The sequence below is a fragment of the Dromiciops gliroides genome, chromosome 3 (genome assembly GCF_019393635.1).
Source record: "Dromiciops gliroides isolate mDroGli1 chromosome 3, mDroGli1.pri, whole genome shotgun sequence".
NCBI lineage: Eukaryota > Metazoa > Chordata > Mammalia > Microbiotheria > Microbiotheriidae > Dromiciops > Dromiciops gliroides.
The window spans coordinates 629,754,595-630,694,290 of record NC_057863.1 but is presented as its reverse complement, the minus strand read 5'-3'; the positions used below and the strand labels follow the sequence as shown (position 1 = coordinate 630,694,290).

Here is a 939,696-nt window from a genome sequence, read left to right as displayed (position 1 = left end):
GATAATGGCTGACCATTGCCTTGGAGCCACATGGCCCAAAGATGGAGAAAAAAAATGCCTCCTTCCATCTCCTCTCTCCCAGAAATCTCCACAAGATGCAGTCCCAGAAGGCCAAATTCAAAAATATCACCAACTGGTAAACTCTGGGATAACATCTCATCTCCATAGCAACACAGGCATTACACAATCAATCAACAAGCATTTTTGTCCACCTCAATTCCTATCTCTCACACCCCATATCCAGTCTGTTACTAAAGCCTGTCAATTTCACCTCAGCAATGTCTCTTGAATATGCCAAGTTCTCCTCAAGTTATGCTGTTGCCTCCACCCTGGTATAAGTTCTTGCCACCACATGCCTGGACTATTGCACCAGCCTAACAGGGGTCTGCCTGCCTCTGTTCCCACTCTAATCCATTCTCTATTCAGTCTCTGAAGTGATTTTCCTAAAGCAGAGGGTCAGCCATGTCACCTCCAATTCAATGAACTCCAAACACTCCCCATCTATAAATATAAATAGTATATTATAAATATATTATATCCAAACATAACATAAATATAACATAATAATCTATGATATAAAATATAAAATCCTGTTTGACTTTTAAAGTCCTTCATAGCCTAGCCCTCTCCTACCTGTCCAGTCTTCTCAAACTTTACTTCTTTCCATGTATACCATAGTCCAGTGACTCAAACAACACACTCCATCTCCCAATTCCAGATATTTTCACTGGCTGTGCGCCCTTATCTAAAATGTTCTTCCTCATCACCACTGGCTTCCAGCTTCCTTGGCTTCAGGTATCCATTAAAATTCAACCTTCCTCAGGAAGCTTTTTTCCTGGTGCCCCTCAATGCTAATGCCCCCCTCTGAGATCACCCCCAATTTACCCTGTATGTATGTATCATTTGCACATGGTTGTTTGTATGCTATCTCCCCCATTAGATTGCAAGCTCCTTGAAGCCAGGGACTGGTTTTTGCCTTTCTTTGAATCCTCAGCACTTAATACTGTGCACAAGTTTCATCATTTTTTTTCAACTTTTCCTACAATGTGTCAGGAACTCTGCTGAGTGCCATGTATACAAAGACAAAATTAAAAGGCTTCCTGACCTCAAAGGGTTTATATTCTAACATTGGAGGTGGCTTGTTTGATGCACAGAATGGCTTCCTGACCATCAGAGCTGTTCCAAAATGGAATGAATTGCTAGTGGACTGCCAATCAAAGGAAGTCTTCAAGCAGGGACATGATGGCCACTTGTTGGGGATATTATGGAGGGGATTCTTGGTGCAGGATGGGGTGGAAGTAGGGCTTTGAGACATTTTCCAATTATGAGGTTCTAGGGGGCGGCTAGGTGGCACAGTGAATAGAGCACTGGCCCTGGATTCAGGAGGACCTGAGTTCAAATCCAGCCTCAGACACTTGACACTTACTAGCTGTGTGACCCTGGGCAAGTCACTTAACCCTCATTGCCCTGCAAACCAAACCAAAAAAAAAAAAAGGTTCTAGGATTCTGTAATCTTTCAAGGTTCCTAGCACCACTCTGCCCAAATGTACTTCCTCTAGGTACCTCATGCAGGAAGAATAAGGGATGAGGCAGCTGGTGGCATAGTGGTTAAAGGGTTAGGCCTATAATCAAGAAGATCTGAGTTCAAATACCATCTCAGATACTTTCTAGCTGTCTGACCTTGGGCAAGTCACTTAACTTCTACCTCAGTTTCCTCAACTGCAAAATGGAGATAATAATAGCACCTACCTCCCACATGGTTGTTATGAGAATCAAATGAAATAATATTTGTAAAGCACTTAGCACAGTAGGTGGTACAAAGTAGGCTCTTAACAAATATTTATTTTCTTCCCTTCCCTTTATTTCTCTGCCTGACATTCCCAAAACAACTCGGGGAGGGCCCTTGCAGACCAGCACAGCCAAACATTGATATATGAGGATGAACTTACCCAATCTTTGTCTGTTGATGTAGGAAGCAATAACGAGAAGCAATAATAAGTGTCCTGCCCCTCTGGGCAAAATTAGTCCATGTGGTTACCCATGTGTCCTCTTCTGCTTCTGGGGAAGTGGAAGAGAGCCAGGTGTGGGATAGTGTGGGGGGTCCTAAAGGACTTCCCTACCTTATTGAGAGGAGATTCTGCAATTCCAGAGGTTGAGAGATTGAGCATTTGAGCTGTCTCCTTGGGGAACACCTGTAACACCTGACTGGCATCATAGAATCAAGATATTGTCTTTCTAAACAGATGAGAAGCTCCCTAAAAACAGACACTTTGTCTTATTCATTAAAAAATCTTGAAGAATGTTTCCTGTATTTGCATCTAAAGAGCAGCAATCTACAAACTTTTAAAGTCATGCACCACTGCCTTTTTTTTTTTTTTACTGTAATGGATGAGCTGGGGAGGAGGGGGTAGTGAGACAGGAAGTTCCTCCATGACACCTCCTACAGAGGTACCTGGATAAGAATTAGGTTAAAAGGGGGAACAATGGGAGATTGTACAGCAGAGAGAGAGGGTGGAGGGGTTGAGCAGTAATGGATGTAGGCTCTGGTAGTTGGTTAGAGGCAAGCTACACGATTGGCAATCAGAAGGAAGGAAGGATATGACCAGTGGAGCCACTCTCTGATTAATCACACACCTCTTGGGTCACATCTGCTGGCCCTACTTGGAGACCACTGCTCTAGGGCAATGAAGATTAAGCAACAGTCAGTCCCTGCCTGCAGATGAATAATTATAATTACTGACATTTACAAAAAGTTTGCAAAGTGAATTTCATACTAAAGTGACCTCATTTGAACCTCACAGCCATCTGCAGTTGTGACTTACTAGAGCATTTATTGTCCCTCTTTTAGAGATGGTAAAATTGAGGATCAGTGGGGTGATGGGACCTAAACATGATCACATATTACTTAAGTGTCAGAAGTAGGATTTAAATACAGGTCTTCCTGGCTGCAATCTATCCATTATATCACACTGTACTGCTTCTGGCAGTGAAATCTGTGATTGAGCACACACACACACACACACACACACACACACATATACACAGGCAGAGTTGCATAAAGGAAATACCAAAACCAAATTTATTTTCTTCCTCTCCTCCCCCTATCCCTTTCCTCAAATCAAACCTCTGACACTTACTAGCTGTAAGAGCCTAATAAATTATAGAAAGGTTGTGATATAAGGGAAGGGACTTCACAGATTCTTGAAGAGTTTGAAAAGTCAAGAAGAATAAGAAAATCTTATGTTAGTACATAGGACAGAGATTACATCTAGTAAGGTGGGAAGTAGAAGTTGGGGTGGTGGTGTTTGTTGATCCTTCATTTCAAAGAAAACCAATGACATCACAACAAGTTAGGTCTTAAATTGTGCATGATTTAGAAACAATTTCACAGAGGGGATGGCATCTTAGGATAGGTAGATATTAAGCAAAGATTCACTTTAATTTGATAAGCATTTATTAGGCACCTAATTCGTGCCCCTGAAACATACAGGCTGTGTGATCCTGGGCAAAACAGTTAATCTTTCAGTACTCAAAGCAATTCTGAGGGCAAAATTGGCCAAGAAGGCACCAGTCTGCATCAACGGAGGCAGTTTTCTCATCCTGGAGTTCCCTACACTAAGGAAATCCCAATTCTAGTCCCTTACTCTGCCCATAAGCACTGTGCTAAGGGACACAAAGACATGAACAAAAACAGTCCCTGATCTCAAGGAACTCACAGTCTACTGAAGATGGAAGGAAGAAGAGAAGGTCATGTATTCCAAGAGGAAGGAATAGTAGAAGCAAAGTTATGGAGGCGTGGAATCTATCAATAAACAATTATTAAGTATCTACTATGCACTAGACACCATGCTAAGCACTGGGAATACAGGCAAAATACAATCCCTGACCTCATGGAGCTCACAATCTAATGGGGTCAATAACAAGCAAACAGATATATACAAACAAGCTACATACAGGAAAAATGGAAAATAATTCAATGACAGAAGGCACCAGAATTAAAAGGCTTCCTATAGAAAGGCAGGATTTTAGTTGGGACTTGAAGGAAGCCAGGAAGGTCATTAGTCCAAGATGAGAGAATGAGAGTTCTAGTCATCCTCAAAGCACAATATGAATGCAGTCTTTCATTCCTACATACAGAAGAAATGCTAAATGTATGTTACAGGGCTCTAGCGTATACACAAAGTATATCTGCTTGTTCAGATTTTGGTTACAGATGAAACAATGTCAGTATACATGAAGAGAATGACTTAAAGCAAGATTCAGTAGCAATTTTTAATCACTGTTATAATCTGCTGGGAAGTTATTATTTAAATCTCAGAATACAAAGTAGTTTGCAGGACTGCTAGTTAGGCATTTCATATTTCACCTCGACTACGCACTGTCCAATCAGCTCTTGGTATGTTTACTGAAAAATTACCAGCCTTGCAATCATTTTTTCAGTGGCCATCCTCTCCAAAGAAGAAGCTTCCCCTGTGGCCAGTGGGCTCCACTCATTGCACCCAGGTCCTCCACACCTCTTGAACTCAACAAGGTTGCCTCCAAGCCTGGATATATCCATCTTGGGATAGATACCAGTTCAGGTAAGATTAGGAAAACACACACACACACACACACACAAACAGAAAAGGAACAGGGATAATCTCACTTTGTTGAGTCCCCGTATGTTAATTGTCACATAGGCAAGGTCCCCATGATGCCTAAATGGAGTACTAGCCCATCTCCTACCCTTCAGTGAATGTCTCAGGTTTACCTGATGCCACCCAGAGGGTCAAAGGAGCCAGACTGAAAGTAACTCTTAACTGACATAGCACCCCACCCTTCTGCCACCCATATGGGATAGGAACAAGAAAGAGAATAGTGGGAACTAAGGGACCACTCAGAGTTTCTACAGCATATCAAAGCTACAAGTCCTTTAAGCAGCAGGCCAGAGGTAGTAACTATTTATCATCCCCAAACATAAAAGCACTGAATCTCCCTGATGCTGGGGTCCCCAGAAGTTTCCAGTATGGACCCTCTAGGATGGGCCCCATAGGTCTACCTCTGCTTCATAATCAAGATGACTTTGTTTATTCCAGACCCCTATCTTTGGCAAAGATAATAAAAAGCAACTCACACTTAGAAATGTTTTAAGATTTACAAAGTTCTTTCCTGAGAACACCCCCTAGGAGGTAGTAAGGATTAGTATTTTTATTCCCCATTTTCTAGATAAGAAAATGGAGGCTTATAGCAGAGAAACTGAGTTGACCATGATCACATTAGCCACATTTCACTAATAAGCATAATTAGAGAGAGTTAGGATAAAGGGCAGTCTTGCCATCCATTGGCCTGTACTTGGACAATTCCCATTTTATGAGAGGGAGCACCATGTAGTTAGTGGATTCTGGACTTGGAGTCTGAAGGCCCTAAAATCAAATTTGATCTTTGACTTCTCACCTCAAATCACCTTTTACTTTTATTAACTATCTTACTATATCCCTTCATCTCTATGAGCCTTGATTTCTTCACCTTTTTACAGGCGAAGGGAAATAATGCCTGTAATACCTACCTTGCAGAGTTGTAATGAAGCTCCAAAGAGATAATTTATGTAAACCACTTTGCAAAATTTAATGCACTCTACAAACATCAGGTATTACTGTGGAAGTAAAAGGATGGAGTTTTCTCCCCCGACCCTCTCCTTTAAAAAATAAACAAATAAAATAACAATAATAATAAGTATCCTCTTGTCTCATTGCTCATCATTCCCATCTTTTAGGGTGATGGGCACCTATATCTAGAGCTGGAAAGCACCTTTAAAGTCATCTAGGCCAACCCCTACATTTTACAGATGAGGAAACTGAGACCTGGGGATGTAAAGTAACTTGCCAGAGATCACACAAGTAGTATGTGGCAGGAATTGGGTTGGGACTGGGTCTGGGAGGTGGACCAAGGTTCTTCGACTACAAATGAAGTCTTCCCCTGAAACACCATCTCTGTGCCTTAGCCAAAAAAAAAAAAAAAAAAAAAAGGCAAAACAAAACCCAGCTCTTTGGCTCCCACAGAGCCAGGGACACACACTAATGCCAAAGTCTGCCTTCTGTCTCTACTGACAGTCCCCAGTGTGTTCCTTTTGGTCCCAAGCTGGTGTGAATAGGAATGAGATAAGAAGCACCTCTAGGTCTCTATCAGGCTGGGAGAGGTTTGGGTGTATGCTTTAGCTAAATCCAAAATCCTGATTAAGACCATTCATCTTATCAGTTTGCCTACAGCCAGGATGCTCAAAAGCAAAGGAAATGAGCCTCTGCTGGGGTCTCTTGATTCTTCTGGGATTAGAGTATAATTTTGCTGTTTTATGAACCCAGAGGCCTTTAAGCAAGGGTTGGCAGGAGGAGGAGGAAGAAGGAAAAGAATATTGAATAAGAAACTTACAAGAGCCAGAGAACTAACCAGAGACATGAGGTTGAAATGGGAGCTCTGTTCCCCAGCCCTTTCAGCCTGGCATGCTATATTCTTTTTTTTTTGTTTGGTTGGGGTTTTTGTTTTGGTTTGGTTTGGTTTTTTGGTCAGGCAATGAGGGTTAAGTGACTTGCCCAGGGTCACACAGCTAGTAAGAATCAAGTGTCTGAGGCCACATTTGAACCCAGGTCCTCCAGAATCCAGGGCCAGAGCTTTATCCACTGGGCCACCTAGCTGCCCCAGCATTATATATTCTTTTTTTTTTTTTTTGCAGGGCAATGTGGGTTAAGTGACTTGCCCAAGGTCACACAGCTAGTAAGTATCATGTGTCTGAAGTCAGATTTGAACTCAGATCCTCCTGAATCCAGGGCTGGTTCTCTATCCAGTGCACCACCCAGCTGCCCCCCCATGATATATTCTTAAAATCATTGGTAGCATTTCTAATCGCCCTCCCTTCTCAGCGTGGCACATGCCCAAACCAGGAGCAGATGCAATACTGTTCTTGTTTTAAAAAATTGAGATAGAAAAAGAAAGACTGTGTTTTAATTATTCAACTGGGTTGAAAAATAATTGGAGACATCCTGGAACCACCAAGCTGAATGACTGACAGAGCAGACAGGTAACTTGCCCATCAGTCCACTTGGTGATCACATTTAAAAATGCATACACACACAGAAACCCAACTCAGATCTTGCCAGTGACTTTAAAGCACATTATCAGGTTGTGTGTGTGTGTGTGTGTGTGTGTGTGTGTGTGTGTGTGTGTGTGTGTGAGTGTTCTTTTTATAACATTGAACACTGACAGCCAAGGTTATACTAAGAGCTTAGCTACTGGAAACCTAAGATGATTACTGACTATGACACTAACCCTCTACAATGTTGTTGTTGTTGTTGCTTGTCCTTCATTCTCAACGCAGACCATGACATTGATGTCCTGATTTGCACTGAATTGGATTTAAGTGAGGGAGGGCTATGCAAATTTACCAGTCTCACTCTTTCCTCCAGAGCCATCTGGATCCAGCGGCAAGATATAGATCAGGATGACTGGAGAATGCTCTGGATGTTTAAGGCAATTGGGGTTAAGTGATTGGTCCAGGGTCATACAGTTAGTAAATATCTGAAATGAGATTTGAACTCATGTTCTCCCAACTTCAGGGCCAATGTTCTATCCACTGCACCACCTAGCTACCCCCAACACTCTACAATACTGGCCTGATAAAGGAAGACTTCTGGTGCCACCCAGAGGCTCAAAGAAGGGATATAGTAAGATAGTTAGCAGATAGGCAACTAGCAGTGCCTACCGACCGCAAATTGAACTGCCAAACTCAGACTTGACTTCTGCCCAACTAGAATCCTAAAGCTAAATAATTTATTAAAAGGTGGCCATTTCTTTGGATGGTAAATTTGTTATTTTGTTTTAGACATGTCTGCCTCTTCATGACCACCTTTTGGGAAACCTGTAGGTTAGCATCTCCAAACTTAATTGCTACTCTGGTCCCCTACTCAACATATTTCCAGTTCTAGGGGATCTGCCAGTGTTTGGATTCTGCCATCCTACCTTTCAAGGACCCAGAGTCACTTCTTTATCTCAATAAATCCACAAAAGATTTTTTTTTTAGTGAGGCAATTGGGGTTAAGTGACTTGCCCAGGGTCACACAGCTAGTAAGTGTTAAGTGTCTGAGGCCAGATTTGAACTCAGGTCCTCCTGACTCCAGGGCTGGTGCTCTATCCACTGCGCCACCTAGCTGCCCCAGAAGATTTTTTTTTAGAGGGGATATATCATTAAAAAAAAAACTAAACTAGTATTTTGGAAAAGAAACACAATTGATGAATTGATGCAAACAAGAACCAAATAAATTTTGTCAAAATATAATTTTTTCAGACTATGAGCTCTTGAGGGAAATTTTATGTTTGTATCCCAAACTGCTTAAATCACTTAATGGATGATGATTGGTTGTTTGGTTGGTCGTTTGGTTGGTTGGTTGGTTGGTTGGTTGGTTGATACAGCTGTGCAAACATTCAGTAGTCACTTAACCAACTCTGAAGCTCAGTTTCTTCCTCTAAAAGGAGGAGGTAGAATTAGATGGTCTCAAAAATGCCTTCCTGGCACAGTTAGATGACACAATAGATAGAGTGCCCCATAGGAAATAAGCAGTACATTGTGGGTTCCTTGAAGACAATAACTGTCTTTTTTGTCCCTAGTAGGGCAACTAGGTTGCACAGTGAATAGAGTGCCTGGCCTAGAGTCAGGAAGACTCCTCTTCAGGAGTTCAAATCCAGCCTCAGAAACTTACAAACTGTGTGACCCTGGGCAAGTCACTTAATCTCATCTGCCTCAGTTTCCTCATCTGTCAAAAGAGCTGGAGAAGGAAATGGCAAACCACTCCACCATCTTTGCCAAGAAAACCTTAAATGGAGTTATAAAAAGTTGGACAGGCTTAAAACAATTGAATAGCAGCAGCAAAGGTGTCTTCCAGTTCTGACATTTCAAGGAGTCCAGAATTCTGTTTCACAAAATTCCTTCCATAACTAGGTCAAAATATTTTCAAAACTGAACCGATCTTTCATTTCGTTGGAGGGCCTACAACATACACTCTCAAAAAAATAAAAACACAAGAGAGTCTAGGAAGTTTTGGGGGATCTGGGTCATTCCATTCTCTGCCTCTCGTTTTAGAGGGAGGGGAATGATGATGAGATGGCAGTATTTGCTGTCAAGCCAGGGTGATCCTGTGAATGCTTGATGCAGTGCTCTGCTAGGAGCTCTACCCATATTTACCAACATGATTTACAAGTAAATGATAGATCACAGAAGGTGGGTAGCGCTTCCCCAGGCCTTTTTAAGAGAACTGGCAGAGCATGGCTTGTCACTGCCTGCCCTCTGCATCGCTGGGGCTTATCCTTAAGAAACTGAAAGTGTGTAGATGGGAGATGATGGGAGCAGCTGGGATTATTCACTAGAAACATTTTGCTTGACTGACTTGGACAGTTAAAATCATTGATTGTTTCCTTGTAATGCTCTAGTCCAGTCTCTCATCTCTGCTCATCTCCACAATAGCCTGTCAAGTTCTCTCCCTGCCTCCAGCCCATCCCTCTCCAATCCATGTAGTCTTAAATTGTAAACTCCCTGAGGGCAGGGACTTTCCCCTTCTCTTTGGATGTCCAGCACCTAGCTCAGTGCCTGATATGGAGTAGAGACTTAAACAATACAGGTTAGTTAAATGATGTCCAAATTATCCTTCCCAATTCATGTCATTCACCCAACTGAAAGTCATTTCATTTCAACTAATCCATTAAGCACAGCACTGTTCTAGGGACTAAGAATACAAAGAGTAAAAGGACAATAGTACCTTCCCTTAAGGAGCATACATTCTCCTGGGGAGAATCAACACGTGTTTTTTTAGATTGTTACTGTGATTTCATTGTATTAAAGGACTCCCAGATGAGAAAAATCCAATACCACCAACACAATCACCACCAACTCAGGTCAGAATGTCCTTTTGAACTTAAAATCTTAGAGATTTACCTTTTCTTGGATAAGAACCGTGATTTCATTGTTTTAAGGAAATTCCTTCTACCAATACTGGTCAGAAAACCTCCTTTTCAACTTTTAGAGAATTGCCTAGAGCAATAGTGTCAAACTTAAATAGAAACAGAGGCACAGGGATTACACATAAGATCCCTGGGTGCCCGGAAGATGCCAATTGACTTAGAAAACCACAGATTGATATGATCGAGGTCCTGCTATATATTTTTATTTTGTTAAATATTTCCCAATTATATTTAATCTGCTTCAGGCGACGCTCGGGAATGTTGCAGTCCTCTTGTGGTGCTCTCTGATGTAGCCACATAAGCCTATTCCCTTTCCCCCATTCTTGTTCAAGAACCTTGTGTCTATACTATGCCCCTGTTCCTGCTTTCTATCTGCACTAGAAGTGGTTTCCCTCTCTTCTTCTGCTGATGACCAAAGAAGCCACCTTTCCCATCAAGACTTTCCTCCCCAGCTATCTCTCAAGTGGGTGATCTCTCCCTTCTCAAATATGTCATTTCATTCACCTCTCTCCTATCATAGTTACTCATGTACTTGAGACAGCTAGGTGGCACAGAGCATAGAGTAGTGATGGAATTAGGAAGTAGTGGTGATAGTGGTGGTGGTAATCATTCCAGTCAAGTCCAGTTCTTCATGACCCCATTTGGGGGTTTTCTTGGCACAGATACTGGAGTGGTTTGCCTTGTCCAGTTCAATTTACAGATGAGAAAACTGAGGCAAATAGAGTAAAGTGACTTGTCCAGCATTACTTGGGTTCAAATCCTACTGCAGATACCTACTAGCTTCTGTGACCCTTGGTGAATCACTTAACCTCTATCAGTCTCAGCTTTCCCATTTATGAAATCAGTATACCCTACCTCTCCAAATTGTTTTGAAGATTAAATGAGATAACATATGAAAAGCACATTGTGAACCTTATAGTTCTACATAACCCCCTGGCAATTATTGTGTAATTTTGTCATTAGTAGAAGCTTCTTGAGGATAGGGCTTATGTTGTAAAAAAATAATGGGGTTTGGGGACTCTCTCTCTCTCTCTCTCACACACACACACACACACACACACACACACACACACACACACACGAACTCCTAACCAACCAAAGGAAGTTAACTAACTTAAGACCACCTTCAATTCATGTCAATCAATGGACTTGAATGCTACCAGCCAATTAGCTTGGAGCAGTGTGGTAGGGACTGCCTCTCTTCCAACCAGCAGGGAGCTTCCACTCTCATGGTCACAGGAACTTCTTCTTTCTGGCCTGAGACTCATAGGTGAAGGGGGCTCTTTTTCTCTTCTCTCTCCCATAGATCCTAGCTAGACTTTCCTATCTTTCTGACCCAGTTGTTCTCTTTTTACTAATACCTGGTGTTAAGGGCTAAAATTCTAGCTTAACTGTCTAAAATATCTAATGAGTGGTCACCAATAAATTATAAGCTTCAGCAAGAGTTAGGCTTTTAAGCATTTATTAAGGAGAATAAGAATTTGGTAAAGAGAGAGAAAGGCCTACATTCATCTATCTATTAAAGGGAAAGCACATTTCTAGCTCCCTTCTCCACCAGAGTCCCCAGGAAAGAGGGAGACAGAGCGCTAGTCTCTTCCCTCTTCCTCCCACTAGCCAATGTCACTTCCTGATGCCAAAGAAAAGACTCCTGGTCTTGTCCTCAAAGACCTTCACTTCATGGGCAGAACTCTTCTACAGTAAGTCTCCAGCAGGTGGCGTCATTCCAATCGTTACACTGGTATGATTTAATAAATGCTTAATGCCCAAAATTGGTGCTAAAGCTTCTAATTTATAAGTAAACCCTAGCTAATTTTCCCTATACTTGGGACAGGAGTAAGGTGACCACACATTAGATTTTTTTTTAAGTGGGGCAATTGGGGTTAAGTGACTTGCCCAGGGTCACACAGCTAATAAGTGTTAAGTGTCCGAGGCCATATTTGAACTCAGGTACTCCTGACTCCAGGGCTATTGCTCTATCCACTGCACCACCTAGTTGCCCCACACATTAGATTTTAAATGTCACAATGTCATACCTATTTTTGCAATCTCAGGTCACATGGTAGACATTTAATATTGGTTCCATTGAATTTATAGCATGTGCATACAGAATGGGGATGGGGGTGGGGGGGACTGTGAATCTGCATCATCTCATTTGTTCCTGGTGAGAAGGTGGGAACAAACCGAACCTGAACTATCAATAAGGATTAATGACAGTGTGAATGCAGCATTACAGAACAAAACCCTCAGGAAATCTGTGCCGATTTCTTATGCCCCTGCTGCTCTGTGAGCTTGTGAGGAACACAGAATCACTGATTTAGAGTGGAGCTGGAAGGGACCTTATTGATGATCCGGTCCAACCCTTTTATTTTACAAATGAGGAAACTGAGACCCAGCAAGGAGAATTGACTTGCCAAGTGTCATAAGTAGTAAGTGGCAGAGCTAGGATTCAAAACCATGTCCTTTAAGAGTCCAGTGTTCTTTGAGGGCAGAGATTGTATAATCTAAACTTTCTGTCTCCCAGAGGCTGGAGTGCCGTCTTACATATAATAGGCACCTAACAAATGCTTCCTGAATTGAAAGGAATTAGTGGCAGCAGCACTAGCAATCCTAATAGTAATTGCTAGCATTTATATAGTGCCTTAAGGTTTGCAAAACACTTTACATCTGTTAATTCATTAGATTCTCACAACCCTGTGACATTTGTTGAATTTAATTGTATTAGGCTGAGACTATAACTCCAGAGTAAACCTTGCATCTCAACTAGAAGTGTAACTAGGGTGAGGCACCTGGAATTTGTCTCAAGGCTCTGAAATTTACAGGGAATTGACAGTCTTTCAGCTAGCTTTTCAAGAATATAGTCTCAAAAAAAAAAAAAAAAAACGAACAAACAAACAAAAAAAGGATATAGTCTCTAGTCCTGCCCAACCTCCCCTGCTCTTCCCATAAGACTTTCATGGTCCCCATTCCCTTCTCTTTGAGCCCCACCACCACCACCACCACACTGTGAGATTTAAAATTGGATACAAGCACATTCAACTCCCCTTTAACCTTTCCCTTATTTATCTCCCAGACCAGTAAGTAGAAGAAGCCTCTGATCTTTAGTTAGAGCTTTTATTGTTTGGGAATTACAAGGTGATGTTGATTAGAGAGATAGGAAAGTAGAAATACAAACAAATAGTCTTAAGTCTAAGCTTAGTCTATATTTGTATAGAACTCACCAAAAACCCAAGGCCACCTCTGAGGTTGAGAACTGTGTCAAGCACGTGCTCTTACGGAGAACCAGGCCAAGTGGAACCTGAGTCAGCGTCTGTGTGTGCAGAGCAGCCAGCGGGCGAGGAGAGTGGAAAACGACCTCACTTCCATTCTCTCCTTGCCTTTTAAGCTCGCACCCCAGAAGTGGAGTGCTTAGCAGATGGACTGGCGGTTCATCACGGTCTCCTCCCCGAAAGGGTGGTCCTTCGAAAAACTGGCGTCTTTCAGTTATTGCTAACTGACTGTTAAAAACTTTCACTTTTTTACCACAACACACAAATAAATTTGTCTTAAAAGTCTGATTTGATGTATTTTGCAAAGTTACAAAGAACATGGCTCCAAAAAAGAAATATGAGAAGATACCACCCCCTACTCCTTTGCAAAGATGGGAGGCCCATCACTGTGAAACATAGTTGTTAGGTTTTTTACAATGTATTGATCAGTTTTGCTGATTTTTTCTCTCTTGCACTTTTCTGTTTTTTATTTTAAAATAATGCTTTGCTATATGAGATGGCTCTGGGAGGGAAAATTTAGTCAATGTAAAAATTAGATAGCAAAAAAAAATATTTTATAAAAAAGTTAAGGACAATTTTTATATTATCTGCCCTAGTTGCAAAAACTTAGTTATAACTTTGAGACAGTGTTGTAGTGGCAGCCTAATAGGCCTGGGCCCAGTTAGGGATATTCTGACCCTGAGGGGGACACTCTGACCATGGAGAAATATGGTTGATCAACTTGCTGGGGTCGGTTAGAGATTACTCTTTCCTTGGTGAAGCAAAGTAGTTAATTAACCAGATAGTGGTCAGTCAAACAAATAACAAAGCAGACATGTCACAGACACCCAGAAAGCTGGGCACCTTGAAATTTATAGCATGAGTTTAGTTGGGAGCCAGTCATGTTTGCTATGCGATTAGGACCAGGTAATGACAATAATCTCAAGTTAGAAGTGTGGAATTTTTATTATTCATGTATCCCACTCCCCAAATAGCTAGCATTATCATTTTCCAAACTGCTGTAACTTTTCAGTCCTATATCTCTCCCCCCACCACCCTTTTCTCTCCTCTATAAAACTATCACACTCTCCTGTGTTTGTGGAACTGAAATTTAGACTTCTTCTCCCAGCCATATCTCTATGTACTGATTGATGGAGGAACATGCCATAAATCTGTTCCTCTCTAGAAGTTGAAGTTTACACTTCTTCTCCAGTCATATCTCTGTGTGCCAAATAATAAAAAACTTTTACTTAAATTTTTAATTGGACCATGTGTGCAAGGAATTCTTTGAAAGAGGAGTATTTTAAGACCCAGTTTAGTGGTGACATAGTTCTATTAGGGTAGAGAGACAGCCTCTAAGCCAAGAAGACCTGAGTTCAAATCCCACCTCTGATTCAGTTTATGTGACCCATAACCCCTCACTGCTCTAGGTGAGACTCTAAGACCAAAACTGGCAGAGGAGGTGCTGATCTTCATTAGTAGAGGGAGTTTCTTTATTTGGGAGTTACCTGTACCAAGGAAATTATAGGTCCAGGTCCTATCCCCTACCCTAAAACTGCGACCTCTTGAACTTCTACCAAAAGCTGAATTCCCCCAAAAAAGGCCAGTCCTGAGAGCTCTGCTAGCAACTGCTGTGTGCTGGGCATTGTGCTAAGTGCTCTATAGATATTCTTTTATTTTGATATTATTTAATTAATGTAGCCCATTCATATTAAATATAGAGAAATTCCTGTCATTAAGGAAGTGAAACTTCCATCAGCCCTCGCCTTGGCAACAGTCAAGCCTCTCCACCTAAGGTTCATGGAGAGAAGGCAGGGAGGGAAACAGAGAAAAAAGGGGTGAAAGAGGAAGGAAAAAGTGGAGGAGTAAAGAAAAGAGGGGGAGTAAAGGGAGATATGGAAAAGAAGAAGGGAGAAGGAAAAGGGGAATGGGAAAGGGAGAATGTTATAGGGGAAATGGTTGGGGGGTTGGAGGTATGGGGCAGGGGTCCTTATAAATTCCTCTTTAAAGAATTACATCCTCTCAGACACAAATCCAATTCAAATAAAATAATATTTGGGGGGAGCTAGGTGGCACAGTGGATAAAGCACCAGCCCTAGATTCAGAAGGACATGAGTTCAAATCCAGCCTCAGACACTTGACACTTAATAGCTGTGTGACCTTGGACAAGTCACTTAACCCTCATTGCCCTTCAAAAAAAGAATAAAATAATATTTTATTTGGGCACTAGGGAAAGGAAACCAAGAGAGAAATTCTTGGACGTCTCATGGGGAGAAGGAATGGCACAGAGATGTGACTCTCTGAGATACCTATCTCCTCGAGCAGGAGACAGGCAAATACTTTTATAGAGGACTGATGGTGGTCTCATTGGAGGATCATCTGACTGTGGAAAGTTCCCTTACTGAGGATGAACACCTGAGGGAGAACTGTCCCTCACTCGTGGTGACTAGGGGAAGTTGGGCAAGAGGGGGCTCTGATCACTCAAGCCATCCCCATCCACCTCATGTGACTCAGGCAGCAGCCTAATGGGCTGCTCTTGCTTCAAGGTGTGTCTCAAGGAGAAAGACCTGTGTCAGCTGGCCAGGTTAAACTTTAATAGTACTAACCCTGTAACAGGGAAGAGGAAAGGGAGAGAGACAGAGACAGAAAAAGACAAAGAGAGAGAAAGAGACAGAGACAGAGATAGAGACAGAGACAGAAAGACAGGGGGAAAGAGAGACAGAGACAGAAAGACAGGGGGAAAGAGAGACAGAGACAGAGACAGAGAGAAGAGACAGAGATGGAGAGAGGAGAGAAACACAGAGACAGAAACAGAGAGAGGAGGCAAAGGGAGAGAAATACTGGACCAATGATTTCATTGGTGAAGGGAACTGCCAGGTGAGGAAATCCCCTCGACCTTGTGATGTGAGGGATACAGTTAGACATCATCAGAGGAACTCAGAGGAGGGAGATAGTACCGGTTTGGAATAGTCAGATAAGGCTTCAGAGAGAAGGTAATACAAGCTTGGCCTTAAAGGAAGAGTTAGATCGGATCAGTAAAGAAGATTGGGGGCATTCCACATAGAAAGAACTGCCTAAGCACAGGCCCCCAGGCAGGAAGTTAAATTAGAAGATGCAGCGTGGCATGGTGAGAAACACACTAGGTCTGGAGTCAGAGGGACTAGGTTCAAGTTCTGGCTCTTTTTACTTACTGCCTTTGTGAACTGGGACGTATCACTTCACTTTTCTTAGCATCTGTTTCCTAATCTGTACAGTAAGGGGGTTGGACTGGAGGTCCCTTGCAGCTCTCTCAATATAATCTTATGATCATATCTGGTGTCACTAGAGACCTCCATTCAAGCGGGCACTCATCATCCAACCTGCTATACAGACCAATCAATAAGCAATCAGGCTTCCCAAGTATAAGATGAAGAATGCATGCATGGTTAGCAGTTGTTCAGAAAAAAAAAAAAAAAACAAACCTCCGAGGGTTTTGCAGGACTGTGTGAGCTCAACAGGAGCGAGCATTGCAATGTAGCAGCCACAAAAGTGAATGCAGCCTAGGGCTTCTAGGAAGAGGGATACGATAGCTCCCCTGCACTCTACCCTCATGCAGCCTAGTCTGAGGTACAGGTTCAGTTCTGGGAACCTCCATTTATGAAGGACTTTGATAAGCTGCAGAATGTCCAAGGGAGAGCAATCACAATGGCAAAGGGCCTTGAGTCTGTGTCACTTTGGGATGTTTGATCTGGAGAAGAGAAGACTCAGGAAGCAGTAGTAGTACCTATTTTCAAGTATATGAAGGAGCATCTTGTGGGGGAGGGATCAGGAATGTTCTATTTGGCTCCTGAGGCACAAGCCAGGAGCAGTGGGTGGGAGGAAGGGGGGAGTTGAGGAGGGGTCAGTTTGGGCTTTAGCTGATGCCAGACTTCCACAACTTTAGAGCTGTCCAAAAGTCACCGGTTGCCTCCAGGGTCGGGGTGGGCTCCTCTTCCTTAGACGTCTTCAAAAAGGGACTGAATAAATATCAGAAGCTGTTGGTGTTGGGGAAATTACAGAAAGGATTCCTGTTCAATGAAAAGTTGGGCCAGATAACCACCAATGTCCCTTAAAATGCTCAAATTCTGTGATTCAGTCGACACGAATTAAGTGTAGGTGGGGCAGCTAGGTGACATAGTGGATAGAGTGCTGGCCCTGGATTCAGGAGGACCTGAGTTCAAATCTCACCTCTGACACTTAATAGCTGTGTGACCTTGGGCAAGTCACTTAACCCCAGTTGCCTTAAAACATCTGGGGCCATCTCCAGTTGTCCTGATCTATATTGCCACTGTGCCCAGATAGCTCTGGAGGAGAGAGTGAGGTTGGTGACCTTGCACAGCCCTCCCTCAACTTAAATCCACTTCACTTCGAGTCAGGACATCACCCCAATGCCACGATCCTCTTCGAGAACAAAGGACAAACAACAAGTGTAGGCACTGTGTCATGCACTGTGCTGAGTGTTGGGAATAAAACATTTCCATTCCATCAAAAGAGACTAAACGAACACATAAATATCCCCCCAACTATGTTGGAGAAACAACCTCTTTTTCCTCTACTTTGAATACAAGAATATCCCAAGACACTTATAAGATGCTCTGCTGAAATCTTTATAACTACAGCATTTCTTTCTCTATTTGACTCAGTTTCCTCAAATGTATAACAATCCTTCTGGAATTGCTTCCATCTTAGGATCTATGACCCTAAAGACTTTCCCACCGTGACTCAGCTGCCTTCTCTTCCTGAAACATTTCTCAGCACCCAGTACCTTCTCACCCTCCCGACATCCCTCCACTATGCCCCTTCTCCCATCACTGAATTCCTCTGAGAACTTCAATTTGGGGATGGGAGAGCAGACCCAGATCTGCCATTCTTCATTCCTCCCCTGGCTGTGTTTCTGACTCTCTGGACTTTGCCACCAGACTTCCATGGGTGCCCTTTTTCCAACCTTTTTTCCAGCTCCTTTTTATGCGTATTTTCTGTTCCTATTAGAATGTAAGCTACTTGAAGACACTGTCTTTCTGCTTATATTTGTATTCTTGGTGCTTAGTACAGTGCTACATAGTAATGCTTAATAAACTCTCATTGATTGATTAACTGAATGTCAACTACATTAATGAATTCCTAACACTTCTGGGACTTAGGAGAAGATTATAGATTTAGCACTAAAAGGAGCCTAGAAGTTCAGCCCCCTAGTTTTTCAAAAGAGAAAACAGTTCTGGAGAGGTTAAGAAATATGGCCAAAGACCACATAAAAATCCTGCTCATTGAATTCAGGGCCCCAAGCCTTAAGATGCACCAAGGGATGAATGCCGACATTTTTAAAGAAAGGTACACCCACCACTACCACATGCTATTTCCTAATATAAATATTCAGCTTCAGAACCTGGAGCCAGAGAACTAATTAGTCAAGCTAAACGAAGACAGCGTAGCCGCAGCTTGGCAAAGTGCTAAATCTCCTAATCCAGAATTTCAGTTTTAAAATTCAAGATGAATTTTCAAAGGTCACACAGAAGGAGCTCATCCTGGCCCACAGCTCCTAGACCAACTAATTGGGTGAAAGCAGTCACCCTGCCCACCAGATACATATCTTACCTGAGGTTGATCACAGAAGCTGAGGCTCAGCCACACAGACAAACTCCAGGAAGGCTCATCTGCCTCCTCTTGCCCACTCCCCACCCCCATCCTTCAGCACCAACATTACAGTTTCTGGGAGCTCAATTACACGGGTGCCATCCCTTTGTTAATTGGTATTCCAAAGGGACTCTATGGACTGATTATATTTTTACCTCCATAAAAGAAAGATCATATTACCTTAGAGCAGAAACAGTCTAATGATGGGAAACATTTCATAATACCATGTCTAATGGGGAGATACACACTGAAAATAATTCTGTGATTACCGGAAAGATTTGGAGGCTGTTTTAAAATAAAAAATTTTAAAAAAAAAACTTTGAGCAGAGAGACTCTATTCTGAAAGGAATGCTAAAAAAAAAAACACAGACCACATTAGACCACAGGTAGTAAGGTTATAACTCTCTGCTCTGCTGGGCATTCTGGGTGTCTCCAGTGCTAGAGAAGTATTAAGAAATAGCTAGTAAGCCCAAATGGAAACATCCCCCAAGTCCGCAGAACCTTGTCCCTGAATTTTCCACTGAGCAGATTCGAAAGCTCTCCTCAAATGCTATTGAAATTGCCGGGGACATTAGTTCATCGAAGGTTCTTAACAATCAGATTTTGCTGAGGAAAGGACTTCTCTGGGAAAAGAAGGGAGCAAAGCTGAATCGATCCACACTGGGCTAGCGCACATCACCCCCGCTAAAGCTGTTTGCCAACGGTATGTTTACCATGCTTCAGATGTGCAGTCTATTTTAACTTCCTAATCACCAAAGCCAGACACACAGAGCAATGGCGGGGGGGGGGGGGGGGGGGGGGGGCATATCAGAAGCTGTCAAAAACTGGAGCCCATCAAGAGAAGGGCAGGCAGGATGGTTAAGGCACCGTGCTATATATACTAAGATTGGCTCGAGGAACTGGGACTGCTTAGCTTGGAGATTGGGGGGGGGGACCTGATATCTATCTGGAAAAAGGATTGGATTTGGGGCAGCTAGGTAGCGCAGTGTATAGAGCACTGGCCCTGGATTCAGGAGGACCTGAGTTCAAATCTGACCTCAGACACTTAACACTTACTAGCTGTGTGACCCTGCCAAAAAAAAAAAAAAAAAGAATTGGATTTACTCTGCTTGGCCTCAGAGGACAGATCAAAGACCCAATGAGTGAATATTATAGAGGCAGATTTCAATTCAACCCAACATGAGGGAAAAAAAAAAGACTTCCTGGTCCTTAGAGCTATCCAAAATTGGGTTTCTCTTGAAAGTCAAATCAACAAGCACTTATTAAGTGCTTACTATATGCCAGGCACTGTGCTAAATACTAAGAAAACAAGTCTGAGCAAAAAGAAAGACAATACATAAAAGAGAGCTGAAAAGTGGGGGGAGGGTCTTTGGTTCTTCCTCAAAATGAAGGTTCTAGGAAAGGTCATGAGTTCTCCCAACACTGGAGGTCTTCAAGACTTGTTGGGGAAAAGTATACATTCTTGATTCAGAAATGGGTTGCGGGGCAACTAGGTGGCACAGTGGATAGAGCATCGGCCCTGGATTCAGGAGGACCTGAGTTCAAATCAGACCTCAGACACTTGACACTTACTAGCTGTGAGACCCTGGGCAAGTCACTTAACCCTCATTGCCCCACCAAAAAAAAAAAAAAAGAAAAACAAAAGAAACGGGTTGCACTAGATGGCCACTGAGGTCCTTTTCAACTCTGAGAACCAATGAGCTCTTCACTCTCTCTGCAAGACTTTGGCACATCAAGGAATGTCTTCTGTCTGTACAGCTAATGGGAATAGACCAAATGTATCCAAGCAATACGTCTACCTTCAGGTATCAGTATCCATGCATTTTCCCTCAAACTAATCATGTCCTATGCTCCACTCCCCTGGAGAATAAAAAAGGACTGAATACTCACTGGGGCACCTGGGAAAAATAATAGAATGTTCTGTTTGTGCAAAAGCATTTTGGGATTCTAAGGCTCAGAGAGCCCAAGTTGTTTGCCCAAGGTCAAACAGCAAGTTAGTGGCAAAGCAAAGACTAGAACCCAGATCCCCTGCCTCCTAGCCTAAGGGCTCACTTGACTGCATGTTGATGACTTATCTTCCCATTGGGAATCCCACTCTGTTGAATGTCAGCACAGAAAAGCACCTTGGAATGTAAAAGATAGAATGCCAGAGCTAGAAGTAGCCCCACAATTAGAATATCTGAGATGGAATGGGCCTTAGAATAGTGAATGTGAGGAGGCAGCTAGGTGGCGCAGTGGATAAAGCACCAGCCCTGGATTCAGGAGGACCTGAGTTCAAATGCCACCTCAGACACTTGACACTTACTAGCTGTGTGACCCTGGGCAAGTCACTTAACCATCATTGCCCTGCAAAAACAAACAAAAAAGAATAGTGAATGTGAATGGTGAACCAGAAGGGCTTTTAGAACACTGCATTTCATATCTGGGAGGAAACCTAGACCTGAGGATGTCAGAGCTGGAAGGAACCTTTGAGATTTCACATCTAGTCTCCTCCATTCATTCTAACAGATCAGCTATATTATCTCTGTATGTATTATCCCTGCATGAATTATCCCTTGCACATACTGGACATTTAATAGATGTCTGTTAAATTCAGTTTAAAGATAGAGAGTGTCACTCTGCCTTGATGAACAGGAAGGAGTTAGAATTTGCTTTCTACTATACAAGTAAGTTTACTGTGGGAAAGAGGAGATGAGTTTGACTAGGAAATGGCTAAACAAATTGTATTATATGAATGTAAGAGAATATTATTGTCTTATCAGGAAAAACAAGTACAGAGAATCCAGAGAAGCATGGAAAGAGTTGTGTGAACTGATGATATAGGCTGAAGAAAGCAGAACCAAGATAATAATGACCATGATAAAATAAATTAAGAAAATAGAATTAAAATGGAATATCTGGCTAGTACTCCTTCCCAATGGCAGGTGTTAGAACACCCTTACTTTATGTTTAGAAAAAATGGTAAATTGGGGGCAGCTAGGTGGCACCATGGATAAAGCTCTGGTCCTGGATTCAGGAGGACCTGAGTTCAAATCCCACCTCAGACATTTGACACTTACTAGCTGTGTGACCCTGGGAAAGTCACTTAATCTTCATTGCCCTGCAAATTTAAAAAAAAAGATTAAAAAATTTAAAAATTTTTAAAGTTTTTAAAAAAGATATCATATCATTGGAAGATCTTTGTTGTTGTTGCTGTTATTTAGTTACAACTCTGTGGACCATAGCACACTAATGCTGTCCATGGGGTTTTTGTTTTGTTTTGTTTTATTTTATTTTTTTGCAAAGATACTAGAGAGGTTTGCCACTTCCTTCTCCAGCTCACTTTACAGATAGGAAATGGAGGTAGACAAAGTTAAGTGACTTGCCCAGGGTCACACAGCTAGTAAGTATCTGAGACCAGATTTGAAGATCTTCCTGACTCCAAGTCCAGTGAGCGCTCTATCCACTGAACCATCTAGCTGTCTCCATTGAGGGTCTATGTAAGCTTTAAAACTCAATACTTAGTAAAGGTCATGACAATAACTATGTGGTAATGAAATTCTAGAAAATCCAATGCAACATAAGAAGGTCAGTACTGTCTCTGAAGCTACCTGGGAACTATAGATGAAAGGGAACTATATTTAAACCATTTTAAGGAAAGTATTTCAGTAATGTCCTTTCAATGAGTCTTTGGTCTCTAGCCAAGTTTCAGAATTCTAAGAAATCCCAAACACTCTTCAGGTTATGACACATAAAATGCCAATAACAGGGAAACTGAGGCACATTTTTTCAGGGCAAGATAACTGGAAGATAACAATTTCTTAACAGTGAAGTGTATAGCTGTGTAAAAAAAGTGAGGGGCAGCTAGGTGGCACAGTGGATAAAGCACCAGCCCTGGATTCAGGAGGACCTGAGTTCAAATCCGGCCTTAGACACTTGACACTTACTAGCTGTGTGACTCTGGGGAAGTCACTTAACCCTCATTGCCCTGCAAAAAAAAAAAAAAGTGGGTCAAACTGACCTCATATTAGAGGTGTTAGTCCTTTTTCAGCACTCCATACACTCCCTGGTACATAGTTGGCACTATATAAATGCTATTACTATTACTATTATTATTATTATTATCACTGCCCATCTCATGGGCTCATTATAATGAAAGCAATTTGCAAATCTTGAATACCTAGACAAAGGTGAGCTATTGTTATTTTTCCTATGAAAAAGGATATTTTATAACTGTATCTGAAAAATCCCTTTCTGCCCAAGGGAGTAACTTTTTGTGGTATGAAGAGGCTTCAAAGATGTTGCTGCACCAGCTTGGCTAGCCACCAAACACTTTCTGGAATCAGGGTGAAATTTTAAGATGCTTGAAAGAAAAAATTGTTAAAAGAAGCTTTAGAGATATGAATATATATGTATGTATATATTTATTAAACCTGCACATTTTTATGCCATTATCAATTGTTCAAAAAGAAAATAGCACTTTAGTCAATTAGTTTGAAAAGCCCACTTTCATCCTCACTGATCAAGCCATTCTCCCCCAAAAGGGTAACAAAAGGCAGGAAGTGACTCTTTCCAGCTTGTTACTTTCCCATCAGATCTTCAATGCTGAGTCCAAGAGAGAGAACCTGGGTGGAAAAATACATCTCTGAAACTACCATGCAGCCCTGGATCACCTGGTCTTTGAATTCTTGACCATTATGTTCCAATCCTGCAAGCAGAGTTGACTTTGAAAGCCCTTCACAATTGGGCCCCTTCCAGCTTCCCAGTCTGAGACTTTCCCTCCATATATTGTTTGTCCAATAACATTGGCCTTTTTTTTTTTTTTTTTTTTTTTTTGCTATTTCTTGCACGTGATGTTCCATCTTCTAATTCCATGTCTCTGTATTGGTTGTCTCCCTTGCTTGGAATGCTCTGTCTCCTGGCTTCCCTGGGTGCCTTCAAGATTCAGCTCACACCCCACTTTCTGCAAGAAGCCTTTCCTGGATGAGACTTCCTGATTCTAGTATTTAAACATGTTTATTGCTTAATTGACTGTAATTGTTCTCTTCTTGGAGTCTAGGAAGGGAGAGAATTGTAGAGAATGGAGTGGGAAAGAGAAAAAATACTTGGAATCAGAGGAGGTTCTTAGATTACAGTTGGATGGGACCTTCAAGGTCATCCCTTCTGTTTTACAGGAAATCAAGGACAAAATTGATTTAGGATCAAAGATTAAGAAATGGAATAGACCTTTATGTTGTTCAGTAATATTTGATTTTTCATGACCCCTTTGGGTTTTTTGGGAGTTTTTCTTGGCAAAGATACTGGAGGGGTTTCCCATTTCCTTCTCTAGCTCATTTTACAGATGAGGAAACTGAGGCAAACAGGGTGAAGTGACTTGCGATGGAGCATACAACTAATAAGTGTCTAAGTCTGGATTTGAACTCAGAAAGATGAGTTTTCCTGATTCCAATCCCAGCACTCTATGCACGGTTGGACCACCTAGCTACCCAGAAGAGACTTTACAGGTCATCTAATCCAAGCCCAGGAGAGTCACATGTTTTACCCAAAGTCACAGAGGTAAGATCACAGGATGGCAGATTCAGGGCCAGGAGGGAACTCCAAAGCCATCTCGTCCAACCTCTTCACTAGAAAAATGAGGAAACTGAGGCCCAGAAGATTTGCTCAGGGTCACACGACCTGGATTCAATTGCTTGTTCTGCAACTTCTGTGACCTTGGACACATCTCTTTCCTTCTCTAGGCCCTCAGTCCCCTCATGTGCATTATAAAAATGATCATTAAAGTCTCTTTATAGCTCTCAATCCAAATGGGAAGTACCTTGGCAAAGAGAGAGAGACAGTGACAGAGACAGAGACACACACAGAGTTGTTCTGCAAGTCCCGAAGACTTGGGCTCAAAAGCCACCTCTGGCACAGGTGACAAGTCACCCTCTCAGTAGTCCAAAGCAATTCTCTATGACTATAATAGAGAGCTGCTGCTCTGCATCGGTAGTGGAATTGTCAGCCCCAGGACTTCCCTACAGGGAGGAAGTCACAGGTCCAGTCCCAAATGGTACAAATACACAGTGCCAAGCTTTTCCTCTTCTGCTGGGCTTCTTATATACGTGGTTTATCCCTGTTCCCTGCGCACTCCCCCAAGGCACTTGTTGAACCACTTAGGGGGACTTGTAAGGGTCCTCTGCCACAAAGAAGCAGCACTGTGGCAGACCCCCTTGGGAGGAGAAGTTAATCGACCGCTTCAGGCTGCCAGGGAGCAGCTAGGTCAATGCAACAGTAATTGACTTAGGAGATGTCTCTGGGCTTGAGTGATGGTACATCCCAGGGAGTAGGGGGAAGGGGGTGGGACAGGGTGAGGAGAGGCTCAAGAGCAGGGAGCATTTGGATCCCTATTTAATTAAGAATTCCATTTCAGCCACAATCTATCCTACCCATTTAGCCTCTGCCAGTCCTTTAGCTCCAGGCCTGTTCCAGCCAAGGACCTCTCCTTGTCGCTCACCAATAGGAGGTTAAAAGGGAGAAAAGCCCAAAGTCCCTGGGTGTCTCATGCCCATTCACGATCTGACCTCTATATTGTATAACTGCACCTTAGATAAAAATGTGGCCCTTTGAGAGGAAGGTGCTGCTTGGAGGCACCGTCTGCTGCTACATTTTCTAGAGGCCTGGATGGACCCCTTGAGCAGGCCACAAGCCCAGAGGGCAGTAAAACAGCCTTAGGGAAAGAAGTAGAAAGAACACTGGACTAGTCTGCAGAGAACCTTTCATCCAGTGGCTTACAAGGACTTCTAAATGGAGCTGGGACTTTTCAAATTTACCCTAAAGCCTATGATTCATTCATTCACTCATTCACAGAGGTGGCTGGGCATTATTCACACCTAGTTCACACCTCTGATTAATTGAATGTTCTCACCAGACAAAAGTATGAGGGCACAGCATCTTATCCTTATCACTTATGTTAAGTAGGGTGGAGTGCTTAATGGAGAGAAAACTGGACTTGGAGATCTGAGGACCTGAGTTCAAAATCTTGCCTTAGACACTTACTGTATCCCTGAGCCAGTCTGTCTTTCTTGGTTTCCATATCTTTCAAAGGAGGATAATAACAGCACCTACCTCCTGAGTGGCTGTGAGGATCAAAAGAGATATCATTGAAAAGTACTTTGCAAACCCCAAAGCACTATATATATGCTAGCTATTACCACTATCAACTGATCCAGTTGATTCAATCAATGCCCACCTTTATAGCCTCTACCAGCCTTTACAACTCAGTCTTTTGATTCTCATCCCAAATGCCGATCAATATATGTAACACATTGGAATCCGATGCATAATATTGTGTTGCTGTTGTTCAGTCACATCTGACTCTTTGTGACCCCATTTGGAGTTTTCTTGGCAAAGATACTGGAGCAGTTTGCCATTTCCTTCTCCAGCTCATTTGACAGAGGAGGAAACTGAGGCCAACAGGATTAAGTGACCTGCCCAGGGTCACACAGCTAGTAAGTGTCTTAAGGCTAAATTTGAACCAGGGAAGCTGAGTCTTCTTGACTCCAGGCTCAGCACTCTATGCACTATAGCTCCACCCAGCTGCCCTATCATATAACTATTGCCAACTCATTTTATCTTGTAAAGCCTTAGTTTCCTCATCATAGTCGAGCCTCGTTTTCCTGACTTACTTCATCTTATACCTCTCCATGAACTCTCACTGGCCTATTTGCTGTTATCCAGACTTAATACTCTATCTCCCACTTCCATGATTTTGCACAGGCTACCCCCATATCAGCAGGACAGCTAGGCGGTACAGGGGTTTAGTTAGGTGCAAAGTGCTAGCCCTGGCAGGCACTGAGCAAAGTTCCAGGGATACAAAAGGAGGCAAAAGACAGTCCCTGCCCTCAAGGAACTTACAATCTAATGGGAAAGACAACATGCAAATATATTCATGTCAAATACATAATAAATAGGAAATTATTAAAAGAAGAAAAACACTAGAGAGGGCATCAGTGTCCAGTACCTTTTCTTGCCAGATAAACTTTAGTAGCTTCCTGAGATAATTCCAGTGGAAGCAACTCAGTTTCCTGACATGGCCCTGTTGGCCTGTCCAGGTTTCATAGGCATACAACTATGACATCAGTACAACAGCTCTGTAGACCTTCAGTTTAGTATACAGCCTGTACCTCTTCTATCCTATACTTTTTTTTTTTGGTGGGATTATAGTTGGGACTTAAAGGAAGACAGGGAGGTCAGTAGGTGGAAGAAAAAAGCATTCCAGCCATGGGGGACAGCCAGAGAAAATGCCTGGAGCCAAGAGATGGAGTGGTTTATTTCTGGAACAGCCAGGAGGCCATTGTCACTGGATCAAAGAGTATCATGTTAGGGAATAATGTGTAAGAAGACTGGAAAGGTAGGAGAGGGCTAAAGTTAGGAAGAGCTCTGAAAGCCAGAAAGAGCATTTTATATTTGTTCCTGGAGGCAATAGGAAGCCACTAGAGGTAATTGGTGGATCAAGTGAATGCTGTAGCTAGAGTTGACCCAGATCTAGCAAAACATTAGGTAAAATATCCCCTACTGTTCTTTTAGTAAGGTGATAGTGCAATAACAAGGATTCAGGAAGAGCTGATTGGCCAGATGCAAAGAATAATCAGTTATTACACGTCAACTTTGCAGGATATTTCCAGGGGATGACCCTGGGGGGAAAGATGAGGGGAGAAGGGTTGTGCCTGGCCCTGTGCCACTGAACATTTTTATCAAAAATTTAGGGGCAGCTAGGTGGCTCAGTGGATAGAGCACCGGCCCTGGATTCAGGAGGACCTGAGTTCAAATCTGGCCTCAGACACTTGATACTTACTAGCTGTGTGACCCTGGGCAAGTCACTTAACCCCAATTGCCTCACCAAAAAAAGAAAAAAATAGATGAAGGCACCCAGTAGAAAACATACTTATCAAACTGAGCTTTCATCGACCATTCCTACACTTTTCTTTTCACTGTTTGCTCCCCATGCTTAGATGGCTTTCCCTCTCAACATACAAGTCTTAGAATATTTGGCCTCCTCTAAGACTTAGCTCAAATATCACCTCTTCCAGGAGGCCTTTCCAGGTCCTCCAGCTGCTGGAGCCTTCCTCCTCTGAAGTGATCTTCCATATACCACATATTTACCTTGCAGGCTCCAATTTATGAATGTTGTCTCCCTCATCCGGATGGAGCAAGAGGGCTTTTTGCTTTTTGTGTCTTTGGAAGTTAGCACAGTGTCTGGCACATAAGGAAAGCTTAAAAGATGCCTCTTGATTGATTGATGGCGCAAAGCTAAGGAAGGAGAGTTAACACAGTATTTGACAGAGCCAGAACCCTCCCCCCGCAAAAAAAAAGATTTTCAACAAGCTAGAAAATTGGTTTGAATCTAATAAGACAAAACTGGAAAAGTTTGAATGTAAAGTCTTATTCTTAGATTTGATAAACCATCATTATCATCATTACCACCACCACCACCACCATCACTAGCACTTATATAGTACCTACTACAACCACCCTGGGAGGTAAGCACTATTATTATCCACATCTTACAATCAAAGAAATTGAGGAAAACGGAGGTTAAATTACTTGTTTACGGCCACACGGCTAAGTATCTGAGTCTAGATTCGAACTCAGATCTTCCTGACTCCAAGCCTGCTGCTCTATCCACTGAACAAGTATATACAAACAGTATAAATAGGGCTGGCAACTTGGATCCTTTCCATAGTCAGGACACAGAGGGGACATGAATATCATTTACCCAGACTTTGTCTCCTCTGATACATTATAGTCATTTCCAGGGTGCAGCTAGGTGACACAGTGGATAGAACACTGGCCCTGAAGTTGGGAGGACCTGAGTTCAGACACTTAATAGCTGTATGACTCTGGGCAAGTCACTTAACCCCAATTGCCTTAAACATCTGGGGCCATCTTCAGTAGTCCTGGTATGTATGTATGTGTATGAGTTGTGTACATATGTGTGTACATGTGTGTATGGGTTGTAAATATATATACATACAGGTATACATCTATCAATTGATCTATCATCTATCTAACATCTATCTATCATCTATCTATCATCTATCTATCTATCTATCTATCTATCTATCTATCTATCTATCTATCTATCTATCTATCTATCTTGCCATTGGACTCAGATGGCTCTGGAGGAGAGAGTGAGGTTGGTGACCCTGCACAGCCCTCCCTCACTTAAATCCAGTTCAGTGCAAGTCATGACACCACCCAATGTCAATGGTCCTCTTCAGGAACGAAAGACAAACAACAACATTTCCAGGATTCTTATCCAGGAGCACAATATTCAATCTCTCACTCAGCCCCCCAATACTCGGTCACACCCTTTCCCACACCTTCCTCTTGTTTTGATTCATGTACCCACCACCATCACTCAGGCTCCTGATTTAAACAGTTTAATTAGATTGACAAACGCATCGTAAAAGCAAAAGCACCAAACAGCAAACATCAAAGTGCAATATGCATGTTAGCTGGACAAATGCTGTGGATCACACCTCTCCACACATCCTTCCATATATAGATGCAGAATCATCGCCTGGGGGCCCTACCTTCTTCCTCTGCCAGAGGCTAGAGGAGGATTCTAGGACAGTCATGCAAGGAGGGTTCCCAGCCCTGTTTTCCCTTAAAAGGTAGAAGCTACCCTTTTTTTTTAGTGGTTTGCCCCCTGCGGAGAAACACATTACTCTACTATGCAGTTATTTCAAGGTTGAGTTCTTTTGATGAAATTTGTCTTTAGAAGCTCAAGTCACATCAAATCAGGGATGACCGGCTGTCTGAGATGACTGACAATTCAAAGACCAACTTTGTTCCTCCTCCGTGCTTTCTGCCTGACTCGGGTCCGAACAGTCAACACCACCACATACTAGACCAGGCATAGAAAACCAGCAGGCTTTGAAAGTTAAACAATAGTGAAAGATCCACAATCATTTCCTTTGTGTTATCTGTAATTTTCTGGTTATGCCTTGGATTTTATTTTTTATTTATTTTATTTTATATAATTGTGCCTCTCCCCACCCCCTCACCACAGCCCTGCAAAGAGCCTAGACTTATTTTGCCATTTAAATGAACATATAAAATGACAGTGTTTTCTGAGCCCCCCAGAGTCGATTGATCCTAGGGAATCCTCCCTGGATTTCTTCCTAAACCACTGTCCTGAATCTCTATTTCTAAATTATAGTTCATTTCAGTGCAGTCTCTCCTACCGATCAAAGCTTATTTGAGGGGTAAGAGGCAGGGTGTGAAGATACTTCAAATGTTGTTTAACACTGGGAATGTATAACTTGGAGAACACTCGAGGGAACAAGATAGCTGTCTTCAAATATTTTGAGGGCTGATGTGACTTTCACTCTATGTTCCAAGCAAATCAGCCTACGTGAGGCAGTTGCCCTTGAATGAATGAATAAAGTATTTTTAAGCGCTCCCCATGTGCCAAGCACTGAGGGTTCAAACAGAAAAAGTAGCCCTGTTCTCAAGAGGCTCACATTCTAATAGGAGAAGCAACACATATGGAAGGTTTCAGCTGTAAGTCAGATGGGAAGGTCTCACGGATCCTTAGGGGGCAGTGGCAAAGCAGATGGTCATGCCTTTTCCTGGATGTCATCTCCACTGATAGAATGATACCAATTGCTAATGCTAAACAATTTAACAGAGCCAAGGACTTCTTCGTAGAAACCCTGAGGCTGTAGCCCCTGCAGGAGCAATTATGCCTTAATTTACTCCTTACTTAGGGATAGGGACTAAACCTATGCTTTCATTGGCCAAGGGGACCCTGGGTAAGAAAACTCCTTCTGGCAATGTTGCTAGGTACTTTGCACCATATAGGCTAAGAGAGCTGCCTCTATGTGTAAGATGCAGGATCCAAACCCCCATTGAGGCTGCCTCCCTATTCACTACTCTGTGCTAACTCTTTCTCTTAAGTATCATTCCACATTCTATCTCTCATCTCTGTGCCTCTCTGCATGAACTGTCCCCATGCCTGGTATGCCTTCCTCCTCTTAGAATCCCTAACTTCCATTGTGACAAATGAAAAGCCCAGAGACATAATTTCTGGGTAATTAATGATGTTGTTAATTATGGCCGGCAAATAATTAATAAAAAGGACAGTCATTTGACTTTCTCCCATGAACTAAAGACAAATCATGGAGGCCACTCAATGCTCATATATCCTTGGAAGAGTGGGCGTTCCAAATAGGTGGCAATCAGCTCTGATCAGTTAATGATTAATGAGAGAATGAATATTAAAAGGGGCAGACCTATCCTAATGAGAGGTCTGTTCTGATTTCCCCCTCACCCCCAATTGCTATCACCCTCCCACCTAAAAATGATTGTTTATTTTTTTATTTTATTTGTGATATATAATTATATTTTATACATTATGTCAAACATAGATATAATATATACATACACACTTATTTTGTATAAATGCAGTGGTTATTTATTTGGACCCACATTGTTTCTACTCCATCTACCCCACATTCAATAGAATATAAGATCCTTGAGGACAGGGATGGAATCATTTTTGTCTCTGTACTTGCCCTCCCCCCAACTACCATAATACCCAGCATATAGTAGGTGCTTGGTGAATGCTTGTTTGGTCCAAGATGGGAGATCTAGGGAAGAAGAAATAGTTTCAAAGAGGCAGATTTAGGCTCAAGGGAAGGAAAAATTTACTTACAGTTAGAGCCACCTTCTGGAAGAAGCTGCCTAAGGTGGAAATGGGTTCTACTTCAATGAAAGAACAGATGAAACCTTATTGGGGTGTTGTAGAAACATGTTGTAGGGACCTGCACAGGTCCTTTCTTGCTCTGAAATTCTGGGATTTCCCTGGGGACATAGTCCGCCCACCACTGTGCTCTAGGCAACAATTGATTTCATACAGAGATTCTAGTAACCAGCCTGAGATCTCGGAGGGTCCAGCTGGGCCGCTGGTGGTGCATTTCAAGATCTGTGCCCCACTCAAACAGTCTTACCAGCTGGAGAAGATCCAGGAGCATCTTCCCAGGAGAAGTTTCTATTGTTTACCTGAAAATCCTTCTCCCCAGGACCCAACATCCCCAACAGCTGATGAATGTGTTTGAACCTCATCTGTTTGGGTCAGGCCCAAATAAAAACTTACACTTTTTTTTCAAAGTAAAATTTTATTATTTTGTATTTCAACATCCCTTCCAGTGTATACTTTCCCCCTGAGAATCCTCCTGTATAACTAAAAAGGAAAAGTGGGGGGAAAGACAGCTCAGCAAAACTGACCAACACTATAGAAAAGTCTGCCATTATATGTTCCACACTCTGTCCTTCACCTCTGAACAGAACTGGGAAGAGGTGGGAGGCTTACACTTTAGTCATGGAATCTCTCAATTGGAAAGGACCAGACAGGTCACTTAATTCAACCAATGCCCACAAAAAACAAAATCCCTCTACAACCAACACAGAAGTAGTCATCCAGCCTCTCTTTGAAGATATTCTGTGAGAGGGAATTTACTCCCTCCTCCCAACTGCACCTCCTCCCAACTGCACCTCCTCCCAAGGCATCCAGTTTCACTTTACAGTAATTCTGGTCGCTAGGGATTTTTCCTGATATTAAGTCTAAATCTGCCTTTCTGTAATTTCCACCCATTGCTCCTGGTTGTTCTGTGGCCTAGAAAAACAAGTCTAATCATTTCTTACTTCACCCACACACACTTTTAGTTCTTCCAACAGTTGAAATGTCTTTTAGTGGCAAATTGGAAACTAAAGAGGGGAGGGGGATGTCCCCATCTATTGGGGAATGGCTAAACAAGTTATGCTTGAATGGATGTAAAAATTAATATAAACATCATTTTGTAAGAAATGATCAAAGGCAACTCTTCAGAGAAACCTGGGAAGACTTGTGTGAACTGATGCAGAGTGAAGTGAGCAGAACCAGGAGAACTAACAGCTTTTATAACAACATTAAAAACACAAACTTTGAAGGCTTAAGCGTTCTAATCAACAAATGCAATGATCATCCATGATTCCATCGGGCTAATGATAAAGCATGCAACTCATTTCCTGACAGGAAGTCAATGGACTCAGGGTGCAGAATATGGTGTATTTTTGGACATGGCCAGTAAAGGAATTTATTTTGCTTGGCTATGTGTATTTGTTACAAGGTTTGTTTCCCCCACCTCAAAAAGGGGGGGAGGAGGAGAGAAAAATGGCATAGTTTTAAAAACTCAAATACTTGGAAATTGTTTTTATGCTCTCCCCAGTCCCTAAATCACATCCAAGTTAAAAAATCACCAGTTCTGGGGCAGCTAGGTGGTGCAGTGGATAAAGCACTGGCCCTGGATTCAGGAGTACCTGAGTTCAAATCCGGCCTCAGACACTTGATACTTACTAGCTGTGTGACCCAGGGCAAGTCACTTAACCCTCATTGCCCAGCAAAAAACCAAAACAAAACAAAATCACCAGTTCTTCCTGTTGTTTCCTGTATGGCAGTATCTGAAGTCCCTTCTTCATACTGATTGCCCTCCACTGGATAGTGTCTGGCTTATCCATGAACATCCAAAAATGTGGAGCCCAGAACTGAACAAACTATCATGCTTGATTCCTGACTGGTACAAAGTACTCTATAATGTCCCTACAAATGTTTCAATTCATCTCTCAAAGGGAAAAAAAAAAAAAAGCAAAATGATTGCATTTCTAATGTCAGAGGCCAGAGCACAGCCTTCAAGAGCATCACCCCTATTTAACAGGCCAGTAGAGTACGCTGGGAAATGAGAGGGTTGTTAGGGAAACATAATGGTTGTTTTATAGAACCTCTTGGAATCTGAGGCAGTGATTTTAAAAGGTACCTGAATTTATTTCTAAATAGAGATAAATATAACATTAAATCATTATCAGACATGAGAAATACAAAATGGGCCAGAGGGCTTTAGCTTGGTTAAAAGTGGCTTTTAAAGGGAAATGGGGAAGGAAGGGTAGAGAGAAACAGGAAGAAAGAAATAAAATAATAGTAATAATAATAATAAAAATACCCTTGATGTAAATGATAATGTTCACTTGGAGAGATGGCCTCTCTTTGTCTGTGGTGAGAATGCAAAGACTGGGAGCCTCTTATCTGGGAAAGATTCAGGTCCTGGATTTGCATTCAGTCTGACAGAAGGTAGCAAAAGCTTTCAAATGCAAATCTCCCAGCTCAGTTTGCAGGCAGAGCATGGAATGAGTAGCCTAGCAAAAGGGAACACTGAAATTAAAATTAAAAAGCTAATGAAAGGTAGGGGCCTTTATTCCCCGCCCGCCCCCCCCCCCCAGAACATTTATGGGTCCGCAAAGGTGATGGAAAAGACCTTGAAAAAAAAAAAGACAATGAAAGAAAGGAAAATTGGTGCCCTTGAGCTTAAAATCCCCGACTGGCCAGACAGCCAATAGAAGTTAGCTACTGTCCTCACCTACACAACAACCTTGCAAAGATGTCACAGCTCATGGACTTTTGGAATTGGGAGGGGTTAGCTGCCATCTAATCATTAGCCAAAAAAGAATGTCCACCACACCATCCCAGGGGTTATATACAGCTTTTGCTTTAACGGGAGGAGAAAACCTACTGCTTTCCAAGGTTCGCCCATTTCTTTCTTGGAAACCTTTTATTATTTGGAAGACTTTTCAGAAAAAAAGGTCATATGCCTCTTTGCAGCCCCTAACATCTCTCCGTATGGGGCCAAACAGAATCCATCTTAAACCTTTTTTTTTTTTTTTTTTCACATGGCAGCCTTGAATACAGTTATCATGCCCTGCTTGGGTCCTGTCTTCTCCAGGCTTTGTTGTTTGAATGGAGGCTGCTCCTTTGAAGACTAGCTTTGGATACCCACTTGTTGAGTAGGTTATAAAGGTTCTTGTTCAGGTTGAGTTAGATACCTTCCAGAATCTGAGATCTTGTGATTTATTCAATGTTTGTTGAATGAATAATTCATTAGTGCCACATTTCAAGAACTTTGGTAAGTCCTAGAGAGTGTGAGGTCTTGACATCATGTCATATGAAGATTCAGTGGAGGAACTAGGGATAACTTAGCCGGGAGAAGGTTCAGGGACTTTAAGCACTTGAAGAGTTGAAATCCAACAAAAAGCACATGAAAGATGGATTCATCTTGATCTTCTTGTTCCCAAAGGGCAGAACTGGGAGGGATTAGTGGAAGCTAAGGGGAGGCAGATTTAGGGTTCGTGTAAGGAAAGCTTCCTAATGAGAGCTATCCCAAAGTGAAATGAGCTCCTCTTTCCTGGAAGTCCTGGAGCAGAGGCTGGGATTACTCATCAGCAGTGTTGTAGAGGACATCTTTGTTCAATATGGCTTGTATGGAATGGCCTTGGATCTCAGAATTCCCTTCCAACTCTGAGATTATGTGATTCTGGGGAATCAATATTTCCATGCCAGTTATTCACATACCATCTGTGGACCTGCATGTGACACCAACCCCTAATAAATGATGTGAATTGCACATCCGCCCACCATGTAATTTAGTTAATAAGCACTATGGAGTGCCCAGAGTGTGCTGAATACTGTATTTAGGTACTAATGGGCTGGGGTTGGGAGAGAAGAAGACAGTGGCACCAAAGAAAACATGAGGAATTGGAAGTATGCTCTCTTTCACCCTTCTTCATAATTCTGTGCTGGAAAACTTTTAACTGTGGTACACTGTGTCCTATTTCACGGGGGTAAACCCTACGCATTAGTTTCCCCTCCCCAGCTTTGCGTCATCTGCAAATTGAATAACGATGCCAACTATGTCTTCATCCGGGTCATCAATAAAAGTGTTCGATAGGGCCAAGCACCCACCCGCCTGAGCCCAATATCCCAAGAGTTCAGGCAAACCAAATCATGGACACGAACTCCATGAGGCAGCAAGCTATCCAGTCCATTTTGAAGGAAGCCTTAGTCACTGAGACTGACTTTACCAAGGTGCTGACAACCAGGTCTACACCCTCCACAGGCAGATGATTTTAAAAGATCAGAAGTCTTGCTGAATTGCTCTTTCCCATTCCTCCTCTCTCAAGGCTCCGGCTCAGAATATACTTGTAATCCTCCTCGCTGCCACATGGAATCCCTAACTTCCCATAAGACTCAACTCAGGCACTACCTCCTACCAGAAGCCTTTCCTGGTCTTCTCTCCCCACATTAGCTGTCAGAGCGGTCTCCTTGTTAGAGTCATTTATCTGCATACAAGTCCCTCCCAAGACCAGAAGCATGAGGGTTTTGATTTTTTCTTTGTATCTCTAGCGCCTAGCACAGTAGCTGTCACATAGTAGGTACAATGTAATATGCCCATGTTAAAGTGAGCTCAGTGTGCCTCCTTATCTAGTCTCCCAGGTTCTAAAGGAACCAGAAGCACAGAATTTCACCTAACACAGACAATAGGGAAGGCTCTTTACACTCAGTTCAAAGAGGGATTTCTGAACTATGGCCTAGGGGGCCCAGGAATCCTGAGAGATAAAGGATTTGTTTTACAAGATAACACTAGAGGGGGAAAAAAAACACCCAAACAAACTCACCCCGATCCACTTTGAAAAGCACCAAACCTGCATTGTGATAACAAACACAAGCCCAAGGTAAAGTCAGTCTCAGTGACTTTACTTGCCCTTCAGTCAAACCTCCCAAACAGAAAATCTGCCTGGATGTAATTCCCTTAAATAACTGCCCTCTGGTTCTGTGCTTCCCCCAACACCATTTAGTCAGCAGACCTCAGGAGGCAGAGCAATTGCCAGACTGGGTTTCAGGAACCCTGGGGACCTCTCACCTTTTTGAACTGTATGACCTCAGGGGGCAATAATCCTTTAGAGTCTCAGTTTGCTCATTTGTCAAATGGGAACAGTCAACACCTGTAGTACCTCCTCACCTCACTGCACTGCTTATTTTGACATAGTGTGGTGCATTGGAAAGAATAGCGGATCCAGGGCCCGAAGACCCAGGTTCAAATCTTTGCTCTGCCAGTTACTACTTGTGTGATCTTGGACAACTAACTCAGAACCACTCAGAGCCTCAACCATGACATGAGAGACTGGTCTATGTGGCCTCTAAGGTCCCTTCCAGCACTCAGTCTATCATGTTCCCTCTGTAGACCAGGAACCTCTTAAACTGCTATCTCTCATCTTAAGGGGAAGAATAAACAGCCGCATCTTAGCATCACCAAACAACAGCAAGGATGGGACCATTCTGGATCAAGCATGGAGATTCTCTTGGCTATAAAGACCCAAAAGGGGGCAGCTAGGTGGCACAGTGGATAAAGCACCGGCCCTGGATTCTTGAGGACCTGAGTTCAAATGCGACCTCAGACACTTGACACTTACTAGTTGTGTGACCATGGGCAAGTCACTTAACCCTCATTGCCCTGTCAAAAAAAAAAAAAGACCCAAAAGTAGGGGGTTGCAGATATACAAAATGAGAATACCAGGCAGTGGTTGGCTGTGAGAGGTTTTGGGGGTACAGAAGGAGAAAAGAAGGGAGAAACCACAGTATTTCATAGTTGGAAGGGACCACAGGCTTGAAAAAGTGATCCGGGGGGACAGCTAAGTGGCACAGTGGATAGAGCACTGGCCTTGGATTCAGGAGGACCTGAGTTCAAATCCAGCTTCAGACACTTAATAATTACTAGCTGTGTGACCCTAGGCAAGTCACTTAACCCCAATTGCCTCACACACAAAAAAAGTGATCTGGGCTTTACTTAAATTGATCTCTCTCTCTCTCTCTCTCTCTCTCTCTCTCTCTCTCTCTCTCTCTCTCTCTCTCTCTCTCTCTCTCTCTCTCCTCCCCCACCCCCTTTCTTGATTTCATAGGCATAAAGACCACCAGGGAGTTAGTACCTTCTCTACAATTTATTCTTTACAATTCTCTTAGAGAGAGTTGCTTGGAACACTAAGAAGTCCCAAAGAAATAAAGAGTCAAGTGACTTCTCTGGGGTCACATGCCTATGTCCTCTTGACCCCAAGGCCATCTCTAGAACCACCATACCATGCTGCTTCTCCATGAAAATCTCTAATGAGGGTTAATCCTCTACCTTCCAAAGCAGCCTATTCCACACATCGACAATTCTCATCCTTAGCCAGTTTTTCCTTCATTAAGCCTAAATTTATCAACCCCTCCTCCCATCATCCTTGGTTCTGTCTTCTAGGGATAAGCAGAAGTCTAATTCCTCTTCCATGAGTCTGTCTGCCTTTCTATACATCTATCTGTCTGTCTTTCTTTTTTGCCATCGGGGTGAAGTGACATGTCCAGGGTCACTTAGCTAGCAAGTGTCTGAGGCCAGATTTGAACTCAGGTGCTCCTGAGTCCTGGGCCAGTGCTCTATCCACCGTGCCACCTAGCTGCCCCAGTGACAATCTTTAAAACACTTGAAGACAGTTATCGTGTCTTCCCCAAGTCCTCTCCTCCAGGCTCACCATCTCCAGGCCCTTTGACCCATTCTCATAGGGTGTGGAGTTGAGGTGTTCTACCCCAACTTCCTCTGATGTGGGAGGCTAATCATATCATCTAACAATAAGAGCTAATAAAAGCCCAAGTTCTCAGACCACACCAGAAGCCGAGCAGAGATGGACCACTGACTGGACATAGGGGTATGAACAGGGAAAACGGGTCCTCTTTTAGATTTGGGTTTCAAATTTTCAGCAGGTGGTCTGAGGGCAAGCAAACCTGAAGACTGGACACTAGGTAAGAAACTGACCTGCTTCTTCTGTCAAGGCTCAGGTCCACTCTCCAACCTATTCTTTCCCATAACCCCTCTTTCCCCCCTTCTTGCACCCAAGTCTTTCTGAATCCTAATCTAGCACTCTGTTTCCTATGCCATTGTGGTCTTGATTCCATTTGGGCCTTAGTTAACTTTGTATCTCTCCTGTAGCCTGGCATTCTGCTCTGTAGTCAGTACCCAACCACTCCTAGTCTCAAGTGAAACCATCTCAGTCCATTCTAATAAAGAGTATCCCACATGCCGTGTCTTTCTATAAACCTACGAGAGGTCCTCCTTCCCTCAGTGAGGCCTCTAAAGCCCAGCAGCTGCTTGGCATCCCACTCTTGTTCCCTTTTGTAATCTCAGTCACGTCCCAAGGGAGGTCGCCAGCTTCAGTTTCACAGTCCTGTCTTTCATCTGACCTTTTCTGCTTGGCTCTGCTCCCCACACCCACCCCCTTTCTCAATCGATGGCAGACTAGCTATTTACAGGATTGGTGCCAGAGAGGGCTAAAACTGAATGAGACCTGCAAGACCATCTAGTCACGCAGCCTTATTGTCCAGAGTTGGAAATCAAGGCCCCAGAGATTTGAGAGGCTGACTCAAATTCCCCGGGCTCCAAGTAGTATTGGGAGATGTTTCCTGAACCTGGAAAATGGACAGGAAATGGACAGTTCTTTCAGCTTTTCAGGAGGAAAGCACCAGCCCCTGAATTTGCCTGAATTAAGCTTCTGTAGCCATTGGCATCAGGATATAGCCTGTGAGGGGCCAAGGAACTTCCAGCCTGGGTAAGATAGGAATACCCAGACTCTCCTTTTAAAATGATCCTTTTTTAAAAAAAGAAAAACATTCTACTTCAGATACCCTACTTTATCCCAAGTCCCCATGACCCATTAGAGACAGGGTTAGATTAAGCAGCCAACAAAATTTGGGGAGACACTTGATAATGAGGAGGAAGGCAGACAGAATAGGACTACCTTCTTTCCCACCTTTTGGTTCATCTGATTCACTTTCTCAGCCAGCTGTGCACCACATAATTAGCCCCTCCACACCTATACTTGCAAAGGCACTGGTGTTGCATAAGTTATTTTCCCAAAGGCTGCCAATCGAGAGGAGATATTTCTGGTAGGGTTTTGACATCTCCTCAGGTGTTAGCTGTGCAAAGTACAGGTTTTTGGAGCTCCAAAAGTCTCCAAACTTGATAAAACTACCCTACTGAAAAGCAGAGGAACAAGAGCACCTTGGGCTAAGACCACAAGGAATGTCAGTCAGGATACATCATCACGAAACCCTTGCTTGTCTAGAAGGCTGCGACATTCGTTCATTCATTCAGTAAACATGAATTCATATTTTACTGACTACAGAGCAGAATGCCAGGCTACAGGAGAGATATAAAGTTAACTAAGGCCAAAATGGAATCAAGACCACAATGGCATAGGAAACAGAGTGCTAGATTAGGATTCAGAAAGACTTCGGTGCAAATTCTGCCTCTGACACTTTTGTTTTGTTTTGTCTTTTTAGTGAGGCAATTGGAGTTAAGTGACTTGGCCAGGGTCACACAGCTAGTAAGTGTTAAGTGTCTGAGGCCGGATTTGAACTCAGGTACTCCTGACTCCAGGGCCCGTGCTCTATCCACTGCGCCACCTAGCTGCCCCCCTCTGACACTTAAGTCACTGTGTCCCCTAGAGTCTGGGGCCTAGAGTCAGGAAGGCCTGAGTTCAATCTGGCCTGAAAGACATAGTAGCTGTGTGACTGTGGGCAAGTCACTTAATGCTATTTACCTCAATTTCCTCACCTGTAAAATGATCTGGAGAAGGAAATAGCAAACCACTCCAGTACCTTTGCCAAGAAAACCCCAAAAAGGAGGCATGGAGAGTCAGAGATGACTGAAAAACAACTAAACAACAATACCCCAGAGGCAGCTGGGTGGTGCAGTGCATAGGGATGCTGCTCTGGAGTCAGGAGGGCCTGAGTTGAAATCCAGCTTCAGACACTTACTAGTTGTATGACCCTGGCCAAGTCACTTAACCCCAATAGCCTCAAGAAAAGTCATTTAACCCCTGACACTCAGTTTCCTCATCTGTAAAATGAGTTGACTAGATAGCCTTTGAGGTTCCTTCCAAGTTCTAACTCTATTTTGCTTTGGTTTTTTGTTTTGTTTTGTCTTGTTTTTGTGGGGCAATGAGGGCTAAGTGACTTGCCCAGGGTCACACACCTAGTAAGTGTCAAGTGTCTGAGGCCACCTGTTTTTTAAGGCGATCACACAATAGAGTTCTAACTCTATAATCCCAGGACCCATAGCAGTCCCCAGCTGATGTACCATTTTCACCAACACCACGGCATGGGGTGGCATCTCCAGGTCGAGTACCTTCCTCATGCCTTTCACCAGTTTCGTTTTCAGGATGACCAAGGAGAAGAAGAACAACAGAGGCCCCAGAAGTTAGTAGTTAAAGCCTCTCGCCATTCATCCTCTGTGAAGAAAATGCATCTGAGCTATGGTCTGTCTTGCAGCGCAGTTGTCCCTGCCTGAGATCTCCTGCAAGATGAGGAGAAAATCGTCCTAATGACCATCCCCAGCAATCGAGCAGGAAACAAATGGAACATAATGTATTCATAATCATATTCATAAACAGTCCCTTAAAGCCATCTATTAGAATAAAACATGGAGCATTACAGGCAGCACAATTCTCATAACCTGCCATGGACGGTTGCAATTCTCAAGATCCTTAATTAAAGTAAGGCAGTCTTGCAGAAACAGACTCTGAGACTAATGAGATCAGCGTTGGCTCAAGACAAATCTTGGGCTCCCACTTCTTTCCCGTTTGGATTAAGCCAAGATTTGAGGCAGGGGGAGGGAGGAACGGGTGGACAGGTGACAGTGTGAAGAGATAACTGGATCCCTAGGAATGGCAATGGACTGTGAAAAGGTTGGGGATTGTCTGGGCAGGGATTGCCTGGTGGGGACCAGCTGGAGCTGGCAGCAGCTGCTGCTTTTTACAAGGTTCTAATAGAAGCTTCAATCAAGGGGGGACCCCAGATGCAGTTTTTCTTTTAGTGGCAGCAGGAAGAGGTCATTAGAAATCACGTGTGGGGCTGGCATGAGAGAAACAGTGAATCTGACCTCATGCTGTTATGATTTTTTTTTTCAATCTGTTCTAGAAATTTACCAGTATTGCACACATGTACTGAGAAAACACAGCATGGAAAAAGCTAAATAGGGGGCGCTTTTTAACATTAAAAATAATATTTCACTACACATAGATTTGTGGCAAGCCACTGTGGTGATTCTGAAGAGGGTGACTTTTGTGGGGGGGGGCGGGGCAATGAGTGTTAAGTGACTTCCCCAGGGTCACACAGCTAGTAAGTATCAAGTGTCTGAGGCCAGATTTGAACTCAGATCCTCTTGAATCCAGGACCTGTGCTTTATTCACTGTGCCACTTAGCTGCCCCCTCACCCCAGAGATGACTTCTAATGTCTTTTCCAAATATAAATGTCTGATCTTATGAGACCACGCAAGGCCCCGTGGAAAAATGGAGAGAGAGCCTGCCTAGGGGTCAGAAAAGTCTGGGTTCAAGTCCTGTCTCTGACACAATGTTGGCTAGGTCACTTACTCTCTGTGTCCCAAGGAGTTCTAAAGCAGTAGATTTAGAACAAGTTGTTGACCCACATCAGGGTCAGGTGAAATCACAGGTCCCTGTCCCCTCTCCTCAGAAGAGAAATAAAGCCAGCCCTCCAGGATCAGAAGAGGAGTGGGCATTTAAGGCAGGGCTCCTTTTAGGAAAAGGCCAATTTGCCCCCAGACCGCTGGGCGACACCTGTCCTGTGAGAGTCGAGGCAGCACACAGGTGCCTGCTAAGGGAGGGGATGCCAGGATGCAGCTGCAGCAGGCGCAGAAAGCCCCCAGGGGCTTTAGACAAGATTAATATTCTTCTGCACACTCCCAGCTCAGTCAGCCAGAAGTCCTTTCTCACCTCTCCTCCCGGCAATTCCTTCTTCAAAGGGCTCTGGGAGCTAGGGCTCAGCATCAAATGCTGGCTATTTCCATCCCAGTTGATGTTCCTGAAGATTTAGATTACATTCCCCAGGAGCTGCCGTTTTCACAGTGTCCTCCCTCTCCTGCTATGTCCTCTGCTGCTGAGCCAGTCTCAAAGGGGGCCTTCCAAAGGAAGTTGTTTGTAGACACGTTCCTTCCCATGTCTCATTACTCTGAGGGCAGGGAAGACCTTCTTTGAGAGCAATGCTGGAGAGATGACCCCCCCCCCAGTTTCCCTTTTTGCTGTGAGCTTTGTTTCTTTTGGGTGCATTTGAGCAGATGGCTATGGGTCAGCTGCAGCCTTTTGATGCCCCCCAATGTATAGTCTAGCATTGTTTTGTTTTGTTGTTTTTTTTGGTTTTTGGGTTTTTTTGCAAGGCAATGAGGGTTAAATGACTTGCCCAGGGTCACACAGCTAGTAAGTGTCAAGTGTCTGAGGTCGGATTTGAACTCAGGTCCTCCTGAATCCAGGGCCAATGCTTTATCCACTGTGCCACCTAGTTGCCCCCATAGTCTGGCATTGTTAATGGGGAACAGGGTGGGAGTGCGGGCTGTAAGTGGAAAATTTTGGTCTCTTTCCTTGGGGACTGACATCTACTCTGTGGGGACAACTAGAGATATTTGCTATGAGGTCATCTCAAGTGGTCTTATGTCTCATAAATGGATAGCTGAGGGGGCAGCTAGGTGGCACAGTGGATAGAGCACTGGCCCTGAAATCAGGAGGCCCTGAGACACTTACTAGCTGTGTGACTCTGGACAAGTCACTTAACCCTGAAGGCCTCCAACGAAACAAAACAAAACAATAAATAGATGGCAGAGGAGAGGCAGCATGGGAGAATATAAGCACCAAACTGGGAACAAGAAAACCTGGGTTCAAATTCCATTTCAAGCAGTTATGTCTTTGTGACCAGTCCAATTTGCTCATCTTCGGCCTCTGACACTGATCCTGGATACTCCCGCATCTCCCACCCATCTAACTAACTGCTGCTCCTTGGCAGCTTTTGCTGGTTCATTATCCGTATCATGCCCATTCACTGAAGGTTCACCCCAGTGAACCATCTTCTCTCTTACTTAGTGACTTTATCCACTCCCATGAGACTATGAGCCCCTTGAGAGCAGGGACAGTTTGTTAGTAGCCCTACAGCTTAGCACAGTGCCTGGCACATAACAGGTATTTAACCAATGCTTACTGACTGACTCCTAGATCCATATATCCAGCCCTAGTCTCTCTCCTGAGCTCCAGTTTGTCTATTGGACTAAGTGTCCCAGAAACATCTCAACACGTCCACTCCACCCCACCCCAAACTGCCCATCTTCCAAATGTCCATATTTCTATCAAGGGCATCATCCTTCTGGTCATGCAGGTTTGAAGCCTCAGTGGTATGGATAGAGTGCTAAACTTGGAATCAGAAAGACGTGTGTTCAAATCCTGCCTCTGATACTAGTTCTGTGACCTTGGGCAAGTCACATATGTTCTTTCGGTGTTGATCATCTGAAAAATGACCAGGCCGTCCCTCCCAGCTCTAAATCTATGATCTTCAAATTCCTCACTCAATTACCCTACACGTCCAATCAGTTGTCAGATCTTGTCAACTCCACTTCCACAATTCTTTCTGTCTCTCATTCTCTCTGTCTCTGTCTCTCTTCACATAATGATCACTCTAGTTCACACCCTCACGCCTCACACCCAAGCTACTACAATGACTACCTGCCTAATTGGTCTAGATGACTTGTCTACCCCAATCCAAACCATTCTCTACACAACTACTAGAGAGGTTTTCTCACCATGTCACTCAATAAAACATAGTGGTTCCTAGCTAAGCTCTAGGATCAAATACAACCTGATCTCCTTGGCGTTTCTTTGGTGCTTTGTTTTGTTGTTGTTGTTGTTTTTTTGGTGAGGCAATTGGGGTTAAGTGACTTACCCAGGGTCACACAGCTAGTAAGTGTTAAGTGTCTGAGGCCAGATTTGAACTCAGGTCCTCCTGAATCCAGGGCTGGTGCTTTATCCACCGCACCACCTAGTTGCCCCTATCTCCTTGGCTTTTACTACACTTCACAACTTGAGCCAAACCAACCCTTTAAAGCCTTTTGGTACATTGACATTAAGCCAGCCCGACTGGCCTTCTCTCTGTCCTCCACACAGAGAACCCATTCCCCTGCCCCAAACCTTTGTACTGGTCTGCCCCCTCCATGCCTAGAATACCCTCACTCCTCATCCCCACCTTTTGGAACCCCTGGTTTCCTTAAATACTCAGCTCAAGAATTCTACAGGAAGTCTCCCTGGTGTCCCTCCCCACCCCGCCCCACAACATACAATTACCTTGTGTTTCTACTTTGCATACAGATATTTTGTAAGTATTTATAGATGCTTAGCCTCTCTCCCTCAATAGAACATAAACACTTTGAGGACAGGGAGTTTCAGTTTTGTTTCCATATCTCCAGCACTGGTACAAAGTAGGTGCTTAACAATTGCTCATTGGTTGGTTAGTTGTAGGATTACCGTGGATTTCGATATCCAGAAGGAATCTTGTGAATTCTCATGTTAAGCCACTGCTGATGATAGGTGGAAGGTGCAAAGAGACCAATTTCAGCTTCATGTAAGAGAAAAAAGAAACCTTAACCCTTAGAGCTGTGTAAAGGTGGGCTGGGCTGCCTCAGAACAAGGGTGGATTCCCCCTGACAAGAGATCTGAGCTGCTGGTCGAGAGGACTCTTTGTTGGTACATGTTGTAGTTCCAGAGCTGGGTCAGCCTAGATGTGCCTAAGGAAAAGAAAGCTGGGGGAGGGGGAAGGGACAGTGAGAGCTGTCTTCAAGTAGCCTAAGGGCTCTCATTTGGAAGAAGGATTTGTTTAGTCGTTATTTTTGGTCAGGCCAACTCTTCTTTCTTGGCAAAGATAATGGAGGAACTTCCCATTTCCTTTTCCAGCTCATTTTACAGATGATGAAACTGAGGCAAACAGGGTTAAGTGACTTGCCCAGGGTCACACAGCTAGTGAGTGTCTGAGGCCAGATTTGAACTCAGGAAGATGAGTCTTCCTGACTGCAGGCCTGGCGCTCTATGCACTATGGTGCCACCTAACTGCCCCAGGAAGGGGCACTAGATTTGTTCTGGTTGACCCCAGAGGGCAGGACAATGGACAATGGGAGTAGTGTAGCCTTCTGTAATGGAGAACTCAGAGTCAGAAAGATCCGGGGTCAAATCCCATCTCAGACACTTAACAAGCTGCAGGACTTTAAGCCACATCATCTTTTTAGCCTCAGATTCCTCAACCATTAAAAAACAGGGTTTGGATTTGACGGATGCCTCTAAGGTCCCTTCCAACTCCATATCGGTGATCCTACAAATAACAGAAACCCTGGGAAAGTCACTTAACCCCAGCTGCCTTAAACATTGGGGGCCATCTCCAGTCATCCTGATTTATATCTCACCACTGGACCCAGATGGTCTTGGAAGAGAGAGTGAGGTTGGTGACTTTGCTCATCCCTCCCTCACTTAAATCCAATTCATTGCAAGTCATGACATCACCCCAATGTCATGGTCCTCTGAGAGAACAAAGGACAAACAAACAACGAAGAAGCAGAGACAGACTTGACATCAGGAGAATTCCCTAGCAGGTCCCTAGAGGTTTTCCTTTGTTTGTTTTGTTTTTGTGTCAGCATCCCTAACGCATAAGGGCAGGGGCTTGCCCGTAATAGCGGCACGGAATTTACAAGCACACCCCTACAGCTCTCAGTAGGGAAACTGGGCCTCGCTCATTTCTGTGGGGCTAGAGAGAAAAGCCGGCGGCTGTTCTGAGAGTCTGTGTGGCGTACTTTAACACCACCTCATCAAAATGCGGGATCCAGATAAAAAAGAAACACTAAATGCTTCAGAGACTCCAGAAGAGGTTAAAGGGAAAGCCACATCTATGACCCAAGTGAGAGCAACCCAACCCAACAGGAAATGAGTGCTTTGAGTGACTCCCAATGATATCAACTGGATTAAGATAAGAACTCAGCCTGGATAGAGCTGCGGAAACAAATAGGAATTACTGATTTTCTCCACACAGAGCTAACGTTAATTACTGCAAATACAAATGGGAAAGGCTGATCTTTGTGAGAAGATTACTGTCTAACTACAAACGCATAATCTCCATTCAACAGGATGTCAGCAAAGAGAGGAGGGAAAAAACCAAACTCAACAACCAACAAAGTCATAGAGCTAAAAATAATCACCTCGACTCTCAGTTAAGAGCTGGGACTTTGTAGAAGATATCTCCAGCCTGGGAACTGGAGAAAAGGCATTTGTTTGGACAGGCCCTTCAGAGAATCCTTGGGTTACGAGTTGAGTTGGCCGATTGATTCATTTGTTCAAATGTTTACTGAAAGGAAATGGCAAACCACTCCGATATCTCTGTCAAGAAAAGCCCAAATGGGGCCACAGGGAGTGGGGCACGATTGAAACAACAACAATGACAGGTAGAACTTAAACCCAGGTCTCTACCTACAGGGCAAGTCAAGTAACACCTGACCATCTCCCAGGTTAACTCCAAGACCCTAAATTACAAAGCAACTGATGATCTGTATTGGTGGAGAGGGTTTTCCTCACTGGGGGTTCCTTGCCCCAATGAAACTGCAGGTCTAAACCAAAAAATAATATTAATAATAAAATAATAACTGACATTTATATAATTCTTTAAGGTTATTGTGGTTTTTGTAAGTCTACAGGGCACTTTGCATGTGTTATCTCATCTGACCTTCATGACAGTCCAGTCAGTAGTAGATACTATAAACATGACTGTTCCCATTTTCCCAAATGAGGAAAATATGGCTCAGAAATGATAAATAGTTCAACAATGGCCACATGAGTAGCAAGTTTCAGAAGCAGGATTTGAACCCGGGTGTCTCCTGGCTCTGAGCCTAACACACTTTGGACCGGTATGAAGCAGTCTTTGGTGCATGCATTAATTCCCCATGAATGAGTTAACTAGGTGCCAACAAGATGCATTACAGTCTCTTGAGTGGCTCACCAGTACCTTTCCCTACAAGAATAACTGCGATGGAGGAAGAAGGAGCCTCATACCAACAACAACAGCCAAGGTCGGCTTGCTAACATTTGGAAAACTGCTGAAAGGAGAAAATGAAAAGAAGCTAATTTCTTTTAAAAATAGCAATTTAAATGATAGAAACAGAACAACAGAGGAAAACATCAGTGTATATAAAATATGTAGTGTATTTGTACAAAATCCAATAAGGAAAACAAATGTTTCATAAAAATACTTTTTTAGAAAATCAGCAAAAGTTAAAAACAAAACAATTTGGTAGAAAGTTACAATTCCCAGCAGAGCCACAGGAACGGCAATGTCCCCAATGTGACATCACAGGCATGTGGCTTACTGCTTAAGGACTCTGCTCCGGAATAAATCACTGTGATTTTGGCTGCTGCTTGATTAGACTCAGGCTCACCATAAATAAGGAGGGAACATATGCTTTCAGTCCTCTGGCCAAGTGCAGGGATATCTCAGTGGGTTATCTGTATCCTAAGACAAATGGCAGGGGAAAATACCAAAGGAAGAAAATCTATCCAGCAGCAAAATCCAAAACCAATGATACCATGCAAGTGGCCGAGAGATAAAGGGATTAGGACCCCGTCATAGGAGATTCCATGAGACTAAAGTGTCGACAGATATGGCGAGAACACAGGAGCCTGACCAAGGTCCTCCCCTTTATTGGTAGATGACCTTCACACAAAATGTCTCCTCGTTTTTGTCTTCATGGTCATTGATGTAAATCAGAATTTCCTCCATCCCTGTGTTGTTACTTGGAGCAAACCGCAGGCCGATGGTGTATGTCTCCCCAGCATCAACCTGAAAACGAGTGTGACAGACAGATTTTTCAATCTTTTTCCTCCATAGACTCAATGAAAAAGTGAATGGGGTGCACTTGCCTTTAAAGAAACCCCAGCTCATATTCCATACATTGTCCCTCCCCCCAACAAAAAATGGCCTCATCTGACAAAAAGAAAATTCACAAGTTGTCAGAGAGTCTAGCAATCCACCCTGAGAGCCTAAAGACTGCAGAGCTCAAAGGAAAAAGAAGTAATGACACTCTAATAAGTCAGAAGTCATCCTTCCTGACATGAATTTGGGGGAACCTTGGGTACAGTCAAAACCAACTTGCACTTGGTTCCATGTCCCCCCCAACTAACTATGATCATACCACCCCTTCCCAAAGCATCCTTGAATGGTTTCATGCTTTGTGCTGAATCAAGCCTAAATTTGTCAGCCTGGCTCTCTGAGCGTTCCACAATCCAGCACCAGCCCAACTTATGAGGACTGGTGGTGCAATGGATAGACCACTCAACCTAGAGTCGGAAAGACTTGAGTTTGAATCTAGCCCCAGGTACGTACAAGTCCTGTGACTCCGGGCAAGTCACTTAATCTCTGTGTGCCTCAGTTTCTTCATATGTAAAATAGGGGTCTTAATAGCACCTCCTTCCCAGGGTTGTTGTGAGGATCAAATGAAACAATATTTGTAAAGTGCATAGCATAGATCCTGGGACACAGTAGGTGCTTATTTAAATGTGTGTTTCCTTCCTTCTTCATACAAACCTCTGTGCCTTCCATCGTGCTGTTCAATGTGCCTGAAATGTTCCCTCTGTTCCCCCACCCCCCACTTCCATCTATCACATTCTTCCCCATCCCTTAAAGTATAGTCAATAGAGGCAACACACGGATAGTGAAGATGGAACCTCATTTGGATTCAGGAAAAGCTGGGTTGAAATCAGGCCTCGGGCAATTATAAGCTGCGTGACCCTGGGAAAGTCCTTTCCCACATCTGGCCCTCACTCTTCTCAGCTGCAAAATGAGCTGGGGTGGGCCAGGGGGGAGGAAGAAGACTGAACTTAGTGGCCTCTAAGGTGCTTCTGGTTCTAAATCTACAATCCTCTGATCAATGTCCCCTCTTTCATGAGGCTTCCCTGGTCCCGTAAATGACGAGGCCCTTCCTGCCCGGCACCTTCCATCTGCACTTACACAGTATTATTCTGCAGGATAGTTATCTGGGGATCACCCCCTTCCCTAGACCTGAAGTCCTCTGAGGGTGAGTAGTCTATGTTCTATAAACTGTCTACTTTGCCCAGCTCCTAGTAGCATACTCTACACATGGACCAGGCTTGTAAATGTCTCTGGTCAAGTTCGGGTAATCTCAGTGTGTTATCTGTGCCAAAGACAAATGTTCAGGGAAAACACCATGGGAGGTTCACACAGAGAAGACTTAATAAGTGTCTGTCAAATTAACTTCAAACCTACCCCCTGGGAGCCCCGCCTCTGGGGGATTCACTTCTGTCATGACAGAAAAGCTGAGGGTGATTGGAAGCCACGTTTTCTTAGGGCAAGGCCACACTACAAGGGGCCTGTGGTCAAAACATCAATGCAGAACCTTCCTTCTCACAAAGTCTTTCAAAGTTTCAAGGCAACAACAACCACAACCCCCCCAAAAAACCATCTAGGCATTTTCCTTTACAACAGCACTCAATGAGATAGGAGAGGGAATCCCTGAGGAGGTGAAGCCTAAAGAATATCTCTCTTCTATTAAAAGAGTAGTACAGTTTTCCACTCCACTCCCAACCTCAGGTCCAGGAGGTCTTCACCTGTATGTCATCTGCCCTCCCCTCATATGGTGGTCTGAGGAAGCTTACAGACCCCTTCTCTGAAATGTGTTTCATGTCCATATAACTCTTTGAAGGAAATATCGCAATTCAATTAGATGTTAGTGAAAATAAAGAGAGAAATAGACATACACATATGTGTGCATGCATGTGTGATTACATGCATGTTAATAGAAAATCACATGTACATATATATGATATGTGTATATATTCATACTGTATGCTAAGTGTATGGATACATACCATCAACTTGGGTATGTGTGCGTGTGATACACACACATATATAATCAGAAACATTTAGTCATATATATCCACACCTATATACATACACATATATACAATATCCATATCTATCTATAACTACACATATATGTATATATATATATACATTGCATGTGGATATACACACACACATATATAGATAGATACACACATATAAACATACATACCTATATAACCATCCGTCCATCCATCCACACACACACACACACACACACACACACACACACATCTATATACACATTCACACACACCCCTGGCCTAGAAAAGATGGGAGAATACCAAGTATCACAGACAAAAGTTTGAGTTTTTAAGACAAGTCACCAAATGTAGTTTCACTAAACGTAATATTTGACAAAGCTAATCAAGAAAACATCAAGGATAAAGAACGCAGGAGCTCCTGCCAAGTTCAATTTCAGGGGTGGGGTGAGGGGAAGGGAGAGCTACAGAAGAGCTTTCTAGAAATAAGATCAGATGTGCACACATCTGGTCTCTCTGTATAGCAAGAGGCACTTAACCTCAATGGAAGGAACGCAGCTCCTTCTTCTCAGATCTAGCCATTATTAGAGGGAATTTGTCTTTCAATGCAATGCTTACTGATGTTTTTAAGGTTTCTCAATAAGAGGTATAAGGCAGAAAAATAGGAGGGAAGGCAGAGAAGCCTCTTTAGTGAGAGTTTCTGAGAAGCCCGCTACCTACCTCAAAGGAGTCTTCCTTGAACTGCAGCAGGTCCGGGTGGTTGGTGTGTAGGCGGTATGCTCTTTTGGAAGGGTAGGGATTGGTGTATGTGATCCTCTTGTTAGCACCTTTGCCACAACCAGATGGCAACGTGATCTCAAAAGCCTACAAGGGGCAAGTGGGAGGATAAAAAGAAAGAGGCAGCATTACAGGACCAGTCAATCAAGAAGTAGGTATTAGTTGGGACACTGTGCTAGGTGGCACAGTGGATAAAGCACCGACCCTGGATTCAGGAGGACCTGAGTTCAAATCTGGCCTCAGACACTTGACACTTACTAGCTGTGTGACCCTGGGCAAGTCACTTAACCCTTATTGTCGTTTAAAAAAAAAGCAAGTATGGAGGTCAAGGTGAATTTCATAGCAACATGCAATGAACATGATATTGTTGTGTTTCTTCTAGAGTCAAATAACACCTCGATATGAACAAAATGCAGCTGGTCTGCATCCTACAGGGGAAGACAATGAGGCAGGAGAAACACATGTAAGAGGAAGAATGAACTATTCTTCCAAAGCATGGAAAGACCCTATAAAGGAAAAAAAAACAATGTGAAAGGGCAAGAATACACAGCCTACATTACACAGAGGAGCAAAGAAGGAAGAGGAAAGATCATTGACCTTTGGCACTAATTAAAAGGGGTAAAACTTTCTTTAGAAAAGGGAGGAGAACCACCCCAGGAAGAAGCCGCATCACGTGCTCCAAGGAATGAAGATGATAGCAGGTGAGAAGTCACCCAGTCACGATCAGAGGAAGAAGGGATGGGCAACAGTAATTGGTAAATAACCCCACCAGACTGTACACTCCACCAAGGATCTGTTGGCCTTAAATAGACAATAGGGAGGTTTGCCAGAAGTTTTCTAGGGCACATATCCAGGAGATGGAAGAAAGTCTAGTGAGGTAGGTCATGCCTAGCAACCACTACCAACTCCTGGTGAGTCACACGGGGCCAAATAATACTGCCAGGAATAAACTAGACAGAATGTCTGGGCAAAACCCTGGGCAAAATGAAAAAACTAAAACTAAAACTAAAACAAAAACTCAACTCAGCCGAAAGCCTCCGAGGTACAAATGAAGTTTTCATTATCACTGCTGGTTGAAAGTAGGGGATTTAGAAGAGAAAGGGAAATTTAAGAGGTGAAGAGCTCTAAAATTATGACATCTGAGAAAAGGATTTAGATTTTAGACCACAGCTTAAATATGTGAATAATGGGTTCTTGACCAGTGATAGAATACACTTGGACAAGAGCCAATAAAATAGATATTTGTTGTCCTGGCCCCTGGAAAAATCAGATCAAGAGGGTTTTTAAACAAAAATATAAGAAAGAAAGCTACCTATGTTTATCTGTCACACTTGGTGTCCTAGGTTTGTAGGTCCAACATAAGAAGAACAGCAGAGGGAGGCAAATAACTCAAAGATATCAGGACAGAAGACTGGAACAAACAAGCGTGGCCTCAGTTGTCTTCTACGTACAAATGCACAAAGTATGGAGAACAAATGGGGTAACTAGAAATCCCAATGCGCAGAGGCAAATCTGATCCCAGAAAGTGAGGGAGAGAGAAATTGGAGGCTGGGAGAACCATGAAGTGGCTCCTGCAATAGTCTAGGCAAGAGGTGAGGAAGGCCCCAATTGGGCAGTGGAGACGTGGGTGGAAAGAAGGGGATGTATGGGCAATGCTGGCAACTTGTATATGTGGGCTAAGAAAGAGTGAGGATAAGAAAGGTACCAGGAGTGTCAGTATGCGGGACTGAAAGGATGGTCACCATCCGTAACAGAAACAAGGAAACCCAGAAAAGGAGAGGGGCAGGGGCAAAGAGAGTGAGTTCTACTCTGGGCACACTGAGTTTGAGATGTTTATGAGATTTCCAATGTCCAGTAGGCAGATGGACAAATAGGATTAAGGTGACTATAGAGCTCTAGGAGTCATTTGCATAGAGATGATAAATAAATACCTGAGAACTGATGAGGAGACCAAGAGAGAGTACAGGGAGAGGAGAAAGCCCAAGGCAGAATCTTGCAGTCCACATACACAGTCATGCAGTGGGATGTGGTTGAAGATCCGGCCAAGAAGAAAGATGGAGCAGTCAGATGGGTAGGAGAGGCAACAAGGTGATCCAGTGGATAGACCAATAGACTAGATTTGGGAGTTAAGAAGACCTGAGTTCAAACCCTTCCTCAGACATTAGGTGTGTGGTCCTGGACAAGTCACTTACCCTGCCTGTCTCAGTTTCTTCACCTATAAAATGGGAATAATCACAACACCTACTTCATTGAGTTCATGTCAGGATTAAATGAGATCATTTATGCCAAGAGTTTTGTAAACTTTGAGACATTACATAAGTGTTAATTTTAATTATTATTAGGAGATTTGAAATTATTATTATTATTAGGAGATTAGAACTGTGAAAGAATAGTGTCATGAAAATCCCCAAAGGAGGACTGAGGTCAGCAGTGTAAATCATTGCAAAGATGTAAAGAAGGATGAGAATGGAGAAAAGGCAATCAGATTTGATTGATGGGATGGCTTCGGACACCCAATTTCGAGAGATCAGTTCAAATTCAGTGATGAGGTCTTAAACAAGAATGCCAGGGAAGTGAAAAGTGAGACACAGGAGAAGTTGAGGCTGGCCAAGAAAGGGAGAGAATTGAGAGAGATCAAAAGCTGACAAGATGGTAGGGAAAAGTTAATGTGTGTCTGAAGAAGGCATCCTACCAAGAATTCTCAACAGGTTAGGATGATGGGTCCAATCTAATAAGATGAAACTTAATTAACAGAGATCCACATAAAATTCTACCTTTGGGTTCAAAAATCAGTGTCATGGGTGAGGGATGAGGGAAGTGAGACAGGAAAAGAGTCACCATGGAAATGATGTTGGCTCTTTGATAGAATTCGAACTTAAGATGCCTTGATTGTATAAGATGGCAGCCCTTGTCCTCTCCCCAGGGCAGATGACATCTGGAATACTGTTGTCAGACCTTTTTTTTGTTTGTTTTTTTGGGGGGGCAGGGTAATGAGGGTTAAGTGACTTGCCCAGGGCCACACAGCTAGTAAGTGTCAAGTGTCTGAGGCTGGATTTGAACTCAGGTCCTCCTGAATCCAGGGCCAGTGCTTTATGCACTGTGCCCCCTGGAATACTGTTGTCACGTGTGGCTCCCCCAGTGAGGGGGAAGAGTGTTGAGCAGAGGATGAGAAAGACCTGTATGAGAGCCAACTGAAGGTTTTTAACCCTGAGAAGTGAAGACTCCTCTTGTGATGGGATGAGATGTTTTCTGCTTGGCTCCAGGATGCAGAAGTAAGGGCAACTAGTACAGTCACTGAGAGGTAATCTGGACTGCTCTCACAGTCCAGACTAGGGAAGGCTGGTCCAGTGAAAATCCCTTTCCTTGAGAGGCTTCTTCAGGCAGAGGTTGGAGAGGAGATTCTTAATCAGTTACTCTGAGGTCCCTTCTAATTCTGAGATTTCGGGAGTTTGAGATTACTATCTACAGCATAAATAGTCCCAGGTTAAAGACCAGGTGCATGATTATGAGATTTAAGAGGGTGTCATACATACAGCCACCTGGACATTGTACAAGGTATTTGAAAATGATCACTGCGTCATTTCTGCAACGACACAGAAACTTTTAACTTTGAGGGATTCGGTTTTCAGAACTTGTCCTGAATTACTCAAAGAACAATGCCAACAATGCACTGCAGGAGAAACCAATGAACTGGAAGACAGGCAATCTATTCTCTACAACAGCATATGCCACTAACAAGCTGTGTGATTTTCAGTACATCACCTCATCGCTCTGTAATTCAATTCCTTCATCCATAAAAATAAATGCATACTTTATAATTGATTATTGTTGTTATTATTGTTATTTTTGAGAGACAGTGTGGTACAGTGAGGAAGGAGCTAGCCTTAGAGTCAGGAAAATCTGGGCTCAAAAACAGCCTTTCAAAAATAGTAGGTATGAGACTGTGAGCAACTCACTAAACACTTCAGTGTTCTCAGCGAACTGCAGAGAAGATGCCACCTTCATCTTCATTTTCACTTTCTTCATCCCCACAAAATACCAGCTCCAGTATTTATCACTATTATTATTACAATGAAGGGGCTGAGCTAGATTAGCATCACAGAATTTCAGAGATGATCTAGCCCACCAGAAGAACACTCTGCTTTACAATAACTCCAGCACATGGTCACTCAAACTTCCATGAGAAGCATCCCACTCCCTTGTGTGAAATTTAAAATTGGATATTAGATCATAAATCTCCCCTACTTAACTTTTCCCTTAATTTATCTCCCAGACTAGTAAATGGAAGAAGCTTCTGGTTTTCTAGATAGAGCCTTTATTGTATATAAGGTGTTGTTGATTAGAAGGATAGGAAAGTAGAAATACAGTAGAAATCGTCTTAAATCTAGGCTTAGTCTATATTTCTTATAAAAACTCACCAAACCAAAAAAGGCCACCTTTGGAGTGAGGGAGACCGTCTGTGCTGCGCCGCCAGGAGTCCCGCCAAGCAGGCAAAAAAGGCCTACTCTGCTTCTCTCCACCCCGGAAGTCAAAAAACCCGGCAGGCAGTCTGACATGCGCAGCAGGCGGACTGTACCCGGCAGGCAGTCTGACATGCGCAGCAGGCGGACTGTACCCGGCAGGCAGTCTGACATGCGCAGCAGGCAGACTGTTCATCTCCTCCCCAAAAGGGTGGTCCTTGAAAAACTGGCGTCTTTCAGTTATCCTAACTGACTGTTAAAAACTTTCATATTTTACCACACTTGCAAGGTAGCCGTGTCTCTTATGCTTGGGTCTAATTGCTAGGTAGTTTTTTTTTTTTCTCTCCCATCAAGCATACATTTGGTTCTTGGTCAATTCCACTCATTACTACTAGCTTTGGCCTCAAGATTCAAGCAGAATGGGGGCAGCTAGGTGGCTCAGTGGATAAAGCACCAGCCCTGGATTCAGGAGAACCTGAGTTCAAATCCAGCCTCAGACACTTGACACTTACTAGCTGTGTGACCCTGGGCAAGTCACTTAACCCCCATTGCCCCGTGCAAAAAAAAAAAAAAGATTCAAGCAGAATAAGCCAAAAGCCTCTTCTACAAAAGAGCCCTTTAATTGCTTGAAGATGGTTGTCCCATCCCTTTGGGATCTTCCATCCTCCAGGCTAAATATCCCCAATTTGTTCACTGGTCCCCATGTGGCCCAAACTCAAAGCTCTTCCTACTCCTCATTGCCTACCTCCAGCTTGTCAGTGACCTTCCTAAAATGCAGGCCTCAGCATTGAACCCGATAAGCCAGATGTGGCCAGACTTGAGCAGACTACAATGGGATTCCTGCATCCTTATTCCTGGAATCTCTGCCTCTCTTAACAAAGCCCAAGATTACAATGGCTATCATGGTAAATATGTCACATTATGGACTTGGACTGACTCTGTGGTTCCTGGAAACCACTCCGTCTTCTGACAAACTACTACCTAGTCAGATCTGCCCCGTCTTATGCCTGTGGAGATGATCTTTTTGAACCCAAGTGAAACTTCACATTTATTGTTATTGAATTGCATCTTAATTACTCTGAGGTCCTTTACAACTCTGAGATTCTGGGACTAGCATATGTTGTACAATGAGCCCAGCCTGGTCTATGGCTTTCTCCAAGTCACTGATCATGTTCAACAGCATAAGGCCCAGCAAGGATTCCTACATGTTCTTCTCAAGACCTTCTCCCAAGTTAATGCCAAAGTGTTCATGACTAATCTCTGAGGCTGTTCCAATTTCACCTCATTGTACAATCATCTATCCTACAATATCCTGCTCAGAAACTCTGTGTTTCTATGACCCTTAAGAGAGAAGCTCCAATACTCCCATATGTAATCCTCCTTTATTCACACGTCTGATCCAGAGAGGGGAAAAAACTGAAATCAAAGAGCTTAGCAACCTTGCTTTCTAGGTAGCTATTTGTATTTCCTTTAGGACAGCCCTAGCTCTAAAAGAGATTACACACACACACACACACACATACACACACACACACACATCTATCTATCTATCCACACACACTGTGTGTGTGTGTGTATATATACACACACACATATACATATATACAACATATGTGTATATATACTGCACACATTTTGTGTATTTCATTATACAAAAATATAATTTATAAAACAAATGTTATAAAATATAATTTATATTCTCAAATATATTTTACATACTTATAATATATAATTTTATTAAAATAGAAAAACATGGTTATGTTCTATGTGTAGGACATAACCATGTTTTATGCTCATATATATGTATAGAAGGTGGTAGAGAGGAAGAAAGAGAAACTCTCCTCAATTCATCTTACTCCCATAAAGAATGAGGCAGAGAATTATCAAAAGCAGACCAACATGGGCTATGAACATTCAACTAATGAATCCAATCAAAGACAGCTGAAAAACTTGCCTAGAGGTGATGTTTGTTGAATGTAATCGTAACGATGATAACAAGACCTCACAATAATAATCAGGGGGTTGCAAATTGCTTTTTCACAGCACCCCTTTGAGGTGAGTGATATAAGCATTATCTTCATTTTGTAAAAGAGGAAACGGAGGCACAGGAAGATTAAATGGAGGGTTGAGAAGCCAGCAAGTCTAGTTCTGCTTGCTCGAAGACTTAAGTTTTTTCAACTACATCTTGTTGCTTCTCTGACTCACAATCACTCAAGATTTTGGCTGTCAGATACCTCTTCCCATTAAATCATACAAGTGGCTGTGACCCTTCACATACCTTGGAAATGACAGGCTGTCGGCTGGATAGGCACACAAGCCAGGAGGCCACCAACTGGTGGTAGTCAACATCCACCAGATTGAGATAAAGGAACCGGTTGCCAGATCGCTGAGGCCTCACACCAACATGCAGGTCATGAATGCCATTCCGTGAGAGCATAAAAACTCCCTCAGGGTCCAGCTGTGCGATGCCACAGGAAGCAGAAGCAGAAACAGGGTGAGCTATTAAGTGTTGCTTGGGGTAAACAGAAGCAAATTCTTAAACAAGGTCAACAAGTGCTTTTGCTCCACCGGTGCAAAGCCTGGCTCCACTGACCACCCAGATCTGCCATGCCATTCCTTGGCAGGTCGCAGGCTCTATCTGCTATTCAAGAGTAGCCATTTGTCTTCACTGGGAGGGAAACTTGACAGTGAAAAGCTTCCCCCACTACAACTTCCAAGAGCAGAAGATCTTTTGGAGAGAGGAAGATTAGAGCCGCCTCAGAGTGGTTCCCTCCCACCAGGCTGCGTGACTGACTGCCTATCAAAAAATGTTGTCAAGGGGACTCCTATTCATATAGGGGCTGGACCAGGCGACCTCTGAGGCTCTTCCAACTCTATCTAAAATGCTGGGATTGCCCTTTTGGATATCCCAAGGCAGAAAGAATCTGGAAAATTCTAGTCTTGTCAGCCAGCTTGGAATGTCACCTGAGTACATGCCAACCAATTTCTGCCTTGATGTTAAGAAAAAATGAAGTGAAATGCCACCATCTAAGAAGCTAAGAGTCACCTTCATTTGAGGCAAAGCCAGAAATACGTCATGGTAGGTTTTGGCTCAGCCCCTCCTCCAAAGATTTAACTGCTCTTTAAGGGTCTGCTTCCCGAAAGATAGAATTGAAACATTTCTTTTTATTTCAAAAATTAACACACCGGTAACGGTATTGGTGTTTCTCTTATTATTCAGAAGTATAACTGCGACTAAATTAATTCTAAATCAACGATTAGTCTCTAGATCACACTAATTCTAATAATTTGCCCTCTGGGTTTTTATACCAATGAGCCTACATTTGACAAGTTTAATAAAAGGTAATTTTAATGAAGATTTTATGATAATGAAATATTCTTAATTCAAAATGGGACATACTTAATACGTGGGTATGTTATTTACATTGAGCTCATTAGTATAGTGTTCCTTTAAAAACTAACCTGTCAACAGAATATGTCAGGTGAATTCTAATTACAGGGTCTTTCATTAATCTATCCCTTCCATCAAACTTAGTCAGTGAGCAGGCAGAGACAACAGATGAGGTTAAGGGGAAGGCAGAAGAAGAGCCTTAAGTAATCTATACCAGTAGAAAAGTCTTACCTTTAGTTCATAGGGGTGTGAAGTGAATGCTTTCACCTTTCTAACGGTTTGTGTGCCACGAAGAACAAGGGAAAGGCGGGTCAACTGACCAGTGACACAACTGACATCCACCCGTTGGAGAGAATGGAGGTAGATCTGCCATATTTGAATAGGGGTAGCCAGCCAGTAATCCCTATGACAAGACACAAACATAGCTTCGCTTTTCCTTTGCCAAAGAAAAAAGAGCACTGATCCTATGTTAGGGAACTCATATTAACATTCCAAAGAACATATGGACCAAGCTCACTTTCACTTAAGTCACACTGTCATTTTACTCAGTCTCTCTTTCAATGGAGACTCGAAACTCCTATCTCTGGTGTTCAATACATCCAGGAGCCATGAAATAAATTAATTTGCTGGATGAATGAATGAACTCTTCCTCTCTAGAGGTCTTTAAAGAGAAGACATACACTCCTTTATTTGAAATAATTTACATACAGTCCCGCTTGAAGGGAGGGGACAAGGTAGATTTCTCTGAACTTTGGGGTAAAATCTTGAAAAAAAAAAGTAAAATACACCACAACGAATGTCTCATATCCTAAGTGTCAAAAATAAATGATGTCATCCAGCTTCCTCTACCCCCAATGGGTCATGGTATCCCACCTTTAAGTGGTACCCCTGAATCATGCATGCTATTCCATCAAATCCTCAAGGGCCCATTTCCTTGACAGATAAACAGACTGGAGGCCCTTTCCCTTGACTTAGAATGGCCGGGGCTTCTTTGTTTTACTTTGTTTTGTTTTTCAACATCTCATAGCTTCTGTTCAAGATTGTAGGAGCTGTAGCTAGGTTTAGCATCCAAATTCAAATGAGTCTTCCTGAGAGCGAGTCTCTGACACCTGTTCAAAACTAATTGCTACCTTCAAACCCGAACCAAATTCAGAAAAAAGCAAGAGGATGATGGGATACCTGGCAAACAATACCTGTGGGAGGTCAGGTAAACACAAATGATTTCACCTGGAGAAGGGAAGGGGAAGGGAAGATTTACTGACAGGCTTCTGCCATACGAGGGTGATCAAACAAAGGATCATGCTGAGAACGGAATATAAACTTAAGTTGCCACATGAAAGGTTTAGTTTAGAGACCACAAAAGGAAACAATGGTATGGCTGAGGGCAGCTGTGGGATCTTTAAATAACTGGTTCATATCCATGGTCTTCCTACCAACTAAAAGATAAGTTCTTGGAGGTCAGACAATGCTTCCCTCATCTTTTATCTCCTTGTCAGGAACATTTAGCATAATTCTATGCCCATAGTAGGCATTCATTTATGGAATGAACAAGTGAATAAAGAAATGCCCCTTGCTGCAGATCTTTAAAGATTTATATGTGTTTGCTGAGAAGGAAGGGGAACAGGCTAAATGACTTCTTAAATATCCGTGTTAGACTGACAAGTCTGACTGTTAGGAACAGCATCTTAGTTAATAAGGTCAAATTTGGGACTACAGTCAAGAGAAGTCCTCACAACCAGAGTTTCACAAAAGAAATAGATGAGCCTGTTTTCTCTGCCCCACACAGGCTCCTAGAGAGCTACGCTCCCAGTCTCTACACCTTCTGAATTTGCTTACTTACATATAAAGAGCAACAAAGAATTTTTTGATCTGTGGGCTTGGACCTCCAGCCACTTTCAGAAACATGTCCTGTGGTTCCCCTGGGCCCTGAGAATAAACATCAGGCAGCATCATTAAGAGAGTTAACCTAGAGATCAAACCAGCTAATGAGGCCCCCAGGGTTTTGTTGGCTCTTCATGATGCCACCCTCCTCCTGCCCCCAAACAAATATAGGACTGGAAGACCCCTCCCTTCATCTTCCCCACAAAACCCCCAAACTATCAGTTTCTGGCACTAGTTGGAGCTGTTATGATTTCATTACAACAGAGGAAAACTACTGATTTTATAATTCCATGTTGGTTTCAGTAATTAGATTTTGCAAGAGTTCTTATCAAGTTTTCTAACCAGTCATAATACAATTATTGCACTGGCCTGTTTACACAATGGCAATTAACAAGTGCCTTAATTATCATTTACTTTGCTGTATGTAATTTTTCTGTTTGTTTTTGTTTAGATTCAGAAAGCTGATCTGGGAGCCCATCGGCTATCAAGAGTAATAAAACTCAGGCATGGCACCTCTCATAAGGGCTACAAAATAACCCTCCAGAACCATGGAAAGCAACCAGAGTCACCTCAAATGAAGAGATGGCCAGCTGATCAGGCAGCCAGTAGGATGGGGTAATCTATTACTGAAGCAATAGCCTGAGAGCTGTAGAATGAAACTCATGGGGAGCTGGGAGAAACACAATGGGGGCATGCTCTCTGGACTCCAGATAGGCCTTCTTGCAAACACACCTACCATTTTTTTGGTTTCACAAATGACGTTTGGGTCACTGCATCGAACGTGGATTTGGGGCTCCTTACCAGGCGTTCCTCCTACAGGGGCACCTAGAGAAGTGGAAAAGATTCAGAGATCGGTAGCTGTCCTTTTCAGGGACAAAAACAGCTCCACTCCCCTGCCCACATGGGAAATCACATTTAATGTCTTGGGGAGTCCTGGACAAAGACTAAAGGCAGAAAGGGACCTTTGGAAATCTCATGCCTCCTCCTTTACATGTCATCACTTAGGTCAGAAATGGGCAAAATCTTGGAAGAAGCAAAAATGTATCACTAGTTTCTCCATCCAACTGGAGAGCTTCAGATACACAGGAATGAGGTTACTATTTTACTGCACATGTAGGACAAGATTAGATGTCACAGTGAATAGAGTTCTAAACTTGGAGTCAAGACCTGAGTTCAAATCCTACCTTAGACACTTCCTAGCTCTGTGACCCTGGGCAAGTCACCCAACTTCTCGGCCTCAGTTTTCTCATTCATAAAATGAGGACAATAAAAGCACCTACTTCACAAGGTAGTGGGAGTATGCATAAAGCACTTTGTAAACCTCAAAGTAACACAGAAATGTCTGCTATTATTATTAATAAACTAGTATATCATAGATATAGTGACATTTTAATTCTAAGTTGCTTGGTTTTTTAATGGTCTTCCTTTCTTAAGGATTCATCAAAGGGGTATTTTAAGGTGAAAAACCAACCCTGAGAAGCAACATGTAAATATGAGAATAAACAAAATGCCAGAGTAGCACATTGGGATTCTGTGTTTTGAAAATAATTCTAGATAAATCAGCATTTATTAAGCACCTACTATGTGCCATATACAATGTTGGGTGTTGGGAATACAAATACAGGCTCAAAGCTGGAAATGTCCTTTCCTCAAGGAGCTTATTCTCATCCTCCCTCCCCCTCTCTCTCTGCGTATATATATATATATATATATATGTATATATGCATATATATCATCTATATCATATCAATATCAGTATCTATATTCATATCTACATCTATATTTATATTGGTTCTAAGTAACCTATAAAGTATACAAGTCACAAGTCTGAAGAACCACTTGAGGGTACTTGTCTGGCTGCTAGGGAAAAGCCACCCTAAAAAGCCTGCCTTGGATGCAGTCGCTACATTCATTAAGTGTAGATGGCTTTGTTTTTGCCGTGAAATTCTCTTCTCATGTCACCTTATGGACCATGCCGGTTTGGAGAGATTTTGCTAGAATGAAAGGACTTCAAAGGGCAGGCTCTAGGCCTGTCATCAGAGGAAGGACTCCATTCAATTTGGAGGGGCACCTCGCTAAGTTGGCTGCAGGTGATGGATGTTTCAACCACAGCAACTCTCAATGACCTTCTCCCAAGTCACAGAGTAGTAGCTATTTGTGTCAGCAGAGGGGTTACCCACAATGACAAATCCAAAGTTCTTAGAATATAAGAGCAAGTATTCTACCTCATTTTTGAGTTGGCAAAAAAAAAAAAGTCACAAGCAAATTGGAAAAAAAACAAAAACCAAGTGGAAGAAACGACAATGAAGCCATGTCATTTTGAGTTATAAAGTTGGATATGAAAATGTTTGTGGAGAAAAAAGTGACTTATGACCCATAATAGGATGTCATTTGGATGGGCTTCACTCGTACCCACAGGGAAGTCTAGGGCAGAATGGTTTCTCCAGCACACTTGCATGAGGCCTTACCGGGCAGGGTATGCCAAAGAGGGAGGCGGATGGACTTCTTCAGGAAGGAGAGCTCCGGGTGATAAAACCGAAATGTCTGATCCACCACATGGGGTTGATATTCCACATTCACGCACAGGATGGCAATGGGTTTGCCACTGCTCGAACTAAATGATACCTGGTATGTAAGCAGAACCACACTGGTATCACAGAAGAGCAGGAATCACAGCTTTCTGCTTAGGTTTCCCATCATCACCACCATCACCATCGTCATAGCCCACATTTCTGTAGCATTCCAAGGACCAAAAGGCCATCTATAAACATGATCTCATTTGATATGTGCAGCTGCTGCAGGTGTTGCAAACTACAGAGGAGAGAACCAAGACTCAGAGAGCTGTTAGACTTTTTCAGTAGTCAAATGGCTGGAAACTGGATTCAAATCCAGGCGTCCCTGACTCTCAGGCCTGTCCTCAGAGCCTCTGTTATCCCTATCACCATCATTTTATAAATAAGGAAATCAGGCATAGAGAGGTTAAGAGGCCAACCCAGGGTCACACAATCAATCAACATTGATTAAATGCTTACTATGTACCAGGTACTATGCCAACTTATTGAGATACAAAAATATAAAGACACACAGGCCTCTACCAGTAAATGACAGGCAGCATTTGAATTTGGGTCCCCTGGTCCCAATTCCAATGTCCTTTCTACTTCACCAACTGCACGCTGTCTCCCAAGATCTGTCCTTTCCCTTAAGAAAGGGTATTTTTTAGTCATCTGATACAGCCTGGTCCAGAAATCATGAGAAGCCTTGGTAAAATGAAAAAGAAAAAAGAAGAGCTAACCATCTAGTTTGTCTAGTCAAGGGGTCTCAGGAAGCAGGGTGTCATCCCATTAAAAGCAGCCAAAGCCTAAGTTCCAATCTAAATGCATCTTGTAGTCAGAGAATTAAGAGGCCCTCAGAGATCACCTGGTCCAATCTGTATCTGATCCAGAATCCCTTCGAATAACAGCTTCCACATTGGATATCTAGCCATTGCTTTTTTTTTTTTTTTAAAACAGGCCAATGAGGGTTAAGTGACTTGCCCAGGGTCATACAGCTAGTAAGTGTCAAGTGTCTGAGGCTGGATTTGAACTCAGGTTCTCCTGAATCCAGGGCCAGTGCTTTATGCACTGTGCCACCTAGCTGCCCCCTAGAATACTGTTGTCACGTGTGGCTGCCACAGTAAGGGGAGAGAGTGTTGAGCAGAGGATGAGCAAGACAGTGAAGGGTCCTCAAGATCACCCTGCATGAGAACCAACTGAAGGAAGTGAGGGTTTTTAACCTGTCCTGAATCCAGGGCCAGTGCTTTATCCACTATGCCACTTAGCTGCCCCCATAGCTATTGCTTGGTCTAAGGGGGCGAATTTTTTTAAGCACATGCTATGTGTCAGGCCTCATGCTAGGTGCTGGTGACATGAATCCCCAGAATGAAATAACCTCTATTCACCACAGGTGTAATTGCCTTCCAATGGCAGAGTCAATTCATGGTGTTCCAAATGTCTTTGTGTGTGTAAGCCATTAAAATGTTTTAATAGCCTAAGATGCATGAAGGCATTTGGAATGTTATGCATAAAAATATAAATATACAATGAATAAATATAAAGCATAAGTAGCATAAACACAATAAAGAAACAAATAAATACATGCAGTGAATGAATAAATAAATGAGTGAATGAAAAGGAAGGAAGGAAGGAAGGAAGGAAGGAAGGAAGGAAGGAAGGAAGGAAGGAAGGAAGGAAGGAAGGAAGGAAGGAAGGAAGAAAGGAGGGAAGGAAGGAGGGAAGGAAGAGCATACAGGGTAGGAAGGAAGGAAGAGCATACAGGGTAGTTAACCACAAAGTGGTTTGGGAGGGAGGGCCCTTGAAGTTGAGGGGGGAGGGGAGGCGGGAAAGACAGGATTTTGAACACAAATTTCTAACCATCTACCCACTGTGCCACACCCCCCCTGAGGCAGCCTATTCCACAATGCACACTTTGAACTATTAGAAAGTTTTTCCTTCAGTTCAGCTCTTGGGTCATGTTCTCTGGAAACTCATTAACTCAAAGGTTTTCAGAGAACTCAGCACAGTAGAGATTTCTAGGATAATAAGTGGCTGAGATCATTCATTTTGCCTTGAGAGAAGCTGGAAATGAGCTCCATCAACCTAATACCGAGATGGTCATGGTAAGTATCAGAAGGGTTAGTGAACATTTTTATAGGTCAGCAAATGGTTTTTGAAAAATCTATGAGCTACTCAGAGTAATCTGTATAATTCCATATTCCCTTCATACTTCAATAGTACTTCAATTCTCCTTCAATACAAAGAGAAAAAGACGGGTGGATGCTGTGGCGGGAGCAAAGGATGATAGACAGGCTCCAAGGGCTCCCTCACGCCCTTTCTGGTGAGCTGGTTGGGGTCATGGACAAGAGTCACACAGGGTGGGCAGGCACGGATGGGTCAAACTCTGCCTTGTGCCAGGGCGCTCCCCAGTCAATGATGTCATGCATCCATCTGAGTTTCCATACTCTGGGGCTCCATGGGCATGCCCCCACCTGCACTGATGCTACACATCTGTCCCCAACTAGGCCGGTCCTCTGACAGCTGGGAGACTGCTGCCAGGGCCTTCAGCAGGACCTGCCAGATCTTGAGATGCACCAGCATCCCCTTCAAGGACCCAGGCTCACTGCTAGGCCAGCCTGAAGCAGCAGTGGAGGCTTATGACCCAAAGCAGAGGATAAAAAGCATTCCTGCATCAAGGGAGCTTTTAGGAATTAAACTCTCACTAGAGACAAGCTGTATCGGGGTGGGGGGTCCAGTTACTCTCACCTGGGGCATGGGCAGCCCTCACTTTGCACCCAGATGAGATTAGGGCCAGAGGAAGAAGCTGAGTTTGGCGGTAGGTCAATGCCTGCATCTCATTTCTGCCTTATACTTTGCATTCAGGGTGCTGAGGGTGAGGATGTCTTTACAAATGAAGAACTTTGTGTTTTTCCAGGACTGCTGCAAAAGGTACTAGCCGGTAAAAAATATTCACTTCAGACATCCCCATTAAAACATCAGAGCACCTTATGGTATCATGACAGCAGGACTGTGAAGCAAGACCTCCTCACAAACACCACTTTCCCTCTGAGATAGCAATTAAGGATTTAAGTCTTACTGTCCAGAAGAGATAAAGCTCAGAGAAAACATATTAATCCTACAAGATTCAGGAGCGCTATGGAAGGAGTTTTTGCATAACAAGTTTAAATATGTTTTAAACAGCCTTCATGCTATGACAAAATTGTTCCTCAAGGACAGTGACAACAGACTCCAGCGATACCTGACTCTAATATCCCAGAACTCTGGCCTATTTCATCTCTAGAGAACCATCTGTTCCAAGGACCTGCAAAGCAGCAAGCTGCACAATGAAGTGTCTGGGAGCTCCGCAGGCTGCATCCCCTCCAGGAACCTTTGGATGCCTCAGCAGACCTGTCCTCTCAGAGACGTGGGTCCCTCCTCCACTGGTTTGGACAAGTTCTCGTGCCTTTCCATCCTGCCTGCCTCAACCCCACGATTTTCTTGAACTTCCCCAAAGAAATCTACCCAACCTGCTGAAGGCCTTTTTCTAGTTCTTTTAATATTTCACAGATACCAGTGCATTCCACAGACTCTCTCTGCTATTCTTTCCCCTCACAACATGACAGCTCTCATACTCATCTGGCCAAAAAAAAAAAAAAAAGATGCCTTTTATGCCATTTTGATGGAGCCTGATGTTTTTTCCATGGTCCTCCGGGTCATGAGCAATTTCAATCCTTCTGAGTGAGCAGAATCCCATCATTTACAAACAGAAGACATCAGAAGAATTGTCATGTTAAAAAGATGACTTTTTAGGACATCAAAAAACTTGCAATTAATAAAAGTTCAGTGCAATTTACAAAATTTCCTGTGTAATTTCCCCTTTTCAATTATAGGTTCAGCTTACTGTTTACTGCAATGACTGTGGCTGCTGTTATGTGAGCTGTTGATTTCATCCACTTTGTTTTCCACTGTGAATGGCTAAATCAGTCTCTTTCAAATGAATATGGATCATAGGAAGAGGCGGCTTTGTATTATTCTGGAGCTTGATGACATCAGTACAATGTGATCCACGCCAAGAAGTCCTTAGAGACCCTCACTAGGGATAAATACTCTTTAATTGAACTACACATAGGACATCTTCCATAACACTGAACACCTTAGGCAAACAGATATGTCTGTGTGTATGTATGTATGTATGTATGTATGTATGATATTCAAAACATATTTATATACTTTACATCTAAAATATATACTTATGCATTACATTATTTTATAATTTATATGCATATATATATATACACCTATGTATACATACACAAACATATATTTGTGTAGATTACTGTCACTGACAGTCTGTCTACCTGTTCTCTTCTTATACTTTCACCAAGGAGGCCCTTAATGAGTGTGCCAATTATTCTTTTCAAAAAAACTTTTATTTATAACTTTTGTGTTTACACGATACCTTCACTTCTGAATATATTTACCTCCCCTTCCCTCTACCCAGAGAGCCATCCCTTGTAACAAAGAACTTTTTATTTAATTAATTAATTTATTTTTTGATGAGGCAATTGGGGTTAAGTGACTTTGTCCAGGGTCACACAGCTAGTAAGTGTCAAGTGTCTGAGGCTGGACTTGAACTCAGGTCCTCCTGAATCCAGGGCCAGTGCATTATCCACCTGCCCTTCTCTGGGACTTCTCTGACTTTCCTACCACGCCCCCATGTCAGGTACCTTCCCCAGTGCTCCCCCCCAAATCCCACTCTGGGGCCTCCTTTTGCATTTTCTATGTTGTTTTCTGCCATTAAACTGTAAGCTCCCTGAGGGCAGGGACTGTTTTTCTTTTCTCTTATTTTTATTATTCATTATTTTTTCTTTTTGTATCCCCAAGGCATAGCACATTGTCTGGAACACAACACTTAAAGGTTAATTGATTGATTGACTAAATGCGTTCAGGATTATTTGACTTAACTGGTACCTCCCCAAACTCTTTCTCCCTCTACTGTTTCTTGATGATTTTACTGCTCGTCATTTTTCACCATCCTCTGCCATAAGATTTTACAAGCAAGTTTTTATTCTAAAACAATGTTGCTCTTAGTTGCTGTTTCTCCCTGGTAAGGGGATGAAGTGTTTGCCGGCTGAGATGGTACTAGGATCATTTGGTCTCTTCATCATGGGAATTGATTTACATCAGTTAAACTCCCCAATGAAAGGGTGATCATCTGTGTCAATATCTACTCTGTTGTGGAGTTTTCCATTTCTTCTGTTTCAACAGCTCATTTAAACAGGTCAAGCCAGAGTTGCCTCAATTGCACATCCTATATTCTTCTCACATCATATATTCTTGCTTCTAATTCCCTTTTATTTTTGATCTAACAAGTCATTGATGTGACTTACGCTGACAGCTGATTCAAAAATGAGTTCCACAGCGTCTTCCTGTCTATTAGCATGTAATCAATTTCAATTTAGGGATGTCATTTGGTGCTTAGAGTGTCTGGGGCCTCTCAATTCTCTTCCTGAAGAAAGTATTCAGAATGTATGGGTGTGAAGCATCTATAGTCTAAAACCTTTTGACTTCTTTTGTTTCTTACTCCTGAGCCATGTTTTCCAACATATTTTCACCATCTTCCTCTATGGCTATCTTTGCATGAAAGTCCCTGAGCATTCAAACATATGTGGATTTAATTTCAAGGGTATTACAGAATTTTTCTGTCTTATTCTCTGCAATAAATTGTCATCAGGGTTTTTTGTTGTTGTTGTTTTTTTGCCAATAATAACAAACAGCATGATACAATATGATCAAATTCTGTGTGAAATAACGTTTTTTATTTCCTTTGGACAAATGATAGAGCCCAATCTGCAGATGCTGTCATTTGTTTATCTAATCTATGAGCCATCCTGCTCTTGGGGATGCCGCTTCTTTCCATTTTGTCCAGTCTATATGCAGAATGTCAAGATGGGTTTAATACGGCACTCCAGCACCATGCCCATTTGGTGGCAGATCCAGACCCCTCTTCTTTAGAGTGCCAATAGTTAAATTAGTGTTAACAGAGGGGCTAAAAATTGCCTGATTCTTAGCACTTTCCTTCCATTCTTCCGTCATGTCCCTGCAGAAGAGGAAGTGGGTCACCCATGATTGAAGGTTATTTTGTGTTTTTTATAGTTTGCCATGATCAAACAATTTATCACCTAGTGGCCAGCCTACTGGTGATGAGCTCAGCTCCCCAAGACCCTATAAAACAACACAAATGAATGTCATGCATTTGATGCGCTGACACACACAAAGACAGTGAGAAGACTAATGGCAGAAATGGACCACTGTGTACTCTCTGAAGATAAAAGCTCTACTTTTGATCAGGCGTGTGTATTCCAATTGTCCAATCCAATTACATAACCCTTCCCTTCCCTGAGCTGCATTAGCCAGGGGCAAAAAGACTATTCAGAAGCAGCCTTCCCCACTCCCACCATTTACCTTAATGCTTTTTGTGGGTATTTCACTGGACTTCCAAGGCAACGAGGCTTCCGGGACCTTGTCAGGTCTACACTCAGCAGGACATTGCTAGAAATCAGAGGATGAGAGTTATAATGGAAATATTAGAAATGATTGATAAACCTAAATTAACAGCATAGTTGATAGATTCCAGGAATTTCAGGGAGCCATATGGAATGTTGATTTGATTTCAGCAGCAAAGAGCTTAGGGATTGATAAGAATGATTAAAGATTTTAAAATTACATATAATATACACACATACACATCTATATGCACATACATATGTGTACATGTATGTATATATATACATGGCAGGAACACAATGATCATCCCACTTAAGACAGAGCAGCACATTTCAGTAAGCACTGAATGCTTAGAATTCTCATTCCACTTGGCTTTTCTAAGCAATAGGAGACCATGAAAATTGAAAGCAGACATGCTGGTCTCCTCTGTCACCTGTCACAGGTAACGGTGGATCATTTAGAACTGCTGAGCAGCTCCTTAGTAACTACTTGCTGGATTAGAGAGAAAATCAAACAAAGATTTGGTAGAAGAGAAAAGGTCCAGTTTATTTTCCCAAGAGACTAAAGAAATTCTGGTGTGGCTAATAACCTTAAAGGATGGTCCACGGGAGGGACTATTGCTACCAAATCCAAAATAGGGGTGTGCCAGAGGATCTGGACCTTGGACAGGACCTTCGAGGCCATGTGGTCCAACTCCTTCCCTTGACAGAAGAAAGAACTGGCACGGGGACCACGGCAGGCCCCAGACACAAGTCTTTGGGTGCCAAACACACATTATCTCCATGATACCAGTCTTTCTAATGGGAAAACAAATTTCCCAGAAACAATTTGACTGGTTTTAACACAAATGAAAGCAGAAAATGGCAAATTACCTAAAAAGGAACAAAGTAAACCATGAATTCAAATCTCTAGATCTTCTCTAGTCTGACTCTAGAAACACATAAAATGATATAAAGAATGAAAAGCTCTATTCCACAAAATCCCTTAGTCAAATGGATCTTTCTCTATTCTACATGAATACCAATTGTACCTGAGCATCAAATAGGGTAGACTCCCTACCTGCATCATGACCGTGTGATCTATGAAGAAAGTCTGATATTTAAAAGGGACATGAACCGTCTCCTTGGGCCGCAGATAGAGCTGTGGGATGTGGTTTTCGTGGAGGTGGAACATGTCTTCCTCCAGTGGCGTATGCACTTTGGTGGCATCTTTGAAATGTCTCCACTCCCTGCTATCCAGGATGACACTAGAAGAAAGGCCAATAGCATTGTTATTGTGGATAGACATACTATCACTTTGGATTGTGAGGTGGGGGTGGGGAACATTCTACCCACTTCCTAAGAAGTCACTGGCTTTGGGGGGTATCCTTTCCCTTGGCTACTAACCTGTCCTCTGACCCCCATGAAGCAGACCAGTGACACCCCCTTCTGGAGACTTAATCAGTTCAGTAAAGCAATGCTGTTCTCACCAAGAAGATGTAGCTGAGTGACCTTTTTTTTAAACTAGCCATAGCAAGCCTTACCTGAGCTCTGGGTTATCGATCTCAATGGACACTGTATGCTGTAGGCTGTGTGGATTCTTGAGAGCAAACTCAAAGAATTCGGCGGTGCCCAAAGTGGCATAGATAGTATGATGGGTGGTGATGACCAGGCTCAGCATATTGGTGATGCTTTCTACTTTGGTCCGTTCTCGATATGCATTAATAATCTGGAGGTCCCGGGAGTGCTGAGTTTGGACATTATGCTGAGTCTTTAGAAAGGAAAATACTGAATTAATTAATAATTAATAAGGAAATGGATTCCTAGAACCTTTCCCCCCTGGCCATCCTGATCCCCACCCCAGCACTGGGTCATCAGCATCCCAGATTTCCTCTTTCCCTACATGGTTAATATCCCAGAGGGCCACATCAATTCCTGATTTCCTCAAGAGGTTTAAATTTTGAAAACACAAGGACACGTTGGCAAGATTCTCTGGGATCAGCAATGTGCCCAAACACTATCTCCCCAAAGGGGCTGCTCCCATTCTCTCTAAAGCATAACTATTATCCCAGAGAACAACCTGAATAGCAAGCAGGGAAAAAAGGTAACTACTCCTCCACATTGCATCTGTTTCTGAAGGTCTTTCCTTCATGAGAAACACAAAAAACATTTCCAACTAAGAGAACAGAATAGGGCAGGATGGATGGAGAGCTGGCCCCCCAGCTGTGCAGTACTGGGCAGCTCTCTTACCCTTTCAACGTCCTACATAACCCTCTAAGACTAAGGTGCCGGCCTGCTTTACAGAGGGTAATTTCTTCACCCAGGAGGTCCAGGCTTTGAACTTGGAATCAGAAAGACCCAGATCTAAGTCCTGCCTTAGATACTACCTGGCTTTGTGGACCCCGGGCAAGTCACTTAACTGCTGTCTGCCTCAGATTCTTCATCAAGTGAAATGAGGGGGGTAGACTAGAGAGACTCTGAGATCTCCTTGAGCTCTGAATCTAGGATCTGAGGCTGGGGGCAAATGCAGAGACTGTAAGAGTGTACTCAGGGGGCAGCTAGGTGGTACAGTGGGTAAAGCACCAGCTCTGGATTCAGGAGGACCTGAGTTCAAATCTGGCCTCAGACACTTGACACTAGCTGTGTGACCCTGGGCAAGTCACTTAACCCTCATTGCCCTATCCCCCAAAATCCCAAAAAACATGGAAAGACTTGCATGAAATCAAGCAGAGTGAAATGAGCAGAACCAAGAGAATGTTGTACACAGTAACAGCACTATTGTTCAAAGAGTAACTCTGAATGACTGAGCTATTCTGAGTAATACAATCATTCCAATTAACTAAAGAAGACATATGAAGGAAAATGCCATCCACCCCCAGAGAAAGAACTGATGTGTGTGTGTGTGTGTGTGTTTGTGTGTGTGTGTGTTGTCTGGTTCCATACATATGTGTCCAATGTTGGCCTTCTCTAATGTGGGGTTAGGAGGGAGGAATAGAGGGAAACAACTTGGAACTCAAAATGCAACTAAGTCGATAAATGTAGATGAATGAAGAAAAGAAAACAGGCTATGAGTAAAGCAGGAGAATTTTTTGTTGAATGTACAGAAGAAGCACCAGGGTAACCAAAAACAGACAAGTATGAGAAAGGCCACGGCATCTTGGTCCCTCATGATCCCTAAGAAGAGACAAGATGCCCATCATTCTGACACTCATCCCCCTGAATCAGAGAGCCGGACAGATGAGAAGATTTCTTGTGGTCCCTCCCAGGTCCACTCTTCTATAAGGAAAGAACCCACCTCAACCATTCCCACAAGAACATTCATTTCCATAGCTGGACATGATGAGATATGGAACCCAGGTTATGCTGCCTTTACTCTGCCATAGGCCGGGTGAGGTCAAGAGATATCATGAAAGAATGACAGGGCACTAAGACCGCCTTGGCACCACAGACAGAGCCACCCAACGGCTGAGAAGCTAAAAGCAGGTCTCTCACCAGGAGATTTTTCTTCCCGATACCACTGTTGCTTTCAGACTCCAGTTGTCGCACTGCCGCCATCCTCTCGAGTTTCCGCTTCCGTGTGGCATCTACCTCTTGGTTGGTGACCTGATGGACCTTGCTCCCCTCTTGCTTGTTAGTGAAGAGCATTGCAGCGAGCTCACTGTCCACATCGGCTAGTTTCCGTGCTTGAGCCACATTTTTAAAAGCTGAAAAATTGTCAAATGAGAGAGTCAGAGACTAGTTTGGGAGTGGATGTTCTGTTAAAATAATCTGTTAAAATAATCTTATCTTTCTGGGCAAGGAAGCCGTGAAGCAATCGCTTCAAAGGCTATGACTACGTTTCCCCTTTCCTCCTACAAGTCAAAGTTGTTAAGCTATAGAATGTTGTCACATAATGACCACGTCACCTCTATGGGGTCCCTTTGGATAGCACCCTCCCCCACCAGCATCACCCCAATAAAGAACTCTGGGGGGCGGCTAGGTGGCGCAGTGGATAAAGCACCGGCCCTGGATTCAGGAGTACCTGAGTTCAAATCCAGCCTCAGACACTTGACACTTACCAGCTGTGTGACCCTAGGCAAGTCACTTAACCCCCATTGCCCCGCAAAAAAAAAAAAAAGAACTCTGATGAGTATATATTATTAAGTATTAATTTAGTGCTAATGTGCCCTGCTAAGCAGAGATTTTCTGGTGCCTAGCAGGTAAGGGAAGTCATACAATATTTGGAAGGAAGATCACTGCACATCTCAAAATTGTATACGAGGAGGTTTTACAAAGAGGATGTTGAATAACTGTTCTCCTTGTTCAGAGATGAATGAACAAGAGAAAACAGGCTACCAATAAAGCACAATTTTTTGTTGAATGTAAGAACCATCAGAAAATCGACAAGTACAAAAAAAGGAAAGCTATGGGGGTCTGTCATTTTAAGGAAATGCAACAAAGGGAAAGTCATTTAGACACAACAACATGTGGAAACAGCTGAATCCGCAGCCCTCGTGGATGCAAACTCACCACATCAACAGTGCTGCAGTGATAAAGCTTAGATGCTTCTCAGTGAATCTGTGATTTTACCAATGTGGGTATTTCTTCCTGGGGGCAAATGGCAACCCATCAATGCCTTCTCCCATTATAAGACACGTACTTACAACTTTTCGTAAATCTCACAGCTTCCACAGGAGATCCACGCACTATTTCTTCCTTCAGCTCTCATCATACTACATACATCCCAGAGATGCCCATGGGATGTCTGACAAGAAGTCCTCACATTCACTTCATGATTGGTACATGTTTGCTTATTTCTCCCATTCATACATCTCTTTGATGATGTCCTTTATGCCATTTTTCTTTCATACTTTTTTTTTCTTGATAGTGCACCACAGTCCTTGTCTGTCTATCATGCTTTCCACTGGCCTTTGGGTGAACCACAATTTTATTTTTTTTTAAAAGACGGTATTCCATGACTAACAGCTACAGAGCAACATTAAAAGACAACAGGTCTTTGAAATCGGTTGTCTCCCACTCCCCTTTCCTCCAAGGCTTTTCCCTTTGCTTGGAACCATTTGTTGCTTCTGCTGCCGTTGCCCTACCCTCGGCCCATCCACCATGGAGAAAAGCAAGATCATCTGTAAGACAAAGCCTGCTGAGCTCTAGGATGATGTAGAAAGGCAGTAACTGAGGGGCCGAGCTCTCCAATGAGAAGCCCAATAGACTCTTCGTGGCCTATAGGATCATGATCAGGGGACATGGGTGAGCCTCATAGGTCATTGCCAACATCAAGTCCAAAACCCAATTCCACCAACAAGAAGATGCATCTAGCTAAAGGCTATGAGGATAAAGCGGGGTATAAACAAGATCCACCTGTGCAGCCAATGGGTAAATGTTTAACAACTGATGCAACAAATCTAGAGAGCAAGATTTTATCTCCTAAGGTGGAGAGAGACACCTTTAGTGGCCTTGCTGAAGGAACCTCTAGTAACAACTGGAAAGAAACAATAGACAAAGCCCAAGGGACTTATCACGGAGCATTAGACAGCAATAAAAATGAGGCATAACCTATATGTAAGGAGGGGGAGGTGTCATCTTCATCTTTCCCTATCTCCATTCTTTATAGATCCTCTTGGATTTCCTTTAGCAGAGAGAACCCATCTGTGTGCATGGAAATCAACCTCGGACAGTCTTGTTTTGGGAAAATTCCATTCCTGGGTTTGTGTTTAGCCCAATCTTCCCACCCATGGTCACTGCTGTAGAAATGCACTAATGGCTTCATTTCTTATGAACATAAGTTACTTCCAGACACTTATGTAAGAGGACTAACTAAAGCCTATCTGGAATTTTTAAAATATGAGCTACTTCTACAAGGGACTGTTTTGTATTCCAGGGAAAATGAAAAGTGGAGTTAATTGCAACTCAAGTGTTCTGCATGGCTCTTTCCCCCTACACCTTATTCCCACCTTCTTTTTCAGAGTTTTGCTTTCAGCTAATAACTTTCACATGCTCTTCTTACATATTCCTTTTTAGAAGGAATCTTTAATCATTATGTGAAATGGAAACAAGCCTGCAATTTCAGGGCTAGGGAGAACAAACTGAAAAATGCCTTCTACAGATTGAGTCCTGGAGACCACTGCCTGTCCATGACCAGATGGAGTCCTCTTGCTCCCCAGTTGCTGTTGGTCTGGTTGGCAACTCCCCTCATTCAGTAAGAGTCCTCTCATATTCCTGCCCCTGTAGCTCTGGTCTTCTCTCTCCTACTACAAAGAAAGAGTATTCAATTGCCAGAATAAAAATCCTGCTTTAATTTGGAACTATGACCGAAGGGCTATAAAACCATACAAACTCTTTGACCTATGTAAAGAATTAATTGTTATTTGAGGTTTTTATGACCCCATCTTTTGGCTAGAATTTTTAAAAAAAAAACTCGGCATGCACATTGGCCTCTGGGGCTCCACAAATGGCACGGTGCTCCACCCAATGGTTGTAGCCATGCTGGCACCTCACGTCATCACCACTCGCTGATGCCTACATGGGCCTGGCAAAATTATAATATTGGAAGCCTAGTGAGGGCGGTCATGTGACTGTCAGAGCGGCCAGCCAATTGTCTGGGGGCTGTCTGGGGTCTGCTGGGAAGAAGGGAGGAGATTTGCCATTCTAGCTTGAAGCTGGAAGGCGACGGGACACTGCTGTGTGTTCTCAGCTGATTCCTGGGCAGTGGTGTTGTTCAGGTTGTATAATTTTCCTTTTCCCCATTTTATTTCCTTTCCCTTGATCCTACTAATCCTGTTTGTGTTGTTTTTTTTTTTTAAGTTCGTTCTTGTTAAATAAATCCTGCTCTGTTTTGAGGGAGGCTGCTGGTCTCCTTCCTTGCCCCAATATTGCAGCAAGCCGCTTAGCTAACACTCCCCAATTAAAAATTGGTCCCCACACTTAGTAATACCACTAATATGTCTGTATCCAAAAAGAGATAAAAAACAAAAAGTTAACAGACAAAAATATTTATGGAAGCCCTTTTCTGGTGTAAAGAATTTGAAACTGAGGAGGTGCCCATCAATTATGGAATAGCCAAATAAATTGTGGGATGAGATTACGCTGGAACACTATTGTGCAATAAGAAATGATAAGCAGAATGCGCTCAGAAAAACTTGGAAAGACTTTCATGAGCTGATGCAAAGTGAAATGTACTGTATACAAAGTGACATGCAAAGAAACAAAAACAAAAACAAAGTAACAACAATATTGTAAGATGACCAGCTGTGAATGACTTGGCCATTCTCAGCAATACATTGATCCAGGACAACTCTGAAGGACTTATGAAAAATGTGATCCATGTCCAAAGGAAGAACTGATGGTGTTTGAATACAGATTGAAGCAATTTTTTTGTTTCTTTTCTTTCACAACCTAATGTGCAAATGTTTTGCATGACTACACTTGTATAGCTTATATTGAATTGCTTGCATTCTTAAAGCTGGGAGGGGGGAAGGAAGGAAGAGAATTTGGAACACAAAGTTTTTTAAATGGACATTAAAATTGTTTTTACATGTAATTGGGGAAAAAACATAAAATCCTAAATAAATAAATAAGGAGGGGAGAAAAAAAGTCCTTCTTTTTAGTAAGTGAAAGAATGCATTACACCTTCATATGCTAGAATGAAGAGAAAAATTAAAATACACAAGTCTGAGTCTAACCCTTGCAATGCAGATTTGTGCATGTCTGAGAGGTGTGGAGTTTGACCGGTTATTGTTACATTTAAAATCTGAACCAATATTCAGTTGATGACAGTTTCAAAAAGTCTTATAAAATATTATGCCCTATGTAATGGCATATTAAAGTAAAATAAAATTATGTTTTATATACAAAAAAGGTGTTTTTGAGTGTTTGTAAAGAAGTACCATGTAATTTCCCTAATACAATATAATCTACTCTCCTATTTAATTATTGGGCTTAGTGACATATAGGATTTGTCAACAAGTATATTTTTTCATTGTGTACCTGTATGTGTATATATATGTACACACACACACACACATATATATATATGTATGTATGTATAAGTGTGTGCGCACACACACACACACACACACACACACACACACACACACACACACACTGATGTACATGTGTATATATTTTTCTACTTGAACTTGGTTGGAAAGCTTCCATGACAGCACCTAATGACTTTGGCAAAATAAATATATGACATAAACAATATAATGAATAAAACTTGTTGTTGCTGCTCTTCCTCTGCTTTTGAAGAGGGTCAATGACATCACAGGTGATATCTTGACTTGTGCATGAATTGGATTTAAGTAAGGAAGAATCACACAGAGTCATCAGCCTCAATCTCTCTTCGAGAGTCATGCAAGTCCAGTGGCAAGACAAAAGTCAAGATGACTGACAATGGCCCAGGATGGCCTTGGCTTCTCCAATGTCTGGCCAAGCTCTAAAGTCAGCCTCCTTCAGGGCCATTGGAACAAACAGTTCTCATATGCCCAGATATTACCCTATGGGTTTCAATTATCTCCAGGTGGGTTTTTTTCAAATACTTATCATCTACACTACAACATGAGATGACCAACTCTCTCATGAAATGAGGTTTCTTTGTTGACTTTTGACACAGGATAAAAAGCAGCTCTTTTTAGTGCTTCTCCAAGGAGAAACTTAAAGTCATCCTTCCACTTAGCTACAACCTCATTTTGTCATCTTGTTTTATTTAGAGCAACGATGTGAATATTGATATGATCCAGTTCCCACAGTAAGATGCCACTACATGTATTGTTAAAATGGATCTTGGAGCCTTTCCAATGTGGCAGAACCCGACAGACCCTGATCTCTGATAACAGAGCTTTAAAACTCTGGGTCACCTCCACAAGAGGGGAGGAAGGCTCTATGAAGGTACAATGGGTTATAATCAATATCAACAGGGGCAGCTAGATGGCGCAGTGGATAGAGCACCGGCCCTGGAGTCAGGAGTACCTGAGTTCAAATCCGGCCTCAGACACTTAATACTTAACTAGCTGTGTGACCCTGGGCAAGTCACTTAACCCCAATTGTCTCACTAAAAAAAAAAAATAATAATGTAATAATCAATATCAACAGGACAGTGTGCTGCACTTACTCATCCCTTTACAAAGCTGGAGGCTCAAGGGATCAGTGAAACCAATGCTCTGCTAAAAAGGTTAGTGCAACCAAAAAAAAAAAAAAAGGTCAGTCCGAGAAACTTACCACCTTATACAAAGAGTGTATTTCTAGAAAATAATTTAAATGGAGAAGAAAATAAATCATTTGTGGCCTACCCCCAAATTACCCTGCAGGGCACTCGGTGAATGTTCCACACTATGAGTCAGCAGAAGCTCGCTGTGGAATGCCAGCCTCTCATTCGCCCTCAGCCTATTTCCCACTTTCTCTCACCCAAACGTAAGGTCTCTTCTCACTAGGAAGCAGAATTAAACCTCTTCTCCCCACTCCCACCCACCCTTTCCCCTGGAACAAGTAAACAAGTGCTATTTTCAGGCGACCCACCACTCTATTTTAAAACTATTTAATTGCTTTCCAGATGCAGCAAATTGGCTCAGATGTCTTAAACTACTGCTAAAAATGATCATTTTAAATGTCGATGGGGTCTGAATAGACAAGTGGGATAAAAGTTTTTGAGAAGGGGGTTCTAGAGGAAGGAAGGTCATTCTAAGGAATGGATTTTTCCGAACATATGTTATTGCATGAAATCAACAAAGGAGGTTCTCCTCTCACCCAATTAATACCTGAGATACCCAAGACAATCGGGACTTTGATACGTTTAAGTTTTCGTTTTGAAATTGCTCCGTGTCCTTTCCAGTTTCCATTAAGGCATGAAGGAAACTTCTAGAACTTCTCTGAGGGACTGACTTGCTGGGAATTCTCTAAGACAGGAAGCATCAGAATTCTTTTCAGAACAGACTAGCCAACTTGACATCTTCAGCAAAGAGAAGGAATGGCAGGATTTCGAAATGTCATAGACTTCCTTCTCTGTTTCTGAACAAGTCTAGGAACTGTGTTTCTATTCAGAGACAGCCTGGCTATCTTCACTCCCAAAAAGGGTACCAGGAATACACTAACATCACTTCACCCAGTTCAGTTGTCCACAACCAAAGGGATGGCACCATCAGCGATGAGTCATGTGGTAACCCCTGCTCTGTGGACCACTGAGGCTGATTTGGCAGGCACATGAAAATGATCTCAGCCTGTGTTCTGGGAGCACTTAAGTCTTCTGTCTGCACACCACAGGGAAGAGAACTCTATTACATTGTTTAACACCAGTTTGGAGAACAGGTCTGGTGACACATAACCTATTTCTTTCATCTGAGGGTCAACTTAGCTAAATCCAAAGAGATCCATGGCCAAGTGGGCCAGGGGTGATGAGCTCAGTCAAGACAATGGTGAGAGCTCTTGGGAGAGAACGGATCTGTGTCAATAGAAGGAAAGAGAAAGATGACTGAAGGACTCAAGCCTGGAACACAACTCCACTTAAAATAAAACTCAGGAAACTTTTCTTAATTATTATGAGTACGGAAAAGGCACAGGAAAAGGCACTGGACTGTAACATGGAGATCTGGGTTCTAGTTCCAGATCTGCCACAATATGACCTAGAACAGATCAGTTACCAAGCCAAGAAATCAACATTAAAGTGAAAATACTGGACTTTAGAGAGTCCTTTCCACCTCATAAATCTCATTCCTTCTATACAGTCGATGCTTAGCAAGTAGTTGGTGAATTAAACTGCAATTAGTTTACAAGTTTGATAATAATATTAATAACTGACCATATAATGCTGTAGACTAGGCAAAGCAATTTACATAAATTACTTCAAGTGGGCCTGTCATCAACCCAATGAAAATGGTACTATGGGCATTTTTATAATCCTCATTTAATAGATGAGGAAACTGAGGCTCAGAGAGTTAAGTGACATGCCCAAGGTCGCACAGTAAGTGCTGATGAAAGCATTTGAATCCAGTGTCCAATACTCCATCCACTACACGATAGCAATAAAAGACCAACAAATTAAAATTACAGATCAACCATAAAAATTATCACATCCATTTGTTACTTTATATTAGAGGCACAAGCAATACATAGGATTTGAGATAATAGGGAGGGAGAGAGAAATTCTGGCTGACTAGATGGGCCTGCCTGAGCAAAACAGAAGTTTATTGTATACAACACATACTCTTCAGAGACAGGAAAAGAACTTTTGATCTTATGATGGGAGGGAGGAAGGGAGGAATGAAGGAAGGGAGGGAGGGAGGGAGAGAGGGAGGGAGGAAGGAAGGAAGGAAGGGAGAGAGGAAGGAAGGATTTGTTAAACACCTACTATGTGCCAGTCACCATGCTAAGTTCTTTACAAATATCTTCTATGATCCTCATAACAACCCTGAAAGATAGCTGCTATTATTATCCCCATTTTACAAATGAAGCAACTGAGGTAGACAGAGGTTAAGTGACTTGCTGAGGATCACAGAGCTAAGTAAGTATCTAAGGCTAGATTTGAACTCAGGTCTTCCTGAGTCCAAGTCTTATTCTGAGCAGTGGATATTATTTTTGGTACATTTAGAGGATAAGGATAGGGAGCAGACTTGTGGCTTCATGGGTATAAGGAACTCTCAGTTGAGAAAATCTCCCATACCAGTGGAGTTCAGCACATTCTCAGCATCTCAGAGCCTTACAGGGTTGCCTGAGGCACAAAGGATCACAGAGCCAGTTTGGGTCAGAAGCAGGTCTGGAGCACAGGTCTTGCTGGCTCAAAGGCCAGCTCTCTACCCAAAATGCCACGTTGCCTGATGAGAGTCACCTCCTTTCCCATGTAAGTATTCACCTCTTCATGCTTTGGGTCTTATAAATGTGCCTGTTTATAAGGGGAGTTGGTAGATATATCAGGGGAGGAAGCTATCAGCTGCTGTTATCTCTGTGAGGGCAAGCAAGCAGAAAAGGGAACATTCCCTCAAAGTGTGACCAGGCTGCTTGCGTCAAGGAAGTGCTGCTCAAACAAAGATCATGCTATATCCACGGCATTATTTTCAAGTAGAGCAGAAGGATAAAGTGGAAAGAGTCTGGAATTGTGAATCGGGAGACAGGAGTTCTAATTCCAGCTCTGTAACTTACACACGGTATGACCTTAGATGCAACAAGACCCTCCCTGGGCCTCTATTTCCCCATCAGAGGCAGTGAGTTACCGCGTAAAGGGAAGTTCAAATCCCAGCTCCGTCCTGTACTGCCTGTGTAACCTTGGGCTAGTCCCTTCATCTCTGGGCCTCAATTTCCTCATCTGTAAAATGAGGACATCTCTGAAGTGCCTTCCAGTTCTAGAGCTAGGGTCTGCAATGATAGAGAATTAACTTACAAGGCCTTTTCTGTATTTAATACACACGATAACGACTTCACATTGAGACAAATTTATTATTTATTATGGTTACTTACATAGGGTGGACCCTCAAAAAGTTTCCCACTAAAAGGGAGCTATTTCCCAAACTGTTTATAGGATTTAGAGCTGACAGCAACCTTGGAGATCAGCTCACACAGCTCCTTCACCTCACAGAGGGTTCAGAGGGATGAGATGACTTCCCAAGGTCTCGGAAGCTCAAATACAAGGGTGGAATGCCCACATGTATCTAAAATATGGCGTTTCCTCATTTCTCACTCCCAGGTCACTCATTCTGGACTCCTACAACTTCTTTGGCAGCACTTGTTTGGGACTTCTTTGATTTCCCCACCATGTCCTTGCTTCAGGTATCTCCCCAGCCCCCGTTTCAACTTTCTTTTGTGCATTATTTTCCCTTATTCGATTATAAGCTCCTTGAGGGCAGGGGTTGTTTGTCTTTTTCATACTGGTATCCCACATGGTATGTGCTTAAATATGTTTATTGACTATCATTGACTATTCAACCCCATTAAAAATAATCCAGTGCTCTCCCTGTTTCCTTTCTCCTCTTCCCCCCTCCAGTACAGGTGAGGGGCTAGCTATCTACAACAACTGCTGCTCACAGGATTCCAATTACTCTGTCAAAAGAATAGAACTTGATTTCCACAGAACCAAGTACACAGACCATGGCATTTGATTAATGAGGAGAACAAACGTGACCAGAAAAATCAATAAGATCACTTAGGGCACATGCTCCCGGGCTAAGGCTGGATGACATTCTGTTAGCACTATTTTCCAAGGAAGGCCAGTTTCAGTTCCTATGCCCTCAATTCCCCGATTACCACCCCACGGTAGGAGGTTAGAATCAGCATCTAGGCATGAAGCAAGACGTCCCCTTCCACTTACCTCTATGGCCTCCATGGCTAAGAAGACTGCCTCCATGGAAGCCACTGGTCCCATCATTGGAGGAAATGATCCGTGATCGTGAAGGGGGCAACGAGTTGGAATCATTTGATTTCTGTTCAGACACATGACCTAAATTGAAATCACCCCCATATGGGTCAGATAGCAAATAGCATAGTTAATAGCAAACAGGGTTAGGTTTTTTAAAAAATTTAATAAAAGCTTAATGAGAGGCAAACACATAGCAGAAGTCTAACTTCTAAATTATATGCCATATTAAAGCCCTTACTCCCAAGCTCTGGTTTAAATTTCTTCTATTATGCAGAAACACTGACACGTCAAGGAACTCCATTTGCTTTTAACTCATTCACCCTTTGCTTTCTAACATCCTTGACTTCTGAGAGGCATGAGGCCTGTACCTTTTACCTCAATGAGACAAACAACCTGAGGCCAAGTAGGCTGACACAGGTGCTCCTCCTTATCTGATCTCTGGATGAATCTCCAGGGGCTTTCACCTGGGTGCAATTTCACAGTCTCTTTAAACTTATAATAAAACTGTCACAAAAATCATCCTTTTAAATTCTGTAACTTGGCTGTGGGCCACATTAAAATAGGAGCCTTCAAAGCCTTTTACATATGAATTTCTTTAACAGCAAGCACATTTTAAGGCAAAAGACCCTGCACTCCACGGATGTTCGAATTGCTTGAGTTCCTTCATGACACAATAGTTTTGAGAGAGCAAGCTTATTCTTTAAGAAGGATGAATCAGCTCCCACAAAACCCCGAGTGTAACAGCTAATTTTGCAAGGTTAACCACAGCACTCTACTAAATTCTCACAAACTGCTAAGAGCTTCCTAAGAACCTGATAAAATGATTTCAAGAGTCCCATAAAACAAGCAAGCTTCTTCAAATAATTCTGTCCTTCTGTTAAATATTATGCTTCTCTGTTTTTTGTGGTAGTAAAGACCTGGAAACAAAGTGGATGCCTACTGACTTGGGAATGGCTGAACAAAGGATGGCATAAAAATGTAATGGAATAAATATCATTGTGCTATAAGAAATGGCAAATAGGACAAAGACAGGGAAACTTGGGATGACTTGTATAAAGAGCAACAGGGGCCAGAAAGTGACAACATATAAGAGGAGAAGGAGAGGGAAAGGAGGAGAGGAGGAAGAGGAGGGGAAAAGGGAGAGGGAGAGGGAGAGGGGGAGGAGGAGAACTCTGAGTAATAAAGGCCCATTTGAGTCTTAGAGATCAGGTTAGTGCAACACGTCACCTTTTTTTTTTTTTTTGTCGTGGGGCAATGAGGGTTAAGTGACTTGCTCAGGGTCGCACAGATAGTAAGTATCAAGTGTCTGAGGCTGGACTTGAACTCAGGTCCTCCTGAATCCAGGGCCAGCGCATTATCCACTGCGCTATGTAGCTGCCCCCATAATAAATATTATCTTAATTGATCCTCACAACAACCTTGCCAGGTAGGTGCTATTATTATCCCCATTTTTCAGCTGAAGAACGGAGGCAAACAGAGGTTAAGTGACTTGCCCAGGTTCCCACAGCTAGGAAGAGTCTGAAAATGGATTTTAACTCAGGTCTTCCTGACTCCAGGATCAGTGCTCTATCCATCAAGCTTTAAACTGAACCAGTAAATCTGTAATCTGATCAAATGTAAAAGCCAAAAACAAACAAACATGTTTTGCCAGGGCAGAATAATTTCACAAACCGGTAAAAGTTGACTAGTTACTGATGAGATGTGTCTAGGCATTCCTCCTCAAGGTGCCACTTCCCCATGACCCTCACTGCAGTGAGTCCCCATTCATTAGCTTTCTCTAATACCACAACAGAGTATCCTTTAAGGCCAAGGTTGGGAGGTTGGAGAAAATATCTCTACCTTTTCTCCCAGCTCCCAGATTATCCCTGTTTGACTTTGACTGATAGACCCGTGGCATTCTCAGAGTAGGTATACAGCAGCCCTTGGTATGGACTGCACACAGCCCAGCTTCCTCCCCTCTGCGATTCTTGTCCAAATCTTCCCCAGAGAATCCTCCCAATGCCCCAGAGAGCATTCTCTGGTTCATTTACTATTTTTTGAACACCATTGGGACACCAGGCCCTTTCTGATAGTGAGACACCCCCAAAAGCAATGTGACCCATTCTCTTTCTGCTCTTCCCTTTATAAGCCCAGCCCTTTGCACATCTGCAGCACCAGTGAGAGATGCTTTAACAGAAGCCGACCTGGATGAGGACAAGCCTGCTCATGGTATAAGGTAGCAAGCTCTAGCTACTTCCCCATGAGGCGGACTAAGACTTCACAATCATCAAGATGATGTACCATGGATGCAAGGAACATGGGCATGGCAAGGAGGTGGAGAAGGAATCAGTAGAAGTAAAGGCGTGGGTGGAGTTGGCAAGAGGTCTCCATCATCCAAGAGGCTGCACCGGTGGGCCACCAGCTGAGCTTGGAGGAGATGAGTCCACAGAGCCCTGGAGAGTGACTGGGATCACACCTCCCCATGGAGGCTACACTGGGCCATAACCAGAGGTGAAACAAGAGCTTTGAGGAGAGCCAGGACTGCCTAAGTCTGGCGAGAGAAACTCGAGCTGCTCCTCGAGTGTGTAGGCAGGAAGAGCCTTGAAGAGGGGAGGAGGAGGGCATTCATTGGAGAGGTGGGTGTTGGGACTGTTGTCATTCTTTCCTGCTTCCGATTCAATGCTCTCACTGATTCTGGGCTACTGTTTCCTAGGTTTCTGTTAGCATGGCAACAAAACAGAAATGTAGACCTGAGTTTGACGTTAGAGATGGGCCCCTGAGAAAAGTCAGGTACATTTACTAGTGAACACTCCCCACGGCATAAATCCAAGTCCGTGAGGAACGGCTGCCAGCACAGGGATGACACATAGGCCAAGGGACCGCCTGCCTACCCTACTGCCTATAAAGGCTGCGTGAAATGTATTTTTTCATCCACTTTACTTTTCCAGGGCAGATGGAGAGGCTAATCACGATTTCTTCATACTCTACAAGATATGTTGACCCATGAACAGCAATTAACTTCATGTGGTCAGCTGGTATATTATTTTCATGAACCCTGCAAGGGAAGAGGGCCAAAAGACCCACAAAATGAAGTTTCCTGGTGCTTTGGAGTACAAGTGATGCCTTTTTTTTTTTTTTCCTTTTTGGAAGCAATCAGGGTTAATGACTTGCCCAGGGTCACACAGTAAGCGTCTGAGGCTGGATTTGAACTCAGGTCCTCCTGACTACAGGGCGAGTGGTCTATCCACGGCGTCACCTAGCTGCCCCCTGGGAATTCCTTAATTTTAGTTCTCTGGGAAAGCCCTACAATTTATCCTTCCATTTAACTGCAGCTGCTCTCTGACTTCTGGTCTCATTTATGGGGAGAATGTCAACATGAATACACTTCCTACAGAAGCAGAAACTGCAGTTCCAACTCTTACAGAAATATGGCAACTCTTGGCCATTAGAGAAAAATCACATCTCATCAGAGAGGTTTGACAGTTCTGCTGATGTCCATACATGGTGTAAGGATGATAGGATTCTGAGCACCTTCTAACCAATTCACAAATATAACCAGGCACACTGCACATGATTATGGGCTGGTGGTAGGTCTCTAATCTCTTTCGTGAGTCATGTCCAAAAACTTCAGCCTCTTACAAGCAATTTTCTGAAGACCCTCAGGTAGTTTGGCTATATGTTAACCAAATTGGTCTTCCCTGAGTCTGCCGTCAGAATCCTCCTTAAATAAGAATGCCAGCGGGGGCAGCTAGGTGGCGCAGTGGTAAAAGCACCGGCACGGACTCAGGCGTACCTGAGTTCAAATCCGGCCTCAGACACTTGACACTTACTAGTTGTGTGACCCTGGGCAAGTCACTTAACCCCCATTGCCCCGCAAAAAAAAAAAAATGCCAGCAACATGAATATCATGATGGAGGCCTCCAAAGTTTACAGAGCATGAGTCTATGATTCCAGCAAGGCATTCTATAGTATCAGGATATACCATCATCCATGGCATTTAACCCAACATACTAGTCTAGTCTCTGGGGTGTTTCCCCATTAATCTATTTTTGAGGGGGGATAGGGCAATGAGGGTTAAGTGACTTTCCCAGGGTCACACAGCTAGTGTCAAGTGTTTGAGGCCAGATTTGAACTCAGATCCTCCTGAATCCAGGGCCAGTGCTTTTATCTACTGTGCCACCCATTAATCTATTTTTGTTTTGGGGGGTTTTTTTGGTGAGGCAATTGGGGTTAAGTGACTTGCCCAGGGTCACACAGCTAGTAAGTGTCAAGTGTCTGACGCTGGATTTGAACTCAGGTCCTCTGACTCCAGGGCCAGTGCTCTATCCACTGTGCCACCTAGCTGTTCCCCATTAATCTATTTTTAAAAGAAATTAAATCTGGCCTCAAACTCTAAGTGTCTGGCCCCCAAAGAGCTTCACTTTCTGTAAAGTCTACCTCCACACAAGGCTTTTGAAAATGACTGACTGAAAATGAAGAAAACATCTAAGATACCACCATGGCTTCTGTGAAGTTTCAACTAAAACCCCTTCTTTTGCTGGAAGCCTCCCCCAGCCCCTCTTCATGCCAGTGCCTTCCCTCTGTTCATTACTTCCTATTTATCCTGTATATAGCTTGCTTTGCATGCATTTGTTTGTCTCCCCCATTAGACTCTATGCTCCTTGAGGGCAGGTACTTTCTTTTGCCCCCTTTGATATCCCCAACACTTAACCTAGTGCCTAGCATATAGTATAGTCAGTGCTTAATAAAATGTTTATTGACTGACTTCTTATTTCTAGTGCCTTTTCTCTTAATCACTTCCTATTTATCCTGTATACAGTTTGCTTTGCATATTTGTTTCTATGTTGTTCCTCCCCCACCCCATTGTAAGTTTCTTGAGGGGAGGGACTTTCTTTTTTCTTTTGCCTTTTTTTTTTGTAATCCCACTTAATAAACAGCATTTAATAAATGTTTATCGGCTGATTAATCATACTGGGTATGGGATATAACATGTCCACAGTTAAACAAATAGACTTCTCTCTTCTGCTGATCTCACCAGCTGGTGATCACATTATCATCACCCATCATCTGTGAGGCTGCCATCACTGTGCCATTCAAGCTTCCGAGGGAAGGACGGCTGAGGCTCGTCCACTGTTCTCCTTCCTCCAATTCAGCCAACGACTAGTTATGTGCCTGCTCTGTGCCTGGCAACGTGCCGGGCACAAGAGCTACAAAGACAAAATGGAATCCAGCCCCTGCCCTCCAAGAGCTGACATTCTCCTGGTAAGAGCCAGTAAGCACTTAAAGTGCCAGTGCACCAGGAACTAGGCTAGGTCTAGGGAGGCTACGGATAGAAAAGTGAGAAAGGAATCAACAAGTCATCACCTTTGATGAGCAAATAAAAGATCATTTGAGGTGAAGGAGGCACTGGAACCAGGAAAGGTTTCCCATAGGACACAGTACCTTGAACTGAGAAGCAAAGGCAAAGAAGGAACACATTCAAGGTTGATGGGAAAGCCTATGCAAAGACCCCTCAGGAAGTGCCAAATGAAGGGCCAGCTCCTCCCCTCAAGCTTCCTTGGGCAAACTCCCAGGACCCTCCCTCCCTACCTTGTATGTAAATACTCTGTATACATCTGCATCTAATTATTTCTATTAATATTGTATACTTTTCTGTGTCCTCCCACTAGACTTACATTCCTTATGATGGGGGACTGTTTTATTCTCTCTCCCTGTATGCCCCTCTCCTAGCACAGAGTGCATGGTACTCATGTAGGCCCCTAATCAATGCTTGTTGATTGAATGATTCAGGGAAGAGCAAGTAAGCCAATTGGGGTGGAATAGAGATTGTCTCAAGAGGAAAAAAAAAATTAAAGTCTGAAAAGTAGAAAGTTCTCTGGTTAAAGATCCAGTTCTTGGCATCAAAGTTGAGCCCATGGAGCGTGAATGCAAGACAGCCACCGACCAGCCCCAATGTCATCTCCCCATAGGAATGCTGCCATTTGGCTTTTATTCCATTTCTGTAGTCCTAAATAATTACACAGCCATCATCCAGTTTTCAGGAGTGGTCCTGCTGCTCCATGCATAATAACCAATTTTATAAAGAAATAAAAGCCACAAAGTTTAGAAAAATAATAAAGCCAAATTTACAGAGAAATCAAACAGCGGCCGCATTGATACAAAGTGTGTTGTCCTTTGTTCATCTGTTCCCTTTTCTAAGTTTGCATTTAGGTCCTCTCACGCTTGTGTGTCTCAGACTCTCTTTCCCAAGGGCTTATCATTCTCTTGCAGGCAAAGTATGAAAATGACAATTTAAGATAACGTATAATAGAGCTAATCTTTCTTCTGAAGATAAGATTTTAAAACCTGGAGTCACTGCACATTTGTGGGCTTGTGAATTAAATATAAAAATAACCAACACATTCTAGGAAGCAAGAATGCTTCTCGCCATCCTGGAGCTGGGGCTGCTGGGAGCTTTGGAACAATGCCTGTTTCTCACATGTCGTTCGGTTATTTCTCCAGAACCTAATTGAGTTCTGCAGTTTCCATATTGTCTGTTTTCAAAGCTGCCTCCGATTTTACATCTGTAAACAAGCAGGCAGAAAACTCAAACCAGACTTAATGAACTGTGCATTAACTCGTCTTCCTGCTGCCAGGGGCGGCTGCTGATGTGCTGAGAAAGGGTGTGCTGCTCTCCCGGATGGCTCGCGGGCTTAAATTCAGGTGATGTTTAAGAAATGGAAAATTCCTCATAAAAGTCCGGAGATAAGACTGTGTGCCCTGACCTGTCTAGGGTCAGAAGTCCTAGGGATTGTTGTGCTTTCCATTTTGCTATGAAAAAACCCCACGACTTCAAACCCTTCCCCTCCCCACCTCTCTCCCTGCCCTAGGAAAGTAATAAAACATGGCAGTCTTCTCTTTTTTTAATTTTTCATTAACTGAATGCAGCAAAGCGCACTGGTGCTCAGCCCTGAGGCTCCGCAAAGGTACCTGGTTGGCAAAGGGAAGAGAGGTTGTTCTACACCTTGCCTGTCCCCATCTTTGAACTCTGTGGCCTAGGCCAGCCAGCAATGCTGGCTCTGTCGGGTGCAGCCCTACAGGGCACATCCAAACAACAGGAAGTCTTAAATAAAAATGAACTGCATCTCTCCAAATGACTCAGACGCAACACCTCCCCAAAGCCAACCTCTGCCCTAAGGCGGGACTGTGGAACAAGGAGAAAACAAAGGAAAACATGGGGACGCTGGGCCTCGATGCTCACCAACATCTTTTTTATGACTCTAAGTCAGAAAGGACTGTATTTCCCTTCTCTCCTCCTTCCCCCACTGCTTGAAAGTTTGGGACAGTTTCTCTCTCTCTCTTTTTTTAATCCTGCTCCTCAGTGAAGACAGAGGGCCCTCCCCTCAAGTCACGGTGCTTGGTATTTCATCCACATAGAACAGGCCAAACAGATAAAAAGCTCTCTCATAAGCCAAACTCTGTTTGAGGACAGTCCAAAGGACATGAAGGGAATAGGAATGAGACAAAAAAAAAAAACAACAACCGTGGGACAATGTGATACCTAATAGATTCACTCGCATATGGAAAAGTCACAAGGCTCAAATAGAACAGAACACTCCCTGTGAGGGGCAGTCTCATTAACCCTCCTAATTATTCATTCAGCATGCATTTCCTGGGCACCTGCTAGGTACATCTCCTGCACTAGTCTAGAAACAGCGTAGATACAAAAGCAACAGAAGTCCTCTCCTTAGCCTCCCGGAGCTAAGGACACAAAGCCACTCAAGGGAGCTTGGGCTCCTTACCCACGTTGGCCAAAGTGAGGTGCAGACGGCCTCTGACCAGAGTGTGGACCCCGATGGGTTTGACGGTGCCGGGCCTGGTAATATCTCCACTCACCACCATCGTGTCCTGTTCATATTCTGTTGTGACAACGTCGAGCTCGTGGGAGACTTGAACAGCTGCCTGACCCTGGCGGAGGATATGCTGCAAAAGGAGGGAAATGTACACAAGAGGTAAAAGGGGGTCAACACCAGTTTTTAGGGGCCCCTGCCAGGCGTGAGGCAAACATCCAGCCTAGCATCGGGCCTGTTTGCTCAGGAAACATGTTGATGGATCCAACCTTAGGTTTGAAGGGCATTCCATCACTTGTGTTCGAAAGGGCCCAACAATGTGAATCCCACCTGATCCTTGGGTCACCTTTGGAAAAACCAAGGCGCCAGCTCACTTACTTTTTAAAAGAAACAAACAAACATAGTGTGTGATGGGAGCCTGTCTTTGTCCAACCTTTTCTTTGTAAAATGCCACTAGAGGGGCTCATGAATTATGCTTTGAATAAAGTTCACCCAAAGTAGGAAAAACAAAGATAACTTTTCAGGGGATTCACGTGGGAGGGAAAGCCCCAAGCTACACTAAAAAGATGTCATTTCATCACGACCAATCTCTACTGTAAAAGAAGGTCAGCCCCTATTATAAGAATAAAATAATAAATGATATCAGAGGGATAAAACACAGAAACAACACTTCTGAGTTTGGTGAGAACCAAATGAAAATGTAAATTGGGAAATATTAAACAAAATAAATAAAAATATAATAGAAAAAAAAACCTAAGATGCCACTAGAACACTGGGAGTACAGGAAGAGAGTCAGCTTCACAGACTGTGATCCATCCATCTGACGTTTCCAACAGTGTTACTAAAACCCCCACTGAGCAAGGTGCCCCTTTCCTCCAATCAAATCTTAATTGTCATGCCGTTTTACAAACTTTTAAAGGGTTGGCCAAAAACTCAGAGGCCTTTATTAATAACTATAATCAATAATTATAGCTTATGCTCTATAAGATGTTTTAAGGATTACAAGCATTTTATGGATATTACCTCAATTTGAGTTTCACAATCCCCACCATCCTGGGAAAAGGGACCTAAGTTATTCTCATTTTATAGAGAAGATAAGTTGAGGTGAGAGAAGCTAAATAGCATGTGACCTTGGAGAAGACATTTAAACTCCTTGGGACCCAGTTTCCTCATCTGTGATTTAAGGGGGAGGGTGGAACTAGATGACTTTTGATGGCCCTTTAAATTCTCCTTCTGTGATACTATGACAGATGTCATGTCCGTGATCACAGAGCTTATTAGCTCAGAGGTGGTGTTTGAACCCAGATCATCCTGACTTAAGGACCAGCCCTGCATCCACTATAACACACTGGCCTTTTGTTTTTCTGTTAAAGAAATTGTTATGGGGGCGGCTAGGTGGCGCAGTGGATAGAGCACCGGCCCTGGAGTCAGGAGTACCTGAGTTCAAATCTGGCCTCCGACACTTAACACTTACTAGCTGTGTGACCCTGGGCAAGTCACTTAACCCCAATTGCCTCACAAAAAAAAAAAAAGTTATGGAAGCAACCATGGAAATAAGAAATGATCAAGGACAGATCTTTTTATAAAACCTCATCTTCACCATGATGGACACAATGAAAGTTAAAATTCCTTAGAACTCAGGAGGGGGAAAATAACCAATGAGTTTGTTCTTAGAGTTAAATGGGAGAACAACAGGAGACATAGAACTTGGACCTTATGAGAAATATTTTCCTTTGCAAGGAAAGTGATCATGTTTTCTATCAGAGAAATAAATAGGCAGAATTATAGCATCTGAATTGGGTAAAGGGACCACACTAACAACTCTTCTAGACTCTTGTAATGGGATTTTTAATGAGCAACATGTTATCACACTTTTACTGCTGAGAGAAATGTCACCTCCATCTGCACTGCAGCAGAGCCAATGAGAAGCAGCGAATCTCCATCCCAGACATCGATCTGTAGGGTCTGCACAGCAAGATAATGGATGAACCACCGCTGTTCTCCAGGCTTAAGGAACGCAGGATCCACCAGGTACTGGAGCTGGAGCCCAGGAGAGTCTGCCCCCAAAAGAGACCCATGAGAAGAGGCTAAAAGAAAATGTGGCTCATTTATCATCCATATTTTCTGAAGAGAAATGTGAGCCCTGGACACCAGAACCCAATTTCACTTTCAGCTATAATTACAATATAATAAACACATTAATCAAGTGAAATCATAAAGCACTTGAGTTAACAACAACAACAACAAAGTGTCAAAGGCTCCCACTGGGCAGGACAGAGCCATCCCCAAAGTTCCAACTGTTACCTTTTTGGTCCAAGTCTTCACGAAGCTCTCTACCAAGCTAGGACATGATGAATTGATATGGCTTTCAAGGAACAAGAACTTTAAGACATACAATCTCTGCTTTTGCTAACAAAACTGAACTAGGTTAGATATATCTTTTCTAAAACCAGACTCTTACTTTTTCAAATGATTCATCTACTACAAGTAGAATCAACTTCTTAAATCCCTTGAGGAGTAACAAATCTAAACATAACTTCACAATTCTTTTTGTCAGAAGCAGGAAACACTTTCTATTATAGAAACTCTGGGTTCATATATTCAGATATAATAATCAGGACATATGATAAGATGCACATGTGTAAGTAAATAATATCTCTGAAGGATGAAAGCTGCCCATACTGATTGACTTTCCCTCATCCCATGGTGCTAGCTTTTGTGGATTTCACACCTTATGATCCTTCTCAATATTTGGGACCCACTCTTAATTAGGTATTATGTGAACAAACAGAAGACATCTAAATGCATATTTCATGGATGGGCAGCCTTAACTCCGATTGACAAAAGATTCATTTAAATGACAAAAGCTTCATTTAAATAGTTAGGGTCTCTAAGGTACTTAGTTTGCAAACAGCTTAGCAGGATACACTTAGTCTAAAAATTCCACATGTTATAAATGTGTGGCCACTATTTCACCTTCCTTCTCTCACTGCCCAACAATCTGAAAAGCTTCATTCTTGTATTCACAAGTTGACCCTTATGACAAAACTCACAAATAGGGACATTTCAAACACATGCTTACCCTTGTTAAATGAGCCATCTTTGTTCATTGAAACAAGGATGTGGGACAGAGAACTAGAGTTCGTCATCCCAGGTTGGTCCAGCTTCACCAGTTGTAATCGGGGAGTCGTAACCGGTGGGAAACGATAGAATTGGAAGGTGAAATACACTGTTTTGGGCCATGGCGTTCCCCTGGGGTCCTCTGATGCTCTAAACAAAATTGCACCTTTGAATTAATCCATCACTGATAGCCCTTCACAGAACCCTTGGCCTACTGAGAAATCTTTAACATCATATAGATCTGTTACGCCTACTGTTATGAGAGACTGCCTCAGGAACTGAAGTGAATTATTAGGGTTGGCTCTGCTTAAGCTGGTTGGACAATGAATGAGGCTCTAGCTATTGGCAATATTTTGCCTTTGTGGGAGAGAATAACTTTAGTCAGAGAAAAAGTACCAATGAAAAATCCAACAAGTTTTCCAACCGTGATGATAATAACAGAGAATTCCTTTGAATGCTTTACTGAACTCCCCAAAATCCTGTTTTAAAGAAGCCCCTCTGAATGACAGGTGGAATAACGTGACTTAACAAGGGCGAGAATCGTAGTGAGGATTCTACTTGTCACAAGGGCTGTCAAAAAGCAGGGTAGAAGGCAACTTGGGGATCAAATCATGCTAGGTTTACCTGCTGAAGGCATGAAACTGCAGAATGATTTCATTGCTCTGGAGCACATCTGCCTCTTCCTTTTGAGGGTTAAAGTTCACAGGGGTGGCAGGATCCACCATTTCAGCGGGCTGCTTGCTGTGGTCCAGAATTTCTGGAAAGCCTAATGTGCGCAGGCGGGCTAGCGAGGCCCGGGAGAGCTTAGATCCGGAACTGAAATACAAGAGAATCCCAGCACGAAAGTATTCCTCTAAGCAGGATGGCCAAAGTCAAAACAGCCCAGCTTCTTTTATCAGACATACTCTGAGTCTAGCCAGCTGCTAACATCATCATCACCAAAGTGATGCTAGGCAAACACATAAGCACCCACCATGACCCATATCATTTTGAGAGATTGAGGACCCACCTTCGAGTCTCAGTGCCCATGATAATTGGAGCGTGCAAGGGTGTAAAAGGCAACTCCTGCAGCTGCTCAGCACTGAGGGATTCTGTGATGAGGGATCTCTGGCTCAGGTCAGCCTCCAGATGTGCTATCCTGCTGCTGCTGGGGGAGAGTTCCTAGTGGGGAAGAAGGTGGCACTCAACAAAACTGGGGGCACCCACCAGTGCAGCTTCATAACTAAGGCACAAAGATGCCGTTGCTTTCGTGGATTTCAGAATTTTAAAAAATTCTGCCAATGTTACCAATCAATGAGACATTTTTTTCCACTAAAGACTTAAAGTGTTTGTCATCAGAAAGGCAAGGTGACATCACATCTGTGTGCCAGTGGACACAGAGTGTGACAATGGGAGATATATATATATATATATATATATATATATATATATATATATATATATATATATTTTACCTCATTTTCCCCTTTCTAGGGCTGAACTCATCAAATCAGCCACACGCTCCACTCTCCCACTCCATCCATTCATTTGTTCACTCATGAATTCAACAGGTACTTCTTAAGTACCACCAGTGTGCTAGGTAACGGGAGAAATCCAGAGTTCTGCTAAGGTGAGGGCCCTGCCTGCCTGCCTGCCTTCACGGAGTTCCAAGTCCAATAATTTCCTTAAAAGGAATTCAGAACAATAGGGAAGACCAGCAAACTACCATCTAAAGGACTGGCTTGCTTGGGAGCCAGATGCCACGTCCAGAATGCTCTTTGAAGGCTTGATGCTGAGGCCTTCTGCTTGAAGAAAAAGGAATACATAATGACTAGATGTATAAAACCATACCATAATCTCTGAAGTAACATTTTTAAATGGCTAACAAATTTATAACTAATAAAGTCCATCAAAAATTTATCTTTCAGGGGCAGCTAGGTGGCACAGTGGATAGAGCACCAGCCCTGGAGTCAGGAGGACCTGAGTTCAAATTCAGCCTCAGACACTTAACACTTACTAGCTGTGTGACCCTGGGCAAAGTCACTTAACCCCAATTGCCTCACCAAAACAAAACAAAACAAAACAAATTTATCTTTCAGAAAACTTAGGCTTAAGTTTCTATTCATTTTCCAAATGGACACATGAAACTCTTTCTCTGTCATATTGCCAAAGGTTAACCAGAAAGTATCTGAGCTAGAACTCTCTGAGACATAGTCCTGAAAGGCAAGAAAATGCAGAAGAAAATGCTCTTCTATGCTAAAAGTCTTGTAGATCCAAGTGTGCTATGTGTCTCTAGTATTTATTCGTATGAAATGCCACCAAAGAGAAAATCAATGGTATCATGGTAACTTGATTTGATCATTTTTCAGGTAAGAGCTGACATTCCTCTGGTGCTATATAGACATTTAAAAGAAAGCACTTCCCATATAATCACGTGGGATCCTAAAACTCCCCTGTGAGATAACTAGTACATCATCTCCGTTTCACAGATGAAGAAACAAGGTCAGAAGGGTTATGCCCCAAGATCACACAGCTAGTTAGCGTTGGTACCAGAACACTGCCTTCTGACTCCAGACTCAGTGTCCTTGTTCATCATGTCAAATTGTCCTTCCTAAAGAAGAGTCTGGGTCACTGAATAGCTATTTCCCTTTCCATGGAGGGACCAGAGCCCCTAAGAACCATTCGAATTTGACTTAGCATCAAATACAAGCACAGAAAATCCAGTATTTTGATATGACCACCATATAAAGCTGAAGCTTCCCTTTGGTTCTCTCCCCAAGCAGGAAGTAACGGTGATGGGTTTAAGCCCAACCAATGTTAAAGACAATGCCGTCGTCCCCATGGCTCAGAATGTCAGAATCATCATGTGCTTCACAAATGGGGAAAGAACATAACTGAAGACATCAGACTCCACTTGATTTCTGCTTTAAGAGCAAGTGTGTGCTCATGTCTTTGGAAGTTTGCATGTGAGGGAAACACTTACTTCCTGGGCTCCTTGGGAGGTCTTAAGGGATGGGGAGAGCTGCGAGCTGAGCTGGGTGGGTAGGCGAGGTCTTGCAGAGAGGCTTCGAATGGTAGAGGGGGGAGAGGCTGACAGCTGCGATAATGACAACTGCAAGGCAAAACAAAACGATATCAACTCCAATAATTAGGCATCGTTGAGGAGAAATGTCAAGGTGTGTGGGAACATGTAAGGAAGCAAAGTAAAACTGTAAAAGACTGAAGGTGAAGGAGAGGCCCAGCCCCCGCCAATGTCCCTACATGACCATCTGAACTTTACCACCACAGTCAAACTTAATGGGAAAAAAAACCAACTATTTTCTCCTCAGGGATGAAAATTCTTTGATATTCCTTGGACTGCTCCATGAAGCAAAAAAATGCCTCACCACGTCAAGGGCCTGTGATTTTTGAAGTGTGGGAAGTGCCCCCATCATTGCAGCTCACGACCCAGGCAGAAGGTACAGTCTCAGGATCCTTAGACAGGTTAAGTAGCTTACTCATGGTCGATCACCCAGCAAGTGCCAAAAGGGGGATTGGACTCCAAGTCCGGCATTCCATCTGCCATGCTGACTCCCCAGAATGCCTCATGGTAGAGTGGACAATCTCTTCATTAGTACATCTTGTCATTGGGAAGCATTTTCCTGGTACAGTGGAAAGCTCATTGGATTTGGCATTGGAAACCCTCAGTTATGATCTTGGGCAAATTCCTTAATCCCTTGGGAGGGGTGGGTGTGCGTGTGTGTGCATGCATGTGCAGATATGTGCACATGTCTATGTGTGCACATGTGCATGGGTGTGTGGCATGGGGGAGAGAGGAGGATTCAATTCCCTCATCTATAAAATAAGGGAAATGGACGAGATGACCTCAGAGGCTCCTCCCGGCTCTCACTCTTTATGCCCGTATGATCTCAGATCCTGGACACTAACCCAAAGGTATGTGCACATCACAAATGCCTCTGCTGACTTCCAAAACAAAAGGCTCGTCGGCGCTGCACTGCTGGCGATCAGTGTTCTGACAAGCTTCTTCGGAGACTGTGTTGCCATGTTCAGATTGTAACAAGGTGGTCCCACTCTTTGGCTTGAGAAGCTTACAGTGTTGGCTCTAGCATCACGGAGCATATTCCTTGCACTGCCATGGAAACTACTATAGGGAGAAGGGCTGGATTATCCCAGCGGGGAGGCCTGGAAAGTGATCCCCAAACCCCTCTTTACATGTAAATGCACTATTCATCTATGCTGTAGTTATCCAATAACTTGACAGAGGAGAACAGCATCCTGGGGCAGGCTCTGATACTAAATTATTCACCTTTCCTAGTAAGCCACTCTCCAGCATGGTGAGCCAGGACCACCCCTTGGGACAAGCCAGGTTGGAGGTGGCTGGGAGGCCTGAAGTCAGGCTCCTGTCTTTAGGGGAGCTGCTGGGGATACCACTGCCCAACACCACTGCCCTTCACCACTGCCCAAGGGTCTCTCTTTCCTTCTAGGTCCCTAAGACATTTTCAAATGGATATTAAGTCAACAGGAGTGAGTGCAGAACCATTTTATTTAATCAATAAGCATTTATTAGGCACCCATTATGGGTCAGGAAAAATGGCTTAATAGAGAGGCATCCTCGGAGTGAGGAAGGCCCAGGTTTAAATCCCACTGTGCAAACACCCTGCTGCATGTGTGAACCTGGCCAAGTCACTTTTCTCTAACACTATATAACTGCAGAGAATGTGCTGACCTGCACTAATAAGGGGACTTTCCTCATGTAGCAGTTCCCTATACTCAGAAAAATCACCGAGCAGTCTAAGACTCTATGACCTCGGGGCAGCTAGGTGGCACAGTGGGTAAAGCACCAGCCTTGGATTCAGGAGGACCTGAGTTCAAATCCGGCCTCAGACACTTGACACTTACTAACTGTGTGACCCTGGGCAAGTCACTTAACCCCCACTGTCCCACAAAAAAAAAAAAGACTCTATGACCTCAAGCTTGGGTAGACAGCTGACATTGCCAGCTTCTTGGTAAGTTTTGCCATGGTGACAAAACTTCTCCCGGTACTAGGGATGGCTACCTTAGGCTCAGCCTAAAAATAAAAAGAAAGAATAGGGGAGAAGTAAAAGGGAAAACTGCTTCTACATTTCCTAAAAAGGAAGCATCCTCCTGTCATGAAAGATTCTGAACCCTTACACCTAATTACCAGGAGGAACAGATCATTGTGTAAGTGTTGACTAGTTGACATTAATGACTAGTAGGAAGCTGTCACCTTGACCATCTACAACACAAGCAAGCGCCCTGGGAATACAGCAAGTGATCAGAGATAGTGGGGATCTGGACATCGAGCATCGGAGCCCCAATCAGCGCAATGGCGCCAATGACCCCCATCACCACTCTGGCTAAAAGTCAATCACCTGCCTGGAGAAGAGCTTTATTTGTTAATGCAAATAAAAACCTCTTTCTGCCAGGAGGAAAAATACCGTAACTCTGAAGAGATTGATCTTTCCCTCTCCCCCTGGTAGCCACCCCCAATCCAATGAGCACGCCCTCACAATCCCCTGCAGGTACTTACTCCAGGTCCCATTGGAGACAGCTGGGCAGAAGAAAGCATCTGAGGCCGGAGAGGTGCTACAAGGAAAGAGCAGGAAGAGACGTTTCAGTCATTAATGGGCACTTAATGGGCCTGGGAACCAATGTATTTTGTCCCCTAGATGACAAAGACCATGGTTCACGTTCATTGAATGCCTTAAAGTTTTGTAAAATGCTTCCCTGTACATTTTCTCATCAATAGAGGCGCTTTCCTAATCTCATCTGCTGCTGACATCTGGGATTTCAACTTTTCTTATGGATGCCTGAGCTGGGAGAGGAAGGGCCGTTAGGTCAAAATGCTTAATTGTTCTTCCAAAGGATCTTGGCCAGCATTAAAGAAAATAGACAAATGGCAGCAGTCTTTGCGAATCGCTGCTTTTGGGGAGAGGAAATTAAACTGAATCTTCCATGGAGGACATCTTCATTAGGAAGCGTGGCTTCCCCCCTCCCTATTCATTCCTTCCTTGTTCTTTAATCTGTGTGGTCTTGTTAAGTGCACTGTTTAATGAGATATGAAATTTTTAGGACACTCAAGGTTTTCTAATGTACTTATAGCGTTGCTTTCCATTATTTTCATCTCTTCACACACTCATGCCCTGAAACTGCCAAGCTTTGTTTTTTTGGCCAGTCTAGCAATTCCCAGGCCCAGGCAAACTTGCTGCTCTGTTAAGCAGGAAACCTTTGTTGAAGAGGAAACCCACAACAGATGTTCCTAGCCCAGCTCTGACTTCATTTGGATTTCTCCATTTCACGTGGTTCTGCCAAGGTCCTGATTTCCCAATTTCTTTCTAGGTGTGACCATTTTCTTCCAACTCAAAAGGTCCCCATTCCAAATAGGAAAACTATGGACTTCTCCACAGGAATAAAGTAGCATGGATCATTTTGTCTGGAAGATCCCTTTCCCTCTTCATCCCCACATCCCAGAATACCTCCAGCTGCTAGTGCCCCTGCCCAAACCACCTTGAATATAATTTGGATATACCTTTATATGCACATGCTGCCTCCCCTGATTAAAAGTATACTTCTTAACAGCAAGAACCACTTCTGCCTCTGTCTTTGCATTCCCGAGAAGGTAGAGAGCTGGCTTCCAAGCCAGGAAGACCTCACCTTAAATAATCATCCTCTATCTCTTCTGCCCTCCTTGGCTAAACTCCTAGAGAAAGTCATCTACAGTTGGGGCGTCCACTTCCTCTCTTCTCCCCTTCTTCTAAAGCCTTTGTAATCTAGCTTTCGACCTCACCAACCAAATGAAACTGCCCCCTCCAAAGGAGCCAATGATCTCTCAATTGCCAAATCTAGGGGCCTTTTCTCAATCCTTCTTGACCTCTCTGCGGCATGTGACACCTCAGACCACCTCCTGATGACACTGCTCTCTCCTGGATCTCCTCTCTCTCTGTTCCTTCTCAGTCACCTTTTCTGGTCCTTAATCTATGGGACACCCTCCAACTGTGGATGCCCCTCAAGGCTCTATCCTAAGGTCCCTTCTCATTTCCCTCTATACTTTCTCACTCGATGACTCTCTAGCTCCCATGGGTTCAATGTTGATCTCTATTATTACAAGATGTATACTCCCTGCTAAGTTATAGTTATTCATCTCCACCTGCCTCTTAGACATCCCAAAGTAGATATTCCACTGTCTTCTCAAACTCAACACGTCCTAGACAGAACTCATTAACTTTCCCCTTCTAAACATCCATTTTTTAATGATCAAAGGCCTGCTATCTTTCCTGTCCACCGTTGTGTCCCAGGCACTTAGCGCAGTTCCAGGCATAGTAAATGCTTGTTTACCTACTAGATGGAGGGGAACTGGCTTCAGGACTTGGGCCCAGTGACATAACCTCTTAGTGTTCTGGATAAGGCAAGCTCTGAAACCACAAACGGCAGAGCAGACACTGAGCTGCCTTGAAGGAGAGCCTGTTGATGAACAGATTGGTTTTGTTCCCTTTGAACCAGGGGCTAAAAATGACCTCCGTGATGATCCAAAAGCTAAGTCCAATCCACCTTGTTAGGACATTTCTGAGCCTCCGGAGAAGACTAGAAGCCAAGCTTATAATAGAAACATGTTTACTGGTACATTCTAAAGATGCAAACCCCTAAAAGAACTCCTATGATGATTGAAATATTGCTCTACTAGAGGAATTTCTCTACTAGGAGGGCACTAAGGCAAACAGAAGTTAAGTGGTTTGCCCAAGGTCACATAGCTAGTAAGTGTCTGAGGCCAGATATGAACTCAGGTCTTGCTGACTCCAGTCCCGGTCCTTATCCAGTGTGCCTCTGAGCTGCCTCACTATCTGTGCCTGTCTAATTAAATACCAGCCATCCTTCAAGGCCCAGCTCCAGGCCCACCTGCTCAGTGAGTCTGCCCATTGAGTCTGCTCTGAGCCCCACCCCCACCTCAATAGCACTCAACTCCTACTTCATTGAAAGCACTTAACTACATGGTGGACTTAATCATACCCTGTCAGAAACCGAGCTCCACTTTTTTAATGTGTATTAGTCTTGTTGCCCCAAAGGGATGACAAGTTCCTTGAGGGCAGGGCCCTTGTCTTCGACTTCTCTCCTGATGAGCACACAGTAGGTATTCAACATGTGACAACAGCATTAACCACCAAACAGCCCTGAATATCCACATGCATAATATGTGAAGAAAGCGATGCTAGACCATCCAGGCACTAGGCGGGTAGGATCTGGGGTTGGGGAGCTACAAACTGTGAATCAGAGCAGCTTTCTGTCCTCAAGGCAGAGGGAAGAGAGAGGAGGACACCAAAGGCAGAAGCGGGGGCACTGACAGTCACCCCTCACCTTAGGCTCCCATTCCAAATGGTACCCAGCCCTCATCCTGCTCTCTATTCACTGACCTACCACACATGCAAAATCACCATCAGCCTGGCATCCAGTGAATAGGCAAGGCCTGCCACCCAGAGGCACCCGAACTGAACAACCGGAAATCCAAGCAGCCTGAGGTTTAATTCCAGCCATTTGTAAAAGAACCCCCTAAAGGAAGCTCTGCCAAATCAAATCATACATCCCACTAGCTCCAGAATCCTCAGGCTGTGGGAGGAGAGGGGCCGAGGCCTCTTTTAGAAAGACGATGAGTCCCGAAGAACGCATGGGAGCCTCGAGAATGTTTGGGAAGGAGAAGCGGTCTCTCCATCCACTTGTCAGAGAAGGCTCTCCCAAGGCCTCAGGCTGCGTGTCCCAAAGCCGAGCCCACGGAACTGGGGCAGGCCAATAACTGCAGGGTAGACTGCTACGATTTACCTACTCCCCCCCCCCCACACACACACACAGGCTTTCCCCTCCTATCAAACCAACTAAAAATAAAGTGTGTTTGATGCTACAGAGAAAGAATGAACAGTTGTCTAAAAAACAACAGCATTTTATAATCATCTAGTCAAGGATGCCTGCAGTTGTTTAAATTAATTCACCTGTTTAGTAAGGAGTCAGGAAATCATCAAACACCCGCGTATGCTTCTCCCTGGAAAGATGGATGTGCACGTGGAGTTCTGCTCGGCGGGGGCCTAGCCCTTCTCGGGAATCCACACACTAGTCACAGATCCCTGAGCAATCTCAGAGCCCTGTGAGGCCTGGGCAGCCCCCTCCCTCCGCAGGTAACCCTTCTTCTTAAAACTGGCTAAAAGACAAAATGAGAGGAAATGAAGATGGGGGGAAAGTTCTACTTAGTTCCACCCAAAGTGGATTCTCCCTGGGCTCTATAGGCCGAGTTTAGGTAACGAGAAAAAAAAAATTATAGGAAATAGCTCCATTATGTTCTACTAAGAGAAAGCCAGCACTTAGGAACCAGGCTACTCTACTCATTCTGTGGGTTTTGTACAAATTTTCACATCATCCAAAGTGGAGCTATTGAAACACATGAAAACTTCTTACATTCTCTGATGTGGTGGCATGGTGGGCTTTTCTCCCCTTTTCAAAAAAAAGATGATCCTGTAGTTTAACTCTTTACATCCTGACACATTCCTAGAAATGCAACTGTTTAGCAAATGGGAACAGCGAGGTGGTACAGTGGCTTGGCGTCAGGAGGACTTGAATTCAAAAGTTGCCTCAGACCTTCATTAACTGTGTGACCCTGGCAAGTCATTCAACCTCCCTCAGCCTGTTTCTTCACCTGTAAAATGGGGATAATAACTGTCCCTCCTTCCCAGGGTTGAAATAATACTTGTAAAATGCCTTGTAAACCTAATATAGGCAGCTAGGTGCCACCATAGTGCATAGCATACGGGGCCTGGAGTCAGGACACTTTGAGTTCAAATACAGCCTCAGCCACTTACTAGCTGTGTGACCCTGCACAGGTTACTTAACCTCTTACTTTGCCTCAATTTCCTGAACTTTAAAATGGGGATAATAAAATCCCCCACTTCAAAGGGTTGCTGTGATGATCAAATGAAAGAATATGTGTAAAAGAGTGAGGCACTGTCAGTGCCTGGCAAATAGTAGGTCCCATATGTTAGCATCCTCCTCCTCCTCCTCCTCTTCCTCCACCCCCTCCTCCTCCACTCAGAAGGTAAATGCTTGCTGGTGGGCACTGTGAACATCCATCCTAAACCTATGGACATGAGGAAGACATGAGGCAGTCTAAGGGAACTTCATCCATCACCCTCTGAAATGCTCACTGCAGGGACCGTGTTTGGATCATAGAATCTGCATCAGAAGGAACTTGAGAGGCCAGCTCTGGCAACCTTTACCAGACCAAGAATCATCTCTACAACCTCGCCAACAGATGGTCGGCCAGCCTCTTCTCAAAGACCTTCAATAGCGCCCCCCCAAGGCTACATACTCCACTTTTTGATGCCTCTAATTTCTAAGAAAATTTTCATTAAATCAAGCATAAAATCAGTCCTTTGCCGTTTGCGCTGACTACTCCCAACTCTGCTCTCTGGGACCAAGCATAATTTTATTTTTCCCTAACAAATAAGAGCAGCAAAATATGACCTGAGTATTTCATCCTTCTCTTCCCTACCATCAGTTATCATTACCCCATCCATACCAAGCAATGGTCTGACTAGATCTTTGAAATCTTTTGATGGTTTCCCTTAGTAACTATTCAATTAATCAGCATTTGTTAAGTACCTACTATGTGCCAGGCACTGTGCTAAGCACTTAGTCACTAAGCACTTAGTATTCCCTATTGGTCTCTGCTCATTCTGAGCCTTAGAGCTCCTGACTTATAGAAGAACACTCCACACTTGTGTATTGTGCCACCTTTGGCTGCCAATGTGAGATGGCCACACTGTCTTGGAAATGCCTTCAGAAACTACCATATGTTCTTTTAATATCCTTAATGGTTACAAATCTTCATCCTTGAGAGGAAGGCCAAAGTAGGCAGGGGGGGAGGATTCAATTTTGGGAAACGGCCAAATGTCACTTAGAAGCAAGATTCAATGCAATTCAATTCAAAATAGCAAATTTTAGGCACCCCCTAAGTATAAGGCACAAAACTGGTAAATATGGCAGGTGATCAAGCAGAATAATAAGGGTCTGGGTCAAAAAACAAAGCATCACCATAAAGTCATATTTACTCTCTTATGTGGACTGTGGCTCATTGACTACTTAGCCGAATGTAGTCAAGGGAATTCATGCTTCAGATAAGGGTTACAGGTGACATCTAAGAATCTATACAGTTGCCTCTAAAGGCAATTCAAAAGAGAAATTCTAAAAATGTTCTGAATAATGGCAATAGCATTATAATAAGTGTGCAGTTTTTCAAGGTGACTACTTTGAAGGACAACACTCATTTGGATATATAAGTTCTGGTGTAATTTGTTGGGTTTTTTGCGGGGGGGGGGGGGGATTGGTTTTGTTGTTAAGAGAAAAAAAGTGCGTCACTCCATATCCATACCTCGTACATCTTCCAAATGGATTTTTTTAAAAACCTTTCAGTAATGCCTCATCACTAAGGAAAACACTTAAAGAGAATGCAAGCTTCCTTTGGGAGATAAGAGTATATTGCTGGGATTTATAGATTTCATATTTATTCAAAATTGTGAGGATAAATTCACAGATGACAACTAGAATGGGTTATTTTAAAAAAAAGAAGTTAAGGGGACTTGGGAATCTTTCCCCAAGCTTTGAAGAAAAGATCCTGGGGAGCAACTACCCTGTTCTGCTGTCAAAGTTTCCCTCATCACACTCTTACAAAAAGAAAGTTATTTTGGCTGGCTAAACAGTTGGTCTTATTCATTACTGGAATGATCATGTAACCCTGTTTTCTATCATAATCAAGGATGTCAATGTGACAATGAGGATGCTTCTGTTCCTGGGGCTTGTGCTCAAACTGGAAATGCATTACTGTCTGTAATGCGATTGGTAAAGTAAACCAACAACAACAATAAAATAGGCAGCTCATGATGCAATGGCTAGAGCTCTGGACCTGGAGTCAGGAAGATTTGAGTTCAAATCCGGCCTCAGGCACTTACTAGCTGTATGACCCTGGGTAAGTGACTTAACTTTTGTTTGTCAGTTTGTCAGTTTCCTCATCTGTAAAATGAGGATAGTAACAGCACTCACCTCCCAGGGTTGTCATGAGAATAAAATGAGATAATACTTGTAAAAAGTACTTGGCACAATGTCTGGAATAAATGCTTCCTTCTATCTCCTCCCTTCCTCTTCCACTTTTTCCCTTCTTTTCTCTTCCCTTCCTTTCCCTCTTCCTCCCTCCCTCTCTTTTCCCTCCCTCCCCTCCTTCCCTCCTTCCTTCCTTCCTTCCTTCCTTCCTTCCTTCCTTCCTTCCTTCCTTCCTTCCTTCCTTCCTTCCTTCCTTCCTTCCTTCCTTTTCTTCCTTCCATTCTTACCATGAGGAAACTCCCTCTGTTAATGCAAGTCATCCCCTGCTGCTTTGCAACTTATGAATGAATAAAAAAGCATTTATTTAGTGCTTCCTATGTGTTGACTATGCCAACAGAAAAGCAAGGTGGTCCCGACTCTCTCTCTAGGAGGTGATCATCTAACAGAGGGAGCAGACAACACAACTGGTGGGTCACATCAGTGACTTCCCTGGGGCAACGAGAGAGTCAAGGACTTGCCTAGGGTCACACAGTCAGTTTGGATCAGAGGCAGGTCATGCGCCCATGTGGGGCTTCCTTACTGAGGTCAGCTCTCTGTTCTCGACTTCAGGTGGCCTCGTGGGTTTCTGTGTTTAAGAAGAAGAAAGCAGAGATGCGGAAAGAGCACCATCCGTGACCCCTCCCTGGGCTGACTGTATGAGACAGCAGCTGCTGTTCTCTAGAGTCTGGGGGGCCATGGGTAAACACGATAAAACACAGAAACAGAATTCTACAGCATCTCCTGTATATTAAGGATAACGATGGTAAGGAGCCAGAGTCAACTACAAGTTTCCCAACAACACAGAAGCTAACCTCAATCTGGGAAAAGTCTACACAGATTGCTTGAGACAAAGGAAGAATTAGATTTTCAACAACAGCAAGTTCCTTCCTTCCCCTATCTTGAGATTAATTTTCCCTGACACTCTATTATGCCCCAGAAAGCCTCCACTCACTGAAAGCGCCTGTCAATAAAATGATGAGAATCTTCCATTCAGCTTTTCCTTCAATCTGGCTCATTGAAACTCCTTTGATCTTAGGCTTCATGGAGATTCTGGCTTCAGAAAGCAACTGGGGAGTAAGACCAGCACAAGGAGCAGCTCTGCCAATGTCCCCTCAGCCTCAGACTAATTTGCAAAGGGCCCCTTGGAGCTGTCTGAGAAGCTCAGTGCTTGGAGCTCTCCCAGAGCCTGCTTAGAAGTGAAGGAAAGAAAGCAAGTGGGCCAATCCCAATGGTGGAGGCAGAGGAAGGGCCTTTCACAGGAGCTCGGCGTTTCGTTTTTTGTTTGTTTTTTTTTAGTGAGGCAATTGGGGTTAAGTGACTTGCCCAGGGTCACACAGCCAGTAAGTGTGTGTTAAGTGTCTGAGGCCGGATTTGAACCCAGGTACTCCTGACTCCAGGGCCGGTGCTCTATCCATTGCACCACCTAGCTGCCCCTCAGAGCTCGGCATTTTTAAGAGGCATGTTTGGCTTCCTGGGCAAGCACTGTGTTCAGTTCAACATTACAGCCAACATTTATTAAGTACCTACTATGTACCAGGCACTGTGGGAGGCAGGAGATAAGAAGGCAACCCTAAGTAGGCATTACCCCCAAGCAATTCAGTCTCCTGAGGAGATCGTCAACGTCCACAGAAAAGTAGGATGCAAGGCAATTTGTATTAATAACTAGGGAGAATCTGGGAAGCCCTTGCAGAGGACCTGGGGTCTAGGAGGAGATGATGGGGGAGGAAAATCCAGGGATGGGGCAGACATCTAATGCAAATGCATGGAGGTGGGAGGTCTCACGCTGAGTTCAAGGAACAGTTAGGAGTCCAGTTTGGTGGGACTGTAGAGTGTGTGAAGGAGAATACTGGGAAGCAAGGCCAAGAATATAGTTTGGGGAAAACTAGGCTTACACGTGCTAAAGAGCTTCAAGAATAACCTCCAATGTAGCCAGCCAATTTAAGGGATCCACAGCTCAATATCCCACTCAGGAAGCAGAAAGGAAATCACCGCTCACCCATTGGTGCCCGGTACATACCTGCAGAGTAAGAGCTTCATGAATACGTGTGGTCTGAAGCATATCAGTTCACCTACGTGCCTCACCTCCCCGAGTCATGGGGATCAACAGAGAGATCAAGAGCCATAGAACCACAGGGTCCAAGCTTCTAGTCGCAAACTCCCTTCCATGTAAAGTGTCCATGCCCTCACAAGCATCCCTGACATATGGATGTCCAAATAGAGGCTGACTGGAGATACGGTCAATGCTTAAACATTCCAAACAACCAAGAATTCACCATCTAATAAAGCAGGGGTGGCCTTCTATTTCTGAACACCCATTAAGTAAAACTGTAGATGCCACCAGAACATTTGAAAGAACCAAAAGTGGGGAAGTGGATTTCTGCTAAGAGACCCAAGGATGGAGTTTGAAGGCAGTGGCTCCTGAGGCTTAATGTGAGAGACTTTAAATATATAAGTACATAAGTTTCAAAACAGAAATCTAGATGGAGTTACTTGAAAATATGTAATAATGGCATTATGGTTTGTTAGACAATTCTTCCTAGGGGCGGCTAGGTGGTGCAGTGGATAAAGCACCAGCCCTGGATTCAGGAGTACCTGAGTTCAAATCCGGCTTCAGACACTTGACACTTACTAGCTGTGTGACCCTGGGCAAGTCACTTAACCCCCATTGCCCCGCAAAAACAAAGAAAGAAAATTCTTCCTGAAATCAGGGTGAAATCTGCCTCCCTCTAAATCCTAGGCAATCTTGGCGCAACAGAGTAATTCAATTCAAGCAATCGTCTCCTCAGTACCCCACGATCCCTAACAGTTGTTCAAGTGAATAGAACAAAGATTTGTGAAGGATGTGTAAGCAGAGAACTACAAGAGACACTGGGAGAGATTCAAAGGGTAGCTAAGTAAGGTCCTTGCCCTCATGGAGTTTACAATAGAGTAAGAAGGTAAAACACAAACACAGCTCACTACAGTATCCAATTGCTGCCTAAAAACGCAGGATTTGTCTAACTCATTTACTTGCCACACCTACCAGTGATGACTTATACAATAAGAGATGTTATTGCATAGTGTCTGGTATGTGTAGTGCTCACTACCCACAATTACCCTGTGTGTATGGTCAAGGTGGGACTCTAAGCTGGACTTTCTGCTTCCCGGTGTATCGCTAGTCCCACAACCCCCTGCCATCTCTGATGACGACAAGGCATCAGATGAGCGATGCTAGCAAATTTCCAGAATTCAAATACATATTTAATTCAATCTCATCTTTGCATTTCACGATGACTAACATTTCATTCAGAGATGCCTTAGTGGTTTCTTATCACTGCTTTAGGACTGATGTGGCTGACTCAGTTATCTATCAGGTGCCAGAGTTCATTTAAACAGGTGATGACACTGTGAAGCAAGGTTAACTTCAGGTCATCTTTCAGCCTGAGCTGAGACTGCCAGCACCAGTGACTGGGAGGGGAACCAGTCACAGCAACTCCCCTGTGCTTCTGGATGTCTCAGCACCAGTAAGTGGATTCACCCAACCCAGAACCAGCACATACTTGGCCCTGATGGGAGCACTATCCCTCACCAAGAAAAACGCCATGGCCCCTTTTTGATCACCTTTGCCAGAAGGCAATAGGGAGAGCCCTGGACTGTGACACAGGACACCTGCTTCAGAGCCCCACTCTCCTGTCTGACCTTGGCTAAGTTCTCTCTTCTCTCCCTCCTCTATCAAGTGTGGAGGCTGGACTAAGTGGCCTTTAAGGGCCCTTCCAGCTCTCAAAATACTATGACCCACAAACTGAGTAGGACCCTCATGTTCCGGGTCTGTCCCTTCCTCTTTTTACTCCAAACAGCTTTTTACAAATGGTTCTCAACATCCTTCCCAAAATTCAAAGCATTTGGGGCTCTGGCCCTCCCAATACTGCCTCTTCAAGTCTAAGTAAATCTTTTGTATTTGTTCTTCGTTCTGAGTCCCGTATCCATGTGTCATCTGCACTTTGATGGATGCGTGATCTCCCCAAAGGCTGGCATCTAGATCTGTTTTAAGGTTTACGAAGGGCTTGACATATATTATTTCATATGTTCCTACTGAGCCCCTGTGAAAAAGGTCACATTATACACAGATCGGGAAACGACAGCTCAGAGAAATGAGTGTCAGTGGTCTGCTCTAGGTCACAGGGCTCGTAAGGATGATGGATGGGAAAGGAAGCCAAGTCCCTTCTGACTCACGTTCCAGGGATCTTTCCGCAGGCCCACACTACTTCTTGTAGCTACTCATTCTAACCAAACAGTCATCACTTCATCTGTGCCAGGCATTGGGCAAGGAGGAAACAAAAGGCAAAAACCACCCCTGCCGTCAGAGAGCTTACAGCCCACCTCTGCCACCTCGTCCTATGCCCTTGGGTTTAAATCCTGCCTTGTTCACAGATGACTTGTGTGACCTGGGCCAGATCACTTCATCTCTGCGGTCCTCAGTTTCCTCATGTGCATGCGGAGGGGTCTGGACAAGATGACTCGTCACACATGTCTGAGCCCAACAGAAAACCGTGCAGCCAGATTCCTCTCTTTGGATGCCCCTGCCCCACCTGACTTCACCCAAATGATACAAAGTGATTCTGCCAGACTTACAGCCTTGAGAGCTCTCCCATTCTCTTCCAACAAACAACCCATCCCTCAGAAGCTGTCTTCCACCTGAGAGCCTCAGGTCGGGAGATAATGGGCATCATGTATCTACGTCCTTGGAAATATGCTTCCCTGACATGCTGGGCACACCTCTGCCTCTCCAGAATCCCCGTCATGGGGATGACATGGTCACTTTCCCTCACAGTTCCTGGCCCTTTCGCTTCACTAACAAATTTTGCCCTGTTGGTCGGCTAACTGGGGAGTAGTAGTTCCCCACGTTGGCAGCGAGGTGGCACAGTGGATAGAGCACCAGGCCTGAAGTCAGAAAGACTGCTCCTTCTGAGTTCAAATCCGTCCTCAGACATTTCCTAGCTGTGGGAGCATGAAGAAGTCACTTCACCCTGCTTGCCTCAGTTTCCTCATCTGTAAAATGAGCCAGAGAAGGAAATGGCAAACACTCCAGTACCTTTGCCAAGAAAACCCTAAAAGAGGTCATCAAGAATCAGACACAAATAAATGACTGAACAAAGTTGTCCCTGTCATTTCTTCTGTTTTCTTAGAGACCAAACGGTCAGCAAACAAAATCAGTAATTTCTCTACTACTAGTGGAATTTAGACTTCCACCAAATATCTGGATCCTCTGGGATCCAGATCTGACTGCATGAGTCCTCTGAAGGAGGGCAGATTCCCCCAACAACATGGCCTCTGTTTCTCCTTAGATCCTTGTCCCCTTTCCCTCTCTCCTGCTTCTGCCTCAGGGGCTCATGGATTTCCATGTCCCTCGGTTGAGATGATGACAAACATCTTCCCTGACATTTGTATAATTAGAGAGAAAGCAGAGACAGTCTTGTCTATACTCATACCCCCAGACTCTGGACATCACTTGATAGATGGGTTTTGCATTCAATCATTTATTCTTTTATAGAGCTCTTTAAGATTTGCAGAGCACTTTACATAAACATCATCTCATTGGATCCTCACCACAAATGTGTGAGGTAGCTTCCAGCATCCTCATTTTATAGGAAAGGAAATCATGGCATGAAGAAGTTAAGTAATATTTGCCCAGGGTCTGGGGTAAGATTTAAATTGAGATCTTCCTGACTCCAAGTCTAGTACTCTATCCATTAGGCTATCCTCCCTCTCAAGATGATCAGAAGGAAGGATTCGAGTTTGGACATGTATGCGTGACCGCAGGGAGGCACCACTGATCGGTGGAACAATACCAGGAGCTGAAAGACTCGGGCCTTAGTCCAGGTTCTGCTAAGTGACCCCAGCTGGGCAGGTCACTTCACATTCCTAGGCTTAAGGATCTTCATCTGAAAAATAAGAGAATTTGACTAGTTTCTTCTAGCTCTAAAAATCTGATTCCACTATGCTGTTTAATAGCAATGCATGTCATCTTCAAAAGATTAGAGAGGTTCTCTTCTTTCTTGCATGCTTTGAATTTTAAGGTATAAACTATGAGAACACAAGTAAGGGAGAACCCCACCAATTAACAGAGAGTGAAGAAAACCGGGATGAAAAACAAAAGGATAGAAATTTTTTTTAAAAAATCAGAGTTAGGAGAAGAAAAAGTCTCATGTAAGAAAAAGAGGGGATGAGGAAAAAGTTTTGGCAGGTAACACAATGTTGGTTTCTGACTTTAAAAGAAATAAAGATACTTGAAAACAAAACACACAAACCCTGGCACAATCACAACATCGTTCTGCACGATACTTGGACTCCACAAAAGCTTCTGCCAGGATGGCCTTCGAATCCATTTTCCCAAGTTAGGCAGCAAGAGACATGTTGGGAGGATTATGGTCTTTCCCGGTCCTGGCCATGGGAATGCTAATGGAGGTTTGCAAATGGCGTTGGAAGACGGTTGCATAAATTCCTTCCTTCCTGCCTGTCACCCCAATGGGGCCTGTGTGGGAGGCAGCATGACGGTGTGTGAGCACAAAACACAAGCTTGTTTTCCCAAGAATATTTTTACTAAATGCCAGTAATTTTATTTAACTGCGTTTTGGTGGGGGTGCTTTAGGAAAGGATAATCAGCAGGCACGCAGAGAGCCTGATGAGAGTTATTAATAGAGGAAAGTGCGCAGTTTGCTGAACCGACTGCCCAGTGAAACAAACCTGTCAGTACTTAACTAAAAGATCAGTTATTAAACTGAAAAAGTACTGAATGAAGAGATAGAGAGGCCGCCAATGAGGAGGTAGTTGCTTAGCAACCTTCAGCAGCAAAGACAGAAAGACAGGGAAAGATCAGTCTTTGGTCTTAGAAAGAGGATGGAGTTTGCCAGCGTTACAAAAGAGGTAAAAATAGTTGTCCCTGAGAACGAGGGGAAAGAACGGGCTAAGTGTTTGCTGAAGGATGCATTGTTGTGATTGAAAGCCAGCACATATAAAGGCCACGTTGCCTTTATCAGACCTGTAAAGTAATGGTTCGGTCCAATCATTAAAGATTAGCCACAGGCCTAGGACCCACAAAGGTCAAGGATTCAGAAAACTCTGACTCAACACCTCTGCTTAATGGGAGGAGTATTGATGCATTGATTCTCTCGCCAGTCCCATGTTCAGAAGTCTCAGGCACAGAGGACTTAGTGCCCAGACAGGAGCTCATGGGAAGGGTTTGTGCCACCGAGAGTGCCCGGTGTCTGGTGGCAACCCAGCTCTCAAAGCAAGCCGATGCTTTCCAGAGCCCTCCTCCCCTCCAGCTCTTAACATCACTGGCTTCTTCATGACTCAGCCACAAGGGCCTTCCTGTCAGGCTGCCCCCCACCTTGTCTCTGTGTTGGTCTTGTGTGTTCTGCTCCATGGATATGCTGTCTTCCCATTACAACAGAAACCTTTGCTAAGTACCCTCAGTCCTTACCACGGAGCCTGGCATAAAGTAGGTGCTTAATAAACGCTTCGTGATTGATGGATTACTTGCCAGAACAGAAAGTGTGACATAATTTGTGTTATTTTACTATTGTTGTGGTTGTTATTGTTGTCATCATCATCACCATTAGTTTGAAGGCCATTTCAGGCGCTAAGACCTTAGAGAAGCACAGTTCTCCAGTCCCAAATGACTGATTTTGCCCTGGCTGCCCCTCTTGCCCATGCCTGCTATGCCCTCCCTCCTCCACTCCTCCTTTTGGGATCTCTGGTCTCTTCATCACTAGGTTCAGTCACCACCTTCCCTGTGAGGCCTCTCCCCATCTGCTCAGTTGCCAGGGCAGTGACCTTACAGTCATTTGTACTTCATAGGGACGCACTTACATATGTACATTATGTCTCCCCCACTGGAACGTAAGCTCTGCCTTAGTGCCCCCAGCCCCTAGCGCAGTGCCTGCGCACAGTAGGCACTTCATAAATGCCAGTCCCTTATTTTCTTCCCTCCTCTCCTTCTTTTGTAGGTTTCCTCAGACCCTTTTGATCAGTTCATTCCTAACCCTGTCCCTCCCTCCTTCCTTCTCTCCCTTCCTTCCCTCCCTTTCTTCCTTCCTTTCCTTTCCTTCCTTCTCTCCCTTCTTTCTCTCTCTTCCTTCATTCCTTTCTTCCTTCCTTCCCTTTCTTCCTTCCTTCCCTTTCTTCCTTTCTTCCTTTCCTTTCCTTCCTTCTCTCCCTTCTTTCTCTTCCTTCCTTCTTCCCTCTCTTCCTTCCTTCCCTTCTTCTCTCAGCTCAGAGAACATGCTTTTCCTTCTTCCTGGAGCTCTCCCTTGTCTCTGTCACAGTCTACCTGGTATCACATTTCTATGGGTATCAATGAACCTGGAAGCAGCTATAGGGCAGGAAGGGGGTTATCTTCAGCACCACATGGTGGGGCTGAATTAAATGGTCACGTACATGAAACCCAAACTGGGCTCTTGTTTTCTGTATGTATACTTGCTCTATGTATGGCTAGAACTCTACTTTAAAAAAACAAATCAATTATTATTTACCTATCTTCCCATTCTTCCAACTCCCATACTTAGGGCAGAAATTCAAATTATACTCCAACTCACTCCTGATATATCTTTCTTCGAAAGATTATGAGGGGCAGCTAGGTGGCACAATGGATAGAGCACCGGCCCTGGATTCAGGAGGACCTGAGTTCAAATCCGGCCTCAGACACTTAACACTTACTAGCTGTGTGACTCTGGGCAAGTCACTTAACCCCAATTGCCACACACACACACACACACACACACACACACACACACACACACACACACACACACAAAGAAAGATTATGAGACCAAGACTTAGAAAATTAACTTATCTTCAGCTCCAGAGGAAATAAGCAGTAGATTGTGAGCTCCTTGAGGACAACAACTGTCTTTTTTGTCCATCTCTATATCCCTGATGGAACAGCTAATGACATCTGAGTACACAGAGCACCAGGCCTGGATTCAGGAAGACTCATCTTCCTAAGTTCAAATCTGGCCTCAAGACACTTACTAGCTATATCACCATGGGCAAGTCACTTCACCCAGTGTATCTCAGTTTCTTCATCTGTAAAATGAGCTGGAGAAGGAAATGGCAAGCCACTCCAGTATCTTTGCCAAGAAGACCCCAAATGGGGTCATGAAGAGTCAGACACAAGTGAGAGGACTCAATACCACCAGCATCATCCCCAATATCTTGCATAGATTAGGTGTTTAATAAATGTCTGTTAAGTAGACTTGCTGAAGTGAACCAATTAGGATTTCAAGCTCTTTAAAGTCTTTGCTCAGGACTATCCCAATCTCCCTGGCATCCAACAGACAGGAACAAGCCAATCTCGAGTCCTTTTACAAGCTGTGAGCTGGCAGTGTCGTCTGTACACGTGCACGAAGAAGCCACAACAAGCCACTCAAATAACTTGACTGTTCCTTTCATGCTCTGAAATTCACTGAACCCTACTGGTTCAGGCCTGTGGAACTTCACTTAGGGAGGTACTTTCCAGGCAACATCAGTAACCCAATGCTGTAATTATGTCAACGAGCTAACTCAATACATCTTGGAAAGCGCCATTATTAAATATTTTCAATTAACTCCATCTAGATTTCTGTTTCAAAACCGATTAAGCAAAATCCGGATACCACCAGAACATTCCAAAGAACCAAAAGTGGCTAAGTGGATTTCTGCTAAGAAACCTAAGGATAGAGTGCCCTCTGGTGGCTTGAAGCCTGATCTGTCTTGAGCTGTGACAGAGCCCCCTGGTCCCTTGTAATCTTAGAGGAAGAATATGGAACATTACTCATAACTGGAAGCTAAAGTGTTTCACTTAAGGTGACAACCACAATATCATTAAGATTTCCAAAGGAACCATATAAGTTGGCAAAATACAGAAGGAAGAAAAGTTTCCATCATAAGTTAAACACCGGTATATATTTAAAGTTGCTCATATTAAGTCTTGGGAGACAGTGCCTTCGAAAGTGTGGCACCTAAACTGGAGATGATCACATTAGCATGACAGGAGCACTGCGATAAATCCAAATTAAATAAACCTAATGAAATCAGATCCTAGCCATGCAGAGCACGGGGTCCCCAAACAGCATCTGAAAAGCAGATTACACCGCAGCAGCGTATTTGCACAACCGCCCAACGTCTGCTCCTGAAGCACCCGAAGGATAAGCGACCCCCAGCAGAGCAACGAGAACCCTTCTTGGGCTCGAGAGCAAAGAGTGTGTGTTTATTAAAGAGCCGCCCCTAATCAAAGAAAGAGAGCGGCTTCCAGGGAGCCAAGGAGGTGGCAGGACAAGGCTCTGGGACTCAGCCAACTGGGAACTGGCCTCTGTGCTTGGGTGAAATGCAGCACTTTTAGGGGCCACCCTGAGAGCTAAGGAAACTGAGGGAGGGACAGATGAAGTGACATTTCCAAGGTCACCGAGGTAGTAAGACTCACAGCCAGGATTGGGACTTCAAAGTCTCCCAGCTTCCTTCCACTGATCCTGCCATCCCCGATAGAGGCCCCAACATCATGAAGGAAAACAGCTGTGACCGGCTCCAGTGGGCAAGGCCCTGGCCTCGACTGAGCAAAGGAAAGAATTCTCAATGTCAAGATCTGCTCACCTTTCGGTGTGTGATGCAATCACATGAAAAGAAGCCAGGAGCCAGACTTCCAAACTGGCCAATGCAATTCCCCTGTGGAGGTGGGGTAGGAGGTCTTATTTCTTTTGCAAAAGCAATTTGCAAGCTTCCATCTCAGCAGGCGACTGGCTTTCTACATGTGGAATAGCTACACAGGCTGACCCTGTGTAACCTTTTACACATATTATCTCTGTTTCAGATCACAACGGGCTTAAGGAATGGATACTACAGGTGGTATTATACCCGTTTCACAGATGAGGAAAATGAGATCCACAGAGGCTGTGAATGGTTAAAAGCTCATCAGTAGGGCACCTAGGTGGCACAGTGGATAAATGACTGGCCCTGGATTCAGGAGGACCTGAGTTCAAATCCTACCTCAGACACTTGACACTTACTGTGTGACCTTGGGCAAGTCACTTAACCCTCCTCACCCTGCTCAAAAAAAAAAAAAAAAAGCTCATCAGTAACAGAGAGGCAGCATTTGAACCTCTGTCTCTTTGCACTCCAAGCCCAGGGGCCTTCCATGACACTTTAGTTGGGTGGGCTGGGGCCACTTCTCTTCCATGCCTTGGAAGCTCTGTTCTAAGGGGCAGAGCCCTTACTGACACATGTGGTCCCAAAGCCTGCCCTGTCCTACTCGGGGCTTTTTCACGAGTCTGTGTTCTTTCTGCCCAATAAGATGGTCAATTTCTTGACCCCAGGACTCATGTCTATTCAGGGAGCACTCAGGATTTGTTGGTGGATGGCCCGAAACATGAAAATCAAATTAATGCCAAAATCTAGTCTAAGTCAAGGTCTTGGGCCACCCCCCCTGGCATTTTAATGGCTTATGGGGTACAATCAAGGCATGCTGCCAGTCAGGCAGACAACAGCTGGCAAAACTAAGAGCAATGCTCCAATTATCTCCTATTGTGAAGCCATAGAATCTATAGAATCTATACCTTTGTGTCGGACTGGACACTCATCATGCATTTCTGACTCTGAATGGATGTGGTTTCCATCTTAGCAGAGGAAGGGTGGGTGGGTAAGTGGGTGGGAGCAGGATAGAGAACTGAGCTTGGGGCACAGGACCCAAATCCTTGTCCAAGAATCATCTTCTGTCTCAGCCACTTAATACCTGAGTGACCCTGGAAGGATCACGTCCCCTCTCTGGGCCGGTTTCCTCATCTGTAAAATCAAGCTGCTGAACTAGACTAGTAGTGTCAGATTCAAACAAAAGGGACCCTGTGAGCCACATACTGACTTAGGAAACCACAATGAATACTATCCGGGTTGTATTTAGTTGTTTTATTCATTTTGCTAAACATTTCCCAATTGCTGCCAGAGTTTGTCACGCAGGTCCTAACTCAGCCAGCAGAGCTGAGAGTCCAGGACAGTGGAAAGGATGCAGGCTTCAAGCACAGACACTGGGGCTTCTGTCCCAGCTCAGCCATCTTTGACTATGTCAGTGTGAGTGGCTGCTCATCTAGAAAATGGGATTGGTGGGCTGCACAGAAGAGTCCAAAGAGATTTTCTAGCTCTATATCAATGATCAAACAGGAACCAAGGTGGAATAACAGATAGAACCCTGAGTTCAAATCTGGCCCCAGACACTTACTAGCTGTGTGTCCCTGGGCAAGTCCTTAACCACTTTCTGACTTGGTTTCTTCAACTGAGGGATAGCTGGGGATAATAATAATAATAATAACAACAACAACAACAACCTCCCAGGATTGTTGTGAGAATCAAATGAAATAATATTTGTAAAGCACTTAGCACAGTGCCTAGCACATAGCAGGCCTTTAATAAGTCCTTCCGTCCTTCCTTCCTTCCTTCCCTCCTTTCCTTCCTTTGTAAGTTTCCTCAGACCCTTATGATCAGTACACTCCTAAGCCTGTGCCTCCCTCCCTCCCTCCCTTCTTCCTTCCTTCCTTCCTTCCTTCCTTCCTTCCTTCCTTCCTTCCTTCCTTCCTTCTCCCCTCTCTTCCTTCCTTCTTTCCTTCCCTCCTTTTCCTTCTTTGTAGGTTTTCTCAGACCTTTATGATCAGTACATTCCTAACCCTGTCCCTCCCTTCTTTCCTTCCTTCCTCCCTTCCCTCCTTTCTTTTCTCCCCTCATCCACCCATCCTTCCAGTGTATCCCTTAAAGAAGCTGAGTACCCACTAGCCACTTCTACAAGATGTATCCTAGCAGAATCCACTTGAGTAGATGAATATTCTGGCTCTATCTCAAGTACAAAAAGTACTGTGCACTTCAGAACTGTCACCACATTAATAAGGTACTATAATAAACTAACATATTGAATAATGATGTTGAATTATGTGGAGAACAATTATGATGAGAACATTCATAAAAAGAAGAAAATGTATTTAAACCAGCAGAATGGGCCAGCCTTCAGAGAAGGAGGATGCTACTTCATAATGTGCTTTGTGGTAATACAATTAATTATTCTTTTTTCCCTAATGAATAAGTTTAGTTCTTTTAGAAAAACTTGAGTGAGCACCAAGATGAGTAACCAGCATCCCAGGTTTCTAGCCAAAGAAATAAGCCATTTTACTGGCTGTCGACCAAGGTAACTGAGATATCCATCCTCCAAAAAAAAAAACGTTTCACAATATAAAATGAACAATGGCCTTTACAAAAGACCTACAGCCTAGAAATAATTGCTAGAGATCCTTCCTGGAGTCCCATCTATGAAAGTATGGAAAAAGCAGATTAAATTATTTCAATCGCACTGCTGTTAGTTGAAAAATGAAAAAGTAAATCTTGTGTGTATCATGTCACCCAGAGTCACAGTACCAATCTCAGAGAAGCGGTTTTCTACTTTTTTTCCTTAGGATGACTATAGTATATGACTACAAGTGAGTCCTTCCTACTCACCTTTCCCAGGCCCTCACCTCAGACACCCCGGTAGAGAGACTTAAGGATAAATCCATCTGGAGCCCTCCTATTTTTGTCTCTCCCACTTCTGAACATTCACCATCTTTCTGTCTGGGATCCAGAGACGGGTGGGTCCCCTGTGATCTAGGGTTCTCTGACAACACCTTCCCCCAGTTAGACGCTTGGGTGCCAAAGGTCAAAGGTTTGACACACATGCAAACCCAGCCCTCAGAAATAAGAATCCTTTCTGTAGGACAACATGTTAAGTTCATGAGGAACTTGTGTTAGCTTCAGACATAGCACAAAGGTGCAGCATCCTTTTGGGGAGATCTTGGCACAACTTAAGAAGCAGTCTCTGGGATGCTATTGTTGCTCCCACCAAGTTGCAGATCAAAGCACTCCTCAAATATGAATGAATGAATGAATGAATGAATGAATGTAGAATATAAAGCACTATCCATACTGATGAGCAAAGCAAACACTAAATGAACAAACACTAAGAGCCAGTTTCTCCATCACTGTATGCCACAGCAAACATGCCTGGCCTGCCTTCAGGGAAGGTCTTTTAACTCAGTTGGTAGCCCTGGCTTGTAGCAATTTAGGACTCCACTTTAAAAAGCCTCACATCAGCATCCCAGGCCTCTGGCTCTCAGACAATGCTTCTTCTAAGTAGGGAGTACAAGACTTTAAAAAAGGAAACCAACTTTGGGGCACGTGTCTCCTATACTCAGCACTGCCGGCAATCAGAGGCTTTTGGTGAAGCCACAACATTTGAAAGCCTTCGTTTCCAGACGCCCCACGAGAAGGAACTTCTGGGGAGAAGGGGGGATTGTTTCTGCTAGAGACCCCTGCCGAGAGCTCCAGCTGCACCTTTCTTAAAATGATGGAATGAATTGATCAACGGGCAGATCCAGACTAAGAGCCTCTGAGCTCCACTTTATCACCATTCAAGTTTACAACTTAAAAAGCAGCATAGCCAGGGAAAATCCAACTAACGGGTCCAAATGAAAGCAATTGACAGCAGTCACCTTATAAAGCTGGTGATTACTGAACAATATTAAGTACTTTTTCTCTCCCAGGAACAGAAGGGAGTCACGCTATGTACTTGAAAGCTAGCACCCCGAAAACACTTACTTGAAGGGGATGTGGGAGGCTTCTTGGAGTGCGGTGGCTCCTCTCTCATGTGGCTGGAGGGCTCAAGAGAGGTTCCCGAGTGTTCTTCTGAGCTGAGTGAGAACTGAAATTGGACAGTACCCAACTCAACTTGCTTAACCTGAAATTAATGATACTGAAAATAAATTCTCATCAAAAAAAAAAAAAGCATACATACCCTCATGCCCTCTTTAACATTCTTTACTTCAGCTTAATACAGAACACTAAGACAACTATTGCCCCATCCTCCCTGTATTCCCCCAGAAAGAATGTTTAAATTAAGGACTCCTAGAGAAAGGCATGTTTAAATTATAATCATGTGATTTGTGCTGTGTTACAATATTGCACCCTGAATGATATGGTCATAAAATCAACTGCAGGACAAAAGTCTCCATAAGAAGGAGGTTCAGAGTTTTTCTAGCTGGAGTTTTCTGAGGCTGCTAGATACATGGCCACCCAGCAGATCTGCTTCATCTGATGTTTTCTTTTAAGGGAAAAAAAACACTTTTATATAACATATTTCTCTTTTCCAGGAAGGAGAAGGGTGTATATTATTCTAAAATCCTTAGAAAACAATTACAATCAGGTACAAAGAGAAGATATCTTTAGCCCAGGGTGGCCTCAAACCTTCTTCATTATAATGTCTTGAAATTAGTCTCACAAATGAATATAACAGAAAATGTTGAAAAATATGTACACAGACCCCCTGCATTGGTCAAAGTCACAAATTCCTTTGAGTATCCTGCTGCACAGACCCAGATCCTATAAGCTATTGGGGTTCAAATATAAAATCTAACTTTAATCAAAAGTTCTTCAATATAAAATGGTCTTGTAACATATCTTTTAACAATAAGTCTTAGGGGCAGCTAAGTGGCGCAGTGGATAAAGCACCAGCCCTGGATTCAGGAGAACCTGAGTTCAAATCTGGCCTCAGACACTTGACACTTGCTAGCTGTATAACCCTGGGCAAGTCACTTAACTTTCATTGCCCTTCAAAAAACAAACAAACAAAAACAACAATAAGTCTTTGTTGTTGTTCAGTCACTGCAGTCATGTCCAACTCTTCATGACTCCATTTGGGGTCTTCTTGGCAAAGATACTGGAATGGTTTGCCATTTCCTTCTCTAGCTCATTTTATAGATGAGGAAACTGAGGCAAACAGTGTTAAGTGACTTGTCCAGGGTCACACAGCTAGTAAGTGTCAGAGGCCAGATTTGAACTCAGGAAGCTGAGTCTCCCAGACTTCAGGCCTGGCACTATCCACTGTGCTACCCAGCTGCCCCAAAATTAGTCTTAGTCTATTTAAATTAATGAACAAGAAAACGGATAGAAGTTAATGACTTAATTCAGTTGCTTCCTATTGCCTTCAAAAGAAAATATGAGGTGGCAGCTAGGTGGCGCAGTGGATAGAGCACCGGCCCTGGAGTCAGGAGTACCTGAGTTCAAATTCGGCCTCAGACACTTGATTGACACTTACTAGCTGTGTGACCCTGAGCAAGTCACTTAACCCCAATTGCCTCAATTAAAAAAAGAAAAGAAAAGAGAGAAAATATGAAATGCTCTGACATTCGATGCCCTTTATAACCTAGGCCCCTCATATGAGTCTTCTTACACCTCACTTCCCAACATGCATTATTCAATCCAATGACACTGTTATCCTGGTTGCCTTACCAATAAGACCCTCTATATCTTGCCTCCAGGCATGTTTTCTGGCTGTCCCTCATGCCTGGAACTTTCTTTCCCTCCTCAAACTCTGACAACTGACCTCCCCAACTTCTTCTAAGTCCCAACAAAAACCCCACCTTCTATGGGAAGCTTTCTTCAACCCCTCATAATTCCAGTGCCTCCTCTCTTTTAACTATTTCCTATATATTCTGTATATAGCTTACTTTGTATATGTTTGTTTGCATATTGTCTCCCCCATTAGACTGTGAGCTCCTTGAGGGCATACTGTGTGTTGCCTCTTTTTGCATCCCCAGTGCTTAGCACGGTGCTTGGCACATAGTAGGTGCTTCGTAAATGTCGCCTGATTAATTGATTCATAAAATGCTGCCCCCTTCAAAGTCACCAGCTTCTAGAAAATTAGGCACCATTATGAGGTTTTTCACCTCCCCTTGTGTTCAATGTTTAGTGAGCAAAGTTAGTCATTTTAGCTAACAGCATTTGTACAGCATCGGGGCTCACAGTGTAAATCTCGGAAATTCTGCCTGCAATGTGCAGCGTAGCACAGATGGCTCTTCAAAGATATCAGAACCTATGATGTTCTTCCTCCCCAGCACAGACGACACATCTCAAAGGTGATAGGTGAAAAACAGCCTCCTGGGAGGCCTACAAGTTAGCAGAACAAACGATGGCATCTTCAATGAGATCTTCTATAACTTTGGTTTCAAGGTTGGGTATTTCTGATAGCAGTGTCCTACAGAAAGAGCCCAAATGAGGCCTAGTGCGGATGCCACCAAATTTAAGTGCATAAGGAAGGTAAGTTCTCGGGATGAGACTGACAGATGTCACTGACTAGTCTCCCAGTGCTGTAACCACAGTTTATCAAGAATGGTCTTTGTCTCCAAAAATGACACTGTCTCCAGAGACCAGATCTAGGAGACCCACTGCTATAACAGTCAGTCAACAAACAAAACCCTTTTCCTGTCTTAGAAAAACGGTCAATAGTAATAGTAAAGGGTTCATGTCACAAAAGAGGCGGGACACATTTTAGAGATATAAGTATCTCAATGGAAACACTTAACAATTAAAAAAAATTTAAAAAAAACAACAAAAAAATCTAATCACATTATCCTGATGCGGACATTTCATAGATATGACAGCTGAGGCCTAGAAAGATGAAACGATTGGCCCTGGGTCACAGCTAATTAGTGGCAGAGCTTTAACTAAAACAAAGATCGGGCCATTCCTAAGAGGCAACACCATGTATAGTCTAAGGGTGTAGAGCCCAGATCTGCTGGGAGCTTCCTCTGTGGTCTGGGGCAAGCATCCCCTCTTTCCTCATTTGTAAAATGGGAAGGTCAGACCAGATAACTTCTGGGGACACCTCCATCTCTACGTGCCTAAACACAGATGATCAGATGACTGCTGGAATTGCTTCCAGCTAAGATACTTTTTTTTGTTTTGTTTTGTTTTGTTTTGTTTCTTGCAGGCAGTGGGGGTTAAGTGACTTGCCCAGGGTCACACAGCTAGTAAGTGTCAAGTGTCTGAGGCTGAATTTGAACTCAGGTACTCCTGAATCCAGGGCCGGTGCTTTAACCACTGCGCCATCTAGCTGCCCCCTCAGCTCAGATATTTTTTGCTCTATACAACCAGCTTGTGCCCTAACACCAGACTGCCCCCAAAAAGATGCCAAACATCCACTCAACTTTTTTTCATGAATTAAATGCCTTGAGAAAAATTTTCTTTTTAATTGGCACATGTTGATTCTTTTACAGGATGCATTCATTCAAGAGTTGAGGGCACTGAGAGTTCCCCAAGAGACTAATATAAATGGGAATGACATAAAGCATTATGTCATTAAATTAATTAACTTCAGAGAGTATAGGGCTGGATTTAATTCAACTACTCAGCAAACATTTATTACAAAGTGAATATCACTTTGTAATTTTAAAAATATATAAATCCTTGTCATGGAAAAATTCTGCATATGAAGCATGACTGAAAATAGACCCAGCATGACTAGAAGGGTTATTTTAAGTCACTAGGTAGGTGCTAGCAGGGCAACAGATGTAACAACATAGGACCGGCCAAATTCACTGGAAAGAGAAGACGAGTAAGCCGTCCTACCTCCTCGGAGCTCATGGTGGTTGAAGGAATCTTGTATACCAAACAGTGGGCAGGATTGAGCTGAGCTCCTCCTTGAAGGGGTAAAGTCACCACCTGCTTAGAAAAGCCTTCTGTCAGGGGGCTCCAAACCGCCCATCGAACTACGTGCATGTAGGCCATATTAGACAAAGATGTAGCAGAAGACCCCTGGCAAGGAAACAAAAGAAAATGCCACTGTTAGCTCTCCATCTCATTCCCTGGCTGGCCCAGGTCCTTGTCCAGGACCACATTTTCTAGAGGTTGTGTCAAAAGCCACTTCTGGCACAAGACACTGTTGGTGAGATGTTACAGCCTGGTCATACCCAGCATCCATCCATCCACCCATCCATCCATCCCTCCCTCCATCCCTCCCTCCATCCATCCATCCATCCATCCATCCATCCATCCATCCATCCATCCATCCATCCCTGCTAACCACAGAATGTCAAAAGACTTGGAAGGACACATGGAGTAGATACTGTGTGGAAGCCTAAACTGGAGGCCACAGATGAGCATCGCATGGTACAAGAAGGCATGGGCAGGTCTATACCAGGAGAGGTAGTAGACACACTGACAAAACTTCCATTGAGGAGAGCACCACCCTTCCAGGTAGCCAGAGTAGTAACCCTGTGATCATCTTTAACTCTTTCCTCTTCCACATCACTTCTTTCTGCTCCCCCAAGCCATACTCAACCAGGTACCAAACCTCATCAGTTCTGCCACCATAACATCCACTCAGGCAGTGACCACCCTAGTCCAGTTGCTCATCAACTCTTGCCTGGACAGCAGCTTCCTAATTGGTCTCCCTGCTCCTACTATCTCCTCTCTAACCAACCCTCCACATGCAGACTAATATAATCTTTTTTTGTTTGTTTTGTTTTGTTTTGTGGGGAAATGAGGGTTAAGTGACTTGCCCAGGGTCACACAGCTAGTAAGTGTCAAGTGTCTGAGGCCGGATTTGAACTCAGGTCTTCCTGAATCCAGGGCCAGTGCTTTATCCAGTGCCGCCTAGCTGCCCCCCAAAATAACCTTCTTAAGGAACAGGTGTGACTCTCCTACTCAGACATCCTCAGGGGTGCCCCTCCCCTCCATACAAACTCCTTATCCTAGTACTTAAGATATTTCTCAGTCTAGTCCCCACATGCTTTTCTTCATCTCACACTATTTCCCTTTCATTTACTTTGTTTCCACCTCATTGGATTGTCGTCTATTCTCCAATACCAATATATTCCATCTTTCACCTCCCAGCATTCCCATCACCCATACCTGTAATGCCTTCCATCCTCCCCTGCGCTTCTCAGGATCCCGATGACCCTTCGTGGCTCACTTCCTATGAACGTTTCCCAGATCCCCCCAGCTGTTTGCTTCAATACAATCTTCCTTCTCGACTCTCTTTACACCATGCAGTGTACAGTGTATCCTTCCAGTAGGACATGAAGGCAGAAACTCATGCTCCTAATAAAGCTTTGTTAAACTGAATTGAAGGAGATTACAGATACACTGAGGGATTTGGTATATTCAAGTTCCCCACCATGCAGCATTCATTAAGAAAATGAAACAAGGGGGCAGCTAGATGGCGCAGTGGTAAAGCACCGGCCCTGGATTCAGGAGTGCCTGAATTCGGATCCGGCCTCAGACACTTAACATTTGCTAGCTGTGTGGCCCTGGGCAAGTCACTTAACCCCCACTGCCCCACAAAAAAAAAAAAAAAGAAAAAGAAAAAGAAAAAGAAAAAGAAAGAAAAAAAAATGAAACAAAGTCACAAAGAATTTGGTGACAGCAACGAAGAGGACTCAAGTCGCTTGCCTCCTAATCTAATTCCCATTCATTCAAACTTCATATTGCTTGTCTGACATTGGTGTCTTTTACGTATCTGGAAAGCACTTACTAAGACTCATGCCCATCAATCAACAAGCACCTACTATGTTCCAAACACAGTGCTAGGTAATGGGGATAAAAATAGAATGAATGAAGTGGAAAAACTAATCTCAAAGAGTTTACATTCTAATGGGGGAAGACAAGTTCCTATATTAAAATATATAAAATGAATACCAATATATGGGGCATCCAGGTGGCACAGGAAGAGTGTCGGGCCTGGAGTCAGAAGGAATTTGGTTTAAATCTGGCCTCAGCCACTTACTAGCTGTGTGACCCTGGGCAAGTCACTTCACCCTGTTTGCCTCAGTTTCCTCATCTGTAAAATAAGCTGGAGAAGGAAATGGCTAAACCACTCCGGTATCTGCCACAAAAACCCAAAAATGGAGTCATGGAGAATCAGACACGACTGAAACGACTGAACAGCAACCAGTATCTACAAATATGTTAAATACGAAGTAGTTTAAAGGGGTGGGCACTAGCATTTGGGGTGATCAGGAAAGGAGGAAAGGCTGCATGGAGAAGATGCTACTTGATTCTATGAGATGTAGATGTGCAGGGAGGATCATTCAAATGTCGTGGGTATAGTCAGTGCATAGGAGGGTCAAGGAATGTCCAGGGAAAGAGAGGCTGGGGTCAGGCTGTGAAGGGTTTTCAAAGCTGAGAAGAGTCCATTTGTTACCTAGAGACTAGAGACTAAATTCACTGGGAGAGGGAATAAGTACATAGGACTTACTGGAATGCCAAGGAGTCCACTTTTCAAGGTTGACTAATTATGTTGGTGGTTTTCTTCTACCTAGAAGGAACAATCTTGAAATTTCTCCAACAACTCTTCATTTAGTAAGGAAGAGGCATCAATAACCAAGGGCATTCAAGGGGTAGGAAGGTTCCAAGGTTTCCTGGAAGAATGAGGAGTGTGGAAGATGGCAAGTCCAGGCCAAGGACAGCTTTGTAATCACATGGACCCAGGGTCACAACTAGTATGGTATAATGCCTCTGGGTTCATATCCTGATTATGCTGCTTAATCCCTGTGAGACCTTGGGAAAGTCACTCAACCACCACAGGTCATTCAGTTATAAAGGAAGAGAGTTGGATTTTTGTTCGTCCTTCATTCTCAAAGACCAAGGACATAGGAAGGTGCTACCTTGACTTGCAAGTGAATTGGATTTAAGTGAGTCAGAACTGTGCAAAGTCATCAGCCTCGCCCTCTCCTCCAGTGTCAACAGAGTTCAGTGGCAGAACATCGGTCAGGATGAATGGCAATGGCCCCGGGTTGGACCAGATGACCTTTGAGGTCTCTTTTAGCGCTAGACCTTCAATTTTCTCCTCCTAGAATTTTTTGTGCCCAAAGCAGAAAGTCTAAAAGGCACCCAGAGCAAGCATGAACTTTGCCCTCAAATTCAGTGTGGGATGCAGTGTGGCGGGAGGGGGTGGGGTATGGACAGAGATCCCAGGCTGGATGCTATGATGTCAGGAGAAGGTAGTGGGGAGCAGGATAGACTCATCTAAGAGAAGCTCATCTGGTTACAGGCGTTGAGGGTGGCAGGGGAATGGAGGTTGGGGAAGTGGCATATTATCGAGTACGCTCCTTCCAACTAATTCCTATTGAACAATTCTTGCTAACTAGGTTTTTAATTCTATACTGCCCAACTACAAGTGCCGCCAGCATGTTCTAAATTTTGGTGTCCTTGGACAAAACCCCCATCATCCTGCCCTAGTTACAGCTCTGCATGAATACAAACCAGGCTTTAATATACTATCTTGAACACATCAAGAATGAATCCCCTTTATCCTTTCCTGTTTGCATTCCCTATCACAGGCCAGCTGACCAAAGGATAGCACACAACAGAAAAACCAAGCACAGAAGATAAAGCAAATACTACAGTAAGAAGAGAAATAAATCTTGAGAAATATGGCTGCAGGGCTTAAATCCGAAAGTGCTTTCAAGCTACCACTTTAATTCATTTATTACAGAGACATCAGTTTAAAACCAAGCCACGGGTTTTCCTCATTCCTTGAAATCCCTCACTCAGCTCAGCAATCAGCTTTGTGATTTGCCATAGTATATGAAGGGCCTATGGAGATTAACTGGGTTCAAAACAAAGCCATGATTGACAGATGTTAGAAATTCCTTCTGGTGGGTTCAAGGTATGCGGGCATGGCCCATGACAGATAATTTTCTTCTAGAGGACCAACCACAACTTGAGTAACCATGATGCCAGATTGGTAGATCCAGGGCTGGGGCATTCCCTCCAAGAGAGTATTTCTGAATAACCAAACTAAATTGCTATGAAACCCTGCAGCTAACACCTCAATGTTAAATCCTAGACCGCCCACTCCACTGGGCGCCAAGTGGTTACAAGGGATGGTGTGTATGAACAGGAACAGGGTGCTTAGGCAGGCAGGACAGGTGGTAAGGGCACCTGAAAGGAAACAAATCCAAAGAGGTTTCAGTTCCCACATCTGTCTTTAATGCTGTCTTCTAGATCTAGAGCCTTATGAATCTGAAGAAAAACTAAACAATGCAGGTCAATAACCTATTCATTTATTGTTTGTTTCTAGAGATTTGAATCAATTCTATGCATGTGATTAAGTTCTTACTCCATGCTAGGGACTCTGATTGGTATCAGAATTACAGAGACCAAAACAGAAGCTTATAGTTCTTGCTCTTCAGAAGCTTACGCTTTATTGGGGGGAAGGGAAAGGGAGGAGATACAACTAGTGCACAAGGAATTCAATACAAAGTGATGGGAAGAGTACTAATACTTTTTTTTTTTTTTTAGTGAGGCAATTGGGGTTAAGTGACTTGCCCAGGGTCACACAGCTAGTAAGTGTTAAGTGTCTGAGGCCAGATTTGAACTCAGTTACTCCTGATTCCAGGGCTGGTGTTCTATCCACTGCGCCACCTAGCTGCCCCGAGAGTACTAATATTTGAGGGCATCAGTTCTCCCTCAGGAAGTGGCCCTGAAGCTATCTCTGAAGGAAAAGAAGGCTATGAAGAGGCCACAGTTAGAGGCCAGCTCCTGACAGATGGAAGAAGTCTCTTGTGCAAAGGCAAAATCAAAAGCAATAGGTTCCATGGAGCCAAACTCTCCCAACATTCCCCTCCAAACAACTTTAAAATAATGCCTCAAATTGGGGGCAGCTAGGTGGTGCAGTGGATAAAGCACCAGCCCTGGATTCAGGAGAAACTGAGTTCAAATCCGGCCTCAGACACTTGACACTTACTATTTGTGTGACCCTGGGCAAGTCACTTAACCCTCATTGCCCCACCAAAAAAAAAAAATAAATAATAATCCTTCAGATCAAATTTGGAGGGGCAAAGCCAACAAAAGGTCAGGGTGAGACATTTTTCTGTCCTAAGAAACCTTAAGGGTTCAACAAGAGAAGTCTGTGGCACCAGGGTGGAGGCCTGTCCAGAGCCCACACATGGCCATGAGAATAGAAGCTACAGTAGCACTGACATCTTTGGGAGCTCTCAATCCAGCAAGAAGGCTGGACAAGCAGTCAGAAAGAGAGTTCATGGGACCTTCTGCTGGCACTGGGTGTAACTGGTGCTAACTGGCAAATCTATTGTCCATACGTAGTTCTGGGTTGCAGTTTTAGGGCAGAGGAGAGTACAAGCGGTCAGTTACAAGGTGGCAGGGGTCCTGGTTACAGTTCCAAAGCAAAGATAAGCCCCAACATTTGTGACTGTGGGAGACCAAGGGCCCTGTCTGAGTAAGGACCAGAGCCCAAACCAGGAGAGAGGTGACCACACCTCTCTCCAGATCACATCACCTTGGAAGCACCAAAAACATGCAGGCCCCACTACCCCCAAATGAGCTCTGAAAATAGCGGTATGAAAATCCTGAAGATTGGGATAATACCTCCCCACCCCCAGGTGAGCAGAGGCCAACTTTAACATAAAGTTCAAAGTCAAAAAATAGGCTAGGAAAATGAGCAAGCAACAAAAATAGAATGTGACCATAAAAAGTTACCATGGTAGTAGGGAAGACAAGACATAAACTCAGAAAAAGGCAATATGAAAACAGCCACAGAAAAGACTCCAAAAAATGCTAATTGGAAAAAAAACCAACAAAAATTCTTGGAAAAGTTAGAGCTAAGAGGAGTAGAGGAACAGTTGGGAAAAGAAATTAAAGTGATGGAAGAAAATTATGAAAAGAGAATTAAGTTTGGCAAGAGAGGAACAAAAAAATACTGAACAATACATCTTAAAAAACAGAACTGATCAAATGGTAAAAGATATGCAAAAAACCACTGAAGAGATCTTAAAAAGCAGAGTTAGTTAAATGAAAAAAAAAAGGCACAGAATCTCACTGAAGAAAATAATTCCTTAAAAATTAGAATTGTTGGCAAAGAATTGGAAATTGAGGGAATACCTATCAATAGGGGAATGGCTAAACAAGTTGTGGTATATGTAATGGAATACTATTGGGCTGTAAGAAATGATGAGCAGAAGTTCAGAGAAAGCTGGAAGGACTTACATGAATTGATGCTCACTGAGAGGAGCAGAACCAGAAGAACATCGTACACAGTAACAGCAACATTGTGTGATGAACAATCAGGATAGACTTGGCTTTTCTCAGCAGTGCAACAATCCAAAACAGTTTCAAAGAACTCATGATAGAAAATGTTCTCAACATCCAGAAAAAAGAGCTGTGAATTATAAATGCAGATTGAATCATACTGTTTCTAATTTTGGATTATTCTTTTTTCCTTCTTGTTTGAGGTCTTTCCTTTGTGCTCTGATTCTTCTTTCACAAGATCACTAATGTAGAAATATGTTTGATGTGATTGTACATATAAAAAAATTAGAATTGTGCAAGTGGAAGCTAAAGACTCCATGAGACTTCAAGAAACAAAGCCAAAAGACTGAAAAAAAATAGAATAAAATGTTAAATAGCTCATCAGAAAAAAAAAACTCACCTAGAAAATAGAATGAGGAGAAATAATTTAAGAATTATTTGACTACCTTAAAGTCATGATCAAAGAAAAAATACCTCTATAAACACAATTTTATAGCAGCATTTTGTGGTAGCAAAGAATTGGAAATTGAGAGGATGATCATCAGTTGAGGAATGCCTGAACAAGTTGTGGCATATAATTGTGATGGAGTATTATTGTGCTATATAAAATGTTGAGGGTTGTGGTATCAGAAAAACATAGCAAGATCTATGTGAAATGATGCAAAGTGAAATAAGCAGAATCAAATCATTATGTACAGTGACAGAAATATCATAAAGATGATCAATTGTGAAAATCTTGGCTACTCTGATCAATACAATGCTATCCACCACCAGACAGAGAACTGATAAACTCTGCAAATGGAAGAATAATTTTCTTTATTTTTCTTGCTTTTTAAAAAAATATGTCTAATATGGAAATGTGTTTTGCATGATTTCACATGTATAATTGATATCATATTGCTTGCCTTCTTACTGGGTGGAAGGGAGGAAGAAAATTTGGAACTCAAAATTTTAAAATAAAAGTATGTTAAAATAAATAATGAAATTTGAAAAAATAAACTGTGCATACCATTTGAAACAAAAGGCAGTGGGCTCCACTGGCTTGGGTATTTGGCCAGTGGGACCACAGGCACATGTCTGTCCCTCAAAGACCCAAACCGCTCCATTCTAGTCCAAAGCTGCAGATAGCAGCCTTAACCCCTGCTAGTCACTGATCCTCTGGATGCTCCTGGTCTAAAGGGTGACATGCCAGGATTGGAAGGATAGAGCACCACCACTACTTCAGAAGAGAGTCAAAGAACCTATTCCACTAATGCTGTTTTCTATAGAAAAAGAAAGCACTTTTAATAGTTGTATAGCTATTTAAGAGTAAAATGAAGTTCTGGAAGCAGTCATGGCTACTTATCCTACTGGTAAAAAATAACAACATTAAAAGCAAATGGGATGCAAGCACAAGGCACTGGACAGGACTCATCTCTGTGGGGGACCCAGAAAAATCACAAAACTCTTGGCCAAAGATCCACATTACACAAAAGAATACTCTGTCAGTAATCCTCAGGTAACTAACTCAATGGACAGAATTGTTCACTGAGTTCTTGTCTATGAATGGTTCTAAGAACTAGAAATAGGAATAATAATAATAGTGAGAATAATAATGAAGCTAATGATGAAAATGGCAGACACAGATGGCTCATTAAGGTTCATAAGGGAGTTTAATATCCATTCTCTCACTCAAACCTTGCGACAATCCTGTAAGGCAGGTATTACAGGTATTATTATCCTAATTTTACAGATAAAGAAACTGAGGCTCCACTTGGCTAAGTGACTTATTAATGGCCATATAGCTAATAAATGTTAAATGGATGAGGAGAACCCAGGTCCTATTGATTAAAATCTAGTACCTTACTTATTGAGCCATACTTCCTCCCCAACTAGTTTCTTCCAGGTCAGTCACTAGTTCTACCTAGATTCATTGCAAATATATAATAACAAATATCTGGTATTCCTATAGTACTTTCTGTTTTAAAAACTGTTATATAGGGGCAGAGCCAAGATGGTGGAAGAAAGGCTGTAACTTTTGGAGCTCCCCACACCATCCATCCACATACCTCCAAATAATGGCATAAGACAATTCCTGGAGACGCAGAACCCACAAAAGAAAAGAGTGAGATCATTTTCCAGTCAAAGACAGCTTAAAAGGCCAGCAAGGAAGGTCTGTTGTACTGGGTGAAAGGGTAGTGCAGCCACAGCACACAGAGCCAGCCCCAGGCAGGCCACGCTTCCAGAGCCTTAGAAGCATCAGCATGAGTGGCTACTTCTAGAACTTAGTCCATGGACTGGTGAGGGGATCCAGTGGTTGGCTGGAGGGAGATAGCATGGATCTCTGCTGGAGCTGAGGCAGAGTGCTGCTGTATTGCCCGTGTTCAGAACCAGGAAGCAAACTTGAGTGGCAGCAGTCCAGTGGAGGAAGGGCACAGACATGCAAAGCTTACAACCACAGTGAATCAGATTTCCGCTTCAGGATTAAAGAGTAAGCAGGCCCATGGTTACTTACAGAACAGAGCACAGGCCAGGTGAGCTGAAAACGTGCCTCTCCTTAAATCGTATCACCTGGGACCCCCTGAAGCTTGGGACAGTATGCCCTGGAAGCACTGCCCCACTTTAAGGAGGAGTTAAAATCCAAGAAATAGGCTAGGATAATGAGCAGGTAGAAAAAGCAGCAAACCATTGAAAGTTTCTTTGGTGACAAGATAGATCAAAATACACCCTCAGAAGAAGATAACAAAGTCAAAACTCCTACAATCCAAAGTTTTCCAAGAAAAAAATATGAATTGGTTTCAGGCCATAGAAGCATGCAAAAAGGACTTTGAAGATAAATTAAGAGAGGTAGAGGAAAAAATTGAAAGAGAAATGAGAGTGATGAAAGAGGGTCATGAAAATAATAGTCAACAACTTGAAAAGCCAAATTGGCCAAATGGAAAAGGGTTACAAAGGCTTGTTGAAAATTAAATATAGTTTAATCTGCCTGTCTCCTACAAATGGAATTAATAAACAGATCAAAGAAATTAATCTTATAATATCTCCTACAATTTGTTTCCATACCTTCCTCCTACAATAAAACAGATCACAGAACATGGCTAAAAACCAGATCAGAGAACATAATGTCTCCTACAAGATAAACCAGATCAGAGACAGACAGGAAAAACATAATACCAATTTAATTTTGTCCCAAGAAGAAATATAACATGATCATGTTGGAGACCCCCTCCTCAGAAGGGAGCTTGGAGATCCCCTGTTTCTAAGGGTTTTTAAGGATTCTTTGCTCACAGGTCAGAGAATAATTTCATTAACATGATACATATCAACCCAAAGCAAATACTACAAATGTACATCAGTTAAACAATACAAATCAGTTTAACAACTCAACTTAAAGCAGATGCTGTGGTTAGATTATGTGGAGACAGGAAAGGTATTATTAAAGACAAGGAGATCTAAATACTTGATCAGGAGAACAATAAAATCTATTCACTTTCTTGGGAAAGAAGATAGTGAATAAGAATTTCAAAGCTGAATTTAAATTTGTTTATTCTCTTGGGAAAAGTAAATAGGGACTGTCTGGTTTCAGTTTGAAGTTTTTGAGCAAAAGGCATTTTGCTCCTATTAATCCAGTGTCTCATAAAATCCATTTGGATAATAAGACAGCTCTAGGGGGCAGCTAGATGGCGCAGTGGTTAAAGCACTGGCCCTGGATTCAGGAGTACCTGAGTTCAAATCTGGCCTCAGACACTTAACACTTACTAGCTGTGTGACCCTGGGCAAGTCACTTAACTCACATTGCCCAGCAAAAAAAAAAAAAAAAAAGAGAGCTCTATCAAATCTAGGTGATCTATACATTCATAGTAACAGGCTCTCTGAAGAAAATAATTGAGCAAATAGAAGCTAATGACTTTATGAGAAATCAAGACACAATAAAGCAAATCCAAATGAATAAGAAAATAGAGGGCAATGTGAAATATCTTCTTGGAAAAACAGCTGACCTGGAAAATAGATCCAGGAGAGATCATTTGAAAATTATTGTACTACCTGAAAACCATCATAAAAAAGAGCTTAGATATCATCTTCCAAGAAATTGTCAGGGAAAATTGCCCTGATATTCTAGAAGTAGAAGGTAAAATAGAAATTGAAAGAATCAACCAATCACCTCCTGAAAGAGATCCTAAAATGAAAACTTCCAGGAATATTATAGCCAAATTCCAGAGATCCCAGGTCAAGGAGAAAATATTGCAAGCAGCTAGAAAGAAACAATTCAAGTACTGCAGAGTCACAGTCAGGATAACCCAAGATCTAGCAGCTTCTACATTAAAGCTTCAGAGGGCATGGAATATGATATTCTGGAGGGCAAAGGAATTGGGATTATAACTAAGAATCACCTACCAAGTAAAAATGGGGCTTCAATTAAAAAGAGGACTTTCAGGCATTCATGATGAAAAGACCTGAACTTAATAGAAAATTTGACTTTCAAATACAAGACCCGAGAGAAACATAAAAAAGTAAACAGGAAAAAGAAATCGTGAGGGATGTTAAAAGGTTAAACTGTGTACACTCCTACATGGGAATATGATATTTCTAATTCATAAGAACTTTCTCCATATTAGGGCAGCTGAAAGGAATATACTTAGACAAAGGGCACAGGTGTGAACTGAATATGAAGGGGTGGTATCTATAAAGCTTTTATTTTTTGTTTATTTTTTTGTGGGGCAGTCTGGATGGGGTGGCTTATGTCTGGGGCCGGATTTGGGCTTGGCACCTCCTGGGTACAGGGCTAGTCACTTTTCTACTGTGTCACCTAGCTGCCCCATGATGACATCTTTAAAATAAAATTAAGGGGTGAGAGGAATTCACTGGAAGAAAGGGAAAATGAGAGGTGGAATGGGGTAAAGTAGGTCACATAAAAGAAACAAGAAAAAGCTCATGGAGTGGAAGGGAAAATAGGGAAGGAGAGGGGGAGAGAGTGAGCATTACTCTCATAAGAACTGGTTCAAAGAGGGAATAACACACATACTCAAGTGGGTATAGTAATATATCTTGCCCTGCAGGAAAGTGGGAGGGGAAAGGGAGGGGTGGTAAGAAGCAAAACACTTTTGAGGAGGGATGGGGTGAAAGATAGAAAACAGAATAAATATCAAGGGGAGGGAATAGGTTGGAGGGTAATACAGTTAGCAATAGTAACTGTGAAAGAAATGATGAGCAGGATGCTATCAGAAGGACTTATGAAAATGCAATCCATCTATAGCGAAAGAACTGATAGTATCTGTATACAGATTGAAATATAATTTTTTTGTTAGTTCATCTTACTAAAGTTATTTTGTCTGTTTTCTTTCACAACCTGACTAATGTAGAGATGTTTTGCATGAGTGCATATGTATAAATTATATTGAATTTCTTGAGTTCTTAGGGAGGGTTGGGGAGGGAGGGAGGAAAAGAATTTAGAACACAAAGTTTTAAACAATGTGTGAAAAAATTTGGTTTTTACATGTAACATGGAGAAAATTCTAATTAAATAAATTTATTATCAAGGAAAAAAAACTGTCATATATACAACATTTCAACAGGCCATTACAAAAAGTCTATGAGATAGGGAAATCAAAAACCATGTCCCCATTTTACAGATGAGAAAACTGAAGCTAAGAGATGTCATTCGACTTGCCTGAGGTAATACATCTAAATAAGTAACACAATTGAATTCTAACCAAGGTCTTTTGACTCTAAATCTAATGTACCTTCCAACTTCCCAAACTGCTTCTACTTGACCTAGACAGACAAAAATAGAGAAAAACTACAATTTACACAAACTATAACTCCCAACCATAAGAAAGAGGCATGGTGGGGGAGTGGGAAAAGAGCCAACCAACCCAGTGGACAAAAGTTCCTGAGAAAACTGGAAAGCAGTATGGCAGAAATTCAGTGAGACCAACATCTCATGTCATATTCTACAACGAGCTCCAAAAGGAAACATGATCTGGCTATAAAAGTTTACATCATAAACCAACTAGGAGCAGGGAAGGAGATACTTTTCATCTCTGTGGATAGAGGAAGAGTGCTTGACTAAATAAAAGAATGAGGATCACTAGAGATAAAATGACCAATTTTCATTACATAAAACTGAAAAGATTTTACACAAACAAAATCAATAAGAATAAGAATGGAAATTATAAGGGAAACAGTTGACTATGAAAAGTATCTGCAGCAAGTTTCTCTGATACCCAAGATATCTAGGGAATTGTTTCAAACATATAAGAACAAGAGTCATTTGGCAATAAATGGTCCAAGGATATGAACCAGCAGTACTCAAAAGGCAATCAATCAACAGCCACACAGAAAAATGCTTCAAATCACTAATAATATGAAAAATGCAGATTAAAACAACTCCAAGGTTCCACCTCACACCTATCAAATCAGCAAGGTTGACAAAAAAGGAAGATGACAATTACTGGAAGGGCTTTGGAAGGACGGGCATCTTAACGCACTGCTGGTAAAGCTGTGAATTGATCTAGTCATTCTAGAAATCAATATGTAAAAAGTCATTTAATTGTACAAACCCTTAGACATAGAGATACCAGGCATGTCCCTCAACGAAGCCAAAGAAAGAGGAAAACTACTTAGGCACAAAAATATTTCACACCAGCACTTTTTGTCGTAGAAAAAAAACTAGAAACAAAGTTATTGCCCATCATTTGGGTAATAGCCAAACAACTTAATGGTAAATGAGTTTAAAAGGATATTACTGTACCATTAAAAAATGACAAAAGGGGTAGATCCAGAGAAACCTGGGGGGACTTATATGAAGTGATGTAGAATGTAGCAAACAGAACCAAGAGAGCAGTTGATGATGACTCCAATACTTTAAAGGGAAATGACTTAAGAACTAGGAACAATGCAATGACTAGTTGTTACTTGCAATGATGAATCCTGCTCTCCACCTCTTAGCAAGTGAGGCAATGGCCTAGAGGTGCAAAATTTAAGATACACGACACAGTCAATGTGTAGTTTTGTTTGGCTTGGGCTCTAATTGTCACAAGGGATGACTTTTATTTTGTAGAGGAGATGGAAGAAGAGAGAGTTAAGGGAAACAGTAGTGAGTAAAGGATGTGATACAAAAAAGGGAGTGAGAGAAAAAAAGCAACGATGAGACATTACAAAAATACACAGAATGAATACAGATGGAAACTCAGAAGGGGATACAGATAAACCGGATAAAACGATCATGATAAATTTTATATATACTTTTTTTAAAAAAGCTGAATACAACAAAGATTCATGATATCAACTTCAATCCTTTTTTTCCATTTAACTTTATATAAGCCAGGAAATGTTCAATACTGTCAGAGTCTCTATTCTGATTATTCTGGTGAGATGTAATTCTAGTGGCTATCAATCCAATACAACAACTCAATCACCCAGAAAATCCCTTCTGGACAGTCTGGTACTCTCAGAACTAAATAAAATTAGGAAACCTAAGATGTGGAGGCAGCTAGGGGGTGCTGCAGTGGATAAAGCACCGGCCCTGGAGTCAGGAAGACCTAAGTTCAAATCTGGCCTCAGACACTTGACACTTAATAGCGGTGTGACCCTGGGCAAGTCACTTAACCCTCATTGCCCCACCCCCAAAAAAACAAACAAAAAAACCCTAAGATGCTTCCCCTTGTGCCAAAACTTCAGCATCTATAAAATGCCAAATAAGAAGTGTCTCTTCCCAATTTCTTAGGAATGTTAAAAAGCTGTTTCGGATAATTAGTGACCTTAACTAGAAGCATACATCATGCTACTCTCCACATTGTACCACTGCATCCAGGGACATCACCAGTCACCTTGACCTATGTCTTGACACTGGACTCCAATGACCCTAGAGGAAAGGGTGAAGTTGATGACTCTGCACAGCTCTGTCTCACTTAAATCTAATTCATTTACAAATCAAGACATCATGCTGCTGATGCCACTGGTCTTCTTTGAGAATGAAGAACAGGGGGCAGCTAGGTGGTGCAGTGGATAAAGCACTGGCCCTGGATTCAGGAGTACCTGAGTTCGAATCCGGCCTCAGACACTTGACATTTACTAGCTGTGTGACCCTGGGCAAGTCACTTAATCCCCATTGCCCCGTAAAAAAAAAAAAGAGAGAGAGAGAGAAGGAAGGACAAACAACAACTAAGTATGACTGTTGGTCATAAGTTGGTGTCTCTGTCCGGTCTAAGTAAGTAGGATCTATATAAGTAAGAGAACTACTGGATTCTTTTAAGCCCTCAGTGAATTATTTTATAAAATGACTAGTCACCTTGTAATCTATCAGTTCGATAAATCTGGATATCTGTAATATCAGAAAGTACTGCTTTGACTACATCCTTCTCCTGTTTATCAAGCTTTGGAGGCTCCCCATAATGTCCAGAATAACATGCAAACTTCTCCCTTTAACATCCAAGGCCCTTCACAATCTAGATCCAGCCTACCTCTGCAGACCCAGCACGCTATTCTCTCTCCTTTCTTCCAAACCCATTGGCCTGTTTGCTGCTGCCCAAGAATAACAATCTCTCTCCTGCCTCCATGCCTTTAGGCAGACAGCCCCCCAAGTCACCAGCTCTTGCCTCTAGGAACCCCAAACTCTCTTTAAGACTCAGCTCAGGTGCTAATGAGAGCCTTACTTTCTCCAAATTTGCAATTTTAATTTCTCTACCTCCAACTCCTTCATCCTCCCCCATGCCAAAAAATGACTGATTATACATGGGCTTCTGATTCCCCCCATAAAAGGTAAGCTCTTTGATGGCAAGGACAGTTTCCTTTGGGCTTTTGCATCCCTAGTGCCTAGGACAGTGCCTAGCACATGGAAGCACTTAATAAATGCTTATTGAATTGGAATTTCTCAAAATAAGGCATATATATACATATACATATATATAAGATTCTCTTATTGCTAGAATAAATATTAAATTAAGACTTTTAACTAAATAATAGAAGCTGATCATGACTTAAAAAATAGGTACTCAAATTTATATGCCTTGTGTATATTCTTATATTTTAACTTTTGAATGAGCTGAATCCAATATCTAATCTCTTCATTTTATATGGTTTTTTTTTCAGCTTTCCTACTCTCAATCAATATAAATCTCTTCTGTCTGTTATATATGTCAGTTACATAAATATCCATTTTTCCTCACTTTTGCCTTTAACTGCTCTAAGAAGAGATGTTTAGGGTATTATCAATGATTCCCCTCTCAGACACTTTAGTGGGACAATTAGAGACTGGTGGCAAATCAATCGCCATTGATTAGCCAGCCAACTCTCACTCTCAGCTAATAGCTTAAGTAGTAAAAGATGCCTATGAGCAAAAGGCATCTGAATGCTGTGGATGGGACTCTACCATCTCCCTGGGGGAATCTAAAGAGATAAAGTGCAGAGGTGGGGGAAACAGCTCTTAGAGGACATGAGTTGTTTCATTTCTTCTTTATATCCCTTTAAAGTTCCCTCAGAGTACTGGCATACAACAGGTACTTAATAAATGCTTGTTGAATAAAAATGAAAGACAAGGGAGAGATGGCTAGACAATAGCTTTTTCTGAGGAAGATGGGAGAATGACTACAATGATGGAAATGGGAAATAAACAAAATAAAGAAACTGGATTACATTTAAGTATAAAGACCAAACTTGTCTCCTGTGAAGTTTGAGAAAATGAATCACCCTCCCTATCACTGCAAGAGGTTGCAAGACTATGGGTTCAGGGCAACTTAGTGAGCTGATTAGCTTGGGGAAACCACTTTCTTTTTTCTTTTGTAACCTTTGTTTAAAAGGGTGACTCTGGATAAGGAATGGGAAGGCAAAGGAATGTGTAAAAATGAAAAGTATCATCTGTCTCCCTGCTTTACAGAAGTGGATGACCACAGGTATGGAACATTGCATATACTGTCAGATTTAGCCGATGGTTGATTGCGTTAATATAAAAATATGGATCACCTGGATTTGATGGAAGTACCTTATTATCCAAAAGTGTTTTTCATGAAACCCTGAATTAAGAGGATTAATAGGAGCAAAATATCCTTCAACTGAACTCCAAACCTGAACCCAGATAGCTAGCAGATAAAAGACCCTACCTAGTGACTTCTTTTCCCTCGGGATAGTAAGTCCCTATCTTACGGTAACATCTGGGCATCCTCATCCTTGTCAAACCTTTTTTTGGAATCCTGTAGTCTTATCACAATGCTTCTATATTCCTTCCATACTTGTCATAATTGATATTGTTAAACTGCTTTTTGCTTCTGGGTTGATTTCTGTATCATACTATTGAAACTGACAATGCCCTGTAATCAGTGGACTAAAACCATATATACCCTCAGAAATGGGGAGTCCCCCGAGCTTCTCTCTTAGGAGGGGAGTCTCCACATGATCATGTTGTGTTATTTCTTCTTGGGACAAAACATTAAATTGATATGATCTTTTTCTGTCTATCTCTGATCTGTTTCATAGGAGGACAGGTATCATGTTCTCAGATCTAGTTCATTTATAGGAGATATTATAAGATATAATTTCTCTGATCTGTTTTATTAATCGTGTAGGAGAGACTAAACATTATTTCTCTGATCTGTTTGTAGCATACACACAGATACAAAAACTATATTTTAATATTCCACAATTGTGTTTGCTGATCTGTTTTCCCCCTTTATTTTCTAGTCTTTAATTTTTCAACGAGCTGCTAAGGGGGGATGGCTAGATAGAGGAGGAAGAAGGGCTACAGTTAGAAATTAAAACAAATGTAAAAACATGTAAACACATTAAAGCCAAAAAAGGCATCAATAGAATTAAGAAAAAAAAATTTAATGGAGAAGATATGGAGATTTTAGTGAATATGAGTCAGCTGTATAATGTATCAGTCAAGAAAGGTGATGCCGGGCAGCTAGGTGGCGCAGTGGATAAAGCACCAGCCCTGGATTCAGGAGGACCTGAGTTCAAATCTGGCCTCAGACACTTGACACTTACTAGTTGTGTGACTCTGGGCAAATCACTTAACCCTCATTGCCCCACCCAAAAAAATTTTTTTAAAAAGATAATGTTGGGGCAGCTAGGTGGCGCAGTAGATAGAGCACCGGCCCTGGAGTCAGGAGTACCTGAGTTCAAATCCGGCCTTAGACACTTAACACTTACCAGCTGTGTGACCCTGGGCAAGTCACTTAACCCCAATTGCCTCACTAAAAAAAAAAAAAAAAGATAATGCCATCTCAGAGGGCAATGAGATGATGGCATCCAGGACTAGGGAGGCCACAGTCCCACTGCCCTCTGCTCAGTCAGACATCAGGATCACTGTATTCAGTTCTGGAGGCCATATTTTGGACTTGAAGTTGATAATAAGCTGAAGAGTATCCAGAGGAGGGTCTTGAATTCATGTCAATTACTCAGTTGAAGAAATTAGAAATGTCTTGTCTGGAGAATAAAAGACTTTGAGGAGATGATAACTGTCTTTAAGTATCCGTAGGGCCTCTCATCTCAAGGAGGGATTAGATTTGTTCTTTGTTGGGGGCAACTAGATGGCACAGTAGATAAAGCACCTGCCCTGGATTCAGGAGGACCTGAGTTCAAATCTGACCTCAGACACTTGACACTTACTAGCTGTGTGACCCTGGGCAATTCATTTAACCCTCATTGCCCCACCAATAAAACATTTTTAAAAAGAGAGAAAGATTTGTTCTTTGTTGTTTAGTCATTTTTCAGTAGTGTGCAACTCTTTGTGACCCCTTTTGGGGTCTTCTTGGCAAAGATAGATACTGGAGTGGTTTGCCATTTCTTTCTCCAGTTCATTTTGTAGATGAGGAAAATGATGCAGAGTTAAGTCTGCTAGTACATGTCAGAGGCCAGATTTGCACTCAAGAAGAGGAGTCTTCCTGACTCCAAGCCTGGCATCCCCTAGTTGCCCAAGATTTGTTCTACTTGTCCCCAAAGGGCAAAACCTGGACAACTGCTGGCAGCTACCAAAACAATGTAGCTCTGAAACAAGGAGAAAGTGTCCTAACCGTTTAAGCTACTACAAAGTGGAGTGGTCAGTTTCAGGAAGTGGTGAGTTCTCCCTCACTGGAAATCTTCAAAGAGAAATTGAAGAATCACTAGTTAAATCATGTATGTTGTAGGGAGAGGAGGTACATTCTGCTGAACTAAACACCTTCTGAAATTGCTTCAGACTTGGAGAATCTGTGATCTTGCCATCTCCATTAAAGGTCATCGGATTAGACTCAGACACTGTTCTAGTCTGTAGACATCTTGATTTGGCCCTGACTCTATGACTCAGTTCAATCACAGTATTCTAGTTGGAGTAGAGAGAAGAACTCTGAGGTCCCTGCCCTCCTTGATTTACATCAGAGATTCTCTGATCCCTAACTGGAGGAGCAGTTAATTGCACTTCTCAATTTCATGGATAAAAGAATGGAGGTCTAGAGAAGGGAAGCAATTTGATCCAGGTCACTAAGGTATTAGAAAGCAGAAGTGGGGGGGGGGGCAGCTAGGTAGCACTGCAGTGGATAAAGCACTGACCTTGGATTCAGGAGGACCTGAGTTCAAATCTGGCCTCAAACACTTGACACTTACTAGCTGTGTGACCCTGAGCAAGTTATTTAACCCTCATTGCTCCATCAAAAAAGCATAAGTGGGATTCAAACCCAAATCCTCAGGTTTCCAACCTAGTGCTCATTCTACTCAAAGACACTGCACCTGAAAATGCAAGTAAGGAGCATTGCCCTGCCTTTGGCCCATAACAGGTCAGACAACAGGAGTTACCTTAAAATCCCTCATCCCACCAAACTACAGCTAAGACATTTGGAATGCAACTTATGCAAATCAAGCAAATCATGCTGGTGGATTGATTTTTAATCGAACTGTCAACACCTGAATCTATATTTAGGAACCAACAATACCACACAGGCTAAAAGAAATTAAATCAGGCTTACAGGTCGAGCTTAGTCATGGGAACTATACATACAAGCTCCGGTCTTTGTCCTCAATGTGACAGGTGATGAAACTAACCCTGACTTTATCTAAATCTACTGGGCAAAAAATTCAATTGATTCCTATCTATTTTACATTGGGAAATACTCTGACAAACAGACTCCTACCACTGCAGCTGTCATTAGAGCCAACCGAAATTCTAGTTAGACACCAATTAAAATTCATTTTCCAGCTCCTGCCTCCATGTCTTTGCATAGGCTATGCCTCCTGCCTTGAATGCTCTCCCCCTCACCTCTGCTTCCTGGAACCCCTAGCTCCCTTCAACACTAAGTTGAAGTGCCAGTGCCTATAACAAGGCCTTCCTGACTGCCCCCAGCAACAACTATCCCATCCAACATGACTTTCTATGTTCTTATCTGTGCACAATTTCCACCCAGGCCAGCAAGGTGGTACAGTGGATAGAGCATTAGCCCTGGAGTCAAGAGGACCTGAGTTCAAATCTCACCTCAGCCACTTACTGTGTGACCCTGGACAAGTCACTTAACTCCAATTGCCTTAAACATCCAGGACCATCTCTAGTCGTCCTGATATATATCTTGCCACTGCACCCAGATGGCTCTGGAGGAAAGAGTGAGGCTGGTGACCTTGCACAGCCTTCCCTAACTTAAATCCAATTCAGTGAAAATTATGACATCACCCTGATGTCATGGTCCTCTTCAAGAACAAAGGGCAAACAACAATGGCCACCCAGTAGAATGTAAATTCCTCAAAGGCAGGAACTGTTGTCATTTCTGTCTTTGTGCCCGGCACATAGTAGGTGTTAAATAAATGCCCACTTTGAATCCCAGCTCTCTTCAAAGCTCAGCTTATGTGCTCCTTCCCATAAGGGGCCCATCCTGGCTCTAGCCCCTTCCAAGCCCAGCCACCAACTCAAGACGACTTAGGATTTGCTCCGTCCACACTGCATAGTTATTGGTGCACACGTCCCACCTCCAGAAGAACAGAGCCAACTTGAGGGCAGGATCAGTTTCATTTTTGTCTTTGTATCTATCCCTAGTGCCCAGGACAGTGACAGGCATGTGTCAGACAGTGAGTGCTTGTTGAAATTGGACTGGATCACGGTGAAAAGCAAACTCAACATTTTCAAGTACAGTCTAAGGAACCCAAAATTAGTCTGAAGGAGTAACATTTTCCATAATGTAGATCAATTTCTCGTTAAGACCGTCTCCAAATTAAACTGATAGAGCACTTGGTTGCTGCTGCAGGCTAAATTCCTCCATAAACATACATGGTGGATAAAGTTAACAACATATAATTAAAGTGATTTAATAAGCCCATTTGTGCCATGTTCTAAGTGGTGTCATTTAAAAGCACTTTAATAATTTGATGGGCAATATTTGCCCTTCATCCTATTGAGTAAAGTAATTATTTTTAAACACATAAATGAGAAGTGCAAAGAGCCAGGGTATGATTTTGAAGGAAATTATATAACCAGGTATAATTCTTCATCCTGGCTAAAGGTTTTATGGCACTTCAAGCAAAGGAGAGCTCTTTGTAAGACAGAAATTAGTTTAATAATAAAATATTCAGCATCTGAAGTGAAGTTACTAAGTTGAGAAATGTGCCCCATGGTCCATGAAGAGAAACATTTCCTGATGGTCTCTTTGTGGACTAAAGCTTTGGCAGCCCCATCAATAGGTTGGAGAATCTTGTTGAATCTTCAGAGTCCACTCGCTGGGGTCAATTCAAAGCCTTCTGTAATGCTGACCTAGTGTCCCTCCAGGTGAGGCCGTGTCATCCCCACCTGAAGGCTTGGCTCAGGCTCAGGCCCTAGGCCTAATCTAGTCCTTTAGCAAATGAAATAGAATCCTATAGAGCCCTTCTGGGGGGCTCAGAATCAAGTAACCCCCCTTCCTTTTGGTTCCCGAGGACCCCTCTTGGCCATTCCCTTGTGACCAAATAGTTTCTATTCAATCTCCCATGCCCTGTGCTATACATATTCCTAGGCATTGACCTTCTTCCCCTGTATCCAAATCCTTTCCTGACACCCTAATCCATACTCCAATTGGTCTGGGAGTACAGTTCAGACTTTCTCTCCCTAGTCCTACCAAGAACAGAAGCCCTATCCATCATGCCAATCCTTCTGTTTAGGTCCTACTACCTACTCTCAGACCTCCCTACTGCTAAACCACCCATCTGCTAAGATATTTCCTCACTGCCACTGTGACTCCCAAAGATTAATTGCCTATCTTCCTAGATTTCCATATAATTCATGCTACCATCCTTCTCTAATGTAGGCCAAACTATCAACTACACTTCTCTGAGCATTCCCTGTTGGGCTCCTCCTGGGTTTCCTGTCATGCCTTCATGGATCAGTCTGGGCTCAAGGACCCTGAAGTCCCTAGGCTGGTCTGCACAGTGCTCACTATCTTTCCCTTTCCCTAACATATCTCCTCCCTTGGCTGTCTGAATCACAACTGCATGAGAGTTCTCTGGTCTGGACTGCCAACATGAACTGGATTCCTATGTATGAAACAAACCTCATAATCTAGTTGTTTTGTTATTGTTCAAAACTATAACCCCTGCTGGAAGGAACTTATCAGTCACGTCTCCATCTCTGCCAGTTCATTTTCCAAGCCAGGGTTTTGAGAGGGTCTCTGAAACAAAAAGTCCTACCTGGCAAGAACTGTGAATGACTTGACTATTCTCAACAATGCAATGATCCAAGACAGTCCCAAAGGACTAGCGATGAAACATACTATCCACTTCCGAAGAAAGAACTGATATTGAAGGAACAGACTGAAGCATGATTTTTCCCTTTCTTTCATTTTCTTTTCTTTTAATCAAGTTATCTCGTACAAAATGACAAATACGGTCATGTTTTACATTTAAAAAAAAGAAGCAGGAAGCCAACAGCAGCAGATTGACTCATTCAGCAAAAACAAGACTAAGAGCAGGCTCTCCAATTCAACAAACATTTATTAAGCACCTACATCACAGTGGTGGTAAGAAAACCAAAGACAAAAACAAACCAAGCTTGGTTTTCAATGAGCTTCCCCTTGACCATGAGAGTAACTCCTACTGTCTGGGAAGATTCCTCTGAACTGATTCAGATCCCAAAAGGCAGAACTAAGAGAACAGAACAACAGACACAAGGACTACAACAAATAAATGTGAAAAGAGGATCAAAGGAACTCAAACCTTGAGAAAATAAGGGACTGCAGAAGAGGCAAAGACCCACTTTCTCTCCCCCTCCCCCTGTGTACAATGTCAGAGGTGGTCTCTCTGTTGGATGGTTTTTGCAATCATTTTCTTTGTTATCCAAGAGGGTTTATTGGGGGGAAAGGGGAAAGGCTGAAATGACTGACATAAAGACAAAAGGCATCAATAAAAGTGTTGAAGGTTTTTTCTTTTTGACAGATTGGTAGTGAGGAAGTAGAAGTAACAAGTTTGGACAGCCCTTCATAGGAGTTTGACAATAAATGAGGGAAAGAGGGCAAGAAATTGAAAAGATACTAGGGTCAAAAGTATGATGTTGGACTAAGGGAGACATGATTGTACTTACTAGCTAAGGGGATGGAGCTGGCAGAGAAGGGGGAGAGTGAAGATGATTATGAGTGATAACAACAGTGATTCACCTTTATTTAGCGAATAGGTGCAAAACTTGGACGGTGGTGATGATGACAACAATGATATAATATTAGCAGCTCATATTTCTAGAACACTTCACAATTTACAAAGTATCACCCTCACAAAAACAGCACCCTCAATGGGAATCACAAGTGTTTTTGCCCCAGAATTGAGGGGACTTGCCCATGGTCACTCAGCTCATCAGTGTCAGAGCTAAGATCCAAAGACAGGTTTTGTTGCCCAAGGCCAGTGTTTTGACTACTATCCCATGGTGCTTCTAATCCATCCATGGGCTACAGCATAAATTTACAATGGATCAAGTCCATGATTGAATGCATTTTGTGATTTCTTTGGGCACCATTCAGCAGTTCAAGAGTAGGAAGAGAGAAGACATATGGTAGGAGGTACTCAGAGTTGGTGGTTAGCAGGCTGCAAAGAGCAGAAGGTCAAGGGTGATGGAGAGCACATTACTCAACTACCCAACTGGAGGGTTGAGGCTACACCAGGAAGAAAGTAAAGCCAGAATAATAAATGAGTGGAAATGAAATAGAGAAGTCGAATGCCATTGAATGTAAAAGCATCCTTGGTTATTCTCACAAAGTAAGTAGCAAGTTAATTAATAATGGGATAAAATGATTCTCTGGAACCTTTTCCAACGACAATGGGAAATAGTGGAACCAATCAAGTCCAAGAAACCTTCAGAACAATCCCAAATTGAATAATGAGGCAAAAAGGGGAGAAAACCCTACACAAAGGGAGAACTGCATTTTAGGTCTCATTTTGCCTGACTAGCTGTGTGACACTGGAAGAGGCCCTTAGCCTCTCCTGGCTCAACATCCTCATCTGTAATAGGAAGGAGAAAAGCTACATGGCCTGGATGGTTCCTTCTAAGTCTGACAACGTGGTTCTGTGACTCCAGCAGTAAGAAGGATCACTTCTTAGAGAGCAGTTGGACAGTTATTATCTTCAAAACAGGTTGGAAAAAACAAGAGGGAAAGTCACACATTTAACTGAGGACTTGTACAGTTAATGGAGCAGAAGCAACACCAGACTTCCTGCACTAAAGCTGCTGCCTTCTGAGGTGCTGTTGAGAAAGGGAGAAGCCGTTTTCTTTTGGCTGGGAGTATTAAGAAAGGGCTACTTAGGACAGGATCATTATTGTCTTTTACTGTAAAAAGTAAGATGGGGTAAGTAGTTTCCCTGTGAAAAATAACAAGCTATTCTTTCAATAGGAAGTTAAGTATGGCACAATGTAACTATTGTTACCCAAAGTTTAATAATATATATTAATATGTAATGTTACGATGTGGTATATAATATATACCATATATAATATACATAATAATATACAATATATGTTATATTCCAATAATAACACCCTACATAATCATGACTTCCAATTTAGAGGACTTTGCTTGTGACTTTGGGTTTGTCTGTTTTGTTCATTCAAAATTTACCAATTGGAAAAATACACAAATGCCCAAAAGACATAAAAATTCAGCGTGGAGAATTCCCTGGGCCTCTGTATAGTCAAATCCATGCCAGTAGGCATCTCATCTATGACTTCCTCAATAAATCCTAGGGAGTGGGGAGTTGATTTGCCCATGTTCTGACAGGTAAGGTCAGAAAGGGGATTTGAAGGTGGGTCTTCCTGACTCAGAGTCCAGTAATCCATCCACCATGGCAGGCTTCCTCCACAAAATACCTAGTCAAAACTCAACTTTTGTGGGGGATAATGTTCCTAGAAAATGGTGCCAAAGTCCCAAAATGTGAATGTTGATACATTGAACCTATGGGAAAAGGGGGGTCAGGTTCCTGAGTGTGATAAAAATTATTTATGGTATAGATTAATGTCGCAGGTTTTTAGCTGAATCACGCACATGCTACTGAGCAGCTTTTGAAGGACCTCCCCTTTTGGGGGAGGAAAAACTGAACACCACCGGAAGGGAGGCAGCTTCCGGTAGACAGGGCGTGTTCAAAAGTTCACTCTCTTTCGGCCTGGCAAGCAGTCTGGTGGCGTCCTGGACCTGGCAGTGGCGCAAGTTTTGCTCTGTTTCAGGCGACTGCTCTTATGACAAGTAACTGTAGACTGACTGGGGTTGGTGAGTTTAATTACGGAAAACCCTAAATTCCTTTGAACTAACTTAATTGGGAATGCTCTGGGATTGCATAGGCTAAGCTTAGAGTGAAGACTATCTGTATTTCCAATGGAATACTATTGTGCTGTAAGAAATGATGAGCAGGAGGAGTTCAGAGAAACCTGGAGGGTCTTGCGTGAGCTGATGATGAGTGAGATGAGCAGAACCAGAAGAACATTGTACACAGTATCATCAACATTGAGTGTTGATCTACTGTGATGGACTATATTCTTCTCACCAATGCAATGGCACAGAAGAGTTCCGGGGAACTTGTGATGGAAGAGGATCTCTAAATCCAAGAAAAAAAAAAAAAAGAACTGTGGAGTATAGATGCTAAATGAACCATACTATTTCTTTTGTTTTTGATGCTGTTGTTTTTTTTCTATTTTGAGGTTTTTCATCATTGCTCTGATTTTTTCTCTTATAACATGACTAACGCAGAAATATGTTTAATGTTATTATGTGTGTGTATATATATATATAACCTATATCAGATTGCCTGCTGTCTAGGGGAGGGGGGGAGGGAGGGGAGGGAGGGAGAAAAATCTGAAATTGTAAAGCTTGTATAAACAAAAGTTGAGAACTATCTTTACATGTAACGGAAAAAAAAATAAAATACTTTATTAATTAAAAAAAAAGACTATCTGTATTTCTACTTCCTTATTTTCTTAACTGGTTTCACCTTTGTGGTTTAATTAATTCCCAAGTAATAAAATCTTATCCTTTATGAACTAAAGCTCAGAGGCTCCTTTTCTTATTGGCCTGGGAGGAATATATAAAAAGGAAAGTTCAAAGGGGAGATTAAACCTAAAAGAGTCCCTCATATTTCCAGGACCCCAATATTAAGGCAAGTCACCCAAATAACGCTCCGTATGTAAAATTTTGGCCCTTTAATATTTTACTAGAGATTTCTGAAAATCCACTTTTCTATATACAGTTCTTTATAACAAAATATTAATTCTGATAATCTGTACTTTCCCCAACACGGTAATCACAAAATAACCCACAAAATGCAGTACACAGAATAAAATTGGTAACATGCAAAACATTTTTTCTTGCTAGTAAATTCCCTAAAGTTCTGTGACCTTTTGTGCTAACATCTCAATTAAAAAACAACAATAACATTGATATCAAATAATGTTCACTTTTCATAATAAATAAAATCTACAGGACCCTAAATGCTACACAGAAAAGGAAATTCTTAAAACTAAAACTTTTTGAACCTGAATCCTACCTTCTACTGTGTCAGATGGTAGGGTGAGGGCACTGTATTCATTAACACCCAAATCGTGACTCACAATGGATACAGATATTCTGGCATGAAGGATAGTTATCTAACACCTTTCTCACAAAGCCACATCACTGATTTTGCATGCTTGGGCTTAGAGCCCAAATGCCTTGCACTATGCTTTCAGGCATAACTGCAACACAAAACTTGAAATTTAAAAGCAAATAATGAAAATATGCCCAGGGAGCTCTTGACTCTACAACAGTAGGGGGAACAAGACCAGTGAAGTGCCTAGTAGGACACCAGCTGCTCCACACCATACACTTGTATGCATCACGCCTCACATAGCTTTGAACATGCATGGTTACCAACATGAAAGTGAAAATGAGGTTACTAATAAAATCATGCAAATGCTCGAAATAGTGAAAGATAAACACACAAAGGTTCAGAATTAACTCTATGTCTATACATACATACAAACACTTACACATATATTGGTTGAAACACTGTTCCACCCTTTTATATATGTAAATACCCTGAGGTTCTACAAGGTATCTTTAAGTATTCCTTTAAAATTCAATTTAGTTGTGTATCCCCATCCCTGGTCAGCAAGGTGGCAAGTGGATAGAGTGCTAGGCCTGTAGTCAGGAAGACTCATCTTTCTGAGTTCAAATCTAACCTCAGACATTTCCTAGTTGTATGATCCTGGGCAAATCACTTAACCCTGTTTACCTCAGTTTCCTCATCTGTAAATGGAGGAAATGGCAAACCACTCCATTATCTTTGCCAAAAAACCCCAAATGGAGTCGCAAAGGGTCAGACACATATAAAAACAACAACAAATCTTCATTTCTGGTGTCTAACAAAGTCCTTGGTACATAGTAAGTGTTCTTAGCTATTGAATTAAATTGAATTAGATCAATAAAAAATAAATTTTTTTTAAAAAATTAAATTTAGTGGTGACCAGGTCTAACTTCTGTCTGCTCCTTCACCTCCATGTCCTCCCCTCTGGGTTGGGTTTCAGAGTCTAGACCGAGTATGGGCACCAGGAAGAGACAAGACAATGCACCTCCCTCTCTCCTTTACAGAGATGGAGGACCACAGGTATGAAACACTGCATACACTGCCCAGTGCCATGGACTTCCTGGTTCATTTTACTGAATTGCTTTGTTTTTATCCTTTTTCTTCATTGTTACAAGGGTTAGCTAACTCAGTGAAGGGAAGACAGACATTTTGAAACAAAGGCAGGGTAAAAACAAATTATATGAGTAATTAAAAAAAATTAATACTGGGAGCAGTTAGGTGGTACCATAGATAAAGCCCTGGCCCTGGATTCAGGAAGACCCGAGTTCAAATCCAACCTTAGAAACTTCACACTTACTAGCTGTGTGACCCTGGGCAAGTCACTTAACCTTCACTGCCCTATTAAAAAAAAAAAAAAGGAAAAGAAAATGGATATTAATGGAAAAGTCCCAAAACCTTAGGAAACTCTAAAGTTACTACTCTCAAACAGTATTTACCAACTGCTGTGTGTGTTTTTTAATCTGTGACACAGAGTGTATCCCTATGTTGGGTAATAACATGCTGCTGGGGGAGGAGCAGCTAGCTGGTACAGTGGAAAAAGCACCGGCCCTGGATTCAGGAGGACCTGAGTTCAAATCCAGCCTCAGATGCATGACATTTACTAGCTGTGTGACCTTGGGCAAGTCACTTAACCCTCACTACCCTACAAAACAAAACAAAACAAAACATGAGGCTGGGGGAGGGAGGGCAAGGGTGGATAGATTTCATATAGAAGAGGCCCGATGGTTTACAGTAAGGAGATGATCTCTGTTCAGGGTACCTCAAGGCCTGATCTTGTCCCTTTTTTTATATAAGCAGATGCAGTGACTCATTTTGGGGGGGCGGGGTGAGGTGAGGCAATTGGGGTTAAATGACTTGCCCAGGGTCACACAGCTAGTAAGTGTCAAATGTCTGAGGCCAGATTTGAACTCAGGTCCTCCTGACTCCAGAGCCAGTGCTCTATTCTCTGCACCACCTAGCTGCCCCTAGTGACTCATTTTTTAAAGTCTTTGGTAGCAAAACTCTAAGAAGTCCCAGAAGGCTCCTCAGACCCCATGGCCTCCTCTGAGATTCGGCTCACTCAGCACCTCATGTGTTCCCAGGCCCCTTTGCTGCTGCCTCCATCCCTCCAGGGCTGGCTGCCATTTACTCAGTATCTCATAGGTACCTATTTATTTACACGTTGTCTCAGTCCATAGAGGGGAGGGGCTGTTTTTATTTTTTTCTTTGTCTACCCCAAGCTCAACACGGTGCATGTCACACAGTAAGAATCTAATCAATTCTTCTTGATGACTGACTGATCATATCTCCCTCAGGGTCCCTCCCTGGAACAGATTACTGAGCTGAATGGACAGTGACTCCAAGCCGGTCAGGCAAATGTTATTTTCTGCCGCCATTATCATGCATCTGAACCTGCTCCTCCTGGCTCTGCTTTCAGACTTCACACTAGCTCCAATACCACAACACTTAACATATTCTCATTGTTCCACAGAGCAAGTAATTTGTGTGGACAATAACTTCATACACTGGCATGGTTTCTTTCTGGATCATGCTGGAGAAAGTCCATTTTACGACAGTTAAGCTGAGTCCAATAGTCTATGTTAAGATAAAAACCACTACGTCAAAGCAAATTTATGAACTATTGTGCAGGCCAATTCCCAAACACCACGAGGGCAGCAATGCGTGTCCAAACCGCTTGCCGTTGAGTTAAGCATTTCAACAGGGATTAAAAAGAAATAAAGGACCAAGCAAAATGGATCACTTTCTGTATAGAAACTTGACAATGGGGAGTAAATCATAATAAATATTCTTAAGGAGACATTATCTAAATGTAAATGAGAACACAGCCAGTATAGAACTAGGAAAGGAGAAATGCTGTAGTCCCCAACTAAAGCTCCAGGCCCCAAACCGTGCCATCGGCCTGGCCCTTTGTCTCATCTGATGCCAGCTGCGGCAACAACTGAGCTTCGATGTCTGTGCCCAATAATCCGGGCCTCTGTGGCTCATTCAAGGCCACTGAAGGCTGCCTCGTCCCTTGTTGCCATTCCTTCAACTTGGGGCTCTGTTTTTCTCCAGGAATCCACAGACTCTACCCCAAGGAGTCACTTGCTCTGCAACTGAATAAAATGTCACACATTTGCTTCTGAGCCAGATTTCTGGTGATAATTAGCGAGGTGCAGAATCTAGGTAGCATGGGTCCTTTAAAATCAATGTAACTCCTAAGTGAGAAGAGTGAAGACAGGACCTATCTCTCAGGCTTTGTGTGCGTGAGAGAACATGCTTTCTCTGTCATCTAATCAGGGAATATGAATCCTGGAGGCCCAAGGCCGTCAGGTCACACCTCACTTAAGGTGTCACAAGCCTGGGGAGGGGTGCAAAGGTAGAGTGTCTGATCTCTTTTTCCAAAGCCCAAAGTGAGCCCCCATTTACCACTCCCAACCTCTTCTAGCAAATGAAGTGCCCGAGAGAGCTTCGAATAAGTAACATGGTGTCAGAAGACACTTTTCTGGCCTGATAATTTACCTCGAGGACAAAGAATTTACAAAAGTCGAACTACCTTCTGTGTTTATGTCTCTACAACTTGTCTCCCAGAAACCTTAGACCTTGGCTCCCACAGAAACACACCAAAGGTTACTGGAAGAAGGAAATAAAGCATCCTGAAGTCGGAGAACACAGGGGGCAGCTAGGAGGCACAATGGATAGAGTACCCAGCCTGAAGTCAGGAAGACCCGAGTTCAAACATGGCTTCAGACACTTCCTAGCTGTGAAACACTGGGAAAGTCACTTCACCCTGCTTGCCTCAGTTTCCTCATCTATAAAATGAGCTGGAGAGGGAAACGACAAACCACTCTAGTGTCTTTGCCAAGAAAACCCCAAATGGGGTCACGAAGAGTCAGACGTCACTGAAACAACTGAACCACAACGGAAGCCTGAACAACATGCCTCACACATTCTGTAATTCACTTCATGTTTCTAGTCCAGTCTGGATGGGGAGCCACGCTGCCTCGGCACAGGACAGCAGCTGAAATTCTGGTGCTAATCAGCTGAGACAACGACTCATAGAATGAAGCAGGAGAGCCACTGGAAGTGAACACAGTGGACGTGGTCGGTCTGTGCCGCTAACAGCACTCAAGGACTAGAGTCTGCCTCCATCTAGGCATCCATTCTCATGTGAGGGGACTACGCTTTCAAAGGCTATGTAGCAAAAGACAAGATTCAAGGCATTCCCAGCAAGACACACACACACACACACACACACACACACACACACACACCTGCACTCACACACACTACTACCAACAACTTAGCTTGTCACCAGAGGGTGAGGCACCAGGCTGTGAACCTTTTCGGCTGACTGAAGCAAGTGTTGGAAGGCTTGTGACCTGCCTGGGGGTGGGAGGCTCTCTATAAGGGAAGCCTGGATCCTAGACTTATTCAAGTATTACAGTCTCCTAGGCTCCCAGACGTGGAAGGGACACAAAGAGGATGTCTAACACAAGCCCCCTCCTTTTACAGAGAATGACACAGAAGCCCCGGAGGTCTGAAATCCCAGGCATCCCAGTTATCTGTTACTCAAAATTATGTTCTTTTTCTGCTCCAAAACGCTGCTTCCCACAAACCAGCCCTGAGGACTCCCACATCCTCAGCAACAAAGGGGAACAAGGGTTCTTCATCAGGGCCTGTGAACTTGAGTTTTAAAAAACACGCTGATCCACTATAACTGGCTTTCTTTGTAATCCCGTGTGTTTTATGTTGAGCATTTACAATCACGATTCTGAGAAGGAATCTGTAGGGAGCTGTGCTCACTCCTACCTTCCCTTCAGCTCCTGAAGAGGCATTAAACACGTACTCCAGCTGGAAGATCACTGCGAACGCTGGATTATTGACCATCTCTGTCAGCTGAATTCGGCTTCTTAGTACCAGGGCCTGATTTCTGGAACTGGATTAGAAAAGCAGCAGGTGACTGCGGTGGCTCCCTAAAGCCCCCCAAACCCTGCCTTCTACCAGATACATGGAAAACGCCATACATGCAACTGTCGGGGGGCATGGCAGATGAATCTTGGGACAGCAGTGGAAGCTGGGTGGAGCTGAGGACTGTTAGGGAAGCAGATGCCAAGACATTTGTACTGTTGGCACCAAAGGCAAGTTTGAAACCAGTGACTTCTGAAGTGGCATAAGCCAGACTTCATCTCCTACAGGGAGAGCATCACCTGAGAGGGCCACAGCAATGAGCCCTGAGTCTGGGAGGAAAGGTCTGGGCCCCCCAGGAGGGTCTGCCTAGAGGGCAACCAGCCCCGGGGCTCAGTGGTACACGGGACACCTGATCACTTTCTCTTACAAAGCTGAAGAAGGCTCATTAAGTTCTTCACAATTTCATTAATGGGCAGGGTGATACAAGAGGGTAGGCAGGGTGGTACAGGAGAGGAGAGGCAGAGAGGGTGGCACAGGGGAAACACAGGGGAGGGGAGGCAAGCAGTCTGTTCCTTCCTCTTTACAAAAACAAAAGCACAACTTCTCCATAAACCCTTAGTTTCTTTGTTATTTCACTAGCCCAGGAAACCATGTGGTCAAGAACGCCCCTCCTTGGCCCTGGCCCACTAGGCCCACATGCTACCTAATCTTGGTGGAGAAGGACGGCTTCCTGTTGAGAGTCCCAGAGCGCCCTGAGGCCACCTCGCTCTCAGGCATCAGCACCACCACCTGAGGCTTCTGAACGAAGAGCAGACCGTTGTGCACCCCCACGTGCAGCCGCCGTTCCTGAATGGTGACCGCCTTCCCCTCTAAGGTGCTGCCATCCTGCAAAGGAAAGTTAGCCCATTTGGCAGAAGAAAAGAAACAGGGGAGCTCCTGGGGAGGCCTCCAGGGGAGAGAGGGACACAGTAAACTGAGACTGGAGTCAAAGACACATGGCCCAGGGAGAAAGGACTTTTGTATGATGCTTCACTGTTAAGATGGTTCCTAGGAAAACAGAGGCCGAATGACCCAGCCACAGCTGCCCTGCTTCAGTCAATTCTCAGGAGACTTGTGAGTTCTCTAATACAAGGGATATTGTAGCCTCTGTTGATGTTGTTCTGTTGTGTCTGACTCTCTGTAACTCCATCTGGGGTTTTCTTGGCAGAGATACCAGAGTGGTTTGCCATTTCTTTTTTCAGTTCATTTTACAAATGGGGAAACTGAGGCAAGTAGAATGAAGTGACTTGCCTGGGGACACACAGCTAGCAAGTGTCTGAGGCTGAATTTGAACTCTGATCTTCCTGATTCCAGGCCCACTGTACCAATTAGGTGCTCTCACCATTTTGCTGGCCTTTTAAATGCCTGGCTGGACAAACTCTCATTTCAGACAACTCTCAAGTAGAAAAAAAAAAAGCTTACACTGAGTCTTCCACACAAAGGAGGCAATGAATCAACAAGCATTTATTGGGGAGAAGCACTGCCTACTCCCTCACTTACTCCCTTACTGCTATGTCCTTGCATCCCCGGTGCCCTACACAGAGACAGGGCTCCACAGGTTTGTTAAACAACTAACTGTACCACACCTGTGCCACTCAATCATACATTTAACATATGCTGGCTGTCAATATAACGAGGCATTAACTGTGATTAGAAGATGAATAAGACTTGAAATAAATAAGGTTCTTGCACTGTGTGACCTCGGACCTTGGACAGGTCACTAAATTTTCCTGGGCTTCTGTTTCCTCAGACCAGCTAGATAGCACAACAGATAGAATGTCAGGCAGACTCGTCTTCCTGAGTTCAAATCTGGCCTCAAACACTTACTAGCTGTGTGACCTTGAGCAAGTCATTGCACCCTGCATGCCTCAGTTTCCTCATCTGTCAAATAAGCTGGAAAAGGAAATGGCAAACCATTCTAGTATCCTTGCCAAGAAATGGTCCCAAATGGTACCAAAAAGAGTCAGACAGAACTGAAATGACTATATGACACCACCACAGTTACTCATCTGTAACAACACCTACTTCCCTGGTTTGTCATGAGGATCATAGGAGATAATAATTGTAAAGCTCTTAGCATAGAGCCTGGAACATAGTAAATGGTATGTAAATGTTAGTTATTATGATGATGGTGATCAGTATTATTAGCGGAAATGGAGAAGGCACTTCAAAAACTGATACACTCTGTGCTCTGTGGTTCCTGCTGTACTCAGAGACAGGATATTTGGGATGTGAGGGGAGGGAAAGAATATTTAGGCAATAAGTCATAAACTAATAAAAATGGAATCTGCCCCAAAGTGATCACTGGATATTAAAGCATTTCATCTTAACAAAAAAATATACAGGCAATTTGACAAATGAACAGGGATATTCCTCCAGGTTATCATTGTTTATTAAATTATACAATCATTGCAAAATGATCCTTGAAATTTCAAGTTTTCTCCTTTGTCCATTAATCAAGTTGAACTAACCTAAAACCAGCCTATTAGTCTTGGGATAATGAAAATAAAACCACAGAGGATAACTGGGTGCCTGCCTGCTGAGGAGTAACAAAAATATAGACAATAAAAATCAAAAATAAAAAGGTTTTCTGGAAATGCCCCAAACTCAGTTGTTCCTACAGCATCTTTACCCTTGTGAAATCAATGTTGCGCAGAAAAGAAACAACACCAAGTCCACAAAAGGAACCTATATTTCCGTACAGATCTTTGCATTGCGACTGCATCTCAGTGATGGGACTATACTGGCAAAAACCACATTTTCCAGAAAAGGTGTGACCCAAACAATTCAACCTCTGACTTGCAGTTGTTAAAACGGCACGCCTAATTTGCTAATAACACACAATGGAAGACGATGACATCTCTGGCTAGATAACGTAGCCATGATGGAAAGACACAATCAGAATTTGAAAACTGTTCTACATTGGCTTAATAAATGCTTGCTCACTGCTTAACTGAGCACCTGATAGAGAAACCAAAGCGCCTTCCCTACTGGTCTCTATCTCTCCAATCCATGCTCCATATTAACCTTCCTAAAGCCCCTCTTTTTGTCCCATCCATCCCCTCCAAAAACCTTCAGGGTCTTCCCACTACCCATAGAATACATCCAAGCTCCTAAACCAGAGACTGAAGGCCATTCATTCATAACCTAGTTCCAAGCCACATTTGAGCCTCAATCCCTGCCACCTCCCTTTACGAACCCTACATTCGTGGTCCAACATGTCTCGTCTTGGTACTCCAAACATACACCAGTGTTTCCTATGCCATTGTCCCTGCCAAAGTGAACTCTGCTGCTCCTCTCAAAATCCCATCATAGCCCAGATTAAGAGCCACTCCCCATTCAAGAAACCTTCTTGGATCACCCTGAGAATTCTCCTTCCTCTGAGCTCCTGGCCCACTCACTACAAACAGAAGCTCCCTGAGGGCAAGGTCTGTTCCAGTTTTGTCCTTGCATCCCTGGTGCCCAGTACAGAGAGGGGGCTCCACACAGGCTTGTTAAATGACTAACTGTACCACACCTGTGCCACTCAATCATTATTTAACATATGCTGGCTGCCAATATAACAAGGCATTAACTGTAATTAAAAGATAAATTAGACTCAAGATAAATAAGGTTCTAGCTCTTAAGGTGCTTACAAACTGGTGGGTGAGACACGAAATGTATATAGTGACGTACATTCATTCAGCCACCATTTATTAAGCATCTAAAAAGGCACCAGCACCAACAAAGTGATGACTTTGCACGGGCCTGCCTCACTTCAATCCAATTCACTGCAAGTCATGACATCACCTCAATGTGATGGTCCTCTTCAAGAACATACACCCTGGAGAAATAGAAAAATAAGTAAGCTATAGGCCCTGCTCTTAAGGAGTTTATAATTTAGCAGCACAATTACACAAATTAGTAAATGACAGGTTAATAGAATGGTCCAAGGTTCAAAGGGAGAAGGAATGATTTCTGGACAGGAGACTAAAGAAAGGTCTCCAGGAGCTGGCCCTTGGAGGGGGTTTAGAGAACCCAACAACAGCAGATTTCCGGGATGCCGATAGAAAAAAGGTGGCATTCAAGATATAGGAAACAATATAGCCCATACCACAAAGCTGAACAAGCATAATCTACACCTGCCCGATAGTGAGTGTGTGGATGGGGCACATAGGGGGAGCTACGGTGGGGGATTAGGCCCAAAAGGTGAATTAGAAGGAGACTATCCTGGTAAAGTGTGAGAAATTAATATATCTCTCTTATATTTAGTAACTAATTATTATATTAGGGCCATTTTCTACTTCCTCATCCAGAAACTAACCAGTATGGGAAATTTCTCTTAGAAATTTACCCATGCTCAGTGTTTTGACTGGACATGGCCAAAAACCTATGGCTAGTGGCCAGGGGCAGTTTCGACATGTCTGAAGATGGGCCTGTCCTTGGAGCAGCTTCCATAGCTCGTCCCTGGTACCACGTTTCTCCGTGGTGACTCACAAGCCCAGAACAAGGATATCTCCTAACCCACATGGACTGTCATGCCCCCTCTATACAACGTTCAGAGTTCTGTTTCATGGAAAGGGTGTCGTCCCAAGAAACTAAGATAGCACAGCGTGCCATGGAGAGAGTGACCAGAAGGCAATGCATATTTCTCAGCTGTTATATTCCTAAGGCCTAAGCCCAGGACGGTGAAACTGCCTACTAGTCTATGAATTCCTTTCTCTCTTGGTTCAGATGGCAAGTTACCCCATTAAAACTGTTCTGCCTGGTCCCTTCCTAACTCAACACAATGCTAAGTGACTTGTAGGTACTCAATAAATACTCATTGATTGGGGGGCCACTAGGTGGCGCAGTGGATAAAGTACTGGCCCTGGATTCAGGAGTATCTGAGTTGAAATCTGACCTCAGACACTTGACACTTACTAGCTGTGTGACCTCGGGCAAGTCACTTAACCCCCATTGCCCTGCAAAAAACAAACAAACAAATACTCATTGATTGATCTTTTCTCCATGATTAATAAGATATGAAATTGTCTAGATGCTTATACATGGTATCTCCCAGATTTATTTGCATTCTGGAAAAGTGGGGGGGGGGGGGGTTAAATGTTTATTGTAAAGAGATTCTATTTAACAAGTAGGAAGAAAGCCCTGCAATGCACAATTTTCCCTGAGACATTAACAATCATTTGACATTTATCTTAAGTCAGATTTTTCTGAATACAAAATATCCCCTGTAGTTAAGGCTTTACCATCATTTCCTCAACAAAAAAGAGATTTAGAGCTCAGTAGCACCTCTATAATAAAATACGACACCTGGAAGGCCTGGATTTGTTTTCTGATGGGAGATCTTAAGAAATTAGAAAAGATTTACAGAAACTGACAAAGTCTGGTCAGCTCCCCAGAGGGAGCCTATTCAAAAGGCTTAAGTTGAACTCCACCTTTCAAGAGGGCCCCCAAGTCCCAAAGGCCAATATAGTGAGCTCAGGAGGAACAGGTTTGCCCTTGGTACACAAGGCAACCTGGTAAAATCTAAGTTTTCCTCCTTCTAACACAGAAAGATGAGCTTACAAAATAAATAAATACAACCACCCGCAGAAAAGAGGCCACTTCAGTGGAAGGAATGTCACGAGGCTTGTTTATACCAATAACTGGTGCCTAAGATGAACTGAAATGGTCCAGGGACAGGGACCAACTTGGAACTGGAACTCTTGCAGGAAAACAAAATCCCCACCTGAGTTGGTGGAGCTATAGGGTTGCCCTCATCATGAATTTCGGCAGGAACACAGGAGCCAGATTGGCTCTGGTTGCCTTCAGTGATACACCTGAAGGTCTTGTCCTTTAGTTGCCCGACCCTAGCTATCGACAGTAGACCAACGCTCACAGAACTCACTCCTCAGCAAATATAAGAAGAGTTCTCAAACTCTCCAACTCCTAAGTGGGGAACCCCAATTCACTAGTCAGTCAAATTGTAATAAGTATCCCAATGGCACTGTGCTAGTCTGGGAGCTGAGACATCCCTATGCAAATACTCATCTGCAAAGCTAATGCTCTGGCCTGTGCTAGTCTCTGCCCAGCCCAACGCAGAGTACAGCAGTGTTTCCTAGAGATAACTGAGCAGTCAAGTACAAAGTACAAAGCAAACATAAGGGAGTCTTCCTATTATTTCAAACCGCTATACTATCTGCACAATGAACCCTGAGTGAGGTCAGGTGGGTCTCAGATATATCCCTGAGGAGGTATTTAGGTCACACACACAAAGCCAGCCTCCTGTAAGGAGAAAAGGTAACTCAAAGAAGGCTTCATACGACATACCCTACTGTGCGTACACATCTGGGTGTTTACACAAAATCCCATGAGCAGAAAAGGTAACTCAAAGAAGGCTTCATACGGCATACCCTACTGTGCGTACACACCTGGGTGTTTACACAAAATCCCATGAGCAGAAAAGGTAACTCAAAGAAGGCTTCATACGACATACCATACTGTGTGTACACATCTGGGTGTTTACACAAAATCCCATGAGCAGAAAAGAAACTGAGGAAAATTTCATCAAAAAGGGGAGAAGACCCTCAATCATGCCTTAAGCAAATTTCCTACAAGAGAAGCTGTGAATGAGGGCGAAGATAATTCCAGGAGAAATGAGAAGCCGAAAGCTCCTTTCTAACCCCTCAAGGGCATCACCGTATTTAAAAAAAAAAAAACAGTTCTTGGGATGCTATGCGGCAAGTGGAAGAACAAGAGGCAAACTCTCTCGGCTGCTGGTTTTCAATGGCATTCTGTCTCTTTTTTGAGCTTCCTTCCTAAAGACAAGTACATTCACGTAGGACAGAAAAGGCCTAAGAGATAACATGAGTCCCTTTGAAAGAATCAGCTGCATGAGGAAGTAGGAATTAGATTCCGGGTCATCCCCTTGAACTAGGCCACATAGTCTTAAAAATGGGGTGTCTTGGGGCAGCTAGGTGGCCACAGTGGATAAAGCACCGGCCCTGGATTCAGGAGGACATGAGTTCAAATCCAGCCTCAGACACTTAACACTTACTAGCTGTGTGACCATGGGCAAGTCACTTAACCCTAAATGCCTCACCAAAAAAAAAAAAAAAATGTGGTATCTCTCCAAGGCTTCCCCTCCATTCATCCAGCAATTTAATTTCCTTTGAAATGAAAATTGTTCAAGACATATCAAAATAACTGTTAAAATTAGGGCCAGTCAAAGAAGAATGAAGGATCTAGTCCTGGGAGAACAGCATCCATCCTACATTCCTATCATAAACAGAGAACCAGTGGACTGGAAGCTCTCAGGGGCCTCTGCTTTGGGCCTGTGATGTTGCTGTATTTCAAAGTGAAGAGCTGAGCTGTGAACCCTTTAATAACTAGCTCCTCTAAATACTGAATCAGGGCCTGGAACCGGAGCGCTTCACTCCTGCTACATGAAAGATCCAAACCACTTCATCAATGGCCTTTCAGGCATCTTCAGCTACATTAGCTTGGGCCCACTTCTCCCAGCAGGGTTCAGGGAGCTGCGCCAGGCCTCAGGACTCTCTGTAAAAGGAGGGGACGAAGGTGAAAGCATACCTCCCTCAAGCGGTCATGATTGAGGAGTTCCAGAAGTTCCTCCTCAAATTTCTCAAGCGATGGATACAGGCTGAAGAGCAGACTGTCCAAATACCACGTGACGGACTTCTGGAGGCGAGGTTTCCGCAGTGCATCATCTGAACAGGAAGAGAGCGTGTTATGTGGATCCAAGGCCAAGGAAAATTGAAAAATCTGTCTCCTCCTGCAGGCTTGGGATGCCCCGGATTGCTGGGAAAATAGTTCTGTACACTTAGAAAAAAAGCAACAGACCAACCACCCACATAAGACCCCAAGTCATGGCTCACCCTCCTTCCAGACTGAACTCCTAACTGAGGAAACCAGCACAGGCTTCAGTCACAATCCAAGCCTCCTCCAGAAACAAATTTTACCATTCAGTATTTCAAAGAACATGGATTACAAAACACAAAACAACATCTGTTACCCTTCAGCTTACTTCTCCTTTATCTCTTACAATCTTCTCCAGCAAGAAGAACCAGCCAACGGCACCATCGCTCATTTTTCCTTCTTTTTTTTCTTTTTGGTGAGGCAATGGGGGTTAAGTGACTTGCCCAGGGTCACACACCTAGTAAGTGTCAAGTGTCTGAGGCCAGATTTGAACTCAGGTCCTCCTGACTCCAACAGGCTGGCGCTCTATCCACTGCAGCGCCACCTAGCTGCCCCCATCGCTCTTTTTTTTTTTTTTTTGGTGAAACAATTGGGGTTAAGTGACTTACCCAGGGTCACACAGCTAGTAAGTGTCAAGGGTCCAAGGCCGGATTTGAACTCAAGTCCCCATCACTCATTTTACTGACTCTACCTTGGACCATTTGGAAACCCGCGTAGCGCCCACTCACTCACTCATGCACACATTAAGCTAACAAACCAGAAACATAGTTGTGGTGATGAGTGTTACATGAAAACACTTCTGAAGGAAATCTAGAGTCTCTGAGGTAAAACACTTGTTATAAAGAAGTAAGAAGCACTTGAAAAATGAGAAGGCAGCAAAGCTAATATGTTTTTGCATTAAAAACAGATTGTATTAACATATTTCTATAGTATTCTTATATTCTACATGGATAATTATAATGCACATTAATGATACTATAAATTAATACTATATCATATGATAAATATGTTGTTGCTATTCTTATTATTTACCAGACTGCAGTAACTTTCCCAGGGACACACAATATGTTTCAGAGGTCGAGAGTGGGGGATGTGGGACTTGAACCCCAGATCCTTCTGACTCACAGCCTGACTTTCTGTCCATTATCCCCAGTTGTTTCCCTAAATAACAACAGCTGACATTTGCATGGCACTTGAACATTTGCAGGTACTTTACAGATATTCTATCAATGGCAAGTGGAAGGCAAGTACTATATAGATTGTCATCCCTCAAGAAGGTCAAGTGACTGCTCCATAAATGCACAGCTAATGACTGCCAGGCAGGATTTGGATCCAGGTCATTCTGACTCCATGTGTAATGTCCTATGCACTGATCCATTATGCATGCTTCCTCTCTGACTACACGTTGCTGCAGCTAAACCCATTAGAAGAAACTAGAAAATTGCATACTAGGGTAGAAAAGGACTGACAATCCTAAATCATTGTGGAACCAGTTCCACTTCTCCCCTTACCTAGTCCTTCCTAAGGTGGTTATAACAATTGAAATGTTATGCATTAGGCAGGCCTGTGATGGTGTGATGATGAAAGTCTATTTCAAAGTATAAAGCTGACAGGTTGAAGTGTCAGAGCTAAGGGGAAGGAAGGAAGGAATATGTAAACCCTTCCCCAAATAAAGGCTCAAGATAGGAACTCTGGGGGAGTGGTAGGTCACATCATGCAAATAGTTAAAGGAAAACTCACACAGCTTCACACCCAAGCTATGTAGTGGTTCCAGGCCACAGGCAAGCCAGAGCAACTTTGCTGGAGGCTACAAAGCTAATAAACATAGTACTCCAACAAATTCAGGCCCAGTGGGCATGGAGGTAGCAGAGCTTAACAAGATATGTGGAGAGGAATGCCATCTCTCCTGGCAACTCCGAAAGAATCAGCCAGATCTCTTGCAGAAGCTAAGCAATCGTGCCACCTGACTGTTCCTACAGCCTCCCATAGTTTGTTAACAAAGGATTTCAGTGAGGATGAGGATGGCAAGGAGAACTCCAGCTCTTCATCCTGACGTTCTAAATGGACAATGGGTGAGGGCAGCTGTATCCGCATTCCAAATGCACTGAGCCAACTCCAAATTGGAGGTGATCCCAAAGCAAACATAAAGGAAGGCCTGGAGGCCCCAAATTGGATGGGCTGCAGTCACACAAGCAGGGTCAGAGATTGGCAGCACTCTTACCATCCCGGCTGCAGGCCAAGGTGACCTTACAGATTCAGATGGTGGGCCAAGGTCTTGCCAAAGAACGAGAAGCAATTTTGTTTGTTTGTTTGTTTGTTTGGGGTTTTTTTTTGTTCTTTTTTGGTGAGGCAATTGGGGTTAAGTGACTTGCCCAGGATCATACAGCTAGTAAGAGTTAAGAGTTAAAGGCTGGATTTGAACTCAGGTCCTCCTCAATGCAGGACTGGTGCTCTATCCACTGTGCCACCTAGCTGCCCCATGGCAGGCAATTATTTATTTATTTATTTTTTGCTGGGCAATGGGGGTTAAGTGACTTGCCCAGGGTCACACAGCTAGTAAGTCAAGTGTCTGAGGCCGGATTTGAACTCAGGTACTCCTGAATCCAAGGCCGGTGCTTTATCCACTGCGCCACCTAGCTGCCCCATGGCAGGCAATTATTAAGAAAGATTTCATGAGAAAGTTAATCCATGAGCAGGCACTATGAAGGGCCTCCATTTTCATTAGGATCTTAAAGATACAAGAACATTTACTTAAATTCCATGACAAAGTCAAAAGCTAAGAAGGACTGGGAGAAACTGTGACTTTGTGTCACCTGTGCAGGAAGTTCACCATAATCCTCTGCTGATGCAGAATGATTGTGCTGTGGAATAATCTCTCCCTGCCCCCCACCCCAAGATGTCCTTGAGAGGATGCCCGCCTTTCTTCATGCTTCAACAATGTAGTATTAGGGAGATCAAGAAGTGGGCATAGTTGACAAGCACAGATCTCAGGCTCACTGTGTTAGTGACCCAGAAGCAATGAACAATGTTCTGAATGAAGCTAACAAGACAAAGGACATTGAGACCCAGTGGGTGGTGGGGAGGGGGGGAAGGATCATTTTCTTGAAGGTGAAGAAATAATTTGGGAGAAGACTACTTTGGTCTTTCATTCAATAATTAGTTTTGCAGAAGGTCAGCCATGACACAGAGCCTGGGAGACCATGAAATTCCACATCTTTCATATCAACTTTATGAAAAAGATGCAAATTACCAAAAAGCAAGCAAACAGGGGCAGCTAGGTGGCGCAGTGGATAGAGTACCAGTCCTGGATTCAGGAGGACCTGAGTTCAAATCTGCCCTCAGACACTTAACACTTACTAGCTGTGTGACCCTGGGCAAGTCACTTAACCCCAATTGCCTCACCAAAAAAAAAAAAGCAAGCAAGCAAATATCAAGGACTTTAAGAAGGAAAAAAAACCCCAAGTTTCAGGGTCTCTCCCTAAGGTCAATATCAAGTTTGCTAGGAGGAAATTTAGTAAAAGAAAAACAGCTAGCATTGGATCAGATTTCTCAAAGAAGTCTGAGCTGTCCAAATTATCTCCTCAAAGTCCTTCTAAATTTTACAGTGGTTTCCTTGTAAAGTTTGCAGAAGACACAAAGCAAGACGGGATTGCTAGCTTGCTACATACAGTGTCATGATCCCAGAAGACCTCGACAGATAGAACACAGCACTGAATCTCAGGAGAGGAAAGGATAAACAGAAAGTCTTGCCCTTGGGTTCACAAAATAGGCTTGAGAAGAACAATCTGGAAGCAGCTCAAGGAGACCACAATTTATCTAAAAGAGATTTGGGGCTTTTAGTGGAGTGCATGGGCAAAATGAATCAGTGACCGACAAAGGTCATGCAATGTTGGCCTGCATTGAGAGGCCAAGCCTCCAGAAACATAGAGGTGACTCTGCCCCAGCTGGACCACATAAGGAATATTGTGTCCAGGGCACTAAGCTGAAAAGTAGTATCTAGAGAAGGGCAGACTGAAGAGTGATGTACCACAAGTTCATGCCATAGGCACCTTGGCTGAAGGAAATGGGTAGCCACAGAGAATCCTCAATGAGGAATGTGACCACCATCTTCCAGTTCCCAAAAGGCTGCCACATAGAAGTGGGATTGGACCCGTTCTGCTTGGATTCAGGAGGTGGAACCAGGAATAATGGGTGGCAATTGAAAAAAGACAAATTTAGGCTCAATACTGAGGAAAAAAGAAGCCTCCTGAGACTATGAGGTCCCCGAGAGCAGAAGCAGCTGCTTTGGGAGGCAGTGGATTCCCCCTCGGGTGAGGTCCTGGAGCAGAGGCCAGATGGGCCGTCACACTCGCAGCAATGCTCCAATAAGCCTTCTCTGAGGATGGGTCGACCTCCGTGTCTTGGGTCCCTTCCAGTTCTGAAATCCCGATTCTCAAGACCAAGGCACCCTAGGGTCCAGGTTCTGCCTCTGACACATACCAGGGGGCTCCCTACAGGCAAGGCGGTTAACCCCTCAAGAAAACTCTTCTTCAAAGCTATGAATTACTGTTGACCTGCCTCAAAGGAGGGGGTTGTTAAACTAGGAACTCCTGACTCCAGTGACATCACAGGCACAGAAGGACAGCAACAACAATGTTGACTGAATGCTCAATGTTTGTGATAATGAGCAAATTAGCTTTGGACCTAATTTACGCTATAGCAGCTACAGTCTGAGAAAGAAGAGAACAGGGAGAAGAGTATCTATCAGGTGTCTACTGTGTGACAGGTACTCTGCTAAGCATTTGTTACAAATGGATCCTCACAACAACCCTGGGACATGGATGCTATTATATTCTCCCCACAGTATCTGAGGTTGGATTTGAACTCAGGCCTTCCTGACTCCAGGCCTAGCATTATCTACTGCACCATTAGATGTCTAAAACAACGCTAGTTGTAGTAGGAGAAGATTTTGTTGGGGTGGTGGGGTGAATTGGCTCACCTTGTAGGATTTTAACAGGCTAAGGGAACAGTGGGAGGCATTCTGGGTGGAGGGAAGAACATCAGCTAAGGTGTGGAGTTGGGAAGAAGCAGGGTGAGTTTCACAGGGAGGACAGTGGTCTGACTGCTGTGCAGGGTTTGTGTTGGGGAGCAAAGGTAGACTAATCCTATTTGCTTTTTGTTATCGTTGTTCACTTGTGTATGACTCCTCATGACTGTTTGGGGTTTTCCTGGCAAAGATACTGGAGAGATTTGCCATTTCCTTCTCCAGTTCATTTTCCAGATAAGGAAACGGAGGCAAACAGGGCTAAGTGACTTGCCATGTCACAGTTAGGAAGTGAGTGATGCTGGATTTGAATTCAGGTCTTCCTGACTCCATGCCCGACACTCTATGAGGTGCACCAATCCTATCTGCCAGAGAGACATGAATGTCAGGCAGAAGGGTCCAAGAAGGGTCCACACTTTCTCTCATAGACACAGGGAGCCATTGGCTGGTCAGCAAGCTGCCCAGATTTCCACAGGCCAGTCAACTTGAAGTCTGTTTTACATCTAGACTTTGAATCAGCCAGGCCTCTCTCTTCGAATTATGTTTCAGGAGAAAAACTCTTGGCTTTTTAAATTCATAACATTAATGGACTGTGATTAAAAGTAACACATTGAAGCAAGATCTTTCCCTTTTTGGTGGAATTTTTTTGTTTGTTTTGGTGAGGCAATTGGGGTTAAGTGACTTGCCCAGGGTCACACAGCTAGTAAGTGTTAAGTGTCTGAGGCTGGATTTGAACTCAGGTCCTCCTGACTCCAGGGCCGGTGCTTTATCCACTGAGCCACCTAGCTGCCCCTGATCTTTCCCTTTTTGGAGACAAAGCAACCCAAAGAAAAAGCATCAGAAGGAAGCCAAAGGTTTATTTTCCCTAAGTCTCTAAACACTGGAATATAGATCTGCGACTCTTCTAAAAAGACCATTTTCATTTCCATCCTCCAGGAACAAGTTTCTCTGAATCACTCTGAGACATCCACAGCTATCAAACCCATTTCTGTAACTTTACCCTTTTCAGCACTGATATAAAAGAAAGACTGAGCTGCTCCTTGGAGTCTTCTGAGAAGCACCTCCCTCCCCTGGCTCCCCCATCAGCCTAATCATTGTCTGGCTGACTCACAGTCTTGCGATCTTCCCCCCTACCCACTTTCTTACACATCCTGTACTTCAGGGGCCCTGCCTGTCGCCCGTTGGTAAGAGGCTCTTACGTGCGGATCACTAATATGTGGATATTAGTGTCCATGCCATCTCCTTCACGTACTGCCTAGGACCACATCTCTCCAATTTACATCTTAACTCTGCACGGCACCAGCGGGCAAAGGAGAGTTCTGGGGACATAGAGTATACTAGAACTGACTGTCCAAAGTGTTCCTCATAAAATACAGGCTATTTCTCTGGTCTCACTTTGTTCAGTGTTTCATCTATCCCCAGATTACCACATAAAAGAAAATAACCTGCATGTTATGTGAAATCCACATAGGTGTCTGTTGGACAACAATAAACGTTGTCTCGTAAAACGTGACCGAGAAGTTCCCCTGTAAGGAAAGAATATGTTAAATCGGTGGTCCATAAATGATGGATCAAGGGGTTTAATAAGGAGTTTAACTGAGCCATAATCTTTCCAGGCTAGTAGAATAGTTCCAGGAACTCCAGCAAAGTTATTTTTGATGCTACTGGGTAAGTGTTGGGTTGGTTGTTGGTTTTTTAATGAAGTAAGAATCATTTAATAGGAGAACAACCGTCTGACACAAACTTCTGGCTACACTCTGAAGAGATGACTAAATCAGGAGTATTTGCTTATGAAGGGGAAAACAGCAACAACTGTAACAAATGGACTGGTTTTTAAGAGTCCATTTGATGGGACACTCTCACTTCTGCTGAAGAAGGTCCAGTGGCTGAAATGGAACACTTTGTCAATTTCCTGTCATGGTCAGGCTAAGAGCTGATGAAAAATTCAGCACACTTGTCATCCGGCACCTTATAGATGAATGACTGGTTAATAATCCCCAATGTGGCAGGCAGTATAGACAAAGAGACTCCTCTCCAAATTAGACAAATGAATGATACTAAGAATGCAAAGTGCCGGCTCTCACCTAACTAAGGCTTTTCAGTGCTATAAAATGGGAGAGCGATGAGGCTCTCTTTCATTTCAGGAGGAATCCACAGGAGCCCAAAAGTTCATAGACAAAATTTATAATAGAGATAATAACGATTGTCAGATGCAGACGCAATACCCATAAGCCTGCAGGTCATATTTTATATGTGGCTACAAGTTCCACTCCACATAAGTGAAAGGCTGAGCAGAAAGCGTTTCTTTTCACAAATGGTCATCAGGGGAGCATGTGCAAAAATGGGTTTCCATCCTTTATTTCTCAGAGGAGACTTTGTCACTTTTTCCTTTGTAGAGTCAGCACAGTCTTCTAACGGCTAGAGGCCATGCGGGCTCATCCTGAGTCTCCCCTGATCATTTGTTTTTAAACAACAACAACATAAATTGTATTTCCTTTATTTACATTTTGCAGGCTTCAGTTAAGTGCCTCAGAGACTGATGGGCCACGTCACCAGGGGAGGGCAAATGTGCATGGAATGAGGCTTCTGAAAATCTTAACTTACAACACAATGAGCTAAGGGCAGAGATCCAAAACATATGCATCTTTGTATAAATCAAGCCCGCAAGACACCCGCCCCAACAGATGCTTAACTTTCCAACATACTAGAAGAAACAGAAAGAAGTATGGGGATTCATTGCTGCACTTAAGCTTTTTTCTTCACCACCAAAGGTAACGGCAATTGAAATGCGAACATTTTTAGTTATTTGTTATCCCTTTTCCCTCCAACACTATTGACATTCACTACCATGTCACAGAGGGAAGGGAACGTAGCAAGCACCTAGAACCACTCTGCCCGAACAGGGAAAAAATGGAATGTGTAGAAGGGCTTAAAAGCAACTGTGTTGATAGTTTCTTGATGTTCCTGTTCAAAAAAGCAATGACTCAGAGTTACATTTCTCAAGCATGTTTCCCATCAAATTAACCTCACTTTGCCGATGCAGAACTGGGACAAGAAGAAGGTCATGGCCAAGGTCACAGAACCATTTAATATTTAGTGCCTGGATTGGAACCCAAGTTCTATCAACTGTCAGGTTAATGACTCAAAGACATACTCTCTTTATAATGAATTCCTCCTCTACTTTCTGCTAAATTTAGAAAGAAAAGAACTCAGGGAACATACAAACTAATCCAAACTGCCTGTAACATGTGAAGGATCATAATTTGTGACAGAAGCTCCTGTCTGGATGAGTGAGTTAAATGAAAGATAAAATTGGTCTTATTTACTGAAGAATCAGCTGCCACCTGATTCATCCCTCATCTCATCTCAGCAAACTTTAGCAAGGCATCTCAGTCAGTCAGTCAGTCAGTCATGGGCCCACCTGAGAAAGCCCAGCATTTCAAACAAAAACCCAACCCAACCAACATCTCCACTCCATTAATGCCTTCAGCCATGAACACTTTTGTAGTCCATGAGTTACAGACAAGAGCCAGCACCTCCTCAGCCACAAACTGCCCACTGTCCCAGCTATCTTTAAACTCTTGCTTCCACCGTGAGCTGATTTATGCAATGATTAGCCATCCTCGGCTGATCACACGCACACTGGCAAAGTCAATCACTAAAGCGACCTCCATAATCTGGCTATGGCCTACCTTTCCAAGTTGATCACTCATGACTCTCCTTAACTGTTCTAAGTTCCAGCCAAATCAGCCTGCTTCCTTGTTCTTCCCCAAATGTGACACCCTACTTCCCACCTCCATGCCTCGGCATAGCCCATCCACCATGCATAGAAGGCATGACACCCTACTTCCACCTCCACCTCTAGAAAACCCAGCCCCCTTCAAGCATCAGGCCAAGGGCCACCTCTCACAAGAAGTCTATCCTTATGTCCTTAATGGTCAGTGCTTTCTCTCTCCTCAATTTACCATGTAGATAACTGTACTCTATAAACTGTATCAGATTGCTTGCTGTCTTGGGGAGTGGGGAGGAAAGGGAAAGGGGAAGAAAAATTTGGAACTCAGAATCTTGCAAAAATGAATATTGAAAATTATCTTTACATGTAATTGGAAAAAATAAAATAAAATACTAGTAAGAAAAAAATGTGGGGGCAGCTAGATGGCGCAGTGGATAGAGCACCGGCCCTGGAGTCAGGAGGACCTGAGTTCAAATCCGGCCTCAGACACTTAACACTTACTAGCTGTGTGACCCTGGGCAAGTCACTTAACCCCAATTGCCTCACTAAATTAAAAAAAGTGCACCATGTAGAGACTTGTCTTTCCCTATGTCGTAGCCCAAGCTGTTAGCGGTGTTGTTGTTCAGTCCTTTTCAGTCATGTCCCACTCTTTTTGACCCCATTTGGGCTTTTTTTTGGGGGGGGGACAGAAATACTGGAGTGGTTTGCCATCTTCTTCAGCTCATTTTACAGATGAGAAAACTGAGGCAAACAGGGTGAAGTGACTTGCCCACAGTCACACAACTACTAGGTGTCTGTGTCAAGATTTGACCTCCGCTCTTCCTGACTTCAGGCCTGGTCCTCTACCCACCGAGGCACCCAGTCAAAACTTACTTGTTTATCTATGTAGTCAACCTTTTGTACATGCTTTTATATGTGTACTCTGCAGCTGCAACAAGTCACCTGACCACACTGGACCTCAGTACATTTGTCTATAAAAAAAGGGGACTGGAGGAATTGGCATCTGAGGTCTGTTTCAGCTCTGGACCTAGGACTCTTTGATGCTATCACAGAATGTAATCTCCTCGAGGGCAGGGGCTTTCTTCCCATCTGTCTTTATATCTGCAGCGCCAAGAACAGCGCCTTGGCCCAAAGTAGATGCTTAATAAATAATGGCTGAATCAGTCATTTAGTGAGAGGAATAAAGTTCTTATAGATTCCCATGACTGCTCACAATGGAGATGGATTCTTCAGAACAGAGTCAGCTGGACAGCCTAATGCAGTGTCAGAAAGCAGATCATCCCAACAAGACGACAAATCCGAGGTCCCCAGAGAGCACTTGGTAGAAAAGAGGAATGAAGTAAGGAAAGAAGGGTGTGGTTGTTCTCTCTTGCCTGGGAAGCGAACCACGCCCACAGCTCTGATTCCCCAGATGTCATTTTTCCTAAAGTGACAGGACCTGCAGATGATTCAGAGCCAATCAGAGCTAGATTATATTTAAAATGCCTTAAAATCAGCTTCTACTTTCTCCAAAGCCAATTCCCAGGCTCACAGGGACATAAATCTAGAAGAGAAAGGAACCCCAGAGGCCATCTGGTTCAGACTCTTCAGGCCAAAAAAGGCAACGCGATTTGCCCATAGTCACTCAAGTAGTCAGGACAGAATTTGAACTCGAGTCTCACATAGCCAAGTTCAACTTTCTTTCCATTGCCCCACATATATGTACCGGTTCTCTACCTTCTCTCTTTTTTAAGCCTGATTCTTCCTATTTCACATGGCTTAGAGGAACAGGGTCACACCCCATGGTCCTGCCTGGCCTAGGACCTCGGATCTGCTCTGTTTCCAGCCTGGGTCAGTTCACCTCTCCTTAGGCACCCTGGTACTCCCCTCTTGCCCAGGCTCATCGTATTAATGCTAACCTTGGTCTGGACACCCAATCAGGTTGGCCCACTGCTGTTTAGAACCCCCTAAGTTCAAGTGAACTAGCAGCCTCAGCTTCCCTTTATGGGCATGTACCACTGTACCCAGAGGGAAACAAGGGTCAGGTATGAAAACAGTCATCATCTTTCTACTGACAAATAAAGTATGCCTCCAAAAGATCTATGCCAGCTCGTCCGTGTGGTACCAGGGTCTTGCAGGTCATGCCAGGGGAGCAGGAGCTCCAGCGGGTTCTCCCAAGCTGCACAGAGGCCCAGCAATGGACTGACCCCAATGTCCAAGGACCAGGCCGGCCTCGTCTCCAGGTGTACAGCCACCAGAGGCTTGACTGGGGAGTGGGGGGACGGGGTGCAATTCATGAAATATAAACAAAGTCAGAGCTATGAGCTTAAGCACAGCGTTTTCCAAGGACAGCGGCAGAAGCATCATTTGGGGCATCAGAACAAAAACAATCACCCGCATCATAAAACCACATCCGATCTGAGCAACGGGAGCCTACGTCTGATCTAGGCCCTGCTACTGCCACACTGCCTGAGACAGTCCAATGTGGGCTTGGTCATGTAAGGACATGAACATCCAAGGTCAAGATAATGCGATAAGTCCTTACTCATCTCTCCATGCGCTGGTAGTAAACCGGGAATTTTCTGCAAACCAGACACCAGGAAGTTCTCAGGAAGAAGGTGGAATGCGGCCTCGAGAAAAGGATGGCACTTCAGGGTATATAGAATGTGGCAGTTCTCAATGAGGGTCATATATTTACTTTCTGGAAGAGAGAGAAACAGCGTTACCCCACAATCTCAGCATTGGCAGAGAACTCAGAAGTCACCCACCCCGACCTAACACACAGCACCCAAAGACGGCGGACATCTGGTCATCCAATGTCCACGTCAAGACTGGCATTGATGCTGGCATGGCTCATTCCACTTTGGAAAGGTTCTAGACTTTTCTGAAGGTTATGTCCTCACATCAACCCAAAATCTGGTCTCCGAAGCATCCTACAGATTGCTTCTAGTTCTGCCCTCTGGAACCAAGCAGAATGAATCTAATCCCACAGTTGGAGGCCAGCCCTTCAAAGACTTCAAGATAGTGGTCAGCATCCTAGAAATCAAGAAGACTTCAGTAATAATCAGCAAGAGAAACTCGATCCATATATGGATCCACGGGAGACATCCCTTCTGAAACACAAGTAGAAATTATAGTTTTTCTAGCTTAAGAGAAAAATATTCTGCTACCTTTTTTCTCATGGCAAAGAACTGGAAACAACGTTGGTTCCCACCAATTGGAGAAAGGCTAAACAAACTGTGGTGCAAAAATGGAATATTACTCTGGGGTAAGAAACAACAAATATGATGAATACAGAGAATCGTGGGAGGATTAACACATGATCTAACGCAGAGGGAAACAAGCAGAACCAAGAAAACAATATACACAATGACTAGGACCAGGCATGTGGAAAGAACCAAGACAAAACAATCAAAAGTGACAAAGAGGGGCAGCTAGGTGCTGCAGTGGATAAAGTACTGGCCCTGGATTCAGGAGGACCTGAGTTCAAAATTTGGCCTCAGACACTTGACACTAGCTGTGTGACCCTGGGCAAGTCACTTAATCCCATTTGCCTCATGGAAAAAAAAAAGTGACAAAGAATGAGCATGGCCACAAAGAAGAGATATGAGAAGAGCTCCTTCCTCCTCCTCCCCAGCTTTGAAGAAGGAAGTGGGCAACAGGTGTGGAACCTTGCAGATATTTTCAGAATTTTATGAAGTATTGATTGGCTCTGCTCATTTTTTTCTTTTTCTCTAAAAACTATTTGTTAAAATGACTCATATGGAAATGTATAGCCTAGATCTGATTGCTTGCCACCTCAGGGAGGGAAGGAGGGATAGAATTTGGAACTGAAAACTTTAAATAAAATGTTTATTATATGGGGGAAGTATTTATTCTATAGAATAGCTGTCAGGGAAGGAAGAGGGTAGAGTGTTACTGAGAGAAATTCTAGTGATAAAAAAAAGAAGGCATCAATTTTTTTTGGAAGTACTTTGCTACCATGTCATAAAAATAAAATGATCCTAATAACTTGATCCAGTAAAAGTGCAACTAAAGACATGTTAAAATCTTTAAAATTCCTATTTCTATCTTTTGTTTTTTCCAAATATATCCTTCCTCCCTCCTATCCAGTAACCTAGCTTTTGTAAGAATATTTTTAGAGAAAATAAGAAGGCAATTTAGCAAAACTGACAGCATATACAATGTTGCACATCCATAGTCCTCCACCTCTGCCAAATAAGGGAAGAAGAAAAAAATGTTCATCTTAAATTTGGGGCCAAATTTAGTCATTTGAATTACTCAGCGGTCCATTCTGGAGGCTTTTTTGTATTTCTTTCTATTTTCATTACTGCTTTCATCACTGTGTATGCTGTTTTCCTGGTTCTACTGCCCATTCTTTATCCAAGTAGATTTGTTTTTAATCTTTTGTCACTAAAACCTTCGTCTCTCCGGGCAATAAAATCCAAAGATAGGAGTAGGGAAATCACATTTTCCCTACTTGTCTTCCTGTGTTTGCTCATATGAGAGGTGGAAAATCCATTCTTCCTTTTAATAAGAGTGATGCTTTCAGTGGAGGCTGGTTTTCCTTTAGACAGATGACCTCTCAGCTCCCTTTCAGCTCTCAACATCTATAATTTTTCTAAGGGAAACGGAGGCCTGCTTACAAATTTATCTCATTCACTGACTGTTACAATGTATAAGAAAAATGCTTAACATTTTTAGTTTTTAGAGGAAAAAAATAGCTCTGGAATAAGGTAATTTTAACTTTCTTTTAAGGATATAAGAGACCCAGAAAAATGACTGAAGAAATGAACCATGATATTTTTAGTGGCTAACTTCCCCCTAATATAACATGTACTTTTCTGAAATGTAAAGAGCCCCCTAACGAGATGAGAAATTTGCTCTAATTGCACTTTCTTCTTGTTGGATTTTGTGTGGGTGATAGAAATTTGTCTGTCTGTTTGTTCCTGTCCCCAATCCGCTATTGCTACATCATCAATATCTGCTCTGCAGAAATCCTGTCAAGTCACAAGGCACATGGATCATGAAAGACCCCTGCACCAGTGCAGCCCTACTCATCACACCCTTCAGAGTGTCAGGGAGCCCCACATGAAGTCTCTATCCTATTTCACCTCAAAAGCCACATTTGTCACAAAGGCACATCTGAGCCTGTGCAGACACACAGCGATGGTGATTGGGCCCAGCTTTGAACTTCTGGTGAGAAGCAGCGTGAAGATCACACATTCTTGATCTTGGTCATTTCCATGAAATCCTAAGTGCTCATAGTAACAAACTACTTGGGATAATTTGCTTTCCTTAACTTACATGTCTACCCTAACTTGGAATCATAGGAACTTTAGAACACATGTCAGAGCTGAGAGAGGCCTTAACAACATAAAATGTCAAAGCTCAGAGGGCCCTGAAAACACAAACTGATAGAGATGGAAGGGACTTAGAACAATAAGGTCAGAACTGACAGGGCCCTCAGAACAGAGAATGTCAGAGCTGGGAGGGCCCTCAGAACACAGGATGTCAGAGCTGGGAGGGCCCTCAGAACAGAGAATGTCAGAGCTGGGAGGGGCCTCAGAACAGAGAATGTCAGAGCTGGGAGGGCCCTCAGAACAGAGGATGTCAGAGCTGGGAGGGCCCTCAGAACAGAGGATGTCAGAGCTGGGAGGGCCCTCAGAACAGAGGATGTCAGAGCTGGGAGGGCCCTCAGAACAGAGGATGTCAGAGCTGGGAGGGCCCTCAGAACAGAGGATGTCAGAGCTGGGAGGGCCCTCAGAACAGAGGATGTCAGAGCTGGGAGGGCCCTCAGAACAGAGGATGTCAGAGCTGGGAGGGGCCTCAGAACAGAGGATGTCAGAGCTGGGAGGGGCCTTAGAACAGAGAATGTCAGACCTAGGGAGGAGGGACCTTAATACAAAGAATGTTGGAGCTGGGAGAGGCCTTGGTACTCAGAATGTAAGAGCTGGGAGACATCTTAGAACAGAGAATGTTTGAACCAGGAGGGACCTAAGAAATAATCTAATCTAATCCTTTTATTTTACAGGGGCAAACACACCTTCCTTTAAAAAGTAGGCACGACTCAGTAGACTATAAACTCCCTAAGGAAAGGAATTGCCTTATTTTTTGCATCTGTATCCCTAATTCCTGGCACACAGTAGGTGCTTACACTCATCAATCAACTGACTGACTTCAATGACAAATAGAACTTTGGCCTTGTTCTGCCTGGACCCTTCATAAGAATGACTGAAGGAATGAATGAATGAAAGAAAAACCCTATGTGAAAAGGCTGTCCGTATCCCTCAGTGAGCTCACATTCTAACAGGAGGCAGCAAGCACAGGCGGGTCCAGCCACTAAGTTCCTTCATACTTCTTATCTACCAAATCCAACCGGGCAAATCTAGGGCAAGTGCTTCTCTTATCCCTTGGCCCTTCTTCAGCCTGTCCCCCCAAAGCACCCACATCTTTGACACATCTTTAGGATGCATAATTAATAAGATGATTTTTCCTTCCTATTTTACATATTTGTTTCCTGACATGCATCTGAATAATGCCCGAGGATCGTAAATGCTGAATAAATGCACCAGCAGCAGCACTGAGCTGTCAAAATGCCTGATTTTAAGGGTCTTTCAGGAGAGAAGTTGGCAATTTGCTAATTTAATTCAATGTGGAAATCATCTAAAAGCTGATATTTAGTCCAAGCAAATCTCTCCCTCGTTTTACCTGACTGTCGGGCCATATTTAATGTATGCAGACAACACTCTCGCTTTCCAAATTTCTCTCATCACCATGGCCCTGCCAGAGTCACACGCTGAGCTCCCACAGATGGGGCTCACAAACAAAACAGAAGATCTGCTGAGAAACAAAGTTTGGGCGTGAAGGTGCCCGGGGGCTGCTGCTCTGAGCCCGCTCCAAGATTACCTCCCTTCCTGACACCCCTCAAGCGGAGACACTTGTCCTCACACCAAACCACTCGCTTTCCCATTGGGATCTGTCCCACTAGCAGCAGATGCAAGGAGGAGGCTCACTGCCCCAGCAATGAGCTCGGGGTTCTGCTGCCCAAGGCCTCCCTCAGACACAAGGGGCCGGTGACAGCCAATGGCCATTTACTCTGAAGGCAGACACTGAAGAATTTAGAGCAAGAGGCTAGGACAGAACCAACTTCCTGCAGAAAATCCCGAGTGAGTCATTCCCACCAAGGGCCTGTGAAGCAATCCACTGTTTCCTAGGGGACGGGGTTAAAGAGACTCCAAATGGCCCAAAACCCAAGGCCAGGGAGCTTTCAGCTCAAGGCCCTTCAAATGTGAAAATAACTGTCGACGGCAGCTTGTGTGGAGACTGACTCTGAGAAGGCCTGGGCACGAACAGTGCTCTAGGGAAGCTCTGGCTGAGTCCCTAGCGCCGAGCGAAGACCTACGGGCTCGACCCTGCCAACAATCTTTCATAAAATCATTCCTGCATTTTGGTCCTTACGTTCAACAGGATCCTCAAGAAGCGGGTGCAGCAGGGCTCGGGGGCTGCCATGATAGAGTCTCAGCCTAGAAAACAAGACCAAGAAACAAGAGACGTGTTCCTCCCTCAGTCCACTTAATTCAAGCCAATTTCTTCTCAAAGAAGTACAGGGCACGTAATGTCTCTTTCCCAATTATGGTTCTTTCTTTCTTTCTTTCTTTCTTTCTTTCTTTCTTTCTTTCTTTCTTTCTTTCTTTCTTTCTTTCTTTCTTTCTTTCTTTCTTTCTTTCTTTTTTAATTGTGAGGCAATTGGGGTTAAGTGACTTGCCCAGGGTCACACAGCTAGTTAAGTGTTAAGTGTCTGAGGTGGCATTTGAACTCAGGCCCTCCTGAATCCAGGGCTTTATCCACGGCACCACCTAGCTGCTCCTACAGTACTTTCTTAATGGGTGATAGACAGAGGTACAGGAAACCCCGGGTACAAATCCTGCTTGTGATGCTGGGCTGCCTGTCTGTGTGCACTGAGTGGGGCTACACAGGCCTACACAGGGCAGCGTTACCATCTCCATTGCACCCCCAGCCCCCTCCCCCCTTCCATCAGTGCTCATGGGCCCAGAAAGCCTCTACTCTCTCTCCAGAATAAGCAGCAGTCAGGCCCTACAATGGACAGGCACCAGAGGAATGCATGTATAGCTATACAACAGCTACCGTCTGTCCTGGGTGGGAGACTCGGAAGCCTCCGGCTTGGCGCTGAAGAGCCGCAGAAGCCCAAACCCACAGGACACCATCTGCAGGCTCCCGTCCCGTTTCTTGCCTTCAGCAACAACTTCCACCACCGCAAGGACGTTCGGGTGATTTAAAGACGTGTGGAAATATACAGGCTGAAAGACAGGAGAGAAATGTCAGCATCCAGATCACCCAGCTAAGGCTCACAAACTGTAATTAGCAGCCAGTGTTTATACTGCACTTGTAGGTCCAAACAGTACTTCACAATTATTATCTCATTTGATCCTCACAATAACCCTGGGAGATAATGCTATTATTATACTCATTTTGCAGATGAGAAAACTGAGGGCCAGAGAAGTCAGGTGACTTACTCAATTTCACATGGCCAGCAAGCTAATACCAGAGTTGGCCTATCAGAGCCCAGAGAATTTCAGGGTAGAGTCCAAGGTTCTGGTGGGGAAGGGGTAGAGATGATGACCCTAAGAGAAGATGCCTTCCTTTGGAAGAGGTGGTAGCTAAAAGCAAACTGAAGGAATGAATTACCCCTTCAGGCTATCAGGGAGTGAGTATCAAGCTATTTTCCTGACACTGTTAAATAGTGGAATAGTCAAGATTAGAATCTATCTCCCTGGATATTAGTAAGAGAATATACATCAGGAGTGGAGTATAAAATGTAAGGAGAAAGGTAGGCAGATGGAGTGTCAGTACTGAAAAAGAGACTGAGGCATGCTTGGTCCCAAGTCAAATCCCATGGAGAAATTTTAGCATTTGTGGCCCAAGATGGCTAAGCCCTGATAGGTGTGAGATAAATGATTGGCATAGTTCTGTCCCTCCCCAGGATTCTCTACATGGGACAAAAGAGAGCCTCACATAAGGGGTTTTAACCATTTCTATATCATAGATAGACCCCTTTGGCAGTCTAGTAAAAGCCTTATGGACCCCTTCTCAAATAAAACAATAAAAAAATTAAATTTCACACAGCCAGGAAGAACCAGGATTTAAACTCAGGGCTTCCTGACTCCTTGCACGACACCATCAGCTGCCAGGAGGGACCAGAAATATTTCAATGTTGTCCCAAAGAATGGTTTCCTCTAAATGTTGCCAAAAGTCATGAATTCTCACTACATCCCTTTCTCTGATCCCTTCCCAGTTGGGGAAACAGAAGAATAAAGAAAACTCATTTAAAGATAGCAAGTTTCTTTTTATAGAATCTTTTGTCAGAACCCAGGAGTGCACAAAGGGCTTCCCATCAGGATAATATTTCTCCTTCTGCCAAGGCATAAGATTTTCACCTGAGAAAAAAATCCCACTGGCATACCCTAAGGTCTTAACAAACACATTTCAAGGGGGTATTTACAAGTGGAATTCTGTGTTATATACCATTATCACATTAACAGAATATAATGGGGGCAGCTAGGTGGCACAGTAGATAGAGCACCGGCCCTGGAGTCAGGAGTACCTGAGTTCAAATCCAGCCTCAGACACTTAACACTTAATAGCTGTGTGACCCTGGGCAAGTCACTTAACCCCAATTGCCTCACTGAAGGAAAAAAAAAAAAACAGAATATAATGGAAAGAGCCTAGAGAGGTCCCTTACTCCAGTAACTTATTGCCTGCAAGGATTATATTGAAAACAATCCCCAGTTTCCCTCCCCACCATAAAAAATACACCCATAATGATAACTTATTCAATTACAAAGAAACTTATTGAAATAATTTAATGTGCCCAACATCATGTGGCTCAGATTATAAAAATTCAATCTTGAAATTCCGATATCATCATTAATTTTATAGGATACTACAAAATTGTTTGTACACGAATACGAAAATGTTAAATAATATTAATATGAGACACAGCATGCTACAATGAGGAGAATATAGGACTAAGATTCAGGAGAACTAACTTCTTTTTTTTCTTTAGTGAGGCAATTGGGGTTAAGTGACTTGCCCAGGGTCACACAGCTGGTAAGTGTTAAGTGTCTGAGGCCGGATTTGAACTCAGGTACTCCTGACTCCAGGGCTGGTGCTCTATCCACTGCACCACCTAGCTGCCCGAGAACTAACTTCTAATCCAAGCTCTGCCACTGACCAGCTTTGTGCCTCCTACGAAGTTATTGTGGGGCTCAGTTTCCCCATCTCCAAAATGAGAAGTGTTTGGCCTCGAACATCTCTCTCTAAGATCCCTTCAAGCTCTATGATTCTATCATTCTGAACTAAGCCTGTTTTAACTAAGAAGGTTTCTTCATGTACAGAATGTTTTTCAGGGTCTAAAACATCTTAAAATTTATGTTAATGAGATTTTTCTAGAGAATGCAAGTTGTTTTATCATCCTCATGGGTGGCATTTTTAGATCACTGTGAATATTTGTTTCAAGCCATAAGACAAGGAGGTGCATCCGCCATTATGTCTTCCCTCCCCTCATCTGCCTGACAACAGTGGGGACTGAATTTGAACAGACAGCACGAGGCTGATAGAGATGTAACCACCTTTTTGTTTTCCCATCTCTTGATGTGCACATTCCCATTTGGGAATGAAAGTACCTTCATCCTGTTACGGCTTTTCTATTTCACCAAATTTAATTTACTTCTTTTTATTTAAAACTAATAAATGTCACAGACACAGAAGATGGAAACTTGGTTCAGCTGATTGGGTTTGCTAACCAGCAGGGAAATAAGAGTCCACATGAGCGTGGGATGGAAAGTGGTGCCGTGGCAACAGAAGCCAAACGTTTCATTGAGCACAAAGTCAGTGCTGGAGGAGGACAGGGTAGTCAGTGCAGCTCTCCCAGCCCCGGTCCACAATTGCCCCCAAGAGAAGGTGCTCACAAAGACAAAGATCCAGCAGGGACAGAGGCTAGCCTTCCTAATATTTGATTTAAACTTGGAATAATCCTTCTATTAACGAGTCATTACCATGGTGTCACTAAGAAAACGTTTACTGTAATCACAGACTGTCAGCAAGGGATAACAGAGAGACGCATTAAAACATCAGCCATGAGATATAAATCGTTATTCTATTATCTTTTATTGCAAAATGATGAAATAATGACCACTTACTGCTGACAGGTGGTTGGACTAAGAGAGAATTATGTTTTGGTTTCCAAAGGCTCAGGAACCGTTAAGAAGGCCCACTCGAAAGGTAAGTTAGTCATCATTGCACCTTTTATATTTATACCTCTGCATATCAGTTTTACAAACACCACACACTTTCCCTCCTGCAGTAAAACAAATGCTCTAAACTCCAGATATGGAACAATAATAATCCCCTAACCTAGAGGTCACCTTGAAATTGCTGCATCTGAATGCTCAGGCCCAGCAGTTTTCAGCCACTCCAGATTTATGGTTATATGTCTTTCCCTTTTGTCGATGATAGAAAACAATTATTTTGCAACAAAAAACAAATCTCCTCAGTCATTTATCTCAAATGACCCACCATTAGATTTAGCATTTTAAAATATATTCTGTAAAGTCTGATGGTAAAGACTAGGAAGAGGCTACGTGCACTGAGGATTAATCTGGACCTATCTGTTGGCCTATCCTGTGAGTCACATGGACTGTTCTGGCTCTAAAGGAAGATGGGACCCAAGGACTGATGGAGCTGCTAGAAAATTTCTAGAAAGGTGAAGAGAGATTTATTGACAAGGGGCTTGGGCTCTGAATCTTCTGTCCGTTTGCATAAAACCTTTTTTTTTTTTTTCCAAAAAAAAAAATGTTCAGATATCAGAATGCTCCTTTATTACTGAAAAAAAAGACCATATCCTTTCAATAAACATTTGTCAAGCATGAAAGCATATAGTATTTTGCTAAAGGATTTACAGGGAACTTGGAAGATATCATCCTACAAGTTCACAATTTCAAAACTAGATAATAAACAAAACTGTTTGGGGGAGTGTGTGTGTGTGTGTGTGTGTGTGTGTGTGTGTGTGTGTGTGTGTGTGTGTTTAGGAATGAACAACCTTTAATCACTATACTAGCAAAGTTCATGCCAACATTGAAGATTCAAAGACAATTCCTCTAACTTTTATTTACTAATTGTCTTTTCATTCCATTTACCTGGGAACATTAAAGACCCAAACCAGAGACATGTAATCTTTCTTCTTTTTTTTTCTTTTTCTTTTTTTTTCGGGGCAATGAGGGTTAAGTGACTTACCCAGGGTCACACAACTAGTAAGTGTCAAGTGCCTGAGGCTGCATTTGTGTAGGGTTTTTTGGTTACTTTTTGTTTTTTGGTGAGGCAATTGGGGTTAAGTGACTTGCGCAGGGTCACACAGCCAGTAAGTGTTAAGTGTCTGAGGCCGGATTTGAACTCAGGTCCTCCTGACTCCAGGGCCAGTGCTCTCTCCACTGCGCCACCTAGCTGCCCCCTGAGGCTGCACTTGAACTCAGGTCCTCCTGAATCAAAGGCCAGAGCTTTATCCACTGCACCACCTAGCTGCCCCCTGACATGTAATCTTTCATGAAAGTTTAATTCACCCACTGTTTGCACTCACATGTTAACTGTATCCAACTTAGATATGATTCCAGAAGGCGAACAAAAAAATGTAATTATTTATCAGGACAGCTTAGGAAAAGCTGTAAACAAGTGCTTGAGTCCAAGGGAGCTGTGCTGGGAAAATAATTAAATAAAACCAGAGACCAAATTTCTATTCATCAATTGAAATTACCCGATTAGAAATTTCAAATCAAGTTCAGCAAATCATCTGCAAGAGATGCCCACTTGTAACAGGCGAGACAGAGCTTCCATTCACCCGGCTTCGTCACTTATCTACATTTGACAGTTTTTCTCCATGACAGGATAAACAGATTAATAAATCATCTAAACATTCTCTGTCTTAATGCTTTCATCTTCAAAACACACTGACACCATTTAGCCCTCACGTTGAGTTTTCATTATTCACCAAGACTGACAGAATCAAAATTGGGCTTCAGAATGCGTGCTTTTACTGAATGGCTCGACACATCTGTTTCTCTAACTTCACTGGAGATAGGCCCGACCTCCTTAACGGCATGTGTTCCTTTATCCTCAGACAGGGAGGAGGTACTACCAGGGCTACAAGGACAGGTAAAGGCTAAGCAGAAACAGAGGAGACTTCTTGCATAGAAACTGACTAAAGCATTCCTGTCAATGAGATAAAGCTCAACATTGAATATACAGTCTAGATCCCGCTATCTGAGCCTCCAGTGCAGATTTCCTTCAATAGAAAAGGAGAAATGTCCTGACAAAGAGCATGGGATAGAGAGCCAGAGGATCTGGCCTCTAGCCTTGGCTGGGCTGCTTGTTAGCTCTGATCGGAAGGGGCCCTAGCCATTTTACAAATACAAAACTGAGGCTCCCAATGAGGTTGAGTGACTTCCCCAAGGTCACACAGTTAGTAAGGTGGCAAAGCCAGGTCCTTTGACTCCAAGTCCAATACACTACGACATTTAGCAAGTTTGTCTAGCCATTCTAGGCCTCAGTTTCCTCATCTGAAAAATGGGGATGCCGCCTATCCTGCCAACTCCTACAAACACAAAAGTGGAAGCCAAGCAGATCCACTGGGGAACAGCTAGACAGACTGTGGTAGGTGAATGGGATGGAATATTACTCTGCAATAAGAAATGGGGACTGTGATGAATACAAAGCAGCATGGGAAGATCTACGGGAACAGATGCAGAGTGAAGTCAGCAGAGCCAAGAAGACAATACACACACAGACTGCAGAAATGCAAATGGGAAAAACTGCAGCCAAATGCACAAAAAACCAAACGTTGCAAAACGATAAACCTAATCCTAACCCATTAGACTGCAAACCCCCACATTAGATTGTAAGCTCCTTGAGGGCAGGGCCTGTCTTCTGCCTTTCTTTATATCCCCAGCACTTAGCACAGGGCCTGACACACAGTAGGCACTTCATACATGTTTATACTGCCCGAGAGAAAGGAAAGATAGGAGAAGATGCTCCCCCTGCACTTCTTGACAGAGAGGGGAAGTCCACAGCGGCTATAAGCTGGACATATCTTGAGACTTTTTTCAAGGTAGTGATCAGTTACACTGGTTTTTTCTTCCTTTTTTGTCTTTAAAAAATATTATTTGTAATGTGGGATGGCTCTCTGGAAGGGAATTGGTGAGGGATACTGGGAGAAACTATGGTGATGATAAAAAAATAAAATAGATCAATAAAAACTTGTTTTAAAAAAGATCAAATAAAGCTAACGAGCACATAGGAAACCACTAAATACCACTAAAGCAGCATCTAACCCAATGGGGTCATTGCTATTAACCTATGGATAGTGACGGCTGCCTAAGCAGAATTCTGTTCTGGTGAATCCTCGGGCAGAATCCCAAAGTCGGAAGCCATTCTTCTTTCTGAGTTTAGGTCCCACCAGCCATGTAATCCTATGGGTGCAGGGCCAGGAAGCACCTCGGGGATCTTCTACTCTAACTCACCCCCCCCCCATATTACAGAACCTATCTGCCAGGGTCCATTGCTGGAGCTACAGCCTCCTTACATAAAGATGAGCCGTTCACTAGGCCCATTTATTGGTGTGTTTAAGGGAAGGCCATGCGGCCTAGCTGGAGACACACAAGGGAACAGGAGTCAAAGACAACCAAGGGCAGCGCATTCATCTCCACTCCTTCCCTCGGCATGTACTGCAGCCAGAGTAGGAAGCCCTCACACCAGGGCTGGGACCAACATTTCCCAGGGAGGCCTGGGAAGGGAAAGGAATACAAGCTGCAGGGAAGCCTCAGGCCATAGTGGAACGAGGGATTCCTCAACTGTCTAGCAGGAGACTCCTCCCAGAACATGACACAGGGTCACATCAAGCCTTCGCAGAGACTTTTTGTTCAGTTCATCGGGGTCCTGAGCATCAGAGCAGCTCGAATGTTTTATTTTGGTTTTGCGGGGCAATGGGGGTTAAGTGACTTGCCCAGGGTCACACAGCTAGTAAGTGTCAAGTGTCTGAGGCCGGGTTTGAACTCAGGTCCTCCTGAATCCAGGACCGGTGCTTTATCCACTGCAGCGCCACCTAGCTGCCCCTCAAATGTTTTCTTTTCTTTTCTTTTCTTTTTTTTTTTGTGAGGCAATTGGGGTTAAGTGACTTGCCTAGGGTGACACAGCTAGTAAGTGCAAAGTGTCTGAGGCTGGATTTGAACTCAGGTCCTCCTGAATCCAGGGCCGGTGCTCTATCCACTGCACCACCTAGCTGCCCTCAAATGTATTAAAGGAAGGGTGAATGTAATTGGTTCCAAATCCCTGAAGTCACAGAAAGAAAGACTCCAGTCATCTAGGAAACTGTAAGTTTCTAGCCTGGAATAAAAGATTCTAGATGTGGGAGTTGCAGAAAAGGGATCAGTTAAGGGGGTTCCAGGCAGGAGGAAGGGACACAGGGAAGAGACAGGCTACCAGGCAAAGAAAGGTCATGAAAATGAGAGCTTTTATCCCCCACTACAACACTACTATAGTGATAAAGCCCCCCAGATAAAAATATTCTCTGGGAACTGAAGAGAGGCTTAGGGGGACTCAGAAAATGCTCCCGAATATACCATTAATTAGCCATGAATCTGCGGCATTCTTACTAGTACTGACTGTCCTATTTCATCAGATGTGAGAGAGCCGCTTCCATCAGACCCCAATTCCTGAACACATCTCAGAGAAAAAACACCTTTCTTCCTCATCCAGAAACACCAAGTTCAGAGTTGGCAAACTGGGGAGGGGGGTAGTTGTAAAGCTGCTACCACACCAGCATAAGAACAAAAGGATGAGACCTTCATAGAAGGGTAGAGCTCAGGACAGGGAAATGACTCCTCACCCTTCCCTAAAGGTGAGGGTCCAACCTCCCAGATAGGAAGGAAACAGAAGAACTCAATGGAACCATCCCTCCGTGAAAAGAAACCAGATTTCTATTCACTGCGATTGTATTTATCAGGCCCTGTAAGCATTGTACTGTGGCTCTCCTGGCAGATAGGGTTAACAGCTCAGTCTAGGACCACACTCAGAATAATCAAGTCAATGGCAGGGACATTCACAGACTCCATTCAGATGACACTGATACCCCTTGACAGCACCCACTTCTCATCAGGCAAATTGCACTGTTCTCATTACTCTAACAAGTAAGGAGCATTCGAGAATTGGCTTCTCATCTCCTTGGTTACAGGAAGCAAAAACAGCCGCATTGACTTGCATGACACAGAAGACCCCAGAGGAGACAGACTGTGGGACTCTAGCAACATCTGGTGGCTGAAGGTGGACTCTGGCTAAGAGTGGAGCCCCGTGCTCAGAACTGTGAGTGACAGATGAGAACTCCTGACCAGTTGTTTTCACAAAATAAATAATGGGGGGGGAAATGAGCTCTGTCACAAGGAGTCAGAGGCACGCTTAGTTAAGGGAATGAACTTAACCAAGAATTATTTCACTCTCAAAAATAATGCAATGGTTGGGGCAGCTAGATGGCGCAGTGGATAGAGCACCGGCCCTGGAGTCAGGAGTACCTGAGTTCAAATCCGGCCTCAGACACTTAACACTTACTAGCTGTGTGACCCTAGGCAAGTCACTTAACCCCAATTGCCTCACTAAAAATAATAATAATAATAATAATGCAATGGCAGCAGATCTGGGCCTCCAGGTTTTTTTCTTTAAGATCCTTTTTTTTTTTTTTTTTGGACATATAATAGAATGAATGATTAAGTGATTCGAAGGAATGGAATGGTAATATTTCTCCCCAGAGGGAGACCTTCTGAATCCCAGAAGCTCTGAGCCAGAAGAGCCCTTGAGAGACTATCTGGGCCCCACAAACAGCTATAGGGTTGAGCACAACCATTTGGGCACACACAGGGAAACATGGGCCCAGTAGAGAATGGGATGATTTACTTTACAAGAGAGCACAGCTCATGCTCAGGATAAGACAGCTCTGAAAAAGACAGAAAATCAGTATACACATTAATAAAGTAATATTTGGTCCTCAGAACTTTATGCTGTCATGCTGGTGGAACTCAGTAAAAAATGAAGCATGTTAGAGTTAAACTGATCAATTCATACAGTCCTGGGTGAGGCATGTCTTCCAATGCCAAATATGGTCTAATTCTGCTCACGCTAATAATAATCTGCATCCCCTTTGTGCTAGGCTGCCAAGTCTTCAGAGTGCTTCCTGGGCAATACCTCCTCGAATTTTACAAAAAGCAGCATAGCACAGTGGGAAGCGCATGCTGGCTCTGACTCTCATGTTCTCTGTGACCCTGGACAAGTTATTTCATCTTGCTGGGCTTCAATTTCGTCATCTATAAAATGAAGGAGTTCAACTAAATCTGAGCCAACAGAATATGCATTTATTAAGCACCTGCCACGTGTGAGGTATTGAAAGACAAAACAAAAAGATCCAATCCCCAAGGCCATCATATTTTCTTGGAAATTCCAACACACAAACTGGTTTAGAAGGTCTTTGCTTTTAGTGATTATACCTAAGATTTATTTTTAAATTCTTTCTTTCTATATCTACCTACCTCTATCTACCTATCTATCCATTTTATCTATCCATCTATCATATATCTATCTATTTATCTATATATCTGACTGGGTAAAATAAGGCATTTTTTTGGTCTCATTTCTTATCTAAGCCTTAATCACCGAATAGGTATTGCCTCAGACAAACTGAGAGCTGGGAAAGACCTTAGCTTACAAAGGCCAAGGTCTACCACTGCATCTGGGGCCATCTCTAGTAAAAGTATAAATATGTATGTATGTATGTATGTATGTATGTATGTATGTATGTATGTATTATATACGTGTGTGCAATGATATCATATATGTACATACATATATACACTTGTCTATACCTATCTGTGTACATATGCATACACACATACATAAAAATAATGAGATCATAGATTTAGAGTCCGAAGGGACCTTAGTTCAATATGTATATATACACACATGCATATAATATGCATGCTATGATGCATGCATGCAATACATAATGTATTAAAGAGAAAACTGGTCTAGGAATCAGGATCATGCGGGTTCAAGTGCCATCCCTGACATATACAGGCTGTATGATCCTGGAGAAATCACTTAACCTACAAGTTTAGAAAGTACTTACTGATTTGCATTGGAAAAAGAAACTCCCTTTTGATAGATTGATAGATAGATAGACAGATAGATAGAAGCAAATACATCACACATACATCAATATGTATGAAATTCTCTTCCTATAGATGTATATATATGTATGTGTGTATAAAATTGATGTCCTCTAGATTCACACACATACACATATACAAAAACACATGCACACACATACATATTTATTCCTGCCCTTTCCCTTTTCTAGAAGCTTCCCTCTCCCAATATCTAGAATCTTCTATTCCAGGGCAGATACTTCCAGGTTTCAAGCTGACTAGTAGTGTCTCCCTGACCCATGAACTCAGAGGCTGGAAACATGCATTCTATAAACTTCGTTCTAGTTCTCAATCTATCTTTCAATGACTATTAACCCCATGAGAAAGACTGGGCTGGTCTTATTATCCCCAGGTTACAGATAAGGAAACTAAGGCTCAAAAGATTTGCTAAAGGTCACACTGCTAGTTAAGTGGCAGAGCAGAGACCAAGACTCAGACTTGCCTATATATTTTATACCACATATCTAACTGTACCCTCACCCCATTGCTCATTGGGGAGGATGGGGGAAGCCAAATTTGTAATTAGCAGAATCAACAAAAGTAAAGATCTCAACCAGATTCCAGTGCCCATAAAAAGAAGGGAGGCTTGCATTGCTATTTCCATATTTATGGAAGCATGGCAATTAGTCAGCACAATGTAATTGCATTGCTATGCCAGTCGTGCCTTTAAACATCTGCCCAAAAGAAGACTCTGTGTTTTAAGCTTGTGTGTGTCTGTGTGTCTGTGATGGACGGATGAGGGGAGAATAAATCTCTTCAGAAGACTAAACTCATATCCAACCTATTTTTATGAATTACAAATGTCAAGGTAATGAGAAGAAACTGCTGGCTTGAAAGATGTGGTTAATTTCTTCTTCAGGTTGAAATAGATTTTCTGTACTCTGCTGCCCCCTGCCGCCTGCTTGCTGTACAACCGCTCCAGAAGGAGACACACCCAGCCAGATTCTTCCTCTGCCCCTATTCCATGATGAGGTTGATGGCCCTGTGGGGTCCAGCGTGCTGCACTTCCCCCATAGGCTGAACCTTCAAGCTTTGTACAGTTTGTCCCACTCCTCAGCGCAGGCTAACCAAGATGGCATCTCCCATGTGTCCACACCACTCGGGTTCAGGACAAGTGAAGCCGGCCTTAGATTCCCAAACAAAAATCACTAGGTTTTGAACCAAGGAGGCCACACGTACAAAACAAAGAGATCTACGAAAATGGAAGCACCTCCTGAAACTCCCTGAAAGCTGTATGCCAGCTTGTGACACAAATCTCCTTAACCCTATTGATACTGAATGCTGTAAGAGGAAAGACGTTAATTCCACAATTTAAGTACTTTCTGTAACTGGACTGAATTATTATTCGGTAGGAACTTGACATGGGGGGGGGGGGGCGTACAGAGAGGCTGGGGAGGAAGACAGTGCTAGAGAATATATTCAAAAACATACACCACTGAGTATAATTAGAGTCCAGATGTGACAATAGTTTGGGGTCACCTCAAGTTTTCAGCATGTAGTGATAGGTTGTAATGGTCCACTAAGGACTAAATGATGTTGTTCAGTCATGGTTTTTTTTTTTTCAGCCATGTCCAAATCTTCATGACCCCATTTGAGGTTTTCTTGATAAAGACACTAGAGTGGTTTGTCATGTGCTTCTCTAGATCATTTTATAGATGAACTGAAGCAAACAAAGTAAAGTGACTTGCCCAGGGTCACCCAGCTGGTATCTGAGCCTGGATTTGAAATCGGGTTTTCCTGACTCTAGGCCCACTGTGCCACCTAGAAGGTAACACAGGTAGAAAAGGCAGAAAATCTGGGTTCGAATGCTACCTCTGCCATTTGGGATATAGTTTTGTTATCTGTGAATTGAAGGAAGTAGACTAGGGAATCCCTAAATTTTCTTTCAGCCCTAAATCAATGAGCTTAAAATCCTGTAAACTCACAAAAAAATCTTGTCCTATTTTGTTTGGGGAGCACAGCCTTTACATACTGTGGGAAATTTCCAAACTGAACAACATGGAGCATTCCTGTGTAGTGGCTAAGAGACCAACAGAAATGCATGAGGCCTTCTCTTTCTGCAGAGCTATATCAGTGGGGCCAGGGGGACTTGTCACACATTCAGGGCACCTGTTCAGTCATCAGTAGATGCACACACTGATTATAGGATGGAATCTTCTTTCATCAGAATAGCCCTTGGGGACAAGCTAGGGGCTTGGCTTCCGGAACACCAGAAATGGTTTCCATGACCTATCTTAATTTCTCTTCCTGATCTTTTTACAGTACAGAATTATGGACATTATAGCTCCTCTGGCCAAGCCACCCTACTACAGGAAGACTATTTGTCACATTAGCCACAATGTTAAGGCTCAATAGAAGCAGAATTGATCTATGTCAAAATACATATCGGGGCAACTAGGTGGCACAGAGGATAAAGCACCAGCCCTGGAGTGAGGAGGACCTGAGTTCAAATCCAGCCTCAGACACTTGATACTTACTAGCTGTGTGACCCTGGGCAAGTCACTTAGCCCCAATTGCCTCACCAGAAAGAAAAGAAGAAAAAGAAAACAAACAAACAAAATACATATCCTCATTAAGCCTGTGAGAAAATAATGGGATTTGGCAGATACTCAAAGGCCCCACCTGGAGATAAATCTAAACTGATTGAATTAAGTGAAAGTGACTGACTTTGCTGATTAGCCTACTTCAAGCTAATTAGATTGTAACCACACCTGGCTGGCCCTTAAGAAGCTATTGTTCTCAGAAGCTAAGGACTTTGGACTCAACCGGAGACCAACTTCAAGTCCAGTGAAGCAATGGATTTGGATGATGCTAACCAATCAGCTTGAAGTAGTGTGTAAGGACTGCCTTTGCTCTAGACCTATAAAAAGTTTCCATATTCAGTTTGCTGAGCAGTTCGTGGTTGAAGCAGGCTGGGGCAGAGGACTTGAGAAAGAACCAGACCAGGTTGGAACTCTAGGCCAGATAGACCTTTTCTTAATTCCACATGTTCTCTTTTTTTCTAATACCTAGTATGCTTTAATAAATACTTAATGCCCAAAAGACTGGTGCTAAAGCTTCTAATTTAAGGTGACCACACATTTAGATTTTAAACATCACAAGCCCAAGAGGGATGGGAAACAATTTTTTAAAATTGCTTTTCATTTACTTTACTCTGTTAGAGTAAAATTATAGAAGAAACAATTCTGAAGAGGAAAAGGGGGCAGGGGCAGGGCCTCTCAAATACATAGCCACAAAAGAGCCTTCTGACCCAAGAGATAGCAGTGGAATGACAAAGGGCCAAGGCATTCTCAGAAAGGGGACACTGTCCCACTAGGAGAGAAGGACTATGAGTGGTGCTGAGTTTCTGCAGCCCAGAGGTGAAGGACCCTCACAGGAATGAGCCCTAACATAGAGAAGCAAACCCAGAATTTGCTACTTTCCTGTTACCAAAAGGATAGCCCCAGAGGGGACAACGGTGGAGGTCCCAGAAAGGGTTCCCAGAACCAGCCTCTTGAAGGGCAAAGGAACAATCCTGTGGCCCTGGGCATACCTGGGAACCTGAACCTCAACTTCCTCTCCCTGGACCAATATTTGAAAGCAATGCATGCTCTCCTTAATCTCTGGCTCAGTCAATTAAATTGGGGGGAACATGATCAATTTTTGATTAAATGCAGATCCAGTCTGAATTGAGGTGTTGTCACATCCAATGGCTGATTTTGTAAAGAGAGTGGTTAGTGAACAGTCTCTGAAATGAGGCATTTATTCAACCCCTACCCTTTTGGGGGGTTGGGGGGATTTTTAGAAAACAGTAGTTGGATTTTATACCAGCTGATGATATGGAAACTAAAAATCTTCTAAGCCATCACAATGGGCAACTAGGTGGTTCAGTGGATAGAGCGCCAAGCCTAGAGTCAGAAAGACTCATCTTCCTGAGTTCAGATCTGGCCTCAGATACTTCCTAGCTGTGTGACCTTGGACAAGTCACTTAATCCCATTAGCCTCCATTTTCTCATCTGCCAAATGAGCTGGAAAAGGGAATGGCAAACCACTCTAGTGTCTTTGCCAAGAATGCCCGGAATGGGGTCACAAGAGTCGGGCACAACTGAAATGACTAAACAAGTCATTATAACATCATCTAAGGTCATTAAGACATTTCTAGAAAAAAACCTCTTCCACTGTTGGCCATCTAAGGGAAACAGGCTCTGCTGCATAAGACTGTGTGCACAAAGAAACGGCAGCCACCAGACCTGGCCTTCAAGGCTCAGCTCAGCATCACCTCCTCCATGAAGCCTCCCCTGGGCCCCTCCTCCAGTTAGGAGGGAATTTTTACATGCCATAAGATGCAAAGTCACTGAGGGCAAAGAATGTGGCCTTTGTGTTTTTATACCCTCACCTTCTTTTGGCTGGAATGAATAAACACTCCTGATTTTTAGAAAAGAATAGTTGGCTTCTGACACCGGCTGATGATGTATGAGCCTGGGCAGCGAGGTGTTACAGTGGATAGATAGAGTGCTGGGCCTGCCACATGGGTAGCATTGGACAAGTGGGTTGAATTAAATCCACAAGTATCTATTAAGCATCTCCCGTGTGATAGTCACTGTGCACACATGTCCCTGCCCCCAGAGAGCTTGCATCCTACCAGGGAGATGGCGCATAATGCAAGAAATATTTACGAGATCCACACAAGGTAAGAGCAGCAGCCTGGAGAGAGAGCAGCCACTGGGAGGGGCAGGAAAGGCCTCATGGAGGAAGTGGTGCTGCAGCTGAGCTCTCATGGAAATGAAGGAGTGTAAGAGGCATGAGTGAATCACCAGAACGTTCTTGGCAGGAGGGAGAGGCTATGCAAAGGCGTGGAGATGGGAAACAGCATCAGGTACAAAGAATAGCAAGGAGGAAAGCCTGGAGAAACCCAGGGTGGGGGTCAAGGCTACATGCAGAGGAGCTGAGGCGATGAGAAGTGTCACCTTTTCATCAGAGAACAGAGCAAAAGAGGGGGGAATAGGGAAGAATAATATCAAGAGATTCTGACATATAAAAGAGAGGAAAGGGGGCAGCTAGGTGGCACAGTGGGTAAAGCACCAGCCCTGGATTCAGGAGGACCTGAGTTCAAATCCAGCCTCAGATACTTGACACTTACTAGCTGTGTGACCCTGGGCAAGTCACTTAACCCTCATTGCTCCTCAAAAAGAAATAAGTCAGTTGGCTCAACTGGACTAACCCTCATTGCGCCCCCCCCCCCAAAAAAAAAAAAAGAAAGGTGGGGGGAAGAGGCTCATGGCAAATAATAGTAGTTAATATATAGCACCTGCTCTGGGCCAAACACTGTGTCCAGCAATTTATAAATATAATCTCATTTAATTCTCCCAACAACCCTTGGAGGTAGGTTCTGATATAATCTCCATTTTACATATGAGGAAACTGAGGCAACTTGTTGATGTTCAGTCATTTCAGTCATGTCCGACTCTTCATGACCCCATTTGGGATGTTCTTGGCAAAGACACTAGAGTGATTGGCCGTTTCCTTCTCCAGTTCTTTTTATAGATGAAGAAACTGAGGCAAACAGGGTAAAGTGACCTGTCCAGGGACACACAACTAATAAGTGTATGAGCCTGAATTGGAACTCAGGAGGAGTCTTCCTGACTCCAGGCCCAGTGCTCCATCCACTGTGCCACCCAGCTGCTCCAATTCTACAGATGAGGAAACTGAGGCAAAAAAGCAATTTAAAGGACTTGGCTAAGGTCACAAAGCTAGGAAGTGTCTGAGGCTGGGTCTGAACTGAGGCCTTCCTGATTCTAGTTCCAATGCACTACCCACTGTACCACCTGTTTCTACAGTAAAGGGAAGGGCCCAGGGAGGGGGTGGCATGGAAGGCTGGAGCAATCAGAAGCAGGTTTAGAACAGGCCCTGCTAGTGAACTGATGGGGATAGATGGGATTCTCCCTAGCCACGCTCATACACACACAGATGGAGACAACAAAGGACTCGGCAGCCTAGGGGACTTTGCCTAAATCTGCCCGTGCCACTCCCTGCCCTCAGTGAGGTCCCGATGGCTCAGCCCTTCCTGCACCTCCGGGGTCCCCACTCCACTGCCTGCCTCTCACACGTGCATCTCGAGCCTCCTTGGATCTCTTTCTTCCAGACTCAGCTCCAACCCTTTCTTGGCCCAGAGGCCCATGGCTGGGTTGCACTCTGCACCGGAGAAGGTGCTCCCACAGACATAAATCAGGAAACACTGATGTGCCAAAGGAAGAATCCTCGGCCAAACCCTCCCTCCTCTTAACACCTGCTTTGATCAAGAGCCATCTCACCCAATGAATAAAGCGGCTCTGGTGAAACAAAGCCATCCCAATAGGAAGACCACGAGCCTGGGAATCAGGAGGACGACCAAGCTCTAGTGCAGGATCTGTGGCTAATGAATCGTGGGACTGGACAAGTCATGTCATCCCTCACATGGAAAGCAAAGGGATCAGACCAGATGAAGATGTCCTCTGAGGTCCTGCCTAATTCTAATCTGAATATAAATTTAACTAAAGTCAAGAGGCCTTTAAGTGCCCACTGTGTAGAGGGTGTCATGCTAGGTGCCATCTCTGGGAGAGAGACAAAATTTAGAGAAGACGAAAAAGTCCCTAGAATTAAGTAAGAATCACAGAACTCAGAGGCCACTAGGTGGCGCTGAAGTGGATAAAGCACTGGCCCTGGATTCTGGAGGACCTGAGTTCAAATCCGGCCTCAGACACTTGACACTTACTAGCTGTGTGACCCTGGGCAAGTCACTTAACCCTCACAGCCTTGCAAAAAAAAAAAAAAAATCACAGAACTCAAGAGAAGGAGGAGACTCCAGTAGCCAGTACATGAAAGGGACCTCCACTATAACATACCCTTACAAGCGGTCACCCAGCCTCTGCTGGAAGAGTTCCAACAGAAGGAATGGGGGAAACGCCACCTTCTTGGGGCAGCCCAGGACGCCCCTGCACAGGTCCACTTCTTAGGAAGTCATTTCCGATGTCGAGCCTAATGGGCCTCTAAATACTCCATCACTGCTCCAGGTTCTGGCCTCTGGGACCAAGGAAAACAAGTCTTGTCCCTTTCCCACAGGACAGCCCTTGAAATACCCAAAGACAGCTATTACATCGCCTCAAGCCCTCTCTTTTCCAGGCTAAAGACCCCTTGTTCATTCAAGTGATCCTCATATGCCCAAGACTCAAACAAAGGTCCTGTCTAGGCAGCACATTGTGGGCCTGGAGTCTGGAAAAAACCCAAGTTCAAAACCTGCCTCAGATATTCTCCACAGCTTGCCAATGCCATCTTTGAAGTATATTGCCCAGAAGTAAACACAACAGGGCAGATGAGGTGGGATGAGGCAGAGTCAGTGGGATGAGCACCCCCTTATTCCAAGGCTGCCTTTCTCAATACAGTTCAAGGGTGCAATGGCTCCTGTGGCTGTCACATCACACTGATAATTCATATTGAGCTTGTGGGCCACTAAAACCTTCAGATCTTTCTCAGACCAACTATTTTCTGACAACTGTTGCTCCCCATCTTATCTTTGTGAAGCTGGTTTTGGGTACTCAGTTGACTAAATTTCCTCTGATTAGACTCAGTCAGATCCTTCAGGCTGTCTCTCAAGCTTGCTGGATCATGACCCTGTCATCCTGCAAGAGCTAAAACACAGAGATACTCAGGGACACCCAGCAGCACATGCCAAGCACATTAGAAGAGTATAGGACAAAGCATCCCCAGACAGCCCTGGGAGCGGAGACAGCGCCCACCCCCTCAGAGAGTGGCTGTTGGGGGCTCCATTCAGTGGAGGTGATTCTGCCAACCACATGCCCCGCCCGCTCCACCCCACCCAAAGGCCCCCCACTGATCGAGCATTCCTCTGCCCACCCTGGGCTCTACCTCATTGAAGATGATCTTGGGCTGCTGCCCCACCACGGGCTTCGCTGGCTTCGCAGCACTTTTCCACGTCCTCCCAAAGAAGTGTCGATAGGTCACATCAAAGAAAGAGATCCGGAGATGGTACTCCACACCAGACAGCACCTCCAGCACCCTCTGCAAGACAAAAGGCACAAGATGCCCCACCTGAAGGCGCCCGAGTCCCAGCCAGGTCCAGCCGAGCCAGGAATCCCGCCCAAACATCTCTGGGGGGGATGCAGGGCACAGTAGCAGGGCTTCTCTAGGAAGGGGGAAAACAAGGCTAAGCCCTCAATCGGGGGCCAGCAGCAAGAGAGAAGACCCCGGTGCCCTGGCGCCTTCCTTCAGTCTGGATATTTATAGTAAGTTGGTTCATATACAGCCATCCTCTTCAGACTTGCTACTAGGTGCTGAAACACCTAACAACAGAGGAGAGAAAAGTCCCGCTCCTGTTCTCCAACCCTGGACCAAAAGACTCCTGGGAGTTTTCATTCTCCACAGGGAACCTGTTTAAACAACCTGCTTCTTCAGAAGAATCTTTCAACTTTAAATTTGGGTCTAGAGGAAAGAGCCCTGAATGAAGAGTCAGAGAAGTGAGGTTCAGATCCCAGCGAGGCCTAGGGCAAGTCACTTCAGCTCCTTAAGCCTTAGCTCCCAACTCTATGAAACAAGGGCTAGAAGACCTTCCACTGTCTCTGCCAGGCCTAGATCGGTGATCCAATCCATCTAAAACCCCAAGAAAAAGGGTCCCTAAATGGCTCTCCCAAATCAAAGCAGTACTTTCAGTTATTTTAATTAAATAGAATTCTTTAAATAAATTTTTTAAATGTTCAAAAGGACCACAGTCAAATGAAGCTAAATGAATATGATAAACAGAGCAGAGGATAGAGCCCCAGGCCTAAAGTCAGGAAGACCTAAATTCAAATCCAGCCTCAGACCCTCACTAGACATGTGACCCTGGATAAGTCATTTAACCTTTGTCTGCCTGAGATTTCTCAGTTGTAAAATGGGGGTGATAACAGCCCCTACCTGACAGGGTTGCTCTGCAGGTCAAATGAGAGAATATCTGTAAAAGCACTTAGCCCAGCCCCTGGCATAGAGTAGGTGCTTTATAAATTCTTATCCCCCTTCCTCCAGATCTTTGATTTATTTATCTATTTATTTACTTTCTCATTTGTTGTTTGTTTGTTTATTCATTCATTCATTCATTTCTCGGGGCAATGAGGGTTAAGTGACTTGCCCAGGGTCACACAGCTAGTAAGTGTCACGTGTCTGAGGCTGGATTTGAACTCGGGTCCTTCTGAATCCAGGGCCTGTGCTTCCCTTCATATCTTTGAGAAAAAACTGCCCGAAAATCATTAATGAGGTTCTCAAGGGGGTCAAAGATCAGCAAATAATGGCTTCCACATTTGGTCTGAAGTCTGAAGCACCAGGACATGCAGTGAACGAGCGACTCTCAGAAGCTGCCCCTGTTTAACTTGATGTCACTCTTTAATAGTTACTAGGTTCATGTAGGAACAACTGTCTAAATGAGAGTCCCATTTCTTTACCATGTTGCTCTAGCCTTCCAAGGGCTCTCCTGTTCATCCCTCCCTCCAATCCCACCCCCTGCAAAATGATGATGTTACTCCAGCCTGATAAGCAGGGCACATTTTAGATTCTCTGGGTCCCCATTAAGCAGAATGTTCTGAAAAGCTCTGTCTTTAGCAAAAGAGAACAATACAGATACCAAGTTACATAGAGATCTAAAAAAAAATAAAAGCCAACAAGAGCAAATCCCCCCAAGACCAGTGTGACAAACACCACATAAATCCCAGGAGAGGTGAGGGACGGGCAATACCGTACGTAGCCTGTCTGCACTAGCAGGAGGTTCTGCCTCGTTAGCTATTCCAAGCCGTGTGAGATCTGTATGAATGTCAGAAGATGAAAAAAAATCTCTCGTGGAGGCTCTTTGTCGGCTAAAGGACATCTGTCAGAATCACAGCACCAGAAGCAGCTCTGCCTGGGAAAACTCCGACGGAATGAAAGCAAAAGGGCTTTTGATGTGAACACTAATAAGGCAGCCAGGAGGCCTAACAGCCTTGGACTGCTCCAGCCTTCATTAAGAAACACGCAAAGGCCAGTTGGATGGAACTGGTATGAGTGAGGGTAGCTCTTAAAAACAATCCAGCTCAATAAAACAGGGGGGTAACTATGACCTCAGGACCATGTGCATAAGTGTGCGTGGGCACGTGTGTGTGCACTGCCCCTGGCTTCCACAGCTTCACAAAGTGCTGACCAAAGAGCCGGACTATCTAGCTGACAGGCAGTCCCTCTGTCTCAGAATATAGCCAGGACCCCAGAGCATGGGCAAAGCGTTACCAACTCAAGAGTAAGTTGAGGGGGCAGTGAGGTGGCACAGTGGATAAAGTGCAGGCTCTGGATTCAGGAGGACCTGAGTTCAAATCTGGCCTCAGACACTTGGCACTTACTAGCTGTGTGACCCTGGGAAAGTCACTTAACCTTCATTGACCCCCCCCCTGCAAAAAAAAAAAAAGTAAGTTGAAATCACTGCGTTACCTTGAAAAGGAATCCCAGCTGACCCTAATAACAACACAGACCATTTCTTTACCTGCTTAATCTGTAGCCCATTGAGCCCCTTCAGGACACACTGAAATGCCGTTGACCCCTTGGAAAGCTGGCGCCCTCTCTGCGGGTGTGGGGGGACAAAGAGGTTTTGTACGAATATGCGGTGCCACTCGGCCATCCTTCTGGCTGCAGGGTCCCTCCTGTCTCTGGATTACCTGTGCCATTCAGGTCAAAGGAAGAGGGAGCAAAATTACAACAGCAATAGTGCTCATCTTAATGCCACCCCCAGTCCAAGAGAAGGGCTCTTCCTCACTGCCAAGGTGGGCTTTGTGCATGCGGGCAGACAGTTCAACATGGATTTGATTTCCTTGCAACCAGAAAGTGATTCGAATCCCTCTGTTAGGCAGACACAATGACACAATGCTTCAGTATCTCTCCTCCATGCAATGTGGGGCAGCACCTTGCTTGGCACTGTCCATTGATGCCATGAGCCTTCTATGTGCACCTTCTATGGGAAAAACAACTTTCCAGGTAGTGGCAAGATACAAAAATATCTAAGATAGGGGGCAGCTAGGTGGCACAGTAGATAAAGCACTGGCCCTGAATTCAGGTTCAGGACCTGGACCTGAGTTCAAATCTGACCTCAGACATTTAACACTTACTAGCTATGTGACCCTGGGCAAGTCACTTAACCCTCACTGCCCTGCAATAAAAATAAAAATAACTAATGAGATGCTAACCTGGCTCTCAAGGAGTCATGTCATCAATGTGCGGCTCACACCCCTGTTTAACTTTCAACTGGCCCCTCTCATAGAACCACCACAGGTCAGGCCAGCATCCCAGGGGCCTTCCCCTAGCCAGTCAATAGTCCACAGGCATTTATTAAGCACTGACAACGTGCCAGGCACTGTGCTAAGAGCTGGATCACCTGGCACGGCCCAGATGTCATCACTCAGTTCCTGCTCTTGCTACTCAACCAGCCACCATTTTTTAAGGCCACACATTTCTCTGCTGACAGCCTCTCTTCTTCCGTAATGTGCAACAGCTTGAGTTTGCTCACTGTCTCCCTCCCCCAACATAAACCTTGTCATCGCTGCGTGCTTCGTTCTCAAATTATTTAGATTCTTGGGAGACTGCAGCATTCCATGACTAACTACAGCCACAAAACATCGCCAAGAGAATATCAGTGTAAAAATGATGGCATTTTGTTTCATGTGCACAAATAAATATAAACATCGATGAGAAAATATTTAAATGCATCAAAGAAATAGATCATGCTAGGAGAGCAAACTAGTAGACAGCCAGTCACTCAACAAGCATTGATCAAGTCCCTACTATGTTCCAGGCACTGGGCTAATGGCTAGGGACACAAGGAAAGGCTCACAATCTAAAGGGGGAAATAATATATAAATGAAGGAATGTATAGTGTGTGTGTGTGTGTGTGTGTGTGTGTGTGTGTGTGCGCGCGCGCGCGCGCGTGCATGCATACATGTAAAATAAAATGGAGATAATCCCATAGGGAAGGCACTGCTGGAAAGGGGAGGGGAGGGGGGACAAGGAAAGACCTGCAGAAGCTGGGCCTGGAATGGAGTCTTGAAAAAAGCCAGAGAAAAAGCTGGGTAGGGGGGAAAGGGCAGAGCATTCCAGGGATGGGAGACAGCCAACGTAGGAGCCCGGCGGGGGAGATGGCAGATGGCAGATGGAGTGCTGTGTTGAGGCCAACAGTGCAGGATCACAGAGTTCAGGGAAGGGAACGAGGTATACAAAAGCTTAGAAAGGTAGGAAGTGACCAGGCCAGGAAGAGCATGAGATGCCAAACAAGATTTTACTTTTGATCCTGGAAGCAACAGGGAGTCACTATACCTTGCTAAGCTGGGGGTGATATGGTCCACTTTATGGCAGCTGAGCGGTGCAGTAGGTGGAGTGTCAGGCATGCAGTCAAGAAGATCTGAGTTCAAATCCAGCCTCAGACACTTACCAGCTGTGTGACCCTGGGCAAGTCACATCACCTCTGTCTGCCTCCGTTTCTTCAACTGCAAAATGGAAATAATAAGAGCTTTGCAGAGTTGTTGTGAGGATATCTGCAGAAGTGTTTAGGGCAGTGTCTGGAACGTAGTAGGTGCTATATAAATGCTAGCTATCATTACTGTTGCTGTTATTGTTCTTCTTATTATTATGCTTTGGAAAAATCACCTGGTGGCTGGGTAGAGAATAAAATGGCATTGAGACAGTCTGGAGGCACACAAAAGACAGATTTCTGGGTGTATGTACAGCCCCATCTTCAAATACCAAAAGATGGCCAAAAGATAAGGATCATTTTGCAGAATAAACTCCACTAAAATGAGTCATAAATTATGTTATTTAAAAGAATCCCACTGGGGGCAGCTAGGTGGCACAGTGGATAGAGCACCAGTCTTGGATTCAGGAGGACCTGAGTTCAAATCCTGCCTAAGACACTTGACACTTACTAGCTGTGTGACCCTGGGCAAGTCACTTAACCCTCACTGCCCCGCAAAAAAAAAAAAAAAAAGAAAAAGAATCCCATTTTTGAAATGCCACCTATATGGGACTCAGTTGACCCCATACTGGTTAGCTTTACTACAACATTCCTTTTCCCTTTTTTTAAAAAAATTCCTGTTATAAGGGATGGTTCTCCGGGTGAGGCAGGGTTATATTAAGAAATGAAGGTGATATAAAAGAATGATATCCATATATTTTTAAAAGAATCCCATTTCCTTACTCACTTCCATTATAAACTTGGAAGAACATGTCCAACAAAATAAACCCTCCAATAGTTGAATTTTTTGCAAAGTTAGGATAGAAGCAGTCTTGCTGCTAAGAACTTTATTCCTCTTTCTTCCCAATATTTCCTAACTCCAAGGCAGGATTTCTCTTCCCTTGTCACAAGGCCAGCAGTTTTTCTCCCATTGCTGAAATCTTGATTCCTGGAACCTTATTCACATCCCCCCATCCATCAAACCCAGCCCCAGTCCTCCAGATGAGTGCAGAACCTAAGAGCTAGGTTTGCAATGTCACTCTTTGCCAACAGGTCTCACCATCAGGATATATTCTGGCCTGAAAAATCCCTTTAATAGGATTTGGAACCAGAAGGGACCAACCCTCTCATTTGGGGGATGAGGATACTAAGGATCAAGCATGGGAAAAGATGTGCTCAAACTCATCCATTGCTTAGTTAAAATGAATTCCTTCATAGAGTCATATGTCCTCAAAGGTGACAGGGACCTCAGAGGTCATCTGTTCTAATCCGCATCTTAACAATCTCCCCCTCTTCAGTGTCCCCAACAAGCCATCCAGCCAGCCTCCATCTGAAGACCTCCAGTGATAGAGAACTTATTACCTCCCAAGGGAACCCACTCCTTTTTTGGATAGCTCTGTTGGCAAATGTGTCCCTGTGTTGAGCAAAACCCAACCACTTTGCTACTTCCACACATCCCCACTAGCTTTGCCCTCTAAGGCCAAGCAAAACAATTCTGATCCTTCTTGCATCTGGCAGTCCTTCAAGTATTTACCATCTCTTCTTCACGCTAAAAATCTCCAGGTTCTTTAACTCATGGTCCCTCACCTTCCTGGTCACTTACCTGGGGCTGCTCTCCAGCTGGTCAGCCGTTCTCGCTGGAACGGGGCACCCAGAACTGAACGCAATCCTCCCATGTGGTCTGACCAGAGAAGAGTACGATGGTAATACTGCCTCTTATTCTGAACTTGGTAGCTTAATTACTGCAGCCTTGGATTAGGTCCCCTCCTCCACCTTTGTCTGTGCAGCCTTCGGCATTCAGAAGTTCTCCTCTTCGATGTTCTCCCCCATCTAAGGTTTCACGGCACTGCTCTCTCCTGGTTCTCCCCTTGTATGCCAGACTGCTCCTTCCCAGTCTCCTTTGGGAGATCTGTGTCCTGCCCACTAACTGTGGGTGTGCCCCAAGGCTCTCCCTTGCTCTTCTTCTGTTCTCCCTCTATAACATCACCTGGTGATGTGATCTCACCAGCTCCCCTGGATTCAATAATCATCTCTAGGCCAAATCTCTCTCCTGACCTGCATCCCCAACTGCCTATAGGACATCTCGAAATGGATACCCAGTAGGCATCTTAAACTCAACATGCCCCAAACTAAACTCATTCCATTTCTCCCTAAACCCTCCCCTCTTCCAAACATCCTTCTTACCGTTGAAGGCACCACCATCCTCCCAGTCACCCAGGCTCACGACGCAGGTGACATCCTCAAAGCCTCACTCTCCCTTGTCCCTTGTATCTAACGTATCACCAAGTGCTGGTGACTCTACTTTCACCACTTCTCTTATATCCTCCCTCTTCTCCCCTGTGATGCTGCGGCCACCTCAGTGCAGGCCCTTATCACCTCACATCTGGTCCATCGCAGCAGCCTTCAGTAGGTCTCCCTGTCTGAAGTCTCTTCCACTCTAGTCTATCTTCCACTTGGCTGGCAAAGTGATCTTTCTGAAGTGCATGACCGTGTCTGTCTCTGTCTGTCTGTGTCTCTCTCTCTCTGTCTGTGTCTCTCTCTCTGTCTCTCTGTCTCTCTGTTTCTCTTTCTGTGTCTCTCTCTCTGTGTCTCTCTCTCTGACTGTCTCTGTCTCTCTCTCTCCTTCCTCCAACTTGAAAAACTCTAGTGGTTCCACATTATATCCACATTAATTCGAATATAAAATCTTCTGTTTGGTTTTTAAAGTCCTTCACAGGGGCAGCTAGGTGGTGCAATGGATAAAGCACCGGCCCTGGATTCAGGAGGACCTGAGTTCAAATCCGGTCTCAGACACTTGACACTTACTAGCTGTGTGACCCTGGGCAAGTCACTTAACCCTCATTGCCCCGCAAAAAAATAAACAAATAAAAATAAAGTCCTTCACAACCTGGTCTGTTCCTACCTTTCCAGTCTTCTTACACACGAGTTCCCTCCTGCAAAAACAGCCTTCTTGCTGTGGCTTATATGTGACTGCATCTCCAGACTCAGCACCTCTCCATTGGCTGTCCCTTCATTGTCCTGGACTGCTCCCTCTCCTTAGCTCCACCCCACTGGCTTCCTTCCACAGCCTGCTCAAGTGGTACCTTCTGCAAGAGGCCTTTCTCGGTCCCCCTTAAGGCTAGCGCCATCCTTCTGTGATCATCTCCAATTTATCTTGTAATGTCTTGTCTGTATGGAGTTGTGTGTATCTTGTTGCTCCCATTAAACTGTAACCCCTTGAGAGCAAAGGTTGCTTTTGCCTTTCTTTGCGTCCCCAGAACTTGGCCCGGTATCTGGCACATAGTAGGTACTCATTAAAAGAATTATGTCTTTTTATGGCTATGTGTCACAATCTTGATCTACCCTGAGTTTGTAGCAACAGCCCCCTAGGTTGGTTTTTTTTTTTTTCAGACACATCAATGGGCACCCACGGCTCTCCCCAGCCATGCCACTGATTTTTTCATTCAAACCTGGGACTTTACATATATTCGGATAAAATTTCAGCCCATCATTCTAGCATGGCAAAGCCTTTTGGGATCTGTATTCCACTGCCAATGTGCTAGCTATTTCTCCCAACTTCATAGCACTTGCAGATTTGATATGTATTCTATCCATGTCTTCGTGTAAATCATTAATAAACATATCAAACAAGACAAGGCCAAGGGGGCAAGTCCCCAGCCCATTCTACTAAAGGACTCCTTCGAGGATGATTTTAATTTATTAATTACTACTTTTGTGTCTAGTCAATCAACCAATTCTTAATCTACTTATCCCCATTCTGTCAATAATCTGAAATCCTATATTGAATGTAAATGAATTGAAGGTAGACAATGAATGTGTGGCTCCAACCTACCTTGAAATACAACATGATATAATGCAAAGAGGTGTGAACTTGGAGTCACAAAACCTGGTTCTAACTAATCCTTCACCTCTCTAAGCCTTACATCCCTGGTCTGTAAAATGGGGGAAATAATGCTTTGCCAATAGGGGGGCAGCCAAGTAGTGCAGTGGATAAAGCACTGGCCCTGGATTAAGGAGGACCTGCGTACAAATCTAGCCTCAGACACTTGACACTTGCTAGCTGTGTGATCCTGGGCAAGTCACTTAACCCTCATTGCCCCGCCCAAAAACAAAACAAAACAAAACAAAACAAAACAAAACCCTTTGCCAACCGTAAAAGGCCACAGAAATAAGAACCGTTACCCGCTTCAGACACGACATGGCAGGCTCCCCTCAGGTAGACAGACTAGCTGCTCTTCCCTGAGCACACCAGCTCTTTCCTAGTGCCTGTACCATCGCTCACACTGTGTGCCTTTCACATGAAATACCTCCATGGTCATCCATTTCTACCAATACATCTCAAGGCCCAACTCAAATGCCAACTCCTCCACGGAGGCACCTCCGATTCCCTCACACAAACGCACCCACACAAGCTGGAAGCAATTGACAACCAACAGCTCTTCTCAACTCCAAGAGCATTCTGCCCCCCTCCCTTATCACACTAACCATTTCCACCGGGCATTGTAATGAGCACAGAGTGTCTACTGTTTCACGAATAGATTAACAGCTCCAGGCCAGAGCCTGAATCGTCCCTTCTTTGTGCCTTCAACTTACCTTTTGATAGTGCCTTACACAGAGCTGGCACTTAATACCTCTGGCTCCTCTCCCACCAGCTAGGATTGCTCCTCCCTGGGGAGCCTAGAACCAACATCATTGCTTTTATTTCTAATCAAGCGATGGCAAAACCTCTACACGGAGAGTCAAAAGAACCTGAGGTTTCAATCACAACCCAGGAGGTTTCTGTTTCCTCGTCTGCAAAATGAGAGGGTTGAACTAGACCAGGGGGTCTTGACCCTTTTCAGGTCTCAAACCCCTGAAGCCTAGCTCCCCTGGGATCCACGGACCATAGGCTAAGAGCCCTAAACTGGACAGTGTGCAAGGTCCCTTCCAGTTCTAAAGCTATGATCCTATCAACCAGCTACTGATAAAAAACCCTGGATTATTTTGATATTCTTGTAAATTGAGCCATTTACAATACCTACCCTTCCTTCATTCCGCTGCTCCTGCAATAAAAAAAAAAAGAACATTTGAAATGGTAGCAGTTTATTTGTTTAATACTGGCAATCTTCAACTGACATCATATAATCTTCCCCTAGGTACCAAAAGCCCTTTATCATCCTGGAACCTGCGCATCCCCAAATTGCCCACAAGAAATGCCCCTTCCTTTCTTCCTAGGCAAAGGGGAGCATGTCCAGAAGTGGGTGGCTAGAATGGGGAAAGGAGTGGAGACTCTACCATAGGAAAAGCAACGGAATTCAGGGAAGGGAGGAGGGAAGGAAGGAAGGGAGGGAGGGAGGGAAGAAGGAAGGAAGGAAGGAAGGAAGGAAGGAAGGAAGGAAGGAAGGAAGGAAGGAAGGAAGGAAGGAAGGAAGGAAGGAAGGAAGGAAGGAAGGAAGGAAGGAAGGAAGGAAGGAAGGGAGGAAGGGAGGGAGGGAGGGAGGGAGGGAGGGAGGGAGGGAGGGAGGGAGGGAGGGAAGAAGGAAGGAAGGAAGGGAGGAAGGGAGGAGAGGAGAGGAGGGAAGGAGAGGAAAGAAGGAAGGGAGGGAAGAAGAAAGAGGAAGGAAGGGAGGGAGGGGGAAAGGAAGGAGAGGAAGGGAAGGAAGGAAGGAGAGGAAGGAAGGGAATGAAAGAAGGAGAGGAGGAAAGGGGAGGAAGGAAGGAGAAGAAAGAAGAAAGGAGAGGAGAAGGAAGGAAGGACATTAAATGGGAGGAAGGAAGGATGGAGAAAACAAGCATTTATTAAGTGCTTACTATGTACGAAGGCTTTGTACTATATACTACTATGTTCCAAGATCTTTACCAAGAGCTGAGCATATAAAAACAAGCAAAGACACTGTCCCTGCTCTCAGGAAGCGCACAAAAGAGCTACCAAGCCTGGAGTGGAGAGAAGGGAGGAGGTGGCCAGCACCAGGTTATGAAGAACCAGTCAGGACCAGTATGAAAGAAGGCTGGTCTGGATCTTGCCATAAAATGAAGGCTCCAGGAGAAAGTCACCAATGGGAGAAGACTTGGAGCAGGCAGGGTATGTAGCAGGGACCTGATAATTTTCCTCAAGGATGAGAGAAGGGCTATCAAGATGGATTCGACCATCTTCTGCTTAGTCTCCAAGAGCCAAGCTGGGAGAAATGGGTGGAAGGCACAGAGATGCACTTGTCAGCTTGGTGTAAAGCACTAGCTAAAAGGGGAACATGTTGCCAAAGGAAAGCTCTTCTTCGGCAGGCACAGGTTGGCCTGGATCACTTGTTCTGTTTCTAGGATATGCTGTGTCCTTCTGACACATGCTCTGAGACACCTGTACACTTGATTCTTCTGGGATTCTAGCATTCCATGATCCACAGTAGCATCACTGGGTGAATACTGGTATTGAAAAGGGATTTTGCCACAAGGAACAGTCTGGTGTTGCTCAAAGTGCTATACAATTTCTCAGATCCAATCCGGCCCATTCATCTTCTTCTTCCCACTGAATTATGGGCTCACCCTGTTGCCATCCTCAGTAGTTGCTGAAGACATATGGACCAACTGAATCAGTCTAAATGTACTTATTTCCCATTCTACCCGTTCGTGTACTCTTTTAAGTCGTCATTCAGTCATGTCTAGCTCTTCCTGGACCCATCTGGGCTTTTCTTGGCAAAGATGCTGGAGTGATTTACCATTTCCTTTTCCAGCTTATTTTACAGATAAAGAAACTGAGGCAAGCAGGATGAAGTGTCTGAGGCCAGATCTGAACTCGGCTCTTCCTGACTGCAGGCCCATCCCTCTATCCACCATGCCACAACCCAACAAATGGTCCCATTAGATATTCCTTAGACTCCACATACCATCGCCCAATGGCTTGCCTTTGCACAGGCTGCCCCCCAATTCCTCCATCGACCACCCCCCATCTCAGAATCCTTAGCTTCATTCGATACTGGAGTCCCTTCTATCAGAAGCTTTCTTAATCCCCCTCACTTATAGGACTCTTTCTCCTCAAATTCCACTCTATGGTGCATGCTCTCTATCTCCAATAAAGCAAGCATTTTTTTTTTTTTTGGTGAGGCAATTGGGGTTAAGTGACTTGCCCAGGGTCACACAGCTAGTAAGTGTTAAGTGTCTGAGGTCGGATTTGAACTCAGGTCCTCCTGAATCCAGGGCCGGTGCTTTATGCACTGTGCCACCTAGCTGCCCCTAAAGCAAGCATTTTAAAGGCAGAGCCTACTGATGAACGTCTTTGCATCCCCGGTTCTGAGCAGGTGCCTTGCACACAGGAGGCACCCAATGCTGATCAACTTACTGCCATCCCCACCCCACAGTGGTCCCCAAAGGGGAATGTTAGGTCGATCTTCTTTGGACTAGCAGTGAATCTCACTGGGAGCTTTTGAGGAGCCTCAAAGCAATCCGCATGATGTTATTTATAAATAAGAGTACGTGGATAATCTCACCTCTGGAAAATCGCTCTTTCATTTGGATTTTTCATGGAACATCCTCCAGGACATTAGCAAAGACCTTGGGCATGCATGTGCCCACCTGCTTTAAGCCTACCCTAACAGTAATACTACAGGGACCATGCTGTCCCTTCAAGCCATCATCTTGTAATTCTCCTCCCTTTCACAACCAAGCTCCTAGAAAAGGATGCCTATGTTCACTGCCCCCAATTTCTCACCACCTGTTCACTTCATCCCTTTTGTAACGATTGGAATGACACCACCTGCTGGAGAGCTACTGTAGGAAAGCTCCACCATGAGAAGGCGCCTGAGGGCAAGCCACGTGGCTTTTCTTTGGCATCAGGAAGTGACGCCAAAGTGCTTGTGGGAGGAAGAAGGGATGAGGCTGGCTCTCTTGCTCTTTTTCATCAGGACTCTGGTGGAGAGTAGAGCTAAAAATGTGCTCTCCCTTTAATAGATAGATGAATCTAGGCCTTTCTCTCTTCACCAAATTCTTATTCTCCTTAATAAATGCTTAAAAGTCTAAACTCTTGCTAAAGCTTATAATTGATGGGCAACCACTCATTAGATATTTTAGACAAACTAGCTAGAATTTTAGCTCCTTATACTTTGGAGCTGGGATCCAAACCCTACCATCCAACTAAAATTGTTCTCTTCACGGTCCCCAGTGGTTTGTTTGTTTTTTTTTTTTTATGACTAAAAGGCTTTGTCTCAGTCCTTGTCCTTTTTACCGTTTCTGAGCTTTTGACTCCACTGAAAAGCCCCTTTCTCTGCCTCCTGTCTTCCCTAGGTTCTTATGATACTGCCCTCCTGGGTCTCCTTCTGCTGTCACCTCTGCAAGACTAGCCCCCATAACCATCTCAATGTATGGATGGGCACCAGGGCTCTGTTCTCTACTTGCCTCCTGGCTTTCATTACTTCCCATGAGTTAAACCATGACCTTTATGCAGATGTCTGCCAAATCAACATATCCAACCCTCATTCCCGTGCCCATCTCCCCGTCTCCACCTGCACATTGGACATTTCTGATGGGATGTCCTGTAGGCATCTCGAACTCATCATTTCCAAAGCTTCCCCCAAACCAGCCCTCTTTGCACTTCCCAGTTTCCATCAAGAGCACCATCAGTCTTCCAACTTCCTGATCTCATTCATTCTCCACTCTTTATTCTCACTCGCCCCCCACAGCCTTCCAGCTGACCGGCTTCATCAATTCTACCTCCACCATAGCTCTCAGGTACGTCATCCTCCTTGCACTCACACAGCTACCTCCCTAAATCACGCCTTCAACACCTCTCACAACATGATTACGACATTAGCCTCCCAGATGGCCCAGCATCTTAAAGGCTCTCCCCTCCATCCTCCACACAGCCATAGATGTGAGGGCTCTATAGCCCAAGTCTGACGAGGTCACTCCCCCCTCCAAAGATCCAGTGGGCCGACTGCCTCTGGAAGAGACTACCAGCTCTTCCATTTGGCATTTAAAGGTCTTCAAAGCCCAGTTCCAGTCTAGCTGTTTGGGGACATCACTTTCCATTTACTTTCCATTCCAGCCAAACTGGCGCACTTTTTCACACACGACATTCCATCTGTCTCTCTACTTTTTGCAAAATCTGTCATCCCCCACGGCTGGAACACTCTTCCTTGTCCCCTCCATACTAAAAAGCTCAGCTCACGTCCCACCTCCAACACCCAGCCCCTTTTCTGATCCCACTTCCCACCACCACCTCCACTCTACATTGCCCCCAAATACACAAAGATCGCTGTATACTTATTCCATATTTATTTTTAATTTATATGTATATTATTTCCCAACAGTAAAATATAAGCATTTTGGGGGCAGCTAGGTGGCACAGTAGATAAAGCACCGGCTCTGGATTCAGGAGGACCTGAGTTTAAATCCGGCTTCAGACACTTGACTCTTACTAGCTGTGAGACCCTGGGAAAGTCACTTAACCCTCATTGCCCCGCCAAAAAAAAATATACATATATATATATATATATATGTATATATATATATATACACACATATAAACACATACACACATATATAAAAGTACTTTGAGGGCAGAATATTTCATTTTTGTCATTGAATCTCCAGTGCCTGGAAAAAACGGTCACAGTAGCAGCAAGGCAAGTGAAGCAGTGGCCCTGGAATTAGGAGGACTTGCATTCAAACCCAGCCTTAGACACTTACTAGCTCTGTCCTTCTCACTGTCTTAACCCTGTAGTCTGGCTTCCAACCTCACTATTCCACGGAAACTGCCCTCTCCAAAGTTACCAATGGCCGGCCTTTTCCCAATTCTCACGCCTTGACCTCTCCATCATGCTCTCGCCATTGACACTCTGTTCTAAGTTTTCATGGCATTGTTATGTCTCCTGGTTCTCCTCCTGCTCAGTCTCCAGCTGGATCTTCATCTGGGTCACAACCACTAATGATGCGTGTCCTGCAAGTCTCTGCCCGGGTCCTCTCTTCCCTCTCTTCTACATCCCCATGGGGATCTCCCAGCTTCCACAGACTCGATTATCATCGCTAAGCTGATGATTCTCAGATCTATTTATCCAGCCCTAACTTCTGTCCCAATCTCCAGTCTGGCATCTCCAGCTGTCTATTGGACATTGTGAACAGGATATCTTGGGGACATCTTAAATTCAACATGTCTAAAATTGAACTTATCTACCCCACCCCCATACATTCTCTCCCTCTTTATAACTTCCCTATGACATTTAAAGGCACCACCCTCCTCCCAGTCACCCAGGCTCCCAGCCAGGTGTCATCCTCACCTCCTCCCTCTCACTCCCCATATCTAATTGCTTGTCAGATCCTGTTAATTTCACCTTCTCTACATCTCACATAAAGCCCCATCTCTCCCCTGACACTGGCACCACTCTGGTAAGGGCTCTCATCACCTCATGCTTGAAATGCCATGAAAACTTAGAACAGAGTGTCAGTGCTTCAAGTCTTGACTCCAGTTCACCTTCTACTCAGTTGATCTTCTGAAAGCACGGGCCTGACCATGTCAACCCATTCCATAAAAACCCAAGGCCAACCCTATCACCTCTAAGATCAAATATGAACTCCTTTAGCATTCAAAGCCTTTTTATGAAGGACGGGCCCTTCCTACCTTCTTACACCTGAATCCCCTCCATATACCCTGTGACCCAGTGACATTGGCCTCCTTTGCTGTCCCTCACACAAGAGACTCTATCCCCCAACTCCAGGCATTTTCTCAGGCTGTCCCCCATGTCTGGAATGTCCTCCCTCCTCATCTTCTCCTGCCTTCCCCAACTTCCCTTTGGGCCTAGTTAAAATCCCACCTTCTATAGGAAGTTTTTCCCAATCTCCCTTAATACACAGCCTTCCCTCTACTGATTATCTCATTTATTACATATACAGCTTGCTTGTACATAGTTGTTTGCATGTTGTCTCCCACATTAGACTGTAAGCTCCTTGAGAGCAGGAACGGTTTTTTGCCTTTTTTTTGTATCCCCAGACTTAGCACAATGCCTGGCACAAAGAAGATGCTGAATAAATGCTTGCTGACTGACTGAGCCTGAGCAAAAATGCTTAATAATCTCCCTCTGATTCAGTTCCCTCATCTATAAAATGAGAATAATAAAAGCATCTATCTCCCAGAGCTGCTCTAAGGATAAAATGAAATGACATTTGTAAAGCGCTTAGCAAACCTTAAAGCACTATAGATATTAGAGGTACTTCAAAAATGCTTGTTAAGTTTAATTAAATTGAAATGATTGTGGAACCAAGTTCTCCTTCTGGTTGAATCTATCAAGGAATCCCAAGACCCTTGGCTGCATTTTACCCCAGTCTTTTTTTTCTTTTTTATTCAACACATATGGTGGACTCTACATCTCTCAACTGGGAAACCAGGAAAATAGTCTTGTAGAAAATCACCTCTAAAAGTCTGCCGGTTCCTTTTTCATGTTTTCCTCAAGGATACTTTCAATATCGCCAGACATCATTTTCCTTAAGGATTTTACAGAAATGAAAAAGTGAGCATATAGGCGGGTATGGCTATCTTCTGGGTCACCTTTGATACTAAAATGATCTATGATATTTTCCACTCTTTTCAAATCCTCTACACTTTGAAACAGCTTGCAAATAAAACCTCGAATGCCTTTAAAATTGTGTGACCCCCCACCCTTACTGATTTCTTCTTTATGTGTTTGGTCAAGTCCTGGGTTTCTTCCTAACATTATCTTCTTAAATGTCATTTTTACTCCTCTTTAAAGTCGACCAGATACTAAGGAAGGGGAATGAAATGTCATGGTTGTCACACTATTATCAGGGATAAGTACAGCTAGCCATAAATAATCTGGCCAATCTGTTTCCTTTCACACTTATTTGTTTGTCTCCTTCCAGTTTCATCTACAGATGCTCTCAGAATGATCTGGCTTAATTGGGTCTCACTTCTTTATGTAACAATTGCTGGTACATAAGCAGCAATTATCTTCACGGTCGTCCATTTTACTTATGCTTACCATAAGCACCAAAAACAATGCCACATGGATATTTTAATTAGTTCAAATATGTATTTTATCTTGATATTGTAACTTGAGGATCAATTTAACATTTGTTTTTCTTTCGAGGACCAAGTCATTATCTTAATAGGTAACAAGGACTAGTATATCTAACTTGAACTTGTTTTATATCTTTATGTTCCCAGGGCCAAGGACAATGAGGCAGCTAGGTGGTCCAGAGGATGGAGCAACAGGCCAGGAGTCAGGAAGGTTTGGATTCAATCCCTGCCTCCCAGGCAACTCACTTAACCTCTGCCTCATTTTCTTCAAATGTAAAATGTGCATCACAGCACCCACTTTACTACTAATACTTGTAAAGCACTTAGTGCCTAGAGAATAGTAAGTCTTTGATAAATGCTGGTTCCCTTTCCTCCGCGGCACATAGTAGGCACTTAACAAATGTTTATTAAATTGAATTAATATTAGTTGGATTCGGTTCCATCATTGAATGAGAGAATGAATTAAAATAAATATGGCCAATTATGGTCAAAATTCAAAAAGTGGAAGAGTTGAAACACATTCTGATTAAACTGGTGAGGAAAAAGTAGGAGAGGGGGTGGGGGCAGAGAGGGACTGGTGAAAAAAAGGTATAAACACACATATACCCTTAGCCTATATATATGGACTATGAGAAGAAAATGATATAAGGAAATCCTGGGAGAAAGAGCCAATAGTATTCTATAGCAATAAAGTGGACATGAGAACATGACCAAAACATCGCCAAAGGTTTTAGCTTAATTGAAAAAAAAAAAGTAGAGTTCTTAATAAAGGAGGTGGGCTTTCCAAAGGATTGCCAGAAATCAAAACATAATCTAAGGAAGGCCTTCCCCCCACCCCCAAAGGCCCACATTCTTATGATGAAAGTGAAACTGTTTTAGAAAAGTTTAGAGTAAGGCAGCCATAAATGGAAGGTTGAGGGTTTTTAACCTGCCCTAGTCTGGGTTAGTGGAGCAGGATCATCTGATCAAGTCAAAAAAGGAAAGAATTTGGAAGTAGGTAAAAAAAAAAATGGGAGAGGAGGAAGAGAATTTGTGATGGGGAAAATTTGAAAGGGAAGGAAGATTATTTACAAGTCAAGGGGACTTGGGTGGAGAGAAAAGGATTAAGGAGGAGGAAAGAGTGAAGGGAGGTAGGGGAAAGAAAAAGTGCAGCATTAGGGAAGAAAAGATTGAGGGGAGTAAAAGGGAAGGTTAAGGACCAGGAGGGAGTAAACGGAAAGACTAAGAGGAAGAATGGAGGAAAAACTAGGGGAGAAGGGGAGAGGGCGGAGGAGAGAGGAGGAAAAGTGAGGAGGCTTAGGGATCTGGGGGAAGGAGACTGGGGGAGGAATACTGAGAGGGAGGGAGGAGGATCCAAAAGAAAAGGGGGGGATGGAGAAAAGGAGGACATAGGGGAGGAGGTAGGAGACTTAAAAGGGTGGGGATAGAGAACTAGGAGGGAGGAGCTAATAGAACCAGGGGAAGAGGGACAGGGATAGAAGAGGACTTTGGGAAGAGGATGAGGGACTAGGAGGGAGAGGGGGGGAGAACTAGGGGGAAGAAGACGGAAGCCTGGGGTGGGGGAAGGGGGCAAGAACAAGTGGGGAGGACAAGGGGAGAACCAAGATGAAAGGGGCGCATCCCACCAGGAGAGGAGGAAGAGCACTGGAGAAAGAAGACGAGAGGAAGAGGGAGTGGGCGGGAAGGGGGAGAAAAGCCCCCCCAGCGTCCCTGGATGGAAAGACCCAGGCCAGCCTTTACTTGGATCTCCCCAAAAAGGGCAGTAAAGGGAACCGGGAAAGTGAGGAGAGGGATCTGGATCAGGCAACTGAGGTCAAAGGGCACGGGTCAGGAGTCGGGGTCGCCACCTTGGGCCCCTCCTGGCCTAAGCGCCTTGGGCCAAACCAAGTGTCCTGGGGGGGAGGGAGTACGACACTATTGCCCACCCCAACCCTCTCTCCCTCCGCCTCGCCCTCCCTCCACAGCGAAACTGTTATATGTAATAAAATGGCCTTGGCAGACCCCTCCCACATGAAACCCCGAGCTCTGCAACCCCCCAGAAGCTTCTGTCATTGTCTCTTCCCGCCCCATCCCCCCCTCAGGGCTCAATGGTTCCGCCCACCGCCCGGCTTGGTTACCGAGGTGACGGGCCGCCGCTACCTCCTCGGAGGGAGGAAACGCCTTCTAACAGGGAGATTTCTCCCTACAAGGGGCCCCAGCGGACCTAGGAATAGCGCCCACCTGAGCTCCATGTCTTCCGGACCAATCTGGAGACCTAAAGGGAAGGCTGCCGTTTCCACCCGCCACCGGGCGAGCGGGTCCAAGGTGGGCGGACTAGGAAGGCCAGAGTTGGCCCAGGCCAAGGACACGCCTCCACCAGTTCCGTCATCAGGGGCCGCGGCCCTTGTGGGCCAATCAGAGTACAGGCCGCCGAAGCCCGACCAGGAGGGTGTCACCCAATCGTTGCGGCAATTGGCTGGTACTGATTTGCATGACTGGCGGATTCGTGACCAATGGGAGGTTGATGGGCGACTGAAAGGGCCAACGGGAAACGGTAGAAGGCGTGGCCTCAGGAGTCCCACGAGGTGGAGATGCTGCGGGCGGAACCTGCCTGGGTGAGCGGGATTCGGAGGCTCTGAACTCACCCCCGGGAGAGGGCGGGAAGGAAAAGCCGGAGTCGGGAGCAAGAGCCGGAGCCGGAGCCGCAGCCCCCCAGGTGAGTGAGCGCAGGTGAACAGGGCGGGGGCGGGGGGCAGGGCCCGCGCGGTGTACGCTCCGCTCGGTCCGCCACGGGAGCAGGGCTGTCTGGGCGGGGACTGCCGGTCCGGCCTGGGATGCTGCTTCACGGGGTCCACCCTCCCCCCCTTCGATCTTCATCTTTCCTCCTCCCCGCCCCCGGTGTGGTGGCGTGGGCTGGAGGAAGAGTCCGGCGCCCGAAGCCCCCAGGACTGGGTTCAAGTCCCACCTTTGCGGCGGGTCAGCCGTGTGACCTTGGACGAGTCACCACTTTCTGTGAGCCTCAGTTAATTCATCAGTAACAAGAGGAGGCTGAGCGGCCTATGATACTCCATCTCCTTTGCCTCTATTTCCCCTCATCTCCTATTCCCATCCTTTCTCTTTCCCCTCCCCATCTCCGTCCCTCCTTGCCCTCCCCATCTTTGTCCCTTCCCCATCTCCGTCCCTGGTCCTTTCCCTCCCCGTCTCCATCCTTTCTCCTTTTCCTCCACATCTCCATTCCTTCCTCTCCTCCCCATCTCCATCCCTTTCCCTTCCCCTGACCATCTCCATCCCTCTGTCCCTGTCTCTGTCCTCTCTCCTCTCCATCCCCATCCCTTCTCCTTCACCTCCCCTTTCCTTCTCCCTGAAATCCAGTTTCCCCACCTCCTGCTCATCTGCAGCCCCCACATCTTTCTGCTGCTTTGCCCCCTTTCTCCTTCCTCTTTGCTGCCCAACCACTGCTCTTTCATCCCCTTTTCCTCCCTCTCTTCTTGGCTCCTTTTCATCTTCTCAACCCTCTCTGGCCTCTCTCCCTCTACCCTTATGAAGCTGGGTTGTTGTTTTTTTTTTCCATTTTCCCCTCCCTCAGCCTGTGATCTCTCCCACACTCCATAACCATCATCACCAGCCCTTCACCTCCTCCTCCTTCTCCTCCTCCTCCCCCTCCATCTGCCCTCACTCCCCATCCAGAGCCCAGTGTGTCCTGCTAGGGCACCTGAGTGCCCTCCCCTCCCTCCTGCAGCTCCTTCACGAGGCTGGTGGCCAGACTGCTTTACCACTTCCTCCCCCTGCAGCTGCTGCAAGAGCATTCCTCTCAAGCGATGCCAGGCCAGGCCAGATAGGACTCCCCCCTCCCCAGGGACTCAAGGGCTCTCCTTTCTCCTCTTCCTGCTCCTCCCAGGAGGCCCAAGGGAGAATTATACTTTGGCCAGGGCCCCTGGACAAGATCTGGGTGGAGGTCTCTTGGGATCTGTAATTCTTCTCTTTCTTCCCTGGTCCCCACCCCCCACCCCCACTTCCTCGTCTGTGCCTCAGCTTTGTGATTCAGCATTTTGTGGGTTTGGTAACTGCTCCCCTGCACTGTGGGGATCTGGCCGGTGGGGGGGGGAAGCAGGGATGTGTAACCCTCAAATCAGAGGGAGCTCTTGGGGAGCAAATAGTAACCCAGAGTCCTGTAGGTAAACTCTGGTCCACAGCTGGGTTTCTGCATCTCCCTGCCTTTCTTTGAAATCTATCCAAGGGGAGGTGACATAAGTAATAGCCGATAGGGAAATGGCCTATTAGCATTTATGGAAATTAATACATCAGGGGAACCAGAGAAGCTAGTTCAGACCACAACCGGCCTCCCAGTTGTTTGGAGTTCTAGCCCCTCTGCAGAACTTCGCCTCACCCCATGATAACGCTGGTTCTGGAGGATTCCAAATGAAACATATTGCAAGAGTTTGCTCTAGTCGCCTCATTTCAATAAAGTGCAGATGTAATTGCCTTCCACTCCTCGGGCCTACAGCATTGCAGATTTAGTGGCCTGCCACAGAAGGAGTTCCACATAAAGATCAAACTTCTTGTACTCATGGGCTCTTGCTCCTTTTGCTCTACCTGAATGAATGAATGAATGAATGAATGAATGAATGAATGAATGAATGAATGAATGAATGAATCACTAGGGGAAAACACTTGGACAGATTTCTGTGATTTTTTTCATGCAATCTGGTACACTTTTAATATTTGTGAAGCTAGACCAGGGATAGTAGGCTTTTTGTTTCCATCTCTTTTGCCTTTGAGGTCCCTCTGGATCTCTGATCCTATGTAAGCACCCCCTTGTATCCTAGTTCGAGGCTGGGGTTTTCATGGAGAAGAGTTTCAGACTCTAGCTGGAGCCCCATCTTATGGAATCCCCTCTCAAATTTACAAATGAGGACAGCAAGGCCCAGAAAGAGGAAATAAAGGTCTTGCCCAAAGTCAAACAGGTTGGCTGAGGCTAGATTTGAACCCAGATCCTCAAACCCCAAACCTGGCACTCTTTTTATGGCCTCACTGTGGCCAGAAGAAGCCAGATGATGCAGAAGGAAAAGACAGAGAAAGACTTTCCCTCCTAAGGACCATAGTTTTCTTCTTCTTCCTTTTTCTGGTATAATGGACAGGGTCCTGGGCTTGGAGTTTGGAAGACGCAGGGTCAAGTCTTTCCTTTGAAACTTCCCGTGTGACTGGGAGCAAGTCACATAGCCTCTGTTTCTTCATCTGTAAAATAACAGCCTTGTACTAGATGGCTTCTAAAGGCCCTCCCATCTCTGGAGCGCCGGCGTTGAATGAAGAACATTTTTAAAGGGTAAAATCTTTCTTCTCTTGATGTCAGTCTTCACAAGATATTTCTGGCGGGTTTTATCTTTCTGGGGGCGGGGAGGCAAATCCAGTTAAGGGACTTGCCCAGGGTCACACAGCTAGTAAGTGTCAAGTGTCTGAGGCCGGATTTGAACTCGGGTCCTCCTGACTCCAAGGCTGGTGCTCTATCCACTGCACCACCTAGCTATCCCCAAGGCCCATCTTTTACAGAATTAGCACCTGGAACCTATCTCCCCTTTTCAGTTAACCACTAAAGAATACCTACTATGAACAAAGCAGTGGGAAGAAATGAGAGTGTAATGGAAAGAGCAGATTTATAGTTGGGGAGCAGGCACAAGTCTTGCTCTCCCATTTGCTGTCTAGGTGACCTTTAACCTCTCTGGGCCTCAGTTCACCCATCTGCAGACTGAGGTTGTTGGCCCACATAGGTTCCTCGCAGTTCTAAGTCTATGATCTTTCGGGCTTACACCTCATGATTTATTGCCCGAGAGAGGCTACAGTTGCTAGATGTCGTGCTGGGGGAAGGGGGGGGCAGAGTCTGACTGTTTGGAGCGGCTGGATTTAGAGAGCTCTTCTCAGACACAGGGATTTCAAAAGGAAGCGCTGCCCCCAGGTTTTGGTTTGACACCTTCCAGCCGGCCCCTGGGGAAGGGAGCAGGCAGGCCTCCCCTACCGCCCTGTTTGTTGCTTCACGTGCCATGGCAACTGCCCAGGCTAGGGCCTGTGTCTTCAGCGTGGTTGGGCGGGTAGGTGGTATAGCTTGGGTGGTTACAGGAGATTCTGCCGCCCGCTGCAGCCCCAGGCTTTGCCTTGCCACTCTCTAGGCAACCTGGACAGAAGCCTCCACAACCTTCAGGTGCCCTTTCCTTTATTCATTCAATAAGCACTTATTTAGTCCCTGCTCTGTGCCAGGCCCAGGGGCTGCAAAACCAAACGTGGACTGGACCCTGCCCTCAGGAAGCTTGCCTTCTGTTGGAGGAAAACAACACAGACACAGCTTAAATATTGTTGTTTGTCCTTCGTTCTCCAAGAGGACCGTGACATTGGAGTGATGTCATGACTTGCAGTGAATTGGAGTTAAATGAGGCAGGGCTGTGCAAGGTCATCAATCTCACTCTGTCCTCCAAAGCCATCAGGATGACTGGAGATGGCCCTGGATGTTTGAGGCAATTGGGGTTAAGTGACTTGTCCAGGGTCTCACAGCTGGTAAGTGTCTGAGATGAGATTTGAACTCGGGTCCTCCCAACTCCAGAGCCAGTGCTCTATGTGCAAATAAATACAAAGTCATTTCTAAGGAGGAACGCTAGCATCTGGGAAGATCGATCCACCAATCACCAAGCATTTTCCCACTATGTGCCAGGTATTAGATATATAGCGACAAGAGCAAGATAGCCTCTCCCCTCAAAGAACTTATATTCTACTGGGGCATGAAAGACTTCATGTACCTACTGTTTACAGGTCCTATGCTAGGTGCAAGGAGGAGTACAGAGCTTAAATGACATATGGCCCCTGAACTCCTGGAGCTCACAGTCTGGCAGGAGGGGAGTTAGTGAAAGCACTGGGCTTGGAGTCAGCACAGATCTGAGTTCAAATCCCTCCTTGGATACTTACAAGCTGTGTGAGCCCAGACAAATCGCTTCATCTCTCTCAGCCAATGTTTCCTCATCTGCCAAATGGGCATAATAGTCACCCCTCCCTCACGGGGTTGTTGTGAGGATCCAGTGAGATAACATATGTGAAGTGATTTACAGACCTTAAAGGTCTATAGGAATGCTAGCTGTTATTAACTATTAACACTGTAAAGCACTGGTCAGATACCATCTCATTGGAGCCTCACAAGAGCCCTGTGAGGTAGACATGGCAAGAATGTTTATACCCATCTCAGAGAACACTGCACACATCAAGTGCATCCGAGAAGTGAACATCCAAGTTCTGGGTGAGCTCTGAGAGGGAAGGTCTTTCCAGACTCAGGTAGTCCTTGAGTACTAGAGGAGACCTCTGGGGAATCAGGGAACACAGCCTGTTTTTCAGATAAATTGGCCTCTCACTTAGCCCACAGGGACCTTTGAGATCATCTGCTCCAACTGCCAGAGGTGAAATGACTTGGCCAAGGTCACATAGCATTAATTATGTACCTGCTATGCACCAGGCACTTTGCCAAGCACTGGAGATATAAATAAAGGGAAAAGACAGTCCCTGCCCATAAGAAGTTCATAATCTTATGGGGGTGACAGTATGCAAAGAACTACATAGAAATAAACTTTATACAGGAGAAATAGGAAATAAGTAACAGAGGGGAGGTATTAGAATTGTTGTTGTTTTTGTTTGTCCTTCATTCTCAAAGAGGACCATGACATCGGGAGGTCACGTCACTTGCAGTGAATCGGATTTAAGTGAAGAAGGGCTGTGAAAAGTCTCACTCTTCCCTCCAGAGCCATCTGGGTCCAATGGCAAGATATACATCAGGACAGCTGGAGATGGTGCCAGCTGTTTGAGGCAATCAGGGTTAAGTGACTTGCCCAGGGTCATACACCATTAAGTGTCAAGTTTCTGAGGCCGGATTTGAACTCACATCCTCCTGAATTCAGGGCCAGTGCTGTATCCACTACACCACCTAGCTGCCCCTAATTAGAAATAAGAGATGGGGAAAGGGGATGGGTTTAGCTGGAACTTGAAGTCAGGGAGATCAAGAAGTCAGAGATAAGGAGGGAGAGCGTTCTAGGCATGAGGGGCAACCAGAGAAAATGCCAAGGGTTGGGAGATGGAGCATCCTATGTGGGGAATAGCCAGGAAGAGACATTGTTACTGGATTGAAGAGTGTCAGGGAGTAAGGAGTAAGCAGATGGGAAAAGGTGGGAGGGGAAGAACGTAGAAGGGCTTTGAGCACTAAACGGGATTTTATATTTGATGCTGGAGGACTTTCTTCATTTCCTCAAACCTTCTGGGGTGCTACTGCCTCCAACAGGCACAAGGTCCCGTATTTTGTCGCCTCTGCAGAGCAGGCAAGAAGCTCTTCCTTCTAGAAACCTAGAAACCCACAATGCCAGAGCTTAGGGATGGTCTAGTCATCACTTTCCTGATAAACAAACCCAGGCCCAGAGAGACTCCAGCCAGGACCTCGCTTCTTTCTTCTATACTTCAATTGTCTCTGACTCAAATATCTCCAGCTTTAATTTAGTTTCATTGGTTGTTTCTGGATCGCTTAGTTAAAAAAAAAAGCAGATGCCAAGTAGGACTGATCTTCAGCTCAGAATCACCGAACTTTAGAGTTGGAAGGGACTTGGGCCACCATCTTATCCAGCCCACATGCCCCCCAAAGACCACCACTACAAGACAAGAAGTGGTCGCCTGGCCTCTACTGGAAACCTTCTGATCACAGGGAAACGAGCATCACTTCCAGAGGCAATATCATTCTACTGCTGGCTAACTGGACTAGTTTATTTATTAAATGCCTATTTTATCCTTATGCCAAGCACAAAAGAGAAACAGCTCACCTCAAAAAGCTTAAATTCTATTTATTGGTGGAAAGAAAATGTAAACAGATATGTAAATTAAAAATTTATTGAAAAAATATTATAAATTAAATTAATTTTACTTTAAGTAATTAATTGCATATTTTATATATATATTCTCTTTTGGGTAGGGCAATGAGGGTTAAGTGACTTGCCCAGGGTCACACAGCTAGTTAAGAGTCAAGTATCTGAGGCTGGATTTGAACTCAGGTCCTCCTGATTCCAGGACTGGTGCTTTATCCACTGTTCCACCTAGCTGCCCACATATAATATATATTATAATGTTATAAGCAAATGCAAAGTTATATGGGGAGAAGGGGGTGAAATCAAGGAAGGTCTCATGGAGGAGGTGGTATTTAAGCCAAGTCTTAAAGGGATCTAGGAGTTTCTAAGAGGCATAGTTAAGGACAAAGCACATTCCAAACAAAGAGAACAGCCTAGTGATTACTACTATCCCCCACCCTAATTCAGGTTGATTACACATTCTGGTAGCTCTTATTATCAGGGAAGTTTACTTTCTGGATACCAAACCTAAGTAAGCTTCTGTGGCTCCCATCCATTGCTTCTGGCTCTTCCCTTCAGCCCAAATGGAACAAGTCTATTCTCTCCTCCCCTTGAGTGTTCTTCAGATGCTTGAACATAGCTCTCCTGTCCCCCAGTCTTGTCTTCTCCAGACTAAACATGAGCCCACTTTCTTCACATGGCATGAAATCCAGACTCTTCTCCCTCCCAATTGCCCTCCTTCACAGCATCCTTCGAGGAATGCTCTTTGCTGTGGCTCCAACACAGGAGTTTGAACAGGAGGGTCTGACAGCACCATCCTGGGTCCCCAGGGCTTCCGGGAGCTTAGGAGGAAGCAGTGCAGGCTACGTAGGAAGCAGTCACATTGATTCTGCACTTCCTGGACTTGTCCAATATTAGAATGCTTTAGTTTATCATGCCCAAAAAAGGCACGTTTTCAAGTTCTAGAAAGGAAGGAGGACCCAAGTCAATGACACATCTGTACATGAGGTGGAAAACACTGAATGCCAGGAAACTTTCATCTCCGTTTTATGGTTCCTCTTAGCAGATTTAAGAAGCTGGGGTAAAAGGTCAGACTTTGGAGTGGATCCTCTTTTGGTTTCAGAAGCCCCTGGATGGGATAGAAAGTCTTTCTTTTTTTTACAAAGCACATAGACCCGAAATAGGGAAAACCGTAATCTCCTACCTCCAAGTCTTGCCCAGGCAGTCCCGCTTCCCACATTCCTTGAAGGTTCAACTTCTTTACATTAGCCTCCTGGGATCTTGAGCTCTCTCTCATCAAGGCTCAGCTCAGATGCCCCTTCCTATATGAAATGAAACCATTCTTGAACCATTCTGCTCTCCTCCTAGAAAGTTAAATATATGTGGTCTGTGTGTGTGTATATGTATATGTGTGTGTATACACATACACATACACATACATATACATATACAGGCATTATATAGACAGAGATAGAGCTATTGGTGCAGGAAAAGAGGTAGAGATACACATACATATAGCTCATTACTATCAGCTGTGTGTGTGCTATTTCGCCCAGTAGAACAGAATTTGCTCAAAGGCAGGGACTCCTTTGTAACATTGTAACATTTAACATAGTCTTCTGCACACAATAAGCATTTGATAACTGTTCCCTTAATTGAATTGAATTTTACCCTGCCCGCTTTGTATTTGAGATCATGTTATGAGTGGATCTATCTCTTGAGGGAGAGTGGATTCCTGGAAAGCTGGGAGATCGGCTATATTGTTCTCTATTGTAGGAATCTTGGGATGCCCCACCCCAACCCCCCAAGATGTAGATTCATTCGCTGGAAATGTCCCTGGTTCCACTAATATCCAGAGTGCAGGAATAGAAGTTAGAGGACCAGGGGCAGCTAGGTGGTGCAGTGGATAAAGCACCGGTCCTGGATTCAGGAGGACCTGAGTTCAAATGCGGCCTCAGACACTTGACACACTAGCTGTGTGACCCTGGGCAAGTCACTTAACCCTAATTGCCCTGCAAAAAAACACAAAAAAACAAAACAAAACAAAAAAAGAAGTTAGAGGACCCATGTGGGTTCAGATACTAGCACTGACACACCAGGTAAACTCCTTGAGGCCAGGGACTAGGTTTTGCCTCCTTATGTATCCCAGGGTTTAGCAGAGTGCCTGGTACTTAACAAATGTTTATTGATTAATGATTGATTGGGCAAGTCATTTATTTCTCTAAGCCTAAGCTCAGGTCAGACTTGGTAACTTCTAAGGCCCCCTCGAGCTCCAATTGTGAACCAGGGTGTCTCTCTCCTCCATTCTGTTTGTGGAAAGAACGATCCCCTTAGCCATCAGACTGCACTGCCCTGTGGGGTCTCCCAAGATGCTGGGTCATCAGAGCATTCTGTAACCTGCAATGTGATAGCCCTGTGTGCTCTCTTGTGCATATTCAGCAGGTCTAGGGTTCAGATTCAAACCCCAGATCCTTTCTGTGCTGACTGCTGGTGCCACATCAACCATGGGCAGACAAGGGGAGAGAGACTTTCTATTAACCAGTATTTCCACTGGATCTCATTCTTCATGCATAATCAAACCCCAGCTCCTGTGCCCTCCTCCTTCATAGGGCTTCAAAAGCACCCCTCTTTCAACCAACATCCCATTGTGTCTTTTTCCAACAACTTGCTCAAGTGCCAAATTGCTAGGCAATAAGTAATTTCTACCTCCTCATCCCCTTCCTCACAGGTGTGTTCTCTCTCTCTGTCTCTGTCTCTCTGTTTCTCTCTCTCTCTGTGTCTCTCTCTCTCTGTCTCTGTCTCCCCTCCCCTTCCCTCCTTCTCTCCCCCTCTCTCCTCTGTTTCTCTCTAAAATTATTGCTTCTCACACACTTTGTTTTAGTGTCTCATAGTTATCATTTTCTTCGATGAAATTATCTGTGATTTCTATGATTTCTTTCTTTGACCCATGGTTCTTTGGGATTAAATTAGTCTCCTAAATTTAAATCATTTCTTCAAAGTGGCAGTAAACAGCTAGCTAGCTCTGGGCTTGGAATCAGAAAGACCAGAGTTCAAATCCAGCATCAGGTGCTAGCTGGGTGACCTTTGGCAAGTCACTTATTTCTATTTGCCCAGTTTTCTCATCTCTAAAAATGGTGACGACCAGATAATCATCGTAAAGTGCTTAGCACAGTGTTTGCCACATAGTGGGCACACTACATAAATACTTATTCCCCTCCTCCCTTTCCCTGAGACACTCTGATTTGCATGTTTTATATTTACTTATCTTACCCAACATATGCATGTTGACACATCCCTAGTAAAGAGAAATTCCTTGAGGGCAGGGGTTGGTTCCTTTTTGTCTTTGGATGGCCTCTGCTTTGTCTAGTGCCTGGCACAGAGTAGGCACTTAATAAGTGTTGGGTGAAATGAATTAAAACCAGATCATACCCAAAATTCAGAGTGAGGGTGGGGGAGCCAGGCCATCTCACCTCCAACTTGTACTATAAACTTGTATAGAAAAGGTACCTTTAGCTGCCATCCCCTCCCTACTGGACAATTTTCACCTAACAAGTGGGAGGAGTGGAGGAATCAGATAATTAGATCACTAATTACCATTAAGCATGGGGGGGGGGTTGAGCACATTCCTAGTCTTCAAAGGCAAGCCTGCCAATTTATCAAGCCAAATTCTCCCAGGGATCAATAATGCTAACACTACTACCACCACCACTGTTATTACTATTACTACTACTACTGTTACTACTGCTACTACTAGTACTACTACTATTAGTGCTACTGTTACTACTGACCCCAGGTCACTGCCCACTAGACCACACTCCCTCAAAGCTACAACTTGAGCTAGACATTTGAAAGACCCTTCTCTTTCTAATATAGGCAAATTGCAGGACCACGTGTAAGTTTTAGGCCACTCACGGCCTCTCTGTTTTGTGGACTTAGAAGTCTGTGGCCAACCATCTAGGTCAGAGCAGTGGCCCATGAAGCCACAATTAGGCGTTTTGTCAGCGTGGATGTGGGTTTTCTTCCCTCCCCGATGACCACAATAGGGCAGACACCGCATCCTCTGACTTTGGCTAGTTGTCTTACCAGGGGAACAAAGGTGGGTGGGCGGATGTCAGCCCAGAACCACTGCAAAAAGCACAGATGATGCAGATGACTTAGCTGGCCCTGGTGAACTTGAAGTCACGTGACCCAGGTGAATTACATCTGTAGGTCCAGCTCTCTGTGATATTTGAAATCCTGGGGAAAACAGGAGAGCTACCAAAGGAATAAAGGAGGCCCAGTGTTATCCAGATTTTCAGAAAAGGGCAGAGAATAGGACCTGTAGATATAAGCCAATGAACTTGACTTTGATTGCTTGGAGAGTTCTAGAATGTCTTATTGAAAGGTGGTTAGTCGACGTGGCAACAAGGAAGCTGTGGTCACAAAGAGCCGAACTGGCAGCAAGATCAGTTTATCTCAAGCCGACTTCCTTCTTAGGCAGAATTACCAAACTGGTAGATCCAGAGGGCCTAGATTTGGGCCCAGTATTTGATGCACTGTCTCACCCTGTCCCTAAAGAAAACATGGAGAGAAGGATGCTGGATAATAATACAGTTAGCTTTTTATTTTTTGGTTTATTTCTTGTAGAGGCTATTGGGGTTAAGTGACTTGCCCATGGTCACACAGCTAGTAAGTGTCTGAGGTCAGATTTGAACTCAGGTCTTTCTGACTCCAGGGCTGGTGCTCTATCCACTGTAACACCTAGCTGCTTCAGCACCAGGTGAATGGCCAAGCTCACAGAATCATCTTTAATGGTTGGAAATCATCTCAGAAGGAGGAGTCTGGGGGATGGGGGGGGCAGAGTTGGTCCCCTTCTGTTTGACACATTCATCAATTCCTTGGATAAAAGTAGAACCTGCACAACCCAAAGCTAGAAAGAACAGCTAACAGGGTGAGTGACAGAGTCAGTACCCACAAAGAGCTTGGCAGGCCAGAACATCAGACTGACATTTTAATAGGGGTCAATGCAGGGATGTGCTGGGTAAATGTTTAACAATCAGCACCCACTACATACTTTTCAATTTAGTTGGCATTATTGACATGTTATTCATCACTTCCTTACATCTTTACAATTAACAAAATGATAAATAAATCAAGCTCTGATTTGTAGCATTTGCTAAACTCCAAGGGCTCACAACAAAAATTGAACGTTTCACTCCCACAAGTCAGTCCAAGCTGGGTCCAGCATACTTCTTGATAAATGTGAATTCTTACATTTGGGTTATTATGGTTAATATTTGGGTTACTATTAATGGTTACCTAATTCATAAGTGCAAGATGGGAGAAGCATAGTTTGTCTGAAAAAGATTGTATTCAAGTGGATCGCAAGCTCAGTGTGAGCTAACAGTCAACAAGCATTTATTAAACACCTACTATGTGTTGGGCGCAGTGCTAAGGTCTGGAGATACAAAAAAAAAGGGGCAAAACCAGTCCCTGTCCTCAAGGATCTCACATTCTAATGGGAAGAAAACATGCAAATAACTGTGTACATGGCAGATACATACATGATAAATGGGAATGCATATCAGAGGGAAGAAACCAGCATAGAAGGGCGCTGAGGAGGGCTTCTTTTTTTTTTCTTTAAAAGAAATCTTCATTTCATTCTATTATTTTTAGTTATGCCTCCTTCATATTCTTTTTTGTGTGGGGGGGGACAATGAGGGTTAAGTGACTTGCCCAGGGTCACACAGCTAGTAAGTGTCAAGTGTCTGAGGCCGGACTTGAACTCAGGTCATCCTAAATCCAGGGCTGGTGTTCTATCCACTGCACCACCTAACTGCCCCCCTCTTTCATATTCTTAATGTTAAAAGTGGGTACCTTGATTTGCTTGAGACCCACCCACCCACCCCCACCCCCGCCCCAATTATCCAGGTAACTAGAATGACTGTATGAGGACTGGCTTCATTGACTAACATATCAACAATCCTTTGTGTGACTGAGATTAAACCTGGCTGGACCTGCAGGGAATCAGTAATTCTGAAGCCAAAGACTTATCTGCCTCTGGGATATACTTTCTTTTCTTTTTTTTCTTTTTTTTTTTTTTTGTTTTTGCTTTTTTGCAGGGCAATGAGGGTTAAGTGACTTGCCCAGGGTCACACAGCTAGTAAGTGTCAAGTGTCTGAGGTCATATTTGAACTCAGGTCCTCCTGAATCCAGGGTTGGAGCTTTATCTACTGTGCCACCTAGTTGCCCCTGCCTCTGGGATATACAACTGGGGGTAAGGACGTTATCTTCAGAGATTCCCTAACTTTGGAATCATCCTGAGAAAGGCTTCTTGAAGAAGGTGGGATTTGAGCTGGCTCTGGAAAGAAGCTAGGGTTTAGAGATGAGGAGGGAGAGCCTCTCAGACATGAGGGACAACCAGCAAAAAGGCCGAGTTGGGGGAGGGAATGTCACATGCAAATCACAGAAAGGAAAACGGGGTCACTGGACCCTGTAGTTCTTGGGAGCAGGGGGTAGGAAGGGGGCAATTTGTGGAGGGCTTTAAAAGCCAGACTTTATATTTGATCCTGGATGTGATAGGGAGCCACTGAAATTTACTGAGTAGCAGCTGACTTAAGGAAGATCACTTGGACAGCTGAGTGAAAGTTGGATCAGAGCTTGGCGAGGTTTGAGGCAGGCAGGCAGACTCACCAGAAGCTACTGCAGGGATTCAGGCACGAGGGGATGGTGGCTTTCCCCGGGATGGCGCAGGGTCAGAGGAGAAAAGTAGATGTTCGCAAGAGATGTTGAAAAGATAAGGAATGACAGGACTGGGCGATTAATTGGATATGGCGGTGACAGAGAAAGGAAGTCCAGAATGGTGATGGTGGTGGTGGTGAGAACAGACATTCAGGTGCTTCTCTACCACAGGAACCTGCCGTTAACCATTCTCCTCTGGATTTTGTTAACAAACCCCGATCCATAAACTCACCGAGATTGTCAGCCTGAGGGACAGGAAAGATCGTGGCATCCTCAACAGTAATTGGGAAATTAGGAAGAGGGAAAGGTTTGGGGGGATGGCAGCCAAACAGCTAATGCATTGAGGTCCATAGGATCATAGAATCAGATTTAGAGCTGATGGGAAGATTAGAGTCCATTAAGGCCAACACACTCACACACACACACACACACACACACACACACACACACACACACACACACACACACACACACACACACCTGGCCGGTGAGCTTAGGTGACTTGCCCAGGATTACAGAACTAGTATATTATCTCAGACTGCATTCAAACCCAGATCACACCCAAGAAGCAGCTAGACAATGCCACAAATACAGTAGTCAGGATGACCTCGATTTAAATCCATCCTCCAGACATTTCCTAGCTGTGTGACCCTGGGCAAGTCATTCAGCCTCTGTCTGCTTTGGTTTCCCGGAGTTTCTGTGAGGGTCAAAGGAAATAGTACTTATGAAGTGTATATACCACAGTGCCTGGCACATAGTAGACACTGAATAAATGTTCGTTTCCTTCCTTCCTACCCATTATATAGACTGTCCCAAAAGTCTTAGTACAGTTTAAGCTTATAATAAGCTTATGACATCCCTCTCCTCAACTCCCCACCTGATGTCATTGCTCCTCTTCAAGAATGAAGGATAGGGGGGTAGCTAGGTGGTGCAGTGGATAGAGCACTGGCCCTGGAGTCAGGAGGACCTGAGTTCAAATCTGACCTCAGACACTTGACACTTACAAGCTGTGTGACCCTGGGCAAGTCACTTAACCCTCATTGCCTCACACACACAAAAAGAATGAAGGATAAACAACCATCATCACCACCACCACCTAAGAGAGATATCACTTCTTAGAGTGAGGAAGCGCTAACCTGCCATACCGTGCCCTGGGCAGACCAGGCAGATGTCACCTTGGCCTAAGAACACACTCCCCAACAATAAGAGCCACCCCCAAACAGGAATGGTGTCAGGGTGTGACAGATTCACTCTCATTTGAGATCTGCCAGTGAAAGCTGAATGACCACTAGATGACCATTAAGGTTCTTTCCTGGTCTGGAGTCCAATGGTTCTTATTTATGTTGAGGTGAGGACAACTAGGTGGCACAGTGGACAGAGCACTGGCCCTGGAGTCAAGAGGACCTGAGTTCAAATCTCACCTCAGACACTTACTGTGTGACCCTGGGCAAGTCACTTAACCCTAATTGTCTTAAACATCCAGGGCCATCTGCAGTCCTCCTGATCTATATCTTGCCAATGGACCCAGATGGCTCCGGAGGAGAGAGTGAGGTTGGTGACCCTGCACAGCCCTCCCTCACTTAAATCCAGTTCAGTGCAAGTCATGACGTCACCCTGCTGTCATGGTCCTCTTCAAGAATGGAGGACAAACATATTTATGTTGAGATTATAGATCACATTTATATTGAGCCCACAGTGGGCTGGAGCTTGAGGTCCTATGATCAAGTGGAAAGAAGAATGGTCTCAGATTCAGGATCTATCAGGAACCCAGTCCCAGCTGGGACATTTACTTGTGTGACCTTCGGCAAGTCCCTTAGCCCCTCTAATCCTCAGTATTCCCATCTGTAAAATGGTGATAACAGCACCTCCTCTCCTTGCCTCACAAAGGTATTGTGAGAAAAGTATTTGAGAAGTATTCAAGTTCTATAGACCTATAAGCATCATCATGTTATGCAAAGGATAGCACATTTTTAATGACCAAATGGTTTGTAGTGTGGTGTGGGGGGCTCTAGGGATCATCAGAGGACCTGGGCTGGGTGAGGACGTCCCCCCCTCGGGCCTGGGCAGCTCAGGGTCTTCCACTCATTAACTAGATGACCTTAGACAAGTGACTTCCTTCTTTGGGTTTATTTGCTAGTGAGGAGGATTGGAATAAATAATCTCAAAATGCCTTTCACCCTGACTTTCCATGACTCATATTATATTGGCAAATATGTAACTGCATCTCAAAGAGTCCAACTGTCTCTGAGGGAAAAACACTGGGAGAACCTAGCTTCTGGGATTTAGGACGACTAATGTTATCCAATCCAGCAAATGCATGTTAGGCACCTGCTGTGGGAAGGCATTGGACAGCTGGGCATCAGGGATCCAAAAACAAAACCAAACATGCTCCCTGCCCTCAAGAAGTTTACCTTCTAATGCAGGGATATGGTAAGTAGGCAGCCATGCGTACATGACCGTCTCAGTCAGTCACCACACATTTATTAAGCACTTAGTCTGCATCAGACAACGTGCCAAGCACCGGGGTTACAAAGAAAGACAAAAACGAGAAATCGTCACCAAGGAAGGCCTTGGCTCAGTGGAAAGTGTAGTCAGAGGGTTTGACCCAGAATCAACTCCCAAGTACTACTTATTGCTGTTTCACCTTAAGCAAGTCACCTCACTTCCTGGGGCCTCGGTTTCCTCAATTGTAATAAGATGGTTGGGGTCCCTTCAAGTTTTAGGCCTGTGATCCAAGGAATTATTTTTATAGGTTCTCTGGGCCTCAGTTCCCTCATCTGTAAAACTTGTAGTCTTGAGTCCCTCCCAGCTCTAAGTAGGTCTAGAATCCTATGAAGTAAGGGCTGAGGAAAGCCTTCCCATAAGAGGCAGCCCATGAGCTCTGGAAGACTCAATTCTGAATGTCTGTAAAGCAAAAAGGAGCATTGTCTTGCATGGAGAAGGACACAATTGTCTTTTCCTTCCTTACCTCCAGCCCTGGGTGCCAGGTGGCACTGCCAGAGAGGTTATTCATCCTGGAGTTGACATTGCTGCAAAAACATGAGCCGGCCTGCTCCATCCCTCCTTCACGATGAATGCATTATCTATTTTGATCCCCTTACGCAGGGAACTTGGCAGGCTTTTCTGTCATTTGAGTTTATTCAAACCTTGATCACCGTGTGCTGCTGAAGAGAGAATAATACAGGGAAGGGTAAGACACACAGGGTGAGATTTCAGAATGAGGTGAATCAGGACCTTGCTTTCCTAGATACCCAGCACTGGAAGAGACTTTCTGAGAGCATCGGCCTTACTTTCTAAATATAGACGGGCCTCAGGGAAGGCTCTGGAAATAGAGGGAGGGGCTGGTGAACCCATTCACAGTCATTGAACTGCTGCTATTTGCTAGGAAGGGAGGGGGAAAGGGAGGGAGGGAGGGAGGAAAGAAGGAAGGAAGGAAGGAAGGAAGGAAGGAAGGAAGGAAGGAAGGAAGGAAGGAAGGAAGGAAGGAAGGAAGGAAGGAAGGAAGGAAGGAAGGAAGGAAAGAAGGAAGGAAGGAAGGAAGGAAGGAAGGAAGGAAGGAAGGAAGGAAGGAAGGAAGGGAGGGAGGAAGGGAAGAAAGGAAAGAAGGGAGGGAAAAGGAAGACAGGAAGGAAGGCAGGGAAGGAAAGAAAGAAGGATGAAAGGAGGGAGGGAAGAAAGAAAGGAAAGAAGGAAGGGGAAAAGGAGAGAAGGGAGGGAAGGAAGGAGGAAAGAAGGGAGGGGAAATGGAGGGAGGAAAGGAGGAAGTAAGGAAAGGGAGAGAAGGAAGAAAATAAACATGTATTAAGCACCTACTATGTGCCAGGCACTGTGCTTTACTCATTTGATTTTCACCACAACCCTAGGAGGTAGGTGCTATTATCCTTATTTTTGTTGTTCAGTTGTTTTTCAGACACGTCTGACTCTTTGTGACTCCATTTGGGGTTTTGGCAAAGATACTGTAGTGGTTTGCCATTTCCTTGTCCAGCTCATTTTACAGATGAGAAACTAAGGGCAGAGTTAAGTGACTTGCCCAGGGTCACACAGCTAATAAGTTTCTGAGGCCAGGTTTGAACTCCGGAAAATGAGTCTTCCTGATTTCAGGCCTGGTGCTCTATCCACTGTTCCACCTAGCTGCTCCATATTTGTTCCTAGAGGTAACTATTTACTCACCTCTTTTTGAACTTACATCTGTACGTGGTTCCCTCCATAGGGAGAATGTAAGCAAGGATCATCATTTTGGTCCCTGTATCCCTGGTGCTTAGCACGGGGGATGACACATAGTAGGTGTGCATATAATTGCTTTTTGATTGACTGGTTGATTGGGAAACCAATCAGTTGGAAAAGAGAGAGAAAACATAGTTCCAAGGGTTATTAGCAATGACAAGATAAAGAATTTTTTTTTACTCAGCTGAGTTTAACAAGAAGCCTCGTTTTATGTCCTGTCTCGTTAAATCCTCCTAAAATGTATTCTTTTTCTCTCTCGGCGAGTCCATAACTTGTTATGTGTGTGAACATATTTGAATCTTTTGCTGCTGATTTATTACCTCCAGGTACTTGTATGTCAACCTCAGCTTTGTATAAAGGTATAAAGAATGTGGCCAGCCCCAAGGACATGTACTGGATTTTTTTAAATGCATCTCTAATATTAATTTTTTTTATGCTGTGCTTTCACTTACCCTCAAAATGGGACACGAGGGAAAAATCCTATTAATTGAGGGTAGCAGTTAGGTTTAATCATGGTTTTACTGTAATTCTTTGAAATACATAAAACCATATTATGCCAGAGTTAGGGACGATTTTGAATCCAGAAATCTAATTACACTTCACTGCATCTGTAATTTCATTGGGAGTGGGGAGGTATTTCCTCTGTCTATGCAGATCATAACCCATCTATCCCTTCTCACCCTGCTCCTTTCTTGTCCATATTCTTGTACTGATTCTCCCAAGATTCTATCCTAGGGGCATATCAGGCACTCAGGCTGTCCATCACTCTCTCCCCACCCCCAATCTCCTTTTTCAATGACATCTCTGATTCCATTTCCTGAATATAGGTTACCTTTGGAACTGTGCTGCCACTTGTGTCTATACATTGTCCTTCAGATGACCTGTAACCAGAATGCCCTGGAGCCTGGGTTTCAAGATTCACAACCTAAAACATCCCAGGGAGAATGTTGATATTGAGCAGATAGGCCTTTGGCCTCTGCTTGGGATGGTTCAGAGCACCTCACAGTTTCCAAATTCAGTCCACCCCAGTCTCTTCCTCCTAGTAAATCAGAGATCCAATGTCTTTTTCATCCACAATGCCTATTCCAAATAGCTGTGGTAATGAACCAACTCAAAGGATCTAACTGGATGAGTTTGGACAATTGACATTTTTCATCCACTCAGGTTTTCCTATGTGGATTGTCAGCCTTTTGAATAATCATGGACCAATCATATTAAGAATGAAATTACATGGGGCAGCTAGATGGCGCAGTGGTAAAGCACCGGCCCTGGATTCAGGAGTACCTGAGTTCAAATCCGGCCTCAGACACTTGACACTTACTAGCTGTGTGACCCTGGGCAAGTCACTTAACCCTCATTGCCCCGCAAAAAAAAAAAAAAAAAAAAGAATGAAATTCCACAAAGAAAACATAATATCTTTGTGAAACTCTCTCCTTTGGGATACTAATTGTCTAGAGTGAGAAAGAATTCTGAAATAAGAAGGAGTTGGCAGAGTTCACACAGGCAACTGCTAACTCTTATGCAGTGTGTGAAACTTTCCAGAGTAATGAAAATATAATCAAACTAGAGCTGGAAAGAACCTCGAGTCATCTGGTGGAACCTCCTCATTTTACTGATGAATAAACTGAGGCCCAGAGGAATGAAGTGATGTGCCCAACACCACACAGGTCATACAGTGTCAGAGGCAAGATTTGAACCAAGCTCCTCAGAGCCAGTGTTCTATGGTCTACCCTATCTGCTTATATTCCTTATTATCTATTCTTGGGAGTTCTGTCCCCAGTTCACCAATATCTCACAGCATTTATTCCTTTTCCTCTTTCCAGTCTCCCTGCCCCACCCCCTCATAGTGGTTTTCATCCCTCCAGGGTGTATTGTCTTTTTCTCCTCAGTGAGGAGGAAAGTATTTTTAGTCCCCAAGCAGAGGAAGTATCAAAATATCAGGGACAGGAGGTTTGTGGGCATTAGTGCTGCGACCCTTTTAACTGTACTGCATTTGGCCCAGTCTCTTTGATCAGTCATCAGAGATGGAAATCTTTAAATAAAACTTTGAAATGTAGTCTCTCCCCAGTGACCCTGAAGCTCACTCAGTTTTCATGGAAACTGGACAATTCTGATGTTTCACTTTCTTGCCCATTGAAATGCTATAGGATACAGCGGACCAGCGAGGAAGCAGGCTCTCTACCTTCTAACAGGGGTGAAGGTCACAAGGTGCAGAAAGAGACATGAGCCCCATAGATTTGTTTTCCCTGACCATACTTATTTCTTAGAAGTATTATTTTTTCCTTTGGGGAAGAGAGAAAAGCTACCATTAGTATTTCTCCCCTCAAAAAAAGGGAAGAAAAGGGGGTCACTAAAGCATTTTTAAATTCACGGAAGAAGCCAGAAGGACAGACAAGACAGAGAGTTTTGAAATTAACATGTTGGGTGCAGTGGATAAAGCACTGGTCCTGGATTCAGGAGGACCTGAGTTCAAATTCTACCTCAGACACTTGACACTTACTAGCTGTGTGACCCAGGGCAAGTCACTTAACCCTCATTGCCCCACAAAAATAATAATAATAATAATAATAACATGTCGATTTTGGCATGTGCTTTAAAAAAAAAAATCCAGTGGCATAGAATAGAGATTCACGAACTTATATATAACCCTGTTTTGTTATTCCACTTTGAATGTAGAAATGTTTATTTTTTCAGAATAAAAATAAATTTAAATGGAAAAGGGAAAAAAGTCTTTAAAAATTAGAGGATGCTCAGAAGAAATCAGATGTCATAACAGGAGACCTTAATGGCACCTTGAACAACTTGGCTGTTTTTCTCCCTTGGATCTTGGGGTGATGGTGATTTGGGTAAAGGCCTGGGTCAGTCCTAATGGCTCAATGTAAGATCTTATCACTCAACATCTTTGAAAATCAAAGAGGCCTAAAGCTTTGGCCTCTAGCCAGATGGAACAGTGGTGCCTTCTGAAAAGGAAACCAGTTGACTTGTAAAGATAGAGAGCATTTAAAGCAGTTTCCTGGCTTCAATTTTAACATAAGTTCATTAAGCAAGAGAACAGGTTACCTGGGGAAAGAATAAAATGGAATTCCTTAGAGAGTGGCTCACAATCTCCTTTAACATCCCCCTTTAATTCAATTTAATTTGATTCAATTCAAAAGGCATCTATTAAGTGCTTACTATATGCCAGGGAATGCTAGGGATAGAAAATGAGACAACAACCAAGCCTGATGCTGCCTTCAAGAAGCCCCGACTTTACTGGGAAGGGGCTCCTTATTGGCGATGAGTTCCAGAAAGCTTCAGCTGGGACTCCCTTCCCCCTCTCCTCTCTGGCCACCTCCTCCTTCCTTACCCACTTTTCCAGGTCCAGAATCATGCTACCCAAGAACAAAAGGCCTGGACCCATGGTCCCAATGACAGAGGTGGTGGTGGGTAATGGTGTGAAGGGAGAGGAGATAGAAGCAAGAACAGCTGTGGAATCAGTGATGCGGCAACCTCGCTCCTTGTCCTCTGAGACTTCAACAAGCTGCCTTGATGAACCTTCTAATACCTTGTCCTCACAGACTCTTGAGTTCTGCAACTTCTCACTTCTCTACTTCAGCCACAAGCCCAGCTGGTCACATCTCAGACTTGGCTCCCTTTTGTAACCTTCAATGTCCTAAACTCTAATCTTTCCCTCTCTTCTTCCATTTTACAGAGGAGGAAACTGAGACTCAGGGAGGTAAAATGATTCATCCAAAGTCACCCCAGCTAGTAAATGTCAGAAACAGGATAAGACCCCATTTTTATGAGTCTAGGTCTGGGCCACTATTCACTACTTCACACTGCTTTTCTAGGGAGAGAAATGGCAGATGGGATGGCTGAGCCATTATTAACTAAAACTTTAAAAATCATGGAGAATGGTAGAGATACTGCAGGAATGAGCACAGATTGTTTTGTTTTTTTAATTTTCAAAACTGTCTTACTTGACTATGTTGCCTTCTGTTTGGGGGGAGGAGCGTTTTTAAAAAGTATTTGCAGTGGCTTCTTGGGGGAGGGGGGGAGTCCAAAGTAGGACAGGAAGAAAGCTAAAATAATAATTGTTTGCATTCAAAGGTGTTATGTCTAGAAGGAAGGAGGTGACAGCCACACTGGGCAAATGCATCTCTGCTATTGTATTCATTTCTTCTCCTCCTCCTCCTCCTCCTCCTCCTTCTCCTTCCCCTCCTCCTCCTCCTTCTCCTTCCCCTCATCCCTCCTCCTTCTCCTCCTCCTCCTCCTCCTTCTCTTCCTTCCCTCCTCCTTCTCCTCCTCTCCTCCTCCCCTCCTCCTCCTCCCCCCTCCTCCTCCTTCTCCTCCTGCCCTCCTCCTTCTCCTCCTCCCCTCTCCTTCTCTCCTCCTTCTCCTCCTCCCCTTCTCTCCTCCTCCTTCTCCTTCTCCTCCTCCCCTTCTCCTCCTTCTTCTTCCTTCCTTCCTTCCTTCCTTCCTTCCTTCCTTCCTTCCTTCCTTCCTTCCTTCCTTCCTTCCTTCCTTCCTTCCTTCCTTCTCCTAGAGGACCATGACATCAGGAAGTGATAGTCATGACTTGCAGTGAAGTGGATTTAAGTGAGGGAAAGCTGTGCAAGGTCACCAATCTTCCTCTCTCCTCCAGAGCCATCGGGGTCCAATGGCAAGATAGATATCAGGATGACTGGAGATGGCCCCAGATATTTAAGGCAATTGGGGTGAAGTGACTTGCCCAGGATCACACAGCTAGTAAGTGTCTGTGGTGAGATTTGAACTCAGGTTCTCCCCACCCCCTGGCAAGCACTCTACCCACTGTGCTTCCTATATTTTTAGTTACACATGGCAGGAAGGACTTTGACAAAAGGGTGTATGTGCCTAGAAAATGACAACATGGCAAGAGAGCCAGAGGCCACATAAGGATCAGTGGGAGTGTTTAGCCAAGAAGAGACGCCTTGGACCATATCTGGTGGCTGTCTTCAAATATTGGACGGGCGGTCAGTCACATACATGTCTGCTCGACCTCGTAGGGCAGTGCTCTCAAGGTCCATTAGGTAGGAGTGACAGGAGGAAGATTAAGGCGCAACCCAAGGAAAACTTCCCAACAATTAGACCAGTCCCAAAGCAGAGAGAGATACCCCAAGAAGAACTAGTTTCCCCATCCCTGGAGGCCTTAAAGCAGAAGCTGGTTGATGATTTGGTCCATAGGGGATTCCTGGTCATGTAGAGGTTGGACTCCATGGCCTGTGAAATAAGTGACATTCTGTGATGATGAACCTTGGGTCATTTCTGCCTTCTCATTCCTGAGATGCTGAACCCACAGACAGAAAAATTCACAAAAGACTGAAAGCTAACTGCAAATGGGACCTCCCCACTGCCTGGTAACCATTTTGTCTCTTACCGGCTCTCCTTCGTATCCCTCAGGGCTTCTTCCAAACATCATCACCCCCAGGCCTCCCTCTCCCTCTCAACAAATGAGCCCAATTTATACTTAGAGAAGCTAAAGGCTGTCTCTCGTGAACACTTATTTCTCCTCCTTGGCCCTTCCCAGGCCTTCACCCATTCTCGCCTCCTTTACCCTAGTCTCAGAGCAACCTCACAATACCTAAGCCACCTTCCTCTAGCCTACTCTCCTATCCCTTCCTCTCTCCACTGTAACCTGCTAAGTCCATCAGTCATCTTCTCTCTCTCGGGCATCTGCAATTTCTCCCTTCTAATATTCAGGTATCCCTCATCCTTTCAAAACAATCTTCCTTTGAGTCCGCTTCTCCTCAAGCTAAGGTACCTCCCTGAGTAGGATCATGAATTCAGTGCTGGAACGGACCTCAAAGGACATCTAATCCAACCCTGCCCACCGTGTTTTGTAGAAAACAGAGGTCTGGAGAAGTTGAATCAGACTCATACAGAGTAGTAAATAACAGGGTGCAGTGGAGAGGTCAGGGGTCCTGAGTTCAGATTCAGTCTCTGCCTCTTACTTCCTGTGTGACTTTGGGCAAATCCACTTCACTTCAGCTCTAACATGATGAATTGAGACTAGATGACCTTCAGAGGGCCCAGCTAGAAATCCATTGTTCTTTGTCTTCCGCCACCCTTCTACCCCCTTAACGGCCAACCTCTTAGAGTGGTCTACCCCACCCCCCCAACTTCTTCAGCACTGCCTTGTATGTTGTAGCCTGGCTTCCATCCCCACCACTCCCCGGCGTTAGCGTTCTACAAAATCACTAATAACCTCCTCACCCCTGAAACTGTTGTTTTTTGTCTATTTTTTTCTGTCCTTTTCTTTGATCTCTCTGGAGCATTTGATCCTGTGGACCAACCCTTCATTCTTCATAATCTCTCCCCTGGCTTCTGGGAAACTGCCTTCCCATGGTGCTCCTCCTACCTCTCTGAATCCCACCCCCACATCCAGTGCGTCCCCCCTTCCTCCGAGACTACCCCCCCCATTTCCACTTCTGGATACAGTTATTTGCATGCTATTTTCCCTGTTAGAATATGAACTCCTTGAGAGTAGGGATTGTATCCCCAGCCCTTAGCAAGTACCTGTCACGCAGTAAGTGCTTTAATAAGTTGTCGCCTGACTAGCGGTTCTGCTACCATCCCCTTATGTAGTTCGTGATCCTTCCTCCATTCCTTAAAAAAGGAATATTCCCCAAGGTTCTGGCCTTCTTCTCTTTCCTCTCTAGACTCTTTTCATGGTGATCTCATCCTCATCGATGACCGAAATTATCACCTCTGTGCAAACACCTCACAAATCTGTATCTCCACCCACGCCTCCACAGCTCCAAGCTCTCCCTAGAATTCCCACAGCTGAGGGGCCCACTAGCACCTCTCACACAGTGCGTCTAAAACTGAATTCATCACCTTCTTTCTTGAACCCGGGCCCTGCTCTAACTTCTGCATTTCTGTTCATGTCACTGCCATGCTCCCAGAGTCCTTCTCTTTTGGAGTCCATATAACACAAGGACTTAGGAGGCAGCGGGAAAGAGCACAGGCTTTGGAGCCAGTGGTCTAAGGATATATGCTGCTCAAGAGCAGAGCATTTGTGTCCCCAGAATCAGTGTCTACCATCTGTCCAAGAATGAGTTGGTCATTATAAAGGGAAGCAAATGAATTTGGTCGTGGAAACTTCCTTCCATAAAGTGCTATGAGAAGCAGAGCACCCTGGGGGAGAGACAGGAGGCAGCTGCTACCCCCTCATGTCAGTGGAAATAGGCCAGGACCCCAAATCCAAGAGCCCAAGAAATAACAGTGACCCCCTCCATTCCCCCAGACCTGCTTCCAACCCAGGCCTTGGATCCGTCATCCAGGAAAGCAACCTCTTTGGAGATGCAACCTGGCATCTGCTTCTGGACTGCCCCAGGGGAAAAAAAAAGTTTTTGACACTAAAGTCCTTGGCCCCAGATGGATTTGATTTTGATCTGTGGAAGCAAAATTAAAGACAGTTCATTACCATCTGCTTTACCACTGTACCCTAAAGGCCTCAGTGCCTTTCCAATGGACCTGCCCCAGAAGCCTCTTTATATGCTCCAGCTCCTGTTGGAAGGAGAGCAAAAAGTGTCTCCACTCTTCTGTTTTGTATCCCCATTTAACAAATGCCTTTTCATTCATTCATTCATTCATTCATTCATTCATTCATTCATTCATTTAGGTATCCTCTTAGATAATTCCCATTTGGCTTGCAGAAGAGGCTTGAGGGGGATGTGTGTGTGTGTGTGTGTGTGTGTGTGTGTGTGTGTGTGTGTGTGTGTGTGTGTGTGCGCCTTGTTCTACCTCTTCCCTAACCCAATGCCAGAGCAGTCTGGGGGAAAAACGTTCAGGCCATTGGACAGTCTCTCAAGCTATTCCTAAGAACTAGACGGAGAGATGTGGGCTACACCAGAGTAAAATTGGGCAGATTTTGAACTGTTTGAATATAACTAAGCCATCGTCAATAGTGTCATGTTGGTGTGGAAGGAGATCTCACTACCTGGGTGACGACTTCAGTTTCCTTACCTGTAAAGAGGAAAGAGGAAGGAGACCAGAGGGTCCCTAAGGTCCTTCCCAGCTCTAGATCTATGACTCTGTGATTCTGTGTGTGTCCCAGCCATCTGTCTTTGACCCATGGGCTGGTTTCTTTGCAGTTTTTTTTAATCAGTGACTTGAATCAAGGCATAGATGACACACTTATCAGATATCCAGATACCATAGAGCTATAAGGGACAGCTAAGACACTAAATGACAAAACTACAATCCAGAAAGGTCTTGATGTGCTACAGTGTAATAATAACTCACATTTCATTGTTTAGTTGTTTTTTTAGTCATTTCCAACTTTTCATGACCCCATTTAGGGTTTTCTTGACAAAGACACCGGAGTGGGTTTCCCTTTCCTTCTCCAGCTCACTTTATAGATAAGGAAATGGAGGCAAACAGGGTGAAGTGACTTGCTCAGGGTCATACAGCTAGTAAGTGTCCGAGGCCAGATTTGAACTCAAAAAGAGAAGTATTGCTGACTCCAGGCCCAGCACTCTATGCACTGTGCCACCTAGCTGCCTCACATTTCTCAGCATCTTAAAATTTACAAAGGACTTTCCTTACAGTGACCCTGACAAAGGTGTTTTAAATGGAATTACCCCCATTTTTCATATGAGGAGCCTGAGGTGAAGACACATTAAGGGATTTGCTCAGGGCCACAAAGTTAATAAAAGTCTGAGATGAGATTGAACTTCATGTTTCCTGGCTCTGGTTCTGGCACTCTATCCACACTGCCTTGTGAAATTAATGAATGCAAAGGGGTTTGAACCCTTGGGTTAAAAAAATCAATTTCCCAAATTTAGAATGGGAAGTTGGGACCAGACAGAAGTTTCTCCACAAAAGATTTCAGGAGTTTGGGGACTGCAGGTTCAATGCAAGTCAGAAGCCAACACCCTCAAGTTATGGGGGGAAAAAAGAATTCTAATGTCCATGGACTTGATAGTGTTTCTTGACTTTCCATGGGCTGAATTCCATCTGGAGGACTTCATTCAGTTCTGAATGCTACATTTTAGACATTGATAAGCTGGAGAGTGGAGGTTGTCCAGGCAGATAAAGGCTCTCAGTGTCATGCTATCCAAGGATAAGCTGAAGAAACTGAGGGTGTCGAGCCCCAAGAAGAGAAAACAAGAGGAACAGAAATGTTTTTCCAAGTGTATGGTGAAAAAGGTATTGGGTTTGTTCCAATTAGCCTTAGAGAGCTAGAACTAGGATCAGAGGATGGAAGTTCCATTTTGTCAGACTTGAACTTGATAGAGGGATGAACCTCTTAGCTTCCTTATACAGAAGTGGAATGGACTGTCTTGGGAAAGACCCTCTCCACCCTCATTGAATGTCCTCAAGGATGACTAAATGGCCTTTTATTGATTATGTTGTAAAGGGGATTCTTGGTCGTCCAGCTTTACCTCAATGGCCTCTGGGGTTCCTCCCAACTGGAACATTCCAAGAATGGCAAAGAACTGGTTTCTTCCTGATGCTTGGATTTGTAACCACAGAGAAATTACCCTTCTCTTAGGAAGCCTGTGTTGGTGCCAAGGAACTGGACTGAGCACCTGTGCCAACATAATCTGGTGCCTCCAATGTCCATGTAGTACAAAGAGGGATGAGAGAAAACAATGTAGGTGCCGTTAAAAAAAAAAATCAGTTTCTCACCAAATAAAAGCAATGCTAAATTAAGAGCTCTCAGAAGCCACTCAGAGCAGGTCCCGTCTCCACAGATCTCATGTCCCAGTGAGAATACAGCCATGAAAAGTGGGGCTGGACAGCCCCAAAGTCAAGGCCCTGAAAGGTCCTGTGGCCATATTAGACTGTAAGTTCCATGAACTTACATGTTTTATCTAAATGATCTCTTCCCATACCTGGCACACAGTAGGCGTCTAATAAATGTTTGTTAAATTGAACTAAAAGATTCCTGCTATGGGCAAAGAAGAACTTAGATCAATTCTGTCCCATGCAGCATGGCCCAATGGAGGTGAAAGAATGGGGAAGTGGACAGGGCGTCAAACTTGGGCTCAGGATGACCTGGGTTCAAATCCTACTTCTGACATTTAGGAACCGTATGACAATCAGTGCAGTCACTTAACCTCTCCTCCATAGCTCTTCAGGTATAAAACAAAAGGGTTGAATTTGATGCCTCTAAGGTCCCTTCCTGCTGAGTCTGTGGATCCTTTGAGGACACTTAAGCTCCCAGACAGACCCTGGGGCTCTCAGGCTTATCTGACAGAAGGTGGTCACAGTGATGACAACAATGTAAATGGAAAAAGACAAAACAACATATTAATCATAAGTTTGCAGCTGGAAGAGACCTTAGAGGCCACTGGGTCCGACCCCCTATTTTAAAAATGAGGAAATTGAGGCATAGAATAGTTAAGGGATATTCCCAGGGTTATATAGAAAGTATCTGAGACAGGATTGGAACTCCAGTCTTTCTGACTCCAAGTCTAGTGCTCTAGACCCTGCCCCACACTACCTCTCAACCAAAACTGAATGTGGTTAAATTATAGTGACCCAGCTTGGCCCCAAAGAAGATATGAGAATACAGCTCCTTCCCTTCTTTGCAGAGATAAAATGCTACATATCAGATGTAGTCGTTGTGTTGGTTAGTTTGGCCGAGATGGGTTTTTTCCACTTTTTTATTCTTTTTTTTTTTTTAATGTATGAGGTATTTTATTTTTTCCATTACATGTAAAGATAGTTCTCAACTTTTGTTTATACATGCTTTACAATTTCAGATTTTTCTCCCTCCCACCCCTCCCTCCCCCCTCCCCTAGACAGCAGGTAATCTGATATAGGTTATATCTATATATCTCCATACATATACATAGATATATATATATACACACATATATATACACATAATAACATTAATCCTATTTCTGCATTAATCCTGTTACAAGAGAAAGAATCAGAGCAGTGATGCAAAACCTCAAAATAGAAAGGAAAAAAAAACAACAGCACCCAAAACAAAAGAAATAATATGGTTCAATCAGCATCTATACTCCACAGTTCTTTCTTTCTTTTTTTTTCTTGGATTTGGAGATCCTCTTCTATCATGAGTTCCCTGGAACTCTTCTGTACCATTGCATTGGTGAGAAGAATATAATAGTTTATTATTTTTATTTTTCCAATTAACAAGCAATTTTTACTCATTTCTATCTTGTGACCCCTACCCCTCACTGAGTAAATTTTTAAAAATAAAATAAATCTCTCAATACATAGCTGAATAGCCCAACAAAAGAAATGAGCACATTAGCCATGTCTGAAATGTATGTCTCTGCACTTTGAGTTCCTCCCCTCTGACAGTAGGTGAGTGGGATGTTTCCTCTTTGGTGCTCTAGACTCATGATTTATCATTATCATCATCAGAGTTCTCAAGCTTTTCCAAGTTGTTTTTCTCTCCAGTGTTGCCATCATATCAATTTTTCTCCCATTTTTGCTCACTTTACTCTGCATTGGTTCACAGAGGTCTTCTCAGCTTCCTCTGAAATTGTCTCATCATTTCTCATGGCACAATGATATTCCATTACATTCACCTACCACAATTTGTTTAGCTATGCTCCAGTTGGAGAACAGCACCCCCACCTCTTTAGTTTCCAATTTGAGGCTGAATTGAAAAGAGCCGTTATGACTATTTTTGTACATACATATCCTTTTTCTCTTTCTTTGATCTCTTTAGGGGATAGCCCTGGTAGTGGTATAGCTGGGTCAGAGGGGATGCACAGTTTTGTTCCAAATTGCTTTCCAGAAGGCCTAGACCAATTCACAGCTCCACTAACAATTTGCTAGTACAGGCATACACCTTGCTTTATTGCACTTCACAGAAACTGAGTTTTTTTTAAAAATTGAAGGCTTGGGTCAACCCTGCATCAAGCAAATCTATCCACACTATTTTTCCAACAGTATGTGCTCACATCATGTCTGTGTCACATTTTGGTAATTCTCACAATAGTTCAAACTTTTCCATTATTACTATTATTCTGTCTGTTATGGTGATCTATGATCAGCAATCTTTGATGTTACTATTGGAATTGTTTTGGGGCACAGCACATCATGCCCATATAAGACGGGGAACTTAATGTTTTGTGTGTTGTGTCTTCTCCACCAACCCTCTCCTTGGGCTTCCCTATTCCTTGAGACACAACAATAAGGAAATTAGACCAATTAATAACCTTACAAGGGCCTCTCAGTGTTCAAGTGAAAGGAAGAGTCATTGCTTTATTTTAAGAAATTTCCCAGGCCACCCCAACCTTCAGCAACCACCACCCGGATCAGTCAGCAGCCACCAAGAAGACCCCCCACTAGCAAAAAGATTATGAGTTGCTTAATGTTCAGATGATGGTTTAGCATTTTTAACAATAGAGTATTTTAGTATATATATACATAAATATATATTTAGACATAAAACTATTGTACACTTAATAGACTACAGCATATTGTAAATATAACTTTTATATGAACTGGTAAACCAAAAAATTTATGTGACTCACCTTATTGAAGTGGTCTGGAACCAAACCCACACTATCTCTGAGATGTGCCTGTTTTCCCACAGGCCCTCCAACATTTGTCATTTTTGTATTTTGTCATCTTTGACAGTCTAATGGATGTGAAGCAAAAAATTAAGATTAATTTGCATTTCTCTAATAAATTTAAAGCATTTTCAGTATGGCTATTGATAGCCCAGATTTCTTCCATGGAAAACTGCTTGTCCATGTGATTTGACCATTTATCTATTGAGGAATGACTCTTAGTCTTATAAATTGAATCAGCTCCTTCTATGTCTTGGCTATGAGACCTTTATCTTTATGAGACCTTTGAGGTCATCACCACTTTGACAGTAGGTAAGAGGAATGTTTCATCCTCGGTCCTCTGGACTCACGGGTTTAGCGGGATCATCATCAGAGTCCTCAAGTCTTTCCAAGTTGTTTTTCTCTCTGTTATATACATTTTTCTCCTCTTTCTGCTCACTTAATTCTGAAACTTGTTGTAAAGATTTCGTTTCCAAGTTACTTTTTTAAACTCTCTGTTTTCTTCTTTGTTATAAGGAATGACTCTGAGGAGGAAGAGGAGGGATACATTAAGAAAATGTAGATAGTGTAAAAACAAGGTATCAGTCAACATGTTAAGCACCCACAAAAAAAGAAATAGGGAAATTCAGAAGAGAAGTGGTTTCAAAGCGGGTGATCATGAGTCCTCCTTTGGAGATGGCAAGTTATAGATGCTCCTGAGATGTCCAGGCACTTTGAGATGTGGGACTGGAGCTCTGGAGACCTGAGAATTGTCTCCATTGAGGTGATCAACAGAATTCATGGCACTGCATTTCTTACTTCCTTCAAGAATCTCAGGGTTTTAGGGGCAGCTAGGTGGCGCAGTGGATAGAGCACCAGCCCTGGAGTCAGGAGGACCTGAGTTCAAATCCAGCCTCAGACACTTAACACTTACTAGCTGTGTGACCCTGGGCAAGTCACTTAACCCCAATTGCCTCCCTTAAAAAAAAAAAAAAGAATCTCAGGGTTTCTTTGAAGCCTACAGCTCAGGGGAGATCTGCAGTAGGCTTGCTGGGAATTCCAATGATTAACAACCTCCTTCTTGAAGCTACTTTGTGTAATAGTTTGTATTTTCTTCCCTGTGCTCAGTTTGTATCCGCTCAGTAGCATCTGAGCTTCTTAAGGACAGCGGGACGCTATAGCCCCTTGCACAGTTCCTGGCACAGAGTGGGCACTTAAATGTTCCTTCAGTCGAATTGAAGCCAGGTGTGGTGCCTCACACCTGGAGGCCCTGCTTCTGATGAGGCGAAGGGTGTGGGAGTTCTGAACTGCAGGAGGGCTGAAGCTGATCACGTGACTGCTATTAAGTCCAGTACTACTATGGTGACCCCTGAGGAATTGGGGGTGAGGGAGGAGAATAGGGAGTAGCCGCCAGGCTGCCCAAGGAGGAGTGAACCAGCCCAGATAGGAAAGGGAGCAGGTAAAAACTTCCAGAGGACAGCTAGGTGGTGCAGTGGATAAAGCACTGGCCCTGGATTCAGGAGGACCTGAATTCAAATTTGACCTCAGACACTTGATACTTGCTCGCTGTGTGACCCTGGGCAAGTCACTTAACCCTCTTTGCCCCACCTACCCAAAAAAACAAAACAAAACAAACCCTTCCATGCAGATCAAGCCAGGGAGGCTGGGCCTCGGTATTTCTAGCTGGGAGAGATTGTCTCCCAAAATAGAAAATTTTAAAAATAAAAACACAAAAAGGAATTGAAACAGGAGGATCCATATAAGATCATATGCACATATTATCCACCCGCCCCCCCAAAAAAGATTCTTGTGTCTTCAAACCTGATTCTGACTTAATTGGAGAGAAAATGTCATGACTTTATATGGATGGAGATTATCCTATTTCTTACCTTCTCAGTGAGTGGGGGAAGGGGTAGAGGGGGCAGAATTTGGAACTGAAAATAAAATTCTTTTAAAAAGAAAAGATGCCACCAGGCCACCCAGCTTAGTGACTAACACTCGACTTCAAGTTAGGAATGCCGGGCACAGAGTAAGCACTTACTGTATGCGTGCTGACTGTGGGTAAATCACGCCAACTCACACTTTTAATAATAATAAGAAGAAGAAGAATAGATGCAGTACCTTTTTCCACATTACCTTCCTCTCCAAATATTTCTCCACTCTCCTCTCTAGCATCCTATGAGGCATCTAGGTGGTGTTAGAGCACTAGGCCTGGAGTCAGGAAGACCTGAGTTCAAATCCAGTCTTAGACACTTACTAGCTGTGTGACCCTGGGCAAGTCACCTAACTTCAGTCTATCTATTTCATCAAATGAGATATTTGTAATGGGCTTAGCACAGTGCCTTGGTACATAGTAGGTATTTAGTAAATGCTTGTTTCCTTCCTTCCCTCCCCAACCCACCCCCACTCTGCCTTCATCCCACCCCCCTCTTTAACAAATAATGAAAAGTACTGGTGAAAAGAAATTCAACAAAACTAACCTATCATCTACTGAGTTGGATCATGGGCACAGTGTTCTCAACTCATTCAATGCATCTCCTTGAGTGTGGGCTTTATCATCTCTAAAGTGGAGATGATATAACCTTGTAGATGAAGGGCTGGCCATGGAAGGACCTGGGGCTGACTGCTGCCCCTGTCCTATACAAGCTGTATGATAAGGGGCAATTAAACCACACCACCTCTCACTGCTACCTGGGGAATTCTTTAAAGCTAGATGGTGCAGTGGATAAAGCACCGGCCCTGGATTCAGGAGGACCTGAGCTCAAATCCGGCCTCAGACACTTGACACTTAACTAGCTGTGTGACCCTAGGCAAGTCACTTAACCCCAACTGCCTCACTAAAAGATATATATATATATATATATATATATATATTAGGGGCAGCTAGGTGGCGCAGTGGATAAAGCACCAGCCCTGGATTCAGGAGGACCTGAGATCAAATCCGGCCTCAGACACTTGACACTTACTAGCTATGTGACCCTGGGCAAGTCACTTAACCCCCATTGCCCAAACAAACAAAAAAATTTTTAAAGTATAAATTATAGACAAGTTGTGCACCTCCACAGGTGGAGGGCATTTCCACAGAGGGAGTTCCCCTACATTAATGCAATTGTAGATCCGAGCTGCACAAAAAAAATTAAACCTAAAAAGTCCCTCTAGTGCCAACTCAGCGAGTCATTGGGAGAAATAACATGCAAAGCATTCTTCAAACCCTAAAACTGACAGTTGTTATCATCATAGTAAGCACCCCTTCTCTTCCCAGTTATCAATTGTGCTTCCAAGGCATCCCAGAGAATCAGAAAGGCCTTGTCTTGCCTTCATTTTCTTGACTTAGGGCAGATTTCTCGAAGACTAAAAACACCCCCGAAGCATCTGTAGTCAATGGACTCCATGAGAGAGAGTTGATGGACTGCCTGCCTGTTGACACTCTCATCTTTGCTTCAGTATCCAGAAACTGTGGGACTAGCAGGACAAAAGGGAAATGCCCCAAATCTGATGAGTCCACATGTTCTTTGCAAAACTTGATTCAGGGAATGAAGTATTAACAGCAGCCCTGGCAGTATATTATCTGACAGTGAGTGTTCCCTCCCTCTTCTTTTCTTCCCACTCCCCCATCATCATCATCTTTTTTGAAAGTGCTGTTATGGGAAACCACATCCTAAGGTACTCCGCTGACTTGGGATCTTTTGATATTCAATATTCATACTTGGGATAAAATCAGGGTTCTTTAGGGACACGAGAAGGGAATTTGACCCCACTGCCAAATCTGGCTTCTCCAGGAGGCATTTATTCCTGACCTACTATGTTCCAGGCATTGTTTTCCATTCCAATAAGCATTTAATCGGTGCCTATGCTAAGACACTATCCTAGGCGATAGGGATACAAAGGCAAAATTATTTCCATTGTCAGACGATAAGCATTTCTTAAGTACCTACTGTGTGCCTGACTGTGCAAAGTGCCGGGGATTCCAAGAAAGGCAAAAGATGGTCCCTACCCTCTGGGAGCTTACAATCTGATAGAGGCAATCCATTGAGGCACAAATAGGCAAAAAAAAAAATGTTGAGGTACCACAGACTTAAAGGCAAGAGAAACTCAGCTTCAAGAATCAACTCAAATTCCACCTCCTGCCTTTCCTTAGTTGTTAGTTCTCTCCTCTTATCCCCACCCCCAGCAACCTTATATTTACTTAAAGACACCAGCATAGGAAATCGAGAGCTAGCTTTGGAATCTCAAAGACCTGGGCCCCTTGGATTGCCATTGCTCAGCACACAACCTTGCAAGTAATAGGCACTCAAGAAATCCCTACTGACTGATTGACTTCTGTATCTCTAGTCCAGTTATAAGTGTTACCCTATAGCACTTATATTGAAGCTGATAGCACACTGGACAGAATGCTGGAACTGGAATCAAAACCTGAGTTCCAATCCAGCCTCAGATACTTCCTAGCTGTGGGACCCTGAACAAGCCACTTAATCGCTGCCTGCCTCGGTTTACTCAACTGTAAAATAGGGGTCATGGTAGTACCTTCCTTTCAGATAGGTAGTTGTAAAGATCAAATGAGATAATACAGTATGCATCCAGTAGACGCATAATAAATCCTTGTCCCATGTCTCACAGTTGATATAAAGTTCTTGGGAGCAGCTAGGTGGCGCAGTGGATAAAGCACCAGCTCTGGATTCAGGATGACCTGAGTTCAAATCCAAACTCAGATGCTTGACACACACTAGCTGTGTGACCTTGGGCAAGTCACTTAACCCCCACTGCCCTGCCCCCCCCAAAAAAAAATCCTTGTCCCTTCCCTTATGTTTTTTTTTTCCCTTCCCCTCTCAGTGCTCTAGCTGTGGACCTACGTGTGTCAGTAGAGCCCGTTTCCTTTTCTCAGAGTTCTGTATATCAGTGAAATCACAAACGCAGGCCCTCTTCCCCTGTATTTTATATTTGCTCATCCGTCCTATATTGGTCACACCGAAAAGAAAACTCATTCGGACTTTTCACCCCAATGTATGAGGCAAAACTCATCACAAAGAGAATTCAAAAGATTTTATCAGAAGCACGTTAATGTAGCAACACATGGACAGGCTGATCCCTGAAGATCAGCAAAGACTTCAAGGTAGAGATGGGTTTTAGAGGTAACTTTAAAACAATTCAGATAGATCTGCCTCAGCAGAAGAGGTTAGACCCTTGCACCTGAGTTCCTCTCCAAGGTAGGAAGAACATGACAATTTGTAGGGAGAAGAACAGGACAAAGAGCAGGTAATAGGAAAACCTGCAGGCCTGGTGTCTCCTCCACCAGAACCTCCCCCAACACTGACTGATAAGCAGAGCTGGTAATAAGGGGATGCTGAGTCTACATAACTTTCAACTTATCTCCAGTGGAATGTAAGCTCCCGGAGGTAGGGCCTGTTTTGTTTGTTTTTATTTTGTATCCTGGCATACTTATTGGTCACTTATTGTGATTTCCTCTGTGTGGGGAACTCCAGCTGTGAAAACTCCCTCCATCTGTGCAGACAAGCATTTCATGTTTAACATGCCTTAAGTTATCCAGGCCACTCAGGATGTACATGACTTGTCCGTGGTCACCCAAAGGCAGGCCATGAATTTACTGACTCCTCCTCAGCTGGCTCTCTGTGCTCCACACAGTACTTCCTCTCTCCTGACACTAAGTGCCCCCTCCAAGGCTCAGTCCCGGGCCTCATCTTCTGCCTCTGTACTACTTTACTTGGTCTCATCGACTCCCAAGGTTTCAGCAATTGTCTCTACACAGATTGGCTCTCAGATCGACTCGTCCCACCCTTACCTTTCTCTCAGCCTCTAGTCTCCCATCTCCAACTGCGTGTTGAGCATCTTGGGAATGTCCTGTAAGCATCTTAAATTCCACATGAACCAAAACTAAACTCATTCTCTTTCCCCCTCAAACCTTCTCTAATACTGCTACATCATCCCCTCAGCTACCCAGGCTCATTGTCCAGGTGTTATCCTCTCTCACCTCCATATCCAGATGGTCAAGTCCTGTCATTTCTACCTTCATAACGCCTCTCTTACATGTCCCCTTCTCTCACCTGACACCAACACCAGCCTGGTGCCGGCCCTTATGCCTGGGCGATTGCAAGAGCCTGGCCTCAAATGTCTCCCTACTCCAAATGCCATTCATCTACCAAATTGATCTTCCCAAAGAGCAGGTCTGAGTGTATCACCCCTACGTTGTCCAATGGTCAGAGTGCAGGACGGAGAGTCAGGAAGAGCTGAATCCAAATATCCGTGTGACTCTCGGCAAGTTGCTTAACCTCTGCCTGCCTCAGTTTCCTCAAGTGTAAAAATGGGAATAACAATAATAATAGCACCCAGGGTTGTATGAGGACAAAAAAAGATAATATTTGCAAATCACTTTTCAAACATTCATATTCTATATAAATTTATTATTGTTATTATTATTTAGTCAATTCCATTCGTTCTCTATTACCTCCAGGACCAATAATCAATAGACATTTATTAAGCACCTGCCGTGTGCCAGGCACAGGCAAAGCACTGGGCATACGACAGAAAAAGAAGACAGTCCCTGCCCTCAGGGAGCTTACACTTGAATGGGGATAGATGATACACAAAGAGTATGGAAGGAGAAGGTGGCTATGCCAGAGTGTACCTACCGAGGGGGCGTGATGTTCACAGAATTGAAACCGAGCAGAGATGCTGCTGAGAAACGAAGAGTGGGAAATTCTGGTGGTGCTGAAATCAAAAATAAAATCCACTGTTTGGCTTTGAATATTTGGCCCCTTCCTACGTTTCCAGTCTGCTTAGACCTCGCTCACCTCCATGCACTCCCTGATCCAGTGACTCTGTGGTCCTCCTTTGCTATTACTCAAACATGACACCCATCTGCCGACTCTGAGCATTTTCTTTTTTTTTTAATTTAAAAAACATTTTGGCGGGGTGAGGCAATTGGGGTTAAGTGACTTGCCCAAGGTCACACAGCTAGTAAGTGTCAAGTGTCTGAAGCTGGATTTGAGCTCAGGTCCTCCTGACTCCAGGGCTGGTGCTCTAGGCTCTGGGCATTTTCAAAGGCTGAGCCCCATTTCTGGAAGGCAAGGAATTGCTGGGTCCTCTGACGAAGAGCTGGGCTTTTGTCGAGGCAGCTGCCAGTCATCCCAATCCCACAACTAGTCAAGCTTCATCTACTAGAAAGACGAGCTGTATCCGCACAATGAAGCCATAAAACCAACCACCGTGTCGTTGTTATTGTTGTTTTTAAGTTGGTGCAGTTAATGAGCAGAAGGTCTTTCCATTTATCCCTCTCTGCCACAGCAATAGTTTTGTCATTTGCAGACTGAACATTCCAAGGAGAGAGGCGATAAAAGTCTACTAGTGACTCATCAACTCCCTGGGAAACTCAGAGGTCCCGGCACATGCTGAGGCATGGGAGAATTTGGAGTGCTTGAGAATGTTTGGGGGGGGGAGGGGAGGGTTTCCTCCAAAGGATTGGGAGTTGTTATTGTTCGTCAGTCTGTTCTTTGGAATAAACAGCTAGACTTTCTCTCTTCGTCTGGCTCTTAGACCAGTGATCCCCAAGGTATTATGCTAACACGAGAGAGTTTAAAGGAATTGGCTGCATTACAGAAAGAGCATGCTTTCCCAGGCTGGTAGCTGTGGTCCTTCTCTCTTCCCTCCTGCGTGTCCCAGAACACGCTCCGTGTCCTGCATATGGAGATAGTCCATCCTTCTTGTACGTACCACACTCCTGACCAGAAGGAGGTCACTGCTAAATGCAGGAATCCCTCCAAGACCCGGCCAAAGGATGTGATGGAGACAAAGGGGACAGCCAGACTTAGCTACACAAAAGAAGAGAAGTTTCAGCAGAAAGGCAGCATAATAGAGTGAATGGAGTAAGATAGCATAGGTTCAAATGTGGCCTCAGACACTTGCCAGGTATGCCTTGCCTTGGACCAGTTATTTCATCTTTCTTGGCCTCAGAGTCCCCTTCTATGCAATGGGGCTAATAATTCCCATAACCCTTACCTCACCAAGTTGTTGAAAGGATCCGGTGGATGGTGTATGAAAAGCATTTTGCAAACCTTAAGGTGCTAAATAAAGAAGTAGGGGTTTTGCTGTGCAAAGAGAGTGGCATCAGAAACTTAGGTTCAGATTCCAACCTGCCACTCACCACTGCATGTGTGACTTTGGAACCATATATAAAACAAAGTGATTGGACAAGATGACCGGGAAGCACAGGAGGACAAGGGATAGAGCACTGGCTCTAGACTCAGAGGGGACCAGATTTCCCATCCTGCCCCTCAAGCTTTCTCCTTGTGCAACCTTGGGCAAGTCTCCTCGACTGTCAAATAAAGGGGGTCAAATTATGATCCTTCAACCTTAAAGGCTTGTCCCTTTTTTTTAAGTGTGTGATCCTGTGATCCTCCCCCTTCCCAGTATGTCAGTCTTGGAATCTACCTTGATAGGGTTTGGCCTGGCCTGTGACCCATCCAGCTCCAAATGGGAGGCCTAGGCTGAAGGACAGCAACTTCTCCGCCGGAACTCCCTGTGGCCCCCATGGTGAGCCAGCACTGGGTGGTTTTGACTCCAAGGCAGCAGGCCTCCCAGCCCTTGTTTCTGACATCTTCCTGGGAAAATGTCCAGTCAGTCCATCTGTCAAATGACTGAGAGATTGAGATTTGGTTGGGTTTGGTTTTTAAGAGCTTCCTATGTCCCGGGCACTGTACCAAGTGCTGGAGATACAAAGAAAAGCAAACAGTCTCTGCCCTCAAGGAGCTCACATTCTAATGAAAGAGATGATGTGTGAATAACTAGACACATGTAAGATAGATACAGAATAGCTATGGGAAGGGAAAACACGCCTGCTGAGGAAAATTGAGGGTGACCTCCAGAGAAAGGATGAGGCAGAGGGCAGAGCAGGCACGGGGAACAGCCAGGGCAAAATCATGTACATGAGAGATGGAATGTCGTGTTCAAGGTACTGCAAATGGGAGCCTACATGTAGCTGGATCATAGAGCGCACAGAGGGGAGCAGAGTGAGGAGGCTGGAAAGGCAGGAGGAGATTTAATGACCAACCAGAAGACTTTGTGTTTGACCCTGGAGGTCATAGGGAGCCACTGAAGTCTGTTGAGTTGGGCTGGGATGAGGGTGATCTGTGCTTCAGGAAAACTGGAGCAGAGGATCCATTAGAGCAGGGAGAGAGTTAAGGCAGAGAGACCGGTTAAGGAGGCTTTTCCAGGAGTCGAGGTGAAAGGGGATCGGGACCAGAATTGAGGTGGAGGCTGTGTGAGTGAAAAGAAGGAAGCACATACAAGAGATGGTGTGAAAATGGAAATGACAAATCTTGGCAACAAATTGTACACGTGGAGTGAGTGAGGAGACAAGAATTATGATGTAGTTCTGAGCTTGGGTGGTCTTGGGCAAGATGGTGGAAACTTAGAGACAAAAAGAAAGGTGGGAAGAAGAGGGAGCTAGGAGAAGAAAGATAATCAGTGTTGTTTTGACATGTTAATTTCAAGGTGCCTACAAGACATCCAGGCACTTGGTGATATAATACTGGAGCTCGGGACAGAGTTTAGGGCAAAAGGTAGACAGACAGACGGACAGACAGACAGACAGACAGACAGACAGACAGACAGATAGATAGATAGATAGATAGATAGATAGATAGATAGATAGATAGATAGATCTGCATTAAGGTGACCAACCAAAATAGTCTAGAGGAAAAATAAAAGAGGACCCAGGACAGAGCTTTGGGAGACATCTGTGGTTAGTGGACATGGCCTGGATGAAGATCCAGCAAAGAAGAAGGGCGGGGTCAGACAAATAGGAGAGAGCAGTGTCATGCAAGCTTGGAGAGGTATACAATCTCGGAGGAGAAGTAGACCAGTTGTGTGAAAGGCAGAAGAGATTTCCAGAAGGATGAAGATTGGGAAAAGACCATTTGATTTGACAGTTAAGAAACCATTGGTAGGGGCAGCTAGATGGCTCAGTGGATAGAGCACTGGCCCTGGAGTCAGGAGGACCTGAGTTCAAATCCGGCCTCAGACACTTAACACTTACTAGCTGTGTGACCCTGGGCAAGTCACTTAACCCCAATTGCCTCACTAAAAAAACAAAAACAAAGAAACCATTGGTAATTTTGGAAAGGACAATTTTAGTTGAATGATGAGATCAGAAACCAAATTTCAAAGGGTTTAAACGAGAGTGAAAGGGGGGCAGCTAGATGGCACAGTGGATAGAGCACCAGCCCTAGAGTCAGGAGGACCTGAGTTCAAATCCGGCCTCAGACACTTAACACTTACTAGCTGTGTGACCCTGGGCAAGTCACTTAACCCCAATTGCCCCGCAAAAAAAAAAAAGAGTGAAAGGAGAAGATGCAGAGACATTAAGCATAGATGATTTCTCAAGGAGTTTGGCCTAGAAGAGGAGCAGAGATATACAGGATGGTAGCTAGCAGGAATAGTTGGATCAAGGGGATGTGGGGTTGTAAAGATAAAAGAGCCATAATCAAGTTTGTAGTCAAGCAGGAGGAAAACACTAGCTGGGAAGAGGTTGAAAATAAAAGAGAGAGTGGGGATGATATGGGGCAAGGTAGCAGAGGTTCTGCCAAAAAAGATGTCAGGAGATGGAGTCAAGGGTTCTTAAAAAGTAGGCTTTAGCAAGGAAAAAAGGACCACTTCTTTGTCCAAGATTGGAGTGAAGGAGGCGATTGTGGGGGAAGATAATATGAGATGAGTAATAATATCAGATGAATAATATGAGATGAGTTAGAGAAAAGGAGGAACTTTTAGCAAATGTCCTTGATTTTTTTTTTTGGTGAAGTTTGAGGCAAGGTCCTAGGCCAAGAGGATGAGGAAGGAGATACAGAGGTTTAAAAGAGAGAGAGGAGAAGGTTTGGAATAGCACATTGATTAGGGGTGAATAGAATCTCTTCCTGCAGTGAGGCCCCAGTTGAGATTATGTAACGTAAATTTGTAGTGGGCTCAGTCAACATGGCTTTCATTATATCTTCCCAATCCATTCAGCAACATGTAAAGAGCAAGGAAGGGGATGGATGGAAGAAGTAATCCCGAACTGGACTTTGACAAGGAATGATCAGCCATGGGACAAAGAAGCAAGAGTTTGGAGAGTGAAGCATAATGTAAAGTTGAGTTGATTCACTTTAGGTAAATGAAAGGTACCGAACTGTTGTTTTTCTCGTGATCTCGGGCTTAAGCCTCAGTTCCGACTCCATGACTTCCTTTTTCATATGGAGATAATGGGGTTTGTCATGATCACAAGCAAGTTTGTGAGAAATGAATATATATAAAATGTATGGATCCTCCAAGGGGAGGAAGAGTCCAGGTGGATGGGGAAGGGACACACTGCTGAGCTGTGAAATTCAGCCAGTTTTCTGTGTGTCCATCTCTCCAGCCAGGTCTAAGTCTAGGACCAATTTACTTCCACTGTAATTCAAAGCAGAAGATCTGCTTTCTCTCTGGCCACACCTGCTGTGTGTTTGCAAAGACAAAACAGCCATTGTCATTCCGGCAGCTAGACCTTAGCAGCTGAGCAGGCTGCTTCCAGGCTAGCACATTCCTCTGGGTTATTTTATTGATCACCTTGATTGTGTTGGGCAAGACAGCTCAGCAGACCAGCAGGAGCCCTCCTGTTCGAGGGGTTAAGGACAATTAAAAGATTTTCCAGGTACACGGATGGCTCCCCTTTGTAAGCCCAAGTGGCTTCTCTTGGGAGGCAAAGGTGCTACAGACCTGGGGCCTAATTAAACTGCTTTAGGATTCCAGATCACCATTGTGAGGGCCTGCCCCAGAAACAGGTGAACACCTTGGGCCAACTGGGCAGCAGCTGCTTCTTCTGGGAGCAGAGCTGTCCTCAAAGATAAGGTGCTTATCTTGTATTTCCAGATTTGTCACTGATATGCTTGATGGCATACGGTTGTAGGCCTACTGCTAGAAGGGACCTCAGGGCTTCAGATTTTTCCCTCTACAAAATGGAATTTGGATATGCCCTTTCCCCTTCCTAACCCTCCCCTGCCCCCATGGTTAATGAATAGAGCTCTAGGCCTAGAGTCAGGAAGACCTGAGTTCAAATCCTTCCTCAGACACTTTACCAGTCGTGTGACCCTGAGCACTCAGCCTCAGTTTCTTAATGTGTAAAATAAAGATAAAGATAAAAAAATAAAGATAAAAATCATGCTTCCCTTAAAAGGTTGTGAGGATCAAATGAGATAGCATATGTAAGGTGCTTCATAAACCTTAAAGTGCTATGTAATTGCTAGCTTATCATTATCTCTGGGGATGATACAACATAACTCTATGAAAGCTACCAAAAATAAAAATGTGCTATTAGGATGAGTGGGTTAGAAAATGCTTTGAGATCCCTAGGAAAAGGTGCTGAGTAAATGGAGTATCTTTGTCATCATAATTATTGGGGTCTTATTTTTGGTTGATAACTATAATGGTTAAAATCATAATTATGATTTATATTCATAGACTGCCTTGAGGTCTCCAGATCATTTTATATACATTCTGATTGGATCCTTGCCACAGCCCACGAGGTGAATGCTACAGGTTTATAATACTGAAGAGGAAGCTGAGGCCAGGAGAGGTTAAGGAGATCTGACCACGATCAGGCAGGAGGATTCAAATCAAGTCCCAAGTTCAAGGCTCTCTCCACAAAAGGGAGAAAAGTAAGTTTATGGGAACTCAATGAAATAGGCATTGATTATGCGTCTGCTTTGGACCAGGAAGCTTGTGGCACAGTGGATGGAGCACTAAGCCTAGAGTTAGGAAGACCTGGATTCAAATCTGGCCTCAAGCTCCCACTAGCTGTGTGATCTTAGATGTCACTTCAACTCTGCTTCAGTTTCCTCAACTGTACAATGAGGGTAATAATAGCCCCTATCCTCCATAGTTGTTGTGAGGATCAAATGAGTTAATGCTTGTAAAAAGTGCTTAGCATGGGGCCTAGCACATAGTAGGTGCTATATAAGTGCTTATTCCCTTCCCCTGATGTGCTGGAGTTAACAAAGACAAAAACAAAATGGCCCCCGAGCCCAAAGAAATTATCTTCTTCTGGGGGATATGACATGTACACAGACAAGTAAATACAAGGCAATTTGAGATAGGAGAGAGGGATGATAATGGGGGGAGGATCAAGGAAAAGTTCGTATAAAAAGGGGGCACTTGAGCTCAGAACTTTGAAGGAAACTAAGGATTCTGATTGGCAGAGGGGACAAGGGAGTCCTTTTCAGGCAAGAGGATCAGCCTGTGCAAAGACCTGGAGATGGTGGGCTGTGCTGGGTTGGAGGGCCACCTTAGAGCCCAGCTTGGCAGATATTGTTGTCAATTGTCCTTCCTTCTCGATGTAGGGGCCAAATTTATCCTGGGGAGAGTTAATTGGGTGGCTCACCATAATATTGGGGTTCAGAAAATAATGAGGGATCTCTAGGTCCAAAGTTTCCTCCCTTCCAAACTGCCTTTTTTAGTTATTTCTCCCAGGCTAATAAGAAAGATTAACAGCCTCTTTTCCACAAACAAACCAGGTTTTATTAATGGGAACAAAATTTGCAACAAAGGTGAAGTTAATAAAGCCAGAGACAAGGGAATAAGGGAAGAGAAAACAAATAAGCTCCCTGGCTTTATCAAAGACCGACTCAAACCCCAAACTTGCTTACTGCTTAGCTCAAAGAGCTGGCCTCAATTCCACTCACCACTTGGGGTCTATAGTTTCAATGGGAGTCAGCTGTGCAGTCCCTCTCTGGTACACTCCTCTGCTCACCAGAAGGAAAAAGAGCTTCTCCAAGTGAGCGTTCCCTTTTTCTATTTTTTCTCTCCCTCCCCCAAAAGGGAGGTCCTTCAAGTTGCTTGACTGAGAGTGGTCCCCTAATGACATCAGTAGTACACTAACATGTCACTTGGGGCAGGCCAGATGTGGCCTATATCTAATCATCCCCAAGTAGGTACTTAGTTGGTTTCTCATTCTCACCCAATTCAAACAATATCAATTCAATCAGGTGGGGCCCCTGGGCATCTGCCAAATTCCATTATTTTATCCCATCAAAGAGGACCAATGACATCAGGAGAGTGATGTCTTGACTTGCAAGTGAATCAGATTTAATCTAGGCTGAGCTGTGCAAGGTCACCAGCCTCACTCTCTCCTCCAGAGTCTAGTGGCAAGACATAAGGTAAGATGACTGACAAGGGCCCCTTTGTCGGTCATAAGAGTGTGTGGAAGCCAGAAATCTAAACAATGCCTGGAAAGGTCAGTCAGAGTAAGACTGTGAATACCTTTAAATATGATGCAGAGAAACATGTACTTTATCCTAGAGATACTAGGGAGCCACTCAAGGTATGTGAAGAAGGAAGGGAAGTGGTCAGACCTGTGGCTTTTGAGCCCCAGGCAGTGAAAGAACTCACACATATGGTATTCTGGTAGCAAATTCTAACTTCTGATACAAGACCACAAGGGCTCCTGGTTAGATTTGTTCTCTAATTCAACTTAAAACACCCCATGTTTAGATAATAGAGAATGCCAAATAAACTTGGGCCTGGGCTCCTTTTCAGAAACCCAGAGTGTCCAGGGTTATGTAGTTGTCAGCAAGTTTGTTAATTGGGGAATTCACTTTCATCATCAGAGGGTTTAGAGCTAGAAAGGACCTTAGATGTTCATCAACAATCCATTTTGCAAATGAGGAAACAGGTCCAAACCAGAGAAGTGATTTCCCCGGTCCCCTAGAGCTCAGGAAAAAATGGACCAGTGTGAGGATGATTGGCACAAACAGTTCACTCACTGAATTCCCCACCACCCCCACCACTTCTTTTTTTTTTTTTTTTTTTTTTTTTTTTTTTAGTGAGGCAATTGGGGTTAAGTGACTTGCCCAGGGTCACACAGCTAGTAAGTGTTAAGTGTCTGAGGCCCGATTTGAACTCAGGTACTCCTGACTCCAGGGCCTGTGCTCTATCCACTGCGCCATCTAGCTGCCCCCACCACCACCACTTCTTAAAGAAGAATGGGGTGCCAGTGGGGGAGATAAGATGAGGGCTGGGAGGAGAGGGCCAAAGACCAACTCAGGGATGCATGGCCAATGTACCCTTTGCCCTGGAGAAATACCAGTCAGGGACCAGTTCCATAAGTCATCATTGACTTCTCCAGAGGGGCATGTGCAGGAGAAGCAAGCATTTCTTGGATGCCTTATTTGTGCTAGAGATGCAAAGACAAGAATGAAATAGTTCTTGCCCTCAAGGAGCATTCATTCCAATAGGGAGGAGTAGCATGTACACATGCGAATATAGATCCAATTGGCTTTTGGAGGAGAAGGTGAATGAGCCCTATGACTTCAGCGGTAGAGGGAAGGCCCTCTAATGATGTAGATTGGTACTTTCTCTACAACTTAGACCTAGGGTTCCTAACCTGAGAAGACTGTATACCTGATTTTTGTTTGGAGAGTGCCTTTTTTTACCTTTTGATATAATTGTTTTCCTTTGCAATCCTATGTAGTGTGTGCATTTATAAAAACATTAGTCTGTGAAAGGGGTTTGTAGGTTTCACCATGCTGCCAAAGGGGTCCACGGCACACAAAGGGTTAAGATGTTTTGTCTTGGCTGCCTGGGATAATGACAGGTTAAATGATTAGCCCAGGGTCATCCCGCCAATATGTGCCTTGGCACCCCTCCTATAAAACACATGCAAAATAAATAAAAGAAACATCCATGTTAGGTCTCATTGGTCACGTGTGGTCCGTGGGTCTCACCACACCATGGTCTGTGTTCATTATTGGGTCTGGTTTGTGGGGAAATAGGGGGTGAGGTAGAGGACCCCCTCAAGGAACTGTGGCTGCAGGGTCCCTCCCTTGGTGCAGGCTCAGTGGCAGACAGCTCTTGGGGTAAGGTGGCTTAACCCCTTCTGGGGGAACAGCGGATGCTAAAATGAAAAGCCTGCGGCCGGCAGCTGGGCGCCCGGTGTAGCTGGGTGAGGGTGGCCACTGGAACGGGCCCCTGCTCCCTCTGCAGGACTCAGACAGTTAAAACCTACTCCGCTCTGCAGCAGCAGGAGCGCTGGCGTGCTGGGGGCTAATCACAACCTCCTGAAGTAGTCCTGCTTCTGTGTTCAAATGTAGACCCCACAGTGCTTGGCAGCCCACTTACTGTACGTTGGCTGGCCACCTCGGACTTGCTGAGTCAGGACTGGACAGCGGCAGCGGCGGCGGCGGCAGCGCGGCCGGATTTGCTGCAGTCCTATTTACAAGGGCTTCCTTAGGTTGCCCCCCTTCCTCAGCTCAGTTCAGTGATTCCCAGCCTGGTGGTGAGAGGAGGCTGATCAGCTTTTTCTCAACCCCCTCCCTTCTGTTTCGACACAGCCCAAGAAGGGAATGGGGTAGGAAACAAGCCAACCTGAGCCTGAGACTGTACTGTGTGGCTGATCGCTGCTCCCCGTCACCGCCGAAGGGAGAGGGGACTGCCCCTCTCTGTTTTCCCTCCGGACCTCCATTCCGGCAGCTGGAGGATCTATCCCTTGGCCCACTGCACAATCCTCGGTCAAAGTTAGACGAGGGGAGAGCCAGATCTCTGCTTCCGCAGAGGATCCCGGGGCAAGGTAGGTAGGTGCTGGGCTATCTGGGGGAACTGTCCACCTCTGTGCTTGGTCCAGGGCTCTCGATGCAGGCTGCCTGGCTCCTGCTGAGCAGATGCAGTGCGGTGGGGTGGGGGTTGGGGAGGGGGGACCTGCGTGAGAGGCGTCTACATGCATGTGTGCGTTTTCCTTGGAAGGAAGCTGAGCTTGTCTAGCTGTAGGGTAAGGTCCCAGGGAGTATCCGGTGCGAGGAGGGACAACATGATTTGGGCGGTAAGGTGGCTGGTTCTCTCTGACACCCAGGAGGCGGGGGAATCTTCATTGAACATAGAACCCGTTGACAAGGGATCCCATCCTGGTGGTTAACCATTAATGAAAGGTCTGGAGGGAGTTTGGTTTGGTTTTGGGTGTTGTTTTTTTTTTCCTTTCCGGGCAGCGGAGAGGGTGTCTTTTTGCTTTTATCTCCTACATGTTACAGAAACAAATTGGCAGTTTGTGTGCATGGCCAGGGTTTCATTTTCACAAAGGAAACGCCTAAGCACCAAAAAAAAAAAAGTGTAAAAAGTCTCATTCCACAGTGCAGTGTTTGTGTGCAGCTGGTAAATCCCCAGGCGTTTCCATGACACTGGGCTGGCTTCACCCAAGTGGAGGCACCAGTGTCAAGAGAGAGATTCTTTTATTTTTTCTTGTTCTCCCTCCCTCCCCTCTTTATTTCTCTCTATATTTGCCCCCTCTTTTCCTCCCCTCACTCTGTTCTTTCTCGTTTCCTATCTCTCTTCCTTTCTCTTTTTATCCCTTTTTTCTCTCCCTCCAGCCTTCCCTCTCCTTTCTACCTCTCTCACCCATCTTCTTTTCCTTTCCCTCTCTTTCTCCTCCATCCCTCTCCCTCTTTCTTTCTCCCCATCTATTTTCCTCTTTCTTCTCACCTCATCTTTCTTTTCTTCTTTCATTCTTCCTGCCTTCCCCTTCCCTTTCTTTCTTCCTTCCTTCCTTTCTTCCCATCTCTGTCTTTATCTATTTCTCTCTAACCCATCTTTCCTTTTTCTCTGTCTCCCCTTCCCTCTCCCTCTTTCTTTCCATTTCTTTTCCTCCTTCATTCTCTTTCTTTCCCTTCCCTTTTCCTCTTTCTTTCTCTCTTTCTATCTCTCTATCTCTTACCCCATCTTCCCTTTCTCTGTCTCCGCCTTCCCTCCAAATCTCTCTCCCTTTTTATCCCTCCTTTTCTCTATCCCTCATTCTCTTTCTTTCCCACTTTCTTCCTCTCTTCCAAATGAAGCTGGCAAAACTTCAGGGAAGTAGCCAAATGCTGCAGCAGAGGCTAACTTAAGAATTCAAAGAAACAGGTTGACTAGGGGGAAAGAAGAGGAGAGGGTAGTCATTTGAAGAACCTATACAATCTTTTCAGAGAAAGGGTGTTACATATGAGTGTATGCTTGTTTCAGGTTCCTAGTAAGAACTCAGTAATCCACTGACCACAAACAGACACTTTGCTGTTACTTTTTTTAAATTGCAAACTCTGCTTTCCCTCTCTCCCAAAAATCCTATCATCATGTTGGGGGGGGGGGTCTTTAGGCTGGGTATCTTAAGAAACTGCCCTTCATATGTGGATGCCCACTTTCCTGAAGGCAGCAGAGCTTTCCTTGAGAGGACAGTCCCTGCAAACATGCTTTCTACATGCAGGGTATATGGAGTCTGTACTTGGGCAGGTCAAAGGTAGTATTGGCCTGCTCATCATCTAGGATTGTCCCCTGTTAGTTCAGAGTATCCATAAACACGAAATTTTTCACAAGAGAAAAAGTCATTGGGAAGTCATCTCTTCATACCTAGGGTGTTGTTCAAACATTGAAAAATCAACTTTCTTCCCTCCTTTTGTTTTTGTAACACATATTTTGGTTGGTCATCTCATGGCTTTTTTGTTGCCAGAGATCTCTTCCATTCCTCCCCATCCCCCCGCCCCGGTCACGGATATTATATAATGCCTTTTCATGGACTTTTCCTCAAATTAGTTCTGGGAATCAGATGGACTAGCCACCCTTGTGTTATCCAAGAGCCCTTCTAATCAAGGACAGAATTGGAGATTTCACCATGAATTTAATCTGTTTCTCCACTTCCCAGATTCTCACCTATGGCCATCATAGGTTTGATTTTTCTGGTCAACAAGGGTGTTAAGGTCATTCACCTCTAGAAACCTTGGATATTTGGCGGAATTGAAATGTCCCATGGGGAAGGAAGCACACTAAGCTGACATGCCTAATCTAGGCTCCTGATTGCTCAGGAGGTATAGCCACCAGTCTTGAGGGTAGGTCTCTCTGTTCAAAGGGGTAGGGAGTTCTCAGAAGGTAAATTGGGTTGTTGTAGTTTTTTTGGTTTATTTCTTTGTGATACCTCAGAGCATACTTTTATGTCCCTGGGTATTCCTTTAGATCACAGTTCCTTAACCTTTTGGTGTCATGGTCCCCTTGGACAGTCTGGTGAAGCCTATGGACTCTTTCTCAGAATCATGTTTTTAAATGCATAAAATAAAATACAAAAGGATTACAAAGGAAATTGAGATACAGTTATCCAAATACATATCTTGAAAACCAAGTTCAGAGACCCACCCTGCATTTCCCTCTCCCCCTCCCCCCCACTAAGAATACTTGCTCTAGGTAATAACTGGCTTGCCAGGCAAACTTTAAACAAGGTTCTACATGAGATCTAAGGATCTCGCTCCCTCTCCTCTCCCCCCAGCTCTTGTCTTGGTCCCTTTGTCATGACTCTGGGATCTGTGGCATGCCTTCAAAAAGCAGAATGCAAAATGACCCCTCCCTTTTTTTCATTTTTTTTAAGGTAAGGGAACATTGCACAATAACCAGGAGTGCAGATTTTGCCTTGGTTGGCTATTATGCTGCCTATGGGTGATGTAATGGACAGACCTTCTAGAATTTCCAGAGAGGTTCAGAAAATCCTGCAGATACTACCCCTCAGGGCAGGCTCAGGTCCTGTCCATGTCTTCTCATTTTCTTCCTCGTGTCCCCATTGTGACAAGTCTCCAGCTGGAAAAATGATCTTGGTATCTATTGCCTTCTCTTCTGGTTTCCCCCTGCAGTGTGTGTTCCACTGAGGCTGCAAAGACTGCATTAGGGATTTTCCAGGAATTGGCTCCAGGAACGCCTCTTCTCCCAGTTTCTTACCTGTTATTTCCCCTTTAGCTAGAATTCCCCAGGCCGGCACTACCCTGCCTATTTGGGAAGGTCTGCCCTTGTTTTCCAGCTCTCCTCCTATACAAGCCCTCCTTCCTTCTCCAGTTATTAGTGCCCCCTGAATTACTTTGGACATAATTTTTCCAAATATTCCAATAATTTTTCCAAATTACTTTGGACATATGATATATTTGACTTATTCATGTACATGATAAGATGTAATCTCCCGGAGGGCAGGAACTGTTTTGGTTTGGATTTATATCCTTAGTGACTAAAACGTAGGCATCCCTTAAATATTTTATGAATGAATGAATGAACAGGAAAGCCACAGAAAGACCCAGCTACCACCAGAAAGATAGCTTACCGGGTTTGCAGAGATTCAAACTCCCAAAAAAAGTATAAAGAACAGGGCTTCCTGTGCACTGTCCATTCTGCTCCTTCCCTAGCAGTGTGCCACTGAGGGATGGCAAAGATCCAGCCACCCACCCCACCGCTGCTAACAGAGAGGCCCTTCTACCTGCCCTGCACCTTAGCCCTCCCTTATATATCGCCCTCCCCAGTTATGAAGGATGAAATGGTTGTGCATCCATTCATCGAGTAGTTGGGGTGAAGTTTTATAAAGCACCCCAAGGAAGCTCTTGGCGGAAGGCAAGAGAGCTTCGCTCCACTTACATCGTAGCTAGAGTGACCACGCACAAGGTCAGCCCAAGCCTGTGTTTGTTTCTCTGGCATGATGCTGTCAAGGCAGGCTAGGTTTACACAGAGCAGGGAAGACAGGGAGCCAGAAATAACCTGAGTGGTGGATGGAACCCGTAGGGATCGCCACTAAGCCCCACAGGAATTTTCTACCAGCCTTTGTGCACGTTCCACAAGATGGACCAAAGCCTGCCAGGCCCAGGAGTCAGGAAATGCTTTGGTTCCGAAGCAGCCTCTGACCCTGGCTAGCTTTGTGACTATGGGCAAATCTCTTCACCTTTCCCAGATTCCATTTCCATAAAATGGAGATGATCATAGCGGTAATACTTACTTCATTCATTCACCTAATAAACCTTCATTAATCTCCTGCTGTGCACCACAGCCTCTGCTAGGCACTGAGGACACAAGACAGAAATGAAACCATTCCTGCCCTCAAAGAGTTTTTACATTCTTCTGGGTGGGAAAAACCTCATTAGACTGTTGTAAGACTCCCAGCAAGATAATGCATGGGAAACTTTTTGCATACTACAAATAGAAGCCATCATTTCCACAAACATATTCCACCCAGAAGGTACATTTATGAGGGTGGCTCCCATTCCCATTGCTTAACACTCCTGAGAATAAAAAGGCACAAGCCCCCAATGTTCAGGAGCCATTTGGGTCAGCCTGCCCTTGTGGAAGAGCTGCCTGCTGCCTGGCTGGTCCTCACCTGTGTCACTACCAGTCCTCAGATCAGGACGGTCAGGAGCCTGGGTGGTGTGATGGGCTGGCACACACTCACACCATTATCGTTACTGTTATTAGCCACACACCATCTTTGGTTTTGGTATCTATCATTTGTAACCAGGGAGGTTCCCTGTGTTTATAATTCTCTCTCCCTTAAATCCAAGCAGAGCATTTTATGGCATAGTGTTTGATCCATACAATATCCCGATGGACGCCACAGTTCCAAGGACTTTCCTTAGTCTCTCTCGCTGCGATGGACAGGGCATGCTTAATAGCTGACTGAAGTGAATTCTCGTCAAGTTGACAGGCATTTATTAAGCCCCTACTGTATGTCAGGCACCATGCCAAGCACTGGGACTCCAAAAGAAGGCAAAAGCAGTCCCCCATCTCAAGGAGCTCCCATTCCAGTGGGGGAGACCCCATGCAGAAAGCACAGGCCTGTACTTGGTGAGCAAAGCTGTTCTTTCCTTTGGTCATTCATCAACAAGCAATTTATTATGTGAATCAATGAGCACTTATTAAATGACTGCTTTGTTTCAGCTGCTGTGCTGAGCCCTGGGAGGTGCAGCCGCAAAAATGAAACAGTAACTACCCTCAAGAAGCTTACATTCCCACAGGGGAGATGGCTCATACATTTAGAAATACAGAGCTCATTGGTGCAAAATGAATATGACAGGACTGAGGTTTTTTCCCTAGGCCTGTGATTTCACTGGTGGAGGAAACTCCCAGATGAAGAAATGCCCTCTGCCAGTACAGGTCTCCATCCTCTGTGCCACTTGTAATCCCAAAGAGCTGTCCAGAGCACAAAGGACTGGCCAGAGGTCATATAACCTATGCGTGTCAGAGGCAGGGCTCAGATCCAAATCCTCCTGACTCTGAAACCACTGAGCCATATAGCTCTCATATCTATTATTGCCATTGAAGAAAGTGACATTTTCCAAATCGCAGGGTTCAAGCTATTGTCCTCTGGCTGTCCTCAAGGGCTGAGAAGAGATTCCACCACAGGGTGATATTGAAAAGCTGAGCAACCCCTTCCATGGCAGCCCTGAGCTGACCCCTCTGCATCCTTGGCAGGCGGCTGCTATGATATGAGTGGCAGGGAGACATTTGGAGGGCCAACCTGATGGCCCCTCCTGAGGCTGGGCCACCCAGCTGTTGGTCACTCCAGTCATCCCTAGCTAAAGAGGAAGCCATCACCCTTAGAGGATTTGGTGACACTCTAGGTCATTGCTTGTGCTCCCAACACAGAGGGATGCTCCTTGTCTTGTCCGTGGGCTCACAGCTTTCAGTAGGTCTTTCCTCAGGAAGAGTTGTGCCTGTCTTGCTGGGACCTCTCCTCACACCTCAGGGGCCATCACCTAATTCAACAAGCATCTATTGTGGGTCCATAAGGCACTAGAGAAACAGAGGCAAGAATGAAGTAGTCCCTTTGGTGGGGAAACAGCATTGATAAATAAAAGGACAGAGTAAATTAAAAACAGTGGGGGGGGCAAGTAACAGCACAGGGGGAGTCAGGAGGCATCTTCTGTAGAAGGTAGCACCCGAACTGTGCTTGGAAGGAACCTGGAGAGGCTAAGAGGTAGAGGTGAGGGAGAAGAGCACTCTTGGCATTAGGGACAGCCTGTGCAAAAGTTCGGAGGCAAAAACTGCACAGGGAACAAATAGGCCAGTTTAGCTGGAATGTAGCGTGTATGAAGGAGAGTGGGGTGTGACTAATCCAGAAAGATTGGGTGGAACTGCATTTATGAAAAGGCTAGAATGTCAGAAGTGTTGTCTGTCATTATAAAAGCAGTAGGGACTCAGCGATACTTCTGGAGCAGGGGAGTGATGGGGTCAGACCTGTACTTTAGCAGTAAGTTTGAAATCTATGTGATGGGTTGGAAAGGGGAAAGACATGCACAGATTTAAACCAGAAAGTTTGCCAGTGAGAGAGAGAGAGGCAGGGATCTTTTCCTCATCAGGCAGCAATGAAATCCTGGAAATAAATGCTCATTTTTCATCCCCCACCCCCAAGCTAGTAATTGCGTTCTCCCTTGTCTCTAATCCATGACTGATTGGCAGCCTTATTCTGTCAGAACAAATGAGAACTCATGGACTTCTGGGCTCTTCTTCTCAAGATAGAGAATGAGCAAAACTGACCTTAGCCTTCAGGGTCCTTGGCAATCTGACTCCCACCTTCTCATGGGGTCTTCTATTATACTACTAAACTGTCCGACTCTGACTCTGGGGTCCTTCTGTTCTCTGTCAATGAGCCTTGACTTAGACCATCCCCCAAGCTCTATTCCTGCCTTCAGAACCCAATCATACACCACATCGTCCAGACAGTTTTCCCCCAGGGGAGGGACCTCCCGCTCCTCACCTGTATCACAGCACTCTGCCTGCCTCTCTGCTCCCTCCGTGTCATATTTACTTGTGTCCAATCTGTTCCCCACCCCCCACCCCCGTTAAACCATAAGTACTGGAAGGGCAGAGACTGTCGTTTTTTAAAATCTTGATATCAGGAGCAGCTAGGTGGCACAATGGATAAAGCATGGGCCCTGGATTCAGGAGGACCTGAGTTCAAATCTGACCTCAGACACTTGACACTTACTAGTTCTGTGACCCTGGGCAAGTCACTTAACCCCCATTGCCCCACCCCCCAAAAAATCTTGTTATCAGAAGACTGTAACACAGTCCTTGGCACATAGGAGGCACCAAATATGTGGATAGTGAATAGAATTGAACTGGATCAAACCATCCCTGAGAGGAGGTACTGTGGCGACCTGCCCATGAGTGGAACAGGGGACTGAGCATTGGAAGGAGCCAGGTAGAGTTCTTATTGTGATTCTGGATTCGTTCTTAAACCCCTTAAAGGCTCACTCTCTCCATTTGGCTCATGATACTCCCCCCTGCTAAACCTCCCAAGCTTGTTTTGAGGACGGTGTTTTGTAAGCTGTAAAACATGATAGCAACGGATGAGTTATTATTCTTCATAAAGCTGAAAACAGGACTCTCTGGATCGTTGGAACATCCTGCCAAGGGAACATCCTTCTCACAAGGGTGAATGATAGCATGCCAGACCTGGAGTCAGGAAGCCCTGGGTTCAAATCCCACCTGGGACATGTCTTAGCTCTATGACCCTGGGTAAGTGACTTCACTTGTCTGGGAGTGGGACTAGAAGGACCCCCTCATCCCTTGCAGTTCTAAATCTGATCCCAAGATTCATTTCAACTCAGCAGATACCAAGAGAAGAACACAGTGTCCTGCCTTCAGTGAGCTTATGTTTTCTTGGGAAATGTTCCTCATACATGGCTGAGTCTAATGCAAGATAATGCAGGGAGGGAGGGGGTGACCACTACCAGCCTTCCTCCAGTAAATCAGAGAACGCTCTAAGAAAGTAGCAGCTAAGCTAAACCAGGAAAGAAAACCAGAATTTTGAAGGGTGGAGCTGAGACGTTGCAGACATAAAGGAGGGACTGAGCAGATGCACAGATCCTGAAGATGGAATATCACATATGTGGAGCACCTCGTAGTCCACTTGGGCTAGGCCTGGGGATATAAGAAGAGGCCTGATAGGAAGCAAAGCTAGAGGGGCGGGTAGCGTAAAGGAGAGCCTTGGATTCGAAACTGAGCTGTTCTTGAGGTACCAAGGAGGCAGGAGGAGATGCTGCAGCCAGCAAGTGGCCCTGCCAGGCCTACTGTGCATTAGGGAGATTGCTTTGGCTTCCTCTCTGTTGTAGCACTCCCGCCATTCTGACAAGCAGGCTCTTGTACCTTCGGGTCAGCAATGGGCCCATCTCCCTTGTCTTCCACAGGCCAAAAAAAATCCCCTTCAAAGCAGTTCTAGCAAGACTGCAATTAGCTAAATGCTGACTCCTTTTCCTGATTTCCCCTAAGATAAAACAGCAGCTTTGGATAAGTCTTTGTGTTTGATCTCTTCCAACTCCACTGTTATTGGCAGGTTGCAAACACACCTGCCTTGTGATACCTCAACGTCCTGCCTGCAGTGATTCCTCCCGCGGGCCTGGCTTCCCATTCGTTTGTTTCTTGAATTTCTCTCAAAACCGCAAAATCTCAGAGCCCTGCCTAGATTCAAGCCCCTCTTAACACCGAAACAGGTTCCTAAACAGACACAAAATACAGTTGTTGTTAAGTCAATTTTCATTTGTGACCTCGTTTGAGGTTTTCTTCCTAAAGATACTGGAATGGTTTGCCATTTCCTTTTCCGGCTTATTTTACAGATAAGGAAACTGAGGCAAACAGGGTGAAGTGACTTGCCATGGGTCACACAGCTAGGAAGTGTCTGAGGCTGGATTTGAACTCAGGAAGATGAGTCTTCCTGACTACAGGTCTGTCACTCTATACACTGCATCACCTAGCTGCCCCCAGAATGAAGTAAGGAGTCACAACTGACCCTTCTTTAACGTTTGCAAAGTTCTTGATTCACCCGACCCTCTGAGGTTGGAGAGTATGAAAAAGTACATACTGGCAAGTTCTGTAGAATGGAATCTCCTGGAGACTGGGAACCCCTTCCCTTCTGCCTCTGTAGACCCCATACTTAGTGCAGGGTCTGGCAGGTGCTTGCTAAGTGCTTGTTCATTGATCCATCCGATCCCCTTGGGCTGGGGAAACTGAAGCTCTTTCCAGCTTCAAATCTCTAGAGAAAGGGTGGCCATTAACTAGTAAGCATCTGAGCCTCTGATGCTAGCCCTGTGCGAGCACTCTTGCTTGCTCTCTCTCTCCCTCCCTCCCTCCCTCCCTCTCTCCTTCCCTCTCTCCCTCCCTCCTTCTCTCTCCCTCCCTCTCTCCTCCTTCTTTCTACCTCCCCCTCTCTCCCTCCCTCCCCTTCTCCCTCCCTCCCCTCTCTCTCCCTCTCCCCTCTTTCTACCTCCCCCCTCTATCCCTTCCTCCCTCCTCCCTCCCTTCCCCCCTCTCTCTCCCTCCCTCCCCTTCTCCCTCCTTCCTTTTCTCTCTCCCTCCCACCCCTTTCTCTTTCCCTCCAACCTCTCCCTGTCTCTCCCTCCTTCCCTCCCTTTTTCTCTCCCTCCCTCCCCCCCTCCCCCGCCCTTTTACAACCTTTTCAGACTGGCTCCACCCACCCAGTCTTTCCCAAATGGTAGCACATGACTCCCCCTTGCACTCTTGACACTGGGGCCAAACAAATGGAGACAATGATAGCACCTACCTCCAGAGGTTGTTGTGAGGATCGCGTGAGATAATAATTGTGCCCAGCACATAGTAAGGACTACAGATGTTAGCTCATCACCGCCATCATTAATTATTTGTACAATAAGAGGTTCGGTCCAGCTTTAGACCTGCGATCAAGCGATCCCAAGACTCCATGGCCAGGCCCTCTCCACTGAGCTGTACTACCTCCCCAGAGGCATATTCAACCACAGACACAAAGGATACGCGAACAAAGAGTGGATAATAGCTGGTTCTCTGCGGGTAGCACACTGGGCACGACCATGCTGGCGACAATGCAGAACCTCCGAGGCCTCTCATTTTCTTTTCACTCTCTGGGGTAAATAACCGGGAGAGGTTACAAACCCCCGGCTGCAGAGTATCACTTTTGCATAATTTCAGAGCAAAAAAGGGAGAAAGTACACTCTGTATGAGCAACTTCTATCAAAAATAAATGAGGCAAAGAGAGTCACCCAGAATAGCAAGACATTAGCAGCAGCAGTAGCAGCGGCGGGGATGGAGCTGCCAGATGTCCCCAGCCTTCACACTTCTCCATCAGCCTGCTGCATTTCAGACTTAGCCACAGAGAGGATGGCATTAAATTGTTTACCCAGGGACATATTAAGAAGGCTCTCTATTCAGATAATAAATCAAAACTATTAGCAAATGAAAAGCAGGATAATGAGGGACTTCCAGGCCCATGTGAGTGGTGCCACACCCTAATTCATCCTTGCCACCTGGCGCTGGTGCATGTTCTTACCTGTCAGTTGGACATTTCAGCAGCCAGTGGACTTGGATTTCCATGATTTAGCCCCAGAGAGGTTGGCCTGGTGACCTTGAGAGTTCAGTCTTTCTGAACAAAGACTCCTTCCTCCCCTTACTCTCCTTCAGCCTTCTCCTCTCCCTGCCCCACCCCCACCCCCACCAAACCACTTGAGAAAAGGGACTCATTACATTCTTAGTGGCCAAGAAGCAGCTGGATTTTCTTTACCCCCAAGTAAAAGATGCGACTTTTTTTAAGGGAACAAATATCACTAGATGGGGCGCTCCTTGAGGGCAGAGCCTGTGTATACTCTCCCACCCCCATGCTTGGCACAGTGCCCACTATGTAGAAGGGCACTTAGTTAGTCCTTGTTGAATTTGTGGAAGAAGAGATCAGATGGTTAGGGGAGGTGATTTCCATTATCAGATATACAAGGAATCAGAATGGTGTAGCTCAACCTATTCAATTCAGCAAACACCTGCATTTATTAAAGCACTGGGTCCCCAAAGACAACAACAAACTGCCCTTTGCCATCAAGGAGCTATATTCTGCTGGGATAGAGAGTGCTGAAATTGGGGTCAGAAGCCCTGGGTTCAGATCCACAACTCTTCCATTTAATAATAATAATAATAATAATAATAATAATAATAATAATAATAATAATAGGTAATATTTATATAATGCTTAGGGTTTGCAAAGTACTTTGTGTGAACATATAAAGTCATTTCAGTCATGTCCAACTCTTCATGACCCCATTTGGGGTTTTCTTTGCAAAGACACTGGAGCAGTTTGCCATTTCTCTCTCCAGCTCATTTGACAGATGAGGACACTGAGGCAAACAAGGTGACATGACTTGTCCAGGATCACACAGCTAGGAAGTGTCTGAGGTCAGATTTGAACTCAGGAAAAGGAGTCTTCCCAATCCCAAGTCTTGTGCTGTATTCATCATGGCGTCCCCCAGCTGCCCTGTGCTCTAGATACTTATCTCACTTTACCCTCACAGCAACTGTGGGAAGTAGGTGATGTTATTTTCCTCATTTCCAGATGAGGAAACTAAAACAGAGGTTAAGGGACTTGCCCAGAGTCACCTAGCCAGTAAGTGCCTCAAGCAGGATTTAAACTTGAGTCTTCCTGACTCCAGGCTGAGAAGATAACCTACCATGACACCTACCTTGTATTTGGGCTGAAGCTGTCTGGACCCCAGCTTCCCCATCCATAAGACGAGGGGATGGACTGGGGCAGCTGGGTAGAGCATAAGACCTGGAATCAGAAGGACCTGAATGAGAATCCTGCCTCAGACACTTACGGCCTGTGTGGCCTTGGACGAGTCACTTAACATCCCTCCACCTCAGTTTCACCACATGTAAAATAAAGGGGTCAGACAGCATAGCCTCTAAAGGTCTCTCCTATCTCAGTAGAATGCTAGGAAGGAGGGGACTTCTAGGGTGCTGTCTAGGCTGATCACTGCTGATTAGATACTTAGGCAGCAAAATTCCTGCATTCTCTCCCCAAAGTTGCAGGCGTTCTAAAGACCTCATGACATTGCTCAGTGCCTGCTGAACGGGATCCAGGCTCTGGTGCGGAGGGGTCAGCTTCAGAAATTCTGCCATAATTCTGCTCTCTTCATAGCAAGCCTTTGGGCCAAGTGACATTTGAATTGTATGATTACACTTGCAACCAGCCGTGAAGGGGGGAAAAAAAAAAAAAAAAAAATATATATATATATATATATATATATATATATATATATATATATATATATATATATATATATATATATTCCAATTGCTCACGCCCACCCTCTGAACTAACTACTCAGCTGTCGCTGAGAGAGTGGGTGTTCTTCAGGGCTCCCAGAGAGGTTCAGCTTGTCCTCTTCTGAGGCCCAGGGACCCAAGTAGCCTTCCATCAGCCTCCTTCCTCCCCGAGGGCTTTGAGGGGCTCTGATGGGCCCCTCAAATGCTCGCTGGGACTCACACAGGGCTCTCTGTTCCTGGGTACCTTTCCCAGGAAAGTGCCACAGCCCTCCCCCTGGGCCATCCTCAAGCTTCTGTGAGTTGTTTTCTCACCAATTCACATCTTAGCCCATTGATGTTTCTTAATCCACCTACTTTTCCAGCTGGATCAAAGGAACATGTGTAGATGATCAGTGAGGAGGAAGAAAGACTTGTCTTGGGATCATTCAATCCAACTTTGAAAGGGTCTTTTAACATCCATTCAGCATGCATCCATTAAGTGCCTACTTCATATGTGGCATAGAGCCAGGGACCAGGGTTAAAAGGTGAAATGGAAGGAATCCCTACTGTGAAGGGGCTTGTATTCTCCTGGGGTGTCTAGGAATTTCTTGAGGTACTGTCTTAAACACTTTCCATGAATTCTCGATAAATAACACAAATAAAAAGGAATAACATGCCAGAATCTACATGACAGCGAGGTAGCTTATTGGCTAGGAAGACCTGAGTTCAAATTCAGCCTCAGAAACCTAATAGCTGTGTGACCCTGGGCAAGTCACTCAACCTTTGTCTGCCTCAATTTCCTCACCTGTAAAACGGGGTTGATAATAGCACCTACCTCCTAGGGTTGTGAGCATCTAAAGCACAATGCCTGGCATGTAGTAGGTAGTATATAGAGGCTTATTCCCTCCTTCCTTTTCTTCCAGAATAGATACGGACAAAATCTCTCACCTTCTTTCATATTTATATGGCATTCACAGTAAAAGTTTCTGCTGTTCCCAATGCCTGTGGATGGACTTGGAATTGATCACAATGTTCTTTGATTGTGCCAGGCCTAACTAACAACAGCAGCTGACATTTACATAAGCACTTTCCACTGTGCTGAGAAATTATGCCAGAAGCATAGATCTGAATGTGTCACTTTCCTTGTTCAGGAAGCTTCACTGGTGACTAGATGGCTCAGTGGTTTAGAGCTCTGGACATGGATTCAGGAAAACCTGAGTTCCAGTCGCACCTCCTCCCACTTACTGACTGTGTGACCCTGAGTAAGTCACTTAACCTCCATCTCCCTCTGGTTCACCATCTCTAAATTGGGGCTAACAGTAGCACCTCCCTCCCAGGGCTGTTGTGAGGACCAAGTGAGATGATATTGGTGAAGCTCTTTGCAGACCTCACAGGGCTATGGCTGTCATTCATTTCAGTGGCTCCTACCATCAGCCAGATAAACTATCAACTCCTTCTCGGTATTCAAAGCCTTCCACAACCAGCTCCCACCGACCTTCCCAGACTGCATTCACATGGCTCCCCATCATGTGTTCTGTTTTTCAGACAAACTGGCCCCACTCTAGTCCCTCCATTCAAAGCAAGGTCCTGTCTCCTCCCTCCGTGTCTTTGCATAGGTCAGGCCCCCCATGTCCTCACCTCCAGCTTCTTGGAATCTCCAGCCCCCATCAATGCTCCGACCACGTACCACCAATAAGAAGCCCTTTTGAAATGCTCCCTCCCCCAAATATTCTATATTTACTTATCTGTGTGGATGCCTTCCCCTCATCCCCACCAAATCTAAGCTCTGGTAGGGCAGGGACTGTTTGACTTTTATCTTTATATATGCAGAGCCTTGCACATTGTGCAGCAAAGAAGTAGGAAATGATCACATAGTGTCCAAGACAAGATTAGAACTCACATCTTCCTGGCTCCAACACTCTACCCACTATGCCATACTGCCTCTCATGGTCATATCCCAATAGATCTGTGTTCTCGTAGATGTGGATATTTCCTCCAACGATACAGGTTGCAACCAGTCTGAGCCTGACCATCCCATCCTATACAATAGAAACCGATCCCTGTAGGCCAGATATCGACTTGGAAAATGACAATTTAACATCATCTATGTTGAATTGTATTTTTATTTATTTTGCTAAACATTTCCGAAGTACATTTTAATCTCGTTCAGGCCACCTCTGTCTCAACCACAGTCCTCCCATAAATTCATCATAAGTCCTAAGGGCCTTTCTCAAGTTCTATTGACAATTCTTGGCTACCAGCAGAGTACCAAAATTCATCCATCAGTTATCCCTCTTCTCATATAACAGGCCCATCTTTTTTCCTATTATACATCTCTCTACATCTTTCTATCACTTCTCTTCCTAATCCACTGAGAATAGCAACCCGCCTTGCCTGTCCATGGCTACCGTATGTCTTTCCATTGACTTTAGGTTGATCCTTAATTTTAGCACTCCATGACTTGTAGCCACACAGTCACCAGAGGAATCTTGGGCTTGAAAAGATAAGATACTGTTTCAGGGAGGAGATTGAGACCATTTTAAAAAATAGTGCATAATGACACACAGACAATCCAGTCTCCTTTTCTTCTCCAGTTCTGGGCCCAGCTCACTGCCTGTCTACAATGTCTGTTCAGAATACACAAACCAATGGATGAGCTCTGCCCATTGTCCAACCAACTGCATATCACCATCTGGACAGTCAGAATTCTTCCTCTACTTGGTTTTTCCTTTGTGGGTAGTTAGGCCAAACTCTTGAGATTATGAGTCTCATGCAGAATGTTCTGCAGGATGCCAGGACTTGATGCCACCAACATCTGGAGGACCTTTCCCCATGTAGGGAATCCCTTCTTGACTTGGAATCTACACTAGATGTCCCCTGAGACCTTGGTGAACAACCTTTGGCAAGCAAACAGCTCCTTGTTTTATGCATCACTTGATATTATTAGTCTGAGGAATCATCAGACAAAGTTATCTCCGAGAATCTTGTATCAGTCAGTCAACAAGCATTTTGGAAGTGCCTATTATGTGCCAGGCCATAGAGGGTTTGGAAGTCAGCTTGTCTGTACTCTCTTCTACTACAACCGTCTGTAGATTTGGTGCTGAAAGAGAGAATGTCTGGTCCAACCCTCTCATTCTGCATATGTACAAAGGACCAGGGATAGATAGGAAATAGCAGTGGCTAGATTAGAATCCAGATTGGGGGCTCCAAGTCTACCATTTTTTCCACTGTTCTTTGTAGTTGGAAGTCATGCCCCAATCTAAATTCTTACCACAAATACTGATACAGAAGACAGCTTCAGGCAAAGAGATTTATTCTAATCATATCTGAGTAGATTTGGGTGAATCTGGGGGTGATCCTCTACCTATTAAGACAAAGTAAATGGTTACTTCCACTGTAATTTGAGGGGTACTCCAAGATCCTAATCCCCCCCAAATCTCTTACCCTCGAGGAACCATAATAGTAATGATAAATTATTTTTGTAATAATAATAATAATACCTAAAATTTGTATAGCACCTACTATGTACCAGGCACTGACTGTACTGTGTTTTCACAAATATGATTTCATTTGATCCTCACAAGTTAGGGAGGTTGGTGATATTATTATCATCCTCATTTTTTGGTTGAGGAAACTGAGTCAAACTTTACCCAAGGCTATACAGCTAGTGTCAGAGATAGAATTTGAGCTCAAGTCTTCCTGGTCCAGCACTCTAGTCACTGAACTACCTAGTGTCATCCCTTTAAAGTTTGCCCATGTTATCTCCTTTGAGCTTCATAGTCATTGTGCTTTCCTCCTTTCTAACCTGAGATTTCCACCACCTGAATCACTCTTTTGAGATGGGAGCATCTCAGACAACCTTAACTTACTCATAGTATTGGAAAGAGGGAGGGGCTAGCCCAGTTCCATTAGCGCATCATTCCATTTGCTAGTGATTCCTATTGCGGGAAGCAGAGAATAAACCCCAAGGGGGATGTAGAGAGATAGGGTAGCAACGGATGGTTTTGCGGTTGGGAGAAGGTAAGCTAGGTAATATAGGAGACAGAAGGCTGACCATGGAGTGGGAAAGACTTGAATTTGGATCCTGCCTCATCCACTCATTAGCTTTGTGACCTCGGGCAGGTCGCTTAACTCTCTACCTCAGTTTCCTTATCTATAAAATGGGGATATTAATAGCACCAACTTTATAAGATCATTTGAGCATCAAAAGAGATAAAACATGTAAAGCACATCTCTATATAAATGTTGCCTATTACTATTACTAATAAAAGCTTAAGAAAGGGGCTGCCACCCTTTGAAGGGAAGGGTTCCAAGGTCTTAGTGTTTGTGGAGGTGGAGGTTTGGTGGGGGTATGGGAGAGAGTGTTCCCAACTTCCCACCAACTCTCATCTGGGAGAAGGAGTGAGTGCAGGCTGGCTGCCCAATATCTCAGGGAGCATGTGCCAATCCTGCCCAGGATGGGCAGGCAGCCTCTTTTCTCACAGGTATAGAAGAGAGAAATGGAAGCAATTGGTCCCTGTGTCAATGAAGATGATCCCGTGTGCCCTCTCTAAGGGCAATATGTGGGGAGTATAGAGATGGCCCTAAGGAACAGTGTGAAGGCCCTTGGCACTCAGAGGCCAGAGACTGTAACCAAAGTTAGTCTTCACCCTACTTCTTTGTCCCAGTGCAGACTATAGAGAGTTTGCATTCTATACCCACCAAGCCAACAGGTCTTACACAGGATCATAGGTTTCAAAGCTGGCAGGATCCCTAGATCCCATCTAGTCTAACCCCAGGCCTGTACTTCTTCTTACCCTTAGATATGCCAGCATAGCCCTGAAACACAGTATTCCTGAAGCTCATAGCATCATCTTCACCTTTCCATCAATCCATTTCCTTTCAAAGGTATTCCCATTGTTCCTCACTCCTAGGCTAAAAAGCTGTGTCGTAACCATTGGCTCTTCTGTTTCGTTGGCCCCTTTGTCATCAAATCACAGAACCCCAGACTTAGAGGGGCCCTTTTAAGCCTCTATACCACCTCACACCTAGACAAGAATCCCCTCCATGACAAGTCCCCACTTAAAGATATGAAGCATAGGAGGGTTACAAGGAACTCACTACCTCTCAAGCTAATCCATTCCATTCCTGAACAGCTCTAGTTGTTAGGAAGTCTTCCCTGACATTATCCCAACACTGTGGCTCCTAGTTTGTCCCCCAGCAGCTAGGTAACACAGTAAATAGAGCTCCGGACTTGAGTCTTGAGTTCAAATCCAGCCTCAGACACCAAGTTGCTAAAACAGCCTCAGTGACCTCTGTAAAATGGGAAGAAAAGTAGCACCTACTGGGGTAGCTAGGAGGCACTTCAGTGGATAAAGCACCAGTCCTAGATTCAGGAGGACCTGAGTTCAAATCCAGCCTCAGACACTTGATAGTTACTAGCTGTGTGACCTTGGGCAAGTCACTTAACCGTCATTGCCCCGGAAAGAAAAACAAAACAAAACAAAATGAAAGTAGCACCTACCTCCTGATCATGTTCATAGGGATAAAATAAGATTCTATGTGTAAAGCTCTTTGCAACCTTTAAAGTGGACAGACTGTCAATACTAGCTATTCTGATTATGCTAATGAGGAGGAGAAAGTTCCATCCTTGTCCCCACCTTAGACATGAATGCCTAGTGAATGATAGACCCATTTCACCTGATCTTTCCTAAAACATCTTGTCTCTTCTCCCTAGGATCCTTCCATTGGCATTTCTCTTGGATCTGCCCTTGACTCTCCCTATTCTCTAAGCACCTGAGCTGAGTGGGGGGCACCGCCCACCATCTGCCATATGCATTTCTTCTCCTATCCCAGCCTTCCTTTCCCTCTGACTCCCCTTGTCTCCTGTTCTTCTACATTCCACCTCTCCATTCATTAGTCATAAAGTAGTTATTGAGTTCCTAAAACTGTTCTCCTTCTTTCTTTTTTTTCCTCCTCTCCCCCCTGCCCCAGGATTTCACCTTGTTAATGGATCCCATTGGCTTTTTTTTTCCAGTTTATATTTTGGCCTCATGATGAAACTATTTTTTTTAATGCTAACCTCTCCTAGGTCCTGGGATGGGGGTGTGGAGGAGGGAGAAATAAAGACAAAGGTACAAAAGTTTAGCCACCAGGTCTGGAGGAGCAGGGGGAGGGGAGCCTGCTTAACTCTGATGAAAATGAGGAGACAGCTAAAAGTAATGGGTCTGGAGGGGGTGGGCTGGTTTAGAATCCTAGCTCTGACTTTTCCGACCTCTATGACTTGGAACAAATCACTTGATTTCCCTCATCTATGAAATTCATGACTTCACTTCACTTCTTACTCCAACACCAGGCACTAGGATAGACCAAAGCTAGGTATAGCTAGAATGCTGCACCTGGGAACAGAAAGCCATGAGTTCCAATCAGGCTTTAGACATTGATTAACTGTGTGACCCTGGGCAAGTCACTTAACTTCTGTCTGCCTTAATTGCCTCCTCTCTAAAATGGGTTTGATAATAGCATCTCCCTCCCAAGGTTGTTTTGTGAAGATCAAACATTTGTAAAGCTCTTAATGTAGTGCCTGGCACACAGTGGGTACCATATAAATGCTTTGTTCCATCATCAGCATCATATTTGTAAAGCACTTTGAAAACCTTAAAGTATGATATAGGATAGAACACCGGCCCTGGATTCAGAAGGACCTGAGTTCAAATCCTGCCTCAGATGCTTAACACTTACTAGCTGTGTGACCCTGGGCAAGTACTTAACCCCAATTGCGTCACAAAAAAAAGTATGATATAAATGCTAACTATTATTACTATTAAGACAAACAAACCAATTCATGCCCTCAAGGAGGGCTATGTTGGGGCAAACATCGTGTACACAAATAAATACATACAGAACAAAAGACTGTGGTTGTTGTTCAGTCACGTTCAACTCTTTGTGACCCAATTTGGAACTCCAGCTCATTTTACAGATGAGGAAACTGAGGAAAACTGAGGTTAAGTGACCTGCACAGGGTCACACAGTTTATAAGCCTCTAAATCAGGATTCAAACTCAGGTCTTCCTGACTCTAGTACTTTGCACCACCTAGCTACCAATAAATAAATAATGAATGTGATGCTGGAAGAGCTGGGTTCAAATCCCAGCCTTCCCACTTACTAATGGCATAATCTTGGACAAATCACATAGCTTCTCTGGGCCTCAGTTTCCTCACCATGTAAAGAAGAGGGTCTCTCCCAGCTCTAAGTCTTTGATCCTACTGGTTGCTTAAAAAATATTGGCAGGATAGAATGGAAGCTTCCTGGCCCTAATTCCATTCTGTTTTGTGGTTATTCAGTTATTTCAGTCATGTGTGATTCTTTGAGACCCCATTTGGGGTTTTCTTGGCAAAGATACTGGAATGGTTTGCCATTTCCTCCTCCAGTGGAGGCAAATAGGAATTAAGTGACTTGCTCCAGTCACACAGGTAGTGAGTATCTTGAGCTGGATTTGAACTCGGGCCCAGCACCCTATCCACTGAACCACCTAGCTGCCTCTGTTCTGTTTTGGTTCAGGCAGTTTCTGTTTCAGTCCCATTTCACAGAATTGATTTTCAGTTTTATAGATGCAAGATGGGTAGGAGAGAAAGCCTACTGGGTTTGGGAGGAAATAGTTCTACCATAAGATGTACCATGGTACAGGATAGGTGATGTGGTCCAGTAGAAAGAGCATGGACTTTGGAATCAAAGGACTTGAGTTCAGATCTTGCCCTTGTCATTTACCACCCATTTGTATGGCAAACTCATTCACCTGGCTGGGCCCTAGTTTCTTAGTCTGTAACTGTAAGTGAAAGGTATGAACCAGATGACTTCTAAGGTTCCTTCCAACCCATCCTAGTGGAAGAATCTCACAGGAGCCCATTTTCTAGAGCAGGTCCCCCCTGAGTATTTCTAGGAGGGAGGCAGCACATTCCTCCAAGCGGGATGAGAGGATCTCAAATATCAGGCAAACTTTGGCCCATAAAGCTAGCTCCAGCCTAACCCGGAGCTGCAAGCAAAGGTTGGTGTCAGCCTGAACCTGCTGCTGCCTTGCTAGACTCTGTGTGTCAAGGTAGAGGAAAAACCCACTGCCGCTTTCTGTCAATGGCTGCCAGCCTGCCCTGATGAGTCACATCCAACCCTTCTCAGAGGTGCCAGAAGAAGGCTGCAGCCTCCCCCATGCCCATGCCGTGACCCAGTTGCTTGAGGTTTTGGCAAGGGACAGCAGAACATGGTGTTTAACAGAGCCCTTTGATGGAGGCGTATTCCTGTGGGTTATAGCGCATCCTTCTTTTTGTTGCCTTGGGGAGAGCAGTGAGGGAAAGCCACAGAATCAGTGGCAGCTTTGCAGGGCCCTCCTGACACCTCCTTCTATGGAACAGGCTCACCTGCCAGTGGTGTCAGCGGGAAACCAGGGAAAAATTTGGCTTCTCCCATTCTGAGGTCACTTGACAGACCTTAGGAGCTCCGGAGAGAGGAGAACCCTGCCCATCTGGCTGCTCTGGGATCAGCCCCAACCTGGCACTTTCCATTTCTCATCCCTCTTCTGTTTCTGGGTCAGTGTCAGCTTTATAAGTGGGATGAGAGAGGATGATGGCTACAACCTGTGTGACATTGGTCCTGTCATTTCTCTTGTAACCAGAAGACCTGTCGGGTGGCTTCCAGCTCTGAGTCCTGCAATTAGTTGGATTGTCATCAGTCAACAAGCATTTATCAGACACTTAATGTGTGCCAAGCACAAGGGATACAAAAAAAGGCAAAAACAAAACAAAAACGCACAGCCCTTGTCCTCAAGGAGCTCACAATTTAATGGGGAGAACCACAAAGTGATAGAATCCTAGATGTGTAGACGGAAGAAGCCCTAGAAGCTCCCTTATTAAAATATAGATGAGGAAACTGAGACCTTCTGAGATTAAGTGACCAACCCCAAATCAGACAAAACAGACAAGACAACTCTCCCTCCCCAGTCTCTGTCCTAAAGGAAGGAGAATGGATTTGATGATCTTTCAGGATCATTTCTAGCTTTTTCTAGAACCAGTGGTAAGCCTTAGCTGCCTTTATTGGGTATATTAGAGGGGACTTGTATATAGACAGGTTGAATGAGCTGGCCTCCAGGACCCCTTGTAACTCTGAGATTCAGGGATTCCATGAAACATTTTCCATGGGGAGATAGCAAGGCTAAGAATGTTGGGTAGGGTGTAACTGTAACAGCTCCTACTCTTCTTTTGATGAAAACGTCTGTTTCCCCATTCTGAACATGATCAAATAGCTCCCAAATGCATCTTCTCTCTGTCTCTCTGTGTTTCTGTGTCTCTGCCTCTGTCTCTCTCTATGTGTGTGTGTGTGTGTGTGTGTCTCTCTCTCTCTCTCTCTCTTTCTCTCTCTCCCTCCCTCCCTCCCTCCTTCCCTCCCTTCCTCCCTCTCTTCCTCCTTCTGGATCTCAGAAAGCAGCATATGGATGAACTCCAGTTGGGAAGTCAAGAATTGCTCCAGCTACATTCATTCATTCATTCTTTTCACCTTACCCTCATGAAATCTCAGTCAACTCACCTAACCTTGTGGGAACAGAATCTCTTGTTTGGGGACCAGGCTTGTGATTTCCTTTGGAATAGAGAAGACCCCACACACACACTGCCATCCAAAGCAGGTCTGTACCTGCTCTGCAATTTAACATCCTAGAAAGTTGCCCAGGACACTGAGAGGGTCACACAACCAGTTTATGGTAAAGGCCAGATTTGAACCCAGGTCTTTCTGACTTGATGGCCAACTCTCTAAACCACATTGCCTCTGGGGCAGCTAAGTGGTACAGTGGATAGAGCACCGGCCCTGGATTCAGGAGGACCTGAGTTCAAATCCAGCCTCACTTAACACTTACTAGCTGTGTGACCCTGGGCAAGTCACTTAACCCCAATTGCCTCACTTTAAAAAAAAAAAGAGAGAGAGAGAGAAAGGTCAAACCACATTGCCTCTTACTCCTTCTGTAGCATCCCTAACAAGTCCTTCTCCAGTCTTTATTGAATGCTTCCAGTGAGGACGAATCCGCCGTCCCATTCCACTTTTAGACAACTGTACTAGTTGGGAAGTTTTCCTTACATCGACTGCTCAACCCGCGTCTCTGCAGCTTCTAGCCAGTGTCCCTCATTCTGTCCCCTGTGGCCAAACAGAACAAGACTACTCCCCCTCTTGCATAGGATCACCATTCAAATACTAGATAGTTCTCCTGCCCCCATCCCCAGCCCGAGTCTTCTTTCCCAACAGCTGAACACCCCGATTCCATCAAGGAATCTTCACATCACCTGGCTTGCAGTCATCTCCCCATTCTGGTTATCTCGGTCTGGACGTGCCCTTCCCAGAACCGAATACAATACTGCATATGTCCTGCTATGGGGCACAGCTTAGCAGGACAGCGCTCTTCCTATTAACACAGACTTTTTTTTTTTTTTGCCTCCATGCTCCGGGGCTGGCTCACAGTCTTGACCTTACGATCCAATAAAAGCCTCAGATGTTTTATGTATAAACTCTCATCTAGCCATGCCTCGATTTCTTTAACCCAATTTAGGATTTTACATTCATCCCAATTAAGTTTCATCTTATTAGATCCAGGATATTGTTCTAGCCTGCCAAGATTCTCTTGTGTCCTGACTCAGGAATCGCCTGCATTATCTATCCCTTTGATAAAGCATGCCTCAAAACTGACTCCCTCTTAGGCATAAGCACCTCGAAGGACTGGGGTGGGAGGGAGGAAGGGCAGACAGGAACGTGATGGTAAACTTCCTTGGGCATCTGGCTGGTTGTGATCATCCTGGGTGTCAGATTTTAGGAAGGACATTAATGAGCTGGAGGGCCCTGAGATGGGGCCATATCAGAATACACTAAAAGATCTAGGAATGTTTAACCCAGAGAAGGGAGATTTGGAAGGGGCATGATAGCTGTCAGGAAGAATTCGAGGGGCTGTCATATAGTAGAGAGCATGACTTATCCTGCTCAGATATCTTATCTTCTGTCCTCAGAGGACAGAAGCAGGAGCAGTGGGGTAGGAATGGACAAGAGGCAGATTGGGACTGAGGAGGAAAGGGAAACCTTCCTCGGAATTACAATGGTCCCAAAGTAGAAGGGAGTGAGTCCCCTACCCTGGAAGTCTTTAAGCAGAAGCTGAATGACCCCTTGTCTGCTATGTTATAGAGGGTGATTTCTTATTCAATTTTTTAGTTAAGTGAGATGTCAGTCAATATACTTTTTTTTTTTTGCTGTAAGGCAATGAAGATTAAGTGACTTGCCCAGGGTCACACAGCTAGTAAGTGTCAAGATCTTAAAAATCCCTTCCATCTTTGAGCCAATGATCCCTTTAACTGAGGCCAGATTTGAACTCAAATCCTCCTGACTCCAGGGCCAGTGCTCTATCCACTGCGCCACCTAGCTGCCCCAGTCAATATACTTTTATTAAGTGCCTACTATGTGTCAGGTACCGTGCTAAGTACCAGGGATACAAAAAGAAGCAAAAGACAGCCCCTGCCCTCAAGGAGCTCCCAATCTATATCAGATTGGCCACTGAGCTCTGTTCCAAGACTGAGTGAGAATCACAGTTTTCTATTTTATTTTTTGTTCCAGATCTGTGAGTTTATGGTTTGAGGAACTTCCAGTGTCAAAATGCCTCCGCTAAATCAGGTTGGCGACTTTTTTTTTTCCATAAACTTCTAGTCTTAGAGAGAAAAACTTCTTAAACTTTTTCTTGGCCAGTCTGGTGAAGTGCATGGACCCCTTCTCAGAATCATGTTTTTAATTGCATAAAATAAAACACATAGAATTACTGAGGAAACCAATTCTGTTCAAACACTGTTGTAAAAAAGAGTTCTCAAACCTGGATGAAGAACCCATACCTTAGAGAGTTGCCTGGGGCCCTGAGAAATGGTGCCTTGCTTATGTATTCATTGCCTGAGTGATCCGGGGCTGGGCCTCAGTTTCCAGTCTTGCTTAATCCTTCTTCCACATGACAGCCCTACAGATACCTGAAGAAAGCTCTCATTTCCTTCTGAGCCTTCTCTCCTCCAAGTTAAAAAGTCCCCTCCAGGGGCGGGTGGCTAGGTGGCGCAGTGGATAAAGCACGGGCCCTGGAGTCAGGAGTACCTGAGTTCAAATCTGGCCTCAGACACTTGACACTTACCAGCTATGTAACCCTGGGCAAGTCACTTAACCCCATTGCCCCACAAAAAAAAAAAAATTTTTTTTAAAAAGTCCCCTCCAACCTTTGACATATGATCTGATGGCCATCCAGCTAACACACATTAGGACTTGAACCCAGGCCTTCCTGCCTATCTGCTACGTGACATGGCTATAAGTATGCAGGTAATTGATATACCTCAGTAGGAGTGTACTGGCCAATGTTTAACAACCATACAGCATGACACCCTTTAAATGAACAAAACACAAACCAAGCCCTGATTTGTAGTGTTTGTGGATTTCTGGGTGCATATGCTTACACTGGAATTTTAACAATCAGGGCCCAAGAGACAGTCGGAGCTGGCTCCAGCACACCCTCTACCTAGGATGCTTCCTGTAACTAAAGGCCTGAATCAGGCCAGGGAACCTTCTGTCCTTGAGGAGGCCAGGTGGAACTTCCCTCTTTTTCCCGCCAAACTGACCTAGATCAGTTCTTTCCCGGGATCGCAGCTAGCCCTGCCAGACCATGCAGTGAGGGAGTTCACTCAGAGCCTAGTGCAGCAGAAGTGCCAGCAGGACCAATGGCTGTCATCCTAGCAGCGGCCCCAGCAGCCTTCCCCCACACTAAGTACAAAGCCCCCCAGCCAGTGCATCAGGAAGAAGGCCAGGGCCTCGCCCCAACCCTGGGAAAAGCCACTTCGACCTGCTCTGGACAAAACTGAGGAGAAAGGTGACAGAAGCAGTTGGCCTGGGGCAGTGGACAGCTTACTGGACATGAAAGTAAGGAAGAGCTAGATTCAAATCCTACCCCTGACACCCACTAGGTGTGGGATCATGGGCAAGTTTCAGGGCATCTTAAGGGCCCATCTACCTGGTCTGATACAGTGAGGCCAAATAGGTTCTCCTCTCATTACCCATGCCCCTCCGGTCTATCCTTCATACTGTTGCCAAACGAATCTTCAATGTCATCATATTATTGCATCTTCCATGGCTCCCTATTACCTCAGGGAGTAAAATGCCATCACCTTTGCCTTCAAGACCTTACAGAACCTTACAGAACCTAGCACCATCACACCCTGTCTGCCTGCACTTATAGTAATCATCTCTGTGAGGTTAGGAACTAGACCCCTGATTTCATCGTCATGGGAACCTCCCCTTACTAATGCAGGTCACCATCTTCTCAGCATTTGAAAGTCACATAGAGTTTCCTGAGCACACAGAAGTTAGGTGACTCAGCCAGGGTCACACAACCAGTGTGTAGGAGCAGCAGAACTTGAACCTGAGTCTTCCTGGGTCTGTGGCTATCTCTTCCCCATGTCGTGTTGTCTGTCCTTCCCCTCTCTGCTCCAGCTGTGTAACAGCTCTCTGTCCCCTTTCTAAACTCCCCAGCTAGACTCAAGAACTTGCATATAGGGCAGCTAGGTGGCGAAGTGGATAAAGCACCAGCTCTGGAGTCAAGAGGAATTGAATTTAAGTCTGATCTCAGACACTTAACATTTGCTAGCTGTGTGACCTTGGGCAAGTCACTTAACCCCAATTGCCTCGTGCCAGAGACAGAGAGAGACAGAGAGAGAAACAATTTGGCTATTCTCAAAAAAAATGTACCCACAGTAAGAATATTTTTTTTTATGGCAAGGCAATGAGGGTTAAGTGACTTGCCCAGAGTCACACAGCTAGTAAGTGTTAAGTGTCTGAGGCCAGATTTGAATTCAGGTCCTCCTGAATCCAGGGCCGGTGCTCTATCCACTGCACCACCTAGCTGCCCCTCAGTCAGAATCTTTATATCAATCAATCAGTAAATGTTACTGAGTCTGTGCAATATGCCAGGCATTGTGCTAAGTGATGAAGATACAAAGAGAGGGTCAGGGATGAGTTTTCTTCCCCTTAAACGTCAGCTGTGGGGTCAGATTTTGCAGGCTTCCCCTCTGAGCCTGGGCATTCCTACTACGTCTTCCAATACAGATTCTTGTCCCTCTTGGGTAGAGTTTGCTCTGCATGACTCAGGAGCCTTTCAGAGGGTATGGAGGGGTGGGGGCTGGCCTGGTCTTTGTGCTAAATTTTATGTAAAGAAGACCTGGATTCAAATCCTTGTATTATCACGTACTGTTTGTGTGACTACTTAGATTCTGGGCCTCAGTTTCCTCAACAGTAAAATTAAGTGGTTAGACCAGAGAATCTTAAAGATCCCTTCCATCTTTGAGCCAATGATCCCTTTAACTGAGGGCCTATCCCTCAGGAATATCATTTTGGCAGCAGAAGATGTATTAGGAAGAAGAGACTGGAGGCGGGAAGATCAATTGGAAGGGTATGGCAGTAGCGAAAGGAGGAGGTGATGAGTGCCTGAGCAAGAGTGTTTCTGGTATGCTTGGAGAAGATGCCAGAAATGTTGTAGGAGTCAAGTTGGCCATCTGGTTGGATCTGGGAGGCAGGGCAGTCTGGGAGAGGGAGGGAGTGTAAGTCTGGAGGTGTAAGTATGGGTAACTGGAATGGTGGTGTATTGGATAGAACTGGAGATGTTAGGAGGAAGAATGGTTTTGGGGGAAAGACAATGAGTTCTCTTTTAGACATTTTGAGTTGGAGATGTCTATGGGACATCTGGCTGGAGATGTCCAGCAGGCATTAGAGACAAGAGATCACCAAGCAGCCAAAAGAGAACCAGGACATAGCCTGCACTGACTTCCAGGAGAGAGCTTATGTCCTAGAAGCATTCACTGCCAGCAGATTTCTTGCTAAAGTGCATTCAGAACCAGCAGCATCTCTCGTTCAAGCTCTCCTCCATCTCGATAAGAGTCGTCTGATCAAAGTTATCTCAGGTCTGATGTGTGGGAGAAGGCTGTGCTAATGGGCTCTTGTCTTTGGCTTCCAACGAGGTGCCATCTGGCAGAAGAAGGGAGGGTGTGTGATGCAAGGGTGTTTGGGGTGGTACCACCTCTTCCTGTCCCTGGGTGACATCCTAACTGCCATCCCCAGACTGGTCTCAGCTGAAACTGAAAGGGTGGGACCCTCAGCTCTGCCACTTACTACACTGTGTGACTTTGAGCCAGTCAGTTCCCCATCTGAGATGCTGTTTTCTCATCTGTTAATTAAATGAAAGGGTTGAACTAGATGGCCACAAAAACCCCTTCCAAGCTTCCAAGCTCTGCTGCACAATGCAACCCAGAGTGTGCATATGTATATGCAGATACTGCAGGGTGTGGGATTTCCCAAGAGTGTCACCATGACCTTTATGACTTGACCTTGACCCTTACGAAGTAAATGATAAAGAAGCAAACTGGGGAGAATCTGGATAACCGAGGCCATACTGTAGCTGGGCATGGGCCAGTTTCCTTCTGAGGTCAATAACCAGATTGTTTCTAAGGATCCTTCCAGATTTGACCTTCTCTAATCCTAGGCTTTATCATCAAAGTTAGGTGCAGCATATCCCAGGGGACTTTGTGCTGGGCTTAGAGTCAGGAAAACCTAGGTTCAGTTTCTACCTTGGAAACCTACTCACTTACATGACCAGAAGCAAATCCCTTCATTTCTCTGGCACCTCAGTGGGAGCTGGGGTGAGTGGGACTCAGAGGCAGGAGGGACCTTGATTTGACTCCCACCTTGGACATTTATTCACTGGGCAACCACAGGCAAGCCCCTTTATCTCTCTGAGCCTCACCTTCCTTATCTGTAAAATGTGACAATACCTCTGGTTCCCCCCTCCCCAAGATTGTCATAGGACTCAAAGGAGATGCTGTCGGCCAACTTTAAAGTGCTGTGGAAAATCCCAGTTGTTTCTATTGTTTATCTGGCATGCCAAGAGGTAGAGAGTTGGCCTCTGAGTCAGAAAAGACCTGGATTCAGACGCCCCTCTGACACTTCCTGGCTATGTGACCCTGAGCAAGGGAATCTGCCTTTTGCTTCCCCAGGGTTCTCTCTAAGTGGCAGTAGAATTGCCCATCTGCCTCAGTTTACAAGGATCATTCCTCGGGAGCCCCCTTCACCCATGAAATCAAAGATCTTGTCAAAACAACAAAAAAATTGGCCTCCTGTTATAATTGGCAGCTAGGTGGCTCCAGAGTGCATAGAGCGCCAGGCCTGGAGTCAGGAAGCCCTGAGTTCAAATCTGTCCTCAGACACCGTCTAGCTGTGTGACCCTGGGCAAGTCACTTAACCTGGTTTGCCTCAGTTTCCTTATCTGTAAAATGAACAGGAAAAGGAAATTACAAACTTACTCCAGGATCTTTGCCCCAAATGGGGTCATGAAAAGTCAGACATGACTGAAAAATAGTTAACAACAGCTATCATGATTGGAAAGCTTGGTTAAAGCAGGACATTAGCATTCCTCCCTTATTTTGGGGACCCTGAGATAGGATTCAAAAAAAAATTTAAGTTTTATTCAGATAATGATGACAATAAATAACTAGTTTTTATATAGCACCTACTATGTGCCAGGCACTGTGCTAAGGGCTTTACAGTTATCTCATTTGATCTTCACAATGACCCTGGGAGGAAGTTACTATTGTTATCCCCATTTTCCAGTTAAGGAAACTGAGGCAGACAGAGTTTAAGTGACTCACTCAAGTTCTCACAGCTAGTAAGTATCTGAAGCTGAATGTCAACTTCTTGACTCAGCCCAATGCTGCACCACCTAGCTACCTTGATATAATTTATGTTTTATTCCTCCCCCAATTCCCCACCTCCACCCCCCCATTAGAGTACTAGCTAGCTCTTTGAGGACATAGGCTGTTTTTATTTCTTCTTTGTATCTTCTAATCCTTTGGCAAACAGTAAGCGTTTAATAAATGCATGTTGGCTAATTGATTGCCATTAAAACCCCAACTTGCTTTATTCTAACGTTCCATTAGTTAAGGATCTAAGCACATTATATGAAGCTCTCTATTAACCAAGACACTGTAACCACCAGCCATGCCAAGTATTAAAAGGTCACAGTGATAAATCATCACCCACCACCTGCTACTGTCTCCCATAGTGAAGAGCTTGGTCCAACCCCTTCATTTTACAGGGGACAAAAAAAAAAGTGGCTAAGAGCCCAGCCTTACCAGAGAACAGTGAAGTCAGGATAGATTAATTTAGAATCCCTGGTCCTTACAGGTAGGTCCTCATCATGTCTGCAGAGATCCCAAGGGTTTGGGTTTGGGGTCCCTCCCCCATCTACTCTTTTTTACAATCTATTACACCTATTTCTGGTATTCTTCCTCCTGAAATGTACCCGTCCCCATTGGAGATCATGTTGGCAATTCCTTTTCCTGGAAGCAAAGTAACCCCACAGCCTGCTTCCAATCTGAAGGCACCTTCAGAGCATTCCAGGCTCTCTCCCAAGAAAGTAGTTGCGCAGTGATTTCTTCTGCTTCTTTAAAATATATTAAGATGCAAGACTTGGGCATTGTCGTTTTGAACATGTGCCCTTCAGTAACTTTGGGTTTTCGCTTGTTCTTTCCCTTTCCATGTCATTTCCTACCCTCCCACATAATCTGATACCTACAAAAGAGAAAACCCTAGAAATCTTTCTCTATGGGGGGCAGGGGGAGAAACTGAGGCTCCACAGGCAAAGGTCCCCCTCCCATTGCCTTTAAAGCTTCTGGTCCCTTTAAGGGCTGTGATTATTCCTACCGAGGCATTGTGGTACAGAGGAAAGATTGATGGGTGTAGATGTAGGGGCTCTGAACCCTTTCTGTGCCATGGACCCCTTAGACGGGCTGGGGAAGCCCTATGGACCCTTTCTCAGCATCACATTTTTAAATGCAGAAATAAAACACATTGGATTATAAAGGAAATCAATTATTTTGCAATACAGTTATCTAAATATTGAGAAATTAATTCCCAGACCTCCAGTTAAGAACCCCTGGCTATAGTCCAAGGGTCTGGTTTTCAGTGCTGGCCCTTGCTTAACTCTCTGTCCACGGGCAAGTCAACCTTCCCTCTCTTGGGCTCATCTTCCTCCTTGGTCAAATGAGGGGATTAGACTAGGGGAAGGCTAAAGCTGAACTTGGGCAGCTAGATGGCACAGTAGCTAGGGTGCTCGGCCTGGAATCTGGAAGACTTACCTTCCTGAGTTCAAATCTGGCTTCAGACACTTACTACTTGTGTGGCCCTGGGAAAGTCACCTGACCTTGTTTACCTCAGTTTCCTCATCTGTAAAATGAGCCGGAGAAAGAAATGGCAAACCACTGTAGTATCTTTGCCAAGAAAATCCCAAATGGAGTCACAAAGAGTCAGCCAGAACTGAAAAAAAAAAATGACTGAATGGCAAAAATCTGAGCTTACTCCTCTGATGATAATGGGACATTTTCCTTAGAGTGGCACCTTTTGAGAGCTCAGGGTATCTTCACAACTGTTCTTTCACTAAAACCCCTGCTAAGATGATACAAAATGGGCTCATTACCAAACCTCACCTCCAGGTTTAAGTTTTTCTAAAAACACAGTTTAGCAGGCAGCTAGGTGGCACAGTGTATGGAGTCAGGAGGACCTGAGTTCAAATCCAGCCTCAGACATTTGACACTTACTAGCTGTGTGACCCTGGGCAAGTCACTTAACCCCCATTGCCCCGCAAAAATAAATTAATTAATTTAAATAAATAAATTTTTAAAATAAATAATTTTTAAAAACACAGTTTAGAGGTTTTTTTGTTCAGGATCAAAGGGCAAGATACAGAGATATAGGATCAAAGATCTAGAGATGGAAAAGACCTATGGCCGTTCTAGTCTAACCTTCCCCCCATTTTACAGGTGAGGAAACTGAGTCCCAGAGACATGAAGTCACAAAGCTAGTAAATAAGAGAGAGCTAGGATCAGATCTGGCACTGGAGGGGACCTATGTCGTTCCACTTCCACGTTTTACAGATGAGGGAATGGAGGTTCTCTCTTGCCCAAGGTGGCACAGATGGAATTTGAACCAGGTCCTCTGACTCTGTCCCCCAGGGCTCTTTCCACTACCCCCTCAATGCCTCTTTAGACAAGTGGTGGCACGGTTATTGGGACCCGTGCGTCTTTACTTCTGCCCTAGCACACTAACCACTGAGCTTCCTCTCTGCTGTTCTAACTTTGCTTAGTTTTTTTTATCATATGTTTAAATGGGAAACAGCTCAGGAGAAATATTCTCCTTCCATCCCCAAAGTCAGCCTGAGGTTCAGGGGGAGACATAATTCCTTGTGGTTTCCTGCTTTTCCCTGGGGCTGGGAGTGCTACATTTGGTGCTGCAGGTCCGCTGCTCTGTGTGTTGTTTGCAGAATCTCACTTTAAGACATCAGGTCTCCAGAGGGATTGGTTGCCTGGTTGATGCAGTTACTTCCCATTGGGTAAGAGCAGCTGCAGAGCAGAGGAGAGATTCAATATTCCAGGCAGGTCAGCAGGGGTGTGTGTGTGTGTGTGTGTGTGTGTGTGTGTGTGTGTGTGTGTGTGTGTGTGTGTGTGTGAGAGAGAGAGTGTGTGTGTGTGTCCATCCCTGACTGTCCTGAATGCAGAGCTTTGGAGGGAGGCAGTCAGTCTCTCCCAGATCTCCCATCCTTTCTCCACATGGGAGGTCATGAAAAAGAGCTGGGTTGGTCTCCTTCAGAAGACAGATGAGCAGCCTCAAGAGGAACAAGTAGCCAAGCTTGGTTCAAAGGCTGACTTCCCTTTTTGGAAGGGAGAGCAGCAGACATGGAGACAGGGCTGAGCCTCAGCTCTCCAGCTGACAGCTGGGGAGTACAGCTGCTGGGGCACAGGAGGGGCCCGACCCATTGACACAGGGCCAAGGGCTGCCAGGCAGCCTCCATCCAGGTGTGTCTTTAAATGGAGCAGGGCATTCTGTCCTCTCCTCACCAGTAGCGGCCCCGAGTCCTCAGCATCCTGTCTGTCTGACCAAGGAATGATGGGATGGAGGCAGCTGTCCCACTGGAGAAGTCTGACCTTGTGTGGAAAAGCAGGCAACTCGGTCTACTTGTCATGATGGGGAAAGTGACCTAAAACACGTTGAAAGGCTTATGTGCAATGATCTGGATTAGAGCCCACTTAAGCTGAGATCATTTGGACAGCCAGACCTCCTATCCTAAGGAGGGAAGGAAGGAAAGAGAGAGGAAGGGAGGAAAGAAGGAAGCAAGGAAGGAAGGAAGGGAGGGAGGGAGGAAAAGAAGGAGGGAAGGAAAGAAAGAGGGAAAGAAGGAGGGAAGGAAGGAAGGAAAGAAGGAAAGAAGGAAGGAAGGAAGGAAGGAAGGAAGGAAGGAAGGAAGGAAGGAAGGAAGGAAGGAAGGAAGGAAGGAAGGAAGGAAGGAAGGAAGGAAGGAAGGAAGGAAGGAAGGAAGGAAGGAAAGAAAAAAAGGAGGGAGGGAGGGAGGGAGATTGAGGAGTGATGGAGGAAATCAGTATTTGCTAAGCATCTACTATGTGCCAGGCACTGTGCTAGGTTTTACAAACATCATCTCATTTGATCCTCACAGCAACCCTGGGAGCTAGGTGCTATTATTCCCATTTTTCAGCTGAAGAACCTGAGTTAGAAAAGGGTTAAGTGACTTACCCAGGGTCACACAGTTTACAAGGGTCTAAGGCTAGATGTGAACACTCAGGTCTTCCTGACTCCAGCCTGCTGAGCCCCCTAGTTCTCCTGACTTGGGACCCCCATATTTTATTCTTAGTCATCTAGGGCAGAGGTGTCAGACACAAGGCCCCAGAGACTCCTGAGTGGAGCCAGAACCAGATGGATATGTAACAAAATCAATAAAAATACAACAAAAATGTTACATTTTAAATCCAAATCAGTTCACAGCCTGCAGGGACCCTTATGGTGACCTCTTTTCTCTTTGAGTTGACTGCACTGCTCTGGAGCATGCCACCACCTCCTTTCTTGTCTTTTCTCCATCTTTTCCCGAGAGTTGGCTTTTTTATTCTCATTCTTTTCTTTTTTTCTTTATTTTAGTGAGAAAATCCGGGTTAAGTGACTTGCCCAGGGTCACACAGCTAAGTAAGTGTCAACTGTCTGAGTCCAGATTTGAACAAAGGTCCTCCTGACTCCCGGGCTGGTATTCTATCCACTGTGCCACCTAGCTACCCCCTGATGATTTTCTTGAAGGACCAGGCTGGCTCCAAACTGAAAGAAACTGTCCTGCCCTGTCAACAAACAAGCATTTATTAAACCATTACTGTATATGAGCTGGGCACTGTGCCAAGCAAGTCAGTCCTCAGCAATATTTATTAAGAGCTTATAACGAGGGGCAGCTAGGTGGCACAGTGGATAAAGCACCAACCCTGGATTCAGGAGGACCTGAGTTCAAATCCAGCCTCAGACACTTGATACTTACTAGCTGTATGACCCGGGGCAAGTCACTTAACCCCCATTGCCAACAAAAAAAAAAGAGCTTATAATGAGCAACCCCAAGGATATAAAGAAAGGCAGAAAGCAATGCACCATCATAGAGATCACATTCTCTAGTAGGGAGACAACAAGCTCACAACCGGATACGCACAAAATTCTGCGCAGCCTAAATGGAAGTTGGTCTCAGAATGAAGGCACTCACATCTGGGAGAAGCGGAGGAGGCCTCCTGACAGGGTGGGATTCGAGCTGAGACCTGAACGGAGCAGGGAGAGCTGTCCAAGCCTGAAGGGCAGCCAGAGCAAATTGGATTGTGGTGTGTGAGAAACGGCCGGTGGGCCAGCATGAGCAGCTCCGAGAGCAGGAGCGGGCCGTGAAGGGCTTTCAATGGCAAACAGAGATCAGAGAGCTATGAGCAAGCTCCCGGAGCACAGTGACTAGGAAGGGGATGTGGTCAGGCCTGGGCTTGAGGAAAAATCGCCGGGTCAGCTGAGCAGGAGATGGGCTGGAATGGAGAAAGATTAGAGAGACAAAGGCCAGATGGAAAGCTATTGCAGAAATCCAGGCCTCCTACTTCCCCAAATCTGATGGGTCTTTTTTTTTCTCAGTCCTCAATCTCCCCCATTAAATTGTGCTCAAGGATTGTCATTTGCCTCATTTTATATCCCCAGCACTTAACAGAAGGTTCCTGGCACATAGTAGGTGCTTAATGGGTCAGTTGACTGATTGAATGATTGATTCTTGGCCCCTGCTGTTAAACACCCCCTCCTAAACACCCTCCCTTCTCTGGGTTTTCATGTCATTGCTCTCTCTTGGTTCTGACCCTTCCTTATGTGTCTTCTTTGCTTTGTCATCACTTGTATCTTGCTCCCCGATGTGGGAGCTCTGCCTTGGGCCCTCTTCTCTCTCTACTCTTTCTCTCTCAATGATCTCAGCAGATTCCATGGGCTTGATTATAATCTCTATGATGATGACTCCCATATTTATTGTTGTCTTTTGTCCTTCAGAAGAGGACCAATGACATCAACAGGGTGAATGGGATTTAAGTGAGGCAGAGCTGGGCAGTCATCAGCCTCGATCCTTCCTCCAGAGTCATCGGGATCAGGATGACTGGCAATAGCCTCAGATGCAGTGGGAGACCCTGGTCTTTTTAAGCAAGGTCTTTCCCAGGTCTCAGTTTGTCTGAGACAACACCCATTTGGTGGTTAAAAGCTAGGCAAGAATGGAGGCAAAGGATGACCTGGTTTGCCTTCCCAAAAGAATCCGTCTGGGAGGGGAAGACCCTCAGAGTTTCTGGCCAGAACAGTCTATCCCAGGTCTCTTTCCTAAGCTCTGGTCCCACAAAGGCCCAGAAAAGTGGTGAATCAAGAAATATGCATTGCTTGAGATTAGAAATGGCTTGAAATCCAGCCTCAGACACTTGACACTTACTAGCTGTGTGACCCTGGGCAAGTCACTTAACCCTCATTGCCCCACAAAAAAAAAAAAAGAGAGAGAAAATGATGACTTGCCCCCTACATATTTATCTCAAATCCAAAGTGAGTTTTTTCCTTTCCTTAAATGCGTTGGATCCTAAATTCTGAACCAAACAAGGACTTTTGCTTTGGGTTCCTATCTCTTCCCAAAAGTTTGGGTCCTCAGGGAGCTTACATTCTACTAGAGGTAAAACAAGGGACAAAGGGAGAAGTGTATAGCTATGATCGTTTGGGGAGGGTCAGGAAGGCTCTCCTAAGATCGTGGCCTGTGAGCTGAGTCTTGAAGGCATTCTGAGAAGCCAAGGGGAGGAAAGGACACTCCAGGCATGAGAGGTAGTTGGTGCAAGGGTATGGGGACAAGAGATGGAGCACCAGATTCACAAAACAGTGACAAGGATGCCTGTTGTTTCTGCCTCCCAGAACTAGGGTTGAGGTTCAAGTTAGGGAGCATGTGTAAAGTATCTCATAACCTTCTCATGAATAGGTCACATTCAGTCTCTCAGATTGTTCATTGATTGGTGTTAATATTTATAATGATGATGATAACTTGTCATGTAATAATGTAACAAATATAAATAAATGAATAGATATATCAATAATATGGAATGAGTAAAATAAATATATAGACTAATATTAGTAGTAGCAATAATATTAATACTAATAAATGTAATATTAATATTAATAAATGCTCACCTAAAATAGCTACTATCTATACGGCACTTTGAAGGTTTACAGAGTACTTTACAAATGTGACCTCATTTGATCCTGCAAATGACTCTGAGAGCTAGGTGATCCTATGATCCCCATTTTCCAGATGGGGAAACCAAGGCAAATAAAGCAACTTGTTCTGGCTTATGCAACTAGTAAGGGTCTGAGGTTAGATTTGAACTCATGTCTTCCTAACTCCAGCCCCAGTACTTTATCCCCTGTACCACCTAGCTGCCTTACTTAAATCTATGATTTAAACTCTTACTTTAATATGACAGGTACTGTGCTAAGCACTGAAGATAAAACAACAACAATAATAACAATAACAACAATAAAAGCAAAATCACTTTCCCTGCCCCCAAGAAGCTCCCAGTGTCATGCAGGAAGACAGTCTGCAGACAGTTAGATGCATACAAAATATATACAGTGCAAATGGATGGTAATCTTAGAGTAGAAGGCAATAGTAGCACGGGGTTAAGAGGAGCCAGGAAAGGCTTTCTGCAGAAAGGAGGGTTTGAACTGGGTCTCAGAAGTAACTTCATAAAAGGTCAGTTATTATTGATTCTGGGCGGCTAGGGGGCTCCATAGTGCATAGAGCACCAGGCCTGGAGTCAGGAAGACTCATCATCTTCCTGAGTTCAAATCTGGCCTCACACACTTGCTGGCTATGTGACCCTGGGCAAGTCACTTAACCCGGTTTGCCTCAGTCTCCTCATCTGTCAAATGAGCTGGAGAAGGAAATGACAAACCATTCCATTGTCTTTGCCAAGATAATTCCAAATGAGGTCACAGAGTTGGATATGACTGAAAAACTAAACAAACTGTTGATTCTTATTATTGTTGTAATAGGTAACAGCTGGTCGTCTCACTGAGCTGGTCAGAATGTTGGGCTCAACTGAGACCAAGATCATATCTCTAATTCCATACAGACCCATTATCTCCCCACAGAGCCCCTCTCCAGAGATACATCTCCAACTCTCTCCAAGATGGGAAAACTCGAATATGTCTTTGACCACTAATTGGCACAATGGATAGAGCAATTGAGCCTACAGCCAAGGCTCAGGTTCAAATCTGGCCTCTGGATACTTCCTAATTGTGTGACCCTGGGCAAGTCATTTACCCTTTGTTCACTTCAATATCCTTATCTGTAAAATTGCACTGATAATAGCACCTACCTATATAAATGTTATCATCATAATCATTATCATGGGGTCATAAATCTAGAACTGGAAGAAGGGGCCTCAAAAGCCATCTAGTCCAACCCCCCACTTTACAGAGGAGGACACTGAGGCCCAGAGAGGGCAATTGGTGGCCCAAGATCACAAAATCAGTAAGTGGCAGGAAAAATCCCTCAGAAGCTGACATAGCCCTGCCTGCAGGTGGGGAGACCAGTCCTCTATTGACAGGATGCCCATGCTTGAGGTTAATGAAGTTGTCTTTTTTTTTTTTTTTTTTTTTTGGTGAGGCAGTTGGGATTAAGTGACTTGCCCAGGGTCACACAGCTAGTAAGTGTTAGGTGTCTGAGGCCGGATTTGAACTCAGGTCCTCCCGACTCCAGGGCCGGTGCTCTATCCACTGCAGCGCCACCTAGCGGCCCCAATGGAGTTGTCTTAATGATTTCACTGGAGACCATCTGGAGGGCTGGCATCAGTGTCTCCAAGAGTAACAAGACTTGCAAGAAGTTCACTGGTTACAAGGGAAGGCTCTCCTCAGGGTCTCAACACAGCGAGATAAACCTGACCCTCATCTAAGGCTGTAGAAGATGAGTCAGTTTCTGGATGCTTTCCCTCCCCCACCCCACCCCCACCAGCCCTGGGAACCAGTCAGCTTAGGTAGGGGCTCACAATAGTGAGAGCTGATGTCAACATAGTAATTTAAGGTTTGCTAAGTGTTTTACTCACGTTGTCTCATTTGACCTTCACAGTAGCCCATGAAGGGAGTGCTATCATTGTCCCCATTCTACTGATGAGCCCCACCTACCCCCTTTTTGTTTTGAGTTGGATTAAGTTGAATAGGAAGAGCAGGTATGGATGGGTTGAGATCTATAGCCAAGATCTTATTTCATCATCTTTTACCTTCCACCCCTCCCCCTCTTTAAAATGTCCACATTTAAAAAAAAAAAGGGCAGCTAGGTGGCGCAGTGGATAGAGCACCGGCCCCGAAGTACCTGAGTTCAAATCCGGCCTCAGACACTTAACACTTACTAGCTGTGTGACCCTGGGCAAGTCACTTAACCCCAATTGCCTCAATGAATGAATGAATGAATGAATGAGTGAATGAATGAATAAATAAATACATAAATAAATGAATGAATGAATAAATAAATAAATAAACAAATGAATGAATAAATAAATAAATAAAATGTCCACATTACTGTTGAGGGCATCACTATCCTTCCATTCACCAGGCTCCCAGCTACTCTTCCCCTCCTCACAGATCCAATCTGTGGCCAAACCTTGTCATTTCTACTTCCACATCCCTCACTTAGGTCCTCTTCTCTCCACTCTCATAACTACCTCCCTCATTCATGCCCTTGTCACCTCTAACCCTGTCCATTGCAATAACTTCCTCATTGGTCTCCCTGCCCAGAGCCTCTCCCCTCCCCAAGCCATTTTCTATACAGCTACCAAAGTGATTCTCCTAAAGCTCAAGTCTCACTTCCATTCTCAACAGGCTCCATTGGCTCCCTACTATTTCTAGAACCAAATATTCTTTCATCTTTATCTCATCCTTTTTTCTTTGCTTTTTTTTTGCACAAGTTGTGTAATGTACCTAATTATTAGTATAGTTGTACTTAATATAATTTATAAATTATTAAATATACCTAGATTGAGGGTGTGCAAAAACTTTTGACTGAAGGTGTGTGCTATCAAAAAAAAAAAAATGTGGAGACCACAGAGCTAGAAACTGATGGACTTAGGGGCACCTGAGCCCTGGATGGTGTTTGTTTTGAATACATGGGTGAATCTCTGACTTCATCCATGTGAGCACTCCCCCTAGAGGTTCACAGTACAATTGTCTTTGCCTGTCCATTCTTGCTCTACTCTTTGTCCGTGTCTTCCCATAGGCACGTGCCTTCACAACATGCTTGGGGTCTTCCCCTAGGCCAGGAGTTCTTGAGCTAGAGGTCCCAGATAAGCTTTTTTCTCTTAATATTCTGATAACTTTGTCAAAATAATTGGTTTCCTTGTATATTTCTATGTATATTTTATTTTATGCACTTAAAAACGCAATTCTGAGAAGGAGCCAGTAGGCTTCACCAGACTTCCACAGGGACTGTGACATTAACACAAAGGTTAAAAACTCCTGAAGTAGGAAATGTGTTTGTATTACAGTATGTGGGCACAAGTGCAGCATCCGGACTCTCCACCCATTAGTCATCTTCTTGTTCTGTGGCTAGGCCGACTGTTGTACACTTCTGTGATCTTAGCTTTTATCCCCATCCTGTTGTGCCCTTCTTGGTTGGAACACACCGAGGCTTCTAGCCTGCATCTGCCATGCACCTCTCACGCATGTGGTTTAATTCTCTCGAGGCTATGATGCTCCTTCCTCAAAGGGATATAATAATAGCAACAATAACAACAACAATAAACCTTGAAAGACCATTACTTGCTTCTAGGAGAAGCTTATTCAAAACACAGTCCTGTTTCCCAGAGGCAAGCCAGACTTTATGTCCATTTCTAGTTCTCCCCAGACTTAGATTCACTCTGAAATTCTTTGGATACATTCAGCCTCCCTTGCCTTTGTACTGTCTGTCCCCCATGCACTCTCCCCTTACCTCTGCCTCTTGGAATCCTTCATTTCCTTCCAGGCTTAATTGGTGTCATCTACTATCTGAAAGTTTTCCTAACACCACCTCACTGTATGGACTGTCCCTTCAAAATTCTTCCATTCATTTTCAGTGGGTGTATGTATGTGTGTGTATACATACATACACACACATACACACACACATACCACATCATCTCTCTCTAGCTGAATTGTAATTTCCTCGAAAGCAGAGATGGTTTCATTTTTGTCTTTGCTTAGCATATAGTAAGTGCTTAATAAATGCTTGTTGATTGGCAACTCATAGCATAACAGGTAGACTGTTGAAGTTAGAGTCAGGAAGACCTGAGTTTCAATTCTGTCCCAGACGCTTTAATAGCTGTATGACCCAGGGTGAGTCTCTCTTCATCTCTCTTAGTCCCGATTTTCCCTCCTCTAAAATATTGATAATGCCATTCTTCATCCTTTGTACTCAAAGAGGACCGATAACATCACGATGTTGGGGTCAAGGTACAGTGTGTTCAGCTGTGACTGATCAGTCCATTACAGGCTGGGAGTGCTTTGCCACGAATGGGGCACAAATAGTCTGGCTGAACATTTGGATGGAGATGTCTCTAGATTTGTGCATCTCACATCTTTGTGCCTCTGTCATTCTGCTTTGCTCATAGAGCACAGCACTTTCTTTGATGTGGGCACACCATGCTGGGTGGTCTTGTGCCAGCATCTCCCATGTCTCACAGTTGATATAAAGTTCTTAGGGGCAGGTAGGCTGTACAGTGGATAAAGCACTAGCCCTGGATTCAGGAGGACCTGAGTTCAAATCCAGCCTCAGACACTTGACACTTGCTAGTTATGTGACCTCGGGCAAGTCACTTAACCCTCATTGCCCTGGTGGGAAAAGATATAAAGTTCTTCAGAGAAACCTTGAGAGTGTTGTTAAGGGCTAAAATTCTAGCTAGTCTGTCTAAAATATTTAATGAGTGGTTGCCAATAAATTATAAGCTTTAGCAAGAGTTAGACTTTTAAGCATTTATTAAGGAGAATAAGAATTTGGTAAAGAGAGAGAGAAAGGTCTAGATTCCTATCTATTAAAGGGAGAGCGCATTTCTAGCTCCCTTCTCCGCCAGAGTCCAGAGGAAAGAGGGCCCGAGACTGAGCGCCAGTCTCTTCCTTCCTCCTCCCACTAGTCCGCGTCACTTCCTGACTCCTGAAGAAAAAACTCCTGGTCTTGCCCTCAAAGACCTTCCCTTCATGGGCAGAACTCTTCTACAGTAAGTATCCAGCAGGTGGCGTTATTCCAATCGTTACAGTCCCCCCTGTTGTTCCTCAAGAAACAAAATGTTTCCTTGACGGAACAGTAAAAAGAATATAATAACTATTGCTAACTAATAATATGTGAACAACAATATAGAAAAGGAAGAGAGGAAAGTTTTGTTCAGAGGGGCGATTTTTTTTTTTTTGTCCTCATGAACCGACGCTTTGACATTAGTCTTGCAAAGGGAGGGCCTCTGCAGAGAATACATGTTACAGATGGTGTATATTATAACAGAAAGAGAAAAACAACAACAAAAACAACAAATCAAAACTGTTCATGTAAAGTCTCTGAAAGTCTTTTCTCAGATGTCCTCTAGGTGTAGTCGTGGAATGGAAGTCTTTTCAGGGGTTGAGGTATGGATGCTGGTAATCAGCCAGGAAAATTTCCTACAAAATTGAGCTTAACACAACTTTAAAATAGCTTTATCAATAATCAAATCAAACAATGAAAGTTCTCAAAAACATGTCTAAGGGAATTCAGAATCTTAGTTGTTACACATGAAACATATAATAAAACAAAATTGAAACATTCTTTAAAATTATAATATTACTGAGAAGACAATTGCTGTGATATTAATTTTTAAAAATAATTTTTTATCTTTGTTTCATCACTTTTTGCATCATCTGCCTAATTATCCTCATGCCATTATGAGAAATTAAAAAATCTAATATAATTGGTAACAGGTGTCAAGGCCAAATTCAACACTGTATTTATCATGACACCTGAGATAATTATGGGGGTTACCATAAAAGAACAGAGAAATGATGGGATATGAACATTCCCACACTTGAGCAATATGTACTGCCCATACAGTATGCCAGGCTTAAAATAGGTGGATGGAATATATGTCCATGCCACCGAACATATTGGAAGAAACTGAGTCAGACTTAATCAGATGCATGGGATTGAGATGTCCATGGCATCAGGCATATAGGAGGGAGCATAGAAGCCAGGTGTAGAAGTGAGATGGGTGGGATGAATACTTCCAGCCATCTGTACAATATTGTGGGGAAAAGAGAATAAAATATTAAACCAAGAGAATCCAACCTCAACATTTGTCAAAAGCCGTTCCCTCGGCCATACCTTGACTTCATGCATGTCTCCCCTCATGTGACAGTTCAGTGTCTGCTCTTGCATGTATTCCTCTTGTGATTGGATGGCACCTTGGCCAACTGGCATCTGATAACTCAGAATAAAGGTAATTAGTGTCTTAAATGATAAGTTCCCATAATCCAAGTCTCATATGGATTTAAAATTGAGGATAAAAAATGATTGCAAAAAATGTGAATACATCTTGACTCAAAATATAATATATAATTATGCAACAATTTCAAATAATACCCTTTTTTTTACTTAGTATACAATTACTTTTGTGAAAAATCAGAACATACTTAAATACAAGTTAAAGCACAACAGAATCTCAAAGAACTTTTTTTTTTTTTGAAAAAAGAAAACTTTTACAAATGTTCCCCTCTTTTTTTTTTTTTGGGAATATGCTTATCAAAAATAATACTTCTAGAATCAATTTACACTTGCCATGGCAACCAATTTGCCAGGGAAATGCTTTAAAGAGTTTGATCAAATAATCAGTTGAGGAAAAAAAAAATAACAAAACAAACAACTCAGAATATGGGAGCACAATACTCCTAGAATTAACATTGTATTATGAAATCAAAACCATGTTTCAAAATTAGATAGATGAATGAATAGAAGAAAATACACGTGGAATAATAAAAGACAATGAAATTCAAACTAGGGAAATCTAAATGAATATGAATTTAATATTAATAAGAGTACTATAAAATATAAACTTGATCACATGACTATAAAAAGCTTTTACAAATATTCTCCTTGTTTTAAAAACTAAGTATAAGACACAATCTCAAAAGCATGAAAATCTCTATGAAAATAAACCCATTACCATTAATTTCAAAATGTAGATGTAATAGCATAGAAATCCTATGTAACCTCTGAACTGATACTAATACTCTGAGTGAATTCAGAACACTTTTGATTCTGATATCTAAAATCCCCAATACTCATATCAATACCTTGCTGCTTACTTCTACATTTCTGTAAAATATGTACCCTTCCATGGCAAAAGAAGCGGAGTCTTGAACTATGGTGATGATTGTCATTCTTATTCAGCTTAAGTTTTTCTTCTTTAACCCCTCTATATTGTCTGTCAGTCTTTTCACCATACAAATGCTTTATAAGATTACTAATTAAAGACAAAAGCAGGTTAGCAAAATTATGAACAAAACAAGCATATCTGGAATTTAAAGAGTTTTCTAAGATTGTCTCAAAAGCACAGCCAGGCCGGGGAAGGGCTGAGCCTGAAGCTGCAAATGCAGGTAGAAAAAGTTGAGCATGTGCATCAGATCTCTGGACTTCCCAGGCAGGGGAAGCTATGGGCTTGGCCATAGGAGGAGTAGAGGGTGGGGTCTGGAGAGGAGGGGAGGGACCAGAGCAATTTGAATCAGACTTGATTTTGAACTCAGGCCTGGATTCCTCTTCCCCCACTTTGCCTCCAGGTGCTAAGGGATTAAAAGCTTCTAGAGGGTGGGTCACTGCCTCCAGGCATGCAAAATTAGAGCAACAATTACTGTTAGAACTGGGAAAAGCTGCGGGAATCTCTTCAGGTTTCTCTGAAAAAGCATGGTTGGGAGAGGGAGAGATATTTCCTTGTGTGAGTAAGTTGCTGGCTCTTTTAACAAAAATAAAAAGAAAAATAGAAAATCCACAAAAACAAAGCATTAACATGATCTTATCTCCCATTTGTCTGGTTAAACAGACCAAAATCAAAAATAGGATAATTAGGGAGTTTAAAAGGTCCATTCGAAAAAATTCAAAGGAAAAACACAGCCAGTACACCAGTACTTAGCAGTTAAAGGGAGAGGGAGGGGAAATTTCTTACCCAACCAGCAGATCAGAAGAAGACTGAGGGTTAGCTTTCCTCTTCGTGGTCAGCCATCTGTTAAGGGCTAAAATTCTAGCTAGTCTGTCTAAAATATTTAATGAGTGGTTGCCAATAAATTATAAGCTTTAGCAAGAGTTAGACTTTTAAGCATTTATTAAGGAGAATAAGAATTTGGTAAAGAGAGAGAGAAAGGTCTAGATTCCTATCTATTAAAGGGAGAGCGCATTTCTAGCTCCCTTCTCCGCCAGAGTCCAGAGGAAAGAGGGCCCGAGACTGAGCGCCAGTCTCTTCCTTCCTCCTCCCACTAGTCCGCGTCACTTCCTGACTCCTGAAGAAAAAACTCCTGGTCTTGCCCTCAAAGACCTTCCCTTCATGGGCAGAACTCTTCTACAGTAAGTATCCAGCAGGTGGCGTTATTCCAATCGTTACAGTGTCCTCATATCACTTCTTCTGACCTCTGTGTGAGTGCTCACCTTGTGTGAGTTCTCTGTGAGATAGTCTTTTAGGCAAAAATATATTTGGCATTTGAGCAATGTGACCAGCCCAGCAGAATTGCCCTCTCTGCAGTAGAGTTTGAATGCTTGGCAATTCTGCTTGAGAAAAGACCTCAGTGTCCCAATACTTTATCTCACCAGGTGATCTTCAGAATCTTCCTAAAACAATTCAAATGGAAGTGGTTCAAGTTTCCTGGCATGGCTCTGGTAGACTGTCCAGGTTTCATGGGCATACAACAGTGATGTCAGCAGATGTTTAGGGAGGACTAGCACCTCTGGTGTGAGGGCTTGCTAGGTCCTTTTCAGGGCTGCTCATCCACCTTTGGAGTCCATCTGTCACCTACCTCTTACAGTAACATTAGTACAGGCCTCACAGGGTTGCAGATGAAAAGCATTTTATAAACCTGAAAATACTACATCAGTGGTAGCTTGACTGACTGACTGATTGATTGATTGATTGATTGATTGATTGATTGATTGATTGATTGATTGATTGATTGGAGTTGAAAAGAGACCTTGAGATAGCAGACTTGAAGTGACTTGCTGAGGACACCCAAGCTGTAAGTAGCTGAGCCAGGAATAAAACCCAGGTGTTCTCGTCCATATCCAGTTTTCTCCTCCTACATACCACTGCATCATGTCTCTCTCTTTAAGGATTTACTTTCCCCTTCTTTCTTGTACTTTCTGAGGAAGTTCACTCAGACACCGAAATGCCCAAAATGGAAACTCTTAAATGCATCAAAAGAAAACAGATAAACTCGTCTTGGTTTTTTGTTCAACAATATAAAGATGTATCGGGTAGCACCCACCATGTCAACAAGTCATCGAGTACTACCCGAGCAAGTCATTTAACCCTGTTTGCCTCAGTTTCCTCCTCTGTAAAATGAGCTGGAGAAGGTGTGTGTCAGGCACCACACCAAGCACTGGGGATAAGCGAGAAAGGCAAAAGACCCTCACAGACTTTACAATCTAATGGGGAGACAACATGCAAACAACTTCCTACAAACAAGATGTATACAGGATAAATCGGAAGTTTTCTCAGAGGGTAGGCTCTGGCATAGCAAGGGAACTAGGAAAAGGTCTCTCACAGAAGGTAAGACTTTAGCTTAGACTTGAAGGATGCCAGAATGTAGATCAAAGAGAGAGAATTCCAGCCACAGGAAACAACTAGGGAAAATATGTCACTGGATCAGGGGAATAAGATGTAAGGAAACTAGAAAGGTGGGCAAGAGCCAGGCTGTTAGGGGCTTTAAAAGCCAAACAGATTATCTGTTTGATCCTGGAGGTAATGGGAACCCCCGGAGTTTACTGAATAGGGAGTAGAGGGGTGAGGGGGATGGTCAGACTTTAGGAAGATCACTTTGATGGCAGAGTGGAGGATGGATTGGGGTGGGGAAAGACTGGATGCAGGGAGACCAGCCTGGGAGATCAACCTTGGAATGGGCCAGGTGTGAGGTAATGAGAGCTTGTACCAGGGTGCTCACAGTGGCAGGGGAGACAAGAGATCTTGCTGGAGGCAGCTGGGTGGCACATTGGATAAAGCACCAGCCCTGGATCCAGGAGGACCTGAGTTCAAATCCTGCCTCAGACACTTGATATTTACTAGCTGTGTGACCCTGGGCAAGTCACTTAACCTTCATTGCCCTGCCAAAACAAAAACAAAAACAAAACAAGAGATCTTGCAAAGGTTGGCTCATGAGAGGTGAGAGTCTCAAAGGAGGTCAAGATTGACACCTAGGCTGTGAACCTGAGTGGCTAGGAGGATGGCAGTACCCTCCATGGAAGTAGGGAACGTAGGAAGATGGGAGGGTCTAGGGGGAAAGATGATGATTAAATGATAATGGCAACAGCAATGATGACACAATAAATATGATATATGATTAACGGTAAATATAATAGAAATCATAATATATAATTATATATAATATACTTGCTAATGTAACGATTGGAATGACGCCACCTGCTGGAGACTTACTGTAGAAGAGTTCCGCCCATGAAGCAAAGGTCTTTGAGGGCAAGACCAGGAGTCTTTTCTTTGGCGTCAGGAAGTGACGCGGGCTAGTGGGAGGAGGAAGGAAGAGACTGGCGCTCGGTCTCATTCTCTTTCCTTTGGACTCTGGTGGAGAGCGGAGCTAGAAATGTGCTCTCCCTTTAATAGATAGGAATCTAGGCCTTTTTCTCTCTCTTTACCAAATTCTTATTCTCCTTAATAAATGCTTCAAAGTCTAACTCTTGCTAAAGCTTATAATTTATTGGCGACCACTCATTGGATATTTTAGACAGACTAGCTAGAATTTTAGCCCTTAACACTAACATGTCTATAGTACTGTGCTAAGCATTGTCCAATTATTATCTCATTTTATCCTTACGATAACCCTTCAAGGAATGTGTTATTATTCTTCACATTTTACAGTTGAGAAACTGAGGTAAGATGGATGGCACAGTGGATAGAGTGACAGACCATCCATCCTCCGACACTTACTGTTTAACCTGAGCAAGTCCCTTCACCCTGTTTCCCTCAGTTTCCTCCTCTGTCAAATGAGCTGGAGAAGGCAATGGCAAACCACTCTAGTATCTCTGCCAAGAAAACCTCAAATGGGGTCACAAAGGGTGAGAAACGACTGAAACAACTGAACAACAATAACAACAAACTAAGGTAAACATAGGTTAAGTGACTTGCTCAGGGTCACACAGCTAGTAAGTGACTGAGACTGAATTTGAACTCCATTTTTCCTGACTCCTGGTACACCAGTCTATCCACTGTGCCTGAGTTCAGTTTTGGAAATGCTGAGTTTAATATGTCTATAAGAAATACAGTTCAAGGGGCAGCTAGGTGGCGCAGTGGATAGAGCACCAGCCCTGGAGTCAGGAGGACCTGAGTTCAAATCCGGCCTCAGACACTTAACACTTAACTAGCTGTGTGACCCTGGTCAAGTCACTTAACCTCAATTGCCTTACAAAAAAAAAAAAAAAAGAAATACAGTTCAATATGTCCAAAGATCAATTGGAGATGCAAGACTGAAGGTCAAGAGAGAGGTTACAGGCTAGATAAACAGATCTGAGAATCATCTGCTTAGAGATTATCATTGAATCTATGGGAGTTGATGAGATCACAAGTGAGAGAAAAAGGCCCAGGACAGAGCCTTGGGGGACACCCATAGTTAACAGGCATGGCCAGAATGGGGGTCCAGGGCAGGAGATGGCATGTGGCATGCACTGTGCTGTGCTGGCTGCTGGGGTATAAAGCCCTGTTCTCAAGGAACATTCCATTCGTTGGTGTTTGGTTATTTTATAAATTTATAAACCAAAAGGCCACCTGTCCAACTCTGATCTCTCCCTCTCTCTCTCTCTCTCTCTCTCTCTCTCTCTCTCTCTCTCTCTCTCTCTCTCTCTCTCTCTCTCTCTCTCTCTCTCTCTCTCTTTCTCTCTCTCTCTCTCCAGAATTTTTCCAGAGTTGAAAAACAACAGTAATCCTGACAACTGAGACTGGCTCCATGTATCCAGAATCCACCACGGGCTCGCCAGCGCGGCTCTCCCTACGCCAGACCGGCTCCCCAGGAATGATTTACAGGTGATTTCTCTCCCCCTTATTCCGGTGATGCTTGGAGAGCTTCCTCCCTCCCCTCATGCGATTTAAAGGGGTCACACCTTCCCTAAGATACAGACTCCTTCCCTTAGTCCTCCATCTTCCAATTCAGACAAGGCTGTGATGTTGATTAAGAATCTGCAGACGTTCTCTTTTCTTTTCAAAGGGAAGTTTGGGGTGGGGAGAAAACTAACAGAAATGACTTTAGGTGAGCTCAGATGCTGACTTCCCCATTTTTCCCCTTTCAAATGATCTACTTGTGACCAGAGACTTTTCATGTGGTCAGAGAAATGCTCCATTCTGGTTTTCTTTTTCCCCCCATTAACCCATAACGGCCCCACGGGCTTTCGTCTTTCCTGCTGCCCTTAGCAAATGTGGAAAGATAATCCTTGTGAAACACAGAGCTTTAGAAGCTTCTCCTAATTTCCTTGACCCCCTTACTATGAGGCCACTCTCTGTGATTTTCTCTTTTTTTAAAGTAGACGTTGAATCTAAAATGGAAAATGTTTTCAATGTTTTTTTCTCAAGTACCTCTGCCCCTGTCCTATCATGAGGCCTCGCTGTGGCATGGAGGTGGCCCTGGGTTCCCATAGGCCAGCAGAGTATAAACTCAGTCTGGTTCTACCATGCTGGAAGGCTTCAAGAACCAGCCCCATGACTGTGTAGACTGTGCCTGCTGTCTGAGCACCGGCCCAGCCAAGGGTTCGGGGGCTCAGCCACCAACAAGGTGGTTACCAAATGATGAATTCATCCTTTGGCCATGGCAATCCAGGAAACCAGGGAAAATAATACAAAATGGCCCTTGGTGCCTTTCAGCACAACGGTTACATAAGGGCAGAAGAAGAGGTTGCTAAGAACCACTGTTTTTAGACGACCTAAAATGTGAGGTCTTCACCTACTGGCCAACAAGCCATACACTACTGGAGGAACTAAGCCAATGTGGCCCCAAGTGTTGTTCTGATACCTGTGGAACATTACAAGACCTAGAAAGAAATCTTGGAAAGTCGATCCCCCACAGAAGAATTACAGGTTGTCATGGGAAGGAATTACCAGGGATTAGAAAGCATGGGTGGGTGGCAGGCTCTAACAGGAGAGGGGAAAAGCCCACATGAATAAGAGCAAGAATCCATCAAAACATCGAAAGACCCAAAAATCGGTGTCTGGATCCAATCCTTGAGTTGTCCAAACCTGATAGAGTGTTTCATGCCAAACGAAGTCTCCTCCCCATTTAAACCGGAAAACCCTATCTTTTTTTCCTCAGCACACCAAAGAGAAATGCAAATTTGTGTTTTGTTTTGTCTCGTTTTTTGGTGGGTTTTTTTGTTGTGTTCCAGTGTGCAGACTTAAGCTTTGGTTGGGGACTTTTCCCCTCCCTTAGTATTTGTTCTGTCCTAAAATTGTATTTTGTATTAAAAACACAAGCGTGGCCCAGGGATGGAGCCCTTATTCCCTGCCTCCCCGCCCCGCATCACCACCACCACCACCACCACCCCCCACCCCACCCGCGTGTGTGCCTTTTAGTAGTACCGGGCGGGCAAACACTACGGAGAGATACAGAACCCCATAGCGAGCCTCTAATTCCGTCTGACGCTGGGTGGAGCTCTTGTCGAGCTTATCACAGCCCGCTGAATTTGTCTTCCCAAAGAGACACACGGTGAGCTTGGGAAGAGACGCTCCCATCAGTAGCAGAGAGAGGAAAGCCCTGCATGACGTCATGATGGGGATGATGGGGATGATGGGGATGGTTTCAGTGCTTGACACTCCTTGGTTGTTAATATCCATTGTGGACTCTGTCTGTCTCTCTTTCCTTTCTTTTTGCTGTCGGAAGTACTCGGTACGGGAGTCCCAAAAGACAGCTTCAGTTCTACAGGTAACAGAGACCTTTATTTTCTCCTAAACCGGTAGCTAGGGGCAGGTTGGGGCGGGGGCGGGGGCTGGGAGGGGGGGGGGGCGACGACGCTGTGGGTGGACGGCGTGAGACGCCCTTGGTCAGTCGAGTCCATCACAAGACAGGATGCTCCTGCAGGTTTCGCGGAGGGTTTCCTTTGGAATGTGAATTCCTTGATCTCATGGCTAGTTGAGTTCTGAGAGACATCAGCCCGTGCGAATAGTTCCCGTTAATGAGACAGTGTCCTCGTTGGATTTGCAGAGCAATGAGCCCTCAGAGTTTGAGGGCTGATGTGAATCAAAGGATCCCGGGATTCAATTCGGAGATCTAGAGATGGAAGGAGTCCAACCACCTCAATTTTGCTGAAAATTTTTAAATTTACATTTGGCAGGAAACTGAGGCAGACTTAAGTTTTGACTGGCCCGGGGTCACACAGCTAGATCAAATGAAATATCTTATGTGGAGAACTTCACAAACCTTAAAGCTCTATAAAAACACTAGCTACTGATAGAGGCAGCAGGAGTAATGTGTCTGGAACAGGATTTAAACCCAGGCCCTCCTGCCTCTAAGTCATGGGAGGGGGCTGTGATTTCTTCATTGTTGAAATTCTCTCCCCATACAGGGGTCTCCAGAAGTTTAACACTTGTCAGTTTCCTGGCATGCTTTCATTTTTCATAGAGAAAAAGCTCAGAACCAGTGTGAAAAATGTAAGTATGCCAGGAATCAGACCAGGGGGAAAATGAACTGTAGGTGTTATGTAAGATTGTCTTGGGGGCAGCTAGGTGGCACAGTGAATAAAGCACCAGCCCTGGATTCAGGAGGACCTGAGTTCAAATCTGGCCTCAGACCAGTGACACTTACTAGCTGTGTGACCCTGGGCAAGTCACTTAACCCTCATTGCCCCACAAAAAAAGAAAAAATATATATTATCATGAGCAGAGCCAGGGAAATGCCACAAGACACTTAGGGGATGGAGGACCAGCCTTGAAAGCAGGATGGCTGACCTGGGCATGAGGGACATCCTGGCTGTGCAACCTTGGACACCTTGCCTAAATGCTGAGTGCCCTCCTGATAATTCTTAGAGACTATACTTTACCAGTGAGCAGCTGGAGGAACTTATCCCATCTGCCTCAACGCCCCACACTGACAACTGTGGGACAGATTGAACCTGGTCTTGGGAGGGGGAAAACTCATGGCTTTGGCATCTGGGGAAAACCATGCCAGGACACACAGTGAAACCACAGAGTCATGGGCTTTGAGGAAAGCAGAAACTGCTGAATCACCTCGGGGGAGGCCTTTAGTCCTGACCCAAGGGTCTGAAGGCCCAGGACTCAGTTCTGACTCTGCCACTGCTAACTGAACTTGACCTTCAACGGATATGATATTATGGAAAAAACATTGGATCCGGAGTCCACCTGTGTGACATTGGCCAAATCACTTAACTCTTTTGGGGGGGGGGGGCAATGGGGGTTAAGTGACTTGCCCAGGGTCACACAACTAGTATGTGTCAAGTGTCTGAGGTCAGATTTGAACTCAGGTCCTCCTGAATCCAGGGCCGGTGCTTTATCCACTGTGCCACCTAGCTGCCCCAAATCCCTTAACTCTTAACTTTCCAAAGTCTGGTTCCTCATCTGTAAAATTCGGGGGAGTGGACAAAAAAGAGAATTCATTATTTATTAAACACTTATTATATGCAAAGCACTGATGATACAAATACAAACAAGTATGACCCTGGGCAAGTCATTTCACCCTGTTTACTTCAGTTTCCTCATCTGTAAAATGACCTGGAGAAAGAAATAGCAAGTATGACAGGTCTTGCTCTCAAAAAGCTTATATTCCAATGGGGGAAGACAACATATAAAGGGGGTGGGGAGGGGAGTACACCTGGTGTGGAAATAAACTGGATGTACAATGAGGCCTGAATTGTGTTCAGATTAGGCTGAAGCTGGCCTATCAGAACCCAGGGTGTTCTGAGGACCAGAGTCTAAGGTTCAGGTGGGGAGAAAGCAGGGTCGGGGGGAGGGGAAGGTTGTGGAGATAGCCAGGAAGAAGGCTCCTGGGGCTCCTTCCAGCTCTCCACCTGTACATCATGAATCACTTTCCTTGTCCAGGCTTCATTTCCTCTGTAGAGTCAGGAAGTTAGATCGGATGCCCACATACAAGGTTTTCTGACTGTGCAGCTAGCCATGTGGCCTTCAGTAAATTTTTTTAAGCACTTTGAGCCTCAGTTTTCTCATTTGTCAAGTTGAGGATTGACTAGCCAGCCCACCTTGCACCCTGGCCTACCTTGGGGCAAAAGATCTAGAGAGGTGATGCTGAGGATTGTGCTCTAAAAACCCAAAACCATGTGTTGAGATGATCAGAATCAGTAGTGACACTAATAGTGGCCACTAGGTGGCGCCATAGTGCATAGAGTGTCAGGCTTGAAGTCAGAAAGACTCATCTTTCTGAATTCACATCCAGCCTCTGACACTTACTAGCTGTGACCCTGCGCAAGTTACTTCACCCTGTTTGCCTCAGCTTTCTCATCTGTAAAATGAATTGGAGAAGGGGCGGCTAGGTGGCTCAGTGGATAAAGCACCGGCCCTGGATTCAGGAGGACCTGAGTTCAAATTCAACCTCAGACACTTGACACTAGCTGTGTGGCCCTGGGCAAGTCACTTAACCCCCATTGCCCTGCAAAAAAAAAAAAAAAAATGAGTTGGAGAAGGAAACGGCAAACCACTTCAAGATCTTTGCCAAGAAAACCACAAATGGAGTCACAAAGAGTTAGACACAATTGAAAAAACACCAAACAATAAAATGATACAAATAGCTTTTGGCCCATTCACCAAAGGGTGGAGCCACTGAGGTGTCTTACCCCTTATTAACATCTGAAACCTGAAGCAATAGTACCAGTGTTTCCAGCTGGATTTCCCATTCTCCTTCCCTGAAGCCCTATGGCTTTAGATTTGGGCCTGTGGACTACTATCTCTGTTTCCAGAATTCTAGTGAAGTCTTTGGTCTGTGACCACAACAAAGGTTGGGGATCGTTGGGCTGGACAGTCAGAAGTCCTGGCCCACTTTCCAGGTATCCTAATAAAGGAGTTAGTGCCTTACATAGATCCCTTGGCAACATATATTGTCATTATCATCAGATGTCATTAGAGCAGGAACCAAAACTTATTTTTTTTTAGCATTTTAAAAAGATTTTTTAAACATTTTCAAATTTCAGAATAGTTTCCTTTGTAATCGTGTGCGTGTGTGTGTATGTGTGTGTGTGTATGTATATATATGTATATATATATATATATATATATATATATATATATATATATGTGGGGGACAGTCTCTTGCAATTAAAAATGTGATCCTGAAAAGGGGTCCTTCGACTTCACAAGATAACAAAAGAACCTACCACACACACACACACAAGATTGAAAACCCTCTGGGGACAGCTAGGCAGTGCAGTGGATAAAGCACCAGCCCTGGATTCAGGAGGACCTGAGTTCAAATCCAGCCTCAGACTCTTGACACTAGCTGTGTGACCCTGGGCAAGTCACTTAACCCTCATTACCCCACCAAAAACAAACAACAAAAAAAACCCCTCTGCATTAGAGGCAGTCAGGTATAGCAGGTGAAGGGCTTGCTTGGAGTCAGGAACACTTAGGCTTGAATCCTACCCTAGGCACCTACTAGCTGTGTGGCCCTAGACAAGTCACTTAATCTTTCCATGCCTCAGTTTCCTCATCTGTAAAGTGGCAATAATAATACCAGTGGTGCCTCCCTCAGGCTTGTTGTGAGTCAAATGAGCCATATCTATGAGTACATAAGGGACCTCACAGAGCCTAAAACATTATAATACATGCAAGCTGGCCCCCAAAGCCTTAGTGTGGCAGCTTAAATGAGTTCTTATTTAATATCTTAAAACAAGCTTTAAAAGTGTAAAGCTGCCCTAAGACTTTGGAAAATAGCCTGCACTTATGGATGGATTTCTGAGGGGGGGAGGGGAAGGAGAGAGGTAATATGTCTGACCCTGCTGATCTGCGCAAAGAACTTTTAGTGTGGAATTCCCTCTACCAATGCAGATAGGCAACCCGCCCGTAATTTATAATCTCATAGATTTACCTCAAGGTACTGAGAGGTTAAGGGACTTGCCTGTGGTCACAGTTAGCATGTACCTGAAGCCTGGTCCTCCTGACTCCCAAGGATGCCTTTCTATCCACTGTGCTATTTTGCTGGTCTCTCAAAAGTGCCAGAGATTACCCATTATTAATATAATAACCATTTGGTGGGGGGGGGGCAGTGCTGCTGACCTACTTGCTTACCAAGGACCCTCTCTAGCTTTATTCAGCACCTGTTCTCCAGGGCTGGTCTCTGTGGTCAGGTGCAACTAACCCCAGACCTGTACAGGATGTGGTCTTATTGTGTGGGTTGCCACCATGGCAAGGTGGACAGCAAGAACTGTATGGTTTGTGCTCATCACTGCTGACCCCACACCCAAGTGCATCCTCTGGGTGCTAAGAAGAACCTGTCCCCTGTGCCCCCAAAGGAGCAGAGACATGCTCTCCACTAGGTCTTTTCTTTGCCTTATTCTGGGTAAGCTATGCCAGGGTGCACCATGAAACTGCACATTCACAGGCTTTTAGGAAAGCAGAAGCTGTTGAATAATTTAGCCTCTGTTTACCGAGCTGAAAATGCCCTAATAGGACTAATGGATTTGCTGCTACAAAATTCTTCACTCTTGGGGGACCCGTCTCTTTCAGCAATTGCTTCTGACGTTCGGCTGTGACACTCCCGTGATGAGAGGGGCGGGAGGGAAACGAACCATGCGCAAGATCTTTTCTAGCCTCTGGTGAACCCCTAATAAACTAGACCTTGTCTTGTTTAATGAGCAAGAGCCCAAGAAAGCAGGTGGGTCCTCTCCTTTAGCTGATAGGAATGGAAGTTTGGGATTTGGCTGCTCTCTCAGGCGAGCGGAAGGCTTGCTCCTAATTATTCCAGACGAGCTCAGGTAACCTGGGAGAAAACTTGAGTTTTGGAGACCCCTCTCGCGCCTCGAAAAGTAAGAAGCCCAGCTGACCCTCTGTGTCCTCAAAGGGAAGAAGATCCCGAAAGGTTAGCAATGCCTCCTGACCTAGGAGAAGCGGACTTCAGTGCGGGAGTGGGGAGCACAGGGCAGGAGGGCTGGGGGGAGGAATACAAGGAGGACTTCACTTTTCTTTCCTGGGGGTGCTTTTCCATTAGCCGGCCTGCCCCGAGGATGTCTGGCTAGCCGCTCCCCTCTCCCTCCTATCTCTTAGAGATGTCAGGGTTTCCCATCTGCCTTGCTCTGGTCTTAACTAATATGCTTCTGATATGGGGAGAAAGCACGTGGGTCTTTAGGATTTGGGGCTGGGGAGTCTGTCGGTGAGGATTTGTAGCTGCCCGGGGAAATCAGTCTAGGAAAGCCACCCTCCGGGTTGGGACGAAACCACTGCCTGCGCCTGAGACAAGGAAAGAGCCGCTGACCCGGTCCCATTGTTGGATTTGTTTTTCTTTAGCAAAAGTCATTTTGCTTTTCGGCTGAATGAACACGCTGCATTTCTGAGCTGCTTCCCCTCCCTGAAAGAGAACCGTGGTTCCTTTTGCTGCTTCCCTTGCTTTTCAGAACTTCTCCAGGCTTTTCAAGGGACCATCACTCGTAAGGTAATAATTAGGGTAGCCCCTCACTGTATACCTCTAATGGTAACTCTCTGCAAAGGGGTCAAGAATGTAGAATCCCAGGGGTGAGATTTGTCCCAGCAGCTACCTTCCTTAACGTGCCGGTGTGGAGGGCCCGTTTAGTTCTGACTGTGTGAGCCATACCTGCTGCAAGGGGAATTCCAAGCTCCCCTTGCCTCCCATTCTATACAAACAGCCCCCAGAAGCAGACGCTGGAAAAGGAAGAAAATTATAAGGGCAAAAGAGCAACAAAGAGCCTTCGAGACTATGCACAGATTTCTCTGGGCCAGGGAAGGGGGTGATTGGTTTTACCATTTCGTTTTGACTTTAGGCTTCCCTGCGTCAGAAGTGTAAGGACATCAGGCAGAGGTTTTGTTGTGCTGTTTTCTTGCTTTGGAAAGTGGAGGTAACCTGAGGTTGAGTCACTACGGTAATGCCCATAGAAGTATTAGGACTCCATGGAGGAAAGGTGGCCTGTGGGTAGAGGCAATGACCATGATCTTATGCTAAGAGTACATATGGCTGGTTTTTATGTTATACTTCTGCCATTCAAATGCTTGCATCTATCCATGAGCCTGTGAACAGTGATCACAGAGTCTCCATGAGCACCGGTCCCATCTTTCCAGCAAAGAACAATGTCAAGCTGGCAACAGGTTTCTAGCACTTTTATTTTGTCCTTTAGACCAGCGGCCCCTTCTATGCTTCTTCTTTCACGCTGGACTAAGGCTACCCATTCATTTATTTGTTCAATATTTGCTGAGCACCTGTTCTGGGCCTTCATTTCCTTAAGCACTCAGATATCCTTTCCAAGCCCACAAGAGAGCCTCAGACTTTCCAAGTCTACACTCTCACCTTCCCTTTCAAAATGCAGCTCCATCTTTTTTTTCTTTTTCTTTTTCTATGAGGCAATTGGGGTTCAGTGACTTGCCCAGGGTCACACAGCTAGTAAGTGTCAAGGGTCTGAGGCCCAATTTGAACTCAGGTCCTCCTGACTCCAGGGCCGGTGCTCTATCCACTGCGCCACCTAGCTGCCCCGAAGGTCCATCTTTGACTCTCAGTATAAGTCTTTCAGCCCCCGCTCCTCCATGCCCAGGTCACTCTTTTTCTCTTCCTCACATCTACTCTGCCCTTCCCATCAAAACTACAGAAATCTCATCTATCCTGGGTTTAAAAACAAACATCATTCTGGTCTTTGCCATCCTTATGGTGAGCAAATGAAGAATAGATACCTAAAGAGTCCAATACAATTCAACTGGCATTTATTAAGTACCTAACATGTGTATGAAACCAAAAAAAAAAAAAGGAATACACACAGCACAAAATAATTGGAAGAGGAAGAAAAGCAAATCAAGAAAGGCTTTTTGGAGGAGGTGGCATCTGAACCTTAAGCCTCAGGAAGTGAAGGGTTCTAAGAGGAAGAAGTACATTCCAAGCTTGGGTTAAGCCTATACAAAGGCATTGAGGGGTGGGAGTAGGGGAGATGGAAGAAGGACTTCAGGAACTAGTCAGCAAGTTTAGCAGGAATGTGGTGGATGAAGGGCAGTAAAGTGAGGTCCGGCTGGAAAGGGAGGCTGGAGCCAGATTGCTCTGTCCTGCAAGTACCAAGCAGCTGAGTTTCTAGTCTGCAGAACTGAATTTTACACTAAAATGGGCTTTAAGTAATAGTCCTTTGCCCTCTCTTGAAATCTAAAATCCCCTGAGTTCTCACCCTTCACCTCTTCTCATCATCCCTCCCTTCTCTTGCCCCCAATCCTTGCCCACAAGTCATTCTCACCAGAAGGTGTGTGTACTTCCTGAGAGGTGGGGAAGGTTTTTTTAAGTGTTTCTGGAGCCTAGTATTTATTTCAAGAAGTAGGGCTGGTTTTTATAAGCAATGTCTTGAAGGCTAATGGTTATTGATTTTTGTGTGGTTATGTCTGGGTGGAAAAGTGGCGCATCTTAGACATGCCCTGGTTTTCAGGAAAAATTACCACCCTATGCAGCCTTTCCGGTATTCACATGGAACAGGAGCCCATGGGTAAACTGAGGGCTCTTGGGTCCTGTTTTTCCACATTTGGGGCTGAGACATGCACTGCCCTGCTGCCTGTTGCATTTTCATAGGTTTTCTTAGAAGAAGGAGATTGGAGAGGCAAATGGGAACTCCAGTGCCCAAAACAGCAGAAAGGCCACCTTCTGGGCTACTTGCTTCTCCCCCACGTGACATTCCTGCATGTCTTTGCCCCTGTCTCTGATCCATGTCATATTCTCCCCTTCTCACATCTGACTGTTGGAATCCCTAGCTCCCATGGAGGCAACTCCAATGTCACCCTTCAGAAGAGGCCTTGTCTGACCTTGGATGTCTCAGGTTGTTAATGCTTCCCCTTCTCCAAAATAGTGACCCCAGCTTGTGGTTTCACTATCATGTGGAGGTCTTGATTAAGGAGACTTCAACAAAGCAGATTGGCACCTTTCTCTGAAATTTATTGTCTTAGAGATATTGACTAGCCCACTGAGAGGGAAAGTGACTTGCCCAGGGTCATACAGCCATTTCTGTGAAAGGCTTGAACTCAGATCTTCCTGGCTCTATGGCCAACTTTCTTCCCATTATAACAACCAGCCTTTTTCTTTCCCAGCAAAATTACTTCTTATTTATTTTTCCTAAGTTTGGTATTTGTTTATCTGTGTACAGATAGTGGCCATTATAATTATAAACTCCTTGAGGGCAGGGACTGCTTCATGTTGGTCTTTCAATCCCCAACACCCACCATACAGATGGTACTTAATAGATGACTGTTGAATCCAGTTGGTGCTGCCCTCTGAAAACAGCAGTCTTGAGTTTGAATTTATCTTTTGAGCCCCAGTCTATCTTTCTGTTGTCTGTAGAGCCATTTCTAGACAAGACTGTCTTTTTTCCCCATATAAATATTTTATTAATTTCCAGTTACATGTAGTGATAGTTTACAATATTTGTTTTTCTTTTTTTTTTCTTTCAACAAACATTTTTATTTTCCATTTACATGTAAGGGTAGTTTTCAACATTCATTTTCATAAGATTGAGTTCTAAATTTTTCTCCCTCCCTTTCCTCCCCCCTCCACAAGATCGCAATCAGGTTATATATGTTCTATCCACAAGTGTTCTTTTTATCAGTTCTTTCTATAGGGGTACATAGTAAGCTTCCTCATTAGTTAGTTACTTGGGATTGTCTTGGATCATTGCACTGCTGAGAGTAGTTAAGTTATTCACAATTACTCATTGACAACATTTGTTTTTCTAAGATTTCTTGTTTAAAATCTTCCTCCCTCTCCCTCCCCAAGACAGCAATTAATTTGATATAGGTTACATATGTACAATCACATTAAACATATTTCTGCCTTATAGACAAGACTTTCTCATGGAGATGCTTTAGTCTTCCTTAGGGACTTTAACCCAAGCCCAGTTCTCACCCAAAAGCTGGCAGGTACCAAATAGCAGGTGCCTGGACAGGTACTCCCTGAACTCCCTACCCACCCATGAACAACATACTGTTCAACCTCCCCAAGTGTTCCACTGCACAGAAGAACCATAGTAAAATATTCCAGTTAGGGCAAACTACCAGCTGGCCAAGGAGGCACCTCCATGCCCTGATTCTGCGGCATTCTGCAGTCCAGATTCTGACCCATCCCCCTTGCTTGGCAGGCTGAGGTCTTCAGCACAGTCAGCTTGAGAGCTGTGGAAGGCAACAGAGAAATGGAAAATTCATTGACTGGCTCTGGGTGCCAGGTAACACTGCAGATGAGAGCTCTGGCTTGGGGATGTGGTTGCGGCAGCCTTCTCTGGCTGAATGGCCAAACTGGGAAATTTGAAGGCAGAGGAAGGAGGGAAGAGAGTTGGTGGCAGTGGGAAGAGGGATTGTCAGCATGATTCAGATATCCAGGGGAGACAGTGACACACCATCTCTTGCCTCTATGACTGTGTACAGGCTGTGGCACCCTATGCCTTCGATGCCACCTCCCTACCCTCCTCCTGCCCAAAGGCTCCCTAAACTTCCATTCAAGCCCACCTCCGGTGTATTCTGCTACACTAGGCTTTTCCTGATCCTCTCTCTTCCTCCCTTCCCCCACAGATCATAAACTACTTTAGGGACGGGACTATTTCTTCCTAGCACTTTGGGGGTGGGGAGGTGAATTGAATGGAATGATTGTTGAATCTAATTGAAATCTAAAGCCCACTAGGATTTTAATTTCCTTCAGGGCAGACACTTCCATCATTGTATCTCCAGCGCTTGGGAAAGAACTTGGCTTATTTTAAGTGCTTAAATGTTCATTGAACCAAATTGATTGAAGCATGATTGCCGTCCCCCTTCTCTTGGTTGGGAGAAGAGGATTGTGTCACCCCACTTATTCCCACCCACCCCACCCTCCCAGGCAAGGGCGCCTTTCTGCATCTGAACGCCTGTATCTTCTGGACCAGTTCGTCCATCAAACTTATGGATCTTTCACTATTAACACACGCCACTTGGCTTAGCAACGTATATACCCTCATTCCTGGGAGTGAAATTTTCTGTCCATTAAAAAGCATGTGCATTCATAAAAAGTCATTCCAAAATGTGACTCCTTACAACCTCTTGCCTATTGTGACCTGGGCATGTTCCTGCTTTACCTACCTTTAGTTCCAGTTCTGCCTATAAGGATCTCAGACAGAGCCTTCCTATGCTCCCTGATCCCTTTTCAATCTGACTAGTAGAAGATCTTTATGGTGCCATCAGAAGTGAAACAACTTTATGGGTTCGTAGATTCAGAGCTGGAAGAAGTCTTAGAAGCAAATTGAATGTAACCGCTTCCTTTTATAGATAAGGAGAAAGTCTAGGGGAGGCTCGGTCACCAGTATCTGAGACAGGATTTGGAGTCAGTCTTCCTGACTCCAGGTCCAGAGTTCTAGCAGCTACATTAAGATGCCTCTTAACCACAAGTCGCTGTCCAAGCTTAGGGGTCCTGATTTCCAGTCAATTATTCATACACTTGTACCAGAGACTGGGCCAATCAGAGAAGTTTCCAGGGTATAGCCCAGCACTGCAGAGGAAAGAAGGAACGATCAGGTTTCCTAAGTATTTCTCCAATTAATTCAGCTTCCAAGTAAGCTTTCTGAATCAGCTTCCCAGGAAGGAGCCCAGGTGTCTCCTCCTGCTGCCTATGGCTCAGTTGGCCCAAGTTCTTTGCCAGATTCTCTGGGTCCCACCCTTTGGATGACCCAGATGGAAGTAATGACTCTATGCCCCAAAAGAAGGCATGACCTCAAAGGTCATGAAAAAAGCAGTAAACATCAATCAGCCTGGTCAGGAAAAAAAGGAGGACATTGTGTGAGAGACTGACAACCTCCCACTTTCTACAACTCGGCTGGTTAGTGATCAGATGGAACTGATGTTTCTCTTCTAGGGCTCCTGGTTCTTTAGCCTACTTTGCCACCCTTGAGTAATGTCCTTATTGGACAAAGCCCCCAGAATCAGATTTCAGCTTTATTTCACTCTCTTCATAAGATCATTGATTTAGAAGTGAAGGGGACCTTAGAGCCCACAGAATCCACCCCCCTCATTTTAAGTAATGAAGAAACTGAGACACATCAGGAAAATTATTTCCCCAAGGTTGCAAGGCTAGTAATTGATCAATAAACAAACATTTATTAAGCACCTAATATATGCCAGGCACTATACTAGTGTCTGAGGCAGAATTTGAACCCAACTATTCTTGAGCATTTCATCCACTATTCCATGCTACCCCTATTTCCCTCACTGTACTGTGGGTTTCAGCCAAATTGGAGAGGTCCTCAGAGACCATCCTGTCCAACCTATATATCTGCACAAGAAGCCTACTTCATTCTGGACAACTGGTCAACCAGCCATTGCTTACAAACCAATAGAGGGAGAGTCCACCCCACTTCTGGACAGCTCATTATTAAAATACTTCTCCTTACATCAATCCTAAATTTATTTCTTTGGAATTTCCACCTATTCTTTCTTCCATTCGGTGTTCTTTGCCCTCCTCTTGATTTCACCAGTCGTTCACACCCATCACTTCCCATTGTAATCACTCAAATTTACATGGCACTCTATGATTTGCAGTGAGCTTTTCCCCCACCTCAGCCCCTGTGAGAAAGTGTTGCTGGTATCAGTTATCCCCATTTTACATCTGAAAATGAGGCTTAAAGAGAAGGAGTGACCTGCCCAAGGTGATCCAAGTAGTCAGGACTGGGATTCAAACTCAGGCCTTTCCTAACTCCAGGTCCAGCACTTCTTCTCTCTCCCCCCCCCCCCCCCCCCCCCCCCCCGCCAAGGCTTTCCTCCACATTTCTTATAATACTTTATTCAGATGTTCCCTTTATTCTTATCCCATTCTACTTCATACCATACTTAGTTGTATGCATGTCCTATCTGCATGCCATGTGATACTATAAATTCCTAAAGGGTAGTGATCATGTTTATTTCATTTTCATATCCCTAGTACCCAGTCTTGTGCCCTGCACACAGCAGGTACTCCACCCCACTCTGCTTCATTTGGACCTGTGATTTTCCTTTAAAATATGTCAGGGGAAAACAGATAATAACCTTGTGTTAGTTTTTTGTTAAAAAATGTCAAACATTTATTAAATACCTGCCCCTCAGAAGGTGCTGGGCTGGGCTCTAAAGATACATCAACACAACAAGGAGTATAATTTTGCCCAGTATAGAAACTCCCTCCCCAAATGCAGATCATCAATAGGTCTTACAGGGTTTGCCTGGGGGCACTGGGAGGTCCATGGACTTAGCCAGTGACATAGCTAGTGTGAGTCAGAGATAAGACTTAGAGCTAGGTCTTTCTGACTTCAAAGCCAATTTCCTATCCACCATGCCCCACTGCCTCAGTAGGGGTTTAATGTATAGGTTTGGGTGGTGGTTTATTTTTCAACGAGTGGATTAATGAAAGAATGATGATAGCCACTACACTAGTACTAAATAAGAATTGTTTTCTTGCTGGGCATACCCCTGGAAGACTATAGCAGGAGAAATGATTTGAACACCCACATGGGAGTTCTGCACCATGAAAGAAGTAGTATTGGTTTGCCCTTGGAGTAACTACATTGCTGCCTCTGACAGCTAGGTGTGAACTGAAGTTGTGTTCCCTCTGGGGCCCAAACTCATTCACTCGGTTATGAGTTTATGAGTCCCTGCTTCCTAAACCAGTAGCCAGAAATGTACTCATTTTGCATCCTCAGCTGGCTTCCCCCTCCCGCTTCCTGACCAGCTGATCTCAGGCTGCTTTGTACCCTTCTTCAAGCTGGGCAAAGTTCACGTGCATCCACACTTGTGTGGTCATGGTACAGCCTTGTCAGTGGCAGGCTTCTGAAAACCAGCCCGGAGATTCAAGGTATCTGAATGTAGAATCTCAGGGTAGCAAGAGCACTCCCAGACCATACTGTCCAATCCATACCCGAACAATAATCCTTTCTGCAACAAATCCAACAAGTGGTTGTCCAGTTTTTATTTAGAGACCTCCAGCCAAGAGAAACCTAGGGGTTTCTCTTCTGCGATTAGACAAGTCTAATTGTTAGAAACTCTGGGGGGGGGGTCTGAAATTAACTCTGAATTTAAGGACAGCTAGGTGGCACTGCAGTGGATAAAGCACTGGCCCTGGATTCAGGAGGATCTGAGTTCAAATTTGGCCTCAGACATTTGACACTTACTAGCTGTGTGACCCCCGGGCAAGTCACTTAACCCTCATTGCCCTGCCTCCCCCAAAACACACAACAAAACAACAAAAAACAACTAAATTTAACTCCTTGCAACTTCTACCCATCATTCTTCATTTTGCACTTTGGGGCCAAACAGAAGATCTAATCCTCCTTCCATGTGGCAGCCCCCTGCATACTTGAATGTAGCTTTCATGGTCTTCTTGAGTCTTCTCTTCCTCAGGCTAAACAGTACCAGTCGGAGCAACCAGTCCTCATCTGGCCTACACTGCAGGCTCTTCTTCACCCTAGACTCCCTTCTCCAGACACAAACTTCCCCACATCCTCCTTAAAAATGTGGTGCCCAAAATCAAACTCAGTATCCAGATGTGGTTGGACCAGGCCAGAGACCCACAGGACTATTCCCCTCCTTATTCCTGCACACTCCTCCCCTTAATATAGTACAAACCTGTATTAGCTTTGTTGGTGGCCATAGCATGCTGCTGACTGATACCAAGCTTGCAGTAAACTAAGACCTCCAGACTGCTTTCAGACAAACTGCTTTCCAGCCTCATTTTCCCCATCCTGGACTTGTAAAGTTGATTTTTCTTAACCTGAGTATATTAAAATAGTTTTGTCCTCCTCATTTCTACCTGATGTGAACTGTTGGATACCTCACAGATATGCTTTTGGACAACTCTCCTTTCACAACGGCTACTAACACTTAGGTTATACTTAGGTCTCCTGCTGAAGCGTGTGTGTGCTGGGTGTGTCTAGAAACATAGTTGCTCTCCGTGGGACAGCAGTGGCTTTGTGTTTATACTTCAGTCCATTTCAGTCATTCAAGTATTCCCTCCATCCCAATAGAATGTAAGCTCTTTGTGGGCAAGATATGTTTCCTTCCTCCCTCCCTCCTTCTTTCCCTCCTTCCTTCCTTCTTTTCTTCCTTCTTGCCTTCCTCCCTCCTTGCCTTCTTCACTCCTTCCTCCCTCCCTTCCTCTTTCCCTCCTTCCTTCCTTACTCCCTCCCTCTTTCCTTTCTTCCTTCTTCCCTCCCTCTTTCCCTCCTTCCTTCCCTCCTCCCTCCCTCCCCCTTTCCCTTCTTCCTTCCTTCTTTCCTTCCTCCTTCCCTCCTTCACCCCTCCCTCCTCCCTCTTTCCTTTCTTTCTTTCTTTTCTTTCTTTCTTTTTGCTTTTAAGTCCCCAGCATTTAGAATACCATGCCCCCAGTGCCTAGCACACAGTAGGCCCTTACTGGTTAATTGAATAGATATTATTTAATTGAACAGGAGCCATTTGGAATGAATCATGCTGCACAGTGGCCAAATTTTCTTCAGTGGCCATCCCTCCATTTGTTTTTATACTTTCAGACACCTTCAGGAGTAGAAGGCAAAGTTTGCCTCTGAGCAATAGCAGCGTCCGCTCTAGGTCTCCTTGGGACATGAGTGCCTTGCATGCTCCCATTTTTATTTGGAGCACTTTTGAGTTTAGCTTTATTACGCAGTTTCCCACCTGGAATGCAGCTTTTGCCTGGGCTTGATTTGCTTATGCAGAAACAGAGCAGGGGCTGATGGCAGGCTAGTTAATGACTCCCTTTCTGGAAAGCAAGGCACGCCACACATCTGGAATCTGATCGTCAGTAAATATGGCCCTTTAGAAGCTGGGCCCATTTTACCCCGTTGATTAGTAGCAGTGGGGAGCTCACCTCCACCTTCAATGGCAGGAGTCTGGTTGAGGATACTACCTTCACCTCCAGCTCTCCGGACCCCCGCCCCACCCCACCCCAGATGCATGGTGCTTTGGGGAATTGGGTTGGGGGGGAATCTGCTTTTTCTCATTATCATACATCTAGAACATCATCAGGTCCCCCAATCAGGTGGTACCATGTTGTCCATGACGTACAGCGAGAGCCTGAGGAGCGTTAGCAGTAGGTGTCACTCGGACTGGGCCCTGCACCCCGTCCGCCAGACAGATGCGGTGGAACTTCAGCGGCTGCGAGAGGTACGGGTGGCGGCCCAGGCCAGGAATATGGAGGACTTCCTCCGCATGCACGGGCTTTCCTTCGACAGCTGTACAGCCCGGAGGACAGGCATGAAGTATCGGTAAGGGGCTTGCTTTCTTATTCCCAGTGGGGCTCAGATAAGGGGAGGTACCAGCAGGAACATGCCTGATCCAGAATGGGACAGAAGCAAAAGAATCAGAGTTCTCGAAAGCCAGTGGTTGGAGCCCAGGCCTAAGGGAATGTCTTCCATTTACCAAGGAATACTGTCACTTGATTCATGTATCCTCAACCTGATCTTTTCTTGAAAGGTGGCCAACTCATTGATAAAAAGTCATCATTCGGGCCTGTGTATGTGCATGCTAGATTAAAACAGATGCGTGCCAATTCCCCCAAGCTTAATCTTCTATTTGTAGAGATACCAAGCAGGAGAGAAGAGGTCCCTTTGGTATTTGCTGGAATACAGATGTTCCCTTCTCTCTGTAGGCAGCTCCTTGTTCTCTTTGCCTTTTCCCTTGCAAAGGGCTTTCTGGAAAATTGCTTCTGCCCACATGTGTAGGCTTTGTTATCTGCTCCTTTAATTCTCATCTCTCTGCGCTCTGCGAAGAAAGCAGATGTGGTTCTGGGAAGTTTCTCACAAGGGATGGAACTGGTGTTTTCTTTGTCTCTTACAACTTAGAAATGAATCATTGGTTGGAACAGCTTAATTATTAGTATGTGTGGACTAAATATAAATTAATGGAAATGTCTTGGTGAATAATCTCTCAGAACAAGTTCATGCTGACATCAGAAATACAGCATTCGATCCAGGGCCTTCAGATTTGTTTACCCTTCCTTTAAGCCCTTCACAGCTAGTTTGCTGTTATCTAAAGTGGCATCTGGCAATTAGCCACTAAATTGATTATGTTGGATTGTAAATCAGAGAACAAGGTCACTGTGTATTAAAAGCTTCTGGTAAAGCATTCTGTGTCACTTCTGCGTTATCGGGTTGTAGGTTTAGATTTTCTTTCTGATAAAACCAAGCAGTATTTCCTGGGAGCTTGGTGTAAGTTAGAGAGATCTTGGTGGCTGGTGTGGTTTATGGAATCAGCACCTGGGACAGTTCTAGGGCATCACACCTCTGGTTCAAAGAGTAGGGTGGTTTGCTTGGAAATGGTTACATCTGTCAGTTGTATCTAGCCAGTGAGCCCCTGCTCTAAGGATGCCCAGTGTGTCTCTGCACTGGGTTTCCTTCATTCCCCGCTGTGTTATGTATAGCAGGTGTGCATCAGCCTGAGGACAGACCCAAACTCTCACCTTCTGCCTACTCAGGCTAATGGGAATTCTCCTGCTTTTTCTCTCCTGGAGGAGAAGCCAGATCTTGCCTCTGTTTCCAAGCTTTCTCCAGTGAGAACAACCAGTTCAACGTTTCTCCCCACTATTTGAACCTGTACTGTGAGCTTTTAAAATGTCAGTTTGCTTTGACTCCATTAGATGGCAGAATTCTTAAACCTTTGAGTTTGCTGGCAAGAAAGGGAGAAGCGATGGCTGACTTGCTCACGGCTGAACTGCTAGTTCTAAGAGAGGTGGATTTCTTTCAAAGACAAAATCCATACCACTTTCCTTGAACGGTCATCCTTGGTTGTATCTTTGGTGTCCTCCTTTCTACCCTGCAGAGATGGTCCACAAAAGTCTGCATTCACCACCCCCACTCCTCCGCACCACCACCACCAATGCTGGCCCAATTAGGAGATGTTCTGTAACAGCACAAGTTTTATTCTTTTTTTAATTCTTCAGGGGAATGTTCCTGGACCAAGCTCCTAAAACACTAAATAATTTGTTCCTAGGACAGTCGCAAATTGTCGTTTCCTAAGAGGAGGGAGGGTAACAGTGGGGGGGGGGGGGAAGTTACGGCTCTGACAGCTGATATGCCAAAGGTTGTTAACACCCTTTGAGACCTCTTTGTATCTGGCCAGTTTCATCTTGCTGCACATAGGAGGTTTTGTCTTATCTGGAAATAGGCTGGCAGTGGGGGGTGGAGGGGGAGGAGCGGGGGACCTCCATGATTCGCTCCTGTGGTTATTAAAGATCCAAGATAAAAGCAGTCCCGTCATTACCAGCCCTCCCCGAGCTGCCTGACAGGGATTCTGGCAAAACTTGAGCCTTAAATATTAATAAAATCAAATAAGATAATGCATCTCGATAAGGGCTGCCTCCTAGAGCAGACAGACAGACAGGAGTCTCCTCTCTGGCTCTGTGACACTTTGCCAGCTGGACTAAGCTTCTGTTGGACAAAGAGAGGTTTTTCTCCAACCTTTTCCCCCCTACTTTCACTTGATTTAAAAACCAGGTGGTGGATTGTTACTGTTTTTATTGTTTTAATCCAAACAGTCACTTTTGAGCATCCAGAGCAGAAAATAGAAAGCAGAAATCCAGTAATCCCATCCCATCTTTGCATCAGTACTTGGCCGAGATCACAGAAGTGAATGGGCCGCATGAACACAGACAATTGCCGCAGCTGTGCTAATGGGCAGGCATGAGGCTTTGCCGGGGATCAGCTATCAGATTGGATGGATCGGAGGAGCTTCAAGCACCAGCTGGATGCCCTTGTGTGTACTTAAGTCCAAACATACTATTAGGCTTAACCTCCTCACCAAAGAACCATAGATTTAGAGCTTGAAGGGACCTTGAAGGCCATTGAGTCTTCATTTTACCGGAGGGGAAACAGAGGACCCCAGAGATGAAGCGGCTTGCCTAAGATCACACAGCTAGTAGGAGCCCGAGGCAGGATTTGAACCTGGGTCCACCCTGACTCCAAGTCCAGTTCATTCTTTATTGTTCCACGCTGTCTCTGATGTTTCCTTCCTAAAGCCAGGAGACAGAATACTAATGTGTTGTCTAAACAGATCTGTGAGCCTACAAAGCAAGGAAGGAACATCTGGTTCTGTTTCCAAGAACAGAGCTGCTCCGCTGATCTGACTCCATGTCCTCAATCTGCTTCGGAATCCAGGGACCTGGGTTCAAATTCCATCCCCACCACTTTCCACTTGTGTGACCCTGGGCAGCTCACTTCTTCCAGGGTCTGTTTCCACCTCTGAAAAATCTTGGGGAGAGATCAGATATCCTCTATGGTTCCTTCCAGCCCTAAGTATGTGGTGATGGTATCCCTAAGCAGGTAAAACACCCCAGACAAAATCATCTAGGTTTTAAGTTTCCTGACTGTGCCTGGGTTCAGAACCAGAGTGAGCAGAGAGGACTGTCCAGGAATCATCCAGCCCCCTGTACACTGAGGGTTACCCATTCAGTTGCTCCCATTTACACACACTCATTACCTGTGTCCTTCTGAGGTGTGACTGAGGTAGAAGCACATGTTACCACTCTTTCTCTCAAAAAGAGGTCTAGAACCAGACTTTTCTTCTGGAGTCCACTGTCTCCAGAACTGAAAGGACTGTAGCCATTAGATAGCCTTATTTGAATTACCCTCCCAAGCCTCATACAAAGGACACAAGAATTCTCTGGTCAGGCATGTGCCTAATATAACCCAGCACGGCTGATACATGCCTGCATTAAACAAGCAGTTATTATAACCATATAGGATATTGCTCCAAATGACAATAAGGAAATTTAAATCAAAACAATACTGAAACTTCTTCTCACATCCAGCCAAAGCAAAAATAACAAAAGATAGGCATAATCTATGTTGGAGGAGCTGTGAAAAGATGGGCACACTAATACGCAGTTGGTGGAGCGTGAAGTAGTCCAGTTCTTCTGGACATCAATTTGTAATTGGAAGAAACTGACCAAAGTGTCCATCCCCTTTGATTAGGAGATTTCAGTATAAGGTGGTTGTTGCTGTTTGTCCTTTGTTCTCAAAGAGGAACATGACATCAGGGTGATGTCATGTCTTGCAGTGAACTAAATTTAAGTGAGGAAGGGCTGTGCAAGGTCACCAACCTGACTCTCTCCTCCAGAGCCATCTGGGTCCTGTGGCAAGATACGGATCAGGACTACTGAAGATGGCCCCGGACATTTAAGACAATTGGGGTTAAGTGATTTGCCTAGGGTCACATAGCTAATTGACTGAGGTAACATTTGAACTTAGATCCTCCCAACTTCAGCATCAGTGCTCCACTCACTGCGTGGCCACTAGGCCACTGCCCCTTCAATGTGAGGCATAGACTAAGGAGCATATAAGAGGCCTCATATGCCAAAATATTTACATCAACAATTTTTAGTTACAACAAAGAATTGGAAACAAAGTAGAATGTACAAGGAAGGTCTAAATAAGTCATGGGACACAAATGTAACATAATGTTGCTATGCTATAAGAAACAATGAGGGGGCAGCTAGGCGGCGCAGTGGATAAAGCACTGGCCTTGGATTCAGAAGTACCTGAGTTCAAATTCAGCCTCAGACATTTGACACTTACTAGCTGTGTGACCCTGGAAAAGTCACTTAACCCTCATTGCCCCGCAAAAAAAAAAAATTTAATTAAAAAAAGAGAGAGACAATGAGTACATAGAAGCATGGGGAGACTTAGTTGAACTAATGAGAAGTGAAGTAAGCAGAACCAAGAGAACAATATATCCACTGACTGCAACAATGTAAACACAAAGAACGACAACAGCATTTAAAGCTGCACAGTTAAAAGACTCAAACTTGGTCCCAAAGAAAAAATAGAGGAAAGATCTTTGATTGTTTGTGTTCAAACAGGGGAAAGGAGGTCGCCCAAGGAAGGAAGGTAGACTTTAGGTAGAATATCATGTCAGAACTTAATGTGTTGATTAGTTTGGATAAACTGTTTTTATCCTTTTTTTCATTCAATGGGTCATGAATGTAGAGGGAGAAGGGACCTTTGGGCCAACCAATCCAACCCCTCATTTTACAGATGTGGAAACTCATACTCAGGGAAGCTAGGCAGCTCAGTCAAGTTCACATAGACAGGAAGCTCAGAGGTAGGATTTGAACCCATTTCCTCTGACTTTTTCCACTGAATCATGTTGCCTCTTTCTCTGTCAGAAGAGATTCTGGAAGGGGGAGGAATAATAAGAATAGCAAATGTTTCTTTAGCTCTTTAAAGTTTTCAACACACTTCACATAAATTAGATAATTTGATCCCCATTTGATCCCCACAAAAACAAAACAACAAAAAAAAAACCCCAAAAGAGAAATATTTATTCTTTTCATCCCCATTTCATACATAGGAAAGCTAAGTGACTTGCCTAGGGTCTCACAGCTAGTGAGTGACAGGGACAGGCTTCAAATTCATGTCTTTCTGATTCCCAATACCAAACTCTGACCTTAGTGCCACTTGGCTGTCCATTGTGGATTATATGAAAGCAGAAGATATCTATAGAAATGTATTTTTCAAAAGAAACAGAAAGCAATTATTTATTATGTGTCTCATGTGTGAAGATCTTGCTGGGCACTTGGGGAATCACATTGGTTAAAACCCGGTCCTGTTAATTATGTGTATTTACTCTGCTTCTCCCTTTTTACCTGTCCCAGGGCCACACACTACCTTTTCTTGTCATAAAGTCAACCAAGGGAATCCCAAAGGCAGACTCAAAGCTCTGGAGTCTTGTCTTACCAAGAAGGAATCTATTTGAGTCCAAGTGGTGAACAATGTGTGTAGCACATTTTAGAAAAAGCCTAGATGACTCTGGGGAGGCTCATCACCAAGGAGAGTCTCGAGTTGTTTTGGCCACAGGAAGTCACAAAGACTACCTCCTGGGTCTCAGAGGGTTTATAGTAGTCATTAGTGGAAAGGCCACACGCCTCAAGGAAATCACAGAGCCTTGCAACAGTTGGTTTCACATTTTTATTTTGTTCAAAATAGATACCATTTTTAGGTAAGTTATAGTCTTGGAGGGTTGGAGAGCTTCAAGGGATTGAGTGGCTTACCCCAAGTCACAGCAGAATGCTGCAGAGGGAAGACTTGAACCCATATCTTCCTGGTAACAAGACCAGCATTCTATGCATTATAGGACACTACTGGTGCCATCCCTTCCAAAGCTGCCTTCCATTTGTTCTATATTTATCATGTATGCTCTGGTTTATATATGTTTGACTTCCCCTCTAGAATGTAAATTATTTCAGGGCAGAGACCGTTGGTGGCTTTCTTCTTGTATCAGCCAGTACTCAGCATAGCCTAGGGTATGGTAAGTATTTAAAAAATACTTGTTCACTGTTTTTTTTTTTAAATACCACTTTTCAATTATTTTTAAAAAGAACTTAGTTAATTGAATTGTTTTGGACACAGAAAGTCACAAAGACCATCTTCTAAGTCACAGAGGATACATAATGGTCATTAGTGGAAAGTCCATGCACCTCAGGGAAATGACAGGGCCTTACCGAATTAGATTTTACATGTTTATTTTGCTCAAAATAAATACCATTTTCCAATTGTTTTTTTAAAGGAACATAATTAACTCCAGAGAAGGACTCCTCAAAATTGTAGCAGAATGATGTTTAGTGAGCAAGACCTTCATGGTAGAGGGTGGTGACTATGAGGGAGGCAGGTCCACAGTGCTCATCAGCCCAGAACAAGAGGAAAAGAAAAGCAGCCAGACATGAGCGGCAGGCACAGAACATGGGCCAAGTGCTTCAGCATACCCATGCAAGCCTGTTTGAAACATCATAGAGTGTCCTTGTCAGCCCTGGGGGACAGGAAGGAGTCTTTAAAATGGAGAATCTATCTAGTAGGCTGGCAGGCAACAATCAAAGGGGTACCTTGGCCCAACAAGCTGGGAACCCCTAAGACAGATGGGAATGCCTTCCCACTTCTTTCCCCCCAAGCTCCTCTACTTTCCTTTTGTCTTCCTCCTCCCAACAGCTTCACATTTTTGTTATGATCTATTTATATGGACCTAGTTTTCTCAACTGACTGTCACTGTGTAAGTGAGATGGAGTTATATAATATGATTTTTTAGTGGATGGGAAGGATGGAGCTTTCCTTATCCCAAAAAGGCTCTCACTGGAAAGGCGCAATGGTAACATTGGAAAGTCCACCAGGCCGAGGATTAGGGGACCTGGATTCAAATCCTTGCTGTGCCATTTATTCCCTGTGACCTCACTAGCCAATAGCTAGCATTTGTGTAGTGCTTGCCACTTGCCAAGCACTATGCTAAGTGCTTTATAGTTATTATCTCATTTGAGCTTCACGACAACCCTGGATCATTTAATCTTTTTTTTTTTTTTGGTAAGGCAATTGGGGTTAAGTGACTTACCCAGGGTCACAAAGCTAGTGTCAAGTGTCTGAGGTCGGATCCGAACTCAGGTCCTCCCGAATCCAGGGCCAACGCTCCATCCACTGAGCCACCTAGCTGTCCCTGGATCATTTAATCTTAACCGTCCTGAGTGTTGCTTTCTTCATCTGAGAAAGGGAAGGGAACACACATTTCTTAAACACCTACTATGCACCGGTCACAATGCTAAGTACTTTACAATTATTATCTCATTTGATCCTCCCAACAACCCTGGGAGGTAGGTCCTGTTGTTATCCCCATGTTGAGGAAATTGAAGCCGACCAAGGTTATGTGACTTGCCCAAGGTCACACAGATAGTAAGTGTTGGAGTCCAGATTGATCTCCAGGCCCACTGCTCTTTCCACTGGGCCACCCAGCTGCTCTACTAGAGAAGGAGCAGGTAGGGCTAAATGACTCCTGAGGTCCTTTCCAGATCTAAATCTGTGATCTTGGGACATCTGTGGAAAGCCCAAGAAACATCTCGAGAGCAGCCAAATTTAACTGACCCCTGAAGAGTCTAGTTGTCTAATAACTGGGGACCCCTAATATGCTCTGGACTAAAATCACTGTTACTCTTGCTGACTGGCAGCAAGATCCATTTCAATGGATCATAGATTCCAAGTTGGAAATGACCTTCCAAGTCATTTCATCCAAATCCCCACATTTCCCAGTTGAGGAAATTTATTTCAGGGAAGTTAAGTGACTTGCCCAAGGCCTCACAGGTAGTAAATGGCTGAGACAGATTTTGAATCCTCATACTCTGCTTCCAAATGCACTTTGCTTCAGTCAGCTCAACCAACCCTGCTACAGACAAACAGAAAACGCCAATCCCTTCTCCTCAAGGTTGTCAAAACAATCATCCTAAAACCCTGTGTTACTCCCGGGCTCAAAAACCTTCAATGGTTCCCTGTTGCTTCTAAGCCTGGCAATCAGGACTTGCCACAATCTCATTCCGCTTTACTTTTCTACCCTTAAATCACATCATTCCCTTTCATGCTATCTGTTTTTTTAAGTGAGGCAATTGGGGTTAAGTGACTTGCCCAGGGTCACACAGCTAGTAAGTGTTAAGTGTCTGAGGCCGGATTTGAACTCAGGTCCTCCTGACTCCAGGGCCAGTGCTCTATCCACTGTGCCACCTAGCTGCCCCTTGCTATCTGTGTTGTAGTCATACTGGCTAGATTTCAGTATCTCCTTCAACACATTTGCAAAGGTGTCCCTTGAGTCTGGAATGCATTCTCAGCTCACGTCCATGACTCAGAATCCCTATCTGCCTTTGAAGCTCAGCTGAGGCACTATCTCCTCCCCAAAGCACCCCCTGTAACCCCCAATTGCTATTGCTCTGTCTCTCCTCAAATTACCTGAGAAAAGAAGACTTGAGGGAGGGGTGAAAAGATCCAATTCCCCAGGTATTTTCAGGGAAAAGGGAAGAGACTTGTCCTGCTTGGCCCCAGAACTAAGAACAAGGTGGGAAGTTACACAGGGGGCAATTCTAGGCTGAACATCAGGAAAAGCTTCCTAACAATTAGTACCCTCCAGAAATGGAAGGAGCTGCCTCTGGAGAGAGTGGACTTCCCCTTCAGGGGATGGCGAAAGTCCCATGACCACGGGTCAGTCTGTTGTAGAGGGTGGTCTCATTCCACTATGGCTTAAGTACATGGCCAGCATAGTCCTCTCCAGTTCTGTGCTGTACCCCACGCCCAGGAGAGCAGAAGCTCCCTGAAAGCAGGTCAGTTTGGTTTTTGTCTGTCCGTGCCCAGCACTCAGCAGTGCCTCACATATGGTAGCCATTTCAACAACGTTTATTAAACTGAACTGGGGGAAAAAAGAACCTTTTCCAGAGAGGATTTCCTTAGATTTCCTTCTCCAGCAATAAAAGAAGGTGCTGCTCTGTGCAAATAATTCTGTATTCAGCCCTGACCTAGATGCTTTACTTATTGATGAGGGAAAGGGAAGGAGATGCAAAATGCCTTCTTCAGGAACAGGCTGAGCTGTCCTTTAGAGGGCATTCTGAAGAGTGTGGCCCGGACGTGTTCTGGGCCGCTTCCTAATGAGAGAGATTTCCAATCTGATCCTTCATTGGACAGCCGGCCTTATTTTGTCAAGAAATTGGATTTCTTATAGCTTGGCTAATTTGCCTTTTTTTCATTCCAGTTTTAAAAGGAAGGAAGGAAGGGGAAAGGAAAGGAAGGAAGGGAAAAGGGAGGGAAGGAAGAAGAGAGGAAGAAAGGAAAGAGGAAGGAAGAGAGTAAGGGAGGAAGAAAGGAAATAAGGAAGGAAGGGGAGGGAGAAAGGAAGAAAGAGAGTAAGGGAGGGAGGAAAGAAGAGAGTAAGGGAGGGAGGAAGGAAGGAAGGAGGGAGGGAGGAAGGAAGAGAGGAAAGAAGGAGGGAGGGAGAAAGGAGAGAGGAAGGGAGAGAGGAAGGAAAGAAGGAAGGAAGAGAGGAAGGGAGGGATGAAGGAAGGAAGGAGGGAGAAAGGAAGAGAGGGAGGAAGGAAGAGAGGAAGGGAGGGATGAAGGAAGGAAGGAGGGAGGGAGGGAGAAAGGAAAGAAGAGTAAGAGAGGGAGGGAGGAAGCAAGAAGAAAAAAGAAAGAAGGAAAACGAAAGATGATAAGATGGAAAGAAGAAAAAGAAAAGGAGGGAAGGACGGAAAGAGAAGAGAGGGAAAGAGGAAAGTAAGGTATAAGGGGGTGACGGGGAAGTGGGGCTGGTGCCACAAGCAATGAGGCTCTCATCTTGGGGTAGTGCCAAAATTGTGAGTCTCCCCCACTTGCAGACCTGAGATTAGAAACACAGATCCTTAACATCTGGCCCCCAGCACATTCCATTTCAGTGGTATTCTGATTAGTGACATTTCCATGGCCACAGAGCTGAAATTTTAATTGGGGACAGCCTCTCCACTGATTAATCTCAGCAGGAACAAGCAATTTCATTTTAACAACAGCAAATAACAACGGAGGCAAGATAATAGCCTGGAAATAAGTTGTTGATCAAAATCAACCATCTACTTTTTATGCCTTTAACTGAAACTCATTTAAAAATTGACCATTGTGTGTTGGGGAAAAGGTTTCCTTCTCTTTGATCCACAGGCCCAGACTCATCCTGAAATGAGAAGCCCCCTTTCAGGAAGTACTTGAATGCATTAATAGCAGATCAGTGCCAAATCACATTATCAGTATCAAAATATTTTCTATCGAGCCTTCAATCTCTTAGTTGCTCAATTCTTGGGACTCACCAAGAACCCATATGTCATTTAACACCTCTAAGTCATTCATTCGTTCATTCAGTTGATCAGAAATCAACCATGTATTGAATGCCCATTACATGCAAAGATTTGCACAATGGGGAATATGTGGGTGAATGTGAGACACTCCTTGCCCTCAGGGAGGTTATAATCTAGCAGGGGGAATAAGACATTTGACAAATGATTCCGTTTAGCAAAGAATTCTCAAATGCCCACTAGGTTCACTTACCTAAAAATGCCAGCACAACAGAGTAAGGAGAGGGGCAGGAACCAGCATAGCAAAATGACTGGAGTGCTAGATTTGAAGTCCAGAAGATCTGAGTTCTGTTCCAGGCCCTGATACTTGATAGCTGTCTGACCACAGATGGACAAGTCACCAACCTTCTCTGAGACTGTTTCCTCATGTCTAACATTGGGATAATGGGCCCATGGAGCCACTGAGGCTCAGATGTGAGGATCAGATGAGCATACATCTGTGTGATTATGGATGGATGGATGGAGAGCAATTCACAAACCTTAAGACACTATGGTTGGTTGTTATTATTGCTATTGAATATGATAATACTGGAGGAGACAGCCCCTGATCTGAGCCTCGAAGGAGATGGGGATAAGGAAGGATTGTGCCTAGATCATCCCACATAGTAATTTGCCCCTTCTGGGAAGGTGTCCAAGTAGTGCATGTACCCTCAGCGATAAGCATATTCTATTATATACTAATTAACTAAAATTGGTAGCACAAATAGGACATATGTAGAACCACCTACCAACAAGTATTTCATGTTAAAATACTCTATTCCATGCCTGAATATATTGAGCTCCCAATGTATAGAAAGAGTGACATTGTTGGGGGATAAGGGGAGAAACAATCAGCAAATATTTATTAAGCACCTACTGTGTACTAGAGGCAGAATGGTATAGTACAGGGAGAGCTGACATCACATCCAGGAAGACTTGGCATCAAGTCCCACCACTGACTTCTGAGAGCTCTAGGCAACTTTAAAGGACATGAAATTGCAGAGAAGGTTGCAGTCTTCATCAGTAGTTTCCTTTATCAGTGGATTCATAAGCCTCATCCCTATCCCTGATACAGAGACAAGGGGAACAGTCACTATTCTCAAGTTTACCTTTTAACTGATGAGACATCATGAGAGGGATCAGAGTATAATAGAGAAAGCGCTGGGTTTAGAGTGAGGAAGACCTGAGTTCAGATCTTGCCTCAGATACTTGCTAGCTGTGTGACCCTGGGCAAGTCACTTACCATCTCTGTGACTCAAGTTCCTCACCTATAAGATGAGCAGGTTAGATTCAATGACCTCTAAGGTTCCTTTCAATCTATTATTTTATATGTATATACATATATATGTATTTATATACTACATATACATATACATATACATATACATATACATATATATATATATATATATATATATATATATATATATATATATATATATATATATATACACACATACAGATAAAGGAAGAGGAAAGAGAGAGAAAGAGAAAGAAATGAGACCTGTGATTTCATTGACCCAGAGAAATCCCCTTCTATCAATGCAGGTTGTCACCTTCTCTGAAACATTGTAGTCTTAGTTTCCTAGAGTGCTGAGTGGTTAAATGACTTGACCAGGGCCACACATCTAGGATGTTTCAGAGACAGTGCTTGAACTCAGGAACACAAGGAAACATGGGGGAAACCCAGCAAAGGGCATAAGCAAAGATCTGAGAGAGGCCAGAGGAGGGAGGGGAGCACCTCAGACTGGGGCTCTTCTGGGAAGGGGCTGGTATTCAAGCAGGTTCTTGACCTATGGAGAGGAATTCTAACAAGCAGAGAGAACAGCATGAGCAAAGACGTGGAGGTGGGAAAATTAAGGTCATGGGGTCATAGATTTTTGTTTTTGTTTTTGTTTTTGGGGAGGCATTTGGGGTTAAGTGACTTGCCCAGGGTCACACAGCTAATAAGTGTCAAGTGTCTGAGGCTGGCTTTGAACTCAGGTCCTCCTGACTCCAGGGCCAGTGCTCTATCCACTGCGCCACCTAGCTGCCCCGGGGTCATAGATTTTTTTGAGCTGGAAGGAAACTCAGACACCATCTAGTCCAATCCCCTCATTTTATAGATGAGGAAATTGAGATGCAAAGCAGTTCACTGACTTGCACACGGTCACCAAGGTAGTGGCAGGGGCAAATTAAGAACCCTTGGATTCTGGCTTGACTTCTTTTCCCCTGAATCATGCTGGTATGGTGACTGGGCCAGTTTGACTGGAGTAGAAAGTTCATTAGAGGGACCAGCATGCTAAAAGGCTAGAAGGATTCACTGCCACCAGAGCATGGAGGCCATAGAATATGAGGATGAGGAATTTGGGCAAAGGGGAGCCGGCAAAAGCTTTTGAGGAGGAGAGTGCTATGATAAGAATTGTGCTTCAGGACATTTCATCTGGCATTTAAATTGAACTGAAAAGAGAGCAATAAGAACAGGATTGCACTCATCCGTACTAGAGCTGGTGAAGGCCTAAAACAGTGGTTCTGACAGATGAACGCGTGTAGACCTTCTTGCTACTAGGAGCCTCCTAGCTTTTTGCTGTTTCCCCATAACCTACACTAGTAGACTCAATGAATTACTCTCTCCCAAAGAAGTGAAGTATTTCCCACTTGTAACTGTTTAGACTCCAGTGATTAAATAGAATGTAATTTATTCCCCTGGCAGCTTTTTAGTGCAGTGGATGGAGAGCTGACTAGGAATTAAGAAGTCCTGAGTTCAAACACTACCTCAGACATTTACTAGCTGTGTGACCCTGAGCCATCTGCCTCAATTTCCTCCTCTGAAAAACGGACATAATATTAGCACCTACCCCCCAGGGTTGTTGTGAGGATAAAGTGAGATCATATTTATAAAGCATTTTATAAACCTTAAAGTGCTATATAAATGCTAGCCATTATTTTTCCCATTAGAGGCAGTTGGTGGTGCAGTGGATAGAGCTCTGGGCCTGGAGTCAGGAAGACCTCAGATACTTAAGTCACTTAACTTTTACCTGTCTCAGTTTCCTCAGCTGGGATAATAACAGCCCTTACCTCCTTAGGTTGTTGTGAATATCAAATGAGATAATATTTTAAAGTATTTACCATGCAGCAAATTAAGATTTATGGGCAGAGGAAAGATTTAGGATAAAAGAAGATATAGAGAGCAAAATAAAATGTAAATTAGATAATTTTGATTATATAAAATTAAAAATTTTTTCACAAACAAAACCAATGTAACCAAGATTATAACGGAAGCAGAAAACTGGGAAAGAATTTTTGAAACAAATATCTCCGATAAAAGTCTCATTTCTCAAATATATAGAGAACCAAGTAAAATTTATAAAAAATGCAAGTCGTTCCCCAGATAATAAGTGGCCAAAGGATATGAACAGGCAGTTTTCAAATAAAGAAATAAAATCTATCTATAATCATATGAAAAAATGTTCTAGATCACTATTGATCAGAGAAATGGAAATTAAAACAACTCTGAGGTATCACCCCATACCTATCAGAGTGGCAAATTAACAAAAATGGAAAATATTGAATGTCTCAAGGGGATGTGGGAAAGTTGGGACGCTAATCCACTGTTGGTAGAGTTGTGAAAAGATCCAACAATTCTGGAGAACAATTTGGAACTATGCCCAAAGGGCTATAGAACTGTGCATCCCCCTTGATCCAGCAATACCACTGCTAGGTTCATACCCCAAAGATACCCCCCAAAAGAAAAAAAAAGACCTATCTGTACAAAAATATTAATAACACCCCTTTTTTTTTTTTAGTGAGGCAATTGGGGTTAAGTGACTTGCCCAGGGTCACACAGCTAGTAAGTGTTAAGTGTCTGAGGCCAGATTTGAACTCAGGTACTCCTGACTCCAGGGCCAGTGCTCTATCCACTGTGCCACCTAGCTGCCCCGATAACAGCTCTTTTCTATGGTGGCTAGGAATTAGAAATCAAAGGAATGCCTATCACTTGGGCTGTGGTATGTGATGGTGATGGAATTTTATTGTGCTATAAGAAATGACAAGCAGGATGATTTCAGAAAGGCCTGGAAAGACTTGTATGAACTGATGTATAGTGAAGTGAGCAGTACCAAGAGAACATTGTGTACAGACAGAAATATTGTTTGGTAAAGAACTGTGAATGACTTCATTTTCAACAATACAATAATCCAAGAGAATCCCAAAGGACTATCGATGAAACATACTATCCACCTCCAGAAAATGAACTGATATTGATTGAACATAGACTGAAGCATGCTATTTTTTCACTTTCTTTCATTTTTCCTTTTATTCAAGATTTTTTGTAAAAAATGACAAATATGGTAATATTTTACATAATCGCATGCTTAATTCATTCATTCATTCATCCATCCATCCATCCATCCATCCATCCATCCATCCATCCATCCATCCATCCATCCATCCATTCATCCATCCATCCATCCATCCATCCATCCATCCATCCATCCATCCATCCATCCATCCATTCATCCATCCATCCATCCATCCATCCATCCATCCATCCATTCATTCATTCATCCATTCATCCATTCATCCATCCATCCATCCATCCATCCATCCATCCATCCATCCATCCACCCATCCATCCACCCACCCACCCACCCATCCACCCATCCACCCATCCATCCATCCATCCATCCACCCACCCACCCACCCACCCATCCATCCATCCATCCATCCATCCATCCATCCATCCATTCATCCATCCATCCATCCATCCATCCATCCATCCACCCACCCACCCATCCATCCATCCATCCATCCATTCATCCATTCATCCATTCATTCATTCATCCATCCATCCATCCATCCATCCATCCATCCATCCATCCATCCACCTACCCACCCACCCACCCACCCACCCATCCATCCATCCATCCATCCATCCATCCATCCACCCATCCATCCATCCTCCCAAGAGCATACAGTTACTTCCTTGGTAACAGAGTCAGAATTCTAACCCAGGTCTTCTGTCTCTCTTCCTGGGCATTAACCTAGGGCCTATCTTCTTAAACTGTGGATCTCTATATAGGATCGTGTAACTGAATGTGGGGTTCCCAAAAAATTTGGCTACCATAAAAGGTTATGTATACCTATTTTATGTGCCGACCAACCCGGGGTCTCATAAAAATTTCTCAGGTGAAAAGGGGTTTCCTGTGGAAAAAGTTGAAGAAGCCCTGCCCTCAGGGGCATTCTTCAGGCCACACCCACTATAGTGAAGGTAGCATTCTTCGTGGGGATAATTCCAGCTTTAAACCTCAGATTAAGGAAGCAGGTCAGAGAGACAAGCACAGTGATGGCAGACCCCAGCTCTGGGATGCATAGGAGCCACAAAAACTGGGGTGAGCTGCCCACCCCCTCCCCCCACCCCCAACACACATACATCCATGCACCCACAAACCCCCAGCCTGTGGTTTCTGTCACTTTTTTTTTTTTGGTGGGGCAACAGGGGTCAAGCGACTTGCCCAGGGTCACACAGCCAGTAAATGTCAAGTGTCTGAGGCCGGATTTGAACTCAGGTCCTCCTGAATCCAGGGCCGGTGCTCCAGCCGCTGCGCCACCTAGCTGCCCCGGTTTCTGTCACTTTGAAGGTTTTAGAGCAGAGCTTCTTAATCTAAGGTTCTGTGACCTTGAGGGTTTTCCATTTGTTTCTATTTGGATCATTGTATTTCCATAGAATTCATTTCCCTAGTAATCCTTTGCATTTTATTTTATGCATTTAAAAGCATGATTCTGAGATGGGGTCCATAGGCTCCCCAGACCACTAGAGGGGTGCATGACCCTCAAACGAGGCCAAGGTTTCAGAGGAGCCCTCCATAAGGAGAGCTCACCCCCCACCCATTTCTCTCAGAATTGCTGCTCTGCTGGAGGGCTCCAGCTAGCCTAAGTCTGCCACTTTGGCCGGGAGAAATAAAAGATGCAGGTTATTTTTGCCTCCATAGGAGGATCCCAGCAGAGGGAGCTGGGCAGCAGGAGGTGGTGGATCGTGCTGGGCCTTGGGAGATGTTTTCATCTGCCCCGGATGTTGGGAGCAGTCAATTTCCCAGGGAAGAGAAGGGACCCTGCCTCTGGCCCACGAGGTTAGGGACGAGCCTGCTGGTTTGTGGGGACACGGGAGAAGAATCCTGATCCCTCTGGCAGCCTCCTTATTCTGTGTGTGTGCTCAGGAGCCTCTGGGACATAGCCGAGGGAGGGCGGCTGAGACAATGCAAATAATTAACCGCTGGAAACTGTCGAAGCATTAAGTCCTGCTGAGGCTAGAAAGTCTAGCGGGGAAACTGCCATCAGCAAACAGCGTTGTCTGGTTATGAAAGCTGCTCTCCTCCGCCCACCCTCTCCCAGCTTTCCTTGCTCTCTCCCTCATTCTCTTCCCCTCAGCCCTTCAAATACAGAAGCATCTTATGTGCCTCGCAACCCAGCCTCCACATTGCTGACTTAAGCACAGTGCCTGGCACATAGTGGGTGCTTCATAATTGTTGATCGATTCATTGAGATCTATCTGTATCAGTCTTCTGCTCAAGAAACATCAATGGCTCCCTCTGGCCTCTGGGACAGAATACTGTTTAGCATTCGGAGGCCTTTACAATCTGCTTCTAACTTATCTTTCTTCCCATATCATCCGCTACCCCCCTTTATGCACTAGACAATCCAGCCCAACTGATCCCTATTGATGTTTTTCACACACAAACCCCATTCCTGGAACGTTTTCTCTCCTCACATTTCCCTCTTTGTCCTTCAAACCTCAGCTCAAGAGGCAACCTGGGGCAGCTGAGGTGGGTGTGGTACCTGGACCTAGTGTCAGAAAGACCTGAGGTAGTGGATAAAGCACTTGCCTTGGATTCAGGAAGACCTGAGTTCAAATCCAGCCTCACACACTTGACACCTACTAGCTATGTGACCCTGGGCAAGTGACTTAACCCTTATTGCCCTGCAAAAAAAAAAAAAAAAGAAGAAGAAGAAGACCTACCTGAGGTTAAATCTGGCTTCAGATTCTGTGATCGTGGGCAAGTCATTTGACTTCTGACTGCCTTAATTACCTCCATTATAAAATGGGCATAATTATGGCATCTAACTGCCAGAGTTGTTGTTGGATCAAATGAGATAATAAATATAAAGCCCTTAGCACAGTGTCTGGCATATAGTAAGCACTAGATAAATATTAGCTGGTTTTTTTTTTATTAAGTGAGATAATATTTGTAAAGCCCCTTAGCCTAGTACCTGGCATATAGGAGGAGTTTATGTATTTATTTTTTTCCCTGAGGGGCAGTGAGGGTTAAGTGACTTGCCCAAGGTCACACAGCTAGTGTCACATGTCTGAGCTCAGATTTGAACTCAGGTCCTCCTGAATAATCCAGGGCTGGTGCTTTATCTACTGCGCCATCTAACTGCCCCTGGAGGAGTTTAATAAATGCTTATTTCCCCCCCAATACCACCTCCAGCATGAGACCTTTCCTGATTTTCCCCATTTTAGTGCTTTTCCCCTCAAAAAAAATTGATGAATTGATTTTGTATATTTTTTGTATTTGCTTCCCTGGATACGTGTCCTGTGTACTCCTTCACTAGAATGTAAGATCCTTGAGGAGAGGCATTTGTGTTTACATATGGTGCTCAGCCCGCAGTTTTTGTTCTTTAGTCATTTTCAGTCATGTCTGACTCTCCATGACCCCATTTGGGGTTTTCTTGGCAAAGATAATGGAGTGGTTTACCATTTCCTTCTGTTCATTTGACAGATGAGGGAACTGAGGCAAACAGGGTGAAGTGACCCGCCAAGGGTCACACAGCTGATTAAATGTCTGAGGCTGGATTTGAACTTGTGAAGATGGGTTTTCCTGACTCCAAGCTCAGTGCTCCGGCCACTAGTAGGCATCTTGGTTTAGTAGCTAGAGCATGAGTTTTGAAGTCCAGGAGCCCTACATTTGAATCCCATCTCAAGCACTTAATAGTCCATGACCTAGAGCAAGTCTTATAACCTTTCTGTGCCTCAATTTCCTTATCTGGAAAAAGAAAAGCTAACACTAGGTTCCTTCCAGCTCTAAGTACTCCAGGCTCCTAAATACCTATTAAATTGAACGGTTCCTTTGAACTTGCACAATGTAGGGAACCAATGAATACTTATTTCACCGAAAACTTGTGCCCTTGAGGCCCTCCCAGCCCTTGGCTCCTGCCCAGCCATATTTTCTGCCTCTGCCCAGATCTATCCCAGGACTCAGTTCTCTTCTTGTATCACTTCATTATACCTGTCTTCCTTCAAGATGTTCAGCAGAGAGCTGAAGAAAGATAGGGATGCATTAAAATGAGGGGTTTGCCTCGGTGGAACATTTGTGTGAGAACTTCACCTGGGTTCTGATACTCATTATATTTCAGGGGTGGGGGAAGGCATGAGCAGGTTTCTACACTCAGTTCTCATCTAGGGAGTCCCTCAGAAGCCTTATTTTGTGGGTAGACTATGCCAACCTATGGGATTATTATTTAAATGGGATATTAACCTTGCCTACTGTGGCTCATAAATTAGTTCCTGGGATAACAATGGGACAGAGACATGTGGGAGTCAGTGAGTCAGTCAATAAGCATTTATTAAGCACCTACTAGACACCAGGGACCCATATTGCCCAGAGTCTTTTGATGCCACACTCTTCTGAACACCCTCAGCAGCATTAGCAGCAAAGAGCTCTGTCGAATACCTACTGTGTGCGGTGCAATAGTTCATCAGAAATCATGTGGCAAGCATTTATCAAGTTCCAGTTATGTGCCAAGAGCAGTGCTAGGTGCTGGGGACCCAGAAACAAAGGTGAAAAGGTCCCTGACCACAAGAAGCTCATACCAGGGGAAGTAACATGTATCTATAAAAGTAAATATAACATATCTAAAGCAAATACAGGAATTGACATAGGAGCAAATGGGGAGTGGGGTGAGCCAGGGGGAAATAATGTGAAGTCAAGAAAGGCCCCAAGTTGGAAGTGGCATCTGGCCTGAGATCTGAAGGAGGCTAGGGGTCCTAAGACGTGAAAAGTGAGGAGGAAGAGCATGCCCAGCATGGGCACAAAGCTAGGCATCGCCACAGTGCACAGAACTCTAGGCCTAGAGTCAGGAAGACCTGAATTCAAGTCCAGCCTCAGATACTTACTACTGGTGTGGCCTTGGGCAAATCATTTCCTCCATCTGCCTCACTTTCCTCATCTGTAAAATGGGGGGAATAATAGTGCCTGCTTCCCAGAAGTATTGTGAGGATCAAATGAGATCATATTTGTGCTACCTTAGTGCTGGCTCTTAGCGTCGTCATCATTGTTGCTTTGACTAGTTCAGAGAGTAAGGGACTGCTTTAGCAAATGCTTCTCGGGTTGATTCCATTCAAGTCGCCAACAAAGATTTATTGTGTCTGCTTCACACTAGACAATGAGCAAGATTCTATGAAGGCAAAAACAAAAAACCAATCAGCCCCTGCCCTCAAGAAGCCCAAGTTTGAAGGAAGTATATTATAAGGCTTAATGTGATACATTTTATATATATATATATATATGAGAATGTTATTGTTGGTCCCATGGCAACTTAGAACAGTATCCTAAAAGAGGTTCAATGTGTCTCTGATTACAGGAGAAAAGATGGTCAATGCTGGGGCAGCTAGGTGGCACAGTGGATAAAGCACCAGCCATGGATTTAGGAGGACCTAAGTTCAAATGTGGCCTCAGGCACTTGACGCTTACTAGCTGTGTGACCCTGGGCAAGTCACTTAACCCTCAATGCCCCATGCAAAAGAAATTTTTTTAAAAGATGGTCAATGCCTTCCAATGGTCAGTGACCCCCATTAGTGCTGCCCTATAGTTGGTGCCCCCCAATGGTTGGTGCTCCCAATGGTCAGTGCTCTCAAATGGTCAGTGTTCTCCCATCTACTTGAAACTACTTTGTAAGTATTTTGTATTTGCTTTTCCATGTATGTGTTTCCCCACCCAGTAGAATGTAAGTTATTTGAGGTCAGGGATTGTTTCATGTTTTCATGTTTCTTTATATCCCCACTATCTGGTACAATGTCTCACATATAGTAGATGTTTCATAAACACTCATGGAGTCGCACCAAATGGAATCGGAACCTACCCAAGTGTAAAATGTTTTCCATTTCAGGGGGGCAGCTAGGTGGCACAGTGGATAAAGCACCAGCCCTTGGATTCAGGAGGGACCTGAGTTCAAATCTGGCCTCGGGCACTTGACACTTATTAGCTGTGTGACCCTGGGCAAGTCACTTAACCCTCATTGCCCCCACAAAAGAAAAGAAAAGATTTTCCATTTCAAGGCGAAAAGACAGTGGGTGGGAAAGAGACAGAGAAAGAGAGAAGAGAAATGAGAGACAGAGAACCAGATGCTTCCTTTGGTTAAAATTGTCTTGAAATTTCCTGAATGACTATGATAGAATTAGAAGCTGGTTTGTGGGAAGTTTAGCAGGATTACATAGTTTGTTCTGATGGATTAAGGGGATTTAATACTGAAGGCACTATCCATGGATTTAGCATTGATTATTCCTCCAGACTTGTGGTAGTGGTTTCTGTTTTCAAGATTTAGACAAACACACACATGTAGGCACGTGCCTTCCCCTCCCTCTCCTCTCCTCCCTTCTCTCCCCCCCTTTCTTTGTCTCTGTCTCTCCCCCCACGCACACTCCATCTTCTCTCTCTCTCTCTCTCTCTCTCTCTCTCTCTCTCTCTCTCTCTCTCTCACACACACACACACACACACTCAAAAGTCCTTCTCCCTGAACCATTTGGACCATCTATTTAAAACGCCAGTGCTGAGCACCACTTAATCCATCCTGAAGATGCTGTGCTACTAGATGGGGAGTTTTTAACATCTGAATTAAAGATAAGAATAATTCTGTCAGAATCCCCAAAGGACCCATATGTCAATGCCTATGTGCTTTCCCCTCTCCCTTCCAAGCTTTCCTTCTGGATATCAACACATGCCACACATTCTCAATTGAGGCCTAGGCTGCTGGTCCATAGGCCCCAGGAATCTCACATGGTTGGGAGAAAAGGGGTTTTTTAAATAGATCATTTGATGGGTCTGTGATCTCCTCCATGTGGGCGCTCCCTCCAGCAACGGCTGCAGATGGCCACCTTCCCATGCCTTCTCATCCTGTGACTTGTCTTGTGTCTATTGTCTCATGCGTGGAGGATTTTCTGTGGGTTCCCACCCAATGAGCTGAAGGTTTTCCTCTTGTTCTCCCCCCATGAACAGCATCCTTTTTCTTCCAGTCATTCATTTTCTGTTCTCCATAGAACTCTTGTTTTAGTGGTACAATGTAGCTTATTCATGCCCACCATGTACCTTGGGCTAGATTTCTTTTTACAGGGTCTATAACTTCACTGGTAAAATAAATCATCAAGCAGAAAACTCCTTCTCCCAATGCAGGTTAGCACTTGCTCTACAATTTACAGTCCAGGTTAAATAACTCACCCAATGTGATACTCATAGCCAATGTGTGTCGGGGTGGGATTTGAACCCAGCTCTTCCTGACTCTGGACTCAGTTGCCTTTGGAAAGTTACACAGGGCCTTTAATGACCTTGAAACAAAGGGCCACCTTTTTAAAAACAATATCCCTTAAAAAACAAACAAAAAAAAAAAACAACATCCCTCCAATGTATCCTGTCACCTTCCTCAGTGAACAACCTTCCTGCTCCACTGATAATCCTTACAATGTCTGGAGAAGGCAAGGAAGGCCCCAAGGCTTGGCCTTCTGGGATGAACTTCTTAGAGGATATGATGAGAGGTATGCATCATTGTTGGAGATATTCCTTGTCAGTGAGATCAGGGATCTGACAGAGCAGTTTTATGTTCTGCTGATGTCTGGTACCTGGTCATGAGCCATGAGACACCACAATATCCAAAGAATTCAGGTCAAATATTCTGGTTAATGGAGCATCCTCATTTATGCCATGAGGGGCTTGCCTATTTTCAGGAGTACAGATGCTACAAAATACATTGGATGCTAAAATGACACAGAACAGAATTTAATGGGAGGTATATGGGGATCTTGCCAAACCTTGATGTCAGCCAGAGCAGCTCTTCATACAGTAGCATTAGATTATGTCCCCGACCAAAGATAGATTTCCAGAGAATAATGAAATTGGTCTGGGGAGGAGAAGGGAGGAGGAAGAGGAATATTCCTCATACTTCAACTGTGATTTTTTAATTGAAATTGATTGTTTGGGGGGGCAGCTAGGTGATACAGTGGATAAAGCACTGGCCCTGGATTCAGGAGGACCTGAATTCAAATCCAGCCTCAGACACTTGATACAGTTGAGAGCCATTCTGGGAGCAACTGTGTAATTTAAGATTGAAGTTATGCAATGAAAAGTCTAATGGTCCTGCCTGGACCATTAGACTTTTCATTGCATAACTTCAATCTTAAATTACACAATACTTACTAGCTGTGTGACCCTGGGCAAGTCACTTAACCCCCATTGCCCCACTTCCCCCCCCCAAAAAAAAGAAATTGATTGTTTTTTCTTTCCATGGAGATGAGGGGCTACATCTTTAAAGATACTGTGTGACCTCCTTTTTGGCCTGCACAGTCTCCCCACAGTTGTGGCTAAAAGTCTCTGACACTGCTGCTAATAACAATAATAACAGCAACAACAAGAGCAACAACTCATGCCCTCAATCCCTGCCCTCAATGCTTTAATGTTTACAAAGCCCTTTTCTTCCCCCAAAAAAATGCTGTTCTTTAGATGACAGGGAATCCTGCCACCTGGAAACCACACACCTCACAAATGGGCAGGGCTGCCCCTTTCCAATCACAGCTTATCAGGCTGGCATGACTCAAAGGGGAATGGCTAGAACCAAATACCAAAGAAATTGTAATCTTAATATGGAGAGGCATTCCAAAAAGTCACCAGGACCCTCATTATACTCCAAAAGTCAATGTAATCCCTATATGCTGGTGAGGTCCCATGTAGCCTAGTCTTATTTCCAAAGATGAGTGGCCCTTAATGAATAATTGTGTCCCATGATGCCTCTGTCATCATATTCTGTGTGACTAGTCTTCTGAATGACTAACCTTCCCAGTTCCTAGTCACATCTCATTTTTTAAGGTCACCTCTTCTTACCTCCTTTCCAAGGTGCCTTGTTAGCAGAAGGTCCCCCAAGGTGAGTCATCATCAAAGGAGCCTTCATCTTTTCTCAGCTTAAGGGTGAATTGGTGACTAGCAGTGGGTTTAGTCATTGCCTTTTCCAAAAGCCAGGCTTTGAATTTCCCACATTCAACAAAGGCTTAACTAACCACAATAATGATACTACCCTACATATGGCTAGGTTTTTGGTTGGTTGTTTGTTTTTTTTCATTTTCAAGTTCAATAAAAGCTGGATTTTTTTTTAAGATTGCTTTACAATATCCCATTTGCTCCTCATGACAACCCTGAGGGGTACCTGAAACAAACAGGGTGCAGTGACTTGCCCAAGGTCACACAGCTAGCAAGTGTCGGTGGCCATATTTAGGCTCAGGACCTCCTGACTCCAGGGCCAACACCGTACATCCTATGCCCTCTAGCTTAATCCTCATCATTGGTATCATCATGTGTGTATGGACAGCATTTACAAAGCTCTTTAAAGTTTGCAAAGCACTTTACATACATATGTCATCTCATCTGATCCTCACAACAACCCTGGGAGGGAGGTACTATGATGATGCCCATTTTACAGATGAGGAAACTGAGGCACAGAGTACTTGAATGACTTGTTCAGGGTCACCCAGCTGATAAATACCTGAGGCAGGATTCAGACTCAGGATCAAATTTCCTGACTCCGTGTCCAACACTCTATGCCCCCTACGATTGTCCACCAGGGCAGGCTGCACCTGCATTGTCATGTTCAGTTCTGGACTTAGCCTTTTAGGAAGGAAGGCCGGATGTGGAAAGCCTTCAGAGAAGGGCATGCTATTTGAGAATGGAGGGGAAGGCTAAGGAGGACGGAGTGGCTATCGGCAAATACATGGAGAAGGGATTGGCTTCACTCTGCTTGGCCCCAGAGTACAGGACTAGGAGCAAACGGGTGGGAGTTCCATAGAGTCAAATGGTGGGGAACCGCCCCAAAACAATTCCATAATGGAATGGGCTGCCTCTGGGGGTAGTGGGCTCCCCCCACCTCACTAGAGGTCAGCAAACAAAGACTGGGCGGGGGGGACACTTGTCAGGAAGGTTGTAGGAGCGCTGCTTTTTCAGCTACAGTTTGGATGAAGTGGGACTTCCAACTCCCAAGTCCTAGATTCTGTCCTTTCAGCTTGGAGATTCCGAGTGTATAGGTCAGGTCTCCTGTATATAGTCATACTTACGGTTATAGGAAGCGCCCCTCACCAGAGAGACTCTGGACCCAGGACAGGGACTGCCCCTCCGTGGGTTGTACTAGATGGATAAAGCAGTCTCCCCTGATTGCATCAAGAGCTGGGGAATGTCTTGGTTCAAAAAAGCATTTAAGGGTTTAGTTCCACATGCCAAGTGCTGGAAATAGGAAGACAAAAATAAAACAGCTCCTGGCCCCAACGAGCTTACATTCTTTTCGGAGATTACAGCCAGGTGTATGTCCAGAATAAATACAAGGCAGTCTCTTGAGGGAGGGACAAGCAGCTGTGGGGGAAGGGCGACAAGGGAGGGGTACTGGGGTGGGGCAGAGATGCAGAAGAGGCTCCTTCTGTGAAGGGGAGATGCTTGAGCTTCCTCCTTTGAAGGAAGCCCGGGGATTCTAAGAGTTGTGAGAAAGGAAGGTGTTCCAGGCCTGGGGAACAATCCACTTTGGCCAGACCAGTGCACATGAAAGAAAGTTAAATGAATGATTAGACTAGAAAAGGTCGTGAAGGGCTTTAAATGCCAAATAGAAGAGTTTGTATTTGACCCTGGAGTCAACAGGAAACTAGGAGAGTTTTTGGTGCTAGGGAGTGAGATGGTTAGCATTAGGAGGCACCTTGGCCAACAGAAAGAGTGTTGGGTTGTAGACCTGCACTCAGATCCCACCTCTGGTGCTTCCTAGCTCCCTGAGTCATTCATCTTCTACAAGCCTCAGGTTCCTCATCTCTCAATTGAAGGGGTTGGATTCAGTGACTTCTGAGGTCCCTTTTTGCTCTGGGTCTCATAATCTATCTACGTACTCTGGTAGCCTTGTGGAGGATGGATTGGAGAGAGGAGAAACGAGGTCAAGAGACCTTTCAGGAGGAGAGTCTCCTGCTATATGACTTTGGCCAGGGCAAATCCTGATTGTTGAACTGCTACCCAGGGCCTTGTGGCAGAGATCAGAGGCAAAGAACTAAATGGGCCTCAAGGACCATCAGTCCACCCCCTACCTGAAAAAGGGCCCCCCTCTACAAAGCCCCCAACCAATGGCCTTGAAGACCTACACAAGCTGAAAAGACTTCTTCCCTTCTAAGCCAGCCTGTTCCACTTTGGAATGGCCTTAATTGTTAGAAAGAGTTCCCTGACATCGATCCTAAATCTGCTCCTTTGTATATTCCTCCTGTCACTCCTGGTTCCTCCTTCCAGGACCAATAATGGCAACAATGACAATGGTATTGATGGTGGGGATGGTGGGGATGATAATGATTATGACCATAGCTAATGCCTGAATAGCACTTTAAGGTTTGCACAATACATTACACATATTATCTCCTTTGATCCTCATCGCAACCCTGGGAGGGACACGATCTTACTATCTCCATTTTAGGGATGAGAAAACTGAGGCAGAGGTAAAGTGACTTGCCCAGGGTCACACAGCTAAGAAGTGTCCAAGGCAGGTTTTGAACTCAGGTCTCCCTGACTCCAAGTCCATCCCTCTTTTGTCTATGTCACCTAGCTGCCAATCAATCAATAAGCATTTATTAAGCACCTGCTGTGTGCCAAGCACAATTGGGAGGTGCAAATGGCTCTTCCTGACTCCAAGTCATCTGCCCTATGTAGCGGTTCATCCATTTCCTCTTCCACTTGGATAGCCTTTCAGGAGTCTGAAGATGGCTCCGATATCCTCACTTGATCTTTCTCTTTAACAGACTAATTATCTTCCATTTCTTCAACCAATTCTCAAATGGCATAATCCCAGTGCTCTTCGACATCCCCTGTACGCTGTCCAGCCTATTAATATCCTTCCTAAACTGTGGCCCCAAGGACTGAACCTAGCACCCCATGTGGTCTGACCCGGGCAGAGGGCAGCGGGAGGACCAGTGCCTCCTCATTCCTGGAAGGCAGGTCTCTCACAGTGGAATTCCAGACTGCAAGGAGGCAGCCCCTCCCCGCTCTGAGCACTTGCTGTCTGGGTAGAAAGCCAGACTGATGTTTTTCCCCCTAAGGAGAGGGGTAGAGGAAGAATTCCAAAGCTTATCTTAATGAGAGGAGACAGGAGGGTAGTTCTATAGTATTCAATCCTTTCTTTGCCTCACCTCCTAACACTGTTTGCTATTAACTAGGAGAAACCAAGCTGAGGGAGAAAAGGGTGGTGACTCTCTCTCTCTCTCTCTCTCTCTCTCTCTCTCTCTCTCTCTCTCTCTCTCTCTCTCTCTCTTTCCCTCTCCCTCTCCCTCCCTCCCTCCCTCCTCTCTCTCCTCTCTCTCCCCTCTCTCTTCCTATTTGCTTCAAAAGCTTCTTCACCATTTCTTATTCAGTTCTTCAGCAGTAATGCTTATAATTTCTTTTTTTGTTTTATTTATCTATTTATTTATCTGTCTGTCTATCTATTTGTTTGTTTCTATTTTATTTGTTTGTTTTGGGGTGAGGCGATTGGGTTTAAGCGACTCCTGACTCCAGGGCTGGTGCTTTATCCACTGTGCCACCTAGCTTGTAGCCACCCAGAAATGCTTGTAATTTCTAACACTGCGCTAGGCACAAAGTTTCGATAAGATGTGGTCCCTGCCTGCCCTCAGGGAGTCAACTTCCTAGTTAGAATAGGGGTTCTTAACCACCTTTTTGTATCATGGACCCCTTGGAAAGTCTAGGGAAGCCTATGGACTCCTCAGAATAATGCTTCTAAATGCATAAAATGCAATACATGAGATTACAAAGGAAATTAATTATATTGAAATACAATTATTTTTCAAATTGTAAACCAAGATTCACGGACCCCACATCAAGAACCTCTAAGGGGGACAGCTAGGTGGCACAGTGGATAAAGCACCAGCCCTGGATTCAGGAGGACTCAAATCCGGCCTCAGACACTTGACACATACTAGCTGTGTGACCCTGGGCAAGTCACTTAACCCTCATTGCCCCGCCAAAAAAAAAAAGAACCTGTAAGTCAGAAGGATCAGACACAGACAGAAATAACCTTAATACACAATATTGCATAATGGGTACCTTAGAGAGGTTGAGAACAAAGCACTTTGAGAGCTAAGGAGATGAGATCATCATTGGCTTCCTGGAGAAGGTGGCATTTGATTTAGGACAGAAAATAGGGAACCCTTCCAGACTTGTGGCCCAGAATCTTGTGTAGCATGAACATCCAGACAGGTCACTCACTGCTTTTTCCTGACTCAGCTTCTTTCCGTGTTCATATTAAGTGGATAAAAAGTCTTGGACCTCCAGATGAAAATGAGATGTTTGAAGTTGGCTGGGGAGCCAGCCTTCGAGGGCAGGGATTCGTTCCCTTTTGTCTTTGTATCATCACCAGCACTTAGCACAGGGCCTGACATGTAATACATGTTCTATGACCGACTGACCACTGTCTGGAATCTGTAGCACAATGCTTCAAACTTGGCCACAGAGAAATCTTTTCTCCCTGTTCTCCTTTGTCCTGTCCCCCCAAAGCATAGCTTTGGTTCTTGGTGTCAGGGTTGTATGTGTCAGTATATCAGAGATCTTGGATTTCCAGTGTGGAGTCTTCTTCTATCAGGAGAGATTGCAACCCACCAATAACTTAGAGTCATCGTGAGTTGCCTGAGGGGATTGGAGAGAGACAGAGACAGAGAGAGAGAGAGAGAGAGAGAGAGAGAGAAAGGTGACTCGTCTGTAATCGTTTAGCAAGTAAATGTCGGGGGTAGAATTTGAACTCAGGTCTTCCTGAATGCAAAACTAACACCTTGTGCCACACTGCCTCTGGCCCAGCTTGAATATGGCCAATAGCATCTCCTTCTAAGAGATCAGCCGAGCCCAAGAACTCCATCAAGTGTTCTGTTTTGGTTTCTCCCCACCCCCCCAAAAAAAACCTATTTGAATAAGCTCTTAGGAGAGACAGTTTGTGCCTGTCTTGTTTGCTCCCCCAAATGCTCCACCTCTTGACTTTGCCATCTGTGGTACCAGGCTGCCCCCTCCATGCGGAGCCTTGCCCCTGGACCTCGCCTCAGAACTGGGTCTCTCCCCGGGAGCAGCAAACAGCTCGCAGAGCAGCTGTGTGCTCACAGAGGCTCTGGAGCAAGTGGCCGCCTTCCGAGTTCGGAGGGGAGAGAGCCCAGTGTATCCCCGATTCATTAATAATGGATTGCCAAACTCTTCCTGCTCAGCTCACTGGTCACCTAATTGACTTAGCAGAGGGCTCAGCAGTATTCATTGCGCTGCCACAGTAGTCATTCAGTCAGTCCCCCTCCAGAAAGCCACTGAGAAGACCGGGGAAAGAGCTGCAGCCTGGCCACACTCAGCCCCCTCATGTCTCCAGGGATATCTGCCCCTCCCCTGGGCTCCTGGGTACAAGTTACATCATGCATGGCAGCTACTGTGACACGGCCCCTGTGAGGGGATTTTCTCTCTTCCCTGAAAGGAAGTGAGAGATTGAGAGATCTGTTTTTCCCCTTTTGCTTCATGCCTATGAGAAGCTGCTCTCAGATGCCCATCCTTGGGTGAGTTACAGAACAAGATGAAACTTTGAAAAACTGTCTGGGAGCTCACCGCAAGATCAGCAGGGGAAGGGAAGGCAAGGCACTCCCCAGACACGGTCAGGATGTGAGAGAGAGGAAGAGATGGCATCCAGTCGCCGGCCTGCCAAGTCTTCTTTGATCAGGTATTTCATGACACGTTCCTGGATGTTTCCTATTTTTCCTTTTGGAAAGATCAGCCAATAAAAGATGCTACTGGCTTTGGGTTTTTTTTTCCTACTTTGCCTTTGACAATCTTTGAGTGGCCTTTTTGATTCTCCACCTCCCCATGAATAAACTGCATCCCAGCTTCTGGAGGACAAGCTGCTTCCAATAGATTGACAAAGCAAGAAGAAAAAGAGAGAGAGAGAGAGGAAAAAAAAAACAAGGAAAAAGTTGGCCACCATGCAGGTATCCTTTGTGTGTTCAGAACACAGCCTGAAGAGCCGAGGTACGGAAGACCGGCTCAGTAGGCAAAATGCCGGCAGCCCCAGCCTGGGCACCAAGAGCAAGTTCCGGGCAGTGGCCATGGTGGCCCGTAGCCTGGGACAGCTATCCGTGCACAACGTTCCTCCATCCAGCGACCCCAACATGAAGCAGCCTGGGATGAAATATAGGTATGAGGAAAAGCCAGTTGCCCTTTGGGGAGTGGTGAGCTTCCATCTGTATTCCTTGTCAAATTGTTTAAATCTGCAAATCCCTGCTCTTTCCGACTTGGGCAGCTCATTCTGTTGTGTAGCGAGGATGGGCTATTTTTAGGGCTTGGTGAATTTGTTGAGGAATAAAAATGAGCCCCAGTGTCGGCCACGAGTTCTGTGCCCTCCCCGCAGCGGCAGAAGGGAGATCCCTAGAGAGTCGGTTCTTCCTTTCTTTAACCTTTATCCTGAGGTCCTTGGGTAGTCACAGGAAACCGATATGGAGACACCTGTTAATTTCTCCTTTCTTTGAACTTCTGTGACCGGGTGCTGGAGACCAGGACGCCGGAGTTCTCTGGTTTCTCCCTGGCATGGGGCAGAAAGGCATATGTGATGTCTTTTCAGCTAACGGAGGGTAACATCAGTTCCATTTTTGTGCATTGCGCAATGAAATATGAAAAGAAATGAATCTTAGTTCCCTAAACGTGTGAGTTAGACCATTCTGTTCCCCCGGTTGGAGTGTTCCCACGTTTAATGCTACTTAAATTTGAGCACAGACAGATATCAGCCAAACAAGGTTTTGATTTTTCACAAGTGAGTTTTCCTGTGCTTCTGCCTTATTTTTCACAGTCTATCCAAGGCAGTGATTTGGAAATCTTTCTATGTCCCCTCACCCACCTGCCCCCCCCCCAGCCCTCCCTAAATGAAATGTGAATTGGGGACAATGGCCCATGTCCCATATGGCTTTGTATCCCCATAGCTGCCAAAGGGAAGATGCGGTCAATCATTTCTCTTCTTTTTCCTTGTTGTTCGACTCTTGTTAGGAAACCGTTTTCAGACACAGTGGATGCCTGATATGTGATTTCTGCTTGATGGTTAATGGGATATTGTAGGGTTTGCATAAGTAGCCCAATGGGGATGGAATCAGGGTAATGTGGCCTGGAGCTTCAGTGCTTCTAGGTGCCTGCGTAACTTCTCAGTCAAAGGCAATCATTTCTTAGAGGCAGTATGGGATTGTAGGAGCATCAGATGTGGCGGCTACAGATCGGGGTTCGAATCTCAGCTGTGTGACCATGAACAATACACTCAATTTCTCTGTGCATCAGTGTTCTCGTCTACAATATGGAGACAGTAATACTTACACAGAGAAGCAGCATGGCCTGGTGGATAGAGCTGAGTTGACGTCCCATCTCTGGTGCCCACCAGATATATGACCATAAGTATAGCACATGCCTGCATGCCCTACCTATGTATGACATGTCTCAGTGAACCCCTCTAAGACCCCTGAGTTCCACCAGTTTGCCTCAATGTAGGGGATTTCTACACCAGAAGATTCCTAACATTTGATCTGGACTGAGACCAAGTCCAGGCTTTATACTGCTAACCTCACATGGAAGAAAATACTTTATTAAGCTACAAAAAAGTAATGTGAGATGCTATTATTGCTTCAAAAGCAATCCTCCCCGTGGGAAATAGGAGTCTTTCCCTGCAGGTGTTCTCCTGATCCGCATCAGTTTTTAGGCCAGAAATTTGAGTTGCCCAGTTCCTGCCCCTCTCACTTGTGAAACTTTATTTCCAAGTAGGAAATAGGCAAAGCTCTACTTTTTTTCTAGTTCCTCAGACATTGGCAGTATCAGAAGAAACCATGAGTCCTTGCAGTTATTCTTGAAGATGGCCCATCTTCTATAATATAAAATTTCAGTCAAGCAGAGAATTTATGGAGGGATTGATGCAATTGGCTTTAAATTGTGAATTAAATAAAGTTCCCCAAAACCAAATCCATTCCTCCTCTTAAAAGAATCACTTCCAAATTCATATGTGTAACTCAGGATGAATCTCAAAATAGAGCTAGTCATTTTTCTAGCCAAAAGGCCCCTTTCTCATTTGTCCTTGAGGCTTGAGAGTCTCTACAGATCCTAGGAAGCCATGGTCTCAGAACTGAAGGAAAGGACAGGTTTACTTTTTTAACATTCATAGCTAACCAGGGTGTTACGATATTTAACAGACCTTCACCAGCCTAATTAAAGCTTTTATTCTTGGCATATAGTAAATACATATTCATCCATTCAGTCCTTTTCATCCAAAGACTGGCAAGAGTGACAGAAGTAGAATTCTGGGAGAGGATTTGTGTGGTCAACAGACAGGGCCTGTTATTGATACATCAGCTTGGAGATTGGCTGTCTATAACCAGTAGACCAGCCCTAAGATTATCAGATAAGATGATCAATGAGGGAGAACTTTGAAAAGTATAAAAATTCTTTACCCTTAGTCTTATGGTGTCATAGAGCCCTGCTCAGATTATCATCCTTAAATGCATAAAATAAAACACATAGAATTGCAAAAGAAACCAATTATATTGAAATACAGTCATCAAAACATTTTTTAAAACCAGGCTTGGAGACCCCAGGTTAAGAATCTCTGTGCTAGACAAAGATGAGATACTATTATTCATGCTACTGCCTCTCTAAGGGATGGTTCCATCTGAGGAGCAAAACCCCAGGGAACAGGAATCATCAAGCTTGCTTGTTCATTATGGGGTGGGTGGGTTTTAAGGTGATCATGATTTCTTCAAGGACCCAAAGAAGATCTGGTAGTATGAGGTAGAAGCCGGCTTTGCTAATTATTGTGGCCACCCACTGCTAGAACCGAGAGAAAGATGCCCACTGTCTTCATAACTACCCCTTCTGGTCTGTTCTGCCAATGTCCGGTATGGTTGTTTAAGATTTACCAAGTCTACACAATGAGCCAGTTAGACCTAAATATCTCTAGTCTGCAGTCTTCCAATTTAGCCTTAGATCACCTTTATTTAGAAAGGAGATCTTCATAACAGCCTCTGGGGTAACTCTCCAGGCACTCAGATTCCCAAAGGTGAGAGCCCTTCCTTTCCATTCAGTATTGTTCTGCCCAGTGTTGACGCCAGCAGGTCCTAGGAATGTCGGTACACTGCTTTCCAGCTTCCTCACCCCCCAGCCCATTTTATAAGTTCTTTAGGGCTATTAAAACGACACTTCCTTGTCACTTCACAGCGAGCTCTCTATGATGTGCCCAGCACTGCCAAAGTTTAAGAAACTGCCTCCTTATCAAAAGACTCTCTGACATATCAAAGAACCAAAACCCGTTGTACAAGTCGGAGGTGAAATATTTAACAGTAGTGAAATATTCAGTGGTTACACGATGCACACCAATGATTTCTCCGGCCAAAGGTTATTCTAATGAGTCCTCATTAGCTATTTTTTCCCTGCTGCTGGAAAGATCTGAGGCAGAATTAATGAAGACCCAGGCCGTTTGCTTTTCGAGATTTTCGATCAGCTGTTTTATCATTATGTCAGGCTTTAATTAGGGAGAAGATGGTAGGAAACTTGGCTTTCCCATTCTGCAAGTTTGGAGGCAGGCGTGTGTCAGCTGGCCCTGTCCAGATCACCCCCAGAATTTGTCGATCTACATTTTTTCCCCTCCAGCAAGAAGTCTTCCTTTAAAGTCTCAGCCTGGGGATGAGCTGTCCCTTCTGGTTCCTTCTCCTGCCTGGCAGCTGATGGCAGGACTAATACCATCATTATAACAGAGAGACAACTTGAGTGGAACAATTGTGGGATCAGACCGCGTCCCAGTTTGGGTTCAGTTATTCTTCTGGATGGCTGGCAGGGTAGCAGCTAGACATCTCCAGTCCCTACAGGAACCCCATGTCATGAAGGTGGGCTGCATCTCACTCTAGTAAAATCAGGACGGGAAGGAAATTTGAGGACATGATTCACTTTAAAGTCATGCTTCCTGAGATTGCTAAGGATGGCCAGAATATCAAAAGAATAAGAGAAGGGACAGAAGCCTGGAACCTCAATTCAAAGCTGAACCCTGCCCTGTCATTCCTCTGCTCTATGACTCCAGCAAGGATGCCAACTTCTTCATAGCTTCATTTTCTTCAAAATGGGGAGAATGCTTGTTTCTTTAAAAAAAAAATCTGGGAGAAAAGGGATTTAGAGAAGTTAGGGAAACCAAAACAGAAGAAAGAAAAGTGGGTCACAGAAGCATATTTTTGTTTGTTTTCGGTGGGGCAATGAGGGTTGAGTGACTTGCCCAAGGTCACACAGCTAGTAAGTGTCAAGTGTCTGAGGCTGGATTTGAACTCAGGTCCTCCTGAATCCAGGGCCGGTGCTTTATCCACTGCCCCCAGAAGCATATATATTTTTTAAACACAGAGATGCTGTACCAAACCCCCACACACACACACACACAGATGCTGAAGGGAGTCCAGACAGCTAGGATAGTATTAGAAGAATGAAGGGTTCTATAGTTCCCTGAGATGAAAGAGGGACTCACCAGAATGTGACAGGTTGCCTCTTTCTAACAGCCCCCATTCCCTTCTAAGGATGTCTAGACACTTAGTCACATCAGCTGGAAACCTATATGTGGTCCTTAGGGTGGTGGGATTCACTGAAAAGGGGAGAATTCTACTGATTGTCCAGGGGCCACTGTGAGTTGGTCCTTTGTGCTCTTTCGAATTTTTCATGTGGTGAAATAAAGGGTTTTCTCCAGGGTAGGAGGGGGGGAGTACAGAACAGAACAGAAGGGTGTTCAAAGAGAGACCTAAGAAAGAGGGCAGCTTTGAAACTAGCATGATGAATTTATTAAATACTTTCAAAAGAACTGGTGGTAAATATTAGAAATTTGCCATTTCAATTACATTCCCCCTTTTCTGTTCTTGTATATGGAAATGCCCATGTTTGTTGGCATTTGGCAAGTTTTTAGAATAACAAAACAAAAAAATACCATTTTTTTAAATGGAGATAATGATGCCTACTGGTTAGAAGGCTCAGTTAGACACCATGTGACATAAAGGATTAAAGTAAATGGAAGTGAAATTTTATATATATGTGTGTGTGTATATGATTATATATATATATATATCATGCTCTCTATGTATAGAAAGAGAGCAAGAGAGCTATATATATATATAAAATCTTTTGTGGGTCACTGATGAAGACATTTAGCAAAGTTTGCTGCAGATGCTAGTTAGTCCAGAATTTTGATTTTCCATAAGTTATAGAGCTGGAAAGGATCTTAAAGAACCCTTTCTTTTGAACTGGAGCTCAAGCTGGTTTAAAAAAAAAAACTTGCCCAGCCTCACATGGACAATAAGGAACAAGGCCAAGATTTGAACCCAGATCTTCTGATGATGGGTGCAGAGCCCTTTCTACCATATAGTGATCCACCTTTTTTTTTAAACTACCACAGATATTTTACATTAATCCTTAAATCTGTAGCACATGTGTTTGCCTCTGAGTCCATTGCCTGGAAATTGTCGACCTTGTCCAAGTAAGCCCTAAAACATCAGTCCCTGACTTTTTTAAGTATGAGGGCCCCTTTTTGAAATCAAAAACTTTGCAGAACCCCCAAATGATAGTTATTCTATTAGTATCTATCGATTGAGAAATGTATATTAAGGGGAAGTTGCAATGAACTCAGTATTGCTTTTATGTAAACTTGTATTTGGTTAAACTCAACAGCACATGTATGTGTGGAAAATATTAATACTTCTGTGTGGAAGATGAGAGGCAGTGTTGCAGAGTGAATAGAAAGCCAGCTGTGCAATCAGAAAGGCCTGGGTTCAGGTCTTGTCTCTGATCTATACTGGCTTGTGTGACCATTGGAAATTCATTGAACATCTCGAGGGCTCAGGCAGCTCTCTTAAGATTTATAATTATAGATGGGTTATGTTATAGAGGGGTTATAGTTATAGATGGGTTATAGTTATAGATGATTTGTAGTTATGGATGGGTTATGTTATAAATGGGTTATAGTTATAGGTGGGTTATGTTATAGATAGGTTATAGTTATAGATAATTTGTAGTTATAGGTGGGTTATGTTATAGATGGGTTATAGTTATAGATGATTTGTAGTTATAGATGGGTTATAGTTATAAATGGTTTATAGTTGTGGATGGGTTATGTTATAGATGGGTTATAGTTATAGATGGATTGTTATAGATGAGTTATGTTATAGGTGGGTTATAGTTATAGATGGGTTATAGTTATAGATGGGTTATGTTATAGATAGGTTATAGTTATAGATGATTTGTAGTTATAGGTGGGTTAAGTTATAGATGGGTTATAGTTATAGATGGGTTGTTATAGATGGGTTATAGTTATAAATGGTTTATAGTTGTGAATGGGTTATGTTATAGATGGGTTATAGTTACAGATGGGTTATGTTATAGATAGGTTATAGTTATAAATAATTTGTAGTTATGGGTGGGTTATGTTATAGATGATTTGTAGTTATAGATGGGTTATAGTTATAGATGACTTGTAGTTATGGGTGGGTTATGTTATAGATGGGTTATAGTTATAGATGGATTATAGTTATAAATGGTTTGTAGTTATGGATGGGTTATGTTATAGATGGATTATGCTCTAGATGGGTTCCCAGTACACACCAATGGAGGGAGTTTCCTCCCCAGGACTTCCCCTATATTAATGAAATCACAAGTCAACACAGAGGCAGAGAGAGACAGAGAAAGGGAGACAGAGACAGAAAAGGGGAGGGGAGGGAGAAGGAAGAAGACAGAGACACAAAGAAAGAAGCTAGAGGTCACTGCAGCCAGAAAGCCTGGAATCCTGGAAGGATTATAGTTTATCTGGATCTCCTTAAGTCTGTTGTGGTGATAAGAGTCCTGGATTTGAGGTCAGAATACAAGTGTTCCAATTTTAGCTCTGCCACTTATGATGTATGTGACCTTGGGCAAGAAAGTCGCCGTAACTCTCTAGGTCCTATTTTCCTCATTTGTAAAATGGACTAGATGGAATGTAAGCTCATTTCTAGCCTCACGTCTATGATGCTGTAAGTTACTTAGCCTTTCTCAGCCTTGGTTTCCTCTTCTGTAAAATAAGGGAGTAGACCTAGATGGCCCCTGAGATCTCAACATCCATCTCTAAACTGTCATCTTACATGGGCTCACATCCCAACTTAAGCAAGTTCTCTGTCCTTTAGCAAGTTCTCTGGACACCATTTTCTCCATGTGGAAAACGAGAGCATTAGACTCAATCCCCAACATCCCTGCCAGTTCAGTGTGTTGATGAATCAGTCAACAAGGATGTCACAAGCACCTACTGTGTGCCGAGCACCGTGCTAGGCTCTGGAGATACAAACACAGAAATGAAGCAGCCCCTTCCTCCAACAACTTTACATTCTGTCAGGTCTCATGTCAGAGACAACATGTGCACATAGAGATATATACAAAATAAATGGAAAGTAGTTTAGGGGAGAAGACTTGTTGGTGGTGGTCCTTCATTCTCAAAGAGGACCATGACATCTGGAGGTGATGTCATGACTTGCACTGAATTGGATGTAAGTGAGGGAGGGCTGTGCGAGGTCACCAGCCTCACTCTCTCCCCCAGAGCCATCTGGGTCCAGTGGCAAGATATAGATCAGGAAGACTGGAGATGGCCCCGGATATTTAAGGCAATTGGGGTTAAGTGACTTGCCCAGGGTCACACAGCTAGTAAGTGTCTGAGACCAGATTTGAACTCGGGTCTTCTTAACTCCAGGCCAGTGCTCTATCCATTATGCCACTGAGCTGCTCTCACCCCAAAGAGGCAAGTAAGACTTGAGACAGAGAGACCAAACAGGAGGCTACTGCAATAATCCAGGCAAGAAATGATGGGGTTCTAAAGTAGGATTGAGAGTGTGGGAGTAGAGAGAAGTGACCTCAGATCTTTTACTTGTGATTTACTTGCCCAAGGATGCATATATATCATAAGTGGCGAACGGGAAAGATTGTAGCAGTAGAAACAATGGATGAGGAAAGGTGAAGGATTGAGGAGGAGGCTGATGTTGTAAGCCTGGATGCCCAGAGAGAAGGCTGTGCCAGTTCTAGGCCTCTATAAAATAAGGAGATGGCACCAGATGACCCAAGAGATCCCCTCTGGCCCCAATATCATATCACCCACCTGTGAACTTGGCGGCTCTCCCAGGATCAATGACGGAGTTGAGGACATGGGACAGCTTGTCATGCAGCCAGTGCCGCAGATGCTTTCTTGAGGCCTCTGTTTGTTCCCTCAGTGATCAGAGCCCTTTCTCGGTTCCCTACGGCAATGAATAACACAGCCAAGCAAAAAGAGACACTGGGGGGCAGCTAGGTGGCGCAGTGGATAGAGCACCGGCCCTGGAGTCAGGAGGACCTGAGTTCAAATCCGGCCTCAGACACTTAACACTTACTAGCTGTGTGACCCTGGGCAAGTCACTTAACCCCAATTGCCTCACAAAAAAAAAAAAAAAAGACACTGAATGTGTAGTGCCCAGACCCAGCATTTCAGCCCAGGTGTGGGAGAATGTCGGGATATGTTTGTTTTTTCCTAGTCACAGTTAACAAGGAAAATCACAATTAATGCACCTATCGAGACTGGCTGGCGCCAGACATATTGATGTGCATTATATTGCTGTTAAAAAAGCGGGGAGCAGGGGCAGCTAGGTGGTGCAGTGGATAAAAGCACTGGCCCTGGATTCAGGAGGACCTGAGTTCAAATCCGGCCTCAGACACTTGACACTTACTAGCGGTGTGACCCTGGGCAAGTCATTTAACATTCATTGCCCTGCAAAAAAAAGGGGGGAGGGAGCGTCCTAGACCCGGAGCTCCCTCCTTATCCTCCTCCATCTACAGATGTGATGTGTCCAAAACCTCCTTGATTTTTTTTCAGATGCTCTTTTCCTTATGGGAGAAAACCCTTCTCGGGGTCTGTATTTCTCTGCTCCCTGGCCCTTCAAAGAGCACAGAATACCCTCTACCAGAAGAGGAGCCAAGTGAGGCCCTAGCCTTGTTTCAGGAAGAATCCTGCCTAGCTAAGTCATTAAGAAACTATTAGGCAGATTGCCTTCCACTGGGAATGGAGAAGGGGAGGCAGCCAGACCGCTCTTCCAATGCCTTAAAGTTCTATTACATGTTGGACACTTTCCAAAGAGCTTTCATGGCGTTTGTCCTCTTTTATCCTCATGACAACCCCGGGAGGGAGGCAGGAATCTTCTAGATGTGGAAACTGAGGCACAGTCTTTTCTGATGGTCCTGTTCCCATCCCCTCACCCTCAGCCCTTGCCACCTTCCCTAGAGCTAGGGTTGGATCCAGAAGGAGGAAGCAAGTCCATGGCAACCAGTAAGGTTTAAGTGTGTGGTGAATTTAGGAGACATTCTGCACACCTAGTGCTTTACAGATGAGAAAACCAAGGCCCAGAGACTTATCATGATTGAATCAGTAAAGCTAGACTGGTAGGGGTATTGGTGTTCAGTAAGCACAAAAAAAGAACCCGGTGGGTGGTGATCTGGGCCTGGTCCAGCTTCCTCCTGTTGCCTGGTAACCTTGGAGGGGAGGGAGTGGGGAGATAAGAGAAGATGGTTCCTGGGAAAAGAGATTTGGGGCAGCTGAGTGACTCAAGAAGGTAGAGTTTAGGGCCTGGAGTCGGAAAGACTTGAGTTCCAATCCAGCCATAGACACTTACTAGCTATGCTCCCTTGGGCAATGCCTTACCCTCTGTCTGCTCATCTGTGAACTGGGGATAGGAAGAGCACCTCCCTCCCAGGCTTGTTGTGAGGATCGAGTGAGATAATATTTGTAAAGTGCCTAGCACAGTGCCTGGCATGCAGTAAGCGCTACATAAATGTTAGTTGTTATTATTAGGATACCTCCTGAAAGCTATGAATAACTCCCCACAGCCACAAGTGCAGCAGAACACATGGCCTGTGCCTGTTTAATCTGGGATGAGCCCAGGCCACTGAGCATCCTTTAGAAAACACGGGAAGCCACGAGAGAGCCCTGACACAGCCCAGGGCAGCCTCCAGCTGCCGTTTCTCACTCCTGTTCTGCCTCATTAAGACGAGTTTTTCCTGCTTCCGAGCTGAAGGTGAAGTGGATGCCTGAGGCCCTCCGGCCCACCCCACCGTCAAGGGCCTGGCTGCAAACTGCATCTCAGGCCTGTGACTTCAGCCTGCTGCACAGATGGAGGCACCCACAGCACAAATTACTTCCGCCACCCTCAGACTCGGCCTCCTCCATCTGGGAACAGGAATGACCAGCTAATGGGGGGTGGGGAAGCAGACGTGGCCCTCACAAAACAAGAATGAGACCCAGAGTGAGGGAGAACAGAGCTCAGCTTCTGCCTCGTTCTCTAAGTTGCTTCCTTTCTCTGAACCTCCATTTCCCCATCTACAAAATGGGTCTAATCACCACTGCTCCCCACCTCAAGCGAAGAGTTAGGAAACAGAACGAAATCACCGACAAAGGTCTAGAGAGGTTGTCTCTCTCAGTGGCCCAAGTGAAGTTGATCTCAAGCACACATCACTGTAACAACAATAGGCAGACTGATTAGCCAAGGTCATCTGGGTATAAAGGACCATTGGGTTTAGAGTCTAGGGGTCCAAAGTCAAAATGCCTGCTCCTACACATCATCAATTACCATCACCACCATCCTCCTCCTCCTCAGGGCAGGACAGTATACTTGGAGGAGTGCTGAATTTGGAGTCATAGGTTCTGAGTTCAAATATCACCTCTGCCTCTCACCTGCTATGTGACCTTAGACAAGTCACTTGTCTTTCTAGGCCTCAATTTTCTAATCAAAATGAAGGTATTGAACTTAATACCCCTTCCAGTGCTGGATCTTTGGTTCAGCAATTTTTTTTTAAATGTCATCCCAGGGCAGCCAGGTGGCGCAGTGGATAGAGCACTGGCCTTGGAGTCAGGAGGACCTGAGTTCAAATCCAGCCTCAGACACTTAACATGTACTAGCTGTGTGACCCTGGGCAAGTCACTTAACCCCAATTGCCTCACCCCCCCAAAAAAAATCATCCCCTGGGCCTCAGTTTCCTTATCTGTAAAATGAGGGGGTTGGCCTACCTGGCCTCTCTAGCTCTGGGTCTCATCCTAGGAATGTACTCAGATAAGTAACAGTAATAATAATAGCCCATATTACTGCAATACTTGAAGGCTCTCAGAGTTTAGCCACCCAGCTTTTATTTTTTAGGGTACTGAGTCTTCCCCCTTGACTATCCATTCCTCTCTCAGACCTGTCAGTCATTATTGTGGTTGTCCTGTATCCATAGCAATGGCAAGTGTAACAATGGATGCCCCAAGTTCCTCCGCTGACAAGCACTAACGCAAGACATTTATTTTGCAGGAATCTAGGCAAGTCTGGATTACGTGTCTCCTGCCTGGGTCTCGGTAAGTTGCCTCTCCCTGGGTTCAGGCTTAGTGCTGTGTCCAGCGAGGTCTGGCCACGGGAGGGGACCTCTTCTGCCCAGGGAGGCAGCGTGACTCTCTGGCCACCTGGGAAGTCAAGGCAGATGAACCCAGCGCTGCTCGGTTGCCATGACAGCAGAGCCCTTCAGAGCTGAGCAGGGAGATATCTTCTGCTGGTTGTTTGCATCTGGGACTCAGAGGAGGGAATCTGGCCATCATCCAATGGGCCCCCCTTTCCTCCAGGAAGCCAAAAGACCCTCTTACCAGTGCTTCCAAACAGCAATATTCTCCTTCCTCCAAATAACAAGATGTGACCAAATGAACAATAGTCTTCTCTTTCTTGCATCCAGGCCCCTTTCTGTGATCTTCACACTGCCTAGACCTTCCCCATAACACCCTCCCATCTTTGTACACACACACACACACACACACACACACACACACACACACACAGAGTATTGAAACTTATCAGGAGACTTCCTCAGGAGCTGATGATGGAGTTTCTGCTCCCTGGAAGTCTTCAAACCAAGGCTGGGTGACCCACTTGTTAAAGGATTTTGGGGGGAAGGGGTCCACCTTCAGATAGAAGTTGAACTAGAAGGTCTCTGGGGGCTCTTTAAATCCTGTTCCCTTTTCTGCCATGTTCACACTCACCCACCCACCCCCTCCTATGGAATGAGTGAGCCCATGGGCTCTTCTTGGTCCCTTTTCATTATAGTATATTACAGCCTGTCTCTCCGACCAGACAAGCCCCACTAAGAACTGAGTTCTTTTTTTGTATCCTATGGCTCACTGATTCTCAGTCTCAGCAGTCTGGGAGTCTATAAGAGCCAGCACTAAAACTTGGTGCGTGCATGAGCAAGGACGAGCCCTGAACAATGAGCTGTCCATGCTCAGAGCAAAGAGAGCCAGCCACCTTCCTATAAAGAGCACTCTCTGGTGACAATCACCTTTGAGGACTCCGGGGTCAAGGAGGACCCCTAGACACTGTCCCAACAACTCACCAGTTCAGAAATTCTCATGTATGTTTGTCTCCTTTGCAGGAACATGGGTGACTTTTGGAGGCCAGATCACCGATGAGGTAAGGAGCTTGTTCTGTTTCTGGAGTCCCCTTTGTGCCTACCTTCCTGCCTTCACATAGCCCCACCCTGCATGCCCAGAGGGCTGTCCCTTCTGTGTTTGTCCCATGCTCCTTTCAGAGCTCAGCTCAAGGGCCTTTCCTATTCTGTTCCCCGCCCCCCCCCCCAGCTTCATTCCTGCTGAAATTGATTTTGCCTTTCATTTGCTCATATTTGTATATAGGCTCATGGATTTGAAGCTGGATGCAACCATCTAGCCCACCTCCCCCATTTTACAGATGAGAAAACTGACACCCAGGGAGATGAAGCCACTTGTCCGGAACACACAATTAGTTTTGGTTTTTGGTTTGGTTTTTTGGTTTTTTGTGGGACAACGAGGGTTAAGTGACTTGCCCAGGATCACACAGCTAGTGTCAAGTGTCTGAGGCTGGATTTGAACTCAGGTCCTCCTGAATCCAAGGCCAGTGCTTTATCCACTGCGCCACCTAGCTGCCCCTCGGGACACACAATTAGTAATAAATTTCAGAGCCAGGATTTGAATCCAAATTCTCTGATTCCAAATCTGACACTCTTCCCACTATCTCCCACACCCCCAGCTGGTAGAAGTAAGTTTCCTGAGGACAAGAACTGTCTTTTGATTTTGTTGGTGGGTGGGGTTTGTATTTGTTAGGGTCCTAACACATGGTACTATGTTTTGCATATTAAGTGTTTATAACCTCAAAGAGTACAGGACAAGAGAGAACTGAATATGATTCTCATTATTCCTCTTACCTGTGTCTATCTCCCAACCTAATAAAAAGAAAATAAGCATTGATTAAGTACCTACTATGTGCCAGGCACTGTGCTAAGCATTTTACAACTATTATCTCACTTGGTCCTTACAACAACCTTGGGAGGTCGATGCTTTACAGATAAACTGAGGCAGACTTGCCTGGGGACACACAGCTAGTAAATGTCTGAGGCCAGATTTGAACTCAGATCTTCCTGACTGCAAGCCCAGTGCTCTTCCCACTGGCCACCTCGCGGCCTCTAGAAACCTTCCAACATTCATAAGGTCATCTCAAATATTCAGCCATTGTCATGGATCCAACTAGGACTGCATAAATAGAATTCCTATTTATAAATTCCTCATTATACTGCTTGTGCATTTGTCTCAAATCCAGATGCTTGTCGGGTTTCATTTCTTCCTCCAGTAGCTGGGTTTCAGGGTTAACGATGAACACAGGAAAAAACAAGAATTTTCTGTTTCTAAAAAAAATTTTTATCTATACCCATGATTTCATCAACATGTAAATTCCCTCCAAGAATGCAGACCAACACTCATGTGATTTATAGTTTTAAGAGAATTGCCTAGAGTACTGAGAGGTGTCTTTCTCTTGATCACATCAATAGTTGGTGTCAGAAGCAGGGCAAGAACCCTGGTCTTCACCCCAAGGCTGCCCCACCCTGCCTTTCACTTACATTTTTTAAATGTATGCAGCATGGGGCAGCTAGGTGGCGCAGTGGATAGAGCACTGGCCCTGGAGTCAGGAATACCTGAGTTCAAATACGGCCTCAGACACTTAAGACTTATTAGCTGTGTGACTCTGGGCAAGTCACTTAACCCCAATTGCCTCACTAAAAAAAAAAAAAAATGTATGCAGCATTATATCTGAAATTTTCATTCCCTTTCCCTGGGGCTAGGGGGAGTATACATCCTGAAAATATGAATGCTAAACTTTAGTTTAAAAAATAATAGGGGGCAGCTAGGTGGCACAATGGATAAAGCACTGGCCCTGGATTCAGGAGGACCTGAGTTCAAATCTGGCCTCAGACCTTGACACTTACTAGCTGTGTGACCCTGGGCAAGTCATTTAACCCCCATTGCCCTGCAAAAAAATTAATAATAATAATAAATGGATTTATCTGAAAATTTCTTATTTGCAAAAGGTGCTCAGTTCATGACTTCTTTGGGGAAGTCTAAATCAAAGCAGAATCAGTGACTTGTTTAAAATTTAATTCCTTAATTTAATCTGATTTGTTCATTTATTTATATAGCTAGTAACTTCTGCCATATGTGAACAATTCATTGGATATTGTTTCTGCATGGCCATTAGCTGAGAGAGCTGTAACCAGTGAGAAGCTCCATTTAAAAAACAAAAGAAAACAAGGAGAATTGTCCAAAAATGGAATGGACTGCCTTGGTCATCAATGAGTTCCTCACCACTGAAGGCCTTTCATCCAAGGCCAGATGATCACTTATCAAGCATCTTGGTAGCTGTGATTATTTGGATGGGTTTTAGACCAGACAACCTCAAAGATCCCTTCCAACTCTATGATTCCATGGTTTTAAGATTGAATATCTTAAGGAGCAACAGTATTTTAAAGAACTACAATGTCATTAGGCTGGCAACCCCAGGAATTATTTTATACTGATCAATGAAACTATCTGGTTTGTGAAAGCTTGGAGAAGAAAGCAGCAATTATTAGGAGTTAGCATGGGTTCACTAAGAATAATTCATATCAAATGTAAGTAATTTCATTTTTTAATTGCCAAACTGGTTGCCACAGACATAATTTATTTGGATTTCCATGAGCCAGTTGACAACCTCTTGCTATATACCTACAGACAAATGGAGTTCTGTGTCAGTAGTGGTGGGTGATGCATGGCCCCATATTCCACTTAGCACAGGGGGTAGCTAGGTGATGCAGTGGATAAAGCACAGGCCCTGGATTCAGGAAGACCTGAGTTCAAATCCGACCTCAGGCATTTGACACTTACTAGCTGTGTGACCCTGGGCAAGTCACTTAACCCCTCATTGCCCAGGAAAAAAATAAAATAAAATAAAATATATTTTTTTAAAAAGCACTTAGCACAGTGCCTGGTACACAGTAGGTGCTTAGTAAATGCTTATTGATTAAATTGAGTTCACTGCTTGCCTCAGCCTCATCTACAAAATAAGAGTCAAGTTAGACCAGATGATCTTTTAGGTCCTTCCAGCTCTGACATTCCATGATTCTTGCCCAGATAACTGATATGGTAATCTTCCTGACATATCACTGGGACTATGTCAGTTTCCTGCCAAATTAAATATAAACTCCCGATTCCACCATTCAAGGCCTGCCACAATATGGTCTTAAGCAATCAATCAATGAGCATACATGTATTAAATACTTTAAACTACATACCAGGCACCCTGCACCCCAACCTAGCCTAGTCTTAACTCATAGTCATTCACATATTTCGTGGCACAGCCATAATCTTGGTCCCCCATTCTTGTCCTGCCATCCTGTGTCTGGACCTTTGTTTATGCCATTCCCTCTACCTGGAATGAACTCTCCCTTCATCCCCATCTCTTGAAGTGCCAAGGTCTCCCCCCCTCGCTCCAGGGCCCAATAAGGTACCACCCCCTCCTGAAACCTTCCCTGACCCCATCCTCTGCCCACACACAATCTTGCCATCCTTGGATTTCTCGTGGCATTTTGTCCAGACTGTCCCTTGGAACTCATCTCCCTCCCCTGTGTATCACACTTTAGGGGGAGACTTGTCCTTTCCCTCACTAAAGCCTAAGTTTGATGAGAGCAAGCCGGTATGGTCACTATTTTGGTATCCCCAGAGTGAGCAGAGCAGAGCTGCACATTGAATTGAATTGAATTGAACAGAATTGAATTAAATCGGCTCTCCTTCATTAATTTGGATAAACCGAGGTAATTTCTGACATTATCTCCCTATAGTTTTACCATTAGCTGCCTGCTTGTATCATCACCCTTAATGGAGAAGAAAGATTTTGCAAGAGCCAGAGAGAGGGGATCCTTTTGCATCCCCAGAGACCTTCCAAGTCAGGGCTCTGATTCCAGCAAAGCCACAGCAGAGAGAATGATTCTGCCTGCCTTGATTTAATTTTGTGGAGATGTATCCTGACTTGTGATCAGAGATAGATGATTTATTTGCTTAAATGAAAATTAAATGCATCATGCTGACCCGGGCCCGGTATGAACCTTGCAAAAGGGCTGTCTGGCCAAAACGTCCTTCCCATGAGCCAACCTCATTTCTCTTCTTTTTTTCCCAACTCCCCATTGCTGAGAATCTCTCTGCTAGGACTATGTCCTGCTTCTCTTTCAAAGCCCTTCACAGACGTAACCCCTTCCTGTCTTTACAGACTTAACCTGACACCTGTCCTTGCACTCTATGATCCAATGACCCCGGTTTCTTGCCCTTCCCAGTGCACTTAGCTGACACATAATAGGCTCTTTTTTTAGGTAATTGAGGTTAAGTGACTTGCCCAGGGTCACACAGCTAATAAGTGTTAAGTGTCTGAGGTTGGATTTGAACTCAGGTCCTCCTGAATCCAGGGCCGGTGCTCTATCCACTGCACCACCTAGCTGCCCCTATAGTAGGCTCTTAATAAATGTTTGCTGATTGATTGCCTGCACAGGACAGTCCATCTCCGAACTCCATGCATTTGTACTGGCGTCCCCATGCCCAAAATGCCCTGCCCCTTATCACTTCCTCCAGTCCCCTTGGCTTCCTTCAAGACTCAGCCCAAATCTTTCCTTGGGCAGGAGGCTTCTCCCAGCCATCCCTCCTACCTCCCCTGCTAGAATCTTCCTCTCTAAGGCAACCTTCCAGCTACTCTGAATATAGCTCATTAGTACCAGTCATTTACACGTTGACTCCCTCATTAGCCTGTGAGCACCTGAAGGGCGGAGAAAGTGCTTTTGCCTTTCTCTGTATCCCCAGCCCTTAGCAGAGTGCCTGGTACACTATAAGTGCTCATTAAATGCGTGTTCACTAACTGATTGACCTCTCGCAGATCTCTGTGATCTGCAGCCATTACAAATAAAGAATATATTTATGAATTATAAATAATGAAACTTTAAGTATTATGACAAATTTGAAAAGGAAAGTGGACCAGTCAAGTAACAAAATCCAGAGTGGACAGATAGACACTGTGCCAGGACCCAGGGAATGTTTAAAAATGGTTTGTTGTTTGTTTGTTTTTTTAAAAACCTAGTGGGGCACCTAGGTGGCACAGTGGAGAGAGCACCGGTCCTGGAGTCAGGAGGACCTCAGTTCAAATCTGACCTCAGACACTTAACACTTACTAGCTGTGTGACCCTGGGCAAGTCACTTAACCTCAATTGCCTCACCAAAATAAATAAATAAATAAATAAAAAGACCTAGGCGGGGCAGCTAGGTGGTGCAGTAGATAAAGCACCAGCCTGGGATTCTGGAGGACCTGAGTTCAAATCCAACCTCAGACACTTGACACTTACTAGCTGTATGACCCTGGACAAGTCACTTAACACACATTGCCTCAAAAACAAAAAACCCAAACCTAGAAGAAGGTCTTCAGTAGATTGGGCCTCCAGCCCTCTTTGGAGGATCCATGGGAGAATATGGCCAAGAATCACAGGAGATGAGAAAGTGTGGCTAGGTTATGGTGTGAACTGATAGAGAGACACAAAGAGGATACAAATCATAATATCATCTTCTTAATAGTAGTGATAATAACTGACCTTTCTATATAGCCCTTTAAAATTCAAAGAGCCCATTGAAGCATTTTTAATAAGTACTACCCACCTTGGGTGAGTTTGTTTATAATAAAGTGCTTATGGTAGACCTGACATCCTGTATCTTTCTTGCTTTGAAATGTTGGCAGATGCATTTGCCAAACTGAGGATCCAACTCAAGTCAGTTGAGCATTCCAGCTGAGCATTGAGGCAGTGGGGATCAATGGATAGATCACTGAACTCTGAGCCATAGGCAGGACCTGATTTCCAATCCACCCATTTATTGGCTTTGTGACCTTGGACAAGTCACTTCCATTTGGGCCTTACTTTCCTTCTCTGTGAAAAGAGGGGGTTGTACCAGATTATCTCTGCGATCCCTTCTAGCTCTAAATCAATGAACTATGACGAATGGTTTATGTTTGAGAGTGTCCTGGAACTTCAGAGCCACCAGGCCCAGCTTCGTCCCTCATGACCACCACTCTTCTCCTTTCAGATGGCAGAGCAGCTGATGACCTTGGCTTATGATAATGGAATCAACCTCTTTGATACGGCTGAAGTCTATGCTGCTGGAAAGTAAGTGTCCTTTTTAGATTTCTTCCCTTGTCACTAGATATTTTCTCTGCACAGCCCTTCCTTAGGAATCCATCAAGACCAGGGAACTCATGCTCTCTGTTGCTAATGTTCCTGTGATTAATCAACAGGGGACTGTTCGAGGGTATGCCGATAAATATTTAACAACCAGCTTTCAGGGGGGTGGGGTGAGGGGCTACATTGCACAATGTACACACAATGCATTTTTAAGTTTAACCTGCAATATTAACACTTTCGCCATCACTTTCTTAAATCCAGACAGTCAACCAAACAATAATTTAGCCCTCATATTATTTGTCAGTCTCCGAGATATAAATGCCCAGGCTGAGCATTGACTGAGGTATGAGCTGACTCCAGCTCACCCCTGGGATTGTGTAATGGGACGTGGTACCCACCATGGATCCAGGAATCATCATAAATAGGGTTCCCATCCATTTTCTTTTACTTTAAATTCCTCTGGGAGGCAGCTAGGTGGCACAGTGGATAGAGCACCAGCCCTGGATTCAGGAGTACCTGAGTTCAAAACCGGCCTCAGACACTTGATGCGTACTAGCTGTGTGACCCGGGGAAAGTCACTTAACCCTCATTGCCCCACAAAAAAAAAAATACCTACTTTAAATTCCTTTGTAGTGGAGGCCAAGGGGAGAAGCATGACTGGAAGAATAGGGGTAAAATCTTTGGAGGGAGGAATGGAAGCGATGCTTGTCCTTGGAGCTGACAGCACAGCACCTAGACAGAATGTGGGGATGGATAAGACATTTGGGAAACAGATCACAAGCCTGCCACAGAAGTGTGACACACTGTTGGTGGGACACTTCAACTGCCCTCTGCTAGAGCTTCTAACTTCCTGCCTTGCCTTAGTGACATTTTTGTTTTGTTTTGTTTTGTTCGTTTTGGGTTTTTTTTTGTTTTGTTTTGTTTTTTCTGATAAAAGTATTTTTTTCCAGTTACATGTAAAACTTAGTGATATTTTTCATCCTCCAAAAAAGGAGAGGACCCAACAAGGAGAAATTCTGTCATGGATCTTATTCTCATAAAGAGGGAAGTCCTGGGGGGATGTGACAACCGATACGAAGGCACATGGGAGGGAAGGAAATCTGGATGTTGTCTGATATGCGCCCTAGCTAGCTTTGGAAAAGGAGATTTCAGGGGCTTCAGAGGGTCTCGTGAACCAAAATGTTACAGGGAAAGTCAAATCAGGAAGGAGGGGGGATGCTCAAGAATGAAATTCTGAAGACAGAAGGGGAAAGAATTCTAATGAAGAGGAAAAAATTGTATGAAGAAACAGATTTAGATGCCCAGAGAACTCACTAACCAACTTAGGTTTCAAAAAGAAATGTACAGGGGGCGGCTAGGTGGTGCAGTGGAGAAATCACCGGCCCTGGATTCAGGAGGACCTGAGTTCAAATCCGGCCTCAGACACTTAACACTTACTAGCTGTGTGACCCTGGGCAAGTCACTTAACCCCCATTGCTCCGCAAAAAAAAAAAAAGAAAGAAATGTACAGAAGACAGGAACAATGCCAGGTGAGAGAGAGTGAATACAAACGTGGTATATTCATGCCACAGTGTTGGGATGCTAGATCTCAGAATGGACCAAGGCTGGCCAGGAAAGGTAAGGACAACAAAAAGTGGGTTTCTAGCTAAACTCGGGGAGAAAGTAGGATCAGAGAAAGGATGGGGTATCTTTTTGGAGTGGATGACCAAGTCAGGATCCAAAAGGATCTTGACTCACAAGACCCCCAGGCTAGATTTAATAAGGGGAAACCCAGAGGGAATAAATGTACACCCTTGCACTGAGGTACAAAAGAAAAAAAATCAGCTTCACAGGAACAAGATGTTAGAGGCCTGGTTGGAAGCAGTTGTTCATTAGATTGTGAGCTCCTGAGGCAGGAGGTATCATTTCCCTCCTTTAGTATCCCCAGTGCTTAGCACACTGCCTAGCACACAGTAGGTGCTTAATAAATGGTCACACTGCCCGGCACATAGTAGGTGCTTAGTAAATACTTATTGTTCAAGTTGTTCTGAAATGAATCCAGGACACCAAACTTGATTTGTTTGCTGTCACAGCAGTGGGTTGTGATAGCCAAAGAGGCAGATACCCTCTTGGGCTGCATTAGGAGATCCACAGCTTCCAGAAACAGGGAGACGAGAGGCCTGTTGGACTGTGCCCTTGTCAGACGTCATCTGGAGCATCTGGTTTGGTTCTGAGCACCTCTGTTCTTAGAAGATATTGGGTGTCCAGAGGAGGGCAGCCAGGAGGATGAAGGATCTCGGATCCATGTCAGATGGGGCTCAGCCAAAAGAACTGGGGGTATTTAACCTGGAGAAGAGAATGTTCAGGGACAGTCCCCCACCATGGTAGCTTCCTTCAAGTATTTGATTATTGGGGCTTTTCTGTTTGGCCCCAGAGGGTAGAATCAAGAGCAGTGGAAGAAGTTACAAAGAGACCAAGAAGTTGGATATCTGGAGAAACTTGCTGCAGTTAATGCTAGCCCAGAGTGCAATGAGCTGCCTTGAGGGTGGTAAGATCCCCCATAAGGCATGACCCAGTGGGAATTCCTTTATGTATTGGCTGTACTAGACAGTGTCTGAGCTTCCTTCCAACTCTCTGGGATTGCCAAGAGAATGCCGAGCTCAGAGAGAGAAAGAGCTGGGTTCAGATCCCACCTCTGATGCTTCCTAGCTGACCCTGGGTAGTAACAAGAATGATAAATATTGCTAACATTCATAGAGGTTTGTAAGGTGCTTTGTACACATTATGACCCCTGGAGCAGCCCCACAAAGGAAGGCCTACCACCATCCCCATCTTACAGAAGAAGAAACAAAGGCCCAAAGATGTCACCTGGCTTGCCAGCTAACAAATACTTGAGGCAGGGTCCTGAGTTTTCCTACCTCCAAACCCAACATTCTTCATCTTGCTTTGTTCCTTGAACGACTCTCTTAACTTGGGATCCGTGGAATTGTATTTTCTTAAACATATATATTTTTTAAATACTTTGTATTTCAATATAACTGTTTTCCTTTGCAATCCCATATATTTTATTTTATGCATTTAGAAACATGGTTCTTGGAAAGGGTCCATAGGCCTCAGTTGCTTTGTCTGTAAATTGGGGACAAGAACTCCTGTTTCACAGGGTTGTTGAGAGGCTCAAATTAAATAATACATGGAAAGTACTCTGAAATCTCTAGAAATCAACTGATTAATTTATTGATTTAATTAATCTATTAAGCACCTCTTATGTGTAAGGGCAGCTAGATGGCACAATGGATAGAGGGGGGTCCTGGAGTCAGGAAGACTCCGCCTCCTGAATTCAAATCCAGCCTCAGACACTTACTAGCTGTGTGACCTTGGGCAAGTCACTTCATGCTATTTGCCTCGGTTTCCTCATCTGTAAAATGAGCTGGAAAAGGAAATGGCAAACCAGTATCTTTGCCAAGAAGACCCCAAATGGGGTCACCGAGAGTGGGACATGGCCAAAAATGACTGAACAACAACAACAATTTGCTCTCTTTGGCTCTGGAAAGTTATTGCTCCCACTGAGGGGGGCCCGTCTCATGGGGGGAGAGGGGTGGGAAACAGGGTTCTTTCTCATAGGCTTAATGAACTGCTAATCAAGTCAGAACATCTGAGAGCCTCTGGTGCCCTCGGTGATCCACCAGGCAAGGCATTCGGTGGAGCCGTCTTGCTCAGCTCTCTGACATGCAGACGGCCTGTGCCCAGTCCAATTCTCATTTCTTAGTGCTGCAATTAGGGCTGCGGAGAATTTCTCAGAGATGTGGAAGAGAGGACCTTTTACCCCAGAGTACCGTTTTAAGCACTTAGTATCACTGCAACGATCTTTCTTCCTCAATTATGGAGAAGCCCAGCCCCCTCCAGCCAGGGCTATTGGCTTCAAATCCAGAGAGTGGATGTAGTCCAATCATTCCACTCTCCTGCACCCAGTCTCCAAAAGCTCTCTTTTGTCTGCTAAATCATTCATGTGAACCCTTTGCCAGTTCTCCACCCTGACCAGGATTACGTGAGATGGGATGGTATAAGGAATACAGGATCTCGTCTCAGAAAGAAAAGTGGGGTTCAAAATGTGGCTCGGCCACTTGCTACCTGTGTGACCCCCACATACATTACTTAACTTTCCTACACCTCCCTTTCCTCATTTTTGAAACAAAGGGGATTTCTGTGTGTTTTCTACCCATCGCTGTCATTATCTACAAGCATTGATTAAGAACCTACTATGAGGGGCAGCTAGATGGCTCAGTGGATAGAGCACCGGCCCTGGAGTCAGGAGTACCTGAGTTCAAATCCGGCCTCAGACACTTAATACTTAACTAGCTGTGTGACCCTGGGCAAGTCACTTAACCCCAATTGCCTCACTAAAAAAAAAAAAAAAAAAAAGAACCTACTATGGGGGGAGCGGCAGCTAGGTGGCGCAGTGGATAAAGCACCGGCCCTGGATTCAGGAAGACCTGAGTTCAAATCCGGGCCTCAGACACTTGCCACTTATTAGCTGTCACTTCACCCCCATTGCCCCACAAAAAAAAGAACCTACTATGTACCAGGCACCTAGGTAGTGCGATGGGTAGAGCACTGGGCCTAGAGTCAGGAAGATCTGAATTCAAATACATCCTCAGACAATTACTGACTCTGTGACACTGGGCAAGTCACTTAATCCATATTTGCCTCAGTTCCTTGTCTGCAAAGTGGGGACACACTGGAGAAGGAATGGCTGACCCACCCCAGTATCTTTGCCAAGAAACCTCCCCAGAGAGTTTGTGGGGTCATGAAGAGTCGGACATGACCAAAACAACAACAAATGTGCCAAGCACAGTGCTAAATACTGGAGAAAGAAAGAAAAGCAAAACAAGGTCCCTGCTCTGAAGGCGCTCATGAAGGTGAAAGCATGCACTTAACTGTACATAAGAGACATAGGCAGTGTAACTGGGAAGCTATCTCAAAGGGAAGGTAGTAGCCTGCAGAAGGCAGGTTGCGAGCTAAGGCTTAGAGAAATCCAGTGAAACTGGGAGGCAGAGATGAGAAAGAGCATTGGGGGACAGCCAGTGAAGGGAAAGGCATGGGATTGAGAGGTGGAGGGCCTTATTATCAAGAGCCACAAGAAGACCAGCACACATGGAGAGGAGTGCAGGAGGGAAAGAAAGGAGGGCACCAATATTGGTTAGCGTGGAAAGTCCTTCCCTCTTTATACAGGTCCCACTTAGAGTCTTAGAGGATTTCCTGGGGTACCAAGAGCTTGAGTGATTTGACAACAGCCAAAGACCTGGACTTGAACCCAGATCATATTGACCCCAAATGGAACCCTTTATCCACTGCACCACCTTGCCTTTCCATATAGTCCCTTCCAGAGCCAAATCTTGTAAACTATCTACATAGCTGTTGTCATTCTAACCCACAGTGGGTGGGAAACCACAGTATTTTATATTAGAGTCCTACAGGGCGATTTACACCTCTTTTTATTTTCTTTTTAATTTTCACACAGCACTATAATGCTGCCTATGTAGTAGGACCTTATTACTAGAAGTCAGGAAACCCAGCAATGTCGTTGGTCTTCCAGCAACTTTAGGCAAGATGGCGGTCTTTGTGCAGAGCTGCTTCCATCAGTGGGCAAGAAAAGAAAGCCGCACATTGCCTGAAGTCCCAGATTTCCCTCTAACCAAGCTTATCAGCCAAGCTTATCACATAGAAGTGATCAGCCTTCCCTCCACCCCCAGCCCCAAGTAATGAGCTCATCTGGGGTTGTGTTGTTCTGGGGATATGTGTTGATTAGTTGTGTCTGACTCTTCATGACCCCATTTGGGGTTTTCCTTGACAAAGATACCAGAATGGTTTACCATTTCTTTCTCCAGCTCCTTTTACAGATGAAGAAATGTATACAAACAGGATTCAGTGATTTGTCTAGGGTCATAGAGCTAGTAAGTGTCTAAGGCTGGATTTGAACTCAGGTTTTCTTTACTCTAGGGCTGGTGCTCTATCCACTGTGCCCCCCAGCTGCCCCAAAATCTAGGGCTAAAGAACCTTAAAACAAAAGCATAATGCAAAAATAGAGTCTTTCTTTGCGTGTCGCCTTCAGATGACCACTCAAACCCACAGCCAATTCTTCCTAACTCAGCTACCCCTTTACTTCTCTCCATATTGGGTACAATTTTGTCAGTAAGTCAGTATCTTTCCATTTTCTCGACTAATCAGAGTATAACACTCTCCATTCCATGGGCCTATGACAATTACCATGTCTTTCATTTTTTTCTTTTGTGGTAAAAAGTTTTAACAGTCGGTTAGATAATGGAGAGATGCCAGGTTTTTTTTAGGACCACCCTTTTGGGGAGGAGACCAACAGCATGAGCTATGCACACCAGTCCGCCTGCGACGCATGCCAGATTGCCTGCTGAGCACTCGACTTCCGGGGTGCGAGCTTAAAAGGCAAGGAGAGAACGGAAGTGGGGCCTTTTTTCCTGCTCCGCTGGTCTCCTGGCTGTGCTGCACAGACAGACGCGGACTGGAGTTTGACTCGGCCCGGCTCTCGGTTAACAGCACGTGCTTGACTCGGTCTCTCTCCCCAAAGGTGGCCTTGGGTTTTGGTGAGTTTTATACGGAATATAGACTAAGCCTAGACTTAAGACGATTTGTATTGTGTTTCTACTTTCCTATCCTTCTAATCAACATCACCTTGTGACTACCATACAATAAAAGCTCTAACTAGAAAACCAGAAGCTTCTTCCATTTACTAGTCTGGGAGATAAATTAAGGGAAAGGTTGAGTAGGGGAGATTTATGATCTAATATCCAATTTTAATCTCTCACTTTATTTCCCTCAGTTGGTCCCTTGTAACTGGTTCCTTCAGGGTCAACCCTCCATCCACCATACTGCCTCTCAACATAGAACAGTCTATCACCAATCTAAATCTTATTTTCCATCCCTCCCCTCTACAATCCAACTACCATCACCTGTTTGCCATCCCTTTGACATCACTCCATTTTTCCAAGTGTTTAATATCATATAGAGAGAGCTAGAAGAGACCTTAGAGAGCTTCTAGTCCACCCTTCTCATCTTATAGATGGAGAAACCAAGCCTCATAGAGTCTAAGTGAATTACCCAGACATCAAACAGCTAGGAGGGAATCCACTGGGAACAGTCATACCACCCCATGCTCAGAGCCATGTTTGCTCCTTGGCTTGATTTGTTAGTTAACCAGCCCTGATCCTAGTATTGTACTAAGTTCCAGGAATTCAAAGACAGGCAAAAACATTGCCTACCCTAAAGGAGTTCACATTCTAAATGGGGAAGACAAACATGAAAAGCACACACAAGATACATAGAGAATAGGCAGAAAATAATCTGAGAAGGGAAGAAGGTCCTAGCAGCTGAAGATCCCAGAAAAGGCCTCCTGAAAAAGATCCTCTTTGATCTTTGTCTTGAAGGAGGACAGGAAAGCCAGTGTGCAGACGTGAGGAGGGGAGAGTGTTCTAGACAAGTGGGCAGCCATCAAAAAGGCACAGAGTTGGAAGATGAAAGATTATGTCAAAGGGATGGCAAGTAGACTATGTTAAATGGTTCATGGGTATGTAGGAAGTGAAGAGTCATGTCTAAGAACCACAGAGAGGTAGGAAAGAACCAAGTGGTAAAAAATTATAAATGCCAAACAAAGGATTTTAGATTTTATCCTTGGGAAAATAGCGAGCCACTGGAGTTTATGGAGCAGGAGTCAGGCCTGTGGTTTAGGAAAATCACTTTCACAACTGGTTAGAGGGTAGAGTGGAGAGGAAAGAGATTTAAGGAAGAGAGACTAATTAGGAAGCTATTGAAATAGTCCAGAGAAGAGGAGAGAGGGGCCTCAAATGAAATGGGAGCTGCATAAGTAGAGAGAGGGGTGTATAGGAGAGATGCTGGGAAAATAAAAGTGACAATATTGGGCATCAGATTGGATTTGTGGGGTGTGCGTATATGAGGAGTTGTGAGCCTGAGTAACTGGAAAGATGGGGGTATCCATAGGAATAATGAAGTTGGGAAGAAAGGAAGGTTGGGGGAGATAAGATAATGAGTTGTTTAAACAACATACCAAGTTTGAGAGTCATCAGTTCAAGAAATGCTCAAAAAAGCAGTGGGTGATGTGGGCCGGGAGCTTAGAGGAGAGATGATGGCTGAATTTGGGAATCATGATCACGGAACCCATGAGAATTGATGAGATTGGAGATAGTAACCTGGGGTCTGTGGATCTGGCTTTTTAAGAATATTTTTCTTTGGCCATTGTCAAATCACTTAAGCTATTAGTAGCCCAGGAAATCCTCTAAGACTGTATTTCAGTGGACTTGATTTCCCTTGTAATTCTTTAGAGTTTATCTTATGGATTTTAAAAAGACGTGATTCTGAGAAGTGGTCAATACACTTAATCAGATTGCCAAGTAGATCCATGACACATACACACAGAGTGAAGATGGTTTGTGTAGAGGGGAAAGAAGAAGGCCCCGGGGGAGGAGATACCCACAGTTAGTGGGCATATGAAGACCCAGCAAAGAAAAGGTAAGAAGAGGAAACGTCAGAGAGGCAAGAGAAAAAGCAGCAGGAAAATCTAGAAAGGAGAGAGTACCAAGCACATAAAGGTGATCCAGTGTCAAGGGCTGCAGAAGGGTCAGGAAGGATGAAGACCCAGAATATAGGCTACTAGATCTGGCAATTAAGAGATCATTAGTAACTTCCAAGAGAGCAGTTTCAGTTGAATAATGAGGTCAGAATCCAGATTGCAGAGAATTTTAGAAGACAGTGAGAGGAGAGAAAGGGAAGGCACTGAGTATAGCTAGCTTTCTCAAGGAAATATCAAATGATAGAAAATGAGATGGTCAGATCAAATGAGGATTTTTTTTTTTTAGTGAGGCAATTTAGTGAGGGTTAAGTGACTTGCCCAGGGTCACACAGCTAGTAAGTGTGTGTTAAGTGTCTGAGGCCGGATTTGAACTCAGGTACTCCTGACTCCAGGGCCGGTGCTCTATCCACTGTGCCACCTAGCTGCCCCTAAATTTTTTTTTGTTTTTTTGGATTTTTTTTAAAGAGAGAGGAGACTTAGAAAAAAAGAGAGAGAGGGGACTCCATCCTGTTTGTGGGCAGCAGGGAAAGGAGACAGCAGATAGATTAGAGAGAAAGGGGGAGGGGCAGCTAGGTGGCGCAGTGGATAAAGCACCGGCCCTGGATTCAGGAGGACCTGAGTTTAAATCCAGCCTCAGACACTTGACACTTACTAGCTGTGTGACCCTGGGCAAGTCACTTAACCCTCATTGCCCTGAAAAAAAAGAGAAAGGGGGGATTACGGTGGTGGTGATATGTTGGAGAAGAAGGGGGGTCTGGGGTCGAGGTCCTTAGCAAGGAGAAGGACCACCTCTTCCTCTGAGACAAGAGTAAAGGAGGAGATTATAGGGGATGATGTCTGAATGAAGTTAGGTGAGCAAGAGGGGAGAAGGGGGAGCTCTTGTTGAATGGCCTCACTGTTTTTAGGGAAGTATGAGTCAGGATGGAGAGGAGGGAACAAGGGTACCTTTGGAGTCTGGAGGAGAAACGAGAAGGTTTGGAACAGCCGCTGTGCAGAGTGGGATTGATTAGGATGGGGTGGGAGTGCCTTGCTGAAGTGAGGACCCTTTTGAGGTTAGATGACAAAAGTTTCTAGTGGACCCAGTTTGATTTGTGATTTGTGGGGTTTTGTGGTTTCCTAGAGCTCTGTTCAGCAGAACGTGAGTAGGAATGAAGCAGGCAGAGATGTTAGAAATAATCCAGGGTTGGGGTCTGGCGAGGAACGATTGGTGATAAGACAAGGAGACAGAAGGGGATAATGTAGAGTTGGGTGAGTTTCTACAAGGGGACAGGATAGGAAAGGGAGGAGGGTATGGCTTGGGCAGACATGATGACCTGGCAAAGACCTGAGAGGTAGAGGAACCGGACGAAGAACGGGGTAAAAAGGCTTAAGATAAAGGGAAATGTGGGATGTTAAGGAACCATGAACCCAAGAACCTTGAAAATGTCAGTGCTCCCCCCAAAGCACCAGAGCTGCTTGCAGGCCAGTCCCTGCAGCCAGTGTTGAGGGGAGAAATCATTGTGGAGATGGGGCCCCCCTTACTTATCACCACCAGCAACAAATGCTGAGCCAGCTGTGTTCAACCCTTCATGATCCCATCTAGGGTTTTCTTGGCAAAGAAACTGGACCGGTTTGCCATTTCCTTCAGCTCATTTTACAGATAAGGAAACTGAGGCAGACAGGGTGAAGTGGCTTGCCCAGGGTCACACAGATAGTATGTATCTGCAGCTGGATTTGAACTCAGGTCTTCTTCACTCCAGGCCCAGCATTCTATCATGCCACTTAGCCCAACCGTCACCAACAATCAGATAGTCACAAGAGCTCTGGGAGGGGCAGCACCCTTCAGACCGGCTTCTATACCAGCCCTCACATCCATCATCTAGAGAAGCAGCTCTTATGGAGAAGGAGCCCTGATCTCCACCAACTGCCAACCAGCTGCCACCCACAGGTGTACCCTGAGGGAGTGCCAGATAAGCCAGACCACCACCACCTGGACCCCCATCTCTCTCAGACCCTGATGGACACAGCCCAGGAGAGCCTTTGAAAAGCAATGCTTCGGGGGCAGCTAGATGGCGCAGTGGTTAAAGCGCTGGCCCTGGATTCAGGAGTACCTGAATTCAAATCCAGCCTCAGATACTTGACACTTACTAGCTGTGTGACCCTGGGCAAGTCACTTAACCCCCATTGCCCCGCCAAAAAAAAAGAAAAGAAAAGCAATGCTTCCATCTCACTGCCTCAGTTCACCATCATCCCGGTGAACAACCCCTTTGGTGAACAACCCCCTGGCAGGGCCACGGCCACATCTACTGAAGACCCAGAAAGAAGGTTCTTGTCTCCAAAGTCCTTGGCACTGAGAGATGGTTCAAAATCAGAAACTGATAGGATTGTATTAGTGGGAAAAGCATTAAAGAAGCAGCATGACTATGATTTGCCACTGCCCGCCCCCCTCAGCTTTCTCATCTGTAAAATGAAGGGGTTGGATTTTGACTTCTAAGGCAACCTCCAGCCCTAGAGCTGTGGTCTTACGTCCCCCAACTCAAAGCTAACCTGTCCCCTCAGTCATGAGGGGACCATTGGAGAAGGTGGGGCCCCCAGGCTCCTTGCCTCCCCTCAGAAACAAACATGGAATGGCTTTGGTCGTGAATAATGAAGAGAACCAACTGCAGAGGAGCTGATGGCCCATGGAACCCCAGTCCCATGCCCAAGCCCAGGGCAGTGGGGACTTTCTCTGGCTGAGACAGCCTGTCTGCAGCCTTTCCACAGATGCTCATTTGGGAAGCTTTCCAAAGAGCTTCGACGTTTCCACACCTGTCCCAACTCATTGAACAATTTACGGGCATGAACAAGATGGCTGGCCGATGCTTCCTGAAAGAATATGCCCTTAGGTCCTGTATCGTCTCTTGGTCCTCCATGTATTTAATCTTTCTCTGTAAGCCCACCTGACACAGCAGGGAGGGACCAGATCAGAGTTCTTTTTTTTCCCAGATTCAACAGTTCTGTGTGGTTTTTTTTCTGGATTTGGAGAGCATTTTCCATCATAAATCCTTTGGAACTCTCTTGGACCATTGTATTGCTGAGAAGAATCAAGTCGATCACAGTTGATCAACACACAATGTTGTTGATATTGTGTACAATGTTTTCCTGGTAATAGATCAGAGTTCTTAATCTATGGTCTGTAAACCTGGCTTTTTTTCATCTTAAAAGTATATCAGGGGGCAGCTAGGTGGCGCAGTGGATAGAGCACCGGCCCTGGAGTCAGGAGTACCTGAGTTCAAATCCAGCCTCAGACAATACTTACTAGCTGTGTGACCCTGGGCAAGTCACTTAACCCCAATTGCCTCACTAAAAAAAAAAAAAAAAAAAAAAAAAGTATATCGGAGGGCAGCTAGGTGGCGCAGTGAGTGGATAGAGCACCAGCCCTGGATTCAGGAGGACCTGAGTTCAAATTCGGCCTCAGACACTTGACACTTACTAGCTGTGTGACCCTGGGCAAGTCACTTAACCCCAATTGCCTCACCAAAAAAAAGAAAAAGTATATCGGGGCAGCCAGGTGGTGCAGTGGATAGAGCACTGGCCCTGGATTCAGGAGGACCTGAGTTCAGAACTAGCTGTGTGACCCTGGGCAAGTTACTTAACTCCAAATGCCTCACCAAAAACAAGAAGAACAAAAAAGTATATTATTATTTTCCAGTTACATGTAAAGATAGTTTTCAACATTTGTTTTTTTTTCTTTTTTCTTTCAATAAACATTTATTTTATTTTCCATTTACACGTAAGGGTAGTTTTCAACATTCATTTTCATAAGATTTAGAGTTCTAAATTTTTCTCCCTCCCTCCCTTTCCTCCCCCCTCCACAAGATCACAATCAGGTTATATATGTACAATCCACAAGTATCCTTTTTATCAGTTCTTTCTATAGGGGTGCATAGTAAGCTCATTAGTTCCTTGGGATTGTCTTGGATCATTGCACTGCTGAGAGTAGTTATGTCATTCACAATTACTCATTGACCAATACTGCTGTCAGTACGCACAATGTCCTCTCAGCTCTGCTCACTTCACTATACATCGATGTTTATTAGTCTTTCAAGGTTTTTCGGGGATCATCCTGTTTGTCATTTCCTGTAGCACAAGTCCATTCCACTACAATCATATAACAAAGCTTTTTCCATCGTTCCTCAATTGATGGACTTTCCCTTGATTCTCAATTCTTAGCCTCCACCAAGAGTTGCTATAAATAGTTTTTGTACAATTTTCCCCCTTTTCTCTTTTTCATGATTACTATTGTTAACTGTTACCCTTCCATCCTATTCCCTTCCCCATGATATTTATTCTATTATCCATCTTCTTTCATCCTATCACTCTTCAAAATGGATTTGCTTCTGTCTGTCCCCTCCCCCACTCTGCCCTTCCTTCTTTTGCCCCTCTCTCTTTATCCCCTTCCCCTCCTATTTTCCTGCAGGGTTAGAGAGATGATTCCACCCAATTGAGTGTGTACATTATTCCCTCCTTGAGCCAATGCTGATGAGATTGAGGTCTTTGAGCCAATTCTGATGAGTGTTAGGCTCATTTACTGCCCAGATTAAATAGATTACTCCACCCAGTTGGGTGTGTCTATTAGTCCCTCCTTGAGGCAGCTCTGATGAGTTTAAGATCTTTGAGCCTTTTCTGATGAGTGTAACATTCATTTACTGCCCTGCTCCTCTCCCATCTCTTCCCCCACTCCATAAGCCTTTTCCTGTTACTTTCATGTAGGATTTTGCTTTTGCCCTTCCCCCTTCCCCAATGAATTCCCTTCACCCCTCAATTTAACCCTAAAGATGTTATCATCTAGCTAAGTGACACAGTGAACAAAGCATCACCCCTGGACCTGGGGGATCCCAGTCCAAACCCGGCCTCAGACACAAGACAGTCGCCCACTGTACAACCCCAGGTATGTCCCCCAGCTCCAAATTTTTTATGGTTCTCTAGGGTCTTATATTTGAAATTCAAATTTGCCATTCAGTTCAGGTCTTTTCATCACAAATATCTGAAAGTCTTCTTTTCCATTAAAGTCCCATTTTTTCCTCTGAAAGATAACGATGAGTTTTGCTGGGTAGGTGATTCTTGGTTGTAATCCCATTTCCTTTGCCCTCTGGAATATCATATTCCATGCCCTCCAGTCCTTTAATGTAGAAGCTGCTAGATCTTGTGCTATCCTGACTGGGGCTCCACAGTACTTGAATTCTTTCTTTTTGGCAGCTTGCAATATTTTCTCCTTGACCTGAGAACTCTGGAATTTGGCTATAATATTCCTAGGAGTTTTCCTTTTGGGATCTCTTTCTGGAGGTGATCGGTGGATTCTTTCAATTTCTATTTTAGCTTCTTCTTCTAGCATTTCAGGGCAATTTTCCCTGAGAATATCTCAGAAGATGGTGTCTAAGCTCTTTCCTTGATCATGGTTTTCAGGTAGACCAATAATTTTCAAATGATCTCTCCTGGACCTATTTTCCAGGTCAGCAGTTTTTCCCAGAAGATATTTCACATTGTCCTCTATTTTTTTATTCATTTGGATTTGCTTTATTGTGTCTTGGTTTCTCATAAAGTCACTGGCTTCCATTTGTTCAATCCTAATTCTTAGGCAATTATTTTCATCAAAGAGCTTTTGTACCTCCTTTTCCATTTGACTTTTCAAGCTGTTGACTTTTTTCTCATGTCTTTCCTGCATCACCCTCATTTCTCTTTCCATTTTTTCCTCTACCTCTCTAATTTTATCTTCAAAGTCCTTTTTGAGCACCTCTATGGCCTGAGACCAATTCATATTTTTCTTGGAAGCTTTAGATATAGGGGTCCTGATGTTGACATCTTCCTCTGAGGGTACCCCTTGGTCTTCCTTGTTACTGAAGAAACTTTCTGTGGTCCTCACCTTTCTCTGTTGGCTCATCTTGTCTTTCTTTTACTAGACTTTTAGCTCCTTAAAGTGGGGCACTGTTTCCAGGCTGCAGTATCCCAAGCTTAAGAAATCCCAGGTGGTATGATTTAAGGAGAATCAGGTTCTTCACTCGCCTGGTCTGTTTCCTGGTCCTAGATGACCCCAGACCAACTTGCAAATCAACCAGCTTTGTGTGTTGTGATTATTAGCTCTGATGAGCCTGTGCCCCTCCCCTAACTGGGCCATTTCTACTCGAGCCTACCACCTGGTTCTCAGTAGGGGTGTAAAATCCAAGTTCTGCCTTAGCACCAGCATAGACCCCTGTAGTCTCTCCCCTGCCCAGGGCTCAGCCCACTCACCAGACTGTGAGCTTAGTTCCAGACAATACTGGTTCTTCAGCTGATTCAGAGGCTCTGGGAGTCTCCTTCTGTGGTGAGGACTTCCTGAGACTGGATCTGTGTCAGGGTAACTGTGGGGTTGGGCCCGACTCCTGTATCAGCACAGCAGCTCCCTCCTTCTGACCTTCCAAGCCCTTCTTGGTTAGAAGATGATTTCAGCACATTCTTTTGTAAGTTTTGCTGCTCCGGGCATTTTCCTATGACCTTATTTGGATATTTTTTGGAGCGATCATGTCATGAGTTCGGGAGCTCACTGCCTTTCCTCTGCCATCTTGGCTCCACCCAGGAAGTCGAGGTTTGTTCTTGAAAGGTGTGGGGGGGGCTCAACATTTGTTTTTATAAAATTTTTAGTTCCAAATTTTTTTCCTTCCCTCCCGCCTCTCCAACACAGCAAGCAATCTGATATAGGTTATATATGTACGATCACATTAAACATATTTCTGCATTAGTCATGTTGTGAAAGAAGAATCAGAACAAAAGGGAAAAACCTCAAAAAAAAAAAACAAAAAAAAAAGTAGAAACAGTATGGTTCAATCTGCATTCAGAATCCACAGTTTCTTTTTCTGGATGTGGAAAGCATTTTCCATCATGAGTCCTTTGGAGTTGTCTTGGATCATTGTATTGCTGAAAAGAGCCAAGTCTATCACAGGTGATCATCACACAGTGTTGCTGTTACTTAAACCTGACTTTTTAATGTTCATATGACTGTATTTCTATATAATTGCTTTCCTTTGGAATACTGTGCATTTTATTTTATGCATTTAAAATGCAGTTCTGAGAAAGGGTGCATGGGCTTCACCAGAAGTCCAGGACACCAAGAAGAAAAAGGAGAAGGAGGAGGGGAGGGGGAGTGGGAGAAGGAGGAGAAGGAAGAAGAAGAGGAGGAGGAGGAGAAGAAAGGAAGAAAGAAAGAAAGAAGGCTAAACCCCCCTGGATTAAAAGAAGAGAACTAAAGGTCAGAAGCTGAGCTGGTTTCTATGGTTCTCACCAGCAGTTCACAAGATTGCAGGGTCCTGGCTGGAACTTAGAGGTAGAAGGGACCCTGGAGGCCAAGTCCCTCATTTTATAGATGAAAAATTGACTTGCCCGGTACTCCTCCAGATGCTGGGTATACAAGGGCAAAACTGAAACCAGTTCCTGCCTTCAGGGAGCTTCTGCTCAGAGCCCGGATGGGAGGATGATGGTAGGGAAGGAGGCTAAGGACTCATGGATGGGGCTCTGTGAGGAACCAATGAAATGTGACTTGGTGGGGGGTTGACTCCAGCAGGTTTGGGTATAGAACAAGAGGGGCTGAATGCAGACCCAGAGCTCTCTCTTGGTTTTCACCCCAGATCGTTTTGTTGACAGCAGAAACAACACCCCCCAAAAAAAAAATAAAGTCCCCAGAAGCTCCCGTGGGGCCTCTGTGGCACAGCGAGCTGGCAGCAAGCCTGCCAGCTGACCTGGTTCTGTCCAAGTTTGGTTGGGGACTCGCAGTGATACAGAGCAGAACAAATCACCCAGAACCCAGCATCTGCCTCCTTAGGATTTAAAAAAAGCAACACTCCTTTCTGCAGCCATCACACTCACAAGCCACACCCTGTATCACTAGTGACACCCATAGCTCTCAGCCCTCTGGGTTCAGCCCCTGCTTCTGACGGAGGTCATCATTGTCTCTAGAAATTAAGAGGATGGGGGGGGGGGCACTTCGCCACAGACAGACAAGGCCACTCCATGAATAATTTACCTTTTTTAAAAATGTAATTGCCTGCAAACAGTCGGCCAGTGGAAGCAGCCTAGTTGTTGTCGGTGTGTGTTTCTGGGCACTGTGAACCAAACAGCGTCCAGATACTGCCCTGGCCTCCACCTCCAAGCCGTGCCCTGGCCAGGGTTTTCTGAGCCTGGGGATAAATCTTGGCCAAAGTTTATTCCTCTCTTCCAATCCAAGTAGCTGCCTCGGGGCATCTAGTCCCTTGGGCATTTAATGTTCTGATGCCACATTTCTCCCTCTTCTCCCTCCTGGAGCAAGTGGAGGCCAGGGCCCCTCCCCATCATCCCTACCAGCCCTCAGATGGCATCAGCACTCCCAGAATGCAAAGTACTGGTGCATCTGGTTGTCATTACCGAGTTGGCTTCAATTTTCTATGATTTCCCCTAATGGTTTACTGAAATCCTCATTTCTCCATCTTGTTTTGCAGAGCTGAAGTCGTATTGGGAAATATCATTAAGAAGAAGGGATGGAGGTAATGAGCGTGCGTCTTCTGGGATCACTGTCCCCCTGCCCACATCCAGCAGAGAAGGCCCATTTGCAGACCCCTTTGTTCTAATGACCCAGGGGAGGAGGGGAGCTTTTTGGAGGACAAGACTTAGAGACAGGCTGGAAACCCAGCCTTGGGGTCCCTGGGACAAGCAGACCTCTGTTTTGCTTTGTGGCAGGAAGAATGAGAGTTAGATTTCTTTTCTCCCATTTCTAATTGCTAAGATGAGTGCCCCAGGGATACCCTGGCCAGCTCATTGTGCAGGCAAATTATCTTCAACTCCTAGAAACCCTGAGGGTGGTTGTTGTTTTTTTCCTAATGGGAGATGCTGATAGAGGCGACTTCTTCCTTCCTGGGGAGGGGGTGAGCCCCTCTACCCATAGTAAAATCCTCTTACAATGAACCAAGCAAATAATGACTCATCACCATGGTGACTGGTTTTTTCTTCCACTGGGGAGGGTGGTAGTCCCCAACCTGACTTCTTTTTTTTTTAAGTGAGGCAATTGGGGTTAAGTGACTTGCCCAGGGTCACACAGCTAGTAAGTGTGTGTTAAGTGTCTGAGGCCAGATTTGAACTCAGGTACTCCTGACTCCAGGGCCGGTGCTCTATCCACTGCGCCACCTAGCTGCCCCCCAACCTGACTTCTTAAGGACCACTGTCCAAGAGGAGGAGATAATTTATTATTAATAGTAATTCCTGGCATGTAAGGGGCTTTAAGATTTATAAAGTGCTTTTACAGATGTGATCCTATGTCATCCTCACCACAGCCCTGTGAGGTAAGTCACAGGGGTATTGTTATCCCCATTTTAAAGATGGGGAAACTGAGGCTTACCCCTGGTCACATAACAGGTAAGTGCAGAAACAGGGTTGGAATGGAGGTCTCTGCTGATTCCCAGTTCAACATTCCTTCACCCACAATACTCTGCCTCTTATTTAGCATTAGCATTTATATAAGGAAACTAAGAACTCCTAACAGGTCTCCTGAGCTAACTAGTCTGGAAATCTCACTAGGAATTTTACCACATCTTACCATCACAGAAGATCAATTCGATGGAATCCAACAAGCATTTATTGAGTGCCTACTGGTATACAGGCATTTATTGAGTGCCTGCTGGTTGTGCAAGCATTTATTGAGTACCTATTGGTTGTGCAAGTATTTATTGAGTACCTACTGTTTTGCAAGCATTTATAGAGTGCCTACTGGTTGTACAAGCATTTATTGAGTACCTGCTGGTTGTATAAGCATTTATTGAGTGCCTACTGATGTGCAAGTCACTGGGCTGGACACTGAGGCTACCAAGACAAAACAAATAAGTCCCTTGGATCAGGGAGCTCATTCTACTGGAGGGTGGCTCCAAAAGGCTAAATCCTGGATAGGAAACTTCCTGAGACAAAAAGACACTGCAAAACATTAGTGTACTTTCCTATTTACATTCATATCCTCCCTAAGGGGTATCTGTTCAGTATGAAAACTCCCCTTTTGGGCAGTTAATACATAGAAGCTAGATTCAAAGACTTTTTCCTTTGCTTTCATCTTTGGGCCAGTATTCGGTATCTAAAGCACTCCCAAACCTAATTCTGGCCTATCTTTCTGGACAGGTTTCCTGGTGCCCCCCTGCATGCACTCTGTGTCCCACCCACACAGATCTGCTTGAGGAAGTCCACACTCAACAATCCATCTCCCACTTCTGTTCCTCTGCACAAGTTTCATCCCATTAACTCCCTCCTTACCTCCCTTTCTTAGAATCTCTAATTCTATGCAATAATAATAATAATAATAAAAGTAGCCAGCATTTATACAGTTCATCATAAATATCTCCTCATCTTATCCTCACAACAATACTGCCAGGTAGATGCTGGTGTAATCACCATTTCACATATTAGGAAACTGAGGCATACAGGTCACACAGCTAGTAATTGTCTGAGTCTGGATTTGAACTTGCATCTTCCTGATGCCAGGTCCACTGCTCTGCCTACTGTGACATCACCTAGCTAGCCACTGTTCAAGAGTCTCCTCCCATCTGAAGCCCTTCCTGATTAGCCCCCTCCCCAAGTTGTTAATGTTCTTCACCTCCACCCCTTGAAATTACTTTAAACACATCTTGAATCTGTATGCCTTTAGTTTCCCCCAGTAGAATATAAACTCCTAGAGAATAAGGGACTGTTTCATTTTGGGCTTTGTGTTCCCAATACCAAGCACAGTGTCTAGTATGTAGTAGGTGCCTAAAAATGCTTGTGGAATTGAATTGAATCATTTTATAAGATCGTAGACTTGTAGCTGAAATTGAATGAGATTCATAAAATCACAGGTTTAGAGTTGGAATTGAATTCAATTCATAAGAGATCACAAATTTCGAGCTGGGATTGAATTCATGAGATCACAGGTTTAGAGCTGGGATTACACTGTGTTACACTGCATTGCACTGAATTGGAATGGTGCAGCCTCCAATTCCCCTAACCAAAATCCATCCCTGTAGCCATTCTCCATCTCAGCTGATTCATGCGCAGTCCAAGCCAAGCCAGGGCTCCCCTGCATCTCTCCTTTGCCCACAGCTGTGCATCTCTCTCCAGGTGAATGTACCTGGACTTTCTCGAGGCCCACTGCCCTCCTTCCTTTCATGCTGTGACCTAGCTGGGTGTTTGCTAGTATCTGGGGTCCTCCAAACCACTAGATGTGATTTCATCTGAAGTGGCAAATGAGCACAGTGGTTAATGCGTCTTTATTTTCAGAAATGTCACAAGCAATTAGAATGCAGTGCCTCATCTCCTTCCCTTCCCTCTCAAGTGCCATTTAAAATCTCAGCCGTTGTTCCTCAAGAAGCCGCCTCGGCTCTAATTATTTACACCCCTCCTTGGGTCCCATCAAGGTTGTTTCTTTGCTATAATTGATCCTAAAATAAATTCCTCTCCACTCCATAATTAAAGGAAATTGCACTTATTAGCAAATCTCATGATTATGTCTTAGGTGAATACATATGGAAATAAAGATGAGGTCATCCCGTAGAGCTGTAGGTAGTGCTCTCTGGAAGCAGCAGAGTGAGAGGGCACTGACCGTGCCAGTGCTTTAGAGTAGCAGAGACTCCTGAGTATTGGCTTGGGGAAACCAGGGCTCCCGGCTTCATGTGGGGATGGGGCCCCCAAGGAGAAGGCAATAGCTGTCATCCAAAGGACTTTGCCCTTTTTTGTGCTGACTTAATCCTCTGGGGAGCTTTGACAATTCTCATTTATCTAGATCAAGACCCCTCCCTTGGCTTTGTAGAGGACCTATGAGAACTGCTGTGGCTGAAATGCAGAGCCCTTTCAGGTTAACCCAGAGAGGAACCCCATCAGCCTTAACTAGGCTGGGCCTGGGCATTCCCAGGGTGCTTTGCTTATGTCCTCCTGAGATGCCCCACAGAGTGGAGGGAACAACATTGGCTTCCAAAGGCTAGCTCAGTGAAACACAGTCTCCAGCGGGTCCTTCTGAAACAGAAAGGTTCCAGCTACCAACTCGGGCCCTGTTTATATGTAGCCCTTAAAATCCAAGGCCCACCCCTGGCTCTGAATCCGTGGGGCTCCTCACTGGGGAGGAGAGCATTTGTGTTTCTTCATGTTTATTTTTAAAAGCACATTGTGTACAGGTGTTTGCAAGTAAGGCCATTCATTAATGGGCCAGCTCATACAGTGATAATGATGGGGGAGGTCTGCACTATGACCAGTCCATATGTATGCATGTAATCACATTCATTCATGATAAGAATCTGATCTCTTTTCTTCTGTTTTACAGACGGTCTAGCCTGGTCATTACAACCAAGATCTTCTGGGGAGGAAAGTAGGTCAATTAATTATTTACTTATTTGTTTGTCTTGACTAGTACCAGTCCCATTGTCACCCTTCAGTCTTACTCAGTGATCCATAGGTCACTCTCCCCACAATCAGCATCATCCATTGAGGGGAGGCCCCAGTCAGACCTCGAGGAATGAGAACTTTCTGGCTCAGGGGGTCAGGCAGTTTCAGGGGAAGAATGGAGGTGTGACATTTAAAAAGGTTCAAGAGATATTGTTTCCCAGTAATTTAATCATTTTATTAATGAGGCCAGCAGGTTATTAATAAAAGGATGGTCATTTGGCCAGCTGTCTTAGACCAAAGACAATCATAGCAACAGGGCTCACAGTTTACATACACTTAGGCGTTCAATGAAGGGCTGAGAGTGACCCTTGGATGGAGAAGTTATCTCTACTAAGACTTACTACAAACATTGGTCTATCTAGACAAAAGGATCTGTTTCCACCCAATCTTGAGTAAGACACAACAGCTTCCCCACCCTAGATGAAATTCCTTGCAAGGTTGGGTGGGGTCTGACCAAGATGGAGGATAGTCAATGCCACACCTGTGGCATTCTCAGTAATGTCCTTCAGGAAAACTGAACTTAACGTCAGGACTCTGGAAGAAGGGTGGGGGGGACTCTGAATCTCCCCAGGATACTGGGTATTAATCATCATTTCTTTCAGAGGGGAGGCTCCTTAGAAAATCCAGGCATGGTCAGAAGCCCCTCCTAGTCCCTAATTGTGTCCAATGGCAGTGTAAAATCTGGGCAAGGGGTCAGAAGGAACTGGATTTGTGTTTCATCCGTGCTGTTGACCTGTTTTACAGAGCAGAGACTGAGAGAGGCCTGTCCAGAAAGCATATCATAGAAGGTAAGGCCCAGGGCCACCTCCATTAATCCACAGGCCGGGGTTACCAAAGAATCCCTGCCCAAGGGGCGTAATTCACGTTTTCCCAGAGGGCTTGCTGCTCACAAAGTGCTTCCACAGGTGTTGTCCCATCTTTACTAACTGCCCTGTCTGAAAGTAGTACAGGAATTATTGTCCCCACTTTTCAGATGAGGACACTGAGGCTTGGCAGGAAGGGTTGGCTAATGGACAGCTACCCGGCCAGTTAAGGGGCCGAGCCAAAACTAACCCAAGTCTTCGGACTCCTAAATCCAGGGTTCTTGCCATAGCCTTGTTAGTAAAGACCTCAGATTCATCTAACACAGTCCTCTTCCTCCAGGGAGACCACAGGAAACCTCAGGTAGAAGGGACCTCTCAGACGACCTGGTCTGACATGTGCCTCTGCTTTACCTGGCTCTGCTCCAAGATCCCCAATGAGCAAGGAGCCCAGCCCTGCCTAAGGGACAGCTCTAGTTCTTAGGAAGTTTCTCCTTACCCAGAGCCTCATTGGCCTCATTGCAACTCATTAACCATGCTGAGCCTTCCTTCACATGACAGGCTTCCAGATGCTTAATCCATGTCCTTGTCCCCACCCACCCCCACCCCCACAATACACACACACACACACACACACACACCCCCTTGTCTCACCCCCAGTTCCTCAGCCATTCATCATATAGCACAGTCTCCATCCCTGTGACCATCCCTGTCATCCTCTTTGGTGCATGATGGAAATTGCCAATGGGGTCCTCAGAACCAAATACATCCTCCACATGTGGCCTGTCTATGGCTGAGGACAAGCGGGACCATGTCAGCTCCCTCATTCTGCGTGCTCTACCTCTATGATGAAGGAATGAAGGAATGAATGAATGAATGGGAAAGGCATCTATTAAGCTGTTACTATCCACCAGGCACTCTGCAAAGTGCTGAGGCCTCAAGGAACTTACACCTCTGATGGGGGACACATAACGGGGGAGCTTTTAGATTTTCTTTCACTTGCCACATTGCTTTATTCACTTTTACTGAGACTGGAGTCCCTTCAAACCACCCCTCTTACATCTAAGTCATTTAAAACTTAGACTTAACACTCAATCTGTTAGTTTAAAATATATTGGGGGGGGCAGCTAGGTGGTACAGTGGATAGAGCACCAGCCCTGGAATCAGGAGTACCTGAGTTCAAATCCGACCTCAGACACTTAACACTTACTAGCTGTGTGACCCTGGGCAAGTCACCTAACCCCAATTGCCTCACCAAAAAAAAAGAAAAAATTTTTAAAAATAAAATAAAATATAGTAGGACCTCACACTCTTTGGGGGAATAGGACTAATACTCATTGAGTGATTTTACTGGGGAGATGATTTGATTCATTGCACAGATGATTCTGGATGTTAAGAGATCAGGAGAATGGGGGCAGCTAGGTGGCGCAGTGGATAAAGCACCGGCCCTGGATTTAGGAGTACCTGAGTTCAAATCCAGCCTCAGACACTTAACACATACTAGCTGTGTGACCCTAGGCAAGTCACTTAACCCCCATTGCCCCACAAAAAAGAAAAAAAAATCAGGAGAAAAGATCCTACTGTAGTGAATTATTTGTCTTGTTTTCACCCATGTCTATAGAGAGGGGTCCTGTGGCACCCCCTTTGTCAGTCCTCTCTCTTTCCATGTGTTCTTGTCCCTCTGCCCAAAGTCTTTTCTTCTCTAGATTAAATAGTCCCTACATCTCAAAGTTGGAAGGGACCTCAGAGACCATCTGGCCCAAGAACCTATGCCTACAGACTCAAATCAGTGGTCCTCCCACTTTGGCTTAAAGACCTCCAGTGGGGGGCAGCTAGGTAGTGCAGTGGATAAAGCACTGGCCCTGGATTCAGGAGGACCTGAGTTCAAATCCAGCCTCAGACACTTGACACTTACTAGCTGTGTGACCCTGGGCAAGTCACTTAACCCTCATTGCCTTGCAAAAACAAAACCAAAAAGACCTCCAGTGATGGGGTACTCACTACTTCTCAAAGCTGCCCATCCCTTTTTGGGTTTTTTTGGTTGGTTGGTTGGTTGTATTTTTCCAGTTAACCTTTATTAGCATGTTTTCCTTTCATTGCATCAAAGGCTGAAATGACCTCTTTGCCCCTCCCCCTGCCCCTCCCCACATTGCTCCTAGTTCTGTCCTCTGGATTCAATTAAAGCAAATCTAACTCCCCTTCCAAGGGATAGCTCCTCAGATGCTCAAAGACAGCTATCAGCTCCCCAGCAAGTGTCCCTGTCTCTAGGCTGAACACGCCCAATTCCTTGGGCCAAATGTCACATGCATTTATTTCCCCTCTCTTTCTAATCCTTCTCCCTGAAACTTCCATGGCAGCCAAGGAAAGATGGCAGCCACCTGTCCCCACAAAAGTCAATGTCCGGGGGCAGCTAGGTGGCGTAGTGGATAATGCACTAACCCTGGATTCAAGAGGACCTGAGTTCAAGTCTGAACTCAGACACTTGACACTTACTAGCTGTGTGACCCTGGGCAAGTCACTTAACCCTCATTGCCCTGCAAAATAAAAAAAATTAATAATAATAATTTAAAAAAAATGTCAACGTCCTTCAGTCAGGAAGGTTTCCCAATGCATGCAAGGTTTGTCTTTGAGATCAAAGTCCCGGAAGGCGGCAGTCCTGAATTCCCTCTTGGGCTCCCTTCATTCCTGAGTTCTTATCACTTGAGGACAAAGCGCAAGCCAATAGTTCTTCTCAGGGGAGCAGGGCTCCTTCCTTAAGTCCCAAGGATATTGAGCTCGACCCACTGACCTTAGATTTTGTAGGCAAAGGCTTCTTGGGAAGTGAGCAGTAGGCCTGAGGCATTCCTGACTTTGGGATTGAAACATCTGGACTAAAACACCAGACTGCCCTACAAATCCTCATCCTTACTCTCTCCACGGTGCTGTGTGACCTTGTGTAACTTATCTCTTTTTTTTTTTTTTTTTTAGTGAGGCAATTGGGGGTTAAGTGACTTGCCCAGGGTCACACAGCTAGTAAGTGTTAAGTGTCTGAGGCTGGATTTGAACTCAGGTCCTCCTGACTCCAGGGCCGGTGCTCTATCCACTGCGCCACCTAGCTGCCCCCTTATCTCTTTTTTTAAATGAATTTTGATTGTTTTTGTCTTAGTGTACCGAGCACCTAGCACAGTACCTGGAACTTGACAAGCTCTTTTTTTTTTTTTTAATAAAGTATTTTATTAGGGGCAGCTAGATGGCGCAGTGGATAGAGCACCGGCCCTGGAGTCAGGAGTACCTGAGTTCAAATCCGACCTCAGACACTTAACACTTACTAGCTGTGTGACCCTGGGCAAGTCACTTAACCCCAATTGCCTCACTAAAAAAAATAATAAAGTATTTTACTTTTTTCCTGTTACATGTAAAGATAGTTCTCAACTTTTGTTTATACAAGCTTTCCAATTTCAGATTTTTCTCCCTCCCTCCCCCCTCCCCTAGACAGCAGGTAATCTGATATAGGTTATATATATACATAATAACATTAAACATATTTCTGCATTGGTCATGTTATAAGAGAAAAATCAGAGCAATGGCGAAAAACCTCAAAATAGAAAAACATCAGCACCAGATACAAAAGAAATAGTATGGTTCATTCAGCATCTATACTCCACAGTTCTTTGACACGCTCTTAATAAATGCTTATTGATCACTTCGTGAACCCCACTATGCATTTGTGCAGAATTAACCCAACAATCTCCTCTGCTTTTCACACCTTCCAAAATGAGCCTGGGCACTTCCTTGGGTGCCCCAGGCCCTTGATGGATGCTTTATTGATGGTTCTGGTGTCTTCCTCACTAGGTCTGAAGGCTTCTTTGGAGCGGCTGCAGTTAGAGTACGTGGATGTGGTGTTTGCCAACAGACCTGACCCTAACACTCCCATGGAAGGTAGGTCCTCTTGATAAAACACCAGCCGCCATCTCCCCACCCAAGTCCAGGTTCGACTGTCCAAAAGATGGAGGCCTGTCGAAGGGAAATAGCTGATCCCACAGCCCCAGTGCCAGAAAGTCAGGAGACCTCAAGGGGCTCAGTGTGGGGAGACAACCAGCAAGCCACGGAGACCCTTTTTTACCTTTCCCGTGCATGGTTTGGCTAGGGAAGGTGGGATTTCCCAGGCTTAGAAGTGACGGGGGTGACCAGGCAGGCTACAGGGCAAGACCCTCCCTGCTGGAAGAGAGAGCCAGGCTTCTCTCCACCCGGTGCCCCCTTCCTCAAGCCCCTGTGCCAACATCTCCTTTCTGGAAGGACAAACGGAGCTTCTCTCTGGTTTCACATCCAACCTCATGCTCACCTTCTGTGTTTCTTGATTGCATGGAATGTTGACCCCCCCCCCACGTTAACATCTCCTTAGTGAAGCAGGGTCACAACTAATGCTACAATCTGTTCTGTTTGTGTTTTGTTGGGTGTCTTAATGTCCTTGGCTTAGGGGTGGAGTGAGTCAGGCATCTTCTCTCATGTCGGGCAAGTAGTGCTCGGCACTAGAAGGGCAGTTTGGGTTGGTTATTTTGGTCTTTGGGCCTCCAAGCCCACCCATTGGCTCCCTTCCACTCCTCCACTACAGGCCCATCTTCCTTGGTTGTTTCACTGCTTTAGGAACATAGAAAATCAGGCCTCTGAGACATAACTCCAACCATCCCCCATCTATTTATTTATCCTTATATATTATCCTTAAAACAAGTGGTCTTTGAAAGGTGATTTATGCCTCCCTCCCTTCCCCTGCTGCCCCACTTTGTCATAGCGTGCCTTATAGTATTCCAGCAGTTATAAACTCTGGTCTCTTTAAATCTTTCTTTTATCACCAGGGGACCCATTTAGTTCTTCCAAGTCAAGAACATTCATCATAGAAGGTACATAGTACCCAGTCTGACTATTGACTTCTGTGTCCAAGTGGCATTTTATGAGACAGATTCTGTATTGTTATTTACACGACTTCCTTATCCCCCTGATGACAAACTTCTCCATAAAATGCATAAAGAAAAAAAACTGCCCTCTGAAAACATCTTGCAAGTAAAAGGAAAAAACCAGCTAGCTCTTAGTTCCTAGTATCCTCCTCCTCCTCCTCTCCCTCCCCACTCCCCCACCCCCATCCATGTGGTCACTTCATTCCTTTTTTCCTCTCTTCCCTTCCTTTTTCTGCATGCCTGTCCCCATCACCCCACCCTGCGTGCTTGTATTGCTAGAGAGCTCATCAGGTGGTGGTTCTGCCTGGGGGCCTCCTCCCTGTTTTGGGGGGGGCGGGGATGGTAGCAGAGCCCCATCACTTCTGCTGCACCCAAGGAGCCCTGGCTGGAGGAATGGGTGGGTTTGGATGAGGCATGAACCGGTCAAGGACCCCCAGGACGCGTAGTCTGGGCCCTCGTCCCCATTTTCCCAAGACCCCGATATTTGCAAGACCAGTGTCTCTGTTCAGAGGCGTGGCGTGGAAGCTGGTAAGTCTGCATTTATTGCCAGATGGCCGGCTGGCCAGTGCCAGCTCTCCCTACGGCAAACTCCCCGTGGGCTTGCTGGTTCTTTGGTTGGCCCTCCCGAGCAAGTGATCTCCAGCTGCTGGGCTGCCTGCTGATTGGTCTACCCCTTGCCATGTTACCTGACCTCTCCATGAGAGAGGTGACTGACTGGATCTTTCTTCTCCCAGAGAATGAGCACTAGAGTTGGGCAAAACTTGGAAGAAACCAGACTTCCGCCCCACATGAAATCCCTGTGCCCTCCCCAAGTGAAAAGGCAGCACAACATCTTTCCCCCGTGCAGTTGTCTCTCTGTTGCCAACCAGCCAATTGGTTCTGACACCTGCCCACTTCTATTCTTTATTCATAGACCTCGAAGGGCTCTGTCTGTTCTCTCCTGTTAAATAATATCAGATGTCAAATAGACAGAAAACCAATCATTGGGCTCTTCTGGCCAATCTTCTTTCTGAGGCTGCTGGCATCAGGACCCTGACATACAGGGCTGGGTCCGTCCCTGCTCCTCGGGGTGACCTGGCTCCTTCAAAGCCAGGCTCAGACTAAAGTCTGTTCTGACAGAATCGGAGCCTGGGGACAGACATGGAAGGGCCTACAGAGGCCTTCCTCTACACCAAAAGGCCAGGGAGCCTTTTGCCCAGCTCTAGTCAGGTTATGTGCTCTCTCTTCCTCTCCTTCTCCCTTTTTTCTCCTTTTCTCTCCTCTTTATCTCTCTCTTCTCTCTCTTCTTCTCTCCTCTCCCTTCATCTCTCTCTTTCTCTCTCCCTCTCTTTTTCCCTCTCTTTCTCCTTCCCTCTCTCCCTCTATCTCTCTTGCCCTCTCTCTTTCTCTATTCTTCTTCTCTCTCCCTCTTTCTCCTTCTTCTTCTTCATCTTTGTCTCCTCCTCCTCCTCCTCCTTCTTCTTCTCTCTCTCCCTCTCCCTCTCTCTCTCTGCTTGTGATAGAGTGACATTGTTTTCTTTTTCGGAAGTTAGCAATCTTGTGCAAGATATTACCAACCCGTCAGCTTTATTTCTACAGGAATCATGCCTTCCCTCAAGCCTGCACCCTGATATAACTCCTCACCCTGTCATTGCATGGAAGGGACATTTCAGTGCATTGTGCCAGAGGCCCCTTTGTGGGATGGATTTGCTATTATTATTATTATTTTTTTAATTTGGGATGGGTGAGAAACATGGGCATCCATGTACATGAGAAGGTGATAGGGAGGTGTGCGGGTGTGCGCGTGGGTGTGCGTGCTTGTGTCTGGGTGCATGGGAGTGTGTGTGGGCATGCGTCCAGCTTTTTGTTTTTCTGTATTTTCTTGAAGGCATGTGTAGTTAGCGCCTTGGCTGAAAAGAAACACCGGAAGTGGTTCTGCATGGTTACCCAACGGCTGCTTGCCTGAGCAGGCGCTCCTGAGAGTGTTTCTAAAAAGTGAACAAAGCAAGGCAAATATAGAAGAGAACCTGGGGCCGTGGGTTTGGACAGTGACTCCCCCCTGTGATGCAGGGGTGCCCCCCACCTCAGCCTCTCGGTGCTAAAAACACAGTCATCATTAGAAAACCCACACAACTACAACTGATGGGAAAATGAAGAGTGTCTCATTGGTACATGATAATAGCAACAATAATAATCGCTGGCATACAGCATGTTAAGGGTGTCCGGTCTGGGCTTGCTAACAACCCTGTGGCTTAAGTGCGACAGCTATCATCCCCCTCCTCATTATTACTACCCATTTTCAGATGAGGAAACAGAAGATTGGAGAAGGGAAGTTGGTCAATCAATAGGCCTTAATTAAGCATTGACTGTGAACCAGTGACTTACTTGCCCATAGTCCCCCAGCTGGTAAGTGTCAGAGAGAGGATCTTAAACTCACATGCCTTCTGACTCTTATTCCAGCGCATTTAAATTTGCTGTATTAGGAACCACGACACCTCAGTAAAAGTCCATGATAGAAAGAAGATTAGAACTCGCTCCCCAGCAGGGGCAGAGGTTTACATGTAATCTCTCCAGAGTATTTTGCATGAGCTACATTCATCCCAAGGCCAGTACCTCGCTAAGAGAGAACACTGGCCCAGAAGCGCCAGCCCCGGGACTTCAGTCCTCTTGACCTATCACTCCATATAGACGAATGTCACCCAAATTAGGAATTAGGCAATTGGCCAATGGGAGCATGCATCCCAGAGCTTGCAGCGACTGCAAACACCTTTGTGGCAAAGCCTTCCTCGAGGCGTGACGATGGTGGCATCCCTACCAGCTTAGGGACACCTTGCAGAGAGAGGTTGCCAGGCCAAGTCTGAGGTCACAGGCTTATAGATTATAGAGCCATAAGAGAGCTTGGGTATGATTTAGTCCAATACCAGCATCCTAACGATGAGGAAACAGATAGTTATGTTCTAGGAGAACCCTGAGCTGTCATGATGTGGGGGAGTATCTTCCCAATGCAAGGCTTAATTCAGGTTTGGGAGTGAACCGAACCTCCCTTGCTTTTCAATGACCTCACCTTCTCCACCCCCAGGATAGTAAAAAAGGAGTGAACCCATGGCATTGGATAGGATTCTGAGGTGGTGAAATGCTAACGACTTGTTTTTAGAAACACTTGTCCTCAAACTTTCATTTCCACATTACATTTTGCAATCTGCCTTGCAAGCACTGTATCCTTAAGGGCCATCTTCCCTGCCTGGCATCCCAGAAGTCCCCTGGGGACCTTGGGACAATCCAGGGGGATGACCCAACACAGCAGGAAGCACATGCAAACATTAGGTGCCATTATAACAATTGGAGGCTGGGTTGTCCCATTTTAAATGCCACAGTATTTCCCATGGGGCCAAATCAACCAAATGAGATTTTCCAATCGGAAGTTGTTTGCTCCCCTAAAATTCAGACAATGGGAAGATTCGATTTTGTTTTCTTTTCTTTTCTTTTTTCTGCTCCCCCACTTTGGCTTCTTCCTTCAAAGGGCAATTAAAGACTGCCAAGTATTTTTTCTTTGTGTCACCTGAATCCCTAGTGGCTAAGGACTCGGGGCAAGCCGAGAAAGGAGGGGTAGATACTGCTGAATCCTCAGTCCCTAGATCAGAGCTCTACTCCTCCCCAAGGACCCAAGTTCAAGAGTTCCCACTTCTTCCCAAGAACCTGCCATTCTGTGATGGGAGTTTTAAATTTCAAAGACAGAAGGAAAGAAAGCAACGGGAAGAGAAAGATGTACAATCTTCCAGCTCTTGCCCACAAGATGCCATTCGTATCTGAATGAATGGGACAGACCTTGGCCATCCAAGGCCACTCCTGCAGTCTTCCTTTCCCAGAAGCCCAGACTCCTGCTAAAATTAGCTTGAGTTTAAGTGGGAAAACACAATCTCTTGGCTCCCTTATCTCTGTGCATACCAGATAACCCCTAGTCCTTTGGCCCTGTGTGAATACCATAACTTGGTTCATTCCGTTCAGATTTCCCATATTGATTTGGTAGTACCTGAAGCAAGGGGATGATAATGGATAAAATCAGGCACTGTTTCCATTTGGCTCTCTCCAGGACTTCCTTCACCTTTTTAAGCGTAACCTCATTAGACTGACCTAATGCAACCTGAACGATTATTTTCCCCTAGAAAATAAACCCAGTACATTTGAAGTCTTAATTCCCATTTCTCTGGTTTCATCATCCCCCGTTTCAGCCTAATCTACCACATTCAAAGGTCACTTTCCTACAGGATCCTTTTTTTAAGAGAGAGAAATTTGTAATTAAATGTTTGGGGGAATTGTTTCAAGATCAACTTTTTGGGTTTATTTGTTGCTTCATTGTGTTCGTTTGTTTTTAATTCCTTTCCTCTGAAAATCCCTCCTGTAATCAAGTTTGAAGTCTGGAAATACACTGCTTGCAAGATGTCTTTGCAGTAAACTCTCTCCCTTCTTCCCTTTGGTGTCCCACCCTTTAATTTGCCAGATGCTCCCCAGGCAGCGGACCATCATAACGTCTCTCCACTCGCTTTCCCTTTTCCTTTATGACAGAGACTGTCCGAGCCATGACGCACGTCATCAACCAAGGAATGGCCATGTACTGGGGTACATCCCGCTGGAGCTCCATGGAGATAATGGTACTGTGGGGTCCTCACCCTTGACCATGAGCTTTGAGAAGGCAATGGGCTGGCCCACCAGTCAAGGCTGACCAGAGGGGCCAAGCTTTCTGTGAAACTGTGGGTTGGGAATAGGGGCTGGACCATTGAGATAGGGAACTACCAAGCAAGGGGATTCTCTCCACCAATTCAGACTCATATCTCTGAAACTATGATAATAGATTTATCATATGTAAATATTCATGGGGAAGCTAGGTGGTGCAGTAGATAAAGCACTGGCCCTGGATTCAGGAGGACCTGAGTTCAAATCCAACCTCAGACACTTGACACTTACTAGCTGTGTGACCTTGGGCAAGTCACTTAACCCTCATTGCCCTGCAAAAAAAAAAAAAAAAAAAACAATATATGTCAATATTCATTTATAGATGAGAATATCCCTTGGGAGGTGGGACAGGAGATCTCAGGGACAACCAATAAGGAAACACTCTCTAACAATGTAGAAAGGGCTTAGATCTGTAATTAATCATCATAGCTAGCATTGAAGAGTTAAGTGACTCATCGAGGGTCACGCAGTCAATCTGTATCAGAGTCAGTGCCCAAACCCAGGTTGGCTCTCTATCTATGGCCTCTCAATAATATCTGATAGATACATAAAAATAATAACAGCCCTTTTTAGGTTACAATATTACTAGTCCTCTGGTAAATCTGGGACCTCCTCAGTGTGAGTCATCCCTCCACTAGTGCAGATCAGAAGCCATTGGCTACAACTCTTCTCCACGCTCTTTTATACGTCCATCATGTGGGGAGGTCTAACCAAGTGGGTGGGGAATGGGGACGGGGGCCTTTGTCACATTCCTTTGATGTTCTGTAGATACCAGAATTAGAATTAGAGCCAGAAGGCTACTTAGAGGTCATCAAGTCCAAAGTCCTCCTTTTTACAGGTGAGGAAACTGAGGCACAGAGACGTTGAATGACTTAATCATGGTGACGCAGCCAGGAAGTGGCAGAGGTGGCATTTAAACCCAGATCTTCCTTCTTTCCACTGAACCTCAGTTTTTAAAAGTTTATCATGGTGATAATAAGAAAACTTCACATGGGCGTAGCACTTTGTAGAGCGCTGAGCACTTCCCCAGGCTTATCTCATCCCATCTTCATAGTCTGCTCTTGGACCTCATGAAGAGAGGTTGAGCTTCCAGGAATCAGGAGGCCTGTCATCATGCCGTCCTCTTCCCTGGAGCATCCTGCTCAGCAATGAGTGCCATTTTAAGAACAATATGGGGGTAGCTAGATGGCACTAGCACTGGCCCTGGAGTCAGGAGTACCTGAGTTCAAATCCGGCCTCAGACACTTAACACTTACTAGCTGTGTGACCCTGGGCAAGTCACTTAACCCCAATTGCCTCACTAAAAAAAAAAAAAAGAACAATATGCATGACCTGGATATTATCCAGAGAAGAGCAGCCAGAACAATGGAGGGCCTTGGGTTTATGCTACAGAAAGGGGCTCAGTTTGGAGACCAGAAGGTGGAAGGGGGGGGCAGGAGAGTTTCCTGGAGGTATCTGAAGGGCTGGCCTGAGGAAGGATTGACCTGACCTGCTCGGCCCCCCTGGGCAGACCCTGGAGCATAGGGTGGAAGTAGCCAGGAGGTGAATTAAGGCTCAACCAAGGAAGCCATCCCAGAGTGGAAGCATCTTCCTCAGGAAGCCAGAGGTGCCCCCTCTCCGGAGATCTTCAAGCAGAGGCTGGAGGGATGATGGAGCGGGTACTGTTTGGGCTTATGGCTTTGACTAGGTGTCTGCTAAAGCCCCTTCCAGCTCTCCAGTTCTGTGATTGTGTATTATGCCCCCTGGGAGTTGGGGCAGGTATTATTACCCCTCTTTTACAGAAGAGGAAACTGAGAAAAGCTTCCGAGAAAATACACAACTGACCCCAAAGCCGTATAACTAGTAAGCGTTAGGGCCTGCTCAGGCACCTTGTCCCTTCCTTCTACCCTGTATTTTGGGGCAAGCGTTTACGCTGATGGAGAGTTACAGAGGCAAGAGCTCTCAGGAGCCAGTTCCAGTGCGTGCCTCATAATTCCCCTAAAGTCTGGTGGGACAAGACAGCGGGGCGCATTCGATTCTCTTGACTCGACACGACAGCAGGGGAGAAGGCTGTAAGAAGAAAATCATCTGCTTCTCATTGTAACCAGCCCCATCCCACAACTCTCCTCTGCCCTCTTCACAAAGACTCTCCTCGACATTTGGGGATGCCAGCCGCCTCTCGCAGCCCCCTACTCTCTAGAGTCTCCACGCATCATCTGGTCTCAATTCCCTTAAAAAAATCAAATGGGATTCCCATTTGAGGTGAAGCCCGACCCATCCAAAAGCCCCCAGCCAATATAAGAGAGTTCAGTGGGTTTATTCTCTACAGGACTCTGGTTGGAGGTGACCCAGGAGCTTATAGAATACAGAGCGTCCCTGAATATATATCGCCGTGTCTGGTTCCCAGAGATAACCTGAAGAGGTCCGTGGCATTGGCCCCCAGAGCACAGCCACCTTGTTCATTTCTAAGCATCTGCAGTGGTCATGAACCCCTAAGTGCAAATTATGCTAATGAGGACCTCGGCACAGATGGAAGTCCGCAGCCCCCCCCCCACTACCACCCCCAGGCCAGCCAGACAGGCTGCTGGCAGAGCTAAGGGGAGAGCCCATGTCTTCAGCCTATTCCTGGCCAGGGCTTCCTCTACTCCACCACACTGGCTTCTCTTTCCTCTTCTTGGGGTCTGGTTTTTCCCTTCTCTTTTTGTAGAGAGGTAGCATCGTGGAATAGGAGCAGCTGGGTGACACAGTAGGTAGAGCTCCAGGCCTGGAGACCGGAAGAATCCTCTTCCTGAGTTCAAATCCAGCATCAGACACTTACTAGCTGTGTGACCCCAGGCAGGTCCCTTCACCCAGCTTGCCTCAGTTTCCTCATCTGTAAAAGGAACTGGAGAAGGAGATGGCAAACCACTCCAGTATCTCTGCCAGGCAAACCCCAAATGGGGTCACAGAGAGTTGGACATGACTGAAAAACAACTAAACAACAAGGTATAGAATAGTGGAGAGAGAGCCAGAAAGCCCTGCGGTCCAGTCCTGCTTCTGACGCTCCTGTGGGACCCTGGGCAGGTGCCTCTAACCTTTAATCGACCCCAAATAGGCTTCCATTTATGGTTCTTCTGGTTGCCCTCTGAAGCCGAGCAAAGCTAGTCTATCTTCCATGTGATCGTCTTTTCAGATACCTGAAGACAGTGACAGTGTCCTCTGGAGTCTTCTCTTCTCCAGGTCCTTACCAGATATGCCAATGGCGTGGTCTCACCATCTGGGTTGGCTTCCTCTGGCTGGCCCCAGTTTGTCATTGTCCTTCCTCAGATGTGGTACCCAGGACAAGACAGAGCCCTCTGCATGGGGTTCTGCCTGGGGAAGTGTCCCTTCCTTTATTATTTATGTGGTTTCTTCTCTCACTGCCTTACCCCACGGAAGCTCCCTTCATCCCCTGGACATCCCAGCCAAGCAGCCATCCATGTTGGGTCTAGATCCCTTGGATCTCAGTCATTTGAAGTAGTGTTCCAGTGGAAAGAGGGCTTGATCTGGACGTAGCAGATCTGGGTTCAAATCCTCCCTCAACCACTTATTTGCTTTATGACCTGTGGCAAGTCAGTGTCCTTGTGTGTAAAATGGGATTCGACTAAATGACCTCTGATGTACATGTCACTTTCTGCTTTGAGTGGACTTTGGACATGTGATTTACTGACATGACTCATTATAGCTGTATCTTATTGGCCTGCTGATTTGTAAAAGGGCGTGTGTGTGTGTGTGTGTGTGTGTGTGTGTGTGTGTGTGTGTGTCTTTGTCCTTGGCAGGAAGCATATTCAGTGGCTCGGCAATTTAACCTAATCCCACCGATTTGTGAACAAGCTGAATATCACATGTTCCAGAGGGAGAAGGTAGAGGTGCAGCTCCCGGAGTTGTTCCACAAGATAGGTAGGTCCTGGCCTTCCCAGGTCTTCTGACTCCAATCCCATCCCTCTGCACATGTGCACACGCACACACACACACTCACTCCAAGGCCCTGGGTAACCCTAGAGGGAGCAGCATTAGCCAGAGAACCCAGGCTTGGCAATGTAAGGAACCTCAGAGGTCATCCTTATACAGAGAAAGGAACTGAGGCCCACTGGGGACATGACATTCCTGGGCTGATACAGTAAGTACCCAGGGCAGGATTTTCAAATCAAGATCCTTGCCAGGAACTCCTTGAGTCCTGCATTCTGTCCACCACATCACACATGGGAAGATGTCCATGGAAGAGAGATATCTGAAAGGAGGTGCCCTGTCCCAGCGACCCTCACCCACACCGCTGCATGAACATGAGCCCAAAAGACTTGATCCTGAATAGATGATGGACAAATGGATAGATAGAAGGGTGCATAGATGATAGATTAATTGATAAATGGATGGATAGAGTGGATACAGATGGATGGAGAGAAAGATGAATGGAGAGACAAAATGATGAATAGATAGATGGATAAAAGGATGGATAGATTGATAGATGGATGAGGCATAGTTGGTAGATTGATAAATAGACTAGACATAGAGGAATGGATGCATAGGTAGAAATAGGGAAGGGTAGATGCATAAATAGAAGGATAGATAGACAGATAAAAGGATGGATAGATAGAAGGATAGAAGGAGGCATAGGCGATTGATAAATAGATAAATAGAGTGTCTATAGATGAATGGCTGCATAGATAGGAGTATGGATGGGTAGATGCATAAATAGAAGGATGTAGACACATGATTGATTGAATGATGAATGATAGATGATAGGTAGATAGGTAGGTAGAGATAGATACATGAATGATGAATGATAGATAGGTAGATAGATGATAAAGATAGACAGATACATAGATAGATACATAAATGATAGATGAATGCTAGGTAGGTAGATAGATGAATGATAATAGATAGATAGACAGACAGACAGACAGATATAACCTGTGCTTTTTTTCCCCACTACCACAGGTGTGGGCGCAATGACCTGGTCTCCTCTAGCATGTGGAATTGTTTCTGGAAAATATGACAGCGGGATCCCACCCTACTCAAGGGCCTCACTAAAGGTAAAGCAAATCCATCCTGAGTTGGGGAGCAAGCAGAAGGTGCTGGGTGCCAGGAGCATTGACCAGGCCCCTCAATGAACTGATGATATGTCCCCTGCCTGTCTTTGTGTCACTAAGCCCTCCAGGTACAGGGGTTGGCCCCATTCTGGGCTAGAACCCACCCCCCCTACCCAGTGATGCTGTTCTCAAGGTAGTCTCAACAAATACCCCCCCCCACCGCAAGGCTACACAACCACTCCTACAAGTGCCTAGGCACATAGTATTCAGTCAATCAACAAGCAGCTATTGAGTGTCTACTGTATGTTTGGTGCTAGGTGCTGGGATTATAAAAGGGTCTCTTAAGTGCCTGCTGTGTGCCAGGCATTATAGCAGGCTCTGAGGGAGATACAAAGTTTTGACAATAAGTCCCTGCCCTCAAAGAGCTACCAGGACGCTAAGACATAAACTTAGACAACAGAAGTTATTTATCACATCATGGTATATGATATGATTTATTATTATATGATCTATAACAGAAGTTATAGATCACATTCTGTGATAAGAGCACCCTAGAGGTGCAGACTAGGTGAGACCTAAGAGGAAAAGGCATTATTGCCCAGAAGGATCAGGGCAGACTCCCTGGAGGAGGTGACATCTGAGCTGGGATTGAAAGGCTGGCTAGGAATTCCACAGTCAAAGAAAGAAGGGCATTCCGGGCAGACAGAGCAGCAGGAGCAAAGGTGCCAGGGTCAGGGAGGGCAGGGTGTGTTTGGGGGAGGGGGCAGAGAATTGTTTTGTTTGGCTGAGCAGTCCCTTGACCACCTTCCAACCTTGTGGCTGCAGTACCTCCTCCTGTATTTCGGGTAAGAGGATTATAGATTTAGGGCTGAAAGATACCACAGAGACCACTGATGATCTAACCCTCTGATTGTGAGAGTGACAGACAACGTTTAATTTGTGCGTTGTTGAATGTAAGCCACTCTAGGGCAGGCTTCGTTGACTCTCTAGTGCCTAACGTGGCGCCTTGCTCATAGCAGTTGTGGGTGACTTGAATGACAGAGTGGGGTGGGTTGGAGTGAAGCATTATCAGGGCCTCGTCCTTGGTTCCCCCTCACCAGATGCATGGCCGTTGCCTTGAGTTTCCAATTCCACAAAGCTCCAAGAAGCTGGTACAAGAAGCTACCCGCATCTGCCCTAGGAAGGTGACCACCCTCGAGTGCTGCCAGTGGGTAATGGACTCTGGCCTCTGATCCCTGGTCTGTCCCTTGGTGGCCCTCCTGACTGAAGGAGGCCGAGCCAGTGTGAGCAGGATAGGGTATCCTGTGCTAGGACCGAGACAGGGGCTTGACCTGGAAGGGGGCTTGAGGCAGCCTCAGGACTTGGAGAGAGAAATGGAGGAAGAAGCTGGGAACGACATGTTGGAGGCAGACGCCCAGCAGCCACCTCTCTTGTCGGCCTTGTGAGGCCCCTCCTGACCTGCTGCGTTCCCCCCTTCTCTCTTTCCTGCCTCCATCCAGGGATACCAGTGGCTAAAGGACAAGATCCTGAGTGAGGAGGGCAGACGTCAGCAGGCCAAGCTAAAGGAACTCCAAGCCATCGCCGAGCGCCTGGGCTGTACGCTCCCCCAGCTGGCCATCGGTAAGTGGAGATGTGTGTCCAGGCAGAGTAAGGACAGCCTGCCCCTCAAGGAACTCCCCCATCCCAGCTTCCCTTCCCCGGACGTCCATCCTCGCAGAGCCCAAAGACATGCTTGTGGTGTGATTACAGCCGCCCCTCCTTGTTATCACTGCCACTGTTAACATCACCGCCACCACTGCCCCCATACCCTCCATCTCCCAGTCTGTGCACTTTTGTTGGCTGTGCCCCGTGCCTGGAAGGATGTCCCTCCTCATCTCTGCCTCCCAGCTCCCTTGGCTTCCTTCGAGTCTCAGCTAAAACCTCACCTCCTGCAAGATGCCATTGCCAAATCCTCCCTAGTCTCAATGCCTTCCATCTGAGATTCCCTCCAGCTTCTCTCTGTATCTGATGTGTACCCAGTAATGTACATGTTGTCTCCCCCAATAGAGTGTAAGCTCCTTTAGGGCAGGGGTCATTTTTTGCTTTCCTTTGAATCCCCAGAGCTTAGATCTGTGCCTAGCACCTAGTAGGAATTTAATAAATGTTGATTTGATTTAACTCACCTACTATGTGCTAGGTACCAAGGCAACAAAGACAAAAATGAAATGGCCTGCCCTGGGTGGGGAGAGGGGGGGGTTACATTCTAATCTAGGAGACAGCATACACATAAAAGTATCTGCAGAAGCTATACAAAATGAATAGAGGGTAGTTTGGAGGCAGAGAGAACTCCAGTGGCACAGGGGGAACAGAAAAGGCTTCAGGTCAAAGGGGACACTCAAGCAGAGTCTTGATGAAAACCTGACATTCTAGCTGGATGCTGCAATGGGTGGAACAGTGGCCATGGAGCCATAAAGACCCAAGTTCAAATCCTGCCTCAAACATTTACTAGCCGTGTCACTGAGCAAGTAAGATACTTACCCTCCCTGATCCTCAGTTTCCATAAGAGGCAGAGAAGAGAAGTCTATTTCCAGCAAGGGGAACATCTCAGGCATCTGTCCACCCACTACATCTCCTGCCCAAACTATTGGAACAGCCTCCCAATAGTTCTGCATCGCTTAATCATTCAATCAACAGACACTTATCAGTCACTTATTGTGTGTCTCCTACTGCACTCTAGGGCAAAAACAGCCCCTGCCTGTTCTAATAAGGGATCCTGCTTGGAAATCAGAGGCACATTCAGAATAGATGGGAGGGGGGCAGCTAGGTGGCAGAGAGGATAAAGCACCGGCCCTGGATTCAGAAGGATCTGGGTTCAAATCCAGCCTCAGACACTTGACACTTACCAGCTGTGTGACCTTGGGCAAGTCACTTAACCCTCATTGCCCTGCAAAAAAACAAAAAAAGAATAGATGGGAAGTAAGCTCAGAGAGGGAGGCGTGAGCAGCCTGGGGCCTTCTGGGCATAGCCTGCGTCCAGCCTCCCCACTGTCCAGTCCATGCTCCCTGGTACGTGCTGACCAAATCGATGTCCCTGAAGCAGAGGGCATGACCCCACTGCTGCCTTGCCTGAAAAACTCCAGTGCCTCCCTAACACCTCTAGGGCAAACAGCAGCTCTTGTCCCAGCACAGGCTCACCCCTCATGGGCTCTGCACCATCCAACCGGGACCCACACCTGGCACTCCAATGTCCCACCTCCACACCTTTGCATAGGCTGCCCCCCTTCCCTGGAAAGTACTCTCTCCTCACCTAGACTTCTCGGAATCTGTCACCCTTCAAGGCTTAGGTCCAGCTGGTACCTCCTTCTGGAGGCCTTTCCCGGTCCCCTCATGGGTAGTTGCCCCCCTGTCCTACTCCCCAAAGTGATTATGCTTTTGTTGTGGATCCGTTGGGTATTAACTAAGGAAGGAGGAAAGGGAAGGGAACAAGCACTGGTTAAGAACCTACTATGTGCTGGTCATTGTGTAAAGTGCTTTACAAAAATTATCTCATTTGAGCCTCACAACAACCCTAGGAAATAGGTGCTATAATTATCCCCATTTTACAGATGAAGAAACTGAGACAGAGACTAAGTGACTTGTTCAGGGTCACACAGCTTGTAAAAGGCTGAGGTGGATTTGAACTCAGGTCTTCATGACTCTGGGCGCAGAATTCTTTGTACTGTGCCACCCAGTACCACTAGGAAGGAGGGAAGGAAGGAAGGAAGGAAGGAAGGAAGGAAGGAAGGAAGGAAGGAAGGAAGGAAGGAAGGAAGGAAGGAAGGAAGGAAGGAAGGAAGGAAGGAAGGAAGGAAGGAAGGAAGGAAAGACAGGGAGGGGGGAGGGAAAGAAGGAGAGAAAAAATAACAAGAAAAAAGAGAGAAAAGGAAAAGAAAGAAGAAAAGAATTTTTTTTTAAAGTTAGTATGCATTTACCATGTGCTAAGTACTCTGCTATGGGTTGGGGGGTATAAAAGAAAATGTAGTCTCTGCCCTCGAGGGGTTGACATTTCTGATAACAGGAGACAAAAATAATGATGCGGTCAGGGAAAGGTACCTAGCCCCCGGTTTGGCTCCTAGGAAGCAGTGCCCACTTCCTGCGGCCCCCTTCTCACTCCTCACCACATCTGAAAGTTCTGTTCTCAGTAAATAGGGACCATGGGAGTAGGTTAACACTCTCCCTTCCCGGAGGCATGGCAGAGCCAATTCGATCCCTGGGAAGGGGGAGGGGGCTAGAACACACAAGCAGCAAGGTGGCTGCCAAGAAGATGGCCAAGGAGAGGGAAATGTGGCTGGGACATGCCCGAGAGTGGGCCATTGACCAGTCAGGCCAGCAGTTCCCCCAAAGGGCAGTTGTGAAGCTGGACGCTCTCATTCCCAAGTGTGTCTGGGCAGCCAGAGAGATGATGTTCCCAAACACTGTCAGGGAACAATAGGGCTGCATGCATGTTGTTTCTTCCCAAAAGGGGCAGGGACAACTTTGCTTTTGTCTTTCCATCTCCATAAGCCCGCACGGTAGGTGCCTGCTGGATGCTTGTTGAATTGAACTGTCTCATCCTCCTTTCTGGTGTCCCCCAGCCTGGTGTCTGAGGAACGAGGGTGTCAGCTCCGTATTGCTAGGTGCCTCCAACGCTGACCAGCTGATGGAGAACATTGGTGCGATACAGGTGAGTCACCTGCTCCTTGTTAGGTGGGGGGGGGGGGGTGAGGCTGGGGACACACCCCAGGGCCATGGGGCAGCTCAGTCCTTGTCTGCTTCCTCTCTGGTCAGGCAAAGCCCCATGACAACCCGGCCACAGGGCAGGCTTTCTCAGAGACTCAGGCTCTCTGGGGCAGTTCTCAGTTAAGGCTACAAGGCCACCACAAAGGCTTAAAAGCCTGACTTAGAAGCCTGATCCCTTTCCAGCCACAGGGAAACTTTTCCCTGGGTCTCAGTGGAAAAACACTGGCTAGTCTTCCAGCCCCATCATGCCGAGGTAACGCAGCTGCCAGTGCCTGGCATGCTGCAGACTTCGAGCACCATAACAACCCAACAGCCAATGACGGGGAAGATTAGCTTGGAGAGGCCTCTTACTGGACGCTTCTCTGGGAGTTCTCTCTGTAGACTCTGGGTAAAAATTCTAGGCCATTTCATTCCCAACCCTTCGCTGTCTCTCAGCTAGCAGGATGAGGTGCCTCTCATAGGTCCTGGGTGTTGGCATTGGGGGTGGCAGCAGGAAGGGGACCATCTTTCTGGGAGCTGCAAACACTGGCCAAAACCTGGAGCTCTTAATCCCACCCTCCTGCCTCCTAAGAGTCATATCCCTTCTCTCTGCCCCCCAAACTTTCTTAAATGCCAAGACCAACAGAGTTTCCATCTGCTACTTATTGGTCACACAGATTTTCTTACCCTGATTCCATGGAACAATAGGAAGAATATTGTAAGATGCCAGCAATCGCCCGTTTGCCCATGACCAGACTGTTTGTCTTTGCAGGTCCTTCCCAAATTGTCGTCTTCCATCATCCACGAGATTGATAGTATTTTGGGCAATAAACCCTACAGCAAAAAGGACTACCGATCCTAATCCTCCCTTCCTCCCTCCCTTTCCAACCTGGATCTGCTTGGACAGTTACTGTTTCCCTCCTAGTCTCCTGTTCGCTTGCTTAAGCTGTTATTGAAGCAAGGTGAAGCCTGTGCTTTTGCATCCAAGAATACATGTCGAGATGTCCTAGGGAAGATCTTTCAGACGTTGCTGTGAGACAACATACGCTGCTTTACTATAATAAAATTTATTTCGTGCTCAAGAAACAGTCCGGGTGAGGAAGACTCCCCCAACGTGTTCCGCACCCTCCACAGGCCATCTCTGCTCAGCTCATCCTCTTCGAAAAAGACAACCAAGGTTTACCTTCCCTCCTCTTCTGCCTCATCAAAAGGAGGCTCCCTGAACCAAATCCTAACCTAGAACTGGTTTGTGTTGTCTGATCAGAGACATGGTGAGTTCTACCTGGAAAGGCCCCCATCCACGTATGTCTTCGAACACTTTGTTGTTTTTCTGTTTAAAAACACACACACACACACACACACACACACACACAATGTATTTACGAACTGTAGCTTCTCATGATAGTCTGAATGTCTGTGTTGACCAGATGGGCAGTAAGAGGACTTCCAGAATAGCCCCTCCCTTTACTCCCCAGCTAGTACAGATTGCTATCAGGCCTCTCTCAGTGATAGCTGTTGATTCTTGTGTATGTTTCTCAACAGAACACTGACCCAGGTTTGGAGGGCTTGCTCAAACAACACTTTCTTCCCACCCCTACCCCACCATTGTCCTACACTCTTACTTATGTGGAAAGGCCTACCAAGCAGGCTTCAGGCTTAATGTGAGATGCTAAGAGGAAACAGAGATGTCCTCTCACCTACTCTCCCTGACTTCCTTTGACGTGGACCCAGTTAAAGTCAGCAGAGTGGATCCAGAGTCACCTGAGAAAATAAGATTTGTGTTTAAGGAACCCTTTTAGAAATGACCCTTGTTTAGGAAGGAGAACCTGATTTGTTTAACCATACATCGTGTGGGTTTTAAAAAGAAGTCCAGGGGCAGCTAGGTGGCGCATTGGATAGAGCACCAGTCCTGGATTCAGGAGTACCTGAGTTCAAATCCGGCCTCAGACACTTAACACTTACTAGCTGTGTGACCCTGGGCAAGTCACTTAACCCCAATTGCCTCACCAAAAAAAAATTATTAAAAAGAAGTCCAGCAGCCACATCTTTAAAATCATAGGAGAGGGGCAGCTAGGTGGCACAGTGGATAAAGCACCGGCCGTGAATTCAGGAGGACCTGAGTTCAAATCCAGCCTCAGACCCTTGATACTTACTAGCTGTGTGACTCTGGCAAGTCACTTAACCCTCATTGCCCCACAAAAAAAAATCATAGGAGAGAGTGGCCACCTCTGAAGCATTCTTCACCAAAATTGATATGATTCCCTCCATCTCTCTTTCACCTTATCCTACTTTGTAAGACTGAATGGCAACTTGGAGTTATTGAATAATATCCCAAGATAGAAAGACCAAAGCTTAGACTCTTAGATTTAGATAAAGAACAGACCTTAGAGATCCTCAAGCCCCAAGCCCCTTTTATAGATAAAAAACACTGAGGTCCAATGAGGTAAAGTGACACAAGGGGACAGATTAACCCCAGTCCTCTGACTCCCAGTTCAGGATTCTTTCCACTAACCCCCGCCCTCTTTATCCATACAGAGATGATTCACTTGATTCCCTATCAGCAGATGCATTCCTGGAAAAGGCTTGCCAGCCCCTTCTTTCCCATATCCTTCCAAGGTAGCTATTGCCACGTTAGCTCTCACCTGCTCAGCGTGGTGCCAGAGAGGCTGGGGGCACCTGGTACTTTATGTCCCCTCCATGGCCTGGCCTGGAGCAGGGTGGCTGGAAATCCAGGCAGGCAGCAATGCAGCTCGCTCTCAGAACCTTGGGGTTCAGGGATGTGACTCCATGCTACCTTGGAGACTTTAGCCAGAGTGCGGTTCCCCCAAGACAGTCCCACACAAAAACCAACACATACACACACACACACACACAACATAACACACATACACACAATGCAGTGAAAATCCAAATCTCTCAGGAAATAAGGAAGGCCTAGGCCACCCAGGAAACTCCCACAGGGGCTGATTTTGTCCATCCCCCTGTCCTCAAACAGAGGCTGGTAGCCACAGTAGGTCATAAGATTGTGACAAAAGAAAGAATGTAGGACAATGGGAAATCACATTCCCCCTTCAGCCATATTCTTCTTCCCTTGCCCTGCCCCCAGTGTCAATGGCCATTTGGATAGTCTCCGTGTCTGGGATGCATCTGTTCTTACTCTGTGTTTCTGAGAAGCTGGTATTCCCAGAAATTCCCCTCTCTGACCTACTAAAAGGTCAGAAGGAGCTGGACAGAGGTTGCCCGTGGTAACTGGCATCAAACAAGCCACACGAGTTCATTAAAACCCAGACATTCCACTAGCAAATGGTTTGGATTTGCCCAGGAACAAGATAGAGGCTGGCCCTCAATCCTTCCCTTAACAGACTATTCCAGCATCTCCCGAGGAGTTTATCCCGACCCACCAGTAGGCACTAGTTAACAAGCAATGAACCCTCCCTTCCTAGAAAATGGGAAGGGGGAGAACAGAAAAAAAAAGAATGTCTGAATAACCACCATCAAAATCTTTGGGAACTCCTCAGCCACTGTTGGCTACTGTAAACTGAGCAGAGCTTTATTAAATGCTGGCTGTGTGGCAGGCACTGTAGTAACACTGGACAGAAAAAAACAGCCCAGGCTGGAGACCATCCCTGAAGCTAATTGACACGCTTAGTTACTGAGATGTGTTCACCTTCCTTGTTCACGTCCACCCACCCACCTCAGTCTGTCTTGTTGTAAGAGAAGTTCCTGCCTAGCCCTCCCCATCAGTCACCTGGTGATTACAGTGAGTCCTCGGGAAAGCAGCAAAGAGGTGGTGCTGAGCAGTGAGCGATGCCTGTGGTAAAAACAGCCTGGGTACTCTCTGTCCCAGCTCAGAGAGGAAAAACTCCCAGTATGTGAGCTGATAGCAGCTTCTGAAACATTGCTTCTAGTTCTGCCCTGAGGGGCCAAGCAGACTGAGGGCTCTGATCCAGGCACCACGGTGAGCCCAGATGAACTCTGTGCTCATCAGTTAATCAGTCAATCAACAAGCATTTATTGAGTGCTTCTCCTGTGCCAGGCACATGTTGTTAAATTCTAGAGATACTGGAATAAAGAAGGAGACATGCCTTGGGGCACAGACATTTTGGGTCTGTTCTCTGGAATTGCTGCAGAGACTAAGAGCCTTACACCATCCTGAGTGCCCAGGCGAAGGGGATCAGAGTTGCAAAGGATGGAGTCAGTGTGAATTAAACCGCTGAAAAGGCCTGGATCCATAATGCCTTTATGGGGTGCCACAGGCCTCCCACACTACTACTCCCCATACTTCAGGGTAGGTAGGAACTAATGACTTTGGTCAAGGGCCCCTTGATCCTTTGGGCCCTATGTCATCCTCTGTAAAACTGAGTGTGTGTGCATCCCTTCCAACACTCACTCAATGATTCAGTGACTTGATGGCTTTTGTGCAGCCAGCACCAGCTGATGTGGCCCCAGGATGAAAGGCTAGCCTCCTCCTTGAGCAGAGGTAGGATGGAGGAAGAGTCAGGGCTTTCATTGTTCCCAAGAGGAAGCCATCTCTGCTTCCTTGTACTGACCAGCCCGAATCCATAGACTCTCGGAGTTAGAAGGGACCTTGACAGCCGTCTGGTCCGACCCAGACCTAAACACTCATCCTCTCTATAACACACCCAACAAGTGGTCATACAAGTTTTTCCTTTCATGGAACCTAAATCTATCTCCTGGTTCTGCTTTCTGGGCCAAGCAGAACAAAGCCAATTTCTCCTCCAGGAGATGACCCCTTTCAGTAGTATTTGTTGCCAGGAAGGAGAGCTTCCTGCCCACCCAGCCAAATAGGTATGTCTTGATCCAGCTTGGCCAAAGCTTGACGCCATCATAGCAGCTATGGCAGGAACTTGAGCCAAGAATGACCCTCGATTTGACCCCTGGTTGGCCATAGACTCAGTGGAAAGATGAGAGAATATGGAAGTCCCAAGGAAACTTTGGTGATGGCTCAGATGCATAAGTACTGATGATCAGAATCATGGGATTTGAGAGTTGGTAGGGATGTGAATGGCCTGCTCATATCTAAAAAGAGACATAGATTTAGAGCTGGGAAGGACCTTAGAGACAACTGGGGCATGGGTCCTTAAACTTTTTTATGTCATAGACCCTTTGGGAGCTCTAGTAAAGCTTATAGATGCCTTCCCAAAAAACTATTTTCCAGTGCATAAGTTAAAAAATATAGGATTACAAAGGAAACAATTCTGAAATACAGTGATCAATTTTTTCTAAGTCCATGAGGACCCCGGTTGAAGAACCCCTGATCAAAGCTACCCCCCTTGATTTCACTAGGTTCAACGAAACTCCTTTTATAGATGACCTGAGACCTGGAGGGTTGAAGTGATTTAGGCAATGTCACACAGCTAGTAAGGGTCAAAGCCAGGATTAGAACCCAGATCCTCTAGGTAGCTTCCTGGCCATTTTACCTGAATGGTGTGTATTCTGCATCAGCAAGAACGTAATGGGTGTCAGGGTGGGAAAGAAGGTGCCTCCTGCTGGTGCCAAGGTAACGCCTCCCTATCCCCCTGCTCCTGAGCCTATCTGTCAACTGGAGCCATTGGGTTTGTGATTTGGAAAGCCGTGATCACCAAGTCAGGTACTCAGCCACGGGCATAGGCTTGGGAAGAGCACCTTCCCAGGCCAGCTTAGGCACAGGGAGGAAACAAGAGTCAAGAAAGCACAAGGGCAGCAGGGAGTGAGGCTCCTGAATAGGAGGGGAGGATGCCAAGACAGGATAGGGGATACGGCCAGAAAAAAAAATATATATATATATATATATATTTCAAAGCTCTGTGGTCCATTTATGTCTGGATTGGGGATCTGACTTCTGTAAGATACAGTATTGAATGTGGAGTGTTGGGTAGGTCTGCATTCCTAAAATATCCCCATTTATAAAGCCAACAGAACTGGTCAGTCATAGAGAACATGTTTCCTGGGTTGTTTTTTACTTTGTGGGCACAGATTAGGGGAGAGGGGATGGTTCCTTCGCGGTTCTGGTTTTAAAGGTAGAATATATACAATACACATAGGAGCCCACATTGGCTTTGTCCCTTTCCCCCTCCATTTCCCCTTAAAAATGGCCAAAGAGGGGGCAGCTAGGCGGCGCAGTGGATAAAGCCCCAGCCCTGGATTCAGAAGGACCTGAGTTCAAATCCAGCCTCAGACACTTGACACTTGCTAGCTGTGTGACCCTGGGGAAGTCACTTAACCCTCATTGCCCTGCCCAAAATAAAATGGCCAAAGAGTCAATAGCTAAAAGCATTCAAGCTTTGGGGGAAGGCAAGCCTTGGGAAGGGGGAACTAGAATGCAGTCCAGGCCTTTAGTTGCTAATTCTGTGGCCATTCCCTCAATCCAGATAGCATAAAGGACATGTCCCCTCTGTATACCCCATCAAGTGGTGAGAGTCAAAGCAGGGAAGAACTGTGCCCCCGCAGAAAGTTTGGAGGGAGGTGGGGTTGGGAGGAAGAATCCTCTGCCAGCCTCCCCTATTCTGTAGTCTTGCTGCTACCAACATCTGGGTCTCCTTCCTCTGAGCCTGGGGGTGCATTATTAATGGAGCTCAGAGTTCAAGCAGAAAACACTATTCAGAGTGTCTGGCCCTGAACAAATGATCTTTCCAGAAATCCATGCAATCAGGGATTTTTAACCTGTCTTGTGTGTCTGGCAGTTTGCTGGAGCCTTTGAACCCCTCCTCAGAATCAGATTTTTTCAATGCAAATATATATATGTATATGTATGTATGTATAAGATTATAAGGGAAATCAGTTGCACTGAAATAAAGATGCAATTTTCCCATCAAAATTCATGGAGCCCTTGAAGTCTTAGGGGTCCATAGGTCTCCAATAAAGAACCTCAGAACTAGAATTCAAAGTAAAAGCCAGAGAGACAGATGAGTCTAGAATTGGACTAAGCCACAAGTGGAATGGGTGGCAGGGCTAGGGGGACAGGGCTGGGTTGAGGCTTGACCCCCTGCCTTCCAGTGTTCTCTAATCACAAAGTTAACAGTATCCACAGACTCTCACTCAGCATCACTTAACAGTGGTGACGCCTCTCAAAACCTTGGTCTCCCAAGAGGGGCTCATTCCCATCTTCTGTTCAATTCATGTCATGTAAATAATGTGCTTTTATTTTTCTTTGGTTTTTATATCTCATATATGTTATATATGTATGTATGTGCACACACATATATACATATATATAATGGTTTCTAAGCTAATTGCATAACCTATCTAGGCACAAATTTCCATATAACATCGCACTTATAAGTGAAGATTCAGACTGAGATACAGCCATTGTATTTATGGAATGACAAAATAAAATATAAGCCTTATTTGCTGTTCTTTCTGGCGCCTTGCTCCTCGTCTCCCCCAAGAGCATGGACTCTAAGCCTCACAGGAGGGGAGGGCAGAGAGTTCCTTATCACCAGTAGAAACCCCTGGGATAAGGGTCAGAATGAGGCCGCCCATATCCTATCCTGGAAAGTAAGGAGGGTCTGAATGCCCGACCTTTCTCCAGTCCCCACTCTGCAACAGTGGCTGCACTTGGCTGGGTCCAAGACCCCGGTACACCTTTTGCAGACATTTGTCACCCTGCCCCCTCCCACTCCCTGCAGTCGATTCAGCCCACAGACCTCAACAAGGTCTGCACTCACCGAATAGTCACAGAATGGCTTTTACCTTCCTGGGAAGAAGACAAATCTCCTACTACATACACTAGACCAAAAAAGAGCTGTATGGAGGATGTCTGTCTTGGGAGGAAAAGGGATTGTCCTTATGTTTTCAGGACCTAGGTATATCCACTCTGTGGACACACCTGCCCCTCCATAACATTGGACCCACTGTAACAATATGAGTTGCTACATCCATCTCCTTATTCCCTTTGCCACATTGGGCTGGGACAAAGCCAGTGCTTTAAATAAAGTGAGGTGATTGGAGCTTGACTGTGGGGCATCAAATCTAGAGAAGTGCTAAGAGAACTTTCAGTCTTTTAGCAACAGAGAAATAACTGAACTGATCTGTTTAACAATCTATCTATTTAGCAAGATTAATTAGTTAATATAGTAAGCTACCAGATGGCAGCTTCTTTTATCAAGCCAGCCCAGTAGCAGACTCCCCAGCAGCAGTTTGATGGCATCATTGAGTCTCTGCCACCCTTCCCCAATTAAACTAAGGTCTATTTTGTACCCTTTTGCCCTGTACAAAAATTTCTGGTTATAGCACTGGATAAATCTAGTCCACAACATTTGGAAGGGGAGAAGAGGGGAACAATGAAGTTGGGACAGAACCATTTGCCACAATCCATCCTCTCTTCCCCACTGAGCCTGAGGAGTGTCTCCCCAAGTCATCAAGATATTTAACCAAACTCGATTTATTCCTTTTTCAAAGGCTTTATTTAAAACACAGAAAACAAAAACAAATACACACAGAGTACAAAGTAGATGTGATTGTGTTGGCTACAGTATCTGTCAACCCTCCTACAAAAGGCCTGCTCGCTGTGCGCCTAGGATAGCAAACAGAACCGATGTGGGATCATGGCGGCAAGGTGGCCATTAGGAGCTCTGAGCTGCTCTGTCGTGGGTAGAGAACCCGCCTGATCCCACCCCACCAGCATCCACACAGGCCCGGATATGGGATGCCCAAACCTCATTGGGAATGAAGCATTTGGTGGTTAAAAGGAAAGAAGAAAGAAAGAAAAATCCATCTGACCAATGAACAGTCTTCTGAACACTGGCTGCCACTGGAGGAGGGAAACAGGGCCCCTTGGGAAGCACAGGCCTCAACAGATTCCTAAGCCAAAGGCGTTGGGTCAGCTTTCTGATCCAGGGGCTTGGCAAACCAGTCTCCTGTGAGCAGCCCTGAGGCCAGGGAGAGGAGGAAGGTCCAGGTCTCAAATCACTACTTACTCAGACGAGCTTATATCGCACACAAGCACAAACACGTACACCCGCAAATCCAATGTGAGTTATCGTACCTAAAAAAATACTTTTTTTCCCTTTAAAAAAAAATCTAGAAATTAAGACAAATTTCTCAACACAAAAACTTAATGACTTTGGGCTGTAAACATCAGGTTACATAAAACATGAGGGTCGCCAATTTCCTTGACAAAATATGCTTTAAACGGGAGAGCTCAAGGTGCAGACATTTTGCCCCAAGACCCTGGCAACATCCTGGCTTGGCACCAAGTTTGGGCTCTTTGCTAAACTAAGGCAGAGAAGTCCAGACATTGGCCACTTTTCGTGGCATCTTTACACTGCTTTGGCTCCCCAGGGACTCTGCCCATCCATCCTTTGGCTTCCTAGGGGCTCTGTCCATCCTAGCTCTTCCTCTGAGTTCAGCTGGAAACACCAAACATTTTCCCAAGCTGGACAGACCCATTGCCCCTTGTTCTTCAGGCCCTGTTCCTACACAAAGCATGCTTCAGTCTCCCCTGATCCCCACACCAGCTTCCTCCTATTAGAATGTAAGCTACTTGAGGACAAGAATTATCTTCCTTCTCATATTTCTGGCACACAATCGGTGCTTAGGATAGGGATAGAGACCAGACCTTTGATTTTATTAGGGCAAGGAGCTCTCATTGCAGGTGCCTTAGAGAGTTGCCCACTAGGAGTTTAAGTGATTTGCTCAGTGTTCACACATGTTATCAGAGTTGAGACTTGAACCCAATTCTTCCTGGCTTCCAGGCCGGCTTTCTATCCACTATGCCAAGCACTTAGTAAAGGTCTTTTCATTTGTTCCTTCATTCCTAATTAGATCCTCTTCATTCAAGCTGAGCTATGCCTTTTACATCATTGAGAAACACAGATTTGGGGAACACAGAGAAAGAGGAATATCCCTCCCTGCCTAACCAGGGCATGGGACGGTGGTGCAAAAGGGATTAGGGTGGCCCTTGAGTTTCCCAGGCCTTTTCATAAGCCTGGCACTTAGTCACTCAATCTCAGAGGGACAGAACCAGCCAAGTCACTAATAAAAGCCAATTTGGAAGAAGAAAGAGGTTCTGGGGAGAGTCTTCCCAAAGATAAAGATCAAGCGAGAGGTTTTTTTAAATTGTATCCATTTATGGTCCACGGAGACAGATTGGCAAGGGAGGAAAGGAAGGGCCAATAGAAACATGGCATACATTGGGAGAACAGGATGTGTCTGGTCTGACCTTCCCTACACCCCCAAATAACTATCACAGCCTGACAAAGCGCATGCACACACGTGTGCACTCACACGCACACACGCACACACACACACACACACTGTCAGCAGAGCCTTCCAAGACTCTCAGCCCCAAGGCCCCATAGAAGTGCAAGACTTCATTGATTTAAGAGACATCCCTGGAGAATACATAGATTTAGAGCTGGAAGGAACCCTAGTCACTGAGGCCAACCCTCTCATTTTAAAGATGGGGAAACTGAGGTTGACAAAAGGGAAGGAATTTTGCCTAGGGTCAAACCCCAGATGGGTTGATAAGCACACCCTGCAGGAATGGAGGCTCTCAAACTCTGCCCTGCTTACATAGGGGCATGAAAATGACACAAGTAGAGAGATATTTAAAACAGCTGACTTCTCCCTCCACCTTGGACAGAGGATGACTTTTCTTCTTCATTTAAAATGAGAAGACCCTTCAGGCCTGGTCTATCAGGAACCCCCCCAACTAGGGATTCAGCTTGCCAAATACGAGTCTGGGAAAAGAAGGTGGTCATTGATGACCACAGCCCACAGAGTCTCTTCTAGAGCCAAGGTGAGCACGGGGCTCCAAGGAAGGGCAGGGAACAGTACCTCATTGGTGCTGTAGGTCCTCATAGAGCAGAGTGATGACTAAGACTAGGCAAAGCAACAACAAATAGGGGAGAGAGATTAATAAAAGGGGGTAGATGAGGAACGAGAGAAGAGGGAGAAAGGAAAAGAAGAGCACACTAGTAATAAGCAGCAATACTGATTGAGTGAGCCACTCATTCATTGAGTGAATAAAGTGACAGGGTAGCCCCAGTCAAGGGCAGCTTACTCCTCCTGGATGGGAAGTAGTGGACAACCCATTAGACCAACATCACATACACACACACACACACACACACACACACGCACACGCACACGCACACATACACCCCTGTCAGCCTGAGTCAAGGATGCGATCAAGAGAGGAGGTACTACTAAACTGAAGAACACAACATTTATGGAAATGGCATCCAGTAAACCACTGTGGACTTCAACTGGCCTCTTCCTCCCATGGACTGCCATGTTAGGTAGTCAAGATTGGTTAATATGCTAGCCACAATGCAACTTTGTGTGCCTCTGTCTAAACCTGAAATGCTTCTCCCTAATCCAATGCTCTTGCGACTTCTACTTACTTTGAATCTAAACTAGGGGAGAGACATAGGGAAGTCTCCCCCAAACACATGGGCGTGCTATCCTGACACAGGCTTTGATGCTGAATGTGAGGATTCAGGAAGGGGGCCTGGAGATCATCGAGTCAAACCCTCTCATGTTACAGAAGAGGAGACTGAAGAAAAGTGACTTGGCAGAGGTCACCCAGATGGTCGATAAGTGGCAGAACCGGGCCCAGAACCAAAGCCAATCACTCTTTTCAGGTCACATCAGCAACAGAGGGGACCTTTTCCACTGTACCCAGCTGACTCCCTACAAGAACTTGCTACACCCTTTCTAATAGAATGTAAGCTCTTTGAGAGCAGGATTATTCTATTTATGAGTTTGTATTGCAGCTAACACAGTGCCTGGCACACAGTAAGCACTTAACCTGCTACTGCTGTTGTTGCCTCCTCCCACCCTCAGAAAGAAGTGGGAATCAGCCCCCTTTGGTCTCTCCCAAGGAGAGATCTCTTTAGAAGCAGGGTCAAGGATCCATCCACTCTGATGCCCGCTACTTCCCTTCTAAGTAAACCCTGGTACCTAGCCCCACAGGACCCACCCCCTTCCTCTCTCACCTAGGGAGATTCAATTAGGTCTCGAGGAAGAACAGTAGCAGCTGAGAAACAAGAAGATGGAAGTGAGGACCTCTTTCGTATGGAAAGACTTTGGCTGCTAAAGGGGACAGGAAAGGACCTTTTGCTGCTAGAGAAAAGTGTTCCATCCCTCAGGATGGAAAGGATCTGGAGGAGTCATCTTCCCCCCTGCCTCACAACCAAGCAGCATCTAAACTTTTGCAGGCCAATGAGAATCTTTGCTGTTGTTACCTCGCCTGAGGGTTCCTTGACCTACCAAGCCCTTTCTTCCTAGAATCACCAAATTTTACAATCCCTCACACTTTCGGGGACCCCTATCGGGCATACAGTCCAACTCATATTCGAAGATGAATCTCCTCTACAGAATTCCCCAAATGGTCCTCTAGCATTCAAGGCATCCACAATCTCCCAAGGCAACCCATTCCACTGTGGGACAGAGCTAACCGTTAGGAAGGTCTTTCTGCCATCAAGGCCACGTCGGCCATTTTGCAACTTCTTTCTCCTCATTGTCCCTAGTTCTGCCCACTGGGGCCCAGTAGAACAAGTCCAATCCCTCCTCCATTTGATAGCCCTTTCGATACTTAAAGATGACTCAAATTTACTTCAACCTGCTGGTGTCAATCAACATTAACCTTCCAGCAACACCAGGAACAAATAGTGTCTCTCCATGCCCTTTCCCTTGGGCATAGACAACCCCCTCCTCCCTCACTGGGAACCCCCTCTTTTCCTAAGGCCCTGCAGCCTCAGCTCTTGTCCTGAATCTCTACGACCCATGATAGCAAGTCCAAGTATCACTGTGATGAACTACGGTGGCACGTGAGACAGGCTCAGTGGGGCCTGGGTCAGAAGAAGCTTTGGCCTGAGGAGTCAACACCTTCTTACAGCTGAACCCCTGGATCCTCAGGACTGGCCACGGATCTGGAGATCTGAACCCTGACTCCATCGGAATTCCTGCAGGAGGGCATTTCCAAGGCAGAGCTTAAGACATAACAGGTTGCCTCTGGGCCACCGGCAGGAGGGAAGGTTGGCAAAAATCATCCTGCTAAAACTATGCCAAGAGCAGGTCCTTGTGGTGGTCAGGACAAGACATGAGACCAGGCCAGAACCCTGCTAGAGAGGCCAAAGGAAGCTGGGCCAGCCCCTGCCTGTAGCCTGTGGTCCAACAAGATGGGTCCCTCTGACCTGAGGTGGTGCTGGGAGGACAGACAGGAGCAAAGAGGGCAGAAGGTGCATGCAGCTGCTCAGACACAATTATGGTAAGGAAAGTCAGGAGCCAAACAGGAGGCCACACAAGAAAATTAAGCCTTGTCCTAACTGGCAGGTGAGGGTCCACAAGTCTAGAAATGGGGGCTCCAGCGAGGTTTCCCTCTGGATTTTATGCATGTTGATAAAAACAGAGACATAAATACTGTTAACATTATAATCCTTCATAATTCATTCAACTTTTATCAAGACAAACTCTTCGAGTCTTCAATAAGAAAGTGCAAAAGATGTACAAATAAATGGAATTCCTTCTAAGAAGTTCTGGAAATGGGTTTGTTTGTTTTTAAGTTGCTATTGGTTTTTCTCTTTTTCTTTTTTCTTTCTTTTTTCCTTTTTTTCCCTTTTTTCCATGGATTTTTTTTATTTGAAGAACACTTGAGATATGACATGGCGGCACTTCTGGGCATCTGACCCATGAGGGCTGGGACTTAGTCTTCAATGCAGATGACATCGCTGAGTTTCCCCTTTCGTCCCAAAGCAGCACCATCTTTCAGGGAGTCAGCTCCTTTTCTGTCAGAGTGGCTGGCAGGTGGCCCAGTGGGCGTGGCTGTAAGGACACAGAGAGGGAGATGTTAACTATCCCCAATCCCCCCCACTGCTCTCTGCCAGATCCTAGAGCTTTACTAGCTGCTGAGAAGGAGATGATTTGGGAGAGGGCTCCCCAAATCAGAGCTGATGACACTCAGGGGCTGGCATCAGAAGAACATTCCCAGATGATCCCACTTCAGACACTTATGAGCTGTGTGACTCAGGTCAAATCCCTTCTCCTCTCAGGGCATCATTTTCCCCATGAAGTGAGGGGTTGGACTAATTAGCCTCTAAGGTTTCTTCTAGCTCTAAATCTTTGACCCATAGATGGATGGATGGATGAAAAGATAGTATAGATAGATGGATAGATAGAAAGAAATAGATGATAGATAGATGGGTAAATTGGATGGTTATAGAGATAGAGAGAGATGATGGATGGACAGAGGGATGAATGGATGGATAGATGGATATCAGTAGATAGCTAGATGATAGACCAGGAGATAGATAGATGATAGATATCAATAGATGAACAGACAAAAAGATAGATGATAGACAGATAAATGGATGGATGGAGATAGATGATAGACAGATGGACAAATAGGTAAATGGATGGATGGATGGATGGATGGATGGATGGATGGATGGATGGATGGATGGATGGATGGATGGATGGATGGATGGATGGATGGAATCCTGACTTTAAGACTCAGAGAGCATTATTCAGGCTGAAGAAACCGAGGGAGCAAAGACTGTTCATTGCTCCAAAAGTCAGGATATCCCTCTCACCGTACCTCTGCCAAGATTCCAACAGAGAACACTCTAGCTGGCCCTTACCCAGGACAGTTGGGTACCCTCAGGTTCCCAGTGTCTCTCCTCTAGCCAGAGAAGAGCTAAAGCTTACAAAGGCAGGATCATGTCCTAGGAAAAGAGCACCACACCTAGATGCAGGAAGTCTGAATTCAAATCCTACCCCCACCGTTTTTTAGTTAGGCAGTGATGGGTAGACCACTTCCACATCTCTGAATACATTTGCTTATGGAGGAAAAAAAAGGGTAGGGAGTGTGGGTCCACAGTACTGGGTGAAGATCAAATGAGGTCATGAGTGTGAACTCTCTGGCAAATGTTAAATCACTATGTAATAGAAAGGTGACTGACCCAAAAGTGCACCAGATCTGCCTGGGGCTCTTCTTTTCCTCCCAGAGTTTTATCACTCTGGATGAGGAAGGAGGAAGAAAGAGGATTACCATTGACACCTCCCCTTAGCTATTTCTGAGCAGAAAGTGAGTCAATGGAGGTGCCTCTGACCTGAGCTCAACTCCTTGATAATAATTGACACTGAAACTGCTTTATCTACATCATCTCATTGGAGCCTTCTATTAGCATCATTTCCTAGATGAGTTCAGAGACATTAGGGATCATTACTGGGGTCACAGAGCTCACAAGTCTCACAGGTGGGATTTGACAGGCACCATTATCCCCATTTTCTAGATGAGAGAATTGAAGCTCAGAAAGATTAGGGGTCTTTCCTAAAGTCACACAGGTCTCAAAGTGTCAGAGGCAAGATTTGAACTCAATCGTCTTGACTCCAGCCATGATACCATGCTCCAATGGAGAGAACCAGACTTGACAATGATAGAAGCCCAGAGAGGAAAGAGGTCAATGTGGGTTTTGCTCCCTCCAAACTAGGGGATGGCTCCTAGCTACCCCACCACCACCACCCCCCACATGGTCTGCAGGCATCCATCCTTCTCCATAGAATTTAACTCTCCCATGGTGGGCCTGGGTGGAGTCAGAGACGAAATGAAGGCACACAGTAAGAACCCCCATCCACGTGGATGAATGGAGGTAAAACATGAGTCTAAACGAGCAGTGATGAATTGTTGACAGGTTGCATTTCAACACAGAGACAGACAGAAACAGGCACACAGAGTCACAAACAAACCCACCAGCTGGTTGGTTATTTAACTACTTCATTCAGTGCTCCCCAAGAAATGTGTTTCAACACAACATCACCTGATGAGGGCTTGACGTGGTGTGTCATGAAGGACCCGACTTTCCCTCCAGCTCCTAACCTGTGACATGTGGCACTGCTGTCCTGCCTACCCTGAGTGCCCATCTGGTTCCCCAGCTCACAAACCAGCACTGAGCTCAAGTAATCCTTGCCTGCTATATCCTGGCTGAGCACCAGGGGGCCCTCTCATGAATCACTTTCCAAGGTACCCTCACCCAGTGGGCTGCAAAACTGAACAGAGCAAGAGGTCAGGGACCCCCACCTAACTGAGCACCATCTTGGCTCAAATCTTAGCAGGCCAGGACCTAGTTCAGCAAGGCCTAAGGCCAAAACAAGACCTCAGCCATCATCACAGCTATGATAAACGTCTAGAGCAGAAAACAAAGAAAGTAGGCCGCTAGGCTCATAGATAAAAAGTTGAGTGAGACCCTGGAGGCATCAAATGAGAAAAAAAAATTGCCACAATGCTGCTATTACTGTTTTTTGTTATTGTTTTCATCAGCTAGTCCATTCTATAGATGAGGAGATTAAGGCCAGCAGAGGAACAAGGTTACACAAGAAGTAAGTAGAGGGGCATGGGGGAAAAATCTGGGGAAGGTTCAAGATGAGGAAATGTAAAAGAGGAAGAAATGGGGATTTGGGATGTGAATGATGAATGATAAATTTTAGAGTAAAGGAAGGATATGTAGTCAGGATGACCAGTGAGGGCAAAGACTTTAATTTATGTCTGCCCAGCCCAGTGGCCAGCACATAGTAGGTACTTAATGCTTGCTAATGAATTTATATAAATGGGATCATCAACCAGTATTTAAGTGACTTCCCTGAGCCAGCCACTATGCTCAGTGTGTTGGGCATATAGGTATTATAAAAGCTTGCTGAATGGGAACAGGTACTGAACCTGTGAAGTCCCTGACATAGGGAACTCTTAGATAAAGAAACTCCTCCTACTAATGCAGACTGGCACCTTCTCCACAGTTTATGGTCTTTAGAGAACTGCTTGAGGGCACTGAGGAGATAATTTACTACCCAGGGGCAAGTTCTCCAAAGCTAGATCTCTATCCAGTTGAATATAATTGTTTTATGTTTTTAAAAAAGCTAGTAGAGGGGCAGCTAGGTGGTGCAGTGGATAGAGCACCTGCCCTGGATTCAGGAGGCCCTGAGTTCAAATCCGACCTCAGACACTTAACACTTACTAGCTGTGTGACCCTGGGCAAGTCACTTAACCCCAACTGCCTCACTAAAAAAAAAAAAAGTTAGTAGAGCCTGAACAGGATTCTAACTGCATAATAAGTGTTTAATAAATGCTTCTCACCAGGCTGAAAGGGGCTGGGCAGGGGGTTCCTAAGCTAACTCCTATATCATGGGGCCTTAGAGACCCACAGGATTCCACACCCAAGAACTGGATCTCAAGATAGAGCCAGTACCTTGGAGACTCAGAACCCCCTTGGAGACCTGAGGCCTAGGGGAGGCCTTGCCATCTTTCCTATAACAGATGTTATAGGAAAGGCAGGTTTCTTCTCTCAGGGGAGGTACAAAGATCTCAGCAAACCTGTGCAATGGTGAGAATGTGACTTTCACTGCTCAGAAATTTTCATCTCTACCTAGAGACTGGAGGTACTCAGTAGGTAATGAGGAGGGTTTGAGGAAAGAGGGGAAGGCTGGAGGCAGTCACAGTGAAATACAGATGAGGAATACTTGGGGGAAGGGGCAACTCAGAAACAGATATAAGGCTTAAGAACATTGAAGCAGTATGAGACAATCAAAAGGGTCCTGCTTTTGAGATCAGAGGACCCTAGTTCAAATTGTGATTCTAGACAAGTCACTTAACCACCACAGTCCTCAGTTTCCTCTGCTGTAAAATAAGGTAATTGGACAGGATCACCTCTGAGGTCCCTTTCAACTCTAAATCTAAGATCCTGTCACCTGAATTTGAATCTCAGCTCTGCCATTCACTCCCTGTGACCCTGGACAAGTCATAGATCATTTCTCTGGGACTCAGTTTCCTCATCTGAAAAAATGAGGACGTTAGATGAGATGACCCCTGTTTCCTTCCAGCCTTAATGATGATGGAAGACAATCTAGATTTCCTTGCCTCTTGAACTCTACCTGGAGCAGAACTGGCTGTCCCTTGAGATGGAAGACCTCAAAAACCCTAACCCCTGAAGGATGGAAGCATAGAATGTGGTTAGCAGAGAGAAATAAGGGTCACCTTACCTCAGTTGGAAATGAGAACTGCAACAGAGGAAAATCTTGAAAACGGCTAAATATCTATTAAGAAAGAAAACATCTGGCTTGCCTACTGTCCTTTTGGTTTCATTTGTGGTCCCCTGAAATTTGCCGCTTAACAATTCTCCATTAGGATGGGCCAGATACGTCCAACCTACCAGTCACATAGGGGCCGAGGGGCATCTGGCTGTAGTTGACAATCCCGCCTGGTCCAGGAGCCCGGAAGTTTGGCCCAAAGTTGTTGTTGTACATCTGGGAGGAGCCGAAAGAACCCTGGAGGGTGAGGACTGAGGTTTCAATGCTGTCTCTCTCCCTTCTCCACCCAGAACCTCACCCTGCAGCCAGCTTAGCCAGCCACATCCCCACAATGGAGGGGGTGGGAACGACCAGAGAGAGGGAAAGGAGAGGCCCCGGCAGAGTCCCCCAGATGGAGCATCTGTTAAGAATACTCCTGGGCCAGAGCTGGGGGCACAGAGCCCTGGGGGAAGGTTCCAGGCCCAGGTGGGCCAGCCTGACCTGCTGGACGGTGGGATCTCCGGCACGGTTTGTCAGGCGGCTCAGGATGCTACGCTCAGACATCTGCAGACGAGCAGCCACGGGCGGGATCCGGGACAACATGGAGGGCAGGCGGGTTACATCAGCCTTCATGTCACTCAAAAGTTCCTCCAGCTGGTTCAGTACTGCAAGATAGAAGGGCCCTCAACCCACTACCACAATCCTGGCCTCCCTTCTGCCTCCACAGGTGCCAATCCCTCCCCTGGGCCAAGTGACACTGTAGGGCAAGGGGGACGGGAAGCCCGTGGGGAGCACAACTTCCATCTCCCGCTGTGTAGGTTCAACCTCTGTGTCCTGCTGTGCCTTCGGAGGGAAGAAGAGGAGTGAAACAGGGTCTCCCATCTGACTGTGAGCCTTCCATCCTGTGGTGCACCATTCCCTGCCTGATCATCATCCAAGAAGAGGAGTTGTGCCTTCCACTCAATCAACATACTCACATCTGGTCATACCCTACACACCTCAATGATTCTCATCCCCTCTAGGTCATCTTGCAAACCTTATTCCCCAACCCTCACCATCCAATTCTTTATTCACATCTCTTTCCCACTGCGTGGTCCCATTCAAACCCTACTCGGCCCTTCGCTGTGCCCTCTGAAATGCCTGTTTCATAGGCAATAAACTTGCCTTTGTCCTAAATCATTTCCTCTCCCACTCCTTCCATCATTTAGCAGTCACTGAGATCTAGTTCCCCTTTAATGACACGACCTCCCTGGCCACCCTTTCTGGTACTGAATGTATTTATTTTTCACTCTTTCCTCTAGGTTCACTGGTTGAGGAGGGTGAGTAATGTTTCCTATTTCCACTTCTGGGTTCTCCCCCTACCTCCATCACTACTCAGTAAACTCTCCTCCTCTGGGGTTCATGCAATTCATAACTACCACCCAATCAAAATCCTGGTAGCTGTTATCTATAGACCTTGGCATCACTCCCCTTCCTTCCTCAATGAGTTTGGCACATGGTTCACAATTTTTCCCTCTTCCCCAGCTCCTACCCTTATATTAAGGGAATTCAGCATACATACTGATTCTCCCTCAAACATCTTAACCATTCAGTTCCTCATGAGATACTCCACCTCATTTCAACTACACCGAAGATAATCATGCCCTTGATCTTGCCATCACCGACAAATGTTCCACCTCCATGTTCCAAGAATTCTGAAATCCCCCTATCTTATCATAATCTATTGGCTTTTTACCTCTATCTTCCTTTACCAAACCCAACTCTTCATCTGCACCAAACCCTTGATCCTTCATTTCTCTCCCACACCATCTCCGGGGCACTAGTCACTCTCTCCTCTTCTCCTCATCTTGACCCCTTGGTGAACTCATTCAGTTCTGCACTGACTTCTTCTCTTGAGTCCTTAACCCTTTTATATCACCAGTTGCACCTTGCCAAGCCTCAGCCTTGGGTCACCCCCCACTATATACATGCTACTCGAACAAAAGTGGAGAAAATCAAGCAATCATTCTGATTAGGTCTACTACAAAATTTATTACAAATCTCAAGTGGGACCTCACTGCTGCCAGGCAATCCTACTATAACTTCCTTATCAACTCACATTTCCACCCTCCATAGCGGCTCTTCCAAATCTTTTTAATCCCTCTTCAAAACTCCTATGGCTCCCTTTCCCCTAAGTCTCTCACCTGAGAATCTTTCCTCATATTTTACACAAAAAAGTGAGGTCATTTGCTGTGGGTCTCCTCTTATCTCCTCTTCCTCACCTTGCATCACTCAGATGCCTTCTATCTCTATCACCTCCTTCACCCCTGTATCATACAAAGAGGTGGCCAGACTCCTTACCAAGGCAAACCCCTCTACCAGCACAAGTGATTCCATTCCATCCCATTCCCTCCAATGGACTACCCTTTCTGTCATCCCTACTCTCTCATCTTAAATCTCTCCCTGTCTACTGGTTCATTCCCTACTGCCTATAAATATGCCCACGTCTCACCCATTCTCAAAAAAACCCTCACTTGACCCTTCCACCCCTGCTAACTATCATCCTATATCTCTTCTGCCCTTTGTGGTTAAACCTGTTGAGAAAGCCATCTACAATAGATGCCTCCACTTTCTCTCCTCCCATTCTCTTCTGAACCCCTTAGAATCAGGCTTCCGATCTCATTCCATGGAAAGTGCTCTCTCCAGAGTTATCAATGATCTCTGAGTTGCCAAATCCAATGACCTTTTCTCAATCCTCATTCTTCTTGAACTCTCTGCAGCCTTTGACACTGTTGATCACCTTCTTCTCCTTGAAACTCTCTTCTCTCTAGGTTTTCGGGACACCCCCTCTCTCCTGGTTCTCCTCCTGCCTATCAGACCGATGCTTCTCAGTCTCCTCTGTTGGATCCTCATCCAGGTGGTGCTCTCTAACTGTAGTTGTCCCTCAGGGTTCTGTCCTCTGCCCACTTTTCTTTTCCCTCTATCCCACTTTCATTTGGTGAACTCATCAGCTCCCATGGATTTAATTACCATCTCTACGCTGATAATCCTCAAATTTAACTATCCTGCCCTCACTTCTCTGCTGATTTCCAGTCTCACATCTCCAAATGCCTTTCTGACATCCTGAACTGAGTGTCCAGTAGATATCTTAAACTCAACATGTCCAAAATTGAATTCATTATCTTTCCCCTAAACCCTCCCCACCTCCAAACTTCCCTCTTATTGTCAAGGACAATACCATCCTCCCAGTCCCCCAGGCTTCCAAACTAGGAGTCACCCTAGATTTCTCACTATCTCTCACCCCCACATCCAAACTGTTTCCAAGGTCTGTCAATTTCACTTCATCAATATCTCTTGTCAGTTTCACCTTGGCTGTAATATGTCCTCTTCTCTCCTGACACTGCCATCACTCTGGTGCAGACCCTCATCACCTCACACCTACACTATTACAATAGCTGCTCATGGGTCTGCCTGCCTCAAGTCTCTCCCACTCCAGTCCATCCTCTATTCAGTCACCAAAGTGATTTTCCTAAAGCAAAGTTCCAGACATGTTACCTCTCCCCCCAACTCAAGAATCTCCAATAACTCCCTATTGCCTCCAGGAGCAAATGCAAAATGCTCCATTTGACATCTTCATAGTCTGGCCTCCTCCTACCTTTCCAGTCTTCTTACCTCTTACTTCCCAATATATACTCCTGACTAAGCCACAAAAAGACTGTAATCGTGTACTGAGGGCATTTTCTCTGGCTGTCTCCCATGCCAAGGACTCTCTCCCTTCTCATCTCCACCTCCTGTCTTCCTTCAACTCTCAACTATAATCCCATCTTCTTTGGGAGTCTTTTCCCAATCCCTCTTAATTCTAGTTTCCCAAACCCTCTCTTATTTATTTCCTATTTATCCTGTATAGAGCTTGTCTATACATATTTGTTTACATGTTATCTCCCCCATTAGATTGTGAGCTCCTTGAAGGCAGGGACTGGCTTTTGCCCCTTTTTGTATCCCCAGTGTTTAACATAGTGCCTGGCACACAGTAGACACTTAATAAATGCTTACTGACTGACAGCCCACCTATCCTATCAGATCTGGCACTCTGGGGAGAAGGGTGGGCTAGCATAATGATCCTAGGCCAGTCAAACTTATTTTCAAGGTTCTGTTCCTTTATAACTTGGGTGACTTTCTAGGTGGTACAATGGATAGAGTCAGTCAGTCAACAAACATTTATTAAGTGTCTACTATGTGCCAGCCCCTGTACTAAGCACTGAGGTAAAGAATGGCACTTGGCAGCCTGGGAGAAATGGATTCAAATTCTGCCCCTGACATTTGCCATCTGTGTGACTTTGGGCAAGTCATTTTAACTTCTCTGGGGCTCAATATTCTCAACTTTCCAATCAGGGGGACAGACTCCATGGACTCTAAGATCCTTTGCAGCTCTAAATTAATGGTTCTATGTATGGCCTGCATTGGTGGAGGGAATTTCCTCTTGCAATGGGAACTCCCTCTAGCAATGAAATCAAAGGTTGGGTCTCAAAAATAAAAATTATATATCAGGTTGCTTGGCATCTATGGAGAGGATTTTTCAAAGAAGGGGGGAGATGATGGAATGAGCATTAATGCAGCACCTACTATGTGCCAGGGACCATGCTAAGTGCTTTACAATTGTCATGTCATCTGAGCCTTACAACAACCCTTCGAGGTAGGTGCTGTAATTGTCCCCATTTTACAGTTGAGGAAAATGACTGGACCAAGGTCACACAGCTAGTAAGTGCCCAAGGCCAGATTTGAATCTGGATCTTCCTGAGCACTGTCAAATTATAGAGTAATTATAGGCTCTTAGATTTAGAGCTACAAAAGGACCATAGTAACCAGCTAATCTGACCATCATATTTTGCAGAAGATGGAATTGAAGCTCAAGGTCCCACAGTTGGTAGGTAATAAAATAGCATTGAGCACCCAACATTTAGAACATGGCCTGGCAGAGAGGGGGTACTTGATAAATGCTTCCAGACTGGATGGAGTATAGAGAACTTTTACTCAATCATCCCTCCTACACCAGGGTAAGGAAAGAAAAGGCCACTATTTTCTTTTGAATTGGGGTGGGAGATGGTTCACACCCAAAAGTCAGGCCCCCCCCCAAAGCCCAGGCCAGTCACTCACCCTTCTCCCTCTCCCACGAAATCCCAACCAACCCACCCTCCAACTCAACTAGGACTAGGGCTCATCATAGCCCATAATTGGAAAGAACTCAGTGACCACTTAACCCAGATTCCTTAAATTTTGTGGGGTCATGGACACCCTTAGGCAATCTGGTGAAGTCTAGGGTCCCCTCCCTCAGAGGAGTGCTCTTTATAAAATGCATAAAATATAATATATCGGATCACAAAGGAAACCAATCATAATGAAATACAGTCATCCAATTTTTTCAAAAAACAAATTCCAGGGAGGCAGCTAGGCGGTGAAGTGATTAGAGCACTGGCCCTGGAGTTAGGAGGACCTGAGTTCAAATCCGAACTCAGACACTTAACACTTATAGCTGTATGACCCTGGACAAGTCACTTGACCCCAATTACCTCACCAAAAAAAAAATCCAAATTCCAGGAGCCCAGGTTAGGAAACCCCTTCTCTAGTCCAACCCACACCCAAACTAGCATTCCCTACTCAGCACTTAAGTCATCTTGTTTCTGTATCAGAGCAGGTATCATAGGGTCATAGTTAGGATTCAAAGCATCTACAGATGCTACTAGGGACCTCAGAAGCCAGCTAATCCAGCTCCCTCCTTTTATATCCAGGCTCTGCTGGAAGACATTAAGTGATGGACAGCCCACCACTTCTCAAGGTATAACCCCCCCACCCACCCAAGACAACTCTCACTGTCAGCAAGACTGCTTGACATCAACCCTAAATTTACCTCCTTGTAAGTCATGCTTTTGATTCTACCCAAGAGGCAGCATATAGTATATTCAGGAAACCCTGGGTTCAAATCCTATTTCTGACACTTGCTAGCTGCATGACTCTCGGTAAATTACTTCAATGTTCTGGGCCTCAGTTTCCTCATCTGTAAAATGAGGCCTCTAAGGTCCCTTCCGGTTCTAGAGCAAAGCAAAGGTAAACTCTCTTCCGCACAAGAACCCTTCGGATGCTTGAACACAGACACCACGTCCCCTCCAAGACATCTCTAGGCCAACAATTCTTTTCATCCCCTTTACAATTGTAAAAATTATTGAAGCGCCCAAAGAACTTTTGTTTATGTGGATTAGATCTATCGATATTTAGTGTATTTGAAATTAAAACTTCTTAGTTTATGATGAAGATAGTTTTGACCTTTCAGATCCCACAGAAAGGACCCCAGGGACCCTGAGGGGTCCCTAGACCACATTTTAAGAACCCCTCCCTGGACAGAACTTTCCTAATTCCCCACCCTATTCATACAGGATGTCTCTGTTTCTTCCCCATTCTGGCTACCTTCCTCAGCATACTTGCTGGCTCATGAATGACCTGAGCAGAACAGAAGTCAAGACAGTCGGGCTGTCATCATCTCCTTATGGCTAGAAGCCTTGCCTTTCTGGGACAGCCACTGTGACACAGTAGATAGAGCACTGGGCCTGGAATCAGGAAGAATTGAGTTCAAATCTGACCTAAGACACTTACTAGCTGTGTGACCCTGGTCAAGTCACTTAACCTCAGTTTTCCTAGGTTTTCTCATCTGTAAAAATGGGGATAATAATAGCACCTACCTTCCTGGGATATTGAGAAGATCAATTGACATAATATATGTAAAGCACTTAGCATATTTCCTGGCATGATTTAAATGCTAACTAATTATTATTATTATTATTATTATTATTATTATTATTATTATTATTATTATTATTATTATTACTGGGTTTCCCTCCCTCCCCCATCCCCACTACTTTTTCTTCTTTATTTAAAGGAATGAGTCTCTAGGAAGGTAAAGGGGAGGGGGTACATGAGGAAGATATAGGTGGATTTAAAAACAGAAGAAATCAATAAAAACACCTGGCATTTATAAAATTGCTAGCAATTATAGCGTGCTTTAAGGTTTGCAAAGCACTTTACAAATATTATATCATTTGATCCTCACAACAACCGTGGGAGGAAAGTGCTATTATTATCCCCACTTTACAGATGAGAAAACAGAGGCAGACAAAGGTGAACTTGCCTGGGGTCACCTAGCTAGGAAGTGTCTGAGGTTGGATTTGAATTCAGCTCTTTCTGACTCCAGGTCTGACAGTCTATCCAGTGTTAACTAGCTGTTAAAAACCAAAACTTAACCTCTCCAAGTTCCAGGCAATTTCCTAAGATACTGACCTACGTCAATAGAGGGCATTTCTTCATCAGGTGCTCCCTACACCCGATGATCTGGCTGGAGGCAAAGAGCAGGGTCGGCCACTCACCCTTATGGAGGACAGCATTGGCTGGCTTGTTCCCAGCCAGGGACTCCTTGGAAAGGTGCTGGTGACTCTCAGCAAGGCATTCCACTTCTGCCAGACGGGCATTCAAGGCCATGGCTGGATGGTTGGGGTCTTGGGTCATGTTGAGGTATGCAGCCCTTCTGAGCTGCTCCTCGATCACCAGCGCCTGCTCCAGAAGCTGCAATGGAATTGGAGGGGGATGGGGGAAGGGAATGGACACAAGAGCCCTTCTTGATCTTCCCCCTTCACCTTCTCGCCAGTAACCTGCTAGCCTCCCGCATCTACCCAGCAAACGTGACCAAGCTGGAATAGCAGAGAAAGGAATAGAAAAACATGTCTTCTAAGTCCAGTCTCTTCTCCTCCCCGACCCAAAGCAAGACATCACAACCTCATCGTTCAGCCTGCAAGGCTCAGCTCAATCCTCACCTTCTCCAGGAAGTCTTCCCTGATTGCTCCAGCCAACAGTGACTTTTCCCTTCCTTGATTTCCTATGGAATCTGCTGCTTGGGCCTTTCAAGGTTCACTTGGCACAGCCTAGTGGGGCTATCAGTAAACTCTCTGTCTGTGGGCATCTGTTCGGGGGGGCATGTGCATGTCTACATGTGTTTGGGTGTGTCTTGGATATATGTGTTCATGTGCGTTTGTATAGGGACAGCCAGGTGGCACAGTGGATAAAGCACTCTGCCTGGAGTCAGGAAGACTCATCTTTGTGAGTTCAAATCTGGCATCAGACACTTACTAGCTATGTGACCCTGGACAAGTCACTTAACCCTGTTTGCCTCAGTTTCCTCATCTGTAAAATGAGTTGGAGAAGAAAATGGCAAACCACTCCAGTATCTAAAACCCCAAATGGGGTCATGAAGAATAAGAAATGACTGAAAAATGACTGACCTATGTATATTTGTGCGTGTGAGTGCCTGTGTGTCTCTGTGTGTGTGTATCTGTACCTGTGTGTATGTGTGTCTGTGTATTCTATTCCCCAACTAGACCGTATAGTTCCTAAGGACATAGAGTCTCTTATGCATCATTCAATCAGACAAACATTCAATGGGTTCCTATGCTGGGGATACAAAGAAAGAAAAAACAAGACAGTCCTTGCCCTACAAGATAGGAAGCCTTGGATTCCCACTTCTGACACATCCCGGATGAATCACTAATCATTCAGGCCCCCCAGGCAATTGTCTAAAACTACAGACTGCACAGCAGTATTGAGCTATATTGGGAGAGGGAGTTTTCTCACTGGGCATTTCCTGAACTAGAAAGCACAAGTCTGATGTTTTAAAATTGTGTGTGTGTGTGTGTGTGTGTGTGTGTGTGTGTGTGTGTGTGTGTGTACGCACGTGCAGTAAATACAAAATTCGAATGGGAGAGAAGACTGCTGATGGAGGGAGGGAGTAGTGAGGAGGGGGAGAAGCTCTGGGAAGGGAATAAGGGAAGGCTTCTTGTAGGATGCAGTGCCTAAGCTAAGCCTTGAAAGAAGTTAAATACTTGAAGAGACAAAGAAGAATTCTAAGCCTGGAGGACAGCGCTGGCCAAGGTACTGAAACCAGAACATGGCAAGCAAGACTGCGCAAGTGGGCAGTTAATCTAAATCTGGAAAGGGGAGTTAGAACCAGGTTGTAAAGGACTTTAAATAGCAAGCAGAAGGGGCTATTTTATTAAGACAATAAAGAGCCGGGGGCAGCTAGGTGTTGCAGTGTGTAAAGCACCAGCCCTGGATTCAGGAGTACCTGAGTTCAAATCCAGCCTCAGACACTTGACACTTACTAGCTGTGTGACCCTGGGCAAGTCACTTAAACCCCATTGCCCCACAAAAAACCCAAACAAACAAACAAACAAAAAACAAAAACATACAAAAAAAAGACAATAAAGAGCCACTGAAAATTCTTGAGCAGTGGAGTGACATGCTCAGATTGGGCTTCTTAGCAGCTATACAGAGGATAGATTAGGGAAGGGAGAGTCTGGAAGCAGGGAGACCACTTAGGAGGCTTCTGCAGTTGTCTGAGGGAGAAGGGATGATGGCCTGAACTCTGAGGGTGGCTATGTGAGTGGAGAGAAGGGGATGGACCCAAGTGGTTGCAGAGAGAGAGGCGCTCAATAAATAAATTTATTAAGCATTTTCTATATGCAAAGCCTATGCTAAATGCCAGAGATATAAATATGAAGAGTGACATAATCCCTACTCCCAAGAAGTTTACATTCTAGCAGCCTAATTTATTCATGTTCCCATTGCTACAGATTGACTCTCCCCTTTTTCCCTTCATCTCTTCACTATTCTCCCCAGTTCAGCTTTCTCTGCAACAAGGGGAAAAGCTAATCTGAAGGGACAAGCCTGTAATGGGAGATGGGGGGGTGTTGGGGGTGCTGAGGGTTGACTAAATAACCCCCAAAGCAGGTTTCTCTGCAGACCTTTTGCTCCCCAAAGCTCTCACTTCCATTCTAGCCCTCCAAATATTTGGAGAGAGTGATCCATCCCATGATCCCCATCCTCCCTTGTCACCATGGTGCCTTCCTGCTCCTATTTGGGCCTGACCTGACTGCTGAGTGCCTCCCATAGTCCACCATAGCCAGGCAGCCTCAAGCATTCTTCACTTTCCTCCTTGACCTCCTTCTTGCCAGACCCCCTGCTTTAGAGTATGGGTAGGGGCCAAAAATATTGGCCTAGAACTCAGGACACCTAGATCTTCCTCCTACTACTCTGCCATATTTTTGCTGTGTGATCTTTGGGGAGTAAACAAGCGTCTCCTCTGGGCCCTGGCTTCCTAGACCCCCTTCCTTCAAGGGGACCAACCTTGAACCTTCGGGCCAGGAATTTGTTTTTCATCTCCAGGTAATTGCCCTTGTGGATCTCAGATTTGAAGGGCTCATTCAGGATCACATAGCGTGGGTCATTCTGGATGTCCTGCCAGCGAGCGTAGCCATGCCTGAGCATGGGAAACATGTTAAGGGGCAAACTGAACTGGCGAGGCAACTGACCTCAAAGGAAAGAGGCTGAGCACCGTGGTGAGAGATCGGCAGGTCCCCAGGGATCATCAAGTCTAACCTGTCCCTGATGACTCCTTTCTATCACCTCCCTGCCAATCATCCATCAAGCCAATTACCTTCCAAGGTTACACAGAGTTCTGAATTTGGAGTCAGAGGGCCTGGATTCAAATCCTTCACTCCTTACTACCTGTATGACCTTGGACAAGTCACTTAAAATCTCCAACACTCAGTTTCCTCCTCTGCAAAATGAGGGGGTGGAACTGGATGCCCTCTGAAGTCTGTTCTAGATATAAATCCATGATCCCCTTTTGAACAGCTCTGATTATTAGGAAGTTTGGCCTTGCACAGAGCCAACGTCTCCGTCTCTGCACCTCCCCTTATTGCTACTGGTCCTGAATCTGAGGGCAAGCAGAGGAATGCTTATCCTTTTTCTGTATGGCAGCTCTTAGCTTCCCTGTGTCTTCACATGCTAAACACCCCTAATTCCTTCAGCTGATCTCTATTAAGACAGGGCCTCAAGTCCCTTTACCATCCCAGTCCCTCTCCTCCGAATGCCTTCCAGTCTGTCAAGGTGGTTCCTAAGAGGTTGCACCTCCTTCCTTCTCCCCCACTCCCACCCCATGACCAGCCTCCCCAGGGCCATCGCCCCTGGGAGCCTCCTGCGAGATGGGCAGGAGCCCCCGCCTCCCAGTCACCAAGGATACGTCACAATACCCGCCAGAAGCCAATAATCATGGCGCCGATGCCAGATGTCATAGATCTTCCCCGAGGAGACGGCCGCTCGTTCCTCATTCTGCCACAGTGTGTGCAACTCTGAAGGACCAAGACACAGGAGAGAAAAGGAGGAGAGAGGAGGGGGAGAAGTGAGATGGCCATGGTGAGGGGGAAGCACATAAGGGCCGCCTGAAACGGAGACAGAGGAGGTCGCTGCCTCTAGCGTGTGATCTGAAGGACATGGGGACTGCCCTGCCCACCTCACCCCAAAGCATTTGCCCTTGGGATAACCTGTCACCATGCCTGATAGTCCCACCATCAAAGTTATTGCTGAGGGGTTAAAGCATTGTATCTAGGAGCCCCCTGTGACAATGTCCATGGGCTACCTGAAGGGATGGGGATGGGGTGGGGTAGCACACTTAGCCATTATTAGCCATTAATACCTCGCCATGGGTTAGTCACTTGACCGCTCTGTGCCTCAGTTTCCTCATCTGTAAAATGGGGACAATAATACTTGCAGTGTGGTGTAGTGGATAGAGGGCTGGTCTTGAAGTCAGGAGAACACAGGGTTCAAAAGTCCTGCCCCTGACACATACTGGCTGTGTGTCCTGAACAAGTCACTCAACCTCTCAGTGTCCCCAAGGCAGCTCTCTAAGACTAGGAGTTACAAAAGAGTTGCCAATATTCTTTAGTGGATGGAAACTCCACACTGGTAGTTCCCTAAACAAGGAGAAAAATAATAATAAGAGTAGCCAGTAATTGCAAAATGCTTTACAAAGCATCGTCTGACCCTCACAACAGCACTGTGAGATACATGCTGTTATTATGTGCACTTTACAGGTGAGGAAGACTGAGGCAAACAGAGGTTAAGTGACTTGCCCAGGGTCACCCAGCTAGTAAGACTCAGAGGCAGGATTTGAACTCAGGTCTTCCTGACTTCAGGTCCAGTGCCCTATCTCCTGCACCACCTAGCTAGCTGCCCTACTCATTCTAAAATGCTTGTACTACGACTAGAAAACCTACTGTGAGGGGGACTCAATGTGGAAATGAATTCTTATGATGATTACTCAGCAGCTAGCACAGTGCTCTACGCATAGTAGGCACTTTAAAAATGTTTGCTCATTTTTTGTTCATCTATCAGCCCGAGTGGAGATCTGGAGCCTACGAGTTGGGAGTGAGGCACAGCACCAGGCCAGGAAAAGGAATTAAATTACAGCCCTAGTTTCTATGATTTTTTTTTCTCCCTAAAACATCCTACTTTCTGTGCTCAGAGGAGATAGGTCATTCCTGGAATAGGGCTCTGCATCCCAAGCCTGTGCTAAGGACCTGGGGCCCCTCTACTCTGCCCTAACAGGGAGCCCGTTCCCCTTAAGGACAGGGATAAATGCCCCCCCTACTCCAGCCCTCTGCCCCCACCGTCCCTCTGTCCACACAGCCCCCACTGTGTTACCTGTGAAACCCCCATCGGCAATGTTAAACATGAATTTAAATTTCCCATTCTTGTCATCCTTCTTCCCCTCCTCATCTTCCTCTTTTTCACCATTTTGCTGGGTTTCCGGTGTCTCCTTCTCCTCTACCTTGGAGTCCTCTGACAGAGTGGAAAACCATATTGCAAATAAGAATCTGAAAAAACTGACTGACCCCTTCATTTCCATCTCTGGCCGGGGTAGAAAAGGTTAACAACGGGCCGTGTCAAGGACACCTTATCTCCTGTCACCTAGACGATGCCTCCCATTTGGTCCCCCTGCTCCCAATTACTCCCCAAATATTCTTAATGTGTTAAATCTCTTTGTCTACCCCAGCCCTTCAACTTCAAGCTCCTCCAGAGCTAATTGGCAAATGCCGGCTACAAAGAACTTGATTTCTTGTTTTGTTGATTTCCTGGACTTAGAAAGTGATAAAGAAAATGTTAATGATATGGAATTAAACTTCAGAATGTATCATGGGAGGGGGCAGCTAGGTGGCACAGTGGATAGAGCACTGGCCTTGGAGTCAGGAGGACCTGAGTTCAAATCCGACCTCAGACACTTAACACTTACTAGCTGTGTGACCCTGGGCAAGTCACTTAACCCCAATTGCCTCACCAAAAAAAAAAAATCTTCAAAATGTATCATGGATACATTTTTCTCTGGTTATTAAACACTTACCAACATACAACTGGCTTCCTTGGTCTCCCTCAAAAACTAGCTAAAATCCCACCTTCTACAGGAAAGCCTTTCCCCATCCCAATTAATTCTAGTTCCTCCCTATTGATTATCTATTGATTATCTCCAATTTATCCTGTCTATAGCTTGTTTGTACATAATTGTTGGCACATGTTCTCCTCCAGTAGAGGAATTTTGTTGTCTTTCTTTGTATCTCAATCCCTTAGCGCAAAGCCTGACACACAAGAGGCACTTAATAAATGCATGTTGAATTGAAAGCAGAGGGATGGCAGGGGCAGCTAGGTGGTGAAGTGGATAGAGCACCGGCCCTGGAGTCAGGAGGACCTGAGTTCAAATCTGGACTCAGACACTTAACACTTACTAGCTGTGTGACCCTGAGCAAGTCACTTAACCCCAATTGCCTCACACACACAAAAGAAAAGAAAGAAAAAAGAAAGCAGAGGGATGGGTCAAGGAAGCCAGGACACGAGCTGGCAGTACCCAGGATCTGAGGAATCTGTGAAGACCAACTACCAGACCAAATGAGGTAACAGATACAAAAGCTCTTTGGGAAGCGTGACCCGTTCAGCCAGCTAAAAATGGACTTTGGCTGTGTTACCCTGGGCAAGTCACTTAACCCTCATTGACCCGAAAACAAAATTGGATTTAGGGCTTCACAAAGCTCTCAGCCAGGTTGCCCTGACCTCAGCCCAGGCCTGGAGTTTGAAGTCCCAAAAATCACATAAGGGGCAGCTAGGCGGCTCAGTGGATAAAACACTGGCCCTGAATTCAGTAGTCCCTCAGTTCAAAATCCAGTCTCAGACACTTGACACTTACTAGCTGTATGACCCTAGGCAAGTCACTCAAACTTCATTGCCCCGCCCCCCAAAAAATCACATTTTAAAAAAACAACATGTATTAAGAGCCCACTATGGACAGAACACTGTGCTTAGTGTTGGGAGATATAGGCCAATCTCAGATAAGACTCAGTCCCTGCTCAAAAGGGATGGAGATAAGAAGCTGCATCTGTGATCTCACTGATAGAGGAAACTCCCAGGTCAACACCTTCTCTCCAGGTCTCCCTGGCGCCAAAGCTGCTCTCTATTCATTGGACCACACTGCCTTTCACACAATACACATGTAAACTATAAAAGACAACACTGTATGATAAGTGCATTAGAGAGGTGTGGTGTGATGGATGAGATCTGGGAGGTGGGGTCAAGGAGGGGAGGTTGTTACTGTCTGGGGGGAAATTGGGAGAAGAAGCATTTGACTTAGGCTTTAAAGGAGTAGAAAGTCAACAGATATGGAAATGGTACAAGCAAAAGCATGGAGGTGAGAAAACACATCTAGAGGGGTATAATAGACCAGTTTGGCTGGACCGTAGTCCAGTGCATGAAAGGCAGGAATAGAAGAGAAGGCTGGAAAGATGGGTTGGTAATGGATTCAGATGGCCTTGATTGCCAAGTAAGTAAAAGAGTTTAAACTTATTTCAGATGCAAAAGGAAATCCCAGAACGTTTAAGGGCAGAGAAGTGTCCTGAATCTTACTTGCAAGTAGATAGACCACAGGATTTAGAATCAGGAAGACAAGTTCAAATCCTACCTCAGCCATGTATTAGCTGGGTGACCCTGGGCAAATCACTGAACTTGCCTCAGTTTCTTCATCTGTAAAATGGGAGTCATTATAACATCTACCTCACGGGGTTATTTTGAGCATCATATGAGATGATTTGTGTTGATATGTTTTGTAGATACCATAGAAATGTTAGCTATTGCTTTAATTTTATTTGCAAATGTTCCTTGTCCCCTAAGATCAGAATGAGGTACACCCCATCAGCCCAAGGGGAAAGAAGAGGACAGGGACGGAACTTCAGGATGCCCTTGGCACCCCATTATTGCTCTTCCTAAGATACATGGTTCTCCCCAACCTGTAGTTGTTCCTGCCCAGAGCCCGCTTGGACACCCTTAGGGAACTGAGAAAAACCACACATTAGAGTGACTGAGTCTACATGAATTCTGCCTCCTCCCCTCTCCCCATCCCGGGCCATACCTGGCCGGAAATCTTTGTCATCCCCTCTGCCGTGGTTCAGATTGAGCTCCACCTTCTCCAGGGGTTTGTCTTTTTCAGGGAGAGCGTCCTCTGGAAGGCACAAGAGAGGGAAATGGGGAGTAACAAAAGTCCCAGAAGGGCTGGTCTGTCCTGGGCAGCAGAGCTGACCCTGAAGGGGTGCTGGGAGAAGAAGCCTAGAGGTCCAAACCTGGCTGCACAGGCCCACTTGGAAGACTGGAGAAGCAGCCCTCCCTTACCCCAAGGAGGGGCCAAGAGCAGAAGAGGTGTGGACACGTCTGCACTGGGCAGAGGAGAGGACTGGATGGCCTTGGACGTGCCTTTAGAGCCTGAGGCTATGGGGCAGCTAGGTGGTGCAGTGGATAGAGCACCGGCTCTGAAGTCAGGAGTACCTGAGTTCAAATCCGGCCTCAGACACTTAACACTTACTAGCTGTGTGACCCTGGGCAAGTCACTTAACCCCAACTGCCTCACTAAAAAAATAAAATAAAAAATAATTAAATAACAATTTTAAAAATAGAGCCTGAGGCTAGATGCCAGCCCACGGAGGGGGGTGGGGGGCGGGGTGGACAAGGCCCCGGGGTCCCAGGTAGACAGGCACCTTTGAGCAGCTGATCTGGGGAGGGATCGGTCTTTTCATTCTCTTCCCTCCTCTCCTCTCGGGCTCTCTCTTTGCTGTCCACGTTCTCCTGCTTCTCCTCGCCCTCCCCTTTTTCAGAGGGCATCCCTGGAACCTGGACGTTGGGAAAGACTTCGTTCAGGTCAGCCGATCCAGAGGTCACAGTGGGGAGTCAGACATAGCTCCCACCCTCCCCTGTCCTCTGGGCATCATCAGCACCAGGTGTCTGCTAGGATCTCAGACTGACATGGAAGCAGCGTGTTATAGTCGATAGGGCACTGGGTTTGGCATAAGGAAGATGCAGGTTCAAATCTTGCCTCTGAAACTTCTTAGCTGTGTGATCGTGAACAAGTCGCTTAAAAAAAAATCTCTGAATCTCAGTTTCCCCATTTGTAAAGTGGAGATGAAAACAATACACACCGTACCTACCCCACTCTTATTATAGTATCAAAGATTTAAAGCTGGAAGTGACCTTAGAAGCCATCAGGTTCAACCCTCTCCTTTTCCAGAGGAGGAAATTGAGGCAAAGTGAAATGACTTAACTAAGGTCACACAACCTGTAAGCATCTAAGGCAAGATTTGAACCTGGGTCTTCCTGACACTCTATCCAGAGTACCAGGCTGTCTCTTCCTAGGTATCCTTGCAGTGCAGAGAGAAGATAAGCTGTGGAATCATTTAAATGCCACATCACCCATGACCAATCTACTTCCTCCAGGCCAGGAGGAAGATGCAAGATTCCTGCCCTGGAGTGATCTATGACTCTCCCCAGGTCCCTGCCTGAAGGCAACTAGTCCAAAGCCTTCCATATACAGGTGAAGAGAGGATAAATGAGTAACCCTAAATCATAGGAGGACATGGAGAGATGTAGAAAAGGAGGACAAGGGGAAACAAGGTTGGCCAGAATCCTTCCTTCCCAAGAGACCCCTTCGAGTTTCAATAATGTGTGAAAACAGCCATTTTTCCTACTGGGAGGCCAGTTGGATTCATTTCCCAGAAGGCCATTTCTCATCACTCTAGACTTAGGCCTGCCTCCACCACCACCCCACCCTAGTATCCTAGGGACCAGGACTCAGAAGCCCCCTCTCCTACCTGGAGTTCAAGAGGTTTGGGGAGTTTCTGCTCCATTTGCTCTTTTTCATCCAGGAAGCCCAGGTGGGCTTCCATTTTGTCTGAAACAAGAATACCTGAAAAGTGACACCAGAGCAGTGGGCCCTATTCCCGGACTCCACACCCCCAACAACCTGGTCCCAGTCCCATCTGTCTTCTAGGCCTCCCCAACCTCACCCCCTGCCTGACAGACAGCGATAGGGCCCATGTTAGGACAATCCCACGAGACCTTGGGATGACTCCAAAGGACAGAGACAGAAGGAAGAAAGCAGGACCCAGGAGAACAGTTTACACAATAACCACAGTAATATAAATTTTAAAAGATCCTTCTTAAAAAGCAGCTGAATGGGGGGCAGCTAGGTGGCACAGTGGATAGAGCACTGGCCCTGGATTCAAGAGGACCTGAGTTCAAATCCAGCCTCAGACACTTGACACTTGCTAGCTGTGTGGCCCTGGGCAAGTCACTTAACCATCATTGGCCCGCAAAAAAAAAAAAGGCAGCTGAACTCAGGGTAAATGCAGTGTGACCAGCATGTACTTAGAAATGTGCTTCTTGTTCCCGAGTTGGAATCTAAGATTGTTTCCTTTTCCGGGTTTGTATGCCCAGCACTCAGCACAATCCCTGGTACAGAGGAGGCACTTATTAAATGCTTGCTGAGTGCCTGATCATTCCCAAAGGGCAAATGATGAAACACACCCCACTCGTCCTGGTCAAGATGTGGGGGACTACAGTGATAGAATGGTGTATATGTGCTGTCAAACCTAATCCAGTTTGCTTCACTATTTCTCCTTTACTAATGGGGAGTCCTAATGACTGTAACCAAAAAACCCAAAAGGTAATCAATTAAACTCTTTAAAAATTTACATGAATCACAGAATCGATTGAGTAGTATAAAGCACCTACTATGTGCCAGCCACTGGAGATAGTCACACAAAGAAGAAAATAACCCCTACTAATCACTAGATTTTAATGGACCACGGACTTTGAGAGCTGGAAGCAACTTCAGAAGAGATCTAGCCCAGAGCAGGTAAGGAAAGGAATCCCCATTATAACCTACCAGAGAATGCTTGACCTGCGCCTTACCTGGGGCCCTCCCTTGAGGCAGAAGCCACTAGACCTCCTGAAGCAATCCATTCCACTGTGGGACAGCTGGGATTGCCAAGAAGTCGTCCTTGTTTTCCAACCTAAACTGACCTCTTTGCAGCTCCCAAATACTGCTCTGGGCCGGGCCTGCTGATGCCACTTCAGATAAATCTCATCCCTCCTCTCCATCACATTCGGTCCCTTCACATACGTGAAAAGCTGTTATCTTGTCCCTCAAGTCGTTTCTTCTACAGGCTAAATATCCCCGCTTCCTTCTACTTAACTTGTCTTGCCATGTACACATTTCATCTTCCCTAATCATTTATTCATTCATTTCTTCAAAAAACATTTTGCTTATACTGTGAAGAGGACACTAGACTACTAGGGTGGGAGATTCAAAGCAAAAGTTTACAAGCAGTTTAAGGATATACATGTATATATACACACACAAACACAAAATCTGCCTTGCGTATGTATATGTGTGTTGTGTTTATGTGAATATGTGTACGTATTTCTACAGGTGTATGCATATAATGTGCATTGGTGTTTTTTATGCATGTGTGTAAGCATGCATGCATGCAACTGTGTGCCTATGTGCACATGCATATGTGTGCATATATACATATGCACGTGCACATGCATCCCCAAGCCTGCTATTGTTTGGAGTAAAAAGAAGGGTAAAAGAAGAGGAGGCTCCCTATAAATTTGCTATAAAAAGAATCCACCAGCCATTTAGGGCTAGTGTGAGTAGAGACATTTCCCATCCCCAGGTGGCCAGCATGAACTCTTCTGATTCTTGTTACATGAGCCAAAGCCAAGACCACCATCGCCTCCCAATTCAACGAGTTCCCAAACAGAAATCATTATCTTTCCCCAAAAACCTTCCCCTCTAACAAACTTCCCTAATACCATCAAGGGTCCCACCAGTTACCCAGGCTCACAACCCTCTCCCATGCCACCATATCCAATGGGTTGCCAGGAACTGCTGATTCACCTTTGCAGCACCCTTCCTCTTGTCATCCTGCCTCCCTGGTGCAGACCCTCCCCACCTCACAACTGGACTATTTCAATAATTGCTGCTGGGTCGTCCTGCCTCAATCTCTCACCACTCTGCTCCATCCCCCATTCAGCTGTCAAGGTGAACTTTCTAAAGCATAATAAAATAACAATAACAACCCGGTGGAAATAGTGGCTACGGTGGGTGGCAAACAGGGGTGGTTATCTGGCATTCCTAGCTCAGCAGGAAAGATGACAGCTGGGAGGGAAGTGAGGGGCTCTGCAGCTTCCCGCTAGGAGCAAGTGCACTGGCCGCTAGGCAGTTCTTTCCTGTCTGGGCTCGGTTCTGCTCTCAGAAACCCCAGTTGGACTGGAGCTGAACAGAGGTGGAGCCTGCTGTACTTGAAGGGGAGAGGGTGGGGGGAAACCCTCCCCATTTCTTTCCCTCTCACCAGATTATCCCACTCAACACAAGGACCCTGCTAGGATGGAGCAGGCCTTGCCGAGCCAACACCGGAGGCCATTCTGCAAAACCACCAGCTGTGCGCGAAGCCCCACGCCATTCAAAAATTCTCCAACTTGTCAGAAAGTCTTTGCATATGTAAATGTATGCCCTGCAGCCCCATGCAAGGGAACTGAAAGCCTATTAGAGTCCTTTGTTCAGAGAGTGGACTAGAGAGAGACAGGGAATTGGCAGAGGACTTTATACAGAGAGACAGGATGAACAAAGAGAATAACTCCTCTGTATTTCCTCCCCTCTCTCCCTCCCCCTTTCTCTCTCTCTCCCTCCCATCCTCTCACCTCTTGCTCTCTTTCCTTTCTCTTTCCTCTCTCTCTCTCTCTCTCTCTCTCTCTCTCTCTCTCTCTCTCTCTCTCTCTCTCTCTCTCTCTCTCTCTCCCCCCTTCCCTTCCTCTCTTTTCTCTCCCCTCCTTTTTCCTCTCTCCCATCCTCACTCTCCCCCTCTCCTCCTTTTCCCTCTCCTTCCACCCCATAGGTAAATATAGGTACAGATAGACATAGACATAGAGAGATATATAGACATAAATATAGACAGAGACACAGACATAGGTGTTGATATAGATTTAAAAATAGACCTAGGTCGGGGGCGGCTAGGTGGCGCAGTGGATAAAGTACCAGCCCTGGATTCAGGAGTTCCTGAGTTCAAATCCGGCCTCAGACACTTGACACTTACTGGCTGTGTGACCCTGGGCAAGTCACTTAACCCCCATTGCCCCACAAAAAAAAAAAATAGACCTAGGTATAGAAACAGGTATAGGAATAGGTATAGGTAAAGGTATAGACATAGACACAGACGTAGACACAGACGCAGACACAGACACAGATCCGTAGTGCCCAGACCCCAACACAAACTGCCTCTGTAGTCTGGGCAGAGCAGTAGTCGTGTTGAAGCTGCCTCCCTCATCTCGGATATTACTCCTCTGTTGTCCTTGGAATATACAGTACAGGTTCAAGGACAATCTCATTGTCAAAACGCTCTCATTGTTCTTTCTAGACAAGAACTGATGACATCCCCCTTCCCCTCCGGGCCCCCTAACTGGCCACTTCAAGGTTTAACATACCTGGTAATCCCAAAGGGCCGGGAGGAATATGGGCCGGGCTGGCTGGGACTGGGGTGTTGGGGTCGGAGGAGCCAATCTCACTGGATTTCTTGCTCTCGGGAATCAGGTCAGGTGTGCTGTACTTCCCGTTGACGTGTTCAAACTCCTGGACCTGAGGCCAAGGAGGTCAATTCACAACCGGTTTCCAAAGCCCCTCTGAGACAGGACAGGTCAGGACAGGACATCCAAACACAGGTAACAGAGGATCAGGGGGTCCTGTGTTTTCTTCCCCCCTCCCAAAGAGCAGGTCCAGGCCCTGACAACCGGGGGCCAAGCTTAGACAAGCTTCTTCCTTCTGATTCTGGGTCTCCCAGGTCCAGACAGGAATAGAAATCACCAGAATCAGTGGGGACAGATCTTTGTGGGGAATCAGAGGGATGGGACAGAAGGAGTTCCTGTTTCCCTTTGTCTAGCCCACAATGACACCCATGGGGTTTCTGGAATCCAGAGAGTTGGGGCAAGATTCAACCTTCACAATAACAACACCTAGGTGGCCCAGTGGCAACAGGGCCGAGACCTGAGTTCAAATTTGACATCAGCCAGCTGTGTCGAGTCACTTCACTTCTGTCTGCCTCAGTTTCCTCATATGTAAAAATGGGAATGATAATAATAGCGCCTCCCTCCCAGGGTTGTGGTGAGGATAAAATGAGATCACATTTGCATCAAGTGCTTTGCAAACCTTGAAGCACTATATAAATATTAACATAATGCTCTAATAATTATTATTGTTATTATTAATGAAAACTCACATTTCTATAGCACTTTAGGGCACAGGGGTGATTGTCTCCTCTGAATTTCCAGCATCCCATCCTTCATTTTAGATTCATCTTGATCATCTTCTCTCTCCTGCCCACCACCACTAAGGAGCTGGGTCTCCCACCCCCCAAGCCCATGCCCTTTCCTCAGCAGAGTCAGGAACCAGGACAGACGTCCCTGAAGGGCCCCGTGTAAAAGTCTACTCACCCACCTTCTTCCTAACTAGTGACATGACTCCAATCCGGGTGAGCACATGCTGTCGAGAGAGCCCTTCCCGAGGGACACCATCCGCAAAGGTCTCTGCCCCATCGGCCCCTGGCTCACACAAGTGTCTCATGAAGAGGGACACGTAGGCCCTGGGGACAACAGGGAGCCCATAGCAACTGAAGAGTCAGCCAAGGGAGGGCAGACCCCTTTCACCTCTGATGCTACCCCATCTGGGATGTGCCACAGGTGGTAGAGATGGGCAGGGGTTTCCCCGGGGGTGAATTTTTATCGGGGAGAATCACAGGACATTAAAAAAAATCTAATCTAGCCACCTGATCAGGAAAATACTGTGACTTAACCCACTCTACCTTGAGCCATCAGCTCAGGAAAGAAAATGCCCTGCCTTAGGGAGACAGATCCAAGGCTAGGAACCAACCACCTGTCTGGCTTCTAGTATTCTCACTGTCTTCAAAGTCAGTTACTTTTGGCAAACATGGGGGAAGACTTGGTCTTCAGGGTACCATTCCTTTGTATACTGCAACCAACAAGCATGAATTAAGGGGCTCCTTATGCCAGGCAAGTGTTAGAGATAAAAAAACAAAACTGAAGCAGTGCCTCCCCTCCATGAGCTTACAGTCCATCAGGGAAGGAGAAAGACGGAGACCATGTCATTACAGAGACAAGATCTCGACACATTTCCTAGAGGAGCTTATAACATTTAAGGCTGGAAAGGGGCCTTTGACATCATGTGGTCCAACCCCCTTATTTTTGTACAGGAGGAAACTGAGGTCCATATTGGGAAAGTGATGTAAGGAGTGGCGGTGGGCTTTGAAGCCAGCCTCTCTGACCCCAGGTCTGGCATTCTTTCCATCTTGTGATGCCGTCCCGTCCAGGTCCGTAGACCCTGGCTCACCTGGCCAGGATACCCCCAAGGGCAGGTAGTCCCTGGACCACCAAGATGGCACCATCCACAGCAGATGTGCTAAGGATCCTTTTACCTAAACTCCTTCTCGCTTTTCCCTCGGAGGTCCCGGACTAGCCAGTGAGAGTTGAAGGCGTCCTGGGGGGGCATGCCCCAGCGCATGATGGCGTTCAAGAAGGCTTTCCGCTGCCGGGCATTGAACCCTAGGACCTGGGTAGGGAGGGACAGGTGACCAAAGGAAGGGGCCAGACGAGAAAAGGGGGGGGGCAGGAGAGGGTATATGCAAGAGGGAGGGAGAGGGGAAGGGAATGGGAGCTTTCTAAACTCCCCACCTGAGATGGTCAGTAACCTCACCTCAATGTTGCCTCCAACTCTTGCCAGCAGAGGGGGTAAGGGTTTGTCTCGGTCACTTTTTAGCTGTCTCCGAGATTGTCTCCTCCCACCTAAAAGGACAGTCATCCACCAGGGATATGGATCAGGCAGGCTCAAACAGGGAGACACACACTCACTCACACACATACACACACACACACACTATCTCTCTGTCTCTGTCTCTGTCTGTCTCTCTGTCTCTGTCCCTTCTCTGTCTCTAGGGGTCTCTAGAGGTCTCTCTGACTCTCTGTCTCTCTCTGTCTCTGTATCTTTCTCTGTCTCTCTGTCTCTCTCTGTGTTTCTGTCTCTGTCTTTCTCTCTGTCTCTGTCTCTCTCTCTCTCTCTGTCTCTCTCTATGTCTCTCTCTGTCTCTGTCTTTCTCTCTGTCTCTCTGTCTCTCTCTGTCTCTGTCTCTCTCTGTGTCTCTCTCTCTGTGTCTCTCTCTGTCTCTGTCTCCGTCTGTCTGTCTGTCTGTCTGTCTGTCTGTCTCTCCCTGCTGGGGGTTTCCACCTCTAAGACAGGGCAGAAATGCCAGGGCTCAGGAGTCCCAGGCTCCCAGGACTCTCTGCCTCCAGGTGACAGCACTAACAGCTCCGTGAACGCTGTACCAAGCCTGGGGGGGGGGGAGCTGTCCAAGCCCGATCCATGCTTTCAGCCAGCCCCCATCTCCCTGGAGCCTCCTGGCTGCTGAGGTCCTGATGCAGGGCTGCCAGCCTCTGCCTCGATGGAGAGGTTTAAGGGAGGGGAGGAACGCAGATCCGGGTCACCCTCATTCCCGGGGAGTCACCAACACCCCAACTCACTCTGACCTTCTGGCCTCTCTTCAAAATCCTCGTCCTCATCCTCGGAGCCGATCGAGTACTCCGACTGGTTGTCCGAAAGCTCATCCTGCCATTCTGTCGTACCCGGGGAGAAGGGAAACAAAGGGACAGGCAGTGACCCCGACCAGCCATGCCTGCCGCCCCCTCTCCAGGGACTGAGGCTTCCGGCTGGGCCGGGGCCAGACCAACAGGGATAAGACGGCTGGTCTGAAGACCAGCGAGCGACAGGCTGTAGAAAGCACCCCAGGCCCCCACTGAGCAAATGACACCTTGTTCCCCCAAATAGACTGGAAGCTCGATGAGGGCAGGGCCAACTTCATTCTTAGCTTTGTACGCTCATCTTGACTTCACACAGTGCCTGACACATAGTAGGTACTCAATCAATGCTCGTTGACTGAATGATAGGATGTTAGAGCTGGAAAAGACCTAAGTCCAACCCCTCCATTTGACACATGGGTGGGTGACTTAGAATGATCAGTCTAGAGCTGGAAGGAACCCTGCATGCATCTAGTCCAGTAGTAGCCCCTCATTTAACAAATGAAGAAAAATGGAGGCCTCAAGAAGTGACTTGCCCAAAGTCACACATTAACAGGGGCAGGATTTGAACCCACAACCTCTGATTCTAAATCCAGTGCTTTCCCCTATGACTAGTTAAATGACTCAAACTGGCAACAAAAAATAGGACTAGAATCCTCTATCCAAGGCTTTCTTCCCAATACCAATAATGACAACAGTACTTTTATGTGCTGGACACTGTGTTAAGCACTTTACAATCATCTCATTTGACCCATATAACAATCCTGTGAGATAGAGGCTACTATTATCCCCATTTTACAGAAGAGGAAACTGAGGCAAACAACTATGAAGTGATTTGCCCAAGGTCACAAGTTTTGTTTTGTTTTTTTAGTGAGGCAATTGGGGTTAAGTGACTTGCCCAGGGTCACACAGCAAGTAAGTGTTAAGTGTCTGAGGCCGGATTTGAACTCCTGAATCCAGGGCTGGTGCTTTATCCACTGCGCCACCTAGCCACCCCAGGTCACAAGATTTTAATTCTGGTCTTCCCAACACCAGGACTAGGGCCATATCCACTGCCTCAAGCCACCACGGTACCAAGAAGTCGAGCCCCTGAACCTATTCAAGTTAATGATCCCTTTCTTCTCTCCAAAGAGCACAGTCCAATTAACCTCACTCGGGCAGGGTCACTGCAGCCAAGCCCCACAGGGCACGAACACCAGCAACTCTACTGAAGCTTAAGTACTAATGATTGAATGCTCTCTGTACTGGCCATCAAACATTTCTTCCTAATCTATTCTACTCTATCCTAAAATGAGAGGAGAGACAGCCGGTGCCTCAGTGGACAGAGCACTGGGGCTAGAGTCAGAAAGACTCATCTTCCTGAAACTTTCTCGCTAGGTGACCCTGGGAAAGTCACTTGACCCTACCTGCCTGTTTCCTCATCTGTAACATGAGCTGAAGAAGGAAACAGCAAACCACTCCAGTGTCTCTTCCAAGAAAGCCCCAAAAGGAATCGTGAAGGATCAGACACGACTGAAACAACCGAACAACAAAAATGAGTGGGAAGGAACCTTTGAGTCTAGGACAATAAGCCCTTGGCTCCGCTTTCAGCTCTGACACTCACCTATGACGTTGGGGGAACCACTGAACCTCTCTGGCCTTAATTCCTTCCTCTGACAAATGAGGGGCTTAGACTAGAAGGTTCCTTCCCGATCTCCCTTTCCAATTGTTTATTACCAAAGTGTCCTTTCTTTTCAAAAACAAAACAAAACAAAACTCAATTCCACCTTCTGGGAGAAGCAGTCCCTGTCCAGTCAGCCCCAGGGGCACTAAAGGCTAGTCTGCCTCTGCTTCCCCAGGCTCCTGGGGTGCTCGGAGCCCCTCCCCCACCCTGAACCCTGACCCCAGGGCAGTTGTCATACCTTGGTCCTCCTGAGATGCATCATTATAATTGACCTGTTTCCGAATCCGCTTGCCCTTGCCCAGGTTCCGGGCCAAGTCCTCTTGCTGCTGCTCGTAGTGGTGACGAAGGAGCTTCTCCCAGTAGTCGGGGTCCACGTTCTCCTCCTGCTTAATAATCTCTCTCTCTACCTCCTCCTGGGAACATAGCAGGGAACCAAGTGGGGGGCGGGGAGCGAGCAGAGCTGGGCTGAAGCCCCCTTGCTGGGCACCTGACATCCCCGGGGCTGGAGGTAGTAGTCATTTGGGGAGGAGGCCACAAAGAGCCCCACCATCCTTGGCCCTGCACTGAGCCCTCTTCTTCCCCCGTCCTGGCCCTGCTCCTGATGTTCTGCACTTCAAGGGCACGTCTCCTCTACCTCTGGCACATCCTAGAACCTCGCTCAACACCAGGGCCCTCCTCACCCTGAAATAACCCTTCACAAGATCGGGCGCCATTGGTGAGCTCCAACGGGAGCCTCCGTGTTGTGGAGAGGCCTGGCCAGCCACGTTCATGCTGCCCCTGACTTTTGTGGACTCCAAAACCGTGGCCTCCTGCCCAGTGCCTTCCCCCCACTTTCAGCTCCCTTCTGTGTGTTGTCTTCCCAATTAGAATGCAAGCTCCCTGTGGACAGGAACTGGCGTCCTTTTGGCTTGTATTTGTATCCCCACTGCTAACACATGGTAAGGGCTTAATAAATCTTCCTTCCTTCCCTCCTTCCTTCCTTCCTTCATTTCCTCCTTCCTTCCTTCCTTCCTTCCCTCCTATCTTCCTTCCCACCTTCCTTCCTTCCTTTATCCCTCCCTCTCATCTTCCCTTTTTCTCTCCTTCCTCTCTTTCCTCCCTTCCCTCCCTTTTCCTTTCCTTCCTTCCTCCATCCCTTCTTTTCCTTCCTCCCTCCTTCCCTTCTTCCCTCCTTCATTCCTTCCTTCCTCCCTTTCTCCCTTCCCTCCCTTCTCCCCTTCTTTCCCTCCTTTCCTTTCTCCCTCCCTTCTTTTATTTCTTTCCTTTCCCTTCCCCCATTCCTTTCTCCTTTCTCCCTCCTCCCTTCCCTCAGTTCTTCCCTTTTTTCCTTCCTTCCCCTTCAACCCAGTTAAGATCCCCCCTCCTCCATGATCCTTTCCTGATATTTTGTTCCTCCCCTATCTCCCTCATCCCTAAACTCACAGGCTCACATGATCATAGGTTAAAAACTGGAAGTAATAGGGGGCAGCTAGGTGGTACAGTGGCTAAAGCACAGGCCCTGGATTCAGGAGGACCTGAGTTCAAATTTGACCTCAGACACTTGACATTTACTAGCTGTGTGACCCTGGGCAAGTCACTTAACCCCCATTGCCCCGCAAAAAAAACAACAACAACAACAACAAAACAAATCTGGAAGGAATCTCAGAGGCCACCTGCTCCAACTAATGCCTGAACATGGGCTAACTTGGTACCGTGAAAAGACTGCTGCTCTTTCATTCCAAAGGCCTGGGTTCAAATCCTGATTCTGCCACTTCCTTTAGGATCATAGGCTTCAAGCTATTCTAGCTATTCTAGATCTCAGAGGCCATTTAGTCCAATTTCCTAATTTTGCAGATAAGAAAACTGAGGCCCAGAGAGGTGGGGTGAGTCGCCCAGCGAGTAAAGAGGAAAAATCAGATCCTATGATTCTAGGGCATTTCCCAGGCCAACAACGGACCGTGCCGCTCATACAGTAGACAAAGCATAGAGCTTTTTTTTTTTAATGGGGATTCTTTGCCTTTCCAATTAGCCTATTATAACAATAAATCATATTCACGTAGCATTTTTAGTTATGGGTCATATATTGGTTCATATATTGCTTCCCCTCTATAGTAGGGAGTACAAGCAATAATGCCCCCAATTTGCAGATAAGAAAACTGAGGCTCAGGAAAGCCAAGGAATTTGCCCCTGTTCGCTCAGCCAGTCAGGGTCAGAGCCAGGATTCTGCCAGGTCTCCTGACTCCAGGACCAGGCATTCCTCTCATGGCTACACTCACCGCACTCCTAGAGGGCATGCTATCTCTTTGGGGTGCCTCTTACTACCCAAATACCTTCATAACTGTGCACTAAGAGCTCCTGAGTTCACAGGTTTATCCCTGGAAGGGACCAGGGTGGTGGGGGTCATATCAGGCCACCTCCCTCCTTGGATGGGGAGGGACTGGGGGGGGTCACATTAGGCCCACCTCCGTCCTTGTATGGGGAGGGAATGGGGGTCACATTAGGCCCACCGCCCTCCTTGTATAAGGGAGGGACCAAGGGGGTCACATCAGGCCCACCTCCGTCTTTGTATGAAGGAGAGACCAGGGGGTCACATCAGGCCACCTCTCTCCTTGTATTGGGGAGGTCCCCCCAGGTGGTAGCCAGGCTAAGAGGGGAGAAGAGGGAGCGGCGCAGGTAGAAAAGCACCGTCCATTACCACTCCATCTTCTTCACGGACCACGTACTGGGCCACCTTGAAGGAGCTGAGGTACTCGTTCATGTTCTGCAGCTCTGTGTCATCCGTGGCATCCTGGTTCCGATCCAGCAGCTTGGATATAGCAGCATCATCATAATGAATGACGCTACTGTCTTCCACATCCTTACTGTCACCTGGCACATAAGAGAGGGTCCGCCAGTGAGGAAGGGGCCAGGCTCTAGGGACCCCGACTGGAAACTCCAAAAGTTAATGACAACCTATCAAATTCAGAGCCCAACGAGCCACTTGTCGGTCAACTCTGTCGATTCGATCCAAAAAAACATTGCCAGGCCCTGTGCTAAGCACTAAGCCGCCGTGAGGAGACGCACGGATGTGGGTGTGGATGGGTGACCAGTGTCTCCATTTGGTGAAGCATGCCTCCAGCCCCTCGGCAGAGAGGTGAGGGGCTACAGGTGCCCAATGCGGCATACCTTTCCAGACATACCCTGTGTTCATTGGTTTTCTTTGGCTGTACTCACTCATTTATTACAAGGGATGTTTCTACTTGGAGTAGGAGGAGTGGGAATTATCCATCTTTTCCAAAAAGAAGGCAATGTCTCCTGGTGGGTGGCACACTGGACTTGGAATCAGAAAGACCTGGGTCAAAAAACTACTTCTAATAACTGTTGGAGAAGACATCTAAGACAATAGATTGAGAGCTGGAAGGGACCTTCGAGGCCACTAAGTCAAACCCCCTCATTTTACAGGTGAAGAAACTGAGGCACAAAGAGATCACAAGATCTTCTATTTAGATTGAGAGCTAGAAGGGACCTTAGAGGTCATCCAATCCGACCCCTTCATTTTACAGATGAGGAAACTGAGGTGCAGACAAGTGAAATGACTTACCCAGGACCACATGGCTAGTATGTGACTGAAATGGGATTTGCCCCCTGGGTCTTCCTGATTCCAAGTCCAGGGCACTAACCACTACCAAGTAACCTTCCTGAGCCCCAGTTTCTTCATCTGTAAATGTCTATGGTACTACCTACCTCACAGGGTTACTGCGAGGTTCAAACAAGATGATATGTTTGAAGCACTAGGTGAATGTCTGCTCTTTGGTATGATACCCCATCCTGTCCCAGAGGATGGGCTGGGACAGCTGGGAAGGGACCTAGATAAAGCAGCTCCTACTGATCTTTGCCTGCTCCCCTATTTGTCCCTGGCAGAGTCCAACGTGGGTCAGCAGTCAGTCAATAAGCATTTATTAAGTGCTTACTGTATGCCGGACACTTTGATAAGAAGGGGGAAAAACCCTCAGCTCACAGTGCCTGAACTCACATGCTGATAGGGGAGATACCACATCCAGAGCTAAGCACATTAGGGGCTAGCTATGATCCATGGGGGAGACACTAGGGACTGAGGAGGCTAGGAAAAGCCTCTCATAGAAGGGAGGATTGGAGCTGAGCCTTGGAGGGAGTCGGAGAGACTACGAGGAGGGAAGCAGGGCAGCCAAGGCTTTCCAGGCACAGAAAAGAGCCAATGTCAGTGTGGCCAAAGTGAAGGCAACAACAGGGATCAAGTTAAAGGGACGGGGAAGGGACCAAAGGGAAGGTGACCAGGTGTTTCACTCCAGGCAGGATGGGGTTCTACCTACCTGGCGGGGTGCTGCCATGCTTTTTTTTCACCCCGGCTGCTAAGGTGCCGCCACCTTTGGAGGCCTGGACATCGGGGGCGGGCGCCACGGGCTCAGGCACGTTGATCCGCTGACCCTGAGGCATCATGCCTAATGGGAGACAAAGCATCGGGCAAGGCCAGCTCGGGCAGACTTTGGGGCCGGGAGGCGAGAACAACTCTCAGATTTAGAGTGGCAAGAGCATCTCAGGGATGTCTTATCTTCCCTATTACATATGCCCTTTTACAGATGAGGAAACCGAGGCCTGTGGAAGTTCAGTGACTTGTCTGAGGTCCCCCAGGTAGACATCAACATCCCCTCAGAGAGGATGGTTTGAACTGATGTCCCCTGACTTCAAATCCACTGCTGTGTCACCTTGGGCAAGTCACTAAACACCTGAGAGTCTCAGTTTCCCATTGATCAATCATCAAGTATTTATGAAGGACTTATCATCAGGCACTGCAGTAGAAAAGGAGGTTGGACAGATGGTTTGTAAAGCCCCTTCCAGCTCTGAATTCTAGGACCCTATGGACCCTATGGCTTGACCTGGGGAATCTCTCAATTGCACAGTAATGTTCCTTCCTTCCAATGCAAAGTCATGTCTATCAAAATGAGTCCATTTCATTCAACAGCTCCAGCTGCTCAGTATGCTACAGACCAGCAGTTCCCAATGAGAGGTCTGCAAACCGACCCCTTTGGTAGTTCACGACAATAGTTGCGCTAAGAATTCCTTAATGGTGCCATGAACAATAAATAATTATGAAGAATATTATGAGCAGCTTATTAACTTACCCTAATTGTTCAGGATTATTTTTATCATTGTTGTTGAAAGGGGTTCATGGAACAAAAACATTGGGAGCCACTGGTGCAGACAAAACTACCAACTACTTAACTTTTGGGACATATTACTTTGCAAATGCCCACTTTGTAAGTCTTTGGTCTTTTCATCATGAAAAACTGCCAATATCCTCATTAGAATTAGGGGATGTCTTACCTTCCTTACAAGTTCTGGAAGGGAATGGCCTTGTCTTAACTTAACTACAGGTGACCTCTTCCCTTACCAGTTTTGCGCATGGAGTCTTACACTGTAACTGAGCATCAATAAAGTTCTGGAGAATGAAGGAATTTTTTTCTGGCCATGGTGACTGGGAGGCTGAGACGCCAGTGAGAAACCATTAGACTCAGGAGAACAACTTGTACAATACAACAATATTGTAAAGACAAACAACTTTGAAAGACTTAGGAACGCCGATCGACACAATGACCAAGCATGATTCCAGAGGACTCATGAATGAAGGATGCCACCCACCTCCCGACAGAGGTGACAGACTCAAGAGTGGGGACTGAGACATTTTTCTTTCAATATAGATGGTGCGAGGATTGTTCTGCTTAACTATACATGTTTGTAATAAGTGTTTTGTCTTTCTTGCTTTCTTAATGGGGGTGAGAGTGTGGGAGGTAGAAAAGAGAGAATGTAAACCTAAAAATAAAAATAAAATTGAGTTTAAAAAAAAAGAAAATATTAGATTGTAGTTATGTGAGATCTGGCAGAACAAAGGGGAAACAGGGAGAATGGATAGCAGAGCTACAAGGGTCAGAGGGCATTTCCTCTCAAAGGAGATGCTACAATACAAGGATCTTCAATGGGGTCATGATACACAAATGCATTGTTGGTGGAGCTGAGGACCACACTGCCCCAACTATTTTACAGAATAATTTAAACATATATTCTAAATAAAAATCACTAAAACATGCATACCCTTTGACCCAGAGATAGTACTACAAGGCATTTTCCCCAAGGAAGTCAAAGACAGAGGGAAAGTTTCCAGAGATACAAAAATATTTATACCAACGTTTAATAGCAAAGGTCTGGAAGGAAAGCAGATACCTACAAATTGTGATAGATAAATGTAATGGAATATTACTGCATCACAAGGAATGATGTGTATGAGAAAATCAGAGAAACTTGAGAAGATCTGGATGAATTATTGCAGAGCAAAGCAAGCAAAGGCAGAAGAAGAAAATGACCACGGTAATATAAAGGAAAACAACACTGAACAGTGTCAGCACTCCGATCAATACAGTGACCAACCATGACTGCAAAAGACTGAAATTGAAAGGTTGATAGGATTAGAGCTGGAAAGGACCTCAAAGCCCATCTTGTCCCAACTTCTCGTTTTACAAATGGTAAAGAATGCCTCCTGCCTCCCAGCAGAGAGGTGGTGGGCTACAGGTGCAGAATAAGGCATGCATTTTTCAGACATGGCCACAGTGTTGACTTATTTCACTTGACCATACTTCCTTGTTACAAGAGAAGGCTCTCCTGGGGATTGGTGATTCCTTGGAAAGAGAGAGCAATGTTTAAAAAAAACGAGTATCAATAAAACATTTAAACGAGGAAGAAAAAGTGGCTGGTTATATAAAGCAATGCCTAGAATTGTAATGAGAAATTATTGAAATAAATTTTGATGAGACACAAAAATGGTACCATGTAGATATACAAAAGGGGCTCCCAAGGTCCACTGAAAATGGCCTTGGGGTCTATTGAAAAAGAGATCCTGGGAGGGGTGAGAAGGAGGGAGAGAATTTGGAATTCAATTTTTTTTTTAAAGTTTGTTAAAATTTTTTATATGTAATTGGGAGATATTTAATGAAATAAAAAAGATTTTTTTTTTTAAAGAGAGACATTGAGGAGCCACAAGACCTTAGCTTTAGATCTGAAAGGGTTTGGGGGATCATTCTGCCCTGCCCCCTTCAGCCCAGTGAGCCGGATCCCTGAGGGAGCCTGGTAATTCCAGGCCATCTGGGATTCAGGACAACAGAGGTTCTGCCCAGGAGAGGCTTTATACTCAGGAGAGGCTTTATGCCCAGGAGTAACCCAGAGCTCAGTACCACAGAGGCTCTTACCTTCCACATCATCTTTAAAGAGCTCCTCTGTCCCAAACTTCAGAATGTCATCCAGCTCCTGCTTGGTCATGGACCCGGACTTGGAGCCCAGGCCCGGACGCACCACCAGATGTGTCAGCATCATCTTCCGCTTGGCGACCTGGGTGATTCGCTCCTCCACGGAGGCCCTCGTCACAAAGCGGTAAATCATCACTTTCTTGTTCTGCCCGATGCGGTGGGCTCTGCTGAAGGCCTGTGGGCAGCATTCATTCACTATTCACATGTGAAATTCAGACTAGAAGGACAGTTTAGGAAATAGCTAACAGATGGGTAAGCATGTGACCATGTGGGCACAAGCAGGAGTAAAGCGTGATTCCTGACACTCGGCAGAGAGGTGGTGGACTACAGGAGCAGAGTGAGGCATACCTTATCAGGCAAATACAATCTGTAAATTTGTTATACTTAACTATGTGTACTGATTATAATGAAGGCCTGGTTTAGGGAGGAATCATTGGCAAGGGACAGTGAGTTTAAATAGAAAGAGATCAATAAAACATTTAAAAATAAAAACCATCAGAGGTATATCTATGCACGGCTATCATGCTGAGAGAAATGTGGGACTGGAGCACACACCAAGGGAATGAGTATTTATGTAGCACCTTCTATGTGCGAGGCACCATACTAAGCACATTACAAGTATTATCTCATTTGATCCTCACAACCACCTTGAGAGGTAGGTGCTGTTATTATCCCCATTTTACAGATGAGGAGACTGAGGCAAACAGCAGTTAAGTGACTTGCCCAGGGTCACACAGCTAGGAAGTGTCTGAGGTCTGATTCAAACACTGACTCCAGAGCTTTGTGCACTGTAGCATCCCCTAGTGGCCTCTATATCAAGCGTCTAGAATACCAGACTTGGGAGTCAGAATCCTGTCCTAAAACAGGAAGTGCTTAATAAATGCTTGTTGACTTGGTATCCGATCACTTTACATCCACAATCTCATCTGATCCTCAAAGCAAACATATGAATCAGGTACTAGAGTTATTATCCATCCCCTTTCTGCATGTGGGGAAACTGAGGCACAGCAAGGTCAATTGATGTGCTCATGTACGATGTGTGTGATATGTATGGGTGTGCCCCTCAGTAAATGCTTGACTGTGGATTCTCCCTCACTGGGCTGGGGGGGGCGGGGGTGAGTTCATCTTTATGAGTTTGTTTAAACCTGTGAGTTTGGCAAGGAAGGGGGCAAATGTATAGTACTGGAGGGGGGGCAATGGGGATGAAGGGGGTGAAGGGGTGAGGCGAGTATCTCCGTATCCACTAATATTCCCCACCTTCCCCCCTAGCCCTCCATCCCTCCACTCCCTCGACTCCTTCCACCATGTGCCTGGTCCTTAACCATGTCCCTGTGAACCACCCCCCACCCCACCCCTCAATAGCCCAGTGTCTCCCATCTCTGCCTCTGCTATGATCCCCACACCAGCTCCCAACTATTTTCCTTTTCCTTCCCCTGTACTTACTGAGCCCAGTCTCCTCCCCATCATCTCCTGCCTACGGACAGGAGTACATTTCAGATATGATGGAAAGAGAGGAAGTTGGCCACCAAATTCGTTCCCTGGCCTTGGGCAGGTCCCTGAACTGGACTTGGGTTCCCTCCTCTGTAAAGTTGTGGGGAGGGCAGCTAGATGGTGCAGTGGATAGAGCACCGGCCCTGGAGTCAGGAGGACCTGAGTTCGGATCCGACCTCAGACACTTAACACTTACTAGCTGTGTGACCCTGGGCAAGTCACTTAACCCCAATTGCCTCACCAAAAAAAAAAAGTTGTGGGGAGGAGGCAGGGAGGAAGGAGGAAAGGGCACAGAGGGGAGGGCTGTACCATCCGTAATTTCACGAACTGCTCTGGGCATCTGTATGGTATTCATTTAGGGAAGTGCCTGCCCTCAGAGGAGTTTACCTTCCACTTACATCAGATGCATCTGGAATTGTAGGGAGTCATTTTTGCATGTTACATCAGACTGAGCTCCTTGAGAGCAGGGGCTATTGTAGTTGTGTTTTCTTTTTTAGTTTTCTTTGTACCCCTAGCACTAAGGAACATATAGTAGGTTCTTTTTTTTTTCTTTTTTTTTTTTTTAGTGAGGCAATTGGGGTTAAGTGACTTGCCCAGGGTCACACAGCTAGTAAGTGTTAAGTGTCTGAGGCCGAATTTGAACTCAGGTACTCCTGACTCAAGGGCCGGTGCTTTATCCACTGCGCCACCTAGCCGCCCCTAGTAGGTTCTTAATAAATACTTGTTGGTGTAAATTAGAATCAGACAGAGAAAACATCATGATGAGGATCACAGATTTTAGAGCTGAAAGAGACCTTCAAGACCATTTTACAGATGAGGAAACTGAGGCACAGAAACCATAAAGGACTTGCTCAGGGTCAAGTGACCTGCTTGACTTGGAACTAAAGGGGACAAATCCAGGATGTGACTCCCCAGCTTGGAGCTCTTCTCCTTTCTAACCCAGCAGCTTACAAGGTCTCCCCTTCTGCCCAGACCTCTTTCCTTAAGTGTATCTGGACAGCTGACCCTCTCCCTCCCAAAACTGGCAGTCCCCTCTGTCTGTGACTTTACAGCTGATTCTGCAATGATGCTTTGACCTAAGATCACATGGGATCCCCCAATAGGTCCAGCTCCAGGTCATTGGGGTAAAGACCAGCTGCCCATAAAGAGAAGCTCCTGCCAGTTTCCTTATCTGACCATGAAATCTTGGGATGGGAGACTGATGATGAGAGAAGAGAGAGTTCAGCAAAGGGAAGCAAAGAACCCTTTGTGGTTGAGAGGAACCCCCGGAGGGGAGGACATTTCAAGGCTGAGTCGCTATTTCTCCACAAGGTAGTATAAAACATCGCGGGACCTTTACCAGGACTGTGAATTCCTAGGGGACTGCTATAACCCAGCGTGGCCAGGCCAGAGCAAAGTCCTGGGAAATGGCAAGTCAACAGACCTGTATGTCATTGTGAGGGTTCCAGTCCGAGTCATAGATGATGACGGTGTCAGCAGTGGCCAGGTTGATGCCCAGGCCACCAGCCCGGGTGGAGAGGAGGAAACAGAACTGCTGGGCCCCAGGAGCTGTAGAGTAGAAAGATCGGCCCCACATCAAGAGGTAAGAGAGGGGAAGGGGCTAAATCCTGAATAACACAGACTTCCCAAGGGAAGATAGCAACCTAGCTGAGACTCTGGAGCATAGGCAGGAAGTCAACCAACATCTCTGAGCAAGTTCTTTCCCTAGGGCCAAATGAAACCTTCTGTATCATCAGCTGTAATGGGTTTATTTCTTTGGATGACTTTTCTCATTATTATCACAGCCCACTAGTGCCTACCAGAAAGTGAATGGTTGAGAATTTAGCTAGGAGGTGAGGGAAGGAGAAGAGGAAAGGGAAAAGGGAATGAGAGATCCTTCCTACTCCAAGTGAACCAAGGTAATATTTTCACATAGCTGTCCTCAGGTAATGAATCTTCACAGATTATCAAAGTATAAACAAAGGATCCTGATTAATGCATTTATTAATAGTTTTTCCTTCTTAATAGTCATTAGCCCAATATAGATCGACTTTGAACTTTCCTTGGGTCTGTGATTTCATGATCAAGTATTCCGTTTATGGGTTCAGATTGCAAATGCATCCACCTCTTCTCATCCAAAGCTTGTTTTGACTACATCCCTCCATAGGGGAACCACCTCCATACATGCTGGAGAACTTCCTCTTATTCTTTTAAAGACATTCCAACCCTCTTTAAATTGTTTCCTTCAGTTTGTATTTTTTGCAGGCAAAATATAGGTAGCAAATTAAGCAGTCTGACAGCTAATCTCAATACTAGTAGATATTGTCAGGGTCCTACAACCTCTGACTGCCAGAATCTCATAACCATTGACCCAGGCAGGCCTGAGAGAATGGTTAAGGACTGAGAAAATGATATCAGGGATTCACCAGTGACTGATCTCATGACAGTCTCATGACAGTGACATGATCTCATGATCTAAGACCTTGACCTTCAAGCCCAACCCAGCACAAAAGATCTCTTTAGGGAGAATACACAACACAAAGGAACCCACCCAGAAACACCACCACCCCTATGTCCATGATGCTCTTTAGGCAAGAAGAGATCTCATTTCCCTTCCTCTAAGACAAACAGCTCAACCAGAGTAGCATAAAAGAGCAACCTTTAAACCCTAGCCCAGCAATCCTTATTCTCATTGGCTGGGTACAGGTAGTCCCACAGGATGGGAGAGAGGCTGGTACCCAGGGCGGGGCCGTTATCACCTAGAGAGCTTCAGCCACCTTACCCACCACCACAGCTCAGCTGCCCTGATCTCCTAACCACAATAACAAGGATGGGGCTGGCTAATGTGAAGGCTTGGAAGAACAAGTGAAAAGACATTTGTAACATTATGATCACTAAAATTAGCACTACTGTAAACGCATAATTATTAGCCTTTCTAATGTGTGGGTAACACTTCTCAAAGCCCAGCTAATGAGTAAACAATCTCTCCATTTCTTCTTCAGATTTCACATTAATTAAAGCTCCTGCCATATTTTGAATTATACACATGTGCTCACATACCCAACACACACACACACACACACACACACTTATGGATGCACATGTGTACTCACAATTTATACACACACACATATGAATACTTCAAGACATTCCTCCTCCACACCTCGGGCAGAGGGACCAGGACCTTCATCCCTGCCAGCAAAGGAGTCTTGGGGTCTATCCCAACACTACTATTCTATACCATCATTGCCCAGGGCTCCATAAACCCTCCCTTTTGGCAAAGAAGAGGGGAAGGTCAGGGTAACATTACTTGGGCGTGGGTTCTAGGCAGAAAGAAACCAAAGAGTACCATTGAATCTGTCGATGGCTTCTTGCCGAAGACCTCCTGTGATGCCACCGTCGATCCGCTCGTACTTATAGCCTTCATACTCCAGGAAGTCCTCTAGCAGATCCAGCATTTTGGTCATCTGCAGGGAGAATCAGGGGGCCAAAGGGTGACCATGGGGAGAAAAGCATCCCAGCAACTACACTGACCTGATTCACCAGAAGAGCAAAGATTCAGGGGCTGACTTTGTTGTCCGGTCAACAAGCACTTATTAAGTGCCTACTGTGTGCAACAGCCAGGCATTGTACTAAACATTGGGGATACATAGAAAGGCAAGAGACAGCACCTGCTCTCAAGGAGCTCACAGTCTAATGGGAGAGACAACAAGCAAAGAAATAAGTACTAATAAGACCCATATGCAGGGTGGATTGGGGGTAATCAACAGAGGGAAGGCACTAGAATTAAGGGGCATCTGGAAAGGCCTCTTGTGGACCTAGAAGAGACCACTGGAGAGAGACACATGATAATCTCCAATCTCTAAGCTGGATCATCTGGCCTGATTTCCTAAATAGCCGGGACCCTTGCCCCCAGCCCAAAGAACACAGTGAAGCTAGATGGCTGGCCTGCTGCTGACAACACAGTGGGCAGAAAGCTTGCTCTTCAGAGTCTGAGAATCTGGGTTCAAATCTCATGCTTACTATCTGTGTGAGCCTAGACATGACATCTCCTCCCCCACCCCACCTCTGTTTTGTCAAGTATAAAATGAGGGGTTTGGACAATATTGCTTCTGGGGTTCCTTCCAGCTCTGGATCTGTGATCTCCAGTTAGACCCCAGGGCCCACCAAGGATAACCACATTTCCCCCAGAATCAAGCAAAAGTCAAATGCTCTAGGTTTGGGGGGAAAGGGAAGGGAATAGGTAATTGTATAACACCTATTATTATGTGCCAGACACTATGCTAAGTGCTTTTCTACAATTATCTCATTTGATCCCCACAATATAACCCTAGGAGTAGGTGCTAGTATGATCCCCCTTTTACAGTTGAAGAAACTGAGGCAAGCAGAGGTTTAGTGAGTTGCCCAGGGTCACACTTGCTACTACATGTTTGAGGCTGGATTTGAACTCAGGTCTTCCTGATTCCAAGCCTAGGACTCTCTCCACTGGGCCACCAGCTGCTTCCAGCTTTAGGGAGACAGGTAAGAGAGGATCACCCTCTAGGTTTGAAAAAATGCCCCCTGGAGCATGTGAATTGGCACCAACCATATGCTGCAACTGGGAGAGTCTGGTCATGGCAGTCCTTCAAATAATTAAAGACAGATAGCCCTCGGGTCCTCCGCCGGCCCCCACCTTCCCACTGCATTTTATTTTCTCTCGGTTAAACACAGTTGGATATAACTGAAACCAGTGAACAACAAGAACACTTGCTAGACCTTCTCAGTTAACATTCCTTTGCCAAAACTAATTGCTGTTAACTAGTTAGTTGATATTTAAGGGGGCTATTAACTGGCTAAATTAGGAGATATTAACCAGGAGTTGGTACGGTAGGGAACACCCAGGTGGGAGCAGTTACTAGAAAGCCCGTCCAACCCTTCCTGCTCCTCCCTAAGATGAGAGAACTTGGAAAGCAAAACTCCATCCCCTCTGGGGGTCCCAAGCAGGGACCCAGACTTCAGGGTGGGTGCCTCATCTCCCAGGATCAGAAGAAGGGGATCAGCTGTCAGGGGCATGGCCACTGCCTTGGGCACTTCCTTCTACCTGGAAGAGGACAGAAGGGAATGCTCTGACCCTTCCAAACCCCCAGTCGGACCATTTGAGGGGGAAACACTCACCTGGGAGAAGATCAGGACCCTGTGCCCTTCATCACGCAACTTCTTCAGCATCTTCTGCAGGAGCATGAGCTTCCCAGAAGACTTGACCAAGGAGCTGCCATCATAGGAGCCATTGGGCAAGACTGGTGCCTCCTGTTCAACAATCAATCAATTAACAAGCACTGATTAAGCACCAACTAATGCTCTGAAGACCTGGTACTAGGAGGTGGGGATACAGAAGCAAAAATGAAACAGCCTATAGAGACTTATATTCTAGTAGGGGAAATGAGTATGTATAAAGGTCTATGCAAAATATAGGAGGGGACTAGGGACTGGACCTATGATCTAATTGGCATAGGGAATTCCCAGGTGAGGGAACTCCCTCTGCCAATGCAGGTTTGCCACCTTCTCTGCAAGTGAAGAGTCTTAGAGAGTTTATAGTGAGTTCTTGGAGAGCACTGAGGTTAAACAATCTGCCCAGTGTCATATCGTCAATTTGTATCAGAAGTAGGACTTGAACTCAGATCTTTCTGGAGGCATCTTCGCCCAATTCCAAACCTATACAAAGTAAATACAAGGGACGGAGGGAAGGACTGAATTTGAAACTCAAAAAAAAATTGCTTTCACATTTAATTACAGGAAAAAATAAAATATTTTTAAAAGGGAATCTAGGAGTGAGATGGATAATTTCCCAGTCAGTGGACTATTCTTGGGCCAGGCAACATCTGGGCTGGGAGTTGGGCTCTCATCCTGGCATTTCTCCTAGTCCTGCCCTTCATGCCCAAGCCAGGGAGCCAGATTATGGGGAAGATTCTATCCCCGTGATGGCCAGAGATCCCTGTAGGGTCAAGGACCCCACCATGGAGTGGCCAAGAGATCTGCCTCTGTTCAAAACAACACTCCCTTAAGGGAGGGAGAGGCAGATGGATAAATACTTGGTTCTCAGTGGTCCTCATGTGAGCCATGCTCTCTGTAGATTAACAACAATAAACTGTGAATGCTGAGCTGGTTTCCAGGGCCTCTTGCCACGAGGCTGGTCTGCTGACCCTTCACTGCCAGTTGGCATACTCAGGGAAGGCAAACTCATTTCAGCATTAGCCTGGCCAGTGGCCGGCATTTATAGAGACCTTTTAAAGCTTATAGAGCACTTAACATATATTATCTCATTAAATCCTAGACACTACGACATGGCTACTACTGGTTTTCTTAACTCCGCTTTTCAGATGAGAGAAGCGAGGGATGAGGGAGGTCAAAGGATTAGAGTTTAGAGATGGAAGGGAACCATTCAATCTCTTCATTTTACATAGCTGAGGAAAGTGAGGTCCAGAGAGGTGCTGGGGTTTGAAGCCTGGTGTCTCCTGAGCCCAATTAGCAAACTAAAGCTCTGGTTAATATCCCCGTGCCAAATGGTCATGACTTTGGGACTCTGCCCCACAATTCCCTTCCATGACTGTGGATAAAAGGAAGCTGACTGTATGACAGTCAGTCAATAAGCATTTATTAAAATACCTACTATGGGGGCGGCTAGGTGGCGCAGTAGATAAAGCACCGGCCCTGGATTCAGGAGGACCTGAGTTCAAATCCAGCCTCAGACACTTGACACTTAATAGCTGTGTGACCCTGGGCAAGTCACTTAACCCCCGTTGCCCTTAAAAAAAATACCTACTATGGGCTGGACCAGTACTGGGCTGAGATACAAAGGCAGTGCCTGCCTTTGAAGAGCTTACAGTCTAATTTAGCAAACAAGCTGTATATGGGGTGAATTAGAGATAATCAATGGAGGGAGGGATCAGGAAAGTCTTCCTATAGAAGATGGGATTTTACCTCCCTTCCCAGGGAGAGCATTCCAAGCATGGAGACAGCCACACAGAGGGCAAGGAAGAGCTCTGAGCAGGAGGGGGCATGGTACACCAGGCCCCCCAACCTACCACGGCAGCCACGGGGAAGAGATAGGGGTGGTTACAGCATTTCTTCAGATCCATCATGATGTTAAGCAGCGACACCTGGTTCCCTCCGCCTTTGGAGTTCAAGGCTTCAAAATTTCTGGTCAGAATGAACTTGTAGTATTTCCTGCAGCAGGAGACAAGAAGAACAGTCACTGACACAGTGCCCTGAGGTGCTCTGTATGCACTAGAGCTCCGGATTTCAAGGTGGTAAAATGAAAACTACTTGAGGGCAGGGATGTCTTACTCTTATATTTGTGGCCTCAGTAAGTGGATTTAAAAAAAAAAACAACTCAGCGTCGGGGCAGCTAGGTGGTGCAGTGCATAAAGCACTGGCCCTGGATTCAGGAGGACCTGAGTTCAAATCCGACCTCAGATGCTTGACACTTAATAACTGTGTGACCCTGGGCAAGTCACTTAACCCCAATTGCCTCACCCACCCCCAAAAAAAACCCACCTCAGTGTCCCATTGGTAGAGCTCTCTCTACCAAAGCAGTTTGGCACCTTCATTTATTAAGCACCTACTATGTGTAAGGCACTCTGCTAAGCACTGGAGATACAATTAATAAAGAAATGACAGCCCCTGCCCTCAACAAGCTTACAATCTTTTTTTTCCAGTAAATAATCCTTTGATTATCTAAAGTTTTGAGTTCCAAATTTTATCCCTCCTTCCCTCCCTCCCTGAAGCAGTAAGCAATCAGATATAAGTTATACATGTGCAATTATGTAAAACATTTCCATATCAATCATTTTGTATAGGAAAACTTGAATAAAAGAAAAAGTGAAAGAAAGTAGAAAATAGCCTGCTTCAGTCTGTGTTCCGTCAGTATCAGTTCTTTCTTTGGAGGTGGATAGAATGCTTCATCATTAGTCCTTTGGGATTGTCTTGGATCATTGTATTGCTGAGTATAGTTGTCATTCACATTCTTCAGGAAACAATGTTGCTGTCTCTGTGTACGATGTTCTCCTGGTTCTTCTCCTCACCAGTTCATACAAGTCTTTCCAGGCCTTTCTGAAATCATCCTGAACAAGCTTACAATCTAAACTCCCCTAGACCACACTGCTTGTCACCTGGGACATTATAAATCTCCATTTACAGATGAGCTAATGGAGGCCCAAAGAGCTTTAAAGACTTTTCTATAGCCATATGTAAGAGGTAAGATTTGATCCCAGGTCTTTAAGATGGTGGGTCCGGTATTCTCTGCCGTGGCAGCTTTCTTCTGGAGAGCCAGGAAAGATCAGGTTTCATTCACTTGGGCATGGCCTGGACTGGTGCTGGAGCCAAACTAAGGGAGCTTTATTTATTTGGGGAGGAGGGGAAAGGAGGCAATCAGGGTTAAGTGACTTGCTCAGGGTCACACAGCTAGTAAAAATGTTTGAAGCTGGATTTGAATTTAGGTCCTCCTGATTCCAGGGTCACTGCTCTATCTGCCACCTAGCTACCTTTGTTGTACAATTTGGGGAAAACAAGGGCCCACCAAGGTTCCAGAGTTGGTACTTTTCTGGATTTGGGGGTAGAGGAGGGTAGTGTAGATTCTCAGGCTGGGTAAAGTCTAGGGGACACCAATATGGAGCAATGGCTTCAAATCCTAGTTCTGCCATTTACTAACTCTATGAGCTTGGATTAGTCATTGATTAGTCAACCTCCAAAACAATCCAAATGATCCTAAAATATTAAGTTCAGAGGAGAGGCTATAAGGTGTGTGGTTGGGGGAATTCCCCCCTAACTCCCCACATCACAGAGAACCCTCTAGGCCAGTACCAGCAGAACTGAGGAGAATACAGTAATAATCATATTGATATAGTGCCTACTATGTGCCAGGCACTGTAAACATTCTACAAATACTATCTCATTTGATCCTCACAACAAGGAGGTAGGTACAATTAACTAACCCCATTTCATAGTTGAGGAAACTGCTTTCCCAGGATTGCACCGCTAATAAATGCCTGAGGCTAGATTTGAATTCAGCCCTTCCTGACTCCAGCCCCAACACTCTATGCACCCACTGAGCCACCAGCTGCTCCTAAAAGACAGGGGTCCAGAAGCCATTTCATTAAAGACCAGAGAAAGGAAAGAGTGAGAAATAAAGACAAAGGGAAAACGGAATTATAAACATTACAAACAGTCCCTTCCTCAGGAACCATCTAACCCCACTCCATTTAACGAAGAAACTGAAGCCAAGAAAGAGAGAGAGAGACCTGATGAGGCCAGATTTGAATATCCAGACACTTCAGCTCCAACCCTAGTGCTTATGTATTAAGCACCTACTGTGTGCTTATTGAGAACCTACTGTGTGCTAAATGCTGGAGACGCAAAGAAAGGCAAAAGCCAGTCCCTGCTGTGGAGGAGCACCATGGCACCACACGGCTTCTCAAAAAGGGGGTGGGGGAGGCATAGAAAACTCACTTTTGCATCTGGCTCAGCTCCACCCTCACAATCAGTTCCGTCTTGGCCGGCATGTTCTTAAACACATCAGCCTTCAGGCGCCGCAGCATGTGAGGCCCCAGCAGATCATGCAACTTCTTGATCTGATCTTCCTTGGAGATGTCAGCAAACTCCTCCAGGAAGCCCTCCAGATTGCTGAGGAGAGAGGTGGAGATAAGAACTTCAGGAGGAAACTCACAAAGGTAATTATTAACTGCTTACTATAGGAGATACAAAGAATGAAGGTCCCTTCCCTCAAGGAGCTTACCATCTAAAGAAGGAAACAGAAGATATTTAGAGTGTAAATGGGGATGGGGTTAATTTCAGAGGGAAGGCCTTAGCTATAATGGAAACTAAGAAAGGTTTCCTGTAGAAGGTAGGATTTGAACTGAGTATAGAAAAAAATCTAGAGAATCCAGGACAGGAAGAGTGAGGAGGGCAAAGCAAGGTAAGCCAGCCAAAATGAAACTGAGTCAGCTTAAACTGATTGCTTACAATACTACAATACCACCCCATTCTTTCTACTAATGACACTCTTTGCTTCCTCACTGTGACCTGGAAGGCTATGTCTCACAGTCCAAGGCCTGGCAGGTCCTATGAGACGTGTACTGCGTGTCTATACTCCAAGAATCCAAGCAGCTAAATTCAGAGATCTACTCATCACCAGATTGACCACAAAAACTGCTAATGACCTCGGGAGTCAATCTTGCCAGGTGACAATCTGCATAAGGAACTGAATACTCACCATGATGAAGTAACATTCATGGAATGCTTTAGGGTTAACAAAGGGGTTTCCTTACAATAATGCTGTCAGGTAGAAACAATCTTGCTTTAATAGGGATGAGGAAAACTGAGATTCCGACAGGTCAAATGATGAGCCCAAAGTCACGGGGCTAGCAAAGGTCAGAGCCATGATTCAAACACATTCTCCCTCCTGACTCCAAGTCAAGTGGACTTATCCCACTAAACTGTGCTGATTCCCTGATCATCTCCTACCATTATCATGGTGTAATGGGTAGAGCCAGAACCCAGGTCCCTTACCTTGGAAGTCCAGCACTCTCTCCTAACAAAGGCTGAATCCAATCCTCTCCCACCTCTCCAGCCCTCTGAAGAGTCAAGAGCTGGCTGAGCTACAGAGAATGACATGGGTGTGAAGTGCTCAAGAGAGCACTGAGCTTAGGAGGACTTCTCCCTCAGATCACTAGCTGTGTGACCCTGAACAAGTACTTTCACCTAGTGGACCTTGGTTTCCTTATATAGAAAGGACGTTGGATTCTGTGACCTCTAAGACATCAGCAAGCACCACTATCACCATCCCACATTGTCATCCTCACCACCCTCACCATAGCACTCATCCAGCATGGTGATGACATGGTGTCATCCCATTGTTGTCTCTCTATTAGACCTTACTAACTCTCACCCCTCATCCCTAATCTGTTGCAGAGGCCTGTTGATTGGCCCTCTCTCCTCTGACACTGCCACCCTCATCACCTCACACCTGGACCACTGCAATAGTAGTTTGCTGGTGGGTCAGCCTGCCTCAAGTCTCTCCCTACTCCAATCCATTATCCATTCAAAACTATTTTCCTAAATTGCAGGTCTCCAATAAACTCTGGTGGCTTCCTATCACCTCCAGGATCAAATACAAAATCCTCTATTTGGCATTTAAAGCTCTTCATACCTGTAGTACCTACTTCACAGTATTGTCGTGAGGCCCAAAGGATGAATGGGTGGATGGATGGATGGATGGATGGATGGATGGATGGATGGATGGATGGATGGATGGATGGATGGATGGATGGATAGATGGATGGATGGATGGATGGATGATATACATAAAGCAAACCTTAAATGGCCCTATCAATGGAAGCTTTTGGAGCAGAAGTGGGATGACTAATTTATGGGGAAGTTATGCAAGGAATTTCTAGCTCAGGTTAGAGTTGAGTTAGTTGTCCTTTGAGACCCTTTGCAGTTTGGGGATTCTGGACAAAAAGGGTGACTCACTTGAACCGTTCTGGAGTCAGGAAGTTTAGAAGATGGAATAGCTCCTCGAGGTTGTTCTGTAGGGGTGTCCCTGTAAGCAGCAGCTTGTAATCAATCTTGTAGCTATTCAACACCCTAAAGAACTGGGGAGAAGAAAGAGAAGATGGTTCTGGTCCTGGCCCCTCTGCTTTGTGCCTGCCTATTAAAAGATCAGTGAGTGTACTTTCCAAGTCACATCTAGAGCCCAGAAGAAGCCAGTATACTGAGAGCAGCCTATCACTGGTTTCTCCCCACCCTGCCTCCCTGGATAAGACAGCTTACCTTAGACTGGTTGTTTTTCAGCCTGTGGGCCTCATCTACCACAAGACAGGCCCATTCGATGGACCCCAGTATGGCCTGATCAATGGTAATGAGTTCATAGGAAGTAAGCAAGACATGGAACTTGATCTGTGCCTCTTTCTGCATGGAAAGAAGGGAAGAGTTTGGAAGATGAAGGCTGAGAGAGGTTTCTTCTGTAGCCACTGGTGAGGAAAGAAATCATTGTGGAGAAGGGGCCCACCTTCCTCAACTGCTGACCGACTGTCACCAACAGACACAAGAGCAATACCCCTAGACTAGTCACTGCCATCATTTAAAGAGGCAGATTCTATGAAGAAGGGACCAACCATCTGCCACTCACAGGTCAAACCACCACCACCAGACTCTCCCATCAGACCCTGATGGAGACAACCCTGAACCCAGGAGCCTTGGAAATAGCAACACTTCCATGTCCCACCCCACAGAAAATCATCCTGGACCTGCTCCTGCAGGTATTACAGCCACATCTACTGAAGATGCAGTAAGAAGCTTCTGATTTCCAAATGGTTCAACCATTTAAAGAAAAGATATTCCCCTGAGACTCTTCCATACATGTGTTGTCTCCCCCCGTTTGAACAGAAGCTCCCTGAGAACAGGGACTGTGTTCCTTTTCTGTGTGTATCCCCAGAACTTGGCACAGTGCTTTGTACAAAGTAAGCACTTAAAAAATAAATAAACATTCTATTCACTCAGTCGGTTCTCAAGAAATAAGCCCTTTCCCATGAAGCTTGAAAGAAATACATTTAGGATGGGAAACTCACTACTTCTCTAGGAAGTAAAAATTTTTATTTGTGATAATAGAGTTAATAAAAAACAAAACAAAGAGTAAAATTACCCTAGCCAACTACCCATTTTTATAAGGCAGAACCAAAAAAAAGTTAACAAATAAGTAATGAAACACTTTTGTTCCTAGTCACCCAACCACTAGTATCTTTAGCATTGTCTTCCCATAGAGACAGTCTTTACACTCCACTCTTTTCACTCTGCATCACCTTATATAGATCCATTGAAATGATAAATATTTCATATTTATCATTTTTTCTCCATTGCATTAATAGACCACAACATATTCAGTTATCCTCTAGTTGTGGGAATATAGGTGTCCTCCAATTTGTTTTCCTATTATTCATGGAGTAGCTATGAATATTTTTGCTTAGCTAGGTTCTTCCTTTTTCCTTTTCATGATGTTTTTTGCAGCCCATTCCATTTTTGAGCCATTCTCCCATGTGAGAGAAAATGGAGAGAAAGAAGACCGTGGAAATAGAGAGTCAGGACTGATCAGCATGACTCCTTATCATTCCTACAGTGAGTTGGAGTTATTAAACTATAAACAGCCTTCTAAAAATCATTTAGTTGAAATCACAGAGAAAAGATCCATGAATTACTATAAGAAGCTAAAGTGTCTTGGGGCATGTATGTGTCCCAGACTTTCAAGGATGATATCAGAGAGTACTTCCCAACCTATTTTATTTATCCCATCCAAGATGTAACCTTGGGCTGTATGGACTGTGATATTGACCCAATAAGGCCAACAATTGATTCACCCTTTCAAGAGGCAGCTAGGTGGCACAGTGGATAGAGCACTGGACCTAGAGTATTCCCAAAATTCCTGACAGTGTAGTCCTGTGTAAGTCACTTAACCTCTGTTTTTACCAGCTGTAAAATGGATGCAATAATTAGAAACTACCCCCCAGGGTGGTTGTGAGGGCAAGATGAGGTAATGTTTGTAAAAAGCTTTGTAAACCTCAAAGTGCTATATAAATGTTAGCTATTATTAATAATAAGATAAGCTACAGGCGGCAGCAATGGATAAAGCACCTGCCCTGGATTCAGGAGGACCTGAGTTCAAATCCAGACTCAGATACTTGACACTTACTAGCTGTGTGATCCTGGGCAAGTCACTTAACCCTCATTGCTCCGTAAAAACAAACAAAAAAAAAACCCATAAGTTATAAATAGAATATAATGGCTGCTAAAGTCTGTTAACTGTGTTAATCAATCTGAGTGAGCACAAACTTTCCTACTTAATCTCATCAGAGAGGAAGAGAATGAGTGTGAATGCATCATATAACGATTGTTTTGTTGGTTGGTTCTGCCTGTTTCTATTAGAAGAGAAGGATCAATAGGTGTTGTTAGGTCATAATAATAAAAAATTTTAGAACAAAATTATAAATCATAAAATTATTTAACATTTAATATATGTTCTTTAATGGTTTTGGTAATATTATCACATTTTTAATTCTTACTTTTGTATTATAATATTTTGGTGTGACTATAAAAAGGATTTTACCAAAACTCCCTCCACTTACGCAGATTACCACCCTTGTATGATTTAGTAGATAGATAAGTCCTAGAGAATTATAAGAGGCAGGATTTGAACTCAGAACTTCTTGATTCCAAGTTCCACATTCTATCCACTCCAGCAAACTGCCAGGGTTCTTAACCTACAATCAACAAGATTTCAGGGGGTCTGTGAACTTGGATAGGAAACCAATTACATCTTTATTTTCATTAACCTTTGGTTTCCTTTGCAATCTTGCGTGGGGTTTTTTGTGCATTTAAAGGCATGATTCTGAGAAGAGATTCTAATCATTCCCTTTTCTATAATGAAAAAGAAAAAAAGAACCCATAGGAAATCCCAATGGAGCTTGACACCCAATAAGGTCTCTAAGTTGTCAATGGAGAAGATGCTATAGGGCAATAAAGATAGCTTGAGAGGCTTCTCTACATATTAGTTTGATTCCCTTTAGTATTGAACTCAACCCTCCCAATCCTCCCACCTTCCCAGCCCCCCAAAAAGCCCAAAGCAAACCCCAAAAGCTCTTACTTTCATGCGGAAAACCTTCTTCCCACTCCGGATAGCATTATCCTCGAAGGAAAACTCATTCTCCCGGATCACTGATCGACTCTCCTTGTCCCCGGTGTAAGTGACCACATAAAAGTCAGGTGCCCACATCTCAAATTCCCTCTCCCAATTAATGATGGTGGACAGGGGGGCACTGACCAAGTATGGCCCCTTAGAATGACCCTGGGGAAAGAGACAGTGCCCAGATGAGCTTGCCGCGATGCCAGTGGCTCTCTGTAAAATCATTGATTTAGAATGGTAATCAATCAACCAATCAACAAATAAATCCCAGGCACCGAAGCCATGTTTGTACTCAGGCCATATTTGCATTTAAATGTACATGCAGATATAAAGAATGAAGAGACCTCAGAAAGATTCTAGTCATAAATTCCTACGCTTGGAGACATCCAGTCCAACCTCTTCATTGTAAACATCAGTGACACTTGAGAAATGACTTGTCCAAGGTCACACAGGCAACAACTGGGAGAGCTAAGATTTGAACCCAGGTCCCTCTGACTCCAATTATACACTGTATACCACACCAACCCTGAAGGACTCACCTCCTTATAGAGGGAATATAGGTATACGATGGTCTGGACCGTCTTCCCCAGCCCCATCTCGTCAGCCAGGATGGTGTCTGTGCCCTGGGCCCAGGAGAACCTCAGCCAGTTCAGTCCCTCCAGCTGATAAGGGTGGAGGGTCCCGCCCGTGGCATCGATGTACCATGGCTGCTTGTCAAACTTGACAGTGGGCTGTTTGGGGAGAAGCAACCAAGGCCCTGTTGTCTACATAGTCACTATCAATCAACAAGCATTTATTACGTGGCACTGTGCCAAGAGCTGAAGATACCAAAAAGAGGGCCCCAAACAGTCCTTGCCCTTGGGGAGCTTACACCCTTCCTATTATGGCTGTAGGGAGCCCTATGTAGTTTGTCTTCTCACTCTGCCTCTGAAGGTTTCCAGTGCAATAGCCCATGCTCCAAGTGACATCTCCACTCTCTCCGCTCTCTCCAGCTTGAACGGAAGCTTGACATCCATCCCAACATAAAATAACATACGAGAGTGCTCAGCAAACCTCAAAGCTTTCCGTGACCTGTCACTGTGATTACCCCTCCCCTGGGCCAAGCAACTGATTGTTAAATACAGTGAGGTCAAGTGGCCCGATACCAATGAAGCTGTGATCTGGTCCAGCCATTCTGGAAATCAATTTGTAATTATTCTAAAGAAGTCACTCAGCTTTCCATCCTCTTTGACCCAGTGATCCAATTTCTTGGGTCATAAACTCTAAAAATGTTGGAGAAAGGCCCCCACAGATACAGAGAGATATAGGAGCTGGTAGGGAAGTGGGGACCCACTGATTGGGGACTGCTGATGAACCAATCGTGGAATATAAAAATAATGGATTATTATACCATAAGGAATGTTCAATGAGAAATTCATCATAAAATGGAAAGATCTGTACAGCCTGATACAGTAAGTGCATAGAAGGAAGAGAGATACTTATTATTTGTTCAGGCGTTTTTCAGTCATGTCCGACTCTTTATGACCCCATTTGGGGATTTTTTTGGCAAAGATAGTAAAGTGCTTTGCCGTTTCCTTCTGCAGCTCATTTTACAGATGAGGAAACTGAGGCAAACAGGGTGAAGTGACTTGCCCAAGGTCATACACTTAGTGTCTGAGGACAGATTTGAACTCAGGAAGATGAGTAAGTCTTCCTGATGCCAGGTATAGCACTCTATGCACTGTAACACCTAGTTGCCCTGAAATATCTATACAATAATGTAAAGGGGGAAAACAGTTGAAGAATGTAAGAATTCTGATCAATGTATGTGTGCAGCATGAGGCACACATTATCAGATGCTAATCAGAGCTAATATGCTTGTTCACTTTGCTTAACGATACTTCTTTATACATGAAAAATTTCAGTTTCCTCATCTGTTAAATGGGGATGATAATGGTACATCTCTCCCAGGGTTGTTGTGAGGATCAAATGAGATAATCATTGTAAATCGCTTAGCAGTGCCTAGCACAAAGTAAACACTATATAAATTGTTAACTATTATTATTAATGAGTAGTCATTGGATATGGATGAGATACATATACGTGTATGTGAATATATGTGTATATATGTCTGTATATGTGTGTGTATGTGAATATATGTCTGTATATATGTGTGTATATATATGTGTGTGGATGTGTGTATATAAAGGACACCTTTGTTCCCACAAGGCAAACAAGCTAAAATAAAAATACTCTGGCAGCCTAAGGAAAGAGACACTTCAGAAGCTGAATATGACCTCTCCACAAATAATAACAAAACTAAAAATAGCAATAAAAGCTAACATTTCTATGGCATTTTAAGGTTTGCAAAATTATATTATCTCATCTGGTCCTCACAGCATCTTTCAAGGGAGGTATTATTATTACAGATAAGTGAAGTGACTCTATCAGGGTCACAGAACTAACAGGTGATTTGAGCTAAGGACTGTGGAAACAAAAGAAGTCAAAGTCAGCCCCCTGACCTTAAGGAGCTTACATTTTAATAGCACAGATGACATGTCAACTAGGTAGATAGACAGATACACAAACAGACGGATGGATGGATGGATGGATGGATGGATGGATGGATGGATGGATGGATGGATGGATGGATGGATGGATGGATGGATGGATGGATAGAAAGATGGATGGATGGATGGATGGATGGATGGATGGATGGATGGATGGATGGATGGATGATAGATAGATAGATAGATAGATAGATAGATAGATAGATAGATAGATAGATAGATAGATTAATGGATGACAGATGGACGGGTGGATGGATGGATGATAGGTGGATGGATATAGATAGATAGATAGATAGATAGATAGATAGATAGATAGATAGATAGATAGATGGATGGATAGATAGATGAATGGATGACAGATGGATGGGTGGATGGATGGATGATAGGTGGATGGAGATAGATAGATAGATAGATAGATAGATAGATAGATAGATAGATAGATAGATAGATAGATGGGTGGATAGATAGATGAATGGATGACAGATGGATGGGTGGATGGATGGATGATAGGTGGATGGAGATAGATAGATAGATAGATAGATAGATAGATAGATAGATAGATAGATAGATAGATAGATAGATAGATAGATAGATAGATAGATAGATAGATATGGTATCCCAAAAGTCCTGGGTTAGCTCTAAATTTAAGCTGTCCTGTGTAGAGAAGATGGAAAGTAATCTGTTGGAGGGAAGCAGAGGTAGGATTTGAGCTGGAATTCTCAGAGGCAGAGGTGAGGAGGATGGGCATCTCAGGCATGGGGTCCAGCCAGTGCAAAGGCACAGAGATGGGAGCGAGGAGGAAGCTCAAGAAAGGGGGCCAAGTGTCGCTGGATTGCAGAGTCCCTGGAGTGGGGGAGGGGCCAGAACATGAAGAGCTCTGAATGCCAAACAGGGGACTTTCCATTTGATTCTGGAGGGTCCTGGTGCCAAGTTCAGCCCTCTGGCAGCTAGCATTTATATAACACTTTATCTCACTGAAGCTCATCTCCTTATTATCCTGACTTTACCAAGGCTCAGGGAGGCTGAAGGATTTGCCCACACTAGTAAGCATCAGAGTCAGAGTTTAACCCAGGGCTTCCCGTTTAGGTCCATCACTGTATCCACCATTCCACGCCAATGAGATAAGGTGCCAACCAACCCGCTCCTAAGTCCTGCCCCCTGCCACTCCCCCTCCTGCCCAACTCACATCCACTAAGGGAGTCTCCGGCGGCTTTTCCAGTTTGTCATCTTTCAGTTTTTTTCCTTTCTTGTTCAGTCGCTTGGGTGGCCGGGAATCTTCTCCTAACATCAGCTCCCTACAAGAAAGCATCATGGGTAATGAAAGGCAAGAAGGAGAGAAAAGGGAAAAAAGGGAGGGAGAGGAAGAGGAGGAGGAGGAGGAGGAGAGGAAAGAGGAAGGGAAGGAAGGAGAGAGGGGGGAGGGAGAGAGAGGCTGGAGGGACAAGAATCCGAGAAGCACTCAGGTGGCTGCGGGGGCCCACACCTGTCCCCTAGACCCCAGCCCAGGCCTCGGGAGGTACCTGTGGTTCCAATAGCCTTGCTTCAGGTTCTCATAGTAAGGGATGTCAATGTCGTCGATCTCCCAGGTACACTGGTCATAGGGAAGGTCCTTCCATTTGATCAGGTAGTGCACATCCCCCTTCTTGTCAAAGCTGCAACAGAACCAACAGGCATGTGTGCTTGCTTCAGAGCCTGAGTGTGTGTGTGTACGAGGGCAGGAGGAAGAGGCAGACACTGAGATTTTACATGAGCACAAGGTTTTCCAATTTATATAATATACTTTCACATTCTGATCTTCTCAATAACCCAAGGGATACAAGAGCAAATTTAATTAAGCCAATGCATATTCCTGTAACCTAAGAAGACCACATGGAGAGAACACTGGAGTCCTAGAGAGCTGGATTCAAATCCAGCCTCTAGCATTTACTACCTATGTGAGTCTGGACAAGTCACTGGACCTCTGTGCCTCATTTGTAAAATGTACAACACTGGACTGAATGCTCTCCAATGTCCCTTCCAGCCCTAAATCTGTGATCTGACCAGCCTGTCACTGGACAAGTCCTTTTGAGGACCTTTTGAGACCTCAGTTTTACTATGAAATGGACTTGGGGGCTTAAATATTTGAAGAATTAATGTAAAATCTTCTATAAAAGGAGACTAGATGAAATGACTTCTAAAGTCCCTTCCTATGACCCAGTGAATGAATCTCAACAGTCAGTTGGTGTGGTGGATAAAGTGCTGAGTTCAAATTCTGACTTAGACACTTACTTTAACTGTGTGACCCAGGGCTAGTCCATTAACCTCTCTTCATCTGTAAAGTGGGATAATAATAGCACAGACCTCACAGGGTAGTTGTAAGGATCAGATGAGAGTGATTTGTAAACCTTAATATCATCGTCATCGTTAATGCTAGGGACATCCATTTGGGGTTTTCTTGGCAAAGACACTAGAGTGGTTTGTCATTTCCTTCTCCAGTGCATTTTACAGATGAAGAAACTGAAGCAAGCAGGGTTAAGTGACTGGCCCAGGGTCACACAGCTAGCAAGTATCTGAGGTCAAATTTGAACTCAGGTCTTCCTGACTCCAGGCCCAGCGCTCTATCTACTGCACCACCCAGCCACTTTCTTCTTGTTGTTCCTCCCTCCACACCTTTGCCTATGATGTCCAAGGCTCAGCTGAAATGCCACATCCTTCATGAGGCCTTCCTAACCCACAACCCTAAATGTTAGGGTGCCCATTCCCCAATTCTTAACTGATTTTGGCTTTTTATTTATTTTGTACATATGTTAACTGGGCATGTGCTGTTCCTACCTCCCCCTAGTAAAATACAGGGTGGGCCAAGAGTCATGAAGGGGTTTCAATATTTAATAACTCCTTTATTTTTTGTTTTTAATTTGCAATACCATAGCATCATGTACAGTATATATAGGAAATGAATTTATATTACATGTGAAAAGTCAAATCTTGTAAATGGTGAAAAATAAAGAAAAAGCAATTTTCAAAAATTATCAAAACGTTGTGACTTTGGGCCCACCCCGTATAAGCCCCTTGAGGGTAGGGCTTGTTTCACTTTTGTTTTTCACATTCCCTAGAACAGTGCCTAGCACATAGTAGGCACTTTATTGATTCAAACACCAGGCAATATCCCTTTGTGACAGAATGAGTTGGGTAGACAACTGGGGACCTCTGGTATGTCCCCAAAATGCACGTGACACAGGCCTGCAAGATTCATGGAAAGAAATTAATGGCTTCCACAGAAAAGCAGAGACAGGTGAGAATGGTTTGCATGAGTAATGGCTGCACCAAGCCCCAAAATCAATAAAGGTAAGACTGATTGCCTTGTGACCAGGGAAATTTATGGGTTTTTCAATAAATAATTAGTAGTTATCAGGGCTTTGGGGTAATATATTTTGGGAAAATTCATCTGTCCAGCTTGGAGGGGGGGGGGAGAAGAGAGGGAGAATTACAATCTGCGCTTTTAATATGTAATTTAATAGAGGTAGAAGTCGTGGGTCTTAGTTTTCCCCTCCCCTTGGCCGTTTTCCCAAAGGAAAGAATCCAAACCCTTTGGAGGACTACAGTATAGGAGCACTTAAGTAAGCAAAGCAATTCTGGTACTTTAATACCAAAATTTTAAGACAAATTCAGGTTAAAGAAGGAAAGCTGAGAGAATTGACCTCAAGATATGGACCCCTGTGAGCATAAGACCACTCCAGAGGAGGCTATTGCCTAGGATGGTTGTAGCCAGAAGACAACTTTAAAACATTTTTTTTTAATCAATCAACATTTATTAAGAATCTATGTGCCACAGTATTGTCAACATTGTGTGTTGATCAACTGTGATAGACTAGATTCTTCTCACCAATCCAACAGTACAAGAAAGTTCCAAAGGACTCATGATGGAAAAGGCTCTCCAAATCCAAGGGAAAAAAAGGGAACTGTGGAATATGGACACTGATTGGACCATAGTATTTCTTTTGTTTTGGGTGCTGTTGTGTTTCTTTTTTGAGGTTTTTCCTTTTTGCTCTGATTCTTCTCGTATAACACAACTAATGCAGAGATATGTTTAATGTTATTTTATATATATATATATATAAAACAATATGTTTAGTGTTATTGTATATATATACATATACATATACATATACATATACATACATATACATATACATATACATATACATATATATATGTCAGATTACCTGCTTCTAGGGGAGGGGGGAGGGAGGGAGAAAAATTTGAAATTGGAAATCTTATCTAAACAAATGTTGAAAACTAAAATAAATACATTTTTTTAAAAAAAAGAATCTATGTGCCAGGGGGCAGCTAGGTGGCACAGTGGATAAAGCACCAGCCCTGGATTCAGGAGGAGCTGAGTTCAAATCCAGCTTCAGACACTTGACACTAGCTGTGTGACCCTGGGCAAGTCACTTAACCCTCATTGCCCCCCCAAAAAAAGAATCTATGTGCCAGGCATGTGCAAAGACTGACTTAGTTGACTGATAAGATGATTGATTAAACAGGTGCTAGACTTCAGTTGTTTTTTCTACCTGTTAAACATGCTAACAGCATCCTCTAAATTTCAGTAACCTGGGAAAAATGCCCAGTTACACACCCTAATTATGACTTTATAGGACACGAAACCAGGCACTAGAAGAAATGAGATTTTAGATGAGGGCAGGTAAAGTTTAGAGGGAGTTTAATTAAACCCTGTTCCAACTTTTCTTATTAAAAAAAAAATCTTCCTAAAATGTATTCATACCCTTCCTTGCCTCAGTTAATGCAATGTCCTGACTAAATGATGCAGATGCTAAAGTAGCCATGCACTGAGCCCTCCACCCTCTTCAGCCTCATCTCACCTGTGGTTCAGGATTCGGTGAATCATCATCCACTCTGGCTTGATCCCGTAGCGATAAAACCTCTCCTCCATCTTGGCATAGTGGGGGTCCTTGTTCTTCCTCTTCTCGCTCTTGCCGTCCTCATCTCCAGAGCCGTAGTCAAAGGGTGGCGGCTCATCCATGTCGTTCTTCCTTTGGTAGTTCCGATACATGACCGTGTGATACAGCTCCAGCTGGTGCCCGGGACAGAGCAGAGGAGGCAAGACCAGGAAGGCCTTCAGCACTTGGACAGCGACATCCCGGCCCTGACTCCTCCGCACGCTTAACCAGTGGTAACAGCCAAGGGAGCCTAGCTCTCCCTCCTTTGAGCTCCCTCCCCATGGATTTCCCCCTCTTCTAAGACTGTATCTGGAAATGTAGACAGTAAGCTCTTTACGACTGAGAATTGTCTCGTTTTCTATGTTTGGGGATAAGAATCTGTCTAGCATAGGGCCTGGCACACAGTTGTCACTTAATAAGTGCTTGTTGATGGATGGTGACAGACAGGACACATTGCTAGACCAGAGGCCCTTGATTCACAGTGGTATCATACACCACACACACCCCTTTCCCTTCCCTTCCCTCTTCCCTTTCTTGCTCACCTGCAGTTCCTTCACCCAGGAACAATGCCAGTAAGACAGCCCAGCCCACTTCACAAAGAACTCCCGTTCAGGGATGCCCTCCAGAGGCTTGGGTGGAGGGATGCCTGGGTCAGCATCAGGCGGGGGCAGCACAGTGATGAAGGGGGCAGGTGGCTCGGTCCATTTCCAGTGCAGAATCCTTTGGACTTTCCCTTTCAAGGGGGGGCACTGAGGACAAAGAAGGAAATGAGGGAACCTCAACTGTTTAGCACCCAGGGCTTGAACATCCCTCCTCAGACCCAAAATAAGATTATTCTCATTGGACCAGCCCTGAAAAGGTCCAGAGAGAGAGAGAGAAGAAGGAAAGAAGGAAGGAAGGAAGGAGGGAAGGAAGGAAGGAAGGAAGGAAGGAAGGAAGGAAGGAAGGAAGGAAGGAAGGAAGGAAGGAAGGAAGGAAGGAAGGAAGGAAGGAAGAAAAAAGAGAAAGGAAGGAAGACTTGTCTATTCTACTTTTCTACTAAAATCATTAAATACACACACCAGGCACCTAGCAGGTCTTCACAAAATGTTTGTCAACTTCATACCTCAAACATGCATACAGAACTCTTTTTTTTTTTTTTTTTGGTGAGGCAATTGGGGTTAAGTGACTTGCCCAGGGTCACATAGCTAGTAAGTGTTAAGTGTCTGAGGCCGGATTTGAACTCAGGTACTCCTGAATCCAGGGCCAGTGCTCTATCCACTGCACCATCTAGCTGCCCCCATACAGAACTCTTAATGCTTCAATTGGAGCAGGACAGGAGAAAGAACATTGGACTTAGTGTCAGAGGGGCTGGGTTTGAATCCTGGCTCTGTCACTTACTAGCTGCGTGACCCTGGGCAAATGATTCAATGGTTTCCCATGTGTAGAAGGGGGCTGATAGTACATGAGCTACCAGCCTCATAGGATTATACTAAGAATGGAATAAGCATGAGATAAGAAAAAACCCTTTGTCAGTGGTTGAAGAACAATATCAATGGCAGCTGTTGCTATTTTTAACAGTTAAAAGGGACCTTCAAAAATCACATAGTCAAACTCCCTCCCCCACCCCATTTTCCAGAGGAAAAAATTGAGGTCTAGTGAGGTGAATGGACCTACCCAAGGTCACACAGAGCTAGAAGTAGTAGCTGAGTTATGCCTCAGCCCCAACCTGACTCTTTTTTTTCCTGGGGCAATGAGGGTTAAGTGACTTGCCCAGGGTCACACAGCTAGTAAGTGTCAAGTGTCTGAGGCCGGATTTGAACTCAGGTCCTCCTGAATCCAAAGCCACTGTGCCACCTAGCTGCCCCTAACCCTCTGACTCTTAAGCCAAAGGGTTTTTCTGGGCCCTGGATCATTAGTCACATTTGACAGACAAGGAAACTGAGGCCCAGACAGTTGAAGTGACTTCCTTAAGATTATGAAGCAAGTTAGGGGTAGACCTGGGACAAGAGCCCAGGTATCCTGACATCCAATCTAGTGCTCTTTCCTCTGCCTTGCACTTCTCCCTATTCAGGAAAATTATCCCATTCCAGAAGCCTCTGAGGGTGTGGGGGAACCATCAGGGTTTACAGAGACAGGGCCCCTTCCTCTCCTGCTTATAGCAAGGGCTGTCTAAAACAGTCCTACTTCCTACACAGGAGAGTGAGACATGCCAAGGGTTCACCTAGAATAATACATGCTTCTAGAGTTCTTCAAGCTTTGCCAAGCACTTTAATGGATGTGGCTACATCTGGCTCTTGCAACAACCCCATGACGTAAGTGCTATTATTATTATCTCCCATTTTACATATGAGGAACCTGAGGCAAATGGAGGTTAAGGACTTGCCCAGGGTAACACAGCTACTAAGTGTCTGAGGTGGAATTCAAACCCAGGTCTGATTACGAGTCTTTCTGCTGTCCCATGCTGCCACTCCAAAGAATAAGTGCCTGCAATGGAATTCGAATTCGGGCCTTTCTGACTCCAAGCCCAGCAAAGCATACAGCTGGTCACCATAGAGCAAGTCCTGGTATCTATGTGGCCAGTGTTGACTTGGCAAGCAAGGAAAATGAAGGCACACCGGCCCCTGGGGTGCTTAGGAATGTCTACCTCACCGGGGTAGAGGATTTGATTCCTGGCCCTACCATAATGCAGAGACACATGGATGTGACCTTAGATGGTACTGAAACCAACCCCTTCCCTTGACAGAGAAGAAAACTAAGGTCTAGAAATTATGTGACATTCCCAAGGTCACACAGTAAGTAAATGTCTGAAGCAGTACTTGCATCCATGAAGGGTTTAAAGGAGAAGGAAATAATATTTAAGCCAAGCCCGAATCTTCTCTTCATCTTTAGAGACCAGAAGAAGCAGAAGCAAAAAGGAGGAAAATTTCCTGATATCAATTCTTTTTCTCATTTTATACAGCTATGTACACACACACACACACACACACACACACACACACACACACACACACACACACACATGCTAGAGGAGCTATACAAAGGAGGGTGGGCAGGATCCCTGAGGTCCAGGGGCATGGAAAGACATAGAAGAGTCCAAAGAGACCACCAGCCCTTCCCCAGAACCGCCTCCCCCCCCCACCCCGGCCCCAGGCAGAAGCAGTCACCAGAACCTGGCAAATGGCCAGGAAAATAATCCATGTCTCCTTCCCCCCCATATCTCATACTAAAAATCACACAGTGCGTGCGGGCAGCACAAATCACAGCTGCAGTCATGCCAGCCCTGAGAAGCACCTCTCAGAGGAAGACATGCATCGGGCAGGAGCTGACATCTAATCTCAAGATTCTTGGGAATCTGCATAGACCATTTGTCTGCTCTCCCCAGCATGGGCCTTGGAGGACTGTGGGGGAACATGGAGGGGCCGCACATACTCAAGGGCAGACTTATTCCTACCTCCCTACGGGGAAACAAAGACTAGTTTTGCCAAGGGCAAGGCCTGGGATGGGGGGGGGTGGTAACAAGAGACTCCTCCCCTACCCTAAGAAGCACAGGCCATGCATCTCGGGGACCTTTGAAGCAGCTCAGAGCTCCGGGGCCCCCACCCCAGGGCCTCTAAGCTGTAGGTGATTCAGAAGCTAAGGCCTCGACCAGGGTGACGCACCCAGGGCACAGAATGAGACGCGGGTTCGTGGACATGACCACTGTGGGAATTTGTGTTACTTGACTGTATATCTGCTCTAAGGCTTTGGTTTTCTCTCCCCACCCCCCCTCCTATGCAAGGGGGGAGAGAGGAGAGAAAGAAAACAAATATTTGTTCTTTGGGAAAAGCAAGGGGTGAGGACACGAGGGCAGATACCAAGGTTGAGGCCCAGAGACCCCATGCTCTGCAGAGGGGACAGGCCAGACGGAAAATAGAGCCCAGCTTTACAAGGCTCTCTCACATTCATCGTCCTTGAGAGCCTGACAAGAGCCTGTCGGGCTTCCAAGCAACATTTCCCATTGTCCATGACAGGGAAAAATTATAGAATCAGAGGGTCAGAGCTGGGAGGGCCTTTAGAACTCAATGTCAGAGCTGGTGGGGTCTTAGAACACAGAATGTCGGGGTAGGAGGGCGAGACTTAGAACACAGGTCAGACCTGGAAAAGTCTAAAGCTCACCTGCTCTAATCCCTTTCATTTGACATCAGAAGAAACTGAGTCTAGGAAAAGATAAGTGACTATGGTGGCTTCCCTCAGTTCCAGGGGCAGTAAAGAGCAGAGATAAGATTCCAACCCACATCCTCTGATCCCAAGCCCTGCTCCCTTTCCCATGGACTGTGCTACCCCATCCCTAATTCCCAGGCCAGGGAGCTTCCCACTAGACCTCACCAGCAATGGAGCTGAACCAGGTGGCAGAGCCCCTGGACGTAGCAGGGCTGGGAGCAGGCCGGGGGGCTGGGGGCAGGGGGTTAAGCTCAATGAATGGGTAGAACACTCACTGTACAGCGTGGGCAAAGCCATTCCCCGTTGGGGATTTCTGGCAGTGGCGGGTTCAGGCAGTGCAGGTGATAGGAGGAGGGGCAGGTGTCACAACAGAGAAGTTCTCCACCATCCTTGCACACTCGGCAGAACTCCATGTGGTCATCCTCTTCCTCCTCACCCCCTTCATCCTCCTCCTCTTCCTCATCCTTTGGCTCCCATTGGATGCCCTCCTTCTCCTGCAATGTGACAGTAGGGACTCCCTGATACCTGGCCAATCCGGCTTCCCACCCAGCTCCATATGCTAGAATAAGGGGCTTTTACCCCGTCCTGGAGCCAAGCCAAGCCCGGCTCAGGAACAGCTGTAAAAAACCCCACGGGATTCCCAGATTCCATCTCATCCCATCCCTTCCCTTGGAGTTAGATCTCCCCCTATCCCCAGATAAGTTTGGGCACTGGAGAAAGGCAGCTCTGGATGGAGAACTCTGGGGAAGAAGGCCTCATTGCTGGAGACAAAGCTACCCCAGAAGGGGTGCTATGACTGGGAAACCCAGAACAAGGACTGGATCCCCAATAGCTCCCGTAGAGCCTCCAACCAAGGCAGCAAAGTGCTGGACCTCAGGGAAGTTGCCACAGGTCCCTGGGACATTTATAGTGAATTAGGGCCGGGGATCCCACTTCTGGAGCAGGGAGATGGAGCAGGGGGAGGGCAGCAGGAGGGGTGAGGGGCACACTTACACAGTGGGGGCAGCTCCATTTGCCTTCCGGAGCTTTCTCCATCTCTGGATCGAGGCACACCAAGTGATAGGCCCGGGGGCACGTGTCACACAAGATGATCTCTCCTCCTTGCTGGCACACCTCACAGTAGTCCTGGTGGTCTGTCTCATAGCCATCCCCATCCTCAACTGAAGGCCCCCCGAGAAGCAGACAGAGAAGGTGGTCAAGGTTGGCCCATGCCCCCCTACAGATGTGTTCTCGGGGGCACTGAGCCCCCCCCCCCCGCAAAATAGAAACCAATTCAAAAATCTCACCCTCCCCAAGGTGGGTGCCAGAAATTCTACTATTTGTGAGTTATTCCTTTGAACTGAGTATTTCCCAGCCTCTCCATGACTCCTTCCTTGGGAGCCAGAACCAACAATTTCCACATCTAACAACTTCATTGTGAATGAACCTATGACCAGGTTCATTGCCTCCCTGAGGGGATGAGCAGAGCAGCCTCGTGGGGAGGGGCTGATAGGAGGGGAGGGAGGGGAAGGGGTAAAGGGCAGCCGCCCAATCTTGTATGATTCTGTCTGGGACTCTTTGCTCTCTGAACTCTTTTCGGCTGCTCACAATCCTTTTTATTCTTTGACTTGGCAGCTCTGGCTCTGGGCTGTGGCATCCCAGAATCCAGGAAGGCGTAAGAGTGGGCTTCTTGTTAACAATTGGAAATAGCCTATGGGAGAATGCCTTTAGAGAATAGAGAGGCTTGTAGCCTCATCGTTTTACAGATGGGGAAACTGCGGCCCATCATGAGAAAGTGACCTGCCCACGATCACACAGGTGGTAAGTGGCAGAGTCAGGGGAACAGGGGTCTCTTAACTGGAAGTCTAGTTTCTTCAGGAGCCCCTGTTGAGCATGGGATAGGAGGAGCTGTCCAAGTATTTTTGGCCCTTCATAGACCCCTACCATCCTTAAAACACTTGAAGGACTAACTATTTTGTCAGCCTGGGAAACTCCACAAATAACCCTATAGTTGTGTAGATAAATCCTAGGGAATTATTAGAGGTTCAGAGAGGGTGACTTTCCCAAAGCCACTTGGCTGGCAGGTGTCAAGGGTGGGATTGGAAACCAGGACTTCCTAACTCCAAGTCCACCCCCACCATTTATACCACCATATACTCTCTTAGCATCCCCCTCCCTCCACCTCATTTTACAAATGAGGAAACTGAGGCTCTAAAGTGGTTTGCCCCACTTCACTCTCCTCGATTCCACCCACCAGCCCTGCCCCACAACCATCATCAGAAAGAGACCCCTTTCTCCCAACCCTCCCCTGATCCCCTCCTGGGCCCCCAAATTCTTACTTCTCTTCTTCTTCCTTCTCCTCTTCCCCTTCTTGCCCAAGGCTGAAGAACACTCTGAGCGCATGGAGGAGCTGTTAATGCTGGCATTGTCAAAGTCCGACTCTTCCCGGTCATCTTCCTCACTCTGGAGGGGGAAAGGACAGGTGGTGCATGGAGGCTTCATGTGGGGCGTGGGGAGAAGGAACCAGCATTTATTAATCACCTACTATGTGCCAGACACTGTGCTAAGTGCTAATATGCCATGCAATCCTCACAACAACCCTGAGAGGTAGGTGCTATTATTATCCCCATTTTGTAGTTGAGGAAACTAAGGCAAATAGAATTGAAGTGACTTGCCCAGGATCACACAACTAGTAAGTGTGTGAGGCTGGATTTGAACTCAAGAGAGGAGTCTTCCTGACTCCAGGGCCAGTACTCTATCCACTGCACAACCTAGCTGCCCTATTTCTCAACTACATTGTAAGTTTCTGAACAGTAGAGTTTGTGTCTGTTTCTCCTACAGCAATTAAACAATCAATAAGCATTTATTAAGCTTCTACTATGTGCCAGGCATTGTGCTAGATGCTAGGGGTACAAATACAATGAATGAAGCAATCCCGATTTGCAAGGGGCTTATGTTCTAATGAGGAAGTCAAAAACATAGAGACAGAACAGTTTAATAAATAGATAAATACTAAGGAGTGGCCTGAGGCACAGAGGGTAAATGACTGGCCCAAGGTCACCCAAGCTGGTGTCAGTGAAGTTTGTGTCACAGGGGGAACTGTAAGCATTCAATAAGTTCCTAACAAAGACTTGTGCATAATTGATATTGTATTTCTTTTCTTCTCAACAGGTGGGGTAGGGGCAGGAGGGAGGAAGAGAATTTGAAATTCAGAATTTTTTTAAATTAATGCCAAAAATAGAGAAAAAAGAAAGAAGGAGAGACAGAGAAAAAATAAAAGTAGGAAGGGAGGGAAGAAGGAAGGAAGGTAAGTAGATAGATAGATGTTGATGATGACTACTATAATATAAAGGGGGAAAGGACAAAACAATTCAGAAGCAAAGCAAAACTGGGCTTTATGTAATTATATGACAAGCTCAGCTCCCCCCGCCCAAAAAAAAAACAGTTGTCCCTTCCCCTCTTTGCAGAGGTAGGCAATTATGAGTTCAAAACTCTTCATATGGGGAAGCTAGATGGTGCAGTGGATAAAGCACTGGCCTTGGATTCAGGAAAACCTGAGTTCAAATCCAGCCTCAGACACTTAACACTTACTAGCTGTGTGACTCTGGGCAAGTCACTTAACCCCAATTGCCTCACCAAAAAAAAAAATCCTCTTCATATGCTGCCAGAATTGGTTGATGTGTTGATGGGGGTGGGGGATGAGGGTGAGGGTAGGGATGAGGATGACTCCTTAAAAAACCCCAATGAAAAAGTAGCTCCCATTTGGGGAGGGCTAGAAGGTGACAGCCCAGACCCGCTAAGCCAGGCTCCCTGGCTCTGCTTGGCTGCTGCTCTCTCCTCCCCACCTTCCCTCACAAACCTCATGGAAAGCAGACTGGGAAGTCAGCGAGGCATAATCAGATAATTAAAGAGCTGGCTAATTCTCCCTTCTCCACAGTGGTGTGGGAGGGCAGGCTTCAGACAAGCTCTATACAAGCAGGCAGCTGAACACTGCGGAGGGCTGGGACACAGCCGGGGGTGGTAGCCACTGACAGGGAAGGGAGGGAGGTGGTGTGGGGGAGAGAGCTCCCTGCTAGAGTCTTCCTCCTCCTCCTCCTCCTCCTCCTCCTCCTCCTCCTCCTCCTCCTCCTCCCTGAAGCAAAGAATCAGAGCAAAAGGCAGAAAAGAACCTTCGGGATCATCTAGTTCAGCCTCGTGCTCCCCCCACCCCCATCTGACAGAAAAGGGCAGAATCGCCGCCCCTCCCCCGCAAAAAAATAGCGACAGGTCCAAGATTACAGCAGCTCCAAGTGCAGCCCTCCTCTCTCTCCTTAGGCATCCTGTAGACCCAAACCAAGCTCATTACCTTCCTCCCAATGCCGTCCTAAACTTTCTATATCAAGGGCACCGCCATCTTCCCAATCACCCAGGCTCACAATCTAGAAGCCATTACTGACCACTCATCCACCATAACCTCGCACATCCAATCATCAGCCACATCTCCTCAATTCTCTCTCCTCAGTGTCTCTCAGCCCCTTCTCTCTACTCATAGAGCTCTCCACCAGAGATGGCTAGGTAGAGCAGTGGATAGAGCATTGGGTCTGGGATCAGGAAGAACTGAGTTCAAATCCCACCTCAAACACCTACTAGCAGTGCAATCCTAGGTAAGTCGCTCTGTCTGCCTCAGTTTCTTCCATTGTAAAATGGATATAATAATAGTACCTACCCAACAAGATAAGGATCAAATAAGATATTTGTAGAGCACTTAGCACACTGCCCAGTATATAGCAGAGGTGCTTAATAAATACCCATTTCCTTCCTTCCTTCCCCATGGCCATAACAATGGCCTTATTCCCTCTCCTCTAAACTATTACAATTGTTTTCTTTCTCTCTCCTTTCCAAACCAACCTCCACTTGACTGCCAAATCAAGTCCTGATAGAATGCTGGCCACGCTTCTCCCCTGCTCAAGAAGCTTCAGGGGCTCCCTCTTACCTCTAGGGTAAAATACAAACAAACTCCTTTCTTTGGCATTTAAAGCCCTTCACAAGCTGACTCCACTTTGTAGACAAATTTCACATTCCTCCTCCTCAGTCCCTCTACGTTACAGCCACACCCCAAACTTACAGCTCCCTCCTCTGGGCCAGGTGGTCCTCCTGGCCTAGATGCACTCCCTCTTAGGCCCAGCTCAAATGCCACCTCCAGTGGAATGAAGGAAGGAGGGAAGGAGGGAAGGAAGGCAGGCAGGCAGGAAGGAAGGAAGGAAGGAAGGAAGGAAGGAAGGAAGGAAGGAAGGAAGGAAGGAAGGAGGGGAAAGAGGAGGGAAGGAAGGATGTTAGTTCATTTGATGCTCACAAGTGCCCTAGGAGGCAGGCATTATTATTATCCCCACTTTCCAGATGAGCAAACCAAGACAGACAAGGTAAAGCGATGTGCAGAGTTCCACCATGCTCACACCCAACATGGATGTGCATTCTCATACACACGGGCACACCGGCACTCATACTGGCTCGCACAGACTTACCGAGGAGCCTTTTTTTCTCTTGTTAGCGATCCCTCCAAACCGAAACTTCAGCCCAGCCATTTTTTTCCCTTTGCCTTTTTTCTTTCCATCTTTGGAGCCTTTGATTTTCTTCCTGACGCCAGGCCCTAAACAAGAGAGAACACGGGTCATGCCAATGACCCAGCCCAGCCCACGCATTACCTCAGATACCCAACCTACGCCAACTATGCCAGCAGGTAAGAAAGGCCTAATCTTTTGTTTGAGGCCCCGTTATTTTTTTTCCAGTTGTCTGCCCCAAAGGAACAGAACCAGCGGCAATGAATGAAAGCTACAGAAGGGCCAGTTTTGGTTGGATGCCAGAAAAAAAATGTAAGAATTAGCATTGTCCAAATACAAAATAAACTCCCTTGGGAGGTTCTGTGCTCCCCACCCCACCCCCTCAGAGAATCTTTAGGCAGAGGCAGCATACCTATACTACACTTCCTGCTTAGGTGACCCTGCCTCAGTTTCCTCATCTGTAAAATGAGAATAAATACAGCCCCTATCTCCCAGGGTTGTGGCAAAGATAAATACCTAGTTATTATTCTATGTATGTGAGGGGTTAGAGGCTGGGATGTATAGCCCCTGAGTCCCCTGTGATTTCTCATCAAAGGGGCAGCATGGTCTGAGTGGAGCCATCCTATTCCAATGAGGATGTAGGGTCATTCCTGGATGTTAGGGGCAGTGATCTCCCACACAAGAAGCTCCCTCTACCAATAGAAACTGGCACGCAGAAGACCAGCCAATCATAAGGCTCCAAACAAGCACGCCCTTTCCCCTACCTGGAGTTTCCTCCCTAGTGCTCTCCACCTGTCTAAATCCTAGCTAGCCTTCAAAGTTCAGAAAGGAATGGAGGGAGGGAGGGACAACGGAAGAGACAGAGAGAGAGAAAGAGAGAGAGAGAGGAACAAAGGAACGAAGAAAGGAATGAAGGAAGGAAGAAAAACAGGTGGTCAAAGGCCACCTCCTCCAGGAAGTCTTCCCAGAATATCTTTTCTGAATTCTGCTATTCCCACTGAATCACTCCAGAAGCCCTTCTTCCCTTTTTCCCTGATGTCATCAGAGTCATGGGTAACGATGTTTGTGTCTGTGCTAGCTATCCTGCTATCTCTCTCCTCTCTTTCTCACCTCAAAAAAAAAATCTCTCCACAATCATTGCCTCTGATTTTTCTCCTCTCATTCCCTACAGGGCAGTCATGCTCCAGAGCTCACAGCTTAGCTGAAGCTACTCTTCTCCAGAGTTCTCAAAAGTCTCTTAAGCATCCAATCCGGTCTTTTCCCAATCCCCTTCCTTCTAGATTTCTCTGCTACATTCAACACTACTGACCGCCTTCTATTCGCAGATGCCTCTGCTCAACAAGCAGACCACCAGTCTTCTGGAGAGGGATGCGGGCAATAGGGATGATGTCCAGGGTTAGAGAATGGGGAAGCCACACTTTGGGATGGGGCTGTGGCACAGGGTGAGGAGAAGACTGAGGGGGTACTAGGGCACAGTGCTGCTTCTACCACAGCCCACTGGCCTTCTGGATGAGCTTCACCCGACATTGTCTATTGCCCCCAATCTGAGACCCTGAGAGATGCTGCATGTCACCAGCTCCTTTAGGGCAGGGGCTCTTTTGCCTTTCTTTGCATTCCCAGCACTTAACATAAAGTCTGGCACACAGTAGGTGCTTAATAAATGTGTGCTGACATCTCTTTGAGGGCAGGAACCGTGCTTTTCCCTGTATTTGTAGCTCTGGTGCTTAGTACAGTGCCTACCACACAGTAGGTGCTTAATAAACGCTTGTTGATCCATTCACTAAATGATGCTAAGAGAGACTGGACCTCCCTTCCAGTTGACAGAGATGCATCACTTACCTTTCCCCTCCTTGGTCTTGGCCTTACGGATGGGCATGGGCTGGATGGGCTGAGGCGGGCTGACAGTCAGCGGCGGGGCAATGGTGACCGTCTCCACAGCAGCTGCCACCGCCGCCGCTGCTGCTGCCGCCGAGCTCCCCTTGAATGGGTTGTTGGCGCTAAACTCTCGCCACTTAGCCCCCAGCACCGTCATCATCTTTGACATGGGGATCTTGGGGTTCTTCTTGGCAATGAGAGGCCTGGGCAAGGGACAGAGGCAGGAAGAGAATCACATCCAGGCCCCCACTGTGTGGACCCATGAACCAACCAGCTCATGATCCCCTTAGCTCTCCCAAATACCTTCTACCAGCTGCAATAGAAACCACTAGTGCTATTCTATAGACTGGAAGACTGAGGCACGGAGAAGAGAAATAGCCTAAAGGTTATGCAGGAAGAATTGAAGATGAGAGTCCCGAGCAAAGCTCCCATTTCCTGATTCTTCCGGTTCAATTATCTCCTACTGAAACATTATACCACATACTGAGACCCAGAAAGCTGACGTGATTTGCCCTAAGTCACACAGGGCTAGGAAATACAAGATATGAGATTCAGACTCAACTCCTCCACTTCCTTCTCTTGCAGTAATGAAGAACTATTTTTCCAGTCCCACTGAGTAGTCCTCACACTGCCCCACATCCTTGATCCAGCCAAACTGCCCCTACTCTGATCCTCATCCATGACACTTCATCTCCGGTCCTTTGTAGTGTCTGTGTCCCATGCTGGGAATGCTGTCCCTCCTTACCTCTGCTTTATAGAGGTCCCCTCCCCCTTTAAAATGTAGCCAGAACACCACCCTCTGCTTGAAGTTTCCCTGATGCCATGAAGGGCTAGTCCCCCCTCCAATCAAACCATATTATATTTAAATTTCCTGTATTTCTCTGTACTTTTGTTGTTGTTTAGTTAATTAGTCATATCCAACTCTTCATGTCTCCATTGAAGATTTTCTTGGCAAAGATACTAGAGTGTTTACCATTTCCTTCTCCAGATCATTTTACAGATGAGGAAACTGAGGCAAACAGAGTGAAGTGACTTGCCCAGGGTCACACAACTTATAAGTGTCTGAGGGCCACATCTGAACCCAGATCCTCCTGATTCCAGGCATCCGCTGCACCACCTACTATATTTATGTTAGGTATCTTTAAATATACTTGTTTTCTCCTGGATTAGAATGTAACTTCCTTAAGAGTAGGGATGATTTCATTCTTTGTACTTGGATCCCCAGACACTGGCACAATGCCAGGCACATAGGAAATGTTAAAACAACGCTTGCTGACTGATTCCTTGAGGACAGGGAATGTTTTGTTTTGTCTTTGTCCCGCCTTCCCCCCACCCCCAGCCACCCCCACTCTGCCCAACTGCCCTACACAGAGCCTGGTATAGAGTAGGCACTTACTGTAAATATTTATTAAGAAAACTGAGCCCTCCATGGACTTGCTTCCCAAAGGAAACTGAGGCCGAACTCTATATTCCCATCCCTTCTACAGATACTAGAGCTGATCCCAAGATGGGTCTATCTCCACCCCAATTGGTCACTTACCTGAGAAACTGGCTGAAGGCCTTGTAGTTGGTCAGAGTGTGGTAATCCTCTTCGGAGAACAGGTAATCCACATCATCCAGGCCCCACTCCTCCATGAGTTGGCCTGAGGACTTGGGCTCCTACAAAGGCCAAAGAGAAGACATAGAGAGAAAACAAGCTAATGTTTTCCCCTTAAGGATCTTGACCGGGGAGGGGGGAGGTATTATAGGTGTAAATTATAAAAGAGCCTTCTTTAGTTCTAAGAAACTGACAGCTCTGCTTGATTCTCCCTAGGATTCACAGCAATAAGACCCTGTGGGTGGCAAAGAACTGGAAATCGAGGGAATGCCCATCCATTGGGGAATGGCTGAACAAGTTGTGGTGTATGAATGTCATGGAATACTAGTGTGCTGTAAGAAATGATGAGCGGGCAGATTTCAGAAAAAACTGGAAAGATTTAATTAGACTGATGCTGAGTGAAGTGAGCAGAACCCAGAGAACATGGTACACGGTAACAGTAACATTGTGTGATAATCAGCTGTGATAGACTTGGCTCTTCTCAGCAGCACAATGACCCCAAGACAATTCCAAAGAACTCATGATGGAAAATGTTCTCTACATCCAGAAAAAAAGAACTGTGGATTCTGAATGCAGACTGAACCATACTGTTTCTACTTTTTGGTTGTTATTTCTTTCTTTTTTGAGGTTTTTCCCTTGTCTTCTGATTCTTCTTTCACAACATGACTAATGCAGAAATATGTTTAATGTGATTGTATATATAACCTATATCAGATTGCTTTCTGTCTTGGGGAGGGGGAAGGGAAGGGAAGGAGGGAGAAAAATTTGAAACTAAAATTCTTATGAAAACAAATGGTGAAAACTATCTTTACATGTAACTGGAAAATAATAAAATACTTTTATGATTAAAAAAAAATAAGACCCTGTGAGGATCATGTCACTAAGAAAGGTCACTTGGGTGCATGAAAGGAAATTTCACAAGAGCTGATCTCTCCAGAGTCCCCAGGCCCCAGTGAGATACAGATACCCATGGCAGTGTTAGCTGTCACAAAGTGCTTTCCCCTGAGCTCAACAGAATTTACTTATTTATTTATTTATTTGTTTGTTTGTTTGTTTGTTTGTTTGTTTATTTATTTATGCCGGGGCAATGAGGGTTAAGTGACTTGCCCAGGGTCATACAGCTAGTAAGTGTCAAGTGTCAAGCCAGATTTGAATTCAGGTCCTCCTGAATCCAGAGCTGGTGCTTTATCCACTGAGCCACCTAGCTGCCCCCGTGACACCAAGAATTTCATGGAGGGCAGGGGGCAAATGGAGGAGGATTGAGAGGAGGAGAATGACATGGTGAAAAGGGCCCTACCTCTGAAGTATACCCAATAAACCCTTGCTTATGTTATTTATTAATATTATTAGTATTAATTTATTAATAACAATATCAACTCACACTTCAAAACTATTTAAGGTTTGGAAAGCACTTTCTTCCCAATAGTAGTTCAATAATAAATAATTCTGTCATGCTGGGTTATGTTGGTAAGACAAGTATTATAATAGCCATTATAGAGATGAGGAAACACAGATGAAGTGACTTTCCTGTGCTAACACAGGAAGGATCTGAAGCAAGATCTAAACCCACACCTCTGCAGGCGCCAAATCCATTCGTGAGCACTTTGAGGGCAAAGATTGTCTTTTGCCTCTTTTTGTATCTTGGCACAGTGTCAGGTACATAGTAGATGCTTAATAAATGTTGATTGATTGAATTCTTCAATTCTAAGTTTCCATGTTGTTTGAGATCCCCAAGTTAGAGACAATTTATCACATATCAGATAGAATGCTGAGCTTGGAGCAAAGTGGTGGATGTTAAATGTTCATACACCACAGGAAACTCCCTAAGACTTGCCTAGAAGTCATAGTCGTGATTGAGTCATTTTAGTTATGTCTGATGCTTCATGGCCCCATTTGGGATTTTCTTGACAGATACTAGAGTGGCTTGTAATTTCCTCCTCCAGCTCACTGTACAGAGGAAGAAACTGGGGCAAACAGGGTGAAGTGACTTGCACAGGTTCACACAGCTAGGAAGTGTCTGAGTAAAGATTTGAACTCAGAAAAGATGAATCTTCCCGACTTCAGACCCAGTGACGGAGTGTTCCCACAGCAGGAGTTTCTTACGCTGAACAAAACTCTCAGGCCTTCTTCCCAAGAGGTTCCAAGCAGGAGGCTTCCTCTTTGTAACTTGAGCTGCCTCTCAGTGAGCTGTAGGTTCACTATTGCCCAAAGTGGCCAGTGCATCATAACATGTCACCTGAGTTTCCCTCCACAGTCTCTGGGAAGAATTTCATTGTCACTCCAAATGCTTCTCTGGGATTCTGCCTCCCCCCCCCCATTTAATCCTTCCAACATACTCCTTTCCCCCTTTCCTCCTCCCCCCATCACATACTACAGGTATTATGTCACCATTTTACAGGTGGGGAAACTGAGGCCAAGACAGGGAAAGTGATATATCCACAGTCACACCGCTAATAAGTATCAGAAATGGGTTCCTTCTAGTCCCAAGCCCAACCTTAACTGTCGTTACCTTTAAACCTCCATCTTCATTATCATCATCTTCTTCATCCTTCTTTTTCCGTTTGGATTTTTTCTCCTTCTTTTCTTTGAGTTTCTTCTTCTTCTTTTTATTAGGAGAATAGTCACTCCCCTCACTGTCAGATTTCTCTTCCATCTCCTCTTCATTATCAGACAGTTCATCATTGCTTCCCTGGAAGATTAATAATAATAATAATAATAATAAGCCTACATTTATAAAATTATTTAAGATCTACAAGCACTCTGCATACATTATCTTTTTTTTTTTTTAGTGAGGCAATTGGGGTTAAGTGACTTGCCCAGGGTCACACAGCTAGTAAGTGTTAAGTGTCTGAGACTGGATTTGAACTCAGGTACTCCTGACTCCAGGGCTGGTGCTCTATCCACTGCGCCATGTAGCTGCCCCTGCATACATTATCTTGCTTAAGCTTCATAACAAGCCTGGAAGGTCAGTGATATAGTATTATTTTCCATTGTATATTAAGGATACCTGTATCGCTGTGTTCTGATTTCACAGAAAAGTAAGAAACTGAGGCTGAGAGAGGTTAAGGGAATCACCAGGATGACCCAGCTAATAAGTATCTGAAGTAGAATTTTAACGGAGGTCTTTCAGACTCTTATCCACTGTACCAAGCTGCCTTATGGAGAATGGTACCCCAAAAAAACAACCATAGTGCTGAGGGGCCCCATTATTTCTCCTGTGGGCTCTTCCCTGGAAACACAAATGGACAAACACCAGTTCTTTTTTTTGTTTTGTTTTGTTTTTGGGGGGGCAGGGCAATAAGGGTTAAGTGACTTGCCCAAGGTCACACAGCTAGTAAGTGTCAAGTGTCTGAGGCTGGATTTGAACTCAGGTCCTCCTGACTCCAGCGCTGGTGCTTTATCCAATGCGCCACCTAGCTGCCCCCAAACACCAGTTCTTTTAATAACCAGGTCCTGCCCATTCACCAGCTCAATCACTTCTCCCCAGACACCGACTGGGCACTGCCAAGTGATGATCAAAGAAACACAGTCAAGCTTGGGCACAGGGAAAGTCTAAGGCAAGCCAGGCTAGATTCGAGCTTTCTATTTTGGGGAGTGATTTTTGGCCAGCATGAAAAGGTAATACAGGCAGCCCAGAGAGGCTTGCCTTTTGAAAGGGACTCCCCTGGTGGGGAGGCTAACTGCTGGTGATTTGGATCACCTTCTGTGCTCTTATTCTGTTCTCATCAGCCCTGGCTGCTGATTGAGTTTTTATATACTTCTGAATTCTAACTAGTGTTCCTCAGACTCCCCTCATGCCTGGGAGCTATCTCCACAAAAGACAGAAGAAACACACTCGCGCGCATACACACACACACACACACACACACACACACACACACACACACACACACACACACACACACACAGGCTCTGGACACCACTCAGGCAGGTGCGCTTCCTCCCCACTTCCAGAATATGGGGGTCTCCGGAAACCCTCATATCCTGTGTATCAACCCAGATTTGTACTAATAACCTAGATATTCCCCCACTTAATGTTCATCGCCATTCAATCTGTTCCTGTGGCAGGAGCCACCCCATTTCTGCTCCTGCCTGTCGCCGCTGACACTCCCTCCTCCTTACAAGACAAGGTAATTTAGGTAGCTCTCAAGCTTGGCTTCCTGGATTACATTTCCTGTCTGTACAGGCAGAAAATGGCACATTTATATGTAGATAAGGGTGCTTAAAACCACAGTATCCCCACTGGGGGAAAAAAACAAACAAACAAAACAACACTATCCCTTGGAGGGAGATGTTTACTCATCTTTCTTCACAGATGATGCAAGGCAGATGATGGGAAAGATCTTGTTCCCCACCCCCAACCTGATTAGGTTTGGGTGGGAGGGCTAGTGACCCTTTGATTTAGTAATGTGAATATCATTGTCATTAATGTACAAGGTGAAGGAGAGAGGGAGAGAGGGGGGAAGAGAGAGAGAGAGAGATGGAGGGAGGGATGGAGGGGAGGAGGGGAGGAGACTGGAGAGAGGAGGAAGAGAGAGAAGGAGAGAGAGATGGAGAAGGAGGGGTGGGAGGGAAAGAAAGGAAAGATAGTGGGGGGGAGGAAGGGAGGGAGGGGCATAGAGAGAGAAGGGGAGATAGAGTGAGGGAGAGGAGGAAGAAGAAAGGAAGGAGAAGATAGAGGACAGAGGGATAGAGAGAGAAGTGGGAGGGAGAGAGGGAAAGAGGGAGAGGAAAGAGGGATAGAGAGAGAAGGGGAGAGGCAGCTACTTGGCACAGTGGATAAAGCACTGGCCTTGGATCCAGGAGGACCTGAGTTCAAATCCAGCCTCAGACACTTGACACTTAACTAGCTGTGTGACCTTGGGCAAGTCACTTAACCCTCATTGCCCTGCAAAAAAAAAAGAAAGAAAAGAAAAGAGAGAGAAGGGGAGAGGGAAGGAGAGGGGAGAAAGAAAGAGAGGGAAAAGAGAGGATATAGAGGAAAAGAGAAGGGAGAAATGGAGCAATGGAGGGGGAGAGAGAGAAGGGGTAAGAGAAAGAAGGGAGAGAGAGGAGGAGGAAAGAGCGAAGGAGGAGAGGGAGGGAGGGATTGGGGAAAGGGAGAAGGGGAACATGAAGAGAAAGAAAAGAAAGGGGAAGAAAGAGGAGAGGGAGGGAAGGAGAGACAGAAAGAAGGGGAAAAGGGAGAGGAAAGGGGAATAGAAAGAAGAGACAGAAAGAGAAAGGGTGAGAGAAGGAGAGAGAGGGAAGGAAGGAGGGAGAGGGAAGAAGAAAGAGAGGTGGTGGAAATTCAACCAACTCTATAGAGAGCTAAGAGAGATGGACAAAGAGAATGATGGGGAAGATGGAAAAACAGAGAAGAAAAAACAGAGAAATGCAGCTCAACCACCATTTATTAGATGGGTCAAGAGAGAGAAGGGGAAAGACAGACATTCGGCCAGGAGACACATATTCAGTGCCTAATCTGTGTCAAGCACTGTGCTAAGCACTGAGGATACCAAAAAAAAAAAGCAAAAAAGAGTCCCTGCTCTCAAGTTCATCAATGGGAGAGACAACAAAAGCAAGACATACGCAGGATAAATTAGCAATACTCTCCAGAGGGAAGGCCCTAGAATTAAGGGGGATGGGAAGGGCTTCCTGTGGAAGGTGGGATCTTAGCTGGGACTTGGACAAAGCCTGGGAAGCTAGGAAGCAGCGATGTGGAGAAGCATGGGAGACAGCCAAGGAAAACACCCCGGGTCAGGAGATGAAGCGTCTTGTCCAAGAAGCAGCATGGAGGCCATTGTCTGGATGTCTGAATGTAGGGAGGTATGCAAGGTGTAGGAACACTGGAAAGGGAGGGAGGAGGCAGGCTATGAAGAGCTTTGAATGTCAGACAGAGGTCTTTCTATATGATGCTGGAGGTGATGGAGAGCCACTGAAGTTTACTGAGTGGGGTGGGACATGATGAGACATACGGTGAGGTGGCCTGGAGTAGGGAGCAATCTGGGGCAGGGAGCCCAACCAGAAGTCTATTGTGACAGTCCAGGCCTTCATCAGAGTGGTGGCAATGTCAAACGAGAGACAGAAATAGGGAGAGATGCACTTCTACAAACAGGTATTAGATGGGCAAACATTTATTAGATGGATATTAATAAATATTTAATCTATATATTGGGTCAGCTAGGTGGCACAGTGAATAGAGCGCTGAACCTGATGTCAGAAGACATGAGTTCAAATGCAGCCTCAGGCACTTACAAGCTAAGTGACCCTGGGCAAGTCACTTAATCCTTGTTTGCCTCAGTTTCACTATCTGTAAAATGAGCTGAAGAAGGAAACAGCAAACCACTCCAGTGTCTTTGTCAAGAAAACCCTAAATGGGGTCACAAAGAGTCGGACATGACTGAAAAACAATGAATAATAATCTATTTATTAGATAAAATGACATGGCAGGAAGCCAGTATGACATGGCAAATGATGCTTAGTACTTGATCAATCATTCAACCTGGAGTCAGAATGACCTAAGTTCAAAGCCTGTCTCCGATATTTCTAAGCTGTGTGATTGGACAAGTCACCTGCCTCAGTTTCCCCTTCTTATAAAAGGGAGACTTCACAAAGTGTTGGTCAGACTTGAAAGAAATATGGGGTGGGTTTTTTAAGGTTATTTTTAATTTTTCTAAAGGTTGACAGAGAGCAAAGAGAAAAACAGGGAGGCAGGGAAAGAGGAGGAAATAAGGAGAAATGAGGAGAGAGAAAAATGGGGAGAAAGAAGAGATGAAAGGTTAGAAGAAGCTATGATGGCCCATGAAGTAGGAGAGCAGCAGAAACCCCATAATATCAGCCTTTATATCTTAGGGAAGGCAGGTAACCAGAATACCCCCCCTCTTTCTGTGTGTGTGTCTGTCTGTCTGTCTGTCTATCTGTGTCTATCAATCTGTCTCGATCCTCGATCTCTGTTTCTCTCTCTGCCTCTGTCTGTTTCTCTCTTTGTCTCTCTGTCTCTGTCTCTCACACACACACACACACACACACACACACACACACACACACACACACACACACCAAACTTCCCACTCCCACCTTTCCAAGGTGCCTCCTTAGGCTCTCTAGAGGAGTCTCTACTCCCTCCCCCCACCAAGGTACTTGGACCTCACGCTGTGTGCTCCCTAGTGGGATCCCTGCCAAGACTAACTGATTAGAACCTTTTATCCCCACTAAAGCCAGATCCATCCAGCACATGGCTGGCCCAAGGCCGGTCATTGGGCTTCACCTCATTCTCCTCTTTCCTGTAACCAGGGTGCTTCCTGTACTGCTGACTCAGGCTGCCTGGCAATCTGGGAGGCTGATGTGGCCTCTCACTACCAACAGGCCCCATCAAGACAGGCCAGCTGTGCCAGATAATCCTGTGTATGTAGGGAGTCGGGATGGGTACCAGAAATGGGGCCACAATCCCCCGGGGACTGAAAATGATCTTAAGGTCACAGGATCATAGACTTAGAACGTAAAGGAGCCTTAGGGATCATCTAGTCCAACATCTTCGTTTTACAGATTAGGAAACTGGGGCCTCAGAAAGGTTAAATCCCTTGACCAAGATCTAGATAATTGACAGAACTGGGGTTTCAACCCAGGTCCTCTGCCTCCACCAGGGAGCACACAGCATGAGGTCCAAGCATTGAGAACATAAATAAATACAAACAGAAAGACAAAGCCCAAAAGGGAGCTGGGGTGGGGGTCTTGAAGGCATGAAGGACGTTACCAGCAAAGGCAGAGAGATGGGAGAGGGCAGGGAGGAGAAACACAGTGGTGTATAAAGGAGACTGGCACAAGATAATAGTAGAGAGAGAGGCTGAAGCCCAATTTCCAAGGGCCTTGGACTCCAAAGACCCTTCATTGAGTAAGTAACTCAGAGTCACTGAAGATTTCTGAGTAGAGGAGTTACAGGAGAATAGCAGTGTATTAGGAAAGAAGAGAAACACCAGGATGTTGAAATAAATCAAAACCAGGTCTTATTGAATACTTTTGTGTGTTTTTTTCTTTTTCATTTTGTTGAGGCAATTGGGGTTAAGTGACTTGCCCAGGGTCACACAGCTAGTAAGTGTTAGGTGACTGAGGCTGGATTTGAACTCAGGTCCTCCTGAATCCAGGGCCAGTGCTCTATCCACTGCACCACCTAGCTGCCCCTTATTGAATACTTTTGGAAGGAACTGGCAGTGTTTAGCCTGGAGACAAGAAGACCATGGATGGAGTCACCTGATAAAGGTTGTTTGGATTGGATTGGACATGAGAGCTATGCTCAAGTATTTTAGAGGCTGGTTGACTTCAAAGGGCAGAACTAAGGCCAACAGGTGGAAACCACAAAGACATTTTTAGGTCAACATGATAACAACGATTAACATTCTGATGCCACCTTAAAGCTTGCATAGTTGTTGTAAGGCATTCCTGGTATTATTAGCACTGGGGCATAGGAGAGGGTGAACTGGTCCTGAAGTCCAGAAGACCTGAGTTCAAGTCCCATCTCTGACACAAATTGACTGTGTGACCCTGGAAAAGCCATTTAACTTCTTAGGGCACCTAGAAATTCTCTGATATTCTAAGTTGCAGAACAGGACCCAATTCTTTTTTTTTTTTTAAGTGAGGCAATTGGGGTTAAGTGACTTGCCCAGGGTCACACAGCTAGTAAGTGTTAAGTGTCTGAGGTCGGATTTGAACTCAGGTCCTCCTGACTCCAGGGCTGGTGCTCTATCCACTGTGCCACCTAGCTGCCCCTAGGACCCAATTCTGCATTGATTCAGAACTCTCTTTGCCAATGAAATCATGGTTGTAATAAAAAAAAAATTATACCGATTTTACAAATAAGAAAACTGAGGTTAAGAGACATTAAGTTTATAGGCTATGGTCATACCTATGGTAAGTATTAGAAGTCGGATTTGAATTCAGGTCTTCCTTACTCCAGGTCCAGCACTCTGTCTACTATGTCATGAGAAAAGTCTTAACAATTAGACCTAACACACAACAGGAGCAATGTAAATGCTCTATCGCTAGAGACATTCTAGCTGAGGTCATATGACTGCTTTCCAAGGAGACTGTAGAAAGGATTTCTGTATGGGATGATTTCTAAGCTCTCTCAAAACTCTTAGATTCTATGAATCTAAAATTCTCTGAGTCAAACCTCCACAAGGTAAGAGATGGGGTAGGGAATAGAGACAGTCTTTGGTCTTCAGTACCATGGTCAGTGACCTTGAGTCAAGGTAGAGAAAAAGAAAAATGGAAGCACAGAAAAATTTGCCTTCCAAGGAGGGACACTCATAAAATGATGGGGGGAAAGCACATCTCTCTTATATATGTGGAGGCTTCCTCAGGAAAGAGATTTCTTTTTTTTCTTTTTTTCTTTTTTTTGCAGGGAAATGAGGGTTAAGTGACTTGCCCAGGGTCACACAGCTAGTTAACTGTCAAGTGTCTGAGGCTGGATTTGAACTCAGGTCCTCCTGAATCCAAGGCCAGTCCTTTATCCACTGTGCCACCTAGCTGCTCCAGGAAATAGATTTCTAAGAGGAAATCATTCTGAGTTTAAAATAATTCACAAAGGGGCAGCTAGGTGGTGCAGCAGATAGAGCACCGGCCCTGGATTCAGGAGGACCTGAGTTCAAATCCGGCCTCAGACACTTAACACTTACTAGCTGTGTGACCCTGGGCAAGTCACTTAACCCCAATTTCCCCACAAAAAAAAATTTAAATAATTCACAAATGGGTAATGGCTATACAAATTATGAATATAATATGGAATATTATTGTACTGAGAAAGAGGATAAAATGCCAGGCCTACAATCAGGAAGACTCATCTTCCTAAGTTCAAACTGGTCTCAGACACTTACTAGCTGTGTGACCCTGGACAAGTCACTTAAACTTTTTAATCTCAGTTTCCTCATCTGTCAAATGAGCTGGAAAAGGAAACAGCAAACCACTCCAGTATCTCTGCTAAGAAAATGGGGTCACAAAGGGTCAGACATGACTGAAAATGACTGAAAAAACAGAACCATGAGAAACGATGGTGTCAGAGAAACCTAGGAAGACTTACATGAACTCATGCAAAATCAAGTAAGCACAACCAGTACAATTTACACAATAACCACAATATAAAGGAAAACAATTTTGAAAGGCTTAAGGACTCTGAACACTGGGGTCAGCAAGCTTTCCACTTCCCAGAGGAGGTGGTGTTCCACATGTGCAGAATGAAACACGTTTCCAGGCACAAATCAATGTATGGATTTGTTTTTCCTTGACTATGCTTATATGTTACAAGCTTATTTTGTTATCTTAGTGATGTGGAGGAAGGGAAAAGGAAAAAGTGAGGCAGTAGTGCTAAAGGTGCTAGGGAAGGAAGGAGGGAGGAAAGGAGGAAGGAATATTTTTAAATGCACAAAAGAAAGCAGAAGGAAGGACAAAGGAGACACTTCAAAAGACGCCAGTTTTGTAATACTATGTTGAATTTGTGATTTACTTTAAAAATATGATATATGCGATGGACATTCATGGTTTCATATTTAAGCTTTTGTTGTGTTCTTCTGTGCATATGGACATGATTGTGTTTGTTGATATTTGTCAAGTTTAATATATTAGAAAAGAAAGTCTTTTTAAAAATTTATGCCTATATCCTCCCCACCATTCTCTTTCCTCCCTAACATTCTCACTGACTCCTTCAGAGGACCCACTATGTGTGGAAAGTCCCATGAGGACTGGAAATGCTTAAGAATCAAAGCAGAAAGAGTGCTGGATTTTAAGTGAGAAGAAGGGGTTCAAATCTCCTCCTTCCCATTTGCTATCTGGGTAAAACTTGGGCAAGTCTCTTTTGGGATTCAATTTCATCTATAAAAAGAGGTGGGTTTGGGGCAACTAGGTGATGCAGTGGATAAAGCACCAGCCCTGGATTCAGGAAGACCTGAGTTCAAATCCAGCCTCAGAAACTTGACACTTACTAGCTGTGTGACCTTGGGCAAGTCACTAAACCCTCATTACCCCGCCCCCCCCAAAAAAAGTGGGTTGAACAAAATTATCTCAAAGGTCCCTTTAAAAGTTTTAAACTAAAAAAAAAAATTAGGGACAGCTAAGTGGCGCAGTGGATAGAGCACCAGCCCTGGATTCAGGAGGACCTGAGTTCAAATCCGGCCTCAGACATTTATAACTTACTAGCTGTGTGACCCTAGGCAAGTCACTTAACCCCAATTGCCTCACCAAAAAAAAAAAAGTTTTAAACTGATGATCACATGATGAACCCTCTGGCTTGCCATCCCCTCCTACTGATTCCTTTTCCTGCCCTCACATTCCAGTAGGGCTGTGCCTAAGGGGTGCTCTCTTGTCCTATTATGAGCTGAAGGCAATTTTCCGTGGACATACCTCTCTCCAACCCTGACATTCTGTGTTCTAAGGTCCCTTTCACTTCTTTTTGTTGTTGTTGTTGAGGCAATTGGGGTTAAGTGACTTGCCCAGGGTCACACAGCTAGTAAGTGTTAAGTGCCCAAGGCTGGATTTTAACTCAGGTCCTCCTAACTCCAGGGCCAGTGCTCTATCCACTTATTTGATGTGGCTCTGATATTCTGTTCTATGGGCTTTCCTAGCTCCGAAATTCCATGTTCTAAGGTCCCTTCCAGCTCTGACTTTTTGTGTTCTATGGGCTCTCCCAGAGGCCTTACAATTCTAACTTTCTATGTTCCAGGGTCCCTCCTAAATGAAATCTCTGTTCGAAGGTCTAAGCTAAGACATTCCATTTCCAAGGTCCCTCCCAGCTCTGACATTGTGTTCTAAGGTCCAGCTCAGCCCTGGCACATTTCTCTCCCCTCCTACAACACCACCAGTCCTTAACCAAAAAGGGATTTAAATGGCCCAAACATATAACTGTTGGTCATGGATAGAGGAAAATTACACTATCCTTTCCCATCATCGCAAATCAGTTCCATTTCACACCCACTCAGAAAACAAGGAACTGGGGTATGAATCATGATTAAGTGGTAAGAGATTCTTATCTAATCACCTCCTTGCCACTAACCTGGGTCTCAGTAATAACAAAATCATAGTTTTAGACCTTGGAAGGTACTTCAGGGATCATTCAGATCAACTATCTCATTTTACAGATGGGGAAACTGAGGCACAGAAAAAGGAAAGTGACTCTCTCAAGGTCACAAAAGTATAGAAAGAAGCAAAGCCAAGATTCAAAACCAGTTCCACCGACCACATTCAGGACTCTTTCTTTAAACCTCTAATCAGATGGCAGGGCACTGATGAGAAGGGCCTTGGCCTCAGAGCTAGAAGTGGGTTTGAGTCTGGCTTCTGACTGTTTTTTTTTCTTTTGGTGAGGCAATTGGGGTTAAGTGACTTGCCCAGGGTCACACAGCTAGTAAGGGTTAAGTGTCTGAGGCCAGATTTGAACTCAGGTCTTCCTGAATCCAGGGCCAGTGCTCTATCCACTGCACCACCTAGCTGCCCCTTCTGACTGGTTTTGACCAGCCCCTTGACACTTACCAGGTATGTGACATTGGGAGAGTCTCTTAACCTCTCTAAGCATCAGTTTACACATCTGTAAAATGGGAATAATATACTATACTAACCTCCCTTACAGAGTAATTGTAAAAACAGGGTTTTCCAAGTCTTAAAATCCAATATAAATGTGTCACTATTGTTATTATTGTCATTATCATCATCATTATTAATTTCAACTCCACTGCTTACTAACTTTTGTGACCTTGGGCAAGTCACAATTTCCCTGGGGCTTCAGTTTCCTCAAATATAAGATGTGGTTGGACTAGGTGAACATTTAGGTCCCTTCAAACTCTAAATCTGTAAGCTTTGCTACCTACATAACCTTAAGCAAATCACTTAATCTTCCTGTGCCTCAGTTCCCTTGACTGTAAAATGAAGGTGGTCAAACTAAATGCCCTCTGGGGTTCCTGTAAACTCTAAATCTATGCTCTTTCACTACCTATGTAACCTTAGGTAAATCACTTAATCTTCCTGTGCCTCAGTTTCCTCAATGGCAAAATGAAGGAGATTACATGAGGTGGTCTCTCAGGTTCCTTTAAGCTTTAAACTGATGACTCTATGCTCTGTAAGAGGGCATTGGTCTAGAGGAAAGATAGCATGATGCAGTGTCTAAACCATAGGACATAGTGTCAGGAAGACCTAGGTCCAAATCCCACCTCTGAAACCTGCTCACTGTATGACCCCGGACAAATCCCCTCACCCCTCTGAGCCTCAGTTTTCCCATCTATAAAGTGGGAATAATAACACCTACAGTGCTGATTTGTTGTGTGGCCCCACTAAGATTTCGTGCCTAAAGCGTTTTGGAAATAACATCTCACTGAGCTCTGACTGATGCTGGTGATAATCTCTAAAAACATTTCCAACTCTCAAATCTTAGGGAGCCCCAATTTCTCTCCCACCCAAGGCTGTTTTCAGGCTCAAAAGAGAGCCCAAGTGGAGAGTGCTTGGTGGGGGATGGGGGGAAGAGAAGCCGAGATGAAGTTATTATTCCAATGACCACATTGGGCAGAAAGGAGGGAGGGAGGGAAGAGAGTGAGTCGGTCTGGACATCTGGGTGCTAGGGCAGGCGGTCCTTGGCACCAGATCCAAGGGAGCAGGAGAAGCTCACAAGAATGGCCTTACATCCCGGCGGCTGGAAGAAAGAGAGAGTTTCCAGAAGACAGAGAGAGGCTGGCAGGATGAGCATTGTGTGATAATGTTGGGGAGGGGTAGGGAGAAATGGCAGGAGGCCAGGAGCAGAGAGAAATGAGAAAAGGGCATGGCAGAGCCTCGGAGAGGAGAGGATTAGGAGAAGCCCTCTCTAGAGCAAGGAGAAAAAGAGGAGGAGACAAAGAAAGCACAAGGAGAAGGAGAGGAATCGTCCCGGTGGGGGGCAGCCCTGGGGTTTGGGGCTCCCTCTGTGGGTAAATATGGGGCCCAACTCACCCCTGGATTCCCACCTCCTAATGGACACAATGTTCCCCCATGACCTCTGGGAATGTGAATGGGAGCAGTAACAGAGAGCTGGGGAGGACGGACATTCTCAAGGATTTCTTTCCCCTAGAATACGTTTGGCTTGTTAGCATAATTTTGCACCCAGGCAGCTGTTGTTTGAACAATTTTTTCAGACCTCCAGCCCCAACTTTTGTCAAAATATTTCCTTGCAAAGAGAGGGGGTGAATCATCTGAAGAATGGGGGCATGAGAAGAGGCGTCACAATGAAATGGAAAGAGCACTGGGCGTGATCTGAATCCCAGCACTGATACTTCCTCATCTGTAAAATGGGATCATCATCATAATACCCGTAGTAGTTCTTTTCACAGTCTGCCCATGAGGATCTAGTGAGGTAATCTCACCACACTTTCCCCCTTCCCCCAACACACAAACCCTTAGAATATAGGCTTCCTTGAGGGCAGGGAATCATCTTTACCATTATATTCTCTGTCCCCTATCTCAGTACCTGGCACATAGTAGCTATTTAATAAATGTATTGAATTGAGTTAAATAATGTTTTTAAAGCATGACCTTCATTTCAAAACACTAGAAAACGGCCATTTATTATGATGATTTGGGGGGATAGGACAATGAGGGTTAAGTGACTTGCCCAGGGTCACACAGCTTGTAAGTGTCAAGTGTCTGAGGCTGGATTTGAACTCAGGTCCTCCTGAATCCAGAGCCAGTGCTTTATCCACTGCAGCGCCACCTAGCTTCCCTAGGCCATTTATTATTACTACCTATAAGAAGGTCTCCCGAATACTTGAACAGACCACACACACACACACACACACACACACACACACACACACACACCAGGGGTAGGATTAATAGGAGGATGTGGACAAGATTTCAATAGGATATGGTGGTTTAGATAGGGTTTAATTAGCTCTGGTGGGAGGACCTAAATCAGTAGGTCTGCAGAGCTAGTTGTTGCTGTTCAGTCATTTCAGTCATATCTGACTCTTCATGACCCCGTCTGGGGTTTTCTTGGCAAAGATACTGGAGTAGTTTGCCATTTCCTTCTCCCGCTCATTTTACAGATGAGGAAACTGAGGTAAACTGGGTTAAGTGACTTGCCCAGGGTCACATAGCTAGTAAGCATCTGAGGTTGGATTTGAATTCATGAAGAGGAGTCTTCCTAATTCCAACCAAGCATGGTGCTCTATCCATCACCCCACCTAACTGCCCCAGAGGCATTGTCAAAAAACTAAGCTCCTAACACCTGAAGGCTGAAATGTGAAATCAACCAAGAAATGAAAGGCAAGAAAATGTCCCAACCTCACTACCCCCCTATATAATTCCATCAAGATTTAAATTATGGGGTAAGGAGGACGCAGAAAGAAGGACAAGAAGACACTTTTCAGGCATCTGATGATTAATTTCCCAATGAAACATTTAGCCAGCCAGTCAGATCCACAAGACCAGAATCTGAAGGAAATTAAGACAAATTTCTGAAAAGTAAGAATCTGCAAACAAAAACAAAAACACTAGGGGCTATGTGTGTGACCTTGGTCCTGTAACCTTGAAGCTAATGCTCTGGTCCGGAGACCTACCATTCACAGCCTGGCAGCTGGTAAGGGTGGGGCATATTCCCCAGGCTGAGAGAAGAATCTTGGTGGGCTGAGCTCCAAAAATGGATCTATCTGCAGGGGTACCTTAAAGGGAGCTCCAATACATTCCTTGGCTGGGTATTCTGTGTGTGACTTTCCTGCCCCCCAATTACCCCCCCACCCCACAATTTTCAATCAAGACCACATTATAATGACAACTGAGGTCTAGGGGGATACAAGTGAGGTGGGTTTTTACAGCACTTTCTCCTTCCTCATCTCTGATTCTGTTTCCCACAACTGGGGCATTATCAGTCCATCCAATGCCTCACACTGATGGATTTTCATCTCCTCTCCCCCCCCACCCCCCAAAAAAACCCATTTAAATCAAAAGGAAGGACTCAGCGGGTTGGTCATTACCGATTTGGGGTCCTTCAAGATTGGAAAGGGGGGTGGTGGAAGAAATATGAGCCTTTTCCATTTGCTGGTGTTATAAACAGTTATAATTTAGCACTGAATAATTGGTTGCCATGGTAACTGCTGCAGTATAGTTTGAAATCATTTCTCCTTCCTGCTCCTGCTCGGTCTGACAAGGACCTTCATCTACATACGCTCAGGTTCAGGCTGGAGCTTGGTTATTTTATGTAAATGAAAATCTCCAGACTTCTTGCAGCCCAGCTTGGGCTGCCCATCCCTTGCCTCACTCCTCCCAACCCCTCATCCAGACTCTCCCCCCACCTCACAAGGGCCCATGGGGCCCTACTGGGGGATCACAGAGAGGAACCGTAGAGCTGAGACCTCAAGCTTATCTGGAAATGTCTAGTGGCAGACGGGGGACCATAGAGACTTAAGGAGGGGAGGGGAGGGGAGTGGCAGAAGGAGGGAGAGAGCAGGTCTCTTCAATTCTCGTTTGAGAATCACCCCTACAGAACAAGACAGGACAGAGCCTCACAAGCTTTCACTCAAGCTTCTAACCAAACACTAGGTACAAACTCAGGATAGGTCTTACTTAATTCCTGGGGTCCAATCAAATTCAGTTCTTCCCATTTCCACATTCAAGACTCACAATCTTACAGCCAAAGTGAAACTGAGTCTCCTGATGGAAGGTGTGATCTCCCCTCAAAAGTCTGGGGTGGGGGAAGTGTTGAGCAGCAGGTGCCTCTTCCTCGGTTTCAATCTGGGATTTTCTTTGGTTCTCTGGGTCATATTAATTTGTTTCTTTCACTACATGTTCTCAGCCATGGGGAAAAGAGGCGGGTCTGACCAACTTCTGGTATCTAACAGGTACGAATTCACCCCCAGGCTCTTCACCTAAAGATGGCCACGGCAAAGAGAGGAGGGTATGGGGAGAATGAGAGGGGCACACTCCCCAAATGCAATAAATTCAAATAACAGAAATTATGGGAGAGGTATGGAAAATAGGCAGAGATAACAAGAGGCATGATTAAAGACAGGTATAGGGGCACAGAGGATAGAGGCATTCACAGACTGAGATACAGGGAGAAACATATTTTTATGATATAGAAATGGGGAAATTTAGAGAGACAAGGAGACAGAGATGCTTAAGTCTAGAAGGACAGAGACTAAGAGTGAAAAGAGTGGAAGAAATTAATAAAACAGAAGTCAAGATGGTATAGAAAATAGGGCATAGATGAGATGAAGAAATGAAGAAAGGCAGAGGGAAAGAGGGAGGGAGATGGAAGGAAGGAGGGATGGAGAAAGGGAGGGAAGGGGAGAAAGAGGGAGAATAAGAGAGAAAGAGAGGGGAGGAAGGGAAGAGGAGAGGAAGAGAGAGAAGAGAAAGGGAATGAGAGGGAGGGAGATAAGGAAGGGGAGAGGGAGAGGGAAGAAAGAGAGAAAGGGAAAATGGGAAGGAGAGTGGGAGGGAGAGAGGGAGAGGGAGGGAGAGAGAGAGAGAGGGAAGGCAGATGACCGCTGGGCATTACATTTCTGGCAAACAGAAAGCCCTATTTACCACAAAGGGGGTAAAAAAAGATAATGCATTCATTGGACTATGATTTCACCTCTAAGTCTTCTGGACACTAAGAGACAGACAATCTCCTTGCCCTCCAAAGTAAAGAACTCCTTCCAACCTTCAGTCATTATAAATGCACTTCATTACTCCCTCTTGTCTAGACTGCCTCCTCTCCTGCCCCCCCCTCCACAGCAGGAGGCTCCATGGCTGGAGACCAGAAAGCTGTCCCACTAACATTCCATTTAAACAAGGCCAAGGGCCGAGGGAAGGGCTCCAAGCTTAGATCTAGCCCCCCCCCATAAGGAGAAGAGGAAGAGAAATCAACAGTCTGCTATACAACAGGAGTAAGAGGGAGGGTAGCTGACTGAAGCTTGGAGAAGCTCTAGCCCTCTTCCCAAGGAGCCAATGCCACACACTGAAACCCAGACAGGTAGAGAGTGCCCATTCCCCAGCTGACTCTGAATGACTCGGCTTTGTTTGATCCTGGATTGGTGAATCTGGCTGCCAATGCCTTGGATCTGGAGCTGCGACACCCTTCCAGAAGGCAAAATGGTGGGGAATGAGCACCAGACCCGGCATCAGAGGGCCAGGGTTCAAGCTTCCTAGCTTTTCTTTTCTTTTCTTTCTTTCTTTTTTTTTGTGGGGCAATGAGGGTTAAGTGACTTGCCCAGGGTCACACAGCTAGTAAGTGTCAAGTGTCTGAGGCCAGATTTGCACTCAGGTCCTTCTGAATCCAGGGCCGGTGCCTTAAGCACTGCGCCACCTAGCTGCCCCGCTTCCTAGCTTTTCTAATGTAAAACAAAGGTCTTGGACTGGACGGTCCCTAAGGTGAGGTCCCTTCTAGCTCTAAATTCAAGAACTCCAAATAAGGACATTTTCCCTCTCTGCCCCAGTCAGTACCAAAGCACATCACTCCCTCTTATCCACGGACTAGACTCTGAGCTGCCCTCCCCACTTCTGGCTGGCTCGGGGTCCAGTCACACTGGAAATAACAGATTTCATGGCTGGCTCTGGCCATATGCTGGTTCACCCAATGAAAGGACTAGTGGATTGGGTGTGAAGCAAGAGTCCCTTGGACCTTCTTCCCTTCCCTGTGATAGATCAGGGAACAATGTGCCATTGTCAGTTAAAAAGAGACAGTTTGGGGGCGGCTAGGTGGCGCAATGGATAGAGCACCGGCCCTGGAGTCAGTACTCCTGACTCCAAATCCGGCCTCAGACGCTTGACACTTACTAGCTGTGTGACCCTGGGCAAGTCACTTAACCCCAATTGCCTCTTTAAAAAAAAAAAAGAGAGAGAGAGACAGTTTCTGGTTTGTTCTTTTCTTTAGACTCCCAGGTGACTGCTTATGTAGGAAGTAACTCCAAGACTTCCAGTGAAGGGCAGTCAAAGGCCGGTCCCAGCTCTACCCTGGCATCAGGGCAAATGCACCGATTCACAGCTACAGCAGGGGATTCAACTAGATGAATTGGTGCCTGAACCCCCAACTGCCTTTCCCGCTTTGTGGTTCCTTTTCTTGAATGGATGGGCAAATAAACCTCAAAGCCTCAAAACAGATATGTCTAGGCTTGAACTTCATGAGTTCAAGAGGTCCATCAAATCCCCAGGGTGGAGCTGACTGGTGGTCAAGAAAGCTGTTTGTATGTCCAAGAGGCTGATCAGGAATTGTTTGGACAGTGCAGAAGCAAAGTGAAAGGTGTTGAAATGACAATACGTTCTGATGAGGCTTAAGTAATATCCTCCCAAGAGATTGTAACAGTAGTTACATCATCACTGAATCCTGTTTTAAGACGTTCTGTCAATAAGCACTCTCTTTTTTGTTTCCTTTAGTATTTCTTTTTTAAGTAGAAAATAAATGCCTTATATCTACTTTATGTAGTACATGGGGTACCTTTTTCTCCCCCTCCCCTTTTGGGAAGAATTAGATGAACCTAAACCTAATCCATACATAAGTGTTCCCAGGATAGTGGGGTAGAATTTGATGAAACAGAAAGTGTGAAAGAGGGGAACTCAACCCCTTCCTCCCATTAAAGGCTTGACTCCTCCAAAACTGAATCCAGTCTGAAATCTGTGGATAGGTCTAGAGCAGAGGTACCCAAAGGAGACAGAGTGGGTTCTCACTGGTAGACACTGAAGGATGTAGAATGGGAGAAGGCCACCAGGCTGAAAGTGGATATAGCATTCCACCGAGAGAAAGCCCAAACACTGCTTCCTTTGGATAGTTCCCAAATATCCCTGAATTCAAAGCCACTGGCCAGAGAGGGGGGAGTGACCCTGAGGACCACGCAAAGGATTCTGGGCCAAGGCACTCCCTTTTGTGCAAATAATCACCACTTTTAGTGAGTTTGCTTTTATAATTCAGGCTTGCTTTCTTGTTCACTGTGTGCCAGTCTCTTGGGCAGCAGAGTATTGTGGAAAAGAACTCAGGCAGAGAGGCCTGTGTGTGAATTCCAGGTCTGATACAAGTAATGTGACCCTTCTGTTGTTTCCTCATCAATCCATCAGTCATCAAATATCTATTAAGGGTTGACTAAGTGCCTAGCACTGTACCAGCTGTTTGGGATTATTTCATTTTTGTCTTTGTTTTCAGTGACTGACACAGAGGTTCACATAAATGGTATTTAGTCAATAATACTAATAATAAATGATACATAATAAATTATAATATAAAATATATTACATATTATAATAAATTTATATGAATAATATAATGCTATAATTTAATAATAACATAATGTAGTAATAATCATAGCTAACATTTATATAGCACTTACTATGTGCCAGATTCTTTACAATTATTATCTCATTTAATCCTCACAACCAACCTGAGAGGTAGGTACTATTATTACCCTCTTTTTTTTTTTTTTACAAATGAGGAAACTGAGGCAAACAGAGATTAAGTGACTTGCCCAGGATCACACAGTTAGTAAATGCCTGAGGTTGTATTTGAACTCAAGTCTTCCAGAGTTCAGGCACAGTGCTCTGTCCACTGCACCCCCTAGCTGCCCCCAAGGCACTGTGCTAAGTGGCAAAAGACAAGACCCTGTGCTTAATAAGGACTTGTGCATAGAATGATTACAACAAAAACAAAAGTGAAATAATGCCTGCCCTCAGGAAGCTTACACTTGTGGTAAAAAAATATGAAAGTTTTTTAACAGTCGGTTAGGATAACTGAAAGACTCCAGTTTTTTAAGGACCACCCTTTTGGGGAGGAGACCAATGGCATGACCTACGCACGCCAGTCCGCCTGCTGCGCACGTCAGACTGCCTGCTACGCACTCGACAAGGAGAGAACGGAAGTGGGGCTTTTTCCTGCTCTGCTGGTCTCCTGACTGTGCTGCACAGACGGTCTCTCTCTCTCCAAAGGTGGCCTTCGGTTTTGGTGAGTTTTTATAAGGAATATAGACTAAGCTTAGACTTAAGATGATTTATATTGTGTTTCTACTTTCCTATCCTTCTAATCAACATCACCTTGTGACTACCATAACAATAAAAGGTCTATCTGGAAAACCAAAAGCTTCTTCCATTTACTAGTCTGGGAGATAAATTAAGGGAAAGGTTAAGTAGGAGAGATTTATGATCTAATATCCAATTTTAAATCTCACACACTCTAGTGGAGGGGACAGCATATACACATATAAGTATATACAAAAAATATATAGACAAGGTATTTATTCTCAGGGTGATTTCAAGGGGAAGTACTTTGCAAACCTCCAAGAGCACTAAAGAAGTATAAGGTGTGGGGCAGCTAGGTGGCGCAGTGGATAAAGCACAGGCACTGGATTCAGGAGGGCCTGAGTTCAAATCTGGCCTCAGACACTTGACATTTACTAGCTGTGTGACCCTGGGCAAGTCACTTAACCCTCATTGCCCTGCAAAAAAAAAGAAGAAGAAGAAGAAGAAGAAGAAGAAGAAGAAGAAGAAGTATAAGGTGTGATTACTCTCTGCATCTCTGTTTCCCTATCTATAAAATGGGAAGAGGGATCCCCGTTCTCTCCCTATTTCTAAAGAAGAGATAAGAGCTTTTGAATCCAGAAGATGATACATGTTCTTCAAATGCAAGGAAGTATTTTCACCACTTTCCCATCTCTTTCTACTTGAAATTTAATAACCTGGGAAGCCATCATTCCCTTCTTAGCCCACAGAGAGTTCTGAGTCTCCCAGGACAGAAACTGTCTTTTGTCTCTTTTTGTATCCCTAGAACTTAGCCTAGTGTCTGGCATACAGTAGGTGTTTAATCAGTGGTTATTATCTGATTGACTGACTGATGAACTAGACTCACTTTAATCCCTGTAATAGAATGAGATAGGGAAGAACTTGGGGAAAAGAAGAAAAGGAGGGAAAAAGAAGGTGATAAATGACTAACTTTGGGAGGGTCATCTTTACCAAACACCTTATCTTTTGGCTCAGAAAAACGTGCGTGTGGTTTTGAAGCCAAAGGGAGCCCTGGTTAAACAGTAAACTGGGCAGAAGGGAATAATAATAACTAGGTTTCCACAATGCAGTGTTACCTATTAACCACCCTTGTTAAACTGCGCCCACATCTGAGGAGATGGAATGTCAGAGCTGGGACTGGTCTTAGAACATAACATGTCAGAGCTGGGAGTTTTGTATAGAGAATGTCAGAGCTGGAAAGGGCTTTGGAACACAGAATATCAGTGAGGAGAGGCCTTAGAACAGAAAATGTCAGTGGGGACAGGTCTGAGGACAAAGAAAGCCAGAACTAGTAGAGAGCTTAGAAAAGATAGAATGTTAGAGCTTGGAGGGCCCTTAGAACACAGAATGTCAGGGACAGCTAGGTGACGCAGTGGGTAGAGCACCAGCCCTGGAGTCAGGAGTACCTGAGTTCAAATCTAGCCTCAGACACTTAACAATTACTAGCTGTGTGACCCTGGGCAAGTCACTTGAAAGAAAGAAACAAACAAACAAACAAAAACAGAACACAGAATGTCAGAACTGGGAGGGCCCTTAGAACATGGATGTCAGAGGTGAGAGGGCCTTTAGAGATCATCTAGACTAACACCCTGACTTGGAGTTAAGAAGACCTGGGTCTGAATCCTGCCTGCCTGTGACAATTCCTAGCTGTGTGATCCTAGACAAATGGCTTAACCTCTCTGTGCCTCAATTTCCTTTTCTGTACAGATAATAATACCTGTAGTACTGATTTATCTCAGGGCTATAGTAAGACTCAAATGAAATAATGTCAATAAAAAAGGCTTTGTAAACCTCCATGCCTGTGTAAATGCCAGGTCTTATTATATATCCAGTGAAAATACCAGAAGATCATAGGATCTGAGCTACAAGGGACCTCAGAGGCCCTCCAGGCCAACCCACTCATTTTGAAGGAACCTCAGAGAGCATTTCTAGGCCAACTTCCTCCTTTTACAGGTGAGGAAGCTGGGACCCAGCGAGTGACTCCACAGCCACACAAGGAATGAACAGCAGAGTCCTGATCGCAACCTGGGTCCTCTGCATCCAGATCCAGGGCTTTCCTGCACACCGCGCTTTCCTCTTATCTTCACAATTAAAAATCGGCAAGGCACAAATGAGAAAATAGTGAGGATGGATCTAAAAGTCACCTCATCTTGAAAAGTAAAAGGGTTGGGGGCAGCTAGGTGGCGAAGTGGATAAAGCACCGGCCCTGGATTCAGAAGGACCTGAATTCAAATCCGGCCCCAGACACTTGATACTGTGTGACCCTGGGCAAGTCACTTAACCCTTGTTGCAAAAAAAAAAAAAAAAAAGAAAGCAAGGAAGAAAAAGAAAGAAAAAAGAAAAAGAAAAGGGCTATGCAGAGACATTTAAGAGAAATATCAGACTGAGATAAGAAAGGATCCAGAGAGATCACCAAGTCCTATCCCTGGAGCCCAAAAAGGGAAAGTCAGTGGCAAGAGCCAGTATTTGAACCCAAATCCTCTGACTCCAATTTCAGTGCCCTTTCCCCAGTAAGTCATGCTGTCCTTTCCATTACTTCCAAAGAGCCAAGCATAAAATAACTTCAAGGACACCAAGGCTATTAGGAAAATACAGCGGAGGTAGGGGAGGGAGGGAGAGGAGAGCAGGAAGAGAGAAAGGGAAAGAGAGAGACAGAGAAGAAGAAGAAGAAGAAGAAGAAGAAGAAGAAGAAGAAGAAGGAGGAGGAGGAGGAGGAGGAGGAGGAGGAGGAGGAGGAGGAGGAGGAGGAGGAGGAGAAGAAGAAGAAGAAGGAGAAGAAGAAGAAGAAGAAGAAGAAGAAGAAGAAGAAGAAGAAGAAGAAGAAGGAGAAGAAGAAGGAGAAGAAGGAGAAGAAGGAGAAGAAGAAGAAGAAGAAGAAGAAGAAGAAGAAGAAGAAGAAGGAGGAGGAGGAGGAGGAGGAGGAGAAGAAGAAGAAGAAGGAGAAGAAGGAGAAGAAGAAGAAGAAGAAGAAGAAGAAGAAGAAGAAGAAGGAAGAGGAGGAGGAGAGGGGGAAGGGAGAAAGGGAAAGAGAGGGGAAGAGAAGAGGTAGAAGGGAGAAAGATGGGGAAAGAGAAAAGAGGAGGAGAGTTAAGAGGAGGGTGAGAAAGGGAGAGAGGAGGGGAAAGAGAAGGGGGCAGGGGAGGGAGAAGGAGAAGGGGAAGAGAGAAGAGGGGGAAGGGCAGGAGAGGGAGAAGAGAAAGTGGCAGAGACGAGAAGAGAGGATGAGGGAATGGAAAAAGGAGGAAGGCAGAGAGAGGAAAGGGAAGGGAAGGAAAGAGGAAGATGGGGAAAGGGGAAAGAAGATACAGGGAGGTAATAGAAGGGGGAAGGAAGGGAGAGAAGAGGGGGAAGGGAGGCAAACAGGGGGAGGGACAAGGGGGACTTCAAGAGGAGGCGATGGAAAGGAGAGGGAGGGAGAGAAGAGGAAGGGGAGAGAGGAGGAGGAAAAGGAAGGAGAGGAGGAAGGAGAGACAGAAAGGGAAGAGTTGGGAAGGCAGGGGGAGAGGGAAGGAGGACATATTCAAGAGAAATGAAATCCAACCAAATGACATAGTAAGAAGACCACCCCTCCTCTCCTGGGGCCCTGAACAGATTTCGGATGTATTAGAGGTTCTTTAAGAGACGAAAAAATAAAAACTAAGAAGTCATGTTATTAGATTCGACTGAAAGGGGGTAGGAGGAACTATTTAACCAGCCCGCCGATCCCCGGCAGATTGGAGGGCTAGCGTCTTTCTGGTGGGGTTCAGTGAGGTTTCCATCTCAAGCACAAGGCTGTGGGAGGGGGCAGAGGAGCGGGCTCTGACCACGTGCTGCTTCCTCACCCCAGGGCCGCAAGCCGGGAAGCAAGAAGGATATAGTGAAGGAGGCCAGGGAAGGGGAGGGAAGAGGGGGGAAGGCTGGAGATGGGAGAAAGCAAGCTGTCTGCACACAAATCCCGAGGAGGGGAGGGAGGGAGGGAGCCAGAGCTAGGGGGAGGGGGCTGGAGGCTCAGCCTTCGAAATTAGAATGCAAAAGGAGACTGGGCAACCCTAGGACTCCAGCAGCTGGTGCTCAAGGGATCAACAGCTGGATGAGTGGGCGCTCCTGCTTCCGGGAACAGTGACCATTTTGCTCCACTTTTGGAGGGGTGGGGAGGGGAAGGGGATGGGGAGGCAGGGACCAGCCTTGAAATCTAACCAAAGCCATTCCAGGCACTTAAGTCCCTCCCTCCCTCCTCGCCTTCTCTCTGTGGCCGCCTTGTCACTGAACGCAGAAGGCAGCAGATGGGGTTTGCAGGACCACACCTCCTTTCCTTCCCTATGGGCACTAGATTTCTATCCACCATCTCCAGAGGCTCGAAGAAAATGATCATTAATATCCATAATCACTAACATTACTGATGACAACTCACGCTTATTTGAGTCCTTTAACAACCCTGGGAGGCAGCTGCTATTCTTATCCCTATTTTAGTTTAAAAACCTCTTGAGGTTCCAAGGGGAGACAGTGATTTGCCCTGGAGCACCAGGAGGGCCAGTGCCAGGGCTGGGATTCAACCCAGCTTTCTGGACACTGGAACAGGACAGGCACCTCTCCAGGCCTGCCAGGCTCCGTGGGGACAGAGAAGATTCCAAAAGTGACAACTCTTTTAGCTCTTTCCCAAAAGAAGAGAGGGAAGGAGTGGGGAGGAGGGAAGAGGGAGAGAGAGAAGGGGGAGGAGAAAGAAGGGAAAAGAGGGAGAAGCAAGGGAAGGAGGCAAAAAGAAGAGGGAGAAAGGAGGTGAAAGGAGGAGGAAGAGAGGAAGGAGGAAGGGGAAAGAAAAGGAAGAAGAAGAAAGAAGAAGAGAGGGGAGGAAGAGGAGGAGAAGGAGAAGGATCTAAACAGGTGACATTTAGCACTTTAAAGGTTGAACAGAGGGGGCAGCTAGGTGGCACAGTAGATAAAGCACCAGTCTTGGATTCAGGAGAACCTGAGTTCAAATTCAGCCTCAGACACGTGACACTTACTAGCTGTGTGACCCTGGGCAAGTCACTTAACCCTCACTGCCCCACCCCACCCCCCAAAAAAAAGTTTGAACAGAGCTTAATAATATCCATGATTTCGTTCAACCTTCCTGATAGCCCTGTGAGGTCAGTGGTGGGTGGGGGTGGGGGAAGCTTGAAAGTGGGGAGAGAGACTGGGAAATTAAGGCTCTGGAGTCAGAGGATGTGGGTTCACAATCCTACTTGCTACACTACTGGTGTGACCTTGGGTAAATCATTTCTCCTCTTCTGGCCTCAGTTTCCTTATCTGTAAAAGGAGAGGGTTGGAGCAGATGGACTCATTAATAGAGTTTTCTGGGGGATAATGGCATGTGAGTCTCTCTGGGGCCCAGGAAGAGAAAAAGACTCACCCAAGGTCACACAGGGAGCCAAATGGAAGAGCTAAGAATGAAACCTGGGTCTTCTTCAGCCTTCAAATCCATCACTCTTTCCAAAACTGCCTCTCAGATGGGTGAGTCACTCACTGTGCTGCCCAGCATCCTCCTTGCCATTTACTAGGTTGTGTGACCACGAACAAGTCTCTGCATCTGAGTTTCCTCTACAAAATGAGAGGATAAACTGGGTGCTAGGTGATCTCTGAGGTTCCTTTCAGCTCTCAGTTCTATGTAGAGTTTAGCAGGGGCAATGTTTGGGGATGAATGGAGAGAGAGCACCCCACCCCCTTTGACTTAACCCCAGCCTTTGGCCCACAACTTATATGGGGGTCCCCAAGCCCCTTGCTTTGCCCCTTACTACTTGACTGCTCACAAGGTTTGAGTGGGATGGAAATCAGCAACTCCCCTCCTAATGAGGACCTCCCCATCTACCCTACTAGTCACTGCTCTGCAGTCGCTCCCGCACTGTCATCTTAACTGCTTGGGTAACATGAAGACTTCCATGTCTTGCCATCCACCCTACTGCAGCATCCTCAAAACCCAGGCATTCCCATCTGCCTTGCAGCTGGTATTTGTTACACACGTTTCAACCCCCAGTTAGAGTAGGAGCTCCCTGAGAGCAGGGATTGTCTAGCCTTCATTACATGTATCCCCCACGCTTAAGCTGGTACTTGACACATAGTAAGCATTTCACAAATGCTTTCCATTCATTCATTCATTCATTCATTCATTCATTCATTCATTCATTCATTCATAGCTCTGACCCAGATTCAAGCATCATCAGGCTCTACCTTAAGCATAGCCAGTGGGATTCCAGGACTGTTCAGGATATCAGGATAAATGGGATGGGGATGAGGAAGGAGCATAAATATAGAAGGACCCTTCTGGCTTCCAATAGAAAGAGCTGCCTAGGGAACACTTGGGGTTAAAATATGTGTTGGGGAGACTTCTAGTCTTCCCTGGGGGACAGCCTGGGGAGGAGGCATGAGCGGTTGCTGCATTGCAGAGCCTTGCAGACCTTTGCGGACAGGGATTCACAAACAACCCTGCGGATGAGGGGAATGATGGGTCTTGATGTAAGGATGGCACTGTGGTTAGCCAGGATAGGTCAGGGACCAGAATCCGGGGTTCAAGAACAAGCCTGCTGACTCCTACACCACAGCACCCTTCTGTCCCCTATATTCAGAAGCCAGCATGATCAAACCTATGGCTCAGCCAGACTTCTTGGGCAACTTCTGCCCAGTAATTCTAGTTCTTCCCTCAAGGTCCAAGAAGAAGAATCAATAAATAAGGATTTCAAATCCACCAGCTCAGTCAGGTACAGTGAAAGAGCCCTGACTTGGGAATAAGAAGGCCTGGGTTCAAACACTGCCTATGAAGCTTATCAACTGAGTGACCTTGGGCAAGTCATTCAAATTCCTCATCTATAAAATGAGGGGGAGTCAGACTAGATAGACTCAGGTCCCTTTTCTAGCCCAAGGTCTATGATTCATAGGAAGAAAATGAGACCTAGAGAAGGGAATTAATTCTCCCAGGATCACATAGCTAATTGGATCTAGAACCCAATTCTCCAACCTCCCAATTTGTTATGCGTTCAATTCTAACTGACCTGTCTTTCCATTATTACGCCTAATTATTTAGTATCGCTATAGACCAAGAGACAAGAGCCACACTAGTGGGCAGAACCCGCCCGGATTTGCCAACATTTATGTCCCTGGTCCCCAGTTTGGAGCCTTCCTCCACTCCAACCAAAGGACCGTGTTCGTACCTCTTTCTTTCTCCGCTTCACTTTAGATGTCTTGTTCTCTTTAAGTTTCTTGGATTTCTTCTTCTTGGGAACACACACTGGTTCCTCAGGATAGAATTCTTCCAAGCCCTCCAGACCTCCATCCTCTTCTTCTGGAGGCAACCAAAAGACAGGGGTGTTACTCAGGCCCTTCGAGGAGTAAGGAGAAAGCCCTAGGAAGGGGTAGGGATGGGGCAGGAGTTAGCCATCACCTTCAAAAGTAAATTCACATTCCCCCCCCCAACCTTTCCATGCTTTCCCTCCAACACCTCCCCTCGCACCCTGCCCATAGTCAGTCTGTTTCTCTCCCAGTCCTACCCCCACCCAGACTCTTTCCCTTTCTTCAATACCAATTCAACAAACACATCTCAAGCTCATTTTATGTGCCCCGACACACAGGGGGCAGGAATACAGAGACAAGAATAAAAATAAGCCCCAGGCCTCAAGGAGCCCACGGAGGTCTCCAACATTTCTGTTTAAAGAGATTTCCTTTTCTAGGCTAAGCAGAGTTAAACAAAAGAGGTGGATAAGCCACATCGAGCAAGTCCAGATGCTTCACCTTGCCAATTTGTTCTTGCCCAAATTTCATTTACATGCTGACAGCCACAGAGGATTTGGGAAATAAGGTGGGCTTTAACACCCCAGTTTCCACACAGCTCCTATGTGGGGTTTTTTAGGGGGAAAGGAAGTCCCCTTACATACAGATGTTAAAAAGAACTTATAAAGGATTTTTCTAACCTTAAGTCAGATAGTTGTCTAGAACCACCAGGGGAAAAAGAAATAGTCAATAGATAGAATCTTAGACTTAGATCATTCTTTGGGGGGATGGGGTTCTTAGCTAGGTGTGGTATTTCATAGCCGCAGCGTTATACACTAAAAAAATAGTTTTAGCATGGCCTAATCAAAGAGGCTTTCTAGCCACTAAACCTTAATAGATGGGAGCAGATTACCCAGAAAATGTCCCTGAAGAGCTGAGACCCAGAAGATGACAAGAGAGAGCATGCTGCTCAGCAATCATGAGACCAGTGAAGGGTGACATGATACCTAATGCAAAATGGGAATGAAATTCTGAGAAGCTAACAACAAAGAACAGTGCAATGACATCAGTAGCAGATATCAGCAATTCTACAGTATCAGAGGTGTTGGTTACCCTGACCTTACACATATCATGTTTTTCCCTACATGCATCTGCTTTCTATGTGTATATCCTGAACATAAGGGCTTCTGGCAAGACAGTCAACAAACATTTATTAAGTACCTACTTGATGCCAAGTACTATGGTAAATGCTGGGGAAACAAATATTAAAAAAAATAAAAGGAAGGAAGGAAAGAAAGGAAGGAAGGATGGAAGGAAGAAACAAAGAAAGAAAGAAACCAAGAAAGACCCTGCCCTCAAGGAGTTTATAATCTAATGAAAAAAGATAATTTACAAAAAGAAGGAGAGAAGGCAGGACAGGTAACAGCTGCAGAGGCATAATGGAAAAATCTTTAAAGTCCCGACACAAAGCAGCCAGATAAGAAATGAAGGTTTGGAGTTCATGACCTCATCCTCTAATCAGAAGAACTAAAGGTGGTGAGGTGGAGTACCAAGGCTAATGGTGGGATCTTACAAGATTATCCCAATAATGGGCTTCCTGGGATATGGTAAAGTCAGTCTGAGAAGTCCCAAAGTAGTACAGCCAGATGAGAAATAAGGACAGGAATAAGGAAATGTTTAATTTCTTTATTGCAAATAACAAATGTGAATTTCTTTATTGTGAATTTTTATTGTGAAGAGGCACCCCATTTATACTTGTTCCCTACATATGTAGGGAATGTTCCCTGAATGTTCCCTTAGTCACACATGGTGTGTGTGTGTGTGTGTGTGTGTGTGCCTTTTCCCAGTGGTGGTATGGTAACCTCTGGGAGAAGAGAATACCTCATTGTGTGCATGGGGGACATCTTTTCTTGTCACTTTAATTACTATATATTGCTTGATTAAACCTTTCTTACTTTGAACTAATGCCCTCTTGTTGACTGGTAAAAGAACTACATTGGCGGGGTCTCTGAGCTACAGCTTTGAGTGAGTACTCACCAAGTGACCACAAAAAGGTAGTTTTTGTAGGGGTCCACAGGTAAGGTGTTATCCCAGCTACTACAGGTAAACAACTACAAGGTAATTTGGGGATGGAGAGAAAGCACCAACAACTGAGTAAATCAAGAAAAACATTGAGTTTGAGATGCCTTTTGCTCTGAGTCTTGAAGGAAAGTTTAGGATTCAGAGTAGAGGTGAGAAAGAGGTGTGTCCTGAGTGTGCAAAGCATCTATTTGAAGATCCAAAGGTATGAGAGAGTAGGGACCAGGAAGGAGAACAGTTTGACTAGAATATAGAGTGTATGATGAGGAGTGAAATAAGCCTGCCTGGAAGACAAGCCAGAGCCAAACTGTGAAGTTTTTAACTGTTATAAATACTATGAAATCTTTATTTTATTCTGGGAGTAATATGGAGTCATTGAAGATTCTTGAGCTAATGATTAGCAATATATTTTAGGAAAATTATTTTGGCATTTAGCCTCTAGCCCCCGTTGCCTTTTCCATCACACCAGCCCTGATAATCCTCTCCATTTCCTAACTTTCCATTGCTACTCCCTTAAGATTAGAGAAGGTGGGCCAAAAGTCACAAATATTTAATACTCCTTTATTTTTTGTTTTTAATTTACAATACCACAGCATCATACACAGTATATATAGGAAATGAATTTATATTGCAGATGAAAAAATCAAATCTCATAAATGGTGAAAAATAAAGAAAAAATAATTTTCAAAAAGTTATTAAGAGGGCGGCTAGGTGGCGCAGTGGATAAAGCACCAATCTTGTATTCAGGAGTACCTGAGTTCAAATCCGGCCTCAGACACTTACTAGCTGTGTGGCCCTGGGCAAGTCACTTAACCTCCATTGCCCGCAAAAAAAAAAAAAAGTTATTAAAACATCTTTGTGACTTTTGGCCCACCCTGTAGATTTAGGGTTGGAAAGGACCTTAGGAGCCACCTAGTCCAACCCTCTCATTTTACAGATGAGCAAACTAAGGCCCAAAGAGGTTGAAGTGACTTACCTAAAGTCACAGAGGTATAGTAAGTGAAATAGGTGGGATTTGAACCCAGATCCTCTTGACTCTCCAGTCAGTGTTCTTTCCACTATATCACTGACTTCTCCAGACCCTAACAACAGCCTGTGACTTCAATGACCCCATCCTCCACTCCCCTCAATCCCACATCTACTGACTTACAACAGTGGACTTAAGGCAGCTCACACTATCAAGCAAGCAAGCAAGCAAGCAATCTATGACTATTTCTTAAGCGCAGGAAGTAGCGCAGTAAGACCAGGACACACTAGAACTGACTCACGTTTCTAGCAGACTTAAGAAGCTTCCTAATCACTTTCTCCACTGAAGAGCTACCTGGGAAGTAGATAATTCAATCATCCCTCCCCGATGTACATGCAATGTAATAGCAGCTAAGTTTAAATAGTGCTTTTAGGGTTTGCAAAGTACTTTACAAATATTATCTTAGTTGTTCCTCACAGAAACCCTGGGAAATACGCGCGGTTGTTGTTCCCATTAGATGGTTGCAGAAACTGGGGCTGATAATGGCTAAGTAACTTGCCCAGAGCCACACAGCAAGTCAATGACCGAAGCAAGATTTGAGCTTTCAGCTCTTCCTGACTCCAAGTTCACCACCCTATCCACAAAGCCACCTAACATGACTCTTCCTTTAAGGGAAATTCTCTAGGGTGGCTTTAGCTGCCCAAAGCTGTGAGACTGTAGAGCTGCTATTCAGTGGGACTCTCCCAAGGAGCCTAGAACTGAGCAGAGAGATGGCATAAAGCTATGATGAGGAGGAGGAAGGAGAGGAAGGAAAGGGAGGAGGAGGAGGAGGAAGGAGAAGAGGAGGAGAAGGAGAAGGAGAAGAAGTGGGAGGAGGAGGAAGAGGAGAAGGAAGAGGAGAAGGACAAGGAGGATGAGAAGAAGAACTCCTCTGTTTGGCTTATGCCTAAAGGTCTTCACATCTTAGCCCAGTCCCATCCAGCCTTCTTACACATCACTGTCCTCTATGATCCAATCACACTAACCTATTTGCTGCTTGTGATACATTATACATATCTATCTCCCAACTTCATGACTTTGCACTGGCTGTCCCAGAATGCCCTTCCCTCACCTCTGACTACTTTTAGAATCCTTGGTTTCCTTCAAGAGCAAGATTTAACACTATGCTCTGCAGAAGGCCTTTTCTGTAATTCTGCCCCCCAAATTACTTTATGTCTACCTTGTATGTATCTCACATAACAGGGGTCCAAATATGCTGGGTTCATCATGTGGAACTGGCTAGCATATAGGGAAAGTTCCTGCATCAGAAAGGACTACCACTAACAGGGCAAGGAACTCGCCCCTGGCCTGATGCTTCTAATTCTTCAGGGTCCTCCAAGACTAAACCTAGTTCAGGCAATAGGCACTGATTCAAACAAGACAGTGCCCCTAAGAGAAGAGAATGGGGAGCCAGCACCCAGTTATTAATAAAAAAGTATGGAAGGAAGGAAGGAAAGGAGAAAAAGAGAGAAATAAAGGGAAGGAAGGAAGAAAAAGAGAGAAAGAAAGAAGGAGGGGGAGGGAGGGAAGGAAGGAAGGGAGAAAAGAAAGAAAGAAAGAAAGAAAGAAAGAAAGAAAGAAAGAAAGAAAGAAAGAAAGAAAGAAAGAAAGAAAGAAAGAAAGAAAGGAAGGAAGGAAGGAAGGAAGGAAGGAAGGAAGGAAGGAAGGAAGGAAGGAAGGAAGAAAGAAAGAAAGAAAGAAAGAAAGAAAGAAAGAAAGAAAGAAAGAAAGAAAGGAAGGAAGGAAGGAAGGAAGGAAGGAAGGGAGGGAGGGAGGGAGAAACAAACAAAGAAACAAAGAGGGAGGGAGGAAGGAAGGAAGAAAGAAAGGAAAGGAAGGAAGGAGGGGGGAGAGAGGAAGAAAGGATGGAAGGAAGGAAGAAAGAGGAAGAAGAGAGAGAAAGAAAGAAAGAAGGAGGGAGGCAAGGAAGGAAGGAAAAAAGAGAGAAAGAAACGGAGACTGTTGTTCAGTCATATCCAACTTTTCATGACCCTATTTGGGGTTTTCTTATCAAAGATAGTTAAGTGATTTGCCATTTCCTTCTCCAGTTAATTTTACAGATGAGGAAATTCAGGCAAAGAGGGTCAAGTGACTTGCCCAGGGTCACATAGCTACTAAGTGTCTAAGGCTATATTGAACTCAGGTCTTCCTGACTCCAGGCCCAACACTGTTCCCCCTAGCTGCTTCTCTAAGATGCCTTCTAGCTCTAAATCTAGGGGGAATCTTTGAGGGGACCCAAGAAGTTATTGTGTACAAACACATGATTTTACAGATGAGGAAACTGAGGCCCCAAAATACCAGTTGACTTGTCCAAGGTGACATAGGTAGTAAGAGGTAGAGTTTGATTTGACTCCAAATGTATTCTTTCTCCTGTATGTGACTATTTGTTTGGTCTCCCTTATAAATATATATATATGTGTGTGTGTATGCATTGTGTGTGTTTGGTTTCCTGTACATTACATATATATGTATGTGTGTTCATGTATATATTTATATTATGTGCCCCAATACATAACATGTATTTGAGCTAATAGTATGTGACTATGCTATATGCCAATTATTAAATGTTCATGTTTTCTTACAGATGTACCTGAACACCCATTGTGATTTGCAGGGACTGCATTTTTTTTTACCAAGTGGGTGAGGGAGGATATAATATGGGCAGGATGCCTTTGTCCTTAATGATAGTTCCCCAGGATGGCTCTAGCTACCCAGAGTTGTGAGATGAGGTAGCTCCTATTCATTAGCGAAAGCTCCAGAACATAGAACTTCCAGTGGGGTGGGGAGTGCATTGTGTTGGATGTTCCGGATGAGTGAGGTGGAGCATACTTGGAAGGGGGAGTGATTATAGTAATCACATGAAGAGAAGAAATGGAGGGGACCTGAGCTGAGTAGTGGGACAGAGATTAACTTGGAAATCAAAGTAAGAAAAGCAGTGTTTTGAGAATTAGGGAGGGGAGTAAGATGGGAACAAGAAGACTCAGAGTTGTGGCCCAGATGGAGAGAGAGAAAGAAGATGACTTCGTGAAGAGATGGTGATGGCATCCTGAATGTCTGCATCCTGTCTGGACTAGCATGACGGCTCCAGTCTCCCAAGAGGGATTGCTGGGAAAGACTCCAAAATGCAGAATGAACTCCATTACAAGGTTCCACTACTTAGACTGTAAGTTGCAAAGTGATTGCGTCCTTCTCGTACACTAGGACATAGGAAGTTTGAAGGGAAGCAGATTCTGACTTTCTTCCCAGTGTAAGAGATTTGAACCTCTGGTGAAAATGTTTTACCATTCGATTACCTTCCTTGAAAGTGATGTTGTTTCATGTTTTAATTACGTGATTAGCTATTGGATTCGTGTCTTTGATATACTTGGTGATAGAGTAAGGCTTCAGGTTGGGGCTTAGTGTGGGTTGAACGGTTATCACCATAGTCATGCTGAACCTGAGAGTAGCTAAGGAATGCTACATACAGATGAGTAAACCGAGTATCAAGAGAGGTTAAGTCATTGGTCAAAGTCACATCCTAAGTACTGTGAGCTAGGATTTAAAAAGTCAGTCTTTCACCTGGCTCCAATTTAGTTATGGAGACGAGATTTACATACACAATTATATACAACCAGAGGGCAAATCACTACTCATCTAATATTAATTAGAAAAATGCAGGGTAACAAAGGTGACAAAAAGGGGAAATGACAAATATTGGAGAGGCTGGCGGGAAGTCGGCACACTGCTGGACTGTTGGTAGACTTGTGAATGGGTACAATCATTCTAGAAAGAATTTGAAGTTCTACACAAAAAAAAAAGTGCATGCCCTATGACCCAGCTATATGACTGCAAGGTCTTTATCCAAAAGAAATTAAAGAAAGAGTAAGAGATCTTGTACAAAATATATTTATAGTAGCTCTTTTCTATGGTAGCAAACAACTAGAAATTAGGAATATGCCCATCAATTGATGAATGAGTAAATAAATTGTATCATATAAATGGGATTTCAAAAAGACATTGAAAGATTTGTGAAGAATGAAATGAGCAGAAACAATTGATACAATAACAGCAACACTGTAAAAACCAAATAACTTTGAAAGCTGTAAGAATTAAGACCAATTCAATAACCATTCATGATTCTAGAGGACCAATGAGGAAACAGTATCCATGATGGGGAGGTGATGGATTTAGGATGCAGAGTGATATATATAATATGTTTATTTGCAACTACTGAGGGAACTTGTTTTGGCTTGATTATGCACATTTCTAATAAGGAATGTGCTTTTCTCCTTTATTTCTAATGGGTCAAGGGCAGCTAAGTGGCGCAGTGGATAAAGCACCAGCCCTGGATTCAGGAGTTCCTAAGTTCAAATCCAGCCTCAGACACTTGACACTAGCTGTGTGACTTTGGGCAAGTCACTTAACTCTCATTGCCCTGAAAAAAAAAAGCAACTCACCAACAGAGAGGATAGTGCCTTAAATACTTTGCACAACCTAGTAGTGTCTCTATCTGACCTTAGCTTGAATGTGAGCCTTTCATACCCAGCCCTACTTCTCCCCTTGAGGCTCCTGATAATAGAAACTAATTTTTTTTGTGGGGCAATGAGGGCTAAGTGACTTGCCCAGGATCACACAGCAAGTAAGTGTCAAGTATCTGAGGCCGGATTTGAACTCAGGTCCTCCTGAATCCAGGGCTGGTGCTTTATCCACTGCACCACCTAGCTGCCCCCAGAAACTATTTCTAATGGGTTGATGGTGGGGAAGGAGAGAAGATAGTTGTGTGTGTGTTTTTTAAATAGAGAGCTAGGGGTGCCACAGATGTGGAATGTTGCAGGCATTTTCAGATAAGGTCACTGAGTTATTAGTTTTTATTTAATTGTTTTATTTTGTTACAAGAGACCTCTCATAGACTAGGGGTAATATGCAAATACTTGTAATGTAATAACAAAATATGGTACATGAATAATAAGTGTTCTCTCCGTTTAAAAAAAGTTTTTAAACACACAAACCAAAATAGCTAAGGACCAAAGCAAGATAGTATTTAAACTGTGTGATGTGGTTTTGAAGTTACAGTGGGAAACATACATCCCTCTAAAATAGCCTATGAAATATGTATGAATTTGCAAGACACATGTATATGATGGGAAAGAAGGTGAGAAGGGAGCATTACATGTACAACGAGGAGTCCAAAGTGCCTCTCATTTCTAACCAGCCAATGTCTAGACAGATACAGATTAGAGTTGGATTCAGCCCAGTCCTAAAACAAGGGTTGACAAAATTGAAAAAGTTGGCCTGAAATGGCCAGTGGTTTAAAAAAGAAAAAAAAAAGGATCCAGGAGACTTGAAGTCTAATCCTGGCTCTACCACTTACTTACTGGGTGACCTCTGGGCAATTACTTTCCTTCTCTGGTCCTCAACGGGTCTAAGTGATGATCTTTCTCAGGTCCCTCCCAATGCTGATTTTCTTTGATTTTAAGAGCACACATCAGGGCCATGCTGAGAGAATGCTCATTATCCCAGTCTAAAGTGTGTCAGGGATGAAGAGAGAAGTGTAGAGGGGAAGAGGGCTAACAGCCAAGCCCCAGGCTTTAAAACTGGGGGCAAGCCAGAGAAGAGATGAGAAAATGTGCCTCCTACCTTCTTTGCAGAGGTGGAAGACCATGAGCTTGGTTAGCTGGGTTAAACTGCTCTTTCTCTTTTTTATTCAGTGTTACCAGGGATATGGTAGAGGCTTATGGGTAGAGTTGGGGAGGCAAAAAGTCATAAATGACTGTGATGTAAAAACAGAAGTTCTCAATAAAAATGAAAGAATAGTTTTTAAAAAGCAATAAAAGCGGGGCAGCTAGGTGGTGCAGGGGATAGAGCACCGGCCCTGGAGTCAGGAGGACCTGAGTTCAAATCTGGCCTCAGACACTTAACACTTACCAGCTGTGTGACCCTAGGCAAGTCACTTAACCCCAATTGGCTCACGAAAGAAAGAAAGAAAGAAAGAAAGAAAGAAAGAAAGAAAGAAAGAAAGAAAGAAAGAAAGAAAGAAAGAAAGAAGCAATAAAATCAGGGCATTCGCGCATGAAAAAGAATTAAGTGGGGGACAATGATTTTAGGGCTCCCTGATATGTTGTTTTTAAGATACTAAAGTCCCTTGGTGGCAAGGTGAGGTACCAGAATGGGGAATACAGTCCTAATGTAGGGCTGCATACCAGAAACTGAGCAATATCTATCAGGGGGTGGGACTTGGGAGCACAGGCTCACTGCCAACAGATCATCAATTGATAGGCTTAGACTAGATGTATTTTTTTTCCAGAAATAGTGAGATAGTTTGGGGCAAGAATCCAGGAAAATCCCTGAGGGATGGAGTTCCAATTGGCCCTACTCTATCTCCCTGTTCCTGATTATCTCACTATTCTGCCCCATCCACACTGGCTCTGCTGTCAACACCTGTACACCAGCTCCTCTGACTTCTCTCCTCTCCCTCCTCTCCTTTTCCATTCTTCCTCTTCCTTTCTCCTTCCTCTTCTCCATCTCTGCCTTCCCCACTTCTTCCTCCTGCTTCCTCCTTCACCTTCCCATCTTCCTCCCCCTTATCACTTTTTCCCCCTCCTTTACCTATCCTTCTTCCCTTTTTCCTCTCTCCTATTGCTCCCTTCTCTTCATCTTCCTCTTTCTAGTCCCTCCTCTCTTTCCATTCTCCTCTTCCCTTTCCCTTCCTCTTCCCACCCCCATTTCTATTTTCTCCCTCCTCCATCTCCCTGTCTTCCCTCTTCTCTTCTCCCTTCTTCCCCTTTTCCATCTCTACCTTTTCTTTCTTTTCCCTCTCTCCCTCATCCCTCTCCCTACTTCCCCTCTCCCTCCTCCTCCTCTCCCTTTTCTCCTCCTTCCTCCCACTCTTCCCATCTTCCTCTCCCCTATCTATTCTTCCTCCCTTCTTCCTCTCTTCCATCTTTCCCTACTTCCTCTTTCCCTCTCTATTACTTCCCTCCCCCTCTTCCTCTCATTGCTTCTGTAAGATTGATTTCCTGATGCCAGTGCTAGAAGCTTTTTTCCACACTTTCTGTTATGTAATGTGCTCCAAGGCTGATGTAATATGAATGCAGTCCCACTGGCTGATCAGCCCAGACACTCAGTATCTCCTCTCTGGAACCAGCAATTGAAAGAAGCCATTGGCTTTCTTTCATTGGCCTTCGCTGTTCCTGGGCTGTTCCTTCTCACCTTCCCCAGTTAGGACCCCCCCCCCCCGCCACAAGTCCTGGGAGCAAGGGGGAAATAGATGGTAGGGAGACCAATAGTGCTTGTACTTTCTCAGGTGCGAAACAGGCAGCATGCCCTGAGCCCAAGGACACACTGCCTATCCAAAGTCTGTCCCAGAGGAGTGACTCAGAAGCTTGTTCAATTCAATTCTGCAAACATCCTTCCATGTGCCAAGCAGTGTGCTGGGTACTGGAGGAGATAAAAGCTTAGATAAGAGAGAGTCCTTGCCCTCATGGGACTTTCAGTCCCATGGGGAGGAAGAAGAGGAGGAGGAGAAGTGACATTTACATAATGGCCAGAGTTTTAAGTCCTACCGTTGATACATGCTGGCTTTGCCAATGCTCAGTGCTCTAGACAATTCTCTGAGACTATCAATTGTAAAGAAGGGGCCAACCTGCAGTGGTAGAGTGGATTTTCTCGTCTGAGAGTTGCCTCTTTCAGACCTTATCTCTCTATCTTTTAAGGTTTGCAAAACATTTTTATATACTATCTCAATTGATCCATAACCCCAGGAGACAGGTGCTATGATTATATCCATTTTGGAGATATGAAAACTGAGGCTGATAGGTGAGGTGATACTTACATGGGATTTGAATCCAACTCTTTCTGACTCGAAGTCTAGCACTCCATGCACTAGCTACACTCTTCTTAAGGTTTGAAAAGTGCTTTTGGGGCAGCTAGGTGGCACAGTGGATAGAGCACTGGCCCTGGATTCAGGAGTACCTGAGTTCAAATCCGGCCTCAGACACTTAACACTTACTAGCTGTGTGACCCTGGGCAAGTCACTTAACCCCACTTGCCTCACTAAAAAAAAAAAAAGTGCTTTTCATAAATTACCTGGTTTGCTTCTCTCCCCTTCATATGAATCTCCTTACTCCATCCCGCTTCCCAATCTCTCATCACTAGCCCCTTCCCCAGACCCAGACATCATCCCTCTGATCCTAGTGAACCCCACCCCCTCACCCCCATACACTGATAAATGATCTGACTCTCCTCATCCGGTCCCTGGACTTATTTCATGTCCCTAGGTATCTGGCCATCTTCTCAAACATCTCAAACTTTCTCAACCCTTAGGAAGACTTTCTGAATTGAGTGGACTAGAATTCAGACAACCACCTCAGCTCCCAAAGCAAATAGTTTCCTGTTTTCTCATATCCCTCAGTTCCAGGTCAGCCCCAAAGAAAAAGAAAATGGTGTCTCCATGGAATTATGTGTCTGAGCCTCTGGCCCCTGCAATCACTCCAGACTTGGGCTTCAGGAAAAGTCACAGAATCTCAAGAGTTGAAGAGAATCTCAAGGACCACTTAGATAAGTTAGTCTAACTTATACCTGAAAAGGCATCCCCTCCAAAAAGGACAATCCATCCTCCGCTTGAAAGGCCCTTTGAAGCAGCTTGCTCCACTTTGGAACAGTGCTATTGGGAAGTTTTTTGTGATGTTCAATCATCTCTGACTTCTGCCCATAGCTCCTAGTTCTGTCTTCTGGGGCCAAGCAGAACAAAGCTAGTCCCCCTTCTTTGTGACAGTCCTTTAGATACTCAAAGCCAGCTATCTTCTCTCTCCATAAATATCCTCTTCTCCATTTTTTTTGTGAGGCAATTGGGGTTAAGTGACTTGCCCAGGGTCACACAGCTAGTAAGTGTTAAGTGTCTGAGGCCGGATTTGAACTCAGGTACTCCTGAATCCAGGGCCGGTGCTCTTTCCACTGTGCCATCTTAGCTGCCCCCATTCTTTTTTTTTTTAAATCTTTGTTTTGTTTTATTTGCAGGGCAATGAGGGTTAAGTGACTTGCCCAGGGTCACACAGCTAGTAAGTGTCAGGTGTCTGAGGCCAGATTTGAACTCAGGTCCTCCTAAATCCAGGGCCGGTACTTTATCCACTTCGCCACCTAGCTGCCCCCCTCTTCTCCATTCTTAATGAGCTTAATTGATCAATTAAGTCACAGGTGTCCAGTGATTTTTCCAAAGCTTAGCTCCCAAAGAGTAGAAGAGAGTGTGTGTGTGTGTGTGTGTGTGTGTGTGTGTGTGTGTGTGTGTGTGTGTGTAGTTTTCTCTTTAGGAGAGGGGCTTTCTTCTTTTCTCCTCTACTGGGAATTGTCTTTCGTTAATTGTTACCATAGACTGTGGTTCTCAGAGAATGAAGAAATGGGTTCTACCTGGGGACTGCTCCTTCATACTACTCCTGATATAATAGAAAGATAATGGATGTTCTCCATCTGAACCCAAAAGAGGAGAAACTAGGTTCAAATTTCAGTTCTGTTACTCATTAGTTTTGCTATCTTTGGCCAAACACATCCTCTCTGTAGGACTCAGTTTCCTCATCTGTAAAATAAGGATTGGACCAGATGATCTCTCCAACTCCAACTCTATGATCCCAATGGCAATTAACCCAACCCCAAGCCACAAAAGGTCACCTTTTCTTCATTCTCCTGAAAACAGGACTGTCAGAAGCCTGTCATTTCTACATTCTGAGCTACATCCAGAAATCTCAGTCCTCATTCTCTGAGACCATTTTCTTTTTTTAAAATCATATCTATTTGCTGTATTCTATTTTTATATCACTGTTATTTTACAAAGATTTTTAAAAGAAATAGAAAAAGTCAATTTCAGGAAAGCCAACCAATATATCAACTGATCAAATATCATCTTCTAAATCAGCTGTTCATTTCTCAAGCCTGACTTTGTCTTCTGAATCTCCTGATTTTCCATGGATAATGAATGGTGACAAAAATATCACCTTTGCTACTAAATTTTCATCTGTTGCATTCTTCTAGTAAATAGTAAATTCCAAGTAGGGCAAAGACCATGTATACTTTGTCTTAGCTAAACTTTGTCTTTCTTTCAGTGCCTAACACAGTGCTTTTCTCAAACAAATGTTGAATGAAGGGCTATTGAATGAAAAAAAAAATTCAGATGTAGCTCAGAATGAAGAAATGATAGGCTTCTGACCAGGGACGGAGTATACCTATCAGAGGTAGTAAGATAGAATTTTCTGGAGCCCTGCAAATGTAATCAAAAGAGCTTTAAACTAAAAGGGAATGAGAAAACTGCCTATATCCATTATTTATTTTAGATGTGTTTCATATCTATCTATATATTCTCTTTCTGTAAGTTCCTTGAGGGCAGAGATTGTTCTGATTTTATCTTTGTAACCCTAGTACCCAACACAGTGCTAGAATAAAAAAGAGGAAAAATAGTAGTTGAGATATCCTGAAAAGGACAAGATCAAAGAAAGGAGTCGATAATCAAACTTATGTCCTCAGATGTCTATACACAAAGGTACAACATATGAAAGACAAACAGAATCTTACCTCATAGGCATTACTTAGACTTCGTGGTATGAAACTCATGTTTGGAATATGGCTCTGTAAGGATATTCCTCATTCCAAAGAAACAAGACAGGTAAAGGGGGGAGTAAAATGAGCTAAGTAATATTGTATATTAAGAAGTTATGCTCATGAGGAAATCCAGGGGGCAGCTAGGTGGCGCAGTGGATAGAGCACTGGCTCTGGAGTCAGGAGGACCTGAGTTCAAATCCGGACTCAGACACTTAACACTTACTAGCTATGTGACCCTGGGCAAGTCACTTCACCCCAATTGCCTCACTAAAAAAAAAAAAAAAAAAAAAAAAAAAGAAGGTATACTCATGAGGAAATCCAATCAATCAGTAAGCATTAATCAAACTATATGCCAAGCACTGTGTTAGGTACTAGAGTTACAAAGATAAAATCAAAACAATCTCTGCCCTCATGAAGCTTACCTTCTAACAGAGAGGCAAAAACACAGAGAGAGAGAGAGAGAGAGAGAGAGAGAGAGAGAGAGAGAGAGAGTATGTGTATGAAACACATCCAAAACAAATTTGATAGAAGATTGGGGTGCAGTAAGGTGCTAACCACTAGAGGAGACACTCAGAAAATATCTCATTCATAAGGTATTACTTCAGTATAGTCTTAAAGGATACAAGAGGCTGAAAGATGAGGAAAGAATGAATTTTAGGCATGGGTGATAGCCAGTAGAAAAGTACATAAATGGGAGATAAAGTATGTGAGGAACAGTAAGAAGATGAAATTGACTGGACAGCAGAGTATACGGTGGAGTGTAATGGGTGATGTGTTGGGGCCATATTTGTAAAGAGTTTTAATTTGATGCTAAAAGTAATGAGGGAGCCACTGGAGTTTATGGAGTATGGCAGATGACAAACTTGTGATTTAGGAAAATCATTTTGGAAGTTTGGATTGGAGAGGAGAGAGACCTGAGGTGGGGAGACCAATTAGGAAGCCATCACAATAGTCAAGTCAAGACTGTGATAAGGGCCTGAGCTAGAGTAGGGAGAGTATGAGAGGAGAAAAGCATACGGATGCAAGAAATCCAAGAACCAGAGAGGGGGAAAGGTGGTAGAAAGCATTTACGTGAAGAGCAATGGAGACAAAAAGAGAAGTAATATTGTCATTGGAGTATGCTACAGACCACTTGGACAGAAAGAAAACATTGATGAGTTCAGTAAACAAAACACAAATCCAAACTTTGCACAGAGACAAGATGTGGTAGTGATAGTGTTACCTGTATTTCTACTGGAGCTCTCTCTAGGCTAAAATCAAAGCAATGACTTGCTGATGATAATTTCATCCTTTGCAAGGTGTAGGAACTAATAAGAAAGGATTCTATTTTGGAGTCTCCCAATGAGGAGGAAGTAGCTGCTGAGTGGAACCTTGGGGGAAAGTGACTGCTCCATCTCATATTTTGTGAGCGAGAAGAAGAAATTGAGGAATAGTCCGACATCCCCCTTGATTTGGGAAGATAAGGTTTTAAAGGGTTCAAAGCAAGGAAACATAGGCTTCTCATGGACTTGGTAAAATTCTTCAGGGCAAATGAGTCCAGAAGGGATGAGGAGAACCAAGAGGAATGGATGGAAGTGGCAAAGAGACAAATTTTGACTCAATGTCAAGATGAACCTTCCCGCTCCCACAATTAGAGATGTCCAAAAGTGAAATAAGCCATCTTGGAAGATCTAGGGTTCCCCCTAACGTGATATCTTCCAGGAAGGACCAGATGACACTTCTCGAATGTGGAATAGACACTAGCCCTTTTTTGTCATGTACACTTTGGTTTAAATGACCTCTGAGGACCCAGCTTTGAAACTCCATCATTTCATGATGTGCCTCTGGTCCCATAGCTAGTCAAGACCCTGTGGTGGGATTCAAACCCAGGTTTCTCTTCACTCCAAGTTCCACCCCATGAGACGTTCCCATGGGGTTTATATAAAGCACTACCTATGTTATGAAATAATATATAATTCAACAAATATTTTATTAAGAATTTAATATGATTTCATAACTCTGATCAATGCAATGACCAACCAGCATTGCAGAGAACTCAAGATTGAAGCTTAACAGAGAGGCGCTAGACTCAGGGTGTAGATTGAGACACACATTGTTTTTGACATGAGCAAAGTGATCGTTTGATTTTCTTGGCTATGCAAATTTGTTACAAGGGTTTTGTTTTTCTTTTTTTTCCAGTGGGGGTGTGTGGGAAGAAGAGAAAACATGCATGTTAATCGGAAAAAAAGTCATTAAAATAAAGGAAACTATTTATAATGATGGGGTCTGGCACATGTGCAGATCACCATCTTTTTTTTTTTGCAAAGTTTGCTAAGATGGAATCATCCATGAGGAGGGCACAATCTTAGCAAGCTAATGGGAGTCTGTACATGCATCCAATATTCCCATCACACAGTTAAAGCAGAGCTTTCTGTGATACTAAAGAAGTGGAAACAAAATAGAAACCCATTAATTGGGGAAATGGCTGAACAACTTGCTGTGCATGAATATGATGGAATATTCCAGCGATGTAAGAAACATGATGAATATAGAGAAGCATAGACTTACAGGAATTGATGCAAAAGGGAGGGAGCAGAGCCAAGAAAACAGTATACACAAGCATTAGAACAATGTAAATGGAAAGAACAACCACCAGACCATAAAAAAATAGATGGCGTGAAATTAAGATTGACCCCAAAGAAGAGAGGTGAGAAGATACCTGTCCCCTGACCACATCTCTTTACAGAGGTAGGGAGGGGTAAGTCTCCTCAGATATGTGACATTGCATATGCTGTCAGATTTGTTTAATGTATTAATCATTTTTTGCTGACTTTCCCCCTTCTTCTGCCCAAAAAAGTCTTTGTTATAAGATATGGCTCTCGGGGCAGCTAGGTGGTGCAGTGGATAAAGTACTGGCTCTGGATTCAGGAAGACCTGAGTTCAAATCCGACCTCAGACACTTGAACTAGCTGTGTCACCCTGGGCAAGTCACTTAACCCTCATTGTCCTGGGGGGAAAAAAAACAAATAAGATATGGCTCTCTGGGAGGAGTAATGGAAAAAGGAGAAATACTGGAGGACATTTGGGTGATAGAAGATATCAATAAAAATTAATTCTTTAAAATTACAATAAAAAATACTTTAAAAGATGTTATGGGGCAGCTAGATGGTGCAGTGGATAGAGCACCGGCCCTGGAGTCAGGAGGACCTGAGTTCAGATCCGACCTCAGACACTTAACACTTACTAGCTGTGTGACCCTAGGCAAGTCACTTAACCCCAATTGCCTCACCAAAAAAAAAAAAAAGACGTTATGTTCTTGGTACTGTGAATACCAAGCAAAAATAGTCTTTTGAAACAGTTCCTCCTCTCAAGAAGCTTAAATTCTACTGGGGGGAAAACAACAACAATACAAAATAAAGAGGAAGTGATCTGGGGATAGGAACACTAAACTGAGAGCTCAAGGAAGGCTTCATGGAGGTGGTGACCCTTGAGCTAAGCTTTGAAAGTCACGAGGGAGTCTGAGAGTCAGAGAGAAGGAGGGAACACATTCCATGCATGGGGGACAGTTTGTGCAAAGCATAAAGAAAGGAGATAATGAGGTTAGAGGCCAAGCAGGCAGATTGCAAAGGGTTTAAATGTCAGAGGAATGGGTACATATCCACTGAAGGTTAAAGAAAGCTTCCTTAGCAGGGGAGTGCCATGGTCAGATGGGTGCTTTGGAAAGATCAGCACAGCAGTTGTTGTTTGTCCTTCATTCTAGAAGAGGACCATGACATTGGGAGGGGATGTCATGACTTGCAGAGAACTGGACTTAAGTGAGGCAGGGCTGTGTACAGTCAGGAGGGTGGGTTGGAGAAGGGAAAGTCGGGAGTTCAATTGAAAGCTATTTTTCAATAGTCCAGGTAAGAGGCACTGATGAGGACAAAGGAAATGGTGGCAAAGTCAGTAGACAGAAGTGACCAGATATGCAAGAGGGCTGAAGGTAAAATCCCTAAGACTTGGCAGCTGAGTACAGTATAATGAAGAATAAATTATATACAGGTGCAAAGAGCCATCTGAGATTGGAGGAAGGAAAAAGCATTTCAGATCCAGGATAAAAGTGTCCATTCAGTGACATCATCAGAGCAAGAAGCCTGAACCCAAATGCCTGGCAGCCGGAGAGGGCTGGGAGTGTGGTGGTATTTCACAGCAGGAGCTTAGAGTCCAGCTTTAGAAATGGGGAAACTGAGGCTGAGACAAGAAGGATTTACCCAAGTAGCACAACCATGATTCAAACCACGGTCCCAGAATCCCAGAGTTGGAAGGGACCTCAGAGATCGCTTAGTCTAACCTATAACTGAAAAAAGAATCCCTTCTGTGTTTTCCTCTGACAACAGATCCAGTTCTTAGCCACTAGAACAACACACCCGCCATCTCTGCATTCGAATATTCCCTTCTCGTGTCTTTCCCAATGGAGAACAGGAGAAGGAGGGAGTTTTCCTAGGTAGCCTCCATCCTTTGGCCCCAAGCTCTGCAGTGTTGTCCTCTCCTCTGTACCCGGTGTGGTTGCCAGCCCAGCCCAGCCCAGTCTGTGTGCCTGTGTGCATGCGCACATGAGCATGCCTGTCTGGCAGAGCCTGCTCTGCTCTAGCCTCACAATGTGCCTCCAGCTGCCATTATCGATTGGACCGGAGCTATAATTAGGATACATTAGCCTCTTTATCTCATACCTTTTACATTTCCAAGTAGAGCCCACAGAAAGTGATTCAATTAAAGATATGGAGAGGTTGGAAGGCTGGAGGGGAGGGAGGAAAAAGAGAGAAGAAAGGGACAGAGAGGGAGATGAGGAAGGCAAGAAGGAAGAGTATACAGTAGGAAAGAAGAGAGGAGAGAAATTAACTCAACCTTTCCAACCACGTCCTCTCCTCTTTCCTTATCTGCCTCACCCACTTCTTCCTCATCCTTCACTTCCTCACACCTTTCCCATAAATTCAGCTCCACAAACACTCATTAACCACCAACTGTATGACCAGCACTGTACTGGGCACAAGGGTACAAAGACAAAAAATAGTCATTCCTGTCCCTGAGGATCTTACATTCTGTGGGACAGATACAACATATAAACAGAATACCAGGTCAGTACAAAGTAATTTCTCTGATCCCATCAGAAAAGGCCACATTTGAGCTAAGCCTTAGATGGAGCAAGAATTTCTAAGAGCCCAGGGAGTCAGGAGGACTAAGAGGACCAAGGGGTCAGGAGGGAGAACATCCCAGAAGAGAAGAGGCATAGAGGAATGATACAGAATATTATGAATGGGGGGGGGGAGGTCTCATCCAGTTGACAGTGCTGAGAGCACTGGCCCTGAAGTCAGGAGGACCTGAGTTCAAATCCAGCATCAGACACTTACTAGCTGGGTGACCCTGGGCAAGTCACCTAACCCCAATGATCTCAAAAAAAAAAAAAGAATATTGTGAATGTGGAGCAATAAGTATGTCCAATTTGACTTGATGAGGATTAATATGAAATATCTTTGGAAAGAGAGTGCTAAACAGAAAAGTTTGTTTTATCCTGAGTAATAGGAAGCAACAGAAATTTCTTGAAAAGAAGAATGATGTGGTCATGCCCATGTCAAATTGGTATGCATTCAGTTTCAGTCCCATTTAGGTAATAAATTCTTGCTAATGATGAAATTGATGGTGGCCCCCAAATAAGATGATGACATCTCTGCCCTGACATTAATCATTGTAACTCACATCTATATAGAGCATTTTAAGATTTTTATAGTGTTTTCCTCAGGACAACCATTTGAGGTGGGTTAATACAAATTCTGTTATCCCATTTTACAAATTTTTTTTTTTTTTTTACTGAGGCAATTGGGATTAAGTGACTTGCCCAGGGTCACACAGCTAGTAAGTGTTAAGTGTCTGAGGCCAGCTTTGAACTCAGGACCTCCTGACTCCAGGGCCGGTGCTCTATCCACTGCGCCACCTAGCTGCCCCCCCCCATTTTACAAATTAAGAAAATGAGACTCAGAGGAGTCACATAAAGTTAGTAAGGATCCAAACCTGTATCTCCTGACTCAAAACAGAGAGACTCATGGGGCAGCTAGGTGGCACAGTGGATAAATCACTGACCCTGAATTCAGGAGGACCTGAGTTCAAATCCAGTCTCAGACACTTGACACTTACTAGCTGTGTGACCCTGGGCAAGTCACTTAATCCCTCATTGCCTTGCAAAAAAACAAAAACAAAAACAAAAAACAGAGAGACTCCCTTCTTGACCTACAGATACCAAAGGCCCCAGTCGATCTGCAGTCCCATATCCAGTAACAACAAAACTTATTCCAGGCTTTCCAGAGGCCCAGGCCCAAAGTGCCCCCTGGTAACACTTGACTCCATGGGAAATCTCACTCCCCATCTGAAACACAGCATCTCCGAATACACTGAGTCTTACTTCTGGCCACAGAAATACCAGCTAAAGAGGGAGATCAGAGAATATGTGATGACCACCCTGTTGGGAATACCATGGAACTGGAATGGGAGGATCAAAGTAGACTCACACTCTGGGACATCTATTACTCTTTAATGAACTCCCCTGCTCAAGAGCTGAAAGGATAACAGAAAACCTAGTGAAAAGTCAACGTGAAGGCTAGAAGCTTGAAGACCTAAAAGCAGTCCCAGCTCTGGGCCTAATTAGTGATGTGAACTTGCCCAATTACTGTGACTCAGTTTCCTCATCTGCAAAGCTGGGACAATAGCTTCTCTTCAGCTTAACCCGTAGGGTAAAAATCAAATGAATCAAGAAAAAGCCAATCCCTAATTGATAAAATCAATGATCAAAGTATAGAAACAAGTAAGAAGAACTGCAAACTCTTACCAAACATATCCAAGTTTGCTCCATAGAATTAGTAATAAAGAAAATGCAAATTGAAACAACCCTGAGGTTTCACCTCATGCCTAGAAAATGGACAAAAATGACAAAAGAGAGCTGATACCACTGGTGGAGCCGGGAATGGGTCTGACTATTCTGGAAAACAATCTGTTATATGAGAAAAGTAACTAAACTGTACACAGCCTTTGACACAGAGATCCCACTACTGGAGATATAGATATAGACATAGACATAGACATAGACATAGACATAGACATAGACATAGACATAGACATAGACATAGACATAGATATAGATATAGATATAGATATAGATATAGATATAGATATAGATATAGATATATAGATATAGATATAGATATAGATATAGATATAGATATATAGATATAGATATAGATGTAGATGTAGATGTAGATGTAGGCGTAGGCGTAGACATAGGCGTAGGCGTAGGCGTAGACGTAGACGTAGACATAGACATAGATATAGATATATACCCCAAAGAGGTAAAAGACCAAAAAAAATGACTAGACTTTTGATTTCATTAGTATAGGAATTTCCCTCTACTAATGCAAATCAGTACCTTCTCTGCACCTTAATAGTCTTGAAAGAGTTGTTTACGGGACTGAGAAGTGACTTGTAGAATTTCAAAACCATGTATATCAGAAATAACATTGATGGGGGCATCTAGGTGGTGCAGTGTATAGAGCACTGGCCCTGGATTCAAGAAGACCTGAGTTCAAATGTGACCTCAGACACTTGACACTTACTAGCTGTGTGACCCTGGGCATGTCACTTAACCCCAATTGCCTCAGCAAAAAAAAAGAAATAACCTTGAGTCCAGGTCTTCCAAGCTTCAAACTCTCTAGCCACTAAGCTTCACTGCCTCTGATATATGCACCAAAATAATCATAATAGCCCTCTTTATGGTAGCAAGTATTAGAAACAAAATGAATGCTTATCGATTGGGTAAAGGCTGAACAAACCGTGCTATATAAACACGATAGACTATCTATTACAGTACTGTGTGAAGTGATTAATATGAGGAATTCAGAGAAATATAGGTGGTAACCTCCTTGAGGACAGGGATCCTCTTTTGTATCACTAGTGCTCAGCACAGTGCCTGGCACATAGTAGGTGCTTAATAAATGTTTACTGACCAATTGACATAGGGAGACTTGGATGGACTGATGCAGAGGAAAGCAAGCAGATCCAATCCACTGTGGATATTTGTTTTCATGGTTTTACTTGTTTTCTTCAGGTGATCCTCACTATAATCCTGGGAGGTAGGTGCTATTATTATCATCCACATTTTACAGATGTGTAAACGGAGGCAAATAGGTTTCAAACAGCTAGTAAATGTATGAGGCTGGATTTGAACTCAGGTCTTCCTGACTCCAAGCCCAGCATTCTATCCACTTTACCATTTAACTGCCCCTAGAGAGACATAAGGAATATATGAGAAAGCTTTCCAACACTGAGAGCTGTCCAGAAGTGGAAAAGGTTGCCTCAGTAGGTGATAGGTTTTCCATTATTGAAGTCTCCTTACAAAGGTTGGATTGGCACTTGCCAGGAACGTTTTTTCTTTTCTTTTCTTTTCTTTTTTTTTTTTTGGTGAGGCAATTGGGGTTAAGTGACTTGCTCAGGGTCACACAGCTAGTAAGTGTTAAGTGTCTGAGGTCAGATTTGAACTCAGGTCCTCCTGACTCCAGGGCCAATGCTCTATCCACTGCGCCACCTAGCTGCCCCTGCCAGGAATGTTTTTAAAAGGATTTCTATTAAGTTATGGGTTTAACTTTCAAATCAATGAATCAATCAACCAATAAGAATCTGTTAACTCCTCTGTGTGACCCTGGGCAAGTCATTTACACCATATTTCACTGTGAATTCCAAATGGATAAATGACCCAAATATTAAAGAGAATACTACAGGACTTCCGGAGAGGAGCCAAGATGGCAGAGGAAAGGCAGTGAGCTCTCGAACTCATGACACAATCGCTCCAAAAAACATCCAAATAACGCCATAGGAAAATGCCCAGAGCAGCAAAACTCACAGAAGAATATGCTGAAATCATCTTCTAACCAAGAACGGCTTGGAAGGTCAGAAGGACGGAGCTACTGTGCTGATACAGGAGTTAAGACCAACCCCACAGTCACCATGACACAGATCCAGTCCCAGGAAGGCCTCACCAGAGAATGAGACCCCCAAAGCCTCTGAATCAGCTGAAGCGCCAGTGTCATCTGGAACTAAGCTCACAATCTTGTGAGAAGGCTGAGCCCTGGGCAGGGGGGAGACCACAGGGGTCTATGCTGGTGCTGAGGCAGAACTTGGATTTTACACCCCTGCTGAGAACCAGGAGGTAAGCTTGAGTACCAGTGGCCCAGGTTAGGGAGGGGCACAGGCTCATCGGAGCTAACAACCAGAACACACAAAGCTGGTTGATTATCAAGTTAGTCTGGGGTCATCTATGGACCAGGGAACAGGCCAGGTGAGTTTGATCCTCCTTAAATCATACCACCTGGGACTTCTTAAGCTTGGGATACTGCAGCCTGGAAACAGTGTCCCACTTTAAGGAGCTAAAAGTCAAGTAAAAGAAAGGCAAGATGAGCAGACAGAGAAAGGGGAGGACCATAGAAAGTTTCTTCAGTAACAAGGAAGACCGAGGTGCTCCCTTAGAGGAAGATGCCAACATCAGGGCTCCTATATCTAAAGCTTCCAAGAAAAATATGAATTGGTCTCAGGCCATAGAGGTGCCCAAAAAGGACTTTGAAGATAAAGTTAGAGAGGTAGAGGAAAAAATTAAAAGAGAAATGAGGGTGATGCAAGAAAGACATGAGAAAAATGTCAACAGCTTGAAAAGTCAAATTGGCCAAATGGAAAAGGAGGTACAAAAGCTCTCTGATGAAAATAATTGCCTAAGAATGAGGATTGAACAAATGGAAGCTAGTGACTTTATGAGAAACCAAGACACAATAAAGCAAATCCAAATGAATAAAAAAATAGAGGGCAATGTGAAATATCTTCTGGGAAAAACTACTGACCTGGAAAATAGGTCCAGGAGAGATCATTTGAAAATTATTGGTCTATCTGAAAACCATAATCAAGGAAAGAGCTTAGACATCATCTTCCAAGATATTCTCAGGGAAAATTGCCCTGAAATTCTAGAAGAAGAAGCTAAAATAGAAATTGAAAGAATCCACCGATCACCTCCAGAAAAAGATCCCAAAAGGAAAACTCCTAGGAATATTATAGCCAAATTCCAGAGCTCTCAGGTCAAGGAGAAAATAGTGTAAGCTGCCAAAAAGAAAGAATACAAGTACTGTGGAGCCCCAGTCAGGATAGCACAAGATCTAGCAGCTTCTACATTAAAGGACAAGAGGGCATGGAATATGATATTCCAGAGGGCAAAGGAAATGGGATTACAACCAAGAATCACCTACCCAGCAAAACTCAGCATAATCTTTCAGTGAAAAAATGGGACTTTAATGAAAAAGAAGACTTTCAGATATTTGTGATGAAAAGACCTGAACTGAATGGCAAATTTGACTTTCAAATACAAGACCCTAGAGAACCATAAAAAATTGGAACTGGAGGACATACCTGGGGTCGTGCAGTGGACGACTGTATTGTGTCTGACTCCAGGTTTGGACTGGGATCCCCCAGGTCCAGGGGTGATACTTTGTCCACTGTGTCACCTAGCTAGGTGATGACATCTTTAGGGTTAAAGTGAGGAGTGAAGGGAATGCACTGGGGGAGGGAGAAGGGCAGAGGTGAAATCCTACATGAAAGAAATAGGAAAAGGCTTATGGAGTGGGGGAAGAGATGGGAGAGGAGCAGGGCAGTAAATGAATTTTACACTCATCAGAAAAGGCTCAAAGACCTTAAACTCATCAGAGCTGCCGCAAGGAGGGACTAACACACACACACACACACACACACACACACACTCAACTGGGTGGAGTAATCTATTTAATCTGGGCAGTAAATGAGCCTAATACTCATCAGAATTGGCTCAAAGACCTCAATATCATTAGAATTGGCTCAGGGAGGGAATAATTGGGTGGAGTAATCTCTCTAACCCTGCAGGAAAATAGGAGGGGAAGGAGATAAAGAGAGAGGGGCAAAAGAAGGACAGGCAGAGTGCTCCCCCACTCTTTTTTTGAAGAGTGATAGGATGAAAGAAGATGGATAATAGAATGAATATCATGGGGAAGGGAATAGGATGGAAGGAAAACACTTAACAATAGTAATCATGAAAAAGAAAAAAGGGGGGGATTATACAAAAAATATTTATAGCAACTCTTGGTGGAGGCTAAGAATTGAGAATCAAGGGAATATCCATCAATTGAGGAATGATGGAAAAAGCTGTGCTATATGATTGTAGTGGAACGGTCTTGTGCTACAGGAAATGACAAACAGGATGATCCCAAAAAAACCTGGAAAGACTCATGAACATCAATGTATAGTGAAGTGAGCAGAGCTGGGAGGACATTGTGCATAGTGACAGCAGTATTGTTCAATGAGCAATTGTGAATGACTTTACTCTCAGCAATGCAATGATCCAAGACAATCCCAAGGAACTAATGAGGAAGCTTACTATGCACCCCCATAGAAAGAACTGATTAAAAGAACACTTGTGGAGTATACATATATAACCTGGTTGCGATCTTGTGGAGGGGGGAGGAAAGGGAGGGAGGGAGGGAGAAAAATTTGGAACTCTAAATCTTATGAAAATGAATGTTGAAAACTACCCTTACATGTAAGTGGAAAAAATAAAATAAATGTTTGTTGCTAAATAAATAAATAAGAGAATACTACAAAAAGAAAATTAGAGGAGAGGAGACAAATTCTTAACCAAACAAAAGAGAGGCAATAATAAAAGATAAAACAAAAATTCTGATTATACAAAACTAAACAAATTTGAACAAAAAAAAATAATACGGCTAGAATAAGAAGGTCAACTAGGAAACACTCTGTATCCAATAACTTTTTTGCAGGGCAATGACGGTTAAGTGACTTGCCCAAAATCACACAGCTAGTAAGTGTCAAGTGTCTGAGGTCGAATTTGAACTCAGGTCCTCCTGAATCCAGGACTGGCGTTTTATCCACTGCACCACCTAGCTGCCCCTTGTATAAAATAACTTTGATAAGAATTTGACAGTTGTTCCCCAAAAGATAAGTGGTCAAAGGATCAGAAAAAATAGTGCTTAATAGAACAATTGCAAACTGGTAACAATGCTCCAAATCACCAATAATAAGACAGCCAAATCAACACTAAGGTTTTGTCTCCTAAATTGTCATAGATGACAAAAGATAGGAACAATCAATGTTGGAGAGGTTGAGCAAAGGTTGGAATATTAATGCATTATTAATGGTTCGATGAATTTGTTGTTGTTGTTGTTGTTATTGTTTGTCCTTTGATCTCAAAGAGGACCATGACATCAGGGTGATATCATGACTTGCACTGAATTGACTGTAAGTGAGGGAGGGCTATGTAACATCACCAGCCTCACTCTCTCCTCCAGAACCATCTGGGTCCAGTAGCAACATATATGTCAGGATGAGTGGAGATGGCCCTGGATGTCTGAGGCAATTGGAGTTGTGATTTGCCCAGGGTTATACAGCTAGTAAATGTCTAAGGTGAGATTTGAACTCAGGTCCTCTTGACTCCAGGGCCAGTGCTCTATCCATTGCGCCACCTAGCTGCCTTCATGAATTAGTACAACCATTTTGAAAAGCAATTTAGAATTATGAAAATTAAGTGGCTAAAATGTCTATACTCTTTGACCCAGAACTTCCACTATTAGGCATAAAAATACTTTCAAGATTCTTATTTTCTCCCAGGGCATCCCAGGGGAAAGTTTGGAACCTCCTTGTCACAATTCCCCATAGCAAGGAGAGAGACATAGGCCTGTGTAGTCTCTCTGGGAATGGACAGACAGAAAGCACTAAGGAAGACAACGATTATTGTGGTGGCCATGCTATGTATTAACAGTCACCAAGTCTGGGTTCTGGGAGCAGAGTCTTAGAATATCAGTTAAAGGAATCCTTAGAGATTATCTAATTCTCCCTCTATGTAAAAAAATGAATTCCCTACCCCCAATGGGCAATCATCAAGCCTCTGAGGCATCACATTTGGAATCAAAAGACCCATGCCCCAGTTTTGGCTCTATCATTTAGCACTTTTGTGATCTTGGACAAATAACAACCTCTCGGGCCATTGGGCTCCTCATCCATAAAATGAATATAATGATAGCATCTACCACATGGGGTTGTTATAAAGATCAACTGAGATAATATAGTAAAATGCTTTACAAAATTATATAAATATAAGTTATTACCATGTGGGTATAATTAGAACAATAAAATGAAACTGAATTCTACATAATTATAATGAACAATTTTGGGCACAGAGAAGAGGCAAGGAAGTGCACCTACCACCTTTAGTTGGAGAAGTGGTGGACTATGGGTGTGGAATGTTGTATATGCTCTCAGATCTGGATAATGTGTTCATTGCTTTTTCTTTGGGTTTTTTTTTCTTTGTCATAAGGAAGATTCACTAAATATTTTCAGGGGATGGGATAAAAATATGGAAATGATTGTGATATAAAAACAAAAGACAAATAAATCTTTTATATAAACAAAAGAGTCTATTGGACAAAGTGGATAGAGTACCAGGCTTAGAGTCTGGAAGACCTGAGTTCAAATCTGGCCTCAGACACTTAGTAGCTGTGTGATTCTGAACAAGGCACTTCACCCTGTTTGCCTCAGTTTCCTCACCTGTAAAATGAGCTGGAGAAGGAAACCTCTCTGGTATCTTTGACAAGAAAACCCCAAATGTCAGAAACAACTGAACAACAACAAGGTTCCTTCCAGTTCAAAATTATAACATTATGAACCCCAAAATTCCATTTTGGGGACAACTCTAATTGTTGAGAAATTCTTCCTTATATTAAGCCAAAATCTGCCTCCCTGTAACTTCCACTCATTGATTCTAGTTCTACCCTCTAGAGATTCCATAGGATAAAACCAACCACTCTTCCACTTGACAAAGACAATGAACTATATAGCAGAAAGCAATGGATTTAGGGTCCAAAAAGCTTCATGACCTTGGGCAAGATATGCAACTTTATTGTCCTCTATTTTCTCAATTTTAAGAGCATTGAAAAGAATGAAATACTATATAATTATAATGACTAATTCTTTGCCCCAGAGAAAAGATGCAGAAATGCAGCTACCTCTTTTGGGGGAAGGGGGGAGAGTAGAACAAAGAGCAAGGTTGTTACTATAGGTGTTAAATGGTTCATACATTGTCAAATATGGTCTTTGTGTCTGTTGGTTTTGGTAAGGGGGGGGGTTATTATAAAAGAAGGCCCAGGGGCAGTTAGGTGGCACAGTGGATAAAGCACCAGCCCTGGATTCAGGAGGACCTGAGTTCAAATCCAGCCTCAGACACTTGACACTTACTAGCTGTGTGACCCTGGGCAAATCATATAACCCTCATTGTCCCACAAAAAAAATAAACAAAAACAAAAACAAAAGGCTTGTGGGGTGGGCAAGGCATGGAATTAAACACTGAAGGCATAAATAAACAGTTTTAAATACATAAATAAAATGATGGGAATGGACTAGGTGGCCTTAAAGATCCCTTCTGGTTCTAAAATCTATTATCCAATGAACTAAAAAGGCACTACTTGGCAGCCCATTAAAATTTTTTGGACAGCTCTAATTTGGGGGAAATTCATCCTTATGCTAAGCTAAAATCTGCTCTATTCCCATATTTTCCATTCACACTTATAGTTCTACCTTCTGAGGCCAAAAATATGTGTGTATAATCCTTCTTATATTTGACAAAAGTGATATAGTATAGTGTAAAGAACACTGGACTTGGAGTGGAAAATAAAAACAACTGTGGCCTCGGACAACTTCTAATTCCACTGGGCCTCAGTTTCTCCATCTATAAAATGAGATAGACTAGATTATTTCTTTCTGCTCTAGAGCCTATGATCGATTCAGATGTTTGAAGACAGAAATCAAGTTCTCCCAAGTCTTTTCTCCATGTCAAAGAAGTGTGAGCATGCCTAAAGCAAGCTAATACTCAAGAGAAACTTGCATGTCGTTGGAAGCCAGAAACCATCAGAGCAGTCTGCCAGCACCATGGACAGCTGCTCTCCTACTAAAGCAGAAAGTCAATAGACTGAGGGAAGTCCTCAAAGACCCCACTCACCCAGGTGCTTCTGCATGTTGGTCTCTTCCCTTGTCGATGATGCTAACATAACAATGTCTGTACCTTTGTTCTCTGTGTGAAACTAATCATTTATTTATGATATTTCTAAAAATCCTGACATCCTTTCATTGATGTCTTCCCAAAAACACCACCAGGTACCTAACTAACCAGGAGAAAGGTTTTATTGAAATAGAGAGGGGAGCAGAGGAAAGGGGTGCTCACCCCTTGGAGTGGTCCATCGTTGAAAAGTGTAAGAGTTCCTGGGTCCGTTGAGAGCCTTCCCAAGTTCCCTAACACAAAAACAAGCATTGCCATGGGGGAGGGGGAGCCTTTCCTAGAATCAAAGGAACCTAGATTCAGAGCTGGAAGGGACTTTAGGACCACCTAGTCCAACCCCTTCATTTTACATGAGGAGAAACTGAGGCATCAAGACAGGAAATCATACAATTCTATTTAACAAATATTAAAAGACAGAGTGACAGAGTGAATAAAGGGCTGGCTTGGAAGTCAGGATGAACTCTTGCTTCTGAAACATATTAGTTCTCACCAGGCAAGTCACCTAATCTTTCAAGGTGAAGGTCATCAAATCCAAGCCATGTAAGAATCAAGGCCTTCTCAATGCCCCCAAATGACTCTTTAAATTGCAGAAGCAGGGACCAATATGCCTTATGAAAGGGAGTTCTCTATACCAGTGTGATTGCAGGTTCAGTCCAAAGTGGGGAAATGTGTAAGGCAGCAGAGATGAAAAGGAAAAACAGACTCAGTCAATTCATCTGTTCAGATTTTTTTAGGGGGAGGAATGGCAGAGATTGTTTTGCTTTTAACTTTTGTGTCACGGGAGGCTCAGTAGGAGAGGAAGAGTAATGGTATATTTGGAAATAAATGGAAAATGGAACATATTAAAAAATTTTAAATAAAAGAATTTTATAAGAATTTTTTTAATTTTTACTTTGATCAACACAGTGATCAGTTGCAATTCCAGGGAACTCATAAAGAAAAATGTTGCTCACCTCCTGCTAAAGAGGGCATGTAAGACATATGTTTTTGGACATGGCCAGTTCAGAGACTTGTTTTCCTTGATTATATATGTCTGTAACAGAAGTTTTGTTTTTCTTGCTTTCTTAATTAGTGGGAGAGAAGGCTGATCTTTGAAAAGAAAAGAAAATGTAATTTCTTTAAAAATAAGAAATGAGAAATGAATGGAATAATTTTTTTTTTTAGTGAGGCAGTTGGGGTTAAGTGACTTGCCCAGGGTCACACAGCTAGTAAGTGTTAAGTGTCTGAGGCCGGATTTGAACTCAGGTACTCCTGACTCCAGGGCCGGTGCTCTATCCACTGTGCCACCTAGCTGCCCCTGGAATAATTTTTTTTTAAAGAGGGGCATCAGGGGGCAGCTAGGTGGCACAGTGGATAAAGCACCGGCCCCGGATTCAAGAGGACCTGAGTTCAAATCCAGTCTCAGACAATTGACATTTACTAGCTGTGTGACCCTGGGCAAGTCACTTAACCCTCATTGCCCTGCAAAAAGAAAAAAGAAAAGAACCACAGCCTAGAAGAGACTGAGTCAACGACAAAAGGCAGAGGGAATTGGGGCAGTTTTTAAAACCTCTGGTGCCGAACAAATTGTGATATATGAATGAAACATATGAATCAATTGCTACAGAGTGAAATTAGCAAAACCGTGATATATGAATGAAACATATGAATCAATTGCTGCAGAGTGAAATTAGCAAAACCGAGAACAGTGGACACAATGACCAAAAAGAGCTGTAAATGGAAAGACCACTAAAAGAAGGTGAATGTTGGTCAACCAAGAAGTCAATAATGGTACTGGAACAGTGATAATGGAACATACTTCTCTCCTCTCAACAGAGATGTTGGGGAAGGGGGCAAGAGGGACGAATATTGTATACACACGCCATCAGTCATGTCACCATATTGGATGGTTTTGTTTGTGTTTTGCTTTGTTTTTTTATTACAGGGAAGCACTCACGTCTGACAATGGAGCAGGGGGTAGGGAATAAGGAGGACGTTTCTGGAAATTACTGTGATGGAAAAGCAAATGTTTGCAAATCTTTGTTGATTGACTGGTTCCTCTTCTAAGCACTGCTTAAAGACCCCGCAGTGTTGGGAAACTTTTAGTTAAAACAACAACAACAACAAACACACTCTTGGACTCTTCCAGTCCGTGTGATTACTTTGTTATTAGGTTTGAGCCTTGGTAATACCCTGATTTTAATACAAGAATAGGTAAATATGAAAAATTCAGAAAAGTTATGGAAATTGCAATTACTATAATTATTTCCTACCTCCATGAATTTATACTTGCAACCTAATGCTTGTAATGGATTCCCTTTCTCTGCTGCTACCTCTTCTTTCATACCCCAGTCAAAGTCCTTGGTTAAAGTGACTCCCTCTCTTCTTAAATCTTTCTGGTGGATCTCTCCCATAGACTAAATCATTTTCCACCTCTCATACCCCCAAGGTGGCTACCGTTTCCCTTCCTCCCCCACCCCTTTTTTCACTTCCCTTTTTGTGTGTTGTCTTCACTGATTAGAGTGTAAATTCCTTGAGGGCGGGGACTGTTTTCACTTTTAATCTTCATCCCCCAAGTACCTAGTCTTAGTATCTTGTGGGGACAGTAGATGTACCGATGCTTATAAATGCTAAGGTTAAAATGAACCTTCTCTTCTCCAAGAGAGATGATACTAATTATTCCTGGCAAGGCTGCCGAGGGAGTACCAGAGAGAGACACCTTCACAAAATCAAAGGACCTCAGGAGGTCAGCTGATTGGCCCATACTCAGCAGGTATTCGCTCTGCTACATCCCTGACATAGAAGGATCACTTCATCCCTGGTCTTGCAGTAGCCTAATTGATCTCCCTTCTCTAACCCATCTTCTACACACTCACCAAAGTGGCTCTCCTAAAGTGATCAGATCCTCTCTCCTCTTTACTCAACAGAATGTTAGGGGCTCCCTGTTGCCACTAGTGTTAAAAAGAAACCCCTCTGGTGTATAAAACCTTTTCCAATCTTCCCCACCCCTTTCATCTTTCCAGTGTTCCTATACGTGACGCTGCTTCCTGAAATTCTATGATTTGACCATACTGATCTACTCAATGTTCCCCACAACAGGAATTCCATTTCCCTTCTCCATGCCTTTGTATCAGCTGTCTCCACACCTGGAATGCACTTCCTCTTCACCTTAAACCTCTGAAAATTCTGTGGTTTCTTTGAAGACTCAGCTTCTACAAGAAGCCTTTTCTATTTCTCCCAGTTCCTGGTACCCTCCCTCCCACCTTTTATTCTGTGTGTGTGTGTGTGTGTGTGTGTGTGTGTGTGTGTGTGTGTGTGTGTTGTCTCCTCCATTAGAATGCAAGCTTCTTGAGGACAGGGACTGTTTTTGCCTTGGTCTTTCTATTCCCAGGGTGCATAGCAAGAAAGGCTTGTTGAGTGACAGGCTCCTCTTCTAATCTCAGGAAGCTCACTACCTCCAGACACTCCCTTCTACTTTTGCTATTGTTAAGTCATTTCAGTCATCTGACTCTTCATGACCCCATTTGGAATTTTCTTTGCAAAGACACTGGAGTGGTTTTCCATTTCCTTCTCCAGCACATCGTACAGATGAGGAAACTGAGGCAAACAGGGTGAAGTGACTTGACACAGCTAGTAAGTGTCTGTGGCTGGATTTGAACTCAAGTCTTGCTGACTCCAGACCCAGTGCTCTAGCCCCTCCACCACCTAGTTTGGATAATTCTAATTATAAAAAAGCTAGAACCTCTTCAAAGCTCAACTCAAGTGCTTCCTTTAAAAGGAGACTTTCCTGATTCCCTGACCTGGTAGTGCCCTCCATATCCCCCCAAATGCTTTGCACCTATTTTTGTGTACATGTTATATGTATTTATCTGTGTATATCTTGGTTCTCCCAGAGAGAATGCATGCTCCTTGAGGGCAGGGAATGTTTGGGGTTTTTTGTTTCTGTATCCCCAAGACCAAGCATAGTAACTGGCACATAGTAGGAGCGTAATCAATTACTTAATGATTATATATTGGATAATAAATATAAGTATAATAATTTATTGATTGATTGATAGATCAGTTCCATTTTTCATGTGACTTCATCCCTGAGTCTTTTCCCCAGCTCCTTCAGTCAGTCCTCCTATAGCAAGGTATCCGATCGTCCCTTCCCCATCCAGGTTGCCCCTATCTCCCTGTATTTTTCCTCTAGGATGAAAGTTCCTTAAAGGTTGTGTCTATTTCATTTTTATATTTGTATCCACAGTGTCTGGTATATGTTGTTATGGTTCAGTTGTTTTCAATCCCGTCCAACTCTTCATGACAGATGAGGAAACTGAGGCAAACAGGGTGAAGTGACTTGCCCAGGGTCACACAGCTAGTAAGTGTCTGAGGCTGGATTTGAATTCAGGTTTTCCTGACTCCAGGCCCAAGGCTCTGTGCACTTCACCACCTAGCTGCCCCCAGCCTGGCACAAAGCCAGTGCTTAATTAATAACTGACTCTTCTTTCAGGGCATCCCCATTCTGGACACACTGGACAGCGTTAATTTATTTATTTTTCCCTACACTAATGATACTGTTCCCAGCAGCTGGGCCTGGAACATTGTTTAAAAATATAAACATCTCAGGGCATCATCATCTCAGGGTCTTCTAGGGAAACAAAGAGATAAGGAATTGGAAACTCTTCCTGACTCCTCTTTCTCTGAAAAGAAGTCTAGTCAGGTGATGAGGACACTTCTTCAAACACATTACCCAGTTCCATAATTTGGGAATGTAGCAATGATAGAGAAGAGTGCTGGCTAGAAGACATGGGTTTGAATCCTGTTTCTGTCTCTACCTGTATGACCTTGAGGAAGTCACTTACCTCGATGGGCCCATTTTCCTCATCTATAAAAGCAAGGGGTTCAACTAGATGACCTCTGAGGCTCCCTTTGGGCTAGCTCTAAATCATAATCTTATGACCTGAGTTCAAATCATAGCTCTGCCCCTTATTCCCCATAGGGCCTTCCTTGGACAAGTTATGTAATGTCTCCAGACCTCAGTCCTCTCATCTTTAATTAAAAGGGAGTTGAAAATCATAGAGGCATTCATTCCCTATGGATGATGTGGTTTCCAGCTTCTCCTTTTCATGGAAGGTATGCTGAGTAATTGCATCAAGTCCCAGAACATTGCAAAGCCTCCTAAATGAGATTCATGATCACTCTAAAAGTTTGGTCTAACCATCCACACAGGGAAAAGCAAGTGGATGAAGAATGCCTATTATACAAGCTGTTCCCAGTTGGTTTTCATTCATGTCTGATTCTTTGTGACCTCATTTGGGGTTTTCTTGCTGAAGACACTGGAATGGTTTGCCATTTCCTTCTCCAGCTCATTTTAAAGGTGAGTGAACTGACACAAACGAGGTTAAGTCACTTGCCCAGGATCACACAATTTCTAAGTGTCTTAAGGCCAGATTTGAACTCAGGAGGATGAGTCTTCCTGACTTCAGGCCTGGTGCTCTATGCACTATGGCGCCACCTAGCTGCCTTTATGCAAAATGATGTGCAATTGAATGAAAAACCCATAGAACCCATAGAACTGAAATATCAGTACATAGTAGCTTGGACAGACAATGCAAATGGACTATGAGTATTTAAATAGTACTTCAAAGTTTGAAAAGGATGACATATAAGTATACATACATTGTCTATGTACATACAGTCTATATATACACATATATATGTGTGTGTATGTGTATACATATATGTATATGATCCTCACAACAATCCTGGGCAGTAGGTGCTATTATTATTTCCATTTTACAAATGACAAAACTAGGGGCAGCTAGATGGCGCAGTGGATAAAGCACCGGCCCTGGATTCAGGAATACCTGAGTTCAAATCCGGCCTCAGACACTTGACACTTAGTAGCTGTGTGACCCTGGGCAAGTCACTTAACCTTCATTGCCCAGCAAAAAAAAAAACCCATGACTAATGCAGAAATACGTTTAATGTGATTGTTATATATGTATAACCTCTATCAGATTGTTAAAGAGGAAACTGAGACGCAGAGAGAGGAGAGGACTTGTCCAAAGTAGCAGAGCCCACTTGGAAGCCAGAATCTTATGCTCCCAAACCAGTGCAGGTCCTCCTTTCTACACGGCCTCAACTAAAAAGTAGGACAGGTAGAAGTGGGGGGCTATGGGTATGGAACATTGCATATATGCCTAAGTCAACTGATGTCTTAGTTTTGCCAAACTGCTCCTCCCAACCCCTTTCCTCCTTATTCTTTGTTCCAAGGAAGGGAAACTGGGAGGGATGGAGTTGAAAATGTCAGTGACAGGGATAGCTAGATGGCGCAGTGGATAAGGCACTGGCCTTGGATTCATGAGGACCTGAGTTCAAATCCGACCTCAGACACTTACTAGCTGTGTGATCCTAGGCAAGTCACTTAACCCTCATTGCCCTGCCCAAAAATGAAGATAACTAGATAACCTTTTTTAAAAAAAGAAAATGTCAGTGACATAAAAACAAGATACTAATAAAAAATTTGAGAGTGGGCTACCAAGAGAGGTTCTAGTACTTCTCTCCTGAGCACAAGACTAGTCCCCAGAGCTTCTCTTGTCTCTGTTACCACCCTTCCCACTCCACCCCCATTACTGCCTCTCTTTTAAACTTATCTGTGTGTATCCTCCTTGGAGTATGTAAGCTCTCCAAAGGCAGAGATCATTTTGCTTTTGTATCTGTAGCCCCAGTATCTATCTCTGTGTCTAACATATAGCAGGTATTCAATAAATGCTTCTTAATTGATTAATTGGTTTATTAAGGGTGTTTGGCACTATGCATCATCCTGCTCTGTCTGTCTCTGTCTCTGTCTATCTGTCTCTCTCTCTCTCTCTCTCACACACACACACACACACACACACACACAGAGGTCAGACCAACAAGCAAAAAGCCCCAGGCAAAAAAAAGGGGGGCAGCTTGGTGGCACAGTGGATAAAGCACCGGCCCTGGATTCAGGAGAACCTGAGTTCAAATCCGGCCTCAGATACTTGACATTTACTAGCTGTGTGACCCTAGGCAAGTCACTTAACCCTCATTGCCCTGCAAAAAAAAAAAAAAAAGCCCCAGGCCATTTGCTGCTTCCTCCTCCCTCTCCCAGGAGAGGACAAACAGGACAGTTTTCTGGGTGCAGTGCCTCCCAGGACATCCCCATTTCTTTCTGGGAGAACCTGGAGGAAAGATTTCAGTGGGCTTGGCTGAGAAGGGAGGCACCAGTGGAAAAAAGAGCTGGGACACTTGACTCCTTATGGAAAAACATCACTCGTTTTCATGATGTTCTTTTCCTCTCTTCTTCCCCCTTGGCCAGGGGCTCCCACGGAATCCCTCATTACTGGTAAGATTTGGGGGCTGTCTTTTCAGCTCTCTGCATTCAAGGGCAAAGCCAGGGGATGGTAATGACTAGGACAGGAATGCAGAAGGGAAAGGTGGCACCCTCTGAGAATAAGGAGAAAGATATACTGACTGAAAGAGATGAGAAGACCCCAAAATTTCCCCTCCCTAATTTAGGAAAAGGAGAACCAGGCCAGCAGCATTTGTCTTCTCTGGGATTAAGCTTCCCCTTCTGGAAAATAAGGGGCTCACAGCAATACCACAAAGAGGTCAAAGAAAAAGGGAAAGGTCCCATCTGTACAAAAAATATTTATAGCTTCTCCTTTTGTAGTAGCAAAGAACTGAAAATCAATGAGGTGTCTATCAATTGGGGAATGGCTGAACAAGTTATAGTATATGCATAGGATAGAATAGTCTTGTGCTATAAGAAAAGAAGAGGACAGATTTAGAGAAACCTGGGAAGATCTATATGAAATGATGCAGAGTGAAGTGAACAAAAGGAGAACAATATATACAAAAACAATAATGCTGTAAATTCAAACAATGTTGAAAACCTTAAGAACTCCATCAATTCAATGATCAATTGTGATTTCCAAGGACCAACAATAAGGCATCTACCCATCTACAAGAGAGGTGATGGAATCCAGGTACACGAGGAAACAATCTATTTCTTGGATATAACAAGTGCAATAATTCGTTTTTGCTTGACTATACATATTTTTACAAGATATTTGTTTTCATTTTCTTCCCAATAGTGAGATGGGGGTGGGAGGCTGAAAAAATCTATTTTTATTAATTGAAAAAAATTATTTTTAAAAGATCATAAAACCAAAAATAGAATATTCCTAATTATATTTATATAAATATCAAGTGATTTTGGTAGATGGGCTCAAAGACGACATATGAATTTTTGTAGCTATTTTGAATGAGCTTGCTCTTTTTCTATCATTTATCTTAGGTTTCTATTATTACTAAGTGAAAATATTGGGTTTTGTGGATTTGTTTTGTATCTTGCTAGTTTCCTAAAGATACTGTCAAAAGAAAATAAATAAAGTAAAAGAAGGGATTGAATTCCATGATCTCAGAGGTCCCTTCTAGCTCTAAGTCTACGATGCCATGATTCTTGAATTGTGGTTTAAAAAAAGGTTTTGATCGTGCCCTCATCACTAGCCATAAAATATGGCCTTCGTTGCCCTTGTAATCTCACCCTGTTCTGGGAAAACAGTTGAAGAGACACTGAGGCTGCTATGACATCATAGGTAGGGTTGCTATGATGTCCCAGCTGATGCATCTCTTAGGACCACACCTCCACACACAGGTGTCTGATTCTCCCCCAGAAATGCAAATCTAGCTCAGAACCTGGTCTCAAAACAATTTCCTTGGGGGTGTTGGGGTGGAAACATTTAGAAATGGCCCAGCCTAGACACTAAAGAATTGTTTATGGAATCAGGATTCCAGGACTGGGTGAGACCTCAAGAATTCAAGGCCCTCTGTTTTCAGAGGGAGAAAGTGAGAGGAAGAAAAAAGTGATTTACTCAAGGTCAGACAGTGTTAATGGAAGACCAAGATTAGAACCCAAAATGTCGGGGACAGCTAGATGACGAAGTGGTTAAAGCAACGGCCCTGGATTCAGGAGTACCTGAGTTCAAATCCGGCCTCAGACACTTGACATTTACTGGCTGTGTGACCCTGGGAAAGTCACTTAACCCCCATTGCCTGCCCAAAAAAAAAAAAAAAGAAAAGAAAAAAAAAGAACCCAAAATGTCCAGAGTTGGTTTCTGCCTCTATCACCTAGCACAGTGTTACATCATTCATATGTGTTTTACCTAATGTTCATTGGGTTGGATTGGATGGAGATTCAACTCAGGTGCTATCTTTACAGTGATCCCTGCCTTCCATCCTGGTCGCTGGTACCCTTGCCCCAGAAATTACCTTCTATTTTGTTTTTGAGTTAGCATAGTGCCTCAAACCCAAAAAGACTTGGGTTCAAATGCCAGCACTTATTGGCTATGAGATCCTGGACAAGTCACAACATTTAACAGCTGTAGGCAGCTCTCTAGGAAGCTAAGTTTCAGAAAAGATGTATTGCAAGAGGGACTTCCCTCACCAGGGAGTTCCCTATCTTAATGAAATCACAGTCCCATTCCCTGCCTCTATAATTTCTATTTAATGTTCCCTTTATTTTCTCCATAGACTCTAAGCTCCTTGAGGAGAGGAACTGTTTAATGTTTTGGGTTTGTTAGTTTTTTACGTGTGTGGGGAGGTTTTTTGTATCTTCAGTACCTAGCATGATGCCTGGTACACCATAGGCATTTAATAAATGCTTGTTGAAAGATTCGATTGGGTTGAGTTGGGTTGGGATGGATCGGATTGGAATCCATCTCTTTTCCCTCATAGGATGCTTTGTCTTACAGAAGGGGGAAATTTCTGGGCCAGTCCCTAGGGATGGAGAGGAAACATATTGCTGCTACACGTCTTTGATTTCTGGGTTCCTATGAATCAGGAAGCACCATACTCCTTCCCTCCTGCCCCGACACAAACCAAAAAACACAAACTAAAAGGTGAAAGGGAATGAATAAAGGTGCCTCCTTTCCCCTCACAGTCCCAGCAAAGCTTTTCTAATGACTAGGCTTGTTTTCCTAGGGTAGAAGGGTTCAGAAGAAAAGGGGTAAAAGGAGATTGAAATGAAAGCAACAGATTTGACAAGTAATTAGTTTAACTGTTGCTGAATTTTAAGAATACGTGTGACAGCTCTTGACACTTGAAAAATCAGCCCCTCTGGGCACAAGCTGCAACTTTCCCTACCCAGCCCCGTCTGTTTTGGTCCCTAACTGAGGAGCAGAAAGCTTGGGGGCCCCGCGGGCAGCCCCGAGGGCATCTTGCTGGGGAGGTGGGGGAAGCCTGGGAGAGAAGGAAGCCAGGCATTCACTCAGGCAGGGAGCAGTACAGGGCAAGCAAAGGAGGAAATCAAACTGGTGAAAGGGGAAGAGGAGGGAAGAAGGTATTAAGCTCTGTATTGGCTCAGCAGGTCCCCAGGTGGCTGAGCAGCATTGGGACGAGAGAATGGACTAAAGTTTTCCATAATCTGGGGGGGGGGGGCGAGGGCAGAGGGGAACCACCTTGACCTTAAACTGCAAGAAGAGAGGCATACAGCTCTCAGTAATAGCTAAGTGATGGTCCCCCTGGACAGACAACATCTAGGATGTCATATAAATTTTCATGCATCGTCATTTAAGCAGGAAATAGATAAAGTCCAGTAGAGGGCAACTAGGATGACAAAAGGTGTTCATATCATATGCTTTTCTAAGTATCCCTGGGGTTTAGTACAGTGCCTAGAATATCATGTTGTTCAGTCATGCCCAATTCTTCAGGACCCTGTGGACCAACTGTCCATGGAATTTTCTTGGCAAAGATACGGGGGTGGCTTGCCATTTCTTTCTACGGTTTTATGCAGGCAGGAGTTAAGTGACTTGTCTAGGGTAATATAGCTAGCAAATGTATGAAGTCACATTTGAACTCTGGTATTTCTGACTCCAGGACAGCTAGGAGGTGCAGTGGATAGAGCACTGGCCCTGGAGTCAGGAGAGACCTGAGTTCAAATCTGATCTCAAAAACTTACTAGCTGTGTGACCCTGAACAAGTCACTTCATTTAGCCTATTTGCCTCAGTTTTCTCATCAATAAAACAAGCTGGAGAAGGAAATCACAAACCACTATAGGATCTTTACCAGGAAAACCCGGAATGAGGTCATGAAGAATAGGACACAACTTAATAATAGGACACAACTCAATAATAAACAACTTTCTGACTCCGGGCTCTGTCCACCTAGCTGCTCTAGCATATAATAGACCCTTAATAAATATTCATTGAGCACTGGCCCTGGATTCAGGAGTACCTGAGTTCAAATCTGGCCTTAGACACTTGACACTTATTAGCTGTGTGACCCTGGGCAAGTCACTTAACCCCCATTGCCCCGCCAAATAAATGAATGAATGAGTGAGTGAGTGAGTGAATGAATAAATAAATAAATAAATATTCATTGACAGACTGATATGAGGATTAGATGAAGGAACTAGGGAATTGATAGTCCAAAGAAGACTGGGAGGGCAGGGTTTAGAATACTGTCTTTAAGGATTTAAAAAACTATCATTGGGGGGCAGCTAGATGGCGCAGTGGATAGAGCACCAACCCTGGAGTCAAGAGTACCTGAGTTCAAATCCGGCCTCAGACACTTAACACTTACTAGCTGTGTGACCCTGGGCAAGTCACTTAACCCCAATTGCCTCACTTAAAAAAAAAAAAAAGACTATCATGTGGAAGAGAGCTTAGCAAAAACACTGGATTTAGGTTTGCTATAAGGAAGAACTTCCTTAACAAAAGTGGAACGGACCACAATGGGAGACAAATAGGATCTCCTTCCTTAGAGACCTTTTAGGTGCCCAAGTGGGTGGAGCACTTACTAGCTGTGTGACCCCAGACAAGTCACTGAACCCCAATTGCCTCACTTAAAAAAAAAAACCCTCTATGGTGTGACTCAGTCTTCCCTTTCCAGACCGATCTGACTTGACATGCATCACACAACTCTAATTCCCAACCAAGGGTAGCCTATATGACATATTGTATCCCAACTCTGCCTGGGCTGTCCTGGAATGCTTTCTTTCCTTATATCTACCTCTTGAAACCCCAATCAACTCCACTCAGATGTCAACCCTTCCTTGAAGCCAATCTTGATCTCAACAACTGTTAGCACTCCACCCACACGAGATGATCTATTTATCTATGCATTTGCTTTCCCAGAGGCCACCTGGCATCATGGAAAACAGCATTTGGTGTTTGGAGTCAGGGGGGCCTGGGTTTCAGTCCTGGCTCTGACACTGACTAGCTGTGGTTATTAGTCTTTTTGCTCAGTCACATGTAACTCTCCATGTCCCATTTTGGGATTTTCTTGGCAAAGGTAGTGGGATGGTTTGCCATTTCCTTCTCCAGCTCATTTTATAGATAAGGAAACTGAGGGAGACAAGATTAAGTAGACTTGCCCAAGGTCACACACTCAGTGTCTGAGACAAGATTTGAACTCAGTTTTCTCCTGACTCCAGGGCCAGAACCCTATCCACTTCACCACCTAGCTGCCTGACTAGAGTAACCATGGGCAAATCACTTCACCCCTGAGCCTCCACTTTTGCCTCTGTAAAATGAAGATGATACTACCAGCACCATTTATGTCACAGAGCTGTACAGTTGGGAGGTGAGAGATGGGGATTGAGTAATGTGCTTTGTAATCTTTAAAGTGCAATAGAAATGAGAACTTCCATAAGAATCTTATGAGGTAAGCAATACAAGGATTTGTTGAATGCTATACCATAATCCCTTTCCAGTCTCTCATGTCTCCAACATATTCCTTCCTCTCCTCTGCCTTTTGGAATCCCCAGTTACCTTCAAGGATCAACTAAAATGTCACCTTCTTCTAAGACTTTCCTGAGCCCCCAGTGGTGGTGTCCCTCTTCCCTCACTACCTTTGAAAACTTTATTTGCATTTATTCACTTTATTCATATGGTGCATATACATAGACCTTTTTGTGTCCCTTGCCCCCACCCCTGTTTAGGATGGAAGCACCTTGTGGGTGGTGACCATCTTATTTTCCCATTGTTGTAGTCCCAGTGCTTAGTATAATAATTGGCTTAACTCTCAATATTCTATAGATCTGTCTTTGAATGTGTATCCTCAGTGTCTGACACACAGTAGGCACTTAATGCTGATTGATTGATTGATTGATTGATTATGCATCTACATACTGTGTGTATATTGTCTCCCCTTTAAATTATAAGCCCGCCAAGGATGGTTTTTCACTTTTGTCTGTGTGATCTCTAGCATTTGGCACATTGCCTGGCACATAGTAAATGTACATGGTTGGTTGGTTGGTTGGTTGGTTGGTTGGTTGGTTGGTTATCACTCCTATTTTACACATTAGGGAACTGAGATTCAGAGAATTGTAATGATTTATCCAAGGTCATACAGCTAAGTATCAGCCCTGAGATTTGAACCCAACTCCCTAACTTCAAGTCAACAATTCCTTCAACCACACAAAAAGTAGGAAGGTAACTGTTCAATTTGTTCACACTGAGGTGTTAAATCATGAATGGGATTTGGACAGGGAAAGAAGAGAGCAAAGAGAGACAGATGGAGCAGGGAGAAGAGAGTCACCGCTACATGGAGAGGCAGGGTTAGGAGGAAGGGAAGACTCATTGATCTGTTGCTATTTCCAGATGCAGAGTACTTCGCTTACCTAGTAAGAATGACTTAGATAAGCTTCAGTGTCCAGAGGACCATAACCAAGATGAGGAAGGGCCTTGAATCTACGTCATATGAGGAGGGGTTGAACGGCTTTGGGATGTTTAGCTTGGACAAGAGAGGGCTCAGGGAGGACATGAGAGTTGCTTTCAAGCACTTGCCAGGCACATGGTCAAAAGCATTCTTTTTCAGTACCACAATGAAGATTCTGGGTGTGGGAGGGCCTGCCTAGGCAGGGTGGGCCAATTCTCTGAATGGCAGGCACAGCATTTCCCTGGGAATTTCCCTGTGCTGGCTGTGTGACCCTTGGAGAAGTCACAATATCTCAGTGTTCTAAGCACTTATCCTTCCCAGCAAAAAAAACAAAGATGATGGAGCCCCTCAGTGGGCCACTAGAAGAATGATCATCAGCCCTCCCTTTTGTGGAAGATTCTTGCTGTTCCCAGGACTTTCACATCCTTTGTCTTATTTGTTCTTTTTTTTTTTTTTTTTGGTGAGGCAGTTGGGGTTAAATGACTTGCCCAGGATCACACAGCTAGTAAATATTAAGTGTCTGAGGCTGGATCTGAACTCAGGTCCTCCTGACTCCAGGACTGGTACTCTATCCACTGTGCCACCTAGCTTCCCCCTCTTATTTGCCCTTTACCTCACCCCAATGGGGTGGGACCATTTTGTTTTCCCCATTTTACAAATGAGGAAACTGAGGCCCCAGGGAAAGGAAGCGGTTTGCCCAAGGTCACAAACGGTCAGGCCTTGGCAGAATTGGGACTAGAAGTCAGGTCTGAGATGCAAAAGGACCTTTGGAAGTGATCTCATTTGACAGATGAGAAACCTGAAGCCTAGGGGAGGTGGACACCATCCAAGCTGTACTGAGGAACCAATCCAGGTCTTCCGAATCCAAGTCTGTGGCTCCTTCCAGAGAATCAGTCGATAACTTTGAACATTTTTATTAAGTACCTACCATGTATGGAGCCCTATCCTGGTCACAGAGGAAATTAAGATAAATGCAACGCACAGCCCCTTACCCTCACAAAGCATCCAATCTAGTGTGGAGGGTGGGGAAGCGTGTGCGCATCAATAACTATGAGACATTTAAAAGAATGAGATAAGAGCAAAGCTTTTCATTTGGGGCCACATCTAAGATTCCAGCCATATAGGGAACTCCTAGTATGAACAGTCCCTCCACCAAAACAGATTGGAAGTTTTTCTGTAACTTATAGTTATTGCTTCTGAGACCCCATCTATAAAATGAAAGAGTTGGACCAGATGCATTAAACACGGTCCCTCTCTTATGAGAGATCACAGGTTTAGAGTCAGAAGGGACTTTCCAACTAATCCAACTGATTCCCCACCCCCACCCCCATCTTCAGATGGAATTCAGGCTCAAGAAAGGTTAATAACATGCCCAAAGTCACAAAAGTAGGAAGCAAACAGGGCCAGGAGTCAAATCCAGGTCCATGCTCTGTCCATTCTACAATGCTGCCTCTTGGTTTCAGAAAGAGATCATTTTAATACCTGTAAAGGGGAGGGAGGAGATGGCATCGAGTTAGACCTTGGAGGGAGGGAGGGCTATTTCAACAGAAGAAGCCTGATGGGGGAAGGAGTTCACTCTAGGCATGAAAAGCTCCAAGATGAGGGAGGGCAGGAGAGAAGAAAAGATAAGAGTTCCAGTTGGACTGGAAGGTAAAGTAAGTGATAGGGAGTCATATAGGATGAGATAGAAAGAGTAAAGTCCGATTGTGAAGGACTTGGAATGGCACTGATGCTACCGCCAACTGCCCTGACTCTCAGGGCAAAGCAAGAGAGCTCCAAGGAAAGGCGTTCCTATTGTCCATCCAGCCCAGTCCTCTATTTTGCAGATGCAGAAACAGGTCCAAAGAGGTTGGTGCTTACCCAGGGTCACTCAAGGAATAAATGGCAGAACTAATATTTAAACCTGGAACCTTTGACTCCAAACATGGAACTCTTTCCTCTGTGGCACAATCCCTCCCTCCTAGAGAATGGGAGTGAGTCTAGAGGAAGATAGATGTTTGGGATCGCTGTCTCTTCAAAGAGTGCTAGGTGTTCACTACAACTGAAAGGTGTGCATCAAGAGAAGGCTTTCAGGTGGCAGCTAGGTGGCGCAGTGGATAGAGCACCAGCCCTGGATTCAGGAGGACCTGAGTTCAAATCCAGCCTCAGACACTTATCACTTAACTAGCTGTGTGACCATGAGCAAGTCACTTAACCCCAATTGCCTCACAAAGAGAGAGAGAGAGAGAGAGAGAGAGAGAGAGAGAGAGAGAAGGCTTTCAGGAATAAGGAGGTGAGAGTTCCATTCTACCCTCTGCAGTACTGTATTCAGTTCAAGGTACCATATTTTAAGAAACTAGCAAATACCCTGAGGAGGGTGATCAAGACTAACTGATCAATCTGCAAACATTTCTTAAGCACCTACTGCATAGCAGGCATTGTGCTATGTGCTGGAAAAACAAAGACTTGCCCTCAAAGAGTTTATATTCTATCAGGGAGACACCCTTTATCATGTGCATAGGTATATACACATAGCATATAATAAATATTATATGCAAAACAAATAAATATGTAATAATTTTTGAAGGGGACTTGAACGGAGGATGAGGAAAAGCTTTGTGTAGGATGGTGAAAGGCTTTGAAATCCTGCCATATCAAGGAGCCAGAAAAGAAAAGATTTAGGAAGGAAAAGATATCTGTCTTCAGCTGTCATTTGAGGAGTTGTTATGTACATGAGGGATTAGATATTGTTTGGCCCAAGATAGCAGGACTAGAAATCATTGATGGGCTGGAGTAGAAAACTGGAGGGAGGAAGAGGAATGCCTATAAGTGATGGATCAGGGTGGGATGGAGAAAGGAAGAAAGACGATAAATAGGGGAAGCTCAGCCACAAGTGGGTGATTGACCTGGTTGTCTAATAGGAGTTTGGGTAAATTGGAGTGAGGATGGTTACCTCTGGCAAACCAAGATCATTTGAAGCAAACTGTCCCCTCCACCATGTCATTTCTTCCCAACATGAAGCTTGTTTAAAAATAATGATTAAATTCCCAAAGTTGGTGTGTTTGGGAAGCCAATAAGCAGTGGGTAAAATTAATTTCTGTTTGAGGAGCAGAGGGGTAAAAGAGGCAGGCTGGCAAGGGAAATAGCGGAGCTCAACAAGAAGGGTTAATTTCCCAAACAAGAAGGTATTCCAACTTTTGCAAGTGAGGTCCAGCAAGGCTCCCTCTCCAACCTCCCAAGGGTGGAGGAGGGAAATGGGGCTGGGCAGAGATGGTGGGAGGGGAGGAGGACCCTGGGCTCTGAAAGATCCTGGGGTGGGGGGGGGAGTATCAGTTTCCTCTGCCTTCCCATTCAAGCCTCGAGGCAGCACTTGGGGCCCCCAGGGAACCCACTGCTACCTGGATGAAGAGAGCTGCTGTTCTCTGAGTATCCTTGATTGAAGTCCATGAAAGAGAGAAGGGAGGAGTGCTGAGTGGTGGGACTAGAAGAGGGATTTTGGGGGGCAGGAGCAGTCCCCCGAAACTCCAAAGGAATCTCTCACTGGGAGGGAGGAGGCATTTCCCTCACACTTCACTCCTGTCGAGTCAGGTTGTCAAACTAAAAGGAAGCAACTGTCTGAACTCCGGCTTTGGAGAGGCACAGGATGAGCTTTGGAGCACCACTGACGGGGAGGGATCTGCAGCTTTGGCAGGGACTCCCTTGCCCTGCCACCCCATCACTCCCCACCACCACCACCTGAGCTGCTGGGACATCCTCTGGGTCAACAACAGACACCCACCTGTCCTCAGTCTGCCTCTGGCAGAATGGGACACCAGGCATGGCCATTAGTGCCAGAAAGGAGCCAAGCCTATGCCAGGTAGTTCCTTAGGCACTTGGCAAGAGAATACCCCGGGCCAGCCAATCCTTACCCACAAACGTCCTGGAGCCCCACTACCTGCCCACTCCAAGATCTCGATCTCTCTCTCTCTCTCTCTCTCTCTCTCTCTCTCTCTCTCTCTCTCTCTCTCTCTCTCTCTCTCTCTCTCTCTCTCTCTCTCTGCCATCGACTCTTTCCCTGGAGGGAGTCCCCCACCTTCCCCCCACCCCCAGGGCTGAAATTGGGGAGGTGCCCAAGGCCAGGGACCCTTTCCTGTTGATACAGACAACCAGAGGCTGAAGCTGCCAGTGTCAGTGCCCAGGGTGCATCCGACGGTCGTCCCCCACCCCCACTCCCCACAAACACACACACCGCGCACACGCGCGCACACACATAATACTCAAGGGCACAGGGGCTGACCCCAGCTTCGCTTCCCGCCTCTCTCTCTGCCCAATGTCTTGGCTCTACTACCCAAAGAGACCTGGAAAACCTGGCCCAGTCCCCTGCTGTACAGAGGGTAACTAGGGCGCTGCCCACGTTCCCCCACCCCACCCCACCTTCATGCCCAGCCACCAGCCCAAGCGCTCAGCTGGACTAGATCACTCCCCCCCACCTCTGCTGCCCTAGGCGCACGCAGCCGCCCCAGTACCCAGTGCCCCTAGCCTCGAGGGCTCCCCGTCTTCCCCCCTCCCTGGCCAGGGCCCTGGTCGCTCTGCAACGTCCCCCTCCCCTGATGACAACCTGGCGCAGATCCCTCTCCTTCCCTGCCCTGCCCAGCCCGTGCGGCTCCCCTTGCTCTTCTCTCTCAGCACTGCTTCTGCCCCCGGGCCCGTGCCCAGAGTCCTCCTCTTCCCGCTCACCATCCCTGTGCCCAGCGCCCGGGCACCTCGGGCGCTCCCTGCTCACCTGACATGTCCTCGTCGTTCTCCATCTCCTCTTCCTCCTCCTCGGGCAGCTGCGGCGGCTCCTCCTCTGTGCCCAGCGGGCCCCGCATGCCCGGCACGGGGGGGAGGGGAGGGGAGATGGGAGCCCCCCCCTGCGGGGCGCGGTGCCAGGCTTAACCCGTGCGCTGCCGGAGCTGCGGGCGCGGCGGGCGAGGCCGGCTTGGCGAGAAGATGGCGGCTAGCCGTACCCCCCCGCCCCCCCCAAATCTCAGCTCTGGACCCTGACCCCCTCCTTCTCCCGCCCGCGTCGCTACGCTCCCCTAAAAGCCCCCAGAGCGCCTTGGCTCGGCCACTCTGGAGCGCTCCGCCCACCCGCGCCCCGAAGCCCAGCCGGAGTCCCGCAGCCGCCCGCCGGCAGAGGGAGGGAGGCGGCGGCGGCGGCAGCGCCGGCGGCACGGCGGGGGGGGCGGGGTGGGGGGGGGGCACACATGCCCGGATTGTGACGTCCAGTCTGGTTGCCGTGGCAACCGCATCCCATCGTTCCGGCAGCGCCAGGAGTTCGCACCCAGGACCAACTTGGGGGGACTAGTCTGGAGAGGACCCGGGACTCCGGGGGGGGATCGGAGGGGGTCGGGCCCAAAAAAGCTGTCGAGGCCCGGGACTGGGTGGATGGGCATCTCGAGGCCCAGCGTGCAACCCCGTGGTGGACTCGGAAGCTTGGGGAGTCACCAGACAGACGGCTGAGCACCTCTCTAAGGCCACGGGGAGGGAAACCCGGGCAGTGACAGTGGGGCAGAGGCAGGAAAGTGGGTTTGTGACCTCTCCTTACAGGGAATCCAAGGGGCCCTAGTAGGTGACAGCTGCCTAGACTTCCTCTACCCCTTCGTGCTCCTGTTGGAGTGGGCTGGACTCGTGCAGTAGGGGTGGAGGCATCGGGGAGCCGGATGCGCCAGACCCCACCCCAAGAAGGGCAGTAGATGGAGGGGGCGGGACCCACAAGCTCTAAGTGGGAAGAAGAACCGGGGATATGACGGCCTTCTCTGCTTTCCTCTCAGAGTCTGGAGAATATACCTCCCCAGTCCCTTTCCCCTCCCCCTCACATATAAATGCATACAGACACACCTACATGCCCTGGGCACTGGCCCCACTGGGCTCTCGGGACCCTGGCCGAGCAGAAAGGAAATACCTGGACCTTACAGTGCGAACATTGTTGCCCCACCAGGGGGCTGCTGTGCTGGCTGCTCCCTCCTCAGCCTTGCAGGCCAGAGTCCTCAAGTTTCCTTCTAGCAATTTGCCCCTTTTCCCCTAGCTTTCTTCCATGGCCTGCTTTCACCTACTCTTGCTTTAAGCTAGCCTGTTTTTAGTAATACCCTCGGGAGACAGACGGCGACCTGAATTTTAAACCCAGGGCCAAACTGTTTGGGCATCTACCCCTTGGCCTTCATCTGGATGCTGAGTCTCGGGGAAAACCAAAGGGTAACGAGCTCCAGCAAACAGCTACGAACTATTTTAAAAAGGCAAAGAGGCAGCCAAATTCCCACTGGTGGTGGGGGGGGGGGGCGGTCGGTGAGTGGAAAGCAAAAGCTGTCACAACAGAACTCTGATAATGAAAAGAGCTCCCTGCGAAGCCTTCCTGCTTCTCTGATTTGCTAGCAAAGTTTTAGAAGCCATGTGCAGGGAGCAAGACTTCCAACTTGTAGAGCACCCCCGGGCTGGGCTGGGCTGAGCTGGACAAAAGCGCTGACATCAGGCCTCTCTGGAGAACGCCGAATTTTAAGGAAATCCCTGCGCCCCCAGCCTCGCTCCCGGAGGGTCAAGTATAAGCAATCGCTTTGGATAGCATTTCTAGCCCAGGCAGGCATAGAGCAAGCCAACTGCATCCTGATACTCTACACCCACAGGGGAAAACAAATGTTTACCTTCCAGGATCAATCAATCAAAGGTCTGAGCTTACTCTGCGGCCAGCAGGGCACTTAACCTATCAGGCGGAAGATTTTGCCCCCTCCGATCATTTAAAATTGGGGTGAGAAAATCTTAACCAGTATTCCGGGGTTTGAGGAGGGGCGGATCTAGAAACCCATACCCCTTAGAAAGGGGAGGGGGGGAGCGCTGACTCGGGCTAACCTTTCTTGGCAAGAAAATTGAGAGGGCTCTGTCTGCCATTAAATGCCTGACTAGTCAGGTGGTGGCTGGCTGCAGGGCCAGGAACTCACCGGGGAGGTAAAGAAATCGGGCAGAGCTTCATCCCTCCCATGCCACGGCCAAATTAATTGCCAGCCAGCCACAGATAAGAAGGTCCTCATTGCTCACACAAGCAGTGGGGCGTAGGGAGGACTAAGCCCGCTTGACGGCCTGCCTCTGCTTGGACCACAGTGCGGCTGAGCGTCTCCCGTTAAGTTGTGCTGCAGATGGAGATATTTAAGTCGCTGGAGTGTATACCTCCAAGCCACGGAAAACGCAGACTGAAAAGAGCCAAGAAGGTGACGGTCTCCGGGGCTTTCTAGGAAACAAACCAATTGGCTCTTCCTTATTTAAGGTTCCCATCCATTTGCTTCCACTGAGCACCTAGCCAAGGGGAACCTAGCATCATCGGCTCACACGGTGGTTTTGGGGTTTTTTTTGTTTTTTCCCAGCAAGATATCATTAATGTCTATTTCCAAGTCTCACTTTCTTGCCTTACATCTCAAGGGGGGAAAGTCTCCTCCTGAGTGATTCACCATTAACAGTCACAACTCCCCTTCCCCCGCCCCCAAATAACAATGCATCCAGCAAATTTACTAGAGGCTTCTCACCACCACCAGGAATAGACACTTTTCCCCCTGGACCTAATCTCTAAATAACACCCACCCCAAACACAATAGTACCATCTGTCTTTGGGCATTTGCAAACCCCATGAGGGGGCCTCTGTCTTATCTAAACTTTACATCTGCTCTGGCCCCAGTCTAGCACGCTGGTCTGCATATAAGCAATGTTTAATAATTGATGGAGGTTGAATTGAAAATAATTGGGGGTGCCACATCCCACTTCGGATTAACTGCTGCTTTTGAAGTTTCTTGTCTCATGCCCTACTGCCATTCAATACCTACCTTCACAAGCCTGGGTGGCAGTTTAATTCAAGAGACAATTATTAAGCCCCTACTATGGACAGGGCACCATGCCAGGTGTTGGACAAAGAGAAAAAAGTATATGCGAAGTCATTTCAAGAGGGGAAGAAGACAATTTGGGGCACAATCACAGATCTAAAAGGGACCTCATGGACCTTCTAGTCCAACACCTCATTTTACAGAGGAAGAAACTAAGGCGTAGTTGTCCAAGACACAGGAGAGTCAAAGGGAAGATCTGAACACATAGCCTCTAATTCGAAGTCAGGGTCCCATCCCCCGCCCCATACCAGTCTACCTCTTCAATGAAAAATACAGGCCTGGTGTAAGAGGTGATAAATGAACTGGGCTTTGAAGGAAACTAGGGATTCTATAAGAAGGAACATCAGTAGCAAGTACATCAAAGAATTGGGGTGGGTCCTAGACAAAAGTAAAGAAATGGGAACTGGCATGTTGTGAAGGGGTTTGCTGCTTGCAGTCCACTCCATAGGATCGGAGTGTGAGTGAAGGAGGAATATTGTAGAGGACCTTAAAATGCCAGGCTGAGAATTCTGAGCTCTACTGTAGAGGCAAATAGGGAGCCACTAAAGATTTTTGATAAAGAGGAAGGTGACTTGGTCAGACCTATGCTTTACAAACAGTAATTTGGCAGCTATGAAGATGAAGAATCACAGAAGGGAAAGAGTGAAGCACAGAGACCAATTAAGAGGCTATTACAGGGGCAGCTAGGTGGCGCAGTGGATAAAGCACCGGCCCTGGAGTCAGGAGTACCTGAGTTCAAATCCGGCCTCAGACACTTAACACATACTTACTAGCTGTGTGACCCTGGGCAAATCACTTAACCCCAATTGCCTCACTTAAAAAAAAAAAAGTCTAAAAAAAAAAAAGGCTATTACAGAAACAGCTAGATAGGTAGTATACAGCACACCCTGGAGTCAGGAGGACCTGAGTTCAAATCTGACCTCAGACACTTAACTAGCTGTGTGACCCTAGGCAAGTCACTTAACCCTGTGTGCCTCCAAAATAAAAGGCTATTACAACAGTTCAGGAAAAGGTGATGAGGACCTAAACAGGAGAAGCTCAGCAAGTGGAGCAAAGGGAGGCAGATAATGCTGTTTAACAGCATCGAGACTCAGAAACTGATTGCCCTCAAATAACATCCTACCATGAACCTTATAACAGAGCAAAGACCAGGGCCCCCATCCCAGGTCTAGTTCTAACTAGCTACAAGGCCAAGAGTAAAAGACTTCATTTCTCTGGGTTTTAGTTTATTCATCTGTAAAGTGATTCACTTGGACTGTGGAGAATAGGAGATGTGCTACAGGATGGGAAAAGGAGCAAATGTCCTGATTTAAAAAAAAAAAAAAAGGAAAGAGGACAAAGCTCCAGACCCTTGAGGTTGCCTTCAATTCCTGTTCAGTTCTGGAAGGTTATCATTAAAAAGATAGTTTACAGAGGAAGTGATCACAAAATGTTGCTGAGACTTCAACACATCAGGAATAGGTCATGCTAGGCTAAACCTAATTCCTTTTTGAGCAGAGTTGCAAAACTAGCAGATGAAGGGTCTGTATGTATGTTTGCATGTTGTCTTCCCAATTAAATTGTAAGCTCCTTGAGGGCAGAGACAGGATAATTTTTCACCTTGTCTGTTTTTCCAGCTTGTTTTTGCATTTCTTTGTATCCATGGCACTTAGCATAGTGCCTAACACATAGTAGGTGATTAAAAATTTGACTGCTCACTGACTCGTGATTTGCCAACTATCACACAGCCAGGATGTCAGGGGTAAGATTTGAACTCAGGTCTTTCCAACTTTGAGGCCACGCAGCTCTCTACCCACTCTTGATATGCTTCCTCTTTCTTCCATGAGTTCACTGATAATTTTTTTTTAGAGCAGGGGATGTTTTTCATTTTATATCTGTACTCTCAATGCCAGCAGGATACTTTACATGTAGTATGGGTTTGATAAATGCTCTTTGGAAAGGAGTGTCCATTCATTGAATAATGAAAGAAAAGAAAAGTGTGACATTTTGCCATAAGAAATGACAAATACAAAGAATTCAAAGAAATCTGAGAAGATGTGCATGAACTGACTACAGAGTAAAGCAATAAGGACTGAGAACAGATAATACAACCATCACATGAATGTAAAGGAAATCGAAGAACACTGGAACTCTGCTCAATGCATGAACAATCATGACTCAAGCCAAGTCAGTGGGTATTTATTGTGTCAAGGATGTGCCAGGCACTGGGTTAAGTAAGCACTAGGGATACAAAGAAATACAGAGTCCCCATTTGTGAAGAGCTCTCAGTCACATGGGGAGAAGCGGAGATCTCCAAGTGGAGGCACCAAGAGGAAGGAGGTTGGGGAAAGGTGGGACTTTAACAGAGACTTGAAAGGAGAGAGATGGGAGACAGGTGCAGAACGAGGCACGTCATTGGATCTGACCAATGTGTTGACTTTGGCTTAAGCACAGTCCCTCATTACAAAGGAGGGTTATTTTTGTGGGAGGAGGGAAGCGCTAGGAAGTAGCAGCAATGTAGAAAAACATTTGCTCTGAAAAAAAAAATCCCCAAAGGATCGCTAATGGCCTGGGCTGGCCCTGATGTCCAGAGAGAACCTCCTTTTCTCCAGTAGGATCATCCCAATATTCCATGGGCTGAGCCCCATCAAATACAATGAAATAATCACTGACCACAAATCAAAGACCTAAAAGCCAAAGCCGCCTCTTCCATCCAGTGTCTTCAACATGAGAATTGTCCTTAGGCACAGCGATTTCTCCAAGTCCTCTGAAGAGCACATTCAGTCTTTCCTACAGACAATACCCTCCGTGGGGGCAGTTAGCACAGGCTGATTTCCCAAGCCTACTGGGACAGCAGAAAGCACTGACAACTGAATTGGGCTCTGGAATAACACTTAAACTGGGAGTCAGGACACTCCCTGGCGTCTAGGTCTGCTGCTGCCCCCAGTCAGCTACAGAACCATAGGTTTCAACCTCCACTTCCTTTCTATCAGGTGGGGGAGATAGGAGGATCGCCAAGGTCTCTTCCATCTCTAAAATTCTACGCGGGCACGAAATGGGAGCAAAGCTCTACAGCTGGAAGAGATCTTACAACATGTCCATGCTTCATTGTAAAGATGAAGAAAAGAGGAAAGTGGCCAAGCCTAGATTTCAACCCAGAGCCTAAGGCTTATTTGTAATGTCTGATTTCAGGTACTTCCTAGCTGTGTGACCCTGGGCAAGTCACTTAACCTCTATATGCCTCCACTTCCTCAGCTGCAAAAGGAGATAATAAGTAACATCACCAACCTTGCAGTTGTTGTGAGGATATAATATTTGTAAAGCACATAACACAGTGCCTGACACATGCTTATTAACCCTAATTATCTCATTGAATAATAGCAAATATTCCCTCATGGGATCCTCACAATTTCTGTGGGGGTAGATGAAGTAGACAGCACTTCCATTTGACAGATAAGGAAACTGAGGCACAAGTTATTAAGAGTCACAGAGTCGGACACAGAACTTGTTTCTCAATTCCTAGCTTTGTGCTCCACCTACCAGTTATGTAGGGTGGCCCCGCATCCCCCCTAAGCTGCCAAAGTCAGAGGAGAGGATGAGACAGACTTTCTTTCCTTTGTGTGGTCATCAGGGGCTAGAACAAGTGTTACCAGGTAAGGGCCCCTTATGTGGCCATTGAAATAAGCCCAAATTCCAAGAGGTTTTTAACTCAGCTAACAAGTTGGTTAGGATGACAATTCTCTTAATGAAAACTTTAATAAACCAAGGGGGCTGAAACCCCACATACAATGTCAAATTGGAAGACCTTGAGATGGAAGCCTAGGCATTAGAACAGTTCCCTTACATCAACCTTAAATCTACTTCCTGCAACTTCCTGGTATTACTGGGTAGTGCTTCCCTCCAGGGCCAAAAGGAACAACCAGTGTTAGCCTTCCTCCACCTGCTGGGCCTTCAAAGACCTGAAGACCAGAAACATGGCTTCTTCCTCCCAAGCCAAACAGTACAGATTCCTTTAAATGTTCCTCATCCGGCACGGCTTCCAAGTGCCTTACCATCCTTGTCACACTGCTCTCCATGTCCTCCAGTTTACCAATGTCTTCATTAAAACATGAGGCCCAGAACTGAACTGAATACTCTACATGCAACCGGCCCAAAGCAGGGCATAAAACAGTGGGACTACCACCTCCTTCATCTGAGGTATTACCCTTCCCAATGTGGCCCAAGATCCCAGTAGCTCTGCCTCAAAATGAGCTTGTAGGCCACCAAGACTTCCAAAGTAACATTAGAGGCGTGATTCTAAACCTGACCCTTTTCAGATTTTGTAAATGTGTATTGTTTTCATTTTCTTACCACTTTTTTCCCCCCACTTTATTCAATGATTCCACAAATAAGCACAAGCCTATTGGGTCCTCTGGGAGGTACAGTTCTGGGTAAGCAATCCCTGGCCCTCCAGCTTACACATGTAATAATCCCAGTAATGGGCATTAAGAATAACATCTGGGGGCAGCGAGGTGGCGCAGTGGATAATGCACCAGCCCTGGATTCAGGAGGACCTGAGTTCAAGGCCAGCCTCAGACACTTGACACTAGCTGTGTGACTGTGGGCAAGTCACTTAACCCTCATTGCCCCACAAAAACAAAACAAAACCAAACCAAACCAAACCAAACCAAAAAAGAATAACATCTGGTTTTGAAAGGAACCTTAGTCAATTCTTTGACATGGGAGGATATTTTGATATATGGGAGCTTTTTCTTTAGAGCTATCATCATGCTGTTTGGCACCAATGAGGGTAAAAACAGCCCTATCATTTGATACCTGAAAAGGAACACTTTGGAAAATAAGCTTGCAGGCTAAAAGTGAACAAATATTAACCTTTAAGAATTCCTACATGGAGGCCAGCATTTTGGGTTGTTAGCCCTATCAGCATTCAAAAGATGTCCAATGCTTTGTTATGTCCAGAGTGGGTGAAGAAGTATTGTACAGCTAACTTTGATGATGCTGAACATTTAAAATCATGGGCTCATGGAACTCAGCCTATAATGCTCCTGTGTATTTCAAACCAAGCAGGATCACCGAACAGTCAAGCAGGTAAGGAAGGCAGCATCTCCAAAAACAAGGGGTCCAAAATTCAGCTTTGACACAGCTTAAAGGCACAATTTATGTTCTCATTCTCATAGGCAGTGGTGCTGTGAGTCCATGGAGAACACTGCAAATCAATGCTAGGCAGCCAAAGTGACCCTCCAGCCTCTCCACTGGGAGACCCTGTTCAGTGTTCAAGTGGTTATGGCAAACCCAGATATACTGAAGAGAAAGTCAACCAAAAGTGCTATACAGAATGACTGTGTTAGCACCAGTTCTACAACTGTGAAAAAGGAAGTGCCTAACACACAGCAGGCAGTGAATCATGAGGGACAAATGTCACGTTCAGAAAAGGCATGTTATCATATACTCACTTGAATAGGGCATATATGGCTATCTCCAAGGGATTGGATTACTGTTGCTGTAGAGACCAATAAATAATCAGTTAAAGAAAGTCACTAACCTATTCCTACACACTGACAGTGATCCTGCTACTGGGAACATGCCCAGGAATCAGAGCCAAGGGGGAGAGGCCCATAGGCACCAAAATATCCATAGTGTAGTTTCTGCCATAGTAAAGAATCAGAAACAAGAGTGGGTGCCCATCAACTGGGGAATGACTGAACAAGTCATCATGTGAACATAATGGAGCGTTAGAGTGCCTTAAGAAACAACCAAGAGAAGGAACTTAAAATGTGGGAAGACTTGTTATGACTAAAAAGAAGCAGAAACAAGAGAACACAGACAATGACTACAAAAATACTAAAACAACAAACGCTAAAAGGCAAACTAATTGCAAAAAATAAAAGAATCAATGTACTGAAGAACTGATGATGTCAGCCCCTTCCCTCCAAGCTGGGAGAATGTGGATGTGAGATGAAGTGTACACTGATGCAGTCATTGTGTCAGCTTTAATGTTGTTACATGGAAGGGTTGGGGGGGGAAAAGGGGAGGGACTTATAGGGGAAATGACTGGTAGAAAAGCAAAAGGCATCAAAGAAAATTTAAATGTCACTAAAAAATGCAGCTAAATTCAAATTGAATTGCAATGAAAATCTTGATCTTGATTAAACGTGATGAGTAAACACCCCCTCCTAATCAGAGGTCGGTCAGTCATAGTCAAAGGTCGGAGGTACCTTTGGTTTAGAGCCAAAGGTACCTCCGAGATCACAAACCCAAGCCTCTCATTGACAGTTATGGAGGGATCAAGGCTTATGGGCTGAGTAACCTTTGGCAAATTCCCACTTCTCTGACTGTTTCTTCATCTTCAAAATGAAGGGATGGGAAGAGATGACCTGAGGTCAGAGAGAGGTTAAATGGTTTGCCCAAAGCTAGGTAGGCACTAAACAGCAGAACCAGGATCAGAGCCCCAGGGCCTCCTACTCCAAATGTATGAAGTAACGCACAAATTGTAAGATAGGATTGGATTAGATTATACTGGGAAATGACTATAACGTAAAAAGCAAAAACAAAAACAAACAAAAGGCAAAAAAAAAAAAAATCAGTCAGGTCTTAAAAAATAGTCCTCGCACAAGAACCATAGCCACATTAGCCACTTTAATATAAAATGTGATCAAACGCCTCATTACAAGAGCTCAAAAAAGCATCTTTTCAAAAATCAATGAACTTAAGTCTTATACAAGTTTAAAAATCTGGGATGAACTTTAATTTAAAAAATTCTTAGTCGCCAATTTTCAACCCAGAATTGTTTTTACAACCCCACTAGAAATCTCTGCAGACAGTGCTTTTTTTAAGGTAGATAGATGGCCACTGGAACAGGCTCTATTCTCACACCTCAATTCTAACATTTAATGCAATTTAGTAAGTGTGGCAAAGCTATAAATAATCATTGTGCCACTCTGAAGAATGACCCATGACCCAGTAAGTTGGGAAAAATCATTCTATTATGGGGGTAAGAGAAGAACTACAGAAACAATTCATCTTCAGGGGACATTTATTTACATAGTATTGGGATTTATCTGGGCATTTTCCTCAGGTCAAAAAACCAAGCTCTCATATGATTACCTCAACCCACAAGTAGGAGCTTAAGTTGGACACCTCCCAGGTGGGTCTATTCTAGAGCTAGTCTAAGCTGATTCCTGGCCACTGGCCCTCCACCTCCAACCACCCTGCTGAGCCAGGGAAACTGGCTGCTGGCATTGGGAGTATTACACATGGAAGCATCCTTAGTTGTAAATAGGAGAAAGCTCCAGCAGAAGTTCTCCAAAATACTTAGAAAATGCTTCTTAAAGTCAATCTCAGTGGCCCTTCTGTCTCTCATTGCAATGTCACTAGAACTTTAATTATATCCCTCCCCATTTCTAATCTTACATGGCAAACTGAAAACAAATAGAAATGGGCTATCTCATTCTCCTCCCCAAGAACACAGGCTTTGTTCTATTACCTCAAGTTTGCCAACTTGCAGGGTTATTCCTGTTAGGAAATTTTTATTCTAGAACCAGACTGGTAAGAATCATTTCCTGATAACATTTCTTAGCTTCCCACATCCTCCTATTCGTGTGGAGTCTCCTTTTGGCCAGCGGTACCCAGTGTAGACCACCTGTCCCTTATCTCTGGCTCCCCCTACTGGAAGCCACTGTCTGCAGCTGCACAGCAAAAATAAGAGGATTTTTCCAACAATGGCTATTGACTAATATATCCTTGTACGGACTTGCTCCATTTAAATCATACGTTTATCACACCCCATGCCCAATTCTGCAGGACAGATTGTCATTCAAGATAATGGACTGTCTTTACTTTGGATAGGAAAAGGGCTATTCAAAGCAGCTTCCTGTCCAGGTCTAATTTTTCATCCAAAACAGGGAATTCAGCCAAATGCCCCAGGAATTTTTTTTTTGTTAAGTACTTTTATTCAAGTAACAGTTTCCAATCTGATTTAAAGGGCCTCAAAGGGAAATCGATTTTTTTATGAACTAAGAGCCTCCAGATTTGTACAATTGTATATCAATTTCCTTGAGGAAAGAGATAGACAAGACTTAGTGACTGAGGAATACTTTCCCCCAAAGTCACTAGGTGAAAGGGCTCGAATCTGACTGACTTCTCAGCAGAAGGCCCCTGCTGACTTGTTCAAAGCAGTCAGAATTTGCATCAGGTCCCTTAAAATGGCTTTTTTTCCACTTCCAATTTGGCACTGTTACATTCCAAACTGAAATCCCCAAGCAGAAGCAGCTCAGTGTTGATGAGTGCACAGCAGCCCAACCAAAGCCCTTTCCAATTGTTTCCAGTATCCTGTACAATCCACAGTGCAGAAAGACAAGGATAACCAACACTTTGGTTTAGGTTTTATTCAATATCATATACAAAACGTTTCCAGACCCAAGAGGGTTTAATCCTCCTCCTCTTCCTCCTCTTCATCCTGGTTGATCTGGAAGTACCGTAATTCGTAACTCTCCTTGCTATTGGCCACCACTCGGAGCCAATCCCGAAGATTGTTCTTCTTTAAGTATTTCTTTGTCAGGTACTTCAAATACCTGCAGAGAGAGGATGCTTGGTGACTAGGCTGCACAGCAGGCCACAGGAGAGGGAGGCAAGGGCTCTGCAGCAACCCTCCCCTTCACCACATGAGCCAACACCCAAGCTTAACATTCCCAAGTAAGGGGCCGGACTTGAGGATCTGGAGACCTCACCCAGGGAACCAACAGTTAAATTAGCAACAGAAATAAGAATCAGGAGATAGAAGAGTTCTCCATCTATCAGGGAATGACTATTGAATGGCTTGGCAGGACGGCGGCGAGATGATGTCGTGGTCTCAAGTTGATGGGCAAATAACGGGTCTTATACATCACCGTGTTTTCCAAAGAGCTCCAAGTGATATAACTCATCTCCCTTACTCTCAATCGCCCTGAGAAAGAGTCAACATCATCTGAGTAGTCTCCTAAACTGTATCACACAGAGATCCCCTTCAAGGCGATCCCCATGGTACACACTCCATCCCTCCCGAGTTCACTTATTTGGAGGTTCGACTGGTTTGCAGAATTGCTACCCTTGTTCTGTCAATGGCCAAATAAGTTGCTATCACTCACTCTGCATACACCTAATGGTGTTTGCTTACCTTGCCTTCTAAGTTACAAGGTAGCAACTGGCTTTCTATGTCTAATTGTAAAATGCTAACCATTACAATGCCATAGGAAGGGAAAAAAAAAAGGGCTCTGTGGTCACTTTAATGAGTTCTCTAGTGATATGACTTTGCTTCCATTCTGGACCTTAGCCAGGGGTCCCCTACTATTTGATGATAGCTCCTTAAATACGTGTCAGTTAAGTCCCCAAAGGGCACTGGGATAAAGGATTTTCCCAAAAGAAGGTAAAAAAGAAAATCGCCCAGTGAGCCAGGAAACCTAAAATCTTTGTAAAATGTTACTCTATCACCCAATTAAGTTTCTGATTGGAAACACTGAACAGTCGGTTCAAACAGTTGTTCTTAGCTCCAGGGTACTGTATTTCATATTCCATTCTATACTTTGCTGCTCCATTCTATACACTACCAAGTTCTTCCTGTACTCTAGGAGGTGGGGGGAAGAGGGGCAGGAAGGAATAATAAAAGGCTCAGAAAACAGAAAAGATGTTTCAAGAAATTGAGATGGTGACAAAGAGCAAGATGGTAAAAAAGATGCAAGAAAAGATCAAGAGTGTGAGGCCCTGGCTCTTATTAATGACTTTCCCTCCCTCTCTACCAAGGACAGAGATGGGATGAAATCAGTTTAAAATGGAGGAGGAATCAGGTCAGAAAGACAGGAAAAATCTCCTGGAGCAGAGGGAAGCTAAACTTTGAAGGAGTGAAGAAGTTTCCAGACCCTTTCCCTGACACTCTAAGGGCACATCCACCATTCTGGATTCATGTTCCTACAGTCTGCCTCCAGGCAGAGGAGGGGGCTGAAAGGCCCTGATGTTTCCTCAGGCTCCGTGTTCCTATGTACTTTTCTTTCAAAACAAACAGGGGAGTCCCTGAATCCGGATGGGTATTCTGAGTGAAAGGAATAGCGGGAGGTGAAAGCAAATTCAAGACCTTCCTACTTAGCATTCAGAGAGAAAATATCAAGCCAACCTAGTCACTGATGCTCCTGAAACAACAAAAACAAGTGTTACTTTCATCTCGGGATGGTCATGTTTCCAGAGGCATCCAACGTGAAGATACATTTGAAAACTCTACTGTGCTAGTCCCCTGAAGGCTCCCAGTCAACACCAGCTCCAGGTGACTAGACTCAGGACAAACTCAATATCACTGAGATTCTGTTTAAGGATTAAAGATAAATCGCCTCAATTTATCCTGAAACACTTTGGGGAAAGGTTTCATTTCCATTCAAAGTGCTAAAAAGGACACGTGGTAGCGTTAAGAGAAGAGACCACCTGTGTCTAGAAGGTCTCCCCAAACCACCAAAGCCCAGAAGCTGCCCTCCCCCCTCCTATTTGCTTAGAAGCCGTTAGTCATGTGTCTCTTTCAACCGGTGGCGCAAGCATCATTTTACCTCTAAGAAATGGCATATCTGAAATGACATCTTAGCGGTGGCAGTCAGAGAAAAAAGTCCTGGGTAGGATGTGAGCCATAACTGTCTTGGTTGAATGCACAACTTCAGCTGCTGCTGCCTTCCCCAATTATAAAGTCATCTAACCATTCCTCTCCCACACCACTACACTTCGAAGGAAGCCACTGGACCGTGTCAGAGCACATGAGGGCCTACCCGCTCCCAGGCCCCACTTTCTCACTTCTTCCACCATCACACACCCTTACCTTTTAGAAAATGGCACCTCTGAAGTCACGGTGATCTTACTCTTGCTTCTCTCAATGGTTACGACTCCACCGCCAAGGTTGCCGGCCTTTCCATTCACTTTGATTCGTTCTTGTAAAAACTGCTCCTGTAAAAATGAGAGGGCTGAGGAGGGAGCCTAGCCACACATTGCAGGCTCACCCCCAGGACTTACCATTTCAGCTTTTTCTCAAGATTCTAAATGTAAGGAAAACACATCCATAAGGGATCCAAAATAACAGTGATTATCATCAGTGGAAGTCCTAGGACTTCCAAAATCCAGGACCCAAACAGTACAATAATTATGACAAAACAAATCTGAACTTCAAACTTTTGGTCTATATTGTAACTAAAACAACAAAAGCAACAGCACTGAGATGACTCTTGCTGCTCCCATTAGGGTTATGTTTTCGCCTCCTAGGAGGTATGGGAGGGAAAGGACACTGAGAAGTCAGAACAGAAGCACCACCAGGCCACCACTAAAACCATCAATGAGGCCTACCCATGACATGGAGACTCGCAATTAAAATCTAACCTGAAAACTAAGCCAGCACCTTTTGTCTCCACTTGGTGCTTGACACCTATCCCAAGTACTGTGTCCATGCATTGTATATCTATCACCCAAGAATGGCCCTGCCAATATGTTTAAAGAGATTCATGCATCATGAGAATTGCTAGCATGGGAAGACCATCATCAGAGATCCCCGAAGAAACAGAAGGTGTGATCTTGCATCACAATCAACAAACTAAAGCAACCGACATTTACAAGTCAACATAAACAAAATGATAGAGCAATATAGGATAAGCTAAATGTGGAGGGCATTAAAATATTAGAATCACAGAGACCAAAATGGAGACATAGCAAAGAACAGTCATTCAGGGGCAAGGGCTAAAGGAATCACCAGGCTGGTAGATAATGAGATGGAATTCAAGCAAAACAAGCAGAACAAGTGAGAGAGGGCTGTGAACTCTAGAATTTAAAACTGTAACAAGGAGGCAATGCGGATGGAAGCAATATGGTAATACCGTTTCAAGAATATTGCTATTCAAATGATACTAGGTAGCTTTAATATAGCACTTTAAGATATGCAAAGAGCTTTACAAATACTTTTGTTTTGTCACAAGTTATAAACAAAAAGAATCTCCAATCACAAAGAAGGGAGTGGCTGAGAATGTTGTAGGTATTAAAGTTACTACTGATCAACCACCTCTGATTTTTAAATGATACAAGAAACTGAAGGCAGGAAGAAGACACAGATGAACCCAAAATGAAGGAAGCCGACAAATCTATGATCAGGTACTCTAAGGAGAGCATCAGAAGTACCAGAGTGTAAAATGAGCTACTGTGTTTGCCAGGGGAAGATGGTCCTGGCCAAAAAAAAAAAAAAAAGACTGCTTTGTTTTAAAAACTACTGCGGGGGGGGGGGGGGGGGGGAGAGGATCAAAGAGAGATGGAACCACAGCCAAAGATGGATAGAAGAGAGACAAGAAAGGCCTGCTCAGCTCTTATATTGCTTCTATTTTCTCTGGCAAAGAAAAAAACCAGAACAAAAAATAGTTAATAAAGCTAATACACAAGTAAGGAAATAGGAAAAAAAATCATTATCAATCAAGATACAACAGTAAGTTCAAGTAACCTAACTCAACCTCCATCCTAGGAAATTACAGTGGATGTGATTCCCAAGCCACTGTCAGGTGGAGAAAAAGCAAACATTGTTCTTAATTATCAAAAAATAAGAGGAAAAAAAATTTGCAAAGTATCATTGATTTGAGGTCAAATCTTGAGAGCTGCCACTGTCATCAGGAGCAGGTCATGCCAAAGTTTCTCTTACTAGAATGGAAGAGAATTACAGAGATTTCAGGAAAGCATTTGCTCGTTTCTCGTGTTCCCTTCACCTACTGGGTGGAGAGATGAAGGTTAAAGTGTAGTACAAGTACTGGTTGAGGGGTCGAGCCAAGGAAAGATCATTAAGAGTTTGTTATCAGGGGCAGCTCGGTGGCACAGTGGATAAAGCACCGGCCCTGGATTCAGGAGGACCTGAGTTCAAATCCGGCCTCAGACACTTGACACGTACTAGCTGTGTGACCCTGGGCAAGTCACTTAATCCCCACTGCCCCGCAAAAAAAAAAAAACGTTTGATATCTACATTGATACCTAGCATCTGGGAAAATCTTGGGGATACATACATCCTTGGCTACATGACGTTGATCATTTTTAATCAATGACTTAAATGGCACCCACCCCATTTACAGATGACAGTCAGTTAAAGGGCTCAGAGAGAACAAGCCATAAAAAGTTCAACAGGCCAAAGTGGAGGCAATTTCACAAATAAAAGACAGGGCAAGTGTATCTACCATTCATCTGAAAAACATCTGGTGATTCAGTGAACTACAAGCTCAAGAGGAATCAAAAGCATGACGTGTGATCAAAAAAAAAAAAAGACAACAGAAGCTCAGGACAGATGCCATCAAAGCACTGGGAACGCCCTTCCCTCATCGCCTCTGCCAAGAGGGAATACAACGTGACAACATGCACACAAGTAAATAAATACCAAGTATATATATATGTATAAAGTAATACAAAGTCAGAGGGAGGGGCAGCTCGGTGGCGCAGTGGATAGAGCACCAGCCCTGGAGTCAGGAGTACCTGAGTTCAAATCCGACCTCAGACACTTGACACTTACTAGCTGTGTGACCCTGGGCAAGTCACTTAACCCCAAATGCCTCACTTAAAAAAAAAAAAGTCAGAGGGAGAAAGTATTAGCAACTTTGGGGGAGACCAGAATGGAGAAAGATCTCAAGCAGGAAGTGGCAGCTGAACTGTACTTTGAAGAAAGCTAGGGCTTCTCAGAGGCAGAGGTGAAGAGGGAAGGGATGAAGGAAGGAAGGAAACAAGCATTTATTAAGGATCCACTATATGTAAGACACAGTGCTAAGCCCCTTTACAAATATTATCTCATTGGATGCTCACAGTAACCCTGGAAGGTAGGTGCATGCTTATTATACAAAGAAACAGATGGGGCAGCTAGGTGGCACAGTGGACAGAGCACTGGCCCTGGAGTCAGGAGAACCTGAGTTCAAATCTGGCCTCAGACACTTGACACTTACTAGCTGTGTGACCCTGGGCAAGTCACTTAACCCCAAATGCCTCACTTAAAAAAAACAAAAACAAAAACAAAGAAACAGAGAGGCAGGCAGAAGTGAAGTGACTTGCTCAGGGTCACAGCTAGCAGGTGTCTGAGGCTTGGTTTGAACCCATCATTCTGGACTCCAGGCCCAGTACTCTATCCACTGGGCTTCCTAGCTGGTGGGAAAGTACATTCCAGGAACAGGGGCAGCCTGTACCAAAAATATGGAGGCCAAGAGATATGGCATATCATGTAAGGGGACTAGATGCCAGGTCATTCTGAACAGAATGTCTCTATGTGAAGAAGTGATATGAAATAAACTAGGAAGGTAAGAGAGAGCCAAATTGTGGTGGGCTTAATAGCTGAGTAGTTTGTGTTTTTTCCTAGAGGCCCACAAGGAGGCGATGAGGGTTTTCAAATGGGCACAGGGGCAGAAGAGAGGAAGAAACATGGTCAGGCCTGTTACAGGAATATCCTGTGGGTATTTGTGTAGAAATGGCTTGGAGCAGGGAAAAGGCTCAAGGCAGAGAGAACACAAGGCCAATACAAAAATCTATGTATTCTACCCACTTCACCTCCAACGTTGATGCTAACCCAATGATAAGCCTCGAAAGTAATCATTTCCAGACAACCAAAGTCCAGAAATGAGCTACTGCAATACCTTGTTTCCTGTCTTTAAAAAAAAAAATCATTAGTCGTTTCAAGAGTGCAACCCAGGGCAGCTAGGTCGCGCAGTTGATCCACCAGCCCTGGATTCAGGAGGACCTGAGTTCAAATCCAGCCTCAGACATTTGACACTAGCTGTGTGAGCTAGGTAAGTCACTTAAGCTCAATTGCCTCAGCAAAAAAAAAAAAAAAAAAAGAGTGCAACCCACACCTATGCTTACATACTAAAGCAAAGAGTTTATTATAGTTTAAGAAATTAATAGCTTCAGAAATATAACTTACAAAATTAGCAGCATCCATAATCCCATCTTCCACAGGATGGGTACAATCCAGGGTAAATTTAAGGACTTGCTTCTTTTTTTTGCCGCCTTTCATCACAGATTTCTTCTACAGAAAAAACAAATACTATACGTAAGTGGCTAAACTCCAAACAGAAGGGGGGTGTGGGGGGTTGGGGGATACACCTACATTCAAAAGCAAAATCCCAAGGGGTCAAGCAGGGACCGGTTCATCCGGTCTCCGATTCTGACATTCTGTAAAAGAGAATGGTTATTTTTTACCTTCATGGCCTAAAAATCTCTGGCATGGAAATATGTGTCTGGATTTGGTTGAACCGTTCTTGAACTTAGTCACTACTTTTCCTCTGTGCATTTCGAATATTAAGTTGTGAGAAAGTGTTATTTTTGAAACCTCATGACTATAGCTGCTCTTTCTCGCTCCTTTCCTAGCTCTGTGATTGCAGCAACCTACTGCTTTATCCCACTGCCCATGAAATCTTCCAACATCCCCTGAACTGAGTTCTCTCCCTTCTTGAATCTAGTCACTGTTTAATTTCTTTCATATACTCAGTAATTTCCTAATGTGTGCATTGTCGATGATTCTCTCGTCCCACTCATCAATCCTTCTTGGTTATAAGCCCCTAAAGGGCAGGGACTATTCTGTTTGCATTTTTAAATCTCCAGTGACTAGCACATACTAGGTACCGTACAATTTGGGAATTGAGAGGTAGATTAAGTTTTATATTTTTATCTCCAATACCCTTCTTAAAGACATTTAACCTTCTAAATGGAGTTCATCTTTAATCAGAAGTCCCCTAAGCAACCAAATAAAGTATAACCCCCCCTCAATTACTCAACTCTCAAAACTTATTCAAAGTAGAAATTTCACAAGGCTGCTGTGTGCTCATAGATTACAGGAGAAAAATTCTTGTCCTAAGCTCCCTATAGTTATAATGGCTAATATTTACACAACGCTTACTATGTGCCAAAAAATGTGCTAAGCGCTTCACAATGATCTCATTTGATGCTCAAAACAACCCTGGGAAGTAGAGGGCGTTATCCCCATTTTGTAGATCAAGTTATGGAAAGGAGGATAACATTTTTCACAAATTTAGGCTGCTCTTCAATGATACTTAGTCATAGTCTATAAAGACCCTTTCAGAATCACAAAACGTTAAAGAACTGCAAGGGGCCTACTCCAAATCCCCAGTGGATTTATAGAGGGGGGAAGAAAAAGGATATGAGAGGCTAAGTGCCTTGCCAGTCACATGACTATTAAGTGATAGAAGCAAAGACTGGAACCAATTACTTCGGAGGACAAGTCTTGTACCCATCAACTCTTCATTACTGCAGTTATTATAAAATTGATGGTTTTCTTTTTAAAATGTCCAACCAAAAACAGTTGAGCCTTACAATATATTCTACTTAATCTATGAGGGTACAAAAGTACTAGAGACCCTATGAACCAGAAACTTAACTCCTCCAAGTCACTATAGTTTCCAAAGAAAAGGCAACTAACTACATGTGTGCGTTCATTCACTCTGAATCAGAACTATGCCGGACTCTGGAAGAGATGCAACATTTACCCAAAACACAGTCCCTGCCCTCAAGAAGCTTACAGATTAAAACACAAGCATCGAAAATCAAGGCAAATATTCCCAGGGATACACCACAAAGCGATCCTACAGTCTGAAGGGGGAAATTTGGTCATTATCCAAAATAAAGAGCAGCGAGGACTCACCAGAGGAGAGAGGGAAAGACTGAGAAAAACCCGCCTAACAATGCAGGTAGGGAAGCAACTCAGTCCAGGGAATCTATGTGTCTTGCTCAGGATCACGAGGTAGAACTCGAACCCAGCTCTTCCTGGCTTGGAGGATGGCCCCCTGCCCACAACACTGGGCTTCATTTATTAGGCACAAAGGAAGGGCCAGATTGCAAACCCTTTAACAGGCTAAGGTCAGAAAAGGCTACACGGGCTTCAAGTCCACGAACAACAATAGCTCGTGTCTACGCGTGCTTTCCATTCTGCAAAACCTCCCTCCATCCTCAAAGCCCACTGCCCACCGTGGAAGAGGTTATTACCACCCCCACTTTACAAAGAGGGAAACTGAGGCTCAGAAGTTCGGTGACTCTCCCAGAAACTTGCCTGTGTTGTGGCGGAGGCCCTCGGACCCCAAGTCCAACCCCAGAGCCCTCCCAGAGGGCGCAGGGGCGACAGCTACAGGACGAGCCCCCCGGGGTTCGCCATGCCTCTGCTTAAGAGGCCCAGGAAGCGAAAGCTGAGGCCGGCCCGCCAGCCAGCCCGCCCGCCCCCCGGGCCACACCCGGGCCAAGAGGCCCGGCGTGGAGCGCGGGCAGCCCCAGCTCCAGCGGCGCCCCATGGGGCCAGACCCGAAACCGTACTCGCGGGCAGCGGCCCCCGAGCCCGCCCGGGCCCCCACCCCGGGCCCCCCCCACCCCGGGCGCCAGACTCCGGCCTCGGCCTCCTCCCCCAGGCAACGTGCAGCAGCCAAGTCCCGCCGAAGCGGAGGCGGCGGCAGGGGAAGCGGCTGCGCCCTGCCCGGATCCCCCTCCCCACCCATCCCCCGGCCCGGGCTCTGGTCGGACAGGAGCCCCCGGAGCCCAGGAGGGAGCGCGGGGTGGCCTCCCAGAGAAGGCCGCGCACGGAGCGCGATACTAACCACAGGAGCCATGATGATCGAGGAGGCAGAAAGGGACCTCCGAGCAGCGCGCAGGCGCAAAACCCTCCGCGAGCACGCCCGGCACGCAGACTCCAGGCACTGTCAATCTCTCAGTCACGCCCCTGGATTGCCAGGGCCTCCTCCCTGGCCTCGGCGATCGGGGAGCGATTAGTATGACCTAAAATATCTCCCTCCCTCCTTCCTTCCGCCGCCAGGAAGCCGGCACGTTCCATTAGAGGAGAAATGGAAGGGGGGGAGACTTGTGGACTCTTCCACAAGAACGGGAGGGAACGCTTGAAGTGGTCAGGCTCCTCCCTCTTCGCTTATTTGCAGAATACTTTGTAAAGAGTTTGTATTTACTGACTTGTAAACATGTATCCCTGAATTAAAAGTAAACCCACGCGAGGCAAGGGCTGTTTCTTCTTTGGAGTCCTGATGGCTCATCTTCTCAAAAGTTTCTGGACCCTCTGACGCTCCCTAGAGGGCTGTTCGTGGGCAGTCTTTTAACCCCTCTGTGCCTCAGTTGCTTTCTTTGTAAAATGGGAATAATAAGAGGAACTATCTAACATTGCTGTTGAGAATATCAAATGAGATAATATATGGAAAGTGCTCTGCAAGCCTTAAAGCTCTCTATAAATCAATCGATTTATTAATTTATAGTTATCACAAATTATGGGTTGTAATCATATAAATTGATTTATTGATTTAACTAATCAATGTATTGAGCTCCTATTGTGTGCCAGAGAAGCTAGGCGTCCAGTGGATGGATTTCAGGGCCTGGAATCAGGAAGGCTCATCTTCCTGATTTCAAATCTGACCTCAGACACTTACCCTGGGTGAAATCACTGTACCCTCTTTGCCTCAGTGTCTTCACTTGTAAAACGAGATAGAAAAGCTAATGGCAAACCACTCCAATATCTTTGCCAAGAATACCCAAAATGGGGTCACCAGGAGTCAGAAACAACCGGGCATGAGCAATATTGTGTGCCCTGCACAGTGTTAGAGACTGAGGATATAAAAATGAGCCCTCAGCCCTCTAACAATGGGCAAATGAATAGGCACGAATAAGCTGGAGAAAGAGCAAAGAGGGATAGTTTGAGAGGAGCAGCTGGAGAAGATGACGAAGTGCTTGAGTTAAAACTTGAGAAGACCCAGGATGTCACCAGGAAAAGGTGAGAAGGGAGAGCATCCTGGGAATGAGGCAGAGCCATGTTGTGGGCCCAGGGCACCCCAGAAATTCTCTGGGGCACATCAAAGAACCTTCTCCTTGAAAAACTAAACCAGAGGACAGATACACCTAGAGAGATAAGCAGAACCAGTTCAGACTGAGCTAGCTCCACGACCCCCACCCTTCATCCTGGTCTCCCTTACCCCTGGGGAGATAAATTTGGGTGTGGCTGCTTCCTTTGTGTACTGAAGAGATGGCTTGGGAGATCTGCAGCCACCCCTCACCCAACTCCTCCAGCCACCACCAGTGGGGGACAGTCCTCCCTCACTAAGGGAACTTTCCACAGTCAGATGGTCATCCTCCCCCATCAGTCCTCTATAAAAGTACCTGCCAGTCTCCTGCTCAAGGAGATTGGTATCTCAGAGCCACGTGCTTTGTGCCATGCCTCTCTCCCCATGAGAAGTCCAAGGATTTCTCTTGGTTTCCCTTCCTTTCCCTTCCCTTCCCTTCCTTTCCTCAGCCCCGAAATAAACTACCATCTTATTCTAACTGCTTTTGTGTGCAAGAGGGTGTAATTCTTTAAAGAAGACTTCCTAAGAACCCCAACCCCTACCCCAAACCCCGTAGCCCATTTTCCCCCCATAAGAGCCAGTACAAAAGCAAGAGATGGAATGTCTTTTGGAAGGAACACTAAAATAGGCCTGGAGGAGAGTAAAGTGTAAGGGGAATTCCTGGAGGGGAGTAAAGTGTAAGAAGGGGGGCAATGTTGTAAGAGACTTGTGAATGCCTTGACCACCCCCAACCCAAAGGCTTAGCCTCCGATAACTTACCAGCTGTGTGACCCTGGACAGCTCACTTAACCCTCTATCTGCCCGGTTTCCTCAACTGTTAACTGGGGATAATAATAGCACCTATCTCACAGGGTTGATGTGGGGATCAAATGAGATGATATGTGTAAAGGTCTTTGCCTGACATATAGTAGGCACTTAATAAATGCTAGTTCTTTTCCCCTTTCCACTCCCCCAGCTCAAGTGGTACCTACTACACTTGTTGGTCCACCCTTAAATTACTTTGTGTTTACTTAGTAGATATTTTGTATTTCCTTATCTCTTTACATGACTCCCCTCAGTAGAATGCAATTTCCTTAAGAGTAGGGACTATTTAATTTTTGTCTTTGTATCACCTGAACCTAACATATAGTAGGCACTTCATAAATGCTTTTTGAATTGAAATGAACACCACCAATCCCAGAAATACTTGGAGAAAGACTTACAAAGTCATAGGAATGCTGATTCAGACCATGGAGTCCAACCCCTCTCAATTTATGGATGGGGAAAATGGGGCCCCAAAAAGTTGTGTTTTCCAAGGTCACAGAGTTGTTGTTGAATTATGTCCAACCCCATTTGGGGTTTTCTTGACAAAGATACTGGAGTGGTTTGCCATTTCCTTCTCCAGTTCATTTTACAGATAAGGAAACTGAAGCAAACATAGTAAAGTGACATGCCCAAGGTCACAAAGCTTGGAGAAGTGTCTGAGGCCAGATCTGAACTCAGGAAGATGAGTTTTCCTGATTCCAAACCTAGTACTCTATCCACTGGGCTACCCAGAAACCCATAAAAAGTGGGATTTAAATTCAGATCCACAGCCACAGCCTAATCTACTGGGTGAGCTAGGCCCTGATGCTTCTTAATCACTTCATGGGTGACCTTCATTCAAGTCCCACCTTATCCCTTTCCATCCTGCAGAGCAATAAGGAGTTGGATCAGGTGAACTTCCAGATTCCTTTCCATCTCAAAGATTCTAGTTGCCATGACATCTTTTTGTTTTGTTTTGTTTTTGTTTTTTAGTGAGGCAATTGGGGTTAAGTGACTTGCCCAGGGTCACACAGCTAGTAAGTGTTAAGTGTATGAGGTCGGATTTGAACTCAGGTACTCCTGACTCCAGGGCCGGTACTCTATCCACTTCGCCATCTAGCTGCCCCGACATCTTTTACTTAAAGTATTGGGTTTGCTTTTTGTTTTTGTGGGGGTTTTTTGCGGGGCAATGAGGGTTAAGTGACTTCCCCAGAGTCACACAGCTAGTAAGTGTCAAGTGTCTGAGGCTGGATTTGAACTCAGATACTCCTGAAACCAGAGCCAGTGCTTTACCCACTGTGCCACCTTACTGTGCCTACTTGGAGTATTGGACCCTTTATATATAACACATCAAGTTTCATGAGAAATCTGTTAATCAGAAGAACAACATATTCAATGACTACAATAATATTAACAGAAATAACCCTAAAATAAAGCCTAACACAGAGCAATTGAAATGACTGATCCTATCACTGGAGAATAGGCAGGTAGATGGCTCAGTGGATAGAGCCCTGGACCTGGAGTTCAAAGCCATCTTCTGACCCTGGGCAAGTCACTTAACTTCTGTTTTCCTTAATCCACAGAAGAAGCAAAGGATGAACCACTCCAGTATCTTTGCCAAGAAAAACCCATGGACAGTATGGTCCACAGGGTCATGAAGAGTCAGACATGGCTAAACAATTAAACAACAACATTCCTGTAGAAAAGATAAGAAAATGCACTGACATGTTTTCATTAGAAAAGTGAGTCACTGAGGGGCGGCTAGGTGGTGCAGTGGATAAAGTACCAGTCCTGGATTCAGGAGGACCTAAGTTCAAATCTGGCCTCAGACACTTGACACTTACTAGCTATGTGACCCTGGGCAAGTCACTTAATGCTCATTGCCCTGCCAAAAAGAAAAAAGAAAAGAAAAGTGAGTCACTGGACAAAACACTGGCCCTGGATTCAGGAGAACCTGAGTTCAAATACAGCCTCAGACACTTGACACTTACTAGCTGTGTGACCCTGGGCAAGTCACTTAACCCTCATTGCCCTGCCAAAGAAGAAGGAGACGGAAGAGGAGGAGGAGGAGGAGGAGGAGGAGGAGGAAGAGGAGAAGGAGGAGGAGGAGAAGAAGAAGAAGAAGAAGAAGAAGAAGAAGAAGAAGAAGAAGAAGAAAGGAAGGAAGGAAGAAAAGTGAGTCAGACAGGTGTGGAGTGTCAAATTGCTGAGTCAGTGGCTTTATTATGCTGTTTTTCTTGGTTACAAAGGAAGGTTTGGGGCAGCTAGGTGGCACAGTGGATAGAGCACTGGCCCTGGAGTCAGGAGTACCTGAGTTCAAATCCGGCCTCAGACACTTAACACTTACTAGCTGTGTGACCCTGGGCAAGTCACTTAACCCCAATTGCCTCACTAAAAAAACAAAACAAAACAAAACAAAACAAAGGAAGGTTCATTGGAGTTGGGAATAAAGGAGGAAGTATGACTATGGTAGAAGGACTAAGGACTTATGGAAGGAAGGACTTATGACTGAGAAAGACAGAAATAGCCATGGTGTTAAATATATCAATAAAATGTATTTTTTTAAAAGAGTCATTGAGCCATATTTTAGAGGCAAGATGGAGTTGGGGGTTGGGGTCATGGGGGTCCCAACCCAGGAGATTCTGCAATAAAACCAATCTATTGACATTGGAAAGAGACTTATTGGTACAACTTCCCAGTCTGGTTTAGTATCCATATCAAATGCCAGAAGGATCTCTAAGCCAGAGGAATCTAGACAGGCAAATCAGAGAGGGTAGGCTCCCAGGATGAATTGAATCATGGCTTCCAGTGCTATTTCATCATCATGACTGTGTATTCAGGGAATCAGCAACAGCAAGTCAGAAGAGCCCTGTCGATGGGAATGTGTTTGGTGGATCTTCCTTAGCTGGGCTGGACTCTGGAGGAAGAGGGAAATTTATGATCCCGAGTTCCACCTGCAGCACAGGTCACAAGCTAAGGGGTGGTCCACCTTTGTGTATGTGGCCTAGTGCACGAAAACACCTGTGGTGGAACAAACCTGAGCACAGAAATCACCGTTCATTCATTCAGCAATCATGGAGTGCCTAATGTGTACATCACTGTCCACTTCCATGCCAATTAATCAACAAGCACTTAAACAGTTACTCTATGTGCCAGGCACTATGCTAAATTTTGGGGATACAAACAAAAGCAAATCAAGTCCTACCTTCAAGGGGCTTACATTTAAATAGGAAGGTAACAGGTATGTGTAGATATATGAATATATCTGCACATACACAAAACATACAATGTAAATACAAGTTAACATGAGAAGGGAAGACACTACCAGCTTGGAAGACCAGTAAAATTTTTATATAAAAGATGATCTAACAGTAATACAATGAAGGAACCAAGATAATTTCAAAGGATTCATAATGAAAAATGCTATCCACCTTCAGGCAAATAATTGGACTCTGAATGCAGATACTGTTTGTTTACAACCTTTATTTTTCTAGGTTTTAGTTTTAGTTTTGGGATGGTTTTTTTGGTCTGTGTTTTCTTTCACAAAATGACTAATATGGAAATATGTTTTGCATGACTGCACATATATAAACTATCTCAAATTGCTTGCCTTCTCAATGAGGGAAGAAAGGAAAGAATTTGGACCTGATTTGTGTGTGTGCGTGTTAAAAACTGGTTTTACATGTAATTGGAAAAAATGGAATTTTAAAAATTTACAAACAAAACAATCTAAGTCTTAAAGGAAACAAGGATTCTAAGAAGCAGGGATGAGGGATCATATGTGTTCCAGATGTGAGACTTAGCCCAACCTATTCTGAACTAATTAATTCCCAAGGATTCATGCCATAATTTTTAAGGAATAACTAATCTAGCCTGTGTGTGATAAATTTTGCTCCTAAGACAAGTGACCAGACTTACAATTTAGGAAAGTCACTTTGGTTAATGAGTAAAGGATAAATTGGAGCAGGAGGAGACTAAAGAAGACCAATTAGGAGGCTGTCAAAATAATCCAGACCAGGGATGATGAGGACCTGCACCAGAAAGGTGGTGGTTATTCAAATAGAGAAAAGGGGACATGGAAGAAAGTTGTTGTAGAGGGAAAATGGCAAGATTTGCAACTGTCTGGTCACAGTTTTAAAAATTCATTTTGAACATTTTTAAGCAACATTTTATTGTTCTTGTTTTTGTGGTGCAATGGGGGTTAAGTGACTTGCCCAGGGTCACACAGCTAGTAAGTGTCAAGTGTCTGAGGCCAGATTTGAACTCAGGTCCTCCTGAATCCAGGGACACTGCGTCACCTAGCTGCCCCTTTAAGCAACATTTTAAACAAAATGAGAAAAGGGGGGGCGGGGAGAGCATTTCCATGTACACAACAGAACATAAGAGATGATTCAATACAAAACAATCCATGTCCATTTCAAACTGTTTACCTAAAAAAAAAAAACAAGTGTAATAAGTACTACACATTGTTTTCAAAGCTACCCAACTTTTCTGTTCTTCCTTCTATGGTTTCTTTTGTTTTCTGCTGTGCATTTTGTTTTCTCCCTCCCCACCCTGCCTTAGAGAAGGCTACAATTAAACATGAATATAGATATATATGTAAAGACCATACTATGCATATTTCTATTTGTCAGTTTTTTCTCTGGAAGGTAGGTAGCATCTTCATTCATAGGTCCAAGTCTTTCCATGTTTTTCTAAATCAACCAGCTCATCATTTCTTATATCACAGTAGTATTACATCACAATCATATACCACAATTTGTTTAGCCAATCCCCAACTGAAGGGCATCTACCATTTTAGACAATCTGATAGGTATAAGATAACTGTATGGATATGTGAGATGAATTAAGAGTGAGCTTGGATGAGTGGAAGGGTGATGGTGTCTCCTATAATAGGGAATATTGGATGACAAGTGTGTTTTGAAAGATAATTTATGAGTTTTATTTTAGACATGTCTTCTGGACATGACATTTGAATAGGAAATTGGTGAATTAGGACTGGATCTCAGGAGAGAGACCAGAGTCATTGGCATAGAGATGGTTATTGAATGCATAGGAGATGATGAGGTCCCTAAGTGAGAGAGTATAGAGAGAAAAGAGGAAAAAGCCCAGAACAAACCAATGGTGAGTGATGCCACATAGGAAAACATCTAGCAAAGGACACTAAGAGCAATGAGACAAGTAGGAGAAGAACCAGGAAAAAGCAATACCACAAAAACCCTGCAAGAAGAGCATATTCAAGGAGGAGATGGGTCAATATTAGTTAAATACAAAAGAGGACAAGGATGTTTATTGAGAAAAGGCCATTAGATTGAGCCATGAAATCATTGGTAAATTTGGAAAAAGCCATTGCATTTGATGATGGCATGTGAAAACAGAAGGTGAATGTGGAAAAGGAGGCATCTAACGTAAAGGGTCTTTTCAAGGATTTTAAGTGAAGAGAGAGAAGACAGAATATGATACCAGTAGCCATGCTAGGCTCTAGTGACCATTGTTAAGGATGAGGGAGATAAGTTGTAGGCATCAAGGAAGGAACTAATATATAGGGAGAGATTGAAAATTTGAGAAATGGGGAGATGACATGGGAGCAATCTGCTGGGAGTGATGGGAGATGCTGGAATCAATGGACGACATAGAGGAATTGACTGGCTAACAGAAGGCCCACCTCTATATTAGAGATTGGAGTAAAGAAGAAGATAGTGGGGGATGGTGCCCAGGGGATGTGAGATAAAGTGAGAGGAAGAAGAGGGAGCTTCCATGGAATGGGCTGGGTTTGGATGATATATGAGATGAGAACCTTAGCTGAGAAAGTGAGGGAGATGTGCTGTGGAGGACTTGAGGAAAGAAGAAAAGTCTGAAACATTCAGGGAAAGAGTTCTATAGAGATTCAATTAGGGAACTGGTGAGAGGACAGTTAAGATTAGAAAATATAAACGTTGGCATAGTCCTGCTAACTCAATTCACCAAGGACTGGTTAAAGTTCTGCAATGATCCAAGCTGGATGCTAGCGATATAAAGGGGGGGGGGAATCATCCCCTGCCCTCAAGAAGCTTTCATTCTACATTAGGACAAGGAGCCTCATGCTATATAGGTACAACATGTATGTGGATAAGAACATATGAGGTATATATGAAGAAAATAAAAAGTAATTTTGTAGGCATGGGAGAGGGACCCCTAAGAACTGGGTTGATGAGGAATGGCCTTGGATTGGTGGTCACCCTTGAGCTAAGCTTTTAGGTGGTGAAGTGGCTAGAATGTTAGATTTAGAATACGGAATACCTAATTTCAAATCCAGCTTCAGACACTTAACACTTTGATCTTGGGCAACTCACTGTACTGCCTGCCTCATTTTCCACATCTGTAAAATGGGGATAATAATAGCACCTACTTCCCAGGAGTATTGTGAGAATGAAATGAAATAATATTTGCAAACTGAAAACTCTAAAACCTCGAAGTACTGTATAAACCTATATCTGATTGCTTACCACCTCAGGGAGGGGAAGGGGAGGGAATGAAGGAGGAATAAAAATTGGAAACCAAAACTATAAATAAAAATGTTTATTACTTTTTTTAAAAAAGCACTATAAACAAATGCTAGTTATTTTATAAGCCTTGAAGGGGACTAGAGATTCCAAGAGGAGGAGGTGAGTTTTCTAGGCATGATGGCTACCCTGTGCAAAGACCCGGAGGAAAAGACAGAATATATTTTAAGTGGAATGGCGACAGGTCTGCCAAGCTGGAAGGGTTCCAAGCATGGGCTCGAGGAGGAGGGGTAGGCTTTGCATACAAAGTTATTGAGAACAAGTCTTTGTTCCGGGCAACATAACAATATAAGTGATCCAGGGAACACCAGCTAACGGATTCCTGAACAGAGACTACCCCTGTGGTAGGAGGGAGACAGCCAGGAAAGAAGGCTTGGGATTTCTCAGGAAGGAAGAAGGGGTCGGATTGATAAGCGAACACTGAAGCTGGAGCAAAACAACCAGGGGCCCCAGCCAGACCAAAAAGAGGAAAGCGAATCCCTCCCACTATACATACAGTATCAGAGTCGGTACCTCTGCCCTCAATGTGCCCCAGAACTCCCCGATGGCTTCCACCCTCTTTGGGTCTATTCTCCCTGCCCAAAAGGGAGTTCCCCCACCTCCCGCAGCCCCGCCCTGCCTCAGGAATGGACATTCTGCTTCCCAGCCCTGCCCAGCCCCTGGCCTTCAAATGGAAGGCCTGATGCCCGCCCCTCTTGCTTCCAGCGGGAGAGGACAGAAACCGACCAAATTCTCTCCCCCGAGTAGGGGCAACCTCTGACGTCCGCCGAGAAGCCGATGCCCTACTCTGAGCCTGCGGAGAACCTCGACCGGCAGCTTCCTCCAGCCAGGCCAGCACCTTTTCCGACAACTGAATAACCGCACAGAGGTGGGGAATTGCTTTGGAAACATCTGCCGAAAAGGTAGGAGGGGAGCGGCAGCCTGCCTACCTCCTCACTCCCCGCCCCTGCCCAAAATGCTTTGGGGGAACCGGATCCAAGGGGGAGGATGAAAAAGGATCTTCTCATTCACGCATAAATTCAACCCCATCCTTGCCCTCTTGTGGACCCTAGGTGCCAGGAGTCTCTCCCCAGTTCTCCGGCTGTGTCGGGGCTCCGGCGGTGTCCACAGTCCGGGTGGGAACAGCTAGTGGGGAAGAGTTGTGTTTGCCTAGAGCACAGGGTCCCAGATCTAAGGCCCACTCTCTCCCCTAAGCCTCGGCATGGAGGCGCGGTGATTGCAGGGTACCTTCTAGGCCTTCGAAGTTACTCCCACCATCCCCATGACCCCAAACAGTTGTCCTCCGAGGTAGAGGTCAATGCACATGGCGGGGGGGAGGGGGAGGCAGACTTGACTCCGTCTCTCCCCTGTGCCTCCTCCCCTCCCACCTAACCCTACTCCCAATCAGCAGATGTCCGGTGAAATCTTCTCGCCCCTGGAGAACCTCGCTGCCCTGGACGCCTCAAACAGCCACCCTCTCGTCTGCTTCCTATGCCATGGGCAGTACGAGCACCCGTGCCTGCTAGACTGTTACCACAACTTCTGCGCCAGCTGCCTGAGGGGCCGGGCCGTTGATGGCCGTCTAGCCTGCCCGCTTTGTGGGTGAGGAGTGTGCCCTAGGGCGGGATGGAGGCCAGGGCCAGACTCAACCCAAGTCGCATGGCGCTATCAGGAATCCAAGAAGAAGAAGAAATGAGTCTGAGAGCAGGGCTCCTTAGCTAGAGAGAGGTCTGCAGAATAGGAATCCTACTGCGAGATAACAGGGCGGCAGAGTTGGGGGCCTCGTTGGGGGCAGCCTTGGCTGCAGCTGCCGGGGGTATACCTGTCAGTGTCTACCTGGAGATCTCCAATCCTTTCCCGAAATTGGTCCCTAGTCCGCTATGATACTCTGGTGGAGATCGAAGCTCCCAAAACTGGCGGGGGAGGGGGAGGGAGGGGGAGGGGGGGAAGAGGTGCCCGAGAAGGGGAGGTGTTTCTGCTTTGGGAGGAGTCTTCGGTATCTTCACTTACCTGCAACTCAGTCCCTACCTCTTTCTTTCATACTCGACCTCCGGTAAGGTGAGGCGATGAGGGGGAGCAGAAACTAACCGGCCTGTCCTGCAATGTGAGCCCCGCGGGAGGGCCCCATCTAAGAGAGCTCTGCACCTTCACACCTTCCCCTGAATGCGGACGCTTTAAACACCTAAGTTTCTGCTACGTCATCACCGAAATCTGATTTCTTGACTTTAGGACCAAGTCTACACCACTGATTTCCTGGACCCTAAAGTCCTCTCTCTAAACAACTCAGATTTTCCGTGAGCGCTGGGGTTGAGTGAATATTGAAATCGCCCTGACCAGATAAAAGCAATTGTGCAAGGGAAGAGAAGGGATTTATGGGAAAAGGGGAAGGAGAGAGAAGGAAGGTTTTTTTACGCTTTGAGATCGGAATTCCAGAAGTCCCACAGGAAAAAGCATTCGGCCAAGCCAAGGGGATGCTGGAAAAAGGGACTGGAATGGAAACTATTTATAGCGAAAACAAGAGGCAGGTGACGGACCGTTTTCTCGGGCGCCTCTCAACTATTTTTAGGTCCTGGTGAATAAGTGTGACAGGAGGCAACTGTGGGCTCCGGCCAGGGAGGGGCCGCCGGGCCGGGGCTTGAGTCCAACCTCTCCCATTCCTGCAGCTACCAGTCTGTGGTGAAGGGAGCCAATGGGCTGCCGCCTGTGGACCGGCTCCTGCAGTTCCTGGTGAATGGCTCCGCCGAGTGCGAAGAGGCCGTGCGCTGTGCCAACTGTGACCTAGAATGCCCGAGCCAGGCAAGGAGACAGAGAGGAAGGGGAGGGGCTGGAGGGGGGGGGAGTGCCGAGGCGGGAAACACCCCAGGGGAAGCTATGGTTTAGGGTTGCACGTCTCATTTAGCCTCGAGAAACAATAAACACAGCAATAAACACTCATTAAAAGCCTGTGCTAAGAGCTGGGAATTATTATTATAGAAATATATGATAGTAGATAAATATTCTATAATAACAAATATTACATCATATTACATTACATTTATTATATTATATTAATTATATATAAGACAGCCCCTGCTCTCAAGGATCTCGAAGTCTAACACTAATATATAGTGCTATTTGTTAGTACTTTTACATAGCACGTTTAGGCTTACAAAGCACTTTACAATATCTAATTTGATCCTCTCAACAGGTAGGATCATTTATTTAGGGCTAGAACAGATTTTAGAGACTATTTAGTGCCTTCGCTTTACAGATGAGAAAACTGAAGCCAATAGCTAGTGACTTGTCTCAAGTCATTCAATTAGTAGGGAAAGGGTGGAGAGTGGAATTTGAATTCAGGTCCTTGATTCCAAATCCACTTCTCACCCTCCTGTCCTCCAACACACCCTGGGCCTCAGTTTCCCCTTTGGTAAAATGAGGAGCTTTGAGTAGATGGCCTCTGAGATTCCTTTCAGCTCCACAAGCCTATTATTCTAGGGCAGGGACTGTTTAACTTGTCTTTGTGCTCACATCACCCAAACAAAACAAAACCAAAACAATATCAGAAGGATGGCATTCGGCCTATGATTTCATTGGTACAGGAAACTCATCAAAGAGGAAACTCATCAGTGCAGGCAGGCACTTTCTTGGCAGTTCATATTATTAAAGAGTTCCCTAGGGGCACTGAGATTGACTTGTCGGGGGTTACACAGGCAGAGGCTAAATCTCCCTGACTCTGCTGCCAGCTCTCCACCCACTCACTACATCAAGTCAGCTGTCGGGACACTAATTTTACCGGCTCACCTTTCTCTGACACTTTAAGGTTTACAAAGCACCTTTTCCCAACAACTCTGTGAGGTATTCTTCGTGCCATTCCCCCCCCCACCACCACCACCATTTTACGGATGGGGAAAGTGCCCAGATCCACAAAACTAGTAAGTGTCTGGGCCAAAAATTCAATTCAGACCACAGATTCTTAGCCGGAAGCACTTAGGGGTTAAGTGAGTTGCCTGAGGTTATAAGTGAACTAGCTAAGATTCCAGAGCTGAGAAAGAGGTAAGATTCAAATGAGGGTAGTTGGACTCTGAACTCTCCATACTATACTATGCAGCAATCTCATTCCAACATTCATTTATCAAACATTTATTAAGCCTTCTATATGCCAGGAGAGGCAATATGGGAGCAATGGCCTGAGTTCAAGCCCCACCTCTGATGCATACTGCCTGCAGTCCCTGCCCTGAGATAATAGGCTTATAGGGCTAGAGTCGGAAGGGATCTCAGAGGCCATTTAGTCAAACTTCTAGTTTTACAGTCAGGGAAACTGAGTCCCGGGGAGTTTAACTTTTTGTAGAGCAAATCACTTCATCTCAATTAGTGCTTTAGGTGATTCGAAAGTTGCAGAGAAGATGAGGACCTGCATTGGTTTAGGGATTTTCCATATAACAATGGAATCAGTAGATCAATCTCTTACCCCTACTGTGTGATATGTTGACAGTCAATAGTTGTTTTGTTGTTCAGTCGTTTCAGTCATGTTTGACTCTCCCTGACCCTATTTTCTTAGCTAAGCCAGCTCATTTTACAGATGAAGATCTGAAGCAAACAGGGTGAAGTGACTTGCCCAGGGTCACACAGCTAAGTAAGTGTTGGAGGCTGGATTTGAACTCAAGGAGATGAATCTTCCTGACTCCAGGCTCAGCACTCTATTCACCTAGTTGCCAATAGTTAATAGTCACTAAACATTTACAAAGTACCTACTAAGGGCTAGAGGCATTTATCTGTAGCCTAAATAAATGCAGACATAGGCCTTAAAATATAGTCCATTTGGGGGGCAGCTAGCTAGGTGGCAAAATGGATAGAGTACTGGCCCTGGAGTCAGGAGTACCTGAGTTCAAATCCGGCCTCAGACACTTAACACTTATTGGTTGTGTGACCCTGGGCAAGTCACTTAACCCCAATTGCCTCACCAAAAAAAAAAAAAGTCCATTTTCCTGGGGGAAGTCTTCCTCTTACCTTGGACAGAGGCCACCAGTCAAGGCAGCCTGGCCCAGGTTTAATCCATCCCACACCCTTTTCTCTTTCCCCTCCTCCCTAGGATGCAGAGACCACCTACTTCTGCAACACCTGTGGTCAGCCCCTCTGCGCTCACTGCCGGGAGGAGACTCACAAGGCCAAGATGTTCTCCCGCCATGATGTTGTGGCCCTGGGCAAACGGACCAAGGACACCCACAAGAAGTGTCGTGAGTGTCCAGTCCTCGTCCCCAAATGAAATAAGGAAGCATCCTTATGTTGAATCCCATCTCCCAGCCAACAAACTTGTCTCCCTATTGTAGCTTTGCATGGTGAGCCTTACATTATGTTCTCCACTGACAAGAAGTCCATGCTGTGTATCCGATGCTTCCGGGACATGCAGGGGTATGTGGGTCCTTCCCTACTCTCTTGTTCTCTTCTCTCCTCTTCCTCTCTTTTTCCTCATGCCCTTGTTCCCCATCTCTTTCCCTTCCTCCCTTGTTCCTCTTTCCTTCCATCCTTCTCCTCCTTCACCCATTATTTCCTTTCCTTCCATTGCCTTCTGCCTTTCTTCTTCCCTTCCTTCTGTTTTATCTTCAATCTTCCCTTCCTTTCCTCTTCCCATACTTCAGCCAACATAGGTTAAGCACCTTCTGTTTGCAAAGCACTGTGCTGGGCTCTAGGGAAGATACCTTGTCCCTTTTCCTGTGGACCTGACAGTCTACTAGAAGGTTAAGACTATACAAGCGATAACATTTAGAAGGTACTATGTGAGGTACAGGAGTGGAAGATCATGACTACATGACTACATTACTACATTAGAGAGATCAGGAAAAACTTCTTGGAGAAGGTAGGGTTGGAGTTGGGCCTTAAAAGGATAGGCAGGGGGCAGCTAGGTGGCGCAGTGGATAGAGCACAGACCCTGGAGTCAGGAGGACCTGAGTTCAAATCCGGCCTCAGACACTTACCACTTACTAGCTGTGTGACCCTGGGCAAGTCACTTAACCCCAATTCCCCGGAAAAAAAAGAAAAAAAAAAGGATAGACAGTAATTCACCAGGCAAAGACTTGAATAGTGAGGGATTCCAGGCAGAGAAAAGAGTGTGATGGAGGGAGGATAGTGCTGGATCCTTTAGAGAGAGGAGGTAGGAAGAGAGAGTAGATTGTTGGAGGAAAAGAAAGGTAAGGCTGTAAAGGACAAACAGATTCCACTCCATTGTGTGTTTCAATGCAATAACCACTTATTTATTAAGACATCATCCAGGGCAGCTAGGTGGCGCAGTGGATAGAGCACTGGCCCTGGATTCAGCAGTACCTGAGTTCAAATCTGGCCTCGGACACTTGACACTTACTAGCTGTGTGACCCTGGGCAAGTCACTTAACCCCCATTGCCCTGCAAAAACAAACAAACAAAAAAAGACATCATCCAGAGGGGCAGGTAGGTGGCACAGGGGGTAGAGCACCAACCCTGAAGTCAGGAAGACCTGAGTTCAATTCTATCCTGGGCAAGTCACTTAAGCGCGATTGCACAGAGAGAGAGAGAGAGAGAGAGAGAGAGAGAGAGGAAGTTGTATAGGAAATGTGTTTTGCATGACTACGGATGTATAACATGTCAAATTGCTTGACTTCTCAATGAGGGTAGGGAGGGAAGGGAGAGAATTTGGAACTCAAAATTTGAAAAAAGAATGTGAAAATTGCTTTTTACATATAATTGGGAAAAATATTAATTTTTTAAAGTCATATAGGGGATGGTAACCAGGTCTCAAAGTCAAGAAGTCCTGGGTTCAAGCTGTCTGTGATACAAACTGCTTACATGACCCTTAAGTTCTCATGACAATCCCTAAGGCTACAAGTATCTTTTATTTTTCTTTTCTTTCCTTTTTTTTTTTTTTTGGTGAGGCAATTAGGGTTAAGTGACTTGCCCAGGGTCACATAGCTAGTAAGTGTCAAAGGTCTGAGGGTGGATTTGAACTCAGGTCCTCCTGAATCCAGGACCGGTGCTCTATCCACTGTGCTGCCTAGCTGCCCCAGGCTACAAGTATCAAAGAAGGTGCTGGCCTGGATTGATAGGGGGATTCCACTGTACCAGTGAGATCACAGGTCCAGACCCTATTGCTAGGCACCAGGGACACAAAGACAGGACACTAAACAGTCTCCACCTTTAAGGATTTTCCATTCTACTGGAGGCCCTTGAATTGATCAGCCTGTGATTGCACCAAAGGTTCTGGGCTGGACTCTGGAGTTGTTTGGCTGGGGCTGGGCTTCAGCTCTTCCTCAGGATGGGTTGGAGGGGAGGGAGAATTTGGTCTGATAGCAACACCAACAGACTCTCAATTCAGTGCTTCACTAGAGGCCAAGTCCTGGGAACCAGGGAATCAGGAGATCAAGGGAGAGATTTGTAGGCCCTGTGGAGGGAGATGTGGGGGTTCCCTCAGGCAGACTGTGTTTGCAGGGAAAGCCGAGCACACTGTATCGACATAGAGATGGCCTATGTGCAGGGCTGTGAGAAGCTGGACCAGACAGTCGTGGTGAGTAGGTGACACTGGCTTCAGGGGGAAGTGGGATGAGGAATGATCGGTCACCCTGCACCGCTCCACCTGCTGAACAGCTTCCCTCCTCCCAAGGCTGTGAAGGCTTTGCAGACTTCCACTCGGGAGGCAATCGCCCTGCTGCAGACCATGGTAGAGGAGGTGAGGCACAGTGCAGCGGAGGAGGAGAGTGCCATTCACAGCCTCTTCAGTAGCATGCAGGTAAGTCCCCCAGCACCGCCCCCCCCCCAACACACACACAAAGGTCCACACATCAATTGTGGCTCTTCCCGAGGGCCTCCTCTGGTATGATGGTGGCCACGGGAGCCAGAAGAGCCTAGAATTCTTGGAGATGAAAAGAATCTCAGATGAACATTTGGCCCAACCCATACCTGACCTCCTTCTACAATATCTACTTATTGCCCTTCAGGACTGGGGGACTCTACCCTATCAAAGACAGCCCATTCTACCTGTGTGTGTGTTGTTTTGTTTTGGTGAGGCAATTGGGGTTAAGTGACTCACCCAAGGTCACACAGCTAGTAAGTGTTCAGTGTCTAATGGCTGATTTGAACTCAGGTCCTCCTGACTCCAGGGCCGGTGCTCTATCCACTGCGCCACCTAGCAGCCCTAATTCTGCATTTTTTTAAACAATAGTCCCAGGCTCCCACCCTCCAAGGGCAAGCTTCTTCTCTACTCCCATCCCAACCCTCTACCCCCACCCAAATTCAGATCGATGAGTTATTGGTCTCTTGTAGGAGAAGCTGACGGAGAGGAAGGCATTGTTACTGAAAGCAGTGCGGAGGTTGGTAGGACCAAGAATAAGGACAATTCATACTGATTCATTTAAATGTTGAAAAGACACTTGCCTCACACACAACCCTGTGAGGTAAGTAGTGGGAATATTCTTGTCCTTGTTTTCCAGATAAGGAAACTGAGGCCCAGAAAAAACTAAGTGACTTGCCATGGGTTACTTACACCCAGAATTGGGATTCAAACTCGGGTCTTTCACCCCAAGTCCACTGCCTCCCCCCACACTGGGATTTTAATAGTACACTCCCTATACACTGCCATGAAGAACTGCAGGTCTTCTTTGGGGGGGGGGCAATGAGGGTTAAGTGACTTGCCCAGGGTCACACGGCTAGTAGGTGTCAAGTGTCTGAGGCTGGATTTGAACTCAGGTGCTCCTGAATCCAGGACCAGTGCTTTATCCACTGCGCCACCTAGCTGCCCTGCAGGTCTTCTTGGCAGAGCATCCATACCGTTTGTCACCAGCCCTCAAGAAAGCTCTTGGGATGGGGCATCTTCACCAAAAGGGAGTGTGACACTCCTGGTTATCACTCCCATATCATGTTCCCATGGGATCAGTCCGATCTTGAATCACAAGCTTTCTCCTTTTGTACTGTGAGGTGGTTTAGGGACCTGGAGAATGAATCCTCAGAATTTTTAAGTGAATTCAGCTTTAGTGGTGAGTGTTGGGCCTGGAGTTAGGAAGACCTGAGTTCAAATTCACTTACTAGCCATGTAATCCTGGACAGTCACTTAACCTATGTCTGCCTCAGCTTCCTCAATTGTAAAGTGGGGATCATAACAGCACCTACCTTGCAGGTTGTTGTGAGGCTCAAATGAGATATTTATGAAGTGCTTAGGGGGCAGCTAGGTGGCGCAGTGGATAAAGCACTGGCCCTGGATTCAGGAGGACCTGAATTCAAATCCAGCCTCAGACACTTGACACTTGACACTTAACTAGCTGAGTGACCCTGGGCAAGTAATTTAACCCTCATTGCCCCACTCCCCCCCCCAAAAAAGTGCTTAGCACAGTGCCTGGCACATAGTAGGTGTTGTCTAAATGCTTTTCCTTTCTCTTCCTCCTTCCTCCTGCTGAACTCTGAATCCTGGGGGCTCACTGACCTAACTCTCCTGCCTCCCCAGCCAGTATGAAGAGAAAGACAAAGCCTTCAAGGATCAGCTCTCCCACCTGGCATCCCTGCTGCCCACTCTGCAGGTAACGAGCCGGAGTCAGCTTCCTGGTGACCAGAAGGGGGCACAGCCAAGGAACTAGCAGGTGGTTGGTGTCTCAGGGTATCTGGGAAGTCGCCCCCCTTTCCCCTTTCCCTCACCCAGAATTCACAAGCCCCCTGAATTTCCCTCAACATTCACCAAACGTTATGAAATGGAGAAAGGTGAGGGAATGAGCATTGATATAAGCACTTTACAAATATCTCATCAGACCCACACCACCCTGCAAGTTAGCTCCGGTTGTTACCCCCATTTTACAGTTGAGAAACCTGAGGTTTCTGTGACCTGAGCTGGGGAAGGTACAGAGTTTAAATGAGACCAGGCCCTTTCCCCCATGGAGCTTAGCTGGCCAGAGGGGGACATGACTTATACACAAATAAAGACAACACGCAATTTTTTTGTTTGTTTGGACCTGTGAGTATCTGCATGGACAATCTCCTCTCAAGGAGTTCAGCATCGTTCTTGGGAATCATCCATTTCTGTTTACTCTCCCACTGTGAAGGATCAGTTGTGAGCCCTACCTTGTCCCCATAGGTCAACCTGGTCACCTGCTCAGCTTTCCTCAGCTCAGCCAACAAGGCAGAATTCCTGGACCTGGGCTATGTGAGTCACCCCATGGAGGGCTCCTCAGGAATCAGATGGTATTTGCCTTTAGGGCAGGGGTTGGAAGCCTTTCTCAAATGCCTTGCTGAGTCCAGTCCAGGGCTTTTCTGGGGATAGGGATGGGAGCGAGGGGGTGGCACTGCTCAAAACATCTCCCCATACTTTTCACCAAGTTCAGAATCATTTGGATTATCCAATTTTGTTCAGCAAAAATCTAAGAGGTGCCTATTAGGAACCAGGTGCTGGGAAAAGAAAGACAGAATTGAAAACATTCCCTTCCCTCCAGGATCTTTAAAATCCAAACGGCAGCCTTGGGGGCTCATAGACATCATTTCCAGCATAGTGGGTGATTTTGAATTAATAACTAGATTCCTTTCCTAAGAACAGCTCCTCTGAGGGAATGAGGATTTAGGGTTTGGGGGCTGGGAAGAGAGAGAGAGAGGACTCAAATGGTTGGATAATGTGGAACTTTGGGTAGATGGAGGACCGCATGGGAACGCTGAGCTCCTTGGGGAAGGGAAAGAGAGTGAGCAGCAGGGGAGCTGGGATAAACTCGCTAGGGTAACAGACAAGTCTTTAGTTCAGCCCTGACTGTCATAGCAGTTTCTGCTACCCGTGGCACTTCAGGAGAAGAATATGGTAGGCTGACCTGCCTGGACCTTCCTTTTCTTTTCTCAGACAGTTCCTTTCCAGATCATTCTCTGCACTCAGGCTCCGTAAGAGCTGGATTGAGGGCGGGGCGGGGCGGGGCGGGGCTGAGTGGTAGCCACCTGGACACAGTTTATGGCATAAACTGACCTGGGTGCCTCCCACCTCCCCAGGAGGCCAGCCGGCTTCTGACAAGTTAGGAAACGATTGGGGGCGGGGAGGTGGGGAACGAGGAGTGGGTCAGAATGGAGGCTCTCCCAAGACTGAGGACCCAGAACCTTGAAAGCGCACCCCCACCCCCACCCCCGGTTGCCACAGGAACTGATGGAACGGCTACAGGGCATTGTCACCCGGCCCCACCGCCTGCAGCCAGCGCAGAGCAGTAAGGTGCCGATCCGGGAACCCGGAAGTGGGGAGGAAAAGGCTGCATGTGGGTGCCAGGGGCCCGGGAGGTGGGGGCGCGGACACTGAGCCAGGTGGTTTCCGGCTCTGGGGTTTCCAGACTCGAATGCTCCGCTCCTAACCCTCCCGCCCTGCGATGGCCCCACAGATCACCAGTGACCACCGCGCTGAGTTCGCTCGCTGTCTGGAGCCGCTGCTGCTGTTAGGTGCGCGCCGGGCGCCGGCGCCTGGGGCAGGAGTCACCATGTGAGGAGTGTGGGCAGGCCGTGTCCCTTTCCCTGTCCCCACAGCCCTCAGCCCAGCCCAGAAGTCACAGCCAACCCCGCACCGGAGCCCTGGGTTGGGGGGGGGGGGGTCGTCTCACCGACACGTGGTGGAGACCAGTGGGCACGGTCGCTGGGAACTGGCCCAGGCCCACGCTTCCTGAAAGCGCCCCAAAGTGCAGCGGCGACACCTCTCTCAACGGGAGGGGCCGTGCGTCCGTCCACCTGGGCACTTCCATCCCCAGACAACTACGAGCAGAAGTCGAAGTCCAGAAAGGAAAGAAGCTGGAAGTCTGGAGAGCCCCGGGGCAGCTAGCTCTCCAAGACCCTCTCGGCCTTATTTTTAGCCCTGATTCGCGGAGTCCTACCCGGCTATATATAGGCTTCTTTGATACTGGTGAACGGGGGAGGTGGGCAGAAGAGGGAGGAAGGGTTCACAAGCTGGGGTCTGCGCCAGGAAAGTTCTAGGTTTACTCTGGGGCGAGGCGCTGAAGTGGAGAAAGCACCATCCACCGTGAGACAGATACTGAAGAACCGGCTTAGTCGGAGCCGCCTCCTGGCAGTTCCGGACGGACGGAAGCTATAGGATAGGGAGGATCCCTGGGAGGGGAGGGGGAAGGACGGGAAACCGAGGGAGAGGTAGGAAAATGCAGGCGGATGTTTGTAAAAGACACCGGCAGTGTAGGGTCTTACACTGGATGCATCTTCAAGGCAGGAAGAATGAAAACTCGTGGGAAAATCAGGGGAACCTAAAAGGCTTGGGAGGCAAGACTTGAGTGGTTTGGGGAGCTCAGGACAAGGTTAGCTCAGGGAGCTAAGCCGCCTCAGGTGAGAGGAAGGAAGCTGAGGGAGAGGCTGGGAGATTGATGGCCAATAGCGGATTCTTGGGTTCCACTGTAAGGGCTCAATATCCTTGGCTTGGCCCCCAAGGAAGAGAAATTTCTCAAGCTCAGTGTCAGCCTCAAGGCTAAATGAGGAGCTCCACTCCCTGTTCTGCTTCCCTGAATTGGGAAAGGACCAGTCTACCCAGCATGAGGCTCTGTTTCAACACAGGGCATGTGTCCTGCATATTCCATCCATCTAAACTTTCTCTGCCTGAAAAACGCTAGCTGGTTATAAAAGGAATAAAGTGGAACTTCAGAAGAGCAGTGTGCCTCAAACCAGCCTTCCATATATTCACTGGATGAGCACTCCCACTTCCTGGATCTGGTTTAGGGTAGCAGAACTGATTCACTGAGCTGGACTGAGAAGGGAGCGATGTGCAAATGTGTCCTTAATAAATGGTTTGCGGGGGCAGCTAGGTGGCGTAGTGGATAGAGCACCAGCCCTGGAGTCAAGAGGACCTGAGTTCAAATCCAGCCTCAGATACTTGATATTTACTAGCTATGTGACCCTGGGCAAATCACTTAACCCCATTTGCCTCACCCCTCAAAAACAAAGCAAACAAACCAAACAAACGGTTTGCACGGATCAACTTTCTCCTAAGCCTTGCTGATAAGGGTTCAGGCTATATATTGGACTCAGCTTCAGGTGTGGGGGTGGAGGATATAGTTAATCCAGCTTCAATCTTCTCCCCCAACTCATCCATGCTGCCACTACCTTTTCTCCACAGGCTTTCCGGGTGTTCAACCACCAAGGCCCTGCTTGGTTCTGGCTGCCCATCACCAGGTGGGAAGATGTCAGGATCACCTGTTCACAAGCCCACACTACACCGATCCATCAGCACCAAGGTGCTTCTGGCTGAGGGAAGTGACACGCCCTTCACAGAGCATTGTCGGCACTATGAGGAGACATACAGGGTGAGGGCCTAGAAGGGAGGGAGGCTGGGGGGCCAGCTGAGCAGCCTGGCTTCCCCCTCTTGTCTCAGAGAAGAGGCCTCTCCCCTCAGGGCAGGAGCAGGAGCAAATCCTGCATGAGGTAGAAATACTGCAGGATTCCCGAAAGACAAAAACCTTTGCGATTTATCCAGAGTATGTTCATGGAAATACCAATCCAATTCCAGGCTATTCTCTTGATGGGCAGCTAGGTGGTGAAGTATATGGAGTGAGGGGTCTGGAGTCAGGAAGACTCATCTTCGCGAGTTCAAATCTGGCCTCTGGTCACACTAGCTGTGTGATCTTGTGGAACACTTAACTGTTTGCCTTAGTTTCCCCATCTGTAAAATGAACCGTAGAAGGAAATGGAAAACCACTCCAGTATGATTGCCTAGAAAACCCCAAATGGGGTCACGAAGAGTCAGACATGACTGAAAAACAAAAATCTCTTGAACTCCATATTCTCTGCCACTCGAGGTGCCTGACTACAGCATCATTAGAATGGGCAAAAACCCTGGTGACCACTGAAGCAGAGAAAAGAACAAAATCTGTCAGTCTATGAACCTGAAGCCCTTTCTTAGAGCATGTTCACCTCACACCTCAGGAGGACCAAATGTTACCTGGGCAGTCAGGTGGAACACTGAATAGAACACAGGGCTTGGAGTCAGGAAAGCCTGAATTCAGATCCCCACTACCTTGCAGACTTGTAGACATAATATTTGTAAAGTACTTAGCACAGCCCAGCACATAGTAGGTGCTATATACTTATATACACATATATACATATACATACATACATACACACACACACACACACGCTCATTCCCTTCCCATCTCCACCCTCAAACTTGGACTTCTCTGAACATAGACCCTGCAATCCGAGATCCAGAATCTGAAGGACCAAGTGCAAGAATTACATCGAGACCTCACCAAGCACCATTCCCTCATCAAGGCAGAAATTATGAGTGACATCCTGCAGAAATCCCTACAGGTGGATGGGCATATCGCTTCCAAGTATGCCTCAGTAGAAAAGATGAGGCCAGTCTTTGAAGAGGTAAGAGGCCTCCAGGGGGAAATTTCCCCAAGGTGTCTTCTTTCCTCCCCCAGGATATACACTGAGGGGAGACTAGAGCCAAAAAAGAATTGATCAATTATCTCATTTGCATGTGTGTGGGAAGCAAGTGATCTTTCCCACCTAGTTAAAGCTGGGGGCTCTAGAGAAAAGCACAGGTTGGATTAGTGACTCAGTAACGACTACACCCAGGCGAGCTCCCAGTGGATAAGTTCACACCAGCCAGGTGGCTCAGTAGATAGAGCCTGCAATCAGGAAGACCTGAGCTCAAATACGTCTCTAGACACTAGCTGTGTGACCCTGGACAAGTCACTTGTCCTTGGCCTGTCTCATCATTCACCTCTGTAAAATGAGGTAAGGACTTGCTTCCCAGAGTTGTTGTGAGATATTGGTAAAGAACTTTGCAAATCTTAAAGCACTCTATAAATTCTAGCTGTTGTTATGACAACACCGTGCTCGGATGGGCAGCCCAGTCCAACTCTTGATTTTTCTTTCAGACCTGGGAGGAAACCTATCAGAGAGTGGCAAATGAGCAAGAAATTTATGAAGGTACCCAAGCAATTGTGCCTGCCAAGTGAATAAACTGCCCTAACAAATTTCCTGTGTGGACGGACGGACACACACAGACACAGACACAGACACAGACACACACACACACACAACACACACACACACACACGAAACATAACTAATAGGGGAAATGCTGTAGTCATATTGAAGAGGAAATATATTGGGGGTAGTGACCAATCGTTATTTCAGAGGGCTCAGTAGGAAGTATGCTTCCCACCTCCCATCAGAGAAGTAGTGGAATACAACTGCAGAATGAAGCACCCCCTGTCAGACATGCTCTGTTTAACTGTAAGAGGGTTAGGAGGAGCAAAAAGTCATTGGGAAGTGACATTGATTTTTTCTTAAGCATCAATAAAATATGAAATAAAAAACCCCAGAAAATTGCACCCACTAGATGGTACTTCATCTGCGTCTGGAGGAAACTAAGTTAATGAGGATTAACTGCCCTATTACCCTCCCCTTCCTCTCCCAAGATGAAGTAGGTAGTAATAAGTGAGAAGGGCTCAGAATTAAGCAAAGGAAATGGATATTTCGAATTCCTACTAAGAACCTAGAGGCAGCTAGAAGGAAATATGGCTACAGCATTGGACCTGGAGGCAGAAAGATGTGAATTCCAATCCAGCCTTGGACACTAATTAGCTGTGTGACCCTAGGAAAGCCACTTAACCTCTGCCTAGTGTAAAAGGGGGCTAATAATAGCATCCGCTGTGGGGATAAAAGAAGACATTTGTAAAGCTCTTTGCAAATGTGGTAATGCTAGCTGTTATAAAAGTTTAATGAGCCCAATTGCTCCCCTTACCTCAAACTGAACTTTCTTGTTCTGGGCAGCCCAACTGTATGATTTATTCCAGCTGAGACAGGAGAACAACTATTTGATCAATATCACCAAGCAGATCACTCCTTATGTCCGTTCCATTGCTAAGGTGAAGGAACGGCTAGAGCCCAGGTAAGAAGAGGAAATGACTCCTCACCCCACTCTTGAAGAAGTATATACGCTGGATCTGCCAGTTTAGGTTGGCACAGGCTTTTGTGGAGGATGTTATGTAAGATGCGATGGGGGTGGGGTTAACTTCTAAAGCACTGTCAGAAAACTGGAGGTGGGTGCCATGATCCATCTGTATCGGGTGAGATCTTCCACAGGATCTAAGGTCAACAATCCGGGACTTAAGAAAATACAGACATTCGAGACCACCACCAGCCTTGCCTGAAAGAGTGGTAACATGTAGTCAGTTTCAGCAGTCCTTGGAACCAAAGCTGGCTCCTCAAGACAGTCCTGGAGGCCTGGGCAAGGAGGGAATTTACAGCTAGTGCCTGTTATGTATTTGCTTAAACTTGTTGGTACAATGTTAAAAATGAGCTTGCTGCCTTTGGTTCTTCCAAAGTGTTACAGTTAAGAGATTCTCTTTCTAACAGATTCCAAGAGCCTATTGACGAGCAGTCGGAGAATTTGCCAAAAATATATGAAGACATAGTAGTGATCAATGAGAATCAAACCAGGTAGATGAAAGGTCTTTTTTAGAGGAAAAAGGTCAATGGGAGAAGGAAGGTGGTTGGTTTTTTTTTCTTTTCCAAACAGTAGTTAAAATATGTTATTTGGTAAGCAGAATTAAAACTTAGAAAATTCTTAACAGCAAAGATATTGGGGTGAAACTCATAAGTTTAAGTCTAGCAGTTTGACTCTGGGAACTTAATGAAATTGGGGACAGCTAGGTGGGGCAGTGCCTGAAGTCAAGACTCATCTTCCTGATTTCAAATCTGGCCTCAGACACTTACTACCTGGATGGCCCTGGGAAAGTCACTTGACCTTGTTTACCTCAGTTTCCTTATCTGTAAAATGAATTGGAGAAGGAAATGGCAAACCACTCCAAACCCCAAATTCGGTCACCGACAGATACAACTGAAATGACTGAACAAACTTATGAAATTGACTTGATGGGATGCAGTCTTAATTCCTATCCATCCTTTAAGGCTTCAGGCAAAAGTCACTTCCTCCAGAATACCTTCCCTGATGCTCCTCACCTCTTTATGTCTATTCTGTTTTGATCATACGAGCTGAGACAGATCTCTGAGGTCATCAGGTCTAAACCCTCTCACTCTACGGTTTATTCAAGGCACTGAAAGGTTAAGTGACTTGCCCAGGGTCACACAGCTAAATCCAGCTCTCAAAATATTAGTGTATGTACATCTCCTACCAGGTCCCATGAGGATCAGAGCTCTCTTATCATAACCTTTACATCCTGCTCCCACTGACCGGTGGGTGCTGTTTACTGGTCTGAATAAAACAGTTCAGGTTCCCTTAAATGTGAAACAGAACTTTATTGAAACTTATTGTTCCAAAATTTGCCAAAATAATTGCTATGGAAGGGTGGGATGAAATATTGTGCAAAGATGTCTTTGGCAAGACCCGTTTGCAACATGCCAGGTTTCATCCTCTAACTGCTGATCCCCAGGAATCTTGTGATACAATCGATGAAATGAGGTGTGTGTGTGTGGGGGGGGTGATAAATATATTTCACATTAATTTGCTTCTGTAGGAATGAGCCAACAAGTTCTGAAGAGAAGAGAGAAGATTCTGGAGTCTAACAAAAGGGACAAGCAAATTCTGAACAGACTCTCAGAAGAACTCCTGAAAAATAAAGGCTATGAATAAATCCAAAGACAACGATGAGATGGATACCACCACTAGGAAAGAATCCATAGTTTAGCAAAAGAGACTTGTCTTATCAGGCTTTTTTTTTTTAAGCAGATTTAAAGAAAAGTTTCCTTCTATCACACTTACCAAATGTAATGGATGATTCTGCCAAAAATAAATTTTGGACTCAGCTATCGGGGTTTTCAAATTAAGGTTTTACCTTTGCTTGAGCTAACTTTGCCGTTTTTCTCCTTTACACCCCCCACAAGTGAGCCAGAGCCCAAACACCACCATTTGGGGAAGTAAGATTTAGAAACTCTCCTCTTTTCAATGAAATTTCAAACCAGAGTGAAAATCTGCCCCACTGGGCATGTGTCAGCAATAACCCCTTACCTGAACTAGAGCCCTGCGCCATCTGTTCCAGCTCCCAGGCTCTTCCCAGTTTTTGGAAAAGGTTTTTGCTGATACCTTTCCTCCGAGATGGATAATTCCAGTTTTTAGCCACAGCCTTCCTATTTAGGGCAATGTCAGTTGGGAAGTTCTATTCTCTAATTAATCTATGTGCACAGGGGAAGGGAACAAGTCTCTCCAGATTCCACACCCCATGTCTCAATGGAACCCAAATCTCACCCTGGTCCATTGTGGAGCTAGTTTTCCTGATTGTAGAGTAACAAGTAGCTTGTGTCAAACATCCATCTCCTCCTCTTGGTAACTATGGTTACAGAGATGGAGGAGTGTATTTCTGATTGCATTAAAGACCTATAAGGTAGGCAAATTAAATATTGAGAATATTCATTTTAGAAAGGTTCAGCAGTGGTTGTGATTTGTCCAAGATCATAAGATATTCTCTCTCTCTCTCTCACACACACACACACACACACACACACACACACACACACACACACAAACATCAGGACTGGAATACAACCTAATCTGGACACCCTCCCCACTTCTCAGTCCTATGCTCTTTCCAGTATCCCACTTGTGAGACTTTAACCCAGGTCTCAAGACAAGTACATAGCAGAAGTGGCCCTAAGCCTTGTAGGTTTTCTGGCTCCGAGTCCAGTTTGATAGGAAATATTAAAGCAGGCAGAGCAAGGTCAAGACCAAGACTTCTACAAGATTTCACTTATTACATGCCGACCAGCTAAGAGTACCTCTCTTAGCCATTCAAGTCCTATTGATTCTACTGCTACAATCAATTTTACCTTGTACCTGAGCCATTAACCTTAGCCTCATCTGGGCCCTCATCACCTCTCACTGGACTACTGCCATCACCTCTTAACTGGTCTCCTTGTTTCCAATCTTTAGCCTCTTCCAATTCCATCCTCCACTCAGCTGTCAAGCCCACATTCCAGAAGTACAAGTATGACCATACTGTTCCCCTGCTCAAGAAGCTTAGTGGCTCCCTATGGTCTCTAAAGTAAACCGTAAAATCCCCAGGCTTGGCATTTAAAGCCTATCTGCCTCGTTTATAATTTCTTTTTCACACATGCCCCATTCCAGATAAAACAGGCCAATTTGTTCTCTGAACAGGATTTCCTAGTCTCCACCTTTATCTGGGCCTTGCACAGCCAGTCCCATACCTGGAATGTCCTCGTTCCTCACCTCTCTTGGACTATCTTGGCTCAGCAGCCACATACTCCATGAGACCTTTCCCAATTCCCTCAGTTGTCACTGTTTCTTCCTCCCCTCCACCCACCAAATTTGAATGGGATACCTTTGTATATTGTGTGTGTGTGTGTGTGTGTGGTGGGTCTCCTGGAGGTGGGCAATGTCTCATTTTTGTCTTTGTACGCCCATGCCTGGTCACAGTAGCTGCTTGGCTAATGCTTTTTCAAATGAACTAACTCCACATCTTCAAGTGAAATCATCCAAGGCAGTTTGAGAAATGTGCTTTAAACCCCACACAATTGAAATCAAGAATAGTTTTATTTAAGAATTGGAAAGAATAATCAATATCTGTGAAAGAAAATTCATTTAAAAATATTTAAATAAACATTTTCTTCATGTAAAAAGAAGAGTAGAATAATTACTCCATTAATTGAATACATCCTGGGTCTGGGGCAGGCTTCCAAGAGTCAGGCACACAGGACTTTTCCAGGTGGATCCTGGTAAAAACAGATGTCCCTAGCCCATCCCAAGTGATCAAGCCTTTGCAGGAACAGGGAAGCAGTAGAACAATGATACAGCTTCCCCCTCTGGGAGAAGCCCTGGGTTTTTAGAGCATCCCTAACTCAGTACAAAAGCCACACAGAATGACGGGAGCTCAGAAACTAGCCCAGGCAGCAAGTACCAAAGTGCCAAGGAGGGACGGTGCTTTACTGGACTCATTACTGGGAGGTGATTGCCTATGGTGCATTGGGGCAAAGGTTTCATCGAGCCTTCAACAAAGATATTCATATTGGTAACCTATGGGTTTAGGAATATATTTCTATATATAATTTTTTCCTCCCCATTCAGAAATCTAGCTGAATTAGGAAGAAGATGATGTAAATGAAGGGAAAGATAGGACTAACAGAATTGACTACCTTTTAGGCATCAGCAGCAATTTGTACTAAGGAACAGTCGGGTCCACGTCATCATTTACTGACCTTGTAAAAATAGATTTGGCTCCTAGTACGACTCATTCCCTGTAAACTCAACCCAACCTGATGCACTGAGAAGTCCTGTGAGTGGCCACCAGGCCCGGCTGAAGAAATGCTGCTCCATTTTACACAGCTCTGGGCCCAAGTGTCTCACGGGACCCCTTTTATGGATAAGTATATATATATATATATATATATATATATGTATATATATATATATATATATATATGTATATATATATGTATATCCATTTAAAAACTTTGAAATAGAAAAAAGCATCTCCTGCCACTTCATTATTTAGAAGGAAAGTAGTGATGTCAACTTTAAAGTGAATGCCAGAGAAGCAGTGAACTTGTCCATCTAATTTTCTGTACTGTACAGTTATTGCTAAGTTTATATATTTCAAATGAAATCGAAGCTTATGGTATCAGAACAAAGTCATAAGTACTCAAATTCTGCCCTCGAATATTCTGGTGTTCTCCTCACAAGCCATTGCTGACATCTGCCCTGGTTACGGTAAAAATGATTTCTCACCTGCTCCCATGGGAACACAACCAGATTTTTTCTATACACCTGACAGCAAAACATGGTATTCAGGGCAGCAGGATAGCAGCAAGAATGTCACAGTACAACCTTAAGACCTGGAGGTCTAGGGTAGCCTGGGATTGGGGCTTGGTCAAATGAAGATAATGCACTTGGGGATCTAAGAGGATGAGTAAAGAATTACACCCTGATACCTACAGCCTTCTGGTCCATAAAACTCAGGTGTAGTAATTAATCTGCCCCCAAGAGCACGTGCCACAGTCAAAGCTGTTGAAAGGACAAAACATGTGGCCTTCCAAAAAGGAAATGGAATTCCGGATTTGGTCCTTGCTGGGTTCAAGCAAAGAAAAATCTTTTTTCCAGCACCTGGGGGGTGGCAGTCTCTCACGGAGTACAAAGTTCTAAGAGCAGAATCTGCTCAGCTCAGCATAGTTTGGAGAAGAACAAGGTGGGAATTAACTTAATTGGAGCCACTAACTTAAGTGCACATAATTTTACCATCAAGGGCCAAAGGGCTGTTGTAAAGAACCCCAAGGCCCACAAATTCAGCAAGTGACTTTTTCTTAATCTTATCTCAAGCTTGTAACTAGAACAGAGACTGAAAGTCTAGCAATTATCCATGCAGTTCTCCTATCAGTAATCAAAAAACTTGTAAAGCTTCTTTGGTATATAGGAACAGAAAATAAATTAAGCCATGAAACCTGGAAATTAATAACATTTCTAAATTGGTAAGACCTAAGACACTTGGAACATACATTTTAGGTCTGTGTGTATAATGGGCACACACACTCATTTTCTCTATTTTGCACGGATTCTCTTATACAACATCTCTCTCATTCATCTGAATTAAAAATGTGTAAGAGACATTCTTTCCTATGAATCCTCACAACACCCCTGTGAGGTAGGTGTCGTTCTCCCCACTTTAGCAGGTGGGGAGGGTTAGGCACAGAAGGGTTACGTGACTTTACGCAAGGCCTCGTGGTGAATCAGTGGTAGAAACATGTTCTACCCACTGGCCCCAGATGCCTTCGCATTCATAGCTAGCTAGGGTCACTTTGAAGGATCTCACACCCATACTAAACTCTCTATCGATTCCAGAATCCAATAGGCATTTTACCTCTTAAAGCTTGTACATTTGACTTGTAAAACCAATCATTTTCCCTGCACGTGGGAAACAATAGAGAGGATCCCAGTTGGGATTACAAAATTGATTTTCATGAGTGAACTCAAATGTGTAGTAATGTATCATCAAATGCCAAAAATCATGAAGCACATTGGAATTTGAAAAAGAGAACAACCAAGAACTGGAGGTTCAGCTTTACATTGTGAATTTTGGATGAAATGTAAGAAGTACAGCCAATAGGTAGGCAGGCAATTAAATGGGTGAGTAATAGCCAGCAGGGTTTCTCAAAAGGTCTGCAATGGTAGCTTTCTGTTCCCTGCTCCCACTTTCTGATAGCAACAACAAAAAAAAAGAGGTCCCGATACTGGGAAGTCAATCACTTCTCACCTTTTGGGAAGGAATAAAAAGGAGGAAACAAATCTTCCCACAAAGGTCATGGATGGTCTCACTGAATTTGAGGAAGTTGCTTGTTACAGTATATTTAGTGTGGTAGGGAGAATTTGCAATTTTAAAGTTTTCACTCACCTTAAGACAATCTATAATCATTTCAAAATGTTACATTCCCGCACCTATTTGCTGCCAAATATAATGTGAAGATTTTTTAAAATACCAAATGAGTGAATAACATTGCTACTAAAAAAATTACAGAAATGGGGAGAGCCGAAGCATCTTATAAGCAAATATTTTCAACATGGTACCGATGTTCATGCACTTGAAAAGGAGAGAAACAAAGAGGTTAGAGCAGTGAGGTCTGGGATTGCCTGTTAAATCAAGTTTTACAATTGAGTTTCTAATGCAAATAAGAAGCACTTATATCCCCCACCCCACCCCAACACACACTCACCCACACCCACACCTTTTTGCCTTTTTATAGCTTTAAATATCGGGAAGCAGTGAATCCATCGACGTTGCACATTCTTCTCTATGGTGTCTCCACAGCCAACTCCCCTGTGGTGGGCCAAGGAGACACTAGGCAGCTTGTCACCAAGTTCCACTCTGAGCAACACCACCAGAGGAGACAGAGTCATTCCCTCCTGGTCCTACCTGTCACTGCCAGGGATGAAGATGCATCTCTGAACCTTCTTGGATCCATTTCAAGGCCTTCTGATTGCCCAGCCCATCATGCTTCTCCGAAGCATAACTGGTAAGATACAAAACGACTACTAGAGTCCTTCGCTCCTTAATGGAGAAGCTCACATGGCTCCTTCCCTGCTGCCGGCTGGAGTGGGAGTCACCTCCTCCAGAGACACCATCCCTCTTCATGCCACGCCTCAGGTTAGAGTTCTACCTTCACTCCTTTAATAAAAGGTAGACCTGTGGGCACCTTCTTTTTATATTCTAGGTATTCCTCTCCAAAAAAGTGGATTAACGAGATTTCCTCCTCTTCTGTTCGATCTCGGAAAAATCTCCAAACGGTCAAAGCATATGCAACACCGCATATTGGGTTACAGAGCATCACCTGGTGAGGAGAATGAAAAGGAGGAAATTAGGAGGACTGAGGTCAGGGCGTGTTCACGCTCGAGCGCGTGAGCACTCGAGCACGCACACACACTCTCACTCAGACAGAAAGACAGACACACACACTCTCTCTCTTCCCTTCTTCCCCCCACCCCCAAACACCAACTTTACCAATGAGACAATTGTATGAGATGCTCTCTTAAGGTTCCTTCCATCTCTAAAGTTTTAAGAACATAAGAAATCAATCCAGTTTGCATCAAGTCCCCCAAGTCCCTCTCTTGGACTACAGTAGGTGCTTAGGGTTTGGGGAGGGAAGGGGGTGGGGTTCATTTTTTCAGGTCACAGAGGACTATTCAGGAACATTATTCCTGTTCTTCTAGGAGCTGAAATTGATCTAGCAATTAATCAGTCATATTGAATTAGAGCCCAGGTTTGTCTACTATCACTTATGAGAGGCCCTTTAGAAATTAAAAAGCAGGGGCAGCTAGATGGCGCAGTGGATAGAGCACTGGCCCTGGAGTCAGGAGTACCTGAGTTCAAATCCGGCCTCAGACACTTAACACATACTTACTAGCTGTGTGACCCTGGGCAAGTCACTTAACCCCAATTGCCTCACTAAAAAAAAAAAAAAGAAAAGAAAAGAAATTAAAAAGCAGATGACTTCCCTCACAAATGCGAATGGTATCAGATGATCTCAAATGTCCCTTCCACTCTTAAGAGGCAGAATGGGATGATGGAAGGCGTGTCGGATTTAGGTTCAGGAGAGACTGGTTAAAATTCCTAGCTCTGACAATTATGAGCCATGTGACTCTGGGCAGCTCCCCTTATTTCTCAATCTTAGTTTCCCCACCTGTAAAGCAAGGATGATAACAACGCTTTCCCCATCTACCTCACAGAGATGTTATAAGATGAGATAAGAGAACATGTGAAAAGTACTTTGCAAACCTATATAAATGTGAGTTATTACAAGTAAATGATCAGATGCTGAGACTCTCCTTCTACTTACTGAATAATAACCTAAAGGGGCAGCTAGGTGGTGCAATGGATAGAGCACCGGCCCTGGAGTCAGGAGTACCTGGGTTCAAATCCGGCCTCAGACACTTAACACTTACTAGCTGTGTGACCCTGGGCAAGTCACTTAACCCCAATTGCCTCACTAAAATAATAATAATAATAATAATAACCTAAAAAAGCCACTGCCTCCTCCTACTAAACATGTGTGCCCTCCCAGATCCCTGAGCACTTCACTCTCTAAACATCTTTCACAGCATCTTAGAGCAGGTGATAGAAATATAAGCATTCTCAGGAAGCTAGCTAAGCGTGAATTTTGAATGTTCGCAGACTTGATTGCTTCAGAATGTTTCAAATACCATCATGTGAAAATATCAAAGTCAGAGGAAGTAGCCAAGGGCAATAACATGCCTCGCAGTGAGTAAGGTGGAATCTGGGAGGGTGAGCAGATTCCTTGTGGGAGATCTGGCCTGGCCCCTCTACTGAGCCTTGTCTGATGGCTTCCAAGGAGCAATGCAATGATGCATGGTCAAAGAACAGAAAAAGGCTATAGAGGAGGTTCCACTGGGCCAAGGCTGTTAGTGTGACCTCATTAAATGAGCTAACCAGTGACGGAACTGAATTAACAAGGCAGATCTTCCCTAGGTTCTGCCCACACTCTCCCACACCTCACTTGATCACCTGTTCCCACACTGTGCCTGAGAGGGAGGAAGAGAGAAAAAAGTAGGTACCAGCAGCAGCAGCCAACGGCCCCTGGCATTTGCAAATTTAGGGTATATCGATTTGAGACCCACCACATCTCACCACTTCTGGAAAAGCACACTGATTTTGTGGGTGTGGGTGCTCCCTTCACTGATGCAGACCAAAACCTTTCTCTATAATTTGGAAGGCCTTTGGAATTGTTAGAGAGGAACAATTCACCATTCTGGAGCCAACCTACAAGATGAGCCTCTTTCCAATGAGCAACACTCATCCTTAAAGGACAGATATGCTGGGTCTATTTGGAAAGCCCTTCTGGCTTGGGGGAACCAGACAGAACTTATGTTCTGGTGCTATCATCTTCAGAAAGAGAGGTCACCCCAAGGTACCTTGAGGCAATGGAGAAGGCCTGGAGTAAAGAGAGACTTTAGAAAACACCACACTATTAAACCAGGACTACAGCTGCCTGACTTCAGATAGGTTCCCATTCAAAACAAGTTACAATAAAAATCTTTACAAAACTACAGGAGAGCAGAATGTTCTCCAATTCCAGACAGTACCTGGGTTCCAATACTCCAGTAAAACCATCCGACATAAGAGGGGTGTCTGAACCAAGCATACACACCACTTGTCACCAGAGTGTGTGTCTCTGATTTCTCATTCTGAACAACATGGTTGAAGTTGGAACCAGCAGTAAACATGGCAGCTTTCCGAAGACACTCCCCAAAGACCACCATAAGCAGCCCTGTGACACTGAGCCACATGATCTGCTTCATCTCTGCAATGAGACACAAGCAAAAACAAGATAGGATTACTCCACTTGGACCCTTACTTCTGCTTAAAACCCAGCTCCAAGACAACACATCCTTCAAAGATGGAAAGAGGATGTGATTGTTTGGCCAGGGTCGCATGTCAGCACTCATGCTATACAGCAGTTATGTCAGCACGACGTTACTCCCTCAGCTGGATTGTCCATACATCTACATAAAATAAAAGACCTCTACTTAAGGCAAGGAGTTAAAGGGCAGCGATCCAATACACAATTTCTATCTCCTCTGAGCTGTCAGCTTGACAGCTGTGTGAGCAGTTTTGTGCCACAGCTGCCAGGAACATCAACTCCATCACCCATTACTTGGGTCATAATCACAAATGAAGATGGAAAAAGCAGGAGAGAACTGAGCCGCATTTGGCCAGACCTCAAAAGGCAACTTTGGGACTTGACTTTGAGAGCCAAACTCTGGGGGACAGCTAGGTGGCACAGTGGATAAAGCACCAGCCCTGAATTCAGGAGGACCTGAGTTCAAACCCAGCCTCAGACACTTGACACTTACTAGCTGTGTGACCCTGGGCAAGTCACTTAACTCTCATTGCCCTGAAAAAAGAAAAAGAAAAAAAAAGAGAGCCAACCTCCTATTTAGTAGTTCACAAAGCCAGTCTTATTTCACTCAGTGTCAGAGTACATACATTGCAGGTACACGAGTTTAAAATTTTTTTTAAATAACTACTTCGATAAGACTGGTTTCCTTTGTAAGCCTGTGTTTTCTACTTTATGCATTTTAAAAACATGATTTTGAGAAGGGGCAGTCTATAGGCTTTACCAGAATGCCCCAGGGATCCAAGGCATAAAAAAGGTCCTGTAAGAATCCCTGGTCTGGTACTACAGAAGGCTGAGAATTGAAACAAAACACATCATAACAGCCTTAAAAGAAAAAAAAAGTCAGTGCCTTTGCCTTTGATTCAATATCAAGGAATGATATCCAGCAGAACAACTCATTCTTCCTAGATGGCTTAGATGAAGAAAGGGAGAAGAAAATTGTATCTAGATCCCAGAGAAAGCCACAAGCTATTCTCCTTAAAATCCCATAGCCAAGGGGAAAGGGTATATATACCAACCTGGCCAAAAGTAATTTTCAACTGTGAACTCTATCCAAGAAGAGACAGCAGCTACTGTATACTCCAAACTATGGTTCAGAAGAAAAGAGTCCAGGGAGAGACTTTTGGGATTATTGACTGCTGTCACTAAATACTCAGAGTAATGGAATAGTGACAAGGAGCACATGTACCTAAAAAAAAAGAAAAGAGAGAAGGAGAGATAGATGGCAAAGAGTCCAGAGTGAACCAAAACGTAGAGCTGGGCTGTGATGCTGTTCAATTGTTCATGGAGTCTATGAAACGTGTGCTGTTGCTTGGTCCAAAGCCAATCCCCAGCACCTACTGCAGAATTACTCCTCTTTTGTGCAGCAAGAATTTTTACTGGGACTCTTTCGATTCCATAAACAAGAAAACATTAGGTTACTGTACCATATACTGTTCACACCTCTTTAAAAAAAAAATGGCCATTACACGTGAGAAAGCATGAAAATGGAGGAAGAGCGTAAAATAAAGCTACAATGTATGTCAATTATACAGTTCAACACAACTGCAACACAATTCCAGTAAAGAAGGCTTAGATGGCTCACAGTATTGATAATAGGATATAAAGCTCTTTACCTTTAGGTCACTGGTTCAAATCCAGGTCAGGGACTAGAAGGCTCAAGGGACTGAAATCATATTGTAGGGGAAAATCCTACAATGGCCCGTGGGGGATGCACTAGATGTGACCTAATAGAAATTAGAGATGGAAAAGCCCTATGAATCCAAACAGAGCCTTTCACCTTGATGTCATTGATCTGAATCCCATTCAGGTCAGGATGAGACACATCCTTGAACAGACAGGTGAGGGACACCTGCAGGGAGATGTTCATTCAGACCTGTCTCCTGCCAACAACAGGGCCAAATGAAGATGGTAAATCCTAATGACTGAGACCTAGGAATCTGACTAGAAACTGGAGACGGATGAACTGATATGAAGTACAGAACAGCCTTCAGCAAGTCAGAGATGAAATACTGTGACCAAGAGGTGCAAGGGGCGATGAAGCACTAGTTCTAATTCCCTGATCCATCCACGCCAACCCAACCCACCCCCCCCCCCCACTGGAAAACTAACGAGAAGAAGGTACTGCTTACCATCCAAAGTGATTCCAGGAAGACTGGCTAAAGCTGAGCAGCAAGCCACATCCGAAGACAAAGCCAAGAAAACAGGCCCGGATGGCTATCTGAAATGAGAGAGAGAGAGAGAGAGAGAGAGAGAGAGAGAGAGAGAGAGAGGGGCAGGCTCTATCACCTCACAGAACCCATAGGATGCTGCACCACAATGCAAAAACCTCAGAATGCTGACCCAGATGTGGCAATACCTTTTACATTGACATTTCAAAGACAAGCCTTTTGCCCAGCCTCAATTCAGGATTTTGTAAAGGGGATTAGTGAATCTGGTCTACTGAGAGGACAACCAAAGAACGTATGGTTCCCCAAGGTTACCCCTAAAATCTAGGGCAGAGCCCTAGAGAGCACCAAGCCCCTGGGGCCAAGGCAGAGACTGGCCCTTTTAACTTGGCACGGGGCACCTTCAGTTATATAAAATAAAGTCACATGTTTGCACCCCACGCACATCTGCCTCTGCTGCAGCTGCTGAAAAGCACGAACTGCAAGTGACACCCACTTCGCTGAGTAGGGAGGGTGTCAAACCTTCCTCCAAAGACCTCCCCTGTAGCCTTGGGGGAAGCCAGCCATGAGACCTGAATATCAGCCTCACTCACCCCTAACCCTCCACCTGTCCAGTGCCTACACCTTCAACCATTCTGAATACTGCCCTCTATCCCTATTCCCCAACCCTTCACCCATCGTGACCCCAACTACCCTATGCCCCTTGCCACCCCCCCATCTCCTCCTGGACTCCCCTTGGAAGATCCCATCCCTCTCACCACGCCTCTTAGATACCAGAGACTTCCCTAAGCCTTCTTCATCCCCTGACATCCCTCTCCTCACCATGCCCCCAACTTCTCTGGCAATCCTGCCCAGCCCCAAACATCCCAACAAATAGATCTCTCCTGCCAATCCCTATCCCCTAATGACTGATTATAGGGCAGCTAGGGGGCACTGAAGTGCAGAGTGCTGGGCCTGGGACTTCTCTTCCTGAGTTCAAATCCAGTCTTAAGCATTTACTAGCTGTGTGGCCCTGGGTTAGTCACTTTGACTTCTTTGCCTCAGTTTCCTCACCTGTAAAACAAGCTGGAGAAGGAAATGGCAAACCACTCCAGTATCTTTGCCAAGGAAACGACAAAATGGGTTCCAAAGAGTCAGAAACAACTGAATGATTGATTTCCCACCACATAGGCCTGATGCTGGACCCTACCATCCCCCAAAGTTAATCTTCCCATATGCTACACATACACACAGCTCCCTCCCCTCTAAACTCCCTAAAGCCCTATTTCCCCCTTCTAACCAGACCCATACCTCCAAAACACCCTACAAATTCCCCATTCCTTATTCCTAATTGTTCCATACCCCCCACACAACCCAATGTCCCGTTACCCCCTTACTCTCCCTTACACGCATTTCTTTGGTCTCCCCAAATGACATAAACTCCCTTCTGAGGGAGAGAGAACCCAGCCCCAGATTTTCCTCTCACCCTCCTTTCAGAGTCACTTACTCATCTAACCCATAATCCCTGGCTTCCTTTTATCCTGATTAACAGCCTAATTCCTCCCCAGGCTGCCCCAGCCATACATTAACCAATAGTAGCCTAAGAAGCCCCCCCCAACCACCCCCAAACAATGCTCATAACTGACCCCAGTGACCACTACCTTTACTCTAACCCACCCTGTAACCAAGCACTCCCTTCTAAAACTCTTAGTCCACTAACCCCAGGAATTATAATTCCTCCTACTATCACCACCCATATAAGCCATTTCCTATAACTACACAGCCTCTCCCACTTGCTGCTCCTCACAGTTCATAACTGACCCCAGGAGCCACTACTGCCAAACCTATTGCCCAAGCCTTCTCTGCCAGACTCCATAACTGCCCACCCAGCTTTACCTCGGGGTTAAAGCACCCTCCATAACCCATAGCTAACTAACCTTAATAACCCCCAACCTGTGGCTTCCACCTTCGAAACAGTAGTTGGTCATAAGACCCCCTCTAAACTCTACTCCCAACAATTTATAACTGATAGAGGGGAAGATCAAATCTTGACCAGCCTCCACGACCACTGGTTTCCAGAACAGCCCTTAGAAAAACACCTCCAACCACTACTTTCTCTAACTCATACAGGACTCTAGTGTCCAACACCCCACACCTTCCCTGTCTCTTAACACTAGCAGCTCCTTATAAACTGTCCTCTGTAGCCTGCCCAGATGGGAGCTCCCCATTACTCACAAGAAACTGACCAGAGTACCATTCTTCCCCACAGTCCCCATACCTCAGGACAGGAGGCTCCCCCAAAATTACTAAGTAAGCACCACCCCATCCCCTGGACCCCTTGCTCCTCGGGTGTGCACAGCTCCCCCATAACTGCCTTGTAGACTACCCCCCTCCAAAAAAAACCCCACACAGGTCACTATCCCACAAGGAATTACACCAGGTTACATACCACCTGCTTCCATTCCCGGCCCCCCAATGCCACAGTGTGCTTTTCATAGTTACTTCCTAGAACCAACCCTCTCCCAAACCCCACAGGAAATGACCCAAATAAGTCCCCATCTCTTCAGTACAAATGGCTCCCCATAACCCTCTCAAATTACATTTCCCCATTGCTCACAAGGACTTGATCCAGGTAAGCCCCACGCCCTTCCCATTGGCCTCTACCCCTAAGAATAGGCAGCATCCCATAAATGCCTCTCCTGCAATCACATACCACCAAACCTCGGCTTCCCAGGACTTACAAGGAACCAACCCAGGTAAACATCACGCAGTCCCCATAGGCCTAAACTTCAGTGAGAAGCCGAGCCCCAAATAGCTCCCCAAACTGTCCTGCTTACCCAAGCTCCTAAGGAGCAGATACAGGTTGGCAGCCCTCACCCCCTGTTGCCGGTGGCTCCCCCAAACCACAGCTCACCACTGCTGCCGGAGCTGACTCAAGTAGGTACCCCTTCTGTATGAGGGGCTCCCCATAACTGATTCCTGAATTGCCCCCAAACCACAGCTATCCAGGTAACTGACCCAGGCAGGCACCCCTAGAGCCAGCGGCTCTTCATAACTCCCTGGGTCCCCCAAACTAAAGCTCCTCGTAGTTCGTGGGAAGCTGACTGAGGTAGGGCCCCCGCCGAGGTACCAGAGGCTCCTTCTAACTCCCCGGCTCTCCCAAACTGCTCGAGGAGAGCTGACTCTGGAGCCCCTAGAGCCAGTGGCTCCCCCTAACTCCACGGCTCCCCCAAACTTCTCGAGGGGAGCCGACTCAGGCGCCCCTAGAGCCAGCGTCTCCCCCTAACTCCCCGGCTCCCCTAAACTGCTCGAGCGGAGGGGAGCAGGCAGTTACCGCCGCCCCCGCCCCAGCGGCTCGCCGGCTCGCCCCTGCCCGGGGAGCCCCAGCAGCACCCCGCGCCCCCGGGCTCACCTGGTAGCGCGGCGGCGGGCGGTAGAGCAGCAGCAGCAGCGCGTTGAGCGCCGCCACGTACAGCGCCAGCACCGTGCGGGCCTGCAGGCCGGAGCGCGTGAGCAGCGGCAGCCCCACCACCGAGGCGCCCAGCAGGAAGGCGGCCAGGCTGAGGCGCGCCTCGGAGCCCAGCGCGGCCGGCGCCATGGCGCCCACGGGGGAGCGAGCAGCGGAGCGAGCGAGGGACTGCGGCTTCGGGCGGCGGCCGTGGCCGCCGCTGTAGCCCCGGGAATCCCGCCGGCCCACCGGCCGCGCCTGCGCACTGCTCCGCCCGAAGCCGCGCTCTGACGAGAGCGTGCCCGGACTGGGACTCCCCGGCCTGGGAGACGAAGTATCGCGAGACCGTCACCGCCCGCGGGGAATCACCGACCTGAAATTGGCGGGAGCTGGGGACGCCCCGCCCCTGTCACACCCCCTCCTCGCCCCGCCCCGTCCAGTCCTCCCGGAACAGCTCAGCCTCTCTGACTTAGAGCGGAGGAGGTCTGGTTAACCTTTCCTGTGGCAGGCGGGGAGACTGAGGCCAAGCGAGGGCAAAAGGATCCTAGACCCAGAGGTGGAAGGGACCTCCGAGGCCACGTAGCCCAATCCCCTCTTTTTACAGATGGGGAAACTGAAGCCTGGGGAAGGGAAGGGTTGCGTGGGAGCTCTCGCGGCCACCCTTGGCAAATGTTTCCCTCGTGTTCGGCCAAAATATCAGAAACTCGGCTTTACCCAGTCAGTCAGCAAGCCTTTACTGAGTACCTACTGTGTGCCAGGCAAACACAAAGTCTTCCCTCAAGCAGTGCATGTGCTAATGCAGGAGACATTAACAACAACAATTATGCACACACACACACACAGAGGGAGGCACCGTCAACATTAGGAAAGACAGGAACGGCCTCTTGCAAAATGTGGAATTTGAGGCGAGTCCGAAAGCAGCCCGGGGAAGCTTGGAGGCAAAGGGTTTCAGTGCAAAGGCAGGACAAAGGATGGTGGAGTGCCATTCGTGATTTAGGAGTTTATAGGGAGAGAGTAAAGTTTAAGAAGACTAGAAAGGGGTCCGCGTTTTGAAAAACTTGAAATGCCAAAGAGAGCAACTCCTACTTGATCCTGGAAGCAATAGGAAGGCACTGTAGTTTATTGAGTAGACCCTCTGTGTCTTGGATAAAGCCCTTTGAGAGCTGAAAGGGGGACTGATCCGAGAAGGGGAGAGATCTGAGGCGAGGAAGCCAATTTGAAGGCTATTGTAATAACTCTAGGTGAGAAGTGATGGAGATGATGGCATCTCCGCTGTCCTTTGAAGGAAGATGGTGATTGTAAGAGGCTCAGGTGGGAAGGGAGAGCACTCCAGACGTGGGGAAAAGCAACTCCTATGGGGAGTGAAGGATGTTGTGAGGGGCTGAGGCACTCAGGTAGCAAGTATCTGAGAAGGGATTCAAATCCAAATATTCCTGCTGTCAGGTTCAGAACCCTAACCACTATCATTCCAAATATGAAACCTGCTCTCAAACCCCATCATCAGAATTATACTATGCCCTTAGAGAAATTCTTCATGCCCAATAGTCTATGGATATGTATATCAGAAACATAGTCTAATCAGGGGTCTTCCAGGTAGGAGTAAGTTTTTTTAAATGACAAGGAATACCATCCTAAATAGCTGAAATTTATGAGTTAGGGATCCTTTTGCTTGGATTCCCAGGCTGCTTTTAAAATGCAAATACAATCTGGTAGAGTTAACACTTAAATCACAGATTTGTCATTCACACGTTGGTGTGGATTAGTTTGATTCTAGCTAGGAACAACCAAAGGAGGACAGTTCCTTAGAGTTTTGATGAGTTAGGGAAGAAATAATTTTGGAGCCTGGGGCACTCAACTGGCAGGCCTGAAGGAAGGAGGCTTAAGAAAGACAGCTCAAAGGCACCTAGGGGAGGAAGTGGGCGGGTCAAGGAGAGTCTTCTCTAGGGTACAGAAAATCAGGCCATTCCCTCCTGGCCCCACGCTTTTGACCCTATTGTTTCTTTGGGAAGGAGCAGGAATAACAGAGAGGAAAGAATCAGGTTAAAAATACCTTAAGATTTTTTTTAATACCATACTACAAATTGTACTTGAAGTAAAGGATCTATTCTTGACAAAATCGAGCATTTAGAATAGTGCTGTTCAGGGAGGCAGCTAGGTGGCGCAGTGGCTAAAGCACTGGCCCTGGAGTCAGGAGGACCTGAGTTCAAATTTGGCCTCAGACACTTGACACTTACTAGCTGTGTGACCCTGGGCAAGTCACTTAACCCCCATTGCCCCGAAAAAACCAAAACAAACAAACAAACAAAAAAGAATCTTCTTCTAGAATAGTGCTGTTCAGTTGTGTCTAACTCATGACCCCTTATGGGGTTTTCTTGGCAAAGATACCTGAGTGGTTTGCCATTTCCTTCTCCAGTGGATTAAGGGAAACAGCAGTTAAGTGATTTGCCCGGGGTCACACAGAAAGTAAGTGTCAGAGGTTGGGTTTGAACTCAGGTCTTCTTTGACTCCAGGCACGGTGCTCTAACCACTGAGCCACCTAGCTGCCTTTAGAATAGTAGCTATCATTTTTATATAACACTTTACAAATATTTTCTTATTTTATTCTTACAACAAGCCACAGGATTTAGGTGCTACTATTTGGAATTAAACAAATGAGGCAAACAGAGGCGAAATGTCCTGCCCAGGCTCACAGCTAGTTAGTGTCTGAAGTTGGATTTGAACCCAGGTCTTCCTGACTCCAGGTCAGTTATCTATCCAGTGTGCTCCCTAGCTCTTTGCCCATATCTACATCTATCTTAAACAAGTCAAATGTGAAACTTAATGGATCATCTAGTCAAACCTCCTTATTAAAACAACATTATTCGGGGCAGCTAGGTGGCCCAGTGAATAAGGCACCAGCCATAGATTCAGGAGGACCTAAGTTCAAATCTGGCTTCAGACACTTGACACTTACTAGCTGTGTGACCCTGGGCAAGTCACTTAACTCCAATTGCCTCACCAAAAAAACCCCCCCAAAACAAAAACATTATTGCTTGATATCTTCTGCTTTTTAGATTCCCTTCATCTCCAAATACATTTTGTTTCCCATCCCAACCATACAACCATTCCCCTAATAATAAACAAAAGTGGAAAAAGTAATTCCACCCAATCAACTAACAGTAGATAGTGTACCACACCCATAGTTCACCACTTTCTCCTATGTAAAAAGGAAGGAGCATTTTCTGGTTTCTTCTTTGGGACCAGGCTTCCACTTTTTTTTTTTTTTTTTTGGTGAGGCAATTGGTGTTAAGTGACTTGCCCAGGGTCACACAGCTAGTAAGTGTTTAGTGTCTGAGGCTGGATTTGAACTCAGGTCCTCCTGAATCCAGGGCTAGTGCTTTATCTACTGCGCCACCTAGCTGCCCTCCACCTTTTAATATTACATATGAAGAAACTGGGGCCCAGAGAGTTTAAGTGACTTGCCAGAGGCCGAACAGATGGCAGGTCAAGGATTTGGACCCGGATCTTCTGAATTCCAAGTCACCATACACTGTCAGCATGTAAATAATGTGTATTTCTAATTGGACTTGGGATAACCAATATTCTGTCACATTACTGATGAGATGGTTACTTGGCTCCATCCAAAGGGACTTTAATTTGAGAGGCTGCATGAGGTAGTGGTGGAAGATAGAAGATTAAGTTCGAATTCTACCTTTTCTTCTCATTACTGGTAACAAGTCTGTTGACCTCTGAGCCTCAGTTTCCCCCTCTGTAAAATGAGAGGGTTGATCTAGATGGACCTCTTAAGGTCTCTTCCAGTTCTAGGTCAGAGACCTTTTCTGGTCCTTTCTCATACTGGAAGGAGGAAGGGAGCATTGGGTTTGTAGACAAAAAACTTAATTTCCCAATTTTCCTACCTACTACCTACATGAACTTGAGCAAGTCAACTTCTCTAGACCTCTTCTCCCTCTTCTATAGACTGAGATGATTGAATTCTTATCATAAATTGTATGGCTAGCAGGGAATTTAGAGGTCACCATACAGAAGATGAAGCAGAGTTATGGAGTGGTTAAATGAGCTGGATTTGAACTCGTATATTACTGACTTGAAGTGCAGCACGATGCCCACTGTGCCACCTAGTGGCATATACCATCCCATGCAAGCTCTGAAGAATAAGCCTTCAACAATAGCCTTGTAATATTTCTCAGTGATACCCAAGAGTACAGCCTGAATTCCTCTTGTATAATCTAGGCTTTGCCGTCTTAGGGTATTTCCCTTCAGCATTAAGCAGATTCTGAATGTTGACTCTCATAAACTGACTTTTTAAAAGTTGTTACATATTTCTCTGGGATTGTGTTTTGTTTTGTTTTTTAATTTTTAAAGCTAAAAATAATTTATAATTTATCTTAATTTTTAATTTTTTAAGAAATAAAAATTCAGGGCTTTTAAAACCATTCTGTCCAAACTCATGTCTAAAATTTCTAGTCAGCCCTGTATTGTAGGGATTAAGTACTTTATCATAGCCCCTTCCTACGACCTGACCTGGTTGCTTTCCTCTTTAAAGCAGGAAGCAGTGATATACACTAGAGGGAGCTCATTGGCTGTTCCATCAGCACTGGCCAGGACCAGTTCTGGATCTCCAGAAAGACCCACTCCCAAATTGGGAAGCCAGGCAAATCCATCATTCTCATTTGCTAATTTGCATCTGCACTGAATGCTTTCTTTCTCTCTGTGGTGTTCTCCCCAGGAATTGTGCTAGTCTGTGAGCCAGTGGAATAAAAAGTTATTCAGATAAGACAATTGGATTCTGGTCAGAAACTGCTGTCCTTCAACTTCCATCAAGCACAGCAGCCTAATATTCCCCTTTAAAGAAGGAAACAAGGAAGAGAAAAACATTTTGAAGAGGGATAGAGTCTAAGAAAATCCGTTTTTGTTTAAGTTGAGGTATTGAGAGAAGATACCCAGTATTCATTCCTGTGCTGACTAAAAATAAAACTATTTAGTGCCTTGCCTAGAGAAAGAACTCAGTAGATGCTTTTTCATTCATTCACTGTCAGTGGATTGTACAAAGGACTTTTTTTTTAATGGTATGGCCATTTTATATCTAAACACACTTTATGGTCTTAGATGAAACAAGCCTGTTTTAATTCATCTGGAGAGGCAGCGTGATCTAGGAGATACAAACTGGCCTCACAGCAAGGAAGACTTGCATCTGAGTCCCAACCCATAGTGGTTGTGTGACTCTGGTCAAGTCACTTAACATTTTAGTGCTCTAGTCAACTCTTTAAGGCTATAAAGAAGGTGCCAACCTGCCTCCTAAATGATGTTCCTTACATCAATGAAGTCACGTGATGTAGGAGGTGAAAAAAAAAGGGTTAATAGAAAAACCTAAGATCCAAGCTCTAATTCAAATATTAGCTCCAAAAGGGAGTTAGATCCCAGTTAATAGATAACTTACAAATCAAAATGCTAGGTTCTCATACCCACAGTGATCAGCATCCATAACGGACCAAAATGGGTCAGGTCCAAATAACAATAAAGGAAAAGACAAGGCTATAGAAATTCTAAAGAAAAATGATTATATTTTGAAACTAGCCATGGGAATCAGAAAGAGACATGCGCAGAAAAGGCCAAATTTGTCCCCAGATTCACCTTATGATGTGTAAACCCCCAAAACATATCTCCACAGAAAAAGGTACCCGCCTCGGAGGTTGGCTTAGGACCCCAGGAACTCCAAATTAGGATAAGCCTTCCTTTGTAACACCCCTAGGTGGAGAATATTATAATGAGTAGGACAGGCCCTCCCTTTTACCTCCCCAAGGTGGAGATTATTATAATGAGACTGATAATCAATTTATCCATACTATAAATATAACTGTCTTTCCTTTCCTTATTCAAGAGATACCTTTCCACTATTCTGGTTCTCTCCCTGTGGTCACCCACAGTATTGCAATAAAACTTGGGAAACTGAGTCACTGAGTCTTGTAATTCTTTTAGGACGACTCATGATCAATTTGACTCCAAATTCTATCCCACATCAACAGGTCTACCCAATATCCTAACTCAGCTGAGTATGTGGAGCCTATCTTGATCACTCCCCAGCTTCTAGTATCCCCCAAAATATTGTGTGTCATCTCCTCCAACTAGATTTTGGGTTTCTCCAGGGCAGAAATTATTTCATGTGTCTTCGGTGCTTTTATTAAATGTTTGTTGACTGATGGTCTGAACATTTCTTGGTAGAAATTGACATATGCAAGAAAGGATTCTTGAAGAGTAAGACACAGGCCCTGACTGCTCTTGAGGAGTTTACAGTCTTGTTGGGGTGATTAGGGAAAGAAAGGAAAATTTTGGAGAAGAGAAAATCAGTATTGCACAGGGGGTGGGGGCGGCTGGGGAGAGAAACAATCTCACTTTCCTTTTCCTTAAAATACGAATTTGAATATGTTTTGTTCTGGAAACTGCTGCCTGGGAGCAAAAATGCACAGGAGAGACTCCATTCTCATGCAGAAAGAAACCTTCCCCACTAACCTCCGTCTAGTGGCAATCCGCATTCCTTCCTAAGAATCTGTGCCTTAGTGCTTTGAAGGGAGTTTCTTTAAACAGATTCAGCACAACTATTTTTACAAACTGATTTTTTAAAAAAAGGTCCCTCCCCATTGTAAACTGAGCTGAGTAAAACCAATTCAATTTCCATTTTGTTCCTGTATAATGAGGTGGGCATTCATAGATTTAGATCTGGAAGAAGCCTTGGAGGTATTCTGATCCAATTTCCTTGAGGTACAAAGGAAGAAAATGAGGCTTAAAGAACATAAATGATGACAGTCAGGACACATAGGTAGGGAATGGCAAAGCAAGGATTCGAATCTGGATCCCCTGACTCCATGTCCCATTCTTAACATTCACCACACAAGAGAGTTAGTTTAGATTTAAAACACACACACACAAGATATAAATTCAAAGTTGTTGAACTGTTGAATTAAAGAGTTAACACAAATAGAGTTAGCTTAGATTTAACCCCCGCAGGATGTAAGTTCAGTTGTGGAATTAACTTTTTTTTTTTTGCAGGGTAATGAGGGTTAAGTGACTTGCCCAGGGTCACACAGCTAGTAAGTGTCAAGTGTTTGGGGTCAGATTTGAACTCAGGTCCTCCTGAATCCAGGGCCAGTACTCTATCTACTTCGCCACCTAGCTGACCCGTGAATTAACTATTGAATTAATAAGAGTTAACACTAAAGAAAAACACAAGAAAGTTAGTTTAGACTTATCCTCCTCCAGGATATAAGTTCAAAGTTATCTAACTAACTTATTGAATCAAAACAAAAGAAAGCTTTTGTTTTATCCAAACAGATAACTAAATTATTTTTCAAATGTTATTGATGCCTTTTTATATCATGTTCATTTCTGACTATATCCTTTTTCTCTCTTACTGCTGTGAGCCTTTAGACTGCAACAAATATATATATGTATATATATATACACAATACAAATACATATATACAATACAAATATACAAATGATATATGCAATATATACAAATATGCAAATATATATAGTTCAGCAAAACCACTTTAACCTCATCTAACATAGTATATAGCATTCCACACCTATGGTCCCCCACCTCGCCAGCAAAGAAGGTCTGTTTTTCTCATCTCTTTCTCTGGGGCCAACATTGATCATTATGGACTTTTACAACATTCAAGGTAACTAAGTCAAGGACATTGCTTCCTTCCCAAGCCTCTATGGCTGAGAAGTATATGGGTCGTAGTTAACAAAAGGCAAAATAGCAGTCTTATAAACTATTCCCCGAAGTTACTTGGCTCTTAAAGAGGCCCCTTCTTCTTTCTGAAGACTTCTTCCTTCATCTCAGTCATTCAGCCTCTTCTGCCCAGATATTGTTTCCATCTGAAAGCCAGGAATCTTGTTTGCATTGTATAACCTCTCGGGGCGGGGCCTGTTGGGTGTCATTGCAGGATTTCCAGTGAATCCTGTTTTCTCTAAAATGTAGCTCTTTCTCCCCTTTCTCCCATTCTGCCTTCGGTGAATGCAAGTCCCTCATCTTGAAAACTGTGTAAATGATGCGGAATTTATAAGTGCTTCAGCCCAAAGTGCATAAGTTCTAGCTGAACAAAGGGGTCCCGGGTAAATATTTAGAGATTAGAGCCAGCTGGGGATAGATACAAAAGCCTGGGACAATGGGTTCTTTCTCAATGCACTCTTCCCAACTCCCACAAAGTCCTTGCAGTATTCATGCACTCACTTACTGGAGGGCCCAAGCCCATTGTGTTTCCTCATGGGGCCTTTGGCTGTCTAACCCGTTTGTAGTCCAAACCAAACTAAAGAGATTTAAACAACTGTGGCCTCTCCAGACCCATCTGGAGACAATTGACTGAGTTATTTAAGCGCATTTGCAGTATCCCCAAAGTTAATTATGCCTAGAAATCACTTAATTCCTCTTTGAAATATATCAGCAGAGGGTGAATTCTTGGGCACTGGGGGCATAATATCACTGATAGACAGCAGAGAACTCACCAGTTAACTTTCATTGAACCACTAGATGACACCCCCATACCCTTGGGGACCCCAGTGATGGCGTGGATAAGATTATTGTGGGGACCTACAGACCTTCATTCCCCTCTCTTCTTGGTTCAACTTTCTCTGAAATCTCTTTTTTATTTACAAAGGACAAGAGTACAAACAAGGGACAAAATAATAGTCACTAAGATACATTATAATAGCTGACATTTATATTGCACTTTAAGGTTTATGAATTACTTTACATTCAATTTAACAAACATTTATTAAGTGACTACAAAGTGCCGGGCACGAAAGTACAGGGAGCTTAGATACTATAGGGGAAACGGGGTGAGAACAGGAGGACACCATATGTACACTGATAAGTAAATACAATATATATACATAGTAAATTCAAAGTAATTAGAGTAGAGAGAAGACTGATAATCCTCTCATCTCACCAGATACTCATAAAAACCTATACCCATTTTACCGATGAAGAAACTGAGACTCAAAGAAGTTATACAACTAGCATTTAAACCCAGTCTTCTGACTCCAGGTCATAAAAATAGAGGCGAGGGGGCAGCTAGGTGGCGCATTGGATAAAGCACCTGCCCTGAATTCAGGAGGACCTAAGTTCAAATCCAGTCTCAGACAGGACACTTACTAGCTGTGTGACCCTGGGCAAGTCACTTAACCCTCATTGCCCCGCCCCCCCCAAAATCAATAAAAATAGAGGACCATAGATTTAAAGCTGGAAGGGATCTCATGTTTCAGCCCATAGTCACTAATCATGCTCATTAAATTGTAGATATATTCTTTAGCATGTTATTTTTGATGATTTTCTTTAGATCACATTCATTTCCTTCACTCCTCTGCTTTCTCTTCTTCCCTCCTCTCTCTCTCTCTCTCTCTCTCTCTCTCTTTGGGGGGGGGGGCAATGAGGGTTAAGTGACTTGTCCGGGGTCACACGGCTAGTGTCAAGTGTCCGAGGCCAGATTTAAACTTAGATCCTCCTGAATCCAGGGCCGGTGCTTTATCCACCATACCATCTAACTGCCCCCTTCCCCCCCCCCTCTCTCTTGCAGGGCAATGAGGGTTAAGTGACTTGCCCAAGGTCACACAGCTAGTAAGTGTTAAGTGTCTGAGGCCGGACTTGAACTCAGGTCCTCCTAACTCCAGGGCTGGTGCTCTATCCACTGTGGCACCTAGCTGCCCCTCCCTTCTCTCTTACAGAGAGCCCATCACTATACCGAAAAATTTATTAAAAGGGGGAGGGCAGTGTATCAAAACTAAATAAAAATTCATCAACTCTGATATTATGTGTGGTGATCTCCCACCTTTCAGAGCATTAAAAAAATAGCTGGTATGTGATTGTGATAGAATACTACTATGCTGTAAGAAATGACAAGCAGGTTGGTTTTAGAAAAACATGGAAAGATTTGCATGAAATAGCACAGAGTGAAATATGCAGAACCAAGAAAACATTATATACAATATTGCTGGTCCTTCATTCTCAGAGGACCAAGACATTGGGATGGTGTCATGACTTGCACTGAATAGGATTTAAATTAGGGAGGGCTGTGTAAGGTCATCAATCTCACTCACTCCTCCAGAGCCACATGAGTCCAGTGGCAAGATATAGATCATGACAACTGGAGATGGCCCTGGATATTTAAGACAACTGGGGTTAAGTGACTGGTCCAAGGTCACACAGCTAGTCAGTGTCTGAGGTGATATTTGAACTCAGGTCCTCCCAATTTCAGAACCACTCTGCTATCCACTGCACCACCTAGCTGTCCTCTATACAATAACGATAATATTGGAAGAGGAACTGAGAATGACTAAGCTGTTCTGAGTAATATGAACATTCAAATCAACTACAAAGGATTTCTGAAGGAAATGCTATCCATTTCCAGAGAAAGAACTAATATATAGAAGTATGTATTGTATGGTAGCACATATATATCTATATCAAATGTTGACCTCTAATTCAGGGTTGGAAGAGAGGGAGAGACAATTCAACTCATCACTGTTTTCCACCTTAAAAACAATACGGGTAATATCAATTTTTTTCCTTAAGAAAAGGACAGGTTTCCCCAAAGGTTCTCTGCGTCAAACATGTTCTATTTCCTATCCCACTCTGGGATCACAGTATTAAATATGGAAAATGTCAGGCAGCCTACATTAGAGGTTGCATAAGCAGCCATGTCTAAGTTTATCACTCCCCTTCCCAGCGGTCACGGTCTCTGCCCTTCTCTCATTTTCATCCTCTGATAGCGTAGGGGGAGGAGGGGAGGGGGAGAGGGAAAGGGGGGTGGGAAGGAAGAAGGAGGGGGAAGGGGGGAAAGGAGGATGTGGCCCGTTACAACTTAAACTTTCACACCTGACTCCTAAAATAATTCCCCCAGGGTCTTCACACTTAAGATGACCCCCTAGGCAGGAATCTAACAGCTTCCTGAAATTGGGAAAAGAGGAACCTGACTAGTTCCCAGCACTAGCAGTAAGTATCCTATGGTCCAGAGTTAGGGAAGGGAAGGCAGACCTCTCCTTGGCAAAGGGAAGGTCCTTAATTAGCGAATTCGTCCAACCTAGAATCCTTCTAAAATAATTTTACCCACAAATGACTATTTCAAACAAGTCAAGCATCTATCCTTAGCATTTCTGAAAGCCGTTGACCTAGAAAAGGGACCAAAATTACTGGTGGCCAATTTCCAAGCCCCCCCCCCCCCAGTCACAGAGTGAAGGGGAGTGGGAAAGACCATTAGAATTACATAGAAAAATGCCAGGAACCTTTCATTCTGCTTTACAAAAAGATTTTTTTTAAGTCCCTTAGTCCACCACCAGTTTCCCAAGGTCTCAGGAGCCTCTCACCAAAAGCTTAAAAATACATCATCTGGGGCTCAGATCATTTTCTGGCTTTATTCATATTTCCACATGCTGCCTCCTTTTTTCTATGTCTGTAGCCTGATTTATTTCAAGGGAAGTGTGTTCACAACTCACTAAAAAGAGCAAAGGGAAAGAAAAGCATGAGTATTAATGAAGGCACCATGCTTCGAGAGGGTGGTGGGCAGCAGAGAAAAGAGGAGTATGGGAAATGAGAAGTAGCTTTAGCTGAAAACGGAAAGTCCCATCTGGGACCCACAGTTAGGCTTCCTTCCAAGTCTGGGCACTGAGAGGAAAAGTTGTAAGGGGGAGGGGGCGGGGCTGGGGTTGAGGAATTGGACCCTCAGCATGCTTAGCCAGAGAAGGCCCACGGTTCTGTCAAGATTGGTTGTGAGGGCCACCCTGCCCAGCAAGTCCGGGAGGGTCTAGCCCAAAACTGTGGGTGGCATGGGGTCGCTTAACTGAATGTGGGGGGTCGCGAAAAATTTGTCAACAGTAAAAGGTTATGTAGACCTATTTTATATACCTGTATGCCCAGGGTCTCGTAAACATTTTTCGGGCGAAAAGGGTTCGCGAGTGGAAGAAGTTTAAGAAGTCCTGGTCTAGCCTGCAGGCCCCAAGGGAGCGGCAGGGGTGGGGGTGGGGGAGAAGGCGGGGAGGAAGGACATGGCGCTTTAAGTAGGCCAGGGCTTGGAGCGTGACGTGGCAGAGAATAGTCCTGTCGAGGCCGAGGCCAGAGGCTCGCCTCCCGCAGCCAGAGCAGAACATTGCGCATTAGTGACATTTTTCGGTCAATTTTCCACCGTTTAAAAGTGACTGCGCCACCCACATGAACCAACCCTACCCCAGTGAGGCCCAGGAGAAGGAAGAGGCTGAGTGCAGGGAGGCCTTTTCTCTCATCTCTCCTAGGGCTCAGAGGAAAGGCTGCTTGATATTTGGGAAGGCTTGGGGTGGGGGGGCGGAGAATGCTCCAAACCAGGAGAGGGATGCTTTCAGTCCTTGAAGGAGCTCAGGCAGTATACACGTTTCTCGAGGGCAGGGTATGCTTCGGCTTTTTCCTCTGATGGTAAAATCACACACCAAGAATTCGAAGAGGACCCAGGGACGATCTGGCCCAACTCTCACTCACTCTCACTCTCTCTTTAAAGATGAGGAAATTGAGGTACAAGGTGCCTAGGTGATTCGAGGGAGCACGTGGCAAGAGTTCTGACTCCAAATCCACCTCGCACATATTTATTGAATTGAATTTGAAAGAGCCAAGGGGGCTTCTTCACTCACCTTTTGCTTTTCTCTTGTTGGGAGTGGAGGCGGAGCGCAGGGGGAAAGCTGGGCTCCCCGGAGGTGCCACCTGAGGCCAGAGGGGAGGGGCGAAATACTGTAGCTTAGGGCCACTTTATGGGAGCACTACTTCTGGAATGGGGGTTGGGGGATAGTCCTCCTCTGCTCCACCCCCGCCCCCAAGGGCCTCGTGACTCAATTGCCCCTGGGCCCTCGAGCCCCCGCTGTGCTGAGAGAAGCGCTTAACAAGAACCATTCGGTTGCTAATGGACCCTGAGCTGAAAGCTCAGTTGGACCCCGAGAGGTTTATGGGGAGCGAGCTGTAATTAGAGGACAAATTACCCCCGCGCCATCTCCTCCTCGCCCTAGAGAGAAGGGGAAGGGAGGAGCAGCCTTTCCTCTCAACACTTAGAATTGAGGAGAGGGGGTGTCAACCAAGGAAACGGTCCCATGACCCCCCAAGGTTCGGAGAGGAGGGGCGCAGGGATAGAGGCTCCTAGTAGCCAGCAGCAGCCTCTTCCCTAGCAGCAGGAGGGCGGGGAGGGGGTGCGAGCGTGCGGGCCTCCCGGCGGTCCAGATGTTTAGCAATTCAAACCCCTGGCCTGTGTCAGGCGCCTCGTGTTTGACCACAAAGGCCGCAGGCTGAGGCTGCCTTTGTGGATACCACACAAAGGAGCCTTTCCCACCCCTATTCCCAACCCCCTCCTCCCCTGCCCCGGCCCCTTTTAGGGCCGGCTTCTTAACACTTGGCTACCCCCAGTGTCCTGTTAATCCGGGCCGTCCTTTGTGTCGCCGGCCCCAGATCCCAGCCCGCCCGCAGACTCCTTTGTCTCAAGCCCAGGCCACAAAGGCTTGAACAACTTTTCGCCTAGTCCATAGAAATTCTCCGGGGCCCCGAGTGCGACCCGGCTCATCAAAGAGGCTGGACACGTGCCTGGGGCCTCCTGCTCTCCAGCTACCTGGCTGGGCCGAGCTTTCGCGGCCCAGGGGCATTTCTCCGGCCCGGTCCGGCTCGGCCCCGCACTTTGGCCCCGGCTCAGGGGGCCCCCAGGGGGAGAATGGGAGGGAGGCGCGGGGAGCAGCCGGCAGGGCTGAAAGGCCGGAGGGCGGTGCCGCGATTTTCCACGCTGTGAGGTGCAGTCCTGCCTGAGAAGGCCTTCGGGGAGAAGGGGCCCCTTGAGTAGACAGGCCCCATCAATATCCCGCCAAAGCCAAACTAGGAGGGGCGGGGAGGGGAGAGTTGGGGATCCCTGCGGTATCCCAGGTGCGCGGGGTGTCTTCGGAAGTCTACTTCGAGTATCTGGCACCAAACTCTCCCTCGTCTGAAATCAGAGGGTTCGCTTTCAACCCCTCGCCTTAGAAAAAGTACTTTGTACCATTTCCTACTCTGCGCTTGTCCCGGGCCAAAGTTTTCCTCATATCTCCACTGGCAGAGTGGGGTAAGGAGCTAAGACCGTGGTGGCAAGCTGGAGAAATAGGTGGGTCGTACCCCGCCCCCTTATTTGGACCATGCATTTCTTAAGACCTAGTCTAAGCCAAAGCTTCTTAAACTGTGAGTCGCGACTCCATAAGAGGTCACGGAACTGAATGTTGGCGTCGTGAAAAATTTGGCAACAGTAAAAGGTTATGTATACCCATTCTATACCTATATACCCGGGGTCGCGTAAAAGCATTTCTTGGAAGAAAAGGGGTCGCGAGTGGGAAAGCTTAAGAAGCCCCGTTCTAATTCAATGGGGTGGTGCTCAGGTACCAGTAATTCTCTACCATGTCTGTGCCTACTAGGAAAAGGCAAATTTGCTAGTCCCCTTCTCCTCCCGTGGCCGCCCCCCCCCATGCCAGGAGTGCTCAACCTCCAGGTTACCTTCCATCTACTCTGTATCATACACACACACACACACACACACACACAATGTGTGTGTGTGTGTGTGTGCGCGTGTGCGTATACATTGATAATGTATAGTGTTTTTTAAGTTTATATCTAGTTTTAAACTGCATGGGCTTTTGGGACACAATGTATATATAACAACTTATATGTTCTCTCTCCCATTAGGATGTAAGCTTCCTGAGGACAGAGACCGTCTTTTACCCTTAACACAGTGTCTTGTTGGTAGTAAGCAATTAATAAGTTCTTGTTGATCATGTGCCTCTTCGTGCTACAGTTAGAAAGACTCCTGGATTTGGAACCAGAGGTGCTGCATGAGAGAAAGAATGGGGAGGGGGGTGGAAGGAATGTGCAATCACCCTGTGTGACTTTGGGCAATTCTGTTTATCTCTCTGGGCCCTAGGTTTCTTTTTTTCTTTTCTTTTCTTTTCTTTTTTTTTTGCGGGGCAATGGGGGTTAAGTAACTTGCCTAGGGTCATACAGCCAGTAAGTGTCAAGTGTCTGAGGCCGGATTTGAACTCAGAAACTCCTGAATCCAGAGCCGGTGCTTTATCCACTTCGCCACCTAGCTGCCCCCTTTGGTTTCTTAATTGTAAAATGAAGGTATTGGACTAGTTCGATAGCTCTCAAGGGTGTGATTCCCTGGAAGGTCCTAAAGGTTAAAACTATCTCCCTAATAATAGCAAGATGCTTTCATTTGTTGTTGTTGTTGTTGTTGTTGTTTTTGCAGGGCAATGAGGGTTAAGTGACTTGCCCAGGGTCGCACAGCTAGTTAAGTGTCAAGTGTCTGAGACTGGATTTGAACTCAGGTCCTCCTGAATCCAAGGCCAGTGCTTTATCCACTTCTCCACCTAGCTGCCCCCATGCTTTCATTTCTTTTTTTTTTTTAGTGAGGTAATTGGGGTTAAGTGACTTGCCCAGGGTCACACAGCTAGTAAATGTCAAGTGTCTGAGGCCGGATTTGAACTCAGGTACTCCTGACTCCAGGGCCGGTGCTCTATCCGCTGCGCCACCTAGCTGCCCCTCATGCTTTCATTTCTAATAAATACTATAACTAGAATCCACATTTTCTTCTTTTTCTTTTTCTTTTTTCTTTTTTCTTTTTGGTGAGGCAATTGGGTAAGTGACTTGCCCAGGGTCACACAGCTAGTTAAGTGTCAAGTGTCTGAGGCCAGATTTGAACTCAGGCATTCCTGAATCCAGGGCTGGTGCTTTATCCATTGTGCCACCTAGCTGCCCCTCTCAATAATTTTTATTGAGGGATCCTGAGACCAAAAAGTTCGAAAACCTTTGAACTACATGGTCTTAAAGATCCCTTCCAGCTCAACATCTAAGATCTTACTAAATTCTTCCTATTATCTCTAACCCTGGGATCTAAGCTGGTGAAAGTGGGAAGGAAGTTGAAACAGAAGTTTGCATTATTCAGAATACCTCTTTTATTTCATTTGCTTCTCACAGCCTTGTGGAATAGGGACTATTATCATCCTCATCTTACAGATGAGGAAACTGAAGTGCTGAGAAATTGAGGATGTATCCAGGATTGATGTGTGAAGTGGGATTTCAATTCGGTTCTTCCTGATTGTAAGTCTGTAGTTCTATCCAACAGGCCACTAGCTCTCCTCCATGGACTAGCCAAGCTCAATTGGGAAAGGCTCTTTACTTGAGCCATTAATTATTGCTGTTAATATTACTTTGGGGTCACTGGAGTTCATAAAGACCAAAACACTAAGGAGCAAAAGATTTGCAATATCACAGGAGGAGGGAGTCAAATCAATGATGAAATTACGGATCGTTTGAAGCTTGGAACATGTCCAAACTTCCCTAACTTTTTTTTTGGGGGGGGGAGCGGGGCTCTGATAGATTGCTCCCCACTCAGGCACGTGGGCACACACCACATCTCTACTCGGGCTTCCAGGTTTCCTCAAACCCTGCTCCCACCAGCCTAGTAACTGTCCTGCTCTCTTACTTAGCTCTGTGGGGTTGGGGTTCCAGGAAAAAAGACTCAGGTTCAGTCAGGCTTTGATTACCTTTTGTGGGGCTGTACTGCGCCATCAGTTCTTGTTGCCCAGGGCTCCCTCTTCAATATATCAACAAGCATATGTTCACTATGCTCGGGGCAGAGGCAGCAGTAGATGAAGGGTATAGAGAACTGCACTCAATCAGTAGGACAGGGGTTCAAGGGCTGCTTGGTCTACAAGCTGGCCCGGCCATGTAATTTGCTCGTGGTGTCCTGGGTGATTCTCTGAGACTCTTAAGTTGCCCAGAAGGCACCAGGATGCACTGGCAGAGGTGATTTCCTCATCTGTGGGATACACTGAAATCCCAGCTCCGGTCCAAGAAATGTGCCGGCTTGGAGGAACTTCGCGTCTACTACTTGAGGGATACAATAAGTAAACTAAGTAAACACTGGAAATAGAGATGAGCAAGGGTCCTAGTAACTGAAGGGATAAGGGAAAGGCCTCTTGAAGACTGTGATCCAGTAGCTGAGCCTTGAAGGGACCTAGAATTTCTAAGAGGAGATGGAGAGGGAGAGTATTCCAGGCATGGGGAACGGTCAGTACAAAAACAAACCAGGCAGGAGATGGAATGTTGGGTATTGGGGACCGCAAATATGCCAGGGGACTGGAGCAGACAGACGTAGAGCACTGGACAATAGAATGCGTTGTCTTCCTTGGGCAAGCCAGGAGAGGAGCCCAGAGGAAAGGGGAGTAAGAGCCAGTGGCTCTAGAGTTTAGGTAAAGGGGATGAAGATTGACGAGCGTCCGGGTGTCTCAGCTAAGCAAACGGGAGGGGATAGAGTCAGTCACAGGCCAAACATGTTCCCAAGGCCCCGGGCTCAGGCATCAGGTGTAGGGTGGAGCACAGAGGTGTGGAGAGGAGTGGGGTGGGGGTGGTGGGGCAGAGTTTGTTTTGAATACAAACTCCTACCTCCTGGGACCGCGTTTTGAGCTCTCAGGAAAGTGGGCTTGTGCTGCGGCATTTGATCCTTTTGTCCATGCCGTCCGGGGTGTCTTTTAATCGCAAAACGGGTTTCATTGAGCCCCGTGAAAGGCCTCGTTACAGGGAAAGCTAAAGGCACAATAAAGCAATCACCGGAGAACAAATTACTGAGAAAGAGTGAGGGGCTCTTGTGGGCCTGCCGCCCTCAGACTGCAACTACTGGGAGCCAGGAAGACAGATGGATCATTGTGTTCCGCATTCGTTCCCTGCAGGGTGCAGCTCAGAATCCGTCCGCCGGTACCGGGTGCTCAGTCAGCAGACCCTGAGATTCTGACAAGGGGAGCGCAGTGGAGGCAGAGGCAGAGGAAAATGGGAATCATGACTGTGGTCATTCCTGTGGGGACCAAATCTACCACCACCACCCTTAAATTCCTTGAAAGTAGGAAGGGTAGAGAAATCTCAGAGCTATTGACCAATTTTCTGGCGAGAATCCAGTGAGCCTCTCCCTTCCTCTTTGGTCCTAAGCTTATTTTTCCGCGGACAGATAGAGAACGGGAAGGGCAGACAACAGCCGATATTACTAGCATCCGGAGTTTCGTACTTCGGCCCCTTATCCCCAAGACAGACCCAGGTCGAGAGGGGACCTCAGGAGGCCGGCTGCCACGCGCTCAGGGAACAATGGGCGGCCTAAAAAGAGCTCAGCCCCATGGGAGGGCGAGTGGGCATTTTAAAGAAGGTAACCCTTGAAAATTCCTGAACTACCACCCCTCCCCCCCCCACACACATCCACCTACCCATTTGTACACCCGGGGCTGGGGGTAGGAGGGGAAGGCTTTCCACGTGTGCCTACCGGCGCGGTTAACCTGTCTATACATAGATTTCGGACGCCTTCAGTGGGGCGACTCTGTCAGTCAGTCAGCTAACATCTATTAAATGTCTACTAAATATTAGGCCCTGTGCTAAGCTCTGTTGATACACCTCCCCCCCCCCAACTTCCTCCCCCAAAGTTCCTGTTCACAAGGAGCTCCCAGTCTAATGGAGAAGAGAGTATGCAAACATATAAGTATAAAGAGCACACGCACGCGCTAAATTGTGGGTAGTCTCAAAGAGAAGGCGCTAAGCTTAAGGAGTACTGGGAAAAGCTTCTTGCAGAAGGTAGGGTTTTATCTGAAAGTTCAAGGAAGTCAGGAGGTAGAGATGAGGGGGTAGTGTTCCAAGCACCAGAGGCAGTTTCTAGACGCAGACAAGTTGGCCGCATTTCCCGCATTTCCATGGCCTTGGGCAGCAGGCGGGACTACTTCTCTCCCTCTGACTGCAACCAACATCTTTCTCTCGCCCGCGACAGGAACTGAAGCCTATGAATATTTTGCCCATGGAGGCCGCGTTCTGGGGTGGGGGTGGGGGGGTCGGGCCCCAGCGTCCCGGGCAAGGACACCTGCAGGCGGCAGGTCCGGGCCTTGCACGGTTTAATGAGACATATGTTATTTTATGTCTCAGTTAGGAGCGGGGAAATCGGGCCTTTCCCGGGCTTTGAATTACCAGAGGCAGAAAATTGCTTTATTGTCAAGACATTAGAGTTACTAATGCAGCGTTGCGGGCGCGGCCGGACCGTGAAGCCGGGGGAGAAAGGGCTGATTCGCGGCCTCTATTGGCATCTTCATCTCGGCTCCGCGGGGGCTGCGCGCTTCGGTCACAGTCATTATCCACGGCCATTCCTGCTCTGCCAAAGTTCGGCGGGGCGCGCTGGATTGAGGAAGGGGCTGCCGCGAGCCAAACTATTTCCACGCGCAGCGCGCCCTTCAGGCTACTCTGTCCGCTAATGAACCTTTAGCCTCTTGGAGTGGCCTCCCCGGGTGACTTCCCTAGCAAAGATGAGCAAGTGGATCTGAGTGCGCCGTGAAGAAAGCCAAGGAAAAACCCCACTGGAGAAAGTCATTTCAAATCGGCCAGTGGTTAGCCGGCCGCCAATCAGCGAGGTGTCCCGGCCTGGCTTACTGTCCTTCCCTCCCTCTTTCCCTTCCTCTGTTGTACCCCCCCCCCCCAGGGGGCGGGAGGCCAGGACCAGAGTGCGGTATTGACATGTAAAATAAGGGCCCTCTATAAAGGCTGGGCATTCCAGTGCAAGCCGCGAGGACCCCATTGCAGCCGCACAGAATCCAGGAAGACGATGGTCACCGATTCAGCGCCTCGGGGGAATCTGGCAGTTTGCAGCTTCCGAAAGGTCTTTGGGATCTGGGGGTGTGCGGAGACGTATCCCCAAGGGAGGTGGGGAAAGGGACCCAGCTTTCCAGCAGCACTATAACGAGGGCTTCCCGGGTCTCCTTAGATATCCAAGCCACTAATGGAAAAGAAAAGACGAGCGAGGATCAACGTATCCCTGGAGCAGCTGAAAACTCTGCTGGAGAAACACTATTCGCACCAGGTAATCTCGGCGTTGGGCCAAGCTGTGCTGTCGGGAGGCAGAGCGCGGTCTGGGAGGTGCCAGGGCGTTCCTCAACTAAGCCTCTGCCTCTCGACTCTGGTCTGTTCTGCAGATCCGAAAGCGCAAACTGGAGAAGGCAGATATTCTGGAATTGAGCGTCAAATACATGAAAAGCCTACAGAACTCTGTTCAAGGTGGGTGCCAGAGGCTAGAGGCCAGAGGCCAGAGGCTAGGGATGCGCTGTAAAGGGTCATAGGGGCAGCACAGGGCCGTAAGCACCCAGGAGGGAAATTCAATAGGCATCGCCCGGTGCTCCTCAGACTCCTCCCCTCTCCCCTTTCCCCGCCTCTCCTTTTCTCTTTCCCTTTCTCCCGCACCCGCTCACTTTCGGGATCTCAGACCCTACAATCTCTTCATTCCTGGATCCCCCCCCCTCAGGTGTTCCCCCAGTGTTCACCAGCGCCGAATACCAGGCGGGCTTTCGGAGCTGCCTCCACGGGGTGAGCCAATTTTTGCGTCGCTCCGAGACAAGCTACAGCCTGCCCTGCCACCTGCTTCAGGAGCTGGCGCGTGTCGGCCTCCAGGCGGGTGCCCCGGGCTTCAGTACCACGGACAGCGCCACTTCTACTTCTAACCCTGAGGTGCCGTCTCCAGGCTTCGCCAGAGGCCCCGGGGCTATGGAGCCTTGGGGCTCCTCTCCCGCTGCCAACACCCTGCGGCCATCCAGACAGAGGCTTCTCCTTCCTACAGCCCCCACCACATCGGTCCCAGTTCCTCACCAGAGTCCCCAGCCGGAAGTCCATCGGAACAGCGCCTCCGGGGAGGGTGGCAGAGGGCAGAGCGTGTGGCGTCCCTGGTAACCCTGTACCAAGGTCCAGCTGTAGAAGAGAACTTTATGCCCAGAGCTGACCAGGTCAGCAGCTGGAGGGCAGCAGCCACGGACTATTGGTACTTCTTGGGGCTGCCCATGCTTTGCTCTGGCTTTGAGGTCCCTTTCTTCTCTCCGCCCCATGGAGAGCTGTTTTAAGAGATCATTCTGACTTCGGGGCTGGAGAAAGGGAAAGCACTCAACTTCCACTTGTGGATGTAGGCTATTGTTGGATGCTATTTAAAAAGAAAAACAACAACCAACTCAGAGTTCGTTCTGCTGGAGTGAGGGTCCTCCCATTTTGGGGAGGGTGGAGAACTGGGATACGCAGATGATTGAGGTTTTGAGGGATGGAAAATAAGCTAGGGGCGTTTCCAGGAAAGTGGTGTCCCAGTCACTCCTGGGCGACCCTCAGCAAGCCCAATTCTAATCCCTAGTAGCAGGTTAGCCATCTTCCCCTTTTCAGAGTTTGTACATTTCCTGCATGTGAAATAAATAGAACCACAGATGTGTTTGTTGGTCTGTATCTCTATGGTTGGGCACTTCACCACGTTGGGGATTCATCTGGGTTTCAAGGATGGAGACAGGTCCCATTTCACTTTCTCTTCATTTCTGGGCTCCCAAAGGAGGTGAAGGTTGCTATCCATTTTACTTACTTTGGTTGTGCTGGGTGGGCTGACTGGTTTCTGAGGGTGAAATATAGGGCCTGTCACAGGACATCATCCTTCCACACATACCCACTCATGAAAAGAAGGCTCACAATCCTTCATCCCAATCATAGGTCCCCAAATCCCAGCTGTGTCTTTCCGGTCTCTTCCCCCGAAGCGGGTACAAACAAGCCCACTCTCCTTATAAATTCCAGTTGCTCCTGGCATCAAATGGGAGTGTGTGTGTAGGGGGGGGAGTTCTGGGACTGGGAAGCACCCCAGCCTTTTGGTCCCGTGATAGTCAGTGTCCCTTCCCCCCCCCATCCCAAAAGGGGGAAGGGTGGCTATGGGAAGCTGGCTCTCTGGCAGTAGCCCAGAGCAGACCCCTCACAGCGAGGAGAATCGCTGCCCCGCCCCTCTATCCATTCAGCTGCCCTAGACTTTTGGTTCCCACCAGCACAAAGCGAACTCCAGCCCCAACCCCCTACCCCAAGACCTGTTCAAACTGAGGGCCCCTTCCCTGAAACTGCATCATCTCTTCAAACCCCAACTCCTAAATCCCTGCCCGGAAGCTTGACTGAGAGTGGTTTTCCAACTTTGTTTTGACCTCTTGGAGAGGAAGAAAAAGGTTTTGGGAGTGGGGATGGAATCTAGCTTCTAGCACTTCAATCTTCCCTAACATATCCATCATCTTGCCTAATAGATCTTTGTCTGCCTTACTTTCTTTCTGCTCCCTTCTATGTCTACTACTGGAGGTCCCATGCAGTGACCTGTGCTAGGTACTGTTGAAGAAGAGGAAGTCAGCAGAGTTTGTAAAATGTAGACTCTTCTCTTTGTCAAGGCTAAATGCCAACATGTGTCCTAGGTCCCCTCCCCTCTCCTTCCTTCCCACCTTCTCTGGGATTTTATCTCATCAATTATTCACTCTTTGATGGCTACTTCCCTTCCAGCTCTTTAGAGAGTAACCCAACCCCACTTTTCTATAGCTCCTTGTAAAATGTAAACTTCTTGAGTATGCAGATTTGTTGCAAGATTTTTTTCCCAGTTGGGCATGGGGAGTGGGCATGAAAAAATCATTGAAAAAACCCCTTAATATCAGTTCCTAACATAGTGCCTAGCACTTAGCAGGCATTAAATAAATCTTGTTGGATCATATTGATCTTCCACTATTCCCCTACACATGGCCAGCCTCAAACCAAATTTGCATTTTCCTGTTACTAGGCTTTTTGTCATGTCCTTCTGCCCCCCTGAATCCACTCAACTCAGCCTGTCAAAATTTTATATATCCTTCAAAGCTCAGGTCTCATATTACATGCAAGCCGCCTATTACTATATCTCAATTTAGTAGAAAGGGAGGTGGATTTGAAGTTAGAGGACTTGGGCTTGGATACTGAATCTACCCCATATTCAAGTACGTATCTTCTGTAACATTGATCAAATGGCTTAACCTCCTCAGACCTCAGCTTTCTCATCTGTAAGATGAAGGAGGTAGACTAGGCAACTTTTCTATTTTCTACTTCTAATCTGTAAAAGATTAAAAAGATCCCATAAACCATATGAACACAATTACAAAATGCTTTTCATACAAATAAAGTCAGATCTAAACAATTGGGAAAATGTTAATTGCTCATGGATAGACTGAGCCAATAAAAAGGACAATTCTACCTAAATTAATTTACTTACTCAGTGCCATGGCAAACTATAAAAAATTGTTTTTATAGAACTAGAAAAAATAACAACAAAAAACCCCATAATTTTTTAAAAAGTGGATCCTCTTGACTGGGTGTGAGCTCTCCCTTCTCTAAACCTCCCTGAACTTGGTACCTCTTAACCCATTCTGCCTCTTGCATCTCTTGTCTTCACCTTTCTGATTAGACAGCAAGATCACTGAGAGCAAAGCTGGGTATTTTCCCATTTACCTATTCAATGGTTACTCACAGAGCTGGCACATGAGCAAGTCAAGACATCATCCTTCTGATGTCATTGGCCCTCTTCAAGAAAGAAGGATGAACAACAACAATAGCAGCAGCTCCTGGGACAAAGTAGGCTCTCAGTTGGTGTTAGTTGAACAAGCTTTTAAAGGCTTTCACCATCTATCTGGCTCCTACTTCCCTTTCCAAACTTGTTGCATTTTACTCTCCTTTCAAGTGGTCCATGTTTCAGCCAAACTGGTCTACCTGCCTTTCCATTTCTCATCTCTTGCCTTTACACTGGCTATTTCATTTAGACTGTGAACTCCTTGAAAGCAGAGACCTTCTTGCTTTTCTTTGTATCCCTAGTGCTTAGCACAATGCTTGGCACATAGTAGGCACTTAAATGCTTATTGACTAGTGACTATTCCACCCACCCCCAATGTCTAGATGTATCCTCAATACATTTCCTCATAACCTCTTTGGACTTTTTACACTGACTTATTACCCTGAAACTTCCCTCAGTACCTGCAATCATCATCACCACCAGCACCACCAGCACCACCAGCACCAGCACCACCACCTCCTCCTCTTCCTTCTTCTTCTTCTTCTTCTTCTTCTTCTTCTTCTTCTTCTTCTTCTTCTTCTTCTTCTTCTTCTTCTTCTTCTTCTTCTTCTTCTTCTTCTTCTCCTTCTTCTTCTTCTCCTTCTCCTTCTCCTTCTTCTTTTTCTTCTTCTTCATCTTCTTCTTCGTCTTCTTCTTCGTCTTCTTCTTCATCTCCTCCTCCTCCTCCTCCTCCTCCTCCTCCTCCTCCTCCTTCTTTTCAGGGCAATGAGGGTTGAGTGACTTGCCCAAAGTCACACAGCTAGTAAGTGTCAAGTGTCTGAGGCTGGATTTGAACTCAGGTCCTCCTGAATCCAGGGCCAGTGCTCTATCCACTGCACCACCTAGCTGCCCCTGCAATCTTCTTTTTAAAAAAGTTTTTCACATTAGTTTTTGTTAGATTTCGAGTTCCAAATTTTTCTCCCTCCCTCCCTTCCTTCACCCTTTCAAATTCCACAGTTCTTTTCTGGATGTAGAGAGCATTTTCCATAAGTCCTTTGGAATTGTCTTGGATCATTGTAGTGCTGAGAAGAGTTAAGTCTATCATAGTTGATCATCACACAATATTGTTAATATCGTGTACAGTGTTCTCCTGGTTCTGCTCACTTCACTCAGCATCAGTCCACTTAAGTCTTTCCAGGATTTTCTGAAATCTGCCTGCTGATCATTTCTTATAAGACAATAATATTCTATTACATTCATATACCACAACTTGTTCAGCCATTCCCCAATTGATGGGCATCCCCTTGATTTACAATTCTTTGCCATCACAAAGAGAGCTGCTATAAATATTTTTGTACATATGGGTCCTTTCCCCCTTTTTATGATCTCTTTGGGATACAAACCTAGTAGTGGTATTACTGGGTCAAAGGGCATGCGCAGCCCCATAGCCCTTTGGGCATAGTTCCAAATTGCTTTCCAGAATGGTTGGATCAGTTCACAACTCCACCAACAATGCATTAGTGTATCAATTTTTCCACATCTTCTCCAACATTTATTATTTTCCTTTTTTGTCATATTAGCCAATCTGATAGGTGTGAGGTAAGTACCTGCAGTCTTCTAACCCTGGAATATCTCTCCACTCAAAACCCCTTCTCCCACTGATGATTTCCTTCCATGACCTCCATTCTGAGGAGGGGTCAAGAGGGACTATCTTTCATTCCCCTTCCAGCTATATGGACTTCAACACAATGCCCCTGCCTGAGTGACTTCCCCTTTTACCACATTTTCAGCTCCTTTTAAAATGTAGTCTTTTGGGGGCAGCTAGGTGATGCAGCAGATAAAAGCACTGGCCCTGGATTCAAGAGGACCTGAGTTCAAATCCTGTCTCAGACACTTGACACTAGCTGTGTGACCCTGGACAAGTCACTTAACCCCCATTGCCATGCAAAACAAACAAACAAACAACCCCCCCCAGACACACACACACACAAAATAAAACATAGCATATAGTAAGTGGTTAAGAAATGCTTGCTGCCTCCCTATTGCCTGTTACCTGTCTTCAAAGCTCAGCTCAAATACCACTTCCTACAGGAAACCTATCCTGATTCTCCCCATTTGCTAATACATTCCATTAGTAATGATTTTCTGTCTACTTTTTGGGTAGGTATGATTTTCCCCATTAGAATATAAACTTCAGGGGGCAGCTAGATGGTACAGTGGATAGAGCACCAGCCCTGGATTCAGGAGGACCTGAGTTCAAATCCAGCCTCAGACACTTGACACTTACTAGCTGTGTGATCTTGGGCAAGTCATTTAACCCTGGTTGCCCTGCCCACCCAAAAAAGTGCTTAGCATAGTGCCTGGCACATAGTAAGTGCTGTCTAAATGCTTTTCCTTTCTCTTCCCCCTTCCTCTTGCTGATCTCTGAATCCTGGGGGCTCACTGACCTACCTCTCCTGCCTCCCCAGCCAGTATGAAGAGAAAGACAAAGCCTTCAAGGATCAGCTCTCCCACCTGGCATCCCTGCTGCCCACTCTGCAGGTAAAGAGCTGGCTAACCCTAATTCTTCTATTTAATTAGTCAGTTAAATAGCATTTATTAAGAACCTATTATGTTGGGGAAGCTAGGTGGTACAGTGGATAAAGCACAGGCCCTGGATTCAGGAGGACCCGAGTTCAAATTCAGCCTCAGACACTTGACACTTACTAGCTATGTGACCCTGGGCAAGTCACTTAATCCTCATTGCCCCACAAAAAAAAAAAAAGAGAACCTATTATGTACCAGGCATTGTGCTAAGTGCTAGGGATACACAAAGAAAAAGATAGTCCTTGGTCTCAGGGAGTTTACATCTGAATGGGGGAAGACAACATGCAACCATCTATGTACAAAGGAGTTACATACAAGTTACACTGGAAATAATCAACAAAAGGTTTTTCTTTTTTTTTCTTTTTTAAGAGATTAAACATTCCTATTTATTGACATAATGATTTCCTATGTATAGATCCTATATATAACATCCTACCTATAGATTTACATACATACATAAAACATATATACATATACACACAGCAAGTAGATGGAAGACAAACTTAGACTAGATGGCTGTAGCAGTTAGGAAGACTGAACGAAGCCTCCTGCAGAAGGTGGCATTGACTGAGGTTGGTTTTTTTGTTTGTTTTGTTTTTGTTTTTGTTTTTTTGCGGGGCAATGGGGGTTAAGTGACTTGCCCAGGGTCACACAGCTAGTAAGTGTCAAGTGTCTGAGGTAGGATTTGAACTCAGGTCCTCCTGAATCCAAGGCCATGCTTTATCCATTGCGCCACCTAGCTGCCCCGGTTGGTGTTTTTTTTTTTAATTGATGACAAAATGTGTATTTACATATATTTTGGAAAAGAAAATTCTATTTGTAAGAAAAAATGTAATCAAATTTAAAAAAAAAAAAGAAAAATGACAAGCAGGATGACTCCTTTCAGCCTGGAACCATTTTGGGATCTCTTTCAGGAGGTGTGTGTGTGTGTGTGTGTGTGTGTGTGTGTGTGTGTGTGAGAGACAGAGACAGAGACAGAGACAGACAGCCAGCCAGAGAGAGACAGCCAACCAGAGAGAGAATATTCCTTCTCCAATGGGGCTGGGGGATGGATTTCAAAATCCATTCTTCTACCCTGATCCTCATCTGCTCCTCTCTTTCCACTCAGCACAGTCCAGCATCTCTCTCAGTCACTAGAAAACTACCATCGAATGAGGGAGAGAGAGAGACAGACAAGAGGTGATACTCTGCTGGGCTATTGTGAAGAAAATTCTCTGTCAAGTTCCAGGTACTATATAAAAATTATGATGAACAGGATACTATCAGAAAAACCTGGAAAGAAAGACCCGCAGGAATTGAAGCAGAGAGAAATGTACTGTCTACAAAATAACAGCATTAGTGTAAGATGATTTGCTAAGAAGCCTGGGGTTATTTTCAGCAAGGCAATGATCCAATATAACTCTGAAGAACGGGGCAGCTAGGTGGCGCAGTGGATAGAGCACTGGCCCTGGAGTCAGGAGTACCTGAGTTCAAATCTGGCCTCAGACACTTAACACTTACTAGCTGTGTGACCCTGGGCAAGTCACTTAACCCCAATTGCCTCACCAAAAAAAAAAAAACCAACAACTCTGAAGAACTTCTGAAAATTACAGTCCATCTACAGAGAAAAAACTGTTGGTATCTGAAAACAGACTGAAACACATCCATCCCCCCCTTCCCCCGCCCCGCCCATTCCTTAATCTGAAGTTTTGCTTCCATAATAAGAAACACCCTAGGGGGCAGCTAGATGTCGAAGTGGATAAGCACCGGCCCTGGATTCAGGAGTACCTGAGTTCAAATCCAGCCTCAGACACTTACTAGCTGTGTGACCCTGGGCAAGTCACTTAACCCCAATTGCCTCACCAAAAAAAAAAAAAAAAAAGAAAAGAAACACCCTAGAGAGTTTTTTTTCATTGTCCTGAAATTTTATGATTTTTCCCCCATGATGTTTTGAGTTCCGAATTCATTGTCTCTCTCCCGTTAGAGGCCAATGTTTTCTATATGCCTGTATGTTTGTCTTTAGGTGCATAGATACATAGACCTACAGAGGTGCATCTCTATATAGATCTTGATCTACGCGCACACACACACACACACACACCCCGCTATATATATATATATATATGTATATGTACATATATATGTGTATGTATATATATATACATATATATATACAGAGAGAGACAGAGAGAGAGAGAGAGAGAGAGAGAGAGAGAGAGAAGGCTATAGTCCATACTTCCATATATGACTTCTTCTTTCTCTGGAGGTGGATAGCATTTATCCTTCCTCAGTCTTTGGCCATTGACTTTGAATATGAATCTCTCTCTGAGTTGCTTACTCTTTCATTCCCAGTTATTCTTCTAATGTAGTCAGAGATCTCTTGGTTCTCCATACCCTGTAGAGAAGTTTGTTTGATTCAAGGATCAATGACTGAAGGTCCATCTTTTCAGGTGAGAGATCATCTGGAGGGACTGGAGAGAGGATCTTGGGTTCCCTCATCTCTCTTTCTCATCCGGCCCCTACCCCTGGGCCTCTCTGGAATGCAGAGGTGAGTCAACTGAGGCCCTGGTACCTTGCTGCCGGGAAACCGATGCACCTTTCTGACCCTAAATCCTCTGCAACACTCCTCACCATGTCCCTGGAAGGCCTGCCAAGCAATTCGGTGGATGTGTGTGGCTGGATGGCTACAAATGCCAGGGTGGATCCCTCCTTCCGTCCGGTCCCGGTCCTGGTCCCGGCTCCAGCTCGCTTCCTGAACATGCACCTGCGCTGGTTGGTTTGTTTTTGTTTTTGTTTTTGTTTTTGTTTTTTAGTGAGGCAATTGGGGTTAAGTGACTTGCTCAGGGTCACACAGCTAGTAAGTATTAAGTGTCTGAGGCCGGATTTGAACTCAGGTACTCCTGACTCCAGGGCCGGTGCTCTATCCACTTCGCCACCTAGCTGCCCCTGGTTGGTTTGTTTTTAAACAAAAAATTTTTCTTAACCTGACTTTTAAGTCCCCCCCCTCCCCCAATTTGGCTCCCATCACATGACTTACATTGCTGAAATTTGCATTCCAATCAGACTAGATTACAACCAGTCCCTGAAACTGCACCTGCCCTCTGCTGCCTCTGCACATTCTGGAGGTTGTCTGTCATGGCCACAATGTACTTGCTGCTCATGTCTGCCTTTTGGAATCCTGCTTTTCCTTGGAGGCTCACATTCAGATCTGAATTGTAACACTGAGACATTGGCTGTAATACGGGAGGGGGGGGGGAGCGGAGCGGGGAAGGAGGGAGAGATAGAGAGACACAGAGAGAGAGAGACACACACAGAGAGAGACAGACAGACACAGAGATACAGAGACAGAGAGAGACAGACACAGAAACAGAGAGAGAGAGAGAGAGAGAGAGAGATTCTCCCTCAAACCCTTCACTGGCTGATCCCACACCTAGAACACTCTCCCCCCTCATCTCCACCTATTGGCTTCCTTGGCTTCTTCCTTCAAGTCTCAGCTTAAGTTCCACTTTCTTTTCTTTTTTCTTTTTTTGTGGGGCAATGAGGGTTAAGTGACTTGCCCAGGGTCACACAGCTAGTGTCAAGTGTCTGAGGCTGGACTTGAACTCAGGTTCTCCTGAATCCAGGGCCAGTGTTCTATCTACTGCACCACCTAGCTGCCCCCTTAAGTTCCATTTTCTACAAGAACTCTTTCCCAGTCTTCTTTTTACCTTAGAGCTTTCCCTCTGAGACTACCCCCAATTTATCGTGTATATATCTTTTTTTTTTTTGGCGGGGCAATGGGAGTTAAGTGACTTGCCCAGGGTCACACAGCTAGTAAGTGTCAAGTGTCTGAGGTTGGATTTGAACTCAGGTACTCCTGAATCCAAGGCTGGTGCTTTATCCACTGTGCCACCTAGCCACCCCTTATCATGTATATATCTTGTTTGTACATAAGTATTTTCAAGTTGTCTCCCCACATTAGGCTGTGAGCTCCTTGAGAGTAGGGACTGTTTTTTGCTTTTCTTTGTGTCCCTTGCACATAGTAAGTACCTTCTCCATGCAGTTTTCCTTGATCACCAATTGGAGGTCATCTTGCCCTTTTACAATTTAGTGCTTTGTTCAGAATCTCTCTTTTGTCTCCTTTATACCACACTTTTTATTAGACTGGTTTGCATGCATTTGTATCCCATCTCCCTTCAGGATCTCTGGATTAGAATATAAATTCCTTAATGACTTCTGTGTCATTTATTCTGTAGCCAGCTAGCATCTCAGTGGATAGAGCACTGGGTTTAGAGTCAGGAAGACCTGAGTTCAAACTCAGCCTCAGGCATTCACTGTGTGATCTTGGGCAAATCTCTTAAACCTCTCTCTGCCTTAGTTTCCTCACCTGTAAAATGGAGATGATAATAGTACCTACCTCCCAGGGTTGTTGTGAGGATCAAATGGGATGGTACTTGTAAAGTATTCTGCACGTTGTAGATGCTTAATAAAACTTTCCTTCCTTCCTTCCTTCATGTCTAGTATCCCTAGTATGGTGCCTATTTTGCCCGCTAGCTCTCACTACCTGGATGCCCTACTGGCACCTAAAATTGAATAATCTAATATAGAACTCATTCTCCATGGCCTCTCTACTCTGAGAGAAATGCTCATTTGTCTTCCTAACTTTCTGGTTTCTTTTCTTCTAGTCATTCAGGTTTGTAACCTTGGAACCATCCTTGATTCTCCCTCATCAACATCCTCCCCCCATCAGTCAGTTCCCAAGTCTAATCCATTTTACTTCCACAATATGTCCCACACTCCACTTAGGAGACTACTACCCTACTTCTGAATTCCTCACATTTCACCTGAACTACTACAAGAGCTTCTTAACTGATTTTGAGCTCTCTAGCTTCTCTCCTTTCCAACCCATTCTGCATAAAGTTATTAAATTGATAACCTGGGGGCAGCTTCATGGTGCAGTGGATAAAGCACCGGCCCTGGATTCAGGAGGACTTGAGTTCAAACTCGGCCTCAGACACTTGACACTTACTAGCTGTATATCTTTGGGCAAGTCACTTAACCCTCATTGCCCCATCAAAAACAAAAAATAAACAAAAACAAAAAGTTGATAACCCTAAAAAAACAGCAGATTCTTCCTTGATCAAGAAACTTCAGTGGCTTCCCATTGCCTTTAGGATAAATATAAACTCCTCTCTTTGATCCTTCATAATCAGGCTCCAACCTATCTTTCTAAATTGATTTCATATTACTCCCATCCTCATTGTTCTCCATTTCCATTCATCCCCCAAACAGCCTATTTCAGGTTTGCCTGCTTATTGTTTCTCATCTGTGACATCTCATATCTTGCCTCCATGTCTTTGTCCAGTCTCTTCCCTAGGCCTACAGTGTTGTCCTGACTCTCTTCCACCTCCTGGAATTCTTTTCAGATCTGATTCTGTTAATGTGCTCACAAAATAAGTTTGTATTTACTTTATATTGAGTTACTTCATGTATATGCCTCCTCCCCCTCTCCAAGTATAATGTAAGCTACTTGAGGACAGGGACTTTTTTGGTTTTATCTTTGTATTACCCCAGAATCCTTCAAAGTGTGTAGCATATGATAGATGTTTATTAAGTACCATTGAAATGAGTTAGATTATTACATTTTCATTGAATTGAATGTCTAGCTTAAACCCCTTCCTATAGGGCAGTTTGGTCTTTGAGCAGTCTCCCTTCAGCTTAGACAATAGGAGGGACCATAATCACCCTGCCCAAACCTTCCACTGGTCTATGGTCTCATTCCAAAAGCTAGGGAGCTGTGGCTGGAGGCTGGACCTACTATCTCAGTTTCACCCTTTCTTTCATGAGACTTCAAACAAATGTCCTGTCTGGAAGACTGACAGCTAAACCCTGCCCTGTGTAGGGGAATGAGATTTAGGATGCTTAGATATCTTCCAGAGGGAGCAACTGTTTTGGAGATGTTAAACATTAACCTGGCAGAGAATATGTCATCCCTGTGGGGACCCCAGTCTAACTCAGTCATCAACATGAGACACAATGGACCTTTGTTCACTCCCTGGACTCAGGGGGAGTGGAGGGGTTCCCAGATGTAAGTGCAGGATGATAAAGAGTAAGGAAGCTGGACAAAAACCCCCCAAATACATGGATTTGTCTAGGATCAGCTACATAAGCTCATGAATGAGCTCCACTCTGGAATGGGAACTGAGAGACTTGGCTTGTAGTGTCAGCTCGGTTACTAATGCACTTTCAGATCTTGGGCACATCCCTACCCCTTTCTGAGACTCACAGAATCACAGCATTTAGAACTACTTTATATTCCTCTTCATTCCAGTCAAAATGGCCTGCTCTTTATACTGAGTGTTCTATTTCCAACTTCTCTACTTTTTTTTTTTTTAGTGAGGCAATTGGGGTTAAGTGACTTGCCCAGGGTCACACAGCTAGTTAAGTATTAAGTGTCTGAGGCAGGATTCGAACTCATGTACTCCTGAATCCAGGGTCGGTGCTCTATCCACTGTGCCACCTAGCTGCCCCCCCCAACTTCTCTACTTTTAAATAGGCTGTTCCCCTATGCAAAGAATACTGTGCTTCCTTACCTCTGCCTCTTACCATCACTAACATCCTTCAAAACATAGCTCAGGTTATTGTCCCCCTGATCCCCTCAGTTACTAATACTCTCTGTCTCTGCCTCTGTGTGTCTCTCCTTCTTTTGGTTTCTCTCTGTCCCTCTCCCTCTTACCTCTATCCTTCCCCCCCCCCAGTTCCCTGTCTCTGTCCCTCTGTTTTCTCTCCCCCACCTCCTTTCTCTCTCCACCTCTCTCCTATCTTTCTCTCTGTCTCTGAACCTCTCCATCTCTTCCCTTTATCCTTCTCTCTCTGTTTCTCTGTCTTTGTCCATCTGTCTCTCCCTCTCTCTTTTCCTCCTACTCTCTTAAGAATTGTTTGTATTACTCGTGTATTCCCATGTTTGCATTCCCTCAGTAGGAAAGAAAGAAACAAACATTTATTAATTGTGTACTATATGCTAGACACTGTGCTAAGTGCTTTACTAATATCATCTCATTTGATCCTCACAACAATCCTGTGATGTAAGTGTTGTTACTGCTATCCCCATATTACAGTTGAAGAAGCTGAGGCAGACAGAGGCTAAGTGATATGTCACACAGCTAGTAAGAATCTGACTTTGGATTTGAGCTCAGGTCTTCCTGACTCCAGGCACAGCAGCCTCTCCACTATGCCAACTCAATGCCTCAGTACAGTAAAATATAAGTTCCTTGAGGGAAGGAATAATGGCATATTTTTTCCTTATTTCTTCAGTATTCAGCACAGTGCCTGTCAAATAAGTAGACACTTAATCATTGTTTGCTAGATTTAATCCAACTTGCTCATTTTACAAATGAGGAAACTGAGATCCATAGAAGAGAAAGTATTTGCCCAAAGTTGGTCACAGAAGAAGTAGTAAACAGCAGAGTGGAGATTTGAATCCAAATTTTCTGGTTCTAAACCCTCAATGGGTAAAATCCAAGTGAGATGAAACGGTCCAGTTCTGAAATTCTTGAATTCTCTAATTATCCTTTCTTTGCCTCCTTCACAGGACTGTCAAGAGATTTAAATGCTAGAACAGGCATGAAAAGCTTTTTTGAAATGCAAGCTCAACACTTCATTTTTCAAGTATTATAGTCTAGAAAGAAATCCCATTAGACAGGAGGACACAGGGAAGGCAGCTGTAATTCACATTCGAACCACTGGATGGCAACATTGATCGGGACACACACAAACACAGTCTCATGTGGGCAAGCACACACACAGAGCCAAGTACACATCTATCTAAACACCCTAAAACTTGAGTCCAAAGAGAAGAATGAGATGAGGGTTAAGAGGGGAAAGAAGGTTATCCTGCTGGCTCCAGGCAGAGAGAAAAGACAGGGAAAGCTTTACTGATTCTGGTTTTTTTCTAAGCTCTCTCTGCTCTAGACTCACCCCTAAAAAGGACTCCCTGAAGAACATTGGGGACTTGAAAGTTGGATTGGGGAAAGCACCCTTCATTCTATGAGGGCCAGCAGGAACAAGACATCTATCATTGACCCCCCCCCCAATTTCTCTTTTTACTCTTTCTTTCTTGGACTTGTCCACTCCTTCCCATACCTACTTAACTCCTAGTGCCTTCAAAATGCCCTCCGCCTCCCCCAATATATGCAGCCACTGAAACCTCTCTCCAGAGCTCAAGTTTTCCATCATCAATGACCAGCTGAATACCTCTATCTGGTTGACTCATTGGCATATTAAACTCAAACCATCCATAATGGAGTGGATTCTCTTCCCTTTTCCTCACTTTCCTGTCTCTATAGAGGACTCCATTTTCTTCTCAGTTACTCAGTTCCCAACTGAGGAGTTATATTTGACTCTTAGCTATCCATTGCTCAAAATATCAACCAGTCGACAAGTATTTATTAGGCACCTACTATGTTCCAGGCACTGATGATACGTAAACAACAGGGAAACAGTCCCTGCCCTCAAAGAGGTGTACCTGGGAAAGAATGCTTGAATATATATGGTTAGTTGTTGTCTTTCATTCTCCAAGAGGACCAAAATGACATCACTATCTTGAGTCAAGGTACAGTGTGTCCAACTGTAGCTTATCAGACCAATACAAGCTCAGAAGACTCTACCATAGGTCAGGCACAAATAGTCCATATAAACATTGGGGGTGGAGAGGTCTCTAAATTTGTACATCTCATATTTCTTTAGAACTCCTGCAATTCTGCTTTGCTCATAGCACAGTGCCTTCTTTATTTATTTATTTATTTTTAGTGAGGCAATTGGGGTTAAGTGACTTGCCCAGGGTCACACAGCTAGTAAGTGTTAAGTGTCTGAGGTCGGATTTGAACTCAGGTACTCCTGACTCCAGGGCCAGTTCTCTATCCACTGCGCCACCTAGCTGCCCCTACAGTGCCTTCTTTAAAGAGGGCATGCCATGATAGGCAGTTCTTTGCCAGTGTCTCCCACGTCTCACAATCGATTCCAAAGTTCTTTAGAGAGAATCTGAGAGTGTCTTGACTTCCATGTGAGCACTTGCCTTGTGCCATAAATTTGTCTTTTAGGTAAACATACATTTGGCATTCAAACAATGTGATGGGGGCAGCTAGGTGGTGCAGTAGATAAAGCACCGGCCCTGGTTTCAGGAGGACCTGAGTTCAAATCCGACCACAGACACTTGACACTTACTGGCTGTGTGACCCTGGGCAAGTCACTTAACCCTCATTGCCCCCCCCCAAACAAAACAAAACAAACAAACAAACAACAACAACAACAAAACCCTAATGTGATGGCCAGCCCATCATAGTTGCATTTTCTGCAGTAGAATTTGAATGCTTGCCATTTCAGCTAGAAAAAGGACCTTTGTGTTTAGTATCTTATGTTGACAGGTGATCTTCAAAATCTTCCTAAGACAATTCACATGGAAGTGATTCAGTTTCCTGGCATGTCACCAGTATACATACAGTCCAGGTTTCACAGACATACTATGCTCTGTCAGCACTATGGCGCTGTAGATTTTCAGGTTGGTAGTTAGTTTAATACCTCTTTACTCCCACAGTTCATCACCTCCCAAACACTGAGCCAGTTCTGGTGACGCCAACTTCATTATCCATGTGTACATCCCTGGAAAGTATACTGCCAAAGTGAACATCTACAGCATTCAAAATCTTTCCATTTGCTGTAACCAATGGTTCCACATATGGATGGTGTGGTGCTGGCTGGTAGAGAACCTCTGTTTTCTTGGTATTAATTATCAGGCCAAAATTAGGACTAGCAGCAGAGAGTCAATCCATATTCTCTTATATCTCAGCCTCAGAGGCCGCATTGAGTGCACAATCATTTGGGAACAAAAAGTCATGAACCAACTCTCCCTCCACTTTAGCCTTGGCTTGTAGTCTTTTCAAGTTAAATATTTTACCATCAGTACAGTAGCTGACTTTGATGATCTTGATACATAGGCATATGCAAAACACATACATGGTATGTTGGAGAATGGGGGCCGGGGAAGGAAATAACAGCTTGGGGAATCAAGAAATATTCAATATCAAATACCCTTGTTCATCACTCCTTTCAGAGGCCATCACTTTAGCTCTGGTATTCATTACCCCATCTATAATAGTGTAACAGCTTCCTATTTGCATTCCCTGCTTTTGTTTCCATTTTCTCTTTTCTCCAATCTACCCCCTTCAGAGCTGTCAAAATAATTTTCCTAAAGCACATGCCTGATCAGGTCATTCAATTACTCAATAATTTATGCATAAAATACAAGTGACTTAGACAAAATACAAGTTACTCAGCTTAGAAAATTTAGGGTCCTTCAAAATCTGCTCCAGTGTCATTTTACAGACTTGTTTCCCATTACTTCCCCTTTGGAATTCTTCTTTCCAGCTAGAGTGGTCTACTTTATGTATTTGACTTCGGGTCTCTATGTCTCAAACACAGATTATCCCCCATTCTTGGAATGTACTCCATCCTCAGCTCTGGCTCTTAGAAGAGTGGTTTCTTTCAAGGTTCAACTCAGGAGCCATTTCTTAAAGGCCTTTATTAATTGCTTTAAAATTGCATGGCAGAAGTCACTTAACCCTCATCACCCCCTCAAAAAACAAAACAAAACAACAACAAAAAAAACCCACAAAGAACTATAATGAGGAAAACTACATACATTCAAAATTGCATGGCAGCTGCGTGGTGTAGCAGACAGAGTGCCCGAGGCTGGAGTCAGGACAACTCATCTTCCTGAGTTCAAATCTGTCCTCTGACACTTACTAACTGTGTGACCCTCGCAAGTCACTTGTCTCAGTTTCTGTAAAATGGGCTGGAGAAGGAAATAGATACGCTCTTGTACTTATGCCAAGAAAACCCCAAATGGGGTCATAAAGAGTCTGACATGACTGTACAACAATATTACATATATCTGTTCAAAGATTGCCTTTACTCTCCCCCCTGAAAGTCGAATGCAAGCTCTTTGAAGTCAGGAACCTTTTTCTTATCTTTTTCTTTGTATCATTAGTAACTAACAAGTGCTTGCATAGTAGATGTTTAATAGATGCTTGTTGAATTGGACTTTTTTTTCAGACTTCCTTTCTTCCTCTGTCAAATGAGGGAGTTGGACTAGATGATTCCCAATCTTCTTTTCAGCTCTGACAAGCTATCTTTCTGAGATCAATTCATTCACATTTTAGTACTGGGAACTTAAGTTCCTTCTCAAAGGGAGACTTGCATTTTTCTTTTCTTTTCTTTTCTTTTCTTTTTTTTGGGGGCAATGAGGGTTAAGTGACTTGCCCAGGGTCACACAGCTAGTAAGTGTTAAGTGTCTGAGACCTCATTTGAGCTCAGGTCCTCCTGACTCCAGGGATGGTGCTCTATCCACTGCAGCACCACCTAGCTGCCCCTGCATTTTTTTTTTGCGGGGCAATTGGGGTTAAGTGACTTGCCCAGGGTCACATAGCTAGTAAGTGTTAAGTGTCTGAGGCCGGATTTGAACTCAGGTACTCCTGAATCCAGGGCCGGTGCTCTATCCACTGTACCATCTAGCTGCCCCCCTGCATTTTTTTTAATGGACTGAACTGGTAGACAAGAGACCTGGATTTACTGGGTGACCTGTACCCGAGTATTTCCTCTCTTCTGTTCTTCCATTTCTTCATCTATAAAATAGAGAGAATACCTTCCCTGGCTACTTTTCCTCTTATATAAGTGTTAGAAGAATCAAAAGAGATGAAGGATTAAAATAATCTTTTCAAATGTTAAATACTACATGGAGTAGTGTGGCTAAAGACTTGTCATTGGAGTAAGGAAGACCTGAGATTGAGTCCCACCCCTGATTAAAACTGGCTGTGTGTGATATTTGGACAAGCCACTTACCCTGGGGGCAGGGGTAGGGGCGCTGCAACTCTCTAAGACCACAAGTTGGTGTTGACCTACCCTAGTAAATAAGTTTTCATTTTGGGGTTTTTACTATTTTAACGAAATCACATCATTTTCCCACTAATAAATGTAAGAGATTAGCATAAGGTACTGCTCCTCTTGTATTTGAGCCATTTATCCACTGAAAAGGAAGGGAATAAGCATTTATATAGCGCCTACTATGTGCCAGGCACTGTGCTAAGTGCTTTTTGCAAATATTATCTCATTTGGGGGGCAGCTAGGTGGCACAGTGGATAGAGCACTGGCCCTGGATTCAGAAGGAACTGAGTTCAAATCCGACCTCAGACACTTAACACTTACTAGCTGTGTGACCCTGGGCAAGTCACTTTAACCCCAATTGCCCCACCAAAAAACAAAAATTATCTTATTTGATCCTCACAACAACCCTGGGAGGTGGATGTGATTATTATCCCCATTTTATAGTTGAGGAAACTGAGGCAAATAGAGGTTAAGTGACTTGTCTTGGATCACATAGCTAGTGTCTGAAGCCAGATTTGAACTTGGGTCTTCCTGACTTCAGGGGCAGAACTCTATCCACTGTGCCACCTAGCTCCCTTAAGGGCAGAAAATGAATGGTTGATAAAAGAATTAAATCAACCTGCAAAAGACCAAAAAAAAAAAGTACTACATTTATTGCCCTTTTGTATGTGAACAGTTTGGTTACCAAAAAACGGGAAGAAAAACTATGTTTATGCATAAAAACCTATTTTAAAAAACTGGGTGTAAAGAGTTTTTTCAATAAATGTGTGACACAGACCAGTCAAAAGACAGAGGAGAGTACTGAGAGGATCTGTTTGAAAACAGGGAAATGATTAAGCCTACAAGTTATTGTGGTTCCTCAACTCATTTGCATGTTACTGTTCTTAGAGTTTGAAAGGTTAAAAATTTTTAAATAGTAAATTATATAATCATTTGGAGACTGTGGGGTGATGCAGTAAGGACTGTTCATTCCATTACAAAGCCAAAGATGGTGGGGTGGCACAGAAGCAGTGCAGTAAGCTCCTTTAGTGCATCCACAACTTCTTCAAAAATATCTAGAAAATGCAGACAGAATCCTGAAGGGAAAATCCAGGAGGAGTCAGGATGAGGCATTTTGCCAGCCCATATCAGCACAGTGAGACAGATAGGGATCTCTGTGGACACTGTGGACAGGTCAAGCAGAAACATGAAGGATACTCCAGCACCCAAAGAGAGGCTATTCACCAGAGCAAAAGGAGGTCCTAGACTCATATCTGGGCATTTCACAGGGCAAATATGAACTGGCAGCTTTGTGTCCACTACCCAGTTCAGAGTCCTATATCTGTGGAGGAATGAGAAAGGGATTTTCTAATAGCAGTGTTGTTCCTAGATAGGGAGGCCCTGTGTGATGTACCATGAAAGGAGGAAGTTCAGCAGCAGCAGTTTGGTTCAGAACCCAAGCTCACTCTGAGGAGGATCTCACCTCCAGTATCTAGCCCAGCCTACAGAGAAATAACCAAGGCATGAATCCTAGACCAAATTGGAGGCTATAATTCTGCCACTCTGAACAGAGCTTTCCAGATGCCTGAGAGAGACTGAATTCAGCAGAAGCCTACTTTTGTACAGACCCAAACCTAGGTCCAAAACTTGCAGAGCTCAGACCAGAGGAACAGCAATCAGACTTTGCTGGGACCAGACCACTTTAGGAGCACTGCCAGCTTGTCCCTGAGATCCTAGAATAATACAACACTTCAGACCCCAAGAAAGCAGTGACAGAATCAGCTCAGACCTTCCTTCCAAAAGTGTGGAAGATTTCAGCCCTTAACATCAGGTCTAAAATCAAGAAGTAGGTTGGTAGAATGAACAAACAATAAAGGAAATCCATCATGATTGTCTATAATGGTGACAGGGATGCCCAAGATAAAAACATAGAAAAGAGTGACTCCAAAACATCTGCAAGCTAAGGCTCAAGGCAAAATACATCTTGGGCACAAATTCAACTGAAATTTCTGGAAGAAATGAAGGAAGAGTTGTTCTTTTAAAGGTACTAAAATGTGTTGGCTTTTTTTTTTAATGGAATGAGATACTATTTCTTTGGGTTTTGGTGCTGTTGTTTTTCTTTTTTGAGGTTTTTCCTTTTTGATCTGATTCTTCTCTTATAACATGACTAATGAAGAAATAGGTTTAATGTTATTGTACATATATAACCTATATCAGATTACCTGCTGTCTTGGGGGGGGGGAGGGAGAGAGGGAGAAAAAATTGAAATTAGAAATCTCATTTTAAAAATGTTGAAAACTATCTCTACATGTAACTGTAAAATAATAAAATAATTTTATTAAAAATAAATAAATAAAATAAAATTTTTTAAAATGGAATGAAAGCACTTGAGGAAAAATTGGAAGAGAAATGAGAGCTATGGAAGAAAGATTTGGAAAGAGAATCAACAGTGTGGTGAAAGGGGAACAAAATTTTGCCCAAGCAACAAACTCCCTGAAAATTAGAATGGACCAAATAGAAGCCAATGACTCCATGAGGCAATAAGAAATAATAAAACAAATTCAAGGGGCTAAAACAATAGGAGATAATGTAAGGTATCTCATAGCAGAAATAACCTAGAAAACAGATTAAGGAGAAAAAATTTAGGATCACTGAACTATCTAAATGCAGTGACCCCCCCAAAAAAATGAGTCTAGACATCCTATTTCAAAAAATCTTAAGAGGAAAATGCCTAAACCTCTCAGAACCAGAGGGCAAACTGGAAATACAAACAACTGACCAGTTACCTCCTAAAAGAAATCCTCAAATGAAAAATCTGAGGACCATCATAGCCCAGATCAAAAGCTTCCAGGTCAAAGTAAAAGTACTGCAAACAACCAGAGGGGGGAAAAAAAGAAATCAAGTACTGAGGAGCTATAGTTAGGACCACACATGATTTAGTTAGCAGCACTGCTATAAAGACACAAAGAGCTTGGAATAGGATATTCCAGAAAGCAAAAGATACGAGCTTAGAGACAAGAATAACTTATCTAGCAAAACTGAATATAATACTACAGGGCAGAGAAATGGATCTTTAATGAAGTAGAGGGCTTTCAAGCACTTCTCTCTTTTTTTTTAATAAATAAAAGTATTTTATTATTTTCCAGTTACATATAAGGATAGTTTTCAACATTTGTTTTCATAGGATTTTTACTTCCAAATTTTTCTCCCATCCTCCCTTCCCTCCCTCCTCCCCAAGACAGAAAACAATCTGATATAGGTTATATATGTGCAATCACATTAAACATATTTCTGCATTGGTCATCTTGTGAAAGAAGAATCAGAGCACAAGGGGAAAACCTCAAAAAAGAGGGAAAAAAAACATCCCCAAAGTAGCAACAGTATGGTTCAATCATCTGCATTCATAATCCACAGTTCTTTTTTCTGGATGTTGAGAACATTTTCTATCAAGAGTTCTTTGAAACTGTCTTGGATCATTGCACTGCTGAGAGTAACCAAGTCTATCACCATTGGTCATCACACAATGTTGCTGTTACTGTGTACAATGTTCTCCTGGTTCTGCTCCTCTCATTCAGCATCAGTTCATGTAAGTTCTTCCAGGTTTCTCTGAACTCTTCCTGCTCATCGTTTCTTACAGAATAGTATTCCATTACATTGATATGATACAACTTGTTTAGCCATTTCCCAATTGATGGGTATCCCCTCTATTTCTAATTCTTTGCCACCACAAAGAGAGCTACTATAAATATTTTTGTGCATATAGGTCCTTTTCCCTCTTCTATGATCTCTTTGGTATACAGACCCAGCAGTGGTACCACTGGGTCAAAGGACATGAACAGTCCCATAGCCGTTTGGGCATAGTTCCAAATTGCTCTCCAGAATGTTTAGATCCGTTTACAGCTCCACCAACAATGCATTAGCGTTCCAATTTTTCCACAGCTTCTCCAACACTTATTATTTTCCTTTTTTGTCATATTAGCCAATCTGATAGGTGTGAGGTGGTACCTCAGAGTTTTTTAAATTTGCATTTCTCTAATCAATAGTGATCTAGAGCATTTTCTCATATGGAAATAGATAGTTTTGATTTCATTTTCAAGTATTTCTCATGAAAAGACCAGAGCTGTGGGGGAAATTTTAAAATTCAAATACATAAAAAGGTAAATATGAATGAACAATAATAAAGGACTCAACAAGCATAAACTACTTATATTCAAATATGGGGAGGAGAGGCATAATCAAAATGGTGAAATGAGAGGAAGTATTTTTGCCTAACCTATCCAGCAAGCCTCCATAACAGCCTAGAAAAACTGCCAGACCTAATTCTGACTGGGAAAGTCAAGAAAAAGTCACAGTGAGTTATTATTTAACAGCTTAGGAAGTTTAGGAAGACAGACAGAGAGGTTATCAGACACTTGGCTGGGGCCAGGAATACAGCACATCAGTAGAAGATAGGGAGCTTTTTAGTGCCCAGGAATAGAAAAGGAACCAAAACAGAGCACTGGATCAAAAAGTACCAGGGCAGAAAGAGATCCCAGGGGACCCTGAATTAGCACAGGGAGTAGGAATGGATGCCATCTGACAGCTCTGTTGCCTATTACCCAGTTCAAGGTTACAAATCCAGTGCAGAGAAGAGCAATCTCAATCCAACAGAGTGGCTGGCTATAGCCAAGTACTGAGCACAGAACAAACTCCAGAAATTTAGGTGTGTAGCTCTGAACCTAGGAGCAAAGAGGTGACTCAGTTTTAGCCTTTAGCTCAGCATGTAAGCCTGTAATGAAATAACGAGGGTAGGAGACCAAAATCAAAGTAGAGCCACCAGCTCAGTCACTCTGAACCAGCATAACCTCCCAGTCAACTAAGTGATTGAGTCTAGCAGCAGTCTCCTGAAACTCAACTACATACCAGCCAACAGACTCAAATCTGTGTCAAAATTAGTACATCTCAGACCAGGAAAGCAGTGAGCAAATATCTCTCTAGATTACACCACTCTGGAAGCACTGAAAACTCGAAAGCCCACAGACAAGGTTGTGAAAGCAGCAGAAACGATTGATTATTAATATTTTTTGCAATAGTTAGGTACACCCAATATGTAAATATAAGGGAAAGAGAGAAGAGGTAAGGAATTTGTATTTGAAGAAGGGATTAGTCCTAAGCAAAACAAACTCTGGATGTGCAAAAATATTTTTACCTCTTTTTTGAAAAGACAAATAACGAGAATCTTAGAGGGGTCTGCCCATAAATTGGCATAAGTTACAGTGTATATTGGGCTGAACCCTTATCAGCATAATGACCAACCAGGATTCCAGAAGACTAATAATGAAACTTATTACCCACTTGATAGGGAGGTGAAAGATTAAGGATGCAAGATGAAACTTTGCAGGGAGGGGGTGTTGGGGGGAGGGGAGGTTGGACATGGCCAATATGAATTTGCTTTGATTGACTGTGTGTGATGGGCTTTGTTTTTCTTGTGTTCTCATTTGGTGATGGTGAAGGGTTGGAGTGGGAGGGTGAGAAGATGGAACTTGGCTGACTAAAACAAACAAATATTTTTAAAACTCAGAAAGGCACATTTTGAGAGTTTTACCTCATAAGGAAAAGATGAATCACTGAACCTCAAAAGGCTCTGATTTGAACTATTGAGTGAAGAACCCAGCAGGACAGGAGACAGTGACAATAAGAGCAGTTATGAAGTCAAACCAACAGGAGAATGTGAGGAAATCCTAGCAGGAGTAGTAAGCAGATAGGAAGGTTTCAGCTGTTTGGGAGAGACTAGTAATTGGCTAGAGAAAGACTAGGTAGAAGATACCTGAATTCTGCTTGTCATTGTCCCCCTCTCTTGAATCCCTAATTCCCTTATCATACTGTCAATTATAGTCTCCACCTTGGATCATTTCCACCATTTTGTTACCTTTGTGTCTACACACATGCTATTGAATGAAGGTGGAGAAAATCATTCAACCACTCTGACTGGGTCCACTACAAATTTGTGTTACACAACCTCAACTTAGCTGTCACTGCTACTGGACAATTCTATTATACTCCCTTATCATCTCACTCACCCAACTCTCCACAACAGCTCTTTCAAACTTTGTCCCCAAACCTCCCATAGCTCCCCTTCCTTCCACTCTCTCATCTGAGAATTTTGTCTCCTATTTTACAGAAACAATGAGGTCATTTGCTGTGATTGTCCTCTTCTCCCCTCTTCCTCATCTCCTATCATGCTGGTGCCTTCTGCCTGTTTCTCCTCCTTCACATCTGTTTCATATGATCAAGTGGCCTCACTCCTTACCAAGATAAACCCTTCTACCTGCTCAGGTGATCTCATTCCATCCTGTCTCATTCAATAAATTGTCCCCTCTCTCACTCCCACTCTTTCACTTTCTCCCTTCCCCGTCACCCTCTCCCCTCTCCCCTCTCCTCTTTCCACCTCCCCTTCTCTCTCTCTTCCTCCCTCTCCCCTTGCTGTCTACGAACACGTCCACATCTCCTCTATCCTGAAAAAAACCCTCACTTGATCCTTCCACCCCCTGCTATCAACCTATATCACTTTTTTTTTTAAGTGAGGCAATTGGGGTTAAGTGACTTGCCCAGAGTCACACAGCTAGTAAGTGTTAATTGTCTGAGGCCGGACCTGAACTCAGGTACTCCTGACTCCAGGGCTGGTGCTCCATCCACTGCGCCACCTAGCTGCCCCAACCTATATCACTTTTGCCCTTTGCAGCCAAACTCCTCATGATAGGTGTGTTCACTCTCATCTCACTCACTTCTTAACCCTTTACAGTCGGGCTTCTGACCATATCATTCCCCTGAAACTATTCTCTCTAAAGTTATTAATGATCTCTTAGTTGTCAAATCCAAAGACCTTTTCTCAATCTTCATTCTCCTTGACCTCTCTGCAGTCTTTGATGCTGTAGATCACTTTCTCCTCTTTGATATTCTCTTCTCTCTCGGTTTTTGGGACACCATTGTCTCCTAGACCTCCTCCTACCTCTCTGACTGTTCCTCTCAGATTCCTTTGCTGGATCCTTCTCCAGATCACACCCTCTAATCATAGGTGTCCCTCAGGGTTCTGTTCTGAGCCCTCTTCTCTTCTCCCTCTAATACTACTTTACTTGGTGACCTCATCAGCTTTTGTATCTTTATTCTAATGATTCTTAAATCTGCCTTTCTTATGCCAATCTCTCTGCTGACCTCCAGTCTTGCCTCTCTAATTGATTTTCACACATCTTGAACTTGGATGTCCAATAGACATCTTACATTCAATATGTCCAAAACAGAACTCATTATCTTTCCCCTACCCCGAGTCCTTTCCCCACTCCACACTAGCCTCTTGGTAGGTCTACCTAACTCAAGTCTCTCCCCACTCCAGTCTACCCTCCGTTTAGCCACCAAAGTGATTTTCCTAAAATGCAGGTCCAATCATGTCACTCCTCTATTCAATAAAATCCAGTGGCTCCCTATTGCCTCCAGGAGCAAATGCAAAATATTGTTTAGCATTCAAAGCCCTTCATAACCTAATTCCCTTCTGCCTTGCTAGTCTTCTTATACTTTATTCTCTGACACATATACTTTGATCCAGTGACACTGGCCATAAACAAGACACACTATCTCTCAGCTACGGGCATCATCTCTGGCTGTCCCCCATACCTCCCTGGTTTTCTTTTCTTTTCTTTTCTTTTCTTTTCTTTTCTTTTCTTTTCTTTTCTTTTCTTTTCTTTTCTTTTCTTTTCTTTTTTTGCAGGGCCATGAGGGTTAAGTGACTTGCCCAGGGTCACACAGCTAGTAAGTGTCAAGTGTCTGAGGCCAGATTCGAACTTGGGTTCTCCTGAATCCAGGGATGGTGCTTTATCCACTGCACCGCCTAGCTACCCCCAGTTTTCTTTTAAGTCCCAACTAAAACCCCACCTTCTACAGAAAGCCTTTCCCAACCCCTCTTAATTCCAGTGCTTTTCCTCTGTTAATTATTTCCTATTTATGCCATATATAGCTTACTTGGTAGATATTTGTTTGCTCATTGTCTTCCCCCATTAGATTCTGTGCTCTTTGAGGGCAGAGATTGTCTTTTCCCTCTTTTTGTAGTCCCAAAACTTAGTACAGTACCTGGCACATAGTAGTCACTAAATAAATGTTTACTGACTGGCATTTTCAGAGAGATGAAACTTCTCTGATGTGTCTGGCTGTGCTCTGCTGACCCTCCCCACGCCCTTGGTTTTCATGGGAAAAGACAGGCTCTGCATCACCTTTGCTATCAGAAGAAACTGATTGGTCAACATTTCCTGTTGAGTGAAGAGCTGGCTAAGAGTTTTGCTGTGATCTTTGCTATACTGTTAAAAGAAACTGATTGGATACTGTAGCCTACAGCTGAGTTGAAGAGGTGGGTCGGGTTTATTTGCTGCTCATGGAGCTAACCTGTGGAGTTTGGATGTCCTCTGGCACAAGGAAACTTTGTCACTATAAAAGTATAACATTAATATCCTTTTAAGGGTGGTTGTTAGTTTAAAGAGCTTGTCACTGCTTCATCGTTTGGAGAGCAGAATAGGAACAGATAGGTCTAGTAGAGAGGACCAGAAGGCAACTGGTTAGGAGAGACAGAACAGCTTCCTACAGTGTTAATTATTCATGGAAGGACCAAGACATAAAAACCTGTGTTCCAGAGTTGTGATATTCTTTGAGCACGAGTTGTCCTCACTCATGGGCCTCTTTGCTAAAGATACTATAAGCTTCACTGATGGAAAACTGTGACCCAGCTTTCTGAGTTAACTGCAATGTATTGATTGTTCCTCAGTTACTCAGTATTAGGCAATTACTATTGCCTACTATTGATTTTACCTTGTTATTTAGCAATTGTTTGAAGTTTAAGAATTAATATGCCATGATTGTGATTGATTTTGTATAACTAAGAATCACACCAGTGGGGGCTTAGGAGCTACAGTAATGAGTAGAGAGTAGTGTATCTTCCACACAAAAGAGTTAAACCTAGAACTCTGAGAGATTCTGAGATGGAGCTACATGGTTGTGATTCTTCTCTGGGAAGCAAGACCTGCCAGTTATGCAGGCTGGTGAGCAAAAATGAATAGGTTTGAGGGACCACATATGAGACACAGAATACACCTATTACGTAGTGGAGAAGTCATCTGAAATTTATTGGGGTTTCCTTTGCATTGGCAGGTACCCACTGGAGAAATACATCTGGAATGTATTGGATAATCTAGTGGAACAGCCCACTAGAGAAAAGATTTTGAATTTTTAAAAATAATTTTCTAATGTACTTTTCCTTTTTACAAATTAAACCATTCCTGAGATATAATTTTGAGATACTTGAATATTTAGGTATTAATATCTGTTGATTTACTCTACCCATTATTGAGCATGTGGGCTAATATGAGCAATCTTAATGAAATGTGTAGAACAAGGGTGCTTGGTAATGAGGATAGAGTCACACAGAAAACCCTTAATTAAAGACATGTCATTTACCTGAGGAATAAAGATATCAAAGATGTTTTACTAGATACTCTGAAAAATGTAGCAAAATTTGAATTATTAAGCATTTTGAAGAGAAAACCAAAATCATTTTCTATAAATTAGATGAGGATGTATATCATTTTAAAATTCCAAGTAGGATGAGGCTTCAGAGAATAATTGGAGCCTGATTACCAAACCTCTTATTGGGGAGAAGAGAATACTTCACAGAGAAAAAATGATGTTCATTAGGAAGAGAATATGTGGAAATAAATTCTAAGATTCATTTTGGGGGAAAATTGGAAATGCAAGAAACAGGGACAGATAGTAAGAGGACCCATCATGCTATAGAGTATAACATTCCATCACAATTCACCACAGACTTAAGTTAGGACTTTTCTCAGGAAATGAGCCATGTCCCTAGGGAAGATATTTAGGATGTTGGATTGGGAGTCTTACAGGAGCAGTAGTTAACCCAGTTGAGAAAAGAGTCTCAGGAAGTCTTAGTCATAGAGCGTAGAATCATGCAAAACATCAAAATTATAACTCCTGAGATCAGCTAGCAAGAAAACTCGCAGACTTGAAAGGCAGATTGGTGCTGGTGTGACATATCCATAAGCAAATGCTAATTTCACTAAATATTCTATCCAGCAAAAACATGGAAGACCCTTTGATTTGGAACTTGAGCAGTCAACTACAAAGACTGGTATGGAAAGGGGCCATACTTTATATTACTGAAGGTGAGGCTGTAGAGATCAGTGCTTAAAACCAAACAAATACATTAAGAATGTTGGAATTTTAGGCACTAATGGGTGGGAGAAAACAACCCTTCTCTAGGCTATTGATGGAAAGTTTTTAAAGTGCCCTCAGACTCTTGGAGGTCCCTGAAACTGTAAAGAATTAATTGTTATTTGAGGTTTTTATGACCCCCATCTTTTGGCTAGAATTTCAAAGAAAAACCTCAGCGTGCACTGGCCTGGGGCTCCGTAAACCCCACGGTGCTCCAACTACTGGTTGTAGCCATTGCCATGGCACTGGCACCACACATCATCACCACTCACCGACGCCTACATGGGCCTGGCAAAATTATAATGATTGGAAGCCTAGTGAGGCCAGTCATGTGACTGTCAGAGTGACCAGCCAGTTGGCTGGGGGCTGTGTGGGGTGTGCTGGGAAGAAGGGAATATTTTTTCCAGCATTCTAGCTGGAAGCTGGAAGGTGACAGGAGCACTGCTATGTATTCTCAGCTGATTCCTGGGTGGTGGTGTTTTTTCAGGTTGTATAATTTCCCTTGCCCCATTTTATTTCCTTTCCCTTGATCGTACCGATCCTGTTTGTGTTTGTTTTTTTTAAAGTTCATTCTTGTTAATATAAATCCTGCTGTTTTGAGGGAGGCTGCCGGTCTCCTTCCTTGCCCCAATATTGGGGTTAGCTAACACTTCCCAATTAAAAATTGGTCCCCACAAAACCCTTTCAAGAGATCTTCAAAGACAAAACTATTTTCATAACAATACTAAGACATTATTTGCTTATTAAAATATCCCTTCCTTGTCCAACTACATAGCTGTGTTATGCCAGATTTTTTTCATATACTTCAATCAAAACAATATATTACAACAGATTGAATGCAGAAGTAGACATGAGAATCCATCTATCTTTTATTAACTGAAACTTTAAGGAGATATGAAAAAAATGAGCAAAACAATTCCAGTCCTCTCATTAATGTATTGTTTTGGAAAATAATTATTTTTCATAAAACATGTTACTTATGTTGGCATATAATAGGTTTGCTATTATTTTAAATAAACTAATAAATATTTTTAATTTTATCACCCTTAATTTCTTTTTTTAAATAAAAAAAGTTTTAGCCTTTTTTAGCCTTAATTTCTAATGTGAAAAATATTGATTAAAAATAACCCACATAAATGAAAGCTTTTGGGGCTCATTAGTGATTTTTAAGAGTGTAAAGACTAAAGACTAAAATGTTTGAGAATTGATGGTCTATTATTATTATTATAGGTATAATGTTTTCTTTTTCTTTTTTAAATAATATTTTATTTTCTACCCAATTACATGTAAAACCAATTTTTAACATTCATTTTTTTAAATTTTGAGTTCCAAATTCTCTTTCACTCCTCCCCTTCCTCCCTCCCTGAATTAATAAGCAATCTGATAGGAGTTATACATGTGCAATCATGAAAAACATATTTCCATATTACTCATTATGTGAAATGAAATTGAAACCAAATAAAATAAAATACAAAAATAAAGATGGAAAGTAAAAAATGGCAAGCTCTGGTCAGCATTCAGACTCCATCAGTTCTTTCTCTGGAGGCAGACAGTATTTTTCATCATTAGTCCTATGGGATTGTCTTGGATCATTGTATTGATGAGAATAGCTAAATAATTCACAGTTTCTCATCATTCAATGTTACTTTTGCTATGTATAATGTTCTCTTGGTTCTGCTCACTTCATTCTGCATCAATTGATTTAAGTCTTTCCAGGTTTTTCTGAGAGCATCCTACTCATCATTTTTACTGAGTAGGTGTTTTTTGGTTGTAATCCCAATTCCTTTGCCCTCTGGAATATCATATTCCATGCCCTCCAATCCTTTAATGTAGAAGCTGATAGATCCTGTGCTATCCTGACCGTGGCTCCACAATATTTGAATTGTTTCTTTCTGGGTGCTTGCAATATTTTCTCCTTAACCTGGGAGCTCTGGAATTTGGCTATAGTATTCCTGGAAGTTTTCATTTTGGGATCTTTTGGGAGGTGATCAGTGGATTCTTTCAATTTCTATTTTACCTTCTCCTTCTAGAATATCAGGGCAATTTTCCCTGATGGTCTCTTGGAAGATAATATCTAAACTCTTATTTTGATCATGTTTTTCAGGTAGTCCGATAATTTTCAAATTGCCTGTCCTGGATCTATTTTCCAGGTCAGCAGTTTTTCCAAGAAGATATTTCACATTGCCCTCCATTTTTTTATTCATTTGCTTTATTGTGTCTTGGTGTCTCATAAAGTTGCTAGCTTCCATTTATTCAATCCTAATTCTTAGGCAATTATTTTCTTCAAGGAGCTTTTGTATCTCCTTTTCCATTTGGCTTTTCAAGCTGTTGACTTTTTCTCATGACTTTCCTGCATCATTCTCATTTTTCTTTCCATTTTTTCCTCTACCTCTTTTACTTTGTCTTCAAAGTCCTTTTTGAGCACCCCTATGGCCTGAGACCAATTCATATTTTTCTTGGAAGCTTTGGATGTAGGGACCCTGACCTTGCTATCCTCTTCTGAGGGTGCACCTCAATCTTCCTTGTTGCTAAAGAAACTTTCTATGGTTCGCAACTTTCTCTGTCTGCTCATCTTGCCTGTCTCTTACTTGACTTTTAACTCCTTCTTACAGTGGGGCCCTAATTCCAAGCTACACTGTCCCAAGCTTCAGAGGGTCCTGGTGTTTTGGTCCATAGATAACCTCAGGTCAACTTGCTAATTAACCAGGCAGCAAAACTTTGTGTGCTGAGGTTGTTAGCTCTGATGAGCCTGCACTCCTTCCCAACCTGGGCCACCACCACTGAAGATTTCTTACTGGTTCCCAGCTGGGATAGGACTACCAAATTCCTCCTTAGGTCCCAAAGACACCCCTGTATTTCCCCCCAGCTAGCCATTCAGCTCTCTCACCTGACCATAAGCTTAATTCCAAAAGACACCTGTGCTGCAGCTGATTCAGAGGCTTGGGGGTAAGTTTCTCTGGTGCAGCCTGCCTGGGGCTGGATCTGTGTCAGTGTGATCATGGGGTTGGTATCCACTTCTAGCCCAGCACAGGGGCCCCCTCCTGTCAAGCTTCTAAGCTGGAAAATAATCTCAGCCTGTCTTTTTGTGGGTTCTGCTGCTCCAGGGGTTGTCTTATGGCTGTGTTTAGAGCTTTTTGGAGTAATTATGTCAGGACCTCTGAGTGTTTAATGCCTTTCCTCTGCCATCTTGGCTATGCCTCCTGCATTTTCCTATTCATCATTTTTAAATTGTACAATAGTATCCCATCACAATCATATACCACAACTTGTTCAGGCATTCTCCAATTGACGGGCATCCCCTTCAATTTCCAGTTATTTGCCACTATCAAAAGAGCTGTTTTAAATATTTTTTGTATAAATAGGTCCTTTCCCCTCTCTTCCCCTTTCTTAATCTCTTTGTGATACAGACCTAGTAGTGGTATTGCTGAATCAAAGGTTATGCAGTTTTATGGCCCTTTGGGCATAGTTCTAAATTGCTTTCCAGAATGGTTGAATCAGTTCACAACTCCACCAAGACTGCATCAGTATCCGAGTTTCTTACATCCCATCCAACATGTATCATTTTCTTTTTCTGTCATATTAGCCAATATGATAGGTGTGAGGTGGTATCTTAGAGTTGTTTTAATTTGCATTGTTCTAATCAATAGTGATTTAGAGCATTTTTTCATATGACTATGGGTAGCTTTGATTTCTTTATCTGAAAACTGTCTGTTTATATCCTTTGACCATTTATCAATTGGGGAATGACTTGTATTATCATAAACTTGACATGTATTTGACTATATATTTGAGAAATGAAGCCTTTTTTCCTCAGCTTTCTTTTCTTTTTTCTTTCTTTCCTTCTTTCTTTCTTTCTTTCTTTTTTGGTGAGGCAACTGAGGTTAAGTGACTTGCCCAGGGTCACACAGCTAGTTAAGTGTTAAGTGTCTGAGGCTGGATTTGAACTCAGGTCCTCCTGATTCCAGGGTTGGTGCTCTATCCACTGCGCCACCTAGCTGTCTCTTAGCTTTCTTTCTAATCTCAATTTCATTGGTTTCATTTGTACAAAATCTTTTTAGTTTAACATAACCAAAATTATCCATTTTATACCTCATAATGCTCTCATTTGTACCTAAATTCTTTTCTTATCCATAGTATACCATCATATCATCTACAAAGAGTGATAGTTTTGTTTCTTCATTGGCTATTCTAATTCCTCCAATTTCTTTTTCTTCTCCTATTGCTATATCTAGCATTTCTAGCATGGTATTGAATAATAGTGGTAATAAAGGGCATCCTTACTTTATCCCTGTTTTTATTGGGAAGGCTTCTAGCTTATTCCCATTATATATAATGCTTGCTGATGGTTTTAGATAGGTACTACTTATTTTAAGGAAAGCTCCATTTATTCCTATGTTCTCTAGTGTTTTTATTAGGAATGGATGTTGTATTTTGTCAAAGGCTTTTTCCTGAATCTATTGAGTTAATAATACTACTTGTTGGTTTTGTTATTGATAAGGTCAATTATGCTGATAATTTTCCTAATATTGAACCAGCGCTACATTCCTGGTATAAATCCCCCCTAGTTGTAGTGTATGATCCTTGTGACATTTTGTTGTAATCTCATTGCTAGTATTTTATTTAAAATTTTTGTATCAATCTTCATTCCAGAAAATGGTCTATGGTTTTCTTTCTCTGTTTTTGGTTTTCCTGGTTTAGGTATCAGGAGCACATTTGTGTGATAAAAGAAATTTGATAGAACTCCTTCTTTGCCTATTTTCCCAAATAGTTTAGATAGTACTGGGATTAATTATTCTTTGAATGTCTGTTAGAATTCACTTGTGAATCCATCTGGCCCTGGGGATTTTTTCTTAGGGAGTTTATTGATGGCTTATTCAATTTCTTTTTCTAAGATGGAGTTAAGTATTCTATTTCCTCTTTTCTTAACCTGGGCAATTTACATTTTTTGTAGATATTCATCCATTTCTCTTAGATTGTCAGATTTATTGGCATAAAATTGGGCAAAATAGCCCCTAACAATTTCTTCTTCTTCTTCTTCTATTTTTTTTTTAGGCAATGGGGGTTAAATGACTTGCCCAGGGTCACACAGCTAGTAAGTGTCAAGTGTCTGAGGCTGGATTTGAACTCAGGTACTCCTGAATCCAGGGCCAGTGCTTTAACCACTGCGCCATCTAGCTGCCCCACAATTTCTTCTTTATTGGCTGTGATTTCACCGCTTTCATTTTTGATACTAGCAATTTGGTTTTCTTCTTTCCTTTGTAAAATCAAATTAACCAGTGGTTTATCTATTTTATTGTGGGTTTTTTTTTCATAAAAACAGCACCTAGCTTTATGAGTTCAATGATCTTCTTACTTTCAATGTTATTCATCTCTCCTTTGATATGAAGTGTTTTCTACTGTAACTTGTGTTTGGGTTTTGTTAGGGAGGAACACAGCCCAAAGATTGTTAGTGAATTTGGAGTCAAAGAATGTGGGTTCAAATTCCAACTATGTCACTGTGTGAGCTCTGACTAGTCACTTTATCTCTGGGCTTCAGTTTCCTCTTCTGTAAAATGAGGGAATTGGACTAGATGGCATCCTGGGTCCCTTCTAACTTTACATCTGTAATCAAAAATAATTTGGGGAGGAATAGGGGGAGTTGGTAACCTTACCAAAGTTCTGAGCCTTATGGTAAAGGTCTGATCCTACAAAAGTGAAAGTATCCTTCAGTTAGTCAGTAAGTCAGTCAACAAGCATTTATCAAGTGCTTACTATGTGCCAGGCACTGTGCTAAGCACTAGGGACACAAAGAAAGGGGGAAACAGTCCCTTCCCTCAAGGAACTTATGTTCTAATGGAAGACAGCACACAAACAGAAGACATTGGAGATAATCAATAGAGGGAGGCACTAAGGGGGATTGGGAAAGTCTTGTAGAAGGTGGAATTTTATCTGAGACTTGAAGGAAGCCAGGAAAACCAGGATATGAACATGAAAGAATTCATGTCATAGGGGACAGCCAGTGAAAATGAACTGAGTCAGGAGATGAAGAGTCTTGTGGGAGGAAGAACAAGGAGGCCAATGTCATTGGATCTCAGTGTATGTTGGAGGGAGCAAAGTGAATAAAGATTATAAAGGTAGCAGCCCAGTTTATGAAGGGTTTTGAATGCCATGGGATGTAATATTTGATCCTGGATAAGACAGGGCACCTCTGGAATTTATTGAATGGGTCAGGGGGAGATGTGCTCAGACATCCACTTTAGGAAGACTAGCCTTAGGAAGAGCTGAGTGGAGGATGGGCTGGAATGGAGAGAGATAACAAGCAGGTAAACCCACCAGAAGGCTATTGTGATAGTCTAGGTGTTAAGTGATGAGGGCCAGCCCAATGTTGGTGGCAGTGTCAGAGGAGAGAAGGAGGTTTATATGAGTTATTATGAAGGGTATGTTATTGATAGGATGTGATAACACATTAGATATGGGGAGTTAGAGTGAGGAGTTGAGAATGTTGTCTGGGTGACTGAGAAGATAGTGGTGGAATAGGAGCAAAGACATTTGGCAGTGGAATAATCCAAGACTAAGGCTTGGCAAAGCCTGCTCAACAAAAGGATAAGGGGACAAAAAGCGAGTATAGAGTCTAGCATCAAGTTGAATTGGTTCATAGTAGCTATTGCAGTTTCACAGGTGATAGCCTAGGAAAGAACAGAACAATGGAGGGTATAATGATGACAAAGAGCAGTGGTAGGGGCCGAAAGATGGAATAAAAAAAATATTATGATCAGATAAAGGAATTTCAGAGTTTGTGAACATGAAAGTGGAACCCTTATAGGTGATGGCAAGATCAAGGGTACAGCATCTCTAAATGTAGCTTAGGTGGGCAGGGGAGTAGCTCAGGGAAATGAGTAAATTGGCTTAACTGGGAATTTAGGGTATTTGAGGGAGTATCAACATGTACATTGAAGTCCCTGGTATGAAGGTAGGAGTTGGAGAGGAGAGAAAGACTGAGCGCCAAATGATGAATGAACTCTTTGAGGAAGGAAGTGTTGTGTCCAGGGGCGATAGATAGACAACAGGGAATGAAATCTTGATTGGGTGATAAATGTGGATTAAGTGAATGAGTTCTGGCAGATTACCATGGCAGAGGGCCAGGTGGCTGGTGTGGAGGAGAAACAGGCTGGAAGATAACCTGATAGAGTATCATAGGTAGGCCTTCTCACTGCAGGAAACAAGAAGATTGGGGGGTGGGGAGGGTGGCACATGGTAGCTTTGAGACAGGAAGAGCCAGAAGTGGGAAAGAGTTGACTAGATTCCTGTCTGATGGCCCTACTATCGAACCAGACACAGATATATTTCAATGCTAAAATGCACAGCTTATGGGGCAGCTAGGTGGCGCAGTGGATAAAGCACCAGCCCTGGATTCAGGAGTACCTGAGTTCAAATCCGGCCTCAAACACTTAACACTTACTAGCTGTGTGACCCTGGGAAAGTCACTTAACCCCAATTGCCTCACCCAAAAAAAAATTAATTAATTAAAAAAAATGCACAGCTTACAAGTCACCCACTTCTCATCCTGTGTGACTCGTACACACAGTTGTGCCATAAATCCTTCATTGGGTGGCCACTCAAACTGGGGACCTCCTTCTAGGTCTCTTGACATTCTTTTTGCGGGGCAATAGAGGTTAGAATCCAGGACCAGCGTTTTATCCACTGTGCCACCTAGCTGGCCCCTCTTAATATTCTTAATACAGCATAAGTCCTTTTCATCATCAGCTTTTATCTCTTGCTCTTGTTACATGAGGCTGCTAGCTAGGTGGTATAGTGGATAGAGCCCTGAGTCTGGAGTCAGGATAGATCTTGGACACTTACTACTTTTGTGACCCCTGGACAAGTCACTTCACTTCTGCCTGACTCAGTTTCTTCAACTGTAAAATGAGACTATACCTCCTAGGATTTTTGCATGGATCAGTTGAGAAACTTGCAAAGTGCATCTCAGATATTGAAACACTTAAATAAATGTGATCATCATCTTTATTATTACATGATTGGCCCACCTTTTCTACTTTTAACTCCTTGGTGGTATCTTTTATGACACACTTCTTGTGTGAAATTCATCTTGGTAGTATGCTCCAACCTATTGAGACCCACTATGGGTCTTTCTCCATTGCTTTTAGATGTCTTGGAATTTTGAGTCTCTGGAAATCCTGTGTTTTGAAGATATACCGACTCACCCAAAGAATACTGGTGTTAGAAACATGAGGTTTTGTTTCAGAAAGGGTCATCAAAAAGGCTGCAAGACTTTTCAAGTGGCATCGTGCTCTCTTCCTCCTATTCGATTATGGATCAATTTACTGTTCCTCTTCAGTTTCTAAGATCTATGTACTGATGGACCAGTTCTAGGGGTTGTCTAGTCGACTGCAATCATAATTCTGATGAGGCATCCTTCATCCACTTAGTTTTTCTTGTAAGGATAGTTAGGTCAACTCTCTTTTGCATAATTATGTATTTCAATTTAGATACAATGGACCATAGCATGATAGATTTAGACCAGGGAAGGGCTTTACATGCAATCTAGCTCCAACTCTTCATCTTAGAAATGACGGAACTAAGGCCAAAGTCAAATGACTTGCTTAAGGTCACATGAGTAGTTAAGTGGAATAAATGAATTTTTGTTTGTTGTTTTTTTTGTGTGTGAGGCAATTGGGATTAAGTGACTTGCCCAGGGTCACACAGCTAGTAAGTGTTAAGTGTCTGAGACCAGATTTGAACTCAGATCCTCCTGAATCCAGGGCTGGTGCTTTATCCACTGTGCCACCTAGCTGTCCCGAATAAATGAATTTTTTTTTTAAGTGAGGCAATTGGGGTTAAGTGACTTGCCCAGGGTCACACAGCTAGTAAGTGTTAAGTGTCTGAGGCCGGATTTGAACTCAGGTACTCCTGAATCGAGGGCCGGTGCTCTATCCACTGCGCCACCTAGCCGCCCCCCGAATAAATGAATTTTTAATCTGGGTGGTCTGATTCAAAACCTCTTATTTGTTGAATCAAACTTCTCTCCTGTACTGTAATATGCTCAGTGTCAGCCACAGCCTTAACATGGCTTTCTGGAAATGTTTAAGGGAAGCCCAACCAGACAGAAAAGGGCATAGATGGGACCTTGGGGCTGGAACCATTGAGACCTCTAGGAAAGGTGATAGGGATGTCATCAGCAGAGGTTATGAAGCCCAGGGGAGGAGTCTTTGGGGAAAGACTGAAAAGAGCATCCTTAATCCAAAGCTCCTTGGGCAGCTTGGAAGAGTAAGAAGGAACTGCATGAACATTGAGCTGGAAAGTCAAGACTTTTGTGCATTCCCATGGGATAAGAACCCTTAGTTCCGTTCATACATTGATGCTTATGTTCCACATTCTCTTATTTTCCCCCTAGTTTTCTCCACTTGAAAACTTCTAGACTTGTCTTGGTTCTTCTCTCTCTACCATTTCCCTTGGTGAGTTGATGAGCTCCTTTGGGTTCCTTGTTTAAAGTTGATTTTCAAATCTATTTTTTCAGCCTTAATCTCCCTTCCTTTTTCTCTCCCTCTAGTTCTGCATCACCAAATACTTGCTGGACATCTGCTCTTGTAAGCATCCGAAACTCAACATGTCTGGAATGGAATTTGTATCTGCTCTGTACACTCCACCCCATAACTAGACCTCTTCTACGCCTCTCCATGTCAGCTGATAGCACCATCATTCTTCCAGTGGCTGCCCTGAGGAACTTACATCATAATGGAGACAAGATAGAAGAGGAAAGTGGTCAGCAGGGAAAGAAATTTTGGCTAAGAAGAAACAGGAGTGGAGCCTTGTTACATTCAATCAACTGCTGAATTGATTTCTGGAATTGGGTCCCCAACTCTCAACTCACACAGCTTTTCCCCTGATTTAGTTTAAGGGATAGAAACACTAGACTTGGAGTCAGGATAGACCTGGGTTCAAATCCCACCTCAAACCACCTGGCAAGTAATTTTGTCCTTTTGGGTCAGTTCTCTGATTTATAAAATAGTAGTGTCCATCACACAGGCTTGTGATAATCAAATGAGATAAATGTAAATCAATTTGGAAATGTCAATTATTATCATTCAGGCCCTCATCACATCTTGCCCAGACTTACTGCTCTTCCCTTCTCTATCTTTTTTCGACAGTCCATTCTTTGTGCAGTGACCAAATTAGTATTCCTAAAACACAGATCTGACCCTTGCTTTTTAGGTTAAACTAAAAAAATCCAGAGTCTGCTATTTAAAGTTCTTTACAATCTAACTTCGGCCCACCTTTCCAGTTTTAGTTAATAATATTCTCTTTTGCATATTCTCTAATCCGGGTTAAATGGGCCCACCAGATGTTCCCCATTTGTAATATTCCCTTCTGCCTGGGAGATTCGGCAGAATTCCCTCAAGTTTGGAATGCCCTCTGCTGTCATGTCTACCATCCCTCACTTCCTTCAAAGCCCTGCTTAGATCCTTCCTTCTCTGGGAAGCCTTTCTCCATTCCTCTCTCCCCCATTACCAGTGATCCCTCCCCCAGAAGTGAATATCATACTTGATATTTACTCATTCGTGCCCATACTATACAATTTGCACATTGTTTTGAGGATGAACAAGTACAAGACTTATCTAATCTACTATACCTAGTTAGCTGTAGGCCATACTTTGTATCTCATGCTGCCATCCACCCCAGGCATCTTGCCATATGCCCTATCTCTGAAGAAATAGCCAAATAAACAGTATTGTTGCTTCTGGAAGAGACGTAACAGTCCCCTGCCCTGCGGCTCCACTCCCCACTTCCTAGACCAAAACTTCCTTCCTCGCCCTTCTCTTTCCCACAGGGGTCGTCTCCATTAGACTGTAAGTTCCTTCAAGGCATGGGACAATTTCCCTTTTGTACTTGTATCTCCAGTGCTCGGCACATGGTAGGGGTTGAAGAAATGATTTTCAAGTTTAATGCCCTTAATAGCATGTAAATTCTTTGAGGGTTTTTATATTTCTCTAACAGACAGTAGGCACTTTGAATAAATGTTTGTTGAATTGACCTAGCCAGAGGTAAAGGGCATTTTGCCAAATGTCAAAGGGAATAGATTGTAGGGGTTGGAGGAGGGGAAGTAGGAGGCCTTGAGAGTTCAGACCTAATGATGGCAGTGACTGCCTCCAGTTCCAAGGATGGCACTGGCTCCAGCTAAAGGGAGGACCAGTCAGCTGGGATCAAACAATTGGTCCCATGTCAAATGGGGATCAATCAACTGGTTCCTAGAAAACCATGTTTCCTGGCCCCTAGGTATATTTTTTGGGGGTACCCTGGTATAGTCAAAGAGCTAGACTTGGAGTGTCTAAAGACCCAAGTTCAAATCCCACATCTGACACTTGCTACTGATGTGACCCTGGGCAAATCAACTTATCCTTTCTAAGCCTCAGTTTCTTTATCTGTAAAACTGGGAGACTATACATGTCCCAGTTCATAGGATTGCTTTAAAACAATGTGCTTTAGGGGCAGCTAGGTGGCACAGTGGATAAAGCACTGGTCCTGGATTTAGGAGGACCTGAGTTCAAATTCAACCTCAGACACTTGACACACTTACTAGCTGTGTGACCCTGGGCAAGTCACTTAACCCTCATTGCCCTGCAAAAACAAACAAAAAACCAATGTGCTTCATAAATATTAAATGGTCTAATATCATTAATTTGATGGGCTTTTCCCAACATGGTGTAATCAAGATACTTCTCCACTTGAGGACAACCGGGGGAGTTAGGGAAGCATGAAGCCAGGCCTCTAGAGCCAAGTGCAAACCATTCAGAGGGAGTTTTATTCAGTCCTGTACAGAAGAGAATTGGCAAGTCGTCCCCAAAAAAAGGAAGAAAGAAAATTATCAACAAGTCCCTGGGGTCCTGGGTTGAATGCTCCCCATTCTAGGGTAAGCAAAGACAAATCACTTTGGATAGACAAATCAGTAGAAATACATTTGGGGTGCATCAGACAACGTGGATGCAAGACTCTTTACAACTGTAAAATACATACGTACAGTATACTTAGAAGGAGTACTGGGAGCCCCACAAACACTAGTGTGAACATCACAGTCATTGTGCAAAGGAGAGGGGTCCCAGAACCTGGAACCCCAAATGTGACAATAGCTCCTAGCTGGCTGGGGGAGGGTCTGGCCTCTCCCCACCTGGGATGGGTATTCCTGCCGGAATTTAAACGTCTTATTTCAGAGTAAGATGTAAACACCTCTGGTTGAAAGTCTAGGTTCCTTGAGGGGAGGAAGGACTTCTCCTCCCATCTTTGTCTAACCAGGGGCCTGATACAATGCCCACCCAGCTCATAGCAGGTGCTTAATCAATAAATGTTTGTTGGATGAGATTTTTTTTCTAAAATTGTGTAAAAACTGGGGTCAAAGAGTTGGGATTTTGTGCCCCGACTGCATTCACCTCCAAGTATTGCCATTTGACTGGTTTTGACGCTATAAATGTGTGTGGAAAAATAGACGGTATTACAAATGTCAAATGATTGCTTAAAGCCATATCTCTCCCCTGGCCCCAAGTAGAAGGGAAGCAGGAAGCAGTCACTTACCCCAAAGGAGGTCAATGACTGACCAACATTTGTTCAGTCCTTAAAGGCACAGCAGTATTTTCCGGAGAGGTTCCTCCAGCTCTAAGAAAATCAGCCACGGTCAGATTGCTATTTACACTGTGTGTGTGTGTGTGTGTGTGTGTGTGTGTGTGTGTGTGTTTATCCCACCCCACCCCTCCCCCCTGTTGTGGCTGCAAAGAGTGACCTGAGAAGTGTGGTCCCTCCCAGCAACCCAACTGAAACCCCCAAACCCCTCCCTGCTCAGGAGTCTTTTGAATTGCTTGAGAAGGGAAGATTCAGGGCAGCCTTTGTGCAGATCCAGCTTCAGTGTATACCGCTCCCCACCTCCTGCCCCCTGCCCTTGGAGATGCTGCCAGGCTTAGGCATCTCTGCTCTGATTTGGGGTTGAGACCCAGGGAGTCTTGCTGCAGTATTGGAGCAGGAAGGCCTGGCCCCTGACCTTTAAGCCAAGCCAGTGTGGGAGAGGAGGACTGAGCTGTGGGCTGCTGGGTTAGAATCCCTAGAATGCATGGTCCTGGCTCAGTGCCCTGGTGTTGTCCCTTTCTCACCCAGGACACCCACTGTGTTTCACATTCCCAGTTGGCGATCATGAGGGGAAGTAAAGAACAGAGATATTGGACATCTGGACATTGCACCTGTCTACACCCCAATGGATGAATGAAGCCTGGAGATTTTCATTTCTCCCTAGACTGGCCATCCCAATTGTTACCCCACTGCCCCGTTCTGCACACACAAAGGACAAGAGTCCTCACCACAGCCCTGAGAGTTAAGTAATTAGCATCCCCTATCCTTCACAGGTGGGGAAACTGAGGCAGAACAGGCCTGAGGCATGTGAGGAGGGAAACAGGTTTGGGCTTTTGCTTGCCCCTGTGCTTTTTAGAGAAGCCAGAGAGGATCTTTTCTCTCCTTCCACGGCCTCAAGGAGTGAGTATAAAGGGTTGGGGGACAAGGGTAGAGCTACAGTTGGTTATGGGTCACAGTGGAAAGTGGCTAGAGTGAAAGGAGGGGGAGAGGAAGGAAAAGGCAGCAGGGAGGCAGAGGAGAGAAAAAGGGAAGGAGGAAGGAAGAGAAGACCTCGTGTTGTTCTTTCTACCCCACGTGGGGGTTCTCAGACTGCCCGGCTCGCCCTTCCCTCTTCTCCCTTGCAGATCTGAGCTCAGTCTGCCTTCTGCCCTCGGTTCCCAGCCTCCAGGGCTCTGCGGTTTCTCCATCTCCAGCCGGAGCCACCAGCTCCAGCTTTAGCTTAGCAGGGCTTCTTGGTGGGGGAGGGGGAAGGAGATGAGAGAGCGATTCTTTGGTGTTTTGACTCAGCTCCAACTACCCCGAGGCCAAGGCCTGTAATAGCAGAAGAGGAGAAATCAATAGCTCGTTACCCTTCCTCACCCTTGGCACACGGTAAGGGAGCCCAGGGGAAGGGGCCAGACACTCTGTGGCGGGGAGTACTGCCCCCTCCCCTCCATCTACTAGGAGGCTGAGCCCAGGGAGTCAGAATGTAAGGTGATGTACCCCGAGGACTCGGAAGGAGAGCTCAGGAAGCTGCTATTGCTGCCTTTGCCCCCCACTGGCCTCAAGCTCTCTGAGTCCCCCCAGGAAGCGCTCAAACTCGTCCGAAACCTTTTGGAGTCTGCGTCCAAGCCAGTCCGGTGGGCACCTGGCGTAGGTGGGGGCTCTTCACACGCAGGGGCCTCGCAAAGCTCAATGTGGATGGAGCCCTGGTGACATCTGCTGTCCACAGGGAAGAAGCCTGGGGCTTGGAGGTCCCTGGCCTGGAAGGGCCCTGGCAGTGCCAAGAGGCAGCCACGACCCTGGCCGGAGAGCCGACGCAAGGCCTGTGGCTCCTTCTCAAAGTCCGTCAGGGCAAAATGGGCGGAGGAGCAGCCAAAGGTGTTGGGAAGCACAGAGGCCGACGCCGAGCGGGCCGGGCTTCGGAGTGGGCTGGCCAGAGGAGACTCATCGATAAAGCTCACCACCTCCTCCCGGCTAAAGCATGCCAGGTCCTGGCCACAGACTTCATCACGGGGGAAGTGGCGCAGGGACAGGAGACTCTCTGCCGACCTCCGGCGCTTGCGATAGGGAGCGACTTCAGAGAAGGCCAACAAGCTGCCCCGACGACGGTCAGATGGGGAGGGCAACACCAGCTGGGCCAGAGTGGTCATGTCGTCACTCGAGCCCCAGGGGCGGTGGAGATAAGCAGGCAAAGGGACTGTGGGCCACATGTCTGTCTCGTCATGGGAATAGCGCCTGGTGGGAGGAACCTAGGGATAGGGTAACAGTAAGAGAGGCAACAGAGCACCCTGGACCCTTCTCTCTCCCCCTCCCATACACCCATCTCCTATCTCTCTACCTACCTCTCTCTCCATCCATCCATCTAAGTGTAGTGACATCTCTGTAATCCATCTCTATATATGTATCTCATCTATCCATCCATCCACCTATCCATCTATGTGTATCAATAGCTCTGTAACCCATCTATCCATATATCTCATTTATCCATTCATCTCTCTATCTATCCTATTCAACCATGTTTATCAATTTTCTTTCTTTCTTTCCTTCCTTCCTTCCTTTTTTCTTTCCTTCCCTTTCTTTCTTCCTTCTTTCTTTCCTTCTTTTTCTTTCTCCTTCCTTCCTTCCTTTCCTTCTTTCTTTTTGCAGGGCAATGATGGTTAAGTGATTTTCCCAGGGTCACACAGCTAGTAAATGTCAAGTGTCTGAGGCCGGATTTGAACTCAGGTCCTCCTGAATCCACTTTATCCAGTGCTTTATCCACTGCACCACCTAGTTGCCCCCTATCAATATCTTTCAATATCAATATCTTCTCTCTATATATTTAATCTATCTATCTACAAATATAATTTATTCATCCATATCTAGTGATATCTCTCTAATCCATCTATTTCTCTCTCTCTAATCAATCTATCCATCCATTTCTCTATCTAATCCATCCATCCATGTCTATTTTTTTTTTTTTGGCAGGGCAAGGAGGGTCAAGTGACTTGTTCAGTGTCACACAGCTAGTAAGTGTCAAGTGTTTGAGGCTGGATTTAAACTCAGGTCCTCCTGAATCCAGGGCCAGTGCTCTATCCACTGCGCCACCTAGCTATCCATGTCTACTGATATCTCCCTAATCCATCTTTTTCTTTCTACATCTATCCATCTCTCTATCTAATCTATCCATCCACGTCTACCAATGTCTTCCTCATTCATCTACCTCTATCTCTAATCTATTTATCTATTCTTTCTAACTAACCCCCCCACCCCCCTAACCCTATCTACCTACCTACCTAGCTATCACAAAAGTTCTTAGCCTTTTTTTTTTTACAGGCAGACAGTAGTGCAATGGATAGAGCACTGAATCTGGATTAAAGACCTGAGTTCAAATTAAGCTTCAGAAAGTTAATAATTGTGTGACCGTAGACAAGTCACTTAACCTTTGGACCTCAGTTTTCTCAACTGTAATATGGGGATAATAACAGTACCTACTTCACAGGTCGGCTGTGAGGATCAAAGGAGATAACATTTATAAAATAAAAAGGACTTAGCACAGTGCTTGGCACATAGTAGGTGCTATAAAAATGATTATTCTCTTGTATCAGTAGCCCCTTTGGAATTATGGTGCAATCTTTGGATGAGCCCTTCCTGGAATCATATTTTTAAATCCATAAGATAAAATAGCTAAGATTACAAAGGAAACCCATTACATTGAAGTAGTTATCAAAGTATATGTTGGGGTGTTTTTTTAAACAACCAAATTTATGGATCCCAGGCTAAGATTGCCTCATCTAGGGGGATGGGACTGGGAGATGGAGACTAGGATTTTAGTGCTGTGTGACTTGAGAGATTATACAGGATCTCTGAGCCTGTTTCCCATTCTAGGAAAGGATGTTACCTGTCTTCTTGGAAAATGAAATGAACATGAGAATAACTCTGGGGAAGGTGCACAGTTTTCAGAGAGGAGAGATGGCCCCAGGGCAGAGGGCAGCAGTTCCAGGGTCCCAGGCCTCCCTGGGCAGTGTGGACCCCTCCCTCCCACTCTCACTCCTGTTACCTGAAGATATTGCATCTTGTCCTCCTGGATGGGCTGCAGTGGATAGAGCTGAGGGATCCCTCTTTCCAAGGCAGAGAAGTCATACTTGGCAATGTGATCCAGGGCAAGGAAGTCCCCCCGATAGCCATAGTCAAAGGGCCGCTCGTACATCAGGTCTGTGTGGAGGCCCCCATCCAGGCTGGTCTCTGTGAGGGACAGAGGCTAAGAGCTGATCCAGAGGCCTTAGAGAGGGAGGGTGACCCTGGGGTTCCTGAAGGTCACACTTGGCTGCCCCCCCCCAAAACTAGGAAGGACCTTTCTTCTTTTTTTTTTTTGGCAGGGCAATGAGGATTAAGTGACTTGCCTAGGGTCACACAACTAGGAGGAAGGGCCTTTTATCGTAGGAATGGGGCATTGACTCAATAGAGGAGCAGTATAAAAGTCCTGCATTTATGTGGGAATGGAGAGCAGGGAGCTGGGATCCTATTGCGGATGGAATCAGACACTCTCAAGCCAGGGATCACTAGCAGAACTGGTAAAAGTCATCTCTGGGGGCTTAGAAGAATTAATTTAAGAAGAATTAAAGGCAAAGGAAGGCAGCTCCCTGGCTGAGCCCAGTAGAATGGAAGCTATAGAAGGGCAGGTATCGCATCATTTAGGCAACTAGGTGATATAGTGGATAAAGTGGGGAACTTAGAGTTAGGAAGACCAGTGTTCAAATCCTGCCTCAAACACTTACTAGCTGTGTGATCCTCAGCAAGTCACTTAATCTATGTTTGCCTCAGTTTCCTCATTTGAAAAATGGGGGGGGGGCAGCTAGGTGGTGTAGTAGATAGAGCACTGGTCCCAGAGTCAGGAGGACCTGAGTTCAAATCCGGACTCAGACACTTAACACTTACTAGCTGTGTGACCCTGGGCAAGTCACTTAACCCCAATTGCCTCACCCGCACCCCCCCAAAAGAAAAGAAAAATAGGGGTAATAATATCACTTACCTCCCATGGGGTTTTATGAGGGTCAAATGAGACAACATAGGCAAAACACTTTGAAAATGTTAAAGAGCTATAAAAAATCCTAGTTATTATTATTATAAATATTATTATTATTTGTTTTTCCCATGGGGCAATGAAGTTTAAGTGACTTGCTCAGGATCACACAGCAAGTAAGTGTCAAGTGTCTGAGGCTGGATTTGAACTCAGGTCCTCCTGAATCCAGGGCTGGTGCTTTATCCACTGTAGCGCCACCTAGCTGCCCCTCTAATTATTATTATTGCTTGGCATAGAGTAGGTGCTTGGGTTAGGTGCTGCCTCCCACACAAGGCCTTTCCCAATTCCCTCAGCTACCTCCCTCTTCCATCACTCTGTATTTTTTTGGTTCACAGTTTGTGTTTATTTATTTGTGCTGTTGCTTCCCCTCAACAGAACAAAAGCCCCTTGAGGGCAAGGGATATTTAATTTTTGTTTCTGTATCTCCGGTGCTTAGCTCAAAGTAGGCCTCGATAAATACTGGCTGAGGGAATGTTTGCTGGATGATGTCTTCCTTCCACAGCAGAAGGCTCCAATAACCAGCACATTTAACTTGGGCTTAAAAGTGCCTTCTGAATCATCAGAAGGGGCCTAGATTATGATGACATGCTTCCAGCATTGCGTGTATCTGAGAATCTAGGTTAGAATCGGTGCGCTGTGTCTGGTCGCTATGGTAACCCTCCATTGACCAGAAGATTTCATTAACCAGAATCCCATTCCCGTTCTGAGCTCAGTAACAAAGAGCTAGTGCGGGGGGGGGGGGGGGGGGGCACATAGAGGGATGCACAAATGAATATGTTTTCATCAAATTGGCTGAGGACCTAAAAAAACCTGGACAATGAAAAAGGCTTCCTCTGCTTATCAAAGGGAAGCCTGGAGGGTGTTTGGGGCTGATCATCACACAGAGAAGCTGTGGCTATTTCACCCAACTTGTACCTACCCAAGAGTCTCTGCTATAGTATCCCCAACCAGGGATCACCCGGTCACTTGCGGATTTCTGTATGTGGGAGAGGTGAAATTGTGGTGGGGGAGACATTTCTGTTCAGTGTCCTTGGGCTGGAGGGTGATACAATGGAAAAGACAGTGGCCCTGGACTCAGAGGACCCGGGTTCAAATCCCACCTGACAGTATCTATGTGACCTTGGGCAAATCACCCGACCTTCGTGAGCTACCTCAGTTTCCCCATTTGTAAAATGGCAGAGATGGCCTCTGGGGTCCCTTCCAGCTCTAGTCCTGTGACCTCTGATCCCCCTGCATGACTCCCCGGGCCCCCTCCTGACTCCAATCTCCCCAGCTCCCTGGAGCCCCAGCGCTCACCTTCGTCTGTTTCATCATTGGACATGAGGGCCACACACTTTTCCCAGACAGCCTTGATGTCAGCCCGATAGCGGTCACAGGCCCACAGGAAGAGGGGGAGTAGGAGGGACTGCACCACTGAGCACCAGAGCATGCCTAGAGCCATCCAAGTATAGGAGGTGTCCGACTTGAGGCTGGTGAAGCTCACCACCTGAGAGATGACACAGGAGAAACCTTCAGTGGCCTGGCCCACAGGACTGCCAAAGTGACACTGCAAGAGCAACATTCGAGGACTGGTCACTGCTCTGCTGAAGAAACTGCCAATGGCCTCTGGGGAAAAACCCACAAACTCCTCTGTTTGTCATTTAAAAAACCCTTCACATTCTGGCTCCAGCTCACCTTCCTAGGCTTTACTGTACATGATTTTTTGAGAATTCTTCCATCACACGAAAATGGCCTGCGTACTGTTTCTCACACATGAAGTCCCATCTCTTGCTTCCATGTCTGCATAGGCCAGAGGCCCTCCCTCCCTCCTCTGCCCCTTAGAACCCAAGCTCCCTCCAAAATGCAATCTGGTGCCTACCACCTTCTCCAGCAGAACTTTATTGAGTGACCAGCGCCCAACCCTGCAGCTGGTACAAAGTAGTTGTTTAATCAATGCTTGTTGGCTGATCTCTTCCCCTTGTCCCCAGAGCTCTGTAAAAGAACCCAGCTGAGAGACTGAGATTGGAGTCTGACCCATCAGAGCCTTGCCTCCCTGTGTGATCCCAGATGAGTCCTCTGACTGCTCTGGGCCCATTTTCCCATCTAAAAAGGTTGTTTTTCAGTCATATCCGATTCTTTGTGACCCCATTTGGAGTTTTCTTGACAAAGATACTGGAGTGGTTAGTGCATAGAGCATCAGACGTGGAGTCAGGAAGACTCATCTTGAGTTCGAATCCAGCTTCAGACACTAGGTGTGTGGACATGGGTAAGTCACTTCTCCCTGTTTGCTTCAATTTCCTCATCTGTAAAATGAGCAGGAGAAGGAAATGGCAAACTTTTCCAGTATCTTTGCCAAGAAAATCCCAAATGGGATCACAAAATGGAAACAACTGAACAACAACAAAATCTTTCATTAAGCTTCTATTGTTATTTAATTTTCCCTAATTATTCATTCTGGTAATGCTTGGGACAAGGCCAAGACAACTGGGTTAGGCACATGAATAACTGGGTATGAATGAACATCTGGCCATTGATTTAATGGTTATCCACAGGCACATGGACACTCGCTCTGGGGAGCCATTAGGAAGAAAGCTGGCCCCAGGGACCCAGAGGCCGGCAGATCCCTACAGATGGCTGTTCCCCACTTCTTGGGGCTTTCAGGAGTAGAGTATCCTGACTGTGCACAAGGTGGACTCTGCCTACACACAAGGGGAGCCTGGGTTGCCTTCCTGGGGACTAGGATAAAGAATGATTCTCACTAGTCGGCTTGACTCAGGCTCTGATTCCTCAAGAGTGAGTCCCCCCCCCCCCCGCCCCAAACAATGGGAAGGGGGACAGGGTGAAAAGCAGGAGAGGCCACATCAATCCATGACAGACAGAAAGATTGCTTCCTTTTCCCCATCAGTCAACCAGGCTACTCAAGCCATTTTACCCAGGCTGCCCCTAAATGCTAACAGTATCCACATGGATTGCCTTTGAGCATCTACAAAGTTCTTTTCCTGACCCCAAACTTCATGCTATGAAACAATGGTCCATCTTTCTAAGATTCTTTTTTTTGGGGGGGGTGGGGGGGGTGGAAGCAATGAAGGTTAAGTGACTTGCCCAGGGTCACACAGCTAGTAAATGTCAAGTGTCTGAGGCCGGATTTGAACTCAGGTCCTCCTGAATCCAGGGCTGGTGCTTTATCCACTGCGCCACCTAGCTGCCCCCAATGCCAATATTCTACCCATCAGGCTTCACGTCTTTGAGTCACAGAACATCATAGTTTCCTAAGAATTAAAAGTGATTATTGGGGCAGCTAGGTGGCGCAGTGGATAGAGCACCGCCCCTGGAGTCAGGAGGACCTGAGTTCAAATCCGGCCTCAGACACTTGACATTTACTAGCTGTGTGACCCTGGGTAAGTCACTTAACCCCAATTGCCTGGCAAAAAGAAAAAAAAAGTGATTATTACCCAGAGGGCAATGGAGAGGTACATGGTGGATGCAAGAAGACCTTATTTCCCTTCTCTGTTCCTTGTCATGAGCTGCCCCCTGTGCCTGGAATGTTCTCCCCTTCCTTACTTCTACCTCTTAGAAATTCTGACTTTCAGGGGCAGCTAGGTGGCACAGTGGATAGAGCATTGACCCTGGAGTCAGGAGGATCTGAGTCAAATTTTGACTGCTAAAGGTCTTTACCTTTTGTAAAATAAAATTTTATTGATATCTTTTGTTTTTACATCATCTAGATTTCCCCCTGCATCCCTTCTTCTTTTTCTTCCTTTAGAGTCAGCTAGGGGGTTCAATGTTGTTGAGCACTGGACCTAAAGTCAGGAAGACCTGAGTTCAAATCTAGCTTCAAATGCTTACTAGCTGAAATACCCTGCACTAGTCATTTCATCTGTTTGCCTCAGTTTCCCCAGTTCTAAAATGACTATAATAACAGGATGGTGTGAGGATTAAATGAGATATTTGTAAAACATTTAGTATGGTGTCTGGCACATAGTAGGTGCTTAATAACAGCTTCTTTTCCTCTTTCTTTCCTCCCAAAGAGGCATCCCCTATAACAAGAGATGGGCCCTACTTCTTTTCTTTCTTTTTTTTTTTTTGATGAGGCAATTGGGGTTAAGTGACTTACCTAGGGTCACACAGCTAGTAATTGTCAAGTGTCTGAGGCCAGATTTGAACTCAGGTCCTCCTGACTCCAGGGCCAGTGCTCAATCCACTGTGCCATCTAGCTGCCCCGGTCCTATTTCTTAAAACCTATAAACTTAAAATTTTAAAAACTCTGACCCATGTAAGTCACTTTAACCTCTCCAGGCCTCAATTTCCTTTTCTGTAAAATGAAGGGGTTGGAGCAGATGGCTTGTATGGCCCTTTCTAATTCTAAACCTAAGCTCTGCAGTTTTTTGTGTGTGTAATTTACTTTTCCTGGAGCTGGTGCCACTGATTAATTCAAGATGACAGGAGCTAAAATCAGCTCATCCAGACCTACTCCAACGCTTCCCTGCTGCTTGGCCAATGCAGGGGTCAGAGGCCGGGACTGGGCTGCCGGGTTGATGGAGAGACTGAGTGAGGCAGAGGCCCTAGGAGAGAGGGCAGACAGATGGAGGGCAGCTTCTGCGGTCCTTTGCTTTTCACCCCATGCCACCCCAACCCAGGTCCTTTTAGCTCAAGGCAGTGAGCCAGCGCGTTCCTGGACCTTGCAAGGGAGCAGAAGGGAGGAGGGGACCCTTTGTCTCTTTCTGAAGCAGGATGAGGTCTGTTGGCTCATCCCTTTGCCTTGATGGGTAAGAGCTTTTCATCTCTTTGCTGGAGATGAGTCTCCAACTGAGATCATCAGTGATAAATTGTGTCATTTTAAATATGTTGTCTCCTCTAGGAATCTGCTCTCCTCAACACCTTTAAAATAAAACCCCAGGGGCAGCTAGGTGGTGCAGTGGATAAAGCACCAGACCTGGATTCAGGGGGACCTGAGTTCAAATCCGACCTCAGACACTTGACACTTACTAGCTGTGTGACCCTGGGCAAGTCACTTAACCCTCGTGCCCTGCAAAAAGCAAAACAAAACAAAACGATTTTGACAACTGTATTTCAATATAATTGGTTTCCCTTGCCAACCTATCTACAGGGTATCCCAAAAGTCTTTTGTTTGTTTGTTTGTTTTTGTTTTGTTTTTAGTGAGACAATTGAGGTTAAGTGACTTGCCCAGGGTCACACAGCTAGTAAGTGTTAAGTGTCTGAGGCTGGATTTGAACTCAGGTACTCCTGACTCCAGGGCCAGTGCTCTATCCACTGCGCCACCTAGCTGCCCCCCAAAAGTCAGGCCAGTCAAACTTTCACCCTGGATTTTATCCTATGCATGATTCTGAGATGGGGCTAACTGGCTTTACCAATCTGCCCAAGGGGGCCGTGACCCACAAATGACTAAGAACCCCAGGCCTGATGGGTAAAGACGTAGAGTCACAGTTCCAAGGACCAGGAGACTCCTTCCCACAGCCATGGAGACGGCAGCGCCACCCTCCACCCTCCAGGCCCCAGCTCACCAGCACAGGGAAGCCCATGAGGCAATCATAGATGAAGACGATGCCGGCCACCAGGTAAGTGATCTGTAGGGAAGTCTTGATAGGCTCCGAACCATCGATGGAAGAGCGGCGCTTACCCTGGGCATCCTCCACCACAATGGTGGGGACGTTGAACTTGTTGCGGTCTAGGTTGTGACCAGTCTGGAGGGAGAGTGTCTGGAAGAGGGTGATGGCCGTGCAGACCACCCCCATGGCCACGCTGCCTCCGATGAGCAGCAGGAAGCACACGCCAAAGCCCAGCCCAATCTCGGTGACGATGAAGCGGCAGTCGTGGGCGTAGAAGCGTTCAGTAGTGTCGTGCCAGCCCACAGCAGGGAGGGTGGACAAGATGAAAGACACCATCCATATGCCCATCACCGTGTGCACCGCCTGCTTCTTGGTGTTGCTCAGCCTGCCAGGGAGAGTACCGAGCTGCTCACTCACAGGGTCTCTGGTGGGCTGAGGGGGAGAGGAGATAAACATGCCCAGCCCCTAGGGAGTATCCTGACTCAAAAGAGGACCCTCAACCAACCCTAAGTCATGAACCCCCTTCCCCAAGAGTGGGTGGAGTTTAAAAATGTCTTCCCTTTGATCTTTGATGTCAGAGAACATGATGACAATTTTTGAGGGAATTTTGTTGTTGTTTTGGGTTTTGGCTTCTTGCAGGGCAACAAGGGTTAAGTGACTTGCCCAGGGTTACACAGCTAGTAAGTGTCAAGTGTCTGAGGCCGGATTTGAACTCAGGTACTCCTGAATCCAGGGCCAGTGCTTTACCACTGCGCCATCTAGCTGCCCCTATGACAATTTTTAAAAATCTACAGTTCCTTTCTTTTTCTTTTTTTTTCTTAAAGTGAGGCATTTGGGGTTAAGTGACTTGCCCAGAGTCACACAGCTAGTAAGTGTTAAGTGTCTGAGGCTAGATTTGAACTCAGGTACTCCTGTCTCCAGGGCCGTTACTCCATCCACTGTGCCACCTAGCTGCCCCTACAGTTCCTTTCTGATCATTGAGAAGTGCTAAGTGCTATGGAAGGAGGTCTAGAGTTGGAGTCCCTGGGTTCAAATCTTGCCTCTGTCATTTATTTGCTGTGTGACCTTGGGCAAGTCACAATCTCCCTAGGCCTCAGTCTTCTCTGTAAAATGAGGGGGATTAATTAGATGGCCTCTGAGGTTCCATCCAGATCTAAAGCAATGATACAAGGAGCCCCTCTCTGCCTCAGTTTCCTCCCATGTAAAATGAGGGAAGTTGAATGAGGCCTGTCGATGACCCTCAGGTCTCCATAATTTAACCATAGCTGTTTTCATGCCAGCCCCTCCCTGGTGAGATTCAAGAATATTAGTGCAGCATATATAATCTAAATCAAATTGCTTACCATTTTAGGAAGAGGGGAGGGGAGGGAAGGAAGGAGAAAAATACCTCGTAAAAATGAATGTTAAAAAACTGTCTTTGCATATAATTGGAAAGAAATAAAATACTATTAAAAGTTAAAATATAAAAAATATAAAAAATTCATGCAGAAACAAGATCATTAGCTCAAGTTTATATTGCGGGTTAATGTTTACAAAACAGGCTCTTTCCAACCCTGAGAAAGAGGAGGCAGGAATACCATTATCCCAGTTTAGAGATGTGGAAACTGAGGCTCCCACAGGTAAAGTGATTGCCCTGTTGTCACATGGGTATGAATGAAGTGTCTGGGAAGACAGCTTGCCCAGGGCTTTTACGCTGGCAGAGTTGGAACAAGAATTGAGGTCTCCTGACCCAATAACCTTTTCACCACACCACCCCCTTCTCTGAATGGTTCATTCCCATCCCGATGCCCCATCATTCACCATAAACATGCCTGACATTAAATGTGGCTAGGTTGTCTACCCTCTCCCCAACTTCTTCTTTCTTGGGGGTGGGATGAAATGTCTGCTCTCCTGCATTTCAAAGAACTGGGGAGACACCCATCTCCTCCCCTGGCAAGACTAAGACCCAGGATACCAAGAAGAAAGTGTCTCCCTCCTTCCTTTCCCCCGGACCCCATTCTAGGCCTGAAGGGAAGGGTCCCTTGTCATGTCTCCTGCTCCAAAAGATTGTCCAAGCTCCTTCAGCCTTGTGACAGTAACTGGCTCTACTTCAAATGGATTTTATTCTGTTTCATCAAATATGGGACAAGAGGTGGGCTCCTATTCCCTTCAAAACCAGAGGAGGGAAGGAGGGGCTCCTCTTGCCCTCCCTCCCTTCTTCCAAAGGCTGGGGTGCTGGGGGTGGGGTGCCTGCCTCCCAGGCTTCTCAATGGAACTAGGCAAAGGCAGGCCCCCAGATACCAGTCACAGGCTCCCAGACAGTGCAGATGTTCCCCTATGTAGGTCAAAGCTCTCGGTGTATACAGCTAACATTCACCACCCATCAGTAAATTAGTCAACTGGGCCTGGTTTGTTAATTTTACTCTCTTTATTAGGGGTGGTGAGCTTAGAATAAAAGGGGTAAGAGCCTCTCATATTAGTTTTGGGGATGAGTAAACACAAGATCATTATATTAGATTGAAACTTTTTTTGGGGGGGGAGTGTGCTAAGGGTACCTAATGATGACAGTAGCCATCAGTTAAAGGACAAAAGCCATGAGGTTAAGAGCAGAAATCGTCCACATGAAAACGGTCTTGGATCATCCCCCTTTTTTTTTTTTTTGGCGGGGCAATGGGGGTTAAGTGGCTTGCCCAGGGTCACACAGCTAGTAAGTGTCAAGTGTCTGAGGCCGGATTTGAACTCAGGTCCTCCTGACTCCAGGGCCAGTGCTCTATCCACTGCACCACCTAGCTGCCCCCCCCCCCCCCCCCGGCCGCTATCCATCTTAAGCTGTGCGGGTGGCCCAGTGAAGGGGGCAGGAATTTAAGGAGCAAAGCAGGGCTCGGCCAAGGGCTATCTCCAGTACCCTCCTTATCCTCACCCTCTCCACACTCAAAGAACAGGATTCTCTGCCCCTCAGCACAAGCCCATTTGATTTTTATTTAGGAAGACAGACAAGCCAGCAGCCCTGGCTGTTCTCTGGCCTCCTGGGGACCCCACAGCCCAGCAGTCTAGAGGGTAGCACCCAGCTGGAGTAGTTATATGCTACCCTGTTCTGCGTAGGAATTTTGGGAGCCTGGGGCCTCTTCCAGTATAGCCATAAGGAACCCCCTGTGACTCTGGGGGAAGGGCAGGAATAGGTAAGGTGCCTAGAGAGGCCTGGGAAAACTACTTTCCTTCGGGGCCAGGGCTTTAATGGTGGGGCTGAGTCAGCAGTGGGCATGGTGGGCTGGCTCCAGAAGCCAAGAAATCAGCACAGGGCAAGAGGCCAGTGTCTATTGTTTTGTCTAGATCCCCAGCACATTAGATTTAAATGGACTGGATGGGGAATTTAAGTTGTCCTAATGAAAGACTGAGGTTTTGGGCAGACAGACAAATTATATTTTGCCTCCTGGCTTTTGCAACTATTCATAGGGTCATCAGATTTAGAGTTTGAAGGGACCTTAGAGGCCAGTGAATCTAACTTCCCTCCAACCCTCACCACCCCCCAATCCCATAATTTATAATTGGGGAAACGGAGACCCAGTTAAATGACTTGTCTAGGGTCACACAGCTAGTAAGGCAGAATTTGAATCCAGGTCTACCTGACTCCACATTCAGTGCTCTACCCACTATTGTGGTTTTCTAGCAGTTTTAAAACTAGCAGTTTTAGGCTCTTCAGAGATTGATGTTCCATGTAAACCCAGCCTAGCTTCTTCTTCTTCTTTTTTTTTTTGTGAGGGAATGAGGGTTAAGTGACTTGCCCAGGGTCACACAGCTAATACATGTCAAGTATCTGAGGCCGAATTTGAATTCAGGTCCTCCTGAATCCAGGGCCAGTGCTTTATCCACTGCATCATCTAGCTGCCCCTTTGGCCTAGCTTCTAACTTACCCTTGTTTATTTTCAGTAATCTGAAACTGCACCTCTCTCCAGCTAGCCTCATGACCAGCATGGGGTCAGTCTGGGGAAAGGAAGAGGGATGGATGCAGCATCCTCTTCACACCCCCCCTCCACCCCGCGCCCCCCACTAGATCCTCAGATTTCTTTCCAGGCCTGAAGCTAATACCATGGGGCCTAATTAAGAAACCTTCAGTTCCCCACCCAGCCCTGAGTCATTCATTCTGTGAGGCCCCCATTGTATAAGAAACTAGACTGGCCAAGGGGGAGAGAGGGAGTGCCCAAGGTCTCATTCTAAGGCAATGATGATGATAATAATAATAACAATAATAATGAGCATATTCACCATTTCAAAGTTTATAGAACACTTTAGTGTTATCTCACTTTATCCTCACAACCACCTTAGGAGGTAGGTGCTATTATTATCCCCATCTGACAGATGAGGAAACTGAGGCAAACATAGGTTAAGTGACTTGCCCAGGATCACACAGCTAGTAAGCATCTAAGGCTGGATTTGAACTCAGGTCTTCCTGACTCCAAGTTTCACATTACCTATTATTATTATGCCTATATCATAAGGGTAGGTTGTTTTCCAGTTAACAAATCAATTTTCTTCCAATACTCTTGTGTCATAGGTAGTTCAAATGTCATTATCATTTTGTAGATCAGGAAACAGGTTCACAGGAAGTGATTTGCCCAGGGATGTCCATACATTGTGAGGAGACTTGAACCCCACTGGGTTTTTTGAATTGATGTTTTTTGTTGATCGAACATTAATTCCCCATATACATTTCCCTCGCTTTGAACCAATGACCTCCTTCCCCCACCCTCTGGTGTGCCCTTGGACAAAGATTGAAAAAAGGAGAAAAAATAGCACCAACTATGTCTGACCTGCAGTCCCCATCCATGCAATGGAGAGAGATGCATATAGTGGACAAAGTGATAGTTCTAGAGTTGGGAGACCTGGGTTCAAATTCCAGCTTTGCTGCTTACTTCCTCTGTGACCTTGGGCCAATCACTTAGTCTCCTGAGCCTCAGTTTCCTCATCTCTAAAAATGAGGGGGTCGGCCTCTGAGGTCCCTCCAAGTGCTAGGCCTAGGATGCTGTGATCCTTTAATTCTCCAAAGCCAAGGTTGGTCATTGTAATTGCTGAGCTTTGCATATTCCACCACTCAGCCCTATGGGTGCCCATATACCTGCATGTAAGTTAGAAAGGATGGGGCAGCTAGATGGCGCAGTGGTAAAGCACCGGCCCTGGATTCAGGAGGACCTGAGTTCAAATCTGGCCTCAGACACTTGACACTTACTAGCTGTGTGACCCTGGGCAAGTCACTTAACCCTCATTGCCCTGCAAACAAAACAAAACAAACAAACAAAAAAAGTTAGAAAGGAGGCCCACACTATAAGTCAGGAGCCCTCCCTGGGCCCTGGGCCTGAATCTGCCAGTGATCAATGAGCTGCCTGACATCGGAGAAGTCATTTCCCATCTCTGTGCCTCAGTTTCCCCTTCTGTAACATGCAAGATGGGGAAAAGGCTTCTTCTAGTTCCAACATTCTATGCCCACCCCTGATCTAAGACAAGTCACTTAATCTCTACAGGCCTCAGTTTCCTGACCTATAGAATGAGAGGACTGGACTATCAGGCCCCTGGGGTCTCTGAGATCCCATGTCCCCTTTCTGAGGCACCACCGCCCACGCCCAGACTCACCGGTAGTTGACCGGCCATCGGACCATCCACATGCGATGGTAGGACAGAGAAGTGACCGAGAAGCAGGTGACCAGGGTGAGGGTGTAGAAAGTGGACACAAATACTTTGCAGAGCCCCTCGTTCCATTCGTAGTCAGAATGCTGTCGCCGGAGCTGGACCACCGCATACATCGTGATGGGGATGGCAATGTTGAGCATGTGGGTCCCTGCCAGCGTGCACAGCAGGAACTCCAGGGGCTTCCATTTTTTCTGCTTGGCACTGATGCTCAGGATGCCCCACGCGTTGGCCAGCAGGGAGACCCCGGCGCAGGCCAACCAGGCCACGGCGTTATTGTGCAGCCTCTCCTCATCCTTCATGGTGCGGGGCGGGGACCGGGCCACAGGCCCAATGGAGCTGGATGGGGATGGATGGACGGATGGAGGGCTGGGGGCAGCACGGACATCCTCCAGTGGAACCCTAGGGCCCCGGGCAAAAAGCAGAGCCCCTCACACAGGGCTGGTCCCAGGCATCACGGACCACAGGCTAACAGACCTGTGGAGATGGAGATGGGGTGAGCCCGCTGTCCTGGCCAAGGGCCCTGGTCAATCTGCTGTACTTGTGCTCATCCTGAAGCCCCCTCTGCTCCCTCAGCACCAAGCTCAGAGCCCCTGACCCTGCCTTTTGTGTGCGGTGTGACCCCCTCGGGCTTCTCCTCTGCACCCAGCTTGAGATCCCAAAGCTGGGCCCACCTGTCAGCTCACAGCCCTCAACATCGCCAAACCGGGCCATTCCCAGCGAGCACGGAGCCGCCAAATCTGCCCCCTGTGATTGATCCTAAGATGCTGGCCTCAGCCCCTCACCCTTTCCCATCTAGTCAGATGTCCCCGACAGGTCCTCTCCCCAGACGTGCCCTTCCTTCTCCACCTGGCACAAGGGGCGGCACCTGGACACCCTGCGCTAAGCTTGTAGCCTCTGATACATTCAAGGCAGCCCCTCTCTGGACCCAGCTTGGAACCCCCTGATCCTCTGACCCTTCAGCTTCAGCTTGACGCTCCCAATGGCTTCTCTCCATCTAGCCCCGGAGCCTGACAACACACAGACACACCCCAGCCTGGGGCTCTCCTCCCTTTGCTTCTCAAAGCCCTTTCTCTCTGCCTTCATCCAGAATCTTTCCCCTAAGTACTTACTTTCCTTGGTCAACAGGAGTGGAACCACCTCTAGCAGGCGGCCACAGAGCAGAGTGGGGGGAAAGGGTGAGGGATAAGTAGAGGCACTCTCTCATCCCTGCCCTGCCGGCCATGCCATCTCTGATTACCAGGTCCTACCCAGGCTCTTTCAGCCTCTGCCTCCAAGTGGGATCAGCTCAGATTTTCTAAATCCCAACACACCCTGGGAACATCCTGTCTACCTGGGAGTGAGTCACTTGTCAAGGATCCTGTTGTCTCCAGAGGTCAGGGATCTAGAGATGGTCAGCTATCAGCAGGGGCAGTGCAATGGTCTAAAACCTGTTCTTTCTTCCTGTCAGGTGGATATAGGCTCAGGAAAGGCAAGAGTCCCCAAAGTGATGACTGGGGTGAAGAGGGGGGAGGGCTTTAGAAGTAAGGAGTGCCCCCCCCACTGCCATGAGGGGCTCACAGACAGCCAGCACACTGATTCATGCCCATGGATATACCTACACACCTCAGCTACAAGCACCCACATATATTCTCTCTCTTTCTCTCTCCTCTCTCTTTCTCACACACTCACTCATTCTCTCCCTCCTCTCTTCTTTCTCTTTCCCTCCTCTCTCTTTTCTCTTTCCCTCTCCTCTTTCTCCTTCATTCTTTCTCTCTCAATCTCTCATACACATACTCATTCATTCTCTCTCCCCCTCTCCTTTCTCTCTCCTTCCTTCTCTCTTTTCTCTCCCTTTTCTTTTTTCTTCTTTTCTCTTTCCTTCTTTCTCCCTCACATTCATTCTCTCTCTCCATCTCTTTCTCATACACACTCATTCATTCTCTCTCCCCCTCTCCTCTTTCTTCTTTCTCTCTCCCTCCTTTTCTCCTCTCTCCCCTCTTTTCTCTCTCTTTCTTTTCTTTTTTTCCTGCTTTTCTCGTTCCTTCTCTTTTCCCTCATATTACCCCCCCCCCCTCTCTCTCTCTCTCTCTCTCTCTCTCTCTCTCTCTCTCTCTCTCTCTCTCTCTCATACACACACACACACACACACACACACACTTTTTTCTAGGATTACAGTACTGGCCAGGTCAGAGAGGTCAAACGGAATAGTCCCCTGCATCTTTTCTTCTCTAGGGTCTGGCTCATCTTTAGCCTAAGTTCCTTCCCTCCCACTGAACACTCTCTTGGTACAATGGGACCAGTACAAAGACAAGTACCTTCCTCACAAGTCTTCAGTCAGTCAGTGAGCATTTATGAAGCTCCTACTATGGGCCAGGCATCGTGTAAAGTGCCAGGAGATACAAAGAAAGGCCCTCAAGGACCTCCCAGTCTACTGGAGCTCTCCCATGAGGTCAGGCCAAATGGAAGGCAAGACCACCAGCGTCAGCATGCGGTCAGGGTTAGAAGAAAAGCAGAAGGGTGGGAAGAGGAGAAAAAGAGTGGGACAACTGGAAGAAGCAGGGCTGGCTTACACAGAAACTCCCCCCCAGACTGTGTGAGTCCACAGATGGGCTTAAGGCTTTGAACTTAGTCTGGGTGAAAATGCTAGTGCCTCTGGGAAACTCTGCCTTTATCAGCCATTTGTTCCTCAGTGTGAAGTTTTGTTTTTGTCTTGTTTTGTTTTCTTTTGTTTTGTCTTTTTGGTGAGGCAATTGGGGTTAAGTGATTTGCCCAGGGTCACACAGCTAGTTAAGTGTCAAGTGTCTGAGGCTGGATTTGAACTCCTGAATCCAGGGCAGGTGCTTTATCCACTGTGCCACCTAGCTGCCCACTCAGTGTGAAGTTTATCAAATCCTCTCCACTTAATTACACTGCTTTATTCCACTTATTCTGGGGGCTGGGACCTCCTCCCAGAAGGCTGTAGTTTGAACAGAAGTAAATGCATACAGAAGTAATTTTAAGAGGGGTAGGAAGAACACTAACAATGGGACTGGGGGGAGTGTGGAATCAGGACACCCTACATGGCTGGGGAAACTGGCATATCCTAAGGGTAGCCCCACTCAGCAGCAGCTGGTTCCATGCGAATCAGCAGTTCTAGGACCATCTTGCCCACTGGACACCACCTACCCTAAGTACACTCCTCCAAGTCAGAGAAAGCTAATGATGACCATCCCTCACATGCATGCAGAGATGGACAGTTTACAAAGGCACTTTCAGATTCAACCTTCCAAAAACCTGGGGGAGGGTACAGACTCATTCATTCAATAACAATAACATGACTTATATACCTCTTTCAAGGTTTGCAAACCTCATTTGATCCTCAGAACACCCCTGTGAAGTGGGTGCTATTACCATCTGTTTTGCAGATGAGTTCATGGAAAAAGATTAAGTGACTTGCCCAGGCTTGCCCAGTCTGAGGTAGGCTTCTGAACCCGGTTCGGTTCATTAGCTACTGCATGACCAAGCTTCAAGGAACATTCACTAAGAGCTTGTATGTGTGTGCATGCTGGGCTTTCCTACATAGATCACTTTCCCTTATCTTTAGAGTAGGGAGGTTCCTAAACTTTTTGGTGTTGGGGAACACTTTGGCAATCTGGTACTCCTGAATCCAGGGCTGGTGCTTCATCCACTGCACCACCTAGCTGCCCCCAGAAGAGTATTTTAAATCTACACTTAAAATGGAAAGAAACACTACATTTAAGTTAGAGGTTTGTCGAATCAACCAGCATTTATTAAGTACTTACTATGTGCTAGGGGCAGCTAGTGGATGGTGTTCTGGGTTTGGAATCAGGAAGATTCATCCTCATGAGTTCAAATCTGGCCCCAGACACTTACTAGCCGTGTGATCCTGGGCAAGTCATTTAACCCTATTTGCCTCAGTTTCTCATCTGTAGAAAGAGCTGGGGAAGGAAATGGCAAAACACTCCAGTATCTCTGCCAAGAAAACCACAAAATGGGGTCATAGAGAATGGGACCAACTGAAAACTAAACAACAACAAATGTGCTAAACTCTACTGATAGGAGAGAGACAGCCCCTGCCCTCAAGGAACTCCCATTCTGGCGGGAGAATACGACACATAAAAGCAAGCTGCAAAGGAAGAATGGGGAAGTACCCATGCAGGTGCAGAATAGAGAAAGTTCAGAGAACAAGTAGTAAAACCTGAGTAGAGTGTTGGGTTTTTTTTTCTTTATCCAAGTTCAGGGACCGCTTGCAATCTGTCCACAGCCCCATTGAGAGATCTGTGGCCCAGAAGAGCCCCCCTCTTTTAGTGAGTCATAAAATGATGTCAGATCAGAAGGGGATAAACCCAAGACTGGAAGATAACCCTAAGACAACAGGGCTCTGTACCCAATGGGGCTTAATGGACCAGAAACTTATAGGGCAGAGAAATTTCAGAATAAAGAAGCCCAGCCCACTCTCCTTATTAAACAGATGAAGAAACCGATAAGTTTGATGACTTGCCCCAAATCAAATAGAAAAGCATCAAAAAACTGTATTCCAAGCACTGACAAACTAACCCTGGCTCTTGCCTATCCAAGTGGAGATAGTGGAGAATCCTGCCACGTAACTGGGAGTCTCCGGTTTAGAGAACTGTAAATGCACATGGAAATCCAGTGCAAGGTTTCAGGAATGGAAGGGTTCTAGGTCCCCAGGCCAGCCAGGGCTGGAAGAACACTACCACCCCGTAGGCTCAGGCATTGCCTACAGACCTAAAGCTGAAACAGCTGGGTACAATCATCCAATCCCGGAATAGCGTAGAGGGCTCTGCATTCCAGCAGGCTTGCCATCTCAAAACTATTCTTGCTACCCCTGCCCTTTTATTGCTAAAAGCCTCCAGGAAAACAAAACAGAACGAAACAACAGCAGCCCACTAGAGAACACGTCATTTAGTTTGGGAGTTTCAATTCTGAAATTCTGATTTCACCAGCGGTGTGCCCGGGTTCCTCACCTTTCTGGGCCTCGGTTGTACTGATTTGCATAATCTAGAGGGTTAGAGTGGCCCATTTCTAAGGTGCCCTTCCGGCTTTAAATCTAGGCTCTCCTGTTTCCTCACATTCCTTTACTGGTGGGGAAGTTATTTTATCATGCCCAGCCTAAGCCCTCCTGGGACAACTTAGGAGGGGTCTTGGGAGGGGTCTTCCACGGGCACTGTCGTTTTTTGGTTTTTTTTTTTTTGCTCCTCCCCACCCTCCACTCCCAAGCTAGGTTCGAGACCTCTTTCTCTCCTCCCACCCCGCAAAGTGAATCCCAGGGAACTCCCGTTGTGCTCAGGCCTTCAGCAGGTACCCCGAAGGCAAAAAGGGGGAGATACCTCCGGCCTCCGGCTTAAAAACCCAAGCCTTTAAGAATACAACTCTCTACTCGGAGGTGGGGCCAACATCTCTTAGGTCACATTCCTGGAGGCCAATGAGTTGGCAGGCCAGAGATCTGATTGCAACAAAGAAGACCTGCAAGGAGGGGAGGGGGCTTCGAACTTAAAAGGGCATTCCAGGTCCCCACCCTCCGTCCCGTGGGCCCAGACTCGGGGGATCTCTCGGAGGTCTGCCTTCTATCTCTTCTGCTATAGACTGTCAAGGGATGTGGGGTTGGGAGGAATGGGGGGGTGCCGTGGTGGGCTTTTTTGGGGGGGGAATGGAGGGTTTCCCATGGGAACTAGTCTCCCCGAAGAGAAGACCAACCCCTAACCAGGTTAGAGGGCTCTCCCACCCTTTGTACGGTAGAAGGCAGCCCCACCCCCACCCCCACCCCCTTAACTCAATCCTGATCAGATTGCCCCGTGAAGACAATTCATTTACCTTTCCACCTCGCCATGGCCAAGCACAGCTGCCCAGCCCAGCTGGTGCAAGGTCCCTGCAGTCCCTTCCGCCCCAGCCCCAAGCTAGTGGCAGCTGTCGCCCCCTCCCTCTTTTTCCAGACCTCCTCTGGGGACGCCTCCCTCCAATGCGAACGCTGGGGCGCCCAAGAGGGCGTGGGTTAGCGCCGCCCCCGGACAGGTTTGCATCAAGGGCGCTGCTCCCGAGCCCGGGCGCGGGTGGAGGCAGCTAGGGTACCCCGAGGGGGCGGTGGCTCCCGAAGGGGGTTTGACCCGGCCAAGAGGCCCTGGGCTTTCTTCCCTAAGAGCTGCAGCCAAACCAGATCCCCGCGGCCTCCTTTACCCAGGGCACGGCTCCGCGGGGGGAGTCCGGGGACCCCTGTCCGTTCTGGGGGCTCCCTGAAGCCTCAACGAAGCCCCGGGGAAAGTTCCCACAGGGAAAAATTTGGGGGATGCTAAGCTCCCCGGGGGCAAACCCTCCCGGCTGGCAGACGGCAATTTCGGGCTGGGGATGGAGGGGAGCCAGCACCGCTTCCCAAACCCGCGGGTAGGCGGAGGATTAGGGTCAGCTCCCAGTCTCCCTCCCCGTCCAGCCCCCGAAGATGAACAAGGAGACTGCCCGTGGGCTGTCGTGGAGGGGGACCGGGGCTCGATGAGGCGAACGAGGGGGAACATGGGGGGGGGAGAGGAGGAGGAGTGGAGGAAGGAAAGAGGAGGAGGAAGAGGGGAAGAAGGAGGAGGGAGGGAGGGGAGCGAGAGGAGGAGAGGGGGAAGAGAGGAACGAGGAGGAAGAAGAGGGGGAGGAGGAGCAAGGCTCCCCGCCCACTCCGCCAAGAGCCCCCTCCGCTCCTGCCCTGCCCTTCCCGAGAGCCGCCGCGTCTCCCCCTTGTCCAGGGCTCTTGCCCCCACGCGCCCCCACGCGCCCCCTCGGGCCTGGGGTGCTTACCCTGCGGCTCCGTGCCTGGGGCTCCGAGTCCGCTCCCAACGCTTCGTAGCTCCAGCCCCCGCTGCGGCGGCGGCTCCCCCGGCCCAAGCGCAGCCGCTGGGGTCGCCCCTCCGGCCGGGGGCATCCTCCCTCCGCGCCGCTGCCCCCGCCGTGCCGTGCCGTGCCCTGCCTGGTGGCACCCGGGCTGGCAGGATTTCGGGCGGCAGCCCCCTCTGCAGCGGCTCCGCGCTCCCCAACTGGTTTGCCTGGGCTCAGCCCGCCTCCCCTCTCCTGGCGGGAGGGCAGGCGGGGGGGGGGGGGCGGGGGGAGCAGGGCGCATGCCTCAGCCGAGACCCAGCTCCGCCCCCGTCCTGCCCCGCCCCCGGCGGGTGGGGGGGACCCGCTGGAGAGGCGGGGTCGGAGCGCCCGAGGCTGAGATCCTGGAACCTTTCCCCTACCCGCTCTGCCCCACGCCCTTCTGAGCTTTCGGGGATGGAGTCGGGGCAGCCAGAGTGTGGAGAGGGTGGGGACCCCTGCCGCTTGGGGACTGTGTGACTGACCCTCACTGGGAAGCGAACCAGTCCATCCCCTGGCAGCCCGGCGGCCAAGGGTGACCCCGGTGCACCCCTCTAAATGACTGCGGCCGCTGCCCCTTCTCTGAGCCGTTAGGGCCCTGAGCGTCCCCCTCCCCTGATCCCTCGCTCAATCGCAGGGAAGCCAGACCATTTGGTTCCCCTCCCTAGGAGTATCCGGATTCAGGACCCCCAAAAGAGAGAGGAGGATTTGCCCCCCTCCCTGCCCCACACCCTTATCCTTTACCAGTCCAGGTCCCGAGCCTCCACTGTGCCACTTCTGTGGGGCCCACGGAAGACAAAGGTCCTAGTTCGCCTGGTTAAAAGGACTGCCCTGGAACAGACTTGAGAGGAGTCAGGGGGAAGGGTTGGGGTCCTTCACCTTTTTCGGCCCCAGGACCTCCCTTAAGTAACCTGGTGCTTTGTGAGTGGATGAATGTGGTCCAGCTTCCGAGAGACACATCTCAGAGCTGGAGTTCAGAAGGGACCTCAGAAGTGATCTCGTGCAACTTCCTTCGACTGATGGGGAAACTGAGGCCTAGGGAGACACCTTATCAAGGAAGTGGCCGCTCAGGGATTTGAATTCTAGCCCCAGTGACTCAAAGTTCATCAGCCATTCCATTGCCCCCCTGCCTCTTAAACTGTCTCCTCTTCTGTTACTCTGCAGCTGTAAGTCAGATTGACAGTGACAGACCATATAGACAGAAGCTGGACTTGCAGTCTGTTTTGCAGCCCTGAAAAAAGGAGTAAAGAATTGAGGAAGAGAGGGGCAGCTAGGTGGCGCAGTGGATAGAGCACAAGCCCTGGAGTCAGGAGTACCTGAGTTCAAATCCGGCCTCAGACACTTAACACTTACTAGCTGTGTGACCCTGGGCAAGTCACTTAACCCCAATTGCCTCACTAAAAAAAAAAAAAAAGAATTGAGGAAGAGAGCAGGGCTGGGTGATGGATAGATGAGTCAGGGGGGGACAACAGCTCAGCCTTGGGCTATCCTCAGATACCTGGGTGTTGTGTGAGAGCAGGTAGAAGATGGAGGTGCCAGTGCTTCTCCCTTGGAGTGTTAGAAAGTATCTTTGGACTGAAGAATTCTATTTTGGGGTCCCTCTTCAAGAGGGAAACATGATATAGTGGGGTGCTCGGAGTCAGGAAAATGTGAGTTTGGATACACTAGCTGTATGTGACTCTGGGTCAGCATGTCTCTGAGGTGCCTCAGTTTCCCAAGTTGTAAAATGTCTAGGTTGGACTCTATGGCAGCTGAGGTCCCTAAATCCCTGCTCCTACAATCTATAATTGTCTTGTCCTCGGGATCTAGCAGAATTCAACCCATGTGTCATTCGATGGTGAATCTGCCCAAACTTCTTCTAAGTCCCCATCCCTAAGCGAGCATTTGAAGCATGCGACTGAGCCCAAAGATTCCTGGGGCTCATTGGTCTTTGAAACAGCAGGCTCTTAACTCAGAGTTGTGTGTAGGGAGAGGACATCTCTCTGCCCATTCCTGGGAAGCTTCAGGATCCGCTTGCTCGTGACCCAGAGAGCAGGGCACTCAGCCCAGATCAATGATGATCAGCTGGAGCCGCTCCAACTCCAGGATGTTCATCATCAACATGCATCTTGGTGCACATCGGGCATTTCAGTTCTTTGTGACTGGTATCATGCCCAGACTATTCCCAGCCAAAGGAGAAATCTTAGAAAGGACCATTCTTTTTTCTAATCAGAGATCCACTTTTAATGTTTCCATGATGACTTCAACAGCTTAAACCACGATTAGAGAAGAGAGGAGAGGGGAGGGGAAGGGAGGGGAGGGGAGAGAGGAGAGACGACACCTTCTAGGTGGATCCCACTACTCCACCAGGGTGCCGTCCCAAAGGGCTATGCTTAGAAAACCAAAAGGTTTTTGTGGTTAAAAATAAATCTGCCCATATCTCACTGTAAAAGGAAGAGACTGGACCCTGGGCCCCAGGGTGGCTTGGAAGACAGGTAAGGGGCTTTCACAGGGAGCATGTGAACATTGCACAGACAAGGCCGAATTTCAACACAGAGCCCTGGGTATAAATAGACTAGCTAACAGTGGGAAGCAGTCGCACACATAATCGAATGTGACATTTATAAGTCAGACATCTCTCCCCCTCTTTCATGAGTCACAGGTGATTTAGTCACATGGAGACACCGGCCCCATTACATTGTGCCTCAGGGCATGATATAGCCAGGATCACCATGGTCTACTCTAGTTCCTAGCAAGAGACTCCCTGACCCCCGAAGCCCCCATGTGAGTCTGGCCCAGCAAACTGCCACAGCCTCTTCTTCTCCTGACATTCAAGGTATCCTGGCCTCTCCTGAATCCTAATTCACGGAGGACTATGGCTAAATTTGGGTGGAAAGAGCTGAGGTCTTCTGCTCCCCCTGAAAGACTGTTTTTTTCTGGGGGGCTTTGCTAACTGGCTTTTGATGCCAGTCCTTCTGATGGGATTGCCATGAGCAGATCTGGCTCGAGTTTGTCTTTGCAGATGCTCTCAGAGTGGACATTTCCAGGCATCATTCCCCAACCCACATGCTGTCTGGCTGTGGTCTTGGCTTCACAAACCTTGGGTTCAGATGGCTCAGCCTGGGCTCCTCAGTTAACTTGGCAGGGTAGCTAGTTTAGACACAGGAAGTCCCAATGTTAGGAGGTTGGGTATAGGGTGGGGATTGCTAACAGATTGTGCAGGTAATAAAGGGGAGACTCAGCAAGCTTAAGGCGAGGTCATGGGGGCTGGGCCAAGCCGAATCCTCCCCCTGTACCACTGGGAAGTCACATCCGTACCTAGGAAGGAACAGGTGTAGCAAATAAGTCAGGAAGTGGTGAGAAAGTTAATAAGGGAAAAAATACCAAAACGTTCGGCCAGGAGAGACTTGGGGCTGGTCGGGGGAGAGATGGATGCACCAGGCTTCACGGGCCCTGATGAGGGGCTAAGGGACCCAGAGAAAGGATCTTTTCTGGGAGCATGTTTGGCATTCAAACCCTTTCCTAGCCCCACCCTCTCCTACTTTTCCAGTTTTCTTACACCCCGCTCCCCACCATACACTGCCATCCAGTAACACTGGCCTTGTTGTTCAGTCATCTCAGTTGTGTCTGACTGCATGACCTCATTTGGGGTTTTCTTGGCAAAGCTACTGGAATGTTTTACCATTTCCCTCTCCAGCTTATTGGACAGATGGGGAAACTGAGGCCAGCAGGGGTAAATGACTCTACCAGAGTCACACAGCTAGTAAGTGCCTGAGGTCAGATTCAAACTCAGGTCATCAGCTTTACTAGCTGTGCCACTTTGCCGTTCCTCAAACAAGACACTTGCCTGACTCTGGGCATCTTCACCAGCCGTCTCCTCTTGCCTAGAATTTTCTGCCCTCTCACCTCTGCTGCTTATCTCCCCTGGCTTTTTAAGTCCTAGCTAAAATCCCACCTTGAAATATCTTGTGTTTCTTCCCCATTAGACCGGGAACTCCTTGAGGGTAGGGACTGAATTTTACACAACGCCCTCTTGGCATCTATGAAGGACTCCATGAATGCTTGTTGTCAATAGCAGAGGCCTGGAAGGTGTGGAAGTAGCTCAGTCTGGGGCCATTCGGATGTCCGGAAACATGGGCAAGATAGGAGACCACTCCAGTTGACCTCTAGAGGAGAGGTTGGATGGGCCACTTCTGTGAGTGGCTTACCCACTATGTTTGTGGGTACAATATATAGCCCCATTACCACCACCACCTCTAAGCACTCCTTCTGGGCCTAGATCCCATACTTTGGGATCAGGGTTAGACTTCTCATTCTAGAGATTCTAACATATAATTCACCTTGTGAAACCCTTATTGATAAAGTATCCACTGCGTGCCAGGCACTGACATCTTTCGGTGCCTATTTTCTGCCTCTTGAACCTCTTTCTAGGTCCCCAAGAGAACCAAAAACTCAGAGGGAAGGAAGTGTCTGTCATTGCTTACAGCTGCGCAGGGAGCCGCTTCCTTTGGAGGAACAGGCACCCCCTCCTTTGCCAGGCCGCCTTCTTTCAGAAGGTGAATGCTGACAGCAGTTGCTTTTATTACCTTTCCCCGTACTTCGAGCTGAGCCTTGGTAGCTGGCCTGCTTCCCCGACTCTTCCTCTAAAGCAGCTTGTTCAGAGGGATACTCGGGGTTCCACCCTACCATGGCTAATTGACTTTCTCTCTCCTCTTAAAGCGGAGTTGGGTGGGGAATAGCTGTGTGCATGGAGAGTTAGAATGAACGGGGGTCTCGGCTGCAGGAAGCAATCTGGCTAGTTTCTTGCCTCTCACATTTAAGGGCCGAGCTGTCTTGACTTGAACTTTGAGTCCAAGTGGGGATGGGATGGCTGGAGAAAGGCAACATTCCCCCTGGGCCTAGAGTTCCTTTCTTTTTTATTATTTACTTTTTGCGGGGCTATGGGGGTTAAATGACTTGCCCAGGTAAGTGTTAAGTGTCTGAGGCCAGATTTGAACTCAGGTCCTCCTGACTCCAGGGCCGGTGCTTTATCCACTGCTCCACCTAGCTGCCCCACCTAGAATTCCTTTCTAGTGGTAGGGAGGGTACTGTCTGAGGCTGGGCCCAGTGGCAGTGTTCAGGCACCTATCGGGGGCTCTAGAAATATTCCACTCAAATGCAGGTGCCTAGCAGAGAGGGAAAGTGTATGTGCCAACCACCTACCAAGAATTTCTCAAGCTTCACTTAGGGCGTTAGTACTGCCCGATAGTGACAAGTTTTAGTTGTGGAGGTGCCAAGATTCACACTGTTCCCATTGCAACAGAAACCCCTAGAGCGGAGTCGTAGGACCAACACTGATGACTGGGCACCCACAACTGTAGGGAAGGCTTGGCCCAGAGAGGGGCAGAATAACCTGCACATCTTCCACCCAGCGCCTGCATATTCCTTCATGAAGCAAAGAGACCAGTCAAGATGATTAGCTCCAGCCACAATAGCTTTATTAATGTCGTATTCTTTATATAACTTACGATGGGAACAGTAGGATTTGCTAAGTTTTTCAATGGAATGACTTGAGACAGTTTGGAATAATACTGTATAGCCTTTACACTGGAGTAATATAAATAAGCTTTGGTGTATACACTTTCGGAATATATTGTAGGTTAACACCGCATTACAAATACTTCACAGAACACCAGTTTTTAACATGAATAGGATTTTTTGGCCAAGTGAGTTACTTCTAAGTGAACAAACAAATTCTTTCCCAGTTGCATCTTCCTGGGTCTCCGAGGCTCAGGGAGAAGGTCACTTCTGAGAGTTGGCATCTATCTGGGCCTGACGCTTGGCTTTCATCTGCAGATATCTGCTTTTGCCCTCTTCAAAACGCCTCTTCTCCTCCTCAGTCTCTACCTGTTGACCATGAAAAAGGGGGAGGGTCAGAACTTTAAAAACAAACAAACAAACAGCCTTTTTCTTCTGACTAGTAAGCATTTATTTTCTTCTTACCTCTCCACCCCACCTCCCACCGGAAAAAAAGAAAACCCAAATCTTTGGAATAAATCTGTGTAGGAAAGTGAAACAAATTTCCCATTCCCCAATGACCATGTCCCAAAATATACATCTCAGGAGGTGGGTAGTGTGGTTCATTGTGAGTCCTCTGGGACTGCTTGGCCACTGCATGACCAGAGTCCTTAAATCTGAAATCCTCTTAATGGACCATAAGCTACTGACTTTCTCTCTGTCCCCCTGGAGCCTTCAATTCTTTCCCAGGTCTTCTCCACCACACGAGCCACTCCCTATTCTTTTCTCCAGGGCAGCTGGGTGGCAAAGTGGATAGAGCACTGGCCCTGGAGTCAGGAGGACCCGAGTTCAAATCTCACCTCAGATACTCACTAGCTGTGTGACCCGATTTCATGAAACATCTGGGGCCATCTCCAAGTCATCCTGATAGGTATCTTGCCACTGGACCTAAATGGCTCTAGAGGAGAGAGAGGACTTTGCACAGCCCTGCCTCACTTAAATCCTATTCAGTGCAAGTCATGACATCACCTCCCAATGTCAGGGTCCTCTTAGAGAACAAAGGACAAATAACAACTCTTTCTCCATCTTGATCCTTTGGTGAATCAGTTTGACTCCATAATGTCCTCTTCTCTTAAGTCCCCAGGTGCCTTATATTGCTGACTGCATCCTGCCAAGCCTTAGGCTTGGTGCATTCCCACCAAACACTTTCTTTGCTCTTACACATGTGCTGCTGAATGAAAGTAGAGAAAAATCACGCAACATTTGTAGTGGTTTTACTACCACTTTGTTGCACAACCTTACCTGGGCCCTCACTGCTACTAGGAAATCCCAATACATTTCTCTTTTATCACTTCATTATCCCACCCTCCACAGGGGCTCCTCTTCTAAACTTTTTCATTCTTTCTCAAGCTTCCCATGGCTCCCCCTCAGCTAAGGACCCTGCCTCATTGGGGGGGGGGGAAGGGGTGCGTGCAATGAGTTAAGTGACTTGCCCAGGGTCACACAGCTAGTAAGTGTCAGGTGTCTGAGGTTGGATTTGAACTCGGGCCCTCCTGAATCCAGGGCCGGTGCTCTATCTACTGCGCCACCTAGCTGCCCCCCCTCCAATATCTTAAAGAAAAAATTTAAGACCATTTGCCCACGAACTGCCTCTTCTCCCCTCTTGTTTCCTAATCCTCAGGTGCTGTCTGCCACTCTCTGCCTCACATGATGGCAAGGCCAAGCTCTCTATCTGCACATGCAATCCCACTGGGCTCCAACTCCTCCAATGGACTGCCTCCTCTTTCATCCCAACTCCATCACTTCTCTTCCATCTCTCCCTCTCTACTGGCTCCTTTCCTACTGATGATAAACCTGCCCATGTCTCCCTCATCTGCAAGAAATCCTCACTGGATCCATCCATCCCTGCTATCACCTGCTATCTCTTCTGCCCTTTAGAACTAAACTCCTCAAAAAGCTGTCTACAACTAACTGGTGCCCCCACTTCCTCTCCCCTGACTATCTTCTTCTTCTTCTTCTTTTTTTTTTAAAGTGAGACAATTGGGGTTAAGTGACTTGCCCAGGGTCACACAGCTAGTGAGTGTTAAGTGTCCGAGGCCAGATTTGAACTCAGGTCCTCGTGAATCCAGGGCTGGTGCTCTATCCACTGCGCCACCTAGCTGCCCCTTTTCCTGTAGACATCTTAAACTCAACTTGTCCAAAACTGAACTCATTATCCTTCTCCCTAAACCCTTTCCTCCCGAATCTCTGTATTACTTTTGAGGATAACATCATCATCCCAGAACTTAGGTTCCCAATCTAGGCGTCATCCTGGATTCCTCACAATCTCTCACTCCCCATGTCCAATCTGTTGCTATGGCCTGTTGATTTCACCTTTGCAGCATTTCTAGAATATTCCTGCTTCTCTCCTCTGACACTGTCCCCACCCTAGTGCAGGCTCCCATCCCCTCCTGCCTAGATTACTATAATAGCTGCTGGTTCATTTACTCGCCTCAATTCTTTCCCACTCCAATACATCCCTCCCTCAGCTGCCAAAGTAATCTTCCTAAAGAGCAGGTGAGATGGTGTCACTCCTCCACTTAATAACCCATCACACTCAGGGCCAAATACAAAACCCTCTGGAGTTCAAAGCCTTTCATGACCCCGAGCCTCCCCCACACTTACCTTTTGATCTCCCAGCCAAGGCTCTGGGCATTCTCTCTGGCTGGCCGCCATGCCTGGAGCCCCCTTCTTCCTCATCTCTCCCTCTTGGCTTCCTTCAAGTCTCCACTAAGATGCTGTCTTGCCCGGCCCCTCTTAATTCCAGTGCCTTCCCTCTGTTGGCCATTCCTTATTTATCCTGTATGTGCCTTGTCGCTACATAGCTGTTTATCTCCACAGGGACAAGGACTGTCTTTGGCTTCTCTTTGTATCGCCAGCACTCAGCACATTGCAGGCATGTATTAAGCGCTCATTGACCAAGTGCTTCAAAGTACAGTATTGTGGTCATTGTATAAACAGTCCCCCTGGTTCTGTTCACTTCGCTCTGCATCAGTTCATAGAATCCTTCCTGAGTTTTTCTGGGAACTTATTTTTTTTCTAACCAACTTCTGTTGTTCCATGTACCCATGACATTAAGGGAGAGGAAGTGAAGGGCCTTGCTGGGAAGTGGGAAGGAAGGCCAGAAGGAATGGTTTCCCGACACCACAAGTAGCCACCTGTACACCTCCAAGCCCAGCCTAAACCCTCCAAGGTTCCCATGTCTCCCCTTCCAAAAAAGTCTCTGAGGACCCACAACTTCTGCTCAGGAGAAAAACTAGGGAACATCAGGAAGCCTTTCTGGTTCACTGCTCCTGGGATGATAGTCGGTCAGTATTTGGTCAATGTCCCTAGCGTTTCTTTCTAGCTAGAATGCTGCCAGGGGATGTGCCATGAGAGTGGGGAACAGTGGAGACCAGTTCTTAAGATCTAGGTCAAATGAGCTCTGTCTAGGCCCTAATGGGTTAAAATCTTCACAGCCATAAATTCAGTGAGTGAGTGAATATGAAACGCCTCATGTACAATTCACATCACTTCCAACCACAGCGATGCATATCAGGCTGAGAGCTTCCCCAGAAATGAGCTTTATGACGAAAAAAAATCATTTAAAAAGTGCATTAAAAACCTATGAATTGGGCAGCTAGGTGGCGCAGTGGATAGAGCACCGACCCTGGATTCAGGAGGACCCGAGTTCAAATCCGGCCTCAGACACTTAACACTTACTAGCTGTGTGACCCTGGGCAAGTCACTTAACCCCAATTGCCTCACCAAAAAAAGCCAAAACCCAAACCCAAACCCAAAAAAAACAACCCAACCAACCAACGAACCAAAAAACCCCTACGAATGAGTTGGTACAGAGTCCAGAGACATGTATAGGAATTTCATGAGATCAGCGATCAGCTAGTTGAGTGATTCTCTAGGTGTGAGGGCCCTTGGGGGTCCCTAAGACTTTTCCAGGGCGCCCACAAGGTTAAAAGTTCTATTGTCTACAAAATTCAGTAACTTGCCCAATCCCTACATCCCAGTGAATTCAATTCCTACCCAAAGACCCTAAGTTTCCCTACCATCTCCTTAGGCAGTAATTCAAGTTTAGAGACATCACACAATTGACTCGGAGGTACTACATCTTCAAGGTGTCCAAGAGGCAAAGAAAAAAAAATCAGTCAATCGGGCAGAAGCCCTTCATTTGCAATGACGTAACTCCTGCAGCTATTTTGAGTTTGGGGTGTTTTACAGATTAAGAGTGTATTTGCAAAGATGACTACAATCAGTTTTAAAATGGAATGTCAAGTTATACCAAATATTTCCTCCCCCTCAGACATCTCTGAAATTGTTCTCTAAATGTCACCAGGTGTAACTTGTCAAAACCTTGCGTGCTTAGAGCCTTTGATTAAGGATATTTGAAGAGAATGAATTGTATTACTGATCGTGGTTCTCGTTCTTCCTTTTGGAACTCTTAGATACCCACAAGGAAAGTTGGCTGGATTTTTTTTCCCAAGACCCTTTGCTGAAAACCCTCCCTCACTATTCAAGTTTTATCTTTGGCTGACCATTTGCAGGTGTTTCTAAAGCTAAAAGCAATTTTATCTGAAATACCTTAAACATAGAAACAAACTTTTAAAACCAACATGAAAACAGCAAATACCCTTCACCTTCTTGAGATGTGAGAACATCTGAGGCCTAGTGTCCATTAAGTCACAGGGTCTTCACTCGGGTCCCAGTCGGCTTTCCTGTGTGCTATTATTGACAGGGCTTCTCCCTCTCTCTCTGTACGAGACATGGTTGATTTAAACATTTTCAGCTTATCTCAAGCCCAAATGCAGGGAAATCTAAAGTTACTAAGAACTTCAAGGCCAAGCTAATCATTACTAAGATGATGGACGGTGTGCTAACCAGCACCTCTTCTGTCCTCTTCAAGTTTTCACTGGAAACAATGAAAGAATACTCATGGGTCACCACATTTGGTGACACAGCAGCTGATGATGTGCTATTTCTTAATGAGAAGAACAGCCTGGAACGACTTTGGCTTTGATTGCCCGATGGGAAGGGATGGTTCCTTAGTCTGGCTGCTCATCTTTGCAGAAGTGCCCCCTCATTGATTGGGTCATGTACATAGGGAGTAGTCATGGCCAAGAGAAGGCCCAGAAAGTGGTGAACAGGGAAGTCCAGGCTAGAAGAGGAGCTTTGCTGGGTTCATGTTGACAACACGTGTCCAATCGCGGTAAAGAAACAGAGGGGCAAAGTCCCTGCATCTGGTGAGTGCTACAGCCAAACACAGTGCGAGACAGTGTGGTATAGAAATGAGGACATCTGGGTTCCAGTCTTCCTTCCAACACTATGCAATCATGAACAATCAACAGGAGACCTTTATGCCTTAGTTTCCCTGCTTGTAGAAAGATACTTCATAGGGAAAGATGAATAAAACAAGGTGGGAAGGTTTTTGCAAGTCAACAAGCAATTGCAGAAAAACAAACACCCCCCCCCCCCAAGCAATTGCAGAATCACAGAATTTCATAGTTGTAAAGGACTTCAGACGCCATCTAGTCTGATCTGTACTGTAACAAGAATTAAGGGGTGGTGCTGTCATAATACACTAGACTTATTGAGTTTTTGGTCCACTAGAATCCCCAGCTCTTTTTCTATCTAGCAATGGCTAGTGACTTATCATAGCTCTCCTATCTTCTACCTGTAAACTTGATTTTCTGAACCCAGGTGTAAGATGTTATATTCACACCTATTACATTTTATCTTAGATTGAGTTGAAAGGTCTAGCCTAGGGGCAGCTAGGTGGAGCAGTGGATAGAGCACCCACCCTGGAGTCAGGAGTATCTGAGTTCAAATCCAGCCTCAGACACTTAACACTTACTAGCTGTGTGACCCTGGGCAAGTCACTTAACCCCAATTGCCTCACTAAAAAAAAAAAAAAAAAAAAAAAAAAAGGTCTAGCCTGTAAGGGTCCTTCTGAGCCCCAGCTCTGTCATCCCACAAGTTAAGTGATGCTCAACCATTAGCTACCCTTTGGGCTGAGCCATTCAACCCATTCAACTGTACTATTGCACGTCTCTTCATCTTATCCACCAGAACACATTAGAAAGCTTATCAAGTGCTTTGCTAAAATCTAGGTACATTTTATCTACAAAATTGCCTTATCTACCAGGCTAGTAATATCCACCCTGTCAGAAAAAGGGAAATCAGGTTAGGCTGATGTGGCCTCTCCTGAAGAAGTCCCTCCTGCTCTCTGAGATCTCAAATTCTTTTTCTAAATACTCATACAAATCAGCCCGGTGGACTTTGTCAGAGATAAAAATCAAGTTGTGTAGCTTATAGTTTGAAGACTTCACCTTCTTCCTTTTAAAAATGATGGGGTGGGGGCAGATAGGTGGCGCAGTAGATAGAGTACTGGCTCAGGAGGACCTGAGTTCAAATCCGGCCTCAGACACTTGACACTTACTAGCTGTGTGACTCTGGGCAAGTCACTTAACCCTCATTGCCCCACAAAAAAAAATAAAAAATGATGGGAGCATGCTCTCTCCTTTGTTCTTGGAGCTCCGCTATCTTTCGAAGATCCTTGGCCCTAAGGAGGCAATCATGTTGGCCAGCTTTTGGTGTCCTGGCATGTAGTTCATCTGTGCGTTCACCACGACTTGAATTCGCCAAGAGTAGCTGGGTGTTCTCTTGCTCCCTCCCTATTTATCCTGGGTTTTAGCTCCCTAGAAGCCATTTTTGGGTGGTCTCTTCTACTCCAAAGATCTTTCTCCTTGGCAGAGAAGAAAAAAGCAAAGAAGAAACGGATAGCTTTGTTTTCCTCTTGGTTTGTTACCAATGATCTATCTTCCCAGAGATCCAAAGCCTTTCATTGGTCCTCTTTTCTTTTACCCACTGTAGCTAAAACCCTTCCCATGGTTCTCAGCATTCCTCCCCAGGTGCAGTTCTCTCAGAGCTTGAACATACCTGTCTCTATTCTTCCAAGCCTACATCACACTTCTGAATGTATTCTCAATCACCTGTCCTCACTTCCACTGTTCGTGCCAATCTTCTTAAATCTAAGTTGGTCCTTGTGAATTCGCAGGGCTTTTATGCCAATTTCCCCATTTCTCCTCATTGGAATAATTTCTTTCTGTGTCTTTGGAATAACATTCTTGACTTCTCATTCTTCCTGGACTGACATCCCTTATAGAATTTTAGCTAAGGGATTCTACCTGTCTTTCATCTTAACCCTTTGAAATCTGTCCTCCCAAATTCTCCCACACATGTCAGGTGATGCTCAGTTTTCTTGTTCTTTATCACAAGGTCTAAAGTGGGGCAGCAATCATTTCTACCTTGGCAACTGGTTCCTCCTTATTGGAAAGAAGCAGATCCAGAATAGGCTTTCCTGTTGCTTTTTCCTGTTCTTGAAGAATCCAATTATCATTAAGAAAAGCCAAAAAAATATTGCTTGCTTAGTCTGACACAGGGAGAGCTCATGTCCAGATCACGGAAGGCCTTCATGGGGTACCATTTGTGTGCCCATGTGCATCACCAAAAATGGGCAAATATGTAGATCCCCAGAAACACAGCTGACCTCTGTTTGTTTTTAGCGGTTACTTAAAACTCTAATCATCAATGTCATGTTTTCCATCAACTCAAGGTACAGAGCTTTCTTTCATAGGCACCATCATCTTCTCTTTGGCTGCTATCTTGGGGGCCTCAGCAGGAGATGTAGTTGGCTTAGTTGGCTGCCTAACCTTTTTTTTTTTTTTAACCTTCTTTGACAACCCTGTTGGCTTGTTCATGCTGAAGTTTTTGAACTTCAGGTCTCTGGTTTTCTTGGTCATTCTGTATCAACAAGGGATTCAACTGCTCAGTGAGTCCTTTTCTTTTGGATTTCTTCCAAGGATAACTTCTTGTGCTTTCTTCTATGAAAGACAATTAATTCAACTGCTCTGCTCTAGGTTCCCCTTCTAAAGGAATACAGACTCATATTCTGCATTCAAGAATTAGAAAACTTTCCCATTGTTCTGGGCATGGATGCTCTCATTACCCAGGCAGAACTCCCACCCACTGAAATTGAACAACCTGACCTTCACAGCCATGAATACTAGGGATTGGCAAAGAATAAGAGGCAGCTATGAGAAGGATCCTCTTTGTTATTAATGCCAACAATCTCAGAACCCTTCAGCAGAGACACACCAAGTACCACTACTCATCTCTTTTTCCCCTAACCCTCCTGTGAAGGCTTCATTTCCAGAAAAGGAGAAGAGAGTGAAGTCTACAAACCACAGCTTACTAAGTTCAATTTTAATTGCTACCAAATTCCTTTTTTTTTTTTTTTTGAGAAATCCTCTTTTTTAGATATTAGATTGAAATGGAAATCTTTAGTTTTCATCTTGCCTATATTTTCCCCTGTATCTCCCCCAAGATGGAGAAACCCACAGTTGTGGGACATTGTATGTGATGTTCATTTTTCTTAACATATTGGTTGATTTTGTTGACTTTTTTCTCCTCTTTTCCCCCCCCTTTTTCTTTTTTCTTTTGGTGAGGCAATGAGGGTTAAGTGACTTGCCCAGGGTCACACAGCTAGTAAGGGTCAAGTGTCTGAGGCCAGATTTGAACTCAGGTCCTCCTGAATCCTGGGCCGGTGCCTTAAGCACTGTGCCACCTAGCTGCCCCTTTTTCTTCCTCTTAAAAAAAATCTTTGCTATAAGAACCCCACCTATTTCATACTCAGCCATTTGCATTTCATTGAACTCCAAATGTTCAGTGGTTCCTTTTTCCTCTTTCCTCTGTGCCACATTCTTCTACCCTTCAGCCTGCTGTCACAGATGAAGATCACCTTCTGTCTCTTCCAGATTAGTTTTTCTTCATTTTCCTGCTGAGGCCCTTCTTTCATTTTTTTTTTTTTAAGAAAAAAATTCTCCAAGATAACCAAGGGAGTGCAAAGGCGTTCCTTCAGCCCCATCACCTCTTCTAGGAAGAAGTCTCCTCTCTGAGCATAGATAACAGCTCCCTGTAAGTCAATGCAATATTCTTACTGTTCTTCACACTTGTTAGAAATGAGATCCTCCATCTTCTCTCCTTCTTCCTTTAGCTTGGGAAGGACATACCTTGCCACTCTAATGTATGACAGAACTAGAATCAGATGCTGTCCTTGCACTGGAGGAGAAAGCTCTTAAATTTAATTCTCAAGCACAGGACTTAAAGAAACACATGAACATCAAGCATCTTAGAGGAGCCATTTGCTTTGTGGGTGTCTTTGATCACCAACCATGTACATTCCTCTTTAGAATCTACTGACTCAACTGCAATATCTGCGGGTGGTATGAAGACTGGGGACAGTGACGGCCTACAGAAAGTCCCTTCCAGAAAGAGGTCAGGTTATTATGGTTGAGAACAACAAGAAAGCTCTGTATTTGATGCCAACTTTACAAAGAGCTACACTGGTGTCCTGTGGAAAATGGTTTGGAAAAAGCCCAGCTAGTCTAAAACAGGTGACAGGTACGACGCCTCCCTTCTCCCATTGTCTGCTCACTGGTTTCTATCTATATTTCATACCATGACTGTCTTTTTTTTTTTTTTTTGGTGGGGCAATGAGGGTTAAGTGACTTGCCCAGGGTCACACAGCTAGTAAGTGTCAAGTGTCTGAGGCCAGATTTGAATCGAGGTCCTCCTGAATCCTAGGCCAGTGCTTTATGCACTGCACCACCTAGCTGCCCCTACTGTCTTCTTTATGCTGTATGATGGTGGTTTCATTTCTTCTTCTCCTCCTCAGAACCCTTATTACAGGATTTAATAATCCTTATTAAATTGATAACAACCAATTTCAAACTTGCAATAATACCGTTAATAATGTTGTTCCTGAGCACACAAACAACCTAATCCAATTTGATCCAACCTCTACTATGTGCAAAGGTCTATGCTAGGAAGTGGCAACCCAGAGACAAAACAACAACAACAAAAACAGTAACAAGAAAAAAAACCTCCTTGGCTGAGAGCCCAGCTTTGATTCCAATACAGCCATTCACTTTGTGGTCTACGTTTTCTGCCTGTAAAACACAGATGCATGAATATCTTCCCCATCTTTTTGCCTTCAAGATGAGGAGATGTGGGAAGTGATGTCCTCTACTGAGCTGTTCGAACTCTGCTAGAAAAAGTCCACCTCCTTCCCCAAGCTTTTCCCAACTACTCTGACCCCACACTGGCCCTAGTCTTCTCTGAGATATTATTGAGCTACTATATCAATATCCACAGATCCTTTTCTGCCCTGGATAACATCCTGTTTTATATTTCACGTTAGATTTCTCTTTTCACCAGAAGGCAACCTTCTCTGGAAGAAAGATTGTACCTTATCCTTCTCTCCCATTGCTCAGAACACCTCACAGAGTATAAGTAGGTCTGAAGTAAATGCTGAAGTTGAGCCCACATCCTCTTGCAGTCACATTTTATACCCTTCTTTTAAAAAACCCAGTCTCCTAGGAGCTCTCATCCATTTTTGTGGGCTTCACAGGGCTGATGACAGCAGAACGAAACAGTGTATTGAAAAGGAGCATCCTAGCCTTGTCCCTGTGCCCTGGAGAATATGGTGCCTTCTCCTAGGGTAGAGCAGGCCATCTACAAAAACACAGGCATAGCTACTCCGGCATGTTTTACTGGACCCGTTTGAAAATAGCTCCGCTTTGCTGTCACTATAGACACTTGTGGCTGGTGGTTCCAGAGCTGAGAGAGGATAAAAAGGAAGATATTGATTATGAGTTTATGTTTCCATTAAAACCAAAGTAGCTTCCTTTGGCTCTGATGTCAGGCTGGCATAATCAACTAGGATATTTTGAAAGTGAGCAAGCTGTGTGACCCTGGGCAAGTCACTTAACCCAAAATTGCCTCACCAAAAAAAAAAGTGAGCAGTCCTAGCTTAAACTGGTTTCTGCTCCTTTGTGTCGCTCACCAGCCTTTAAAACAGACTGGAACAAAGAACTCTCTTCATAACCAGAGGCAGCCAAGTGGCACAGTGGACAGAGCTCTGAGCCTGGTGTCAGGAATTCAAATCCAAATTCACATTTGGCCTCAGATGCTTACTTGCTGTGTTACCCTGGACAAGTCACTTGACCTCTGTTTACCCTGGTTTCCTCATTTGTAAAATGGGAATAAGAACAGCATGTACCTCCCATTGTTGTTGTGAGGATCAAATGAGATGTTACTTGTAAAGCACACAGTGGCTATTATATAAATGCTGGCTGTCATTTATTAGGAACAATAACAGCAACAACCACAAAATCAGGGTTATAAGAAGGCACTCACCCCCTCACCAAACCCTGGTGCAGATGGAACAATGGGTCTAAAGGGGAGCAGAGGAGATGAAAGACCCTGCTCGTTTAGAAAGGAAGATGATTTTTCTTCATTTCCCTTCCCATTCTCCACTCTATCCATAAAGACACATTCAATGGGGGACCTCATGGGAAGCTGGTGAAGGTGACTCCTCTCTACATGGTAAAAATCTGAATTACGGGAGAAAAAATTCATTTACAAGGGATAACAGGAAGAAACAGCGTGAATCCATCCTGGAAAGCAGCTCTTGGTGGGGAAGGCCTAGATCTGGGAGTGGCTTTGATTTGATGGAGGGGGGAGGGGGCAGCAGGATGTAAGGAGACAAAATCTCAGGAAGGAGATCAAATCTCCTCTTGTCCCTTAATGTTCAAAGGAGTAAACAGAGCCCTGGCTCAACCCCACACTCAGAGACTCCCCTGCTGGCTGGGTCAGCATTAATGAGGTTGTGTTCAGTCTCTTCTCGCATCTGAAATGTGGTGAGCCCAGCAAAGGAACAAAGTCCACGGCTCTCCACAGCCCTGTCCAGATGTGAGTGCTGCCGTCCTCCTCAGAATGACATAAAACATGGGCCTAGGGAAATTTCTGAGGACTCAGCACGCTCATTTAATCAAAATCGACCCTTCCTTCACTGCAAGGGGAAGAGACTCCCTGGGGAGGAGTCTTATCACTCCCATCTCTAGCGCCCAAAATGGCTTGGGAGCCTTCTGCTGGGAGGCTTGTTGGGGGTGTTTCATCACCAGTAGCATCATCCATTAAGCATTTACGAATGAAACACTTAGGAGGTCAGAAAAACTGAGGCTTTCCCCATCTAGGATAGGAATAATGGATTTCAGGCAGGCATACGTCACCAAAGTGTGACGGACAAGCTTCCTGGGGCTTGTGTGTCCTCCGACTGGGCATCAGCTCTCAGAATTCTCCCACCTGGTGCCCACTAGGGCCTGCTGTATCTAACCCACTCCCATCACGTACTCTATCTAGCGCCCTAAAAGTTTGCCAATAAGACCCTCAGATTTCATCCTGGCAAAGATTCTGATGCCAAAAGTACAATGGAAACGGAATGATGAAACTCAGAAGGAGAAATGTGCAGCACAGCCTGTCTGCCCGCCAGTCGGGACCAGTGTCAGGAAGCTCCAAATTCTCTTATTCTGGCTGGGCCTTGACAAATGCTTTTGAATTCTCCTCCTCCTCCTCCAAATATGCTAATAACTAAATTGCTGCCAGGGGAAAAAAAGGAAAAAAAAAGATCTGCACTCGAAACATTCCAGGTATATTCACAAATGTGAGTAAAACCCCACAGAGCAAACCCACACTGGAGGTTGCGTTCCCAGAAACTGTACAGGGCCACCCCAAATGGCCTCAAGCAGCTTTCAATTATGTCTGCAGGGTCATCCAGCATCAGAGAACTGTCACCCCACATCTGCTACTAACAAACTGCTACCCACGGGTTTGAGGGGTGTTCCGGCTGATCTGCCCACACATCTCCCAATGACCTGATGCTCCTGGGACACCTGAGGGTGGACCCCACTGGGGCACAACATCTAGCCGTTGCCATTTTCTGCCCCAGAGCTGCCTTGATGTGAGGCCCATTGGTGAAAAGGGAGGACAGGCTCTTTCCTGGGAGCTTCCAATGGAAGCACCTTCTTCCAGGGGCACTCGGGCTGCAGACGACTTCGTATAATTAATCCCTAAGTCTTGTTCCCCATGCCATGCTGCAAGTGGGGTTTAACAGCATTTAACCAACCTGTGAGGGGCTAGGACAGGCCACATCTCAGTGCTTAATGCTCAATGCTTGTAGGAATTTCATGCTGTTAACCAAAATTATTCTTTTTATGAATGAAGTTTGTGAAGTTTGAAAAGGATTTCATAGCCACCAACAAGAAACGAGAGGCCAAGTTTCTGTTCTCAAAGGTCATTCTGGTTGGCGTCTCACAGCCCATATGTTGTGGAATGGTTTCATTCAGTGGCAGAGTCTAGAAGGCTCAACCTCCAGTTGGAAAGAAGAACAGAGACCAAGGGCGGCCAATTTCTGATTGATGGAGTCTCCACCCTACCCCACCCCAGCAGAAATGCTCCACCCAGCCATGGCCCCAAAAGCAAGGCTCGGACCATCCTTGCCTCTGTAACAAAAGTAGCAGAGCAAATAACAAAGTCGGCACCTCATGAATGGTTCGTGACTGCAGTGTCCCAAACCACCACAACAAAGATGGCATTGGGAGTTTTCTTAAGCCTGGCCCCGCATGCAGTAGGCCATTGTTTCAGTGTATGGCAAGGAGGATCAGGCTCCTTGACTAAGGCTAGAATGACTTCCTCTCTGAAAGAATAAAAAGGTATATACTGAGTGCCTATTATATGCAAAGCACTGAGGACACAAAAAGAACAGTCTATCCTGCTCTCCAGGAACTCTTGTTTATCAAAGTGTGGAAAAGAAAGCTGGCATTTCGATGATAGTTCTACAAAGCCAAACAAAGAAGTCAATCACTTTTGCACCCTTTTCTCATTAGTTTGAAGGAAACAAAGGGCAGCTAGATGGTGCAGTGGAGAGAGTGCCAGGTCTGGATTCAGGAAAGGTTCAGGTCAAAGCCAGCCTCAGACACTTACTAGCTGTGTGACCTTGGGAAAGTCACATCACTTCTGTCAACCTCAGTTTCCACAACTGTTGAATGGGGATGATAATGGCACCTGCCTGCCTAAGTTGTTGTGAGGATCAGAGGAAGTGATATTTGTAAGGTGCTTAGCATAGTGCCTGGCACACAAGTAGGTGCTATATAATTGCTAGCTATTATTGTTGTTGTTGTTAACAAAGGACAGTACCAGGGAGAAAACAGCAGGGACAAGTCTCCATGAGGGATTTTTTCTTCTATTTTAAAATTTAATTTATTTTTGAAAATTTTGAATGTTAACAAATGCCAAATAAAATGGGCATTTCCATACAACAAATAACATTCATGAGGCACTTTAACTATTTTTTTCCAATTCTATAGCACTTCAAGATTTGCCAAGTACTTTAAAATTATTATTTCATTTGGTTCTTCTTGGGTTTACAGCTGAGGAAACTGGGGTGAAGGGACTTGCCCAATGTCATTTAGCTAGGAAGTATCTGAGGCTGGACTGGAACTCAGGTCTTCCTGAGTCCAAGCTCTATCCACTGCACCACCACCTAGCTGCCTCAGAGACAAGAAAAGGACAATTTTACGCGAAACTGCAAATCTCTCTTCAGTAGAACTTGCTTTTCTTTGGGATAGAGAGCAAATTCGACACGACTCCCAAAGCTGTTTGTCTCTAATTTATTCTAGCTTCCTTCTGTTATCTTCTGTGCAATTTTAAAAAATGCACCAATGACCCTCTTTTCTTTTTCTTGTTTTGCTTACTCCATCTCAACTCCTCTTCCTTTCCATGCCCACTCCCCTTAAAAGAAAAAAGAAAAACAAACAATCCCCAACAAAACCAATTCCCTTGTTGGCCATGTCTGAAGACATGGGTCTATTTCTGTTTCTTTAAGTCTCTCTCTCCCTCTCTACCAGGAGGTGAGGAACATGGTTATCCATCTGAGAGATTGAGAAGGCAAGAGATCACAAGCACCTCCAAGAGTGGAAAGTGATGGACTGCAGCTTCATCTGAGGCATCGTCTGCACAGCACAGTCTGTGTGGGATGGTCTGGGGCCTCCAAACCATGCCATGAAACATTTAGCCTGAAGAAGAGAAGGCCGGCAGGGTGGAGACACACTGGCTCCCCCTCAGATAAAGGAAGGGCTGCCATGGAGAAGTACATGTGTGCTCTTTGTCTCGGGAAGGCAAGAGAGGAGAAACTGAAGATTCTGGCTGGACAAAGAGTAGCCTCCCAAACATTACGACGGGTGGAACAGGCTCTCCTCGCCTGCCCAGGAGAGCTTCGATAAGGCCAGTGGAAGGGTTGTGGACGGACCCCTTGGCTTGGCAATTGGAGCTCTTCACAAACTGGTCCTAGCTGACCTTTTCAGACTGGCTCCACGTGACTTCCCGCTAGCGCTCACTGTGCGCCCACCACACTATTCCCCATACCCACATGCCATCCCTCACCGACTTGCCTTTGCACGTGGGGTGTTCTCCCTCCTGACCTCTACTCCTTTCAAGGCTTACACCAAGCAGTACCTCCTTCAGGAGACCTTTTCTGACTATGATGTATCTTGAATACATACTGTATTTACTCATCTAAGAAACAGAATGTAAGCTCCTTGAGGGCAGAGATGGTTTTGTTTTTGTCTATGTAACCCCGATGCCTATCACAGTGCCTGCTAATTAGCCAACCAGAGAGCATTTAGTAAGCACTTAGTCCTGTCCAGGAATGGTGTGGAGCACTGGGAATACAAAGAAAAAGAAAAGGCAGGCCCTGCCCTCAAGAAGCCTACAATCCAATGGCAGAGACAACACACACACACAAACAAACAAATAAATTAAACTAGTAGTGGGGGGGCAGGGGAGGAGAGAGAGACACGACTGGGAAATAGTTCCCGCATCTCAGCTGAGTCCTGGAGGAGGCCAGGAATCCTAAGAGGTGAAGGTGAGGAGAGAGCACTCCAGGCAGTAAAAAGGCCCAGGTCTGGGAGGTGGAACATCACATCGGGCGTGGGTCACTAGGGCTGGACTGTAAAGCACATGTAAAGATAGGTTACAAAGAGCGTTCAACGCCAACCACGAGAGGAGCCCAACAAATGGCCTGATGACCCAGTGACTGTACAAAGGATCCTAGCTCAGGTGGAGCTGAGCCTATGGGGTCTCTACAGCCAAACCAATCCAAAGGAGGACACTCAGAGCTCAGCTTCTGGCTGCGTTTTTACCCTGTTTGTTAAAGATGAGGTGAGAGTCACGACAGAAGCCGGCACTTTGTGTTGTCAACATCCCAGCGTTTGAGGAATGGAGAGCCCAGTGAAGGAGAACATACAGCCTGAGACAGCAGCTCTCCTTTCCCACGCTTCTGGCACAAGGACGGTGAATTCCAACAGCTCGCCAGACTTCTGCAGGAGATGCCAGGGCCCGGCATTAGTCAGAACAAAAGAGACACTAACTATAGAGTTCTCGAGGAGGTTTCGTACACTTCTGGTTGACGTTCTGGAACTGAGCCATCTGCCGGGAGCTACCCTGAGACACGACTAATAATTCTTAATCATGAATATGCAGGAAGCGGTCCAGAAGAACCCTGGCCAAGGAATGAGCCTAAACCTGCTAGAAAAGGAGCCAAATGGAGTTTTCCTCTTTTCTTCTTCTCGTTTCCAAGCATGGTGGCACCTCTGAAAACTTGTGGCATTTTCTCAAAGCTCCACATTTTGAGAAAGAGCCCAGATAGAAATATGAACAATATTTTGCCTCATTATTGTCAACAAAAATGTATTGAGCGCCTACTCTATGCGTGTCTCCATACTAGGCGCTAGTGCATATACATTAAGCCTCAAATGATACACTAGGAATGCCATGGTATTTAGACATGGTATAATTTTCCATGGTTTTAATATAAGACCAGTTCCACTGAGGGACAGCAGTCCGTCTATGAAGTCTTGGCTTGCTGGAGGGTGAGAAAATAGGAGTTCTCAGACGGTTGTCAAACCAAGCCATAATATTGAAGTCTAGTATGTCACTGACATAGCAGGTAGTAGGTCATGGATGAAGGCAGGCAAAGTAAGGCCTAGAGAGCACACAGATACCAAAGGTGAGAGCAGGTAGGTCAAGTATCTAGGCTGGGTCAAGAGAAGGGAAACTCATTCTAGAAGACCAGTAAACTGGAATAGCATACAGTGAATCTGCTACCCTGGAGACAAGGGTGTGGTCCAGCCACAGGCTTGAAGGAATTAATGCCTTAGTCTACAGGAAAGGGAGATAAGTGACTTACCATGATAGAAAGTGGGCACAGCTGAAGGCATATTCCAACAAGCCTGGAAGGTTTTTATGTAAAATGCATCAATCTCCAATACTCACTTGTCAAACATACAAAGATAGAATCGAGCAATCCCAACAGGAGGGAAATGATCAAAATTCCCTTTGCAAGCACAGCTATTAAGCTAGGGGCCACAGTCCTGCCTTCCCAACAATTTATAATTCAGGGCTGTCAGGGAAAGGATGAAAGTCATAGACTTGTGGAGTTTACAGGGAAGAGAATCTTAGAAGTCATGGGACCCAATCTCCCTCGTTTGATTGGTGAGCAACTTCAGGCCTGAGAGAAAGAGAAAGTCTCCCACCAGAAAAATGAGACAGGGAGGGAGTCTGGGTAAGAAAGGAGAATTGCAGAAAGGGGACCTCAAGGCTAAAAGACAGTCTTGCAGGTACTTAAAAGCAGACATAGAAGAAAACTTCAAGGCTAGTAGTTTAGCTAGTCCAAGTGTGCCAAAGGTTAAAGCTAGTTTGTACCACTTGCTTAATTCGCTTATGCATATTAAGTGCCAACACCCCAAAGGCGGAGACTGCCGCCATTTTCAAACATGTGACATATGTAATGGGACGAGGGAGACATGTTAAGGGGAAATATGTAGAGGTGTTCTGGAAGATTGCACACCTCTTAGTCCTCAATTGATGAGGCGAAGAAGGGAGGGACCTTTGTGATAGGATCAGGGATTATAAAAAGAGAAATTTACTGTAGCAAAGCACCACTCTTGTATAGTGTGGTGCCCATTCTTGCAAGGATGTAATAAAGCCTTCATATAGTCACCAAAAGGGACAGGACAGGCCCTGAGAGGTTTTAACGACTTGTCCCAGGTCACACTGATGGCATCGCCAGTATTCGACCCCAAAGACAGCCTTCTTGCCACTGCCCTACAATGGCCCCATGGAAATGAAGGGTTTCTGGTATTCCAGCAGAAGCACTACTGGGGGACTGCTCTGGACAAGGCTCATCTCAAGGTAACAGCCGAAGGGGAAATTCATCAGAAGGAGCAGCTAGAGCAAAGACAGAGTTGTCTTTGTCACCTACCATCCAGGGAGATCTCCCACAAGTGAGCTCTGGCAGAGGATCTCTGCTCCACCTCCTCCTCACAACTCCAGGCAAGAGAAAGCAGGAAATTAGCATCTCTTAAGCACCCTGGGGCTATTAGTTCAAATAGATTTGTTCCCATTATTTGAATGACTCAGTGGAACCCCCGTTTTATAGCTTGGTATGGAGACAACATAATGAAACAGATGGCTAACTGATATGCTGCACACACCCACACCCCAGCTGTCTCCCTACATTTCCATTTCCGCCTCCCTGCTAAACAAACACATAAATAAATAAATAAGTGGGGGGGGGCCCACCATAGAGAAAGCAAAGCATCCTTTTGGGAAAATCTTTTTCAAGTGCCAGAGGTTGGCACTGACAAGAAAACCATGCTTACAGCATCTGCTTTCCTTGTTGTGGCAAAAAAACGAATGGAATGGGCAGGGGGTGGGGGGTGGGGTAGGGAGGGGGAGTGCTGGGTATCTTTGGAGCTTGGCCTTAGAGAAACTTCAGATCTAGGTTACATGGAAACTCACAACACAGCCATCCTGAGAAAATAATGCCAATGATCTCAAAGTACTAATGGCAAGCTAGAAAATTCGGCGCTAGCCAACTGCCTTGTGGACAAATAACAAAACTCAGAAGTGCCCCAGAATCCTTGAAGTCATATTCCAGAGACCTCGCACAGTGAGAGGTCAGGAGACCCAGGCTCAGTCCCAACTCTACCACTGGACTCCCTGCTGACCTCAGGTATGTCAGATCACTTGGCTGGATCCTCAAGCCTTCAAAGTACGAATACTAACATCTTCCCTGACCACCTACACTAGGCTGCTGTTAAGGATCAAATGAGATCATAGAGAGTTGAAAGCACTTGGGAAACTGTAAGGCACTTGACAAATAAATGTCAGGGCTCATTTGCTGGCCTGGCAGCATGGGAATTGGTTTAGCTTGGTTTGAAGAATTGCATTACGGTGTTTGCTACTTAGGAGTGAGAAATCGGCATGTTGGCCACTTTGGGAGATGGACTTTCCCAGGTTCTAAATTCCTTAAAAAGGAGACCTAGAAACACTTTCTATTTTAATGGCTTTGGACCACTCTGGGGAGGGGTGGGGGGTGGGGGTAGCGCACGGGCCTGCTGCTTTCCCCTCCAGTCTGCTTCCTTTTCCCTTAAGCAACAGCTCCTGGTTCCCTGGATGTCTTCCTCCCTCCCTCCCTCTTTCTAATCCCCCTTTCCTTCCTTCCTCCCTCCCTCCCTCCATTCTCTTCTTCCTTCCTTCCCTCCCTTCCTCCCTCTCTCTCCTCCACCCCCCAAGCTGCTGTCTGTCTTCTGGGCACTCTTCCACTGTAGGGGAAATCTATGCTTTTCAAATTTTACCGTTACAAACCAAATGTTTTAGATTTCCCATTTTCTGAGCTTTGAGAACACATATTTAGAACTTGGCCGATAGAGCAAGTGACTAAATTCCACTCTTAGTAAAATCAATAGCTTGTCCTTTTGGTAATTAACGAATGTCTAGTGCGATGAGGGTTTCCAGCGGTGGTACAACAATTTCCTGTAAGCCTGAGGGACCCAGGCTTTCTTAATTAGTGAAACCACGCCGAGTAAACCCGCCGGAAGTCTATAATGGGAAACCTAAGGGGCCTCTGGACAATAATGAGTTCGATGAAGACATGACATGTCCAGATGACTGGGGGTCCTGAGTGCCACCCCATGTGCTCACTGCATGCTAAATGCCCCAACACAGGGACTCTCCATCACGGCATGACCATCAGAGCCTCCCAACACCACTTGGCTGCCTCAAGCCAGCACTGTCTGAAAACTCTGGCTTTCATAGACACAGGGATACCTCTGGCCCAGTGTGGCCAAGGAAGCCCTTTAAGCAGCCTTCTGTGCCCTGGCTCTACAGCATAATGACTGGCAGGACACTCGCCTTGGCACATTACTGCCACCAGCTAACATGGCCTGGGAGATGTGCATCTGGATTAATTAGCTCTACTGAAGTTCCTATGGAAACATGGTCTGAAAGTGGCAACCTCTCATGGGGAGCAGCCGGAAATCTCAGGGAGTGAGATCATAGCTGAGAGTCATAAACAGCCCTCCTGAGGGGTCTTCTCCCTCTCTCACTGAATCACTAAAAAAGGGTCCCTAAAATAACACTGCCTCCCCCCCCCCCCCCGCAAGCCCTGATGAGAACTCACCTGTCCTCCCTGCAAAAGCCAAGGCCAGCCCATGGGACCAAAGCAGAAATGGAGCCATTTTTACTTCTTGATTCACACAGACATACCATGTACTCCCTTTCCAAGTCCAAAGTACTGAATGGAACAAGGATGAAGCCTTCATTCTCAACCGGCATCGCTCTCTCCAAGCTGCCGAGACTGATATTTCAGGGCATCAAAGCAGACACACGGTGGATTCAGCTCAGCGAAAAGCCAACTTCAAAGACACCCAAATGAAACTAAGAATCAAGTGCATTTAGAAGGAAAACACTAATAAAGATGCTGCTGCCAAAGTGGGTGTATGCCAACGGTGTGCCCGGGCTACACTCACAGGCTGGGCACTGGGCAATGTTAAGGGCTAAAATTCTAGCTAAACTGTCTAAAATATCTAATGAGTGGTCGCCAATAAATTATAAGCTTTAGCAAGAGTTAGACTTTTAAGCATTTATTAAGGAGAATAAGAATTTGGTAAAGAGAGAGAAAAAGGCCTAAATTCCTAGCTATTAAAGGGAGAGCACATTTCTAGCTCCGCTCTCCACCAGAGTCCAAAGGAAAGAGCCCGAGACTCAGCGCCAGTCTCTTCCTTCCTCCTCCCACTAGTCTGCGTCACTTCCTCCCCGCCAAAGAAAAGACTCCTGGTCTTGCCCTCAAAGACCTTCGCTTCATGGGCAGAACTCTTCTACAGTAAGTATCCAGCAGGTGGCGTTATTCCAATCGTTACAGCAACACAGGGTCCTTTCATCCAGGTTCAAGCTGACCCACATAGTCTGAGGTCAGGTGGACACTGGGAGCCCAGAATTGGCACAGAATCTCAAGTCAGGGAGGAGCATCTGAGGCTACTGAGGACCACCTGAAGCTGAGCTTTTCTGCAACATTCAAGTTCACAGGCACTATAAACCACTAGAGCCATTGAGATAAAAACTAACCTTCCATGGTCATATTTTTACCATTGATATGATAGGAACACCAGTAAGTAAACAGAAGGCAACAAATGCAAGGAGGGAGAAGGGACATGCAGCACTTAAAGTGATTGAAGCTTCAGTCTCAAAGACTCGAAGGGTCATGGGAGACCAAGAAAAGTGAGGGCATTCCTGTCCCAGGAGAAGGACCACGCAAAGGCAGGAAGGCAGGAGATGGCACGTCAAGCTTGGGAAACAGCAAGCAGGCCAGTTTGGCTTGAACTCTGATCTGGGAAGGAGAATAAGACAAAACAAGGCTAGAATTGATGCCAAGTTGGGGAGGGCCTCAAATGCGTAACAAGGGGTAATCCAGCACCCTTGAAGGGGCTTGAAGTCCTCCAGGCCGCTAGGTGGCAGCTGGTTCTTTGACTTGCAGTCAGGAAGATCTGAGTTCAAACCTGCTCAGTAGCTGTGTGACTCTAGGCAAGTCACTTAACATCGGTCTGCCTCAGTTTCCTCAAGTGTAAAATAACAATATTTTATAATAATATAAAATAAAAATATGATAATAAAATAATAGCACCTCCCTCCCAGGGCTGGTGTGATGATCAAATGAAATAACATGCACAAAGTGCTTTACAATCCCTAAAAGTCACATCCTTCTCCCGGGCATCCAGAGGCCCCCCACTACACATCTCTTCTGTTAGCTTCTCCCGAGGCTTACAGAAGGCTTCCCCCCACCCCCACTCCATACCATCTGGGGTGTCCCCGCCTGCTCAGAAGGAGATGCTGTCCAGATGACAGCACAACTGGGGAGCGAGCTAAGTCACCAGGACTCAGATGCTTTCCCTCCCCGGGCAAAGCAACCATTTAAAGCTCTGACCTCTCTTGGAGGGCACAGTGAGAAGCTTGAGGTGAAAGGACTCCACCAAGGTGAAGGATTATTCCTGCAACCGAAGAGCTGCTTTGGAAGAGCTGACCACAGAGCACAGGGCTTACTGACAAATACATCAAGGTACTTCCAAGGTCTATTTCTGCAGTGAAACAACAGCTTTGCGGAGCCAATGGCTTCCTGTCTCTAAAAGGGTCTAGGCTGGGCATTCTTTAAGCTGGGCTCCAGGAGGTGTTTTTCTCTAACATTTTGCTGAGCACATTTCCACAGGATTGGCTTCTATCTCCTGCATTTAGAAACGTGATTGTGAGGAGGGGGTCCACAGGTAGCGCTAGACTGGCCAAGGGGTCCAGGATGCCACAGACGTTGAACACCCTTGGAGTAGGTCCAGGGAATCATTGATGGAGAAGACATAACAAGCTAGTGCATGGCCAAGCTCCCACTTTTCCCTTTGCTCTCTCAAGGGGTGGGCCCCGGTGGGAAGATCTGATGCGTACAGCTTCTTGAGGCCCAATGAAGACAATCCACAGCCCCACAAATTAAATAACCTAAGAATATAGCTCAGCATCAGCACCGATTCACTGGGTTGTCTTGGGTATAGCAATAAGCACTTTTCTGCCCCCTTAATTCACTAAGTGATTTTCTGTCAGCACAGTTCCCTGTGAGGCTCACAGGCCAAATTCACTGGCTCTCTCTACAGCTCATTTTGTATACTTAGGAGATCGGAATGGAAGAGAGAGATGTTTTTGTTGCCACCAGTCAGTGAGAAGCATTTATTAAGCACCTACTAAGTTCCAGGCACTGGGCAAAGAAGGGCATAAGACAGTTCCTGCCCTCAGGGAGCTCACAGTTCAATGGGAGAGACAACGTGACAGTGACTATATATAAACAAGCTAGATACAGATAAACTGGAAATAATCAATCAAGGGAGGGAAGAGGGATCAGGAAAGGCCCTAACTACTGTAGAAGCCTTCTCGTTGGTGCCCTAGCCTCCCCTCTCCAAGCTGTCCTTCTCATAGCATCCAAAGCACAGGGATGAGACTCCCTCAGAATCTCCAAGAGCAGGTCCCTGGTTAGGCTGGAGCCAGCCTGTGACTCTCCATCCTCACCATATCCCACTTACCGCTCCTCAGCCAGGACATCCCGCCTGCTGTGGCCATGCCTGGGCCTAGGAGCCACCATCCTGGACCAGGCCTCTACACACAACCCCTTTGCTCCCCACCCCACATTCCCATCACCTGCATTTAATCAAGCACATGCTTTGTATTTGCTCGTCTATTCCTGTGCTATATGCCGTGCTCCAGCAGAATGTGAGATCCATGGGGAAGGGGGCTGGGTCAGTGGCATTTTGGTCATCACTGTGGACCCCTGGTGCCTAGCACAGAGCAGGTGCTTAGTAACCACTTACTAGACTGGCCAACACTGACAACTGCCACAGCGCTTGTCTGCGAGAGTATGTGTGGGAATGTGCCATGGACTTGGAAACAGTGGGAGAGGGGCAAGTGTTTCCTTTCTCTCCTTGGTCAGCACCTACCCCCATCCCCATGATCATCAAGGAGGGTCCCCAGCCATGGCCTTCCCCCCAAACCGCACTGAGCCTTATCTAGGGCAGCAGAAACTCACTCCAGTTTTATTATGGGTAGAGGGAGGGCTGGTTTGTCTCCTCCTATAGTTTATGACTCAGTCAGTGCCTGTGTCCTGTTATCTACCCCCATCTCACCCCACCCCCGCCTTTGATTTTCAAGTGGATGTGGGGATCACAGGCCTTTAGCAATCAAGGGAGCACTAAGCAATCACACAGCAAGCTTCTGTGCCAGAAAATGAGAGCAAGTGGTCCAGTCATTCCTCCAAGAGATGGACTTGCTTCTAAACATATCAAAAATGAAAAAGAATAACCAGGCCCCGACGGGCCAACGGACAGTAAATATTAGAGCAGAGGAGTGCTATATGTGGGCTGGCAGATGGAGAGAAGAGCAGAGTGTAAAGCCTCCATCAGAAATGGCAAGCCTGCCTGGAGCGGCGGCTCGCCAAACTTTCCAGGGAACAAAGGCCTTGAACGAGCACAGTGCACTTCAGTAATGCTGACAGTTCTTCAATTAGGCAGCAATTTGAAAGTTAGTGCCTGAGTGTAATTTTGGCTAAGCCCAACAAAGGAAATGGATCCAGAGAGTGCTTTAGCCAGTGGCCCCAGTGTTCTGGTGGAAAGAACACCGGACCGGGCCTGGAGCCCTGGGTGAAGCCCAGCTCCCACACTTCCTGCTTGGGTGGCCTTATGGAGGAATCAGACTCATCTCGATGATCCTCCATTGGCAGGGTGGGGGCATTCTACCCTTTGCTTTCCCTTCACAGGCAGAGAGCCCATTAGGGCTGTCAGTCAGAATGAGGGGCGGGACTGCTCAAACTACTTGGAAGTGATGGGAATCAAGAACTCTGTTCCTTCCTGAGAGATGGAAAACCATCAGAACTTAGCATTTCTCTTGTCATTGCATCTGCACCCCATCTGCCCTGCCTCTAGGCCTTCCAGACCTCTGAGCCCCATGTCCCTATGACCTATGGAAGCCTGGACCTCTCCATCCACCCAGCAGCTGAATTCTTTTAAGTGTTGTCTCTCTATGTCTCTCTCTGTCTCTGTCTCTCTCTCCCCCAAATAGGTAAACTGATTAAGGCAGATATTTGAGACCCAGTGAAGAAAAAATTAATGCCTTGAGAAACTGCTCCCTAACACTATTTCAGAATGATGGCAGATGGATCTGATCCCAGGAACCAGAGATCTAAAGCACCTGAATGATACCTAAGAAATACAACGTCTAATTATGCTCTGACCTCTGACCCTTTATGTCTTCTCCATTAAATTAAATTAATTTCTCAATAAGCATGTATTAAATATGTACTATGGGCCAGGCACTGTGCTAGGTGATGGACATCCCAAGACAAGATTAAACAGTCCTTGCCCTCAAGGAGTTTACAGTCAATTGTGGGAAAACAATGGACACATATATAAATAAAAGCAAAATCCGGTACAAAGGGGCATAATGGAAGGGTGGGGTAAAGGGAGAGGGACTGAGATGGATGGGGAGGAGGGAGCAGGCTGTGGGGTCAGTCAGGGAAGAGATCTTTGGCCCAGCGCCTACAGTAGCTCATAATTCAGTGGCTAGATTGGATTGGCTACAGTGTATTCTAGTGCTAAGGGAGTCACAGGGCAGTCACAAGAGCTGGCTTCTGAGATCACTGGCTAGCCACATGGACTTGGGCAACTGAACCCTTGTGGTTCTGAATCAACTCACTGATCAACTGAGTTCTCAGGGGAGCCCAGGGCAGGAGATGGTCACGACCTGCACAGTGGCAAAGGTAATCTTCCTTAAATATGATTATCTTCTTAACTGGAAAGGAAGGGGGAGGCAGATGCTTAGATCTGGGGCATCTCTGTTGCTAGGTTGGCCTCTCTCTTCAATTTATCCTCATTCAGTAGGACTCCCATTCCCAAAAGGATCTTAGTAGAAAGAAATTTCACAGATTGTCTATCTCAACCCCCTAATTTTATAAATAAGGATAAGGAGGCCCAGGGGAGGGAGATATCTTGCCAAAGGCCCATGGTAAACAGTGGGGGTCTTCTTATTTTAAATGCCGGGCGCTTTTACCAGGCTGCATGGCCTCCATGGCCCATCAGTCATCTCGATCTCTTCCAAACTCATACGGCAATTCCTGCCTTTATGGCTCTGTTGGCACACAAGTGATTCTTTGTACTGCTGACTGTCGCTCTTTGAAGGCAAGGACAATGTCCCTCTCTTGAATCTGTGTGTCCTCCACAATACTTTGGTCAAAGGTCCTGCTCAGTGAATGCCTAGCACTGGTTGCCAACAATCTCTGGCTATGGGCACTTCTGCTTCTGAAGAGCTGGGTATAAACCATTTTCCTCATCATAAATCCAAATCCTGTTTCCATTACCTTCCATTATAACAGCTGAGAAAGCGTTCTTCATTTGACTGAATGTCAATGGTGACTGGTCATCAGTTGGCAGGGATTGCTAATAACTTGGTTTTCTCTGCTGGATGTGCTATTTGCTGGGCTTTTTCTTTCTGATAATTAAGCTGAAATGTATAATGGGAGCTCAGGAATTTAAACAACACCTACTAGCTTGCATTGGGTCCCTTTATAATATGACCACGAGCTCATCCCTCTGCTGTCCATGGTCTGATTTCCCCCTATTGGGTTTCCTGAAAGCCAGCCTCTCAGAGCAGGGCTGACATTCCATCAGCAAAAGTGCCCTGAGGTGGTGGGCCTTGCAGCAAGTCATGGCTCACTTGGGATACATTCATTTTTCAAATGACCTCATGAAGCAGCTTTATTGGGAACATGATTTAAAAACTCATTTACTGGCATGCTGTGGAGTGAATAATAAGGACCTTTACCTTCACTGGGGCTCTCAGGTCACAGCTGTGACCTCCTGGCCCCCTCGAGGCTCCCTGACCTAACCTGCTTCTGCCTTCTCATGCCAAAGGGTTAAGGCCAACAGTTTTCAATGACAGATTGAGGCAGCTGCCCTTGGAGCTGAGGGCAATGAACTCCAGATCTGAGCAGAAACCTCTTGTGGGCGTGGCGAACGAGGAAGGATGCACAGGTTCCCAGAGTCACAAAGGCTGCTTATTGTCATAAAGATTCAAATGAGACTCTGCAATCTCTGTTCTAACTAACCCAGGCACAGCTTCCCACAGCGTTGGCTGAACAAATAATCAGCCAGAGAGCATGGAGAAACCTCCTGATGCTGGGCCTCGAGGGAGCCCAGGCCTAAGAAGCAAAAGCCATTTCTTTCTGCAGCTGTTTCTTCCAAGAGACTTTGGTGAGGGGCTAGGCCACCCCGACAAAGGGCTTTCCCAAACGGAGCCCCCCCCCCCCAAGTCCAGAGCTCTTTGCCGCAAGTGTGCAAGTGTTCAGAAAGGCAGGATTTCTGCCTTGGGGTTGAGGGGCAAAGTGAGGAGAGGGGGTCATCCAGGAACCAGTGTTCCTGTAAAGCATCTCCACAGGCATCTTCTGACTAATTTCTAATTAGTCTGGAAAGTGCTGGAGATGATAAAGGATGGAGTACTTCCAGCAGGGCACCTACCCAGCATTCAATACTCATCAAGAAACAGCCCCAAAACGCTACACTGCATTTGGTGTCTGTCGACAGCAAGCCCTGTGGCTGGAGGGGAGGGGGGGAGCTAAAAATAGAGAGTCGGCTGAAGAACTGACAATAGGGAATAGGGGGAAGGGAGAAGCAGGGTTTCTGCAGAAACATACAGGTGTGCGATTCTCTTCGCACTCCAAGCTATTCCTTGGGGATAGAGCCCGCTCTTCCCAAGTTCATGTGAATTCCAACCAAAGCCATCAGTTTAGAGGGAAATAAAAAGACAAAGTTACATACTCAGACATATCAAATCCACATCACATCTACGGAGACAATCATGTGGCTATATTAGTTCTTGTTCTCGTTCTCTCTCTGTCAGACACACACACACACACACACACACACACACACACACACACACACACACACTCCAGAGGGACACACACTTGCACTGTCAGTTTTCCAAGTGATTGCACTAAGCCTGAGTTGGTTCTGAAAACACTGAGCTATGGCTCCCCAAGCCCTCCCTCCCTTTCTTTCAAATTAGCAAAGATCATTAATGAACATCTGACCACCAGGGCACCTCTTAAAGTATCACAGCTCCATCTTGAATTAGCAAGAAACAACGGCCCAAGTCTGCAGCAGCTAAAACAGCTGTGCAGTTTGGACAATGCCAGCGAATCTCTAAACAATTCAAACAGCCAACTCAAACAAACAACTGTCAATTAAGTAGGAATGTTTTACCCCTTGTGAGGCAATGCATTTCAGTGGGAAAAGTCAGGAGAACCTGGGTCTGAACTGCACCTAACATTTACTGGCTGGGTGACTGTGGATGTGTCCTTTCACCTCTCAAGCTGGGGGAGTCTGTGGTTTCCTCATTGATAGAATGGGTCTATTGATGTGAGGCAGCTTCCACAGGGTTGATGGGGACAAACGAGATCATTTGAGGGCTGCCCTTCTGTTGGCTTTACTTTATACACAGTTTGTGTTGGCCACTCCCCAATAGAATGCAAGCTCTTGGGGATAGAGATGGTTGGTTTGGTATTGCCAACACACCGTGTGCTAGCACATAGCAGGTACCTAATAAATGCTCACTGAATTAAGCGGAATGGGTATAACATTTTTCGCAAACATTAAAACTGAAAGATTCACCCAAATCCAAGGCTCCAGACTGAGGGGATTGCCAGGTAATAATAATACTAGCTAACATTTACACAGTGCTTATGATGTGCCAGGCACTTTATAGTTATCTTCACAGTTGATTCTCACAAACACCCTGGGTGGTAGGTTCTGTTGTTAAACCCATTTTATGGATAAGGAAACTGAAGAGAAGACAACTTTAAGTGGAACTGATGAATATTTCCCCTACCCTTACAGTGGAAATGAGAGCACAACAATGGCTCATGGGGAGCTGGTAGCCAAGAAGGGCAAAGGGACAGTAAGAGTGTGTCCAGTGGCCCTCAGTGAATTCAAGTTCCCTGGCCCCGATGACTTGACTACATTCTTGTGTCTTGAAAGAACTAGCAGATGTTCCTGCTGAGCCATAAGATCGTGGGAAATAGGAGAGGTACCACAAGATTGGAGATGGGCGAGTGCCTTGATGTATAGAGATCAGAGCCTGCAGACCACTACCAGGGGACTGGACATGAAGTCCTGGGAAAATCCTAGAATCCTAGAATGGCTCATTAAACAGATGCTTGGCAAACCACCTAGAAAGGAAGCAGTGACTCCCAAGAGCCAGTGGGGGCTTCATCAAAGACAGGTTTTGCCAGACTCAGCTCCTTTCCTTGTTTTGATAGCATCTAAGTTAGTAGATGAGGGTAAGACCATCAATATCTCCCCAGGTTTGTTTTTTCTTTTTTTTGCAAGGCAATTGGAGCTAAGTGACTTGCCCAGGGTCACACAGCTAGTAAGTGTCAAGTGTCTGAGGCCAGATTTGAACTCAGGTCCTTCTGACTCCAGGGGCAGTGCTCTCTCCACTGCGCCACCTAGCTGCCCCATCTCCCCAGGTTTTTGGCAAAGCTTTTGCTCTAGTATCTCCTACTGTTCCTGCAAAGAAGATGGAGAGATGTGAACCCAATGATATACAATTAGATGGATTCAGACCTGACTGAGTATCGATTCAGAGGCTTGATATTAGTGTGGCAGGAGGTCTCCAGTGGAATATCCCAGGGATCTGTGCTTGGATCATGTGCTTTTACCATGATTGCCAATACTTAGCAAAGTAATGGAGAATATGTTAACAATGCAGATCAAACATAAAAGTCTGCTCAGCATACACTTTCCCCACAAAGAGACACTGGTTAAACATTTACCAGAACATTCCTACGCTAACTAGCCGTTTTTCTTCTTCATTTTCTTCTTTTTTTGGTGAGGCAATTGGGGTTAAGTGACTTGCCTAGGGTCACACAGCTAGTAAGTGTCAAGTGTCTGAGGCTGGATTTGAACTCAGGTCCTCCTGACCCCAGGGCCAGTGCTCTATCCACTGCGCCACCTAGCCTTTAAGGTCCTTTCCAAATCAGAAAATACAGAACTATGTCATCTGAGATTCACACACGGAACCCAGGCCAAGCAGCCAGGTGGCATGTCTCGCCATCCATTCTTTCAAGAAACATTTTGTCTGCTGCATACAATGCCTTGTCATTGAGACTGAGGGGCTACAAAAAACACTAAGACATGCTTCCTGCCCTCTAGGGACTTACAGTCTAGAAAGGAATAACAATATGATCACAGCAACAGGAAGAAGAAAAGCATGGAATCTGAAATGAGAGGAAATGTGTGTACTGTTGGTGTGTTTTTTAAAAACAAGTCCATAGCTGAATTCTAAAATGTTTGACATCTGACAGAAACCAGTAGTGAGCATGGCATGGACCAGACATAAGAAAGCAGATGGGGGACGGGGGGTGTGGACTATGTAGAAGTTTTTGCAGAGTTGGTAGAGTGCCCAAGTGAGTGTGCCTGAACTCTTCCACACAAGTGCCAGGGATTCATGAAGCAGTTCCACCTCTCATCCAAACTTTCTCCCCTACACAAATCATCCTTTCTTATCAACTGTTAGTAACCAGAACACCTCGGTTTATTATAAGGGTCTTGATCCTTGTTAGTACAGGAAAGAGTTGTTTTGTTTTGTTTTTAGTGTGCGCGTGCGCGCACACACACACACACACCCCTGCCACACTATCCTGGCTTGGTATCAAGTATTCATTATCCTGTTTACCTGTGTATAACACCAAAATGCTAGGTTAAATGACTTGCCCAAGGTAATAAAGCCACAATGCCCACTTCCCAGGTCAGGGACTCCTACCATGCCAGGGGGTTGTTGACCAGCTGGAGGGTCTCCACTGCCCAAAGAAACTGGTGCTTGCACGTCTTAACAAAATTCTTTGGTCTGCCTGCAGCATATTCCTAGAAAGGGCCCCTGAGGGGGATCAGCTGGGATGCTGAGCCAGCCAAGGAAGCCAGCTGTTAGTCTTTTTGTGTGTGTGTGTGTGTGTGTGTCTGCACCTGTAATTTCCCTGGCATAAGAAACTTCCTCTGCCAGTGTCTGCCACTGTGCGGCCTAGACTCTCAGAGAGTGGCCAGGGGTACTAAGAGCTGAAAGGATCAGGCTAGGGTCATCCAGTCATCAGGTGTCAGTAGAGAGACTAGAACCCAGGTCTTCCTGACTCTGAAGCTGGTTTTCTCTGATGGGCTCTGGTTCACTTAAATAACATTGAAGAAACAAGACCCACAGAGAGCTGGGCAGAAAGGCCCTGCTCCACCAACACAATCATGACCATGAGTATCCTGGGGAGCCAACCTGCATCCCAGGTCACCATTAGGATGCCCAAGCTACATCACCAATGCGAAAAAGGAAGCCAAGAAAAGCATGGGAAGAATGGGGGATTCACTGGCTAAGTAAGGAGCTCTCACCGGAGCCCAGAAGCATCCATGGTAGGTAGGGATGAGGCCTACTCACCAGCAGCTGGGGCACAGGGAGTGTCTTCCCCTCTTTGCTCAGGGACACATAGGTGACAAAGGCACTGGCAGCGCGGTATCTCTCTTGAGAATGCAACGCAACAGGATCGGCATCCACCAAGACTTCGATCTCCATGGACTTATTGCTCGTGAAGGTCATGCGTCCAGAGATGGTGATGACACAACCTGAAAGGCACAACATGTTTGTGAGCCCTTAGCACCCTCCTGCTTCAACCACTAGATACAACAGGCCTGACCTGGCTAAGGAAGCTCAACAGGGCCGACTGCCAGGGGCAAGTTGGGGGAAGGAGACAATACAAGAGGCACATTGGTTAGGTCAAAGAAAAGCATCAGAACTACCAGGAAGAGAAGAAGACAAACTCTCACAATGCCTCTTCTTTCAGCTCTTCATCACTCCCATCAGTCACCAATCCCCTCATCGTGCCCGTGTTCTCACTGTGGCAGTCAGGGATGATGGCCCGGGGGCCAGCCTCCAGGGAGTGCCCCTTCCTTCACGGAGGGCATCAGCAGAAACACACTCTGTCCCCATGCTGAGCCAGGCCAGAAGGCAAGGTATGCAAAAAAAGACCTAGTCACTCTGAGAGGAGGGCACAAAGGCATGGGAAAGCAGAGGATCCCATTGCCAGACAGATCCACGATCAGGAAAACCTTTTGACAAGATTTGGCTCTAAATCCTCTAAGAGAACACTATTGATTCACGCTCAAGACGGGTAGGTTAATAAACAAGTCACGTTTAGTAGGGCCAGGAAGAGAAGCATGTGACGGGGAGACTGATGTTAGGGAGGAGTGTGCACGCAACCTAGAGAGGAGGGGTTATTCTACTAGACAAGTGTGCCCAAAGACAGAGCTATACTTACATCAGCTGCTTCGTGCCAAAATGGAGGAGACATTTCTGAGGGGGAAGGAAGGAGCCCCATGAACAACAAAAACCATCATGAGAGCAACAAAGGTCGACATGCTCATGTTCAAGTATCCAGTGATTCGGGGGAAGAAGGCAGCTAACAACGTTCCCATTTCTAAGGCAGAAGGGGTCACAAGTTTGGATGACAGCTCAGGTTTTTTGACTTGAAGGCTCTTTAGAGTGGCCTCTTTAGAGGCCCCAGATAAAAGGAAAAAGGGTTTGGAGTCAAGAAACAGGCCCAAGAACTTCCACTCTTGCAGGCCTGTGGTAAGGACATTTCTAGGGGCCAAACATTACACAGCTTCAAATCTGACTACGTGAAGCAAGAGAAGAAAGCCCTGCTTCCTGCCCATAGACTGCCATCTCTCTCAGTCCTCACAAAGCAAGGGCTGGTGTTCTTAATGTTTTTAACAGCTGGAGAAACAGAGGCTTCATTAAGGAGATGAAGCTTCTTGCCCAGGTGCACACAGCAAGAAGACACGTATCAGGGATAAGATACTGCCAAGCTCTTCCCCCCAGGCCACAAAGCTCCCAGAGCTGAGAGCACAGGGGAGAATGTGGGTGTCTCTCCCAGCTGCCCCCTCAGGGAGACCTTCCCTGGCCTTCCTAACTAGAACAGAAGCTCTTTGAGGGCAGCAGGACGGTTTCTTTCGGCTTGTGTTTGGATTCTCACACTTAGCACAGTGTCTGGCACTGCTGACTTGACGAGCTAAAAAGTGTTTTTCCCCTCCGTAGATTTTCCAAAGGCAACCCAGCACACCCAATCTTATTATATGGCTATCTATTCATGTTGACCATTCAATGGGAGGGCAGGCTCTGTGAAGGTTTTTTTTAAGCTCAGAATGTTTTTTTTTAAGGCACCCAGCTCAGGATCTTGTGAATAGGAGGTGGTTGACAAATGTTTAAGGACATGAACTGGAGAGGCTAGAGCCTGCCGCAGCTACTTTTTCTCCAGAGAAGTGAAGGACTTCCTTCCATCACGATCCATTTACCCAACTACTTGAGTAATTGACTTCAGAGGTCCAATGAATTTGTGATGAGACAGTAGAGGCAATACAGCTTTTACTAGGAGAGGAGAGAACTTGACCTATCCCCCCCACACACACACACCCATCTCTGTTCTACATTTTTCCTCCAGGTTGCTATACGGTCTCCTTAGAGGGACCACCCCATCTGCCAGGGGTCTGCCTCTCATTCTTTTAGTACTTCATGGATATCAGCGTGTCCAGGTTCTCCATCACCCACCTAACTCCTCTCTATCGATACCACCAGAAAACCTACAGGCATCTACGCAATCTGACTTAAATAGATTTCTTCTATTACTCTGGAAAAACCGCCCACACCAAGTCTGTAACAACCCAGTGTCCTCATTTCCCCCACAGCATTACAAAAACCTTAGCGTAGCACACTCGTCAGATATAACATAATGGCCACCTGAGAATCCCAATGGCACTAAGTCCTCAACTGGTCCCGGTGGCTCTAAGCTCAGCACCTTCTCCCTTCCTCCCCTGTCATGTGACTTCTGAAGCTGCTTTGTTGCTGATGCTGTTTTACAAAGTATACACTTTGAGGATGACAACAACAATAATAATAAGAACAATGTTAACTCCCAGGATCGTAGACCTGGAGCTAGATAGACTTTGGAGGTCAGAGTCACAGGAGCATAGATTTAAGGGTGGAAAGGAACTTAGAGGCCGCTGAATCTAGCCCTGTCATAAGTGTTTTGTCCAAGGTCACCCAGCTAATGCCCAAGGTGGGTTCTTTTGACAAGTCCAGCGCCCCATTCACTTTCATACTGCCATTTAGCAGATGAAGAAACTGAGGGCGACAACAGTTCAATAGTTTTGTCCAGGTCTCACTGGTAGTCAATGTCAGAGCTGGTCACTACTACCTTTGAATTACTTCAAAATGCTGTCCACGATATTCCTTTGCAGTCACACCACAGTGGAAGTATCAGGTCCGTTCAGGATGCTAACACATGTGTGCGCGTGCGCGTGTGCGTGTGTGTGTGTAGGCAGAGAAATGAGGGTTAAGTGACTTGCCCAAGGTCACACAGCTAGTAAGTGTCAAGTGTCTGAGGCTGGATTTGAACTCAGGTCCTCCTGAACCTGAGCCTTCTGGCATCCAGCTCCTTGCTTTTCCCTCTGCAGGCATGGCTGATATTCCTGAGACATTTCCTCCTCACTCTTCCCTGCTTCCCAAGAAGTCCAGCCTGAGCTCTTGATAACATTTCCTAACAGTCTCTTCCACTGACCAAGAAGACCAAAGGTCCGAGACAATGCTGGCTTAAGGTAAACCTCTGTTTACCATGGAAGGAGGGAAAAGACCCAAGGTATCTCCTCCAAAGTCTACAAGGATGCAAATATTCCTTAACAGACTGCTTTGTCAGAGTTTTCTGTGAGGAGGCTGTCTGGAAATGTGTGTGCGTGGGGAAGACTATAAATAATAAGTGACACCTTTTGTGTGTGTGTGTGTGCGTGCACGCACATGTGCACACACAAACCCACATATACCCACCCAGACATTATTTTCCTTTTCCTCCAGTATCTGCATTTGTATCATGGGCAAGAAATGCACTCAAAACTGTCAATGAATACAATGGGCTTGTGGGTTGGCAAGGGAATTTTAATCTTTTCAGCTTGTAAAGAATACAAGATAATAAACCTCCACCAATCTATTTTCCCCTTCTCCCTGGGGTTCTGGAGATAGCTGCTGTTCTAGATTAGACTCACTGATGGAGATCTGTATCATGTGGTTTGAACCTCTAAGTTCTGCCTTCCAAAGCAATGTTCCAAGGACCACAAGGACGTGAAAACCGGGGAAGCACTCTTTTCCTGATCAAAAAGCTCTGGTCACTGGTATCAAAAGCCCTCAGGCTATACCATGTCACCCTCTGTAGTGCTGCCGGCGACCCGTGCCAGAGGTGCCAGAAAGCCTCAGCAGTGGGATGCGGGCCAAGGCCCAAGAGGCATTTCACTTTCACTTCCCTGAATTCAGAAAGGTTACCGAGTAGGGCTCTTGCTCTCCTAAGGTTCTTTGCCAGCACCCTGTAAACAAGGTCTGGAAGGCAGACAGAGAGAATGTGTGTGGGAGGAAGAGCTGGTAAATGTGCCAGCAGGTTTTCATATGAACTGACCGACTTGGGTGAAAGGGCACTGGTCGGGCCAGCGTGTCCTGGCTCTGCCTCTCTCTCAAGACTCTCATTTCAATGTTCATTGAACCACATGGACCCTCAGAAAGTAACTTCCTTAAGGCCAGGGATGTATTTCTGTGTCCCCAGTGCTGAGCACAGTATCCTGCACATAAAAGACCCACCGTAAATGTTGAATTGGCTCGAGTTCTGACCACTCGAATGGACACAAACCTCAATGGTTGTATAGAGTCTGGTGGGAAACTGCTTTATGAACACTGCCTTTAAGACTGAGGCACAGAAAGACTTTCAAAGTGTAGTTCAGAAAAAATGTTAAAAAACTCCTTCCAGGAAGGGGGCAGCTAGGTGGTGCAGTGAATAAAGCACCAACCCTGGATTTAGGAGGACCTGAGTTCAAATCCAGCCTCAGACACTTGACACTCACTAGCTGTGTGACCCTGGGCAAGTCACTTAACCCTCATTGCCCAGGGGGAAAAAGAAAAGAAAAAGAAAAGCTTCTTCCTCTACTAGTCCCCATTTGACTCAAATGCTTATATTTAATGCAAGAATAGTCTCCAAACAAGAAAGACCTAGAAGCTGTTGCACCATTCTAATGACAAACCTTTCTCACAAATGAGCAAATGGGCATGGTGAACCTTGCCCAGGATCTGGCATCCCTAAGACATAATAGAGAAGAACCAGGTGGATCTCCTGAAAGGGATAGCATGTAGAAGCCATGTCATTTGATCCACAATTGTGCTGGAATGTCAAGAGGTGCTGTGACTTTCTCTGTGGATGCAAACCACCCCCCTGCCCCCAACCAGGAATGTGTTTGCTCCCCGTTGTGGATCAGGCTGGATTTTGGTTAGCCATCCTGAGACGACTCAAACTGTCAGACACCATCGTTGGGCGATGTGCATAGAACAAAAGCTACCCTCACTGACTGGAAAAGCTATTGGGCCATCATCTGCACCATAGGCACTTCTTGTCCAGAACAGTCTGCTCAGCAGTCTGCTTAGCTATGAACAATGACAAAAAAGGCAAGGCCAGTAGCTAACACTTAATCAGAGAGTAGCCACTGCCCAAGAACAACGCGAGAAGGGGGCAGCTAAGTGGCACAGTGAATCGAGCACTGGCCCTGGATTCAGGAAGACCTGAGTTCAAATGCAATACTAGCCATGTGACCCTGGGCAAGTCACTTAACCCTCATTGCCCTGCAAAAAGCAAACAAGAACAAGAACAAGAACAATGCAAGAGTGGGCTAGCATTCTTCTTCCAGCTAGGATTTCACGCTGGCTTGGTTGGGAAAAGTTCTACCTCCTGAACCCAGGATAAGACCATGGTATCCTAACCAAGATGATGGTGGGAAGTGAGCTGGCTGTGAAAGTCCCTGGGGCCCACCAGGTGAAGGACCTGGGAAGGCAAGATGGTACTGGTGTCTAAGGATTTGAAGAAGGGCTGTCAGGTGGAGAAAAGATTGGCCTTGTTCTGTTTGGCACCAGAGGTCAGAAGCAGGAGTAATAGGGGCAAATAGTAAAGAGGAAGCCTGAAGAACCAGAGCTGATGAAAAGTGAAGGGCCACAAGTGATGGTTCCCCCCTCCTTAGAGGTCAGGTCTCCAAGGTGAAGCTGCACGACCACTTGTCAGGTACGCTAAAGCAAGGCCACTTTTTTGTGTCCCATTTGAATTTAAGGGACAATGAGGACACTCCCAGCTCTCAAATTGAGTGAGTCCATAACTACAAGGCTTCTATATCAAGTAGCCCATTGATTAAAAAAAAAAGTCCCCATGACACCAACATATTAATAGTAGCACCTTTTGTAATTGCACCAAATGGGGAACAGCTAAACAAATTGTGGTATATGAATGCAACGGAATATGATGAATGGAAGCACGGGAAATTTGACACGGACTGATGGTGCAGACTAAAGTCGAAAGTCAAGAAAATAATATATACAATGATTATAGCAATGTAAATGGAAAGAAACACAAAAAAGGGAAAATAAATATTGCACAGGCATGAAGTCAAAAGAAAAGACACTTTCACCCCACTCATTTGCAGAAGTGATAGGGTACATAAATATTATACAAAGCGTATGTTTTCCGACTTTTTTTGTTGTTGTTGTAATTTTTTTGCGGGGCAATAAGAGTTAAGTGACTTGTCCAGGGTCACACAGCTAGTAAGTGTCGAGTGTCTGAGGCTGCCCCCCAGACTTTTTTCTCCTCTATTTTTTTTTTGGGGGGGGGAGGGCAATGGGGGTTAAGTGACTTGCCCAGAGTCACACAGCTAGTAACTGTCAAGTGTCCAAGGCCGGATTTGAACTCAAGTACTCCTGAATCCAGGGCCAGTGCTTTATCCACTGCGCCACCTAGCTGCCCCAGACTTTTTTGACATGTTAATAGAGTATTCCTCAAGTAACAGCAGCAGCTTATCCTTTAAGGCCCACCTTGAACTCTATCTTCTCCACAAAACCTTCCCTGGTTTGTTTGCTTGATGATGATCTGTCCCCTCACTTCACATTTTAAAAATTCTCTAATGCACGTGCTATGTAACGCTGTGTATCACAGCTCTCTATATTACAGCTCCCTGACTCTCAGACCTTCTTGTCCAGCCCTAACCTCTCTCTACTTCCAGTCTTGCATCTCCAACAGCCCTTCAGACATCTCTGATTTGATGTCCTATAGGCATATCCAAAAAAAAAAAAAAAAAAGGCTCATTATCTTTCCTCCAAAGTCCTCCCATCTTTCTAACTTCCCTCCTAGTGGAGAGGGAAGATATTACCATGCTCACAGTGGCCCAGGATTTCTGCTTTTACAACAAGAGTTGTTGTATATGACCCCTTCTCTCCTCTGATACGGCCATCCTCCTGCAGCGGGCCCTCATCAACTGATTCCTGGACTTCTGCAACAGTATGGGTGGGTTGGCCTGCCTCAAGTCTCTCCCCCACTCTAGTGCCCCCTCCCCATAGCTGTCAAATTTACTTTCTCACATGGGTCTGATCATATCCTTCCCCAACACAATAAACTCCATTGGTTCCCCATTATCTCCAGCATCAAATATAAAATCCTCTGGTTTTCACAGTCCTCCATAACATGGCCTCTCCTACTTTCCCAGGTTTCTTACACCTGACACCCTGATCCCCAGTGAGCGGGTCTTCTTGCTGTTCCCCCGCACAAGACACTGTCTCCTGACCCAGGGTTTTCAGACTTTATTTCCCAGGCCTACAACTCTCTCCTTCCTCATCTACCTCTTAGCTCCTTCACATCTCAGCTTAAGTCCCACCTTCTACAAGAAGCCTTGCCCCAACTCTCAATTTTAGGGCCTTCCCTCTGAGACTACCTTCAGTTAATCCTGTTTATCTTATTTGTACACAGCTGTTTGTACGTTGTTTTCTCCATTAGACAGTGAGCTCCTTGATGGCAGGGCCTGGTTTTTTTGTTTGTTTTTCTGTATTTCACGTGCATGAACATAGCAAGAGCTTAATAAATGCTACCTGACTGTGTGTAAGAGCAGGGCCCTGACTTTACTTCCCTGAGTCTCAGTTTCCTCATCTGTAAAATAACAATAGCAAGCCATACTCTACCCCATGGAATTGTTGTGAGTAAAGGACCCCAGTTTTTAGTTTAGATTCCTTTTCACATTACAATGAGCAAAGGAAACAGCTTCTTTCAATGTTGCCACTTGCACGGTGCCCCACAGACAGGATATGTTGTTTCATAAATTGGGGGGGATGTGCAGAATGTCCCATGTTGGCTTAGTGCCGTACATAAGCGGAGACAAATGGCGAGGGCCTTGCTTGGTGGGAGCCAGACACAATTTCCCACAGAATGAAGTTGTCAATTACAGTGCATTGTAAAAAATTACTTGGGAGCACAGGGTGGCAACAGATGAGGGGTGGGAAGGGCTTCGATCTCCACATGGTCCGGATTCACTCCAACAAGCAAATGAGTATTTCTCCTGTGGGAACAGTGGCTGGGGTTTTAGCAAAATGTCAAGGGGATGATAAAGAGCAAAAAATAATAATAAAATGTGCCCATTCCTGATCCCGAACCATTGGGAGGAACCTTACCTAAGGTAACAATGAACCCCACAACCTGACCTCAGTCAGTGCTATGTAAGCAGCAGCTCAGGACTGGACGGTCTCCCCACTCCAGTCCATTTTCATTTATCTGCCAAAATGTCACTGCCTTCCTCCACCCCCACTTAATAAGCTCCAGTGAGTGGCTCCTTCCTGCCACCAGGATCAAATATCCTCTGCTTGGCTTTTAAAGCTCTTCATCTCTCTCTCTCTCTCCCCCTCTCTCTCCCTCTCTCTCTCTCTCTCTCTCTCTCTCTCTCTCTCTCTCTCTCTCTCTCTCTCTCTCTCTCACACACACACACACACACACACACACACACACACACACACACACACACCCCTTTCCAGCCTCTTCTTCCTTGCCGTTCCTCCCATAGGGACACTCCATTTCCTAATTTGCATTTTCTCTGGCTGTCCCAAGGGCCTGGGACGCTCTCCCTCCCCACCTCCACCTCCTGGCCTGCTCCAAGTTTCACCCTCTACAGATCTTATGTATACTTAGTTATTAGCACGCTGTCTCTCCTATTAGAACGTCACCTCGAGTCGCTGTTTTTGCCTCTTTCTGTATCACTCAGCACAGTGCCTGGACACACTTAGAGCTCAATGAATGCTTGCTGACTGACCAGCTGATCCTACATCCCACTTCTTTAAGGGCTATATTCTCTTGCAATGGGATCGAAGTTCTGGAGGGCAGGGCCTCTGTCATTTTAATCCTGGTACACCCAGTGTCTGGCACAGTGTCTTGTGATAAGCCAATGTTACTTCAATTTTTTATTATCTGTGAATTAACTTACATTCTGTATTTGTATGTTATAAATGTGATTGGATTTTTCTTATATGTTACATGTGAATAATTTTGTAAAATCCTTTTGTGACAAAGGATTTGGGAGGAATGGAGACAGGCCCTGAAAAGAAAGGGTGGGCCAGATAATACCATCGCAGGGAGAAAAGGGCCACTGGGGCCCCCTACAGACACGTGACCACTTTGCCATTTCCCAAATGCACAGCCTTAGGTAAAAGGAGCTGAGCTCAGTAACCCTGGCGCTTTGGTGGCTAAAGCTCTCCGACTGCACAGAATCCTCCAGCTATGACTGGAAGGGAGTTCAGAGTCTGACCCTCTCATTTTACAGCTGGGGAAACCGAGATTCAGAGAGGTTCAATGTCCTCTCCCATGCCCCAGGCATTAAGAGCCAGGGCTAGGATTCGAACTCTGGCCCTCGAACTTCAGATCTAATGTTCTTCCACTGTTTTCTGGGCCATCGACTCTCCTGCTTCCCTTGAGGGGAGGTAAGTGCTTGGATGTGAACGTGCTCCCGATTCGCTCCACCAAGCAGATGAGGATAACACATGAATCTGCTGCCCAGCTCCCTGGGACTCCAAGGCACTTCCGAATGAGCACAAGAAAAACAAGCCAAAGAGACAAGCGCAATTCACACTTTTCTTCCTTGTGCGCTAGGAAAAAGGTGCTGCTTTAGTTCGCTCAGTCCAGTAGGCCAGTATGCTGCCTGTTCTGAATGCGGTGAGAGCTTAGTCAGATTACACTGAAGAAGTCCTTAAAAAAGACAAGGAGGGGCAGCTAGGCGATGCTGTGGGTAGAGCACCAGCCCTGCATTCAGGAGGACCCGAATTCAAATCCAGCCTTAGACACTTGACACTTACTAGCTGTGTGACCCTGGGCAAGTCACTTAACCCCAATTGCCTCACCAAAAAAAACCCAAACAAACAAACAAGACGGGATGAGGGTCTCTAGAAGAGAGGCTGGGCAAGTGGACGGAAGGCATGTTGGGAGGGTGTCAGAAATGACAAAGTTTAACAAAAAACTGGATACGCGAGTGCAAGTAAGAAGTTGAGAATGTCACCAAGGTTGCAAGCCTGGGTGGGATGGTGATGCCCTCAACAGTAATACTAAGTCGGGAAGGTTTCAGAGGGAAAATGAAGGTTTCCAAAGGGAGTTAATGACGTGAGATTATGTGAATATAGATGACAACTGAACCTGCAAAAAAATAAATAAATGAATCAGCAAAGGAGAATGAAAAGAACAGTAAGACACATAGGAGGAGAACCAGGAGAGAGCAGCCTCACAAACACCTAGGGAAGAGAGTAGACACATCCGAGAGGAAGTAGTAATTGACAGTGTCAAAAGGAGGGCAAAGAAGGATGAAGAAAGAAAAAAGGCTATTAGATGTTTTGATGAAGAGATCACTGGTAACTTTGGAGTGGGCAGTTTCTATTGAAAAATTACAGGGGATTCAATTGAGAAATAGTCAAAGGATATGAACAGGCAGTTTTCAGATGATGAAATCAGAGCTTCCTATTGCCATATGAAAACATGCTCTAAATCACTATGGATTACAGAAATGCACATTAAAACAACTCTGAGGTACTACCTGACACCTGTCAGATTGGCTAATATGACAAAAAATGAAAATAATAAATGTTGGAGAAGCTGTGGAAAAATTGGAATACTAATACATTGTTGGTAGAGCTGTGAACTGATCCAGCCATTCTGGAGAGCAATTTGGAACCATGCCCAAAGAGCTATGGGACTGTGCATACCCTCTGACCCAGTAATACCTCTAACTAGGTCTGTATCCCAAAGATATCATAGAGAAGGGAAAAGGACCCACACGTACAAAAATATTTATAGCAGCTCTCTTTGTGGTGGCAAAGAATTGGAAATTATGGGGATGCCCATCAATTGGGCAATGGCTGAACAAGCAGTGGTATATGAATGTAATGGAATACTATCATACTGTAAGAAATGATGAGTAGATAAGGCAGATTTCAGAAAAACCTGGAAAGACTTAAATGGACTAATGCAGAGTAAAGTGAGCAGAACCAGGAGAACATTGTACACAGTAACAGCAACATTGTGTGATGATCAATTGCAATAGACTTGGCTCTTCTCGGCAGTGCAATGATCCAAGGCATTCCAAAGAACTCATGATGGAAAATGTTTTCCACATCTAGAAAAAAAGAACTGTGGATTCTGAATGCAGATTGAACCATACGGTTTCTACTTTTTGGTTGTTTTGGGGGTTTTTTTGAGGTTTTTCCCTTGTGCTCTTATTCTTCTTTCACAACATGACTAATGCAGAAATATGTTTAATGTGATTGTACATATATAACCTATATCAGATTGTTTTCTGTCTTGAGGAGGAGGGAGGGAGGGAGAAAAATTTGGAACTAAAAATCCTATGAAAACAAATATTAAAACTATCTCATATGTAATTGGAAAATAATAAAATACTTTTATGACAAAAAAATTACAAGGAATTTAGAATAGAGGAAAGAAACTGGAAGGACCTAATGTATATGGCTTCCTCTAAAATTTTAGCCAAGGGTAGGGGAAATATTGGAAGACCATCATCAGCAGGAATGATCAAATCAAGTGAAGTTTTTTTTTTTTTTTTAAGTGAGGCAATTGTGGGGTTAAGTGACTTGCCCAGGGTCACACAGCTAGTAAGTGTTAAGTGTCTGAGGCCGGATTTGAACTCAGGTACTCCTGACTCCAGGGCCGGTGCTCTATCCACTGCGCCATCTAGCTGCCCCCCTCAAGTGAAGTTTTTTAAAAATGTGTTTATTTATTTGTAGACAGCATGGAAAGGGCCAGTAGACAGGAAAACACTGGAGATTAGAGAGTGAAGATGATAGTAGAATCAACCTGCTACAAAAGACATGAGAGAACAGAATCAAGGTTACATGTTAGAAAGGTCTGTCTTGACAAAAAGAGCCACCTTCCTTTTTATCAGACACAGACTGAAGGAGGAGATATGAGAGAAATAGCTAGGTAATAAGAGATGAGGAAGGAAAACGAGGACTCTCAGTAACTGGCCTTTTTTTTTTTTTTTTCAGGAAAGCATGGCACAGGTTTGCAGTTGAGATGCAGTGAAAAATAAAAAGGTTTGCATTTGGGAGAGCAAATTGATTGGGGGTGTAAAGGGATTGCCTTGCAGTTGTGAAAGCCCAGTTGAGATTAGAAAACAAATTTGCAAAAGAGGGTTTGACTTGATGGTTTAAGACATTTTTCTAGACTTGTTTCTTAGCAAGGTGTGACTTCCAAATTTAGGGAGTTGATATGAGTCATTTTCTGAACTCATTTAACTACTGCCAAGGAAGGAAGGTGTGGGCAGCCTCTTCAACAGTATATAAGGGTCGTAATGGGGAAAACCAACTGCTTCCCATGAGGACATTCCTCTAGAACCCACCTTGGAGAAGAGGCTGGCACGGGGGCCTAATGGCATGACTCAAAAGCAACAGAATAATAATAGGTCCAAAATGAACCAGGTATACGCAGGAGCATTTGGCTGCTGACATGGATACTGGAGGCTGGGAGAGAAGCTGGTGACAGGAATGGGACTCTGCCCACGTTTACTCTAGGCTTGTAATTCATCAGTCTGTGGGTGACAGCCTCCTTTGGCTAATTAGGCTACCGTGCCCAGTAGGCCCAGACACATCCATCCATTAGAAAGGAATAATAATTGCCATTTTAGGCAGGTGATGATGGGTTTTAAAATATGAAGATCACCTGAACTGCTAGCAAGAATCATTTCTGTTTCACCCTGACCATGCTAATGTATTTGTCCAAAGTAGATTCATTCTAAATGTTTTACATGATTGCACATGTATAACCTACATCTGATTGCTTACCATATCTTGGCAAGGGGAGATGGGAAGGAGGAAAGGATGGAATTTGGAACTCAACTTTAAAAAAAAAAGTTTAAATAATTGTTTTAATGTATAATTAAAGGAAAAATAAAATATACTGAAAAAAAATGGGGAAAAAAAGTAGATTCTTCTGCACAAAGATCCCTGCTCTCATCTGGGTTGTGAAATTAATCACTGGAGGATGTTCCCCGTAGAAGACTGGAACTCAGGTTTTCCATTCAAGAATTAACCATTCCCAATTACTGTAAAGCTGACCCAACCATCAAAAGCCTTTGAACTTTCCTTTTAATATGAACACAAGCGATATGGCTAATTAAGGCTCTTGAGCTATCAGGCTTCCTTGGACTGGCTTCCTTATTTCCAAAAAAAGACTGACTTTAGAGTCTTTTGAGCAAAATTCTTTCTTTTTCCATTAGTCAGGATGAAGTTTTAGAAGCTTCAGTCTCTGGCAGGTTTTCTTGATTGGCGGGTTCTCAAAGAGCATTGATTGGATCATTTGAAGAGCAAATGAGACCAAAAATGGTTTGGGGGTTTTAAGTGTAGTTCCTACTCTGGATATAAAAGATCACACAAAATGGGGCTACCATAAAGGTCATTTACTCAGACAAAAGCACCACAATAACAAGTCTTTAACAAGCAGTGGAAATCAAGATTGGTGAGGACTTAGAGGCAACTGATGTTGATAAGGTGCTTTATAAAGCACTTCACCTTCACTGTCTTATTGGATCCTCCTAGTCTGAGGGATGGGTTATGTAGATATTACTACTACCCACCCAGCCCCACTCCCCTTTAGAGGAATGAAGCTGGCACAGAAAGTAGTGAAATGACTTTCCAAAGATCACGCAGGGTCTTGGGCCCCAAGGTGGGGCTCTCTCCACTAGACCCCAGCAGCGTAAGGATGAACATCCTTGATGATGATTCAAAATAGGGCTATGGAAGAGACATGGGACCTAGTTAAAAATCAGCAGAATAACATGGTTCCTATTTTAAGACAGTCTGGACAGTCAGTGGTTAAAAGGGACATTCAGCAGACAAAGGCCTCAAACCCCACCCCCCCCTCCAAAATACCCATGGAAATGCAATTAACATCCTACTCGGATGTCTTCTGGTGGCAAGAAGCCTTCCAGAATGGGGCAGAGCAACATACTGGGAATGTGTTTGCCAACCAAGAATCAGCCTGGCCTCGGTGGAGAAGTTCTTTTTTAGAAGTTTGGCCACCAAAGGAGAATGATTTTTGGCTGTGACTCGAAAGGGGCTGTAACTTACATTTCTGAAAAGAACACCCCCATCTGGAATGGGACTCTTTCAGAGTTTCAAAGGTAAGTGACTTTGAACCATCATCCAGATGTCTCCAGAACAATTCCTAGCACTCACTCAATGGACAAGCATTTGTAATCACTTGCTACATACCGGGCAGCAACTAAAATATGGCGACACAAAGACTGGACACCATCCTGCTTTCAAGGAGACAACATGCACAACAAACCACCCTGTGTGTTTGTGGTGAGGGGAAAAACATGAGTCTACTTTTTGGAATTCATGATGTCTTATATAGGGGATGAAGAATAGATCCTCATTGGAGATTCAATTATTGTACAATGAGAACAACACATCAGTGGGGAGAAGGGCCGAGTCGATTCTTCTATTTGAATCCTTAACGGCCAGAAAAGAGAGTGTCCAGGGCAGACCCATAACCTGGAAAGTCCAGATAATGGCTATGAGGGTTCTGGCCCCATATTGATCTCACTGGAAATGATGCTTTCTGATGCTCAAAACAACACTCCATTCATTTGGGCTCCTGGTAGCAGAGTGGAGCAGTACAAGTCAGGCCCCCAATTCTTTCCATTAATCACTACCCACAGCAAGGACTTGTCCAATATGAAAGCCCTGCAGGATGATCGAGATTTTAATCTTGCCATCTCCAGAATCAATATCAAGCTCACTCAATACTTATGTCCTGCATCAGCAATGAAGTGTTACTTTTAGGGAAGGAGGGACTGAGCTCAGAGTAAGGCAGCACAAGGATAAATCACCACATGTCAAGAAGAGAAAATCGCTTCAGATAGTCAGCTCAGCAATAACAGATGACAAGCTGGAGGTGAATTATGCATGAAATAAACTGCAGAGGGCCAAACTCGAGATGCTGGCATCTGTATCCAAGCATGATTTCTCAGTGGACGGTCGACTTGTCAATGCTCAGTTTGCATTTTTGTAGGCCAGGGAGCGGGGCATGGCAGACAGGATGGGGACAACCGAAGGCAGAGAAACTGTCCCCAGTATTGTCTCCTGAGCGCCTAAAGAGCACAGCTTGCCTTGGTGCCTGTGTACTGAACTCAGTCACCATTGAAATTATAGATTATCTTTGCTTTAAATGAATAAAATATCCCTATTTGTTATTGGAAATGGTCTGAGTTCAGTGAAGGCTAAAAGAAGGTAAGGAGTGGGTAGCGGTATCTTGGGCAATGTGATTTTTGTTGTCGTCATTTCTACCCGTGATTTCATCAGTGTACAAAACTGTCGGAGGCAGCTCTGGTGCAGTGGAAAGAAAGGTGACCTCCTGGCAAGGACGACCTGGCTATGTGGCCCAGTCACGTCAGTGCTGCAGGCAACTCCCCAAAACCCTAAGCTGCCAAGATGGTTCTCTGTGCCAAAGAAATCAAAGGCCCAGCACTTCTCCATAGCCTAGAGAACTCTCAAGGTGCAAACTCCTTTAAATGAGGCAGACTGAAGAGCAAAGTGTCTATAATCAGAAGTCCTAGAGTGCCCTTGGGCACTGAGAGGGTATGAGACTCACCCAGGACATACAGATCATATGTCAAAGGAACGATCTGAACCCAGGGCCGCCCTGACTCCAAAGCCAGCTCTCTCTCTGGCCATGACATATCTTACCAGGGCAATACAGAGAACATCTGAGTGAACCAGTTCATGCTTGTCCTGGGTCTTTAGGAGATTAAAGGACTTTGCCACCAGTGAGCTAAAGACTAATGGGGTTCAAAATGAAACTAACAGCAATCAATCTCACAGATGGATTCATGACTCAACAGACATTCCCAATCTCTGGCCTTTGGTCTCTTACTTGTTATGGTAATCAGGAGAATGGTACCCCATGGCTTGAAAAGCAAACCAAAAGAAGCCAGTGTAGAAGGGAAAAGGCCAGTCCAGCAGCATTCCCTTGTTTCCTGCCCGAACAGTTCAATTACCTTTTCTAATCTTGTCGTGAAAGTTGATGGCATCCACAGAAGCCGTGACAATATTGGTCTTGCAGTGTCGGGCGGCCACAATCCCAGCTACTTCATCCATTAGCTTCATGGTGACACCTGCCCAGAAGAAAAGAGTCCCCTGGTAAGTCACACAACAGCCAAAGAGAATGCTATTGTAGATCCTGGAAGCAATTCATAAAACCCCAATTACCTCCCACCAACTTAACAGCAAGGTCTGAAGCAGGAAAATATAAAGGGCCCAGATGAGGCTGTGGGGAAAATGTTTCAATTAGGCATCTTGGAGTCTATGAATTGAACGGTAGTTCCTTAAGACATTAAAACCAAGCGTTGTGTTCCTCAGCGCTCACTACATGATGGCCCTGTAGAGGATATGACATCTCCACAAAACTAACCACACCATGGAGGTTTAGTCACAGACTTGGGCACTGCTGGAGAATGCTGTGGGACTCGGGTATCTTTCAGTCTTAAAGGGGACAGGGCAAAAAAGGGAAGGGAAGGGAACGAGCACTTAGACGGTGCCTACTGCATGCCAGGGACTATGCTAAATAAGTGCTTTACAAATATCATCTCACCTGATCCTCACATCTGCTCCCTGGGTAGGAGGTGCTGTCATTATCCCTATTTTACAGATGAGAAAACTGAGGCAAACAGCGATGAAATGACTTGCCATAGTCACACAGTAAGTACCTGAGGCCAGATTTGATTTTTTTGTTTTGTTTTGTTTTTTGCGGGGCTATGGGGGGTTAAGTGACTTACCCAGTGCCACACAGCTGGTTAAGTGTCAAGTGTGTGAGGCCAGATTTGAACTCAGGTCCTCCTGAATCCAGGGCTGGTGCTTTACCCACTACGCTACCTAGCTGCCCTTTTTAAAATTTTTTATTTTTTTTCCTGAGGCCAGATTTGAACAATGATTATGGGCTCCAAGGCCAGTGCTCTATGCATTGTGCTGCCCCTGGCTCTGTTGTGCAGTCATGGGCAAGACTTCCCTGTTTTTTTGGCCTTCCTGGCCCTGATTTTCTCATCTATAAAGCTCAAGGGTTACACATATGATCTCTAAGGTTCCTTCCCACTTTCAATCCCCTGATCCTACTTTACAAGCAATAAACCTAGAGATTGTTCTTTCCTTCTACAAGTATGTGGGCTATTTCCCAAAATCTCAGAGGAAGAGATGCAACAATATAAAATGTTACTTAGAACCCCACCTAGAAATGAGTAGGCGTCCCTTCTGTGACAGGGCAAAGCCTGTAAAAACATGGAGAAGGGTTGGGGCAGCTAGGTGGCGAAGTGGATAAAGCACCGACCCTGGATTCAGGAGGACCTGAGTTCAAATCCGGCCTCAGACACCTGACACTTACTAGCTGTGTGACCCTGGGCAAGTCACTTAACCCTCATTGCCCTGACAAAAACAAACAAAAAGAAACATAGAGAAGGGGCTGAGATGGAAGATCCTGAGATGGAAGGCAGAGCTTGGCCTTCCAATGGCTCCTTCACATGGGACAGGGGTCAAGCCTCTCTTTAGCTGGGCTAGTGCTCAGACAGCATAAACAACATGCCCCATGGCCATCCTGGGAGTCTTTTCAACTTGGCAGCACCACCGAGAGCCTGTCTTCAGCTAATACAGCCTTTAAGAAGCCAGAGTTGCCACTACACCACAATGACACGACAGCTAGACATAAAGGAAACTTCAGCCAACAAAGGAGCCTGCCTACCTATACCCAGCTGCCTTGTGGGTGAGTGATCACCCATTTATTGAGCACCGACTGTGTACCAGGTACAGTAGCAGATAATGGTGGTATGCTTGGCAAAGCACCTGACCTGTAAGAGGAGTAACAATAAATTCTGGTTGCCTTGACTTCATGACAAAGAGTGAAATCATCCCTACTTGCAATGATCTTACATTGGAAAAAGGGAAACAAGGACTTGCACAAATATGTACAGCATAAATTTAAAGTGAATAATTACAAATATATGCAAAATGCTAAATACAAGGTATCTGTACAAAATCCCGGTGGGATCAGACAGGCTTGTCTTCTGCTCAGCCCTCTTCCATTCTTGTTATACATTCTTTGCAGGAAAAGACAGCTGAGCTGTGCTTTAGAGCAAGAGAGGGATTCTGTGAGTCAGAAAATAGGGAGTGGATTCTGGGTGTGAAGGAAAAGGCACAGGAACGAAGGGTTGGATGTGAGGAACAGAGAAATGGCTTGTTTGGCTGGATCTTGAGGTACAGGAGTTGGAGGGATGTCCAGGAAGGCTGAAAAGAGAGCCTGGGCCCAGGTTGTGAAGGGCTTTCAAAGGTACATAGAGGTGTTTAGATTTTGTCCTGGAGGCAAGAGGAAGTCAGTGGAGTGGATGGGGCAGGGAAGTCTGGGACAGATCTCCATTGCACCCCTGAGAGAAAGAAAGAGGTGAGGGTTTTGGAAAAAAAGATAGTGAAGTATTTTGTATATGCTGAGATGCCTCTGGGATATCTCATCTGCAATGTCCAATTGGCAATTGGTGATGTGGGAAGAAAGCTCAGGGGAGAGATGGGAGCTGGATATGTTAGTCTTAGAGTCACCTCAATCCATAGAAGCTGGGGAAATAATGGAGAAAAAGTACAAAGGGAGAAAAGAAAAAAGTCTAGCCCAGAATCTTGAGGAACACTCCCAGTTAGGCAGTACAATATGAGCATGGAGACAGTAAAGGAGATGGAGAAGGAGCACTCAGCAGGTAAGGACACCCAGGAGAGAATAAGGTCGCACACACAACAACCACCACTACCCAGAAGTATCCAAGAAGATAGAGGGTGTTCAACAGTGTCAAAGGAAGCAGCTAAGTCAAAGAAGGATGAGGACTAAGAAAAGACTGTCAGGTTTGGCAACTGAGATATCAATGATCAGATCAGTTTGGAGAGAGCAGTGTTGAGGTCAGAAACCATACTGAGAAAGAGGAAAGTAGAAACAAGCAGTGTAGACAGTCCTTTTCAAGGAGTTTGGCTGAGAAACTGAGAAGAGGCCAAGTGCGAATGAAGGAGTGGAGAGAGCAGGAACTAGCTCTTAAAGCACTTAGGGTCTACTTTAGGAAAACAGACGCTACATGTCTCCATTCAGTGCCTTTGTTTCCTCACTTGGATAAATGAGGTAGAGAGGCCGATGAGCCACAGGCTTTAGGGAAAGGAAAATGGAATTTTTAAAAAGTGGTTAGAAATTCTTCTGCATATTACAGTTGCGGTACAAAATGCTCCTTAATAATCCATGAGAAGAATATTCTAGGAAAATAGTGCCTATGTTAAATTAATACCCAGGCAGGTGGTGGGAGCTCCACAGAGAAAGAAGTGAACTAATTCTCCCCTCAGAGACTAGCTGAGAAGGCCCTGCCATTTCTCTAGTTCACAGACTGGTCAAAGACTGTATCACAGGAATGGAAGAGGGCTGAGCAGAAGACAAGCCTTTCTGATCTGAATGTAGGGAGGAGCTTCCAAACCAACCCCAAAGCACTACCTCCATTTTGTTACAAAGACTAAACTGCACAGAACCACCACAAAGGTAACCAGGGTCAGAAAGAGCTCAGTGCTGGGGAAGAACCACCACAAACAGACTTTAAAACCTTCCAGTTCTCTGAGACAAAGAGCAGGCCCCGATCTGGGAGGGCTGCCTTGGGGCAGTGAGCCTTTTTCTAAGGTCCTAGGTATATCACTGTTGGAGAAGAGCGTCCCGTTACAGGATTTCTTCCTCTGGAAAATAATTTAAGTCCGTTAACTAGACATTTCTTTGTCTAAAGCCAATAACATTCCTAGAAGCATTATTTCTAAAACAAGAAAAGTGACAACTCGTGGGTTCTGGTGATTGGGGAAATGCTGAATAAATTGTGATCCTTTAATGTAACAGACCATCTATATCATAGTCTCTGTCGATGATGGAGCCCAAGGTTCTGTTCAAGGCCCCCCTTCTCCTCTCTAGTCTTTGTGACCTCATCAACTTCCAAGGGCTTAAGTGTCATCTCTATGCAGACAACTCTCAAATCTATATTGTTTTAGCCTTAATCCCTCCTCCTGACTTTCAGTTCCACATCACCAGCTGTCTACTGGAAAGTTCCACTTGGATATCCCATAGGCATCTTAAACTCATCATATCCAAGATAGAACTCATTTCCCCCAGACTCACTCTTCTCTCTTGTGGTCATCTAGGCCCTCAAACTTAGAGTCAACCTCAACTCCTCACTCTTGGCTTCATCTATCCAATCATTTGCCAGGTCTACCTGCACAAAATCTCCCCACATCCAGCCCTTTTTCTCAGGTTCTCCTCACCTGGACTGTTTCAAGACCTTCCCAATTAGTTTCCAATTCATTCTCTCTCCCGATAACTAAAGTAGATTTTCCTAAGTTCAAGTCCAACCATGTCACCCCACCCCCAAACCCTAATAAACTCCAGTGGCTTCTGTTACCTTCGATTTATACAAATACACACTCCTCTGTTTGGCATTTAAAGCCCTCTCCTACTGGTCCTTTCTAGCCTTACTCTATACTATTCTCCATCCTGTACTCTTTGGTCAGGAGAAACTGGCTTTCTTCCTCTTCTTCAAACACTCCTTCTCCTGATCACATACTTAGTTTAGACTGATCCCCACACCTGGAATGCATTGTCTCCTCACTCCTGTCCCTTAGGACTCCTAGCTTCCTTCAGAACTCTGTTGAGGTGCCAACTGCCAGTTAAAGCCTTTCTTGGTGTGTCTCCCCTAAATCTCCCTTAGAGTCAGTGTGAGTGGGCCCACACATGAACAGGAGAAGAGCAGGCTGGATTACCTACAGGAAATGCAGAGCTCTCTTGAAGATCTCAAAGGTGCCACCAAAGCAAAGGCCTATCTTTCTAATGCCAACATCCTGTGCTATATGGAATACAATGGTGTTTGAAGAATTAAAAATTAATTCCACACAGAGGGCAATTGGTGACTGTGAAGAGGCCATCATATTTAACTAAGGAGGAATGCCAAAGAAGAATCCGTCACTTGGACACCATGCTAATCAACGGGGATACCAAGAAAAGCCTCCCCTCTAGGAGTTTCCTTTCTAAAAGGGGGACAATAGGTAGTAAGAGAGGCAGATATGAGGCCAAGGAACAAAGATGGGCGGGTCTCCAGGTGAGGAGACAGCACATGTCGGAAGACAAGCAAGTCTCGGGGAAACTCTGGTAGGGCAGGCTTCTGGGAAGGCACCAATTAGAACTCCATCTGCATCATTGGAAACCTTCTTCTAAATTGAGGACACTGCAGGTACATGGGGACATTTTGGACGTACTTGATGGATGCATATTTGGTGTCCTGCAATAGAATATTGTTCTTCCAAACAGGACCAGTTTCATTTTTGTCTTTGTATTTCCAGTGTCCAGCATATAGTAGGCACTTTAAAAATGCCTGTTGATGGACTGGAATATAATTGTACCATAAGAAATGACAACCATAATGAACACAAAGAAATATGGAAAAAGTCGCATGAAGTGACACAAAGCAAAGAAAGTACAATGAGGGCAAACCAATTGCAGTCACCTAAAAAAATAATAATAAAAAAACATTCACTAAGCACCTACTATGCCCTAGGCACTGTGCTAAGCACGGGGGACTCAAAAAAAAAAAAAAGGCCCTCAAGGAGCTTACAATCTAACAACAACAAAAGTCATAATAAAGATAAGAAAACAAATCTATTTTTTCTACTTTTAAACTTGCTTTCTTATTAAAGTTAACATCTTACATTGTAAAAAACATGAGTTTACAATTTCACAGACGATCATCATTCTTGTTTGTGCACTTGAATGCTAGGTTTTTGTTGTTGAGTTACCAAGTTAAAAATACATGGAAAAAATTTTAATTAAATAATAACCATCCCTAAAACCCTCTTTTCTGCTTCTTTTGCTAGCATGGATCAGGGCTGTCTAAACCTGAGACATAAGAAGCTACTGAAAGGAGGAATCTAGTCATACCTAAGAACACAGTGAACCAAGAAACAACTCTCTTCACTTCAGGGGCTCCTGTTCAAAAAAAAAAAAATAGGAAGTCAGGGCAGCTAGGTAGCACAGTGGATAAAGCACCAGCCCTGGATTCACGAGGACCTGAGTTCAAATCCAGCCTCAGACACTTGACACTTAACTAGCTGTTCGACCCTGGGCAAGTCACTTAACCCTCATTGCCCTGAAAAAACAAAAACAAAAACAAAAAATAGGAAGAGATGGGGGAAAAGACCCTAACAACCTAATGTATATCACCTAGGACATTTTGTAAATTACAAGTCTCTTTGGGACTGAGGGAGGGAGTACGTCTCAACATTAAGAGTCTGCTGCTAAGATGATGAAGATGGTACTTACTTTGCTGAGATACTGTAAAGAAAATTCTTTGTCAGGTATAAGGTATTATTGTTGCAATAATCAATCTCAAAGGTGTTTTGTAAGGAAATTTCCCTTTAAAGTACCATATAAATGTAGTTACTATAGTTAAGTATTTAAAAAAAAAAAAAGACAAGCAGGATGCTATCAGAAAAACCTGGAAAGACTTCCATGAGTCGATGCAAAGTAAAATGTACTGCATAAAACATAACAGCAATGTTGTAAGATGATCTGCTGCGAATGACTAAAGTTACTTTCAGTAACGCAATGATCCAGGACAACTCTGAAGGACTTAGGAAAAATGCAAACCATCTACAGAGAAAGAACTGATGGTATCTGAATACAGATGAAAGTATATTTTGTTGGTGTTGCTAGTTCCATTTTCTCAAGTTTTTTGTCTGCTATGTTTTGTACGACTGCACACGTATAACTTATATTGAATGGCTTGAGTTCTTAAAGGGGGATAGGGAGGAAGAGAATTTGGAATACAGAGTTTTAAAAAATCTATGTTACAATTTGTTTTCACATGCATGGTGGGGAAAATTCTTTTTAAAAAAACATCTGCTGCTATAGGAGGGGAGGGGAAATTGTGAAGGAAAAGGAGAACTGAAGGCTAGAAAGTCTTGGGAGAAACAAAGGTATGCACACCAAATATGTCTGGAGGACAAAGCACAAGATGGGGTGGACACACCCCTAAGGGTTCGAGCATTTGTTACACATGGGCCAGGGGGATTTCAGGTAAAGAAGGAGGCATGTTGACCCCATGAAAACTTGCAGAAGTCTGCTCTGTGGGTAGCTAAATCCTGGGTTCTGAACCTTTATGCATCACGGTCCCCTCTAGCAGTGAAGCCTATGCTCAGAATGAAGTTTTTAAATACATAAATAAAATACATAGGATTACGTAGGAAACCAGTAATTTAAACCAAAATTAAAAAAAATAGTTCATGGACCTCAGGCTAAGACTACTCATTTTAAAAGGAAAAGAAGTGGGGGCAGCTAGGTGGCGCAGTGGATAGAGCACTGGCCCTGGATTCACGAGGACCTGAGTTCAAATCTGGCCTCAGACACTTGACACTTACTAGCTGTGTAGCCCTGGGCAAGTCACTTAACCCCCATTGCCCCAGAAAAAAAAAAAAAAAGGAAAAGAAGTAATATTATCGGTTTAGACACACAGTAAGACACTGTTACAATCTCTCCTTCACAATGCTGGTGGGGCAGCAATCCCAAATTCAGGCAATTACTTGGGTTTGTTTTCCAAATCTGCTTAGTTTGGGTCAGTAAAGAAGTCAAATGGCCTATATAGAATTCATATAATTTCAAGTGCAAAGAATTTATTCTGGTTCAAATTCAGATGGACAGATAGATATAGATATCTCTCTGCAACTATTAAGAAAGCCCAGAGATTCTTCTTATAATTTTTCTTTCCCATAGCTACCTAGAATATTACTCAACTCTTTCAGAAATGCTTATTTATGAAACTTAAATTTGCCAGTTGAATTTTTTTCAAAATTTACCTTATTTTTGCTACTCTCATTTGTTTCTGAATATCTGCACCTCCTTATCCATCCCCCATTCATCAGAGATTAACAGAGGGGGAAAAAAAGACATTACGAAAAACCAACCAACCCACAGCCACATCTGAGAGAGTGTGCAACATTGTGCAAACACAGTACGCCCATCCCCTGCCCCAACACACACCACTCTCCAATGGTAAGAGGGACAAGCATTTTCTCAACTATTTATCCAAGGCCTAGTCTAATCTTGATAACGACACACAACATTTTTATCAAAGAAACAGAAATTATTTTTCCATTATATTACTAACCAATTATTAAATTAGGATTAAAGTTTTTTTTCCTTTCTATTTCCTCATTCAGGAACCATCCTCTGTAAGCCAGTCAGTCTCTGAAGTTCACTGGCAAGAGATGAAATTGCCCAAATCCTCTGGGAACATGCTTGGGCAGGACCCCACCCAACTGAAGTGTAAACAGAGTCCAATCTAGGTGAATTTTTACTCTTAGGAAATAAGCCCATGCCATTGCCCCCCTCCATTGGAATTTAGAGTAACCTAGCTTATGAAGAAGAAAATCAATTAGAGTGGTCTGGGTAGAGATGGATTCCTTTGTCCAGACTGCTGGAGGTGGCTGAGTCTCATGATCAAGTCACATTCTCAGTAGGAGGAGATGAAGACTTTCAGCCTACCTCCTCACTTGAAAGTCTACTCCCTCATTAATTGTTCACCAATCAGCGTTGATTTCACCCTGTTTTTCAAAAGTATTTCAACATTCACTGATCTCCATGGTTTTGTCTTCGGTTACCAAGAAAGATCAGTGACCATCAATTTAATGATTATTAGCTAGCCTAATTAATAAATTGATTATTAATTAACCAGAAACACTTGTCTCTCAGGCTTTTCATTCATCTCAGAACTGATTCTATCTCATACTAAATTGCAGGTCTTTTTTAAAATTTTATTTTATTTTTTGTGGGGCAATGAGGGTTAAGTGACTTGCCCAGGGTCACACTTGCCCAAGTGTCAAGTTTCTGAGGCTAGATTTGAACTCAGGTCTTCCTGAATCCAGGGCCAGTGCTTCATCCACTGTGCCAACTAGCTGCCCCCAATTGCAGGTCTTAATAATAAATTTTCCTTTCTGTTTGGTTTTCTGCAACATTTGCAAGTACACTCGAAAAACCCCAAACAGTTAACCATAAGAAGACAGGATTTTATGCCTTACAAAGAACTTTGCTCACAACATTGTGAAGGAGGCACACAAAGTATTATCATATGCAATCTTCCAGATTAAGGATATGTGACTTAGCTCTGGTGATACAACCTGTAAATAAATGTTGAAACAGGATCTGCACCCAGGGCACCTTACTCCAAAATCTACAGTTACTTCTACTACCTAACAATACCTGTGAAAAATCATATGTCTCTTTAAATACATGCTGGTCAACTGTCTAAGTGGCCTTTCATTTGTTAATGTTTTGAAAAGACTTGAGTGTTTCTTCTTAAAAGGGCCCCTTTTCTAGGAACATCTTGTAAGTTTCAACTTACTTCGAGACAACAATTGGCATCCCAACTATGAGAAAATAAATTTTGCAAATTGCAGTCTTTCGGGTCCTGTACTTATAATCTGAGATTTGAAACTAAACCGATGACAACAAAATTGTAGGATTCACCATCCTTGGATATTTCAGTCGTTTGAGGAAATATGGGAAGGAAAACGTAATCTTGCTTTGGCTGCTAACATGTAGATAAACATCTGGTACCAAAGATATTTTTGAATGTAACATTTAACTGCCTTAACAGTTCTTTTGGAAAAAAAAAAAAGTGTTGACAGCATGTTGACTGGTTTAAAAATAGATGCTGAATGTTATTTTTTCAAAGGCAGTGGCTGGTTGACTAGGTCATGTTTCTCGACTACCACAAAGCTGCAGTTAATGGAACCACCATTTATGGAGCGAGAGCCAAGCGCCCAATAGGTAGACACTTTAGTTGTTCCATTTCTATATTTAATCTTAACTGACAGAATGAGGGTCTTAGATTACTATATTAAGAAAACCAGAGGCACTTCATCTTATTTTAAACGACCCACCCTTTGTGTAACAAACAAGGGATTATTATAGAATCAGATTTAGCAACAGACTCCCAAAACAGCCCTGGCTTCTTCCCCCCGTGTAATGCATTTACCTGCCTCTGTTCCTCTGAATCTGAACCAAGCCCAGATGAATGAATATTAACCAGAATAACTAAGGCACTGGTGTAGTAGACGTGATGGGACTAAATAAAGACTGTACCTAACTTTCAGATATGGGCAGTATTGTGTGGGGGTCAATCGACCAACAGGAACTCATGGTGCACCTCTTAGGGGCCAGGCACTGTACTAGGCACTGGGGATATAATGCACAAAAAGACACTTCCTGCTTGGAATAATTTACACTCCACCACGAGATAGAACCTGTACAGAATAAATCCCCAATAAATCCAAGGTAGTTAAATTATGAGGTGGTTAATGAAGCAGAGGAAGCAGAGCTGGGAGGAGAAAATCAGGATAAGCTTCATGCAGAAAAGGTCATCTTTAGCACAGTAAGTGTTAGTCGTCATTGAACTGTAGGAATACTTCTGTGCAGGTGGAAATGACAAGTGTGCGGAATTCAGAGACATGTGAAAAGATATCTGAACTGATGCACAGAGAAACAGGCAGAACCTAGAATTCTGAATAATGGGAAAAAAAGATTCTATGAAGCATGTCTCATCCCTAGTGGCAGCAGAGACAGAAGGGGGCTGCTAGCACAGGATGCTGTGTATGTTGCCAAAAAAATCAGTTGCTTGTACTTATATCACTAGTTCAATGGGGAGAGGTCATGGAAAATGACTGTGAGGTAAACACAGAAGGCACATCTTTAAGTCGTCACTGCCCATGACAGCATTTGGTTAGCCCAAAGATAATGATGACTTGGAAGAGGGGGGCAGGACATGTGGGAAGGGTTCCCCTATGGAAGAAAGAAAGGTTAGACTTGTTCTCTCTGACCCCAGAGTACAGCACAAGGAGGACCAATGGATGGAAAAAGCATCCGACCTAAGGGAGGCTAGCTGGGAGGAATACCTTGCTAATAACTAGAGGCATCTCAAAGTAGAAGGGGCTCCCTGGAGAGGCCAGGGGAGAGGGGGGGAAGGAGGAAAGGGTGCCACTCAGTGGAGGCCTTCGAGCAGAGGCTGGACAACCATAGGTCAGGGCCGTTGTGGAGGCAATTACTATTTAGGGGTATTCAGAAGGTCCCTTTACAATGCCTGGAATTCTGTGATTTTGGCCAAGGCAAGGAGGCTTTCAACATACCATTTCACATGCTGATGTTTCACTTGTTTCAGACTCGCCTGGGTTATGGGGTTATCCTGTGGTTTGAAATAAGACTGAGCTAATTTTGTCATTCCATGTTTAAGAAAAGCATTTTTCAAGTTGTAGAAAACGTGCTGTTCATGGATTGCTGCCTCTGGCTGGAAACAACATAACAGAGTACATTTTCCAAGTAAGTATGCCAAACTTTTGATGGTGAAGAGCTATTTTTATGATAAGGTGTAGGGTGGGATAAGGATCAGTGCTATTATCCATGGATTGTTCATTCCTTCATTCATCATGGTAAATGAGGATATTAGAAGGTGTCTAACCTTCATGGCCAACTGGGAAGGGAATCCTAATAAAAAATACATAAGAGATCCTAGCTACAGAACCCCAGAAGTAAGCATCTCCAGTGGAAGGCTTTCTAAACTGACTATGTGACCTAGAATTCAAGAAAGTTAGATTGTCCCCCAGCAATGGCAATGCCTTGGCCTATCAGCTGGGGGGAGGGGAGGGGAGAAGAGAGAGAGAGAGAGAGAGAGGTGGAGGAGCACCCAAAGGTGGCTGAAGAGAAACAGGCACCATCATTAGGCCAGGGAGGTCACATGTAGGTGGGCAATTGCAATGTGAATGGGATGTCTCATTCCTGGTATTCAGGTGTTTTATAAGTATAAGAAATTCTCCCCCAAGTGGTGTAAGGCAATCTTCTTCTTCTTTTTTTTTTTTTTTTGCAGGGCAATGGAGGTTAAGTGACTTGCCCAGAGTCACACAGCTATTAAGTGTCAAGTGTCTGAGGCCAGATTTGAACTCAGGTACTACTGAATCCAGGGCCGGTGCTTTATCCACTGCACCACCTAGCTGCCCCCTCCCCCCAGGCAATCTTCTAATCCCTAGGGGTCTAGCAGAGGAAACTGAAGCAAAGAAACAAAACTTGAAGGGGCTTTCTAAATAGGCCTATGGAAATTGCTCACAGTTAAGAATCACAGGATTTGAGTTGGAAAGGACCTTGGAGGTCATCTAATCTAACCCCTACACAAAAGGTATCCATTGGGGCAGCTAGGTGACTCAGTGGATAGAGCACCGGCCCTGGAGTCAGGAGTACCTGAGTTCAAATCCGGCCTCAGACACTTAACACTTACTAGCTGTGTGACCCTGGGCAAGTCACTTAACCCCAATTGCCTCACCAAAAAAAAAAAAAAAAAAAAGTATCCATCCTCTGCTTGAGGCCCTCTAGAGAAAGAGAACCCACTGCCTCCCGACATGGTCTATGCCACTCTGAGACAGCTCGAATTGTTAGGAAGATTTCCTTGACCTTGCACCTAAAAAAATGTCCTTCCACCCATTGCTCCTGGTTCTGCCATCTGGGGACAAAAGGAACAAGTCTCATCTTTCCTCCATGTGACACTTGAAGACTACCATCCTCCTGAGTCTTCTACTCAACGTTCCCAGCTGTTCCACCAATTCCCATATGACACCAAAGTCACTGCCTATCACCATCCTGGCTGCCCACTTCTGGATACTCTCCAGCTTGTGAATGCCCTTCCTAAACTGTGAGGGCCAGAACTGCACACACACCCCATGTGAGGAGAGTTTCTGACAAGGGCAGAGGCCAGGAGAACCATCATTTCTCTATTCCTGAATGCTAGACCTCTCTTAATGCAGCCCAAATTCCTATTACAGTTGGTTGGGGTTTTTTTTGTCCACACATCCCACTGCTGGCTCACTCTGACCTTGCAGACCACTCAGTGCTCCAGAGCTCTTTCAGAACTGCCATTTAACCATGGCTTATTGGTACCCAAGTGTAAGATTTCACATTTATCCCTATTAAGTTTTATTTTGTTACATTTGGCCCAATGCTCTACCTGTCAAGATCTTTTTTGTTTACCGGCTATATAATTCAGTGTTTCCCTGTGCCATATCACCTGCAAATTGGATGCACACAACAACTAGCTTCAGGTATAGTTTGTGGGCCCTACTAGCCTCGGAGGATCTTTTTGGCTCTGACTGTTCTCCATTATGTTAGCTATCCCTCCCAGCACCAAATCCTTTGTAGGTATGATAAACATATGATCTATGCTACTTATTATCCAAGTCATTGATAAAAATGGTAAAAGCACAGGATCCAGGCACAGATACCTGGGGTACTCCACTGGAGTCCTCCTGCCACAGTGATATCAAACCTTTGAATCCAGACACCCAATCAGGTCTGAATCCATCTAACTGTCCAGTCCACATCTCTCCATCTTCTCCACAGGAACAATCCAAGATACTAGAGCAAAGACTTTGCCAAAAAAAACTAGGAAGATGATGTTGATGGTGTTCCCCCATCTACTAGCTTAGAAGTGTTATCAAAACAAGGAAAGGAGCCGAGTCTGTCCTTGATGAAGCCCCCATGGGCTCTTTGGAATCACTGCTTCCTTTCTAGGGATTTGCCAGCCGTCTCTTTAATGAGCCATTCTAGGATTTTCCCTGGAAATGAAGTAAAAAAACACTGGCCTATAGTTTATACTTTCTATTCTCTTCCATTTCTTCTTCTTCCTCTTCTTCTCCTTTTTTAAAATATTGGGACAGCATTTGCCCTTCATCAGTCTTGTGGTACCTCTCTCATTTTCTATCTTTCAAATATCACTGACAGTAGCTCAGATGTCACATCTGTCAGTTCTTCTAGTATCCAAGGATATCAGTCCATCTGGGTTAGGTGACTCAGATTCATGTCAGTGCTCTCTTAACTAGCTTCTTAATCATCTTGGGAATAAATGTATCTGTCATTTTTTGTTCTACATTTTCTAATCGCAGAGAAAATGGAAGCAAAATTAGAATAGAGAAGCTCTACCTTCTCTGTCATCAGTTACCATCATTTCATCCACCCCATGTGAAGGTTCTACCCCTTCTTTGATCCTTTTTCTCCCCAACAACCCCTGATTGTGTTTTACTTCTCTTGTCATCTTCAGTTTATTCTTAGCTAGGACATTCCTGACACTGTTTCTGTAGCACTGTGACACTTTTATATTCCTCCTCTGTTACTTGCCATTGCTTCCAAATCTAAGTCATTTAAGTTTCTTGGTGTATCCACATTTGTCTCTTCATATAATTCCCATTTTTCCTCCTCATTGTAACTACTTTCTTTTGTGTCTTCTGATCCCTCTACACCATCTTCCATTCCAGTAGCATTTTAGCCCATAGTATCCAAATGATCTTTCCTCTAAATCCTTTGAATTGGCTTTCTCAAAATCCAGGGTGCATATAGACTTGGCTTGGATTTCATCTGTCTATCATTAACTCAAGGAGTGATCACTTATCCCCAGACTTCCCCACCGTTAGTAAGAATTAGACCCTGAATAAATTTCCCCTTGTTGGTACCTTCTACCTTTAAAAGGACAAAATGATTACTAAGGCAAGTCAAGAAGTTCTTAGCTGCTCTGCTTTCGGCTTGGAGTTCCCAGCAGCTGTCTAGATAACTTAAGTCCTCCATCACTATTATAACATGCTTTCTGCCAGGAATGTGATCTTTTCCCATTCGCCATTTATTTTCTTTGGCTGTTCAGGTAGATTGTAGTGTGCTCCAATGTCAAAATGATTTGTTTTCCTCTCCCCTGATCTTCCACCAAATGCTTCCGTCAGGCTTCTCTCCTCTGGCTTCTAAATTCCTTCCTCTGAGCATCCCTTACTGTGCAATGCAGTGACTCTACTCTCCGTTCCCCCACCCAATTTCTTTTGCATAGAGTAACCCTCTCCAGAACCACTGCTCAGTCACAGATTTCATCTCAATGAGTCTCAGGAATAACTATAAGGTCAGATTTGCCCCCTTCACATCACAGCTTCTGGTTCCTCTTTCTTGTTGCCTACACTCTGGATATTGTGTGTAGATACTTAAGGTTAAGGGTTTTTCTAAGTGGTTCCTCCTATGAGCTTCTGCATTTATCAACAGCTATCATTCCTTCACTGTTATTCCTATCATATCAGACTTGGACAATAAACCCAGGCTCTCTTGTCCCTTCTCAGCCCTTTTGCTTAGATTTATAAGGCCTCCAAGTAAATACAATTTTACATGAGGGTCTGAAGAGATTCTACGTTCTTAGGAATGCTGGTCTCAAACTTTTGTTTCTTAATGAAGTGCTTCCCCTGCCCTCTTTTGGAGATGATTAAAAAAAAAAAAAACCCAGCACCTTTCCAGAGCCAGCTAAAACCACAACAGAAACAGCAGAGTTCAGTGCTGCACCCGGCATTCTGGGGCTACATAGTGCACTTCTTCCCTTCCAGCCTACATTCCACAATACAAGGTATGTGAGGGATAGGTATCTGTGCCTTTCCACTTCTTAGGCACTCCCTCCTGGAAGTGCTGTTTTTTCCAATGGGGTAAAAGATTAGGTTCCTGATTTCCTCAAAGATCAGTGGGCAAATTGCTATAAAGGCCCACAGACAACAACTTTATTACCCAGATCATGGCCAAGTTTTACTAGCTAGTGAAAGAAAAACTAATTTCTTATCACTGCTTCCAAGGGGACAAGTATACTCTAAGACCGGGTCTTCTTAAACTTTTTCCATTCACTTGACCCCTTTTCAGCCAAGAAATTTTTATGTGATCCCTGGAATATGGGCATATAAAATAGGTATCCATAACTTTTTACTGTTGCCAACTTTTTCACAAGTCCCACATTCAGTTCTGCGACCCACAGTTTAAGAAGCTTTGCACTACTCTACACTATACCCTTTGCTAGAAATTCTAATCTAATGTGTCAACAGAGACAAACAATGGCCAATTAAACCTGACTTACAAGAGGCTTTACTTCTGTCACTAACCCATTATTCCTTTGCAGAAAAAAAACAACCCACATAACCTAAGGTTCCGTTGGATCATCAACTGACCCCAAACACAAGGCAGAGAAGCTTGACAGGAAAGGTGGGGGTGAAAGAAGGTCTCTGACAGACATGTTTGTAGACAGAAGATTGCAAAAGGTAGAAAACAACTGAATTCTGGCAACTCATTTTCTGAAATATAGAAACTTGCCTCCAGGGATAGTCAACAATCACTCTCATCATGTCATTCGGGAGGAAGACTCACTAGAGCTCCTGCCTAGGGCTGATGTAACTCTTCAGTTATAGACAATCAATCTCCCCCCCCCCCACATACACACACATACACACACACACACATACACATCTACAGCCCAGTAAAACATAGTCCTGGTCGCACCCAAAAAGATTCTTTCTAGGAAGCTAATGGGGAGGGGGGGGGAGTGTTCCCCACTAGAGTCCCAGAGACCACCTTGTTAAACAGACCAGATTCACACTCACAATTCCCTACAGATGTAACTGGATGCTATGCACATCCTGTTATCCCACTGTTAAGTACTGTGAATGCATCTGTTCAAGCCACCTACCAGATTTTTTATAATCCTAATTGTGAAAAGCTGCCAACAGTGTAGGTCATAACCAACCTATCAGTAGCACAAAGCCACCCATCTAAAATGCCTGCCAAAAACCTATCCCAGAAGGCATCACCATACACATCCCACTTGCCAGGAGATCCTCCAGGACCCATTCAAGATAAACAAGAATGGGTTCCAAATTGGGTCTGGAGACTTCGGCTTCTTTTCCCAATCAGCTACCTCGAGTGGGAAGATGATATATTCAAGATCTATCCCTGATATGTTGCCTTGCTGAATGTTTTTTGGAAATGGAATTACTTTTCAGGAAAATCAGTTCCAAAAGGTTGACAATCAAACAAACAAACAAACAAAAAAGGATCTCTTATTCCCATTCCTGCTAAAGGCCCACCCAGCACAGTAGCTCATCCCTGATCCTAAGAGACTTGTTCAGGCCTAATCTGGAGGGTGGCTGACAAAACCTGCAGAGATGTAGTGTCCAAGCATTAGTCTGGGGGGTTAGAAATCATAGATTAAGTCCAATGGCTCCAAGGAGCTAAACAAGGAGGGTTTAAGAGCCCTTTCTTGCCATGAGCAGGAGGAGTTCAGAGAAACCTGGAGGGTCTTGCGTGGGCTGATGATGAGTGAGATGAGCAGAACCAGAAGAACATTGTACACAGTATCATCAACACTGAGTGTTGATCTACTGTGATGGACTATATTCTTCTCACCAATGCAATGGTACAGAAGAGTTCCAGGGAACTCATGATAGAAGAGGATCTCCAAATCCAAGAAAAAAAAAGAAAGAAAGAACTGTGGAGTATAGATGCTGATTGAACCATATTATTTCTTTTGTTTTGGGTGCTGTTGTTTTTTTTTTCTATTTTGAGGTTTTGCATCACTGCTCTGATTCTTTCTCTTGTAACAGGATTAATGCAGAAATAGGATTAATGTTATTATGTGTGTATATATATATATATATATATATAACCTATATCAGATTACCTGCTGTCTAGGGGAGGGGGGGAGGGAGAAAAATCTGAAATTGGAAAGCTTGTATAAACAAAAGTTGAGAACTATCTTTACATGTAACGGGGAAAAAAAATTAATTAAAAAAAAAAAAGAGCCCTTTCTTGGTGACTTGAATTGAATCCAGTCCATTCAGGGTCAGAGGTACACAAGAAGAGTGCCCACACGGGATGCCCAGGAAAATGGTTTCAGAAAATGTCTCTAAGGAAACTTTGGGAGGATGGAGGAGAAACTTGGGTCTCCTGTATTGCCCTGGGCTCCCCCACTTCCTATTCCCCTACATGAACCTCCACCCCCATTTTCAGTCTCTTGGCTTTGTGCGTATGTCATACTTAAAAGAGGAAGAAAAGGAAAATTCTAAACATCCCCCTGCAGGGGTGGACAGGGTAGTACAGGACTGGCCTCCCTGACCACCAAGCTTCCCTATACTTTCATTATTCCAAGTCAGTTATTTAAACGTAAAGGAAAAAGAGAAGGGAAGGAAGTAAAGGTATGCAGACCCATAGACCTAGAAAGAAGTTTCTAGATCAGATCACAAAGCTGGAAGATCAATACAATCCTAGACTGGTTATAGGCATGGAGATGAGGGACTGGAGCCACTCCTTTTTTGAGAACAAAGCTGCTATTGTCATTTAAATTCATACCTACAGGTTTGGGGTTTTTAATATTCTTTTCCCAAAGGGTCTTTTATGGTGTAATTAAAAGAGGATAACAGCTAGATAATAAAGGGTAACTATAGCAACCAAATTCTCAACCCCACCCACCAACCCCCAGCTGCACAAAGGGCCCAGAAGGTTGCTTACTTAAGTTCTCTCCTCCTGGGAAGATAACAAGAGCTATCACCACTGGGAAACATGCTGTACTTTAAAGCGGGGAGCTCACTAGTCCTTCTGGTTCCCATTGAAAGTTTTTCCTATACAAGATATTTCCACTGTCATCAGAGCAGGATATATAGGCACCAATAGGTTTAAAAATGAAGAGCCCATGTTGAAGAGGCTCCCCCGGAGGCTGGTGATGCCCAGGGGGCCTCTGGCTCACCCAGGGAGGGCCCACCCCACAACTTGCTCTTGTCAGTCTCTTTGTGGCTCAGTGAGCAAGCAAATGTGTGTTTCCAATTGAATGTTTTGGCTGGTGCTCTTACCACCAACCGAGCATAGGGAGTGACTCAGATTGCCTTTCCAGAACTGCTCGCCCCTTGTGCAGGGGTACCAGCATGAATCCAGCACACAAAGCAACGCGTGCTCTCTAAAATGGGGACAGGAGCTCTTTGTTGCCAAATGGAAACTAATCTCAGCAGAGACAGGGCATCTTAAAGCTTCTTTGCAGCCAGAAGGGGGAGGGGAACCACTTCAGGGACCAAGTAAAGATATGGCAACCTCCACAACTAGTCTGTCTCCATCTCTCTCTCTCTCTCTCTCTCTCTCTCTCTCTCTCTCTCTCTCTCTCTCTCTCTCTCTCTCTCACACACACACACACACACACACACACACACACACACACACACACACACACACACACACTCGAAAAATCCATTAACTTAAGTCAAGAAAGACCTGGTAGGGGCAACTAGGTGGCGCAGTGGATACAGCACCGGCCCTGGAGTCAGGAGGAGCCTGAGTTCAAATCCGGCCTCAGACACTTAACACTTACTAGCTGTGTGACCCTGGGCAAGTCACTCAACCCCAACTGCCTCACCAAAAAAAAAAAAAAAAAAAAAAAAAAAGACCTGGCATCTTTTGCAAATACAGAGACTGAAATAAAAGGCATCAGGGTCCTCTTCTGGTGGTTCCCCGGTGTGGAAGGGGGTCCTGGCATCTCAAAGCCTGTGATAACAGGAGCTTTTCAGACAGCTCTAGTACCCATGGGAAGTGGCGGCAGGCTACCATGATGAGGCTGAAGCCTGACTGCATCTTCATCGTCCAAGGAGCAGCCTAGCTAAGGCAGCTCTCCAAGACTACTCCCAGAGGTTGGAATCTCACCAGTATCCAGTGTACACACAGATCCTTGGAACACTGAGGCACAATTGAAAACCCAGGGGAAGACTTCTAGTCCAAGTGCCACATGGATCTGATCATTTGGAGATGTTCCCACACTGACCCTCAGATTCAACCCAGAGTGATGCAAGAGAGGAGGAAAGGCTGACTTCTTTGGAGCGAATCTCAAACAATGGGGCAGCAGAGGCGGGAGGCAATGAAGACCAAATGAAAGCCAGGACACAGAAGCTTAGCCTGGGTAATCTTCACAACAGAGAGATCCTCCTGCTCCATTTTCATTCTGCTCCCACTGAGCCCAAAGATTAGGGTATACAGAGGGGAGATAAGAAGGGGAGCCCAGGGCACTACAGGGGACCCAAGTTTCTCCTCCATCCTCCCAAAGTTTTCTTAGAGACATTTTCTGAAACCATTATCCTGGGAATCCTGTGTGGGCAATCATCGTGTTTACCTTTGACCCTGACTGGGCTGGATTCAATTCAGGTCCCCAAGAAAGGGCTCTTAAACCCTCCTTGTTTAGCTCCTTGGGGCCACTGGACTTAAATCTATGATTTCCAACCCCTCAGACTCATGCTTAGGCACTACATCTCTGCAGGTTTTGTCAGGCACCCTCCAGGTTAGGCCTAAACAAGTCTCTCAGGATCAGGAACAAGCAATCTGTCAGATTCACACATCGTAGGCAGGGGTTTTTGAAGCAAAGGTAAATAGCACCGAATTTATGAATAAAGACTGAATTAAGAACCATTTCGCTTGATTTCTTTTACTTCTATGAACGGCATCTAGTGAATTACAGCTCTGTAAAAGTCTTGATACAAATTATTTCAGATCCTGTATCTGTTGACAGTTCTTTATAGGAAAATGCAAGAAAATTACAGCTTTCAATTATTCTCAATATGGTATTCATTTCATTTACTAGCTCCTGGTGAGAGCCTGGATACCAGAGTAGATGACTGGGTTTGGTTAAAAAAAAAAATTAATGGGCAAAAATTTTCAGAAATTGCAGGCACAAAACCTCCATGAAAATAGAGGCAAATGACGCATTCTAAAGCTGCTGCGTAAACACTTCCTAAACAAACATGGGCAAAATGCGCTTGTGGCCATTGAGCCTCAGTGAATGCATCACAGACCATGCTCTCAGACTTCTATGGAAAATTCTGAAATAGTTCTATACCTGCTTGAAACTCTGATGGGCCTTTTAATCCTCTTAGTCCCTGAATGCCGGCAGCCCAGAGGCCGGAATGCCCTTTGGATCAAAGGAGGCAAGCAAAAAAGGGCTACATTGAGGTGAAAACTTCCAAATACTAGGTGCAATAAGAGGCTTACTCTAGCATGGAAGTTTCCATTTAAACATCAGAAACCCAGGCACACCGAGGGCACGTGTCTCTTCTCAAGAACCTATTTCCATGGCAAATCAGCATCAGGTGGTGGCACTTCCTCTGATCATCTAGAGGAACGAAGCCTAATATCCCTACTCACAGGAGCACACAAAGACTGCAGGGGTGGCAGCTAGTGAACGGGGCCCTACAACCCTCTGGGGAAAGTGCATGGATACAAGGCCCAGGCTCTTCATGATACCAATGGACAGATGAGACATCAGGTTAGTAAGCTCACAGTACAAGGGCACACAGCCTGTGATTGGCAGAACCAATCTAGAACCCCCTCCTAAATGGTTAATTTTCCCTGTCTAGGCTGTTTTGCCTGCTGCTCAGTGCTGGCAAGCCTATTTAGAGAGCTTAATCTCTTTCAATTAGCTGTCTCCCTTTTTCCAGTTTTTTTACATGTTACTCTTAGCATCAGCATTTGAAACCTTGTCCTCTGACTAAGAGTAAACAAGAAACTATACGCAGCTAAATCAATAAAGGGCATTTAAAGGTACATTGTGATGCATTCGTCCAGCCGACTTCCATTTCCAATTTTTAAAGCCAGGAACCAACTGCATTTCAGGCATTTATTATGCAACCTCTTAAAGTTTAAATTTGTACTTCATTAAACACAAGAGCCTAAATTGGGTCACACTGCAGTACAGTTTCCTGAGGGATATTACCAAGAAACAACAGAATGGAAAAACAGCAGCAGCAGCCATTTCCATACCTCCGTGCACAAAGCCGTGGAGAGTGCAATCCGATGGTCCCACCAGATGGATCAAGGTGGACTGGCTGTAGCTGACGGTATATGGCTCTGGAATGAAAAAATAAGATCAAGATTAGTTCATGGCACATCTGCTTCCATAGCAGTCTTCACTAAGTTTCTTGGTTTTTGTTTTTTTTTTGCAGGGCAATGAGGGTTAAGTGACTTGCCCAGGGTCACACAGCTAGTAAGTGTCATGTGTCTGAGGTTGGATTTGAACTCAGGTCCTCCTGAATCTAGGGCCAGTGTTCTATCCACTGTGTGTTAAGGGCTAAAATTCTAGCTAGTCTGTCTAAAATATCTAATGAGTGGTCGCCAATAAATTATAAGCTTTAGCAAGAGTTAGACTTTTAAGCATTTATTAAGGAAAAGAAGAATTTGGTAAAGAGAGAGAGAAAGGCCTAGATTCCTATCTATTAAAGGGAGAGCACATTTCTAGCTCCGCTCTCCACCAGAGTCCAAAGGCAAGAGCGCGAGACTGAGCGCCAGTCTCTTCCTTCCTCCTCCCACTAGCCCGCGTCACTTCCTGACTCCTGGTCTTGCCCTCAAAGACCTTCCCTTCATGGGCAGAACTCTTCTACAGTAAGTATCCAGCAGGTGGCGTCATTCCAATCGTTACATGTGCCACCAGCTGCCCCCTTCACTGAGTTTCTTAAACCAAATGAACAGAATCCCCCAACATCCTAACAATACCAAGCCTGAATGTCTGGGTGTTATTGAAGAGGGCAGGCTACAGTTATTCCGAGTATTTCTGCATGGAAAAGTATCATTTCAAAACAGGCTCAGGGGTCTTTGAAGAATGGATGAGACTCCTGCCAGTAAAATACAGAAAATGAAAAGGGAGAAATCCATTGGTAGCTAACGGTAAGGCCAGCGTTGGGCTTTTAACAATGCTAAGACGATCCGGGCGACAGCTTCTTTGGAACAACGGGCAGGCACTTGGCCTGGTCTTCCTGCCTGGGCTGCTGTGGAGTCCACTGTTCCCAGAGGATCTCCTTGCACCAGGTCCTTTCTGTCCCTCAAAGGATACTCCAGGATATCTAACTCTCCAAGGAGCAGGGCAAATGCCTTGAGGCTCTAAATGGTGCTAACCATATGCCTGCAAGGGATGGAAACCATTCAGATAAAACCCATCTAGCTTTCAGGATCCTGGCTCAAATGGAAATGAAGTGGTATCTTCAGAGTCCTCTGACTGAGGATTTGGTACCTGGCTGTGATAATACCAACCAGGCAACTTTTAAAAAATGTATACTGAAACTTGCCCATCTGACAGCGGTTAGATGCAAGAAAGCGGGGCTTCAGTGATGTAGAAATAGGGTCCTGCATCACCAAGGGTGTGTTCTCATTCATCCCGCAGATGATGTGGACCCCAAGAAATCTGGTAGAACCAGCAAGGCTTTATGTTATGTGGCCCTCAGAGTAATTTCCAAACCGTGAAAGGGTCTCCTTGCCAAGGATACTAAGAACATAAATGCACCACGTGGAGCATGGGGGAAAGGGACTTTATCTATTTATTCTAAAACTCCAGGGAATCACATTCCTTTCCAAAGTCAGAGCTTTAAAGGGTCTTGAGATTAAAATTCTAAGTGGAAGTTGAAAGCGCTGCATGTGTGTGTGCTTGAGCCTTCATGGGTGCATGAGAGGAAAGGGTAAGACAAGGAGTGAATATCTGCTCTCCACACACCCTGAAAATCTTAGGCAGAGCTATACCTGAACAACAGCCCAAGTGGGGCTCCCATCGATGCTGCAGTTGGTAAACGGGTCTCATTGCTTTAAAAGGACCACTTTGTTTTTCCCCCATCAGTCACAGAAGCCCGAGAGTGACTGAGATATTGTTCCAAGACCACCTCACCTCAGCCCCATTGACTTTCCCTTGCTTCGCAGCTGTCATTTATTTAGTACTTTCCTTATTTGAGTTTTGGCCAGAATTTTAAGGCATCAGAGCATTCCAGGAGCAAGACCTTGTAGGAGAGTGTTTTTGGCACCATCAACACATCCAATGGGGACCATTAGGGGGGTGTGCTGCTGCTACAGTGAGATGCTAAAGCTCAGGGAGAGAGCTAGCTACTGAGCTGTGATCCTGAGAGCTTGGGGCAGTGATTTCCAATGTGGGAGCCATCAATGTGCAAACAAAGGGTTCTCAAAACCCACAGTCACAACAACACAGAGTGAGGGGCCTAAAGGAAAGTTCTACAACAGCTGTCAAAGGCTCCAAGGAGCCAGCAGAGGCTTCTTTACCATGGATGTGGCTGGCTTTAATCTCCTCTCTCCTTCCTGTATGAATTTCACTCTACAGAAGAAACTTACCATTTGACAACTTAAACATTCCTGTTTCCCCGCCAAACACGTCACAGCACATTTAACAGCAGCTTAACATCTGTATACCAGAGCGCCATGCTATCACCTGACACTGAAGCCTACAGAGAGCCAGCCACCTGGCCCAGGGGACACAGGGAAAGACATGAGCAAAGAAAGGCACTGATGGGCTCTCTCTTACAGACAGACAGACGGACAGACACACACCATCCACACGCCATTCCTGAACACCATGACATCAACCCCTCTCCAAGAGGATGCTTACCTTTAGTCTGCCTATCTGTGGAGCAGGCGGATAGAAAACAGAAAAGGCATTGAAACCAACAAATGCTACCATCTGTTTTGTGCTCTGTTCAAACAGCCCTGGAAGAAAGCTCACTTTGCAGTGCCACATATTCCAAATCTACTGCTCTGGCTCATTCTAACAAGTGCTTGATCAACCAAGAGAGCAACATCTTGACAAAAAAAAAGCTTCTGAACCTATTTAATTTGAAAATGGGTTTTTTAAAAAAAAACCCACTCAGCTGAGGCTTTGAAACTGTAAAGCCTTGTTTCATCAGGACTCATTTAATCAAAAGGGAGGTAATCTAAAATGCAATTCCCATGCCAACTAGATGTGTCACCACTGCTCTTTTTAAAAGGGTTAATTAAGGTTTAAACCAAACCCCGGCCATTTCAGTTTCTTCTTTTGATAATTAACTATGTGTTCTATTCAGAGACTCCCAAATTTTAAAGTGAAGAAATGCAGAGCCACTGATGATGGGCTTTCCCAGAGGAAAAGAGCTGACCCCCTTCCATAGTCACCGGTCACTGATCACCTACCATATGAAAAGTAACAAGGGGGCAGGGGAGAAATATGTTCAGTATTTTGTGTTTCTGAAGGAAACCAAGAGAATTAAATTAAATTCTAGGGTGATAAGGACAGCTCAAAGGGATCTCCAACATCTCTTTCACTTTATAGCTGAGAGAGGCTCCCGACTTGCCTTTGGTCACATAGGTGTTAAGTATCAAAGGCCAGATTTGAATCCAAGTCCTCTATCCTGACTAAATGAGCAGCTCTTCTCCTGAGTGATGTCTAATCTTTGGAGTAACCGCTCCTAAAGAAGCACCAAGGATGTGAAACTAATCTAGGAGAAGAAGGGAGAGCTAAGTTGGGGGGAGTCTAGAAATGCAAAGGCTAACTTAGAACAGTTCTCCAGCACATGCAAGGCAATTATACTGATGAGAAAAGCCAAGGCCGAACGCCGGAATTAGATTAGGGAGGATTTCAGGAAGAACTACAGCCTTCCGGGGTAAGCCCTAACAATAGGGCAGGCAGGTTAATCCAAGCTTTCTTCTCTGAGCCGGTGAGAAAATAGGACAGGTACTAATAGGGCAGGCTTACTTAGTTGAGTGGGGTTCTGCCTAGATGCAGGGAATGAACTCTCTCTAGCTGGAAATGACTTCCAATGAGCAGCACAGTAGTGGCTGGGGCAAGTCTGAAAGTGGAGGGAACAATCAACATGCCAACATTTTATCATCAACATTTTAACAGAAAAGGTCTCGATGGTAAAAACCAATTCATTTTGCATCCTATTACTCACAGAGAGGAGACTTTATATGAACCCCAAGATGCTCCAAACAAACATTTAGTCAGATATCACATGGGTTTAATAAAGCTCACATTTGTAGTCAAGAAGCCTGAGATTCCCCCAAATCCTTGAGGTAATTCTATTTTTCCCCTTGACTGAAGTGTAACGAAGAAGGAATAAGGTCAACTGTTTCTGAAACTCAGGCTGTCTGTAGAGAGGCCTCAAAGACTAACTACAACTGAGATCATGCTCTGTCCTCCAAATCTGAAGGGGCTTCAGGGGACAGGGTAAAGAAGAAAGTGCATTAGAAACATGAAAAGAGAATTTTTTAAAATATTGAATAGTTCATCATTTTGAACTAGTACTGCATTCTCTTAATGCGCTTTCATACTCTAGGGGCAGAAGGCATGGTACTAAATGTGTCTGATACAAAGCAAAGACCTGCCCTGTTCTAGTCCATCTCTGTTGCATGGAGGTGATCCAGTCTTCTCTCCGGCTAAGCCTCATGGCAGTATCAGCACTAACAGGCCTTAGCCACGCCAGGCTACAAAGGCTTGGAGGGCAGATCTGGAGATGGATCAGAGAGGTCCTGGACCTGGATCAGAGGTCCAAGGACCGTCTTAACTAACTTAGGAAAGGCTTGTTGGCAATGGTCACAGACTGAAGAATTCTTTCAGATTCTACAGTGGCTCTTACAGACTTTAGGCCAGGTTATAAGCAGATGGTAAGCTGTATCAATGGAGGAAGTACACACAGTGATGAAACTGCAGAGGCTTTAAGCCTAAAGATGTCCTATCACCCCCTTCTAGATTGGGAAGATTTTTGAGAGGAAAGGTGATATTTCTCTTTATGGCCCTGTTGGTGCCCTGCAAACATAGGCTAAATCAAAATGTGCTGGGTGAAACTGAAAAGGTATTGCATGCTTTTCATATCTTTACCACCATCACCCCCACCCCCAAACAGAATCATTTTTATTAAGATTGTCATATATCATCACTGGCCTTGAAACAAAAGAAATTTACCTTAAAGATTCAGTAAGTATATCTTTTAAAGATATTCACAGTACATACATTGTTCCTACTCTCTAACTCCCTCCCACCCAGACCAAGCCATAGTTCCACACCAATAAAGACACATTCAACTCACCCAACCTATGCCAAGAAAGAAAGGTTTCTGGCTTATGCCAGTCAGATGGTGGCCCTTAAGGCTATGTCTCAAGACCCAATTACAGGAGAATATTACCCAGCTTGTCTATATGTTGGTTCTTCTCCAACCTCATCCTTCTTGGGAAAGAAAATCAGAAGCCCTGATAGTAAGTGGGAGCAAACAAAGTAGGCAAAACCAAAATTTCCATAAGAAAAATATCGGAAAGTTAAAATGTGAAAGATGGATCCTACTAGATCACAGAAAGGGAAGGGTTATAACAGGAAATTCATCTAAATATCTCAAAAAACAAAATGCCACCTCTAAGTGACAAAGTAAAAGTGCAACAACAGAGTCTCATGCATATATTTTTGGACATGGAATTTATTTCACTTAGCTATGTATATTTGTTACAAGGGTTTGTTTGTTTTTATTGTTGTTTTTTGCAGGGCAATGAGGGTTAAGTGACTTGCCCAGGGTCACACAGCTAGTAAGTGTCAAGTGTCTGAGGCCAGATTTGAACTCAGGTCCTCCTGAATCCAGGGCCAGTGCTTTATCCACTGTGCCACCTAACTGCCCCCTCTGGTTGTTTTTTTTTTTTTTTGATGGAGGAGGGGGGAGGGAAGGATATATGTGCTAGTTAATTTTTCAAAAAAGAAAAAAAATATCATGCACCCTATTTTCAATCAGGCATCACTGAGAAAATACTAGATGGTTCTTAGAATATGGGAAAAAGTATAATAAAAATATGAAAGAATGCAAACAGATTGATAATCATGAGCAAATTTGGCTCCCCAGAATAATTAACACCAAGTCACAGCCAACCTCGTGCTTTTCAAAGTGTGCTCTACAACATCATCATTCATCAGATGACAAGGTCTACCCTTTTTGTTTCTGATAGGAATTAATAATCTACTTAGGAATGTTAAGGGCCAGACCTGTGACATTATTTGGTAAGGAGAGGGAGCCAATGAGGAACCCCTTCTCCAGTGTAAATAGTGCCTCTTCTGAAACTTAGGCTCAGAGAACTGCCATTTGAGAGGCCGAGTGCCTTGCACATGGTCCACAAAGTAGGCAGACAAGAAGAGAGACAAGCCCAGGTCTGTGAGCTCGCTCCCCTCTATGGCCTACACCACTCTTCCTATGAGGAAGGGTATATTTAAAGAGCTCTGTTGGGGGGGGGGGGGGGGAACACTACCCTCGTCATACTTCACTAACATCAACAGCAATTTTCAATTAACATTAACCTACAGGCTGTTTTCTTAACTTGGAAAGCAGAGCAGGTGTAGTGAGTGAGCAATGGTCTGCACTCCAGCAACATTAACTTCAGACCAAGAGATCTGAAGAATGCTTGTCTTACTCAAAAATGAAGTAAAAAGTACAAGTAACAGTCATGTCAGAGAAATCCACAAAAGTAAAAATCTGGGCAAAGACACAGATGAGCTCCAATTCTCCTTAAGATAATCTTGTTTTTCAAAAAAAAATTGTATTCTTCAAAAGCCAATGATCATGCGTACAATCATTATCAGGGAATCGCCCATTTAAAAGAAACTTGAGATAAACATCCTTTCATAAAATGAAGAGGCCCTCTGTAATATGAATAACTACCCCTAATTAATCTACTCTTTACATCTGGATTTGGGTACACTTGGTTTGCTTTCCAAGGCCACACCTATGCACACAAAAAAGAATGAAATCCTAAGAAGAAATATGTGTAACAGGTGATGTGGAATCATTCACAGAACATAAGTAGTTACTCTATACAAAAGAGAAGGCATTTCCAGAGGAAACACAAAAGTCCTGCTGCTGGTTTGTTTGTAAATTTGGGGTTGGTCAAAAAAGATGAGCAAAGAAAACAACTGGAGAGAGATGGGGCAATAAAGGGAAAAGAAACCAAACTCTGACTCAACCAACAGGGAATATGCAATGCTTTTCTCATGACTGGATCCTTACCAAGTATTCTTTCTAAGGTTATGCTCTCAGAAAGCTGGGGCCGTGGCTGTGCTCTGTCATCTAGCACAATCCCCCATAATGCAATGTTGTGCCCCGTAAGCACTTGGATGGCTGCTGAGCGCCTCCTGTGTGGCCCGGCCCCAGCAATCTCTCACTGAACCCTTCCTGCCACAGCTTAAGTTAATACTCTTTACTGAGATGCTGGGAGTGGGGAGGGGAGGGGAGGGGAGGGGAGGGGAGGCTCTACTCTGAGAGGTCTAACAGGGTGCAGATGGCGTGACACCCAAACAGGGCTCCTCCTTAGCCCATGGAGCAGGCAGCTTGGCCCTTTTCTAGGAAGGCAGTGAAGTGAGCAATGCAAATGGCCCGACCCAAGACAATTAACTGAATAAATGGCTATTTCTCTACGTAACTAGATTAGCAGCATCTAAAGGAATAACTGCCACAAGCTGCCGCCTCTTACCTGGGTTAAGAGAAGGCTGCATGACATCCCCATTCTTCCACTTGGTCTCCATGCGTTCCAGCTTTTGAGCTTCATATCTCTTCCTGCCCTCCTCTTCTTGTTCCTTTCGGGCGTACTGAGGAAAGCCACAAGACACACACAGGTCACCTGCTTGGCTTCAAGGCAACTGCCTTGGGTGCTCATGCCTGGGCGGCCCTCCTAAGCCAGCATCTAATGGCTTACCCCGGGGCTTCTGAACCAAGGAGTGAAAATCTACAATTAATAACATCTTCTCATGAAAACTGAGCCCCGTAGCTTTGCTTTCTCTCTCTTGTTTCCAGAGCACTCTCAAGCTCCTTTCTACTAATCCTTTCATTGGCCACACTGGGAAGCCATGCCCTTCTCTCTCCTTGGCGGTCCACTTCCACCCCCTCCAAGAACTTCCCTGTCATCCCTGAGTCATAGGCACTTGACTCCACTTCAACAGGCCTCCTAGGGTTCTGACCCCAAATCAGCTTCTCTCTTGGGGCTGACAAGAGACATCATTTTCTTAGCTTAATTTTTTCACCTTTTAAATGTTTGAATTTCTATAAAAAATGAAGCTTCCAAAGCTGCTGCACCACTTCAAGGAGTCTGTTGCTCTTCCCAGTCTATGTGATGCAAACACACACTTAAAAATGGAAGAAACCAACAGCATTATAGAAAAATGGCAGCAGTTATATTGAAAGTCATTACCAAAAAGGTTGTGAACAAAATAAGAGAGGTGAGGAAGATGCCCCGTTTCTTTTTTTAAAAATAGTATTTTTTCATTTTTTCCAATTATATGTAAAGATAGTTTTCTTTTTCTTTTTTAAAAAGTAATAAACATTTTTATTTATAGTTTTGAGTTCCAATTTTTATCCCTCCTTCCCTCCCTCCCGTGGCCCTCTCCCTGGGGGACAAGCAATCACATATGGGTTATACATGTATGATTATGTAAAACATTACCACGTTAGTCACTTCGTACAAGAAAACTTGAATAAAAGAAAAAAATTCAAGAAAGTGAAAAATAGTATGCTACATTCTGTGTTCCATCGATATCAGTTTTTTCTTTGGAGATGGGTGGTATGTTTCATTAATAGTCCTTTGGGATTGTCTTGGATCATTGTATTGTTGAGAATAGCCAAATCATTCACGGTTCTTTGCCAAACAATATTGCTGTCTCTGTACACAAAATATTCTCTTGGTTCTGCTCACTTCACTATATACCCGTTCAAACAAGTCTTTCCAGGCCTTTCTGAAATCATCCTGCTTGTCATCTCTTATAGCACAATAATATTCCATCACCATCATTTACCAAAGTTTGTTTAGCCATTCCCCAATTGATGGGTATTCCTTTGATTTCCAATTTAAAGACAGTTTTCAACATACATTTTTTGTAAGATTGAGTTCTGGGGCAGCTAGGTGGCGCAGTGGATAAAGCACCAGCCCTGGATTCAGGAGGACCTGAGTTCAAATCCGGCCTAAGACACTTGACACTTACTAGCTGTGTGACCCTGGGCAAGTCACTTAACCCCCATTGCCCCGCAAAAAAAAAAAAAAAAAGATTGAGTTCCACATTGTTGTTCTTCCCTCCCAAAGCCATAAAGCAATCTGATAGAGCTTATACAATACAATCATGTTAAACACATTTCCACATTAGTTATGTTGTGAGAGAAGATTCAGATCAAGAGGGGAAAAAAATCACAAGAAAGAAACAACAACAAAAGTGAAAATAAGTAATATGTTTCCATCTACATTTAGACTCCGTAGTTCTTTTTCTGGATGTGAAGAGCATTTTCCATCATGAGTCTTCTGGCATTGTCATTGTATTGCTGAGAAGGACTGTGTCTATCACAGTCGATCATCATCCAATGTTGTTGATACTGTGTACAATGTTCTCTTAGTTCTAATCATTTCACTCAGCATCAGTTCATGTAAGTCTTTCCAGGTTTTTCTGAAATCTGCCTGCTCATCATTTCTTTCAGCATGATAGTATTCCATTACATTCATATACCACAACTTGTTCAGCCATTCCCCAGCGTATGGGAAGATGCCCCATTTCTGAAGTCTGTGAGTCCATTTGCAGTACTATTCTAAGTGGGGTGCCCATTCCATCATCTGTTCAAATGCTATCTATGTCGGGGCAGAGGAATAGGAGATCCCATTTCTATTGTAAAAGCTTAGGTCCAAGAACAATTAGCTAGCCTTCATCACTTGCCACCTAAAACAGATTTCCCTGTCCCCTCTGCACCCGGGGCTTCCTTTCCCCCACTCTTCTGCCCACATTGCAGCTGTACCCCATAAGCCCTCCATAAACCAGAATTGTTCTGAAGACTGAGGTGCTAGCCTGGATGCTTCAGCTCCAACCTGCCCCAATCAGTCTTTCACCTCGGGACAATGCATTCCAGGGGGCTTTTTAGAATTCCACTCAAAAGCCTGCAATCTCAATTTTCCTGCTGATGGTAGGTTCTTACAAGGCCTTTTGGTCCGGGTTTTGTTTTGGTTTTTTACACTGACTGAGCACCAATTTGTGGTTAATTATCCATTATCTTGAGTTTGAGAACACTCTCTAACGAGTGAGGCAGAAGCTGAAGGGCTCAAAAGGGGAAAAGCCACAAGAGTGAGTGTTTTACCATGGCCAACTAAACCTTTCCTCCATCAATCAGATAAACCAATTGTTTCACTAATGTTCCACAGAAAAAAGGTTACTGCTGTGAGAGCAGAATTGGTGTTGTGTCCATCCAGGAAAACCGGTGACTAAACGGAAAGCCTCCCTAGAAATGTTTGTTTAGGAGAAGAAAAAAGCCAACCTGCCTTAGGAAGGGATGAAAAACAAAATCTGTTGTTGAGCATCCTCAGAAACGTCTCCCTTCTACCGTAACCCAAGAATAACAACAGCTGGTATGCATTCATATATGGCCTCCCAACAAGCCAAGGAGGGAAGCTCAGTAATTATCCCCATCTTACAGAGAAAGAACCTGAGGCTCAGAGAAAGTCACAAAATCGCTCAAGTACCAAAAGCAAGATCTCTGCCTGATTCCCAGTGAGTCCAATCCTCTCTCCAAAAGGCCACAGTGCTTCTGGAAACCAGCTTCACTGGAATTAGCATATAGAATCAGACGCTAAGGAAAGAAACTTAGTGGTCATCTAGCCCAGCCCACACTAGACAGGAATCCTTGCTCTAGCAGACCTGAAAATTGGGTCTGCACTCTCCACTTTCCACTTAAAGACCCCAAAATAGGTGCCACTCACCTCCTAAAGCACACCATTCCCCTTTGGAATGGCTCCAATTACTAGAAAGGTTTTCCTAGCATCAATCCTAGATTTGTATCTTTGTGATTTCCATTCCACTGCTCCTGATTCTCTCTGTGGCCAAAAACAAGTCCACTCCCTCTTTCCTCTGACAGATGGCAGGTGCCCGACACCCCTCAATCCAACCCCATGACCCTGAAGTCTTTTCCAGATTAAACGTGCCTGGTTCCTTGAACTGATTTTTATATCGCAGGACAGAGAATGCTCAGGGCATATAAAGTACTCTAAGGTGTTTTGAAAATTATATAGGTCAAATCAAAAGAACAAATATTCTTAACTACTGAGCTGCCAAGTCACATTAACTCCTGTTAGAGTCAAACTAAAGAAATCTGAGGTGAATCCAATTACCCTCACCTCAAATTGACTTTCAGAACATTTGTTAAAAAACCAAAGTCCTTCTATCCTAAATGATCCGATATAAAATCCTTTCTCTGCCACTCAAAGTCCTTCATAACCACAACTCCCCTCCCTTTCCACTCTTCCTATACCTTACACCCCGCCCCTGCTACATATTCTGCAATCCAGAGCCACCAGCCTCCCTGAGCCTCCCTGCTAGGCCTCTTACAAGAGTCCATCTCCTGGTACAGTGGGATAAAGCACCAGCCCTGGATTCAGGAGGACCTGAGTTCAAATCCAGCCTCAGACACTTGACACTTACTAGCTGTGTGACCCTGGGCAAGTCACTTAACCCCAATTGCCACACACACACACACACACACACACACACACACACACACAAAAGAGTCCATCTCCTGGCTCCAGGCATGTTCCCTGGCTGACCCCATGCCTGGACTGTCCTGCCTCCCTCAAGTTCCAGCTGAAATCCCACCTTCAACAGGAAGCTATCACCAATCCCCTGAACTCTGTTGATTACTTCCAATGTATACTGTATATAGTTTATTGTCCACAAGTTGTTCACATGTCTCCCCCATTAGACGACTGTGAGCTCCTTGAAGGCAGGGATTATCTTTGTAGCATTTCTTTGTATCCCCACTTAGCACAGTGCCAGGTACACAATGGGTGTCTAATAAATGTTTGTTTTTTGTCCTTCATTTTCCAAGAGGACCAATGAATTGATTTAAGTGAGGCAGGAAGAGAGTATCCATCATGACCAAAGCTAAAGGAAGAATTTCTCTCATCACGTCCTCAGAATACTGGCCTATTGAGACCCATTTAAAAAGGGAATGCTTCCATTTCAAATGCACCTGTAGGTTCTACCCAAGACTTCACAGGTGTGGAGGAGTTCAATAAATAGTAACGAAAGAACAAGCTTCCAGATCCAAGTCTTCTTTTCCATCTGGAGCTTTCCCTACTTACAATCTGAGGGATGGTTTAAAATACACTCCTCTAAAAAGGGCAAAGTTGATATTTATGTCGTATCAAGCCCAGCTAAACAATACGAGTAAAAGACTTCCTGTTTGCTCCTCTGTGCAGTGGGAGGAAGAATGCTAATTAGCGGCAGAAGGTGGGGAGGGGGAGGTTGAAAGCGTGGCCTGCCACATCCCCCAAGAGCCATGGCTCTGTGCCATCTGGAACAGAAGATGGGCCCAATCCAAGCGCCCACATTCCCCACCTCCTCTCTTTCCCCTCCCTCCCCAAGGTTGTAAAAGGGGCTCTGAGGAATGTCCTCAAAACGTGAGCACATTCTGCCCAAGGAACTCCTTTGGAGGATGGACGCCCCACCATCTGGGTTTGAATCCCACCTCTGCCCCTGGTAACTAACTGTGATCTTGGGTGACGTATTCTCCGGCCTCAGATTCCTTGGAATGTATAATGAGGGTGCTAGAGTAGAGCTTGTCAAGGTCCCTTTCAGCCCTAAAAATGAAATCATGAAGGCTTAAGAGAGGGGACAGACAGGATTTCTGTAGTTTTAAGCCTTTCAAAACAAATAATTGGTAGTTAAATAAGTATCTGCATCACAGGCTGTATGACTGCTTTAAAGAGGGATAAGCAGCCAGGAAAAAATACTCCAGTTGCTTCACATTGATACTCTATCCAGACCTTGGAGTCCAGTCCATCATCCTAGGGAAGTCCCAGCCGATGCACAGTAACCACTTGCTTGTCACTTTTCCTATTGGTCTCCTGGACCGCTGAAAGATGAAGTCACTTCTCTGTGGCTCCAAGGTCAACAGCTATCAGAGACAACACCTGAACCCTGAATATTCCCCGTCACAGCAAACACAGAGAGACACTCCTGCCTGCTGCCAATTTCAAGTTAAAATGAAGAAATCAGCATCATCTAACTTACTCCCATGGCTTAGCTGTTAGTTTTCTGAAATCTCACTGACACCTTTTGTTTTCATGTGTCTTCATTTCTCAATATAGACCCTCCCCCACACCCCTGTGAGAAAGAAGAAAAAGAGAGAGAACAACTCAACAAAAACACATGGCAAGTGACTGCTGGCTTTCAGGAAGTGTTCTCTCCATGTGAAGCCCCAGGGCTGTGACCCACAGGAAAGGCCCCGGGCGGGAGTGCCAGTAAACTCCTGGATGCCCTCCGCATCCCTGGGAGCTAAAGCAAGAGGGATGGATGCCTGGAGGGAAGAGAGGGCCTTAGCCCCCTGCCCAAAGGCATCCAACAAGCAAGTGGAAAAGCCTGAACTAGAACCCATGTCTCCTGAATCCCAGGCCAACGCCGTTTCCAGCACAGTGTGCTGCTGCTACTCTCTCAAGGGGTTAGTGATCTCTCCTCTCTCCTTCATTCTTCACATTTAGGGCCCTGGATGGAGCGTATCACTACAAGGCTCAGATCACTGCTCCCAACTCATTTCACAATACTGATGTGCAGTCACCCTGGCTTTTTATAAAGAGGGACGCACTGTTCCCAAGACCCAGAGGGGGCCTCAGTAGCTGGGCTCATGTCACCTTGAGAAATACAACCTGGCCCGTGCCTGATGACTTGAGGGCACAGGGCCCTGGCTTTGCTTAGGGGCATGCATCATCTTAGCAGACTGATGGAAAGAGAGAAGAAAACTACTCATCTATGTTCACAAAATGAGCAACAATATGCTAGGTGGTTGGGAAAGCATTTACATATGTTATCTCATTTGTTCCTCTAAACAACCCTCCGAGGTAGGTACTATTACTATCCTCATTTGGATAAGGACACTGAGGCAAATGGAGGTGAAGTGACTTGCCCAGGGTCACCCAGCTAGTAAGTGTCTGAAGCAGGATTTGAACTCAGGTCTTCCTGACTCAAAGTCTAGGGCTAGACGTGTGCACCGTGCCACCTTGCTGCCTAACCTACAGTGGGATCTCATCCTAGAATGGAGGTGGCCCTGGGCTCTTGAATTATCTCTTGGGTCATCTCTGGCAAGCTGAGACCCCCACTCTGTGAGAAAGGCTCCCAGTGCCCATCTGCAATAGACAAGGTGCCTCCTACCTATGCTGAGGGGCCAGCTCCTCACCAGTTTAGCTTCTAGGGATGAATTTTTAAGCCACATACAACCCACTGAATGGCTGTAATCTGAATCTTGGGGAGGTGCCCACACTGGTGACATCAAGAGCAACCTATTGCCATTATCTCCTCCAAGCATTTCCCTGAAGCAAGCTCAGCAGAGACACACAGATCCTGGTGAGGGTCTGGGGCAGAGCATGAACAAAGGCCGGCTATATCAAAGAATGCTACACACTCCTGAGACTGTTGGAGACCCTGCTTACCCACATGAACCAGATACAGCTGCTGGTGCAGCTAACATGCTGCTCAGTTAAATGAAGGGGGGGGGCGCCCCCGCCCCCATCAGTGTGAGCTCAGGGGGCTTAGCTGCTCCATGTCTTGTGAGAGGGAAACAAAGCAAATGACATCTTACCACCAAAGGAGGGACTTCGAGCACTTTATCCACATTCTTCAGTGACAGGGGCACGTACCAGAGTGCTGCCTTATTGGTCACTCTTCTAGCACCTTAGGAAAAGGAAGATGACATATAAAGATCAGACAGTTAATTCTGGGGACAGGGAAGGGAATGAACATTTATTAAGCATAGTCACTGGCAGGCACTGTGATAAGCACTTTATTAATATGACCTCAATTGATTCCCACAATGACTGTGGGAGGAAGGCACTATTACTAGCCCCATTTTACAGTTGAGGAAATTGAGGCAACAGAAGTTAAATGACTTGCCCAGCATCATACAGCTAGGAAGTATCTACTCAGGGCTTCCTAACTCCAGGCCCAGTGCTCTATTTACTACACCACCTAGCTGCCTCCAAAAGATGGCACGCTGGGTAGAAAAGGGGCGTGTGTGTACATATATGCATGTGTGTGTATATCGTATGGATTGGAATGACGCCACTTGCTGGAGACTTACTGTAGGAAAGTTCCGCCATGAGGAGAAGGCGCCTGAGGGCAAGACATATGGCTTTTCTTTGGCATCAGGAAGTGACATTTGCTTGTGGAGGAAGAGGGAGTGAGGCTGGAGCTCTCGCTCTTTTTTCACCAGGACTCTAGTGGAGAGTGGAGCGAGAAATGCACTCTCCCTTTAATAGATAGATGAATCTAGGCCTCTCTCTCTCTATTCATCAAATTCTTATTCTCCTTAATAAATGCTTAAAAGTCTAAACTCTTGCTAAAGCTTATAATTTATTGGCAACCACTCATCAGATATTTTAAACAGACTAGCTAGAATTTTAGCCCCTTCCAATATATAAACACACATATCCATATTCAGAAATTAATGTTAAAAACAAAACACACCCATAAAAATAAGATAATTTTTCTTTAAAAATACTGCCTAGAAATAGCTCAGATCAAAAGGGTCAGACTTCCAAAGTCCTATCGTTTCAGAGCCCAAGTTTGCTTACTTTCTCATAGGAAAGACACATGGCTTGTGTGCTATCCTGCCACACAATCATTTCTGGGCAACCCCCCCCCCCCCCGGGGAGAAGGCGGCGGCATTGTTCTCAGCTGCTATTTTTGCAGGAATGCAGTTCAATTATTAAAATATTCCCAAAGTCTCTGCTGAGAATTTCCCAACAACGCTGCAGCTCAATGCACTGGGGCTCAGTGGGAAGCGGAGCAAGGGGCTCTGTGGAAGCCCTGTGCCCTGGTGGAGGCCTTCTCAGGGAAGACCTTGTGGGGAAGACGAAGGGTGAGGCAGTGACTGTCATCATCAGACTAGACTCATGTCTCCACCAACAGATTACAGATACAGATTACAAGACACCTTGCTGAAGCACTTTATATAACAAGGCTGAAACACAGGATGCCTCTTGACAGATTGCTTCTCCCTCTCTTCCCCCTGCCTCTCCTAGTCTAAACATTGCCAAAGGGAAACCATCAATCGCCCATCAGGCTCAAAGACAGAAGAGACAGGTTTACATATTACACATACTATGAAATAAATAGACATGTGTAAAATAGAGGCAGTGCGGCATAGTGGCTAGAGGGCTGGGCTCAGGATTGGGAGGACCCTGGGTTCACGTTCTGCCTCTGACACAGGTTGGCCCCACGTGTGACCCTGGGTCAATTCCCGACCTCTCTGTGCTCCAAGTGAGCCTCTAAGACTACCAAGAATGTTCTCTCCTGGTCCCTGGCAGCTCGCCATTCATTCAATTCAAATCCAATTGTGTCATCTGTCAGCACCATTTTGGAATTATAGGCAACAAATGTGGAAAATATTTGACTGAGAAGGAGTATATGAAGTTTTTAAAAAGGTGTCAATCTGCATCAAGGAAGCTTGAAGTTGCTTGAAGTCCATAAAAAAAATCATATTTCGGGGTTGTTGTTGTTTTAGTTTTTCAGGGCAATGGGGGTTAAGTGACTTGCCCAGGGTCACACAGTTAATAAGTGTCAAGTGTCTGAGGCTGGATTTGAACTCAGGTCCTCCTGAATCCAGAGCCAATGCTTTATCCACTGTGCCACCTAGCTGCCCCACCAAAAATACTGTGAGTTTTTTAAAATCCTCTCCCCCACCCCACCCCAAACACTTGTAAATGGATAGAGGAGTAAGTGAAGTGGTAAGTTCTCGTGAACAGCTAAGGCTGTTGTATGTGACCACTCTCTGCACAAAAACAGATAGATATGCCTGCTTGAAAGCTAAAACAGTTGGCTTGGGATGCTCAGACACGCCTCTTCCCATGGCCAGGACAGACTCTGAGGAATATTGCCATTTTACAAAGCAGGAAAAAAGCACTAGTACACTAAACCAATTACACACAAAATTATAGATATGTCGAAACATCATCATCAAAGCCCCATTCCCTCCACCCCAGGAACTTCCTCAAAGTAGGAAATGTCACGTTGAAAACTTGAATTTGCAGGCAGGTTCCTGCAGGCCCCAATTCTACTGTCAGACTTCTTGGAGAGACCAGAGAGATAGGAAGATGGCAGCTAACTGTGCCTTTGAGTGATGTGTCACAATATGCAAAACTCCCACAGGGGACAACGTGCCAAGGGGGAGAGGACAGCTGGTATTGAGGGAGACATGTCTCTATGACTTCAGGATATCTTTGCAAGCAGCCATGTGTCCACTAGCCCAGGGAGAGTCACAATTAGACCAAGTGCATCTCCTCAGGATATAACCTGTAATGGCAAACCCTGAGGGGGGCTGGCCACCAGGGAGAAACGTTTGCTTTAGGTAGGTCCAGTGTGCAGCAGAACAGGAAAGGTAACCATAATACACAGGGAGATGAAAAAAAAAAATCCCGGACCCTCCAGTGTGTAGGCCTCCAGGACCACCTCTAGCTTGTTCCACCAAGCTGATCAAAAGCTTTTCCCCATCCATTTCTTGGACTAAACACAGCCCCCAACAAGCTGAGTCTCAGCTGCAAAACGAGAAAGAGGCCCATGAGAAGAGCAGGCAGCCAGGGCTCCCTGGGGACCAGCAGCCCACTTCTAGCATCCTAGTCCATCAGCCACTCAACTTGAACCCAATGGTGTGATTTTCAGAAAGTGCCATCACTGGTTGAGAACCACTGTACAGATGAACAAAAAGGACAAATATTTCCACTGTATTTTGACTTGAGGGTGAATGTGACAAGCTGCTTTGGGGAATAAAGCTTTACTATTTGACTTGGCTAACACTTTCCTGACAAGCCAGTTCCTGTAGCAACTGGGAATGGACCTTTTCTAGGGAGAAGTGAGCCACAAGCACCAAATGATGAAAAGCACAGTTTACTTACGGTCACTCAATGAAAACATCAAAAGACAACTCCATTTCTGAAAAGATTCTTTTTTAAAATCTCACAGCCACCATAGCTATTGTCTCCTGATCACTAACACATTAGTTTAATACTTTGGCACTCTTAATAGATGAAGAACATTCTCAATAGTCCAGATTTCCCAAGCTGTCTCACTCAGGGCGATTATACTCAGGGGGTTTCTGACTGGAAAGAAGGTATGGCTTATGAAGCCGGGACTCTACTAATAGGAGGCACATGGGATAAGGGTCTTCCCTTTACATTATTTTCATAAAATGTATACAAAGAACATGTACCTTCATTGGAAAAAGAAAGGAAACTATTTCAAAGAAAATATGCAAAAACATTTGCACAGCTTCTGTAATTGAACCAGAGCTTTAATTTTTTTTAAAAAAAAGCCATTCCTGTCAAATGAAAATTAGTCAATTAATAGGAATTTACAAGTACCTACTCCATCTGGGCCCAGCCCTATGGTATGTGCTATGGAAGGGATACAGAAGTGTAAGATGCCACCAAGATTGAAAGGGAAGTGACTTAGCAAAAATTGCTACAGACACTAATTTCTAACACCATGCCTAGAGTAATTGACCCCTTTCCTCCTCTACTAAGTTGACAAAGATACTGTTTGGGAAGTAAAATGTTATTTACCTTACATTCTGCTTTAATTAAATGTCTTTTGCTCTGATTTCATGAACCATCTGGTATGTTCATGCAAAGAGTCATTAATGGGGGCTTAGGGCTGTGAATGTGAATGGATGCTGACTCAAAACAGAATTGGGAAGCAGCCAGGGGATCCCAGAGTCACATGGGGAATATAAATACATAAAGGATCATGTTTTACTGCTTTACTTTAAAGTTATAGCAGTACACATATACATCTTCCCCCCACCCCCCACAAAAAAAAAACACGTCAAAATTTTTAAAAGAGTAAGATAACGTATGCCCTCAAAGAAGTTATTTTTAAACTGAGATGTATACACAACAAACAATACAAGGACAACACAAGATAATTTATAATCATGTGCCAAACTGTATGGCTTAGGCAATAAATGCTAGCAAAATTCAACAGGCTCCCCTGGAAGAGATCACTATTAGTTGGAATAGGAGACAAGGCTCTGTAGGAACCCTCTAGGCCTTGAAAGACAGATAGGAGATGGAGAGAGGTCATTACCTTCTTAACTCTTTTTACTACCAATCATTAGCATCTTCAAGTGGAAAGTGGAGAGGGCTAGATCTGGAATCTGAGGATTTGAAACTGGCCTGTCCCTCCCTCAATCACTATGTGACCCTGGACAAGTGACTTTGGCTCTCTGGGTTTTCATTCCTCATCTGCAAAGGAGGGAGTGAAGCTAGATGATGTCCACACCTCTCTGCGATCATGAAAATAACTACCAGTGCCAAGCTTTTTACAACATAAAAAATGCTTTCTATACAGCCTCTCGTTTGAGCCTTACAACATCCCTATGAGCCAGGTATTGTTTTTACCCATTTTAAAGATGAAGAAATGGAAACTCCATGGTCCCTCAGATGGTAGATTCAGGAGCCAAGAGTGGCTCCTAGTCTAGTGCACCTTAGATGATGTGCACACCACAACACTAGGTCATAGGTATACAACGTAGGTATGAGGTATGAGCTGCATCTCAAAGAAGATAAAATGAACAAGTTTGATTACATAAAACTAACAGGGTTTTACACAAATAAAATCAATGCAATTAAAATTAGAAGGGAAATATTCAACTGGAAAAAATCTGTGCAGTAAGTTTTAGGATAAGGTCCCATATCCAAGATAAATAATGAACTGATTTAAATGTAATAGTGATTCCCCAATAAATAAATGGCCAAAGAACACAAACAAGCAGTTTTCAGAGAAAGAAACCCAAGCTATCTGCAGACATGGAAAAATTCTCCAAATCACTAATGTTTAAAGAAATGCACAATAAGGGGGGCAGCTAGGTGGCACAGTGCATAAAACATTGGTCCTGGATTCAGGAGGACGTGAGTTCAAATCCTGCCTCAGACACTCGGCACTTACTAGCTGTGTGACCTTGAGCAAGTCACTTAACAAAGAAAGACACCATAATGCAATATTTCAGAACCATCCAATTGGCAAAGATGATGGAAAAGAAAAATGATGACTGTTGGAGAGGCTGCAGGAAAACTGATATTATGATGCATGGTTGGTGGAATGCATGGTTGGTGGAGCTAGGAATTGATCTCATTGTTCAGGAGAATAATTTGGAACTGTATCCCTCCCAACCCCCAAAGCACTAAATTGTGCATAATCTTTGACTTAGTGATACCCTGACTAGATCTACACTCTAAAGAGATATTTTTAATTGGGGGGGGGGAGAGAAAGAGAAATATATATATATGCACATTATATACATACACGTGAAAATATTTATAGCACTCTTTTTATTGTGCTAAAGAAATGGAAACTGAGTGGGTGACCATCAATTGGGGAATGGCTGAACAATTTATGTTAACCACCTATCTCCTGACAGAGAGGTGACGGACTCAGGGTAGAGACAGACTTTTTTAGGGGGAATATGACTGATTCAAGGATTGACTACACCTATTTGTAAAAGGAGTTTTATGTTCCTTTCCTTTTCAGTGGGGAGTAGGAGGGAAAGAAGATAGAAAGGGTGGAATGTGCAAAGTAGAACAGGACAGGATTATACATGAAACCACAAATGCCTGTTGTGTGAAACTTGAGGTTTTTTTTTTAAAGAAAAAATTTGGTTAAATTCAGAACAAAAAATAAAAAATAAATTTTCCTAGATATTTAAATGCTTATTATGTACCAAACTAGGCACTAGGGATCCAACATCACCAGTGCTTACATGCTAGTGGGGAAACACAACACACAAAAGGGAATTAGAAAGGAGAATAGGAGAATCAAAATGTTGCAGGCAGAGAGGATTCTGCTTTCTTTTTTCTTTTTTTTGTAAGGCAATGAGGGTTAAGTGACTTGCCCAATGTCACACAGCTAATAAGTGTCAAGTGTCTGAGGTCGCATTTGAATTCAGGTCTGGGGCAGCTAGGTGGTGCAGTGGATAGAGCACCGGCCCTGGAGTCAGGAGGACCCGAGTTCAAATCTGGTCTCAGACGCTTGACACTTACTAGCTGCGTGACCTTGGGCAAGTCACTTAACCCCAATTGCCTCACCAAAAAAAGAAAAGAAGAATCAGAACAAAAGGGAAAAACCTCAAAAAAAGAAAAGAAAAGAAAAGAAAGAACTCAGGTCCTCCTGAATCCAGAGCCGGTGCTTTATCCACTGTGCCACCTAGTGGCCCCTTAGGCAGAGAGGATTCTGGGCAAAGGAAAAGAGGGCAATTGAGAGAAAGCTGGCCGTAAGGTCTGGTAGGCCTGGCTGTGTGGTCCTGGGGAAGTCACCGAGTCAGGCAAATCTCTCAACTCTCCAAGACTCAACTGTACAGACATGATGCTCTGCACCAATAGAGAGGGGCTTTCTTATCAGGAATTCATTAGGCTGATGAAATTATACAACCCCCCCCCCAAAAATGTCATGACTATAAATAGTAATTACAAACACTGCTGCAGGTGGCCATAAGAATTTCCAATTTCTCTGCTTCATCTTTTCCTCACTGGAATGGAGCAGCTCTTTTCTGAGGTCCCCGGAAACACTGACTGGCCACTCAGGAGCTGACCCCAGCAGACCAGTACAAATCAGAAAACAGCACAAGGCCATAGGGATAAATGCTCTTTCTTCTGTGGATGCCCTGATGAGTAGCTCCTTGCAAATAGGCAGACAGCTTGCTCCCCCAAGGGCTGGCTTCTAAAGCAGTCCTGGGAGACCCCTAATCCCAGGGAGGGTGATTAACATATTTCTATATTCTACTCATACCCCAAAGGACCTGGCTTGGGTTTTCTTCCCTCCTGCTGGCAGGCAGGCCAACCTACACTCCTTGCTATCTATCCTGAGGCCCAGGGGTAAAAGGACGTTCATTCCCTGGCCCAGCCATTCAAAAGGCCCCGTGTGTTATAAACATCAGTGTCCTTGCAGTGGCTCAGAACAGTGTAGTCAGCCTATCAGAAATCTCCAGCTTAACCTAAATTCTGTCAAACATCAAAGTCAAAGGAGGCACTGAATTCAGTACCCACAAAGTGAAGTGAAATTATCAGCTCAGAACTTGGAACAAGCAAATGGACACAAAGAGGACAAACATGCCTATGGTAATTTAATCAATGGGATAACTTGCAAATACTTAAGGGGTCCTGCCTGGGAAGAGCCATTCTATAAATCTTCCATGTTCCTGAAATGAAAAGCTCTTGCATTAGCTCATGACTACAAATAAAGCCAAACTCTTAGAAAATAACTTTGGCCAAAAGGGATTTAAAACTTCACCAAAGCGGGCGGCTAGGCGGCACAGTGGATAAAGCACTGGCCCTGGATTCAGGAGGACCTGAGTTCAAATCCGGCCTCAGACATTTGACACTTACTAGCTGTGTGACCCTGGGCAAGTCACTTAACCCCCATTGCCTGCAAAAAAACAAAAACAAAACTTCACCAAAAACTTAGAAGGGCTCTTGGGTGTGTTGAACATAAATGAAAAGCTCATTGTCCACAGTTCAAAACAGGAATTCTGAATATGGGCAGCAGCAAGTCTGCCTGCAGATTCATTCAACAAACATTTCTTTTTTAAAAAAATACTTTCCGGGGCAGCTAGGTGGTGCGGTGGATAAAGCACTGGCCCTGGATTCAGGAGTACCTGAGTACAAATCCAGCCTCAGACACTTGACACTTATTAGCCGTGTGATCCTGGGCAAATCACTTTACCCTCATTGCCCCACCCAAAAAAAAAAAAAAAAAGAGCATCACTAGGGTCAGCTAGGTGCTGGAGTGGATATAGCACCGGCCCTGGAGTTAGGAGGACTTGATTTCAAATCCATTCTGTCTTACTAGCTGTGTGACCCTGGGCAAGTCACTTAACCCCAATTGCCTCACAAAAAAAAACAAAACTTTCCCCCAATTGAACTTAAAATCCATTTTTAACATTCAGTTTTAAAATTTTAAGTTACAAATTTTCCGAGACAGAAAACAATTTAATATAAGTTATACATGTGCAATCACGCAAAACATATTTCTATTAGTCATGTTGTAAGGGGAAAAAAAACAAACAACAGACCAGGAAAAAAAAAAAACGGGAGGCAGCTAGGTGGCACAGTGGATAAATCACCAGCCCTGGATTCAGGAGGACCTGAATTCCAATCCGGCCTCAGACACTTGACACTTACTAGCTGTGTGACCCTGGGCAAGTCACTTCACCCTCATTGACCCGCCCCCACCCCTAAAAAAAAGGAAAAAAGAAGAAAGTGAAAACTATTATGCTTCGATAGGAATTCATATTCTAGCAGTTCCTTCTTCTCTGGATGTGGGGAGCATTTTTCATCATGAGTCCTTTGGAATTTTCTTGGATCACTGTATTGCTGAGAATAGCTAAGTCATTCACAGTTGATCATCACACAACGTTGCTGTTACTGTGTACAATGTTCTCTTGGTTCTGCTCACTTCACTCAGCATTAGTTCATATAAATCTAGGTTTTTCTGAAATCATCCTGCTTATTTCTTATCGTATAATATTCCTTTATAGTCATACACCACAACTTGTTAAGCCATTCCCCAACTGATGGATATCTCCTCAATTTTCAATTCTTTGTCACCACAAAAAAAAAAAGCTGCTCTAAATATTTTTGTACATATAGGTCCTTTTCTCTTTTTTTAATCTCTTTGGGATACAGACCTAGTGGTGCTATTGCTAGGTCAAAGTTTTATGGACCTTTGGGCATAGTTCCAAATTGTTCTCCAGAATGGCTGGATCCACCAACAATGCATTAGGGTTCCAATTTTCCCACAGCCACTCCAACATTTATCATTTTCCTTTTCTGTCATTCTGGCCAATCTGATAGGTGTGAGGTGGTACATCAGAGTTTCAACAAACATTTCTTAATCACCTGCGGTCCCTAGCACACAGCTGACACTTAATAAATGCTCACTGATGGGAGCTGACATGCAAAGCCCTTGGTTCACTCAGCCCTGGAGAAGGCATACAAGGTAGGAGTATGCGTAAGTGGAATCTAGAAGAGCTGATAACTAACTGATAACTCCGAGAAGTAAGACCTGTACTTGAAGATATGAACTGGCAGTCTTCAAAAAGAAATGCAAAGGGGCAGCTAGGTGGCGCAGTGGATAGAGCACTGGCCCTGGATTCAGGAGGACCTGAGTTCAAGTCTGGCCTCAGACACTTAACACTTACTAGCTGTGTGACCCTGAGCAAGTCACTTAACCCCAATTGCCTCACCAAAAAAAAAAAAAAAAAGAAAGAAAGAAATGCAGACTCCCCACCACCATATGAAACATCATCCCAAGTCACTATTAATAGGAGATACAACTTTGAGGTTGTATCTCATCACATTAGGAAACATGACAAAAGAAAACTGCAAATGTTAGGCTGGGGAGAAGAAGTACTCTAATGCCCTCTTTTCTTTCTTTCTTTTTTTTTTTTTTGTGGGGCAATGAGGGTTAAGTGACTTGCCCAGGGTCACACAGTGTCAAGTGTCTGAGGCCGGATTTGAACTCAGGTCCTCCTGAATCCAGGGCTGGTGCTCTATCCACTGTGCCACCTAGCTGCCCCTCTAATGCCCCTTTTTTTTTTTTTAGTGAGGCAATTGGGGTTAAGTGACTTGCCCAGGGTCACACAGCTAGTAAGTGTTAAGTGTCTGAGGCCGGATTTGAACTCAGGTCCTCCTGACTCCAGGGCCGGTGCTCTATCCACTGCGCCACCTAGCTACCCCTTCTAATGCCCTCTTAACGGGGCTATGGACTGGTTCAACAAGCCTGGAAAGCAATACAGAATTATACTAGAAAAGGCAATAAGTGATGCATATACTCTGACCTAGTGATCAATCAACAAGCCCTCACTATGCTAAGCTTTGGGGATGCAAGGAAGAAGTGAAGCACAGTTCCTCCCTTCAAGAAGTTCTTACTAGATTAGGAAAGAAAACACATCTACCAATCAGTACACACAAGATAAATACAGAGTATGTGGAAGGATGTCTTGGAGGGAAAGGCAGAAGTAGCTGGAGCACTTGAGCTGAATCTTAAAGGATGAAGAGATTTTAAGAGGCAGAGGTGAGGAGGGAGAGTGCGGAAGAGAGCCAGGGAAAAAGGCCCGGAGATGGAAGATGGAGCATCATACATGAGAAGCAGCCAAGAGGCAAACTTGATTGGACTTGGGAGTGTATGGAGGGGAGTAATGTGTAAGCAGAGCAGAAAGACAGGAAGGGGTCTGTCTGTCTTGTCATGAAAAGCTTTAGATGCCAAAGCGAGGAGTTTCCAATCGATCTTAGAGGTAAGAGTGAGCTGATGGGCTGGAGGGGTGGACAGGTGATATGGTCAGACCTGAAGTTTAAGTCAAATCACTGAGGCAGCTGGATGGAGATGGACTAGAGAGAGCAGAGAATGGAGGTACAGGGACCCAGCAAAAGGCGAATACACTAGTCCAAGTGAGAAATGATGAGGAGATGAACTAGGGGATCAGAGACATGAATAGAAAGAAGGGATCATGGGAAGAGATGTTGTGGAGAAAGAGATGACAGGATTTGGAAATGGATTAGTTAAGTTGGGTGATCAAGAGTAAGGAGATATGGGCATATATCCTACATTGGGCAAGGCAGGGGAAAGTCCTACATTTAAAAAAATATAGGGGGCAGCTAGGTGGCACAGTGGATAAAGTACCGGCCCTGGATTCAGGATGACCTAAGTTCAAATCCAGCTTCAGACACTTGACACTAACTGTGTGACCTTGAACAAGTCACTTAACCCTCATTGCACTCCCCAAATATATATATATGGCAACACATGTTGTTGTAGCAAATGGCTGGAAACAAAAGGTGCCTGTTACACAGGGAAAAGCTGAATAAACTATCATATAAGAAAGGAACAGAATATTTATTCTCATGCTATTAGAAACAACAAATATGAAGAATTCAGGGCAACCTAAAAAGACTTATGAAATGGTGCAGTGTATAGTGAGCAGAACCAAGAAAACAACAGTCACAATGACCACAGAAATGTAGAGGAACACCTCAGTGAAAAACCTAAAAAATCTCATCAAGGCAATGCTGATAGGGACTTGGGGAAGTGATGTTGCCCACCTCCCAGCACAGTAGCAGTGGACTGGTTAGAGCTGCAGAAAAAAGCACAATAGCCAATGCACTGATTTATTTTACTTAACTGTACCCTGTTACAAGGGAGGCTTCTCTGGAAAGCGACAATGATTTTAAAAAGAAAGAAGGAAAGAAAGAGAGAAGAAAAGAAGAAGGAAAGAAAGAAAGACAGAAGGAAGGAAAGAAAGATCAATAAAACATTTCCTTTAAAAAGTAGGGAAGAGTCAATGGTTACAAACATGATAAACCAAATTAATGGTGGTGCTAAAGATAGAAATAATGAAGTCAAAAATAGGAGCAGACTTAGGGAAAAGATAATGAGCTGAATCTAGGTCATTTGGAGGGGCAATGGGACACCTCATTGGCTATGTGCTATAGGCAGCCAGAGATGTCTAGAGCTCAGAAAAAGATATATAGAGATACAGATATAAAGGTAACAGATAGTCATGGGAATAAGTAAAATTTGCAAAGTAGAGAGCAGGGAAGAGAAAAAGGCCAAGTATAGACTTGGGGAACAGTCACTTTAAGGAGTTGAAAAGACAATGAGGAAGGAGCAGTTAAAGTAGAACCAGGCAAGGGGCAGCTAGGTGGCACAGTGGATAAAGCACCGGCCCTAGATTCAGAAGTAGCTGAGTTCAAATCCAACCTCAGACACTTGACACTTACTAGCTGTGTGACCCTGGGCAAGTCACTTAACCCCCACTGCCCCGCAAAAACAAAAACAAAAACAAAGTACAACCAGGCAGCAGCGTCAATAAAGCAAAGGAAAAAGAGAGTATCTAGTCGAGGGGTTAGGTCAAGGTTGGCCAAAGTGGCAGAGAAATCAAGGAGAATCTGAATTTGTAGTGATGGGGAGGGAGGGAAAAAGGGAGGAGAAAGTGAGAGAAGTGGGGAGGGGGAAGGAGGACAGGGAGAAGGGGAGAAAAGGCTTTGCTAAGCAATGGAGGCAGAAATCAAACTGCAAGAGGAGGAAGAGAAAGAGTAGAAGCAGGAGGTATGGGCAACTTTTTTGAGAAAATAACCAGTGAAAGAAAGTGGAAAGTGGATGGGATAGGAGGTGTAAGAGAAGGCTTTTTTAGAACTGTGGTGATCCAAGGGCACTGCCAGGCACTAGTAGAGGAGATTTAGAAGAATGCCTGGAGAAGGTAGAGGGAATGGGACCAAGGACAGGGGCCAGGAGAGTAGCCTTGGTAAGGTACACAAAGGTCTCTTCTTCTGTGACCTGAAGAAAGGAGAAGAAAGTAGATGATGAGGCTGAGACGTCTGAGGAATGAAGGCAGGAGGGATGAGAGGCTCCTGCTGGACACCCTCACCCCTTCCATACAAGCAGGAGACTAGGGCATGTGCTGTAAGCGTGAGCCCAACATCAGCTGATATCTGCCTGGGGCTTCCATGATGACAAAGTGCTCAATACACATTCTCTCATTTCATCCCAACAACCCCGAGAACTAGGCACTTCAGACATAATCATCGCAACTTTACAGAAGAGGAAACTGAGACTCAAGAAAGTCAAAGGACTGTCTGAAGCCACCATTAGTCATGTCAAATACTTCAGTAACCAATTGTTGCTATTTCCAAGTCCAGGATTCCATTCACTATAGCCACAGGGCATGGGGAGAAGAAAAAGGTTGGTTAGAAGTTGGAGTTGATATGGACAGTATAAAGGGCCCAAATGAGATCATGTACCATAAAGCTGAAGTAAGAGAAAACAGCTAGGCGACAGCTAGGTGGCGCAGTGGATAAAGCACCAACCCTGAATTCAGGAGGACCCGAGTTCAAATTCGGCCTCAGACACTTGACACTAGCTGTGTGACTCTGGGCAAGTCACTTAACCCTCACTGCCCCACAAAAAACAAAAACAAAAACAAAAGAGAAAACAGCTAAACCTTATGATTTTTTTCAAGGGATACTCAGGAGCCTGGAGCAGGAAACTAGGAATCAAATGATGGGGGTTACACAGGTTTAACTGTTCTTGAAATCTAGGGGTGCTAATGGGGGCAGCCAGGTGACACAGTGGATTGAGTGTCAGGCCTGTAGTCAAGAAGATTCATCTTCCTGAGTTCAAAACTGCCCTCAGAAACTTACTTACTGTGTGACCCTGAGTGAGTCACATCACCTTGTTTGCCTCAGTTTCCTCATCTGTAAAATGAGCTGGAGAAGGCAATGGCAAGCCACTCCAGGATCTTTGCCAAGAAAACCCCAAATGGGGTCACAGAGAGTCAGACATGACTCAAGCAACTGAACAACAAAAAGCTCCTGAGGTAGTAGGATGCCATTTTCTTCATTCCACTACTAAGTTCAGCTCAACTTAGTCATGCAAGAAAAGTGGAGTGCTGGGGAAGACCTGCTAAAGCTGGAGCTGCCCAGGATCTAAAGAGTAATAGAAGACCATCAATTACTAGGCTGCTAAGTGTTCATTCATCAAATAATAGAAAAGGGAGAAACTTTCCCTTAGCTGCTGAAGGAATTGAGATGTCGCCTCGGAAAATTAAAGCAGATACTCAGGGACAACTTAAGCAATCAAAGGGGGCTCTCCTTATTGTGTTCTTGAAGCCAAACATGCACAAGTGGCCTTGGAAAACCAAGATCCACACGCATCTGAGTCAGTTTTTTTGACAGAGGTTTAAATTGGCCGAGGGAGAACCAACATGAAGCCAGACTCATTCTGCTATCCAACAATCAGCCACACAGCACAAGAAGTTGAATGGCTTCAATGCTGTTCCCAGAGCAGAGGCCACAGTAAAGTGTGACTTCTAAAATGACAGGGCAGTTTCCCAATCCACGATAATGAGCTCCCCTTAAGGCCTATGTCTTCCACACCTCCTAAAACAGCCATTCTTGTTACCTCAGCATCCCTCTATCCCAACAACTTGAATGGTTTACAGTTGCCATGACAATATTAATTGGCTGCTGGAGACCACAAAGGAGAGAACAGAAGGAGCCCTGAGCCTGGATGGAGAGCAGGCAGATTCCTGTCTCAGCTCCAGCCCTTACCAGTAGGGGACCAGAGGGTGAGTCACCTAAGCTCTCTGAGGTCCACCCTACTCATCTATCAAGTGGAGATAATGAGAGCACCTACCTTATAGCTCCAATGAGATATGTCTAAAGGGTTATATAAATGGGAGCTATTTTTCCTCCTTAAAATACGAGCTGCTACTATACCAATCCATTAATATAGCTAGTCATTTATTACAGTGTATAATCAGGTTCAAATTTGTTCCCCCTCTTTTTGTCTTGTTTCTTCCCTCAGAAAATTAAGTATATCTAGAGCCATTCATTCTCTTCATACTCTTAATAATAAATGTGCATTATGGTTAAGGCGATTGTACATAAATAGCCTATATCATATTGCTTTCCGTCTTGGGGAGGGGGGGAGAGAAAGGAGGGGAGGGAGAAAAATTTGGAACCAAAAATCTTATGAAAACAAAAAAAATAAATAAATTTGCATTTAGAGAAAGGGACTTACTTGGCTAGAGCTATCGTCCCCAAAACTACCCTCAAGTACCTAAATTCAGACAGAAGCAGTTTCGTGTAGGAAGAATTAAATTGTGTAACTTCAGATCTAGAGAAACGGTATGGCCTAATGGATATATAATATGGAGCCACGTTCCACTAGAGAAGACAGGGTGAACCCCACACAATCAGTCATTCCCTTAACCTCTTGCCAAATAACTTCACAAGATGGAGGGTGGAAGGAGCCCCTCTGGCCACAACTGCTAACCTTCTTCTCCTTCTACTCAAGACCAGGAAGTCACGCATCCATGCTGAGTTAGCTTATCTGCCTTCTCAGGCCTGCAGGCTTCCACAGCCTTTGCTAATCTAAATTATTCATTGTTATCTAGTTCAGTTAACTAGACTGTTCTGACCATCACTTATGCTGAAACCAACAAAATGCTTCATGCTACCCAGATACCAAAAGTCTTCTGCAGAACTGTGCAGACAGTTGGCTTTATGAATGTTCTTGCTGCCACTTATTTGGGCAGGGAAACGAAAACTTCCTCATATACTGACTGGCTCAGCAACATTCAGTGAAGGTATTTAATAAATATCATAGTGATAATGAGATTATCAAGTGAGTGCTTTGGAACTAGCACCAGATGAGAACCTCTATCGTTGCGTTGTCCGGGGATGAGGTGGGAGAAAAGAATCTGCGGGGAAAGACTGTGGACAAAAGAAGAGATAGGCTTTTATCACTGAAAACCCGAGCTATAAAAAGAAATATCTGTATGTGTAAGAACCATCACCACATCCTTCTGCAGTTGCCATGTGGGAAGATGAAACTGCGTTCCCATGGTTACCACTGCCAAGGAAGAGAGTATTCAGCTCAAGTCAGAGAGAGTCAAAGGTTCATCCCAGTGAACTCCAATCCAGGTCTGATTTACTGGTCCCCAAAATAGTAACCAAAAGGGCTTAGAATAGGCCACCTCCAAGGGAGGTTCACAATTCTTCACACACACCTAGCACCCCTACAGTGGGGAGAAATAGCACCTGAGAGCAGAAACCAACAACACTAAGAGGGAAAAGCACTTTCCCCGTTCCCTTATCCCACAGCATTCCTTTTTTGTTTTGTTTTGTTTTGTGGGGCAATGAGGGTTAAGTGACTTGCCCAGGGTCACACAGCTAGTTAACTGTCAAGTGTCTGAGGCTGTATTTGAACTCAGGTCCTCCTGAATCCAAGGCCAGTGCTTTATCCACTGCTCCACCCAGCTGCCCCAGCATTCCTAAGCAGTCCTTCTCCACTCGAGTCCCTTCGTGGTCACCATCTGTAAGGTGCTAAAACTCTAGCTATACTGTCTAAAATATCTAATGAGTGGTCAACAATAAATTATAAGCTTTAGTAAGAGTTTAGACTTTTAAGCATTTATTAAGGAGAATAAGAATTTGGTGAAGAGAGAGAGAAAGGCCTAGATTCATCTATCTATCTTGGGGAGCTACAGTTCTCCTACTCCTCTCTCCACGAGAGTCCTGGCAAAAGAGAGTGAGAGCCAGCCTCGCCCCTTCTTCCTCCCACAAGCAAACATCACTTCCTGATGCCAAAGAAAAGCCACATGGCTTGCCCTCAGGCGCCTTCTCCTCATGGCAGAGCTTTCCTACAGTAGCTCTCCAGCAGGTGGCATCATTCCAATCGTTATTTCACCAATCCCATGAAAAAGGTGGCTGCCATACACAGCTCTGCCACAGACCAAGACACTAGGAACAAGAGGCCCTGGAACTTACCTGTGACGATGTTTTCCGACATCACGGTGACCTGGACTTCCACCGAGTGCTTTGAGGTGTAAGTAATCTCAGCACTAACGTGAGCCACTTCTCCGATACACATGGGGGACAAGAAATCCGTTCGTTCCACCCGGGCCAAGGCAGCCACACAGCTCTCCTAGGGGTCACAAAAGACACCAGAGACAAAGTCAGGCCAACAGAGACCCCAGAAAAGAGGCCGAGAGCACTGCGGGACTCCCCTCAACTGCTACGCCCTCTAAGGCGGCACAGTGTAGCGAAAGGGGAGTCATCTTGATAGGCAGAGCTACACTGAGGCAATCAAGGCTTCTCTGACGACTTACGGGGCTGACTAACAAGAGTCACTGTCCCAGCTCTGACTCTGAGCTGACCTTGTGAGCCCTATGTAGCCTCCAAAAAAATCAGCACAGCCATTATGGTCCAGGAGGGTGCATTTAAAAAAAAAAAAAAAGGATCAATGTCTCTTGTTATTTATTACATTTCCTACATTTCTCACTATCATCGTCTTTCCTGCCTCTTCCCAAGGAGCTATCCCTTATAATTAAAAACAAAAACAAAAACACCTCAATTCAACAAAACCAATATCCATCAAGTCCAACCCTAAATGTATTGTTTGGCACACTCACTCCCCATCTCTACAAAGCAGAGAAGTTGTCTTTTTATAGCTCTTCTTTTCAGCCAGATGAGGTTATTATTACTTCAAAGCATCCCATTTCATGTTCAGTGGTTCTTCATAATTGTACTGGCTCTATTTCGTTTCTGTGGTGCTGCTAACTTCACTCTGCATCAGTCCGTATGTCTTCCTATGCTTCTCTGTATTTATCATTGTCATCATTTCTTGTTGGTTAGTCATTTCGGTCATATGGGACTCTTCGATAACCCCATTAAGGGTTTTCTTGGCAAAGATCCTAGAGTGATTGCCATTTTCTTCTCCAGCAGTTCATTTTACATATGAGGAAACTGAGACTTGCCCAGGGTCACATAGCCAGATCTGAACTCAGGGAGAGACGTGTTCCTCACTTCAAGCCCAGCACTCTATCCATTGCACCACTTAGCTGTTTAGCCATTCCCCAATTAATAGGCACTGACTTTATTTCCTATTCTTGGTTCCTACAAAAAGGGCTGCTATAAATATTGTTGTGTATACGGGACACCTTTTTTTTCCATCATTGACCTCCCTGGGGTATATAAGTAGCAGTGGAATCTCTGGATCGAGGAATATGGACATCGTAATCACTTCTGTTGTATAATTCCACACAGCTTTCCAGAATGATTGGTCCAATTCATAGTTCCAACAGCAGAGAATGAGGGTTTCTGTCTTTCCATAGCCCTCTGGAGGATGTGTTTTAACTATTTAACTCAATACAATGAAGGGCCTACTTCTGTTTATGGGCCTATGCTGGGTGTTAAGGATGCAGAAGATGAAAAACCACCATCCTTTGCTTCAAGGAACTTACAACCCAACTGAGGCAATTAAAATGTAACCAAATATATGAACCAAACAAGATAAGAGGCTGGGGGAGGGGGAGGGCAAGAGGAGTGGGAGGGGAAGGGATCAAGATAAAGGGATCTAAGGAAAGGCAAGGAGAGAAAGAGTACTCTCTTACACAAACTAGGTCAAAAATATTTCTTCTCTCCTCATATTCAGATCTTACCTCTGAATATAAGCCCACTCCAAGTCTATCTTTTCTTGACCATTGTTGATCAAGACCAAGACATAAGGCTCTGGATCTAAGACAAACAAGTAAGATGACTACCCCACATCCAAAGGGGGGGGAAATATACACACACACAACACACCACAAACACAGAGATGTACGTGTGTGAGTATGTACATGTGTGTCTGTGGAGAACAGCTAGGTGGCAATATGGTGCATAGAATGCCGAGCAGGCAGTCAAGAAGCTTCATCTTTCCGAGTTCAAATCTGACCAGCTGTGTGACCCTAAACAAGTCACTTAATCCTGTTTGCCTCAGTTTCTTCATCTGTAAAATGAGCTGGAGAAGGAAATGGCACATCATTCCAACATCTTTGCCAAGAAAACCCCAAATGGGGGCGATTGCAGAGTTGAACACAACTGAAAAACAACAACAAACATGTGCATGTGGTGGGAGTATGTGTGTGTATGTGAATTTTATGTCCCAATCTTTTTATTCATTAAACCCCATGGAAAAAGTAGCTATTATTTCTTTGCCACAGACCAAAATGCTAGGATAAGAGGGCCTAGAAGTTAGCCTTGAGGATGTTTTCAGACAATATGGTGTATGCTTCAGTAAAATATCTGGGATATTCCAGGCTCTCCATAACTGTTGTAATTATCATGTGAAAACATTATGCTTTGGTAGAAAGAATGCTGGAATAGGATTCCGAGGGCTTAAATTCCAGATCCACTTCAATCGCTTCCTGGTTCCAGATTCCTAAGCTTGTCACAACCCCTCTAAGGAGCTAACTTCACGAGCTCTTTCATCCATCTAGTTCCCTCACAGGTCTGGGTTAAGGCTCAAGTGAGAAGGCAGGTGAAACTGCTTAATAAATAATAAGATGCTATAAAAATAGAAGGGCTCACGGCTTTAGAGTTAAGATGGCTTTGACCTACACCTATAATAACAGTACAGAGCTGATTGGCCAAACACAAAGTGCCTCAGAATATTAAACGAGGAAGCTCATTTTAATGAGTACAGTTATAATACACAACTCTACATAATGAAAATGTTTCCGGCAGACAACACTGCTTGTCTGACATGGAAACAATTTCTTTCTAAAGAAATTCTGTATAAATATCTTTAATGTGATTGTACATATAGAAGCTATATGAGATTGCTTTCTATCTTGAGGGAGAAAAATTTGGAACTAAGAATCCTATGAAAATAAATGTTGAAATTATCTTTACATGTAACTGGAAAATGATAAAGTGCTTTTGTGATTATAAAAACCATTTTATATACCAGATAGGCTCATAAGTCTTTATCCATTGAACTGTCAATTCAATAAAAATCTTTTCACATGAGTAAAGTGTTTATCTATCAGACTTGCCATCACGGCATATTCTCCCCCCATCTCTACTGGTACCATGTTAAATATTGTTCAGAGAAGCGGACATGCTTTTCCAAGTGTATTCTCGGTAGCTCTTTGGAATTTCTGAAAGGAGGGTTCTTTTGTTTTATAAAGAATGTTTTTGAGAGTCTTAATCCCTGGGCTAACAGGGTCCAGGAGACAGGTGAAATGATGAGCTTTATCTCTTTATCTCACTGTAGCATCTCACACCTCAGTATTCCCATTTGGAAAACATTTCTAAAACAGAGAGGCTAACAGCACCTACCTCCCAGGGTTGTTGTATGGATATTTGCTTTGCAAACCTTAAAGTTCTTCGTGGAATATTGGACAGTTTGCCATGGTGCAAGTAAGAATGGGTGTCATTATGGCAAACATCTTGTCTGTTTTCTGAATGAAAAAACATTTATAAGTGCTTCCTACAGAGTTCAGAGAAACCTGGAGGGTCTTACGTGAGCTGATGATGAGTGAGATGAGCAGAACCAGGAGAACATTGTACACAGTATCATCAACATTGAGTGTTGACCTACTGTGATGGACTATATTCTTCTCACCAATGCAATGGTACAGAAGAGTTCCAGGGAACTCATGATAGAAGAGGATCTCCAAATCCAAGAAAAAAAAAGAAAGAAAGAACTGTGGAGTATAGATGCTGATTGAACCATATTATTTCTTTTGTTTTGGGTGCTGTTGTTTTTTTTTTCTATTTTGAGGTTTTGCATCACTGCTCTGATTCTTTCTCTTGTAACAGGATTAATGCAGAAATAGGATTAATGTTATTATGTGTATATATATGTGTGTGTGTATATATATATATATATATATATAGATAGATATAACCTATATCAGATTACCTGCTGTCTAGGGGAGGGGGGAGGGAGGGGAGGGAGGGAGAAAAATCTGAAATTGTAAAGCATGTATAAACAAAAGTTGAGAACTATCTTTACATGTAACGGAAAAAATAAAATATCTCATAAAAAAAATAAGTGCTTCCTACACACACACACACACACACACACACACACACACACACATATACACTGGACTTTGTTAAGCACTATGGGCATAAATGGAAAAATAAGATAAGTCTCTGTTCTTAAGGGGCTCTTAATCCAATGAGGGGGACAACACATGCAGAAAGGTTCAGCAGGCAAAACAGATAGAAAGGTCCCATGGTCTTTAAGATTCAGCAGCAAAAAAAAAAAAAAAAGATTCAGCCACAAAGCAGTTATCTTTCATACGTGGCCATCATTCTGACAGCCCCTCCCATACTCACCAAACCCAATGCAAAGAAATACAATTATACTTCCCCCCTTAAAAAAATATTAAGTCTTCTCAAAGGCATCAACTTTTATTAAGACTATCTGACATAGGGGACAGCTAGGTAGCACAGTAGATAAAGCACTCGCCCTGGATTCAGAAGGACCTGAGTTCAAATCCGGCCTCAGACACTTGACACTTACTAGCTGTGTGACCCTGGGCAAGTCACTTAACCCTCATTGCCCCACCCCCAAAGAAAGGACTGACACAGATTTCACATGTATAACTGATGTCATGGGGCTTGCCTTTCCAATGGAGGAAGGGGATAATTTGGAACTCAATATTAAAAAGAAAAGAATGTTTAAATACATAATATATTAAAATGTTTTCTGAATCTGACAAATAATATTGTTGTTCAATTGTTTCAGTCGTGTATGACTCTGTGACCCCATTTGGGGTTTCTTGGCAAAAATACTGAAGTGGTTTGCCATTTCCTTCTCCAGCTCACTTTATAGATAAGGAAACTGAGGTAAATAGGATGACTCCAAGCCTGGGCTCTATTCACTATGCCACCTAACTGCCCCTCCACAGTATATAGTATAGTGCTAAGCATATAATAAGCATTTAATACTGATTGACACCAAGATCTTTATTGCTACTACACACACAATACAATTGGGTCAGAGAGGCCAAAACATAAAAAGAAAAACTAAGTCTTAGGGGAAAAAACCCAAAGGTCATAGAGAAGCCCCAGGACTTAGAGCTAGAAAGGGCTCTACTTAGTAATCAATCAATCAATCAACAAACATTTCTTAAGTGCCTGCCACATTCCAGCATGGTGCCAAGCTTTAGGCATGCAAAAGCCAGTCCCTGCCCTCGAGGAGCTTACAATCTAACCAGGAACACAACATACCAACAAATACAGACAAAGCAAGGTAGAAATGGTATAAATAGGAACTAATTAACAGAAGGAAAGCACCAGAATTAAGAATTAAGAGGGGTTGGAAAAAACTTCTTGTAGGGGGATTTTCATTGGGACTTAAAGGAAACCAGGGAGGTCAACAGTCAGAGCAGAGAAGGAAAAGCAGTCCAGGCATGAGGAACAGCCAAGGAAATGCTGGAGACAACAGGGAGCCATAGGAGCTTACTGAGGTGGAGTTGACATAATTGGGCCTGTAGTTTAGGAAAATCACTTTAGTGGCTGAATAGAGGATGGAGTAAAGTGGGGACAGACTTGAGGCAGGCTACTGCGATAGTCCAGGTGTGAAGTGATGAGGATCTGTTTTGGTTGTTTTTTTTTGGAGGGGCAATGAGGGCTAAGTGACTTGCCCAGGGTCACACAGCTAGTAACTGTCAAGTGTCTGAGGCTGGATTTGAACTCAGGCACTCCTGAATCCAGGGCCGGTGCTTTATCCATTGTGCCACCTAGCTGCCCCAGTGATGAGGCTCTGCAAGAGGTGGTGGCCGTGTCAAAGAAGAGGAGGGTTACTTGAGAAATGTTGCAAAGATGAAACAGATAGAACCTGACAACAGATTGGACAAGTTGGGGGTGTGAGAATTGGTCTGGCACCCCCTACTGGAGAGATACTATAGGGAAACTCTGCCATGAGGAGAAAGCATGTGATTTAGAGACCATGTGACTTTTATGTCTGGAAGTTACATCTATAGAACCACCTGTGGGACTTGTCAATCAGAGCTACCAGCCAATTAGCTTGGAGCTGTGTGTGTGTGGATGGCCCTGTTCCCTCTTCCGAGAAACCTCCTCTCCAACAGGAAAGGGCGAGGGGGTCACTCTTTCGCCGGGACCTGTATGGAGTGGAGCAAAGACGCTGGCTCCCTTAGATAGATAGATGAAAGAACCTTGGCCCCTCTCTCTCTCTCCTCACCAAATTCTTAGGCTCCTTAATAAATACCTAAAAATGTAAACTCCTGCTAAAGCTTATAATTTATCATGACCACTCATCAGATTTTTAGGCAGTCTAGCTAGAATTTTACAGGGGCAGGTAAAGGAAGTAGGAAGTCTGGGATGGTGACAGATAGTGAGGAGTGCAAAATAACTCCTAGGTGGAGAGCTTAAGGAACTGGAAGGATGGTGCTGCCCTCTACAGTAATAGGAAAGGTAGGGGGGTTTAAGGGAAAAGATAATTACTTCTGTTTCAGACACAATGAGTTTAAAACATCTACTGGACATTCAGTTTGAGATGCCTGAAAGGCAGCTGGAGATGAGAGGTCAGCAGAAAGATTGGGGCAGGAAATGTAGATTTTGAGACTCATCAGCAAAGAAAGCTTAAGAGATTACCAAGTGAAGTTGTATGGAGAGAAAAGAGAACCCAGGACAGGACCCTGAGGGACAAATGAAGATCAATGGAGCCGACTCACAAGCGATATTTTCAACAATAAATCACACACACACAGAAATTCCAGAAAACAGATCCCAATCTGCCTGGTAAAGAAATCTGGCACAGTAGGGACCATGGCCTTCCATTACCCAGACATCTGCAGAAACTCTGCCAAAAGAAGAGAAGCTAATGCTTTCTTGTCTTGGTTTCATGAATAATCTTCTCCTTGGAAAAGGTGGGTCTGATTCCCACCAAATGAGATGTAAAGAATGAGGACTCTGGGGAAAGGGGACCACTCCATCTTCAAGTGTGTCAAGGAGGGGGAAAATCTAAGAATATTCTACCATATACCTTCAACTTTGGAAGAACAAATTTCAAAATATTTAGATAAAGGAAAATTCTGTGGGTGCTATCAACCCAGCAGGGATGAGAAGCTCTCAGACAATCAAATTTGGAGGACAAAAAGAAAAAAAAATCTAACAGCTACAAAAATAACAGGGGCAGCTAGATGGCACAGTGGATAAAGCACTGGCCCTGTATTCGGGAGGACGGGAGTTCAAATCTGACCTCAGACACTTGACACTTACTAGCTGTGTGACCCTGGGCAAGTCACTTAATCCTCATTGCCCTGCAAAAAATAAAATAAAATAAATTATGATAACGATAGCTAGCATTTATATGACACCTATTATGTGCCAGGGACAGTGCTAGGTACTTTATAAACATTATCTCACTTGATCCTCACAACAATCCTGGGAGGTAAGTGCTATTACCCCCATTTCACAGTTGAGGAACTTGGACAAATAGAGGTTAAATGACTTGCCCAGGATCACACAGCTAGAAAGTATCTAAGGCCAAATCTGAACTCAGGTCTGTGATTCCAGGAGCAGCCCTCTTTCTACTGCACCACCTCGCTACTGAAGAAGAAAACGCAGAGCTACCTAATGAGACTGCTACGGATACTCAGGAAGCAGGCAGGACATGCTAGCTATTATTTTTAAAAGCTCTGAGCAGGTGATCAAAGTAAAGGAAGAATAAGATCCTATAAAACTGTGAGGAAAGCTAAAATTCAGGATAAGTTGATGGTGGCAAGAAAGACAAGAGACAACATGGGGGGGGGGGGGGGAAGGCAGGACTGCTGCTCAACTCTCATCCTGCCCTTGTTTCATCTGTTGAGAAGAATGATCTTTGGCCTGGGAAGGACAGAACAAAAATGGCTCGTTGCAAGCTGACAGCCAAGATCACTAAGGAGAGAATAAGACAGCCTCAGTTGCTTTGGGTGAATTTAAATCCTCAGGCCCAACAGCACGACTCAATCACACACACACAAAAAATAACATGCCGAGTTGTGATGAGCAAGTGTCCTGCAGGAGAGGAGAAAAGGAAAACACCCAAGGTTCGAAAAGAGAGGAGGATCTGCAAGAAGAAGGCAATGAGAATGTTCCCCAATTTGGCCAGGAATCAGTTGTGTCATTCACAGGACTGTCAGTGAGCATTAAGCAAAGCAAAGGAACCATTCGGTCATTAAGCACCAGCTTGGCTCCCCCCAACGCACCTTGTCAGATGACCTTTTTCCTTTTATAATGAACAGATCAGGGATATTGCTGATATCGTTTACCTAGATTTGAGCACAGCAATTGCTCCAAGGCTCTTGGGCCAGTCTTGCTGGCAAATATTTGGGGCAGACAATGGTACAACAATGAGGTGTATCGTGACCTGGCTAAATGGCAAGATCCCAAGAGGAGATCATTCATCATTCTTTCTTAGCCTGGAAAGAGATCTTCAGGACAGTGCCGCAGGCATCTGTGCTTGGACTCCTCTAGTCTAATGCTCTGACCAATGAATTGGACGAGGCATAGAATATGGCTCATCAAAAGCAAAGAAGACATGCTTATCAAATTTGCAGCGAATTCAGAGCTGAAGGAGAGCTATCAAATTAAGTGAGAGAGACAAGATTTTAAAAGACACACCTTGGCAGACTAGAACACTTAACCAAATCAAATTAGTTGAAATGTAATAAGGATCCAAAAAAATGTATTTATTCCACTATTCTGAAGTTATAAAAATCAAAACCCACACACCCTTTCTTTGTTGCAACAGACTGCCTCAGAGGGTGGCCCCTGCTCCGTGGAGGTCTTGAAGCAAAGACAAGATGACTACCTGTATATTTTTAGAAGGGGTTCTTGTGCAGGGATAATGGGCTGCACTGGATGCCATCAATGGATGCCTCACTCAGATTCTGATTCAGAGACAGTTCCTTCCACAAAGAGCTGAAACCTAGCACCACCTACTGGCAGTTGGCAAGTGGAAACAAGGCACATCAAGCTGGCTAAATCAGTCAACATTTATTAAATGCCTACTACGTGGCAGGCATTGAGCTAAGCACCGAGGACACAAAGAAAGACAAAAGATAGTCCCTGGCTTCAAGGAGCTTACAATCTAATACAAGAGACAACATACTATATGCAGGATTAATAGGAAGTAATTAAAGGAAAGCACTGGAATTAAGAGGGGTTAGGAAAAGCTTCCTGTAAAATGTGGGATTTTAATTGGGACTTTAAAGGAAACCAGGAAGGTCAGTAATCAGAGTGGAAGAAGCAGGGTGTTCCAGGTTTGGGAGATGGCCAGAAAAAAAATGCCTTGAGTCAAGAGATAGAGTGCCTTATTTGTAGAATAGCCAGGAAGCCAGTGTCCCTGGATGGAGAGGTATGTATCAAAGAGTGTAAGACTGGAAAGACAGAGGAGAACTAGGTTACAAAAGGGCTCTGAACACTAAACAGGATTTTAGTTGCTTCTGGAGATGTTAGGGAGCCAAAGGAGTTTATTGGACCTGTGCTTTAGGAAAATCACTTTAATGACTGAATGGAAGATGGATTGGAGTAGGGGGAGACTTGAGGCAAGCAGACCTATTAGCAGCTATTGCAATAGTCCAGGAATGAAGTGACAAGAACCTATACCAGAGAGGTGGCAGTATCTGAGGAGAAAAGGGAGCGGGGGGTGGGGGTGAAGTATGAAAGAGTGAGGAGTTGAGGATGATACCTAGGCTGGGATCTGGGGGTCTGAGAGGATAATGGTGCCTTCAACAGTAAGAGAAGTCTGCAAGGCAGTAAGTTTGGGGGTCAGTTTTGGACATGGTGAGTTTAAGTTGTCTTTGGGACATCCAATTCAAGATGTTCAATAGGCAGTAGTAGATTTGAAACTGGAGGTTAGGAGAAAGGTTGGGGCAAGATGGTTCGATTTCAGAATCATCAGCATAGAGATGGTAACTGAATCCACAGGAGTTAATGAGATCACCAAGTGAAGTAGTATAGAGGGAAAAGAGAAGGCGGCCCAGGGTAGAGTGTGTGTGTACACACACACACACACACACACACACACACACACACACACACACACACACACACACACACACACACACACTCCCTTCAATAACATAAGCCTGAAACTAGAAAGAAATTCAATGGCTGCCACCCTTACTACCTTTTGTAGAGACATGCCTATTTGGATTTTGTGTTTATCGGGTGTGTGTGTGTGTGTGTGTGTATATATATATATATATATATATATATATTTTTTTTTTTGCGGGGCAATGGGGGTTAAGTGACTTCCCCAGGGTCACACAGCTAGTAAGTGTGGTGTCTGAGGCTGGATTTGAACTCAGGTACTCCTGAATCCAGGGCCGGTGCTTTATCCACTGTGCCACCTAGCCGCCCCAGGGTGTGTATATTTTTTAATAAAGAAACCCCGAAAGAATGGATACTCTTATAGAAAGGATTAAACTGGATTCATGATTCCTATCCTATGCTGCAGTCACTTCCAGATGCATTCAAAGGGTTAGATGTCTAAAATACAAATAAGGAACTACAAGAAAATGGACGAGTCTCTTTAGCCCATCTAAGAAACAGATTATGAGACACAAGAATGTAGGGATTCAAATACAGTATTTTAAAAGATAAAATGGAAAGAAGCAGAATTGGGAAAGCATGCAACAAACATAAATGGATCATAGACTTAAAGCTGGAAAGGAAAACAGAAAAAAGCTTTCAAAGTTTACTATCCAAATAAAATACATGAAAAAAAATATAGTCAATTGTGAAGCTCCACTCAGTTTTAAGAAGGGACTATTTACACACAAGGAAATAACATTATATGCAACAACATACAGTTTAACAATCAAAGAAAAACTTTAAAATCCAACAAATATTTACTAATATGTAAAAACACATTCATATACATATGTGCAGGCAACTATGTGGCACAGTATATAGTGAACTGGACTTAAAATCAGGAAGACAGGAGTTCAAATCTGGCCTTGGACACTTTCTAGCTCTGTGAGTCCAGACAAGTCATTTAAATGCTGTCTGCCTCAGATTCCCCATCGATAAAATGAAGATCACACGAGCACTACTTCTCAGTGTTGTTGTGAGATATTTGTGCCTGGGACATAGCAGATAAATGCATGTTATTTAACTACCTGCTAACAACAGTTCGGTAAAAAATTAGTTGTAAAGACAAATAACTTTGGGGGCAGCTAGGTGGCACAGTGGTAGAGCACCGGCCCTGGATTCAGGAAGACCTGAGTTCAAATCTGGCCTCAGACACTTGACACTTACTAGCTGTGTTACCCTGGGCAAGTCATTTAACCCTTACCGCCTGGCCAAAACAAACAAAACAAAAAAAGACAAATAACTTTGAAAGATTTAAGAATTCTGATCAATATGACGAGCAAGCAAGGACAGATAAGGAAGCATAATATCCACCTCTTGATAAAAAGGTGGCAGACTAAAGATACAGGCTAGGACTTTTTTTTTAGACATGTCTAATTGGGAATTTGGTTTCCCCGACTGCGTATTCATTACAAGGGTTGGGTTTCCTCTTCTTCCAGTGGAGAAGGGGGGAGGGGGATGGAGGGAAAGAAAATAAATGCATCTTAATTGAAAACATAAAATAAATTAAAAGTTTTTTGAAAACGAACAAGGTGGAGTCTACCTATAGGGTCCCTTCCAGATCCAAATGCCAGATGGGTTGGTACTCATTAGATTTTTTTCACGTACAAATTGCTTAATTTAATTACTACAGTAAAGAATTGTTGAAGAGTTCTTGTTTCCTCTAAGCTAACATTCAAAGGAAGAAAATCCCATGGCTCTGGAACAACACTAATCCAGGAAGCAGAGAATGAGGTCACTAGGGCTCTGGCCAGTGATGAAAGCAGTATGGGACAGACACTTAAGACTGAGATACCTAAAGTCCAAAGAAAGGCTCAGGGAAGTTGCTTCTGGGTTGGGGTGGGAGAGAGACTTCCAAGGATACTCCTCAAGCTGACATGTCCTAGAAAGGAGTCAGCCCAAAGCAGAGAGCACCCAGCCAACAAAGCAAGAGAGTTAGGGGGCTGTCAGAAGAGAGGCAGCCACTCACTGGCAGGTTGCCAACTAAGCTTGGGAAGGACACTACTTGGTCTACACAAGGAAGAGGGCTAAATGCCCTGGACACAATCTAACGGCCCAGGCCCAAGTTTTGGGGAGCTTAACTCTTAATATGCCATGACTAAAAGGGTTGTTGACTTAAAAGGTACCTGTGAACAAATGCATGTGGTCTGTCCAAAACAGCCTCACATCACTCCAGTTTCCCCCATTCACTCCCAAGTGATTGGTCCACCTTTGGGGTCACCCTTGACTCCTCCCTCTCCCTCATCCACTACATACAGTTAGCTTCAAGATCCTGGCCATTCCACTTCGCTGACTTCTCATGTGCCCCTTCTTTTGTCTTCTGACCCAGCTCCCTTCTCCTGCTCCCATTCCTGCCCCCTCTGATCCATGCTCTACAGAGCTGCCAAACTGATATTCCTACAACACAGAGCTGACTCTGTCCTCCCTACTTAAACATGTTCGGTGCTTCCCTATTACATCAAGTATAAAAGAGCAAATTCTTCAGTCTGGTATTTAAAACCCTGTACAACCTGGCTGCCCCAACCTTTCCAGTCTTGTTTCCTATTAAAGCCCTTAATTTTTCCATGAAACTCCCGGCTGAGTTCCGTCCATGCTCTCCTGTGTCTATCCAGGGCTTCCAAAGCTGAGATGTGGTCCTCCTCACTTCTGCCTCTTTGAATTCTGAGCTTCCTCCAAAATGCACCTGTGGCACCCACTCCCTACACAAGGCCTTTCCTAATTCCTGCTAGGCATCAGTGCCCCGTACATCTTGAAATTCTTTTACATGATTTGACACAGACCTTTTAGTTTCCTGTCTGTGAACATTGTGAAACTCGTATCTGTGTATTGGGAATATACATTCCTCAAGGACCAAGACTGCTTTGATTATCTCTATCCCTAGCACGCAACCCAGTGTCCCACATACAGCAGGCATTTAAATGTTTGTGGAGTTGGACTGACTAGCAAACTTCTGACTGTGGCTGCCTTAAGCAGCACTCTCAGCTCTCCCCAGAAGACAGCGCTTTCAACACCAAGGCAGTCCAGCTAATGTTTTCCCAACATATAACTACTGGCTTCAAACCCAGTAAGTCCAAGAGAACAGCTGCAGGTGAACCAGGAAAGAAGGCAATCTCACACTCTCTCTAATTCTGGCAATGAGTCAAAGTCCTAAGGCTTAAAGGCTACACCTCATTACTCCATGGCACCTATTTGACCTAAGGAAGAGTTTTTCCGGCTGACTTTCACAATCTTCAGGTGACTCACAGGCAGCTTGTAGCTCCTCAGGAGCTCAAATTTTGGCTTTTTGGACACAGACAGTTCTCACTTTACATAGGCAGACTGTTCTGCAGACCTCTACATAAAGCAATTTTTACATAATGCAAACTTGCCCTTACCCACCCACTTCACTTAAGACTATATGATAAAGGCATACATAAAATACCTTTATACATCATAAAATGTACTAAAATGAACTTATCAAACACTGAGCCATGAAAATAAACAGAACTAGGAAATCAAAAGTTAATGATAAAGTATGCACAGTATTGCACAATAAAGTTAACATAAGTTTGAATGTTATTGTCCCTTCTCTATCCACTGAACTTGGCCCTTATCACTGGTGGCTGAATGCGTGACTTTTTTTTTTTTTTTTAAAGTGAGGCACTTGGGGTTAAGTGACTTGCCCAGGGTCACACAGCTAGTAAGTGTTAAGTGTCTGAGGTCGGATTTGAACTCAGGTATTCCTGACTCCAGGGCCAGTGCTCTATCCACTGCGCCACCTAGCTGCCCCTGCACAACTTTTTTAAGGAAGCTATCAAGAGATGGTTGGAGAGTGGCTGTCTTTTTTTTACCTTGAATATGTGATGATGCTATTCAGCCATTTCAGTTGTGTCCAACTGTTCATGATCCCATTAGGGGTTTTCTATGCAAAGATACTGGAATGGTTTGCCACTTCCTTCTCCAGCTCATTTTACAGATGAGGAAACTGAGGCAAACAGGGTTAAGTGACTTGCCCAGGATCACACAGCTAGTATCTGAAGCCATATCTGAACCCAGGAAGATAAGTCTTCCTGACATTAGGCCCAGCACTCTATCCAACCACCTAGCTGTCCATATATGACAATGATAGCAAGCAATATTATCCTCAACTAGTCTTTGAAGTTTGAAAAATCCTGAAATACTTGGATCCATCTTTTCAATACAATAAAAAATTCACTCAAATGATGAAATGCTTCTGCCAACTGTTTTGTTGTGAACCTTTTTGGTCTGACCTCAGGTTCTGAAGCTTCCCTTTCCTCTTTGAAATCTTTGGAGCTAGCCGCTCAATCACATTCTCATTCAATAGTTCTCTGTGAGATTCCATCAACTCCTCCACAGCATTCTAATCTATTTTTTTTTTTTTTTGGTGAGGCAATTGGTGTTAAGTGACTTGCCCAGTGTCACACAGCTAGTAAGGGTCAAGTAGCTGAGGCCGGATTTGAACTCAGGTCCTCCTGAATCCAGGGCCAGTGCCACCTAACTGTCCCCTAATCTACTTCTAGCTCCAATTCTTGTGCTCATTTTACAATCTTGTTACTCACTTCAACTATTTCATATTTGTCAACTCCACAAACATTGTTTCTGTTATTATCTTCCTATGCCTTAACAATATTCCATTGGGAGGAGTAATCTATTTAACCTTACAGGAAAGTATGAGGGGAAGAGGATAAGGAAGGAAGGGTGAAAAAAAAGGGAGTGCAGAGTAGGGGAGGGGACAGTCAGAAGTAAAATACTTTTGAGGAGGAATAGTTTAAAAGAAGATGGAAAATAGAGTAAATATCATGGGAAGGGAATAGGATGGAGGGAAATAGTTATGATGACTTTGCTGGGCTAATACAAAGAAAATTCTTCGTCAAGTTTAAGGTACATTATTTAGGGTATGATGAACAGGATACTATTAGAAAAACCTGGAAAGACCTACATGAACTGAAGCAGAGTAAAATGCACTGTATACAAAAAAAAAAAATATTCCAGATTGTGTGGTAAATATTATAGGACTTCCAGAAATCTCTCAAAGTCAAGTCTTTATCTGCATCCAAAGGTACAACTGTCTAGGCAAATGTAGTGTGTAAATAATACTTTGAAATTTGCAATTGCTCCCTGATGCAAAGGTTATAATAATGAGATAGTGTTAGGGTGAGGTTAGGACACTTACATTTACATTAAAATCTTCCAGATGGGGCAGGGCAGCTAGGTGGCACAGTGGATAAAGCACTGGCCTTGGGTTCAGGAGGACCCGAGTTCAAATCTGGCCTTAGACACTTAACACTTACCAACTGTGTGACCCTGGGCAAGTCACTTAACCCTCATTGCTCCACCAAAAACAAAAACAAAAACAAACTAACAAACAAATAAAATCTTCCAGATGGGGAGAGTGATCTGGGACATTATCCGAAATAAGTAGAATCTTGAAAGGAATGCAATTATCATGACAAAATTTCTCAGCTTCTGTAATGAAGCAGTTCATAAACCATTGTTCAAAGAAGAAAAGGGTTATCCATGCCTTAGGGTTAGTGAAATAATGCCCAGGTATTGGTACCTTGCAGATTCCTTTCAATGCTCTGGGATTTTCTGATGGTGCACAAGAACAAGTTTTAATTTTCAAGTTGTAGATACATTTCCTCTAAGCATAAGAGAAACTCTACTGTTCAAACATTTATGCCAAAGTATTGTTTGTTCCTCCACCAACATGTAGGTTCAAGATAAGTGTTCTTTGATAAAATAGGCTAGTTTCATCTGCATTAAAGATTTGTTCTAGCAAGTAGGGACCTTCATCTATTATTTTTTGCAGGAACTCTGGGAACTTCCTTGTTGCTTCAATAGCTAAAGAAAGGCACTAGCAAGCTCTCCTGCCACTTGCCTATTATGAAATCCTGCACAAATTGTAAATCATGCAAACCAACCAATGCTTCAAGGTTTGCTATAAATGCCTGTGTTCCTTCAGGGTACTTTACCTTTAAATCTTCAAAGGGGCTTCAAGCCTTGGCTTGAATTGTCATCAAGCTTAAAGGAATATTCTTCTGTGTCTGGGCTTCTATCCACATAGTTCATAGCTTCTCAAATCTAGAACCTTCTTTTTGTTTCAATAGATAAGTGGACTTCATGCAAGCACTGCCTTTCCCCTATCTGGGCAGTATCCTTCATAACAGTGATTACATTTGGAAGAATAAGTTCATGTAGTTTTGGGGTTTTTTTTTAATTTTTTCATCTTTTTTAAGTTGATGTGTTATCAATGACAAGTTGGGCCTCTTTTGTATTTTCTAATTATTTTCATTTTCATTTTCAAGTCTATTCACTTCCAAGTGAATAGAGGCTTACAAGATAGTTCCCCTTTCCCCTCAAGAACACATCTGCCACCAGACATGGTGAAAATATCAGGAGAGGAGGGCAGCTAGGTGGCGCAGTGGATAGAGGAGGATCCGAGTTCAAATCCGGCCTCAGACACTTAACACTTACTAGCTGTGTGACCCTGGGCAAGTCACTTAACCCCAGTTGCCTCACCAAAAAAAAAAAGAAAAAGAAAAAGAAAATATCAGGAGAGGAACAGCGTCACTACTCACTGCAGACATGCAGGAACTCTGCTTCCTACTACTGCTTATGCCTCTTATTGTACACTGCTTTGCATCTGGAGTTTTTGTGATTTGTGGGGGGATGCAGATTTCTTTCAGTATTCTTTATGTAAAGTTGAATTTGCTAATGAGAAGTTAAGTGAGAACTGTCTATGTATGTCTGTTTTATATGCAATATATACATATATGGGTATACATATATACACAAACAGGCATATTAGATCAGATTCCCCAGAGCATCTAAGAATCACATGGTTCTCCTGACTAAAAGGAATAGCAAACATGGCTCCAGGTACCTAAAAAGAGGGGTTCAGAACCTTTTGTATGTTGTGTCATGAGCCCCTTTGACAGCCTATAGGCCCCTTCTCAGAACACTTGTTTTTCAATACATAATATCAAATACTGAAGATTGAAAAAGAAACTTAATTTTTATGCTGAAATACTGGGGAAGGGGTGGGAAGGTAAAAATAATTTTAAACAGCCCTGAAGAAGAATCCCCTGCTCTAAAGCGACTCAGATAATGAATTGCATTCATTCTTCTTTTGGTTTCTCCTCCACTGTCTTCTAAGAACAGAGTTTCTTCCCCACCACAGTCTCCCTGAGGTCAAAAGCCTCATGCTAGGAAGGAAGTTACCAAAGGCCTCCTAAGAATGGGTAGGGTGGGGCAGCTAGGTGGCACAGTGGACAGAGCACCCACCCTGGATTCAGGAGGACCTGAGTTCAAATCCAGCCTCAGGCACTTAACATTTACTAGCTGTGTGACCCTGGGCAAGTCATTTAAACCCATTTGCCTCACACCAAAAAACAAAACAAAAACAAAAACAAACAAACAAAAAAAGAATGGGTAGGGCTTGCAGAAGACCCCAAGTGACTTGGGGGAAAAGGAAGGAAAAAGCTGCCTAGTAGCCGTGCCAGAGACACCACACTGAAACTTGTTTTCTGACAGAATGACAGCAATGTGTCCAAGGACCCAGGCTTTTCCAGGATGAGCCTGGAGACAAGTGACCCACCAAATACTTACTCCTTTCTGGCTGTTACAGTGTCGGGTACTGATGATAGCGCCAGCCTCTTCAATCATTTTCAAAATTGTCCCTCCGTGGACGTTGCCCGCAATATTGGCGTCATCCGGGCGCATTATCCTGTGGGCAAAACAGAGCAGAGGTAAAATCTCTGATAAGGCTTAGACATTAGAAATAAGCTCCAGGCACAGAATGTCAGCACACTCCAACTGCCAAAGACAAAAAAAGAAAAACAGCCTTAACTCCATTCCTAGAAAGAGGAAAAGGAAATGTTAAGAACAGGTGAGTACCTCCCATACCCAGCTTAACAAAGCTGGTGGAAAAAAAAAGGCAGGCCTCAGACAGATCACTGCTGTTTCTTCTCTTCCCACAGGAGGGAGCAGTACAGACAGAAAAGGGACAGCTCCCCCTAAGCCTGGGAGAGCCTCCACCCTCAGCCTCCCAAGAGAGCTGCAATGTAGCCCTATGGCTTGATAGCCAAGGCAAGGTGCTCACAGATCTGAGGCTGCAAGTGGAACTTTGGAGGCCATCTCGTAAAGGGCATGCCAAGGGACAATTCAATTAGTCCTGAAATAACCTAAAGCCAGGGAATCGCCCCCCCTTAGAAATCTCAGGTAGTAAGCCAACTTTCAAAGCTGGAAGCAAGTCAGTGATAATCAAGACTCCACCAGCAGCAGATTAAAGGCTCTACTCTAACCCCAGGGGGCCTTGCTGCTCAGAGTTTGGGGCTCACTTCTTTAACCCCAGGCCCCGTGAAGCACTTCCCCTCTCAGAAAGAAGAATCACCAATTTTCCTGATGGAAGACTTTAAAGATGGGAAGCCCTGGAGGTCCAGGAAATTAAGATTTCTTACCAACCCCTGCTAGAAGGAACAAGGGGAAAAGAAAAAAAGGCTCTGGCTCTGTAGTCAAAGGACCCAGGTTCAAATCCTACCTTGAATGTTTCCTCTCTGTTACCTCCCTAGGCCTCAGTTTGCTCCCCAGTAAGATGAGGCACTTGGCCTAGATCAGGGCTTTTTAAACTTTTTCCACGTGACCCCTTTTTGCCCAAGAAATTTTTATGTGACCCGGGTATATAAAATAGGTATACATAACCTTGTACTGTTGCCAAATTTTTCACGACCCCATATGGGAGTCACCACCCATGGTTTAAGAAGCTTGAACCTAGATCATCTCTGAGGTCCTCCCCAGCTCCAATGCTCTACAATCCTATGATCTAATCAAAACCACTCCATGGATGGGCAGCACTGGGACAGCCCAATCCAAACCCTAGAATTCCAGAATCTCAAAATTCCAATTTGGGAATCACTGGTTGCCATACCTTGGACAAAACCAAAGCCTGGCAATTCCCTGCTAAATGTTTCACTTGATTAACTTCCTTGCAAATCACAAGGCTAGAATAGTCACCTCTGCCCATTTCCCCAAAGGGTTACTTGGGTAACTTGGGTAATTCAGACCTCCACAGAACCCAACCCACGCATGCGTGCGCGCGCGCACACACACACACACACACACACACACCTCATCCTGCTCCTACTCAGTGTCACCACCACCCCAAATCTTGCAGCTTCTCCTCCTTCTCACCCAACAACTGCCACCAAAGAAGTTTACTAATAGTGAACTGTGCACACTCTGGGGGCCCAATTACTTAGGCTACAAATAAGTCTTGGATGCTATCTGAGCTTCACTGCATAGGCTAGGCACAGAGTGTGTGTTATAAGGAATGCCATAATATATTCCCCTTCCATTCCCCAGACATTGAGGTTGTACATATATGGGGATATTTGTATTTTTATTAATATACCTTTAAAGTAAATATTCCTTTATGAAAGCTAAAAATAAAAATAAAACAAAATAAGAAGATTGGGTACAAAAATCTTCGATATACTACTGGCATATATTCCAAAGAGGTAAAAGTCAGAAACAATTATCTAGCATATTACCAGAGTGTGACCAGAAGCACATTTTGTATTCGCCAAGAACAAGAAATGAAGAGGGGAATGGCTAGAACAGTTATGGCACAAGAGTGAAATAGAATCTTTGAGAAATTCAGAGCAACACTGTTGTATTGACATGTGTTGCAAGTTGTAGATTCATACGAACAGATGTAGAATGAAATAAGCAGGACCAACATATACAATTTTCAAAATGATGGCAACAACGTAAAGAGCTCACTAAAAGGAACTCTGAATAACTGCAAAAACAATACATATCCATAAGAACAAAGAAGGAAAGATGCCTCCTTCCTCCTGGCACTGAGGTGGGAAACTAGTAAGGTAGAAGTGTGTGTCTATGACCCTGGGCAAGTCACTTAACCCTCATTGCCCTGCCCAAAAACAAACAAACAAAAAAACAAAAACCTGTGTCTATTGGAAAATGGGGTAATTGCACCAACTGAATTTGTTACACACAAGGAAGAATTGGGGAGGGGGGAATAAATGACTAAGGTAAGGACAAAGGATGTTGATAAAAATGAATTTTTTAAATAAAATTAAATCAAGGTGGTAGCCCAGATAAGCATTTAAATTCCTTTGCATTCCCAATCTACATTTACTCCAATAAACATATCCCACATTTAAGATTTGACATATGTGTTACTCCCTTACTCTTTTCCCTCCTCTCTAAGGGGTTAACAACTGGGTTTATTAGACCAAAAAGAATGGATGAATTCCAACTAAAATTATCTTTGCTAAAACAAGTGAGCCCATGAAACACTCCCTGATGATTCCAACCAAACTCATCCCTCTGCTCTGTTATCGACTAGATCACACAATGAATCTCTCTTATTTTCCAGTTGTTTCATTCAATATTTCTACAGTGCTTTGAGGCTTACAAAGCATTTTCCTCAAATGACTGCAGTAATCTAGTATACCAAGCTTTTGGAACAAAAACTCATTATCTGACAAAAATTGCTGGGAAAACTGGAAAACTATGGCAGAAACTAGGTCTAGATGAACATCTCACTAAAATAAGGTCAAACTGGGTACATGATTTACACACAAAGGGTGATACCATAAGCAAATTAAAAGAGGATAGATCAGTTTATCTTTTATCTGTCAGCTTTATGGACAGGGGAAGAATTTAGGACCAAAGAATATATAAAGAGTATTACAAAATGTAAAATAGATCATTTTGATTATATAAAATTTAAAAGCTTTTGCACAAACAAAACCAATGCAGCCAAAATTATAAGGAAAACAGATAACTGGGAAAGAATTTTTGCAACAAGTTCCTCTGATAAAGGCCTCGTCTCCCAAACATAGAGAACTGAGTCAAATGTATAAAAATACATTCCAATTGATTAATGGTAAAAGAATACAAACAGGCAGTTTTCAGACAAAGAAATCAAAGCTATCTATAGTCATATGAAAAATGTTCTAAATTACTTGATTGATCAGAGAAATGCAAATTAAAACAACTCCGAGGCACTACCTCACACCTATCAGAGTGGCTAACATAACAAAAAAGGAAAATGTTGAATATTGGAGGGGATGTAGGAAAATGAGATGCTAATCCGCTGTTGGTGGAGCTGTAAACTGATCCAACCATTATGGAGAGCAATTTGAAACTATACCCAAAAGGCTATCAAATTGTGCATAACCTTTGATCCAGCAATGCCACTGCTAGGTTTAGATCCCAAAGACATTCCCCCCAAAAAACAGAAAAAGACCTATTTGTACAAAAATATTTATAATAGCTCTTTTTGTAGTGGCTAAGAATTAAAAAATCAAAGGAATGCCTATCAATTGGAGAATGGCTAAACAAACTGTGGTATATGATGGTAATGGAATATCATTGTGCTATTAAAAATGACAAGCCAGATGACTTCAGAAAGGCCTGGAAAGATTTATATAAACTTATGTGTAATGCAGTGAGCAGAACCAGTAGAACATTGTATACAGTGACAGCAAATATTGTTTGATGAAGAACCATGAATGACTATTCTCAGCAATACAGTGGTCCAAGACAATCCCAAAGGCCTAATGATGAAGCATACTATCCACCTCCAAAGAAAGAACTGATATTGATGGAACAGAGACTGAAGCGTGCTATTTTTCACTTTCATTCTTTCATTTTTTTCTTTTATTCAAGTTTTCTTATACAAAATGCTAACCTGGTAATTTTTACATAATTGCACATGTATAACCTAAATCAGATTGCTTATTGCCTCAGAAAGGGGATGGGGAGGGAGGAATAGAATTTGGAACTCAAAATTTTAAATAAAAACGTTTATTTTATTATAAGCCCTTTCTTCATAATCCCAACAGCAAGGATTCTTAGCTAGTAACAGATTCAGTGGTTTGCCAATAGTGGCAGTTAGGAAATGTAATTTGAATTCAGGTTTCCTAACTCCAAGTCCAATGCAGTTTCCCCACACTGATTCAATAAACACACATTTTAAAGCACCTATTATGTTCTAGGCAGCTAGAGATGATGAATAGGAAACCAGCCTCAAGAGTCAGAAAAGTCCCACCTCTGGGCATGTCAATTAATTTTTTGGGGCCTCACTGGGGCCAGATTGGTTGAGAAAGTTCAGACCTGCACTGGCAAAGAGAGCTTCCTAGCCAGAAGTTCCCTGTGCTAATGAAAGTACAGGTCCAAAACACGGCCTAGGTGACTTCAATTTGGGCTGGGGACCTGCTTGCTGTAGAGGAAGCTTTGACCTAAAAAGCATCAGATAAGACTTTACCACCAGCAACAACAGCTAGACGAGGCGGGACCCTGTAGTCCTGACCCCATAAGCAAGAGGAACAGGGAGCTGACTAGGATCACAGCCAATATTTCTGCTTCTGACATGAAAATGTCAGCACTAAAATTAAAACAGTGCTGGGTTAAATCCATGGTAACCAGGAGTGGGTTGGGGCTTTTTTTCCCTGTTTTGTTTCCTCTTTACAACAGCAGCAGCTAAAATAACTGTTAGAAGGGGAAGGTATAGGTACAAATTTAGAGAGATCTTTTAGGCTAGCTAAAAATTGCCTCCTTCTATAGAGAATCTTTTCCGGGCTCCCTGTTTCTTAGAGGCAGAGAGGTCTGGCTATGCTTCTCATGAGGAGTCTAGACCTGAGCAATGGCACCAACAGAGCAGTCAACCTGAAAACACCACCACCACCACCCCCAAAGCTAGAAGGAAAATGAAACGATCCAGTAGGGCTTTATATTCAATTAGCCAATGAATACTACAGCCTGACAGCCAAATTAACATTCATTGGACTGACAGCAGATCATTCAAGAAAGAAACTAGATGTTCAGTTCCTCAATTAAATACAGTTCCTCCCCTCTAGGTGCTAACAATGAACAGAAAAGATCGCTCACAATGCAAGGAAGTCCAGAAGACTTGCCAGAAGAGCCATGCCAATAAGATAAGCCAAATAAGAGAAGCTGCACAGCAGAGGAATAAGAACATGGGCCCGGGAGTCAAAGCGATTTGGATCCTGCCTCTGCCCCTAAATTCAGCAGTCACCTTAAGTTGTAGTGTCCTTAGTCGGGTGACAGGGGGTAGAGATCTCTAGACATTCTACAATTCTACGGAAAACCTTATGATGGAGGGATGGACTACCTGGGGTGCCGGGGGGGGGGGGGGGGGGGGGGGCGGTGCGGGGGTTCTGAAAAGGTGGTGTGAGGGGCAGCTAGGTGGCGCAGTGGATAGAGCACTGGCCTTGGATTCAGGAGGACCTGAGTTCAAATCCAGCCTCAGACACGTAACACTTACTAGCTGTGTGACCCTGGGCAAGTCGCTTAACCCCAATTGCCTCACTAAAAAAACCAAAAACCAAAAACCAAAACAAAAACAAACAAACAAAAAAAAGGTGGTGTGAGCTGGCCTTAAAAAACTAGGAATAGAACTGAAGAGAAAGAGAGATCTCATTCCTGGAAAGGAAATATTGTCATCCAAGTCTGCCAGGAGTGCTCAGGGGGCAACACAAGGGCAAGTTTCACTGGAAAAGAGAGTCTGTAGACAGGTCATTGGCTTTAGAGACCAGCTAGAGTGACCATTTTACAGATGAGGAAACTGAGGCTCAGAAAGGCAGACCCAGGATTCAAATCCCAGCCCAGTAACTCCAAATCTGTGGGTATTCCCATGTCAATGGGGAACAGGTTGGAAATACTGGGAGGGGGCATGGCTGAGTATTCAACCAAGTGAAGCAAATATGCAATACTTGTTTTCTAGCAGGACTAGCTACATAGAATACAAACTGAAAACCTAACCATAATCCCTTAAGTGACTGGCTGAGAGCAATAATGAATTAAATTCCCTAGAGTGAAAATGTCAAACTCAAATAGAAACAGGGGCCATTATTAACATTATGTTTCACTGTATTTTTTTGTTCAGTATTTCTCCATTACATTTTAATCTGGGTCAGGCTGCACTTAGGAATGTCGTGGGCCCACTGACTGAGTCAAGTGTTTGACCCTTCTGGCTTAGTGGACCACTCAACAGCAGACTCAGAGGATTACCTCACCTGCTGCTTCTGCACCTCAAACACCTGTGGATCTCTGTGCAAACTGGAGAAGGTACTTCAGAACTAAATAACTCCAGGAACACCTTTTGTTTCAAAGCTAAATCTAGAAGAAAACATGGACTGACTACAGTATGATAAAGAATCAAAGGCACCTAGACCCTAAGTAATTGGAGGACCCAAGCTTTACATCTAGAAGGGGCCCTCAAAAGTCCCTCTAGTCACAATCATCACAATAATTTGTTACTTACTGGGCAAGAGAGGTTAATCAGCAGGACAAAAGAGGTCCATAGTATAGAAAAGTAAATAAGCACAGTGTTTGATAAATTCAAAGGTCCCAGTTATTGGAGCAAGAACTCACTACTAGATCAAACAAACCAAAAAAAGTCTGGAAAACTGGAAAGCAGTATGGCAAAAACTACGTCTAGACCAATATCACACACTATATATTGAAATAAGTTACAAATGGGTACATAACTTACTCATAAAGGGCAATGTCACAAGGAAGAAACTGCCTATCAGACCTACAGACAGGGGAAAAGTCTGTGATCAAACAAGAGTTAGAAAAGATCACTGAAGGTAAAATGGACAGTTTTGATAACATGAAATTTAAAAGGTTTTGTACAAACAAAACCAACATAGCTAAAACTAGAAGAAAAGCAGATAAACTGACTGGGGGGGAAGGATGAAATCTTTGCAATAAATTTCTCTGATAAAGATCTCATTTCTAGATACATATAGGTAACTGAGTCAAATTTATAAGAGCCCAATTGATAAAGGGTCAAAAGATATGTTTTCAAAAGCAGAAACCAAGCTATCAATAGTTATATAAAAATGATCTAAGTCATTTTAATTATTAGAGAAACTCAAATTAAAACAACTCTGAGGTACCACCTTATCAAATTAAGCTGACAAAAAAAGGAAAATGTCAAATGCTGGAGGGAATGTAGGGAAATAAGTAGACTAATAAACTGTTGGCAGAGTTGTGAACTGATTTGTGAACTGTGAACTTTCCATTCTGGAAAGCAATTTAGAACTATGCCCAACAGATTTCAGAAAAACCTGGAAAGACTTAAGTGGACTGATGCTGAGAGAACATTGTACACAGTAAGAGCAACATTGCGTGATGATCAACTGTGATAGATGTAGCTCTTCTCAGAAATACAATAATCTAAGACACTTCCAAAGGACTCAATGTAAAATGCTCTCCACATCCAGAAAAAAAGAACTATGGAATCTGAATTCATTGAACCAGGTTGTTTCTACTTTTTTGTTACTTTTTTACTTTTTTTGAAGTCTTTCCCTTTTGTTTGGATTCTTCTTTCAAAACATGACTAATGGGGTAGCTAGGTGGCACAGTGGATAAAGCACCGGCCCTGGATTCAGGAGTACCTGAGTTCAAATCCGGCCTCAGACACTTGACACTTAGTAGCTGTCTGACCCTGGGCAAGTCACTTAACCTTCATTGCCCAGCAAAAAACAAAAACAAAAAAAACCCTATGACTAATGCAGAAATACGTTTAATGTGATTGTTATATATGTATAACCTCTATCAGATTGTTTTCTGTCTTGGGGAAGGGAGAGAGAAGAAAGAGAGGGAGAAAAATTTGGAACGCAAAATGTTATAAAAAAACAAATTTGAAAATTATCTTGGGGCAGCTAGGTGGCACAGTGGATAAAGCACCAGCCCTGGATTCAGGAGGACCTCAGTTCAAATCTGACCTCAGACACTTGACTCTTAGTAGCTGTATGACCCTGGACAAGTCATTTAACCCTCACTGCCCCACCCCACCCCCAAAAGAAAACTCTCTCTACATGTAACTGGAAAATAATGTTATGATAAAAAAAATTAACAAAATAAAAAAAACTATTAAGCGGAACAGGTCCTTTAGTTTTGTTGTGGTTTTTTGCAGGGCAATGAGGGTTAAGTGACTTGCCCAGCGTCACACAGCTAGTTAAGTGTCAAGTGCCTGAGGCCAGATTTGAACTCAGGTACTCCTGAATCCAGGACCAGTGCTTTATCCACTACGCCACCTAGCTGCCCCCAAACAGGTCCTTTAGACCCAGCAATACAGCTACTAAGTCTCTCCCCCAAAGAAGGCAAAGAAAGAGGAAAAGGACCCACATGTACAAAATTATTTACAGCAGCTCTTGTGGTGGTGGTACAGAATTAGAAACTGAGGGAATAAACTGGGGAATGATTGAACAGGTTATGATACATAAATGTGATAGAATGCTAATGTGCTATAAGAAATGGTGAAGGGGACAGTTTCAGAGAAACAGGAAACATTAACTGATGTCAAGTGAGATAAACAAAACCTGGAGAAGAAGAAGAACAATACTGTAAATAAAGACAAACTGTTTCAAAAGACTTGGGAACTCTGATCAACACAATGACATTCCAGAGGACTTGTGATGATGTTAGAGAAGTAATGCAGTCAGAGTGGAGATGGAGGCGTTTTTTTTTTTTTAATATAGTGGGAATTTGTTTTGATGATGATATATGGTTATAACAGAGGTTTTGTTGTTCGGAAAAGGGGCAGTGAGAGGAAGAGGTGAATTTTAAGTTAAAAAATTTTAATTTAATTTAAAAAAATATTCCAACCCCCTCATTTTACAAGAGGAAACTAAGCCCAAAGAGGTTAAATGATTTACCCTCAGGATCACAAAAGCAGTAAGTGAAAGCAGGTAATCTCTGCCATTTAATATTCATCATATCAGGCAACTAGGTAGCACAAAGGATAAAGAACCAGCCCTGGATTCAGGAGGACCAGAGTTCAAATCTGAGCTCAGTCACTTGACATTCACTAGCTGTGTGACCTCGGGCAAGTCACTTAACCCTCATTGCCCTGAAAAACAAACGAACAATATACAGATATAGAGATAGAGATATATAGATATCATATCATTTATCATATCCTTTCACCCAAGACTGACACTAAAAGGGGTGGGGAAATTATTTATAAAAGTTATAGGAGGATTGACGAATGAGGGCTCAGAACCAGCAATGAACCAGGATTTGCCCTTCCTGGTAGATCATACAAAATATTCACAATATTCCCTGTCTGATTCTAATCCAACACATGGAGGCTTGGTAAACCATGAGGGATTGAGGGTCTGGTGTTGTGTGGTTAAGGAGAAGACAGAAATGAGTTAGAATACAGGATCAAGGATCAAGGATCAAGAAGCCTTTCCTTTGGTCTTACTTGGGTTTTCAAATAAGGAAAAACTGCTGTAAGCCTCTGGGTGAAGGAAGACACAGCCTTATCTCCCTACCTACTTGCTGTGTGTCCCTAAGCACATGATACCCGCTTCTTTTGTGTTTACTTTTTCCTGATCTTAGATGAATAAGTATCTAAACAGAATAAAACAAGTTACTTGCCTTGTAAGCTTCAAAAGCCCAGAAAAGTCACTAGAAGTCCCCTGGACAGACTCTAAAGCACTGTTGGTAGAGTTGTGAACTTATCCAACCATTCTGGAGAGCAATTTGGAACTATGTCCAAAGGGACAATGTCAAACTGTGCACATCCTTTAATCCAGCGAAACCACTAAACATGGGGCTTAGGACATTTCAAGGAATCAAGGGACTACTAAAGTTTAAACTGGCTAACTAGATATCAGGACAGACACACCTAAGAAGAGGAGATAAAACTGTATAGCAGGAAAGTCAGCTAGGCATGGATAACTCCAGAGGTCAGGATTATCATTCCAAAAAAAAATACCCCCAACTCTCAGGAATCTTTCCCCACCCCACCCCAAAAGGAACTTTCCATTATCAGGTGGTCACCCCATCCATCCTCTTTAAAAGCTTTGGCCTTTCTCCTGTTCTGGGAGGAGAATGTTTCTAAGCTATCTCCTTCCCTCTTGCTCACTTTCTCTAGCACCCAAATAAAAGACCATTTTATTCTAATTGGACTATGTGAAAGTTGTAATTCTTTACAGAGGAATACCTAAGGACCCCCAGGACCATCTATTTTCCCTGTGACACCACTACTAGGTCTATATCCCAAAGACATCCAAAAAAAGGGAAAAGAACCTATTTGTACAAAAATATTTATAGCAGCCCTTCTTGTGGTGGCTAAGAATTGGAAATAGAAGGGATGCCCATCAACTGAGGAATGGCTAAACAAGCTGTGGTATATGACTGTGACGGAATATTATTGTGCTAATAAGAAATAACAAGGGGGCAGCTCGGTGGCGCAGTGTATAAAGCACCAGCCCAGCATTCAGGAGGACCCGAGTTCAAATCCAGCCTCAGACACCTGACATTTACTAGCTGTGTGACCTTGGGCAAGTCACTTAACCCTCATTGCCCCGAAAGCAAACAAAAAAAAACCCAGAAATGACAAGCAGGATGATTTCAAAAAAACCTGGAAAGACTTACATGAACTGATGCAAAGTGAAGTGAACAGAACCAGGAGAATGTTGTACACAGTAACAATACTAAACAATGAAGAACTGTGAATGAATTAACTATTCTCAGGAATACAATGATCCAAGACAATCCCAAAAGACTAATGTTGAAGCATATTATCCACCTCCAGAGAAAGAACTAATTGTTCTAATAAAGTCAATCATGCTCTTTTTCACTTTCTTTCATTCTTTTTCTTTTATTCCAGTCTTCTTGTACAAAATGACTAATATGGAAATGTTTTACATGATTACACATGTATAACCTATATCTGATTGCTTAGCATCTTGGGGAGAGAGGAGGGCCAGGAGGGAGGGAGGAATAGCATTTGGAATTCAAAACTTAAAAAAGATGAAGACAACAGCAAAGGCTACAACAACGTCATCCCCTGGGTAAACCAGAATCAGTGGCAGCAATAGCCAACTCTGGTGAGGAGCCAGCCCCAAGAATCAACCTACATGATTCAGCCCAGCAGAGGGCAGACCCAATAGCCTAGATGCTGCACCTTACAAGGAACTAGCTGAGAAGTAAAGGAATAACGCATTCATCAGTAATACCATATCTAAAAACAAACTTGATGGAGACTCTGTAAGAGAGAAAAAAGGACCACATTTTAGAGGAATTTTTAAAAAATCTTGTGTCCTTGCTAGATCCCTGGGTAAATATCCCTTCATAAAAGTTAACTGACAGGGGGCAGCTAGGTGGCACAGTGGATAAAGCACAGGACCCGAGTTCAAATCCGGCCTGAGACACTTGACACTTATTAGCTGTGCGACTCTGGACAAGTCACAACCCTCATTGTCCCACCAAAAAAAAAAAAAAAAACTGATTTAAAAAAGAAAAATTTAACTGATGTCCATGGCTTGATTTATACTGGAGGGAGCATAAAGAATGGGAATTCATATTAAAAACCTCAATCCTCAGGGTTATAACTGAGCATGTTAGACTTGAAGGAAACTGTGAAAAGAAGCCCAATTACATACTTTGAGATGATAGAAGGCTGGGGGGGAAAGTATTTAACTGCCCTCTGGCAACCCCACCCCAGACAGTACAGAGGGAGTGCTAAAGAAACACTATTTCATTCAACCCAGATCAGAACAAGAATCCCTTCTGATGAGGGGGAATTCCCACCCTCCAGCAGCAATCTGGACCACATTTGGGCAGCTTTCATTTTTTAAGTTTTTCAATTCTATCATTTTCAAATCTGCCTCTAAACTTTTATCCATTACCGCAGGCCAAACAAAACATATCTAATCCATATTCCCCTTGTCAGCCCTTCAAATATCTGACAATTGCTATCATGATATAATTTTTTTTTTTTAAAGTCGGAAGCAATCTATATGTTCAACAATTGGGAAAATGGCTGAATAATCTATGGGATATCAAAATAAAAGATATCTTGGGGCAGCTAGGTGGCACAGTGGATAAAGCACCGGCCTTGGATTCAGGAGGACCTGAGTTCAAATCCGACTTCAGACGCTTGACACTTACTAGCTATGTGACTCTAAGCAAGTCACTTAACCCCAACTGCCTCAACCAAAAAAAGAAAAAGAAAAAGAAATAAACTATCCTGATTAAGAATAGCAAATATGCCCAACTGAGAAATGGCCAAAGGATATGAACAAGCAGTTTTCTGATGAAGAAATCAAAGATATCTATTTATTGCCATATGAAAAGATGCTCTAAATCACTATTAATTAGAGAAATGCAAATTAAAACAACTCTGAGGTAGACCCAACACCCATCAGATTGGCTAATGTGCCAAAAATGAAAATGATAAATGTTGGAGAAGCTGTGGAAAAATTGGAACACTAATGCATTGCTGGTGGAGCTGTGAACTGATCCAACCATTCTGGAGAGCAATTTGGAACTATGCCCAAAGGGCTATAAAGCTGTGCATACTCTTTGACCCTGCAATACCACTATTAGGTCTTTTTCCCCAAAGAGATCATAAAAAAGGGAAAAGGACCCACATGTACAAAAATATTTATAGCTGCTCTTTTTGTGATGGCAAGGAATTGGAAATTGAGGGGATGCCCATCAATTGGAGAATGGCTGAACAGGTTGTGGCATATGAATGTAATGGAATACTATTGTGCTGTAAGAAAAGATGAGCAGGAGTTCAGAGAAACCTGGAAGGACTTACATGAACTGATGCTGACTGATATGAGCAGAACCAGGAAAACATTGTACACAGTATCAACAACATGGTGTGTTGATCAACTGTGATAGACTAGGTTCTTCTCAGCAATACAATAGTCCAAGATAGTTCCAAAGGACTCATGTTGGAAAATGCTCTCCACATCTAGAAAAAAGAACTGTGGAATCTAGATGCAGAAATGAACCATACTATTTCTACTTTGTTTCTCTTTTGAGGTTTTTCCCTTTTGCTCCAATTCTTCTTGTACAGCATGACTAATGCAGTATAACGATTGGAATGACGCCACCCGCTGGAGACTTACTGTCGAAAAGTTCCGCCATGAAAGGAAGGTCTTTTCTTTGGTGTCAGGAAGTGATGTTTGCTAGTGGGAGGAAGAAGGAAGAGCTGGGTGCTCTGACTCGCTCTCTTTTCCTGAGGACTCTGGTAGAGAAGGCAGCTAGAAATGTGCTCTCCCTTCAATAGATAGGAATCTAGGCCTTTTCTTCTCTCTTTACCAAATTCTTATTCTCCTTAATAAATTTTTAAAAGTCTAACTCTTGGGCAGCTAGGTGGCGCAGTGGATAGAGCACCGGCCCTGGAGTCAGGAGTACCCGAGTTCAAATCCAGCCTCAGACACTTAACACTTACTAGCTGTGTGACCCTGGGCAAGTCACTTAACCCCAATTACCTCACCAAAAAAAAAAAAAGTCTAACTCTTGCTAAAGCTTATAATTTATTGGCGACCACTCATTAGATTTTTAGACAGGTTAGCTAAAATTTTAGCCTTTAACAGCAGAAATGTTTAATGTGATTGTACATATATGACCTATATCAGATTGCTTGCTGTCTTTGGAGAAGGGGGAAGGAGGGAGAAAAAATTGAAACTGGAAATCTTATAAAAACAGATGTTGAGGAAAAAAAAGAACATTTTATAATTTAAAAAAAAAACAGCAAATACAAGAACATAGAGAAATCAGAAAAGGATTAGGGTCTGAATGATCTGTGATTGCATCAATAAAAGGAATCTGAGATGAAGAAACTCCTTCTACCAGGACAAGTTGTTCCTTTCTCTGCAACTTCTATTTTCAAAAATTTGCCTGAGGGGCAGCTAGGTGGTGCAGTGGATAGAGCACCAGCCCTGGAGTCAGGAGGACCTGAGTTCAAATCCAACCTCAGACACTTGACACTTAATTAGCTGTGTGACCCTGGGCAAGTCACTTAAGCCCCTCACTAAAATAAAAACAAACAAAAAACAAACAAAAATTTGCCTGAGGCACTGGGAAATTAAATGCCTTACATGACTTAAGAGTCATGAAGTCAATGTGTGAGAAACATAACTTAAACCCCAGTCTTCCTGGTTCCAAGGCTGCCCGGCTACTACATACTGAAGTAAAGTAAAACTGGAAAAATAGTACAAAGACCGATAACTATATAAAAGGAAAAACATATGTACAAGTAAGGGTTAAATGGGCAAAGAAAGCTGGAGAAGACCCAGAATAATAGCTAAGATGCTATTATTTTCCCATTTGGGATATTAAAATTCACTTTTTTCAATTAAGCAATTGTAAAGTATTATGTTCAATGGGTTTTTTCTTATGTTTATATTTGAATTTTTAATCAGTTATTTAAATAATAAGCCCAGCTATTTGCCATGCTGGCTTGTAGCAGGGCAAAGCACCATGAAAATCCCAACAATGAGGGAAAACAAACTGCCCACCCAGATTGCCAGCCCCTCTATGTTCCAAGTATAAGAAAACCTGCCAGAATTCTCTTTCACTATGTGTGGTTGGACTTCCTGTCACAGTTTCCTTTAAGTCTAAGGCGCTTAGCTGATAGGGACCAGTTCCAGGAAGTCAGCATCTGTGGCCTTTTTCATGCTGTCAGCTCCCCACACGGCCATGTTTCCCAGCAGAGAGCTGGTGGTAGAGTATAGGGCTGTACTTTGCATTCTTCCACTTGTTTTACCCATCACTTCCTGAAAGTGGCTCAGCAGGCATAGCACCCACAGACAGAACCCACCCGCCCCCAGCCCATGAAGGATACCATACCTGCAAAGCTGAGAGGTCATCCCTAATTGTAGCAGTTACCAGACCAAATGGGAAGCTTGGCAAAGATATGTAGCAGGGACAACTCCACCCAACTGAGCCAGTAGGTCATCATTTGCAATTTCTGTCAGCCATTCCTGACAGAGAGACCTATCAAGCTCCTAGCCCTGCTGAGTTTGGTGAAAAGCATGCTGACTTCCTGTACTGCCCAGTCTAACTAGGAAGAGGATATGTAGCCAATCAAAAGAGCTTGCTGAGAGCCAGTTACCATAGAAACCTCATTTTATGAGTAATTACAACATTAAAACACTTCATGAAAGCAACATGAAATTAAGAAGTCACAGTCTGAACATTTAGTGTTAATAAATGTGCACTATGTTATACTACAACATCATACTACTACTATTAGCTCTACTATTCTATCAATTTCCATTTATGAACCAATACAGCACTGAGCTCCATAAAACAAAAGGCAGGGCAGCTCAGTGGCCTATGCAGAAGTCTAAGTTCTGACACAGGCTTGCTGGGGTCCTTAATGCAGTACTTTTAATAAAACTGTGCCCTAAGTATAGGGACAATGATGCAATAAAGCTACAGAAAAGCTCCAATTAGCTAAGTCTTGACAAGAAACATTAAGATCAGTAACATGCCTTAAAGGAAAATGACTGTAAATAACAGGCCTCAGCAACCTACCTCCACAACCTCATCTCAGACTTGACAAAAAGAGCACCCAAATGAATCTGAGGAGCCCCGCCCCAGCAACAGAGCCCTATGTAAAACTGTGAAGCAGGGTGTTTCTCTTTGGGGCCTTTTCCCTATTGTGGAGGGGGGGCCAGTGTACTCACATAGCCCTCTGGCTACCCAGGCTCTCTCTCCCTAGGTGTCCCCCATACTCCAGGTACCTCCTTTTCTACTCCTTCACCATTCCCAACTCATTCTCTCAGAGAAGCCCTGACAGAAAAATGGGGAGGAGAGGGAATATGCACTTAGAGAGCTTTAAACTAAATTCTCCTAATTCTATCTACTGGTCACCTAGCTTCCTCAGGCAATCAGATTGATATTATTCACAGTTCGCAGGCTTTACCCTACCAGTGGGCATCTCACTTTAAAAAAGAGGAGCTCTATGGATAAACCGATAAAATGACACTTGCTCAGGGAAATGGGGAAGAGGGGACAATTTCACTTTGGCCCACAGAAATAGGACAATATCTCCAAAAGACTATAAACAACTAAGACTCATATCTCCATTTTGGATGCTGAATTCTAAAAAACCAGTTTGCTTCTTCATACTCCACACTCATTCCTAACCAGGGGCAAAGAAGAAAGAACAAAGTTAGCATAATTTTTTCCTTGCTTTTTTAATTCCAAATTTAACAGTAAATAAATGTGCATTTTTATACACATAATAGAACAGAAAAAGGCCTGTACATGACAATACAAGTTGACTATGTACCATTTGCTTTTCTTTTCGAGTAGATAATAGATTAATAAAATTTTAAGCAAAAAGACAAGTGGATAGAATTAACAAATAAAACTAGGAGCTTTTCTTAATAAACAGCTACCCTGATTTTTAAAAAGAGAGGAGGGGCAGCTAGGTGGCGCAGTGGATAGAGCACCAGCCCTGGGTTCAGGAGGACCCAAGTTCAAATCCGGCCTCAGACACTTAACACTTACTAGCTGTACCCTGGGCAAGTCACTTAACCCCAATTGCCTCCCTTTAAAAATAAAAAAAGAGAGAGAGAGAGAGAGAGAAAAACCAAATTCTACCAAAAATGAAAACTTATGGGAGCAGCTAGGTGGTGCAGTGGATAAAGCACTGGCCCTAGATTCAGGAGGACCTGAATTCAAATCCAGCCTCAGACACTTGACACTTACTAGCTGTGTGACCCTGGGCAAGTCACTTAATCCTCACTGGCCCACAAAAATAAATAAAATTAAAAAATAAAACTCATTGAGATCTTGGGACATCTAGGTGGCCCAGTAGATAAAGCACCAGCCCTGGATTCAGGAGGAACTGAGTTCAAATCCAGCCTCAGACACTTGACACTTACTAGCTGTGTGACCCTGGGCAAGTCACTTAACCCTTATTACCCTGCAAAAAAAGAAAATAAAACATAACAATTAAAGAGGAAATAAAATAATCAGAAAACTATTTTTCCCAATCATGTGATAACAAAACTTATGACTTAGAGAAAAGAGGAATACTTATAAAACTAAAAAAAATCCTGATTAATCAAAGAAAAAAGAAACCATTCAAATAATCCAATTACAGAGGGGGATAAGTAAGTAAACCATGAATGAACTCCCAAAGGGAAAAAAAGAAATTCCAAGGCCAGATGGATTCACAAGTGAATTCTTCCAACTATTCGAAGAATATTTAATTCTAATACTAAAACTGTTTGCAATAATAAGAAAGGAAGGTACTCTTCCCATCTTTTTCTACAATACAAATAAGGCCTTGATACTGAAACCAAGGAGAGACAAAGCAGAAAAAACTTTAAACCAATATCCCAAATGAACACCGATGTAAAAATTTTAAATAAAATATTAGCAAATAGGTTAAAATAGCATATTAGAAAGACTATGCACAATGTATACCAATAATGCAGGTTCAACATAAGGAAGAATATAAACATTAAAAAACATGTTATTAACAAATAAAAATCATTTATATGAAGAGAGGCTAATAAGGCTTTTGACAAAATCCAAAAGTAATTTCTATTAAGATCACTAGTAATCACAGGAATAGCTTTCTTAAATATAGAAAGTATTTATCTAAATTCAAGAGGAAACATTAGAAGTATTTTTTATAAGATCAGTGGTAAAGTAAGGGTGGCTATAATCACAATTCCTTTTTAATGTAGCACTAGAAATGCTAGTTACAGCAATAATAAGCATTGGCAAAAAATGAAACAAAATTAACATGTTTTTCAGATGATATAGTAGTGTACTTAGATGATATAGTAGTGTATAGTAGTGTACTTAGTCCACTTTCAGATGATATAGTAGTGTACTTAGATATAGTAGTGTACTTAGAAAATCCTAGAGACAAATAAAAATAACTGAAATAATTAGCTTTACCAAAGTTATATATAAAAAATATAAAACAAATCTATATAAATCATCAGCATTCCTTTACATAACCAACAAAACCCAGCAGAAGGAGCTAGAAGGAGAAATTATATTCAAAATAACCACAAAAACTATAAAATATTTGTAAGTATATCTACAAAGATTTACTCGGGGATGAATAGGTCAAGCTAATATAATAAACATTATGATACTTCAAATTAAGTTGCTTGTTTGCTGTATCAAAGTCCCAAAATAAGTTTTTATATTATAGGAAAAATGATAAAATTCATACAAAGGGAACAAAAGGTCAAAAATCTCAAGGGTAATAATCTTTAAAATTGGAAAAGCAGGAAAGTCAATGGACGCCAGATCTCAAACTGTACTACAAAGCAGTAATCATTAAAATGATTTAGTACCTTGGTAGGACTGAGGAGTATGGGATGATCAATGGAAAAAAAGATTATGTACACAACATACAGAAGCAAAGAAACATAATAGCATAGTGTTTGAGAAACCCAAAAACCACAGTTACTGGGAGAAGGACTCACTATTTGGGGGAAAAATTGCTAGGGAAGGGGTGGTTCAAGGTGACAAAGAGGAAGGTATTGCACCTATGTCACCACCATCCCTTCTCATAACAATAGAGTGAATAGTGGTAGGAAAAGGGAAAATAGGCAACACCTGAACCTCACTTTCATCTAAACTAAAGGAGGAAAGTATACACTTTCACATAGTTAAGTACAGAAATACATTTTACCCAACAGGGATCAGAGGGGTAACAAGAGGGAGGGTAGATTAAAGGAGGCAGTAGTCAGATGCAAAGCCAACTGTTAAAGAGAGGAAAAGGTAAAAAAGAAAAAGAAAAGTATAGGAAAATAGAATAGAAAGAAATATACAAGTAGCAATCATGTGAAAGTGAATGGAATGAACTCATCCATAAAATGGAACAGGATAGCAGAATGGATTAGAAACCAGAATCCAACAATATACTGTTTACAATAAATACACTTGAAACAGATGGATATACATAAAGTTAAAATAAGGGTCTGGAACAGAATCTATTATGTTTCAACTTAAGTAAAAAAGGTAGGAGTAGCAATCATGATCACAAAGTAAAAAAAAGTTACAGGGAAACTATGTTTTGCTAAAAAAAAATACAACAGACAATGAATTAATCAATACAAAATATATGTGTACAAAATGGCATAGTATCTAAATTCTTGAGGGAAAAGTTAAATGAGATACAGGAGAAAATAGAGTAAAAGTATAATAGTGGGGAAGCTCAATTTACTCCTCTCAGGCCTAGATAATACTAAACATAAAATAAACAAGAAAAGTTAAGAAATTTTAGAAAAGTTGAATATTATACATCTCTAGAGAATACTAAATGGAAATAGAAAGAAAGATACCTATTTCTCAACTGTTTATGGCACTGTGGCAGAAACTGACCATAATACTGGGACATAAAAACCTCACAAATGTGGAAAAGCAGAAATATTAAATTCATATCTTACTAGTCATAATACAATGAAAATTACATTCAATAATGAGCCCTTGAAGAAGATTTTTTTAATTGAAAACTAACACATGGGGGAATTTTCTATCACTAAACACTTACATCAATATGAGAGAAAGAACAGGTCAACAAATTGGGCATGCAACTAAAATAAATAGAAAACTTATAAATTAAAAACTTCCAATTAAACACCAAAATTTGTTGAGTTGTTTCAGTTATGTCTAACTCTTTGTGACACCATTTGGTTTTTTATTTTTCTCAAAGATACTGGAGTAGTTTGCCATTTCCTTCTCCAGCTCATTTTATAGATGAGGAAATTGAGGCAAACAGGGTAAAGTGACTGCCATGGGTCACACAGCTAGTAAGTGTTTGATGTCACATTTGAATTCAGGTCTTCCTGAATGGAGATAGGGCACTTTATCCACTGCACCACATAGTTGCCAAAACACAAAAATAGAAATCCTTAATATCAAAGGAAAGATTGAAAAAACTGAAAGCTAAAAAAAATTGAATAAATAAAACTAGGAGCCTTGGGGGGGGGGGAGAGAACAATAAAAAAGATAATCCATTAACTAATTTAATATTTTTTTAAAAAGAAGAAAACCAAATTATCAGTATCAAAGTTGAAAAAAGGTAAATTCACAAACAATGAAGATGAAACAAAAATAATTATTAGGAGCTCTTTTGCTCAACTATGTGCCAATAAATTTGTCACTCTAAATTAAATAGATGAATTATTTGTGAAAATATAAATTGCCTAAATTAACAGAACAGGAAATAGGATATTTAAATAATATTATCTTATTAAAAGAAATTGAACAAGCTGTAACTGAACTCCCTAAGGGATAAAAACAAAAACAAAAACCCAGGACCAGATGGATCTACAAGTAAATTCTACCAAACATTTAAAGAACAATTAATTCTCATACCATATAAACTGTTTGAAAAAATAGGTAAAGAAGCGGGCCTCCCAAACTTTTTCTATGACACAAATATGGTCTTGATACCTAAATCAGGGAGAGTCAAAAGAGAAAGATAACTATAGACCAATTTCCCTAATGAATACTAAAAATTTTAAATAAAATAATAGCAAGGAGATCACAACAATATATCACAAAGATCACGTACTACACACTGCTGTTCAGTCATATCCAACTCTGTGACCTGTGGACCATACTACTGTCCATGGGGTTTTCTTGGTAAAGATACTGGATAAAGGCAAAGATAGGTTAAGTGACTTGCCCAGAGTCACACAGATAGTAAGTCTAAGACCAGATTGAAACACATCTTCCTGAGTTCAGCTAGGTGGCACAGCGGACAAAGTGGATAGAGTACTGGGCCTGGAATCAAGAATACTCCTCTTCCCGAGTTCAAATCCAGCCTCGGATACTTACTAGCTATATGACCCTGGACATGTCACTTAACCCTGTTTGCCTCAGTTTCTTCATCTGTAAAATGAGCCAGAGAAGGAAATTGCAAATTACTTTAGTATCTTTACCAAGAAAACCCCAAATGGAGTCATGAAGAGTAGGACATTAAGTACAAAATGACTGAACAACCACTGAAAATACTTTGTATTGATATATGTGTGTATAGATTGAATACTCAGTACAAAATAAGCTCCTTGAAAGCAGGAATTTGTTTTCCCTCCCTCATTCAATCCCTACCCCATCCCAAACCTTCTCACCCTATACAATAAATGAAAGGGCTCTTAAATTGACAAGTTCTTACTTGGGGTGTTTTGGGAGTACTCAGGCCCCTTCTGTAGCTCTTCTGCCCCACTAATCCAAATAAAGGAAACCAGTACAAGACCAAAGCATTTCTTTTTTTTTTTATTTTATTTTATTTATTTATTTTTTTAAGTGAGGCAATTGGGGTTAAGTGACTTGCCCAGGGTCACACAGCTAGTAAGTGTTAAGTGTCTGAGGCTGGATTTGAACTCAGGTACTCCTGACTCCAGGGCCGGTGCTCTATCCACTGCGCCACCTAGCTGCCCCCAAAGCATTTCTTTACCCAGGGTCACACAGCTAATAAGTGTCCGAGGCCTGATTCCTAACACCAGGGTCAGCATTCTATCTATTCCACCATATAGCTTCTTTTAACTATACCTTTCCAAGAAAGCATTTAGTGAAAAGCCATTATTATTGACTGGTGAGAAACTCTGCCCACCTCTGTTAGGGAACTGCTGCACAAAATATGATACATGAATGAAACGGAAAACTGTTCTACTAAAAGCAGAATAGTGACCAGGAAAGGGCTGAACCAATTGTAGCTTGTCAATGTAATGGAAACTTGGGCTGCCATAAGATGTGACAAAGATGTTGACTTCTGAGAAATAGAGAAAGACTCGCATGAATGGCTATGATCTAGGAGAAGGATTGACACAACGATAATGAGAACAAGTGAAAACTATTTTAGAACTCTGTCTAAAGCTGGGACCAGTGAAGATTTCCACTCCTTGGCAGAGAGGCAGAGGGACAGAACCAGACATGCCTTCTCAGATGTGATCACTGTGTTTGTTACAAAGGAGAGATCATGGAAAGGGGGGGAGGAGGGGGCAAGGAGCTGTGATCTGTGATTATGGAGGGTGGGGTAGGGGGGAGAATCAACAAAACATTTTTTAAATGCAGAGGAAAAAAGTGGGAAAGGAAACACAGACACAGCAAAGTTGTTACTACTTTTTTACTAAGAAAAACACAATAAAACACCTGTAAAGCATTTTCTTTTTTAAAATGTCTACAGCTACACAGCATCCGGACCCACAGACAGAGGAAGAAAGCATCTCTCATCTGACCATGAACAAGACAAGCCTTCCAGGTTTTTATTACCTGAACTAGCAAGCAAGACCTGTCAGAGGAGCTCAAGGTGCTATCAACATACTCACTGAGAGTGATGCTTTAAGGCTTCAGCAAGTTCAGCAGGAGAGGGAAGAATGACAGAAAAGCAAAAGATGGAAAAGAGATGGGAATCAAAGAAACACACACAAGCAGAGGCAGCTAGGTGGCATAGTGGCTACAGAACTGGCCCTAGAGTCAGGAGGACCTGAGTTCAAATCTCACCTCAGACACTTGCTAGCTGTGTGACCCTTGCAAGTCACTTAACCCAAATTGCCTTAAATATCCAGGGCCATCTCCAGTCATCCTCATGCATATCTTGCCACTGGACCCAGATGGCTCTGAAGGAGGGAGTGAGGCAGGTGACCTTGCACAGCCCTCCTTCACTTAAAAAAAAAAAAAAACAAGTCATGCCATCATCTCCCAATGTCGTGGTCCTCTTTTGAGGACAAAGGACAGATAACAACAACAACAACACACTCAAGCATCTAGAAAGAGAAAAGTCATGAAGTCCACTGCAGCAGCTATCTCTGGGCTAAGCCAGGGCTCTCTATTGCTCTCTTAAGAGTCTTTATCAGGGCAGCTAGGTGGCACAGTGGATAGAGCACCAGCCCTGGATTCAGGAGGACCCGAGTTCAAATCCAGCTTCAGACACTTAACACTTACTAGCTATGTGACCCTTGGCAAGTCACTTAACCCCAATTGCCCCGCCAAAAAAAAAAGTCTTTATCCCCTTGAGGCCTTGCCGGGGCCAGGGTATGGTGACCTAAAACCCGTGGACAACAAACTCAGGTTGCTGCGATACCAATGAGAGCCTGGGGGAGCATGTCTATGGCCACTGCAGCATCTAATCACCCAACATTACCAAATTGCCTGGACACTGCAGTTTGTTTTTCCATTTACCTCCTAATTCCAGACACAGTACATAAGGAGGGCGTACATAGCATTTTGTGGCAAATAGAGAGCTTAAGAAAAATACAGGCAACTCAAATATGGACTCTTGACTTTTTTTAAAGTATATACTGTAGGGGGGGGGCGGCTAGGTGGTGCAGTGGATAAAGCACCAGCCTTGGATTCAGGAGTACCTGAGTTCAAATCCAGCCTCAGACACATGACACTTACTAACCATGTGACCCTGGGCAAGTCATTTAACCCTCATTGCCCGACCAAAAAAAAGAAAAGTTTTAAATAAAAATAAAGTATATACTGTAAAAAGCCCCAAAATGTGATTTTGAGTTCTACAGATTAGTCTGATTAGGACACACCACTTATAACCTTCTGTTGAGATCGGAGCTAGCCTTGGAGGGAACAGTTTGAGTTGAATGATACTGAAGGCTAGACTGCAAACGGCTGAAGATTAGTAAGTAAAGGGACTAGAGGTAGGATCTTTTTCAAGGCTGAGAAAGGGAGAAAAAAAATACAGGATGAGAGCTTGAGGAAACAATAGGATCTAGAGTGGGTTTACTTGAGTTTCCTAGAGTCATGGGGTTCCTTTAGGCATTTGCAAATTATTCCACAGCTTCATTCACAGGTGTTGCATTAACTCCCAGACAACTGAAAAATCTGTTAGCCTTCTTCAGTCAAACAGATGATTGATAAGTTTCTCCAAACCCAAGCTGTTCCTCAGAGAACAAATGTACTATTTTGGAGGTGTATGGCCAAAGTCTTTCCAGTATGGTAGGACCTGGATGATTGTGGCAGGGCTCCAAAGAACCCCACCTCACCTCCATGCCACAATAAGGCAGCAGGAAAAGGGGTCATTACTTTATGATAGTGGATTCCCTATGAAAGACAGCACACCCAGATTAGTGGAAAGACCACTAGCCAGGAGCACTCCTGAGTTACAACTGGATCCTCCTCGGGGGAAAAAAAAATATATATATATATATATATATGTTAATTCCTAATATGACAGAAAAGGAGAATTAAATGTTGGACATGTGGGAAAATTGGGACACTAATGTATCGTTGGTGGAGCTGTGCACTGATCCAACCATTCTGGAGAGCAATTTGGAACTATATTCAAAAGGTTGATAAAACTGCATATCCTTTGATCCAGCACCACTACTAGATCTATACCCTAACAGAGCAAAGGAAAAGGACCCATATAAACAAAAATATTTATAGCAGCTCTTTTTGTAGTGGCAAAGAATTGGAAATTAAGGGAACTAGGGAATGTCTGAACAAGTTGTGATATATGAATGTAATGGAATACTACTGTGTTGTAAAAAATGACAAGCAGGAAGATTTCAGAAAAACCTGGAAAGACTTACATGAACTGAGTGAAGTGAGCAGAACCAGGAGAACATTGTACACAGTAACAGCAACATTGTGTGATGATCAGCCATGAAAGACTTAGCCCTTCTCAGCAATACAATGATCCAAGACAATTTCAAAAGACGTATGGTGGAAAATGCTATCTACATCTAGAGAAAGAACTATGGAGACAACGCAGATCAAAGCACACTATTTTCACTTTTTTTGTGGTTTTTCCTTTTTGTTGTTTCTTCTTTCACAACATGACTAATGCAGAAATATGTTCACACAATTGCAAATGTATAACCTATATCAGATTGCTTGCCATCTTGGGGAGGGGGAATGGGAGAGAGGGAAAAAGATTTGAAATTCAAAATCTTTTTAAAAATAAATGTGGAAAACTATCTTTGCATGTAATTGGAAAAAAATAAAATATTTACCAAAAAACAAACAAACAAACAAAAAAACAAAAACAGCCTTCAAACCTACTGCTCTTAAAGGTTAATTCCAACGGTCTCTTCTCAGCCCTTGTCTTAACCTTTCTACTATTGCTAATGATGTCAATCAAAGCCTCCACCTACAAACTCTCCCTCCCTTGGCTTCACTACTCCCTCCTGGTTTTCTTCCTATCTTGCTAACTATTTTTTCTCAGCCTCTACTGCCAAACCATCTGCTACCTCTTGGCCCTCAATACAGATTTGTGCCAAGGCTCAGTCTTATATATTTATATATGCCATTTCCCTTGGTGATCTTCATTACTCTCATGGATTTGATGATCTCTAAATAGAAAATTCTCAAATTAAAATACTCAATTGACAAGTATTTTTAATCATTTACCATGTCCTACACACTTTATTAAGTGTTAGGAATACGAAAAACAAAAACCTAATTCCTGCCCATAAGGAGCTAACATTCTAATGGGAGGGGCAGCTAGATGGCGCAGTGGATAGAGCACCGGCCCTGGAGTCAGGAGTACCTGAGTTCAAATCTGGCCTCAGACACTTAACACTTACTAGCTGTGTGATCCTGGGCAAGTCACTTAACCCCAACTGCCTCACTAAAAAAAAAAACAAAAAAACATTCTAATGGGAGAGACATGTATATAAAGCAGTGCACATAAGATTATAATCCAGGGAGCTGTTTTAGCAGCTCAGGAGACAAAGAAAGGCATCTTCCCGCGCCCCCCGAAGTAGCACCTGAGATGAAACTTAAAGGAAGCCAGGACTTCTAAGAGACGGAGTGATGACACAAAGCATTTCAGGCATGAAGAACAGCCTGAACAAAGGGAGAGAGACAGAAGATGGAGCATCACAACTGCCCAACAGCTAATGGACCTGGACCACAGAGGCGGGTTATGTGTATAAAAGAAAAGTAGAAATGCCAAGGTTTATATCTGATCCCAAAAGTAACAGGGAGCCAATGGAGTTTATCAAATAGCAGGGATGATATGGAAGGACCTGTGCTTTAGGAAAAGCACTCTCTAGCAACTATTTAGAAGAGAGACAGGGGGCAACTAGGTAGCACAATGGATAGCGCACCAGCCCTGGAGTCAGGAGGACCTGAATTCAAATCCTCTCTCAGACACTTGACACTTACTAGCTGTGTGACCCTGGGCAAGTCACTTAACCCCAATCGCCTCATTTAAAAAAAAAAAAGAGAGAGAGAGAGAGAAGAGAGATAGAAGAGACTTGATGCAGTGCCCAATTATTACTGCAACAGTACAAAGCAGAGGGTGATATGAGCCTGAACTAGTTTTGGGGCGGTGTGTTGGGGCCTATAGGAGGGATGTTATGGCAACAGAAATAAGATTTGGCAGCAGAATGGAAATGTGGGCAGCTAGACTGCTCAGCTGAGTGTGTGCTGGATGTGGAGTGGGCGAGATTCAAGTTCAAATCCTGCCTCAGACACTTAGTGGCCGTGTGACCATAGACAAGTCACCCGACCTCCGCCTGTCTCAGTTTTCTCATTTGTAAAATAGGCATAATAATTGTATCTACCCTCAGGTTTGTTGTAAGGACCAATGTGGCCACCATAGGTAAAGCACTTTGCAAATGCTAGCTAGCTATTTCACTGGGTGAGCCATATGTAAGGAGTCACAGAGGGCACTGAGACTGTAGACCTAGCTGACTATAAAGATATTTTCTCCAGTAATAAGGAAGTTTGGAGGCAGGCAAGATTGACCAGGGGGTATGGGGGAGTAGGGGGAGGAGTGGAAAACAATGACCTTTGTTTTGGACATGTTGGGTTTCTGCCTCCAAGACATCCGGTTTAAAATGTCTAACAGGCAATGCAAGACCAGAAACCATGATAGAGACCAGTTATGGGAATCATCTGCATAGAGATGAGCATTGAAGCCATGTAGGCAGATGAGACCTTCAAGTAGAAGAGTGTGGGAAGTAAATATAAGAGGGCCCAGGACAAGGCTCTGAAGGACTCTCGGTTAATGGTAATGGCAAGGACAAAGATGCAACAAGGGAGAGACTGAGCAGGTGTTAGAGAGAAGAGCAGAGAGCAGCCACCAAATCCTAGGAAAGGAAGAGGATCTAGGAGAAAGTAGTCAACATCGTCAAAAGCCACCAAAGAAAGGTCAGAAAGATAATGACTGGGGGCAGCTAGGGGGCACAGTGGATAAAGCACTGGCCCTGGATTCAGGAGGACCTGAGTTCAAATCCAGCCTCAGACACTTGACACTTACTAGCTGTGTAACCCTGGCCAAGTCACTTAACCCTCACTGCCCTGGGAGAAAGGGGGGGGGGGAGATAACGACTGAAAAAAGGACATTAAATTTGGCAACTAAGAGATCAGTGGTAAATTTGAAGAGAATGGTCGTAGTTGACTGATAAGACCAGAAACCAGATTAGAAGCAAATGGGTAGAGATGAAGTAGATGCACCTAGTATAGACGGCTTTCTCAGAGTTTCGCCAAGAAGGAGAAATAGAGGACAAAAGCCATCTAAGATGGTCAGATCAAGTAAAGGATTTTTAAGGATGGACATGCTGGCGGTAGGCAGCAGAGAAGGGACCAGTAAATAAAGAATAATTAGTGAGAGAGTGGGGATGATGGTGGGGACCATCTGCTAGAAAAGATGAAAGGGAAGAAGAGTCAAGGGCACATATAGAAGGATTGGCCTTGGTATGAAGAATGGTCACCTCTTCATGAGAAACTGGAGTGGGAGAAGAGAAGATAATGTCAGAAGGATGAGCTAACAAAAATGAGGGGAGAGGGAGTTCTCACTGAATGATTGCAGGAGGTTTTTTTGGTACAGTGTGAATCTAGGTCCTCCTCTGAAGGGGAGAGGGAAGGCAAGGCATAGGCAGCTTTAGGAGAGGAATAAGACCTGGAATAGCTGCTAGGAGTCAAGTGGGAAATCAATTAGGAAGGAGTAAAAGGACCACCCTGCTGAGATGAGGGCCTCAGGTGGATTAAGAGCATAGATTTGTAGTAGCCCCAGGCAGCACGGCTTCATGACATTCCCCAATTCTGTCCAGCATAATGTGAGCAGAAGTGAAGGAGTGATCATGGGAAGGGTTTTGGGCAAGGCATTCCAAAATAGAGCACAGCGAGGAGTTGAACTGGTTCACCAAAGGGTCAACATTGGGAAGGGAAGAAGGTTCTACCAAAATAAAGATGATGAATGACCTGGGACAGAACTAAGGAAGGGAAGGATAAGCAGTCATAGTAATGAGCACAAGTCAGTATAGGAGTAAGGCACAGGGAGAGATGGCAAGATAAAACATGACTGGAATTCTTGAACATGGAACATGAGTGGGTGATGGCAAAATCAAGGATATGATCATCCCATATGGAGCTAAGGTGGACAGAGGAGGGGATGGGAGCTAATTAGATTAGGAACTGGGAAATCAGGTGATTTATGGGCATATGTGTTAAAGTCTAGCAGATTTGGCCAAGAATTGGAAATCAAAAGAAAGCCCATCATTTGGGGAATGGCTAAACAAGCTGTGGTATATGATGGTGATGGAATATTATTATGCTATAAGAAATGACAAGCAGGATGACTTCACAAAGGTCTGGAAAGAACTGTCTGAACTGATGTATAGTGAAGTGAGTAGAACCAAGAGAACATCGTGCACAGAAACAGCAATATTTTTTGATAAAGAACTGTGAATGACTTAACTAATCTCAACAATACAACAATCCAAGACAATCCCAAAGGACTATTGATGAAACAGACTATCCACCTCCAAAGAAAGAACTGATATTGATGGAACACATGCTAAATTTCACTTTCCTTTAATTTTTCTTTTATTCAAGTTTTCTTGTACAAAATAACTAATATGGTAATGTTTTACATAATCATACATGAATAATCCAGATCTGATTGCTTGTCCCCTCAGGGAAGGCAGAGGGGAGGGGAGGGAGGAAAGGAGGAATAAAAATTGGAACCCAAAACTATAAATAAAAATGTTTATTACTTTTAAAAGAAAGTCTACCAGTCTGAGGTTTGGAGTTGGGGTGGAGAGGAAAGGCTGTGTGCCAGGCACTGACTTCACTGAGAAAGGAGGAAGAAGATCCTGGGGGTGGGTAAATGAAGGCTCTCAGAATCCAGAAGTGAATTTGTACTGCTTGGACCTCACAGTCTGGACATGGCAATGGATACAAGGAATATTCTGACTCAGTATTGAGCTCCAGGGGTACATGGTATAAATGAAAGCAAAGCCAGTACAGGAAAAAGGATGCAGTAATGTGGTGCCATCATGGGGAAGTAGACTTCAGTGAGTACTAGGAAGATGGCAAGAGAAGTAGGGAAAGTGATACGAGACAAAAGTACGTTTGTTCGTGGTGGATCATGAGGTCCAGGGAGCACAGTGGAAGGGGCAGAGCCAGAGTGAGACACTGAGAAGGAGGCAAGAAGGAAGGGTTGAGGTGGATGGGATAAGATAGGTGAGGCCAGTTTTGTCAGTGTTGGGCTTCAGGATCACTGGGGATGGGGACAGTAAGAGGAAGTAGGAGCATGCTAACCATGGAGGAATGAGTCAATCAGTATCAATGAGATCGTTTGAGGTCAGGCTTCAGCACCATCCTCAAATGCCCAGCTTGCACTTGGCTGCCTGTGCGTGTTTTGGCAGTTGAGGCATCTGGGAGATGAGGAGACTTCAAGAGATTGTGAGTCTCCCTCCTCCCCAACATTCCCAAGTGGATCACTAGCTAGATGGAAAGTCAGGAAAACCTAAGGTCAAATTCTGCCTCAGATACTTAACTATATGTGACCCTGGACACAGAACTGAAGCTCACTGGGTAAGAGAGTTGCACTCTATAACCTCTTAGGTCCCTTCAACTCAAAATCAATGAACCTATCATGCTGAACTCCAGTACAATAGGACCAAATGCCTGAGAGACAAGCTCTATCCGGATACCCTTCAGCATCTCAAATTTAACAAATTATCCTGTTGGCTCTGCCACCACCACCCCACGCCCCCCCAAAAAACAACCTCACCACTATCGAAGACAACACCATCTACTTTTTAATTTTTTTTCTCAATGACATGTAAACAAAAAATCTTAACATTCTTTTTTTTTTAATTTTGAGTTCTAAATTCTCTCTCCCTCCCCATTCCTTGAGAAGGCAAGCAATTTGATAGATACAGATAATTGTGCAGTCCACACAAAACACTTCCATATCACCCAAGCCAACTTAATGATCCCTGGCTACCCTTGAAGAGCCACTTGAGGCCCAGTTCAGGCCCACAGAACTCACCTGAACTACTATAACAAGACTATAATTGGTCTCCCTGCAATTCAGTCCCTCCTCTTCTCTGATTCATCCCTGACACAGCTGGTAAAATAATCTTCCCAAAGCACAGATCTACACCGAGCTCCTACTAAAAAACCTGCAGGGGTTCCCTCTTGTGAAGCAGGAGTAGTAGAGAGGGAGACTCCCTGGCGTGGGGGGCAGCCAGAGCCAAGGCACAAAGGGGAGAGAGAGGTCCTGTGGAAGGGTGAGCAAGGCCAGAAAAGACAGTAAGGCTGAGGCTGCATTTGAAGGGCTTTAAAAGCCAAATCAAGGAATTTCTGTTTGGTTCTAGAGTCAATAAGAGGGATGCCAAAGGCTAAGGGCAGCCATGTGGAGAGTGGCCTAGGCAGGAAGGTCTAGAGGTTGGCTATCAAAAGAGAAGATCAGGAGGGCAGCTAGATGGCACAGTAGATAAAGCACCAGCCCTGGATTCAGGAGTACCCGAGTTCAAATCTGGCCTCAGACACTTGACACTTACTAGCTGTGTGACTCTGGGCAAGTCACTTAACTCCCACTGACCTGCAAAAAAATAAAAATAAATTAAAAAAGAGAGAGAGAGAGAAGATCACAGAAATAATCAGGTCAGGGAGAAGGCCAAAGATGGCTTACAAGTTTGGCAGGAGGTGGCAGCTGTACTGGGGCGGGAGTGGAGCCCAACCCCGCAGGTTGCACTGAACAGATCCAGCCCCAGGCAGGCTGCCCAGAGAAATTTACCCCCAGGAGCCTCCAAATCACCCACAGCACCAAAGTCATCAGGGAACTAAGCTCCTGGTCTAGTGAGAGGGCTGAACGGCTGGGGGGTGAGGGGGAGGAAAAAGGGAACTACAGGGGTTTCTGTTGGAGCTGAGGTGGAATTTGGTTGTTCTATCCCAGCTGAGAACCAGGATGCAATCTTGAGTGGCAGCCCAGGTTGGGGAGAAGTGCAGGCTAACAATCACAGCAAACAAAATTTTGTTGCCTGGTTAATTAGCAAGTTGGTCTGGGGTTATTGACAAACCAGAGCGTAGGCCAGGTGAGTGAAGAACCTGCCCCTCTCCTTAAATCACACCTGGAATTCCCTAAAGCTTGGGACAGTGCAGCCTGGAAGTAGTAGCCCCACTTTAAGAAAGAATTAAAAGTCAACTAAAAGACAGGCAAGACGAGCAGACAGAGAAAGATGCGGACCATAGAAAAATTCTTTAGTGACAAGGAAAACTGAGGTGCACCTTCAGAAGAGATTAGCAACATCAGGGCTCCTACATCCAAAGCTTCCAAGAAAAATATGAATTGGTGTCAGGCCATAGAGGCTCTCAAAAAGGACTTTGAAGATAAAGTAAGAAAGGTAGAGGAAAAAATGAGAGTGATGCAGGAAAGTCATGAGAACAATCAGGGTGAAAACTGAGGAGGACCTGGCCTAAAACAGTGGCCATGTGAGTGGCGAGAAAGATGAGCTATGCAGAGGAAGAACTGGCAAGGCCTGGCAGCTGGTAGATATGTAGAGGGAGGGAGGATTGGAAAAAGAGGGCACCAAGCTTGCCCAAGTAAGGATGGCAGTGTCCTCGACAGAGGTATACAGGTGGCGAAAAAGACTGGCTCAGAGGCAGGGGATCTGCTTTGGGGTTTTGGCCGAGATGACTATGGGTCACCCAGTTGGAAATGCCCCTTGAAGGATTCAGTCACTCAGGAAAGAAAGCATGGGGTGCTGGGTGTGGGGTCAGGAGATTTCAGCTAGGTTTCAGCTCTGACCCTGACACTGTTGAGTGAGGTCATGGGGTGATATGGACAAATAGCCCCACTTCCTGAAGCCCCAGTGACAAAAAGCTCCTAACAATGAGCACCTTCCCAGGGGAATGGGCCACCTCTAGAAATAATAGTTACATACAGACTGCCTCATACATGTATACACATGCTTGCACATATACATTCACATATACATATATAGGTCTGCTATGAATGACTTGGTTATTTTCAGCAATGCAATGATCCAAGACAATTCTGAAGGTCTTATGGAAAATGCAGTCCATCTACAGAAAGAGAACTGATAGTGACTGAATACAGACTGAAGCATAATTTTTTGTTAGTTCCTTTATCTGAAGTTTTGTTTTTGTCTGTTTTCTTTCACAACCTAGCTAATGTGGAAATGTTTTGCATGACTGCTCATGTATAGCTTATATAGAATCGCTTGAGTTCTTGGGGGCAGGGGGAAGTAAGAGAGTTTGGAACACAAAGTTAAAAAAAAATTGTCACATATACATATATAAATACTCATGCATATACCATGTACATACACATACATATACATACAGATTTGCACATATACACACTAACATATCTGTAAAATACACTCACACCATAAACATATGTAAATATGATTGTGTATATAACATACACATATGCATGCACCCACATTCACACACACATGCACAAATATACTCACAAATACACACATATACATATAAACATGTACCCTTATATACAGGCATACACATATGCATATATTCATACACACACATGCATACACATACACACACATGCATGAATGCACACACAGGAGAGCCCTTACTGAGGTCTTCAGGGGCAATGAGCAGCAGACCACACAATACAGTATTTTAAAGGGGGTACATATCAAACACAAGTTGAGTTCAGTTGCTTCTCAGAGTCCATTCAACGAACGAAGAAAAACTGAGGCACCCACAGAGTGCTAATATAACAAAATGCAATTAAGAATGACAACTGGGGCAGCTGGGTGACGCAGTGGATAAAGCACCGGCCCTGGATTCAGGAGCACCTGAGTTCAAATCCAGCTTCAGACACTTGACACTTACTAGCTGTGTGACCCTGGGCAAGTCACTTAACCCCCATTGCCTCACTTAAAAAAAAAAAAGAATAACAACAGAAGAATACTGAAAACCATGAAATGCCAGATTTAAAACCACACAAAGCAAAGAAACAACTAGACTATTTACATGGGTAACCTTTTTAATGTAGATACAAACAAAGGGATGGATGGAGGATCAAAACTGGCAGGAGAGCCAGAAATTAAAAGGTTAGTGATTTATATGCTGACATTTTTTCCCACATCAACAATTATAAATGTTTAAATGGCCTCACTGATGTTTAAAGTTCACAATAAACTGTTTAGAGGGAAGAGGGAACTGGTTAAATAAGCAATTCCTAAAGTCCTTTCCAGCTGGGGGATTCCACGTTAAACATTCTGAATGGTCAAGCAGGCTGAGGAAAGAAGCGAGTCACGCAGTAGCTAGTCACTGTTGACAAGCTTCCTCATCATAGGTTCACAAGTTTACAATTAATCATTACTAAAACACAGGAATTTTATAAAATTCCTTACATATCACATTTTTAATTCATAACCCTGATAGGTACGGGCTATTATTATCACCATTTTACAGATGAGGAAGTCGAGGCAGACTGAGAGGAAGTGAGTTTTTCAGGGTCAAAAGGCTGGATAGTTCATGACGCAGGATTCAAACTCAAACCCAAGTGCAGCAGCACTGCATCCACTGTCATTGGGGCCACCATTAGGGCTCAAAGGGACCTCGGACAACATCCAGGTCAGGCACCTTATCTTACAGAAAAAGAAGCTATGGCCCAATAGCTTAAGTGATTTGCCCAAAGTCCTACAGGCAGTAATAGGCAGAGATTTTGTGGAAGGCTGAGGAGCCAAAAGCAATTCTGGGAAGGGACTACAATCAGTGGTAAGACTCCTCAATATGAGATGTCACTGCCAGACACACCCCTGAGAATGCTGAAGAGACAAAGAAAGCCCCCACATGCACCAAAATGTGCAAAACAGCCATGTCCATGGTAGCCAAGAATTGGAAACTAAGTGAATGCCCGTGGATTGGGAAATGGGCTGTGAAATGATAAATGCAGAGAATATAGAAAAGCTTCCAAAGACACACAAGCTGAAGCAGGGCAGAGTTGGCAGAACCAAGATGATCCATATGTATATGCATATAAGCAGACATATCCACATAGACTCTATACAACACATACTCCATATTCACTTCATGTGTTGCAGCCTTCTTCAGGTCTTCATGAGGATGGGGATGGGGGGAGAATACTCATCTTAACAAAAGTTAGTCACTGCGGCTCTTCTTGGAACAGAAGCTGAGTAAAACAACTCTGTAGATGTGTGTGTTGTATAAGCATGGGTGCATGTGTGTGGTTCTCACTTACCTGAGTGGGTGATTCTCAAGTCCACCTTCTCTGAGGCTCTATACCCCACAGTAAAAGTGACGTCAGTGTGCCTGGGGCCCCTGGAGCAGCTTCAGGGCCCCAGGCAGAGGCCCTTGGGCTTAGGGCTGCATCATTGCTGTCACTGTTGTCATTGGCCCTGGGGCCACCCCAGCCTGTGGCCTGCTGGGAGTCATAGTCCATCCTGCTGGGGATGGAGATGGCAATCTGTATAAAAGGTAAGAACTGTCTGTGTGTGTGTGGAGAGAGAAAAAGAGAGATATACACGCACACGCACACGCACGCACACGTACACATAGACTTTAAATAATGACAACAGTGTAAATGGAAAGAATAAAAAGAACAGGCACTGGATCCTGGGTGATTTTGGCCACCAAGGAGATAAATGGGACTGCCCCTCCCTCCCTCCAGTCTTTGCAAAGGTAGGGGTCTGTGACTGTGGCCCACCAAGCACATTGCCAGATGGGGCTGATCCTTCAGCTATATTTAGCTGATTGGGGTTTTGTTTCCCTCTCAAAGGGAAGAAGGACATATTGGGAGACGAAGGTAATATAAAGATAGCAATAAAAAGGTTTTATTAATACAAAATGGCAGCCATCCCTTCCTGACTTGTAAAGTTCCCATTCGATCTATTTTCTGCAGTTGGGTCTGTGTTCCTTTTGCTAGAGCAACAGTGCTTAGGATGGCCCACAGCTGCCCATGAGGCCCCAGACTATTCTCCTGGCTGAAGAGAAGCCCGGAGTCTGAGTCCTGGGGACCAGCAGCCAACAGCAGAGTGCACTGACCTCAGAGGACCAACTGGGAATCTGTTTGTAGCATTACAATAGCGCCCCCAGATGGCAGAGACACAATAACACTGGTTCAAGGTTACCAAAAATGTTCCTTAATAAATTTTCCCTAGGTCGTTTCCAGGGAACTATCAAACAATCCCAAGTGTGATAACAGTGAGGGTGGGGGGAAAGAGGGGCAGGAAGAGAGGGTACATTAGCAGTCATTTCTTTAGTGCATAGAGCTCCCAATTTTCCACTTGCCAAAGCAGGAAGCATGAAGAAGAGCCAGAATATAGGAAGTTTCTAGAAACCTATCATGTTGAGGAGGAGAAAATAAGTGCCGATCCTGAAACTCTTTGGGGAGAGATTGAGGCAAAGACGCGGGAACTTTTGCTTGCTTTTTTTCGCTTCCCCTTGTTCATTTTATAAAGATTTATACATTCTCATTTACACAGATTTATACATTCTCCAAATAGAGAATGAATAGGAAAGGAGCAGGCATTTACTAAACACCTACTATGTGCTGGGCACTGGGCTAAGCGCTTTACAAATATCACCTCATTCAATCCTCACCATGGGGTTATTATTATGCCCAACAGAGGTGAAGTGGCTTACTTGGAGCCAACCAAGGAAGAAGAGTCCAAGACTCAGACCTTCCTGAATCCAAGACTGGCATTCTACTCACTGGGCTTCTAAAGTAAGAAGAGTTTCCAGCAAACCAAACAGCTGCCTCCATGAACACAAGACCCTTCCTCCCACGATTCCAGGTTTGCAGGACACTGTGGCCCAGGGCAGCTGTGGGTGCTGCCGCTTGTTCCCCAAACAAAACCCAGCAGGATGAACCACCCATCTCCAAAGGCCTCCCTCCTGCTCCAGGGGGTCCCAGGTAGACCTACCTCCCACTTCCTGGCCAATTGTTTCCAGGACATACCTCCTGAGTGTGTACACGTGTACACACACACACACAGACATGCACACATGCATACAGACTCCATATTCTTTACCTTCATCAAATCTTCCCAAACCAAGGGGATAAGGTAAGAATACTCATCTTACCTCAAAGAAGTTAATCATTGATGTTCATGGAACACAAACTGAGTAAAAGAACAAAGTCTGCCCTGCCTACAACAATGCCATTATGTTCTCATTCCAGAGGCTTTGGGGGCACCAAAAGGAGGAGTGGGTGTCTGTGTGTCGGATGGTGTGAATCAGATCGAAGATTATTCCCATCGATGGCGTGCTCTTCCAGGCTCAGTGACAAACAGGAAGTGCCTCCTGCCGACAAGTGTGCCTGCTCTCAAGCTAGATGGGGGACGCTTCCAAGGGAAGGGAGGGGAGAGGAGAGGGCTTCCCTCTGCTGGCTGGGGGAACCTGGGCTCAATTCTCTATCAACATTTATTAAATGCTTACTCTAGACAGGACACCATGCTAGGTTCTGGAGATCCAAGGGCAATACCAAAACAGCCCCAAAAGTCCTTTTGACAAGCACTGGGTCAATTTTACCTTCACAGGAAGATAGTTTGTACAACATGCAGATGGGGTTTTCATTTTTATCCCTTGGGAGGAAGCAGCAGACCGTTTACAAAGAGGAACCTGGAGAGGAAGAGGGAGAGGGAGAGTGGAGGGAGGAGTCCAAGAAAACTAAGCCTCTGGGAAAGAGCTTTGAGAAGTTAACCAACTAGTGATGACAGGCTCTGCCTCCTCACCTCCTAGGCCCATCCCACAAAGACCGTCACCTGGCATTGGAGGTTGGGAGGCCTTGCCAGGATTTAGAGGAAACTTTTTCTTCCAGTCCAGGCGTGTTTTAGGTGGAGGAAGTCCATCCCCTCGTGCACACCAATGAATGAATAGAACCCAGGCATCAAGGAGGTGTAGGGGCTGAAATTTAATATATGGAGCATTAATTGGGTGACTCGCTGAAATATGGGGGGGTCCCGGAAATGAGGGACCTCTAGGTTCAAAGCTCCCTCCCCTCCGAACTGCCCTTTTAGATATTTCTCCCCAAAGGAGCCTTACAGCTTCTTTTCCACAAAAGGATCAGATTTTATTACTTGGGAATTAATTAAACAACCAAGGTGAAATTAATAAAATATCAAAGATAAGGAAATAGGGGAAAAGAAATACAGATAAATTCTCCTAGCTCTAACCTAAGTCTATACAATCCCCAGGTCATTTCCGATTAAGCTAATTCAAAAGAATGCAGGGTTTTTAAAACTTCCCACCCCTGGGATATCTGCTAGTTTCTCGGCATCACCCAGAAGACTAAGGAGCCAAGGTGGCAAGCCCAAGAGCGTTCTGGAAGAGGCTCTCCTCCCCTCACAGAGCATTCAATCTCCCTCCCCCAAAAGGGGAGGTCGTTCAAAACTGCCTATGGAGAGTTCTCCTTCTGACCTCAGCAGCATATGTAACTTCAAGGTGGGCCAGGCGTGGCCCCTCCCAAATGAGTCAGCTAAAACTCCAATAATTTTTACCACGAATAATTTTGACCACAGAGGTAAGAAACATGCCCACTAGTAGGTGTTAGGGTTGAACTCTGCCTCACTGACTCTCCAGCCACTAGGCCCAGCTACTGCTCTCCTGATCATCTGGCAACATGATCAAAAATAAGACTTTTTAAAAACCTAACTTCCTAATGAACTTAAAAGGCCTGGGATCAGGACCTAGGCCAAAAGACAAGTCGTGACTGAGTGTCACCTCAAAGACCTGGGACCAAAAGGAGACCCAAGGCTAGTTAGTCCCTTGGGAAATTGTCAGACCAACCCCAACTGAGAATGGAAGGAAGAAGTTAGATGAGTGCAGACTGACACAAACTGAAATATACTCAAATATACTCTGAGCAGAGTACAGAATTAGCCCAGGAAAGTCCTGCCCAGGCCTAATGATTTTGTCTCTAAACACCTCTCCAGACCATGAACTGCCTTGCACTTAAAGTAACTGACAGTCCCATTAATCATGTAATTACTGCATAGAGCCAAGACTAGCCCTGAATGCAGTCACTTACCTTAGTCTCCATGTCTCCCTATTAGGCTTAGGAAAAAAAGCAGGACAGACAGTGAGGGGCCTGAGAGAAGCCTTCTGGCTCACCCGGGCCAAAAAGCCAAGGGCTGGGCCTGACAGCTTCTTCATTGGGTCAATGCAGTGAAGCAAGCTGTCCCAGGAAAGAATTAAGTTCCCTCAGAGTAGGTTAGCCAAGAGCTAATCCAATCGGCCTCCTGTGACCTGCTTCCCCAAATAGCAGCCAACACAGCTGCCAATCGGCTCTTCTCTGAGGCCAAGCTCAGCTGAGAGCCTGCCCACTCCTTGGGTAAGCCTGCCCACAATGCCTACCATCTCTGATTTTACGCTGGATCCCTCCCCTAACATGGGTGCTTCCTCCCAGAGATTAATCACCAATCCAGCCACCAGGTGTCTACAATGCTCCCCTTCAGGTGGGAATGGAAGTTTCCCAACAGACTCAGGATGATCATTGGAACCTGGTTTAAAGTCATTAAGCCGCACCCTAAACCAATGGAAATAAAGGCACTCCCTCATCACACCTAGGCTAGGGCAAGTGAGTAGATAAGTAAATGGGAAGCTTCTCTGGTGCTAACTTGGTGATAAGGGATGGGGCTACAGCCTTTAAAGTTTACAAAGCACTTGACTTGTTATTATCTCATTTGTGCCTCACCCCAGTGATCCCCATATCCTAATTTTCCAGGTAGATATTCAAACACAGGACTCCCCTGATCAATGACAGGGGTCCAATGGACGGACCTTCAGAAGGCCTCTAAGAAACAGATGGCGTGCAGGACAAAAACCCAAGAAGAGGTAAAACTATCCCTCAATCTTATTTTCATAAATGAGCAGGAGGAAATACTGTAATCAACGGGCATCAGGGTCATGGGTGGGTCTAGCCAAAGAGTCCAGGAAGGGTGGGGTAGGGAGGAAGGCTGAAGGCTGAGGGAGTAGCTCTCACAGAAGCAGCCTCCATGGTGGTGAATGAGCCCAGGCTACTGCAGAGATTATGCCCCAGGTCCACATCTCACAAACACCAAGCTCTTAGCAATGATTTCCCGAGTCCATAAAATGCATCACCACTAGACAAGTTATTCAAAGGGCATGTTCCCAGTGCCAAGGAAAGGGAGTCTGGGAGGTCTTGATTGTATGTAAAAGACAGCATACGTTCTGCTATGTTGTTAACCTGAACCTCAGTTTTCTCATCTGCAACAAGGGGACAATACCTGCCAATGAGGGTTAAGTGACTTGCCCAAGGTCACACAGCTAGTAAGTGTCAAGTGTCTGAGGCTGGATTTGAACTCGGGTCCTCCTGAATCCAGGGCTGGTGCTTTATCTACTGCACCACCCAGCTTGCACCCGCCCCCCAATACTCTTACTGGTTTTGTTTTCATCTAGAACTGTGATTTCATTAACACTGGGAACTCCTAGGGTGAAAACTCCCTCTACACACATAGACAGGCATTTCATCTGTAACTTATTCTTCTTAAGAGAGTCACATTTATACGGAGCTCACTATGTGCCAGGCACTGTGCTAAGCACCTTACAACTGGTATTTCATTTGATCCTCACGACAACCCTGGAAGGGAGGGGCTATTATTATCTCCATTTTACAGTTGAGAAAACTGAGGCAAACAGGTTAAGTGACTGGCTCAGAGTCACACAGCTAATGTCTAGGGCCAGATTTAAACTTAGGTCTTCCTGACTCCAGGCTCGGTGCTTTATCCACTGAACCTCCCAGCTGCACCACTAGGAGGTTATGTGATTTGCCCATAGTCACAGAACTGGTACAAATAAGGCAGAGACAGAATTTGAACCCATGTCTTCCAGGCTCCCAAGCTGGCCCATGATCCACACTGTTAGGCTATCTCTCTCCTAGACAAAGTAGGTGTTTAATAAGTGTTTACTGAATTACATTTTCAGAACCTTTAGCTCTCCCAGGTCCCTGGGGGGACCAGCAAAGTCTAGATTCCCTCTCCCTGTCTTTGCTTTCTCTTGAACTGTAATATTTTGCTTTGTACCAGAACAATGAGAACTCTCCATAGGACCCATGCCTTTCTGCAACTGACGTCCTTAGAGACTACTGAGAGGCTAAACATTGCTCAAGATCCCACAGGCAGTGTGGGTCAAAAACGACACTTGCACTCTCCTATTGTTGACAGAGGTTGTCTCTATAGTAAGAGAATTAAGTAAGATTTGAGATGGGAAAGTGCTACAAAGATATGAGTTATCATCATTAGGAAGGCTATAGCTTTTACACATTAATAATACAGCTCAAAATATGCCAAAGGCCAATTGCTTGGTGGAACTTAAAATGCACCGGAGTCTAGTTCCTCAGGAAAGAATGAAGCTGCCTGAGTGTCGCCTGGCCCTTTCAAGCCAATCTGCCCAATCTAAAAGGGGCAGGTGGGTGGCACAGTAGATAAAATACTGGCCCTAAAATCAGGAGGACCTGAGTTCAAATCTCACCCAACCCTTACTAGCTGTGTGACCCTGGGCAAGTCACTTAATTCCAATTGCTTCAAACATCCGGGGCCATCTCCAGTCATTCCAACACATAAATTGCCACTGGACCCAGATGGCTCTGGAGGAGAGTGAGGTTGGTGACTTTGCACAACCCTCCCCCAGTTAAAAAAAATTCAATTTACTGCCAATGTCACTCTAATGTCACAGGCGTCTTCGAGAATGAAGAACGACAACAGCCCAATCTAAGTTGTTGCCTTTTAAAACTCTCCTATCTGAGCTGAATTATCTAAAGTTGCATTTTGTGACAGTTCTTTACAAAGTCTATTCTATGTAAGTCATATTCTTGACGAATTCTTTGTCCTTAGCCAGCTTCTCTTTTACTATGAGTAAGCAGATACCACTGAAAGTTATTACAAAAAGCTATCAAGTCTACCAGCATTTCCTTGAGTGACCTATATCAAAGCTTTTTAAACTGTGGGACTCCACCCCATATAGGGTCACATAACTGAACGTGGAGGGGCTCAAAATCTGGCAACAGTAAAAGGTTATATATACCAATTTTATATACCTATATACCTGGGTCGGGTAAAAATTCTCGGGGGGGTGGGTGGGGGGGTTCTCAAGTGGAAAAAGTTTAAGAATCCCTGACCTATATCCCATCAAAGATGAACCAGCTGTTCAACATACTGAGAAAAAGACAGAAAGCTGGATCTAGAGGGGAAAAATCTTTTGTATCTGATGTGCCTGGATATGGGTCTGATGGCCAATGCATATAGAGAAATGATAATTATTTAAATCTAAAGCCATTTTCCAATGGATAAGTGGTCAAAGGAAATGGACTAAGCTTCTTAAAAGAATTACAAACTATTAACCACTATGAGAAAGGCCACTCCAAAATACAATGATCAGAACGCTGGTGCTAGCAGGGACCTCATTGGCCACATCGAGCAAACCAATCATTTCACACAAGAGAAAACTGAGACCCAGGGAAAGGAATGATTGGTCACACCGCGCCCCCCCCGCCCAGGAGTAATTACCAGAAGTGGGGTTTGAACCTGGGTCTTCTGCCTGCATCATTGGGACCCTCTCTAATGTACCAAGCTACCTTGAACCTCAAACCCAGATAACTGGCAAAGAGGACAAGTAGAGGGAAGAAACAATGCTGAAGGCCTTCTGAAGAGACAAGCACACCCATGTCCTGTTGGTGAGACTCTGAAAGGGTCCCACTGCTCCAGAAAGTGACTGGGAATTAGGTCAAGGAAAAGTGACTAGCCAGAAATCCCACAGCAAGCTAGGGGTTACAAGGAGGTCCCAAATATTCAAAGCAGCCCTTTTTTGTGATCGAGGAGCACCAACAACAAAGGGGGAATAGGTTATGCAATTACAGTACATGAACGCACATTACTGCATCATAAGAAATGACAAATGTGAAGAAGAATTCAGGAATCATGAATTGATACTGTCAACCTGAAAATTAATGAAACAATCAATCTAACAGAGGAAATACAACTCAGAGCAGAAGAATGGGGACTGAGGACAGGGTTTATATGGGGTAACAGAACAGAGGGAGCTATGAGATAGTCCTTGGGAAGGGGAAGTTTTTCACATATAGAAACAACTTAATGTGTGTGTGTGTATATGTATGTGTATATATATATACACACACATTATTTTTTTTTTAGTGAAGCAATTGGGATTAAGTGACTTGCCCAGGGTCACACAGCTAGTAAGTGTCAAGTGTCTGAGGTAGGATTTGAACTCAGGTCCTCCTGAATCTAGGGCCGGTGCTCTATCCACTGAGCCACCTAGCTGCCCCAAAACAACTTAATGTAAATGAACTTTTTACATAATAATGGAAAGTGCCTAAGAAGAAAGCCAGGGAATCTTTGAGAGGGGATAGTTATTTGGGAGATCCATAAAACAAATCTGGAGTCTGGAAATGACAAAGATTAGTCATTCCCAGGCAATTCATTGGTCTGGGAATGGAGAATAGGTGAGGATCTGTCAGTTCTCAGTAAACTGTGGTTATCAATACAAAATGAAGTAAGCAGAACCAGGAAAACATCACCCACAATGACTTTGGAGCTAGTCACTTGAGCCAATTGGAACCTGTTCTACAAAGTGAATGAACACCCCAATCTATTAAACATCAAAGCAGGACTGGGGCAGCTGGGTGGAGCAGTGGATAAAGCACTGGCCCCGGATTCAGGAGGACCTGAGTTCAAATCTGGCCTCAGACACTTGACACTTACTAGCTGTGTGACCCTGGGCAAGTCACTTAACCCTCATTGCCCCACTTAAAAAAAAAAGAAAAAGGGGGAAAAAAAAAAAAAGCAGGACCCCATAGCCTCTTTCACATGGTGTAGCAAGCATCCAACACACTTTGGGCATATACCAGTGCCCTGATAGAAATAGAAATGGAAAGACCAATAACAGCAATTAAAAAAAAAAACCACATGAATGCTACAAATGGAAAGACCAATAACAGCAATTAAAAAAAAAAAACACATGAATGCTACAAAATTATTAGGCAACTTGGGCAGCTAGGTGGCGCAGTGGATACAGCACTGGCCCTGGATTCAGGAGTACCTGAGTTCAAAACTGGCCTCAGACACTCAACATTTACTAGCTGTGTGACCCTGGGCAAGTCACTCAACCCTCATTGCCCAGCAAAAAAAAAGAAATTATGAGGCAACTCGTAGCACAGTGGACTGAGTGCTGGCTCCTTCCTGGAGTCAGATTAAATCAGGCCTCAGACACTGGGCAAGTCACAGCAAGTCACTATCCGCCTCAGTTTCCTCATTTGTAAAATGGGGATAAAAGGCCCTACTTCCCAGGGTTGTGGTGAGGCTCAAATGAGATAATAATTGTCAAGGTTTCGGTGAGGTGCTTGGCACACAGGAAGGAGGCACTGTATGAATGTGATTATGATTATATTTGGCCCCAAAGAAGAGAGATGAGAATGTATTTCCCCTCCTCTTTTCTTTGCAAAGGGAGGGAAAAGGAAAAGAACCCTTGGGCAGGTGTGGAAAACTGTAAATACTGTCAAACTTGGTCGATGCATTGGTTGGTTTTGCTGAGCCGCTCATTCTTTCTCCCTCTTTTTTCTTCGTTATAAGGAATGGCTCTGAGTTGGAAAGGGAAGTAGATGTTTTGGAAAAGAAAGGGCCTGGACTTGTGATTTCAGTGATGAAAAAGCCGATCCCGTTGCTGTTGTTCAGTCATGTCCTACTCTTTGGGACCCCATGGACCATCACACACCAGTGCTGTCCAAGGGGTTTTCCTGGCAAAGATACTAGAGTGGTTTGCCATTTCCTTCTCCAGTGGATAGAGGCAAACAGAGGTGAAGTGATTTGCCAAAGTTTACATAATGACTTAAGTGTCTGGGGCCAAAATTTAATTCCACGCCCAGTGTTCTAGCCACTGAGCCACCAAGTTTACACAATGAGTTAAGGTCTGGGGCCAAATTTTAACTCCACGCCCAGTGTTCTAGCCACTGAGCCACCTGGCTGTCCTTTCTGGAATCTAGCAAGAGCTAAAAACAGGTTTGTTGACTGACAAAAGATACTTTATTAGTAAAAATTTTAAAAGAAAAAACATTCTGGGGGCGGCTAGGTGGCGCAGTGGATAAAGCACTAGCCCTGGATTCAGGAGTACCTGAGTTCAAATCCGGCCTCAGACACTTAACACTTACTAGCTGTGTGACCCTAGGCAAGTCACTTAACCCTCATTGCCCCACTAAAAAAAAAAAAAGACAAGAAAAAACATTCTAAGTCTTTGAGCTTCACCTCAGGATTGCTCTTTATTTAATGACCCAGGTCTCTGATGACAGTGTGTAAACTTTTATCTCAATAGTTTTACTGCCAGGCGAGATGACTCTACTATTGCTTGCAAGGTGAAATTCATTTGTTTGTTTAAAACTACTGTATACATTGGCATTCGAGGCTCATTGCACACATCTAGGCCACCACCAACAAAATCACCTCCTGGTGGCTTCCTAGCATTCATTTTTAGGGGCCCAGAGCCAAAAAAAAAAAAGTCTAAGTATTTGTAATTGCAAAATTGAGTCCAGGAAATCAAAGTCCAAGATCATTGCTAAAGGCACTTTAAAAAGCAAATCAAGTTGACCATGTTCTTAAGAAGAAAGGCATTAGGGAAGAAGTGGGGATTGCTTAAGACCCCATCTTTGGAAGCTGGCTTTTTGACAGTGTCTGGCCCTTCCCATACATGAGGACTCAGTCTCCCTGCAACAGGCCCTTCTCCTCCCACTCCCAAGTCATTCCGTGATCCTAAGGGAGGAAATTCTTCTTCCTGGCTTATGCCAGCAACAGACCATCCCTCAGTCTATCCATCAATCAATCAGTCTGTCTCATCTAAGCTCTTTGAAGGGAAGGACCTATTTCTATTCCTTTGAAAGTTCCTAACAACAGTGGAAGCCCCATTCACATCACCTGATGGGTTGTAAAGGCACCCCCTTCAAGGAGTAGTTTTACCCTTTACTCACTGGGGGAAAAAAGGGTCTTTTCCCTATTTCCAGCTGTTCTGGGGGTTAGGACATGGGTCTGAGTAACTCCCCTTGAAGTAAAAGAGATGAGAGATTAGGCGTGGCTGCTACCACAGGGCTAGAGATCACCCAGCTTCCCTCCCTACCACCAGTCCAGGACGTTGCCCCCTCAGGTGATCACCCCCAATAAGGGAACTTTCTACACTCAGATGATCACCGCATCTTTCTCTCCACCATCTGTCCTCTATAAAAGCTAAGGCCTTTCTCCTGTTCAGGGAGATAAGTATATCAGAGAACCAATATTATTTTATTCTAATTGGGTCTATGTGCAAGAAGAGGATGTGATTCTTTAAAGAGGAATTCCCAAGGACCCCCACACCCACCATTGCCACTGTGACATAATTTTGGTGTTCAATGTTGTAGAACACAGGAAATTCTTCTTTCCTCTCGACACAAAACCCACAGGTAGGACTCTCCCTTTTGGTTTATTCTCTCTCTCCCACCAACCGATTTTCCCCGTGACACAACTAAGACTTTAGAAGTTAACAAAGAAAAGGGATTGTGAAGTAGATTTGAGGGAGTCACACAGCCCAGCAAAAGGTCCCAAATTCTGTCCACTAGAGCTGGCTCAGGTTACATGCCAAAATGAATTAGGAAATAGGATGGCTCCAGACCTGAGGGCAGCAAGGAAGTTTTCTACTCCATTACAAAGAAGAGGAAGTCAATGCCTAAGGAACTGGGTCTCTGCCACTCCGGGCCAAAATCCTGCACGACTACACACCACACCAAGAGGAGGTATATTTCTCAAAGGCAACAGAAATAGATACAGATCAATGGAGACAAAGGATCCGGGGGAAAGCAGCTGGTCTGCAACACCCAGAGATGTCATTTTAGGGAGTGTCACAAAAGCTCGGGCTCCTGATAAGGAGGATCAAATGAGATAACAATTGTAAAGCACTTAGGCACACAGCAAGCACTAAATAAAAGCTGGTCTTTTGATATGTAAACAACCGTAGCTTCAACAGGCCAGAAAAGGTACTGAATGGACCCTACCACAAAGTAGGGAGGGTACAAGCCAAGGTAAACTATCAGGCCCTGCCACTTTCTACCTCTGTGACCTTGGGGATCAGAGTCATCCTATCAAAGATCTCCGTGCTCAAAGGACTTCAGGGGCTGTCAAAACCAAGGCATTCATTTTACCCATGAGGAAACTGAGGCCCAAGAAAGTTAACTGACTGGCTTGGGGTCACCTTGGCAGCAAGTATCAAGCATCAAAGTAAAGCATCACTTTCCCTTTCTGGGTCTCAGTTTCCACATATGTAAAATGAGGGGATTGAACTGGATTATTTCTAAGGTCCCTTATGGTTAAAACCTCCCTACTCTACATACGAATAAGGTCAGGAGAAGATCAGAGAAATGATTAGAAAGCAGCCAGCCCAGGGCTCTAAGTGTAAGGAGAGGAAAAAAGGTAACACATCTTCCTTCCCTCCTGCCAACTGACAATGTATCTCCCAGGCCCTACTGGCTGCACCAGTGTGGGGGGGGGACCCCAAACCAACGAACAGAATACCAGATCTAAGTTTTACCAGGTTGAAGCCATAAAGGGGGGTACAGGCTGAGAATGACAGATCAAAGGGTTGGATAACTAGGGTAGAGATAGGATGCAAGACTGGGGGAATCTTCAAGTGGGAACTGTCCACTGATGGCACAGAGGACAAAGGGACAAGGAGCTGATGTGTTAGAAGGGGGCATTTTAGGGAGATCTGTGCAAGGTAAATAAAGACAAGGTGAAGGTTTAAAAAAAAAAAAGGCTCACTCAAGACCTGTGTGCACAAGTCGAAAGAATGGAAGCTAGTTGTTTCCTTTGGTTGTTTTTAATTCTTTACCTTGGGGGGGGGGGTAGGGAGGTGGGGAGAGAATGTGAGGGATGAGTGTGGAGATCAGTCCCAGAGGGGGTTGGTCTTACCCAGAGTGTAAGAGGATGAGGCCCAGGAAGAGGAAGGGCTTGGGGTAGAATTCCAGGGAAAAAGCTATTTTGGGGCAAATAAAAAAATGATGAGCCTCAGAGGGAAGGTATTGGGGGGAATAGGTATCATTGCGTCTGGGGGAGAGCAATGAAAAAGGATGGGGCTGGGCAAGGGGTAGAAGTATTAGGAACCGGGCCCGGGAAGGGTATTTAGGGGATGAGGTAAGAATGGAGGGGGAATAAAAGAACGGGCCTCAACCGTGAGGAGAGGGTTGATGGGGAATGGTGGAGAAGAGGAGGGGGGAGTTTGGGGGAGTTAAGAGGTAAAGAGGGGAATGAGGTGAGAGGATGAGGTGAGAGGGCGAGAATCATCGAGGGGGAGGGGGCTTCGGGTGGTCGTGGAGGGGTAGCTTGGGGAGGTAAGCATCACGGGGGAGAGGAGTGGCTCGAACTCAGTGGGGGAGGTCCGACAGTTGAGGGGGTGAAGTGAGGAAGGGGAAAGGGGCTGAGGGGCGGCAGTTGGGAGGGGGAGGCTGTATTTGGAGGTGAGATTCAGAGAGGTGTTGAGGGAAGAGTATCGGTGTTGGAGTGCGAATCACCGGGGCGGTTGATGGGGAGCTGGGGGGGGGGGAGCTCAGCGGGGGGTGGGGGTGGGGTATTTGGAGGTGAGAATCCCAGGGAGTAACCGAAGGGGGCGAGGAGATGGAGAGGATGCTCGGATGAGGCTCAGCCTGGGGCGGGGGCGGTATTGGGGGGGGGGGTGTTAGACACCCACCCACCCCCACGGGAGATGGAGGAGCCGGGCCCAGGCGCAGGAGGCCCCGGGGATGGAGGCGGCGGGGGACGCGATGGGACAGGGCGGAGCCGGCAGCGAGCGCTGCTCCGGCCCGGCCCCGACCGGTGACTCAGGCGGACCCAAGCATCCCTTCCCGGCCGGGCCGCGGCAGGTGCCCGGCTCGTAAGCGGCCGGCCCCCGCGTCGGCCCGGCCCCCGCCGTTACCTGCTGATCTGGATGGCGGATGGGGACGCGGTTTCTTCGCCCGACATGGTGTCGCCGCTGCCGAGACGCTGCGGGGACTCGCCGGTTTCCGAGTGGCCCAAGGAGGAATGAATGAGGCCGGGCGGCGCCATGGAAGGGGAGGGAAGAAGGAGGGCAAATGGCGGGGTGGGGCGGGGCGACCGCGCAGAGGAACCAATAAAACGGTGCCTTTGAGGCCAAGCCCCGCCCCCGGACCCAAGCCTCGCCCTACTCGACCGAGCCCTGCCTAGCCGGGGCGCCTCCGCCCAGCACTGAGCAGGCGCCGCCCTCCGAGGGCGGAGGAAGACGAACGGACCGCACGCGGGTGGGCGGCCGCTGTCCTCCACTGCCCTTGCTTCAGCCTTCGGCTTTCCGCGTCCTGCCTGACCAGAGGGCGGGGCGACGCGCGAGCGCCTCGGGGCGGTTGGGCGGGAACCGCTGCTTCCAGAGCCTTCTGTGACTGTTGGCGCTGGTTTCAAGGCCCCTCCCCCAACCCCTAGCGGGGGGCCCCCCCCCCCCAGGAAAGCGAACGCACTTAGGCCACAGTCACAGCCCCTCCAGGCCTCACGTGGGCCAGAAATGTCGATCAATCAATAAACATTTATTAAGTCCTCACACGGGACAGCGGGGTGCCTCAGTGAATAGTGTGCCAGGCCTTCCCTGGTTCATATCGGGCCTCCGCCCCTTACCAGCTCTGTGACCTTGGGCAAGTCACTTAACCCCGTTGGCCTTAGTTTCCTCAACAAGAAAACCCCAAATGAGGTCCCTGACAATGGAACAACAAACCCCTTACCATGTTCAAGAGGGTTTGTGCTCAAGGCTGGGTCTACAAAGAAAGGCAAAAGACAGTGCCTGCCCTCAGGCTTCAAACAATTGTACACAAACAGGCTTTAATAAAGGAATACCATCCTAACATCTACATCATCCAGGCCTGGCAAAGCCCCTGAGGCCTTGTTTATTTGACCCCAGCCCATTTGTTTTTGGTTTGGGGGGGGGGGGGGTTGGGGGCAGGACAATGAGGGTTAAGTGACTTGCCCAGGGTCACACAGCTAGTAAGTGTCAAGTGTCTGAGGCCAGATTTGAACTCAGGTACTCCTGAATTTAGGGCTGGTGCTTTACCACTGCACCACCTGGCTGCCCTCCATTTGTTTTTTGGTTTTTTGGTTTTTTGTTTTTAGCGAGGCAATTGGGGTTAAGTGACTTGCCCAGGGTCACACAGCTAGTACGTGTTAAGTGTCTGAGGCCGGATTTGAACTCATGTACTCCAGACTCCAGGGCTGGTGCTTTATCCACTGTGTCACCTAGCTGCCCCCAAAATAATTTTTAAAAGGGGTTTGGGAAGACTTATAACTAGGTAAAAATGCAATTTGTAAGCCCTCCTCCCCAAAAATATGCCAGAATTTCCAAAGAATTAGAATTATAGACTCATACATAGATATAGATTTAGAAGGCATTTTGTTGTTCAGTTGTGCTCAGCTCTTTGTGACCCCATTTGGAGTTTTCTTGGAAGAAATACTAGAGTGGTTTCAGATGAGGAAACTGAGGCAAACAGGGTTAAGTGACTTGCCCAGGGTCATACAGCTAGTGTCTAAGGCCAAATTTGAATTCAGGTCTTCCTAACACCAGTACTAGTACACTCTTCCCTGAGCTGCCTCCACAAATATATATAACCATGCAAAACAAATGTCTACATTAGTCATGTTGAGAGTGAGAAAGAGAGAGAATAAGTGGTTCAGTCTGCACTCTAAGTCTGTCTATCTGGAGGTAAATAGTATGTTCATAATTAGCCCTCTGGAGCTGTGGTTGGTCATTGTGTTGATCAGTTATTAAGTCTTTGATTATATTTACAATATTACTACTGCGATAGAAATTGTTCTCATGGTCCTGCTCACTTCACTTTACATCAATTCACATGTCTTCCCAAGTTTTTCTGAAAGAATCCCCTTCATTACTTCTCACCATTCAATTGCATTACATCTCATTTATATACCATAACTTGTTCAGCCACTCCCCAATTGATGGACATCCCTTCAGTTTCCAATTCTTTGCCATCACACAAAAAGAGCCAATATAAATATTGTTGTACATATGGGTCCTTTTCCTCTTTCCTTCATCTCTTTGGAATATAGAATAATGATACATTATACAGAATAATATCTCTGTCAAAAGGTATAGTGGGGCAGCTAGATGGCACAGTAGATAAAGCACTGGCCCTGGATTCAGGACTCCCTGAGTTCAAATCTGGCCTCAGACACTTGACACTTACTAGCTGTGTGACCCTGGGCAAGTCAATTAACCCTCATTTGCCGCCCCCCCCCCCAAAAAAAAGGTAATATTTTGCAGGAAAGCAGGATATATTTCCAAAATGCTTTCCAGAATGGTTAGACTACTTCACAGTTCCAACAGTGCCTTAATGTACCTGTTTTTCCACAGCTCCTCCAACTTTTGTCGTTTTCCTCTTTTGGCATCTTAGCCAATCTGACAGGTATGAAATGGTATCTCAGTTGTGTTAATTTTGTATTTCTCTATTAGTGATCTCCACCCTTTTTCATAGAACTACTACTAGCTTGGATTTGAAAACTGCCTGTTCATATATTTCACCACTTATCAATTGGGGAATGGTTCTTATTGCTATAGATTGTATATTTGAGAGATGAGACTTTCATCAGAGAAACTTATTGCATAGATTTTCTTCCCAACTTCCAACTTTTCCTCTAATTTTAACTACATCACTTACATTTCAGCAAAAACTTTCCAATTTTATATAATCAAAAATATCCATTTTTTTTAACCTTCTGGGAACCTAACACTTCAATGATTGTGAACTCTTTCCCTATCCATAGATCTGAGAGGTAATTTCTTACATCTAATATCTCTCTTTATGCATAAATTATGTACCCATTTGGATCTTTTCTTGGCAAATCGTGTGAGATCTTATTCTATGTATAGTTTCTGTTAAACTGTTTTCCAGTTTTCACAACAGTTTTTTGTGTTGAAAAATGAGTTCTTGCTCACTGGGATCTTTGGATTTATCAAATACTAGGTTGTTTTGGGGCTCTATTTCTTCTCAAATTGCCTCATATTTCTAAATCTATGTAAATGTTCTATTCAGTAAAATGGAAGGTCTTTGAGGGAAGTCGGCTTTGTATCACCAGTGCCTACTACAGTTCAGGTATTCAATAAATGTTTTAAATTGAATTGAAAAATAGTCACATACATATATCTATGCATGTATACATATAGGAGTATATCTGATATGTTTCAACCTTTATAAAGTTTGCCTATGTATAGATTTGAATATGGATTCACAGACCCTTTCTAGTAACCCCCAACAGACTAAAAATGTCTGGTTTTGCAGATGAAGAAACAAAGGGAATCAATTCAAAGTAACATGTCTATTAATGGAAAAACTAGGGGTATAGTAATGAAATAAAGTCATATGCTCATTTACCATGAGCCACAGATGAAATTAGTATCCTGACTCCATAGTCCCATCTCATTAAGGCCAAAGGGAGCCCTCTAATTGAGGGTTTTTTAAGATTTTTTTGTGTTCTAGACCCTTTGACTGGTCTGGTAGAACCCCTTTTCAGAATAATGGTGGTTTTTGTTTTGGGGGGAGCGGGGCAATGGGGGTTAAGTGACTTGCCCAGGGTCACACAGCTGGTAAGTGTCAAGTGTCTGAGGCCGGATTTGAACTCAGGTACTCCTGAATCCAGGGCCTGTGCTTTATCCACTGCGCCACCTAGCTACCCCCCCACACACACATAGATTTTAAAGCATTCCCAAGTTATGAATGTTTCTGGTATGCTTACTTTTCTAAAGTTTTGGGGGGCAGCTAGTTGGTGCAGTGGATAAATCATGGGCCCTGAATTCAGGAGGACCTGAGTTCAAATCTGGCCTCAGATACTTGACACACTAGCTGTGTGACCCTGGGCAAGTCACTTAACCTTTATTGCCCTGCAAAACAAAAAAAAAGGTTTTTGGATATTTTATTTTTTCCATTTACATGTTAAAAACAATTTTTAACATTCTTTTTTTTTTAATTTTTGAGTTCCAAATTCCCTCCCAGAGATGGCAAACAATTTGATATATGTCATACATGTGCAATCATGCAAAACATATTTCCATATTAGCTGGACCTTTTTTGATTGGCTGCTGAGCCAGAATTGAGTATGCATATCAAGAACAGCCATTGGGTAACTCAGTGTCTTTCTTGACTGACTGCTTTAGAGTGAAGAGGTGGTAGCTGTTGTAAGCCTCCCGGTGGGGAAAGAATGAAGGTCAGTTACTCTCCCCACCCAGGTTGACATGAAGCCATGAGAATCATGGGCCTGTTTTTCTTCTGTCTGTCTTCTACCTATTCTTTGCTGTCAGGTGGAGTAGGATTGAGAGAGAACAGACTTAACAGAGACCTGGTGACCTCTAAAAGGTTGGGAGAAGACCAGCCAATCAATACAATAAGCAATAATCATGGAATACCTGTATATGCTCCAAATTCCAAGTGGGAATTTCATCGGATTGGGCTCTCTTGTGTCAGACCCCATCACAGAGCAACATGAAATCATAGAATGTTACAGCTAGGAAGGACTTTAGAGATCACTTACTTCACGTCTCATGTTTTACAGATGAGAAAGCTGGGGCTTAAAGAGGTTAGGTGGTTTACCCAAGGCTGTGAAAATAGTATGTTTCTGAACCATGATCAAAACACAGATCCTCCAATGCCACATCATTGGATTTGGATCAAAGGTTTTCCTGTCACTGGAGTGGAATGGAAACTGACCACTTGTTAGGGCATATTTGGGGAGGATTTTCTGCTAAAGTTGAATTAGATGACCTCTGAATTCTCTTTTGACATTGAGTAGTTTGTATCTATCATCATCTGTTATACTCAAACACAAAGCCAACTGTACCCAAATCTCTGAGGTTCTCCATAATCGTACATTTCTTGTACTAAAGGTTTTCTTTCGAGCCAGATATAACTTAAAGACTATAACCCTTCCAGCCACCACCAAGCATATTCAATTTTACCTATTGCCAACCAATACATCTCACTTAATATGATGTCCAGTTGATTACCCTCAGCTTTGCTTCAAAGAACCTGTGAGGCCTGTGACCCAGGAGATGCAAAGAACTTTTTCACAGAAACTAAATTCAACAAGGATGAGGTGGCCCAAGAGTCTTAAGCTTAAAACTGCACTAAGTTTTGGGGGATTCCCTGTATTCATTGAGTGCATCCTATGTAGGCAATATGGAGTCATAGTCTCCAAACTTTTGAAATTGTGCACCCCATCAGTGAAAAACTTTTGAGCATGGACCTCATTGTATGTTTGCATGAATCTTTGTGACGATTTAACCTCTCATTGCTTTAGACAATCCTCTAAGACTATAAATCACAAACAAGATGCCAACCTGTATTGGTAAAGGAAATTTTCTCATCTGAGAGTTCCCTGGAACTGTACAGTAGTTCCAGTTCCCAACCTGATCTCCATACCTGTTTTTTGGCTGAACATACTATGTACATTGTAAAGCATTCATAAAAAATAGAAATTTAAAAAGAATGTGATGGACAAAATTAACATTTAAATGTATTTTATTTGTTCATGGTGCAAAAAACTTCTTTGCTCTCTCTAAAATTAGAACTTTTTAAGTGAGATAAATATTTTAAGTGATTGACTACGTTCCATTATTTTTGAAAATCATGGTTGAACATTTTTTTGAGAGAACACTGAAGATCTGGTTCTAAGTTCATTTTCATTTTGATGAGTGGTTTGAGTAGCTGTAATGGTGGGAAAAGATGTTTCAGAAAAGTATGTCCATCCAAATGAAAAAATCGCATAGATGGTTATACTTCCTAAATTGTGAGACTCGTTTGTCAATCCTATCTTCTGGTTTATGCAAAGGTTTTTGTTGACATTCAGCTAATAAATTTCATCTTCTCTGATGTCAGCTGTTATTTTTACAAACTAAACTAACCAGGAGGTATTGCACTTTTATATTTTAAACAAGGGTTCAAAACCCATTAAAACTCTTTTGTGGGGGCAGCTAGATGGTTCAGTAAAGCACCGGCCCTGGATTCAGGAGGACCTGAGTTCAAATCTGACCTCAGACACTTGACACTTAGTAGCTGTGTGACCCTGGGCAAGTCAACCCCAACTGCCTCACAAAAAAAACCCAAACAAACAAAAAACCCTCTTTTGGGAAGAATTTTTAATAGATTAGAAAATTCTGTTTCCAGTTTTTTAAATGAGCAGTTTTTTATATATGATAGATATATGCATCATTTTTAGCAACAAAGCACATCAGGATTTCTTTCTGGCTGTTAATAATATTTTTCTTTGACCTGGAAGCTTTTGATTTTGGCTATGATGTTCCTGAGAGTTTTCATTTTGGGGTTTCTTTCAGGAGGTGACCAGTGTATTATTTCTATTTCACTTTGCCCTCCAATTCTGAGAGCAGGGCAGTTTTCTTTTAAGATTTCTTGAAATGGGATGTTTAGGCTTTTTTGGGGTCCTGGCTTTTAGGTAGTCCATTAATTATTAATTTTTTCCTCCTGCTTTGAAATACCTTACATTTTGTTCTATTTGTCAGTCTTTTGACTTTTATCATTTTTTTGTCATCTCATGACGTCATTGGCTTTTATTTGGTCCATTGTAATGTGTGAGAAACAGAAGGACCTGAGTGTACTAAGACCCCTTGTGCAAGGGCTGTCCTTGTGTGGCTGGAAAGATGACAGAAAAAACATTTCTAACCTCTTCTCCCCTTATCCTTCTCCAAGGGAGATTTCCATTCCTGCCAGGAAGAGTCCCAAAGGGGACTGGCCAGAGCTGGAGCTCTCTTGCTTCTCACCAGCTCTGCCCCACTCTTCTGTCACATGGGGAGGAGAGAATCTCATGGCAATGCTCTTTGGGACAGGGGCTACACTAATTTTTAAGGAATGTGTTCCTTGGGCAAGGTTTTATGCCTCTTATGCCAAATTGTTGATTCCCTTTCCACTTGTTTTTTCCATAGCTCTGATTTCTTTTCCAATTTTTTTCTCAACACTCATTTCATTTATAACATTTTTACTTTATTAAAAAAAATTCTTGCTACATCTCCTCCAGGAATGCTAGTTGATTTTGTACCAAAGCTGTGTTCTTCTTTGACGCATTGCTTATAGATGTTTTGGAGTCATTCTCTTCTTCTGCATCTATATCTTGAACCTCCCTTCACCATTATAGTTGTCGATGGTGGATTCTTTTTCTTTTTTGTTTGCTCATTAGTCCAGCCTACTTTCTGACTTCAGGCTCGATGTTAGGGCCAGGCTTTGTTTACAACTGGAGGGAAGGTCTGGCTACTTTCTTGGGGTATTGAGAGCTATGTTCTTCCATGATCTCAGGGACAGCTGAGACTGGGGACCTGAGGCTTGCTACACTCCCAGAGTGGTCCGATCCAGGGCAAAGCCTGATGACTGCCCCCCTGTTCTGAGCTTGGCAAGTTCTTGACCTAGACTTGGGTCTAATCAATAGTAGTTGAATGATGCTTGTTCAGCTCCTGCCAGCCAGCAGGGAGGCTCTACTGGTTTAGTGAGAAGACTGGGACCCCCCCCCCTTTGGTCTGGGATTGTTGCCCTTGAGGAAACTTCAGGCTCTAGACTGGTCTAGAAGCTGGAAGTGACGCTCTGCTCAACTGGAGGGAGGGGTGCATTTCTGAGCCACACTGCTGAACTGGTTCCTTTCTCAGTCCACAGCCCAGGGCCTTTTAATTTCCCTTACCCCAGAATACCTTTCCCAATCTTCTCTAGATGCCAAGGGGTGGCAAAGGTGTGATTTGTCACCTGTTCTTATGACCTGCGCGAGCTGGTGCTCTGGTATGGGCCTTGTACCTTATCTTGCTCTGGTGCACAGCCCTAAGTACACTTCTTGCCAGACCTTATCTCCAGTGTCCACAGACCCTGTGGCCTGGACTCAAAAAATTACTCTGTAATTCCTTGGATTTCCCCATCAGGATTCAGTCTAGTATGTTTCTTTTGTGTGTGTGTGTGTGTGTGTGTGTGTGTGTATGAGGCAGTTGGGGTTAAGTGACTTGCCCAGGGTCACACAGCTAGTAAGTGTTAAGTGTCTGAGACTGGATTTGAACTCAGGTCCTCCTGACTCCAGGGCCAGTGCTCTATCCACTGCGCCCCCTAGCTGCCCCTGGTATGTTTTCTAGGCTTTCTATGGTAGGTGCTCCCTATACTTCTTTTCACTGCTTTCCCAACTTGGCTTTACCCCTCTATTTCAAATAATCTTGGGGGCAGCTAGGTGGCACAGTGGATAGAGCACCGGCCCTGGAGTCAGGAGTACCTGGGTTCAAATCCGGCCTCAGACATTTAACACTTACTAGCTGTGTGACCCTGGGCAAGTCACTTAACCTCAATTGCCTCACTAAAAATAAAAAATCATTTCCAATTTTGTTCACCAACTTTTTATTAAATCTAATCAAATTGTTGTTATTTTTAATTTATAATCTGAGCGATAAAGAACTCATGCCAAGAGTAGAGGTATTAGATCAGCCATTTTCTTGTCACTAGCTCATGCTCAAATGATTAGGATCCTCTTCAGATCTCTTCTAGGTCACTCCCCCAAGTCTAATTCACATCAGAATTGGGGCTCACAGAGAGGTTTTAGCTCCCTCACATTCTATGGGTGACCCTGTCCGTGACTACTCCTAACATTGCAACTTGTGAACCCCCACTAGTGTGTTTCCCAATAACAATCACTTGGTAGACTCAATCGGCCTTTATCATAGACATTTAGTCAAATGGCATAGAAAAAACAATAGTTACAAAGCAATATTCGCCAGAACCTGTGGTGTACTCGCCCCCAAACACACATAAAGTATATGCTGGGGTTGGGGAGGGAGGGAGTAGTAGGCTTCTGCCAGTCGAGGACGAGAGGGAGTATGCACCAATGTAAAATATGACAGCAGAGAGACACATGTGTATGGGTTGTGTGTGCTCAGGGCAACTGACTGCTCAGGAACTTCAGGGCTTCTTTGTCCTTTCTTCAGCAAGTCCTCGTAGAGTTCATTGTAGGGTATGGCATCAATGATCAATGTGAGTTACTCTGCCTCTAGGTTGAGTTGGCTCCCCACAGAGCACATGGTTTTTCAATTAGAGGGGTGGCTGAGTTGGGTTGGTTCCTCACAGGGGTCTCTACTGATTGGGACAATCTTCAGGACTCCCTAGGCATGTTGTTTTGATTTACAGTTGTATCTCCACTACCTCCAGCTTCAGATTCAGCTAGTTGCTACTGTGCTTTTTTTTATTTTTATTTTTAGTGAGGCAATTGGGGTTAAGTGACTTGCCCTGGGTCACACAGCTAGTAAGTGTTAAGTGTCTGAGGCCGGATTTGAACCCAGGTACTCCTGACTCCAGGGCCGGTGCTCTATCCACTGCACCACCTAGCTGCCCCTTACTGTGCTTTTTTTTAGCCAAAAGGCTAGCATTTTCCTTTATCTAGAGTGCTACTATACTCTGAAAAGGCAGAGATCCTTAGCCATTATTGGCAGAGACCTCCCTAGATATGTTTTCTTAGGGACTTGGGACAGACAGGTAGGCAGTACAGTGGATATAGTACCAGGCCTAGAGTCAGGAAGACTCATCTTTCTGAGTTCAAATCTGGCCTCAGACACTTAGTAGCTGTGTGACCCTGGGCAAGTCACTTCGCCCTGTTTGCCTCAAAATCTGTAAAATGAGCTGAGGGAAAAGGCAAACCACTCCTGTCCCTTTGCCAAGAACACCACATGGGGTCATGAAGAAGTGGACACAACTAAAATGACTAAACAGCAACAAAGGTGTTCAGGTCTGATGTTCTTCACCTCCCAGACAAATGGAAAAAAAATGGCCTCTCCTATTTGATATACTTCTGAGTTTAGCGATAAATTTCCCCACAAGAGACCTCATTCTAACATCCATACTTAGTACATTTCCCCAATTTCTCTTGATCTCCGTAAATGGGTAGGAGGCAAAGAAGGAAAAGAGGCAGCCTCATTTGTAAATGAGTTACTCATTTCTGAGACTCCTATATGGTATAGACTACTCCATATGTACCTGAAGGGCATCATCATTCTTATATTTTCTGGTCTCTGTCCTAGCCTTTCATTACCTTCAACTTTGCTGAAATCTTTTTTTTTTTTTTTTTGGTGGGGTAATGAGGGCTAAATGACTTACCCAGCTCACATAGCTAGTGTCAAATGTCTGAGGCTGGATTTGAACTCAGGTCCTCCTGAATCCAGGGCTAGTACTTTATCTACTGCGCCACCTAGCTGCCCCCAACTTTGCTGAAATCTAAACAGGACACAAACCCTCACACTGCAATCTGAGGTTTCTTTGCAGGAATCTCTTCAAGGCGCTTGTCCATTTTAGTTTAGTTCAAACTTGATCATATAATTCACAAATCTGCTTAACCAGGCACACATCTTACATCACAATATGCTGAAATTGAATGAACAAGTGAGGAAGCCACTGTCAGTCTTTTTGCGCTGTGGAATTCCTCTCAGGATACCTAGAGACACAGGACCCTCTGACATGAACCAAAGGATGGTGTGGTGTCAGTCTACATATTACATATTAGTACAGCTATGTATGTCTCTTCTTTTTAGATAAAATAAATAGGAGTTCTAATATTTTTTTCCCATATCATCTTGCACACCCCCTGGATTGCAAGTGCCCAACTTTAGAGAATTTAGAAATAGAAGATGGGATCTCTGCCCTTAAGGTCCTCCATCTTATTGGGAGACAAAGGATATATGCAGGTTAAAGGGACTAGTCAACATGTGATTATATACCAAGTTCTCTGGAACAAAGGGAGAGGTCCAGGGGGGCTGCAGTAGCTTGAGGAAGTGCAGGAGTCATTCAACCAAAAAATCACCAAACTACCTAGAGATGAGGGGCAGCTAGAGGGCACCATAGTGAACTCCTTTTCTTGAGTTCAAATCCAGCCTCAGACACTTACTAGCTGTGTGACCTTGGGCAAATCACTTTGATGTAGGAGGCAAAAAAAGGGTTAACAGACAAACTTAAAACCCAGGCTCTGATTTAAATCTGAGCTCTAAGAGGGATTCAGACCCCAGCTCCAAAAGGGATAAATGGATTACTTTAAGACTTGGGCCTTCATTAATACAAGTCAGGGTCTAGGTTCTTGTTACCCACATTAATCACCACTCATAATAAAAACATAAAGAGGCAGGTCTTAGAGACCTCAACTATAACAAAGACAGAGAAAGGCTATAGAAATCCTAACTGATAAATGTTAATATCCAGAAACTAGGCCTGAGAATGAAATACATAGAGACAGTCTGACCTTGGCAAGTTGAGGTAACATGCACAGAAAAGGCCAAATTTGTCCCCAGATTCACCTTATGATATGTAAACCCCCAAAACACACCTCCACAGAAAAAGGTACTGGCCTTGGGTTGGTTTAGGACCCCAGGAAGTCCAAATTAGGATAAGCTCTCCCCTGTACTTCCCTAAGGTGGAGATTATTATAATGAGACTGATCATCAATTTAGGCATACTATAAATATAACTGTCTTTCCTTTCCCTATTCATGAGACACCTCCATAGTTCTCTCCCTGTGGTCACCCACGGTATTGCAATAAAACTTGAGAAACTGAGTCACTGAGTCTTGTGATTTTTTGGGGGACGATTCATGATCAATCTGATCAATTCCATCTCACATCAACTTCACCCTGTTTGCCTCAGTTTCCTCATCTGTAAAATGAGCTGGAGAAGGAGATGGCAAACCGCTCCAGGATCTCTCCCCAGAAAATCCCAAATGGGATCACAAAAAGCCAGACACAACTGAAATGACTGAACAACACTTGGGGAAGAACTCTACCTTTAACAAGAACCCCTGGAAACTTGGAAAACAGTTTTTCAGAAATTAGGTAGAGGTAAGGGGGGTGGGGTAGGGCGGGTGGAACACTATTCTGTTGAATTCCCTGCCTTGGAAAGAGGAGAAACACCATTCCATCAAATACCAAACTTCTTCCTTCCAGAGAATAGGAGAAAAGCTATTCCTGTCAAGTCTCCATTGTCGCCTGTCTTGAGGAAGGAAGAGTAATACTATTCCTTCAACTCCTAGCACTCATCTCCTCAGGAGTCCTGATCTATATCTTGCCATTGGACCCAGATGGCTCTGGAGGAGAGAGTGAGGTTGGTGACTCTGCACAGGCCTCCCTCACTTAAATCCAATTCAGTACAAGTCATGTCATCACCCTGATGTCATGGTCCTCTTCAAGAAGGAAGGACAAGCCCCCCCCCCCCATCCGTCCTCTATAAAGGCTTTGGCCTCCCTTCTGGGGGAGGAGAAATGAGTCTCAGAGAATCACGGTCTCTGAAGCATTTTCTACCCTGGAGGGAAGTCTTTGACTTCCTTCTTGGCCACTTTCTCTAGCACCCAAATAAAAGACTATTTTATTCTAATTGGATTGTATTTGAGAAGGTGTAACTCTTTAAAGAGGAAAACCTAAGGACCGCCCCACCACCACCACCTATTTCCTCGTGACAATCAGGAAATGCTCCATCCTCATTAATATATTAATATCCTCAAGAAGAGACACCTCTAGGCATAAGGATAAACAAGAAAAATTGGGGAGGGGGGGATAGTGACCATTGACCTCCAAAGGCTATATCATAGAAACTGGTAAAAAGAAGGACTTGCTAATTCAAAAGCTTTAATTCCCTGAACACAAAGCTATTAAAGAAATTACTAAATTTGCACATAAGCATAACTCCTTTTGGGGGGGGGGTTGCAGGGCAATGAGGGTTAAGTGACTTGCCCAGGGTCACACAGTTAGTGTCAAGTGTCTGAGGTAGAATTTGAACTCAGGTCCTCCTGAATCCAGAGCTGGTGCTTTATCCACTGCATCACCTAGCTGTCCCCAAGCATAACTCTTAAGAGCCAAAATCCAAAATAAACAGAAAGGGAAGAGAAACAACCTAGGGGAAAAGATAAAGAAGTAGATCTCAGGAAAACACATTCAAACAAAAGAATTTTGGTGGGTGGAAAGGAATAAATATTTTGAATTAACCACTTAACTTGGAGACTAATAAAAAGGAGACCAGGAAAGGGAGAATTAGATAACAATAAGAAAGAAAAAAATAATCATCAAGAAGTTAAACTCCAATACCTGGGAGATATTTGACACCTGAATTGCCTGGGGCCCTGGAAGGATTCTACCCTGAAGCCAAATCCCTGTGAATGATGAAAACCTACCTGAATTTACTCCTCAGGGATTAACAACTCCCCCACCACACCCTTCCCATGTCAGTGATTTTGAATCCTTGACTGTTACCATACTAACCTTGTTTATCTCCCACTACCTGATACCTTATTGCCATTCCCCTCAACATCCTCCTCCCCACGTCCCAACCTAAAGGTAACATCACTCCACCATACTCTCTGGAATGCCTGCCCCATATGCAGCAAACTTGGTTTCATCTAAACCTCTTTCTTTCCCATTCCTTCCATCATTTGTCTCTTACTGAGACCTGGCTCCCTGCTGATGACATAGCCTCCCTGGTCTCCCTTTCCAACCCCGACTGTACTTTCACTTTTTCCACCCATCCCACCCCCACACTCCTTACTGGTTGAGGTGAAAGAGTTAGAATACTCTGTTCCCCTTTTCTCTACCACCATCACGTAGCAACTTCTTCCTTTAAGGTCACTCAGTCCATATCTACCATACAAATCCAAATCTCAGGCGCTATTTCAACTGACCTCCAGACTATTCCACTTCTTTCCCCAGTGAGCTAAGTCCTTTCTTCCTCAACTCTTGCAGTGGTAACAGAGGACTTCAACAGACATATTGATACCCCGTCAAACATCCTGACCTCCCAGTTCCTCAATTTGATTAGTTCACATAATCTACTTCCCCACACTCCCTCAGGCACACACAAAGATTGTCATATGCTTCATCTTTCTTTCTTTTTTTTTTTAGTGAGGCAATTGGGGGGTTAAGTGACTTGCCCAGGGTCACACAGCTAGTAAGTGTTAAGTGTCTGAGGCTGGATTTGAACCCAGGTCCTCCTGACTCCAGGGCCGGTGCTCTATCCACTGTGCCACCTAGCTGCCCCCATGCTTCATCTTTCAACTACACACAAATATACCACTCCCACATGCATGAACTCAGAAGTTCCTGTATATGATCAACAGATAATATCATTCTACCTCTTTCTCTGCCTTCCCTTACCGAACCCTACTCTTCCTCTACACTGACCTTTAATCCCTTGATATCTTAGTTCTCTTCCAGGCCATCACCCCTGCACTAACTATATTTTTCCTCCCTTCCTTATCTTGACTCCTTGGCAATTCAGTTCCATCCTGAACTATCTTCTTCTCTTGAGTCTCTCACCCCCTCATCATATCAAGGCTCTTACCCTGCAGAGCCCCAGCCTTGGATAACTCTCATCCTCTGCTGCCTTCTTTCCTACCACCGTATTCCTGAATGAAACTGAAGAAACTATGCTGACTGTGTCCACTACAAATTTATGCTACATAACTTCAACTGGGCACTCACTGCTGTAAGACAATCCTTTTGCACCTCTTTAATTAACTTACTATCCCCTTCACCACAGCCACTCTTTGCAAATCTTTTTATCCCTCCTCCAGTCTCCCATGGCTCCCTTCCCCCACCCTTTTGACTGAGAACCATGTTTCATATTTGACTGAAGAAAACTGAGGTCATTCACCCCCGGTCCTCATCTCACATAAATGCCTTCTGACACTAGGTTCCCCTTTACCTGTTTCATATAACGAGGTAGACCTTCTCCTTGCTAAGGCCAACCTCTCTGCATGAACAAGTATTACCATTCTATCCCTTCATCTATCATTTCCACTCTCTCACCCATCTTGAACATCTCCTTATCTACTGGCGGCTTCCCTACTGCCTACAAACATGCCCATGTCTTACCCATCCTCAAAAAAACCCCGCAAAACCCTCCCTTAATCTATTCCCCTTTACTAGCTATCATCCCACATCTCTCTTCCCTTTTGTGGTGAAACTCCTTGAGAAGGCTATCTACAATAAATGTTTCCACTTCTTTTCCTCTCACACTCTTCTTAACTCTCTACAGTCTGACTTCCAACTTCGTTCAAGTAAAACTGATCTTTCTAGAATTACTAATAATCTGTAAAATTGAAAACTGATTTGACTTCTATTTTTGTAAATAGTATTTTTCCAATCACATGCAAAAATAGTTTAGTTCTAAATTTTTTCCCTCCCCCACCTAAGATAGCAAGCACTCTGATATAGGTTATACTTGTGCGATCACGTTAAACATATTTCCACATTAGTCATGTTGTGAAAGAAGAATCAGAACAAAAGGGGGAAAAACATGAGAAAACAACAAAAAAAAAAGTGAAAATAGTATGCTTCAAACAGCATTCAGACTCCATAGTTCTTTCTCTGGATGTAGATAAGCATTTTCCATCATGAGTCTTTTGTCATTGTCTTGGATCGTTGTATTGCTGAGAACTAAGTCTATCATAGTTGATCATCACACAATGCTGCTGTTACTGTATACAATGTTCTCTTAGTTCTGCTCATTTCACTCAGCATCAGTTCATGTAAGTCCAGGTTTTTCTGAAATACTCCTGCTCACCATTTCTTAAAGTGCAATAGTATTCCATTACATTCATATACTACAACTTGTTCAGCCATTCCCCAACTGATGGGTATTCCCTTAATTTCCAAATCTTTGCCACCACAAAAAAGAGCTGCTATAAATATTTTTGTACAGGTAGGTCCTTTTCCTTTTTTTAAGATCTCTTTGGGATATAGACCTAGTAGTGGTATTGCTGGGTCAAAGAGTATGCATAGTTTGCCCTTTGGACATGATTTTACTTCTATTATATAAGATGTAGTCAAACTGGAATAGGTTTAATACCTTCCTGTTGTTAAGGGCTAAAATTCTAGCTAAACTGTCTAAAATATCTAATGAGTGGTCGCCAATAAATTATAAGCTTTAGCAAGAGTTAGACTTTTAAGCATTTATTAAGGAGAATAAGAATTTGGTAAAGAGAGAGAGAAAGGCCTAGATTCCTAGCTATTAAAGGGAGAGCGCATTTCTAGCTCCCTTCTCCGCCAGAGTCCAGAGGAAAGAAGAGACCGAGACTGAGCGCCAGTCTCTTCCTTCCTCCTCCCACTAGCCCGCGTCACTTCCTGACTCCTGGTCTTGCCCTCAAAGACCTTCCCTTCATGGGCAGAACTCCTCTACAGTAAGTATCCAGCAGGTGGCGTTATTCCAATCGTTACAGTCCCCCCTGTTGTTCCTCAAGAAACAAAATGTTTCCTTGACGGAACAGTAAAAACAATATAATAACTATTGCTAACTAATAATATGTGAACAACAATATAGAAAAGGAAGAGAGGAAAGTTTTGTCCAGAGGGGCGATTTTTTTTGTCCTCATGAACCGACGCTTTGACATTAGTCTTGCAAAGGGAGGGCCTCTGCAGAGAATACATGTTACAGATGGTGTATTTTATAACAGAAAGAGAAAAAACCAACAAAAAGAACAAATCAAAACTGTTCATTTAAAGTCTCTGAAAGTCTTTTCTCAGATGTCCTCTAGGTGTAGTTGTGGAATGGAAGTCTTTTCAGGGGTTGATGTGTGGATGCTGGTAATCAGCCAGGAAAATTTCCTACAAAATTGAGCTTAACACAACTTTAAAATAGCTTTGTCAATAATCAAATCAAACAATGAAAGTTCTCAAAAACATGTCTAAGGGAATTCAGAATCTTAGTTGTTACACATGAAACATATAATAAAACAAAAATTGAACCATTCTTTAAAGTTATAATATTACTATAGTCCCCCCCTTATGGAGGGTAATTGAGAAGACAATTGCTGCGATATTAATTATTAAAAATAATTTTTTATCTTTGTTTCATCACTTTTTGCATCATCTGCCTAATTATCCTCATGCCATTATGAGAAATTAAAAAATCTAATATAATTGGTAACAGGTGTCAAGGCCAAATTCAACACTGTATTTATCATGACACCTGAGATAATTATGGGGGTTACCATAAAAGAACAGAGAAATGATGGGATATGAGCATTCCCACACTTGAGCGATATGTACTGCCCATACAGTATGCCAGGCTTAAAATAGGTGGATGGAATATATGTCCATGCCACCGAACATATTGGAGGAAACTGAGTCAGACTTAATCAGATGCATGGGATTGAGATGTCCATGGCATCAGGCATATAGGAGGGAGCATAGAAGCCAGGTGTAGGAGCGAGATGGGTGGGATGAATACTTCCAGCCATCTGTACAATATTGTGGGGAAAAATAAAATAAAATATTAAACCAAGAGAATCCAACCTCAACATTTGTCAAAAGCCGTTCCCTCGGCCATACCTTGACTTCATGCATGTCTCCCCTCATGTGACAGTTCAGTGTCTGCTCTTGCATGTATTCCTCTTGTGATTGGATGGCATCTTGGCCAACTGGCATCTGATAACTCAGAATAAAGGCAATTAATGTCTTAAATGATAAGTTCCCATAATCCAAGTCTCATATGGATTTAAAAATTGAGGATAATAAATGATTGCAAAAAATGTGAATACATCTTGACTCAGAACACAATATATAATTATGCAACAATTTCAAATAATACCCATTTTTTTACTTAGTATACAATTACTTTTGTGAAAAATCAGAACATATTTAAATACAAGTTAAAGCACAACACAATCTCAATGAAAACTTTTTTTTTTGAGAAAAGAAAACTTTTACAAATGTTCCCCTCTTTTTTTTTTTTTTTTTTTGGAATATGCTTGTCAAAAATAATACTTCTAGAATCAATTTACACTTGCCATGGCAAACAATTTGCCAGGGAAATGCTTTAAAGAGTTTGATCAAATAATCAGTTGAGAAAAAATAACAAAAACAAACAACTCAGAATATGGGAGCACAATACTCCTAGAATTAACATTGTATAATAAAATCAAAACCATCTTGCAATGTTTCAAAATTAGAGATGAATAAATAGAAAAAAAATACACATGGAACAATAAAAGACAATGAAATTCAAACTAGGGAAATCTAAATGAATATGAACTTAATATTAATAAGAGTATTATAAAATATAAACTTGATCACATGACTATAAAAAGCTTTTACAAATATTCTCCTTGTTTTAAAAACTAAGTATAAAACACAATCTCAAAAGCATGAAAATCTCTATGAAAATAAACCCATACCATTAATTTCAAAATGTAGGTGTAATAGCATAGAAATCCTATGTAACCTCTGAACTGATACTATTAATAATCTGAGTGAATTTAGAACACTTTTGATTCCGATATCTAAAATCCCCAATACTCATATCAATACCTTGCTTCTTACTTCTACATTTCTGTAAAATATATATACTTCCATGGCAAAAGAAGCAGAGTCTTGAACTATGTTGATTGTTATTATTCTTATTCAGCTTAACTTTTTCTTCTTTAACCCCTCTATATTGTCTGTCAGTCTTTTCACCATACAAATGCTTTATAAGATTACTAATTAAAGACAAAAGCAGGTTAGCAAAATTATGAACAAAACGAGCATATCTGGAATTTAAAGGGTTTTCTAAGGTTGTCTCAGAAGCACAGCCAGGCTGGGGAAGGACTGAGCCTGAAGCTGCAAATGTAGTTACAGAAAGTTGAGCATGCGCATCAGATCTCTGGACTTCCCAGGCAGGGGAAGCAATGGGCTTGGCCATAGGAGGAGTAGAGGGTGGGGTCTGGAGAGGAGGGGAGGGACCAGAGCAATTTGAATCAGACTTGATTTTGAACTCAGGCCTGGATTCCTCTTCCCCCACTTTGCCTCCAGGTGCTAGGGGATTAAAAGCTTCTAGAGGGTGGGTCATTGCCTCCAGGCATGCAAAATTAAAGCAACAATTAGTGTTAGAACTGGGAAAAGCTGCGGGAATCTCTTCAGGTTTCTCTGAAAAAGCATGGTTGGGAGAGGGAGAGATATTTCCTTGTGTGAGTAAGTTGCTGGCTCTTTTAACAAAAATAAAAAGAAAAATAGAAAATCCACAAAAACAAAGCATTAACATGATCTTATCCCCCATTTGTCTGGTTAAACAGACTAAAATCAAAAATAGGGTAATTAGGGAGTTTAAAAGGTCCATTCGAAAAAATTTAAAGGAAAACACAGCCAGTACGCCAGTACTTAGCAGTTAAAGGGAGAGGGAGGGGAAATTTCTTACCCAACCAGAAGATCAGAAGACTGAAGTTTAGCTTTCCTCTTCGTGGTCAGCCATCTGTTAAGGGCTAAAATTCTAGCTAAACTGTCTAAAATATCTAATGAGTGGTCGCCAATAAATTATAAGCTTTAGCAAGAGTTAGACTTTTAAGCATTTATTAAGGAGAATAAGAATTTGGTAAAGAGAGAGAGAAAGGCCTAGATTCCTAGCTATTAAAGGGAGAGCGCATTTCTAGCTCCCTTCTCCGCCAGAGTCCAGAGGAAAGAAGAGACCGAGACTGAGCGCCAGTCTCTTCCTTCCTCCTCCCACTAGCCCGCGTCACTTCCTGACTCCTGGTCTTGCCCTCAAAGACCTTCCCTTCATGGGCAGAACTCCTCTACAGTAAGTATCCAGCAGGTGGCGTTATTCCAATCGTTACACTGTGCCCTGTGAGTTTAAACTCCTCACCCTCAAACTTCACCCTTTCCCTATTCTTTAGAGAAATTGGCCTAAAGGCCAAGTTTTTGGATGGGGTATTCAGGAGGTATATACTTAGGGTGTATGGGATGTTCAGGGAGGACAAGCATCTCTGGTGTGAGGGCTTCCCAAGCCCTTTTCAGAGTTGTTCATCCACCTTTGGTGTCCACCTTTCACCCAACTGTCACCTTCGGCTCCAAGAAGCTGTAACATGTGCAATGGCCACACCCTGGTAAAACCATCTTGGCCAACAGGCAAAACCAGGTTGAGGCTAACCCTCAAACCCATTGGTGAATTGGGGGGGAAGGGTGCCTACGCTAAGCATGTGAAAATTTCCCCTGGTGGAATGAACAGATGAGAACAATTTGTTCCAGCAGCCATGAAGGTGGCCGAAGCAGGTACTATGGAATGCTTAGAGCTTGGCCATCGCCAGTTACCTTGATTTTTGTCCTGCCACTGTCAGTCATTTTTGAGGTTACCCCCCTCTACTCCTTTTCTCCCCCTTTTAATGACTATAAGGGCTGTTGCATTTCTGCTAAGGGAGTTTTACCCACAGTAGTATATGTCATGATTACATGAATTAAATTCACTCATTCTCATCCATGTAAGCTCCCTGACACCCAAGATGTCAATGTTCAATCTTTCCATCTCCAGTTTGACTACATCAGGTTTACCTTGATTTATGAATCTTACATTCCAGATTCCTATGCAAAAATGCTTATTGACTGACAAATTCATAAGACCAAAAGCTATTCATAATGGTGTTTTGGAGACAGCTCCTACTGACTCGTGGGAGTCAATTGTGAAATAAGCATTGGCATATTAAGCACAAGCATTGACACATCAGAAATTGGCAAATGCTTCAAATCAGGGCTTGATTTATTCCATTGTTGATTGTCTAAACTTAAGAAAGTGGTGGATTGTGCAGATTAAACTTTAGTGCTTCAGGCTTACTTTTTTCCCTAGAAATGGTTGCTAAACATTTTCCAGCACAGTACTCCCCATTCTGCAATGGGTGAGTGGTCAGTATGTGAACAAACAGTTTTCAAATGAATTGTAAACATGTGACTAATATGGAACTGTGTTTTGTATGACTTCATAAGTATAATGGGTACCATATTGCTTGCCTTCTCAATTGGTCAGGGAGGGACTGGAGGGAGGAAGAGAATTTGGAACTTAAAAAAAAATTGCAAACCATTAGTAACCATATGAAATCTTGCTTCAAATCACTAATAAATAAAGCAAATGCAACTTGGATCAACTCTGGGGTTTCACCTTATACTCAGATAATTGCCAAAAAAATAAGAATCATCAATGTTGGAGGAGCTAAAGAAAGACAGGCTCGTGCTCGCTTCGACAGCACATATACTAAAATTGGAATGATACAGAGAAGATTAGCATGTCCCCCGTGCAAGGATGACACACAAATTCATGAAGCGTTCCATATTTTTTTTTAAGTGAGGCAATTGGGGTTAAGTGACTTGCCCAGGGTCACACAGCTAGTAAGTGTTAAGTGTCTGAGGCTGGATTTGAACTCAGGTACTCCTGACTCCAGGGCCAGTGCTCTATCCACTGCGCCACCTAGCTGCCCCAAAGCGTTCCGTATTTAAAAAAAAAATTTAAAAAAAAAAGATAGGCTCATTGACACTGTTAATGAAGCTATGAATTGGTTCTAACATTCTGGAAAACTATTTGGAATTATACTTTTTTTTTAATGTTGTTTTTTTTCAGGGCAATGGGGGTTAAGTGACTTGCCCAGGGTCACACAGCTAGTAAGTGTTAAGTGTCTGAGGCTGGATTTGAACTCAGGTCCTCCTGACTCCAGGGCCGGTGCTCTATCCACTGCACCACCTAGCTGACCCAATCCAATGTATTTTAAGAGTTTAAGAACATGATTCTGAGAAGGTGTCCAGAGACTTCATCAAACTGCCAAATGGTCCAACACTGGTAGATCCTCGGTTCTAGAAAGACAAACTGAGGCTCTCCTTTTAATAAACAACCAAAGCAAGGTCTAGATGTGGGGGGGGGGGACCTAAAAAACTGCTGGTAGCTAAGAGTTCCCTTCTGGGGCTCTTTACCCTTACCCTTTACCCTTAACTTGAAGCCACATAACAGCCTGGGAAGTGTTATCACTCAGAACAGTTCTTCCGGGTGAGTTTAGAAAGGAGTCTATTAAAAGTTCAGATATAAGATTAGGGTTAACTTCCTCTGTAAGACAATGAACAAAAATGACAAGAGGAGGTTTCTAATTTAATTCAACATTTATTGAGTGCCTGCTGTATATGCAACATAGAGCTAGTTACTGGAGGAGATCAGTCAACAAGCACTTAGCAAACACTTACTATGCTCTAGGCACTGTGCCAAGTGCTAGAAATGCAAAGAAAGGTAAAAAATATTGTCTCCTTGTTTAAAGAATTTGCCATCTAAGTCAGTGTTTCCATCCTATTAGAGTAGAAGACACCCTTTCAGAGCCACAGAGAGTTAGAAGGGAGATCGTTGGACAGCTAGTCCAACCCATATAATGAAGGAATCTCCACTATGATGTTCCCAACAAGTAGCTGTCTGTCCTCTGTTTCTAAACCTCCCAAAAGGGGGAAGCCACCCCCTCTCCAAGCATGACATTTCCCTTTTGGCCGGCTATGTTGTTTGGAAACTTCTCATGAAATTAAGCTCAAACAGACATCTCTTCTACACGTTACTCCTGGGGCTGCCATCTGGGGCCAGACAGAATGTCTAATTGCTCCTCTGCAGAACAGTCCTTCAACTACTTGAAGGTAGCTCGCTTGTTTCCCAAGTCTTTTCTCCAGGCCCCTTTCCTTTAACCGCTCCTCATGTATCATAAACTCAAGGCCCTTTACCATTATGGCTTTCTTCCTCTGCTCACTTTCCAGCTTATTATTATCTTTTTTAAAGTATAGGGCCCCAAACCCAAAATGATACTCCAAACAAGGTCTGACAAAAGCAGATGATAGTGAGATGATGCAAGCTATGCTCTGGTTAATGCTGTCCAAGATTGCTTTTTTTGGCTGCCTTATCACACTGCTGTCTTATATTGAGATTGCAGTCCACTAAAGCCTCCAGATCCTTTTCAGAATAGCTCCTGTCTATCCATGCCTCCTTATTCTTGTATTTTTGAGCTGGGGGGTTGGGTACCTAAATGTAAGACTACATTTATTCCTGTTGAATTTCATCTTATTAGATTCATCCCAATGCTAACCTTTCAAGATTCTTGGACCCTCATATCCAATATATTAGCTTTTCCTGCTTTTGGGAATCTGCAAATTTGATAATTGTACCATCTATGCCTTTGTCTAAGCCAATGATAAAAATTTAATGGCATAGGGCCAACTGAAGGTCTCTGAGGTACATCTCTTTCACTTCTTTTTTAATTTATTTTTTGGTTAGATTTATTTAGCTCTGAGAGTCCCCCACTAGTATAGTTTTACTGTTTATTTCCTCCTGTAAGTCATTTACCTTTTCCTTTAAGAATTTGGATGTGATGTCATTTGGTACATATATGTTTAATATTGATATTTCTTCATTGTCAACAGTTCTTTTTAACATTATGTAGCTTCCTTGGTTATCTCTCTGGTTGTTGTTTTTCAGTCATTTTTGACTATTCATGACCTCATTTTTAGTTTTCTTGGCCAGATTTTGAACTCATTTCTTCCAAACTCTAGACCCTGCACTCTATCCACTATGCCACCTAGCTGCCCTCCTTATCCCTTTTTTTTTTTAGTAAGGCAATTGGGGTTAAGTGACTTGCCCAGGGTCACACAGCTAGTAAGTGTGTGTTAAGTGTCTGAGGCCGAATTTGAACTCAGGTACTCCTGACTCCAGGGCCACTGCTCTATCCACGGCGCCACCTAGCTGCCTTCCTTATCCCTTTTAATTAAGTCTATTTTTGCTTTTGCTTTATCTGAGATCAAGATTGCTATCCTTGCCTTTTTTTACTTCAGCTGAAGCATACTAAATTCTGCTCTAGTCCCTTATTTTAACTCTGTATGTATCTCTCTGTTTTAAGTGTGTTTCTTGTAAATAATATATTGTTAGATTCTGGTTTCTAATCCATTCTGCTATCCACTTCTGTTCACCCCATTCACATTCACGGTTATGATTACTAATTGTTCATTTCCCTCTATCCTATTTTCTTCTATTTATCCTTCCTCTCTCCTTTTATCCTGTCCCTCCTCTCAAGTCTGTTTTGCTTCCGGCCACAGCCTTTATGTTAAAGCTGGGCTCTATTCCTGATGTGGAAGGGCACAGAGCACTGTGTCAAGCTTTAGGCTTTTTTGCACTGTTGTTTTCAGAACTAGTTTTGAGGGTTGGGGAGCTTTGGGTACTTCCAAGGTGTTCTGATCTGGGGAGAAGTGTGGTCTTTGCTCTCCTGGTCTGCATGCTGGTCCTTACCCAGGAAGGGGCCCTGATTCCTTGAGAATGCAATAGATATTGTTGTTCAGGTCCTGGAAGTGGTACTATTCCTCAGGGTCCCTGATCCCTTCTGACCAAAAGTGCTACTGCCCCTCAGGACTTCTACTTCTTCTTGACTGAAAATGCTCCACCCTTGAACTATGTCCAAGAAGTGGGCTTTAGGCAATGTAGTTGCCAGAGTCTGATCCTGTGTCCAGTACTAGCACCAGAATGCCTATAATTTCTTTCTTTTTTTTTTTAGTGAGGCAATTGGGGTTAAGTGACTTGCCCAGGGTCACACAGCTGGTAAATGTCAAGTATCTGAGGCCGGATTTGAACTCAGTTCCTACTGAATCCAGGTCTGGTACTTTCTCTACTGTGCCACCTAGCTGCCCTGAACAAGCATTTAAAAATACATATTATCTGTTAAACACTGTTCCAGGTGCTGGAGGAGCAAAAACAAAATTGAAATAGTCCCTGCCTTCAAGGAACCTGTTTTATTTAGTATCTAAGTGTATCCAGGTATTGATTTCCTTTAAAAACTTGCTTTTTTTTAATATTTAAAACTTTCAATTTATTATTTATTTATTTTAAACTTTTCTTCTTCTTTTTTCTCCTTCCTTCCCATACCTCTCCTGTCAATAGAGAACACAAGCAAAATTGTATCAACTAATTATAAGGCAATATCACACAAAAAAATTTCACATTCCCATATTAGCCATATCATAAAAAGCAAAAAACAAAACAAAACAAAGAAAGAATATTATACTTCAATTTATACTCAAATTCATCAGTTCTTTCTCTGGAGGTAGATAGCATTTTTTCATTGAAACATTTGGAATTGTCTCAGATCGTTGTATTGGTCAGAGTAGCCAAGTTGTTTATACTTGATCATCATAACAACTTTATTATTACTGTGCACAATGATCTCCTTGTTCTTCCCATTTCACTTTTTATAACTTCATATAGGTCATTCCATCTTTTGTTTTGTTTTGTAAAAACTTGCTTTTTTTTTGTTTTGTTGGCAGGGCAATGGGGGTTAAGTGACTTGCCCAGGGTCACACAGCTAGTAAGTGTTAAGTGTCTGAGGCCAGATTTGAACTCAGGTATTCCTGAATCCAGGGCCAGTGCTCTATCCACTGCGCCATCTAGCTGCCCCAAAAACTTGCTTTTTAAAGGTTGTTATTGTTCAGTTGTTTCAGTCCTGTCTGACTCTTTGTGACCCCATTTGGAGTTTTCTTGGCAAAGATACTGGAGTGGTTTGCTATTTCCTTTTCCAACCCATTTTACAGATGAGGAAACCGAGGCCAACAGGGTTCAGTGACTTGCCCAGGGTCACACAGCCAGTGTCTGAGGCTAGATTTGACCTCACAAAGAGGAACCTTCCAGACTCTAGGCCCAGCACTCTCGGAGCCCCCCTTTAAATATATGTTTTGTTTAATTCTATGAATTTTTAAAGTAATATTTCTGTGCCCCATCCTCCTAAAAAAAAAAGCAAGCCATCATCATTATTTAAACCAGCCAGATTAAAATGAGTGCTGTAGACCTCGTGAATGAGGCTCCTTACCACCATCTGCTGGCAGCAACTTCAGACTGCAGGGGAAAATATGTCCCTGTCTCTGAACTGGGGAGAAATCATCCAGTTAGCACCAGGTACTGAACTGCAGTGACTGCAGACATCATAGATACAAATGTCAGAGATGTAACATAGCAAAAAAACAACACCTGGGGGCAGCTAGGTGGCACAGTGGATAAAGCACTGGCCCTGGATTCAGGAAGACCTGAGTTCAAATCCAGCCTTAGACACTTGACACTTATTAGCTGTGTGACCCTGGGCAAGTCACTTAACCCCAATTGCCTCACCCCCCCCCCAAAAAAAAAAAGACAATGCCTATTGCTTTAGCTGACACCAAGAATGACATACGAGAACGGAGGCTTCAACACCTCAGAATTAACTTCTCAGAAACCAAAGACAATTGTTCTGGCTCAGGCCTGACTCAGACTCTGGATATGAATGAAATGAGACATCTAATCTTTAACACAGAGTTTACTAAGCAATAGTCTGGAAAGGATGTTTATCAAGGATACATACAGCTTTAGTTTAGGTGAGCTGATATTGCTTCAGTTGAGTGCAGGGAGGAGCCTACTAAGTTCTAGACACTGTGATCAGCAATTAATAAACATTTATTAAGTGCCTACTGTATGTCAAGCACTTTGCTAAGAACTTTACAAACACTATGTCATTCGATCTTCACAACACTGAAAAATAAATGCTATTATTACTCCCATTTTACATTTGAAGTAACAGAGGTAGACAAAGGTTAAGTGACCTGCCCAGGGTCACACAGCTAGTAAGCCCCTGAGGTTAAATTTGAACTCATGTCTTCCTTATTCCAGAGACAAGGCTCTATCTACTATGCCACTTCCTTGGCACCCCCTAGATGCCTCAGAGTGCAGCTCCCCTAACTTCTCTGTCTTGGTGAGATAAAAATGCTATAACATTGTTTAAATGTATGTAGATGACATTGTGATTAATAAAATACAAAATCATTATAAGTGGTCCTGAATTCAAAATCTATTTTTGTTATAATATATTTTCTCAACGAATGGAAGTTAACAGCTCACCTCAGACCCACTTTCCTGATTGGTGAGACTGTAGCACAGACCACCATTTCATGAGGCATCCAGGCCATGCTAACTTCCCTATTGCTCCACCCTTTACTCTCCAGACTAACTTACCTCCTGGAGCCTTGCACCCAGAGAAGGGGTATTCCACTTCCCCTCCCCCTTTAGCTTCCCTTTATGTATTGGTTTTTCCCATGCTCTGTGGTCCCTCTTGGTATCCCACTTCTCTCCAGGAAACTTCTTCTTTGTCCCCCTCCTATTTCTCAGTTTTCTTTTTTGTGTTGGAGTCTCTCATTAGAATGTCTGCTCGGAGGGCAGCTAGATGGTGCAGTGGATAAAGCACTGACCTTGGATTCAGGAGGACCTGAGTTCAAATCCAGCCTCAGACACTTGACACTTAACTAGCTGTGTGACCCTGGGCATGTCACTTAACATTCATTGCCCTGAAAGGGGAAAAAAAAAAAAAGAATGTCTGCTCCTTGGTGAAAATGGGTACATGATTTACACATAAAAGGTGATACCATAGGTAAATTAGGAGAGGTAGGAATAGTTTACCTCTCAGATTTATGGAAAGGGGAACAGTTTATGATCAAACAAGAGATAGAGAATATTATGAAATGCAAAATGAATGACTTTGATTATATTAAGTTAAAAAGGTTTTGTACAAACAGAAGCAATGCATCCAAAATTAGAAGGGAGGAAGAGGGCTGGGAAACAATTTTTATAGCTAGTATTTCTGATAAAGGCCTCATTTCTAAAATATATATGGGGGGCAGCTAGGTGGCACAGTGGATAAAGCACCAGCCCTGGATTCAGGAGTACCTGAGTTCAAGTCCGGCCTCAGACATTTGACACTTACTAGCTGTGTGACCCTGGGCAAGTCACTTAACCCCCATAGTCCCACCAAAAAATATATATATATATATATAAAATATATCTGGAACTAAATCAAATTTATAAGAATCCAAGTCATTCCCCAATTGAGAGATGGTCAAAGGATATGAACAGGCAGTTTTCTGATGAAGAAATCAAATTGGGGCAGCTAGGTGGTGCAATGGATAGAGCACCGGCCCTGGAGTCAGGAGTACCTGAGTTCAAATCCGGCCTCAGACACTTAACACTTACTAGCTGTGTGACCCTGGGCAAGTCACTTAACCCCAATTGCCTCACTTTAAAAAAAAAAAAAGAAATCAAATATATCTATTGCCATATGAAAAAATGCTTTAAATCACTATTGATTAGAGAAATGCAAATTTTTAAAACTCTGAGGTACCATCTCATACCCATCAGATTGGCTAATATGACAAAAAAGGAAAATGATAAATGTTGGAGAAGCTGTGGAAAAATTGGAATACTAATGCATTGTTGGTGGAGCTGTGAACTGATCCAAAAATTCTGGAGAGCAATTTGGAACTATGCCCAAAGGGCTATAAAGCTGTTCATACCCTTTGACCCAGCAATACCACTATTAGGTCTTTTCCCCAAAGAGATCATAAAAAAGGGGAAAGGACCCACATGTACACAAATATTTATAGCTGCTCTTTTTGTGGTGGCAAGGAATTGAAAATTGAGAGGATGCCCATCAATTGGGGAATGACTGAACAAGTTGTGGTATATGAATGTAATGGAATATTATTGTGCTGTAAGAAACATTGAACAGGTGGATTTCAGAGAAACCTGGAAGGACTCATATGAACTGATGCTGAGTGAGATGAGCAGAACCAGGAGAACATTGTACACAGTATCAACAACACTGTGTGTTGATCAACTGTGATAGACTTGACTTCTCAGCAATACAATGGTCCAAGATTATTCCAAAGGATTCATGATGGAAAATGCTCTCCAAATCCAGAAAAAAAGAACTGTGGAATCTAGATGCAGATTGAACCATACTGTTTCTACTTTTTTTTTTGTTTTCTTTTTTGAGGTTTTCTCCTTTTGCTCTGATTCTTCTTTCACAACATGACTAATGCAGAAATATCTTTAATGTGATTGTATAAATAGCCTATATCAGACTGCTTGCTGTCTTGGGGAGGGGGGAGGGAGGGGAGAGAGGGAGAAAAATTTGAAACTAGAAATCTTAGGAAAATAAACGTTGAAAACTATCTCTACATGTAACTGGAAAATAATAAAATACTTTTATGATATAAAAAATAAATTGTTAAAATTTACATGTAGGCGCAGCTAGGTGGCACAGTGGATATAGCACTGGCCCTGGAGTCAGGAGGACCTGAGTTCAAATCCGACCTCACACACTTAACACTTACTAGCTGTGTGACCCTGGGCAAATCACTTAACCCCAATTGCCTCACAAAACAAGAAAAAGTATATAAAAAATTTACATGTAATTGGGAAATATTTAATGAAATAAATTATATATATATATATATATATATAAACTTAAAAAATAAAAAAGAATGTCTGCTCCTTGAGGGTTGGTTGGTTATTGTCCTTCATTCTCCAAGAGGACCAAAATGACATCACTATGTTAGAGTCTAGTTAATGTGTCCAACTGTAGCTGACCAGACCAATATGAGCTCGGAACGCTCTACCACATCTCATGTTTCTTTTGAACTACTTCACTTCTACTTTGCTCTTAGAGCACAGCACCTTCTCTGGTGAGGGCATGCCATGCTGGGTAGGCCTGTGCCAGTTGTCTCCCATGCTATGCAATCAAATCCAAATTTCTTAAGGGAGACTTTGAGAGTGTCCTTATATCACTTTTTCTGACCACCATATGGTGCTTTCTGTGAGTTCTCCACAAAATAGTCTTTTAGGAAAGTGTATATTTGGCATTCAAATAAGGTGGCCGGTCCATCAGAGTTATGCTCTCTACAGTAGAGGGTTTTTTTTGGTTTTTTGTTTGTTTGTAATGCTATGGGGGTTAAGTGACTTGCCCAGGGTCACACAGCTAGTATGTGTCAAGTGTCTGAGGTCTGGATTTGAACTCAGGTCCTCCTGAATGCTTTATCCACTGTGCCACCTAGCTGCCCTCTGCAGCAAAGTTTGAATACTTGGCAGTTTAGCTTGAGAGAGGACCTCAATGTCTGGTATCTTATGCTGCCAGGTGATCTTCAAAATCTTCCTAAGGCAATTCAAATGGAAGCAATTCAATTTTCTGGCATGGCATTGGTAGACTGTCTAAGTTTCATAGGCATATAACAATGAGCTCAGCGCAACAGGTCTATAGACCTTCAGTTTAGTAGTCAATCTAATCTCTCTTCTCTCTCACACTTTTCTTTGGAGCCTTCCAAATGCTGAGCTTGCTCTGGCAATGGGCACATCAACCTCATTATCAATGTGTACATCCCAGGGAAGTATACTGCAAAGGTAAGTGGAACTTATCCACAGTATTCAAAATTTCTCCATTTGCTGTAACTGATGGTTCCTTGTATGGATAGTGTGGTGCTGGCTGATGGAGCACCTGTGTCTTCTTGGCATTAACTGTTAAGCCAAAATTATAACAAGCAGCAGAAAATTGGTCCATACTTTGTTGCATCTCAGCTTCAGAGGCTACATTGAGTGCACAATCATCTGCAAACAGAAAATCCTGCACGAACACTCTTTCCACTTTAATCTTGGCTTGTAACCTTTTCAAGTTAAAGAGTTTACCATCAGGGCAGCTAGATGGCGCAGTGGATAGAGCACCGGCCCTGGAGTCAGGAGGACCTGAGTTCAAATCCGACCTCAGACACTTAACACTTACTAGCTGTGTGACCCTGAGCAAGTCACTTAACCCCAATTGCCTCACTAAAAAAAAAAAAAAAAAAGAGTTTACCATCAAGTTGTCAAGGAGCAAACACCATATCAACTGTTCCTTGAGCCTTTCTGAAGCCACTCTGGCTCTCAGATAGATGACCATCTTCTATGCAGAAGGATCAGCCTATTGAGGAGGACTCTGGCAAGAATCTTGCCAGCAATGAGAGACACCTTACCACCACCACCACCACTGTGCTTGTCACAGGACAATCTATTTCCTTTACCTTTATAGAGATGGACAATGGAGGTGTCCTTGACCTCCTGAGGAATAACTTCCTCTTGCCATATGAGATGAAAGATTTCAGTCAATTTTTAGTATGAGCAATGGACCCCCCCCCCCAACCTTGTAAAATCTCAACTGGAATAGAATCAGCACCAGGTGCTTTGTCACAGGAGAGGAACTTAATGGCATTTCCAAACCTCTTCTTCACTTGGAAACTTGTCTAGAGATGGTTGACTTCAACCTGAGGTCAATGGTCAATGGCTTCAGCATTGATTTATGATGGTCTGTTGAGAACACTATGGAAGTGTTCAGCCCATCTCTCCAGGATTATGTGCTTGTCGATAATCAATGTGGTTCCACCAGCACTATCACTGCATCACCTAGCTGCCCATAAACAACAACAACAATACTTGAGGGTAGGGTCGTTGCTGGGTTTTGGCTTGTTTGGTTGTTTGTCGGCTTATTTTTATATCCTCAGCACCTAGCATAGCACCTGACAGTAAATACTTAATAAATTCTCTAAACTAACTCTCTCTCTCTCCTTTCCTCTCTCCTCTTTTTCCTCTTTCTCAGTTACAGTTACACACAAATATATCCATCTCTTCATCCATCTATATCTCTTCCCATCCATTAGTCTATTCATCTATCATCTATTTCTATCATTATATCTCTCTATCTACATCTATCTAGCATTACTAGCATTTGTTGTCCCCCGTCAGAAGAGTATATCAAGCTTGTATCAAGTCTTTTTCTATTTAGTAAACCAGGAAGCTATGTCAATAGGAGCCTTAGTCCTCTGTATCAATTAAGGCTAGAGGATGGTTTCAGCATCATTTCCGCCCCCCCCCCCTTTTCTTCCCCCCCAGAGCAATGAGGGTTAAGTGACTTGCCCAGGGTCACACAGCTAGTAAGTGTCAAGTGTCTGAGGCTGGATTTGAACTCAGGTCCTCCTGAATCCAGGGCTTTATCCATTGCACAACCTGGCTGCTTCCCTTTTCAGCATCTTTTTAGGGGAAAACTAGCCTAGCCTAAATGGTAGAAACTTTAATAGATGTTATTCTTTTTTTTTTTTGGTGAGGCAATTGGGGTTAAGTGACTTGCCCAGGTCACACAGCTAGTAAGTGTTAAGTGTCTGAGGTTGGATTTGAACTCAGGTACTCCTGAATCCAGGGCTGGTGCTCTATCCACTGCGCCATCTAGCTGCCCCAGATGTTACTCTTATCACCTCAGTCAACAGCCCTTTTATAAGGATAGTACAAAATGAGGCAAATAAAGAGAATGGTAATTAAGATTTTCATTGATTTTAATCATCACCTGAAATTATGGAGAATAGAAATGTCCATTAGTCTTAAATGACTGCTTATATAGTCTTTTCCAAATAAGTTTTTGACAAAGCTTCTTTTCTTAGAAGAAAGCAATAAAGACTCTACATATACAAAAATATTTATAGCAGCTTTTTTTTTTGTAGTGGCAAAGACTTGGAAATTGAGGGAATTCCCATCAATTAAAGAATGGCTGAACAAGTTGTAGTATATGAATGTAATGAAATATATATACAAAATGATGAACAGGCAGATTTCAGAAAAACCTGGAGAGACTTACATGAAATGATACTGAATGACATGAGCAGAACCAGAACATTATACACAGTAACAGGAACATTGTGTAATGATCAACTTTGATAGACTTAGCTCTTCTCAGCAATACAATGAATAATCCAAGACAATGCCAAAAAACTCATAATGAAAAATGCTATCAACATGCACAGAAAGAGCTATAGAGTTTGAATGCAGATTGAAGCAGACTATTTTCACTTGTTTTGGGTTTTTTTTGTGGCATTTCCCTTTTGTTCTGATTCTTCTTTCACAACGTGACTAATGCAGAAATGTTTACCTGATTGCACATGTATAACTTACATTAGATTGCTTGCTGTTTTGGGGAGGGGGGTTGGAAGGAGGGAGAAAAAATTTGAAATTCACCATCTTATTTTAAAAAAAGAAACAAAGCGATAACATTAGAAATGCAACCATAATGCAACATTTCTGTAATTTAAAAGTAGGTCCAATTTTAAGCCATATAGTGGGGTCCAAGTCTCTGTAAGACAAGGACATTGGACTAGGAGACCTGTTTCATTCTAGAACTCTAGAGTTCCAGAATTCTATTCCTGAGGCTTAGAAAGACAATGACAACTGAGACACTATAACCCGACTCCCTCAGTAGCTGAGGCATTTAAAAGTATTTAGTCCTTCCCCATTCTCCAGAAAACAGCCTCAAAACAGCCCCCTGGCCACTGTCAATCTTCCCAAGCGTCCTCTTAAACTTTCTCTTTCTGTAAGTCACTTCTGGAAGCCATTGATGAAAGATTGCATGAATTCAAGGTTAATTCAAATTTTCCCACAGCCCTTCTTCTATGACAGTAAGGAAGGAGCCAAGGTATAATTATAAATTTCTCAAGGGCCCTGAGGGGGAATTAATGACATGTGTTTCATGCAAGAACTGATTGGAGTCTAAAATGCCAGAGGGATCTCATTTGTTGGCAATATTTTCATAAAGCTTCAAACGACTTTATGAGTTGTGAAAGACATAGCTGACCGAAACCGAGATCCCAGCTCCACCCCTACAGGTCCAAGAGACTGGGGCTTCCTAGGATAAAAGCCCAAATCCCCTTCCCTTCCCTTCCCTTCCTGTGAGTCTATTCCACCTGAAACCTGTTCCAAGGTGACGCCCATTTTATTTCCTGATTCCTTCCTGGCCTGAAGCTTCCCCAAGAGTCTCCGAAAGCTTTTTTAAACTCAAAATTTCATTTACAAAACAAAAGAGAATAGTGGCTTCCCACAGTGGGGCAAGTTCACTTAAAATGCACCATGGGAATGCAGAGTCTTAAAAAGCTTCCAAATGGTCTTCTTACACTTCTGTTTTGCTTTATCTGGATCAGTGGTTAGTGTAGGGACTTCCTGGAGAGAAAACCACCAAAGCACATCTGCCCCTTAGCCTTCCAGAGTTAGTTGCCAGGGGCAGCGGACAGCTAGGTGGCACAGTGGCTAGGGCACTGGCTCTGAAGCCAGTCACTTCAGACAATTACTATAGCTGTGTGACCCTGGGCAAGTCACTTAATCTCAAATTGCCTTAAACATTTGGGGCCATCTCCAAGTTGGTGGCCTCACACAGCTCTCACTCACTTAAATCCAGTTTACTGCAAGTCATGATGAAGGACAAACATTTATACTGAATATGTTTTCTTTGTACATAGTTATTTGCATTTGTTTGCCCCATTGGAAACTCAGCTCCTTGAGGGCAGGAGCTGTTTGCCTTAGTGCAGTGCTTGGCACACAGTAAGTTCTCAATAAATGCTTTTTGTCTGGTTGATTATATTGCCTCAAATTCCTGTTCTGTTTACACACCCTGAGACTTTGAAGGTCCCATCGATGACAGATGAAACAGGGCTGGGGTCTCTTTTCTCTGGAAATGTCCCTTTTCATCTGAGGCCATAGTCTCCCCTCCTTTGAGCTCTCGCCCGGCTTCATTCCTGAGGTGAGCTGCACGGGTCACAGCCTGCTGTCTGCTCCATGCCTTCCTCAGAATAGAGTCTGACTGACATATCCTACACGTGTGCGTGTGGGGCAGGTCTTCTCACCCCATTCTCACGCTCGTGAAACTATTATTCCAGGTATTATTCCAGCTCCTTTGCGAGCCTGAGGCTTTGCCTGGGACTCTGGAAACCCTGAGTGAAACTACTTACTCATTGGGAACCTCAGTGGGTGGCTGAGCTGCTGTTCTCTCCCACATGTCTGGGCAGCTCCCTCTGGGTTGCTGCAGCCACTCAAACACAGACATCCACCCACAACTAGGAACTCACACACACCCAGTTATCTGGAGTCCCTGAAATGGACAGCCTGGTAGTCTTAGAGCCCCAGAAAGCCGCAGGCACCTGGGTTTTTAATGAATACAAATAACCATACACAGATCTCCTTCAGGACAGAATAATAACGAATTATGGCTAACTCTCTTAAGTTGTACTTGGTGTGGGAAGACAAGCCCATTAATACATTGTTGGTGAAGCCAGTGATTCTTTTTTTTTTTTTTTTTTTGCGGGGCAATGGGGGTTAAGTGACTTGCCCAGGGTCACACAGCTAGTAAGTGTCAAGTGTCTGAGGCCGGATTTGAACTCAGGTCCTCCTGACTCCAGGGCCGGTGCTTTATCCACTGCGCCACCTAGCCGCCCCCGAAGCCAGTGATTCTTGGTCACAGTTTGGAAAAAAAATGGGGGGAGGATCTAAACTGTTCATATCCTTTGACCCAGTGATCCCACTACTGGCCGTATAGCTCAAAGAGGTAAAAAAAAAATAGACACGATGATCCAAAGACATGTACCAAAATGTTCATAGCAAAGACTGGAATCAAAGTAGGTGCCCATGAATTGGGGAATGAGGAAACAAACTGATATCTGAATGTAATGAAGTCTTATTGGGTGGTAAGAAGTGATGAATGTGAAGAATTCAAAGGAACCTGGAAAAATTTAGAGGAATCAATGCAAAACCAGGGAATATAATACACGCAATGACTACATGAATATGAGAAAAGACATCAGGAGGAACCCAACCTGAGTAAATGAAAGACCAAAAATGGTCCCATGTGATCATGGGATACTGTATTTGGTGGGGTTTTTTGTTTGTTTGTTTGCAGGGCAACGAGGGTTAAGTGACTTGCCCAGGGTCACACAGCTAGTAAGTGTCAAGTATCTGAGGCTAGATTTGAACTCAGTTCCTCCTGAATCCAGGGCAGGTGCTTTATCCACTGTGCTACCTAGCTGCCACCAGGATATTGTATTTGACCACTTCCTTTGGAAACCTACCTTCAGTGCAAAGATGACTTTCCTTTTTTATAGGGTAGGTTATGTGATGAAGCATGGCATGCATCTCTCTACAATCTACAAAGTCAGTGGAGCTATTTCTAATACATGTAAGAACAACTTCTATAGTAATATTTACCTAGAATTATAGGATGCTCTCACACCTTCCAGATAACTCCTTTGACCAGACCAGAAAACTCATTCAGAAAAATGTCAACAATTTTACCTCATCTGGGCCTTGGAAGGTTGGCTTCATTTTTTAATTTTTTTAACACCAGTTAGTAACTCAATTCCCACTGCCTCTGAGGCCATGGCTCCATATGCTTGCTTCTACCCAAAATAAATATTCCCAGATGGAATCTGGGGTTCCAAAGATGCCCAATTCTATACTGATTTCATGATACACCCAGTTCCAGGCCAAATGAGATAATATATGTAAAGCACTTTGCAAATCTTAAAGCACTTTGTCAAGGCTAGCTATTATTATCATTATTATTATTAGATAAATTAACAGGAGACTCTGTCTGGGAGAGCCTGGGATTTAGCAGATGGGAGAAGAGTAATTTGTAAACATTTATTACAGGAAGCCCCTTTGGCAATCAGGTACTCTGCTCTTACTTTCATAGAAACTACACTTGACCTCAGGATTAGTTGGTGCCAATGTAGCAGGTGTAGACCTGCAAAAATATTGAGCCCTTTCAGAAGGGCCTATTCAGAGAAGCAGAGTAGTGTGGTGGGAAGAACAAACCTGGGAACCAAAAGACTGGGCTTGGATGTTTGGCTCTGACACTAAGGAGATCTATAACCCTGGGGAAGACATTTCTTCTCTTTAAATCTGAATTTCCACACTTGTATAATAAGGAAGGTACCCGGCAGATACCTGGACCTCCTTGCCAAAAGGGTGCTCATGATGGAGCAATGCCTAGTATGAGGTCTTGGCAATGCAAAAGTAGGTCCTTAGTAAATGTTTGAGGAAAAGGACTGAACATAAATGGAAGACATTATTATGTCTCACCAGGGATGCGTTCATCTGTAGGATGAGTTTCTTTCTTTGCATTGAAATTTATTTGAACTCAAGGCCCTATGATGCAGAGAAACAATCTTTCAGAAGGTTTTCATCAGTCAAGTTGAGCTAAAGAAGGAATAAGACTCCAAGGGATTCTTGTAAGCAGACAGAGATGCCTTCAGAGCAGCTGGTCATTATGTCAAGAAGCAAAATGGTTTCCTTCTTGTCATTTGAAAATGGAATCATCAACGGTTTGATGCAGGCACCCACCAAAGAAGAGATGGTTGGTGTCCCCCTGAGCTAGGCTTTGGCCCCTAGCAGACTTGGTTGCCAAGTGCCACCCATCAGGGCCCAATCCTGCTGCCTCTTCAGAAGGAACTGGGTCAATTTCAATGGGCTAACAATAGAGGGATGCCTGGAAGGCTCACAATGGCTGCCATGTCAGGCTTCCCTCTTAGCTTTTTGTTTCACAATAGTAATGAGCTGTGGGCCAAACCCTTCTGGGTAAGTCTTACACCTCAGTGCTCTACTAGGAAGTGTAAGATTCATCTTCCAGCCTCAGGCAAAGGACCTAGCCTGGGCATGCAAATGTCACCTCCAAAGGCTTTAAATCCGTTGTGTTTTGGCTCCCATTCCCACTGAGCTACTGGCCCAGAGACTCCTGGGGGGGGGGGAGGGCAAGAGGGGGTTGGGCTTGCATTTCCACATATTCTTTCTATGCCTCCATCTTCAGCTGCAATTTAGCATCAGCTCCATAGGAAGTCACTGAAGTGTCAGGATAGAAAAGGATTACAAGGAACCAAGAGGAAATGGGAATCCTAGTTTAAGGAATAGGGAATAAGCCTTGCCATTTTTTTTTTGCCAGTTACAAGCATATTCCAAAAGTTTCCTTTCATAGTGTCTAACAATAATAGAACTTGCTCACTTTACATAGCGCATTAAGTTTTGCAAAGGACTTTTCATATATTATGTCATTTGAGCCTTATCTATGAAGTATCATTTCCATTTTACAGAGGAGGAAACTGAGGCAGACATTAAGTGAAGTGACTTACCTAGGGTCACACTGCTAGTAAGTTTATGAGGAGGTACTTGAACCTAGGTCTTCCTAACTCTAAGAAGGGCAGCTCTATCCAGTACAACACATTGCTGTGCAGGGGGGCACCTAGGTGGTACAGTGGATAAAATACTAGCCCTGGATTCAGGAGGACCTGAGTTCAAATCCAGCCTCAGACACTTGAAACTTACTAACTATGTGACCCTGGGCAAGTCACTTAACCCTCATTGCCCCACAAAAAACAAACAAACAAACAAAAAAGTAATGGACCTAGGGTGAGAAGATCCTTCCAAAAGAATCAGACACATTTGCTGATGTTACTTAAAATCACTATCTGCTTTCCACCCTCCAGGAGCAGATTTTGTCCATCTGAGGATGTCATTAAAATAAGATTCTAAAGTAATTGACTTGGGGAGATCAAGCTCTACCACTGAGAAATACAAGTTATGGGAAAACATGGTAGTTCTATTGAAAGGGATTTTGACTCTATACCTTTATAAATAAACCCCTTTTTCTATTGTCTTCCCCCTTTAGAACATGAGTTCCTTGAACTTAGGGATTGTCTCCCTCCACCCACACCCACCCTGTTTAGCACAGGTCTTGGTATATAGTAAGCCCTTACTAAGTATCTTATCTGTCTAGCTATCAAATTGTGCACCTAGTATGACATTCACTCACTAATTCATTCATTGAATAGATTATTTATTGAGCACCTGTTATGTGCAAGACCTTGTGTGAGGTGTTATGGAGAATGCAGAGATACAAACATGAGTAATATATACAATCCCCTATCCCAAGATGTGTATAGTATAGTCCCCAATAAATGTAATGTTATGAAATTCAATAGCTTCCCTTTAACAAGGAAAGCATGTTAAGGAGAGATAATTTCTATATCCTAAAGTACCTAATCAATAGCCTCCAACAAAAAAAAACTCAGATAGTAGTGACTAGAAAATTCATTTATTGGCTAAACTATTCTCTTCCTTAAAACCACTATTGTAATAGGGTTTTTGTTTGTTTGGTTTTTTTTTAGTGAGGCAATTGGGGTGAAGTGACTTGCCCAGGGTCACACAGCTAGTAAGTGTTAAGTGTCTGAGGCCAGATTTGAACTCAGGTACTCCTGACTCCAGGGCCAGTGCTCTATCCACTGCGCCACCTAGCTGCCCCTGTAATAGGGTTTTTACTATATTTAATATGGGCAGCTAGATAACACATTGGATAGAGGGGCGGGCCTGAAATCAGGAAGACCTAAGTTCAAATCTAGCCTCAGACACTTGCTAGCTATATGACCCTGGGCAAGTCACTTCACCCTGTTTGCCTCAGTATTCCTCGTTTGTAAAATGAACTGGAGAAGGAAATGGCAAATCACTCGAGTATCTCTGCCAAGAAAACCCCAAAAAGGGGTCACATGACAGAAAATGACTCAACAATGACAAATATTTAATGCCTCCCAAAATTTTTATTAGCAAGTAATTGAACAAAACAACTTCAAATTTTCCCTCAAGTCCAGTCAGCCAAATCTATTCCATTTTCAACATGGATTTGCAGCATCATCTGAAATACTGCCCATCTCCACACTAATGTGAAATGTATTTGGTTCAAGGATCAAAATGGCCAGGCAACCCAATTGCTACACAAGAAACAAAGAACAGAATTTTCAAGACGATGAAAGGTGGGGAAAGGTATGGAGAGACAGACAGAATATTGCTCCTGGACTTCCACCACCTTACCTTGGAATTCATATCATGGGGCTGTGAGTGAGCCCTAAAATTAGAACACACCAGAAGGTATGCAAACCTGATCTTCCTGCCCTAGCCTCAGGTAGAAGAACATCAGGACCTGCAAAGGGAACTCAGCAGCAGTTAGTCTTATGGCCTAGATCCTCTTAACTACCCTTGATGTCACAATTAAAGTGTAATCTTGGAGAAAATAAATAAATGAGAATCATCATAGTATTTTTTTAAATGCAAAGAAAAGAACTAGAGGCTTAGAAGCAGACACAAACAAGACAGCTTTGAAACTCATGACCAAAATTTATTTTATCTTTTCTAAAAAGCCAAGTTAAGCAGGGTAAAGCTTCCAGTTTCTTCACCATAATATGTAGAAATCACCATTTTCAGTGGTTACTCAGATATTTCTGGCACAAAATAATAAAATACAATTCTTTAAAAATATAAACTCCGACATTCTCAGTTAAGAGGAAAGGATAAAAAAATAATTTTCCACTTAAGGTTTGCCAAGAGTTTCCTTTCTTTTCCTTTTTTTCTTTGTTTTTGTTTTTGTTTTTTTCTTTGTTTTTGTTTTTTCCTTTTTTTTTCTTTTTTCTTTTTCCTTTTTTCTTTGTTTTTTGGGGTTTTTTTTTTCTTTTTTCTTTTGTTTTTTCTTTTTTTTACTAAGAAATGGGAGTGTCTGCCAGAAGACCTCCTCTTTTCTCCACCAGATCTAGTGAATTTTCTTACAAAACTATAAGAATGCACTTTCATTGACACAAAAACTCAATTAGAAATATGCTGTACTTTTAGAACCAATAGGCTCTCCTGATGCAAGCCTGACCCCACCCCAAGGAAGAGGATGGGCTTCCGAGTAGGATGTTTGCCCGGGCCTGTCTCCCCACCTGAGGCAGGCCAAAGCCAAAGCAGCAAAACGTGGCCGGCTAGAGATCTGACAGTGGAATCTTTTGGACAGGGGGAAGAGGGGCTGGGAAAGAATATGTGTGTGTGTGTGTGTGTGTGTGTGTGTGGCGGGTGGGATACAAATAACCCTTCCTTTTAATTTTGAGAATGTTACATAGAAATAAATCCCCACAAAAAGAAGGTCCAAGTTCAGTCTACAGGACTAGATGTGAGAATTGAAGAAGAAAATTTTTCACCTATTTACAAGGGCTTTGATCCTAAAGCACCAAACCAATAGCCCTGTCCCCAGGAAGACTCATGGCCCTCAGCCTTCTAACAAAAACCTCAGAGAATATTTCTCTGGGTCCTTACCTAGAAACCCTAGACACCCTTGATCTGGTAGAGTACTTCTCCCTATGCTTGAAGACACCAGAGTGGTTGGGAGATCTGGTGGACATAGAAAGCAATTGAGGAAGGCTGAAATTCAGACTCTAGGAAAGAATTAGAACTGGACATCCTGAAACAAGGGTCATTTTTTAGGTGGCTTTTCCTGCAGCCCAGGACAGAGAAGAAATAAAAGAGAAAAAGATCTTTGGGGACTAGCTACTTCCTAGAAGCATAGCCTGGAGGAAGTTTCTCTCCCTAGCTCTGTCTCAGGACTGGAACGCCATCATTGCCAAGGCAGTCCACTCTAGAGGCTGAATTCTAGGTGCCCTGAGCAAAGCAGGCTCCTGACTCCCAGGAGTTTTGATTTTGCTGCCCCATAGGGCTCAAAGCCCTGCACATGGCAGTAGATCGATAAATGTGAGTGGATGACTGGCAAAGCAGAGCAAAGGGGAGGGGAGAAAACCCAGGGTCTTTGAGCCTGCAGATTTCTGGGATGAGGACCCAGAACTTATTGGATTGGCCAAACAATTGCCTTGCAAAGCCTTCCAAGTCACCAGATCCCCTGTTTGGTAAGTTGGTACCTCTTTCCTAGCCCCAATTCCTCCTGTTCCAGAGGCTCCACCTTCAGATCTGAAGCCGCAACGTTTTGCTGCTTTCGATCTGGCCTGCCCCATGAGGAGACAGGCCCGGGCAAAGATCCCACTGCACAACCCATCCTCTCCCTTGGGGTGGGGTCAGGGTTGCATCAGGAGAGAGCTCTAGTCCGGGTGCTGGGGGCCAGGGTAGAGGGAGGTCATCCTGCAACCTGCCTCAGGCAGCTCGGTGCTGACAAAGTCACCAGCCACCTCTTTAGAAGATGGGTTCCCAACAGCAAAAC

General features: G+C 44.6%; 9 protein-coding genes and 1 non-coding gene across 38 annotated transcripts; 4 read left to right on the top strand and 6 right to left on the bottom strand.

The window, feature by feature from the left end:
- Positions 1–47,783: 47,783 nt before the first annotated feature.
- On the bottom strand, positions 47,784–217,671 carry NPHP4 (nephrocystin 4). Of its 4 annotated transcripts, XM_043998123.1 has the most exons (32): positions 217,559–217,671; positions 208,365–208,385; positions 203,326–203,380; positions 201,391–201,562; positions 198,765–198,917; positions 180,715–180,887; positions 180,028–180,092; positions 175,112–175,267; positions 163,706–163,842; positions 156,819–157,000; positions 156,017–156,143; positions 124,811–124,996; positions 121,004–121,142; positions 99,807–99,862; positions 97,239–97,367; positions 95,286–95,437; positions 94,901–95,092; positions 94,239–94,426; positions 93,053–93,213; positions 91,109–91,289; positions 83,301–83,429; positions 73,508–73,719; positions 71,560–71,786; positions 71,097–71,283; positions 69,996–70,082; positions 63,468–63,624; positions 61,736–61,824; positions 60,959–61,044; positions 59,350–59,521; positions 58,006–58,185; positions 51,211–51,354; positions 47,784–48,430 (listed from the first exon to the last, which is right to left on the bottom strand). In XM_043998123.1, exons 4-32 carry the CDS (start codon positions 201,523–201,525, stop codon positions 48,290–48,292), a joined length of 4,323 nt encoding a protein of 1,440 aa, XP_043854058.1. In that variant the 5' UTR covers positions 201,526–201,562; positions 203,326–203,380; positions 208,365–208,385; positions 217,559–217,671; the 3' UTR covers positions 47,784–48,289. The 4 variants fall into 4 exon arrangements, with proteins under 4 accessions (XP_043854058.1, XP_043854060.1, XP_043854059.1 ...); XM_043998125.1 differs by lacking the exons at positions 180,028–180,092; positions 180,715–180,887; positions 201,391–201,562; ... (1 more) ...; positions 208,365–208,385; positions 217,559–217,671 and having other exon boundaries at positions 198,765–198,828; XM_043998124.1 differs by lacking the exons at positions 180,028–180,092; positions 198,765–198,917; positions 201,391–201,562; ... (1 more) ...; positions 208,365–208,385; positions 217,559–217,671 and having other exon boundaries at positions 180,715–180,831.
- A 230-nt stretch (positions 217,672–217,901) lies between these two features.
- On the top strand, positions 217,902–424,861 carry KCNAB2 (potassium voltage-gated channel subfamily A regulatory beta subunit 2). Of its 9 annotated transcripts, XM_043998131.1 has the most exons (19): positions 217,938–218,033; positions 260,082–260,278; positions 263,948–264,183; positions 311,986–312,115; positions 313,959–314,000; positions 370,457–370,500; positions 371,562–371,599; positions 377,584–377,663; positions 394,734–394,778; positions 398,561–398,605; positions 399,427–399,470; positions 403,314–403,400; positions 404,315–404,359; positions 408,956–409,041; positions 412,900–413,020; positions 414,059–414,153; positions 415,650–415,770; positions 418,742–418,830; positions 419,638–424,861. In XM_043998131.1, the coding sequence occupies exons 4-19, from the start codon at positions 312,039–312,041 to the stop codon at positions 419,725–419,727; spliced, it is 1,149 nt and encodes a 382-aa protein (XP_043854066.1). In that variant the 5' UTR covers positions 217,938–218,033; positions 260,082–260,278; positions 263,948–264,183; positions 311,986–312,038; the 3' UTR covers positions 419,728–424,861. The 9 variants fall into 9 exon arrangements, with proteins under 9 accessions (XP_043854067.1, XP_043854065.1, XP_043854064.1 ...); XM_043998132.1 differs by lacking the exon at positions 260,082–260,278 and having other exon boundaries at positions 217,902–218,033; positions 263,948–264,187; XM_043998129.1 differs by lacking the exon at positions 260,082–260,278 and having other exon boundaries at positions 217,903–218,033.
- A 2,374-nt stretch (positions 424,862–427,235) lies between these two features.
- On the bottom strand, positions 427,236–582,045 carry CHD5 (chromodomain helicase DNA binding protein 5). Of its 13 annotated transcripts, XM_043992501.1 has the most exons (42): positions 581,844–582,045; positions 534,619–534,809; positions 509,025–509,204; positions 506,459–506,577; positions 504,883–505,121; positions 503,008–503,132; positions 499,846–500,002; positions 498,521–498,687; positions 497,803–498,021; positions 493,888–494,094; positions 493,268–493,479; positions 489,929–490,060; positions 489,595–489,703; positions 486,399–486,590; positions 485,821–486,021; positions 482,958–483,095; positions 482,658–482,779; positions 480,636–480,809; positions 478,214–478,355; positions 476,307–476,438; positions 474,502–474,619; positions 472,597–472,721; positions 469,626–469,857; positions 466,701–466,829; positions 465,068–465,240; positions 462,632–462,806; positions 460,677–460,778; positions 459,856–459,944; positions 459,578–459,711; positions 458,584–458,728; positions 457,578–457,728; positions 453,899–453,993; positions 452,792–452,924; positions 452,173–452,262; positions 449,427–449,564; positions 447,967–448,075; positions 447,069–447,201; positions 444,260–444,455; positions 437,370–437,533; positions 437,012–437,126; positions 436,842–436,895; positions 432,498–432,635 (listed from the first exon to the last, which is right to left on the bottom strand). In XM_043992501.1, the coding sequence occupies exons 1-41, from the start codon at positions 581,929–581,931 to the stop codon at positions 436,888–436,890; spliced, it is 6,000 nt and encodes a 1,999-aa protein (XP_043848436.1). In that variant the 5' UTR covers positions 581,932–582,045; the 3' UTR covers positions 432,498–432,635; positions 436,842–436,887. The 13 variants fall into 13 exon arrangements, with proteins under 13 accessions (XP_043848428.1, XP_043848431.1, XP_043848429.1 ...); XM_043992493.1 differs by lacking the exon at positions 436,842–436,895 and having other exon boundaries at positions 427,236–432,635; XM_043992496.1 differs by lacking the exon at positions 436,842–436,895 and having other exon boundaries at positions 427,236–432,635; positions 453,899–453,978.
- Positions 582,046–593,312: 11,267 nt separating this feature from the next.
- Positions 593,313–602,670, bottom strand: RPL22 (ribosomal protein L22). The gene is made up of 4 exons (XM_043996553.1): positions 602,538–602,670; positions 599,861–599,965; positions 595,769–595,893; positions 593,313–593,513 (listed from the first exon to the last, which is right to left on the bottom strand). The coding sequence occupies exons 1-4, from the start codon at positions 602,547–602,549 to the stop codon at positions 593,369–593,371; spliced, it is 387 nt and encodes a 128-aa protein (XP_043852488.1). The 5' UTR covers positions 602,550–602,670; the 3' UTR covers positions 593,313–593,368.
- Positions 602,671–611,768: 9,098 nt separating this feature from the next.
- Positions 611,769–630,681, top strand: RNF207 (ring finger protein 207). The gene is made up of 18 exons (XM_043994041.1): positions 611,769–612,003; positions 612,492–612,682; positions 613,744–613,876; positions 616,149–616,293; positions 616,387–616,468; positions 618,515–618,590; positions 618,687–618,812; positions 619,346–619,392; positions 620,520–620,592; positions 621,141–621,209; positions 622,176–622,244; positions 622,408–622,505; positions 624,135–624,321; positions 625,205–625,390; positions 625,906–625,957; positions 626,807–626,924; positions 627,392–627,475; positions 628,513–630,681. The coding sequence occupies exons 2-18, from the start codon at positions 612,492–612,494 to the stop codon at positions 628,559–628,561; spliced, it is 1,785 nt and encodes a 594-aa protein (XP_043849976.1). The 5' UTR covers positions 611,769–612,003; the 3' UTR covers positions 628,562–630,681.
- Positions 630,682–633,533: 2,852 nt separating this feature from the next.
- Positions 633,534–642,808, bottom strand: ICMT (isoprenylcysteine carboxyl methyltransferase). Its single transcript, XM_043994042.1, has 5 exons — positions 642,467–642,808; positions 639,040–639,128; positions 637,927–638,096; positions 636,594–636,811; positions 633,534–634,324 (listed from the first exon to the last, which is right to left on the bottom strand). The coding sequence occupies exons 1-5, from the start codon at positions 642,650–642,652 to the stop codon at positions 634,142–634,144; spliced, it is 846 nt and encodes a 281-aa protein (XP_043849977.1). The 5' UTR covers positions 642,653–642,808; the 3' UTR covers positions 633,534–634,141.
- Positions 642,809–661,715: 18,907 nt separating this feature from the next.
- HES3 (hes family bHLH transcription factor 3) lies at positions 661,716–663,691 on the top strand. The gene is made up of 4 exons (XM_043998036.1): positions 661,716–662,199; positions 662,305–662,400; positions 662,513–662,594; positions 662,839–663,691. The coding sequence occupies exons 1-4, from the start codon at positions 662,146–662,148 to the stop codon at positions 663,258–663,260; spliced, it is 654 nt and encodes a 217-aa protein (XP_043853971.1). The 5' UTR covers positions 661,716–662,145; the 3' UTR covers positions 663,261–663,691.
- Positions 663,692–703,328: 39,637 nt separating this feature from the next.
- GPR153 (G protein-coupled receptor 153) lies at positions 703,329–726,458 on the bottom strand. 4 transcript variants are annotated; one of them, XM_043998649.1, is made up of 7 exons: positions 726,214–726,458; positions 719,380–719,910; positions 713,731–714,160; positions 709,526–709,715; positions 707,207–707,391; positions 704,776–705,416; positions 703,329–704,496 (listed from the first exon to the last, which is right to left on the bottom strand). In XM_043998649.1, the coding sequence occupies exons 2-7, from the start codon at positions 719,733–719,735 to the stop codon at positions 704,469–704,471; spliced, it is 1,830 nt and encodes a 609-aa protein (XP_043854584.1). In that variant the 5' UTR covers positions 719,736–719,910; positions 726,214–726,458; the 3' UTR covers positions 703,329–704,468. The 4 variants fall into 4 exon arrangements, with proteins under 4 accessions (XP_043854584.1, XP_043854582.1, XP_043854583.1 ...); XM_043998647.1 differs by having other exon boundaries at positions 703,329–705,416; XM_043998648.1 differs by lacking the exon at positions 726,214–726,458 and adding an exon at positions 725,251–725,291 and having other exon boundaries at positions 703,329–705,416.
- A 5,252-nt stretch (positions 726,459–731,710) lies between these two features.
- On the bottom strand, positions 731,711–898,346 carry ACOT7 (acyl-CoA thioesterase 7). 3 transcript variants are annotated; one of them, XM_043998764.1, is made up of 10 exons: positions 898,190–898,345; positions 849,812–849,929; positions 832,091–832,247; positions 815,356–815,447; positions 808,235–808,349; positions 803,370–803,384; positions 800,753–800,839; positions 779,064–779,180; positions 763,066–763,250; positions 731,711–732,132 (listed from the first exon to the last, which is right to left on the bottom strand). In XM_043998764.1, exons 1-10 carry the CDS (start codon positions 898,318–898,320, stop codon positions 732,028–732,030), a joined length of 1,122 nt encoding a protein of 373 aa, XP_043854699.1. In that variant the 5' UTR covers positions 898,321–898,345; the 3' UTR covers positions 731,711–732,027. The 3 variants fall into 3 exon arrangements, with proteins under 3 accessions (XP_043854699.1, XP_043854698.1, XP_043854700.1); XM_043998763.1 differs by lacking the exon at positions 898,190–898,345 and adding an exon at positions 864,866–865,022; XM_043998765.1 differs by lacking the exon at positions 803,370–803,384 and having other exon boundaries at positions 898,190–898,346.
- Positions 898,347–919,238: 20,892 nt separating this feature from the next.
- On the top strand, positions 919,239–919,345 carry LOC122752096. The gene has a single exon (XR_006355897.1). It is a non-coding gene; the product is annotated as a U6 spliceosomal RNA (small nuclear RNA).
- The last annotated feature ends 20,351 nt before the right edge of the window (positions 919,346–939,696 follow it).

Bases quoted from the DNA above. Each gene is read 5' to 3' on its own strand.
- NPHP4 (XM_043998123.1), bottom strand. From the start codon at position 201,525: ATGGCCGAGTGGCACCGCATATTCGTACAAAACCTCTTTGTCCCCCCA. The intron at 94,427-94,900 runs GTAAACCTAGCA...AATTTTGTTTAG, and splicing joins CAGTTTCATGCCTTCAGCAG to AGCATCAGAGGACCCCAGGG. The intron at 91,290-93,052 runs GTGACATTTCTC...CTCCTTTTGCAG, and splicing joins CTGCTGCAGTGCAGATGGAG to CATATCCTCCGCCAGGGTCA.
- KCNAB2 (XM_043998127.1), top strand. From the start codon at position 359,072: ATGCAGGTATCCTTTGTGTGTTCAGAACACAGCCTGAAGAGCCGAGGT. The intron at 371,600-377,583 runs GTAAGGAGCTTG...TTCTCCTTTCAG, and splicing joins GAGGCCAGATCACCGATGAG to ATGGCAGAGCAGCTGATGAC. The intron at 394,779-398,560 runs GTAATGAGCGTG...TCTGTTTTACAG, and splicing joins ATTAAGAAGAAGGGATGGAG to ACGGTCTAGCCTGGTCATTA.
- CHD5 (XM_043992493.1), bottom strand. From the start codon at position 581,931: ATGCGGGGCCCGCTGGGCACAGAGGAGGAGCCGCCGCAGCTGCCCGAG. The intron at 505,122-506,458 runs GTAAGTGACCAA...TCCCTTGCCCAG, and splicing joins GCCTTCAGCCAGTTTCTCAG to GCCTCTCATTGCCAAGAAGA. The intron at 476,439-478,213 runs GTAGGTTGGGGG...ATTGTTGAACAG, and splicing joins TCTTCCCCGTGGCTGCCGTG to GAGGCACCAGTCTTGCCCAA.
- RPL22 (XM_043996553.1), bottom strand. The intron at 595,894-599,860 runs GTAAGTTATATT...TCATTTTTACAG, and splicing joins TTATGGATGCTGCTAATTTT to GAGCAGTTTTTACAAGAACG. The intron at 593,514-595,768 runs GTAAGGGTGTGT...CTCTCTCTGCAG, and splicing joins GAGGTGCCATTTTCTAAAAG to GTATTTGAAGTACCTGACAA.
- RNF207 (XM_043994041.1), top strand. From the start codon at position 612,492: ATGTCCGGTGAAATCTTCTCGCCCCTGGAGAACCTCGCTGCCCTGGAC. The intron at 625,958-626,806 runs GTACCCAAGCAA...TGTTCTGGGCAG, and splicing joins TGAGCAAGAAATTTATGAAG to CCCAACTGTATGATTTATTC. The intron at 627,476-628,512 runs GTAGATGAAAGG...TTGCTTCTGTAG, and splicing joins ATCAATGAGAATCAAACCAG to GAATGAGCCAACAAGTTCTG.
- ICMT (XM_043994042.1), bottom strand. From the start codon at position 642,652: ATGGCGCCGGCCGCGCTGGGCTCCGAGGCGCGCCTCAGCCTGGCCGCC. The intron at 636,812-637,926 runs GTTGGTATATAT...GTCTCATTGCAG, and splicing joins TGAAAATTACTTTTGGCCAG to AGATGAAGCAGATCATGTGG. The intron at 634,325-636,593 runs GTACTGTCTGGA...TCTCCTCACCAG, and splicing joins ACTGGAGTATTGGAACCCAG to GTGATGCTCTGTAACCCAAT.
- HES3 (XM_043998036.1), top strand. From the start codon at position 662,146: ATGGTCACCGATTCAGCGCCTCGGGGGAATCTGGCAGTTTGCAGCTTC. The intron at 662,200-662,304 runs GTCTTTGGGATC...GGGTCTCCTTAG, and splicing joins CAGTTTGCAGCTTCCGAAAG to ATATCCAAGCCACTAATGGA. The intron at 662,595-662,838 runs GTGGGTGCCAGA...CCCCCCCCTCAG, and splicing joins CCTACAGAACTCTGTTCAAG to GTGTTCCCCCAGTGTTCACC.
- GPR153 (XM_043998647.1), bottom strand. From the start codon at position 719,735: ATGAAGGATGAGGAGAGGCTGCACAATAACGCCGTGGCCTGGTTGGCC. The intron at 709,716-713,730 runs GTGAGCTGGGGC...GTCATCTCTCAG, and splicing joins TCATGGGCTTCCCTGTGCTG to GTGGTGAGCTTCACCAGCCT. The intron at 707,392-709,525 runs GTGAGCGCTGGG...TGTCCCTCACAG, and splicing joins CAATGATGAAACAGACGAAG to AGACCAGCCTGGATGGGGGC.
- ACOT7 (XM_043998764.1), bottom strand. From the start codon at position 898,320: ATGGCGCCGCCCGGCCTCATTCATTCCTCCTTGGGCCACTCGGAAACC. The intron at 815,448-832,090 runs GTAAGTTCCAGG...CCTTTTCCTAAG, and splicing joins GTCGGAAAACATCGTCACAG to GTGCTAGAAGAGTGACCAAT. The intron at 808,350-815,355 runs GTAAGATGTCAT...GGCTTTCCTCAG, and splicing joins TCGAAGTCCCTCCTTTGGTG to TACGCCCGAAAGGAACAAGA.